Source organism: Anser brachyrhynchus (assembly GCF_964034855.1).
Source record: "Anser brachyrhynchus genome assembly, chromosome: 8".
Classification (NCBI taxonomy): Eukaryota; Metazoa; Chordata; class Aves; order Anseriformes; family Anatidae; genus Anser; species Anser brachyrhynchus.
This window is the reverse complement of record NC_137702.1, coordinates 27,943,208-29,096,640: the sequence shown is the minus strand read 5'-3', so window position 1 is coordinate 29,096,640 and position 1,153,433 is coordinate 27,943,208. Positions and strand designations below refer to the sequence as shown.

The window sequence follows — 1,153,433 nt, the reverse complement described above, 5'->3', positions numbered from 1 at the left end:
TTATCTCTGCAGACACAATCTTTTGGTCTGTGCCTGGCAGAAGTGTATTTCACCTTTAGATAGCTATCTGTATACTCTCGTGTATTTTGAGATTTAAACTGGTGATGGGCATTGTTGCTTGAGAAATTATGCATTATTATTCCTATTAGGTTCACTGAAGTACTTGATAAAAGGTTTGCTCAAGAGACTACATGGTTGGTGCTTTCTTTTAAGCTGTAGAAACTGCCACAGAGAGGAAAGAACCTTTTATAAGATGGCACAAAAGCTGATGATGTCTGTGTTACCAGCTGTTCATGGTCAAGTTGTATTTATTATTAACTACAAATTGAATTCATTCATAAAGCCTGAATGACAAATAAATGGCTACTGAGCACAAGAAATGAAAAAAAAATATAATTATACAAATTAAATATGTACAAATAAATTAATACATTTGTTATGTTTGGTCATTTTAGAAAAAACTTTTTACTAATGCTTTATGTCCTACCAAAAAAAAAATCCCTTTTTTTGTCTTGACTTTCACATAGAAAAGTCAGCATACCCATTTGCTGATAAGAAGCTGCTGCTTTTCAGAGAAAATGATGTTAGGGAAAAAAAAGCATGCTTTGTTTGTTTGCATTTGGGAGGACAGGGACTATAATATATTACCATCCAGCTGAAATACCATCACCTAAGAAATCTGAAGTTTAATCATATCTACTTACCACATACATTTAGTAATAGACTTGGGAAGAAGTATGCTATTCTGCTGAAGCTCTTGTTCCCATGGAGCTTTTCTTGAGCAGAATTTGACACCTACATTTGGGCATTGTAGTAAGGGAGATTTAGATTCTTTTCTAATCATTGCCTTTATTACCATTCCTAACAACAAAGCTTTATTGCAGTGATAGTAAACAACCACTTTTCTTCAAGCTGTTCTGCATTACACTGCCTTGTTTGCTTTGTTCTTCTGTCTTCCAGTGCAGACTAACAGCTGCAGCACAGTTTTCTTTATTTTTCTTACACCTAAATAGTTTTAGGTTTAAGACAGATTTGGGCTGTAGGAATAAAATGCTGGTTATACCTACATGAAATACTTCCATGACTTTTTATTTATACCAAATTAGAAAAAGAATAAAATTCATAAACATCCGCATAGCCGTTTCAGTTGCTTTAAATGGGTTAATGTTGATTTGAACAAATTACTTATCTAGTGAAGTAAATGGCATTGTAAAAATTATTTTTGAAGGAAAAATTGTTAAGAAATTTTAAATATTTTTGCACATTTTGCATCAAACATTTTTGGTGTTAGGTAGCTTTTGGGGAACTGTTGGAAAAAACAGAAATTGTGGAAGGGAGTAAAACTTAATGAGTAAAACTTGAAATGTGTTTTTTATTTTTAAATTTTTTACAGAATTCAAAATGATTTCTGGGATGACTACAAACTTAAACTTATGTATTGCATCTCCTGAGATGAAGCCCAAGTTTGGAGCTCCATTTATGACAGTAATCCATATAGAAAATGGTCCAAATTCTCTTCCTAAATAACAGATGTCTGCCCCAAACATCTCTCTAGGCCTTAGGGAAAAAGCTAGAATTTCTATGCTATTGATCTATTTTTTGTGAAGCTGACAAAAATTTCTTTTGGAGAAGAAAACAGGAATAATTAGTAGCACTGTGGACCAGGGAGGAAGTAGATGGGATGAAGGCAGAGCTTGACTAGTATATTGTGGTGGGAGAGAGATAATCCTTGTGAGGATTACTGTGACTGGTGCTGCTGAGAGAAGTAGTAGGACATAACAGGGAAGCTGATACGTCAAGAATGATGTTACTAGTAGGACATGGTAGCTTATAAACTGTTCATTCTCCTGCTTTTACTCAATGTTTTAAAGTGAAAAGTGAACAGTTTTCATAAGAGATGTGCTTAATCAGTCAGGTATATTCAGTCCAACCTTAATAATTCTATGAATCATAGACCTCAAGCTTCATTCCTTTTGTAATCTTGGTTGAGCAAATGGAAGCTTTTTGTAAAACTCATGCTATCTTGTGTTTTCTTTGTAATAAGCGTTATTTCATTTAGCATTATTGATTTGTTGCTGTCTTAATAAGGTTTAAAAAAAATAATCAGTTGACTAACCAAAAGGAGGAGTTTGCACATGAACGAATGATATTAAAATTGATATTGTTCACTTTCCTTCAAAAAGCTTTTTGTTTCTATTGGTAAAAGGACACATTGGAATGCTATCACTAAAAAAGGTTAAAAGACTTAAAAATAAGCAGCTGTCCTCTAAAAAAAACAAGTAACTTCCACCCCCACCTCTCAGCCCAGTCTATTTTTATTTTTTTTTCTGGACTCCAGCTATATTTGCTTTTTGAGTTTTGACAACTGTCAGAGTAAGCTAACCTCAATTTCTACCTTGAATTGTCATTAGGCTGTGTTCCTCACTGTCGCTCATCTGCATGATGTTGAGGAGAAAAAGAAAATGTTAAAAGAAAAAAAAAGAGTCCCCCTACCTGTGGACTACATCTTTAAGAGAATGTGTGTCCTTATTGCAGAGTCAGCAATGGTTTTGTACTTATTTTTGAACAAGAGCATACTGTGCTAAATAATAGAGACTTTGCTTTTCTTTTACCTATTGCTATTTTTCATGTGGTTCACCAGCTTTTCACTTAAATTCATTTTGTGATTATGCTGGGAGATAAAGGTGTGGTGGTGGTGTGTGTAGCTTTATTTATTTATTCCAATAATATAGTTGCTAATATTATGGGTAGGTTAGGAAAAGGAAGACGTTTGTTTCTGACATGGCCAATGGCTTTGTTTTTATTTGGTGGAATTCTTAGCTAAAATCAGGTCTGTCACTGATCTCAGAACTTTGCTTAAAACCTTACTGGTTTCTTCACCACTGTTTTCATTCTTAGAATTGTAAATCAATACCCTTTGATCTAAACATAAAAGCCTGCAAGGCTTAAGTTGCATATATCTTCCCCAGTGCCTCTCTTCACTCAGCTCTCTTGCTAAATCTGGTCTAAAGAAATGAAATGCAATACTGAATTGACAATTAGTAGCTCTGCTCAAGACTACCAGAAAGTAATTTTTAAGAAGGTTGGAAACCCTTTGCATTGTACAGCTCTACTTTATTTCTCTTCTTTAATACTCCATTTAGGATATGGAAGTTGTTTTCTGAAACTAGAAATAATTGAAGGCGGAATTTTAAGTGCCATTTTCTTAAAGAAAATTAGAATTTTATGTATAATAACCCTCCCCCCCCCCCCCCCCCCCCCATTCAAACAAATCCAATGAATGTATCTGACAATGTTAAAGAATTCTGAAGGGAAAAAAAGTGCTTTGTCAAATCATAGAATCATTGAATCATTAAGACTGGAAAAGTTTGGACCATCTGGAGTAAGCTGTAACTACAAAGAAGTATATTTACATTTTCTTTTTCCAAAAAATAAATTTTGAAGCTTTTCAGGGTCCTTTTAGGTTATATCTACGGACTGGCACTGAGTGGTGTGTCATCTCTTTTGATTGCTATTGCACAGTAAGCATTTATGTATTTTTCTTTTCCTTCTGGTTGAAGTCTGGACAGCAGAAAATAAATGTGCAAAATGTTATTTTTCACTATGATTTGTGAGATTATTTCAGTGATGCAAAACGAAAATTTGAGGAGTAGAGAGGCCTAGTTCTTCTCAGGAGTTTTATACTGCAATATTTCTTGGCCAAAATTAGAAAAGTCTTTTGCCAAATTAGTTGCTGCAGGCAGCTAAAATTTAAAACATGGCATTGAGACAATGTCTGTGAGATCATCAGAGTCTATTCTATGGAAAAAAATTAAATTCAATGACATATCTGAATGTAGACTTCAAATTTAATTATATTAAAATATAATAATATAATTATATTAGGATCAAGCCCTTGATATTTAAAACAGTACAATCCTTTAATGTTTATAAAATTATTTTTAAATTAATATTATTTATGATACGTGATGATGGGCTAATGTTGAAAGGACTGAGGACAGGGAAAAAGGAAATACCAATTTGTTTACCAGAACTCATACTTCTGAATTATTTGAATGTCTTTGAAAATCCAACCCTCTGTGATTTGAACCCAAAGGATGGCAATTCCTCTCATTTCAGTTGAGAACTGAAGCTATAATTTGATGGAAAGTTCTTAGAAGTTTCTGGAAGAAGCGTTGGTTATACTTTCAGCTCAATCCACTGCCGTGCCACTTTGCTATTGTGTGTGTTGGCCAGAATGGAAGAGGTTGTGGTTAAAATTTGTGGAGGCCTGAAGAGAACAGGACTATTTCTTTCACATGAGGCAATGCTGTGTATGAACCTCAAACTACAGCCTTTTATATATTGTTGCATCTGTGTCTGCGATACATACAGTGTATGGATTCCTAAGGGATGGAGAACAATAGCTTACTTTAGACAATGAAAGAAGAATAAGAAAAGTCAAAGATAAAGTGCTGACAAGCAGTAGAGAATTAGGACCATTGTAAAATAAATTTTAATGTGTATGGTAGCAACAGAGTATAAATGTATCTTTGTAACATAAATGTCAAATGTAGCTATGTGATCAGGAAGACTCAGAGGTGAAGCAGTTTTATGGGCCTTTTGTAAAACTACCTTCTCATGAAAGCCATTACATTTTTTGCAAGTGACCCATCCGCGCTAACAGTTTCCAACATATGGAAAAAAAAAAAAAAAAAGAAACAAAGGCACAAAGAAGTCAACAGAGAAAGTGTGAGGTTTTTCTTTGTAAAGACTCATTTACCAGGTCTGTCTAGGTTGAGGTTAATTTTCTTCAAAACAGAAAATCTTGCTGGGGAAGAGGGGCTGGCTGAGGTGTGTAGCTACAGTCCGGGGTTAACCCACAACAGCTCAGAATCTCTCACCAGAGAGATCTTGCTCTTCCCAGTTACTGCAGCTGCAAAAAACCAAGATGATAGTGAAAGAGGTTATTTGAAATCCCGTAGCTACATAAGGTGAGAACTAAAAAATCTGCGTAGTTCTCATCCTTCCTTTTCTCTCATTGTTGGCTCTTGACTTTCACCTTCTCTTTGTTCCTCAACTATGAAAAATGTAAATACTTCCAAATTCCAGTTAGAATGTAATGTAGATTTTAATAGTTGACAAGTAAAAAGTAGCTAAGCTGATTCAGTTAATACTCTTTTTTTTTTTTTTTTCCATTATTACCTTTTTACTTTTCTAGGAGTTTTTTATTTTTTGTAGGAAAACTGCTTAAAGAAAGATGAGGATTATAAAAACAGAAACACTCTATTTTCATATCGCATGTGTATTTCATGGTATTTTGTTACAGTAAAAAAATCTTAATTCTTCCCCTTTAAAGGGAATGGTGATACTCCTTTTTGATTTTAATCGTAGTGACAACATGAACACTGAATATTTCTGGCAGTTCTGTTCTTTATGTGACAGGTCTATGGATTAGAATAGCCAATTAGGTGGGGAGGTGGTTTTAGTTGATTTTTCTTTGCATGAATGCAATTTAAAAAACACAGTGCTTTTCAAAATGTTTTTTTTCCTGATTAGTGCCTTGATATATTAACATCACTGTGGCATATACTTGCTTTTTCTATTGAATACAAATATATTAGGACTCAAGAAAATGGCAACTGTTTTATAGTAAGTTAATAAATGTACACATTGTGAAAAACAATTTGTGAAATGTCAAGTGAAAATGTAGACACAGGCAGTATGAAAAATATCATTAAATAGATTGTGCCATATTAAATTCAAGCAGATTAAATAGATTGAAAATAAGAATAATATTATGTGTACTAGTTTTTACCACAGAACTAAGTTCTAAAGTTAAACATGAGGACCTGTGTATAGGATTGCTTTTCAGCTTTCAGTATGAAGTTCCTTAGCTTGACATGCTTTCATTTAGCTGAAATTCTCTTCTTCTTCATCCTGAATAAGACCAGTTTTGAGCCTATATATATATATATATATATATATATATATACACTTGATGTTTTCTCAGGGCTCAACTTTTTTTTTCTTTTTTAATAGAAAGTTTCTAGAAAAATTCACTGACATTAAATCATTCTGTTGATCTAATAAGTCTCTGAAAACTTGTTCACAGTTGCAGTAATTAAAATGATTCATATATTATTGTTAGAATTTGGGTTGCTCACAGTTCCTGTGTGATATTGATAACTTTTGTAGGAATATCTTCTGAAAGGAGAGTGAATTCCAGATTAGCAAATCAAAAAGTTATCTCTTATTACTATTATTCCAGTTCATCTATATGGGTGGCTTTGAGTATTCTGCTAAGTTTCTTTTTTTGTAATGTTTTCAAGTAGGATAATTAATTAAGTTTATGCTATATGATTGCTGGTATTACTGTAGATAAACAGAAAACTCTATTTCCAGAATGGAAAGTAGGAAAAGCTGTTGACTTCTGAAATGAAGAGTTATATTTTTCATATTTTTAATAAAAATAAAAACAAACAAACAAAAGAATCCTAAGGGACATTCTCCTAGGAAATAGCAACATGCATCTTTGTCATCATTTTTCAAATATACTGTGCTATACAGATTGCAGAATAATAATCCTTTCCTTTTCCACAGCATCTTTCAGAGATTTCAGAGCATGTTGCAATTAAACCACAGTACATTCTTTTAAAGCAGCTGCTATTATGTGTATTTTAAATAAGAAAATAAACACTGACTTCAGGTTCACAAGATGCAAATGGGAGGATGGGAAATAAAGACATGGATTTCTTCTGCACTTTAGTTCTTTGGGGCACAGAGCAAAGATTTAGGGAAACCAGGAAGAGGCCACAGACTGTGTGCTGGTTCCTGGGGTAGGTATGAAACTCTAAATATCAGTAAGCTAGGCTAAGTAATTACTGAGGGTTCTGTATAAACTGTATGTTATACTGAATAGTCTGTGGACAGTTGAACAATAGGAGGTTTAGTGTCTAGCATAAGTAGTTTGTCTACTTTCCTCCTGTAGTTAAAGGAGAGAAAGATGAATTCTAGAGGAAGTCTCATCCCTTCCTATCTCTCTAAGGCTCCAGACAGAACCTAGGCAAGTAGCCTGTGAGAGAGATGCCTAGAATTGCAAAGGACTGCAGTTATTGAGGTGAATTGGATGCCCAGCTGCTCCCTCTTCTGGTACAGGCAGGGGCAGGTGAATAAACGTGGAGGCACTGAGCCAGTGCCATGCTTAGGGAGGGTAAGGCTGAGTATTTTGTGTGTGCTACATCCAGATTAGGACAAACAAACTCCAGATCTTTCCAGTAACAAATAATAATAATAATAATAAATAATGATAATGATAATAATAATAATAATAATAATTTGTATAGGACATATTCTCATCTTGCAAACTCTCTATAAAACTGGACTAAGTATTCTAACAGCTTCATGTGCTCATGACATTGTATGATAGGGTCAAGGGTATAGGCATAATCTGCTATGCCTTGTTCATGTGAGTACTCCCCGCAAAGCTGCTGTAACTATTTGCATGAGGAGTGAAGTGAAAGTGCAGGTTTACAAAATAGGGACTTCAAGTCAGATCTTTGTTTCCACTGATGTGGACTTCTCAGCTAATGGACTTTCAAAAGAACTTTTCTGACCAAAATCACACTTGAAGCTCTGAGCACGCAAATGCCCTTGTAAATCAACTTCTTTTGGTCTGTTATGTGATGTGCTCTACCAGATGCTGCTTATGTTCTACCTTGTTTATTTAAAAGAGGGACAACATATCTATTTAAGGCTATGTTCTTTGGATTCAGTTTTTGTCTTTAAAGTCTTACAGCCTTGTCCAAAAAAATTAGTAATGTTTTTACTACAACAGTAGCCATTGCCTTTTATCTCAGTTTCTGAATTAAAGAGACTCATGTTAAATTTCATGTGCTATACGTTAGTAATTAAAAATAAACATCCATTACCTTAATGACCTTTCATTCTAATGAATTGTTCCAGGTCCTGGTTAAACAAATGCAAATGACTGAATCAGTAGAACTACAGATGCTATAAGAATTAATACCAAAGGAAACTTGTATTGCTTGATATTCCCCTATATAAGTCAGTGACATGAAAGAGCTCACTGAGACGAAAAAAAGACAAAGCGTCTATGACAGGAAGAGCTTGAAAAAATTGCAAGGGCTAGAAGGCTAAAAATTTTTGCCACTGTGTTCTCTATGCACCATAAAATAAAAGTTCTTTATCTTTAAGGATCATAACAGATGATAAAATACAGTAAGTCAGCGCGCAGCAGGAAACAGAATATCTCACCAAGGAAGTCAAAAGTCACTGGTAAGAGCAGTTGCATTTTTTGCATGTATGAAAGTCATGAAAAATTAATTTTCCTAGGTATGCTGTGATTGCAGTATATTGTGCTGAATTTACATGGGTAATGATAATACAGTTTAACATCCTGATGCCAGGATATAAAAGTTTTCCATGCAAAATCATATTAAATAGATAGGGGGTATAACTACGGGGCAGGAGCTGCTATTTTCTTCAGGTATTTGAACAGTAGTTGCTATGGCATCGTTCTGCTACTGTTGTTAACAGCAGTTGGTGTCTTAACCATTAACATGTGAAGGGTGCTGAATTTCTTTAAAATGGTGGCAGTGAACTCCTGGAGTAATGCTAAAGAAGTTAGTTGCTATTCACTGATGCATGGGGAGACTCTGAATGGGATTTTGTACAGTTTTGCTTTCTAGTGAAATTTGCAATCTGTCTTCTGAATTGTTATTATTCAACTAGACTAAAAGTGTTACTTTAATGTCTCACGTTAGTCATCCTCACACAGTGTGGGAATATGAACTATACATACTTATAAAAGAAATGAGAGGTGCATGGAGGGGAACTGCACAGTTCTTAAAATTTTCAAATATTCTATTCTGAAATGTCTCATTGCTTTTCTGCTTAATAACATTCGCTTTTGCCCTTGCTGCTTGCTTCATGTGGATTCTCACACTGCTGCTCACGAAAGAGGAGAATAATACAGAACTGTGAGATGCAAGTGCAGAAATCCTCAAATATTTTTGTTCTCCTTTTCACTCTAAAATAGCAGGAGATGGAAAAGGAGGAAATGTAACTGAATTGTTTTGCTAATTCTCCTTTTATTATCATTAACCTGGGGACACGACATTAATTTAGTGTTAGAATTTTGTCATGTGTTCAGATCTAAGTGCACAGGAGAACCTCAGAGGCTATAAGTCACTTTCAGTGTTGCTTCACCTCCCTGAGCAGCCTGTCACAGGAAGAAAGCCATTGCCTGGAAGTCCTCTTCCAGTGGTGATGGAAGCCTTGACAGATGGGGTGAACTAGTCTCCTGATTGCTTGGTACTAGGTGGCTAATGTTAAATGAGGTGAATCTTACCTGTGGATCGTATGTGACGTCTTTAGTCAACCTGTTTTTTGTACCACTGATACCCCAAAATGCCATTCAAGTAAGCTGCTTAGGTAGATCCTTCACTTTAGGTGTATATTCATACCTTATTTATTTTACTGCTGTACTTGGGAATTCCAGAAATTCATCGGGGATGTGTTTATTGGGACCAAATTTATATCCTGATATGGTAAATCAGTATTGAATGACTACAATAGATTGTAGTCATATGACTGTGTTTTCTTGAATACCAGTGCGTAGTTCTTCCTCCCACCAAACATAATGCTCACTGATTTCTAACTTATTTAAAGTATCATTTAAAAGATTGGAAGGCTCACTAAAATGTGCAGTACAGCTAATTCATTTTCTGTAGTGAAAAATATTTCATTACAAAGTTGAAATTTATCTAAATGAAAACTGTGATGTAAGAGTTTGCTTGCTAGTACTTCTGGTCTTGGTTTATGCTTTTTCCATATAATTCTGTCATCTGTTTTCTAATCTTCACCACCACTGTTTATAAGGGAAGAATGTATTTTCAAAAATATGAAAAAGAAAACTTTACGGGATATGTTTTGAAGAGGTAAAGGGAAAGGTTAATGGTTAGATAGGTTTGGATTCTTGTGAAATAACCCTAACTCGTTGTAGATTGCTGTATTATGTGGGAGGTGGTACATTTTGTGCTTTAGTAGGTGGAATATTAATTTTAAACTCTTTTTCTTTGTTAATTTATCATTTTTTCTGCTTCTAGTGTATTTTTGAAGTTTGCATTTCATTAAACCAGAAGGAAAATTAAACTACGTATTTTTTTCTGAAGAACTAAAATGGTGTTGTTTTTGAACTTTTTGTGACTCACCTAAAACTTCAGTAGCTCCGCAACCATAGGTACTTGCGTAGTAGCTAGTCTGCCATTTTTTGATAAAAATAAATTTTACACGGTAGTTTTTCAAACTGCAGTGAGAGCTAATATATATTTTATATGTATACATACACGTGTACATAATTATTTATATAAACGCATTCAGCTCAGAAAGGATAATTTAAAATTATTCAGAAATAGTTTAATAAGACTGAATTTTGCATGCTTTATATGAATATTTCTGTCCTGTTTGAAACAGCAAAAGTAAAAATCTCACAGACTTTTAGAGGAAGCCTGTCTTTTCCTGCCCTTTTGTTTTTTTTTCCTCCCCCCATGCTCTTAGAACGTACCTGAGTGGAAGTAGCTCACACTGCATCTTCCCAACACCGACAGCATTGCAGACTGCTTCAAGACCTGAGAAAATGACACTTCCTAAATCCAACTTTGTCTTCTCTTGAACAAAGGTGCCAAGTCCTTGTCCAGATACAGTCTTCTAAAGTATAAGGACCTTTTTATTTTCCCTTGAGTCAAGTGGGACTATTAAGAGGATTCTTCACATTGTCAGAGATATTTTATTATTATTTATGCTTTTTGCTGAAACAGTTTTATGTTCTGTTTGAAGAAACTACTGTCTGTCAGACACAAATGTATAACAGGTAGTTGATATTTATAGATTCGGATGAAATCCAGGCAACAACAAGACTAAGCTATGCTAGTTCAAAAAGGAGCCGTAGTCCTGCTTATGAAACAGATTTGGTGCTGTCAGTGAAATTCTGACAGTGAATCTGTGAGTAGGAATTAATAGAACTAAGGTAGACAGAGCAATGCAAATCTGAAGAACTTCCGAGACACAAATTATATAAGCAAGATTTTGAAAATGTACATTATGTTGCGTCTTACTCTTACACCATCCAACACACCTCTCTTTTTCCTCTCTTCTAAAAAGCAATATGATGAGACTTCCTTTAATTTAAAACTAGTAAGCTTTCAAGAAGAGCAGAACTTCCTCTGTGATGCAGGAAAAAGCTGTCTCCATGGAAAAGGCCCTAATGGGGACTCTGATGACACATTCCCTGAGGAAAGCTGCCACCTTAGACTGTCTCTTTGCAGGAGAGAAAGTGAACAACTGCAATATTCCAAGTACAAAATGTGTGTGTGCATGTGTGTGGTGACATGACATAATGCTTTGTGACAGTTAATTTTATTCTGGGTCCTTCACATGACAGATAAAATGATTTCTATAATTATTCTTAGGTATAAGAACCAAAGTCAGTTCTGTTAATGCATATTCTTGGACTGTTTGACATAAAATACATTTAGATACCTTATTTAAACACCCCTTTGGAAAATAAACAAACATAAAAAACCACCACTAACAACAACAAAAAAAATCAACAAAATCCAACAAAAGTGAGGAGGTCAGAAGTGACTGAGTGGATAAGCTGCATCTGTATTGCTCCTAGGCCCAGGAAAAAGGCAAGTATGACTGGCTGATTCTCATTGGAAATGTCTCATTTGCAGTGAAATTTCATCCCAAGGCTGCATAGTCAAACTTTTCTTGTAGCTAAATTAGCTCTCATTTTACTTCTTAGTTAAACTAAGATCATTGCTATTTTATGCTAAAGAGTAGGAGAAAATTTAAATATATTTATATATTTATTTTATCACCATCCTGGTGATAAAATTTTACTTGTCGTTACAAGTTTATCACTGTTTGTGATGAAAAATGAATAATAAAACATACTGATAAAGAAATTACTGTATATAGAACTATGTCGTCTTTTAAAATAATTGTTAGGCTTATTATTTGATGGGAATATGTAATATTTTCAAAAATACCCAGTATAATTAGTAAAGTAAGAATGAAAATGGATGTAGTCTACTAAAACTAGAAGCTTAATTCTGTCTGTATTTGTCATGTAGCAATAATACAATTTTTATTATTCATTCAGAGGAAATTTTGTTTAGTTCTGGTGAAAAATTTTCTCTTTCTGAATATTCAGTGTGTCTGTCATCATGTATTTTTAGGTTTCCAGCTGAAGTGCTTTATTATTCTTTCCAGCACTGAAACACACATTCAGCTGGTGTGCTTACTGAATGGTTAAACCTACCTCCATGGTATATAGGGTCTGCAGAAAAACTTTTTGCAATTTACATAGCTGAGAGAGGGAACACATCCAAAAATATTCCCCAAGTCATTTATCAAAGGTGCTACCACGGCCAGTGGCTTTATTTCTCAGCAAAGCAAAATGGGAGGAATGGAAGTGAGTGACAGGAAGATTTTTGATTGCTTTTTGGGAATATTAATCTGTGACTTTTTTTTTTTGCAAAGCATGTAATTTGCAGAAATAGCAGAAATACAGCAGAAATAGCATGAAAAGCACTGATGGAACGCATTCCTGGTTTAATTCTGTATCAAATGATGTGATTGTATCAGAATTTCATCATGAGCTCCAGAAGTTTAGAGACAAATGTGGCTTGATGTGTTCAATAATGTTAACCTTGAAAGATTTACTGGGAGAAAAAAATGGAAATGGGAAGGGAGAGAAATTTTTACTTCTCTCAATGGACTGTTCACATAATAACAAAGAAGCTAGCATTTTTCCTTTGGTCTGTCTTTACTTAGGCACACAGGTGCACCCTGTACTAGCATGCCAGAATGATGGATGGCATAAGGCATAATCTGTGTGCTTGAGACTAAAACAGTACAGATGCTCGGAGTTAATACAGGTGCTGTGGAAATCTGAACCCTTCAAAAAAAACTAGGTACATTTTATTATCATTGTCATCAAGAGCCTTAAAAAATGCCAATCTTCTGTAGTGTGCATTTGTCTGGTATATGCTGTTATACTCTTCACTGCTATGTTGTCTGTCGATCCGAGTGCTTGTGAACCCAGAGGTTTTTGAAAAATTCAAACAAGCTTAAAGTGTACTAAAAAAGGTAAGGCACAGACAAGGTCAAATCCAGATAAGACTGAACATTCTGGGAGAACTGTAAAGATATCAGCTAATAGAAACTTCTGCTATTTTGAGAAGGATAGGGAAGATTTACTTCTAGTAGAACCTAATTTGTTTGAAGTATATCAATATTAAGGTAAATACTGTAACATGAGTTATATAATTCTGATGCACATTAATAACTGAAATATGGATAATAATGCTGCTTTTGATCTGTTATTGCTTTATGTTGAAATGGCCAAAGTTAAATAATTCATAGAGATACACTTGACTTTGTGAAGTTCAGGTAGTTCTTTGTTTCAGAAATAACAGCTTGATGGATAAAATATGGCAAAAGCATATTTTTGCAAAAATTCTCTCCTCTCCAATATTTGGTTATTCTTAGAGTGTTTTGTTATTAAAATCTCCAAACAGACCTTCAAGTAAAGTGAATGCTTCCAACCTGAAGATTGGCAGCCCTGTGGCTGTGCCCACAGCAGGGACACAGTAGCAAAGGAAAATGCTGTGTTCCTTCCCCTATGTGATGCTGTGAAGGCTCTCCAAAAAATTCTCCAAAAAGAGTCCAAAAAATAATGATTTACTATGGATGTAAGATAAGTATGGATTCTTTATTTACAAATGTGACAGATAAGACAGCTGAGATCAATTATGATAAAACTGGACTAAGTATATTCATTCATTACACACACAGAACCAGACAGCCATAGATTAAATAGTGTGGTTGGCTTGTTTCTTATATTGTGGGCCAAGTTAGAAATCCTGACTAAGGGAAACTGTGTGAGGTCTTAGTTCTGTATGAGGTATGTATTAATGGCATAGAGATATAACAACATTTACTTCTTAGTATTATTTCTTTAGTCTTTTGAAAGCCAAGGGTTCTGGTTACAAAAGGCTGATTGCCCAGTTTCAGTCTTAGACTCTTTTACCCTGAAATTATTTGAAAAAGCTCCCCCCAAAATTACATCTAAATTCAATACATAACACATGGATAACTGAGGCAAGTTTGCTTTTTAATCTCTTATTTTTTTTAAATCTTTGATTTTGTTTCCTGATCAAATGCATAATAATGTAAAATGCATGTTTGTATCCACTTGTGAACTTTAAGAAAATTTATGATAATAGACTTAACATTCTAAAATGTATCTTTGACTGAAGAACTTATCAGCCTTGTTTCATCTTCTTCCTAGTCCTTGTCTATGATTACTAGATCTCAGAGTCATGTCAGGTTAATTTCATTTCTCTAGATGCTGTGGCCTTTATTCATTACATGATCTTGATCTTTCCTAGTTTACCTTAGAAGAAAATGACCATACAGGATATCTTGTTACCCATGAATTAATACCAACATCAAAAGAAAAGAGCCCTCATTTTTAAAATTTTATTTAGAGAATGTGTATATTATGGTATCTTTGTGCATGTATCTATAATGTGCATGTATTATGTATTTGTATATATATATTAGCATAAATTAGTTATGCGTTGGCCCAGAAATACAGATATACTAGGTCTTCACTAGTTTTTTATTTAAGCTTAAAATTCTTTAGGCCAGTATGTCACACATCCTGATAAAAGTCCTGAAAAGGGTCAAAGGAGAATACATCTTTTTGGGGGCATTTGTTTTGTACATTTCTCTCAAGAGGAGAAGGTGAGCAAGCCATGGAAAAGAGTGACCCTGGCTATTGTTTATCACCCATGAGGGGTGAGGGATCTCAAAAAAATGAAATAATAGTTTTAGTCCAGAAGGTGCATAGCAGCAAATCTTCCTTAAGAGTCAGTCACAATCTGGATCTGATCCTTCTTCTCTTAGAAAGTGCAGGGCCAGAATATTACTCTATTTTTCCTGTTTGTGAAATGCTGCATTTGACATTTGTATTTCCATATTAGAAGAGAAGTGTAGCAGAGGGAGCAGCTGATCTGTGCTCACTTCTACCTCTTTCCCGCTTGGAATGTCCTATCTTTTCATATGGCAGATCGATTTTCTGTAGGGTTAGAGAGAGAATGGCATGCATCTGCTACAGTCTTTTTCAATGATCCCACCCCTTTCTTGTTCTACGTGGTTTATCTGGCATTCATTACTCAGCAGTTTGCTATCAGTGGTGACTGTAAAGTATTGAGAGTTTGATTTTTAGAAGATATAATTCCCTTGTTCCTTTTATTCTATTTCCACTTACAGCATTTCACACAGAGAATAAAGATGAAGTGTCAGAGAAAGAAATTTCTAAGGAATTTTCTGTGGAAAGGTAAAAAAAAGCCAATTAAGTGAAATCATGACTCGGTGTTGTACAAAGAGCCATGTTTGAGACATTTGCAATGTTTTGAGAAAACAAGCAAAGGCAATTTGAAGCTGGTAATAAGAAACAGCATCCTATCCTTATGGTTATCCACTTCCTATATTCTCCATCTATTTTTTTTAATATGGGTGAATAACAATACTTAATCTTGTTTCCAATAGACTTTCATCTGAGGCAAAAGACTCCTGGAAATTATCAAAGAATTTTAAAATTCTTTGGCTGATTTACTGTATTAACAAGTTTTTTTTCAGAGGAAAATGATGTTGTCTGTACTTCTTCCTGAGTCACTTCAGGCTTTAAAGGGTCTTGACCCTGATCAGTGAGCATAAATTAATGAATTCTCAAGGGAGCCAAGCCAATATAGTGCACAAGAGGAGTAGGCCTTTAAGTTATTTGTTCTTTTGTCTGAGGTGTAGCTACATTTACAAGTCAGTGGTTGTATAGTAAATTCTGACTTTCTAACTGTTAAAAGACAAAAATATGTATAATCAATACAAGGAAGACCAAGATGTTTTACAGATATCAATACCCTTATTCCATCCAACTAATTTAGACTAAAATTTCATGCCTGCAAATACTTAATTATGAGGTGTAATACACTGACTGACTTACAAGACCAGTTTCTTTCCCATCTATGTGCTGAAAGCCTTGAAAATCTACTAGTATATGTTCAGAATTTATAATTCATAATTGAAATTTTTACAAAAATTTTGTGGAGGACTCATTTTTTAAGGAATTAAAAACAACTCAATGTTTATGCATGTGACAGGTGAAAGGTCTAAAACCTGCTGAAATTAGATGTTCGTCTCAGTTACTATCAACCCTCATTGCTCTCAGAGCTGTAGCATTGCCAAAGAACATAGACAAGTTTTCTGAATTACAGAGTTTTAGTCTATAGCCATACATCAACAGCATTAACATCCAATTTTTGTAAAACAATAATCTCATTGCTAGAAAATACTGGTTCAGCAGTTGAAGATTCAGTGGCATATTCCTTCAAATAAATGGAAATTACGAAGTTGCAATAATTGAATGAAGCCTCAAAGAATTCATCTTACAAAAATAGTATTAAAATTAAATATTTATTAACGTTTCATTACTTTAGCTAGAACATTCCATTCTAGTGCAGGCTTTTTTTTTTTCTTTTTTTCTTTTTCTTCTCTTTTTTAATTCTGGTTTGAACAACATTCTTTCATTATCCTGTTACTTTGTGATATCTAATCCTGTGTGTTGTAATTGCATCGTCAAACAATCCATAAGCTGATGCTGTGAAGCACTTTTGGTTGCTAAGAGATCTCCTGTTCTTTGACAGGCTTATATTTGATTATTCCATTGCTGCTGTACTTGTTATTACATACTATTGAGTGGTACTTCAGGTACTGACTGTGTCGGAGGAACATGTCTGTCTTCATCTATTTCAGTTGCATTCAGCAAAGAGAGGGATAAAGCCCTTCCTTGCTGAAATTAGATAATTCTCACTGAAGACTGTAATGTATCTGGCAGTGAGGATGTTCCTTCTTGATGTATGTAGCCTATGGCCAAACAGCTGAAGAAGTGCTATTGTAGAAGGAGCAGAATTCTTCCCACAGGGCTCAGTCTCTCAGTGGCAGCTGGCAATGGAGGGTGCTTCCTAAATGGAAAAAAGGTTTTCTAAACGCTGTTCCTTTGCTCTTCTGATACACATATTCATTAGGACTTTTTTAGGAAAACAAAATCTGAGAATCTAAAAGTGACTTTGAAAATAATGAGGTTTGTTACTATGTGTTTAACCCTTTTTGGGCGGGCTGTGCAGAGGAGGAAATAAAAATCTAATACTTAAGAAGTTTTTTTGCAAAATTGTCTGCTTTAGGCTACTTTACTGAGGCCTTGTGCATGTATCCATTAATCACAATTACATAGTCTTGAGATCTAAGAAAGAAACTTGAGTTTTGGGACTTGATTCAGCCTACATTCAAAGAAAAAGGGGTGTGTGGGGGTGGATTTTCACATGATATGGAAACTAATCATCAGACATTAAGTGTTATGATTTCTTCACTGTGTGATGGAATAAGATAATACATCTACCAAATGCATCTTGAAAATTCTACAATTATTTAAAAACAAGCAATCTTTAATGGAAAGCAAAGATGAGTAGTTGTAAGGATCAGGTTGGAATTCAAGACCTACTAGCTGAAAAAGACAGTGCTATATAGCTAATAGTTCAACTTATTTAGATGTATATGTGGAGAAATGTATGTCCAGTAAGCCTGGAGAGAAGCATGATTTACAGTATTAGGCATCATATTTTTTTCCTCCCAATCCTACTAATATAGCTAGGAAAAACTGAGAAACTTGTAAGTATAGAAGCTCTTTTGTGGCTATCATGGCTTCAGGAGCACTGAAAATACTCCTGCAAGATGGAATCAGCTGGGCTTAGATTTTTTTTTTTGCTAGCTGTCTTGTCAGTTATGTCAAGTGCACCACTATCAAGTATAAAACTTCTCAAATGGTTAACTTTAGATCAGATCTGGAATTTTAGTAAAATACAGTTTGATCCCAGCACTGCCTGTAGAACCTTTGAATCTTCCCATAGATTTAACCTTTTATTTGTATAGTTAGGAAAGGTATTATTACAATAATAAATGAAAGTGTATTGCATTCTAGACAAATGTATAATTTAAGATTATTAGAGTCATTGTAAGAGAGCTCTGAAGTGTATGTGCCTTACCTTGAAAATAGGTTAAATAAAGCCAGTAGGAAAGAGTGTTAATTACATCTCTGTGTAGAGAGGAATAACTGTCTGATAGTATAGAGCAAGAAGTTCATCGTTTCTTCCTTTTATACAGAACTGTAAATGTGTAAATGAAATAAAAAAACTAGGGAATGGATGGAGGGAAACCAATATCACTGGGGAAGCAAAAAATAAGTATAGGCAAACTCACATGTCTAATGAATACTGGACACGAGTAACTTGTATTTCCCAGAGGCTTATAACTTTGATTATATAACTACACAGTGTTGCAAAACCACTGGTCACTTCAATGTACAAGTCTACTTTAGTATAGCTTGTAAAACTGCGAGATCCGAAGAAACTACTCAATCTCATATTTTATGTTTCAGGTTATTTCATTATAACTGTTATTAATAATGCCAAACTTCTGCCATCTTGTGCCATTTGTAAGTAATAGAAAAATGTTTTGAGAATTGGGGCTAGTGAAATAATTTTCTATTTTTACGTCACAACTCAAAGCAATGTGAACAGAACATTTTGCAATCTCTATTATCTGCTCATGGGTGGATGACAATTCCATTAAATAAATCTGATAGGTAAGTCACACTTTATTTTTTATGTCTGTGCTTTGATTGTTGCAGTAATAAATACAACGGTTCTGCTAATGTGCTTTATAATGACAGATCTAAAACTTAGGATTGTTCCCTGAGTGTAGCAGGGTACATGTCCTGAGGCTGCTGCTTTGGATTGTCTGCTGGGAATGCTGCCAGGAAGGAAGCAGTGGGGACAGGTCTGGGTGAAAGGGACGGAGCAGCAGTGAGCAAATTCTAGTCAGACAGGGCAAGGATCTGCAATAAAGAGCTGCCTTGCTGCCATTCAGTCCTTTGCCCTTGTTTCCTTCACATGGCTATCTCTCAGAAATTTGGGAGATGTTTGTTTCCAAATCTAGGGTTTGTCGCCTGTTGTGTGTTCTATGGTCATTCAGTGGGCCACTGCCTTCGTATCACTGCTTCCAGCTTCACCTACAGGCCTATCATACCACTCTTCCATCCTTTCTTCCTAGCAGCTTCCTCCTGATGGGCCCCTCTGCAGAGATACCACCTTCTGTCAGTACCTCACTACTCTGAGAACTTTGTGTGTTTCTGTAGACCATGTCTTGTAGGATGCTGAAACAAGCTAATTAAAAAAGTGATGCTGAGGGGGCTGCTGTTCCACCTAAACAATTCCATACAGCTAAACATATTGCTATAGACAGGTGAAAAATCACACTGGATCAGACTTCGGTGTAGGCTAAATTTCAGGAGGTAACTAGATTGAATTTATTTAGTGGAATAAAGGAAAATGCATTCATCTGAAAATTATTTGGCATATCTGATAATGTACTTTATACATGATAAAATATTTTAAGAACCTTTTGATACTTGCACAGAAAGAACACAAAATCCAGTGAGAGTTCCCTGCTTAAATAATTCTGAAATAATGTACCTATGGGTAGCAAGAAAAATAAACCAACATTGTGATATGCCAACTTTAGGCTTTCAGAATAGTTCAATGCATGCTAGTTAATGCCCTAGAGACATTATTGAAACATGGTTTGAGGAGAAGGAATGATTAAGACTAATTTCCTTATAGTATTTATAAGGAATAGGTCTGTCACAACAAAGAGAAGGAAAAGTACAAGAAAAAACACAGCAGCACAAATATCCTTACTGACTAGAATGATTTTTGTTTTCTGTTTAATGCAAATAAGCAATATGTTTGGCCATAGGATTCCCTGTTTTTCATGGGATTTAAATCTAATAAAACAGTCTACTCTCTCTGCATGGCTTACTTTTAGGTCTTCAGTGAGATCCTTTGGCACCTTAGCAAAATATTACATGGGCCCACATTGCTCTGAATTAATGTATCTGAAGCACAAACAAGGATGCTCTGTCAATATAACATACTAAGGAGGAGAGGTATCTAGGGCAAGCTATAAATATCACACAGGATAATCCCCATAAGAAGAAGGTCCATTTCATTTTTTTGGTAACAACATTTTCAAGCTGCAGGTAACGGCTGAAAAAAAATTGTTGCACAGGTGGAGACCTTCTCTTATTTCTCCTTGAAGAAAGAGTCAAGGTTGGAGTTGCATTGATTTCCCCCAAAATACTTGCATTAATGCATTTCTTCTTAATAAGAGACGTACTGTTTTGTGTGTGTCCCTTCCCTGCCCACCCACATCAAAAAAAGACCTTTATAGTGCAGTAGATTTTGCTTCTCCGTAGTGGCTGTAGTGGATCAGAGAGCTTGTATTTAACAAATATGTATGTTATATACACAAACCTTTGTTATTATATGTATATGTACAATATGTATACACTATATATATGTATATACTTACTAAATGCATATGTATTTATATTGTAGGCATGTGCAGTTACATACAGGTGCATGTGTGAGGGAGCGAGAGAGAAGTCTGAAGGCATTTTTAAGCTCTGTTGAAGAAACATAAGGTAGCGCTATTATTTCCAGTATGTGTCCCTTGGGAAGTGTTGTTAAGTATTATTGTTGACTCATAGTGACCCTCTTCAGTGTTTGCTCACTTCTTCAAGCAAAGGCATGGCATTTGTTAGGCTTATTAAATTCTTTCCTCTGTTCTTTATTTTCTCTCCTGAAAAAAAAAGAAAAGTGTGTTGTTCCTATTGGGATAGTTTTTAACTGGTGCTTTCTGAATGTATTTACATTGACAATTCAGAGTTTTCATATTTCTCTGGCACTGATACCTAAAATAAAAAGATCCAAGCACCTTTGATACTTCTGCTGCACTTTTGTCTGCACCTGTTTTCAGTGCAGGCCAACATACTATTTCCAGATGCACGATGACAGCCTATACTCCCTTTCTTAAATCATTATTTTTCTTTGTCATTACCTTGCATCATTGTATTTAAAAAAAAAAAAAAAAAAAAAGCACAGGGCAGGTTGAAATGGTATTCCTGTTGGAATAGCAGAGCAATATCTCAGTATTATATAGGATTCCACATTTCAAATGAAAGTGAAAGACAGCTAGATTTTCCAGTAATAAAATACAAGTCTTTAAGGTAGACAATAAATGGGATAATTTTTATGATATTGCAGCTTCTTGGATGAGTCTACACTGCTACTTTTTAGGTGGAGGGTCAAGAAGCGCGAAGTCTAGGGGCAAGGTTGAGGCTGTGTCAGCAGAGGTTAAAATGCGCGGTTGGTGCCTGGCTGCTTTCAAATACATCTTTTAATTCAAGGCAAGGTTCTCACAAATGATGTGAAGGAAGGAGGTGCTGGTGTAAAACCAGTGCAGGGTGGTGTCTGGGATATTATATGGCTATAATTCAGAATAACATGGCGATTCAGAAGGTGCTGCCAGGCTAAGGTAAGGACTGGTGCTGACAGGGACCTACCAAAACTTAGATATGTGACTTTAGGGGCTGGGTAGAATACAGCAAAGTGAAAAAGAGATTCGAGTAACGGAAGAGGTGTGATTCCAAAAGTGCTGGTTAAGGTCACTTTTTGTTACTGGAAAGAATATCCAGAGCAGATTTAAGAGTTGAACATTGGACAAATAAGCTAGCATAAGGTGTGAATTTTGAAAGGGGCTGTTACACTGGTCTAAGACCTGAGACCTGCATGTGCCACCTGACAACAATCTTTTAGCTCTGGGGTGTGAAAAGATCACTCAGCCAGGGATAAGAGATGAGATCTGGAGTTGGTGTTAAGGTTCAAGTACCAGGGTCATCAAGTTGGAGAACAGTTTATATTCAAATGCTTTGCCTATGTTTAGTATTGATGTTGAAGGGTCATTGGCTCCTGGTGGGACAGAGGGCCATAAGAATGTATGTGGTAAAGGATGGCACGTCCAGAACAGGCTGCTTGATGAGGTTGATCATTGGAGCTGGTAACAGTACTACTATAAGCTATCGCCTTCTGATGAGATGTTACAGGTGTAGGACACAGAGGGGGCTGGAAGCAGTCGTTCAAAGTGATGAGTAAGTGTCTTGCACAGGGTTCTATATTCCTTCTTAAAAGAATATATGACTGGTAACACACAGGCACCCTTATCCATGTAAAACAGCTGTTGTCACGGTTACAGAAAATAAACATGTTCAACTGCAATTCCATATATGTAATATTAAGTTCAGCCCTTATTTTAATAAGGGCTTGCAAAAAATAAAATCAAACATACGGTTGTCTCCTTGGTATGCAGCATATATGCTGTGGATGCTGTTACAAAAGGAGATTGTGAAAGTAAAACAATTCAAAGAAGTGAGAGGGAAAGAGCAGAGAGATGACTGGGTTTACTCCTTTGTATTTGAAACTATTTGCTTTTTAAGGCTCTAATTTTGTAAATCATATTAGCATTTGGTTAACCTTAATCACAATAATAGTCTCTTTATTTTAGTGTATTTACGTAAGTAAAGATAAGATTGTGCAAGAATGTACAAAAGTAAAATAAGTGATGGTAGTATATTCTTTCACCCATTTATATCCTAACACTGCATGTCCAAATCCAAATGAAGTAACACACAGGAACAGCGTGTCAGTAATAACTACTTTTCATTCTTAGTTTCCCACTGGGATTTAAAATAGAATCTGTTTTGCAGATAGCCACACTACATTCCTAAGGCAAGTCCAGTCCCGCTGTAATTGCACTGGCTCTGATTTGTTTTCTAAACCACCTGTCTCTGTAGTTTATTTTAAATTTTATGTTGAACACAAAGAAATCTGAAAATGTCCTCAGTATCTATAAGCATTTAGGACACAGACAAATGAAGTATTTTGAAAAAACACAAGTACAACAAGAGAAGTGTAATATTTACATTGGACCTTTACATTGGAAAATCTGTCACATATTTGTTTCTCTGCCTTACTAATTACTTTTATATACTACTATTGTAATTATTGCTACATATGTTTTTCAGCAAAGGCAGTACCTTCCCCTCTTGTCATGACTGCATTTCCAGTTACTGTCAGTGCAAGGTCTGCCCTCTATCACAGACTTCCTGTGTTTTAGGGCTTACCAGAATCTTGACAGCAGTAGCAGGTAGCCAGGAGAGATCACTGCTTAGCATGCTTTATAATATTATTATTGTACCGCTTTTCTGTGCTCCTCCATATTTTTGTCTCCGCTTTTCCTGTTTGTGATGAGACTTATTCCTAAAAGGGCACTCACAGAAATGTAGGGTGTCATAACACCTTTTAGGTACAGTGAGAGGCGTATCAGCTCCTTGGACAGACCATAGGTGAGTTAAGGCATTAAAATGGAGTACTGAATCACCAGTAGGAGACTTCACCCTGAGATCAGTCAGGAGATGCTAGCTCTACTGGAAAACTTCACAGTGCTTCATGGCTTCTGGGGACCTGAACTCTTTACAGCACCAAAATGCTATAGTGCTAAAGCAGTCTGTGACACTAGATCTTCACATGTTCACTGGTCTTGCTTTCCTTTCCTCTTACAACTGCATTCTGGTTACCAGAAAAGATAAACTCATATGTCAAGGTCAGATGGGAGTCATGGTGCCCTTCGCACCAGACACAGTCCCTCAGTGTGCATTTGCAGGTCACTTTCTAAATGTTCAAGTCTTTGTTGGTAGGGTTTAAGTCTCACCTTCACTAGTTCCTAACTTTCCATCCTCTTGAGACTGATAAATAATTTGAACTTTGTCCCAAGGAAACCAAGCAGGGCTTTCGTTTCTTTCCTCACTATGATAGTACAGTAATTAATTATGAAGTGAGTGGTCCAGCTTCACTTGTCTGTTTTAACTAGCAATGTTCATGTCTATGTGGCATGTTGTTCTAGGAGATGCCCTAACTGACACAATGGGATGGAGAGAAAGGGAGCAGAGGAGAGTAATCTCTCATGCTCATGTTGAAATTGTTCCCCAAGGGGGAATTCAGGATTAGTTGAGCTGAAAAGAGAGAACAAGTATGACTGATAGGAAATTTAGTACAGACAAGCAAAAAAAAATCTACACTTAGAGAAATTAGCAACAGTAGTACAACCGATCATAGCAACAAGTAGGCTGCCACACTGGAAGGCAGCAGTACTGTAGGGAAGGATCTGGAAGCTAGAATTGGTCACAAGTTAATTAAAATATGACATGGCAAAAATGACAATACAACTGTGATTAGTATGACTTAAATAAGACTGATTTGAGACCTAAGTAGTAATTATTCCACTCATCTCAGCAGTGGTTAGTGCTTGACTGGAGTGCTGTATTTGTGAATGACAAAGTTTTAGATAAATATAGACAAATTTTTGGGAAAAAAAATCCCCAAAGAAGATGAAAAAGTGGTTTCAAAGGTATGACTTAGGAGGAAGAAAAATTGACAGCATTTTCCTTCTTTAGCATAGACAAAGTAAGGCTTCAGGTAAGGTAGATATAGCAGTCTTACAGTGTGTTAGTGGGTGCTTAAATGAAAACAGTGGTCACTTGTTTTGCATACCTAATACAACAAAATATTAAAGGTCCAATTTTCAGTTAAAGGGAAAAAAAAAACAACGTATCTAATTCTGGAAATTAGCATTTTAGAAATGCTTCTGAGCATTATAATCCTTTCATACCTCTTGGAACAGGGTTATGAAAATGAATTCAAGAAAGGAATGGCATATGAAAATGAATTAAAGCTTCCATTAAATGATTTGGTGTCTAATTCTGATTCTTGATGACATTGTTCACTGATGATTTAGAGCTGCAAGATGTGGAGAACAAACTGAGGTATGCAAAGAGAGCCCTGTGGGATTAAATATGTCTTAAACAGAGCATAGGCTGTGTGCCGGACCTCAGCATGGGAGTGGATGTAATCCTGAATGAACATTATAATCACAAAGAAAAGAACCTGTTTCGTCTCAGAAAGTCTTTAATCAAATCACTAGATCTTAATTGAGTATGACTTCATCTATAAAAAAAATTACTAAGGCTCTAGGGGTTAGAGAACTCTTCCTGAAGATTAAGATTTGGTGGGTTAACAAGTATTTAAAAATAGGTATTGAGGTAGGTATTGAAAAATCTAGTTCAGAGATCTGCAGTAATTACAGCAGGCATTTGGTGCTATACACTTCAGAAAGTTACTCTTTGAGATTTCATTGTTATTTGTTAATTGCTTGACACTTTCTTCATTAGCTTTTAAGTTTAATATGATTAGAAAAAAAATCTATTACTCCTCTTGTAAGTGCAGTATCATGTGTGTTGTTTCAAAGAGAAGTTGTATCTGTGACCATGTGGGAAAGATCAAGAGGTGAACAGACAATGGTATGTCAAATATGTGAGTGATATGACAGCAAGCATTATATATGCCTGATTTCAGCAAATCAGGTGAAAAGAACACAATTACAATGCCCCAGATACATAGCATTCTTTGTTATCACTTCCTTTGGGCTTTCTTATTTTCCAGAGTGTGCCACAAAGGCTTTTCTGAGGCTGCCTCTTGCTGTGCTGTTTCAGGGCACTTACTAGCAGTTGTTTACTACTTATTAGGGTGACTACTCATAAGGATGAATCATCATGGCAGTAACTGGCAGCAAGTAAAGGCTGGGAGCCTGAAAAGTGAAGCTGACATTTTCTTAAGATGACTTGATTTTACGTAGCAAACTTCATGCAAATAACATAAATCCTTAAAGGGGTATTATCACTATAGCCGTATTTGTCTCTGTGACCTTATTACTTAGTACCTCTGACCCTAGTCAGTGACCTATCAGTGCATGACAGGGAGATTTAGGCAGTATTTCTCGCTATTAGCCCTTTGGTGCATCAGAAATCTGTAGGGAATGAGGCTGAGAAAGTCACAGCTTCTATTTCTCGCTAGTTTAGTGAGGTTACTGATTGACTTTTAAAGAGATCACTTGATTGATTTCTTGGCAAGCAGCCATTGCAGAATTCCTCATTAGGCTGTCTCTTTTAATCTGTCCTAAATTATAGTGATGTCCAGGACTGAAAAGAAAAGAAATCAACTTTTAAATCTGTTTCAGACAGAATAAAATGAACAGTTTAGAAAAGGGTTTGAGTATGTACTTGATGTATCTCTGGATACTAGTAGTTCTTATTCATAAAATGCTTAGGTCTGTGGTATTTTGTTGCTGTGTGTATAGTACAGCAAACTTGAAGAAGGTTTAAAAAAAAAATTGGTAAAGTTACACACTATGGAATAAAATAAGACCCAGACAAAATCTTTGCTTGCATTAAGTCTTTCTCCCCATTTTTCATTAAAAAATGAACAACAACAACAAATAAACGAAAACAAAAAATAGCTCTATAATAAAGTTTATATGGGTAATTTCAGTTATTTGCATTCGCCTAAATACTCCGTATCTCACTATAGCACTGAAACCTGGGAGATGAAAATGCGAAACCTGGGAGTTGAAAATGTGAGGTGTAAGAAGGCACCTACAAGCCAGTTGAGAGCAGATGAATATATCTGAAAATTGTGACCTGTCAGTTATTTGGAAATCTTTGATGTGTGTAGAAGTTACTCTAGCTCTCACAGCTTGCTTGTGAGTGCTTTGTTGAAGCAGACTGTGTTTGTCTAGTTGGTTCTAATGGAATGTTTCTCTTTGTTGGAATGCAAAACTGTTAGTACCAGATTTAGAACATGAATGCTCATAAACATGTTGTGAACTCTTTGCCATAGACATTTTCTTTTCCATGGCATTTATCCATCATTTAGTGAGACAAAATCCTGACATAAAGGTAGTCCAAAAAAAACTTTGGCAAATAGTTTCCAGTTCTAATCTAAAATTTCTTGGACTGTCCTTGCAAACAGGCTGTGTGGCTACCAATACGTGCTAAGGTCATATGTGGAGGATTCAATCAGTATGTCTTTGTCTTTTACCTAAGGTACCTTCCTTCCTCATCTACCTCTCTTGCCCCTCATTAAAAACAACATGCTAGACTGAATGTATCTATGGCTCTTATTGATATTGACTTCTAAAAGTAAATGGTAAATACCTATTGGCTTCATTACATTTGCACCCTCTTCATGAATATTCATTAAAACAGCAAGAATATTAATGATAAGTAAACATAACAATATTAATGATAAGTAAACATAACAGAGAGATCAACAAGAACAATATAAAAATCAAACCACACAAATGTCAAGCCAGTGCCATCACCAACAATACCCTGGAAAATATTTTGCTGTGTTTTTAAAATTATTTTTACTTTCTTTAAACAACTATTTTCAGCATTGTTTCATTTCTTAAGTCAAAAAGTCAGTTAAAATTGTTCAGTTTTCTAAAGGCGAAATTTTAGGAGATAAACGTTATTTGTCTGTAAGACCATTTGGGGTTGTAGAGACAGAATTGAAGATTGAATATAGTGACCTTTTTAGAATATTTTGGTACTACAATTTCCCAGTGAAGTAAAGACATTTAAGTGGGATGATTTTTTTCTTTATTCTCTTGATGGTTCTTTCTCAGAAGGTATAATTTAGCTGATTTGTTTGATTTTTGCTACTATTTGTAGAGTAGCAAAAATATCAAAACAAGAATGTCATCGTGTATCTCTAAAGAGGTCATAGTAGAAAAAAGGCAGAAGTATATTGAATTAAAAGAAATAGATTGCATGCTATTTTCTGGTGTATCTTTCTCAACCTGTCACATCTGTAGCTATTGTTTCAGACTAGAATTTCTTTGTTGCTCTGTAACACCTCACAAGAAAGCACACGGCTGAGTCAGAGATAATTGTGTTCTGACTTACAACTTGGGTTAGACTAACTGGCTGTTCACATACCATCGTTTAAATACCCAGTAGAGAAACAAGATTCACTTGATTAGGTAAACTTACCGTATTGGGAAAGACAATTTCTTATATTTCTGAGCTTTTTGTTCTCTTCTTTGGGTTCCTCACTATTCTTTTATGTCTATTTAAAAATTGTGATATAATATGGTAGTTACTATTAGTATCAAATGTTCAGGCTAATGGTGCCACACTTTTATATATATATTTTATATATATAATATATATATTTTTTTCACACTGTGGTTTTGTGGTTTTATGTAATATACTGTGTTTGAAATTAATCTTGTAAAACTGTACAGTAAAACATTACTTAAATTATTTCTGCTTTGTTTAACTTATTTAACAATCAGGCCTCTCTTGTGTTCTAGGAGACCAGTTCTACTGAGCTACTGAAAGTCCATTCTTGCCAGACAATTTTAGATTTGTGAGGCTTTTCTGGAGTCCCAGGTATGTTAATTAATTAATTTATTTTTTTATAAACTAAATAAGGTTCAAATAGAGAGTCAAGCTCATTTAGCTAAGTATCCAGTAAGTCCTACAACCTAACTTAGTTTTCAGCATTTTAGGAGAATCATTTCTAAAAACAGGAAGGATTAAAATTCTTAAGCAGGGACAATTTGTGTCTGCTGAATGATACACCAGTTGGAGATGTATGATGCGCTGCTGTTCTTGGGGATATTTTTATTTTTTAGCAATTTTGTAGGATCTTTATATATGTGTTTGTCTGGATATTCTATTATTTTTTAAACATAGTGAAGTACTGCCTAAGTACTACATCCAGACTGTTTTAAACAATGTACAAATACACATTATGTAATTTTTTTAAAACACTCATTAGGTTTCCTTAAACTGTGTTATTACAGTAGTGGTCAAATATCTGTCAAAATGAATGACAAAGCCAAACTTCTATTGAATATGAAGCTCAATATTTGTTCCAAACCACACCTATAAATATTTTCCTTGTGTAATCAATGTTGTCATTCTACTTTGAAATTCTGATTATGTATTCTGCTTGTATGAACCTACTTTAATCAGAACAGATATTAATAAGAAAAATAATATTTTTATGTTCTCTTCATATTTATATTCTCTTCTCATTATTTTGTGAGAGACTGACATTACAAGTACTTTCATTAACCTCACCTGAAGGGAAAATATTCTAATATTGTTTTCTGGATATATTTATTTGGCAGAAGGATTTCAGTCAGAATTCTACTCCTGCAAAGGCATATGTTCTCTCACTGGGTTGTGTATATTGTGTTTATTTAAGGCAGGAAGGCTGGTGGGAAGATCAGTGCTCAACATTCTTCTGTGCTTTCCATACTCCTTTAGTGCAGCTGTTTAAAGCCAGCTAAAGCAACCTATCACAGTATTACACTTTTGGTTAAAAGTTCCTTCTTTTATGCCATAATAAGATGAGAGAGGGTGAAGTGTTAAAGTGATGTATTTCATGACTTCCGCATGTGATTTTCTTGATTTCTGCAAAGGCAGTGCACATTGACTGAACTGTATCAAATTTTTTATTCTGACAATAATACCATACATGTTTTTTTTCATTTAAACTCAGTGAGGGGGCCGGGGGAGTGGGTACACAAAACCAAGTAAATTCACATTTCAGATGAGAATGTCAGTCATCATTTTATATCTGAATTATTTTGCATAACACAAAGCTCAAATGTATTGCCCTAATATAAAATGGTCCACCAGTAGCTAATGTCAGTAGAGTTAATGCTGTTCCTAACAGAGATGATTTTCATTTACAAAAAAACAGACTGAAATGATTTTGATTGGTGTTTCCAGTCTGATCATAATTCCAGATGCATAATACATTGAAGTGGAACATGATCTGTGTGTAACCTCGCATAAAAAATAATAGTCATCATCAGTAAAAAACACCCCTCTCTCCTGCACTTCTTTACTCAATAGCTCTGTGGAAATGTGTCAGGATAGCTGGTTGAGGGCTAAAGGGACCTTGAACTGTGAGAAATATATGCTGAACTGTAGCAATTAAAATAGCCTACTGTATTATTACCAAGACTACAATCCCTCAGTAACATGAACTACCTGAACTTTTTACATTTGCTTAATGCTAATTCTATGGCAAGAATATTGTTTATGCTGGCTGTGCATTTGTACGTCATTGCTTTTATGTTCCATTTGGCATACTGCATCAGGAGGTGTTTAGAGATTTCACAACTCTTGCAATCCTGGAAATAGTTATCTGCAGGGTGCCTTTCACTGATGAAATTTTTCTGAAGTTTGCATTGGTACAGTTGTAACGTGAGCTATAAAAATTAATCTAGTAACACCTTTACTCAATATTATACTTTTTTATTTCCTTAAGGACTTTGATCATGCCTTGTACAAATCAACTCAAACCAGTCTGTGACAGGCATGAATTTGAACCTTGAATTGTAAAGAATATCTTGCAAAATATTTCCTCCTAGGGAAGCCTCTTTTAGCTGGTCTCTTTTTAATGAATGGTAAATTCCTAGAAATGTCATAATTACTTACAAGTATATTACTCTTCAGATTCATAACCCACTTAATTGCACCTCAATGTTTGCTTGTGGATTGGTATAAGAACTGCTTATATCTCTTGTTACATTTGTTTACTGTTGTTAGACTTTTGATTATATATTTTTATCCTTATAAAACCTCCTTCTGGAGTTTTAATACTTAGTGGGGTAACACAGAAATTAAAGTTAAGGGGCAGCACATTTTTCCGCATGACATTCCTCTCATACCTGTCTGAAGTCAGTAATAAATTTCAGACAATTTATTCCATAATGAAGATGATTCTCTTTATGTCATTCAAAGTTTGTACGTGAGTACAAATGAAACTGTCAGAGTACCTATCTAATTACTTACTTATTGTCATCCGGGCAGTATTGAAACAACTCATCAATATATTCTACAGAATCAAAGCTACTGCGTTTCCATTTGTTTTAATTGTGTAACATTGTGGAGGATCTTTCATATCAGAGAGATTTTTAATTGCGCTATTCTAGACAGCTGCTTTTGGTTCTCACAGTATCTCATACAAAAACCCTTAAACCCCAAATGCTTAAAATTAGATCATTCAGCAGAGCTTTATTTGCTATTACTTGGGCTTTGTTTTCAAACTGAGAAATAACATTCACCAGAAGATTGGAGATTATAAACCATATGCTCTTATCTGCTTATACAGTGCAAAGGAAAACAGAACAGCTCTTACTCTGTGTGACAGTAGAGGATTGCTACTTCAGGGGAAAAAACCCAGCTGCTTTCTTCAGTATTTGATTGCCTCTTCAACATGCAGGTTCTGTGCATGAGACAAAACATTAATTTCTCAGAAATATGGCAGAATTCACAATGTTGTCATATAGTAAGTGTACTTCAGAAAGCAAAAAGCATATATATTAGATTGTTATATTTTGATAATGCCAGTAAAAATAAGGATCTAGGTTTGGTCACTTGAAGGAACTGCATATACTGACTGCCCTTTACAAGAATTTGCACATATTAGTAACACTTTAATTCTAAACTAAAAATCCAGTCCTCTTCAGGAGTATTATTTGATGCGATGCATGGTATACTTTTTCTTTCTTTTTCTTTTTTCCCCAGTAGAGAAACAAGCTATCTCTATAGATCTGAAAACCACTAACAACTCTACTATGATGCAGAAAAAATGATTTGAGATGACCAGCATATCTTGCTGTGGTGTTCACTTATATTGTATTCTGATCAAAACTACTAGATATTGGCATTGTTAACAACTTTCATACTCAAAAGAACTAGTTATCCTACCCTCTGTAACTGGGATATATATACTATATGTCCTGACTATGAATGACTGTGCCAAAATCTAATTAGGACACAGAGTGAGAAGTGCAGCTGCTGGAATTCCCCCTTTCAAGTAGGGATCAGAACAGAGTTTCTGTTTGCTTTTGGAAAACCAAAACAGGCCTTTGAAGGGATTCCATTTCTTCAGTCACATGGCTGCAAACCACAACATTTTAATAGTCTTCCTCATTTAGTACTGTAAGTTGCCAGAGTTCTGTAGAAAAGAATTTACCAACACTCTTTTAAATGACTCAGTGCAAAATCTATCCCTGTTTTTGTGTGCGGCATGTATTTGCAAGAAGACAAGTTCTTGTTTCGCTTTCAAAATCTCTTAATGATTCTAATTTATTTGCAGTTTCAAGCCTTCAAGACATTTATGTGATTTAAGCAGAAGTGAATGACAGTGTAGATTGTTCCCTCTTCAGGAATCTTCTGTCTTTGCACTAATCTTCCGTAACAAGATAAAGTGAAGCAATATATCCTCCTTTGTGTCAATCACCAGTTTCCTATTCTTGAAATAAATCACTCTTGTTTACCTTAGGTTCATTTCCTTCTCTTCCTTGCTTGTCTTTTCTAATATTCATTCTAAAGAGTAACTAAAAAGTAAATGAAACTAAGGGAAGTGGAGATAGGAATCACTATATAGTCATTGTTTCTCACCCTAATTGCAGTTTTCATTATTCTAATAGTAATTATTCATGTCATGTTGTATGGTAGACAACATAGTCAACACAGACAACCTTATCTTCACTACTAGTATGTTGAGTTCTCTTTTGCAAGTCATTTTGAACAATTAATGATACTTATTTTTGTTAAAATGAAATTTAGAAAAATAAACAATTCTAATGTGTTTCTCTGCAGATAGTTCATTCCACTGAAACAATGTCACTAACCAGAAGGCTTTCTTTCATGGACTTAAAGGCAAAGTTAATATGTAATCTCTATTAAACACCCAAGCTGACAAAGTGCTCTATAGCTACTATTTTTTAAAATGGAAATAAGTAGATATCTATTTTAGAAATGGCTAGTAGTCATTTTTACACTAAAAGCCCCTCTAATTTAGGGAAACTCAGTCTTATATTGTTGATAACAGCACAATGAGTCTGTCATGTGTAACGAACATTTCCTGATACAGTTCTGAAGAGCACAGATATTTCTATTCTGTTTCATGACAATGTTTTAAAGCCACACATTTGCATTGATGCTTCTTTCCAAGCCAGTCAACTAATAAATGGTCTAGCAAGCTGTCTATCTCTGGCTGGTACAAATGCTAAAGAACACCCCACCTGTATATATATATTATATACATAGATGCATAGAAATAATAAAGATTTTGTCAGAGGTTTATCTGGATGCCCTTGCCTTCACTTATAAAAATAAAATAGAACTTCCCTCAGGTTATGAAATCAGTTTTCCTATGTTTCTGCTTTTTATCAAAAGGTAATTTCCATGACAAGTTATATAAACACGTGTACTTTGATAAATGCTCTGGAAGAATACAGACTGTTGTTTTGGAAATTGACAGAAATTTATGAAGTGTTTTATCAACATTCTTACTTTAAGAGCAGGAAGACCCATGCTGGCCAAGAGTATTCCAACTGAGGTGGAGGGAAGAGTTTCTTCCTCACCCCTAGTGTTTAGTAGTTACTTACCTGTCTCAACAGGTGGCAAGTAACACTCAATACAAATGTCAGGGAACAGCAACAGAAAGGTCTGTCTAAGTTGCTCAATATTGGCTTAATACTGTTGGTACTAAAGTTACAAGGAAAATATCTTGCAGTTTTCTTTGAGGGATAGAGTTAAGTACTTTTTGAGAACTTGAGTATATGCATCAATTAAGAATTAAGTATGATACAGCTGTTAACAGAACTCTGCTTCAGTTGCAAAACTTTTCTGAGGGAAACTATCTGCAAATTTATATAACTACCGTAGGGGGATCCTGCAGGGTTGGCTGCAACTTGTAGCTATGTGGAGATCAAAAGGTTATTTAGTCCAACTGATAAATCTGGTTTGGGAGACTGTGCCTAGCCCTGTGTGTGTGAACCAGTGCAATATAAATAAAAATCATGAGAATACAGCGCATCATAGCTTTCTCTTTTGTCTGCCCATCTTTTCATTTTCTCTGGATTTCCAGTTTTCTTTTTCTTTTTTATCTTTGTTTATTTTCTGGGGCAAGGGGGCTTTGTAGGTCTTGTTGCTTCTACTATTCAAATATTAAAGTTATAGGCTGAGATAAATAAAAATCATCCCCTTCTTTTTGTTGGCTTGGCATCAATAACCAGGTAAAGAATACAATTCTAAGAACTCTGCTAGCATCAGCTGATGAAGCTTCTGCGTGCATCAGGGTCTTGACTTGGTAGATTTCTGTTTGTGAAGTGAAGAGTTTTTGATCTGGTAAACCATGAAGAGTTGGACCAATTTCAACTCTAGTTAAAATAAGGAAAACCTTAGTTTTGGAGAAGTAGAAAAGGGTAAAAAAGAGAAGGCAGAAATTCATGTTTAAGAGTCGATCCCAGGATATTGCAAGCACTTTAAAAAAACAGGTGAATATTATGGAAATTGTGTTAAGTCTTCACATCATGTGATTAGAAAACTCAGGTTTTACAGACCACAAACTGAGAAATTAAGAGGACAAATTAAAATTGCTTGGTTGTTCTTTAAAGGTAGCAGTATGCTTTATATCAAAGTAAAAACTAAAAATGCAACCACATATTAAAATAATCAAAATTTCTTGAAATTACTTTCATCATAGTTATTTAAATAAGAGTCTGTAGCTCCACGTGCATCAGTGCAATCATTCAAAGTAGCAGTATAGATTTGCATCTAGGCCAAATATGAATACTTTGGTCATTCTGGCTCTTCTTCTGGCTTCAGGCTCCCTGCAGAAGGCAATTTAACAGAAATAGCAGGGCTTCAGACAAAGCTCTAGGGTTTCCAGGGGAGATTTTTAGTTGGAGACATTTGGGGGTTTAACTAAGTTACTGGTATTCTTCTGCTTGAGAGTGATACGTGCAAAGGAGAATTAGGTGAGGGGGACAGCAGAAAAGCGTATGAACTTTTTTTTCTGATTCTTTTATTAGACTGGTGGTATGATGCATACAACAAAACATGTTTGTATGATAATAAGGATTCCTGTTTTCTGGGAAACTAGCTGTACCTGGATTATTGTGGAAAGTTGTGTATTTTCTCATTATGGTAGACCTGTGTGTGTGTTTGTGCATGGTACAATGTGGTTATAGACATAATATATCAATATTAAATATAAAATTTATATGCATTCATATTTTGAGAAATGGTGCATTTGTATCACTACAACTAATGGTCATTACATATTAACTGCGATTCTCTTACTTTCATCAGTGTTAGTTCATAAAACAACAATTTTCCCACATGAACGTGGCTTTCTGAATTCCACACCATTAGTTTAATTTGTTGTTTCCAAACTGCCAGAGCATTAAGTGAACATGAAGTTTAGTTTGAAAGAAGTTTTACTGAAAAAATATACAGAATCGTCTAGGTTGGAAGAGACCTCCAAGATCACCCAGTCCAATCTCTTGCCTAATACTAACAAGTCTTCCACTAAACCATATCACTAAGCTCAACATCTAAACGTCTCTTAAAGACCTCCAGGGATGGTGACTCAACCACTTCCCTGGGCAGCCCATTCCAATGCCTAACAACCCTTTCAGTAAAGAAGTTCTTCCTAATATCCAATCTAAACCTCCCCTGGCACAACTTTAGCCCATTCCCCCTTCTCCTGTCACCAGGCACGTGGGAGAACAGACCAACCCCTACCTCACTACAGCCTCCTTTAAGGTACCTGTAGAGAGCAATAAGGTCGCCCCTGAGCCTCCTCTTCTCCAGGCTGAACAACCCCAGCTCCCTCAGCCGCTCCTCGTAAGACTTGTTCTCCAGACCCCTCACCAGCTTCGTCGCCCTTCTCTGGACTCACTCGAGCACCTCCATGTCCTTCTCCTAGCAAGGGGCCCAAAACTGAACACAGTATTCGAGGTGCGGCCTCACCAGAGCCGAGTACAGGGGGACAATCACCTCCCTGGACCTGCTGGCCACACTGCTTCTTATGCAATCCAGGATGCTGTTGGCCTTCCTGGCCACCTGAGCACACTGCTGGCTCATATTCAGCCAACTATCAACCAGTACTCCCAGGTCCTTCGCTGCCAGGCAGCTTTCCAACCACTCATCTCCCAGCCTGTAGCGCTGCCTGGGGTTGTTGTGCCCCAGGTGCAGGACCCGGCACTTGGCCTTGTTGAACTTTATGCAGTTGGCCTCAGCCCATCGGTCCAGCCTATCCAGATCCTCCTGCAGAGCCTTCCTTCCCTCGAGCAGATCGACACATGCACCTAACTTGGTGTCATCTGCAAACTTACTGAGGGTGCACTCGATCTCCTCATCCAGATCATCGATAAAGATATTGGAGAGGACTGGCCCCAGTACTGAGCCCTGGGAGACTCCACTAGTGACCGGCCTCCAACTGGATTTAACTCTATTCACCACAACTCTTTGGGCCCGGCTATCAAGCCAGTTTTTAACCCAACGAAGCGTACGCCAGTCCGAGCCACGAGCAGCCAGTTTTTTGAGGAGAATGTTGTGGGAAATGGTGTCAAAAGCCTTACTGAAGTCAAGGTAGACCACATCCACAGCCTTTCCCTCATCCACTAAGCGTGTCACTTTGTCATAGAAGGAGATCAGGTTAGTCAAGCAGGACCTGCCCTTCATAAACCCATGCTGACTGGGCCTGATTGCCTGGTTGCCCTGCAAGTGCCGCGTGATGACACTCAAGATAATCTGCTCCATGAGCTTCCCTGGCACTGATGTCAAACTAATAAGCCTATAGTTCCCCGGGTCTACCCTCCGACCCCTTGTAGATGGGCGTCACATTTGCTAGCCGCCAGTTGACTGGGACCTCCCCTGATAGCCAGGACTGCCGATAAATGATGGAAAGCGGCTTGGCCAGCTCCTCCACCAGTTCTCTCAGTACCCTCAGGTGGATCCCATCCGGCCCCATCGACTTGCGTACATCCAAGTGCTGTAGCAGGTCGCCAACCATTTCCTCATGGATAGTGAGGGCCACATCCTGCTCCCCATCCCCTTCCACCAGCTCAGGGTACTGGGTATCCAGAGAAGAAATCTATGAAAATAGCCAGAATATTTACCTCTGCTTCTGTCCTCAAATGTCCATATTTTGGGACAGTAAAGATTTGTGAATAGTATTTGGCAACTAGTTGTAGCATTTAAAGCATGTCTTTCAGTTTGAGAGATTTAATGAACCCATAGGCAAGACTGAAGTTTTTTTTTTTTTTAGGGCTGTTCTATTGTAAAATATCACATGACCTTTTCTAGCTTTGAACTTGAAATGGCAATAGCAAAAAGCAAGGCACAAAATGTTTGCAAACATCTAGCAAGAGCAAAAGCTTTCACATCCAGCTTTGACAAAATTCAATCCAGTCTTTCACCTGCGTTTTATGTTCTTGTTCTTATGTTCAATGTCTTCCATCACTTTTGGGTGAGTCTTGGTGTTTTCTTGGGGTTTGCTAGAATAATCAAGTTTTATGATGATGATTTTTTTTACGCAATGCAATTGATTAGACTGCTATATTTTCAGCAGATATATTGGACTTCTACAAATACACACACTGCAAATTCACAACTGAAAGAATATGTTGGAGAGGATGAAAACGTAAAATGCAGAAATGCTTAAACATGAAAGTATTATTAAATCAGATGCCAGTGGTGTTTGTTCAGTGCTAATGGAGAGATCTTGAACAATGATTTGTAGGTTTTCACGTTGTTATCATTGCTATGGATTCTTTTTTTTTTTTTCCTCTCCTGTCAGTGCAACTTGTATTATTTCTTTCATTCCACCTCAGATCCTTCCTCTTAATGTGGTAGGGTTGATCATTGTATATTGTTTTTCACAGAAAATAACAAGCCTGCTAACAAAAAAAAGAAAAAAATCAAAGAAACCTAAAAGATTTGAAAAAGAAATTGTTGTAATCAAAAATTTTCACATTTTTATAATAAAAAAGCACAGTAATAGTTGAAAAGAATAGCTCTGCTTATGTTTGCCTTTGAAGATCATAATAATCAATATAAATATTGGACCATGTAATTAATGACCAGAATCAACAGTATGACTGGTTTATAATTTTTTTTAAAATAAGGTATTGCAGACAACAGATCCCAAATGCAGACAGACAGATTTGTATTAATTTATTTTCTTCCCTTCTGCTAGAATAGATGTTTTTGTGCTAGTTTTACAGGGGTATTCTGGGATCCTGGGAAAATTAATTCAGACATAAGGCTATTAGTGGATATATGTTGTGTATCATAAAAATAGCCTTGAGAATTTGAGCATTTTTCATCTACTGATATTGAAGTTTTCTTAAAGGGACAAAGCCCCTGATACTTCTCAGAGGAACTGGAAAATATATGTGTTTTTTATTTTATTAAATAAAAATGGAAAAGTCTTTTGAGAATCAGGGTGGACTAAGAATTTCAGCCTGGATGCTCTAATTTATCCATGTTGTGCTGCTATTGCTATGTGAAATAGGCTGAGCTCACTACAGGCGTAATACTGGCAGACGTACTGCCTGCATCAGTGATCTCTCATCCTCCATGCCAGTGCAGCAAACATACAGAGAAGGTGTTGAAGATGACAGTTATAGATAGGTTTGCGAATCTTGCTATTTCTTTCAAGATTAAAAAAAAAAAAAAAAAAAAGGCCATGCAAAATTCTCATGTTTTAACAAATTCTTGGATTAGCATAATGCTGCAGCAGAGAGCAGAAGAGTTAAACATTTAACTTAAGAATTTATAGTGGCTCTCATCCACCTAAGCCATTGATGCGTTGGGAGGCTGCATGACACCTTTTCAGTTCAGGCTCACAAGCTCTCTCCCAGACAATACACCGCTATGATTCAAAGGTTAGCATTTACAGGGAACCATTCCCAGCAGGCAGTTTGGGTGTGATCACCATGCTTTGAACTGTAAGGGAGTTTAATGTAAAGGATAAGCCAAAGAAAAGTACATGACCAATTTCATTTACTTGTAGAGATGGAGCCTTTGTCCCATGCACTTCTTATCTGGTGGTATAACAAATAATAGCTTGATTGCCCTTTCTGGCTGTTTAAAATACTTTTATATTGCTATCTGAACCCTCCTAATAGTGATTACTTGGTTGGTATCTTACTTAGAAGCACTTAGTTCTTATCATCTTAACAGTATCCAACATTTCGCTATGCAAATCCTTATTTCAGCACCTCTTTATTTCAACCAACAAGTATGCAGCACATACGTTTCTTTGAGTACCTGAGAGTTTCTGCTTTGCAGTAATCTGTGCAATCTATACAGGTCTCTGCTTTACTGATAACTGCCGGAAGACAGAACTGCAATGTGGATGAATTGGTTACCTTTTTTTCGTGCTATGATTGATTTCTAGTGGTTTTTAATCTTTTCATGAGCACCCCTGTAGATGTGTACATATACATATTTTCCTCTCATGTGAATTGCTTACAGCATATTTGGGTTTCACTTCATTTTTTTTTTCTTCAAGTTTGTCATTACGCCATTGCCTTTTTCCATGCTTAATCTTTTAAAAGGGGCATGGTTGTCCAAAATATTCTGAAATAGGCAAAACATAATCTGTTCAGATCAATTTCTTAAATCTTATCCTAATTAAAATCATAAGCTTTTGTGACTTCTAATTTAGTTTGTAGGAAATCTTTCAAAGACTCTATAAAAAATCAAAAGACATTGTTTTATCAATTTTAATGTGTACATTCCATTTGCATTTAAGTTGTAAGTAGCCCAATTTAAAATAGTTTATATTTTCAAGTTACACTTGTGTTTGAGAGCCCTAACATGTAGTTCTTTCTCAGAATTGGCTGAAATTTTGCTAGTGGATTGCAATTCTTTGCAGTGAATACTATGCAAAGCCATTACAAAAGTGCCACAGTTTGCTTGATTATGCAATATATAGAAATTCCTAGTGGGATTTGCAATTTATTGCTATACAGAAATTGAGAGAGACAGGAAAAATGGAAGGAAAAAAGGCATGGAAAGTTAAGACCAGAACAGTTGAAAGAGAGGGGTGCTGTGGAGGTACTAACACTACCGTTATCACCTATTTTTTAAAAGCTTTCCAAATGCCTTGTAAATCCCATGAGGGAATGTGTGTGCATTGTGTATGCAAGTGATCAACATAACCACTACAATCCACCACTGTTGACATCCCTGAGAGGTACATAAAATGTGCTTAATTAAAGTTAATGATCAAACACCATTGCAGACCAGGTACCCCAGATGGGTTATAGATGGTATACCTGTGATGATAGGTGCCTTAAAAATACCCTGTTCAGAAAGACAGGTGAAACATCAATGACAGTGTGAATGACAGAAAGCTCCTGAGCAAACACTGACTCCCTTACTGTTTGTGTAAATTTATCTTGGTTTGGGTCTTATCAGAGAACTTGTAAAATCCAATTATTTTTCCTCCTATTTCTTACAGAAGTGAAATCTCCTGTATGGTAAAGTAAGAGAGTATACAACTTTGAGTATAAAAATAGCCTTCCTGGCTTCAATACATTAAAATTACATAGGTTCAATTACCTCAGTTAATTTATGACCATTGATAGTTTGACCACCAGGGAAAGCTTTCTAGCATTTACGTATCTTCTGCTACACTAGGTGAAGTGATAATGCTGTGTGTGCACAGATCAAGTCAAGATTTGAAGAATCCCAAGAGTATCAGTAAATCATTAGGCTCTTTACAAAGTAATAATTAAGGTAAGTGGTAAAACCAGATGTTTAATTGTCCTTGGATGTTCTGATCAGTGTTGCCAAAAACAATAGTTTCTTCACATTGCTTAAGTGTATCATCACAGCTGTGGTCCTCCATACAAAATTTAAAGAAATGTTATATTCCACACACACAAAAAAGAGAAAGCTAGAAAGCTGAAAATAAACTGAATTCTTTAAAATATATATATATATTTAAGTTTAGGAAAAATACAGTTAATTCTCATTATGACAAAATGATTATCAGCTTTCAGAAATTTGTCTTGATACCTTAGCTTTCCATCTTCACTTAGATGTCAACAAAAAGAAATAGAAGTTCAGACATGCCCCAAAATTTGTGTCCAGGTGTAAATAATAATAATAAAAAAGTAATGATGATGATGTAAACTCTCAGTATTTCATATCTTTAGAATGAGTTCAGAAGTCCATTCTAATTTCATTAAACAAAAGACAACTCCGGTAGTAATGGAAAAAGGGAGATAGTATTTCTTAGGCGATCAATCTTTGCAGTTACTCAGAGTTACTTACTCCTGGATCTTATCAAGTCTCGATCCTTTCTATATCTATTCCCCCAGACATCTTCTGTCAGAGTGAGTGTCTATTTTAGCCTTTTTTTCTTAAAGCTTCTGTGTCTGAAGATTGTAGTTTAGAAGAGACTGACTAATGATGTGATTTTTTCAACTCAGAATTCATGTTTCTACCTTTGTTTTCTGAAGGGAACTTGCATGTTTTTTTTTCAGTGCTCTACTTTATGGAGAATATCAAAGATGTGTATTTTAGAATCTGGAAACTATTCCAAGCACACAAAGGGTGAGAAGGTGATTGGCAGTAGTCAGCATGGATTCACAAAGGGGAGGTCATGCTTGTTAGACCTGAAAACTTTCTATGATGAAATGACTAGCTTGGCCGATGAGGGGAGAGTAGTGGATATTGTCCACCTTGACTTCTAATTCTTGCCGACACTACACGTTTCAAATTATATTAATTATGCTTATGCACACTTTTCTGATGTTACATGAGTTCTCTCAATATTGAAGCTCTGTCTCTGAAGTTCTCCCAGATAATTTAAGAAATGTTGAATTAGAATATCAAAGCATTTTTATTCTTCTTCTCTAGGATAATTAGGAATGATTTAGTTTTGCTGGAGAGTAATTTGGGTCAATATTAATAGACACCCAAGAATGTTTTCTCACCACTAAAAGTATGACCTTAATGTAATTTTTATATATATAATATATATATATATCAATGTGAATCAGGCACTGTTATCATCATAAATTCACCTTTCATTCGTATTATTCAGGAGTCCACAGTACAACTTTACAGACATCTTTAATGCAGCTTTAGTGTATCGGACTAGATTCCAATGAGAAGAGGTCAATGCAACATCTGTCTTACTTTGCCTACACTGTAATGCATACCGTTCTGCTATTTCAGGAATCTCTGGAGTGTAACATAAACTCAGATTTAATGACTTGGAACCTACTGTTTCAACTGCTATTTTGACAAGCTGTTGGCCTGCTATAGCGTACACAAGACTTTCATCCTTCATGGAGAGTGGCTAAATTGGCAGCAGGTTTTACGTGCAAGTTTAACATATTTTCCCACATGAATGTTCCGAGAGAAAAAATGATGAGATGTACAGAACTAAGATAGTCTTCAGAACCTGACAAGTAAGTGGTCATCAAGTTTATTTATAGTATTATCATAGATACGAAGTGTTTCTTAATAAGAACTACAATGTTAATAAGCATAAGAGCCAGCTGAAATAGGAGAATTTACAACATATTTCTAATAACTGTCCTAGACGTATGAACACAGCCTCCCAATACCGCTGGATTTAGTAGAAATCAGGCATCTTTTTATCATCAATGATGTGAAAGTTAATTGCACTTTTCTAACTACAGATGGTCTAGAGGATGGTGTATGATATACTGTAGGATATCACTGTGATGGTTTTGATCATTGGTGGCAAACTTCAGGGTAAAATTGGTGGTTAGAGTATTCTTTGAAGTGAGACATACACCAGAGTTTAAGCTCAGAGTTTAAGCTGTCCCGTTACATTGTGTCTCTGTTTTAGTTAATGCTGCTTTCAGCTCTTCACAGGTTCCACTGGTTGCCTGGGAGGCATTTCCTTTCCCATGACCCTTATCTGTGCTTCATGAGGACAAACGTTTGAGGTGCATTGGAAAGAACAAATGATTTTGTAACTGAAGTCTTAAAGCATGTTCTATGCATCAGTGAGTTACAAGGAGCAGAAAATGAGAAGTTGCTATGAATGTTAGTACATCAGAATCTGGTTGTGTTTACAGAAGTCTAATCATAGATATGCCTATGTCATCTATATGATATTATTTTGCCAGTACCTTGGTTTTACTGAGATCTGCATATTATGTCCTTTTGTATCAGTGCATGGTGTCCTTGACTTGGTATATGATTGTTAGTCTAGTTCAGCTAAACGCTGCAATGACAAAGTATTTTTAGATAATATGATAATAAAAATCAGTTTCACTGGTCAGTAAAAACAGTGAACAGGCTAGATATAAAAAAGGAAAATGCAGGACTTAGCCTTCCGCCTGTGCACTGCAGTTCTCCTTTGTACTCTCTTTTTGACATGAGAAAATACCTGTATCCAGCAGCCACAAAGTCAATGCTGTGGGAAGGAAATATTGATGTTTGGACTGGAAGGAAGTGTTGTGCACTCTTTCCAGGTCACTCTAATGAGTGGAAGAGCAGAACCTGACTGCTCACTTGATAAGCATCTGCCAAACAGTCTGGAAATAATGCCTTATACTGCATTAGCAGAGAGTTGTTTTGGGAATGACAGAAGTGTGGATTTTCTCTGTCAACATAATATTATAACGAGTGATTCCTAGGTGAGCAGTGTGGGAAGAAGAAACTGTCAGAGGAAATATATGAGAAAAGCATTTTATGTCACTGTATTTTGGAAATCAGCTGTATTCTTTTACCCTTTTGGGTTTGTTTTCAGAGAAAAGTAATAAGAAAAAACAAAACTCGAACTTAAAGACTAAAATTGTTCTCTGCTTTTCTCAGACAGCAAAACTGATGTCTCTCTTGCTACTTCTCCTATAGGATGTAGCAGTAGCTGCAGATTGGTATAAGCAAATTATTCAGTCCTGAACTGAGGGATTGCTTGTTTACCATTTCAATTACAATTAAAGCTAGAGGGAAATACAATGCATGCAGGAATTCTAAGTCCCAGGTTCCTTCAGAAATAATGTCAGCATTTCAAGTTTCTTAAACATACAGAGCTTATTTTGTCCCATTCGTTCTAGAACGTTTAAATCAGTGAAATGTTCTGCTTAAAATTAGCTGCTATGATCTTTTTAATAGAGAAGGTTGTGTTTGAAGCTACAGTCATTAAATGTTAATATAATAGTTAAAAATGAATGCATTAAAGAACAATGATCAAACAATTATATTTCACTTTATAGATTCAACTAGTTAGTCTATCAATTGAAAATTAATTATTTTGTATTTAATTGCAGGTCATTTAGCATATTTGTATTTCCCTAGGAATTTGCTAGTCAAGTATCTTGTTAGATTCTCTTTGACTGTAGTTCATTCAATAAGTTTCAATACAAGTGGATTACTTTAGAAATACAAGTTGATTACTTTAGAAAAGACATGTTCCTTCCCAGAGCAGTTTCCTGCAGAATCTAAGTCTTGGCTTCTATCCTGGAAACCATTTGACCACCAGAAACCATTCATGGATTTGGCTTTTTCACCTGACCAAATTAAGACCATCTAGAAAATGGAGCAGCCTCTGCAAGCGCATTTTACAGATTGTCTTTGGAAACTTAAAGTTAGTTTCTTCATGCCTAATGCTGTTGGACAAAATCAAGAGGCCAGAAACTACAAGCATAAAAGTTACAGTATGCTTTCTTTTTAAATTATAAAACTCAAGGTCAGACTAATTCTGCTCTTCCCAAATATATAAAATGCTTATATGTGATTGACAGAAATATTGGTGATTTAAAATGTTTTTAAATTCTAACTTCCATACACAATCACTATGATTTTATATTTTTTGCATCTCATCATCAAATGAAATGGGAAGGTTACATCAAACATGATTCCGACATAAATAGTTATTAAGCTGACATCATCAGAGTCCTGGGTAATACAATATTGATTTACTATCTGATTTCTGCTGTGGAGCCTTTCTTTGAGACATCCATGTGCAGGTAGACTTTGCTGCCAACAGGAGGAGATGACAGGGGCTAGACTGAGATAAGGTGAATTTTTTTTTTTTTTTTTTTTTGCTATGTGAGACTGCTTTATCCGTGCAGCAAACTAGGATTGTCCTGAGAACAATCAGTAAACATAATGATCTAATGGGGGAAATGAAACTTAGAGATGTGTGAAGACACTTTTCCTCCAGTACAAAGTGAAAAACAGAACAACTCATAGACTAATATCCATTTTCACACATGTACAACATCTTAAGCATTTTATTTTGTTTTTGAAACAGTCCAAATACTTTGGCTTTCTAAGTATTTTGTAATTCCTGTATCCCTGTCATTGTAATTCGTGATGAAAAATGCTGTATTGTCTTCATTGTAACCAATCTCTTCTTACAACCTGAGTCAATGGCAAAATCTTTTGAAGCTCAGCTTGTTGTACATGGTGCAATAGCACCTTGTATGGCAATGAGCTTTTAAGAGGGTGAGAATCAGTGGGTCAGACAATGAGAGAGGCTCCTGGTTTTCCTAGTAATGTGTGCTAAAAAGGAGCTATATTTCCTGATCCATCCTCAGGAGCAGTGTTGGTGGCTTTGCTCTCTTTCTAGTGGATAAACATTAGAGAAATATCTAGAAGGTGCAGTGCAGTGTGAAAAAATTGAAGTGTTTTAGTTTCTGTGCAAAGTTTTAAATGTAAGAAAGCCAAAGAGCTTGCAAAGCAAATCTAGCACATAGCTAGATTCTAACTTAAACATGTCTATTGACTCTGTATAAATATACAAGGCCTAATTACCTGTGTGTGCTGTTGTTCTAGAACAGCTTATTGTGGTTTTAACAGGCAACAGAGAAGTCCTGTAGCATATTTACACATTATTTGAAGGGTTATTATCTGATTCCTGTACCTCACAATATTCCCTATTAACTGAATCGGATTTACCCACATTTGAAAATGGATTTCTAGCAAAACATTAGGCAATATTATACAGCATGTTACCACTGAAATATATGTGACTGCCATTTTGGATTATATCTTGTCACTATTAGAGTAGTTTTTCAGAAGCAGCAGTATTAGCTGTATCTCCTTAGAACTACAAACAGTCTTGGGGGACTGTCATCATTTTCCCTCTGCGTCTAGATTGTTGGCTTTTTCATCAGACATCCTAGTTATAGAACCTCTACCAGAATTAGTGCATGAAAACTTGCTCACATATTTTTATGCGCTATTTTAGTGCAATCGCTACAAGGCATATTACTAGGCGTAATCAACACAGAATTTCATTATAACTTTTCTGTATTCTCAAATTAAAAGTGTGGTTTACCATTACTCTTAATTGAGCATAATATTGAACAGACATCATCATGTACTCTCTGCACTTAGTCTAGTGATGATGTGCCTTTAAAGTGAGTCAGTTCAGTTTGCTGATCTGTTAGAAAAGTGTTTATTTTACCTGTGGATTTCTGTCAGATCTATAAGCTGAACCAACTTACCTTGTTGACTGCATTATTTAGAACAAAGGCAAGAAAAACAGTGGGAGAGCAAGGTCAGGGATAAGTTAGATGAACTTTGGAAGCAGCCTTCAATTACGCTACATTAGGGGAAATATGAAAATACACCCTTAGATACTTTTTCCTAGGTAAATGTGCAGTTCGGCATGGCTAATCATGCTGATTTTTCATTCCCTCCCCCCTATAAAATCAAAATCAAGAAGAATGACTTGCAAACTTCTCATTTGTTTGTGAGAGTTTGTCAGTCCCTCAGCCTCTAACAAAGACCAGGCATTCTATAAGCGGTAGTGTTAGTGTCTGATTTGTAATAGTCTGGGATGTAATTCTATAATTGATTTTTAAAAGTGTAATCGTGTGTTGTAGGCTCAATTTATTTAGGGTTATACCATAATCGTTTCCTTGAGTGTCAGATCACACCTTTCTATTAACCTACTTCTGGGAATCTTGTAAGGAGCTGATGTTTAATGTCATTTATTATGACAAATAGTTGAAACTTGAGATGTGAACCATGTTCCAATGTCATGTGTAATCTGTTCAGGAACATGTAACAACAGTTTTAATGCTTGCTGATGTTTCTGAACTGGCTGAGCTCACACAGAGCATTACAGGCCTCTTAGAATGAATAACTGTTGTAGCAGAAAACATGCTTCTTGAACTATCAACAATACTAGATTGGAATTTACTGCCAGGACCCAAAAGACGGTGACCACAATTTTCTTAAGAGTTATGGAAGATCCAGTTCTTTTAATACCATATTATTCCAGGGCCTGAAATCTTTGGAAAATTCATTATTTTTTCTTATTTTCAACACTACTACCTTAAAAAACAAAACAAAACAAAAAAAACACCTACTTTCAAGAATCTTTCATAATTTGAAAATGTATTTTAGTCGTAGGCCATGTGACTATTATATTCTTCAATACATACTGTGAACCAGAGATGTCCTAACATACTCTTCCCATGGATCAGTATCAAATATTGGGTGCAGGTTCTATTCACTATGTTAATCTGTAAGATCAAGATAAGTAGTATCTATTTTAGTAAATATGTCCCTTTCTGTTGTACTTTACATTCCAGATAGGTTTCAGCAAGTTTGATGTTAAGGAAATGCTTCTACAAGGTAATAAAGCAGACTAAGCTGTTATTCTAATTTTGGGAAGAAAAAGAAAAAAGAAAAAAAAAGAGAAGGAAATTTTGATGCTTCTCTCTTTAATGAAATCTCTTGAAATCTCTGAATCACCCTAGATACAGAGAATCTATTGCTCTTTTCACTATTTACACTCCAGGGAGTTCACCACTCATTAGAGTTAACTTTGGATACAATTCCAGAGGACTGAAAATTTGCAAGTTTTGCCTCTGGTTGTGATTGTAACCATAAAAGATGCTAGATTGACACCACAAAATCCAACCATTGCATAATTAAAAAAAAAAAAATAAAAAAAAATCTTTGTTTCATAAGACTGTGATTATATCCTGGCACCGTTACATGACCGTTTCAAAAATTTCAGCTATTTTCTGTTTTGGGATGAAGTCAACAGGTGTGGTAAGCCTCCAGAAACACAGTGATTTGCCAGTGCAACTGAATCCCTCTCTACCAGGTTAATATGTTGCTGCTGCTTCACAGTGCAGAGGTTTACAATACTGTATCCACCATGAAATCCTGTAAGGGAAGAAAGATTTTCTGACCATACACTTTGAATTATTCTTGCAATCTCATTTTCTGGAGTTGTCTGTGATAAACCAGCTTCCAAACTACAGAAATAGCAAGCTCCATGTGAGACTTATTTCATTTTGGACCTTCCGGGAATCCAAACAATAAAATTGCCTTCCAAATGAGACAGTTATAGAATCATCTTGGCAATTTCACTGGGGTTCATATTAGCCCAAACATGCTGATGAATCTAAAATGTACTCTGGTATTTTTCCAAAGGTTTTATTTTCTCACTGACTTGAAAAGTCCATATGTATGCCCAAATATCTTGCTTATTTTCTTTTACACAAAAACTATTGGCATATTCGGACTGTTTCTTATAATGAGAATGTACTATGAATATTGTCCTTGATGTCCTTTCTGGCTGATCCCAGCTTGTTTCTTCTACAGATTATCTAATTTCGTCGTAGTTGTGAAACATGCAGTAAAATTGTTCATTCAGTGAGCATGCCAGACAGTTGCATTTCCTGGTCTGGTTGTGTTACTTCAATCTGTGTAGCAGATATAAAACAAGTCACCTGCATCATTTTAACCATTGTGAAATAAATTCCAGTATGATTTTTAATGCAGCTCATATTCAGGAATTGATTCACTTTCTCGTTCCATCTATAAAAGTCCCTTGCAAGCACCTCTTGGCTTTGTGGACAGGTGATTGTGCAGAATTTCTGCAGTCTTAGCAAGTTTTGTCTCCGCTCTTCGTAGGAGCTGTAAGACTGCATAGCAGCTTAATAAATGCTATAGCTTTATTTATCTCCATTCTGTTAAACAAAGTTCCTGTCATTTTCCTAACTGTGGTGTTAACATAGGTAGCCTAATACTTGAGGAAAGGTTTTTCAGGGAGGTTGGATTGAAGTTTCTTGCATTTCTCACTGGCTTGCACGTGCTTTTGGTTTAGCCCTGTTATAACAGATACACTGGGGTCATATGATGTATTTTAGCACCAGTGCCACACATCCACTTAATCCCTTTTCTCCATGTTTTCTTAGTTTCAACCCCAGGTCCTGCTGAGGGGTGAAAGAAGAGTCTGAGCAGTATAGCAGTGACAGAGAGGTGACATTGCAAGAAAAAACAAATTTTGTGTATTCATGTTTCAACAGTGATTTACATGGGACATGCATCATTGCTGCACATTTCCAACTGTTTCTGGTATACTTAGGACTCTAAGCATAATTTTATAAGTTCTAAGTAATTTTATAAGCTTTTGACACAGCAATTAAATCAACCTAGAAATAGTATGGCATGATAAGGTTCTCTTTGCATGATCTACAAAGTGTGTGATTTAATACAAGAAAGTCTATGAAGTTTTAGAGTGTTTTTACTGTTATTATCATAAGCTAGTTCCTATTGATTTGATAGTAGAAAATGAATAATTAATACTCAGTGTTACAAAGTGCTTTACAAAAGTAATTAATTTACACTTCATTAGTTAATTCTTTTTAACACAGACTTAATGATCATTTAGACACAGTAAGATCCGAAGTATTTTCAGTTTCTATAGCACAATATTGGTATTGTAATTAAGGATGAATTTAAACATCATGTTTGTTTTCAGCCCATTCCTTGATGCTGCAAGCATGTGTTCACCTAATCATTTGTTGTTGTTAAGTGAAATCAGTAGGGCCACTTATAAATGAAGAATGTGTTTTAAGATCAATATAAGCAGTAACTGACACATGAATAATGTAATCTAATGCAGCCCCTGGATAATTTTCATACCCAAGATGCAGGATTTTGCTCATACTACATGCATAGGCTTTCCTTTCCCCCTCATCCTCCTTTTCCTTTTTTTTCCTTTCCAATTCACCTAGAATAGAGAGAATTGTCATGCTGAAGACTATCAAGCACAGTATCCAGTTCCTAGGAGATGCCAGCTACAGATGCTGTAACAGAGCATTCAACATAATAATTAGGGCAATCTGCATTTTTTCCTCTGATGCCCAATAATTAGCATTTGTCTTTAGCCACAAAGTAACCAGCATTTAGATCCAGTTTTTACATCCATTCTAAATCTTCCTTTCTTAATTCACACTGTGATAACGGAACATTCCTGTAATTCATACAAATTGTAATCTCTTTTAAATCTTCCAAGTCATGTGTTTAATGGCAGTTCTTCTTGAAGTCTGTTTCTGTGTTGTACCTTTCATAAGACTGCAGTTAGGTTTCTTTCAGTTTTGACTGCCTTGTTCTTATCTTGTGAGACAAAGAAAACAGAAGTTTAATCTACCGTCATTGTTTATATTTCTTAGCATCTCCTTTGTGATTAATCTTTTTCCAAATCAATAGTCTCAGTATTTTTAGTATCTGTAGATATAACATTCCTAGATTTCACTCCTCAATTACTCATTTTTTTTTTAAATCAAGTGACTAATAATGAACAAGATTAATGACAATCACATTGCCAATTTTTAGACATCTGTCTCAATTTGAAATGTTGGTTCCCCCCAAAATCAGAGGGTTACAATGAATACACAAGTTAGAAGCTTAAAATTCGTTGTGTTAATAAGGGAGAGAATAATGATTCTTTATTTTTTTAATGGTTCTTAAATATATTCCTAGATTCCTCCTATCTAATTTCTTTTGATTTTTGGATTGCAGCAACATATTTTCCAAGAGACTGTATTTAGGTATCTATGATGCAGCCCAGTTAAGGAGGATGTTGTATCATGCCATAGGTTTACTTGTAAGGAAAATATTTTGTGCTTATTTCATTTCCACATAATAAAGAAGCTCTTTCTCTTTTAACATACAGGTTTTTTCAAACATGAATTTATTGTCTTATAAAAAAAAAGATAATTTTATTTTTTTGCTTAAACATTTGTGTGCAAATTCTAATGTAGGTTGTTTCTACTACATAGAACATATTTACTAACATTTTGAATGAGAACATCTAAACAAAATGTTCTTCGTTAAAATATTTAATCTGAATGTTATTAAATTTATATGAAATCACATACCTCTCTGAATCATGGAAAACCCTTGATTTTAAGTGCAAGGTATCACATATCCCATCACAGGGAAAATATCCAGGATGTTTTAACTTGCTCAATTAAGGTACATCAGTCATCCCTGCTAAAGAAAGTTATTTCTTTCACAGAAGTGATTTCATTAAAACTTAAAAATTAATTGCCCATGACCCTGAACCGTACTGTGTCCTGGCTGGCATGGTAAACACCGTGGTTTGCAAACTGTATTTTCCTTTTTTAACTTTTGTAACATCAACTGTTACTGATTAAAACAGGCTAGTTCTGCCAACTGTCGCGTACAGTGTTGAGCAACAGGAAAAGAGCAGTCCCCACAGTCAAACACAGAGGCATATACATTTGCACCACTGTCTTTTAAAACACAATTAGTTTGTTCACACTTTCCTAAAAGCAATTAACAACAGGTAGGAGTTCTAATGAAATAATGTGATGATTCCCCACAGGGACTATTTGTAATGAACATTACAGAGTAGCAACAACTTCAAAGTGTTTACATTAAGACATGATTAATTACAAAGCCATTAAGCTACATATTGGCTAAAATGTAGACCCAAATTTAGGGATATTTTAATTAAGTAATAGTGTTTATTGGTATATTCCCTGCCTAAGTATAACTTCGGTGAGGGGGTTGGCTTATTTAGGAGGGTGGTGGAACACTTTTCTTGCAAGATCACCAGCATTCAGCTCACTTCTTGCACAAGTGTCATTTTCTACAATGTAATGGTCTAGTGAAGTGGGTTTGTATTGAAACATTTAGATGTTTCAGTTAGAGTAAGTGTCTGTTTATGGTAGTTAGTTGGAGCTATACAAATGAGCTCTTAAGGGAAAGAATTAACTTAAGGTTAAACAGAACTTTTAAACGTGCTGCTGGAAATTAAGTTTAGGGACGTGTCAAAAGTTTAACAATCAGATTCTTAATTTCTGCATGGCTGAGCATTGAATCAAACATGCTCATTTAGAAAAATATTTTATAATTATGGTTTTATCAAATGTCTGACTTTAGTTTTGCTATGTATAACACTTTATTCCAGGTTTCTTTGGTGATTTAAATAAAACCTTTGAGATGTGGACCTAGGATTTTTCACTGTTTAGATGTCTAGTGTGTTTAGATTTCAGAGAGTAATATGTAATCTAAATCCTGTTTTGCAAAAACAAAAAGAACTGCCAGTTGTTATAAAGGCACGATTAAAAAATATTTGGGGATCTTTAAGTAGAATAATTATGGAGAATATATGAAATATATTCAAAGAATTTATGCCAGAAAGTGAGATTTTTAGGAGCACATACGTGAGTTAGAAGAAAAAAACACAGTTTGAAATCAATCAGATACATGCTTCTAAGGAATTACTTAATTATTTTCTTAAGTACTTAAGAAAGTCTACATCATGGTGTAATAAGTGCTTGGATTTTAAAAAATGAAATACCATTTTTTTATGAAGACTCTCAGATGCTTTATAAATTGTATTGTGTGATATAATTTTGTATGTGTCGGTATCACTGAACTCAAAGAAGTATTTGACTCCTCTTGCATTAAAATATTGTTGCAATTGAAATTGTTACTTGTGTTCTAGTAACCTCAGTACTGAATGTCAGACTTTTGAGTGAGGATGTCTTGATGTTTTAGCAGATTGCTTGCAATACCATTAAAAACACTGTCTTTAATCTGATTCACTTTTTCCCCATAGCAAGTTTTGAAATCAGATACAGTCTTGCTGTTATCTACTGACTCAGTAAACTAAATCTGCTTTCTTGATTACATTGTCTTGTTGAAGTGCTTTGAAAGTGTGACATTTTAAGCAAGGAATAATACTGTTTTCATTATGAAATCCCCCAAATCAACATAATCAAGTAGTAATTAACATTTACATAAGGTGACTTTCCAAATCAGAATTAATTCTCTTATCTTGGATTCACAGTCTTTTTCTTTATGAAATGCCCAAGCATTTCATAGTGCATGAGGAAAATCAGTTTTAAGATACTTGGAGTTGTTTCTCTTGAACACATTCACTTGCTTTTAGGACAGTTATTCAATATAGAGAACAAAAAAGCTAGCGCAAGTGAAAAGTATAAATGAAATAGCATTTGTGCTCTGCATTAAAGTTATAAAGACCAAGTAAATAATTTGGCCCGCATGCAATAATACATAAGAAGTGTGTACTAACTGACAATGATCTCTAGTGTAGTTAATGAACCTAGTGGGGCTATGCAGATGCATATGTGCACACAGGTGCTTTTTCCACTGAGTTTATTGATTGCTGTGTTATCTGTGCAACTTCAGACATAAAAAGCTGTATTTTAAAAGAATCATAAAATCATTTATATTTGTAGAACTTTACTGATCCTAGTACTGGGAAGGTGAAAGAAAGACATAACATTTGTGTTCATAGGCAAGCTCCTAGTTTTAGGTCATCTTGGGAGAAGATGGATGGTTTCCTCTGCTAGGACATGTTAGCTGAATGCATTAGATAATTTAATGTATTCATTAACGCTTCAAATTTAAACTTGTTTCAAATATCTGGCCACTGACTCATGTGAAACTTTTCTCTGCTTCCTTCAAGATCCTGTATTTTGTTTTCATGAAGGTACTTGACACACTAGTCAAGTCACCTGTCAAGCTTTTGGTAAGATAAATATACCAGTTCCTTTGTAAGGCACTTTTTAACGCAGTTCTTATTAAGGCTAGTTTCTTCTTCCTAATGTCTTCTGTAGTCTCATAATTGCTTTGCTAAGCCAATTGTAAGAGAAATGTTGTTTATTCCAAATAAACCCAAATGAATGATTGCTGGTCTCCAGCCTTGAGCTGTGGATTAATTCCACAGCTCCTATAATAGCTATAAAAGCACTACTACAAATTGTTGTGATAGGACTCAAGTTTTATAATTTAAACATTTGTACCTAATGGACAAGATCATAAGTGGGAAAATATTTAGTAACTTTGTGAATAGGATAAAATGTCCGCAGTAGGAAGTAAAACAGAGTTTTTAAATGAAATAAATGAGAGTATTCATTCTGTTTTATTTTATGCCCATGTGAATATAGCAAAAAAGCAGTTCATACTGCCCCTATCCATGTCTTTTCTATAGGCTACAGCTGTTAAGGAAATCATGAAAAATCACACACCCCACTCCCCAATAACCCCATTTCTGTGTGTTTCTTATGTACTAGAAGTAGAGGGCAGTTCTGAAAAGTCTGAGTTAAGCTGTGGACATTAAAATTCCTAAATCCAGTAAATCATTTAAAACAGCTATAATGAACCAATGCCAATGTAATTAAGTATAAAACCTCTGCAAATCATACATTAATTCTTCCTTTTAATTTTCTGCATCACTTTATTAAAAAAAAGAAAAAAACCTACTCAGCACATCTGTTGGTATAAAGTTGCTATATATAAATTTTTGGAAAACTACTTACCTTTTAATAGCTCCATTTCCATTATATACATATTCAGATGTGTAATTACGGCAATCCAAAACCAGTCTGTATAGTGCACTATTAAATACAAGGCAGATTTTAATTAGAAATAGAAATACAGGTAGTAGAGGTTTTTAAAATACCTCGTTTGTGTTACTACTTAATAGAGTAGTGATAAAGCCTGACTTTTAAAATTTTTCATTTATATAGAAACCAAAGTTTCTGAAAGCAATATGGTAGCATTCATAAGAATTGCAACCTACTGTAGATGGTCTTTTCGTATCTGAAAATTAAAACACAATGATTCTTTTCACAATATTTTGAGTATTGAAATGTTCTCCACTTATGCTCATAATACCTGAAAGTTGTGTTGGCATTTTTACTTTCTTTTAAATTTTTACTTTTTTTTTTTTTAAATCAGATTTTATTTCAGCAGTTCAAGTTCAGGGAAAAAAAAAGGTTTTAAAATTCAATTTATTTCTGTTCCATAGGATTTATAAGAGAATGATTGTTAGTTCTTCCAAACAGCATGGAGAAATAAATAAATATTTAAATCTTGAGTTTATAAAATAATATTTGAAAATTAGAAGCAGTTTTCTTTTTGTTTTCATTTTACCTTCTATGCTTTTCTTTATTTTCTAAATTTTGGTGAAGAAAACCAGAAATGAACCAAAAAGAAAATCTCTGAAGAAACTGATGTTTCAGAATCAGTAAGTATTGGTTTTGGTGGTTTTGTTGCTGTTGAACCATACATATAGATTGTGTTTTGGTATGGCTCAAGTTCTTGCACAGAAGGCTTATTAGAGGGGGAATTACTGTTTTCTCTAGCCATTTGGGGTATTGTTCCTAGTAAAGAAAGATAACTCCTTGATATAAAGTAAATCTAGGGTGCTTTGAATGTTGTCCAACAGGCATTCACAACAAGCAGCAAGCTCTGACTTTCTGAATACCAGTGAATCAGTTTTGAACTGTGCCTTTGCAGTTGCAGGAGTTTATGGAATTTACGTTGCACAAGTCTTGAGGCATTTTTTGAGGTAAAATTTAGCAATAAACAAATGAAAGGATTGTGATTGAAAATAGATGTGTCTAGATTGTGTTAGTTAACCTGCTCTATGAGGAAAGTAATCTACAAATATGAACAGAATATTCTGTGCAATAGGGCTGGAGTTCATCTCCGTTATCTTTATTTGCTAAGATTGGGTATCTAGTCTGAGCCAGTTACCTAGCACAGTGCTCCTGGGAATGGGGCCATTGTTCATACAATGGCAAAGCAAACATGATATGTGAATCACTTTCCTGAAGTGTGTATCTTAACTGATTACAGAGGTAGCCAAGGTGACTAGCATATAACAAATGTCTAACTTTTGGATGGTTCATGAATCCCTCTCCAAATACTTAATTTATTTTAAATGGGCATATTTCATTTGAACGCATTAATCCTTAAAAATTTGGAGTCTTGAGTCACTCAGAGCTATTTCCTTACCTTCTTATTGTCTCCAGAAGATGCTCATGACTTGTTTCAGCTACTTTCAATACCTAGAAAGGGATAAAATAGAGCTTTTAAGTTTGCATATTAAGGGAGTATTTTGGACAGAGAGACTGAAGATTGTTCTGATACAAGAATGGTCCAAACATTTAATTGTCAGAATTAGACTTGGATTGTATAGATGCAATATTATTCCTATTTATGTGACTTGGAACACTTCGTAAGTTGATGTAGGATATAATATATTTCTATAGTATACTTGGGGGAAAAAAATAGTTGTTAGGCATTGGAATAGGCTGCCCAGGGAAGTGGTTGAGTCACCATCCCTGGAGGTTTTTAGAAGATGCTTAGATTTTAGAGCTTAGTGATATGGTTTAGTGGAGGACTTGTTAGTGTTAGGTCAGACGTTGGACTGGGTGATCTTGGAGGTCTCTTCCAACCTAGACGATTCTGTATTGCAGTATCAACTCTTCAGCTGAATGCTTTTCTTTGGCACTTTTTTTGCAGAAAGCAAATTATCTCAATGGACAGAATTGCACTACGTCCTCATAAGGTCTTACACATTCAGACAGATGGTTTTAAGACATTATTTTGATTATATTTCAGAGACATAAAATCCGTTTTCTATAAAGATGAATGTATAATTAATGAATTATGTAAAAAGAAAGTGGTTAATGAAGTGTGCATAAGTGGCAACACAGCAAGAGGAACTGACTTCACGCCTACCCCTTCACCTGCTCTTTTTAACCATTTTTGTTGTAACAATCCATGTCAATTCTTGATCTGTTTCCATATAATTATATTGAAATTATCTTTCAAATTATTCAGGCTTCTTTTCCAGAAGTCTCAGCTGTTCACAGTCTTTTATGAAGCCAGGTTCTCTTCAGTCCCTGGTCATCTATTGAAGGACTTGGCCAGAACTTTTCCACACTTAGCCAATACAGATTTTTTTTTAGGGTGGTGAATTGCTAAGCTAATCAGTAACCTTAACAGAAAGTCTGAGCCTGACAAGGAGTGTTGTTGGCTTTATTCATGTTCTTTATCTATGCATCATCCTCAGAACTCATACTAGAAAATAGTATTTTACATCTTTAAGCTACTGTGTTCAGAATATTAAACTAATAAAGATTTTATTTGCCTGGAAAATACTGAGGATGCTATTGATGCTTCTTACCTTCTATTAAAATTCCTGTTCATTGTAGATGGTTTAATTTATTGAGGAACTTGGCAAATATAGTTACATAGTAGATATTCTAAAATACATTTCTGCTTTTTATTTCTATTGTCTTCTCTATTTTTAGATATTTCTATTTCTATAGATCTTTTTACTGAATTTATTTTATAGTCATATATAGTTATTTTATAGTCAACATTGGCTTTGTCCCATTTTATGTGTACCCCATTTTTTTCTGTGTTCTCCTTCAAAAAGGAATCCATGTTTCCTTTTGCCTTCTTAGTTGTTGTTTCACAAGTAATAAATAGTATTCCTAAGAACATCTATTTTCTTGCATCTCTCAGTATTTAATTTATTCTTATTAGCCAGTTCGTCTGTCTATTCCTAAAGTTTTATCTTTTTTTTTTTTTTTTTTCTGAAATCTCTTAGTCTCCTATAATATTTATTAGCATAAGGAGCAGCATCTGTTCTCTGTTATTAAGGCAGCTTTGGTTCAGGTATTGATACTGTGACCTGCAGTGTTCTGTAGGCCTTTATGCTTGTTTTCAGTCTGTATTGGAGTATTGAGCTTGTTCTTAGTAGTTCGCGAATACCTTACCCCTTAGATATCTCAGTGAATCATGGCTAAACAAACAGATTAAATCATAAAATAATTCTACAGCATGCTTTTCTTGTTTTTATATATATAGCTTTCTTCAATAGCCTCTGTGTCATTCATCCATTTGGAAACGAAGAGTTATATTTGTGCTATGTATGCTCAGAAAAATTAAAGCAGAACAAAGCTCTCCTAATGGAATATGTATACTTCTGAAATTTTGAGTTCCATTGTGACAAAGGAGTACTTATTCCCTTAATAAATATTATCCCATGCAGAGAGGTTTCCCCTTTGAACTTGTGTGAATTGACTAAAGCTTTGTTACAGGTCTGTCTGGAGAACTGACATTCAGGTTGCTGATAGAACCCTATTCTACTCTCTCTTTGTCCTCTCTGGCTTATTCATGAATAATACAGTGATGTCCTGTGTAAGATTATTTATTTTCTCTTGAGGGGCTTCATTGTACAATAATGATTCAAATTATCCATAGGCCCCAGATTATCAGTCACAGTACAAACATCTGTGCTTGAGGAAAGTTATTACCAGCTAAAGAGATGAACTTTATGGTCTAGAAGTACGAAACTATTAGGGTACTCTTATTTGTGACTGGCCCTGAGTTCTGCATAGAAACTTCAGTGTCAGTTACATGCATGTCAAGCTGCAATGAATCACAATTCAAGAAAGAAATGCTTAAACCAAGGTACAAATGTAATGATAGTTTAACTGTTGCTAATACAGCTGCATTTCTGATATTGTGCAGATTGATACTAGCTCGTTCTTGCAGTCACCATATTTTGGTTGTCATTCCACATCCACAGAGACTGTTTCTGGAATCATTTACTTCATTTGAATAAATCTTTTTGAAAAAAAATCCTTAATTTTGATTATTCTGAGCAGAGGTGGTAATTCATGTTCTTCGTTCCTAGTTGATTGCTTGCTATTGCATTTTCCTCCTGTGCAATGGATTAAGCTGCGTTTTCCTCCACAGTGTTTTACAAGTGCCCTAGAGTTTTGGGGCATGTATTGAAGGTATCAAGGCAGAGTAATCTGAACCTATATCAGGTGAATTTAAGTTCTTGCTAAACACCCATGTGATGTGGAATCTAGAGATACAGATGTTTTCCACAAGCACCACTGTAATGACTTTCATGCTTCTCTCATCCTTAGTGAACTCTTAGGACTGTCCTGTCCCTTTCCCACTGTGTTCTCTACTGCTGAGTTGCTGTACACTTACTCTGTATGATTATGTCCAGTCCTTTCCCACTTGCTTATTCTGTTTCCTTATCCCCCCAGACAGGTGTGTAAGGACAGAAACTCTCCTCTCTCAAGAGCAGCAGTGTGGAGGAAGATGGCACACCAGTTCTAAATTCAGGTACAAGGCCCCTGATTTGACTATCCTACCACTTGTGACAAACTGGAAATACTGGACATCAGCTTCTCATAAGTTTAAATGAAAATCCCCACAAATAAGTCATATTAGATCAACAAAAACTAGTCTAATTGGGTTGTTTCAACATTTCACTATACAGTGGAATTCAGCCAGGATTTAACTCACAGAGCTGGTAATTTTGTATGTTTCCCAGTATTTCTCATTAGGAAACCTTATTTTAGCATGTTTCTAATTTTGCTAGATTTAATGTTGTTTATTTGTTTGTTTTCCTTAGAGGGGGATTCCATGAGCTTTTTGAATCTAGTTTTTATTGCTTAAACTTATGAAAATGCATCAGTTTCTAACCAGTTAAGGAAATGAAGCAAAAGGTTTTTCTTCACAGGTAAATATTTCTATTGACCCTCCCTGGAAAAACCTTGGTGCTGCTGTATTTGGAAGAGGGGTTGAAAATATGGCAGGAAGCATGCCTTGAGTTTCTTTTCCAGTCTGAAGAAATGTAACATATGCATTTGTAAAATATGCAAGTTATGCATTCTCAGATGTTTTTCAATTTTATTCTTTAAATATCCCATTGCACTGGACAGTCTTCTGTCAAACCCTAAGTGGTTTTATTACTTTTGTTTACCAGTCTGCAGTAACTGCAGAGTACGATTGATATTGAAATAGGGACACTGGCTTTCCTGTGCATTCGGTTATTTCAGTTAGTCCAGTGAATGTTCCTTGTAACTCTGGTTTTCATCTGTGTTGATGAAAGTATGAGATATCAATCCATAGTCATAGAAAACTGCAGTAGATAACTGTGTTATGGATCAAAAGGTTTCATCTCTTATTACTTATATCGGTCACTTAGATCATGCCACATAATGGAATTTGCTTTTTTTTTTTTTTTTCCTAAAATTTTGAAAGCAATTTTGCGTGCAAATATCTTGGATGTGATATATTCTGGTGTTATCCCAGGCATTATATAATCCTGTAAACACCTCAGTTCCCAAGAAAGTACTATTCTCTTTAAAACAATACGTCAGTTTCTTATAAAGTGCCTCAACTTGTTATTCTGTACAGTATGCTTTTTGTCGCAGTGTTACCAAGTTTCTCTTTTGAGAGAAGTGGAGAAAAACAAAATAAAACTTCAGGGAGATGGGAGCCATCTGCCACTGTTCCAAAGAACACCAAGGGGATTTCATCGTTTTTCTGTTTTTCAACCAATGGCAGATTGTGCTAAGTCAGGCACGTAGTAATTTAAGAAATGCCAGTGTTTCTGATTCATAAAGCTTTCTATAAAATTGACTGGCCCATATTGTTTCAGAAAACATTTTCAGTGATCTATCCGAAGCAAACCATATGGACATTTCACCTGATCAGATAGGAATCAAAAATAAACATTCGGGCAGCACAGCTTAAAAGCAGTTTGCCCAAATTAATATGGAGATAATTATTGACAATTACTAGAGCTGGTCAAGAATGGAATTTTATATTTTGGAAAAAACTTCTTTTTTTCTGCATTTATCCAAGATTGAAAAATACTAACTCAGTTTACAAAATGAAATAAAACCAGAATCAATTGAAATTTTTCATCTCAATACACAAAAACAATTCAGGTTTGTTTTGAAATTTTTTGATTTTCCAATGATACAGATTTTTAATATTCATTATAATATTAATATATTTATATCTAATATATTTTTAATGTATATATCTGATGTATTTATATTGGATATTATTTTTTCCATGTTGGAGAAGTTAGCTTAGGTGGCTTAGTGTTTCATCACAAGGATTTTGTGATGCCATGCTTCTTTCAAAATTACTTTTTTAGTCTAGCTGTGGTCCACCTAATTCATAAATAAATAAATAATTCTGCCTCTTAGACTTGATACATTTGTGAAGGTGCCATTTATTCTCCATTTAATTATTTCCCTTTAAAAATTGAGAATCTTTCACAAATTTTCATGAATTAGAAGCATGAGGCTAATAGGGTTTTCTGTGTATCTGACGCAGTCCCCTCCTTCCTTAGACATACCATCATGTAATACTGTTATAAACTTTAAAGGGAGCAAAGCTTTTTCTCCTTGCTATTCCTATGGGAATGCGCTTACAGAACTTGCATGTTAAAACATCTCACAGTTTCCAGGCTATATTTATTGATTGCCAATTAAGAACCATTTGTTATTATGCTCACATTTTCTTTCAGCTCACATAGCTATCTTACTCTTACACGTTGAGCCTTCCTGCAGACATGAAGGATTCTTCTGGCCTTCCTCTTGCTAGACTGAACAAGCTCTCTGTCCTCTGCCTATGATGCTTCATTTCGGATAATGCCAGCAGCCTTACGCTTCACTTATTTCACTATGAATTCAAATTGAACATGGATGAACATAATAGTGGTAGTACACTTATTCACTGCGTATACTCAAGATGTTGCAGGTATGTTTGCTTTTGCTGACAATAAAAGCTGCTCTGTATAATTTCTGTAGAAAACAGCTTTTCACTCTTCACTGGTTTTAAAATTAGTTAGGGGACCTCTTATTGGAACGTTTAACTATAGACTTGTGAAGAAATGAGAGTTCCTTAAGACTGTTTTAAGTAGTTGCTTACAAATGTATCTAAAAACAAATGAAAGGCATGGCTGCATAGTAAACATGCATGAGGTTATGTTTCCTATATTGAAATCCATTGTTTCAGTGGAAGATTCCTAAAAATTCTACTACAAGAGTTGACATTAGAGAACAAGCGTTGGTCATCCAAATGAAAGCTCAGGTGGAAGTGAAAGCCAAGCAAAATCCTTTCCTTTTCGTGCATCATCACCATCCATAAATATTCCATAAGCTCAGTTAGACCCTAAGCTACACCTGTAAAGTTCATTTTGCAGTGAGGTGGCAGAACTATAAATAAGGACAGGAATGATTCTGCAATTGGTAATCCAAGCCAGATTCTCAGTGGGTATAAATCATCAGACATTACCAACTTCAATGGAGCTCTTCTTATTTATTCGTAGTACCTGCCATGCAGTTTATATGCCTGCCAGTGCTTGGTGAGAGAAAAGAGAACATAGCTCACTTTCTCATAGGCTCTTCAAGGCTCATGCAATAAAATAATGTGTTGTTTTGACATTAAAGTAAAGAGATGAGATTTGGAATACAAAGCAGAGATAGGAGCAGCTGAGTAGGAAGGTGACATTCCAACAAGATATTTTTTTCTGGTGGCTCTGTATTTGCAAATTTTGATATATTATGATCTAAAGTAGATGGCTAAAGTTATCAATGTAGGATGAATTCTGCACTGCCATTGTCAGAACAGTTATTTATGTGCCAACAAGATGCCATAACATAGAATATCAGTCACAGACTAGAACAGCCACCAATTCTAGTCTTCATTTTTCTGTATTTTATGGAACCACTAATTCTATTCTACTTCCACTTAGTTGAATTTCTGTGTTACTGGTTTAGCATAGCTGCAATCTTGTGCTTTGCATATGCCATATATTTGAATGAGTATATGCTGCAAACATATTATTCCTATGAAAATAAGTTTGTGATTCTACAGAACACATTCAAAGATGAGTTGTTGGATTATAGCACTTTCTACAACCTGCAGTATAAATGCATAGCCAGAGCTACTCTATGCCAATTTGATTCTGTATGCTAGTTTCTCCTCAGTGAGCACATCTTCCTCCTTAGGTTTCCATCCAGCTGACAGGGATGGAACTTTCAATGCTACTTCCTTTCTACTACCTCACTGTGAGACTGAATCCTTCGTTCCTGGATGGTAGCAGGAACCTTCTGTAAAAAACAGAGGTTTTTGTTCTCCAGCAATGAAAAAAACTGTACATAAGCTATGTATGTAATTCCATTTTTATCTGGGCATCATAGTTTTAGCAAATCAGTCTTTGAAATATCATCAGAAGGGAAAAAAAAGTCAAAGTCCAGCTCTCATAATCATTTTTTCAGTTCTCAATTAAAATTAACATTTACCTTTCCCTCGTGAAACTCTTTTGTATTCATTCAATTTATTCTTGGGAATTTGATATCATTGCTGATCTTACAAAAAAAAATAAATCATCTTCCTAAAAAGTAATTGAATCTATTGTTTTTGTTTGAAGTATAGATTTATTTTTACAGGATTCACAGTCTTAAGGTGCAAGTATATCTTGGCACTGAAAAAAAAAGCAAATGGTGTTTACTATACACTTTTAGGCAATATAAGACAAAAAGCCGGTACTAGAGAGACTTTGAAATGAAAGCTGCTGTGTGCACACACGAGTTACACAGGATTCCAAGATCTGAACTTCATGTGGTCTTAATGCCCAACTATTCCTGAGCCTCAGCAATTATGACCAAGCAATACATGACTATGCATGGAAAACAGGTTCTTACATCTGTTAAAGGAAGGGAAAGGCATGCGTAGGACTACCTCAGAGTAGTAATTGAGATAATGGCATGCAAAAGTTTATCTTATTTAGGGCTACTGGAAGACTCAGGGGAAATGAGTTGATCACTTCCTGAAAAGGTTAATCACGCAAGTCATTCGTACTTCCTTCCCCTCGAGGGGGAAACACAAACATTAGTAATTTCTTCTGTTAAATACTTGTTCGGTATCATTTAAATCCCTTCAACTTGCTGTGCCTATGAAAAGTACTCCATCAGCAGCACTGGAGAGTAAATGCTGTTTTTTTTTCACAGTATCAGGTACAATATGGACCACTGCAATGTAAGCTTTTGTAAGAACCATAAGGCTAATTTAAAGGAGATCAGATAGGTTCCTAATTAAACATACCGAAATTCAGTGAGAGACTGGGCTATGTTGCTCTTTGAAAGCACTATAAATCAGTGTATCCTTTTGTAGATTTTATAAAAGTTGAATAAATAAATAAAAATAAGCTGAAGCAAGTACAGTACTAGAAGTGCTTCTTGCCAAAGTGAGATTAAACTATACAATTACCAAATCAGGGTAAGAATATTTTCATATGTTAATATCGCATTATAAGCAGAGCATGATATTAGTCAAGGCGCCAGATGAATATAATCAATATTGAAACTTTTATGTAGAAGGGCAAGATAGTATTCCATTTACTTTTAAACAAAACTAAAGAATTTGGTCAGAAGTCATGTTTCCAGATTATTACCTAATATCTCGAGGCTCAGACAAATGGTCACATTATCCACCTCAATGCTTAAACTGTAGAATCTGTCCTTACACTTGCTGTTAGCTCTCAGAAAATTGGAAAGGAAACACGCTTAAACTGTCAATATTACAAAACTAGAAGATGAGGAAGATGTAAAACAGTAAGTTTTAGGGGAATAATTAGTTACAAATATAGGTGAGGTAAAGGCAAATATGATACAAGAGTGGATAGAGTTAAGGCATTTCCAGGAATGTGGGTGCTTTTGTTAAAGCTTAATGTTGCACATGAAGAGCTGGAGGATAAGATAACATTGGCACACAAAGTTCAACCTGCAAATGAGAAAATGTGATGTGTAACAGGGATTTATGGCAGAGGCATTATCCTTGTACCTCACTTGAAAAATATTTAAAAGCTGGATGTTTCCTGGGCTTTTGACTTTTAGTCTTTCCGTAGTAGCTGTCAAGCCTGGAGAGCAACAGCTTCTTATTGAATTGCTGAGAAAACTTGTTTGCGTAATTTTTATCATAGCTTTTAACAAACTTCAGACAAATTGAATGGGCAACATGGCTTAGTATCTAGTCATATGATTCAATCACACCAAAATAAAGTTTATGCTGACATCATCGTACAAAAAATCCACTTTAAGCTGTATTTTTTTTTCAAAATAGCCACATCCCATGAAATTCTCACATAGTCAGAAATTAAAAAGCAGTTCCTACTTCATAGTGTGAGTCAGAAGCCTAGAGTATCACCCTGCTTTTTTAATACAGATGCAGGTGCCAAGCTATGCAAAGACTTGGTACAAAGCCAGCTGGCACCGGACGCTTGTTGACCTGCAGACCTGAGCTGGGAACTACAGGAGTCAGATCCAGAAAACTCAAAGCATTCAGTTTTAAAAGAACTTTAATGAAAATGAATCACAAACCAAATGGTGCACTATAAATATTTCAAGAAAGAAATACATAAGTAGTATAATTTTATGTTCCATTAGGAAAGAAAAGATACTTACTGCTGGAATCCTAATAAACCTTATGATGTGAAGAAGTACTAAAACGTGGAACAGCCTGTTGGGGCTAAATTATCTTTGTGCTTTAGATGTTAGATCAAGGGAATACATGTCTTTGTGTATCTGTTTTGAAGATGGGTCCCTCTGCAAAAGTGTGAAAGTTCCTGTTATTTATTACATAGTAATAGAATCGTAAAATAGTTTGGGTTGGAAGGGACCTTTAAAGATTAGATTGGGTGTTGGACTATACAGTCACTGGCATAAAGGGTGTCCTTTTACAAATATGTTAAGTGGATGCACTAAATTTACCATCCTGTTTCTAAGCAGAGCATATAGTTCTTTGTGCTCTGCAAAAAGATTTATGTTCTTCCTGTTTCCTGCTAACTTTACAGTAGGAGAAGTCTTTTTGCCCTGTTCTTATAGCAAGTTACGTAACACAGTTTTGGTCAGTGACTAGACCTCCTAGTTGCTGCTGAAAGTCCATATACTTAATTCTCTTCTTATAAGTTAGCTCCATAATAAATTGGCAGTATATATGGTTTTTTTTGTTGTTTTTTTTTTTTTTTTTAGCAAATCAACCTGCATATTTATCACTAACAATGATAATAGTCATAATGAAGTCTCAAAAATCTTTTCTCTGACCTCCTTGTTGGAGGTTTGAAAGTTGTAGAGTCCTACTAATAGGCAGATTTAGTCAGAAATATATTATTGTCTCTAATTTTTGGCTAAAAAAAATAAATATATTTTGAAAATACAACGAACTTTTGCTAGAGAGATGACTGTTGATATCAAGTGTTAAATTTTTAATTGCAATAATCAAATGCTTTGGCCTAGAAAAAAGTTTAACTCAGTAGTAAGAGCCCTTAAAATGTATTTACTGAAACACTTATGGAATTTTTTTTTCTTTGACAAAAGTACTTTTCAACAGAATTTCAGAATAAAAATGGAATTTTATCTAGTGATAGTGAATGAGCAAGACTTTTAAGGTAATAGAGAACAGAAAAGCAATGCCTTTTCTGGTCATTTTCTTATTTTAGGAGAGTGATTTTAAAAAATATGGGCTCTCAACAAAAATAATTTTCATTCTTAACAGCTATCTGGAAGAATTAAAAGAAAGCATAGTAAATCTGACCATTTCCCTGTTAATTTTCTTCCACTTCAGAATCTGACTCTGTTCAATCATTAAAGTTTTTTTAATTGAAGTTATTTGGAAGAAATGAAAAGAACTAAATATTGCAGATAGTGTTGCAGAAATAGCACAAGATTTTTTTTGGGGCAGTGGCTGAAGAAAATAAACTTCACACATAATTTTATATGTCTGTAGCGGTATTTGAACTTGGTATTTCAGATGCTGTGTAGATAAAACACTACATCACAGGTAGAACAGAATGTTAATAGAAACAAGGTATTTTCTTAAGTCTTTGTTGTAAATTATTATATTACATAAACTAATTTAAAATTGATTTTACTCTTTGTAGAGCTAAGTGGATAGCAACTCTGGTTTATTAGATAGGTACTTAACACGATTAATGCAATGTCAGTAATTCTACGTGGCCATGATTAAATGTCTTACTTAAAATTTTCATCTCAACTCCACTATAATTAACAGTGGGTGCAAGGCTCTCTACTTACTTATTTTTTTTTTTTGAGACAAAATGCAGATTGTAGAAAACACAGTTTAAGATTTCTGTCTTTGTAAACTGTAGTCTCAATTTCTAAAGTGTAAAATCTCTATTAAAATGGTACAAAGTGGGGTGCTTAGTCAAAGATCTAGGTGAATTGCTGATCTGAAATGCATTCAGACCTCAAGTCTATCCCTCACCATGTGTCTAAAGGGGAAAAAAAATTAATGTAACACACAGGAAGGAAATGCAGACATTTTCAAATGACAGACTTTATTGTGAACCTGTAGAACAATTTCTTTTTAAAAAAGAAAAAAAAAAGACAATTACAAATTTGTTTCCCGTTAAAGAAGGATCATATGTTTTTATTACTGCTGAATTGAGTACAGCAAAATGGGTTTTGCTGAATCAGTAAGATTCAATATTCTAACTGGTGTGTTCTAAAGTAGTCTCTTTGCTTATGGGAAAAGCAAATGATAATATCTTCTAAGACAAGAAAGTTCTCTTTTTGTAGTATGAAATAAAATAGCATTTGGTTTTATGATACATCACAATAATCTCCCTCTTGTGTTTTGGTATTTTTGAAGCATTTGGATTAAAGAAAGTACAATCAAGAAATAAATGTTTAATCCAAAAGGAAAATGTGATTTGCAGAGAAAGGTCAAATGAGATTATCAGTCACTTTTTTAATGCAGCAGAATGTCTGAGATTTAGAAGAAAATCTTTAAAGATTTACACTTTCTTGAAGAGAGAGGAGCAAATTAAAACATTATTATAGTACTTGAAGCTTTGTGTTAGAAGAGGAGCCATTCTTTTCAGTGCCTTGCAAGGCATTACACCACAGTTCACAGTCTATGTAGCCATAAGATGTAACGGTGTAGAGAGGACTGGGCACACACTGATTTGCCTGGCTTCACTTGATAAGGCAGTCACCCATTCAGTGGGTTATAGTACTGCTTACATGGGAGTTAATGCATGGGAAGTGGGACAGAAGGAATATATAACTACTTTTTCTGCTCTTACTGCACGAAGCTTCTTCAGAGTGGAAACACAGAGTGTAAGAGCATCTATATTTTGGACATACTGCAGTGATGGAAGATGAATTTCACCCTGAGGTTTGCAGTATATTTGAGTGCTGAAGATATCACTGAAACTGTTGTGTGCCATATTTTGCATGTCCGTGTGTGTGAAATTGTGATTAGGATCCGCAGGCTCCTAAGCAACTCAAAGCAGTGTGGTTAGGAATATGATATAAATATTGGGTTTGGGCCTTGGGGATAGGATTCAGCTCACTCTGCACTAAGGGGATTCACTTTTCCTTAATTTTGATGCTTAAAATATAGAAGTTTGTGTTTGACCAGTGTGTCTAGGTTCCCGTGTCAATAAAATGAATCAGTTCACTCAGTGGAACCAAGACAGTTACCAAGCTAAGTTGAGGTACCTGCTTCTACTGTTTGGGATGACAAATAACCTTCTAAATGCTGTTGACTGGAGCCTAGCTGTTGCCCAAATGTAGTTAGGTGAGCTGAAACATTCTTGGAGTCCATATTATGAGCAGTGTGTCAAATTGTGCTACCTCTTCCCTGTTTTCTTAGATACTTGAATAAACTGCCCGAGCTGCACATCATTGAAACAGGGATGGAGTAGTAAACTGTAGCCTTTGAATTCTACAATCATCTTCTTCTGTGAGTCAGCCAAGGATATAAATTACATTGACTATGTCTTTTCTTAGCAAAAGACTACCGAAGTTCAGACCTGTGGTCTTTTTGGCAAGAATTCCTTCTGAGTTATAAGGACATTTTGAATAACAAGGTACTGCACTCTTGTACAGGGAGATACCTGAGACTACCTATAGCCAGTTACTATAAGAAAAAGGACTATAGAATAATGTAGAACAATGAATTCACTGAGTTCTTTGTATTTTTGCAGATCTAATCACTTAGGGAACTCTGGATATGTTGAGCATACGCATATATATCTATATGTGGATTAACAGCTTAATCCTGTGTATTCAGGATCCTGCAGAATCTTTTAGACACTAGCTCCACAGGATTATAAAAAGAAAAAGAAAAACTGATGAACTTTTGCATTATAGAAAGATTGTCCTTGGAAGTTTTCTCAAAGATTTATTTCAAGGGACTGAGGCAATGTTAGACTGAATTTCCACTGAGTCATGATAACACAATTATAATTTTGCTCCTGAAAAAAGAGACCTGAATGGTATCAAGAATTTGCAAAAAGCATTTTTCTGCTTTCCATAAAATAAGCAATTTCACTTGGAGATCTAGCAAAACCTAAGACAGCAGTAATTTGCTGAGCACTGCTCTTTGCACTATTACATTTTCATTTCTGAGTTGTTTTTTTTTTTTTTTTTTTTAATCTAAGGGTTTCTACAACCCTATACATTTATTGTTTTGATAGTGATATAATTATGTCAGATCACAAAACAAAACAAAACAACAACAAAAAACTCATTATGCTAGCAATACAATACTCTTCAGAATGTGCGTTTAAAGAGAAACTTATATTTAACCAGAATACGTTTATTAGCAACATTTGAACAACTGGGGCAGTTAAATCACTGACTGTGTTGGAATAATTATTATCTTAATATTTTCTTAGTTGTTTCTAAATGTTAATGAATTTTGAAATATTTTATTTTCTAGGATATTAATTCACTATTTTCTAGGATATTAATTCATAGGTAAGTTACAACTACTTTGAATATCAAAAACAGTCTCAGTGACCATTATGTGTCTGTGTTACTACATATTCTCAGCAGGCTTATTTTAATTAATGTTTAAAACTTTGGAAACAGATCAGCATAAACTGCTTCTCATGAACTGAACTGCAGGTGCTTTCTATGCTACTTCTCAAGGTTCTGTTGCCTGGTTTTCTCAATGGCAAAAACGTTCAGAAATTGCAACAGATTTCATGCAGCCTGTGCAGTAAGTTTCCTTTGTTTTCTGCCATCCAAGGCATGTGTGGAAGAAAGGGGTTGTCTGTAACTGCATCTCCCCTTGGCAGCGAACTAGTGTTTTGACTCAGAGTTGCTCAGATTAGTTATAACTGTGGATACTTAAAAAGAAAATGTTATCAAGTAACGAGATAACATTCTATTTCTGTAGCAAATCAGCTTTATCTACATCTTCATTAGTGCCAACAATTATGAATAATGAAATAGGAGAACTATGTAAATATTTTCATTGGACAATTACAGCTCTTTAATTAAGGTGGTAAGGGATGTTGAGGAGAGACAACCCCAACCCAACATTGCCTAGCAGAATGGTTTTCAGGTCTGAAGCAGCCTCAGAAGAGAGCTCCACACAGGAAATGCCTAGAAATATGAAACAGTCACGGAACTTTGCTAGTGTTTGAAGCATGTTTGAACAATAATGAACACTGCAGTCAAACACCAAACATCCACAGTTGGTGCCCGGTAGTAACTCATTTTATCCAAAGCAGAAGAATAGAATTCTACCAACTTTTCTACTCTTTTGTTGATGAATACATAAGAGTAGGAGTCAGAAAGTTTTAGTTATGAAAGACACCTGTGCAAATAGCTTGTCACAATTTGCTAATTCGAGCAAAATACTATACTTACAACACATAATGTTTTCTTTTAAACGAGCAAATATTTAACATGCACTGAGATCAGAGCCTCAGACTAACTAATTCGGTTAACTAAATCATTCAGTTTTCACTCAAGCTCAGCAACTACAGTCTGACTCCCTTGAAAACTCCCCAACTCATAGGATACCTACATGACCCTAAAGTGCAAGTATGTTCTGCTCTCTGAACTGTAGGTTTAGCTCCATCATTGCTACCCAATTTTCTAACAGAAATTAGAAATTTCAGAGAAAATGCAAAGAGATTGTTATAACAGAAATAAGTTTATCAGGTGGAAGCTTTTTTACTGGAAGCTCCTTCACTGACCTACCAAGCATAAGTCTGCATCACAAAGCACGTCTTCTGACAGTAACTTTATGCAAGTGTTCAGCCCAGAATTCTGAACATCATTAAAGACCTTCCCAAAAGACTTTTGTTATACAGAGTAGTTGGATGATGAAAAGGACACAGTGTGGTTCTAAGTATTTTATTATTTCAGATTCTTTCCTTATATGTACAGTCCCAACTACTATATTTGTCTTAGATGGAAAAACTAATTAATTTTAATTACTGGAAGGAGTAGAGATCAGTATCTGCCAGTTTATTCTTCTTTTAAAGGATTACCCAACTGCTGTGCAAGTTATTTAGAGGCAGCACTGTGAGGAGACTGACCTGAATTAATTCACACAAGAACAGGCCTTAACTAAATTATGACAGAACAGTATGAGGAATAAGTGAGAGAGAAGGTGACAGAGCTGAAAATAATCATGTTTACTGCAATGTGATGAGCAGCTTTAGACAAGTAAAATATTGTGTACTGAAAAGCAATAATAAAGGTAGAATGCTTAGGAGAATCACAGAACCACAGAGTGGTTGAGGCTGAAAGGGACCTCTGGAGGTCCTCTGGTCGAACTCCCAGCTCAAGAAGGGAAACCTACAGCAGGTTGCCCAGGCATGTGTCCAGGTAGCTTTTGAAGATGTCCGTGGAGGGAGATCTTAAAAACCTCTCTGGGCAACCTGTTCTGGTGCTTCATCAGCTACACAGTAAAGAAGTGCTTCCTGATGGTCAGATGGAACCTCCTGTGGTCCAGCTGGTGCCCATTGCCTCTTGTCCTGGCACTGGGCACCACTGAGAAGAGCCCGGCTCCATCCTCTTTGCACCCTGCCTTCAAGCATTTGTATGCCTTGATAAGATCCCCTATGACCCTAATCTCCTTCAGGCTGAACAGTCCCAGCTCTCTCAGCTGCTCTTCATAGGAGAGGTGCTCTAGACCCTTGCTCACCTTGATGATGAAACTGCTATGGAGTTTGAAGCTGTGTATTTACTTAGTTGTTTTCTGTTTTTTGCCTTTAGAAATATTTGCTGTCAGAATAAAAATACTGCTCCCACCCTCCAAGATCTCTAGACAACTTTTGTTTTATTTTATGAATTAGTCTCCGAACATCTAATTAGCTATTTTCTACTTTACTTTTCTGTTGTGGAATGGAATACTGAATATGCTAAATCTTCACTTAAATGATTTTTTTTTTTAATGTAACTCACCATAAACCTCTGGAAAATACTCTTCAGTATAGTAAACTGTGATTAAGAATTATTTGTCAGGAGACATTTTAATTCAAGGCAGGAACTCCAGCAATATCTTATTTTGAATGTGTTTTTAATGAATAGTTTTTTCTTTAAACTATATTACAGGCTCTTAATTATCTGTTAAAGTATAATAAATTATTTTTCAAGACATTTCAAAAAAGATTTTAAGCTTGTTTATTCTAAAATAAAATAGTGAATTTACAGAAAAATGCATAGCCAGAATTGGAAAATTCCAAAATTACAGATTCCACAGCAGTTTTGCCATATTGATCTATACCGGACATTTTAGTGCTATGATACAAGGGCAAATTAAACGGCTCCAGTACTTTCTTATTAGCCTTTACCCTTACACATAGTCCTACTATGATCAATCACATGTAAGAATAAGTTGCCATTGCAAATGTTGCACAAAGGCTTAGCAGTGTCTCGTTAAACAACATAAATGAGATTTATCTAAATCTGTTATTTGAAAGGCATAAGAGGGCTTGGCAACTAATATCCCACTCACTTTTAGTGAGGCATAGGTGCCTGTTGCCTTTAGAAACCTAAGAAGATCCCAGACTAAATAGGTATCATAGACGAGCAGTTAGTCAATGGATTTAAATTGCTTTTGAGAAAAATTCCTAAATAACTTCATTTCCTGAATTAAAGCACGGTTAATGGCAGTATTTCACATTTACTTCCTCCTTTAAAGTAGTTCCTAGACATATCAACGAGATCAACTTCTAATTGTAATGAAAAGTGTATTGAGGTCAGGCCATCATGGGTCAAATACCAGTAGGAGATTGCTGGGAGATGGTTTTCTGCTTGTGCCTGATGAACTAATAAAGTAGTATCAGGTCTTTGCTGCAACACATAACCAGAAAAGATTACTTCTATTGAAGTTTCCACACCACCTCATCAACTTTCCCAGTGCAGCATAAAGGTAGCTTGAATACCTAATTTATGACTGTGGAAGTCAGTTAGATCAAAGCACCGAGTCTGTAGGTGTTTATGTCCTTCACTGGATGTAGAAATCTGTTTTTCCCATCTGAGAATTGTTCTAGTCATAAATACAATTTCATGCACAATGTTGGAACTGCATAACTGACAAACATTACTGTTAGGTTTTGTAGCCTGAATATCTTTGTGATACTCCATGCTTCACAGATTTAGCATTAATATTAGTTCCCTAATATCACTGAATTCAGTGGGGCTGTGTGTTATGTAATATAATCCTTAGTTGGAAAAATATTGATATAATCTAACTCTCAATGACAGAGCTAATGACCTTGGGAGGACCTTCACAATGACAGAATAAATCACACTGCGTAAGTGGGGCATCAATAGCCTTCTCAAGTAGAAAACAGCATGGAAGGACCTGAGATAGCCCCTACTCCACCCCACTGCCCTCAGACAGTATCAGCTATAGTTAACAATTCCTGTGAGATGCATGCCTGACCTAGTGATGGACAAGTTCAGTGACATAGCGTAGGAGTTCTGTTGATTAGTACTCACATAGCATAAACTAGAATTGTCAAAATACACTGAGACCAAACTGTCGGCCTCCACCTGAGATCAGTAGTAATGCACCTTTGATGGGACGGGAGTTTGATCTGCTCTGTTTTGTCAGGTGTTTCTCTTCCTCCATTAGCCGACAGCCAGATACAATCTCTATATTCTTCTGTTAAGTCTACTGTCTTCACTGTTTGTCTGTCAGCTCCATACGTTTAGCTAAAAGTATCCCAGTGCAGCTGTCGTATGTTGTTTTGAAATCCAATATTGCTGGCACTGTATGTACAGTTCTGACAGCCTTCTCTTGCACGTGAACTATGGTGAAATTCAATTTTCTGCTGTTATTGGAGATGTATTGGGAAAAAGTAGATGGTAATGTGGGACACATTGACTCCCTATCAGCTTCTTAGAGCACCGGCACTGCAATTCCATAACTTAAATCTTCCTTTTCTGAAACTTATGGTGAATGTACCAGAGGCCTAAAGATTCACAGTTCTGTTTTTCCATATATTCAGATGCTATAAATACGTAGACCAAAAAATGAGCTTAGCATTCTCTGCATTTAACATACATGCATGACTTACACTCAGTGATCATTGCAGCTGGTTGTATTTTCAGTTTTCCAGTATAGATTGGATATTGACTGGGAGGAGAATAAGAATGTTTAATTACTCAAATTTTTTGAGACAAACAATGGAACATTCCTTTGATCATCACGTGTCTGCTCTAAAGTTTCTACTGAGAAATCTTCATTGGTGGAAAAGCAATTTATGGGATCCAAAAAGGTCTGTTCTTCCCAGATCATTCTCATTTGTGATAATCTCCAGGTAAGTATTTATAATTGGCATGTGGGGTATCTGTTTGTGTACCAAGTTGAACAAAGAGTGCTCAGCGTAATTAAATTATGAGTTTCCATTATGAACAGTATAATTATGTTATAAGTAGACATGAATCTGCATGGACATGATCCTGACTGGGTTTAAATACAGTTGCTATATACTGTGAAACTATGACAGTAAAGAAAAAGGAGAGAAAAACGAGAGGAAGTTAGAAGTTTGCAGCAGTTTCAGGCTGTCAATTTTGTGATTTAGCAGCAAATCATTTTAATCATAACTGCTTGCTTAACAGTAAAAATGTAATTTCCTTTAAATTGTAGGGGGGGATGAAGGTGGCTACAAATATTTCCTCACAGTTGTGTGAGATTAAAAAAAATCCTATTTGTGAATTTTGGTACTCCAGTATTTTAAAATTTGTTGTGAAGATAATACTTTGGTATTTAAAGACAACAGTGGACATTGCTGTCATTACAGTCTTAAAAAAGGATGTTTAGAAATGTATAGTGTTATTTCTTGTAAACTTGTTCCAGACTGTATCAGCATAGTTACCATTTTTACTTAAGCAGTTTCAAAGTAAAAACTACCATTGCAAGGGCTGCAGAAATATGTGTTCACAAATACATTAATCCAGCTATGTGCACCACAGTGAGCAAAGATTCCTTGTTGTCTTGGAAATCAGTAGGCCTAGATAGCTCTTTTGGAAGAAACTACGAATATGAGTGCTAAAGAGCTGAAAAATACACATATTTAGTTGATACTCTTTCACAGATTTTTGCAAAGACTTCAAGTACTCCTCTACCCTCCCCACTCCCCACCCCCAAAAAATAAAGCTTTTGTCCTCATAATGAAAATTTTCCTGTGAATTAAATGTGATTTTCTACACAGCTGAAACAATGAATTTGGGTAAGCACCAAATTCCACAATCAAATTGTATCACAAACATATTGAATGAGTACAGGAGAAATGGGTATATTTATATCTGCTTAATTCCTGTATGTGCACATTTGTGTAGGAGGGAAGCAGTAAGAAAAATTTCCCAGTCATACTAAATATTCTACTGTCTACTTAGAAATATTTGTTTTTGTTGCCTGTTAAATTCTTCTTCCTTGATGTAACATGTATCAGTATTGACACCCAGTGGCTAGAGACTTATCTCATGTTAATTCACTAATATGGATTCAACTCACTTTCTGCTTCATAACATATTAAGACTGAATTTAAGTTAGTATCTATATTTTCATGCTCACACACATACAGGCACGCAGGTCTAGGCAGAGAGAAGGAGATTATCCACTTCAGATAAGAGTATTAATGGAGATATTTTCTGTAACACAAAATGGCATTTGGATGTCCATCTTCTTTTAACATTCAACAGGAATTAGCTCCTGGGCTGACATTAATGCTGGTGAAAATCTTCTCTTATATACTGTCCTTGTCTGGTTGCAATAAGTAAAGAAACGTTGTTCCTGCCAGTCAAACAAGACTATTTCTTGCTAGAACTAAAAAGTCTGTAAGAACTACAAGTTTCATGTCAAAAGAAAAAAAAAAAGGAACTACGCACACACGCACCCCCACCTCCAAAAAAAAAGTATATTTATCCTGTTATTTTACACAATTCTCATGTTAGCATATATAGGGTTGGTGTTTAATATGATCAATGATCTCTTAATGTTTTCATTCTCTAAGCCAATATTATTGAACAAAAACTGTAGATAGGTATGTTTGTAAGAACTGGAGCAATGCTTTAGAATACAGGAAGAATTTAAAGACCGAGTGCACATAAATAATAGCACTTTGCATAGATGTGATACAAGTCATGAGGAGGTGGAAGAGAAGAAGGTCTCATCTTCCCTTTGTGAGGACACTGGAACATGAGCAAGAGTTGTGACCACTGCAATGGCAAGAAGAGAGGTTCTGGTCATTTTGGGGAAAAATATTTTTTTGTTACCCTAAGTTCTGAGCAGGATTGTATAGTTTTCTTGTTCTACTTACTTCAAAGGTCATAATATATACCTAGAAGATGACTAGTGTACACTATAGACAATATGCATAGACTGTTGCAAGGCAAGCCTCTAAGAACAATATTTGGTTCACAAAAGCCTGAAGCATGACTTTAAACACTTGACAGATTTTGCTTATGTTTTACATCTAATGTGTTTGTTGAATACATGAATCCCACCTAAGAACAGTATGGTGTCGTACCAAGAGAATGTGCCATTAATGACTGTACTTTAAGCTGCATGAATTTTGAAAAACAGGAAATGTCTTCTGAATATTTTGTCCTGTTATACAATATGTTGTACATATGTATGATATGCTGTACAATCATTCTAATTAATTCTTCAGTCACTATTGTGAACTCTTCTCTAAATGAAGCTATTTTAGAATAGACCAACAATAAATCTTTTAGCCTTGCTGATAGCTTTGCTATGAACAGGCCAGCCATTGGCAAGGAAATACGTGTAATTAGAATAGTAACTGATGTGGATACCTCAGGTGACATATTCATGGATTACCTGCTTAACGTGAATACATTAACCCATGAATTTTTCAGTGTTGGAGAAGAATCATTACACTCAACAATTAATCATTTGTCTTGAAAATCTGATAAACCCTTAGGAAGAAGACATTGCAGTAGACAGAATAAGCTGCATAAATAAAATCCTTAGAGTGAGCATCAGTTATTACCTTTTAAACCAAATGAAGTAAAACTACTCACTAACATGTTCCTGCAGTAAGAGAGAAATGAGCTTGCCTGTATCAAGAACCTACCATTATAAAAAAGTTAAATGAAAAAATGAACATACGTTAGGGAAATACGAATGAATGTATAGAGACACTATGATTTCAAGACCTGGTTTCATATTCCTCTTCATTCCAATTTCACAATATTGTTGTTAAAAATAAAATAAAATGTATATATATATATATCAGTGTTAATCACTACAGAAATAAAAATAAACATTCAAATACAAATAAAATTTGAAGTGTTTTCCATCACAGTTATACCTGGGAGGAATATTCATTACTGCTTGTGACCAAGAAAGGAAGTGAAAATGCACATGACAAAGAACAAGGTTGTTTGTGTCCTTCCCATTCACTGGTTGAACTATATGAAATGGTAATGGTCAACTAATACCCATGCACTGCTTATGTTTTTTAATTCTTACGTGATCATAAGTTATTATGTATTACTGACATTAAAAATATATTACAAAGGTGTCTTAGTTGTGTTTTTTTTTTTTAATTTATTTTTTAAATACTCTTGAGAACTATGACTCAATATCAACTGGACGGAAGGACAGAATTTCATTTCATTTCATTTCATTTCATTTCATTTCATTTCTTTTCCCTAATCGTAAAGTTAAGCATTACTTTTAAATGGTTCGACTTTGAAGATGGCCCCTGAATTTCAGCCTGCCTGCTCTCTGAGTTAAAATAACTGGATTTCAGCCAAATGAAACCAGGCAATTTTCCAGAGTTTCCTGTCTCTAGAGTTTTATAGTGGTTGACTTTTGTCCTTGGAGGGAAATGCAGACGGATTTGAGCGAAGTGTAGTGAAATTTGTGAGGATATTCCTATATCTGCCTTTAATGTCAGCTTCAATGTCTTTATTTTAGCCTTTACAAAGAACTTTAGTTTTGCCCTTGGGCCATCATGGACAGGGAACCAAGAAGTCATCTTTCATTATTTTTCTCCAGTGCTTCAAAACCAGTGTGTTCAAAATATACAGAAATATTCACCAATAGTCTTTTTTTTTTTTTTTCCATGTAAAAGGTGAGTGAGAAGAACTAGTAGAGGTTAAGTTTTATCACTTTCAACATTTGTCTTCAGAACTTTCCCTGTGTCTTTTCCTCTTTTTATTTTTATTTATTTATTCATATCTCTGAAGACATTACAATTATTATGTTTTGTGTGTGGTACGCCTCACCCCCACACACTATTCCAAAAGTCTGATACAAAGTTCTTAGATCAAAAAATGCATTTTTTCCAATGCTACAAATGCAACAGTAACCATTTCTAAGGTAATACCAGGCCGTTAATTAAAAATACTTGTAAAATATAGTAAAAATACTAATGCAAAATAATGTTGCCTGAAGGAGCAATAACATCTGATAAACAGTGTATATACATTCAGCAGCCATTGGGACCCTGCTTCTTTTTGTCTTCTGAAGAGGTTATGGAAGGAAGGAAAGGAAGGAAAGGAAAGGAGGGAGGGAGGGAAAGAAAGAAAGAAAGAAAGAAAAAAAGAAAGAGAAAGAAAGAAAGGAAAGAAAGAAAGAAAGAAAGAAAGAAAGAAAGAAAGAAAGAAAGAAAGAAAGAAAGAAAGAAAGAAAGAAAGAAAAGAAAGAGAAAGAAAGAAGGAAAGAAGGAAAGAAGGAAAGAAGAAAGAAGGAAGAAGGAAAGAAGGAAAGAAGAAGGAAAGAAGGAAAGAAAGAAAGAAGGAAAGAAGAAAGAAAGAAAGAAAAGAAAGAAAGAAAGAAAGAAAGAAAGAAGAAAGAAAGAAAGAAAGAAAGAAAGAAAGAAAGAAAGAAAGAAAGAAACTCCTAAATGCTACTACTAGTATTCTTCAGTTCTACTTGCCCTAAAAGTTACTGTCAGCTTCTCAAACTTTTTCTTCAAAATAGTTTGAAAAATGATCCTGACAGCGTGTCAATGAACACAAATACTATGAAGCATAGTGCTTCTGTTCATAACACCTGTTTGTCCTTTATTCACTGGTATCTGAAAACAGATTTTTGTCTCATATTTAGGCAAGATCCCTCTTTTTGCAAAAACTAATTAGTTTTGCAATTTGAAAACCAGCAATGACATCATGTTCATTAAATGTATTACTTTTATTGTCTAAGTATTGTAATGACACTGTAAATAGAGCAAATACATTAAAGCAGAGCCAAAAATTTCACAGCATGCCATTGCTGGTCCCTCTCGTGAAAGTCAGAGATTTAAATGCCCTGTTTCAAGGCAAAATGCACACAATTGTTTTTTCAATATGAAGCCTGTTTCAAGTGTGACCATGCTACCATTCCTTGGAATTAGAAGGTGGTGTTATTTTCATGATTATTATATTCTTTGGCTTTTCATTCTATCTGCTCCATAATATAATTAGGACCATATCTAGTAGCAGCAAGATGAGTCTTCAAACCCTGTTGTGCCAAATATGCAACACTGAGCACTGCATGGGATATGTAATTGCTAAGCACTCTAAAGAGCATTCACTGCTTCACTGCTTGACTCCGAACTGGGAGGGGCTGCAAGCAAATTGGAAGACAAAAGTTGAATTCATAATGATCTGGACAAGTAGGAAAACAAATCTGAAAAATACTGAAGGTAATTCAATGAAGACAAGTGCAAAGCATCATGCTATTCAAGATAGGAATAATTGACTGCACAAGTAGAAGATAGGCATGCCTGGCTTGGCGATAGTTTTGTAGAATTGTAGAATGGCTTGAGCTGGGAGGGAACTTAAAGATCACCTGGTTCCACCCCCGTCATGGCAAGGATGCCACCCACTAGACCCGGTTGCCCAAAGTCCCATCCAGTCTGACCTTGAACACTTCCAGGGATGGGGCATCCACAGCTTCTCAGGCAACTTTTTCTAGTGCTTCCCTCTGAGTGAAGAATTTCCTGCTAGTGTCTAATCTAAATATTCCCTCTTTTAGTTTAAAACTGTTTCCCCTTGTGCTATCACTATCTGCCCATGTAAAAAGTCACTCTCCAACTTTTTCATAAGTCCCCTTTAAGTACTGAAAGGCCACAAAAGTGGCCACAAAAGTACTGAAACTCCCTGGAGCCTTCTCTTCTCCAGGCTGAACAACCCTGTCTATCCATAGGAGAGGTGCTCCAGACCTTCCAGTCATTCTGTTGTAAAAAGGAAGAAAAAGGCAAACTATAATGGGTATCGTCTAGTAGTATATAGTTAATACTTTTCAGTACAAGCTTTACAGAAGTTTCAGTGTTATCTTCAGGTGTGGGTACTAGACTGCAATAAAGAAAGGAAATTTTTAGAGTTGGAGAAAGGAAAAAGAGATTAGAGGAAAAGGGTAGATTAGAAAACAAGGTCTTGGAGGAAAGATTACAAACCCTAGGTTGTTTTGTTTAAAAAGCAATAATTTATGGCTGCTGTACGGAAGCCAATAGAATTATTCCCTGTCAGCTGCCTCTTGAAAGCCATGAGATTACACTTAACACCTGCCCCGCTTGTAATACAAAATATCATTTGAAGTCTTCTATGTGGGGACCCGCTCCTTGTGGCTTAAAATGGCTTCATGTACTTTCCTTCACATCTACAGGGGGCAAAGAACAGGGGAGTTATACCAGGTGAGCTGATGGGTGGGATAAACACATAACCTGAGATCGATTTACTATTTTTTGTTCAGTGGATGCACCTTGAGAAGACACAGTAAGTTTTCAGACAAAGATTTCTGCAAAGGAGGAGAATACATTAATCTCCATATTCATTGTTACGTAAGGGAAAACAGGAAAGGGCTTCAACTACAGCATGAAAAAATGTTGGTTAGACATTCTGAAAAGAATCTCCTTTCCAAAAATAGGGATTGTTAAGTATTGAAGTGGATGTTTCTGGGAAGGCTGTATCATCTCCATTACAAACATAGGATAGTTAAGAGTACGCTAGGGAAGAAGGGAATCTGTAAGGAATTGTTTAGGTGTATCTGGTACACGAGGTTTTTTTATTTGTTTTCTTTTTTTTCTTTTTCTTTTTTTTTTCCCCTTTTTCCTTTTCCTTTTCCTTTTCCTTTTCCTTTTCCTTTTCCTTTTCCTTTTCCTTTTCCTTTTCTTTTTCCTTTTCTTTTTCTTTTTTCTTTTCTTTTTCCTTTTCCTTTTCCTTTTCCTTTTCCTTTTCCTTTCCTTTTCCTTTTCCTTTTCCTTTTCCTTTTCCTTTTCCTTTTCCTTTTCCTTTTCCTTTTCCTTTTCCTTTTCCTTTTCCTTTTCCTTTTCCTTTCCTTTTCCTTTTCCTTTTCCTTTTCCTTTTCCTTTTCCTTTTCCTTTTCCTTTTCTCCTTTTCCTTTTCCTTTTCCTTTTCCTTTTCCTTTTCCTTTTCCTTTTCCTTTTTTCCTTTTCCTTTTTTTCCTTTCCCTTTTCCTTTTTTCCTTTTCCTTTTCCTTTTTTCCTTTTCCTTTTCCTTTTTTCCTTTTCCTTTTTTCCCTTTCCCTTTCCCTTTCCCTTTCCCTTTCCCTTTCCCTTTCCCTTTCCCTTTCCCTTTGTTTCTGAGTCACCTCTGTTACTAAGATTTTATTTATAAGGAACTGTAGGATTGGATCTGCCAGAGGAAGTCTACACTTGGAAAGAGAAACATGTTTCTTGTCTGCCGATTCTCATGCACACATTAACTGTTTTAGTGAAAACTGAAACAGTAACATTTCTACAATAAAACTTCATGGATATGTTCCAAGCCAGAAAATAGCTATGGGTGTCTGATCACATGTGAATTCTTTTAAATTAAATGTACTGACAATAAGGCAGGACAGTTGCATACATAGTGATGCAAGCCATCCCTATTTTTAAAGCTCAAAGGTGGCTTTATTAAAAGCCTATAGGACTTTCTGAATTAACAATTTTATTCCTTTTTGCTTTTAAAAGCAACTTTACTCTTAATTACATGTAGAGTAATGCAAAACAAATGCGGTAAAAAATTAGCCATCGGTTACTATTTTCATATTGATATACTTTTCTACTATACTCTCAAAGGAAAAAAATATATTTAGTTTCTTTCATATGTATTTTACCAGACTAACTTTAAAAAAGACATTTAGTGAATCAATCACTGGTGTATTCTGGCAAACAGACATCTAAGTAACATAATATCAGATAATAAGAAACTGACATTTATCATACTGACTGATTTTTCAAAACATTCAACTACACCAAAACTAAGTACTATCAATCTTTACGTGATATATAAACCTTCCTAGGAGCATATCCTAACAGAGTAATTTCAGATGGAACCTACTACTTTCTTATTCCTACCACTCAAGTGCTTTTATTGCCATGACTACCAACAGCTTCTAACTTCCTTCAAGGTTGAATGGGAAAAGACAATGTTTTGAAACTGGGCAATGTACTTCCAAACAAACACAAAGGGAAGGTTTTTCCATCTTTTTTAACGGTGTATACATTCAGTACATAATTTTTAGCAATACTAGTTAATGAAAGAATGACTATCCACTGATTAAAGATATATGAGAATGAATAATTATTCATGTAAATCTGTAGGTTTATTATGAAAGAGATTTACTCTACCGCTGAAACATCTGTGTCTGGGTAGGGAGACTGAAGTAGAAAGAAATGGCTCAGTCCTGCTTAAGCTGGTACATGCAACTCAAAAAAGTGGGACGTTTGGGCTGGTCTTAAGTCAAGGTGGGCTATAGGCAACTGATTTAGTTCGTCAAAACTGTTAGCCCAATAACCATTAAGGCATAGATCTTACAGTTACTCAAGTTCCTATACATGCATCTCTGGGCATGCAGTGAAACTGGTACTTTGGTGCAACTGGGTGAAAAAGCACCACTTACCTGTTTCTAAACCCAGGTATGCCTAGGTTTCTTTTTCTTGGGGTTAGCAGAGCTCGCAGGGTCCACAGGAGAAATGCAGAGAGCTTTTGCCTGCAAAAGGCTTGTATATGCCAGACCACCTGCAGCAATTTTCCACTGAGTTCCCGCTATAGCTTCACTACAACCTTTACTGGGGAGCTGGGGTAAGGAAGGGGGGGACACGGGAACAGGAAGGTCTCTGGAAGCAAACACAATGTCCAAGAGGGAATTCAAGACAAGTGGACAAATGGGGATATCTACTGTGTTGGAAATATACTTCAATTACTTGCTTGAGTCTCAGCAGATATAAGAAAGAATTAGACTGTTCAATCTGGGTCAGGAAAAGTGGAAAGAAACTGAAAAGGAAAAGAAAAAAAGAGAAGAAGGGAGGAAGCATTTTTAAGGATTTTGTTTTTGAGAAGATTCAAGTTTATTGTCTCCTGGACAGTATATTAAATCCCTTGATGTGTTGAGTGGCTTGTGAAGGGTCAAAATGTGATTTAGAGGTGAACTTTTCCCTTTATTCAGGATAAAGGGTGAGATTTCTGTGAGCTTGGTTTGACCAAGTCACAGATTAATATGATCAAAGACACATCTCTGCTTCCTCTGCTTTAATTATACTTTTGCCTTTCAGATTACAGGTGTATCAACTGTCATTAGAAGGTCGCAGAAGAAGTTTGTGACAAGAAGCAATACCCACAGCTATCTGCTCTTGGGACAGAAGCTTTCAGGCTAGCAGGGAGTCAGCTGCGGACAATTAATTTCTCCGGTTCAGAGCAACTACAGTGAGGTGCTAGAGAGTTTTAGATTGTTTTTGGAGAGCAGGGTTTTGTAGAAGTGGGATAGAGTAATTCTCACTGTTTGATTAGGTTCACCTCTTTGTATTTTAAAATATTGCCTTCTGTTTGAGCATCATCCCATTCTGCTAGCAGCTTATGTAGACCAAGTATGAAGAAGAATAGGATTTCTGATGCTTTTTCTTTTATGGTGAAAGAATCCTGTTTATGTAGGTTTGGATCTTGTTTTGCAGTCAGCATGCTATAGGGCATACTGAGATTTAACTGCACCCCATAAATAGGACAACAAAATGCATACAAACTAGACAATTTAGGGGAAGGTATAGCAAGCTTATTTATGCATCCCGGCATGTCATTTCATGTGTTTCATCTCTTTGCAGCCTTCATAGATTTACTTTTCTTTTAATGTATTGCTCATTCTGGAAGTGCTATTTTTTTTGTGCCTTGCTTGCAGTTAATTTTAAAGGCCTATCTTTAACTTGTATGGACTGGAAAGAGAACTGAACGGGGGAACAAGGATATAAGCTCCTTTTTCTCCAAGGTGAGATCTTTGAAATCCCACTAGCCATTTCTAATAAACAGCAAAAAGAAGTAATAGCAGATTTTGTCAGGATTAGCATGCAAAACACTCTTACATTTGCTTGCTGCAGCTAAAAAACAGGCTACTGAATTCAAACCAATGAAGTAATGAGAGGATAGTTGCTAAAGGAAGAAATACACGAGAAGTATAACAGACTGCCAATTGAAGACAAATGTATTTGAAGGCCAAAAGAATAGAGAATAATTTCTAATTTTAAATTAGAAATGCAAAAAGTCATTTATGTCTAAACTAAATATTATCATTTCCAGTTACTTAGATAAATAGCACAATTCATCCAGCTATTTAACAGCATCCTAGGGTGAACTGGTGATGAGTGAAGAGTGAGAGGTTCAGCTCAGCTTGCCTACAGTTTTAGAGCTTCTTCAGTAAGGTTTACACAGCCAGTCTGAAACTGAGAATCAGACTCTAACAGGAAAATGAAGACATCAAAATCATTAGGCTCAACATGTAGTCTACAAATCACTAATTGTCAGAAAAGATAGCTCTAAATCCATAAGGACATTAATCATTCTGTAACATGAACAGAAATCTTGTTCAAATGAAGATGTAGAAGAATACTTTCTATGGCAAGAGGTGTATTGAGTGGGAAGCCACAGCCCTGGAAGTGGAGGAATACAGTACTTGAAGTGAAAGAGCAATGTCTTGAAAGAAATGTTGAGGGCCGATTCAGAGGCATATTTTTGCGAAATAATTTCCAATCCTGTACTTTGGATACTGTCAACTCTATTATTGATTTGTAAGGAAAGAAGATGAAACTGAATAAAGAGTTTTGTTTGATAAAATCTCTCTGAGGAGTATTAAAGTACAATCAAAGTGGTTTTGCTCTAGGCCTACCTCAGATTTTAGTAGTTATATATGGCAAATAGACAGAAGGAATAAAACAGCAGTTTTTCAGGAGAAATGTCTGTTTTAATAGACCTTGTATACTTAGCTGTATTTTTACTGTTTTGAACTTAGAAAGGACAGAATTTTGTGGGTATTCTAAAGTTTTAATTTCAATGAATTGTTATTATTTTGGTGAAGGTTTTTTCTTTTTTTTTTTTTTTTTGCTGGTAAGAACCAGTTACATTAATTGGATCATAAACTCATTTCTTGGAAGGGGGGCGGGGGTGATTTATCAGACTATGGTCTTGGTAGCAAAAAATTGAACAGTTAAAAAAAATCCATAGTAGCCAGGTAATATATAATACTAAACCAAATGAACAAATTACTCATTTTTTTAATAGTCACTGTTGTCTTGCTCTGGTATATTATTAATCTAAAAGCTGGTTTATACACTGAAGTAATTAGAATAGTTCAGTAAGAGGTAAAGCAGAATAAAATTCATAACAGTAGCACTAGTTGCAAATTGCCTATCTAAACCTTAATAAATCATGGTAACTGAGTATTTTCTTAATTAACTTTACCTCCTTTTCCCAAACTCTGAAAGAAGGGGGAAAATGCTGACTGAAAGCCTAGCAAAGTACCATGTGAAATTAAGAAAAAGGTGAGAAAAGAAACTGAGAAATAGTGAACTGGTCTTATAATATGTTCCACAAACCATGATCCTGGGACAGTAAGTGTCTGGGTTTCAGGCCTAATTTTCAATTTTTGTGGAGGACATGGGAACTCAACATATGGCTTTTCTTTCTCAAAGCCCCATGAAACTTGTAAAATTGGGAGGGAAAATGAATCATTTTGAAGGACAATGATAAATTAGAGACTGTTCATCTTTTTGCTAGCTGTGGCTGACAAGCAGTGGTGAGAGGTACAAAAGATCTCTTTGTACAGTCAGTCTCGCTTCTGCCTTCCTGGATGCACAAATTCTTTAGATGATTTAACACTAGGAATACAAGTATGGGCTTTTTTGTAGGAGCGGGTAGATACAACTAGATATAAAGAGCAGGGAGGTGGTAGATACAGATCAAATTTTTTTAGGGAATTGTAGTCAGCTACACAAAGTGAAAATTCTGCAAAATGTTGGTGATACCTGTGTAAAAATGTTCACTTCTATGCTTCTTTTATGTTCCAGCCACAAGGCTGATTTGAGGGAACATGGCAATGTGCTCTGTGTATCCTCTCTTCTGTTGACTTTCTTTAGCTAAGATGCTAAGTGCCTTTGAGCCTTCCATTTTTCTCTTATGCGTTCTCACTTTGATGATGGCAGTTACTTAAAATCAGGCCAAGCTAGACAAGGAGGTTTTTTTTTTTTTTTTCTTTTGTGGAAATCTTGGTGCCAGCTCCATAATTATCAAGAAATTATGGAATTTTGGTTACTGTTGTCCAAAATGCCTTTCAGTCTCTCTCTTCTGTCCTTTGACTATTGTATTTGTATCAAACTGTAACTTCTCCCATCCTTAATAAAGGGTGATTGGTAGAAGTAATATGTGGTTGATTTTTTTTAATGATTTGAGTGCCACCTGGATTAATTACAACATGAAGGAATATTCTGGATCAGAAGATGTTTTCTTTTGAAAGATGGCACTTAATTGCTTCTTTTTCCTTGGAAAGATATCGTTCTCTTTGTGAAAGAAACTTATGCCTAAGGATGCTTCAGTGTATATTTCCTTATAATCAGTATATATATATATATATACATATATTCAGTATATATTTCCTTATAATTCGTATCTCGAAAAAAAATGCATAAAATGAGGGAAGGTGCAGCATCATAATGAAGCAATTATTTTCTAAATACAATATCTGTAAATGGGGAAAAGTGATAATGCAATGGTGGAGATGCTGAGCCCATTTTATCTATTTACTGGAAAAGAACTGAATAAAAGTACAGTGAGCAAAATAGTCATGTTTTCAAACTGGGTAACAGAACAAATAATGAGAAAAATCCTATCATATCTAGAGGGATTGAGATAATTTATCTTCTCTCTTTCCTTTATGCCAATAAATTATTCTGCTGTGTGTCCCAAGTACTCAAGGTGAAGTTTGGCGAGGTTTCAAAAATTGATTTCTCTGTACTTCATCATGCTTTCAGATCTCTTTAATGACAACTTCTTAGATCAAAGTCAATTGGACTCTTCTGACTGTCTAAAATAAGATGGTAACTGAAGTGTTTTACAGAGACATAACCAATACTTTCAGTGAGTCTGTCACTAGTTTGTCCTACTTTTTTACAAATTAAGATTTCTACTTATAAGAATGACCACATTATTATCATTTCTGAAGTATGTTCTATATATACAAGGAATCAGCTAGTATATGAAAACCTGTTATCATCAGAAAAAAAATAAAAATTATCTGTCATTTTTGTTGATTTCCTTTTTTAACACTAGGTATCTACCCTATGTATCAGTATAATTTTCTTATTTTTCAAGAAAGAGGGTGAAAAGTTATTAATCTCTGAAGGTGGTATTACATTCCAGGGTTTGGAAGAAAAAAAAAAAATCATTCAAAAATTGCCCTTTGAAAAACAGCTGCATCACAACAACTGAAAAGAAAAAAAAAAAAAAAAAAAAAAAAAAAACTTCTATAAGGCATAAGGTTGCTCACACTCTCAAATATTATTTCACATTACATTGGCTGTGCTAGAAACCTTTTCCTTATCAAAGGCATTTCCATGTTTTCACTTTCTCATACATACCAGATAAAGATTTAATTACATTGTGATTTATGCTTTTTAGGAGAGTCTTGATTTAGGGGGGAAAAATAAAACCTCAGGCTATTGTTGCCAAAACCAGTGCCAGTTCATATTCAGCGAAGTGCTGTCACCTGAACAGTCACTGAGTGCTTCTAGTCAGACTTACATGCCAAAATGTACCTAACTGGCCTGAGATTTTGGGATCCAGGAATCTATTTCAATATTTGTAAACCTATTCAAAATTCTGACTGATTGGTTACAAGTAGGTGAAATTCTGTGTTTCACACCTGCATGTTATTAGAGCTTTCTCCCCTGACAAGGCAAGGGAAGTTAGGCAGGCTTATGGGCTAACATACTTCAAATGCAATGCAGTTCAAAACAGATCTGTGTGAGATGTAGGAGTTTTAAAGTATCGACGGCAGTCTGGGCTTTGCATCCTTATTATTTGGCAATATCTGTTCTATTATGTTGCTAGAGCCAGCCATTTCTGACTTATTACATGAAAGTTGGCAGCTTTTAATGAGTGCTCCAATCAGAATGGCAGCTGCTACTCAGCAATTGAGGCTCCAGTATTGTCCAGCTGGGTATATTACACATTTTTATGCTTTTCTATGTAGTATGTTTGCTTGAATGAATTTCCCTTGCTGCATTGCCCTGCCAGAACCCATTCTCATGACAAAAATTCTAGTACCTGGCATTACAGTTTCTCAGGAAATATAAGTCTTAAAGCAAAATCTGAATATTTGATCATGGAAATACAAGACAGATAATCTGCATAAGAGGGAATAAATTGGTTAAAAGGAAAGGTTAATTCCATTTCTGTGTGATCTTTATATAACTTTCCAAAACCAGCAACATGGTGAGAAGAAAATTGCTGAGCTGCTTGCTGAGTGGTAATTACAATTCTAGATTTTTCATCAGTTTTGGAAAAAGCCAAAATTATTTGCTAATCACTAGTGCAGGAATAGTGTCTGAAGGGCATCAACATCAACAGACAATGCTGTCTCTTCAGGTACACAGTGACAGTAAGATGGGGCATTCCAGGTACCTGTGCATTCTAGAGTTCACAGTCAAACTTCAGCTATTTAATTATCTTAAACTATGAAATGTTCAGCTGGGTTCCCTTCTTTTTATACTACATTTCCTGTAGGTATACTGGAGATCGTATGAACTGAGTTACAAAAAGGAAAACAGGTGGGTTTTACCTGTCTTATAGTGTAAGACTGAAAGCTTATTCCCTAGGAAATGTTGAGGTAATAACTCATCGTGTTTTACTATTGCGCTACTAAACAGCTGATATGTTTCTAAATAGAGGTGGCTGCAGTGGTGAAGTGAAATCAATTGCTTTGGTGAAATGATCCCCAAAGTTTGATAATTAATGTTATTGTAGCTTTGCATGATCTTTTGCTTTTCTTTGGGACAAAATGCTATACAGGGTTAAAGGTTGGTATTATCTTTTAGCAAGGCACTTTTTTTTTAGCACTGAAATTGTTCCAAATGCAGATGAATGAAGACTTTCTTCCCCCGTCTCTTTTGTCATGGCTCCCTTTTCTGTTTCTCCTTTTCCTTTGGCAATAACACTTTATTTTCTTGGTCTGGGAATTTGTAAAGGAAAAAGGGAAACAGAATGCAAACTGGAGAAGTAATTAACTACATAAAAATGAACCAAACCTATCATCTCTATCATTGCTTCTGTTTTAGACGATATTTATTTTAGGTAGAGACAGCATGATATGGAGAAAAAAGAACAAATATTAGCATAGTAAAATCAGTTCTAGGGGGGGATTAATAAAATCTCTATATCTACCTCCAGACCTCACCTCTGAGACAGGATTAATTTAAACATTACAGCTTAGCAGTGCTAGTCGCTTGAGGACAACAATCACAGATGTCTCCAGGGTTAAATATAGTAGTAGAACTAGTTATTTTCATTTATTTACTGAAATCATAATAAAACTATGTTTTTATTAACTTCATTTTTTATTTTTTATTTTTTCTACAGGAGAGCTCACATAAGTTTCTCTAACCAGTTCTTATATACAAATGCTTTAGAATTCTTTGAAGGAACATAACATAACAAAGCATATCTATTGTTGACATTGTTTCCTTTGGTTTGCTTACAGACATGAGACAGATAGCAGCATAAAAGCTAGCACATCTTTAATAATTAACTTGGCTGCCTAATTAGGAAATCTCTCTCACAAGACTACTACTAATACTTTGTATTGTAGTATTTTAGAGACTAGAAATCACCCATTAGATTATATAGTTATACAAATTCTGTAATCTACCCAAAGGGCAGCTGGGTACCAGAGCAGTAATGCATAGTTGCACACAAAAAAACCCTTGAATTAATTCAATGCGTAGCATTTCAGCTCAATATATCCTAATGCAGATTTGAATTTTCAGGGAAATAAAACTTGATTTTCAAAATAATGCCTGGCTGCTTGACATGTCAATACATTTAAATTTTTTTTGTAAAGTATTCATATTTAGAGTTTCATATTTATATTCATATTTAGTGTATTTTAATTAATGTTGCATCTGTATTCACTGCAGCTTTATTTTTCTCTAGGGTTTGCTTAGCTTGAAGAGGCAATTGTTATTAAAAACAAAAACAACAACAACAAAAAACAAACCACAAACACAAAAACAGCAAGGTGTTCTGACAAACCCATCTGCAAGAAGTCCTAAGCTGTAGGAGAAAGAACAATTAGAAAAGCTCGGATGCACAGCTTGCATTGTTTCTTGGCTTAGGTGCACGAAGGACTTTGCACATTTATGTAAAAAACACAGCATCGTTATTGAACAGCTGTGAGACAATAACTAGAGATTCAAATGTCAGCAAGAAATATCCTCCAAGCTTACAAACATCCTTAGATTTTGTTCTTAGAAAAGAACAGTCATTCTGGGTACTTTTCTAACTGTGCATCTGAAATAAAGACCCTAGTATTCCAAATAAAGAGTAGAAATGTACCTTTCCTCTTTTTGAAAAAAAAAAAAAAAAGTATTTCATAGTGTTCCTATCTCACAAATCCATGTTTTTGAATATAAGAGAAATTTCCAAATCAGATGGCAAATTCAAGGTTAGAATGGGAGGATTAGAATGATAATGCCAGACTAAGCATTGAGCTTTATTTTAGCTTTTGAAAATATAATCAGTAAATAAATTTAAGACCAAATGTACTAAGTAGATCTGGATAATTCATTGTTGAGAATATTCTGAGGTGATGATATTTTATAATTGCTTCTAAGGCATGTAATTAATTGTGCCAGTTACAAAATGGTACATTAATCAGTCCCCAGATACGAGGTCTGTGCCACCAGCCATCAAAGCTACCATATGTTGATGAGATGGACAGCCAAGCAGTAACTGGAAGACATAAATTAAAAATATGTGGATAAGAAGGAGATATGTGTATAAGAAGGAGAAAGGATTTAAAGGCAACATGGAAGAAATAGGCACAGAAATAACATGAGATATTAGTATTGCTTATGGGCACATGTTTGTGCACATAGGGAATTGATATGGTTATTGAATTCTGAGTCTGGTTAATACAGATCCTGTTTTCTTGTTTTATAGTGAAATTGCCACAATTCAAGTATTCTTTTTGAGATTCCAGTCAACAAACATGGGAAAATCCCAATGCAAGAAAAGGATTATTGCTACATATGTGGTGCCTTTGATATTAGCCAGTTAGACAAGCGGAACCATACATCTCCAGATTTTAGAAATATGAACCATTGCATCCTGAGCCAATTCTTCTTCCCACACCAAAACTGAGTCCCTTGCTGTAGCTGAAACTGCAGTGGACTCATGATGTATTTATTCATTAAAGAGGTAGAACATTCTTATAAGGTGGTTGCACATGTGCCTATAAGGGAAGAAAGCTGAATTTCATGCAAGGGTTCTCTCTAGCAAGTCTGCATTAAGGTGTGCTCTCAGGTTGACAGAGTTAAGTATCGGTTTCTTGGCCGCTGGGAGTACAACATTGACACAACTATTAGAGAGGAATTTAATATCTATTAAAATTTTACTTGCAGAACAGGCAGGCCGTCCAACCAGTTACAAACCCTGTCAGCTTAAAAAATTGAACAGAATGTCTTAATATAAAGGGTGCAGTAATGGCAGAAGTAAAAGAAAAGTTCTTGTTATAATTTAAAGGCTTGAAGTTGAAATTCTAGGCAGGAAAATCCCCAAAGGATAATATCCTTAAAAGAATTGTATTACATCAAATATACCACACAGATTATAAAATTACATGATTATTTTTGAAAAGGAAATTACAGTTGATGCGGGGAGCCTTTTTGAAATATTCAATCTTTGGAGAGTTTTGCTGTGATAAAGTAAATATATCCCACTTCTTTTAAGGTGACTTGTAAGGAAAAAAAAAGGTATGGGTCTCCTTTTCCCATTAAGTATGTATAATTCAATGGAAATACTGAAATTGTAAAGAAGGTTGAGGACTGCATATGTTTCCTTACTTGAATCCCCTCTCTCTCTTTCTTTTTTTTTTTTTCTTCCATTTTTGTTTGTTTATTTTGTTTTATCCTATATTTTGGGGGCTGTAAATTATTTAAACTTTTTTTACTAACACCCTATAAACTCTTTGGTTGGATGATTTTTGCATAATTTCTCCTACTGCAATGAGGTCACTGAATCACAGATCTACTGTTTGCAAGGAACCTCTGGGAATCATCAAGTCCAGGCCCCTCCTTGAGGTGGGATGGTGGGACTAGTACTAGAGCTTGGTCAGGTTAGCCCTGGCTTTGTCTTGCTGAGAATACCTCCAGGTGAGCAACCTGTCCCTGTGTGGCATTACCTGTGTAGAAAAAATTTCCAAGTAACTGTTCTTCAGCTTGTTTTTCTATTATCAATTTCATGTTAAGCTTGAGCTTTTGAAGGGGAAAAATGCTTGCTGCTTAAATTTCAATTCTTTTGCTCTGCTACCAAAAAGCCAACAAAATCTTGTTTTGGTTTGGTTTTCTTTCAGTGAATCTCACACTATAATCAGGGAAGAAAACATAAGTTATTTCTAATAATTCTGTTATTTTATACAGACCTCAAATTTTATCTTTTTTTTTTTTTTTTTTTTTTCAGGGAATAAATAAAGTGGGAGTGGGGGGTGGGGAGAGGAAAATGAACAGATTTTCAGGGGCCTTTAAACACTGAAAACAAGCTATTATTTCCTTATATGCAAGAGACATTTTTGATCAAATCTTTTATTTTATGTTTTCATGTAATAGATGAGATAATTAAATAGTTGTTAAAAAAAAAAAACAAATTGGCATGAATATCTGTTTATCACTTTATATTTAGAGTGAAATAGTTGAAAATAGTAATACAGAAATCCTATAATCTAGTACCAATTAGCTCTTTGGAATCTTTTTACATCTTCAAAGTGCAGTGTATTAACTAATCCTAACTACATCCCATGGGTACAGTGTTCTTATGGGAACTAATTACTGGTTGCCTAAGGACACCTGCTTGCAGTATGTGTTCTCTCCCCAAAGTTAAGTACTTCAACAAAGGACTGTATCTACCTGACATTTCGTGACAATGAATGCAAGTGTATTAAGGCATCTGAATGACTTCAGAGACCCTCCCCCCCTTACCTGTCTTCACAACAACCTAATCTCAATGATATTTATGGCTTTGTAGTACTCTGGGTTTAAATTAATTTCATTTGCTAGAATCCCCACCATCTGAACACGTAGTTTAAGATAATTTCGTTTTACAAATTCTCAATCATTTTATATCCATAAAGACAAATCAAGAGAAACTTCTAGTCAAGACTCTTTTTAACACGTTAGAACAAAGATGGGCTTCACCAAGCAGTGGCAAATCACTCAGGTGCTTGTTTTGCAGCTCAGTTAAGAGTCTCTGGCCAGGAGTTTCTGTCGCTGGTTTACAGTTTTCTTGAAGCTGAGACCCCCTGTTATCTGAGATCTCCTGTGAGTTTCCCCCACAGAGAACCTAATGGTCAATCTGTAACTAACATCAACTCTGAGCATTCAAGGAAACATCATAAACAGTTGATTTCTACATATGAAGCCTGTAAAGTCCAAATAACTGTTTACATGATTGACTGATATTAAAAAAAAAATCAGCTCTCCATCTAATAACAAATGTCACTTTATTATGAATACTGTAGTGTGCCTTTGAGCAAAGAAGCTATTACTCATGCAAACAGCTTGTAAACTTGCAATTCTTTCAAAAAGCAAAGAGAATTTTGAGAACAGGTACATTGGAAACTAGTTGCATGTATTTATTTTCTGTTGTTATCTGAGAATTCTTATTTATAATAACAAACAAATTCTATTTGGCTGTTGAAACAGAATGAGAAATACAGGCCTGGATAATACATTGATCTAGTTTGTCAGGCTGAGGGCTGATTTGAAGGTCAGTCATATGTGTTTTTTCATCTATAAAATTATTACTATTATTACTATAAGGTCTGTAATCTAATTTGGAAAGAAAAAGGGTGTTCAGATTTCTGGTAATAACTTAGTTTAAGGTTTTAAAATAAGTGTGTGGTTTTGTTTGTTTGTTTGTTTTAAGTAATAGAAACAAAGTTTTATACATTAGTGTCCTTGCACCATTTTTGATCAAAATCATCAGAGCCAGCTCCATTTTTGCCTTCAGTGTAAATGCTGACAGAATCAGAGCATGCTGTCCTACATGAGCTTGTCCCTGATTTGGAGAGATTACAAGGGTAGTGGGATAGAAATCTCACTGACTATGTCAGGTCAATGCTTTTATTCTCTCCCTGGAGAATGGAATAGGCCAAGATAGTCAAGGCATGTAGATCCAATGCCAAAACTGGGATGAGTCATCAATAAAATTAATTGGTCAAGGAATCTAAAATAGCATGTACGTATATAGAAGAAGCAGATTAATTTAGCAGTTAGCAGTGTAGCAGATTAGATCTGATTTATGTATTTTCATCTTGGGTTCAAAACTGTAAATATAAATAGTTAACCTGGGAATATATTTCTTCAGAAGGGTGTGTGTGGGGGGAACCTCTACAAAACAGTGTCTGGATTTTTTATTTTTTTTGAGAGCTTCTTTTGGAGAAGGTCTCCAAAATGGTGTCTGGATGTTTTCCTGGATAAAGCCAGGTTTTCCTGGAAAATAGGTATAGGTTTTCACGGAAATAAATATAGGTATATCATCCACTGGACAATGTTGCTTACTCACAAAAGCTCAGTTTGTGGTCGCTGTGGCTAGAACTAGTCTCTCTTGCTAGTTGGGTGCTAGTTGTAATTTGACCCAGATGGTGGATTGAGGTATTCTGAGTCTGGGTAACATCAACTGTTATTTCCAGTTCTATGTCTGCAGTCATCTCCCTGTACAGATATGTGACTACTATTCCAATAAGAAATTAATAATTTCTAGGCTACTAGCTCCTTATGCATTTTCTTGCAGAGTTCACATTGAGCATTGTATTAACTCCCCTGTGGCTAATGCAGAAGAGAGTAAGGTATACAGAAATGAAGGAGTGCATATAGGCATCCATCTTTAATGAAGATGTTTCTTGTCTTGTGGACATTTTTAATCTTAAATGTATTTCAGTGAAAAATGAAAATGACAAATGTTTCTAAAACATGCCTGCATCTGGTCTGATCTCAGCATGTCCTTCGATTCCTCAAGTCCATCTGCTGCTGCAAAGTGACAAAGCACTTTTTAGCTGTGCACAGACCGCATGAGTTCTGGTATACGTGAGCTGAGAAGCAAATCTGAGATACTGATAAAAGTTGGTTCTTTACTGAAGGGAGGAATATTTAGTCAAATTAGCATACTTCCTTAGGTGTGCATTTTTGAATTTATGAAGTTCAGTGCTGTAAAAGGCAAAACTATCTTCTTCCACTCATACCCTTAGGCCTCAGTAGTTACGTTATCTTCCATTATGAAAGGTTGGAAGCCAAGTATTCATAGTAAAAAAAGACTGTATTGCCAGAAGAAGCAATGGATATGTTCACCATGATCAGTATTGGGGACAAATTTAATATATGGACTTTATAATGCCGAAGGGAGTTAGTCATTGAGGAGTCAGGATCCTAGACTAAACTGACACAAGCTGCTTCAGAGGATAAAAACAGCAGCTGGTACTTCTATGAGACAGCATCTTCAAGAAAAGTTTTCCTCTTTGGTCACAGTGACTAGAGATTTTAAAGATGCTTCCAGTGGCCTTGTGTTTAGATGTTTTGTTGCATCTTTCCAAGAACTGAATATCTTGAACATATATGAGATATTCAAATGCAATTCAGATGTGGTCTCTAAAGAGGAAAAGTATCTACGTTTTGTTAATATGGTCAGCTCCTACAATAATCACTGAATATCAGTGCCAGCATTAACAAGAAAAACAGAGGTGTCAAAATGATCTAGAAAGCTTTTAGGCCTACTCTAGCCTCTTTAGCAAATTAACTCTTAGTCTCTTTAGCAAATTAACAGTTTTAAAACAGAACCTTTTATGATGCTCATACAGTTAACACAGTATGTTATATGATGCTGGTCTTGTCAGTGAAAGATAAGGATTTAATTATAACAGAACCACTTTTACTGAAAATATCTGATATTTTCTTATTGCTTAATAACTCAGATTTCTTCTGATTTTCAATCCCGTAACCAGAATTACAAGTGAAATGACATGTTTCTCACTTTTTTTTTTTTTTTTCTCTCTCTTGATTACTATGCAGCTGCTTCAGAAATTGTTTGTCTGCAATGGCACGTTTGTTTTCCATCTGAGTGTTCCCTTAAATTGCATTTCATCCCTCATTTATATTTCTCATCTACATGATAATGTTGCACACACTGATGCATTTTCTCTTGTTATCATCCACATGACTCTTTCTGATTTCATTTGACACTATATTAAGGTAGACCACAGTCTTGTTAACAGTAATAAGGACCAGAGATGGTTGAGTGCTGCTCTGAATGAAGACAAATGACCAGAGGGAAACGTAATGAATATCTGCACTGCAAAGCAAAAGGTCTGTCTTAATGGCCTGAAATCAGCTTGTGAGGATAAGATGTTTTCACTAACATATCGTTGAGATGGAATTGACTGATTCAGCCAATAGCTTGCTAAAGGTACTTGTTTATTGTAGAGAATATATTTAGGCGTAACATTTGTCCCTTCAATACTTTGAAATAAATAAAAAAAAGCTACCAGAACGTCCTATGAGAATAGATGTCACATAGAAAGTGGGCAGTTCAGAGAATTGTTTACAGTGAAACTGGCTGTGAAATCACAATAAGATTTTCTCTAGTCTAATCTTTATGTGTTGCATAACTTAAAACGTCATCTGCTAGACAGCACAATATACTTTCCAGTTGCAACAAGCATTTATACAAACACTATATTACACAGAAAGAAAAAAAAGAATGATAATGATTTTATCATGGTTAATGGAGCTGTAGATTTCAGCATGATGGTTCAGCATTTCTGTACAGAGTTTTTTTTGTTGTTGTTGTTTTTAAAGTTACTAAGACAGATGATTTGGAAGGAATACTAGTAGCAAATAAATTTAATGCTTGAGAAATGGTTGGAAAAAATACTTTAAATCCAAGGCAGCATTAAAAAAAGGTGGGAGTTCTCAAATATTTATTTTGTACTTCTGCTAAAATACAAAAGCATCACTGACTTTATATTTCCAAAGATATTTTCCTTATTATATTATTACTTTGTTGTGTGTTTAGCAAGTGATATCACTATCTACATGGACAATTTCTTCCAACATTTTTACTCAGAATACTTGATAGAGGTATAGCATTAATGTATCAAGGGTTTTTATTCTGTGCCCCAAGAACTTTCTTAAGAAAGTTGGGACACACATTTTCCAAGAATTCCATGGCAACACAGGATATCATTGCTGTGACTCATTTTTGACGGTGACTTGTATGTGTTGGCCAAGGATTGATTCAACCAAGGAGCAGACTTAAAAAAAAAAAAACACACACAAAAAAAGTTTTGTTTTGTTTTGTTTTGACCGAAAGAAGATATACTGAAAATCTCTTTGTATATCTTTCAGGGCGGGCAAATCACTTGAGGCAACAAAGTCTAGTTGGACAACTTCCTATGGCACACACGCATTGACTGTACTTGCTATTAGATTAAATGGATTCTTGTATCATGTAGAAGTGCAAATACCTGAAATTTTAAGACCCCACTACGGGAACTTCCTGTCAGTTTGAAAGTGAACAGGGAACATTATTCAGATGCTGAGAATGTCAGTAATTTAAAACAAATGGTGTTAAAGGTGAAACATCTACTCATGTTCAGCTCAGTCACAAACATTACCTCTTAGGATTGCTATGGTAGTGAAGCACGATGAAGTATATACACACTGCTAGAATTCAGGTTATCTGTGACAGGTGGTTGTAAGACCCTATTGGTCCAAAGGAGCTTGTGTGTGCTATGTTATATGCAAAGATACAACACACTAAAAAGAGAGAAGTGCAGTAAGAGATTGATAGTACTGAACAGGGAACTCTTGCTTGATCTCAAAATAAAGACATTGCATAAAAAATAGAAGCACTCTTGAGAAGGAGCAGAGAGGAATGGCATAAATATGTGCAACAGACCCAGGAAATATGAAGTCACAAGGTTAATTGCATTTGGAACTTAAGGACAATGAGAATTTCTTAATAACTCCATTAAAAAGGAAAGAGGAAAAAAGAAAATATAAATCTGATGCTGAACAGAGAATGGGAGGAGTAGCAGACAACAGGGAGTAGACTCATGCATTTTTATGTCATTCCACATAAAAGTGAATTATGAAGTTCAGTTTTTCATTTTATTTAATAGGAGAAAAGCAGACCAGAAGCAGAAAAGAACCTTTTGTTGTTGTTGCTGTTGATACATTAGACAGTGGGGTGGGTTTGGTGTGAAGGCTGTAAAACAGAACTCAACAATAAGTGCAGAAGTCCTACTCCTGGAAGAAGACATTCAATGTGCAATACAGATAGTCTCATTGTCTGTGCATTAGCAAGGGAGAAAAGGATCAGCACTTAAAATGAGTCATAAACTCAATATTGGCTTGGAATGTGAGGCTGTTTCAAGAAAGGTTGTCATATATAAATCCTAGGATGTAATTATTCTCTGCTATTACAGGTGAGATTTCAGATGTCTAATTCTCTAATTCTAGTACTGCATTTTATTTTTTTTTATTTTATTTTTTTTCAAAAAGAGGTGTGGATTAACTGAAGAGAATCCAGAAGAAAACAATGAGAAACATAACAAGATCAGGAACACTTCCTATTAGGAAATCACTTAAGCATTGGTAGATATTCAAACCTCAGAATAAACCGAAGTAATAGACACAAATGTTTTTGAGTATGGTGCAAGCAAAGCTTTAAAAATACTTACTTGGAAAATGAAACTATTATGTTAGTTTCCATTGCAAAAATAAATAAATAAATAAATAAATTAATTAATACAGGTCTCAATCCTAGTAGAAATCACCTAAGTCTGACATGTTGGCAGAAAAACAACCACAGATACAGCCAGTACTGAGTGAACACTATGCTCAGACTGTGAATAACAAATGAGCATGACAAGATCAGGGGCAACAAGGACTTCACAGCAATTGTCACTGTGCTGCACAACGTGGACAACAAACTTCATGGAGGCAGTTGGAAATGAGCTCATGTTCCCACACCAGCAAGTTTTTCACTGCTGTAGCACACGCTGTGTCTGCACTCGGGCTGGCAGAGTGTCAGCTCCTGCCTTAGGATGAGAAGAAAAATCTCTGATTAAATGTAGAGATGCCAGCAAGCAGGCAATTCTCTGTCCATTCTGTCAGCAAACATCTGCAGTTTAATGACATAAATTCCTACCCAGCAAATTGCTGTTAAGAAGGTATTTAGAGAACCTCTGCTTTCCCTCTCAACTATATCCCCATTAACACCGTTTGCTCACGCCCAAATGTGTCACTTTTGCAATCAGGCAAGACAGATTAAATGTGTGGAAAGAGGGAGAAAAGAAGGGCCCGTGCATGCCAAAATGGGTCTGCTAAGGGAGAGGGAAGTCTCTGTAAAAATAGCATTGCTATACCCCAAAATTCAGTCCTCCCTGCCTCTTCAGACCTGAGAGTTTGGACTTGGCCTATCTTTATTTCTGACCCTCTCTGTAGTTAATTTTTTCAGGTTCCCTGCCCCCATTCCCCCCTCACCCCCCCGATTTTGAGGTATCACCTATGCTCTTTTCCAAGCTCTCCATAAAAATGAGAAACATAAGCTTGTATAGATGATTTTTCCTTAAAAAGACTAACAGAACTTGCTATTTTTATTTTTATTTTTATTTTTATTTTTATTTTTATTTTTATTTTTATTTTTATTTTTATTTTTATTTTTATTTTTATTTTTATTTTTATTTTTATTTTTATTTTTATTTTTATTTTTTCTTTAAAATCAATCAGAAAATGAGAAGATCTAGTCAGAAGATCAGAAGCTCTGGAAACCTTCACAAGTTTGCCTGACAGATGATAACTCAAAATAATTTATTATAGCAACAATTTTTGATGATTATCATAGAATGGTTTGGGTTGGAAGGGACCTTAGAGATCATCTAATTCCAACCCTCTATGTTCAACATTTCTATAGAGTTGTGTTCTAATTTTTACTGACCCTGATTTACATAAGTCTAGTGGGAAAATGTCAGCCACTAATGAGGAAATTTTCATATGAAATATTTGTTGCTTTTAATTGGAAGCAATAAGTGGTTATATTTCAGTTCATGGCTAACGCCTTCTATACTGCAACTCCTTGATAAATTGATGCAAAAGAAAATCAATAGTAGCAGGATAGGAAGTATAATTTAAAGAATGGTGTTTATAAATGTCTTAATAAATGGAAGATTGCCAGTTACATTCAGATTGTTTCTCTCATTGATGTAGATTTGAGAGTGGGAAATCTCGTTTATACAACTCCTGTGTTTTGTGTCATGGTGAAAATAAGGGTGAGCTTTGTAAAAATATCAAATACATTTTGATATTTTTGTTGTGTTTATGCATCAGATGCTACTGTGAATTCATTTTAAAAATGGTCCATGTAACATATTACATTCAGAGTCCTATTCATAAAGTAACTGCCACACTATTTCAAATTTTGCTAAATATTCCCCTGTTCCTGCTAATGATTCTGAGCAAGCAGGCTGCTTTACCCAGAGAATAAATATCAGAGACCTTAACTACCCTATGCTGTTCTGCTGTTAATCATTTGGAATGATTTTTATTTTCCCCCCTGGGACCACAGTCTTCAAAAATTTATTCTCCTTAGTCTACTTTCAAATCTCTAAATAAAACAGGTGATGTAGGGAGCTGCCTGCTGATCCTCCTTGGTGCATAGTATTCCTTTGTTCGCTGAACACATCTGAAATGCTGAACTGCTATTTGGGAATGTACATTTTTAGCAGACTTTCTTCTCCAAAACCTTAGGCCAGTAATGAGCAAGTAGTGGAGTAAATAAGTAGGTACTTGACTAGCCAGTAAGTGCAGCTACTGGTCTTTATGCTAGGGATGATTACACTGTTTCCAGCAAGTGTCGATTTTGAAAGTTATTGAGGGGGATTTGGACTTCCAGGCCACTGCAAAACGATCACTGAACACTCATTTGCTGGAGACGGTCACTGTTATTATGGCCCTAATCCCACATCCTTTGAAAGAACAGAAGGATTGGTATTGATTTTTCAGTAGAATTTGCAAAGGGCCTGTGCACCTGACAGCAACTGGACCATATCATTAGACTACCCAAGGGACTTTTCATCAAATATATTTCTAAAAGTAATGCTAATAGGAGAACTCTTAACCTCTGAATCAGAAGAAATATGTGTGAGGGGTTAGTATTTTAATGGAAAAAACTCCAAGAAACAGCTGCTAAAAGGCTGTTTGAAGTTATGGATCATAATCTAATCCTCTGATTTGTTAAGGCAGCACAGGAACAGTTTCCTAATTAATTGATCTGATTGTTCTCAAGGGTGCTGGATTCCTTGTATTCACAAGAGTCTCTGAATAGCAAAAACCTAATTCCTGGCTCTAAAACAGAGTGGACCCTCAACAAAAAGAAAAGCTCCTTGACCACACTTGTGGCACCTGTGGCAGCTGATGACACAGCATGCCAAGTTGATAATCACAGACTGATTCACCCAATCTCCTCTGACATGTCCTTCCACTCCTGTATCTGCATTTTACATATTCCCAGCACAGCTCTGAAGCTCCCTTGCTCTAATGACACTGGGAACTCAGGGCCACAGCTGAAAGAGTTCCCTACCCCATATGCAGTGCTGGAGCTGGGGCTGTGTGTGTGACCCATACCCATCATGCAGTGGGAAAAACACTGTTTGGCATTAGGCTTTCACTGACTGCATCTAAATGTGTTGCAGAACAACTTACTGGGAGGTGGTAAGAGGATTCTAGAATCAGGCTAGATTGAGCTAACAGATTTAGTTGAGATTACAGGAAGCATCACTTCTAGATACTTGAGCACTGATAGCACCTCAGCCAGAGTCTGTCACTATTTCATTAGCAAGAACAGATTTCTGCTTCCAAATTACAAATAAAATTTTAACGGTTAACATGGAAACAATGACATCTTTATATCTGAAAAACAAAAGTTAAAATTTATTTACTGCAAGGAGCTACAATTCAACAAAGTTATTTTTTCTATATTTCTATTTTTAAATAAATAAGTACATTTGATTTTTAAAAAATCAAATACATACATCAGATTTGTCTTTGATCAATTTTAATCTTAGGTTCATGCGCAATCTACCTCACAGTTACGATAAACAGAATCCAAACAAGAAAGAATGTTAGTGTAGTTTGTTTGTTTGTTTGGAAAAAAGTATGTATTCCCTGGGCTCTATAATCAGAATCAAGTAAAAACATTAGAAAATAGTTTTGAGTTTTAGAACTTTCCTTTCCTAATACAATCTGGTAGTTATCTTGACCACCTTCTAGCTATTAAGTTTACTCAAATGCTAGTCACCTATTGTAATTGCTACTGACAAAATGCTGATGAATAACTTCTACAAATTTGTGATATTTATTGGCAAGTGAAAAATATTAACATGAAAAAGCTGACACATTTTTATGAGTCTAGAAATGCATTTCTGAAGAAAAAGATCAAAGTTTTCCCAGAAGTTTGCCTTTAAGAAGTCAAAAAGCTTAAAGATATTTACTTAAACCACAAAACTTTGCATGTGTTTTGCTTGTAAATAAAGGATAATATAGTGCAAAAGAAGTTTATTTAAACTATGCATACAAATATGTATGAATGCCAATTGGATTCAATTTATTCTGAGTTAATTTGAATTAACTTGATGGGTCTTTTGACACAAGCTGTACTGACTAATTGTTGCTTATTTGGGTAAGCTGTATCAGTGAGCATGGCAATCAAAAGCTCAGCCAGATGTTCATATTTTCTTTGATTGCCCACAGACTTAGGTTTGAAGAAAAGTCAATCAGCAAAATGAGTCTTCTTAGCATCTGTCAAGGTATGGATCGCATTACTGTAATGACAGTTGAAATAAGCAGAATGTCTCTGATTCCCCTTTCACTTACCTTGGCATCAGCCTTCAGCAGTTCTCTGCAGTCTTGGTTTAATATTATCATAAAACATGGAAATGATGTGAAATTAGACCAAATTTCTTTATCTTTATAAGTAGCTGATATCAGTACAGTGAAGAGTGAATATATTTTTATTCTTGTATGTACTCCTATAAAAGTGAATCACTCCTATAAAAGTATCTTTTATATGTTTTACACTGGTATGTATTTACGATGAATTATTAACTATGTTTTTCAAACATCAACTAAAAGCTTTTAATAAAAAAGCTTTTTGTTTGTTTGTTTGTTTTTAAATTAAATGTATTACATCATTGTGAAGGAAATCTAAGCTTGCTGAAGTAGTTTCTTTGGATTTACTTTAAAACTTTCGGAGACATATATGCCAAGCTTTATATTTATAACACAAGCAATGTTTTCAATTCAATAGTGCTTTCATGAGGGCATACTAGGGATTTTTTTTTTTTATTGGTATTTTTTTTCCTCCTTCTTGCATATTTTTTCAGACGTTCTGACAGCATCTAACCTATGTAGAGTTTGCATTTATTTTTAGGAGGGATACAGCTCGAAGCTATCTTAACTTTTTTCTTCTTTCATCCCTAGGTGCTTAAAATGTGTGCTTGCATTTTCTGGATAACTAGATTCTAGTTCATTAAGAGTAAGATTTTTTCCTGCAGTTCATGTAAGAACAGTTGTAATATGTAACAGGAATTCATGGTTTACAAATGCATTAATGTAAATTATGCATGGTCTGGAGTCCTCCCCTGCTCTGTCATGTTTTAATTTACAATCCCTACCTGCCTTTCTGGCAGCCAGATACTTTAAGCACTATCATTTTGTGTCTCTCTCTAGGATAACCTCCACCTAAGACAATTCATAGCTAAGGGAAATGAGAGTCCAGGGCATACCATAGCCATTAATTTATTGCTTGTCTATGGGTAGAACTGGTGCAGGTCTCTTACTTTGTTGTATGTGTTACACAGAAATGTCCTGTAAGTTTGAATTCAGAAGAATCCTTGTCATGATCCTTAAAGTTGATGGACGGTGGACAGATGATTGCTTATTCTCAAACATTTCTCTTAAATGCTGTGATGAAATGTCATTTGATTTCTGCAAGTGCAAAAGCAGACCTGTGAACAATAACTGGACTGTGTGCTTTTTCTTCCGTTTGAGTAATGAATTCTGTACTTCTCTTTCACACTGTTTAATGGGTGTCATGTCAAAAAGATGAATTTAACGTGACGGGTCAAGATAATAGGGGAAGGATTCTGGAAGCATTATAATGGGTTATGAGCTCCAGCAGCAATTAATTTTGGGGATGAGTTTACTGAAGGAAGCTCCCAGGCTCTACCACAAAACCCTGAATGTGGATTAGTTTTCAATCAAAGCTTTCAGAGGAAGAGATTACATGAAACAGGAGCTACCACATTCACCACAAAACTGATTAATCTGATTCATGTCTCCATGGAGGACTTTTCAGTGGAAATGTCTTTATACTGTTTCAAAACAAATGACACAAGTTCCTGTTTAGTTTATGCAGAGTTGTTTAAATACTTGTTAGTATTTGCATACCTGCTGTCAGAGGTCACACATATATGGAGGCTTTGCAGAACTGTGCAGCCTTTTCTACCACAGAAAGACCTAGGTAAAGGAAATAAATTACTCTTTTTTTCCACCTTTACATTTAAAAAAGGTTTCTTGTGTTCATAGACAAGCCGCAGATAGATACTAACTCATGGGCTGCATGTCATTTGTTTGACATGATAGGGGAGAAAACACGAGTGTGAGGTGTCACTGACCTCTGTGTGCCGTGGGCAGCAAAGTTAGACTTGAAGGGGGGAAAAGAACCCTGACAAATAACATCAGGATCACGGGTAAGAGGGAAGTGGGGTGCATCTCTTTTACGCACACAACTGCACGCGCGGGGGCTCAGAAATTACCTCACAAGCTTTAAAGCTGTCGCCCCTGATGCGAGCCCAGCCCCTTGCCCTGAAGCGGTGCAGAAGAGGAGCATGTAGGCGCCCTCTGGCGGTGGCTAACGGTCCTAACGGTCCTAACGGTCCCGCAGCCGGGCGGGCCGCGTGCCACTGCCCTGCGCTTGCGCAGCGGCCGGCCCGGCCCAGCCCTGCCCGGCGGGCGGTGGGGAACCGGCACAGCTCCCACAGTGGGTTCGGCTCCGTTCCGCTCTGCTCCGGGGTCATCTGCCTGCCTGCAGCGACTGGTGGGTGGTGCTTCTTCCTTTTGGCGTTGGCTTTTTTCTTTTTTTTTTTTTTTTGCACCTTCACGTAAAGTGAATTTTTTAGACGTTCTATCCGAGTTATCGAAGCCTTTCTGTCCATAGGCTTTGCAGACTATGGGATTTATCCCTTTCTGCTTTTGTGTCCGTGTTACAGCACTGTCCTCTGTGAGTAGGAGTTAGCCCACATGCATTTACAGAGATTTGAAAATAGGCATGAAGCTCAGTACTCCTTCACTGCATTTAAATAGGAGGGGCTGAATGCTACCTGGCTAGCACTATATACATAATGAAAATGTTGCTGTGTTCAAGAGCGAGAGCCCAAAAGTACCTCGGTGTCTTTGCTTCCTCAGAGTTACGTGTCTCATTAGAGTTAAATGTATCATTTCATATACCATCACAGTTGAGTTCCACTTGGGTAATGTGTATCCAAATTTGCTGTATATCTATATGAAGTATTTATCGTTGTGCATATTAAGAAGGTATTAACTAACTGCATGCGTATGTTTCAGCCTTCAGCTTGGCTTTCAAATTTGTGATTTTGCTTTTATTTTATAGTAGATAATTCTAACTTACTCATTAAACTTAATGAGTAATCACACTGGCTAGCTGCTGTTTCTACATGGTACGCTTGTGCATACAGTCATCAGAAAGATTATGCAAAACATGAGAAATGAATGCACACATGCAAAACTCATAATGCCTCGGAATAGTAAAGAATCATTTAATTGGGAAATTTTTCAGGTTCATGTGTATTTTTTTTTTTTTAAATTATAACTTATTGCTTTCTCCAGGGAAGTTTTCACACAAAGATGCAACACTAGATCAAATGTGGTTCCTCAAGATATTATGGCTTTGTTTTGAGGCTGATGTGGTTCAACGTGGTTAAATGGACCAACTTTTGTGTGCAAAAGGAGGTTTTACAGTCATCAATATGAACCCTGTTGTTTTCATCTGACTTTGTTGTAGAGACAGTTCTCAGATAGACTGTAGCACTGCCTGACCCACCTGCATCTTTGGTAAAACACAGGCAATGACAAAGGCTGCTTAATTTCTATTCTTAATGTGGATATGTGGATTGCTCAGATGAACTTTATGTGTCTGGCAGCATGTTAGTGTCACTCTGCGTAGATTTCCAAGTCCCCTCTTCCTCCCTTATTGTTCTCTCTTCCTCTTTCAAGTACCTGACCTTAAAAGTTAAGCCTCTCATCCTCCTTTTCAGATGCCCTGTGCTTTTCAGTACCACCATAAAATGTGGCTGCTCAATGAGAATAAAGAACTTCGGCAAGGGAAAAAACTGAGGGAATGCCAGAGGTAAACTTAGAAAGGGAGGGAGAGGAAAGCAAGGAACAGGCTCCTGGCTGCAGCCAGTGCTGCAGACATTTGTGACACCATGTTTCCCACAGAGGTCTGTGGTGTTTGCTACTCCTTTTAGGTGTGGTTGTTATGAATCAGTTTTGCTGGTGCACCCTTCTGCTTCATAATGACTGTGAGAAGCAAACCTTGACCACTGCTGTGCACCAGAAATCACATAGGATGTTCCCAGACAGGGCCATGATTTCTCACCCTGTAGCCCAGGTTTGAGGAGAGGAGGGAGTCAAGTCCTGCTCACATCATCCATTCTGTTGTACACAGAGAATTATTTTTGCTTGGTTTTATTGTACCTTTTATATGGACCCTTATTCAACTGTCAGTATTGTACTCACCTCCTGTCCCCTTGTGCATGGGGAAACAATCTCAGTGTGGAAAGTAGGGGACCTCCTACCAGTCAAGTATTTGCAGTCAGTTTGAAAAACAAACAAAAAGCACAACCACAACAGGAAAAACATTTTCCAGTTTCAAATGGAAATGTCACAATTTAGAAGGGGGGAGGTGAAACATACTTTGTACTGTTGAGAAATGGGAATGCTATGGAAATTTTTACTAAGATTCCATTTTTGGCTCTCTCTGACAATAAATGTAGCTTTGATCTTAATATTTGTGCATTGAACAAGGCTGCAGGCCTAGAGCAAAGTGAATATTTCTGAAATCCTTCTGGGGAGTAACAAAGGATAAGTGATCCCTATACATCAAAATCAGGAAGTTACCAAATAGTGAATGCTATGAAGATTATATATTTATGCATTCTCCAAAGCCTGAGCCTTCACATCATGCTGTGTTACCTTGTGAGCCAGTTTGGGCAACAGAACCACAAAGCAGAGCTACTCTCTCACCTGAACTATCATTGAGATGTTATTCTAATAGAAAAAGGCAAAGGCTTGAGAGACTGACTAAAATATAAAACCTTAACTCATTTTTTTTGTTAATATTTGAGAGAAGAAAGCTCTAATGTCAGTAAAAATAATTCTAAATCTTTCTACTTTTCACTCACTTAGTTTAGCTGTTTTAATGAATGGTGCCTGCTATAGAAGTTCATTCAAGTCAGTGCTAATAATCTGGGTGACTTCACTGGCCTTTCTGTATAAGATTCTGAGTAAACTAACAAATAGTAAATCAGTATGTTGGTTTCAGAAACAGTAACTGTATTAGAATGGTGTCTGTGATCCTGAGCTCAGTTCACAATCTCAACATTTACTTAATATTTCCCATTTAAAAACTCAGGTTTGTGGCTCTACTCTGTATTTATTTTGCTCTTACACCAGGGAGGTACAGAGTTTGGAGGCTGGGCCTCTGCAAGCCACACACACAACATCAGGGCCTAGTGCTGTTACAGAACTTGCTGTGCTGTGACTTTTTCCAGTATCTCTGTGTATGAAGTATTTCAGGGTGAGATGGGAACTGAATGGGAGGCTTTGGTGTTCCTACCTTGACACTGGGATGGCCTTGGGGCTCTGGACAGCTTTGTTGTTCCAGCCCTGTGGACTCGGAAAGATTCTTTTAATTATCTGTTACCTCCTCACTACAGTGAAAACATAGCAGAAGATCCAGTTTAGAGAACTTCTGAGACTTGAGAAAAAAATGTTTTTCTTCTTGCAAAGAATTTTTGCTGACCATCACATAAGGCACATAGCAAACACAGAATCAGTAGATGGCTTTGCATACTGTAAAATAGTTCTGATGAGTACTTACATTTGTCATCTTTGATGTATACAGAGGGAGACATGATAAATGTTCCAGCAACTATTCTGTTTACTGTATAATTTGAAGAGTGATTAATTTCCCATTTTCTTGTTATCTGCTGAGGGCTTGTTGACAGTGTTTATGGCAGATATTTTTTGCTTCAGAATCATGAAGGAGGTTGAGTCTCCTTGCTGAGTCTTAGGTTGCTCTGAAAATATGAGCTGAGGATGAGAAAAAGCAATAACATTAGCCACTTGGGTGTATAAGGGCTGAGAATCAGAAAATTGCAAGCTACTACCCTTATTAGATTGTAATATCTCATGAAATATATATTAGACGTTGAAAGCCAAGAAGTGGTCATCATCATCCACCATAATGCAAATTAACAAATAATGATAAAAGGAAATCTGATAACAGGATTGAGGTTTTTACTGGAGAATGAGCTCTGGTCTGAACAGAACAAATGGCATGAATAAATGATGACATGGCGCAACCAGGAGAGGGAAAACATGCATTGACTGCTTATTTGTGTATTTTATCATAACCCACTGACTGGTCCTTGATTTGTTGGTCATCTGCGATTTAGAGAAATTATGTTTTAGTAGTGCATAATGTAATTGGAGCAAATTGGATCAACCGAAGTTTAATTTTCATCTGCGTTTTAATCACTGTAGTAGTTAGGTTTTGTTATGCCTCAGCAAGATTTAGCTATGATGTCATTGTGATGTTTTTGTTTAAAAAAAAAAAAAAAAGACCATACCAGGAATCAGTGAAGACAGTTAGATCCCAGTCCTGATGCTGAATCCTTAATCCTGTCTGTCTTACTGAAGTTAGCTGTGTTTTGATGAGGATAATGTCTCTCCACCTTTGGGAAACTGGAAACAAAGTCAGGGTCTGGCAAAAGTCTTGACAGAACCTAGACAAAATATGTCCATGGTAGTATTGAGGACTTTGGCTTCATCCTGTCATTAGAACAGAGCCTTCATTCTCATAGCTGAGAAGAAAAAAAAAAAGCCCAATTTTGGCTAAAGCAGCACATCTGCATGTCTGTATGTTTGCAGCCTTCTTCACTGTTATAATCTTTGATGTCCTTATTGAAAAAGAAAAAGAAAAGAATGTATAGCTTTAGAGCAGCCTACTCCTTTGCAGTATTCTTGGCATTGCTTTTTACCAAATCAACAATGAGACTTTTTGATAATTTATATGCCTAGAAATGGAACACAAATATGAATGGTTTCGGGTAAATATAATAGATATGACTTTCAATAACCCGTCTTTGTCATTTTCAAGTTATTTTTGGTGTCTCATACTGTAGAGGGTGTTCATTCACAAGAAAATGTGTGTGTATAATAGAAAATCAGTTGCTATCATGGCATCTCCTACTAGTCATTAGCACATGAAGCTCTATTTTGTAATTAACAAGGCTGTCCCCAGGGGGAAGAGTCTTAAGTAAATAACTGTGCTCACTTTTTGAGAGATTATAGCTTTTTATTTCACAAGGTGATTATCGGTCTTAGGCATAATGACTGCCCGTTTAGAGTGAAAAGATTAATTGAATTTTAGGAAGCTTTACAGGAGATGTGCTGATCATGATGAGTTGATATTTTCCTATTCTGGATAAGGAAGAAGAAAGGACAGAGAAAGAGAAGCAGCTTTACGTCTAAACACAGGACAGTTTGTACCTCTACAGGCATGGCTTGTCATTTAGATCTCCGTCATGTGTCAGTGTTATGCTGGACAGAACATTGCCCCAGTCTGTAATTTTGTTTGTTGGCTTGAGGGCGCTGTGTATCTACTTGTTGCATTTCCACGCAACATTACAGCCATATACTTATTTGCAGTGAGGAAAATGTATGCCATCTCCACTATGGCTTTTCTCTGTTTAAAGAGAGGCTCAAAGCAGACTAAAGCAATATTTCCCAGTCTGGTCTGCGGTAGCGTGAAACCTCAAGATCTCAGAACATCCAATTTCTGTTTAGTTAGCTTGTAGAGGTAAAGTCCAGCTGTCGTGTATTTCTGTGATTAAACAGGTTTTTCACTTGAAGTGTGAAAAATATTGATCCTTGTTTTCTTATAGGCTTGCTTGAAAACAGAATTTAACTTGTGTAGTCCCAGTTGACATAAATCATGTCTCTGCCTTGGACCCCTCACCAGTTCTGCCTGAGCTAGCTGAAAGAAAGTACAGGAGATGTTGTGTTGTGGTATGTTCTAGGTCATGGTCTAGTTCTTGTCTTCTGTTTCCCATCAATAAATAGGGTCATTTGTCTACCTTGTGGGAGCCTACAGGGGTAAGAACAAGATGTTGAAGCACTCGGACACTGCAGCATGCAAGACAGTGTCTGGGTAAAGAAGTTCAGGATTCTGTCTTGCATAGGACTTTGATAGTATTGCACGGATTTGTAGCTTCAGCAGTCAGCATAAAGTATATGTGAAGTTAGCTAGATCAGCCCCTGCTGTGTACTGCCAATAAATAGCAGGATCAGTATCTCTTCTGGTAACACTTCTTGTCCTAGCATTATTGCTCAGTACCTGGCAGGATATGCAGTAAGATTGTTTTTTTTGAGGCTGGATGGTCTGGAAGCAGAGTGAAGTTACAGTAAGGAGAGCAGGTGAGGTCTGGGCATTGAAAAGAAAAAGAATGACCAATCCAGGTAGACAAGACTTGACTTTATTAATAAAATTTGTATTTTCCTCTTTGAGGTGACAGTTACAAACTTTGGTTCAAAAATAAAAGAAAATATGAACAGCAAGAAGTTGACCTTTGAAATCTCACTCTTACATGTATAAACGTGCATGAGAAAGAACCAGTTGGAAATGAGCCAGTAGAAGCTAGTACTATTTAATTTAACAATTTATAGAAATAGAAACAAACATTTATTTTCAAGTCTTACATATATTATGAAAAATAATTACAAAAGGATTTGTGTTGCAAAGTTAAAATGTAATTTCTACTTACAGCTACCTGAATAAAATGTTCAGAGGGAAGGCCAAACCAACTTTTTGGGTGACATTTGAAGAGCTAATGGTAGCGGTTTGGGTCAAAGACAGCTTTGTAGGAAGCAGTCCCCTATGTGTTGCTTAGCAACTATGTAGAATCACATGACCTAGACATATTGCATCCCTGGCCTTCAGTTGAAATAACAGGAAAAAATAATTCATATTAATGGGACAGGCAAATATTGTATAGGACCATTCTGTGGAACTTCTAGTATCCAGTTCAAGAAGCAAACATCCATTATTGCTTACATAAAAATCTAAGTAAACACCGCAAGAAATCCATAAATAACTGTTTAGAATCCAGTTTTAATACTTATGCAGACCAAATAAGCACAATGGAAACAAAATCAGATGAGAAACGTTAAAAAAAAAAAAAAAAAGGAAAGCTAGCTATATGACTGATTTAATTCACACAGATTTTAACAGAAGTTTTTTTTTTTTTTCTTACATGTTTCCCCTACCCAAAAATATAAACTTGTTTATTTTAGTTATATACAGGTTTCTTATGAAATTCTGGAATTGGAAAAGAAAAAAAAATCTGAGGTATAGCACCATGGAACACAGCACCTTTGAGAGTGCTTTCATCATTGAAATTCATCATCATGAAGTAATATCTGCAGAAAAGGGATTTGAGTGTGCTGCTTAAGATCTTCCAGTTTTGCCACCTTAAGTTTTTTTGGCGACTTCAAATAACAAAGCTCTTCAACAAAAATATATACAAAGGGATTTTATTATTAATCAAAAATGGAATTGGCTTCACTGGCAATTACATTTTTATTTTTTCAGAATACATACACGGTATTGACAATGTAGTTTTGTAATTATAAAATAAGAGCCAGATGCAATTCAGAGACACATGCAAGTTTTGGAAATGGACAGAGAAATAACAGTATAGTACTGTACATAGAATAATTACAATTTATTAAACACTTTCATAACACCTCTGTTGTAATTGAAGGAGCACCATGTCTTTTTTTTTTTTTTTTTACAGCACCAAAAGAATTCAAAGTGTGGTGTTGATAAAGTGAGCCCTATGTTGTCTGTCTGTGCCACAGCATTCTTGCAAAATTAGTTTAAGTCATGTGATTCTGGCCCTACAAGGGCAACAATAACTTTCTAGATGAGACACACATACACAGCAAGACATTTTTCTATGCCATCCTTATTCAAAACTTGCATGTGGCAGGAAGTGGGTTGGTAGCACCAAAGTGCAACATTTTTGTTGATTTGATCTTTGTCTTAAGTTTAACCAAGGAAGCAGACAGGACCAACCTCAAATCCAAACTTTTGGTTCTGATCACCAAAGTCATTGATCATCACATCAACTATAGGCACTTGGTCTATTTTGGGTGTGTTGATTTCAATCACGGTCTTTCCATAGCCCTTTCTTGACTGTTAAAAAAAAAAAAAAGTGCAAATGGTTACATGGGAAGAGTTACATGGTTACATATCAGAGGAGTAAGCATGTGCTGTAGATCTTCATACTCTACCTCTGTAGTGTGGCATTAATAAATGATTGCCTTTCATGTGTCAGATGTTAGAAACTGTAAAGTTTATATTTTCATAGGATTTTATTTATAACGTAAATATATTCTGCTCATGGACTGCCTCCTCTTGTTATGCTAGTTTGCTTTTAATATTGTGGTCATACTAGCAAATAGTCTAGTTTCAGCACATTGGTGCTGACAGCCTGTATCCATGCCAGGTTTGTTCTATTTCTGTTGCTTGGCTTATGAAAATAATTATTTTTGTTCGTATATAAAAATTGAATAAGGGACTAGTGAACTGCAGTTTAAAACTACAAAAAGGTAGTCTATTAAAAATAAAGTCTTTAGAAAGCTTTTTGTCAGGGGAAGGCTGTAAAATAAATGAATGTTTGATTTCTATTTTAATTGACAGGTTGGTTTTGTAAAGAATATTCTGAACATCTACTTACTGCACAGCCATCGTGAAGCGCTTTGATGTACGGATTGTTGTCGTAAGACATCTCTTCATCATTTGATCCTAAGAACCTTAGTGCTTTGTCATAGCTGTCAGAAGATGCATCATGCCAAGCTACGGACTGATGACAATTGTAAGTGAAATTTTGTCTGGCAGAGGCACTCAGTAGTTTAAGGAATGTCATTTGGACCATATTAATGGAATTGCCTTCAACATCCAAATAGGAAAGCTGGAAAATATAAGAATTCACATGAACATTTATTTGTTCCCTTTGTTAAAATGCAAAACAAAATTATTTTTGACAGAAGAACCACATAACTGTCCTTAATAAAAAAATAAACCTACACATACCATTTTATGGGATTTTTAAGTTCAATAAAGCTATGACTCTGTAGTTTTTCATGTCATAGCAATATATTTAGGATGAAGAACTATATATTTTAGCTTTGTTCTAATGGGCAAGACAGAGAATTACCCCTATATAGTGTAAAACAGCAGAATCTCTTTGGGAATCTGTTTTTAGTTAATTATAAAGTTATGTCAGCCTGCAGGCTCATTTTTGCATATTCAGTATATTTCCAGTTATTTAGACTGGAGCACGGGATTATGTGCTCCAGCTGCTTTACTTAGGTTCAGTGGTAATGTGTGGTCTGCTGGAAGCCAGATCTCACTGTCAGCTGGGTGGGTGACTACTGGGATTGTTGTGCATTTGCAGTACAGTGGGACAAGACAGGGCAGGTGCCTGCTGTCCAGTGGCAAGAGGCCATGTAACTGCTACAATATCTAGGGCAAAAGAGCTGGAGCTGAAAAGTCTGAAGTTTATTATTATTTATATATTATAAAATTCCTTTTTGAAGGATTTGATCCTTCCTTTGATTTTGAAGGATTTTTTGATACTTGATTTGTGAATAACTGTATGCTGTAATGGCCACTTACAAGTTTGCCCCGCTTAAATTCACTAAACCAAGATCCTGGATTCTCCTTTGGCCATGATGAAATTCTAACCTGTGTGGTAAAACAGTGGAAATATAAATATTTAGAACATATGTTAACAGATAAGAAGTTTTTAAATTACCTGAAACAAATTTCACATAAGATAGTAAAGAATGTTTTTTTCTGAGTCCTCAGCCTCTGTAAAAACACTAAAATAGGATGTTTTTCTGGTACAGAGTGCCTTCAGATTAGTGACTTTGAATGGAATCCAAGGTGATAGCTTATAAAGAGAGAGAATTCTACTTCAGGGAGACACTGTTGTCATCTAAGATTCAGGTAAATTGTTAGTGTAAATTGTTCTGTGAAGAGTGTCTAAATTAGAGTTTTCACTGGTGTTGATGCTGATAGATCTATCTCATTTGGGTAAGCTTTTAGAAAGTATTCCTCTATACCATATACCCCTCAGGGGTAATTTATACCAATGGCAGAGGACACTGTTTATATACAGTGTTCTACATATACTTATAAATTAATAGATATAAATGAACTCACAAAAGAAACATACTAAGAGTTTAACTTTTACGTGACAAACTCTAGATCACACATTTCAACCTGTCGCCCAGCTAGGCTGCATTATGTAATGCAGTGAAAGGTTAGCAAGCAGATGCACAAAAGCTCTGTCTAAGCAAAAGAGTAGAAATGCTGTTTGTTAACTCGGTGTACCATTTTACTGCTTCATTCTGATTTATGCAAATTTAAATGTAATCAGAAAGACAGATATATGAAAATGTGACAGTGTAATTATCCTGTTTAATTCAACATTGCAATAGTACAGTAGGATCTGTCAACAGCCAACTGAAAACACACATTGGTACTTACTCCTTCAGATTTCTTATCTGGGTAGATGCAAGTTTCCCCACCTGCTGTGAAATTGCAGTACACTTTGAAGGAGTCTCCAGAACAGCCCTGGTTAGGATCAATCCAGTATTCCCCTAAAACATAAAGAAAAAATTTGCCTTTGATCATGGAAATGGTATTTGGAAGATCGTAATCAGGTTTTACTACCTAATAGTTCTCCAGAGATTGTGGTGAAGTTATCTGAATGATGTGAAAACAACCCTTTCTCTTCAAAGAACCACAGAATGGTTGAAGTTGGAAGGGACCTTTGGAGGTCATCTGATCCAACCCCTGTTCAAGCAGGTTGCCCAGGAACACGTCCAGGTGGCTTTTGAATATCTCCAAGGAGGGACACTCCACAATCTCCCTGAGCAATTCACCGTCAGTACTGTTTAGTCATCATCACAGTAAAGAAGTGCTTCTTGATGCTCTGATGGAACCTCCTGCATTTGTGGTTTGCTGCTGCTGCTGTTGTTTATGGAATATAACACCAGGATCAAAGTCTATTTTTATCTAAATCCTTTTGTTTCCTTTCTTCCCTTTCATTCCTTCTGTTTCCTTTCTTCTTTTCCCTTTCCTTCTCTCTCCTCTCTGCTTCTCTCTTTCTTATTAAACTGTTTTTGTCTCAAGCCACACATTTTCTAATTTTTGCCCTTCCAATTCTCATCTAGCCAGGTGGAAGGGAGCAGTGAGCAATCTGCTGCGTGGTGCATAGCTGCTTACGGGGGTTAAACCACAACAGATTGGCATGATTGAGGATTCCAGCCCTACAATGCTAGGGTGAGTAAAGGCTGGGGATGAAAGAGAGGTGCAGTCAATCTGAGGTCCATTAATAATCAGCACATTTTAAAATCCACCATTATAATTATAATGCTGATTTCTGTGATGTGGGTCCTTATCTCCAGATAGTTTCACAGCAGGAAAGCGAAGATTTTCTGACACTAATGTTCTAATCGACTTTCAGGCAAATAGTAGAGGTTTTGAAGAGGCATAACAAATCCTTTCACTGGTTCTGTATTCTGAATACAGAGCATAGACAAAGCATTTATCATATTTTTAAAATTCTATTTATTCAGGCTGTATTTATTGAAAACAGTCTTTCCTACATGCAAGTCTTGCCCATGCAGAATTTTGTATTTTAATGACTGCATTTACTTTTATTTTAACAAGAATAAGATTCCTTTGATTTGAAGAAGGCTCCAAACAATAAGCAAATACTGTTAAATGAAGAAGACAAACGTGTTTTATAAAAACCATTCACTATTACGGAGGTACTGAATTGTAAAATATGTACTTTTTATATAGCACACACACTGCTTAACTACTCCTCAAGGCAACCATCTGTTTTTATCTATCTAGAGTGAAAGCAACAGAGTATTATTAAGCTGTCAAAATCTATTTTTTCTCCCATTTAAAAACAGAAAAATATTGCTCAGAACTGGGAAAAAATATCCATTGCAATAGAAAAAAGTATGAAAGCTTGAAAATTGTGTGAAGGTTGACTTTCATTTAAAACCTTTCCAAAGGGGGTAAATTCAGTTACAAAAAAAAGAAAAGAAAACAGAATATAATTAAATGAAAATAGTCCTTCAGAGCACAGTGCCTAGTTTGTACTATTCTGCATTTTATTAAGCTAGAGCTTAGTAGCATTAAACAGTACTAGAGAAACTTGAATGTCCATTTGCTGAATGACACAGGACAAACAGAGGTCATTCTGGACTGAATTATTGTTTCTAAGGATAAAAGAATAGTAACTTTCTGACAGTCATATTCAATAATAAATCACATATAATACCTGTGCTGCTTTCTATATTATACTAAGCAGTTACTAAAATAATTGTCGTTTCTCTTAAAAACTAGAAGTTATTCCAGTATGCTGACATTTGTGATTTTACTTCCATTGATCTAAATGGCATCAATCTTTCATTCCTCTCCTGTTTGGATAATTCTGGAAATGCAAGGCCTACCTTCCTGAACAATCAGTTTTTTTCTTAGCAACTTGAAAGTTTTAACTCCAAAACCAGATCTGGTTATGTATTTAAAGTATCACGGCTCTTACCAACAGAACATCTCTATACTCACATTTTATAAACAGAACCCTTTTATACCTGCAAAAATGGGTTTAGTGACACTGTATTTATTGAGCAACTATATTAACCATCTATCAATAATTAATGATTCTGCCAAAGTATCGTAGCAGATCATAACTTCAGCCTTGTTTGCCTTTGTCATGCAATATTAACATACCGTCTGGGAAGTCTGGGTGGCAGAGTTGCAAGTCTTTGCAAGTTCGGGCTGGGTTGTTCTGAGTGCCCATTGGATACTTCATATGCTCAATGTCTTGTTTCAGTGAATTCAGTGAACCGAATATCTCTTCCATACCATCGGAATAATCCAGAATATTATCACCAGCATCAGACACCATATAATCAGGAGATCTTCTAGTCTTCTTGGGTGACTGGATTGGCAGCGGCTGGATTACCTCACCTGGAGGACCCTGGATGGAAAACATATCTGTTTACCTTTTCTGTTGGTTTTCCAGATGCATAAATACACAGAGGAAGACGAAAGAACATGACATGAAGATGCTTTGAATAGAGCTTCTACAATTTATTTATTTTACTTATTTCATTCAGATTTATGCCAAAACAGATTGTGGCAGGCCAAAACATTGTTTTGCTCTAAACTCTTCCCATTCCATTGCTGTTTGGGGAAGAGTATGCTGCCCTCACGTAAGTGCGCAGAACTCATTTGTGATTGCCTTTTCATCCCCAGCAATTACCTGAAGTGGAGGCATAGCCTACAGCAAACAAAAACTGTGGGTGTTCCCGATGATAAAACTTTAAAATTCCACTTGGGGTCTATAAAGCAGTACTTCATTTCAGAAAATTGAAACAATTCATTCAGATTTTGACTGTTTTCATTTTAGATTTTTATGCTATGGAAAAGAAGTAGTAGAAACAGGAGAGTATTAGCAGCAGGAAACTGAAATCATTCTGTTTTCTGTGCTTCCATATGACACATTAAATCATCATTGCATTTTTTTTATTTCTAATGGATTTTTTTCAGAGCAGACAATGTATTTCTATGTGGTGGATTTCTGTTTCCTGACAAATTTATTTTCAAACAATTATTAATATTTTCCTTATCTGCAAGTTCACAAGTGCTGTTTTCAAACCCTGTCAAAACAGGTCCATCATGTCAGTACAATGTGCTTGTATGTCAAGTACGAGTTCTTACTTACTGGAGGACCAGGTGGACCAGGTAAACCACTGTCACCCTTTTGACCAGCAGGGCCCTATAAAGGGATGAAAGAAATGTAGTATTAACCATATTACATGATGTTAAAAAATAACACTCAGAAATTAAGTACAAAACCAGAAAATATGGAAGAGAATTACTCACACTGGATCCTTTGGAACCTTTTGGACCTTGGGGACCCTATGGGGAAGAACATAGGCACATAGTTGGAGTATCTTCCATACAACATGTGAATGTTTTGAACAGGAGGACTGGATGAAGTAACTTACAGGTAAACCAGGAGGACCAGGGGGTCCAAGTGGACCAGCAGGACCAGAAATTCCCTAAGAAAGAATAAGAGAATAAGTACAGAACTAAAGTATTTTACATACTAGACTGGATTCAGAAGTGCATATGTATCAAAAAGGTAGTCCTAGTAAGTGTCCAGCCCTGGTGAGTTTCAATTTAGGCTATTCTCTAGAGTCCAAAATAGTCTTTAAAATATGATCTGACAGTTTGAGTTGCGTTTATAGTCACAACTCTGTTCACCTTCAGATCGGCTTTGAAGCCTCAATTTTTACACAGAAGCTTAAAACATGACTTAATAACTAGGAAAAGAGAAGCTATTCTGGGTAGTACATAACAAGATTGGTGCTGTTAGTGTTATCTCAGCCCTAACTGAGGTGTATGTTTCCTCCTCCTGAAATGCTCTATGACCTGGTTTTAAGTTGTTTAGCTTCACCATGTTTGTCCACTGTCTAGGAGAGCTTTAACCTCTATCAGGAGGCTCTGGGTGTTAAGTGTTTATAGTAACTTTATATGTCTCTTTCAAGAAAGACACGCATATAACTTGAGTGAAAGCACGTTTTACTTACTGCGTCACCCTTGGCTCCAGGAGATCCCTGTGGGCCAGGAAGACCCCTATCACCCTTTTCACCCTGTTCTCCTGGAGGTCCAATCAGGCCAATCAAACCTGGATGTCCCTAAACAAGACAGAAGAAAGAGTGAGAACTCTATATAAAGTAGATGTGCTTTGCAAACACACAAATTAGAGCTTTCAAATGTCATCACAGTTGCTAGTTATCAATTAACTTGAAAAAATTACTCTGTGAGCATATTAAATGTTAGTTGGCTTTTGAAGATTATTTGCAAGCTGTGAATGCTTATTCAGTGAAAGAGATCAAAGTGTACCACAGTCCTTTCTGAAACTGATGCAGAAATAACAATACCTGTAGGTACAGATTACATACCAACTTTTACATTTTGATACTTATAAGCAGACAGAGTTATTACAGAGTTGCACATTTGATTCCACAGGTAATAGAGCTGTATAAACAGCTGACCTAACTGTATAAACAAAAATCGTAATTCACAAGATATATTCATATTCTTTTCTCTATACGTTTCTTCCCTGATAAACAAGCAATCAATAAATTGTTGTGACTCTATTAGAAAATGGTATTCCAGATCTCTCAATCCATTATTTCAAAAAGAAAATATAGCTGGAAAATATTTACATTTTGTTGTTAAAAAATTAAAATCTCTAATAATTTTTATTTCCATTTTTTTTTTTTTTTGTGAAACTCAAGATTCTCTTTACATCAGTTTTTGGAGTTTTCATTGAAAGGAAAAAAATTTGCATGGTCAATAGATTACCACACAGACAGTAATGTTTTTCTTTCTACATATCTCCAGGATATCTGATGTTACTTAAAACTTCACAATTACCACTAAAGCTATGGAAAGCTGATTGATAGATACCTAAGGTTGTCTTGCTTTCTGATATGAAAAAAAAAAACCAAAAACAGTATTTCTTTCTGCTAATTTTATACAGCCCTTTAGACTGGGCCAAAATAACAAAGGTACAAACAATGAATAAAAATATAGACATTCTCATATACCTTCTCTCCTTTGGAACCTGGATCTCCTTTCAGGCCAGGCAAGCCAGGTGGACCCTAAATAAATCAAGGGAAGAAATGTAAAAGTAAGTTTTTACATATTGCACAAATCATATTTTCTTGAAATATTTTAAAGGCAGAGTAACTCAAACTGTGGAGGCATTCAGTGGTTGATGGTTGTGATTTAGGGCTCAAGATAACATTGATGTGTATGTTTAAAAAGGCATAAAGATGCTGCTGTAGCATTTAAATTTCTCTATAATTGGAAATCTATAAAGAAGGAAAAGGCCAATTAAATTCTTAAACTGCACTGAAAGCATCCAGTAAGCTATGTGATATTCAAACAAATTTTCAACTGAATTTTTGTTGATTAGCTTAATTTTGCTTGTGCTTACGTTATATGCTTTATTATTACTTCCACCTTAGTTGATGTACCTATCCAGTTTTAAGACAGTAGTATGTATCTTCTCCAGTTTCTTATTTTAGCCCTTTATTTCATAAGGCAGTAGAAAATATCCCTTGTTTTCTACCAGTTTACTACAGCTCAGTAAGATTATTGCAGAATAAAAATCAGATCGTTTATAGTAACTGCTCCTCAATATTTTTTTGTTGGAGAACTACTTCATAATTTGATTCCATACTTAAGGTGTTGTCTTGGGATTATGGTTTCCTTGATTTGGCACCTGAAATTCCTGGATGATCATGAATTATGCATTTAAAGCTAAATTTTCTACTTTCTATATTTTCTAATTTTCTATATTTTTTTAGGTACTTACATAGTCCACATCATATGAGCGGCTTACAATTTGTATTTACAAACCATCCTTTCCACATCACAGTAAAAATGTTACTTTATAAAACTGAAAAAGAAATACTCTTTTCTAACCTGCAGTTGCTTCCTAAATATTAATGCTGCTTCCATCAGCTCTTGAGAGGCTGATTAACAGCAAACAAAAAAAACTGAGTAAAAGTGAGAGTGCGGTGTTATGCATGTATGTAACCCAGTTGACATTGGTGGTTTTATTTCTTTCAGATTTACAAGGGTGGGGACTTTAACTGGTCCTGAGAAGGTAGACGTGCTGTGGAATTATCAACATACTTAAACTAACCAACACTAATATTCTGTAGACTACAAACTCTCCTAAAAAAACATGCTTAAGTAGAGTTCATCTATTTCCGCAATCATACAAGAATATTCAGCTACATAGTATGTACTTGTAGGGTATCCTATAAGGATGGAAATGAATAAAATATTCACAGAGCAGTATTTCGGTAGGCTTTCAGAAGTTCAGAATTTCTACCAGTCATGTAGTTCGAAATTAATGTTTTGAATACGATGTTCAGAATTGCAATCAGTATTTCTGAAGTTTTAGCCTCAGCTAGCTTAAGGGGCCTTAATATTTTCCTGTCTCTAATAGCAATCCAGCCTATGACCATATTTGATTTTTAATTCCTTGATACTGTTTAGGAATTTTAACTCAATACTCTAAAAACTTTTTATATGGTGGAATATAAGAGAAACATTATGCCCTATTTTGCTACAACCATTTTCTCATTTTTAAAAAGTTAGACCCCTTGGAATTTGGAAGTTACCTAGAAGAAAGTTACTTAAATAATAGCCTGTAACACTGATGACATAAGATTATAAGAGAATTTAATAGACAGTGTCTCGTAAGCATGTACTTATATATAATTATATATATCTTATATATGATACAATAATATTGAATTTTGAATATTTTTGAATTACTGCTATGCAGACACCGTTCCAAGATATCTTCTAAGCTTCATAAGAATAGCAATGATAGCTTTCTATAATTTGTACAGAATGAGGTGAAAAATTCAGGCTATGCCACGTATATGCAAGTACCAAAAAGGTATTCATTTCTCAGAGGCTATTAATCTCACACTGAACATGTATGCATTAGAAGCTGAGCTGCTAAACTAAGTCAGTATGTCATCACTATTAGTCTCCTGCTGGCAGTGGACATCTGTAAAGTTATGATACGGATAGCAGTAATAAGTGACCTTTTCAACCTGGCACAGACTCAGAAGTGCCATAACACTTCATGTACAAAATATTATTCAGTGTGTATCCTTTCCATCTCTACTTCAGAATATCATTAGATGCAAAAGCCCAGACAAATACATAATTCATGAATAAAAGGTGAAATTTTAAAGCTTCTGGAATACAGAATCAGACATTCTCACCTGCAGTGTGTTGTGCTCTACTGTAAATCTACTCTCATACTCTTCTCCTGATAGCAAACTGCTGGGGAGGAAGGGAACGGAAGGAAGGAGACCTCATCTCAACAACATTTATGTTATAAATTTTACTTACTTAAAAAACAAAATAAAGTTTAAGTTGCAGCAGTACATCTAAAAAAGTTCTTGCTGAGCTGACAAGAAGCCAGTGCATTTGGGATAGATAATACACTCAGCTTCAGATTTTAATTGAATGCTTAAGTTCTCAAATGTTGGAAGAGAGATTTTGATTTTGATGATGTATTTGGAGGCTTCTGGTGACTGACATGAGAAATTGATGTTTCTTACTGCTGAATAATTTTTCATTGGACTCTAGCTTCTTACTGGGGAGTGCTCTCTGGAAAGATTTTGAGTTTGTGTATATGGCATAAGAGCAAAAACTTTCAGTGTTACGGCTGCCCAAAGACCTGTATCCTCTTAAGTCCATACAGGAAAGGAAACATGGGACTTCCTTCACACTTCATGCACACGACCTTTCCTTTTGCCTTTAAGAATCATATCATATCTGAAATAAAGGATAGCCCCTTAATGCCCTAGTATCCTAAGGTACTCTTATTATCCATGTTAGCATAGTTAATCTTCAAAATAACATAGAGTATATTTTACTAAAATTTAGTAAAATTTAATGTGATAGCACTGCTTGCAGACTGTAGGATGTCTTCGGAGAGTAACGTTTTTTTTTCACCTAACTTTAACAGTCCATGTTTTGTTTTGAAGCTTCTTATTCCCTGCGTGTCATTCAACTGTGATAATATAGGTAAATTCTACTTCAGTGAATTTGGAGAGAGATGAGAACTTCTCTCTAAATTGGATCACCTTTGTTTGACCTGTGAAGAATTAAAATGCTGGCCATATAGTTTGGATTTGAATTTCTACACATAATGCTGAATAAGAATATCAGTATTTTGTAATTTGTGTTCACAGTGCTGTGTTTTTTTTTTTTAGTTCTTTAGAAAAATGTACTAAAATAGCAAGTGTAAATAGAAATAATGATATAATTTTATAGTATGTTATGCCATCGAAAAGCTTCCCTTGCTTTAATCATATTATAAACACACAGCAAAATGTACTTGGCTAGTTTGCCATATAACATTCACGGCAACCTAACAAGTTTTTTGTATTTTGTCCAAGTTTTACAGCAATTAGGCTAGTGTGTAGAAGTAATTTACAAAGCTACCAGTAACTTGCCTTACAGTATAAACAGATCACTAAGAGCATCTCAATATGCTCTTTAGGACTAAGAGGTTGCTGTCAAATTTATTAACCAGAAATCATATAAACTCAATTCTAGCTGAAAACAGAAAAATTCCTCATGAAAGGTGACTTTGATTTTATCCAACAGTATAGTTAAAATTGGAGTTGCACTATTTTGTTCATAGGAACAGCCAATGCAGATAACTATTTTGTCTGATATCTTCCGATTTGATCTATACTGCTTATGTATCAGCGGTGATACTTGATGAGTCTCACAGTTGCACCACTCAGTGCCTTCTGCTACATTATAAAAGAACGTTAATGTAAAGAGCATTAATATAAATGCTTGAGAGCATAAAGAAAAGGAGAATGGCCAACAAAGTGTATGTCATTCTACTGGCATTGTTGTAAGCAAAGGGGGTTGAAACCAAGAGAAATGGGGTATCCAGCTCTAGCCAGTGCCCTAGAAACTGGGAGCTTGGTTCATTAAGACTCTTTTAAATGCTTTGCTCATGGATTATATTTCCTGGGTCTGCCACAATGAATAACAGACTGGATGCTGCTATTCATTTTTATAAAACTAGCATGTTTTCTTCTCAGGTAGAAGTATCTTTTTGGCCTTACTTCAGATTTAATCTTTTTCTTTCTCTAAAGAATAGATACGATCTAATCTTTTCCCTAGGAATAATGCTTTCATACACTGGCAGTCGTTAAAATCAATGGATGTATAAAATTTACCACTAAAGGAAACAAAACGATTTAATGTATTAAGCTTTGCTGATGTGGAGACTAAAGTAGATTTTTTGATAGTAAGCTTCACTGGTTTTATTTTTAATTCTACTGTGGGGATTTCAAGAATTTGGTTTTACACTGCCTTATTTCACTCTTTAGCTGGTATAAATCAATATAGCTACCTACTGAAGTAGAGCAGTAGAATGAAGGAAGTCATATGTATCAGTTTCTAACAGAATAGAAGAGTAGTGACTTTGTGCTAAGAACTGACTTATAAATTATTTTTTCTATAATATGCACAGACATGTTAATGATATGCTTTAAAGGTTGCTTTTTTTGTTTTGGCACTGAATGGAAAGGTACTCACCAGAGGCCCAGGAGGGCCATCCTGACCTGGTGCTCCAGGTAGACCTTGTTCTCCCTAGAGAGAACATAATATTTGTGTTACTGGAGAATATACCAAGAAATGCAACATTTAAAATATTATTATATGTTCAGTTTACTCACCACAGGGCCAGGAATACCCCGGAGACCTTCCGGGCCAGGTTTTCCTGCAGGTCCCTGAGGACCAACTGGACCCGTTTTTCCAGGAGCCCCTTCTGCACCAGGTTCACCCTAGAAAGAACATAAGTAAGAGGTCAGAAAGGAAAATTGGACTAAGGTTGGCACAGTAGCTGCAAAGTGAGAACAGTTTCCTCAATCCATTTTTCAAAAGCTATTCCAAAACAGCGTTCCAGAACGTTTTTCTGAACAAAATTATGATAGCTTCATATAAGCAAGGGGATGCCAGCAAAGCATGCTTATCTTTCTTTTCCACAGGGGTGAGCTAAGTTGGGCCTGTACTGGTGAGAGTCCACCATGGGCTCCGTTATGTACTGCTACTAATTCTGGGTCCTAATTTGGATTTTACAGTTTACGTATTATTACTTCAGTAAGTTTCACACTCAGTGAATGATAAGCAACTTACTTTTAATTTGTATATAATTTACATTTCCATGCTCCTAAAAAAAAAAAAAGTCTGTGTTACCTTTGCACCTTTTTCACCTTGTCTGCCTTCAGCGCCAGTTGCTCCAGGAGGTCCCTGTGAAAGATGGAGACTGAGCTCATAATCTCAGTTTTCTAAGATATTTCTACAGTGAAAAAAGTGCCATTTCCACTGTATTAATGAGTAGTAAATGCTAAAAAAAAAAAAAGAACATTATATTTCTTTCTAAAAGAGTATGCATCACCTAATATCTCTGACAGGATAAAGTTAAAAACAAAGAAATATCTTGGAAAAAAATCAAAACAGGTTATAAAAGTAAAAGAACAATGCTTATTAACATATACAATAGCAGTTTTAAATTTACTTTGCATTGTATTATATCTATTCACTGTAATCTATCCACTGATTCCAAAAGTCTTGCATTATACAATGCCCAGAATGGCACATACTTCTTTATTCCCAAAGTCAGTTATACGCCTTTTAAATGTGTTTGGAGGGCCAAAAATTGATACAAGCTTCAATATTATCCAGTAAATGTGAAAGAGAAAAAAAAAAATCACATGACTAGTGGTTGTGAGGAATGTATTAAAGACACAGCAAACAAGCAGTCCCTGGTAGCAGGTTTCCTGTTCTTGCTCTACAAAAGCTCTATTTTACTAAGAAAGTAGAACTTGGTACTGAAGGAGGATGTAAAAATTGGTTAGGTTTCAGGTGAAGGCCATAAGACAGGAGTTGCTGGACAGTAGTCCAGCAGCACTGTTTCTGCCTATTGCTGATGTCACCCATCTTTAATTTTCTTAAGGTTTCAATGAAAAATAAAAAGGCTTTTTTTTTTTTTTCCCCACCAGAACATCAAGGCTTAATTTTCAGGTTGGGGAATTAATACTCATAGCCTCAATTACGACAAGAGGCAGTATGTAGAATCTAATGTACTGTTCTTAAAATGGCTCTCTTACATATACTTAGTTTAGAAAGATACACTCAAGATTATGGACCAACTGTTTTCTTACAAGGTTAATTTTTAGCCTGGGAAATGTCTTTACTACGAGTAGCTATTTCTTGCCCCCCAATGAACAGCTTAAAGCAAAGGGATAGAAAAGTGACCATAATCAAACACAAGGTGATTTTCTGAATTTATAATCCAACCCTCTAAGAATAATCTATTCATTAATTCAATAGTTCATAATGTAGAAATATAAAAAAAATGTTCTAAGCTAAGCAACAGAAAAAAAAGAAAGCCAGCCATTTCCATTTACTTAGTCCTTTTAACTTCATAACAATAGACCAAAAAAAAAAAAAAAAAAAAAAAAAAAAGAAAAAGCTTTTTGAACTCAAGGCTTTAGATCTCAGTTTGATCTAATAGCATTTTTTTTTTTTTTTTTTGCAATGGCTGAATTTAGACCAAAGCTTTTATAACCTGTTATAAATCACTGTCCACTATTATTTCCACATACCTTGAACAACTCCACCAATTTTTCTTTCTACGTATATTTCTTTCTACATACATTATTCCAGAAGAATAATTTGCATCAATATTGTTACAATAATAATCTCTGATGCATATACGCCGATGTGTAGGTTGTGATTGGTTGGGTGGGTCACAATTTGCAGTGATAATCAGAAAAATGATTATCGGGTGTATAAAAAAACACACAGGAACACTTTAGAAGTAGGGTGTATCTTTCTTACATGAATTTACACGTCCATTGTCTTTACTTCTAGGAAATTCCTTTAACTCAAGTTCCCATATCAGTTATAATCTATCTTGCCTAAGAAACCAAAAAAAAAAAGTGTGATAGTTTGTACTTAAGAAATATACCTCTACATAATCTAGAGCAGCAGCTGCAACTTGAATTAACAGGGCTCAAAACACTGTGATCGCTAAATTGTGAATACAATGAATCATGATTGCTAAACAAAGAGGGTACATTCATTATCAAACAGTGCCAGTGCTGCAGCAAGTGCAAAGCAGCTAAATGAACTGCGCTTTCTAACAGGCTGTGATTGCTGGCATGGCACAGATGGTGCTTCTACATTGAAATACTGCTAATTGTTATTTAATTTACCTTCCTACACTTGAGTTCATGGAGTGTCTGATAAATTTAAGCTGACAAAAGATCTCAATAACAATAATTTACATTAATGCATGGCTCCCCACCCTCACCACCCAGCTACCATAGTGATTGTTACACTTTAGTTTGGATGTATTTCCTTATACAGAACTGAGAAGACAAAAGAATTTGTATAGAAACAAACTTGTTCACAATTTTTGTTACGTGAACCTACTGGACATTTCTGTCTGTTCTGCCATATCTACGATTTTCATTAAAATAATTTAAACTGTTTTTTATAGCTATATGTCCTCTAACCAAAAACATGATTTCAAACACAGAAAACCACTATCACATTTCATCAGTCTGTTAAGATAGCAACCTAGTCTGCCATATTTTTAGGTATTTCATCTATTTTCAATCACAAGATGGCTTAATTTTTAATAGGGGTGTGCATCCTGATGAGAGAGTATGATATTATAGACAAAATAGAAATAGAACTTCATAGAAATGTTTATTTTAGAAGTTGGTTATGGTACAGTATTTACATCTGTTATTTTATTGAAAGCAGGCAGTATACACTCCACATTAGAATAACAATGTATCTAAGACTTGCAATTCTTTAAATTCTAACTTTTTAGAGTAATACATGAACCTTAGGTGTATGTGATCTAGATATATAATTGAGTCTAATAAAATGGCCAAGCAGCAAAGTACACAGCTGAAGGGCCTAGCACACCGAAAGGCTAAGAGAAACGTAAGCAAGGCCTGCCTGTGTTGACTTTTATTGACTGGGTATGTTATTTGTTGTAAGAATGGATAAGAAAATGAATATCGTTTTATGGTGCCTTTTCCTCATGCTGTTTTTGTCATTTGTCAGATAGAAATCAAAGCATTCAAACTATGCTATCCATACTATGTTACCCAGTACTCTACAGCAAAACAAACTAAGTGCAAAGAGTAGGTGCAAAGAATTAAGTTGCAGAAAAAAAATAACAGCATCATGTTAACTGTAGAGTGATTTAGGTTTTGTGTCTACGTTTCTAGACAAGCAGACATTGGATCAGGAAATATTGACCTACTGAAGCCTTTTCAGATGTTCCACTTTTCAGAGATCACAACTCACTTATCTCCCACATTGGAAGCAGAAACTGAAAAACATTCTACCTCTTCAGAAATGCGGTCTTCATACATTGTGCTGTTGGCCAATGCTGATGCTGTTATCAGCAACAAGAATACTCTACAGCAGAGAAATCTTACTGCAATTTGTGAATTCCGTGGCTGTCTCAGATTGCTCCAGGAATGCAGTTAACTTTAACGCAATTTTTTGTCTTCGGAGCACTTAACAACACTTTCAGAATCACCCCATCCTTCTGTGGGGCAAGTTTCAGTCTTCTCTTTTGGCAGACAGAGAAATTCAGACAGCAATATTACAAATGTTTAACACACATCATGGGAAAAGGGTTAGAAAAGGGGTTCCTAGTCCCAAAGTTGTACTAGACTACTTGTCTGTTCAGCTTGGAAGGTAATATGCATACATGCAAATGCCTCAAGTTTTCTAGAGAATCTAGGCTGACTTACATCAGTGGAGAACTTAAGAGATTCGATCGTGTGTCTGACTTCAATAATAATTATGGCGTGCTTTTACTTCAACACTACTTTCATTCACATTCTGCAGTCAGTATTCCAGTAGCTGACTATTTCTAACTAAAAAAGAGCAGTAAATGTTTCTGAGTACATTCCTTTTATTTTAGAACTATATCCTTCTTTGAGGCTATCAAATATAAGACATTTTTAAACCGAAGGAAATACATTTTCCCAAAATACTTCCAACATTTACTCCTGAACTTTCATTGTTAGAACTGTCTCCTCTTAGAAGTTATAAAAAAAGATAGAACTTATATAGAATAAAACCTCTCTTGACTATCCAGCTAAAGCAAGGTGTGTATCTACATAAGTATATATTTTTCTTGTGTATTCAAAATATTGAGTAAAGCCTTTTATTTCATTGACAAGATGCTCCTTAAAAGAATTACTATTTTTGAATTCTCCTATCATTACAGTTAATGGGAGTATTATCACTGAATTCAAAAACAGAGTTTAGTCAATACTAAAGTAGTTCCTGAAAGTCTGATCAAATTAAAATGTATTTTAAAATCTGTCACTATTTTGCTGCATTGATCCTCTCTTCTGTTGAACTGGAGAATATGGCCTTTTGTTTGTTAGTGATAAAATCAATTTGGCTGAATGTTTCCCTTGATGGATTTATGCTCTAATTTTCTAAACAGTATGTGCACAAATCCACGGTAGATTTGCATGCACAATTACTATGGTTACTTGCACCATAACTAGTTAGATGTATAAAGCCTTCTGAACATGTATTTATCTGATTTGGTACATGCACTGATCATTTCAGAAGTCATAAACTGTAAAATTATGGTTTTAATTATAATCATTTATGATTTTGTTAAAATTTAAAATAAAATTCAGTAATATGTGTAATTGCTGACAGACTTTATCAGTAACTCTCATGGGGTTTGCCCTTCCTAGGTTGTTTTTGGCATATAAGTATATACATATTTAAACTAGTCATTCATCTGAATATGTTGTTCTGCATACTATATGTAGAACATATATGGTCTATATTCATATATATTATGTATATACTTTGTTTTGAAGATACACTGATTTTTTCCTTATAGAACTGAAAGCATTTTTGGTAGTAGAACTTTCTGAAAGACAGTGGTGGAAATATTTTTTTTGGAACAGCTATTGCTAGGTCTAAAAAGTAATGTATTAATTAAAGTACACATTTGTGGGTGCTCTCATGATCCGTTTTTGTGCCAGCCAGACTTTAACCTTTTCTTTTGAATTAGACTTGAGCTAAGTGGTTATTAGCATGCTAGTGAATTTTGTGTCTTCAGAGCAGAAACCTGGAAGATCCTTTCTAACATGTAGTTCCTAACTGGTATTTCCTAAAAGAATTCACCATACTGCTTGTTCATAAGACCCTTGCTCAGTCTCACAGCAAAGCTCCTGTAGTTACATTAAAGCCTTCAGAGCACCATAGTAAAACAGTTCTGGTATTTGCTTATCTCACCAAGGAACAGTAATCCTATTACTGTTACCATCAATAACTAGAAAAAATAGTTTCTACTTGGCCTTCACTTGATAGCTGAATGTCACTGTAACTGTATATCTGTAGCTGAAAGTCTCTTAGTGAAACAGTGAAACCGACTTCAGTCCGTGACAGTGAAACCGACTTCAGGTCAGCTCGAAAACACATGGGAGGAGGGGAATGAAAATGAATGACAGAATAAATAAGGAGACCATATAACTGAGGAGTTCAAGAAGCTAGACTCAAAAGTTTGAATCCTGAGCTCTCCCACCTTGTTGTTTCAGAGACAAAAACAAACCAAAAAAAAGGGGTGGAATGCTGCATTCTAGTAGTATTGCCAGAACCGCACCTTCATAGACAGCAGTACTACTCCTGAAATGGTGTGTCCTTCAAATCTGGATGAAAGGACACTTCGTGAAGTTTTTTGTTGAAACTGTTCCTACCATGCTACTGATGAAAACTAACCAAGAACATTTTTTGTGTTCATTCTGCCAGCAAAGTATGAAGCCTTCAATTATTCACTATTTCTCTCTAATGTGGCATCAATACAATAGAGACTCTCTGCAAGCTTGAAACATTCAGGTAACTCAAGTAATGTAGAATCTGATTCTACAAACTTCAGAATTTTCTTCAGAATACAGGAATGAGATTACTAGGCAAAATATTTAGATGGAATCATAGAACAGTTTGGGTTGCAAGGAACCTCAAAGATCATCTATCTAATTCCAACACCCCTGCCATGGGCAGCAACACCTACCACTAGACCAGGTACCTTACCGTACCTTTTTCCTTTTTTTCTTCATAGTATTCATAAATGGGAATTGTGTCAAAGCCCAGATGACAGATGGCATTTGCATTTCTAAAGTGTTTTTTATCTAGCTAGAAATAGCAATATATCCTAGCAATATATCCTATCTACTAGGAATGAACTACTGCCTTCCATATAATAAAGTAGGAAGTTCTAATCCGATGTAGAACAAACATACGAATTGAATTATGGCTCAACTGAATATTAGCAGTTCTAGTGATAAGGTTGTTAATGCTACCAAAATCATTTATAGTATTATAAATGTTTTGCAAGCTTGTGGAGCAAATAGATTATTGTGTAAAATAGATAAAACTAATTAGGCATGTCAGTTCACTCAAGCCCATTAAGTAGAGCAATTTAACACATTTTGTTAAATAGCTCTCAGCTTACATTTAATGATGCTCCCCCCATTTTTTTTAAAGTGTAAAAACTGCATCTAATTGCTGTCTGAAAGAGACCTAAAGGTTGATACATCTACTACAGTTCTGTAAGTATAACATTATTTACTGTTTTTGATTAGCTGTATTTGTAAAGCCTGTGAAGCTTCAAAGATTTTAGAAATAATGAAATGGCTTCATAAGCTATAGAAATGTCTGCTTGTTAATTTTGTATGTGGAGGGGATGACATAGATTTGCACAGAAGTTGTGTTCAAATTATTTTATTTCATAAGCGAAAGACACCGAAGTAGGCACTTTCTTTCTGTTCTCTGCCAGCAGTCATATGCCTAAAGATGATGTCTAATATTACTCTCATTGTCACTCACTCCTATTAGCAAACCAGCAAAAATGCTAGTTTCTTAACCTCGCAGACACTGAATTCACTTGGGTGAGAAGAAAAAACATGTTGTTATAGACAAGTATAGACACTTCCCCATGTGTTTTTGTTCTGCTTGACGTTGGCAAATAAGGGCATTTGTGATGATGGATATATACCTCTCATGATTCGTCATGATCTAAATGCAGCTCTAAATTTAACAAAATTTAATTCTGACAATGCTTCTTGACCACCTTAAATTTACTTAATATTACAAGTAAACAAGTAGCTGAAGTACTCTAGAACATGTCTCAGAAAGGGAAACGTACAAGAGACAATGAGAAATGACTTACCCTCTTTCCTGGTGGACCAGGTGGGCCGGCTTCACCTGAAGGACCTGGTGGACCCTGCAATGGAAAGTGGTAGGCTCAGTGGTAACAAAAGATAAAGTTATAGTCCTTCTTAAATTCAACAAATGTCTGCAATATGTTGACCCCCTTCAATAGACAGAGAGTAATTATAAATGCACACACAAAAATGATACTTGCTTAATCAGCAAATACTTTCTTAAGGGAGTCTTTTGCAGTTTTTAACAGGTTTTGTTAGTGTACAAAATGCAACCACTCTTTTTTCTTTTCCTGCTTAAAACAAAACATTTCAGCCCAGAAAGTGGCTACACAGAAGTAACATATGGTCTTAGACTACTGCCTATCTCTATTAAGAAGCATTTCCTGTATTTTCAGGTGTTTAGGTTGCTACTTTTGCTATAGTTTTCACTAACATCTGTAAAGTAAATGCCCCTAAGTGGTCTTCTATTGAAAATCTTTTGTGCACTGATAAGCCATTTGCCTACTTCATTTAGGTTCACCTGTAATAATCTTTTAAATATTTCAGGGTTGATGAACAGTTTTTTTCTTCATGAACACAACACTCTAAAAGTACTTATTCTTGAGTAAGACATACAGATGCTCGTCCTGACGTTTGCAGGTTAAACCCCAGTTTATAACTTAGTTGCAACCATATGTCCAATGTACTAACATTTTTCTTTCAAGTTGTACTGTGTTGTACTGTATTTCCCTGATAATTAGAAATTCCAGAGCTGTAAAGAGACTTTCCAAAATGGAAGTCCTAGCTTTTTGCAATAGAAAATGAAATTCATAATGCTTTAATATGGGAATCTCCAGAAAGGTAAGAGCTTTGATGATTAATATGGGTATTGCTCAGATAGTTCTTAGATTTCACATGAAATACAGCAGACAGAAATTCCTAGATTTTGCTTCATTTCAACAAGTAAGCTAATGAAGACTATTTGGCTGCAGCATTACTTTCTTATGCTCAGAGTTGCTCTATTTTTAGTGCTTCTCAGCAGCTTCAGCACAAATTCTTAACACATTGTTTCTACTTCTAAAAGAAATTGACCTCTTGCTTTTGATTGTGTCTATTATATAGGTACTTCTATCTCTACAAGGAAATAGAGATATTTTTCAGTACAATACAAAAAAGAATCCATTTAGAAAATATTTTTAAGAGCATGAATTTACAGAAACTGATTCAGCAAAAAGTACTTTCTTAGCATAGGAGAGAACATGCAGCCAAAACAAAATGAACGAAACAACTCACAGGTTGACCAGGATCACCATCTTCACCCTTCTCTCCACCAACACCATCTTGACCCTACAGAAATCATGTGAAAATAAACAAAAGACAAAATTCAGATAAATTAAGTAATTTAGTTTCATATATGAAGATAAGAATACTGTTTTTCTACAAGGAATTTTTCTAAGGACACTCATTTTCAAAACTTTTTAAAGATTTCCAAACCTTTTGTTAGATTTAAGAAATATATGAACAGCCAGAACAACAGCTCTGACGAGAAAGACCACATTCCCAAACAGAGAAGAGGTGAGAGTAACTAGAATTCAGTGCAAACCAAAACCAGGACCTAAATCTGTTCTTAAAATATACTTACAGCTGGACCAGGTTCCCCAGGGGGACCAGGATCTCCAGGAAAACCAACCGGACCCTAAATAAGTCAGGAAAAAAAAACACACAGGAAGATGTCATCCATTGAGAAGCAGATAGAAATCAACAGAAATGTTTTGTGAAGAATATAATGAATTTAATTCAAACGTAGAATTTAATTTGTAGTTCTATATTTAGCACAGCTTCAGCAGTGCTTCACAGTGCTTTGTGTTAAAATTATTAAGCTTACTTACTGGGTTACCCTTAGGGCCATCATCACCTGGAGGTCCTTTAGCACCTGGTGGTCCGGCTGCTCCGGGTGGACCAGCCTCACCTTTTTCTCCCCTTTCACCTTTTGGACCCTGTAGAAATCATATGAACACAAAAAATATTGTCTAGGAATTGAATGCCTAAAAACAGATTAGTGGCAAAACTGTTTTTCTGATCTGGGCAATGTTGCTCAATAAATCGTTTGCGTGTGAATGGGAAATTAGGCCCTCAGCCTCAGATTGGAAAACCTGTGCATCTCAGGTCTGAGTGCCAACATCTGCACCCAGATGTGAGTCTGAACCTATTCTGCATCAGTGAACTGCTTCCAGAGAGGTAAATATGCATATAGAAGTTAATACTTTGGGAAGAAAAAATAGGTACTTTTTAATGAAATCTTCATAGCTTTATTGTCTAATCATTAGTACAAGATGCGGCTATAATTATAAGGATAGAAATTGCATTTCAAGTTCTTCACTGAAAATTTAAAGACAACATACACAATTAATCTGATTAAATGCTTTATAAAGCAAGCACTACCAGGCCAGATACCTTTGTTAACCACGATACAGGTTAGTAAGACAAAACCAAAATACTCACGGATGTTCCAGATTCTCCAGGAGGTCCAGGGTTACCAGCTTCTCCAGGTTCACCCTGTACATGTGTAAGGATAAATTAATGAGTCATCAGGTAGAATATTTCTATGAATTTATTCTGTTACTACATACTGTTGCATGCTTATTCATGTTAACAGCTTATAGGAACTGTCTTATTGAGACTACCTAAAGACAGTTGTTACACGTGTTTTTGCAGAACTGGAATCTGAATTTTTAGAAAGAATCTGTCAAACTAAGCTTTTATTGAGACAGGAAGACTAACTTTCCCTTTAGGCTTTGGAAGTTCTTCCCTTTTATTATCCCATACACTGCAAATTTCCTGTTTGTCGTCTTCTTTTCTAGTCACAGAAAAGCCAAAGAAGTATATTGACTGTGTATATACGTATATTTTCTCTTTAAGATATATTTTTGCCTGGAAGCAAGCCCCTACAAATAAGAAAATACTATTTGGAGATTAATTTTAATGGAGTAGAGACATTATTGCTAAAGCTACTGTTAAAATAATTACATAAAGAAAATCTATTAGGATAAAATAATAGCGTAATCGTTAGTAAAACTTTTACCACAGGCCATAAAAGCATATGCTATGTAATTGCTAGTGATGGAAATTGTTTAGTAAACCAGATGGCTTTGAGAACACCATATGAGAACACCAATCTATACAAGTCAAAGATTATGCACTATTAATTGAACATTAAAGTTAATTCCATCTTTTTTTTTTTTTGAGCCAATACATAGTATTATACATGTAAAAGACTCTTTGCTATTGTTCATTTTCAAGTTTAGTTATGACTGATTATTTTCTAGCTCAGTGGACTGATAAATAAACCTTTATATAAAACTACTCTGTTAGTAGAATGTTTAGCTAGTAGTGTCACGGATACACAAATCTGTGAAAGGATAACAGAATCTGCTTTCTGATTGTCATGGAGTGTTGAGGTAACAATATATTTTTACTCCAGAGGATTGTTTCTATTTGTAATTGTTAACAGGAGATTTTTCTTCCCTATTTTCCCATTAAACTTGTGTATCCTTCATATCCTGTATGACCTGCATGCCCCTCATTCTGTGACAGTTCGATTAATGCAATGTGCATCTTTCTCATTTCCATGCAATGGAAAAGTATAAATCATAAAACATGAAATTTAAACAAACCTCATACTGTAGATACCGAATATTTTCTCATAGAAGCTAACGTCAGCATGATGACCTCACTAGGACCAAAACTTGGCCAAATGTGAATATTAAGTTTGATAAATGGAAGAAGATATGACTACCCAGATGAATTCCAGAATCAGATAATTAACAGATTATCAGAATTTTAGGGGCAATATTAACATACGCTTTAGAAAGGACACTTCTAAAAGGTGAAGTTGCCTTTAGAAACTGTGGTATGTTTAATTAGACACACTTAATTTTGCAGTGATCTTAATGAACGATCCCTCTTAGTACTTAAAATTAATTTGCTTCTGTGATAAAACATATTTTCAAATATGTCTGGTGGATGGATACTTCAGGTCAATAAGCATTGAGTATGCTTTGTAAGAAAATTCATAATCTTCATTTCCTTATTATTTTCTGAACAGTAGTTTTACTTTCAACTGATGTAAACATCCAAGGCCCAGTTTTGCAAAGTTTTGAGCAATTTACTGGATATTTAGAACATCTGTATGTTAGGCCTTTGATATCAAATTAGAGATCAGCATGTGCTGATACATTCTGGTTTTCCTCTTTTTCTTAATTATAAGCAGAACAAAGAGAATAATTGCTGGGTGGAAGCTGGTTTTAAGTGGTTCTGTTTGAGTGTAAGTCTCAAGACTTTTAGACTGCTCCATGGAAGATACAGGCATTAATAATGCAAGGCTACATGCACGTTTGTACTGCAGATTTCTTTGAACATTTAGGCCTTCATGTGTACAGCAGAGGAACAAACAAGCTAGCTAAAAATACATGGCACTAAATGTGACAAAAATTGTTTATAATTTGACAGAAGGGGGCTTTGTATTAATGATAAAATATCTCCTTCTACTCCTCAACAATGACAGGAAGGATGCCAAAATATTTTTCCAATCAGCACTGCATTATATTATCTACAGTATGATATATCTCCGGGGGGGCGGCGGGGAGCGCGCGACACAGGCAGGCCACAGCATGCTGACATAATAATAATATTAAAAAAAAAAGGAAAAAAGTATGTGGGAAGAGGAGGAAAACGGAAAGGCTTTGGTTTTGTTTAAAAGCGTGAACAGTCCACCCATTGCAGTTACACCATGTGATGTGAGTGACTCAACACCAAACTCCTCCTGACAAAAACAACTCTCCATTATTGCTCAGCTTGCAGAATTCATTAAATGGAACTGAAATTAAGAGGAAAGGAGTCCTAAGTAGGAAAACAAACAGTCATATGCTACAACTTGAGAAGGAGGAAGAAAGTAATTAGAAGAAATAAAACCTCCAAAATAATATACGTGGAAGCTTCTCTGTATGAATGCAGACAACACAGGAAATAAGCAAGAGGAAATAAAAATGACAACCAGGGATACACAAATGTGAATGTCATGTTGAATTAAATTTAGTGGGATGATTGTTGCGATTCTAAATCTGTTTGCCAGATTTTCAACTAGCATAAATCATTTTCAAACCTTTAACTTTATTGGAACTATATCTATTTCTATGAGGAACAAACACATTGATGCTTCAGTTCTGCTTCACCTCACAGATATGTTTACCACAGATCCATTAGATAATATCTTATATTCTTAACCTTCCAGGAAGAAGGCTGCATGATATTCTAAGCCACAGCAGTATAAAATAAAAATAATACTGTTGTAGCCAATTGTGTTACTTTAAACTATGTAACCAAGGAAATCACCGTAGCCTTACTTACTAATCCTTCCAAAAACTACATCTTCTCCCCCAAAGCTCTTGCCTAATACTTAAATAATTTTGTGATGTAAAATGTGAAAGAAAAAAAAAAACACAACAATGGTAAATCAGCCATTAGAAGTATAGCTTGATCACTTAATAATTATTAATGAAAGATGTTTGGGAACTGTAACATATCTGTATAGCGCCAAAGAAGAATAAAAATATGTATTCCTATTCCAACGTTTTCTCCTTCTAGGTATGACATAATCAACATTCTCACCTTTTCACCAACACCTCCAACAGAGCCAATTGAGCCTGGTGGGCCTTGGGGACCCTGCAATGATACAAGATGTTATTCCAAATACAGTTAGCCCAAAAATATTGCTTATTACTGAATTTCAAAAACAATGTTAAGAGAAAAATAGATTAATTCTTACATCAGCTCCATTAGGACCTTGTGGACCTCTTGGACCTGGAGGACCAGGTGGACCCTGTATCAAAGAGACAATTTGGTATATTTAAAATCATAAAATAAAAGTCCAGTGGGGCTTCTTTGGCCAACTATAAATAATATCCTCAATCTGTAAGAGACTTTTAATCTTCAGAGTGCTATACCAACAGCAGGGCTAGATTGCAGCCCACTGCATGAGTTCACAAAAATATTCAAGATATATAGCACATGAGCTGAAAATGATCTAATGATTAGGAATCATGAGGACTGGTTTCCCTGTGCATTACCTACATACCCCTTCCACTGCACAAAGACCTCAGAGTAGCTTATCTGTCTGGTAGCACCCATATGACCGTACTGTACCATGGTGACTACAGATGGGCAGTAAAAAAGCAGGCAGCCTTGGCATAAGGTGTTGGAGGCACACACAAAATGTAGATAGCTTGCAATTCTGTCAAGACCAGCACAGAAGGCATTATGACAACAGCATAAACAGTTGAAGAATGTAGTCTCAAGATGACCCAGAGAAACAGAGTAAACATAACCAAATAATGTTTACCATCTTTTGGCATACAATTACAGTCCAATGGAAAAAGTGCCATTGATCTCTGATGCTATGGTACAATGCCCTGAAGTTCCTATTTCAGAAAAGCAGTTCCAAATTCTCCAGTGCAGCGGTGTCTTTTCTCTTTCTTTCCTGACCCTGCTTGCCACTATCCTGTCAGGCAAACATGGCATTTGCTTTGCTACCTACTTTTCAGAGTATTTTCTTAAGTTATATAAATCTTCATCTTAGAATTAAGATGGATGCAGGAAAGCAAAATAAATCCCAGAGACAGTTCAAAATGCACAAATGTTTCATGCTCGGGAAATGAATTCAGGAGTAGATTATCAAATTGTGAGCTACAAAGAAAAGACAATATTATAGGGATGACACTCATTGCCCCCAGAGTGACCAATGGGGACAAAGTCTTACCATTGGGCCCACATCACCATTTTCACCTTTTTCACCTGGTGGGCCAGGCAGACCCTGAAACACAGGGAAGAAATATGAAAACTATTAGTAGGGTATCTGGAATGATGAGATATAAATCAATATAAAACAATATATATACACGTGAAACTTGGACAGGGAAGGGGGGAACAAAAAAAAAAAAACACCACTATTTGTAATAAATACACCTATAAACAAAATGAATTTTTAATATTACAGCAAATGTATATGTAGTCCTGGGCTGTTTAAACAAGGTGAATCAGAAAATTTAAAAAAAAAATAAAAAAAATGAACACACATAAATGCTAGGGTGGCTGACTTGAAAAACAGTGTCATCATTATCCAAAACCCAAGTGGGTGTTTGGATAATTTGATTTATGCTATGATACATATATATGTCAACAAAACATGATCAATGCAGCACAGTGAAGTGGCATGCAAAGATGTCTAAGCTACCTCAGTATTGGAAGCCGTAAAACTGCTTTAGCAAGTTGTCCAGTGGAGGTAATGAATCCTGCTGAGAGGCATTGCATTGCGTTATGCAAACATTCTTACAAGCAAAGTGTCCAAGTTTGTCTAGTAACAAACATCAAGAGAAGGAAACTGTAGATGATGCTAATACTGATACCTAGCATAATGTTCCCCCTGCTAGAAACACTATCACCACTAAGCTGGACAATCCTAAATGTAGGGTACTTGGCTTCTCTATCAAGCCAAGGAGTCCAGTAGCATTATAGTGATTTGCATTATATTAAGGTCTGGTTTTAAGTTTCATCTCCAGGGTTCTGCTGCTTTCAAAGTATGTATCAAAATATTACCAACCAGATTGGAAAGGGTAACTTGTCATCTTTGCTGCAAAGCTGTATAAAAATTAGGAAGTACGAACATAACCAACACTGTATCTATTTCTCAGCTGCCCTTCTACTTTGACACAATCTGAACTACAGAAAGACTTGTTAAAATTCAGAGGTATACCTTTTCTAAAAATGATGTATGTCTCTGTTGTCTACTACAGTGGAAACTTGGCTGACCTGTCAGTGCCTTGTGGTTGTTGTGAAAGCTTATTTACTATTAAACAATCAACATGAAAAAGCCAACATTAACTCATCAGATAATGCTGGTTCTTTTGTTTGTTTGTTTATCTATCTATATGTATGTATGTATGTCCATTGCTTGTTTTAAAAGTTGCAATCTCAGGTCCTGATTCCGCTAATTGTTAATGTAAATATTAAATTTAAAGCACATTTTATACTGTTTGCAGAGGCCATATTTATGAAACCTTAAAGGCAATTAAACATTTAATTGATATTTCTGTCTTTGAAAATATTCTCAAAAGCCACTCAGTGAACACCTAATTCTAACATTGAAAATCTCCAACTGATTTCAATTAATTGCTATTTCATTCATTATTGGACACGGTATTCTGGGAGTCTTTCCAGTTCCTTTTGGTGAGATGTTGTTGAGGTGCTTGTCATTTTTATATTTCAATATTTAAGTAAAATTGCCATAAACTGTGAGATAACTTAGATATGTCAGTAGAGTTTTTCAGATTTTCTTGATTTTCTACTCCTTTTGTTAGAAATACCCTTCTTTAAAAATACTATAAAATATATTTTGAACAGTAAAGAAATTCATAGTTAAGGTAATAAATATTCAAAATAACACATTTTCACTTTTATGAACAAAAATACTTTTCCTTAATGCCCAATTTAAGTACTATCACTAGAATTTAATTGAAATAAGTGTAATAGAATTACCATGGAATATTATATATAAGAAAGAGAAAATTACTCCTCAATAGTTCATTATTACCATGAGAACTGTATTACTTGATAAAAGAAACTCCTAATTTCTCAATGGTACTTCATTACAATTAGCATTTTGGTCCATGGATCAACATACATAAAAGACAATCAGAATCAGAAAAATAATTGCTCGCTTTAAGTCTCAAGCTAATTGATTTTTATATTTATGTAGCTTTGTGCTGATTAAACATAAAATGGGAAGGTAGAGTATACTAGTCTTTCCAAAAACATCACCTGAAACAGTATCCTAAATCTGAGAAAAATAAAAAGGACAATTTCACTCTATAAAATGGTAAAAACCAACAATTCATAAGAAAATTTAGGATTTTTTTTTTCCTGATTGATGTTTTTGAGGGAAAGAAATGTGAAACTATAGGTATACTGCTAGTGATGGCAGCAGTGTATAAACTGCATTGAGTTCTGCTAATCTTTCAGAACACAAATGATGGCTGCAATGGTATCTCATTGAGAAACGCATTACATTGCCAAAACCTATTTTGAAAATGCAGCAAATGATTAGGACACATTAAATACTCCCCCAGGTTGAATCTTTTCTTTAAAATGTGTATCTCCAGTAAAAAAGTGCTCTTGATAAAACAGAAATTGTTTGAGTCAATAAACAAATGAATTACTGAATGACATTCTAAAGCCTACAGTTGCCAGGAATTCAATTTCAGAGCATCCTACCAATCTTCTTCAGCATTAAATCTGTTATTTGTGCATGAACTGTACGAATATGGATTCTTTCAGTTCTTACTAACTGATACTACCATGTATTTAATAGAAGACAATACTCATTCAGTTTCTAACACAGAAATAAGGCTTCTTATAGGTGGAGGGTAAAACATTAAATAAATTTACCTGCAATCCAATGGGGCCTGGGGGTCCAGGGAAGCCTCGAGGTCCTTCGTCACCTTTTTGCCCAAACATCCCTTGCTGACCTCTTGGGCCTGGCTCCCCATCACCTCCCTATTTGGAAAGAGCAAAAAGCAAATATATCACAGGTCTGATAACAGAAGAAGCTCTTCTGATACCACTGGCAAAACAATTAAGAGAGGGTTCAGAATCAGCCCTAATATCTTTACAAATGCGTGTACATCAACTTGATTGAACAAAATCTGTTATATCAACAGAATACCAGCATATGTCTTGGTAGGTCAAACAATACTACAAGTCTCACAAGAATTTTCCCTGAATACCTCTTCACTTTCACATCTGCATAAACTTTCTAGGTATTGAACACCTACATATTAGTAAAATATGAATAGCACATAGCTCTACCAACATTTATGGCAGAAGAATTCAAAACTTAAAAAAAAACACCTCATTTTGGTACTTGGTGTATTTTAAAAAGAAATTCTCTCTTTTAAATGCATTTAGTATCAAACTGATTTTACCATGGACTGTTATAAAAACATCAAAAAAATTGGCTGAAAGGATGAGCCCTATTCATTACTTACACTATTTCATTTTTAATAATTCCTTCAAATTATGTCCTGCTGCAAATCAAGTAATAGATGTGCAAGCTTGTTTATAATAAACAACTGAATGTAAGGACACAGCAGTTAACAGTGATTTGAAGTCTCTTCCTGCGCAAGGAGCACAAATTACCATGCGCTTCTCAGAACTTCTAAGTATCAGATGAGTTATAGGAATATTGTGGTTTACTCTGAACAAGCTACTTACAGCTATACCAGGAGCACCAACAGGACCCTGAAGTCCTGGTGGACCTGGAGGACCCTGCAACAACAAAAGGAAAAGTTAGCAATTATGGCATCTGGAATGAGATTAATAGCAAATCTATTTGCATGATCAAACACTATTAAATGTTTCTACATTTCTCCATGGAGAATGTAGTATTATTCACAAGTTTTTTCCATTCAGTACAAACAAGCATTGTTTATTTAGTTCTCAAAGGCTCAGATTTTTGTGTCTATAATAAACTTTAAACTGACATTTATTGTAAGCACTTACAATGTTTCAGAATATTTAAAATAGACTCTATGCAAAATTGAATGATGAAGATGAAGATGAAAAATTGAAGATGAAAACTATTTTTTCAAAATTAAAAATATCAGACCTTTCAATGAGATTTCTGCAGAAAATGCCAACCTTTAAAGTATTACCTAACAATTCTCCTTTAAATAAAATACTTATTGTCTGAATTAGATTTATGAAATCGTAAATGTTTTTTTTTGTGACAGCACAAAGTTTATTTTGACACCTATGAGGCATGAGAAAAATCTAACGTGAATGCTAAGTTCTTGTTGAGCACTGGGATCCACATTCCCTTTGATATTAAATCTTTTTTTCATGAGAAGAAAAAATATCTCTGAGAAGAACTTAATCTTTTTCAGTCAGGGAGATTAGGAAAAGGGACTTCAGAGCCCATTTCTTTTTTGGGGTTCTATGCATATTTTAGAACATCTTATTTTCTAGGGTGTTGGAAATTTCAAGCTATGTATTCCTTCTCTTTTATTCTGAGCTCCTTTTTTTCCTTTCATTTTTCCTTAACATATATATTACATATATCATGGCAAAAAGAGAAGCAAAGCTTTTTAGCCTGTATTGTGACATATCTAAATTAAAGGACTCCTAGGAATGCTCCTATAGACTGGGAGGGTTACCATGAGGAAGGGAATTAGCATGCACGACTTTTAAAATATTGGAATGCCCTTATCCTACACACTGTAGGATGCTTCTACCTCTTCCTTCATTTTATAGGGCCCAGAACAAGACATATATATTTTTAACCTCATTTGATACTCATTTTGATGCAAAATATTGTTTGAAGCTACTTTAATACTGACTAATGAGAAGTTATTTGGACACATGCTCAGACTCTCTTTTCCACTGCTCTGGAGGGCAAAAGGAGAGAGACTGATCAGAACTGCAAGAGATTATGCAAGACTAATTTCAGTATGAAGCAGGATTTGTTCAACAATTTGGTTACATGTATGTTTCTTGGAGAAATGCGTTTTATAATACAACTGCTCTCTCATCCATATATATGTTACAGGGCCTTGCAAACAGTTTATTATTAACACTTGTGATTTGATCTAATACAATAGGATTGTGAATAGTATGTATTTTCAGCCCTGAAAACTGCAGAAGTAAGTCTTTCTCACATAAATAGTTGAAAAAGACAAGCCTATCTTTAAAAACAAACAAAAAAAAAAAACTTGTAATTTTTCTGCACATTTTGTCTCAACATTTTTTTCTACAAAATTATCGTAAAACTGTGAAATGCTTAAATTTGTATGCATAGTCCCACAAAACATCATCTAATTCTATGGAAGCCATAAATTTGCTGCAAATTTTAGAAGCAATCTACTTTTATGATGCTCTATATGTAGTTAGTCACAATAAGCTCAGTGTTTTCAAGATAGTAAATACGCTTAGCTATGAATACCCCTGTGTTGACTTCTGAGTTTTGACAACTGTGAATGTTGGTGAAAAATAATATAAAACTGAATTTTGGGGTAAGAAACAAAACAAAACAAAATCTAGTTTGATTCTTTCTTGCTTCAAATTTTAAAGTAGGAAAAGCTTGGAAAAGGAAGTGCTGTAGAAATAATTTTGAAGTTCAAAAACTGCTCAAATGAACTCAGTAGAAGCCTAATTAGTTCAGGTTTACTGTTGGGCCTAGTGATAGTATTTGAAAACTTGTATAAGGTCTTTGCTCTTCTGAAATGTTGAAACCAGTTAAGTTCACTCTCCAATAATTAGGTATTTTTAAAATAATTTTAAACTGTGTTAATAAATTTCTCTGCTAAGTCTTCATATTCATCATTATGGCTAAGAAGCTAAAGTTGGGTGTGTCACATAATCCAGAGAGTCAGCTTAAACACAGTAAGACAATGTATACTCTTGGTCTTTCCAAGTTCAAATGCAGAATGGATGAATTAAAATGATACAGGAAGGGTGCTTAGGAATGTAGTTTAACCCATTTACTTTTTAATGATTCTGTAGGCTCAAGGAACATGATAAATACTAAACATTTATATTTAGTATTTAGTATATAAATAGCATATTTAGTATTTCTAATACTCTATTAAAACTCAACATTAATTTGAAGAAGCATTTTAAAATGTGTCTTTGTTCCTATTTTTTGAGGTGGCAAAACTATATGAATACCTTTTATTTATGAAAAACAAAACAGACAAAGGATTTTGCTACTCACATTTTCTCCTTTGTCACCTTTACTACCTTTTTGACCCGGTTCACCAATTTCACCCTGTAATTGAAAGTTAAAAGTTAGTTCTTGTTTAGAATGGCCTCCTTCACATTTAGCTGACACCACAATCACAGTATCTTTAAATGTTCCATTTGATACGATTACTCTGTGTTGTGTGCTTCAGTTTCAAGTGTAAAGGCCTAAAGGGGACAATTCTGCATCATTCAACAGTATGTCATATTAATCCAGATATTAACTTTTATACTGCAAAGGCCCAAAAGATGTAGCTTTGAAGTATAGTGATACTAAGTTCTAAATAATGGAAATTGTGTTCCTCACCTTTAATATGAACTTTTAACAACAGTACAGTGATTTACAGGCTTATCTAACTGTATGTGACTGAATAATTTTTTCTTACTGCCATGTACAATATTTCAAAACTTTAATATGATTCATATTGCTAGGAAAACATGTCAGGAAGAAAAGTTTCTTTATACAATTTAAAAAAAAATAAATCACAGAAAATATTATCTGTGGGACAAATAACACTATAGCATTATAAAAACAAACCTCAAAGTCTTTACCTATGCACTATGTTAACTAACAGAACAGTGCTAGATCAAACAAACATTCAAGATGATCCTGAAAGGTGCTGTGTCCTAAATTCTGCCAGAAGTTAACAGAATATCTCTGCTGCAAGTACATTTTTCTAACAGCCTCAACCTATTACAAACGGTTCTAAATCACCATCCATTACTGAGAACATTTAATCTTACTCATTCCATAGACCAAATTTCTAAAATAGGCAAAAATCAATTTTGACATCATGTGACTTGAATTATTTTGCCACACTTTAATCCTTGTTCCTTTGCCAGGAAAAATGTTATTTTTCTAGCTCTTGAACACAAATCCCAGTCTGCTGTGGCATCTGTCACTCAGACATCTGATAACAGAAAATTGTGGTTTGTTTGTTTGTTTTTTAATTTTCAGTGTATTGGGGGAGTCTTAGGGGCAGGAATGAGTTGTTGAGTTGCTATATTTATTGTGAGGAGAGCTGAAACCAGAAAACTGTACTTACAAACCTTCTCACAGGTATATTAATGCCAGTTATAATGATTCACCTTGTCACCATCTTCGCCGGGAGAACCACTTGGACCAGCAGGACCAGGAAGCCCTACAGGACCTTGTACTCCATCACGTCCAGCTGGACCTTGAGGACCTTTTTCACCCTGGTTTTGAAGAAAAGGAACTGATCCACATTATCACAGGAAACGAACAAAGCTTGCACTGCAGTGAGTCACGTTAGCAATACGTAAATACAGTCCAACTCCACCCAAAAGATGTTCCAAGATAACACCATGTCCTCTATTCAAGTAGAAGCAGCAGTGAATTCAATGCCTATGTTCTCCTGTCTCTCACACCTTCTAGAAAATGAGTTTACCAATATTCACAGTCATCAGAAAACACAACAAATACAGAGGTCATCTCTGTAATACAAGCCTTTAAAAAGAATATATAAGCTTAGACATGCTGCTGTAACAACGAGATTACTAAATGAGTAAATTAATTCCAAATTAAAAGTTAAAGATGTCATAACTATGACATATGAGTGAATGCAGGTTCACAGCTGTGATACAGATACATATTTTCTGAAACCTGACTTCCTCAAACATGTTTTGTGAGGAATTTCAAGTAACAAAAGCCTCTGCTCTCAACAGTTGCTGCATTTTTTTTTTTTTTTTTACTATGCATTTGCTGCTGATTGTTTTGCCTTTTCTTTGCTGTGTGAAATGCAGAGTCCAAAAACATGATTTCATTTTAGGAAAGCATGTTTTGAGGTTCCACTAACTGAACTTAGAAAAACTAAGGAAAATGATATTACCTAAACATCCATAAAACTGACTTTGTAAATAATTCAAATTATCTGAATATTTCTCTAAGCTATATAAAACTCATTTGCGTATAAGTATAGAACTGAACGTGTACATCATAAGGTTATTATCAGTTGTTTCACATTATCTGAAATGCTCTCAATGTATTCAATGAGAGAAAGAAGGAAGTTCAAAATATTTATAAGGATATTACAAAAGAAACAAACTTAGAAATGAAAATGGCAGGATGAAATGACTGTAGTGTTTCAATAACGAGTACAACAAAACATTTTAAAAATCAACAGGTAGGAAACTGTAAACGGTAGAGAATGTATCAGAAAATTATGCTAAATAATAATGGAAGCTGAGGACAAATATACTTGTGCTCTACTGCAGAGTGGCTGGATACAAAATTTAAATGTAAGACTGATTTGAGAACCTTTCTTACTATAATCACTCACTGCTGCGATAATAACAAGTTTAACCCTTCTTGAGTGTTAGAGGGCATCACAATAAACGTTTTAGTATTTAATTAATTTGATACATTTAATAGGCAAATACCATAGTGGGAAAAATTAATGTTCTGGAATGAAAAGTCTGTGCTATGCCAGTTTAATATGACTCTGTGATTACTTACAGGAGCACCCTTCTCTCCTGCAGGGCCTGGAGGACCCTGAGGTCCAGGACGACCTGGTAGACCAATTGGACCAGCAGTGCCTGCTGCTCCACGTTCCCCTGGTGAACCCTGGGAAGAAATAAAAAAAAAAAAGTAAGAGAATTCTGATGTAGCCCTGATAGCTGTTGGTGGTATTCATAACTCAGGTCAACAATTCACGTCTTTTGCCAACAGTGAAGAATACCTGTGCTACTCAGTGAGATTTCACAGTTGGTAGAAGGGTGCACATTCAGCATGTGTACAATTACAGGCAAAAGCTGAAAGAACTAACCTGAAGTTTGCAGTTAATAGTTCTTCTTCAATACTAATTTGATTTTTTTTTACCTCTTCCTGTATTTGTTCATCATAATAGGAATGTGCTTCAGCCTGTTTTCAAGATCTTTTCTTCCTGTGAGTTTCCAAAATACATTAACATACTATCTTGATGAAAGAATACCCACCATACGAAAACACAGAACTAACTAACCTACACCACAATCCTAAATTTTCATCAGGTATTGTACTGTACATAGCTGCATTGATAAATATGTTTCTGCCTTTCAATTCACTTGTGCAAATCTCAAGTATAATGACTAATTTGATGTGTCATACAAAGGAGGATTGGATGCACTGGTATTTTCAGATAAGCACATATAAATTTTAAAACATTATACTGCAAATGAAAGGTGAAAAGAGAAGTGTATGTAGAAAAAACACTGGAACTGTGTATTCCAAAATTGTGTATTCCATAAAAAACAGCATGTACAGAGAGGTAGAAACATGATGGTCTCCTGCATACAGACAGAGTATGGAGAACGACAGAGCTTCTTGGTGCTTTTTTAGTACTGTCACTGGCTAAGAACTCTAACAGGAAATCCAGCTTTGCAAGTCTTGACATTAAGGATGTTGTACATCCTCCTCCTACTGCAATTCCAGTAGCTATGGCAGCAGGAAAAGAAAACCAGCTGAGTATTCTGTTCCATTATATTTGAGATATGGGCTAGTCTTGTGGCTACAAGTCTAAACTGTTTCACTAGCAGCAATACAGTTAACCTTGAAATTTGTGGACTTACTGGAAACTGAGAAACAAAGAGAACTGTCCTATACACTTCTACATTTTCATATTTGATCTTTTAAATCATTTACAATTTTTGTATCAATAGGGCACCATTTATTTATTTATTTTTCTGTACTAGCATTTCTCCAGCTTTTCAGCTTTACACTTATGGGCTAGTTTGTGACACTTTAAAGTTATTGATAATTTCACTTTCCCAACTGTTAAACAGGTGTGGTACATCATGGAATGGATAAGTAACAGATATTGTAGCCTGAGGCTCTGACTAGCCATTGTTTTCCACGTTTAAGCAAGAATGAATTTGCTGACTCTTGGAACACTGGAATCTTAAGGTGCTTTCATGTATGAGGTCCAATTTGTTCTTCTCCATGGCATATTTCTCCTGGACTGACTCCATTATTATAACTTGTACTAGTTACATAGTAAGGTGATTTTCCCTCTAGGTTACTGTGGCAGAATAGAGTGCTGAATGACTGCTCCAAAGAACAGAATGCTGAACAGTTATGCTGAATGTTTTTTTTTTTTTTTTTCTCTTCAAATTATCTAATTTATCAAATTAGATCTAATTTTGCATTAGTGTTCAAGCAGTATTTATACAGGACTTGGATGACTTTATCCTTCCATGTGCTTTTTTGAAAGTCTGGGTGGATGCCTAAGTTTGAATCCTATTTCTGTTATTTCACTTCCTACGACTTCAGTGAATTCAACAAGAACAATTCACAACCCTGCAGCCATACTGCCATGGTCTCTGATCCTGTCAGATCTCATAAGATAAACAATTCTAAGTCAGCTCATCAGTAGAATGCAAGAATAGAGAGGAAAAAATAGAAGGGAAAGTAACTCATGGATCTTTCTTACATTAGACAGCAGACACTACCAGTGGCCACAGTTTCTAGTAGCTCTTTTTACTAGGCCAACTTTTCACTTGCATTTTTGCATCACTTTTATTTGCCGTGCTTAAATTCCACATGAGGCATGAACAGAAAGTTTGCATTCTGTTTTCAAGGATCCTCTTATTTCTTTGTGAGAATGGCTGTGTAGCCTCTGATCAAAGTAAAACACATTACATTATAGTCACAACTCAGAAAAGTATTTTATGTTTAGGTCACTTCCACTATGAAATAATCATATTACCAAACTCCCTGTTAACCTGTGATCTTTCAGGGCTACTTACATCTTTGCATCTTCTTTTCTCATCTTTTTATCAATTTGTGGCTTTTTTTATTTTTAATAAAAACCTCTGAAGAATGGAAGTGAATGAAATGCTTTGTCATATATTTCTCTTATACAGACTATAAGCTCATTAGTGACTGTTTTTATCTTGCCTTCTGTGGAGAGATATGTAATTATAGATTTGTATACATTATGTGGACATAACAGTACTATTTACTGATTGTTAACAAAATGCTCAACAAGAGAACATTCCCATGACTGAAAAATTTCATCAGATAGAGGAAGATAGCTCTATACAGTTCAATGCTGATAACTGGGTAGCCTTTAGGTGGCAAATTCTGAGTCCAATTTGGGTATCCTATCCCTAAATTGGCTAATGAAAAATGACTGCTTGACATTCCAAGGAGCTTTCTCTCATCAGAATTCATCATTCCATACAGTAGTGTGAGAAGGGAATAAAACAAACGGAGGATGAAGACAGCAGATAAGAGAGAACTGTTAAAAAAGAAACCAACAACAACAAAACAAAAAAAAGGAAAAAAAAAGCTCTGAAGTGCATTCATGCATCTCTCTCTTTTGTCCAAATCCCTCTAAGCACGGTAATTGGCATGCACAGTATTTGGAGCAGTCATTTGTTTGGTATGCTCGCAGATGGATGTGCTAGCCAAATAAATCGTATAATTGACCATATATGCTAGTTAGAAGCAATTGGTATTGGCAGGGAATTGGAGGAAAATCACTCAGTGGCATGAACTCTCTTCCTCTTATAAATGGCAAATGAAGGTTCCATTATAATTACACTTCTGCGTGTACCCTCTATTGGCTAAAAATAGATGAGAAAATATTTTAGGACTACTTAATGTTCACAGTCTGCTATGAAATGTTGGGGAAAAAAACAAGCTTTTGCGGTTTAATTATGGTGCTTGCAGACGTACAGAAAACTGGTATTAAGGGCATCTATGCATCTTATTCACTGAAAAACAATTTCAAAACAAGAAGTTAGTAATTAAAGATGAAATAGGAGAAAAAAACACCACTGGATTTCTGGAGTACTTTCAGGTCAGCTTGGTGCTGTTTCTGCCTCAAGAGGCCTGTTTTGCACAACAGTAAACTCAAAGTAAATTTGTCAGAAAAAATATTTTTCCTTCAAGCTCTTTCCACTTTGCCCATTATTTCTGCTACAACTATATATATTTCTCAAAAAACAAAACAAAACAAAACAAAACAAAAAAACCTTGCAAATAATTCTGAGCTTCCTACGTGACTCTTTTATGACTTAGCAGGATGTGTGGCCCCAAAGGCATGAATTTGTAAAATGAGTCAGTTGGTACTGTGCTCCTGATACCGATGCTCTGTGTGTTTCTGGAGTAAACTTCACACTGACTCTACTCTGACAGTGAACTCCTATTAGCTGGCGTGTATTGCAAGGGCTCCTGGAATTTATTGGAAGGGCTCCTGGAATTTCTCTTCCAAATTAGTTTCACATGAAAGGAATACAGTTCATGAGCTCCAAGAGAGCTCCATGATATGAACCAAAACATGGTAAGTAGGAATGATAAAGATGTTCACCTCAGAAAGACACTGGTGTTCTAAACTAAAACACTAACAGACATACTCTATATGTAGAAAAACAGGGAACATTTGAATTTATGTTCAAACACAGGTATATCAAAATATGGACAACCATCATGAAACAGGGTATATGTTTTTTCCTCACTGCCTTTCATGACGCATATATATGAGAAACTATGATAGTTCTGACACAGTTAATGTGTGGACATCCTGTCTCGGAAAGTGAAGTGTGCTGAAATGTCAGGTATGCTTGAGCTGTCTGGTAACTGCATGCTCTTAAGAGTTCTAGTTCATTGTACCTGAGCTAGCCATCCACTTGAGAGGTTAGTCCAGCCTTACGGCATCCCTTAACAAAAAATGATAACACGACCTTTAGTTTGAAGACACTATTTTGGCCTATGCTTTCTTGATTTTGTTTCATCTTTTCTTCTAACAGTTCAGGTTCTTCAGATATAGTGGAGCAGTCATCCCTTTCGACTCTCCCTTTTAGCTTCCATTGCATTCCTAGTTATCTTCTTTTGATGCCTTTTGAGAATGTACATGTACTGCATTTTGTTAAGAACATCACAAACATATATTGATTTAAAGAACAGAAGCTTAAAGGCATAAGTAATTCAATACTTCATTTTAAGAATTAAAATTTTAGGAGTTAAAATTAAGAATTAAAGCTTAAATGTGTGCTACAGTAGATCTTTTCCAATAAATAAATCTAGTGTAGCACATCTAGATTCCAATAACATAGAAATAATACAAAAGCGAGAATTTTATACTGTGGGTTTTTTTTCCTCCCTGTTTAATGCATTCTAATCCCAGTATGAATTGTAAGGGTATCTGAGAGCTTTGTTACTGAAATACATAAAATTTCAGCTCCTCTATTACTTTTTTGCCTAATAGGAATAGCTGTGCTGACTTTTTTTTTTTTTTCCCCCACTTCAGTTGCACTGAATGGAAGAGAGAAATGAGTTGACAAGATGGTTGTCAAAATCTACACAGTTTGTGTTTGAGGATGAGTGTACCATTTACATCCAGTGCATCCCTGTAGAAGTTCCTTGTATGAAAATAACAGAGAACAGGCAACTTTAAGCAAGTATCCTATTTCAAGTACTTTCAGTGAATGCCTACTACAAATTGCAATGAAAGAGGCAGCAGATATATATATAGTAGTAGTCCAAACATGAAAAAAAATCTAAATATAAACAACTGTTGAGCACAGGACCATCTAGAAAAAACAAAACAAAATAAAACAAAACTACTCATGCTACCTAAGAATTATTTACGATTTTTGAGAAATAAGTACATAACCCTGCTTTTCTATCATAATCATAAAATGAATACCAACTATAACACAAAAAGTTGGCAAATAGATTTTTATACCTATGTTAAGCTTAGGGTGTACAGAACAAATATAACTGCATGACAAGTAGTTAAATTCTAAAGATTTTACGCAGTGTCATTAGCCAAACAAAAATAATTTGTAAAAGTTTCACTGAGCCTGTCTCTAGACACGGTCCACACAAGACCATATAGTGAAGACAAAGTCATCAAAGCAATGGATGGTTTTTGGTCATCTTATCCTCTACAATTATTAATAATTGTATAATGCACCATTAAAAAAATATTTATAGTACAGTATTTTTAGTAGGCCATTCTTACATTCTTGCATGATCTATTTTCCCATGGTTTTGAATGGGAGATTTACAATTACATATTAATTTTTTTCCAAAATAAGATCATTTTTGCCATGTTTATTATACGTTCTCAAAGTTCTTAAGCTTACTCTACAACTTTTCCTGTTTTCTGCAGAATATAAACTTTCATCTGAAAAATATTTTTTCAATGAAGATGTTGTGGCACAAATAATGCTTTGCAACAATAACGTCTGCTTTCTTACCATTTACTGCACCAATTTCAAAGCACCTCAAAATAGAATTGAAATATGCTCCCTTCTTTAATTGTGTTGAGGTCTCCAAACATAGGGTGAAAAATTTCAGTAGGTTCTGAGAAAATTGTCTTCAGACTTGTTTTTTTAAGATAATAAATAAATTAAAAAATGTAGAATAGTTGTGGAAAGAGATAAATTATGTGACGTTTCCTAACTACAAAGAAATTACTGGAGATGAGTATCAATAAAACATTCTGGTATCCTAGTCTAAATTAAAAAAAAAAAAAGTTTCACAATAAGTTAAAATGAATCTTACACTCTGTCTGGTGTTTGGTTTAAAAGATTAGATATAATAATAAGGGCACAAAAATGGTGATGTAACATTTTTAAATGCTAGCTTAGGCAATGCAGAACACCAGCAGTATGTTTAACTTTATTTGGGTCAACTGTATGAGTAAACTTCATTTATACAAAGGGAGTATAGCATGAGTCCAATATCTGTATCCAATATCTTTCCACTACAGAAAATCTCTTACATCTCAACAACTTGTGTAAGTGGAGAGTATTGACCAACAAATGCATTTCATATCTACTGTTAGCAGAAGACTTCAAATATTCACAATCTTCACGTTCCTCAAGGTATAGGTTTATTAGTACGAGCAATTAGCAGAAAACAGTTACTGATCACTTTGAATGACATACATCTGTTTCCTGTTTTACAGACTGTGTTGGTGTAGATGTAGAGTTTAGTGACAGAGTTTAATGGTGGATTTGACAGTGCTAGGTTAAATGTTGGACTAGATGACCTCAGAGATCTTTTCCAACCTAAATGATTCTATGATTGTATGAATCTATGATGAAAATATCACAACATGTGTAGAAGAAAAAAGGTTACTTTGTGTAATATTGTTCACATTTCCATGCAGTTATTATGTTTACTTACAACTGGGCCAGGTGGGCCTTGTGGACCTTCCCCTCCTTTTAGACCAGCTGGACCCTAAAAATTAGAAAAATGCTTATTACTTACACTGGAAAATTCAAGAGTTATTTTTGCAACATATGGAATAGGAAAAATGTAAAAATCCAGAGACAAACAGCTGAATAAATTCCTTTCTGGTTATAAAGCCAATGATATTTAACAACGTTGGATTCTTGATGTCTTTTTGACTACTGTATTCATTTTTAAACACAGTAGAAGGTTCCATGAAATAAGAGGGTTAATACATTATTCTCATTTATTTACAAACTATTTTTCGTAGTGCTTATATTATACCTGAGCTCCTGGAAGGCCTCTCTCTCCAGGGAAACCACGAAGACCTGCTGGTCCATCTTTCCCAGGAATACCTTGAGGGCCTGGGTCACCCTTGAAAACATTACATTTTGATTAAACAAAAAATATTTATAATGTTGATGTTCATCATATCCACAGTAAATGTGTGGTATATATTTGCTTATTTTTTATTATAAAAATGCTAATTATTGGCTCAAAATAATTTTAATTATTTCAGTAGAAGCAGAAACAACTCTAAAATTGGAATCTTTCAGCCTTCAAAATCCTTCTGTGGGAAATGTGTCAATAATACATCCTGGTTTTATTCTGTGTGTTATATATTATAATTTAACATGAGTCTATTGGCAATTTATCTGCCCCTTCCAATTTGTTTCCCAAAGCCACATCATACCTTAGCACCTTCTTTTCCTGCAGCACCTGGGAGGCCTTGTTCACCTGGTGGGCCAGGAGGACCCGGATGACCTCTTTCACCAATTGGGCCAGTCTCACCAGTAGGACCCTAAGCACAAAGGTAAAACCTCAGTCATCTCAAGATATTTAATGTCTTTAAGGGGTACAGATTCTTATTATCCAGCTGCTCTGAGTGTATGTTACAAAATATCGCCATTGGTGAGCATACATTCCTCACCTTCCCCTTCAGGCAAAGCTGACTTACAAAATAACTTTGTCCTATAAAATAAATCTTGCATTGCATTTTGCCTGCAGACATGTCTGTACAGCTTCCACAGATTGAAAACCTGACCTTGCTCCTTAGGCAATGAAGCTTAAAACACAGTGCATTTCTACATATGGGAGGAGGTTACAAAAAGGACATGTAAGGGAAATGCATGTACTATGTTTGTCTTAAAACACTGTCTGTACAGTTGCTTTTCTGAATAATATGAATTGAAAAGTAAGAGAGTTGAAAGATATCTCTTCAGATTCACTAGCAGAAAATTTTCACTGAGGGAATTACCTAAAAAAAAGCCCATGCAATCCAAATACCTGATTTTACTGCAAATAAATAAGATTAGATAAATTAAATTTTAATAGTGAAACTCTCAACAGTCTAAAAATGACTGGAATTTGGCCTCTGACAATACTGCCACATAATGTCTTGTTCTTTCTAAACTATTTCACATTAGAGATCTCAGTCAGCATTCTTGACTTCTGCAAACCTTCAAATTCACGATTACATGAAGAATGCTCAAAAAAAAAATCCAACATTTGCATATTTTGGGGAATCACTGATGATCACTATGTATAATACTAAGTAATTAGAAGTTTCTAAAATTGTTATGTATATTTTGTTACCAAAGTTAAGATAACCATTGTTATCTTTTAATACAACAAAAATAACTGCCTTATGCACTAGCCATAATATAACCCTTCAAAAACGACTTTTTGAAGTTAGGTATGAAATTAAATGATGTACCTGAGGGCCAACAACCCCACCAGGACCAGGAGGACCAGTTTTTCCTTGAAAACCCTGTGAAATAATCATAAAATACTATGTTACCTAGAACAAGATATAGAAGAGCAAAGTTCAGATCTGAGCTGAAGAAGAAAAACAGAGATTCCATGTCAGAGGGTCTTCTCTTCAAGAAATAAAAATTAGAAACTTTTTTTTTTCCTGTGTATACTTAGAAGTGAAGTACTGATTAATCTTTCCTAGTTCTATCAGTTCCAATCTCTATGAGGTCGTACAGTAGTAAAAATACCAGTCAGTTTTACAGATCTCTCTAGGTAAACTTGATTGGGGGAGTCTCAATACATAAGTGATGCAGCTATAAGACAGCTGAAAATACATTTTTACATATTTATATTATGAATCATAAAGCTAGATATATAAATGCTTCTTAAAGAAAGACACAGATGTTGGATTAAGTTGTGTGGGCAATACTGCTGTATAACATCTAACCCCTGCCTAACAGCCTGTATCTGCCTCCTACCCTGCTCACCTGTGTAAAAACAAAGGTGTCATTTGGCTCGTATTTTTTAGAAACGTTGGGCCCTGCTCAGCATTCCTCAGGGCGCAGTCTCGCTGACAGGTTCCCAATTCCATCAGATTCAGTTTAACCTTTTTTTTTTTTTTTTTTTTTTTTTTAATCTTCCTCAAACTGATTCTCTTCTTGCTGCAAGCCAGTTGTTATCATGGTTCAGTTTGGCCTGTAGCTATTTAGGCATTCTCTCTCAGACCTTTGAAATGATCCAGATTAAAAACAAATACAAAATTCCTTTGCTCTACTTGCTGAAAATTAAAACTGCTACAGGTTGAATCATTCATGTGTCCCCTCCTTTACTTTGTCAAAACTTCGTCTGAAGCCTATTGTAAAAGAAAGATAAGGGAGCGTTGAATGTTGCCTATTTCTTGAAAACAACTTAAGACTTGCTATTTCCCAGGTTTGCAGAACGCATTGATATTTTGCAGTATACTCAAAGATTCCTGATGCTAATGATAGTCTTACTGCCGTGCTTTTCCTTTTGTGTCAAAAATGTATCAATTCCTACAGGTGCAGATTTGTAAAACAAGTAATAAGCAAAAGAGATTTCAGCAGCAAATATCCAAGATGACCTGAACACCCCATGGGTTCATCTAAAATAATAAAAATGTAGTAAAAAATTTACACCAGTGTCTCATGCATGTGCTTGTACCTAATTACTCTTTTTTTTTTTTAAATTTTATGTGAAAGACAATATAAAGAAACTGAGTTTCTTGTAGTGAGAAGGTCCTTGATTAATTCTAATTGATGAAACAGCTAGTACATTTCTATTTTGTCCTTTCATAGACACAAAACACTAAATTCTATTGTAACACCCAGCAATCTAAAGAGCTCTGCAGCTGATGCCTCCCACCGATCTGTGATCAATAACTGAAACGGATAATAATTTCTAAAGAGGAACTAGCTTTATATTGGTTTACAGTATCTAGGTTATTCCTACATCTATGTTCCAAATTAATTATAACATTACCATTCCTGTCTCAGCAAACAACGGCAATTCTTCAGAGAAGCATATGGCTTACTGGGGGAAGAAGCAGTATCCTTATTTTCACTAATATTTACCTCAGTTGCTGTCAACGTACAGCTCTTAGTCCACAAACAAACTGCAATCCAGGAATTTTGCTCACGAATTTTTTAAGGCTGAGCATGTTTCTTAGCCTGATTGCTAAAATGCCTACATGCACCATTGAACTTTAATGAGACACATAAATGAGAAACAGAATTCTAAGACCCTGATTTAACCAGTGAGGTCAATGAATGTTTTCTGATTTATACATTTTTTAAAAAAATCAGAAATGGAAATCTTCTTGGAAAAAAGAAAGTCAACGAATCTACTTTCTATTTAGTTTGTTTTTTAAAATCTGTTTTTGTACAAAAAGATATCTGTGAGAATCCATGGGGAAAATACATTTAAACTAATTCCTGCTAATAAGCTGTGTTTGTGCCTGAGTTACTCAAATGTTATATCATTTTAACCCTACTAAACCCAAAAGATATAAAATTAGAGTACCATCGTACAATGACATAGTCCGTAGTTTTATTGTATTTTGCATCTTCCATTTCTAGTAATGAGTGAAATGAAAAACCATGGAATCATAGAATGGTTGAGTCCCATGGAGCCTCTGAAAATCATTGGTCCAAGTCCCCTGCTCAAACAGGGTCACCTAGAGACCATTGCCCAGGACCATGTCCAGATGGCTTTTGAAGATCTCCAGGAAGGGAGACCCTACAACCTCTCTGGGCAACCTTTGCCAGTGCTTGGTCATCCTCATAGTAAAAAAGTGCTTCCTGATGCACAGATGTAACTTCTTGTGTTTAATTTGTGCCCATTGCTTCTTTTCCTGTCACTGGGCAAAACTGAAAAGAACCTGGCTCCATTTTCTTGACACCCTCTCTTCAGGTATACATTGGTAAGATCTGCCCTGAGCCTTCCCTTTTCTAGGCTAAACAGTACCAGCTGTAGAATATATATGCAAATAAATATATTTGTTTCTTTACTATTTTCAAATAAAATGTTCAATACAAACCCAAAGTTTTCTCAACAAATCTGCATCCATTTAAATTCATTTTGACAAGCAAAACACAACTTGGACAATTGTATGCAATTCCAAATGCAAACTAATGTTAATTTTGACCCCACCAAATGACCTTCCTACAAGAATACGTGTCAAATTGTGAGTTTGAAGTCACTGAAAAAGAACAAATAAGCAGTCAATAGTGTTTCTCTCCCATGAAACAAACAAACAAACAAACAAAAAACCACTACCATCATTGCAAAGCAATGGCATTAAAATGTCAGAGGAAAATACAGTTTTTCAGAATGATGTGTCACTCCAAGGTCTGTGCTCCCACTTCCAGCAGTGGAAGTGACTCAGCACTCACTTCCAGATTCCCAGTGAAGATGGAATTCCAAACACATTGATCATGATGAGAACATTTCTCTCTAATCTCATTTAATTCTTTCTCTAGCTCTGGAAAAACCAAGTAATAATTTTATTTTAATTTCAGTGGGAGATAAGTCAGGTTTTGGCACTACAGAAATATATACATATTAATAATTCCATTAAAAATTTTATATGTTACTTTAAAAATTTTGCTTCCAAGATGTACTTATGAAGATTTTTAGGGGAATTGCATAGAATATAATTTCAAAATTGAACTCTTTTTTCACAGGTTGAATCATTCCTGATAGCACTTTCCAAAGCTGTTGACTTTCGAGTTTCCCATCTGTTTAGCATTACTTAGTAATACTTTATTATGCCATGTTACATGACATTCAATCAGAAAAGATGATATAGTGATCGAAGATGATACAGTGGTTGCCTGACAAATCTTTACTAAATTTGAGATCTGAGTATTAATTTTTTCTACTTCTATTGACTAGTTAAGCACATTGTGATGTTACTAACTGAGCAGAGCAAAGAATAATCTCACTTTTGTAGTATGGAAACAAAATAAAGCTTTCTTATGCCTAAACTACTAAACCGTAAGAAAACTACAGTTACCTTCTAGTCCCAGCCTCTTCCCCTTTTGTCTGTTCTCTCTGTTTCTTTAGTTTTGGTCACACTATAATGTCCTTAAGAGGTTTGCAACACTAGCACAGTAGAGTTCATTTACTCACAGTTTCACCCCGCTGTCCTGGATGCCCAGGCAAGCCATCTTTTCCAGGTGGCCCCTGAAATTGTAAAATACATAAATAATTTCTTAGACATCCTTAATACTGAAAAAAGCATATGATTAGCTGTAAGAATCTCTGTTGTCTCTCATTCTCTCTCTGTTATAAAAATAACAATCATATGGGTGAAAAAATCATAGGTGGTCTGATGCTTTTGTACTTCATGTGAGCAGAAGCACACTAAAAGAGCAATATGACTACTTCGGGCTGCAGCTCAAATGTGTAACATATGTGTCTGCTACTAATGAATGTCTCCTTCCTCTTCTTTTTTTCTTTTTCTTCTTCTTTTTTCCTCAATTGATCAACTGTTAAAAGGAAACATACACTAGCAGAGTAGTATTTTGCTTAAACTCAGCTTGTCACCTGGACTTTGACATCAACATACTAGAGAATTTCCAGTTTAATATGTTATGCTGAATCGACATGAGCTGCCGTGATGATGACTCATCTACCATTTTAAATATGAGTGAGTTCTTGTCTTAGCCTTAAAGCTCCACAAGCATGGGGGAAATTTTCCTATCAGTAGGAAAACATCTCTTAAATAAACCTTCAAACATTACCTGAAAAATCATTATATGAAAAATAACACTCTCATTATTATACCTACTTATTTTAGAATATACTTACTGGAGGTCCTTTTGGTCCAGGAAATCCAACAGGTCCCTGAGGCCCTTGTGGTCCCTAGTATAAGGGCAACCAAACAGGCAAAGTTTTACTCCAACTGCCATGACACTTAAAAGTTTGCTTCAATTATAAAATATATGAACTCTGTAGATAATATATGGTTGTAAGTGTAAAGTCTTATCTACATTGCCATGAATATTGGTAGCAACAATTCACTTGCATAGACTGAAAGTAAGACTAGCTCTGTAGGAATGCAGTAAGAAAAAAGAAAAATTACTTATATGAAGTATGTCTGTGTTTAACCCCTGAAATTATGCTTAATAAAGTAGGAGTTAGCTGTGAGTAAGAAACATTGTTTTCTATGTTGCATAAAGCATAGGAATTCATTCATGCTCTGGTGGTCTATTAACTGAATCCAACATTCATCATTGGTAGTTCTTTCACTCTGATAATATTTCAAGCTATTTAGATAACAGTTCAAATTTCCAAATAGAATAAGCTTTCCATAGTTACCAGAGACGAAGGACAACATTCATGATTTCATGAATAGTAGTTGAAATACATGAAAAAAATATGATGTATGACAATTTTATTTATGTAGTTTTGTATATACATATATATATGGAGAGAAAATTTTCATGCAGCATGGCTTTACAAATCTTGTGAAAGATGATCATACGAGTTAGTACATTGTATATGTGTATTTACAAGCATATATGTGTAATATGTACACAGGCCTACATGTCCACATAAATCTGTGGTCATATATATTTACACAAATTGCTGTCTTACATGACTGTTTCTAAAGTTGTCGCCAAACAAGACAGAGGCAAACTTTTAAAATTCATTGCTGACATGTTGAAAGTGACTGTCAGCTTATTAAAAGATTTTGTCCTTTTTAGTTTTTAGTGTGCAAAATCAGAGTAGCAACCTGAAAAGCCCTATTTATTCTACATGGTCCCAAAGCAGAGAGCCATGTACCCTAGTCATACAGTGCAAGACTTATCCTACTCTACTTGATATACGATGTGTGGTTTTGCTACAGCATCAGCTGTCAAAATATGTTAGTAAATTTTGTTTGAAGTTTGATGCAAAAGACCTGAAGCAGGAGGTCACGTCTCCCAAATTATGCTGCTCTTTAGCTCCTCTGATAAAGTGCTGGCTGTTTCCAAGTTCCATAAGCCTCATTCATTAGAGCCCAGGCTCACAGCCAGAGCATGGCAGCCTCCTGCACTACATGAAGCAGTATGCGAATGTAACCGAGGGAGAGGTCCCTTTTGCCCAACCTGGAGATTTTGTCCTGAAGTGAATCTTATTCTAGGGTAGACCTTGATTAGACTCTAATAATAAATCTGAGTCAACTGAGAAGTGCTAAGCAAAGCGGGAAATCCTTGTGACCTTACTGCACTATCTTTCTCATAAATTCTCTACGTATTTTGACTCTCACATCTTGAGGCTTTTTAATGAAAGATTTACATACTTTTTATTGACAGTATGGCTTGCAGATTTCAAGCTACTACACTGATGGATTATGTGAGAAAAAGCACTAGAATATTAACAGCATGTTATTAAAGTTACTTTTTTTTTTTTTTTTCACGGAGTTTCATTTTAGCAGTAGCCACACAGAATGGATTATATAATATTTACATGTCTGGTACCTGGAATAGTCTCAGCTGAGTAGAAATGCCAGTTTTATTTCTTGGCTGACATTCACCCCTATTGGGAAGCAAATAGATACCTCACATGTATTACACAAGTGACATAATATGTGGTGTTCTGTGGTACCTCATCTCTTTGCTCTAATCAATTTCTCTCTGGGATGCTTTCATCTTGGATTGATCTGCTCATTGTTTCAACACCTGTTGGAGTTGTTAGCAAACCCCTGCTTCAGCTCTGCTCTTCAGCTCCTGGTAGCCTGCCTCAGATGTTCCTCCTCAGCGTAAAATAATGTACAGTTCCTTTTACGGACTATGCCTTGTTCTTATATCCAGCACGCTACTTAACTTATTACTCGTTTGAATCCCAGTTTCCTGCCCTGGCATCTCTCTTCCTTGCCACATCATTCCTGTTTCACCCAAACTTTGCTACCCACATTCCACTTGAAACACTGTCATTTGCCTGATATACAGGTACAAACCTGATCTATTAATATCAATTTTCTATTTCCTGCTGTGTGATGGTCTGACTGCATATTGGGTTTGTGTATTGATGAATAACAGAGTAGCAAGCAGAAAACTATTTTAACAAGCACAATAGGCTTTCTCAAGCATGCAGAAAGTAGTTTGAAGGGAATTCTTAGAACAACAAAAAAAAATCAGCTGTTTCAGCAAAGAATCTTCTCAAGATGGCTTGAATGATTTGTAAAAACAAGTATCATGCTACGGTAAATAAGCTATTCTTAAGAGCATAGACTGATAGTCCAACTGTAATTTGCATGGATATAATGCAAAGCGTGTATGAATTCTCTGTGCCCTATTTATACAAAACTGAGCTACAGATAGAAGAAGCTTTCAGCAAACTTGAGCTTCCCCATTCCTAACTTTGTGAAAAGCAGTATCATTAGAACTGATGTTTTGCCAGTTCTGGTTACTGTGGTCCAAGAAGGGTAAATACATAAGAAGGAAAACTAAAAATAAACCAACTCTCCCACACCCAAACCGTACTCCTATACAGTGGGGAAAGACATGCATATAAATAGCTTTCACATACCCTTTCACCTGGTGGGCCAGGAGGACCGTCATTGCCTGCAGTACCCTAGAAAGAAAAAATAGTATGTTCAAAGGTTAAACCTCTATTTTCTTTAAAAGAAACAGCCTGCAGCCAACTTACATTGTGTGGCTGACAATTACCTTTGGACCTGGTTTGCCAGTTGGACCTCTTGGACCTCTTGAGCCTCTTGGACCCTGTCAATTAAAAAAAAAAAAAAAGATACACTTAGTGATAATTGTTGAATTCTGTAATGACTTCAGATCAAAATAATTCTTCACAGTATAGTAGAGGCAATTAATACAGAAAAGCCTCGAAGTTGCAAAACAAAAGTACATACTGTTGGTCCTCGTTGTCCCCTTGGGCCTGGTTTGCCATGTAATCCCTGTAAAGAAAAGTTCACAGAAATCATCTTAGCGAACCCCATATTTGAGAGATAATGTTTTCTACTGAAGTGGGGGTGAAGTGCAACTCTCTTATGTTTAAACATTATTTTAAGTATCTACTTCTCATTTTAATTTACAGAACCATGGCCCTTTATAAAATTGTCTTTCTGAGTTCATTGAGACTTGTAGTCAAACACACTAAATTTGCCTTGGAGACAGATTCTGTCATAGGCATTAGAACATTTTAAACTATTTTAAGATAATAGTGAAGATGCCACACAACAGAGTACCTCTGCAGTAGTCTAAAGGACTTGGCATAATTTCCAATGTAGTAATAGCCTTGAAGACAGAATTCCCATTTTCCCATGAACAGTTCCACAGGCTAATGTTGAAAACAAAGGGTAATCCTCTCTCTTCATATATATGTATGTATGAAGAGAGAGGAGATATATATATATAAATAACAGAAATAGGGACTGTAATACCTACCAGGATTCTGCACACTTGCACAGAGGTAATACAGAAGTTGTCAGAATGTTAGCCATTAATTTTTTTGCTTCAGTATACCCCCTAATCTTACTGAACAGATTCCTTTCTTTAGGCTCGGTGTTAGGTTAATATTGCTGTGCATTCTAATGAAAGGAAGCTTAACATTCAACAGTATTATTCAGGTAGAAAAAAAACTTGATGACTGGTACTTTCTATTCTCTGTGGTAAACACAACAGCAACAGTAAAGCAGCAGAGACGTTCTAGCATAAAGCTTGCTCTTATTGAAAATGAATTAAATGCACACAGCTGTTTTCTTGAGGTGTTCTTGGTTTTGTGTGTTTTTTTTTCTTTTTTTTTTTTTTTACATTGATCTTATTTACTTATTAAAATAAAAATTATGTGTTGTTCTTATAATGCTACATAGCTAGTGAACTTCTAAGGGACAATTACTGTCTTATTACCAGTGTGTGGTAGAATATCACAGAATGATTTGCTGTTAAGCAAGACTCATAATACTTCACATTACAAAAACAAAACAAAACAAAAAAAAAACCCACAACATACATTTATTGTTGTCTTATTGATGATCAGCATAATACCAAAGTATATTTGCAATTCAGTATTAATTAGGTCATTAGAACCCTAGCTGAATTAAAAACTTTATGAAAGCCTGATAATGGATCAATATAATTATATTTTCATAATTTTAAGTTTGTTCTTTGATGTGTTATCATTTTTCTTTTTTTCTTTTTTTTTTAATTAAATCTGATATCCTGATTACCAGTCATGTCCCATTTTGTCCAACAAGGATGACCTGAACATTGTTATACTGCTTTGCTGTCCATAACAACATATCCTAGCTAAAATAACACAAGAAAAATCTAAAGCATACATAAATAATGCAATTGGATTTCATGTATTTTATCTAAAAATCATGAATCCCTGCTTGCTTTCATGTGCAAATTAAAATGGCTTCTTAAGAACAATAATGATATACATTACTTCAGTTTGACTTAAAGCCTTGTTAAGCTGATCGTTTCTATGACCCATCCTCTCACTTCTGTTAATTTTATCAGGTTTCTAACAACATGTTCTGCTATATTCAGTTAAGCTTTAGAGACAACACTACAGTTTTCTTTCAAATCTGCATTTCATTTTTAGTTAGAAGAATACACCTAACAGATTTTCCCTCACCAGCTTCCAATAAACAAAGCAACAAAATCTGTCATTTTGCATCTATTTGTTAATAGCATATGTTCTTCATGTTGTCTGGTATGCATTGTTGTTTTTTTTTTAAAGCTCAGCCCATAAAAAAATTGTGGTAAATCAGAATGCTTATGAAATACATGTTGAATTTCCTTGAGGGTAAATTGCATGGTAGTATGTTAATTCATGGGATACAGGAAAACAGTCCTTGCAAGATCACTCAGCTATACTCTTAAATCACATGCTCAAAGGTGATTTCTTTTCTCTTTCCAACGTATAATTACGGTAGCATACCCAACAAGAAAGTGTCTCAGTTCCTGTATGCTTAGATTAATACCTTAAAGAGTGAGAAGTAGTGTCTCAGTATGTCCTGTTTTACATAACTGTAGAGATTCATCTTAAGAGTGAAAAGCCTGTTTTTATAGTTCCTTAGATAACAGAATCATAGAATATCTCGAGTTGGAAGGGACCCATAAGGATCATCAAGTCCAACTCCAATAGCTTATACCTCTATTTTTCACTGACTTCCCATAGCACTGAGTACAAAAAGATAATTGTCATGAAATTAAGAATTATCATACCCTTGCACCTTTCTCTCCATTGGCACCCGGAAATCCTGGGAAACCAGTTGAGCCCTAAATAAAAAATCAATACAAATATCAGAAAATATCAAAAACAAAACTGTAGTATAACCAGCATTTAATTCATATGTAAAACACACCTCCAAAACGATGAACATTTTACAAATTTGCAAGCGTGGCAGCTCTGATGAATAGCTGCAAATTAACTTACTGTAATGCCTCAAGTTCAGAATGCATTAAGAAACATCAATGCATAGAATGGACATTATTTGTCATATTAGACAATCTTCATTAAATCTGCATCAGTTCTTAACGGTAGGAAAGAAAAGATCATTAACAGCCCACTAGAAATAACTGTATCATAACAAAGAGAAATAAACAAGGCCTTGCTACCTCACAGTACAATAATTCTCTTACAAAATAACTGCATTCAAAGCAATTGCAAAGTGTTGCCACATCTCAACAGTGGTTCTTTATTCACTTTACTGAGCTGTAAATGACCTCGGGTGGTTTATTCACTGTAAACTGACCAGTTTCATTTAACTGATGCAATTTTTACATGTGTTTATATGCTCTTCTGGTAAGCAGAATTTATGGGGAGATCATCTGACTTGATTCTATGTATAGAAGCTGCTCCCAGAAGTTATTCCTTCTTCTCCTTTTTCTTCCCTTTCCTCCTGCTTACTGCCCACTTAACCTGAACAGTACCATTTTCTTCTTGATTTATGGTATACAGGTCCAAAGGAAGAGCAGATGGGTTACCTGCCAATGTGTTAATTTGTCATAAGGGAGTTGGGGTCAAAGAGGAGATAAACTTAATAAAAAAAATACTTCCTAGCTACAGAAGATGAAAAATCAAAGCAGTGTTTGGTTTGGTCAGACACTAAAACTACTGGACAGACTCCCTGCTGTGATATCGCATTTATATCTATACAGCTTGTTATTAAAATTGTGGTGGCAAGTAAAATGTATATGACAAAAATTTCAATCTTATGTCACATGAATCATTCCAATTATCCATTAATGAACATGGGGGCAGTACAACTTTATTGACAGTGACTCTAATGAAAACCTGACTGATACTCTTTTTTTCTTTTTTTTTTTTTATTTTTAATTCTTCACCACTTACAACTTCAAGAGTGAATGAAATTGTGAAAATCCTACTCCATAAAGCCCAAGTATGTTTATAATTAAAAGGCTGGGGGAAGAAACAAATCAAATGATCAGACATTAATAGGCATGATTAGGATGTAAATATCTTACATACAAAGTACTTTCTGCAATTGTGCTAATCAAAAGGGACTGGCAGGATTAAAAAATGTTGTGAAAGTTATCAGATAATGGCAGTACTCAATGAACAAGAAGAAAGAAGAAAAATAATGAAAAACAAGTAAATTACAAAAAAAAAAAGAGTAGTGTGAACCTTCTCAACAATATTGGGACAGAATTTCTTATTTCCTTTACCTAGCTAATAAGCTTTTCTGCTGTTTCTTTTTTTCCTATCTTCCTTATATTAATTTTAACTGGACTGTGAATAAGTTTCAAAACAATTCTCCAGCAAGTTGATGCATTGTAGCTGCTATTACTTTTTCCTGTGTTTAAGTGTCAAGTTAGATGAGCAAACAGTGAATGCAGTTTGAGAACCAGATTCAATTTTAATCCAATGAAAATGTAATATAATGCTGTTCTTGAGCAAGTCTTTGCTGAAAAAAAGAATCAGTCAAATTTTATTTGAAGTGTTACATCAGTTTTGTTCTTAGAACTGAATAATGTAAAATGTCTTTGATCTTAGACTTTTCGAAAGACAGTTCTCTAAAGGAGAGCAAAAAGAGACTGAAATCTGAGACATTTCAATTAAGAAGTAGGAGGGGAAAAACCCACGCTTGTCAAGGTGAATAGTCTCCATACGTACTTTCCATAGATGGTTTTGATATTTTTCATTAACACAAATGTGTTCAGTGAATAAGCATTCTTCAGATAGTTAATTTACTTGAGAGAAAAAGGCTATAATATAGTCAAGAGTCAGAAAAACCCTTTGCTTAGCCAGACAGGAAATTGTAGTTCTGCCAAAAAAATCGTATTTTCAAATTGGAAGATAAAAATACATCCCAAACTAGGAGAAAATTGAGGATTTTATTGCAGGTGATTGTTTGGTTGTGTGGAAGGGGTAAGAAATTCTTCTACTTGTGATATTGCTCTAGATGACTCGTCTTTCAGACAGTCTGGAGATGCAATGTCTCATGGCCTTATGTCAGGAATTGTCTGTAAAATTATGTTTTTATTCCATTTTTTCTTTCTCATTAATCTCAGAAAGAGACTTTGCAATTACTTTAGCATGCTCATTTCCTAAAGCTGTGTTAGGACAACCTTTTCAAAAACATGTTTCATAAAAATATGTTTCAAAAATATAAACCTTCAATTAAACCAGAAGCCATCTATTTTAACTTTTTTTTTTTTTTTCTGTTGCAATCAAACACAGAAGATAACTGAAGGATAGATATAGGCACATGAATAAAATAAGGGTTGGGTTTTGTCATGTTTGTCTTAACAAAAACAAAAGGAAAATGTAATGAAAATTGTAAATTGTATGTATGTTCCAAAGAAATATGGCTTACTCTGTGGAAGAAGCAGTAATGACACAAATGGAATCCTTGTACCACATGGAAAATTGACATCACCATCGGCATCCATTTCACGGTCAATACAATGCTTATTCTCTTTCAAACATAAAGGCAGTTCCTTCTTTCTCAACATCATCTAATGTATGCCAGCCTGATGCTGACACAAAACACAACTCATGAAAGGATGACAAAAGTTTGAAGGTAGCATATTTAATAGGAAAGTTAGTGTTCCTTGAAGATCCTGCCTTAGGGACCCAACATTTTAAAAGATTTTACTTCAGATCATGATTGTCAAGAAAGGAAATGTGAAAAACAGCATAAGATTTACAATTCATTTAAAGCGCACCTTTGGACCTTGTCTGCCTGGATATCCTGGCAATCCCGGCACACCAAGCTTACCCTGCAATAAAAACACAGTGTTAAATTTTAATTTATCATCCTCCTTAGTGGTTCAGCAAACCTTTATGGAAAGTATTTTTTCCACAACCTAGAGTGATGGCACTTTATAAAATATAATATTCAATGAAATCAATTTCTCGTTTTAACTATTAATCACCAGTGGGCTTAGTTCCTCAAATCTAAATAAAAATCCCACTCCAGTTAATGAGGTCAGCAAAGCCAGTACCTCTAAGATGTGGGGCTAAGGTCATTAAACTATTAATATTCTGTACGAAATCAGGGCATTGTTATATTGTAAATGAGAAGAAGTTCTTTTTACTTTATACTGTGTGATGGCTACATTGTTTTTCATAGTTTTTTTTTTTTTTTGTCCAAATAGGCATTTGAAGAATCAACCATTTTTTTTGAAAAAATCTAAGCTGTGTGACTATTTGTGACTATGATAAATCACACTCCACTGACTATTTGCTGATGATAGATTTATCAACAAACATGACCACTTTCCTATGTTCAAAAAGGACAACAGGACGAGCAGTCTGATCAACGCTGACATTACTGATTCCTAGAAATGAAATACAGTACCCCATGGAGTTGATCTCTTAAGATGTCTAGGGGATGATTGATGGTTTGCCACTTTCAAAGGTAGGGAAAGGGAAAGCAGTTTCAGTCTTTGAGAGATGGGAACTCTAGGGATGAATTTGAGTCTTCTAAACACAGACCATGTTCCAGGCTGTCACATTTTGGAGAAGATTTCAATGGAAAATATATGATTATACTATATAATATGGTACTCAGCAGTAACCTTAGATAATGGAAAAGAGGAAGCAGGTACCTGGATGCGGAAGGGAATTTGTGAAAATAAACATGCTTATTCTTAAAAAATAGAGCACATGAATAAAAATGTCCATTTTCATATTCATGTAAACCCACAGGTCTGGCTGGTACGTTATTAAAGAAGAATTCTTTCCTCAATTTACAAAAATAATTATAATGCTGCCACACTGTGCACTGTGCCACACTGAAACAAGTTGCATGCCATACAATGATTAAAATCTTTTGCAGCATGACACTGCAGCAAACCTTGCTAAATTCAGTGAAAATTTTGTGCCTCATTTTATGATTGAGCAAGGCTCAGTTGCCTAGGTTTTGAGTGTGGATATGGATGTTTTTTTAAGCTCCTTCCTGACATGTTGCTCATTCTTTTGACACTGTACTTGGCATTTCCTTGACTCAGACAATGCTGCCCTAACCTGCTTGGGAAAGCTTTCTTATCACAGGACCAGCTGAATGTAGAGAGTAAAAGACCACTGTAGTACTTTAATTACCAGGGAAGGGTAGTACCTTTGCATGAAACAAGTCATTGGAAATGAGAAGGGAATAGGACACTGATAGTTGCTGTTACAGGCACTTCCCTAATACTGTGAGGAAATCTAAGAATTCACAAATCTCTCTCTCTCACACTTTTTTGAAGGACAGTATACATATGTCTGAAATTTCTTTCTTGTTTTATTTTAATCATTCTTTCCCAGGTTTCCAAAATGGCACACTTTCTTTTCAGATGCTCTCACCCAGCGAAATATATATGAATTCCTCATCTTCCTTTCCTACTCTATATCCATCCCTAGTGTTTTTTGTTGAGGTTAGGATTCTACAGGGATTTTTACTTATCTGTGTGTTTGTTGCCTCCTGTATTTTATTTCCCTATCCTTTATTCAGTCTTCTCTTTAAATAGCACCTTTCACTTTTGCCAAGCTTGTTTGGGATTTCTATTGAGGATATGTTTTCTGTTTAAACCAATCTTAATGACACAATTTGCTTTCATATGACTGAATATTAGTTCACTCTCCTGCAGCACCTTTATTCCTCCTTTGTACCCAACTATTTCCTCTGAATCATATTTTTCGTAGTTGGTGTGCACTGTGTGTAATTTAGGACAAGAAATTTCCAGCCTTGTGTCAATGAGGTGTTACAATGTTGTTTTTTATACTTGCAAAAAATGATTCCCAATACCTGTTCAAATGTGAACTCCGGTGACCTGCTGTAGTAGTGTTTCATAAAAACTACTGTTAGATAGCCTAAGATCTTGCAGATCTGGATGTTTGTCTTCTTAGTGATGACAATCATGGGCTGCATCTATGTTATGAGGCAATGACATGTTTATGTTGATAACTGGCTACTGACCTTTTCCCCAGCGGGACCAGCAGCACCTGGGTCCCCAGATGGACCTGCTCGACCTTTTGGACCTTCTGGACCATCTTCTCCTCGTGGACCGGGCTGACCAACTTCTCCCTAAAATACAACACTATATAAATATGGAGCAATTGACTGTGTGCATATAGTAGCAAGACTACCTACAATTACTTGAAAATAAACGTTTATTAAACATAAACGGAGATTAGGAAAATACCACTACTTATGTTCATTATATAAACGCAAATGTATAAAGGCACCAAATATTACTTGCACAACTGTTAGAGGCCAGTGTCCTTGTCTGAAGAGAGCTCGTTCTGGAAATTGCATTCTTATTTTTACTTCACTAAATTCTTGTGAAGGCACTCTGACAATCCACATATGAAAAATTTTTGGATCTAAGAATTTTTATCGTTACCATCATCACAGTTATTTATATATACAGATTAACAGATACAAGCCACTAGCCTCTTGTGATAATTTTTTTTTAAACTTCTGAAACTCTTCCTATGAAAGGAAGTGTCCATCGTATAAAATAAAATAGGTACATTTGTATTATACATTATAATGTATTTGTATACATTGTATAAAATAAAGTACATTTTGCCAGAGATTTACTAGATACTAGGTTGGAATGGAAACCTCTAATTCTGCATAGATTAATCTTCCTCAGGCAAATAGTGGAGGATCTTGGAATCTTGAAAAAGAGACTCCCTAGGAAGAGGCTTAGTGCAAATGATATCCAAAATTGACACTTTTCCTCTTTATAACTGTGCCATTGTTAATTCAGAAGAACTAGATCTGTGGCTTATATTTGTGCATGCACAAGGAATAGGAACAACGTAAGCTAAAAGCTTTTACTTTATTTTCAGTGTAAATTTACTTGTTCCCTTCAGTGATCATTTCAAAATAATATTTACACATTTTAAGATCCTAAGGGACATGAATAAATGCTTACCCGATCACCTTTAAGGCCCATGTCACCTTTAAATCCTGGGAAACCATCTTCACCCTAAAGAGGGCAGAAATAAATGCAATAAGACTTTTAGTAATAAAGAGCTGTTTTTGTTGTTGCTGTTTGTTTTCTGCAGACAAAATAAGAGAATACATTTACTACAGATTCAAATAATTTGCTTAGATAGAGTGAGAACATAAGAAAATTCTAATATGGCTATTCCAATGTTAGAGAGAGTACATAAGTACATTATACAAAATGACTTTTTAGTTTGAAAATTCCTAATAGCAGCTGTTTAAAGCTGTTTAAAACTTTTTGAAAGGTTTTTTAAAGACAGACAAAATAATTCTTCAGTTTTATCATGAATTATCTTATAAAATCATTTCTTAACTCCTAAACATTTTTGGATTACCACCCTTTTTAATAAGGCCATCGATTTAATTAAATAAAAAAAATGGTGACAAATTATTCAGTGTTTTTCTTTTCAATAGCAGAACCTCCCTTTTAATTAACTTTTCTTTTAGACGTGTCTTAATAGTGTCATGAAAGGAATCAAAGAATTGGCTGGTAATGGAATCTTAATTAAAAATTAAGACATATTAATGGTCGTAACCACTAAAAGAAGAAGTAGTCTCTATACAGTTGTTGGGTGTCTGGCAACACAGCCCTGCCTACTCTCATTGGCTGATGTAATGGAAAGAAAGTGGATAAAACAATGGACATTAAGACTGAATTTATATACAGTGGCAAAACTAGGTGAACATTATTTTTTATTCTTAATGTGAATTACTTATTTACTGCCTAATAAGGTCTGGCAGAGAATTTACTCCGGGTATTTTAATAGGTCCCCACAATGAAGTATAAGCAGACAGTACTTGTACAAGTTTAATTTATACCTGTATGAGTTATTTCAGATACAAACAGAAATCTCCAGAGTTGTTCAGTTTAGTTGTGCACAACTTAGCCTAGCATATTTGATCAGCTTTTAGTTCAGTCCTCCTTAATTTAACTCATCATACAGCCATTGCTCCAATATCATGGGATCATAGAACGGTTTGGGTTGGAAGGGACATTAAAGACCATCTAGTTCCACCCCCAACCCTGCCATGGGCAGGGACACCTCCCACTGGACCATACCAGGTTGCCCAAAGCTCCATCCAACCTGACCTTGAACACTTCCAGGGATGAGGCATCCACAACCTCCATGGGCAACCTGTTCCAGTGCCTCACCAACCCCACAGTGAAGAATTTCTTCCTCACTTCTAATCTAAACCTACCTTTTAGCCAGACAACAAAAGATTACTGACAGTGCCTTTTTATCTGATGTTCAGTTATTATCCTGGGAGCAAAGTTCTTTGTGATGAATGAGCATTTAGTAAAATGTTTTACTGTTTTTTTATACAATGAAGTAATATTGCTGACTTTGAATCTGAGTAACATTTGGACTGTCAATAAAGCCAGGAAAGTGCAATATCGTGATCCAAATGTTATTGAAATAAACAAACAAGAAAGGCTTTGTATTTCATCCTCATTTCAAAAAAGTGTAATGCATTTTGTGCTCCTGGGCCCAGAATATTTTTCTGGGCCCAGGAGCACAAAATATTTTTGTCTTCTCCTTGGTCAGGGAGACTCAATTGTGAAAGCTTGCAAGGCTAAAGCCAGAAGTAGCCATGCAGAATGCAATAAATAACCCTAGAAAGAGGTATTTAGATTTAAAATAGATTTGCTGTGGTGATAAACAGCTCAAAATAGGTGGTGAGATATTAATATTATAAATAAACAAACAAACAAAAAAACATACACTAGCAAATCTACTTTCTCAAAAGTATGTGTTCATGAAAAAAAAAAAAGATACCCCATCATGAGTCACTGAAAAAAAAAAGAGACTAAAAACATTCTACAAGCAGGTTTCATGTGCTTTGTAGATGGTGAAAATAATCTTTACAAGGTCATCCTAAATTGCATAAATTAAAACTCTAGGATGGTCCTTCTCAAAATTTACTGAGAGGTGAAAAAGAGTGTAGAACGTGAAAAAAAATCTTCAGTTGTAAAAGCTGCTCCCAGTTATGGCCATGGACAGTACTAATTATATGAGAACACTTTGCAGCATATCAGTGAGAAATGACCATCTTCCAACCGCTGACCAAATGGCTGCCAAATGAACTGAAACTCTTCATCTTTCACAGTGAGGTTCCAGCCATTGAGATGTACATAGGTTGATTTTACTCCGTGTAGGAGGAGAGAACTGAATGCTCTGTTTCTTCATTATTGTTAACACACACACACACAAAAAAAAAAGCTAAAGAGTTCCAGTCACATCTACTGATCATAAAGAGATGGACCTCCTCTGATATCCCTGGGGCCATTTAAGACCTACAGAAGCTTTCCTGACTGATCAGTTTATTTATTTCTGTCTCTTACAATACTTTCTGATGAGTAATAATATCTGAGTAAATTCAGTAAAAAAAAGCCTCTGTGTAACTGCCATTTACAGCATTGTGAGAACCATCTATGAAATAATTTGTGCAACCTTTTGAGGCGTTCAGGCGAGTTCAATGTCTTACTGCAATTGTGAGATCAATTTTTAGGAACACATGAATGTAGTGGAGATTATGCTAATCAGCACTCATTGATACACATACATATATATGCACACATCTATTTAGCTTATTTGTATGTGAGTCCTGTATTTTTTCCTAGCTGGTTTTTAATCAATCAGTAAGGTACAAGTTGCTTTTTTCAAGTGTCTAGTCTCCATAGGTATTAAACACGCTCCTCTTTTTTAGATTAGATTTAATAAGCAACTCTAAAATGAGCATGCAGGCTGGACAAACTGTGGTGCAGGAAAGCCTGAAAATGTACAGTATCTCTTGGCATCTGAGCCTGAAAGACAGATCTCTCGTGTTCAGATCAAGAGTTTTTGGCAAGAGTTAGTTTTCTGATTTAGAAATATAGTTATAAATATATACACAATAGCCACAAGGTAAATTTGCCTGTGAGCACAGGAGGTATGACTGATGGTGTCTGTTATGTCACTGATTCTGAGGGCTGAGGAAATTGGGAATTTAAACTCTATACTGGCTGTAGTTTCAGCCACTTCAGGCCATCAGAAGTCAGTAGAGATGGCAGCACCGGGTGTTTACTATAGTAGGTGCGTTTGCTCTGTGTAAAGAAGTAATGGTATCAGGGAGATGTAAAAGCTTTCTTCACACTTATATATCTGCATTTGATTGGGGCTGTCGATCAATAAGGCAAAGACCTTGGTCAAAAATACCTGGAACCTAGAAAGCTTTTGGAAAATTTGGGTACAAAATATTTAAAATCTAGCATACAGCCGTATCAAACAGTTAGAATGACACTGTTGTTACCACAAATCTCTCTAACAAGCTTCTCAGCATCCACATCTATATAAATAACATCTATCAATAAGGCAGAGAATCTCTAATTTTGTACTTAAAAGCAGCTTAGAGAGAAATCATTTAAACTGGTGCCAAGAGGATCCAAACCCATTTTAACAACTGAATATTTTATATTTATATTGTACCAGCATAAATAATCATAGAGGTCACTGATTTATGAACTGGGCTTGGTATGTCCTTAGGCTGAGGCAAAAATAAACCCACTGCTGCAAGAGAAAACACACAGCAGTGAAGGAGACAGAAAACACTGCAGTGAAGTAAAGAACAGAAGAAGAGAAAGGAATTATGAGTTGTCATAGATTTACCTTTTCACCTTTGGATCCCTTGAGTCCACGGACACCATCAGCTCCCTAAAGATAGAATATAAAGAATTACCCACATGTATATAATCAAAAAGGGCTGGGGGAGGAATCCAGCAATTAAATCTTACCTTTACACCCCTAGGACCTGGATAGCCAATTGGACCCTGAGGACCTGGAGGCCCCTAAAATAGATCGGAGCAAAGAACCTTTGTTTGTACAGTAGTTGGTTAACAAGTACTTCTCAGCCTAATCCTTGTTCTTTCACTATACTGCAGCAGTCGTGTGTGAGACACCAAAATAACACTGGGTTGATAGACTTTTCAGGCTGCCTGACATAAAGAAAAGTCACGTCATCACAAAGTAGTCTTCAATATCAATATAAAACTATTAATAGATTTATGAACTTGGTTCTACTTGTATATTTGGGAAATTTCTATCCACAACACAAATAGTCTGAAACAATGGTAATTTGAGAATGTGCAAAAAAAAACCAACAAACAAACCAATCACCACCACCACCACAAAAAAGATGCCGATTAGACAGCTAATGGTGTCTTACTGGACAAAATCTATATTTTAATTATGATGATGGCAAGTCAAAAGTACAAACCAAAATAATAATAATAATAAAAATCATGTTGTCTGGAAAAAAAAAAAAAAGCTTACAAACCTGACAATTAGAAGGCTCACAGTACTTAATAATATTGACTGGTATTTGGATGTTGTTAATTACTGTTTGCTGAGTATTTAAAAGATGCTTAATTTGGATACTATGCAATTGCTGGTGGCGTCTAAAGGAACTGAGTTCTTTAAGCTATGAAAGCAAGGAAGCTTGGAAATGTTCAGATCTGCCTGAGGCTGAGCTGCTTTGTTGATTCTTTGATGTTGGAGATGGACACACAGCACGGTCTTCCCCTAATAATAAGGTCTTCTGCTTTCCAACTGTGTCTTTTCACACACAAAAAAAATTAGGCCCTTAATGTCTCTGAGAAATAACAGTTCTTTGCAAATTTGGTTGAAATTTATCAGCAAATTCAAAAGGTATAAGGAAGAACTGACATGGTCGTATATATATATATATATATATATATATATATACACACACACTTTCAAAACATAAATGATTTGTGTAAGCTTTATTTTCTTAAGAAATGGAGATAAAATCTAGAAGGCTGTAGCAAACAGCATTCTGGACAAAAATTAATATGCTAGTGTCAGTGGAACTGTACTTTCTGAAATGTCCTATTCATTCATTCATCCTGTCTATCTAGAATAGGTATCCTGTTATTACTGTCATTGAAATCAGTACTGCAACTAAAATCAGCTTTACAGAGCCCCAAGACTCTTTGATGCTTCATTACATTAAAGGAATTACTTCTCACTGCCACTGACTTTAAGGTAGCCTAAAAAAAAATATAGTTTATATGCACGCATTTTTAAATTTCCAAAAAACAAGGGTCTGAAGAGTCCTAGCAGCTACTGTACACTACAGAATTGTAAAGTCAAACTATTTACAAGTTATCCATGTGACATGTAAGCAACTTCTATTGATTACCATTCTGTCAACTCCATAATCAGTTCTACTTTAAAAGAGTAATGTCTATGCTCATATTAGTAATCTCCTTTAGAATATAGTTAATATGTTTGCACACAGATATTCTGCATGTGTCATGGGTTTTCTGTTATCTTCTTGAATAGTTCTTTGAGTAACAGGTGTACCATAAACCAGAAAAAATGCTATGTAAATAAACAGAAAAGTTTTGAAACTCACCAATGCACCTTTCTCTCCAGACTGACCCTCTTTGCCAGGATGCCCCTAGTTTAAAAGAAATGTATCTGGTTTGGAAAATAATCATTTTGGCAAATGACATTTCATTATAAAAACACAGTTATTTAAACACTTGAATTTCAAGTCACTAAACACAGTTTCAATATTTCTTATCTGGAAAAGCTGGAAAATAGTTAACATGATTTTTTAGCAATATTGTGATCACTCCTTTTGTCTAGTTAATGTTTCAAGAGGCTTTTAATGCAAGACACATTCAAATTTGATTCTGAAACAAGTAAGGTGATTAATACTAAAGCATGAACGTATTCCTAAAACACTTTTAAAAAGTTATGGGAATTATTGCAGAAGCCAATAGAAGGTTGATCTACTTTTAACATTCTATGCTACTTTCAATGTCTTTGCTTTAAATTGTGACTTGTTTTTAACATAAAATGTTTATTTCTTGGGAATCCTTTTTCTATCTATGTTGATTGGTCTTATTAGAAGAGAATAGTAAATCTCTTGTTTTGCCAGATGTGCTCCCAAATAATACGTAGCTATTAACTAAAACCATTCATGTCTTAGTCTTGTTTACATCCCATAATGTTTTTGGTGTGTCAAATATGATATGATTTTGATGTGGCTGCTAATCTTATATAACAAATCCCTATTGCTTATATTCAATTTACTGGTTTGGAAAACAGTTTAACGTATGTAGTATATTAAAAGAATCATAAAATAAAAAGTATTCGATACCTGCTTAGCACTGATTTTTAATTTTCCTTTAAAAAGTTTGTCTTACTAACATTGAATATTTGTTATTTGTTTTTTAAAGCATACATGTGTCAATGGTTTAATCCACATCTCCTTGAAGATACTTTTTTGTGCACAAAATTTCATATCCTCATCCAGTAGCAGAGGTCTCAATAACATTAAATAACTCAAGAACTGCTGCTGTTTCTGAGCACATTTGTATCCCTGTAGATTTCTAATAATTCTGGTATAATATACCACTTCTAACAATGTCTGTCCTTCAAAATAGAATGACATCTCCTTACATAGAAGTGAAGTGAAAAGAAATAACATAGCAAGAATTTACCTATCTTCTGAAAAAATGCCTTTGAGCTTTCAACTGATTAACACAGATATAGGATCAGATACAAAGCTCACAGCCATCACGAAGGTACTGCTCATTTCCTTCAATCACAAGTATAATTCTATGGTTGTAAAGAGGTGTGTCATTTAGAATGGACTTAGTTTAACCTACCTCCCTTGCATTTCCTTGGAACAAACCTACTTGTTCATGAATGAGATAATTTTGGGTAGGTGTATCAAGTATTGCTGTGATGGAGTTAATTTTCTTCATAGCTGTCCATATGGAGTTGTGTTTTGGATTTGTGGCTAAAACAGTGTTGAGAACACACCAGTCTTTTGACTATTGCTGAGCAATGCATGCACAGCATGGGAGATTTCACTTTTTACCGCTCAGCCCCCAGCAAGTAGGCTTGTGGTGGGCAAGAAACTGGTGGGTGACACAGATGGAATAGCTGTTCTGAACTGGCCAAATCTCACCATCAGGGACCACATTTTAAAAGCCCACAGCCATCTTTAGCAGCAGCCGCAAAAAAATAATTCTAAAAGTTTTAGTAGTACAAACAATACAGTGTTTAGATGCATTTTATAATGCTGTTGCCAACTAGGATTACTGGTCCTCTTATTCTATATTTTCTTTTTGCAACACAGATATTGTTATATATTATTTGGTAGGACTATTTAGACATTCAAGGGATGAAATATTCAGTTACTTACAGGAGGTCCATCGGAACCAGGAAGGCCAGGCAGGCCAGGCTTGCCTTGAGGTCCCTAAATGCAGTAAAAGAGACACATCTTAAGATTGATAGTGAACATTCTATCATTTGCTAGGATGATAGATGATCATTCTAGTTGAGGACTGAAGTTAGGCAACCAGCAAACTAATGTAGGTCATTTTAGTATTTCAATCTCTTTTAAAACAGCTGGCAAATCCACCCTAGATGTAGAGTAGCTAAAGAAAAGGTGGAGAGTAACCGAGATGTAGAGTAAAAGACGTAGAATAGCTAAGGAAAAGAAAAACAGTCAAGGAAAAAAGGAAAACAAAATCCATATTCAATACATTTATAATTATAAGAGCAAAGGATATAAAATGTAGTTACACCTAAAATCAAAGAAGAATCAAGCAAAAAGGGGAGAAAAGTAAAGCTAGTTTAGAATTCAACAGTGACTTTTTTGAAATTGACAGAAGACATATTTCAAAGTACAGACACATGTACAAGCAGATCAGGAAAAAAAATACATGAAGTGACACTACGGCTATGCCAATTACACCAGAGTTATGTCAAAATATAATCCTTGTAAAATGAGAGCAGAATCAACCATTAGTAGATAAAAAACTTTGTTATAAAAAAGAGCAATAAAAATAATTTTCACAGCTTGCTGTGAAATTAATCGACACACAAGTATACAATGTTTAATAATGTAGATAGGGTTCTGAATCTAATGAAGGAAACAATAACCCAAAATAAAGGGAGGAAATTATGCTTCTGAAAAAGTATAAATGAGAGGAAAGCCAGGTCTCCACTGGTTATTTATTTACTTGATGATTTCAGGAAGATTTACTCATTTTGAGATCTTAGGTTACTATGCTTTAAAACACAGCAAAGACCTTAAGCACTTAAGCAAGATTGTCGCACAGAACTGACTGCGAAATACCAGAATAATGCTGTAACTTACTTTTTCTCCAGGAGGTCCAATAGGACCTTGCGGACCAGGAAGCCCCTATTAAAAAGAAACTAGTGTGAGAAACCAGGGAGAACAATATACATACATTCACCCTACTAAAGGTCCCTCATTAATCTGTTTAAACACACTGGCAAATATGTGACTTTTTTTTTTTTTTTTTTTTCCCTTACCAGTTATATCAGGAGTTTTGTGTGAGCCTTTTGCACAAGCCACTATTCTGGCAGCAGGTCTGTAACAAGATCCTATTCAGAACCCTCCTCCAGGTGTGGCCATTCCTGCTGCATTCCAGGAACACTGAATGAATCATTTTTCTCCTGAACAAAAAATCCCTCTGAAAGCTTACTTGAAAACTCTGCTCTCACCGCCCTAGGCACACATGCATAATTATTTATAAAATCCTTCAAGCTTTATCAGTTTTGCACATGAAAAGCTAGCTTTGCACTAATTTCATTTATTAAACGTTTGCTGCAAGTCACATCGTACATTTTGAGAGTTATTTTACACTTACTTGTGGGCCTGGGATTCCTTGCTGACCAGGAGGTCCTGGCTCCCCTTGAGGACCCTATCATGCAAAAAAAATATCAAGGCATTAGGTTTGCTTTTCTGCACTACAGATCCTCATTGTCAGGACTAAAGGAATACAAACTCATCTTTGTTCCTCCCTCTTAAAACTCTACCACCAACTTTCTATCCAGTATGATTTTTTTTTCATGCTAATGAATATCATGGTCTTTACTTTAAAAGAGACTAACAGTCCACACATAGGGCCTAAGCACTGGAGTCCATGGTGCTAAAGGAGCTTGAGAGAATGCTTGGTTAGGTCTTTTGGCTGAAGACTAAGCAATAGAATATTCTCTTTTCAGTGTAAGATCATGAAGCATCTGAATGGGATAACAGAAAAGTTTAATAAAATGGAGGGGATGGCACTGGCAGGGACGAGGGAATATAGAAAGGATTTTTAGCATTCGCTCCCTTTTTAATTCCCAATTTATTTACTCACCATGTTTCCTTTTGGGCCCGAAGGTCCATCAACACCTGCAATGCCCTACAACAAATGATAAAAACACAAGCAACTTTCAGTGGACTTTCATTTTTCTTCCAGAAATTGCAAATATAAAACACATCCTACGTACAGGTTGTCCAGGGGGGCCAGGTGTACCTCTGGGGCCCAGTAATCCCCGTGGACCCTGTAAAGAGAAGAAATACTTATTAACACCTGCATGAATATTTCTGAACAAGGAGAGCCCCAGGAGCAGGACTGGGTGAGTTCTATGCCAAAGAGCAGGAATGATAATGGGATGGCAGCATAGGGCCACGGGAAGAAAGGAAAAAAATCACTGATAACAAATTCTCCTACAGTCTGTTTTATGCCTGAACAGAACGTCACTGGAAGGGCAAGCTTTGATTCAGCCAGTTGTGTGGTCATTTCAGAGAAAGGTAGGAAATAACTGTTTCTACTTCCTGGTACAGAACATTGGCACAGTATCTTCCACTGAAGTTTCAGCTGTGTCTTGACCTGAAGGTTTGACCTGAATTGTAGCATACATGTTTGTACTCCCGTCTTTAGAAAACATGGTCTATCGTACTCTCTACTACTATTTACAGTGAGAAACAGTGTTTTTATTTGTAGTAAAGATCCGTTAAATAATTAAAAACTAATAAAATTTTTCTTATAAAAAATGCAAGGCATTCTGACAGCCAAAATCAGGTTTGTTACTCGTACCCCAAAAAAAATCCACAAAAGACCAAGGGCTATTCTCTTAAATAACGTGAGCAAGATTTGCGCTGTAGCTGAATCTTTTGACTTTACACTATGGAAATTAAAATTAGTTTTCATCATTTGTATCATCATTCATGTCACACTTGCTAAAGCGGGCAGAAAAGTTTCCTCACATCTGATGCATAGTGCATAGTGATACATATATCACTAATACTGTAGCATTTTCTTCCTACTTCATAAGTAGGCAGCAGTATATCATACATTTAGGGTAAAAATCACCTTTCTGAACTTGATTTCTTGTCTGCAATGCAGAACTCAGCTCTGCAGTGACAGCACCTGTAGAATTATAACTGACAGCAGTGGAAATTCTGTATAGAAAACAAGTGCAAAAATACACAATGAAGCACAGTAGTGGGGCAAAAAAAAAGGAAAAACAAGGCCTTATTTTATAATAAATAGATGTCGGGAAAGTACTTTCAAAGAAACAGGGGTTTGGTTATATTCTCATGTATCGAGGTCTGCAGTGATTGATTTTACACTAGGTCAATAGGATAAGAAATAGCCTTTGTGACTCTCGAAGTTGTGAATACTTGTCTGGATTTTTCCCTGGCTTAATTGCAATTTTGTGAGTAGTGTTTCACTCCTAACAGAACTGTTCATTTGCTTACTTTTCAGATAGTATCAGTTTTCTCTACATATACACACACACACACATTGATTTTTATGCCTGGAATCCAGAGCAATTCAATAGAAAGGAAAACAAATCTGAGAGTGACTTTTATTTGTAAAACAGACTATTGGCCAGAAACAAAAAAATAAGAAAGCACTGCTTACAGCTTCACCTGGGAGACCTCTTGGTCCAACTTCTCCATCTTCTCCCTGTTTTTGTACAAAGGGAATAGGAGTTTTAGGAAAAAAGTCATGCATTATGACCATATTCCCATTATATGGTTCAAGTTTTATGGTGTATCTCAAGTAAATAGCAACTTACTCTTGATCCATCTTCACCAGGTAAGCCAGGAGGTCCCTGTGGGCCACGGTCTCCCTGTAGAATAGGAAAAGTCATTAATATGTCTGTGACTGAAAACAATAAAGGATGGCAAGAGAAATAAACACAAATGTGTTAGCTGCAGTCTGATGTGTCAAAACACGTGTTGACATAATGATACAAATCTGTTATAGTATTCAGTAAAGTCTTTTATTACATTACTATAAAAAAAAGAGCTTTATTGAAACAATGAGCTATCTGTATTTGTAAAATTTTGCTCTGTAACTACTCTTTGCCCCAGAACATACACAAACTACTGCTACAAAAGGTAGTCTTAATGTGTACCCACATTTTTCTTTGTCTCATCAGCTCCCCTCCCCTCACATAATGTATTTCTGCCAGGAAAATAAGGAATGTGTACATGGGTCAGAAGTTAATAAGCCAGCTGCTGGGCCCTGGAATATACATAGTGAAGTGCACTGACCACCTTTCAGAACCACCTACCCTGGCACCAGTCGTTGAGAGCCTTGGGACTGATTCGTCTGAGGCTTTGGAAGGCAGCCAGACTTCCACACTTCCCCTCTGAGGCTGGGGCTTTTCAAGTCTATGCAAAGTCTCAGTACATTCTGGACCATACTTTTAAGATTTATTTTTCTTTCCCCATTAAAGAAAACTAGTGTGTTGCATAGCTCAAACACCACTGACTGACCTCTTTCTAGGCAGCAGGTTTTTAGACTGTGACTTCCTTCTGGCATTGGACAACAACCAAGTATTCATCCTGTTTTCCTTAATTTAATCAGTGCCTCCAAGGAGCATGACCACTGCTGTGGATCATAGCAGAGATATATGTAGTCACTCTTTAGCAGCTCCATTCTTTACTCTTTCAAACTTTCCAAGGGGATTTTAGGTAAGTTGGTCTCTTACTCCAGAGTGCTCTTGTATTAAGGATGTCAGGATTTTATTCCACTGTTTTTTCTGTCCTCTAGAAATAGGAGTCATCATTGGAGAGAATGAAATTCTATGAACTGCATTTTCATAGCCAGAAAATGAGTTACGACATTAGTTTCTACATTTTTCTAAGCTTTGAAACTATTCAACATGATCTGCTGGTGGTACAGCATTTGGTTTTCTACATTCTAAATGATGCTACTGAAGGATGACTCATGAGATGCGTGATCTGTGCTCTAGCTTCCAATTAATATCCAGGTGAAAACTGACTTAAGCCTTCAAATGTTGAAAAGGTTCAGCCCCTTAAAGGCTACCTTTCTTGTCTTGCAGTAACATGGCACTTAGAGTTAGATTAGGACACTCTCATTCAGTGTCCTGGTATTGTCATAAAGTCAGAACACAACATCCTATCAGCATTCTCAGATCTTCCACTCTCTAATTCTTTCCTTCCAATGTTCTGCCAAAGCCTCAATTTCTTTTTCCTTTGATCTTTCCTTCTAGTAGATAGTGCCTTGCATATCAAATAGTTTAGAATGGGTACATTTCTATTACATCTAAATAAAACATATTCCAAGTCAAAAATAGTAAGGCTAAAAGAAATATTACACTGGTCAGATATCCTCTGCACCAGAGCTCAGAGAATCTCATCCATTAACTCCTGTCTGAAAACTCGTGTTTGACAAAAGCATAATCTCAGAGAGACATACAATTTGCAACTCAATTCAAATATGAGTAATTCTAAAATAAGTCCTAAAACACCTACTTCTAAAGTTACAGGTTTTCAACATCAGTTCTTTTACATCTGAAACATAACCACAACAGAAAAAACGTTTCTCTTGTCTTTTTGTTCTCTTTATTGCAAGCGAAAGAGAACTGAATATTTGCATTATATGCTGTTGATACTTCTGAATCCATAGAGCTGCAGCTATCTTGTCTGGTTTTGAATTGAGCTGTTTCCCGAGAGAACATGGTTTGTATTTCTAAAGAAGATTGCCTCAGACACACAGAACACAGTGATTTTTAAATTGTGGGATGAAACCAAATGATGAAAAGTCATTCTTTTCATATGATGTAAATTTTAATGCATACTTATTCTTCTATTTCACTTTTTTTTTCTTTTAATTTAAGAAATATGAATCAAATAATATATTTGGAAGAAAAAGAAAAAGTTTTTATGACATGGAAGGTCCCATGGACTGACAATTCTACTATCTGAGGTTGGAGAGCAGACACGTAGCCTGGTTCTGAACCAGTTTCTGCTTAGCCTTCAGAGAGTAGTAGCAAGACCTTAATGTCTAGCCCCCTCTGCTGGTCACCTGCTGATGAAGCCAGATTTCAATTCTGTGAAGTGTTGATTGCTTTACACTTTTTAAGAAAAGGGAATGACAGAAGAGGACCAAGATATTTGTGTATGACACTAAAAGTTCTTCCCCCATAGCAATAAGAACTCAAAAGAGAATCCTTAGATGCTATTGCAAAGCCCTACCTTATGGGCCAACAGTCAACCCTGGTGAGATTTTCTGGGAAGGGCAGCAGCTGTGCTAACCCATTGAAGAGTGAGAGCTATAATCATTCCTTGGTCATCAAGCATCAGTGCATATAGGAATGTCTTGTTTTGACATTTCCACCCACTGTTTCTTTTATGGTGCACTGCATTTACCAGGAGTTACATTCAGTAGCATATGTTGTTACAGCCATCTACCTTAGGGTTTTAATTTAGAGCAGAAAGCCCCTGCTGTGATTCTTTCTACACTTTGTAAGGAAAGATGCAACCTCATCTTACAGATTGGTAGGACATACAGAGCAAGTACATAAGTTGTTTAAATATTATTTCAAGTTATCTAACTTTTCCCATCTGACTTTGATCTGTCTTTAAGCTGAAATTGTTGGAATGGCACACACTAAACAATTCAGTTTGTAATTCAAACACTCAAATACATTTTTTGAGCAAGCTGCTCAGTAGGTTAAAATTTATTATGCTTCTGATATAGAAACTTCATGCTAATTTACTATACTACTATTTCCTTTAACAATCAATTTAAATCCAGCAAACAAATTTCTAAACTAAAAAAAAACCTAGCGCAAAACCTAGCTGAAGATGTGATCTGAATCATAAAAATACATTTAAATCATTAATGTGTGAATTGTCATCCGCTGATATTACTAAAATGTTTTATAAGAAATACATTATGTGACAATATAGACGTTATTCTGTAGTATGAAATGCTGACATTCTATTTCAGCTATTCTTAGTGAATAATACCTTATTTCTGTGACTGTATCAATATGTCGTTGTATACATATGCATGTTTTTCTTACCCTGTTACCTTTGTCACCAGGGAGGCCAGGAAGACCATCAAATCCTCTGTCACCCTTGGAAAGAAGAAATCACAGCTTCAGTAAATGACCATTACATTCTGTATTACTCTGAGTAAATTGTGCCTTCTCTGTCTGTTAATTTGGAGTTATGGTACACTTTTATTATTGAATGACATACATGGAGGGGAGGGAGCACATTGATCAAACTCACTAATTTTCCTTCTATGCATTAAAGCAAGAGAATATGCTACACCAGCTTTTTCACCGCACTGTTGTTGTTCTATTTACAAAAAGATTTACGCCGAAATGAAAAGCTTGATTCTGGCCACCCTTTGCAGTAGCAAGACTGACTTTACTCTTGCTGATACTCTGATACTCTGTAACTAAAAAGTGACTCAGAGGGATAGGAATCATGCCCAAAGAATCAAGTTACTTCAAGGTCAGACTACTAACCATTACCATTAATTAGCATATTTTAAATAGATGATTCATTCTCCACTCTTGCATCTGACCCAGCCATCTGAAACCTCAGTATTTTCACTTGAGAGTAGAATCTTGGGTTGGCCTGCAAACTGTGGTACTTAAAATCCATCTAGCCCATTCCAAGGTCTTTTTATTTACCTTTGCACCAGGCTCTCCTGGCATTCCTCTGGCACCATCAGCTCCAGGACGACCCTGCAAAAATCCAAAGGGGCAAACATTTGAAAATGTGGTGGAATCTGTTAATTTTTAAACATATTTAAACAGCAACTATTTACCCAGAGCAGGATTGACCTACATGCTACCTACCCTTTTGCCAGCTTTTCCATTTGGACCAGGGGCACCTTGAACACCACGAGGACCCTGAATTTAAAGAATACAATTCTTAGAATCACATTCATGTCAGCAAAAAGCTAGTTAAACATTTCACCTCAAGAACAGGATAAACTTTAAAATGCAGAATGTCTTTTGCCCCCCCCCGCCCTGAGATAGATTCTGGTTTTCAAATTCCTATCAGTTTTAATATAACACAATCATCCAATCTAGTTTAAAACTACCAATTTAACACCAGTCTTCATGAGATGACACCACACATGGCTCAACTGGCCCCTTTAACATAAAAGCTTGTTACAGTCTTTTGATGACTTTGGAAATCTCAACCCTGTGATTTGAAAATCCTTGTTCCTGTCATGCCAAAGTTATTTCAGCCACAAAATTATTTGATGAAAACTGAAGAGTGCTTATTTCAGAGTCCTAATTCATATGCAAACAAGAGTTGTGCTACTAAATATCTCACATCCTGTCTTAGTTTTACATAGCACAGTTTTAACTAGAGGAAGACCAAATAACTCCAGACTGAAAACCCTAATTCCACTGTTAAGACACATGTAACTTTCACTGTAGACTAGGTGGGTGTACGTTTCTGTGGAACTGTTTTTATCCCCCTTCAAAATGTGTCTCCTTCAGGTGGAAATAGCAATGATACAGACTAGCATCTAAAAATACTGAGTAGGAAGAGAAACAATGCTAAAAATGTAAGTAAGGCTGGCCAGCTGTTCACAGTGCTTTTTTGTTCATTTGTTTTCTTCTTCTTCTTCTGCAAATATCCATGTGCAGTTTTAAGACAGGCACTTAATAATGTAGCTGATCCATGATACCACTCATGACATGGCAAAATTATTGTTCCAGAGACTTCTGTCAAAATTTCTTTAAGAACTCCCTATTACTTTAAGGTTTAAGGTGTACGATTTCAAAGTTTTTCAGTGCTCTTTTAATTCACTGCAGGATCTGATATAATAGTAAGCTGAGAAGAAAAGCATGTACTGATTTCTAAAGACCACTTCTTGTTATGTCATCGAGTCCTTCTTTAAAATTTCCTCTTTATTTACTAACTAAATTCTACCACTCTCACCTTATGAGACCTGAAGGCTCAAGGTCATGCACTTGCAGACTCACATATAATTATTGAAAAGAGATGAGATAAAAGCCCAAAGAGCCAATATTAAAACAAGTTTTCAAGTGAAAACACTACACAAGTTATAATTGTTCTTTGTTATGTAAAGGTAGATTTACTTTCATATATCAAAATGAACAATCAAGCTATTGCATTTAATTAAAGCCATATTCTAAAAGCTAAGTTCCTTCAACTGCATGTTACTACATGCAGTTGACTGATTTCATTGAAGTGATATGAATGCATTTTCTTAAATATAAAAAAGCTCAAACAGCCAATGTTATCGTACCTGGGGACCTGGTTCACCACTTTCTCCCTTAGCACCTGCTGCTCCAGGTCCTCCCTTGATTTAAAAAAAAAAAAAAAAAAAGAAGAAGAAAAAAAGCAACACATATTATTTGAATATACAACAAAACTTGAATGAATAAGTTATTTTCTATTCCTATTTTCGATATATATTAATGACAGGGAGAAAAAACAAACAGTCCCGTTTGTTAGGTAGTGTGAATTCACCATCTGGATCTGAACGTGTACCCTGATGTACCCTTGTTTAGATACTGGGCCTAATGACCAAAAATCTTTCTGTTACCAAAGAAAAACTCCCACAGATTTAAATGGAATCAAATGTGACTTGAGAGCTAAATATGATCACAGTAAGAACATAAATCATGCAAGCAGAAGTCCACCAGTTGCAGAGAAGTCAACAGAAATGAAACCCATCTTTCACCTTTATCCATTTCTGTGTTGTACAGAAGATAAGTTAGTCTCTGAGCACAATCCAAAGACCACTATGCTAATGCAAAATTCCCTGTCTAATATTACATAAACTACAGTGATATTTTAATCAAGGTCTTTGTGCATCTGCTCTGAAAAAGTGGAAAATCTACTTAACTGCACTTCTTTACTCTGATAAAATAAAGATTTTCAGAGTTTTACATATAAACAGACCGAAAATAAATCTTCATCCAGGGTAAGATACTGTACATGGAATCTGGGGCAAAATTAATTAAAGGAAGTTTGTCTTTTCTTAATAGTGGTCTCCCAAAAGCTCCTGACATGCTCACATGAAATACAGCCCAGGGAAGGAACATATCAAGTTTACTGTTACGGGCAGAAGTACTTCTGCATTTCTGACCTGTGAAACAGGTCATAACCAAATTAAGGTATTTAATATAAAAAGAATCTTGCAGACCTTGGAAGACCGATTCACCTCCTATGTTCATCACAGTAACCATTCAAAGAAAGAAGTGGTCTTAAGGCTTCGCTTAATGCTAAGCCTCTCATCTTGGAGCGGAAAAATTCCCACTGACCTTGCAGGTACTAAATCGGGTTCTAATCAAATTGAAAATCAGATCTTAAACTGGTACTGGCAGTGGAGAGAATAGTGGCTTTCCTAAGTGGTGACTGTCTGTTTAGGTTTCCCTGGTGTAAGCTCTGCATTTAATTAATAACGATAGGCAGAACTTTCTTTTGTATTCTGTGTTAATCAATCACGTGAACTCCAGACTCAGTTGAAGCTAGATTGGGGCTACAAGAATCCTGTGTTTAAACCATATAATAATTGATATGTATGTTTGTATCTTATTGGCTAAAAATTAAATTAAAATAAAGGTCCTATTAAGATTAAAAACTCCAACTATTTAATTGTTGGAATAAGCTGGGTGCACAAATGTACCAAGAATCTGTAGCTGCTTCTGAAACTCTTGGCCAAAAATGTTGCCAGACCAAAGAGCTAGATTTTTAGAGCCTCCTGGTGGCTTAGTAGAAAAATATCTATTAATGTTATTCAGTTGAATTTTGCATACAGAAGTACATGAAGCATTTGAAAATATGCCTGGTACAAGGTACAACTAAGTGTATACAACTCACAGTCAATAAGATACCTGTCTTTACAAATGAATTCCTTGCTTATAGCAGTTTTATATTTATTTTGTTTGTATAAACTGAATGTTATCCTGCAGGTCTCAATTTAAATACACTGCTGGAAGTAACGTATTAGTTTGTTAAATAAACCCCATGTGTCTGACTTTTTGTAAGAATAACATACCTAACCATGACTGATTAGAAATCTGTGGCCAAATTCTCTACTCGATAGCAACAATTCACTTTGGAAAAATTACTCTAGAAAGGAATTGTTCTCGTGTAGGTCTGCTTAAAAACACAACTGAAACCCCATGATTTCAGTTTCTGGGAACAGAGTGAGATTCTGGTGGGATATTTAGCTAAAATTTACCTGAAATCAGTAAATTTCACCTAGATAAACAGAGCTGGGTTCATGAGACTGGCCAACTAGGAGCACAGCATAAACGAAGAGGTTTTTGATGCCATAAGAAGATGAGACACAGCACTGTCAAGCCGACCCAGAGTACAACTTACAGCATTGGAGGGAATAGCAGGAAGAACCATTTGCAGTGTGATGGATAATAACCTGACCAGTATTTTCTGTCAGTAATAGTAGGATACTGTACTCATGTTCGTCATTCTCCCTTTCTTTATTTTCAAACTTACAGTTAAATTCAGGCACTGTACATTAAGGATGGTGGGTGTGAGAGGGGAAGAAGAGAAAGCTGGAAGGGAAGGACTTGGTTGTTACTGTTCGGCAATGAGGTGTTTCACTGAAGCACTGCATTAAAGAAGGAAAGAAGGACAAAAGAAAGGAAAAGAACTGTATTTCTTATACTACAGTTCCATGACTTCAGAGGACCAAACCTCCACAACAGGTATGAATGGAAGGAAACTACTTTGGAGGAGATTGTTACTGCATTCTGGAGAAAATCAGAAAAACTGCTGCTGCTGTTTTGTGTGTATGCTGCTATAGTTGTGACTCACATAGCACTGCAGTCAATTTTTCTTTGCACAATAAACCATATAGTAACTTGCTCTATCCGTTTTCTCTTGGTTACTCAGTGATCATTTGCTTTTATTTCTCAGTAGTACAATTATGTTCTTGACTGCATTTTACAATTAGATGCTTGTCTGATGTAAAGAAAAATGTTAACATTGCTCTTTGTGTCCATTACCATAATATCAATATAGAGAAAAATTACAGTAGGAATAGGTCAAATTGAAGAAGCCAAATATTTTGCTACCTAGCTCTCCCACCAGAGTATACAAAATAGTACTTCCCAAATTAAGTGGATCTTTCAAATATGGATGCCGTACTAACTTTAGAAGAGAATTTCACTCTACATCAGACAATAAATACAGTCACCTGGGAGAAATTCAGAAAAGACTTGCTTTCTACAACGCTTATGATTTTGGCTGCAGCATTTATTTTATATCATGGTACAGATGCTCTGTAATAGCTTTTTGAAAGATGTTAAATACTATATTACACCATTTAGTGGACTGCTGAGTCTGAAAAGCATCCATTTCCTAAAAGAGGAAATTGCAATTGCAAGATCAATCTGATGATTTTGGCTTGTGAAGCTTCCTACCTATTTGTGTACTTTCATGGTGGACACTGTCCTTTTAAAGTGTTTACAGGGATTACAATGGCAAGCCTCTTAGTGATCAAGAAGTTGTTTTACATGTCATTGGAAAAACTGTTTCTGTTCCATGTACAGACTGTACATAAAAGATTTTAGAGCATCCCACAGGGCCATTTTCCAGATCGTTCGATATTAGCAATACAAGCCAAATCCTGTTCTTAAGTAAAAAAAAAAAACAACAAACAAACAAAAAATTTTGTTTAGAAATTGCATGACTTTTGATTGCTTATATAAATGCTTCTTAAGAACTTTCCAGATTCAGCTTAAATAGGAATGCTTTGATATCTCCTTCTGTACAGTTTCATACTCACCACCAGAAACTTTGTAAATATTGTTACAGAGATTACTGACTATAGAAGCATATGTAGTTATTTATGTAAAGCTATTTTCTAGTTTCGTAAGACAACCAGTGTCCAAACACTGCAAAATCTACATTAAAAACTCATTTAGTATTCAGGTTGCATTGCGGATCTTAAATAACGATACAAACTATGATCTTAATTATATCAGTTTCTTTTCAGATAAGTACACATACAGAGGTGTAGGCAAGGCCAGCGTGAGATCAACGGACTCATGTGACTGTGTTCTTTAATCTGTGCCCGTTTTGTTTACATACCACAGGACCTGGTCTTCCAGTGAGTCCCATGGGACCAGGTGGACCTCGCATAGCAATCTGAGAAAACAAACAGAACAAAGCACCAGGTATCAAGAAAAAGCTGCCAGCCCAGCATACAGATTCTATATTAATACTATTTCATAAGGCATTAACAAATAGCCCCCATCATTCTCTCAGTTGTCAATAAGGATAACTACTGTAATGAAATGATGCTTACAGCACTTTACTTCACACCCTGAATGCTATAAAATGGAAATTTATTTGGAGTTGTACCTTTGTGGCAGCTATATTTGCTGGTTCCTTGTGCTTACCCTAGCCTGCTGAAGAATAGCTTGTGCTTGAGCTTCCTGAGCTGAGATTGTTGGGCCCTTCTCACCATCTCCACCAAAGCGAAACTGCAGGTATCAAAACAAGAAAAGGAATTGAGAACTTATTGAATGAAAACGATACTTAGTATACACTGCACCTGTGTAAACCTCTTTGAAGACACTGGGTCTCAGTCTTCAGTTCATTCTACTAACTTCAGAAGACTGCTGCATTAGGGACTACGGCCACTGGACCCAGCACATATATTAAGTCATAAGTAATAGTTTAAAACTAAAGCACAAATCTAATCCCTTAAGAGCAAACATTTTGTTGATTTCATAGGATTTTTGTTTCTTTTCTGTTTTGTTCAGAAGAAGGCCAAAATATACTCTAATAATCTGCAAAATCTCATTAAAATACATATTAAAATTAGCTAATTCTCAGTACATTTGTAGCTATCCACAGAAAAATTCAATTCAACCTAAGGCAGACTTCAACATGAAAAATATTTAGTATGTAAAATGAAACAGTTTTGTGTCATTTCTGACAATTTCAAAATAAATTAAAGGATAAAATTCGTATGTTACTGGTCTGCTATTGCTCGTGAAACTGCTCTTAGAAGCTTTGCAATGTTGCAGGGACATTGAGCTTCAACGAACATCCTTGCTTTCCAAAGATGTGGCATGGGCACACTGGATGTCAGGGACAAGAATCTTTCACTGCCTACAACAGTTTGTCTTGTTTGCCTAAGTTGTCACAACAACCAAAGTCTTTCTTCTGCGATCATATTAATATCAGAACAGATGGCTTTTTTTTTTTTTTGTAAGCTGTTGGAAAATTGTTTTAAGACCCCACAAATGAGCACCTGACTTTTTCTACTATGTGAAAGGAAGAGAACTATCAAGCTTGCTACCACTTGAAAAGAGGCCATGTGGCTTTGTAGGCATCCACATAATGCAGAATCAACCATATTGTCAAAATGTTGTTCCAAGCAACTGTGCCTAAATTAGTTATCTTGCATCCATTGAAAAGATGAAAACTTTTTCATGAATTCAGGCCCCACGCACAATGATGAAGAGGCACACAACTCACAAAAGGCCTCTCCCACACGTTAGTTAGTACTTTGAGTGTATATCTGAGATGAGACAATCCACTACGAGATTTGATTTCCTCTGTTTACTCATTTACACCAGAATGGCTCTCAAACTAGTGAGCAGGTCATCTGTAACACAAGGACAGTTACTTCTTAGTGGGGCTTAAAAATGGCTTAGGGAGAAAAAGCAATTAGGAAGGAGGATGTGCCTATCACACTGATGACAGCAGCACTGTCCAGAGCAATAAAACTTCCAAGAAATGCTCATTAATTTTGAAACCTGCTAACAATAAAAGTGACATTTTATATGCCAAAACATCTGTCCTCATTGGGTATTATGAAATATTTAAATAGCTCCTGATTTTTAGGATAAACAAAATAACCGCATTTCAGCTGGAACTAGACCAAGGGGATACCAAATTTTCCATTGAGCATTTACTAAATGCAGTAGGAAAAGTAGGAAGAACAAAACCAAAATTTCAAATTGTTAGCAAAGATCAACCTAAGCCACTTACTCAGAAGCAATGTGATGTCCTGAAAATGTTTGATAATAAGATAGTAGATGTGGAAAAGAAGTCTGGACGATGGTTAAACTACTAGGCTGGAATCTGGGAGACATGAAGCCAGTTTTTTCCTTCCTGAGAAATTTCTGTTTTGATTTTGTAAACCACTTGTGGTCAGACTCATTAACATCTAAAAATAAAGCTTGTGGTATTTTCTAAACTGACTTATAGGCAAAGTATTATTTCACACTTACTACCTTTAATGGAGCAAACTGATAAAAGATAAATCGACCTCTGCTGGCATGGCAATTACAGTTGGAAGAATGGTTTGGGAATAATTCCCCCGAGGCGTAGTGATATTTTTACATCAACTAATTATTGGTAAATAAATATTTTTGTTACAGAGCCAGCCATGATAACAGATTTTTACTGCAAGCATGAGGTTAAAAACATTTATTTACTTTAATAATCTTTCATTGATTGTTTCTTATATAAAAAATAAACTTTACAAAATCATCCTTTCCTCATTGATGCTGATGGAGTCCTGCCTCCTATAGCAGAACTGCAGGAACTACAGCTCCGAGTCTTTTTATAGGGTGGATCTTACCAAAAATACTGCCCCTTCATTTGCAATTGGTTTCTCAATACTCTGGGATGGCAGTAGTCATCAAATCTTTCACACACAGACTTACGCTTAGGATTGAATTCCATGCACATAGTACCTTTCATACTACAAAACTGCAAGGCACTTTTAATGGCTTTGAGCTTGTTCCTCCACCTGCTAAAACAGATGGTGTTTTGCTTTGATTCCAGTGGGAGCAAAGCTGGCTATGTGCATGTATTTCTATTCAAAGGATGCACTGATTCTTCAAAGAGGACACTGAAGTCCAGTACTAAGCATGGAATGCTTAAAATTCTCCATGTCAAGGAGACTTGAAAGCACACATGCCTGCCTTTATGAAACAGCAAACTCCTTGTTTAGGACATATGGTAGCAAATAATAGTTACTGTTGAAAAAATAAGGACAATTTTAGTATGTGTAATACAATCATGTACGTTCCAATCTAGAAGACATGCAGGAGTTAAAATCTATGTTTTGTCTGAGGAAAAAACACACCAAATGATCTTTAAATGATTAAACCATACAAAAAACTCTGTATTATCTCTTGTTCCAAAGACAAAATTAGATGAAAAAGAAAACACTTTTATCTTTTTGGAGACTGACTACCCTGAAATCATAATGCAACTTACCGGCAGCATTAACATGGTACCTGGGGGACCTGCTAAACCATCAGCACCAGGGAGACCAGGGCGACCAGGTGGACCCTATCAGAATAAAGGGATGAGTGAAAGGGCTGAGAATGAAAAGACAGTTATATAAAGTAAATCTTTTGAGTCACCTCCTCCTCATACATACTAAGATTTGATAGGTTAGGCTGAGCTGAGATTTGCATTGTGTTCCTGTGGTTGCTTTATCTGATACAGAGAAATAACACTGCTGATCTTCTTTAAACACTTTGAGTAGGCTTAATTTTCATAGGCTACATAAGTCCTGTAATTATGACTTGAAATCTATTTTTATGAAATCTGTCCTCTGTTCCAGTTTAAAAACAGCTATATTTTTTTGTATATTCATGATTATTGGTCCATCAGGCAATGCTACATCGATAAACACTGCTGCTAAGACAACTCATTTATCTAATTGCACCTTTCCTCCCAGCGATTTGCATGCTAGCTGAGGCTATCGAGGACAGGAAGGACCTGCAAGAGTGCTCATTTCCTGCTGCATGTTTGCCAAACAGAGTACACATTCACCAGAATAACTTTGTGCAGGGTTGCAATGACAAACCAACAAATAATCTAACTTAACTGGTTCCTTTTGCTGCTCAGGAGTCAAACAAAACAATGGTAAAACTGATCCTAAAAAATGTGGTGTTTTTTCATCTCTTAAGGTATTAAGATCAGTAATCTGTTATTTTGAGCTCTTTTTTCAAAAAAGCCTGGAACATCAAAAAACAAATCCCTACTAACAAACGCTACAGATAAACCTTAAATAGAGAATTATTATGAATTATAAATAAAATATTGAATAAAATTGTGTAATTATTGGAAAGAATCATTATATATCTAGGCATTTCAGAGTTAAGGTTAAAAAATAACTAAATGCACTCACAAAGCACCCAAAGAACTTTCCTGTGATCTGCAGTGACTTTATGCCATATGATTATGAGTCCTTGCGTTCCCAAGTGAAACCAAAGATTAGTTTTTCACTTTTTTTTCTCCCATAGCACCATTTTATGTGAGTGAAATTCATCTGTGCAGTGAGCATAAGCAGGACTTGTACATAAGTGACCCTCTCCAGAAGAGTATGGTCATTCATTTCTCAATTGTCTTATACCCAATTTTAGGATTAGAATGATAAAATAATTTAGTACAAACACTGAAGTACCGTAGACAACTACAAAAAGTGGTGGATTTCTCAACAAATTGTTCTGTCGTTATGTGCTTACACAACTTTCTCAATTATATAGGCATTAAGGTGTTTTGTTTTGTTTTGTTTTTTAATTAAGCAATGCTCCTTTCTCGAGTGGTAATGTTACTTTTCTACCTTTTTTACCTAAGATGAAAACTAGTCAGAATAGCTATAGCAAGAGCTAAAGTCTTTATTCATGTATGCTAATTATTTTATAAGAAAAAAAAACACAAACGCATCCACATATGGTGAAGTCAGACATATTATTTCATTAGGATGGAATTTGAAAGCAGAATCTGGTTGCAGACATCTGTATTGTTCTCAAGAGTTTGGTGACTAACTTCCACAATTATTTCTTTGTGTAATGTGCCTTTTTTAATATAAGAAATGAAGTCTGTTCCATGGCAAGCACTTAAAGTGTTTATTCAAGAATTTTCTTATAATGAATTTAGCAAGCAGATAGATAAAAAAAATAATTATCTAGAGTTATTCTATTATAATGTGTTAAAATTCCCATTTTATCAGTTTAAATTCCAAAATACATTGTTTAATTAATCTGCACAAAAGAAATATGAAAGAAGTGTGTGTGCTGACTATCAAGGTGGAGTGTTGTTGGGATTTTAACATTATCTCACTAATATTACTGAGTGAAGTAAATGCATCTTTTCAGCTCTTCCATACACAAATACAGCATGAATGTGCTAGACTCTTCAGTAAACTATCATTCATAAATGTCAGGAAAGTCTCTTTTTTTGAAACAACTTTCTCCTCAACTAAATATATTTAGGCTGTTTTAAAATTGTGTTATTTGTGGCAGTAAGAAAAGGCTTGTGAGAACATGTAACACCAAAGTAATAGTTTAAATTTCAATTATATTCATTACATAATAGTTTAAATTTCTATTACATTCATGACCGGATATGGGCTTTCATGTAGTACATTACTTAATATGGCCAATAAATTCTGTCTAAATCATCTAAATCATCTAGATCGTCTAAATATTGTCCATCACTTTCATTATTCCTATGTGTATATTGATTTTGTACAGCAACACCATCGTTGTTCTCACATGCAGAGAAATATAGACAAATAGAAACCTTTTTCCCCTTGTATTTACAGTAGATATTTTTACCATTAATTAAATATTTGCTCAGATTTTCAGTTGATTTACTCAATTGAGTAAATAAGTGTCAGTTCCAATGAAGTTTCTTAAACCACATGTATGTATTTCAGATCAGGATCTAATTCACTTACTCTTGTACAATTAGTGCAAGTCATACCATGAATACCCAGGAAAATCTGTATGTTGACTTACCCTTTCACCAGGGTCACCTGGTGGACCAACAGGGCCTTGTAAACCTGGGGGACCTGTAAGACCCTGTGGAAAATGAATGACAAATTATTATGTTGAATAATGTCTTCCAGCATGTTTTTGTACTATGTTTTTTTTCTGCAAAGTTATATTGAATATAAATTTGGAAAAAAATCCTATGTAAGAGGGCTTTTTTTTTTTTTTTCTTACAAGGATTATAGTCAATATTTAAAAGTATTTGATTTTCACATGCACTCAGCTTGCAGCATGCTCTCACTGAAAATTCAGATGAGCCTTTTTTACTCCCTTCTTCAAACGCTAAGACCAATATACTCCTTGGGAACTATGATGAGACTAATTTTAATTGTGTTAACTCACGAATACCAAAGAACAGTGGATAATAAATGCAATAAAATGAAATTGTAATTAATCTACATACAGCAGGTCCTCTTGGTCCTGGTGGTCCTTCAATAAGCATACCCTAGAGGGGGGAGGAAAAAAAGATACTAAATTAGTCATGTCTTAGACAAAGATATAGAACAACTTCTTAGTTGAAGTACTAAAGCTAATATTTCTTAGTTTTATGATAAACTTTTCTGAGGATTTTCTGCCCACACAGTTTAATAGTATGGAATTTTGTTGGATAACTTTGTGGAATATCTTACTTTCTGTCTTATGAGTTTTCAATTAAAAATCATTAACAAAATAAATATACTTGAAATTCAACTGGTATATGATATTTTAAACCTATTTTGGTTTATTTAATGAGTAATTATGTTAGGATCTTCATAGATCATTTACTGGAATTAGAATCTGAATTCTGTTGCTTTAAAAGTGAGAAAGAGTTCTAGGGTAGAGGGACATCATAGAACTAGATCCTCAATAACAATTTATTTTTAATATACCGTTAAAATAATTTTATGTGAATAACTGATTATTTTTATGTTGTGGGTCTTACAGCACCTCCTAGTTCCTTTCTTTTTCTTTATTTATTTTTATTTTATTTTTTTTTTAAGTGCAGATGCTAGTCTGAATTTCACGTCACAGTAATAATACACAGGAATATGATTCCCATTTGTACCTGGCTTTCCATAGGAAAGAAGACTGGACGAGCAAGCTGAAAGCTATCTGTAGTGAACTCCAACAGTGCTGGAGAGCGGTGGTGGATACCTCTTCAGTATTATGGATGTAAAGTAACTGTATCTTGCACGAGCATGGGTTAAACATACAACAATTTATTTAGCTTCTCAGGGGGACTTTCCTGCCCATACTGAAACCTGTAGTTACCTGTGCTGGAAGTTGGAAGCTCTCTCTGTCCAAGCTGCAGTTACTATCTAGCCTGAAGACCACATTTATGCATTGTCCTCTCCACAAGAAGATTCTCTTTGTTTTATGGGACCTGTGGTTAGTCTTTTGTGCAACAGAAGGGGAAGGATGAACAGGCTACTGTCTGTTTCCACCTTTACACAGTCCACACTGCAGGTGATTGTTTCAGCTATCATGGATAAGATTACTGTCATCGTGTCATTAATGACTTAGTTCGAAAATGATTTCTCAACAGTCTACACATGTGAGTGAGTTTTTCTTTAGCACTGTATAGCATCTGTACTTACAGGTTCAATCACAGCTGGTTCTCCCTTTTGGCCTTTTTCTCCATAAGCCCCGTGTCCAGTCACCTGACCAGTAAAAACAGCCCCCCAAAAAAAAAATTAATAGAAGGCCTAATGACCTGGTACAATAAAAAATTGCAGCAACCTGTAACTGAAAGCTAAAGCTGGAACTGATCTATACTGTGAAAAATACATCACAGGTACAAGCTATACCAATCAAAAAAAATTGATGTAAAAAAGGACATTAAGTATGTTTTTTTAAAAAATGCCCTTTTCTTGAAAGTTCCAAGGTACTGAGTACTTTTCATCTTGTCTTTTGCATCAAAGTTAGAACTGAACTTGTTTTAAATGCATTTGCATGTAAAAGGAAAATGATATGATATTTCTGGTTCAGCAGATGAGAGCTGTAATAAAGCTGGCACAGGTTAGAGCCTCAGTTCTAATTCTAGCTTCCTGGCTCCTTCAGTTTTGGAGCAAGGCATTTAGAGGTGAAATTTACACCAGGGGATAGAGTCTACACAGCCATTTGCTTAATGCAGGCACAAATGGTGCCTGATGGGCTCTTTGCTAATGCAGATAATCTGACCTTTTCTGTGTCATTCTGACAGTGTCCCCAACTGTGCTAGACGGAGAAAAGTAAGCTTGTATCTCATTGCACAGATAAGGATCATTAAAAAATACAATGACCCCAACAGGGCTTATAAAGGAGTGATAAATGAAATACAGAAGTATGGGTTTCAAGGTTGGCAGAGAAAAGCAATCTCACAGCATTTGCTTTTATTTGTTGGAGCCTTTGTAAACTAAAATTTCAAGTTTGTGAGGAGAAAATAAAGATAAGACTGAGCAAATACTGAAAAGAAAACTCCTTTCCTACTATACTCAGGGCCTTCTCAATTAAAAATCCAAATGGGAATTAATTCTGCTTCCAGTCTTAGTCACACTGGTTTTCTTTGCAGCTTCTACAGTCCGATAAACTGGTAAATGAAGATCTTGGCACAACTAAGGGAAAATTAAAGCCTTTCTGTGAAGCCTGTGATTAAGTCAGAGGGAAAGAGAGAGCTATAAAACATAGAAAAAACAGCATGATTCACAGGATCCACCATGTCATTCTATCTTTCTTTAAGTATACTGAGCTGCTAAATCACTCCTGCAAGGTCATAAAACTGTCACCATTGACGAAGCTTATTTTCACGAATGAGTTCACACCTTCACCTTCCCAATCATTAGTTTTATCATTGGAAGGTTGCAGAGGCAAAAACATTCTAGGCACTTAAACACATTTCAACTTCTTAAGGTAATCATACAACAACATTGACATTTTTTTTACAGTTTTTGCTCCTGTTTTAGAAATCACATCCTTTCCAGCTTTAGCTCTAGTTTAGAAAAATTTAAAAACCTGTGTTCATTTTATCATTTACTCTTGGAATTACATCTCTCCTCTTGTCTTTCCCTCCTATCTTCAATCCTCCCTTACTCCCTTCACCAGAAGTTACAAAAAATGCATTTAATAAAAACAAAATGTACAGGATTACTAAAAGAACATAATGGGCTTGATTCAAAGTCTATCAAAAATAGTGTGAATACACCTCATATGTGCAAGGAGCTCTGCGTCAGGCTCTTTACAATTCCGAGACTATATAACTATAAAAGAATTGCTAAATTAAATTAATCTGCATTATGCTTTCAATCAACTTACGCTTGTTTCTGTGATATCAGTCTCTGCAGGAACACCTGGACCAAACTCCTCATTAGTGGAATCAGTTGGTTTCTCTTCATATTCTTTATATTCATAAAAATCATATTCGCCTAAATCTCCATCTACCAGAAGATCAGATTCACTGAGGTCTACTCCTCTGCTTCCATATTCAGTTTCCTCAGCTTTTTTATCATAATCCTCTCCAGTTATGTATTCTTCAGCAAATACTTCTTCAACAGGATTTTGCTATTCATATCAGTAGCAAAGATTTGGGAATAGGAGGAATATGTGAGTTAATGTTAGTAAAGCAATATAAGCATATGCTGAACCACCATGATGACTTGTCAAAAAGAAGAAAGAACAGTAGAACTACAGCATATTGTCTTTTAATTAGAGTCTCAAAGAATGATGTCCATCCTTTCAGAATAATTAAAAGATTTTTGTACGTGTAGTACAAAGAAGTAATGCTTTCATACACTTTCTTTTTTTTTTTTTTAAATCTCCAAAGACTTTTAATTCAATGTACCCAGTACACTATGTGTACTGCTTGCTTAATGTTACTTTAGTGTCAAATATAGCTGTGTCCCTGCTTGGTTTCACACTTACAGGTATTCAGGAATGAACATATACACAGCAGCGAATGAATTCAGAGCTAACGTATACGCCACAATAAGTAGTGAATCAATTTGGACCTGTTTGCAATAACAATGTGCAGGAAGTGCAAGCATCACTTTTGTTAAGCCGAGCCACCTTCACTATCTTGTGTCTACAAATCCTGATGCCAAGCTAAATGTTTCAACTCCTTTTCCTCATGATTTTACAGTTTATTTGTCACTCAGAAAGTCTTGACTCATGTCTATCATGGCAATTTATTTGTATTTTTAGCTTAGTCAAATTCCAACTGCAAAACCCAGATTAATCTTAACATTTTTGAAAGCTCAGTATTGCTTGCATCTTTCACCTTCAATTACGCAAAATGTTAAACCAAGCAATCAACTTACAGGCACCAAAGCTGGTTGAAAGAATGCTATATCTGAGATGTACAAAACCATTTTGGGGGAAAAAAACAAAAACAAAAAAAAAAAAGAAAAAAAGAATTGTTTTATTCTGTTACAAAGATCTCTTGAAAGGATTGTTTTGAAATGAATCAAAGCTAAGATATTGCTAATATGAGATAGTTATTCTAGAGATGAACTAATGTCATCTTAAAAAAAATATATTAAAAAGCTAATCAACATCCAGCATCATTAAAAATATATTGCTCAAATTATGACGTCGACATATATTGCAGTTAAAATAAAAGACCGATTCTGATTTAACAGTTGCCTAATTCCATTAGCTCCAGGACTAGGACTTCTGTCTCACAGCTAGAGTAAATGCAGATCTGAGCCAATTCTCAAACAATTCTCAACCAGATTTTGCCTCTAAGGAAAAGTATAGAATTTAGTAATTTGGATCTATCTCATTACAATTGGACTATTGTATAATTAGCCTGCCCAAGAATCAGAATGATTTAAAAATGCCTCTACACATCACCAACTTCTGAGAGGTAAACATGAGATTTAACACAAGAACAGTTGACACTAGAACAAGTAAAATATCATTTTCACCTTCCAAGATGCATAGGAGGAAAGCAAAAAAACAAATTGGGATCCTTTTCCTCTCTTTCATTATGCTCTCTAAATCAAATGATGTATTGAACAATTATTGCTTTCAAATTCAAAACATAAAGCTAAAATGCTTTTGAATTTCAGGACTTTTTTTTATGTTTGGGGGTCAGTTTTGTACATCTTATAAACAATGTATTTTCATTTTGCAAAAAATACGCAAAAGAAAAATGAAAAAAAAATCCTATAATCAGCCATCATTTTTCTAAAACTAGCATTTATTAATATGCAAACATATTAATCAACACTGGCTTTAGGTGTACTAATATTAACAAAATGATGTTGATGTTTGTGGCTTTCTAAAAATATGGTTTCTAAAATAAATCAAAATAACCATCTTATCTTTTTGACAGTTCAAAATACAACATTTAATTTGAATAGTACCTCAGTGAGAATCAAATAATTTTGTTTTATTATATGGAGAACTGTTAAAAGGAAATATTGTCTTCCAACTCAATTTCAGTATACTGCTATGGTTGCAGTTATTTTTTGCTTTAGTTAGGCTTGTTTTACGCTGTGTCTTAAGAGCAGCACGAAAAATTAGAGACCTCACTTCATCTTAGAGCAGGAGGACTATGTTTAGTATTTAACCTAGTTTATACTATACATAGCCTCATTCACATTCACACTGAATGCAACAAACCCTGTATTCCTACAGCATGCATCACTGAATGATTCCCAGAATCATCAACTTGACAGTCTAAAGAATCAGCAGATCTCTACAGAATCAAGGGGAGTTTTGCCCAGGAAAATACTAGGTTCCATATTGGCTGAGAAAGCATAAAATCTTATTAATCGCTGTTATAGGTGCATATATCTTCACAGACTAATATTTATCCTTTAACAACGTGTTTGTGCTGTATTAATCATTTACACCTGATAGGCAAGTATATTTGCCTATAATTTTCTCAAACATCCTTATTACCTCATTTGCTTCAGTAGTTCTGGAGGGAGCTTCTGTCTGAGACCCGTAGTCATTTTCGGTTATGCTATACTCTTGAAATTCATCAACAATGTTTGCCTAGTATTAAAGAAAAAGTACATTATTAAAAGAAACGTAGGAAAAAAATCAAGAAGTATCACTTTTATTGAGGTTATGTTATTAGCCAGACATTTTATCTGGTTAACTGTATTTTTTCTCATTATCAGAGATCTTCCAGTCTTGGCCTGGGAAAGATCTTGATTATTTCTTTGCTACCTTTACCCCTAGTTTGTCTTTTGTTGCTGCTTGATAACTTTTCTTCTTCTTGGTTGCATAGTTTTCAGATTTTTTTGTTGTGGCCTTTTGGGGTTTGTCCTTTGAGCTAGCGGCCACTGTCCTCTTCTTCTTTTTGACCATGGCTTTCTTTTTCTGCAAATGTTATGGAAGATGGAATGGCAAAACATAAATAAAATGAAAGGAAAATGGAGAAAGTATGAATGAAGGAAGGGTAAGTGAACATGAGATGAATGCTGTCGGCTGTGATGCCTTCCATCCCTAAGTGAAAGCAAGTGTTACAGAGTAAAGAAATGAGTGAAAGGAAAACATTAAGCTTATATACGGAAGACACAAATTGACAAACCACATGGTAGGGGACAGCTGGACACCACACAACAAACAGATCAGATTTTGTTACCTCTGTTTGTGCTACTGTCTCTTCAAAAAGTGGGGGTCCCTCTGTTACAGAGTCAGTTTCTTTATAATCTGCATCCCCATACTCATAGTCATATTCGATAAAATCTTCTGGCGTGTACTACATAGCAAATGGAAAAATATCAGGCATTCCCATGTTAGTGGTAGCAAACTAGATTAGCAATACCGGAAAGCATCTTAACCTTTACCTAGAAGTAAAGCTTAAGGTAATTAAAGTAGCATGAACAATTCAATATAGTTGGGGGGAAAAATACAATTCCATATTTCTTTCAAAGCACAATAGAAAAATAATAAAAAAGCAAGTAGTAGTGCAAGGAAAAAAAATTAAAAATCCTCTTTTATTGGACTGCATAGAAGAATCAGCTATAGTTTGGATTATTAGGAGCTCCAACTGACCTTTGAGAAATAATATATTTATTTAATCTTTTAAGCACAAATAATGTGTCTTTACCTATATTCTTTACCTATATTCTGACGTGAATAGGGCAAAGAATTTCAGATTCAGGGAAGAGGCCACAACTCAGAAATAACCATGGCTATCCTTGTGTTTGTTGGAGAGTTCCCCAAACCAGGGCAGCTCCATTATAAACACTGCCTGAGCCAATATTTTACTGATACAATTTCATTTAAAGGTCACATCCTCAGCTGCCATAAATCACTCCATAGCTCATATATCTAAAATAACTAGTATCAGATGAAGATTTGCCCACAAAACTTTTACAAGAGAAAATATGCTAAAAATTGGCTTGTGTAATGTTATGAACGCAAGCTAGGGCCAGGAACTCCTGAGCTATAATCTTGGCTCTGCCATGAAGATACTGGTCTAGCTAAGGTGTACCAGGTGCTACTCAAAGGGCATCTTTAAACTTTCTTAACACGTCCATCACGCTTGAAGATACAGGGACTGATTTGTCTTGTAAATAAAAACAGTGTCATGGCTGCTACCAATTTTCTTTATGTACCCAGAAAGCCAAAGGAAGGTGGAATTGTGTCCAGGATCTCACCAACTTAATGCTTTCCCTTGTTTAGAATCCTACAAGTATTCTAATGTGGACCATGAAAGCTAGCCACTTCTAGCTTTCAATCTCCTCTCTCCTGCTATAAATCAGCATCATTGTCTGTACAATGAAGACAGTATCTATTTCTTCCATTAGATTGCCGAGAGGATTACACTTCTAAAAAGACTGTGATGATTTATGGAAGTCATAAATACCATCACCTTTAAGAGAGACTGACATTTTAGAAGAAATTATAAAGAGGATTAAAACAAATGTCCATATTCCAGAATACATTCTATCATGTGACCAAATGACTGGCTTAACTGATTTCCCTGGCAAAGGCCTTTGATACAATTCTTGCACTTATACTTGAATACATATTGAACAGAAAATATGGAGAAGTTGATCTCCTCAGGAAGTACGGTAATAACATCGAAAGTCCTTAAACATGTAGAAGTCCCTTTAAACAGGTTTCTGCTACTTCACTCCTGTGACTCCTCATAGTATTAGTATTGGTTTTTTTTCCTTACATATATTTCTTGTATTTACACTCAGCTTTTCTTAAGAAGACAGGTTTGTTTTTTTTTGGTTTTGTTTTGTTTTAAAGTTAGATGATTCTTATTTGATTGTCCTCTTGATTATTCTACACCTGCACACATGTAGTTTAATCATGAGATTTGCTAAATATATAGAAAGAATGTTAAATACTTTTGGTAGTTGTCCAAAACTATATCACATATTGATATGAGAACTACAAACTATATTTAAATAATAAAGCATGACTATTTTAAGTGGAGAATATCCTCTCTCTGTAAAGTACATTGGCATTTTATATCTACCTATTATATAATTTAAACAATGCTTTGATTTCATCAGCAGTATCATTGGCATTACAGAAATAAATTGATCCTATTTATACTTTTCAAAAGCAGCAGCATTTTAAACTTACACCTGGTAAATAATATGTGATTGTTCTCTCCTTATTCAGTAAGCTAAGACTCCATCTTAAGAGCAGTGAAGTCAATGAATCATTTTGACTAGTGAATGATATTAACCAAAGGCCTCATGGGCAGTGATACAAGATCAGTATCTTGGATCAGTGATGATACAAGATCTGAATGTGTAAATGTATAACAATGTGCAAATGTATAAAGACATATTTTCTGACTTGTGCAGTTCTGGAAATGCAACTCAGTACAGCTTGTTTCTAATGAAGTATTCCAATGACATCCAGAAAATAAAACATAGTGACAAGTTTCTTGGAGATCATAAGTGGCAAGAGAAAGTAAGTAAGGAAATAAACCCATGAATAAAAATAGGCTTTTTGAAATAGTTACGGAATAGCATTGAAACTGATGTATTTGTTTGGAAATAATTAAAAAAGTGTGAAAATGCATAAAACCTGCTTTCCTTCCGTCAAGAAGGCTATGCAAACTAGGTTGATCTACAAGAGATAAAACAGTCTTTAGTGGAATATAACTCTCCAAATTCAGTCATTCTGGCCTACTAGTGAAAACCCTTTACATACTTTTAAATGCTTCCTTAGTGAAACAACATGAATCAAACACTTTCCTATGTGATTTTTATTCGTACCAAAACAATAGACAATACCTGTATTAAATATTATCCAATATCTTAACGGGCAACTGGAGGAAGATTTTGGAGTGCATGACTGTTTCAGTAGCAAGAATAAAATTTAAATATGCTGATTGGGCTTTGTTTTACTAACTGCTGGAAACATAGATTCCTTTTTAGTAAGCATTGTTGAACTATTCTGAAACCAGAAGCAGTCATTCGAATATTTATTTTGAACAATTAGCAATTCAAATATAACTCTGTGTTGCGCAGTATTATAACTGATTTTCAAATCTCAGTAGTATTGCTTCGCTCAAGGTAAGCTGAATGGCTGTGCTGAAATGTGCCAACTAAGCAGCTATTAAAATTACAATGGTGAGTTACAAAAAGTTCTTCAGAGGCCATAAACTAAACAGAAATGTTGACTGGAAAAAAAAAAAAAAAGGAAAAATATCTGTGCCAAATATGTTAGTATTAAAAAAGAAAGTGGTGACTAAATTGATATTTATGCTATGATCTGCCAGAGGCATAGTTTGGAAAGCCAGACATTTATGAATGAGAGCTAGAAAATGCTCATACTAAAGCATGAATATGTGGAGAGATCTATTGCATCATGCATAATCACATAGAAAATATTTTACTTTGAAGGACTGTGCTTTACTCATTTCTATTAATGAAAATGAAACTTTTGTGATATATGAAAAATACTATCACAAATACAGTGGTACATCTGGGTTGCACCTCTATGCAGGCACACAGACAAAAAGAACAGGAATGGATGGGGAATGCCAGTTTCCATGCTGGAACCTGAGTACTGCCAAGTGAGTAAGATCTCCATGGACTTTTTTTCTTTTCTCTCTCTCTCTATTCAAAAAAAAAAAAAAAAAAAAAAAGGAACATAGTATTGGAGGGGTATTATGGAGAGATATGGTTGTACTGCTAATCAGAGAAAGTACATTTGAAAATGCAAGAGAAAGCATCTAGAATTAATGAATGTAAATGGAAAAGTATCCTCTGTGGTTTTCTATATTTAGTAAAGACTACTAACTCCAGCAAGAAATCAAAGCAGGGAATGAAAGCAAGTATAATAGAGATGAAAAGTGTCATGGAAGACAATATAGTTTTGTTAGCTATATAACAAAAGAAGTTACTACTGGCCAGGAATGCAGCTAGAGAATCAGAAACTGGAATACGACCTAAAGGGACATTCAGATTATGGAACATTCTGATAATCCTCATATGGGTTCAGGCATAACCAAGTGAAAAATATACCTACCACAGCTATGCAGGTATATTTTGATTGATTACTTCAATCCTGCTCGAGTTGAGCTGTCTATGACAGTTTACCTATACCCTAATACTGCTACATAACGGGATGGTTACAGAGAGTTCTGAGAAAACAGAGATGAGATTCACCAAGTGCTTATAGTAATAGCAAAATATATACAATTTTATAAACTTTTCCAGTGATTTCTCATGAATATCAAAAAGATTGGCTGCATGGCATTCGCATTTAGGTTAGGACCTCTAATTGGACAATAGCTGGAACTTGGGGAGGGATTTCAGCTAAGAGGCATCAGGTAACACATATTTCAAACATAATGCAATTTTCTGTTGTTTCTCTTTCTTCTGTTGTAAGACCACCAATAGTTACAGAACAGACGTTCTTGTAATGAATATTGCATATGACTGTTTTCTTACAAATGAAAGGAAGAATAAAGCCTGCTGTTTCTTGATGGGACAAAATCTTTCCACTATGACCTCATGCTTTCTTAAGCAGAGTGATTATATTACACTACCAGATCACCATGCTATTCCAATTAAAGAGATGAACTGTTTTCTTCATCAGATGAATTTTAGAAGCAGATCATCAGCGTGCAAGGCCTATTTCAACATTGGAATGGCTTAAATATTCGGAAGAGACTTATTTTGAAAATGGATTCTTCTGCTATCCATGCAGAAATTATGCTAAAATTCTGCTCCTCTGTTCCCAAGATGTTAAATTAGTTATTTTTACTTTGCCTTTTGAAATTACGAGGAACCAGCAATCTATATGCTAAATCAAAGTGTAATTAGCTCATTTTTTATTGCCTAAACACTATGCTAAATCATCTAGCTAACTAAAGATTACTTTGAAAGATTCTAGGCTAACTTTTTATAAAATGCAATAAAAGAAGGGATATCAAGCAAAATGAGAGCTTCAAAAAACTTTTATACTAATATAAAGAAATAAATAGTAGCAGATGTCAATCCAAGGGCAGAAGGAAACTTAAAAGATTTAAAAGAAAGACTTTTCTCTCACACGGTCTTAAAATTGTTCATAACAGTAATATAAACAAGGAGATAAAAGGAGATAAGAACAAAATCTTCAACATTCAAAGACAGCACCTGTCAAAATAAGTTGACACTTAAGGTTCTATATTATAGTAATTGATTAATGAAAAAGTCTACGTATCTATACAAAGAAAGACAGTGTTAGGAAGATCACTATTTTTAACGCCTGCTAAGTTAGCTAACTGCAGTTCTAAACATGATTGAAAATAAACATATTTTCCTATATCTTCCTGTTCTTCAGAAAACTAGTGGTTCTGATCAAACACCTGAAAGAACGGACACTAAATTAGCATGGTCTGAAAGGATGCCTGAAACCTTCAAGTTGGATGTATTTGGGGGCCATATGTATCTTTACCTAGTTAATTTCTTTAAAGGCAAACATTTCATATCTTCATGTAATCCGTTAGTTTGGGATAGATCCAAAATAAATGAAGGGGAGACCTTTTGGAGAGCAATTTCTTCAGCAAAAATCAGACAGTGTGATTTATGGGGTTGCAGAAGAATCTTCCAAGAGAAGATCTGAAAGCCTGATAACTGGGGCCATTGAAAATTAGACCTGATGACACTCTACAAAATGTAATATCCAACATCAAGGAAAATGAAGACTGACCTTGTCTTTCCCTGATCTAATTTCTGCAAGCTAGCCAAGCATATGTGATTGAATGGGAACTGAAATAAATATACTTCCATTTATAGTAGAAAGGGTTGTGAAAACAAGACAGCAGCCAGACTATTCATGAGGTATTTATAAGAGAAGCATAGGCACATAACTTCCTGAGGAAAAGTATTGCTGATATTTTTTTTAAATATAATTTCATCCCCATATTTGATTCTTAAAATCTAATTATATGTTCAGCATGAAACAAATGTAATGATTACTGAAATAACCTTAAGCCTCAGTATAAAAAAATAAATAAATCTCCAAGGAAAACAAACAAATAAAGAAACAGCAGAATAGAGCAAGAAGCTTAAATAAAAACAACACAGAAGATTCATTTCTCCCAAAGACACTTTCAGCCAAACTTGCCAGTATCTTCATAAACCATACAGTGTACCTGAATGGATAGTACCAGTAGCTCCATAGTAATTCATGCCAACATTTAACTCAGACATTCAATCAATATTGTTAACCATCAGATTTTGTTGTTGTAAAATTCTAAGATGGAAGGATAACAGCAGAGAACTCATTTCTTGCTAATTCTGTGCCTTACTTTGCTTTCTTTACATAAAAACCCTCCAAAATTTGCATGGTCAAATGACCGTCACATTGGACTGAAATAACGCTAATGCACTATTATGATTATATTCTAAAGTTTTCAGCCAGTTTGTTTGTGGTTTAATTATCCCTATCCAAAAGCTATTTCATTGTACAAAAAAATCTGAACTCCTTAGCTACTCTCTTTTGACAGAAGATAATAATATTCAACACTTAATGAATATATTTCAGGATATAATATGTTCCTCAAAAGATTTGGCAGCCTCATCCCTATTGTAAATCAAATACAATGACTTTGCTTGGAATTTCTGAGAACTGAGAGTTGTGCTCATCAAGTAATAATTTGGTTTGGTGCTTCCATTTGGAAGCTGTACCTTGCTGTACTGAAGTATGGCTATTTTCTACACTCAGATACCCTTTCTTTTTCCTCCAGAAGCACAGTTTTTCAAGTAACTACTAGGCAACACTTTTTGGTGTAGAGATAACAGCTGAAGTCATCACTCTGTACTTGACAAGTTATGGAGATTCATACCTAGCTATCTGCAAGCAAGCTATACACGTATTTCAGTTAAAGCGTGTCTTCAAAGTGGAAATAAATGATAATAAAGAAAAAAAAAAGAGTAAAGTGTGTGGATACAACTATTAATCTATTTATTATTACTCTAGCACTTTCATGTTTTCAAATTCCAAACTGAATGACACTTAGGTCTGATCAAACGACCAAAACACAGAGGAATAAAAGCATTCTGCAGGTGAAAGTCACCCGTGTGCATCTCTGTTCTAATGGCTGAGCCTAAACTGCCCACAGAAACCCCCACAGTCCTGGCAAACAGCCAAATTCAACAGATTTCTGCAGAGCCTATACACAAAAGGTAGTCAAAGCTTACCCAGTTAAATGGACCTTGTTTAGACACGTATCACAGCTACTTGGATCCAGAAAGGAACTGACGCAATTAAAATGGAATGGGAGATACAGCACCCAGCTCCAATGCACGGTCCAAGGAACTTGAAGTCCTTAGATCACTCCTACCTAACGCCCCCCCCCCCATAGGAAGGGAGAAGTGATGGGAGAGAAGGCAGGAGGTTGACCTTGGGCAGGTATGAGAATAGCCTAGGGATCAGAATAGCACAGCTGAGAAAGCCTGTGGAGCTGGGTGGAATTTAAGATATGCACTCCCTTTGTAGGCTGGCTAGGTCAATGTCTTTATTCACCAAGTTTGCTGTTTTTGTGAATCCCATTGTGAAATGCTTGATTCTTCTTCAACTTGATTTAGGATGACCTCAGCACTTAATTTAGGGATGAAGGGAACCCGCAAGTAAAAAGTAGGAATTGAAATGTTCTCTGCTGCATGACCCAAATTGCATTTTGAATCTGACCCTAATGTGAAAAGAATATGTAAAAAGAAAAACTCAGTACAGCATTTGAGATCATCAGTAAGGTCACTCTGATTCTAAATTAGTGTTCGATAAATCTACATATGAAAGCAGAGTCAATGTTTTAAGCTAATCCATTTGAGACAAACCCAATTTTTTTCAAATGCAACTATTATTAGGGCTACAAAGCTGGTGCAGAGCCTGGAACACAAGTCTTATGAGGAGCAGCTGAGGGCACTGGGGGTATTTAGTCTGGAGAAGAGGAGGCTCAGGGGAGACCTTATTGCTCTCTATAACTACCCGAAAGGAGGGTGTGGAGAGCTGGGGGTCAGCCTCTTCTCACAGCTAACTAGTGATATGACTAGAGGGAATGGCCTCAAGTTGTGCCAGGGAAGGCTCAGATTCAAAATTAGGAGACATTTCTTCTCAGAAAGAGTAGTCGGGCACTGGAATGGGTTGCCCACAGAGGCGGTGAAGTCATCAGCCCTGGGGGTGTACAAGGAAAGTTTGAACACGGTGCTTAGGGACATAGTCTAGCAGGTGATAGTGGTGGTAGGGTATGGCTGGATCAGATGATTTTGAAGGTCTTTTCCAACCTTAATTACAATATTATACTCCTGATCTTGCAATGATGTGAGCCTCAGGCTCATTTACTGTGACAATTAATTCTACAGAATATTCCATTATAATCCATAACTACCATATGTTCCATTATTTTCCTCCATTTTATGGTTGATAAATTATTTTTAGTCTAGATGAAATCTCATCCCTTGCCCCCCCCCACAGATGCATGATCAACTCTGTCAGCTGAACTGGGAGGATGGCATGGGCTGGAAATGAGTACAGAGAAGGAAAGAATGCATTTAAGCCAGCACTGCTAGTGAAAGAAATGCTCACAAAACCACATCCTTTGGTATTTTAAATTTTCTTCTACATTTGGTTGTTTGCTCCTTTGCAGAAGCAAGTACTGCCTAGAGCAATGTTAATTACACTCAGTTAAACACAGTATTTTTGTGGATCTTGCCTTTAAACCTACATCTTCTTAGCCAAAACTTTCTCTCCAGCTGTTAACTTTATTGGTGTAAAAATCATCCAGCTTTTTACAATAACTGCATTCTCAGGCTATGGACATGCCAGGAGATTATAGCGATATGTGATATCAAGCAAAATCCTATTTAGCTTCTTAGGTGCAACTCTACAAAAGTGATTTATTATTTCATGGACAAAAGCCAACCATTTCCATTGTGTTTCGTAGTCAATGCTGGAAACACACATTAACAATCTCTGCAATCACATAATTTGTCTCTTTCCTCTAAACCGCATATCAGTTTCTTGTTCTAGTCTGCAATAATTCAAAGGCCCAGAGATGTAAAGCCAGAAGGGACTATTAGATCATCTTGACTAACTCCTTTATACTTTCAGACTTCAATACTTCTTACAGTTACCCTGTAACTGAGCCAACCGAAATATAAATGACATTTCCTTAAACTTATCTTTCAAAAGGGCATCAATCTATCCTTGGTTTGAAGATACCTAGAGATACACCATATTGGTCATTTGTTCTCTCATTGCTAAAAAGTTTAGTCAATGCTTTCCTGTCTGAAATGATCAGACTTTCCTTCTCTTTATTTTCCCTCCATTTGTCTGCAGTCCATATTTTCTTCTTGTGAGGGTTCTTTGCATATGCTAACTGAGGAACCTGTCAAGTTTTTGTCATTACGTGGACAGGTCAATCGCATTGAATTTTCCAGTTCCCTAAATCACAACAATTCTGTAGCTTTTATCAGAATCATTTCCATTTTTGCAATATTTGTTTTAATGACTAAACACCAAGACCATCTGTGATGTTCCAGTAAAAGTTTTAATCAATGGCATAAAAGAAGTAACATTACAGCCGAGTAAGGCCGCCCAACCATTCTATGATTCTGTGATCTGTATTCTCATTCCTTTGTTTACAAACCAAGATGTGCTGCCCTTTTTTGCTACACTTTTGCTTTGAGTGCTCTTGTACAAACTGTTTCCCTACTTGAATATCCAGTCTTCTGAGGGTACTGTCCAACAACTGTTTTAAGGTTCTGCTGGCTTAAGCCAAAACTGACACTGAAAGCCACAATCCTTCCTAGTTTTTAGATTGGTGATCTCATTTCCCTCTGTCTATCAGAACAGTTTGTGTGAAAACATGGAAGATCAAACCAGGAAATCAGTCTAGCCAAACAGTAAAATCTTCATGTTGGCTTTCAGCATGATTAGGATTCCAGTCTGGTAGGTCATGTACCTCCAAAATTGCTTTCACTGGTAAAGCAGGAGATGAAGCCCATAGGTGGGGACAATCAGCAGCATGCGAAAGGTGCTTTTGTTGTCACATGTAAGCAGGCTGTATTGCACTGTGTGTTAAACAGTTCTCTAGATTTGCTCTACATTTCTTTGTTTTCTTCTATGTGTGTAACTTTGCCTTTAGTTGTATTATCATCACTGGTTACCACTTTGCAATATCAAGACTATGACAAATTTGAATAACGTCTTACTTTTATACTGTTAGCACATCTCCTAAGAAACTCCACTAAAAAGTTAATTCAGAGATGGCACTCTTCTTATAGCAGTTTCTGAAATAAGGCAGCCAGATTTGGATCTGTTTGTCAAGTACTTTATCCTTATCATACAATGGCATTTTTTTTTTTTTATTCAGACACTCCATGTTGAAAAATTAGAGGCTTTATGAAAGTCTAAGTCTACAAATTATATCATGTATCACTATCAAACTTTTAATAGACCACTTTAATTATATTATCTTTTAATACATTTTTGAATTAACCTTGCAATCAACAGTTCTAAAAAAAAAAAAATAAACAAATCAGCATTGCTCTCTTCTGTAATGCCTTCCAGTACTTAAATAAGACGTGCTTCATTTCTTATAGTCCACACAGAATCATAGCATGGTTTGGGTTGGAAGGAACCTTAAAGGTCATCTGATTCCAACCCCCCTGCCATGGGCAGGGACACCTCCCACCACACCAGGTTGCTCACAGCCCCATCCCACCTGGCCTCAAACAATTCCAGGGGTGGAGCATCCACAGCTTCTCTGGGCATCTCAAAAAATTATGAAGTAGCCTACATTAATAAGCTGCTTTATTACCCTTTAGAAGAAAATTATGTCATTTGGGGCAATTCAGTCTGTCAGTTAACCTATTTTACACTCAACACACCTCAAGTATCGCTTATGTGATTACTTCAGATGACTATTACACGTGTCAAAAGATTCATTGACTTCGTTGACAATATTCATACATACTTATGTTATAAACTCACAGATAGCAAAAGAAAATTGTGTCTTCAGTTCAGAAAGCAAAGGGATTGAACCACCGCTCAGAACAATAAATGGAAACAAATAGAAATGGTGGTTCACCACTTTTTTTAAAAAAAAAAACTTTTTATTTTTTTTAAACTGACTTAAATATGTTACATTACAAATTAAGACCTTTTATTTTTTTCCTCTTTTTATTTTTTTTATTTTTTTTTTTCTGAAGGTCCCCCAGAAACTGTGTGTTATCACAGGGAAAAAAAAACTGTAGAAAAATTAATTTAAAAACACGAACTCCAGGAGCATTTTTGCAATTGCTTTTGAATTTAATGGTAAGATATTTCCTGATTTCAGTGGCTCCTGCATTGGGCTATAGATGATGTCTGTTCAGGATGCTCAAGGAGAACTGTACCAATTGTTTTATTTTATGGTTCCCTTTCTCTGTTTGGTGCTCACAGACTGTTTTCAACAGACAGCCGATATGTAACTAGGCATTCAATATGATGTGCTCATAATATGTGAATAAACAGATTTTATAATTATATTAAGGCTTATTTTTCTTTTGATCTTCAAATGAGTGTTCTCTCTCAACTGATGCTAGTGTTAAACAGCTTCAATATATTTAAGCATAATATTTGACAGCAGGAGATTTAGCATCCATTATGGAGAGGAGGTAGTCCCTGCTCTATTTTATTCATGTTGTACATCCTTTGGAAACACTAAATTACAGTCTAATAATTCACCTGTATTCGTTGTTAATAATTGAGCACAATTTTTCATTCCTATTTAATCAAAGGAGTAGACTCTGAATCTACAGTCTGATCCCAACTGGTTTCTGTGAATTCCAAGCCTTCTTGCCCACATGTATTACACTGAAGAACAGGAACCATTATTGCCATCAGTAGTGGTCAAAGCAAACAAGTACCTACAATCTGTTTAAGACATATTAACATCTACTTAGGATTTGATGTGAGTTTGGATATGACAGCACATCCCACTTAGATAATATATTTTAAGTATTTAGATATATTCCTGTTCAAGGAAGATAATAAGGGATGATTTTAACAACCTTTCCCCAAAAAATCAGTTTATTAGACTGACTCCTCTTTGGTCTTATTTCAAAATAGCAAAGCACTAGCCTATTCAAACCTTCCAGGTCTTCACACAGGAAACAGAAAAAGGATCAGAGCCCCAAGACGCACAGCAGCAAAGTCCAGAAGAGTTCCACAGCAAAAATCTCAAATTACTTTGAAATTCAATGACGAGGAAAAAAAAATGATTTTGTTATCTTCTGTTTTCTTCCCATAAAACACCAACAATATGCTTTCAGCCTGATCTATTTTGGAATACAGTGCAAGGAGACGCATGGAGATCTACATAGCCAACCACACAGACAGAAGGTTTAAATAGCGCTCATGGACAGAAAAGACTTCATGTACCATAACGTAATGTGAAGGCCTCTGCCAATGTGTAATTGACACATCTTGAACTGCACCTCAAGTGCAATGAATGTGGGAGTCCCTTTAAACCGAGTTCTGGGCTGCGTGGACCTTAACAATTGATGACATAATTTTCAGTCAGATGGAATAAATATTAACAGCAAATAAATATATTTAGGAAAAGTTCTGTCTCAAAATTGGCTCAAAGCAGTCACCTGAGAACAATTCAACACGTTTTTAATGCTGATCTCTTGAGCAATCAGTAACAACAACCCATCAGATCGCACACAGTTAGCTGAGTGCATACCAACTGTCCAGAGCCAAGTTCAATTAAGACTAGCTACCTTTTGCAAAAGCTTTCCATTTCACAGTGGAAGTATGAGAACAATATTATTACAAGTATTTGGAATACTTCTGATATATGTATGACATAATGCATGAGAGGTCTAATCTAAGGGACTGTCTTGCCATTAGTAAATTACTTAGTTTATGGTTGTGAGACCTGTCTACAGTGACAAATAGTTTCTATGAATATTTTTCATTGCCTCAGAAAAAAAAAAAAAGGATTCTATTTCATCCCTGTTGACTGCTACCAGTGGAGCTGGCCAAAATAATTTTGTGTGTAAGTGCATTTGTGTACTGGTCACAGCTCATTAGAATACATGACATTTCTAGCAGAAATATTTCACAGTTCCAGAATACTCATATCACCCATATCTTTCAACTGTGGCATTTGAGGGTTTTCACTCATCACCAGTGAAATCCCAACAGTACACAGGGGGAACAAATAGGTACAACTTGGCAAATGTGTATTGCTATCTTCTTTAAAGAATTACAATTCAACTCTGTTGAACAAACTGGTTATTCAAATACGAATGTGGTAAGTTCCTTCAAACATTTGACATAAATGAGTGCATAGCAAAAACTAATGTACTCCTGCAACCTTGCTTCCTCATGTCTGGAACAATGCATGCCATTTAGCTGTAATTAAATGCTCCCTGGGTAACTTGTATCCAGCACAACCACTAATGTGCAATAAATCTTGTAATACATGACTGATTACTCACCTCATCAACTTGAGGATCTTGAGCCTGAGCAGCATTGGGCACTGGGGAATCACAGTCTGGGCTATAATGCTCACAATAGTCATATGCAGCTCTGGGGTCAGCTATAATCAACAACTGCTGGATCTCACCCTGCAGGAAAGCATATACAGGTTAAATTAAAAAAAATAAAAATAAATAAAAAACAAAGGTTGTCTACAGTTCATCAGAAGACTTTTCATTTAGAAAACAAAACTAGGTGCATAATACATTTATTAGATATTATATTAACATTTGTGTTTGTATGTAACTTATCTACTTAATTTTTTCAACTGTTCCGAATGACATCCTCATTATAGTTCACAGGACAAATGGACTAAGTGTAAAATTCTGGTTGAACATGCTGTCCGGCTTGGAAAGGAGAGGGTGGAAGGTGTAACTCCTGCTCCATCATTTTCATGCTGTTTGTTTACTTCTTCACTGGGAACCAGTCTAAATTCCTAAGATTTAATTCAGGGCACTTCCTACTAGCAGCATGCAGCTCAGCATGCAAGTGATCAACAGTATAATTCTGAGAGTTTCCATCACATCTGAACTCTAAAAAAAAAAAAGGGGGGGAAATAAAATAATAAAATAAAAAAGGCCGTACCAGACACACAGTTCTTGGAATAAAAAATAAAGAGGTAAGCACTGTGTAAATACACAATATATAGTTTGTTGAAAGAAAAAATTAACAGCTAACAAATGTTATTTTCATCTCTATACCCATATATCGTGTAAAAACAACATCACACTAAACAGACCCACTATTCTGGATAATAAAAATGGCTTTGCTGAGATCCCCTACAGTGGCCTTGTATGTTTTTTTATGTTTATCATTTTCCACAGAAAGCTGTCTGGTATTCAGTGTATTTCTTAACATAGTGGTACCATTTAAACAGCGTTAGGTGAATTCCTGCCAAGATTTCCACTATAAATTTCCTCATTCAGGAGCTTCAAATGCTGTCATAAAAATAAGGTTGTTGAAAATTGGCACATGTTCTAGGTCAAAACGCATTAACTTCAATCTCCCACTGTATTTCCCCATAAGGAAGGGGGTGTGTGTTAAGCTTTTATATACTTCTAATGTAATTTAATTTTCTTTTTAACAAGAAGAGGGTAAAGGAATAACTTTGTTAGTACACCTCTGCATGTTCTTTCCTTAAGGAGAAAATGTCATAACTGGTGGAAATGTAGAACTAGAAAAATTCAAAATTACCTCAGTATTTCCAAAATCACTTTAAACCTCTGAGAATAGCACCCTTTAACAAATTATCAAAACTGGAGAATATTTTAAAATAGGAAAGCGTAGTTTGGAATGCTCCTTCCTTTCAAAAAGAGAAATGACAGAAACAAGCAAAGAAAACTCTAATCAAAAAAAAAAAAAAATCAAAACTCTCCCCTATTTTCCTAGTTCTATAATATTTTACTATCTTACTTAACACAAAATATGAAATACTTAATTTCTTAGCATATTATGGCTATATATTACAAATCTGTCTGCTATAACACTCTCAACTCATTTTATTTTACATACTTATGTGTTTCTCAGATTAATGTCTGTTCCCATGTCAGCGGTGCTGGGCTGTCTCTTCCATTTTTCCTCTGCTCATTAATGCTTCCTTAGTTGGACACCTTCCTACAAGACCTGCTGTACGTACAGAGAAATTTCCCTGTTGATTCTTTATACAAATCCCTCAGGAGTACAACTGAGTGCTTTGAGACGTCCCATTCAGTCAGTCAGTCTAGGCTATGTAATCCCTTTCTCTACCACTGAGTGATTCAAAAGTGCTCTGCCCTTCCTCTTTCACCCAGTCAAATTAAAACTACATGAAGCAGAGGAATAAGTTATAAAGAATTAGCAACCAAAAGACAAAAGAGGTAACTCCTTTTGATCAACCATTACAGAAGGATGTGTGGAGCCCCCATCTGTTGAGCTCAGGTCCTTGGCTTGCTGTATACCCCTGAACATACGCAGCTTTCTAAGTTGCCATACAGACCAGTGTACAGTACACAGTTTGCCAGCTAACGTAAGTAATGCAGAAACTGCTTCTGACACTGATGTCTGTTTAGTACAATATGCTAAGAGAACCCAGTCAGGGGAAGATAGCCAGTATTTTGTTGGAGCTTGCTTTGTGCTGATCTTGAATGCCATGGAATTTTGGCACTGGCTTTTGTTGGATTGTGTGCTTGCAAGAAGCACTCAGCATGCTGTTACCACTTGGCTTAGATGTCCCTAATTGCTTAAAGCTGTTCCTGATCCATTGACTGTACTTCCCAGTCCCGCCTGTCTGCCTGTCATGGGTCCACATAGAGGGAGGCCCTCAGAAGTCTCACACAGTATACATAAAATGCTACTGGCTATTCATGTGTGATAAGTTTACTAAGGAACTGATTGATTTTATCTTTGGCATCTCAAATGCTAATTTTCCTCTTTTTCTTTCAAGGTCTCCTATAAAAGCACTGTTTTTTCAGATGTTTTTGCTTGTTGGTTTTCAATTTTTTCTTTGCTAATTAAATAGCTTTTTTGAGTATTTGTATGTGATGCATTGACAATGCAGATTCACTAGTCAGTGAAGAGCTTTCCTTTCAGATCAAATCAGTCATATCAGCACATGGAGTTCCACATAAATTATTGTGGATTTCACTATTGTGACTTAGTCATCAGGTAGTCACAGGTATTTGTTTGACAAATTTACACTCTTTCTTTTTGAGAATTTTTCACAGAATTACAACGGTCACAAGCACGTTCTTTGATTTTAACCTCTTGAAGTCTTGACTTTGTGAGACTGAAACAGAATTGTAGAAAGTTCTTTGTGAAGAAATTACAAAGACTTAATATGACTATGCTTTAAGACCTGGAGTCATGAATTAGGCACTTAATTATCTACCTGCACAAGTCCCAAGAACTTTAAGTGAAAATATGAATAAATGGAGTCATGGGTTAATAAAAATTTGAATAATTAACCTCTAAATTAACAGTGAGGTACCTAAACATATATCCGTATGGGCATAATGTTACTCTTCTATAAAACTTGGGTGACATAAGGAATTCTCACACAAATTATGAGAGAAAGAGGGAAAACAGATGAGGAAGGAGACAGGAAAATGGAGTAAGATTTACAAATACATTTGAGCATCCTTAAAGCAACTAGCAGTACTCTGAAAAATGTATACAGAAAAAAAAAAAAAAAGAAGCATAAAAGGCAACTGTCTGTATAGATTATTTCCATTTCCTTTCCTTCCCTATGAAATTGTCATGACCACCTTTGTTGGTTTAGCCTGCTCAAGCAATTTCATAAACTTATTCATCAAGGATTCTTCCCAGAAAAGGAAAGCTGAGGTTCTAACAAGACAAATAAGCCTGAAAGCATATATACTAGAAAAAAAAGTTAACCAATTCCAGTGAATTCAGTTGAGTAAATTTTTTCTCTTTAGTAGAAGTTTGATCTATTTTACCATAAAATTAACAGTAAGATGCAAAATAAAGTAATGCAGTAAACAAAGTTTCATAATCCTTCTTATTCTCCACCAAACTTTACCAAATCCAAGCAAAATACACTGAAATAAATAAAGGAAGTTAATTTTCAAAACCAATAAAAGTTACTGATTCCTTTGTGGGGATGTTGTGTAAGCTTAAGATACATAATCTGCACTTACTGTAGGCAATGGGAACAGCTGGACACAAAAGCAGGGAAAGAATTAGAAATATCTGATGTACGAGAAAAAGAGAGGCCAGAGTAGTAAGACACATCTAATCACAACTAATTCAGGATTACAATCTGTTATCTACAAATATGAAAAGATCTACAGATGACATACAGTGCATTTTACAAGTCAACTCTTTGCTGACACTGCTGAGTCAGCCTTCCAGCAGGACTTGATGTCAGTGATAAGTGGGTGACAGTAAAAGGCTGGGATAGAGAACTTCTGGTGAGGTATCAGACAAATACACACAGACGCTTTTTCATGTTACTATTTCTAACAATGTGCATTGTTTAATTTGCCTGGAAAAGTGCTGACAGCCTATTTAGCCCTCAAGAAGAAAAATGTGCTGCCTTACAATAATTTTTATCCTGGATAACAATTAATATAATGTTTTTTAAGCATTGTTTATTGGATATTTAACGTTATTTGCATATTGGAAATAAGAAAGTTGAGATCTAGGTCTCTGCCTAAGTTGCCCACAGGTAAAAGGAAACATTCAGCAATGTGGTTAAGTCTACCTAACATTAAACATACAAGTACCTCTTTTAACTAAAATGGGTCAATTTGGGGATTTAACATTCAGTTTGGATCGTAAATACTTTATTGAAATAGACACAATGTTGGTGTCAAATACAACACAAAACTCAAAAAGTCAACGTGCAATTGAGTAATCTATCCCAATACGGTACAGAAATGGTTAAAATCTACGCATGTTTTAGCTCCTCTATTTTGGGAATGTGCACATAATTAAAACCACAGTCTTTTGAACCAGTCTCAGTCTCATGGTTATATGGAATAAGCTTCCTGAGAATTATAAAATAACGTGCCCATCAGTTACACCTCGTATGCAAACACAATACAGAGAGATTACTTTTGTGGCATTACTCCAAAAGGTACTGCATCGAGTAAGCTGCTCTTTGCAGAGTCCTCCAAGACTGTTAAAAGGATTTAATGAGATCTGAGGAAACATTCACTACTTTAGAGTGTCTTTGTGGCATGCCAAAGCAAATGTGAAGAACAAGACTTCAGAGCATCAAGGGTGGGAGAATATGCTCAAATTTTTTGAATGTATGCCTATTGGAGCACTGGCACATTCACTCAAATTAATTTTTCTACAACAAGGAACAGCTCAGCTAAGAATAAGAAGTATGTGGTTAATTCATCTGTTGAAAATTCCTCTGTGAATGTCAGACATTCCACAGTGACACCACAGAATAAGGTTTCTGTACAGGTATTTCCAGGTTTGGTAGAAAAAACACCCCTCGCTAAGTAGTTAATGCACTGGGTGGGCTATCCACACTGAAAACAGTCTCCTAATATCAAACACTTCAGAACACAAAAAAAGACAAGTCTAATGAAAAATGAAATGGAGACAATTTGCAGGAAAGCACTACACTGCCATGTTCTCTTCTCAATTTTACAGACTAAATTTCTCTTGTAATTATTGCTTTGGTTAGCCTCATGATAGTTATCTCTATATTTGATTCTACCTTTTCAGAACTTTTGTTAGATGCCATAGAAAAATCAGAATAAAGAAAATCTACAATTAGATACGGTGTCTGACTCTCAATGCTGTAAATCATTGAGGGTCTCAGTCATAAGGGATGTTATTATATCATTATAAGCAATAAATGTTAATGGCTCCTTATTATCTTAATTATGACTTAATAAATCTTATCTTTATTGTATGTTTTATTGAAGCATTAAAGAAAATTCTCTTTTCCTCTTAACTATATAATATTACTAATACTTTCTAAATATGATATTAGAGAAATACAACCATAAAGTAGTCCATTTATAGTCTCTTTATCAACTAAAAGTCTCTATCATTGATGAGAACCATCTCTAATATCACCTGCCAGCATTATTAAAAAGGTGAAAGTATGAAGTTTTTACAAGGCTGTAAGGGCAAACAGTAACCTGTAAAGGGGAAACTGTAACCTGTGTATATGTGCCAACTTTCTTTAATTAGTTATGTGACAGTACAACTATAGACTCAAAAGAACAAAAGTCTAGACAGCCTGGATGTTATTACTATAGAACCTAGAAAAACCTGCTGCAGAATTCATTTAATCTTCCTGCAAAGATTTGAGGGATTGAGGAATTCCAGAGGCCCTTACTATAATATTCCATAACCCAGGCCCAATTCACAATATAGCTAGAGAAAGACATTTAGAGCCTGCCAGAATGAAACACTGTAAAAGCAATATATTGTGAATGCAGAATCTTGTACAAGTCAAAGTTTCCACAGAAATCAGTGTCTTCTTGATTCTTTGAAACCTTATGGTTACAGTAGCATATATTGTTTGGTTAAGAAATAGGTTGATATGTTCAATTATAAATTTTAACCTTCAAAACATGGCTGTTCACAGAACAAACTCTACTGAACTCTTGGCTGAGAGATTCTATCTTATTACTGTGCCTGCATATACAGCATATGTACGTAACATACGCATACATACAGAATACGTGACTGTTGCTTAATGCTGTACAGAAATACTCCCTCAACAGAAAAAAGATAAAGTGTGTCTAAAGACCTGAGAAGGACATCCTATTTTCTGGATGAAACACCTGCAAATCTTTTAAATCGTTGCTTATCTTTGAAACCTCATTTACAGCTGTTCTTTAAAACTTAAATGTGTATTGCACACAATATCAAATGAGGTGATAACAAATCCAATCTGTAAAATTTGCTGAAGCTGATGCAACAATCAGCTTTCATGGCTCGAAAATGAACTTGAACTTCCCTGACTCTTCTTTCAGAAGTAAGAAAGGAAAACAGAAAACAAAATTATTTACTTTTTTTCCATCCTGCTTAAGATTGGTAATACTATATTAAAACAAAACAAAAAAAAAAAACAACACCAAATTACCATTCTTTCAGATTAAAAAAATAAAGGAAAACAAATAAGCCAAATAATAAGCTTTTGGAAGAAATGTTGCTTTTTTTTATTAGGTGCTTCTGAAATGAAAACACAGTTTGATTTTTTGTTGTTGTTTGTTTTGTTTTGTTTTGCTTTTGTTTTTATTTTTCTCCTAACACTGAAAGTTGGCCAGTTCTCTCATGTTGATAACTAGAAGGATGCTTCTAAGTATTTTTGCCTGGAAGCTATTGCACTGTTTGTTCCATTTACATTGAATTTTTTTTTCCTTTTTTGCCTAACTGACACTAAACACTTAGTGGGCCAATAGCAATTATTAAAGGTGACACATAACCAAGGAATCACTTCGGCTATGCCTACACGAGGTAGTAGTACAGCTCAACAGGATGGTGTAAGACAGAGGATACTGATAACTCCTCATTCATACCACATGCCTTTGGGGGAGTTTTACTTTTGGCTACCTTCCCCATTCTACTTTAGTTGTGCAGCAGTTTTGGTCAGCTAGTTAAAACTCTACCTGTTCTACTACTGCTGCCATCTACACAGAACATGCACACTGACAAGTGGCCTTTCTGCTCTTTTGCAATGGAGAATTAGCATCCTTAGAGAAGTATGAAGTATGGTTACTCATCCGAATGGACCTACAGGATAAATCATTTTGTTGTCCAAGTATTATCACTACATCTTCAAATGCTCACTCAGGTTATTAAAGGACTCTTATGTTATACATAAGCGTATGATTTTATTTTATTTTTTCATGAGATCAGGTTAATGCCTGGCATTAAAATCTACACTCTTTATTAATAAGGATTACCACAAGGATTTGTTATTGTAAACTGTGTGTGGTTAAAACTTTCATTGGCTTTAAATCAGAGTTACATACATCAGGTTTTGGCTTGTTATTTATAGCATAGTGCCAATACAATCATTGTATCAGTCTGACACCCAGGGAGTTTTTGAAAGAAAGTCTCTCTAGGGAAATATCTGCATAACAACTGTGTTAGTTAGTAACAAAATACCTGGTGTATTGTTCACACCAACAGTGCTAAATGAAGAGTGACAAATCCTTAAAGCTGGCAAGGAATAAAAAGATCCCTGCTTTTTATCAACTATTTAAGCTAAAAACATATTTCAATGGACATAATTCAAAATTATTAAATTATTTTACTGGGTGCCATACACCAACTTTTTTTTTCTTTTGGAGGGGAGATATATTTGTATGCTACAGGTGGGTATTCTCTTCTTTACATGAGGTACTTATGAACCATACTTCCTTGCACTATGCTTTTGAAAACATATGACATTAATTTCAAACTGTGTAAAAGATAGAGGTATACTCTATCAGCCATATAAAAACAAGCATTTATAAATTAGTAACACTGATAGCAGCAGACCCACTTCAGTGAGCAAGTGCTTAGCAGAGTAAGTGAAGGCCTCATAATTTGGCAATTAGTAATAATTCAGTTTCTAGAAAGCATAACTGTTATTTTAAGACATTCACAGTTTACTCTTTGCTTCTCAAGCATTTGTATGCACCTGATGCTAATCCTTGCTTATATCCTGTACCTTGTTTGTAACATCACATTGAATTCCATATTAACTGAGCATGATGAGCACCAGGGCAACTTATAAGTTCCTTATATAAAACATGCAATAACCTCACAAGATTTGGAAAATTCTTAAAAAAAAATTGTTCTTGCTTTTAAAGCTAAAACATAAAGACTTTCTTAGATCACTCTTAACAGATGCCTCTTAGCTTTAGCACCAGTAGGTTAACTTACCAAGGAATATTAAGTTTGTTTCATATACCAAGTTAGAAAACTGGCTAGTCATTTATCAAGCCCTGGTAGGTCATTATTCAGTCCATTTTCCCCTTCCAGTGGTGATCTACCTGATCTCTGGACAGCTGGTATGCTTGGGATATTGAGCAAACATCAATGAATGCGAATACAGCACAACTTAACATAGCACAAATAGAGAAACCACTGTACCCTGACACCAGACATGTGACTTAGTTTTGATACATAAATGTTTGATAAATACAATATGGGTATTATTTTCTGACCTGTAGATTTTAACAAGTTTGGCTTTGAAGATCAGATCCTCAGTCTAACATCTTATATAAGACAGAGAATAAAACCACAGAAGCCAGTGTGACTAAGCTAGGCAGAATAGAAAGAAGTTGTACCCTGTACTGGAGGTTTTTGCTCATGGCATTCTTAACTCTGAGATGACAAAAATGAAAAATGAAATAAACTCATTTCTGGAATTTCCTGTGCATAGGATAAGATGTTGTTCTTTGTTGTTTTCATGTGTTTGTTCAGTGTCTATTGTGGTTTAAAGATACAGCAGGGTTCACAACACAGAACTACCAAGCAGAGCCGTGGAACCACCAGACATCACCCTGGGCTACTGTTGTTATCATGAATGAGACAAATGGAGCATTTAAGACAACTAGGAGACTTGAGCAGGAAACAAAATCCAGGGAAGAGCCCCAAATGTTGGAAACTTTAGCAGCAGTGGCTAAAGGATGGATAAAGTTCTGTTGATGAAACAGGAGTGCTATCTGTGTAGAATAGAAAAAAATGTGATGAGCTCAGAAAGAACTAGGTTGCATTGCAAGAAGTTGGAGGATGCATATAATTAAAACTCTATATGACACAGCAGTTTGTTTAACTTTTGAGGGACATTCCAATTGCGTATTTTCAACATGTACTTTTCTAGGTACATATGTTCACTACTTGAATCTTTATAAATATAGTCATGTTGGCCCTACAGTAAAACAAAAAGCAGAAATCTATCCCAATAGAATTGTAAACTGCTGGTTTAAGAGACTTCAGACTAAATCTTAACCTCCAGTTACGTGAACAACCTAACAAGAACGTAACTGGTTTCTCTGGGTAACAAAGCAGAAAAGGGGCACAATTATGTATGTAAGGAAATCTAATCATTGAAGGAATCTGGAAATCTACAGTGATGCAAATGGTAGAAATGTTGCTGTTCTCAGTGCTGAATGTTGAGATTCAGCCTGTAAACTGGCATTAGACAGCTGCGCTATTTATGTTGTGAGTCCAAAGCCATCTTTCTTCTCAGTGGGTCTCAGATGGAACTGAAGGACTGATTTGTCAAGTCAGCATAGTAGATTACAATTAAAAATTTCACAGTGAATCACTGGCTTCTTTTTTTTAATCCTTGCACCTATTTTGACTTTTTTTTTTTTTTTTTTCCAAATATACATGTTGTGGCACATGGTCTCTGACTCAAGAAAGAAATACAAATGAAAATTTCAAGTAATTATCACAAGTGGAGACCAAAAATGGTTGTTCCACACCAGATCAGGCAGCTGTAGAATTCATATTCAAAGGGAAAATAATGTTCCTATGATGTGCAAACTTTACTGTTGACTCCAGATAAATTAGGCTGTGAATACCAAATGTGTATCATACTGTTTGACCCATTAAGTCATCCCAAAAATTCTCCTACTCAGAAATGTTCATGTTTTGTCACATGCAGGAAAATTCAAGGAAACAATGCCAGTGTTACACTCAAAATTCTTATTTCTCCCTTGATATATATACAGCTTCTCAAGCATATACACTCCTTAAAGCCAGGATTGCATCTGTGTGTTTACAGGACACAGATGTTCTGTATATGAAGTGAACTACTAATCTATTTTCTTATTGTTCAGTTCTAATTTACCCTTGACAGTTTTGACTGTTGCATAATAATATTATAACAGAAACTCAATACTGTAGGTTTAGAGAAGCTTCATTATTAGCCTGCAAAAATAATCATTGACATAAGAATTCTACCTAAAAAGGCCTCATGATTGGCAGTCACATACTTCCTTAGAGGCATTTTACCCTTCCTATATGTACTTCTTGGCCAGTAAACGATGGAAACATATATGTCCCGATTGCCAAAGTATGTTCCAGTTACTGGAAAGATTAATAAGTGGGATAAACAATATAAGAGATTCACATTACACAGAAAGCTTTCCAGGTCCTTCCACCCCTCTCCCAAATGCTGTTAGAATGCACAAATATCTATAACTACTTTTGAGAGAGAACTAAAATAGTATCATCTCATAGTATCATACTACTCAATACTACTCAACTTTGCCAGATTAAGTCTCCTAAATACCTCAGGTATCTCAATACCAGGCAGAAAGACAATAAAATAAACTAATTCCAGATACAACATAATAATCTAAAGAACAGAAAAATGCATCACATTTTCCAACAAGAGAGACACTTCTTTGTTTAATTCTCTTTCATTTCAGCCTATCCTAACAGGATCTAAAAAACAGTTTTTATGTTATCTCAACTTTGCCATTCAAAGTTTATTCTAACCTGCACTAACTAATCTGCAAAACTAAATTACTCAATTCAATTTGTTCCATATTGATTTTTACCTCAAAAACTTCTTCGTCCAGAATCCTGGTTCCAAAGACAGTGATGCCATTGGTGTCCACAATGGTTTTGTCACTTCTTTCCAGGGGTTTTGTAGTTTTTTTGTTACAGTCAATGATCATTGTAACACTTTTCTTCTCCACGCTAATGGCTACTCGATGCCACCTAGTAAAACATAATTCTTCTTTAATTTCTGTTTTTAAGAGTAGGTCAAAATGTTTATTGCAGACTGTGCACCAAACAAAAGTCACAGAAAACATTTTAAATGTCTCAATTTTTTCCTTCATACATGCACAAATGTACAATGTTTTGTCCTTTGTATTAAGGAATCTGATCCAGCACCCATTGTAAGAATCCTATATTAGATGAAATTCATGCTGACATTCTCTGAAGCTTTACCCAGAGAATGTTAGTAAACTCATATTAGAGCTGTGTGCACTGTTTACATTTTATTAGATTGAATGATCTGACAGCAGATTTTAATGAAATTTTGTTTTTCCAAATTACTTAAGAAATTACTCATGCAAATAAATATGTTTCACACATAGCAGATAATTCTTTGCTATTTACATTTTACTATTTGTTCTCAGTGATTGATCACAAAAAAATTATGACATCCTTTTGCCTGTTTGAATGCTTCCCATAGCTATAGAGATTTTTCAAAGATGTTCAACAGTTCCAACATAGATGCATTTTCAGATACAGATACTTGGAAATGCTTGCTGATATTCCTGCAACAATAGTTCCATCTACATAAATACTCACCAAAAAAGTGAATGAAGCATTTCAGAGCACTGCCAAATTTATTGCAATGGCATTTAAGATTTTACTAATTTATTTATTTGTAAACAATTTGCTAAACTGTACTCTGTCCTTTATGGTACTTCATTATAATGAGAGAACATATTAATTAGTGAATCTCTCTGCTATGACGATTTAAATATCTAAGAGTAAAAACGAGACACTTTCTAATCTAACACGAGCAAAAACTGAGAGCATCTTTGATAGTTAGGGCAAAAAGTGTAAAAGTATGCCATAGTGGTGACTGGCAAGGAAAAGGCTAGAATCAAACTATTTTAGCTGGCTTTTGTTGTCACTAAGTTTTGTCTAAATCAGAGAGACAACTTAGACAAAGAGCGGCTGTGTATCAAATGGAACACCTCAAAGCTAATGGAATCTGACTGCTAAAGAGTATCACTGAGCCAAAACTCTAATTCCATGTTTTCTCTGGAACATGGTTAAACATTATCGTTACAAAAGCAAACTGTCCATGCATCCTCAGGCAGATTACACTGTTTACAGTTTTTTAATGTATTTCATTTTGAGATGAAGATTGTTGCCCTAGAATCCTTCATAAAAGAGCCGAATCAGTAGAAAATTGTCAGTCTATCTTTTGAAAGCTTGCAGAGGCTGAGAACATGAAAACGTAGCTCATTCTGTAGATATGATTGACTCCAGTTGATTTAGAAGTTGCATAGTCTCACTGAAGGAAATTGTACCAAAAGAAACTGATCTTGATTTTTTAATTTTATCAGACTCTCAATATTTTGGGTGAAATTATGAGAGCCACATCCAGGTTTCATGGTATAATTCCATCCTGTGGCAACACATGGGCTAGAAGACAATTACTTTTTTTCTTTTTTATCCTTTATTGAGTTATAAATGTATTTAATGTTGCTGAATTTACTTGCCCTCTCTTCTCTACCAATTTGGTTATTAAACTGAAAGCTTTAATAAAATTTCATTCTGTGCATCTCTGAAAACTGTAGCAGCTCTTCTTGGATTGCAGCACAATAAATAAAAAGCCTTTGAAAGGACACATGTCTCTTGAAAAGCAACAATAATGGATGTAAAAAGCACTAGACTGACATTCCCAGAGCACGATTGCTTGTCTACAAAGGCAAGTTAGGGGACAAAAAATTAGCAACTGTATTTAAAATGCAGTATGTGTTGGAGAGTTATTCTCTTTAAGAAGAACGAAGTATGAATCCTTGCAGCACTTCAAATTAATTCTCCATCTTATTCTTCCCCAATATCCTTACATATAGGCATATTGAATGATCTTATTTATCCACTGTTTTGGTTAAGGAAAGGAAAAATAACGTACTGTCTTGTCAATTTATCTTCACTCTGCCTATCACTTTTAAATGGAGAAGACGGTCTTCCAAGTTAGACTATTATTCCAGTCTTTTTGAAAACAGAGTTTCTTTCTATCTTGCACAGGATGAGTCTTCATATATTTAGTTTTGATGGGTTTAACTTCTATGACTATTTCCTCACTCCTGATTTACAGAAATAGCACATAAGAAAGGTGGTTTGACTATATCTGTAGCTCTATACTCCATTTCAAGCTGGAACTGTATTCTGCTGCAAAGATCCCCTGATTTTGTACCACAGCAGTCCAGCTAGCTAGAAATTGTTAATTATTTATTGAATTATTTACAATATCTGTTTGTAAAGACAATAATTATCTATACAGTGGTCTGTGACTTCATTTTACATCTTAAAATTTTACACTTACTTGCCATCAGCAATGTTGACTGTTCTGAAAAGAGGATAGTCTTCTGGGGCAGGTTTTCCATTTTGGTCTTCAAAGAGGAAGACCGGGGATCTACCAACTTCAACACCTACTTGCTGAATTCCTTGTTCATTGTAGACAGACAGAAGGAAGGACTGGATACCCTTTTTAGGTTTTACTGTCATTAATATTGAAAAATCTTCTGGAAAATCTCCACCTGTAAACAAAAAGACACATACAGTTACAAATTCAGAAAAGATGAAACTATCCTATGAAGACTTCGATTTGTCTATAGCTACAGAGGATCCTACATACAAACTGGTTTTTGGTTTTCCTTTATTCGACAAAGTAAACGTACGAAATTACACTAGAAAAAATTTTGCTTTTTTTTTCCCCCCTCTTTCTTGCTTTAATTCCCCAAATACATACCTTAAGGGTTCTTAAAAGCATGATTTGTAAAGCTACTGTGAATTTGTGTAGTAATGATAAAATATATGGAATAACCATGCAAGTTTCAATTTCACTATTTTCTTTCTATTCAACTTTTCAGCAATTCTAATGTAAAAGTATGCACTACAAATTCATTCTACAAAACAAGCATCCATTTTAGTTTACAGCAAATATTTTCCCAGGCACTTCATCTCCCTTGATAGCCACTTGTTTTTGTTTTTTTTTTCCCCTCACAATATATATTTGCATCTTTCTGCAATGATATTGTGCATAACACTGAAAAAAATACATGACCAGTCTTACATACTTACCATTCTTAATTAATAGGAGCTTTAGGCATAAGCAAAGAACATTTCATTTTCATTTATTCCCTGATGCTTGCTCTTTGAAGTAGAGATTATATGTAAATCATTGTTTCAACCTTTATAACTAAAAATAAACAAAATTAGAAGTGGATACAGCTTATTTATAGAGGAAGACCTGAGGTCTGTACTCAGTATCACTCTTGTTGAATCTAGTGGTAAATCTGCATTTCATTTGAAGTGAAAGTTTATTAGGCTTAATAACAACAAATGATGTGTAAGATTGACATTCTAAGTTAGAACATACACTGGATCAGTGTAGCCTCAGCTACAATTTGACTTCCAAGAAATAAAAGGATTAGAATCTAATCATAGTGATGGTAATGAATATAACTGCAACTTTGCGTGCATGAGTGGGTAAAATGTTCTTAAACATTTTAATACAATAATAGAGCAAACTTTAATACAATAACATAAATTACATTGTTGTGATGAATAAAACTATGAAAGACATCATCTTAAAGCTGATTTAGGAATTCCTTCTAATGACGGAAAACATACAAGATTATTTCCAATACAGGTGTTGTGGGAAAAGTCTTTCAAGATTCTGCATTTCTTCCATAAAGACAAGCTCCCAATGGCATTAACTCTTTAGTTACAATATGGGAAAAAAACGCATAAAATATTAATTGCATTTTAAATTACATACTACTCTTCTAAAACTGAAAATCCCTAGTCTTACACTTATTACATTGTCTGCTGCAATGTTATTTTACATACTTTTTATGATCTTTATAACTTTTTTTGTAGAAGGTTGTTGAACACTAGTAACGTAGACCAGTTTAGGGCTTGTTTTGAGATTTTCTTTTGAAAGGATAAGAGCTCAATAAACAGGGAGAATTTCATTGACTCTGATGAGCTTTCAGTCAAGTTTTTTAATGATGATGAAGTGAAACTGCTGGCTTTATAGATTAAACTAAACTGTATGTTATGCCTTTTAATGTCAGAATAAACAGATGACAGCAAAATGAGGAAAAGAAAGAGAAGATAACTGTGAACAAAGGCCAAAAAATTATTTGAAAAGCACTGAATACTTGCCCTGTCTGCACTGTTAATCTGAAAGATCTGTTGAAAGTGCTCACAGTGGGTGACATACATCTACTCTGGGCCTGTGCTCTTTGATCAGATAATATCCTATGAAAAAAAAAAAACTAGGAACTTTCTCAGATAGGTGACTGGCAATGAGTTGTGTACCTTGGTTCAGTAGTGGCTGTTATCACTACAATGGCATAATATTTCCAAATGACTTATCTTACACATACATTATGTGATTATAAGTAAGTTTCCTCCATACACTGTTGATTGAAAAAGTCAAAAAAAAATTAATGACTTTCTAACAGAAATGTGTATAAACGTTTACGTATTGCAACATATATATAGCTCTTGGACACTTCTTTGCTTTTTTAATAGCTCTTGGACACTAATGTTTCAGGATTTTTTTTATACTCTTATAATTATTTTCCTCAACAGTTTGGGTCAAATGACAAGAGTGACAGCAAAATAATGGAATAAATCTTTCTTTAACATCCAGTTAATCTTTTCCAAAATGTGATTATTTAATTTTAGAGAAATTTGAGAGAAGATGGAATCACATTACTTGATATCCTCAACTAGCCTTGTTTAGTCCCCAAATACTAAGAAACTCTCAGGTAATTCTTAACAGATGGTAGTTCTGGGAACAATTTTGCAATGGCCAACCACAACTCATTTCTAGCACTATAGCATTGGTCCAGAAAGTACTACTTTTAAATGGACTACTGAAACTGGAGGAAACATACCAAAGCCACCAAATAAACTTTCTTTCAGATAGAATCATGAAATAACAGGTAATATGACTTACAGACTAGTTCTGGCATTGGTGCAGAATTTGTTGAAGAGCTTTATGATTGAAACCAATAAAAATGGCTTCATCCAGTGGATTAAGAGAACATCCTGTCATTCGTATGCAGGCCCACTTTTAGGGATAACAGAGGTGCTTTGTGGTACTGATGACAGACTACATGCTGTGCTTTAGATACTGTAGCATAGGCCGTAAGATAATTCACCAAAGTAATAGCTTTCTGACAGTCTTACCTGGGTACAGCTGCTTTGTTGGGGCACTGAGCTGTGCAGTTTTTGAAACTCTGTAGGCAACATCTGATCCTTTTGAATCCCTCCTGTTTGTGCAAAATCCTGCTGTTCTTGATACTCCTTCTGGCATATTGTGAAATTCTAATGCTTTCAGTACATCAACTGGTTCAGCTGACAAAGAAAAACAAACGAATTACTCATCTTGCATCTTCTCACATTTCTACAGTATACAGAGTCTAAGAAGAAAACGAATTTCATTGCAAAAGTGTATGTGTAACCATAAGAGTAGTTCCATAGTTGCATCCTGGTTTGATTTATTGCAGGCTACTCCTAAACCAGAATATTGTTTTAACAGGATTATTCACTTTTAAATATGTAAGAGTTCATCTCATCTAATGTAAATGCTATGGTCAGATTTTTGAATGGTTTGGCTCTTTGAAAAATCACAGTTTCCCAAATGGAGGGAAACCTGGTGATTGAATCTTAGAACACATTCTTTTACTGAGTGACTTATAAAAAGTGTAATTGATTTAAAAAGTTAGCACAAAAGTTTCAGAAGCATTCAACTACTAGCAATCTGCTATCAGAAACTACTATTGCTAACATTAGAATATATTCTGATTACATATGACTCCTTACTCAACAGAAAGTGATAAGGAAGAAACTAACCACTTTTCTCTTCCAGTTAGAGAAAGAAAAAGTTACCTTATTTGCCTGCAAGAAGTGAATGGACTGAATCACAGACTGGTCCAGGTTTGGGGAATTACTTCCCTTCCACCTTCAGCAGCACCAGAAAAGGGATGTAGTTAGAAGAATCAGAGTTTATTTGACAAGCAGATATGCAGAGGCAAGATTTTTAATCAGATGTCTAAAGAAAGTACGTTAGTGGGATGGCTGATTTCTTCTAGTATTTGTCTGAATCGAGCCATGCATCAGATCTCTACTTAGGAGTTTAGTAAAAGAAAGACCTGTGCTACCTAGCTAGCCCTTAAAGAGACATGATAGTCTTTGTTTATATTCAAACCTCTGTTTTACTAACACAGTGAAGTAGAGTGTGTTACCCAGAGTCACCTTGCGCTCTGAGCAGCCTTTCATGCCATCCTACAATTCTTTGTGGTGAACAAACCTGATTCAACAAAAGTACAAAATGTAAGTAGTAGTTACTAAACATTCCAACACAAATAAATTGGATAGCCTGTATTATTTTAGCTCATAAAGGTGATTAAACATGGAACTGTGGAAAATTCAAGTTGGAAGGGACCTCATGACATCATGTAGTGCAACTTTCTATTCAAAGCAGGACTAGGACTTTTCTGCAGCTTTCATGTTGGCAAACTCGTAACTACTCTATTTGGAAAGAAAGTCTTACATGACTTTTGCTTTTAAAGCTGAGTAATACATTTCAGAAATCTGACCTTTCTTCATATCTATGAAATGCACTGTTGCATTAACTATAGCTAATTTATTCTCTGCTATTATTAACTTCGTAAGTCAGCAAATATCAACTTAAGGCCCAAAATTTGTTGTGAATTTTCAACTATTTTAATGACTATTTGCAGACAACAAATAAGAATATGAAAACACAGGCAAAGTGATAGTCTGATTACGGATACATCAGTATCTACTTTCTCGACAACTTGTACAGTTCTAGCCAGTATTGATGTGTTGGCCTTTTCCTCACTGTAGCATCTCAGAAATCATTGCACTATATGCTCTATCAATAACAACTGAGAACAAATTTAAGTTTAATTAGCTCATCCTATTCTTCTCCTGGTGTTGCCAAATAGGATGAAGTCCACTTTGTGGTTAAACCTAACTGAATAACACTAAAAGTATATTCTTTAAACACAAAATCTGAGGTTTTATTAATCTGCCTAGAATGACATAACTAGACATAACTTCTTCTGTCTTAAAATATAATCACAAATAATACTTGTGAGCTTTTTTAATTTTTTAAATAATTCAACATCGTTTCCATTTTTCATCAGATCGTGCTATCAAATATAAACCCAAAAGTCAAAGTTTATTACAAGCTAATACATTTTGAAAGACTGATACAGTATACACCTGCATTAACTCAGTTACTTAAAATCCATATATCCTACAAATTCAATATGTTCACACATTCTCAAAAGTAAAGTTTCAGGAGTGTGTAAATTCTGAAGCACTAGCCTTACCTCTCTGTTAAGTACTGTCTGAAAAATTGTAAAGGATATAACGTATTCTCTATAGGTATACCACACAATTCTGAAGTTCCTACCATGCTGAAGAACTTGCCACATGGTTTTCTGGTAACTGTGGCTATTTTTGCAGTATCTATAATAATTTGAACCAGTAAAGTAATGTAGAACCAGTCACTGGAAATATCAGTAAAAATTCCAAGTCGCTGTATAAGTCAACCACTGGTACATTCCTTTTTTCTTTTGCTCTTTCTGTAATTTGTACCAGATTCTTTTTCTTCATTATTTTTTTAGAATAATGGCTGTTCCTTGCCTGGCTGACTGGAAGGGTATTCACCCTTGAACAAGACTATTCATTACTCCACACTAGTTCTGCTGCTAAAAAGTCTTCCAGTCAAGAAACAGAATAATAATAGAAGAGAGCAATCTTCAAACCACAAATTCCAAATAACAAAAATGAACATTTGTTAACAGTCTGTAGGTGACATTTATTTCCACAAACTGCAAGTCAAGAAATATGAAAAGCAAAAGCATGAGTCGGTTCACCATCATTTCTAAATAGAATAGACAAGGCATACGAAGTTAGACCGATTATCTTTTTGGTTTATCTCCAATAATAACCTACACAACAGGATTTCTGAGTTTGTGCTCCTTCCTCCTAAGTGTTTTTGCACCATTCTTGTATGTGCCATTATTTAACCTCAGCTTGAGGCTCATCAGATTAGGGTGCAACCAGCCCCATATTTCAGGTGGGAGGCTGCAGGCCTGGAAGTCTCCTCACAGCTGTCATTGCCACTGGAAGCAGGGTCTCAGTGTCGAAGCCCTCTGCCCCTACTCTCTTCCTGTGCCAAGCTGCCATATATTTGGGCTTCTTCAGACACATCCTCTTTCCTAGGAGAAATTTTGATGGTGAATTTCAGTTTTTTTCTGCATTTTCTGAAACTATGGCAACCTAGCTGGTACAGCCCTGACCAGGCTGGCGTGACATTAGTCTCAAGATTCATGATAAGCCCACTGTGCATGTTCAGATCATCTGCACAGTGCTTCTACAGAAAGCACCAGACACAGCTGCTCTTAATATGCCCCAAAGCTCACACACATATAGGAATCCAGTCAGAAATAAAGAGGTCTTGGAAAACAGCAGAGCTTAGATCCTACCGTTTAGAGGCAACCTGTCTGAAGTATAAAGGAGGATGAGAAACCTTCACACAGCCAGCAACTGGCCTGTTTAGAAGACCAGGGTAGAGAGATAGGAAGACAACTCACACAGTCAGGAAGAACATAGGCTAGAAGCTCTCAAGTGAGACTGGGAGTTCTCTCTGCCAGTTTCTGTAGGTTCTGCAGTGCTCAGCGTCACTGTAACCTGGGAGCTTCAGCTCTTCCTGTGAACCGCCTCTTCTCGAGCATTCTTCTCCCACACAGTTTATTGGAATGGTAAGAAACAGCCAGAAACAGCACCAATACTAAGGCTATGCAATTTGCCTGTTTGCATGATGCACAAATTTGGGTTAGAGTTTGTATTTATAAGGGGCACCATTAATTTAACCTAGATATTGACAGATATAGGGCCTCTCACATGAACTTCCTCATGGTGCACAACACAGCTTGCCTAAATGATTCTACTCCCTAGTCTAATGTCCCTGGATAGTTTTTTCAGAAGAGAAGTAAAGAAAACTGAAAATTAATGATATATGATGTAATACTTTTTCATCCTTCTATTTTGTACTAAGATTTGAGATAGCAAAGAAATAACCCACAGATAAACATTATTTAGAAAGCTCTGTTCACCAGTCTTTGGACTGCAGTTAATTCTCCCTGTGAAACTTAGATATCAGTTTTTTAAAATGGACTCTGCATGCCATGGTAGATTTTCCAAAATACAAAATCCAGACCCTGAAAATCATTCTCTTCATGCAGGTGTTTATGGCCACACTGAACTGACGCCTGAAGCCCGCCTCCTTGAGGCACGCCAACCAACCCCCCAGTATCAGACTGAAATCAAAAAGCGAGCTTCTGCTCTGCTCTGTTTCCACTGATGGAGAACCAACTGCAAGAATTCATTTTTCTCATTAAATATAATAGTACAAATCTCCACAGCTTATGCTTTTGATTCAAAAAACAAAGTTCAAAGAGAGATGTGCAGCTTTCACTGCCGCTAACAGACTATGCAGTAGTAGCCAGAGAAAAAGAGTTTAAAAGTGCCTGAGATTTCTGGAATGACAAAGGAGAATACTTTAAAAAAAAAATCACATTCTTAGAAGGCAGAAGCATGTGAGATAGGATCCTGAGTGTACGAGCATCTTTCAGTATGCCAACTATGCCAAACTGTTAATCAGATAGCTCCAGCGTAAGTTCTTGCTTTTCAAAAAATAAAGGTACAAAAAAAAAAAAAAGTACAAAAGCACAAGAAAAAATGAGTTGTGTAATACCTCAAGACCTGAAATAACTTGCAACTTGCAATATTTGAATTTGTAGAGCCAAATTCTGGTCTCATTACTGTGGTGTGACCTAAGTACTTCTATTCACTCAATGAAGTTTTCATTTATAATGGTATGGATGAGAACCTTTGATCCCACATATTCCATATTAAATATAAAACACTAGCCATATTTAATCATCCTTTGCTCCCCCCCCCATCCCTCACCCACAAGGTTCCTATTTTTACCTCCTATGGAAGAAAAACACAGCAAGACAAAGCTAGATTGACAGAAACATAAGAACTTCTAAGACAATTTAAATGGTACCAAAATATGTGTAAGAGCATTTAAAGTAAGAAGAAGAAAAATCCACCGCTGCCAGCATCTCTCTGCTGGAAATCAAAAGGAAAACAGTAAATAATACCAGGAGCACAGTAATTTTATTCTGATCTGGTTCTGCCAAATGAATAAGGAATATCCAGAAATTAATGAAGGTAAGTAGTTATAAACTAAATCCTAGATCACACTTTTACACTGCAAGGTCAGGACAGATTTTCAAGGTGAATTACATGAGGAAAACCTCATGTGTTTTCCGTGCTTTTGGAGAGGAGGAAAATGCACATAAAACCTCACTCCCAGTTTTGGTTAGCATTTTCAAGCCTAAACTTCCTATACATACAATGACACATTATTTTAAAACCTATGGCAGAGCATTATCTTCAATGCTTTAATAATAAAAATATAGTCATTATAGACTGAAAAGAGTGCTTGTAAAAATCTAGACTACATTTTGATCCTATATTCACAGTTAAAAATATGGTTTTCATTTCTTTCCATTCCACAACCTCTAAATGGAAATAAAATCTACAGTAAGTCATCCCTATTAATCTTAGCTGGTATGTATTAAATAACATGGCTCTCCCTTTCTTTTGGTGGAGACTGCTTGCTGAGGAGGTTCCCGGATAATAACAATACAGATTATGACATTAGGGGAACGAAGGACCGAGAAGCTGTACATCAATGCAGACTGAACTACTTTGGATACACATTCTGTGTTGATTATGTTTATTCAAAATGTCACATCAAGCCTCCTTTTGTAAGGGATGACCTTAGTTTTCAGTATAAATGCTTAGCACGTCCACAGCTCACTATGATAACAATTCTTGTAGGTGACCACATAAGCCTAGGTAAAAGGATACACGTTGCAAAACAGGGACAAGTTGTATCAGTCAAGAGAACTTGCCTTGGCTGGCCAAGTCTGGTTCATAATGCTTGGATTTTTAAACTCAAGGGCAGGTCGTAATGAGTGGTGTTTAATCATATCTTCTTAGTGTATAAAGTATGTATCCACTCTGTAATGAGATCATGGTGATAGGCAATAAAATTTCTTGGGTTTGCTCCAGCAGCCACCATTCAATTCTGCATTATTATAAAACCCATCTGACCCTGCAAAGGCAAACTGTACAGAACACAAAAAAAAAAGATGGATCAAAAGTGCATCCAGCACTTTTGGTAGCAGAAGTGTCTCTGGAATTACACCAGCAGCAGCTACTTTGGATAAAAGGGTAAAATCTATACAATATATTACCTTTCTAGATAATAGGAACAATCATGTTATAGGGTTTATTATTTTAATGACTTTGCAGTTATGAAAGTGTTTTGATTTACAACAGACCTTTTTTTGTTGTTGTTATAATTTTCAGCTACTGACCAACAGCAATAATGATCCAAAACCAAAGAGGTTTTCATATAGGGTTACTCAAATCATATACAATAAATATAATATATAATACAATATATAAATCTATTGAGTGACATTAATGCAAATTCTAGGTATGTAAATGTTAGGTTATTAACACGCACTGCAAATAGAGCTGTATTGGTTCACGTAAGTAAAATGTTCTCTCCCAAATCACTCTAAGCAGCTCACATGTTCATATCAATTTACTCTTTAGCATATGAAACACTTCAGCTCCTGTTTCTTAGCATGCTTACCAGCTTTCACTCACAGCATCTTACTAGTAATTTTAGTCTGTTGCTGTCAACTGATTTGTGACAAATACTGTGTTGGATTAATTTCATTGATAGCAGATGACCTGGACACTCTATTACTAGAATTTATTTACAGAAAAATAAATTCTCAGCATACTTATATAATGCTTCTGCAGAAATTCTTTCTGACCTATATAGGTTAGTTGGTTATCAGAAAGATTTCTAACTTTCTAATGATCCTTTTCCTACAAAGCTCTATTGAGAAGCAGTTTACAGGTCAGTTCCATGAGCCACTCTGGTTTCTCACTTAGTATTTCATGTCTTAGATCTTACGAGATCAAACATTTATAGTGATCCTACCACAGATGCATGCAGTGGTCCTCAGCAGATTTGGAATACGTGTAGATTGAAAAGTTATTATTCATTGAATTAAGAGCTGTTTTTTTGAGTTAATTTAATTATTTCTTCAGAAATAACCAAGAAAGTCAGAATGGACGGCTAACTAACCCTGTAACAAAGTTCCACACCTGGAGTTGTCTTCAATTCTAAACAATTTTCTGGGCTGCAAAACCACTTGGGAGCTTCAGTCAGAACTGAATATAGCCCTGAACCTTTCTAGATAGGCTATACCAAATAAGACATCTGTTCTTTGTCCATGAACTGTACAGCAAGTCATTTTTAGCTGCAGTTAAAGGTGTTGGTGACTCTTAGACTGAACTGTTTGAGTGACTTTTCTTGAAGATATGGTATGCAGAGGAAAACAATCAGCTCAGGCACTTTCAGAAGGAAGGACTTAGCCATGAGGCCTAAAAGAGAAACCCTCCAGGACTGACAGGAAAGCGACTGTTGTGGCAGCCTCTGGCTACACAATTCATTCCCATAAGAAATTTTTCAGGGGATGACTCATTTAGACTAAAAAAATTTCTTTCTGTTTGAGTGCCTAATGAAGCATAGAAGTTGAAATCCTATTATACTTAAATTTTGGTTGGGTAACTCCTGGGTTTAAGACTCTTAATTTTATGAGACCGCCCAGGCATGATGACCCTTCCCTATTTAAAGGCTATGTTCACCTATATTTACAGGATACTCCCAGATGCATGCTGGTGAACATACTTCAAATGGAAATAAAGCAAAACGAAGAGCCAGTAATCTTTACTTTACATAGATATGTCTTAGCAATCTGAGTGTGCAACAGTTTGCTATGCTTTTAATAACTTCAGTAACTGTGGCTTTTCCTTTTTCATATATAATATGCAGTACTGATTTTCCCTCTGAGTTATCATTATTCTTCACCAATGCCCTTCTTCTGATTAATGTGAAAGTGAAAATATATCAGAGATTGTCCCAGAAACAGCCTGTAAGAATTACAATCAGTAACTCATAACAGGTGAGATACAACCCTGGCATAGAAAAGAGCTTAGTTTGCCCCAGTCAAAGAGTTTTATATGATAAATTAGTAAGACTAATGTTTCTAAATTACTATTACTCTACTTCATATTTTTCCATGGAAATACGTTTCATTCTGCCAGCAATCTGTTCCAATGGAACCACTGCAAAACAAAAAGTGTTGAAACATTCATCTTCCATTCTAAATGGAGTGTGTTTTTAAATTTAGTCCAGTTTTATCTTACTATGAGAGAGCATTTAAAGAGTAGCAGCTATTATACCCTGGTAGGCTAACATAGGCATATTTGGTGGCTACTGATGAAGGGACTTCTTGTATTTGTGGGCAAGACTTCCAAAATAGGTTAACTTATGGTTAGATTTCTAGGTGTGTATTTAGGAATTTAAATAGAAGGTACTGGCTGCTCCACAGTGTTTTTGAAACCATGTTGCCGATTAAAGGCATAATAGCCTACAGTTAGTGAGTTTTCTCAAAATTTTGTATCTTCATAATTCTAAGTGCTCCTTCTAAGGACTCTCCATGCGTTATATAGATGGTCAAAATTAAAACTACTATGATGATGGTTTCTAACTGACGCTCATTAGGAGGCTAATAGCTTAATGAATGTAAGAGCTGAAAGTATTTTTATGAACAAGAAAAAAAAATCATATGAAGGGGTGGCCAGTATTCAGTTTCTGCTGCTGACGTCTCAGAACAGAGCTGACAGGCCAGAAAAAGGGAGAAACATTTTTCTTTTAAAAACATTCTTGAATACAGACTGTGTCAAAGTTCTTCTACATAGTAGTTTTTTGTTTGTTTGTTTGAAGCTACCATTTGTCAAGCTGTTTCAGCAGTTATCCTTCCGTGAAACCCGACAACTTCCCCCGTTCACGTTCCTTTTCCCTGATTATTAGGCCAGTTGCTGATTCTGACAACAGCAGCAAGCAGGTTCATTTACCAGATAGACCTAAGTTTACTAGAACATAGGCAGCAAAAACTGTTGCCGTTGTCCCAGAAGGTCAACAAAAAAGTCTTCACTAGCAGTGTTAGAATCTGGATTTGCTGAACTGTTAGACTTTTGACCTTTAGAACACAGTGCAAGACCCGCCTATTACTAGAAATTTGCACTATTTCTAATGCAATAGGAATATTTTCGTTCTTGTTTTTACCATTGCACATTTTAGTTATTGTCATTGTGGGCAGTTGTGGTGGGATAACTTTTAAGAACAGAGATACAGGTAATTATTATCTGTACTTAATTTACTGTGTTCATCATCTGTTACACACTAATACAGGAATAAATGTCAAAAAGCAGGAATTCAAAAGCACATTATGCACAAGATGCTTCAATGAGCTCCCCAGTTCTTAGAAGAAATGGATGCTATTACCTTCTCACCACAGGCTCTAGTCTCTCTATCCCAAGCAATGATCCCCTGCAGTCCTGTCATCCAGGCACCAGAGGAGGATCAGAAACGCTCCAGTCCTTAGCATTTCCTACTGACTAGCTCTGGGCAGATCTGTACTTCTTCAGAGCTTTTAGGATTGGCAGTTTGAGAGCTGCCTATCTCCTTGCTCACTGCTGAGAGCCCAGAACAGAACAGCAGCACAAGACTGCATTCTGGGAACAAGCACCAAAAGCATCAGATCTGCAGTGCCTAGTGTCAATACTTTTCATTGGCATTGACCAAAGGACTTTACAGAACTACATGTTATGTTTTGTGGGCTACAAACATGAGCCACAGAGCATCTTCTAAGTACAAACATGAAGCTGCCTGAAGTAATTACATAGTGCTCCTGAAAATCAAGTTTCCACCCTGTCCGCCCCTTAGATAGCCAAATAAAAATTTGTGAGACTAACTGAATGTATATTGCCCATATATATTCTTCTAGAGCCATATTTTCCAATGAAAGGCTGTTTTACATATTAAAAGCTTTCTTGCATGTTATCTTTAAAATGAATCATTTAATTGGGATCTTAGCTGATGACATTTTTAGAGGAAGGTGCTTTCATACTGAATGCCTACAAGAACTCGAGATTATCCAGACGCATACAGGAATGCTTTACATGGCCTATAATTGAGTGTTTCACCAACAGAGGGCTTGTGCAAAACTGCTCAGAACTTCTGCATCCACATCAGTTATTTGGAAATTTTTCATTCTCTTCATATACTGCAAAACCTTCCTACGCTGCAAGCATATTAAATACATATTAGCCTTTCAAAGAAAATAAAAACAGACTATGCATATGTGGGACTCATTTTTGATACTCACCAACTCATTATCTTCTCTCCTTTTAAAGACCAATCTATAATACTCCTACAATAAATAAATAAATACACCCCACATTAAGACTATTGGGAAACTTGCCTATATACCGTTAATGAGGTTAACCTGCAGGCTTACTTTAGCTGAAGTACTCAGCAAGAATTAAGAAATGTTCTTTCTGTTTTTTGATATTTTACACAACTCTAGAGTGTAAACTATATTTTGAGGCTGTTATTTCATTTTGCATGATACATTTTTCAATGCTTAAAACAAAACCTTCTTTGAGACCAGAAAGATTGTATCAGGAAGACTTCCGAATCACTTGTTCAGCAACATAAGCTATAATTGAGCACTGAAGACCTGATCCTGATTCCAAAAATTGTTTCATTTATTAGCTACAAAGGACTGAGCCAGTTTCTTTATCTGGTGTAGTCCTCTATTGATCCACCAATTTGCAATATTTTAATATCCATCTCAATACTTCTGTGGAGTTATTCCTACTTCACACAACAGCAGAACATACCAACAGTCCAAATGTCTAACTATGTTGAGGCCTCTGGTAAACATTCAAAAAGTTTGTTTTATAAAGATAGTGGAGACAGTATTCCCAACTGTGAAAATCAGCAAAACAAGTATTATATTGCCAGAGTATCCTGTTTCTATTACCATTTCAAATAAACAAAGTTACTTATTTGGAAATAATTCCAATAGACTTCAAAAATATCTCTTAACAAATATGAATTTTCAAATGTCAAACATATGGCCGTTGTCAGTTTGTGTTTACATTGCTATAAGCAATGAAATACATTTAGAAAAGCAAAACACAGCTAAGGGCAAGATTTACAAATGATGCCATTTAAAGTAGCCCTATTTAATTTCCTAGAGAAACAATTAAATGATTTTTATTAGCCATACAACTCAGAAATTATTCTCACTGATGTCAAAGGTTTTGACAGCAAAATGTTTTGTCTTCCTTTTGATAGCGAGACAAGAAAATCGGTCCCAATTCTATACCTTACCGACACCAGCAAGACTACTGCTTAACTACTTAAATAGACAGGAAAGTTGCAGAACTTCGAGTGTGTTTTTTTTCTTTTTTTTTTTTTCCTCTTCTTTTTCTACTAAGAATGCTTGATAACTTATCCTCATACAGGTGAGGAGAGAGAGTGAATAAAACTTAGGTTATGGTAACACTTTAACAAAGTGACCATGATTTGATTTATAACTGCAGTTAATTCATATTCAGTCTGCCAGTGTTGTTTTTCATAGCAGGATTAGAATCTTCATTTTTTAATCATATTTTACAATATACCTTTTGACTTGCTTTGTAGTAAACACTTCTCTTTCATAAGATTAGCTCCGCCAAATAACTTCTACTTCACATACTGTATGCATTAACACTTTGACATACAGTCAAGCCCCAGACCTAGAATTTACAAAGATTTTTACAACCCCTTATGTGTGATAATGTAGTAAAACAAAACAAAAAAGTACTGTCAGATTCTATTACTATTGTAATAACAGGGTCAGCAATTAATACTTACATTTACAATCTGTAAACTTGGTATTTAATACTGCGTGGTACAGTCATAAGCCCTTTCAACAGGCATGAGTGTTCACCTAATTCCTTTTAAGTGGCTGCTGTCTTATTGTGTCCATCCAGAGGGCAAATCTGTATCACTGCACAACACTTCATCCTTAGAAAGAGAGGCTTCATCCTTCACTTGAGATTTCACCCAAGCTCTGGGTGAAAAATTGAAATTTGAAAACAAATTTCCCCATATTAGCAACAAATATACAGAATAACAATAAATTAACCAATGCTGGGAGGATTTCTTCTGAAAAGAAAGAGAGCTCTACAGAGAAAAGCAACTTCTTAATCTTGCTGGCAGATGGAAACCCTACTGTTCACCACTGTACAAAACAAATCCAGGAGAGACATAATTGTTCCAGTATGTTTTAGGTATAACTTCAGTTCAGCGGTAGTGTCAGGGCTCTTTTATTATGCTGCAACCTTGTCGGAATTAAGGGCCTTATTTTGAGGAGGCCAAATAACTTCGGGCAAGACAACTGCAATACTGAATATAACGACTTCTTTACTACATTTTACAACTGCCACGGGTATTAACAACATTTTCATTTTTTTTTCAGCAATCATAAAACACCATAGCACCAGAAAATTTTACATCAAAAATTATTCTTTCTAGTGACATTCCAATAACAGGTGCTAGAGCTAGACATGCTTTCAAACCAAAAGCACTGAACATTTGAGTGTATACAATATGTACTTATATTCAGTTACATTTATTAGATATACACAAAACCGAGGTTGAGAAATACACAAGTTTTCTTTCTGCAGAGCTAGTAAAAAGACAGCTTCCTGCAGTCTGAATAGTTCTTTCTGGGATCCTTGTGAAGTCTCCTTCTAAATTAAATGCAAAGATTCATGCTCTAGAGAACTTACAACAAATACCACTCATTCTTCTGTCAGATGTCTGCTACTGAGGTTGAAATAACTATTTTACCTTCAAAATAATTTTTAAAGTTATATATTCTATATTATATATTCTATAGTAAAACAGATATATGCATGTAAGTCTCTCTTGCACTATACTGGGAAGACAGGACCATTTCACCTGCTGATCCCTGGGACTCAGAAAAACTTCAGCTAGGACCACGAGCTGAATCCAGTCAAATATCCCTTTGATTTTATCATTTTTGTGAGTATTTATTTGAGAAAGCCCTATATGCCCTCTGTTTTTGAAGGTTAATAGCATTTTATTTGACCAAAATTAACATGCAAAACTGTTTCACTGTAAAAGAACAATTAAAGTGTTTCACATTCTATTTCAACCTTAAATTGAACCGATCAGTTAAGAGCAAAAGTGCTTTATATCACTAACAGTTCTAAGAAGAGATCCATCCTTTTTTAGATAAAATATCTTTTTTCTTTTCTTTTCTTTTTTAATACAGGGTTAGAGTGATCAGATACATTAAACAGTTTTCATTCAATAAACAAATCCACATCTTCTCAGTGTAACTTACTAAGCAATTACAATTGAGTAATAATGTTGAGTCCACAAAGAAAGCTCTCCTTTTGCCATTACTGGTGGACCCAGGTCTGCATTCCTTCTGCACCTAGAACTCCCACCAGTTTCCAGGCTTGTCTGCGAAAGCACAAGGAACTTTTTGTATTTCCTAAGATGGCTGTAAAAAGTATCTCTGGTATACTAGAAACCAACATGCTTGTCACTTACACAGAAGGTCCCGAGTATATACACTGTATATATAGCTTCACAGATTCATTTTCAGGAAGAATTCTTAAAACTTCTTGCACTCAGAGTAAGAGCTGGATTTCTAGTTGCTTAAAAAGCTTATAAATAATAAAAAGTCTGATTTTTCATTTCTTGCCCATGAAAATTAAATCAGTATCACAATAGTGCATTGACGCCAGGCCCTTACAAAAAATTTATAGCGTTGAAGCCACACCATTTTGACTAAATGAGTTTATTCATTCCAAATACATTACCAGCAGATTTAGTATTAAAGGTGAGGAAGGGGAAGGGAAATCAAAGGATGTCTTTTAAAATACTGAATGCTGTTTACTTTTGCCAAGTCATAAAGCAAAAATATTTTCTAAAAAGAGCTGCTTAAGAGTTGGTGGGCACTAAGCTGACCAAATATGAGTCACCAGCTTTCCCATTCAGTTCCTTCTAATTTCTGTAACTTTTCCTGTCAAAACAACAAATAACTCAAACAGACCTTCACACCCCCTTTCTTGGTACTGTGACGGACACCTCATACTTCTCTTTCTTTTCTGTGTTAAATAAAGCAACTTGAAAAAAGGACAAGAATTTTAGGAATCTTTTGAGGTTTCTCTAAATGGAATAGATTCTGTTGTCTTGAAAAGAAGTCACCGCTGCAGGATCCACACTTATATGAACACGCAGTGAAATTTTCTCTACATTTCTTTACAAATGGATATCTTTATGAAAAGACAGTTGAAGAATATAGGATCCAATTTAACAGAATTTATAAGGGCAAAGATTCGTATTTTACCCTGGTCAACCCTTGCAGCATTTTCATTTGGTCATATTGTTTGCCCACTGCAGTACGCTATTTTATTATTTCTCAGTATTTTCCCTCACCTACTTTCAAACGTTAGTCATTACATCCTATTTTATCTTTGAACTACTGTAAATAAGATTAGAATACATAAAAGATGATTCAGAAATATCTCCCTTGTACTCCATTAGGGAAATTAGGTCAAATTCTACTCTGTAGTCAGTGGAAATACTCTGACTTCAGTAACAGAGCATGCCCTAAACACACAGCTCCCTAATCAAATGAACTTTTAGAGAATACAGTATTCCATGTACCAAATTCTCTTCAGTATGCTTCTACAAATGTGAAAAGACTGTAGTATTACTCCTGAAATATCCTTTATAAAGGACGCTAGAAGAAAAGGTTTTTAATAGGGCTTTTTCATTTTTAATTAAGTTACCAAACAGCTAAAAACTACTTACTGTGCCAAATGTTGCTGAAAATATTTCACAGAGTACCTGCTAACTTTTCTTTTTTCCCTGGACTGCTTGGGTTTAGATTTTTATTCAACTTTACACAATATGTTGGACACCAATGAAAAGATAATCTACATAAATCTTGCTTACTAAAGAAAATTCTAGTGCAGTCGCATGAAAAGTAGCATAATACTCTACCATGTCTTTGTGTACAGATTTCTTTCTTGAATAGATTTAGTTTTGACGTAGCAACGAGGAGTCGGAGCTTTCAAGCTCGGCGAAGCTAACTCACCCTCAGCGCAACTCCACCGGGGTCCGTGGAGCTGCCGCGAGGCTGAACCGTGACCCCGGCCGGTCCCTGTCAGCGGCTGGGGCCAGCAGGGGGCAGAAGCCCTGACTGATCTGACACCGCCAAGGTTGTCCCCAGGTATAATGGGCTTGAATGGAAACCCTCATCGCCTGACTGCGCTCCCCCTGCGGCGCCCGTTGATTCAGAAAGCAGAGGTTCGGACGAAGAAATACCTCGTTAAGATAATAAACGCGCAAAAATTCAACCTTTCTTGGCGGCGGTGAGTTAACCCCCTTCGTGAATGTCAGACACGCCGAAAAATAAAAGCCTCAGCCCCGGCCCTCAGCCTCACACCCAGCCACACCAGAGCGGCCCCGAGCAGGTCTGCTCCTCCCGTCTCGCCCCCGAAACCCTTTACAAAGGAAAAAGAAGTGAGGGGAGAATGAGGAAGACCCGAGCAGGGAGCCTCCACGCCCGGCTCTCCCTTTCCTCACCCCTCAGTGAAGGCAGTTACTTGTCGCCGCTCTGCAGCCGCTTGGAGAACTTCAGCGGCACAAGGACTCTGGGTTCAATAAGACTGAAAACCGTAGTCACGCTCTGCAGCACTGACGGGAGATCACCGCATCCAAGTATTTCTTTCACTCCCCGTCCTGCCGGCACATCCCGGCCCGCAGCAGCGCTCGGGGCCGTGCCCCCCGCCCTGCCCGGGCACCCCGGCGGCTTCCGGCCCTTCCTTACCTCCTCTGACCTCTGCAGCCCCGAGGAGGGCGGCGAAGGCGACGAGCACGGTCACCGCCGCGTCCCAGGGCCGCCTTTTCGTTTTCCATCGCGTGGACCATCTCTGCACCTCCATGCTGGGCGCCCGCAAGCGTGAGTTCAACCCGAGCGCCTTCGGTTCACACCAGCTCCGTGCTACCCCAGTATTCCCGGAGCGGACGTCTCCTATAGAGCCATGCGCGACGCACCACCAGGGATTCCCTCTCTCTCTGTCTCTGCCCCTCTCTCTCTGTCTCGCAGGCCGCTCCGCCCCGTCCTCCCCGACAGCCCTGCCTTCAGACTGACGGGAGGCGAGGGGCTTTAATCAAAACGCGGAGAGCGCCGCATCCCCCTAAAGGCAGCATCCCAGCGGAGGGCTGGGCGAGCGGCTGGCGGGGCCACCCCCGCGGCACGACTGACAGCCCGCCCGCCGGCCGCAGCCCAATCGCGGCGCTGCCACGGCCACCCGCAGAACCGCCCCGCCGCCGCCACACGGCCCGCTCCGCGGAGAGCGGCCCTCGCGGAGCCTGAGGCCGGGGGATGCCGCCAGGGCGTCCCGGCCCGGGCCCAAGCACCGTCGCCCCCTCAGCGCCCCCGCCCCGGGCATGCGCAGAGCCGACGGGGGGCGACGCCGCGGGCATGAGGAGAGGGGCAGGCGGCGGGGGAGAACGGCCCCGGGGGGGAGAAAGCGGGCGGGGAGCCGGGGTGGGGGCGCCTGGGGTGCCCTAAATGGGAGACCTGTGGTCGCGTTTCGGTAGAAGTGCATCTCAAAACTGTAAAATTGGCCTTCCTTGAGGTCTTTCTACTCTACAGTAGAAAACGGTAGTGGTTACTCCTTACAGTAACTAATAAACAGATGGTTTAACCACAAAGTGTTACTGCTATACGTTAAATTAAACATCAGAAGTGTATCACCGTTTCCTACAGTATCTGTTGTTTTACTGTGCTGTAATCATATACCTAGCTCTTTCTGTCCTTGATTTTCTAACAGTTGGCATTGTCATTAGGTTTACAAATGAGGAGACCAAGGTGTGAGGCATGGTTACACCCAAGCTCCCTTCAATGTTAATTGGGTGTAGCTCTGTGAAGAGATACACCAGCTTGTAGCACTTAATGTAGTTAGCCACAGTGCAGCGGCAAAGCATCAAAATACCACATCTACACCACTTGTAGGAAACTTACTCCTTCAGAATTAGTCCAACAGTCATCTGCCTTAAACCCTAACCACATACAACTCCCCAAAAGTCAGGAATTAATAACTGTACTAATAGTACAAACAGTACTATGAACTGTTACCCTACCTGTGTTGTCCTCAGTGGTTTACTAGATGCTTCCTAAAACACAAAAAGTTAATTCCTTTGATGCCTTCTTCTCCATCGTTACAATGTCAGCAGGTAGTCCAAAAGGCAGTTTATTCTTTTCACTTAGTACTTTGTTACTGAAAAATCTCATATGCTGTAAAGTTTCAAGTTTCCTCTTGATGTTTATAAATCAGACATCCTTCTGTCACCAGCCTTCTTGCCACATCCAGTCTCATCACGTGTTGCCTGTGACACTTCTTTTTTGAGCCTTGCTATTAGCCTACAATGGCTATGTGGTCCTGCGTCAGTCCCAAGCGGAACAACTCAGACAAAATGCTGATCATTTAGCGTTCCAGATTAAAACTTTAGATCTAGAAGGAAAATGTATTAATCTAGGTGAGGTAGAATGCTTACATTAACGTACAATTCTGCAGAATTCTGTATTAATTCTACACTAATTCAAGTACCAGAACCACATTTTCTAGTGCTAGTTCAGTTGTTTCTGCATGCCACCATATCAAACCACATAGATTTTTAATAAATTACTATCACATTCAGCGGATGCAAGACAGAAGTTACATGCGGTTTAGGTGCTTGAAGATCCTCATCTTGTGGCACATCAAATTCAGTATTTAAGGACTACTGATTTTCATTTAACTGTTGGGTTTTTTTGTTTGTTTATTTTTAGGTATTGTTTGTAATCTTTTTAATTGCCACAAAGGTGTCCCAGAGTGAAGTAATTACAGTCTAGGTGGAATAAAAATATATCAAAGAGTAGGTATGTTTCAAAGTGTAGATAAACATTATGAGAGCCATAACATTATTCTTAAAGATTTTTGGTAGAAAATTTAAGCCCTTAAATGTAATTTCAGGAGAAATGTGTTCTTTCTTGAATCTGAAAGAGATTAAAACATGAAAATGTTTTCAAAGAAAAACTGAAGAGAATAATGCTGTTTTTCAGATCAACTGTGATCCATAGTGGTTTGTTTTTTTCATTAGCTTTCTTGTTCCCCATTACTCTTCAAGACAGTATTAGTGAAAAGAAAGACTAAGCACTGTGGCATTCATTATGTTCTGTCCCTGACACATCAGTGTTGGCAGATTAGTCCATGTTTAAATATTAGGAATTGCTCTCTTGTATGTACACAGATGGGTCATTGTTGTATTTTGGGGCAGAGAGGGGGAGGGGTTAGAAACTATGGAGAAGGAAATGTTTCCTTGGCCCAGTATAGCTTGCAAGAAACTCAGGGGGCAGCACTTTCACCTTCCTCAGACTAAATGCACCATGATGAAATATAACTGTGTGATGTTCTTTTGCTGTCTTGTAATCGTGTGTTTTTCCTAGCACATTTCTTGACATCAGCAAAAGTAGAGACATCTCTCAGTATATGAAGGGGTCATTTACTGGGAATAACTAATGCACTGGAAAGAACAGGATGCTTTTCTTGTTGCTTTCCATGTGTTTCAGGGACACTGACGTGGCTTAAAGTACTGTGTTTCTAGCTTCACACAGATGTTGACACCTTCTCAAACTTGAACTTTCTCTAATTATGTTCACTGCACACAAATGAATTTTGCAAAATAATTGCCTGTCAAAAAGGTCACCACTCACTGCATTCTCCCTGACTTCAGTTCTTTTGATTTGGGTAGATGAATGTTTCATCCTTGCCTGATTTCTGATGCAGATTTATGTTTTCTAGGAGTTTTCTGTTGAGTGATAGTACTGGGGGAAAAAAGTGAATTACACAGCTTCAGTGAAGTGGACCCCTGTAGAAAGATCTCTCTCTCTTTTTAGAGGAGAGTAGAGGAATGAGAATAGGAGATTAGTAGAATAACCTCTGCTAGGTGAAATATTAACAGGCTTCTTTCTGTCATTTTTCAAGGGAGAGAAATATATGAATGCATGCATACAGACAGAATAAACAACAGCATTTCTTTTCATGATTCTATCTTCAAGAAGTGTAATAGACCATTTACTATTGCCAGTAATAACTTACAGCTTCACTGGACTGCCCCACTTCCATTGCCTAAGGTTTTGAAGGACAAACTCAAGGCTTTCTCTGTTCCTCACCCAACTCTTTGGGCTACAGAATGGCTCAGTGTCCATTGGTTCTTTCATTCAGATGCCCAAGAGCAAGGGAGGACCGATGATATTAAAATAAATGATAAAAAATAGCATTGTTCACTACACATTACCTCAGGTACCCAAAGTCTATAGCAACATTAGCATTACTATTTTTTTTTTCTAATTAGAATGCAAAGAAGCCTTTTCAGTTAACACAGGCAAAGCTGGCCTGGCTGGATATAGCAGCATTGCATGCTGTGCATTGTTAACATATTCTGATTGGATTTTATACCCTTACACAGCTCCAAAAGTAGGAGAATGATGTGTCTAAAAGTTGGATGCATATTTGTTGCTGTATGTGTATTGACGATAGAATTTGTACAGTTTCTGGTAAAAAAAAAAATCTTAGATTTTTAACTGAATGTGTACTAATTGGAGTTGCCACCGGAAACACCAACATGAGAGATTAAAACCTGTTGGCTCATGTAAGAAATAAAGCTAGTGTTTAGGTTAGCGTTAGGAATTAAAGGCTCAAATGACATGAGAACAGTTTGAAACAAAGGCTCTCCTAATGTGAGAAGGGGACTGTCATTGACAGGAGCCTAAACATTCACCTCTATTTTGCTGCAGGGCTTTATCCCCTTTTTAATATGGTTAATGTTGAGAATTTAAAAATTTAACCTATAAAAACTGCATTCTGTTCCTCAGCATCATGAAGAAAAGAATAAGTCTGGATAAAAGCAAGACAATAACTTACACTATAGGGAAGATGCCTTGTAGATAAATAAATATAATCCTTCTTCCAGAAATTCTGTCAGAAACAAGGGATACTTTTTGTATTTAAGGAAGTTTTCTATTATAATGTAGGCTCAAGTCCTCACCTAGAAAGCCAGGAAAATTAAACTGATCTACTGGAAACTGCTTCTCCTCTAGTAGCTGCTGTCTCTTTGCTCCCAGTAGGCATCACTGCTTTCCCATTGTCTGTTCCTATGTCCTCCTCCCTTTCTGATTCTTGCTTCACTTTCTGCTCCCCTCTAGAGTTCTCTGGGAGGGAAGACAAAGGCATGTGAGGCTTTTCTTCAGTTTTAGGACTCAGCTGCCAGGTTTCATAAAGTTAGGCTTAGGATAGGGTTAAGCCAGGGTTTGGAATACAAAGTGTCAAGGTATTAATTTATTGTGAGGTTCTGCAGTTCTCCAGAGATAAAATGATGACTGAACGTAAAGTTTTATTTTACTTTTTTTTCCTGTATTGATTAGTTTCTAGCTATTAATTAAGTTATGAAAGACAGAAATCCCTACCGGACCCTCCATGCTTCTTACTGCCAACCATCCCCACTCCCTTCCTCACTTAGGCGTTTAGGGTTAGGATTAAGGAACCTAAAGTGTCATCAACCCTGATTGGTAGTGGATTGTGCTGAAACTCAGACCTAAGAACAGATAGAATCCAAAACCTATGTTTTGCTGTCAGGATTGATACCCTGGTAATAAATAATGTTAAAATAGGAGAGAGTTTGGAAACAAAAGCACCAAGAACTGTAATGTGGACCTTACAGTCCCTGAAGAAGCTTAAAGAGACTTGAGTCAGAAAAGCCATTGCTCCTTACAGTTCTATAGTACAGTGATTAACACAGGTCTCTAAGTAATTTATATATGAGAGGTTTATATATGGGGTTTGGTCAAGGTTTTGGAAATTCTATTTTTTTTTTTAATTTCAGATTTTGCAGATTGTACAAAGATTGCTGGGTTTGATAGAAACCAATACCTGATGATGTCTCTCCTTGTAGGCATTCATATTAATATTAGCAATACGAAAAGAGCAAAGATTTGGCATAGGGTTAGGGCTGAGGAGTTTGAAGTCTTAAGAACTTAAGATTGTTCCTGGACCCTGTTGAACCTTGGAGATAGTAATTGTGTTAATCTGGATAGAAACCTGTGCTTTGAGCTGCATCAGTCCAATGGAACTAGTATACTATATGTTTAAGAGGTAGGTATGACAGAGTTAGGGTGAATTTTTTAGCAAAGAACTCTGACCTTTCTGAAATTCCCCCCAAATTTAAGAGTATGACCAGTGTTAGTGGAAGCCACTAACTAATACTGTTTTTAACTATGGGGGTTGCTCCCTTATGTGCTAGTTAATAGAACTTACAGTTAGTGTTCAAGTAATTGTGTTACAGTTTGAGAATTGTAACTGTCCTAAATCTTGAGTAATGCTCAACTGTGCCAGGCAGCCAGAGATGAGTATCAGGGAGGTATTAATAGAATCTGATGTACTGTTTTACAATATCCTGTAGAAATTGGTGTCTCTCTTAAAAAGAAAACTACTACTAGAAATGAGTTTAATGCTGACACTCGCATCCTGAATTGCCACAGTTTTCACTTACATTTGGAACCTGTGGGAAACAAGGAGATAAGAAAGAAGAAATAATTGACAGAAGCCACTGCCTTATACCAGTCATCAGAAACCAATGCCTTAGTCTCCTGTAGGCTAAGAATAAGTCTGGTGTTAGGCAGAGGGTTTAGGTCTTAGCAAAATAAAGCATCAAGAGGTAAATTCATTTCTCATAAATGTATAAATCTTGGCAGCAAGCTTTCTGCTAGTGTAGTTAGCAGCCAAAGCCTTTCGTCGTTTTCTTCCTCCAGAGAAAATAATATTTCTACACCAGATGTAGAAATAAGCTTAGGGTCTATATTCTGTTTTACAGTTGGAATTCATTCTCTAGGACTGAACAAGGCTTTTGTTACACTTGAGGTTAGTTGTTTTAATATAGTGTGTCTGCATCCCTGAGTAATGTTCTATTATTCTACAGGGTCCCTTGCAGATAAGCATAAAAACAGTATAAATGAAAGGTAGAGACTGAATTTATCTTATATTACCTCAGTAAGTACATATGTATAAATTACAAATTAGTGTTGGACTCTGTAAAGCCTACAGAGGTGAGAATTGGGCAGATACTTCTAGAAGCCTTATACTGTCTATTCCTGTGTCAGTCTCCATAGGGATACTTGCCCTAGGAGAGTGGTGTTAGTATTTGAAAGAGATTAAAGGTAGGTCTTTGGAAATGGACAAGCAAGTACAAAGGGCACACCTTATGGTACACCTACAGTGTTCCCAGAAATAAGAATTAATAAGATTCAGTTTATATGAATAGAATCCAATGGCTTTTTGTCTAATAATTGATCCTATATTAATAATCCCAGAATCACAGCCTGCGTACCTCTGGAGCAAACCCTGCATGTACTGCTGTCAAGAAAATAAAACAGAATATAGAATATATAATGCAAGAGTTAGGGATGGACTACAGGAATTAGAGTTAGGATTAATGTTTGGGAATCTCTATTTATACAATTTAGTAAATAAAATGGGCCAGGGACTCTTCTGTGGCCCTGATGTGGCTGGTCTTCTGGATAGGGTTGAGATTAGATTTACTATCTAGAATTCAGTTTATTGCTAGTCTCTGGTAGGTTCTTAGGGGTAGGACAGAGACCAGTGATGCTACAGAAGCCATTTGTCCTCTTTTAGTAATGATTTACAGTCTTCCAGATTATGATTTGGGAAGTGTTGAGGCCCCCATTCATTGTAAGTTTATACAGATTTGAAGAGTTAGGAAGATTACTGATTGGATCTAGACATATCAAGTGGACTGGTACCATCAAGAGCCAATATCTTATTTTCAGTTTACTATCTTTTTCATCTGCTAAACTTAGATATGGTTGTCATTAAAGCTAAATACCAAAAAAAAAAAAAAAAAAAAAAGAATTCAGGAGACTGGGTTATTGCAGGGGAATATGAAGCATGAAGCAGCTTGTTGCCGTTGGTGTCCCATGCCTTTTTTTTTCCAGGACTGTATCTGTATTTAGCTACCTGGGTATACTGAAGGTAGGGATAAGACTGTCTTTAAGATTAGGGTAGAAAAATAATATCTTCAAGACCTACTTATGAAAGCTTGTGGGAATAGGAAGTTTGATGGCATCATCCTGAGCTTATTTTCTTTTCGATAACCACATGTATGTATATAAAATTAGGGGTTAGTGGTGCAGTTTAGACATATTGTTTGGAAAATCAAATGTTGAGCATGCTGGATAACTGTTGGGTTCTGCACAGCCCATTTTTATAAGAAAGCTCTGATGTTTTCATGGGTCATAATCTTAGTTCAGATATTGTATAAGTGTTGCCAAAGATATGACACCTAAAGTTATAAATCAGGACAGTCTATACAGCAGTGAAAGTAAGGTTTAGAATTGGGGTTATGTTTAGTGCTTAAGGCAATAAAAATTCAAATGTCTTGCTGTTTCCAGACTGCATGGCATGCTACTGTTAACGAGGGTGCGTCATCTTTCGTTTTGCTGTAAGTGCTGGTTACCTAGCTATGCGTTAAAGTTGGGCTTGAGAATTTGCTCTGAGACCCTGAATTATCAGTTGATTTTGACTGATCTTCCTGATTCATGACTGATCTTCCTGCACCTTTCTTGGTAGAGATAAAATATTGCTGAAATACCATTTTACAGCATATAAACAGTACATTACTATCCTGTATAGCAAACAGCAAGAAGTGTCAAATATCATGCAGTATTGCTAACCCAGCTTGGCAATTTGGATAAAGTTTTGGGGGGTTATTTAAGCCAAACTCCCTTCCCTTTTAAGGCTCCCCTACTGATACTATAGCACAGCACAGTATGATTGATATAGCAGCCCACCATTCCTTTTTTTTTTTTTTAATCCACACGGATTTCTTCTGGGTATCTATGCAGGTCACAACCTTTTGTAATCATAATTATGCTTCATTCAAGAGAAAAAAAAATTTCTTCAGTAAGTGTAATGTGTAACATGTCTTCTAAAACATGACTTATTAAGGATGCCAGAATTTTCCTTGTTCAAGACAACTGCAAATGCAACTTCCAGATTTGATATTGGGATTATCTTCTCAGTTTCTGTGGAGTTTTTATATACACACCAGTAATGGCCCCTGTCTACATTTTGACTACTGTTTCTAAATTTGTGCAACACCCCATTGAAACTTACCTTTAATTGCAAGTCTTTTGTGGTTTTGCAACACACTTGCCTCAAATATTTGTCTTTAATTGTTAAAATCTAAATGGTCCTTTCTTTCTTTTGTTTTTACTATTTATCTAAGACTTGATTTTGATGCAGACCAGTTGAAACAGATACATGGACTGAGGGAACTAATAGGACTGTTTGGAGAAGCTCAGTTACTTGGTTTGTCAACTGTGTATCTGACTATCAGACAAAGTCTTACTGATCAGTTTTGCTTTGATCAGTTTTGTTCTTGAAGCAGTGGGCCAGCATCTACATACCACATTCCATTTTTAATTATGACTTGTAGCAAATTAAGAACACAGATGTTTACGTATAAAAGGCCTCTTACAGGCCCTATTCTACATTGTTCTGTGGCACTGTTTTGTTTTGGGGGAGTACTGGCAGCCTATCTAATACACAAGGAGGCAGTGCAGGCACAGACTAATGGGCTACATGTGTCACACACTTGTAGCACGTTTATTAGTTTCAGGCACTGCTATTGCCCTCACAGTCCCTTTGAACTGGGGGGAATTAAAGACAGTGAGAGGACTAAGAAGGTGGATAGCTAAGAGCAAACTGAATTATGTCTGTCCTGACAGTCCTGTACTTCCACTTCCGATGCATAGACATCTCTCAGCTGACTCACTTATTGAAGTACTTTGAAGTAGAATAAAAGTTCTATAAGAAAGAGCACTGAGAACACAAAGATAACATTTCAGGGAGGCCTTCTGCCTTAGGCCTTCTGCCTTCTGCCCTGTCTCATGCCTGCCCTTTCATTTACCCAAGTTCTAGAAGATCAGGATGATAAACTCAATTTGCATATAAGTAAATAAAAATAAAAAATACAGTAGTACATTATTGTTCAATAAATATTTAAGTGCCATTATATTAAACTCATTTTCCTCCAAAATAATGTGTCCTGTGAAAGGACTTGCTGGGATTGCATTGACAACTGTTTTGGAATATGAGAGTGCTGCCAGACTTTCTCATTATTGACCTTGGTTTGTAAAAAAAGATTTAAAATGGCCATTTTAATAGCACTAGCTGATGATAACTGAATCACATGCATTATCATGCCATGTAATTACTCTTCGTTAAAGACGTAATTCTATCTCACAGAAAAAAATAGAAATCCCTTTGACAAAAGTAGTTGAGTTATGTGTAGTTGCATTAAAATTAGGATATGACAAAGCTTTTAATTTGATTTGGTGCCTTTTAATTCTTTAAGACTTGAAAACTCTGTTTAGGGCTGTCCAGGCCATTTTGAAATGTGAGGCAGCCTTCAGTGCATAAGCCCAAACAAAATCTTTGGGACTAGTCCCAGGAGGCCAGTTGGCTGTGCATGTTAACAGCAGTTCCCAGAAGGCATCAAGTAGTTCATGTGACAGGGAATAATGAAACAAGGATTGCACTAAAACTGCCAAATTGCTTTGAGCTTCCTGTTCATGGGCATGGATTTCTGCAGAGCACATAATTCTTCTCTTAAAGGCAGTGTATTGACATTTTGTTTGTGCATTTCTATGGATGTTGAAAAGGCAAATCTCTTGGAAATATTATTTTAATCCACCATAAATAAGTAGTTTTTCTCATTAATAAATAAGCAGTTTTCAGAAGACACCCCTTTCTTACATTGCTTAATGTAATTAAATGTGAATACTTGCTTCTGAAGTTAGGATAACCAGAGAATATAGCTGCTCTGTGAAAATCACAAAAGGGTAAGTAAATACAGGACCAGCAGAACATCTGTATGTACATTGTCCTATTTGATGATATCTTGAAATTTTGACTCACATTTTTTCTGCATAATGTTTGTTATAGTCAATGATCGATAAGTTGATTGCTACTTCATTCAGTCTTAAGGGTATTAATTTCCCCTTAACACTTTACAAACACATCAAACAAGTGCTCACATACTTTGTTAAGCCTGCTGCAGTCTGTAATAATCTCAAGAGCCCATATTTTGAATTTTTTTTCCCCAGAAAGTGATTATTTTTCTAGACAATAGCATGAAAATTATTAACTTTATCAGGAAAACATCAAGTTTTTCTTTCAATACATATCTTCAAAGCAGCAGTGGGTGTCCAGGCCCTGCTGTCTGCCAGGCACGTTGCCCAAACTATAAAATAATTAGATTCGTTTGTAGCTACTCTGGACTGAAACAAAAAGTAATGAGGTCTACTAGCATGGTTGTAGCTGAGGAAGATGAAAACAGCACACTGGAAAAACATATATTCTTAGAAACAAAATGTAAAACTGTAGGTTAAAATCTAGCTTAATTTATTGTTATTAATTTCATGAGATGTTATAAAATATGCAATAAAAAGATAGGGGTATGAATGTTCACATTTGGATTCTCAGTTAAAGGAATACAAATTCATTACATTGCTTTTTTTCCACTACTGTATTGTTTTATGTGATTCTGACACTTGAGATTAAAGTACTAGGCTACTGATTCCTAAATTATCATAGTAATTAATACATTCTATTAGATAATATCTGCACTAGATGCTAGAGAGTTCAGAGTGAAATAATTTGAATATTTAATTTGTTCTGGTAATTTTCACATAGCTTATGAGAATGTAAATATTTTGCTCATTTATATACTAAATGTTCAATAGGTATAATGAAAAAAATTATAAATCTCTATATAGTTCCTTAAGATTAGGTTGTTAATGTTTAAAAGCTAAACATAAATCAGAAAAGAAAAAAAAAATCTGAACATTCCAAAGCATAGTACTGTCAGATGACTATAAAACAAGTTGCAAAATTTCTAAAATACAGTCAACAAAATAACGAGGGCTGAAATGTACCTATTTATTTGTACCACTGTCAGACATCAAAATCAGAGATCACTGCTCTGTACCAGGTGCAGTATTAACATAGGTTCCGAATATCCAGAGAAATCCAGGTTCAGATATGCTTTTGGCATCTACAGGGTATGTCTACAGATTCTGAAGTGTAAGAGTCAATGTTTATTTTGCCTTATGTTAAGGATTAATCTGCTAAATCCAGTTTGATTCCAACTGATGACTCTAGCAATTTTCCAGAATATCTTACATCGTTTAGTCTTCTAATTCTCTACCAGATTATAATCAGATTTGAGAGTGAAATTGAGAAATGGAGAGAAAATTTATGTACTTGACTCCAAATATTGATTATTTGGCTGTCTTGCTAAGTAGCCAATAATTGCTTTGACTCCTTCAGTTCTCCTAAAGTTAGACTTTAAGGATCATCATATTTGCAGACACTGGTATTTTGAACATTGGTCTGTACTATGCCAAGAGGATTTTATATGTCTGTTTTTATTTTCAGATATATAAAAAGCTCAAAATTCATTCCAGATGATGTATAGCAAACTTGTCTGTTACTTTCCTGTAGGTAAGAACATCCAACCTGTCTTCACCATAAATACTCTTTCTATCCTTTATTTATTCCCACATCTGCAAGCCAGCTATGGCTCTGATCCTTCTAGTATTTGGGTAGGTGCTGAATATTTAAGTGTGTAAGTATATCCATCTACTTTATTGGGGTGTATATAGGTCTCTTTATCTCCCCCAGGGCTAGGTCCAACTACTGCAAGGTAGCTAGACATTTTTAAAATCACTGCATGTAAGCTTTTTTTTTTATGGAAAGTAGAATCTCTATATATGTGTTGGGTATCTATAAGACACCTAAGACACAGGTAAAACAGAATCCTGTTACTATTATTTTGAATTGGAGGAGAGTTGAATGAAAAAAAAAAAATTAAAAAAAAAAAAAGGATGATTAGTTGCCTTTAGAAAATCTTCCATTTGACCCCAAATTATTCTGGTACTAAAAATCTTGAAACACCTACAGGAAGGTATGAGCAAGAAAGGCTTATTTGCAGAGCTGTGTTTGGGAGAGAAGAACTGCTAAATAAAAATGAACATTCAGTCTCCACCACTCAGCAATGCCTACACTGCTAAGACCCAGGGAAAGAAATTGATGAAATATTGATGCTAAAATCTAGTAGAACAATCTCAGGTAGTATCTTCACTTCAGTCCTTCAGTTTTAACTTTTTGAATAACTTAAATTCCCACAAACCCACAGCAAATTGCACTTAATTGAATATGTTCTAATAGGATCAGAATTACCTACATTTTATGATATTGAGACAAATTTCTTCAAGAATACAAGACAGTATAAATATTGACTTTATTGGACTCATGACAGATTATTAGAGTTCTGAATTTGGCCTGTTTGCCTTTGGAGCCTAAAGTGAATGTTTTTTGAATGACAGTGTAACAAGAAAGATGCATTTTGACAGGAATGAGAATAATGAACAGGCAGCTGGAAATACCTAGGCATGTTATGCTTCTTGGCAGGCTTCACAAGCAGAGCTGCTGACTTGGGAGTTGCCTGTGGGTCTGTCACTTTGTTCGTCTCTATTGGGGTTGATTTTTCAGAACTACTTTGTCTGCAAGGCATCATTTCCCCTATGGCTTACCTTTGCCTGTAAGGAATTTAAATGTTATCTGTTTTGAATATGTTTTAAATTCCAAAAAAAAAAAAACCTCTGAAGCTGTTTCTTTATTACAAAAAGTAATGGGAAAGAGATGGTGGCTTGACATCCCACTATTTGTTTAGAAACATCATTTGTGACAGCATATCTTTATGATATGTTTCTGTAACTCACTGGAATTACTGGTTTTTGAGAAAAAAATAATATAGAAAACCCATGAAATTACTCTACAAAATGAAGCTGCTACTTTAGTTAGTATTAGTTACCCTTAAACTGTTAGTCACACTGTGAACTCTTATCTAATACTACACTGAGAAAAAGGAAATGTTACACGAACAATGTGTTAAAAATTGTGGTGATTGAGAGCAATACTACGCTGTCACAGCAGATATTCATAAAATTTCAAACACCTAGACTGATCAGACAATAAAAAATGGAATGAAAGAACGCACAGTTTGATTTCAAACATGTCAAGCTAGTACAGTCTGCTAACTTTGAAACCTGACCACAAGTTTGTGTTGCCCACTTTTTCTGTTTAATTTCCAGCTGTGGGAGCCACAGGAATGGGCTGCAGGCATGGGAATGCTGCTGTCTGTTCAACAGGGAGTCTCCCTGTTCCTGACTTCCCCTCCCCAAAGGCAAAAAGGACTGGCCAGTAAAACAGTCACTTCTTTCTGTGCAGAAGACAGCAGGAAGAAATGCAGGAATTATTTTATTTCTGAAAAATTCCCCTTAAAAGTGGATGTTTAGTGCTTTGCTTCCTCTCTGACTTGCCAGGTGTCTCACTTTAAAGTATCATCCTTGTATCTTAAAACAAAAAAACAATATGTTTAATCAGATTAAACTGATGCCAGCCTGCTATAAGTCTACGCCAAATCTGTTTGGGGAGCTAAAAAACAACCAAACAAACAACCCCCCCCCAAAACAAAACAAAACAAAACAAAACAACCAAACAAAAAAACCCAACCACAAAAAAACACCACCAACAACACAGCAAACTGTCTTAATAAAGTAGTAAATAGTAAAGACTATTTTCTGAGGAAAGATGGCTTGTCTCAAAAAACAAGAGACTTAAACTCTGCCCTGTTATTTGTGTTCCTTCTCTGTTAAAACATTGCTGTCTACAAAAGAAATATGCTATTATATCCATCCCGCAAATAGTTGAAAGTGAGACTAAAAACTTTCATTTTAAGTGAAAAATTAGGAGATCAGTGACCTTTATTAAATTAATCGCATGTTGAAGAAAAGCTTTGCAGAGGTCCACATGTGAGAACTTCAAAGGATTCTCCACTGTTGTGGTACTGCCAGGAGTGGCACAGAACACCCTGCTGTACTGCAAAAGTAAGCAAGCAGAATTCAACAGTCACGTAATTTTGAAGTTAACAAAAGCTGTTGAGAAGTGTCTTTAATTCATGGCATGACAGATTTTGTATTGTTTCGCTTGTTTGATTACAGCTTATTGTGTGTTACACTTTATTAAAAAGGTGAAAATAGGTCTGTCTGCTAGTTTTGGACTGTTGAGGTTTTTATGAAGTTCAGGTGAACTTTCACAAAGGGAAGGGATAATAGGGCTTCCCTGGAATCAGTTTCTGAGTGTTAGCAGCCATGCCCAGCTGGCAAAACTTCTGCTGCTCAGTGCTAGCACCTGGGGAGTTTGCATTATAAGAGGACCTGGGAAATACTTGTAAGAGGTATGGACTAGTTAGGTATGAGGAGAAAAGGAATGTCTTCTCCTTAGTTTTTATTTATTTATTTATTTTTATAAAATAAAAAAACTGAACTTATAGCAATTCAAGAGTTGAAAACTCCTGGACTGGACCTGGGAGCAGCATTTGGATGTACAGGTATCAACCAAGGGTATGGAGGAGTTTGTTTAAAAAATGCTTCATTTGAACTTGCCTTTTTCAACAGAGTTGATTTTCTTCTTATTCAAAATCTATCTTGTTCCAATTGGTGCCCTACTAAAATGTAGGGATTAAAAATGTTTTTATTGTTTTTGGTTTGTAGCTCTGAAGTCAAAAGTGTAGACGGCTCTGCCTCAAAGTTTTGCTTTGTATGCTATTACACAAGATTATAAACATACTTGCCTTAGAGGGTGTCTTTCTTTCTGTGGTGAAAATAAGCTGGAATGCTTTTTTGCCTGCTTGTTAGCATATGGCTGTTGATATCTCCATGATGAATTATGCAGCCATATGATAAACTTCACTTTTGTGTCTTTACTTCACCTGCATTTGCCTCTTCAGCCTGCCTCCCACAACATGCCTGTAATATTCCAACCCTTGTAGCAATTTCAGTCAGCTGACTCTTGTTTTCCCCTCCTGTAAGCAACTTGTCAAAAAACGTACCCTCTCTGCTTCCCTGTACCAGCTATGGACTTCATCTTGCAGTTATGCAAACCTGAAGCCCACCAGGGTAATATTCCATCTTTAAACAGTATTGAATTGCTGTCAGACAGTCTGTTAGAGCAAGAAACAAGAGCTAAAACCAGGAGTCTGTTTTTTTTTTTTTTTTAAAAAAGGGGAAATTACACTGAGTTAATGGGCCCTGACATGCCAGAACTCAAAGTCTAACATGCCTATATAAAATAAAACACTATTTATCTGGCTGTTTTTAAAAGCAACCCATTTCTTAGTTATGTTATTTCTCTTCTCCCAAAGTCTTCTGAAATTACTTATCAGACTAAGGTGATCTGCCTTGCCATCACAGGAATTTTAAAGCTCAACTTAAAACATTTAAGTTGAGGAAGATACTATTTAAAGAAAAAAAAAGTTGTTTGCTCTAGAGGAATATATAACTACATGGTTTATATGAAATTTTCATTGCTAGTTACTGGGCTGTAACCTGAATAATTTGACTGTAATTTCATCTGTGATTAAATCATGTAGATTTTACTTCCTTTCCATTTTGTGTATCTATATATATAGTGTTATGAATATTCACAAATTGCTGGTAAAGAAGAGTAGCTAATGACAAGTATTTCAGAGAGAAATTTAATTCAGGCCATATAAAGCTCAGTATCATCTTCATGATAGTTCTACGTGATTAATTAAATAGACTTAGTCCCATATAAGTCAGAAGTAAGTGATATCAGTAGCACACAATTTAGTGCTTATTAACTGAGGTTATGTTATTCAGTTTCTCATTATAAACATAAGAAAATCTATTTGAGAAGTTTGTTGTTTTTTTTTACAGTAACCATGTTATGAAACTTTGTGTTGCTTGCCAATATGTTACTAGAGTCCTTTGCCTATTGTTCTTTTTTAACAGATGTGAAAATTGATTCCTGTTTCCTGTTACAGTAGTGTATTTATCAACAGCCTTACTTGAGAGGTAAGTGGAGTCTTGTATGTTTATATTCTATATTTTCAGTTGTATCTTCTTAAAACTTACTGTTTCTTTAATTCCTATAAATCACTGCCATTTGATATTGGTCAGGATAGCGACAGGCAAACTCTTCATAATTTTCTAGCACTTCAGTCTTCCCTTTTCACAAAAGGAGAAAACAAACACGTATATGGTTTATCAGCGTCTTCTTCCCCCAAATGATAAAGGATAAAGATTTGGTGAAAAAGTGGAAGCAACTTCCTGGACTTTTCTCTTTTTGGGGTTGTGTTGTTTTTTATCTCTTAGAAAATGGTTTAAGGGAAGAAAACAAACACAAATACAAAATAATATTTGGGCAAAGATGCTATTTATATTCCAAAGAGTTTTCAGTATAAAACATCCATTTCAACTTACTAATATCAGTTTTCCTTTCTTAAGGGTCTTCGGTGCCTAACACTGAGTTGTGTGTTAAATGAACAAATTTATTATTTATCTAGAAGTGATGGAGGAAAAACAAATTCAGATTTATTAAAGATGCAAGCTAAAAATTAACTAGGAAACTTAAGAGGAAAATTCTTTAATTCAAATTAAACTGTGTATAACACAAGTTCTTCTAAGAGCAAAGGTAAACTACACCTAATTACGAAGACTAATTCTGAATAAATTTATCTAATCATCTTTTTGATGTGATGCTTGCAATTCAGTGTTAAGGTTTAATTTGGATGACTTTTCCCAAGTGGGCCTGTAAAGATTAGACTTGCATGTAGTCCCTAATCAGTAGTGCACTCATACTTGGCCGCTACAGGAAACCTGGCATTCTCTGTGAACTATCTAGAATACAATTTGCAATACTTTCTGTGAAGAAAATGTTTGATTTCATGACTAAACACAACTTAAATACTGAGGTTAATATTCCAATATATTATGAGACTTTGCTAGCATTTCAAGGTACTTAATCACTTCGCAATAACAAAATTACTATTTGATATTAGCTGGTAGAATGGGTTTGAACAAGCAGATGAGGAATCATTAGAGCTAAGCAATGTTGTGATAATACAGTATGAGAAGAGGTAAATAAATGCTTGCTGTAGCATAGTATATTAATTCTTACCCTCATTAAATATGAAAATACAGGAAGTAACTAAGCAAGTGGCATTTTCCTGGTACTCTAGAATTTGGACTTCTGCTGTCATCTTTGTGGAAGTGGCTGTATGGTTTACTATGGTTCCACAAGTTCACACTGTGAATATTTTCCAAGCTGAGATGGGGAATAGCTCAAATGCGAACCACTACAAGTGTTCACTGTAGTATGATAAGGAGTAAAAGGTGACTTACTAATCACAAATTAAAGCTTTGAGATGAGTTAATTGTTGCCTTGTTTGGTGATGGTGGAAGCAAGACTGGATAGTGGAACCGACCAGGTTTTCATTCAAAGCAATGGAATGAGTGTACTCAATGTGCATTTTAGTAAAATGCCAAATAACCTAACTTATGGATAAAATGGAGGTTGAGGGTTGTTGGGAAACATCCCTAAGAAATTGGGCAAATTACTTTCTCCAGTGTCCTAATTTTTACTGGATTTCCCTCAGTGCCAAAAAATATTTTGGCCAGCATTCTGCATGGGAAATTGAGTCAGGATCCGTATCCCTTTTCCCCTGTTTTTCCTGCTTACCTGTGCAGGATTTGGAGACTGCCTCCCACACTCTTCTGCTAGAGAGAAGAGCATACCTTTCCCTGAGAGTGTATAAAATACAAGTCACAATTGTCTCTCTACACAAATAAGTGTACTTGTCAGGTAGACATCCATCTAATGATATTTTTAAACCCCAAGTTATGGTTGTCAGTATCTCCAGGTAAAGCTTCTCAACCCTGGCTTCTTTAAAACTATTTTATAGATGCAACTTTCTGCTTCCCACTTTCTTCTGATGTTTCTAAGCAGTGTTCTTAAGTAATTTTTCTATCTAAACGTGTAGATGTGGGTTGTAGGGCTGAGTTAGCTGCATGCTTCAAGCTTTGTGCTGTTTAATCTCTAGGGTAATTATTTTTGTGGAATGTATTGGCTGAAACTTGAATGAATAAGGAATTGTTTCTATATCCTTTCCTCATGCTGGCTTGTACTTTCAGATTCAACTAATTATACTCATGCTCAGTGTAGTGGTATGTTTTTTAGAAATTGGCTTCAAATAATAATGGCCTGAAATGGGAAATTTGGATTGTATAAACTACTTTATGCCATGAAAGAAGACTTTAAAAAGGCAAGAGGAGGAAAAAATAGTGGTAGCTGAAGCCTGGAATTAAGAGTAGGTCAGAGCATGACCCACTTACCATCAAGAAAGAAGGAAAACCTGTGCTGAATACACTGCTTTATAACAGGGTATAGCAGCAATTCTATGAGAGCTAGTACGGCCTGGAGAGCTAGTATGAGCTAGATCTGGATGACTAGAAACTTGTTTTTATGGCCCAATTTTTTCTCTATTTTTTAAGAGAAGGCTTTGGCTTATTTTAGATTTGTACAGTACTACAGACAGTCACACCATATTATAAAAGGTATGGACAAAACAATACACATCTGGAAGTTACAGTAAGCATGCTAACAAGCCTACACATAGTTAATTCATCTAAGAACGTGTTGCTGGGATAAACATAGGGTCTCTACTTCTGAAACAAAAGCTCTGTTATGGAGCAAAAGAAACAGCTCCCTGAGCTCAAACCGGTTGAATCTGTTATATTCAGTCCAGACTGCTTTACAACCAATAATTCTTTTAGTTTATATACAGTACCCTGCTATTTCCAGAGGGATGGTTTTATTTGACTATCCATTCACCTAGGATACAAGTTTAACTTAACCTTGATGGTGCCAAATATGGCAAGTTGATCTTATATCACTTTGATATCTTACTTTGCAAACCCAAAACAAGCATTACCAAGCTCTACAATTGTGGCTTACCAGGCTTACCATTAAATGCAGTGTTTTCAAACTTACTATAGCATATCAAAGGAATGTGATCATTTAGATACACAAGACCAAAATTACAGTGCTAGAATCATATCATTATGTACTGTTCCCTTCATTTTCTTTACACTGTCATGAAACATAAAATAGATGCTACAAAACATACATTAACGAAGAAAAACAACATTAGGAAAGTATTCCTGAACTTGAGAGGTTAAGAAACCTGTAAAATCTCCAGAAATCCTAAGTTTCATAGATATTTTTTTACCTTTTTTATTCAAAATGCTAATGTCGGGGGGGAGGGGAACAAAGCAAAGTTCTACACCAAATTAAAATAATGCCTCACATTAAAGCAAAGCAACTCTACACAGGAATTGTAATTAAGATGGGTTGTTACTGGTTCCCTGTATTTCTCATCTGAGATAAGAACATGGGAGCAGATGACCTAAGCCCTTCTGCATCTTGTCTAGTTATAAGTTCTTCCTTTTACCGTGGAAGAATATGTATGTTAACATAATCAAAGAGGTGTGCATGCATATGCTGAGCGGTATTAAAAATAAAATCTTTCTTTCAGGCTACTGATCACTTGTTTTAATGCAAGATCTTTAAAATAGAAAGTTCTGGAAATTCTGAAAGTTCTGGAGAAGTGGCTTTCCCAAGATCTTGGGGGGTATTATATGCTTTGCTTTCCTACTGGATATTGATCACCTAATGCACCTCATGTTATCAACATGTCTCAATAGCTCATGGTGTTTGTTCTTTTTTTTGTGAGTTCCTGTCTAGCAGGAAGCTTGAGGGGACAAAAAAGGGGAAGGAACAATACTTTAGATAAAGTGTACAGCTAAGAGTGCCACTTTTTTTGTGCTTTTTTGTTTCTGGTTTTCCAAGTGTAAGGAATCTTTTCCTACATAAAAAGCTATCAATGCAATGCTTTTATTCTCTGCATCAAAGAAAACATTTCTCATACCACTCTTCTACAGCAGCTGGGGATGTAATATAAAGATACAAAGGAAACTTGAGTAATGCTTTTTATATACACAGATTGTTCTTCTCAATTCCCAAGTACTACATAAGCATTTAATATTTCCTAGAAGAGACTAACTTTTATTTTAATACAGTAAAACAGGCATCAGTGACAGACAGGGTTCCTACTAGGAGTCTGGTGTTCCTATACATTTTTCCATCATCTTTTTATTCCTTTCTAATGATAGGATGTCTTTATTAGGAATATTCAAAGCAGGAATATCATGAAGCAGTATCTCCAGACTCTAAGAAGTATCATGTACATTGGATTTCTGGTAAACTTGATATTTATTCTATTATGAAAGGCAAAATTATTTGTATTTGGAATTTGTTCCAAGTCAATTCCAAACTCTTATTAGAAGTTACTGTTGGAATTCAGGTTTATCTTGCATCTTTTTCTGCAGACAAGTATAAGTGGTTTAGAAGTTCTGATTAACTGTGTCTTCAATTCTAGTTGTATCTTTATTCAAGCTTTTAGTTTTATGGCTATTTTAGACTTCTTATGAAGAAGATTAAAGGGGAAAGAAAACAGATTTTTGCAGCCTACTCTGTTGTACAGAAATCTTGCAATATGGAGGACAATATTAGTTAAGATGAGTAGCAGATTCAGGCGATTATATATTTTGACACACATGCAGGTTTGGTCCCAGACATGTTCTGCCTGTGAAACTGGGCTTTCATTTAAACAAAAGCTGTTTGAGATATACCGATGTTGTATATAGAAACACTGTTTGGCTTTAGACTTACTCAGCCATAAGTTACAGCAGGGAATAGGAAATACTAGAATAGTGAAAGCCTCACTTCACTGACATTTGCGACAATTAATCATTCTATCTGTAGAATAGAGACATAATGTTGTCCCAGACCTCTCTTCTGACATTGAGTATTAATTGCCTAATGATTCAATTTTCAGAACTTTGCTTAGTTCATGCTCTGAGGATGTCAAAAGTTTTATGCAGGCTGGAATTCTGAATGGAATTTCCTCCTTGTAGGAGAATAATACCCTGCAGTTTAAAAGTCTCTGATATTTCTATCATTGTTTTTAAAAACATATTAAACGCAAATCTCTAAAAATCTATAAGAATGAGAGAAACAGGTTACTGTTGGGCTTCTGCCTTTGCTTGTTCCATTCTTGCAAGGAAATCTGTCATGCAGCTGTAGAACTTTGCTCTAGGATGTGCTTCCCTGTATATTCTTAAACTGTGTCCTGAGCAAGGCAACTTGTAACAAGTAAAATGAATACATACTGAGCTCTGTAATTTTCATCATATTTAAGACTCATTTTGTAATGAGTAGAATAAAGGGTTAATAAAAAGGGTTAAAATGCAAATACAAAAGCCAATGTTGACTAACTTATAGTATTTTGTTGTAATTGAAGGTAGGCAAGAGAACTGTTATTGACATAAAAGCAAGTTTTCTGTTTGGTTCGACTATATTTTGGGAAAAGCAGAACAAAAGAAATGTTTATAATTGTCAGGACATGCAATTGTCATGTTCATAGATAACATTAGAAATGTTTAGCTGATCTAACAATTCTGTTTCATTTTGTGAAGAGAGGGGAGGAACTTAACATATTTCAGAAATCCAGATAGAAGCTCAAAGTGCAACTTAATAGATAAATTTGACAGAAAAAATATTTAAGTAAGGGTTTTAGAAAGGGGGATTTTTATTAGTATTGAATTTGCTATCTCTTATTTCACCTTTGAGTCCCAAAGTCACACTTTTTGACTTGGTTTGTTGTTAACCAAGACTTATAGTTTTTCTAAAACTATTGAGAATATTTTAAGTCTGCCTTGGGTTCCTGACAAAGAATGAAACTACAGTATTAATATTTTTTCAGAAATCAATTCAGATTATGAATAAATTAAACTTGGGCATCTGATAGCAAAAAATCTGATGCCTAGAGAAGATGAGACACTTGATGCTACAACCAAAATACTGAGATGCCTGCATGTTTTATTTTTAACAGGAATTTTTCTGATAAGAGTATCTCGCATTAAAAGAAAACTTGTGCTATATTATGTCTAAATATTGTAGGATTAAGACACATGATGCGTGAGACTATTTCTGTGTATGTTCCAAAGCCTGAACATGGGCCTAACAACTGGAATTGATGAAACTCCACATGCTATGACACTGGACATACTGTCACTGCATCATCAGGTCAGTTATGAATTGGAGAAAGGAAGCCATGTACACAGGATGTTCAAAGAGAGAAGTGAGAATTACTTCAGGTAACAGAAGTACAAACAGAATAATCATAAATATATACATGCAGTCGAAGATCTGACAGTTGATGGTTCAAACCAGTCCTTTGCTCAAAGTACAACCAGCTTCAAAGACCAAGTTTAATGTGTAACGTGGAAATCGTTACAGGATTACAAGAGACCACCTAAAGACTAGCCCCATAGTATTTTAGGCAAATCTTGGTCTCTTCCATGAATTTATCAAGCCTTATCATGGATCAGTTGAGTTGCTTGCCCAAGACTTCAATAACTTAAAGATCGTTCCAGAAGTCAATCCTAAAATGTCCCCAGAAAGAAGATCTTTAAACATTCCCTGTGTTTATTCACAGTTAACTTGTACTGATTTTTTTTAGGCAAATGCATAGTCACCCCTCTTGTCTTCGGCCACACATTCAGCTGGTTTACTGGTAGGAAGAGATCATGTTCTGTCAGCATCAGTTTTGGTAGACCAAAACAAGCTGCATTCCTAGTCACTTTTTTTTAAAGAGTGCTCTCATTTTTCCCCCAATTTTTCTTTGCATCCATTTTATTTTGAACGTGTCTTTCAAAAGAAAGGCTTAGGGTCTTCAGGGAGAAGTCTTCACCTTGAATACTTGTGCCTTCCAGACAGTTTAATAATATAAAAAACCACCAAGCAATAAATATTATTTTTATGCATTTTTTATGAAACATACCTTCAAAATGCATTAAAGATTCACAGCCTACTGTAGCGACTGGTTTCAAAGAAAGTGAATTGTCTTGATCTAAAATTCCTCATCTTGGATATTTTTCCTATACTCAGCAGATCTTTGTAAGCTCACAAAGTATACTAGAATCCACAGTTCAGTCCCATGTCTTATTTTCTGAACCTTTCAGGTGTGAAAGAGGAAGCCATGCAGGAGATCCCCGATGTGTGTTCCTAATGTCTGTATTTATTAAGATTTGCTCTAAACATGTGCTACACTTTACAAGTATGTAGATGATAATACTCTAATCCCATTGGGTTTACACTTTATAAAAAAAAAAAAAGAGAAATGAATTCAAGTGTGTGGGGAGGAGGCAGACAAAAATCTAACCCAAACTTCCAGAAGATGTTGGAGGTGAAGACATTGCTGTAGTGTTAAATCTCATTAATTCCATTCAGTGAGGAGTGTATGTTTAAAAACTTTAGAAGTCTTTTTAGGAAATCTTGTGATGTAAGGATGCTTGCTTTGCTAGGTTAGGGAAAAAAATATATAGATCTGTTCTATTTTCAAAGATTTACAAGTGCCACTGGGATGACACTTATTAGCAATGCATTAAGTCTGAATATGAGGACGTTGGTTGACATTTTAAAGAAAAGGTTCACCCATGTCATTCCCAAGGTACCCCAGCTGACAGTTTGAGACAGCTGTTAAGAAAACAAATGCAGAGACTGACAAAATTGACAGATGATAAATACCTAATTATTCTGTCAGTCCCATTGTATGGTACAGACTTCTTTTCTTGAATTATGGCCTGACTGTGGAAGGCTGGGTCTCATATTTATTGCTGGATTGTTCTTTTCAATAACAAAGACTAATTTTAACTTCTAGCTTCAGTCACACTATTCATCGATATTTTGGCAAAACGAACAATGTGTGAACTATGTATTTGATATACTACACTGATATCTGAAGAGAAAATATTGTTATATCAAAGTAAGATAGCCTTAATGCTATTTCATCTCTTGCTGTTGTTGACTCATCTTAATCACAAATCATAAGATGGTCTATCTTTAAAATATTAAACCAACCTTCAATAATCATTCTACATTGTCATGTATTTGAAAAATCTGCAAGTGATTTTTGAGAACTGTTTTTAAACATGCATTGTGTACTATATAAATGAGAAGCAGATACTATTTAGAAAAAATAAGGGAGGAAAAATACAAATTCTTGCAAATGGGGGGGTAAGGATATACAAGATGTAACAAGAAGTGAGACATTTTAGACACTCTTACTATGACTTCTTTCTCAGTGGGGTGCATAAAGACATTAAAGCAAAGTCTGTATTATCTGTCTGTACTGTCAGTACTGATGCACAATAAATACCCTGGGGCGCCTTTCAAGGAGAGAAGATGCTTGCTTTATGTAGCCAACTGTGCCTCTTTCAACTGAAATGATTCTGGTTATTCAATTGCTTGTGAGCCAATTTGTAATTTTACAATAGCTATTTCACTTAGTTAAATATTAATAATGTGGTAGTAAAGTACTTCATAATGTCCATGATTCAATAGCTTTCTTAAATTCAGAGTGCTTTTGTAGTGTTTTCTGCAATGTTGATTTGTGAGTTCCAAATACTATTTTTGTCATTGTCTTCAGGATTTTCTGTGAATAGCTACAGATCTTAGTCTTTGTGCCAGTTACTATTGAATTATTGTTTTTTTAATACAGACTAAGGCTTCATCATCTGAACAGGGCAATTTTTCTTGGCCTAAATAATCTGAAGCCATAGCAGATGTGTAGATTCTGCAGACACTAACCTGTTATTCATAAGTTTCTTTGTTCCAGTTGTTCAAGATTAATGTACTATATTGGCTGGCTAGAACTGAGCTGGACAAAAGACAAATGTCAAATTCTCTCAATATTCAAATCATTCTTTCTATTAGTAATTTAATAGCTTGCTACAGTGTATTAAATGGTGACTCAATCATTTTAGCCCACTGGTTGTGGTATGGATTTAGTCTGGTCATGTCAATAAACAGTTTGTTACATCAAATCAGAACATCAATTGCAATTTTACTTAGAGAACAAAATACCTCCTATAAATGAAGTTTAAAAAAGCCATTTTGTTCCATTTACGTACTAAATCTAGATGCAGTCTCATTTAATAGTTATACTTGAGATGGAAGCAGTCATCTAGCTCTCAAGAAACTAAACTCATGGTATAAAATGCAATATTGTCTTATGTTGTGCCTACATCACCACTATTCATTCAGTATGAGTGAAGCATGAGAGAAGACTTTGTTCAATTAATATATTGCTTTATTCATCAGTAGTATTTGCTAAAAATGTGACTCCATCCTTCAGACAGTATTTTTAACTGATACCTGCCTTTCATACTTGATTGCCTTGCATGTACATATATTCTATACATCTGTGCTTTTTGTGGGTTTTGTTACTACTGTATTTGCGTCACCTAATTTAAAACAGACTTTCTACTGTTTTCAACTATAATGGGTTTGTGGCTTAGTATGTGAAATAGAATTGACTGCACAAAATGTGAAATTCTGATGCTAGACATTCCAGCTAGGTTTTTACAGACAGGAATGTGCATTTGTCTGGGCAAGCATCATAGTCCTAGGGGTGCTTAACTCTTCTAGTGACAGCCTGAATGTAATGAAGTCATATGATTTTTTAAAAAAAAACACATTTATTTTAAAAGAAGAAACTGCATTGGTGTATCTCCAGTGTTTTCTGAATAAATCTCATAATTATGAACTGTGGAAAAACTTGTGAAAGAAATGTTGAGGACAGAATATAGTATCTCAATATAAAGCCCTTAATACTAAGTAAACTGTACAATTTAAGGGAAATATTTACTAGCAGGGATAAATGCTACTAAAATGAATCTCAAATGCATAGATCCTAACTATCACCTACTTCTGATATTTAACTGTATTTGCAGAAGAATACAAACACAAAAACACTTTAGAAGACTTGTGGCTTTAAAGTTTTAATGCATGAGATAGCTTATACCATTTTCCAGTACCACCTCCAGTTTTTGGAAAAAGCAAATACTTCATGTTGCTCTGGTAGTGATGAGCACAAGTCACTAGAACAGTCACAAGAACTTCATAGGAAGTGATCAAGCTGTTAAGCTGGAATCATCCCTGTAGGGTAAGAATATAGTCTCTGCGCAGGGTTAGGAAAAGAAGAATGAGGGAGGAAAAGCTCTGAGCATAGGGAGATGAGACACTCTTCTCTAAGAGAAGCTTCTTAGGGTGGGCTGATAGGAAGTGTGACTACTATAGTCTACCTACTTCAGGTTTCAGAAAACAACTTCCCTTGAGCCTTCAGGTAAGATTCACCTTGTTCTGCCTGTAGCAATTTCAGTATGTCCTGTTATTGCTATCTTATCATAGAATCATTTAGGTTGGAAAAGACCTCTAAGATCATCAAGTCCAAACCCTAACCTAGCACAACCAATATTAATACTGCTATTTGTACACAGTTTCCCCCCAAATTAATAAAGAGGTTACAACATTTGCTCAAAATATTGTTTATGTTAGTAAAATATAAAGCCATCTGCAAAAAGCTGTGTAAGCAACTCACAGAATAGCACAAATGGGACATGCACAGCCCATCAATGTCCTTGTAGAAAGCTGCACCATTCTGGTTGAGCGATGGAGGTCCTGGTCTGGTCATGTCTCCCTTCAGGGTCCATCTGTTTCATGTGTCCCTGATGGCCAGGAGCCACCCCTCCTGGGCCAGCCCTTCCACCCACCCCATTGTGACATGGGCCACCACCAACGTTCTGCCTGCTGTGACACGGCCATCACATCACCAGGGTGGTGCCAGGAGCTGGTGGCTGCCTGCTGTGACGTGGCCACCACATCACCAGGGCTGCTGTAGCACTGAGACACAGCTATCACCTTCCACCATTCAGGCAAGAAGAAAATAATCACATAATAGTAATAATAAGAGTCAATTAATAATGCTGGGGAGGGGAATTAAGTAGCTGTAGCAGCAATTTAAAGAACAGCAGCTCAGGAAAGGTTAAAGGAGAATTAAAAGCGTCAGGTCCTATCCACTTCCCAAATTTAAAGACTTGTGCTGTTGTCTGTTGTTGGGAATGGTGGGCTTGAAGGCAAAGTTCTGGAAGAAAAATGCTTGTCAAATTGGCTGCAGATAATATTTCATACCTTTTGGTATTAAAGACATCCGTGGGGATGTCTCAGTGTGAACTGTAAAGACTCACGTCTTTCTCTCCCTGACATGAACAAGAGATTTCTGCCAGGGACTGTCCTGTGATACACAGTTCAGTTGGACACTGGAACAAAATGCATCTCCTTGGTACGCTGCAAATTATTACAGCCTCTTTAACTGTCAGGACAAGAGGCAGTGGGCACAAACTAGAGCATAGGAGGCTCCTTCTGAACACAAGAAGAACTTTACTGTGAGGATGACAGAGCCCTGGCACAGGCTGCCCAGAGAGGTTGTGGGGTTTCCTCCTTGAAGATCTTCAACAGCCACCTGGATGTGGTCCTGGGCATCCTGCTCTGGGTGGCCCTGCTTGAGTAGGGGTGGGACCAGGTGGCCTCCAGAGGTCCCTGCTGACCTGTAATTCTGTGAAATGCAGGTACATGTGAAGTGATGCACACTGGGGGGAAACATCCAAACTTTACATGCACAGTGCACTGACGCTGAACATTAGTTCAGCAATTATAGTTCAGTCAATTTATAGTTCAGCAGTAGTAGCAATTATGCTACTGATTAGGAACAAGATGGTATGGTTACAAGACATGATTCTAAGGAAAACCTCACATCAGACTCTGCTGCAGTCAAAAAGTGAAATGAGCATTTAGCTTTCTATAAGAGAGCTAGAGCTACCTATAAAAACTTTGTCATCATTCCTAGGGACAGGAGCAATTGAGCAAAACTCATCTTATATACTCACAGGTAGTGTGACCACATAATCTTTCTTCCATGGGAAATCAACTGAAAAAAATACTGTTTCAGAGATTTTATATTGCCAAACCAAACTTCTATTCTTGAACAGCCTGGCTATCTGAATTGCTAGGACACCTGTTAGCAAGACTCCAAGTCCCAGGCCACTAGCAGGACTTTTCTTAGAGGCTCTCTACTGCTATTCTGATGGCTCCAGCTGTCTCCTGGAGCAGGAAGCAGTGTGTGAGATGGGAGAGAACAGGCCATAGACTGTAACTCTAATTGAGAAATTAGAGTGTCAATTTTATGTGTTGGATTCTGTGGCTGAAACAAGTAGTGGTCCGTCTTGCTAATATTTCTATTTTTTCTAGTATTATACATATGTAATGAAAAGAAAGACTAACACATGGTTGGGATCCATTTTCAACAGTGGCATAAAACTTACTTCTAAAGTAATGTGCCAACTTCATTTTAATTATTTTCTGAATCAGGAGATAAGGTTTTTACTATGAACTGAAAAGAAAATGCTTAGAGAAAACAGCTTGTGCTTATATTTTATTACGCAATAGGGCATGAGGCTCCTGAAAGGCAGGAAACTGATTGTTTGAATTGGTAGTTCTCAGTTTTTTCCATTCTGAAACTCTATCCGCTCACAGGACCCTTCTTCTGTCTATTCAGGAACTAGAGAAGATTTCCTGTCTGTTTAGGGAGAATATAGTAGCCAGAGGCAGAACAACTCAAATTAAAGACTCACAATTTAAATAACATATGATCACTGGAACAGCTGGATCATGCAAATTCCTTTTCTAGCACCTTTAGAAAGCTTCTGTAGCATTCACAGTTATGCAAACATAAGTACGGCTGCATTTTGTCATATCTGAGATCCATCTGAACCAGCATCCTGTCCCAGATAGTGGCCAGGAGCAGAAGCTTAGAGGAGTGTAAGAACACAATGCCCTGTCCCAGCTTCTGGGGATCTACTATTAAAAAATTCTGAAGTGGAAACATCTCTGCCATCATGTCTGAGAGATACTGACAAACCTATTCTATACCAATTTGCTTAATTGGTTTTTGAAACCATTTATACCTTTGGCATTCAAAAATTGCAGCTATGAGTGCTAACACTTTGAGATGCGACGTGAAAATGTTTCTTATTTTTAATTTTAGAATTAAAACTGATAACTTACCGGGTTGTTCTTTTTTTCTTTTTTTTTTTTAAAAAAAAAAAAAAAAAAAGAAATAGTTCCTGGCCACTTTCTCTATCATCATTTCTAACTTTTTTAATTTTCTAGAGCAACTCATATCAGAGCTGAACAGTACTTATCTTTTATGATCAGTCTGGGAGCCATTCCATAATTCTGCTTAAAATGGTAGCCTTCTGCCTACTTAGCGTGATACTGAAACATTCTCTTATGATAGGTGATCACCACTAGCAGTCATCAGGTGTATGTGCTAGGGATCCAGTTGGTGTATAATGATTTTCTTTATCTCATTCCTATTCATTTTTAATTTGCATTTGTCTTTTTGTTGGCATCTGAGTATTGAATGAACTACTAGTTTCAGAAAATTATCCAGAGTAACTCTGAGATCTTTAAACTTTTCTTAATAGTTTAGAACCCAACATGTTATGTGCATATTTATAGTAGTGGTATTCAGTCTAAGAAACACAAGTCTCTTTACAAAGACTTGTGTTCTGCCACTCTTACATAGTGAAACCACACCATAACTGCGTGTGTGTAGCATTGTGTAATCAGAGCAGAACTCACAAGTCACAATTCATGTGAGCACTGCAGAATTCGGATTGCAAATTGGAAATACATGTTTCTAGATGAACAGTTTGAAACCTCTTACACTGACTGCAGATTTACTATGATGGCTTTCTAGTTTCAAGTAGCCATGGAGAAGATGTATCACTGTAATAGGCAGTTAAGAAACTTCATACCCCTTTCAAGGTTTTCTGAAATATTTCAGCATATGTATCAGAATTCTCATGTCTGTGTATATGACAGAACACATAAATTAGTTTGGAAGCTTTGTGTCAAAACTTTTTTCAAACTATGAACCAATACGTGTTCATGAATGTTTTCTTCAAGAGCTTGTTAGTGTTGTTATCTTAAAAGTAATGAGATTATATACTTTTTTCCTTATTAGATGCCACATGTTCTTGTACATGAATCAGTTTGTACGTAAAATATGTAAATTAATACTCAGTTCATGAACAAATGCCTTGAAGTTCAATCCAAGTCTAATCACCTTATGTACATGTAGTACAGTTAGTGAATTGGTCTCTTGGTGTCAATAACAAAGAAATACATACTGTTTTAATCCTTACTGCTTAGAATTTGTCAGTAGCCTACTTCATGATCTAAATGCTAATTTCTAATTTATAAGTTCCACAATATTTCTCCTTTTATTCATGCAAAAGTTGTTATGCTTATAAGTTTCTAGCCACATTTTCCAGTGTTAGTTAGCTACATGAAGAGAAGGCTTTTCTGTAGCTTTTTCTCTAAGTTTTCTCTAAGCTTACAAAATTGCCCCTGTATTAATAGAATCCAGAGCATTCCTTGGTGGTGCCTCAGCACATTACCATGTGAGTTGCCTGCCCTTGAAAAGGCATAATTTGATCTTTACAGTTTTCCCGAATTCTCTGGTAGTTATGGAGAATGTGACCACAGTTCAGCTCTTCAAGCAGAAAACTGAGTTTAGAACCACAGTGGTGCTGACTTGTAGGTTTCTGAATTTCAACAAGAGAAGGAAAACTTTCTTGCAACCGAGTCTTTCAGATTGTAGTGAACAATTGGAAAACTGAAAATAGAAAAAGTGGTCCCAGATGTAGTTTTTTTTTTTTAAAAAAAAAAAAAAAACTAAAGGCTTCTACAGTGGTAAAACTGCCTGTGAGCTTCAGCAGATATCTGTAGTGTGAAAGGCTGGAAAGTGCTGTGTTAGAACCAACAGGAATGTCAGGCAAATTCTAGAGAGCAGCACTAGCACTGAGACAATAAGAATTAATCATCTAAGATGAAAATATCTTCAGTATTGTTGAACTTCAGAGTTGTTCAGCTCTCTGCTTTTTTGCCTTGATAGATATACATCTTCAGTATCAAGGAAGGGAGTAATAGTAACTGAAGTTATTCAAGGTATTCCTTGAATATCTTAATCTTGAACACATTTCCTCAGAAGACTGGCTGTGCAGCCAGTCACAATCTGTGTTTGAAAAATGTTATCAAAGTATGTATTTTGGATATATTTGAGAAGCTGATATTTCACAGTACGTTATGCTCTGAGATTGTGCTGAAGAAGACTTAAGTCTAATCTTCAACTGAAAGTATGTCTTATATTTTGAAAAACAGACATGTAAAACACTGGCCTTATTAGGTAATTATTAGTTACAGAAACAATAAATATCAAGGTACTTAAACAAGCTTCCTTACATCAGACCAACTTTTAATTTCCCTTAGACCTTCAGATGTTTTTGCTGTTTCTACAAAGTAGAGTAAAGGTTTTGGACACCTAATATTCACTTTGGCACATGTGGAGGAAAAAAAAGGCGCTTAGTTTATTTTTGGTCCAGCTGAGAAATGAGGCATAATTGGATCTGCTAGTTATTTACCTCAGTCACATAACAGAAGTTGCTTATCAAGATGGTCTTAACATTTTATCTCATGAAAAAAGATAATCTTAAAAGACTGTGTTTATAAGCAATAGGAAGTTGTATTATGTATATAGCTCAGAGTATGAAAATAGTATTAGTTAACCTATTATTTAAAAATATATTAGTATTTATGTTGAAACTAGAAGTATATTTTTTAAACTCTTAGTAATTGAATTCGATCTCCAAATTTAATATACTAAACTTTCCTGAGGGGGAAAAGTGTGTTTTTGTTTGTTTGTTTGTTTTCCCCCTTTTAAATGAAGAATTTAACAGTTTATACCGTTAAATATGCTGAGAAAAAAAGTTTGTATAATCCTTTTCAGGAAGTAGGTTCTGTAGGTTCCTTTTTTATTTCTATTCCTCTGCTGAAAAATCACAATTACCACAAGTTCCAAACTTCATGCATTCATGTGAGCACAGACACGTGTGCACTGAGTAATATTTACAAGTTATTCTGATATTGCAAATATAGTTTTAAACTTGTAATTTACTTCTCCCAGGCACCTCAAAATGCAGACATCCCCACCCACAGAGGAGATGAGCAAGGGTGTACAGTAGAGGAGAGGGAGACCACAGGTCCAGGTCATAAAAGAGGAATGTGTGGATGGGGACAGGGCCTGGTATGCAGGAATTCCTTATGCTGGTAAGTTACATGGATGGAAATGGAACAGAGCCCTAGGGCAGTCTGCCAAGGCTAGTGCCTTAGTGAAGAGACAGTTGGCTCCTCTGCTGTTACCACCCTAGTGCTTTGCAGGGAGGCTGGCAAAGATACTCTGACATTTTCCTCCTAATATATTAACAAAGTCATTGGTAAAAGCAGTGCCTGTAAAGAGTCAAGTGTCCAACTGCACAAGGTCAGGGTCCTTCACAGGCTACATCCTCTAGTGCACGGAGCACTTCCTCTCTATGCTCCTCCTCCATGTTGAATGTTGAGAAACAGCAATGTGACCATCATTCTCTTTTTCCCCCTTCCTCCTCTGCCTGTCCATTGGTGTTTTTTTTTTTTCCTGTTTTTGTTTGTTTGTTTGTTTGTTGTTTTTCATTAATTAAATGTGGTTTCACAGAATTGCCAGAAGCTTGGCTGCTGGGCTCAGCTGTGCCCTGCGGTGAGGCTGCTGTGGAACTGGCTGGAACCAGCTCCTCCTCACAGAGGCTGCCCCTGCGGCACCTCCTCAAGGCCACCCAGAACAAATGGGAACTTGGAACTTTCCCTAGGGATGTTCTTAATTCCCTCTAACAAAAGCCTCATGAAAGCCTAAAAAAATTTAGATCTCAATGGAGAAGAGTGAGGTAGGCAATGAAAATTTGTTTCACTTCTTGTTGAAATGATTAGGATGCACAGAGCCATGTCTGGGAGAGTAATGGCTGTGAGTCATCTTCAGCAAGAATATATAACCAAATATAAGACAAAACCTGGCAGTTTGACTTTGTCCAATTGCCTATTTGATTCAGTTCCTAAATGAAACTGGAGACCTGCCTCAAGTTGCCTTAGCAGAAGCAGCAGCAAGACTGCTGAGGGTGAGGAGCAGGTGGCCTGCTGCTGGCAGGCAGCGGTGGAGCTGGGACGGAGGAAGGCCTCCTGACCTTCCTGAGTCCTTTAGAGCAGTGGGAGCAGCCATGAGAGCTCATTGTAGTTCCAGCAGCCAGGAGATGGAAGCACTGGGCAGCCAAAGTCATCTTGGATAGGCCTCGGCCTGGACTCTGCAGCCTGGACTAGCATCACTTGCCCTTTTGTACACTTGCCCTTTTGTACCTTTGGGTTTTTTTTAGGTAGAACTCTTTAACTTGTGAATGTGAGAACTCTTTAATTTGTGAATTGGAGAAAACATGGTGGTATGAATTGACCTTAAATTTACCATACCAAGTGTACTATGTGGTGGGGTAAACTTATAGGTTTTTATACTACACAATAAAACATAACTTCAAAATATACTCCAGGTTTTCAAATTTTTATTTATGCTCCTAATGTAACAAGGAACACTTGTGTAAGATGTGGTGGAAGTTGATTTTATGCTTCTATTTTATTTCTTGCCATTTTGTGGCACTTTCTTTCCACAGATTAACATGACAGGAAGCTGGAGCAGAGACAAAGAAATGCTTTTACTATCGGGCTGTTCTGTCACCTATTTGTTTTTATTACTTGTTGCCTTTGGGTTTATTTCTTTCTTATGATAATAGTGATAGAAGATCATAGGGAGATGAGACTACTTATGCCATTAAGTGGACATAGATTTGTTATGGATTCTGCAATTAATTTTTGGCATTTTGCTTGGATTATATTGGTTTAATTTTAGTTTTACAGATATATAAATTGACATACAGAAGGCAAATAGTGTTCAATGCCAGATGCTTCAGAAGTGGAAAAGCTGCCTCATGTTTATAATTATATCTTAACTAAAGCATGTATGTTGGAAAAGGGACTTCTACTTAAAAATTTAAATTAGAAATAATACTATTATGATATGAGAGAAGATGGTGATGGTATTTTTTACTTTTAGTGTTTGACTGTTTTTCTGGAAAAGACAAAGCAAGACAAACAGGACAAGTCAGAGTTAGCTAAAAGGGGAAAAAATGAAATGGGAAGAACAATCAACAAGTTATTCCGTTTATGCACACATTTGCATGATTCCCTCAGAATAAGACAATTCATAATTAAGTGAAGCCAAAATGACAGCTTTGTAGATGGGTTTCTGGAAGGAATGTACAGGATGTACAGGACTCAAAACCCCACCTGTGAAGCTGGGATATGGTCACTAAGTAGGAATTAATATAAAACCAGAGTTTTCACTGTGGGGGTATCCACAGTAACTTTTGTTCTTGCATTTTGTAGAATCTGTGCTCTACTGGTGGTACTTTGTAGTAAACACCTTTTTGTACGCAGAATACATCTTTCAAAGCACACTAAACCACAAAGATTTGAGATGTCTTCTAGATGTTACATGATGGAATTTGTTTGTTTACCCAAATTGTTTTTTTTCTTGAATGATAAGATGTTAATACAGTCACTAATGTAACATGCCTTAAATAGATGTGAATACAATTTTCAGAAATAACCGGCTAATTTACTTGAGTCACATTTTCAAACATGAATAAGGTATCTACATGTCAAAGTAAATAAAAGTCTGAATCTTATACTAATTATATGTAGAAATTCCTTAGGCACTTCTCAATAGCTTTTCTCCGGGGCAATTTGAGAAATATTTGTGAGAGAATATGATAAATTCAGAATGCAAAAACATTGACTTGTGATCACAAAATACCTATTTGAGAATATTGCTATATGTTGTTCTCTTTATTTTGTATTATTCATTTTTGTATTATTTATTTTTGTATTATTATTCTGTCCATCACAGTGAGTGGAGGGATTTTTTTTCTCTTTCAGACTCTGGCATACAGGAGTTATTCAGCTAACTATTGGCATATGTTCTTGAAATAGTTGCCCAGAAGATGACCTGTAGACTAAACAAAATCTGTGGAATCTGTTGCTCTACTTAGGCAAACTAAACAACTGGTACTTAAAAAAAAAAAAAAAAAAAAGCAACAGGTAACACTATAGTAAAAGGTTACCTTAGCTGTATTTCTTGGCTGAGAGGAAAAAACGTTGAATGAGTTGTGTGTTGGCCATATAATTCTCAGTCCCTGATTTTGAAAGTAATTCAAAACCACGCTCATCTTCTACTGGTGTTCAATTCTGGTTTTTAACATCAAGTCCAAGATATTCCAGAACCAAATATTTTGATTAGTAGTTCGGGTAACTTGATTTGTTATTTCAATATTGTAACAATGCTGGGTTATAGAATTTAAAAACAAACAAAGCCCCCTGGCAATGAAGAAGTACTCTGTGCCACCAAGGAAGTTAGAAACAAGTAAAATAGATTCTCCAGAGAACTTAGGCAAAGCACACAATACTGAAGTGTAAAGACCATTAGATATTTACTATTGGAATCTGAAATAGTTCCTACTTATGTTTTTAAAAACAGATCTATAAAAAGTGAATGAATTCTGAGGTTCAAGAAAGGGCCTGTGACTGACCCAGGAGGAAGCTTCATGTAATGTTGGGAAAAACAGTGGGGTCACATGCAGAAGTCTTAGATTAGACATTCTTAGATGTTTGGTCTCATTGTTTCTTGAAAAAGCGTTTTTTTGTGTTCTGCTCTTATTCCCACAAAATTTCTTCCTTTTTCCACAGATGTTTTTTTGTTCTCCCATTTATATTTTATAGCTTTCTTTGGCTGTTTGGCCTTCTGGCTCTAGTATCTCCAAAACTGTCATGACTTGTTTGATTAAATCCTGTAGTTTCCCAAGGAAATACTTTAGCTGAAAACATTTACCTGATTATGATATTGTGATTGCTTTGAGAGTATTAAAATACTTCTTGCTCCTTTTGTTTACTCACTTTTACCAAGTGACTGGAGATTATACACTCTGTTGTCTCCATTTTCCATGTCCAACTAGTTTCAGTTCTAGGGATAACATAGCCCTCACTTGAAGCCAGTCCTCACCTCTAAGTAGATACCTACCTCAGGCAAAGTATCCATGTCTAGTCCGTGTTTCTGCAAAACCTTACTTGCTGCTGCTGCGTGTAAAGGATATAAAGGTGTGTAATGCAGTAGCTGCTGTGACGAGTAACAACTTCTCACAGCAGTAGCTCCCTATATCTCATCCATTGGCAAGATCATCTCCCTCTCTCATTCAGAGGGAAACAAAATTTAACTTTGACTACATTTCTGAAGTGTCTTTTGCTACTTTTTACAAAGGAACACTGTCAACTGTTGATTTGGGGGCCTAGGGAAGGAACAATGAGGGACAGGAAAGAAAAAAACAATAGCTTAGGAAGGAATGGTGGCTCTTCCTCATGACGTGTTCAGAGATTTTGCCAAATTTGATGCTACTTAATCAGTTCAGATCAAATTCTAAGTACACACGCTTTTTCTTATTCTGCACACTAGTGTATTTCTTGTCAGCATGACTTCTTCCACTGGGGCTTTATGGTGGAAGAAGAGGGGAAAAAGAGACTTGGAACAAGTATGGGAAATCTCTAGGTTTGTGGGCTTTTTCTTCATTTTTAATACTGTTTGAATGAAACATTTGGGTCTCACAAAGATTTAATGTTCACTTTTTTCAGGGAACACCATGTGGACTGCTTGATAGTTTTCTCAGATGTTAGAGGAGCTCGAAGTTGGGATAAGTTAAAAATGAAGTCTTTCCACTTGGTTCAACCTTTGGGGGGAAAGGAGGTCCAGGATTCTGTTTATAGAAAGGGACGTCTTCCAAAAACAGAGTGCTAGTAGATCTGTTAAGTTTAATTTTTTAATGAAAAAGGTTATGTCCCTCCCTCCCCCAAGTATTATGCTTTAGTTTCATACTTCATACATAAATATCTCAGGGTACTCTGTGGAAAATCATAAAGAAAAGATTGCAAGAGTAAACTTAGTGTGTATGGAAAAAAATAGCTAGAAGAATATCCTCATGTTTTTCAAAGAAGCTGTGAACATCCAACTATAGTTAGCTTTCTTGTCTTAGATCGTTGGTATTGATATATCAATGCAAAACATGAGCTACAATTTAACCTGTGATAACAATGGTATCTGGAGAACTACATGAAAGGTGCAAAAGAATGAGAAGACTGAAGGAAAAAGTCAGGGAAGAACAAATGTTTTATCCGGCATTTGTTGAAGAGGATTGTTTTAGAGGAAAGCTTAAAACCATTTCCAAGCTTATTTTCATTTCTTCAGAAGGATTCACCTTTTAATGGAGAGAGAAATAAATGTCCAGTATAAAGGTTCCTTAGCAGAACACTAGACTTATGGAGTCATTAACTGTTGTTGGAACTGTGGCTCTGAGCACCACTGAGACCTGACCTGAGTGTCTCTGGTGCTGTGCCAGCTATGGCAAGAGCTGTATGAGCTGGGCCCTGGGCTACGGAATGGCTGCACTTCTCTGGCCATCCACAGCCCCTTGCAGCCTGGCCAGGTGGTCAAGCACTCATACTGCCTGTGGCACTGGTGGAGCTGTGGTTCTTGCTTAATACAAGTGAAAGCAGAGCACTAAAGTATTTTAGAACTGTATCATTTGTACTTGACATCTCATTTTGCCAGTTTTGACCCATGTCTTCATGGTAGTGATGCAATGCAGGGAGCTTTTTCTTTTTTTACTAAAATTAAGTGTAATTTAAGAGTGCCTCTTAAATTTTTTATGTACTTTCCTTTGTGTTTTTCCTCTAAATTTCCTCTAAATCTAACAAGGAAAAAAAGGCCCTGATCTCATGTACTGAGCCCATGAAAAATTGACTAAGCTTTTGAAGAACAGAAAAGTTGAAATACTAGATTTCATAAAAGTTTTGCATATTTTGAAGGCAAAAGTGTTTATGAAGTTCTGTCATAAAGCAAGGTGTCTTAAAACTTCATGTTCATGCATTTATGTTTTTCTTCCACAGGACACTGCTTTGTTCCTGTTAGAAATGTAGATACTTTGGCTTCTTTTCTATGAAGTACAAATTACTTAAGCTTTTCACTGGGTATTTTAATACTCGTATAGAAGTAACTACTGAATGCAAACTTCTGAACAATCTAATTAATGATTTTATTCTTAGAAAATTAATACCAATAAAGGCAGAGACAAGTTTATTTTAAAATATTTAAGTGAAATTTTATATTTTATTGGCTTTCTGACAGGATCATTGCAGAAGACGGACCTTCTTTTGATATGTGAATAATCAGAACTTATTTGTTGAGAAGACTATATTTATTTTTTTGGTGTGTTTTGTTTCCTTTAATAAGAAAAGTTGGTACTCTTAGTGATATTTTTCCTGTTGCTTCTGACAAATTGAGCCATTTGTGTACTTTTTTTAATGAAAAGGTCACAATTTCTCTGAAGAATATGTATTTTCTAACTTTCTGTGAGGTATTTTTTCTGAATAAATCTGCTTAGATTTCTTTTCCTCAAACTACTTTATAATCCCATGCTATGGAAAAAATTGTTTTAAAGATTGATGTGGAGAATTGAGGTGCTGCTAGCTAATTTTTCAATGTAATATGCAAATTTATAGCCTTTGATACATGACAGATTGCATTTTAATAACTCTTGCCATGTACTTAACTTGAGCATTTTGTAGTGGTTTTGTTTTCTGTGCCTTATGGCAACCTGATTACCCAAGCTTTTGAATTGGTCTTCCTCTGTTTGTCATATCTGTGATTTCACCACAATATGTTCTGGCTACTTTATTTTTACCTTCGTTTTTCATATGGTGAATTAGATAATCACATAACGGATTGTGCTGACATTATTTCAATTTGCTCAAGCATTTCAATATTATTTATGAAATTAGCCACTTGGAGATGTTTTGAAAACAGTGCTAACCTCTATGATGATCTCAGAGGTCTTTTCCAACCTGTATGATTCAATGATCAATACAACTGTTTGTTGAAAACTTCATTTTTTTTTCCATGTTAAATAAAATCAGGATTTCCCCCTCTTTCTCCAATGAATTTCTTAGATGCATTCCATAAACAGTGTAAGTTCCACCATTTCTTTGTAGATCATTGGTTTATAATCCTTAATTTCTTGTAGATCCAATATTGAATGTTATGACTCCATTCCACAGTTCTTCAGAAATGGTGATTCTTCCCAACTCCACCATCAGCCCTCCAATTGTTGATTGTTCTGACAGCTAAACATGTTTACATGTTTCTGCAAATTTCCAATATATGCTTTCCTCAGAAATCACTTTTTAATTACCCAAATTGTCAACTTCAGGGAAAAAAGTTTTTGTTTTTTTGGTTTTTGTTTTTTATTTTTTTTTGTTTTGTTTTTATTTTATTTTATTTTATTATTTTTTTTTTTTTACTTTGGGAGCCTGAATTTAGTTGCTCATTAGAAATTCTCACTTTGCCCAAGTAAAAGATAAATTTTTGCATTTACAACTACTTAGAAGATGAAATGGAATTATGCTATGGAGTCCTTTCTAAATGGCTTTGGGGAACAAAAATAAATGTAACCCAGAAGGTATTTCTGTCAAGAACCAATAGCATATAATTAGTAGCCAAAGTGCAGAAGAGGTTTCCTCTGATATATATCTAGCTATAAAGTACTGGCTTCTGTCTGGAAATTCCATTTTATTATGTAATATATTTTGGAGCAAATCAGCAACTATTGAGCCAAGACACAAGTGCTACAAGAAATGGAATTTTCATTACTTCTAAACTGCTGCTGTATCTTTCAACTGCTTTAAATAAATCACTGAAAGAAAAAATGTATGAATAAAATCTGGTACCTTTAAAAAAAAAAAAAAAAGACAAAGCATATATGAACCTGATTGCTGGTAATTTTTCTCTTTAGAACATGCTTGAGGATTTAAGAATTCTAGGAGTGAAGGTTTAGTCCCTTCATGTATGTCCCATCTGGGAGAATCCCTACAGAATAAAATCAGTGACAAAAAACTTATGAGGATTTAACTCATTTTTTTTCTTCTTGCTCTACTAGTGAGTATATTAGTATATTAGTCCATGAAGTTGGCAGACAGTCAAGTTAGTCCGTAAGCTACAAAATATTCATTTCCATCTTTACCAGATTCTACTTCTTTGGTCTCTAGAAAGATAAGAATTCAAAGGAAACGTCTCTGTAGTTGGGTAGGAGTGTGGTTGTACACAGGCACGTGGCAGGCATATTATGTTCTAAACTTTCCTCTGAATTAATTTGAGAAATTGAACTTGCAAAACCCAGGAGAGCTTAACATACAGTTACTGCAGAATGAGCTTGGTCATGCTTACCCATTGAAACACCCATTCTATGAATAATTCATCAAGTATCTGCAGTTCTTACTGTAATAATTATAATGGGCCTAATAAAACAACCTCATTAGCAGTGTTGCTAAATGTAGTGATTGTTTTTTTCACACATCTCTTGATATTTGGTGTTTTTTGTAACTCCTCTGAATTGTTTAGAAACGTACATGTAGACTGTTTCACAAGCTCACTCAAAGTGAGAAAACAGTAAAATTCATGAGAAGCCCTACAGTAGTTGAAGATGTCGCCCCACATTGTCAGGAGTGCTTGAAAACACTGGACATAATAAAGACGAATCTATTGGAGAAGGCTGTCAGTGGAGAAGCTTTCAGAAGAGAAACTGTCCTGTGAATTTCTGTATACATAATATTGGTGTGTGAATAAAGATATATCTTTAACAAGAAAGTTGCTTATATTCTATCACATTCCAGAATGAAATTGTGCAATTCTAGTGGTCTGCTGTTCCAGAATAAACTACTGTGCTCCTAGGACTGGATTAGGACTCAATGACATTGTCTTCCTGCTTATGTTTTGATTGTAGCTGTTAAACTGGGACGCAGAAAAGATGGAGCTAGGCTTTTCTGAGGTGCACAGTGATAGGATGAGAAGCAATGTCTAGAAGTGCAGATCTATGTATGTGTATATATGTTATTAAAGGCTCACACATGTATATGTTAGGTTTCAATTTTTATTATGACCTCTGTGACAAGTAAAGCTTGTGGGGACTAGAACATGTTTTACTTTGCCTCCCTCCTGAGGGAGGAAAACTACAAGTTCTTAATACCATGCAATCTTCAGTTTTGTTAGTGTAATTGTCTTTACAGCTAGGAATTTCCTTGCTGCAGATTAAAAATGAGCTATTTAGTTGTATTGTGGATATGAAAAGCAAGTTGCCTTTTTGGCATATTCTAGAAGGTTGAAATGCTTTATTGTGGCTTTTTTCAGTCTTCTCTTCAGAGGGTAAATCCAGTTCTTTCAATCTCTCTGCACCCTGAAAAGCTTGTTCTTTTTTGCTCCCTTCTGGTTTCTCTCCACACATCTTACATGAAGTGGGATGCCTAGAGTGGGAGATGGCCTTTTGGCTAAGTCTTGCCTGTGCTCAGTAGAACGGAAAGATTTCATTTTGTGGTATATTCAGTATCCCTGTACTCCAAATAGGGCATTTGTTTTCTTAAAACTCTCTCAAACTCTGACTTACATTGTCTGTGATTTTTAGTGTAATTGCAGTTCTGAAAGTTTCTCAGCTCAGTTCAAGTTGTTGATTTGCATCTACACATATCATTTTACTCAAATACATTTTGAAATTTTCTTATAATTGTTCTCATTTTTTAAGGTGTAGAAGTCTCGCACTTCCAGCTGTGCAAGATATAAATCCATGGTATTTGTGTTCAGAGCTATAACAATGTGAATTCAAATTCCCAAGGGACCTTGGGTATTAACTTGTTTTGAATTCCGTCAGGAAAAGATCTGTTTTCTGAGCAGCTGATTAAATTTTCATTCAAATAAAAACTGATTCAGTGTGACAGAACTGGAATAATGTAATAATGCGTTGTCTCAAAACACCTCTTAATGGTAAAGGTCCTGTCTACAAGTAGAAGCCAAAAACAATTTCACTGGACTCAAAAGTCACCCTTGAGTGTGATTAAACTAATACAAATACGTATGTGAATCATCTGTAGGATTTTGTTTTGACTTTTTACTATGAGTTAGCTAAAAAAAAGTCTTATCTGCTGGCTTGCACTTGTATTTAGAGCTGTATTCAGAATGTAATAACATCATCAATTTTTACTTTGCTTTAGATGAGAGCTAAATGAAGTTCTTAAACATTTATTTTTTATTCTAGCTACTTTTTCTGGTTTTGCATACTAAAATGACTAGAGGGATTTTTTTAGCAGTAAAGCTAAATATTAAACATTGGACTTGCTTAGGCCCCAAAACTCTGACATTCAAGTAAAAGATTAAAAATTGTATTGTAAATATTGCATTTTTCTTTAAAGGTTGTTCATCTGCAAATGGTCATTTTTCTTCCAAATAGCTTTTTTTTTTTTTTTTGCATAGAGGATTCAGAGTTCATTTCTTCTGATAACCCAATAGACAAAACCAAAACAGTTATGCTTGCAAACAAAGAATTCACTTTAATGAAATGCCAACAGTCATTGTAATTTATAGTTTGAATTTAGGATTGCTAGTTTCCCAAAACAACGGGTTGTGTCCCAGAAGGGTATTGTTATCAGGTCCTTGTTGGTAAATGTCTTGTCATACGTAAATGCTCCCATTTTCATTTGGGGATTGTGAGTAGTCTTACAGTGTTGTGAAATAACAGCTCAGAACAGTACAGTAATGTGACAGAATTAACTCATGCTGTAACTTTTATGTACTTAAACTGTTTTCTGAAGTTGTATTTTAGGTGGAGTAGTCGCAGACATTATTTCCTTTTTGATAGTGAATAATGTCAATAGCTGTTTGTCGTCCTATTTATGGTAGCAAATTGAAAGGAAGTCTTTCAACCTACTGCATAATAAGTACATATTTTCACTTTTTTTTTTTTCCTGACCTGCAATCCAGTTGTTGGAGGAAGAAAGAAAGAGACCTCACAGGAGAAAAAAATCCAAATCTACAACAGGAATCTAAAATAAATATGAAAAATTGATTCCTTTGGGTCCTAGTTGTTAAAGTAGACATCAAGATAAAGTAGACATCAAGAAAATGAGACATGGGCTTTGGGTTCTAGTATGTAAAACTCCTTCTGGTGATGCAACTCTTGACTTTTAAAAATGTTGTTTCCCCATGAAAAAAATCAACAAACAAAAAAAGAATACTAAGATTTCTGAAAGAGCCATATGTGACTCCACAGCTGTAGTCTTCTGACCTCTTTCCTGATGGGAACAGTGATTCCCACTGGCAGATCTCATGTTTTCTCAGCTTCACCTCAAGAGGGAGAAAAAATTGTCGTGTAGAAATCAGATGTTAAGAAGAAAGACTACTCTGAAATCCTACCTGAGCAACACAACTTGTATCTGTAACAGAGTTGAACAACGATGTCTGCTAGCATTAGCTATATTTGAATTGATTTTTTTTTCAAGTGCTTAGAAAGCAAACTCTGTTCTTTCCTAGTGAGCTAAATAGTAACAATGCTTGGAAAATAACGTTGCTCAAATGCTAATCTTTGCCCTTAGGGAAAAGAAAGCATCAATAGTTAGCAGGAGATGTGAAACGTATTTGACTTCATAATGACCTTCTACTGGAAGGAACAACATTTCTGTTTAAAAAAAAAAAAAAAAAGAAAACCAGTGCTACATAAGATAATTGTTTAAATCAAAGTAGATGTATTTACAGCAAAAAAAAAAGTAGTTTTTCAAGTAAAATGTTGAAAAGCTAGTGTATCACAACTTAAACATGTCAAGTGATCTTAATATGCCACTTGTGAATGCTGATGATAGTTTGCTATAGATGTCTAAGTAACACTGAATTCAGGATATCTGGAAATGGCAGTCTTGGAAGACAGAGGTTGAAATAGTTTTCTTACTTATATGGAAGTAGAGGAAAGAAACGGGACAGGTTTTTGAATGTTTGGCAGCTACTCCTGTATAGTCAGCTACACCTGCATGGCAAGCCCTAGGAGTTTTTCAAAGGCCCTCAGTACTGTGGGCTGTATCTGTACTGCTGAAGAAGGAGCACTTCCCAGTTATCAGGTGTGGCTGCACTTTGATCCCACCAGGACAAGACAGGAAGGTCACAATTCTCTGCCTAGAGGAAAGCCATGGGGAAAGACTATGTGGCCACAGCTGATGGAGTGTTGGGATGTACTGAAGATGGAAGGAGATGGTCCACTTGTGGTGTCACTTTTCTTTGCTGCCAATGTGACTTTCCATGAGCTGCACGTGAATAGTTCCTCCATGAGGAACAGACCCCAGTATCAGAAGTAGGAAGGAACTCATTTTGAAAGAACAAGTCTTACAGAGATTCAAACTGAGATAACTGCAGATTCCTTAATCTGGTGTGCACTGGAACTGGTTTCTTTCCAGTGAATTCCTGGTCTGAAAACACAGCCTGGTGTCTATCAGCAAGATGAAGCAATTTCTCAGCATTTTACTCCTCTAACACACCACACACCAACAAGTGGCTTAAGTTCATCCATAGGTAGTTGGGTAGTCAGTGTAGCTTGAATGAATTTTGTTGCTCAAAAAAAGCAATGAGTAAAAGACCTAAAATAAATGTAGCTGTAAAATGGCAACAGAGCAACAGAAATACAAATGGTACAAATAAATTATTGAATTAAATTATGCACTGGTGAAACTTGGGGCACTGCTTAAAGAGCAGTGCTGTTGTCTAGATTTCACTTATTTATTTGGCTTGACTGACTGTCATAGAAGTTGTTAGCAGCTGGTATTGTGCTGGTCTCATTAATAACAGTTTTCTGTACAGTGATGAAATATACTTCTTATCAGATGAAAGATATGTACCTGGTATGTGACATGAACTCAGCAGATAACGTCTTGTACTATTTTCTATTTGGTCCAAAGAAACATTTTCCTTCTGAACTGACAATAGATTTCTTATCTTAGTAGTTCATTGGAAGATGGAATCTAGCTGTTTGAGATTTGAACAGTCAAAAGCAATATTGCTTAAACTACAGCTTATGGAGTATTTATGGGTCAGTTGGATAATTCTTGTAACCTGTCGTAACCCATGATATGCTAACAGCGATGTTTTTTGCTGGAAAGACCCCAGTGGCCTCCTGTCATGTACTGGCTGCAGGTCTGTCTGTGGGAGGTTGGCATTCTGGCCAGGAGACAGTCACAGTGCTCTTGGGATTGACACCTCTGGGGAGCTGGCTGTGCTTATTTGCTCTGGCTCTTGCAGCCTGTTTGTCTGTCACTGTTGATCCAAAGAGTTTTGGATGTTGGCTGAAAGCAGACTGAGCAGATTTGTTGCACGTAGGTTGGTTGTATTGCCCACTGACCAGCGTGTCTTGCACTGGTGTCACATAAGTGTCATAGCCTATACTAATAAAATGAATACAGCCTGCCTGCACTACCAGAGGTGTTAGGTACCACTGTTTAAGTCCAAAATATATAGCTTTATTTATATGCCAGAGTTTTATATTTTTCTCCAATTAACCTGTTTTCTTCAAGAATATAGAGTATAATAATGTCATTACTAATCTGCGTTTCAGTGGATGCACATGGCTGTAACAGAATCAGAAACTACCTAATTAACCCCTTGAATATTTCGGAGTGTATTCATGTATAGAAATTTGACAATGGCTGAAGTCATCAAAATTCCTGCTACCCTTGCTACCCTTTATTCTGGGATTAAGAGCAGTTTAGGTGTTAAATCATCAAATATCTTTTTGCCTTTCAACCTTTTGTTCTTTACTAGCAGAGAATATTATTTTTTTTTTTTATCCTGGAGTATAATTATGTTCCCAAGGCTCAGGTCATTCAGATTCTTCCAAGAAGAAGAAAGCTGGCCAAGAGTACATCTGGAAACAATGTTAAAAGCAGACAATTTCTGTATGCTGCACTATCTGTAAAATCTGGAAGTTGAACAGAAAGGGCTCACACCTCTGCTGTTCCAGTAGGGTAGCAAATGTTTCTGAGTTGCTTCTGTAATAATACCTATCACTTGGACTACTGTCAACAGTAGACTGGATATTTGTTCTTTTTGATTATGAAACTTTTAATAATTGGCTGCCCTTACAATTACAGTGACTGATCTTTCATATGCCTGTATGACTCTGCCCTGTTCATTTTTGGGAGATACAAATGCAGGAAGCTAACTTGCCCAGACTTGAAGGATCTGCCCAAACCCAATTTGACTTGTACTGAAACCTTATTAAATAATTCTTCAAATGCATCAAACATTTTGGTGCTTCCTGGGAGCCCAGTTAAATCTTAAGGATGGGGGAAAAGTAATAAAGGTAGAAAAAAATGACTGCGTTTCCTTTAGTTCTTTAGTCTATCTGTAGAGTAAGATGGTAGATCTAAGTATCTCATGTTTTATCTGTCAATATTGCACTCACTGGGATCCTAATTTCCTTCCTACTTCCTTTGCTTTTGGTTCTGCATCAGGACACCATCCAGTTCAGTATAACATTTCTAACAGGAAGAAAAGAAAGAATTCAGCAGATATGAGAGATTCAAATAAAAATATTTTCATACCCCTTATGTTGTGTTTATAGATGATGTTAAAAGCAGTTTTTTCTTTTAACCCATTCTATAAAAGGTGTGCATAATTATAGATACATAATTTTAGGTTATGTTTTCATGGTATAAGTAACTATTCTGCAGTTTTATAGAACGTATGTTGATATATTTTATTTTTCATTCTTGTACTACAGCCAATAACAGTCTAGTGTGGGATATATACAGCTCCACAGTCTTTTTCCTAGATTGCGTCAGATTTCTTAGATTCACAGTTCAATCCAGTGAAAAGGATGTGTTAGATTGGTTTTTACTAACATTTAAACTAAAGTCAGATTTTAAAATACAAGCTATTGGCCACTATCCTGACTGGAGGCCTGGTTAGGCCTCTTCTGACATGACTACTGCAGGTGCCTCTCTCTCCTGACTACTTTTTCTGGCAGACAGACTATTTTGCATCAGCCATTCCCATTTTGCGTTTTTTGACTGTTTAAATCCTTAACCTACATTCCCTATTGGACTGTAACACTTCATTATTTCTGCTTTGTCCCAACACTGCACACTTGGCTGTTATGCTTTGTCCAGATCAGACTTTTGAGAGGAGAGGTGCAAAATTAATAATTCAACAGTCTATACCAAAAATTACACTTGGCCACTGTATGTAGCACTACTTATTTCCAGCTTTTCTGTTCAGACATGTTTTACTTCTCTGAATTTTAATTCTCTGAATTAATGTTTCACAAAGAAAGTGGTAGAAGGGTTTTTAAATCTTTCTACCTGAGAGGTTATCTGGTTTCATCTAGTGTCTGAGTCTGAGCTGGTCACTAACTTTCTCATAAAAATTCACTCCAGGGGTCAGATTCTGTCTTGGCAGAAAACATCCCACACTAGTCTGTTTTTCTCATTAAAAATAAAATAATCATGTACTTTAGCAGCCTTTGTAATATTTGTCAGACTGCACTATGACAAAATGTTTGAAGGAGCTGTTTAGAAGAGAAACAAAATCAGATAAGAGGTAAAGGATGGGGTTAAACTCTAGAGATATCATTCAGAGGAAAAATAAACTGCCAAAAAGATATTTTGCGGACAATTATTTCCAGGACATGTGGGTCATTTGACTTTACAAAACTGACCCAATTGGAGGTAAAGAACACTAAAACCAGGAAGATCTGAGAGAAGCAGACTAGGCTAATAATTATGCCCCAAAACTTATTTCATTTAGTATTTTTGTTCATCATGGTCTTTTGTCTTCTCATGGCCATCACAGTTGATCTGTTTTTTCCTGTTTGATATAAATACTAATATTGGTTGTCCTTTCTTTTGCTACTGGGAGGACAGCAATACATCAGGAATAGGCACATCGCAAGTAAAGCCTCTTGACAATTGATGACAAGATGTTTGATTCCTTTTTAACTTTTTCCCCCTCTCATATCCTGAACTCCATCTTAGCCGAGCTTTTCACCTAAAAAAAGTATATATATATCTTTTAATTGACTTTATTAGCTACCTTCTGAGGGGTTTTGGTTGGTTTTTGTTGTTGTTGTTTTGGGTTGGTTGAGAGTTTTCTTTCTGCAATAAACTCTCTGCTTGGACACCCTAGGTTTTTCCATTCCAATTAGTGAGCTTGAACTAGTCATGCTGGAGAGACCTTCTAGCCTAAGAGGATAATGTGACTTTAGAGACTTCAAGAAATACGCTAGTATATATCTAAATAATAGCACTGAACCTTTTTTTCTTAGAGTGAAATTCTCTTGGGTTTCCCACAGATTGAGTAGAACAAGCATGAATATGTACTATTTTTCCCTACTTATAGAAAATCATGATAGATTATTATATGGCTCAGTTAGCTAATGTGAATAGTTCAGATAGGAGCTTAAAAGCCCACAACATTGAGTACTTCTGTATTAAAGAATTATACTTTGTAACAATGTTAGACTTACAATGTTAGACCTCCTTCATGATGTCTGATTACAGAATCACAGAATCATCTAGGTTGGAAGAGACCTCCAAGATCACCGAGTCCAACCTCTGACCTAACACTAACAAGTCCTCCACTAAACCATATCACTAAGTTCAACATCTAAACGTCTCTTAAAGACCTCCAGGGATGGTGACTCAACCACTTCCCTGGGCAGCCCATTCCAATGCCTAACAACCCTTTCAGTAAAGAAGTTCCTCCTAATATCCAACCTAAACCTCCCTTGGCACAACTTTAGCCCATTCCCCCTCGTCCTGTCACCAGGCACGTGGGAGAACAGACCAACCCCCACCTCACTACAGCCTCCTTTAAGGTACCTGTAGAGAGCGATAAGGTCGCCCCTGAGCCTTCTCTTCTCCAGGCTGAACAATCCTAGCTCCTTCAGCCGCTCCTCGTAAGCCTTGTTCTCCAGACCCCTCACCAGCTTCGTCGCCCTTCTGTGGACTCGCTTGAGCACTTCCATGTCCTTCTTGTAGCAAGGGGCCCAAATGATTCATTGTCATAATTAATAATTCATTGTCATCATACTTAATGATTAATAATTCATAATTAATAATTCATTGTCATAATTATGTTTTTTACTTTGACTGGAACAAAATAGTTTTCCCAGGTTAAATAGTTTTCCCAGGTTAAGTGACAAAACACAGCTGTTTAATTTTCTTTACTTCTACTTCAACCCTGTGAGCTTTATAAAACTAAGGACAATGTCTGAATGGATCTCAATACCTTTTTCAAAAGGTAATCAGCCAACAGGATACAAAATAATGAGTTCAATAAATAAGCCTTTTTTTTTTTTATTATTAACAACCAAGTTGTAATCCTTGCCATTAAAGTAAGAGTAAAATGTCCTTTAACTTCCAGATGGGGCAGGCTTTCATCTCAAGTGAAATTAGTATGTGAAAGTTGGTTTTCCCATTGGCTTAGTTGATAATTATAACTCAGATATAAAAATGCTTGTATAGGAGCATGTATGTCAGTTATTTTTATTATATCCTGGCTTGTGTGCTGTCTCCTTCACCTGCAAATACACAAAAAACAGTATAGTCCAATTTTGAGGACAAATATATGGTGTTTATTGATATGCTGGGTACAGCTTTATTTGCTGCCAGCAGTATTTCATAGAATAGAGTCGTTAGGGTTGGAAAAGACCTCCAAGATCATCCAGTCCAACCATCCCCCTACCACCAATATTACCCGCTAAATCACGTCCCTAAGTACCACATCCAACTTTTCCTTAAACACCCCTAGGGATGGTGACTCCACCACCTCCCTGGGCAGCCTGTTCCAATGTCTAACCACTCTTTCTGAGAAGAAATGTCTCCTAATTTCCAACCAGAACCTCCCCTGGTGTAATTCTGAGGCCATTCCCTCTTGTCCTGTCACCAGTTATCTATGAGACCAGTTATCTATGAGAAGAGGCTAATACCCAGCTCTTCACAATTTCCTTTCAGGTAGCTGTAGAGAGTAATAAGGTCTCCCCTGGGCCTCCTCTGGGCTAAACAACTCCAGTTCCCTCACCTGCACCTCATGGGACTTGTGTTCCAGACTGCTCACCAGCTAGCTTTGTAACCCTTCTGTGGACATGTTCCAGGGCCTTGATGTCCTTCTTGTAGTGAGGGGCCCAAAACTGAACACAGTACTCAAGGTATGGCCTTGCCAGAGCTGAGTACAGGGGACTGATCACCTCCCTGGTCCTGCTGGCTTCCCTGGTCCTGCTGGCTCCGCTATTCCTGATACAAGCCAGGATGCTCTCATCCTTCTGGGCCACCTGGGCACACTGCTGGCTCATGTTCAGGTGAGTATCAACCAAAACCCACAGATCCTTTTCCTCTGTACAGCTTTTGAGCTGCTCTGTCCCAAGCCTGTAGCATTGCTTGGTGGTGTTGTGGTCAAAGTGCAGGACGCAGCACTTAGTAGCCATGTTGAACATCATCCCATTGGCTTCTGCCCATCAATCCAGTCTGTCCAGGTCCCTCTGCAGGATCTTCCTACCCTCCAACAGACCAAGGCTTCCCTGCCAACTTGGTGTCATCTGCAAACTTGCTGAGGGTGCATTCAATTCCCTCATCCAACTCATCAATAAAGATATTAACAAGGATAGGCGCCAACACTGACCCCTGGGGAGCACCACTCATGACTCATATGCCATTCCAGATGAATTTACATATCCTCTTAGACATTAAGGCGAAGATGTGAGCCAAAATCTTGAGATATTTAATACTATGGCATCCAGAAAGATCGTTTGTTATTCACTTCTGTAGACGGAAACTGCTTGCTCCTTGACCTTTAAAATAATTCATTGTGGTAAGCTAGCTGAATCTCATGGAGTGTGAATGCAAACATTTATTTTTATTTAATAAGAGAATTCCATTAATATTACCAGAGCATCTCCAAAAGTTATTTTTTTTTCCCAAAGGGATGTATTGCTTTTAAGTCACTTTCTCATCTTGAATAGAAAAATATGGAATTTTCAAGTGGTGCTATTGGTAGCACTCAAAGAATTTTTAGTATTAAAGATACCGTTTTACATGTCTGAGAACAAATTGAACAGCAGTATTTGGTTATAGAAATAGAAGCCTTTTTTTTTTTTTTGTGGGCAACAAAGAAAAACTGAAATTGGACTTTGCATATTGTGAATTGCTGGCTTAGAACATCAATTACATCCAGAGCATTTTTCTTTTTCTCCTCGAAGCTGTTTATTTTGTGTGTTAAAAGGACAATAGGAAGATATAGTGAAAAACCATTTTTCTCCTTCAGCAAAATTTTCCATTTTTGTTTGAGCTTTTTTGATTCTGTTGATACTGGCAACAGCAATGCCATTTTTTGAAATCTTCAGTATGTATACATAGTATGTATATATATCATGATTCATGCATGAACAGAGTCCAATCTACTGCTAGTTATTTATGTCTCATCTTATGGGAAAATGAGTAAATAAATGTAGACATGGGAAAAACTTGTAGTAATGCACTCCTTGTGAATGTTCAATGTGGCTTTAAAATAATGAAATAAAGCTCTCAAGGCAAATGGGAAATGTAAAAAAAGATTCTTGCTCTTATAAACACAGGTGTCTGAGACAATATACAAATTTTGAACTGTTTAGAAACTTCTAAAGTAAAATCCCCTCAGGAGTTTGATTTAGATATAGGTTCAGGAGGTATATATGGAGTCTCAAAAATACACAGCGTTGCTTGCAAAAAGCACAGCATTGCCAGCTAGTTCAGGGAAGTGGTTGTCCTCCTCTACTCTGAGCTTTGTGGCCTAACCTTGAGTACTGCATGCAGTTTTGGGCACCACAATAGAAAAAGGGCATAAAACTATTAGAGACTGTCCAAAGGAGAGCAGCAAAGATGGTGAAGGGTCTAGAGGGGACGTGTGAGGAGTAGCTGAGGTCATTTAGTTTGTTTGGCCTAGAGAGAACACTGAGGGGAGGCCTCATGGCGGCCTACAGCTTCCTCACAATGGGAGTGGTGGGGCATGCACTGAGCTCTGCTCTCTGGGACAGTGAGAAGACCTGAGGGAACGGCATGGAGCTGGGACAGAGAAGGGTAAGGTTGGGTGTTAGGGAAAGGCTGTTCACTGAGAGGGTGGTCGGGCACCGGAACAGGTTCCCCAGGGTGGCGGTCACAGCAGCAAACCTGCTGAAGTGCAAGAATTGTTTGGACAACACCATCAGACATGTTTAAAAGATGATTTTTCTAATACCTCTTTTTCCAGATGAAGTCTGTGAATGTTTTACCTGCATTAGCTGAGTTCTCAGCAGCTTGGAGTTAGCTCTCAACAAATGCAGAGGGCAGATAAAAATCTTAATTCCTGTAATTCCTGCCTTGTGGACAGTTTACTCAAAGATGCAGGGAGGCACCTAGACCTATTAGGGATGTATAATCCAGATCTGGGCCTTTCAAGCACAGGTGCATTGCAAAGACCTCCTGTCCAAATCCTTCCTACAGTTTGGCGTAACAATAGTGGTACTCATCGAGGAAGAGAGTGCTTTCCCTGTCTTCCTAGGTGTGTTCATCTCTTTGCCTGCCTTGCAGAGAATGTGCTGCCACTATAACCTGTTCTGTGCTGATGCAGTCCTTCCATGCCTTGCTCCCCTCCAGATGGCTTTCTAAATTTTAACCTTTCTGTTTAATGAAAAATGCACACTTGGTCATTGCAATGGGCACCAATGTCCACACATCTCGCATGAGAATATATACTTGAATTATGACAGTTTGAAAAAGAATCTGGTTGGTATTTCCTAGGTAAATAACCTAATAATTAGGTAGTAAAATAGAGGGACATTTTTTTATTTTTTTGACTGTGCAGGTGACACTTAAAAGGAATGTGATGGTAGCTTTTACTGCAGCTAAACAATTTCCAGAAATTTTGTAACATAACTGTTGAATTAAATTATAAAGCAGTTACCTGCATCTCATGAACATTTTCAGCTATTTTAGGTCATTCTAACCCCAAAACCTCAAGTTAAGTAGCTTTAGGAAACTTTCCCATATATAGGAAAAGCGTCTGTTTTGATATATTTTTTTTCCTTCCCCCCTTAGGCAGGGCTTTAAGAGGGTGGGGAAAGCTGTTGGCCTTCACTTCAAATAAGGTGAACATCTGCTGCAGCTCTCAAAATGGATGTATATATTTCTGTTATATATTTCTGTGGCTGTTTTTGTGCAGTAAATATATGATTATGTTGTGTTTGTATTGTAATCATCTGTCTTCCTCTCTCCTTGCAAGAGAACGCCTTTCTCTCTTTTTAACATTTGTTCTTTCATAAACCAGCAAATGACAACCTAAAGAATAACTAAATATTCACTCTGGCATAGCCAATGCTTTTTTTCATGAATGCCGTGCCTTTTGCATTAGAACATCACATGGTAAAAAGGCTTTGTGCTGAAGGACTGATGCATGTCTAATTGGCACAGGCAGCATTTTATACGATGTTTAAACTAGAAATGGTTGGAAATTTCATGTCACAATTTATTCTCAATCGACAGTGCAGTTTTTACAAACTAGACTTTTTAATGGATATTCACTTATGAAGTGTTTTTTTCCCAGATGAGGAAGCTTATAATGAATTCAGCTCTTTAAAATCTCCTTGACCCAAACAAGGCCTTATTATTTCTTATCTTAATTAAAGTGTTATTTCAAAGCACTCAAATTATATAATTGTTTCTCTCTTAGCACACTGCTTTATGAGTATTTATCATCTTAAACAGGACTCCCTGGAGGTCTGTAGTTCCTGTAATACATATAAGATTTGCAAAATCTGGAGATGCAGTACTAAAGCAGAAATCATAATGCAATATTAATGTATTAACTTAAATTAGTTTAACACCAAGACATAGAAATACTAGTGTTTTCATGTTATTTTTGCAATGTTCCTAAAACTTTTTTTTTTTAAGTTGATTTTTTTTTTCCAGAATTACAGTTCTGAAACTATTTTCTTTTGTCATCTATATCAGGATGGAACAATTTAGGTGTTGAAATTCTGGAATTTCTCAGGTGATCAAGATTCTTGGTCTCACTCCAGGTTTTGAATATTGTTGCTAATATGCCAAATCTCAAAAGTTCACTTTAAAAAGAAAATGTGAATAGCAGTAAGCATTATGATGGAATATTTGTTGGGTACACTCGTGAGCTATTTGATGATAAACGAATTTGCTAGATTAAATTTAATACTTAAGGAAATAAAATTGAACACTCAACAAGCTAAAAATGAATATAAATACATACATAAATAGTACATCAGACTGAAGTAGTTATCCATTAGGCAGATTAGTTATCCATTAGTACAGATTAACTGTAGGAAAAGAAAAATGTATCAACAAGGCTAAGTAACCAATGTATGGTACACTTTCAGTTCAGACCTTTAATGTGTTTGATCACTTTGATAATGTCAATTTTTGTATTTGCTAAATACATTATATATTGTCCTACAATGTTTTTAGTCGTGTAATCAAATTCTGTACTTTAAAGGATCTGTGAAAGGGTGCTGAATCATTTTACTCTGGGTAAAAATATTTTTGTGGTGATAACTTTTCTCTCTGTAAGGAATTTTTATCGTTTTTTCCAGCTTTCGTACTGAAAGTTGATTATAGTCAGTTACAGAGAGGTTTTCCGTGGTGTCCAACAGAAAACAAGCATCCGAATGCTTTTCAAGAGATGATGCAACTTTTTGCTGCCATTTTGTGCCATTGAGAACATTTCTTCTGACTTGTGCAAATAAACATTCAGTACTCTCTCATAGAACTGCTCTTACTTTTCTGAACTTTCCAAGCTAAGAAAACAGCTGCTAGTGGATGCCAGTGCTGCTTCTAAATTCTGAACAGTTTGACTTATGTTACTAGTGAACCTGTTTAAATAGTGTTCCATGGGCATTTGATCAGATAAAGAGAAGCAAACTGTTACAACCATACAACAATCCAAAATATATGGGAAAGTGAGAATTTTTAATTTTTTTTTCCAAAAAAAAATGACCGAAATCGACCAAAGTAATGGAAAGATTCCCTCTTATTGCTCAGTTTTGAAGATTTTGACAGTAGGAGTTAAGTAGGAATATATAATGAATATTCCTCATTTCCTCTGGGAACCATATTTTTAACAAGTTATCGTGAAATGATGTGCCTCATGAATGCTGATCTACTTCAAATGTAACTATTCCTCTAGCTCCTCTGATTCCTGCTGAAGGTGGTGTGCAGATATGTTGTAGCAGATGGTGCACAGTTCAAGAAATTACAACCTTTATTTGATTTTCTAGAAGCAGGAGATTAGAAAACCATTTGTTTGTGGTTTAGTGGATTCAACTTAATATAAATATAGAACTACACCTTTCAAATCTACAATTTTCACCAACTAACCTTAGTTAAATGCAAAGGACTACTTCCTTTTTCAAGTTTAATATTTAGTAACCAATAATTTAATACACAAGATGCTTTACTAAGCAGAAATACAACTCTATGCTTTTATTTGGCAAGAGATTTAATGCTAGCATATGAGCTTGAGGAGGTTCACCTGGGCCTTTTGCTTTCCAAATAACACCAAGCAGATACACAGTTTTGTAAAACACCAGTCTTTAAACAAATAAAAAAGAATCACTTATGAAAGAGGAATTTAACATAGTTATACCTAAAACTTTATTGTGGTTGTCGTTAAGACCAAGATATGCAGTCTTTATACAGGCTAGAATTATAACTTTGTATAGCATTGGCACATATTATTAGATGAGGCTAGCTGAAAGATTACCGCATACCAGTCTTCTACTAAGTCTTATGTTAAAATATCTTCAGAAAATGAAAAATGTAGTGTTTGGAAAGAATAATCAGAAAACTATCTAAACAGGAACTTGGCAAAGAATGATAATAGGGGTGTTGCTATTTTTCTGTTAGTTGGGAAAACCACCTAAACTTATGGTGTGAGAAAGGTATAACATCTATCAATAATGGTTCAGTGGAGGAGAACATTAACCTTGTTGGTACAGAATTGCACAGTAAAACAAATATTTGATTGTGAACGGTTGATGTGCAAATAAGGGAGTGAAAGTGAAATTTAATAGTGACAGTCCTACTGAAATCTGTTCCTTTGTACTTGTCCTTCTGATGGAATTACAGTTCAGTTTGTGTTCTGTCATTGTTACTGATACAACACAAGAATGTGAGTTTGAAAGGGTGTCTTTAAATGGTGTCTTGCAATTCAAGAGTTAAAAGAGCATCTACTTAATCATAAAAGCAAGTGATAAATATTCAAAAGAGAACATTTTTTGTAATAGACACATTAAAATGGTTGTGTGAAGCAAAACATGCGTATAGCAAAGCAACCATCTACTAAAATGTGTAGTAAGCATGATGAACAGTGATGAAGTACAGAATTACATTTAAAAACATAATAAGCAGCATCAATTGGTGCTGCTGCTAATAAAATGACAGTTCTTTAGTTTCCACAAATTCAAATAATAATAATTAGGCTAATATTAGAATAAATGAAGCAAGAATGAATGTCAAAATCCTTGACAGAGCTGGAATCACAGCAAGCAATCATGCTGTGTTGAAAGTTAAAGAGCATAAAGAAGTAGACATAGTAGATTTCAGCAGGACAGGTATATTTTACAAAGCAGGAAGTTGTGCTTAGACTGAAGCATGTGCCTAGATGGAAATGTGTGTGATGACAAGTTTGCAAGTGTAGTTGTATGGAGGAGGATATCAAAGACTTAGCTAATTACTTTACAGAAAATCTTTAAAAGAGAAGGGTAGCAAGGAGATAGTATGTCATGCTGATGCAGATACAAGCACATCATTTAACGCATGCAATTTTTAACAAAAGTAAATGGAAATTATGTGTACAAAAACCTTAAGTCAGACTTTCCGCAGGAGAACATTAGAAGCTGCTGAAGAAAGACATATTGCAGTTGGCACAGTTAAAAAAGCGATCACGTGTTTGTAGTCAAATTTATTATAGATTTATATAAAAAAGAAAAGTCGTCTAATATTATGTTATGGCATGAGATCTCTCAACATGCGAAGGTTTGTTAAAGAGAGCTGGTGATGAATTATTCTTTGTTCTTTAACTACAAAATGATAAGAGCACTGTTTAATTTACAAGAAGAATATTTAGGTTATATGTCAAGAAAACTAAGTAGGGAATCCCAGTTAGGAAAACTACTATGAATACCTTGAGGGGAAATCAACGCTACAACCATGCTACCCTTTGAGGCTATGCTGTCTTTGACATTTGGGGAAAAGGCCAGACAAAACTTCATTCCATGCGTAACTTAATGCTTCACTGCACTAAGGCCTGAGTTCTGCAAAGGTCTCTTAAAGTGGTATATTTCTCTGATATGAAAAGAACTGAACAGATCGTGTCCTGAAATGCTTCAAGACCTCAGCTGTCTTTGTGGTAGGTTTATATTTCTGTGGTTTCTGTGCAATATTACTTCAGTAGCTAAAGATGCTGTATGTAATATTTTAGAGATGCTGGATGGATTGGAAGCAGTAATAGATGGTCTGCAGCTTGTTTTTGAAATTATCAGCAATAAAAAAAAATATAATAATAATAATAAAAAAAAATATGACAATGAAAATCTAAAGGCTACCCAATGTTTCACACAGCTGAAACTTGAAGGGTACCTAAGAATTTTGCTTATAAAATCAAGAGCAACGAAGAGCATCCAATTCCATATGGATCTAGGCTATGTCAGCTTTAATTTCAGGATATAATTTTGCTACGGTATTCTTAAATATTCAGTTCCTTACCAGATTATGGCAAAATACCGGCTTTGTAGTGACAAAGTGTCAAGCCAGATCCAAAAAGGGTGAAAAGCTAATCTACGAAGAAGTATCCTAGAACATAGGAATCTACCCAGCCCATTTAAGTATCTAAACAAACTAATCTTCTCTTTGTCTTATATAAGTATCTTTAAAATTTTTCTTTTAGGACAGTGCGGAAAGGCAATGGATGATTGACAAGGTGTCAGTGGAGAGTCTGAGGTACTGATGAGTACAGAAGGACTGTTCTGAGATCCAAACATGCGTGTGATTTCATGAAAACTATGAGAATTATGTTCAGAGCGTGGAAAAAGTCATGGAAGTATGAATGAAGATGTCACACAAAGGAGAAGAAAAAACAAATTATCTGGGATTTCTCAGTTTGAAAAACCTTTGGAAGAGCTTTCTGTCTGGGTTATTAGGATAGCATTTTCAGTGAAAAAATGAGGTGATATAGTTGAACCTTGTGCCTTTCTTGTGTTGTGATCATTTTTTCTTACCAATTTACACCACCATGTCTCAAACTAGGGGGCATCCTTGAAGGAAGGGATATGATAATATTTGCAACTGCATAGGACCATGCAACCAGATTAGTTGAGAAGGTTGATAAAAGAGTAGAGTTCACTGAGGAGCAGGGCGCAGAAAAGTAATTTAGGAAATGCTGGATTAATCTCTCAGCCCACATGCTGCTCCCTCAAGTCAAGTTTCTCTCATTTCTTTGTGTCTTCTCTTCATGTAACTAATCTGCAGTCAGCTCCTCTGCTTGTACCATTTATCCTGGTCAGCAGCCAAAAGAGTTCTGAGCACCACCTCAGTTAAATCCCAGCTAATATTTTTGCAGTTGGATAAACTGGGCTGCATGAAAACCTTCATCATTCCTTTCATAAACACTTGATATTTTCAGTCATAATCAGGTACTGCATATTCCTTCACTCTGTCCTGAATGCCTGTGGCTTATAAATTATGCAGACATTTACCAGTACATAGCAAAGAGGACTATTGATTAAATCTGTGTCTGGAAAGATGAAGGAAATGTAGACAAAGTGTCAAAGGCCAAGAGGAATCTACCTAATCTTTTGTGTGTTTAATCTTAAAAAAAATAAAAGGTGCAAAATAAGTCTTCATTTTCCCCTAAAGATCTTGTTCTGCCTCCATGAAAAGAGAACCTCCTCACTGCTCTAAGTCAGTAACAGCACAGTTACAGTTGTACAGTAACAAAATGAAATCCATATATTCTCATGACAGGAAGGAGAGAAGAGCAACTACATTAAAAAAGTATGTGTTAACCACACTACCATATGAAATAACTTCTCTTGGCACTGCTTAATGAGGAAGACAGAAGCATTTCTCACTCAAAGGCCAAAATTTATTTGAGGATCTGATCAGATTATTCTGCTGTGCTTTCTTTATCATAGTGATCTCATGCCTCTCTTGACTGACTGGATGGGTCGTTAATGTGCTGCAATACCACAGGACTCCCGTTACATTTTTCTCTGTCTCAGGCATGACTGACAACCGAATAAGACAAATTTTACCAATTTGGACATCCTGGCCCTTCTAAAATGTCCAGGATCTTGAATGGGAAACTGTTGCTGAAGGAACAAATCCAAGGAAAGTCTCAGCAAAAAGGGAGTCAGAAGCAGCAAAAATTCTGAACAACTCTCTCCTATTTGCATTCTAATTTATTATCTTCAGTTATTTATCGTTGCAGTTCATATTGTTTAAACAAAATTGCTCTTAGAAATCAGAAAATTATGGAATCAGAGATGCCTACACAATACAACTCTGTGCCTGGTTGATGAGCTTTCTGACACTGGAAGTTAAATACTTTTATGGTTCTATGTCACTCATGGAATTTTTAAAAGTCTTTTTCCTTTATTTCACTTATGAACACTGTGGTTCTACATTTGGATCCATAATTTGTCTGGAATTAGAAATAATAGTCACAAAACAGGGCACCATAATTTTATGTAGGCTTTCATTGCACCTTTTTATCCCAAGAGAAAATATTACTGTGCATGATAAAGCATAGCTAGGATATTTATCCTAGGTTTGTTCATTGATCTTCATGTTTATTCAGTCACTTCCTTAAGTAAGTGAAAATAATACAAGAGCCCTGGTAAAATAAAAAAAAATATGCATGTTTCCTCTAAAAATATCATTTCTAAGTCCAAGAAAATGAAATCTTCCATTCTTTCTTGCATAAGGCCTATCAAATACAGATTTGCTTACTGACGTGAAATCTTTCTTTTTAAGCAAACCTGTTATTGCCAACACAATAGGTTCCCTCAGGAAAAAATTGAATGTGAAGATACGAATTTCATAAGAAACAGAAGCATTCATAGCATGAATATTAGCAGAGGTAATTTTTGTTCGAAGAGACAACAGATATATTCTCCATTGGTGCTATGTTCTACTTTTGATTCCATGCCACACTCATCTCGAGTTAGTTACTAATTTTTCATTTCAGTTCTATTTTTACCCTGCATCCTGATCTAGCAAAACATGGTTGCATTATTGGGAGAAAATGTACTGTTTTTCTTCTTTTTCACAGAATTTTTTTTTTCTCAAACCATTAGTGTATAATACTACATGCTCAACCATCCTGTTAAACTACTTTTCTAAGGCTTATTTCCGTTTTTCCCCTATATCCTCTGATTTGAAGCACATGTATTTTAAATTAAGATTTTGCAATTTTTTTCTCCTTTTTCATTAGAATGTATCTTATATATAGGCAGGCTGGTGAGACCTTACTTATATGTATGCATTAATTTAAGACTGTTGCCTACTAGCGCATTATTTAAAACAAAGCCACAGTCAGGTACTACCAAGTTCTTTAAATAGCTACTTTTTAAGCCCCTTTAGAATACCAACCCTTATATTTGAAATAACACAATTCATAGAAAGTCGTCTATAATAACGTTTAATAACATAGAAATATGTTTTGTTCAAAATAACTGGAGATTTTATGCAGTTAAGATCATAGAAAAAAACTGTAATTTCTGGGATCCACATGATAGCATAGGCATGTTTTTGTGGTTGGGGCATAACTGAAGATTTCAATTTAAAAAAGCTAAACATGGTGTTTAGGGTTTTTAGAAATGACTAATTACAAAACTCTAGGTATTATATTTCTGTCTAAATCTTTTTATATATTGGTAAGCTCTTTCATTCAGGACTGACAATACCATAACAAAAAAGGAAAAAAATACAACAGAAGTTGTATACTCTGCACAAAAAAGAGGAACTGAGCCAATGCCTTTTGTTGTTTGTATATATATCTATGCGTGACATTCAGAGGTAATTTCTGGTTGCATTAAACAGTTGCTGATGAAAGAGGTATAGTTCTCTCCATGTATAGATAGTGGAAGGAGAAGTCCTCTCTTCACAGACCGTTTCATGGTAATGTTTTGTGATGGAAGTTGTGTTGCTCCTGTATTATTTCTACCCCATTCTCTGAATCTTTTAGGTACTTTTAATTGAGACCCAAAGGGCTGGAGCATGTTTATAAATCTAGCCCTGGAAAGAGGTTGGAAATCAAGTGCTTTAACACAGAGAGGCACTGGAGATGCTGAGTGAGGCTGCCGGGTCCCTTTCTGCTTCCCAGTAACCCCTGGAGAATCTGCTCAGGCTGCAGATAAATGGAGGTGCATGCTTCTCCGAGCTGTTCCTACTGCACAGGAGAGAAAGATTAAGGCCAGTGCTCCACAGATGTGCTTCTCTTTGTTTTCTTCTGTTCCAGTCCTTTCCTTTCCTACTTGTTCTTTGTACCATAGGAAAATGGCACCATACTTGTTTCCTGTGTACTATAGGGAAATGGGTTCTAGACACACAGTTCTTTTCTCCTCGCTACATACATCAGCACAAGCCATGTATGTAGTGATTAGGGATAGATGGAAACTTTCTGATGTACTTGCAGGACCAGACATGTTAGGATGTGATCTGATTCCAGATGCTTGTTGAAGTGTGCAGCTAAAGATCAGACAAAGCAAGTAATATAGGAACAGCCAAAACTCCAAAGGAGTAGCATGCTAGAGGAAGCTAATTTAGACATCTAATGTATTTACAGTGCTGCTGGGATGTCCTTGAAATACTGCATTTGTATACTATATTTGTATTTATTGCTAGGTTCCTAGGAATGGGGTTATCTTAGTTTTATTTGGTTGTCCTTTCTAAAGAAGCAAAGCAATTTGTCCATGAAACTATAAAGTAAGCTCTCCAGCAAAAGAAAGCTGAAAGTACCCAACTGCCTGCTCATGGAAACTATTACGTGAGGAAAACGTAATAGTTTATTACGTTTCTCTAGCTCAAAACGTTTCTTCATTGTGAACGAGGTGCAGACATTACCAACTGAAATGAGTAACAGTTTGATATGGAAGGGCTGGTTAAAACAATGTTATCACTAGTGGCTATGCTGTCCCTATGCTGTCACAACAACGCAGATACCACCCCAGGCTAACATCCAGTTATCTAACGAGGTTTTTTTATGTAGGTTCTCGAGCATGTTTTGTCATAGTAACATACCCAGTAATGCCCACAGAATGGCTGTGCTTCTGACTACCTCTCATCTGTGACGTAGTGATTTTCTTAGATGACTTCCAGCAACAGTGAAATGGTAGCACTGGTGTAGGTACACCATCCAGAAAAAAAAAAAAAAAAAAAGACATTCTGTAATAAGAGCATCAGAGTCCTGTATTCATTAAAGACTTTGTGCTCAGCCTGTTCTGCTACTGTGGTCTATAGCTGGGATAAAGATGCTAATTCTTGCACAAATAGATATTAACAGATGAAAGTAGGAAGGCATTCTGGATAAAAAATGTGAGATTTTCAAATTTTTCTTGTCCTTCCAAATAACCTGGAGAAGGAATGAAGGAACTGTCCTGCACTGACAAAGCAACAGACCTAGCAAGTCTTTCCATTCCTCATATTGGCAGGAGAATCTACCTTCCCAAGCAAATCCAAGCCTGCCTGCAATTGAAATGCCTGATTTTGATTTGTTAAAGAACAGATGCTCAAAAGTAAGTTGGTATTCCCTAAAATCTTTCTCCTGATTGTCTGCAAAACTGGGATTTTGTTGTTACTTTGGTTTCATAGCGCAATACCACTTATTTCAGCTTTACTACTTTCTCACAGTAACAGCAGACATATAAGCTGTTTCTCAGTGGACTGATAGATAAAACAGGGTTATTTTTTTTAATAATGTACGATTAATGACAGGCAATTTCTCAGCTTGAAATACTTCTGTTGGTGGAACATCTGTGCTGAGTGCAACAGCTCTAACATGTACATTATCAGTATTCAGTAGTACAGTACAGGTCCTGAAGAATTATTTGGAAAGCCTGTTCACCAAATATATCACCCTGAGTGAGGTCCTTTGTTGAAAAATGCTTCCAGCTACTATAAGAGTATTCAAATAAAATACTTTTATGTGTCAGGAAAATATCTGGAGTCCATCCATGAATGGCTGGAAACAGTGAATAGTATATTACCAGTGTCAAATATCAAGGATCCAAGTCTAAGTAATTGCTCTTTCTATATGCAGAAGAGTCTAAGCTTTAAATAAGAGTTAAATATTCAAAAAATTGATCCCAAAAACCTTCATTGGGGTGCTAAACATATTTGATAGTGTCAGGAAGATTGTATGTCACATATTGTGGAATAAATAAAAGAATGAGCTAGTATTTTTCTGGCTCAAAATACAAAATAGATTCCAAGGCAGATTGTGACTTTTAAAAGTAGTTTCTCTGTGAATGGAAGAAAAGGAGCCATGCCAGAGCAAAGTTCCCAGGGGAGCTGTAGCTGAGTCAAGTTTCTTCTTCTGGAGACTGTAGAGTTAAGAGGGTGAACTTAAGAGCACAAGATGTGATCACCTCTCCATCACATTTTTCTATGCACAAATTTTCCTCTGTCCTGGGATTCAGTTTGAGCTAAATACCAAAATTATTCTTCTCCATATTCCTTTGTAGTGCAAGACAGAAGAAACTTATAAATACTGGAAGCAATATTCATTGTTTTACTAAAAGATTAAAGTTTAGATAGAAGTTCTGTTTATTTTGGAGGGCAGCCACAAGCAAAGTTGATTTGCTACTTCAGTGCCAAGTTCAACTGCAAACAGACAGCAATTCTCTACCCTGACCACAAGGCACATAAACCCTTGAGCTAGCTAAGGGAAGCCCCTGTTTGTGAAAATCAGTGTGAACATTTCAATTTATGCAGTCTATATACATTTTCATGTGTTTGTAATGTAGAATTCTCCTCCAGTATTTTAGAAATATTTTAATATCACACAGCTGCAGCCCTGGCTATCTCTAAAGGCCTGAGCCTCAGTTAGCAAGCATCTGAGTAGCTGAGGAAGATTTCATTTGGAGTTGTCCAGAACTAAATGTTGCTCAGTCTGGATAAACTTGCAGTGAAATGGCAATAGCAACATAAGGCTGGATTGAGTCATGGACAAATTCTGTGAGACACTGAACATTGGTCTCTGAGCATTTATGAAATATGTCATTGACATGGGGTAAAACATACAAGAAAGCACCAGAGGTGTACTCCAGACAGGTCAAGTGCAGCACAGGGAGTGACAAAAGATACTGCAAACAAGTACTCAAAGCTTAGTTTTCTTTGGTGTTCTCCACTACTTCCATTTAATTTACTTGTTTAAGAGGCAAAATATCCTAAAAGCATGTTTGAATAACGAGGAGGAAGTTCCCGAAGAATACTTATCCTCCTAGCCTTTCTTGTTCCCTCACTAGTCGTCTTCCAAAAAGGAGAAATTACTGGATTTAGTTCCAGCTGATTTACACTTGGAGTGCTCTTCTGTCTGTTAGATGGTAGATAAAGAATTGTTGATGCTAGTTCAGAGTTCAGATGACATAAAAGCGGATAGCTGCCCAGATTTGAATATAGCTGGCATTGTCAGTTCTCATTTCCATTCCTCGTGTGGGCTAACTGATACAGGACCACCATGCAGTAGTTTAGTTTTGAACCAAGAGGAAGTCAGAAGTAGCAAACTGTTTTTTTTGTTTGTTTTTGTTTACTTTTTAGTGTGTTAGTGTGTCAATAACCACTTATGAACATTCTCTCTCATCTTTCTGTGATGAAAAGAACATGACACAGCCCAGCTTGTCTCTTCTCAGGGAGCTCATTTTTATGCATGATTTGTTGTTGCGAAAAATACTTGGTGCATGCTCTCAAATTATTTTGATACTTCAAATCTTTGATTTTACAAAATGCATGCATTTATGAATCTTTCATCAGCTTCATTTTTCAAGAAAGACTCTTACTCTGATGTGGACATATGTTTCCAGTGTTGGTAACAGTAGAGTCTTTATAAATGTAATACCCAGCCTTTGGCTTACAAACAAATCTATTTTTGTCAAAAGCGTAAACCTATATACAAATACATCATTAACTGTATTAAATGAAAATGGCCAAGGTGTGAAACATTTGAACACAAACATGCAATGTTCAACTTGAATAGAGTTTATCTGATGGTTGTGACAGTTTCTTCCTGTTGCTTGTCATTTCAATGCCACTTTTGGAAACACCGGTTTCTTTCAGAATACTTTTAGCTTTTAGGAAAAAATATGTATTTTATTTATAAAAAAAAAAAAGTCTGGTTTCCCCTGAAAAAGTATAAATGTCTACTAGTAAACGTCTCCACAGCATCAGCGTTTATTTTTCAATGTTGCAGTTTATAACTTCCCTTAGTTATTGTGCTTCTACCTAGAAAGACTGCAGATCTCTTTCCAGTTTCCAATTTCTACCCAGTTATTGTAAGCAAGATATTTTCATGCTTAATGGTCACTAAAGCAATGTATAATGAAGGAAAACTTGAAGTGCAGTTTCGCTTTTATAACAAAGGCACGAGGGGAATGCCATGACAGCTGTGACGTTAGGTGTCCTCTGGTAAGCTTTGCACAAGCAACTCTTCATTCGACACTATATATAGAGAGAGAGGTTCAATAGCATATTTCAGTGATATCACGCTCCTTTTCAAACTTCTAGATGCAGAGTGTGGCCATATGCAACCTGCTGGCAAAATCCTACAGTTCAGAAGTACGTAATATATTGGACCAGAAGAATTTCAAATTAATATTTTTCAAAATGAAATAATAATTATGCTGATATTATAAACTGCATTGCAGAATGTTATATGCTTGGTAAGAGAAATATCTGTATTATCTACACTTATCCACAACTCAGCAAGTATATAATATAGAATTTTATGACCAGAGATTTTTGCCTTACTTTGAGCCCCAACCATTCTCAAACTGACTTCAGTGGTGCAGACCATATTTCAGCAGAAGCAATCAGTTACTGATTATGAAGCAGTTTATTTGGGACATTTCTCCAGATTTTTGAGGTTTCCTTTTCTAAACATTAAGACAAGCTTAAACTTTGGAGAAGGTCCATAAATCAACAGATGGAAAGAGTTTACAGATCAATGGAAATGACTTCTGATTTTTTTCCATTTCAACCTGTTTATTTTTTTTTCTAAAATAATGATTTTGTCTGTCAAATAAAGTGTTTGCAAATGAATATTATTGATTCTGGAATTCCATAAGATTTTTTTCCAAAATTGAAAGTCACTGAAACTTCCCTCCTCTTATGAGCATTTCCATTTTCCACAAGCTGCTCTTTTCCAATAAAAAATAGTGTTTTTTTTTTTTTTGTAAAAAATGTCTGTATGCCCTCTCAGTATGAGATATACCATCTTCTCCTTCCTTTCTGCTTGTTAGCAGAATCAACTGCAGCCAGAGTAAGGTCTGTGTTAAAGATGAAATTTGAAATTACTTGCACTTCATCCTGAATTTTATGATTCTCTTTTCATTCTTTATCAGTTGTTACTTTTTCTTGAATATGCCAGAACAGACTTTTATTTAAGGTTTCCAATAAATGGTATGGGCTTCTGTTTCTTAAGATTGAATAGGAAATATTTAGATAGTCCTTCCTTTCTTTCTGAGTGTGAGGTTGTGCAGCTGTAAGAAAAGCCAGAAAAGGTTTAATTCATAACATTTGTGCATTTTTTTTTCATAGAATTCTGCAGATGTTCCTTTCTGGTGTGGCTTTTTATTTGGCTTTGCCTCTGCTTTGTTCTCATATTTCAAATTTCAGTATGAAGTAATAAATGACTGTGGTACATGGAGAATTTACAGATGGATCGTGATTTCTCTTTTTCCATACCGTTTTGGAAAAGCTATATTGCATTTAACTTCTGACAAAATTATTTCAAAAAGACTTCATTGGTACACATTCCACAAAAGCTGAAGTTTAAAATATAAACCATTGATAACAAGAAAAATAAGGACTTTTCTTCAGAGGCAGGAGCCTTGAAAAATGACTAGTGAATTACTAGGGTAAAAGCTGTGATGAGCATCAACTTAAAGAGTGCAATCCTTTATGAAAACACTGAGTTACATTGCACTTCCAGTTGTTTCTGAAATATTACATATTTTACAGGTTTTCTAAAATGAGATGTTCACTGGGATTAGGTAGTCATAGGCTGCTACATTCTCTGGCCCCCTCTGCAGGCAGGCGAAGCCCGAGAAACAAAGCAAAGGTCATAACTGTGCCTATACTGGATCAAAAAGAGGTAAAGAGAGCCTAAATGTGGGCATAAAGCCCACCTACGTTGTGCTTGTCACAAAATGCTGAAGGCTGTTAACTTGCTGCTGATGGGTGGGAGGAGGGAACGAGAATGCACATTTACTGGCAGCGAGCCCTCTCAGGAAATGGGAGCAAGGGCAGTGACTGCAGCTGGCCAAGGGCAAACCACCACAGCCAAACTGGAACCCGCGTCCACAGTCCAGTATCCTGCACGGTGCTCCGGGCTGTAATGTCTAACCTATGAAGAAATCTCACTGGCATGTTTTGCAGGCAATAACTAAGACTAAATGACTGTCATGGTGGAAGCGTGAGTTTTCTCTCTGAGGATGGCTAAATACTTAATAAAACAGGGCACCATCCACTTCTGGTTTTATGTCAGACCTACTGACCTAAGGTGACTTAAAAATGACTATCTTTAAATAGAAGTGATTGCCTCTCAGAGCCATACAAAAGTTTTTTCTTCTCCTTGTTGTCCTCCTTTTCTCTGTTCCTCATGCACACCACACACACACAGAAGAACACTGCTTCTTTCTTCCTCTGGAGTGATACCAGGAGAGAGTTTAAAGCAATTTCTAGGATTTAGAATAAACAGGCCGCACACAGATAATGAGATAATACCAGCCACAGCACAAGGTTTGGTAACAAAAATACCCTGCACGTTGAGTTCTGAAAAGAATAAATTTTGTATTAAAGAGGAAAAATATAATGAAGAATTAAAAGCACTAAATGATAGCATTAGTCACTAAGCTGTTGATTTTTCCTGCAGAAATTCCTATCCCGTAAGGAATGTCATCCAATTATAAAGATGTACAGAGCACGTAGTGGTTTTTTTTTTGTTTGTTTTTTGTTTTTTTTTTTTTTAAATTCTAGTTGGCTATTTTTTCTCTTGGAGAAATTTCCCCTTGCTGGTTATGAGCACCACAGGTTTTTACCAAGATCCCCCTCTTTTTCCAGAAAGTGGACTGTGTTGACTGGCATTAACAAGCACCCCTTTATACCTTTCCTTCAGAGAGCACAAGGATTCCTTTGAGCTCTGTAACGAAGGCTTGTTCTTCCTGAAGTTTACACAGTGGGCTAAACTCTGCCCTGGCTTACAGCACTGCGACCCCATTGAGCAGGTTCAGTGGGGTTATGTAGGGATAACTGAACATGACCTCCTGTCAGGCATTATAATAAAAAACAAAAAAAGAATTTTCTTTTCTTACTTAGTTTATAGAGGTCCATTTTCACTGAGTTGTTTTAAAGCTATGTCTTGGGAACTTCATATTCTGAGCATACCAGTATAGTATCTTAAAAGCAAGTTATTCATGGAAAGCAATGATATTTTATCAGATGTTCTGGAGTACCTCTGCAACAGATTTCTTTATGCTCATTGTTGTGGAAACAAGACTGCAACATGGTCCAGAAAAGCCTGTAGCACTCAGAGTTCTTCATGTGCACCCTGTGAGTTAGCTCTGGCCTCTCACTAGGAAATATAGATATTTCCTGTTTTGAACGACGTTCTTGAGCCAGCAAGAGAGTGAGGGAAATTGAAAGTAGCAACTAAAGTAAAATTGCATTGCTTAAAGATGTAAGGTGTTTTCAATAATAAGATATTCTATTTTGTTGTTGTTATGTTTTGTTTTACAGTACGTTTTCTGTAAATACTTCTTCAATCCATGGAAATGTATATGAAAGTAAATGTGCACACTCAATGGATATTCACTGGGAAATGTGTCAGGCAAAATATGAGACTGAATGCTTGCCTCCCTCAAGAATGGATGTTTAGTGTCAGCAGCTTTGTGCCGCAGCACAATTTTTGAAGTAATTGTTGCCTTACTGAGTCATTTTGCACAAGAGAATGTTATATTTCAAAATGATTTTTTAACCCAAATTACATTGCCCCATACTTCTCTCTCTCTCTTTCTCCCTCTGCCTCCAACCCTATGCTACTGAGTAATTTCAGCTTTCACAGGTTTCAGTTTATGATTTATTAAAGCTATTGCTATTTCCTGAATATCTCTGGAATCCTTTCAGAGGAAAGTTCTGACATGTCCTTACAAAGACAGCTGGAAGCTACTTAAATCTGGTCCATTAAAATTCAACTGTAAATAAAATTTATAATTTCTCACTGCAAACAGGTACATTTCTATATTGAAAAGAGATGATCACATACAGTAGACATGAAACAAAAGTCTGCAAGAAAGTAAGTCTATTTCTTCTTGCTATTACTATGCAAATATCAAATTATCAGCTCTATGGGACTTAAATACACCTTCTTCGGGGACAATCAAGTATCAAGGGAATTACTCCTCATTTAAAGGAATAGGTCAAGAACTGCAGTAGTTCAAAAATGTGCTCTTAATACATTTCTCTGGGAAGGGATGGTTAGCAATGTATTAGCAACTACACAGGCAGAAAGGAAACCCTGGGATAACAGACCAAAAAAAGTGTGAGGAAAAAGGTTATTTCAACGTGTAAGTTGAATGATTAAGTGGGAATCAGCCTTGTTATGATGTTACAGACTTTTTTTTTCAATTTTAAAATTATTCCCTAGTTGTTCTCTACTTCACTAATTGTCAGCTTTGCTGTGGGGTACATCAGGGATGGACTGTCCTCACAGATAACTCCTCAGATTTGGGAGCCACATAGAAAAGAAAAAACAAAACTCTCTGGATAGCCTGACTGCTGTGGCAAACACTGTATAAAGGCTGCCAAAAAGAAATGGGGCCAAAAAGGGAAAAGATGAATAGGTGTAATGATGGATAGATGAGAGGGAGTTATTCATAGCTCTGAAACCATGAAGAAGAAATTGTTACTAGATGGGAGACAGGAAGAGCTTGTGAGGTGCAAGCCATTAGGCAAATAAATGACATAAAGTTACAGGTGTCCTGTGTTCTACTGCATGAGTTAGTCCTGTTAATCCTTGTCATACCTTTTCAAATACTAATGAGTATTTTCAAATCCTATTTATAACTGATACAGAGGCTATGGAAGATAAGTGCATACAATAGCAAACGAGTTAGAACTTCAAAAGTGTATCTGCAAGTAAGTTCTTGGGTATATTGTTTCTGTTGTCTTAGTGAAGACCATGTTAAATCTTTAATGGCCTTCCTTACATTCATTATTTTCTTGATATCAACACTTAAAAGTCATGAGCCTTTTGCCATCTCTGCTAATCCTGCTGTACATTGGCCTAGGTAAAGGAAGATCAATTCTTTGATTCTTTGTTCCGACATGTTAAAAGTATCCTATTATTTGGTGTGACTGATCATTTAGTTTTTTTTAGTCTTTGCAGTGGGTGACCTCTACTGAGCTACTTTATTTTGAACTTAGGCCATCCAGATTAATATTACAGGCTGTCTTAACTTCTGGGATTCTACAAACATTTGCTACCCAGAGCTGTGTGTGTTGCTCAGACAGCTTTCCAGACCCACACACAAAAGTTCCATTGAAATGAATAGCTCTATTCATTTGTGAAAAGGAGGGAAAGAATCGAGAAAAATTTTAAAAGGGCCCTCAGTCCAGTTCTGTAGCTCCTACAGAAGTCACCAGCTTTCGTTATAGAACAAACCTTGCTATCCTAATTGTTACAGTGCTTTGGCTATGTCTTAATTGCTCTCTTTGGACTCCTTATGCTCCTGTCTGGGGTCTTTTTTAAATATCTCCCTTACTAAAACACTGCCAGGATATGACAGAAAAAGCAAAAAACAGGTCCAGGCTCCTCAAACATGAGGAGATTTAGAAACAGAAATAATCCCAGAAAAGTTAATAGGATTCAGTATGCAAGTAAAATTACCTACATGCATGTTTGTAGGATTAGATCCAAGACATTCATTATTAGCTGTAAGGTTTAGTAGTTTTTGTCTTCTTCAAGGTTCTCAATTTTTAGCCAGAAGGGCTGATTGGGCACCCCTAGATCCACAGTGACTAAATTAAGGGAAGACTTATAAGTGACAGCAACAATTGTTCTAACCTGCTAATTCTAGTGAAGATGCAAAAAATGGAAGGTTATTGCTATCACTCCTCAAATTCAACCAAGTGAAGCTTCACCGTCATTTTTGCAAACTAAGATTTTTTTTTGTAAAAATGGTGACACATCGTTCCTTTGAACAAACAGTAAGCCTATATGCATCTGTCCTATTGGAAATTTATCCATTAACTCAAAAAAATATATATATTTATATATACACTTTTCCAGTTCTTTGTTTCCATTTTCACAAAGTATTGAGGCACAACCGAAAGAGGATTTTCTTCTTTTATAAAAATATAAATCTGAGTGTTACTAAAGAATAATGTCTTTTGCCATGACATAGATCCACATTAGCCACAGAAGTCGAAGGACATGCTACTAAAGTAAATTCAGATCTGGCCAGTGTGATGAGTTTCTGGAGACTGTCTTATTACTTTCTCTAGTTTTCCTGTGCCATTGCTTCGTCCTCATCAACCACTTGACAACTGCTGCCTTCGCCTGGTGAGGCTTTATCCCATTCTAGTCTATCTAAGGTGTTGCTGCAAAAATCATAACGTTCTATTCTAACTACTTTTCCTTACAGCATCTGGATCCCATTTATTGACTTCCCACCTACTCCCCACATAATTTTCCTTGTTTTTACCTTCAAGATGCTGCACAAAGCAAATTTGCTTCTGCCAACACCCTCTTTTTCATTTCCTTTTCTATTCTTTAATGTCCCACTTTACTACTGCTTTGTCTTCTCCTCCCTGTCTTATTTTTATTGCTTCCCATCACTGTTTCTTGAAAATACAAGTAAATACAGAGGGATGAAAATATTATTTTAGCCTCTCTCTTTTTTTTTTTTTTTAGAATTAAATTCTTTTTTACAGCCATCCAAGGAAAGCTCTTGTAGTCACTCTTCACCCTCTAGTAACTGAGCTTCCCATTTTTTTGTATAGCCTGTGCAAACTCAGTTGTGGGATCTTTGGAACCTTTACTTTAATGTTCTGAATAGCTGTGTGTTTTTATGATACCACAGAGGTCTTGGGAGCATAGGCAGTGAATGTAGACTTTTAAAAATGAGATGACAGTCTAAAGGGAAACACCAGTGTTAAAATTCAGCAGGTGATCTTCTTGATCTCATTTCTCAAGCCATCACTGCAAAGCAATAGTGAACCTGGCCTGCCTTCCTTTCACATCAACATACGTCAGGCAGACTTCCAGTAAGATGACTAAAGAGATGCTGGGGATACCGGTGAGGGGCTTGTGCTCCTACACCTTGTTCCACGCACAGATGATCCTGGAAGAGAGCTTACAGCCTTTCACCGTTCATTGTTCCCTGATAGCTGAGAACACCGGCTTTCCAGATGGTGGCCAGCTGTGTATTTAACCGGTCTGTTTTGGGCTTGGGATGTGATCCCTTTCATGCACTTCAGCGTCAGGAGAACTGGATGTGACCACATCTTCGATACAACACCTTGGAGACCTGTTACTGTTGTCAGTGTTTCACTATTTAATTTTACATTTCAAGGGGAGAGGTTAGCTCCTTGTGTGTAGTAATCACAACAAACCAGTTTATTTATCTTGTTCAGCCAGCTTAATGGGGTAGAAAATGCAAACTGCAAATTTTAACATCTTCCTATTTTTCTGTGTGTCACAAACAGTAATTATTGTTAGGAACAGGTTGTACTGAGACAGAATTTCCAGACATAAGAAAGATCTGGTCTGAGAAATTTAGGTCTTTAGTAACCCAATCCTGGTGAGCAGAAGCCTCTTCCAGAGGATGATAAAACTTAGCTGCAAGGGATCAGTGCATGTTGCTCTTTTCAGCCAACACAGTTGTTTATAGAATATTCTACAGCTACCCTTACATATATAACTCCTCCATTATGTCTGGTTCTTGTAAGCCTAATGCGATCACATATGACTGTTCAGGAGAGCATTGATACCTTTAAATAATGCAAAGAAATAATTGCTCATGTGTTTAAATGCCAGCAAATTACCTCCCTTTTTACAATCCTCTATGCTTTGGTATGAGACCATATACATAACCTTAATTTTAGTCAAGACATTAATTTTTGACAAACTTTTGTGTATTATCAGTAAAGCTAAATGAAAAATGACCAAATAATGTAATGTCATGCACAGGCCATTGAAGAAGACTTAAATAGTTATAGGCTGTATTTATGGCATGAGATGTCAGCATTTTTACTAATTTCTTTAGAACATACAGAATGAAATCCATTAGTAGTAGACATAGTACCTTCAGTATTAAGTGTCTTAGCATGTGTGGAACATACAATTTAATGTTATAAAAGTGATTTTACCTGTTTTGCGGATCATACATTTTTAGAAATGGTAATATGATGCTCAAGGCTAAATAAATTCCTTTAACAAGCTCTTCCAAGTTCTGCCTCTTCAAACCAACAAAACATGGGTTTGAAAATGCACACGTGTTAGGTCATTTAAAAGATTTTTAAAATAAATCTTTGAGAAAATAACCCTTTTATCTGTTCCTTGAATTTCTTTTGAGTAGAGAAAAGTGCAGGAAAGGCAATCCTGCATAATGGAATTCTAAGAAATTAAAAAAGCTCTGTGTAATGTTTTATGTATATCAAGTGTCAGCAATATATTTTCCATGACTTGCTTGGCTAAAAAAGAAACAGATATCTAAATAATGAGATTCAAAGGCATTATCAAACTTTCTTTCTTTTTCAGTGTTCTTAATATTACTTTAATATGTCCAGCTAATTAAACATAGCTGTTAAGGCAGTGATATTTGTGAAATATATGACAGGGCAGAGTAAAAATCAATATGTGGAACTTTGGTTGAAAAATATTTGGGTGCTTACATACATAGAAAATTTAAACTTACTGTACTTAATGATTTTCTCTCATGCATATGGCACCAGTTTGACCAAAAGGTCTGAAAGGTTAATTTCCAGGACTTTATTGCTAGTATTCATATTTTTGCTTTAGCTATTAGATACCTCATACAAATCCTACCCTTATGGCACCGAATCTTGGAAAACAGGAAAAATGATTCTCTCTGCCAATAGGCAAATTTACCCAGGACTTGAAGTGATAATAGTGCCCAGTGCTTAGGCTAAATAACAGAAATTATAAAGCACTGGTGACAAAAATAAATAAATAAAATAAAAATCTGTATTACTAGTAAGAATATACTTGATTCAAGTTATCAGTACATTAAGAAGACTGATAAAGAAAGAAAACAATCAAACTTGGCATACTAAGTACGAATTGTTTATGTTTCCTCTCTTGGAAAAAATTCTTTGCTAGGTTACATTCTAGTCTTCCATGATGAAACTTCCCTCCTTATTTTTAAGTCTTTTTCTTTTTTCCTTTCATTTCCTTTCTTTCCATAAGTATCTTAAAAGCACTGCTACTAAATGTGGCCACATTTGTAGAATGCATTTTACATTTGAGTAGATCCTCTGGGCTGCAGAGAACAGGAGACTGATTTGCAAAGTCTGTTTCCACTCAAGGATTCCAGTCTCTCGTTTTGCAAAGCCTTCTGGGAATACATTTTCCCGGTCTGCATTCCAGTAGCTTTTTATTTCCTGTAGCTGCGTCAAAAGCAGTAATAGTATGTCTAAAGAGTGGAACAGGTTCCTTTATAATATATGTACCATATGGCTTTGCAGTCTTCTTTCTTCATTTGTTTGGAAATGATTGCAGAGGATAATAGTCACTCTGTTCACTAATTGCTGTCCCATGTGCCATATTCATATATTTGAACTGGGCTGTCAATGAAGAATTTATGCTTTCTTTTCAAATTTTCTCTTAGATCATTATATGATCAAAGGAATTTAATTGCAATTTTTAGAAAGCTCTGGCTTCAACAGCAATGTCATTTGGATTATCATCAACTCCATACATTATATATGCACTTTGCATTATTTATTTATTTATTTGTATTTCAACCTGCTTTTCTATGGAAATGAATGACACTTCACATTATTTGGAGCTCTAGCATCTTCAAATTGGCCCACAGAAGCAGCTCATTTACAGAATCTGCAAATTATCATAATCAAGAGAGCAGCAGCAGAGCTGCAGACCATAGGGGTGTAACTTCCTTCATGATATATTTCAAACCACAATTTTTATGAGCTCAAATTTCACTTACAAAAAAAAAAAAAAAGCCACATTAATCAATATTTTATTTCCCCAGAATGTTACTTATTGTCAACTTAAAAGCAAAACAATGCTTTGTTCTTTGGTAATTTACAATTTTTACTGTAAGCACAAATATAAAATATTATTGTAAGCATTTTTAAAAGCATAATTAGAAAACAATATTATAAATGGTCAAATTATGAGAGTTTTCCTTGATGTTAAAGATCTTCCTTTACTTCGTGAATCATTTTATTTATTAATTCTTTTGTGAATAAATTTACACAGAGTGTCCTGCAATGTAATAAACAATTTTAAAGCTAAATGTTGAATAAATGTTCAGCATTCTCTCTACAGTCAATGATTTTTATTTCTTATTCTTTTTTCCTATAATCGAGTTATGCAAATTACACTGGGGTATTAGCACTTAGAACAGGGCTGCCTTGTAGGGCCAGAACACTATTAATCAGCTAGGGTGGGAAGTTGTATTCAGTAAGTGGTGGGACGAGGTGAAGTGATTCCTTGGCTGCTTAGACTCCCTGTGTGTCAGCAGCACAGCATACAGCCTAGCAGAGATTTTCTGTGTGTAATGGCAAAATGGTAGAGCAAATCTTCCACTAAAGCACTCCCACCCCAAATCTTCATCACTTAAACCAAAGGAGAACCTGCTGATCCCAACACAGGCCAGCTCTGAGGTAGTGATAGGGTCACAGAGTTGTTTAAGTAGAGAGAAGGCAAGGGTATCTTACACAATAATAGAAATAATTCTATTTACACCTACAGTGTTCCCAAAACGTGCCAGGTGTAAAGCAAACACCCTGAAGCACTCAAATTTGGATGGACAGCCAAGGCAGGAAAGGAATGTGAGGAAAAAAGAGAGCTATTTAATTTTATAGTAGCCTTTTCACACTATCCGGTTACACTTCGCTGTTTTAGCATTAGTAATTCTGAATGAATTACTTCAGGAAACTTTTAGGTGCTATCCCTCATAATTTTTTTCCTTTTGAGATTTGGTTCTCATTTCTTTATATTTTCATGTGACTGAAAGACTTGAATGAAGACCGAGGTGTAGTATGTGTTTCTTTAGTTTTGTCTTGTTCACAACTGTACTTAATTGGCATGCTTTCCACCCTTTCAAGAAAAGGGGCAGCTGTGGAGAAGGGAAACACTTGCCTGTTTGCCAAGCAACAGAAGAACTAAATTGCCCATGGTCTTCTGGCAGCACAAATGAATCCCATTACCAAATGGGCTGCCTAGAATACAGGAGCCAAAGCACTAAAATAAGGACCATAAGGAGTAACTAGAAAAAAAGATAAGATAGGGTTTGTTCTAAGCAAATAACTATATGATAATAGTCTTATTTACATGGTTTCATTTTTTTTGCCCTCTTTAACAGAGAGAAGTGAGCTATAAAGTATTTTTAATCCACAACACAGAATCACAGAATCGTCTAGGTTGGAAGAGACCTCCAAGATCACCTAGTCCAACCTCTGACCTAACACTAACAAGTCCTCCACTAAACCATATCACTAAGTTCAACATCTAAATGTCTCTTAAAGACCTCCAGGGATGGTGACTCAACCACTTCCCTGGGCAGCCCATTCCAATGCCTAACAACCCTTTCAGTAAAGAAGTTCCTCCTAATATCCAACCTAAACCTCCCCTGGCACAACTTTAGGGATATATACACCCAGGAATATAATTATTTCTGTATACTACTAAGCACGTAACAGATTTTTTTTTTTCCACAGATGTTCATATTGTCTAAATCCTTTTCTTGACTGACAGTTGTGAGCTCAGGTTATTGCTGTATGGACAGAAATAGATCTTTTTCTCCTCCTGTGAACATCACTTTGTGTTCATCTACACTGGCCTTAGCCCAGTATTTTATTACTCAGGCTCGTAGCAACATAAAGCCCGTTTGTCATTTTCTTGCTAAGTGCTCATCTTTACTACACGGAATTATTTGATAACATCTGAAGACTTTCTATGGTCACAGATGGATGTTTAGACCATAGCATATGTACATGTGCATGTATGTTACAGCATGAACACTGAAAATATCGATATTTTTTATTTTTTTATTAATTTACTTATCCATAGTCGTAGATTATGAAAATAGACATATGTATTTTATGCACCACTGCAATAAATCACTGGAATAGGTAACTAGCATATTTTACATACATTGAGCCTGCTGACTAATTGTAACCCATATCTGTATGTGTTCAGTCATTAATCAATACACTGGCTCTGTAACCCCCAATAATTCTAGTAATAAGCATGACAGCCAAGTAGAAATGCCTGCTTCTGTAAAATTGATCATGTATGAAATCTCAAGCTGATCCAGGAATTTTGTGTGGATCAACCATCCCTAAAGTTGATCTCCTAGGTCTACATTTACCCTTGAGACGTGTTTCAGTATCCTCTTCAAATAGAGTCCAGAAAGTACACACTAGAAAATGACTTTTGGGACATAAGATGAGTTAAAAAGCAGGACCACAACTAAATGGTGCCCATTGGTTCTGCAGAAAGCCCATCTGGAGTATGTAGAATTAGAAGTGAAAGCTAAAAATGAGGCCTTGGGACTGGCTGCAGTCTAATTAGATGAAATCTGCTCGTAACTGAGGAAACACTTCCAACTCTACTTGAATTTGGAAACACTTGTTTCTAGACTCTCCTGCTTACCTCATTACAAACTATCTCTGTCCTGGAGAGGAACGCAATCCAAAGGCTATGTCTCTTTCCTGCACTTTTACTTTGTCCAGAAGAAGAGGGAAAGAGGGTTGATTAGAGGTTATATTTCTTTACAGGCTTACAGGCTTTCTTTTTTCCTTTTTTTGTTGTTATGAGGAGAAAGCTTTTTTTTTTTTTTTTTGTTGTCCTGAGTGCATCTGATAACTTTTTCCCTGATTTATCCCAAAGAAAAAGGGAGAAGACAGAAGACCTTGGGGAACAAATCCACTGTTGATATAACTTAAGGGCATAACTAAGATTGGAACATCACAAGACAATGTACGTGACAGTTCGCCCTTCTACCATTTGACTAAGTGAAAGAAAGTGTAGGCTGGGCAGTCATTTCCTGCAAGTCTTCTTAAATCTCTGTTAAGAATAGGAAAGTAACAACTATTATTCGGATTCATCAACATATGATATTTCTACTATTTTACAACATTTGTACAAAAAAAATGTTCTCTCTTGATACTCACTGTGAGTTAAACAGATACCGCCTCAGTAAGTATAATGCAGTACTAAAACAAGTCCCTTGGCTCAGGGTGGAATCTCATTTATATATACTCTTAAAAGGAAGCTGAGGATCCCTTAGACATGGGTAAAGTATAGGAAGCATGAAGTTAGTTTCTGTTACTGATATTCTCATTGCTTACCCTACCCCAATTCAAAAGGCATTTGGGGGCTTAAACTGAAGAAAAGGTTCAGGCCAAAATATATCACACTGCTGCAAAGAGCATCCCTGAACCACTGTTATCTCTGCTTCCACTTAGCTATGCAGAATATGAGCTTGGCACAGCTGAGCTTGAAGCCCGGGTTGTGGACAGTCAGTATAATCCTCTCAATTTAAGAAGTGCTTGCAATAGGGAAGACCAGTGCTCAATGTTGGAGTAATCCAACAATTACTTAGCTATTTTGTATATGTCATTTCTATTTCCAGTTGCCAAAGTATGCCTGAAATGTATTTTCTGTGTCATTTTGTGGTAGGAAACAGCACATATTCATAGCCCAAGTACCCATACCTTGTTATCCACTTGCATACAAAACCTCTGACTAAGATTACAAGTATATATTGGCAATTTCAATCAGGTCATTTCAGTTGAAAATTCTACGTGCACTTGTGCATAACTGTGCCAGACATCTTCCAGTAGCGTGTTTCTTAAGCCCTTCTAGCATGAGTGAATTTTGCAGTGCTTGCAGTTCACTTGTACAAAGCTGTATGAGTATCAGTTAGATACCCCATTAATATGATTTTTAAAATATGAATTCATCATGGTTTTGAATGCATATTTTCATAGATTTTTGCTTCGATATATTGCTCTTCCGCTTGTGCACTGATCCTTTTTCAGGTTTTGTTGTGTTTTTGGTGGGCTTTTTTGGGTTGTATGGGTGATAAAGTATTCTGCATTTTAATGTACATGATAAAATGGAAATGATAGCTGTGGTTTCAAAGGGTAGCTCAAGGGAATTAGTGTGGTAGAGCACAGTTTCTGTTTGCAACAAATGTGGTAAAGAAATTCTATGAAAAAAATGCTTGGATTTAAACATTTTTTTCTCTCCTCCCCCCCCCCATTTTTTTTTTTAATTTTCTCAAGAAAGAGAGATTGAAATTTGGTGTATGTATCTCAGCTTTGATAGTATTTGCAGCGGCTTTGATAGTATTTGCAGCAGTGAGCAGGGAGGTACTGCATGTCCCATTTCTCCACACTGAGGATTCGCCCAGTATTGGGAAAATGCCTTAGTAGATGACTGTGTGAAAGTACCTCTCACTACCAGCCATCCCATCACTGGCAGTATGGACACATCATTGCAAAGAGAAAAGTGGAGATTTCGGGCTGTTTCTTAGTTACCTTCACTGACAGATTGTCCTCTGGGAACTCTTGCCAGCTGGCAAAGTTTGGAGCAGCCCACAGGTTGCACCAGCATGTCCAAAACTAAGAAGAACAGAAAAGTGCAAAGCACAGCCAGCTCCCTCATGGCCTCCTCTTTCTGCTTCACTGAAGCAGATAATGTAACACTCAGTGCTTGTGTCAGATGTAGTCTGAAAGGATGGCTCCCTGTGTTGCTGCTGTTTCGTTACTGTCCCTCTCAATAATAAAAGATAAAGACCATGATCCCAAGAGTGCCATGAAGTGCTGTAGAGTAGATCTGATGGAGTTAAGAGCTAGTTGTTGGCTTCATAGGAAATAAAGTGCTGAAAACCTGTCAGACCCATTGGTCAGAACTCAACTGCCAAAGGTTTTGTTTTATGCAGTAGTTTTTAAATGAATTCAAGGGGATTTTAACTGCTCTTCAAACAAAATTTAATATCTAAATACCAGACAGATAGCATATCATACTTCCTTATGGTTCAGAAGCCAAGGGAGTTCAGCCTAAGATTCATTTGCAGACATCTGTAAAACACATTGCTATGGAATGACAATAGAGGTGATCCATAACTTGAAGTGGGCACTTGTTCTTCATTATGAAATACAGATAGATATAGTGACACAAAACAATGCTTTTCAAGTAAGTGTGCTCAATTCAGTCTAAAATCACAATATAACTGCATGCCAGACATTGATTTTCTTTTGCCAGTGAACATCTGCTTGATATACACAGGCATCTTGTGATTAGGCTCCACTCAATGGCTAGATGAGAAAGTGAGTGGGGTGGAGGGGAGGAGGATAAACAAGCTTTCTTTATGTGTGCAATAAACAAATGTGTTTATTTCCATAAAGAGTAGAAATAAAGATTCAGAATTCAAAAGGTATTTGCTTTCAGCACATTTCTTCCTTGGAGCTGCATGTAGCATGTTTACTTTTCATTGGCAGACATCTATAATCAAGTGTATTTTCTGGAGGAAAGAGATTTTTATCTGGTGAATTTAAAGACTTAATGAATAAGGAAACAACATGCATATTAATTTATTATATGCATGAATGATGAAAAATCTGAGTTATTAAACTGATTTTCCAAAGTAAGAATAAAAATGTTGTCATCTATTGTTCTTAAGAAATGTTACATTTCATCAGGGTTTTTCAAATCCTCCAGTTCCTGTGGGTTGTAGTTTCCAGTTTCATAAATATTTCTGTCAGTTCTGTATGTCATTGCAGTAAAATCCAGTTGGGGCTAGATCTTACTATGATCCTAGTTTCCATTCCTGAGTGACAAGTATCAGTGCTGTTAAACAAACTGGACAGAGTCTCCATTTTACAGATTCAAAGCAATGTGTTTCAGTAATTATAGTATGCAAATGATGTGTCTGTTGTGGTCTGCTAGCTAACGCGTACTTTTAACGCTTGCAGAGATGTACTAGCTAGTGTCCTTTTCTTTTTGGTTTGTTTCCTATGCAGAATTTTTTCAGCTAAGGCATTCATTAAATTAAAATTTAGGAAGAAGGGGTTTATTTCAGAGATCTGCCAAAGATTCTTAATCACAGCTTATAGGATCTTCACCCTCCTTCTCAGTTAAGAAACTGAGAACTCTTTTGCTAATCTAATTTCTGCCTGGGTTATTTTTTTCTCCAGAATGTTAAGGATGACGGAAAAGGATGGTATGTTCTATAAAACCATAACGGACTCTTACATTTATCTAGTCTGCCTTGCCACATATAAAGACATAACAGCTCCCTGAATTAATTCCTCTGAGACATTTTATTCTTTTATTTTTAAATTCTGTGGCTCAAGCCCTCGTTAAGTTGTTCCATAATTTGATAAATCTTTTACTTAAAAATATAGGCCCTGCACCTAGCCTGAATTTATCTGCTTTTTTAACTCTGCCAATTTGATCCTGTTGTGTCTTTGTCTTCTGCATTATCATATCATGACTTGAGCTGTAAAAGCCATGGTTTCCAATCATGTAATCTTTCTTATGACTTTTCTCTGAACCTTGGTTATTATTTCTGGATTGTAGGCATAGAAGCTGGACACAATATGCCAGCACCAGCCTTGCCAGTATCATATACTGGGGGAATACGATGGCTGTGTGACACGTCCAAGGCCTGGTACCAGCTCCTCTGGACTCAGTGTCACTTTTCCACATGACTTCTAATGACTTTCACCACCACTTCTTCAGAGTCCCAAGCAGAGCAACTTCTTCTGGAGTATAATGCACATTTTTCCCTCTTAGATGTATGGCTTTACATATCATTATTAACACAGGAATTGTTAGTTCGTGTTCACCTACATGAATCAGAAGTAGGGAAGATGTAGGGAAGATCATTCTGTGCTGACGACAGGCCTTTTGTCATTTTCAATATTTGCTGTCCAACTGACATCAGTGTGGAAGTTTGGCTGGAAGAATCCAAAAAGAGATATAATATATATGTATTTAATTGCTGAAAAATGCTCATCTAACTGATTATTTATGGTGGAAATACAGTATTTCTCCAAGTTCCTATGATTTGAAAATTCCTCCTCAATATCTAACAAAAAATCTTCCTTTCTGCACATGTAAACCAATTAGTCATGTCTATCATTTCAGCCATTTCTTGTAGAAGTGTTTAATATCTATCAGTGTTCCTGGTTATCTGGAGAGGTCCTAGAGGACTGCAGGCTTGCCGATGTGACTCCCATCTACAAGAAGGGCCATAAGGAGGACCTGGGGAACTACGGGCCTGTCAGCCTGACCTCAGTTCCAGGGAAAGTTATGGAGCAAATTATCTTGGGTGAGATCACACGGCACTTGAGTGGCATCCAGGGGTTCAGGTCCAGCCAGCACATGTTCACGAAAGGCAGGTCGTGCTTGCCCAACCTCATCTCCTCCTATGATCGTGTGACCAGACTGGTAGATGAGGGAAGGGCTGTTGATGTAGTCTACTTAGACTTCAGCAAAGCCTTTGACATGGTGTCCCACAGTATTTTCCTTGGGAAACTGGCAGCCTGTGGCCTGGACAGGTATAATCTTCTCTGGGTAAAGAACTGGCTGGAGGGCCGTGCCCAGCAGGTAGTGGTTGATGGAGTTAAGCGTCCCATTACAAGTGGTGTCCCCCAGGGGTTGGTTCTGGGGCCTATCTTGTTTAATATCTTTATTGATGACCTGGATGAGGGGATTGAGTGTACCCTCAGTAAGTTTGCAGATGACACTAAGTTGGGAGGTAGTGTCGATCTGCCTGTGTGTAGGGTGGCCCTTCAGAGGGATCTGGATAGGCTGGACTGCTGGGCTGAGGCGAATGGGATGATGTTCAACAAGGCCAAGTGCTGGGTCCTCCACTTTAGCCATAACAACCCCGTGTAATGCTATAGGCTTGGGGCAGAGTGGCTAGAAGACTGTGAAGAGGGAAGGGGCCCGGGAGTGTTGATTGATGCTCGGCTGAACGTGAGCCGACAGCATACCCAGGTAGCCAAGAAGGCCAATGGAATCCTGGCCTGTATTAGAAATAGCGTAGCCAGCAGGAGCAGGGAGGTGATCATCCCCCTGTACTTTGTTCTGGTGAGGCTGCACCTTGAGTACTGTGTTCAGTTTTGGGCCCCTCACTACAAGAAAGACATTGAGGCCCTGAAGTGTGTCCAGAGAAGGGACAAAACTGGTGGGGGGGTCTGGAACACAACTCTTTTGAGGAGCAGCTGAGGGAGCTGGGATTGTTTAGTCAGGAGAAGAGGAGGCTCAGGGGAGACCTCATTGCACTCTACAACTTCCTGAAGCGAGGTTGTGATGAGGAGGGGGTCGGCCTCTTTTCTCAGATAACTAATGATAGGACTCTAGGAAATGGCCACAAGTTGCACCTGGGGAGATTTAGATTAGATATCAGGAAAAGCTTTTTCTCTCAAAGAGTGGTCAGGCGCTGGAACGACCTGTCCAGGGAGGTGGTGGAGTCACCATCCCTCGTGGTGTTCAAGAAGCACCTGGACAAAGTGCTACGAGATATGATTTAGTAGCTTAGTTGGTAGTATTGGTGATAGGAGGATGATTGGACTAGATGATCTTGTGGGTCCTTTCCAACCTTGTGTTTCTATGATTCTGTGATTAATATGTCACAGCAGGAGCTGATATCTTAGCAGATAGCACCACATAGTTTTGTTACAAGCTGTTGCCTTCCTAAGTAGGTAAATTCCATTGAATATCGTTGCATTTCTGGATATAGACATACCTCTTTCACAAGAACTATTAACTACTGAAGATCCAGACTAGGGCAATATATTTTCATTATTTCAGTGTCATCTCTTGCACAATGTATGCTAAAACCACCGTTCCACTCCTCATCAATACTTTCTTATAGGTTACTTTACAGCACAACAACGATAGATTCTGTGCTTATAGAAATAAAGAAAATTTTTGTCTGTTCAGTTGGCAGTAAAATGACATATGGCACATACTTCATCATGTATCGGTTACTTGCCTGTTTCCAAAAGGCTAGAGATGAACAGGAGATGATTTTGACTGCCTCTACACAAGTTCAAGGAGATAGGGAGTCTCAAAGAACATTCACTGTCTCATAAAAAAATACAACAGGTAACTTTGCCTGTTTAGTACTTATAGAATATCTTTGTATCATTTTACAAATGAATGTTTGGAACATAAAATAGAATGAAATATGCCAGAACTTTATACATAGCATACTTGTTATAGCATACTGCAGTGCATTTTAAAAAGTCCTAGATTAACTATTAAACATACTTCAGCCTATGTGGAAGCAGTCTAAAAAGGACTCAAAGGAACAGTGATGTGTTTTAAATATATTAGTAATATTTGATTAAATTACCAGCTGACCAGTGAGCATCTAGGGTAATTATATACGGGTATTTCGTCTTGAAGTTTTCAAAATTTTGGCTTTGTCCATCTCTGCACTTTTTCATGAAATAGGAAAAAAATATACATTCAGACAAATAAAAATTGCTCTGAAAATGCTTTCTAAAAGATTTTACACTTAGCAAAACAGCGTTGCTAGAGACTTACATAGCACTTCTTTTTGTTTTTAAAGGCCTAATCCAAAATCTCTATAAAGCTGATGAGAGTGTTTTTATTGAATTTCATGAGCTCGAACTATGTTGTAAATGCAAAAGAATTGCTTCCAACTAGAATATTTAATATACATATACTAACTTATATGTAGAAATATATATTTTTTCTCTGAAACTCAGATTCTTTTTAATAGAGTATTTCATAGTAGTATTTTAAGCTATTTCTCCTTGCTAATATCATAATATTTGGGTGAAGAAACAGTACTTGTCATTAGAGGAGCAGAATATAATCTACAGTCTATTGTTAGGACTGAGAATATTTAAATCACTTCTCTGAAATTAGATTTATTGTCTGCTCTGTTTTCTTATTACATGTGCATTCACTACAATCAATATCAATATTTATTTTTTCTAATTTGAAAATATCCTTGAAGAATCTCTGTCACTACTGCAGAAGTAATTGAATATGGTTTATGAGTCAGTCTGCATCCTTATGAAAGATGTTCATACTTCCTGTAAGACATCTGTTCAGTTATTTTGAATATCTTTTGGTTATGTCTAAATACAAGAAAAAATACATTTAGAAAAATGTCAAGGACTTAACAGTCATAGGAATTATCTTGAAAAAATATATGAAAGGCACACGAAAATGGCACCTACATAATTATTTCTACCTTTTTAAGAATATTGGAAAAAATGGATTGTAATAGATGTTATGGTTTTGTTTTGTTTTGTTTCCGTTATGTATATTTCTAACACCTGGATAACCATAGATGTAAATCTACTTTTCTATTATCTCCTTCCTTCTTGTTCCATCCTCCATCTGCACTGTTCTATTCACCGTAAGGTTAGAGCTTAGCTTCAATGTTTGAGAGATCTCAGAGGTTAATTTTTGCATCATCTGCAGGATCTCATTCATCCTTACCAGTGTAATACTTCTCATGTTAATGTATCCTGAATATATTGGGTTTTCAGAACATTTGCTAAAAGTACAATTAGGCAACACGGTCACCTTCTAAAAGCACGTGGGAAAAACAGATATTCTCTATGAAAGAATAACTTATATGAAATAAAGAATAAATAGACATATTATATCTTACATAGTATAAAGAAGGAAAAAAAATAGCAGTGAACTGAGGGAAAGGAAGACTGGAAAGTGGGTTTACTAATTCCTGAATTCAGGCTAACTTCAATCCAATTCTTTACTAAATAAGCACTCAGTGAATCTTCAAATGCTAAATAAATCTAGGAGTTGCTTTTTACAAGTATTGCACTTTTTGTTTTCTTAATGCAAACCAATAGGCTGCGGTAAAGGCCTTTGTGTATAGCCATAATAGAAGCTCTTCTCACAGAACAGGAAAAGAAAAGATCGAAATGTTGATTCTGGCAACTGAGTATGTGTGTTTAATCTCTGATCTTACAGGCAATAGTCTTTACAGGTTCAAAAGTAGGTTTGTTGTCCAATCAGAGAATGCACAGAAGTTCTCAGAGTTCCTTTGTCTTTGGAGGCCTTTATCATGAAGACTGTTTTCTCCTTCTTCCCTTTTTAAAAAATACGTGTTTTATTATAAAAAAATAAAATTAAAAATAAAACAATGCATGCTAGAAAAGGCACTAAAACTTTGTGTTATTTCTACTTAATTGAACAATTTACAATCCCAAGGAACTTGCCTAAACTTAAAATCTTAAATCTTAACAAATAAGGACAATGACATCTCTGAGACAAATGACATCATGAGAAAAAGAGAATATTTTGATAGAATCATCTCAGAACCAGAAGATCATCTACAGTTTTGCAGGAGTGCTGAAAAGGTCATGCAGCCCTAGATATGTGAATTTTGAATCAGAAGGTCAGAAAGATGAGTAATGTGATTATGCTAACAGGGAAAGGTCGAACGTAGGGATAAATTCTGAGTACCAAGTTGCCTTTGCAAACATCTTCTGAGTGACTCTGAAAGTTGCTGCAAAGCAATAAGGCTACTTAGGTGTTTTTTTGAGGTGATCACTTCAAGGACGGAGAGAGGTAATTTCACTTCAAGATTCTTGTCTGTCTCAGGAACCCATCTGAATAACTATGGGATTTATTAAGGCTTAAATACAGTACATTATAAATTGTAACAAGTACAAATGTCTTACAAGCTTATTATGCAAATAGCATTTAATAAGAAGTTAATACAAAGTTAAGATTTAATGACTGTAAAGTAGCTAGAACTGGAAACAGCATAGTGCTAGAGTACTGTATTATAAGACTGACCTGAATTTATCAGCATAAAGATTTACCTAGTCCTGTTGATCTATTTGTACAACTTATATCACATTGGTTTTTTGAGTGACATTATAAAACATACAAATGCTGACCCACAAACTGACAAAGTTAACAAGCACCAAATTTTAGAATAATTCAGAATAATGCAGAATATTCTGTGACAGATAAGATTCACAAACCATGCATCTGAACATGAGTGCTTCATGACCCAGAAGTAGTTCAGATATCACAAAATTGCCTGGAAACCCTGTTTATATGTAATGGTTGTTGATCGCCAGTATGAATATTTGGATTATGAATACTTAGAGTGAAATATGTTTTCCTCCTGAGTTTATTTTAAATTAGATGGCATTTATAACAAAGATCTCCTTAATTGTGTCCAGAAAACTGTTCAATCTTAAGGATGAAAATTATTGAGCACTACTATATACTGCTGCGCTGTTCTCCAGGCTGTGCTGAAACCATTGCAAAAACATACTATTGGAAAGCAACAGATAGTAGCATTTGTAAAAGCCAATATGCATTCCATATTGAAATGCGTTATTACTACTTTACACAGAAATAAGAAATCATGTAACCCACATGGTTTTTGCAGTACATATGCTGACTCTCAAAGCCCCCATAAATTAGGAAATGTATCCTGTGTCATTCTTAGAAGGCTGGAGTATAATCTTTACTTCTAAATACTAAACTACTAAGCAAGTATCAAGTGAGTAAGAGTACTATTTCTGCAACAAAGGAAGGAGAGGAAAGATACTGTGTGTAGGCTTGAGCAACAAAACACTAACACCAAGACCGAGACTGAGCTTTAACGGACTTGAATTAAATAGTTGTATGAGAAAATGTCATCTTTTTGTCTCACTGAATACAGAGTATTCAACAATGTAAGGGGAGGTACACAAAAGGAATCAGAATATTGTGGCTTGTACTGCTTGTACCTGGGATGCTCAGTGGGCTGTGAATACTATCATTGGTTGGGGACGATTTTTTTTTCCCTGCAAGCAGAGGGAGGGATCTTTTGCTCTTGGTAATGTTTTTGTGCTCTTAGTCCCAGCTGAAAGCAACAGATGTGGTAGTAGCTAGTAGCAGGCGTATTGCTCTCTACTAGGGCACAGCAGAAAGCCCGCTACTGTTTACTGTCCATTTTCATCCAAAAGTATTGAAGGCTTTCACCCTGGCTGAGCACTGATGATAGTAATACTATTTTTGCACTTGAAATAGGAAACAGTTCTGCTGTAAAGACAGAAAAAATAAGAAGTAGTTACTATAAGACAGCAGAGAGCCATGTGGCTTCTCTACATAAAGATGGTCCTCTGTTTTTTTGCACTACTATTGAAATATGCATTTAACTTTTTGATGCTATCTAGTCACACAAAATAAATGTGTAGCCTTTTTCTGGTTCTCAAATTCATGTTACAGTTTTACAGGTTGTTTCTTCACAGTGACACTAGCCTGTAGAAAACAATTTAGTCCATACAAATACTGAGACCTACAATTAAAATTGCCCAGTTGTTTTCTATTATAATTCCCTATTACCAGTGAAGATTTTAGCTTTATTATATTTCTGTGGATTCTAGGAGATTATTGTGCTGAGTATCATCAAAGTTGAAAGTGCTACAGTCTCTTGGAATGATGTTAAGTATATGTGATGCAGTTGATAGTAAAAGTTTACCACTTTCATTGGTTCAGTTTCCTATTCAGAATTTTTTGGATACATCAAGGTAATAAGAATTTAAACAAATGTAGTAAGTACTTATCTATTTTGTTCACTGGCAGGAACTGTGAGGTGCCTCATGGAAAAATGTACTCAGCAAATGTGGAAACTAAAGCTTTTTTTTTTTTTTTTTTTTTTTTTGCTGATGGCAGCAGAACTGAATCAACTGATTGGCTCTGTCTATATTTTTACAGTTGGCTTCTACCATATTCTGAAGTTGGTTTTTACACTGCCTTTTTGAATTTCTGTTTCTGTTTCAAGAATGCACTGCCTTTGAAAATGATCTGATCACTGTTGAGCTACAAGTAATAATCAGTTTACGTGAGGATAGAAACACAAACAGAGTCTAAATATACTCTGCAGAAATATGGGAGTTCTTTAACCTGGACAGTCTCTCTGCCTGGAACTGAGAAATAACACAGAAAAGGAACAGCAAACAGATGGCATTTGGCATGCCTTTAAATATAAAGACAAAATAAATACAAATTATTCATGTATAAAACCAGTGTAAAAGTGGGAGATTTGACATTTTCAAAGTACTACCTTTGAAATCAGAGTGTGGGATTTTTGTTGTTGTTGTTTGTTTGTGTTTTAATTATTAATTTCAAGTGGTTTGGGTTCAAAACAACAGAAAACAGATTTAATGGTGTGCCAATTCTCTCTGTCTCTTTTTTTTTTTTTTTTTTTTTTTTTTTGAGCATTAAAGTGACTCCTCAGAGATTCCAGGAAATTATTTATTCACAATAAATTAGAGCTGCTAAACTGCCAGCCAGACTGTCTGCAGCAAAACTTACAAATGTTTTATTGTCTAGCATCATTGAAGTCTGCCAATAAAATTGGGCTTCATTCTACAGTCAGTGAAATATTGTACTCCCTCTCCATAGGGCTGTTTATTTAGTATCCACTCATGTCGTGTGTGTTTATGCATGTGTGAGCATGTGCACTGACAAATGTGTGTTATTTTACAAAGAGGAAAATCAAAACAGACATAGCTGAAGACAGAGAACAAGGACTTCATGTCAAGCAATTTTCATTCCGAATCTTATCCAGAGATCCAGTTATATGTATTCTCTTCAGCTTTTATGATTTACAAATGTATATAGCCTCCAAAAAAATATACTGGGCTAATAAGCTGCACAAAGGAAGTATTGTTGAAGCTTTTTATTGTCACTGTTTTTACTTCTGCATTCAAATCAATTAATAAGTTTTATTTGGAGAGTTGACAGATGAACACCCACAGAGTGACACCCACAGCACGTCCCCACATATTCTTTGTCCTGCCACATCAATATGGTGCCTGTTTCGACATTTATCTGGAAATAGCACTTACAGATTAAGAGAAAGAGGTTTGCTCAGTCTTTAAAACTGAAAAGATTGACAAGGCATGGAAATTATAATAGACATAATTTAACAAGCACACAGATCAAAGTTTCTGTGATGTGCCATCTTTGAGCTAGGAAACAGACCGAAAACAACTCACATCAGAGATCTTAACAGTTTCTGAGGCTTTCTCAAATGCCTATTGAAATGAACTGGAATCCTTCAGATGGCCACATCAAAGTAGGCTTTGGATCAGGCATCCATACCATTCCATAATGGGTCCATTTAGACCCAGAGCAGAGAGGGAAAAGGTCCATTCAGCATCCTCTTACTGTACAACTACTCCCAATGAATTGCTTTCCTTTTAGACATTCCTTTTTACCGTGATACTTTGAATTCTTGGTAGCTTTTTCTCTTGGAAGTTTAGTTACAGATTTTTACCAATTTCACTTTTCAATCCTAACAGTAAAATCAGGTGAATCTACAAGCCTGAGTTACAGATTCACCATCTCTCAGTGAAGTTGTATTTCCATCTTCACACTTTGTGCCCATTTAGATCATGGATCTTCACACGTGTAGATCATCAACAATGCATTAACAACACTGAGGGAATAAAAGTGAGGCCTTTGCTCAAGCTGTTTATTATACTGCATAACAAAACCCATGGTTTCTTTCATTTGAGCCTATGGCTTTCATAAACTGACTTAAATGGAGGAAGGGATAAAGGTGGCAGGAAACGTATAATATTTTAACATGTATGTTAAGGGAGTGTTCTAATTCCATTGAAGTATATCAGAAGATTTACTCTGGAGTCACACTACATCTCGTCCCCTCAACATGTTTGCTTTAAAGGGTGTTATTCATGACAATTACAGCAACATTTTGATATAGTATTAACATAATATTAACTAGTCAAGAGCAGTGTTAATTGTTCATTCATAGCTGATGTTCTAAATTTCACATCCTATGTCATGCAAAACATAGCTGAAATTACATGAAAAGAATGATAATTATAGAAATCTCAGGGAACAAGCATAATAAAAATCATTATTTGAACATTCTAAGTAGGTATTGCTTCATTTTTAGGAGAAGAGCAAAAAGAATTGCCACACATGATCTTAGTAATGCGTCAAAAACACTAATTGCAGTACACAGTTATTATTTAATTATAAATTTCAACGACAACATTGGATAAAGACTTTGTTTTTTGAGTATTTGTCACTTCCCTTAAATGAGTCATTGTACTCCAAATTTACTAATCTGGGATGCTACACTGACTGCATTCAGCCCACATCACAAATTAATTTAAAGAAACATATTATAAACTCCATAAGATATGACTTGCATAATGACTTGGCACAAATTTGAGTAAAGTATAACTCTGCTGCCTTCTGTGGAATTGCTTCTATTTTACAATGCATAAATGAAGCAGATGTCTTCTACGGCAATTAAAATGTTTGCATGCTTCTTAATTCTTTACTGTTCAGCCTTGAAAGACTTCAGCTTTAACAAAGGATCACTTGTTTGTTTTCTAAAAACAAAATGATTGATGTCAGGATTGCATTTGACTATTAGTATGATGGAAATTACAGATCTCTATAATTCAGCACTGGACTGCTCATAATTTGAGATCTCATTAATACTGTATAACGTACCTTTTACATTCTTTGGAAAATGTACTACTTGTTCTACAAAGCTAGCAAGAAATGTAGTATATGATTGTCATTTGCTAAGCCATTACCTGTATATTCATATTAAAAACATGACTGACAGTTTAATAAGGATTTTAAATTGTTATTTTCTTGGACAGTGATGCAACTTTCCTTGTAGTGTCATCACAATTAAATGTTATACTAGCTATTTTGAGGAGAGGCATCTTAACTGAGAGCCAGTTTCTGCTGTTAACAAACTGATTTTTAGTCAAAATGCCCTTGGGCATTTCTAATAAATTAAGAGTGTTTTACATCAGAGATTGTTTTACATTCCTGCAGAAGGATAAGAGGATTTTAGTATGATGTTGTTTGCTTGGAACTGATGTAAATTACTCTGTGGATCAGCTGCATCATCCTAGTTCTATCTAGGCCCATTGTCTAGGCAGGGTGTAATTGCAATATACATCCTGTAACGTATTTCCTCGGGTTACCCACACTGCTCAGAATGAACAAATCCTTATTTATTTTCTTTCCATTTGATTGTTTTCTGAGGGAGTTGTTTTTGCAAGGCTTCATACCTAACCCTGACTTATGAAATAGGGATCCACTTGTTAGGCACCAGTGTAAATCTGGATGGGAATTAGTCAGCAAAACACAAATACTCATTGCTGATGAAATACTGTTTTTAAAACCAAACCTATATGTGCTAGATAACATCTACCCTGGTTCTATGCTGAGGGCATAATGAGAAGGATGTATTACCCTCCCCTTCTCCCATCTGTACTCCTAAGCACTTTGCTTTACTCCTTTAGCGCTAACTCAAGGAGACACCATATATTTTCTTACCTCTCCTACCCACTACAGTGTGCGTTTACAATTATCATAACTGCTGATGATATTAATATTACTTGCCTTCCAAAAGTATTTTCTGAACCAGAGCAATTATTCTTGACAATGACTGAAAGAAAACTTCCAGTCCTGTGTTTTATGCTACAGACAATCTAGAATCCAGCTACGTAAGAGCTGGAGATATCCAGCAATATTTGTAAAACATGAACAGAACCTTAACTGCTGTGTTCCCTGCCCCAACATCAGCACTGATTTCTGGCATGGCTTCCAATAAGGAAAGGAAGGAAGGAATGGGGAGAGGAAGAGTAACGGAAAAATGGAAAGGTATTTTAAGCTTCAGAGCATCACAATAGGAAGAAAGCTGATCTTGTAAGCAGAACTATTCTCACTTATGCCAAAATGTTATACCAGCTCCAGCAAACTGACATTGGAGTTGGATAATGGGCTCTGGTTGATATAATCTTAGACTAGAGACTTCTGCAGGACAGTGTCACTAAAATTTTTGATGGTGTCCATAGCAAGCCTATCTCTGCCTACAGACACATGCAGGCAGATGCTGTTCCATGATCCAAAGAGCTTTTAGAGCAACACATTAAATAATACATGAAGAGAAATGGAGAGGGACAATTAAAGTGCATGTACTGATGAAATATAGAGAGCTATGTTTGAAAAATGCCTATGTATGTTTAAGCTGTTAAACATGTTGGAAGAAATCTAATGGCAACTAGACCCAATGGGCATCTTTCTAATGACTTTAAGCCTCATGAAAGCATAAAAAATAATATACAGTAAAAAGGACGATAGTTTGTATGTGAAGGGTGTAGCTTTTTCATCATTACTACAGCGGTTAGCACTGTAGGAGGTATCATTACCTACTGGAAGATTTTTATAACTTTCAAAATTCTTTCCCTGCCTCCATTGCATGAAAGGCCCTATTTACACCTCCAGGAGATGGGGAGAGCTGGTGGCAGGGGGAGGAAGAGAGGGCACATTTCAGGTCTGAGCAGCAAACACGCAGCCCTGTCTTTTTGAGGTTCTGTGTGGGTCAGGTTTCATGTGGCTATTTTGGTACTCTTTATAGGTAATGGGTACTGCAAATTTAGCCCATCTCCAGTGGCTGGCTCTCAAAAGTGAGAATAGCTGCTTTTGGGTAGTGTAGTGAAGGAAAATATCCAAACTGTCTGCTAACTGAGAGGCATTGTGTGTCTCACCAAGAACGCTAATACACAGTACGTTCTGCTGAAGTTATTGCTGATATCTACATTTGTCTTTGTCCTCCTATCTGTAATTCCTGCAAATCCTTGAACATAGGCTTTTCAGAGTTTACAATGGGGTGTCCTATTTTTCCTTCTTTTAAGGAAAAATATCAGTCTTTTCCATTACTTTGAAGGAAAAGGAAATGAAAATGGAAAAGGAAGAGGAAAAGGAAAAAAACTGCATACAGCAAATTGATTTCTAAAGTCCTGCTGCAAGAATTTCATGCTCTAATTGATAAAACCTTACAGAAGCACGCAGCATTAAAGCAGCAGATGTACTCAACACAGGCTTCTGAAGTAGGGGGAATTTGTGAAGAGAAGAATAAAAAGAGAGGGCGAAAGAGGTTCCTTTAAACAAAGCTCAGCGTAATATTTCCGATTAGCCTTATCTGTAAGAATGATCCATTAGATTTTAGAATGATGATCTGAAATCAGATTCTGATCTGATGATCAGAAAGATATATCATGGGATTTTTTAAGCATCCTATGATATTTATTTTCCCTGGAAAGAGTAGACTACAGTGAAGCTTCTATTTCTGTTTCATCAGTTTCTGGACCTACATTTGTTCTAATAAAAAGGATAAAGCTGCCAACTTAAACAGCAGTGTGGTGAAGAACAGTTCCAGTAAATAAGCAAAAACCAGCTTCCACACGTACAAATTAAGGAGCTGAATGGGACTAATGGTACCCTAAATAGCAAAGTACTCTTTCTGCTTTCTTCAGAGTCACAAGCCATCATCAGTTCAAACTCAGGACTAAAAGGGAGACTTGCAGAAAAACTGAAAGGGAACTCCAAGGTGTGACACTGATGTAACGATCCTGAGGATTTCCTGTGCTAAGGCAAGGCAGCCAAAAGAGCTATTCACTTCATTCAAAAGCCCTGTGTGTTTCCCAATATCTTAATTATTAATTTCAATTCTGTAGGAAAAAAAAAATAATTAAAAAAAAAAAGGTATTCTAACCCCATTCTTTGCCTCACATACCTCTGCAAGTGCTTCCAGCCTTTTCAGTCAGACTGGCCCCAAGGAGAGCTGACCACCAACTGGCCCTTCCCTGTGCCACTAAGCCCTGCTTCTCTGCCAGTATGGGTGGAGCGCCCGTGTAAAACAATCTTCTCCCTGTGGGAGACTGTACCAGTCTTTGTGAGGGTCGCCTGACTGACCCACTTTCTTTGGAAAGCACCTCAGCACAAGTCCTGCAAGCAAATTCCTGAGCTCCCTTGTTCCCTGTTCACCCAAGGAGCGATTCCTTTGCAGCTTCTCTTCCTGCCTCAGCCTGCCCACACTGTCTGTCTCCGGGCCCCCTTTAGTGGATGCTCCCATAATGACATGGAGGCAGTTGCAAATACTGGGGGTTGAAACCCTGAGCATGATTTTCAGCTTTTTGATTTCTGTGAGATTAGGCAGCAAGCTGGGTATGTTTTTTTTAAAGCAATGTCCAAGCATGTCGGGAAGGGTTGAGGAATACAAGACCAAATATAACAATTGTCCAGGTATTCAGCAATGGTAATGTAAGCACTAATGGTAAGCACTACTGATGATGTTATTGGTATCCTTCCCATGGCAAAACTAACTGCTGAGAATTCGCAGTGTTGGCCTAGCAATATTGTAACCTGTACTATCAGGTATTGTAGGGCAGTATGCCCATCCTACATTTACTGAAAAATTTATTCTTTACATAGTAATGCACACCAATGAACACCTCTGCCCCAGTGAATTCACTTAAGAGAATCAAAAAAAGGCCATATTCATGAATGCTGGGAGAGAATAGGAAATGAAGGATAGGAAGAGGAAAGTGAGTTACAGTTATTTTGCTTTCCCTTTTTTTTCCTTTTTTTGATTTTGTCGGTGGTTAGACTCCACTTTGCCTTGATGAGCTTAGTGAAATTACTATAAATAGTTATGCTGTAAAAACAAGATGGATTGAAAATGGAAAAATATTTTCCACAAGTTAAGTACAAAACTGCTCATAGCTCCTATAGGTTACACAATGTAATGGCTTCTCACTTTAATCTCATGAACTGCCTCAAATTGTATAAGTATTCTTCTATCAGCTTACATGTGAACTTGACATTTTTGTAAGTATCCGTATATTTCTGAGGAGAAAAGGGAATTATTCTGTTCATACCATGGACCAGAAAAAGCTAGAAGTTGACCAGGACATTCTAGGAGTATTGCTTGGAACCTGAGATATGCTTGCAGAGTCTTAAGCCTTATACACAGTGGCTGGGAGGGCAATATGACAATTGATAGGAAATCTGAGAGTACAAGGCCCTTAACAAAAGTCATAAATTTTTTATATTTGAGAAAATCTCTGTTTTCCTGTGGTGAAGGCTTAATTGAAGCTTGGTAATGTTTTAGATGTAACCTCAGTTTTTGAAGAAGGGTAATAGAAAATATACATCAAAATATACCCAAATTTTCTCAAGTCCTTTTGGGTTCCTAAGTTGTAAATGGATTACCCTATCATCCTCCAAACACACTCAGCCATCTTAGTCTGTATGGAAAAATATAACCTGTTTCTCCACAAGTTCATTTATTCCTGAAACAATTAGCCTTAGTTTGTTGTTTGTTTTTTTTTTTTTTTTAATTATTTATATATTGATTTTGAACAAACGTATTACTGGTTGGGATTCCTGTTGCCTTACTAAAAAAAAGTAGTGATTTATGAATGACTTCTAGAGTTTGCTGAAACACATCAAGAAACACATATATCCAAATGAAACCAAGGAAAACATATGCTAAGGGATTCAGGGTAGGAATGCAGATGTAAATTCATGGCATAATATTTTTGGTACAATTAGGAAAGCTTTTCTGCTTTTTTTTTCTTTTCAGTAAATGTTGCAGCTGCAATATTTTAAGTGTTATTGCAAATATCAGTGCAGTTTCATCTCTTCCAGATGCTGAGTACAGTGTGCGCACACATAGAGAAAACTCAGTATCAAGGAGAGAGATCCAAAATTATATGGTATAATATAATGGTAAACATGTGTTTTAAAAGATGGACATTCGAATGCCATCTGAACCTGGGCAATGTATAGGTGGCCCTACTTGAGCAAGGCAGTTGGACCAGATGACCTCCAGAGGTCCCTTCCAAACTAAATCATTCTGTGATTCAGTGAATAGCTATTTCAAAGCAAGCGTTGCATAAAACTCGGGCACCTCTTCCATGCCTAGGTGAGTCAGGTCAGAGGTGTGTATGAACCATTGGTCTCTTACTTGCTAGTCATTATTTAGCTTGTCTCAAAAATGTATATTGCCTCCTTGATGGTACTTCAGCTTATCTTTCTGAAATAAGGCTACTAAAGAATTTTTCAAAACCTTAAATTCATGTATTACTTTTAAGTGCTCTCCATACACAATACCATATCCTGGCAATGGTTTTCTGCAGTTTGTATTTTCTCAGTGTGAAGTTCTGGCTAAAGGAAGCATGGAAGCTGCTATTCCAAAGCATGTGATCCAACTCAGAGACCTGTCTCCTGCGGGCTGTGTAGCCCATGCTGGAAACGTTTGATAAAGAAGTTGTAGCATGAGCTAAAAGACAAGCTGATTTGGGCCCTCCTGAGCTGTGGGTCTAGATTGCCTTCTTCTGTCACTGACCAGCTTTGCCAGTGCTTCCATGATAGTCTCTGTCTTCACTTCTAAAAATGCTGACAGGCTCCTTGTGGATGGGATCAAATGACTGCCCTGTTCCCTTCACCTGTGAAATTTCAGAGACTACTTGAAAAGGGCCATTGTTTCCCAGGAATGCCAGGCCTAGTTCAGGAAAGAAAGTCTTCATTTCAGCAGGAATTTGGAGCCTGCTTGAGAAGGCCTTGCAGTTAGTAGGTGAAAGCTATGGCACATTCATTAAACATCTGAACATTTATAGTGACTGGGCCTCACCCTTTCTGGGTTCTTTTGCTTGCTCCTGCTGAGTGGGTGGGAAGGAGAAGGAAGGGTTCACCACTAAAACCATCGGGTTTGAACTATGATTAGCCCTCCAGACACAGGTTTCTCTGTTCTTGGCTCTATCCTGAGAATTTATAACACTTGTGTGCTTTCATGTGAATAAACTTTTATGTTTAATAAGCTTTTTAGAAAAAAAAAAAAAAAAGTAAAAAATTCTCATAGTATATACTTGTACCTGAATAGAAAAGAGAGGGAATGTATTCAAGATCAGACAGGTGATGTCCACTTTAACAAATTGAAAATCACATCTAGGGTGAAAACTGGGAATAGAAACTGTAAGAATATGTTATTTTTAAAACTATTCAAAACATAAGTACATAGGCAAACCATTTTTACAAGAATCTATGTGTACTGGCCAACAGTTTTACTATCTGAGAGTCCTACTAGTTCTATCTCCGGGATATTTTCTTCAGAACAAGTTGGGAATGTTTCCAGGATGGACTGATGGTGCTAATAAGCTGCATAGCTTTCCATAATCCTTATTAGGAATATTTGATCCAATGTCACGAAACCTTTAATGCATTACTCGGTAGACACAGAACACGCAAATGTGAAACACAAAGTAAGGATGAATAATTTTAGTAAATTTGTAATCAGATTGGGTGAGGGGGAGAGAGGGGAGAAGTCTTCAAAGGGTTTTTCAACCTGTTTTTCAAAGGAAGGAGAAATCTGATCTGAATATAAACTAATGATAATAAGTACTGTGCCCAGTGAGCTGAAGCTCTGGAAATTTTATTTTTTTTGTACAAATACTTTTGTTCTCTGTTTCGGTTTCAGACCTCATTTAATCTCAAAAAGGTAACACCTTATTGACATTAAATACCCAGGTGATAGTAAACTTACTGTCTTCTGAAAGTATAGACCAGAATGTAATGATTAAAACCAATACATAATCTACTGTAAAAAGAACCTCAGGAGTATTTATGACATTTTAGTTTTTTTCTTCTTTCTTTTTTAAAAATATTTCCAGTGATCTAGCTAAAAAAAAAAAGTTGTAGCACTGTGTGTCCTTAGACCCTGGTATAGATGGCACACAAAAGGAAGCTTGTCCTTTTGGGACCTGGCTCTGAATCAATTACAGACGACAGAGAAATACTCTTTTGTGGCTGCTAAAGTTCAGGAATGAATTCTGGCAGGCTTAGCCAATTCCCTAATGCAGCATCCACGTTACCAACATCAAATTGGCAGCTTTTGCCTGTCCCAGTGGGGACAGGGTAATGAATGGATTTAGTTAAGGTGTCCTGACTCATCTACAAAGTGCCTGGTATATGCACCAAACCTCTCCTGTATAACTTCCAAAAAGCTGTCATTCAAAGAAAAATAAAGTTCAGAAAGTTTGCTGGCTAGCATTAACATAGCACACGACTGACTTTCAGTCTGCTCAGAGTGCCCTAAAAAAGCTGCTGTTCGTTCTTCTTTTAATTGGTAGATGCTAAGGCACTGTAAGAGAAGTATGTTTGTTATAATATGTCATTTTTTATTTTCAGTGTGTTTTTATGGAAGGGAATTTCTTTATGATCTTTCTCCTTTCCTACTTTTTCCACTATCCCATCAAAACAATTTATATAATGCCAAAAGACTGTTTGGCCTAATGAAAATTTTGAGTGACTTTCTCTGGAATAAGACACTGTCATTCTTGAGTTCCCAGGCAATGTGTTTAGGAATTTCTAGGGAGCAATACAAACATATTTTTCTGTGAGGCTCTTATCTCCACCTATGTAGTGAAGATTGACAATGGATCCAAAAGTAACAATACCAGAAAAAACAATGAAGTCCAGTTTCTAGAGAAACAACCAAACTGTTGGTTTTTTTCTTTCCACAAGTATCTCTAGATTCCAACTCTTTTTTCTTTTTTTTTTTAATATGACTTATTCTTAACATTTCATGATAATTATTTTTAATGCAAGCACAAAAACAGGGAAAATTCTTAACTCCATTTTTATTTCAATTTTTCAGTCCTCAGTTATGCCCATAAAATCTATGCCAATTTTCAGGAAAAAAAAAAAAGTGAGTTTATCTTACTTTGATAAAAGATTAAGAAATTGGTCTCCCTATAGACACTGTTCTGTTTAGCCTCACATTTTCCTTAATTGAACAAAACAGAAGATAATAAAATGACCAAGGTTAAGGTTTTCCTTCAATTTTCCTCTTTTATTTTGGTTGCCTCAGCAAAGATTGGCAACATTACTGAACTCTGAAGGCACAGGTGATCAGATGTAATAGAAAGATAATTAAAAAAAAAAAACCTAAGTCATTAGAATAATCTATTTGACTTTTTTTTTTGTTTTTTGTTTTATATTTTTTTTTCAATATAAAATTAAACTGATTTTTTTGAAGGGCTTGTATCAAATAGAAATTAATTCTCATGCACTCTACTGTAAATTGGGTTATATTTCACTGCACAAACTTGCAGTAGACTGGTGTCATGTTAGTCGGGAACTGAGCCCATGTGCACAATTATGAATACATGTACAAATGTATGAACATATGTATAGTATCTAGAGGGTTTGTTTGTTCTTTCAGTGCTTTCAAATAAGTAATGGATTTGCTGCTATGCCTAAGTCCCCCAGGGAATTGCATTAGAGAATCATTTAAAATATTTGCAGAACCTCCCAAGCAGAACATGTTAAAAATGTTAAATGTTAAAAATTATTTAGAGATATCACACGTTTTTCACCCCAGCTATGATAAGCAATATGAAAAAAAAAGAGAGAGAGAGAAAAAAAGTCTCAATAACAAAATCCACATTGAAAAGTTAGACACTTTGAACTTTCCCATCACCTTACCAGTGTTTCCCCACAGGCTGTCTAAAAGACAACTCAGCAATGTCTGAATGGAACTGCACACAATAGCTCCTTCACAAGTAGGTCTTTAATTGATTACGGCTGTGTTTATAGAAGCAGAAGAGAATTTACACAAAATGACAGATTGCCTTTAGTGTTAAAATAGTTTGGTAACGTTAATGGTAAAGGAGGTCCCTTATTCCTCCTCTTCAGCTGCATGAAGTCCTAACGATGAGTCCTTTGTTACCTCAGCCCTCAATTGTTTTTTCTTTCTCTCCTCCCCTCCCCATTTTTTTCCTTCTTTCAAAGTAGTGATATTCTTAACCTCCTGGATTGCGTGAGCTGTGCAAATTTACGGAGAGAATAGCAACTAACTGGGTATTGCATTGTCAAAATCCTCCGGAATTGCAGATTCAAATATTACGTATGAGAAAGTAGAAGAATAAACAGTACAAACCTACAGGAAGTCATCCTTGCTGCACCCCTGCCTGTGTCAATTTGTTCAGATAATCACAAAGGCAGTGTTTGAGAGTACAGTCAAAAGGTTAATCCAAATCAAGTGCTGGGTATAAATCCCGTTTTTCCTATTTATATGAAAATACTCCCACCTAACAAGTTAATAGTGCAGTGTGTGGACGTGGCTCCGAGCCCCTTGAGCCCCCCAGATGCAGCACAAGCACCGGCAGGGAATCTGCCTGGCAGCCTGGGGAGCAGCCCCCAAATCCGCCGTGCTGAGCCGGAGAGCTCCGGATTAACCCTGTCTCTCTTCACTCTGCGGGTCTTGCATTTCCCTGTTAATAGTGACCTCTAATGGTTACATGCTTGAATATCACACAGTTTTTTAACTAGGAAAAGGGGAATGGAAATAGTTATTGTGCTTTTGTGATACCAAGCTTAGCTTCAAGACAGATATTTAATTTCAGGGCTGCAAAACTGTTCTTTTTTTAGATAAGAAAAACTTATCACATCTTTCAAGCCTAGCAAAAGATTACATCTTTACTTTTCTTTCTTTCTTTTCTTTTAATCTTTTTTTTTTTTAAATATATATTTTTTCTTACATTTTAAAATCACTGTTAACCGAGATTCATGAACTTCTAGAGTCTCCAGTTAATTTTATTGAGGATGATTCTAATGCTGAGCCATTGAGCTCATCAACTTGGTTTCTTCCTCCTTCTTCAAGAGGAGGTAAGAATTTAAAACAGTTTTTCTTTTTCTTTCTGATGTAGCTGAATTACTTGATGGTTGAAGTAAGTAGAAACAAAACAAAACAACCAAACAAAAAACCCACAACCAACAAACACATTACAGATGATGCTATGCAGCTTCTATTTGGAAAACATTATTAGCACTGTCTCATCCAACACTGTATTCAACTTAATACAAAAGACAATTCAAATGGTTTCTTTGTTTTGACCTATATGATTTTAAGTGTCAAGAGAGAGCTGGCATCATTAAATGACAGCATTCTAGAAATACAGAGATGAATAAGCCAGGTGGGTTTGATCAATATCAAAATACACTAAAGAATCCTTTGGGGGTTTGGATATCCCTGCCAAATATCTTCTAAGCTGTGATTGCGCTGAATGCCTCTTGATTGGAAAGCATGTTGTTATGATGCTTTTTAGTGGGACTTATCTTTTCCAAATTCTGGGTTGTCACTTGATGATTCATCATGCTTCCTGCTTATGTTGCCATGCTGAAATATGCTGCTAGTACAATTTACCAGTCTTTTAGAGAATAACCATGTCTCCAGCATAAGAATACCAGGAAACAAACAAACAAAAAACATTCCCAAAGTTAGCAGTGAGAAGATAGGGATGGGGAAACAGGGACAGGAAGTTCTTTTTCTTGTTACAGTGCAAAATCAGAGTAAATTTTCTAACATCTGTTAAATGTTGGTTAGGCTCTTATTGATAGTGATTTTTTTTTTCAGTATTACTTTTAGTTTTCCAGAATTGTGTCAAGTATTTATGAAAGAGTTTCTCCTTCTTGTTAACTATAGCTTTACAAAACTGAAATATCTGAGAAGCTATTCATTCCTGTTTCACAGCAAATTCTCTTTGACTGTGCTCTCATCCACTTTGCATCTGCTTCTTGTAACAAGTTTTTTTGGTATTTGTGAAGCAGCTGACTTGAAGTGACTATTAGAGAATACCTGGAATAGCCAAAATTCTTTGCGTGAACTGTTTGGAAGTGATTTTACACCATGCAACACCATCAATTCAAGGTGCAATGACAGACATACATGCTCCTACTAAATGGACCTCAGTTTACTAGAGAATGAATAGATAGGACAGGGGGAAAAAACAGTGGGAAAAGTATGTAAAGTCAAAGACAGCAGCAGTAGGACAAAGTCTCTTCAATCTGTTCCTATACAGCACCTGGCATGAAAGTGTTATAGAAAGGATGGAGTGCTGGGGAGTGCCTGTCACCTCAGCAGGAGAAGAGCTGTGGCTGCTTTTGCCAGGGCCACTGGCCCCTGTGAGATCAAGCCGCACATGAAATGCCAACCTAGGTGCATGAGGAAGCAATTTGGAACTATGAAGTAAATATTGCTAGGGACATAAGAACTCATTCATAAGCAACCCCCTTAGTTTTCAGATATTAATCTACTTATCAAATGAGGAAGCACTACTTACTAAACTTAAAGTAAGACTGTAAACTAACATATAACTCACTTCTTGCCTATATGCTCCAATGCATTACAAGAGCAATGGGTGGTTAAAAGCCTTCCTACCTCCGAAACTGCAGTGTCAAGAACACAAATAGAAGAGATCAGTACAGCCCTGTAATCACTTGTCTCAAAGTCTGCTCAAGAATGGAGCCTTAAGGTGTTTTTTTCTTTTATCCTCCGTTAATTCAGTTGAATCTTGTGCAAAGAAATCATGCTTCCTATACCACTTCTGGATGGAGTGGAAAGAATGGAACTACTTATATGAACCTGGAGTAATGGAAAGATGTTATTATTTTTATTATTTTTTTTTAATATTTCCAGTTGCTATTTTCAAAAGTGCAGATCACCTGATGCTGATAAAAGCTTGGACCTATTTTATATACATGGGAAGGCCAAAAGCAAACATTATCAATCAAGCAATATTCTTGCTTCAGTCTCATAGAGATTACATATTCATGCAAGAAATTTGTGACAGAAACAATATATTTTATCGAAACTCGCAGAGCTATAAATACATGCTCCTTCTGTCAGCCACTAGAAATGTCAAAGGTGTCAGTTCCCTGTGCAGACACATTCAGAAATTCTAAAATAACTATAAGCAACTTTTGCTCTTGCAAATGTACATCACATTCGGGAGTCAACTGAAGAAAAGCGGGATTAATCCTCACATTATAATGCAGCATATCCTAGTAGACTGCATAAATCAGTAAATGAAATGTGTAAGTGAGCTTATGAGCTTGATCCCAAGTACATGAGTTAGCGTGGCTCCATTAGCATCAACTGAGCTAACACTGAATAACTCAGTTTCTGTTTTTGAACAAATGAAGTTGCCCTTACTATACATTTGCTCATGGTCAGTGTAATTAAAGGTCCAGAAAGGGAACCTGGCCTTTGATTTTTAAATATTTAAAAGGCTAGTAACATTTTGTGCCTAAAATAATTAACTTAAGAAATTCACCCGCACAGGCTACTATTCTGACAGAGGCAAAAGCAGATCAGAAGTCAAGCTCAACAGGGATAACACGTTCAGTAAGATTAGCTAGGACAAAATTTATAATAAGTTCCGTCAATCATGAGGCTTTAAGGAATGTATTTCTTCCCTTGGACAGAAACAGGAGTGTTTATTACAGTGTTACACAATCTAATACTTGCTACTTTTCCTTCAAAACCTGTCATTAGCTGAATACAAAATAGTAAAGGAGATGGACTAATTAGTCTTCCCTTGTTAGACATTTCTTACACTCTTCTGCTGTTAGAAAAGACTGTAAGTGGGGCGAAGGAAGCACGGCTGAGTTGCCTGGGGCCCATTTTAAAATGCAGTGAAACTGTTTTAAGTCCTTCAAATTAGTTCAGTGGATGCTAGATCACGTGAAAGCTGAGGCTGTATTTAGAAAATTAATCCTTACTTTTATTCAATTTATTTAGTGTAGTATCTTCTGTGGAGTTGACCAAGTGCACCTATAGTGTAACAGCTAGTGAGATCTTTCTGAACCACTTGGTTTGTTACATTAATTGTACCAAAGGCAGTAAACCTCAATAGAGATACAAACCACATGATTTCTCAGATTATATCTGATATAAATAAGATTATATCAATCATATATACATAATCTTATATATGTAAGATATATATTTAAATACCTTATTTAAATTAATTTATTATATCATTTATGATATCAAGTAAAACATTATTTTTTCATATTACTTGGAAGATATAATAGCACGTGGGTATAAATTTAGTTTTTTTTTTTTTTTGAGGATAGAGGGGTTTTTACTCAGTCTTTAATAAAACATGATAATCACAGAAATTCCACAGCCATGTTTGCAACTGATTAAATTAGTGATACCCCTTAAATGGATCAAAGAGATTGATGGTTCTGTGGGCACAGTTGGTACCTGAATTTCTGTTTTGAGTCAGGCCTCAATGCACCAGTATATCTTTTAGTTTAGTTTAAGCTCTATTGCAAATTATTTTTAAAAAATTAAGATCTATAGTGTGTACAGATCCTATGTCTCCTTCTCCAGAGGGGCATAAGGGAGTTAAGATACAGAGAAAGGCATCTAAAGTGATCGAGAAGAGGCCAGCAGATACTTTATGGGTTAGGCTAGCAAAGCTGCAATTCCTCAGCGTGTAGAATATAAAGCCGAAGGGGCAGGAACAAGATTTGCAAAAGCACGAAAGCGCTGAATAAGGTGAATGCAGAACTGCTTTTAAACAAATGCCACAACACATGATAAGAGAGACTGCAGACTAAAGAAAATCCTTAACAGAGTGGGTAGCACTTTCTGGAATTTGCTACCACAAGCCCTCATGGAGGCAGACAGTATTAGCAAGTTCAGAGAGGTGCTAGGCAAGTTCATGGATGATAAGATTGTAAATGGGTGCTAAAAGGATTGTGTATCCACTAATACCTGGTACAGCAGTTATGGATTCTGGAGGGTTATGAAAGGAACAAACTGCAGCTAGTGGCCAGACTTGACTATCCTTGCTATGTAGTATCTCCTACCGCTACTGTAAAGAGCAAACTTTGGACTAGATGCACTATGCGTTTGGCAGGGTATTTCTTATTTCTTGTATTTCCATTACTCTTACAGTGGATATCCCTGAAAAGCGTCTGAATGAAGAGAGATACCCTTGTTTATACCAATTTCTAGTCTCATTGTTTCATTTTAATTTTTTTTGCTCTTTCTTTTAATAAAAATAGATAGTAATCAAGATTATTTTGTCCTTATTTACTGCGCCATCGAAGGCACGACAACAGCCTCAAGTGATTAACACAGTTACTATAGCATCGCAACTTAATGGTAGGAAAAGTAGAAAGATCTGGCCTTCATCTCCTCTCTATTCAGTTACTCTAGTACCTGGTAAATTAAAATAATTAGTACTCTAATGTGTTAAAACATATCTTTCTATCTCACTCAATACTTAATTGCAAAATATTGATTTTTGGAGGTATGTTTATGTATGGTTAGCATTTTTATGTGCTTCATGAAACTGTAATCATGTGTATTCATAACAAATTTCATAATCGAAGGACTCTGATATGACACTATTTGTACTGATAATAAATTTAATGATGTATTCTGGTATTTTTTATTTACTCCTTACTACTTATTTCTCATTTCTTACTCTGCTGAATCTCTCCTCTCCTCCCTTCTTTTCCCTCAGTAGCTGAATATATATATAATGTACAAATATATACCGTGTATACAGATATAACTCATTAAATTATTTCTTCTAAAAGTACTGCAGATAATGGAATTAGAAAATTAAATTCAAAATCAAAAGTCAGATGCAGTACCAAAAATTAATTAAAGGTTGAATTTTGAACATGCCTATTGAAAAAATGTCCCAGATTCATATATAAAGCTCAGCAGCGTGTCAACAATCGTGAAAGACTCACTTTATAGTAACATGGTGGCATTGCATTAAATTATATTTCATCTTTGAGGGAGCTCCAGTAGTAATTTGCCTCTCCCAGAGAAGACATTGATACCATTAAAAAATGTGCAAGAACTCGTGAAATCTGAATATTTGCTGTAATCTCAGCAGTGTATGATTAATCAAAGTTTATTTGTGATAGACTGAACAATTTGCTTAACAATAGTGATGTGATAAATATATATAAAATAATATTATAACTGTGGAGATATGTACATGTTAGTCTCAATCCAAAACCAGTAAAACAGAACATATTCAGCAATTATGTACTCACAGGGTACTTTTTTTTCATTGCAACTTTACATCTTGAGTGCACCTGATGGTCAAATTTCTTAAAAAAAAAAGATGAAAGACAAAAATAGACCATAAACATAGTAGAGCTAGATCAGAAGGCAGTATTAAATTGGCAGTTTCACTGACAAAACAATAACAATGCATAACAGTATTGTAAATCGGCTAAGTAACTGAGGTTTTAAATTCAAACCAACAAAACACGATACAATTGTATTTCGGTGTATGTCCCTTTCCTACTTTGCTATGGTTAGCAAATATTATAAAACGAACACTCCTGAAGACAACAGAATTATTGACAGGCAGCATACTTTATACATGTGTTTAATTGGTAGCTGCTGTGCATAAAATTCATTTTTATTTTTCAACAGCTTATTAGTTTACACACAGTAGAAACAGGTAAAGCTCGAAGCCTATATGTTACAGGATGATTTAATTTGTTTAGCACACTGTGAACAACGCAATTTACTAGACTGGTGTTAGCTTTATACCATTAGGTCTGGTAATTACATGACATTTGAGGTCAGCAGTTCAACTTGTGAAATGATAAATGCAACTATGATTTAGTCTAACCAGCCAGAAAACAATGACATAGGAAAGGTTTAATCACAATTTATTAGGTCTTCAGATTCTACAAACAGTTCTATAAAAATAATAAATGTATCTTTATTATGAATAATTCTACCAATTAAACCTATTTATTTGAATTAAGTGTTTAGAAAAAGTGTAGATCCTACATCACAGAGCACCATATAAAGTGGCAGATTACGTTTAGCAGCTAATTATGTCATCTGGAACAAGCCAAGAAACAAGAAGAAATGGCACACAACAAATGTAATTTCTTTTTGTACTGCAGTAGTTTATATTTAGCAATTGCCACTATTTCTTGTTACAGCTTTATGTTGAGTAAATGTTTATATTCAGGAAAACATTAGCACACAGGGCTTAGTTCCATTCTCAGGACTACAAAAACTTAAAGAAAGAAGAATATCCTTTGTTCAGGAGGCTGTCAACATCTGCTATTTATAAGCACAGCTATGTCAGAAGCTTGCTTCTCTGGAATACAAACTGGGACTGATAATCAGGTTTTATTTTTTTAAAAGGGGAAGAACCTAACTCTCAAAAGAAATTAACATTCCTTGCCTGGATCTAAAATCTCAAGAGCTGGTTTTGTGAGAATTGCATATTTCTTATGCATACTTGACTAGTGTGCATTACGTATTGCACTACATGTGCATATTCTAAATCAGTCTACTTAGAAATCCGATGAAAATTCATTGCTCCCCCTATTTTTATGTAACAGACATACATTGGCTGTGGCCAATGTGTACAATGTCAAGTGTATTCTTGCCACCTTACTTTAATCACCTTGCTTAGGTGCTGTTTCGGCTGTTAGTTTCCCTATGTAATTACATTCTTATCTGTCCTGTAATGGTGACTTTTTCTTTCATTGCCTACAAAGAATCCTAAACTCCTAGTGTAACTACCTAAGATGCAGACATAAATGAAAGTGATAACAATTCCAAAGTCTGCCTCTAATAATTAAAGCTATTCTTTAGTGAGAAGCTGTCTTTACATAACTCCCTGGTGTTTTCATAGTCTGAGATAGCTATTTTAAACAACAGAGCAGTCCAAATCTATCAGTGGACACAGATGTTTTCCCTTCTACACATCCTCTACAGGCTTTATTAATTTATCAGTAATTAAATGGTAGGATTCAGCCTCCTAGTTGTACCATACCTTTGTTTGCTTATTCTGACTGACATACCCTAGTGGTATGCCTCAATTAGCCACAATTTGGACACAGGGAATCCTGATATGCTTCTCCACGCTTAATTTGCACTTCCTAGAACCTATGGAGGAAACTTCAGGCCTGAGAATGCATAGCCCAATATATACCATGGCAATATTTTTCCATACAAAAATTATTATGATTTTATGAGCATCATAATCCCATTGTATACACAGACCTAACTGTTGGCTCTGAGCTGTTGGCTCATAGGTGGCTTGTGATCTCCTCACATAACCATCCATTTACCTTCTGTATTTTGCTTTTATTTTCCCCTTTTTGCACATTCTGCTTTGCCAATAGATGCCACTGGTAGCTTGCCAAAATGCAGTTTAGAAACTGCATTTACATTTCCCAAATTATAGGTTATGTTTTTGTAGTATCTTAAATTGAGAAACATTTGAAGAAAGTCTCAACAATGCATTCTTTATAATTTCCTGCTTAATAAGATAATTTTGCCAAGTCAAATGGGAATATCCAAGGTTTTGGTTTTACATAACCAAAATCCTTGCTCCTCTTTTTCATGCAATGCCTAAAGTTATGCAGGCATAAAAAGTAAAGACAATATATGTGAGTGGAAATGTGCCTAATTCTAAACATATTTCCAATGAAATGCCATCATGTACATGGAAGAAAGGAAAATGTCATTTACCTGTGATGAAAATATTTGATCTGTGTAAATCTTCCATTAGACTGTATTACTTGGAAATTCACTATCTTTGATACGGATATCATCAATGCAGTAAAGCCATGTTAACGATAAGAAGATTGGGACTGTAACAAATCTAATAGGAAACGTTAAAATGAGAAGTGCAAAATTTTAGTTCCTCATAATGACCACAACGTTTTATGTCCAGATTTGATGCTACGAAAAGAAAAAGAAAAAAAAATATATATATATATAGGAAGGTCATTCAAGGTCAGAAAATTCAAAGATGATTTTCTTATTCTGTGGTTTACAGGCCTCTCATTTTTGGACAAGGAAAACCAGTTCTGACAGCTTGTCAATCCAAATAGTCTAGGTAAAGAAATTGATTTCTCTTCTGTCATTTTGATAGAAAAATGATTTTTTGTTGTCCTCAAAGTCCCACTCTACTGAGTTGAACAGCATAAAACGAGATTATTACATTTTCCCTAGCAGGATTCATTGTTCTGCTGCTATTATGCATATGTGATATGACTCTTAAAAGAGGGAGTTGGAATATATACAGTATAACATACAATACTGTACGTTTCTCTACAAAAGAGTGAAGGATTCTGTAATAGTAAATAACGGTTATTTCTTTGTCAAGACAAAATTGGCAGAGATAAGCATCTTTAAGTCACCTGCTCAGCTTGTTGCACATGTGCTGATGTTTTAAATGCATCATTATACATATGTTAGGACCTCTTTTCTCTTTTAAAATTTTATTGCTCAGTTTTAACTGCAGAAGCTTTCAGCTTTGTGAATATGGGTGAAATCAGAATAACTGGAAGTGAATCATCCATGTATGTGACTCATGTATATGTCCTTGTGAAAGATTGTATCACAGATACAGACTGGTAATGAACCTGAATGAATGAGTGAAGTCAGACAGAAATAATGCAGGATTCTAAAGTGAGTAGAACACAGAGATATTGTTTATTGAGAAAGATACTGGGAAATCTTAAAACCAGACCATTTTTCTGTGGCCTTCTCTTCCCACTTGCCATACATTCCTCCCCTTCGGATTTTTCACCCCTTGCTGCTTTGGACCACCAGTGTCAGAAAATATAGTGCAAGCAGAAGTCTGAGACCCAAGTGATGCAAAGGACTGCTTTTAAGGCTAGGACAAGTCACCAAAGCTGTTACGCCGTGTAGCTCCTGCTCACCTATAATTTGGCACAGGCTGGGTGACAGGTTTGTGATACAACGTGTTTCATTAATCGGAAATGCTTCGGCATTCTGTGAATTACTTTCTTTGCCAGATTTCCCAGTTTTGAATAGGATACTGTATGTTCTTTTTTATACGCTCTGCATATCACCAGGCATACTTCAGAACAGGTTATAACTGCATGCCAATATAATTTAATTTGTTTCAGGAATTTATTTGGAATATGCCTCCCCATGTACTTCGATTTAATTCCCAAGTGCCAAGAGATGCTGATCCCTGTGTTTCCCATAAGACTGAGAGGGGAGCTCAAGAAGTACTTTGGCTGCACAAGTCAGCCTTAAATAATACTCTTGTTAAGTCTGGCAAACAAGATTTATGCCAGTTTCAGTAGCTGTGATGCACGTCCAAAGTTTGTATTGAATTTGGCTGTCTACAGTCAACATATTCATCCTAACCTGAATTCTTTATGGATCTGCAGTACCACTAACAAGCAGGTTCTGAAATCAAAATACATTGTTTCTTGCATGCAAAGTAGTCATTTTCAACAGTAGAACTATTTAAAATAAGTCAACGATATTCTTTCAAACAGTCTTAAAATGCCATTAAATAGGTCCAGATTTTTAGCAGTTAAACTAAGTTTGAGTAATTTGGAAGAGAAGTCATTTCACTTTCCATCAGCTGTTGGCTCAAATGGTGAAGAAATGTAAAAGTAAAGATTGAAGTGGAAACTTCATCACTTTACAGAGTGGACTTACACAAACAAACTTCCAAGATAAGCAAGCCAGAGAATAGAAGGCCTGATAAGAAGGTAAAGATACAAGGAATAGGTATGAATAGAATTTACACATTAGAGTTATTTTTAAGGTTATATGTAAACAAGATAAATTAGTGATAGCACCAGACTTAGCTACCTGCCTCAAGGCATTTGCTCACATTTAGTGAGTTTACCTGTCACAAACTCACTGGACCTGGTATTAGTGTGCTAGTCTTGCACATGAAAGGCACTGATTCCCTGCTGTCTTGCTTACAGATATTTGTCCCAGTGCCAACTGGCTTAAACTGTATTGGATTTGATAGATGAACCTTATTTACAGTACCTCTTTCCAGATTGCTGAGACATCTTTGATCTTTGTTGTTATGTACCCGGTCAGCACAAGCGCAAGCAAGACAGAACTTAGAATACTTTTTAGCTGATGCTACATTTTAGAAAATGGTATCTGTTATGTCTGATTTCACTCAGATAACTGCTTCCTGATGCCTTCCCCAGCTCTTAGATGTGACGTTAGTTTAGGCAAGCCCACAGACCCAATATCCTGTCATCTCTGGATGCCTCCAGCATAAAGGAAGGGAAAAGCAGCTTTTTTTTCCTGAATGGATTGAACATATTGTTTAATTGGATTTTGATGCAAAAGCAGCAAACTTCAGTCCTATATTAAAGCAAGATGAAGGCCTATTACAGGCTTTAGTTCTGGTGACATTAGCTGCAGCATGATTTTGTTGAAGGACAGGAGAGGAGACTGTTTCCTGACAGTTCTTTTACAATTACATTATAAAAGTACTGACTGTACTAAACACTGTACAGGAGAACAGTTTAGCACAATCTAATGATCACACAAGCTGTCCAAGATAATTAAGAAAATGCTAGCAGATCTGCAGCACAGTCAGCCTAAAGTGTAGTCAGGACATTACAGTGCTGTGTCTGAAGGCTGATCATATTCACGCTTTTCTCCTTATGCTTTCCAGCTAAAGAGTAACCATGAAGCAAAAGAAATGATTAAAAAGTTTGGAATCAAATTATGTCTGCTCCCCATGATTCCTAGGAATATAGCACCAACATGAGACATAACGTTTTCTGGACTCCTGCTTTTCTCTAATTTTCTGTAATATCAACTCTCACTCTCTAAAATCTGAGGGAACTACATCATTTTTCCTTCACTGACTTGAAGGCTTCTGTGACAGAGTGACTTTTATTTCTGTCACCACTGAATGAATTTGCAGTGTGTGCATTGTAAGTAATAAAAATAGAAGCATTTTTATATATCAAACTATTTGAAAGATGTTAATCTTGGATTTACTTTTATTTAAAGATAAACATATGGAAGCACAATTACTTTAAAAAAAAAAAAAGAATTTCACACTATAATACACCAGGGCATTACTCTAATTTAGTGATATTCACTGGGAATTACTATTTTTCAGTGGTAAAATATTTAAATGCAGGAAGTCTATGTATTATGCCATGTTAATGGGTAAGGTAAGGCTGGTACTAACTAGATAATGTCTTAAGATGTGCTATATGAATATAATACTCAAGGAAAAGATAAATTTCCTTAATTTGAAACATAATGTTTGAATTTAAAAGATACAACTTTTTTTTTTTTTTCCAAACAGATTACTTTTATAATACTGGAATAAAACAAGCCAAATCAGTGGATAAACAATAGGTAGGCACGAATTTGTCTGTAGAGAGAGTCGACATAAAGTAAAAATATAGCTAATAGAGGCTTTTCTTTCATTGGATAGTTTTCTGAAACTTGACAATTATGGCTGTGGAGCGTCTATCTCCACTGAGGTTTTATTTTATTGCTTATATTGTGTATGCATTTCTCTGAGAGAATGTTTTTTAACTGAAAGTAATATAGCTTGTAATAATACAGCTGGTGACCCTGCAAACACTTTGAATAAATATGGTAAAAGCTGTATGGGCACTTTCTAATGTATTATTAATCTCCTAAAGCCTATTGGGGTAGCTGAAAACAATGAGAACTCAGTTTGCAACATGAACTATGCTTTTCAGATTTCGTAAGATTAGGAGATATACTGCACTAAGATAGATACAAAACAAAATTGCTGAACAATTATTTATTGTAATCAAATACAAGACAGACAAATTCATGAGTGGGTCAAATCCAAGAATCCACAGAATCCAAGTAACGACCATTGTTTTCCTATTTATTGTTTGCTATTCATTAAACACTTGTACAGAGGTGGAAGGTTACTCCAGCTTTTTACATTTGTACTGTAGGACATGTTCCCTGTCTGGGAGATACTACAGTTGAACAGATGTCTCCCAGATGGTCATCTGATACAAAGTCACACTTAGAAGTCTGGTCAGCAACTTTGGAAATAAAATCCAACTCACAGGAAATATTTATAGTTGATTCAACATGCAGCAATATGACCTTTATTTCTAAGGAAATACAAGAGAAAAAGTTTACATACTTAAAATATAAAACTTTTCATAAAAATATCAGGGCAACTTTTAGTTTGGCATTCTGAAGGCCTACCCAAAGTTAAAAGAAAAAAGAAAGAAAAGGTTTAACATACTTATAATAGAGAATTTTTTGGTGAAAATAGTAAGGAAGCTTTCAGTTTCCTATTCCTAAGGCCTACTGAATATAAAACAAACAAACAAACAAAAACCTCAAGAATACCATATCATGATATCTGCTCAAAACAGGATTAAAAGGACTGCAGAAAACTGATGAATTGGAAAGAAAATGAATCATGTTTTACAAACTCTAAATGCCTGCCTATAATCATCCGATTATTTGTCTAAAAGTTGTTCAAGCCATTTGGAGTTTTGACACTCAAAGACCTGTTATTTCTATCAATTAATATCCCATAGCTAAGGAATCATCCTTCTTCACGAATGGAATCAGAGAATATATGCATGAGTAGAGCACATGACTTGTCTGTTCAACTTTGATGGAAAACTGGAAAAACTACCAAGGAACAAATGAGATTAGAATGGAGTACTTTTATCTTAGAACAGCCCTTTCTGTTTTTTAGTATAACCACCTCATTTAGGCACTCTACAAACACTATATTCAAAATGAAAATAAATATTAATGTTACACACAGTTAACAGTTAGCTATTTGAAGCATTATTTGCAAAGTCTGTTAGGATTCCTACGGTCAATGTAAAAAAATGCTCCTAACTTAAAAGTGGTCTGCACTACCCCCTGGAGGAGTTTAAATCTCTACTGGGACAGAGAAGCTCAATTTGTAGCAGCGGCGTCTCAAGCACATGCCTAAAGCTAAACAACTCCTTTGTTGCTGGGCTAGCTTTCAGCCAGATCAGCCCGACCAGCAAGCAGAAATACCTAGTGGTACAACCAAACCCGCAGCCTGCCAGACCAGGCAAGAACATGTGGCCTAGGGTGGAGGGAACACCACTTCTGACAGCATCATTAGTTAGCTTAAGCTGATTATGACACTATAACTTTTTCTTGCCAACTTGCCAAAACAAGCATCCAAATTGCACTCGCGTACTTTCAGGTATTACACTGGAATTCTCAAAATTAGAAATCTGAATATACTTGCTATGACGTTTCCTTTACTTTTCTTTGGATTGCATAGGAAATTTTTATTTCTCTTCCTGCAGTTGTCGCTAATTAATATAGAATATTTCATTCACAAAAACAAAAGTGTATGGTGACTTTATAGGTTTCAAAAATTATTTAAAGGAAGAAAAAGGTGAACTGTAAGTGATTTCCAAATATGATTATAACATTAGTTTTTACAGTTTGTTATTCTGCATGCTGTATAGTTTACCTCAGCCTCCCGTAACTGTTCACAAAAACATTTATTAGGGTACTACTGTAACACAATTTCAAGTGGCGTAACTTTTTACTGTGAGTAGCATGCTGGTTTAAAGATATGTCTACACTGTATTGCAGTGCCTTTCTTGACTACAAAAGCTGGCTGTGCTGAATCTCAGCTGGGCAGTCCGAGAACCTTGAAGAAAATGTCTTAGGGTTTCAATGCTTTTTAATTCTAAATTGACCTTAGTCCTGTTTCAGGTTTGAAATAATTTATTTAATAACATTTTTGAATCACAGTGGCTGCTGAGTTGCTTTTAGTCATAGAAGTTTATCTGCACTTTATGTGCCTTTATAATGGCTCTGCAGAACTTCAGACACAAGGCACAGTTTCACAGTTTATCCTCTTGCATAAAGTGAAGTGATCTGCTTTCTAGGATCCAGATGAAGGATACGTCTTGTTTCTGGTTTTGATTTATGTTCCTCTTTGTCAAATACACAGGATGTAAACTCACAGTGTCTTCTGCCTTCCCTGGAGAGACAATCTGGGGTCTGCGGCACTCCTTGGTCCGTAGAAGAACATCATGTAGCACAGGCCAGATGCCTGTGTGATGACTTCAGGGAGCTGGTTGTCCCATGACTTTATACATTCTTGTTGTTTATTAAGATTGCACATTAGAATTAAATAAATTGGCTTTACCAAAAAGACTCAAAAAAAAAAAAAACCATTAAGAAATATATTTGTCCTAGATTTATACATTTCAGGTCCAGTCCCACTGACATTATGTGAGCTCAGTGAGAATAGTTCCTGAGTAAGGAGTGAAGTATTCGGCTTTCAATGATATGCTTTGTAAGGTAGTCAAAGACACAAGATAGATGACTAAAACTTGTATGCAGTTTCAGTTACTAGTATCTTCATTTCAATGACATTTGTTATGTCCTCTGTTTTTCAGGATGCTTTGAAAAATTGTTGTTGAACACCAATTGATTTTAAAGTGGCTACAGTAGTACCTATTAGGGCCTAATGGGAAAAAAAAAGAAAAAAAAAAAAAAAAAGTTTTAAAATGGATATTCATATCCTGGGGGTAGATGGTACATTTTAAAGATTTACAAATGTCAAAGTCACTTTAGCTTTTTAGAAACCAACGTCAGCTTGGGAAATAGAACATGTTTTCCTTGGAGGTGTTACAGCTTTTTGCAACAGAGTTTTTGAACAGAGATTTACCTTTGATGTTACAAGATTTTATAAAATAGAAAGAAAATTTTTAAAAGTTTACTTATTGACAACAAGAGCTTGACTCGGGAACTTTGCTATGCTATGTCAGTTTCAATTAATCTTTCTTAGCTGGAATGTTGCTTGAAATTTAAAATACAGGGTTTTTTTTTGTTTTGTTTTTTGTTTTTAATCAAATACAATGATCTTAAGAAAATCTGACATATTCCATAATTAACTAAGGGTAATATTATTTTTGACACTCTATTAGCATTAAGTGGCAAAAGAATTACTTGTACAGTATTCAAGTATAAACATACTTTATAACCAAATAATACAACACCAGTTCCATTTGCTGTAAGTTACAACTTTCTTGGGTTGGTCCACTTCAAGTATCCTTGAAATACTTGAAAATGCTGATTTGTGTACTCAAGTAGAAAATTTCTTCTTCTAAATCAGAAAAATATGACTTGTATGAAAAATCTTTTCAAAGCTGCCTGCCCAATGCTCCTTCAATTTATTCAGATTACATGACCCTTCAGCAAAACTGGAGTTAGTTTACTTTATATTACTTTATATCCAGTACGGACCATTCCTCAGTTCTACATAACCTTGTCACCACATTTAGGCAGACAGGTCAGTATTGCATTTAAGAATGTGATGGGACGTGCATTTTACTATATTAAATGATCCATTTATCTCACAATAAATGATTTGAGAGTTACAGTTTGAGGCTTGAAATGGGTACTGGCTCCAAGATGGGTATAACTTGCATTTCTAATCACCATAGACATGAAACAACAGGTATGTTTAACAGCTGTCAAAACTTCGATCCATTTAAAAGTCTACCTGATTTGCACATACAGTAGTGGTAATTGCCTTTGAGAGGATATGCAAATATACTGAGAAACTTGAAAAAATTAGCAACATGCAACTATTTACTGCCGACCACTGAAAGCATTAATTGTGTAAGCTCTTACTTAACAGTTTGACACAAAACAAAAAACAAATCATCTGCCTCTTAAACCACAAAATAAAACTATTTAGTAGAAAGTAGATTTGCTATATGGAAGATCTAGGAAAAGAAGAAAATGACATAAAAAATGAAGGATTATGCATGTCTCAGTGGTCAACGTGAGGAAGTGGCATAAACCACTATAAGGAAAACTGAAAACAGAAGAGACCCAGCCTGTGCAGTTTTAGGGCAATAAGCAATCTCACAACTGAGTAGTTGGGGAAAAAAAAAAAAAAAAAAAAGTGGGTATAACTTATTACCAGAATACAGAAACAAAAGCAATGGAAAGATTCTATCTGAGCAAGTCACATAAAACCAAAATCAGAGACCTTTTTTCCTATTCCTTCCTTCCTTCCCCTCTTTCACTTCCATCTTTGACAAAATTTTGACAAAACTTATTAGAAAAAAATACAAGGTAGTAGATAAAAAAAACAAATGACTGCATTTTGTGAAGTTTTCCTTTCATGGAATTTCTTTCCAAAACTTCATGGATGATATTTGTAGTCAATTGATTGACAAGAAATTCATGAAATGACATGTTGAGAATATACAGGCAGCAGTTTATTGTCAATTATACTCTATTAACCCTTCCATTTTTGTACTGAGTTTCATCTATTCACATTCATCACTGTTTTGCTCTTCACACTGTCACAGCACTCTAAAGAAAGACAGCCTTGATGATGCTAAATAGGCCTCAATGACCCTAACCAGCCTCAGCTGGGGCCTCCACTCATATCACTTGCCCAGGAGCTCTATATAAGCTCAGCCCTGGGACTTCAGCTGTCCTTGTGATACTGCTGGAGGGGTATCAGTGTCTGTTTAGTGCTTGCTATACCTATACTTGGCCATAGCACCCCTTGATTTAGGCCTTGACCTACAGACTTTCTGAACTGTTATGTTACTGTGGGCCTGTGTGGCAACCAGTAGACCTGATCCTGACCTACGGCTTGATTCTCTCATGTGATTGCAGATGTACTTCATAACAATTAACTTAATGTTTTGCTCTGGGCTACAGGGTGGATATAGTCACCATCTCTGCATGTGCCATGCTTGTCTTGCTCAGGTACTGTGGGGCTGGACCCTGGCTGGTGAGGTTGGTTCCCTTCTGCTCGGTTCATGCCTTGCTTTTCCTCAGACAATAGCTGGCATGTGCTGCCCTCTGATGTTTACTTCTGTAGTCTTTGATATATTTTCTCATTATGCAGTAGCAAATAATCTTTCTTAGTTCTATCTCTGTCTTTCCTTGTTAGATTTTCTGTTCCTTCTTCTCTCCAGGCTTTCAACTGATTTCTTTGTTGGTCTTTTCTTTCACACTGTTTTTCACAGGATCTTGCTAGGCCTCATAGTTTTGGATCTCCCTCATTCTTTGCTAGGAAATCCCGACTGGGTATCTTAACTAGAACTACTGCGTGCCTATCCTGGGGGAAACAAAGTTCCATGACTTGATCTGTTCCTAAGCCGATGAAGGTGATTTTCTTACAAGATATATCAGAATCACTTTGAAGAATATGTGAAAAGTGAGAGAAGAATCTCAGGAGTTAGAAGGTAAGTAATGGTTTGTCTCATAAGCTCTTAATGCTGTATGAAGTCACCACACCCACCACACTCCTTTAGGTAAGAGTTTTGAATATAAAAGCAGTTGCTCTGAGCACCAAAGAAGCTTCAACCCATTACTCGTCACAGTGCCATCTTTCTTGTGAAGAAACTACTTTTCCCAGTGTTTGACTTGATTTTTTTTATCTTTCTGTCACAAGTTTTTTGCCAAATATGAGATCCTGTTCTGTTCCAGTAGGTAAAGGCAGTGAGAGTGCTAAGAATTACTTCAGTAAAAATATTTTTTCTTTGCTATACAAGGAACCAGAGCAGCCAATATCTTTGCAGTTCCAGATCTTTCCACTAACAGTTAGGTCCTCAAAATTGCTTTTTACGACCTTCTGACTACCATGTTCCCAAGGCTGTGCTCAGCAATGCCATGTTTCTTTTCATTTCATCGCTTCAACTCCCTTGGGCCTCCCTATAGTAGGCACAAAGCCCATTTCAGTCTTCCTTTTTTTTTTTATATAAAAAAAAAATAAAAGAAAAGGCAACATGCCCATTCTTCTTCCTAAATTAAGGAGCTAAGAGTAGGAAGGAAATTCCAGAGGTTTCTTAGACTGGGGTGTGCCATATACCATGAGCACCCTCTCCTTCAATGGCTAGAAAAATTGAAATTGTAGTTTGCCCTGTGGGTTTAGGTCTGAGTATTTAGAGCTCAGTCTAGCTAGTAACTAATGAGACTAACACACTTGTGCTTGAAGTGCCTTGCTTGAGGTAGAGTGCTCAGCACCATGTACATAGAAGCTTTTGGCAAACTGACCAATCAAGGTGGAACAATTCTTGAAGCTACTAGGATTCAGTGAAACTGAATGGCATGTTCTTGGCCTACAGTAACCTAAATTAAGAAATATTAACCCTCATGGGGGGGGAAAAGTTCTAGGAAGAGAAGCATAAGCTGAAAGGAAAAGCAGTAGTTTTTTTCATTTAAACTTCTGCCAGACCATTCAGAAAGCATACAGGTATTGTGATGCTTCACTGTGAATTTTATCAAAGTTATGCTACAAAAACATTGTTTTAAATGTATAAAATGCTTTATCGCACAGAACTTGGTGTTTGTCTTAAGGGGAGAATACTTAAAGATCATCATACAAACACAAAAATAGTTTGTTGTATAAAAGCCAGGAAAAAAAATGGCTTGAGAGTGACTGTGCTCTTGAAAGCCTTCTGAAAGAATCATGCTCTTATTCAGTAGATTCAGAGTAATAAAACACTAAATTGAAACCCTACTTAGAGTACAAAAAGAAGAACCTAAGGTGAAGTACAGTCTTTTAAGTAGAATCTTGAATGAAGCAGAGATGCAAAAGAGCTTGTCCAGATGCTCTCTACTGGAAATAATTTATATTTTAGTGAATATTCCTTTTATTTTGCAATGTAGATTAAGATAGTCTCCTCTTCTCTGTTTCTCCTTTCAAATTTGATTTAACGCCAATCTCTTGACTGACTTTGGCACCAGTATATAAGTAGATGTACACCTCTCATATTAATGACTCTTAGCTCTTCTATTTATCAGTGACAGGGTGAAATTCATTTTATTTGCATATAAAATTTGTTATCCTCTTCCATGATTTACAGTGTATTGTGTACATCACAGAAACTTTAGTGCTAAGTGAGCTGCTGTAATTCAAATCAATAAATCTCTAGATGACTTTTGAAGTTATTGGATAAAACTTTTTCAGTGTGGAAGCCTCTGGCCAGTGAAGTTGTTCACAGCACAAGTTAACGTGCTTTCTAGCATCAAAAAATAAGTTGAGATGCTAAAATTAAAATTACTATCTCAAACAAAGTAGATGTCTGTTACAACCCAAGACTCTTCATGTTTTTTGAAATGTATTGCTTTATTTAAATGGAAATTCTGGTGATAAAGCCTCATGTATCAATTTTATTCATTAGTTGTGTACCAATAGCTTTAAGATCAGTTAAAGTCCTGGTAAAATGCAGATATCCTTACTAATACTAAATTAATACTTCATCCAGGACCTGGATATCAGTGGGGCCAGTAATGGAAAGTGGGTCTAAATTGCCAGGTCATGGACTCCTGCTTGAGTGTGTGGAAGGGGGATGACTGGCTTCTGGCCTTTGCTCTAGGTCTCTTAGAACCTTAGACTCTGGTATTAGTCTAAGGTTTCTGGTTAAGCTAGGAAAGCCTTTTGGTTCTGGATCACGCTGCCTTATTAGAATCTGTTATTGGATGCACATCACAGCTGTGTAAACATGCTCTGTAGATTTGTCAGGTCCCTGACACTGCAGTTCAGTGGTACTGAATTTCCAACAAATTTTAATGGCAAATATTTCACTTAGGGACTTTTATTTCATGTATTTGTTGCCTATGCAAGCATGTAATGGTGTTTTTGGAAGGCAGTTTTAGATGGTTTGGAAGGGGCCAATAAGCTTATACCTGCTAGCAAAATGAGAAATATCCTATACAATCAGCAAAAGTTCTGTAATTTGGTGTCCTTTATGTTAAGTCTACCTCAAAGTAAATTAGTAAAGACAGGCATCAAAACAAAGAGTTAACATACTTATATGACAGGAGCTCAGTTCTGGTATAATTGTAAATAAGTCTAAAAAGCAGAAGATCACTCTTAAAAACAAATGTTGAATTATACCTCAACTCAGAGCCTGCATAAAATGGTGTAATGGGGAAGCTGGCATTGTAATGCAATGTTGTAATTTCCTTATTATATCCCAGCGTGGCTGGCTCTTTCAGAGATACCAAGACAGATTTTATGTCTATGTAAGGTAACAGCTATAATGTATGCAAGAACAAGAAAGAAAATACTACTTTTTATATATGAAGATGCTTCAGGGTTCTATAAAATAGAAGACCAACAAAACACTGGCAGTACAGTATCATTTGCAGTTAAGTCACAGCAACATCTAGTGGTCAAATATAAAAAGCAGAATTCTAGGTTAATTACCCATTGTTTGGTACTTTGAGAAAGAAAAACTAAAAGCATATAGTAAACAACTATTTACATTTCAGGAAGCATTGCAGGCAAAGCTTAGGAAAACAGTGATCTGACTTATGTTTTTTTAATATCTACTTTCTTTTTCCTTTTCATGACTGAGTGAAATTTTATAAATGAAATTTTATAATGAAATTTTATAAAACCATTATAGGAGATGACTTACTATATTCAGATATACTTGGAATGGAAATAAAATTACCCATAGAAAATACATGTCAGATGAAATGACATGTAGCAATCAATTTTAGAGTCTCTGTTATATGCATGCTTATATAGTACCTAACAAAATACAGTTCTTGTTCATGCCTGAAGCTTCTGTAACACTAAAATGTAACGCTGGCAGTAAAAGCTGTTATCTTTGGCGGTGACATTCTGGTCTTTCTGTTACATTCTGATTTCTATGGCTATTTTTTTATACTACACTATTCATCTTAACATGAATATAATTACAGGACTGCTATCATGGAAACCACTTTTCCCCCAGAATTTTTGTCACGTGTCTCAAAGCTGCTCTTGTGCTTTTCTTTTTCTTAGTAGCCGTAGTAAAAATGTTTTAATTATTAAAACTATTAACAAAGTCCTTGCTGGCCTTGTCTAGCTCACAAGCAGTTAGGTGGAAAATTATCTTTTGTGAACTAAATTTGAATAACATGTAGAACCACGTACTTTTCCCATAGTTTTGATTAATAGAATTATTGTAATAATGACCTAGTGATGTAGGGTGTTACCATGTAGCCCAGTAAATACAGTATTTCCATTGCTAATAAAATGCCACAGGCTTTCACTGTTCGCAAAGCCTCAGGACTAAGGCATGTCAGACTTGCTTTAGTTGAATTTATCTAGACCTTGTTGGAGCTTTGTCTTACCCTGTTCAGATGTAACAGCAATTTTTCTTACCAGGTGGGTATGCCTAATTTAATTTACTGTTGTTTAGGTTTGAATTGAAAAATAAATTTGATATAAACTGTAGTAAAAAGCAGTTACTCTGTATAGAGCAAAGCTTTTATCACTCTAATGTAATGCAGGAGTACAGGCCTAGTATGACAGTAGAGGCCTTGAAATCAATGAGAAGAATGAAGTAATTCTTATGAACCTCTCAATTTGTCTGTAATTGTATGCAAACATACAAGACTGGTTGTAGAAGCTTTGTACAAATTGGTGTACTACACAATAGGTATTTGTAACCCGCAGTTTGAATCTATCAAGGAAAAGTAGGCTTCGTTCAAAAAGACAAACGGTCAAACAGAATTCCTGTCTGCAAGTTCTGCAAGTCACTGTACAGTTACAGATCATCTGTTCCCTGAGCAGTTTAAGACCTAAAATCAAATCTGTGCTTTGGAATTATATTAGCTACTTTGACAATTGTTCCATGAACAAGGCTGAGTACCCTAGCTTTGGATGACTGGCTACAGAGACTTCTACTTGTGATGAAGGCATATTTGAGAACTACAGGGTTTATTTTTTTCTGTGAGGTACTTCTGCTTTTCTGCATAAGAAATATTATTTGGAGTTGCTGCTGTTGTAATCTGAAGCTTTTTCTTGTCAGTAAAAGATGAAAGCAAAACCAGAAGGTCCAGTGAATATAATGCGCGTCTGTTTTTAGTGCCAGCTCTAATATGCAACCTCATTACTGAAACAATGTGTCCCCACGATACAGCATTATTTATTTTGTGGATTGTGCAACCAGTTTGGGGGCCATTTAAAACTCTGTTTCTGTTGGCCCTTCTGGTCATAGCTGTACAAGAGTTCCAAAACATTAGGTTGTCCTCGGAGATTTTTAAGTACGTGGGCATACAGTATTTTGTAGACAAGGAAAGACGCGGCATTCTACCTTGGGCATAACTCCATACTAACACAGCCACTTGCCTCCTCACTCACAGCTTGTTTGTATCCAGTCAACTGAAATAGATGCATTTTTTTCTTCTACTGGAGATAAAGAAAATGCCTAGAAGCATATATATGTGTGTGTGTGTATATATATGTATATATGAAGACATAACCAATAATGATAACAGCAGGGTCCAGAAATCTAGCACTGCAGATATTCAAGATTCAGCCTTGTTCTGGTCTCATTTTATCAGGATGATGACCTAACTATCTTTGTCCATCTTATTGCTTCAAGAAAGTGTTTCTGCTCTCTCTCATAATAAAGCTTTTTTTTAATTAAAATTTAAGATTAAGTGATAACCCTGCTCTGCATAGAAGAATGTGCCAGAAACCTCCATGTTCCTTTTCAACCTGAATTAATCTGTGGTTCTGACTCATACTGTTATTATTAAAACATTTGTATTGAAACTTTCTCTCTGTATGAGCAAAGTACTCCTAAACCTAGAATCTCAACACACAAAAGAAAAGATGTTTTGAGGAACCCTATTATTCAAGTATCTACAGAATTAACATTCTGGAAAGTTTAAAGAAAAAGAAAAAACATAGATGATCTGTTTTAAATGTGGGGATGAGGGAAAGAGGAAAGGAAAAACTGAAATTGTTTGCTTTCTGCAGCTTAAGGCTGTAAAAAAAAAAAAAAACCAAAACCACCCACCCACCATTTTTATCTTCTGGACTTGCATAATATTCTATGTTAAACCTCTCTTCTGAAGATGTTCAGCTTCAGGGGCCTTATCTGACATGATAAACAGATGTTAGTACAAGTGTTTCTCCCTCTTTGAAGGTGAATCTGTGCCGAGGTGGACACGTGGGCTGAACAGCCACCAGACATTAGAATTGTTTCCTGTGAATATATTCTTGTCACTTTAGTGTTCAATATTACTAGAAAACAGTGTTTTTCAGTTCTGGGAGAAGAACGTATTTGGAGTTTTGCCATTATTTCACCAGCTGGTGACTTATCTGCAGATTAATAAGTGGAAGGCACTAGAGAACTATGAGGAAAACTGGAATGTTTGTTTTACCTACAAAACTTACAGACCTGCTGCATAAAAAATTCTGTATCGTAACATGGGAGTGAGCTAAAACCCCAGTTTATGCAGGATTGAGCAACATGGTCACCACAGATGTGGTTTTGCAATCCTGACGCTCCCACCTGCTACAATGGCATGTTGACCAGCATTTTACAGAAAGTCTTCTGGACTTTATACAAACAGGCCACACGCTGAACTCATGAGGCTGGCAAGTATTTTTTTTAAAGTTTTAACAACCTTGCAAAACACAGTACTGCTGTGTCAGAGAAAATACACTGTTGTAACTCAATTTTGTGCCAGTTCCTCCACCTGCTTCTGAGTTCACAGATGTTGCCTAGACAATGTGGAGGACACTAACAAAAATGCAGCACTGGATCCTGTGAGAGATTGCTGCTATATTTTATAACTGTTAAGGAAGGGAGGAAAAGAGGGCAAGGATCATGGTAAGTATCTCCCTTTGTAGGGTTATTTCTGATTTGCCTAGATCGGATTTCAGGGACTAAGGGGACTTCAACTTGCCAGACGTCAACTGGAATTACCACACGGCTGACATGAGCACGCCCAGGAGGTTCCTAAAGCACCCCAATGATAACTTCTTGGTGCAGGTGCTAAGGGAGCCAAGTAGGAAAGGTGCCCTCCTAGATCTGTTGCTGGAGAATGTCTTTTGGGGACGTGGCAATTGGCGGCCATCTTGGTCATAATGACCATGAAGCGGTTGAGTTTAAAATTTTTGGTGACAGGAAGAAAACTGCCACCATAACTTCAGCTTTGGATATGGGGAGAGCAGACTTCAGGCTGCTCAGGGAACTAGTTAGCAAGGTTCCCTGTGAAACCGCTTTTGAAGGCATCTATCAGTGCTGGTCAGTCTTTAAGCACTGCCTCCTAAAAGCACAGGATAAGGCAATTCCAAAATAGCGGAAGTCAAGCAGGTGGGGCAGAAGGCCAGCTTGGCTGACCAAGGATCTTTTGGAGCTTAGGCATAAAAAGAAAGTGTATGGCTGCTGGAAGCAGGGTCAGGCAACATGGAAGGAATACACGGACGTTGTTCATGTTTGTAGGGAGAAAATTCGTGTAGCCAAAGCCCAATTACAGTTGAAGCTGGCCAGGTCTGTGGGACACAATAAAAAGTTTTTTTTTTTTTAAATATGTGAATAGAAAAAAGGAGGACCAGAGAAAACATAGGTGCGCTACTTGATGGGGATGGTCACCTCACAGACAAGGACACAGGCAAAGCAGAGATGTTTAATGCCTTCTTTGCCTCTGTCTTCAACGCTGATGATGGGCTTTGGGACCCTGGGTGCCCTGAGCTGGAGGACCGTGATGGTGGGAATGATAAACTCCCAAATGACCCTACATGTGTGTGGGATTTGTTGCTCCACCTGGATCCATAAAAGTCCATGGGTCCAGATGGGATTCATCCCAGGGTGCTTAGAGAGCTGGCTGACATCACTGCGCAACCTATTATTTTTCAATGATCTTGGGAATCTGGAAAGGTCCCAGTTGACTGGAAGCTGGCAAAGGTTGTACCAATTTTCAAGAAGGACAAGAAAGAGGACCCTGGCAACTACAGGCCTGTCAGTCTCACGTCAGTGCCTGGTAAAATTATGGAGAAGATTATCCTTGAAGTTATTGAAGCGCACCTGGGGAACAATGCAGTCATTGGTCCCAGCCAACATGGGTTCACAAGGACCTGTTTGACTAACATGATTTCCTTTTTTGATAAGATCTCCCATCTAGTCGATCAAGGGAAACCAGCTGATGTGATCTTTTTGGATTTCAGTAAAGCTTTTGAAACAGCTTCCCACAGGATCCTACTGGACAAAATGTCCAGCATACAGTTAAAAACATCACATGATGGGTGAACAATTGGCTGATGGGTGGGCTCAAAGGGTTGTGGTAAATGGGTCCACATCAGGCTGACGGCCGGTCACTAGTGGGGTCCCCCAAGGCTCCATTTTAGGACCAGTTCTCTTCAATGTTTTTATAAACCATTTGGATGTAAGACTAGAAAGTGTTTTGAGCAAATTTGCTGATGATACTAAACTGGGAGGAGTTGTTGACTGTTGAGGGTGGAAAGGCCTTGCAGAGAGATCTGGACAGATTGGAGTGCTGGGCAATCACCAACCACATGAAGTTTAACAAGAGCAAGTGCTGGGTCCTGTGCCTGGGACAGGGCAACCCTGGCTATGCATACAGACTGGGTGACGAGACGCTGGAGAACAGCCCCGCAGAGAGGAATCTGGGGGTTTTGGTTGATAGCAAGCTGAATATGAGCCAACAGTGTGCTCTGGCTGCCAGGAGGGCCAACCGTACCCTGTGGTGCATCAAGCACGGCATTGCTAGTCAGTCAAGGGAAGTGAGTGTCCTGCTCTACTCTGCACTGGTGCAGCCTCACGTCGAGTACCGTGTGCAGTTCTGGGCACCACAGTACAAAAAGAATGTGAAACTATTGCGGAGCGTCCAGAGAAGGGCTACAAAGATGGCGAAGGGCCTAGAGGGGAAGATGTATGAGGAGCGGCTGAGGTCACTGGGCCTGTTCAGCTTGGAAAAGAGAAGGCTGAGGGGAGACCTCATCACGGTCTACAACTTCCTCATGAGGGTGAGTGGAGGGGCAGGCACTGACCTATTCTTTTTAGTGACCAGTGATAGGACCTGAGGGAATGGTGTCAAGCTGCGACAAGGGAGGTTCAGGCTGGATATCAGAAGATGTTCTTCACTGATGGTGGTCACGCACTGGAACAGGCTCCCCATGAATGTAGTCACGGCACCAAGCCTGTCGGAGTTTAAGAAGCGTTTGGACTGTGCTCTTAGTCACATGACCTGAATTTTTGGGTAGACCTATATGGTGCCAGGAGTTGGACTCGATGACTCTTATGGGTGTCTTCCAACTTGTCATATTCTATGATCCTATGATTTTGTGCATCATCTGTCCACAGGATCAACTGACATAAAGTTGCCCTGAAATAAGGATCATAGAGGCAGCAGCTGAATTATCAAGGAAATAATCTGAGAGTGAAATAAGGCGCAGTTTATTTGCACAACTACAGCAGGTAATGGCATGGAAAATTCCTGGAGCTCAGGTGAGGCATGGGAAATGTCCCCCACGCAGGCAGGTTCTCCTAACAGTGTTGGCTGATCACAGACGGACACCTGGCCGCGTTCACGCCGGTACCGGGGCACAACTCGCAGCAACCCACGGCCGGCTGCTCTAAGGTGCTGCAGGTACCCGCAGGCCTCCCCCTGCGCCTGAGGCGGGCTCACAAGACCGAGCCCCGCTGAGGGAGCCGCCCGCCGCCACATGGCGCCTGAGCCGCGCCAGGGAGGCTCCTCCCCGCCGCTCCTCCCCGCTCTCGCGAGAGCGCCGCGGGCGGTCCCGGCTCTGCCGCGAGTGGCGGCGCCGCGGCTCTCCGGGCCGTGGCTCTCCGGGCCGTGGCATGGCGGCGCCAGGGTGCGAGGAGGCGCGGGCGGGTGGCCTGGCGCCGGGGGCTGGCCCCTCGCCCACCGGCGTGGCGCGGCGGCGGGGCCGGACGTTGCTGGTGCGGCACCTGCCCGCCGAGCTGACGGCGGCGGAGAAGGAGGAGCTGCTGCGGCACTTCGGGGCGGCGGCCGTGCGCGTCCTGGCTGACCACGGGCGGCTGGTGAGGGCGAGGGGCCCCGGGGTTGGGGGCGGCCAGGGAGGAGCGGGGGGAGCCCCGGGGCCGCGGAGTCTGGGCTTTGAAGCGAGGCCTGCGTCGCTGCTCTGGTTTTTGCCCTGTGAGGGTAAAGGCGGCGGGGAGGCGCGCCTTGGGAGGCGCGGGCAGGCGGTTACGCGGCTGTGTCCCTTCAGCTCTTCTTTGGTGTTTTTATTTGCCACACTGCAGCAGTGTAGGTGTATTTATCAGGCCAGGCAGGCTGTTTGCTAGGACCCTGGTACGCTCGCCAGATGAGCGATCTCTGCGGCTCCCATCCCTGCCACGCTTCCGTTTGTAGGGTATTAAAAATACTGACCTTATTATGATGATTTTCCTGATACGTGGTATTACAACAGTGTTAACGTTCATATTTTCTTTATACTGACTCTTGTATTGGCAAGATGAACGAATGTGTTTAAAACAGATGTAAGTTTAAGGTGAACTTAAGGTTTGATCTAATATGGAAAGTGAAAGTTTGTTTGCTTACTTAAAAAGCAAGGGAAAGCATTAGATGGAAACTATCCAGAGCACAACAATAGTTACGACTTCAGTAGCAGGAAAAGCAATGCTTCTAGGAGTTGCTTTGATGAAAGTAATTTATTAAGAGCTGCTGAAATAAACTTCCTCTTTTGAAAAGAAGATAAAACATCTTAAATTGTAAGCGAGTAGATACTGATAAAGATGACTTTTGCTCACTAGAGGAACAGCAACAAAAATACTATTTTCTGGTATTTTTCAGACTGTGGGGTCCCCGTCTTAATTTTTAAACACAGAAAGTGCCTGTCCTACATTCTTAGAAAAACATTCCCTAGTTCTTTGCAGCACAGTGGACCTGGATATCTAGTAACTGGAAGTTTTCTAACCTTTTTGATTTGAATTCAATATGACACTTTTTTTGTTTGCTTTCCAGAAACACACTGCTTTTGCTACCTTTCCCAGTGAAAATGCTGCTGTAAAGGTTTGTATAGAATTTGTTATTAAATGTTTTAGAAAAGTACTTTTTTGAATTACCAGTTCTGTTGCACAGTGTTGTACATATGATCTAGTACTCAGTCTCAGGAAAAAAGATGCAGAGTAATGTCAAGTATTAGAATTGTATTTCAGCAGATGCCCAAAGGATTTGCAAAAATGAACACTCAAATAGAGTCATGGGAAAGATGGGTTGGAAGGGGCTTCTGAAAGTCATCTTTTGGGTCCAACCCATCATTTAAAGCAAGGCAAACTTAAATGAGTTGATGCTGATGGTACCTTATCCAGGCTGCATGTGTGTTTTTATATTAACTGTAAAACAAACATAAGTTGCTTGTGTTCTGCACAATCATATGTGTGAGAAAATTCAGACATAGTTAATGTACGCAATTCAAGATTGCCTTGAATGCCAAGCTTCAATAAGAAAAAGAAAAGCAATGCGTTCATGGAGGATATGTAGGCAAAAAAGGTAATACTGATAATGCCTTTTAAATATGACTGGTAAACAGCCCGTGTCCTGAATTTTTCCCTCCTATATTCTAGGTAGTTTTTTTTAGGTCATGCTATAAATTAGTATTGAAAAAAGGTACAAAAGACTGTATGAGGTGAACAACAGTGAATTTAGGTTGCTTTGTGTCAGTTGTTAGCAGCCTATCAGGACTTGCAGAAGGCTAGAGCTTCACAGTGTAAAGAGCAGTTAGGTATCTTGATTTTCAAATTCCCAGGTATTACTGGTGGACTACAGCATGTGTGTAGTTCATGAGAGAGGGATTTGTTTCTTGAAATTGTAGAGATTTACTAGACTGTAATAAGTTGTTAAGGCTGCAGTCTCACTACTGTGTTCAGATGGCCTAAGTGTTCTAGCTGTGCAGTGTCATCTTTCTCTGTTCTGCTGGCAAGAAAGAGGCTGCCAAAAGCAGCGCTGTGAAGGTGGGAACTACGTGTCTCTACCACTACCTGTGTCTCTAGTAAGACAGGCTTAGCTTTAAAGCAGTTAGGAGTCTGTCCTATGGCTGGGTTGCCAACCAAAGGAAGAACGGTTATGCTTTGAAACAATTCTGACATTTTTCCTTCTCGTTTTCTTTTTTCCATTATAATTACTTGAAGGCTTTGTCAAGACTGCATCAGCTGAAACTTTTAGGTCACACTTTAGTGGTTGAATTCGCAAAGGAACAAGACAGCGCACAGGTTCTTTGCCAGCCTTTACCCTCAGAGAAATGCAAAAGGTATGTGGATAATAATTCAGTTTCTATGTTTGTGGTCAAGGAAAGGAAGTTCTGTATTCATAACATCTTCATAGTACTGTTAAGTCAAAGGATAAACCATAGCCTTTTAAAAATGTTATAGAGAGGTTCAGAGCTATTCCTCCCATTAGTATTGTTTCATTCAGTATCATTATGTAATAATTCCCATCCTTATTCTTATAGATTGGTGTCTTTCACCAGTACCTGGTCCTGTGAGTTTTCATTCACAGAGCAAGACTCCCGTCTGCATAAGCTGACCTCTGTGATACACAGGTTCCCTGTGTTTAAAAGAGCCTCTTATACGTCTTTCTTTGTGTCAGGATTATAGTTTGTTTTTGTTATTAAACAGTACATACAGTGTTTTCCTCTTGTTTCTTTCTAATCTAATCGAGGGTTAGGCAGAATTGACACCTGCAGGTATGATTGTATAAGGCTATACTATTGTAGCCATTGGCTTCTCAGCTGGGTTGCATGTATCTAGCTCAAAGCATGAGCAGAGCAAACATAAAACTGTCTCAGACTCTCTTCAGATATTTAAAGAATATGTAAATAAATAATAATAATAAAAACCCAACAATGAATCCCAATGCTAGTGTGACTGAGTACTGCAATAGTATACAGGTAAACCTGAAAGCCTAACCATGCAATTTATTTATTTTTTAATTAAGTACTTGACAAGCAATTGAAATCCAAACTATTTAAGTGATAGTGATAAAAGCTATGTGATTATGCCTAGTTAAGATCAACTTTGGGGTTTTGAAAGTTACTCAATCCACTCTAAATATAAACAAGTCAATAATTTAGTATTTTTGATCTTATAGTCTCTGAACAGAGAGTAACATTATCTTTTTTTCTTGTGAGTAGATTTAAGTGAGAAGTGTTTAAACATAGAAGACTCACTTAAATCTGCGTGGGTATTTGTTCTTGTGGGCCTTAAAAGTCTGGCTACCATAGTTGATCTGGTAATGCTGTTGATAAAAAAAAAAAATACTGCACTAATCTGTTTCTTGTGTTTTTGAATTTTTGAAATGAAACATTCATATTTTATGGAAGGCAGTTAACTTTTGTCCTGTTTTAGTTAACGTTAAATTATTTTTTTAGTTCAGAAGAGCTGGTGAAAGAGGAAGAGAAGAAAGAACCAAACTGTCTTAAAATAGACAATGGAATTGCACCCAGCCATGGGTTTGTACTTTCTTTATTTTTCTGTTATGGTTTATGTTGAAATAAATGTTAAACACAGTTGAACAAGAGACTGTAGTAGTCTTGTTTTATAGTACGCTGCTGTTTTACATGCAGAGATGTAGGAATTTTCATAAAGATGAAATTCATAGATTGTCAGGTTTAGAACCCTCACAGTTGAGTAGTGACAGGTGCTTTGAGACATGAAGCTCTGGATTACATAAAAACCTGCTAGCGCAGTTTGTCTCTTTCTCAGGAGGAGTTTAAGGGGTGGCTGGGCTGTCCAAATGTTAATAGCAGAATGCTTTTGACTTTTTTTTTTTTGACACTTTGTGTTCTTTGTTTTTGCATACATGAAGAGTAAATTTGTTTGTGGGCTGGTAAATCCAGCACTTGGAACTTTGGGTTTACAGTGTTTGAAGATGTTGATTGTTTCCTGTGCTTGTTAGGCTTCGTCCATGTGTTGATAGATTTATTTTACCCAAGCCCAGTAAGTCTGTCATGCGTTAGGGCACTGACTACTCCTTGATGGTAAAGATTTAATGTAAGTGGCCCAACCAGCCAAAATGATATGTATCACTGTTCTAGGGGAAATGGTAATATTTTGGTGACGTTTCAGGTGTAATGAATAGTTAAATCTCGAGTTAATTACTAATTGTTATCAGTTATTTTGTGGTACTGGAGGTAAGATTCTTTGTTTTTATTGTTTTTCCTCAGTCTCACCTTTCCCATCAATTCTTGCCTCAAGTATCTGTATCCACCACCTTCAAGTACAATTCTAGCAAATATAGCAAATGCCTTGGCAAGTGTGCCCAAATTTTATGTCCAGGTAAGTAAAAACAGGCAAAAAAAAAAGTATGAAAATAAAAAGATCTCGTTTTCCCCTTCTTAATTATCCACAGAAATAGTTTTTGTCGTGGTAAATGCAAGTTGGTTTCTTGTGATAGTGTTAACCAATATTAATTCTTTGCCATGTTGAGATAGTAAGTTACTTCAGATCAATGAAATCTTAATTCACTGACACTAAAGACTTAACTGGATGTGATCATCCTAATTAGATTTGACTTGAGCACTTCTAATTTCAAACTGAGAAGAGGATTTACGTACTACTTTGATAAGCCTTTTTAGGGCGTTGCTTGCATTTATCATTAGTGTTGCACCTCAAGTTCAGGTTTTCTTATTTTTTAGTAAGATATGTAGTTGTGCTCTTAGTAAAACTATGCTGATTTACACCTACCAGAAGCTATCAGCTGTGATATCTAGCAAGGAACTCATACTTAATTCCCTAATGAAAATATTACTTATCTTGAATTATTTCAGGTACTTCATCTTATGAATAAAATGAATCTTCCTCCACCTTTCGGACCAATTACTGCTCGCCCTCCCATGGTAACTTGTTTAATACACATTTTAAGTAGTGTAAAAAGGCTTCATAGTATAAAATGTAAGCATCATGGGAAGAGATCTAAAGTTCAAACTTCTAAAAGTTGAAATGTCTAGCAAATATCAAATACGGCTGCATTTCATTGGGTAAGCTGGGTATGTTAGTCTTCTAAATAAACCTTTTTAGTTATACTCAAATACACATGGATGACAGTAGTACTGGAGTATTTCAAATCACCGAGTTTAAAGACAGGGAGGTAGTAGCATCATATTAAAGATGCATTGCTAGAAAATTGCTAGCCTATTGCCTTAAAAAGATAGTTGCATTCTTTTATCTGTGTGTTTCTTAGCAGTTCTAATTAGATTCGGATTGTTAATGAGATTGTACAGAGCTTTTTGATTTGATTTGCTGTCTCTGGGATGTTTTTTGAAAGAGGTGGGGTAAGGGCAACTGGCAGAGGCTTAGAGGGAGCTGTTCCTGTAGAAGTCTAAAGGGAAATAAAACTACTGTCTCTGTGGTTTTGGTTCTCCTAAACTACCCTGATAGTGTAGTTTAACTGATTGTCAGTAGAAGATTGAGCAAGTGAGGACTTAATGTAGTCGTTGGTGTTACTGCCTTTGGGTATCATGAAGCTGTGCTTCACTAGATTTTGTGGTTTGTCTTAACAGAACAGCTTGTTCTTAATAACAAAGGTATGGATCTGGCTTGTATAGAAAACTAAAAATTATCAAATTAATTCATACTGATGTTTCAGAGGGAAAAAAAAAACACAACTTTGCCTGGTATTGGGCTGGGTTAAGCTCTGTGAATTTAGCAGTCATGCAAAAATGAGTAGTAAGGTGAGAAGTCAGTCCTTAGAATATGTAGCACAGTTTCTAAAGGGTGCACAGTATTTTAAGGCTTATATACAACAGTGCTTTATGGAATTGATGGTACATAAAAGTAGTTGTTAACTGTAGTATGATTGTTGAAGGTGGGACTGGAGGTGATTTTGTACATAGACAGTTTGTTACAATATGAGGTTTCCGTAATCTTAATGGGAAAACAGATTCCTTTCTATTTCTATGAGCAGTGAGAATTTCATGAAATGCTGTAACTTTCATAGTTGGTGGAAACAAAGTTCAGTGCAGAACCTGAGGTGGTTTGGGAAGTTAAGGCTCGTGTATGCTTTGGCCATACTCCTCTCAGAAAAGTCCTTCTAAACAAGTGCAAAATAAAAACCCATGGATGTCATTTCTACTTTTATGTTTAACTCTTCAAATTAAAATTATAAAAATATTCACTGTTGCATCTCAGAGAGCAGCAAACTTTTTTTTTTTTAGTGTGGAAGTTTTCATTACTAAAGTAGTTTATCAAAATACTGTCTAGGTCCCTGCAAATGTACTTTAAAAAGTTGTTTCTAGCCATCTTGTAATTTACTGCTTTGATCCTTTTTATTATGTACAAGGAAAACAAGATAGTCACTTTTTTAAATAAAAATTTTGCCTAAAGATTTTTTCCTTTCTCCCCATATTTAGTATGAAGAGTATTTACCAGTGCCTGTGCCACCTCCCCCAATCCCACCTCTGCCTCCTGAAGAGCCTCCTCTGCCTGAAGAGGAAGAAGAGCAAGTATCTAGTGAGGATGAATCAGAATATGAAAGTGATAACGAGGAGGAAAAAGAGAGGTGTGCATTTTAGTCATTTGCAGGCTTTTGTGTGTTTTTTTTAAGTGGTGTTTTTACTTGTATAGATCTCAGTTCTGCCAGTGGTGAAATCTGTGAACATCCTCAAGGAAGCTCCAGAGCAACTTGAAAACAGGAGGACAATGCTGTTCTGAACCACAGTAAGACAAAACATGGTCATGTGGTGTACAAATTACCATGTTTCTTTGTACAAATAAAAACAAAACTCATCATGAAGAGAAGAATGCAAGTATAAGGAAGTAATAATTGATTTGCTTTCTGGTTTCTTCAGTTCTACGCATTTTTAGTGAGTTAACTACTCAGCTTCAATTGTTTGTGCACTCTGACTTCCAAAATGTTCTTTGTATATCAATGTGTATTGCTATAAGTAATAATAATGTGTGTGCTCAGGATTCTCTTACAGCTTTAGAGCTGAATTGGTGTAAATCAGAACTGTTTTTTAAGTTTTGTAGTAATAGTAAATGAAGAAACAATCTTCTTTTCCTGCCCTTTAAACTGACATGAAAAGTAAATGAGGAAGTAACTAGCTATATGCAGAAAATACATGCAATTGGAAAAAACAGAAGGTCCTGTTATGTGAAAATAGCATTATAACAAAGGTTCAGCTTGGAGTTTTCTTGTATTTTTACTGCTTCGATGTCCAACATAAATGTATACTTCGGGAAGAAAGGGATGTCACTGAATTTGATTGTTCCCTTATGTGATACTCCTTTACTCCAGGTATATCAAATTACTGTTTGTTATAGTTTTAGTGTGGTTTAGATCTTAAAGCAGCTTGACAAATAACTTGTGTTCTGAAAAGTTGCATTTCCAGGGTTTTAAGGAAGGGAGAGGGTTTGAGAATGTGTATGCACATATATAACCCATGCTTCTTTTTTTTCTTTTTATTTATCATAGAATGACCAAATTGATGGAATTAGCAACCCTTCAGCCTAAAAGACCAATAAACACAAAGAGGCGTGGTGTTAGAAAAAAGCAAAGAATTAAAGATCTACTCAATGTTCCAGTGTGTGCTCCCCACAGGTTTGTATTATTTCTGTGGTGCTTCCTCTTTTTAAGAAAACTATTCTTACTAAATGTCTTTCTCTGCATTCTGTTTGCTTTAGTGTTGTTTTGATAAAAGTGTTCTTCACTGGTATGTAATTAGTCCAAACTGTCATGTAGTTTGAACTGAAGTCTGCTCAACAACTTCAGTGTGTAATGCTTGCCTAGTTGAAGCTCTTTATCCTGCTATCAAACTAACAAGAATCCCTTTTTCATTTAAAAAAAAAAAAAAAAGTCATATCACAGTGTTGACAGAAGTGATCTGGATTTATTGCCTGGGGTAACTCTCTTAAAAAATAACAAAAACTGCTTTGGCCTAAGTCATTTTCATTTTTGAAATTGCAATACTCTGAAACAGTAGATACTGGTGAAGTATTTCTATCCAGTGATGATCTATTGAGAATGCATTTTTTTTCAACAGCCTTCCTCTTCCTCCTTGTGCTTTGGTATATTTTTGAAAAAATTGGTATATTTTTACACTATGTGAGAGCAGCAGCCATGACAGTTATTTTTCTTATTGAGGTTCCATACAGCTTTTTGGGAAGTGTCTGCATATATTGTAATGTGGTATGTTTTTTTAATGTTGTTGTTGTTTTCAGTGCTAGTCAAACCTAATGTATTTGCAGTGTTTTAATTAAATTGAATTGTATTAAATGAAATTTATGAAATGAAGAACTTGTTTTTTTGTGGTAAACAATAGGATGAACTCTGTCTGGAATAAATCTTATTGATTATGCATTTGTCAGTCACTGAATCTTTAATTAATGGTTTTTGTTTTAAACAGTAATTTGCACCCTACGCTGTCACCTTCAGATGTCTTTGAGCAGCCACAGCATGTAGGACATAAAAAAATTGAGTTCCATATTACTACTGACATCCCATCTGTTCTTCAGATAAACTCGGGAAGAGAAGAAAAAAGTGGTAAGAGTGTATACTTCAAATTTATTTAATATTAACTTGATGTGGTTTCAGTGAAAAAGCTGTTAGGAAAAGAAAAAAAAACTTTTCCAGAGAAAGCTGTTAGAAGTTCACCATGTTTATTTATGGTGAACTGCTCTTTTATAAAAATTTAGGTTACTTCTAGCAAATATGGTACAAATGCATTCACACTATTATATAGTGTAATTGAATAGATCAAGCTAATTTTAGATTTTCCTTTTCCAGCTCTTAGACTAGTATACATGTGTTTGCCAGCTTCTTCTCTGTGACACAGTGATAATCTGCTATAACGTTTTTGGGCCTTGCTAACAGTGAGGTGTGATGGTTTCTAGAAGGGTTGTGGTCAGTCTGTTTTTCAGTATTTTACAATAATATACATTTTTTTTTCTTTTTAATGAAAATTAAATAAACCGTTCATACAGGCTTGAACAGTGGGCCTACTTTTAATTTAACTGGCATGTGCTGCAGCTCTTCTTGGTAATACAGTTGATTTCATTGAACTATATAGATCAAACATATTTGTCAAGCCAGGAAATAAGACACCTTTCCTTAAGGATGTGTTCGTATTTAGTTACAAAGTCAACTATGTTCAAATGTTACTAAAAGGAATATACTTTTTTTTGTTTGCTGTTGTTCCTCTTGTGAATAGTTACACGAGCCACTTGTTTAATGTGTTCAAATTATAGACTTTTGTGCTGCTGCGGAAGAAATCAATAACACAGGATTTGGAAGGATTTTCCCAGCTCCTAGCTCAAATGATAAAATGGAAACTGAAGAAGAAGATGAGGAAATACCATCAGAGTTTATTTCTAGAAGGGAACTAGAGAAAAACAGGCTTTCTAGAGAAGGTACAATGATGAGAATAAATTATTTAATAGTAGCTCTTTTGCTTTGTTGTAATAAAAAGTTTTAAGTATTTCTTCTTTTAGTTTATTGCATGCAATTTAAAAATTTGTTTTATACTGAGCAAAAATATATAATAATTACATGATCTAAAATATTTAGACTGTCTTTCTGTCTTCTTCAAGAAATGGAAAAATTTTCTGTCTTCAAAAACTATGAGCCAGGTGATCCAAATTGCAGAATATATGTGAAGAATTTAGCTAAACAAGTTCAAGAAAAGGTTGGTAAACAACAAAATTTGAATATTTATCAAAAAGGCTTTTTAGCAGCTTTCTTCTTATGCTTGTCCTTTAATTGCAGGATCTTAAGTTCATTTTTGGAAGATACGTTGACTTCCAGTCAGAACTGGAACGAAATATGTAAGTGACTTTGATACTTGGTTAAAAGTAAACCTTTTACATTAAGTTTATAATATTGGTGAAAATTATTATTTGAAAACTGGTCATTTTTACTTTTTTTCTACTCTTTCTGCTTCTGTGTTTTTATGGGGGAAAAATGATTCTCATCTGAAAATCTTCCTTCATCAGAAGTACAGAAATAAAAAATATTTTTTGCACAATTTCTGAAGACCTCTTTATTTTGCCTTTATATTTTGCTTACTAAATTTACTGTTTATTGGCTGAGCAATGCAGAATGAATACAGCACAGATAATAGTGTGTATGTGGTCAATTTGCATACCTTGTATTTACTGCAGTTGCACACTAACTTACAATCCTGCAACCTAATGCCACTAGTTTCTCCCAGGCAAAATACCGATGGTCTCCAATGACTTAATTCCTGCATGTAGGCACTGCTTCTATTTTTGCCATTCCTACTTCAAGCATGAGCGTTATATCTGTACTGTGAAATATCAAAGTGTGTTTAAACACAAGTATATCCTAATTCTCAATTTTGCCTCTAGGTTTGATATACGTTTGATGAAAGAAGGCCGTATGAAGGGACAGGCTTTCATTGGACTTCCTAATGAAAAAGCAGCTGCTAAAGCTTTAAAAGAAGCAAACGGATATGTCTTATTCGAAAAACCCATGGTGGTTGTATCTTTTTCTTCAAATATTTACATTATATTCTCTGGAATTTCTGTCAGTCTTTAGTTTTGCCTTTATAGAGGGTTCTGCTTTGTTAGAAATCTATGGCAAGAGAAGATACCTTAAGAAAACCAGACAGCATAACCTACCGTACTATTGTTAATTTTATTATAACTTATATATAGACACCCCTTCTGAAATAGGAAAGTAAGTGTGCTTTATGTAAGACTTAAATTGACTTTTCTGCTCTTTGATCCTGCAAACACAATCAAAAAGATAATTTAGCTTGTATAACCATTGCATTTAAATTAGGTAGGTTTTTCGACTTGTTTAAGCATACATTTGCAGAATTGGGAGGTCAAGTGTGTTTTTTTTTTTTTTTAGCATAATGTTCAAACTCCTTTTGTCAAGGATTTACATTCACAAATATGTATTCTATTTCAATTATAATGTAAAACCAAGAATATTTAGGAATGCCTGTGTTAGAGTCAGTGCTCTTTATTTAGATTTCTTTTCCAGCTGGAACTGTTAGTTACTTTGCAGGCAACTATTAGTTACCTTTTTTGATTGGATTGTCTTTTTTTTTTGTCTTGAAGTATTAAATCTTTTCCTGTCCCTTTTTTTTTACCCTAAGTGTTTTAAGTCCTAATCTTTGACTAGTATACACTATTTTTACCATATTTAATGCCATAGTAGAACCGAATCACAGAAAAACAAAAGGATGGTTTTTTAAACTACCCTTTGCTGAAGTTATGCTGCCATTTTGCTCCTTGATTGACTCCTCTGTTTATCATTGGAACGTGTGGTCCTTAACAGAATCTCAGCAATTTGCTCGTTCAGCTAGACCAAAGCAGGATTCCAATGAAGGGAAAAGAAAAAAATAGAACGCTGCAGAAGGTATGGATTCTCTGCCTAAAAAAAAAAAAATAGAAAAAAGTTGTGGTGGTGGTGGTGTTTTGTTTATTTATTTATTTATTTAATGTCTGCTTTGGGAATAGTAATGGTGAAATAGAAATATTCCGTACAAATTTTCTTTTCTTAAATGTGTTCTACTAGAAAAACAGGCTGCAGGATGCATAGTTGTTTTAAGATAAAAGTGTTGCTTTATCAAATTCTGTTTAGAATCCCGGAGATTTGCCAATTCCATAATCTTGAGATCCTAGGGTGGTTGTCAGTTTTTCTGATCCTTAATCAGGGGGCTCGGGACCTGGGGAGAAAAAGTTTTAGAATCTGACCACTTACCTTACAGTAATATTCTGAGGTTTTGCCTTTGGAAAGGGTTGCTCCTTCGCCCCCTCCCAGACGCACACACACACACGTTGTAAAGGACCTTTGGTAACTTTGGAAAATGAGATCTTAGTAATTTTGCAGCATCCTTCAAGCTTGTCTCATTTGGGAGAGGACAGTTCCTTACAGAGTGCACAGGTGCTGATTTTTGGCATTTCTGTCTAAATAGATGAGAAAGTAACTTCTAGTAGAAAGCAATCGCTTTATTTCCTACCATACAACTTCATTTCTGCTTACTCTTAAGTATTTTCTTTATACTAGAGTAACTCAAGCAAAATCAGCTGTAATTTAACTGTGAGGATTTTCATGGCCCCGAAAATTTTAGTGAACGGTCAAATTAGCATTTGAAGTAATGGCTGGAAGACAGAAGCACTCTGTGCTCAGCCTGCACTCTTTGATAGCACCACTAGCTCAAATTTAAAGGGCATTTATCTGAATTACATATAGTTTGGCATCGCTCTGGTTATCCATCCCTATATCTTAATACAGTTGAACTTGAAGCTCAGGTTGAGTGCTTCTGAAACATTTTGCTTACTCAAGCATATTTTTTAATCTGGATGTTTTGATTATTATTTTGGAAGAAAAGTGAAGTTTGAAAGCAAAGATGTAAACAACTGATTTTAATTTTTTAAAAACTGTTTTGATTCCCTGGTACTATTGTTATGAGGGTACTATTCCTATTCATAACAGCTACTTCAGTTGTAGGTTTCTTGTTCTGTGAGTTGTCTAAAATGTTTCATCAGATTCCAGTAGAGCTTTCTTACCTCATTTCTAAAGTGCTGTTAGGTCTTACCAGTTCCTATTCTGAGTTACTGGTTTGTGGTTTGCAAAATCTGTATCTTTTATCAAATTAAAGATGACTTTAATTTTACAGGCATTCTTTTGTATTTGTTGTTGAAAGTAGGCAAATGAGCTGTGACTAAATTATTCTGCATTATATTTTCTTCAGTGTGTGATAAGAATAATATTAAGGTTTCTTTAAATGCAAAAAAAAAAAAAAAAAGTATTTTAGCTAGTGGAAAGCCTTAGAAGTAAAGTCTGAATGGTTTTATATAAGGCATTCCATACCTTTCCAGGCAGTTTACTCTGTTAAATTTGATTCTGACTTGACTAAATGTGCTAAATAATACTTGAATTGCTTACAGAAAATAAACAGGTGCTTACTTGGTTATTAATCATGTTGATGATCAACTCTAGATTTTTTTAGAATGAGCGTACATTTATGCAAGACTTACTTGTACATCTGAAAGTCTAGATCGGTTACCTTACTGTCACTGATTTAATATATCGTGGATAGGACTTCTTCCTTGCCTTGCCCATTTATACGTAAAGATCAGAGTGCACCACAGACTAATGCAGATCCCTTGGAATCCTAAAGGTTTAAGCACAGATTATTTCATTTGCTTCCATGCTAATGATGAGGCTGAACCTTATTTATACACAAATGTGTTCTCCTGTCCCTGCTGAAATACTTTGATGGATGCTGCTGATTTGTGATGCAAAATTCCGTGATAAAATTTGAGTCTGTAAGCAAGAAGGACATAAGAATCTCACTTAAAAAATACACATGTATAAATAAATTTATGCAAACATCTGGGAGATGTCAAATTTGATCTGTCCTGCATCTCAGTATCTGTTTTTCTTTTTTTTTGTAAGACTAAATTATCATAAGTTTAAACTTTGATTATATTTGAACAGGAAGAAACTGATTAACTCATGAAATTTATTGCAAATACTTTATTATTTTGCAAATACTTTGTTATTTTCTCTATAAAGTTTTTTTTCACTTGTAGGGAAAATACATATGGTTTGTAAAAATACTGTGACTCATTGCTAACTGAAATGTCTTTTTCAAATGGACTGACAAAACCTTCCTTCAGTTGGTATTAGGGGTGGTTGTGTTTTCTGTAGCTAAAATACAGCTTATTGGGATAAGGGTTATATAGAAGAAACCGATGTTGAGAGGTCACCAGCTTCTTTGTAGAGAAGTGACCTGAAAGCCTGCATTGAATGGAAACATGATTGGGTTTTGGACCTGATGGAAAAAGTGAGTCTGTAAAACTAAAAGACTTGAAGGAGAATTAATGAGACAGAACGGTCTGGTATTGTCCTAGTGGTTATCGAAAGATGTGCTTACTTTTGAATATAGAGTTTGTGTTGGTGGACTCATCAGCACTCATTAAATATCATAAGGGATCAAAAGCATATTTTATTAAACGAGGCGTTTTTGTTTATGATAGGTAGCATAAACTTGTGTGTGCAATACTGAGAATCAAGTAAAATTAAACAACATTCTGCTGTTCTTCTTTAGAAACATTCCTGCGTAAATACTGCAATAATACTGTCATGCAGAGTGTATCCTTTCTTGTTGTATCCTTTTTTGTGCAATGTTTCCCATAGCACTCAACTACCTCTTTAAGTTTTCACCTAGAGTAGGTGTGGGGAGGAGTTTATACATTTTAGAATTTGAACTAATCTGGCAATTTTAAAAGCAAAGGGCACTTTTTCAGGGGGGGGAAAAATCAGAGTCGTCTCTGTTGGGTGAATAGATGCAATGAAGCTTCATAATCTTAAAAGGTGGTCTCCACCTTTTGCTTCAAAGGTTAGACAACTTAATTTGTGATACAATTCCTTAGTTTGTATGGGCTCGGAGTGTTACATTGATGTGTGTGGAGCTGTGCTGAGCTCACATTGAGGATGTCTTGCTTTTCTTTAAATAAATATTGTATGTCACAAAGCCATTCTTACTGTTATTAAAGGGTAGGCAAGTGTCTTAGACCATTTGATTTCTGTTGTCTTGGTATATGAGAAACTGTCTATTGATTTTAGTTTGTACTTTTTCTTTTTTGAGTAGAGGACAAAATCTAATAGTATCTCATAATGAAGTAATAGAGTTTGGCATTGAAATAGTAATCACTACTACTTCGTTTTTATTTTTTCTATGCACTGAGGTAGTGTATAGAACTTAAATTCTATATGAGTTATATAGCACACTGACTTATTTTTCTTGTGGATTTCGTATTATGTTATTGTTTAATTTACTGTAATATAAAATTAATACAGCCTGTATCTATTAAGTCAGATTTTTTTCAGATAACAATTTTAGAATATTAAGCATCTTTCAATTTAGTTGTCAAAAGAAAGCATATCACTACTATTGTCTGGTTGTTCATACTTCTAACATGCCTTTGTGATGTTCCAGGTCCTTTTTGTGTTCCATCTCTTTCAAGTATTACCAAGCTTGGCGAAGAAGCAGTGTAATCAGCGGGACTCTGAACTGTGCGTAGTGCATTTCTAAAGTATTTAATGCAGAGTATAAATTTTCTCATCTTAAAGATTCCAAATGTGTTGAAACTGTCATGAGACTTATCCAGTAAATGTATGTACGTTTGCTTTTGAAATCTCTAATAAATTATTTCCTTTCTCTTAATTTTGCATTTGTTTGTGGGGTTTGGGAATGGGAAGAAGGAAGACTTTTTTTTTTTTTTGAAAAGGTAAAGAATCCAATTGTAATTGTACAACTGGTTCTAGATGATTCACAATGTGTTCATAGGCATGAGGGCGAATGTTCTCTTTGTAAAGTCTGATGTTCAGTTGTTGGTGGTTCAGGGCATAAAAGGTAAGTACATCTCAGGCTGATCTCATTTTAGTGTAAACCTTATCAAACTGGACTGGTGCACTGGCATGAATTCATTCTGTGTAACTAGCTATTTTGATTTTTCCTTAATAATTCATTGTTTATTCACATTTTGAAAGATGCTACTAGTGCGACTGAAGTCGTTGAAACAAGCAGAACAGTTCAAACACTGTTAAACCAGCATAGGTGCCCTGATGAGCCATGTTTATAATAAAAATCAATGTTGTGAAGGGCACAAAGTAAGATTTGCTGCATACTGAGAAGGCTAGTGCAGCTTTCCAAAATCACATGGGAAACGTTGCAATGACACTCGTCAAGAAGGTCCATTAGATTTAAAGATAAAATTATTCTATAAAATATGGATTCACAACTGATGGTGTGATAACGTGCTAGTGTAAAGATGTTTTGTCTTATCCCAGTTGCAGACAGCCTAAATTGATTGCTGGACCAAAAATTATTTTATCATAGCTGTTTTTCTGTATGATATCGATTAACAGATACTCAAAAATGCCTTTACTTGAATTCTTCTCAGCTTATTGCTGCATTCCTGTGTGGTGGCTATACGTGTTTGTTAGTTTCTTACCTGTTTTTGGAGTAGTAGGCCAGGAAAAATAAAACTACTTCTCTATATGTGAGTGTCACAGGACAACAGCGTTCTTTGCATGTTGGATGATAGAATGTCAACAGCCTGTTTCATGGATTTTATAACTACACCTACTGATTATCTGTGTAGTTAAACCTGAGTGGCATGCAAGCAATCTATGCAAGAGGAAGAGGGAAATGCTACTTGCTGTGTAGGCAAGGCACAATATTGGTACCAATTAATCTTATCTGTTGATGAACCACAGGTGGGAAAGCTGGTGACCTCTTACATTCTCTGTCATGTCAGATGTGTTCTTTGCCAGGCGCTACCCCTGGCCAGCCAGCAAGAGTTGACCCCAGTTGGCACTGGGGCACGCTCTAGGATTGCAGCTCCCTGCCTGTGGGATGATGTGAGGTGTGTCAGTCACATCAGTGCCCCAGAACAAAGCGAGGCACGTTTCAGATGCTTCATAAATCTGATACTCTTGATGTCCTCCTGAGGGGGCTGCTGTTTGGATTGTCACGGGGCTGAGCTCAGGTCCCTTGGTGTAAGCGGGTTATGTGAGCGTGCTCTGCCAGCACTGGGGAGCGTCTGCCACGTCTGAGACCTTCAGCAGGGTTTACGCTGTTAAGAGGAGAGAAAAAAGGGGCTTCAAATAAAATAAAAGTTGATTTTTCTGTGGCCTTCCCCTCACAAACAAAGCTAAGCAGGGTTCCTGGGGGCATTACGCCATTAAGTACTGGCACGGGCGAGGCCTCGCAGGGGCGGTGCGGCCCGAAGCCTCCGTGCGGTTTCCTTCACGGTGAGGTCGGCGGGGCCCAGCCTGGTGGGCGGTGCCGTGCCGAGCCGAGCCGTGCCGAGCCGAGCCGTGCCGGGGGGAGCGCCACCAGCCCGGTCCCGGCCGCGGCCCCCGCGTGTGCTCCGGGGCCGGCTCTGCGCTGCCCGCTTGCTTCTCGGCCTGCTCCAGGAGCTCCAATGAAGCCCAAAACGCGCCGTTTTCTCACAGCACGAAGCAAACCCCGCGCCACACGGCCCAGGAATAAATAAGCAGTTACGGCGGAATACTTAGTGAGAGGCTGCGCGGAGCAGAGCTTCTGGCTGGAGGCGAGAGGAGGACAGCCTGGAAGCCCACGCTTGGTATCGATAGGATATTCTAAAAATGCTGAACAAACTGCGCTTAGGCTGCGGACATTAGTGTTCATACCAATCTGTAATTCATGTAAGTGTAACATTGCAATAGCTTTTGTAATGTTTTCATAGGCTTGTTTTAAGCTGTATAAAAATTGTGGCTGCTCTTGGACTGTAATTCTGTAAGAAATTTTAGATACTGATAAATTATAATTTTGGATTGTGTCATATGAGGTTTTTTTATTAAATAGATGACTCCAGGCATGAAAGCAGGCATGAAAGATAGTGATTAATTTAGTAATGCATGCTCTTTTGCCGCCTTTTTTTTTTTTCCTTGTAAGAAAAAAATACTATTATTAGCACTTGTAGTATTTTGTAAATACCAGCAGAGTTTTGTACCACTGACTTTTAACCTGGTAGAAAACAAGTTGGCAGGCCACGGTAGAGTTGTTCAGGAGCAACAATCCCCTCCCATTTTCTCCGACTTGCGTCAGGTGCATCTCTGCCTGGCTCTCTCTTCCTCCCAATGGGAATGCAGACCTCTTCCTTTTTTTTTCTTTTTTCTTCCACATTTTAAAAGCGTTTTGAGGCTAGAACCTTCAGAGTCTGATGGGGCTTTCAACACCTCCATTCCCATGTCGTTGCTTGTATTGACACCAGAACAGCCCTAAACCTTATTCCAAAGAAACCAGATGCTATATTCAGTCTCCTCCTCAAGCACTAGGCCCTGGGCTATTTGGGTCAAAATACATTCCTACTGCTTTGTGTAATTTAGTTGTTGCTTTCTCAATTTTATTATTTACTTTAAGAAAACAAGGACATGGATCTGCTTCCGTACCAGTAAAATTCTATGGCTATCATTGATTATAACATAAGCACACAACAGGAAAACGTTGCATTAAACATTCAGTGGTTCAGGTTTGGGGTTGTTATGGTCGCTTCTGTATTTGAGGAATCCTCAAGATTTGTGTTTGTGTTTGAATGGTGGACATCATGTCTATCATGACCTCCAAAATACCTGAATTTTCTTGGCAATTCTTGATAAGGAACATACGACTTTTCAAAGTCCTTTTCTAAATATGCACAAGTCATAGTAATGGAGTGTGAAAAAAGATGCCTTGCAAGGATAAATAGCAACAGAGTATTATACATTAAAATGAAAAACGAAACATCAATTTCAGTCTATATAAACCACTCAATACTTTGATATTTGTGATTAGTTTTGTTTTTATACTAATAAAAATGCTACTTTTCACACTAGAGACAGCCTATATTAAACATCTGATTTTTATTTTAGAAAAATTAAGTTATCGTTAGTACATGAAATTGATGTGGCTTAGATAAAACTAATTCTCAAACAAAATGATAATCAAGTGAAGTTAAATAAATACGATGCCAGAGATTAACATTTAAAAGTAAATGCCTGTTTTGTAACGTGTACTTTACCCTCTTGCAGGAGAAGAGATAAGCAGTAAGAAGAGCACAACTGATCACAGAGCACACCATGGGTATCTGTTTTCTTCTGTTAATTGTAGGGGTTTGCTGGGCACAGTACAACCCCAACACTCAGGCTGGGAGGACATCTATTGTACATCTCTTTGAATGGCGCTGGGCCGATATTGCTCTTGAGTGTGAACGCTATTTAGGTCCTAATGGATTTGGAGGAGTTCAGGTATGTCTGTTCCTATCAGTAGGTAGTAAAATTGCTTCATAGATGGTAATTTGTTTTTCAAATGAAAACGTTCAATTTACCAAAGGACAGGTACTGAAAAAGAAAAATAGAAATTGGTAGTGCAAGTAGTAAATGCTGGCAAATATATTCCTCAGCCATCATCATGTTAGAGTGAATTTATTTCATCACTCCAAAGCACGTTTTGCTCTATATGCTATTATGTTTAAATGAATTAGAGTTGCTTATCACTGGCTAAATCTTTTTTTTTTTTATACTGCTGTGAATAACCTAAACTTATCAGCTTGATATTTAAATCAAGAGAAGTGCTTAAGAACTAGATAAACATAAAATTAAACTATGACTAAGAAAAATGAGCTCTCAAGAAAAGTACCAAAGTGCTGAAGATTTCAAATAAATAAACTAAAAGGCTACTAATTCTGTTCACCCAAGCTGGCAAGCTTCTCTCTGCATGTCAGAGTGTCCGAGTATGCCGTTAAAAGACCCAGCTTTGCATCATTTCAGACTCTTTGATCTGTGAGGCATGCAGTCCAAAAGATGATTACGAAATTATGTCCATGGACATAATTTTTATAGTATGCTTCTAACTGCTGAACATCTGCGCCTAAGTCTTTTAATTGCAGGTCACTACAGTTTAAGAACAGGATACTGGGGGTCTGTATGGGTTAGGTATTGTGAGTTGCTTCCATTAAAGGGACCTTATTTTATATTTTCATGTTCTTTTTCTAACAATACTGAGCAAACATAAATAAACCCTTATTGGTATCCTGTTACCAAGAGACACCATCTTATTCACAGATCTCACCTCCAAATGAAAATGTTATTGTTGCTGACCCCTGGCAACCGTGGTGGGAAAGATACCAGCCAGTCAGCTACAAGCTCTGCACACGATCTGGAAATGAAACTGAATTTAGAGACATGGTGACCAGATGCAACAGTGTTGGAGTAAGTGCTTAGAAAACCTTGTGGTGTTTGTAGCGCTAGGATATAGACATCAGCTAATTTAGAAGGGAAGACAAGGTAGCAGTGGAGTAAAGATGTTTTTCTTCTATCTGTCGAGTTGTGTGTTGTACCACAACTGCCATATGTTAATAAAAAGAAGTATCTTAAATGAAATGTTGGGGGAAGCAAGCAAGCAGAAATAGGAGGATATGGCAGGAGGTAAGAGAAAGAGAACATTATTCAGTTAGTAGCGCTATGGAAAGTAACCTTCTTCAACTGAAATGTGAGCATTATTCTCTAGGTACATATTTATGTGGATGCGGTAATCAACCATATGTGCGGAGGTAGTGCTGGTGCTGGCAACCATTCTACTTGTGGAAGCTATTTCAATGCAAAGACTGAAGACTTTCCAGCTGTGCCATATTCTGCCTGGGACTTTAATGATGGTAAATGTAAATCTGAAAGTGGAGACATTGAGAATTACCATGATGCATCTCAGGTAAACCTAAAACTATAAACGCATTTTTTTATGTCCATCTGTTTCAGGGCTGTTATTTCTTTGCTCCCCTTTGCTGTCAGACATTATATAGAAAATAAAACTCATGGAAAACTATCCTAATTGATAATAGAGGTTAGCGTTACTATCATGAATTCCACTTCTTTATCTAGAGCAAAGGGATAGCTCTACTTGAGCTAATGGCTCACCTTTAGATTTAAGTAATGTGCTTAGGTATTTTATAAGGACGGTTTTAAAGATCATTAAATCTATTTAGGGATTCTTATTTGTGTTTTCTATGCTTTAAAAAAATATGAATTATTACTTACCCCTTGCTATAATTTGGAAGCTTTCTTTGGTCTCAGTTTCAGAAGAGAGAGATTAGTATTTACTAAAGAAAAACAGTAAGGCTAAAATATCAAAAACCAACGTTCTTTTCAGAGATTTCCCTTGCTACCTTGTGTACCTCCCATGACCTCCTTGTGTGCAGATAAGGGGAGTCTGTGTGTTCCTCTGTATCTGATTATATGGTCAGGACTTTAAAACTACTACAGAACTGAAATTATTTTATAAAGATAAATACCTGTTTTGCTAGAGCAATGTCTTACGCCTTTCAAATGTATTTAATCTTGCCTTAACCTAAGTTTAGGGGAGAGGAGTTTTAGGGAAATGGCAGAAGAGGGGGAGACATAAATGTCTCTGGAATCTTGAGCAGCTCTAAAGAGTCATCTCTATTGCAGGTTCTTTAGTACAGGTTGCAACATAGGCTGATGTACCTTGCTGTTTCCACGCAGATGTGTGCATAGCCGTGGAAACCCAACATAAGATTTATTAAACATATATTGAGTATACTGAAACACTTTTCTAAAATACTCTTTTTGTGAAAATCCATGACCATCATTTTGTATTTACAAGAAACTAAGGTAAAAAAAGAGACAGAAGATAAGAGTTTAATGTTTAGTAAGACTATAGAACTCGATATATTTTGAAGATTTTGAAATATCATTTCCAGAAATCTTACCTGCATCACAAAAGAAATAAGTGTACTTGAAATAATAATAAATCTGCACGTTAATACACTGGACTAAAAGTAACGTATGATATTTTTGCCTTATACTTGCATTAAAAAGCTGATTATAGATTTAATATATGGCTCTCTGGTACATTCCTTCATCACTTGCATCTGTGTATGCTGGGCAAACGTAGGCTTTGTAATGCTCCTTCTATGTAGAGGACTGTCCATGATGTCAGTCTGGATGACTGTCCAAGGTGTAAGATATGCATGGTGAATGATGAACAGTGAAGGTTTCCTTTTGTCATTGTAACACAGAGAAATTCAAAGAAACATGCAGAACATTAGATTTGGGTTGCGAGGTGAAAAATGTTTCATTTCGGAATTTTAATATAGGTCCGAAACTGCCGTTTGGTTAATCTTCTTGATCTGGCCCTGGAGAAGGACTATGTGCGCTCCAAAGTTGCGGAGTACCTGAACTACCTCATTGATATTGGCGTAGCAGGGTTCCGGATTGATGCTGCCAAGCATATGTGGCCAGAGGATGTGAAGGCAATTTTAGACAAGCTGAAAGATCTAAATACTAAGTGGTTTCCTCCAGGAGCTAAGCCTTTCATTTATCAGGAGGTAATCTCTTTTCTTAATTGTAGTTTGCATACATATTTTTTTGCAGACAGAGTGTAGACTCAGTCCTGCACCTAAAGCAGTGCTTTGCTTGAGCTGGGCCTTAGCAACTTTCAATCTTGATCTATAGAAAGCGATGTCAAGATTTAATAACCATAATTTGAAATATTTAATCTGCCTGCAGAAGGTCATTGACATGAAAAGTGCCTCAAATGTTTTGCACCTTCTGGAGCTAATTAACCTGGAAATCTTATTGAGATGTAATTTACTACATTGAATTAAATATAAAAATTCTGACAATCTCAAAAAGATAAGATTTCAGTCTCAGAATTTTAAATTATGAGTACATAAATTGCAACAGAGTATTATAAATGGTGATTACATCTGAAATGGCAACTGATTGCATAATGGTCTGAAACTGTTTTCCCATGGCAGAGACAGTGTTAATTTCAAATTCCCAATTTGTGTATGATATTTGAGAAAGAAACCCGAGTAAGAAAACCAAAAAACAGATTCCAGTCAGCAAAAGCTAAAGTTTCCAGATACATTATATTAAAAATGTGTTACGAAAAGATCTAAGGCAAATAGATAGTTGTCCTTTACCTACATCATTAAAACAAGTACTGAGGTTGTCCATGTGCTAGAAGCAGAGGTACAGGTGCTTACATTTTCGATAAAGCTCTTACTACCCAAGCTATAATTATGCAGTAGTAATCAGACACAGTAAATAGATTGAGGATGGAGATAGAAAAAAAGGTAAGAGTGAGGTAGAGGTAAAATGAACAAAATAGCAATCAATGCAATTTAAAAAAAAAATAAAATATATAATATCCTTAGCAAAAGTAGCAACTCTTCCTTGACCCTTTCTGTTCTAATTGTAAGGAATGTTCATTAATGTACTAGGTAATTGACTTGGGCGGCGAGCCGATCACAGGCAGTCAGTACTTTGGAAATGGCCGAGTGACCGAATTCAAATACGGTGCAAAACTGGGGACAGTGATCCGCAAGTGGAATGGAGAAAAGATGTCCTACTTAAAGTAAGGGTGACCATCCTGCAGCTTGCCTAGGATACGCTGGATGCACAGCTTGGCAGGGTAGACTCAAGTCTTTGTGTTTTTGGCCAGGAACTGGGGAGAAGGCTGGGGCTTTGTGCCTTCTGACAGAGCCCTGGTCTTTGTGGATAACCATGACAACCAGCGGGGGCACGGGGCTGGTGGAGCTTCCATTCTAACCTTCTGGGACGCCAGGTAAGGAATGCTGGGCTGTCTGGGTGATGCCTCTTCCTCTTGCTGATTTGTTTGTCTGTTTGTTCCCCGGCACGCTTTCTCTTGCCACGTCTCATTATGCTTTTGGCCCATCAGGCTTTATAAAATGGCCGTTGGTTTCATGTTGGCTCATCCGTATGGGTTCACACGTGTGATGTCAAGTTATCGTTGGACAAGAAATTTTGTAAACGGGCAGGTAAGTTTGTAACGCTGAAGATTCACCTTTGCTGAACTTCTCAAGTGATTTCTCTGTCCCGTGTTGGATCGGGTGGGTGGAAATTAGATGCGTCATCCTTCCCGCTTTTTGCTCTGCGTTTTCCAGTAAGAACTTTCAAATGTCTCTTTTCAATAAAAGGATGCCAACGACTGGATCGGACCACCTAGCAACTCGGATGGATCAACAAAGTCTGTTACAATCAATGCGGACACCACCTGTGGCAACGGCTGGGTTTGTGAACATCGCTGGCGGCAAATAAAGTAGGAGACTCTGGAGCAAAACGCAGTAAAAGCAGTGACTTTTGCATCATGAGCCTCTTGGCTGTGGAGCTCTTGCAACTCCAGTGACAGCCATTCCTTGCATTTTCAGGAACATGGTTATCTTCCGTAACGTGGTAGACGGCCAGCCTTTCTCAAACTGGTGGGACAACGGCAGCAATCAAGTAGCTTTTGGCCGTGGCAATAAAGGCTTCATCGTCTTTAATAACGACGACTGGTAAGTCGGTGGGAGAGACCGTATCCGCGAGGAGAAGCATAGCTCCCCAACCGGAACACTGAAAGGGCTCAGGTGTTGGGAAGGGGGATGTCCTTGAGCTAGAGCACAGTCAGGTGAATAGAGACTATCGAAAGCAAGGCTAAGGTGTCTGAGTGGAGTGTCTGAAGATGTACAGATTGTCCGTTAGCATCTTGAGTGTCCCATTCCTGCGGTCTCCCTCACGTATCATGTCATCTCCAGTACACCCACATATGAGTTCACATTAGAAGAGGCTGAGGCTGTGGACAGAGCAGTGCCCAAGGACGTAAGGTGTAGGAGCTGAAGTTTTGGTAGTTCTCAGGAGAGGAGGCACTCTCTCACTTCCCTCATCCAAACTTGCCAATCCAATCCAAGCCAGTCCAAGCCAGTTCAACCCTAATGGATTGAACGATCATCACAATTAGGATTACCTTTAGCAGCACGTGTCCTGTTGTGAAGCTCTTTTGTGCTTTGATTTTGTCCTGTCCTTTTCTTCCAATGCGAACAACTCCTACAGCCTGAGCTAGATTCGCGCAGTGGCACCCCAGTTCTGGAGGGCCAAAAGAGAGCGCAGGGAGAGAAGCAGGGTCAGGCTCAGAACTCCCTTGCATTACATTGCCCTTCCAAGTCACGCAATAGCATCAGCTTCAGAATTCCTTTACCCAGTTTGAAATACCTGTTTTGAAATCAACGGAGAAGCAGCGTTCACTGATTTTCACACAGGTACATGAACACCAATTTGCAAACTGGTCTGCCTGCTGGTACCTACTGTGATGTTATTTCTGGACAAAAGGAGGGCAACAAATGTACTGGAAAGCAGGTGTATGTTTCCGGGGATGGAATGGCTAACTTCCAGATCAGTAACAGCGACGAAGATCCATTTGTTGCAATTCACGTTAATGCCAAGTTATAACTTCAATCAGAATTTGTTTCTCTCCTGTCGGTCTGTACGTATGCTGTTTCCCCCATTTGCGATTCCCTGGTGTTCAAGAATGAGTGATTCTCCATACCCAGTGAATAATAAACGGCAATCAAACTGAAGAGTGATGTCTTTTCTCCTAACGAACGGGATCGTAGTAGCATTATCACATCATAACCAGGGGCAATACCATTGGTAGCTCTTAAGGCTACCGAGAGAGCACTGCATTTCCCAGATCACAGAAACACAGAAGAAAATAAAAAATAAGACAATAGAAGCCAGCACCTGAGGAAGTTAAAATGCTCTATTTCCAAGGCTGATAGGTGCACGCATAGCCGTAACCTGGAGCAGGCACATTGTGGCAGGCAGCTGCAAGCAGTGCCTCTGCTTGCTGGCAGTAGGTCCCTTCTCTGGGGCAAAGCCAACGTGGAGCCCAGGTCAGCAGATGAAGCTGGGCTGTGCCAATCCATTACTCCAACCTTTGACATCATTCAAGCCAGTGAGTGGCGTGGTTCACACTCAGTTTATGTCCTTTAGCAAACAAAAGCTCAGTTCTCCCACAGTTATCCCCAGTGGCTTGCTGCAAACTATTATCCATGCTGGCTGTTCCAAAGGTAAATGTGGAATGCATGTCTTTCTCAGGCACACTCAACTTGGAATTTGTGAACCAGTCTGAAGGCAGAAATCATATTTGTATGTGTTTATATAATATTTAATTCCAGTGGTAAGTGTAGAGCTGGTCTTCAATTTCTACATCACATAAAATAAATGCTACAGTCCAAAATGAGGGTAAATTTGGTTTCAGACATGATCACAAGCAAAGACATATCCATCTTCAGCTGTGGGGAAATTTGGGAGAAAAACAAAATGGAAGAGTGATACCCAGCTCGCTAGCCAAACAATAACTGATAGAGTTTATCTCTGAGAAATCTGTCAGCTGCAATAGGAACTTAGTCATCTTGCAGGAGTATAAATGGCCAGTGGAGAGACCACAGCCTTATGCTGAAGGCACCATGCAAGTTCTCCTTCTCCTCGCGGCCGTAGGGCTTTGCGGGGCACAGTACAACCCCAACACTAAGGCTGGGAGGACATCTATTGTACATCTCTTTGAATGGCGCTGGGCCGATATTGCTCTTGAGTGTGAACGCTACTTAGCTCCTAATGGATTTGGAGGAGTTCAGGTACGTTGTTTCCTGCCCGTAGGTAGTAAAACTGCTTTGTAGCATTTGAGTAATGAACCGCAGAAGGCCAGAATCGGAGACAGCCAGCTCCGAGTAACTTTGGTGTGGAACGTGGGGATGGAAGTAGTAAATGCTGTTAGGCGCAACCAGAGATCCTGCCGGCCTGGGTAGAGTGTCTCTCCAGCAGACCAGCTGCAAAGGTGCATGCTTTCCCCTGATGGGCTTCCCTTGGAAGGCTAAGTTTTCCTCTTCCCTTTTTACCAAGGCAAGTGTCTCAGCGTGGAGTTTTGGCTGTCCAAAGGATGTCTCTATTCCAGACAAAAGTAGTTCCTGTGGCTTCAGCCCTGCCATGCGCGTGTCCTTGGACAGCAGGCCCAGGCTGGACGTGGGCAGCCCATGGGAACAAAAGCGAACTTCCTTGTCACCAGTCTACAAGACTGACATCTCGCTGACCCAAGCTTGTGCTGCAGGGAGGGAGAGAGAGCGAGAGAGACCGGGTCTGGCGCAAAGCCTGTCTCTCATGGAAATCCAGGACTAATCTTGGTGCACATTTTGCACATAGAACTTGAAATAAAAACTACTGATTTCTTACTGAGGTCCACCATCTCACCTGCAGGTTTCTCCTCCAAATGAAAATATTGTCGTTACTAACCCAAACAGACCCTGGTGGGAAAGATACCAGCCCATCAGCTACAAGATCTGCACTCGATCAGGAAACGAAAATGAATTCAGGGACATGGTGACCAGATGCAACAACGTTGGAGTAAGTGCCTTTAAAACATATAACTGATACAGCGAGCAGTGCGGTTGCAGCTGAGGGAAGTCACTGCTCCTGTCCTCAAAGGAGGCATAAATGGAGAATGAAGTGAAAGGGGAAAATGAAAGTGAAAGGGGAAAAAGGTCGAATTAACAGTGATGCGATAAAGCTCTGACTGTCGCTTCCCAGTGCTACAAAGCATACTGAAGTGCAATCACTACTTTTCCAGGTTTATATTTATGTGGATGCTGTTGTCAACCACATGTGTGGGGCTGCGGGTGGCTCAGGAACCCACTCAACCTGTGGAAGCTATTTCAATGCTGGGAGCGAAAGTTTTCCAGAAGTGCCGTATTCTGGCTGGGATTTCAATGATGGCAAATGTCACACCTCAAATGGAGAAATCCAGAATTATGGAGACATGTACCAGGTAAATTTCTATGGGAAAACTGTGAATTCTTTTTTAACCTGTTGTGTAAAGATTACCGTAAGGCCACACAAAGGGAGTAGTTTACCACAGATTCAGCGCTTCGCCACCTGACCAGTGAATACAGTGGTGAGCGTCATAGGCTTCTCTTCAGGGAAGGTACTTGTGGTGCACAGTATTGTAGGCACTGAGAAATCACAAACCTGCCCCACACGTTTCATGTGGGCATGCGCAAGAGTGTGCACCTGAACTGATGGAGCCCAAAGCACTCAGCTGCACCAGTGAGCTCTTCCTTACGGCTGGTAAACTCAGCTGAGCCTGATAAGGTGCCGCCTGCAAAACTGGCAGCAGTGCAGGATGCTACCCTGGCTGCACGCGGTAGTCTTTTTGTACATGGAATGTGTGGCAGTTCTTTCGCAAGGTCACAGCTCAGCCTTCATCTGCTTTGCAATGATACTCTGTGCCTATTCCCACACTGAACGCTAATGACATCAAGATGTGGAGGTGATATTTTACTGACTGCTGCTTTATAAGCTGCTGCATGGAGTGAGACCACAGTGCTCTTCATTACCTTCCTCCTCCTCCTTTCTCCTTTTCTGTTTCTTTGTCCTTTTCCTTTTCCTTTCCCCTTCCTTTTCTTTTTGCTTTCGCTTTTGCTTTTCCTTTCTCCTTTGGCCTTTTTTTCTTTTTTAATTTTTCCTTTTCAGTTTTTTTTCTTTTTCTTTCTCTTTTTGTTTTTCATATTCTTTTTCTTTTTTTTTTCCTTTCTCTTCCCTTTCATTTGTCTTTTTCTTTCTCCTTTCTCTTTTGGTTCTGCTTTTGCTTTCCCTTTTCCGTTCTCCTTTAACCTTCTCCTTTACCTTGCTCCTTTTTCCTTACACAGGTCCGTGACTGCCGCTTGACTGGTCTTCTTGATCTGGCCCTGGACAAGGACTATGTACGCTCAAAAGTTGCAGAGTACATGAATCACCTCATTAGTATTGGTGTAGCAGGCTTCCGGATTGATGCTGCCAAGCATATGTGGCCTGGGGACATCAAAGCATTTCTGGACAAGCTGAACACTCTGAATACTCAATGGTTTCCTTCAGGAACAAAACCGTTCATTTACCAAGAGGTAATCGCCATGATTTTCCTTTCTGCCTCTCTTTCTGACTAAGTTTGTGTTTGTGTCCTTTTTACCTTCCTCCTCCTGAGAGGTGGCAGTGATGCCATGGGCCTGTTCCTACACACCAGGAAAGGCTGAGCTCTGCAGTCCAGTGCGCGAGTGATAACTGCCCTTCAGAAATGCAAGACGCCTTGAAATCTATGTTGGGATTTCTAATGGTCAACTCACCAGGAGGTGGTAGGCGGCAACTTAGGGCAACTCTACAGCCCCATCTTTCCACATGGTTATATCATGTATTGTACCAACTTTTGGTTGATCTGCCTGGCAGAAATGAATGTGCTAGCCATTGAATTTCTCTCGATCTAAAGCATGAGGTGATGTTGCCGGCGGTATGCTGCAGATTTTTTGTCTCTGTGGGACCGGAACAGATGATTACCTTCTGCTTCCTGTACTAGGTAATTGACTTGGGCGGCGAGCCGATCACAGGCAGTCAGTACTTTGATAATGGCCGAGTGACCGAATACAAATACGGTGCAAAACTGGGGACAGTGATCCGCAAGTGGAATGGAGAAAAGATGTCCTACTTAAAGTAAGGGTGACCATCCTGCAGCTTGCCTAGGATACGCTGGATGTGCAGCTTGGCGGGGTAGATTCAAGTCTTTGTGTTTTTGGCCAGGAACTGGGGAGAAGGCTGGGGCTTTGTGCCTTCTGACAGAGCCCTGGTCTTTGTGGATAACCATGACAACCAGCGGGGGCACGGGGCTGGTGGAGCTTCCATTCTAACCTTCTGGGACGCCAGGTAAGGAATGCTGGGCTGTCTGGGTGATGCCTCTTCCTCTTGCTGATTTGTTTGTCTGTTTGTTCCCCGGCACGCTTTCTCTTGCCACGTCTCATTATGCTTTTGGCCCATCAGGCTTTATAAAATGGCCGTTGGTTTCATGTTGGCTCATCCGTATGGGTTCACACGTGTGATGTCAAGTTATCGTTGGACAAGAAATTTTGTAAACGGGCAGGTAAGTTTGTAACGCTGAAGATTCACCTTTGCTGAACTTCTCAAGTGATTTCTCTGTCCCGTGTTGGATCGGGTGGGTGGAAATTAGATGCGTCATCCTTCCCGCTTTTTGCTCTGTGTTTTCCAGTAAGGACTTTCAAATGTCTCTTTTCAATAAAAGGATGCCAACGACTGGATCGGACCACCTAGCAACTCGGATGGATCAACAAAGTCTGTTACAATCAATGCGGACACCACCTGTGGCAACAGCTGGGTTTGTGAACATCGCTGGCGGCAAATAAAGTAGGAGACTCTGGAGCAAAACGCAGTAAAAGCAGTGACTTTTGCATCATGAGCCTCTTGGCTGTGGAGCTCTTGCAACTCCAGTGACAGCCATTCCTTGCATTTTCAGGAACATGGTTATCTTCCGTAACGTGGTAGACGGCCAGCCTTTCTCAAACTGGTGGGACAACGGCAGCAATCAAGTAGCTTTTGGCCGTGGCAATAAAGGCTTCATCGTCTTTAATAACGACGACTGGTAAGTCGGTGGGAGAGACTGTATCCCCGAGGAGAAGCATAGCTCCCCAACCAGAACACTGAAAGGGCTCAGATGTTTGGAGGGGGGATGTCCTTGAGCTAGAGCACAGTCAGGTGAATAGGGATTATGGAAAGCAAGGCTAAGGTGTCTGAGTGGAGTGTCTGAAGATGTACAGATTGTCCGTTAGCGTCTTGAGTGTCCCATTCCTGCGGTCTCCCTCACGTATCATGTCATCTCCAGTACACCCACATATGAGTTCACATTAGAAGAGGCTGAGGCTGTGGACAGAGCAGTGCCCAAGGACGTAAGCCGTAGGAGCTGAAGTTTTGGTAGTTCTCAGGAGAGGAGGCACTCTCTCATTTCCCTCATCCAAACTTGCCAATCCAATCCAAGCCAGTCCAAGCCAGTTCAACCCTAATGGATTGAACGATCATCACAATTAGGGTTACCTTTAGCAGCACGTGTCCTGTTGTGAAGCTCTTTTATGCTTTGATTTTGTCCTGTCCTTTTCTTCCAATGAGAACAACTCCTACAGCCTGAGCTAGATTCGCGCAGTGGCACCCGAGTTCTGGAGGGCCAGTTATCCCCAGTGGCTTGCTGCAAACTATTATCCATGCTGGCTGTTCCAAAGGTAAATGTGGAATGCAAGTCTTTCTCAGGCATACTCAACTTAGAATTTGTGAACCAGTCTGAAGGCACAAATCATATTTGTATGTGTTTATATATAATATTTAATTCCAGTAGTACGTGCAGTGCTGAGGCCGAGTCTTCAATTTGTACATCACATAAAATAAATGCTACAGTCCAACATGAGGGCAAATTTGGTTTCAGACATGATCACAAGCAAAGACATATCCATCTGACAGATGATGGATGCCAAGTTGGGGGGATGTGTCTATTTGCCAGAGGGTAGGAAGGCCCTTCAGCAGGACCTGGACAGGTTGGCTTGACGGGCAGAGGCCAATGGGATAACGTTCAACATGGCTAAGTGCTGGGTCCTGCACTTTGGCCACAACAACCCCATGCAGCGCCACAGGCTTGGGGCCGAGTGGCTGGAAAGCTGTGCAGAGGAAGAGGATCTGGGGGTGTTGGTCAATGCTCACCTGAACATGAGCCAGCGGTGTGCCCAGGTGGCCCAGAAGGCCGACGGCATCCTGTCTTGTATCAGGAATAGTGTAACCAGCAGGACCAGGGAGGTGATCGCTCCCTGTACTCTGCTCTGGCAAGGCCGCACCTCGAGTACTGTGTTCAGTTTTGGGCCCCTTAGTACAAGAAGGACATCGAGGCCCTGGACCTCGTCCAGAGAAGGGCTGCAAAGTTGGTGAAGTGTCTGGAACACAAGTCTTATGAGGAGTGGCTGAGAGAACTGGGGTTGTTTAGTCTGGAGAAGAGGACGTTCAGGGCAGGCCTTACTGCTCTCTACAACGACCCGAGAGGAAGGTGTGGGGAGCTGGGGGCCGGCCTCCTCTCGCACATTACCAGCGACAAGATTGAATGACTTCAAGTTGCACAAGGGGTGGTTCAGGTTGGAAATTAGGAGAAATTTCTTCTCAGAAAGAGTAGTCAGGCACTGGAATGGGTTTCCAGGGAAGTGGTGGAGTCACCGTCCCTGGGGGTGTTCAAGAAAAGATTGGAAACACCCAGTTTGTGAGTGTTAGACCTGAATGTCAACATGGGCCAGAACCAAAACTAAACAACAATCAACCAACCAAAACAAACAAACAAAAAAACTTTACAACAACGTAATGCAGCATGGAGACAAGCATACGCTGTGCTCCAGTCTCTGTCCGGATATCCATTGCAAACCTGTCTTTTGCCCCTGGGATCAGGCCAGGGAGCACTCCTGCCCCTTTGAAAGAGGCTGGCTCCCCATTCCACTTGCTGCTTGACTGCCGGGAGCCTGTTGCTTGCAGTGAGGGATAGCACAAGGCAACACAGAAGGCAGTGAAAGATTTTGGTCAAGCCACATCTGCACAGACAGCGAATGACTTAGCGTTGTTTGCTTGGAAGAAAACAGTTGTCTTACTCATGAGATATGTCATGAGCAAATTATTGATGGTCACCATTTCCAGAGAACACTTCCTAGCAAATGGATAAGCTTAATTAAGAGTGCTCTTTTGCAACACTCGTTTTGATCAGAATAGCCTTGGGATAGCTTGCAGTTTCCGCGCTCTAAATTAGAGATCTCTGTCTGAGATGGTTTTCTTCTGCTGTTCTTTTGTTGTTCTTTTTTTTATGTGTTTTTTCTTTTCTTTTTTCTTTTTTCTTTTTTTTTTTCCCTCTGATCAGCTCCAAAACCGTGAAGGTTATAGACTGATTTTAAAGTGCACCTTGTCAATAAACGGAGCTTTAAACTTTGCACTGTGGTGGAGAGAGGAGATCTGCTGGCTGTAAAAATTTAAGGAAGGCTGAGTACCTCCATTTTTTAGTGTCCTGATCAAGGATGAAGTGACACAAACTTGTCCTTACATGCCAAGCCTCTTCAGTGTTGTGTCACAAGAAGCAAGAGATCTCAGTGGAAGGGAATCTGAGACGGAGCAGAGCTACTTCAACACGGAGACAATATTATGCTATGCTTTAGCTACCATCAAGAGCACTAAGCGATGCTTGGCTATGCGCAGAATCACACAGAATCACACAGAATCATCTAGGCTGGAAGAGACCTCCAAGATCACCTAGTCCAACCTCTGACCTAACACTAACAAGTCCTCCACTAAACCATATCACTAAGCTCTACATCTAAACGTCTTTTAAAGACCTCCAGGGATGGTGACTCAACCACTTCCCTGGGCAGCCCATTCCAATGCCTAACAACCCTTTCAGTAAAGAAGTTCTTCCTAACATCCAACCTAAACCTCCCTTGGTGCAACTTTAACCCATTCCCCCTCGTCCTGTCACCAGGCACGTGGGAGAATAGACCAACCCCCACCTTGCTACAGCCTCCTTTAAGGTACCTGTAGAGAGCGATAAGGTCGCCCCTGAGCCTCCTCTTCTCCAAGCTGAACAACCCCATCTCCCTCAGCTGCTCCTCACAAGACTTGTTCTCCAGACCCCTCAGCAGCTTCGTTGCCTTTCTCTGGACTCGCTCGAGCACCTCGATGTCCTTCTTGTAGCGAGGGGCCCAAAACTGAACACAGTACTCGAGGTGCGGCCTCACAAGAGCCGAGTACAGGGGGGCAATCACTTCCCTAGCCCTGCTGGCCACACTGCTTCTTATGCAATCCAGGATGCTGTTGGCCTTCTTGGCCCCCCTAGCACACTTCTGCCTCATATTATGCTGCCTATCAACCAGTACTCCCAGGTCCTTCTCTGCCAGGCAGCTTTCCACCACTCATCTCCCAGCCTGTAGTGCTCCTTGGGGTTGTTGTGCCCCAGGTGCAGGACCCGGCACTTGGCCTTGTTGAGCTTCATACAGCTGGCCTCAGCCCATCGGTCCAGCCTATCCAGATCCTCCTGCAGAGCCTTCCTGCCCTCGAGCAGATCGACACACGCACTTAGCTTGGTGTCATCTGCAGACTTACTGAGGGTGCACTCGATCTCCTCATCCAGATCATCGATAAAGATATTAAAGAGAACTGGCCCCAGTACTGAGCCCTGGGAGACTCCACTAGTAACCGGCCTCAAACTGGATTTAACTCTATTCACCACAACTCTTTGGGCCCGGCTACCCAGCCAGTTTCTAACCCAACGAAGCATACGCCAGTCCAAGCCAAGAACAGCCAGTTTCTTGGGGAGAATGCTGTGGGAAACGGTGTCAAAAGCCTTACTGAAGTCAAGGTAGACCACATCCACAGCCTTTCCCTCATCCACCCAGCATGTCACTTTGTCATAGGAGATCAGGTTAGTCAAGCAGGACCTGCCTTTCATAAAACCATGCTAACAGGGCCTGATCGCCTGGTGGCCCTGCAAGGTGATGCAGCTCACTTCACATTTACAGGTGGAATAGCAAGCATGAATGTTAATTTGCAGCAAGCCACTGCGGATAACGGTGGGAGAACTGAGCTTTTGTTTGCTAAACGACATAAACTGAGCGTGAACCACGCCACTCACTGGCTAGAATGATGTCAAAGGCTGGAGTAATGTATTGGCACAGCCCAGCTTCATCTGCTGACCTGGGCTCCACGTTGGCTTTGCCCCAGAGAAGGGACCTACTGCCAGCAAGCAGAGGCACTGCTTGCAGCTGCCTGCCACAATGTGCCTGCTCCAGGTTACGGCTATGCGTGCACCTATCAGCCTTGGAAATAGAGCATTTTAACTTCCTCAGGTACTGGCTTCTTTTGTCTTATTTTTTATTTTCTTCTGTGTTTCTGTGATCTGGGAAATGCAGTGCTCTCTCGGTAGCCTTAAGAGCTACCAATGGTATTGCCCCTGGTTATGACGTGATAATGCTACTACGATCCCGTTCGTTAGGAGAAAAGACATCACTCTTCAGTTTGATTGCCGTTTATTATTCACTGGGTATGGAGAATCACTCATTCTTGAACACCAGGGAATCGCAAATGGGGGAAACAGCATACGTACAGACCGACAGGAGAGAAACAAATTCTGATTGAAGTTATAACTTGGCATTAACGTGAATTGCAACAAATGGATCTTCGTCGCTGTTACTGATCTGGAAGTTAGCCATTCCATCCCCGGAAACATACACCTGCTTTCCAGTACATTTGTTGCCCTCCTTTTGTCCAGAAATAACATCACAGTAGGTACCAGCAGGCAGACCAGTTTGCAAATTGGTGTTCATGTACCTGTGTGAAAATCAGTGAACGCTGCTTCTCCGTTGATTTCAAAACAGGTATTTCAAACTGGGTAAAGGAATTCTGAAGCTGATGCTATTGCGTGACTTGGAAGGGCAATGTAATGCAAGGGAGTTCTGAGCCTGACCCTGCTTCTTTCCCTGCGCTCTCTTTTGGCCCTCCAGAACTGGGGTGCCACTGCGCGAACCTAGCTCAGGCTGTAGGAGTTGTTCTCATTGGAAGAAAAGGACAGGACAAAATCAAAGCATAAAAGAGCTTCACAACAGGACACGTGCTGCTAAAGGTAATCCTAATTGTGATGATCATTCAATCCATTAGGGTTGAACTGGCTTGGACTGGCTTGGATTGGATTGGCAAGTTTGGATGAGGGAAATGAGAGAGTGCCTCCTCTCCTGAGAACTACCAAAACTTCAGCTCCTACAGCTTATGTCCTTGGGCACTGCTCTGTCCACAGCCTCAGCCTCTTCTAATGTGAACTCATATGTGGGTGTACTGCAGATGACATGATACGTGAGGGAGACCGCAGGAATGGGACGCTCAAGATGCTAACGGACAATCTGTACATCTTCAGACACTGCACTCAGACACCTTAGCCTTGCTTTCGATAGTCTCTATTCACCTGACTGTGCTCTAGCTCAAGGACATCCCCCTTCCCAACACCTGAGCCCTTTCAGTGTTCCGGTTGGGGAGCTATGCTTCTCCTCGCGGATACGGTCTCTCCCACCGACTTACCAGTCGTCGTTATTAAAGACAATGAAGCCTTTATTGCCACGGCCAAAAGCTACTTGATTGCTGCCGTTGTCCCACCAGTTTGAGAAAGGCTGGCCATCTACCACGTTACGGAAGATAACCATGTTCCTGAAAATGCAAGGGATGGCTGTCACTGGAGTTGCAAGAGCTCCACAGCCAAGAGGCTCATGATGCAAAAGTCACTGCTTTTACTGCGTTTTGCTCCAGAGTCTCCTACTTTATTTGCCGCCAGCGATGTTCACAAACCCAGCCGTTGCCACAGGTGGTGTCCGCATTGATTGTAACAGACTTTGTTGATCCATCCGAGTTGCTAGGTGGTCCGATCCAGTCGTTGGCATCCTTTTATTGAAAAGAGACATTTGAAAGTTCTTACTGGAAAACGCAGAGCAAAAAGCGGGAAGGATGGCGCATCTAATTTCCACCCACCCGATCCAACACAAGACAGAGAAATCACTTGAGAAGTTCAGCAAACGTGAATCTTCAGCGTTACAAACTTACCTGCCCGTTTACAAAATTTCTTGTCCAACGATAACTTGACATCACACGTGTGAACCCATACGGATGAGCCAACATGAAACCAACGGCCATTTTATAAAGCCTGATGGGCCAAAAGCATAATGAGACGTGGCAAGAGAAAGCGTGCCGGGGAACAAACAGACAAACAAATCAGCAAGAGGAAGAGGCATCACCCAGACAGCCCAGCATTCCTTACCTGGCGTCCCAGAAGGTTAGAATGGAAGCTCCACCAGCCCCGTGCCCCCGCTGGTTGTCATGGTTATCCACAAAGACCAGGGCTCTGTCAGAAGGCACAAAGCCCCAGCCTTCTCCCCAGTTCCTGGCCAAAAACACAAAGACTTGAATCTACCCCGCCAAGCTGCACATCCAGCGTATCCTAGGCAAGCTGCAGGATGGTCACCCTTACTTTAAGTAGGACATCTTTTCTCCATTCCACTTGCGGATCACTGTCCCCAGTTTTGCACCGTATTTGAATTCGGTCACTCGGCCGTTTCCAAAGTACTGACTGCCTGTGATCGGCTCGCCACCCAAGTCAATTACCTAGTACAGGAAGCAGAAGGTAATCAAAAAATCTGCAGCATACCGCCGGCAACATCACCTCATGCTTTAGATCGAGAGAAATTCAATGGCTAGCACATTCATTTCTGCCAGGCAGATCAACCAAAAGTTGGTACAATACATGATATAACCATGTGGAAAGATGGGGCTGTAGAGTTGCCCTAAGTTGCCGCCTACCACCTCCTGGTGAGTTGACCATTAGAAATCCCAACATAGATTTCAAGGCGTCTTGCATTTCTGAAGGGCAGTTATCACTCGCCCACTGGACTGCAGAGCTCAGCCTTTCCTGGTGTGTAGGAACAGGCCCATGGCATCACTGCCACCTCTCAGGAGGAGGAAGGTAAAAAGGACACAAACACAAACTTAGTCAGAAAGAGAGGCAGAAAGGAAAATCATGGCGTTTACCTCTTGGTAAATGAACGGTTTTGTTCCTGAAGGAAACCATTGAGTATTCAGAGTGTTCAGCTTGTCCAGAAATGCTTTGATGTCCCCAGGCCACATATGCTTGGCAGCATCAATCCGGAAGCCTGCTACACCAATACTAATGAGGTGATTCATGTACTCTGCAACTTTTGAGCGTACATAGTCCTTGTCCAGGGCCAGATCAAGAAGACCAGTCAAGCGGCAGTCACGGACCTGTGTAAGGAAAAAGGAGCAAGGTAAAGGAAAAGGTTAAAGGAGAACGGAAAAGGGAAAGCAAAAGCAGAACCAAAAGAGAAAGGAGAAAGAAAAAGACAAATGAAAGGGAAGAGAAAGGAAAAAAAAAGAAAAAGAATATGAAAAACAAAAAGAGAAAGAAAAAGAAAAAAACTGAAAAGGAAAAAGAAAAAAAGAAAAAAAGGCCAAAGGAGAAAGGAAAAGCAAAAGCGAAAGCAAAAAGAAAAGGAAGGGGAAAGGAAAAGGAAAAGGACAAAGAAACAGAAAAGGAGAAAGGAGGAGGAGGAAGGTAATGAAGAGCACTGTGGTCTCACTCTATGCAGCAGCTTATAAAGCAGCAGTCAGTAAAATATCACCTCCACATCTTGATGTCATTAGCGTTCAGTGTGGGAATAGGCACTGAGTATCGTTGCAAAGCATTTGAAGGCTGAGCTGTGACCTTGCGAAAGAACTGCCACACATTCCATGTACAAAAAGACTACCGCGTGCAGCCAGGGTAGCATCCTGCACTGCTGCCAGTTTTGCAGGCGGCACCTTATCAGGCTCAGCTGAGTTTACCAGCCGTAAGGAAGAGCTCACTGGTGCAGCTGATTGCCTTGTGCCCCATGAGTTCAGGCGCACACTCCTGCGCATGCCCACATGAAAGATGTGGGGCAGGTTTGTGATTTCTCAGTGCCTACAATACTGTGCACCACAAGTACCTTCCCTGAAGAGAAGCCTATGACGCTCACCACTGTATTCACTGGTCAGGTGGCGAAGCGCTGAATCTGTGGTAAACTACTCCCTTTGTGTGGCCTTACGGTAATCTTTACACAACAGGTTAAAAAAGAATTCACAGTTTTCCCATAGAAATTTACCTGGTACATGTCTCCATAATTCTGGATTTCTCCATTTGAGGTGTGACATTTGCCATCATTGAAATCCCAGCCAGAATACGGCACTTCTGGAAAACTTTCGCTCCCAGCATTGAAATAGCTTCCACAGGTTGAGTGGGTTCCTGAGCCACCCGCAGCCCCACACATGTGGTTGACAACAGCATCCACATAAATATAAACCTGGAAAAGTAGTGATTGCACTTCAGTATGCTTTGTAGCACTGGGAAGCGACAGTCAGAGCTTTACCGCATCACTGTTAATTCAACATTTTTCCCCTTTCACTTCATTCTCCATTTATGCCTCGTTTGAGGACAGGAGCAGTGACTTCCCTCAGCTGCAACCGCACTGCTCGCTGTATCTGTTATATGTTTTAAAGGCACTTACTCCAACGTTGTTGCATCTGGTCACCATGTCCCTGAATTCATTTTCGTTTCCTGATCGAGTGCAGATCTTGTAGCTGATGGGCTGGTATCTTTCCCACCAGGGTCTGTTTGGGTTAGTAATGACGATATTTTCATTTGGAGGAGAAACCTGCAGGTGAGATGGTGGACCTCAGTAAGAAATCAGTAGTTTTTATTTCAAGTTCTATGTGCAAAATGTGCACCAAGATTAGTCCTGGATTTCCATGAGAGACAGGCTTTGCGCCAGACCCGGTCTCTCTCGCTCTCTCTCCCTCCCTGCAGCACAATCTTGGGTCACGAGATGTCAGTCTTGTAGACTGGTGACAAGGAAGTTCGCTTTTGTTCCCATGGGCTGCTCACGTCCAGCCTGGGCCTGGTGTCCAAGGACACGCGCATGGCAGGGCTGAAGCCACAGGAACTACTTTTGTCTGGAATAGAGACATCCTTTGGACAGCCAAAACTCCACGCTGAGACACTTGCCTTGGTAAAAAGGGAAGAGGAAAACTTAGCCTTCCAAGGGAAGCCCATCAGGGGAAAGCATGCACCTTTGCAGCTGGTCTGCTGGAGAGACACTCTACCCAGGCCGGCAGGATCTCTGGTTGCGCCTAACAGCATTTACTACTTCCATCCCCACGTTCCACACCAAAGTTACTCGGAGCTGGCTGTCTCCGATTCTGGCCTTCTGCGGATCATTACTCAAATGCTACAAAGCAGTTTTACTACCTACGGGCAGGAAGCAACGTACCTGAACTCCTCCAAATCCATTAGGAGCTAAGTAGCGTTCACACTCAAGAGCAATATCGGCCCAGCGCCATTCAAAGAGATGTACAATAGATGTCCTCCCAGCCTTAGTGTTGGGGTTGTACTGTGCCCCGCAAAGCCCTACGGCCACGAGGAGAAGGAGAACTTGCATGGTGCCTTCAGCATAAGGCTGTGGTCTCTCCACTGGCCATTTATACTCCTGCAAGGTGACTAAGTTCCTATTGCAGCTGACAGATTTCTCAGAGATAAACTCTATCAGTTATTGTTTGGCTAGCGAGCTGGGTATCACTCTTCCGTTTTGTTTTTTTCCCAAATTTCCCCACAGCTGAAGATAAAATACCTTTTGATAATGTTTATGCCTTATCATAAACCAAGCAGTCTGTGCGCAGCACACCCAAATTTGGGACTTTATTCTTTCCAGTCATATAAACAAAGATAATGTATCAGAAGTTAGCCCAGGCGTGACACGTGGACCCTCAAGGGGAGCTCTGGAATGTAAAAGGAAAGGAAAGGAATTAAAAGACAAGTGGAACTCTAATAGCTCTCAGAGAACGAATGAATGCATCAGCATTCAGAGGCATCTAGCGCTCACGATTAATCCCAGCTCACACCTGGCTACCACACCAGCCACTCTCAGTCAATAGCAGATGCATCACACAGCACGTTGTGAGACATGAACAGCTGAATCACTTACCATTAGCTTAAGACAAGCCTAGAGGGAATGGTGTTTTAAAATTTGACCTCAGATGCATTGGGTTGATCTTGCCAATAATGACAAACAATCAGTTTGTTCTCACTATCCTCTTAATCACAATTTGTAATCACCTCACTGGTTGCATGTTGTTGAAGAGTAGACAAGGTCATGTGTGGAGCTGGTGCATATTTTTTGGTAGAATGAATTGAGTCCTTTTACTTACGATGTTAGAATCCTTTTTCCCTCTTGCTCCCATTTAGAAATATTTGTCTTCTACTGTGCCAGTACTGAAGGTACAAACCAATGAACCAAAATTCCCACGAATCAATGTGCCATTGCTATTAGTTAAAATAAAGGCAATATACTATTTCATTTTTTGTAGTGGAAAAACACCTCTAGTAAGGTCTATGACACGAAAATGAACAGGTGGGCAAATAGGACCTGCTTTTTCATTTCATCCTTGAACACAAATTCTGGGAAAGACAAGAATGTATCTGACGCATATGGAATGTCATGGCTAGTTTAGAAAGAACATACTCGAGGCAGTTCAGGTACAAAGTGTAATGACATTTTCTCTTGGAGTGGGTATGCCTGTTTGTGGACTTCTTGCTTTTCTCACGGTTATTCACTAAGTGTCAGGGATTTTCTGGTTTTTGAATTCTCACAGAGTGTTGTTTTATCATGGGCCTGACTCCAGCTTACTCATGGAGTGTTGTACTAAGAACTTGATGTTATATATTAGTTCCAAATGAGATCCTCATATCATGTCACAAGCAAAAGCTGGAAGGTTTTTGAAAGTGGAAAGTGCAGGAAAAGCCAGCAGAGGCTCAGGCAACGGATCCATTTGGCTTTCCAATTCAGTTTTATGACAGACATCAAAAATCCATCTGCACTATCTCTTTACATCTAATTTTGCATTTCTCTCCTTGACTCAGATAAATCAGTGGTCATTTAAAGGAAGGTGAAAGCCTATGGAGGCGCTCCACAGGAAAGTACTTGAAACTCATCACTTTAACTCAGATAGAGCAACAGTTACTCTGCATGATTGTGTGATGAAAAACTGTAATATTTGCTAGCAGGCACTGTGAAATAACACTAAAAAAACATAAGGCCAATTTCCAATTACCAGTGTGATTCAGCTGTTCAAGTCTTACAACGTGTTGCGCTCAGCTGCACCAGTGAGCTCTTCCTTACGGCTGGTAAACTCAGCTGAGCCTGATAAGGTGCCCCCTGTAAAACTGGCAGCAGTGCAGGACGCTACCCTGGCTGCACGCGGTAGTCTTTTTGTACATGGAATGTGTGGCAGTTCTTTCACAAGGTCACAGCTCAGCCTTCATCTGCTTTGCAACAATACTCAGTGCCAATTCCCACACTGAAAGCTGATGACATCAAGATGTGGAGGTGATATTTTATTGACAGCTGCTTTATAAGCTGCTGCATGGAGTGAGACCACAGTGCTATTCATTACTTTCTCCTTCCTTCTTCTTCCTTCTTCATTCCTCCTTCCTCTTTCTCCTTCCTTCTTTTCCTTTTCCTTTCTCCTTTCCCATTCCTTTTCCTTTTCCTTTTCCTTTTCCTTTTCCTTTTCCTTTTCCTTTTCCTTTTCCTTTACCTTTTCCTTTTCCTTTACCTTTTCCTTTTCCTTTTCCTTTTCCTTTTCCTTTTCCTTTTCCTTTTCCTTTTCCTTTTCCTTTTCCTTTTCCTTTTCCTTTTCCTTTTCCTTTTCCTTTTCCTTTCTTTTTCCTTTCTCCGTTTCCTTTACCTTGCTCCTTTTTCCTTACACAGGTCTGTGAATATCGCTTGAGTGGTCTTCTTGATCTGGCCCTGGACAAGGACTATGTACGCTCAAAAGTTGCAGAGTACATGAATCACCTCATTAGTATTGGTGTAGCAGGCTTCCGGATTGATGCTGCCAAGCATATGTGGCCTGGGGACATCAAAGCATTTCTGGACAAGCTGAACACTCTGAATACTCAATGGTTTCCTTCAGGAACAAAACCGTTCATTTACCAAGAGGTAATCGCCATGATTTTCCTTTCTGTCTCTCTTTCTGACTAAGTTTGTGTTTGTGTCCTTTTTACCTTCCTCCTCCTGAGAGGTGGCAGTGATGCCATGGGCCTGTTCCTACACACCAGGAAAGGCTGAGCTCTGCAGTCCAGTGGGCGAGTGATAACTGCCCTTCAGAAATGCAAGACGCCTTGAAATCTATGTCGGGATTTCTAATGGTCAACTCACCAGGAGGTGGTAGGCGGCAACTTAGGGCAACTCTACAGCCCCATCTTTCCACATGGTTATATCATGTATTGTACCAACTTTTGGTTGATCTGCCTGGCAGAAATGAATGTGCTAGCCATTGAATTTCTCTCGATCTAAAGCATGAGGTGATGTTGCCGGCGGTATGCTGCAGATTTTTTGTCTCTGTGGGACCGGAACAGAACCTTCTGCTTCCTGTACTAGGTAATTGACTTGGCACACAAGGCAGTCAGTACTTTGGAAACGGCCGAGTGACCGAATTCAAATACGGTGCAAAACTGGGGACAGTGATCCGCAAGTGGAATGGAGAAAAGATGTCCTACTTAAAGTAAGGTGACCATCCTGCAGCTTGCCTAGGATACGCTGGATGTGCAGCTTGGCGGGGTAGATTCAAGTCTTTGTGGTTTTGGCCAGGAACTGGGGAGAAGGCTGGGGCTTTGTGCCTTCTGACAGAGCACTGGTCTTTGTGGATAACCATGACAACCAGCGGGGGCACGGGGCTGGTGGAGCTTCCATTCTAACCTTCTGGGACGCCAGGTAAGGAATGCTGGGTTGTCTGGGTGATGCCTCTTCCTCTTGCTGATTTGTTTGTCTGTTTGTTCCCCGGCACGCTTTCTCTTGCCACGTCTCATTATGCTTTTGGCCCATCAGGCTTTATAAAATGGCCGTTGGTTTCATGTTGGCTCATCCGTATGGGTTCACACGTGTGATGTCAAGTTATCGTTGGACAAGAAATTTTGTAAACGGGCAGGTAAGTTTGTAACGCTGAAGATTCACGTTTGCTGAACTTCTCAAGTGATTTCTCTGTCCCGTGTTGGATCGGGTGGGTGGAAATTAGATGCACCATCCTTCCCGCTTTTTGCTCTGCGTTTTCCAGTAAGAACTTTCAAATGTCTCTTTTCAATGAAAGGATGCCAACGACTGGATCGGACCACCTAGCAACTCGGATGGATCAACAAAGTCTGTTACAATCAATGCGGACACCACCTGTGGCAACGGCTGGGTTTGTGAACATCGCTGGCGGCAAATAAAGTAGGAGACTCTGGAGCAAAACGCAGTAAAAGCAGTGACTTTTGCATCATGAGCCTCTTGGCTGTGGAGCTCTTGCAACTCCAGTGACAGCCATTCCTTGCATTTTCAGGAACATGGTTATCTTCCGTAACGTGGTAGACGGCCAGCCTTTCTCAAACTGGTGGGACAACGGCAGCAATCAAGTAGCTTTTGGCCGTGGCAATAAAGGCTTCATCGTCTTTAATAACGACGACTGGTAAGTCGGTGGGAGAGACCGTATCCGCGAGGAGAAGCATAGCTCCCCAACCGGAACACTGAAAGGGCTCAGGTGTTGGGAAGGGGGATGTCCTTGAGCTAGAGCACAGTCAGGTGAATAGAGACTATCGAAAGCAAGGCTAAGGTGTCTGAGTGGAGTGTCTGAAGATGTACAGATTGTCCGTTAGCATCTTGAGCGTCCCATTCCTGCGGTCTCCCTCACGTATCATGTCATCTCCAGTACACCCACATATGAGTTCACATTAGAAGAGGCTGAGGCTGTGGACAGAGCAGTGCCCAAGGACGTAAGCCGTAGGAGCTGAAGTTTTGGTAGTTCTCAGGAGAGGAGGCACTCTCTCATTTCCCTCATCCAAACTTGCCAATCCAATCCAAGCCAGTCCAAGCCAGTTCAACCCTAATGGATTGAACGATCATCACAATTAGGATTACCTTTAGCAGCACGTGTCCTGTTGTGAAGCTCTTTTATGCTTTGATTTTGTCCTGTCCTTTTCTTCCAATGAGAACAACTCCTACAGCCTGAGCTAGATTCGCGCAGTGGCACCCCAGTTCTGGAGGGCCAAAAGAGAGCGCAGGGAGAGAAGCAGGGTCAGGCTCAGAACTCCCTTGCATTACATTGCCCTTCCAAGTCATGCAATAGCATCAGCTTCAGAATTCCTTTACCCAGTTTGAAATACCTGTTTTGAAATCAACGGAGAAGCAGCGTTCACTGATTTTCACACAGGTACATGAACACCAATTTGCAAACTGGTCTGCCTGCTGGTACCTACTGTGATGTTATTTCTGGACAAAAGGAGGGCAACGCATGTACTGGAAAGCAGGTGTATGTTTTCGGGGATGGAATGGCTAACTTCCAGATCAGTAACAGTGACGAAGATCCATTTGTTGCAATTCACGTTAATGCCAAGTTATAACTTCAATCAGAATTTGTTTCTCTCCTGTTGGTCTGTACGTATGCTGTTTCCTCCATACCCAGTGAATAATGAATGGCAATCAAACTGAAGAGTGATGTCTTTTCTCCTAACGAACGGGATCGTAGTAGCATTTTCACATCATAACCAGGGGCAATACCATTGGTAGCTCTTAAGGCTACCGAGAGAGCACTGCATTTCCCAGATCACAGAAACACAGAAGAAAATAAAAAATAAGACAATAGAATCCAGCACCTGAGGAAGTTAAAATGCTCTATTTCCAAGGCTGATAGGTGCACGCATAGCCGTAACCTGGAGCAGGAACATTATGGTGGGCAGCTGCAAGCAGTGCCTCTGCTTGCTGGCAGTAGGTCCCTTCTCTGGGGCAAAGCCAACGTGGAGCCCAGGTCAGCAGATGAAGCTGGGCTGTGCCAATCCATTACTCCAGCCTTTGACATCATTCAAGCCAGTGAGTGGCGTGGTTCACACTCAGTTTATGTCCTTTAGCAAACAAAAGCTCAGTTCTCCCACCGTTATCCCCAGTGGCTTGCTGCAAATTAACATTCATGCTTGCTATTCCACCCGTAAATGTGAAGTGAGCTGCATCCCCTTGCAGGGCCACCAGGTGATCAGGCCCTGTTAGCATGGTTTTATGAAAGGCAGGTCCTGCTTGACTAACCTGATCTCCTATGACAAAGTGACATGCTGGGTGGATGAGGGAAAGGCTGTGGATGTGGTCTACCTTGACTTCAGTAAGGCTTTTGACACCGTTTCCCACAGCATTCTCCTCAAGAAACTGGCTGTTCTTGGCTTGGACTGGCGTACGCTTCGCTGGGTTAGAAACTGGCTGGGTAGCCGGGCCCAAAGAGTTGTGGTGAATAGAGTTGAATCCAGTTTGAGGCCGGTTACTAGTGGAGTCTCCCAGGGGTCAGTACTGGGGCCAGTTCTCTTTAATATCTTTATCGATGATCTGGATGAGGAGATCGAGTGCACCCTCAGTAAGTCTGCAGACGACACCAAGTTAGGTGCGTGTGTCGATCTGCTTAAGGGTCGGAAGTTTCTGCAGGAGGACCTGGATAGGCTGGACCAATGGGCTGAGGCTAGCTGTATGAAGCTCAACAAGGCCAAGTGCCGGGTCCTGCACCTGGGGCACAAGAACCCCAAGCAGCACTACAGGCTGGGAGTTGAGTGGTTGGAAAGCTGCCTGGCAGAGAAGGACCTGGGAGTACTGGTTGATAGGCAGCTTAATATGAGGCAGAAGTGTGCTTGGGGGCCCAAGAAGGCCAACAGCATCCTGGATTGCATAAGAAACAGTGTGGCCAGCAGGTGTAGGGAAGTGATTGCCCCCCTGTACTCGGCTCTGGTGAGGCCGCACCTCAAGTACTGTGTTCAGTTTTGGGCCCCTCGCTACAAGAAGGACATCGAGGTGCTCGAGCGAGTCCAGAGAAAGGCAACGAAGCTGCTGAGGGGTCTGGAGAACAAGTCTTGTGAGGAGCAGCTGAGGGAGATGGGGTTGTTCAGCTTGGAGAAGAGGAGGCTCAGGGGCGACCTTATCGCTCTCTACAGGTACCTTAAAGGAGGCTGTAGCAAGGTGGGGGTTGGTCTATTCTCCCACGTGCCTGGTGACAGGACGAGGGGGAATGGGTTAAAGTTGCACCAAGGGAGGTTTAGGTTGGATGTTAGGAAGAACTTCTTTACTGAAAGGGTTGTTAGGCATTGGAATGGGCTGCCCAGGGAAGTGGTTGAGTCACCATCCCTGGAGGTCTTTAAAAGACGTTTAGATGTAGAGCTTAGTGATATGGTTTAGTGGAGGACTTGTTAGTGTTAGGTCAGAGGTTGGACTAGGTGATCTTGGAGGTCTCTTCCAGCCTAGATGATTCTGTGTGATTCTGTGTGATTCTGCGCATAGCCAAGCATCGCTTAGTGCTCTTGATGGTAGCTAAAGCATAGCATAATATTGTCTCCATGTTGAAGTAGCTCTGCTCCGTCTCAGATTCCCTTCCACTGAGATCTCTTGCTTCTTGTGACACAACACTGAAGAGGCTTGGCATGTAAGGACAAGTTTGTGTCACTTCATCCTTGATCAGGACACTAAAAAATGGAGGTACTCAGCCTTCCTTAAATTTTTACAGCCAGCAGATCTCCTCTCTCCACCACAGTGCAAAGTTTAAAGCTCCGTTTATTGACAAGGTGCACTTTAAAATCAGTCTATAACCTTCACGGTTTTGGAGCTGATCAGAGGGAAAAAAAAAAAGAAAAAAGAAAAAAGAAAAGAAAAAACACATAAAAAAAAGAACAACAACAAAAGAACAGCAGAAGAAAACCATCTCAGACAGAGATCTCTAATTCAGAGCGCGGAAACTGCAAGCTATCCCAAGGCTATTCTGATCAAAACGAGTGTTGCAAAAGAGCATTCTTAATTAAGCTTATCCATTTGCTAGGAAGTGTTCTCTGGAAATGGTGACCATCAATAATTTGCTCATGACATATTTCATGAGTAAGACAACTGTTTTCTTCCAAGCAAACAACGCTAAGTCATTCGCTGTCTGTGCAGATGTGGCTTGACCAAAATCTTTCACTGCCTTCTGTGTTGCCTTGTGCTATCCCTCACTGCAAGCAACAGGCTCCCGGCAGTCAAGCAGCAAGTGGAATGGGGAGCCAGCCTCTTTCAAAGGGGCAGGAGTGCTCCCTGGCCTGATCCCAGGGGCAAAAGACAGGTTTGCAATGGATATCCGGACAGAGACTGGAGCACAGCGTATGCTTGTCTCCATGCTGCATTACGTTGTTGTAAAGTTTTTTTGTTTGTTTGTTTTGGTTGGTTGATTTTGGGTTTGGTTGGTTGGTTGATTGTTGTTTAGTTTTGGTTCTGGTCCATGTTGACATTCAGGTCTAACACTCACAAACTGGGTGTTTCCAATCTTTTCTTGAACACCCCCAGGGACGGTGACTCCACCACTTCCCTGGAAACCCATTCCAGTGCCTGACTACTCTTTCTGAGAAGAAATTTCTCCTAATTTCCAACCTGAACCACCCCTTGTGCAACTTGAAGTCATTCAATCTTGTCGCTGGTAATGTGCGAGAGGAGGCCGGCCCCCAGCTCCCCACACCTTCCTCTCGGGTCGTTGTAGAGAGCAGTAAGGCCTGCCCTGAACGTCCTCTTCTCCAGACTAAACAACCCCAGTTCTCTCAGCCACTCCTCATAAGACTTGTGTTCCAGACACTTCACCAACTTTGTAGCCCTTCTCTGGACGAGGTCCAGGGCCTCGATGTCCTTCTTGTACTAAGGGGCCCAAAACTGAACACAGTACTCGAGGTGCGGCCTTGCCAGAGCAGAGTACAGGGAGCGATCACCTCCCTGGTCCTGCTGGTTACACTATTCCTGATACAAGACAGGATGCCGTCGGCCTTCTGGGCCACCTGGGCACACCGCTGGCTCATGTTCAGGTGAGCATTGACCAACACCCCCAGATCCTCTTCCTCTGCACAGCTTTCCAGCCACTCGGCCCCAAGCCTGTGGCGCTGCATGGGGTTGTTGTGGCCAAAGTGCAGGACCCAGCACTTAGCCATGTTGAACGTTATCCCATTGGCCTCTGCCCGTCAAGCCAACCTGTCCAGGTCCTGCTGCAGGGCCTTCCTACCCTCTGGCAGATAGACACATCCCCCCAACTTGGCATCCATCATCTGTCAGATGGATATGTCTTTGCTTGTGATCATGTCTGAAACCAAATTTGCCCTCATGTTGGACTGTAGCATTTATTTTATGTGATGTAGAAATTGAAGACCAGCTCTACACTTACCACTGGAATTAAATATTATATAAACACATACAAATATGATTTGTGCCTTCAGACTGGTTCACAAATTCCAAGTTGAGTATGCCTGAGAAAGACTTGCATTCCACATTTACCTTTGGAACAGCCAGCATGGATAATAGTTTGCAGCAAGCCACTGGGGATAACTGGCCCTCCAGAACTCGGGTGCCACTGCGCGAATCTAGCTCAGGCTGTAGGAGTTGTTCTCATTGGAAGAAAAGGACAGGACAAAATCAAAGCATAAAAGAGCTTCACAACAGGACACGTGCTGCTAAAGGTAATCCTAATTGTGATGATCGTTCAATCCATTAGGGTTGAACTGGCTTGGACTGGCTTGGATTGGATTGGCAAGTTTGGATGAGGGAAATGAGAGAGTGCCTCCTCTCCTGAGAACTACCAAAACTTCAGCTCCTACGGCTTACGTCCTTGGGCACTGCTCTGTCCACAGCCTCAGCCTCTTCTAATGTGAACTCATATGTGGGTGTACTGGAGATGACATGATACGTGAGGGAGACCGCAGGAATGGGACGCTCAAGATGCTAACGGACAATCTGTACATCTTCAGACACTCCACTCAGACACCTTAGCCTTGCTTTCGATAATCCCTATTCACCTGACTGTGCTCTAGCTCAAGGACATCCCCCTTCCCAACACCTGAGCCCTTTCAGTGTTCCGGTTGGGGAGCTATGCTTCTCCTCGCGGATACGGTCTCTCCCACCGACTTACCAGTCGTCGTTATTAAAGACGATGAAGCCTTTATTGCCACGGCCAAAAGCTACTTGATTGCTGCCGTTGTCCCACCAGTTTGAGAAAGGCTGGCCGTCTACCACGTTACGGAAGATAACCATGTTCCTGAAAATGCAAGGAATGGCTGTCACTGGAGTTGCAAGAGCTCCACAGCCAAGAGGAGGATGTATGTCATTTCAATCATTTTCCACAAAAGCTGTGGTGGTTAGAACTTGCAGTCTTTATGGCTAGAATTTTACATTTGGGGTTAGGTAATGTCTGTCTCATATTTAGGAGAGAAACACCCAGTTTGTGAGTGTTAGACCTGAATGTCAACATGGGCCAGAACCAAAACTAAACAACAATCAACCAACCAAAACAAACAAACAAAAAAACTTTACAACAACGTAATGCAGCATGGAGACAAGCATACGCTGTGCTCCAGTCTCTGTCCGGATATCCATTGCAAACCTGTCTTTTGCCCCTGGGATCAGGCCAGGGAGCACTCCTGCCCCTTTGAAAGAGGCTGGCTCCCCATTCCACTTGCTGCTTGACTGCCGGGAGCCTGTTGCTTGCAGTGAGGGATAGCACAAGGCAACACAGAAGGCAGTGAAAGATTTTGGTCAAGCCACATCTGCACAGACAGCGAATGACTTAGCGTTGTTTGCTTGGAAGAAAACAGTTGTCTTACTCATGAAATATGTCATGAGCAAATTATTGATGGTCACCATTTCCAGAGAACACTTCCTAGCAAATGGATAAGCTTAATTAAGAGTGCTCTTTTGCAACACTCGTTTTGATCAGAATAGCCTTGGGATAGCTTGCAGTTTCCGCGCTCTGAATTAGAGATCTCTGTCTGAGATGGTTTTCTTCTGCTGTTCTTTTGTTGTTGTTCTTTTTTTTATGTGTTTTTTCTTTTCTTTTTTCTTTTTTTTTTTTTTTTTCCCTCTGATCAGCTCCAAAACCGTGAAGGTTATAGACTGATTTTAAAGTGCACCTTGTCAATAAACGGAGCTTTAAACTTTGCACTGTGGTGGAGAGAGGAGATCTGCTGGCTGTAAAAATTTAAGGAAGGCTGAGTACCTCCATTTTTTAGTGTCCTGATCAAGGATGAAGTGACACAAACTTGTCCTTACATGCCAAGCCTCTTCAGTGTTGTGTCACAAGAAGCAAGAGATCTCAGTGGAAGGGAATCTGAGACGGAGCAGAGCTACTTCAACACGGAGACAATATTATGCTATGCTTTAGCTACCATCAAGAGCACTAAGCGATGCTTGGCTATGCACAGAATCACACAGAATCATCTAGGCTGGAAGAGACCTCCAAGATCACCTAGTCCAACCTCTGACCTAACACTAACAAGTCCTCCACTAAACCATATCACTAAGCTCTACATCTAAACGTCTTTTAAAGACCTCCAGGGATGGTGACTCAACCACTTCCCTGGGCAGCCCATTCCAATGCCTAACAACCCTTTCAGTAAAGAAGTTCTTCCTAACATCCAACCTAAACCTCCCTTGGTGCAACTTTAACCCATTCCCCCTCGTCCTGTCACCAGGCACGTGGGAGAATAGACCAACCCCCACCTTGATACAGCCTCCTTTAAGGTACCTGTAGAGAGCGATAAGGTCGCCCCTGAGCCTCCTCTTCTCCAAGCTGAACAACCCCATCTCCCTCAGCTGCTCCTCACAAGACTTGTTCTCCAGACCCCTCAGCAGCTTCGTTGCCTTTCTCTGGACTCGCTCGAGCACCTCGATGTCCTTCTTGTAGCGAGGGGCCCAAAACTGAACACAGTACTTGAGGTGCGGCCTCACCAGAGCCGAGTACAGGGGGGCAATCACTTCCCTACACCTGCTGGCCACACTGTTTCTTATGCAATCCAGGATGCTGTTGGCCTTCTTGGGCCCCCAAGCACACTTCTGCCTCATATTAAGCTGCCTATCAACCAGTACTCCCAGGTCCTTCTCTGCCAGGCAGCTTTCCAACCACTCAACTCCCAGCCTGTAGTGCTGCTTGGGGTTCTTGTGCCCCAGGTGCAGGACCCGGCACTTGGCCTTGTTGAGCTTCATACAGTTGGCCTCAGCCCATCGGTACAGCCTATCCAGATCCTCCCGCAGAGCCTTCCTTCCCTCGAGCAGATCGACACACGCACCTAACTTGGTGTCGTCTGCAGACTTACTGAGGGTGCACTCGATCTCCTCATCCAGATCATCGATAAAGATATTAAAGAGAACTGGCCCCAGTACTGAGCCCTGGGAGACTCCACTAGTAACCGGCCTCAAACTGGATTCAACTCTATTCACCACAACTCTTTGGGCCCGGCTACCCAGCCAGTTTCTAACCCAGCGAAGCGTACGCCAGTCCAAGCCAAGAACAGCCAGTTTCTTGAGGAGAATGCTGTGGGAAATGGTGTCAAAAGCCTTACTGAAGTCAAGGTAGACCACATCCACAGCCTTTCCCTCATCCACCCAGCATGTCACTTTGTCATAGGAGATCAGGTTAGTCAAGCAGGACCTGCCTTTCATAAAACCATGCTAACAGGGCCTGATCACCTGGTGGCCCTGCAAGGTGATGCAGCTCACTTCACATTTACAGGTGGAATAGCAAGCATGAATGTTAATTTGCAGCAAGCCACTGGGGATAACGGTGGGAGAACTGAGCTTTTGTTTGCTAAACGACATAAACTGAGTGTGAACCACGCCACTCACTGGCTTGAATGATGTCAAAGGCTGGAGTAATGGATTGGCACAGCCCAGCTTCATCTGCTGACCTGGGCTCCACGTTGGCTTTGCCCCAGAGAAGGGACCTACTGCCAGCAAGCAGAGGCACTGCTTGCAGCTGCCTGCCACAATGTGCCTGCTCCAGGTTACGGCTATGCGTGCACCTATCAGCCTTGGAAACAGAGCATTTTAACTTCCTCAGGTACTGGCTTCTTTTGTCTTATTTTTTATTTTCTTCTGTGTTTCTGTGATCTGGGAAATGCAGTGCTCTCTCGGTAGCCTTAAGAGCTACCAGTGGTATTGCCCCTGGTTATGACGTGATAATGCTACTACGATCCCGTTCGTTAGGAGAAAAGACATCACTCTTCAGTTTGATTGCCGTTTATTATTCACTGGGTATGGAGAATCACTCATTCTTGAACACCAGGGAATCGCAAATGGGGGAAACAGCATACGTACAGACCGACAGGAGAGAAACAAATTCTGATTGAAGTTATAACTTGGCATTAACGTGAATTGCAACAAATGGATCTTCGTCGCTGTTACTGATCTGGAAGTTAGCCATTCCATCCCCGGAAACATACACCTGCTTTCCAGTACATTTGTTGCCCTCCTTTTGTCCAGAAATAACATCACAGTAGGTACCAGCAGGCAGACCAGTTTGCAAATTGGTGTTCATGTACCTGTGTGAAAATCAGTGAACGCTGCTTCTCCGTTGATTTCAAAACAGGTATTTCAAACTGGGTAAAGGAATTCTGAAGCTGATGCTATTGCGTGACTTGGAAGGGCAATGTAATGCAAGGGAGTTCTGAGCCTGACCCTGCTTCTCTCCCTGCGCTCTCTTTTGGCCCTCCAGAACTGGGGTGCCACTGCGCGAACCTAGCTCAGGCTGTAGGAGTTGTTCTCATTGGAAGAAAAGGACAGGACAAAATCAAAGCATAAAAGAGCTTCACAACAGGACACGTGCGGCTAAAGGTAATCCTAATTGTGATGATCGTTCAATCCATTAGGGTTGAACTGGCTTGGACTGGCTTGGATTGGATTGGCAAGTTTGGACGAGGGAAGTGAGAGAGTGCCTCCTCTCCTGAGAACTACCAAAACTTCAGCTCCTACGGCTTACGTCCTTGGGCACTGCTCTGTCCACAGCCTCAGCCTCTTCTAATGTGAACTCATATGTGGGTGTACTGGAGATGACATGATACGTGAGGGAGACCGCAGGAATGGGACGCTCAAGATGCTAACGGACAATCTGTACATCTTCAGACACTCCACTCAGACACCTTAGCCTTGCTTTCGATAGTCTCTATTCACCTGACTGTGCTCTAGCTCAAGGACATCCCCCTTCCCAACACCTGAGCCCTTTCAGTGTTCCGGTTGGGGAGCTATGCTTCTCCTCGCGGATACGGTCTCTCCCACCGACTTACCAGTCGTCGTTATTAAAGACGATGAAGCCTTTATTGCCACGGCCAAAAGCTACTTGATTGCTGCCGTTGTCCCACCAGTTTGAGAAAGGCTGGCCGTCTACCACGTTACGGAAGATAACCATGTTCCTGAAAATGCAAGGAATGGCTGTCACTGGAGTTGCAAGAGCTCCACAGCCAAGAGGCTCATGATGCAAAAGTCACTGCTTTTACTGCGTTTTGCTCCAGAGTCTCCTACTTTATTTGCCGCCAGCGATGTTCACAAACCCAGCCGTTGCCACAGGTGGTGTCCGCATTGATTGTAACAGACTTTGTTGATCCATCCGAGTTGCTAGGTGGTCCGATCCAGTCGTTGGCATCCTTTTATTGAAAAGAGACATTTGAAAGTTCTTACTGGAAAACGCAGAGCAAAAAGCGGGAAGGATGGCGCATCTAATTTCCACCCACCCGATCCAACACAAGACAGAGAAATCACTTGAGAAGTTTAGCAAACGTGAATCTTCAGCGTTACAAACTTACCTGCCCGTTTACAAAATTTCTTGTCCAACGATAACTTGACATCACACGTGTGAACCCATACGGATGAGCCAACATGAAACCAACGGCCATTTTATAAAGCCTGATGGGCCAAAAGCATAATGAGACGTGGCAAGAGAAAGCGTGCCGGGGAACAAACAGACAAACAAATCAGCAAGAGGAAGAGGCATCACCCAGACAACCCAGCATTCCTTACCTGGCGTCCCAGAAGGTTAGAATGGAAGCTCCACCAGCCCCGTGCCCCCGCTGGTTGTCATGGTTATCCACAAAGACCAGGGCTCTGTCAGAAGGCGCAAAGCCCCAGCCTTCTCCCCAGTTCCTGGCCAAAAACACAGACTTGAGTCTACCCTGCTAAGCTGCACATCCAGCGTATCCTAGGCAAGCTGCAGGATGGTCACCCTTACTTTAAGTAGGACATCTTTTCTCCATTCCACTTGCGGATCACTGTCCCCAGTTTTGCACCGTATTTGAATTCGGTCACTCGGCCATTTCCAAAGTACTGACTGCCTGTGATCGGCTCGCCGCCCAAGTCAATTACCTAGTACAGGAAGCAGAAGGTTCTGTTCCGGTCCCACAGAGACAAAAAATCTGCAGCATACCGCCGGCAACATCACCTCATGCTTTAGATCGAGAGAAATTCAATGGCTAGCACATTCATTTCTGCCAGGCAGATCAACCAAAAGTTGGTACAATACATGATATAACCATGTGGAAAGATGGGGCTGTAGAGTTGCCCTAAGTTGCCGCCTACCACCTCCTGGTGAGTTGACCATTAGAAATCCCGACATAGATTTCAAGGCGTCTTGCATTTCTGAAGGGCAGTTATCACTCGCCCACTGGACTGCAGAGCTCAGCCTTTCCTGGTGTGTAGGAACAGGCCCATGGCATCACTGCCACCTCTCAGGAGGAGGAAGGTAAAAAGGACACAAACACAAACTTAGTCAGAAAGAGAGGCAGAAAGGAAAATCATGGCGATTACCTCTTGGTAAATGAACGGTTTTGTTCCTGAAGGAAACCATCGAGTATTCAGAGTGTTCAGCTTGTCCAGAAATGCTTTGATGTCCCCAGGCCACATATGCTTGGCAGCATCAATCCGGAAGCCTGCTACACCAATACTAATGAGGTGATTCATGTACTCTGCAACTTTTGAGCGTACATAGTCCTTGTCCAGGGCCAGATCAAGAAGACCACTCAAGCGGCAGTCACGGACCTGTGTAAGGAGAAACGTGTAAGGTAAAGGAAAAGGAGAAAGGGCAAAGGAGCAAGGTAAAGAAGAAGGACAAAGGACAAAGGTAAAAGGAGCAAACAAAGGAAAAAGAAAAGGACAAAGAAATTATACAAAGGATGAAGGACAAAGGACAAAGGAAAAGGAAATAAGGAACTGAAAAAGGATGAAAAAAATGGGAAAGGAAAAAGGAGAAAGGAGAAAGGAGAAAACAGAAAGGGGAAAGACAAAAGGAGAAAGGAAAGGGACAAATGGGAAAGGAGAAAGGAGAAAGAAGAAGGTATTGGATAGCACTGTGGTCTCACTCCATGCAGCAGCTTACAGAGCAGCTCTGAATAATATATCACCTCTCCATCTTGATGTCATCAGCGTTCATTGTGGGAATAGGCACTGAGTATCGTTGCAAAGCATTTGAAGGCTGAGCTGTGACCTTGCGAAAGAACTGCCACACATTCCATGTACAAAAAGACTACCGCGTGCAGCCAGGGTAGCATCTTGTACTGCTGCCAGTTTTGCAGGCGGCACCTTATCAGGCTCAGCTGAGTTTACCAGCCGTAAGGAAGAGCTCACTGGTGCAGCTGATTGCCTTGTGCCCCATGAGTTCAGGCGCACACTCCTGCGCATGCCCACATGAAAGATGTGGGGCAGGTTTGTGATTTCTCAGTGCCTACAATACTGTGCACCACAAGTACCTTCCCTGAAGAGAAGCCTATGACGCTCACCACTGTATTCACTGGTCAGGTGGCGAAGCGCTGAATCTGTGGTAAACTACTCCCTTTGTGTGGCCTTACGGTAATCTTTACACAACAGGTTAAAAAAGAATTCACAGTTTTCCCATAAAAATTTACCTGGTACATGTCTCCATAATTCTGGATTTCTCCATTTGAGGTGTGACATTTGCCATCATTGAAATCCCAGCTAGAGTACGGCACTTCTGGAAAACTTTCGCTCCCAGCATTGAAATAGCTTCCACAGGTTGAGTGGGTTCCTGAGCCACCCGCAGCCCCACACATGTGGTTGACAACAGCATCCACATAAATATAAACCTGGAAAAGTAGTGATTGCACTTCAGTATGCTTTGTAGCACTGGGAAGCGACAGTCAGAGCTTTACCGCATCACTGTTAATTCGACCTTTTTCCCCTTTCACTTTCATTTTCCCCTTTCACATTCTCCATTTATGCCTCCTTTGAGGACAGGAGCAGTGACTTGCCTCAGCTGCAACCGCACTGCTCGCTGTATCAGTTACATGTTTTAAAGGCACTTACTCCAACGTTGTTGCATCTGGTCACCATGTCCCTGAATTCATTTTCGTTTCCTGATCGAGTGCAGATCTTGTAGCTGATGGGCTGGTATCTTTCCCACCAGGGTCTGTTTGGGTTAGTAACGACAATATTTTCATTTGGAGGAGAAACCTGCAGGTGAGATGGTGGACCTCAGTAAGAAATCAGTAGTTTTTATTTCAAGTTCTATGTGCAAAATGTGCACCAAGATTAGTCCTGGATTTCCATGAGAGACAGGCTTTGCGCCAGACCCGGTCTCTCTCGCTCTCTCTCCCTCCCTGCAGCACAAGCTTGGGTCAGCGAGATGTCAGTCTTGTAGACTGGTGACAAGGAAGTTAGCTTTTGTTCCCATGGGCTGCCCACGTCCAGCCTGGGCCTGGTGTCCAAGGACACGCGCATGGCAGGGCTGAAGCCACAGGAACTACTTTTGTCTGGAATAGAGACATCCTTTGGAAAGCCAAAACTCCACGCTGAGACACTTGCCTCGGTAAAAAGGGAAGAGGAAAACTTAGCCTTCCAAGGGAAGCCCATCAGGGGAAAGCATGCACCTTTGCAGCTGGTCTGCTGGAGAGACACTCTACCCAGGCCGGCAGGATCTCTGGTTGCGCCTAACAGCATTTACTACTTCCATCCCCACGTTCCACACCAAAGTTACTCAGAGCTGGCAGTCTCCGATTCTGGCCTTCTGCGGTTCATTACTCAAATGCTACAAAGCAGTTTTACTACCTACGGGCAGGAAACAACGTACCTGAACTCCTCCAAATCCATTAGGAGCTAAGTAGCGTTCACACTCAAGAGCAATATCGGCCCAGCGCCATTCAAAGAGATGTACAATAGATGTCCTCCCAGCCTTAGTGTTGGGGTTGTACTGCGCCCCGCAAAGCCCTACGGCCGCGAGGAGAAGGAGAACTTGCATGGTGCCTTCAGCATAAGGCTGTGGTCTCTCCACTGGCCATTTATACTCCTGCAAGATGACTAAGTTCCTATTGCAGCTGACAGATTTCTCAGAGATAAACTCTATCAGTTATTGTTTGGCTAGCGAGCTGGGTATCACTCTTCCGTTTTGTTTTTTCCTGAATTGCCCCACAGCTGAAGATGAAATACCTTTTGATAATGTTTATGCCTTATCATAAACCAAGCAGTCTGTGCGCAGCGCACCCAGATTTGGGACTTTATTCTTTCCAGTCATATAAACAAAGATAATGTATCAGAAGTTAGCCCAGGCGTGACACGTGGACCCTCAAGGGGAGCTCTGGAACATAAAAGGAAAGGAAAGGAATTAAAAGACAAGTGGAACTCTAATAGCTCTCAGAGAACGAATGAATGCATCAGCATTCAGAGGCATCTAGCGCTCACGATTAATCCCAGCTCACACCTGGCTACCACACCAGCCACTCTCAGTCAATAGCAGATGCATCACACAGCACGTTGTGAGACATGAACAGCTGAATCACTTACCATTAGCTTAAGACAAGCCTAGAGGGAATGGTGTTTTAAAATTTGACCTCAGATGCATTGGGTTGATCTTGCCAATAATGACAAACAATCAGTTTGTTCTCACTATCCTCTTAATCACAATTTGTAATCACCTCACTGGTTGCATGTTGTTGAAGAGTAGACAAGGTCATGTGTGGAGCTGGTGCATATTTTTTGGTAGAATGAATTGAGTCCTTTTACTTACGATGTTAGAATCCTTTTTCCCTCTTGCTCCCATTTAGAAATATTTGTCTTCTACTGTGCCAGTACTGAAGGTACAAACCAATGAACCAAAGTTCCCACGAATCAATGTGCCATTGCTATTAGTTAAAATAAAGGCAATATACTATTTCATTTTTTGTAGTGGAAAAAGACCTCTAGTAAGGTCTATGACACGAAAATGAACAGGTGGGCAAATGGGACCTGCTTTTGCATTTCATCCTTGAACACAAATTCTGGGAAAGACAAGAATGTATCTGACGCATATGGAATGTCATGGCTAGTTTAGAAAGAACATACTCGAGGCAGTTCAGGTACAAAGTGTAATGACATTTTCTCTTGGAGTGGGTATGCCTGTTTGTGGACTTCTTGCTTTTCTCACGGTTATTCACTAAGTGTCAGGGATTTTCTGGTTTTTGAATTCTCACAGAGTGTTGTTTTATCATGGGCCTGACTCCAGCTTACTCATGGAGTGTTGTACTAAGAACTTGATGTTATATATTAGTTCCAAATGAGATCCTCATATCATGTCACAAGCAAAAGCTGGAAGGTTTTTGAAAGTGGAAAGTGCAGGAAAAGCCAGCAGAGGCTCAGGCAACGGATCCATTTGGCTTTCCAATTCAGTTTTATGACAGACATCAAAAATCCATCTGCACTATCTCTTTACATCTAATTTTGCATTTCTCTCCTTGACTCAGATAAATCAGTGGTCATTTAAAGGAAGGTGAAAGCCTATGGAGGCACTCCACAGGAAAGTACTTGAAACTCATCACTTTAACTCAGATAGAGCAACAGTTACTCTGCATGATTGTGTGATGAAAAACTGTAATATCTGCTAGCAGGCACTGTGAAATAACACTAAAAAAAAACATAAGGCCAATTTCCAATTACCAGTGTGATTCAGCTGTTCAAGTCTCACAACGTGCTGTGTGATGCATCTGCTATTGACTGAGAGTGGCTGGTGTGGTAGCCAGGTGTGAGCTGGGATTAATCGTGAGCACTAGATGCCTCTGAATGCTGATGCATTCATTCGTTCTCTGAGAGCTATTAGAGTTCCACTTGTCTTTTAATTCCTTTCCTTTCCTTTTATGTTCCAGAGCTCCCCTTGAGGGTCCACGTGTCACGCCTGGGCTAACTTCTGATACATTATCTTTGTTTATATGACTGGAAAGAATAAAGTCCCAAATTTGGGTGCGCTGCGCACAGACTGCTTGGTTTATGATAAGGCATAAGCATTATCAAAAGGTATTTCATCTTCAGCTGTGGGGCAATTTGGGAAAAAACAAAACGGAAGAGTGATACCCAGCTCGCTAGCCAAACAATAACTGATAGAGTTTATCTCTGAGAAATCTGTCAGCTGCAATAGGAACTTAGTCATCTTGCAGGAGTATAAATGGCCAGTGGAGAGACCACAGCCTTATGCTGAAGGCACCATGCAAGTTCTCCTTCTCCTCGCGGCCGTAGGGCTTTGCGGGGCGCAGTACAACCCCAACACTAAGGCTGGGAGGACATCTATTGTACATCTCTTTGAATGGCGCTGGGCCGATATTGCTCTTGAGTGTGAACGCTACTTAGCTCCTAATGGATTTGGAGGAGTTCAGGTACGTTGTTTCCTGCCCGTAGGTAGTAAAACTGCTTTGTAGCATTTGAGTAATGAACCGCAGAAGGCCAGAATCGGAGACTGCCAGCTCTGAGTAACTTTGGTGTGGAACGTGGGGATGGAAGTAGTAAATGCTGTTAGGCGCAACCAGAGATCCTGCCGGCCTGGGTAGAGTGTCTCTCCAGCAGACCAGCTGCAAAGGTGCATGCTTTCCCCTGATGGGCTTCCCTTGGAAGGCTAAGTTTTCCTCTTCCCTTTTTACCGAGGCAAGTGTCTCAGCGTGGAGTTTTGGCTTTCCAAAGGATGTCTCTATTCCAGACAAAAGTAGTTCCTGTGGCTTCAGCCCTGCCATGCGCGTGTCCTTGGACACCAGGCCCAGGCTGGACGTGGGCAGCCCATGGGAACAAAAGCTAACTTCCTTGTCACCAGTCTACAAGACTGACATCTCGCTGACCCAAGCTTGTGCTGCAGGGAGGGAGAGAGAGCGAGAGAGACCGGGTCTGGCGCAAAGCCTGTCTCTCATGGAAATCCAGGACTAATCTTGGTGCACATTTTGCACATAGAACTTGAAATAAAAACTACTGATTTCTTACTGAGGTCCACCATCTCACCTGCAGGTTTCTCCTCCAAATGAAAATATTGTCGTTACTAACCCAAACAGACCCTGGTGGGAAAGATACCAGCCCATCAGCTACAAGATCTGCACTCGATCAGGAAACGAAAATGAATTCAGGGACATGGTGACCAGATGCAACAACGTTGGAGTAAGTGCCTTTAAAACATGTAACTGATACAGCGAGCAGTGCGGTTGCAGCTGAGGCAAGTCACTGCTCCTGTCCTCAAAGGAGGCATAAATGGAGAATGTGAAAGGGGAAAATGAAAGTGAAAGGGGAAAAAGGTCGAATTAACAGTGATGCGGTAAAGCTCTGACTGTCGCTTCCCAGTGCTACAAAGCATACTGAAGTGCAATCACTACTTTTCCAGGTTTATATTTATGTGGATGCTGTTGTCAACCACATGTGTGGGGCTGCGGGTGGCTCAGGAACCCACTCAACCTGTGGAAGCTATTTCAATGCTGGGAGCGAAAGTTTTCCAGAAGTGCCGTACTCTAGCTGGGATTTCAATGATGGCAAATGTCACACCTCAAATGGAGAAATCCAGAATTATGGAGACATGTACCAGGTAAATTTTTATGGGAAAACTGTGAATTCTTTTTTAACCTGTTGTGTAAAGATTACCGTAAGGCCACACAAAGGGAGTAGTTTACCACAGATTCAGCGCTTCGCCACCTGACCAGTGAATACAGTGGTGAGCGTCATAGGCTTCTCTTCAGGGAAGGTACTTGTGGTGCACAGTATTGTAGGCACTGAGAAATCACAAACCTGCCCCACATCTTTCATGTGGGCATGCGCAGGAGTGTGCGCCTGAACTCATGGGGCACAAGGCAATCAGCTGCACCAGTGAGCTCTTCCTTACGGCTGGTAAACTCAGCTGAGCCTGATAAGGTGCCGCCTGCAAAACTGGCAGCAGTACAAGATGCTACCCTGGCTGCACGCGGTAGTCTTTTTGTACATGGAATGTGTGGCAGTTCTTTCGCAAGGTCACAGCTCAGCCTTCAAATGCTTTGCAACGATACTCAGTGCCTATTCCCACAATGAACGCTGATGACATCAAGATGGAGAGGTGATATATTATTCAGAGCTGCTCTGTAAGCTGCTGCATGGAGTGAGACCACAGTGCTATCCAATACCTTCTTCTTTCTCCTTTCTCCTTTCCCATTTGTCCCTTTCCTTTCTCCTTTTGTCTTTCCCCTTTCTGTTTTCTCCTTTCTCCTTTCTCCTTTTTCCTTTCCCATTTTTTTCATCCTTTTTCAGTTCCTTATTTCCTTTTCCTTTGTCCTTTGTCCTTCATCCTTTGTATAATTTCTTTGTCCTTTTCTTTTTCCTTTGTTTGCTCCTTTTACCTTTGTCCTTTGTCCTTCTTCTTTACCTTGCTCCTTTGCCCTTTCTCCTTTTCCTTTACCTTACACGTTTCTCCTTACACAGGTCCGTGACTGCCGCTTGAGTGGTCTTCTTGATCTGGCCCTGGACAAGGACTATGTACGCTCAAAAGTTGCAGAGTACATGAATCACCTCATTAGTATTGGTGTAGCAGGCTTCCGGATTGATGCTGCCAAGCATATGTGGCCTGGGGACATCAAAGCATTTCTGGACAAGCTGAACACTCTGAATACTCGATGGTTTCCTTCAGGAACAAAACCGTTCATTTACCAAGAGGTAATCGCCATGATTTTCCTTTCTGCCTCTCTTTCTGACTAAGTTTGTGTTTGTGTCCTTTTTACCTTCCTCCTCCTGAGAGGTGGCAGTGATGCCATGGGCCTGTTCCTACACACCAGGAAAGGCTGAGCTCTGCAGTCCAGTGGGCGAGTGATAACTGCCCTTCAGAAATGCAAGACGCCTTGAAATCTATGTCGGGATTTCTAATGGTCAACTCACCAGGAGGTGGTAGGCGGCAACTTAGGGCAACTCTACAGCCCCATCTTTCCACATGGTTATATCATGTATTGTACCAACTTTTGGTTGATCTGCCTGGCAGAAATGAATGTGCTAGCCATTGAATTTCTCTCGATCTAAAGCATGAGGTGATGTTGCCGGCGGTATGCTGCAGATTTTTTGTCTCTGTGGGACCGGAACAGAACCTTCTGCTTCCTGTACTAGGTAATTGACTTGGGCGGCGAGCCGATCACAGGCAGTCAGTACTTTGGAAATGGCCGAGTGACCGAATTCAAATACGGTGCAAAACTGGGGACAGTGATCCGCAAGTGGAATGGAGAAAAGATGTCCTACTTAAAGTAAGGGTGACCATCCTGCAGCTTGCCTAGGATACGCTGGATGTGCAGCTTAGCAGGGTAGACTCAAGTCTGTGTTTTTGGCCAGGAACTGGGGAGAAGGCTGGGGCTTTGCGCCTTCTGACAGAGCCCTGGTCTTTGTGGATAACCATGACAACCAGCGGGGGCACGGGGCTGGTGGAGCTTCCATTCTAACCTTCTGGGACGCCAGGTAAGGAATGCTGGGTTGTCTGGGTGATGCCTCTTCCTCTTGCTGATTTGTTTGTCTGTTTGTTCCCCGGCACGCTTTCTCTTGCCACGTCTCATTATGCTTTTGGCCCATCAGGCTTTATAAAATGGCCGTTGGTTTCATGTTGGCTCATCCGTATGGGTTCACACGTGTGATGTCAAGTTATCGTTGGACAAGAAATTTTGTAAACGGGCAGGTAAGTTTGTAACGCTGAAGATTCACGTTTGCTAAACTTCTCAAGTGATTTCTCTGTCTTGTGTTGGATCGGGTGGGTGGAAATTAGATGCGCCATCCTTCCCGCTTTTTGCTCTGCGTTTTCCAGTAAGAACTTTCAAATGTCTCTTTTCAATAAAAGGATGCCAACGACTGGATCGGACCACCTAGCAACTCGGATGGATCAACAAAGTCTGTTACAATCAATGCGGACACCACCTGTGGCAACGGCTGGGTTTGTGAACATCGCTGGCGGCAAATAAAGTAGGAGACTCTGGAGCAAAACGCAGTAAAAGCAGTGACTTTTGCATCATGAGCCTCTTGGCTGTGGAGCTCTTGCAACTCCAGTGACAGCCATTCCTTGCATTTTCAGGAACATGGTTATCTTCCGTAACGTGGTAGACGGCCAGCCTTTCTCAAACTGGTGGGACAACGGCAGCAATCAAGTAGCTTTTGGCCGTGGCAATAAAGGCTTCATCGTCTTTAATAACGACGACTGGTAAGTCGGTGGGAGAGACCGTATCCGCGAGGAGAAGCATAGCTCCCCAACCGGAACACTGAAAGGGCTCAGGTGTTGGGAAGGGGGATGTCCTTGAGCTAGAGCACAGTCAGGTGAATAGAGACTATCGAAAGCAAGGCTAAGGTGTCTGAGTGGAGTGTCTGAAGATGTACAGATTGTCCGTTAGCATCTTGAGCGTCCCATTCCTGCGGTCTCCCTCACGTATCATGTCATCTCCAGTACACCCACATATGAGTTCACATTAGAAGAGGCTGAGGCTGTGGACAGAGCAGTGCCCAAGGACGTAAGCCGTAGGAGCTGAAGTTTTGGTAGTTCTCAGGAGAGGAGGCACTCTCTCATTTCCCTCGTCCAAACTTGCCAATCCAATCCAAGCCAGTCCAAGCCAGTTCAACCCTAATGGATTGAACGATCATCACAATTAGGATTACCTTTAGCAGCACGTGTCCTGTTGTGAAGCTCTTTTATGCTTTGATTTTGTCCTGTCCTTTTCTTCCAATGCGAACAACTCCTACAGCCTGAGCTAGATTCGCGCAGTGGCACCCCAGTTCTGGAGGGCCAAAAGAGAGCGCAGGGAGAGAAGCAGGGTCAGGCTCAGAACTCCCTTGCATTACATTGCCCTTCCAAGTCACGCAATAGCATCAGCTTCAGAATTCCTTTACCCAGTTTGAAATACCTGTTTTGAAATCAACGGAGAAGCAGCGTTCACTGATTTTCACACAGGTACATGAACACCAATTTGCAAACTGGTCTGCCTGCTGGTACCTACTGTGATGTTATTTCTGGACAAAAGGAGGGCAACAAATGTACTGGAAAGCAGGTGTATGTTTCCGGGGATGGAATGGCTAACTTCCAGATCAGTAACAGCGACGAAGATCCATTTGTTGCAATTCACGTTAATGCCAAGTTATAACTTCAATCAGAATTTGTTTCTCTCCTGTCGGTCTGTACGTATGCTGTTTCCCCCATTTGCGATTCCCTGGTGTTCAAGAATGAGTGATTCTCCATACCCAGTGAATAATAAACGGCAATCAAACTGAAGAGTGATGTCTTTTCTCCTAACGAACGGGATCGTAGTAGCATTATCACGTCATAACCAGGGGCAATACCATTGGTAGCTCTTAAGGCTACCGAGAGAGCACTGCATTTCCCAGATCACAGAAACACAGAAGAAAATAAAAAATAAGACAAAAGAAGCCAGCACCTGAGGAAGTTAAAATGCTCTGTTTCCAAGGCTGATATGTGCACGCATAGCCGTAACCTGGAGCAGGTACATTGTGGCAGGCAGCTGCAAGCAGTGCCTCTGCTTGCTGGCAGTAGGTCCCTTCTCTGGGGCAAAGCCAACGTGGAGCCCAGGTCAGCCGATGAAGCTGGGCTGTGCCAATCCATTACTCCAGCCTTTGACATCATTCAAGCCAGTGAGTGGCGTGGTTCACACTCAGTTTATGTCGTTTAGCAAACAAAAGCTCAGTTCTCCCACCGTTATCCCCAGTGGCTTGCTGCAAATTAACATTCATGCTTGCTATTCTACCTGTAATTGTGAAGTGAGCTGCATCACCTTGCAGGGCCACCAGGTGATCAGGCCCTGTTAGCATGGTTTTATGAAAGGCAGGTCCTGCTTGACTAACCTGATCTCCTATGACAAAGTGACATGCTGGGTGGATGAGGGAAAGGCTGTTGATGTGGTCTACCTTGACTTCAGTAAGGCTTTTGACACCGTTTCCCACAGCATTCTCCTCAAGAAACTGGCTGTTCTTGGCTTGGACTGGCGTACGCTTCGCTGGGTTAGAAACTGGCTGGGTAGCCGGGCCCAAAGAGTTGTGGTGAATAGAGTTAAATCCAGTTTGAGGCCGGTTACTAGTGGAGTCTCCCAGGGCTCAGTACTGGGGCCAGTTCTCTTTAATATCTTTATCGATGATCTGGATGAGGAGATCGAGTGCACCCTCAGTAAGTCTGCAGACGACACCAAGTTAGGTGCGTGTGTCGATCTGCTCGAGGGAAGGAAGGCTCTGCGGGAGGATCTGGATAGGCTGTACCGATGGGCTGAGGCCAACTGTATGAAGCTCAACAAGGCCAAGTGCCGGGTCCTGCACCTGGGGCACAAGAACCCCAAGCAGCACTACAGGCTGGGAGATGAGTGGTTGGAAAGCTGCCTGGCAGAGAAGGACCTGGGAGTACTGGTTGATAGGCAGCTGAGTATGAGCCAGCAGTGTGCTCGGGTGGCCAAGAAGGCCAACAGCATCCTGGATTGCATAAGAAACAGTGTGGCCAGCAGGTGTAGGGAAGTGATTGCCCCCCCTGTACTCGGCTCTGGTGAGGCCGCACCTCGAGTACTGTGTTCAGTTTTGGGCCCCTCGCTACAAGAAGGACATCGAGGTGCTCGAGCGAGTCCAGAGAAAGGCAACGAAGCTGCTGAGGGGTCTGGAGAACAAGTCTTGTGAGGAGCAGCTGAGGGAGATGGGGTTGTTCAGCTTGGAGAAGAGGAGGCTCAGGGGCGACCTTATCGCTCTCTACAGGTACCTTAAAGGAGGCTGTAGCAAGGTGGGGGTTGGTCTATTCTCCCATGTGCCTGGTGACAGGACGAGGGGGAATGGGTTAAAGTTGCACCAAAGGAGGTTTAGGTTGGATGTTAGGAAGAACTTCTTTACTGAAAGGGTTGTTAGGCATTGGAATGGGCTGCCCAGGGAAGTGGTTGAGTCACCATCCCTGGAGGTCTTTAAAAGACGTTTAGATGTAGAGCTTAGTGATATGGTTTAGTGGAGGACTTGTTAGTATTAGGTCAGAGGTTGGACTAGGTGATTTGGAGGTCTCTTCCAGCCTAGATGATTCTGTGTGATTCTGTGCATAGCCAAGCATCGCTTAGTGCTCTTGATGGTAGCTAAAGCATAGCATAATATTGTCTCCGTGTTGAAGTAGCTCTGCTCCGTCTCAGATTCCCTTCCACTGAGATCTCTTGCTTCTTGTGACACAACACTGAAGAGGCTTGGCATGTAAGGACAAGTTTGTGTCACTTCATCCTTGATCAGGACACTAAAAAATGGAGGTACTCAGCCTTCCTTAAATTTTTACAGCCAGCAGATCTCCTCTCTCCACCACAGTGCAAAGTTTAAAGCTCCGTTTATTGACAAGGTGCACTTTAAAATCAGTCTATAACCTTCACGGTTTTGGAGATGATCAGAGGGAAAAAAAAAAGAAAAAAGAAAAAAGAAAAGAAAAAACACATAAAAAAAGAACAACAACAAAAGAACAGCAGAAGAAAACCATCTCAGACAGAGATCTCTAATTCAGAGCGCGGAAACTGCAAGCTATCCCAAGGCTATTCTGATCAAAACGAGTGTTGCAAAAGAGCACTCTTAATTAAGCTTATCCATTTGCTAGGAAGTGTTCTCTGGAAATGGTGACCATCAATAATTTGCTCATGACATATCTCATGAGTAAGACAACTGTTTTCTTCCAAGCAAACAACGCTAAGTCATTCGCTGTCTGTGCAGATGTGGCTTGACCAAAATCTTTCACTGCCTTCTGTGTTGCCTTGTGCTATCCCTCACTGCAAGCAACAGGCTCCCGGCAGTCAAGCAGCAAGTGGAATGGGGAGCCAGCCTCTTTCAAAGGGGCAGGAGTGCTCCCTGGCCTGATCCCAGGGGCAAAAGACAGGTTTGCAATGGATATCCGGACAGAGACTGGAGCACAGCGTATGCTTGTCTCCATGCTGCATTACGTTGTTGTAAAGTTTTTTTGTTTGTTTGTTTTGGTTGGTTGATTGTTGTTTAGTTTTGGTTCTGGCCCATGTTGACATTCAGGTCTAACACTCACAAACTGGGTGTTTCCAATCTTTTCTTGAACACCCCCAGGGACGGTGACTCCACCACTTCCCTGGAAACCCATTCCAGTGCCTGACTACTCTTTCTGAGAAGAAATTTCTCCTAATTTCCAACCTGAACCACCCCTTGTGCAACTTGAAGTCATTCCCTCTTGTCGCTGGTAATGTGCGAGAGGAGGCCGGCCCCCAGCTCCCCACACCTTCCTCTCGGGTCGTTGTAGAGAGCAGTAAGGCCTGCCCTGAACGTCCTCTTCTCCAGACTAAACAACCCCAGTTCTCTCAGCCACTCCTCATAAGACTTGTGTTCCAGACACTTCACCAACTTTGTAGCCCTTCTCTGGACGAGGTCCAGGGCCTCGATGTCCTTCTTGTACTAAGGGGCCCAAAACTGAACACAGTACTCGAGGTGCGGCCTTGCCAGAGCAGAGTACAGGGAGCGATCACCTCCCTGGTCCTGCTGGTTACACTATTCCTGATACAAGACAGGATGCCGTCGGCCTTCTGGGCCACCTGGGCACACCGCTGGCTCATGTTCAGGTGAGCATTGACCAACACCCCCAGATCCTCTTCCTCTGCACAGCTTTCCAGCCACTCGGCCCCAAGCCTGTGGCGCTGCATGGGGTTGTTGTGGCCAAAGTGCAGGACCCAGCACTTAGCCATGTTGAACGTTATCCCATTGGCCTCTGCCCGTCAAGCCAACCTGTCCAGGTCCTGCTGCAGGGCCTTCCTACCCTCTGGCAGATAGACACATCCCCCCAACTTGGCATCCATCATCTGTCAGATGGATATGTCTTTGCTTGTGATCATGTCTGAAACCAAATTTGCCCTCATGTTGGACTGTAGCATTTATTTTATGTGATGTAGAAATTGAAGACCAGCTCTACACTTACCACTGGAATTAAATATTATATAAACACATACAAATATGATTTGTGCCTTCAGACTGGTTCACAAATTCCAAGTTGAGTATGCCTGAGAAAGACTTGCATTCCACATTTACCTTTGGAACAGCCAGCATGGATAATAGTTTGCAGCAAAACTTAATGATACCACTTCATATAAATCAGAAGAAATAATAATGAAGAAAACAGTGCTAACTAATTCTGAAAAAGTTGAAGATCCTTCAAAAGCAGTGAACAGTTTGTCCGGCAGATTTTGAATTCACTTAAGAAGACAGTGACAAGATTTATTTTCTTTGATGTGGTATATAGTTCTACAATGAAAAAGACAGCTAAGGCTGACTCTTGAATTGCTACATCACATAAAACAAATGCTGCACTCAAATATCATGGAAATTTGGATTCAGGAATGATCACAGGCATCTCTGTATTCTGCATGCCTTTGTTGCCTGTTATTTATGGACACCTCAGGCGGATGTATGTCATTTCAATCATTTTCCACAAAAGCTATGGTGGTTAGAGCTTGCAGTCTTTATGGCCTCACTTTTACATTTCTGGTTATGAACTGTTTGTCTAATAGCTAGCATAGAATCATGCAGTTTGTGAGTGATAGGCTGCAAGTCAACATGGGCCTGAAGCAAAACTAAAAAAAAAACAAGCAACAAACAAAACAACAGAAATTAAAAAATAATAAAAAAAATAAATAAAGAGGTGGAACAACCTGTGGAACAGCCAGCATGGCCGTTAGTTTGCAGCAAGCCACTGGGGATAATGGTGGGAGAACTGAGCTTTTGTTTGCTAAAGGACATAAACTGAGTGTGAACCATGCCACTCACTGGCTTGAATGATGTCAAAGGCTGGAATAATGGATTGGCACAGCCCAGCTTCATCTGCTGACCTGGGCTCCACGTTGGCTTTGCCCCAGAGAAGGGACCTACTGCCAGCAAGCAGAGGCACTGCTTGCAGCTGCCCGCCACAATGTGCCTGCTCCAGGTTACGGCTATGCATGCCCCTATCAGCCTTGGAAATAGAGCATTTTAACTTCCTCAGGTGCTGGCTTCTATTGTCTTATTTTTTATTTTCTTCTGTGTTTCTGTGATCTGGGAAATGCAGTGCTCTCTCGGTAGCCTTAAGAGCTACCAATGGTATTGCCCCTGGTTATGATGTGATAATGCTACTACGATCCCGTTCGTTAGGAGAAAAGACATCACTCTTCAGTTTGATTGCCGTTTATTATTCACTGGGTATGGAGAATCACTCATTCTTGAACACCAGGGAATCGCAAATGGGGGAAACAGCATACGTACAGACCAACAGGAGAGAAACAAATTCTGATTGAAGTTATAACTTGGCATCAACGTGAATTGCAACAAATGGATCTTCGTCACTGTTACTGATCTGGAAGTTAGCCATTCCATCCCCGGAAACATACACCTGCTTTCCAGTACATGCGTTGCCCTCCTTTTGTCCAGAAATAACATCACAGTAGGTACCAGCAGGCAGACCAGTTTGCAAATTGGTGTTCATGTACCTGTGTGAAAATCAGTGAACGCTGCTTCTCCGTTGATTTCAAAACAGGTATTTCAAACTGGGTAAAGGAATTCTGAAGCTGATGCTATTGCATGACTTGGAAGGGCAATGTAATGCAAGGGAGTTCTGAGCCTGACCCTGCTTCTCTCCCTGCGCTCTCTTTTGGCCCTCCAGAACTGGGGTGCCACTGCGCGAATCTAGCTCAGGCTGTAGGAGTTGTTCTCATTGGAAGAAAAGGACAGGACAAAATCAAAGCATAAAAGAGCTTCACAACAGGACACGTGCTGCTAAAGGTAATCCTAATTGTGATGATCGTTCAATCCATTAGGGTTGAACTGGCTTGGACTGGCTTGGATTGGATTGGCAAGTTTGGATGAGGGAAATGAGAGAGTGCCTCCTCTCCTGAGAACTACCAAAACTTCAGCTCCTACGGCTTACGTCCTTGGGCACTGCTCTGTCCACAGCCTCAGCCTCTTCTAATGTGAACTCATATGTGGGTGTACTGGAGATGACATGATACGTGAGGGAGACCGCAGGAATGGGACGCTCAAGATGCTAACGGACAATCTGTACATCTTCAGACACTCCACTCAGACACCTTAGCCTTGCTTTCGATAGTCTCTATTCACCTGACTGTGCTCTAGCTCAAGGACATCCCCCTTCCCAACACCTGACCCTTTCAGTGTTCCGGTTGGGGAGCTATGCTTCTCCTCGTGGATACGGTCTCTCCCACCGACTTACCAGTCGTCGTTATTAAAGACGATGAAGCCTTTATTGCCACGGCCAAAAGCTACTTGATTGCTGTCGTTGTCCCACCAGTTTGAGAAAGGCTGGCCATCTACCACGTTACGGAAGATAACCATGTTCCTGAAAATGCAAGGAATGGCTGTCACTGGAGTTGCAAGAGCTCCACAGCCAAGAGGCTCATGATGCAAAAGTCACTGCTTTTACTGCGTTTTGCTCCAGAGTCTCCTACTTTATTTGCCGCCAGCGATGTTCACAAACCCAGTCGTTGCCACAGGTGGTGTCCGCATTGATTGTAACAGACTTTGTTGATCCATCCGAGTTGCTAGGTGGTCCGATCCAGTCGTTGGCATCCTTTTATTGAAAAGAGACATTTGAAAGTTCTTACTGGAAAACGCAGAGCAAAAAGCGGGAAGGATGACGCATCTAATATCCACCCACCCTATCCAACACGTGACAGAGAAATCACTTGAGAAGTTCAGCAAACGTGAATCTTCAGCGTTACAAACTTACCTGCCCGTTTACAAAATTTCTTGTCCAACGATAACTTGACATCACACGTGTGAACCCATACGGATGAGCCAACATGAAACCAACGGCCATTTTATAAAGCCTGATGGGCCAAAAGCATAATGAGACGTGGCAAGAGAAAGTGTGCTGGGGAACAAACAGACAAACAAATCAGCAAGAGGAAGAGGCATCACCCAGACAACCCAGCATTCCTTACCTGGCGTCCCAGAAGGTTAGAATGGAAGCTCCACCAGCCCCGTGCCCCCGCTGGTTGTCATGGTTATCCACAAAGACCAGGGCTCTGTCAGAAGGTACAAAGCCCCAGCCTTCTCCCCAGTTCCTGGCCAAAAACACAAAGACTTGAATCTACCCCGCCAAGCTGCACATCCAGCGTATCCTAGGCAAGCTGCAGGATGGTCACCCTTACTTTAAGTAGGACATCTTTTCTCCATTCCACTTGCGGATCACTGTCCCCAGTTTTGCTCCGTATTTGAATTCGGTCACTCGGCCATTATCAAAGTACTGACTGCCTGTGATCGGCTCACCGCCCAAGTCAATTACCTAGTACAGGAAGCAGAAGGTAATCATCTGTTCCGGTCCCACAGAGACAAAAAATCTGCAGCATACCGCCGGCAACATCACCTCATGCTTTAGATCGAGAGAAATGCATTGCCCAGGACACTCATTTCTGCCAGGCAGATCAACCAAAAGTTGGTACAATACATGATATAACCATGTGGAAAGATGGGGCTGTAGAGTTGCCCTAAGTTGCCGCCTACCACCTCCTGGTGAGTTGACCATTAGAAATCCCGACATAGATTTCAAGGTGTCTTGCATTTCTGAAGGGCAGTTATCACTCGCCCACTGGACTGCAGAGCTCAGCCTTTCCTGGTGTGTAGGAACAGGCCCATGGCATCACTGCCACCTCTCAGGAGGAGGAAGGTAAAAAGGACACAAACACAAACTTAGTCAGAAAGAGAGGCAGAAAGGAAAATCATGGCGATTACCTCTTGGTAAATGAACGGTTTTGTTCCTGAAGGAAACCATTGAGTATTCAGAGTGTTCAGCTTGTCCAGAAATGCTTTGATGTCCCCAGGCCACATATGCTTGGCAGCATCAATCCGGAAGCCTGCTACACCAATACTAATGAGGTGATTCATGTACTCTGCAACTTTTGAGCGTACATAGTCCTTGTCCAGGGCCAGATCAAGAAGACCACTCAAGCGGCAGTCACGAACCTGTGAAAGGAAAAAGGAGCAAGGTAAAGGAAACGGAGAAAGGAAAAACGTAAAGGAAAATGAAAAGTAGATAGGAAAGAGTCAAAGTATGAGGGACAAATGAAAAGGAAAAGAATGAAAGAAATGGGAAAGGAGAAAGGAGAAAGGAGAAAACAGAAAGGGGAAAGACAAAAGGAGAAGGGATAAAGGAACAAGGAGGAAGAAGAAGGTATTGGATAGCACTGTGGTCTCACTCCATGCAGCAGCTTATAAAGCAGCAGTCAGTAAAATATCACCTCCACATCTTGATGTCATTAGCGTTCAGTGTGGGAATAGGCACTGAGTATCGTTGCAAAGCAGTTGAAGGCTGAGCTGTGACCTTGCGAAAGAACTGCCACACATTCCATGTACAAAAAGACTACCGCGTGCAGCCAGGGTAGCATCCTGCACTACTGCCAGTTTTGCAGGGGGCACCTTATCAGGCTCAGCTGAGTTTACCAGCCGTAAGGAAGAGCTCACTGGTGCAGCTGAGTGCTTTGGGCTCCATCAGTTCAGGTGCACACTCCTGCGCATGCCCACATGAAACATGTGGGGCAGGTTTGTGATTTCTCAGTGCCTACAATACTGTGCACCACAAGTACCTTCCCTGAAGAGAAGCCTATGACGCTCACCACTGTATTCACTGGTCAGGTGGCGAAGCGCTGAATCTGTGGTAAACTACTCCCTTTGTGTGGCCTTACGGTAATCTTTACACAACAGGTTAAAAAAGAATTCACAGTTTTCCCATAGAAATTTACCTGGTACATGTCTCCATAATTCTGGATTTCTCCATTTGAGGTGTGACATTTGCCATCATTGAAATCCCAGCTAGAGTACGGCACTTCTGGAAAACTTTCGCTCCCAGCATCGAAATAGCTTCCACAGGTTGAGTGGGTTCCTGAGCCACCCGCAGCCCCACACATGTGGTTGACAACAGCATCCACATAAATATAAACCTGGAAAAGTAGTGATTGCACTTCAGTATGCTTTGTAGCACTGGGAAGCGACAGTCAGAGCTTTACCGCATCACTGTTAATTCGACCTTTTTCCCCTTTCACTTTCATTTTCCCCTTTCACTTCATTCTCCATTTATGCCTCCTTTGAGGACAGGAGCAGTGACTTGCCTCAGCTGCAACCGCACTGCTCGCTGTATCAGTTACATGTTTTAAAGGCACTTACTCCAACGTTGTTGCATCTGGTCACCATGTCCCTGAATTCATTTTCGTTTCCTGATCGAGTGCAGATCTTGTAGCTGATGGGCTGGTATCTTTCCCACCAGGGTCTGTTTGGGTTAGTAACGACAATATTTTCATTTGGAGGAGAAACCTGCAGGTGAGATGGTGGACCTCAGTAAGAAATCAGTAGTTTTTATTTCAAGTTCTATGTGCAAAATGTGCACCAAGATTAGTCCTGGATTTCCATGAGAGACAGGCTTTGCGCCAGACCCGGTCTCTCTCGCTCTCTCTCCCTCCCTGCAGCACAAGCTTGGGTCGGCAAGATGTCAGTCTTGTAGACTGGTGACAAGGAAGTTCGCTTTTGTTCCCATGGGCTGCCCATGTCCAGCCTGGGCCTGGTGTCCAAGGACACGCGCATGGCAGGGCTGAAGCCACAGGAACTACTTTTGTCTGGAATAGAGACATCCTTTGGAAAGCCAAAACTCCACGCTGAGACACTTGCCTCGGTAAAAAGGGAAGAGGAAAACTTAGCCTTCCAAGGGAAGCCCATCAGGGGAAAGCATGCACCTTTGCAGCTGGTCTGCTGGAGAGACACTCTACCCAGGCCGGCAGGATCTCTGGTTGCGCCTAACAGCATTTACTACTTCCATCCCCACGTTCCACACCAAAGTTACTCGGAGCTGGCTGTCTCCGATTCTGGTCTTCTGCGGTTCATTACTCAAATGCTACAAAGCAGTTTTACTACCTACGGGCAGGAAACAACGTACCTGAACTCCTCCAAATCCATTAGGAGCTAAGTAGCGTTCACACTCAAGAGCAATATCGGCCCAGCGCCATTCAAAGAGATGTACAATAGATGTCCTCCCAGCCTTAGTGTTGGGGTTGTACTGCGCCCCGCAAAGCCCTACGGCCGCGAGGAGAAGGAGAACTTGCATGGTGCCTTCAGCATAAGGCTGTGGTCTCTCCACTGGCCATTTATACTCCTGCAAGGTGACTAAGTTCCTATTGCAGCTGACAGATTTCTCAGAGATAAACTCTATCAGTTATTGTTTGGCTAGCGAGCTGGGTATCACTCTTCCGTTTTGTTTTTTCCTGAATTGCCCCACAGCTGAAGATGAACTACCTTTTCATAATGTTTATGCCTTATCATAAACCAAGCAGTCTGTGTGCAGCGCACCCAAATTTGTGACTTTATTCTTTCCAGTCATATAAACAAAGATAATGCATCAGAAGTTAGCCCAGGCGTGACACGTGGACCCTCAAGTGGAGCTCTGGAACGTAAAAGGAAAGGAAAGGAATTAAAAGACAAGTGGAACTCTAATAGCTCTCAGAGAACAAATGAATGCATCAGCATTCAGAGGCATCTAGTGCTCACGATTAATCCCAGCTCACACCTGGCTACCACACCAGCCACTCTCAGTCAATAGCAGATGCATCACACAGCACGTTGTGAGACTTGAACAGCTGAATCACACTGGTAATTGGAAATTGGCCTTATGTTTTTTTAGTGTTATTTCACAGTGCCTGCTAGCAGATATTACAGTTTTTCATCACACAATCATGCAGAGTAACTGTTGCTCTACCTGAGTTAAAGTGATGAGTTTCAAGTACTTTCCTGTGGAGCGCCTCCATAGGCTTTCACCTTCCTTTAAATGACCACTGATTTATCTGAGTCAAGGAGAGAAATGCAAAATTAGATGTAAAGAGATAGTGCAGATGGATTTTTGATGTCTGTCATAAAACTGAATTGGAAAGCCAAATGGATCTGTTGCCTAAGCCTCTGCTGGCTTTTCCTGCACTTTCCACTTTCAAAAACCTTCCAGCTTTTGCTTGTGACATGATATGAGGATCTCATTTGGAACTAATATATAACATCAAGTTCTTAGTACAACACTCCATGAGTAAGCTGGAGTCAGGCCCATGATAAAACAACACTCTGTGAGAATTCAAAAACCAGAAAATCCCTGACACTTAGTGAATAACCGTGAGAAAAGCAAGAAGTCCACAAACAGGCATACCCACTCCAAGAGAAAATGTCATTACACTTTGTACCTGAACTGCCTCGAGTATGTTCTTTCTAAACTAGCCATGACATTCCATATACGTCAGATACATTCTTCTCTTTCCCAGAATTTGTGTTCAAGGATGAAATGCAAAAGCACGTCCCATTTGCCCACCTGTTCATTTTCATGTCATAGAACTTACTAGAGGTCTTTTTCCACTACAAAAAATGAATTAGTATATTGCCTTTATTTTAACTAATAGCAATGGCACATTGATTGGTGGGAATCTTTGCTTCATTGGTTTGTACCTTCAGTACACAGGCACAGTAGAAGACAAATATTTCTAAATGGGAGCAAGAGGGAAAAAGGATTCTAACATCGTAAGTAAAAGGACTCAATTCATTCTACCAAAAAATATGCACCAGCTCCACACATGACCTTGTCTACTCTTCAACAACAAGCAACCAGTGAGGTGATTACAAATTGTGATTAAGAGGATAGTGAGAACAAACTGATTGTTTGTCATTATTGGCAAGATCAACCCAATGCATCTGAGGTCAAATTTTAAAACACCATTCCCTCTAGGCTTGTCTTAAGCTAATGGTAAGTGATTCAGCTGTTCAAGTCTCACAACGTGCTGTGTGATGCATCTGCTATTGACTGAGAGTGGCTGGTGTGGTAGCCAGGTGTGAGCTGGGATTAATCGTGAGCGCTAGGTGCCTCTGAATGCTGATGAATTCATTCATTCTCTGAGAGCTATTAGAGTTCCACTTGTCTTTTAATTCCTTTCCTTTCCTTTTACGTTTCAGAGCTCCCCTTGAGGGTCCACGTGTCATGCTTGGGCTAACTTCTGATATATTATCTTTGTTTATATGACTGGAAAGAATAAAGTCCCAAATTTGGGTGCGCTGCGCACAGACTGCTTGGTTTATGATAAGCCATAAACATTATGAAAAGGTATTTCATCTTCAGCTGTGGGGCAATTCAGGAAAAAACAAAACGGAAGAGTGATACCCAGCTCGCTAGCCAAACAATAACTGATAGAGTTTATCTCTGAGAAATCTGTCAGCTGCAATAGGAACTGAGTGTGCGCCTGAATTGATGGAGCCCAAGGCACTCAGCTGCACCAGTGAGCTCTTCCTTACGGCTGGTAAACTCAGCTGAGCCTGGTAAGGTGCCCCCTGCAAAACTGGCAGCAGTGCAAGATGCTACCCTGGCTGCACGCGGTAGTCTTTTTGTACATGGAATGTGTGGCAGTTCTTTCGCAAGGTCACAGCTCAGCCTTCAAATGCTTTGCAACGATACTCAGTGCCTATTCCCACACTGAACGCTGATGACATCAAGATGGGGAGGTGATATTTTATTCAGAGCTGCTCTGTAAGCTGCTGCATGGAGTGAGACCACAGTGCTATCCAATACCTTCTTCTTTCTCCTTTCTCCTTTCCCATTTGTCCCTTTCCTTTCTCCTTTTGTCTTTCTCCTTTCTGTTTTCTCCTTTCTCCATTCTCCTTTTTCCTTTCCCATTTTTTTCATCCTTTTTCTGTTCCTTATTTCCTTTTCCTTTGTCCTTTGTCCTTCATCCTTTGTATAATTTCTTTGTCCTTTTCTTTTTCCTTTGTTTGCTCCTTTTACCTTTGTCCTTTGTCCTTCTTTACCTTGCTCCTTTGTCCTTTCTCCTTTTCCTTTACCTTACACGTTTCTCCTTACACAGGTCTGTGACTGCCGCTTGAGTGGTCTTCTTGATCTGGCCCTGGACAAGGACTATGTACGCTCAAAAGTTGCAGAGTACATGAATCACCTCATTAGTATTGGTGTAGCAGGCTTCCGGATTGATGCTGCCAAGCATATGTGGCCTGAGGACATCAAAGCATTTCTGGACAAGCTGAACACTCTGAATACTCAATGGTTTCCTTCAGGAACAAAACCGTTCATTTACCAAGAGGTAATCGCCATGATTTTCCTTTCTGCCTCTCTTTCTGACTAAGTTTGTGTTTGTGTCCTTTTTACCTTCCTCCTCCTGAGAGGTGGCAGTGATGCCATGGGCCTGTTCCTACACACCAGGAAAGGCTGAGCTCTGCAGTCCAGTGGGCGAGTGATAACTGCCCTTCAGAAATGCAAGACGCCTTGAAATCTATGTTGGGATTTCTAATGGTCAACTCACCAGGAGGTGGTAGGCGGCAACTTAGGGCAACTCTACAGCCCCATCTTTCCACATGGTTATATCATGTATTGTACCAACTTTTGGTTGATCTGCCTGGCAGAAATGAGCGTCCTGGGCAATGCATTTCTCTCGATCTAAAGCATGAGGTGATGTTGCCGGCGGTATGCTGCAGATTTTTTGTCTCTGTGGGACTGGAACAGATGATTACCTTCTGCTTCCTGTACTAGGTAATTGACTTGGGCGGCGAGCCAATCACAGGCAGTCAGTACTTTGATAATGGCCGAGTGACCGAATTCAAATACGGAGCAAAACTGGGGACAGTGATCCGCAAGTGGAATGGAGAAAAGATGTCCTACTTAAAGTAAGGTGACCATCCTGCAGCTTGCCTAGGATACGCTGGATGTGCAGCTTGGCGGGGTAGATTCAAGTCTTTGTGTTTTTGGCCAGGAACTGGGGAGAAGGCTGGGGCTTTGTGCCTTCTGACAGAGCCCTGGTCTTTGTGGATAACCATGACAACCAGCGGGGGCACGGGGCTGGTGGAGCTTCCATTCTAACCTTCTGGGACGCCAGGTAAGGAATGCTGGGTTGTCTGGGTGATGCCTCTTCCTCTTGCTGATTTGTTTGTCTGTTTGTTCCCCGGCACGCTTTCTCTTGCCACGTCTCATTATGCTTTTGGCCCATCAGGCTTTATAAAATGGCCGTTGGTTTCATGTTGGCTCATCCGTATGGGTTCACACGTGTGATGTCAAGTTATCGTTGGACAAGAAATTTTGTAAACGGGCAGGTAAGTTTGTAACGCTGAAGATTCACGTTTGCTAAACTTCTCAAGTGATTTCTCTGTCTTGTGTTGGATCGGGTGGGTGGAAATTAGATGCGTCATCCTTCCCGCTTTTTGCTCTGCGTTTTCCAGTAAGAACTTTCAAATGTCTCTTTTCAATAAAAGGATGCCAACGACTGGATCGGACCACCTAGCAACTCGGATGGATCAACAAAGTCTGTTACAATCAATGCGGACACCACCTGTGGCAACGGCTGGGTTTGTGAACATCGCTGGCGGCAAATAAAGTAGGAGACTCTGGAGCAAAACGCAGTAAAAGCAGTGACTTTTGCATCATGAGCCTCTTGGCTGTGGAGCTCTTGCAACTCCAGTGACAGCCATTCCTTGCATTTTCAGGAACATGGTTATCTTCCGTAACGTGGTAGACGGCCAGCCTTTCTCAAACTGGTGGGACAACGGCAGCAATCAAGTAGCTTTTGGCTGTGGCAATAAAGGCTTCATCGTCTTTAATAACGACGACTGGTAAGTCGGTGGGAGAGACCGTATCCGCGAGGAGAAGCATAGCTCCCCAACCGGAACACTGAAAGGGCTCAGGTGTTGGGAAGGGGGATGTCCTTGAGCTAGAGCACAGTCAGGTGAATAGAGACTATCGAAAGCAAGGCTAAGGTGTCTGAGTGGAGTGTCTGAAGATGTACAGATTGTCCGTTAGCATCTTGAGCGTCCCATTCCTGCGGTCTCCCTCACGTATCATGTCATCTCCAGTACACCCACATATGAGTTCACATTAGAAGAGGCTGAGGCTGTGGACAGAGCAGTGCCCAAGGACGTAAGCCGTAGGAGCTGAAGTTTTGGTAGTTCTCAGGAGAGGAGGCACTCTCTCATTTCCCTCATCCAAACTTGCCAATCCAATCCAAGCCAGTCCAAGCCAGTTCAACCCTAATGGATTGAACAATCATCACAATTAGGATTACCTTTAGCAGCACGTGTCCTGTTGTGAAGCTCTTTTATGCTTTGATTTTGTCCTGTCCTTTTCTTCCAATGAGAACAACTCCTACAGCCTGAGCTAGATTCGCGCAGTGGCACCCCAGTTCTGGAGGGCCAAAAGAGAGCGCAGGGAGAGAAGCAGGGTCAGGCTCAGAACTCCCTTGCATTACATTGCCCTTCCAAGTCATGCAATAGCATCAGCTTCAGAATTCCTTTACCCAGTTTGAAATACCTGTTTTGAAATCAACGGAGAAGCAGCGTTCACTGATTTTCACACAGGTACATGAACACCAATTTGCAAACTGGTCTGCCTGCTGGTACCTACTGTGATGTTATTTCTGGACAAAAGGAGGGCAACGCATGTACTGGAAAGCAGGTGTATGTTTTCGGGGATGGAATGGCTAACTTCCAGATCAGTAACAGTGACGAAGATCCATTTGTTGCAATTCACGTTAATGCCAAGTTATAACTTCAATCAGAATTTGTTTCTCTCCTGTTGGTCTGTACGTATGCTGTTTCCTCCATACCCAGTGAATAATGAATGGCAATCAAACTGAAGAGTGATGTCTTTTCTCCTAACGAACGGGATCGTAGTAGCATTTTCACATCATAACCAGGGGCAATACCATTGGTAGCTCTTAAGGCTACCGAGAGAGCACTGCATTTCCCAGATCACAGAAACACAGAAGAAAATAAAAAATAAGACAATAGAATCCAGCACCTGAGGAAGTTAAAATGCTCTATTTCCAAGGCTGATAGGTGCACGCATAGCCGTAACCTGGAGCAGGAACATTATGGTGGGCAGCTGCAAGCAGTGCCTCTGCTTGCTGGCAGTAGGTCCCTTCTCTGGGGCAAAGCCAACGTGGAGCCCAGGTCAGCAGATGAAGCTGGGCTGTGCCAATCCATTACTCCAGCCTTTGACATCATTCAAGCCAGTGAGTGGCGTGGTTCACACTCAGTTTATGTCCTTTAGCAAACAAAAGCTCAGTTCTCCCACCGTTATCCCCAGTGGCTTGCTGCAAATTAACATTCATGCTTGCTATTCCACCCGTAAATGTGAAGTGAGCTGCATCCCCTTGCAGGGCCACCAGGTGATCAGGCCCTGTTAGCATGGTTTTATGAAAGGCAGGTCCTGCTTGACTAACCTGATCTCCTATGACAAAGTGACATGCTGGGTGGATGAGGGAAAGGCTGTGGATGTGGTCTACCTTGACTTCAGTAAGGCTTTTGACACTGTTTCCCACAGCATTCTCCCCAAGAAACTGGCTGTTCTTGGCTTGGACTGGCGTATGCTTCGTTGGGTTAGAAACTGGCTGGGTAGCCGGGCCCAAAGAGTTGTGGTGAATAGAGTTAAATCCAGTTTGAGGCCGGTTACTAGTGGAGTCTCCCAGGGCTCAGTACTGGGGCCAGTTCTCTTTAATATCTTTATCGATGATCTGGATGAGGAGATCGAGTGCACCCTCAGTAAGTTTGCAGACGACACCAAGTTAGGTGCGTGTGTCGATCTGCTCGAGGGAAGGAAGGCTCTGCATGAGGATCTGGATAGGCTGGACCGATGGGCGGAGGCCAGCTGTATGAAGTTCAACAAGGCCAAGTGCCGGGTCCTGCACCTGGGGCACAAGAACCCCAAGCAGCACTATAGGCTGGGAGATGAGTGGTTGGAAAGCTGCCTGGCAGAGAAGGACCTGGGAGATCCAAATTTTCCATGATTTTTGTGTGCAGCATTTATTTTATGTGATGTAGCAATTGAAGAGTGAGCCTTAGCTGTCTGTTTCATTGTAGAACTATACACAACGTCAAAGAAAATATAGCTTGTCACTGTCTTCTTAAATTAATTCAAAAGTTGGTGGCTAAGCTGTTCACTGCTTTTGAAGGATCAGGCCTGCATCCAGGGTTTGTTTTTGTTCCTTTTGTTTCAAGCTTTTTTTGGTACATATTTGCCTCCTAAAACCATGCAAAGAAGGTGAAAAAAGCAAGCATCTTCCAGAACAACAACAGGTCTTTGAGATGAGTGAGGAAACCCAGAGGTACTGTCAAGTTTATTGCTGATCTTCAGAATTAGTTAGTGCTGTTTTCTTCATTATTATTTCTTCTGCTTTATATGCAGTGGTATCATTAAGGCCTTATTTTTGTATGACAGTAATGATTAAAATTTTAAGTCATTTTATAAGAATTTATGAAGTTAAAAGTAAGGTATTTTCCCGAGCACATCAGGACATCTAATCAATTTGCTGAAGTGTAATATTTCAGAATTTTGTAGGCATTATGCAATAGTTTATTTTCTGTCACAAACAAAGCAGTGCTCACTTTCCTTGTTCAACAGTCAGTTTAATTGAGTAATGGCAAAACCTGTTATAGACTGATACTCTAAAGTTTTGTTGCAATATTGCCCGTCTCAAGCCTTGGAGAACAACAGCTCAAACCCTACACATTCTTAGATTAATTATTTTTAATGTAGCAGGTTGTAGGTAACTTGACTACTAGCAGAGATAAATATTCTTAACTTTTTACATAGTATGAGATTGTCAGACTGGTTTAAGATTGAATGGAAGAAAGATCGTGGATAGTAATCGGTTATTTTTCCTTGGTATATATAAGATTTCTCTCTCAGAGGAGTTTAAGTATTTCTGTTACACAATTTCCTTTTCAGTTCCTTCACTGCAGAAGAATACTTACATGTCCAAGGAACTGCTCAGTTGACTTCTGTGGGGAAGAAGGTGAATCTGTCCATCTCCACATATTAGAAATTGCATAATACCATATCTGAGAAATCTGGCCTTCTTTTCCTCCTTTGCCTCTGCTTGGCTCTTTGAACTGCCCTGTGTTCTATTTGTCTGGTGCAAAAGATTTTTTTTCTACTATACTTCTCCACACCTTTGCCACAGCCTTGTTTTTCCTGCTCTTCTGCCCTATCCATCACGTGCTGAATACCGCTTCACTCCTAGTCAGCTCTTCCCATGTCCTTCAGAAAGCTCAGAGGAACTGTGGCTATGTGTTAGGTTCAGGCAGCCACGAAGAGGGGGTGCTCTTTACATATTTTACTCAATTCATTAATTGCTCTTGTGTTGAATTCGGTCATAAAGAAATACATGTCCTTTGCTTTCTAAATATTGTTGCGAAGAAGTGTTTTAATTGTAGTGGGTGTTATGGGATGGGAAAGGCAGTAGAATGTTGTCAATCCTGTAAGTATAAAACACTTATTGTTCACTTAAAATTCTGGCAATTAAAACATAGAAAAAGAACAAAAAAAGGAAGCATAGCAATAAATGTCATTTCCCTGTTGTGTCCCTTTGTTTAGGCCACATGGTTTCTGAATATGTGTAGACAAAGCTCCCTGCACTGTATTGAGCAGAACAGAATGTTTTACTAGTGGTAACTAGTGAACCAGGTAAGTTATAAATTGGACATATTTTAGTGTTATCAGTAGATTATGAGAGGAAGATAAAGTATAGAAATATCCTCAGAAAAGCAGTTTCTTAATCTCATTAGAACCTTACATGAAATGTTGAGCCTAGAGCTATAAAGCCTATGCTGCTATAAATTATCTCTTGCATTTCCTAATCTGCTCACAAAAGTATTATGTTCTCAGTGAATATTTATAGTATTTCTGTTTATGCAGACTAAAACAATAGTAATCAGATTGAAGACTTCAGCATCTGCAAGCATTCACTTTAGAACAGGGAAAAATAATTCACTACTGAGCTGTGTAACTTTTCCAAACTACAGCTTTCTAGGAATGTTGGCTAAATATATTTTCAACTAAGTCAGTTTTAATAAATCACTGTCAATTCCCATATTTTATCTGACTATTAGGGAAAGCTAGGTGAAATATTCGAAGTGGCTCAAAGACAATGTGGTATAATTTGACACCCATGGCAATGTTTATACAAAAACAAAACACAATATAATTTATTCTATGATTCTGTACATGCATAATAAGTTTATACTTCTTTTTTTTTATATTTATTTCTTACTATTGTTCTATCTTTATGTGTAGCTTTCCACAGATATAAAAGTGATCAAAATTTAATGGAAGTGATGTGCCATAGAGCAAAGTGAATGGCAACACTGTATGTGAACCTGACCAAGAATACATAAAAGTTAAACATATAGTCATATTTATGAGGCAACCACTTTCACAATCACCCAACCACAAAAGAGAAATGGGGGGTCTGATACATCACAATATTATTATATATTTGGCGTTTTGGTGTTTTTAAGCCACAGAGTTAAAATTATGTTTTTGTGAAATAAGGTGAAATAACCAGTGTATTTAGGAAAATCATGACCTTCTAGCTGTTTTTCTATGAGTGGACCAGAAGGTTAAAATTACTGAATTATTCTTGGCAATTTATTTTCCCATCTCAATGCAACAGCATAATTGGAAACTTCTGTTCAGCCTTACATGCTTCTGTGTCAGCTTATTTCTCTGAACCACTGTTATTTTTCTAGCAGAAGAAAGCTCTGTAAAGAGAAACTAGCAGTCTATTGTCTCAATAAAGCCTGTGAAAATCTTATTTAATTTAGCATTTTGTTTTAAAGGGAAATAAATGAAAACTCAAAACACTACCTTTTAAATTGCTGATCAAGTGTATGGTTCCTTTATATGCAATTAGTATATTTAACTGTCTTAGTCTACCACTCTCACTGCACAACATGTTCTGAACAACATACAGATATTGCCTTTGTAAGTGTTTTCATGCTGTAGCAATTTTCACTTTGCCTTAATGTTAAATCAGAATGGTGTAAGAAGGAATGAAGTAGAAAGTAGAAATAACATTACTAAATATGTTGCCCTTCAGATGACATTTAATACAAAGGCCTTCATCATAAATAGTCTGGTGACAGTTTGAGATAGTGGTGAATTATCTCCAGTCAACCAAAGTGAAAGTGCTTGGGTTTTCACCCAGTTGTCACACCAGTTTCTCTGGGATAAATAGCCAGAACATTTCATGTATGATTTAGAAGCTGACTTACACCCTTTAAAAGAGGAGTAAAACATGAGAGAGTCTATGACGCTTTTGAGTTAAAAAAATATTTGTCAGAAAAAGAAATTCCATTGTCCTCCTTAGTCCTAAACTAAGAACTGCATTGCGTTAACCATCCACCAAGACTGAGAAGTAGCCACTTTAACTAACTGCATTATACTTCCTTACTATCCCAAGAATTTTTATTTATTTATCTATCTATTTATTTATTTATTTCAGAAACAAAGAATGGGTGACATCATGTGCAATGCTACACGTATCTTATTTTTCATTCCAGTTGGGAAGAAAACCTTTGGAAGCTTTGCAATTTCTGTCTGTCTGTAATTGACAAATGGTAATAACTGGATGCTAATTTCGGCAATGTTCTGAATGTTTTGTGGAATATAAAATCAATCAGAAGACCCATGAAAAAAAGTTAACCTTAAGAATTTGGGCAAGATGACTACAGGGAACTCATTATGTTTACAATGATGAACATTCATATAGTAGACTAATTTATGCTGGTATTATTCCCTTGTAGTGTGTGAGGGAGGCAATCAGTAAAATTTTGATTCATCATCTTGACATATTACAGTACTTTGAGTAGTATATTTTAAGTATCAGAATTCGTCTGTGTTTAAAATGAACTATATGTTAAACCATTATTGTTCAAAGTCTTCTCTTCTGTTTTTGAAAATTTGTGAACATATCTGTGTCTTGGGAATTGTGAAGATTAAGCTCAAGTAATTGCCGCCTGAGCTCATAGGCTAAAATCACTTGCAGAATAGCTACTGACCAAATTTAGGTAATTTAAATCCTAATCAAGTTGAATCTCACCAACCATAATGTTTTGCAACAACAAAAAGATGATGACAAGAACTTTGAGCTAGCCAGATTGAGTGCAGAAAGAGAGGAAGAGTTCCTTTTTTCCCACTTACTTCCCAGACCAAGCACTAAACCCAAACTAAACAGAAAAATACTCTTGAATAGCCTCAGTTAACCAAAAACAAACAAACAAACAAAAACACTCATACTCTCATATCTCATAGTCATTTGTTAAGAGTCATGGAGTCACAATACACTGTTAAAAGTACAACAGATGCAACTGCAACATTGGTCTGCGCGCCTAGTAATGCTTCTCACAGGGCGATAAAATTTGCAAGAACAGCATTTTCCTAAACTGAAGTTTCTTGAAAATGAAGTAGATTCACAAATATATATCCATACCTCTCTAAGGACATCTGAATACCTCTGTTGTCTTTTACTTTCCCACTTTTCAGCATTTGTAACATCCATTTTGATTGTATTTAGACATATATAATTTGCATAATCTGGTAGACAATGGCAGGGCAATATCTTACTGTGGAGCTGCAGACAGATAATAGAAGGATTAACAATACATCAGATCCTTCCTGTTAAGATGGCATAGGCCCTAGGATGGAAAAAATTGCAATAGAGGGAATGTGGATTTACATAAGCTAACCTCACTGCAACTCAAACTATTTCCCCTGACAGATAATGGATTAGAGCAGTAGCCAAGGCAATAAAAGCTAATAGCACATAAGGAAAGAATTTTAGCTTTCTCAGTCTGGGTTCAGTGCACATTTCTGCCTTTGCATAAATACTCCTTAAATCTGCCCTTTGCTAGACAGTGTAGTTAAAGGCAGACAGCTGGTATGCACAGTGGTGATAGTGACACAATAGAGTAGTCAGTGGTGAATAGACAGCACGGCAGAACAATTAGATAGCTAGTAAGACAGAATGAATACTGATGTTGATAAATGGGTGATATGACAAGACAAACACAAATAACAGACAACAAGACAGAACACAGAGACTAGGCAAACTCCTTCTGGATAATTTAGCTAGGGAGCCAAACTATATATTCACAGGTAGTAATTGTAGATGGTTGAAATAACAAAGAGACAGGACGAAGGCAAGTGGATCAGCAAGTGCTGTGTTCATGTATACCAGACGGGACTTTGATGCTGTACATGAGAAAAGAACTTATGTCTTAGAACAACTATGACAGAATTGTTATGATGCTTTAACCTGTAGCAAATTGTCTATACACTCTATGAGAATAAAAGTAATAATCTTGTCAGCAAAAATAGACTGCCACATTGTACTGTCAGGATAGTACGCTATGTAAGAGGAGTAGGATGTTAAAACTCTTGATAGGAGACTTCAGATGATACAAGACAGAAGGAGATGTGGCAGGAAAACTTGAGCTTTAGATTTGAACCTAGTTTTCCACATTTTAGAATCCATTTCAGTCTCTGTGTCTACAAATTTATTTATTTTTTTATTTGCCAGCTTTAATATATCATGATTGCCACATTCAACCCCTGTCTCAATACTGCAGATTAAGCAGTGCCCTCCAGATAAGTGCTCTGTTGCTTGCTATCTGCCAAGGCAAGTGAAGTTTATGTGGCAGTTCTGCAAATGTAGCCCCTATATATGCAAAACCAGAAGTCACAATAGCTGCAATAAATACCACTTTTCTGATTTTCTACATTGTGGGAATAGAGACTCTTGCCTTCTAACCTCTCTTCATGAGGAAAGCCAAGTATTGTTCCTGACATTCCATTGTAGCACTGTGTGAACATCATAAACTTACTGCACAACTTTTCCACGAGACTGGAGAAGGTTTGTCTCAACAAGTCTGCAGCTTATTTTCAAAGCAAATTGGAGAAGTGATGTAACTTCACTGCACAGGACTGTGTTTTTCTAAAAGAAGAAACCATCACATCATCTAGCCCTGAATTACTACTACTATCTTCCCATTTGTCATGAATGCAAAACAATTTTTCTTTGCATGTCCGCTGACTTCAGAAAAATGTTCAATGTTTAGTGTCACGGATAGCTTCCTGATCATTCAGTCTTCACACTCAAATGCTGTATTCCGTTTATTCCACACCTTTTTAACAGTAAGCTAAAATTCACACTTTTATATTACAGTTTATTACTCTTTAATCACCTTAAATAATGCCTTGTCTTTCCCTGACATTTCCTCTCGGTAGCTGAGAAATTAGTATTATGCTGAATGTCAGTGTATGTCAGTGCTGCATAGATTAATTAAAATTAAGTCTAATGTCACAAAATGAAAGCCACTTTCATTTTTTCCCTTCTTCATTTTTATCTAGGTAGACACAAAAATCTGGTAAAGGATTTTTTTCTGATCCTGCATGAATTAGTAGTTGTTCTGCCCTTGCGTTATCTGATACTTATACTAACTTTGTTAGTTAACCTGTAGTGATCATAGGTATAACCTAGTTTCAATGCATTTGTCTACCCTGAAAAGATTAGAAAGCAAGTAGTCTGGCTAATGCAAAATCAAGTAGAATATAAGGATGAGTGTATGTATATACATACACATATTATATATATGCATATACAAGTAATGCATGTTTATATGTATGTATTTTCATTCATTTTGCCTACAGGACATCCCTTAGGTAGTTAAATGGAAATTATATGAAATATATAAAGTTCCCATTATGTTCTATTTCTGTCATAAGTGTTAAGAGATCTGAATCAGCAAGTAAGGGTTATTTCAGGGATAATCAATGGTCCAGCCTCTTACCTTTGCATCAAGAATTTTTATGAAGCAGAAATTGGTATGAAAAAAAAAAAAAAAGAGGCACTGAGACCACAACGATCAGGTATAGCCTTTCTGTGGTGTATGAGTATTTCCCTTAAAATGTGTGACATTATGACTTTTATGTTCATATTGAGCTATAGTCTCAACTTTTGAGATGCCTGTATGATCTTCCACGTAGATGGACTTTTAATTCACTCTTATCCTGACAAACAATGCAGGAGAAATGCTTGCTCTGCTTCATCCTGATGCCTTGCTGATCTGACTCCGGAAAGCTTTTGTTTCCTGTTCATGTCTGATACCAGTAACCAGTAACATTGCAGGTATAGACTTTGTTTCTACATGGCTACTCAAAATATTTACAGTTGTGGGAAGCAACTTCAGGTTTGGAAGGAAGAAAAAGAGAATGAAAGATGATTTTTCTCACCTTCTATATACTCTGTTGGTGGACTATAAGCATCTGATAATGAAGGTATGGTATCACTATGGTATCATGAGCCTAGCCATGGGCCACAGACCATGCTGCAGGATGTTTTGGAATTCAGGATTTGCAGCAGGAGACAACATCACTGCTGTAGCTCAGAGCAGCACGGTGGCTCATGCTGGTGTGCAGCCTGGAGCCAGGGAGTTGCCTTGGGAGTGCTTATTATGCCGATACTGTGGCTGGGCAATAACATGTGGGGTCCACATGGAAGAGTCTCATAAAGAAAGCATGAGAGTTGACAGGTCTGTTTGGTATCTGATTACAAGGCAGTCACTTACTGAATGACATCATTAATTACAATAATAGTTGCCTTAAACTGAGCTCAATTTAAGGCTAAGAGAGGAATAAGGCCACGTCTATTTATATCTGCATTTATACACCTCATCCCTTCCTTCTCCTCCTAAGATAAAAACATCTGAAAATATGAACAAATTTATTGTTACAGCAACTTGTGCTGGAAAAGGATTTGTGTTATGGAAAAGTAAGAGGCAAGAACAGCCTGGATCTGCCTGATCATCAGCCTGCACAATTAAGGACTTGGTCAGAACAGACTCAGGCAGGAATAAGGCAGTGTTGTGGAAGCCTTAGAATAGCTCCATAACACCCAGAAAATTATCACTGGTACAGGAGCCATGGGTGTTTCTATAGGACAGTCCTATACTCCTGATGTGAAACAGGAAGACGCACTGGGCTGAAAAGTGTTTCAGCTGCCCCATGAAGCCAGAGCCCCAGCATTACTCATCAAGGAAACTGCTCTTTATTTCATTTAGGCACAGCATCAGCCTTACTGCTGACTAGTCTCTCTTTCTTTGGCTGAACTTTGGATAGTTAGCGGCACAGTTTCAACAGAAGATAGAGGACACCCTTCCATTCTCTCCCATATAATCTGCAGCCTAGTAGAGCAAATACAGGAGCAGAGCACCAAAGCCCCCCGAGACTGAAATTAGGCCTTAAGCCTAACCTGTTCCCATCCACTAATTTCTCAGAAAGGGTTGCTAATCATTCATCTCATGTACCAAAGACATGTAGCAACTCTGCTAGTAGTACATCCCGTGGTCTGAAGAGGACTTGAATGAGTCCAAGATCAAGATGATATCATAAATAATGCAAAATAGCCTCAATAGCATGATATTAGCTATATCAATTACAATAGAATGTAGTTTATTTTTAGGGAATAATTCAGTAAGTTGAACACAATGGTGGATAGAGCTGCAGTCTAAATGCCCAAGACAACAATGAAAAATAAACGTCAACTCAATATCAAGAAATTCATCTTATGAGAATGAGACAATTATTTTGTCACAATGGTCTATTCTCATGTTTTTATTGCTTTTTGACTACTCAATTAACTATATACACAGCCTAGTGTTCTTTTTCCTACTTTCTTAACAATGCTTCAAACCACTGTGCTTTTCTATGCTTTAACGGTTGTGCAATAAAGTGAATATTTTAAAGCTATATTTAGTAGATCTAATGAAAAAAAATACATGAAAAATATACAGCTTAAATCTTCTGTAATTGAAAAGCTGTCCCTGATTGAAAATAAAGATATTTTATTGGCATCTCTGCTTACCAGAAGCCTGAAAATTAATAAAATTTATGTTTTATAATTATTTCTTATAAATGCACTAGTTGAAGATTTTTGTCTCAAGGCAATTCCTAGGAAACACTACTCAGTTTATCTGTGAGCAAAGTGGCCACCAGTTAGTGTTTACAGACTCATGGTAACATTGTTCAGCTGTTCAAAAAACATTTGCGCTGCTAATTGCGATTGCTTTAGAGTTTTAAGTATGTACTGCCGTAGAGAACCTTTGCAACACCTATTCAGTGTATTGCTCGATACATTTTTGAAACATAATAGGCACTTCTACCCTAAAAAACAAGCAAACAAACAAAAAGACATCCTTGTGTCTTGTCATTAGAAAACTATTTTGCTTACAACTATGTTTAATTACTACCATAATGACAGTAATAACATGAAATTAAATCTGCATAAGATTTCTAATCTACAGTATCTCAAATGTCAACTGAATTTTCTAAGTGCTACAATATACAGTGCTACAGATCTGGGGCCCCCAGCACAAGAAGGAGGACATGGACTCATTTGAGCAAGTCCACAGGAGGCCACGAGGATGATGAGAGGGCTGGGGCACCCCTCTTTTTTAAGATGATAGGCTGAGAAAGCTGGGGATGTTCAGCCCAGAGAAGAGAAGGCTCAGGGGAGACCTTTCAGTGGCCTTCCAGTACCTAAAGGGGGCTACAGGAAAGGTGGAGAGGGACTATTTGTCAGGTGGTGTAGGGATAGGCCAAGAAGTAATTGCTTTAAATTAAAACAGCGTAGATTTAGATTAGACATTAGGAAGAAATTCTTCACTCTGAGGTTGGTGAGGCACTGGAACAGGTTGCCCAGAAAGGTTGTGCATGCCCCTTCACTGGAAGTGTTCAAGACCAGGCTGGATGGGGCTTTAAGCAACTTGGTCTAGTGGGGAGCGTCCCTACCCATGGCAGGGGGGTTGGAACTTGATCTTTAAGGTCCCTTCCAATATAAACCATTCAATGGTTCTAGGATTCTATGAAAAAAAATAAAATACTCTTTATGTTTATGATGTCTTTATCTTGTTTTTAGCTCAGATTCATACCACCCAGCTCCATGAATGTGTGGATCAGCAAAGCAGAAGACTCCCCAAACTTTTCATGTGTAGGCATGAATATATTTTCTAAAGTTAATATCTAGAGATTCTAGTGAAGCTGTTCATGGTGCCATTGACGTCATGGTCTCGATTTTGTTATATTAAATCATTCTGCTATTTACTTGATAATCCATACGCAATAGAACGGAGACAGAGTGTATAAAACCACAATTCTGCCACTAATTGTGAATGTATTTAAAATGTGCAAAATAAATGCATTCGTACCATAGCTGCTGATGTCTAATATATTACATATACAAACATATACACAAATCAAGTGTTGTATCTATATTTATAATATAGATGGGATCATCTGTATGTTCACAAAGTGCTGCATTTCTACTGAATGTAGCAGAGTTATTAGCTTTGCTGAGAATCCCATTGAATTGAAATAAATAACTTAGGTTCTTTGAGTTCAATTTTTATGCTCAACAAACTGTCACGGAGGAAGTGGTTTTGCATGGTTAATAACAGCTTCAAGACATTTGCAGTTCTCTGAATGCATTCAATTATACTTAACATCAACCTTCAAAATTATTCACCATTACCTGGACAATTTTAGTGCAGAGGAAGAGTGGTTTGTTCAGAGTTAGTATGCTTATAACACAAATTTTAACAACTGCTATATTCATACAAGCCATTCTGTATGTTGTAAAAATTGTGTCAGATATATATTAAATGCCATAGGCCTCTTTTTTCCCAGTAGTTTCCAGGTGAGCAGTTAACTAAAGTAACTCAGCAAGAGGCTGAGGACAGGATGAGGCCTCAGGAAAACCCCTGTAGCTGTGAGTCTGGACCGCAGGAAGGCAAAACAAAGACAGAGCTCACTGACCTCATACATGAGAAACTACCCTTGTCACTTAGCCATAGCTCTGAGTCTCCAGAAAATTTAAGAGAAAGACAGATACTTAAAATATTACCTGAATAAAAACATCTAGGGTTTCTCTCTTCCTCTCCTTTGGAAGAGATAGATGTTCTCTCATTGTCTGCTTCTCACCATAGACTCTGGTCTGAAAAAGCTCCAGAGTTGTGCGTATTTGGCTTTACTAGATTAATCTTATGCATGTAATGCCCCTACAACATTACTGATGACAGTCAGTCAATATCTATATTTATAGTCTTTGAAAATGTGGAGGCCTGAACTTCTTTAAAGCTAAACAGAGTGTGAGTTTGAGGGTATTTCCCTTACAGGGACCCTACTGGGTGCCTGTGGTGAGGTGCTGTCTGTGAGGCCTCCACAGCAGCCCTGCCACAGGGCAGAGACAGCAGCCAAGCTGGTGGCACATCTGTGAAATTGTTTAAGGCAAAGGGAAAAAAAATGCTGGCCAGGCAGTAAGGAGTGAGGAAAAAAGTGTGAGAAACAGCCCTGTGACCACCAAGGTCAGAGAAGGAGGGGAAGAGGAGGTGCTGGAGCAGAGATTCCCCGGCAGCCCATGGAGAAGGCCAAGCTGGAGCAGCCATGCACACAGGCCTTCTGGCAGCCTGGGGAGGACACCATGGCAGACAGGGTGGGTATTTCCTGAAGGTCACGCCCTGCCTCACCTGTGTCCCAGCCATGCCATGTCCCTGTACCTCGATGAGCACAACACATCAGTACCCTGATGGCCGCCTCACCAAGGTCCTGCCTAGCCATAGCAGGCCCTGGCCCGCCTTGCCTGGGCCCAAGCGGCCTCGCCATGACGCCGCTCTCCCTGCGCCTGACAAAGCTCATCCTGTGTGTGGGCCTGGTGACTGTGCTGTGGTGAGGGGTGCTGCAGCAGATATACAGTAAAGTCACAGGAGAGAAAAGAAATTTGCTTTCATTGTGAGGAAATATCATATTTTAGTCTGTTGCCTCTACTAATAAACAGACTAAGTTTGCATGCAGTGGATTTTTTATTTCAAATCATCCCTATGAGAGAGGGAGTTAGGAGAATACAATAATTTACTAACTTTTTAGAAAAGAATTTACTAACTTTTTAGAGAAGGGGGGACTGAGAGAGGGAGTTAGGGGAATCTTATCAAGTAGAGATAGAGTGCTGACGGCATGAAACTAGGATGCTACTTAGTGTCTTTACTAACTATGGTGCTTGTGCAAATTAATTAAAGCAAGAAGCCTTGGGCCCCTTTACCAAGGTCAGTCTCTTAATAAGAGTGTGAGCCTATCTTTAGAAACTGGTCCTGCGGATGGACAAGATCCAAGAAGCAACTGAGTCTGCACAGAGACAAGAGGTCAGCTAGCGGTGACGAGGAAGAGTCATCAATCTTCATCCCCACGACCCCCAAAGACCACCACCAGAATACACTGCGCAAGTGCAGATGGGAGGAGTTTATAGATGGGAGGAGTTTATGGAAATAACTCCTTGGAACTAATTTTAATATGAAGCGGGGACAGGTTATGAATATGTATAGGTGTATTGTGAGACTTCATGCATATGTAACTCTTTGCTGCATATAACCATGGCAAGTTGCTGCGTCGGGTGCGCACGATTTTGGAGGGGCTACCCACCCCCCCGCCCCCGTGCTGCCCAGCACTGAATAAACATACCTACTTTACAATCTTACTGACTGGGGAGTCCATTTTCCACACATCACCTATTCCTTGAATGCAATCCTATGATTGTTCAATTAAATAATCTTTCAAAAAGATCACACGTAATTCAGAGATAAGGCCAGATTGCTATGTCTTTCTTGGAAAAAAAACGTGATGTGTCAGTGAGGTTAATGAGCCTCTAAGAAAAAAAAAAAAAGGGGGAGACTGCCTACCTAAGAGCAATCTTACATAGATGTGCTGATGTCCCTAATTAAAGGAGCTGGATCACGATCATTAGGATAATATAAGTACTAATTATAGTTTAATCTAAATTGTACTGTACTGGAAAATAACTACTAATTGGTATTAAGAAAGATTGATGAAGTCATGTAATTTTTGCTGATAGTACTATACGTAGAGAACAGATAATGACATAGTTCTACTGAATTGCAAATATGCACCTAGTATAAAGGCTGCCTTTTGTTAATATATTGTTATCTGCAGCCTTAATTAGAGGAAACTTCAGGTCTTGAAGTCAAAATATTGCAAGGCCTTGCAGCAGACTGCAGGCCCTGGTTCAGCTGGCCTGAGCTGCAGTAACATGCATCTTTGAGGTTCCTGCTACTGCAGCTGCTCCAGCAGTCTGAGCCGGGGGCGGGTGGGGGGGGGCGGGTGGGGTGTCAGTCCCTGTGATTACTAGCTCTGGCTGTCTTCTTCCTATGAGAAACTAGTACTTTATTGAAGACTTTGTGGTCCTGCGAAGCTTCCACCCTCTTGATAAAACTAATGCAATAGAAAACTGCAAGGCCAGCAATGGCAAAGCAAGCAACATAGAAGCCCATTAACTAACTCCAATGATATGATAATCTCCTCTTCTCTTCGCTTCGCTTCTCTTCTCTTCTCCCTCCCTCTTTTTTTAAGCATTGAAGTCATGTAAAGCTTCTAACACCTGCCTCTTATTTTCCCTCATTTTGGCAGGGAAGGAAACAAACAAAAAAAGTTAAAAAACTTGGCAGAATATATGTTATTATTCTGTAGTAAAACAAAACATTACAAAACTCAGTTTCTCATATCAAACACTAAACTTTCAAACTGTTATTGTATCACATTTTATATTTACGCAGCGATAGAATCTTTCCGTGTTATTATATATGTACCCAGAAATACGAGGAAAATACAGACACAACAGGTTCATTGCAGGCTTTAGCATCACCTGGAAGAGAGCTTGTATATTTTAATTTCTGTGTCACTGGCTTTTAGAAGCGTCTAAAGATTCTAAAGTATAATTATACAAAAGGACTGTTTTAAGCAGTACACCTAATTGCATGCCTTTTATTTACCAACAGAGTATACATGTTTTAATCATCATTCTGTCTCCAGCTGCTAATTTTGACTCAGTGAGTATGTACCTGCTTCAGGTCACTAATCGCACTTACAGATGGATACCATTAAAACTTTGTTTATGTTAAGTGAAAACAAGGTGCACAAGACGAGTGATCTTTTGATTTAGCTTTTAGAACAAGATCTTTGCTGATGACAGAGCAGATGGTCAACTTTCTTGAAAACGAGAATGAAAATAACTAGATAGATTTTGGCAGATGTTCCCTACATTCATGCATAGACAAACATAATCCTCCTCTTTTATCTCCTAAATCTGGATTCTAGGTGTAAAGAACGTGCTATATCACGTGTAGTCTATTTTGAAAACTGAACCATGATAGCTCTTCATTTTCTGGTATCACTACAGTGAAAGAATGATGTCCCTTGTTTTTTGCTACAGATCTATCAGAGGATAAAATAATTTTAAAATCTCAATTTATTTTCATAACTTTGCTTTATAGTTTCATCATTTTTACAGATAAACATTTTCTTACCCATAAAAAATACTATTTTCAAAATAGGCTGTTCAATTTAGGAGTAAAAATAGGAACTATTTAGCACAGGTCCTCTCTAGCAGTGTTCACTGCTCAAGCACCAAAAACTTGATGGCAGCATGTGTGTATGTACATATATATATAAAGGTATATATGCATAATAACAGCCCTGAAGCTCATTTGTAAATACAGATTCTGTTTGTGTTTAGCTTACTTCCATTAGAAGGCTACTCATCTTTAGACTTTCCAGACTGTAGATGATACTTCCAGAAGCTTATCGTTATGTATTTATCATAAGGAAACTTATAACAGAATACTTCAATTTGGAACAATTTGACAAAAAAATCAACCTGGTGAGAGTAAAGTCACTATCAGTATGGTGTAGAACAGCCTGGGAACCTACCCCTTACTCACCACTATAGGGCAGCACGCAACACAGACTCTTAGTGTACGAGGTCTTTGAATAGCAATAAAAAACATTCAGAATAGACTTTTAGAGCACAATGTTATGAAGTGTATAGATGTCAAATATACTTATCTCTTCACATGCGATACTGTAAATCAAGGATTGTCTCATTTCTGAGGTTATGGCTTTTTTTCATGAGAAGGTATTCATCGAAGGTCTTTTCCAACTTAGATGATTCTATGATTCTATGATCAAAAGCAAAATATTTCTCAGACATATATAGCCTTGATAAGCTTTAATAGGAAGAAAATTCGTCAGGAATTTTTGGTCTGTCAAGAAAAGCTCTTTGTCAATAAAACTTCCTCCCTGACCATGTGGCACGTCCTTGGGCTTAGCATGAAACTGTACTGAAAGAAAAACAGGAAGTTAATGAGTTCATGTACTGAATACAGTGTTTGATGTTGATGAGATTTTAACATGTACAGATTTCTTCAGGACCTCAGACTGAGAATAGTGATAGCAACTGATTTTATACCAAGTAGAACACTTCCAGGATGAATAGAAAAGAGCAAAGTCCCAGGGAAACCAATGCTTGTTTACAAGTTCTTCAGATGTGGAAAGCCCTGGTGCTAGGCTGGATAGGTGCCACTCTCTTGGGGTCACCAGAAGAATATGAGCTTGTCTGGTATGAGACTTACTATTCTCTGTTAAAAAAAAAAAAAAACACTAAAAATAATAAAATATAAAATAAAATAAACTGAGCAGAAAATATGCAACTTGGTTTTTTTCATAGAAAGAAATAAAAGAAATAAACCTGCCCATCTCTAAAGCTGTGCCAGAAGTCATGACCTCTCTCTTTCAGTGGGACTGAGTAACATCAGGTGCTCAACAACTCACCTGATGAGGCAGAGCTCTCTAGTTATCTGACAAATGACTTGTGCAGTGAAAAGGCTTGATTTGTCACTGAAGGTGACAAAGTCATTGTATCTTCAGTCTTCTGGACTGAGAGGCTTGTTGCATTCAATATCTGAAGTACCGAGCAGTCCTATCCATTGCCAAATGGGCTGCACACCTTGCACTCTGACAGGACATCCTCTAAGTCTAATATGTTATTAACAAGTGAGTCAAAGCAAGATCCCATTACACTAGCAATGTGTAAACACAGAAAACTGACAATAAACATTTTGGATTTCTTCTACCTTGAATTCAGTACATTTTTCTGAGCCTTTATTATTAATCTCTGAAATAAAAGTATTCTTAAGACAGTTCAGATCTATTTAGACTGTGGGCGATCCCTTTCTTTCAGGGCAAGGTGATAAAAATCATATTGTTGAAAGATTGATAAAATAGTTGTTAACGTTCAGATACAGGCTTTATTTTATTTTATTTTACTTTATTTTACTATTTTACTTTATTTTACTTTATTTTATTTTACTTTATTTTACTTTAATTTTATTGTTCTATGCACATTTTGCAAGAGTACAATACCAGTTCCACTTTATGTACCGTGGCATTTCGGGAATTCTTGGCAACACAATAAAGAAAAAAATGGCTGCAGAAAGAAACAGATTGATGAAACTTGTCAGAACCACAAGATGGCAATACTGTTTTAAATATAAAGCTTACAGAACTAAAACAATAGTATTATGACCATTCATAACAGATAGAATGCATAACGCTTTTTTACAACTACAGTGCAATATGGGTGTTTTCAAGGAAGATAATCACAAGTTAGTGGTGTCCACAGGCTTTGTTTTGATTCTCTTTTAACAAGTACTGTAGAACAGGTTCTTGTTCAATATCTTGGCTCAAACTCCAGTGGAACTGTGCTGCTGGATTTCAACACAAAACCTATAAAAGATAAGAATGAACAAACTGCAGTCGGTGAACATATTGCACACTCATTTTCTCTTTCATGTCCCCAGTTGTGGGAGATGAGAAGTTTGAGGCCGTTAAATAGTGTCTTGCAGCTATTTTTGTTGATCAGCTCTCACGTTAATAATTACGGCCACTTTCCGGCAGCAGAAAGAGAGCAGATGCAGGAAGCTGCTGCAGCATTGCTTCATCAGTATAAAATGTGTGGCATACAAAAGGTGCCAGTCAGAGCAAGCACATCAAAGAATCCTATATAGGGTACACATTGTATTCTCATTTCTAGGGCACTGCCTAGCTATGTTATTAATTACTTAATGATATTATCTGTTGGGATAAAAAAATAAAAAATAAAAAAGAGAAGAATTACACCAAAACAAATTACTTATGCAGCAGCAGCTCATAAAAGGTAGGTGGTGAGCCTTACCAGTAATGAGTGAGAGCTAAATGGTCCCATAGCCAGGCAAAAAGATTTTCCAAAAATATATGAGCTCATTGAGAAATGCACATAAATACACATATGCATGATCACACAGCACTAAAAGGAATGTTGGAAAAATTATCAGGAAACTCAATTCCATGAAGATACATACTGATGAAAAGAAAATCTAGTCTTGTCTGCGCACTGTATAATGGCCAGAGGAGTCCTACACACACGCGCGCCTCTGAAATTATGAGGAAAATCCCTTTTAGCAGGCAAGCACTTCACTGTTTACGTCCCCGTCTCATACAGGACTTTGCTGGTGGGATGGCAGCTGCAGGCTGCAGAAATGATTTGCATGCTAAAGGTCTGTCATGGAACTGTAAGAAGTTTGTGTTAGTTTACCAACTGCCATGACAAATTCAGTATATCTATTTACACTCACAGATGCAAATAACTACACAAATTGCTAGTTCAGAACCTCTTTCAAAATACTTTTTTCAGTAACATGAATACAGTGATTCTGTCTACGAAGAGAAATGTTATTATATTTAACCACGGGGTATATCTTTTTCCTTGATACATACATACTATAGCATGTAACTCCCATAAACTCTAAAGGGGTATAGACTTCAGAAACAATGAAGTAGAACATACCCTGAGAAAAAAGAAAACAGTGTCTTTGGATGCTTATGAACAGCTACTGTTTATATTAATGTAAGAATGCAGTTCTTAGCTCCACATACGGCCATTTCTACTGGAGCTGAGATGCTGAGCCCAGTTCTCATGGAAAAGTCTTACAGAATTTCTAGGAAATAGTAACTCCTAAGAAAATGTTTTAAACCAAACTATTTCAAACCAAAAACTTATTAGACAATGAGATACCTACTGTATAATACATAAGTAATTTAAAAATAACCAACAGCAAGTATCTATTTCTATAGGTCTCATCAATCTCATATCCTGAATTGCACAGTCTCTTGCAATTGGAAATCTTTTCAACGTGTTGACATAAAGTGGCAGATGGATCCACGGTTTCTACCCGCTGCTCACCTAAACATTTAGGCATTATGGATGTACAGCTCAGGCATGACTTTTAGGCTAGATTGTTATGAGTGGTTATCATCAGCAGATATTAACATCTACTCTCTATGACAGCAAAAACTTCACATTGACCTCAATGTAACTTCTCTGTCTCAATTCGAGTTTTCCTAAGAAGTAACATTTCCCCACTGAAGTATTAGAAATAGATATTTCTCCTAAATGTCTATAATTTAGGTTAGGCATTCTCACATAACTGCAAGTTTGCTTGTCATATGGGGACTTCTACCTTTACAGCTGATTAGGCAAAGAGCATCTTAGCTACTTTCCAACTCAGATTTTCAATTTGTATTCAATGAAATACAACGAAGGTTATGTATGCAGTCAGCTGAAAACATCAAGCCCTTAGTATCAAGTACATGGAAAACTGTATGGCCTTTGTACTTAAAAACAACATTTCATGATTTACCTTAATAAGCCATAACTGCTACAGGTCAGCATGTAAAAAAGTCCAATGACTAAGGGGAGATTTGGAAGCTCAGAACAGGAAAGAATTTACCAGATACTTTGCAGTATTTTCTTCTGCAAAGACTATGGGCCAGACTGTGTATAGTAGTCTTCAAAAATCACAAGTAAACACATTAAAACAATATAGTAATGTGTGATACTATGGACTATTATTTTGTAATTCTGCACTGTGACATTATCCAGCTCTCCTAAAGATCAGAACCTCTTTGCTGCAATTTTGGTAGCATATCAGTGTGGGAAGAAAGCATGAATAAATAACAAAGTGACCTGTAGACTAATATGCTCCCAAGTTCCAAAGTATATTCAAGTATATATTTTAAGATGGCATGCCATTAAAATAAAAATTTAATAAACAGAAGCAACAAAAAGCAACATACTTCATTTCACATTAAATGCATCTAGGTGACTTGTCACTCTGCCATACCTTATCAGAGGATGACATGGGGAACATGCCACAGGACCAAAAGACAACAGCTGTGCTGTAAATTGCCTTGACTGTGAGCACTGGATCTGCTGTTCCAGCGAAGAAGCATGGCCCATTTTGCCTAATGTTCTGCCTTTGAAAGTGGACAGCTTCTATAGAAAGTGCAAGAAAAAGACGTAAGGGAAAATTCTGGGATGACTGCTTTAGATGCGATTGATTGCTTACTTAGCTCAAAGAGTGGCTCATTTATGCCTCCAAGCATGAGGTTTTCTTGCCTTTTCATTCTTTAGCCTCCTTTAAATATAACACAGATGATTCCTTCCCAATATTTTCAGGTTAAAGACTCCTTCCTACAGCAAAAACTCTCTCTTACAGTTTTTATTTGCCATTTAAAAGCAACAGTGCTGTCACAGAGATGAGAAGCATGTATTGGTTTTTTTGTTTGTTTGTTTGTTTTGTTTTTTGAGAGGTGGCTGAAGACACACGACCTTGACGAAGACGGTCTGCAGAGAGTGGATGGAGACCAGGAGAAGAATCAGATTGTCTTTGTTTCTGAATGTCTTTCATCCTCTGGAGGTCCCAACACACTGTCTGAAAAACTACTGAAAGTGGAATTGGTTAGTTTTCGCTTTTTGCCCATAGTTAGCCTACAAAGTAATTAATGCAGAAAAGCCCAGCATACTACAGTATCATATCTTTATGCTTACTTTGCAGTCACTTCCTCTGTAGACAAGCCCTTACTATCCAAAACTAATACTGCTAACACACTGAAGGCTTGTGAAATCAACCAACTAGCAACAAGAATCTAAGCTTTTCACAGTAAGTGGTTTTACAGCTGAAATATTATCTGTTAAATCATGCCTTCTGAACATGTTTCTATAGATTTATTCACCCTAATCATTTTAGCAACATATGGCTGAACTCATCTACATTTCTACGGTTCTCTTGTAGAATTTTTTTTTTCAGCTTTTTATGAGACTGCAAGAAGTCTGCAAGTTGTCAAACTCTTTCCTCTGCTACTCAAGTCTATGTTCTGCTTTTCAAAGATTATTAAGTTTTTCAAAGTTTTTCTAGCAAAAGAAAGGCAGCCCTGTGCACAATATAGTCAAACATGCTCTTCTGGCTGCTTTCAACATAGCTGGTGTGGTTACCATTCCCCTCAGAATTAAACCATCCCCTTCCAATGCTTGTATCAATGCCCTGTTAGTCACTCTCTATTTAACTTTGCTGGCATTGCCGTATTTGTAATCTCTCTCCAGCCTATATGCTTCTGCTGCAGAGTATTTAAAACAGTTTTAACACAAGTGTTTTAATTTCTACCTCCCTCCCCTTGGCATCACCCCCCAAATCAGAATGATACAAACTACTAGAATTAGAAAAAGGAAGAATAAATGATAATGACCAGCGAGATGCAGTGAACTGTTCTGCATCCATTGGATAGCACATCTAACTTTAACCTACAAAAATAAAACATATAGATGAGAACAGTTTTCAGTTTTTATTCTTCTTCCTCATCATTCCTGTTCCTCCCGTATTACCCGAACTAAATCCATTCTGGGGATAAAGTCCCCTATAGGGGACTCCATTACAATTTTGCCTCTCATTTGGCATTATGCTTGTGTATCTTTCTCTGGTTCTCTTGCTCTCCTTTTCAGAAAACTGGGAGTCCAACTGTGTAAGAAATGCATTTTTGAAACTCCCAGTAAAGATATAAAAATAAGCAAAAAGGGGTTCAGGCAAAGCTCTAACATCAGCAAGCTTGATGAAAGCGAAAATAGTCTGAGTTGTCATTTTTATTAAAAATTCAGTAGACAGTTATCTTGTAATTTGAACACCTTTGCAAGATAAATTATTTAGTAAGCAAACATTCTAATTTTACGAAAGAAAACAAAGCATTATAAATTTAGTTTCTCAACATGTTATTGAAGTACTGACCAGAAGAGTAAAAGACAGATGGATAAAGTGAGCAGATTTCCCAGCTCTTTGAACACCTAGTACTTACACTGAACAGCCCTACAAAGAGAAGACAGCTTCAAAAGTGTAATGCACATTTGCAAAATGCGTAGTCCAGAGAACACTTCTGACAAAGCTCTCTAGGGGCTATTTTTGTGTTTATAAGCTTTCAGCTGAATTTCTAAGTCAGAAGAGTGGAAGATTACATTTAACATAAAGGTTCTCAAGAGCATGGACGCTTAAGCTCAGTCTTAATGATTGCTCCTAGAAACCGTGTGGAAATGGAGAAACCTGCTATGGTGGCTTTACCACCCAGTTTAATAAAACAAAAATTTCATTGCTTCAGATTTATGCTAGGGGAAATAGATTAAAATCTATTTGGAAAATTTAAAGCATCAAAGAGATCTGATATTAAAGCCCTCTTCCTCTTCATTTTTTAAAAGAAAAATGTTATCTCTTTTCAGGAGTTTTAGTTTAGAAATTCACATTAATCATATATTACTGCTTTGTTCCTGTTCTGTGTCAGATGATCTCTCTAAACCCTTCCTGCTTTTGTTAAATATGAACAGAGGAATCCTTACGTCAGATTTATACAATGCTTTTTGGTAATATTTGCTTTACTAGAAGAAAGGGGAGGAAGAAGACAATCCATATGAATAAGAAAGCTATTCTCTTTCTTATTCTTTTCCTAAGGCTCGGGCCTACAGCTTTATAAATAGTGGAGAAGATACAGAGTGCCAGTATAGTATTGTCTCCCACAGAAAACAGATTATTGAGAATATTTCATTTACGGAATGGCAATGTAATATACTTGCATTTGTCTGTAGTCTCATGCATAGAAAGCATGAGAAAATGCTGCTTACATCATCAAAACAAACTCTCATAAAAATTTTATAAGCCAGCAAAGCACAGATGGCTGAAGGCATATGTTAGATCACTATTATAGTTTTATTTGCGTAGGAGGACTTTTTCACCTCAGGTCCTGAAAAGTTTCTCTTAGAACTCCAAATGAGCATGCAAAACAAACTGTGTAGCATCTCTCTCTATAAAAGCACTTTCAGCTGCATGTAAGTACATGCCATCTAAAAATGAGATTGGTAGTGCCGTAGAATAACAAAAACATCCATTATTAATACCTGCTTCTTCTAGTTTCTTCTGTAGTATACTCCTGTTTCAAAGGCCAAAGTACAAATCACTGGAGTCAGATTATATTTAAAAAAATAAATAAATAATAGGTTAGCGTGGCATTAGATAAGGACCATTTGTTTTAAAGATTCTTCAGCTTTACTAAAAAAATTAAATCTGTGAGTGAGTTTTTAACTGCTGTTTCACAGGGGGGGGAAAAATATTGAAAAACAAGCTCTTGCTTTACCATTTAGAATTGTTCTTGCACCTTAGCTGTTCTTATGGATTTGCTTGTGCAATTTGTGTTAAACTACAAAAATGTTAAGCCAACCGCTATTTTGTCAGCAAACAATATATGATTTATGTCGTAAATCATAAGAGGAGAAAAAGCTCTAAGCCTGTTCACAAACCAGTCAGGATTCAGGATAAATCAAATTGCAAAATATTACTTTAGGTGCCAAAACTGATCCCCTAAATCTGGGTTTTCATATCTAGATTTAACCAGTAAGTTTCAAATCACTGTTTAAAATTTCTAGGTGGCCTGAATTTAGAGAAAACGTGATTTTCTGTTTGGCTCTTTTGGTCTTCAGGGCTCTCACGTCTGACTCACATGTTGACACATATTTGCATCATACTGGTAGTCCATTGAAAACCTCTGAAATACTACTTCAGCCACGGGTCTTCTTGGGATACAGCTGAGACACACTGCAGTTCCTCACTGTTCCCATGCAACAGTCAACATCAATACACTTTGGATAAAACCTTGTAAAGGACTTTGTTTTTTTTTTTAACCAATCTTTAAAGATCCTTAAAACTTCATCTTTTTAGTCTATATGAAATTTCTTCAAGTATTTTACTTCACAAAGTGCTACTAAAAAAAAAAAAAAAGCCAACAAAACACACGCACACACACACACACAAACCAACAAAGCAGAGAAACAGTGGACCCCAAGTACATTACTATTTCTGCTGCTTCTCAGGTTAACAGTATAGGGGTACTTTCAAGGCATAATAATAATAATAAAATCTAACCAGTGCTGAGGCTTTCAGGTGTTAATACTAGAAACACCACTTAAACATAGGGCTTGGAAAGCCCAGGTAGTCTGTGACTGCTTTACGCATGTACACATGCATGCACAGACACACTGCATGAAACCAATTGTCCTCTGAAGGATACTAATCACACTAAGTAGTCGCTGTTCTGCCTTTCACAGCTGTAGCAACTGGAATTTGTCGTTCTGACTAGCATACAGAGCTATGCACACTAACACCTACCACATAGGTTAATGTTTCCTCTAACCTGACAAATTAACAGGTCAAATAAAAAATGTTTTAGATACTGACAATGCCTGAAAATAAGATGTGATTCAAGCAAAGTCACAATTCCTTTTCAGTTCTGAATTGAGATCATTCCCATACCCTGTGCTTATGGGTGTGTGTGGGGGGTGAGTGTGGGAGGGAGCCCCATGGCCATAGTATGGAAAGTGGAGAAGGAGGAGGATGGCAGAGTAGCTTAAGAAGAGTTCCTGTCATATAAATGCTCTATCTTTCCTTTCTGTTATTGACACTAATATGTCTAATGTTCTCCAAAACTCTGAAGATTACTGAAGCCCATCAGACTCTATACAGTGTGTGTGTGTGTGGTAAGGGGGAGGCATGGGGTGTGCTTGTTCGTTCTTTCAACAGCATCTTTCTTTCCAGTGATGCTCAAGACATCATCCTGCTCTGGTAACAGATGTCATGGGCATTTGAACATAGATCATCTTATCTTTAACATAAAAGTAAATGACAAAACCCCAAAAGAAATATCATCATTGCCCTGCCTGCCCACCAACTCCCAGAAACCAGAAAAACAGGACAAATTTCATACCCTGCACAGTCAGCAATTAACACGGTCCTGTGATAAACAATTTCATGTCAGTTTTTATTTCATTTTTTCCTCAAGACGCAGTACACAAGTCTCTGTGGGAAGGACAGTCTGGTGATAAATCGTGTAATACGCTGAATGAATACTCTAATGCATATACTACAGAAAGACCGAACATTTCCTACTATTGCAAATATCGCAAAATCTGGCAAGATGCAAAAAGTCATGTTTCAAAAACATTTGGAAGAAAGACCACAAGGTCTAAATGGCCAAAATATTTCCCACCAGGGCACATCCTTGCAGACTTAAAATCTTCTGCCCCCAGCTTGCTAAAAGCAGTGTTAATGCAACCCCCAGGTGGGACTGAAAAGATAACACACACATATGCCTCTCCTTACTCACTGCAATCGGCCATTAGCTGGTATTTCCATCAGACTCTTTAAATGAAAAATTATAAAGAACTCAGCAAAAATACTCCCTAGATCTTTGCAGACAATATACCCTTACCAGAAATCCATTCTTCTCACTTTAGTGCCAAGCGTCCTAGAAATCTGTTTTGCAGTTCAGCACCGTACTGCCTACAGACTCCCACTGCACAAAGTACTGTTCTGGTAATGTTGCCATCTTGTCTTACCTCCTCTTTCTTTATAAGGACAAGACAAAATATTTCTTGATATTCCTCATTTGTTTACAGAGCTGGAAGTTGCGCGTTTGTTTTCACGCACAACGTTAAGTGTTGAGCATAGTCTGCAAATAGCTTAAGCCTTATGCTAATGTATGGTATAACTGGGTAAGATTAGAACAAGGTGGCTAACGGTATAATTATTCACAAGTGTTTGTGAATGAATTTTCTTTACCTTAAGTTTGCAGTCATTCTGTCCTTGTTTCTAACTGACAGTTGGCTGATGCCCTTTCCTGGTACTTGTGCAGATAGCCCATTTCAGTGCTGTAAACTGAAATTTGTGGATGATCGCCTAATGAGTGAGTGCATGGGAAAAAAAAAACACAACAAAAACAAACAGACAAACAAAAAAACACACAAACCACTCTTTGGCAGCTCACAGCTAAACAAAACAACATGAACTGCAGATCACACCAAAGATAAAACAATTTTAAAAGCTATTTGGATAATACATTTGAATATTGAATAAATCTGAGAAAAATTGCTATTTCTATATGAATATTTTTTGAGCAGAAATAGGCTGCATGAATTGAACAAAATGTTATTCATGAACTATCTGCTCACAAAGAAAAGGAAAGGAACTTCCTCTTCAAGCTTATCATAGGTAACTTACTGCATTTATGCATTTTCCCTAGCATCTGTCTTCTCTGAGACATCTAACTAGAATCAGATCAACACACAAAAATATGTAAAGCTGTTCTTATGCTTAAATTACTATCCTAGTAAAATGACATTCATTTTAAACTGATAATGGAAACAGAAAACTCAAAGACAAACACATTTTAAGACATGGATAGTTTTTAGCTTAATATTTAGCTGTCAGTTTGGATGACAGCCAACAGAACTCTGGCCTTTTTGGTCCTGACTTTTTACAGATAGAGGTAATTAAAACAAATGAATTAGACTAACCTACTAACAAACATAAGTAAAGCATTCTGATGACTTTTTTTTTTTGATAAAGGAAACAATATGCAGTACATATATTGAAAAGGAATTTAAGAAATAGTACAAAATCCATATATTTAAATAATTCCCTGAAATTTTACCTGTATGCCCAAAGCATTATTCTCCTTAATTACCATGGCTTCAGAACAGTATGAATCAATACTGTAGCGATCACCTCTACTCAGTAACTAGGTCACAAACTCATTTACTATTCCAGTAAAGAATTTGCATGGCAGACATTTTCATTCATCTATTATTTCTGTTGCATGGAAAGCACATGAAATTCCTGCTTGCATCATCAGATACAACATCTGAACTCTGATGTACTGAAATGCAGCCTGAAACAAATGAAGAAATTACAAGCTAAGATCACTTGGTGTTCAATGCACTGGTTGATGTTGTCCCCTATAGGATACGTATCAAGTATGACAAGCAAAGTAAATCAGAAGTTTCCAATTTACAAAATAATCTCTTTATGGATTTTGGGGGTAGTCTAGATTATTTGGTTTCCTTATAAATTATCATCTGTGGCAAAGGATGAAATGATTTGTCTTCCTAACTTGCGTAATTATTATTATTATTGCTAAAGTAGCAGGAGCACTACCTGATAGAATGGCAGTTCTGAGAAAAAAAAAAAAAGTCTGTGCTCAAAACACCAAATATGGCCTCAAATGCACCTGCTTCAGCTTGTTAACTTGAAAGGGATTCTTTTATCTGGTTGTATAACAGCTGAAAAAAAAATAAATACCAGCAACAGTGAAGTTAGTAATGATATCTAGATACCTAACATATTTCAAAATACAAAGATAAATTTAGATAGTACGATTTTCTAAACTGTATCTAAACAATGCATCTTAGCCATCTCCCAAAAAGTCAGGTGTACTACTTCAGTCTTTTAGATATTTGGTCTTAGATAGTGCCAATACTTTTTACACTGAAAATCCTTTCCTAGTTACTGGGGCCTAGTTTTTAATACCCAGCTTTTAAATAAACCTTGACCTCTAGTAATTTAATAAGTTTAATTAATTTTAAAAATTCCATTGCAAAATCAGTTTGAGAATATGGTTATGTTCACAAGCAGAAAGTTACAGTTGAACCAGTATGTATATATATTCTGCTAGGGAATTTATGCTTTCAGAGACTTTTTTGTTCCAAAATTGAGTTAAAACCACAAAATGAATTGTGAAAAAGTTACAAAGATTTTAATAAAAGGCAAGTTTCTCTGTTAGTAACATTTTACATTGTAATATATTTTTCAAAATATGTATTTCTTTCCCAAGACTTAAATAGATCAGAAGCTTTTCTTTTTGCATTTTCATTCTGAAATACATGAAATATTTCATTTCCTAACACATGTCCAATGTTCTTCCCTATATCATTGATATGATCTGTAAAAAAACCTATGCATCTAGACTATGTACCTAAAAACCTCTATCATTAAAAAAATTATGCCAGGCTTCAAATAAATATACCTTAAGAAATGCATAGAAATTACTCTTACCTTTTCTTCTCCATATAACCACTGTCTTCCAGAGTTCAGCAAGTTTCTCTATTCTCTTTTGATGGTCTGGAATGTTTCTGGCAGGACTAATACTTTTATGCATATATTCTTCATGAATCTAAGGTACATTTTCAGATATAGGTAAATTAATTTTCTACCAAATATGTTTTCTGTATGCAGAAAGCTCTGAAAACCACACACTTACAACACCTGGGTTACATCAGATCCAAATTCTTTCAGAACAGAAATGAAAATCCATGGCTATGTTAGGAATCCAGCTTAACAGGGTATTTGTTGTGTCTAAAACATCCATTGCACTGGTCAGCTACCTGCAAGAGTTTGAAATAATTAAATTTGTCATATTGCAGAAAACTTTCACTGAGCAAATCCCAACTTGCAAAGATAAAAATCTCTGTCTTATCACTTTCTGCTAGTAGAAATTTGTCAATTTCCTAGCCTACAGATATGTGAAAATGAAAAAAAAAAAAAAAAAAAAAGGAAAACTTTTGGACCTAAGTGACTTCATCAGCATCTCATTTGCCAATCAGCTACTGAGTGCCCTTTCCCAGATGGTGCTCTTGGATTCTCAGTTTTAACTCAGCCTTCTTAGATGTTGTTTAATATATTTGTTGTATCAAATTCAGACTTAGCGAAAGTCAATACTTCTCTCTTTACTTCCCATGTCTTCAGTAGGAATACATGTAGGATAACCAAATTTCAGCTGGGACAATACCTGCAGATGTTATGTTCTGTGTCAACTTGCGAAAACATTACAAACTTTTCCAACAGCTCTTTATTTTTTAGTGGCTTGTTGATGTTTTTGTCTTCTGGAAATGCCATAAAAAAGATTTATCATTAAGAGACATAAAAGAAAATAAAAACCTTATATTAGCTGCAATGTTTCAGTTTTAGATATTTCCAGAAAACAAAAATCTAAGGCATAAATTCTAAACAATGAAAGACATATTTGTCTACTTATTCAGTGACACCCAGCATAGTTACAATGAACTTACGATACACAATCAAAATTATTTATATATTTTTCAGTGAATAATACCATATAATGGATAAATGTGAACATTGTATCGTTTATTTCAGATAATTCATTGCCAAGAAGAGTCAGAATCTTACAACTGGTATACTGAGTGTTGATTCTTCACCAAGCTATTGTTAGAAGGTGTAAAATGAGTGCGCCTATATGTGCACACATAGGATGTATCAACACACATTGCCTCATGCGGAGAAAGTGCTTACCTTTCAGATGTTGCTTAGCTTCATCTCTCTGCTCAGCTTCCTTCCTCCACTGTCCTTTTCTCTCCTCTTCCAAGTTAATGTACCAATTTTATTTGAAGCATGACTGAAAAAAAAAAAGTAAGACTGATTACTATTAGGAAGTTTCCATGAACCAAATTAAACTTTTAATAACGCCTTCATTAACAAGAAGTGTTTGATTCACTCTGGGTCCTTCCCCAGAACAATCAACTCCTTGTAGGAAGATGAGACCTCAGATGAGTATGTGGAAGGACAGTGCAGCAGAGTTGGCCGAAATTTTCTGGGAAGTACTATGATTGTGTGTTTTTTCCCATGGTGGTTCTTACAGGTGGAAACTGACTCCAAAACAAAACAAGAGCACATTAACTCTTTCAAAATCTTATAACACAGTAGCTTGTCATAATAATTCTTTAATTTTCAAGATTTTCTGAAATACTATGAGGTTTTGTACATTAGTATCTTTTATGCTACCATATCTGTAAGATTTCAGTTTCTTAAAATGTGGAAGCTATACAAAGAACTGTAAGGAAAATGATCTGAAGAAATGCAAAGATGCAATGAGTGAGTAGAGGTGAGTAGAGTGTCTACATATGTTAAAAAAATGTAAGAAATGGATTGCAAAAAAAGGAAAAATTATTTTATTTCAAAGCTGAGAAGAGTGTATTTGAGCTATCCAATTACATTTGAAGAGGTAAAAGTGCAATTGGGGCACATGATTAAATAGTAAATACGTACTTAAAGTGAAAAACAGGCAGTTTTAGAAAAGTATGTACCCTTCTGGGAGGCAGGAAGAGTTGGAAAGGCAGAGAAAAAAAGTTAATAGTAATGCATAACAAAAAATGATTTTACAAAGTTAAGATGTTGAATGTTTTAAGTTAGCTTTAAAAGGCTGATCAAAAGTGTCTACAATGGAGATAAATGCTTTCTCTTTAACTAGCAGCCAACTTGAAAGAGACAGTGAGGACTGAGAGACAAAGGATAAGAAACTACAGATTTATTACAACCAATGTTTTGCTTCTGATTATGAGTTAGAAGTAAAAATAAAATGTACCAGGAACCATATTTCTTCATGTGATAAAGCTGAAATTTGGAAAGGTTTCAGGTAGATGTATGTATCTGTGCATTTCAGTTAAGATACATAAGAAGAGAAAGACAATTCACTATGCTTTGTATACTCTTGAATTCACATGGACTACTTTTCAAAATATATAGTTTAAAAATATACTATTGTGTTGCTTAAAACTATTTAATTCTCTTTTCTCAGTTCTTTATTCTCAAGGTCATTTAGACTCACAGACACATATTCTGCTGCTTAAAGCTAATTTACTTTTGTTGATTATTCAGCAGTAGAAATCATGTACTTCTCCCAGTGGCATCATCACCATGAATTAATAGCACTGTTCACTGTTATTTTTATTGGAAAAATTGACTTTCAACTATTATGTCTCAGCTAGAGCAATCATACGATATCTTAGGTTATCTTATTCATGCCATATACTAAAAATAACTTGAGTGCTAACCTTAATTGGATGAATATTGTAGGATATAATAAGAGAATACAATGAAACACTATTTCTTTAGATATTTTCCAATATGGGTTTAATTAAACTCACTTTTTTAGTTGTTGTTAACTCTGATTAAGTTGTATGATTCAGTCTTAAGAAAATCTGAAGAGGAGACATTTCTCTGTCCTAGAGGTCCAATTCTACATTCATTATTTGACACTTCTCTGGTATTCTACCAGAATTTTCAGTGTGTAGGCACAGACGGACCAGGCATTGTAAAGAACAGATAAAGACAAAACAATTTGCCTTTTCTGGGGATGTGGTAACAAGGACTAAGAACATAATGACTGTTGGAGCACAAACCAAGGCACAGCATAGGAATGGGGATGCTGGTGCTCTTGCTGCCATCAGCAGATGCTCCCAGTGGTGCCTGGACCTGTCCCTGGCTCTGTCCTGCCTGCAGCCCTGGGGCAGCCCCCGCACGCCTGCTTGGCCCCAGGGCTGGCCTGCCTCAGTGTGCATCAGTGGGACAGAGCTGCCTGGACACACGTGGCCCCGGCCTCTGGGGTCAGGATGGCAAGGGTTCAACCTGACTTCTTCTCGGCTTTCATTAACTGCTGCCTAAAGGGACAAGGAAGATTATTTAGGAGGAAAACAGTGCTATAAAGGAAGTCACACCAGCCCATACATTTATTTGTGGCACTTAAAAGGGTGGATGGGTCTGATTTCTACCCTCTGCACAGGACAAATTTGCCCTGATGACCCCTTGCCCATTAGTGGTAATGGCTTCTTTCTTGATGTCTCCTGTAGCAAAGTATTCTCGGTTCCTTGCCTCTTGCAAGAGTAACCATGACAAAAGCCAGACTAATGCAATCAACAACCAGGAAAGAAGCAAAACAAGGCAGCTTTCCTTTTCAGCAAAATAAAAACTAGCATTCATTTTTCACCTTACTCTTGGTCTCTTCTTTTTATAAAGCGATCACAAGTTTAAACACAGAGGAAGATTGCTCACAAATCCAATAAAATTTGGAATCTGCAGCTACCAGCAATACCGGGGGATTTCCACCCAATATATTTGCCAACAAATCAATAACAAGAGTAAATCCTTCTGCACTGAGGAAAATCAAATGCTCACTAACAGGTACTATCACCTAAATTAATATAATCCCCCAAGTGCTCTGTATGTGTCAAAGTTAATACCAAAGGAAGCTTATGCTTCACATGTGATAAGTTGAAGGATATTTCTTAATAATGACTTAAATAAAAGGAAATTATGTGGAGATTTTGAATTAAATGATCCTGAACTGACTTGGCTCCACTGAAGCCTCCTCCTTCTGGAGATGTTCTGTTTTCTTATCCCAGAGAACACACTGGTCCACCAGGACTGTTATGCTAAGCCTGAAATCAATTCACAATGCTTTTAATTTGGAGGCTGTCCAAAAAAAGCGATTTTTTTCTTTTGTCAGGATGTTTATCCGATGTTTACTTGTGATTAAAAGGATACCTTTATACACCTTGAATGGTCCATTCAGGATCTTTGACATTCTGCCATTGGTTTCTTTTGACTAGTCTCTGATAGGCAGTAACTGTGTCAAATACTGCTAGTGCGATGTTCTGAGGTGCCCTAATTTTCCTTGCCACCAACTAACCGAGGTGTCTGGCTTTGGTTCTGTCCTGGTTTCAGTTAGGACAGAGTTAATTTTCCTCCTACTAGCTGGTAGGGTGCTATGTTCTCTGATAACATGCTGATGTTTTAATTGTTGCAGAGCAGTGCTTACACCAGGCCAAGGACTTTTCGGCTTCTCGCTCTGTCCTGCCAGCGAGCAGGCTGGGGGTGCAGCAGGAGCTGGGAGGGGACAGACCCAGGACAGCTGACCCAAACTGGCCAAAGGGGTATTCCATACCATCTGGGGTCATGCTGAACAATATATAGGGGTGGCTGGCCGGGGTGGGGGGGCCGGCTGCTCGGGGATAGGCTGGGCATCGGTCAGCGGGTGGTGAGCAATTGCATTGTGCATCACTTGTTTGTACACATTATTATTAGTAATACTATTATTATTATTATTATTATTTTCCTGTCTTAATAAATTGTCTTTATCTCAACTCACAGGCTTCACTTTCCCGTTTCTCTCCCCCATCCCAGAGAGGGAGGGGGGAGGGTGGGCGAACGGCTGTGTGGTGTTTAGCTGCCAGCCGGGTTAAACCACAACAGGTTCTTATGGGTCACTCCTCAGACTCTTAAGTATTCATCAGCTGGTGACTCAAATAAAGAGTGGATCAGTCATGGAATATTCCACAGTAGGAAAACCAAACAAAAATCACTGAGTTTTCATCCTGAAGGAAAAAAAAGAAAAAGGTAACAGAGATCCTCCCTTCTCCGGGTCCTGCCCATCTTCCAGGGCAATGGAGCCCACGGAAAGGCAGCCAAACAAAGGCAGACGCACTGAGAGGCAAATCAGCTGGCTGGCCAGCTGCAGGAGAATTTACCTGCTCTGGGGTTGCAGGTTTACCTGGAGTGTGGTTTCCTATGAGCTGTCCTGCTATGGAGCAGCCCCAAGGGCTTTGTGGAAAGCTCAGGCCCATAAGAGCAGACATGGAATAGTGTGGCAGGCCAAATGGCAGGACAGAGAGCACATTTAAAGTAGAAAATTAGTAAACTAAACATGCTTCTAAAGATGTTCTGAGGAAGTGGCATATATCAATGTCAAAACACACCAGTGAAAGCCTTTCTAGACAACTCTGCTTTACAATCTTCTCATGTAAGGTGAAAGTCACTTTTTTTTTCCCTCAAATAGGAAACATTTATTGATGAAAGTGTTCTAAGTATTGCAAACAAATAATCAGGCCTTCTGATTTCCAGTTTGACTTCTTTCCCTTGAGACTCGAGCTTTATAAAGATCTTAAAAAAGAAAAAATAATGGTTGAATAAAATACTACTAGTAAACACCTCATTGCACCTCCCTTCTGATAAATCATGTAACATGATAAAGCCTTGGATTTCTTTCCCTCTGCAATATCTCCCTGAAAACCCAAGTTTTCCTGTCCCTACTTCCTACAACAGAGCATCGAAGGGAGGCCTTTTAGTATCATCCATGGTTGAATCTATGATTTCTGTATTTTGGGAACATGTTGCTCAGGACAGGGTGACACGTCCTCCAGGTCAACCAGGCTGAATTCAGAAGCCTACCAGAGAACATTCAGGATTTTGCAGAGGCATGTGAAAAACTGGCTGTGCGCTAGCTGATTTAATAAGCTAAGTGGTAGAAAGCAATGAAACATGAGACATTGCAGTTTGCCAGAAGAAGTAGCATTCTCTTCCTAACTAGGTGTTATTGTTATGATGGTAATGAGAAAAATCAGTGTTTTTTGTAATTAGCAGAAGGGAATTTGAGATGCCAGACTGATGAGTCACAAGTTCAAAGAGTGGGTGTTTGACAGATATTTGCAATATATAGCAATAACAAGCTGCCTTTCACAAAATGCTTCAAACCTTAATAATACCACTCTAAATTCATATAGGGTGGGTGTGTTTACTGAGCAGTGCATTAACGATTTGAAAGGTATTTCTCAGATGAAGTAAGGAAAGGGGGTATGGAAAAGGGCTGCTCCTTTACAGTAACATCTTTCAAAGACAGAAAAAGTGAATTCTGGTTGCAGAATACAAGACAAGTAAGATGAGGCTTTATATGTACATCAGTGAGAACAAGTAGTTTGAGACAGAAAATCTGCTATTTAAAGAAGACCAAAAAAGGATCACACTAAACTCAGCATGTTTATATGTCGGTCTCTAGCACCACAATGGAGAGAGAAAGAAAAATGGCTAGATAAGAAATGAAGACTTTGCATCTGATTTCAATTCTCCTTAGAGCATACATTCATCAACAAGCTTCATACTAACCCTGATTTACACTGCTCTTCATATTGTCAAAAACCTAATGCCTAGGTAATTGATAAAAGGCTACTAAAGAAATGCATGGAAAACCTTAATACGGGCCTATTAGCACTTCTGTGTGAAGTACATTGCAGTGTTCATACTAATTACTTTATGCAATTAACCCAAAGAAATCCTTTGAATTTATTTTATGGCCTGGTCCTGCAAGAGTTATCTATACGCCTGGCTTAAAAAATATGAGCAGTCTCCTTTGCATCATTAGGATTCACATACATAAAATTAGCCATGTGAGTAATTTTTTCTTCTTTGTAGGCTAGGCTTTTGCAGAACTAATGAGACACCAGATGTCTGGATGGCACTGAACTTTAGAAGATGAATAAAGAGTAATCGTGGAAATTATCATCTGGTAAATCACATTACAATTCCTAGGAAAATAATGGGAGTTTTTTTTTTTTTTTAAAAAAAAAAAAGGAAAATGAGCACCTGACAGCAGAAACATGAGCAAAAAACAGCAAAGAGTGAAATTATGACCCTGCGTATACATGGTGGAACACAGAGTGACTACAGTGGGGGGCTGCAAATTTATAAGAACGAACAATTTTGGATCATGTACCCAGTGTTAGCAGACATCAGATACAATACCTCAGAAATCATACTTGAAAAATTAATCTCATCTGGGTTGGAAATGAGCACTGTCTCATGGATTTAAAATTGGCTGACAAGCTATAAATGAAGGGTAATGATAGATGGTGAGATATTGAGATATTGAGCTTAGGGGAAAAAAAAAAAAAAAGCAATGCAAATGTTTAAGCACCAGAACATTTTGAATGATGAGAAACATTTATGAGAATTATGTAATGTAACTGAACATTGACCAAGGGTGGCATGGTAACTATCACCATGCTGGGAGAACTTAGGAGAGTGGGCTGAGAGAATAATGGCATATAGATATTAAAAACTAGAAATACTGGGTTATTAGAAAAGCAAATATGCATGAAGAAAAGTGTCCTAACTAGGAACCACTTTAAATTACGAATAGTATCCTGGAAGAAAACTTGCATGATCAATAGAGTAGTTTAAAAAAAAATGATGCCAAGAAACTATATAGACCAAATTCGTATTTGCTGGGGCAATCCTAAGCATGAATCCAGGCTGAGTGGCAAATAGACTGAGAGCATCCCTGGTGAGAAGGATCTGGGGGCACTGGTTGATGAGAAGCTGAACATGAGCTGACAATGTGCACTTGCAGCCCAGAAAGCCAACCGTATCCTGGGCTGCATCCAAAGAAGCGTGACCAACAGGGTGAGGGAGGTGATTTTCCCCTTTGCTCTTGTGAGACACCACCTGGAGTGCTGTGTTCAGCTGTGGAGCCCCTGGCACAAGAAGGACATGGACCTGTTAGAGCGAGTCCAGAGGAGGCCATGAAGATGATCAGAGGGCTTGAGCATCTCTTCTATGAAGACAGGCTGAGGGAGTTGGGATTGTTCAGCCCAGAGAAGAGAAGGCTCTGGGAAGACCTTACAGCAGCCTTCCAGTACCTAAAGGGGGCTGCAGGAAAGGTGGGGAAGGACTCTCTGTCAGGGGGTGGAGTGATAGGACCAGGGGGAATGGCTTTAAACTAAAACAGTGTAGATTTAGATATGAGGAAAAAATTATTTACTTTGAGGGTCATGAAGCAATGGAGCAGGTTGCCCAGAGAAGTTGTGGATGACCCACCCCTGGAGATGTTCAAGGCCAGGCTAGATGGGTCTGTGAGCAACCTGGTCTGGTGGGAGGTGTCCCTGCCCATGGCAGGGGGGTTGGAACCAGATGGTCTTTAAGGTCCCTTCCAATCCAAACTGTTCTATGATTCTAAATCTCTTCTAAAGATGGGGAAGCTGAGACAGAGAAGCTTCATTTCCTGATATGGCATGGTATGACCACACTAATGCTACACACACAGAAAGAGACTAGGCATTAAATTTATCTCTATTCTAGAATTAGTAGTTCTTCTACTTCAGCTCTGCTACTGGCTGTTACTACTACGTGAGTAAGTGAAGAAATTAAGCTTTGTGCAGTCTACTGGCCATGTATACCCATGTGGTCATCCACCATTTTCTATCTTTCCATAGAAAGAACTGTAGTGCAAAGGAGCCCTCTGTACCCACAAAGGACAGCAGCAGGATTTAACTCAGGAAAGCAGATCAAACATAGAATGAGCATGCATTGATTAGCCATGTCATCACATAATAAGTGCATTGACCCTTTCACTTATTCCTTAATCCACCTTGATAAATAATTGCCCTTCACACCCTGTCTTCCGGTCATCATATTATTGTGTTGCCAGCTTAAAAAACACTAGTGCTGAAATAAGAAATTACTATTATTAAAGATCACATTTGATGCATACTCCATTGACGTATTCTGCTGTGTTGCAAACAAGTGCAGTAAGATAACTTCAGTTACGATCTAGCAGGGCCTTCATAACCTAAGGACTTTCCCAAACATAGCAGGTAGCTGTGATTCAAGATTACAAGTGCTGTCAAGGTGATGGTATCTAGGAGTCACAACTACTTTTACAATTTAAAAATCTGTGGTAAAAACAAATCAATAAACTGACTGAAGCTACTTCTCAGAAAGAAGAAAGAAAGGAAGAAAGAAAAAGTACAAAGGTGAAGATTTCACAAGGTAGATTAGTAATCACTACAAAGCAGCCTATAGCTATTTTTTATCCTCAGCTGCACTTCCTGAATTCTGCTAGGTAATACTAATGTACCCTTTATTGATTCTCACATTTTTTTTATTCCACAATAATAAGAAAAAAATCACTCAGACTTGAAATCAGAACAACAGGATCACAGGTTACAATTCCCCTCTAATACTAACTAGATTATTTTTTCTTACTACATTTCAAAAAATAAACAATTCCAATATCTAATCAGTCAGAAAAGTTACAAAAAGAAAACAGTAGATTCAAAGAATTACTCTAACTGGCCAAATGTCAAATTTGGTATATCTAGCATGAAAGCTGGACATTTTGTGTTGTTTCTGTTTGTTTTTCACACTGTATGTGCATAACTTGAAAGTCTATGTTATTATTATTATCTGGTATTTTAGCTTTAAGAGTATACTAATACTGCCAGAAGACTCATTTTTCAGGTTCTGAATACAAATGCAAAGAGATCTAAATAACAAACATACCCCAAAAGCCTTCAAATTTTGTCTGCTTCCAGAAGGCTAGGTATTTTACTGGAGAGAAAGAAAATTACATTTCCCATTATCCATGTATTCTTAAAACTTTCAGAGCTGCACTCATTTTCAGAGAGGAAATTGGACTGTTTTTCCTCTTAAAGTCATGTATAAACACCAGCCACTCCTGAGAAGCTTTTATTCACCAACAGTTTGTACAAGCAATGCAAGTGTAATGGCCTCAAGTTGATCGTGAAACAGACCAGTCTCCAAATACACGTTATTTATTCTATTGCTGCTGTGCTACTTGACTGGGCACAACACGGGCCAGGGCTGGATGGTGTTTTCTTACCAGAGGGACACAGCCTGTGTGGGAATTCTTTGCTCTTCAGAGCCATCAGTGCCACTGACACCTCCTGTGAGTCAGAAGGAGCCAGCCCAGGTTTTGAAATGGCTGTGCAAAACCCTCATACCAACCACAGATTTTCTTATCTGAGAAACACCATGCAACACAGAAAGGCAGGTTTTCTGCCAGCTGTGAGCTGTACCTTCACCACAGCTCACTAATGAAGTATTTTTTCCTCGCAGTTTCATCCATCCTAACGCATTGTTATTATGTATTTTACATTCGTTCCTCCTGTTCTTCTCTCCTTGCTGTTCTGCTCCTTCCCCTTTTTTAATGAATTTCTTTCAGTCACTCAATTAGTCTGCTACTTTGCATAAAGTCAGAAAGGCATACTTCAGTAAGTCAGCCCCACACAGATGTCCATGTTGTACACTTGGATTTTGCAAGAAGCTCGTCTGCAAGCCTTCTGAATTTGAGAGAAATTATTCTGACAGCACTATCCTGTTGTGCAAATCAATCACCTGTTGTCTTTGGAGCCTGCCTGGACTTTTGGGATTCCAAAGACAGAGACCTTGACTTATATTTACAGGGGCTACCCTGAGACCAAGGCAGATTGAGCAGCCACCAGTGTGCCATGTACCAGATCCCAGCGTGATGTGCAATAATGACCTGTCAGGGAAGCAGCCTGTGTTCCACCACACTGTGAAATATCCTGGGGGACTTTCTTCATGAACTCAGAATGCCTTCAGGCAAGAATGAAGTCACACATCATTTAAATATTGTTTCATGTTTTCCTTTTAGGCTGCCTAATCCTTTTCTTTAGTCTGTTCTAATCTGTATTTCTGAAAATTATCAAAATAAAAAGAAAGCCATGAAAAGACCATTCCAACCTTGTGAGGAAAGGGCTGTATCTTAGAGGTTTCAGATTTGTTCACACACACACACACATCCCTTTTATCTCACTAGGGGTTTGAAAACGCAGCCAGAAAAAAAATGTTTTTTTGCTAACTACTATCTGATCATTTTAAACAGGAATTGATTTATTTGTTTTCTTATCTTCACAATTTGGCAGCCATTTCCAAGAAAGAAGTGTGTGTTGATGCGGGACTCAGTAGCAGCTTGCAAATAGTCCTGGAGAAGAAAGAAAATTTAATTCCATACCCATAGTGTAATAGGATGCTGCAAAACACAAGGACAGTGAAACCTACACTGGAGGTAACAATAAACCGTGAGTCCTTTACTTGCCAATGCCTTTGTTTGCTGATTTTATTTTTAATTTAAGCAAACACAGTAGCTCTGCCAGTTTAGTGCCCCCCTGCCAACAACTGCTCCAGCACAATCGCAGTAGCATCCACACAGGGCTGGGTCTGCCCTGCCACTGTGTGAAGCCTGGGACTTGAAGAACTCTGAAGCCATGTGAAATCTTAGTTTGCTGAGATGATGTGATTTGTCAGGGTCACACAAGAAGGGGCAAAAGAGGTTTCCTTACTTATGATGAGATTTAGGAAGTACAGGTTAGAGCCTGCTCCTACTTAGAAATTGTTTGTGGTCACAGTAGGAAGGGATTTTCATTTTCTAAACACGATTGTAACTTATTTCATTGTAAAGCATTCTCCAGAATTAACTTTTTTTCCGTGCACCCCTAGCCCCCATTAAAAAGGAGGGCTTAAGTATACTCAGAGAAGGATCATAAATAGCTTAGAAAATCTCTCTGCCTATGAAAGTGCCATGAATGACTCATAAAGGCATGAGTCAGATGGAAAAAACATAGTTCGGGTATCTGTATAGGCCTGCATGCAGGGCCTAAAATTGTTTTAATTTCCATGAAATATAAAATAGAAGTGTAGGCATGCACTTCATTTTCTCAGCAAGCTCTCAGTGATAACAGCAATTCATAAGCTTTGTCACTTGGAGCTATACGTTGTTCCACTGACTTGAGAGCTAAAAAACCAGTGTCATAGACAAGAGCCACCTCTACCACAAAACTTTCCACTCTTTTTTCTTTCTATCATTAGAGAGAGTGCATCATTAAAAAGCTGAATTGCTAGCCTTTCTACAGAGCTGAAAAATAATGGTTACACAGGGAATCACTACTTAAGGGGAAAAAATCAAGTTACTTTGATCCAAAAATTCTGCATCTGTTTCTTGAAATGGGCTCAATGTGCCAGAAATATACGGCTTATCTAAATAAATATATTTTATTGAATAGCACAGCATAAGATCTACATATCTTGTTGAAATACTCAGTGAGTCATTCCTGCCTTGCAAGTGCATTATTACATACTCTCATCCTAAACACAACTGTAGAGAGATTTTTGCCACAGTTCACATATATCAAGAACAGCAGATGTAACAGCCTCCTTTCAGTAGCATACATTCTTTCCTGTATCTGAATCATCTCTTAGGTATATAAATGAAGATAGGATTATTTATTTCTTTGCTGGAGTAGCAGGTGAACGAACAACAACAAAAAGCCAAGAAAACAACCCAGTCAGTCTGCAGATAAAACATGATCATTAACCAGGCTTTGTGTCTAAATAAAGAGCTGCAGAGAAATGGCCTGATTTGAGAATGCAGTGGGAAGAAAGGAATGCATGGAGTGATTTATTTTTTTTTTTTTTATATAGCATCTTAATCCATTGATTCACTGTCAAATTTAAGTGTTGATAAGGGCTCCTCACTATTCCTGTGTATTCACATAATCAAGTGAAAGAAAGACTGTGAAGGGGGTAAAAACAGCTCAGTTCCAAACTGTATTCAGTAAAGGTGCCCTTATTCATGTATTATACACATGGGCATTTAATATGCAGTTTGCAGCTATTTAAAACCTTGTTAATGCTTCATGGAAAAAAAATTGAATCAGTCTACCGAGATTTCACCTATACAGCATGTCATTTTTCCCTTTTCTATTTTAAAACTAGTGGCATCTGCACTAATGATGAATTGTTGTCACTAAAGAGTTTATCCAATTTTTCTCAGATGCCTGACTGAAGTTACAGCCCTCACTGACACCTCTCTGTATGTTGTGATGATACAAACTGTGTCGTGTTTTCAGAGAGCGCTTCCATGTTTCTGGAAGTGTGGAAAATGTCCTGCTCTCTCAGGCTGAGTAGTGTGATTGTCAAGAATTTTAGTTTTGGACCACTATAAAACTGACAAATTTAAGTCCTTCAGATTTATATCAGTGATGTATTCACATCGTGTGTCTAAAATGAGCAACCAAATCAATCACTCACCTGCTCTTCCCTGTCCTCTTTAATCAGAAAGTTTTTTTTTTTCTTTCCTCTTGCTTGTTGTAATCTACATTGCATCAAATTTCTGGTAACAAGAATACTCAGACCTGATTTGTTTACTACTGCTGCAGTAAGAAATGCATACAGATACACTGCTTAATTTATCTGAAGCATTTTCCAGGCAACAGATATTTGCTTATTGATTTTGTTTGGCAAGGTGATTAAAGCATTCACAAGTATATATCAACAAATTTCTAATCTATTTAAGATTATAAATGTCGTACCCCTTTTCAGGGAACTGCTCATCTACAGAAATAAAAACAATGGGTAATATTTAAAGCATCACAGAATTGAAGAGTACCAGGGGAACAAACTGAAATGGCTCTCATCCAGTGGCATGGACAAACTGTACCTGAGTTCTGACATGACAGAACTCTGTCTCGTCAGCATATGAATTGTGTTAATATCACAAATCCTCTGCCTCTTGGACTACCTGGGGGTACTATAATATCCACAAAAAATAAGACACTATGACCTCTATTCAATTATAGGTCAGATATTCACTATTTGTTTGAGGTGCAGCAGTCTCCTGGGTTCAGGGTCTTACTCTTCTCCACTTGCACCCTGCTAAAGTGTCCTAAAATATACCTGCATTTAAAATTTGTCTTGGCCCTTGCACAGGCTTTTCCTTTTAGGATAGCAATTTGAATTCAGTACAGGTCAGCAGAAAGGAGCTGAAATTAACCTCCTAAACAGAAGGAGAGGGTCACAGGTCTCTCTACGGCTGTTCCTGTCACAAGACCAGTAGCAATTAACAGACTCACGGGGCATCTCAACAGAAAGATTAGAAAGTGAATAAAAGGGTGAATGAGTATTTGTCATCTTAGGAAGACTCATTCCGATAACCTAAAAAAAATTTGTTAACACTACAACTTACATAGTTGCCAAATAAATACCTGATGCATGCATATATGAAATATTACTGGAAATGGGGACAGGTATTGCTTAGGGGAATCTGCTGTTTAGATGACAATCACAGATAACTTTACTACTTCAGCACAAAGAAGTTACTATATGTAGAATTTACCCATTTCACTGTTATTGTTGAAACATGATATGATAAATCTAAGGCATTTCACTATCTGGTTTGCAAAACTTTCTGAAGGACTACAATAAAATGTATTTCACATATTAACATGTATACATATTAAACACTCCTACATAGTCCATCATTATTGTAGTCACAGTGTTACATTTTATTGGCTTTATTCTACAGCAATGAAGCCACTGAAAACTATTCATTCAGCAGAACTGAGGAGAGAATCATCTTCAGCTACAGACGTTGATTTTCTTTTCTTCCCCCAGAATAAGGTAATCTGAGATAGCTTTTTTATATTTTATTATTTATTTATTTATTTTAATGGAAATGTTTTACAGAGTTAGGGGAAAATAACAGGGCCTGACTGAACCTTTGCTGTAACGCAGACACCATGGTTACTATAAACATGACAAAGCTGGTATGTAGCTCATGAACTTTACCATTTCAGTCACCTATGGACACAGCTCACATGCTAGAACATAGGCAATACCACACTGGAATACGGTTCAGCACCTCAGCTCAGATAACTGTGTCCTTGAGCCTATAAAGAAATTGTTAATCATATAGTATTAGATGTTTCTAATAACACAACTAAATGTAAAAGCTAAATTCTGCTTTTATTTAGTGTAAACATGAGAAGTAATAAACCAAGTTTTCAGTTCCGATATTTCTTAATTTGAAGTTCCATTTTTCTTTCAGCGAAATGGTATAGGACTATAAACAAAACATATGGTCGGTCTTTTTGCTTCTGTCACAAAAATGACTTCTGTTAATTATCAGTATTTTTGGCAGGCTCAGCAAAAAAAGTCCAGGAAGATATTTTCAAGAGCCATCAGGTTTTCACACTAAATGAATTTTAGACTGTAATCAGCACACATGGCTTGCCCCGAAAATATTTATTTTTTTTTCCCACCCAAACTGCACATATTTTCATTGAATTAAATGGCACAGAGTGCAGCTGAGTTAGAATCATAAATACCACAAATGTACATGACATGGGGCTATGTGATAGTTACAACATGCAATGGGAAGCCAAGGTGGTGGGTCCCATTCCTGATTTAATCACTTAACTCTCTCACGTATTTGAAGAAGTAGTTGATCAGCACTTTATCTCAGTCTCACCATGTATAATCTGGGTATAATAGTAATACTCACACAAAATCTTTTGAAATCTTCCTGTTAAAGATGCTAAGCAATGTAACTACCTTTAAAAACCTTTAATTTTCTTCTTGCTGTGCGCAGTTCGGTGCATTTCTAAAATAGCTGCATGTCAGCAGCCGCAGTTTAATTTTTCCAGGACAAGGGACCTACACACACTGTGTATCAAGTGAGAGAATGAACACTTTTTGTGCAGAGCCTGCTTTTGAGTCAGTATAACTAGGCATTGTCAACGGCTCTGAGGAAAGGTTTCTGGTGCCAGGCGAAGCTGGACCTTACGTGTGAGCAAACTGGGCTGAGGTCTGTATTAAAACTGTAGGATTTCCTGGTCCTGTGTGAATGACTTGCAGGAAGTTTGGCCTCTGCTCTGAGAAGCAATCTGGAGGAGAAGCCAAAGCACAGCTTGCTCTACAACCATGATTATCACTGTAACTGTGACATACCATGCTTGGAAGTGTTAGTCTGGGGTAGAAATGGTAAACACAGTCTGTCTTGTAAAGTACATACCGTTCTTGTCATGATGACAGGAGTGAATCTGTATTTGCAGGCCATTATTACCACGCTCAAAACTGAAGTCTCAGTTCATCAAAATAAAGTACACTAAGTTTTCTCACATCACAGAAAAGTTTGTTCAATCTTTGGAGTGACTTCTTTATTAAGAAATCAACTCCTATCACCCATTCATCTGTCAAGCCAACCTCTTATGCTAACTGCAAGATTTTCAGACAAATAGCTTCATTCTCTTTGGCCCATCATCCAACCAAAAATCTCCTGAAGGAACAGCTGCACAACCACCCGACAGCTCCAGAGGTTCCCCTTCAATCACTTTTATCATGATACCCAAAGAGTAGGAGGTAATATCACAGTGCTGATACTGCTGTTTAGTATGCAAAGTCATGTAGTCTCTGTGCACCTTTGTTCCCCTCTGTCTTGCTATCCATGTGCTGCTTTTTGTCTTCTACCCAGATTGTAAGATTTCTAAGGCATTAACTGAGAGCTAGGCAGTGCCTGTATCTCCTGGGTGCTATAATGCATGAATAATAATTATACTAACACTATCTGTTCAAGAGAAAAAGCGGGACCAGCAGTCAGAGACCCATGTAGTCAGATGAGCAAATATAGGGATACTTTAAAATGACACTGAAGTTCTGCCAGGGCAATGTTAGTGAAGTCAGAGGACTCGGGAAATTTAATGCAACTCTACTGAGTAAGACAGAAGGAAATCAGAGAATAAGACTTTGAACTGGAAACTGGGAATCTTTTTTCTCAGCTTGGCCATTTCAAGTAGAGTATTGAGAAATGGCAAAGGCAGACATCACTACTAATCCACAGGTGTTTGTGTGAAACATCACCATAATTTTAATTTGGCTGAATTGCAAAGAGAAATCAAAATACTGAAGTGAAAAGTTTGACATCGCATTATTATTTTATGTTATTGGTGACATAAAGCTACTGGGATATAAAATATCAGCTGTTTCCACTAACACTAATCCACGAGGAGAGGAGAGCTCATCAGCAAGGTTCAAACTGAAGGACTGTCACTTAAGTTTGCATTTATTATCCCTTTTTTTATCGTGATTTTTGAGATTCTAATACTGTGAAATTTAGATATAGATAACAGATTTACAATCAAGTATTTGAAAGATGTGAGGAGAGATATATAAAATGAAAAACATTAATCTGAGTGATTTAAATTTTGAACTTTGTTTTTCCTAGGAGAAGTTCTAGAGGTTTAACCAAGAAAACTGAGGTGAAAATCAACAGAGAAAGAAAAAGAGAGACCAATCCAGAGGCTCAGTCATGGTGGCAGTGCCACAGCCTAAAACCAGCCTTACAAATCCAGTAACCAGATTAATGCTGGGCATTTTGCTGGGATGTGAGATGAATGTTTCTAATCATCCATCTGCTGTGGCATATTTCACCATTTAACCCTGACCAACTTCAAGAGACAGAGAATTGATTTGGTCATTTAGTTAACTGAAATGCTTAAACAAAAGTTTCTGCTCACATTGGGAGTAAGTCTTTCATGAAAAGCTTTGTCCGTCTTGAAAGAGAGCTCACAAAGCAAGTGAGACGTGATGGTGGCCATTAGAGAGTGGGAGGATGAATGCGAATTGCTGCTTGTGAAGTGCTGCTTTGCCTGTCTCAGGAGAGCAGCTGCCAAGCACACTCGAGAAAGAAATCTGAAATCAGACATCTGTATGTGCACTGCATCCACCATGTTTGCGCTGAGGAGAGAGAACCATATGAAGCAAGACAGCAAAGGTGAAATCCAGCAAGACATCCTACTTTATTGCCATGGCAACCCCACCCTGATGAAAAGTAGAAAAACAATAAAACATCTTTAGGAAAAAAATCAGTTGTATCTACCAAGGGAATTGAGGAAGATGCACTTTAAGGAAGAGCTTGACATTTCCACCATTTGGTGACTCTTTGAAACAAAGGTATGGCTGCAGCTTTTGCAAGCTGCAGAGTTAGAACATATTGTACTTGATAAATTATTTAGTTTGTTTAGCAGCTGAATTCTGAATTATAAGTGAAAGCTGTAGTTACAGTTTAGAATCTTTAATGTTGCTGTAGCCAAACAGAATATTATTGTTATGATATTCCTTGATGTCTTCTGACATCTGTCATCCTTTAGCACTTGAATCACCTTTCCTGCATTAGACTTTCCAGGACGGATGAATGTGGATGCACATGTGTCTTACGCAAGCATATGTTTGAGTCCGTATGTGTGCTCTTACAAAGAGTTTTAGGCATATATGCCTGCTGTATCTGAATTTGTTATTGATTTTCATGTGAATTGAAACAGATTACGTACAGGACACATATGGACCCCACTGAGGTCAGGGAGCCCAGCAATGAAGCATCTGCTGGTAAATGAACCAACAACTTTTGCACCACAGTAACGATAAGGAACCAATATGTAACAAAAGAGTACTCTGTGCAAGCTGCCAAAGGTGTAGAGCTAAGGCAGGTGGAAAAGGATTGTGCAAGACAGTTTTTCTGCACAGCTCCTGTGGGAGTTGAAACTGCTCTCACAGTCTCATTCCACTCCCTCTCTCCAGAAGGCTCCTGAAATGTAGCAGCAGCTGCCCTGGTACAGCCTGCCTCTGCCTGTGGTGGAGCTTTCTTGTACAGCAGGGGGCTTACTGGCACAGGGAGGTGCACTATACCTCCCCCAGCCTTAGGGAATCTGATTTAGTACACTTGTGTTTGCCAAGCATAATCCTTTAATTTTCATTTGTTATTTGCAAACATTATTTTTTGTAACTAATTTGCATGGGCAATGAATATTCTAGTTCTGTACAGTAATGAGAAAAGCAATAAGACTATCTTACCAAAGGGCACTTTTAAAACTAGATATATTACTTTCTGTTTTAAACAGCATATATCTGATATGGCTGTTACTGTTAGCATTAACTGTAGCTAAGCCATTACCGTGGCATCTGGATATCTTATTTCAGGTTATAATTCCCGTGTACAAGGTGGTAGGTATATCAAACAACAGAAAAATAATTTATTTTACAATGAGATATGAAGGTGAGAACTGACTGCAGATCACTTGATTCCCAGACCAGAACTTTACATGACCACCTTCCCCTCTCTCCATGTACGTAACTTGGCAGAGAGATCAGCCTTCCTCAGCTCTGCCTGTTCACACCACAAAGACACCCCGTGCACTTTCTCCCTTGCTCTTCAGCACCTGCCCAGGTGTGGCTGCCCCAAGGAGGAGAGAGCAGCCCAGGAGCAGCCCAGCAGGACAGGTCTGCCCCACCACATGAAACATGGATCTCTGCACTGACACTATGCACCAGCAAAAGGCAGATGTTCAAAAACGAGATTTAACATACAGTCCTATAGGCAGTCCCGCAGAAGCGGTCTGGCAGGTGTGAGAACACATTTTTGAATGCAACACTGAATCACAGAAGAGAATCACAGAGTCATACAGAAAAAGACCTTCAAGATCACCAATTCTAACCATCAATCCGACCTACCATGTCCCATCAATAAACCATGTCTCCCTTAGTGCCACGTTCACAAGTCTCGTAAACACCTCCAGGGATGGGGACTCTACCACCTCCCCAGACAGCCCGTTCCAGTGCTTGACCACCCTCCCCATAAATAAATACTTCCTCATGTCCAATCTAAACCTACCCAGGAGCAACGTGAGACCATTTCCTTGTGTCCTGTCACTTGTCACCTGAGAAAAGAAGTTGACACAACACATCACTGCAAACTCCATTCAGGTAGTTGTAGAGAACAATGAGGTTTCCCCCAGTCTCCTCTTCTCCAGACTAAACCCCACTCCCTCGGCCACTTCCCATGTGTTTTGCTTTCTCGTCCCTTTGTCAGCTTTGTAGCTAGTCTCTGCACTTTTTTTTTTTTCTTTTTCCTTCCCCTAAAACTCTAAAGGGAAACTATGGCCTTTAGTCTTTAACACATTCATCAGGAACCACATCAGAATTTAACACAATACCACATTATTGCATGATGTAAAATGGAGTTATGATCACAAGAATTTGTAATAACTCAGCAGCTGGTGTGTGCCACCCTATGCTGTGAAAAGCACATACAGATTTCCTTTGAAATAACAGCAGTTCAGAAATATGCTTGCTTAGAAAAATTGCAGAGATGACATGCTCCCTGGTATCAAAGAAAAGAACGTTTGGGCTTTTTCAGAAACAGGTCATTCATGTGGGAACAAAACCTGTGCATTGTGGCCGAGGTCATGGAGACCTTGGAAAATTCACCAAGAAAATACAGCACAAACTAAAGATTCCATCGAACACAATTAATAACAGCTCAAACTTCCTTCACTGAGGATATAGCAGGAATAGCTGTCTCCTTGCAGTGTGTGCATCGTTCCTACTAATATTAATGAGATATGGCTTCCTGTACTTTCCATCAATATTAATGAGAGATGCACGTGCCACTAATGTTGATGGCGAATATACATGCGTGTAACTCCCATTAATGATCATTAGATATCCACAGGAGAACCCTCATTAATGCTAATGAGTGTTGCACGTATCTGTAATTCCCACCAGTATTAACCAGAGATCTATGTGCATGTATTGCCCATTAGTGTTAATGAGAGATACACATGCGTGTGGCTGAAACTGTCATTAATGTTAATGCGATGTGTGCAGGAACTGACAAAAGAAGATACTTTATCTTGATAACTGAAACTTGCCCTTTGTGTTTGGGTTCCAGTTCATCTTTAGAAAATGCATTGCTTTCTATTAATAATCTAGTTTGGGTATTGCTGTGGCCATGCATCTAAATACTCTGCAAAATTAAGACAAACTGCAGAGATCCATTTTTCAGATGATGTGAAGTCTCTATATCACAGATGAAAGCACAGCAATTTGCATGTTTATGTCAGGGTCAGTATGTAGAGTAGGTGAATACATGTTTTACTTCTATGGGATTTGATCAAAATTGTATTTCTTAATTGCACTAAATCTCACCTAAGGCTGTACTCTGATAGGTGATTAGGTAGCTGTGATCTACCTCGAACTTAGGTCCTGACAGCTACATTCTCACTGGAGTTTCTCCAGGGACCCATGAAGTTTGTGGCAACTTCTGTTACAGTTGTCATCCCTAATCAATTAGAGACTGCATGTGGAGGGTGATGAGTGGACTTGAGTTGTATCCTTCAGTGAAATGAGTCGGTGGAACTTGCGAACTGGAAATGTGATGCATTGGCATTGTCCTTTGCTGTTTCTGAGGGACAGTGCCATTTCCCAAGCCTGCCTATTTATGGAAAAATTGTCTGTGCAGATACTGAATTTTGATGCATATATTTCACATTACACAAAAAACGATAGATAGTCAGACAGTAATAACAGAAGACCTCAAAGTGTTAAAGTTAAGAACAATGTTGAAAAAAATAAGTTTCCACTATATTCCTTCTTAAAAATTTAACAGGGCACATCACACCAAGCCTTAGGAAATCTCAGAGCTTCTTGCCTATAACAACAGTCTTATTCTCTACTGACAAGTGACTGGTACAGTCACTTTTGCGTTACAAAACAAGTATAACAAAACAGCAAGGTAGAATATCACACCTACTTTGCACCATATACATGGATTCTTAAGGAAACACCTAGGGAAGGCGTGGGTGTGTGGGAATAAGCATCTATTGTCCTTTTAATTCCCATCTGTTCTGAGACTGAAGTTACGTGTTAAGACTAGAAGACAACTGGTCAGAAAAAGAAAACTTAACGACTCAATAAGCCATATGTTTGTAAGAAAAACAAATCTGCACCACTACGTTGCTTTATGCTTAGAAAAAATAAGGAAAACTGAAATGTGATGGCATTGTCTGTATCAGAGAGGGTTCATCTGCACAGTACAGTCATGACAATGGTATATTCTATCTGGTCTAAGAAATTCTTGCTCCTCAATTTACACCTCCCCAGCCATTTATTCCCTGGCTCACACTACAGCTCTTGGTGGTACCAGCATAGTATAGAACTGTGCTTTGAATTAGATAACTGAAGCAAGCTGTTTTAGAGGAAGCTCACAGAACTAGAGTGTTCTGCTGGGTTCATTGCTTTCCTTTTTATTGGATCTTTTGAATGATCCAATTACCAAGGAAAGCTGTATTAACATAACTGAAACTTGCTAAAGACTACTGTGCAAGGGTGGGAACAAGCATTTTGAGAAAGGTGTCTACCGCAAGAGAAAATATCTCACCAACCTGCATTCTCAGGTCCACCAATGAAAATCATACACAACTTCTGGAGATAGCAAAAACACAGCATTCTCTGGGTTTCCAAGGCCTAAGGCCACACATTGGAATATAACTTAAACCAACAACACCCCATGGCTTCTTTTTCCTGTTAATCACTTTTTGTAGATGCCCCCATCTCGTTATACAAGCTACACCCGATCTGATTTATTCCTACCAAACAGAAAGCAAGGGGTTCCGAGTCAGATGAGCAAAATGAAAACGAAGCAATCCCAAACCTAAACAAAATAACCACAAAGTGAGTTCCTGGAACAGCATGCACTCCAATCTAGGAATAAGGAATTTAATTTGGCACTGGGCTTCATGTTAACAGTAGACTAAGAACTAACAAAAGTCTATCACAAAAACATGACTTAAGGCTCAATTTTCCTTTCTAAGCATGTAACCTTTGTTTACATATTTGCAGCTGTGGGGCTTAGCAGCATAATCAAGTGCTCCCAATTTTAATTAAGGGAGTAAAATTTGCATATGCAAACTCCCCTCTTACTGGTGTTAATGCCTCAGCAATGCCAGCAGCATTGAAAGAACTAAGAAAACAAGAAAAGGCAAAAATCAAAAAAAAAAGAAAAAAGAAAACAAACCCCAGTAACTAATCAACTTTGTTTAACCAACATAAGGGAAAGAACAGAGAGAACAATACAAAATATTTCCAGTGATACAGCCAACATGCACTGAGATTCTGGTCCAGCCTTTAAGTGTTTCCCTGGCTAATGCAGGATCCTAGTCCTGTCAGAGCATTTGACGTAAATGACTCAAACTCAGGTTTTGTCACTGTGTGGGAAAGCCAGGCACAGGTGAAAAGCCTTGTAGTCTTGAGTAACAGCTGTTGGTAGAAGTACTTCTCTCCCACACCCTGTAGATGCTCAGGGCTTCAGAAGTAAACCTTTGCACCTTGGACATTATTAAAATGTTCCAGCTTGCTGCTCCAGCTTTGCTTTTGGGTCACTAGAAGCATGCAAATCCTCAACGGGGAGTCCTGACAAGAACTGGGCAAAGCTGAATATCTATCTTAAAAAGACATCAAATCCTGTGTGTTTAAGATAACATCACTGAGACATTCACAGATAAACCAGCAAACCAAAATATTCAAACATGCATTTAGAGACTACTGGAGATTGGAGGAAATTGTGTTTGTTTCACATTAGTTTAACTGTAGGTTCCTCTAGGAAAATTTGGACAGTGGCAATTCCCAACTGCTCATCTCCAGAAACTCCTCTTTTTTAAAGAGAGAGACAGGAGCATGGCACAACATAATACTGCTTGGAGCAATCTTACTTTCCATTCAGGCACCTGAGTGGTTTGGGAAAGCAGTCCTTAGAGCACAGAAAAGAGCACGCCATGGAGATCAGTATATCCGTATTAACATTGGAGCTGCAACATACTACAAAATACTGTACAACGTAACAGGTACCAGAGGGGCCACTATGGTCTGTTGAGTGAAATACACCCTTTTAGAATTGTTCCAATATATATTTACATGATAGACCAGAAATACAGAGCTGATCTACTGAATAAACACTGCAGTAAGCTTCAGAGCTGTTACGGTCTATTGAGTAAATAATAAAAAGTTTTAGAATGGTCCAAGCATATATTTTCATAATATGAAAGAATTGCTTCTGAGGAAACTATTTTGTCAATTCCCAGGCATGTCCATGAGTGATTTCCTTTCTTTTCCTTTTTGTTTCACCATTTAGATTATTGCATATGCCACTTGCATAATGATGTACAGTTCTTTCCAGTCCCCGGACACAAATCATAACAATCCTTTTGCAAATTCACCCCATACTAAAGCTGTTTAGCCACTGTAGTTTAAGGCAACAGCCTCAGTGACTATTTTAACAGAAGCTGAAAATGGGGAAAATCAAAAGTAGTGATGAGATACGCAAAGATATTTTCTAGCAAATTGGTAAGAGTTGAAATAGTGTCTCTCTGCCTACTGTAGACTATAGCCTTCCCTTTATTTTCTGTTCTATTTTTCAACTTTAGCCTTCTTTCCTAAACTAATAATGGAGGGAAACCTTTTCATAACACTGCATTTGATGACACAGAGAAAAAAAAACTTGATCCATGGACATTGTTAGACTTGGTCATAACTTTATTTCATCCTGTGACTTGAAAGGGCTTACACAGAATAAAACTAATCATCAGTCTGTGAAATACACCTACTCTGTGAAATACAATAAATTAAGACCATACAAAAAATTGATTCCTACTGGCAGTTAACAAGAAATTTGTTGTCTAATTATCCAGGGTCCAACTAGTCATAATTGACATTCTGACAGCCTAGGAACAGCTAAGTTAATAGGGCTACATTTTGTTCTCAAATCTCTAAATCACGAGGTACTCATCTAGATTATACAACTACAAATGTGAGTAGAATATTTGCATGTGAAATGCTTTTATGGCCTGTCCCAAGAGCTCTGCTTCATCAAGGAGGTACCCCGATTCTTTTTTGGTCCCACAAAAAGTGGTTAGGTGGCTCCTCTGCACTGAGGAAACCGAGGACCTTGCTCACCAGGGAGGCAGATAAGAGCTCCAGCACCTGCGGTACAGAGCAGTAGAGAGACCTTTCCAGCTCCACCTTCAGTCTAATGTGAAATAGGAAGGAAGTATAGAAGCCATATTAGAGAGTATGTTATTTTGAAAAGAAACTGCAAAGAAAAACAATATGCGGTGCACTATTCTTCTTGAAGGTAGAGAATTGAAAGTATGTGAAGAGTTACGGCAGTTTAACATAAAGATCCAAGACAATGAGTTTCAGAAAGTAAAGAGGTACTGTTTTGGCTATCCATGTCAGCCAGAGTCCCCTTCTGTTAGTGGAGAAGGCCAGAAAAGCATCTCCAGAAAGAGGCTCACCTGACCTTGTCTTGGAACTCCACCAAACAGGCTATTTACACAGCTGTGTATGAAGCATGGGTACTTACGAAACCAGTTTAAAACAGACGCTTTCATTTTTAGACAGTATAAGTCTGATAAGATTAGTTCTGCATGTGATTTCAGCAGCTGAAGTTTTGAGAAACATATCAAATGTAGGGTACAAGGTACACAGACAAACAACAATTTTGCTGTTGAGGTTAGAACCAAAGATTAACATCATAGGGTTTCATTCAGCTTTTTTGATGCCTTTCAGCTAAGGATAAGAAGCAAATCCAAAGTTTTTTATAGTGCAGAAATAACTGACTGTGTGAAAAGAAAAATCACAGAAACACTTGGTTTTTTTACGGAACTTTTATGGAAACTCCGAACTTTTATGGAAATTCTGTGAATTCAGAAGAAGAATGAACTTTGAATGATTTTAATTTTACAATGTGTATTTCAAGCAGCTCTAGCAAGATGGCTTCTAGCAGTTACCAGATCCATTGCACAGAGTGTTTTCTCATATGGAAGACAGTACTTCTTGTATCAAAAGAAATAATAATTTTGAAAAGAATGCTCAGATAATTTCTTAGATCAGCTAGTGCTTTCATGGTGACTTTAGATTTTTATTTTTAATCAGAAGCGAGTTATCAGTATCTCTAGGGTTTCTTCATATGGGAGAAAGGGTAAATTCTCTTTGGTTCCATGGTAAAATAAAACAATCCAAGGTGTTTACCAGCTGTATAGTGAGGCTGTAAATTATTAATGAGCATCTGTGGGCTTTTCATTTTAGTACCCTGCTACAAAGAATACAATGATTTGCAACATTTACTAATGTGATTACCTTTCTAACAGAGAAGACTGTGTTTCTTTCCTATGAAAAGAATATATGATTTGTCAGGTGAGAGAAGATCAACATTCTTACAGAATAAGGCACGTACTCATACACTCATATATTACAGCTAAGCAAATGGATTAAGGCTATCTGAGATGATAAAGTGGTAGCAATTCCATCTATGTGCCAAGTCCATCAAGCCAGTGTTTCTCAACCCTAAAAATCGAATTAGTCCTTCTACAGACGGCAGCTAAATTTAGCAGAACTCCTGCTTTGCTCTTGAGTTAACCACGGTCCAAGGAAACTTACTGAATTCAAATGAAAATATCTACTTGGGCCCATCTGTGCTTGAAACTGGGTTTTCAAGGCTCTGACAAGGAAGAAGTAATAACAAGGCAACTTGCTGAAGAGAGCGACATGCTCGCACACAATCCCTAAGCTCTGATGCCTTCCACAGGGCAAAACCAGAAAGAAGGAACACCACACACCCTGGGCTGTTTTGGAATGATCAGACCCATAACCGGATGGTGTGACATGGTATTTGGTGCATATCTGTGTGTGGGGCAACGCACATTCTCACTCACCTGTTCCAAGCTACAGAAATGCCAAGTGAGAATTAGCACTGCCAGCAGGCTCGTCAGTGCCATGATCCAAAGCAATCTGGTGCTATGCTGGTGGGCTGCTCCTACCCTCAGCCACTGCCACTGAACTCAGCCACGCTGGACTGAAGCACCCAAGCATGTAGGAAAATATACCTCATCATCTTTATCTGGCAACTTACATATTTAAAAAAACAGTTCAGTATTTCACACTCATTTGTCACCTGGCTAAACACCACTTGATTTGGAAGAAACTAAATCAGACCTCTTAAGCAGAACATATGCCAATACTACCTTGATTAACTAACAGTCATTACTATACACTGTCATCAGTTTCCACGGAGATAGAACCAGTAAAGCAGCTATCCCTATTCAGCATGTCCCAATTAAGTAGAGTATACAGTAATAATATTCTACATTTATATACGCCATTCATCTCAAGCACTTTAGAGATTATACAGTGCTCAGATACCACTGTGACAAGTGTATTATAAGTGCCCCCGTGTAGCCACACTGAGCTATAGCAGCTTTTCAAGTACATGGGAGCAGTCAATTGGTATGCTGGTATCTGAGCTACCATAGATGAAGAAACAACGCTGCAGTGTCCCTGATACAAACCCATAACATTATTTAAAAAAAAAAAAAAAAAAAAAAAAAAGTTCTTGAGCCTCAGAATCTCCCTTGGGTAGAAAGACATTTAGCTTTAGATCTAATCAGAATAAATCCATGTAATATAATGCACAGAGCTCAATCAATTTAATTTGAGAAAACAGTCAAGACACCTATTCCTATACATAAATCCACAGATCCTGAAGATTAAATATTGCAAAATCTGTTGTTTGGACTGCTAAGCTCTCTTTTCCAGTGACTGAATGATGAATTATTGTTGGATGCACTTTCCTCCCTTCAACAGCTAAATTCACTTTTATTTCCTCCTTCCATATTAGATAGTATTTCTGACTAACCACCCACTTCTACAACCCTTCATTTTTTGTTATAATTGTCCATTTTATAAATGCAGATAATATTTAATTTCCAGACATATTTTCTAAATGACAGTGGGAATGAAAATGAAGTATTGAACTTAGCTATTGCCTTTCTCTACTATGGTTTTGTACAATACTTTATAGACATGGCATATACAGCATCTTGTTTAACCCAGCTGTAACATATATACATATCCCCCTTTACTTCTTAAAGCTCCTCCCTCAAAGTTCACTTGGGATTGTACTCACACTTTAAGCTCTTGAAGTGCCAGTGGTTTAAGAACAGGCCCTGCTACTTACTGTGAATAACCCTTTCCATCTGCCCTATTAGGCAAATCTTACCATCAACTAAGAGAATTTAAACTATTTGTTTAGGCGGTCCTGTTGTCAGTTGGATGAGGATTGAGGATTTTATTTCCCTGAAAGAAAGCTAGGTGGTTTTTGTTTGTTTGTTTTGTTTGTTTTTAATGTCAAGGATGCTGACCAGTCTCTTTGCAGACCTACTGCTTTCTTTTGGAGATGTCAGTTTTCAGTTCTTCTGAACTTCTGCTCTGTTTTGCACATCCTATGAAAATACTATTGGTAACGTGCCATATTTTAAAATGCTTTTACAGAGAGAAAGTAGTTCATTCAGGTCATGTGTCCTATTCACATTCTCTTGTTACTTAAAGAAGATGAAGAGGTTTTGCTCAAATCTCTTAAAATAAAAATACTACTTTTGATAAGAACTAAGTTCAGAAAGCTGTTTAAGCCCCTGCTTAGCCCTGGCACATGCTTACCATTTGTTGCACGGGGACTTAATTCACTCTCACTTAATGTGTCATTCTGGAATAGAGACATTTCTCAGAATCGAAGTTGAAGTACTGCGAAGTTTAGCCTCCGAGGTGAATGTTTTGGAAGGTTAATAGCCTGTGGAAATAGAGGAGCCCTATGTTATGTTTAGTACTCACTTTGGCTGAAAGATGAAATAGACTCACTTCACCCAGCCGCTAAAATGCAGCCACCTGTGGGGAGTAATGTGCCAGCTCTTTAGTGCAACAGTGCAAAACCATTTAAGAGGGAAGTGAAGCGTTATGCCTCAGTCCAAAGGGAGTGTTTGCCATTGTTGTCACTGAACAGCACGACATTTTTCTCTGGGTGGAAGGCACTGTCTGTGTAATGCTGTATTTCAAAAGGATTTGGGTTTGGATACGCAGGAAATGGGACCGTGTCATCAGTTAATCAATAACTCAGCTCGATGGACTGGTCTCCCTACTTAGCACTCGAAGAAACCAGTAGAGGCAAGAACGTGGACGCAGTGAATGTTACTTAATGTGAGTGTCTACCTAGAAGTGTTAATTATATTTATCAATTTTATCACTGAACCCATAAAGAGAGTCTCAAATATTTGGTACAACCAAATAGCTTTAGCAATTTTGCTACATACTGAAATCAAAGTTTAATTACTATAACAGGAGTTTGCTTCTTTTCTGGCAGAATTTACTCTCTCTCTGTAATTAAGTGAATATCTCCTATAAGTTCAGGTTTAACTTTGATCTGAATTTCAACCAAGCCAAATATATTCACTTTACAATTCACCTTTATCCTGCCAGGGTAGAATTGGAAAGACAAGGTGAAAGTCTGGGGAAAGATCTGCAAAAGACAATGCAACAAAAAGTAAACTGCAGCAGACCAACAAGCATCATTCTAATTCTCCGAGATGATTTATTTAAGGACACCTTACATTTTATAGGTTTAATGTATTAACTGTAGTATTTTTCTCCCCTTGGCTTTCCTTTCCTTAAGTGCAAGGAATTTAATTTCCCCAAATTCACATTGCTACCCATGCCTGCCCTCGCCCTCCCAACACGCAGAAGAGAAAGCACTACCTTGGTTTTTAAACCTGTAAAAATACAGATTTGTAAGATTCTGGGTTGGTCAAATCTCCTTAAATGCTTTGACAAACTTTGGCCTGAAGGTGGCAACATTGAATAATATTCTGAGGAAAAGAACCTTCGCATACAGATACCTTTAATTAAAGGTTTATATTTTTAAGCAATTTATCCTTCTCCCCCATTAGTTTTTGGCACTGTTGAGAGAGAAAGAAGATGGGGTATTGTACATTTGTTTTAAATAATCTTAAGTGCACATTATACACAATTATTTGCAAATTAAAAATAAAGCAAACAAACATATAATTTATGCATAAGGCAACCCTTCATCCCTTCAATTTAAAAAGAATTTTTAAAAATATATGCTGCATGTTCCTTTTCATGGTATCACTATAAACAGATGCTCCTAACTCTGAATCAAAATTAGTGCAGGTTCTTTCAAACTGGACTTTACCTTCATGCTAAGTTATTTCACCTACGCTCAGTAAATATTGTGCTTTAGGAGGTGATGCATTAACCAGACAATAGGAGGTGCCATTTGGGCAGTGCATTGCACAGTGGCACCAGCTAGGTGCCCTGCAGACCACGTGAAGCACTGTGGCTTTGGTTGACTCAAGACTGGCAGCTCAACAGTGAAGGAGCTTGGCCCAGAATGTTTTGTGGAGAACACAAGGACAGAAGGATTTTAAATATTATTTCTAAGTTCTTCTTTAAAAAAAAAAAAACAAACATTTTTTTTTCTTAAAAAGAAAAAGTTCTACAAGTTGGTATTATTAACAAGATTAAGATACTTCTTCATTCTCCTTAAACTCTCATTTGTCATTTTTCACCAATTTCCACAGTACCCAGTGACTTTGACTTCTGTAAAATTTAGTGTTTTCTGATATCCCACTGATTACTGTCCTTTTGGCTACATGAAAAAAAGGTATTATACATGGAATTGAAATATTTTACATAGTCCTCACTAGTAAGGCTACATCAGCACCGCTGTGAACATTCCCTAGTGGCAAATAGCGGTAGCTTAAAAAAGAGACCTAACTAGGGCAGCCAGCAAACAACAAAAAATAAATCCTCAAAGTTCAGAAGACAGTAACTATTGTATTAAGAGTGGTTAGGAAAGAAAACCGACTGCTGAATTTGCCCTGTCTAGAGAAAAGATGACATGATAACAGGCTTTGAGTACTTAAGAGGAATTAATAAAAAGAAGTTGGAGGCTGCTGTGGGAGGACTGTTGGCAGCATATGGAAAGCAGGTAGAAGTACAGTAATAGCTCAAAATTACTGAAGGGGAAAATGTAGACTAAATAGTATAAAATGAGTGAACAGGGAAGTAATATGGCAGAGGGTCACTGATTTCAATGCAAATGTTCATCCCTGAGGATCATGTTTGCAGAGGTAGATTACACCAGATTTTTATATATATATATATTTATTATTTTTTTCATAAGTCTAATACATATGGGTCAGATCACTCCTCCTTGTGGCAATAACTCGAGGAGGAGAGTTTTACACAGAGAACCCTGCTGCCAGGGGACTGCCTGGTGCAAAGCAAGCCAGGAGCTTGGATGCTTACACCCTGCTTGTTCTCACTCCTTTGTAACAGCCTCCACGTTTTACACAGGCTTTTCCAGCCTGAAAGAGCACAAGAACCCCTTGCTAACGATGGCTCCTATTGGCTCTAGAGACGAGCTGATGTAAATAAAGCATAAAAAAGAACTGCTAGATGGAGTACCATTAGTTCAGCTGGAAAAAGTGCCATTGATGAATCAATGACCTATAAAAACAACTAATTGCCATCATTTCTGACAGAAGGTTAGATTTTGACTGTGTATCCATCTCTGAACAAAACAGAACAGTAAATTATTACCCATTCAAACCAGCAAAAAGACCCTTGAGGAGGGACGAAGAGGAACATAAGACTTTTCCTGCCTCTTCTTATCCCCCCACCTGCTTACCTAATAGAACGCATAAGCAGGCAAATTCTCTGATATTGTTGTACCTCTGGAAAAGAGATGGAAACCAGCCCCCTCGGGATATAAAAGGGGTTCCTCCTACATGACACCACAGTTGCAGTCTTAGTCTTAAAGATTAGCCATCTTTCTGGTGGGGTTTCATATGCTTTTTGAGGACAAGTTCTAAACTCCTTTTTAATGCATCTGCTCTGTGCTTTTCCATGCACTTAGTCATTAAAGTAGACTTACTACCTTTAGCATTTCTATTAAAACTACATATTCAGAAAAAGAACAGGGGCTGAGTGAGTCACTGACAAGAAAGCACAGGTATCACAGAGGGAAAAGATGATGGTTATTTCCAGGTACATTGTGTTGGAAATTGAATAGACTGGGTGAATAATCGCCAAAGTTGTAATACAAACCACAGCATTACAAGGTGACAAGACAGAAGAGAAAAACTAACATGATCCCAACCCTATATATTCAGTTCAGACTCCATGTTCTGACAAAAAATCATAACAAAAATGATAGAAAGAGTGCCAGTACATTTTGATACCTGATCATTCACTGAAGCTACCATGACTAAATGTTCATGCACAATGGTGTATGCAGCCTACTTCTGCAAGACCACCATAGCTAGGAAAGGTTTCCGGATTGCAGCTGTGGGGACAAATCAAGCGCATGAGTAAACAGGATAGTCTCAGTACAAAAATCTCATAACAACACAAGTTAAAATGAATTAAGCAATTAAAACACATGACTGAAAATAACATATAATAGATAAACAAAACTAAACCACTATGGAAAGCTTTGTTTCAAACAGAAAGGTTGTTATCAGTGTTAAAGCCAACACAGCCTTTGGGCCTTCTCAGAACTGCTGTGATTTCATTTTGCAGGCCTAGATCTGAAAAACAAAGCAGCTAGGTACACACCTCAGATACACTGTGTTTATGCTTGGCACACTGGAGAATAGAGGCAGTTTGTGCTAGGCTCCCTCATCCCAGAGCTGGCATATGAATGGACCAGTCCCAGGCACGCTACTGTGCAGTCACAGGGATCATACCTCATGCCAACCCTCAGGGAATCACTGAGCACATTATCTCCAGTGTTCTCTTGTTTTCCAGATGGTCTGGTCTTTCCCTAAAGCAACTGTAAAGGCACCCTCTGGTTCATGAAGGATGGACCTACATAGGTATCACTGCTGGGCGCGGACTTTTGCTGTTGTGGCTATCCACTGGAACAGTCTGAAGATCACTTGATAGATAGGACTTGCTAGAGCATGACAGGGCTTTATGGTGCCATATACATGGCCCATTCCATTTGCCAGGATAGTCTTTGCAAGGTTCACAGTCCCAAAAACCCAGTGCCTCAAGCTAGAATACCTCATCAAGGTAAAGCACCTTTTAATGTATGAAAGATTTTAAAGAGCATACTTTAATAATAAATTTTAATTGAGTCAAATGCTCTGATTATTTGTGCTTTAATTATTATGCCTCTCCTTTCTTACTCTCCTGAATTGTGGCTATTTTATTTGCAATAAGGACTCTTTTGATGAAGCTGAATTAAAGCCTGGGATACTTAATTTTGCACAGAATAAAATATTTAGTGTGTTAGTTCGTATTCCGATGTGCTAGACCAAAAGTTCTCACGTGTAACAAAAAGAAGACTCAGTCAATCAGCAAGAACCAACCAGGTCCAACACTGGCTGCAATGATCTATGATTTTGCTGGCATCTCTTTTACTGAGGAGAATCCTAGTGAAATCACTTTGCAATGTACCTTTGGGATAGGAGCTTCATCTGCTTCATGAGATGTATTTCTAAAGCACTTGTAGCTAAAACATGGATGTTTTTGTGGGAGTTTTAAAGCCTACACAAAGAAAATGATTTGCTTGTGGGTTCTCTTGACAGTTAGTCCTGGGCCCTGGAAATAATTTTTTTTTTTTAAGTGGTGGGTCATCTCAGTTATCTGTGATGGAACTTATTGTACCATTTGCAGCACTGCCTCTGAATACATTTTCTGTGTTTCCTTCTTTTTTCCTTTCCTAAAAGAACCCACTGTAGGAAAGCAGAAAAAATAAAATTCAGCTTGAAGAAACCTTTAATAAAATGAAGGAACACTATGGCAGAAGCAGCAGGTCATTCTGTAAGATTCATTTACTAATTTTTAATGTATGTCACAGCAGGATAGTATGAGTCTAATTGGATTTGAAAGCAGTGTGATTCTCCTGTAATAAAAGGCATATTTGCCAGGGCAGCTACAGGAAAAATTATTCCTACTGGGTCTTAGATTTAGGGGACAGCAGAATGAAAGAATGAATACACACAGTTCTAGTAAATACCCTTCTATATGACTGGAATGCCACGCAACTTCAAATCACAGCTCCAAAAAAACCAGGATTTATATTAAGTTTAAGTTGTCTCCTACCAACAACCTCATATTGATAGAATACCTGGGGGGAAGCTTTAAGGGAGATTAGCAAAATAATCCTTTCATGCTGGGAGTTGCATTTCTCCACTTAAATGGCCATTGGTAGCAACAAAAATGCCTGCGAAACTGACAGCAAAAGCAGTTATCAATAGAATTCAGAATCTGAGTGTTTCCTGGAGTCAGCTTAAATTGTCTATTAATAGAGAACTATCTCACACATACTTCCATCTTTCACAATCTTTCGGTGAAAAAGTATGATCTATATTATATCAATATTTTTAATGAAGTCGCACCAACAAAGAAAACATCATATTAATTCATATTAATTTTACCTGCTTTTTTTTTTTTTTGTCTTGTGAAAAATGATCTGATGGTTAGCATTAAAGTTCTTCATTTATTTCTTGTTTAATACCTTTTCAAAACACACAAAGGAATTGTGCAAGCACTGTCTAAATCTTGTGAAGAACATAAAGGCTTTCTCACTACACTTAAAAAGCTGAACTTTCCTTCAGCCCCACCTGCAATGACAGATCAAGGAGATTTTTGTTGTTAAAAAAGACTGCCTCCAGATACATTTGCTTCTCTAACGGACAACGTATGGATAAGAGTTGAGCAGAACTGCTATGGTTAAGTATGCAAACAGAAATAATTCGACCTGGCAACCCTGCTGAACAGAAATATACATTTTGTTTAAAAGATACCATACACAAGTAGCTTCAAATGAAAAACACTGGCTTGAGTTTTGTGTTTTTTTTTCTCTATTTTGTTATTCCTTCAGAATAATACAGGAATAACTCCATTTTCCTACCTGATATTCCACCATTTTATTTCTGGTTTAGGATCCTACTTAGGGCACAAAGTCTCATGAATAAAGCAAATGATATTTGAGGTAGCCATAGGCAATATGGCTACCTCAAAACAAACAAACAAACAAACAAAAACATATTTTTTATAATCCTTGCTATAAAATTAGCCACAGAGCAAAGAAGGCGAAACACTGCATCACCTAGGATGAAATGCAGCACCACTCTGGATGGACCTGAGTCTTTGTGGGAAGTAATATAAAAAGACCTTGGGGACACTGAGAGTGTGCCAACAGTCCTGATGTGCTCTGGTGTACTGAGGCTTCATCAGGTGAAACTGAGGGAAGAAAATCTTGTCTCATTTCCTTCCTGTACAGGAGATTTTAATTCTAGGCTAAAGGGCTGCACCACAGAGTTTCTACTGCCAACGAGAAGAAAATATTACTTTGCCAGTTAAGTGTAAGTCTTGAGATGCCCACGAGAATACATTTTCCAAGTAAAGAATGATCATTTGTTGGAAGTTTGTGCATTACTTTTGCACAGGTCCACTTCACTGTGTAAGATGCAACACAGTGGGAAAGCAGGCCAATTTCCTCTCTTTTTCAAATCAAAAGAGAGAGAGAAAAAAGAGCAGTAATAGCAGACCAGGGACCTGACTATGATGTAACTCTAATTCTGTATCCTGAGGTAAGTTACTTCACTGCAGCATACTTTCATGCAGGTCAATATATGAATGGAATCCGGCCAAATGGATTTGCATCAGTATAAGCCTTTGCAATTGCTATGAAAAACAGTCCCTGAGTTTCAAAGCAGTTAAACTCACACTTCATCATAGAGTTTGAGAAGGGAGGAAGATCCTGTCTCCTATGCCCCTATATGATACAGGTAAATCAATTTGCAACTTTTTTTCCCTCCATGATGGAGACTTGTACTTACTGAAAAAAGACCCCGATGAGCAACACCACCCATTTAGAGATAAGGGAAACGAGGAATGTAGGTTCTGAGACCCAGATCCCCCAGAGTTATTCATATATATAATCGCCTAAATAGAAGTCTAGGCCTATGTTCAGAATGACACGAGACACTGGTGATGGCACTAGAAATTGCAGTCAGAGCACTGTGCTTTAACCCGACAGGCAGCTAAGCACCACACAGCTGTTTGCTCATGCCTCCCCCTCAAGTGCGATGGGGGGAGAGAATCGGGAAAAAAAAAAAGGTAGAACTTGTGAGTTGAGATGATGACAGTTTAATAGGACAGAAAAAAAGAGAATATTATTATTTGTTATTATTATTATATCATATAACGCATATATATTATCATATCTCACCATCTATATTATTATAACTCTGTAAGCACTACTCTGCAACAACTAAAACGTCACTGTGCTATCAGCATTATTTTTCTCCTAAATCCAAAATACAGCACATACCAGCCTCTATGAAGGAAATTAATTATATCCCAGCTGAAACCATGACACTGATCTCGAAAGGTCCATGCAGTTTGCTCCTCACCTACAAGACAGTTTGTCATTTCCCCTGCATTTTCAATGATGACAGAAATTTTCTAGATAAGTATCGTGAAGATGTAAACTACCTTCTAAAAATATATGTAGCTGAAAAAATCCTACAAACACAAGTTTGTAAATTTCAGAATAACTAGTATTTTAGAAAACGGGAGAGGATCAAGAGACTGATAGGAACATATTACAGTCAGAACCACACCAAAGGCATAAAATTGCTATGCTGAACTTCAGCACTGAAGATAATGAGACAATATTTCAATCCCACATACCAAGTGTGATTTTTCAATTATCTGCAAATAAAAAGTTGTACAGAAGCATCCACAAAAAAAAAAAAATCAGAGAAAAGTTTGATCTTATTTGCCTTTTATTTCAAAAATGTCCACTTGATGTGTTTCTATGAACATTTTGTAAAGAATAGATCTGTATAGAACACTTTGTTTTTGAAACTTAAATTTAAGCAAAGAATCCTATTTTTTACAATTTGTATTAAGTTGTATTACTTATTTCTGCTACCATTTTCCTCCTAACATTACATAGTGATAAGAGATATTATCTAGTTTAAGCTTTCCACCGATTTAGCAATTTTACTGCTACAGTAGTTATTCGCAATTAAAGTTGCATACCCTGGGAAATCATGTTCTTTATATACAAAAAAAAAATGCTTTATCAAAGCATTTGCTGTACATAAGGTTGAAGGGACATCTTTGCCACCTAAGAAACACAGAATAGATTAGCGAGGAGATTCAGACAATTAAGAAAATGTAGGTGAAAATGTAGTACAGCATTAAAATGAGAGTCTTCAGACTCACGCAGAAGATTAAAAGATTATCATAGAATCATAACGGTTGGAAAAGACCTCCAAGACATGGTCCAAACATCCCCCTACCACCACCAACACCCACTAAACCATGTCCCTAAGCACCATGTCCAATCTTTCCTTCCCCGGAGACAGTGACTCCACCACCTCCCTGAACAACAAGATAGATTACTTCTATCTTGCAAGTGTTGGAAATGAAGGACCCAGGTAACCCAGACATCACTAACACTATTTAACTTTCTGATATATAACTATTCTAAAGTTAAGTTATTAAGGGATTCTTCTATTAAAAGCCTTATTGTAACCAGTGTAATACTTGTTTTGACATTTTCTCTGCACACCTTATTAATATTGCCCTTCATGTTTCCCATTTTCTTAACAACACTTTCAGTAACATTAAATACCTAGAAGTTCAGCTAAACAGTTTGCTTAAACAATTTGTTGAATGAAGTAACAAACCAATGAGCACAACTCTGTAAAGCTACAGCTAAACAGACAGAAGACCACTTGTAAGTTTCTGTGTGTTGGTAAGGAAATATCCTGAAAAACAATGTTTTTACCTATTTACTTCATGCCTTTCAAGGAAATAGTGTATCTACATCAACAGGAAAATGCTTTTATCAGCACACTTTACATCCACTATGTGCATTGGTAGCACAGCTGTATCAGTATGAACCTGTAGCATAGACAACATTTACAGCCTAGTAACAGAGTTCAAATGCAGGCTGTAGCATCCATGTTATCTATCTCTTCCAGAATGTTAGCTAAAACCTCTTCAAAGCCAGGGAGTAAGGAAAGGGTAACAAAGAAACTGGGAAATAAATAAAGCCTTTAAAAGTGATTTTTGCATTTTGAAGATTTCAGAGACAGTTAACGACTTTAAAATAGAACAAAAACATGAAGTCACTGCACACATTGCATACAAGTTACAGAGCATCATCCAGTGTGGTACTGAGTGCCTTCAGCTGCAGAAGGAGGTGAGAGAGTGCAATACTGAGCAAGTGATATTTAATAGCTTGTTGGATTTGGGCTTTAAAAATTGACTCCCAGTTTTGGCTTGTCAAAGTAGATGATCTAGTTGTTTTTATTAAGCAAGGAAGTAGTTGTATAGAAGGCTTGAGGGTCAGTGAGATAACTTGCTTCTGCAAATTACATAAAGATGGGGTGTGACCCTGAAAGCATCTGTAATTCAATTTCTGAGTAGTTTCACTAACAAGTATAGCAACATCTTCTCCATCTTTCCACTTTTCAAGGACTAGTAAAGCTTAAACATTTACTCTGAACTTCCAGGTCACCTAATTCAATTCTCATAAAAGAAGCATGAAGAGCACCTAGGTATCATAAAGATGCCAATCACTAAAGTTGACTTGCATGTAAATGCTTCTTTTTTTTTTTTTCCCAGCGCAAGGTAATAGGATTTGATTATCATAATGAGATTTACAAGGAATTGTTCCTGTCATAACTTGGGGTGGAAAAGCTGTGAAGTCTTTTTAACCTAATTTTTCATCATGCAGATTCATATAATGCAATAGTCAAAACTAATTTTCTTGCAAAATGGAAGAGAAAGAAGACTCTACTTTGTTATATCTCATGCATTAAGGTAACAGGCATTCTAGAAATAGCTAGCACATTATTTCTTCCTACGTTAGTGTGAGAAATGGAAAGACTGAACGCATGCCACTGAGTATGTGCATATGCATCTGTTTTCCACTGAATACATGCCTGGTGGTTCATATTAAAAATGCTAAGATGCATAGTCAGAAAATGACCTTTTTTTTTTTTTTCTTCTTCAATAAGAAGAATCAATGAGTTCACCGAAGTTGCTTTATACTCATACGGACAAAATTGACCCTTATGCAAGTCTTCTTAATTCTGAAGTTCCCCTGGTAGGGAGAAACTAAATGCTAGTGATTTCCACTGATTTAAATTTCACTTAATTGGTTTGAAGGACAAAATCACAGTACTGCCTTCATCCCTCACTTTCTCTTCAAGTGCACCCTGAAAGTAACTCCAAAATACTTTTAATAGGCTGAGTTATGTGTTCTGCAGGACAATAATCTTCATCGATCAAAACTGGAAGAAAATACAGAATTATACCCTGCCATTGAAACTGTCTTGCTTCCAACTGCCAAAATACATAATAAGGGTTATCTCAAATGCCTCACTTAAAAGGGCAGAGCATGACAAGAGAGGCAGATCTGAAAGGTCCAAGAAGAGACTGGAACAAGGAACCTACATTGAAAATGTAAGCTACATAAAATCTAACACATGATAATATGCTCTGTGCCTACAATGCTGCTGAACTGAAAAGTGAAAATGAACTTTAAAAGATGCTCAGTGCAATTTAACTTGGAAACAACAAGCCATGGATAACTATTGTGAAGGACTCAGACAGAAAGGGCATGAGCTCTTTCGCAACTGAAGATGGAACAAGTGATTTTTGCTGCTCCCTGGACATCTAAAAGCAGGTGAATATCCACTAAGACACTTTGATTGTGAGCTTCATTAAGAAAATGGTATGCTGTTTGTTCAGACAGTCTTTCCATTAAAGGCACAAATAACTTATTCATTATATACCCAGTTGTTTTATTTCATAGCTATCACATGCCTGAATTCTTGTACATACATCTTATCAGTGATCCAAAGAAAATCAGATTTTAACACCAGTGTTCAATGGTGTTTCATTGGAATCTTAAATAATAGGTATCCTTAACATCCTCAAAATGTCATTTCCCATTAGCAGCAGGAAGTAGTGGTTCTGGAGTTATACCAAAGATCTGTCCCAGAGACATTTTCAGACAGGTAGCAAAATATTTGCGTTTTTAAATCCTTTCCAAGAAGTTGCAGAAAGTCAAGTACCATCAGGATTGTGGAGAACAACAGTGTGCTCTCACTGAAAATTTGTCAGGAATAAAATTCTTTTATTTTGATCTCTAGAACAAAATTTTAGGAACTTTCAGAATGTAGAAAGATGTATTTCCTAATTTTGACATTTTACATAAGCTCTTCGGCTACCATTGCAATTTCTAGGAGTTAAAAATCCAAGTCTATTTTTCCCAATAGCTAATCTAAGCTAACTGAATATCTTTTGTTCAACTTTATTCAGAGAGGAACAGTTGAAATATTTATGTGGAAAAAATTAATGTATTAAAATATGATGTTTGTATAAATTCTTCTATAAAGTACTATAAAATGTCTCCGTTTCCTAGTCTTAAGGGTACCCAGTCTTTCCATTCATCTTAAGGGTGAAAAAAATAAAATCTTTTCTCTTCTACATAGCGTCCATAACCCCCTTCATTTCAGTGAAACTTGTGCTCAATTAGTGTTGTCTCATAAACATTTATTACTAGATATGGTACGTTGTGGAAGATATTAGAGGGATTACTCTATGCCCTAAGCAGTATGTCTGGTAATACATATTACTGAATTTGCAAAATAAAACTATAGTTAGTATTCCTCAATGGAAATGATCACATATTCTTCACTGAAAGACTATTTTTTTTTTGTGTGTGTAAGAAAGTTACTCACCTGAAACTGGCATCCCTTCAGGGCAGCAGCAGCATATTGTCACAGGTGATGCTACAGAAGTGCTAACTGCAGAAGCAGAAATGCTGAGAGGCTCTTGCTCATTGCATTAACACAGATTCCTCAACAGCAGAACTGAAACTAGAACTCTAAGCAAAAGGGAACTACAGGTGGTTCCCAACTCCAAAAAGAGTTGGATGCAGGATAAAAATTTTACCAAATTATTATTTTGATCTGGACGCTAGATTTCAGGTTTAATGTGTTTAAACGAAAAATGAAAGATTTTTTTTTTTTTAAATAAAAATATAATGACACAGTTCTTCCAGAATAGGAACCAAAATAATGCTAGGCAATACAAGCCTGACCTAATGCCCAAGGGCTGTGACAACGCATGAGGAGAAGCACTGATAACCCTCTCTGGTAAACATACATCTAACCCTGACGAAGTACCTTTAATAAGGAATTCACCCCCACGCTGAGGAAGACATTGCTTTCCAGATCTTAGTAAATTTATGTCCATTTGTTATCATATTTTTCAATACAGAGTTTAATACACCTAGAAAGCACTGACATGTGGCCAGACAGCATTTATTCTTTCACCATAAGGCACAGAACAATCTATATATACTGGGGGCAAGCTTGCAAGTTACTTTGGTAAAGGGTCTTTTGCCAAAAACCGTAGCTGCAGTTAATCAGAAAATATTAATAAATGTGGCCTAACTCGACTAAATAACAACTGAAAATGTAGGCAATTTAATTCATAATACTAGTGTGGAGAATTTCCCCTTTTGTGCCATAACCCAGTGTATAAGATGTCTGTGCACTACAGGTTTTCTAGTGTACTAGGATTTCAGAAACCCCTTTGCCCCATTATGTAAAATTCAAAAAATTCACTAGATTTAAGTAAAAAAAAAAAGAGAAAAGGCATGTCTGAGCCTCTTGGCAAGACAGTCACAAATGGTTAAAAAAATAATCTAAAGAAAACCTAGAAGTTCATTAAGGAAGATTTATTCTTCCTTTCACGCACAGATGACCCCCTAAATCTGTACTTCTTCCCTGTCTTACCTTGCAAAGTGATGTTAAGTGTTACAACAATTAAATCTGTATTCACCACCAGCAATACTGTAAAAAATTACTTGGAAAAAAAAAAAAAAAAAGAAGAGAAAAGAGAAAAGGGAAAAGGGAAAAGAGAAAAGAGAGAAAAGAGACAGCATTGTGAACTTGGGTAGATCACTTATATGCTTTTATTAACTGTGGTGTTACTGTGATCCATCTTTCCAGCCTCCTAATTTATAAGTGCCATAACTTACTACCAAATATAAATCACCTCCACATTTCCTAGATCTGTTCTGTATTTTCTCTCTCTGTCTTGTAGTCACACATAAATATCTCCATATTCATAATAAGAGAGAGACAGTACTATTGCTACAGTTTTCAGTGTCTTTTTTCAAATAGGTTTGAAGTATCTCACACAATGTTATCCACTGAACTCAATAAAAGATGACTATACTAATATAAAATTGTCTTGGATAAGGTTTCAAAATCTGAATTTAAACACAAACCAACAAACAAGCACTATTCCACAATACACAGCTTCAGTGTATCAGGAGTAATTTCTCTTTTACTGGAGGATACTCAGAATCAAAAAGAACTTTTCTGTATTAAACACCTGTTTTATTTGAAAGGGTTGCATTTGTTCTGTGATTAGTACTGAATTGCAGAGCAGGAAAAAATAAAGAACAAAGGTAGATACATTTTCAGAAGCCACGACAGCTTTAATAGAAACTTCTCAAAATTGCCCACACCCATCCTGGTCCTAACAACTGGGGCAGCAAGAGGTCTTGAATTAAATTTCCCTTTAATGTAGCCTTGTAATACAGCTTCTTTCATTCAGTCCTGACTAGCTCCTGAATCACGTGTTCCTCAAAGACCACAGGGGAAATGAAGGGAGGACATTCCTCTCCTCCTTCCCAAACAGATAGTGGCAGGACCTTCGTAGGTGACAGAAATACCAGACACACAGATAATGCTGGGATGTTACACAAGTTAAGCAGAATGAGAAAAAAAAATAAAAATCTGCTCTCCCTTTTAGCTAGAGTCATCTCAAGAGCTTCTTGTAACAAGAGAAGACACAACATTTTCAGATGGAAATGTGATTTTCAAGTTGACAGTGCAACTCTAATTAGATGGGAGTCCAAGGAAAGAACTATCACTGGGAAATAAATAGGCTATAAAAGAAGAAAACCACCAATGTGGATAACCATGGAAATTAAGGGAGAGAACAGGAAAGAGCAAAGGCCATATGAGACATCTATTACAAAACATCAAGGTCAATACTACAAGTGGAGGCACAGAGAGGTAAATTGATAGAGATTACAGAAATGATCAAGGAAGCAAAGATCAAACATGAAGGAAATTGGCATTCTTACTCATGTGCATTCTGCCCTGACCACAAAAATGGAATTTTTTGTGTGTTAAAAATATTGTATCTGAAAAAAATTACATTGAAATATATCATAGCATTTAGTGAATGAATCAAAACTAAAATGAAGGCAGCTACAGAAAGCAATTTAAAAATATTTTAAATAAAGTTACAAACTCTTTGCTTCTTTTTTAAAAGCTATGTCCTAGATTTGCATTAAGAAAATCATTTTAGAAACACCTAACCGTGAGCAAGCAATTCTCCAAGTACAACTCCATATCTGAATATTTCTGTCATCTTTGCACAAAAGCAAATTTCTGGAAAAAAATATTTTGGAGCCAGGCATCATGATGCAGCTGGAGTGAGAGATTCCGTGGCTGCCAGTGGGCACCTGGACACCCCATGCGGACAGGCTCGGGGACAGCCCAACAGGCAAACCAGCGTTTACTGTCAGAGCTGCATTGCATGGTATTATCCCACAATAGCTTCTGACAAGATGCTCAGTGTAACTCTGTTAGTTTACTTTTGTTTTGTTCTGATTGCTTAACTAACTTTTTTGTTGCATCTTATTTTCTGTTCCTTTGACTTAACTAAGCCCAATGCAAGGAGCCTCCAGTCAGATCGTGAATAAAGGACGTGTACAAAAGACATTTACTATTCTGAACAGCTTGTACTTTGTGTCTCAGATAGGCAGGCATGTTTGTACACCATGTTCAATATATGTAACATTAACCTTCCACTTATTAACTCAGCCATTATAACAACAGTTTAGTAGTAATAACACATTGTATAAACAACAAACACAGACACACAGATACACACATGCACACTTGAATAAGATATTTTTTGACTCACTGTTTGAATGATGTCTGTGAATTTTTAGCATTTTTTTTCCCTCAATTTAAGACCTCTCTGTCTTTTTCTTTCTCTTTTCAGACTTCCAGCTTCTCCTTTTGTGTTTCAAATTGCAGTCACAGTTTTCCGGTTATTTGACCCTACAATTTAACAAGAGTTCCTGTTTGAGATAAAAATGGAACACACTAAAACTGATGACAAGTTCTGAGTCAGCCCATCTTTTTTTCCCCCTCTATCCTAAGGAGACAGTTTCATAAGAATAGCCATATCCCTATTTCTATGATTATAACAATCATTTTCTAAGGAGAATAATATTATCATATCTACAATTCACCATTTGTTGGAAACTTAAAATAAAGAAAAGCAAGTAAAAGTAATTAAAGAACATCTATTTTTAAGTCCAGACAAGTAAAAAGTCTACTCTTATAAGATTTCTATACTCAAGCTTCAGTTGCACTTGAATCCACGTGTTAGATTCTGTTAGGTTTTAGAAACAGAGCTTCTGCCTATACCTGTGTGGTCAGGTGGGAAACACAAAGCCCACTGATTTGCAGGGAGGACCACTGCGTGCTCTGACCGCTAGGATTAATGACTAAAAGAGCAGAACAATTGTTACCTGCCTTGTCCACGAACATCACAACTTAATTTGTTCACCAGTTCCACAAAAAGCTTCATAATTGTCAATTGCAGGCTTGAGGCACTAATTCTCTTTTTTGAGTAGAAACAACATCATGCCAGTTTCTTTAGTCCTCCCTACTTTCATACACTGACTACTCCCTCGTTGGAGTGCTGGCTGGAGGCATCCCTCCCTGAGCTGCCTGCCCGTGCAAGGGGTACCTCTCTCTGCCTCGGAGCCTGGCCAAGTTACAAGTCACCCAAACACTAGGCACTACAACAAGCGGCTTAAAACTTCGGTTGAACTAGCCCAAAGGTTGTCTTTCATCTCTCATTGTCTTTTGATGTATTTTTAATAACATCGTAATGCTTTTAATATATTTATATTATTCTTACAGTTATACTGAGAATATTCCACTCACTGCCAGGCACCAGAAGACACTGCCAAACACAGCAGAAAAGGGAACCAGTGTGCTTGACTTTTGAGGAATATTTAGAAGAATAATACGTATTCACAGGAGATTAACTAAGCAGAAACTAAGTGGGACCATGAAAACACCCTACAAATACTTGAAGGGAATAAACACTGCATCAGGAAAAGACCTATTTATTATAAATAGTAAAGTAACGTGAACATTGGAATAATATCTGGACACTGAGTTCTATTAGCTTGTGGAGTCAGCTCCTGTATAAACATTAAAGCATCAACAATAAAGCATAATTTTAGGAAGGTAGTCTGAGTGATTATAACAGATAAACACTCAGACATTAAATAATTTTTGAGGTTTTGAATCAAGTGTCTTTGTGTCTTTTCCAAGACTAAGTTTATATTGGTCGAAGAAAAATATTTTCCATCATTTTTTTTTTTCTTTTTCTATTTAAATGTGAAGAACCATATGGCCATTTTGAAATATGCTGGCCAATATTTTCTCATGCAATAAAAATGCTGTTCAGCTATAGGAAACAGTACATTACTTTTAGTTCTCTTGAACCTGTCTCACTTCACCAGGATGCATTCAGACAATGCCAGAATGGAGTGCAAGTATGGAGGCCTTTGCACAGAAGGGTCAGTGAACAGTAATAACAGAATAAGCCTTTCAAATTTGCTTGCAAAATTTTTTGTTACTGGCTTTGAAGGAGAACAGTGTCTGCTTTCTACACTATAGTGTCAGACATTCATACAAAATAAATCTTCGCCCATTCCTACAGGGTAGCCAGAAGAGAGCAGTAAATCAGCACATCTCTTGCCTGGTGTGGTTAGGGCCTCTCCAGGGCAGCGCACTCTGTGGAATATTCTTCCCAGCAGCATATCCCATGGCTGCTGTGAGACGGAGAACCATGAGATAATCTACTCCTAACAAACTTTCCCAGCCTCATGTTAAGGTTTGGTCCAGATCTATGATTAACATAATCTTTTGAGGGTATATTTACTATTATTTTTATGGTTTAGCCAGCTATTTTGAAATAGATGAGATAGCCAAAGTTATAAATGAGGTTGACAGAGCCACAAAACATCAAGGACCAAAATATGTTGCCAGTTAGAACTTTCACAAATCCTTTAAATCTGTGTTTACCAGCTCAGTTTTCCATACATTCTCTTCCTTGTCTCCTGGAGTGACTAAAGAGCAAATTGTCTTTTTTTTTCAAACCCAAAATTTCATTAATATTTTTTATTCATGAAATAAATTTGATATATACAAACCAAGTTTACATAACAATAAACTGAGTGTGGAAAAGATGCATATTCAGCATGCCCTTATATCGAATCACATTGCTTTACATGCAGCAAATGTTCTGATTTTATTGTGTTTAATATCTTAGTGTATCCAGCATGCTTAGGGGCTCTATAGCATAAAAAGAAAGTCCCTGTTGCAAAGAAATTGTCTTTTATTTGCAGGCATATTTGTATAAATACTGCAAATAAAAGCCAATGTTACTTATTTTAAAGTTGTGTCTCAACATGCTTTTATTTTTTATTTTTTTAAATTAAAAAACAATTAAACTTGTTTCTTATATTTTCAGTGTGGACCATGTGGCAATGACTGTATAAAATAACTGCAGTTCAGCTTAAATTTATGTAAGATTTTTGGCTTGTTAATAGAATGCATATTTTGATTTTGTAAAATCTTAGAAAAAAGAATTATTATTCATCCTCTTTCTAATATTTTCTAATTGCTATAATTATTCTACATAATTAAGACACGAAAAAGCATGTTCTTTACAAGTATATAATCCTTTTCACTGTAAACAGAAAACATAACAGTAACTGCAATAACTATAATACTTTATGGTGAACCTCACTTGTTTTTCCACTGAACCCCTTTTTAATGAATCCTGAAATGACAATGTCTGCCATATAAACTGAAAATACTCCACAGATCAAAAGCATAGAAAGTATTCCTCTTGCCTTATTATATCCTCTTAGTACAGCTTCAGGGTTGCAAATACGTCACATTTCAGATTGCCTTATCCAATGCAACAGATTTTACCTTCTGCTTTCCTTAAGGTATTTTACATTTTTTCCTTATTTTAACTCTGTTGTCTTTAGAAAGGATTTAAGAGTCTAACATTATCTTCCATTCCCTTTAATTAACATGTCAAATTATAAGTGAGGGTACCTCCTTAATCAGAAAATTTAGTACCTTCTGAATTTTGCTACTTGCTGCAAAGTTGCTCTATTTATAATAATGACCTGAGCTATTGACATAGTACAAAACATTTCCCACAGCCATAAATAGGGTCACTTAAACAAATTTCACACATGTGGAACTGCAATGAGTTCAATGATATTGTTCCAAGTTTACATGAGCATAATACAGGAAAGAAAACTAAGGTCCAACAACACCGCTTTCTAAAGCAATAGTAGAACAACTGTTGCTAACAGAAGTAGTTAAGCTGTTGAGGCAGGATACCCAAAATGAGCAATTTTAAAAACAATTTGGGGGATTATTTTAGTAAATGTACAAAATTCACCTGCCTGGTGCTCAAATAAAAGTCCTGGCAGGAAATGTAAGCTTTGTCTTCAACCTACATCCAGTTGTATAATTCTCCTGTTAACTCTTGGTTAACATTATGGTGTCTTAGAAGATTAATACCAGCCCTTTACAATGTTTCCATGCTTTTTGTTTTACAGATGAGCCATTTTTCTTGTCCTTCTGCTTTTCTTTTCTCTTCAGTTCTCTCATCTCCTTGCAATTTCTCTCACCATCTTGATCCTCTCTTCTTTATCAGATTCTGCCCACTAATGTTTCTCTCTCCTCTTTCATCCCTCCTTCCTCTTCCTTCCCTCAGCCTCCCCTTACTTCTTTATTCCATTCTCCCCTCCTTTGTTTTTCTGTCCGTGTCCAGTTATCATCAGTGTAATGAGGAGCTTTACATCCAGAGGCCACTCGTTGGGCATCCATAGCATTGCAATGGGAACGCAGGTGTTTGCAGGAACTGATGGAAGGGGAATACGAGCAATGACTGTCTTTAATATTGAAGCAAAATTACTGACTTTGTTTGTTTGTTTGTTTCCTCTTCTAGAACAGAAACACTGTCAATTATGAATACGAAAAGGGGTTCAGGACATCAGAGAAGATGGAGCAGGAGAAAGAAAATCCATTTCAGAACTGAGTTGGAAGGAAAGGAAGGAAACAAATGTTGTGCCCTAATGAATGTGGCAAGCTGTAAAAAATAAATACCGAACACAGACATGAGTCACTCCCTGAGCAGTAGCAAAAGGCCATATATTTTTTCACCATTTTATGGCTAAAAAGAATGCCATAATGACTGGACAGGATCTTCACTGAAACTAATAGCAAAGCCATTATAATGATTTCAGGATACCTAATACTTTGCATTCATTTCTTAAGTGCATGTAAGTCCTTTTTGGTCAGGAGTCACATATGGAGGACACAAACCATAAACTAAGTTTGTAAAAATGACTAATTGTGTAATTTTATGCATACAAAATAAAAGGAAATATTTCAACTGTCATCCGTTCCAACAGGGAAAAATGTGGAGCAAAAAGCTATTGAGAAGGAGAACAATTTATACAGAAACAAAGATAACACGTTTTTGCAGATTGGGACTCCCCATTATACACTTTCTGTGATTTTAGTTTGTTTCTATAAGCAGTTTCACGGACTGTTACAAAATGTTGCTACTAATGCTGTCATGAAATGAGATGTCTCTTGTGCTTATATTGTTTGTGTGTGTGTTATTTTAAGCAGGCATTCATGAAGTAACTTGCATTAAATTACCCAGACGTAATATTTTGCAAACAGCCAATGAAAATTATGATGAGTGTTCCTAATTAGCTGATCATCAAGCTATAATCATTTCAGGATAAATTAAGCTATGGATGTTATAGAAAAGTAATGAAGTGTTAGTGCCAGGGATTTTCTGTTGCTGGTTGCCTTTTTTTTTTTTTTTTTTTTTAATGTGGTGCAGTCAGACGAGAAGGGCAGAAGAGATTTGGTTTGCCCTTAACCTCTGCTCACTTACAAATACAAATATCCCAAAGCTCAGAACAAAAATTCTGGTTTAAACCGAACATTTCATTTCTAAATAGGTTTCGCAGTAGTGAAGAATCATTTGTCCTTGTCAGCTTTGACCCCACTTGTCTTCATCAGGTTACTTTTTGAAAGAAGATTTCTATGATTACTTTCAACAAAAAAATGATGTACTGATTTAAATGGCCCTGAATGGCATTCTCAGAAGTTACACTGCTATCTTGAAAAAAGACTAATGAAGTAAGACCATCTCCCCTTCCATGACACTTCAGTGACTGACAACATATTATTAAAATTCATATGATACTCTGTGATGCAATTAAACTTAAGGTAGATTAATAGCCCTAACGGGGAAAAAAAAAAAAAAAGATTCATAATTATCTATCCAAATACTGCCTCCTTGCATGCATAACTTAAATATATATATATATACTGCAAAAACCACTAGCCAATACAAAAGGAACTAAAAATGCAAAAATTAGAATGTATTGAAAACTTCACTATATTGGAGATCTTTAAATCGATTGTAAAAGGAGCAGTGCTCAAAAGCATAATAAAATGTGGATATTCGAATAATCCTTCTTGTGTATTGATACCTGGGGCAACCTAAGAAGACCTTGCTTATATGGATTCTACTTGTCCGTGTTCTGTTTGTACATGAACTGTGGCAATTGGCAATTTCAGTTTGTTTCGCAGACATGTCCCTCAAAGCCTTGCTTAAGATTTTAGCTCTAGAGTAATTATGCTTTATAACACATTTGGGCCCTCAAGTTTGAATGAGGTCGGTATGACAGATTAGTGCATGCTGGACTCATTTCACAAATGCATTGGACTTTTTCCACTCTGGCATAACGCGTAGAAAATTTCCAGTGAGGATGAGTTCAGAATTTTAAGAGACTGCAATTAATCTTTTGTCACTCTTTTCTTAAATGTGGATCTAACATGTCTACCTTCCATCCTAATTACAAGACTGGCTTTAACAGTCTAATTTGTCATGTAAAACAGCTGTTTCTGGATCTTCTGTTACACCAAAGTAAAGAAACTGAGGTGGGTATGCATTTTGAGACAGGCAATATTGACTTATAATAAATTGCAATCTGTTTTTTTTTTTTTTAAATTATTTTATTTTAAAATTATTTTAATAGTATTTTATTATTTTATTTTAATATGGGTCTAAAGAGATGAAGCCAGAGTAGAAGAGTCATTGTAAAAGTTCTTTTACATACTACCCTTCCTGCCTCCTCTCTCTGGCTTTCTGAATACTGATGAATCTGCAGAGCCATATAACAATGAGAGTGTCATGTATGAAACTCAGCTTTACTTTGCTGTTCTCTTAGCTGCAGGTTCAAGTTTCTTCTGGCTAGTTTGAACAGATAACTTCGTTGCAATGTTAAATTTGTCTTATTAATTTACCTACTAATTTTAAAAGATCTTGTAAGAAAGCTAAATAGAAACAGACCACTGATCATTTTAAAATATATATATAACATGTAGGATTACAGCAATAGTAAGAGACACATCATATATCAGAACTTTCACCAACTAACCCTCATTAAAATCCCCCTGAAGAAACAAGAGTATTATCACCATTTCAGGCAGCAGTTAATCATCACCGAGTCCTTTCGGAACTCCACTGGACACATAATGATGGGAAGCAGGAGCATGAGAAGAGGAGCTGGGCCAGAAGCTGGACAGCATCCCTGCCTGAGTTTTGTAGAAGTCAGAGGGAAATGCTACAGGACACACCTTGAAGACTATGAGAATTCTGGTAGCTCAGCATACTTTGTTTTAGCTCTGACCAGCAACCAGGGAGAGCACGTCCATATCTAAATTTCACTCTAAGCTCCATTAGAAATAAACAAACAAACAACCAAAAAAAAAAACCACCCCAAAACAAAACGGCTTCTTCAATGCTTGCTCTGCTTGTTAAAATAAAACTGCCTGTGGATGCACAGAACACTCAGGGATCCAGCATGTAAGCATCATTTTTTCTCAGGGGCAAGTTATCACAGATAACGTGTTTTCAGAAACCCAGTTTGAGCTATCTTGGACATTGTTGAGAAATATGAGGCAGCTGCAGCCTCTACTACTTCAAATAAAACTGTGACACTCAACGGCTCTAAAAATTCAGCTCCTCAGAGTTTCAAATAGGACAGCTAGAAAAAGAGGCTCATTGTGTTACAACTCAGTGGTATGACTTTTTTAGTTTTTTAATTTTTTTTCCTTTTGGCTTCTATTGAGCTTTAATTATGATAAAATATGTAATATAAAAATCAGTAATTTCTACCTATAGATAAGAGTTTTAAATAAAACATGAAATGCTGAAATTAAATGAACTGTATGCACATAGACTTGTTTGTCATTTTTAAATGTTTTATTCGTTTTACCATCAGTAGTCCCACTGAGTAGAAATCAAGTTTTTCAGCTGATATACTGATATGTTCTGTTGCCTACCGCACACCTCATCTGAAAACTGGAAAAATCCAACTAAGAATTAGCAATGGTCCAACCTCTATCAGCTTAACGCTGATAACTATCCAAAAGTATAATTCCTTATCCAAACTGACTAAATGTATCGGAAGCCTTAACACAGAAAACTCTACTCTTTGAATGGCAGGATTATTTTTTTTTTTTAGCAGACTGATTTTCCTTACTGTCCTAGTTTGGTTTCAGTGAATGAGTCAAATTGTCCATCCTGGGCCCCAGACCTGGTTTAGTCATGTACAAACAGTGCAAAGTACTTGAACACTGTAACATCAGAACAAAAGTGCTTTCTGGACATTTTATGCACGTCTAATATGTCACAGATGCAAGGCAGAAAAGAGCTTCACTTCAAAAACAACTTCTTCATAATGATTATACTGATGGAGAAGGATCTATTTTTAATTTTTTTTTCCATAGAAGGGTTTCCATAGGAGAAAAATAATTGATCTGAATTACTGTATTTGCAAAAACTTGGATGCTTAAGTCAATTGTATATTTGAAATATTTTCTGCTCTTACAGCAGATTAAATTGATGTAATTTTTAATTAATTAATTACATTATTTATTGACAAAACAGCCTCCACATAAGGCATTTTCTGGAGAGATTCAACAATCTTAGTAGACAACAGTTTATCAAATCTTCAGGAATAACTCTGCTGGACTCTCTGAAAAATTTTCCTGTACTTGTGCAGCCTCCCAGATTATTTAATAACAATGACACTTCATTTAGCCCAGGTTAAGGTGCTAAAATTAAGATGCTCTAGTACTTAATATTAAGGTAGACAAGATCACCAAAAATGACTTGGATCAGATCCTAATCTTATTAAATTAGCCAAAACTTGCATTTTATGACAACTTCGCATTTTATGACAACTTCACATTTTACACCAACTGCAAGGGGCAGAGGATGTATGACCTAGTACTATACTGACTGATGAAAAGTTAACAAATCAAACGTTTGTGTCATGTTGCTGAGACGCTGTATAAGGTAGTAGAAATCCTGAAACCAGATGTACCACATCACTGTCTATTACTGCATGTTAAATATAATTTCCTAGTTTGAGCTCTGGTGTTGAAATCACACTACAAGGAATATTTTTACAGAAAGGAAGCAATCTTATGATTTAGTAAAACCCTTGCTGATCTATTTTTCTCTTTACATACTGAATTAACTATTTTCATTGCCCTAACAAAAATCAGCAAGAAAAAATATTGTTAGATTTTCTTAAATTAATCTCTGACAATTTCAGGAAAGATTGGGTAGGAAATGGTGAACAGTGACAGTTTTAAAATGCCTGTAATCCATTCCTTCCTCTTCCCAAAGTTCACCTGGACTTCTACTTGTTTAGTTACTTTTTATTCCAAAAAGTAGCCATTTATTTGAGATTTAATCTCCCGTCTAACATGTAAAATCCTGAGCTGGTGCTGGCCACAGGTCATCCTGCCCTCCTGTTCCACTGCTTTCACACACAACTGATTGGGACTCCACAGCCTCTGACTCCGCCTCAGACACCAAGAGCACTGAAGAGTTAACAAAATCAATAGGACTGAGTTAACCACTATCATTCTGGAAAAAGACTCCATGTTTCCACACTCGGCTTTATTTATCGGGTATTTTTCTTGGATAATATTTATATCCACTGCAGCTGGCAGAGCTCAAACCTGTCAGAGCCTTGACTACACCTCAGACCTCTCCATGCAAGAAATCAATATAACTGATTCATGAAAAGCATCGTTCATCAAACCTAGCCCTCACACACATACAACACCGCAGCTGACAAAATAACTTTGTTGTCTTATCCATTAGCTAACTGCCTCTTGCGTTATTCGCCAGTACCTACCATTTTCATATGTTTTGACCAGTAACAAGATATTCTGAAGGGATCCATTTGAATGCCTTAGCTATAAAAATCATTTTGTGCTATGAATATATAGCTTAATTCTGGCAAAGAACAAGGCTATAAACAATAGCTTCAACTAATTTGAGTGAACAATACAACATAAGTAAAAATTAAAATCCGATGAAAAGAAACAGTAGCGTGCATGCACAAAGGTAATAAAAACCTAAAATAATTTCACGTTCAGTTAGTTATATTAGTCTTTGACCATTAAAATGTTAACATGATGATAATCAATCTTAAATCAATTATTGTGCAATTGCTGAGTCAATAGGAGTATAGTTAAATATTGATAAGCACCTAAAAGCTCTATCAGGACATATTGACAACTTGAGAGATGAATGCAGGCCTGTGCAAAAGGAAAGCTTGACTTGCATTGCTTTGATGGAAAGCAGGACAAGGTTGAGTTTACATTCTTATTACCACTGTTAGACATGCCGATCGATACAGGCTACCTCTGCCCTGTCAGCATGGAGCAGTGAAGACACGTAGGTGTTATTTCCAGTCTTTTCATCTGTACAACTGTGTGGAGATGGCCAGCTAATACCCTGTGCAGCAAAGGGCAAAGGACTTAAAAATCCAAAGATTTAAAAATAAATTAAATAAATAAAAATTATAAAATGATGGCAGGGAAAAATACTTATGGCCAGATGGGATACTGCTGTTTCTACTTCGCATTCTCCAGTGGTTGCAAAGGTAGTCACAGTAGCCTGCAGCCACACTCACTGGAGTGGCTATGCTTATAAATTATGAATTAAGAGTCCTTTTATTTTGATAGATATGAGCAAAATAGCTCCAAGGTTTTACACCATCTCCACAATTACATAAAGTCAAGCCACATTTTAATTATACCCAGCTTGGTTTTGTGATGATGCTTATCAAAGGAGTCACCAGTTTTGTTCCATTAAAGTGGAACAGTCACCCCTCTGCTGTTCTTCAACTTACAAAACTTAGTTTCTACAATACTGAGGTATTTGTGTTCCAGTTCACTTAATGAAGTCATTATGGTGAAGCAAATATCCTTTATTATTCCTTCTGTACCTACATGCGGATGAATAATTGTCTAGATACTAGTATTCTTTGAATGAAACATGCTCAGTTTTATCTGTAGCCAGAAGCAAAGTACACAGCCACAGAGAACTGAACTATTTGTTGTTGGATTTGGGTCAGATACGATACATTATTATAGTAAGCTACAGGTAGCACTAGCTGTTAAGGTTATGTCAGGAATGTCATTGTAACTTCCAGTTTCTTTCATGCAGATAACTTTCTGAAACATTCTCCCTCTCTAGCGATATTTTCCTACTTTGTGTCAGCCCAAAGGCAAATTGTTTTTAGCAAGCCTCAGCCAAAACCATGCAGCCATTTCACCTAACAGGAAGATTAAGTTTCACCTTGTCATAACACCCCTAGTAAATACGAAGGCCCAGATCTGTTCCCGCAGCACCTGCTGAATGGATCTTTCAGGCTAGCCCTCCCAGATCATGCCGCACCTGGCCTCTCGTGGCTGGCACTCGCCGACACACACACCGCAGGAGGACCGGCTTCCTCTGCCTGCAGCGGACAAGGCGGTGCCCTCAAGGAGTCAGTTCTAGACACAGAACTTGAAGAGCTGGGAAGTCGCTTTGCAGAGCTCGGTTCAGGCGTTTCTGACAAGAAACCTCCTGTGACTCTGGTAATATCTCCTTAATATTTTAAATATTTTAAACTGTGCTTCTGGAAACTTGCCCTGGAGTCCTGACCCACCCTGTGGATCTTGCCAGCTGAGGAGGGGCCTTCCTAAAGCCGGGTCCCTAGCAGCCCCCAGCCCTCACCGGGGCATCACGACTGCCCAAGACCAACTGCATTTCTGGGGCTTCAACTTCCCTTTTGCCTCGGAAGCCTCAAATGCTCCCACCCATTCACCTCAGAGGCATGCAACAGCACCGCTCATGGCTTTCCTTGGTGACATGTAACACCACCACCTAACAGCAGATAGAAGGATGAACAGCCCTCCTTGACCACAGCTCTTCAGCTCACTGAGGCTTACACAACCTTTGAGAAGATGTGCAATGAAGGAAAAAACTTAACTGAGAACACACTGCTGTGGAAAATGAAATCCAAAAGTATGCTGCTCACTGTTTAGCAAAATATGTCCTAATTTATAACCTGTTTATCTTGTTGAACTTGCTTCTGATGGGGGGGGAAATAAATAAATAAAAGCCCTTTTTTACAGTTCTATTTCCATCATTTATTTTTTTGTGGAAGCCTCAACAATGAGAAAGCCCAATTTTGTTTGGAAGGTTGGCAGTTCTGGAACGGGAACAACAGACATCCTCAGTAGGACGGAGTGATGAGCAGGCTGAGGCCAACAGGTAGCACACCATTTTAAAGACAGGGGAATTGCTTTTTGAGGCTCTTAAATTCATATGGCTACTCCGTTGCAACGCAAACTGCAAAGTAGCTACCTAATTTCAAGAGTACAAATTGTAGATTGATGCAGACAGCGTGCTACAAATCTGACAGGCAGAGCAAGCAAACGCTCATGACTGAGGAGTACCATTTTGGTTTATCTGTACAGAACGGTGAAAGACATACATATGCACAACTAAGACTCCCATATCTTATTTAGATTCAGGATACAAATGGGATTATTTTCTATCTGGGATAGGTTCTCTGTCTGCAACTGCTGCCACTGATGAAAAAGTCACTGTAATGGGGAAGAATGTTACAATTTCTAATGCACAGATTTTTTTTTATATGTCAAGGACTTTTTGTAACTCCATTTAAAAACCTCAACCTCTGTTAGGATACAAATCATTCTTAGAAACTATGTTTGGACATCAGCATGTTATATGATAGTTTATTATGTTGTAAGAACCATTTAAGAGAGACACTCAAATAATAAATTATAAATTAATGTCTCTGCTAATGAAATCTCCCGTTTAAAGGAAAACAAACAAACAAACAAGCAATGAAAAGCTCTTTAGTAGATGAAACAGGAAATCAATAGGCCCCAAAGTTCCCACTTTTCATTCTATAACAACAAAGTTCGGGTGTCCAAGAAAGTAAAACCTAACCATGCTGTCCTTACCTAGACAATCCAGTAATTAGTAAGTAAAGACATATTGTGCTTTTAAAATCAGGTTGAATTCAACCTCTCACAGGGATAAAGGTTATATTTACAGGTCAAAGGAAAGGTTTAAGTGACCTTAAGTGTGAAGATCACAAATCATAAAGCCTGAGGGCAAGACATGGGGCAGGGGTGTCCTCTTCCCCACTGCAGTCTTTGTACTCTGGGCCTGATGGTGGCACATGGGATACAAGGGGATGAAACACCCATACTCAGTCAGGCCTCTTCCATGTCTGTAATTTCCCAGCTGACTTCTTACAACTGGAGCCAGAGAGTGAGCCCACACTGCATCAGCGTGGGGATGACAGGTTCAGGCTCAAGTCTCCAGTTGATGTGAGATTCCCCAAAGCAGGTGTCAATGTCACCCACCATAGCACATTTTTTCTTTTGAAGACCATGGGAAGATTATGAAATCTCTGATGCATACCTTTTCAAAATGTAGGGATTAAACTGAAACATCAGCTGATGCTGCTTTATGTCTATCTAAACAGGGAGAATACCTGAGAAATTTTACTAGTGACAGATAACACATTAGAAACTCATAATATTGAAACACCCGTGAAACAAAGTCTGACATCAAAATAACTTCCACTCCCAGCCTCTCATAAAATCAATTTGACAAAGAATTTTCAATGTTGGTCTCAAACAAAAAGTGTGAAGCACCCCACAGCCATTTCTATTTCCCTATATATACTTTGACTAGGAAGGTTATGGATGCACATCTCAAAGGTAGTTGATACTTTCAAAAATCAAAAACAACAACAAACTACAGTACAGAGTTTCTGGCATTATTTAAACAGCAAACTGATTAACTACTAGTAGAGCACTGTTTATTTCAGCCAGCATACTTAATGTGCATTTAAATAGAATATATAATAAATAGAATATATATTATATTTTATTATATATTTGTATATTTTATTATATATTCTATAAATAGAATATATAATTAAAAAAACTGACAACCAAAAAGGACATATGAAACTTCTAAGTTCAAAAATTCCTAACCACTGAGTAGATCACCTTCAAATCTGACTTTGTCTCTCACTCCTCATTACCATAAGCTTCACGTATCGAACAAGAAAGTGTTTTTTTTAATGTAAGTTTTAATACATTTTTACTATTAAAATATGCCATATGTAATGTGGGATATGCAGCTTAGCCACATTACATTTAGAACAGCCTAACCTTCTAAAATATTCTGATTTTTGAGTGCTTGATATTACAGTGCTAGCACTGCATTAATGTAGCATTTTGAAGCCCATACTGTTTGTATTTATTATTAAATTTCTAGAAGCGGGTCTGTACTCCTTTAGAAGTGTGAAGAAGTATTCTATATATACCCCAATACTCCTGCTAGGCCTTTGCTTTTCAAAGACTGACTGCAAAACCAAAAGAGGCGTGATGCTTCTTTACAAGCCTGACAGGGAGTCTGTTCAATATTTATGACCTTCAGATGTAAAAATGCTCTTCATCAGCTCCTGTTTTGCATTCTATTCAGCTAAAGTCACACCACAGGTCAGCTAAAAAAGACTATCACTTGTGCTAGATAAATGAGCAGCTATCAGTATATAGGAAAGACTAAGTACCACAGCAGTCTAGGTGGATAAGGTATAGGATTTGATTTTACAGGAACAAAGTCTTTTGAAACTGACTAATATGAAGTGATTTCACTTATTTTGTTTTTCTTTGTTTGTACTGACAGTCCTTTGCACAAAATATCTACTATAGTACAGAAGAGACAATGCATTTCAGCTGTGTAATTTTTGATGACAATAATAGTTGTGAGTTTTAGTGTTGCATTCAAGACTACATCTTGGTCCATGCATCAGACACTTATGCTTCCTTTTGCTGGTGACCCTACTTCAGTAGGCCTCTGCATACATACCTCCAAAATTTGTGCATAACACTTTTTGGATGAAAACACCAAACCTGCTGTTGTCCCAGCTGCCCTGCTGCAGGTTGGGAAGCATGGCACAGCTGGGGTAGACACTGGTAACGAAGGCCTGTGGACATGTTACCTTTTCGCAGGCATGGTGCTAAACCTCATGGGATCCACTTTCTGTTGGAACAATCTTTAATGTACTACACTGGTCTGAATCCCTAGCAGGCAAAATCATAGAAAGGTCCACTCCTGAAGCAACCCAAGGTTTATAAAGATGACTTCTGGCTATTTTCCTTAATAGCACACTAATTATGTAGAAAGTGTTAACAAAGTTTTCTGCTCTTAATCAAGTAACACTTTAAGAAGCCTTTGCAAAATGGAATTTTTTGCCTGCCTATTTTGTTTGAAAGTGCCTTTGCTATCTGTCCAGAAAATTAATACACGAAAGATTGGCATCACTGGGTCAGCTTTCCAGTGGTATGAAAGCTGCCCAATGCTATTCCAACTGCAAAGAGGCAGCGTAGAGTGGCTGAACACTTTAAAGCAGCTCTGGCAGAAGTGAAGAATCAGTCTCATGTTTTTTCAGCAACATTCTTAATTATATGAACGTCCGGACAAAGAAGTATAAAAAACAAAATGTGGAAATACTTTCCAGTCCGTAAGAAGGCAGGAGATACTGGTCTCCACAGGTTCTGCTCAGCAAGTTTAAAAAGGTGATCCTTCTATTTTCAGTTAAATGGAACTATTTCCCACAGAGTTAGGAGATAAATTACTGTATGCATTAATTATAGAGAATGCTGGGGCCTCTCAAGAAATACATGCTTAAATACTGGGTCTGAGTGCTGGGTCTAAGTGGATGCTACCATCTTTTTTTTTTTTTTTTGCGCCACATATATATTAGCTAATAGCACTCCTAAGGATTTCAGATCCATTCCTGAGTCTTCTCAAATCACAGGTCAAGTGAGTGGAATGATTTTACAGTTTAAGAGCCGGCCATAGGGAAATCAATGCAGCCCTTTTTCAGCACGGAACATTTGTCATAAGTTTTTTGCTAACAGTGAACAGCTCCAGTGTACATGTGCAGATTCATACAGACAAAAAGAGAGGACAGCAGAGCTCAAAATGCAGTACTATGCTAGGAAATATTTTAAATGTCCCAGGAAAACCCTGGGTTAGCAAATCTCTCTGTTAATTGAAAATGAAAATTCAGATTATTACCTCATCATCACTCTAGTTATTTTTTTTAACAAGATAAATCTGCACCAGGTCTCAGCAGAAAATGAAGTATCTGACATCTTTTTATTCATCACACATTTTTTCACAAGGCATATTCAATCATTTATTTCAAGCCTTAATCATTTAAGGCTATAAAATTGATTCAAAATAGAGGTCAGTGTACAGGTATATTCTGACTTCTCCCATGGAATGCTAATGCATTTAGCTGTACGGAATTTTCCATGGTAGATTTTGACTTGACTTTGAGCAAAGACTAAACACAGCATTCCTGACCAAGCTAATACTAGGCATCCACAGGTAAATCACAGCCCCAGTGCATAGCTGAGGTTTAAGCTCAGAAGCTTAAAGAAAAGTTCGCTTCAGGAGGTTTATTTAGTACCAGCCAGCATAAACAGCAGTTGTTGTTTAAAATCTGCCATGGCAGTATCAGCTTTGTAGACTGAAAAAGCCCTAAGCAAAAAAAGGTTTCTAAAGGAGCCTCTGTTTATTTTCTCTAATAGCATGCTAATTATGCTGAAAATTGGTATGCTGAATGTCTTGGTGCACTCTATATTTCTCTCTCTAAAAAGCACTGTATTTCTTTCACTTCACACACACACACACACACACACACACATTTGCTTCTGATAAGCTTGGGGCAGTAATAAACATATCTCATCTATGGCTAACCACCCTGCACCCGTTAAACTAGTTTGCTTGCATGTTAGACTAGGCAAATCCCATTTGGTATCATGCTAGCTCTTTCCCATGTATATATATACATATATATAATATTATTTCCCATATAATATATATATATATGTTGATATGCAAGTCAGGTGACTCTACAGTACATTAGCTCCTTCATTTAAATATAGATGTTAGAATTGCTTTTCCCTGCTTTGTCTCTTTTGTTCCTCAAGACTGCTTCAGCTAGTACCTTGGGAGTTCCACAACAAGTTTTCTTTTCTTTCTTGACCTTGATACCTGTGATTTCCCTTAAATTATTCTGTGACCTGTTCTTTCCTTACCTGGGAATATCCTCATAATCCTTTTTTGTTAGTTTTAATACTACTAAACATCTAGCTACACTAAAGCATTTTGGAAGTCAGCAGCAAAAGTGCATTAAACATTCAATATTTTCCATATCATCCATTATTTGCTGCCTCTTAAGTAACAGATATATATTTCCCCAAGTCTTTCCCCTGCTTCTAGTGAAATTATTCTCTTTGATTCACGGTCAATATATTACAGCTGAGAACATTTAGACAACAGCAATCCTGAAAGAACTGTACTTTCATCTTTGAAACTTTGCTTGATTTGCAAGCATTAGATAAGATTACCTAACTTACTTTAAGAGCAGACTAAAAAATGTAGACTAAACTGTAGAAGTCCGAATGGCTGAAGCTAAGATACCAGACCCTAGGACTACTCTCAAATCTTGTAAACAAGCAGTCATTTCCATGGAGTTGTGCGCAGTTGTGTAAACAATGATTTTACTTCAGTTTATCCTCTTACTACTCTAGGTTGTGGCTTTTCCCTAGGGACATCAGTTTGCTGTAACTGGACTTTGTATAGTAGTAAGCATGTTTTCAGTGTCATTATTCATTTTCCAGCACTGTATTGCTGTTCCCCTCTTCTTTTAGCAATGACCCATAACATTACACAAACAAGAAAATTTTATCTATGACAGTGACAAAAAGACTTTACATCAAACCAGGCAATAGTAGTCAGAACAAGGACATGTACGCTACTCACGAAGGCCTTGACAAGAAGCACAGAGCCAGATTGTTTACACTGACTTTTACCTGCTTACATTTTCACGCTTTAGCATGGCAGTTATGTATGATATGTATACTAATGCACGGTCTTTGGGAAATAAAAGTGGTCAACAACACAACTGTATTTCCTTAAGTAAGCACGCTTGGTTACGATTTTTCCTCATATGCTTATTTTTGAAAGGTAATTTCTACCTGGTTTTACTACCTTTACACAAAGAAAATGAATGACATCATGAATGACTCTGATTTTCAATGCAGACAGAAATCACCTGCATCATTTTTAGTAGGTAAGAACAGCAGCTGATAGAGAGAGGTGTTTTTGAAGCATATGCTTACACCTGCTTTATGTATTTTAATGTAGCAGTACTGGCCTGGGGAGAAGGAGAAAAGAAATTCAAACATACATACAGTAGAGATTGTTCAGAATTCTTCTTGTATATATATACGTACACACGAGGAAAGATATACAGATATCTGCAATTAGCCATCATTGCTTTCATATTCAGTAGTACAGATACATTAGTGATTATCCTAGGACAAATGGAAAGAGACTTTGGCTCCAGATTGCTAAAACACATAGAAAGGAAAAGAAAAAAATTGGCTATGCTTATTGCTTTTTTTTGAAAGTAACCTAACGGGATAGAAACCAGGAATTACAGTACTATGCTTGACTTACCTTTTTTAGTCTAACTAGTTTGTAATAAACATTTAGGCAAGACAGAAACAGTTCCCTTTGCCTCTCAGTTCACTTTGAACTCACTAGACTAGTTGTACACCACCATGCTAACATGAAAAGAGACATCATCTGGTGCAAGTACACAGAGCACACACTTGTCAGTGTTTATGATTGCAGAAGTTAAGCTGCTTTCAAGTCACATTCAAAAATGTTGAAAGTGTGCATCTTTTGATAGTCTGCCATTAGTGTATAGATATATAACCAGTATGGCTACAGCACATCATAAAATTTTATTTCCTGTAGATTTGTCTGCCACAGAACATTTACTTGCTGTCAAAAAGGTAAAAAATATGCTAACAGCCCCGGGTTTCCTCTACACACACTGAAATTGCTGAAACCATCCCCATGGCTACTGTTTTTCCCTTCTTGCAAAATCTGATGTACACTGCTTTTGAGGTGTGGGGAAAAATCTATCTTTGGAACTGGATTATTTTCATATTGGTATCTGGGGAACAGCAACTTCTGGAGGTATGATTTAATTTGGGCTCCTCGGTGACACTCAGGCAAGAGCCCGCCACATGGCACTTCACGTCCTGATTTTATTGCAAAAAATCTTCACAGGAGTGACGTTTCTGCAGTTTGTTAGATCCGTGGATTGTTCCAGCAGATAGGAGTGTAGAGTGGGACCACTGCCAGCTCAGTTGTTTCACTGCTTCCAAATGTACAGGTGCTAAAAAGTCTCTCTGGTGCCATCTCACATAGCAAGTGTTTTCCCTTCTGTGCCTTTGTTGCAGGGCTCTTGGTACAACACCAGAACTCTGCAAAGAAGTGGGTGAGCAGCAGCTTCAGCTGCCAAGAGGTAAAGTTAGAGCCTGATCCTGTGCCACCAGTGCTTGTTTCGACAGGGAAAAAGCAGTTCCTGATGCCTGCAGGAGCTTCGATGAAGTTCCCCAGTATCATCAAGTTAGCTAAAGGCTTTTTATGGCCATTTTGTTAATAACAGACTCTCTCCTACATTTGGGTTTTCCCTCCTAATGTGAAAAAGCACAGGTATGATCCCATATCACCGTGAACAAGCACAAGTCTGTTGATTTACTGCTTTTACTCTGACCGCACCCTGGAGAAGATAAAACAACTCATTTTGCGCTCACCTTCAGGCAGCCAAACTCAGGCTTGCGGCTGGGCACGACCCCTGCACTCAGCACACATTTAGCCAGCCTGCGTCAGCCTGGGGTAGGCTGGGGGCTTTCCAGCACCCAGGGCAGAGCCGCTCTTGCCTGACTCCAGGTGCTGTCAGGAGCCTGAGGAAATTCTTCCTAATGGTCACCAGCTCCGCTGGGCACGCATAAACCCAGACCTGAACCAACTGCTGAGTGCTGGGCCGAGCGGAGGTGGCCCTGGGAGCTGGGGAGACCTCGCGCCCAGAAGGCCATGCCAGCCAAGTCACTTCAGCTTGACAATGTTCCCTTTTTCTGTCAATGTTTCACAGGCCCCAAACTCCTTTTCTTACATATTCCAGGTAAATATAAATGTTCATTTTTAATATCTTGATTTCTAGGTATATTAAAAAAAACACAAACACACACACAAAATTCAACAGAGAAAGTTACTGTAGGATACATCCAGCCATATGCTGCCCACTTATAAGCTATCAGAAGGGTGACAGTGACATAACCTTGTCACCCTAAGAATGGAAGATGCCCACAGCTTTCCAAAGCATGGTCCTGAGGCTAAACGTTCTGACAGGAAAGTCTCACCTGGAGCTCTATTTTAATCCACAAGTAAAAGACAGCAGTTAATGGAGTTATTTGCATAAAGAAGAAACATTTTTAAATACTTACAGCTGTAGTACAACAGACTCAGCACAGCTTTAGGAGAGTAGAGACGTGGTGCTGTTCTGACCCATGCCATTGCCTTGCTGCGGGCTCTTGGGTGAGGCATCGCCCGCTGGCGGTTTGTTTCCTCTCCCTCTCCCACTCCCACTCCCAACCAAGCTGCAGTCTGTGTGGGGCACGATATACCTTCGGTACGATGTTGCACAATACCTAGGATGACTCCCCCCATAGGATCTCTAAGTGCATCTGTAAAAAATGCCTAAAATATCTTTCTCCCCCTCATCCTCTCTGGTATTTTTTCCTCATAGGAAAAGCATTTGTTCCACGTGAAGACACTAAGCTTGGTAAGCATGCCTGTCCCTCAGAGCACCACTTCGGGATCTCTGCTCTCACCCACCTGGCTCGGCAGATTGCTGAACCTTTAACAGCAACAGCTTTTTTCCACTCTGTGTGGCATAAAATTCTTGGGAGAAGACCACCCCACAACATTTAGTGCTTGCCAGTGGGGGCCAAAATCTCAATGCTAAATTTTCCTTCTATCCCATACCACACAGTAAACGAGGCCTGACAGGAAAAGGTTTTACTTCTGTAGATGTTGTCACACATACAGAGGAAATCCCCAGTTCCAAAAAGCCTCAACAGACTAAGATCTCAAAATACTTCCTAACTGAAAAATCAGGAATAACTGCTTGGAAAATTTATACGGATTTTGTTGATTGTTTCAAAATAGTGCTTAATATTCAGCATTTAAAATGTTAATAGTGCCATTAGTTTATATTTTTCAATGAAAGGTACTCTAAAATTAAACCTCTTCATACAGTTTCATTTAGAAAATAACAGAATTAGATATATATATAAATGATTAAAAATAACTTCTTATAACAATTCCAAGTAGATTGTTATCTGAAGAAAAAGGATGAGTTGTAGTGAATTGGCAGCTTCTGGCATTTTTTTTTTCTAAAATATTCCAAAACAATTATAATCCAGTAATAGCAGTAACAATTCTGAACTCCATTTGTGTGTCTTTGCTTTCTCCCACATCTGTGAATGCTCCCAAGATTATAGAAAGAACAGAAAGCCAATTTTCAGCATTTGAAAAAAAAATGCATGTTGTGGAGATAACGGTGCATTCTCGTGCGTACGCATACAAATACCCCCCTGCCACACACACACTGTCTGAACACACAGGAACACAGTTGATTAAAAAAAATCATCCAACCAATAATTTTTAAATGAAATGTGAAGAGTCTGAAATACACATTACCACAAGACTTCGATTGGAAGAGTTTTCCCCAGTATGAATTAAAATGTTCATATCTCAGTCCTGTTAGTGCTTGGAACAACTCGATTCTACCTCAAAGCTTGTTGCATTTCCCACTAAACAACTATAAATACTGAGTGCTAATGGGGGCTGAGGGTCTGAGTCAGGCTCACTTTGGCAAAAATGTGAAAATCGAGTTATTTCATTTTTTTCTGAAGAGCCCAGGCATGTTTCCCCACGGAAGCTGGCAAGGGCTTTCCAAGGAGCTCTCAATGCCTGCAGGCTTCAAACTGGAGCAAAGCTTGGGCCATAGCAGTTCTCTTTGGACTACTATTTCAGCAAAAAGCTGAGCTTTGCATCAGAATAATGTTGGTACAAACACAGCAGTGATTTGAGCCTTGTGTGTTATTTGTTGCATTATTTTATTTACAATAGCTTTAGATGTCTTCTATCAATACCGCACAATATCCACATTCAGTTTGGTGCTCTCCTCATTGTAAGTACAATAGCATGTACCTAATTCCTGCTATAACGTCTGGTTTAAACTCAGACCTCGCAAAGCTGCATTTGAGCTGAAACCAATCTCTGTATCTGGGGGTTTGCTGCTAGTCAAAATATTTCTATTTTTATTGTCATTGTATCTTTTTACAAATTCCCAAGTACACACAGAATAAATACCTCTAACTCCCTGTAGAGGTTTTGAGTACAATAGACATTTATGACAAGTAAATTTCTGAGGAAACATTTACAATGCATATAATTTTCATGTTAAATCAGACCTTCAAAATAGATTTTTTTTTCTTTAAGTGTTTCACAATTTTTACAGCAAAAGCTTGAGGAAAGAGTGTTTCCTTTCTGAGAAATAAAGCAATAAGGTAATTGCAGGGCTGCAGTGAACCATTTGGCAAAAGCTGCTCACCATCTTTGAGATTATCCCTATGGTAGATATTACTTTTTCTCATAAACCTTAAAGCAGCCATTAAATGAATAATAAGGAATAAGCCTGGAAAAATACCTGTATTTTGCCATGAAGCCAAAAGAATATTGGTATGTTACTGCTTTATTCTCAGGAGCTAATGGAAAGACAGAGTAAGAGATTAACTGAAAAAGAAAATGATCAGATCACGTTCAGTGTGAATACAAGATGAGTCTTAACCTGAACAGCAAAGAAGAACGGCAGACACTTTTAGGGAATCAATCTATTGCATTTTTTAATAATGTGATATCCTCTCATTTTTCTAGCTTGCAAGTTATGAGTCCAAAGAAAAGAAAAATTCAAAGATAGGAATAGCAGAATCATCTAACTGCATTGGTACTTCTCAAGTATTTCCCCCTGAGTTTTCATTTGATGCAAGACCAGACGGCTAGAAATCTGGATGACCATGGGCAACAGCGAGCAGGCAGAAGTACTGTCTAAATTACACAATAATGGGAGCTGCATTTCATGAACTAGGAAATTAAAAATAAACAAACAGTTATTAGCACTGGAAAGTGTGGATTTCACACTTTCCAGCAGCGTGTAACATGTGCTGCTAGCTCCAGGAATTTGTGAGATCATACTATATAAAGTAACTGGTTGCTCTTTCCAGGCCAAAGCAGGGCAGCGAAATTTATGAGCAGACAAGCCAGAAATGCTGTCAGCACCTACCCTGTTTTTAGCCACTCTGCTGTAATATGGTAATCATAAATATTAAGATATGTATCAAATACAGATGCAAAATATTTAAGATGCCTATTCTACAGAGTTCAAATGTTTCACTGACACATGTGTTGACACACCTGAAGGCTGGAGGTAGAGCTACAGAGATCATGAATATTTATGAACACCTGCTTTTTATTATGAGAAGTGAATCCCATCACATCTTTAATTTGGATTTGCAACCCCAGTGACATTTCTAAATATGACATTGAACACACTTTCCTAAGAAATTTTTTTATAAAATAAGACTTCTGAAATATTAATCAATATATAGCCATCCCAGCTAAGAAAATAAGTATAGATCTAAATCAGTCTTTAGTGTAATAAACTCATAACTGAATTTAGCTTTCTATGTGAAGTAGCAGCTCTGGTGTCACAAAGATTGAATGATAACTCTGATCTTCACTGTGGGTTATGTGGCAAAATGGACTGACTTTTCAAAGCCTTTGAGCTGCAAGCAGTTCCATGAAACAGTTTACTCAATGCTGTGTGTTACTGAAGGCTCACTGATGAAAACACCAAAAGATTTCTCCTTCCCCATGTTCAACAGCCTGATCATAAACCACATTTCATAAATCACATTTCTGACATGCCAATGCAAGGAATTTTTTGGCTGGTTCAGACTGTAATTTGTGCAGTGCTGTAGGATTTCTTTGAATTACTTTGTGTGCATTTGAACCAACATATTTTAATCTCAGGATTTCATACAGCAGTTATGTTGGCTCTGTGGCTGTTGCCAGCTCTCCACCAATTTTATAAATCCAGTAACTTATAGTCGCAGTTTGTGTTTCAGTCTAGGCTTGAAAACATACTATATGAAATGGGAATATGTTGTAAAGCAGGACATGGATTTACATGGCACCTGGTCTTAATCACACATTATGGTAAGTATGGGCTGCTGTGAGCTACAGTTACATTTCAGAGAGCTCTCAACAGTAGCTTTGTTAGTTAGCAATGTTTTGCACTTATTTCTTAAAGTAACGTGCAAAAAAACAGTAGAAGGAAATAACTAGTGGGATTTCTAGTGGAACTGTAGAACACCAGCCTAGCCTGTGACTGCATTCACAACCTCATTAACCATTTCAAGTAGTCACATTGGCAAGAAAATTGTATGCTTTTGCACTGAGTACATAATAGCAGACATGAGCAAAGGTGCCTCTGCACATCTTGTCTTATGTGAAAAAGAAATTACTGTTGAAGTTTGGGAAGCTATTTTCAAATAAAAATGAAATTCTGCTGCTGAGGAGTCCTGTAACGACTACGTTTGCATGAATAAATGACAATGTTTATACACTGTAGTAATATGTAGAGCTTGACTCCCATCCCTCTGGATCATCATAATAATGTGATGTTACTCTTCCTGAAGATGCCAGAAAGCAGTATTTTCAAGAAAGTCAGAACAGCTAACATTCACTACCAGTCTAATCCAGAATTAATGTGCCATAACTGTGTATAATATACAGAAGAAAAGCAACAGAATATCATTATAATGCAACAAAAGCTAATTTATGGAGTCTGTACCTAAATAACTGCTAGGATACTGGCAAGGTTTAGGTCCTTATGAATTCAAGGTTGTTTAAAAGCATAAAGGCTTTACTGACACACTATTATTTTATGCACCTGCATTGCTTATGTAATGTAGCAGTATGTTTGCAGTGTCACATTATGAGCAGCCTCATCACCTGCAGCTAAGAAACTTTTTCAGTTTGAAACTAATCCTGCTCAAGAGAAGAAACAGTGAGAACACTTTCTTGAACAGCTGCCCATCTCTTGGGCAGCAGAGGGCTGCTTCAAAGCACCATTTGCCCCTTGACCTACAAAGCTCCTTGCCCCCCTACAAAGTTCAGCAAGCTTGAGAAGGGACTGTCCAGGTGGGGATCAGAATTGCTGTCGGATAACCTCTCTGTGCAGCACCCTCCCTCAGGGCAATAGCCCTGGGAAGGTGTGCTAATCGTGTCCATATTCCTGCTCTGCATCCAAGATATTCCCAAGGGCAAATCTAGCTCAAATTGCAGATGAAGTGTTTTCATTACACAATGGCTTTGCCATACCAGATAAAGATGTATCTTCAGCAAATATCCTACAAAGTCCACCCCTGATAAACAGCCTGGCTCCTTGCTCATGTCTGGCATTTCCTTCTGGATCCTCAGTACTTGATGATTTCAGAATCTATGCCTCTTTCTCTCATTGCAAACCACCAACACACGTGAAAAGGAAACAATAAAAAAGGAAATGACATAAAGTAAGCCTTTCAGACCTGACTGCAAACTTCTGGATATTTTTTCTGTTGATTTAGCTTTTCCTGAAGGTACGCAGTCTCCTACTTTCTGATTTACCATTGGCAAGTGGAACAAATAGAGCTCTAACAGCAGAGAGACAACTTTGAGTCCTCACTTCAAATTATACAAAATACTCTCTGATTTTGCTTCATAAAGACATTAATAGGAAGCTTGCATTGATTTCAAAGAGAATAAACTACAGTTAAGAATGAGGTTAAATTAGTAGCAAAAAAAAAATCATTTTATCTAGGACCCACAAAAAGTGAAGAGAGTATACAAATACTCTAATACAAATATCCAGAAATGGATAGGACGGTATAGGACTCAGACATGGACAAAAATGACACTTGATTCCTTCAAAAAACAGCAAGTAATGGTTCTGTGTATTGTCTTCACAAAAATCATCAGTTATCTCTAAATTTGTCTGGAGATTTTAAACGGTAAACACAGAGGTTTCTGCCTATGTGTTGACCCAGATGACTCAGATTTCCTCTGGGATTTTCTTCAAGGGACAGACTCTCCCTAACAGTCTCTGCTTAGGTTAGCAAGAGACCATTGCATCAGTGAGAAAGGTGAAAAGGCTGTAGAGTGTGTGCTTTGAGACTTTCAGAAAAAAAATACTGAAAAATAGTAACAACAGTCATAAAATGAATGCAGACTAACCCATTATTTCTGTATATTATACGTCTTAATATATTCAAAGTAGATATCCAAGTCATATTGTTTGCACTCATCAGGTTAAAAAAAAAAGTAGGATTTTTATCCTTCTTTAGATGGGATTTGTCTAACATTTCTGGATAAGATCTGGGACAAACAGAAAGCAGAACTGTCATATTCTGATTATCATTCTTCCTTACATGCTTGGGGAGGGCGAAGACCACTATTTCCCACAACTACTGCAAAATTCTTAATGTACTAGAGATTTTAGAGCATATAAACAAGAATTAAAAATTCTATCTTTCTTAAAACACTGAACCTTTCTTTTATTAGTGCTTATTCCACAGATGGGCATGGTTTATTTTTGTGTTCTGAATTCTAGCTTGGTTTTCACAGTACAAAATTACAAATTCAGATCTGAATTTATAAATCTGCTTTGTTTTATCATCCCACTCCACTTTCAAAAATGGGAAAGCCCTTTCTTAAAATCCATATGCATGATTTTTTTACTTTCAGACAATCCTTTCTTTTTCTTTCCCTCCTTTTATTACAGTTCTTAAACCAGAAAATGTCCAAGTAATTAAATCTTTGCCAAAGTTTGTCTCTGCTATCCATCTTCCAATTAAGAGCAAACTCATGTTTCAGGTGAGTACCCTTTTACAGTGTAACTCCCATTACACACAGGGTCACTTATTCAGTGGAAAGTTGCTACAGGAGAATTGAGCTGGGTAGCCACAATACGTTTTTTCTCTCAGAAACCGGAGCAGCTCTCTCTGGTTATTATGATCTTCGTTGCTTGCCTGCTGCTTCCTAATCTTTCAGTCCCTGTGCTTGGACTCACTTACAATAAACCATTTTAATTAAAGCTCTCTATCTCAGTATTAGGTCAAAAAGAAAGATTCAAGAGGTGATGAAGGTTGTCTAAAAATACATTCATTTCATTATATTACTGGAATATGGGCTGTGAATCTATGCTAAATCCAGCTTTTACATAGCAACACTTAACTTGTCAATCCAAATCGCTTTTACACTGTAGTTAGTTTTATCTTTTTGTACAGAACAGCTTCTCCTGGTCCTACTTTGTATATTTATTTGTTTACTGTTATGCATTGAAGTATTGAAAAAATTAGTTTTTCAGAGAAAATAGTTCTGAATTCTTTAGAATATTTATCTCCTGTCTATTTGAAAGGTGTAATTCTGTAACTGTAACTTCCAGTTGTAACTTCAGATCTGATTCACTTCACATCAGCTTCATGTAATAGACTTATTTTAACTGTTCTGAGCAAAATTTTGAACAACAGGTATGCAACAAGACTCCACTACTTTAAATAATGGTCAGATGCACAAAAAATGGGAGGAAAAATATCTGTCTTGTGTTAGGTCATCATGAGTATTAGAAAGCTTTACTGCCTTATATCATTAGCAAATATCTGTGACAACTCTTCATAAAGGTGAGAAAGCCAATACTTTGCAATGTTTCAAGTAGACAATGACCTCTCAACCTATGTAGGCAAAGCAGTGACCATAATGCAGTTAGAAATAATCCAAGAATAATGTGGTTAGATTACAAAAAAATGTTATTGGGGAGTGGAGTAGCTGGCAGTAGCATATCCAGCTGTAATCTCTGCATGAAGATGGCATCACTTTGCAGCCCAGTTGTCAAGGGCAGATGTTCTGATAAGCACATTTCAATTAATCAACATGATCTTCCAGTGAGCCCAAGCAAGAAAGCTTTTCTGTCTTATTTTTTTTTGTACAAAGAAGCATACTTCTGCACTAACAAGTATTGCCGAATTAGTGTTATCTAGCTAAGAAAGGATTTTCTGTTAATAGTCTGTGGAGAATGCTGAGATGACTTGAAACAATGCAAGTCCTTTCGAATAAACACATTTCCAAAAGAAAAAAAACTACTGACAGAAAAGACCTTGGATAGATTTTTTTTTTTTTTTAGATGGGGAAAGAAATAAATATTTTAATGAAGAAAAATATATATTAAAAAGCTTTGCAAGAGTGCGCAAAATGCATTTGAATAATCTGCAAAGGCTATTAATTGGACCGAAAAAAGTCTATTTCTAGATTTCCTTTTTTTTTTTTTTTTTTCCTGCCACCTCTCCGTATTGGGCACAGAAAGGCCCACTAATGTCCTTGCTTTTTCAGCCCAACTAGCACAATCTGAGTAAACCCAGCCAGGAAGCAAACAAACAAACAAACAAAACCATTTCATTTAAGCGAAGAGTTACAATCTGAGCTCTATTCTTGTGTCAAACATCACATAAGAAATATTCACAGCAATTTCTTGCCATCAAATGATAAATCATTAAATCCCTAAAGGCAGAAAAACAGTATACTAATGTCCAAGACTTTATTAATCAATTTATTTAAGGGGACACAGTAAAGAGATAATCTGTATACCAGCTAAATCTGGAAATCTGTGCCAAACTCATAGGCATCTGGTACTGAAACACAAAGGATGAAAGATTGTTGCAATTTTAATTTGCTTACTACTGGTGTTCTTCCATTTGCTACAGAAATACAGAAACATCTCTTTGGGAAACTTCTTGTATCCACAGGAGAACTCATACACACACGACCTTGTAACATATCCAGACTGACTTCCACAATTCAAAATTTTCAGTATTTTTGAGTGAACATTTGCATGCTGAGTGTCTGTGAGCAAACGACCATTTCTTTTCAGGATACTTCATCAACATGAACAAATCTTTACTGGACTAGGTAACACATCTGAACTCAAAATTACTCTTCCTGAATGGCTCTTTATAGCAAGGTTCAGTGACTAGACTTCCAAAGTTGCTGAGTACCATAGCTCCAGGTAAAGTCAGCACAGATTCTGGGTGCTCAATGTAATTCTGAGAGGAAAAAAAAAAAAAAAAAGCTTCGATTCAGGTACTTCGAATGGAAGGGACTGGCAGTTCAATCACTACGCTTACAGAAGGGGAACTGGTTTATGATCTGCACCATCCCTGCTGCCTTCACTGGGACTGCAACATTATGAATTATTCTGCTAGTGCATAGTTTTTATTGCATACCTAGTCCTGGCAGTGATCAGTATAGAGGTGATAATAATATAAAGGCTTTAAGTAAAGGCTTAAATCGTGAGTTTCAACTGAATCTGAATGGGATATGTTTAAAAGATTTTCACCTACAATAATCCTTTCATGGTGAAATTATGAGAGCAAAAGAGGTGATGAGACAAGACTGAAAGAAGCAGATGTTGAAAAGATGAACAGTCAATACTAAAGCAATCTTCCAGGATAAAGCAGCTGATGGATACAGCCCATAGCTTGCCAATGACGGCTTGGCTAACAGCACTGCTCTGTGAGAAAACCAGCTGATCTCTTTTCTTTATGACATTATTTACAGCCCCTCTCAAGCTTTATTTCTTACTTTGAAGGAATTCTTGACAGAACACAATCAAAAGCTTATTTCTGACAAAGCTTCCATGAGAGTTTGTGCCTAGGCATACCAGGAGGCGCCTCTGCCTATTTATCTGCATGTTAGCCAACAGAATACTTTTCAAAACCTGGCTTTGTGTTACCAGTTGTCGGTACAGATTGAGTTTTGGAGAAAAAAACTACTGGGAGAGAGCAGGCAGACATTCAGAAAGCCCGCTTTTTTTTTTTTTCTTCTTTTTTTTTTTTTTCTCCCATGATTTGGTTTCTTTGCACTGCCTGAACACTGTAAAGCAAACTGTCCACAACAGTCAGACAGAGGATTGTCCTAATGTGTGAAAGTACTATACTCTACAAAGCTGTTAGATTTCTCTCCTACATGAGCAATGCTTCCTCTTTCTGCAGCAAAGGAAAAAAAAAAAAAAAAGGCAAAAAAACTTTTCGCACAGCAGCCAGATGTGAGGTCTGCTTTGATACTAGAAAGTATACATGGCAGCAACACCACTGTGATCTTTGCAGCTCTGACTTTGTAATCTCTGCTCTTGTATTCTGCTTGGAAAAACAATGCTTTTTCAGACTGAGTCCATTTTGGCTGCATTGGAACCATAGTCTTAACCTTAATATGAATAGCACTGCTGCTTCAGAGTTTTTAGACATTCTTCTTCATCCCCAGAGCAGGATATGTTAGCTGTCATCTGCAATACTGGGCTCTTATTTCACTTAAACGTTTCCAAGAGCTGAATTTGTGACTTATGTAACTGTGATTGCTAAATCAGTGAAGTATTTCTTAACCTTCAGCTGATTCCCTCATGTTTATTTTGATAATGCTATTGTTTATCATTTAATCCCTATTCTTAATAAGGTGGAGTCTTCTCTTAGTCCTTTGGTAGGTCATTTTGTCTCTTAACATATTGGTAGTACTGAGATTTCATGGCCAACTTAATGACAAAGAATATTATATTGTACCGTACTGCAGCATTACAGACTAGCAGGATGCCTTCTGATGTGTGAATGATCAAATGCTTACTTTAAAAGGAGCCGGAGATGGCCATCTGCAGTCATAGATATTTCCATATGCTTAGGATACGCATGTGTCCTGTGTTGCAGAGAATCAGGTGTTATTGTCTTTCTACCACTTGGCATTACAAAAAATGTATATTTCTGTGAATGATGACTGACTACAACAATTCTGGCATTGACAGAAAATGCTGCTATTGTAAGATATGCAAAATACAGCTTCCAGCAGAGACCAGCACAGCATGGTTCTTAAAAGCCTGGCCAGAAAGACTCTCCAGTTTTTCAACAGAACCTCTCTTTACTGAGCACTGTGGTTTCAGCACAACTGCATAAACCCAGACTTTAACAAGTCACAAAGACAATACCAATTTGAAGATACTTCAACAGCTACATTTTCTTTCTTTGTTGTTGTGGTAGACCCACTGGGATCACTGAAAGCATTCAGAGTCTGAACTTTCACACATTCTGCACAAACACCAAAAAAGTATAAAACACAATCTGCCTTTTACAAATAGATCATAGCCACAAGATAGATGCTGACAGTTGAATAAATTTTCTCCAGTGCATGACTACAGGCAATCCTATAGAAATAGCATCTTCCTTGTTTTCAATGGTTCAAATAAGCACACTGCACATGGGAAATTGATCAATGATGCAGCCTGGTTTTGCTTCACTGAATTTAATAAGTTACAATTCTAAAATTAATTCCTAAAAAAAAACCCTCTTTGAGTTTTGTAACCTCAATGTTCAATCACTTGCCAGCTGATCATTGTCCGTCTCCAGAAAACATCTCTGAGCCATTCATGTCTTGAACTTGATGACATGTTGAAGATGCCTGACCTCAGCAGAGGGATATTTCAGATAGCGCTGTGTGTTAGTTTATTGACTGAAAGAAGCAGATGAGAATCAATGATAAAAATGTCTCTGATAGCAAATGGACAAGAATCTGATCTGCTTCCCATTGAATTTAATGTCCTTTTTCAGTGATTTTAAATGGACAGCAACTTACACACACCAAAACCCCTGACAGTAAAAAGCAGGAGAGCCATCACATTTACCATTCACCAATGGCACACAGCTATACTCCTCTCAAAAAAACCCACTGTGATTAATGAAATATACTGAGTGGAAAGATACTTTCCAATTTTCCTGGACACCAACCAGCAGTGTTTAAAAAATACATATTTAAAGCAATGATGTTTGGTATCATGCTCTACCAGCCCATCCCTTTTACACTTTTCTTTCATTGCTGGCATTAATTTAGAGTTGTATTTTCAGCTTCAAGTAATCCATTTGTGTGCATGCTCAACATCAGCCAGTCACCATTTTTTCTTTAATCTTTTACTGTTTGCATCTTGAATGATTTGGATGACTGGGTAGTTAATCCACATTTTTACTTCATGTATATCAGCTCTTCCTGCTTTAAAAATAGCTTTTTACACTACGTTAAAATGTGATACATTATTCTGATAAACCATTATGTTCTCAGCAATTCAGCTTTACAGAAATACTTTTGTCTTCCTTAATATCCTTGATATTGTAATTCCATTTCTGAGAAGCATAAGTGCATATAAAGATACCTTACTTTTTCAGCATAACATGCAGGGAATACATCTTTAATATCTCAACTAAGTCTCACAAGTTGCCTGCAAAACTCTCCATGTATCTCAGAGAGACATTCCCCTTCCTATCAGAATACAACATACTCACCCCTCAGATAAGACTGTTCTTTTGAAGCAGAAATGCCTCTTTTACATTTGACTTCTCTCTCTTTCAGGTTTACATGCCCCTTGGAGGCAAGCTAGCAAATTACACAGGAAAATTTATGTGATAAGTCAGTCATTTCTTATGCAAATATTATGTTCTGCTTCAGGGTGTATCTGTAAGCTGCATCAGATATTTACCTCAGTTTTTGAAAGTATTTCTTCTAGAGCAAAATGCTATGTCTCGTAGAAAGGAAATTATAGTGAAGTTTGTGAAGAAACAATCTGCAGGCATTTTAAAAGGCATTATTGCTATAATTGGTGAAGAATACTCAATAAGATTTTGCTGCCTAGCAGTTGTCTACCTATTTACAATTCCTATTGGATCACTGAAAATTACAGGGATGAAAGAAACCAAGGAAGCTTGCTCCTCAGATTACATTACTTCTACCTGGTGACAATATATTTGTTTAACCCTTTCTGACTCTGTTCACATTTACTTTCCCGTCAACAGTCTCTGGTCTTCATGGTGTGAAGCAGAAGAAATTAATTCACTATCTCCTATCACTATTTCTTACTACTGCTTTTATATTTCGTCCAATTAGCAATTGGCATATTTCCTTGACTACATGTGACGACTTGAGAAACATATTCAAAATGACTTGATTATTTTAATTGATTGAATATACTCATAATTAATGCTCAGATGTCAATGTTAGCTCTTACAAAATTAAAATGGCCTGATTCTGAGTTCCTAAAGTTAAATGTTCCGACCCAATTTCAGATATACTGTGCTAAATCTGCCCCACAGAGCATTAAAAAGGTCTTGAGAGCACTGTTCTAAAGGGTGCAAAAGCAAGCCCTAGCTATATGGGCTTCCTTCTTGGAAAAGTAACACATCTGAATTAAGTGGGGGATACAGAAGAAACTTTTTTAGATGTTGAAGTTCCATTATGCAGCTGTTCTGATGCAGCCATTACCATGACTGAAAATTCCAGGGATTTTTGGCTTCAAGGCAAAAATTCAAGGTTACTCTAACAGGTTTCTCTGTATTTGATAATACCTATTTTCTGCTAAGGACAAATTAGTTTAGAAATTCTTCTGCCTTGCACTGCAATTATTTTTTTCATCAGTTAGAGCAACTACCAATTTACCACACTTTGTGACCTGCATTAGCTTGGTTTAGAAGCCAATCTAACTGTAATAAGCCTTTCTGAGCAGGAAGAGCCTCAGCGTTCACTATTCAGGAGATGGAGAGAGACGATACCATCAACATTCCTTATCAGATATAAATGCACGCTGTTCTGACTCAATTCTCTGAGAGCTATGAATGGATTAGTTCCCCATAACATTTCATCTGAAAATTCTGTAAAACAAATAATGTATTGTCTCCATGAAAAAATATATATTCATTTTAGTTTCTAGTTTTCATCTGTTTTCATTATCGGTATTTCATTAAGTATGTCATATTTGACAATAACTGCACATAAATATATATATGACAGTGATGATGCCAATACTGTATATCTGAAGATAACACAAAAGCAAAGAAATGGTGAGCTACATACATAATTGCATTTGCAAAAGATAACCATTACTAACAGTTTCTTACAGAAGTCAAGAAATTAGAAATATTTATTAAGAAATAAAGCTTACCCCCCTCTTTCTGAGCAATATTGTTTACTGCATTATCTAATACAGAAATTAAATTTGACATTCCATGAAATGTTTTAGATGTACTGTCAGATTGCAAGCTAGAGTTCCCCCCCTCAAGGTTCATCAGTAAAATACCATGAATTTCATGGTTAAAACACTGAGCAGCCAAATGATGTATTTCTGTATCTACAGCATTTTTACTAAAAAAATAAATTACAATTCTGCCTTTGTGAAAACTAGACAACACCTATTTGTCTGGAGATTGACTTTGGGATAAATATCCCTAGGAACCAAGAACTCAACACTTCTATTACAAGTGCAAAACACAGTTCTTTTATCTTCCTCTCTCTAGCACAAATACAGATCTCACATGTAAAAAATAACAACAGAGAACCATACCAAAGGAAAATACTTCACTGCAAGTCTAAGGAGAAGATTAAAAAAAAAACAAACAAAAAAAACCAAGTAAACTGTGATAGATTTGGTTACTTCATATACTAATGGGTGATGCCCAGATTCTGAGATAATAAACAGATTACAAAAATTCATACTGAACAGAATGGTCTAATTCACATGCGAAGCACTGTGCCCAAAGTGTGGGCACAATGAGGTGTTCCCTGGAGGGATATAATATAGTGGTGATGTGAGTAACTGAATAAAAGAAGAAAAAAACATTTAAAATAATCATCTAGAAGTCAGAAAAACTGACACTTCACACTGGAAGAAGCTACAGACAAGGTGGTAGAAAAGACCCATTTTGGACAGCTGAAAGTATCAAAGAAGTTCAGTCTGAACCAGAATATCCCAGGGGAGTCAAGATATGTCATAAGGTATATTAAGATATATGTGAAGTATATCAAGGAATTGAGCAGTAAGGAAGAAATATCCTATATTTTCTTCAGATTATGAAAACGAGCATAATTTTGGAGATTGTGGATAGAACCTTATTTTTTTCCCAGGAGAGGGCCACTGCAGTTGTTGTTCACTTTTTATGGGTCTATACGTGTCAAGAAAAATACACTCAAAGCTTAAAAACATAGAAGATATGTTTTACAACCTACGCAATGCTTGGTAGGAAAGGTCCTGACAATGGTAGCTGCACTCAGATGCAAGGAGGCTCACCTAGCTGATGAGGTGATATGAGAAAGGCCTGTCACTGCATGGACACCTTGGTATTGAGGACCTAGTGTGTTTGCCTTGGCCATACCAGCTAAAGGTACAGACTGTATCTTCAAATGGCTGCAAAACCACAGGATGAAAAGAGCAGCTGAGCTAAACTGTACCCTTTCGCCAGAATGTTAATAAAGAGCCATTATTCCAGGCTAGCCACATTTCTCCTCAGAAAATTAGCGTACCAATACTTATCACATATATGAGAAATGCATACAAAAGCAGCATAGGTTATAATTAGTTTAACTTTTGAAATAAAAAACGCCAAAAATTAAAACACATGGGAGCATTTTGACTGTTTTCCTCTATACTGTACCTACCTGTGTTTCTGTTTTCAGCTGTGACAAAGAGCTATATTCAAACATCTCCTTTAAATGTGGGAAATACTGCAGGTAAGGGGAATGGGTCAAGGTGCCTATTTCCAGATCAGTCTTACCACCAAAAGACACTCATGTAGTTTTTTCATATACAGGCTATACACCACTTCTATAAAAGATCCAGATCTTTAATTAAAAGAACAGTGCAGAAATAAAAGATCAAGAGTCATAAATTAAAGGCACAATATAAACCTTCTTAATTTCAAGTATTTGAAAATTACAATGAGCTCAGATCCAGTTCTTATGGAATTGCTCATGCTAACACATTGAAGAAAATTATTGTGTAGCTAGTATCCTAGGTAAAAGCGATCTCAAAATCAGTAGGATCTTCCCTTAAACTATGTTGTGGCTTCTGCTACTTAAGGATAGGAAGATTACACAACCTGCTTTTATTTTGAGTAGCTTTTGTAAACATTAAATCTAAAGGACTCAGTCTACAGAGTCCTACAGTTTGAAAAGCTCTGGGCTGATAAAAATGCTATGGACAATATTACAGACTCCTTGCTACAGAAGATGTCACAGATGAAGAAAGAAGAGTAAACATTTTCTCCTGAGCTAGCTTTGCGTGCATACAGGAAAAGGCAAGGCCAGCCCTGGTCTTAGAGCAGCAGCTAACGTGACCTAAGCTATATCACCATATCACAAGTAGAGATGTGATACTATCTCTAAACTCTCACTTGCCCTAATAATGTCCATGGCTGTCTGGAAGTGGATTCTTTCTTCCTCTGAACAAGAACACAGTACATGAAAACCTCCTTTACTGCAGAAGTGGTATCAACCAGTCCTCAGTTTAGTTCATTCCCAGAATCAAATAAAACCTGATGTTTACGGAAACCTTTCATTCAGACAGATACTTCTACTTGGTAAAAAGCAGAAGTCTGATCTGGGTTACCTGTATCATTCTTCAGGCAGTGCCACACAAGCCTGACAATACAAAAGCTGCTGCATAAATTTGCAGCTACCTGATTTCAGGATGGACCTTTTTGCTCTAAATGTGTTTCTATTTGGAAGCATAGTACCTGGAAGATTCAAAAAAATTTTTTTTGACTGATGAGACCAAGATGTACTTCTGTCAGAAACTCTCCTGTACACACCCAAGCAATAGCATCTACAAATAGCAGTTAATACATTTTTGGAAGGTTGAAGATTGAAAAAATGTCAACACATGCAAGAGTTCTCTCAACATTTACTTATATTTACTGTAAGTCCCCCTAAAGTTCTCAACATGCACGGGCTGAAAGAAAAAGAACTAGCTAAAGTACCTTAAATAAATTCCTACAGGACATCTCACAGTTGTCTTGTTTTTGTAAGTGTCAAACAAGTTCTTGTGAGTAAAATGAAATGTGCAGACATGGTCATATATCATTAGAAAGCAGCAAAAAACTGGTAGAGTTATATGATAAATAAAAAAAAAATTATACAAACAATTCAAAGTGAAAAGGGGCCAATTTTTTTTGAAAAAGAATTGTTATTTCGTAAATCTAACACAGTAAACCATTCCTCTATCAATGGGTTAATATCAATATTCATTTCAACACATTTACTAATATTAAAATATTTATATCTTCTTTGCTCCTAAGACTATATTTGCAATCAGATTTGACTGAAGAATATACAGAGTGGTGAGTCTATAAAGGACATTTCATTTCAGGTAAAGAACAAGTTAACATCAGGTGTTTCCAAGACATAATATCTTCAGTTACATTTGGATGGGTTTCATTTAAGTGGTTTATAAAAGAACCACCTCTTATCTGCTGAAAATTAAACTAACAGACAATGTTAATTTTTACAGAACTGAAGATTATAAAGAAATGAAGCACTTGGGGAAAACCATACAGAAGAAAGATACCTAATGGCTTCCTCAGGGAAAGTCTATTATTTTTTGAATATATATATATATATAAATTTTTTTTCAGCTCTTTCAAGCCACAGATACAGTGATACAAGCCTTTTACACAGCTGGAATTTCAGCATTAGACCATTAGAACTGATGAGATATTTTAACTACTGGTCTGAAGACAACCCTTTTGGGCTTATACATAAAATTTTCACATCTTAGGATTCTTCCTAAACATGACAGACAGTAATGAGAATTATCTGTTTTCATGTTAACTGATTTAGTCAAATAAATTAATGATGCCATAACACGCAAACAGTGAATTGTCTGGGCAGATCCCTTTCTTAATTGTCTGTATAACAGTGAACAAAATGGAGCTTAACTTTTTACTAGCAAATGTTGGCATTCATTCTATTAATGATTCTATATGCATTTTAGGTTATTTACAACTGTGTGACTGCATAGATAAGGGAAAACACCTTTTTTTTTTTAATTTAACTTTTTAATAGAATACTTTTTGAATTCTAAACTGTAACCACAGGCAGCTGCACAAGTTGCTACTCTTTTGAAGCTACAACTGTTTTCCTCTCTTCCTTACTTTTATCACAGGTAGGAATCTCCTGACTATCCAGAGCATTATCTTCGAATACCATCTTTCTGATATCTTTCAGGAATGGAGCATAAACTACTTCATAGCAATGATGAGATGAATGCTTAAAAGTGGGTGCTTAAGGCACCCAAACAAGAGGGAGAGCAATTGCTACTGATATTCAGAAAAAGATATGTACACAGATGACTAATGTTTCTTTCATTCATATGAATAGTTCCAGATTCTCACCATTATTTGCAGATCCCTCTATTGCTAGAGCAGCGATATACCACAACTGACACCCTTCTCCCTCCTGCTACCTGCTCTGTGCCTCACTGCCAGAACTGACAGCTCAATCAATCCACATCACTGGATGGCTCAGTCTTCATGTTTTACTCTTTACTTTTTCTTCTAATATCACACAAAGAAAACGGGAAGTACGGTGATTTCCTTTTTTTGTAACGTGGAAGCAAGTCCAGCAAAACCTAGCTTGAGACTGGAAATTTCCCTTACAGCAGGCTATGCAGTGCAATTATGCTGTCTTTCAGGCACAGCACACTTAACTGAGGCTCACACACATTGAACTAGCCTAGCCTAAAGCTATAAAGCATTCATACACCGTTAAGTCTTTTTAGTTCTCTCTATCTATCAAAAACTTTTGATATCACTGAATTTCAATCAGTTCAGGGTAAGAATTACTATTTGCAAAGCTACTGATGATTGCTTTTCTTCATCACCACTGTATCTGAAACTATCATTTATAAAATAAAACGAGAAAAAAAAAACACAATTTCTTGCATAAAAATATGAGGGTTACAAAAAACTGGTTTCCTCAAGGAGAAAAAAAAAAAAACAAACTCTGAAGGTTACAGCTCTGAAGGTTGTTTTACACTGCCTCTTCTTTTCAAATGTGATAATGTCCTTTTATAAGCACCCCAGTAAGAGTTTACAACCTTCTCCCAGGGATTGTAAATCCACTGCTTTTCTCCTCTAAATTTCTAACAGATACCATTGTTTCCTCAAATTGCACACAAGGGGGTTGAAAGAATCAAGATTATTCTCAAGTACATCAAATTCAGTTTCAAGGGCCTTTATGACACACAAAACTGTATCAAGGGATGCTTAATAGGCATAACAAATTCAATCCTGAAAGGTGAGAGAGCACTGCACTAGCAGATAAGCAATGTTAACTGCAACTACAATGGAAAACAACTGAAACAAAGATGTGTTGCCCAGGCAGTCACTGCTTAATAACCACTCATTAATATTAATGCAACAGATAATAGTTCTTTTTATTTAGGCCTCTTTAGGTAAAACATTGACTTGAGCTGAATGTCTTCTAGCAGCAGCAGAGCAGAGATGCTGTCTGACAGGACAGGCTGTTCGCTTGCTGACCCCCCTGCACAGACACCAGAACTGCAAAAACTGTTCCATTCAGCAGAGGGAATGCGATGGATCTGGGAGTAGGAGAACCCCTTCTGGAATAAATCAAGAAGTGGGAAAACCTTGAAGAACCTCTACACCAGAACATTAAGCTTCGTACTGGAACCTATAAGAAGATAATTTTTGAAACAAATCCAGCTAGTCACTACTTAACAGCATCTTGACTTTCAACTACAATTTAAGAGTAAGATATGGAATTACATTTAGGACTGTTTAATCTGTTCAGACACATACTTTAACTGGATTTTAGACTATTTCACACTGTCAAATGTTACTTGAGAACTAAAACTCAGCTAGAAACACTGGAATGTGAGGCCTTTTATGTAACGTATTTCTAGTTTTACACATAAAAATGTACATTCAGAGTAAATTTTCTTCCTCGTTAGAAAAAAACAATAATAAAAAAAATTACTTTTTGCCCAGAGGAAAGCAGAAGAGAGCAGGCATCACTTTAGCATCTCATTGAAAGCAAACAGCAGGGAGATGTGCAAGAAGGCGAGTAGTGTGCTGTATCTACTTAGGCACACTGTGTCAATAGCCCCATTGTGTGGACACTACAGTGTGCATAGACAAAGAAAATCTGGTGCTAGTTCAATCAAAAGTGATAAAAACAACTCTTGATAGTTTGATTAAAACCATCACCATCAACAACAGAGTGGAATCATAATATCAGTACCTAGGAAATATAAAATAAACTTCACTGCAACAAGACTAGGAAAGGACCTGTAACCTTTGACCTAATCCGCTATGCTGTTAGATACCACAGCTTCCTCTCCAATCCAGTCTGAATTCAGTTTTTCAGATTTCAACACAGTATTTCAGGTAAGAACTTAACAGTGCTTTGAACACTGCCAGCATTGGTTCCATACATCCACTAGAAACGGATTGTCTGACAGACAATAAAGTCACAGTGAGCTTATTCATGGTCTTGGCACATTGATAGCTCCAGTCATCTGTGATGCCTAGATATACATTCAGATAGTCTATCCACCAACAAATTATGAATCTCCAGTTTGTAGAACTCTTTGTTGTACAGCTGAAGAGCTTGATTAAACCTTAAATATCTTTTTTTTAAGAAGTGCTATTAAACTTCATTGTATTTCTAAAATTTCACTAAACAAAATAATTTATTTTTTCATATGCAATGTCCTAATCAGGCATTTCAACTTTTTTTATTTATTTATCCCCTCCCTGGGAATTTCATCACCAAATATTATTTTTCACTTCTTTGGAGCACTACAACACAGATGCTTATGGAACTCCTCCAGTTTGCTAACTTCTATTCACCATATGCATCTCGTCATATGCTCTTGAAGCAGTTCTTCAGTTACATTATATTCCTCTGTCTGGTCCTCATTTCAGTCCATCTACTTTCCCAGGTGACAGCATATCAAAAGCTTCACTGAACTACAGAAGTGTTTCTTTCAAGCTTTTGTTGCCTGAGTACATTCCAGGCTAGCAAAAAACTTTGCTACATAGAAGCTGCTCCTCAAAGAAAGAGAAGGCACTGAAGATGAAGATGTGCTGTAAGGCACACACAACTTCAATCTTGTTTTCAATGAGAACTGAAAAATGAGAAGATAAAGATGTTTCCTACTTTTTCCTACACATTATTTTATATTCCTCATTACTTGCAATTAAAGATTAGACTGGGAGGAAATGGGCTCTGCACTAGCTTTGCACTAACTGTTGCATTTGCATTTATGCATACAATAATAAGGAAGAACCAAGGGAAAACAATGGTTGGTTTTGAATGACTAAGGATCCTCATGGACCAAGGTAACTAGTACTGTCATTACAGCTGCTTCATCCTGGCACTTCTTCCTACAACTTTTTGTAGCTTCAGTTCTGTGTGGCTTCCTGCCACTTATATCTGTCTTTTATTTCTTCTGGCATGTTTGTAACTGTAGAAAGTACACATGTGGGAAACCGAAGTTGTCTGGCAAAAGCTCTATCAATATTGTCTTATATTTCTGACTGAAGAACTGAATAACAATAACCTAAAATAATTTTGTCTTCCTCCTGTAGGAACATTTGTACAGTGACTAAATGTATTTCTTTGTGGTTTAGCTACCTGAGTACAACCAACAACTCCAAATAGTATGCATATGCAAAAGCACTTCCTGTTACTATTCTGGAAGGGAATATTAGTGATCCTTGCACTGGTTACTTTCAACTGTTCTAAATCAGTAGTGATGAATATCATGGGTAAAAAAAATAGAATAAAAAATCTGTTAATCTGATATCGTACTGTAAAATGAGGTCTGATTGTTTTCTGTCATAAGAAAGGATAAATAATTTAAAGCAGGAAGCCTTTTAAAATTCACTAACCAATCTTTGTGTTCAAATTCCAAGTAGTTGGCTTTTACTTGAGTGGTCAAATTGCATTATATAATTTTATTACCTTTCAAATGTACGTATCTATTTGTTCGCTAAACTCACCCAGAGTATGAGTTCCGGAAGTGTGTGTACTTCTCTCTCACACATGAATCTACCTGGAGGATGATGAACAGCTGACTTCATACCAAGTGTGAAGATGCCACATGACCATGTAAGTCTAGTAAATCTCTACCTTTTATGCAAAAGATAACTTTTGTGAAAGAAAAGATGATTTTCACTGATGAGATTTAAAGCTTTAGAAACTACAAATAATTGACTGAAGATCTCAAAGCTTATCTCTTGTTTAAAGACTGCCAATGTGTTGGTTATGACACAATAGTGCCTGATACAAGGATTAAATGTATCCATCTTGAAGCAGTTTGGAAAGGATAGCAAAATATGAAATTGAGAGTTCTAGAGTTCATAATGAAGTACAAACAATGTACTAATAAGCATGAAGTCTGCCTCACCTCAGACATTACCTGCCTTTTTGTATCCTGGAAAAGAATTTAGATTTGTCACCTTATTTTCTTTAATTGGAAAAATAAAATATAACTTACTCATAGAAGAAACAAAATATGAAGAAATAAATACATCAAGTTGTTAATATTCTTAAAACCAGAATGTTACTTACTTATAAAATCAATGGCACAGATTACGGAATTTTTACTACTACTGTACTGCAACAGAGGACACAGCAGTTGGATGAATAAAGCTCTAAGTTTAAGCACTGCAAAAAATAATGTGACTATCCCAGCCCAAGTTCCAGCCTCTAAGACTACACTGGTGGGTGTCTGCAGTGCTGAATCAACATGGGTCAGTAAGGCCTGAACTGCTTTTGAAATCAGGCCAGTGGCTCTACAGTTGGCATTTAAATTTAGATAATAAATTCTGGGTACCCTAGCTTGAAATTTTGGCAGTGCATTTTTTTCAGTCTGGTGGACTCTTAACACTGAGAAAACACATCTCACTCCTCCTCCTGTGCTCTCTAGTTCACAAACGCCTCTCTATTTGTATGTTCTCTCTCTCTCTCTCTCTCTTTTAGGTCTCTTCAGTTCTTACCTCACTTATTATTCAGCTGCTCATTCTCATTTTTTCTTCTCTTTCGTCTCCTTAGTTCCTTATCCGCTTATTATTCAGTTGCTTATTTCAAAGCATTTTGCAGTCTCTGCTAGTCTGCTCACATTTTCTCAGTATTGAGCAGTCACATCAGGAAACCTTTTCTCCTCATGGCTCAAACTTATCAAAATACCTGCTTAGTTTTCAAGCGCTTGACTTCTTCCAATTTATATTCCAACAATGAACAGAAAATTTTGGATTTCTTCCCTGGAGTATGATTTGTGGCACTATTTATATACTAGAAGAACTAAGATGTTGAAGCCAAAACTTCTGGCCTCTGTTTATGAGCCCATTGCCTGTCATTCAAAGTGCCAGTCTGCACAGGATAGCATAACATCGTAATGGCTGTACAGTTGTAAACTGTAATAAACTGTTCTTTCGCCCCCTCCTGTTGTCTGAGAACGGAAATGGGATGGAACCTTGGTTAGCATCTGGCAAAGGTCATTCATTTCTGTTAATTCATCACCTGATACCAGCAGTTCCTAAACTGAGACATCCTCTTTAGAGGACAGCCTGAAAAACATGCTAGGTGTGGTGGATCCACTCCAAAAATATACCCGCATAAACCCTGTGGATAGAATGGGTGGTCTGTGAGCAACAACATGCCCTGAGATTCTCAGATCACTTTCCAACTATTTTTGTTACCTGACAAACACACCCTTTTCAGCAGAGTGACAGGCCAGGTTGTGTGCGTGTCAGTACAGAACTGGAGCTGTTAGTGCACTCAGAAAATCAGGAGACACCATGCATTATAAAGATGCACAGTAAAGTCAACTCCATTTGAATCCACTACTCTAGGTTTTCCTTTATATTTACTGTCTTACCCCTGTGGCAAATTAACAGCATGGCTAGTACAGGTATGTTGTGCTTTGTAATATAGCTTATTACTGTGCAACAAAACTAAGCTAGTTTTATGGTAAATATGACTAATTAAAAATTAGCTTTGCCCTTTCAGAATATCTGTGAACATCCTTACTGGATAGATAAAACCTAATAATGTTTGTATCATACAGACTTCTGACCTAATTCAGGACAGATCTGTCTCCACAGTGTCACGTTATGTGGTCTATGTATGCCCTCAGTCTCCCTATGGCTGGAAGAGCCAGTCTATGGAATAACATTTAGCAGTAACCTATTTCACATGGGTAATGCATCGAAGATTGAATTATTCAGCATCAATGTAAAGCTTTGAGGTCTTAAAAAAATCTTTCCATACCACCAGAGTAGAGAAATTCAAAGAAAAGCACATAATGTAATTTTCTAAGCACACTCAGTTATGATGTCATTTTATAAGCCTATATAGCTTTCCGTCTTTTGGAGAAAAGAGAGAAGTAATTTTCTCTGCGTATATACATTCATTCTTTTTTAAACAAGAATAATACAATCTTAGATGTCATGTATCAGAAGCCAGTCAACTAAAGATATGGTGATTAGGATTATATAGAGCAAAGAACACACGTTACATAGTACACCTCTATACCTCACATCCTTAAAAGGGATCATTTACACAGGTGGTCTTTGAGCTGAAATACTTAGGTATTGGATAAAGGGGATATACTCAGCCAGATATTCTGAAAGCATAAGCTAGCTAGCCATTCTTTCCAAGGCTATTATTAGATTTTCAGCACTTTCTGTAGCAGCCTGCTGCTTCACTACCAGCTGGTTATCAGTTTCAAAGCTCTCCCAGATTCTTTCTGGAGTTTCTTTGGACCTCCCTCCGGAACGATTCCATTTTCTTTGGAGTTAAGGGACATCAAAAGATTAGATTGCGTCAGATTTTTAAGAGCTAGCTTTATTCATCTCAGAGAAAAAGCAGAATAAAAAGCTTTGTCTGACCATTCCAGCCTTCTGAAAAACCTTTTTGAAAATATTGCTAAAGAAATACTACCCAAGCCTGATCATGACCTTGTTCTATATTTATCTCTAAACGTATTTTGAAGACATACAGAAATCTGGAATTAGGATATGAAGTCCCCAAATCAGAGAAATCAAACTGAGAGGAATTTCATTGTAGGGTAAGTAGTGACCCTATGTTGTGTGCTTTTAATTAACTCGGGGAAAAAAATTCTCTTTATCTGAACTAGTAGTTTCACTCCAACCTGATGTCTAACAGATTTATTAACTGTACTAGTGCTTGTATAGAAACAACTTCTTTATGAACAGGTCTCATAAAGATGAAACAGGATGGAAAGTTCCCAGGCACAGAGCTGAACACTATGTAAATTTCTGGCTGGATGCAAAGTATTATAGCACAAGTAAATTGCAGCAGTGTAGACCAGTATGTTGAACACAGGTATAGGATTTGAGAGAGAGAGGTTCTTTGCTTTGCCGTATGTCTGCTTGGGAATAACATTCCGTGTGGAATACTTGTTTTGGATCTCCTCTAGGTGCAAGGCCAGAAGAATCACAGCAAGACAACAACAGCATGAAACAAGGCAGAGGATACCGGCACAGAGGCCCTGGAAAAAGACTGCTACAACAGTTTATTTCAAAGGTTACAGCACTGGGGAGTGGAAGGCATGTTACAGACTAGAAAACAAGCGTAACAAAAGATAGAATTCTTTTTTTTTTTTTTTCAGTTAGGCTTAACTGTTCTTTGTGTTCCTCATCACATCAAGCACTGCACTATGTTACTCATACATATTTAGGAGGTGATATGTTATAAATTTATTTGCCTAAAGTATAACCATGGACAAGATTTCTCTGGTTCCAATGGCTTGTATCAGACTTAAAGAGAAAGTAAAAGTGTTCCATTTAATTTACTCAGATAATTTTTGTACCTGTCCTTAAAATTTAGTAAGAACATAATAACCTAATTTGCATCGAGATAATTTCATTAGTTACTGGTGTTGTTTTCTTACATATTTAATATCATATTTACCAATATTTGGAATAACAACAGTAAAAATGGCTACATGTCATCACTTTTTTGAATCATGAGAGAACTATACCTTAAATTGCATTATTGGCTACGCACCATAAACACCTAATGCAGCATTCTCACTTTAAATGTTCAGATCTCTAAAGAGACATTTTTGCATTTCCACAGGTATAAAGAAGTCATTAGTTGTTCACACTCTATGAGATCCCCTCAGTGCAATGGATTTATTTGGGCATCCCCTGTTACTGCTAAGTGGCAGAATACACATAAATTGTGCATTAACGAGAAAATAAAAATCCACAAACCCTTTCTATTTAAACATCTTAAGTATGCACAAGATTCAAAGCATGAATATATGCTTAATTTTAAATAACCATTATTCTACCTCCTCCAAGTTTCTCTGTTTCTAATTATAAGTATGCATTTAAAAATACAGGTACAGGAACATCTGCCATTCCAAATTCTCTGTTCTTTGCATTGTCACCCCTTGATAACAATTTTTAGCATAAAGCAGTTTTTGTTTCAGAAAAAGTTTTATTTTGTTACAGAAAGGGGGTTGACTTATAAATAGCTTATCTGGTATAAGCTCCTAAGTGAAAACTAAGCAATACAAATCCATCGTGATTCTTCTGAATGCCATGAATTCAGTGAGTGAGTAAGGTCACAATCTGGCCTCCACACTTGCATTTCATTAGTAACTCTTCAAATTAATGTTATGCATGTAAAACTGAATAAACAGAAAACACTAGTGAAGGGTGACATCCCTTATATCTCTCTTTAGCACAGTGATTCTGTCCAGTGTTGTCAATTTAACACTCCCCAGTTCACATGCTGCTGCTCAACAGAAAAGTACATAATTCCTGAAGAAGAGTTTAAATTTTTATAATCTGACATGATATGTAAATACAGTCAAGGAAGACAATCTATTCCCTAAGTCACTTTCCCTAACAATAAATACTGAGCAAGAGAAAGCTGTGCTCCAATTAAATTTGTGAGAAACTGGGATTACTAATAATTACACTTTGGCTCTGACACTAGCTCCTTTTTTTTTTTTTTTTTTTTAACCTGGTGTAAGTCACCCAATGTCACTGCTCATTTCTTACTTGGAAAAAAAAAAGGTATCAATTTTGGGTCATTATTTTATAAAAATTAACTGATATCTGCTCATAGCTATCACAAATATATGCATCATTCCCTCCTTAGTATTGAAATATACTAATATACTAATAATTGTACAAGTTAACTAAATATATTAAAGAAAAGTTCTCAAAATTAGGTCAAAATTTGTCTAGATCAAACACCAAATAAACTCATTCTGTGAAGAAGAAGAGCTGCAAGTTGTAAAACCAACACCATACAGCTACCAATGCAGATTAGTACAGCATTCTTCTTTGTACCAAATTATAACTGGTTTATTCTACAATGTTGTGATTTGCTGCTAACACAGTTTTTCTAGCACAATTAAATACCATTTTTAGTACTCTTGCTGGTGACACACCTCAGTGGTATCCCACAGCTAAGTCTTCTTACAGTATCATCACATAACATCACACACTTTTTTTAATGAAAAGGAGTAAAATTAATGATGATAAAATTCTAATTATTATGTGCAATACATCAAAGAAAAAAAGTAATGTTACATGGTCCCAGAGTCCCCTATCCTCTGACATTCTAATATCCTAATATCTTCGTGACAACTATCAAGAACTTCCCAAACACCAGTCAGCTTGGAGGTGTTTTAAACAGTGACAGGAGACAGACTGGCAGAAAAAAGGCAGGCATAAACATTGCTCCTTGCCCTCAAGTGAATGGCCAAAGTGAACCTGCTCTCACACTTGCACAGTTTTTACTACTAATAAATAACTACACCTGCTCCTGCCTCCTCAGGATCGTAAGAGCTTGCTATGTGAAATCAAAATGCAGAACTGCCATATGTGGCAAACCTGCTGCTCTGTTTCCAACAGTGGGCAGCAGCAGATTCCTACATAGGACTCAAATAAGAAGTGGGATTAGCGTGTACTTAAAGCGTAGACAGATGGTAATTCTATTTAGCACGACCATTTTAATGCAATCTGAAGAGATGCATGCCATCCTGTACTGTAACAATACAGAGAGGCTCACGCAGAACACTTCCCCACTCTGCAACTGAAAAGGATATTCAGTGTGCATGTAAAGGGTTCTCTCAGGAAAGGAAAAGCAACAACAAGTACAAACAGACATTTGAGAACTCGTATCTGTCCCAGCAGGGTATGCTAATCTAATCTAGCCATACTTCTAAGAATCAGGTGATGTAAAAATACATTTCAATTTTGTCATGGACAAATTAAAAAAATCTATCTTAAATCTTTCAACCCTTAAGTTCTTATCAAATCCACTTTCATGACAAAGAAGTCCTGGTTGTATTACATGAAAACAAAGGCAAGAAACTTAGGCTTCCTCAAACTTCAACGTTTGAAAAAGTGAAAATGGAGCAATAAGAGATACATGCAAGAATGCTCAAGAAGCAGCTCACACCATCTGATTTAATTGGGTTATAGAATTAAGTCGTGCCAAGAAAGAATTTCAAGCTTTGCAGTCATTTTAACAGCTATGGATAGATAGTTTAAAGGCCATCAAAGTGGAAGCTCATGATAAAATGAGTCATAGAAGTGAAGTTGCCAAAAAACGTGAAGGGCATACATAATAAGCATCAACTAAAACTGCTTGGCTATTTGGTATGTGCTGTATGATTGATCGTTGAATGCACCACTCTAAAAATGCAGAACAGAAAGGATAAATAAAGAAGTAGAATCCTCTCAAAAGCTTTTGTTCCACTGAAGCTAATTGTTACAAAAACGACACGATGCTCTGCTTTGTTCTCTCCATTACAGGGGGGGATTGCCTGATAGTTTATCCTATTTAATTGATTTTTTTCTTATGTATCTTAGGATAATGTTTTAATTTGAGGAGCTTGAAAGGGAAAGTGAGGTTAATGGCCTACCAAAATATAATGGAGACACTAATAAATATTTTAGATGGGGTTGGTTAAGGAACTAGTAACATGAAATATATGGCCTGTATTTAGCACCTGTATGATGAAATATGTAACTGCAAAGGCTTCCCTCACTGACTTCAAAAACAGCATAACCTTGACTCACCATGAGAGAGTGCCACAGTGTAGGGATCCTTCTGTACAGCCTTGTGATACCTTCAAGGTGCAAAGTTTCTTTGCTTCATATTTTGTCCATGTTCATCTTTTTTTTTTAAGAAAATATAGGAGTGAAGTGTATTTGGCTGTGATCAATGTGGGACTTTCAAATTCAGTGATATTTCTTCAGCTAGCCCCGTGTCTGGCTCAGCTGACAGCAGTGGGGAAATGAAGGCTCTGGCTATAGCCAGTGCATGGTGGGCTTCATGATAAATCTCTTCTCACAGCTTACCAATAGTAAGCACACACACATGCAATATACAAATGAGAAATATTTGAAATAATATATTTATACAATAGGTGGAATTTTAATCTGCTCAAGTTACCTACAAAAATTTCTAGTGCAAGGACACTGCAAGAGACCTGGTTTAAAACCAATGCTGTGCAGAATGCTGGAAACTTTAACCATCTGGGTTGGAAAATGCAGGCATCCAGCCCTGCCTCGGTTTTCCTCTCTTCTGGAAACAACCCAGAGTCCAAGGAGAAACTTATTTTTTTCTTTGACCTAGCCATTTTCTTTAAATATATCAAAATGAGATCTCACTCTGCCAGACAGCAAAAACTGCAAAATTCTGTCTTTATGCAACGTGCCTTTTGGTTCTCAAGAACAAATGGGGTTAACTGTTTCCAGGTTAAAACAGTGCTGGTAATACTTAATTGTAGCACAGTCAGTACAGTCAGTAACAGTTGTGAGGATGTATTTAACTCATGAGGATAAGCTAACCTTGCTACCAAAAGGGGTGAGAAGGGAAAGCAGTGTTCAATAAAACTGCCCGGAGTGGTGCTCAGGGATTCACATGAGGAGATTCACAAGGAAACAGCTGTTTGCCATCATCCCACAGCACATGAGGGCAAAGAGAAAGGAAAGAGCAGCAATGAAATCATACGCAGTCACATAATCTAGCTGCAGGAGGGGATGTCAGGCAGCAGCCAGCACCAGACAGGAGATGGCCCAGGGGCTGACAGATGAGGTGTCAGCGCAGGAGCAGCAATGAGACCACATTACTGATGGCTTGGTGACAGATAAGACAGCACTGGTGGGATGAGCACGATGACCATCCTTGCTTGGACAGCTCTGATTTGCAGATATGAAGGCCAGAGCTACCAAGAAGCTGCCTTGCTAGAGGACTGGGCACTTGCAGGTCCTCAAGCTGGGACCTGTGCAAGCATGTTCAGCAGACTGCAGGTGCTACTAGGGTCCTGGCCAGGAAAGAGCCACCACTGATTCCAACAGCATCTGCAGCCAGGGCCAGGCCTCACCCCAGAACATGGTCATGGGCAAGTGCTCCTCATGAGGCAGAGGCACTTCTGGATGCACATGGCACAGAGATACATCAGTCCCCTGCACACCCTAAATAGGCTTCCTCTTCTCCCTGCACACCAGCGCTTGCTGTAGCGCCCGCAGCAACTTAGCATTTGGGATTTACAGATAGTTTGCACAACAGAGAAGCTGCTCCCTTAACCACCACTTCTTACTTGTCTGTAAGTGAGGTAAGTTGCAAAGTCATTTTGGCCATCATTTCCCAGAACACCCAAGCACACCTTCAGCTTGGAAGGCATGAGGAACTCCAGCAAATCCAACCAGCTGCTCCAGCACTGTGCTGGCCACGCTCACAGTCTTTCAAGAAGGGTGCAACCAAAATGTAACATGCTCAGAGGGTCTAAAAGAGCACTGCACGCAGAGCACTGTATGGCTCAAGTGCTGCCGTTTGTAATATTTTACTGCATGTCTCCTTTTGTGTAGTAAATTACACAAGTAAAACCTTAGTGTTTGGAGGCATCACATGTAGACAATCAGGAAAAATTTCTCTATTATTCATAGGCAAAGAACACCACCCTGTTATGAACAATGGATTTCCAAATCACTGTAGCTCATATAATTTTATTTGAACTGTTAATGTAAATAAAGAGTGGAGGAAGAAAGGTATTTTGAAAAATAAAATGAATGGATCAACCACAAGGCCACAGCAACTCAGTTATTTCCCTTGATAGTTGGTGAGTTCAATGCAATTTAGATTATATTCAATAAGTAAAACTTTGGCTTGTGGTATTAATGGTCTCATAATAGCTTCCTGTGGGATATATATTACTTCCACTCTTGTTAAAAGTTCCTTTGATAACTTATTCATCACTTTGCCTTTTAAGAGTTACAACGCATTTCTTAATACATTTAGTATGTAAGTCCTTCTGGAAAAAGGTTTTTGACCTTAGGTAATTTGAACTCTCATGATTTATTTTGCCAAAACTAGAGAGGGTAACTTCAAGTGAACTGTTCAAAAAAATCTAGGAAAATACGATGGAAGAAATAAAAAGCTACCTCTGACAGAGACTATAGTCTCAGAATAATTTGGCACTCACTGATAGAATATTCTAACTTAGCTACAAGTAGGGTATAAAAATAGAGTGTGTAGATAAAGAATGCCAATAATAAGAAGATACTGAAGTAATAGAAGTAAGATGAACGCAAACGACAACACTGCAATACTCAGCATTACTGAGCATTTTACAATCAGTTATATATTTGCTTTATATTTAGTAATTTTGACATACAATTCTTTTCAGGAAATGTATGGTTTAAAAAAAATTTGCTGTCACTTCTTGCAACATTACTCAGAGAAAATGAGGGCTAGTGGAAAAGACGTCAAGATTGATTATGAAAATAAGAAACAAGCTTAAATTTACACACCACTTAACACATTTTGTACCCTAATATATCAATCTTTAAAATGGTTATAATTTTATCTATGCCATGTCACTTTGAAAATGCCTCCAAGGGCATGCACATAAATAAAACAAAAGCTCTTTAAAAACCAGGAAGACAGAGAAGGAGAGACATCAAGACAACCTGAATCCCCAAAGCACAGAGGTTCATAGATAAGATTGTGTTTTGCACTTCACAAAATGAAGGAGTGAATAAAATCAGATACTTGACGGATAAGTAAGTAAAATTTAATTTAAAGGAAAACAGAAAGAACATCCACTTTTGGGCTTCCTCTTTGAGGGATACTCATACAGAACAAACTTGAAGAAAGATGTTTGCTTCACAGCAACTAGCTGGGAACAACATCTTTCCTACATGAAACATGAGACAGCCTACGTCCCCTACCACTCAACATGTTATTTCATATGAAAGAAAACTGTTACTTATAACAGAAAAGCTGTTACAACAGAAATGTGAATAGTGACATAGGTTACCTAGTCATAATTTTAGTGCATGTTTCAAAAAGTAACCCCCAGATATATCAAATCTCTTGAACAAGAGGAACAAAACCTTACCTAAAAAGAAAAAAGAAAAAGAAAAAGAAAAAAGGATAAGAACTATCCACTGTATTACCATCATTTCTTTCTGCATGCCAAGATGATACTTTAAATCTTATTCACACTGCACACAACTAGTCATGGAGAGGGCAATACATAGCTGCATACCTAGGTTTTAGGAAAAAGCTCAGGGCAGCTTCTTGAAAGCACTGGCAACACCTCTGTCCTTAACATCTACCTTTCCCAGGGCTCTCTCTATGCGCTAAAATGGAGCACGAACGAACTGAACGAATAAAGCTTCTAGGAAGACCTCTGGCTTTGAGTAACCTGGTCTAGTGAGAGGTAACCCTGTCCATGGCAGAGAGACTGGAATTAGATGATCTTTAAGGCCTGTTATAACCCAAACCACTCTATGGTTCCATGATAAGACAAATACATAGAGCAAGCCCCTTGGATATCCCAAATGAAACAAAATCCAAATGGATAAGATCACCATCAAACTCCTGCTGTTATCAGCAATCATCTTCCAAAAACATGTTTGAATCTGCAGTCACACAGGTGACCTGGGCCCTAGGCAGGTAGGAGAAATAACCCCTGCTGCCTCTGCCGCAGAGGGCCTCGACGTAGAAATTTACTCCTAATTCACAGATAAATCCTGGGGGGCTCCTGTATTTAACAGAAGCCTCTTTCTTGTGAACAAGAATCACCTGCTGTAAATAAACTTATTTTACTTCAGTTTTCAAACATAGCATACACTATTTTTTTTCTATGAAGCCAGATGATACATTTAAATTCAGATATGTTGAAATATAAATAAAATGAGCGTGCCACAGGAACCAATGCAGAACACATCCGAAAGCTGACCTGGCAGTATCTGATGGTGCTATCATTGCTTTCCACAATTAAGTGTTAAAGTACAAGATGTCTGAGTCTTGCAGACAGTGCCATAAAACTGGAGGGGGAGGGTGGAGGGGTGGAAGGAAGGCAGGCTTAAGCTCTGAAACTCTCCTTGAATATATTATCTTCCATGGACATTTTCTCTTTCTCACTCATCGAAAAAATACAAGCCTGTAACATAGGTTGGCTTGTAATAGGATTGCAAACATTATCTGATTAAACATCCATAGGGTTTGATGTCTGCAGCTAGAATTCCACTGCTCTAAAAACTAAAATTTCAGAACTTTGCTGTTCAAAGCATGGAAGGAAAGGATGGAAGAAAAAAAGATCCATAACCTAAATGCTTCGAATGTTACAGAAATACAGGCTTTCAACATCGTTGAATTTATTGGTTCCACTGAAGAGCATTTCCATGCATTTTTGTCTGCATTCGATCCTGAAGGCAATGGACATCTTTAGGGATCTATACTTTGCAAATCTTTATCCCTGCTATAGTGCATAATCTGTTCATTTAATAGCTGAGAAAATCAATAATCTATTTTGCTCTACTGATCCATTAACAGCTTTGATATCTTACCAAATACAACCACGTAATATGGCATTTCTAGCTTTTTGACTCATTCTGACAAATATATCTAAAGATAGCCTATGAAAAATAACAGTTAATTACCAAACCTCGTTCGATCTATGAGTTTGAGGCTGCATGAAATTACCATTTTGTGTATGGTTTATAGGAATGCTGTTATAGAACTGAACAGTGTGTGTCACAGGGTGTTTCATGTGCTGTTTATAGGAAGGATTAAGTCTACTTTTCCATCACATTAGAACATTAGACATTACCTTAAAGGAGGATATAGAGAGGTGGGGATCAGTCTCTTCTCCCAAGCACTAAGTGATAAGACAGGAGGAAATGGCCTTAAGTTCCACCAGGGGAGGTTTAGGTTGGATATTAGGAAAAATTTCTTCACTGAAAGCATTGTCAACTATTGGAACAGGCTGCCCAGGGAAGTAATTGAGTCACCGTGCGTGGAGGTCTTCAAAAATTGTGTTGATGTAGTGCTTAGAGAAATGGTTTAATGGTGGACTTGTCAGTGCTAGGTTAAAGGTTGGACCAGATGATCTTGGAGGGCTTTTCCAACATAAGTGATTCTATGATTAGAAAATATTGTTCGTATGACATACAGACTTCTAAATCCCAGTAATTGATGTCACTGCATGAGTATCTAGAAACATACATTCCCAGCTCTGAACCCAGCATACATGGCTAAAAGGACTTTTCAGTACCATTCAGTGCAAATGCCTACTATAGCATATCATTTTATATAATCTCCCTCATAAGCACTAGTCTTTGTACTCCAGAAACTCTCAGATCTCCAGAAAGCATTTATTCATACCATGTGCGTGCTTATATACAATTATAAATATATATTTTTATATACGTAAAGATGTATAATGAATTGAACTTGCAACAGTGCTGATTTTGCACCCTTTTTTTTTCTCCTGAAGTAATTTCTTCTCCCTGCACTTACTTGATTGCTAGACAGGGATCTACTCCTAGCTCTTACTTTGTTGGAATATTCCTAAAAGGATTCCACCAAAAGGCAGATATTGCACAGATATGAACGTGGAGGCTGAAGTTTCTCTCCTCTCCTTGGTGGCAAAATTCACATGGTGGGAAAAGGTGCAGTCTCTTAAATCCAGACCAAGCAGTAGCAGAACTACTCAGCACACTCCACACCACAATCCCAGCAATGGTGCTCCTGCCACAAGGTACTATGCTGTTATTTGAGCAAACCCTCAAGGGATGATTTTTAACCATTTCATCTCTTTCCTTTCCAGAGTCCAAAAGGGGTTGTCAAGACCCTCAGCTGCATCCATCTTAAAACATTTCTGCTTCAGGTATTCCAACATCTTTCAAATTGTTTAACTAGAGCAGTGCATGGTATTGCAGATGAGATTTGACTTTACCTCAGCTGAAAAGTTCAGCTGTGAAAAACAGCTGCATCTTGCAACTGGCCTCTAGCCAATATCTAACTAATTAATGCTGCAAGGCCCTTCTGCTCCTCTGCCCCCCTCAGCTGAAGAGTTTGTCTTATTGATGAAATTACTGGTCTTTGCTTTTTAAATGCAAAACATTGCACTTTGTACATTATAGCTCTTTTGTTGCATTCCGGGCCTAAGGAATTGTGTCATCAATATATTTTATAAGGACACCATCACTTCATTTTGTTTAGACCAAGCTATACGTAGTTGCAAGACCAAACTCCTATCACATTTTTTTTGGTGGTAGATATATTTTTTTAATCTTTGCAAATATTACACAACTTCCTAAGTAGAGGGTATCATCCCAATTCAGCCACTGAAAGGAAAGTTATGCCCTGTCTTCTGAGACACTGACACTCACTCCAACAGCCTTCAGCAACACATGACAGGGAGGAGAGATTTGATGTTTGAGTGTGGATTTCGCTGACTCTGGAGGCCAAATGCAGAAAGATAATGCTACTGGATTCAGTCTCTCTCTTTTTTTCTTTTTTTTTTTTTTTTATTTCATAAAGAGACACTGGCTCATAGTCTGGAAATGGAAGCTTCAGAATTTGTGAGGCGGGATTAATTCTCTTTGACCAAGAAAAAATATCTCACAACACTTCAATATCGTTGTTCATGCAAATTTAAAAGCCCTTTAAAATATGACTCTTCAACTGAATATGACTTTTCAACTGCTCCATACTGCTAATACGTAAACAACACTCAACAAGTGTTAGAGTTTTTAACTCTTCTTCATGAGAGTGTGCAGATAATTTCACCATCTTAAAAAGATGCAGCAGACATTTTTCAACTGGCATTACAGTTTTTGTTTTTATACATTACAGATACTGGACCCCTTATGTTATAGCAGAACAAATGCACACCTAATTTACATGAGTATGAAGAAGTGTGCCCAGGAAGACTCTGGCAATGCAGCCTGCAGGGAAACTTCCTCCAGTTCCTTCCTTCCTCTGCTTGCTGTGTGCATGCTTATGAACAACAGGCACTGCACTTTCTTGATGTAATTACAATAGTGTTGCTACTGTATTGAATTTGGTGATACTACATTAAATCACAAGGTGTAGTCAAGGAGCAGAAAGGGGGAGTGTCCACTACGGGGCATAACAGGATTCAGCACGTACCAGCTTCCCACAGTCACTGTTAAACACAGTGTAGATACTGTTCATCTGAAATCTCTCTAAAGGAATGGAAATTTGGCACCCTAACTCCATTTTATTCTGATGACTGTCTGACTTTCTTGGAGATTGGTTTTTAACATAAGAAGTTTTACTTATTCTCATTAAAATATTCAGAAAAAAATGTATGTCCTGAGAAAAAGCTGCTCATGAGCTGTAGAGGTAAATTTGTTTCTCCTTTCACTGATCTCCCATCTTTGTCTTCTGGAACAACTAGAACAGCAACTAACAGTTCCTCAGGTCATTTCAAATCTGTTTTACTTTGCCTGTCTGCTCATCTGCTCCTCTTCTCCCTATCATTCCAGGTAACTCTATAGTGGCTGTTACTTACTGGACTTTAAATTTACTTTTAATACCTCTAACACTTTTTTTTCCCCCAAACTTACCACTTTCATCATCTATGCCTGTCTTAAGAAGGTGGTAAAGGGAAAAAGCTTCTGATCCATTATTTACCTTAAGTGGGAACATACGCAGTATCTGGAAAGACTTCAAGATATCACACTAATAAAAGTGAAGATTGAAGAGTAAGGGCTGATCTGATGCCCGCTGAAGCAAGGACACTCATTGTCCTCAGTGTACATTAGATCAAGTTTTACATGATTGACAATATTTTAGCAGTACTGAAGCTTAAAATTCATTACCTTTGAATGAAAGTGTGTGGCTTCACAGTCACTTTATGCCATAAAACTCTGGGGACATTTTGAGTCTGGTCACAAAATCTTAAGAAGGTCTGAGAATCCTAACACATTTTCTGTCAGAACTTGTGTGTTGCAGCAAACATAGAAAGGTTTCTGAGACACCAAGGAACCTACACATTACTTATGACTGAATGCTACACAGACCCGAAGTCCCTTATTAATCCTTTCAATAAAAAAAAAAGCAAATATTTTAGTTTACAGCACCTGATTAGTGACCAGAACTCTAGCTTTATATTTAACAAAATATAAAATATATTTGGATTTTAATTCAGTAATTGTAGCACTGACCTGAAATTTGAAAGAAAGCTGATGTTTGCTAATCAAAACCTACCTTTGTACACCTGTTTAGACATTCTTTCCTTCCGCAGGAACTTCCTACAGTATGAAAATGAAAATTAATTCTATTACAGACACATCTAAATGTAAAACATTTTTCTTCCACTATTTTTTCTTCTGAAAAAACTTTTAGCCTTGCTCTTCCGGAACAAGAAGCTCAAAACCCACAGACAGTTAATTATCTACTGGGATTCTGTCTTGGTTGAGAGGAAAATCATCACCATTCTGAAAATTAGATTAAACCAGTTTCTCCACTTAAAGCTTATAACCTAATGCCATCTTAACCACAAGAGATTAATTCTTAAGTTACACACCAAAGTTTCCACACTTATACCATGAGATTGGTTTTACTGAAGTCTACCACAAATAGTATTCACATGAAGAAATCCTTGTCATTTGTCTGTAATTTAATGCTCTAAAAAGTTCAGGGTTTCTTTTATGTTTCTCGTAACCAGCCACTTATTTATTCAGAAGAATGTATAACCCAGCTGTATAAAGACAAAGACAAAAGTTATCTGGGAAGAGTGAAGATGACGAATCAGAGCATTGTTGTTTTCCTGAATGCAGCAGGAATGAAAGCCTCCTTCTAAAGAGTTATTTTAATATGATAAGAACTCCTTTCTTTTACTTTAATCCCTTGATATACTGCCCTAAAAAATGCTACTCAGCCACAGATGCTTTAAGCAATGTACTTTTCAGCATACTTAATCATTTATCAAAGCTGAGCGTAACTGTCAGGCGTGCTCAGTATTGAACCAAAGGTCCTCTGCTTTGCTGCCAGACCTGTAGCTCTTTAGACAATACGTATAACTGCAACATCTGCTTTTCTTTCTCTCTCTCTCTTTTTTTTTTTTTTTCCCCTCCATAACTATTCTGCTTTTTACAGAAAACAAGAATATTCTTCATTTACATGTGCCTGGTAATGCAAAAATGAAATAAAAATCTAGCAATGTATCAAAACCAATGATGGCAAGTTCTTCCCATCATTTTCAGAACTCTCACAAGACTAAAGAGACAATAGAGCCTAACACTATGGCTAAAAGAGACACGTGTTTGTTTTTTTCTGCAGATTTTGGAACTATTTAAGCACTGTACATAGCTAAACTAAATAACAGAACTAGCTGGACAAACTGAAAAATGATGGGATACTTGCAAGAAGTTCAGTTTTCAAAAGTTATTTGGAAACTCTTGGATCAAGCAAAATTTTGATGCAGTAACAAACACGTTTGTTGTCAGTTGTTACACAGCAATATTTCCCTCAGCAACTTTATTTATGCAGATAGCGTCACTGGTATTTGATCAGTAGGACAACATAATCAAAAGCAATGTGACATTCTTAAGATCACACATAGGGCCTGTTACTGCATGACTTGAGTGTCCAGAGAGAATGGTGTAGAGATGCTAAAGCCAGGAAGGAGTAACTCTGCCTTTTGAGCTGCACGTGTCTTCATAGCCAGTCGGGCATGGTTGCAATGCAGGGGATTTGTTGTCTAACAACGGGACTGAGAGAGCTACTGGAGAGCTACTGGAGAGCTACTCCTAATCCAAGTCCTTGGCTGCAGGACATTGAATCCAGTCCTCACACCCAGTGACTGTCTTTTTCCTGCCCTTCCCATGACGGACAAGCACTCCATCAGGAGAGACATTTCAGTACACAGCTGAACTGCAAGTCTTCCCCCACTTCAGTGCTCCAGCACATCTGCTACACACCCAGCAGCTCTTAGCCATGGAATAATTTCAAAGGTCACAATTCAGGAATTGTGTACCCATAATACTTACACAGTAACACACAAAGAATTGGAGATAAGTGACATGCGTAAGAGGTAAGCTAGCAAAATTCAGAAATTTGAGCAATCAGACATCTTTAGCTTAGCTAGGTGCTGGCAGCTGTGAAGAACTAGGTAGCAATGTTTGATTTGAAGCATGAATTTAGTTCTCATACTGCCATAAGATTTTGTGATATCACAGAAGAGACCAGCATTTCACTCCAAGTGCTGAAATCCAATATTTGAATGCATTGATGTATTTATTTCAAAGAAATTACTATGAGAATGATACAGCCTAATTAAATTTGAAATGAAAGAGCCACGAGATCTTAAAAACTTATTGATGAGGATACTAAAGGATACTAAGGATACTAAACTGCTGACATATACTCTGTGATTCTCCTTCTTTTATTTGGAAAATTATTAGCATAAAAAAAAGATCTTCAGCTTTTATTAATTCATCTGATCTACATTCTTATTCCTTACAGGAAATGAAAATTCTTTAATTAAGACATTATAATCATCTGGACTCAGATTATTTGGGCTAAGAATCAGCAGCACCAAGCAGAGAACTGGAAGGCTTAGGAATCAGGAGCTTCTGTGGAAGCAACGGAAGGAGAATAAAATCACATAATTAAAGATACGCCTGCAAAATAAGGAAACATCAAGCATTATCTATAAGGGAAATGTACATAAGTTTGCTGGGTGGCAAATCTTAATGAAGCTCCAGATGAGGCCCACTGTTTGCTAATGACCCTAAAGTGTCTGTTGTCATCTTAGTCCACATTAAAAGGCTCACAAGTGTCTAGCAGGATATTTCCTATTCAAAACTAGTAATGCATTTAAAATGTTTCCTTCACTCTGTAATCTCCATTTTAGACAAAGTTTCTAAGAAAAAAGCCACTTTAAAGAAGTTATCATAAAGCATTTTGTCAGTGTAGAGACAATGTGGTAGGAACCAGTAGCAACAAGGAAGCTTCCCCACCTCACTCCTAATAAATTAATCAAAAAATAAGGAAGAAAAGCAAACTATCCAACTTCTTTTTCCCTTCCCTTGAAATAATTGCAGTGCTGTAACTAATTCTAAAGTAATAGGAGTGAAGACTTCAAAAAGCTCACTAATATAATTGTATCACATGAAATCTAACAATATTTTTAGCTTTGAATCAGCACATTCAATGTTTCATGGACTTTCTTAAATGAATATCCACAAATAATGGCTGAGATTTCTTTTTGTCTGTGTGAAAAACAAAACTATCAGTTGGCACATATTAGTTAACTTTTTCTAATATTAATGCAGCCCTGCAAATTTGAGATTTTTTCTCATGTCCTGGTGAAATTAATTTTTATTTTTTTATTTCACAAAAAAAAATGAAGTTACTATTAATGTCAATATTTGTTGGAAAGATTAATTTGACAGATCTAGCAAGCAGGTCGGTACTGCTAGTAATAGTCTAAAAATAATAATCATATGACCACTGCAGGTGATGAGGTTACAAGAAAGAGTTATATGCAAAGATACTCAAGAACTCTGTGTTAGAGTTGTTTTGTTAACCATCAGCTTGCAGCTGCACAATTCACACAGCATATTCAAATATCTCCCGATATAAACACAGGGGAAATAACACAGGAAATTATTCCTCTGTAAGTTTCACCGTCTCACATCCATCCCAAAGCTGAAGAACAGTTAAAAGAAAAAATAAAAAAAAATGCCAGCACCAATTGTGCCCCAAGGCAGGCTATTTCCCTGAGAAGGGTTACATTTGCCAGAAACCATTTTAGAAAAGCTGACTAGAATAAGAGACCACATGAGATGGGTCCAGAGTGACTCCAAGCTCACAACATGATAGCATGCTTAAGAAAGTCAAGTGATACATTTTCCCTTCGCTGTTTTATGATCTAGGGTGGTGCATGCAGGAGGCGGAGACCATTGTTATGATTATATTGCACTTTAAGAAAGCTGAGCAGCCAATAAGTTAGTCTTCAGGCAACATGCCCAAATTCATTAATTTAGTGATAGGTACTGGGCATTCTTAGAAATTAATCACCACTAGTGTGATACGGTGCTTAGTCCTGAAATGCAATTTGAACAACATTCTAATTACAAACAGATGAAGGACATCTTCCTCTCTTCCCCTGATGTGTTATACTGAGAGGAATTGGGTTGGGGGCTCCTCCTTCCCCTGCTGCCCTTGCAGGGGGTAACAAGGAGGGTGCCCCCCTCTCATCACAGGCACTCCAGGGCAAACTAGTGAGATCGGACCACCACAGGTTACACGCTTCCTACTCTGTTTTGTTTTTAGCATTAAATCTTCCATTGAATATATATATATATATTTATTTTTTTCCTGAGATGTGTTGAATAACATCTGCAGTCTTCTCCAAGTCATCTTCACCTGCTTCCCCCCTACAGTTTTTTGTTTTCCCACTTCACATTCTAGGATCTTAACTACATTCTATTCCCTCCTAATACAGCTTACTTAGTTTTAAGAGTTTATGATATTGGTAAAACAGACCAACTCATTGGATTCCTTATAATGCTCTAAGCAGAATATTCAGATACCTTGAGGCATGTGTACTTTAAAAGTTAACTGCTAATCAACTAAAGCTCAGTAAAAACAGACTATGTAAGTCATAAAGCCTCCAAACCAGTCCTTTTAAGAGAACTTACTGAATGACAGATAACCTCTATTCGGTTATACTTGATACAGTTCACTTGAAGTTTCATGCTTTTGTTTATCTCTCAAGTTGAGTTACTGAGTATCTTAGACCTTCTCACCATTATATCTCCAAGGCTCTTGAAATCATCATCAGATAAACTGTCAGCTTTCAATAACTGGATTACTGACTTGAAGGGCACTGACCTGGATTCTGCCTCAGTCAGCAAAAGTACAAGGCAGACATCTACACCATTCTCAAAAGCAATTTTTTCCCCTCCCAAGTAGAATTTATTTTTCTTCCACACTTTAACTGTTATTTCAATGATCTCAAAATTGGTTTTGATCCTTATGTGCATATTTACCACTCTGAAATAGTTTTATGACTGGCTACATATGAATTCTTCACAATTTCATGTTGTGGGCTTTTTATTGCTAATATGTTGTGGGAATAGGATCAGATGTAACTTTTAAATTTCCAGACCTCACGATAAAATAAATTCTAAAAATAGATGCCCCACCTCACTCCTTCATCTACGACTGCTGAATAAACTCAAGGGGTGCATTTTGAAAGATTTTTGGTCACCTATAAATTCATATCAGGTCTGTCAGTGAGGAGTACCTGAGAAAATTAGCATCTGAAAGCAACTGTGATTTTCTTTATAATTTCTCAAGACTATAAAATGAGCAGATAATGTGTAAGTAGTTTCTATTCTCACATGTTAATGCCTAACTTTATGCTTCTTCATGAGGCTATAAAACACACATTAAAGCAAGAAACAAAGCACCAGTGTATATTGTCAGGAACCTGTCAGCCATTCTGCAATTTTCTGCGTGCTGCTGCTTCCAGCTTGGTTCCTCTGAGCCCTTTTTTTTGTTTTCTCTGAAGGGTCTTTCTAATGCAATTTCTTGAAAGTAGAATAAGAAAAAGCCCTTATCTTTATAACACACCTATTTTAATCTCTTTGATGCATGGTAATCCAATATGCATGTAACCTGGGGCTGATTTCAAAAAAAGATCTGCAAATGATAAGAACAATGTAATTCAGCATGACAATTTCAAGAAGGCATTTGCAAGGCTAGTTACTAGAAGGGTGGAAACTATTCTTTCATCTTGGTATTGATAGGATGGCTCAAGCTGATTAGATACAGATTGAGTAATTCTACTTTAGTGGATCAACAGTTTCACTGTAGCTACCTTTAATTTTTCATAGCCACGTTTGTGAGTGCTTAAAAAGGTAGGCAGTAATAATGTGTTACATCAATTCAGTGACTCTATTTCCATGCACAGGTATGCATGTGGTACATAATGTATGGCTACTAAAAATTCCCGTAGAGCAAGAGATATCAAGAAGCCTGTTAATGGCAACAGCAGTGTTGCTTTTATAGAAAAAATAACTATTTCAAAGAATATCCAGGGAATTAAATGTCAACAAGAAGAGCATTAGAACAGTACTGCTCTCTCTGTATTGCTTCATTCTTAGTCACACACTGACTACTTTGCCATTGCATGAACAAGAGCACAAGTGCTAAACTAGCCTTGCTGCAAGAGCCAAACAGTCGACATTCAAGCACGTGCTGTTCTATCACCAAAGAATTGAGTGAAGAACCAGTTAAGTAATAACTGTATAAGACTTGAAATCTATACAAAGAGGAAGCAGACTGAGAAGTGCAGGACTTATGCCATTTGGGGAGAATCTCGAGAAGGTTTCAAAATCTGGCTTTGAAAAGATAAGTCATATCAATCACTATTAGAATTGTCGTATTGGTGATAAAACGAGGGGCGTTTCAAGACATCTGAGGATTTATGAGGAGATCAGGAAGGAATCTTTTTCCCCACAGTTCCGGCAGTCATGCACAACCAGTTACAGAGCTATTCTGTTGTTCACACAAAATGTGAAGCATTAATCAAAAGTGTGAGATGAGGCGTTTGCAGTGATAAACAGAATTGGCCAGAAAGCAATTCTGAAATTTTGAAAGAAGGGTAATTCTGAAAGTGATCTCTTCAGGATATTTTGACTTTTTAATTAGTTTTACAGAAATATGTGGTGATTCTTCCCAAGCAAGAGTGCAATGAAAACAGATGAAAGAAAGATTTGGGAGCTGAGAATTGGGAATTATAAGAATTAACAAAAACCTAAGTGAATCTAAAGCAGACAGTGTCAGATTCCTTCACTGAACACCAAGCTGTCTTACTCCAGGTGTACAAAACATCTGTAAAATGATAGATAATCTAGGGTGAGCTCAACCACCACTCCAGTTTTAACTAGGATAAATAAGCATAAAAACTTGGACTGCAAATGTTGAAGTTGCTTACATTTGAGAGGTGTTTTGTTTTGTTTTGTTTTTTTTAATTTCTCAGTAGCTTTAAAAGTTAATACATTTTACCCTCACAAATGCTCAAACTTGGAGACAAACATTCATATTTTAGACCTTCTACAGGTGCTAAACAAGGGAAGTCTGCCTCTAAGTAGTCTTGTGTGGTTAAACTGCAAGACTCCACTCCCACCTGAAAAAAGGTTCTGTGAAGGTCTGACTGCAGAACAAAATCTCATTTTCAGCTCACAGTTTAACAACCAACCTCCCCAAGACAGATGTAATATTTCTATTTGGCTTTTCTACCTAATGTCACTAAAATATCAGAAATTAACCATTTCCTTGCTTATCTAACTAGAGTGAGAAAAGGACACGTTTAAAATAAATTAGTACCTCAAACACATACTAGCGCAGATACCTACAAGGTTAAGAAAAATGTCAAAAAATCTATACCATAATCCTTTGTTTAGTATGGGATTTGATGCTGTAATTTTCATAGAAATATTTAAAAATACTACATTAAAAACCAAACAAAACACTTTATTTATTTTCCCTTCAGGTGCTACTGTAAAGGACTATCTTTCTTGGAAATTTAGTTACCATCTAATTCCTGAAGAAGCATTATGAGACTGGGGATGGAAAAATCTATGCCCCAACAGTGCGCAAAATAACAGACACAGCCGGAATAAAGTAATTTGTGTTTGCTTGCTTTCACTCCTCACCTAGTGGCAAACCATTGTATGCTTAGCAACACTGATAGCTTGCACTGCTTGCAGGAGCCATAGTGGGACACTGCCTATTCATTACCTACAGTTCCCATACTTCAGTAGTATATAGCAAATAAGATCTTTTGTAAAGAACACAGTCTGGTCGGCAGGAATGACTGAGCAGCTTCCCCCCCAGACTTCAATGTGGACATGCAGATATTTCTTCTCCTCTTGGCTGAGAAGTAGAATAAGAAAAATTAGAGCATGGCAATAACTTAACAAGCAACCTGTCATTTGGACAAACAGTGGTATCAAAGCAAGTTAGGAGCAGGAGACAGTGGTTTAAAACGAAACCATAGAGGAAGCACGTCCAAAACGGTAGAAAGGGAGCAACCTGACAGACTGAGTGTGACTGTCAGACATTGCAGCTGCCTTCGTATCTGTGCAGCCTTGCAAAGCATCCTGTGGAGGAATGGCAGGGACACAGGACTACTTGGCAGGGAGAACGACCAGGTGCTCCTTTTAGTCTTGCACTCTGTACTTCCCCATTTATTTTTCAGCAGGAAGATTAAGACACCCATATCTTGGTAGTCCTAACCCCCAACTGGCTTGCAGGGTTCAGGCAGGCTAAAATAACAAGTGTTATCTCTGGACTGTAATTCTTAAAGACACTATAACTAGGGTAATGCAAGTTTTTTCTTTATTGCAAGCACAGTAAAATAAGTCTATTTCATTTGGCGAGGTGACGGGGATATAGGAGGGCTGACATTGCCAGCACTGGCTGCCACCTAGGCATGGTGTATTTGTGGGGTAGGGTACCACAACACTGATCAGCAGACAACTCGCAGCTTGTTGCCCTGTAGATAAGGTGGAGTTTTGCAGGGGCAATGAGATAAAGTAGCATGTTCAAATAAATTATTAAGCAAAGAAATGCGTTAAAAGAGATTTGAGGAAGGCAGGGGCTGTTCCAAGGACTCTTGGTGGGAGGAAAAATCAGAAGGGGGTAGAATATCTGCTGGTCCAGGTACTTCTCTCCAGATGGTGCTCCTTCCTGTCATGACCTTCTACCCCTCCCCCCCCCCCCCCCCCCCCCATTAACTCAGGTGTTGTACATCCTTCATGGGTGTCCCCCATCCTCGTGCACTCCCGTCCTCCCACCTCCTCACTGCCAGCTGCACACTGCTAAACGATGCTGGGCTAAACAGATCCTTTTCTGATCCAGCATGACCACCCTCCTCGAGCCCATCACCCCCCCAGGCTGCCAGCAATACTTGTACTGCTTAACCTGAGCTAGCCCCACTGCTGAGCAGCAGGAACATCTGAAGGCAGCCAAAGGCGTCCTTGATTTGGGGGCAGGGATGAAAGGAGGACAAATCTAGACAGGCTGTGCTTGGGCATGCTTTAGCCAGAGCAGCAGCCGTTGGAGAAAGAGGATGATAATGTGGTGCTTTAGAGGCCAGGGCAGGCTGCTCAGCTTCCCTCTTGGTTCCCTCCTGTATCACAACCGTCCATAGCCCTGTGTCTTATGCATTGCTGTTCTCCTGTAGAGCGCCTGTGTTTTCTGAACACAATTTGAGTGTTAGACAGTTGAAAGAGGTGAGAAAGTTGTCACAGCTGCCAAGGCAGAGGGAAGGGAAAGGCAAAGGGCAAATCCCAGTGCTGAGTCCTGCTTCCTTTAGGAAGAAAGAAAGTGGAGGCAGAGAGAATAGCGTTTCTGTCAGTTACAAGTATTTACAGTCTTGAACAGGGATTTAAATGACAAAACCATCAAAGTACAGAAGCATCAGCAAATCCTATAGCTCCCTGGACTCCAGAAAGCAGCTGGTTCAGACCTTCAACCATCAATTGCTTTTTGTTTTCCCCAAAGACACTGCATTTAAAACACTGTCTCTTCATGCTTTCACTTCTGAAGACCGGTTACAGAAAGTTCACCACGGGTGAAGTACGTGCCAGGAAGAACCCACCTTGATCTTGATACTCTACGTTGATATTGAGAGAGATTTTTGGGGTGGAAAGAAGATTAAGAACATGAAGAATTCTTAAAAGTTTTGCACTAGTACCAAAACGTGCTGTCTCCCTCTAAAGCACAGGTATGGCTTGTACAGCAGAATTACTTTAAGTTTAATGACACAGCAATGATCCAAGCTGTCTTTAATGATATCAGCCTACAATAGCAGCAATAGACAACATTTTGAAATAGATAGCATACGTTTTCTCCTGTGCGCTATTAACCTTAGTGTCCTAACATGAATAAAGAAAACATACTCAACAACCTCCTTGCACCAGGAGTAACACTAGAATTTAGATGATGATTGCCTATGTTTGTGTATGGAAGGGATTCAAAGATTCTTACCCTGATGGTAATTTATTTTGAATTAAGTTAATTTTTCCCCAAGCAGAAATTTGAAGCTGTCATAAAAATAATACACTTCTGTAAGTACTATAAGTAGAAACAAAATCTAACTTTCCTTATTCATTTAGATGTAAAACAAAGGCCTAGCCATAGCTATACATGTGATTGAAATGCTTAAGGACATTTACATGCTTATTTAACTGCAACCTGAAAGGGTGGCTTCAACTTCCAGCTCAGAAAAATGATATATTGCATTGCATTGCATACTTCTTCCTGCAAGGTTTTCCTGGGTGTTTGTATGATCAGAACGATTTCTGTAACAAGTGCTGGCTGATTTAAAAAAAAAAAAAAAACACAACAGATGTACAGAATTTGACATTAACTGCAGTTTAGAGATTCAACTGAAGAGATGAATGTGTGGTCTGGTTCAGAGTGGTCCCAGGCACATACTGTAACCCGTGCAATAAACAGGAATGAGCCCTTCACTTGTACAACTCTAGTTTCATTATTTTACTATTTTAATAATCAGGGACAGTTCTGGGGAAAGTTGGAGTAAGAAAGAGCAGATATAACCATTTTCAGACAACTTTAGGTTATGCCCAGGTATATACAAGAGAGGTATATATAAAATTTTAATGAAAATAGCATTAATTACTGAAGGAATAGCTGAATTACCAAGGGAGAATGAGCATGAAGAGCCTGTTTTCAGATGGTCTAGCTGGGGTAAATTACTCCCTAGAGAACGATATTGTAGTCGCAAAATCAGAACATTACCGATGTTAACATATGACAAAGGACAAATGAAGGTCTAGTTAACAATGTAATAGCTTCTTTTCAGAACAGCACAGATCAGACATTTAGTCAAATCCCCTTGTTGCTGAGAACCTTCATGAAGATTAAGTAAAAGAAGAAATAGTTCAAAACTGTTTCTATAATAATTATGTACAGTATATATAATAATATACAGTATTAACTTAAATGATATTTTAAAAGTAACTCAATAACCAGGGAGAATGAATAGGCAATGTCTGTATTCTATCCTGTCTATCTTTGCCAACTCAAGCAGTTGCATCATTGCTGTTGATTATGGGAAGAATCTGATTTTTGTACTTGTGAAAACACACATCTGACAGAAGAAAAGGTTAGCACACAACCAAGACCTACGGTAAATACTAGTGTATCTGTATTAGAGAAGTGTTGACCTGACTCCTATGGCAATGAAAATTGTATGGCCGCACTGCCAGTTTCAGAGTTTTTAGCTCAGTAACTGAGAAACTCTGCTGTTTAATTCCATCAAAATCCAATGGACACAGGGTGGGGAACAACACAATTCTCAAAGATAATCAAGTTCCTAAAAGTTTCATGAAAAATGGCGGCTAAACAGAAAAAAAAAAAAATCACCCTCAAATTAGCACTCCAGTGGACGGGAAAGCTTGTTGCAGCTACCAACAGACCAATCTACACCCTGGGAATGGCATATCTAGCACACAGGTAAGTCCAGACTAGCAATGCTAGGTCCTTTTCCTAGGAGAAAACATGGTTATTTATAGGTATAAGAGTTTAAGAATAAAGGATAGGTATCAGATGGAAAACTAGATTAATTATTGAACAGAAGAAAACTTGCCTGAAAACCATGTCCCTTGATTAGTGGTACACTGTAGAGTAATTGAGAATCCAATTCATACACTGTAAAACATAGCAAAAATACATGTTTTACATTTAAGTAGTGGGGAAAACTAGCTGAAAGAATCATGAAACCCACAGCTTCATGTAAAAATGCATTGTAGACATACATTATTCAAGCTCCACGTTGCTGTGGCAAATCCTCCATGTAAAGATCATCTAATACTCCAGTCATAGCCCATAAACAGCTTTTAGACCAAAACACTTTCTCTGCTAATGTTGCCAGAAATTTTACCTGTGCTGGTTCTGAACTAGTACTCTAAAAGCTAAATTGGATTTGATTTGTTCCGTACCTTGGGTATCTTTAGTTCCCTTCATCTCAGCAAGTTTCTAGACTCTCCCTATCCAACACTTAGGTTCACTATTTTTCTGACACCACAGACTTCAATTTAGCAGCTACTCTCAGCCCCAGTCCAATTTCTATATTCTTTCTGCATTGAAACCTGTCAGCTACATCCTCCTTTTGTCTTGCCACTTCATACTGACAGCAGAAAAACAAGCTTCCTACTCTCAGATCAAGGCCAGCATGGCTGAAACCAGCTTAGTCTTGCAGTTGTTCAGAGAGTCATATTCAGTCCCTAGCTGCTGTATATCAGCCACGCACAGATCTTTAGCTGCAAAGCCTCAGCAAAGCTTGGTTGAGCAGAGAGGAACTGCAAAGCTTACCTTTGGCAAAATGTAGTGGTTTTTTTTTTTGTTTTGTTTTTGTACAGAAAAGGTCATAGATGCATCCTGACAAAACATACTCACCACCAACCTAAAGTGTAAGTACCCCAGAAGAAAACAACAACAACAAAAAAGCTTTCATCAGAATCATCATTGTGAAAGAGCAGTTAAACACATCCTGGACTCAGTCTCCTTGTATTGTTCTCTAAGAGTTTTCCAAAATAATTCCTTTTAGTGTATGCTCTGTAATACTCATGTCTGTGATCAGATTTGAAAGATTCTATCTGTAAAAGCATGTTTGTAAGACACTGCATTAGAGAAAGGTTTATCTCAGTGCTCAAATGGCGTGTTAGCAAGAAGTTACGTGATCTCTTGTAGCTTCATGTCTGCACTGAACATGAAATTTCACAGACAAGAAGAAACGTTTCAGGGAAGCCAAATATTTAAGACCCTTTTCATTTTTAAAGGAAACTTTTTGCAACAATGAAGGATCATCCCTTTTTGTCCAAAAACATGCTGTATAGGCTTAAATCTGAAAAACACTCCTTGGCTCCCTTTCAAAGGTGTACTGTTGGTGGAGACATGAGAAAGTCCAAGGCAGTATCGGATAGCTCCATTGGTAGAGTATACTGGCATAGAAACAGCTTCAAAAATGCTGTGACGGTCACTTGTATAGATATCTCTTCATAACTATTGTAACAGAAACACCTTCTTTGCTTTCTGATGACCTGCTCTAAATATGATAGAAAAAAAAAATATTCTTTTCATATATATATTCATTGGGGGATATACAATTCTATACTCTTAAACATTACTATATTGTATGCTCAAAAAATGTCTAGGGAGGCCTATATATTTACTTGTGAGCTTGTATGCAATTTGGATATATCTGCCTTGGAAGAATGCTTCTCCCCCCTGCCCCCCCTTTTTTTTTTCCTCTGTTAAAGTATTTACAGTAGAAATGGACCTTTCCAATGGCTTTTACACTTGAACACAGTTGCAGTCAGAATTGGGAATTAAGGCATCATGTTCTCATGATGCATTCAAGGTCACGTTCTCTGTACCCCTGCCTGCTCTATGCAGTCAGAGCAATAAAACAAGTAACGCTTTCACAGTGAAGTGCAGATCTCATTTCTCCTGTGCATCAGGACAGTAAGAAACCTTGCATGGTATATAAATACCAAGATTTTGGCAATATAATTAACTTCAAGTTTTGCAATTTTATTTAGTTGTCATGGCTCAGCTGGGATACACTGTTGTTGAGTTCTGTGCAATTTGAGATGACAGAATACAAGGCAGATCATGTTACTATTAGGCAAATGGAGATTTTAAGCAATGCAATCACTGATAACAAGTGGCTTACACAGGCACTAAATGCTGTAATACTAAACAGCAGACTATTTGAAGAATGACATAGCTTAACACAAAGAGAATAAACACTATTTATGGCCTAATATTTTTCATGCAAACTAGGACTGTTCTGCGAGATGCTATTTCCTAGAAAATAAAATGTTCATTCAAGGTTACATATGCTCAGTTGTGTGTGCATGTGTACATAAATACACAAGCATGACTGCATGTATCCAGACTAATGAAGCTACCTATGATTTCAAGTTATGTTTTGCTCCTTTAATGTAAGATTGCAATAAAATACAGTGACAGATAAGGTGATGATGAGAGCTTCACAGACAGTAGTGATATGTTTCCTCTTTCCTCCGCCAAATAAAGCTATGTAGCATATTAGCTATTCTGAAGAAAACTATTCATGTCAGCATACAGTGGCAATTTTGGGAACGTCTTTAATAAGCACTGTCTTGTCATGCTGTATGTATATATATTCTGTCTCCAGGATCATTTTGTACTGGACTAGCTGCTATTTTTTCATTGTATCTTGAAATAAACTAGCACAAAAGTAAGGTATACTTCTGGTAAAAAGAACAGTCTAACACTTTATAGTACAAAACTTAACTGCCAGACAGAGCCAAGACAAGTGCTAAAGTATTTATGCAATACAAAGAGTAAATATTAAAACAGAGAAAACAGCTTGAGGAATAGATTGGAGGGTACTTTGTAGAGTATGCTGTCAGAAGGGGTTGCAGACAGTTTCTCTGAAGCTAATGTACTCAAATTTCCTGGGGCTCGTGCAGCCTAAGGCTGGAGCATCATGTGAATGAGACATATTTCTGTCTAATCCTGCTGAAGACAGATAAGTCTGCCAATTGAACCTGTGCAGGCCTGACAGCCAACGGCACCAGCTTTGTAATAGCAAAAGACTGATGCTGAAACACCACAAATAGAACAGCACTCTTTGACAGCAAGAAACCAACATGTTTGACAAGAAATTGGAGGCAAGATCTTTTCCAGTCAAACAAGATGTCTGTTCATAGAAAGCATCAAATCTACCTTGCTAGAAAAGTTCAAGATTCATTTTATTACTGATGTTTTGTGCTTCTTCCTTTCAGAGGTATGTTAAAGTTTAAAGAAACATAAGTGACAGTTCTATATTCCTCAAGCTTCTCAATAAGGCAACGTCCTCTTTCATTTCTCCCTCAACAGGGAGCATTAAATACAAATCTGAGTTGTAGTTGACAAAAAAACCCTTTAATGTGTTTTATGAAATTCAATATACTTACTGTTGTCAGAGTTATCTTTCATGCTTTTTTTATTCATCAGTGTTTGCAATTAATTTAGATAGCTTCTGTTTTTCTTCACTTTTATACTCTTAATATATAACCACTCCTTTCCTACCTTTCCTCCAAAGCTCTGCATTAATGGATAGGTTTGAAATTCTAGGCTATCTAAGCAAAAGACAAAGCTCCTATCAACTTCTGTCAATACTTCATTGCAAACAAAAGATAGGGTCACCAGTGGCCAGACAGTTTGAAGGGGGGCTTTGGATGTCAGGGTGAAGTTTACTTGAAGGCAAATGAATACATTTACTTGTAGGTGATTGCTTGGTGGGATGTAAAAAAAAATAAATTGTCTTGAAAGCAGAGGAAGAGAAAAAAAGGAAAGGAGTAAGGCTACTTCACAGAAGGAATGCTTAGTAATTAAAACTAACCAAGGTTTGTCACCAAAACTGAAGATGCCTGCATATCCATTGGCTTATAAAACAGATATGGCATGGCTAGCTACAACAGATTTTAATTAAGTGCCCAAGAGGTCCTTCTAGTGCTATTCTAAGATTCTCAAAAGTAGCAAACTGACAGAAATCTATTAACTCTCAGAAATTTCACGTACCTCCGAAAAACATAAGTCATGAAATTGAGAAAAAAATACACAAACTCGATAGGAATTAAAAATCAGCTGAACTACACTGAAAGAATTTAGAATTCATATATCCTGCTCTCTTTTGTTCCCAAGTTTCAGAACACTGTACTGAGTTCTGTTTTTTGAGGATCATTTCAGAAATTACCAGGAAACATCTATGTTCATATTCTTAGAACCATTCTACATGGATTTATATCCAATAATCCAAATAAGCAGCATCTCCTCATGATTGAGGAGTAGTCAGGAGTCACGTTCTATAACGATAAAATCCCCCAAAGCAGCCAATTTTAATTTAAACCTATCTTAAATATACTATATTGTTTGCTTCTTTGAAATATGCAAAATTGGACTACGCTTTAAATAGTAATTGTATTCCAGAATTGTTTGACAGAAGAAGAAATATGATGCTGATCTAATACATTAAAAATAGGATGAGGGAAAGTCAGTAGAATGGAAATGTGTTAATAGATGCAATTGTACCAGAAATAATTTGGTATTATCTTACTACTTCATACTTCAAGACTTATTTACAGAAGAACTTGAGAAATAAGCACTAAAAATTCAACTCTAAGCTGAATCTCACTATTTGCCACTAGCACTCATGTTTGCAGTTAGTAAAATCTATGATAGAGCTGGATCTCCAGAAAATACCTATATTTTCAGAGGACCAAAAATGATAATGGAAATATGAGAACAGATTTATTTTTTTACACTTTCTGTTACATATAAAATATGTATATTGCTGAAATATGGCTAATGTAATGCCTAATGCTCAAAATACATCAGAACAGGACAATTCAAAGAAATGTTTCAGTGAAAATATATTTTTGCAATCTTAGATATCCTACTAAATATTAGAGGTTGTTCAAATGCCATTTATTAGGAGTCCAACTAATAGAGCTTGGTATCCAGATCATGCCATTCCCTGCCCAAGTTCTGCTCTCTCGCCTAACTCAAGAACTACAGCTGAGTTACATGCACAGAAAAAAAAAAAAAAGGCAGTTGCCATTACAAACAGTATCAAATAATCCATTTAGTGCTGTGTACCATCTCCAACAGGGACCAGGGAGCTTTGCTTCATAAGACATATAATGCTTTTGTGGACAAACTTAACCAGTGACAGGTGACGTTTCTTCCTGACTACAGTCTTAAGTACTATGGGCCAACAGACAGATAAAATGCATCCAAAAAAATTCTGTTTTGAAAGACCTCATAATGCCCTTGCCCTTATTTACTCTTATTATAGGATAGGGGCTTACAATAACATATAAAACCTTTGGGTATAATAAGGACCATGGATTGCATAGAAATATGGGAAAGCCAGCCTGATGTTGAAAATTACTATCAGTCAGGTTAGTTGCCTCCTTGCATAACATTTACCAAGGCAAATTGGATAGGCATTGTTCATAACATATACAGCCCAGAAATGAGAATTTACAATTTTCCCAAAGGCAATCACCTTTTGCTAAAGAAATAGCATACTTACATGGAATTTTCTGAGGACAACTAGCTATGGTATGTATGCAAGGGAAAGCGAAGTGAAAGTGATGGTAAGAGGAAGGCAGCAGGCCACACAGCACAGGTACTTTTCTGAGGACAAACTAGACAAGATAACAGGATGGAACAGGTAGTAGGTACTAAAAAAATATGAATACAAAGGAAAAGAAATCAGAACACATTCACTTTGTATCACACTAATTAGTTTTGAAAGCAAAAAGCTCACTAAGAGTGCAATAAATTACAGTGCACAAGACCCTGGATTTAATTAGAATTACCTTGTATAGGTCACAGTTTTTTATTTAACGATTAAGTACTTCAATTTAATATCATTGTGCTGTTTACCAAGTCAAAAACCACTGAAGTGTGATTATACGAAGCTGTTTGTAATGTTGTTTAGTAGCAATTCTTATCTCTTTATTCTCCCTGTAACAAATTCTTGGCTTTTAACTGGTTATAAAATACAATTACCTATTTGAATTAGAACTAGGGGGATTTATATTGCCATAGCCATTGACGTGATCTTTAATGAGCTACATTTTGTACTTGGCTAAGCAGTATTCTAGAAAAAAAATGCTTAAATGACTGAACTGATCTGGTTTCCTATATTTTTAAAAGCCTTATTATGGCCAATGAAGTTTTCACATATAACCTCTCTAATATCTTCTGCTTACTGTTCTCAAATAATTCTGGTGAAGTTTGCATGGATTATTATGAAAAATTCATAGCTGTGAACACCAGTTTCTCATGGTAAGTTACAAACAAAAATCCATATTTAAAGTTTGTATACAAAGTCAACCTCATTCACATCTTAATTTGAAAAAAATATGGAGGCACATCACTTTTACACATACCCATGGCTATATTTTAGAGAGCATTCTCAGCATACTACAGCAGATAACTTTGCGTTATAACTACTATGCTACAGACTTTCAACAATAGTTCATCCTCTCTTGGTGGTGGATTTTTGTTTTTGTTTAAGAGGAGAATTAAAAAATTAAATACTGCAAGTCATAAGGAGAACAGTACCAGGCTAGTAATTCACTGTCTTCACCTTTTGGCAGGACTGTACTGTACCTGAGGTTTCAGATAATTACCAGAGCTGTAGATAATAGCCTGCATTAAATCTGTTTTGACTAGAGACATACAAAGCCAACATTCCATTGGAATTTTCATCCACTGAATATAGCGCGTGATTTCACAATATGTGCTCAAAATACAAATAGTTATTGAGGACATGATACGAATGAGGAGTGATGGGGTATGTTGTAACAATAAAATATAACTTTGTTGAATGAAATGCCACAAAATAAATTTGGAATACAAGTGGACAGTCTGCTTGTTAATGAAATGAAATCCATTTCCTAAGGACTGGTGTTGATTTTGCTGATCTCCTAAATATTGAGCACAGAGCCAGGCTTAGGGATGCATAATTAGGTGCATTTTATTATCTGCATTTCATAAAATAGTTCCGCAAAAACCCAAGTTGGGGTCTATAAGTCAAAAAAAATGAAATAAGATCTGAAAAGAGAAATCAAAAGAGCACCCAAGATGTCCTTACTGTTTTTTGAACACCAAGTGAATTTTTCTCCCTATCCATACCCTTTTTAAATTGAAAAATGAAATATTTCATATGGTCACTTATTTTAATATTTTCCACATTGATTCTCTTACTATGCATTTAATCTAAGATTCTTCTTTTATGTTTCTTCTTGCCTACTCTCTTAACTCTTTTTCCTTTGACTCCCTTTTCTAAAGGAAAGTTATAAGAACAAAGTGATCAAACTCTTTCTGCAAGTGATTATGCTCTGTATTTCCACTGTTGTTTCCTTTTCTGTTTCCTTTTGTTTTATTCTTAATTCTACTTTGGTGTCTATTCTATGAGAGAATCCTGCTATATTATTGTTTTTTCCTTACCAGTTCAAGTTTTCTAGCTTCTTACCACCACTGTTGCTTTATGTACGCAAACATTCAAGGTTTCTCTCCCCTACATGCCCCCCCAAAGGCAAGCCACAGAGCTCCCTCACCCATTCCCCATGCTTCCCACCACCAGAGCTGAGGGTGACAACTGGGGGTCCAAGAGCTGTTCTATAAACTACTCCTGCACAGGAAGGCAACAGCAGATGCTATTTTCTCCTCTCCAGAGGTTACTGTAACACAAACTACCGAGGAATACAGGTGTATTCCTCCTTTCCCTTGAAGAGAATTCATTATCAAGGAAAAGTCAGGTAGGAATGCCAAAGCTGGTCTTCCCACCCTCTAAATGAGAAAGCAAAGCACTTGTTAAGAGAGTAACTGTAAGGTGTCCAAATCTTCCACAATATGACTTCTACTTGTGCTGACTGGCTGGAAGAGGATTTTGGTACCTCTCTAGAAATGAGTTCATTATTACAACAGAGGAAGAAACAACATTAGAATGAAGAACATTCCAAACATCTATCCTTCAAGAGCTACTGATTTCCTGAGCCAATTAAAAATAAAAAAATAAAAAAGGGAATGAGGTTTCTCCAAGAGCTACTTGCGAATTAACATTCTTTACAAGAATTAAACTGCAGTTGCAAAAATATCTCGCTGAAACAGCCCTCTGTTTTAGTTGAGCTTCTTCTGAAATACAAAGCTACAGAAAGAAGCCCTTCTAAAGTGATTTTTTTTTAAATCAAAAATTATTATTTCTTTCATTAAGACAAAGAATCAGAGTAGGGGTTTGCCATGAAAAGTTTTTTTTGTGGGTTTTCTATTAAGTTACGATACAGCTGCTTAATGCAGAAGCACATGGAGTAAGTACCCTAAGGTGCGCTCTAGAGACAGACTGCATCCCTGCAGTGAGAGACAAACTCTCAGCATAGGATTCCAGCCTGGGGACAAGCTGCCAGGCCTGCAGTGTCTAAAATATTTTCCAAATGTCTGATTAAATTTTCCTTATGTTCCTCTGGAAAATCCAAGTCTGAATGGTAATTCTCCTCATCTAATTAAACACCCTCTTAGGAAACGTTTTAAAGGGAACAAAATATTCAATTCCACAGTTCAAGAACATGGAAAACTTTGCTTTAGATTAAGCTGCTGGGTTCTCCAAAAATATGCACAAGTATAGGACTTAAGGACAACGATACTAATAAGTTTGTCTGCAGAAACATGCAATTTGTCAAAATTATCTATATCCAGTTTGAGAAGAACTAATTAATATTTTTCATACACATCCCTTTGTCACAATACCATGTCTATTTTAAGAGTGAATTCACAAAGTTACATTTTTGTTTGGTGAATCCATCCAATTTATGCCAAGATGGTAAAATGCAAACTTAATTTTCCTTACAAGAAATGAAGGAAACCTGTTCAGCAAGGTGGTAACAAAATATCAAGTATCTAATGACTATAATCAAATAAAGAAAACCTGCAACTCTCTTGCATTCTCGCATTTCACCAGAATGAACTCAGTACCATTCTAAGTAGAGTTGATGCATGGAAGAAGGAAAGCCCCTGAGGCTTTCTCCTTGGGTATGAGATGCAGGTTTATTTCTATCCATCAGCAATTCTGTGGAGATTGATGCTTCAGAACTCTGTCCTTATCAAAACTAATATATAAATTTCTGCAACAAAGACTTTGTTTCAACAAATCAGCATTTCTGAGAAAAAAACATTGAACTTTAAGAAATTCTTCAGTAGCTTTATTAGTTCTGGTGACTGCCTTTTCCTTCCCAGTTGTAGCTATATGAACTTAAAAAACTAGTAAACACTAACTTTTGAATCATAATACAGAACAGAAGTGACTGGCCACACAGCAGCAGACAGTTGTTTTTCAGCGCTGTGCTAGAAAACATCTAGTAGCAGATGCTAAGGGAATGATTGTAAAATGTATAAAATGATCCCAGCCTAAAATACCTTTCTAGCTTCCAATAAGCAATGTAGGGCCTATAAAGTTGGAGGTTATAATTAGACCACAGCATTATTAGCTACCCATCCTATAACCATTTGTCAAATTCTGTTTTTGAATCCATTTATACTTTTTTTTTTTTTTTTTAACCTTTGCGACACAGTATTAGCTCCACCACTGGAGCCCTGACTTCCACAACAACAACATGCCTTGGAAGACTGTCACAAACCACAGTGAAATAGCAAACGTTAAGATCAGAAAATGTCTTTTGTTAGAAATACACAGTTCTGTCCACATTCCATCAAAAATACTAGAGAGAGAAAAGGTCAGTGACTCCTGTCTTTAAGAAGCAGCCAAGTTATTAAGTACTGAGAAAAATGTCCTTTGACGACACAGAATAGGGTGGTTTGCACCCTATGCAATTATGAACTCTTCCCTTGCATTCTGTTCCAGGCTTTTACCCTCAGCATAATAAGAACACCCATTTGAGAACACTCCCATTATTTAGTACTTGCATAGGAGAAAATCTGATAAAACACCACAGAGATACCCCACCTAAGCAGGGATACTTTTAAGAAAAACAATTTACACACCAATTTTCTAGAGTTATACTACTAGGTTACTTTGTATTCTTCATAAAGATTAATATACTGAATATGGTTTTTGAACAGACTTTCTGTTCAAAGCCATGATTTATTTCATCTCTTCTAATTTGAACCTTGACATTTAGGATCGGCCCGTACTTGCCTTGGTCTTCAAGGAAGAGAGCTCACTAGGTAACTTCGAAAGCAATTTTGTAGCAAGCCTTACAAGAACTATCTGCTTTATTTCTGCATTTATATAATGCTATTTTAGTTATGCAGTGTGGTCCATCCTTTATCTTTAAGTGGCTTGGGAGAGCTGCATAGAAGGCTGTTAACTACCTGCATCCATATACCAGTATATGTAACATAGCACTCTAAAAATATTCATCTGGACAACAGCCCTTTGACAATATTCTTTTAATCTTCTCAAGATTATTTTTGGTAAATAAAATAGTGGTATGGTAAAAAAAAAAAAAAAAAAAAGAGTAACATATCAAGATTATATGAAACATGCAAGAGTTTCAAAACTATTGACCCCATCCTTTTCTTCTAGGGTGTGATTTGTTCTTCCTTACTGTAATCAATGTTGGATCAATGCAGTTTTATCCCCAAGCTTACATCATCATTATAACACATCTTTGTTTCAGTTCACATAAATGTCCTCCAAAGATCAGTGGGAAAAAAAAAAGAAAAATCTTTAATAAAAAGGAAACTGATATACTGCATCAACAGAAAAAAAAACGCAGAATATTGGGAAAATCAATAGGTTTATAGACAGATGGCAGAGAGGAAGGAAGAGAGCAAAAATAACCAATGCCATGCAAACCAGAAAAGATTTAATGATTTGTTTTGAATCATCTAAGCCATTTATATTGCATTGAAGAGAGAAAAAACAACAAATTTTTGTAGCATCATTTTTGAAATCAGTACTGGAATTTCAGTCTGAATTACATCCTTACGTAGAGGTAAATATGTGTATATGTTGCATATCTATGTGTAAGACAATGTACTGCTGAAGAAACTCAATACATGTAAAATTCAGATTATTTCATTCCCCTTCTCTAAGATTTATCTGATGGTGACAGGTTAGCAGGCTTCTAGGTAACATATCAGAACTATAAAGCGTACCTTTTCACAACAGAAAGGGATCAGCTTCTTACTATGTTCTCTTCATTATAGACCCATTTATGATATTTGCACGCACCCTTCATTGTAACAAAAGACCGTGCTTGCTGTGAGCAAATGACAGCAAGTTTCTCATTCTAAAACTCAAATGTGGCTTGATACAGTTTTCTTAGGAAAACAAACAAACAACAGCAACAAAAAAGACACCTGCAGACAAATGAGAAAATATTGCATTGATTGAATCCTCTGATGAATGAGTCAAGAGCTAAGCCAAAAATATTTAGACTAAGATAAATTGTCCTACGTAACCCATTTCTCAGCTGAAGTTCTAGGCACTGTTTTTAGTCCTGCAGTTGTCCAATGATGACTGTTAATAATCCAGAACCACCATTACTATCTGCTTATCTTTCCCTGAAATACTTAGATATTCAAAATGGTTGATATAACTATAACACTATAACACCAAATATACACATTGGAATCTGTATTAGGACACAGCTTTTATTCCAGTATCATTAGAATTGCTATTACTTATCTATTATTTCAGGCTCCATTGTACAGATTATTTATTTCTATCAAGATAATTAATTGGGATATTACTTTGGTGTTTCATAGTGATTATTTCCTGATATGTTTTGTATATTCTCCATTCTGTTCTAAACACTGAAACACTTTGAACATTGTCAGTTGAACAAGAAAAAGAGGGTTGACATATTAAAGTTTCTCATGTACCTAGTAGTAGCTATTGAAAGACAAGTGATTTTTTTTAAGCATTTGACCAACTCAGCTTCTTATTTTCATTTGAGCTATTTGCAAACATTTATTTATTTATTTTTGCAAGCACTTATAACAACTCCAGAAATTTGTTTCTGTCGTGATTCTGACAAGTCACCTGAAAGCATACAAAAGTCATCCTTGCGTATCTGTATAAGCAATACAAAATACAAACACATAAAGAGAGAGACTCTTTTCGGCTTTATTACCCCCTGAAAATCAGCTCAGCTAACGCAGCTGAATCATTCTCAAACACCATGGCTTGTGGCACACTGTGGGGGTCTGCAGAGTGCTATCATGCAGGCTTGCTTCACATTCACCTGCTAAGCAGCATTAATATACAGCTAGCTAAACAACCTCTTCTCCTGGAAAGTGTTAGAGGCTGGCATCATAGCTGTCTTTGATCTATAGGCAATCACAGACCTTGAAGTTGTCATGTAGTTAGTATGCTCATCATTCAGGCTAAATAAAAAGTCTGAAACAAAACAAGCTTCTTTATGAAGTGAGATAACAAAAACAATAGACACTACCATTAAAGATACTGAGCTGCATGGCAACAACAGGGCAAGAACTAACGAGGAGAGAAAAGTAGCACTTCCCAAGTGATTAATTCTACACGCAGGAGTGGGCACACAGAGAGGTTGGAACTGAAAATATCAGGGGGAAAAACAGGAACCCAAGGAGAAAACTCCAAACATGTGAGAACAAATCAAAAGCATGAACCTGAAGAGAAACAAAATCCTGCCTGATGAGTGCTGTGTTGAATGGAAACTACACCAAGAAAGTTATCCACTGTATTCAAGAAGACAGAATTACGTACACATACTTGATAAAGAAACAAAATACCTGACAAATACTTTTTTTTTTTTTTTTCCCCCCTAGTGGCACCCATTCATAGCTATGGTCAGATACTGGTTGTCTCAGAGATTCCCAAACCTGCTTTACTCAAGCGCTGGCAATAGCCAGCCATGCGTGGTGCTGGGGCAAGAGGTGTAGGTGCTCACCATACATCTGCTGGTGGTAGCTATAGGTACCGGCCCTATAACAGATGATGGGTATACAGATCGGGTATGCTTCTCTACCCCTTCCACCCATACATTCCAAACACACATCCTTACTCCCTCCCTAACAGAGGACCATTACCCAGCAACACCTGACTTTAACAATGTGACCCTCAAATGCTTTTTGTTGCATTTTCCTCCTAGCATATGATTTACCTCCATCTCAGTGCTCCTACTTTGGGATCAATTCTAATCCAGGTGTGCCCTGCCCAGGTTATGAAGTACCTACAGGTCTTTGCTCTGTGCACAGCTTCTGATAGGAATGAGAAGCTAGCTCCTGATTGTCTGCAGTAGTCATGGCATACAAAAACAGAAAAGCACATTTCAACTTCCCTACCTGCTGCCTAAAAGTTATCAAATGCTAGCAGCATGAAAATTGTACCAGGTTTATTTCAAATTCCTTATATTTTTCAGCCGGTTGTGAATAACAAAGCATGCATACAATATTAGTTGCACATGAATCAGTATAAGGTCCTTTCCTCCTCATATTCAGGCACAGTGGCACTTTCAACACCACCTTCACTCGAGTACAGGTTGTTTATTCTGCATTAGTCATAATCAGATAAACTGCTTAGGTTTCCCTTTAATAGGCTTCTCATAGAAATCAATTTTCTAAATATCTTTTTCTGGCTGTGGGCTGCTCAGATGCAATTACAGTTTAGCTCCTAAATTTATTTCTGTGAATTTAGTAAGGTTCTGATTTTGAAATGAATCTTATTTAGGGATTAGATAGCTTGATGATTTTGATATTTAAAGCCAAATTACATACTACTTATACATGCCTATGCTGAAGCTTTTCTTGCAACTTTCTGGAACCGAGCACTTCAACAGAAGTGAAGCACATCTAGCAGGTCTTCCACTCTGGAATTTGTTGCTTACCAACTGAAAACCTGTATGACTTTATGATACTCAAGAAGAACGGCACTTGAGCAAGTGCAGCTAACTCACATTATTTCACTTCTTCAGCAAGGAAATGTATTGCAAAACAAAGAAGTTACAACTCAACAGACAATACCACAGATCTGCAACCAGACTCATTTATAGAAAGAGTAACAGAAGTTCATTATAGTTTACTGACTCTTATATAAAAGCGGTATTCCAAAGTTTTATTCTAAGTAGCAGAATTCAAAAGCTTTCCATCATTGTGACTGCAGTATTTCCGTACTTTGTGAAATCTTCACAAAGACATCTACAGAGATTAATCCTGTTAGAATCCTTGAGGGATTTGTTTGTTTTAAACTCCTATTTTCAGGTATTCTACCACCCCCTTACCAAGGGAACAGAGAATATGGAATAGACAGTTCGGCTAATACCAGTATAGAACATAGGAGACGGTGGTCAATCAGTGAGGCTGTGAGTCAATCCTACTTCTCTGTAACAAAGTACCACCTGAAAAATAAAATATTGCAGTGTAAACTGAAAAGGAAAAAAGCAGCTTTTAAATTGCTTCCTACTTTCTCTAACTTATCATAACACTTGCTGAAAATGATTTGGATGGATATCAAAAAATAACGAAGAATTACAATAGGATCCAATCTGCCACAAAAGCTCTACTCCCACTAGCAATAACATAGTTATTATGCCTCTTGTAATAATCTTTACAAACATGGCTGTGTGTCAGTGGATCAAGTAGATTTATGCTTTTTTTAATTTTGTTTTTTCCTGTGAAATGGCCATTATGACAAGAGTAGCACTTGGATAAAAGAACTAAGCATCTTTATCCGAAGGCAGCAGAGGAATCTGAATAGACTATGGCATACTTGTATAAGTAATCACAAGTAAATTACTAATACGGTTGCACATCTGAGGGTTGGTGAAGAAATACATGCTGAGGAAATGGTTTCTTACCAGTATGTGTAAGCAACAAGATAGAAAACAAATTTTTTGGACAGCTGAAAGATTTCAAAACATATATTATGAACCAACTTGAAAAAAACAACCTATAAAACTGGGGAAAAAGTCCTAACCTTGGTGCCATCACGTACTACATTGGATGTACATCCACTTTCTGGGGCAGTTAAGATTTTAATTGGATAGAAATAAACAAAATACAGTATTTAGAATGATGGAAAGCAAAGAAATATATACATTTTGTACAATTGGAATATATCCTGCTGTTGACTAAATTAAAAAAGTAACTTGGAAAAATGGGAATGGCTTTATTGATTTATTTTTTTCTTATGGAGAAAAGAGAATGTATAAGAGAATTATAAAAATAATTGTTTTTCACATGACTTTTTGCTATAGTTATGTTATTCCTGCTGTAGTTACATTATACCTAATACTTAAAATGCCCCTTGGGTTTAATCTAAGGCTTACTGAATGTTATTAGATCATCTCTCTTCAATTAATGTTTCTTTCCATACATTATAAGTAGCCTCAATTCTGTCAGCTGCCAAAGAGCTTAGTCATACAGGTTTCATTTGTGGCATCTATGAGCCAGAAAGCATTATATCTAAACTACAAAAACAAGTGCCCTGAGTAAATATGATACAAGGAGACCAGCTGTGCTATATCTCTAGGTTTTTGCCAAGTATAATTCAAAATCTTATGTGGTTTTAAGCACGTGCTTTACCAATTATATGCAAACAGTGTATCTGACTACTATCTGTTTTGGCATACCCACAGCTCACTGGAATTTGAAGCTGAGAACAAGCTAGCAACTTAACCCCCACTTGGGAGGCAGAATTCATTCTGAAGCCTGCAAATATTTGCTATGAGCTACAGCAAGTGACATTAAACAATCTCCAATATACGAAGACTGAAGGAATGTATGAAAGGGACTTATGGAAGGCAGTCACCACAAAATGTATTATTTGATAGTACTGGAGACATGTTCTCCATGATGTGACACGGACAAACTCATTGGTGCATGAGTCTGAGTTTCTTTACTATTTCCTAGATCTCTATCTATGCAGTGCAAGCATGAATGCAACAGAAACGTTTCAAGGCAGTGACCTCAAACGTTTGTGAGAGGAGTGTCTTATTTCAGTACTGCCAGAACACCCTCACCCAAATCCGAGCATTTTCTTTGGTCTCTAATAAAGCAGCCGATAACTAATCAGCATTATTTCTGGAGAAAAAAATGCCATTTATTTTGAGGTTGATTATGAGCAGAAATGCTGCTGGATCGTTATCAGTGACCACACTGAAGAGTCAAAAGGCAGAATCATAGACTGTTAGAGCAAAGCAGGTAAGTCTGCACACATGAGAAAATAAGGGCACCTAAGCTTCAGCTGATTGAAGGAATTGCCAAACAAGGATTGCAGAAGATAAACTTGATATTGAGAGCTATGATCAAAGATCATCAGAGAATCATCATCAGTGAGAAAACTGAAAAGAAATATTAGAAAAAAATCCTAAAAAAACTAACATTGAAAAACTAAAAATCAAGATCAGCCAGAAAGGTATAATGGCAAGCAAGACCAACCACGTAGGAAAAAAACAAAAACACACTACAGCAACAACAAAAAAAACAGCAACTAGAATTTGGGACAGGGTCACACAACAGAAATTCTGCTTGTTGGTACATACTACTCACAACTGTGCTATGCTTATGAATAAAATACTGACTACCACACAGTACCATTAAGCAGCATTATCACAAAGGACAACAAAACAACTTGGAGGGTACTTCATACAGAGGTTGTTCCTGTATTATTCCTTCTTTCCTAGTTTCTTCAACATGCTGAGTTCCAGATTAGGTGAAGATTCCCATGTTGCTACGTCAGTGTTCTGCCATGCAACGTGGACTTTAAGGCAAGAGGAACTGCCTTAAAGACAAGGCTGCATAAAGATACAAGATATAAGACCCTTAATCAGTAGCATTTCATTACAATCTCTGCAGGCCCCTCATCTGTATGTGATGCTGTTACCTCTGCTCTCTCTCTCACACACACACACACAAAATAAAAATAATTAAAAAAAAAATGAGACACTCATGAAGTAAATCATCTGCTTTCTCTGACAGTTACCCACCTGTGTCCTCCCACAGCAGCACACAGCTCAAACTCCACACTGAACAGGAAAGCACAGAAAGAGGAGGACATGGTTGTTGTTCTGACTAGAGAAGGACTGGTTAAGCGGCACAGTCTAAAATAACTAGATGAGATACAAAGGAAAACAATAGTAAGCAAGATAACTGGGTCAGACAGAAAAATCAGGTTGAACAGTATGCCAGGGAGTGGTCCCATGCTACCGTGGAAATGCAAGAGTGACCATCTAACCACCTGTGGCACCACCTGAAATTTTAATCTTTCAGAGACATTCACAAAACTAGTAGTAAAGACATACATTTTGTCACTTAGTTGCTGATGCTGAGCACGTCTGCATTGTATTATTCTCTGCTGGTTTGTATTCAAACAGCCTATGTAAGTAGCTATGAATCCTACTTAAATATGCAAAGCAAATGAAGTACAGTGTAGACGGAAGTGTACGAATGAATGCATGAGTTTATTTCTGAAATTCCAGAGTATGGCATGTACTTGTTCTATGAAGTTATGTTGACCATTTTTATATGTGTGTGTACATATATACACACACACAAGAGTTATATCCCACTTTATCTGCTTTTTCAACAGAAAACATTTTTATTCAGCCATTTAATGTATCTTAGTTAACAGTTTCAGCTACAGGACCTGCAAATATAAGTAATTCCTGGAAAGGCTAAATGTTAGTTTTGATAATATAATCACATTTTTAATGCTTCCTCACATATTTCAGAAAGTATAGCAAAGGGATAGCATAGCGTGCCACCATCAATAAGTGTGCTGGCAAAAGGTTCCTTCCTCCCCTAGAAAATTTATTTTCTCATGGAAAATTAAACAAGCCTCCTCCCATGCTCCGAAGCACCATCACAAACAGCCACCCTTTAGTCAGACTTCTTTGCTGAAAAATCTCAGAAGCATTTTTGTGTAAATGATGCATTTTATTCAATTAGTATTTCATAATTCAGCTAGTAAAAAAAAAAAAAAAAAAAAGTAGTTAATTCCTTAATCATATTCTTGTTAGAGTTGCTTTTAAATGAACATTTTACACTTAGTATCACTAAACACTACGGCAGTTGCACAGGTACTAAACAATCAACCCTGTTCCATTGATCAAAATTCAAATCAACATCACCTAACTGAGGAAGAGCATCAGACTTTGTCATAAGCAGATGCATTCCCCACTGGATTTTATGCATTAGAAAGAAATGGTAGAGAAGGTTCCAAGTAGACACAGAGGCACAGTGAGCACTGTGCTGAAACAGTCTCCAGAAATCAACAGGAATTTCTGCAATTCTGCCATGAGTGATCGACAGGTATCTTATTTAGTTGTTCCTAAGAATCCATCTGGATTCCGGTTTCAAATAAAAATTTCTATATTCCAGTAAATAAGTTTAATATTAAATGTATTTTGATATTTGATTCTTTCCCCTAAGAATGAGATCTTGTACAAGTGGCTTTAAGAGCAATAACAGTAAGTTCGCTTTTGAGTTGCTTTGAACTTTCTGCTTTCAAATAATGAGGAGTCTGCTGCACTCCAACCCACTAACTTAGCTGTAATTATGCCACTGAAATTAAAGATTCCATTTACAAGCTTTTGGTTATGCAGAGTCTTCCATTCATTGTTCTGATGTCTGCACTTTCCTAGAGCACCTCTTGCAGTTGTGGCTTTGACAGTACATGTGACAGGCTGCTCTGCTCTACACTCCATAGCATGTGGAGTGTGATGGATGGTGCTATGCTTTCTGCATAGGTTAAACATGACAACAGGTGGAACAAAGAACTGATGACCACTCCCAAGGAACCACAGGAAGCAGAACAAACTTTTGGCCTCTGAAAGGACAGTAACTACCAGTTGTGCAACAGCATTTTGGACCACTGTGATGTGTTGACAAACATTTAATTGGTTTCAGATATGTGTCACCTGGCTTATAAGATATCATGGTTATCTTCAGACACTGCAGGCCGCGAGAGGATAGAAGGACAAGGTGAACCTGTGTTCGCCCTCTCATTATATTCTGCAAACCACTGTGCTTTAATTTGCTTTAGAGACTACTTAGACAATATTCACATCTTATATCTCTGTCCTCTTAGACTACATAGGAAAATGTTTTCCAACTACTTAAAAACCAAACAAAATTCTTTTTTAGAATGCTAATTTAAAGTTGTCAAAAACATGTTCAAAGCCATTCTTTTCCTCTCTGATCTATAAGAACTTGATAGCTACTTGCTTCATTGGAAAACTAATTTCTAACAGTTATCTGTGCTGTCTGAAAATGTGGATACATTTGTTTAAATGCAGTATTAGTGAAGAATTAACACTGCAATACTGAGTTTATAAAGTGAAAGATGGTAAAGATTAGATAGGCAACAGCAAACTCATTAAACTAAGTGCACCTAAAAAATAAATGCCCTGCCTTAATAAAAATTATAGGAATATCATTAGAGCTTTTGAAGTTTTCTTTAAGTTTTCTTTGGACAAAACTTAATTTTCCACATGGTAGGTATTTCAACTAGATAATCAATAAGCTAATCTAAAATTTTGTACACATTGACTACCATTGAAATTAGTCAGCAAGCTGCAAGAGCTACATTATCTTTCAGCTTACAGTTTATTCCAATTAAGAATATATAAACCTCATTATGCTTCTGTTCAACAATTAAGTCATAAGAATTGTACTAAAAGAAACCCTGCCCATTTAATTTATTCATTATTTCATGTTCTTGTCTCATTGTTTAATCATCCTGAAAAATAATACAACATGTACCACAAATCAGTTCAGTGAAATGATATACATGCTATAGGTGTATATCAAATAACTTGATATGGCATTAACTAGTCTAAGAGCCCAAAAAATAATTTAACATGCTGAAGGAGAATAGCTGTAATATCAAATAGCATTTGCTACATGTACATCCATTTTCTTGGCAATATTTTGTTATATAAGTTATTGGGGAAAAAAAGTAATTTACAGTTCCACAGAACACTCTTGAAAAACTCTAAGAAGGATAAATACAGTCTGAAGAGGTATTCTGAAGTGTTAAACACTTCCAGTTTCTATGTTTTATAAAGAATGAGCTAAAATAGATTGCTTATTTCAAATAGTAATTTGGATGCTTACTACAAACTTTTGTTTCAATTTTTCTGACTCTAATTGTGCTTAAAAATAATTTTAGTAACGGAAATGCTTTGCTCAAGGTAGTCCTTGCTTTTAACAACCATTAAAAAAAAAAAACAGCTTTAATCACATAAGGTCAATAACTACTGTAGAAACACTGTCTTAGGGGGCATAAGTCTTCTAGGTTTTAACTGTTTTCCACTATTTCCACAGCGTCACAGCAAAGCATACACCAAGAAAAATACAACTACAGAAACTGATGTTAAAAGTTTTTATACTACTAGACTATTAGTTGTGACCAATTTCTGCTCTTTTTTTTTTTTTTTTTTTAAATAGAAAGCATAGGCAAGAAACAGATGGGAGAAAACAGACATGTCTGGGTGAACAGTCATATTAATTATAAAGAGTGCCACACAGTGCAGGGACAGAGCGATCAATCTGTACACTACGGTTTAGGAGGACTTCAGGAATACGGAGATTTTGGCATCTCCTTGGAGACCATATACTTCAGAAGTCTAGGCACTATTTCCGGTGTATGATACACTGCATTTGATTTCAGGCAACTTTGCAGGAAGAACAGCAGAAATTCACATTTATTGCAAAAATCATTCTCGAAGTTCTGTCAAAGTGGAAGTTTAGATGCTCCTGCAATACACTCTGCTTCCTGCCTCTTTACAAGACAGCATGGACAGAGCTCATCCAGAGAGCTGGGTAATATTAGGTAACAAGTTTGTTGCAATAAGGAAGATGCAGACTGACAAGTCTGCTATTTCCAAACACTGTTTTTATTCTTTGCCCTACTACTGCATAGGCACACATAGACACAGACACAGTTCAGTCTCAAACTTCCTGTGAGCATTCATGTTGGAATGACTTTAAACAGATTAGGATCAGGTTAAAGGTAGCTCATTCAGGATCTATCTGCAATGCAAAACAAGTTCAGCTGAACCTATTTAGGTAGTTCTTTGATTTGCTTTCCCTAGTACGTATCAACAAACACTGAGATGTCATTAATGCTGGCACATCTAACCAATATTTGTTACAGAGCCCCATTTCCCAACCAGACAGCTCTGCATTTCCTGTGGTCACCTAATTAATGGGTATCTATTAGACCCATCTGCAAATCTTACCAGGTAATACTTTCACAAGACTAAATTGAGCTTGCCACAGCAGAAATGATGCAGTACCTTGGGGTACAATTAGCTATATAGAGACATACTTTATCCTAAGCCTTAGGCGCAATCAATAATGAGTTTCTTTTCTAAGATGTTATGGGGTTATAAGCACAAGATGATAGGCTTAAATTACTTAAGTTTTGATGACCTTTTTCTATTTGGATCCTAACTCTCAGCAAATATGGAGTTAGACGAAGTTTTATTACGCAATAAAATACCCTACCAATTCTAAAATTAAAAAGTTTAACAGCCTAAAACATAAAGCAGTATCTTGTCTGTGTAAAAATTTAATAGCTACAATATTAATAAAACAATGAGGACCAATGAATGTATTCTGTCCTTCATTTCCCTGTACACACAGGACAGCACATCCCAATTGGCTGACAAGACTTGGAGCTCCAGCTCCAGCCCAGTTGGCAGTGAAAGACTTTGCAAACCCACCGAAGGCACCGAGCCCTTTGTGCGACCTCACTACAAGTACCCAAGCAATGAGATTGCCACATACTCTACTTAAAAGTTAATTGTCACAGCTCTTCCCACAGAAGATTTTTCCTCGTTACTTTAAGAGCTTTATATTGAAGGAAAGAAAAAAAAGCAACCTATTAGCATATTTTTATTTCATCAGCATTTCTCCCAAATGCTTTTAGGAATGCTCCCTAGACCAAAAATTTGTTTCTATAAATGCAATTCACTTCACCTATCTGTACCTACTTAAGTGTAAGCATGTAATATAGGCTAGCATTTTTGGCTCTCACAACAGCACATACACAGAAGAAAGCACATCCACAAACAACAGTTAACCTCACCTGTCCTAGCAGCTAACACATTGGATGTCAATTGCCCACAGAAAGATTCTAGACAGCTCTCAGACTAAATAAGTGTAGTCATCTAAAAGTCAGCAGAATAGATAAGACAACAGATCCAACCTTCCAGGTCTCTCCCCCAGCTGCACTTTCCCACAACCCATAGGGTCATTTCCAACTCTCCAACTACCTTTTACTTTCCTAGAAACATGCATTCAAATGGAGCATGGAAATTTTTAATAGAAGGGAATCTAACTGCACTGGTGTGCCAGCCAAACTGTTCTTCATCCTTTTAGCACTGAAGAGGTCACAAGCAAATTGTTCTTATATTTAAAACAATTTTGTTGCAACCATAAAGAAATAACATTGGAATATACAATTTATTATCCCAATGCATTAGAAGCCAAACTATTTTAAGTAAAAGCCCAAAGGTGATTCTCTTGCAAGACTATAGCGAGGGGAAAAAAAGCCCACAAAGAAAACTAATTCCAAATCTAATTTCAAAATTTACAATGTACATGCCCTTTCCAAGGTTACACAGCCATACACATGAAATCAGGGAATACAGCCTAAAGCACCATAAGAAAAATGATTGGTATGTGCAGTAAGTAAATATGCTATGAAACCAATTAGCAAATGCGTGTTATGATGCATTAGGATGCATGCAGTGTAAGAAGCAGACAAAGCTGCTAGACCTCTACAGCTGTATCTGGCTGTATTACGGTGTTATTAGCCATGGCCTCCCAGCTGCAAGAGCTTGCTTACTGTGTTTCCACCATAAAGGAAAAAACCAAGGGCTCCAATGACAGGAGGAATTAGGACCAACACAGACTTGAAAGAAATAGCAAATATGTTTGGAGCAGGGAGACAACTCCAAAGAGAGAATAACTTACACAACTGTAGGTGATATACAATTATATATTTAGTACTTCAGGAAATTTCATTCAGTTTTGTGAACCCTTATCTAGAGCTACAGACTGAGAAATATTTAGTATTGCAAATCCCTGGTCCACCCCTAAATGTGTAAATGTACGTTGGTTTACTTTTATATCTTCACTCATGTTTTAGAGCATATTAAAGTGTTCCTCCACAGTCACAAATCATTTGAGTTTCAAATCTTTCATTTTTGTTATGTTGGGGTTGTATAGGGCAAAGACAACTTTTTACTGGATACTTCAATTGCCAAAGTTGACACAGAAAAATTAATCTTGCCTTCTAATTCAGACTCTAGTAAACCCCTAAGAATTTCCCCCAACAGAGAAGGATCCTGGGTAACATACAATACTGGTTTTACTACCTTTGCAGTTATGATTATCCTTCCATGGGCCATAGAAAAATCCCCTTTCCAAGTGGACTCCTCAGAATACAGGCAGCTGAGCATAAAATTGAGCAGCCTAGAGGTTCCTCTAATGAGGGTGAGGGATCCGTCTTGACCACTCCTATCCCCAGAATTAAAGGAACTTGATTCTGCTGCTGGCATATATTTAACTTCACTTTGCCACTGCTAGGACTGAAGGCTACATGAGGTGGTTTTATAGAGCACTTTTTAGGTAGGCTCAGAACACTGCAGTATTTATTATCAACTGTAACACAAACCTTATGAAGCAGAGTTGATTCAGTGACGGTCATAATTCAGATTTTTTTCTTCTCTGTTGTGGCATTATTTTTTGTTTACTGAGATGTGCAGGGTAATTTCTTATACTTCCCCCACTAAACAGCAATGACACCACAGAACTTAGTCCTCAGACTATATGAGATTTTCATTAAATAGCATTTCAGCTGAAGTTATAAACAAAATTATTTCATATACATTGGAGGATGGAAGGATTCCATACTGAAGTTATTTTATTGGTGTGTGCTTCTTTCAATATGTAAAAGTTGTCTACATAGTCTCATTGTTCCCATTTCATTTTAAAGTCACCAAAACAATTTAATTTCAGTATCTTAGTAGGGAAGAAAAATATAGGAACTTGAGATATGTTTTAGTATCTTGAACGTTTCCGTAAATACTCTCTCTGATAATAGATTATGGGGTAAATTAAATATTCACAGTTCTACACAGACCAAAAACATTGTAAGAGCAGTTTATTCCCTTGGTTAATATCTAGGTGGCAGATACTAACTTAGGAGATGATCTTCAGGATTTATTTGCCAATCATAAAATCTAGCTTGTCAGTGTTAATATGGTTATGCTATGTGTACACAGTACTTGGAAGAAAATTTATACCATTCATTACCTACAACACTGTGCTTTTAAAGCTTAGTAGTTTGTAGAGTGCAGCAAAAAACACCAGCATTGTGGAAGCAAGAGATAAATGTGTATGGGCAAGGAAAAAAAGATGCTTTGAGACTAGTGTATAAGAATGAGAGCCGGGACACCTGGGTTCCCTTCCCAGGCTCCCTTTATCTTATGTGACCTTGAAAAAAGGATGTCACCTCTTCAATTGTCAGAAGTTAAAAATGAGCCTAATTCACATTCAAGTGAAAATACCTCTGAGCCTCAGTCTGAAGAAACCTGAAGTGTCAGCAAGGCAGTTCTATTACACAGGTCTTGGTGCAACTTCAAGCCCTTACCAAAGAGCTCAGAGGTCTGTCCTTGCCTGAGGGCACCTGACACCACTTCACATGCTCTTCCTGAAAGGCAGCTTCACTCTTCCTGCTGCTTTGCCAAGAAGTGGGACAAAACAGACTTGGATTAGCTGCAATCAGATGCACCAGCAAGAAAATCCCTTCAGTGGTGCTTTCTGCTGGTCAAGTCTGCACTTCCTTACACCATTAGAGTCATACAGAGGGTTTTGCACATGGACCTTCATTCTCACCTATGCCTAACATACTGAGCTACTTGCTCAGTTTGTGCAATGACAGTCATGAAAAGCCAGAGACACCCAGGAAACAACGCATGGTGACCGAGAACAGCTTCCATTACATGGAAGATTGAATCACCTGTGGTGTTGTAACACTTGGAAACTCAAAAGAAATAGTCTCTTCTGTATAGGACAAGCATTTAGACAAGGCCTAAGCACTCGTTTCCTGGGTTATTTTAATAAGTCATGAATTATAAGATATGTTGTGCTTTGACACCCAGAATTTATCAAGTGTTTAGGTACAAGTGTTGTAAACATTGTAAAGGCTTTGTAAACTTTGCCTTTCTTGACCGATATCTAATTGGAAAAATCAATAGGTCCGGAAATGTGTACGAATTAGCAGGTGGGGACAATCAGATACTCTTTCTGCCCATGAAGGGCAGTCAGAGAGATGTGGCTTCAAGTCTGGGGTCATTGCATCCAGCTGGCTTCCTGCAGGCAGAACCGGGGCACAACGAGCTCAACAGAGTTGTTGCTTCAATCATCACATGGTGCTTGCTGAGAACAGTGGGGACCCACAGTGCAATGACTAATCCCTGTGAAAGGCTAAGCCTGGAGTGACTCAACCAGCTTTTGAGATTAAGACATTGGTATTCTTTTAAAAAAAAAAGTGCTTCTGAATTTAGCTTTTTATTTAGTGAGGTCAGTCAACTTTTGCTCAGCTGAAGGAGAGCAAAAACTCTTATCTTTGATTTTAAATCAGACAGTTTCAGAGCATTGCAGTAGATCACATCTGTCAACATTTGAAAGCTACCGTACAGGGAAAAAAACAGGGATAGACCTTTCATTGAAATACTCCATTGAACTCTATTGAAATGCATTAGTCTAAGATCTTTTGTACTAGGAGAGCTTTCTGGGGCACAGAGCAGAAACATGGGTTTCTTTCTTTCTTTTTTTTTTTTTTTTTAATGCAACAAAAGCAAAATGCTTTCTAAAGAGAAGCAGTTGATGGATATAGTTAATATTTCTAATACTATGCTTTAACCAAGATAGTCCTTGTGAATAATCTATTCACTCATCTTTATGATAAATTCGAAAGTAGCTTTGATGCAGTGCTTTTATAATTGGTAGATGTTACGCTTTTAAGGTCAGAATTGAAGAGTATAACCACCTAGTCTGATTACTTATATAACTGGCTAAAGATTTTCAGGCAGTGTTTTTCTTTATATGTAATGGAAATCTAATTAGCTTAATAATATCATTAATACCTTTAACAAGACAAAGACAACAATAGACTCCTATAACTATTTCCAGCCAAACATTTCATTTCAGTCTGCAACATTTCCTGAACATTTTACAGATGTTTGGCATCCAATAATAGCCGAGGTAGATGTAGTCCAAAAAGAAAGCAAAAAGTCATTTGTAGATTGCAATACACTTAGTACTTACCTCTCGGTATCCTAACAGGCATCTATTTACATTCAGACAGATGAGCATATACAATTAAGAATACAACTTGGAAGGTGGTGCTGCTAAATTCAAATATGACCTGAGGACTTACCCTCTATCCAGATGTGGTATCTGGGTCTGGTATACACCTGTCTTTCAGCAACTGTTTAACACGGTGCTTCTCTACTGTCTGGTCATTCCATCCATCAAGAATCACTGCATGGATATTTATTGCTATTCCTATTTCTCATTTTTCACGTTGTCAGTTTACTACAAATGCCATTTCCAGCACTTTGTTGCCTCCAAGAGTCCCTCTTGGGTCACAGTAGGACAGAGAACCTAGTACCTGGGAGGAATCTTTAAAACTTGAAAATAGCGAAAGAATGATCTAAATGTTTGTAAATATTAGTGTATACTAACCAACAGACAAATTATCTAGGGACTGAGTTGAATCACTTTCCTAGGAGTCTCCCTCCAGAGTTTCACATTGTAAAGACTGGTGCAGCCTGTTGAGCAATCCAAATGGTGGCAGGCTCTAAAACAGAAAATGTCCTAAAGAATGAGGCCGTAGCAGTCCTCACAGTGCAGAAAACACTGCTGGTGTTAAGCTACTATATCAGATGCAATCTTAAATGAGGGAAATTTCAAAGGAAGCTGGCACATAAAAATAATGCTGTTCTTCACTGTTAACCAAGTGCTCTCCCAGCAAAGTGATATAAAAAGCTTCCTCCAGAAATGTAAAGGAGCAACAACTGAACTTACCCTATTCGCACACATTACTAGATATAAAGCTTGAAGGAAATGGCACTTGCAACACAAAGTGAACCCAACACTTAGGCTCTTAGGCTCATGGTAGCTGTATTTTTTGGGAAGGAAGGAGGTGGGGTGGGGGCCAACAAAGGAATAGCAAACATGCTAGCCAGCTGAAGCTATTAGGAAGTAGGATGATGTGGTTACATTCTATAAGTGATTGCAAAAGAGCTCTGAATAAGTCTTCCAGGGGATTTATATATATATTATATATATATGTACACACATACCTCAGCTGCCACAGCAGTTGGTATGATAGCTTACCTTTTACGGCATTATGCCTGCTGTGGCTCAGCCTAAAAAGTATTCAAGCTTATCTTTTCTTCAAAGATGATTTTTATACCATGGCTTAGAATCTTAAATAAAATGCTCTATTCGCTTGAGACTTTGCATGCAAGTATACCTTCTGTGGAGGCTCTTGCATGCCACAGCTGACATTGAAACTTTTACATTTAGTCAGTGAGAAGTAAAACTTAATAAATATATACACACACCTGATGGTGATATAACAAGGTTCCATGCTGCTCACTGCCCAGAAGAAACATTTCAGGCATATAAACAAGCTGATATTTAAAGCCACTTCCAAACAACATTAATGGCATGTTATTGAAAAACATCCCAAAATGACATTGTCCTTCATGCAGTGTCCTTTTTGCAGCCCAGTAAAACAAAAAAAACCCTACTGCCAGTAAAGCTTTTAACAACACATATGCTCAGACTGTGCTCGTTTGTTAGATCCGGCTATTGATGCGACAGGTCACAATGCAATTTAGAAGCAATTAAAAGGTAATGAATGTGCTGAACTGAAACCTCTGCCTGGGAGGCTTTTTCTGTGTACAGGGGAAAGCAGATAGATTTGTGTCCTTCAGTAATTTCTGCTGGTGAAACGACAAAGCAAAATGCTTCTGAAATGGGCCTCAGATGTCTGAAGGACAGCCTGCTTCTGCGAATGCAAGCACTGCTGAAGTGCTGTGGTACACCAGCTTGAACTTCTATACAGAATCAAAGAAACTTCTTAAACTAGTAACTACCAAGTATTCTCTCCCCATAGAAAGTTTTTTTGGGAAACAGAAACCCGACACTATCCTTTGGATACAGTAGGATTAGTTTCCTATTTAACAAGGTAGAAATTAGCTGTATAGTTAATGACAGCGTATGTCACACACTGATTAAAACAATTACATTTTATTTAGCCACAGGTCTTCAGAGTAGTTTATTCACATTTGAAATATTTACTTGAAATCACATTTCATGGTTATGCTTTCATTAAAATCATTAGGCCATGTTCCTCAGAGCACTTTGTTGGTAAGCCATATTGGGCCAATTAAGTGCAGAAACAGTGTACTTGTCTCACTGAACCTTTTAATTTGGGCACGTACATTTCTTACTTGTTTAGTCTTTTGAACACTGTTACTGGAATTGATGGATTAGCTGGCTTTAAACCTATTCAGGCCAAGCCAAGAGACGTAGCAAGAAGTCAGTGTTTTGAGTGTCAAAACTCAGTTTTCTAGGGAAACAGTGAAAACTATATTCTTATTACTTTTAAATATATTAATAAACATGAGCATGTACATTTTTAAAACTACAGCAGCTGTATACATTACTAAATTTAAAATAGCTATTTTCAAACTTATAAGTACTCTGTATACACAGAGAAATATCTACCTAGATAACAATGAGTCAGAAAGACTATGCTTGTGTTTAATACCACACACATTTGCATGCACATTTATTTTCACATACCTGAGTTTCCTGCCTCATCTCACGCTAATTTCTGCTTATGAACAACTAAAGAACATGAGAATCTGTGAAAGGGCACCTACTTTTACAGAACATACAAGCAGTTTATCCTCAGGTGAGCCAGAGACTATTGTAGCTATGTTTTGAATTATTGATATTTGAAAAAACTTTTGCATAGACCTAATCAGAACATTATGATATACACTATCATTTGCAAATGGTTCACAAACCCAGTTAGATTTCTTGCAGCATATTAAGCACTTGTAAAATAATTTAGGAAAAACAGCTTCAGACAGCTGAAGCCATGTTCATTTTGCTGTTTATAACACAAAATCTCAAAGACCAGGGTGTAGGTCCCAGGCTACAGGCATGACAGCAGCGGTACCATCAGTGCCAACAGTGCTAGGGTCTGCTGAAACCTTGCTGTGCCTCCCTGGCCTCAGTGGGGCTCAGCCAAGGGAGGGGACGGGTGACCATAACTCTAGCATAAGCAGCTGCTACCAGTGACCAGCTCTTCTAGCCAGAAGTATCTTTGTGTATTAATAGTGACAATTCTGGACTAGGGTTTGTCAGAGACCAGTAACAAGCAATAAAGTTAAGCTGAAATATACTCCATGCTTATACTTAAGATAAAAAGGCTCACAAATCAGCTATTTTATTTATGAACGCAGACATTTTTAAAATATTACAAGATGACAGCCCGCAAAGCTAATAATCGCTTACCTGTTTGGAGATAAAATTAAAAACTAACTGTTCTTACTTCAAATAGAATGTCAAATGACTAGAGTTCAAAGCCTATTGGTTTGGGGGCAAATGGGTGAAAAGATGGCGTATTCTTCATGCAGGAACATTTTCTGTGCTTTCAAAGGTCAAGAATGCACAAAAATTCTTTCAGTTGCATGCATTTCGTCAATTTTAAGCTAAGATATAAAACATTTACATTTAATCTTCCATTGAATACAGTATTGACACTTCAGTGAGACGGTTATAAGAGAATATTTAATAGTCCATAATAAATTGAGACTTACTATGCTAGTTTTGTGTGCCCATAACATAGTCTTATCAATAAAATTAATTCTACTATTCAGTCCTGATATTTACTAAGGGATTCAGTTAAACTCCTTATCCAAAATATATTTTATACCACACACACGCAAAAAAATTCTTTATGAGCCAAGAAACATTGAGGTACCCTCATAAAAAACAGCTTGAAAAGTAATTGACTGAAGCTTCTTCCAAGTTAACATATTTTTCTGATATTAATAAAGATGGCAGGATCAGGCTTAAAGACGAAAAAATCTGTACCAAACTATTGTCATTCAGGGCTGTGGATTCTGTTTAAACTGCTATTTCCAGTATTTCCAAGGCTAGGATGAAAAAAACAGAAATCTTAAAATGCCTGGGGGTGGCTTCCCAGCTTGCATTTTGTGAGACTGTGAATTATTTCACATGACAGAGGATAACTGCACATAACCCCATTTAATGTGATATGGCACTTTTTTTTTTTTTAAAGCAATTTATTTCAGCTGCTCATAGAAACACAGTGAAATCCTATTAAAGAAAGTATATCAGGGCTACCTGTTGTAGATGGTTTACAAATATAGGTATCCTGGCTCCACAATAAAGGTTAGCTCTGTTACTTGGTAATACTGAACAGTCAGCACAGCAGCCACCAGCTCTCTAGGACAAATTTTCGTGAGAACACAGCCTGTCTCAAAGTAAATTGCTATTTTGACAGGATATACTGTTATGTTTACAACAGAAGAGAAAAACAGAGAAGCCGGGAATAAAAGAGAGTGACAGTGACCGACTTCAGAGATGCATTTCCTGAACATGCATCCTGAATATGATAGAGCAACCATACTGTACCTCAAACATGCATACAACAGCTACACAATCTGACCAGTGTCAGGGATCAAGCATGAACTTCATCCTTCCAGTGCAGCAATCAAGACACTACAATACTCTGCATTTGCCTGATGTGCTTAGAAAAGTACTCTGCCAGAAATGGAAACAAGCAAAGTAACTGGCTAAAAATGACTGAAAAGCCTCCAACAAACTTCTGCTCACAGGTTCTGCAGCAGTGACCTAACCTTGGCATAGGTTAAGTAGGTACTAGTAAGACTTTCCAAATATAAAATGAAACTGCTGAAGCAGCTCAAACTGGGGAGAGGGAACAAATGAATCAGCTGAGCCTGGAGCTGGGAAGTCGGTCAGCATGGTCAAGCAAGCTGCCAAGTTCTGCTGCGCAGTAGTGTCCATTCCTAACCTCACTAACTGACTAACAGCGCACATCTGCATCTTTGCACGCACCTCTTCCGAGTCCTGCTTTAAATCTTGAGTAGTTGGCTCACAAGTTGATTTTTTTTCTTTTTTCTTTCTTTCTTTTTTTCTTTCTTTTTTTTTTTTTAAATGAAAATTGAAAATACACCACTCAACAACTCTGGAAATCAACCTGCTGATTTCTGTGGCTGCACACTGATGCGGACACGCAGTTACAAGCCTTCCAGTTTGTCTGCACTGGGCTGACCGAATTCCTGAATTGTGCAACTCCCCAGTCCCTGCTCTGTGCCCACTGTTGCTTATCCCAAGCAACAAAGGGTACTACCGTGCAAATAAGCCTAAAGGATGTAAATACTTGAAGATTCCTAGGTTAGGCTATTTAGCTCCAATTTCTGTCTTGAAAAGTTTCCTTATTGTATTTGACAGAGAGTAACGATCTGGAAATGTCATTTAAGAAGCGTCACAAGTTTGGGGAGCAAACTTAACCACATCCAATTCTGTCATCCTGGCATGACACTTATTGTCAGAGCAGGCCCATTTCATATGCATTTCAATAACACATCTGTAGACTGAATCAGAATAAGTTCCTGAAAATGACCCTGGAGGCAACAGTAGCGGTAGCAATAAAAAGATGTAGACCTTTATAAATGGAAATAACAGAAGGAATAATTAGCATAGTGATCTTGTTAACTTCAGAGCACGCTAACCTCTTTCTTTAAGAGTGCAAAGAATAATTGGATTTTTACAAACCTATAGGTGCAATAAAAATAGCTCTAATTTACAAAAAGGCAAAAAGCAGGTTCTTGAAGTTTTATGAGACTCCAGTATTAAAGCTGCATAATGTGCCTCTCTTGCTGCAGACATTCAAAAGCAATCCCTTTTTCATCTGTGCCTCTGTGTATCTTACAGGTCTGATCTGAAAGCCACTGAAGTAATGAGTCTTTCCATGAGCTTCAGTAGGCTTTGAATCAGATCGCGTATTATCATTTCACAAAGCAAAATGGAGCAGTTATTCAGGACAAAGAGTAACAAATGAATGATCAAGCTACATGGAAGAGCCAAAGAGATAAATGTACAATTCTACAAACAAATATTCTATAATTTTGTGCTACCAATGAAATCACATTGGGTGAATTCTCTCTCATGTGAAAGCATTCTGCATTTTTTTTATATTTTTTTATATTTTTTTTAGAAGACAGCCATGGCCCTACTTCTAAGCTGCATATAATTCAGAGATCCTACCTGAAGAGTTAAATGTAAGGGCTAAATTAAACATGGAGTTGTGCACTTTACCTCTGATTCAATAGGGTACTTAAAATGCACTTACTCTAAGTGCATTGACTTATGTTTGAAGTTAAGAGCATGTATAACATGCTGGATCAGCAGTTGGTAATCCATTTTAATGGGGCCTCACAGATACCTTCTCCTCCCTCTGAAATGCCAGCCTCTCTTTGTACCATTCCCAAACCCTCATTTGGTCAACCTCCCTCTTCTCCCATGTCTGCAAATAGAGAAGTTAGAGATACGTGGATCTTTCTCCTCTCCTGGTCTCTCCTTCCCCATACACAGCTTTCACACTTCTTCCTGTACCCTCTAGGGCCTCACCCTCCCCTTGCCTTGGTGTTCCTTGTTAGCCACATGCCTCTCACTGCCTGGGGACGAGTGTGTTTGATCAGAGTTCAGGAGCTCCGAGTTTCTCCAGTTTCACACTGACAAGGAACATTGACCCAAATGTTATGGACTTGTCTCAGCAATTATTTCAGTCAATTTACTAGACCTGAAAGAGCATAAAACTTCTAAAAGATGAAAGCAAAGTCATTATCTGAACATAACCTGGAGTTACCCAAAGAAGATTCTGTATTTCCACTGGGTATGAAGAATGCTGAAATCACAAGTAATAAGCTTTTTCCCACAGCCCCACATCTAGCAAGGTCCAGGATACAAGTAACTGGTGAAGAAACAATATATAAATCTAACAAGGCAAAAGACAATAGCATTTCAAGGTGTCTAGTCAAGCAAACCCTTGACATTAAGTTAATGCTTCCAAGAAAACCTGAGCAACTCAGAATGAAAAGGCAAAGACCAAACATTTTAATGAATAAAAACTGAGACCAAGAGAAAGAGCATTAGAGACAGGAAAGTGGTGATTAAATGTAGTGCAAACTAAGAAGAAAGATGAGTGTCATAAAAAGAGAAGGGGAAAGCTTCCACAGATAGGAGTGTAGTCAAAAGGGAACAGACTGAGTGAAGATGCCATAGGGAAGGTGTGACAGACTATCGGCTCCCTGATTAGCATTCTCATTGTGCTGTTGCCTTCTCCAATATTACATTCATACACCCTGATCAGCTCCCAGCAAGCATACCACTTATTTGTAAAGAACTGGAAAGAAAAATACCCCCCTCATCTTTCTTCTCAATAGTGCAATTTCAGTGAAGTAGCCTTTATCAGGAGGGGGAGGCTCCCTTTGAGTAGTGAATGTCTGAAAACAACGTATCGCAAGCAACTAGGGCTAGAAACAGCTGTTTGATAGCACTAAAACCAAGTAAGTCTCTTCAAGACAGATGACTGGGTAACAAAATTCTACAACTGGTCAACATGCAAAGATACAAAGAATGACTCCTTCAGTTTTAAATGTTTTTACCCTCAGTTTAGCTGCCTTTCCTCACATAGCTGCATTTAAAGGCACAAGGTAGCATAGTTTTTCAGATAAAAATGTGCAAATCAAAGTTAAGAAATGTTTGTTTCTTATTATTTTTAAAACAGTGGCATTTCTATGAAACACAGTGTTCAAAGTTATGCTGGTATACTTTAGTAGTACATTAATTGCCATATATTTAGGATGACCTGCATACCACTCCAGCAGCTTTACATAAGGAGTGAAATTTATTTTCTATGCTTGCCAAAATTCAGAAAAGCATTTTACTAAGGTCAAACTTAAGGATTTACTTAAAGGTAAAAATGTAAATGCTTTCTTGAACTGGGACCCCAATACCCTCAACATGCTGTATCCCTTTCATGACTCAACAGTTCACATCTCCTCTTCTGATTTATTGTAACAGCATTAACAATAACAAATGAAGTTTTTCTGTGCTTGAGATATAAGACCAAAAGCAGTTTCTGTGCTGATATTTGATCCTGCTTCCAAAATAAATCTATACAAGATAAACTTCTTTTTCAGGCTTTTTATCTGTTTAATAAGGGTCACCATTTCCTGCTTCAGCAGTGTACATCAAACTGTACAATTCTTCAGAGAGGATTATTTCTAGCACATCACTTCTTAGAGCATGACTACTCTGTAATATCCCTTAACAATCAATTAAGCCTGAAACAAAGTCTGATATACAGTTAAATGCTTCAAATCTTTCCTCAAATCCTCCGAGTGAACAAGTACCTTAAAACTAGTTTATAGGCTGAGGACATTTGAAAAGCCATGGAAATGGTAATACTAAAATAGTTTAAGAAAATCTTCAGGCTAATGCTAACTTAAGCAGTATTGTTCTTCTAGCATTCCTATTTTTGTTCATTAAATGAATTAATAAAAATCATAGAAGCATTCAATATAACTTATATTAAGCTATTCTTAAAGCATACCTTTCATGCAAGGCTCAAGAATAATAATAAAAAAAAGCACCAGAATTTTGCATTCCTATTATATGACCCTAACATAAGGAGAAAAATTAAAAGTAGCAATGGATTGGAAAAGTCTGTAACAACCTAAGGCCTTGATGAAGACACTGAATACATGATTAGTTTTTTTTTTTTTTTTTTTTTTCTTTTCATGTAAACAGCCCTCTTGACTTCTAGAGGGACTTTTCAGGGTGTGAAGATTTTCACATACATATATTTTCAGATAGAAGCTTGAATTCTCAGTGCCTTTCAAAATACCTGCACCCACACACCATGCAAACAGAACAGGAATTTCACTACATACCCTGCAGCTGCATGCATTCCCCATGGACTTTAACAAGTATGAATTCTGAGAGTTCAAAAGAAAAACTCTGAAATACTGTGGATATACGTAGCAGGCATTCCAACAATGTTTTGGTGTGCAGTAAAAATTCAAGACAAGGTGCATCACCTGCAGATGGCAGTATCTTATCACATTGTCCTAATGGGAAATGAATTCCCTGGGTTTTTATGCTTGATAGTGAAGAGATTTGGGGAGGGCCAGGGGAACCAAAAGCCTTATTTATAACACAGGAAAGCCAAACTTTAGAATCTTTCAAAGTTTGCTTGTTAGCAGAAAAATGTGCATTTTTTGTTGTTGTTTTTCATTTTTAAATTATATATATACACACACATACATGTCTAAATTTCTGCATTTCTGTGTCATTATGTTGTTTAACCTGATTACTCATTCTTGCAACAGGGGCACCATACCTGGCTATTCTGTCTGCAAGCAACAGCAAGCATCATGAGCAAATTATTTGCCAGCAATATAAGCTTTACTGTACACTTGGTTTTCCTTGAAAAAAATGTTCTGATGTTTAGGGGTGATAATAAAGCTGTTTCCTAGAAGACAGAGATTCATGTTAGGACATGCTGAATGCACACAAAAATTTTGTACAGCTGGTGAGCAGTATACTTTAACTCAATCTCCTTTGCAAGCGGGTTGAGATCCATAGATATAAGGTGCACACACTGAAGAGGGAAAGGTCAGAAATCTTAATTTTATATACAATTTTTAAGCACTTCCATAACTAAACACATAACAAGCTTCAGTTGCATTGAACTTTAAGCTACACTCTGAAATTTGACCCCCTAGCAGTATGAACTCCTTCAAACTCAGTCTACCACAAATTCCGCCAAACTTGTTCATTTTGAAGCATTCAGGTGCTCCATTTCAAAGTATTTAACTGCTTTGCATAAATTATGAATTCAAGGGCAGGTATACACTCTGTTTGTATAAATAATATTAAAACATCCCACAAAATACTATACGAAGACCTATAAAATAGTTTGTAATTGCAAAATTCTGCAATCAGCTGAATTGCAAGCAACATGAAAAAAGTCAATGTGCTGAACTACGATGAGAAGAAACATCTTTTCAAAAAGTGTTACCCCTTCAAGAGAGAAGCTCCTCCCTCAAATAAGTGAAGAATGATAGTTGTATAAAACAAGTCAAGAACTATCACAATACACTTGTCACACTGATGGAAAGAAAATGCGTGTTAGAAGCAGCTCTAGTAATGCAAAACCTTCATAAAGAGAAAGCCAGGAACACAAAAGCTACTCAAAATTTTACACCTCCTTTCACCAGTAACACCTCCAGTTTGACACAGTTTGCACAACAAGGGAACATCAGAGCAATCTCTAATGAGAAAGACTTTTAGAAGAATCAGTAAGCATCTAGTTCTTTCACCACAAAATCAGAGAGCAGAAAATGAAATAAAGATGTAAGGTGTTTCCATGAGTTCTCTAAAACAGGTGATCATGTTTTGTGCAAAACGTACTCTTGAAGGAGATAGAAGCATATGCCTGCTATGAGAATTTGCAGAGTACCTTTGTAATTCTATTTCCATTATTTTTATAAAATGAGACACTAAGCCCACGTTAGATTCAGTAGCTCACTTTCAGTTCTTCACTTTCAACTCAAAGCCTTAAATTAGCCGCTTTTGCCCTATTTTTAAGGGTAATTCAGGATTTTTCTTTTGCCTCTTTCCACTATTACTTTCCAAGCTTCTAAATAAATATATTCAGTTAAATTACTCTGCCTTGGCAATTTCCTTTTTTTTTTTTTTTCTTCAAGTAATACTTATTACTATTAGATGATGGATACATTTGAGAAACTTCTTTTGCTCTGTCCTAATTTATCCTTAGGGCAGGCAGCTATGTCCCCTAATTTTCCTCCCTCTAGAACTGCCTATAGCTGCATTTTAAAGAGCAACACTGGGCATTATAACATTTCTTACTTCAGATCTGGTAATGTTTGGGACATATCAGGTAGCTGGCAAGCAGATACAACTCTCATTTCAATAGTGACTTGTCTTCTAGGAAAAGATACCTCCTAAACTGAGTTAGCCAACTTGAAGAAAAATCCTTTGATAGAAAAGGTGGCATAGTTTTCACAAAATCAAGCTGTCAAAGGCAATGGTAAAAGCAGGAAGTTAACTTGACCAGCAGGTAGGATAAGTCAGTATTGTACAATGCAAGAAGATGTATTTTACAAGACCTCTGCCTTATCCAATGCAGTGCTTGAAATTCTTGTTAGAAAGGAGGCAAGAGTATTGGAGGGCTGACTCACAACTGAACTATGTGAATGCAGTTACAGGTAAGAGCATCTCCATGGCTCAGACTATTAATTTTAGTCTGAGAAAGAAACACAGTGGGTATCTATGTTCAGCAGATACTTTTCCTCGTGTTTCTGCTGTCCATAGCATAGTGCTAATGTTATCCATTCATTTCACAGAGGTTGCATAAACGCAGAAAGATTTCTGAAACTTTCATGACTGCTGTGCAGTAAAGAAGGTTGAGGGCACACAGTGTACAGTTAGTGTGAGAAAATGTAGCAGACTTGCTACCTCTAAGCATTTCTCAGTATCCCACTGAATAAGGCAGACATGCTGAAGATTAATGGCTAACTGCAGTTAGAGACCACGCCACAGCACAACAACAAATGTGTCTGCAACTCATTCTTTATTCTTAAAATGCAAGCCTTAATTCTTGCATTTCCCAACTTTTGGTTGCTTGACCTTGCTATTTAAGTGTTTTTCTAACCATTTTGTTTATAAAGTCTATAAAGTCTCTGTTGTGTTACAATGGTATGCCATACTGTTAATTGTATAGTAAATAAAGCTGACCACGTTGCCATCTCTAAAAAGCCACCCACACCAGCTCTTTCTTTTGTTATTAAAAGGAAATAAGACCATTTACCAAAATGACACTGCATTAGTTACCTGCCTTAGGCTTTTCATTATAGTTGACTTAATAGAGTGCTTACCACTGCACCAACTCCTGTTACTGCACAACACACACCACCGTAACGCTAAATTACTGAGCTTTATCATTCAAAAGGAAACAACAAGATCATCTGAGCACCCAATTTTGTGGATTTTCTCTTCTTGTTTGCTATAACCAGGACAACATTACATACCAGTCTTACTGGAACAGTTTGGAAGTATAATACACCTGTGCAATCTATATATGCATGTCTCCATCTAGTGGAGTCCCAGTGTGTAACTGGTCTCCTAAAGGGCTTCACTTGAAGTGATACAGATCGATAGATACTTTAATGCTGCAAATCCCCGTTAATTCCTCTCGAGTCTCTGCTGTCCAGTTAACAGAGGCAAGAGCATGGGAAATGGACTCCTCTGCCATGTGGCAAGCACTGCTTGCAGTGGCACCAGCCTCCACCTGCAGCAGGGTTTTTCCTGCAGACCCACATCCATGCTCCCTGATGCATTTCATTACTCAGATTCCAGCTTGGCAGCTGGGGGCCTTGCTAGAAGGTAGCTGAGGGTTGGGGAGAAGGTACCAGTGGAACCTGTACTAGCTGTAGGTTGTGGGTCTTACAACAGCGAAAGTCTGGAGGCATGGCAAGAGTGCAGTATGTGTGCTACCTGAGCACGGGCAATCTGCAGGCACAGAAGTAGCTCTAAGGAGAACAGAGTAAATGACGTCTCCTCTGAAGCACGCACCCATATATGTAATGATGCCTATAAGCATGCAGGTCTCTTGTTATTACATAATTTATATGTGAAGCATATGTGTATGTATAGATTTTATACATACATTAATTGTATAAATAGAATATATTTATCACACACCTAAACATACTTGGGAGAAAAAGCACTTTCCAAGAGATAAGCAAGATTTAAAAAAGTATGAGATTAGTTTTTAAATTAAACCTGAAACATTGCCTAACACTGACCACCGTGGCCAAACTAATTTGAGCTTCTCCAAGCCCTTAATTTGTTACACACATAGCTCAAATAGTTACTAGATTAGTTCCTTCTGTTTATCCTGTTCATTCATGCACTTTCTAATTTAGCCCATTTCTAGATCTTCTTGTAATTATGAATAAACACACCATTACTGACCACCAAATAATGCTTCAATTTCTCTCCTTGTCTCTAACTGCAGTCCCATAAGTTGCCAATAAGCTCTTGAGAACTGCTAAATGATTGCCTCTAGGAGGAATTCAGTACCTTTTAAAGTGAAGTCCATAGCTTGCACTTATTATTACTTTTGCTGAGAACCTTGCACACATTTCCTAATACATGGGGATGTTCTGAAAGATTTCTTTATTGTTGTTCTTGAAAGTTACATGACTGGCACTTCTGCTCAACCAGTACAAGCTGTGCATCAGAATCCATAGTACCTCACTTGTGCAATCACAGTTGCAGATAAATTACATTTAATGTAATAGTTTAGATTATGAAAAAAATCTCTCAACAGTAATTTGAAAAGAACCAGAATTGATTAAAAATGGATCTATACACAGAATATTTTTGTAAAGTCACATCCAGCTTAGTCAACTGCTGTGAGTGAGTACACCAGCAACTTGGAAGTACTAATGGCAGGAGCATTTATTAAACCATGCCCCTCTCCAGGGCTAGTGTTAACAGCTTTGAGTTCTATCCTTGAATTTTAAGCTTCCATAGTTACTATTAGAAGAAAAATGTGTTAAGGAGGTGTGTGGGGGTTGGTGTGTGTGTGTGGGGGGGGGAGAGGTACCTCAGCTCACTGTTTTTCTAGGAATTTTGTACAAATAGAATTAACAACAACTGTTTAACTGGAAACCTCAAAGTAAGATGGCCTGATGGCTCAGGTCTGCCTCCCTCTTCACTATGTACTCTAACATGCACTCTGCATCAACAACACTTAGCTTCACTATGAAAGGGTTCACAGGTGTAAGTCACCTGTAAAAACTCTCCCCCAAACACACTTTTTTAAAGGCTCAACTGCCTTCCAGTTTATCACCTTGAATTGTACTTATTGTGGAACTACACAAGCATCTATACTAGCATAACTGAACCAGCCAGAGGACAGGAGTGGGACTGCTTTCTCAGTGGCTGGTAGCACCCTGATGTGTGGGCAGTCAGGTCCCTTTCCCAGTGGAGTCACCAAGCTACCACCCTTGAGGGCATTAGGGCCTGCCAAATACTCACAACTGTTGAAGCATCCCCTGGCTCTGGTATCATCTTGTCTCCACAGCCACAGCCATCTCACATGATTACACTCACTAACTGATCAACCTCTGTTTTTAAAACCAATTTGATTCCGTAGGTTCCCATTGCACCTACGGGAAAGCTGCTGGAGAACCTCTTAATTAAGTTACTTCTCAGCCAAACATTCCAGAACACCAATTTGTTTAAATTCAAATAGCTTTTTTCCTTCCCAGCACAGAAAAACAAAAGCTGAAAGAGCAATCATTTACTACAAGTACATCAGAGGTCTAACAGTTACACATTTTTAGGCTCTCTTCCATGACAAGACCCCATTCATAGTACTAGACCTTCTCTTTATCTGTTCCCATTTTAACTCATCTTCTGAAACAATTCTGGGTAAGTAGAATTGCAGACAGCCTTTTTGAGGAGAGTCACTACAGTACTTGGCACAATAGCATTAATATTTCCTTTTCTCAGTTGAGAAAAAAACAAAAACAAAAACATCCTTTGATGCATCCTGAAGGATCACATTTATCTCTCTTATGGCTCTGTCTCATTAGTGCCTCAGAGTCATTTACAAAGTCCTCCCCTCCCTCAGCTGCTTCCAGATGATGAGCTTCACACTTAGAGCAGAAATCCCTATTGTTACTTTCAAAGGGCATGAATTTGCATTTTATACAACTGAATTACAATCTCATAGCTATTATTACAGTACTCAAGTTCATCTAGTTGTTCTTTTATAGTATTTTCATCCATCTTCGCACTGGGACACATCTACATAAGCAATACTCACCTCACTTTCCACTCAGGGGAAGGCACTGATAACTAAATTGTTCAGTCTGCAGCTAGTCCAATAAATCTTTAATTCCTTTATGAAAATGGAAGAATTAGAACAGTAGAGAGGCACAATCAGAATTTTAGGACTTGGATAGCCTTTTAAAAAAAGAAAAAACCACACAGCTAAACAAATAGTCCTATACAGAAATTACAAAGTATTAATTAGTGTTCTTTTCTGAAAGAAATGGAAAAATGTGACTTCAACTTTTAAAAGTTAACTTAAAATTAAGTGGTTGGTTGGTACGAAATTTTGCACAAATTTAGTTTTTCTACCTTCTGGACTTCAAAAGTTTGTTTTTAACAAAATGCAATGCAAGAACAACAACAACAGAATAGCTTGAAAGCTTTAAGTTTGTGTTTTGGCTTTAAAGAAATTTATGCCGCCGTCTCATTTTTCTAGGGAGACAGACCTCAAAAGTAAGCAGTACAACAGGAAATTTTTCTTCAACAGAACTAGGTATTAGAATATGTTTCACTGTTAATCCTATCATATATTTATATTTTATTTATATTTCCTATTTTCAAGCTGCATGGATGAAGTTTAATATATCCTACCTGTCTCCAAGATTCAGTTTCTGAAGGTGTCAGAAATAACAGTTCCCAGCAGAAATAGGTGACTTGTTGATTGGGAAGAATTGCATCCAAGATTTTCTAGAGGGGAAACAAGGTGAATTGAGCCTACGGGTACCCCATCTTTTCTTAGCTACTTTATAACTTGGCTGAATTTTCATAGAATATAGGACTGGAAAAGACCCACTGCTTTACAGTTGAATCCTCTGCAATTGTGGATAATCCTGAAATATGTGCCTATTTCAGAGGGCTCTGCAAAACACCTGGGCATGCAGGACACCCTATAGTCTGATAGTAATGCATCATGGACACGTGCTGCAGCACAACTGCCATGGTGAGTAGCCCCCCAGGCTATTTCTCTAATGTGGAGGGCTGTTCTTTGCCCTGGGGAGCCCTCTGACAGCAGAGAGGGCCAGGCAGCTTCCCCGCAGGGGAACAGACTCAAGGGACAGAAAAGGACCATGCACCTAAAACACAGCAAAAAAGTACTGGAAAGGGTCCCTGTATTCTGGGCATCAGCAGAGGAAGTAAAACACCCTACCAATTAATGATACAATTTCATTAGCAAGAGCACTCAATTTAAAGGGGTGGCAATGTTAGTATGATCCAATGCTAATATTTAAATAAAAATTGTTTCAGAAACTGAATTTAAGAAAGATCTCAGGGCCAACATTCAAAAGAAACAAAGGAACGCACCTCTATTGCTCTGTTGTGGAGATAACGGAGGAATTAAGTGGGAAAGAAACTGAAAGGTCAGTGTGGTGGTAGAAAATGATGGCTGGAAAATTAGAACAAAGAATGATTCAGCAGAGAATAATGGTGGTGGGCATCAAGGACCTCCATGCACCAGCCAGCTCCAACGAGCCTAGCCTTCAACAGTACAGCCACTGGAGGTAAAGTAGCGGACTCCAATCTATTTTAAACTGAAGTGGAATATATTCAACCAGAAAACAGCACATTTCATTGAGATCTTCTGCACTTGTAATTAATAGCTACTAAATACATTGACACCAAAATGTAAGTTTTTACCCTTTCTCAGGGAGTGTGCTCTATTCCTGCCATGCCTCTAGCCACACCAGGCACAGCTGTTGAAAACAGTACCACCAGCTGAATCTTCTAATTTCAGCCTGCAACTCTTAATCTGTGTATTTCACCATCAAATACAGAACCAGCCTGGCTCTCTATTCAGCCATGCTGGGATAACACTACTTGCCACCAGTTTTCCGTTGCATCTTCCCTAAGGTGCAAAGAACACGTTAGAATTTGTCTTTCCTACCAGCATACCACGGGTTGCTGAGGGACTAACAGCCAGAAGGTGACTAGCTCTCAGAGTAGGCCATTTCTGTGCTGTAAGGCTGCCCCGCAGAAGTACAGCTGCCCCGCGGAAGATTCGCTTTTAAAAAAATGAACATGTGCACATTGCTGTCATATATTAACAGCATAACAAGGAGGAATAATATCCACTTCAGATTTTTTAATATATTAAATAAATCCAGCTACTTCCTCTTCAGAGAGGAGCACTTAGGCCTGTAGGCCTATTTAACACCTGGTTAAACACTGCTTAACCTCACTGTGCTGGCCAACTACTTCTCATATAAGCTGAATTTTGGCTAATAATATCCCAATTAAACAGCAGTCATTGTCATTCACTATCATTAGGCTAAATTGGTTTCCTGGGAGATGTCCCAGTAAACCGGCTATCCTGGTTAAACGCTTATCAGTTAAGATACACTACACAGAAAAGGAGTTGTGAAAGAAGAAATCCAATCATGTCTAACCTACCTATGCAACTGTTTTCCAAGAAATCATAAGATCATATGCACCTCAGCACAGAAACTCTGGATATTAGTTTTCAAATATATATATATATATACTTGAAATATATATGTGTATACACACACTCTACAAGGCAGTAAGCAGCAGCCATGTAAGTCCTCTTTCTTTCTAAACCCAATATAATATATGACAAAAGTCTTACATAATGTATGGCTTGCGAGGGGGAAAAAAACATGCTGTAGGAACAAAAAATAAGAAGTAGGTCTAAAGTATTCTGTGGGAACAGGCTCAAAAGGCTAGTTTAGGATGATGTGTTTAATATTAACTACAGAGAAAAATGCTTTGAAGAGTACCTCATGGAAGTCCAAATCTTCATTTCCAAATCTAGCATTTAAAAAAGTACCTATCCAGAGCTGCCCTAAGTTGTGCACCTAGGGTGAGAGACCGCTCATTTAAACTTTAGCCATTTAAAAGTGAGAGGTTTAACCCAACCCAGTTGTTTTCTTTGTTGTCTATAAAGGCACTCGTGGTCTCAAATTCATTGTCTATGATAGGAAGAATAAACAAACTTCTTCCGTTAGTGATTTCTCTCTAATTCTCATAATGTGCCCATCCAAGTTAGGTAAAACACTCGTTTCCTACTATTAAACATCACCAAAGCTGCCCTGAAGGTCTGGCAAAACCAAATACATGCCTCTTGGACTGTAGTCGTCTGCTTTCAAAATAAAGAAATACCATTCTGAGATGGGCAAGTCCAATCGTCCACCTGTACTTAGCATGTGGTAAGGAACATAAGCTTATATGGAAGACCTACATATGTACCTCACAATATCTTGGACAGGAGAACAGGCTGGAAAGTAAAACATCTTCCACTTGATCATGTCAAATAGGTACAATATTGTAAGACACCGTCCTATCTCAGGATAGCATGAAGAGATACCCGAGCAAACCATAATTAACACCAGAAGATATAACTGTGTTAGACTGTTGTCTTGCTCACGCCCATTTCAAGTTAACATATTATGCTCTTGAAAGGCTGAGGAAAACCTAGCAGAATAGGTGAGCCTTCGTAGGACAAGAGAACCATGCTGTTGTCTGCTTTCCACTGGGTGCAGTTCTAGTCTACACCATGGCTTGTGTTTCAAGTCAGAAACCAAACAGCCACCTCAGTATGAACGCAATCTGAAACCCTAAGAACGTCAAACCATATGTTCCTTGCATGCACCTCTTGGAGCAGCTCATTTAACTGAAGCAAAGACTAATACACATGCAGTTTCTCACTGCTGTAAAAATTCAGCTAAGCATAAGATATATCAATATCTCATTAATCTTATATTGATACCTTAACCAATATCAAGGGCTGGGTGGCCTGCAATCAGTCACACAAGGCAATTCAGCCCCACCCCCCCACCCCCCTCAGCCTCTTTTTTGTGTTCAGGCTGCCTTAAAGACCCGAAAGGATTTCCCGTCTGCACAGTTAAGTGATATTTCTGAAGGTTTCTTCAACAACCAGGAATAACGAGACAGTTTTTTTTTGTTGTTGTTGTTTTTGTTTTAATACTAAAGTAAAACTAAGATTTAAAAACAATTCAGTGTACCTAGTGGTTGGAGGTTGTCTGGTCTAAGCCTTGAATTGGTTTCAGGACAGCTTCCAAACCTTTCAGGGCTGCAAAAGCCTGCTCTTCTAATTAAACCTCTAATCAAGCTTACATAGTCATTTTTTCTTTAGTGACAAGAGTCAATGAGTAATGCTATGTTATCAAGTGCTGACTGTGTGGAAATTAGGAAAAAAAGAAAAAGCAATGCTCTGAAAGGGAAAATTAGGAGAAGCTGTGAGCTTTGTTTGAAAACCTCTGCCAAAGAGGAAAAGCATGATTTTTAAAGGCTGCTGCTGAAGTAAATGTGTGAATGCATGGTTGGCTTTCTCTCTTTAGATTATGTAAAAACATGGACAGTAATACACAGCAGGGACTCAAAAAACCTGAATGAACTGAGTTTAAGAAATTTGATGCTTCCATACAGCATAGCATTCACACCACTGCTTTATTCTGTTTCTACCTGCTTGCAGATACAAAGACCAAAAAGATATGCTCAAACATATAGGCTCAGCTGAACATTTCCACAACTGAATTGCCACTATAAGCTTTAATAACATTACTTAGTATCTTCTTTTGTGCAAGAACACAACAGTCAGCAGTAGGTACATCAAGATTGTTAATTGCAGTCCTCAGAGTTCCACAGTCTTAGAATCAATTTACAGTTCATGAAGTTGTGTCACCCCCCCAAAAATACCAAACAAACAAACAAACAAAAAAACCCTTAAATCCTGTCATTTGTCAATTGATAAAAAAGATTCCACTTTTTGGATGTATCCAGGTCCTACTTTCAAGCTGTACTCTGCTGTCAGGAATCTTAGGAATTTCTGTAAAAGGAAGTGGCTTATTTATTTATTTTTTTCCACAGAAAGTACCCACTAGAACATTTTACAGCAAGCCCCTAACATTAGGACTCCTGTAAACATATTATATGCAGATTTAGCCAAGTGTGTTAAAATAACAATTTAACTGTTTACCTGTAGGTATTTTGATAGGTTTTTCCAGAAAGTAGTTCTTGCACAAGGCTTGAAGTCTGCATCCTCAGTACTCTTCCCTGTCTGCAAGGATCCATCTCTTCTATTTCAGGTGAGACTGTGACCCTTCGTACTTAAAGGCCACGCCAGAAAGTATCAAGTTACCCTCCAGAGAGCTGCCCTATTTGTTCCCTCCTAGTGAAGCAAGTGCATGGCCCAGCAACATTACTTTGATGGCTGCATCATTCTTTTGCCATCCTATAAAACACTAAGAGGCTGTTAATTTGCAGGTTTGAATGTGTGGCTGATGCTTCCTTTTGGTTGTGTCTTGGAGCAAACCAGTGCACAAGCAATATAAAAACTTGGGTGAGAGCAGCTATTTTAAGTTGCCATGTATCACTTGCATTTTCCATTTCCTTTGCTAAGATGCAAATCACCTTAGAGGCTTTCCTCCTAGCTATTTAAGCTCATCTTAAAAAACAGCACTGCTGGATCTCCACTCTCCAAGCCACATTTTCTCACAGCTCCTTGGAAGCAGCTGGAGTGCTCACCTAAATACTTGCTGTCCTAGTCCAGGGCTCTAGAAGAGTGGCAAACTGGCCCAGTTTTTGTGGGTAGTCAGCTGGCCTTGTTCAGGAGAGGATCAGAGTAAGACCCTTTGTCAGAATATGTGAGAGCATGGACACAGCAGCTGGAGGCACACTAGACAGGAAAAACCTCTTATTTAGTTTTGGCTGCTTTGAGTCCATGCACTTCTGGCTAAATTGGTAGTTCTTTCCTCTTCAAGCTACAAGTGCTGGGGCTTGCTCAGTTGCTCAACAACATTTAGCAGCACTCTGGATTGGAGAGCAAACGGACTTACTCTGCTGTTCCAAATGTCCAGTCACCAGCAGAAACAAAAGCATTTTCCTGGTTCAAGTCTAAATGCCAAATGGCGTTTTCAAAAAAGTTCTTATTGTTGATCGCAGGAGTAAAATACATCCAAAGAAATTATGGAGTCAGGCCACCTATTAGCCAATGTAAATCTTTTTTGAGTCCATGAAGGAAGAGAAAGTGAAATGAAAATCATTTTTCTTATAAGACTCAAGATAATTTCCCTTATTCTCATGGTTTATATTTCTACATATCTTTTGAAAGAGGGGGAATGCTTGATGATCTTTTTATTCATATTCATGGCTAATTAATTTGGATTGAAGGCATCACTTTCATCATTCTCACTGTTATCCGATCCCCTGAAGTGTATTAGGACTTGCTGTCCTTGCTTTGTTTCTCCTCCTTTTGCTCCCTGTGTTACGGTGTATTGTCTTTACCGTGCATATCTCACTGCCCTCTGGACAAGCATTACAGACCTCTATCTTCACTCTGCTCCACACCTTTTGATGACCACATCTTTGAACCAATTGTGTAACCAAGATGTTATTTCTTGAGATGAGGAAAATTTGTCTTAAATATTTTAGCCAACTGAATGACAGCTCAAACTCTAGCACCAAAATCACTGAGTGCCCACATGCATATGATAAAACATACCAAATTCTTTTCACCACCTAACCAAAGATTAAAATAGAAAATGGCAAAGTCTACTCCCCTGAAAGCCTACCTGGAACTTCCATTTTTACCTTTCAGTTACTTTTAAGGAGCCTAATCCTCAGTTATTGGACACCACCAAGTGTATGGAAGTTTTGATAGTGAAAAAAATAATTATTCTGAAGAAAACTGCATTTGATATGTACTACATATTAGTAGAAGAAAAAATGCTAATGCTCCCACAATTTCTTGTTGCTCAACAACTCACCATCCCAGCCAGTCATTTTCTGAAATACATCTCCAGAGAAAGGCATAGGTTACACAGTTATAAACATAAACAGTTGGAAAAAAAAAAAGAAAAAGAAAAAAAAAGGTTTTCCTATTAAGTGGCTATATTCTTCTGTTGGATAAAATTTCCTTTTATACCAATCCCACATCCAGTTATTAACTATTCTTCCCACCCATAGGTTTGGAAAATTAAGTCATGCTACCATTGGGACTGTTACTGGTGAAAAACCTCTTTTAAGTGATAGGAGTTTATATTACGATTACCCCAAATTTATGAGCTTAAGCTGTAATATCCGTTGCCTGTATGCATGGTAATGGATAAGCTTGAAATCTACACCTGCAATGCATAACTAGAGTGCAGTTCAGCACAACTGTAACATGAAACGTAGTGCAAGATCAGGCCCAGTTTTTTAAATAGATGATTAAATCGTGGTTTTTGTTTGCTCTCTCGACCTTCCTGAAAGCCCCTGTTCCATTTTAGCCCTAGCTGTAGAAAAAGCATTCCATTTGCATTGCACATCTGGGGAAAGGGCACCAAAACAAACAAACAAACAAAAAAACCAACAAAACAGGATGTTACAGGATGCTCTTAGTATGGATTACCTACGAGAAAACAGAAGTTTCATTCTGCTGCAGCCCAGTAGCACCTCACAGTGCTTTCCCTTACCCAATCCTTCTATCTGTCTGAACATTATTATTTATGCCAGTGACATATCTTAATTACTTGCTTCACAAAGATGTCTGTACTGAACAGTAATAGTATTGATTTGCAGAGGTTTATTTCAACAGTGCTATACATTAGAAGTGTATTAATGAGCACTGCTATCTCCCTATTTGTTACATTCTGTTGGTATCTGTCTAATAATTTGTGCACATTGAACATCCTATCAACATCAGAGAAGCACAGCAAACTGCTCATGCAAATTTATGTATGGACTTCTGTCTTATGTATCATCAGCAATAACTGCATAATAGATAAATGTCTGAATTTTTAAACTCATTGGAATATTTTTAATGTGAAGTGACCTTTGGTATCGATTGAAGTTCCTTCTGGTGCTAGCTTTAAAAATAACTGAAAGGATTAATGAGTTCATGTAGATTTTATGCCAAGGTAGGTATTCCTGGTTGAACAGATCTTTTCAGGCCAACAATACAATTAAAACAAATTATGGTAATCCACAGAAAATAAAAGACTGGTTTAGGATTTTTTTTTCTTTTTCTGATATGGATATGTTTTATAAGGATAGCAAGAATAAGATAGATGTTGCAGGAAAAGACGTCAGGTTAAGACAAAGCAATATGCAAGTACCAAATCCACTACAGAAATTCAGGGCAATACCAATGTACAGAAGATAATCATAAGTTCTATTCACTGTCTTAACTGCATATCTCAGCCTCATGTCACTGGGAATGAGCACTTCTTTTGTATTTTTTTTTTTTTAAAGAAAACGCTGACAGCAACCACCCATTTTGCTCTCATTGCACTTTTAAATTATCAAATACTGCATTTGCACATGACAGAAGTGAGCATTTTAAACCTGTTTGCTGCTTAACGTTTGCACACACATTAAGAAAAAAGGGTCACATTCCCATTTTAGCACTGATACCTATTTTATAATTTCATTTCACTTTCACCACCTTTTCCTTTCCTCCTCCACCGAGAACAGATTGTACATTCTTATTCTACATTCCATGTGAAGTTAATACAGGCAGAATATGTGACACTTCCATGACATTTTACTACCTTTTTTCCTTAGGCAAAGTTCATCCCTGTGCAAAGGGTCAACATAAGGCTTGTTCAGCTGCTACTAATAAGAAACTTGAGTGTTCAGTCTTTATGACATTGCTCTGCACAAAAAGAACTTCAGACAAAGCAAATATTATATAGACAATTTAAATTACCTTGGCTCTAACAAGCTCAGATACACTATTATTTTACCTACGGCTTTATAGTATACACATCAGCTGAGTTGTGATAATTATCTAGGTGCACAGTTTAAATCCACAGCAAAAATAGGGCAATAAAAAGTTATCTTGAATTCATTCACCAGATAAACATTTAAGTTGCTGGTTTAAATATACAAAGCATCATGAACAAAATTTCATCAAATCTCAGGACAGCCATTTACCCCAGAGAAAGATGTTGCAATGGGCTTTTAAAACACAAATAAACATGGTGGCCCTGTGGAATCATTTAAGCAGATTTCTTGTTCTGTGTTTATTTCACTGGTGACACAGGTAAGCCAAAAAACACCCTTGAATAGATAGGTTGCATTTAATTTCATTCAGGACACACAGCAAAAAATGTTAAGACAAACAGTACAGGAATCTGGTAGGGAAGGTGTGATTTTCCAGCTTCATTACCTAAGTAAAAATGAGAGCTCTTAGGAAAGGATTCTTTGGAAGGGAAATGTGTGCAGTATTAACTTTTACAGCAGCAGCAGCCAGAGCTTGAAATAGACATTTTAGATGCTTTAAGTGTAGACAGCAATTTATAAATCATGATTAGTGTTTCATGTGAACTGGTACGGGAAGAAAAAAAATGGGAAAAAAGCTATGTTTCTTGGACAACGAGAAACTAAACACTCCCCCCTCACTCCACGTTAGTTTTTCGCAGCTTGAAATAACATGGAACATTTCTGAGTCCTAAACACCCATTGTGAATGCTGACAACATACTTCTACATGCCCATTAAGATCCAAATTCATCCCAGATATAGCTGCAGAGTTGCGCCAGAGGTAAATGTGACCTATGCCCAATCACAGGAGTCCTGTAACAGGCGTTACATTGAGAATAATAGGATTGTCACTGTTCACTTGTACTAAAGCAGCAAAAAGTCTCTGCAAGTCAAATAGATGTTAACATAGTAAAAACATTGTTTTGTGCTCAGTAAGAGCAAAGTGGCAGTGTATGCTATTAGACCTTAATGCTACATAATGCTCAAGAATTCCAGGGGGAAACATGAGGTTTACATCAGCGTAACATATCTTGCTAAAGAGAAGGTTTAACCAGCTAAAAGAAAGTAAAAGATGATCCTATTTCACACTAATAGGATGTGATTTTCATTTCCCATTGAGAGGGTCTAATACAATACTGAGCTCATATTGCATTAAGTAACATTTCACCTTATAGTACTCATAATACAAAAGCATTCTTTTCTCTCATCCCTTCAGCACATCTGAAGAGTACCCTGCATTATGCTTAGATTAAGAACATATACTGTTGGCCATATTCTTCATGAATGCCTCATTTATACTACCATTTGTCCCCCCCCAAAACCATATCTGCAATATTAGACATATGCCAATTATACAGATAAATAGAACCACTTGAAACACAACATTCTTCCACTCAGTGGTTCAAATATGAAACCATTTCTTCTTCTAGACCCATATGAAGAAGAAATCTGAGTTTTAGCAGACTGCTACCTAAAAACTATGTGTTATTTGACACAGATTAGCTTCTCATGGCCTAAGATGCTACCATTACATTCACTTTACTTCTATTGTGGCAGTAGTACAGGATCTTGATTAGGATCCTTCTTTCTGAAAAATCAACAAATATCCCTCAAACACTATCCTCCAGAAGGAGATGCCACGCAGAATATACAGATGCAATGAAAAGGGTGCGAAGCAACAACAGGGTACCAGATGGAGGTGTGACTGGAGCAATCTAAAGCCTTAGGGTACTTCTACACACATTCAATCACACATGTTACTATTAGGCTCCTCAGACTGCAGCTGTTGAATAACACTGACTAATACCTGGGATTTCATGTACTGGAAAGTTGTGTCTGCAGAAATACAGGAATGCTCAACATTTTTGTTTTGTCTTTGTTTTTAAAGAACAAGGCTTTGATCTTTTCCCTTGAAAATATATTTTTTTTGAGCTGTCATCCTTTTTACTTTCCTATACCATTTTTTCTTTAGCACATATAATAATCCCAAAGCTACCGATACATGCCAGAACACAACATCCATGTTCTCTTCTCAGAATACTGTTCATGCCAATGTAGACAGGGTCTGTGTTTATAGTAAATAAAAGTAAATATACTGTTATAAGAATTCCCCATTAAAATAGTCTCAAATTTTAGAATCAGATTTCTATCACAAATTTATTGTGTGCTATGTATGTTCTCTGTCAGCATAAACCTGTTAAGAAAGCATTAAACCAGCCTAACCTCTGGCTACTTCGACAGAAGTATCCTCATGTTCAAATACCTCATTTGGATGAAATGGGTACTAGCGGGTGATCCTGTGACAACAGACATGGAAGCACACCCTGTATTTCCAGTGCTTTCTAGTTCAATGGCATAGGGGATTTTAACATCAAAGTAGCATTCCCTTGCAAGATATTTTTTCATTTTTTACATTTGAGATTTTCTCAAAGGTATTTTTGATCTATCAGAATATTTTGCTTTGTTTTTCTATAGAACAGTGAAAGTAATTTAAAGCAAATGAGAGCTTAACAGTGCTTTGGCTAAACAAAGGTTTGAAACTGAAACATGAAAAGATTTTGACATTCATATTGTGATCTCCACCATTTAAAAGAAGCAGGTTCCAATGTAAACTAGAATGGGAGGCTTGCCAAAAAGGAAGCAGCATTGGGAGCATCATCTGAAGATGTATGTAACATCTACGCAGAGCACAAACTACTTTGTCTTTCACACTTTGCAACTTAAATATTCCTTTACAATGAGAACTGATGGTAGCAAATATGTACCTTGCTTCTCTATGCAGCAAGGTTAAAATGGCAACCTGCCCTTTGTCAATCCATTTACAGTCAATATCATTTTTCATTTTGCATCTTAGCTGCCAGGAAAGAAGCTAATAAGCTAATTCTCACTTTTTTTTCTTTTTCTTTTTTTTCTTTCTTTTTTATTTTTTATTTTTCCCATAAATCAAAGTTCTTGCAAGAAAGAAAAAAAAAAAAGTCCTGCTGTCCTGCTAAATACGAGGTAATATCACAGCAAGAACTAGTCAGAAAAAAAAATGTAGTCACATTAGAAAAAATCAAATCAAGTTTATACTTCAGGATTTTAGTCTACATTAACCTTGTTTCTTCTTTTAGCACAATTATTCCAAAATGAAAACAGAAAGAAGACGCATCTGGGCAATAATTCATTTCAACAGTGTTTATTACAGCTTTTATAAAAATCAAAGGACTTTGTTATCTCTTCAATAACAAACAATTAGGCTAACAGAATCACATTAACTGTGGAGCTTAATTAGGAACGTACCATCAACTACTGCATAAGCTATTTATGCAATTTGTTTTCCTGTTGTACTCTGTGCAAAAAAAAAAAAAATGTTTCTACTAATACAAAACAAAAATACACATCCCTTGGGCTCCAGAAACTTGTTTATGCATCCTGGTAGCCCCGTGGTAGCCCAACTCAGATATGCTTATGGTGACTAGTTTTAGTGGTAAAATGTTTCAAAAATGCTGCAAGCTTCAGAGAATAGTCATCTCTGTCCAGCCACTGGACAAGGGACAGAAGATAGTGTGAAAAAGAGAATACCTATTAATACAAATTATTCATCCCTCAACATTTTGTAAGGTGTCTGAACAATAACGTGGGAACAAGAAAAAAATAAAAAAAGCAAAGGAGGGCATTATAAAGAGAACAAAAGACTTCCACTCTTTTTTTTTTTTTTTAAGTACTTCAATTAAAGTGTGACCGAAAGTGTCTAAGTAGTAAATTCTCCACAGGCATTCCTATAAAACTGGCACAGGGTTCTTATGGTAGTCATTATTAGAGCACAAGACTATCCAATACACAAATACTATATGACACTTCCTGGTTTTCATCATCTTTTTTGCCTACAAGTATATTTTTTTCCAAGAACGCAAGATGACTACTATTAGATTTATTTTTCTTATGCAATATGGTGCTCTACCTAAAGTGCTGAATTGTACCTGACGAGCTGAATCAAGATGAATTATATACTTAGTGTTTCAATATTTGAAGTATTAAAATGTTGTTTAACAAATAAATCTTTGTCTAAATGTTACCATAGTTCCCTTTGCTGGCATCTCAGTGTGTCTGACATGCACAATAAAGCTAATGAGTTTAGCAGCATCCTTGAACAGAATCTATAAACACTCACCTGCCAAATAGTACAAAATAGAAGGGATAATCATTTCTCATAAGAGACCATAAAATAGAAAAATGAATTCCAAGTCCAAGTGGATGCAACTCAACATTGGGATGATATTGCTTGTTCATGATGAGACCGGTCTTACTCTCATAAAGGTTTTCTTTCTGTTTATTTATTTTTCTTCACGTACCTGATGTTGGAAGTAGAAAAGGCTGCCTATCAGGACTGACTTAACTGAGTTTTGAAGTGCCATTCTCAAGATAAGGTGTTTTCAGTACAGAGCAGGGAGGAAAAAAGGTCTTGTGTCTGAGGATGCATTCAGACCTCTGCATGCTTGTATACTCACTGTTCAGCAACACGTGAGTGAGACACCCAGAACAAGCAACTAAGCCCCATCTCCTGACAATTTATTCCTTGATACTTGCTGTTAAAGAAAATACCGTTCCCTTGCAGGGCAACTGGAGAGAAAATCCTTGACAAGAACATCAGAAGGTGTCCTCAACTAGCAGTGGGCAAAGGGAGGGAGTCAGATGAGGGGCCAAGACAGCAGTGCAAACAAAGGGGGCAGACACCCAGGAGGGACAGGCCAGGGACAGGGGGAGTCTCCCTGCTGCCACAGTTGCTGCCCCATACGCTCCTGGCCCACTCCCACGCCACCAGGGCTTCCATGCTGGCAGGTAAAGCAGAGCTGCTCTCCTGCTGGGCTGCAGGTTTCTCATCCAAAGCACAGATTCTGCATTTTAGAGTAGAGCTGTGTGCCGACACCCTGCTAACTTTCTTAGCCTGCCGTTAGTTCAAAGTGGTAACGCCTCAGATCAAACATATAAAACAGAGCGACACAAGTCTAGAGCTTAAACTATTTAAAATAGTTTACCTGTAAAAGACATCTATACCTTCTGTATTTTGCTTTTATTTTTCTTCACATTACTCAGGAAAAAATGTCTGCTCAGAGCACCTTGGTGAATTTTACAGCTTTTTATTTATTTATTTCAACACTCTGTGTTGCCATCACAGGTCAAAAGGTAAAGTTTCCGTGCTGTAACTTATCTTTTTGTGAAATAAATCAGTACCTACGTGGATGTGAAAACTGGGAAATATGCTGCCAAAAGAGGCTAGAACAGCACATAGCTCTAGCTGGATGTGGGAAGGAAATCTGTTAACAACTTCAGATTTCATCAGCCCATGAAAGAACACAAGTCTCACAAATTTGCACATACAGTTACATACATAAACACACAATTGCAAACTTCTTCCTGGCAAATGTAAGACATTTAATGATAACACGATGAGGAGTTAGAATGCAGTTCTAGTGCTTAGAACCACAAAATGAAGTTCTAACCATGAGGTTTAATTAGATGAAAACCATACAAGGCAAGCTTGCATTTCTCGAGCTACCAACTGACTCCCTCAGCGTTGTAAACATGAGCACTTGCCATGTGAAATCTGTATGGCTGCACTGATAATTATGATCCATTTTGCTTCTTACACAATTTTTACCAGATACAGATTCCTACATGATAATTATTGAAAATAACTCTAAGTAAGACACTGAGAAAGCTATATTATTAATGTTACAATAGTTTAGTAAACTCAGGTGACAAAAAAGCAATGAATATATGGATGACAACTTTGTGCATTTTAAGTGATGCTTTTACCAATAAAAAAAGAATCACTCTTCCTTTCTACGCAGTTTAATTAAGAAAGACTTTTGAAATTAAGTCTAACATAAAAACAACTGAGATACACATGTGTAGATGAATCAGCTGCCTATGGAATAAATGTGCATCTTTACTCCAGAAAAACTGGGTAATCCATTATAACAGCAAGGAGAGAAGCTAAGATCTTTTCTTTAAAGGAGGAAATGGAAGAGGTTCAAAATACTTTAAAACACAAGTATTTTGTTTTGTACGCATACAGAAATGTATACAAAGCAGGTTTTTGTTTCAAAAATGTATAGTCTCAGTAATATAAACAACTTGAAGAATGAATCAAATATTAGAATCACATTTAAGAAGTACTGCACAGAAAAGCATGACTTAAGTTACCCACTTAGGAGTGCTCAAATAAGTCTGTCGATGCATTTTTATTTTTGTTAAAGCTGATGGCACATCGAAGCAAATTAAATATTGAGGGTTTGATAATCACGTTATTGTTTCCTAATCCAAGTATTTGATGGAAGTCACTACCTGAAATTTAATTAATAAAACCCTACTCCTTAATTAACCTGAGTTCTTAAACATTTAAAGAATTGCGTAAGCACCTTGTAAAAACTGGGACTGAATAATATAGAATAGGTATGATTGACAACTGAAGAAAAAGCGGAGAAAAAAATAAGACCAACACAACACTGACTGAAACAAGCATATCACAGGATAGGAATAAGTAAATGAACAAACACAACACCAGGAAAACAGAGATACACCAATTCTGTGAATAAGTATCCAGAGACTAAAAAGGATCACAGCATGAACACTAGTCAACAATTTGCAAAAATGCATATATTTCAAGGGAGATACAGCAACAGGAATAGATTGTTTGTAAGAAGAAATGAGAAATCAATCTTTTGCTCCATTATGACTATGAGCATTGTGCTGCTTCCATGCTTAGGCCAGATGCACCCACCACACCTCCATCAGTCTGGACAGGTGCTGCTAGACACTCACGTGGCTGAAAGCAGCAGCACCACACAGGTACATCAATAAAATCACACCGGGCATGGCAGTTGGACTAAATTCCTAGAAGGAATGTAGGGGGCTTTCTTAAGCCCTTGTGAGGTGCCATGACAACAGAAGCAGCAGCAGCACCTGTCTTCATACTGAGGCAGCAGAGGAAGGTCGTACATGAAGTCAGAGGGACTCTTCACGCCTCTTCCAAAGAAATACTGCATCTCACTTCTGGATAATCCCAGGTAAAGCTCTAAGCTTTATCTTTCACAAATCAGAAACCCTGCCACATATCTCCTTCCAGAACATGTAGGGAGAACTTACTAAGGCTAGTTAATTTTCTTAGCAGACATGTATTGAGAACAGTTTTACCTAGAGGCTCTCTCATTTTTCTCAAAAGCGCTTCCCACAGCCCCTCACTTCCTTAGCAAGAAGCCAGCAACCTGCTTTGAGTGAATTTCCAAACTTGGTGACCTTCTGGAAAACTAAATGTTGTTTCCCATCTATTTAATATCCTTGCCATCTGAAACCTCCTTCTACTCCAACTCTTTTCTGTCCGTAAAATCTTCTTAGATTGTTATCTGTCTACACTTGAGAAGATAAAATACAGCTATAATAGCATTTTTTTCCTTTTGCAGACAGCCTACAAAAGCTAAAGAGCTATTTTGCCAGGTCCCCAGTAAAGAAAGAGATACTGCCAAAAAAAAAAATCCTTTTTTGGCAGTATACCTGTACCTTGCCTAGGATTTCTGTTGGCCTAGAAAATTAACTAGGTATATAAGGAGGATTTTTTTAGCCTGACTGAAGCAGGTACACTGGGAAAGCTTTAAAGTACAGTACCCCAGCTGCACCATTTAATTAACATGAAGTGGCACAATAATGCTGTTAATTATGAGTTATATTGTCATCTGTTCCAATGCTCAAAATATTTACCAACAGCATAATGTTGCTACCTCAGAAACTAAACCTCAAGTATTTCAGTATGAGCTATATTTGTTCCTTTATAAAGTCTGAATGTCAGATGGACTGAAACTGAATACCAGCAAGATTTCACCTCAGATTCCTTTTAGTCCACTCACAGGAAGATGACAGGTAAGGGCTCTGAATGAAGAGCCTACACATTCAGGTATCATACCTGGCACATTGCCAAGTAGAAAGGCAAAAGACAAGTTATCTAAGCTGCAATATCACTGTCACATGCTCTTTGTTGCTGTGCCAGAGATGTTTTAAAGGGAGATTTGGCTTTTTGAACACCTTTAATAGGCTTCCTCAGAGTTTTAATTAGTAAGAGATCCAAGCAGTAGCTGACAGCTGGCAGAATCTCCTGTCGTGAGTTAAACTCAACCTAATTAAGATTCTGGAAGGAAAACATATTCCTTCCAACACCCTTAATCAGTCAGGCTTGGTTGGAAATGCAATATGGAACCTTTTGCCTTGACAACAGCATAACCTTGGAAGTATGGCACTTCCAAGCAATAATAATGGAGTGATTTCCTCATATGGAAATTTACTAAATCTCCTACTATATCTTTGAAATGTATTCTCCCCCTTCCCCTTAACAAATGTTAATACAATTCTGGATTATTTGTCATACTTAAGATTTGGCATTTTATGACTGAGACATTTTGTGCTACTGGGGTCATGGACAGTGACATATAAGTTGCTCTTAAGAGGTGACAACATTCCTCCCACCCTCTCCTTCACACTTACAAGGCTATCTAGCTACTTACGGTGCAAGGGGAAATGCAATGAGAACATTCAGGTTGAGCCAGCTATACATGGGCAAAGGGAGATCTGTCTTAATTACAAGACGAAGGCTGTAAGCTCTGGTTCGGTTGCCAGCATGAACCTCCAGGAGTCTGTTGTCTCTGCGTTCTGCTCTACTGCCTGGAGAGAACTGGTTCTCAGAGCAGAAAAATTCTGCCAAACTTTGTCTCTGAAGCAGTATAGACATAACTAGTTCAAACTTTGTCCTTCTGCAAGCTTAATCCAAACTTCTAGGCAACTACCAAATGACTATCTGCTGGTCTGAGAGTCTTCCCTTTTTTTTTTTTTTCCTTTACTGTTGGCCATCTTTATTTATTTATACTCAAGATGCATTTTAGTTGTGAGCTCCAGCCTCGGTTTCTCCTTTACACTTACCTAAAATCATTACTGCTTACAACCGGTTCCCAAGATGACCTACTCCTGCCATGACAGACTGCAGACAGCTGAAGATGTCTGCTGAATACTGTCTAGAAAAAAAAAAAAACACAAACAACAACAACAACAAAAAAACCAGCACAGACAGAATCACAGAATCATCTAGATTGGAAGAGACCTCCAAGATCATTTAGTCCAAACTCCGACCCAACACTAACAAGTCCTCACCATTGCCTAAAGTAACAGCTGCATTGAGTTTGGTGCATAGAGGATTGATTCAACTCCCAGCAAGCGTAAGCAGCACAGATGTGAAGATAGATTTGAATAAAAACTCAATCAGAATTACACTTAAAGCCTCTGCTGCATTTTTTTTCCCCTTCTACTGCCATTTTCTACCATATACTCACACCTCAACGACTTAACGCTTGTATTTACTTTCTACTCATTCTACACATGGCCTGGTTCTCCACTGCAGTATACAACATACAATCATTTATCTCTCTGCAAATGCGATAAGATTGCAGCCATTCTAGTGTCTTCATATTTTATAGTCCTTTTAGACAGTTGTAAATGACTGCAGAAGGTACATAGCAGTCAGGAATCAGGCCTACAGTACTTAGAGTGATTACAATGAATATTACAATAATCCCCCTCTTTGTAAGACAAAATCCTACAAAACGTGTATACACTGAGGTTAAAGCCTCTTGGAGCAGCTGTTAAGATGCTGCTTAGACTACTCAATTACACTATTAAACTGGCAGCAACCTCACAGGTGATTTGATTATCTGTACAGAAGTTGTGCAGTACAAAGAATAAGAAGAGAATGACTGTAATAGACCTAAGGCAGCCCAGCCGGTACAGGCTGCAACCCCTCTGAAAGAACCTGCAGCAGAAAACTTGTTTTTACATGTAAATGACAAATATAATTGTAGTAGATAACATCCCAGACCTACCAGGTAATTCATGAGAGACACAGGGAGCCCTTATAAAAAGTGCTGGGAGCAAGTGTTCCATATGTTGCCATTTAGTACTATGATGAAACCAGTGACAAAACTACCACTGAAATACACAACAGTATTATAAATATTAATACTTCAAATTGGTTCAATCTTATTTATCTTTAGATAAAGCTTTCATACCTCCCCTAGCAAAGACTAAGAACGAGCTGCATTGTACGGATGATATATTGCTCTTCAGGTACTCAGATGTCTGGCTACAAGGGTCATGGCCAGGAAAGCTGCATTTCCTTTAAGCTACCATATTCTATAGACAAGCAGTCTCCTTGTTTTTATACTTTCAGCATTACACGTCCCCTTTCTTAAGTCAGCTAATTTTACTTCTGCCTTTTTCACTTCAGCTCAATATCCAAGTTACAGTCCCAAATCCAATGCAGTTAACATCTTATTTTTTTGCTTTTCCACCACTGCATTTTCCTCCGCAAATAAACACCACACAATTTATTTCCATTACCAGGACACCTTCCTTGACTTAAGCTGCTGTGGCATTCACACTGACTACATAGTTACAGCATTTCTACTTCCATCCCAGCCTCTCCACTGGAGGCGATGACTGTCCTCCCAGCTTCAGCCCCTTTCCTTCCCCTTCTGCCCAGAGATTGCTCCAGTTTCCTCTGAGCAGTATCGTCTGCCAGTTTGAGCTTTCCACCACTGTTGTCCACTTAGTGTTCAAACACTTCATTTTTCAAGGACTTTTCCTGAACCTCTGGAAAATATCCTTACTAGTATATGCATCTTCTTTTAGAATTAACTAAAAGACCCAAACTTAAAAAGATGATTTAGCAAATACAAGAGGACACGTGTAAAAATGGAACAGTTATTGGACAGTTTCCTAATTAAAATCTATTTTTGTACCTGTACAGCCTCATGGACTTAAACGTTATCCTTGACTTAAGAGCAAGTAAGCAAGGTCCACAGTACTAATTAATATAACACCTCTTTTCTAGAGGATACCACCTAAGGAAAAAAAAAAATGGTTAGAGACTAACAAATGGAAAAAAATAGCTAAGCTTCTATCCATGAATTTAAGCATCTTAGCCTGGAAAGTCCAATTTTATATGAATTTGAGTTCCATAACATGACTTTAACTACATTCCATGTCTCCCAATTAATATATCCTGTTCATATATCTCTTCCATCTGCTCCAGACAGAGAAAAGCTACTCCTTTTCTCATCTTCCTCCAGACTCTCCTGAGATGCTAGCATCCAAAGCCCTGCAAACTAGCAGCCAACACCAACGTTATGGTCAGAAGGCTTTTAGCTATTTTCAGAAGTCACCAAGTCACAAAATAAACTGCAATGATGCCAACATTCCCCTTGCGCAACCCAGGACCAGAGCTGCTCAGAGAAGCAGCTCCATCAACCCAAGGCCAAGCGTCACCAACCTCTCCAACCCTTCTCCTCCCCAAGCAGCCGTAGTGTGGTCATTTGTGCAGCTACCCTGGCACTAAGCTAGGGGCTGGCTTGACTGAAAGAGGAACCCAGCTGAGGCAGGAGTGCTTTGTAACCCAGTTGATTTCCATGCCCAGCTCCCCAGAAAGCCACCTGTGCAGCTAAAGAGTTAAGGAAGGCACGGAGCAACTCCATACCAGTAGATGTTTTTGTCCAAATTTATGCCCTATCTTTGACTCATTCTTAGATAAAGTTCTGCAGAAAGAGGCACAAAATGAAGATACATGCGTATTCACTATCTGGGGAAAGAGCAATAGAAACAAAGCAATACATCAGAGCAATGAAGGATGGTGGATATCCACAGCCTGATGCCGGCAGACTCGTGAGGAACCACAAGGCAACTCAGAAAATGTCATTCCTCTGGACATCAACTTAATACAGACCAACAAAGTTCCACAAGGCAAAACAAATGCAAGCCTCTGCACCCATTCCCCCTCAGTGAGGTTGTTTCTCCACTAGCTTCAAGCCTCAAGCCACCTTTCAGTAAGGGAAATAAGGCAAAAGATAACATCGTGAACACAAGACTTTTAAAGGGTTATCAAACCAGTCAGGGACCTGCTTACTGTGGAGGTTCACCACCCAGCCTCTGAGTTACTATGCAAGAGGCACCTGGGAGCTGGGCTGTGGCATGAGGAAGGGTGAGCAGACAGCCTAGGTGGCACTGGCAGGGCAGGGACCTCACCAACGGGCCACAAACCACGTACCTGCAGGACTAGCAGTAGCAAGAGTCTCCCTTGAAGCTCAGCAGTCCTCACACTGGATCAGGTCCCAGAATAACCTTAGAAACTTGGAGGAAAGTCCAGGAGACAGCCCTAGAGAGAGGCCACCTGCAGCCCGACCAGGAAAGGTAAGAGGGCCCCAGCCTGAGGTGGGCCCGTGCAGGCCCTAACAACCGTGCCCAGGCCCACCTCACCCTCACAAAACACAGCTTATTTCCGAGGTACAGTCGCACCTGTTACAAATTGCAGCCCCTGATTTCAAGAACATTTCAAAGTACAAAATTTTGCATTAACCCTGACTCCCTAGCATTCTCAACCAAGGAGCTTGTTTTTACCTTGCAGCTTTGCTTTTATTTATAGTTTAAAAAAAAAAAAAAAGTCAGAACTTGGGTACCCTTTAAAGTAAACCCTAATCTAAGTCCAAAATTCTCACTGAACACCTTACTTACAAATTGCATGTTCTGAATTAACTTTCTGTACCACTACGGCTGAAGCAACTTTGCTGTGGTGGGGTAAGCAGGCCTCCCTTCTGCCCTGCTGAGCACAACAGGGATGCTAATGGGAACAGAAGCATATATGGATGAGTTTAACTTTGGTTCACAAACAAGTCAGCAGCCTGCTCAAAAGTACCCAGAGTTTTTCCATCATGTGAATCAAGAAACAAAAGAATACAGTAATTAAGAGCAAGATGTTAAGGCGATGTAAAGTACTTTAGCTTGACTTCAGTGGTGCGATGCCAATTTGGATTAGCCACGATTTAGCTCAGTGAATATTTGGTTGATGTCAACAGTTTTACATTCATATTTATATTAACTAGAAGATTGGACTTGCAATATTTAGGAATGTGATGTGAAACAAATCAAAGACAAATATGAGTCTAAAGTAAACCATTTTCTAATTTAAACTGCTCTAGTGTAGAAAATATTTCATTTTTTGAACAGTACCAAAATTTTTCTCTCCTCTGTAGGTTCTGGTATGCTGAACTACAATATAATTTACTCTAAATAACTTGGTATCCTGCCAGAAAAGGTGGACAAAACCCATTGCATTAGAGGTCTCTCTGCCCTGTTACATCTGTTCTGTTTCCCTGAAACAGAATGAAAGGTGAATATATGGAGTTAAATTTTTCCTCAACCGTGAGGCAATCAGTGTATTCCTTGGAGTATGAAATTTGATTACACTTATTATCTTAGCTTGCATAGCTCTGACTGTCCTTTGTGCATATAAAATATTTCAATCTTGTTAGAGATCCTGTGCAGCATTTGACTCAATAGCTTTCTCGGGCATGAATCCTACAGGTGGGTCATGCTACCTGAAAGTCCAGTGACCTGAATGGCAAAACATCAGATTTCATCAAGAAGAGTTTACACCACAGGTCAAGGTGGAAGCACATGATAAAGGGACAATCAGGGGAAGCTTCAACTGTCATTGTTAATGCAGCACCTGTTCTAGAAGTAAAATACATTTATACTCTATCCTCAGTGGCTGTCAATGCCAGTTCTTTCAGCGACACTAATTTTAACCTCAGAAGTTGACAAATGATTTTATACTTGGCAGGAAGAGTGAAACAGTTAATGGAACCTAACTGAATAAGAAATCACAAAATACCTGGGATGAAGAACAAGTTTTTAATTGCTTATTTCTCTCCCACCCTAGTGTCTTGTCTGTGATAGATGATGTGACAGAAGAATCCTCTCTAAATTCTAAATAAATTAGGATTAGCAGAAGTGCCACTACATTTATCTTTTTCAGTAATAGTTCTTTGTTTCTTTTTGGTGTCATCCTTTGGTTTTCTAGTTTATGGCATTATTCAGTTCAAGGGCTGAGATAAAATGGCCAGAAGATTAATAGATTGGAAGGAAGGAGTGAAGGCCAAGTGCTTTGACAACAAGCAGATTAAGTACATTAAGCAGACATATTATCATCAAAATATGTCTTCTCAAAACCAAAATTTGCTAAATTAGCCAGTGCAAAAAGATGGTGTTTCTGAACATAGCATAGTTTGCTTTCATGTAACTGACACTGGAACATGCAATAATAAGGATTTTTTTTTATTTTTTTCCCACAAAGAGCCTTAGTTGCTCATTAAAAAGGTGAGTGATAACAAAGTAAATCATTTAAGCAGTAGCAAAGGGAACCATACCTGCTTAATACTTTCGAAAAATGATATATACACTATTTGTTTTTGCAAGGTGTTCCTGCAAAATAAAACCTTAGTGTTATGACAGCAGTTGGCCTGCAATATATAAATGCCATACATAAAACTATAGGCCAGACTTATCTGAGTAGTGCTGGTAAATACTCTCTAGGACAAAACACAATGTACTGAGTCACTGAACCACGTATTACAGGAAGGTTTCATTGTTCACTACCCAGTTAAGCCATGTTCACCATGTTTGAGAATACAGCACTGACTCAGATGGCATTGTAATTGTAAGCTCATTTATTCGGCAAATACATTGAATGCTTTAACTTTTATTTGCTGTTACACTACAAGAACACCTCAAATACAGGAATAATTATTTATCAAAAAGCATGCTGCCAAGGTTGAGAGAAATTAATTTGGAAACAAGTGGCATATTAATGAGTATGTTTCCTTTTCTGTTTGTATGCCTTCAACACAATCTCAATAAGTACTTTCGATGAAATAATTGACTTGGTCATTCAATCTGAACATGTATTTCAAAGTTATTAAACTTGGACACATGTCCACAGAATTTTTATATTGAAAGCTCAATTAAAACTGAAATACAAAATCAGTCTTCTAGTCATAATAGGTCATGCTGGCTCATGACAGTAAGAACATAACAATGTGCACATCATATGCTGAAAAACTCACCTTGTTATTCTTAAATTTTTCTTTCTTGTTTGAATAATTGCCATTTCAGCTATCCATTTTTTTGGGTCAATTTCTGAACACCTGCTGTATTAGCAACAGTAATTTCATAAAAGCTGCAAACCTCTGTGTATGCGTATACATATGTGTATGAACATATTAAAAATAAACACACAGGTGACTTGAAACATGCCAGTAAATTGGTAAGTAGTTGCAGGTAGTTTTGGTTACCTCTTTTTTTTTTTGCTTACCCCTATCTTTCCTGCAATCTTTGAGAACCCTAATCAAGGTTTCTTGGAAAAATTGTGCTCAGTACTTTGGCCTAGCAACAGATTTGAAGACAAAAGATCTGAAGATTGAAGCACTACAAAAAAGCTCTGAACACACCCATACATATACATGTTAATATAAATAATGGATGTTAATTGTGCCAATTTGTAAATTCACACAAGGCCTTGATTATATCTAAATATCAGACAATGTAGATTCTAAATTCAAGGTAAAATACTTTAAGTTTCAGCTATTTATTTTTAATGTTAAGTCTAATCTTGTATGTGTCTCCTAGAGCATACGAATTTGAAAACATATTACTGATGAATCTTTTTAGTTGACTTGTCATAGGTTCTAGGCTACAACATTTGAATGTGGGATATTGAGAGTGAATACATTTGGTTCAAAACTTTATAAATATTCTTTTAAAAATTTTTGTGAAAAACAAGCTAATACTGATAAGGTGGCTTCGACAGCTGAAGGATTATGAAATCAGAAGATGATTTTAACATCTAAACCAGAATCAAATGCTGTATGATTTCTCTTCATGAATTTATGTTTGCTACAAAAGAAAGAAATTTTCTCATGGACTTTGAGAAAACCTGAATAATTTTAATAAACTTCCGGAGGAGAAAAATAAACATAAGAAAAATAAAAATAAAAATCCCCCTCTATTTTGCAGATGCAAAGCCCTTGATTTCATTTACATAAACTCCTATAAGATATGGTGAATTTTTATGAATATAAAAGATCCACAGAAATAAAATATATTGTCATGGTGACCAAGATCTATAACTCAAGTTTATAATCCCTGAAATATTTATGGTCTAGTTAGACAGATGAGGATTCATGGCAGTAAATGTAACTTGTCATAGCTGAAGAAGTGATAAATTGTCAGAACTAACAGATAAAGCAAAATACTTCAGGTCCTATTAATTCTCGGATTTCATTTAAGCGTCAATAATTTCCATGTCTAAAGCATAAATGCAATTAATTAAACCATAATTAACTAATGTTCTCTGTGATCACTCAAGATCAGCTCACCTCAGTCAGATTGTGTTCTACCCCTAATTCTAAACTGTAAAGAAAAGAATGGGAACTTTCAAACTGGGTGGCTCTGGACATGCAGTGCTCTTTGGAGCAGACATCCTTTTAAGTGGGTAAATACAGAGGTGGAATTTGGAGTACAGCGAATACACCTATTTGAGTCACTCTTCATCAGCACTGCTGATTTACCTAGTGGTTGCAACTGCCTGTTTTCACAGCCCAGTCCTGTAGCTACATTTCAATTAACACCTTAAAAAAAACTAATTTCACTGAGACCTTTGGCCTCATATACGGAGATTACATTCATTCTACAATAGGGAAATTCTTTTACTATATCCACCAACTGAAAGACAAAATATCTGAAATATTGAACAAGGAGCAGAAATAATCCAAACCTATTAAGTAGTTCAAACAATTGGATTATTATTCTCCACTGCTTTCCTCTCTATGTAGCCACCCAGCAGTGGATTATCCAAACAAAACAATTTAACAGTTTTCCCGATGCTATTGTGGGTTTAAAAATATCAAAATAATGCTGGTAAACAAGGCTATGGTAAATAAACATGTGTTCCACTTTATTTTTAAGCATTCATGATCTGTTCTACTGTGTGATAAATTCTAATAAAGAAATACATAAATTAGGTGGAAAATGCAAAGTTACTCTAAAATGAGTTGTTTTGTGCTAGTTTTAAGATTATGCTAAGGGTATACTGATGATATTTTCTAATATAGATGTAGGAGTTTACATGTTAATCTTGAAATTCTCAGAAGTAGCCAACTGTTCTGGGAACATAATTTTCCTTGCAATTTGTTTTCCTTAGCCAATTTGTATAGTTGTACATAGATACTCATATAACTTGAAAACATACGGTTTCTCTCTTTTGTATAATTTGAGTGGAAAACATGTTTCTTTTGGATTTATATTATTCGTTTTCAACAGAAGTAACCCTTATCTGAAAAGATGTCTGACTAGGCATCACCTGCCCAGGGATACCACTGTTTTCAACTGCTAATACAGAAGAAAGCAGAAGCTTAGTTTAGGAAAACAGTGAGCTCCAGTGATGAGGTCTGTAATGGCAGTGACCCCAAGAAACAGGTCTTGACTCCAAACAAGATCCCACAGGCATGTTTGAAGACAAGCAGTTACTGTGATTGCTAGGCAGGGGGAATTCAGGATCTGTGGCAGGATTTGGGGTATGTTGTTTGCAGATATTGTTGAGTACCCTGCTTATTTTTAAATCCATATTTAAATTTTATTTTAAATATTACTATTACAATGAACATTTAACACCATGGAGTAATATTCATAAATTTACATACTGAAAAAAGTGTATATTCAGAGGTATCTTTTCCCAACTAGTTTTTAAATTGTGTTCATTACAGAAACGTCCTGTAACAATCTCTGTGAATTGCAAACTTGTTAATATAACAATTTTTCTGACTCACTATAAGGCCAGTGTTACAAATCAATTTTTGTATGTGACAGCAAATTGGATTTTTTTGGAAAATTCAAAGCAATAATATTCACATTACACACATGCACATATTTTTCCCCTTATTTTATCTCTGCCAGGAAGATCTCATCTATTCAGGATCAAATCTCTTTCCTATTTAACACAAACACAGTAATTCGAACTTTACTCTTGAAAAATGTGAAAAAATAGGCACTAAAGTGGTCATTCAATTGTGTAACTTTTAACCAGGGAACTGGTATCAGTTCAATACAGTCAAATGCAGTAAAATTGCTTTTCCTTCCATCAACTCTGAATTTGGCTATTTGACTTCAAAGGGACTTTTTATAAAAGTTAAGGTGCCACTGGCACATGGGGCTGGAGGCACCAATCAGAAATATTACCGTAGAGTAAAAAAAGGCTGAAATGGTTGAGGCCTGGAGTGGAGGAGATATAGGATACATTCCTATCTCTGACACTAATTTACTTTCAGGCACTGGGCACATCACTTAAGGTCTCATGTTTCAATCGTCATCAATGAAAAGAAAGTGAAACTTTCTTTCTACCCTTACAGATCAGATGGCCATCTCTCACCTTCAAGTACAATTTCTTACCTTATGAATTTACGTTTGCTTGTGTACATACACAAGGGTAGACACGTGGTCTGATTTTTTGTGTGGTCCTTTGGGGACTCAGGAGTTGGACTCGATCCTTGTGGGTCCGTTCCAACTCGGTTATTCTATGATTCCTTATAAAATGCATATATAAATGCTTATCTAGACATGTAAACATATAGGTAATCTCCACATGAAATGCCACCTGTGGCGTGGATTCTAAGCCCTAACATTTTACAAAACAGACAATAAATAATCACAGAATTTAACTATCCCTGTGCAGGACCAAAGGGATATGGAAACAGGAGTCTGGCAGAGTGTATGGGAAAACACCTGCACTTGCATGGGTATCTATTTTTGTATGCCTTCACATACCTATGATTAATCTGAATTCCAGGGAAAAAGGGAATGAAACAAAACCTGACAACACATGGATAGCTTAACACTTCTGATTTTGAAAAGGGCAGGTGAACAAATCTCTTTCACTGTTGGTGTTTCAATACAAAGACATGCAACATATGAAGCAACATAATTTACTTTGACACACCATCATTATTTGTTAAGATAAATTAATAAACAGCACCTTTGGGTGCAGCCAATTCATTCAGTTCCTGTCGCAGTTGATTACAATATCTGAGCTGTAATAAAACTGAGAGTGCATTAATCTATGATAGTTTCCTTTGTTTACCTAATGCAGAACAATTACTGCTTATTCATTCCACCGATCACAATTTTCTCATAAACAGTGAGCATTTCTACCTCTTGCTTACAGTGTTGAAATGAAAAGGGTCATTACTCACATTTTATTATTGCCCAGAGCTCTTAGTTACTGTGAAATAGAGGAGTTGTGGTGATTTAAATATGTAATGTATAGTCTAACTAATCACATTTGTTTGAAAGATCTATGATTAGCAATATTAAAACAAAATCACAATGTCTGAACATTCTATAAATTTAATCTTAGAATGTTCTACCCTCCAAAGTAATGATATTCCAATAACGTATGTATACAGCAGACAACTTCTCATCAGTTTGAGTATTATAAATAAGAGTAGCATTTGTGAGTCATCAATATTCCACTCCAGTAGCATTGCCCTTTGCAAAATGTGCTCAGGTCATCCTAATTTAATTTCTCACTTTTTGTGTGCTGTGAAAATAAAAATACTTCAAGTTGATCTTTTAAACTGTCTTTGATTACCATCCTCCAGTGGGATATTTCAGATTTCTTTTCCAATTGCTACTGTACATTATTACCCAGTATCCCTCCTTTTCTCTCATTTTACTGCTACTACATTTTGGTTTTGGTGCAGGAATACTCTCCTGTAGTAGACATATAATTACGTTAACCAGCACCTTCCACAGGGACCGACATTGTCTTTGCTTTATCCTATCTAATCTTCATTACAGGGGCACGATTCTCTTTTCTGTGGTTACTTCACATCATTTTAGCAACTTCAAGAATAGACTGTTTTTATACTTTGCCATCATTATTTGCTATGAAAGAGATGCAAATGCTTACTGCATATGGAAATCAAGTCCATAGGGTTAATTTAAGCCCCAGCAGAATTTAGCATCAATATAGCCATTGACTTCAATCAAACAAAAATTTCATTTTCTCTCCATTATTTATGCTTAAGATCCTTATTGTGTCTGCTGAACTTTTCCCTGCTTACACGGTCTTCACTACAATAGAGATCAGTGGTGTGAACGCAAGATTGGCTGGCAGGAATCCCTTAGTTCTATTACTGGTACTGATGTTCCCACTGTGTCTTTTGATAAGTTAATGAAGTTTAATTTAGTAGGAGCTGTGGGTGCTAAACATACTGCAAATCTGACCATTTTTCATAGGGAGCCCAATTATGGTTTAAATCACCTAACGTCAGGTGGTTACATCCCCTGCACCACTTAGAAATTCCAAGCAGTAGGCTCACAGTTGTACTATCAGGATTAATCTGTTAATACAAAACAATTTGGTAAGCATCACTATCCTACAGAACCACTTACACATAAACCTTATCTCAGACCTTCTGTGGAGCCTCTGAAGCCATAATAGGTGACAAGAACAAAGATTTTTGATCAGGCAGGCAGTTGCCTTCTCTACACTTTTGAGTCTGATTATGAATAAACCATAATAAAAAAATAAAATAAAAATAATAAAAAAAAATAAACTATTTTGATTAATATTTATTGGAAGCATACCAAATCATTTCAACTATCTAAACACTCTTACGGCTTTTAATTGCACAATAAGAATGTCTTGTACTCATTAATAGATTTTATCTGCAGATTACCTCTGTGATTCTTCTCTGAAGCCAAAAAGGCAAGGAACTAGGTTTGGGAACATAAAACAATCTTGTAGCTGTTGCCCAGGCAGCTTTCAGCACATGATGAAGAGGGAGCCAGTGGTTCCCTTATGAGCAGCTCTCCTGCATGTCACACACCTAGGCCAGCTCAAAAGCCTTGCATGCTCACCCTCTGTAAAAAAGACAGCATGTCCTTTTGGTGTGCTAGTGTGGTACAATACCACTGGTGGGAGCCTCAGATATAATGAAGGATTGCACAGATGTTCCTTTTATGTATCTTTGCTAGAAAGTCAATATTTCATGGCACTGGTACTCAGACCACTCCTCTTACATTTAATTAAGAAATGCTGAAACGTGGGGAGTGATAGAAAGTTCCCGGTCCCAAGCCCAGTGAAGTCAATGGAATGACACCCAGTAAGATGGGCTTTGCATTAGGTGCTAAGTGCCACATGGCATATAGACTGTCTACACAATCACTATAATTTCAGAAAATAACAGTCACTTTGAAGACTACAGAGCTTCCTGTGTTTAAAATGAAAAAAAAAAAAAAAAAGAAAAGAAATTTTGCTTCTAAGTCTGTTTAAGCTTCTTAACTGTATCAAAAGGAAGGAAAATGAAACTCAGAAGAGAAAAAAAGAGGCAGTCAAAAGATTTTTGAAAGAATTAAAAGATTTTGAAAGAATTAGTAAGGGATGATATGAAGGAGTGCAATAAAGCTACAAAGTTTGAAGTTTTATCTGCTCTCTGCCATTAGGTGCAATGATTATTTCCTGCTATCTGACATTGGGAAGAGATGCTTTGAGGGAAGAAAAGGCATTTTTGTAATCCTAACCATAACTCTTATTGTTATTATTAAACCTTCGCACAAGGGAAATCCGATTAGGTCTTTGAAAAGCAAAGACTATATTAAAGAGGGATTTCACTTTGCAAAAGTACGGCCTGTAAACATGAGTGACAAAAGGTAAGTAATAGAGTAAAATACAAACCAACACTGAAAAAAATATCTCATGCCATTATTCTAATTATTGCTCTCCTGGATGTAAATTGCAAGCAACTTTTAGAAGTTTTGTATGAATGTCCCAAACACACTGTCCAGTCCCAAACACACCGTTGTCAAAATCTGCAGATGGGGCTGGGCCAAGGCTGTTAATTCTATTAACAAACTCTCTCCTAATATTCAGGAAGTTAACTGTTATCTATGAATAAATGTATAAGAAATACATACAGGAAATATATTCCTATGAATCTTTTGTAGAAACAACAATAAAAGAAGGAATGCTTCTCACCAAACATAAAATGCCGGTGTCATGCCAAAGGAAGAGGAGAGGAACAGAGGCCAAACAGAAACACACAGGTCAAGATTTGGCAGGTGTGAATTGTATGGGGCAAATTTTTCAAGCTACCTTAAGTTTCATACCAAGAGGAGCTAGATTTTCAGTATTTGTCTTGACAAAAAAATTAGTCTTATAATTGAACTACAGTAAAATCTTCATTATGAAATATTATCATTCAACTATCATTAGCAGGTAAATTTATAGATTAAGTATCACTGACGTTTGAAATGGTTCTGCTAATGTTTGCACTACAAAGTATCTCAAAATAACTGTATGCAATAACTGTTAGTATTCAGAGTTTCAAAAGAAATCTCCACATGATTACGGCTAGTATTTTACTGGGAACAATTGTAAAACCAGTAATTGTATATATTTTGTATCAATCATTGTTCTCTCCAGTACTGCTGAGAAACTGTCAGTTCCATGTTCCCTAGAATGTAATCTCGATCAAAAGATACAATAATAACATTGATTTCAAATCCAGTCATTAGTTTTCCAATGAACTCCTAACATAGCAGCTAATTTTCCTCCATGAAGCATATTTTGACCATGATCTTTTTTTTTTTTTTTTTTGTGGCTGCATCTTATGGTTATTTTTTTATTATTATTGGAAAGAACACATCTTACAGCTTCTTTCCTTCTTGTTTTCATCTAATATTTTGTATCTATTGACCTTAATAGCAGCCTTTTCCCCTTCATTTATTTAATGCTGCATTTATTTAACCTTAGCTTGAGAGAAAGAAATGCTTTTACAATCCAGACAAGAAGTTTGAATAAATTGGTACAGCAAGTGTAAAGTCCACAGGGTAATCTGTAAGTGTAGATTATGCTTTCTATTATAAAATACAACTATGAAGTACTTATACATAAAAGCTGTACTAAATTTTAACAGTACTACACAGTTGCAAATCTATATTTTAAAGTGCTGGGATGTTTTCTGCTACCAAATAAATTTTTATCTGTGAAATAGAAATACTGCTTTAGAAGCCTATAAATATGGGCTTTCCTTGCCTTGGAAGGTTATGAGATTTATCTTAATATGAATTGTAGGTTAGCAGCAATGACATACTGTAACTTACCACGATTAGGTGAAGTTTGCAATATGCCAAAAAACTGCTTCCTTGTATTACATGAGTACTCTTTGTGGGAAGATAATAATAATAATATACATATACATATTATATATAACATATCAGAAAAAAAGAAACCTACAACATTCTAATTTTTTCCAGCACTTCAAAATAAATGTGCCCCATTCCATATTTCAGGGTGGTCCATACTATTTATGGGAAGGGGTATATGTAGCAAATGTTGTTTAAACTATTATTCACAGAGAATGCACAGGAACTTCATTTTTTTTTCATACTTATTTCACTCTTCTATCGTTGTTAAAAATGGTCTGTACGCTCAATAACATTTCTCATCCAGCAACCTCTATATGTATGTTGTAAAGATGAATGGATGAGGTGCTTAGAGTTAATGATCTGTATCATATTGCATCCATTTAGCTAAAGATATATAATCCTACACAGTTTTGTTTATATTGACTCTTACTCAATAACTACATCTTCAAAAGGCCATCATGCTATCCTGACAGGTTAGAAGATGAAAATAAATAAGACAATAAACTCAACTTTCTGTTTTTTAGATAAACTCTAGAGAATATTTGATAGTTTTACTTCTTACATTTTATAGTGATTATAGAGTTATGTATCGCCAAATTACAGTCACATTGCCTTTCATCATTTCAACTTTATTTCTGCTTTGGAAACATTTGTAGTTCATATGTTTTTGCTAGCATAAACATATATTCTGTATCTGAGTGTGCACGTGTATGTATATTCTGAATAAACACATCTTATTTCAATTACTTCTATGTATTCCTATAAGCTGCAACCTTTCTTGTCCATGGAATGAGAATCACCTCAAAGCAACGGCTATCACTGACAGATGAAGTAATTTTAAATAAAATAACTATAAAAAGTCTTAGATAGTATTAGCTATAGCCTTTGGACCATGAATGAGTTAACATGTTTCCTGAGCTTAGTGGTGTTCTCTGTTCTTGCTTATTGCTAGCTTTTGGGACTATCCTGTTATGTCTGAAGTCAACTGAGGAAAAGTTACTGATAACTCAAGTTCCTTAATTTTTCAACTAGGCTGGATCAACAAAACTTGACTGGATATACTACATTTAGATCAAATTAAAAATAATGCTAGAAAGTGGGGAGTGATTTTCATTTTCTGACTTGACTATTTTTTGATTTATCTTTATCATCTGCAAAATAATCTCTAATCTCTACTTCACTAATCTTAATTAGATATTTTAAGGGCAGAGATACCTTTCTAGTGTAATCAATGTCAGGTTTAAATATAAGCTATCTATTAAAACTAATGGACCTGTTCTCCGCAACCTATGGTAAAATATTTAAATTTCTCACATAACAACTTTCAGGTGCTGAGATGCGAACACCAACATACCTCAAGGCAGTGTAGAACAAACTGACAGCAGAATCCTAAATATACATTTATGGCTCAGCTGTGCTCTCAGTAGCATCAATACCAGCACCCTTAGTGTAATGACAGGCAGAAATCTTAGTAAAATGTTGAGTTAGAAGATGCCTTAATATGTACGATACAATGCAGAAGAGATGGTATTTATGGATTTTTTTTAGTGAAAAATTGTATTATACCAGTGAATTACAATTTTTTTTTAGGGAATCCACAAGCACACGAAGGACAAACTTGTTGATCTAATCTAAAGGGATTTTGAAAAGCTGTTTTATCAATGTTGACCACTGAAGATTTAAGAGCAAGTAAATTCTAGGGTGAGAGGAGAAATCCACAAATTAGTATCTAAGTGATAACAAAAGATCACTTTCCATACCATGTGGGAGGGTGTTAGCAAGGGATATCTACAAATATGTTTAAGAGAATCGGTTTCCTTCAACATATTTATTAATGATTCAGGAAGGGCCTAAGCAGTTGAACGATAAAGTTTGCTGATAGGAAACTTTATTGAGGGCACTAAAGACAATATGTGCAAAGAGCTACAAAGCATCTTATATAATAGAGTGACTGAAAGATAAAGTGGCAGATAAAATTCAGCTTTCATAAATCCAAAGATACATCCAAAGCCAAAATATTAATTGGTCACAGTCAACACAGGTTCATGACGAAAAAGTCCTGTTTAATGTAATTAATTTCCTTTATGACAAGGTTACCCACCTAGTTGACCAAGGGAAGCCATTTGATATAATCTTTATGGATTCCGCAAAGCTTTTGATACTGTTTCTCACAGTATCATGATGGACAAGATGTCCAGTACACAGATAGATTAAATACATAGTACAGTGGGTGAACAACTGGCTGATGGGTTGAACTCAAAGGGTTATTATAAATGGGGTTACGTCATGCTGGCAGCAAGTCATTAGTGAGGTTCCCAGAACTCCATGTTAGGGCCAGTTCTCTTTAATATTTTTACAAATGATTTGCATGTAGGACTTAAATGTACACTAAATAAGTTTTCAAATATCACTAAATTAGAAGGAGCTGTTGACTCCCTGGAGGGTACAGAGGCCTTCCTTGCAGAGAGATCTGGACAGATTGGAATGCTGGGCAATCACCAACCACATAAAAATTGACAAAAGCAAGTGCTGGATGCTGCTTCTGGGACAGGCCAACCCTGGATGTTTGTACAGGCTGGGGGATGAGAGGCTGGAGAGTAGCCTCACAGAAAGGGATCTGGGGGTTCTGGCCGATGGCAGGTTGAACATGAGCCAGCAGTGTGCCCTGGCAGCCGGGAGGGCCAACTGTATCCTGGGGTGCATCAATCATGGCACTGCTAGACAGTCAAGGGAAGCGACTGTCCTGCTCTGCTCTGGTGAGGCCTCACCTTGAGTATTGTGTGCAGTTCTGGAAACCACAATATAAGAAGGACACAAAACTATTAGAGAGGGTCCAAAAGAGGGTAACAAAATGGTGAAAGGTCCAGAGGAGTGGCTGAGGTCACTTGGATTGTTCAGCTTAGAGAAGACTGAGGGGAGGCCTCAACGGCAGCCTGCAGCTTCCTCATGGGGGGAGCAGAGGGGCGGGCACAGATCTCTTCTTTCTATGAGATAAGACCTGAGGGAATGGCATGGAGCTGCATCAGGGAAGGTTCAGGCTGGATATTAGGAAAAGGTTTTTCACTGAGCGGGTGGTTAGGGACTGGAACAGGCTCCCCAAGAAAATGGTCACAGCCCCCACACCTTCTGGAATTCAAGAAGCAGTTGGACAACGCTGTCAGACAGATGGTTTGATTTTGGGGTGGTTCTGTGTGGAGCTAGGAGTTGGACTCCTTGATCCTTGAGGATCCCTTCAAACTTGGGATATCCTATGACTCTGTCATTCTAAAAAATGTACATAGAGGAAAAAGAATTTTAATCATATGCGTAGACTGATGTCTTCTAAATTAGCCAGTACTCAAAAGAAATCTCAATGTTATCGTGAGTAGCTAATGAAAGGGTTAGCTCAAAAAGGGCAAGACGATAAGAATTACTAGAAAAGAAAAAAAGTTTTTTGCTGAAAGAGTTTGGAAATGAAGAGAACACAGAACACTTCCAATGTGTATTTTGATAGCAGACAACCTGAGAAGGATATATCAATTCCTGAAACAAACAAAAGCCTTTGGACTGAAAGAAGTTTGCTCTGCTAGTGATAGGATCCACCCTACTGGCAAAGGAGACTTAGAAAAGGCAGCAGATAAAAGAGTGGCAAGGTCATTGAAAAGAGGGAATATGCACCTCTGCATGTAGTAGATCATGATTCAGCAGACTGTCAGCAGTCAATGAGTCTCATTATGGAGCCTTACTGCCAGATTACTAAGTGAAAGAATTGATACTGCCTTCTTTAAGCCCATATAGAAATGGTGGAGTGGAATCAACCCTAGGTGCTGAGAGTAATAGTTTGCCTCTACTTTCTGTTCTCTTCTACTTAAACAACAAATACAAATTCTGAATCTAAGTTAACAAATGAGCCTCCATGAGTCAAAATACTGTGCATTCTGCTATGCGACTTTCCCATGGAAGATTCCCTCTGTGTCATGTTTTCTGCTTGGCAATCTTTTTTCTTTTCTTTCCTACTCACAATTGCACAACTGTGCAAAACTCCTGTTCCTGATATTCACTTTCTTTTCTATTTTCACCAATTTCCACTTTCTTTCTGTTTTCTCATCTCCCACTTTTTCGTGCATTGGTGAAGAACCTGAGTCATCAGAAGTATCAGAGGCTATAGATATTCTGCACAAAACAGCATTACTTACTTTTTTGAATATTATGAGACTCACATGCATTGGTAAAGTTGAGCTATGTCAGAAAAGGAAACACCTGGACCCACAAAAAAAGGATAGAAAGAGACGAGTGAAAACAATAGTAAAGGAGCAGATTGCTAGCAATACTTATCTTTTCCCTGCAAAGAGGCTCTAGCATGAAACATCAGGTGCTTTTTATAATAGAAGTGGAAGCTTTGTGGGATGTTAACCCAACAACAAAGCAAATTTCACTGTGCATAGGCTCCTTATCATCCCTTTTCTGCACTGAAATGGTAGACTTTCAAGAAAGAATTATCAGTTTGATTTCCCTTTCATTCATACTTCAGTCCAGCAATACATGCAAGCTCTATATCATAGAATGGCTTGTGTTGGAAGGAACCTTAAAGATCATCTAGTTCCAACCCACCCTGCCATGGACAGGGACACCTCCCACCAGACCAGGTTGCCCAAAGCCCCGTCCAGCCTGGCGTTGAACACTACCAGGGATGGGGAATCCACAGCTTCTCTGGGAAGCCTGTTACAGTGCCTATATACAGTTTTAGACAGCTGACAGCTCCCCTCCCCCTCCCCCTTTTTTTTTGTTAACAGGAATTAAGCATTTACAAATTTTATGTGTACTTTCATTCATGAGAATGATATTTCATTTGTCTGGTTCCATTCTGAAGACAAGTCAGCTATCTGGAACTGAAATGCAAAATCACCATCCTTAAAAGGAAAATGGGGATACTGTAACCTTTTGGCTTTTGTCAGTTCTTTAAATCCTTTTTTTTTTCCAATGATGCTTTGTGATTTTGATCACAAATTTTGCTGTGTTTAGTGATGGACTGCATCATGTTAGACATTATGCTTTAGGCTTTTATTACATAACAGTTGTTCCACCCAAAGAGCAGCACAATTCTTGAGCAATGCTACACTGAAATATTTATGCTACAGCAGAATAAATTCTGCTTGGTTATATATTCTGCTAAAAAATAATGTGTGTCATGTTCAATTATGTTTGTCATTTTAAAAATATTACATATTTTTTTTGATTTGATACATTTTTTTTTGGCTGGACTTTAGAGTTTGATTTAAATCCCAGCGAGTGAATGTAGGGCAACAAAGAGATAAGGAGAGGGCGAGGCTTGCGCTGTCAGGAGCTTGGACTGTGACTTTGTTTTCTAGTAATTAGCCCTGGAGCAGTGGCTGAATATTACGTTAGAACTTCTGTCTGTTCACAGTGATATCAATCTAGAAAACAGCTGACAAGCAGCAAAGAGGAAAAACAGCTAAAATGAGAAAAATCTATATGCTGATTTCTGAGCTTATACACATAGAGCCATTAGCAATTCATATTGAAAATTTTATCATGCACAGACATCCTTAATATTACTTACATATGTTACAGATGAAGAAGAAAGAAATTTAATTTGCCCACAGCAGAAGGAGATGTCAGAAGTATAAATATATATATATATTTTTTTTTACTTAAAATTTTGGTATAAAATGAAATGAAATATTTATGTATGTATATCTATGTTACCTCTACTTTTTTTGAATAAATATTATGCCAAGGAATATATCAATATTGCAGATTCTAGTCTATACCAGTCTATCGCTGCAACTGCTGGCTAATTTTATTTGAATGCTACTGTATCATCAGACTATGGCTCAATTACAGTTATATACATAAATATAGCTGTTGCCTGGCATTTAGAACACTCTCGCCTTATGTTCATCGACTTTTTGCTGTCAACTACTACTCTATGTCCTTGCAGCTCCCCCCCCGAATTATTATAGTCAACATCACCAATGGCTTTCTGCTGCTTCTATTTCTAATTTTAGCTTCAACTTTAACATTTTGTTGCTTTTCACTCATCTACATCAACTGAATAGAAGTCATAAGGCTTCTTCCTGCAAAGTCCTCTGGAATTAACCTTTCCGCCCTCCACAAACTAACATATACACCCCTTCTCCTCTCAAACCGGAATCGTTATCTCCTCATCTGTGGTCATGGCATCTGCAACCTCATCCTTTAAAGCCTACTCTAAACACTATTCTGAAGATCATAATCTTGCTTGCTTACTGAACTAGATAACACAGTTTATATCCTCCTCAATCTTTGTTTACCACTGCATGAAATAAATGTTTCTGGTCCTTATTACAATGCCTCTCAAAGCAGATCTCCTTGCAGCTTATCGTGTTTTTTTTCTAGAGAATTCTGAATGTAGTGATACTAAAGATGCATGATCTGTGGCTTTCATGTTCTCTAAGAAGATATCTTCAATATCCTGTTGTACCTAATAGTTAATAGCTTTACAAAGGAGGAGTCTTTATACACTTCATCTTTTTTTTTTTTCATGTCACTCCACAAAACTTACCTGTTCCATAATACCAACAGAAATCTGATTCACCAATGAGAGAATTATGACTGCTGCTACTGGATAGCCAAGAACTGAACACATCCAGTTTCCACCATTAAGATGACTTTCTATCCCAGCTGGCTTCTCATCTGTCTCAGTAGATTTTATGCCAGATTTTAGCTTGCAAATCAATGCAGAGATGTCATTTATAATGTATGTATACAACACATAACACTACCTGGTATGCGCTCTGGCTGGCTTTCAGTTATAGTGTAACTATCTATATTGTTGGTAGGATTTGTTTTGCTTTTTCATAGCCTAGATAGATGAGAGCTCTGTATATGAAAAAAATGTTATTTTTCTATTTTTAAATTTCATAAGTACTTCTTCTTATCATTTAGCTAGTAATTATTATCAACATAATTAACTACAGAAAACTTTTTTTTCATTTACTACAGTTCCCTAGCAATTTTCCTTTTAGACAGACACCAAGGACGGAGGACCAAGCCCACTCACAGGTGTTATGGTATAAATCCAGAATTACTTTTTATTTTTATTTTGCTACCCAGAGATACCATCCCCATAAAATATAAAGAGGACATGAGAAAAAGAAAGAAACAAACAAACAAAGGCAGAAGAGAATGTAAAAGTATTGAACAAATACATACTGATGATGGAATTAGAGGCAAGAATTACCTCTTGATCTGCCATACTGAGAAGTCTCTGATGGATGGGTAAAGATGTTCTTTTCCATTGAATCCCAGAGAAAGACAGAAGTTTGTCTACTGGCTAAATACAGAAGGCTAAGTGCAGGGCTAGGAAGCTGATTCAAAACCTAAGACTAATTTAGATTTCCTGAAATAACCATTATGATCAGAGGAGTACTCTCATTTTATATATTCGCCTAAATAACACTTATAAGAAAGTTAGCAATAATTTTAAAACTTTTCTTGTTAGGAGGGGATATTATGCTTGATCCTGGGGAATGGTACTTGAATGCCAAAGAGAGGGGCATCATTACAAAAAGCTAAATAGATGGATTGATAAAGAAAAGCTGAATAAGCAAAAAGGAAAATGCCTTAAAGATTAGGGGAGTGCTCTAGAGGAAAAATTTGAAAACAATTAAAGAAGATTAAAAATTACAGAAGGAAACAGCCTGGAGGAAAACATAACTGCTATAAAAGATTGACTAAAAGACATGAAAGAGGAAGGGAAAAGAAATCAGAGAAAAAGAAAAATACATATAGAAACAATGAGCTTGTTATAGCTCTCTTGTTTTATGGAAGGTTTAGCTTTATTCCACAGTTTGCCATCTCTCATTTTTATGTTGGATTTAGCCAATTTCAATAAGACATGAGACTGTTTTTCTGGCCCCTGACCAGAGGCAGCTGTGGCATTGGTACTTGTGCCCCTGCAAACGGAAAGTGCTGGTATATTGAGGTTGTGAGCACTGCTCCTTCCTAGGTACCAACATTTCCCTGCCTATAGAGGTGACTGCTGGGAGGCTTCACCATTTTAACCATCAGCTCTTAGGTAGAAACCTGTAATTGTGGAAATTGCCATGCTGTCTTTGATTTACAGCAATTTTCTCATTTTTTTTTTCTTCTATGTTCCCCCCTCCCTCTCCCCACACACACTAAACAGGGAGATAGAACAGGTAGTGCTGGAGTTACCTCAACAAAAGAGGAAGGTGCAAACATGCTGATTCTTAATTATGCTGAACTTTTTCATAGCCTCCTAGAACATATGCCAACTCCTGTCAGGGTGGCGCAGAAGAAGCTTATACCTGTCAACATTTTCCAGGATCTTCTGTCAGTCACAGAAGGTATAATGGGCTTCCCCAGGAAGTAAATGGATATACTCAGGCTTCGTTTCCTCACTTTAGAAGTAGACAGTAAAGGAAACATGTAATTTCAGAAATCTCTAAAACATGTTCTAATTTTTTATATTGGCAGCTACGTTGCTTTGGAGAAAATAACTTCTATCAGAACCGCTTGGTTCTGATAGAAAACTTTTACCTGTAAATGAGTTTATACCTGACTTCACTATTTTTAAATGTATATGCCTCTAAGGTAGAAGACGTAAAATCTTAAATTATTATTAAAACCTGTAGCCAAAGGGGAAAAAAAATTAGTATTGGACTTCAGCACTGGAACTTTAACCTATCAGAATTACATCAGGCTCAGGTTTTCACACTGGCAAGTGACATGCTACAGCATGCTGAATGGAATTCTTTATCTAACAGTGACACCTGAGAGTGATAAATTACAAAATAATTTTCAAGTCCAACTACTGAAAAAAACTGTCTCCACTTGGGTTAGTCACAGTTCACAAGTAGGAGCAATTTTGCAATTTTAAACTTTCAGTGACATCCTCTTTTAATTTATTTTTTTTTAACCTGTCTCCTAGAGTTTTTTGTACTATATTGTTGCTAGAAGACTTACACTTTAAATGTCAAAGGCTATCAGGAATGAAAATGTTCCTGTGGGAAGGTGAATCAGCTCATGTATTAATCACTAGAGAAAGTATGACATAAGGAAAACCTTCATATATAAAGAAAACTAAATCTATGGCTATCGATAAAATAAATGCTGAGTTCCAATGTTTACTTTAAGTTGTAGCAGTACATAACAGGACTGATCATACAAGCAAAGACAAGAGCAGGAAGAAAATCTTTAGATGGGCTATTAAAAGCAAACAACAAGGTTAATAAGGCAGACTGACTTTAACTAATGACAACAAAAAATAGTGATAATTAATAAGCCAACCAGGTATCATCATACAGGGTGAAATTAAGATCTTTTTAAATATAAGGAATATTGTTCTTACAACTTCCATTGCTTGTTTGTTGTTTAAATGGTTTAATATGCTAAAAAGACACTCACTGTTTCTCAAGGATGGGTGTAGCTGTGAAGAGAGGCTCTTAAGGAAGAATATTCAAGTTAAAAGGTACAATGTCACTGAAGTATTGTGGTAGTACTAGAGTACTAAGTATAGTTTCTAGAATTGATTAAATTTTTTTTTCCCATCATTAGCCAAAATTTACTGTTCTTCAGTTCAGCACAAACTGAAGTAGACCAATAACTATTCACACAGTTTTCACAAATGGCTAGTTTCACTTTTTTTTTTCCTTTTTTTCCTCCAGAATGATGCATGATAAAGCCTGTTTTCCATAAAATTCAAATTGATTTCACATAATTTTCCCTTTGTCCTAATTTCTTTACAGGTTAATTCCCCCTTCTAGTAGTCATAACACATAATATCTAGATGGCTATGTATTGACGTGACTCATTGTAAGCACTGCACAGTACCAGTAGTTTCAGTTGTTAGTGCCCTCAACTATCTGATTTACTTTTGCTGAAGGTCCCACCACTCAAAAAAAATATCCCTGCCCTTTAGCCACCAATGCTTACACCTTTAGTTTATTAGCTTAAAAGTACAACTAAAAAAGTTTTGCAATAATGTTTAGGGCCGCACTGCAGCAGCTAGCATGGAAACAAGTATTTATTTCTGCCGGTTTTGCTACAGGGGATACAAGAGGATAAGGACAGACTGGTGAAGGCTGTACTTTTTCTAGCTGCTCCAACCAGATATACCAGAGCTTGTTTGCTAGAGCCATTAGTTATATGAGTGACCTCCCTATCCTGATTCATTTTATTCCAGTAATTCATCCCTTCTTCCACATTCTGTGTGTTTTGCATCCTTTGCACATGTTATAATACATTGGTGGACCAATTGTACAATACACTTTAGGATGGAAACAAAGTATCACCACTTCTTCGTTTGTTATCTCATTTTTACCTGGTCTTTTTTTAAAAAAAAAAAAAAAAAAATTATCTGAAAAGAAGGGAAGGAAAGCACTCTTTGGAGAATATCCTGTATATGACAATGCTTAAGCCAAGTACTGCAGCTTTTGCTGTCAAAAACAATTACATGTTGTAACAGAGTAAATGAGGTCAGAAATCTGGCTGCATTCTTCAGTGCCTAGATAATCCCTTCATGGAAAACTAGCCATGAAACACATTGACACACATTAGTTGGGATAAATACTATGTTTTGCAATCACACGGACAAGCACAAGGATTTGCAGTCTCAGATGAACATAACAGCATCAGAGAAGTCATTTGTGTATAAAACTTACAAGCATTCTGTAAGGCATCTGATAGCTTCTCTCCTTAACATTACAGAGGCTTAAAAAGCTGGTATACATTTTACATCCTTGCAGCACAGAAAGCAGCAGCATTCTGATTTTTAGGACTGCAAAATATTGCAGACTGTAGCACTGTAGAACCAGTCATTGGGTTCACAACGAGTTCAAGCTTTCAACCTTCAAGAGTTTTGGCCCGACATATTGTACGGGGCTGGTTACACACCTTCTGTTGATCTAACAGAAACACACAGTTAAGTGTTGGCTTTAAAATAAAGAGCAAAAATAAATAAATTTCTGGTTGATACAAGGTTTAGATGTGACCCTGACCTCAAAAACCCCTTCCAAGCTGATTAAACATCAATTAATTCAGTGTTTGCTAAAATATTGTACTTATGGCAGGTATGAAAGTACGTAACTGGACTATTCCCAAGGCTTATATATTATGCAAGCAGCACACAACAATGATTATAAATCTCCTCTAGATGCAACAGCTAAAGATCCTCCTGGCTGCCCATTATTTGGAGGAAAGAGAAGGAAGAAAGGAAATTTTAGTCAGCAAACTTAGCTGTGGCCTGACAAATTACCTCATCCATTGCCACTAATGTAGGCTAACCAAGCTGAATTAATTTCTTTGCCACCGTGATCTCTTTTTCTAGTCCAGAGATCAAGGTCATATTACATCAGCAGAACACCGACCAGATGTGTATTACTCTTCATGAAACAACCTAATTTTTATTCTTGAGGCAGTAGCCACTAGTGGCCTATTAGCAATTATATACCATAAGGTCTTTCATACATTTCTGTTATTCACAGCTCCTACAAACTGCCTTTGCACAATGCAGTAATACGTACAGCTTAAGCAACTGACCTCTAAAGAATATTAAATAGCTGTGTGGCAGCTAAAAAGCAATTATCTCTGTGACTATTTAGATATACCTAAGTAATTTTTTTACTATTTATGGTGCTGTTAATGATCCCTCTTGTTGCTTGGATATACCAAATCATGGCTAATCTATGCCCACTGCTCTGTGTTACAAATGCAAATGTGTTTGTGTTGATATAAATACTAGACAAAATGAAATTAATACCTTATTATTTTCAAGCTTATACATGCAAAGCTACTTGGAGCTGGCATTTTCTTTTCTATTATCTAATTACAAAGCCTTGAGGGATATGACAAGTGAGCTAAGTATTTGAGAAAATGGGATATACATGCTCCTAGGTTAGTCATGATTTTACCTGGCTGCAACAGCAAAGCTCACTAAGCCTACAACACTCGGATTAACAATTACTAGAGAGCACAGCAAGAACAATAAACATCTAACTACAAATGGAAAAACGACCCAGGAGACCACTGTAAATGCCATGTAACTGAACCTGTGTAGGAAACAAAGTTATTTTATGCATGTTAACAGAATAACCATGAAAGTGAAATCAATGTGCCACCACTGTGCTCCTTTTGCTGTCTCCATACCCAGCAGGACCTAACTTTGCTACCACACTGACAGAAGTGGGAAAATGAGTCCTACTTCTTAAGAACCCTCCTGTCCTTAATGTTAACATGCAATTTCTGTGATACTTTACTGGAAGTTAGTGGATCTCATTTTCTTTAAAAAATTTTAAGCATGCCTCAGGACAAAATTCCATCCAAGTAATAAAGATAATCCCATGTAGTATGAAGGTGAGAAGGACAAAAAGGAATGATGCCATTTCATATGATCAGCTACCAAAGGTAGGATCATAGAAAAGGATGTGCGTATTTAGTTTACAAAATTTTACCCAGGTTAAGAATGGTGAAATGCAGCAAATATGTAGTTTTGCTGTAATTCTGTTATTAATGATTCCTCCCAGCTTATTGATTGCAGCCCAAAACTTCCCTGAACTGAGATAAAAAGGAATAAAATTGTTCAATGTTCTGCATTCCACTATACATATATTTACCTAACTTACCAGGCAAATATTTCAACAACCTGTGCAGTACGTAGAGCTATGTATGATTCTATTTCAATTTCTTCCAAACTTCAGAAATTAGCACTAAAACTTTCTAGCTCCTAAGCAAGTTACTTCCACAATAATAGAACTTTAAAACCCTGTGGAAGGATATGTTCGAAATTGCCTGTTCAAAGAAATTTATGATTTTATTATAGCTGCATATTGACTATTCCTACAATAACCTGAAGGCAGAACCAAACAGTTTATTTATTCAAACTGCAAATGAAATTGGGCAAGAAAAGTAATTAGCAAGCAACAAAAAATAATGGAAAAGCACCATAAAAGCAGTTGTGAATTTATGTGGGTTGTCAGATAGTTAGAAAAATAACAGCTTACATTTAAAAAGATCAACTTTTAACATACAGCACACAGTATATACCATGAAGTTGATTATCAAAAAGCCCAGAAACTCTGCATGTAGCCCAATCTCTTTTCCTGCTTGTGAATGGTAATGTTAACTCAGGAATAAAAGGTGCTCCTACAGTGACACATGGGGGATAGACTCAGCACAGATGTTATTTTTTCTAAAAGAAACTAATTTTCAGAAATAAGGATTCTGCAGAAGGTCCTTCCCTTTATCTGTTTTATATTGATAGGCTCCATTTCTTGTCCACGAAAAAGGCAGCTACTTGGAGCTACGCTATATTCTGTGGGCTAGGATCTGCTCCATTTTTCTCACCTCTCTTCTCTCCTCTTATGACTAACCCATAGTTGCAACCCTGTGCTACCTTGGGCACAGTTGTGTGTTGCACCCAGGAAGTTCAGTTGATTCCCATTTACTTTCTTAACTTTCAGGTCCTGTATCATTTCCTAACTTCTAATATCGTAGGAAGAACTTCAATCTCCTAACTAGAAAACAAAAAGTCTGAGTTCCATTTCACATTGTAATGTTGCTTCTATTCCACACCCATTTAATCCAATACGCTTCCTACTGTCAATCCTCTAACTCAACTGTTCAACCCTTTTATTCTAGTTTTTAAATCTGACCATTGCAGTTAGCAATTCACGTGTTTGACGTATCTAATTTCCATCTCCTTTTGCCTCACGCAATGTTGCATTCAACAACTTGCCATAGTCAAAAGAAAACACTATGTATATATGGAACCAAGAATTTACTGTTAATCCAATATTTTTTATTTCTCTCTGTTTGTTTCATTTTGACAGCCTAAGAGTCAAAACTATTTAACTAATACGGAAAACTCTCATTCATAAAACAGGTAAAACAGCTTTATGAAATCTTCCTAGTATCTACACCCTTCTCTGGTGCTATGCTTGCCCCCCGGTGTTCCCTGGGTCCTGCAGGAGGCCGGCCTGCCGGGGCAGAGGTGGGGAAAGGCCTTCACCCACGTAGCTGCACAGGGCCCTGCCCGCTCCCATCTGCTGGGGCCCAGGGCTGTGCATGGTGGCTCCCAGCCATGGGCTGCGATGCCCCTACCCCCAGGGCCACCAGCCCCTTCTCATGCCGGGCAGTCGCCGAGCTGAAGCTGCATCTGGGGAGCCCACAGGCACGAGGCTGCTGGACATGGGGAAACCAGGCCCAGGCAGTGCAGGCCTGCACCAGCCCAGCCAGCTCCCAGGCCCCTGCTCTGCCAGAGTAAAAGAAGGGCCGGTATGCACCAGCAGTGGCAAAAATCACATTTCTGAACCATGCTAGGTCTTTCTCAAATGACATTCTGCTTTATTAGGACTGTTTCATTTTCCCTGGCCTCACAAAGTTACTCATTTATGGCTTTACCCATGCTTCTCTCTATCCCCCAAGAAACAATCCCATCCTTCTAAATATTTTCCAACTGTTTAATGTAGCTATGAATTCTGCAATGTTGAAGGTAAAAGCAGAAAGAAACAGCTGGATTATCACTTTGGCAGTTCCTTTTTGCACGGTCACTTTGCTCTCACTGTGTAAAGAGAGTAAGTGATGGCTATTACTATTTTAATGAATAAGCCCCCAGTGAGCATATAATCACTATTCCAAAAATAAAAGGGTAAATTCTTTTGCTTATTTTGGATATTTATATTCTTTTTAACTGAATGCTCTTTTATATTCTACCATATTTTACTAGAAGGGCACATATTTATTTTTTAAAAACTGAAGCAGAATGTTCCCTAATAACATAAAATCCAAACCACAAACCCCATGCTTTTATAAATTGTAAAGCTGGACTTGTGGATCTTTCTGTCTTTGATTGTCATGAACTATACTATAGCAACCAGATGTGAATCAATGCTCACTCCTTGAAAATTTGTAATCAAGAAAAGAGAATGGAAAGAAAGATCAAAAAACGTTTGATATTATTGTATGACATCAGTAGTTGCAGTTCAGTGACTTGTCATCTGTCCATACTACCCTCTCTCCCAGAAAAAAAATGGGAGGAATCAACCTAAATATTTTACCTCAATAAGCTATTTCATTTAAAACAAAAAAAAAAAAAAACAAACAAACAAATGAAAAAAAAAATAAGACAAAGCTGGAAGCAGAGCAAAAATAACACACAGTGTATAGAAAACTGCAACATTCTTCCTGAGGGAAAAATAGCAGTAGCTCTTTTAAGCACATGCTTTTGCATCACAAAGTGCTCTTAGAGGAAGCAGAAAGGAAATGAATCACTGCCTTTCACTTGAAACTAAGCCAGAAGATGTGGACCAGAGAACATTTGATTCTCCCCAAACACTGATCAGCATTCAAATTACAGGACAGCACTAGATGGAGTCTGACATAATCTTCCTTGAAACGGGTACAGTATGGAAACTAGTTTCACTGTGCAGATACTGGTCCAAGTTACTTGCAGATGTAGACAAAATCAGTAATGTTCTTGCTCCCTGCCTGCATAGTTTGGGAATTCTCTTTCTATGTTTTAGGAAATTATTCAATTTATTTTGAACAGTGATACAACAAAGTTTTTATCTGTCATGTTTTATTTAGAATCAAGTTTAATATGGGCATGCTGGTAAAGACAAGTGTAACTCTCAAGAAACCAGCCCCAAATTCTCTGCAATTCAGTTATTTCCTAAGATAATAACCCATGGATTGAAAAAGTGCATCAAAAAGCAACAGCAAGCAGGCTCATGGCATATGGTTACAGGCGGCTGTGTGTAGCCTCTGAATGTTTGTCCTGGCCTCACCTCCTCCCAACAGACAAGAAAGTCAGTTGCTTATTTCTGTCCTTTGCAGGGAAAGCTCAAAGGTCCTGGCCCTGGCGCTTTTGCTACTGGGTGAGATTCAGTTCCTGCTTAAGTGAATGCTAAAATTCTTATCAATGTCAATACAGACATGATTTCACCCAACAATTTCATCATAATACTTCAGCTAGCGATTCTGAAAAAGGACCGTATGCTGGTGCTGCAGCTCCATTAGTGAATTACAGCCATCAAAATTGTTTGTAAAAGCTATTATTAAAATTAGTAAAGCGATTTATTAAAACTATGTTGCTATGTTTCTTAGAATACTGATTTAGAGAGGCAATACTCCTAATAAGAAGGTGAAACAGGATTGGGGTACATAAAGACATATCTGCTCTGGATGCATTGAGTCTCAAAACACCCACAGCCCTGACAGAGCATCTCTGTGCATAGAAATGATTTACCTTTGACAGACTTTAATCAAGAATAATACCCAAGCTCTAGCAAGAAAAGCAGGCAGGTACCAGATTATCCTCTAATTAAACAGATGAGGTCAAATACTTAAAATTAATTAATACCTTAAACCCTTGGGTTTAATCTCCAGACAGGGACTCTATAAGGGAATCACTAGATACATAAATTAACTTTCAAAAGAACAACATCAGTGTATAGCAGTTCATTTGCTTTACAACATTACTTCCAGAAATTCATATTTAGCACCCATATACATATTGGCACACATTACACTGATTTGTAATTAAAAGATGATTATTAAGGTTACAGTGCTAAACTGTGAGAAATTAGGCACATTAAAGCTGAGAATGAGACCTTGCTCAGCTTCATTGCACAAACGTATTATGAATCGGTTTTCAGCAACAAGAACAGGGCAAACCTGCCACTTGTAACATCTCCCTTTCACTGTTGACTTACAGTCTTCACTTTCTCCTTCTCCCCAGCTCCCCATTCCCTGCCAATCCAATATTGCAGTCTGCTCTCTGGGCAAATGAAATCCCACTCTATCCTACAGCTCTCCTTCTCACAGACATCAAGCCTTGTTGCCACAGTAATTGTATCATACAAGTTCTTCCTCTGGTATCTGGAAACTGACACCATCATCATACGGTACCGAGGAAAGTAAATCCCTGTGTTCACAGATCTGGAGGTTCAGACCTCCATAAGTAAAGGGTCTAATGGGAAGGAAAGTCCTTCTCAAAGCTGGAACATGCTCAATGCAGACAATATTCAAGGAACTCAGTTTCCAAATCTGATTATTCCTCCTAGTCTTAGAGAACTCACATATTTTCAAACACTCCAAGCCTGGCAAAATTCAGATATTCTTTTAGAGAAATGGTGAAAGGCACATATCACAGGCGCACAGGATGAATTTTAAGTCTCCATATTTAGGACTCCTCAAAGAATACTTCGCCAAAATGCCTTAAGAAGGTTAACGTGATAGCTTTACTTGTTTCCTTAAAAATAAATAAATAAATAAATGAGTCTACCAACAAATGTCCCTACAAATAACAACAGTTTGGCATACTGTGCTGTCTCAGATAATGGCTCCATTCTGACATCTTAATAAGACACAGAACTGCCATCCCACCTGTATTACACTTGGGAAATTTTTCTTAAATTACATGATTTACTATCTGTTTTACATTTCCACAGAACCTCAATGGGTTGCAATACAGCTTATTACCAACATTCTGTTCAGTTTAGTAACAGAAACACTAATATCTGCCAAAGAGACTCATGCGAAGACTCAGCAGAGTGCAGCAAAAGCATCCTCTTTCAAAATGAATGCAAGCAAATTAACCACCCTTTCCTGTTTAATTCTACTTGAGTTCAACTGGGGAGAAATAAATGCATGAGAACACATTAAATGAAGTTACCACTGAGGGAATTTCACTACTAGATTTTTCTTTTATAAGCAGAGAAGAAAAAAACTCAGCAGAGGAATGAAATCAATAATGCTGGGGACACCTTCTGCCCAAGCACTTAACTTTAAAGGTACCTTGTTTGTGTGTATAGATGTATATGTATATAAATATATATATATTGTTATTATTTTGCAATATTAGTGTTTCCTATTCACAGATGAAATTTATTCATTTTCTAAGGTATAGGAATTTATGTGCTTCACTCATGAAAATAAACACTATCAGCATGCACGTCCTTATCAATTCAAAAAGTAAATGGATATTTATCTAGCAGTACAGAGATGCTCTGATTGGAAGAACAGCAAGAACTTTTCAGTCAGCTTTTTTTCATCCACAGTAAAGTGTTTATTTTCATTGTCCTTTGTATGACCACCAGAAGGCATTTACTGCTGATTTTCTGTTACTTAATAACATTTAATTTTAAATTTTGCTTTTTTTTTTTTTTTTATGGGCCAATACCTGAAGTGGTCAGTCAAGAGGTAGGTGCTGTCTCTGGCTGAGTATGCAGGGCAGTAAAGAAATTCATAGTCAAACCAACCTGAGATGACTTAAGAACAAACTTACTTTAAATAAACTAGCTTCAGATTAGTTTATTTTAATTGTAATGAATAAGCTTGTCTAGTTTTGCTGACACACAGATTTACTTCAAGAGGCAAAAGGTTTTTACAACAAGGTTCAAGAGAGGACTTCAGTTCAGAAATATTTAAAATATGAAAACATTAACCTGCAGCCTGAGTTAGGAGTAAATTCCAGCATCACTACTCTGATTTAGCATTCTGAATCAGGCTGATAAAAACATTAAGGAGGCTCCAACTGGTAATAATGAATGCAATCAAGCTATCTCAGAGAATTATGTTTCTGAATAAATGCCAATTACATGATTAGAACATCATGGTGAACTTACTTATTTAATGTCAATGTCACTACTTTATTATGAATACAACTAAGTTTTCATTATTTTTTATGTAACTGCTACACATACTTTATAGACAGTATGCCACTATCAAATTAAGAATCAAATAATTGCCTTGGGATAAGATACTTAAATTATAACACCTCATTTTGCTTAAAAAACTTTATATATTTGAACAGTATTTTAAATATTTTGTAATGTGCAGTCTCAATAGAATATAATTTGCAAATACTGCAGTGCTTGCTTTGTTAGGCAATTAGAAAAGATTTCTAAGGGCTTCAGTTTTCTATTGCTGAGCTTGTGTGGCTTTCAAATGCAGACTGGTGGCATTGTATCCAATCAATCAATGCATCCTGACACAGTGGCCTAACAGTTTGTTTTGTTGGCAACCAGAGCTCTCAATCTGAGATCGCTAATATTCAAGTGCATTTGACTGCAACAAGCTATCACAGGTATAACTTCATAATGTTTCTAAACGTGCAGTATTTTGGCATTGTCCTGTTCAGGTTTTCTCTTGCATAACTCTCAAAATACACTACAAAAGAGATTAGCCTCCTAGGGAAAAAAAAAATGTGGATGTTCTACTGTATTTTATTTTATTCACATTGATAAAAAAAATAATGCTCAAGAAAGCTACTGGAAATTTTCTAAACTTCCTCTGAATGAAAGACTCAGCTAAAGAGAAATGGAATGATTAAATAGAAAGCGTTTATCTAAAAGCAGGGGATAGAACTATTTCAGTTCCTCCCTAAAAATAACAAAATTCCTTTATTAGAAAAAAATGAGAGGCAACTCTTTAAAAAGTCTACAGTTTAAATGTCAGCAGCCACCAGGGATGCCTTCAGAGAGCATGGTGCCTGAAGCAGTCTAGACAGCAATGACCCACGGGTCAGCAAATGGTAAGTATTTTAAGCAGGGATATTTGTTAAATTCAAAGCATTTGAATTTTACTTCACTTCCAAGTAAAAATGGTAATAGAAATACATCCTTTCATGTCACTTAGGTAGGAAATATATCTAGACATCTCTCTTTTATTTAATCAGGGGAATCCATAGGCTCAGGACTCTGCCACCTGCTGTCTGAAAAGAAGTCAGAAGCAGGATCTAGAGAGACAGAACTGAGGAAAATTTTGGAGATAAGACCAAACAAAACTTTCCATTATTTCATGTTTGACTAGCTCCTGCAGAAAAATCTACCTGTGCCAAATGGCACAAAAACATTTTGAAGCTGTGGAGTCCTTACCTGAGGGAATCATCATAGAACACAATTTCAAATAATATGATATTGCCTGTGCAAGCTGAGATGCAAATATTAAAACTATTTCTCCAAATAACATACAATGGGGACTTCAAGGTTTGAAGGCTTTTTAAAGAAAGCTTGTATTATGATTATTATCTGATTATTAGGCCATCCAAGTCGGAACAATATCAACAACAGAGCATAAAGGAACAATATTATGCCATGGGAGCAGTGTGAATGAATGACTGACTGCATAATATTCCCTTAAAACAGTTCTTTATAGCTAGTTCTCTACTGTACAGACAAAAACAGTACAAAATTAAACAAACAAGAAACTACCATTTGTCATGACTGACAGGAGTTTGGAGTACCCAGATGCTAAAACAAACCATTACTGGATAAAAGATGCTGGCTACATTTCAATGTTCCAGTATTCTGGAGAGTACTTAAACAAATATATATGTTAAATGCCTATCTATTCTTAAAAGTATTTACCTAAAGTGCTCCTAAGACTAAACTAACCCATGGCAAATTAAGACAAAAATATCATTAAGCACTCATTTGTTGAAATAAATTAAGAAGAGCACATTTTGATACTGTTTCCTCAAACCATTCACAAACACAATCCCAAATATGCTTTATTTTTCTTGAAGTTTAGTGGAAGAATTGTCATTACTTTCTTAGAACACACATCATTGGAAACAACCAAGTTGTTTTCTTATACTGAGATTTTGTCTTGCAAATAGAAGTATTGCTCCATATTCCTGTCACTGGGGGCAAATTCCTCATTGAACCCTCATTCGCTAAGAGAAAATGCACTGAAATGCTTTTGTTTTCTATCACTGCAACAAAGAGAAAGAATCATAACAATCTTTTGAAATATGTTGTTGTTATGAAATGTTGTAAGAAACAGTGCTTGACTCAGTTTAAACAGACTAATTTGCACTTTAAAGAACCTGACAAAATAGAGTGTAATGTATAAAGAGGACAAAAGGGAAGCACCTGTCCATATATTTGTCTCATGGTAAGAAACAACTTATCTTAGGAGGTTCTGAAACATAGTATGCCACATGAACCAGTGGAGAATAAAGATGAATACTATCTGCAAGATGACTTAACATTTATTAAAAGACCTGTCTTTTTATTTTTTATATACTCTTAGTTATTAGTGCACGATGTGTTAGAGAGTAACATCATCCCTTCAAGCAGTAGATAATCAGGTAAAATAATGAGTTCATTTTCAGATTCTATAGGAAACCTTCCTAGAAAGTATGTCTAATAATTTTCTGGCGTACCAGAACTCTAGGGAATAGATAGACTTTATTGCTTGCCTGTGGTCATTTCACCTGGTCAGGATTATCGAATTTAATACCTTGTCACATGGCAGGATTGACCTTCAGTGTTTACTCAGTCACAATTAAGGCTGCCTTTGCTCACAAATACATTAAAGTGAAATGCAAAATGCAGCACCTGTTATTTGCATTTAAACTCTTTTGGGAAGTAAGAAGAAACCTCTAACAAAAAATATTCCTGGATGCTAATGTGTTTATACAGTTAGGAGTTCATACAGTTATAAACAAACACAGCATACTTGTAAAAAAAAAAAAAGTCAAGTTTAAAGGTATGAAAATATTGAACAGTGAGAAAATATTAAAATATATTGAAATAATTTTCAGAGAGAAAAAGAAAGTCATTAAGGTAGAATTAAAATCAGTGGGAAAAGAATAGCCTGAATAAAATAGATTTAATCATAAGGTTGATTGAGATGTCCGTGAAAGTTGATAATGAGTGGCAATAAGATTTATAAGTAAATTAGGTATCATAAAAAGGTGTTAATTTTTAATGAGATGAGCTCTCATTAGAGACTGAAAAGAAATCCAGACTTTTAAAATTTTACATTTCATTTATGAAGGTTTCAGAATTTGGTCTGTACCTGTGTCACTTTTATAAAACTTTTTTCTTTTTTTTTCCTTTTTTTTTTTTTTGTAATTTCAAGGAAGTCTGCAGGCTTTGTAAGTTTTCAAAATAGTCAACAAAAGATAAGGCATTCCCTCTTGACTTCTGTTAATCACTGATGCCTGCATGAAGAGAATTTTACTTCTTAAAGATGTAGATACTTATTTCTGGATAATTTATTTGGACAGTAAAAGTTTTCAGACATGTACAACAATGCCGCTATTTTGCTGACCCAGATTCACAAGGAATTTGAGCATTTTTAAAAGCAAACAACCAAAAAAAGTGTTCACTGCTCCGTGTCTGAAAGGCATCTCTTTCAAGAGGGTATTCAATGTTGCGAAATGCAAATCTACTGTATACACCTTCCTGATGCCTAGACTCAGGCCTCTGAGTCTGTGAGGAATAGGAATTTAAGTACAATCTTGTTGGCACCATTTCTTTATTACAGAAGAGTGTCCTGTGCCAGGCAATGGTCTGCAAGCTGCTTCAAAAATGCTGCATCATCCATCACAGAGCTGGAAACTGTCATTTCCAGTACTATTAACCTACCACCACAGTTGGTGCTCGTACCTACCAAAAGAGTCTGAATCTCTCCTTCTGCATCCAGAACTATGGCAAATAAGAGTACACATGCTCAATAAAGTTGCTATAGCTGAAGAAGTTAAGATGGAGCTGAGCTTCAGTAAACAACTGTAAGCACGTTTTCCTGTTCCCAGCTTTTTTTACTTAATCCTTCAATTCTTAATGCACACATACAGTCAGTTATTGTGGCTCAGCCAAAGTGACATAACTGGATGTGGATGAGAAACAGTAACTCCTCCTAGTCATTGTTTAGGAAATATGTCAAATATAAAAACAAACAAAAAAAAGCTATAGCTTCCTATTCTGGAAGCTGAAGACCTCATCAACAAAACATTAGTTCCCATTATGCATCCTCCAACAAACAAGTAAGAAATATACAAGAAAATCAGAAGCAGAACAAACACAACGCAAGGAATAAAAGAGATCATTGACAAAAAAAAAAATACTGTTACATACTCTCAAATGTAGATAAGGCAATAATCATTATTATAGTGAGAAAAGAGCAAGAACATAAAATCTTGGTGGTCAGAATATGACTGTGCTGAAAGTGGGTGGCCAAAGACTAGCACTATGCATAGAAGGTGTCATAACACAACATTCGTCTGCTTCCCCCCCCGACCCTAGAGCTGGACAGGCAAACAGCAGTTATCAGTGTATATCAGTACTCACAGCAGTGCAGAATGATACATGAGAAATGATGCCTTTGGAATCCATTTGTAGCTCACCTCCTCAGTAGGGATTGAGAAGGGCCTGGACAGAGCTTTCTTCACATATTGCAGTAGGAAATAGACTGCAGGAGGAAAAAACAGAAAACATTATGTTAACATTCTGAAGAGAGATGCATAATGGGATTTACAATGTAGATAATTCATGTAACATGTAATATATATATGTAAATATACATGCTAAATCAGATAGAAAAATAACATTTGCCAATTAACTTGGGCCTATTCCTGCAACATCTCTAGTACTGTTACGGACTTGGCTTTGAAGTCACAGCATAGGTAGTGAGAATATCAATAGATCTCAGCACCCTGCACAATGGTATATCCAGCTTATTTTTCTACAAAGAAAAGATATTGTAAAGCAGTAACAAAACCTAGAAAAAGTTTTAAAGAGACATATTGTGAAAACACTTGATTATTATTATTCATTAAAAAAATCTTCACCATTTAAATTGGATTTAAGAAACAAATGACTGTCTTTACCAAACTGCTGACTCTCTTTTCTGATATTAACATGCTATGCTGTTTCTCTACCTATTGCAGTGCCAATACCAGTGTCTGTATTCTGGTGTTAAATGAAGACATTTCCTCAAAAAAGTAGTATCTGTGGTTATTATTATTACCGGATTAACCTAAAGCATTGCACAATTGGTTTACAGGCCTAGTTACTATTATTAGTAGACATAAAGGTATCCTGTTCAAATGTTCCATCAAATTCTACTAAAACTACTTGTTAAATTACATGCAAATGTGCATGCAGGTTTGCATGGCTGAAAATAACATGTCTGTCTTGAAGCATGCAGGTATCAGGTTTTTCCTTAAGCATATGGCCAAACTGGGTGCAACCGAAACACTAGTCAAAACAGAAATACCTGGATACATGTAGCATATTAAATGTATTAAATCTTTGTAATGTGTCTGTATTAATTAAGTGTAACACTAGCCATAGATATATTGTATTCTCTGGTAGTCCTTCACAGAGGAACCACTGCAACATAATCTCCCATATGCAATAGATTTCATATCAATTTTCTTTCTTTATTTCATTTTTTTTTCCCTGATTTTTCTATATACTAAGGCATACACCAACCTCAAACAGGAAAAAATTATATTCGTAGAGTCAACCAAAGTAAAGCACAAGAAACAGTTTTATTTTTAGATTTAGAAGGGAGGTTGATATAGAGTGCACAGAAAAATATTTTCATTTTATGAATAAAATCTATGAAGGTAAATTTTACATTTTAAAACTAAGCCATCTGACTCTTAGTCTGCACGAGGCACAAATGTGCACTAGGACTATGATGAGAACAAACGCCGAACAGCAAAGGTGACCTTTATCACAGCCCTTCAAAATTCCATCACAGAAGAGCACTAGATCAAAGAGCAAAATCTAAGTCATGCCAAGTATGGCTGTTCTGTTTTCTCTCGTACTTCTACAGTAAATAGCATTGGCCTCTATATATTCATCTTATTGATCTTTTAATGATATGCACAGAAAAGTAATTCCCAAATGTTCACTCTGTCACTGTGACTAATCATTTTCTTCCTTCTCTAGATTTTACACCTTGAGGAGACAGTTGCATCAATGATGCTTTCCATTAAACTGCACCACAGATGTCGAGGTACATACTAATGGCTGGATAAACTTTATAAGTAGTAATAATTCCATTTAAATAGTAAATAAAAACAATAATCAATAAGAATCTAGAAATAGAGTATAAATTTACCTATTTTAAGTAATCTCCTGCAGCCATATACATTGCAATACTGACTTCTTAGTCTCATTTTTTTTCCTAAGTTCTTGAATGAATTTTTTTTATGCCTTCATTCTTATGGGTCATTTTAATGATCATGCAAATGCAGCTGTAAAACTGGATCTATAAGGAAACTGTCAGCTTTTCACAGTATGAAAAGCTGTAGCTTTTTTTGGATGTTGTGCTTCAGTAAAAAGTTAGGTGAAATGAAATTTGAAGTATGGTGTACTTCCTTAAAAGTAAACTATGTGGGAGGCTGTCTGAAAAGTAGCATGTTTCCAGATTACTGGAATATGCTCAGTTTTATTCTAGGATACTGAAAGAATTGGCCAAAGCAATTTCTGAGTTGTTTATAGTTATCTCTGAGGACTTGCAAAGTTGCCAGAAGATGGAAAGTGGGTGAACAAAGCGCCTATATTAAAAAAGACAGAGAAGGAGAAAAAAAAAAAAAAAAAGAGAAATTATGGGCCAGAAAGCTAACTTCAGTTCTCCTAAAATTTCTGCAATAAATTATCCACCTATTTGTAACCATTTACAAAATAGCACAAAAAAAAAAAAGACATACATATAAGTCTGTAAACACCTAAGAATTCAAACCAAATTTAATTTCCTTCTGCAACATGGTAGTGGAGCTTCTACATTTAAAAGACAGGAAATGAACCTTCTTACATCCTGATTTTATGAAAGTTTTGACAGCATCTCACTTGACATTAGCACAAACACTTTATGAGCACACTGGTAAAACAGGTAAAACAGCAAAAAATCAGGTACAAAAATTGGCTGAATAACCATTCTCTGAAACGAGTTTCTCATAGTTTGTTAACCAAAGACAAAGGAGGCTGACCTGGCAGAAATTCACCTGACTTTGGATTTGTCCAGCATTTTCATTAATAATAATAATAATGACTTAGACAAGAGTGTTCTTGCCAGAGCTGAGGATGGCATGAAATTGGGAAGGATTGCAGGTATGCAGTAGAATTCCAAATTATCTTTACAAACTGAAGATTTGTGTAAATTGGGGAAAAAAAAAAAAAAAGAATAAGTGTGAAATATAATATATGAAGAGGAACATCAGCTGCACTAACCCAAGATGAGGAGTGACTATTTAGACCTCTCAAAAAGAGAGGAATTGGAATTGATCACATGCTGATATGAATGAAAAAAAAAGCCATAAACATCATGTTGTTTAGACATAATCCAATGAATGTCTAAAAGCAGAACAGCTGAGAGACATGAATCAGTGCTTTTCTGGTCTCAAAAACATCTCTCAGTCTAGTATGAGCACAGCCCTTCAAGAAAGAAGCCTAGGCAGAAAGATGAGAATACAAATGACTGAAGAAGTAGAAAACACAACATATAAATAATAGTAAAAGAAGTAGGAACCCTGAAAGTTAAGGGTGGGAGAGGGAATGGCAATCCCAAGCCTTAGAACTCTTTTTTCCCTTCCTATGTACTGTCTTTTGCACTGGAGCTCAATCATGGGTTTCCTGTGCACCTAGGTCAGTCTCTCCTGAATATCATGGAATGATCCTGATGGGTCATTCTTGCATTTGGCAGAGCTTGTCCTTAAAGACCTGCCTGCTTTTGTAAGCTCCTTAACCTTTCAGAGGTGCCTCTCATGAGATCCCACTTACTAATTCCCTGAGTAAGCCAAAGCCTGCCTGCCTGAAGTGCAGGGTCTGTACTAAGGATCTTGAGCTCCACTATTTCATGATAACTGTAACCAAGGTCACAACCAATTATTACAGCCAGTTCTCCCTAGAATAGCTATAACTGACCCTGCCTCAGAACGAAGTGAAGAATCAAGTGACCTCTCATATTTTCTGAGTTTCTGTGAGTCGGGAGTGGAGTACATGAATACATCAGGAGTATTTGAAGGCTCTTCCTATGATCACAGAAGCCTTGATTATGGCATGTAGGCATGAACAACAGATTTATGTTGGCATTCTGTGAGGGAGCATTCTACCTGAATGACAGTGTTGTTTGCATGATCTCAAACCTGCAGCATCTGTATGCTGCTGTTCTGTTTTGAGTTATGAAGCTCAAACACTAAGAGCAACTTGCTAACCTCTGTTGCCAAGTACGGAGAGCTCAGCTTGGGTATCTGTAAGATATTCATCTTTTCCCTTTTTTTTAAAGGGAACCGTGAGGTTCTACTTCAATCACATGTAGGCTAACAAAGAAATGAAAAAGTTCTTGTTTCTGATATGCCTTATAACGTCTGTACCTAGCCCAAAGAAGTACCTGATGTAACTTAGTAGCAATATCTTAAATAAATAAAAAGTAAATGTTCTCTTTACTGTTATAACTCACTGTACAGGAGTCCTTAAAGTGTTTGTAAGGAGAAACAAGGACAGCAATGGTGAGTACTCAAGAAATTCTCATTCATACTTTCAAGACCTAATAGCATATGCTAAAATCTTAGCTAAAAATGAAAGCTAAGCATATGCTAAAATCTAGGAGATAGGTAAAGAGTACTTTAATACTTTTGTAACGGATAATTTGATATTTTCTGGATTATATTATTCACAACTCTTTTGTAAAAAAAAAAATTACAGACAATCTTCTGTTCTCTGTCAGTCACTGCCAAATTAAAAGCTTGTTCATATAGAAACTACTTTGATCTACAGCGGCACCCAAAATATAATGAACGACATTCCTCAAACTTCAGAAATAAAATTACAGAGGTAGATAAAATACAGAAAAGAGCATCTGAACATAGAGATGCATTATGATCACTTATTGAGGGAACACATGTATTTTCCAGCAGAATACTGATAGTACTCAAAGAACAGCAATCATATTAATTCTAGAAATAACTTCTGAAGCAAACTGAGGAAAAAGAAAAAAAAAGGCATGTCAATAATTGGAATATTGTATTCACTGGGTCGAATTTTCACCAGTCGTGACAAGGCTATTACAACTATGACCTTGCTGGGTAAGTGGCATGGTACACTTTGCATACACCAATTATGAGAAACAACTTTATCAGAGATATTTAGAAACTGACACTAATGCAAATAATTATGAGAAAGTAATCAACTTTATTCTCTAAGATCTGGAATTTTTATTTTATTTGCAGAGCTACTGAAAGTGTAGCATGTAATTGGATTGTCCAATGGTGATTTCCTGAATGTACTAAGACATAGATACCCCTATTCTATGTAGTACTTATTTTTGTAACTTCTGTCAGCTTATTGTTAGATGCAACATGGTCCCCAATTAAATTTAACTCCAGGCTTGAATATGGACCCATGGCATTGTGTTCATGCCTATATTGTCAACATATTTTCTCCAGTATGCAAATAGAAGGGTAAACTTGCAGCAGCACAGGACAACTGTACTCCATAGTTTTCACAGCACAGCGCTTCCATCTCTACCATCATGTGAGTGCCTTTTCAGTCAAGTTTTTAATTAATGCATTTTTATTCTTCAACACTACTTGGCAGGGCAAGTGCTCAAGTCCTGTGAATGAGATTACCACAAGCAACTATTTTGAGCTTGTAAGAAAGGCCTAGTCTTTAAGACTGCTCCAACATGCCTAGTACATTTAACCGCCAGTCACTTCTTAATGTTCTCATTGCAAGTATTACTGCTTACTATGAAAGATCTAGCACACTTTAAGGAGTCAAAATGTGTCACATATTTATGTTTGTGCTCTCAGGTCTAGTTAAGCTACAGTAATACAAATGATAATAATTAAAATGACATTAAATGCTCTAAAGGCTGCTCTTATTTAACAAATAACTAACATCATTTAAGTTTCGCTGTCTACAATCCCAAGACCAGATTCAGTGTAGAATTCTGAAAAATGTGTCACTGGCTTCTCTGTGTAGACAGAAACCTAGTGGCAACTGAAATACGTAATAAAAAGTAGTATCAGTTCTGTTTCAGGAGAAAAAATCACACCTGGAAAGAAAAATAACACCAGGGTTTGATGGTAGGAGTGTGATATAAAGGTATTGAAACACCATTCAAGTTCTTATTCATCAGGGCTTTTAGACTTCACAGTCTACAAATAACTAATATTCCCATCAGCAATCTTCCTGGGGTTAGTACCTTAAGAACTACAATAGAGTTATGTTTTTCAGTGAGAATTTGACACCAGAAATTGTGAAACTAAGGACAAAAGGTACAAAGAGGTATAAATGACCTTTTATCCCTGATTAGAAAGCTTAAAGAAAACTTTTCAGGTCCTAGAAGATGTTTCCTTTAGCTCCATGTAGTTTTTTCTGTAGTTTTAATTGGCTAGTTTCCTTGTGTACACACCACTGTGGTTCACTCATTAACTGGTTCACTAAAATTAACTAAAGACTAATAGAATATTTAAATATATCCTGTCATTACCCTGCACCCACATATTGAAGTTGAATAGCAAAAAGCATTTGGCTTCTTGCAGGATCATTTAAAGACCTCCAGAAAAGGATGTTATTTTAACCTACATTATTCCCTACTTTAACGTGACCTTCCAGTCCACATGTTCCATATTTAAAATATACCACTAATCAAATAACATCCATGCTAAAAATAATTACAAGATCTATTTATATATAACAAAATTGAGCTTCTCTTCTTTTTAGTTTGAGAACTATAACATGGAAAATGCTTAGTTTTTATTTAAAATAAAGTAAATAAAGGTGCGTGTGCACACAAATCCCTGTTTCTTAAAATCTTTACCTCAAGGATGTGACAATTATCAAAGAATAACATGGGAAAGGGGTCCCTATTATTTGAATAGCTTTGCATTTCCAATCTTTCCATTTTTTAATTTTACCTTTATTTATTTATTTTTATGTAACATTGGCTTAGAACATCCAGGCTAACACTGTGTTCACAGAGAAAATTAGAAAATTAGAATATTATCTAATGGTCTCTTTCCCTTTAATTACCAGATAGATAATTATAATTCTAGTTTAGATCCCTTCATGTAATGATTTTCATTTCCATCTCAATAGAAATGAGCAAGGACAGTTTGTAGAGACTGGAATATATAGGATTTTATAAATCATGAATCAATTTCTAGATTACAGTTTCCTTTGACTTAGGCATATCAAAGGGCAATCTGTTCCTTAATGAAAACAATGAAAGAATGTTATATCAATAGAAAATCTATTTTTGGCATTATATACAATTTATATTAGGGGAAAAAATATCCCAAATGTTTTGCTAAGGATTCTGCTGAAAGGATTAAACAAAACAACAACACCAGTAGTTTGTGGAAAGCAGAAGACTAAGATTCATACCTGTTTGCTTATTAGGTCTTTAGCTGAAGAGATGCTGGTGAAGCTGTAAAAGGTTCTTGTCTAAACTTTATCTTGCCTTTGAGTTCTATTTCCAATTCTTCAAATAAAAGGCACTGAACACTTTTCTGGGAACACCGACATCCCATCACAACTATTTGGCAGGTTAGAAACTGCTAGACTTGCCAAAAAATTGTCTTCCATAGGGAAAAACCTTTCCTCTCAGGAACAGCAAATCTCTTCATTTGGAATACAGGAAATACCCAAGCCATAAACCTGGCACAAAATAAACTGTGTTAGATGTATGCCCATCTGAAAGCATCAGAAATGAAAGCGCATTAAAAGGTAAGTAGATATATAAAAATCCAGTTCAGTCATATCATCTTTAGGAATATCTCTGCGTGTACAGCATCTTTAAAATCAGAACAGCTTCAATTTCTACACTTCATGCATGTGGTCTTGCAACATCAGAATCTGGTCTTCAGGATCAGAATGACAACTGGTCAGGCTGTGGAACAGTGTGCAGAAAGGGATCGGTACATTACATTAAGTAGCATGTACAATATAAGAATACGTATATTTCTCATCTCAAAAACATTTTGAGATGGGAAAACATATCCCTGTTGCATACTCAGCTGTAACTCAGTCTGATCTCTCATTCACAATCAGTTCTAATATAGAACAAAAACTAAGACATTTTTGAGCCTACAACTGTGTTTCAGCAAAAATACACTGAAAATCCAGGGCATGTTCTTCCCTGAAAAACAAAGCAAAAAAAAAAAACAAAAAACACAGGATTTTATTTTCCTTGAGGCCAGGAATTCCTCTTTTTATTTCACAATTTACATCTCCTTAGTAAGTTGTTTGGAAAATTGACTAGCTGAGCATAAAGGAAAGGGGATTTCATGCACTTCCAAAGATATAATTCAGCGTTTTTCTAAGCAAACAATGGAAGCCACATTGAAAGTAGGGCATGATTTTTTTATGAATCAAACTGAATGATACCAATGTAACTGTGCAACTGTTCTTCACTCTTTCAGATGCTGTGCTTTTACTTCAGTGTTTTGGCCTTCTTTTTCACCATGTGAAACAAATGTAAGAATTATTTCCCTGATGGATGGTATCATGCATAGATTCAAAGCAACTGCCACTGACATTTTATAAGTGCAGTCTGGAAAAACGTGGTACTGACTCCAGAAGGAATGCAATAGAAAAACCCTCTACTAGTGCCCTACGCTGAAATTCATTGTAATCCTGGAAGCACCCAGCCCAAGGAAAGGTAGATGTAATGCACCAGCACATCTAAATAGCAATGTTTTATACCCAGTTTTCTTTTTTATAAAATAATCGCATATTGTGCAGGACATCAGTTGCATCACTCACCATGAGCTGATCAGGCCTACAGAAATCACACAATGGTGAAGACTGGTAGTTTGACATAGGATTTTGTTAACAGTATATCCCCTAAACATATGCTCCAAAGCAATGAGAACTCGATAATTTATTTTTTTATTTCCCAATGTCCTGTTAATTTTTTCAGTCTGTTCAATAATAGATAAATAGTGGAAACTATGAAAGCAGACCGTGTCTTTAACTCCTGCCTGCTTATTCACTATGTTTAGAAATCACAGGAAATTGTATTTATCTCTTCCCTATGAGCCATTATTCCCGATGTCGAAGCTATCTGCTGCAAGTACAAGACTAACATGTGTATCTGTCAACAAAATGGGTCACCTCTATACTCTTCTGTATTTTCTTTAGTTGAAATCAATAAAGAAGAAATCAGAAACATCGGACACTGGAGGGCAGGAATGATGAAGTGCTTAACATTGCTCCCTGATGTCTGTATTCCTAGACACATGGCAGGTTCACAACTATCATCACTTTTCACATTTTACCTGCTTGTGCATCCAATAGCCCTTCTAACTATTTTTCATGCTAAGACTTTATCTTAGTCATGAGGTTATGAACAATAATGCTAAAACAGATTATTAGTTTAATTTTTAATGTTTTGCATAACCTTAATATGCAAATATCATAGCTTCTGATTATACCTCCCTGGACACATCAAACACACGAATTACACTGCAAGGAAAAAAAAAACTGTAAGCAAAGCAGTGTTAATGCTATTGTAACTAATGTGCACCATTTTCATTAACAGATAAATGAAGGATGGATTATAATTACTTCACTGTGAAAATAAGGATTGTAAATATTTTCTCTTTTTCTAATCATGTAAGAGACAATCCTTTATGACCTAGAAGAACAGCCAAGTTTGCTCTTTCAGCATCAACATCATATAACATATAGGGGAATGAAATATAAATCAGTAGGAATGCAAAGTAGACAAAGCAGTAGTAAAATCACAAAAACAGTAAAGGAGACAAATTTTCCCCTGCCAGAATGCATCTCCCGAATATGCCTTGACTGCAAGGTCATCAACTTCAGATATAACCTTGAAGTATTATTCATTGGTATTGATATCACTAGAGATGATTAACCTGCTAACTGATTATGACACCTAGTAAGGCATAGAGGTAAATTTCAAATTTACTAGGTGACTAAAATAGAATATTTATGGATGCTGTTCAAAAACACAGTAGAAAACAGTATACATCAAGATGCTTCACTAAAATGAGAACAGTAGAATGTATATAGAGAGCACTTTCAGGCTTACTATTAATTTTGTCCTATTTTTACCATAGTAGAAAACCCTCAAGAAAGTAACAGGATAGTCCTGGCAGAGAGGTACATTCAAATTATATGCAAATTTGATATCTCTCAGGGCTCAGGATCAAAATCTCACGTTCAATCAATAACTCCAAAATCTGGACCTGGATTTCAAAATAGTCAAAATATCGGAGGGGTTTAGCAGTATGCATTTTGACTTAGAGTCATCTCAATGCAGATTGAAAACCTGGGGAACAACACATGATGTTTAAAGTGTGTGGTCTGGCGCATACAGAGCTGTGAGGTGGTGTGACTTGCTGTACACAACTTACAACACCTGGTCGTATTTTGAAACGGCCATCAGTATGGCAATGTCCATGTATACAGGATCATAACTCAAGGCAGGATTAGGTGTCAAAGTCAAAAAAAATCATGGTAATTTCAAAAGAGCTATAAGATATTCTACAAATTTCTGACAAAGTCAAAGCACAGCAAAATGAGTATGTGTATTCTTGCTACTGTTGTGAGGCAAGTTCAACCCCCCTTTAGTGAATGTGACAGCAATCATCAAACACAATTAGCGTTACATAATTATGTAAATAGCAAATAAACTTCTTAAAAGCAGGAAACAACAAAAAGCTGTTACACTGGCAGCACTGTTTAAAACACAATAACAAAAGCAGAAGGTGTCACAGCAGCGATTGATCACATTGGACTCTGGCTCTGTAACATAGGGCCACCTACATAGGACCTATGCACAGATTTCTAGATATTTTTCTCTACGAGTGAAAGAAAACAAAATTGACCACAAAAAAAAAAAGTCACAAGTGTACACGTAAAATGTCTTTTTCTTAATCTCTTTTTACCATGAAAGCTAGGTACTGGCACTACTACATCGGGAGTGACGGTCACTACCACATTGTAGTTTCTCCTCCTCAGAAGAAAGATTTTCATTGTTGTTTGAAAGGGACAGATTTTAAAATATTCCATGCAATGCACATGCAGCTCAGTGAACTCCCCTGCTCATGTTCTTTTCTTGAGAGAAGGGGGTATAATCAAGGAGCTAAAAAGACATAAATGACAACAGACAAGTCTCAAATTTTCAGTACAAAAAAAGTCAGAATGATGAGGACTGTCAAGCCTCTGCTTGTCTTCTGATGGCCCCCATCCATTTTCCTGAAGAATCTGAGAAAACCAAAACTCCTTCTATTAATGTCTTCAAATTGGACAATATAATAAACTCTACCTGAATAGACTGTGCTATGAACCTTCTAGAGCATATTTGGGTGGATTCTTATGCAAATTCTGACCTACATTTTTAGATATTTGTAAAATCTTGGCAAAAGAGTATAATCATCATCTCATGGAGATCCAGTGTTCTTTGTGTAAGAAATCTCTAAAGTAGAGTGTAAAATTTACCTGGTTCCCAATGATTTATAACGAAGTGTTGAGGTCCTAATTTCATACTGTTATTAATAGCTTAGCTGAAGGAGGAAGATTTAAATATCATCAAAGGAAGATTTTTGGCAAATAATTTAAGGAATGTCTGCAATTTGCTAATAGGCATTAAAACAATTAAATTAATGGTGGTAAATTAGTCATTCCATGCAATTTAAGGTCAGCCTGTGATATGTTTGTTTAAATTTAAATTTAACAAATTTCATAGCGAGGTGTTTGATAACCCATGCCTGTGAACATTCAAGAGGCATTTAGATAATGCCCTCAATAAGATGCTTTAAATTTTGGTTAGCCCTGAAGTAGTCAGGCAGTTGGACTCAATCTTTGTAGGTCTCTTCCAATTGAACTAATCTATTTTATTCTATTCTAAACTCTGTGCTTGTAGTTCTACATGACAGAATCTTAACCTTTTACAGACTCCAGGCAGTCCTTAAAAAAATGATTTAACCAAAAGTATTGAGCAAATACTTCTTTCATTAGGCACTGGTAATTGCATTTTCTTACTTTCATATATACTTGCTGTACATGAATTCTCCTGTTTTATATCCTAAGCAGTTTACAGGAAGTTAAAAACGGTATTTTGTACGGCTTACATTTTCTTTAATTTTGTATACTTTTTTCATTTTTCTTGGTATCTGGTGAGGTGTCCGGAAACAAAATGTTGCAAGTTTGATGTTCGTATAATTAGTACATCATGTACATCATCGTTGCTAGTCTCAACAGTAGAGATGCACTTGAGAGTTGTGATAAGTTTGGGCTGGTGTTGTTTTGCTTCCCTAACAAAACAGTGAAAATACGTCTTACCGCTATGGTCATTGCAGTGTATACATTATTCCAGAAAACTTGATATGATGAACTTTCAAATTCTTTTTTGGGGTAAAGACTGTCAGAACTTTCAGTTAAAGATTTTGACCCACTTACACGCCCCCACCTAACCTTATTCTCCAGCTCACTAATTACCATGGGAAAAGCATTCACAACATCCATCAACCCTTCTCCATAATAATAACAACAATAACAACAATAATTATTATTATTTATAAAGAAGTATTGCTTAAGTTGGTTTCTTAGCAATAGCTATACCTACACAGCATGGTGGAGCACAGGAGAGCACTGTTGGTCTCCCTCTGGACATGCTACTCTGACTCACATTATAGTGTGAAAGAGCCCAGATACACAGCCATAGCTTTGAATCTGAGCTCTCAGTCCCATTTCTCTCACTTTTTTGAGGTGTCTTGTGTTTTTGAGTGTTTTTATACTTCCCGTTTAGCTTCATTGAAAAAATAATATTCTCATTAAATTTTCATATATGAGTTGGCATTATTGGAGAGATGTACCAGAAAAAAAAAATGTGAAAAAATCGATAGCAATGGTAGGGTTACATTTTGAAAGATTCTTTAACATATCCTTATTGGTAGTATTCAACACCAATTGCCAGGGGAACAAAATAGAAATAAATGCTTCTGAACCATAGAGAGAACAAAGGGTAGACTTTTAAAAGTATTCAATACTTTAAAATTGTATTTAGTCTAGTGGGATTTTTCAACACTGAAACATATAATTCCCAGTTGTCCAAATGTATTTGAAAATCCTTCCAGGGGTCCAGAACTAAATACTTGGATGGCTTTAATAGCTCAGTCTCAAAACTACAAAATTCAGCATACTGGAAGAAAAAAAATGATTAGAAACATATTGCGGTGCACTTTTCATCTGACAAGAAAAGTGGTTAAAATATCTCAAAAAGATGCAGATGTCAAACATTAATCATAACCAATACATACTGCTATGGTCCAGTAACTGTTGGTACTTAATTTCAACAAAATCACAATTCTCTCTCAACCTTTTCTATGTGGCTGTGTAAACATGACAGCAACTTTAAATCTTATTGACAGTGACTTCCATACCTGTCAGTGGGCAGTCAGCTGCAGTTCAAACAGTGCTGCAGAGAAAAGCACTTCCTAATTCCCACCCTGAGCAAAAAACTCAACAATGTACTTTGGGACACGGTTGAATGCTAAGTCAAAAATGTCACTGCTTTACAAGCAATTAATCAATTAAAAGTTATGGCTATGAAGTAGTGAACAAAGGTTAATTAGAACAAGAAAATCAACTGCATTTTGAAGCAGGACAGAGTACTTTTTCAGCTACCTTCAAAGATAATTAAATCAAATGTAAAAATCACAAGTTTAAGCAAGGAATATCTTCAGCAGTAATCCCAGATTATCACAACAGTTAGAAATATAATAGACAAAGAAGTACTTGCATATATGTTATCCATACTTGCCTACATACATAAAAATTATTACCTCAAAGCCCTGTTAACAAACTGAATTTCAACCATGATCTTCATTGTCATTACACTAGGCGGATTAATCTGAGAAGTCTGAAAAGAGTCAAAAAAGTAGAAATAAATGCTGCATAGATTCATCAGTGATCCTATCAAGTTCTGTTCCTTGAATTATTTTGAATACCTTACACTGTTTCACTGAGTACAATCACAGTTTTATTATTTCTTAGATTTTGTATTTTCCCTTTAATAAAATTCTGTTGATTCTAGTCATTCCAAATAAAAACACACACAATAATGGGTATGAACGGAAGGACTAGAAGGACTTCTGTATTTCAAAAAACACAGAACTTTCCCTGTAGGCAGAGAAGATTTTGTGATATAAGATTTCATTAAAATTTTTGACTGTCTTTTAAAATGCTCTAAACAGTACATTTCTTTTTTAAGCATGAATTCTCTTTCCAAATGCTTTGTTTTATTTTTATATTTTTAATATTTATCCATGTGAATATTAAGAAAGATCAAACTGAAGTTGTACTGGGTCTGTTTGTCTTTTACTATCTCAACTGTGCTGCATTTTAATATTTGTCCATCCCCACAGATCAATTTTAGCCACTGCAAGCATAAATGCCTACAGGCTTCTCTTTTAGAGAAGTTCTGTTGAAAAATTTGGCATATTTCTAATTATATTTCAATCCTATGGAGAGAATCCCTGTATTGTAACTGCAGACTGGCATTACTGTCTGGGGTTTCTTGAACTAAATAAAGAAAGCATTAGCAATTTGATTAGTAGAACCTGATTGCTTTCCCTGAATATTACAGTATGTTAAATGAGAAGCTGCATAAAACAAATAAATGAAGCAGGTGCATGTCAGATTCTCATTTGGAAGACTGCCAGCTGATCAACTCCACCAAGGTTTTATTATCTAACCAGAAACACATTTTGTTGATGCTTAGATTTTTCCCTCAAGAATAACTTCTGCCAACACTGGCAACAGCTCAATGAACAAAATGCTGTAACTACTGAAGATTCAGGTGAATGCTCTGTAGCAAACATTGTACCAACAGGCTCTTACCCCTCTGTATGTGCATATAGACACACACAGACTAGTATGCAAATATATCGCAATCTTTATGCCAACTTGAAAGCCACAAAAAATGACAGATGTCAAAAAGAGGGACCATGTTTTTCCATGGCCTTTGCGATACACATTAAAACAATGATTGAACAGACAATCTTATACTCAGTAATTTGGTAAGCATATTTTCCAGCTGGATAGCTTCCTTTGGACCCTAGTAAACAGCTGGAGGGGATGCATAAAGTATTTGGTAATATTTTCTACTTGGCTTTTCTTCTCCTTTCAACAAACTTCTAAATGGCTTGCAATGGTGTACCATGACCGTAATCTCTCACATTTATGCCCTGTGAGTCATTTGCAAGAATGTCAGACAAACTGACCTTCCACACAACCATTCCATGACAAGAATGTTAACATTTTTAATTGCCATTTTAATGCTGTCTCTAGCTTTTGTAGAGCATATGTTGCAGTATTGCCTAAGTCTACACTCGCACTGAATTTCAGCCCTTGAGCAGTGCTATGTCCCCCCCATTCGTTATACGTGAAGATGCAGATCATGCTGCTAACTCAGATGTTCAAGAATTTGCTGTCTTAACAGTTGCTGTGGATTTACAGGGGCATATTTTTTAAGCACCAAAGTTCCTAGCTTCAAGAATACTTAAGTCAGTTCAGATGCTAATGCATTCCTTCCACTTGCTTTATAAAACTTTTAAACATATTTATTGCTCTTCATCCAACTCATAGTTAGCACTTGTAGCACCTAATAGTACCATTCCCTTGTGGAAAGATTCTATGAATACTGCTTAAGCATATTAACTTTGGATAGTTTTTAATATATATCATTAAGAGGAAAATTCCCCAAAACACATTCATGGCAGAAGCCTAAACTGTGCTGTGATTCAACAAGGTACATGCACTTTTGCAAACTATACGTCAAACCTGATAGTTGAACCCATGTGTTTGTTGTTGTTGTTTGTTTTTGTTTTGTTTTGAAGATTGCCTAAAAAGTTTATAAAAGGAAATCCATATGTTTTCAGAGAAATGAAAAATGCTTAGCCCTAAGCATTTTTTTATTGTAGGGGTAATAGTCATAGAAAATAATAGAAAACATAGTTGGAAGAGACTTCAAGCAATCCTCTACTCTCAGACTCTATCACAAGACAGGATTAAAAATATCTAACCTGTTTTTGAAAGATGATTGTATATCTTGTTCATAAAAGCTCCTAGCGATGGAGATTTTGCTGAATTCTATGCAACTTATACTAGACAGTATCTCCCACTGTCCTTACCTTTGGGAAGTTTTTATTAAATGCTTTATATAAACCTCACATTCTACAACAGAAGTACAACTGTCCTTGGGGTGGGTAGAAGTTTCTTGCCTTTATCTTCACAGCTTCTTTTAAGCTTTGAAGACCTATCATGTCTCAAAGTCCCCCCTTCTCTATTCTTAACACTCACAATAATCTTCAATTTATTTTTTTTTTTGCAAGTTATATTTTCCAGACTTTGGATCCTTCCTTCTGTATGTCACTTGATTCTCTGCAGTTGGTGCCTACATTTCTTGAAGTATATGTCCAAAAGTGGCAAAAGGCCTCTCCAACAGAGGCCTCATTAGTGCTGAGTGGAGCAGATGGATTACTTCCTATTTCTGAATAAACTACTGCTTTCTTATCAGGATGAGGACGCCTGTTTGCACAAAGCCAGAACATAACTGATTCATGTTCAGTTTGTGACTCACAAAGGGGAATTTGTAAACCTCCAGATTTATGACAGCAATACTGCTACCTAGCAGGTCATTCTCTTTTATACATTATTTTTTTCCCCTGAGAGTAATACTTTGAATTGTCCTTAATCAACTGTAGCTTTTCATATTAGAGCATTTCTTCAATTTGTCAAGAATGCTTTGCATTGTAATTCTGTCCTACAAAGTGCTTGGGTTCCCCTGCCATTCTGGTACTGTCTGAAAATTCAGTAAGCAATTCTCTATGCCTTCAAAGATGTTAATAATAATATTGAGCACTTAAAATATCTGTGTGATGCAAATTGTTTATATATATATATATTATTTTTTTTTTCCACAAAGACAGGCTATAATCGAAAGGAAGAGTTCTGATCAAATTCAGTCAGGTTTAAGAAGATACTTCACATATTCAGTAAGAATGACTTACTTTCAGGGTAGTAATAAAAATGATGAGACAAGTTCATCCTAAACTCTAAATTTGTGTGATGGTATTTTGATGTTTCCTTATTGATGCAATTATTATGTGAGAAAAAATCTAAAGGTATGGCAAATCACATAGTACTGTTTGAAAATGCCATCACAGTGAGCTATGTAAGACCTAATTCAGGTTCTGGTTCATCCATCTGAGAATAAATGTCTTCTATCATGCACCATATTTCTTCCTCCAACTTTTATTACGTAAACTGCCTTAGACACAGTGCTAATCCCAAATCCCACCTATAACAATAGATTAGGGAATTACACAGCCAATTAGCTCCTATACACAGCACGATCTGATTCTTCCTCTATGCAATTAACTAATACAGTCCATTACAAAGATACATTAACATTATTCAGGAATTTTAAAAAAGTCATCATAAGCTACTCTGATTAAAATTCTTAAAAACTAACATTTTCAAAGGCTTGGAAATTAATACAGTATTCTATCTGTATATAATCATAGCTTTTAAACACAAAAACCTACTTGTGAGGAGCTCTTCAAAGATAATATTCCAAAAAGGTCCACAATCTTACTGACAGCATATGGAATGAAATTAAATAAAATAAGAACATAAGACCAGCTGTGCTGGGTCAGAACAAAGCTCCATATAGCCTATATTCGTTTTCTGACAGTAGCCAAAAATGGATTATCAGGACAGGAAAGTATGTAGTGATATTTTGTTCAAATTATTTAATCCTTTAGCAATACAGTTCTCAGGAAAATCTTGAGGCAGAGGTTGTGTCTTTTTGTCTCTCAACAGATTTTCCTCTATGAACTTGACTATCACCATCTCTTTCTATAATGATACTCTAAAGAACAAAATACAAAGCACTCACATTTAAGTATTTATTCTGCCTCACATTCCAATTGTATCTCAAGCTGAACCATTTCCTACATCCTTTGGATTCCAGTCACAAGAATAGAAAGATGGAAAGACAAAAAAGTAAATGAATTAGATTCCCAGAAATATCTTTCTTCACTTTTATGCCACCTCTATCTAGCAAAATAAAAGACACACTATCTTAAAAATCTGACAACAGAAGTTCCAAAGGGTTTTAGACAAAATCCATGTCCTAGAGATGGTATACTCTTACTCCTTAGGCCAGGCCCTTTTCTGAGCATGCATGTAAGGGCCAGCTGCATCATTTTCTTCACTGAGATCTGATTGTATACTCTGTAAGAAAGAAACACTGTGAATTGCATTTGGATGAAACTGATATTAGCAATGGAAGAGTGGGTCGTCTTATCTATCACCTGGCTCCATAGGACTGCTCTTTTCCATACAGCGTGTCCTCCTGTCATTTGCCACTACAGTCTTAACTGATGGGACAACTCAAACATCTGCAAACAGTGACAGGAGAACATAACCTATTTTAACATAACCTTACCAGAAGGTGCTTTTTTTTTTTTTTTTTCTTTTTTTTTCTGGTTTGCAGAATTCCATTTTCGCATTTGTGTACTGATGATCCTCACTGCCAACTATGCCGCAGCTCTACAAGCAGTCTGTTTAAATCAAGAGTCACCATCAGAAATGCAAGCAACGGTGCCATACCAAAGACATCCCTGAGAAGGGAGACTTACTTTTGAGCTTGTTTATATGAGGTTTACTCTGGGCTGAGGGAAGAAATCCTATCATTTCCTCACTTCTAAAGCACTAAATTAATAAGAGAAGCTGTTACAGAGACAATATCCTGGGATGTCCCTCTGAAAGCTGCCCTAGAAAACTAATCCCAGCAGCCTGAACTGCTGAAACAGCAGAGTCAGATAGCAGAGACGTGACTTTGTCGCGTCATTTGCTATCTGGCAGTCTTTTTAAAAATACAAGAAATGCAGTCAATACTGGCTGCTAACATTTTCACAAGGTAACAGTGCTGTAGCACCTTTACATAGAAAGTATTTGCCCTGCATCCTCTCACCCCTCTATGCGTGTTGAAAGGAGTCACCTGAACATTCTGCACTTGAGACCAGGCAAGATGCTTTCATTTTACAATGAAGCCTAATTTAAAGAATATGATGGCACAAATTAAACCTTCAAAAAGAAGGGATAGAGAGGTAGACGCATGCAGCAAGTATATAACTCAAGGTGAGCCTCACCTGGTGTATGCTTCCTAGTAGAAAAAAGTGAAATAAAAGCCCTGTATTTTTTCACGTTACAGATTCATCAGTTATTGGAGTTGTGGCTCTAACCAGGTTCAGCACACAACACACAGACAGGTCTCCCCTCAAAAAAAACAGACAGCACGCTCTTGCCATTCAAGAGCTCCTCATGGATGCAGGTACCACATCTGCAAAACCAGTGGTCTGCCAGCATTTTTATATATATTTTTTTTTTCATCAGACGAAAGATAAGATGAGGCAGGACATAGAGAGAGAACTCATGAGGAAGTTAGGAAAAGATCTGTAACAAAGGATAACTAGCTGTGGGTCTCGGATTTCCCTGTTATAATCTTCATATGACTTCAGGGCCGTGACCACACCTGAGAATTACATTCCTCATTTTTCTGCACTCAGAAGAGGGAAAGAAAACATAGGGAAAGAAAATCTCTACTATACATTAGAATTATTATAAAGTGACTTTAAAAAGCTTAACACTATATCAGGACAGATAATTGCTAAGAGGTTTTCTGAAACCAGACTTCTCAAACTTCTGGGAAGAAAAATCCTACTGAGAGCTAATTTCATTTGGTTTAAGAAATACAGGTTGGTAGTTCTGGAACAGAAGATTTCATTTTTTTCCCACAGTCTCCAGCCACCATACACCAATTACATTTTGCAGTATTGGTTTTGATGCTACTCAGCACAGGAACACTGTTTTTCTAGGAAAGTCCTGAGCATAAGATACTCAAAGAATCAGAAGCACAAACATTGAGGACCCTGAGGAGTGACTCCCTACCTAATTTTGATTTGAAGAGAAGGTATGTAAGGTTCAGCTCAGTTTGTTTAAAATAACTCTCTTGGGTCAAGACAAAGACTAGCAAATCTTCTCATGCTCTAAAATAGTTGAATAGAAAGGGGTCTTTAAAAAATACACAAAAAAACAAACAATAAATATTTTTACTTGGTGGAATATACAGAAGCATTTAGAAAAAAAAATAAAAATCTCCTACCAGTACAGTACACCGAATCAACTCAAGCTGTCTAAAGAACATTAATGGTGAGTGCAGCTCCCTACTGACCCAGGACATTAGCACACCCTCCGCTCAATGGAGATGTATTTGGGCAAAGCCTAGTAGACCTACGAGGTATTATATAGATGAGATATTCTAAACTCCTGAACAATGAAATATGTTACAATGAAATACAGTTGATGTCACAAGAGCTGTACCCATTTGTCCAAATGACACACCATTTCTTTTCCTGATGTTACAACTGACTGAATAAGAAAACTGCCAACATAAAATAGTAAACCATTCAGTAGGATATCTAAACTAAAGGGCGGTCTGTATCACATGCTATTGCATTTTACACATTCAAAGAGAATACAAAAAAAAAAAAACAAAAGTCAACTCATTATACAAGCAAGATACTGTTACTGAGTAACATCTGTGTGCTGCCACAAATTTGACTGCTTCCAAATGCTTAAGGCAATGGAAGTGAACACTAAGGGTGACTGCAAACCATATGATGCATCATAGTAAACTACTATGGAATGACATGCTATTGCAATCAGAGTAGCAGGTAATGTGGATATGAAGTGCATACTGAAACACAAGTCACATGCTTTTGATGTGACTCCTGACAGGCCAGGCTAAGCAAAACCAATATATAATTCTGACCTTCCTGAAATCTAAAGGATCCATGATTCATTTCCAACAAAAAACATTACTGTTTGGCTTAAGGACACACAAACTTTTACATGCACAAAAATTAAAAGAATAATTTAAAGGATAAAAAAATCAAAGAGCTAAGAGACAAAAGTGGAAAAAGAATACAAAAATGAGATAAACTCTAGTTATCTATTACAAAAATACAGTAATGATTAAAAAAAGTCTTTTCACTGACATTTTCCTTTAATATTCGTCCTAACAGTTTCCTGATTATGGCTCTACATTAGTATGTTAATACATGGGTTGCAACTTTGTAATGGCTGTTGTACTTTATCTGTGTTTCAGTGTTATTTCAAACATTTTTTATGCAAATGAAAAGTAAACATTTTCCACGTGGCTCTGAGGGACAATGAAATCAAGCCAGCCCTGATAACGCACCGCAAGTCATTGACTACAAGCAGGCTTGAGTCTTCGGAAGTTGGCCTGGTTTTCAGATGCCGAACTAGAATTAGGCACCATCTCCTCCCGCCACCCCCCCCTCCCCCCCCCGTTCACTCCCTTCCATCCTCCCAAAACAGAAGAAAGCATAACCTGCATTTTTCAGTTGTTCCATGTGGTATACGTCACATTGACTTTGTCACCTGAAACATCGGATTCTGTTAGAACATTGGTTTTGTGCTGTCTCTTAAAGGATACTTCTGTCTGCTGAATTAAAAATATATTTGCCTACATGAAGAAGAGCAAAACTCGGGCAGCCCAGCATCTCCTCTTACCTTTTCTATTTGCAATAGTGACCATATAGACAAAAACTATTTTGCATAACCAAACTCATTATGCTTAGGAAGGAAGGAACCAGGTAGGCTCCATTTCATTTAAAGATTTCAAATTCAGGCACTTAGAAAGGGTGTTTTCCAAATTTGGCTTATTGCCTTATTTCCACAGTGCATTCATGATGCATGGTTTCATTCGGGATTTTAACCAGAGCCTGAGAAGAGTAGGCAAAAGTGTGTTGTAGTGAGCTAAGACAAGAGATCTATTGAAGGCAACCTTTAAGCATACATTTATTAGGTAATAAAAATTTCAGTGGAGGGGAAAAAAATCTTTATATAGATTACAAGAAAATCCATTACCCAGGAAACAAACAGGTTTATGAAGATGAGGAGGACTACTATGATAATCATGGGAGAAGAGCTTGCCAATACAGATAACTGGCAAACAGGACAGAGTGGTTATGTTCTTACATGAATTGAACAGGAAAGATGTTCCTAAGCTTTATAAATCAGCTGAAGTAGATTGGAAATGGGATAAAATTCTAAACGTGGGGTTGCCTACTCTTTATCTTGCAAAGTAGATATATTAACCCATGAATCCAAAGAGAGCAATACAAATCTCTGACTGCTCTGTAGTTCTCATTTTCTCTGAGATGCTAAGATATTTTCACATATGAGGGAGTTGCACATAAAAACTGTGAGCACCATAAATGTAAGAGCCTGGCCAGGTTGCAGACTTAGTTTATTTAATCCATGAGCAAAGAAATGACAAGCCACACTCCTCCTCCTCCTTTAGCTGGACCATAGGCAAGGCAGAATGAAAGTAGTCACGTGTACAACTGAGAGAATGAAAAGGTAATAGGGCATTCACTGTATTAGAGACAGACATCCCTATCCTAAAAAATTAAAATCTGATATACATTTTAACATCAAACTGAAATCTCCCAAGTCACTCCTGTCCCAGTTCTCACAGATGCTACATCATGTAAGCCATTTCATAAGCTTCTGTAAGCTTTTCTTAAAATAGAGAACTCTGCCATGTTTGTTTATCTAGATGTTAAAACTTCTAAGTTACATAAATCCTGCCATGATTACTTATTTGCCCTGTGCAATCTTGGGAATGAGAGATGTTAATTGCAGTGACTGAGACAAGCAGTGCAGCTATTTTAAAAACTACATTCCACAGACTGGGCTGTGCCACAGAAAATTGCTTGATGATAAAAGAACTGGATAAATATATATACAAACACGTTATCATGATTCCAGCCTACAATTTTGGAAACTCGAGTTAGTGGCTTTCCAACAAATATCTGCTTACTTAGAATAGATTCCCTTCTACAGTTTGGAGAGAGGTGGCTTGTGAGGTCCAAAGGGTTGGGAAATGCCAGTGACTATGAACGTACAGACATCTTTTAAACATTCCCCAAATATTCCTTTTCTGTGTATTCAAACATAAAACTCTCCGTCTCAGGGATGTCAATACTTAGAAGACTAGACTTGAAGTACAGACAAGAACTCTGGCCTATGATATGGGCAAAACTGCTGCTTTTATGTTGCTGTGAATGCCCTGGGAGCACTTCGACCAGAGCATCCAATTCTGCATTGAAAGAAAATCCTCCAGCCTTGGGATGAATCCTGCCGGCATCTTCAGAAGAAAATCTCTGGTACATCTCATGGTTTCAAATGTTTTTCAGGACACACTGTTCACAGGTGATTGGTCTCTGACCTTCAGTTGGCCCACCTATTTTATACAGATTACGCTACACTGGTAAAAGCCATCTCTGCAGTGTCACCAGGTCATTCAGAGACTGGTCAAACCATCATATGGATATTTCGTGGAAGATCCTGGGAACATTCTTGAATTCAAGACCTATTAGGACTCTGAATGATCCTGGTATCATTCTAGAAAGCGTAGGCATATCACTGAATAGCCAGGATTTCCACAGTGAACATGAGGGTCCCTCACCATGCTGACTGTATGTGAAAATCAGAAGTCTAACCTCTCTCAAGAAAAATTGCTTTTCTTAATAGGTGGAAAAACATATTATGCTACAGATATCATGACAAAGTCCCTTCAGATAATTTATACAGGCACATTCTATGTACTTTCTTGATGCAGATTCAATGTATTGTTTCATGTGGTTCCAGATACAAGCAACTATGCACAGATACTTACTATCTCAAAGACAAATATGTTCTCATCTTTAGACATATGATACCTGCATTACTTCATGATCTTCTCATTCCAAATTCATGCTACTATACTGAAATATTTCCTTTCAGAATTTCAATAAGGTACTCATAGTAGCCATTATCTGTTTCATCACAAGACACACCCCAGAATATTTCAGCCTACTATTTTCTGGTGTACCCACAACAAATTATAAAAGTGGCAACTAAAATTCTAGAAATATTAAATAACACTGCTACCTTTACACTAATAAGTAGCTCTGAAGACTGCAGCTGAAGAACTCACATGCTGAAGATTAAACTCAGTACAAATGAAGTTTGTCCCAAAATTTTGAGTGAGAGTAACCAGAAGATCTTTAAAGTATGACAAACTACATGCAAAATTAACATTTCATATTGTATCAGCTTTTCATAACCTATTGATTTATTTGAAACTTTTAAGTCTAAGACAATAACAATATCAGGTCAACTGCTAGAATGAAAACCAGGGACCAGGGTACAGCAGAGCAAGATTAACATACCCACAAATGAATAACAGGGGAAGGCTCTTGGCAAAGCTATTCATGCAAAATGTTTCAGGCTCCATGACCAAAGTTTTCTCATTAGAAAAGAAGGAAATAAAGAGTGTCCTAAGAATTAATTGGCCCTACCAGAATCCCATAGTTCATCCTTTTCTTGTTTTCCTTGCTTCACTTGTGCACAGATGACTTCATGCTCTGGCTGAGAACCAAGCAAAAGAGGTACGTTCCCTTCTTCAATTTTCACTCATTGTACCACACTCACATTGGCGTACACTTGAAGGAGGATCTGAATAGCCAAATGCAATAGGATCTAACTTTCTGACACTGAACCTTATCCGTGTTGTGCATCCATCCCTAACAAAGAAGCCAAGAAAACATCCTTAATTTCCAAAGAGAACTGGCTTTTGTAAATATATTTTCCTTGTGATGTCTAGCGTGCACGTTTATGACCAAATACATGTTACTATTAATTTCCATATTTAAGTTGTTCCCCATCTTCTTATAGAAGAGTATGCTTTTGTTGCTTAGAGCAAAAACCATAAAAATATATAATGCTTTTTTAAGTGAAGAGTGGTAGTGGCACACTGGAAATCAATTACCAGATACAAACCATCCAGGAAGCAGACGCTAGGCAGAATGTACAATTATAGAAGTAGCGAGGTCAACAACTTTTCCTGAATAGGAATGTGCAACCCCAAGCATTTTGAAATCATTCTGAAGCAATAATGCCATTTAACAATTGAGACAAACTCACCCAGCCCAACCAGACTGGGTTGATAACGTCAACAATGAAAAGAAGCAAATTCGGAGCTGCTACACCAAGAATTCAAAACCTTTAGTCTTTTCTACCAATACTATCAGCAAGTCTATGAATATTAGATAAAAAATTCTATTTTGCAAATATAAATCGACCCTTCCTAAGCATGAACTTACTACGAACAACATACCCAAATGTAAAGAAAGAATAACATACATAAACACATTGTTTGCATTTTTATATAACTCCATATAGCAATAAAAAGGAAAAAGCACATCATCTACTGAAACTGAATGTCCACCTTCCATCTATTCATATTGGTTCTTATTCTCCATTGTGGGAACTCTATCGTGTTTTATAAAGAGGCATCATAACTCTGGAGTTTTTATGATTAGTAATGGGTTTGCTTATAGGAGGCAGGACAGAGAAATGAAAAGCAAGGAGCAGGGACTAAATCTGTGTTAGAAGATCTGCTCCTCTGTGAGACATTCTTTTCTTAGGCTTTGGTCAGTACAGATATGGTAGTTTGTTGCCAAAACCCTGAGCATACTATGAGTGCTTCTTTCCAGACTTTTGTTACAGCGTAGTTCTGCCAAGCATGCAAAATAAAAACACAACAGCAACAACAAAAACCTATAAGAACAATACAAATCAGACAATACCCTCTAGGTTTCTTTTTGTTTCTATGCATAACAAGAAACTTTTGGTTTCTGAGAATATATGGAATTCTTTCTTTTTTTTTGTTTCTACCCAACATATTTATACAGAAATATATTCATCATAACACCAGAAAACTGATGTACTTTTACAATCATGTTCTAGCATTCAAAAACATCTAAATTCAGCAACATTAGTGAGAACAGGAGACTTGCAAACACCTTCACACCTGGAAGTTTTGATTAAAATCACTGTCCCTCCGGAAGGTACAGAAGGTTTAGCTGACTCAATTAATAGTTTATTCAAATGGGAAAAAAGTGAGTCAAAGAACAAGTCTGACAAGGTTGTTTTTCTAATTTCTAATCATTCAGTTAAAAAAAGGAGGTACAGAGGATCAGATCTGCTAGCCCAGACAAGAACAATTCAGCATTTTAACTGTGTAATATAACTCCTGCACAGCAAATCAATCTTTGCAGAAATTTGTTAAGTTTTATTATATTTAATTCTATGTATGTATGTATCTAAACTTTTGTAACTAATGAAACAAAGCACAAAGTAATTCCTTAAGTCCATCTTAATTTTCTTTCAAATTCTAATAAAAAGGTAATTACAGAAGACTTTCACCAACAGCAAACTGCAGAACTGCAGAAAATTAAAACACATACATAAAGGCAGAATTGCTTAAGGAGATAAAAACAGAAGCAGTGCAGTCTTTTATGCAAGGAAAAAAAAAAGGAAAAAAAAAAAAGCTGTGTCATTTAAATATAACAATCAATTGTAAATTTATGTATCTGGGAGGTTTTAACCAGTGAAAACCAAAAATTGCTACAGAAAAGGAATGGTTCAAGACAAAGGTCAAACACACTGTTAAAAATCAAACAAATACAACATTACTGCTGTAAAACATGATTGGATTTGTTGATTTGAACAAGTCCTCCTTAAACAGCTTTATATATAAAGCTGCTTTTAATAGACAATTAGCAGACAATTGTGCACTCAAAAATTAATACAAGCTTCTGTATATAAGAAAAGACAAATGCGTGAATGCTGTAACACAATATTTAAACTTTAATTCCCCAAAGCAAGACAATGACGTGAAGATTGAATGCATTATGTTGAAAGTACTGATGCATACAACAGAGATTTATAATACTCTTGAACTGTATGAAAACAGTTATTTCCTCAAAGAGCAGAACTAACCCTTTATTTTCTTTCAAGTGAAAATCCCACCTTATAAAATCAGAGCATCTTCAACTCCATAGACAGCATATTTGAGCTCACGGATACACTCTCATACCACTTAGCAGCAACTTATTTTTAATCTTGGCTATAAAGACAATTTTTAAAACAAAAATTAGTGCCTTAATTTAGACTACTAAATGAAGCCAAACATAGCAATAGCTAGATTTTTAAGGTGCTGAGTACTCAAAAGAAGAGATTAAGATGGAAGAAGCTGGGCTGACCTGCACAGGTCAGACACCTGCACGTTCCTACTACTTTGTCACAGAGCCCTCTCACCATGAGAGCAGTCCACACACATACAGAGGCACATTGCAGCTTGATAATGACAGAAGAAGCGTTAAGCAGCATCTCCTGTGCTGCTTTGTGCGGTGACTCCCAATTCATCACCCACTTGCTTCAGCAGCTGTAGAGCAAGGTGAGCTCAGCTGTTGGAAACCAGCGAGCTCCACAGCATCAGCGGCTGCTTGCGGTGCCGGCAGGTGCCACTCGCACCGAAAGGCTGCGGTGCAGCAGGGGGAGAGCCCGCCGCCCCCGGGAGCTGCCCCTGCGCTGGGGAAGGATTTAGCCCTGACCCTCTTCGCACCTTCACTGACCTTGCACACACCGATGACAACAATCAGCAGATTAAAACTGTCAGACGCCCTGCTTCTATCTTCCAAAGATACTCGGTCTAAGTATAATTCATGGTCAATGTTTATACAAGAAGCATTGACAAATCTCAGTAATTATTAGATCAGTAGCTAGACATAGGATATAAAAGACCCTATGCATTTAAACAGCGCCCTGACATCACAGCGATTAGGTTAGCGATTCATGTCAGTTTAGGCTTTTAGAAGATTCCCACAACACATCAGAAGTGAGGGGGTGTTGTTTTTTGTTTCTTTATTTTAAAATAAAATCTTTTCATGTAAAAATGCTTTCAGCTACCAGAATTGCTGCTGGATTTTATCTTTTTTTTTTTTTTTTTTTTGGTTGAAGACTGAACATGTGCTGTACACTGTGCAGAAAAAAACTTTGAGTTTAATCAAGAAAACTAATATTTTGAAGATATTATTTAATTCTGTGAATTTTTTGAATTTCTAGTACATGACAGCAGAACCAAGCAATACTCATTCTTTCCATGAACCTCTAAGAAAAAACAAAACAAACAAACAAAAACAAACATGCTATATCCATTGTTTCTGATGATTTTAGCAAGCCAAAAGTGGCTTAAGGCTTGATTCTCTTTTTCAAATACGTGGGTGTATGTTGCTGAACATCTTGTAAAAACAGCTACTAACCACGAACACAATGTAATTATGCCCACAAACAATTTTAAAAGACATATAAGAAAGCACATTCAAAGGCCCACTAGACAAACTCCACCATTTTGCAATTCACTACAAGAACCCAAGAAACCTTCCAACTCTGATGACAAAGATAACCCAAACTGATATATATTTGCATTTAAATTTAACAAAGTTGTTTGCTAGGTATGTGGCTGTCATGTAGACATATTCATTTCAGCTCCAAGCTCATGCAAGACAGACTGACAAAGCTCAGAAGGCTGCCAAATTTTGTGCAGATTGTGAACACTATCACCAGAATTGACTGTTTTAATTAGAATAGTACAAAATACAACCACTATTAAAAAGTTGAAATCACCGACATTTTCTAAAGATTTTTAGGGTATTCAACAGGATCATAGAATGGTTTGGGTTGGAAGTGGCCTTAAAGCCCATCTAATTCCAACTCCTTGCTATGCACAGTGGTTGTGTCCCTACCCCTCCCACCAGACCAGGTTGCTCACAGCCCCGTCCAACCTGGCCTTGAACACTTCCAGGGATGGGACATTAACAGCTTCTCTGGGCAGCCTGTGCCAGCGTCTAACCATTCATACCTGATATTGCCTGGCTTTTGTACCCCTATACACAAAGATGGCACAAGCTCCATCTGTATGTTCTGCCCAAGTTTCCTGCTGCTAAAGCACTTTAACTCCCCAAACAGACTTAAGACAGTGTAAAGCAGGAAACCACACGGTAGGTGCCTCTGGTTGTGCTCTGAGCTGCAATGCAGTAGCTCCTGCAAACACACAGGAGGGCGTATACCAACCCTTTGGAGCAAGTCTGCCAGGTCAGGTCGTAAAGCTTGTTTTGGAGAGGTAGCAATGGGGTCAGCTTTCACTTGTATTCAGACAGCAGGCAGCACCAAGCAGCAAGCCAAGATCTTTCTACAATTCTCCACTCAAAGAAAGGCTCGGAAGCGTTTATTCTTTGTCTCCCTCTCTCTGCTTCCCTAAGAGATCCATTCCCTGTTGAGGACCCTCTCCTTCATTCTGTGTGCAACAGCTTCCCTTTGGGCAAAGAGGCAGCATGAGGTGTTCTGCAGCAATGCTTTCACCTCATGTTGCCTAAATGCAATGATGTGAGAACTATGCTGGTCTAACAGCAGCCTGTCAATTAAAATGGCTGTACCATTCTCCTTTCTTCTATCTCCTGCTCCTGGCTGTGTATTCCTGCCCCCTTCCCTGTGCTGACACTCATTTTACCTCTCTTTGTGTCAGTGAGCACGCAGAAAACCACTTGACAGGTTAGTGAACTAAATGGACTCAACAAGAGGCCTGATGTGCGCCAGAAATGGTGCAAAGGAGAGGATGTGTATGGGAGGAGGGGATACACCCTGAGGCTGAAAGCCTCTCTGGTTAGTCAAGCACCCAACAGGGACTAGTGCTATTTAAAATCCATTGAGGTTATGCATTAAAGTGCAAAGATTTAAATCTAAATGGTATTGCTTTGAATCACATACTCATTTCAGAGCTAACGGAACCTGCTTTTGGTTTATTTTTGCACTCGTTTATGACTTCAGGTTAGGCTGCAGACTTGCTTCTCACTTCACGCAGCTTTCCATTTTTTTTACATGGAATTACTTGGAGTAACTGAGAGCTACTTCCGATCTGTCCCTGCAAAAGCCACAGAAGAACAGGATGCCTTGAGTGCTTCATGGCAGTAACTATGCTTCACAAATGGGTTTAAATACAATCAATATAAAGAACTGCAGATCCTCACTGGAGCTTTTCCTTAGCTCTACAGAATTTGTACTTTACAAACATTAATTGAACTAGAAAAATTACATAAGTTTAATATAGGCTGCTTCTCCACTGACTAATTTTGTGAAGTAATTTATGTCTGCTCCAAATGGGTTCAGAATACTACCGTCCTCATGGGGTACTGATTTATGAAGTGTTAGCACACAGGTGAATATATGTACTGCAAGAAGTTGCAGATTCAGACCCTTTCTTTCCCTTTGCTACTATTCAATTATGAGTGAAGTGGAGGCAAAGAGTTTAAATAAACCTAGTCAAGTATACATTGCCAAAGAGCCCTAGGGAATTCAAGAACTTAGTAAAACTTTCCCTGTACTTGGGCTTTGTTACTTTTTAAATTTGAGTACATCCCAAATCATGTAACCTTGTAGACACTCATTTTAACTCTACACTTTTCATTATTAGATCATTTCCTTTCAATATTGCAATTTTGCCTTTTTTTTTTTTTCTTCCTACGAAGGAAATGCTTGCTAACACCCTTCTGAAGCCAGGTTCACAGTCTAGGGTTATGCAGTCACCCTTAGTGTAAGCAATATTTCCCTTTCTTGTTTTTCACCCTTGAATGGATAACATAGCTTAGAATAGAATTCGGTAAGAAATAAAGCTGTTAAACAGACTAAAGACAACTTTTGGATTGCTTAGTTACTGTTAGTCTCCAAATTAATGAAACTGCTGCCTTATCCTTTTGAAATAATAGGATATGCACCAGTGCTCTGCTATGCTAATAAGCAAATTTTACAGTCATTTGTCCTATAAATAACCAGTAATGGATATCTCAAACTTTCAGTAAGATCTTCATATATATCAAAATAATCCAATGTGAAAACCTTTAAAAGAGAACGTTTTTTAATAAAAAATAAATAAAAAATTGAACATGACAACACAGGCAATATGATTGCATGCTTTATTCTTGCAAGATAAAAGGTTTGCAATTTAGATGATTTGTCTTTAAAATGTTATGGTGAAAAATAAACCTAAATCACATTTTCTTTTAAAGGAATAAATTAATTGTTACCATCAGTATAAAAAATTGTATCAATCAATCCAGATTCTCTATTCCATGGCATTATCTAGGATATAAAGCTGTTTTCATGTTAGCTTGTGATTTTATATTCCAACAAATGCTATTTGGGAAATAAGATTGAAAGATGAAGCATGGAAGAAAATGACATTTTGCGTACCATCTAATTACTAATTATCTGCCAGTGGAACTAATCAAATTGTATAAATTTAGACTGCAGATTCATCAGCCAATTACCTTAGTGAACATGCTATGCCCGTCATCAATGATTCAACCAACAGTCCAAGTATTAAACAACTTACTATGGATATTACAGGTTTCTATTTTATTCAGGCAAACACATCCCTAAGCACAATAATTAAAAGCTGCTGTAAATTATAATATTACTAAAATATTACTATTGTTGTAAACATATTTTAAAAAGTCTCCAGTATTAACCTTGTTACTTAAGCTACATAAGAGGAGCGATTTACAATACTGAATTAAAGCAAATTGAAATTGATATACTATATTCTACAAAATCACACTTTTCATAACCTATACTTACTATGCGGTTGTGCATCAAGTGATGAAATACAACTAGAAACTGGCTTCTAAGTAACTATTCAGGCATTCATTTAGGTACTTAATTTAGATTAAGAAGAAATGATTTGGAAATCCAGTATATTGGCTCTTATCTGTGCATTATTTTTTCTTATATATGAAAAGTCTTGATTAAAGGTAATTACATTTTCACACAACAAAAACTTTAACTAACTCTTCAGAAATTCACTTGAAGAAAAAAAAAATCTGTTAGCAAATGTCCTTCAGAAATAAATCTTAAAAGAAGAAAATTAATGCATTTTCTTTCTATTCATAAAACTACCCAATTATATAAATATATGCAATATATACAATATAATACTTCTTTTGCTGAAAAAGCCACTAACTGAATTACATGTGGATAACTCACAAATTTCTTATTTTATATGGTATCAGGTAGTATACTAAAAGATATATTGGCTTGTGTTTAGTCTTTATTTTAAACAATTTTTTATGTGCCCAGAATTCATTTGAAGATTACTGCTTCCTTAACAGCTTGTTACACCCAAACTGTTTGCTACAAGCATCTTAATCAGGCAGTGGTCATCCAGTTCCCAAATGCACCTGGAAATAACAGTATCTCCAGTAAGCAAGAAAACCTCTATTAAAGCTTAGTCTAATTTTCCCAAAATAAGGAATACGACCAAGGTATCATATTAAAAACAAACAAACAAACAAAAGCAACAAAAAAAAGTTTTTTCCATGGAAAGGCTCACATCAATAACTAACTTCTTCTTTCTTCTTTTATGAAAAAAATATACATTGCTTCTGGTAACAAGTGGTTATCAGAAGCGGTTGTAGATGTGCCTGCCTAGCACACAGTATTGCTCCTGAACTGAAGGTTGCAGACAACCTGTGCTTTCCATACAGCTTAGAGAGAAGGCTTGATGCTGCTAAGACATCAGACAAAATTAACTTGTCTTTCTCTTTACCCGAAAGAAGAACTGAGCTATGGGCCCTGCAGTCTGAATGGGAATGGCATACACATTAAAAGCGAGCTTAGGGAATTCCTTTTCTATTATTACCATGAACATAATATCTCCACATCTCTCTTCTGACAATATTGTCAGTAATAGTTTGTCTAGCTATAATTCCCCCTTTGGGAGCCAAGTACACAAAGAAGACGGCTTTACAATTTAATTAAAGGCAACAACAGAGAAAATATAATAAAGTGAGTTTAAGATTTCACGAGAGTCAGACACAAAGGTAGAGATTATTGAGCATCTCATTGATAATGCACTGAAACAGTTTTATACATTTTGGACACAAAATACTCTAGAGCAGCATTCCCAGAGGTTCATGCTGAAATGCTAAGCTTGGAGGCCATGCGGGTGTCTTCACACTTTTGTACTGTATATATAGAGGAAAAGGAGACAAACATAATGCCTTTACATCTAAAAAGGTGCATAACATTCGTTCTGTTGGTAGATAAGCATTAGTGATATGACAAAAACTTAATATATAAGAAGTTTCAAGAACTTATATCTGCTGAGGATTTTTGAATTTTGGCTGCAATGCCAGCCAAAAGACAAGATTTTTGGTGATAACGAGAGGTGCTTGGTCTTTAACATTTATACGCTTTCTGCTTAACTACAGCTGAGGGACACAAGGATATGCCTACTGTTCTTTTAAAAATAACTCAGGAAACCATTTTTCTGAGACAGGTCCAATCTCTAAGAGCAAGGCTCAGCAACAATACACAAAAAGAGAGAACAGACTTTAAGGATAATCGACAATTTAGGCTAAGGCATTTTACAGGTGAAGGTAGCTCTGTCCTGAAACACAGTTATCACAGTAAAGACATTTTAAATAAAACAAATGAGTGCAGGGTAGAGGAGAGGCTGTACTGTGGGCTTTCTGAAAGGTAAGCAGGTGGTGTGCTCATTTCCCAGGCAGTTACCTTTCCTAGTTCCTCATCCACACAGGTACAGACCCAACAGCCACAACTTGATTGAGAACTCTAGCACAATAAATTTAATCTGTAAAGGATTGGCTGATTTTCAGTTATTCCTCTTCTATCTCCTGATGATCTATTGCTACCTTTGAGCCAAATCTTTATATAATTCTGTTGGTCTTGGAGACAAAAATAAATTGTAACAACAACAAACAAACACAAAAGCAAAGCAAAGCAAAACAAAACTCTTTTTTTTTTTCTCCTTTTAGAGGGAAGAAGTTCAAAGTCTCCTTCCAATCTGGATGATCTTACTATATAGCTCTTCCCGACAGGTGAGTGAAGACTCAGAGTGGGGCCCTCCACTTCCTGTGGTTAAGAACCAGTTCCCTGGGCTGCTGGAGGCTTGTTTCTGCTCTACTGTTTACCAGATGCTTTTGTGAGAAGCCCCTCTGACACACTTGCTGCCATTGCTGAGCTACATGGTGCTGCACGGGAGGTAGCAAACAGGACACAGGACTGCCCAGTCCCAAACCCTGACAGCAAACCCTGTCCTAAACTTGACTGTGTGGATTTGGAGGCATACATCCATGGGATTTGCAGAGCCAAGATTTGGAGGCAAGACATCCATTTCAAGACTGAGCATTTCTACAACAGCTATGTTTTACACTGTTAATAGCAAGATGACAAACAAAGCTACTGTATTTCCCTGCCTTTTATTTCTCATTACAGGTTGCTGCCTTTTTTCTGTATAAGATGCACTCTCACACCAAAAAGTTCGTCAGACATTACCTCAATCACTACCACTATGCCACTGATCACCATGATAACAACTTTAGAGGAAAGCAGCTTCAGGATATAAATTGTGCCTTCCTTTCTGATTTATTTTTTTTTATAATCTGTGGGAATTGTCTGAGATTCCATAAATACGGTAATTAATTAAAAATTATATGATTATATAATTATTTGCCAAATTCAGTATTTTTCACACACCTGTTCTCTTCCAGCTGTGAGATGCAGCAGTTGGCAGCAAATGAAAGTAGAGAAAGGCAAAAAGCCCTCCTGAGTAATAGGAAGAATGTCCATTAGATAAAGGGAAAAAACAAGATGACAAAGGGGAAATAACAGACTAGAAAGTTCAAAAATCCAAATTAGTGTTAACGGTTCAATTTATCTTGCATAATATTACAGTAATTGGATTGTGTCTATCATGCTGCTGTTGTGACACAGTTGGTTTGCTCTCTTTGTTCCTGACAGTTTCCCACAGAGACCACTGTTAGACGGAGATCACTTTTTCAAACTCCAGCATCTCTCTTCTCCTTCCTACCACAGCTGAAACACATACAGGAGGCTACACTTGCAACAACATTCAGAAGTCATATATATCTGTGTGACTTGGATTGCTGCTCTTCACAACAAGACATCAACATTATGTATACAAGATGAAGACGTTCTCATATACTAATACTTTAAGACTAACTTAATGTGGCTTTTAAGAATATCAATGCAAATTTCCTTTCTTCGTCATTCAGTCATCAGTACTGAAAGGTAAAGGAGTAATTTTCGTCAGCCACAGAAGACTGAATATAGGTCATGGTGAGTTCAAAGACAAATAATTTAAGAATCAGAGCCTCAGTGGAATGCATCAGAGGTAACACCAAGTAAATCACTGTGTCAGTATGACTGATTAAATATTAGCAAAGAATGTGAATTGATCTTAAAAGAGAAAAAAATAAGTTTTGTATTTTATTATGCTATAAATATCTTTCCTGCTGTGCTACCATTACATTTTCCTTTTTATTGTATTGACCTATGATAAAAATAAAATGCTTGCCTCAATAAGGTTAAGCAAATTTTAATTTAAAATCCATAAAGGTGAATCTCAAGTAGAAACAATGCACAGCTAACCAACATTGTGTAATTCTAATTCAAAATACTATAGTCTTTCCACATAAATGGAACAGAATAAACCCTGCAATACATCCTAAATATCAAAAATAAGCACTGAATTTCATGTGATTTATGTTCAGGCAAAATGGTCATATTTCAAGTGTAACACTGCAATCCCCCTCTATCTCATTGTCTCGATATTATGGTTCAATGAAACAAAAAAGTTATTAAGGACAAACTGGATATAGCAACTAGGAAATGTTGACAAACAATTAAAAAAAAAAATCTTCCCTGAACACAGATGATGCATAAAAATGTGGTTGATATTTCTGGGTTGTTGTATATTTTTCAAAATTATAAGAAATCCCTTATGGGTTTTAAACCTCAGTAAGGAGGGTCTTTTAATGTTCCTACTTCAAATTGTAAACATATTTGGTTTTATTAGAAACATCATCTTCTGATAGTGGGGGAAAAGAGAAAGCATTCCAAGTTATAACTAAAAGAACATGACGAGTCACTGAAGAAACTGATTAAAGGGAGAAACTGCAATGACAAATATTCAAAACTTCTTTCAGAATTTCTTCTGATATTTGCAAAATAAGATTTTTTTAAACACTGCAGTTGCATGTAAAAGATGTAGACACCTTCTATATTTTCAGAATTTTAAAGGCATATCTTAGATGATTAGGGTTGAAAGCCCAGACCTGCAGTTAGTATGGGGCCCAAAGGGGGCTAAGGATGGTCCCCACTGAGCAATGTTTGGTCTAGGGAAGAGCAGTGGTGCCTTGCCTAAAACTCTTGCCTAAAACTCAGACTGGGGTTTGAGCAAAGCCAGTGCCAGCACTGCAGTGAGTCTCCATTTCAGAGTCTCCAGACTTCTTACCATGTATATGCAGTACCCATCCTGGAACAGACTTGTTCAAACCAATGACTGTATGTTAGGATACTGCAAACATTACTTCACAAGAAGTAGCAGAAAAAGGAAGGCAACACAGCTGCAAAGCATCAAAGTCTGTGGAGAATATTCCAGAAATGATTTCAGATATGTTTCAGATATACTGGGAATGCCGTTGCAGAAGAGAGGGCAAGAGTAAGAAAAAGAATGGTGGATGTCAGACAAACAAACAAACAAACAAACAATGAATGGGACTAATCGACATGTCTGTACAAATAAAAGGACATGTCTGCACCACTAGAGAGCAGAGTGGTTTGCACTCATATCAGAGATGTGAAGGAAGGGAGAGAGGAAAAATAGTGAGAGTAGTAAATGGAGATAGGACTGTTATCAACAAGGTAAAGGAAGAGCAATTCCAGAAGATATTACTGGGACACATTCAGACAATTATTACAGTGATTCAGAGTAGAATGCTTTTCCTCATCTTGCACAATTGATCATAGTAAAAATCCCCCCTCCCCCCCCCCCCTTTTTTTTTTTCTTGAAAGAAGAGACAGGTTGGCTATTTATAAATGATGAGCTGTCCCCTATAAACAAATTGCTTTTTCTTATACAAGCATCTTCATTACCTAGCTAAACAAATAAGTCAAGAGAGATATTATCAGAAAACACCCTTTGTGAATTTCAATAGCTTAGAAAATAAGATATTTAGACAGGCTCCTCCTACAAAAGAGATACTTAAAGATCCACAAATAGCAACCTCATCAGCTATAGAAAGGAGCAGCTTTATTGTCCAAATAAGCATAAACAAGGACTCCTTTCATTCAGCAGCACTGGAGCTGGTAAAGGCATCAAAATTCCTCTCACTCTATGGCCATCTCATGAGGTTTCTCCAGCCTCAGGGCTGCAGAAACTAACTCTGTGCCTGAAGGTAGTGATGCACATTAAAAACATGAGATGAACAGTAAGAGAAATGGAAAGCTTACCTAAGATGCTATTAAAACTATTCTGTAACTCTGCAACTCTGTTATTGGTTTATTTATACGAGCTGACCTGACTGGTTACAGCAAGTCAAATACCCTCTGGACATTCATCAATATGCTCAAGCTGAACTATTAACCTGAGTTATTTGACAATCTCTTGACAAACCAAACTTCTAAAGTTTGTCCAATATACAGTGTTATAGCAATAATTGATCCACAAATTTCACTAAAACTTCACTCAGCGTCAACATACAGACACACTGTGAACACTTGTGGAAAGGCAAGATTACTGCAATGCTAGCTTTTATATTTTCCAATGATTGTACAACACATCGCTATCAGTGAGATAAATCTGAGTGACATTTAGAATCAGATATACAATCAAATTTGATTTTCATGTAAATTATGTTTACCTTTCTCAGTACGTGGTACTTAAAGAAGTAGTTCTAATAAGTACTGAGGTACTTCTAAGTAGCATTTTTCACATACTGCTGACTTAGGTCACATACAAAGACTATGTAGTCCTTGAAATATTTATATTACACTTAAATAAATCATATAACACTGACCTTGGAATGGTATAAAACTCATGTAATCTCTTCTATCAAGTAAAAGATACATTTAGCGATAATATTTGCATAGCGATTATTTCTTCTTGGATAACTATGTATCCTGAGATCTAGGTTTAATTGTACACATTACTTAACTAGCTCCCATAAATGGTATGCAGATATCCTTCTATTTATACTCTTATGTTTATTTTCCTCTGTGCTGTGCTTAATCTCTGCTTCATGTTTTTCTTCTAACTATCCTTTAAAACATAGCAATGCCTGATAGCTTTGTGTCCTGGCAAAAAACAAAACAAAACCAGACAAACAAAAGCCCAAACCACACACATACACACACACACCAATCCTAAATGTATACAAAGGAATATTTTTATTTAACCATAAAATGATGCCAGAAGCCCAACAGGGACTGAACACCATGTTGGAACAAAAATAGTCCAGAGATACACTTTCAAAGTTGAGCACCTGCTGTAAAATAACCATCTGTGTTTAACTGTAATTTAATTATAGGTTCATTCCTTTTGTGTACACTGGAAGAATCTCATAGGTCTTCCCCAGTTGGTCTGCAATCAACTTCTGGCATTTTGCAAAAGCAACAGACATGTTCTCTTAATAACACCTGCTAACTTGTTTCATTCCTGTTTCAGTAAAGGGCTTTGGGGATTTTACAATGGTGTTGTGAGGCAAAATAAAAATTACTATTAAATCTGAGCTTTAAAAAAGCATTAATTAATCACCTGCCCTAGGAAGCCAATATTATTGGTTATCAGATATACCATTTCCCTCTCCACAAAAGTAACTGAAGAACCACACAGCTGAAGATCTTTTATTATTATTTTTGAAGGGAAAAAAAAGAATCTGTATTCTCCAAAGATCTCCAAGCTACCACAGCAAAGGCAATCTATATTAATTGAAAACTGTAGAGTTCTGAACAATACCTCAAAGCAAATTGAAGTGCATAGACATTAACACTTGCTGAAACTAATCCTCTCTACTAGAGTTTTATTAGAATTAGATTAAAAAAAAAGAAAAAAAGACCGACTTCTCATGGGCAGAGACCCCAAATTTAATTTTGGGGTGATTACTGTTTAACTGTGACCAAGTCATTAGGCCAAATTATGCAAATATTAATGCCCAAAGTTAACTACCTAATAGAAGAAGCTTGATTTCAGAAGATTTTTTTTTAAGTCTATTTAATTGACTTTTAAATAATTAATTATAAGATAATGGATTGAAATGTTTTCAGTTTTCAGTGTATCCCTATATATCATGTAAAACACAAATAAATTGTTACCTAAGTCCCACTGATAAAACTTGGTGGTAAGCAGTGCTGAAGCCCCTTAGAAGTCTTGTAATAGCCTAGTATTACAAAGCAGTTACCTCAGGGACGTGTGGAATCACACCTGTGTTCTTGGACTCATACATGGCCAAATCACAGTATTTAAACAAGTTTCCCTGAAAGTTCAGCCACTAGCTGCCCCATTGCCAAGCAGTTACATCGATAGAGAATGGAATAGATAGGACTAATGGTGCGGGTTCACATTTTCTGTGAACAATAGCTCACAAATCAGGATTAGCATGGTACAGAAAACTCTATTCTGCCTAAGAGGTATTCTATAAACACACAAGCAATAGAGATCAGTGAGCCTGGAGCTGGGAATGCCATTTTTGTAATTTTTATGTTTATGCATTGTATGATGTGTCAACATGTCTGCTGGTGCAAGGTGGTGATTGATTGACTTTGCTTGTTTTTTGTTTGTTTGTTTGTTTTTGTTGTTTGTTTTTTTTTTCCCCTTCACTTATGAGCTTGTCTTTACCTTGTCCATATTCACCCTGCTGATCCTCCCTCCTATCCTTCTGGGGGGTGGAGGTCAGTGAGTGACAGGGAGGGTGCTTAGCTGTTGGCTGGGGTCAAACCACCACAGAGCTTCTGTATTTGTACCTTGCAGTTGTCCAAGTGATTGCCAGCTCAGTGCAACAAAGCATTTTTCTATACATCTTCTGGAAGAGGAATATTTTGAAGAGAAACTTAGAAAAGAGAATGCTGTCTTGACAAAACTTAAGAACAGTTTTGATGTATGCAGCAGCATCTAAGACAAGCCTAAGGCAAGTGCAAGAGAGCAGTGCACAAAAACAAAAGGAACAGGAGTACCATTTGCCAAAGCTCAAAACAAAAAAAGTTGGAGTGAAAAACAGCGGCTCTAAAGCAGATGAAGGGAAGGGTACTTAGAGTACCAGCAGCATTGTCATCTCTTTTGTGCCTGATTTTTATGCATCTGTCTGAAGAGACCAAAATACTTACCACTTCGAGAAAGATTACTGACAACCAGACTGTGGCATGCGCCTCTCAACAAACTCTCTCTGAATATGGAGGCTGACTTGCAACTGCGCTGCAGTACCAAAGCTTCCCTCATGTTCTGTGGTATCTCTACCACAGATTAGGACAAATTCTTAAATCCAGGACATAGAGTTTAAAAACAGAGAAAGGAAATTATTTCAAATGTGCAAGAAGTGATGCTGCCCATAGAAAGAAGGGTCTGGTCCCTCCTGTTGAGAACCAGAAGCTATGGCATTTGAGACACTCATGCTCTGAAAGTACTGAGAGGACAAAGACTCATTAAACAGGGAGAGGAGATCGATGGCACCCAGCTTCAAGGGCTGCCATACATGCTTGCCAGTTCTGCTAACAGATGTAGGACTATAAGAACCAAAGAGCTGCAATTCTAGAAATGGTTGCAGGTTGTGTGGTCAGGATCAAGGGAGGACAAGCTTAGGTGGTGGAAGAAAGAAGAAAACACTAAAGTGGGGTAGATATGGGTACAGGGTCACTGACTCCATTCATGTAGGGAGGAGCAATGTAGTAGAGAAAGGGAGGATTCGGTTTTTGGTCATCTGAAATGTGGTTTCTGGGTTGGCTAGTCTTTGCACAGACTCTCATTTAACCGGTCTGTATTTTATCTTCTAAGTTGTTAGTTCAGTATTCAGAATGTACTAAACTGAAATCAGAATCCCACCCACAGAGAAAACACAGGAAATGAAAGGGATCTCTTGGATCACCAATTTCATTCCCGTGTTATCACAGGCAGCTGCTTTCATCACTCCAAAAAAGAGCCATTTCATTTTTGCTGCATGTGTTAATAGCATGTACAGCAAGCCTAGCAAGCAGAATCACAGGGTGGGAAAAGTCTGGACATTCAGAACTGTCAAGGGATGTGTCATATTAGACATTTTACAGGTTGGAACATGAGTAAAATATATCTGACAGCCTTGCTGGCTGCTGATGACACCTCTGGCATTTACTACTTTCTGCAAGGCTATAAGCTCCCAAGGGACCATTAGAATAAACAGAAAATCTTTTTCTGAAAGAACCCTGAAGACACAGAGGAGGAGTTTGAAGGTTTGTTGTTGTTGTTTTAAAACTTCTAACCACACTTTTCTTCCCCCCTCTGGATTGTCTGACAACATAATTAGGGGGTTTTGTTTGTTTCCCCCTCATTGTCCTCCTAAAATGTATCATCCAAAAATGGACTGCAGCAAAGACCATGAATATAACTGAACTACCTGAAAACTATAGAAGGTGTTCACAGCTTCAAATTTCATTTATTTCTCCCATTATTTTGTTCATCCAACTCCTTGACTTAAAGATGTCTGTGGCGAGTTCTGCCTTTCCCATTAGCATAATTGACAAATACAGATCTACTCAAAATATTTTTTAAAACAGTCTGATCTCTTGCTCTGGTAACAAAGCTTCTTTAGCACCAAATAAAAGCAAGGAACTGGCAAGAGAAAAAGAAATGATTACATTGCTCTGAGAAGTAGTAAGCACCCCACCAAAAGCCTGCTGCAGTCTCTGAGCCCATGAAAGATGTGTCAGTACATTATAGACAATAAAGGATTGGCCCTGAGCTGTGTTGGAATACTAGTCTAAGTGTATTAACACTCTTGTCACACTTCTATTCATTATTGTGCCATTATTATGTTTACACTTTCTACTTCTTTTTGCGGAAAGGAAAACCAAAATGTCACTAGAACTTCTGAAAAGTCATGTCAGCATTATGATAAGAGGAATTGGGTACTAAAAATGTGCAAAGTACAGTCTTCAAAATTATCTGGGGAGACATCTACCAGATATTTGTAAGGTGTAATCAAGATGAAGGAAGTACTGAGAACCCCAAACCCATCACTCTTAAATCAAGTGAGCAAGGTTCTATCATGCAGCATTGAAGGATTACTTCACTTTGGCCAGTTCTTTGCCTATAAGCATATACTCACAAATATAACCAAGAGCATTATTATCAATTCTATTTGCTCTATTTCAGATCACCTTTCTCTCTTCAGAAGAAAGGAACAGTCCAATGTAATAATTGTTACAGCAGAGTAGATAAATAGATATCCTAGCTTGTCATTTCTAGGTGGAATCCTGCTCAAAACTGTGTTGTCAGTAACAGGCCCTACTGATATTTTAGGTTACAGTCAAATTCTGCCATATGACATGCTACAAGTTCCCACCGAAAAAGGGAAACCAGAATGCCACATGGAGGGTTTCAATTTTTTTCAAGTTGCAAAATCGTCGGCGCTTGTCCTCGTGGGGGACTTCAACTTCCCGGACATATCCTGGAAACACAACACGGCACAGAGAAAGCAATCTAGGAGGTTTCTGGAGAGCGTGGGAGATAGCTTCCTGACGCAGCTGGTCAGTGAACCTACCAGGGGTGGTGCCCCGCTAGACCTTCTCTTCACAAACAGAGAAGGACTGGTGGGAGATGTGGTGGTCGGAAGCTGTCTGGGGCAGAGTGACCACGAAATGGTAGAGTTCTCTATTCTTGGCGAGGCCAGGAAGGGGACCAGTAAAACTGCTGTCTTGGACTTCCGGAGGGCTGACTTTGAGCTGCTCAGGACGCTGGTTGGCCGAGTCCCCTGGGAGGCGGTTCTGAAGGGCAGAGGAGTCCAGGAAGGCTGGGCGCTCCTCAAGAAGGAAATCGTGATGGCACAGGAGTGGTCCGTCCCCACGTGCCCAAAGATGAGCCGGCGTGGAAGAAGACCGGCCTGGCTCAACAGAGAGTTGCGGCTGGAGCTTAGCAGAAAAAAGAGTGTTTATAATCTTTGGAAAAAAGGGCGGGCCACTGAGGAGGACTACAAGGATGTAGCGAGGCTGTGCAGGGAGAAAATTAGAAAGGCCAAAGCTCATCTGGAGCTCAATCTGGCTACTGCCGTTAAAGACAACAAAAAATCCTTTTACAAATACATCAACGCGAAACGGAGGACTAGGGAGAATCTCCATCCTTTACTGGATGCGAGGGGAAACCTAGTTACTAAGGATGAGGAAAAGGCTGAGGTGCTTAATGCCGCCTTTGCCTCAGTCTTTAGCGGCAATACCGGTTGTACTCCGGACACCCAGTGCCCTGAGCTGGTGGAAGGGGATGGGGAGCTGGATGTGGCCTTGGCTATCCATGAGGAAATGGTTGGCGACCTGCTACGGAGCTTGGATGTGCGCAAGTCGATGGGGCCGGATGGGATCCACCCAAGGGTACTGAGAGAACTGGCGGAGGAGCTGGCTGAGCCGCTTTCCATCATTTATCGGCAGTCCTGGCTATCGGGGGAGGTCCCGGTTGACTGGCGGCTAGCCAATGTGACGCCTATCTATAAGAAGGGCCGCAGGGCAGACCCGGGGAACTATAGGCCTGTCAGTTTGACCTCAGTGCCGGGGAAGCTCATGGAGCAGATTATCTTGAGGGTCATCACGCGGCACTTGCAGGGCAAGCAGGCGATCAGGCCCAGTCAGCATGGGTTTATGAAAGGCAGGTCCTGCTTGACGAACCTGATCTCCTTCTATGACCAAGTGACGCGCTTGGTGGATGAGGGAAAGGCTGTGGACGTGGTCTACCTTGACCTCAGTAAGGCTTTTGACACCGTTCCCCACAACATCCTCCTCAAGAAACTGGCTGCTCGGGGCTTGGACTGGCGTACGCTTCGCTGGGTTAGAAACTGGCTGGATGGCCGGGCCCAGAGAGTTGTGGTGAATGGAGTCAAATCTGGTTGGAGGCCGGTCACTAGTGGAGTCCCCCAGGGCTCGGTACTGGGGCCGGTCCTCTTTAATATCTTTATTGATGATCTGGATGAGGGCGTCCAGTGCACCCTCAGTAAGTTTGCAGATGACACCAAGCTAAGTGCGTGTGTCGATCTGCTCGAGGGCAGGAAGGCTCTGCAGGAGGATCTGGATAGGCTGGAGCGATGGGCTGAGGCCAACTGTATGAAGTTCAACAAGGCCAAGTGCCGGGTCCTGCACCTGGGCTGCAACAACCCCAAGCAGAGCTACAGGCTGGGAGATGAGTGGCTGGAAAGCTGCCTGGCCGAGAAGGACCTGGGAGTATTGGTGGATAGTCGGCTGAATATGAGCCAGCAGTGTGCCCAGGTGGCCAAGAAGGCCAACGGCATCCTGGCCTGTATAAGAAGCAGTGTGGCCAGCAGGTCGAGGGAAGTGATTGTGCCCCTGTACTCGGCTCTGGTGAGGCCGCACCTCGAGTACTGTGTTCAGTTTTGGGCCCCTCGCTACAGGAAGGACATGGACGTGCTCGAGCGAGTCCAGAGAAGGGCGACCAAGCTTGTGAGGGGTCTGGAGAACAAGTCTTACGAGGAGCGGCTGAGGGAGCTGGGCTTGTTCAGCCTGGAGAAGAGGAGGCTCAGGGGCGACCTCATCGCTCTCTACAGTTACCTGAAAGGAGGCTGTAGAGAGGTGGGGGTTGGTCTATTCTCCCACGTGCCTGGTGACAGGACGAGGGGGAATGGGCTAAAGTTGCGACAGGGGAGTTTTAGGTTGGATGTTAGGAAGTACTTCTTTACCGAAAGGGTTATTAAGCATTGGAACGGGCTGCCCAGGGAGGTGGTGGAGTCACCATCCCTGGAGGTCTTTAAAAGACGTTTAGATGTAGAGCTTAGGGATATGGTTTAGTGGAGTACTTAGTGTTAGGTCGGAGGTTGGACTCGATGATCTTGAGGTCTCTTCCAACCTAGAGAAATCTGTGAATCTGTGAATCTGTGAATTCTGGTCTGTTTAAAACAGACTTGCAAAAGCCAATATCCAGACTGAATGCATATAAAAGCTCGTGGGGGAAAGTACATTATGTTATATACTGTTCAAAAGTTTATACCACTCAGAAAATCTGCATATTTTTTTTTTTAATACTATTGATACCTAAAAATAATTTGGGGAATTCTGTGAGTGCCTCAGAAATACTGCTAGGAAACTGGTTACACTTTTTTCTGTAATGTGTAAAGAGATGTGAAATAAGAATTAATGTTTGGAGCAATGGATTTTTCAGATATACGTGACTAATGGTGATGTACGTAGTAGTACTTTGCCAGAGAAAAAAAGAAATGAGCTTGAGTGACTGTTAAGCTTATCGGTGAAAAAAGGTACCAGTGTTAAAACATAAATTATGTGATAAAACTGAGTGTAAAATTACAGAATGTGATAACAGTACACAAGAATTTCTTTAGTACTTCAGAATAGTATAAAAATATTGCATATAGATTTGTGATAATTGTGAGGTATGCATGAAAGAATAAAGATTTATTGCTGCTTAGGAAAGCATTACAAACCCCTCAGCCAAACATTTCAGTTACCTGGCAGTAGTTTATATATTTTCATTTTAAATTATAAAATATATACAGAGAAAGGCATCAGAAATTTGGCTTCTGATTGGCTTTGCATTTGACTGGCACATTTATATGGGCCACATATAAATGGAAGTTGAGTTGTGGGAGAACTCCACTCTTCTTGTGGAAGAACCACAACTCAACTGTGGGGAAAAGGAAAACAAAAACAAAAATTTCTCTGACTGTAGTAGATGTGCTGTTTTCTGATAACTTATTTCTTCTCTAAACTTCAACTCCATTTAAATCCATCCATTTAAATTTATTTTTAACCACCACCATATACCATCTTTTACCATTTTACTTGCTGGAATGTCTTGAAGTTTTAATTTAATTCAAAACCCAATATATGCATGCAGTGGCTTTGCCACTTGCAGTAACCACCATCTGAGCCAAGAGTGGGATATAGCGGAGAAGAAAAAGCCAAAGCCTGCCCTAAAGCATTAAATACAACACCATGTAGCTGTAGCTGATTGGCACTGAAGGGGATATGAACACACAACAATTTGCAACACCCATCTGTGCAGAGGCCTGAGGAGGATCTCAATTCCCTCCATTCTTTATTTTAAAAACCTGTTCATATGCGAGAGCCATCACTAGTGTGCCATGGCATCCTCTCACTCCCAGAGAAGCGTGCACACAGGGAACAGGTTGGTAGAAGCGACACTTGAAGTCATGATTTCAGCCTGCCAGCGTATGGCTCAAACCAGCAGAATCCTGTGTGTCCCCTATAGGTCTAAGCAGCACTTCTAGAGGCAACAGAACTGGGTACGGCTTTTACTCTGGGTGATTTCAGAAGTGCCAATTGAAAACTGAATGTTTATTGTTTATATCATACCGACATTCATTATACTGGTGTTCTCACAGGGTTTTCCTGCTACAGGGTTTTCCCCAGAGTGTCTACTGGCAGAGATCTCTGATCTGTCATTTTCCCTCTAGACAGGGAATAGTCTAAAGTTGCCTGCGGAAAGCAATTTTACTTATTATATACCTATAGAAGTTCAATCTTATATGTAATCATCAGGTATTCAAATTTCACAATGAATTTCCCCACTGTAAACAATATTAATCCCTGTTTTAATGCTAGTTCCTGTTTAATTATGTGTGGCTTAAAATAACTTCTGAAACCACTTTCTGTTTATAAAAACATAGTGTTGCATACCACTACACTCCAAGCGGAACACTTGCATCAGTTTTCACTAATTATTCATGGCTTGCTTACCCAGTGACTTCCAGCAGATACTTCAAAAACAGCTACAGAAAATCATTGAATCAAATCACTGGATGAAACTGCATATAATTGTTACACGCTCTGTCCTAACAGTTCCTAATCTGCTCTTCATCACAGATCAGAAAGGATATGAGAAGGATGAGGTATCATATCTAGGTTCTTCACTATATGAAGAACGGGAGAATTTAAATAGATCACAAAGCTTAGCTGCTAAAGAATGAAAGAATACTTCAAATGCATAGATCTGTCCTTTGACTGTCTTTCACTTTCATATCATTTCATTCTAAATTATAAATTCATTATAATCTTAAGCTACATTTTTTCTCATTCATCACTGCAGCATCTCCTGCTTCTTCACTATTCTTTGTGTCACATGAAACATTTGTTTTTCTCATCTTAGTCTTTGCTGCTCATTTTCTGTTACATTAGTCAGGGCCTTTCCGTACATTTTCCCAGTTGTAAAGTCAAGAGTCAATACCAACTAAAATTTACTTATACCTAAATTGTGCAGAGAAGAACCCATAAACTCCTTAAGAAATGTGATTCACATGCCATATGTGCAATCCCACCTACAGCTAGAGAGGTTCCTTCTCGAATGGTAGCAGACATGGGGAGTGTGCCAGGCAAGGTAAATGGGGATAAGACCCTAATGAAAGGAACAAGCACCTTGACTAAGACTCCTGCACTTTACAAGACAAACAAAGAAAATAACTAACAGACAAAAAACAACAAAGAAACAAGCAGATGAATGTGACGTTGCATAAGGACATTTCTCCCTTTTTATTTTCCTTTTTTTTTTTTTTTTTGCCCTCCAACAGATGTGTATGAACAGCTCCAGAGTTGTTTGGTAGCAATTCCATACCCATAAGCTGCTGTACGTATGATACATTTAGTCCAGCTGCTAGACTAAGTAGAAAACAGGTGTTTTATTGTGGGTAAGCCTGACTGAATGATCTAGTAAAGAAGTTTTAAAGCATAATTAAAGATTTAACATACTTTCACCTTAGCATTCTTCTCTGAATAATCACCATTTCTAAAAAAAGAAAACCTGAACAAAAAACCTTGCAAGAGTTTATGAAAGGTGTAATTGCAGCAACATTATCTGCAAACCAGGAAAAATGATGTGCAACTCTTGACAGTTTTACTGTATTAGTACCATTTTTTTTATTTTTATTATTTTTTTCTCCCAGCTGAGCAATGCAGGACTGAGCTATGGATCCGCAGGTCTGAAACCTGCTGCTGATCCAAGGTGGCGCTTGCAGAAAGAGCCACAAACTTACAAAATTGGGTACTCACACTTTAGGAAACACCACACCAATGGCTGACCCTGCAGTCTTCCTTTGTGTCCGATTGCTCACACTTTCCCATCCAGTCTCTAAATTATACAATTCCATACCTTATATTCCACAGACGTGTGTATTTCACACTGTGACTCAGGTCATATCTTACAGCAGGCTAATTTTGTTCTGAAGATATTACAAGCCTCTCTCTATTACAGAATATGGTGAAAGATCAGTTAAAGGTCTGCTACTACAGGTTAAAGGAAAAGCATAAAATCAGTGTCCAAATGACAGTAGGGAGCAATTCCACAGGAGTAAGAAATCTGGAGAACATCAGAGAAGGAGCCAGGAAAACACCCATTGCTCCTCGGAGGTGTCTAAAAATTTTTCTTCCCTACTCCTTAGGTTCCTCCTCAGGAGGATTTTTTCTCAGCTGAGAGAAAAAGATCTCAAATAGGGCCAAGATAAGGTGCAGGTGAAAATGCATTCACATCTTCAAAAATTACACAGAAAATACGAAAGTGAAATTATACTCTCAGGCTTACAGCACCTCAGTAGAGCCCTGGAAAACATAATTACACAATTTTACATAGCAGAGATGATACTTACAACCATTTTCCCTAGCTAATTACTAATTACTGTCTCCTCAATTTCTGGATGCCCAGCAAACGCTACCTGGGCTACATGTGCAGTCATTCTAGATGCAGCACTGAACTTCATAATGTAATTTTTAATTTTTCTGTCAATTGAAGGGCTAGAGGTCTCTTTAGCTGTAATAAAATATTGCTCGTAATCACTTCCTCCTCCTTCCTTATCAACTCCCTGAAAGGAAATTTCTTTGTAAACCTCTTAAATGTTCAGTCATTTGTAATTCTCTCTTTTTGCCTTTAAGAAAGAACTTTGTTTTCTGCTGCTTACAATATTCCCTTAATTTCCTTACAGCCAGGATTGATTAAACACATAATAACTAAACCTTCTCTCAAAAGGCAATTTGCAATGGCTATGCTACCATGCATTTTGGATTATATTTTAAAATAACTGTTTCCTCAAGGGTATTACCTAACCTCTAACACCACTAAACATTTAAAGGTTTGCATTTAAGAATCCAATTTCATATAAAAAATAACTCTGTTTATTACAACCCAGCCTTTAAATTTCAGTCAAAACTGCTGAAACTCTGCCTTTTACATATATTCCTAACTCTCTGATCCTTGATCCTGAAGTTATTTCATCCGTGGCTTTGATAAAACTATCATATTGAATAAGCATGAATCTGACCTCCCAAAGTCTTTTTTTTTTTTTTTTTTTTTTTAAGATTATTCTTAAGCTATTTCAACAGATTTTTTTCAGGCTCTTCACTGACTACAGACGGAATTCTCATTAATGTCAACTATTCACATACTTTCCATAGATATACTCTGTCACTTATTGCACATTACTCTCACTTCCAATGACAGCCTTAGTTTAATTAGTTTTATTTACATTTCACCTGAATGCTTAAACTTATTTTTACATTGAAAAACAGATTTTAAAAGCTGACAAAATAGAAGGAAAATAAATAAATCTCTGTAACCACACAGATGACTAAGTAACTTATGTCAAGATTTTAAAAATACATATTTTTATTATGTGTAATATTGTAACACATTATGAATGTATTATTGAATTGTTTGGCATTTTCACAATTTTTGGTGAATTTTAATTACTAGAGCAATTAAGAAGAACCTAGGAAGTACTTATAATGAGCTGAAGTCATATGCTCCAGTGTCACCCTGGAGTTTTAAGGCACCTGCCATATGTTCTCTTTAATAATTGCTACTTTTGCCTTCTGAATACAGTAAGAGAATTTACAAACTTGAAGAAGCTTCTGAGATATATGCACTTGTGACTGGAAAGGTGGAAAGAATGTCAAAATGTTCTCTCAGTCTTAAGCAGTCTGAGTTAATACCTAAGGACAAGGCCTTAAATTGACACATTTCCATGAAAAAGAAGACACCAGATGAAAAATCATCCCTTTTAAAATGTATATGAAAAATTATGAAAATTACTCTGAGTTTAGCAGTCACTGGGACTGCCAGGTAAAGTCTAAGTTGAACTCCACCTATAATGCATTTCTGCGTATTTTAATTTTCTTTATAACATTAGTTTGTTTATAGCCATTTTCATTATTAACATTTTCCAAGTCCCACAGTATTAATTCATTAAATAGTAGTTTGCTATGCTTGTCAGCTTCATGTCCCTATACATTATATAATATATATGATATATATATGATATTATATATCATATATAGTGCAATACATTATATAGTGAATGAAATTTTTTCCTTTAGTGAGCAGAATCTCTACTAATTTTATATTGATGTTTAAAATCTCAAGCTCTAACAAGTGAATGGAGAAATACAATTTACAAACTAGACCTTTAAAAAAAGAATTACATTTTATATATGTTGAAATGCTTCAATTAAAAAAAAAAAAAGTCAATAAGTTGCAAATAAATGGAAATCTATCATGGTTATTAGGAAAGCAGCTGAAGACTAAAAACTATTCTATGCAAGTCATATCCAGCACATGAAAGAAATATATGGTTTTATTTAATTAAATATGTAATTTATTACATGTGCCGTCATCAAAAACTAAAGTCTTAGAGAAATTAGTTCAAAAGTAATTGCTAATATAGCAATTTATTTTTAATTTGCTTCTCAGTGAATGTGGCAAACAACGTTTTTAATTGATCGTATCTTAATATTTTGGAATTGAAAATAGCATCAATTATTCATTTAGAGCCACAATGAAACATTTCAGCAAAACTACATGCATTTTCTTATGCTCATAGTGGGTGAAATCTAGATTGTACCAAAGTAAATGGAAAGTTTGCTATTCACCTTGGTGTAGCTGCAATCTCATGCTAACAGTTAACAAAAAAAGACATCAGTCATAAGATATTAAAAAATAGAAGTCAAATTCATGACTATTTTTTCTCATCAGAGGCCTCATCACAGATTCCAGTTAAAAAAATAAAATAAAATAAAATAAAATAAAATAAAATAAAATAAAATAAAATAAAATAAAATAGGCCTAAATGATTTTAAATCTTGCTCTTCTTCAGGAGCTTCCCTAACTAAAGAACATTCAGTGTGCATTAGTAGCATTGGAAAAACAGCAGGCTCAGTTGTCCTTTTTAAGTACAAAACAGGGGTTAGCAACAGATCACCCATGGATCTATATACCTAATCTACATTTTTATGTACACCTATTTATCTTTGTGTCTCTCTATGCATACATACATGAAGGCAACAACAAAAGAAAAGTTTTTATTTCTTTGTAGAAAGTTTAAAGCTTTCATCAATTAAAATTGCCTTCTGAAAATATTTGAATATTAAATAGGACATTTCCTGCAAAGCACAGGTGCCTCTATCCCACCCAAGCCAAAACTTCACAGAAACTGCATTTCTAACATCTTCATATTGTGATGTGTTGTAAAATATTCTTTTAGCTTGATGTCATGAAAGACAGTCTAATTCCCAAGGCTTTGACACCTGCACTCTTAGCAAACCTTTGCCCAATGTTTTTATTAACTCAATTTAATGGAACCTTTTTTATGGTGACCTTAAGAATTTAATAACTCCTCAATGCAAGGACAATACCACCTGCAGGCTCCTCTGGGATTAAACTGTGGTAGTTCAATATGTCTGCAGGAACACATAAAAGAAAAGCAGGAAAAAAAATCCAGGAACTACACAAATCAGTCACTCATTGCCGAGGCTGGGTATTATGCCAGGTTATGATGCCTGCTCCAGGACATGTGACATAAAACTCTGCATCTGATATATGCTGCAGCCTACTTATTGCTGCTTAATACCATTAATCGGGCTTTGATCATGTCAGATATGCTAGCAATTTTCAATTCCAGAGTGTCTTCGTTTCTGACAGACACTCTGCATATCTTACAGATACGATCAATACTTTATTAGTCAACAACCTGACAAGAGGCACATAAATTAATCCTTTTCTGTCAACCCAGCAGTTTGTACTCTAGCAAAACCTCACCCTTGCAGTATGCACAAGACTTACCTTAATCCAATTAGGGTAAAAATGAACTTTTTTTTTCCTATGGCACTCTCCATCTATGTTAATTCAAACCTCTGAAGACAGCTGCTCTGCGGAAATAATTTTAAGCTTGACCTTTTATGGGTAAGGTTAAAATCAGTATAGATACAGATATATGCAAGGAAAGTCAATGAGTTCTCTCTCTCACTTCTCCTTTAACCTCCACTAGTACCGGAAAAATAATGCCAAATAGCACAGCTGATTTCAAAGTGACAGGGATACATTTATTATAGCTGCATAAAGGACTCTGTCAGTTTAGCTTTACACTTAGTACAGCATGTACCTTTGTTTTGCTGAGGGGTAAATTAATAATATGGAGTGACAGCCCTGTCTGTAGTATTGTAGAATTTGACAAGCAAAGGACGTTGACAGCCTACAATATGCAAAACAATTCATTTCTATTCTTTGCGATAGTTATCTGATACAACGACAACTGTTAAGGAAACAAGACTTGATTGGTAACATTATTTTTCCAGTAGAAAATGGAGGCCAGAGAAAAGGATTAAAGTGCATTTGAACCTTTTTCTGTGACAACATAGATGGGAGCAGAATCAAAACCCTGTGGTAATTACTCAACGTATGCTGGGGTGCCTTTAAGAAGGTAGTACTTAATGATTTCTTTCTCTTACTTGGAACTTCTCATGAGAGTAAGATTAACCTAACACACATATGGACCACAAATACCTTTCTTTCACCTACACTTACTTCCTCCACATCTCCTCTGTCCATACCTAACTTCCCTGGGCTATTTCCATGTAGCTAAACCCCACTCTATCCTTTGCCTAGACAGCGGAAGGAGGGCACCTAGAAGATGGTGGCACCTAGAGCCTTGCACTCTTGTTGCAGGGATCCTCTGCTGCTCACTCAGCTCCAGCTCTTGACTGAAGCCAGGAACAAGAAGCCAGAAGAATGACTGCCGCAAACCGCAGCAACAGCCTTCTCCAGGGAATGCCTGTGGATATTCGGTTTGGGCCACTTCTCTTTATTGTACCATCGCACAGCTAAATGAAACTGAGAGCCTTGGCTTTGCACAGTTCCAGACCGCTCCCAGCTGTGTGCAGGACTGCTTGTGTAGGTGCTGTGATGAGGAGCAGACATGTAACCAGGCTGCCCTGTACGCTCTGGCCCTGTGCAGATTAGGGGGGGTATTCATACAAAAGGCTAGTGTATGATAATGTTACCTAATAGCTAAGGAAATAAGACCTGAAACTTTTAATATGTGAAGTGCAACCAGTATTAGCTTCTTTTGCAGTCTGGATTGTATACATACATTATCCTAGGAATGGATAGAAGACCCCCATCAAAAAAAAAAAAAAGAAAAAAAGGTCTGAAATCTTTACAAGGCAAAGAAGATGAAGCAAAGATAGTATTTCTACATCTAGGAAGTGGATGACTTTTAACGTCATTTATGAGGCACTGCAATAGATACTGTAATCATCTTTAAATTAGTCCAACAGATTTCTGAACTGCAACTTTTAGCCTTAGTCACATTGAATTTTAGGATCTAAGCCTTATTTAAACCTTCAGCCATTTTATTCAGACTAAAACTTTAATCCTCATGTTTATTCCACTTTGTTTATTTATTTAGTCATTACTATCTGAAACAAGCAGCTACATTAAATCAGGAAATCCTTATTTTCCAGCATAATAAGAAAGGATCTAAGAATTTTCCCAAAGTATCAAAAAGTAAAAATCTCAACTCTGAAAAAGACTGAGGAAATAAGTCAGTAAGCTGAAAGTTTAAACATTTCTGAGGAGTTACGGATGCACAACATATATTACTTATGTGCCATCACAGTATCTTACTAGATGCAGTTCCAAACCCTTAAAACCTGTCATAGCATGCTTGTGCTGTGAGAGGATAAGTATAGGCATTCTGGGTTTGAGCAGAATATTTCTTCAGCTAGTAAGTCTTTAGCCTTTCTTCATTAAAGGTATATCAACAAGCATAACTATGTCAAATGCTGTCTCAAAGCACCTTCTATAAATGAAGGTGTGTCAAATTCAGTTCTCAAAATCTACGTGGAAATGACTAACATCCCGCTGGCACTAAGTGTCACACCATGAAGGACAGGAAGAACAGAAGAGATGAGATGAAAAGACATCGCTTTAAAGAAACATTTCCTAAAGGTAAAATTTTCTCTCTCTTTGTACTGTACTTCTCCCCAGTCCCAATAAACTTTTTGTCAAGTTGCTCTCAAATATATATATATATATAAGAAAAAAGGCAAGTTTATTGTCAAAATATAATTCTAATTATGCTCAGTGCTAAAAAGTTTGGCCATATACAGAAAAGGTATAAGTTATAAGAAGCAAGATTATTGTTTGAGGATGTTGTAGGCTGCTTTAAAGGTGAAAAAAGGCAGCATAACCAAAAGCTTGAATCAGAACTGAACAGAAGAAACGAGTCATTTGACTCCCTGTTTAAATGCCCAAACATTTTTCACAAATACTTTCCAATGAGCACACTATAACCAGCATATAGAAGTTTGTGTTTCATTTCACAAATTCTTTGCACTGTAATAGAAAACTTAATCATACTCTATCCTCCTCCAAACGGGGTGCACATTCAGAGTCAAATTTTTGAATGCAGAGTCAATTTTTTAAATGTGTTGTTTCACATTTATGTGAGACCAGTTTAAATATTCCCCTCTTATATTAAGTATAACCCTTCTGACCTGTCTTGTAGGTGGCTGAGATTCTCCTCCTTCCCAAGACAACTTCCTTCCATTGTCATATGCAAGCTTTGTGAATGGATGGGATGTCTGAGTCAACCTGCCCAGTGATAAATTCTGGAGAAAAAAAAATAAATATATATATAGAATTTTTATTTCTTTGTGGTGCACTCATAGGAAGAAATGGTTAATTTAGAGGCAATGTTTATCCTTTCTGAAAACTGAAGAAGTCCCTGTTGCTTTCCATTCAGCCCAATCACCACATTCATTACCTTTTTTCCTTCTGCTGCAACACACAGCAAAGGAGTAGCACTTTCCTGAGATGAGAGATTGCCATGCAGTGCCCTTAGTACGAGGAGAACTGGAACGTCTTCAGGTAACTGAGGCACCTGAGAGATCCAACAGTGGTTGGGTTTCAACTGGACACTTATGGAGGCTAGATATTGACAACTACATTAAGGTTCCTAATTCATCTGAACTGAACTGCTGTAGCTTCTAAAGAACACACAAACATCAGCACAAGATGCGGAAAGTAAAACAAGCTCCTTCTCCTGAAGCTGCCATATCTGAAGTAAGAGATTCTATTTTTACAACTTTTCAGGGGGTAGACGGTATGAACCCTGAAAGTAGCAGAAGAAAGCACTTAATGAGTGAAACATCGGCATAAGACGACTCTTATTATTGCAGTAGTTTCCTGTTTATTGTATGAAGAAAGGCCTTGACTGTAATTCTTTATTACGTTCATATGACAGAGGAACTTAATTTCTCAGCACCAAAATACTGTGCTGTTTCATAGCAGGAAACTCACTGAAATATTTGTTCCAGTGCCAAAGAAAAGTGGTGGGGTTTTTTGTTTTCTTTTTTTTTTTTTTTCCCTATAAGATACCTTCCTCTTTCTATCATTTAGTGTTCCTCTGTCTAGATTTGAGAGTGTTTTTTAACTGGCATTTGACACTTTGAGAAATACTATCATACACTGAGAATCTCAAGTATTTTAACATCAAGAGAAAGTTTCAATAACATATAAACTAAAATACCCTGCAAATGAATTGTACCAATCATAGGGAATTAAATACATTGGCGGCAAACAGTAGTCATTAAATATATTTCAGATACTGGCTATTTCTGAACTAATAAATGGAATGACAAGGGAGACCTCTTGGTAATACATCACTAAATGTATTGCAGCAAATAGTTTCATAGTTGTATTTTTTAAAACACTATTTACAATGGTAGAATTATTGCATTTCTTAAAGATTTCAGCAGTCTTAGGTGTCACACAAGGGTACTTTTTCTATATTTTATTTGAAAAGCTTAGGCATTCCAAATCTTAGAAAAGGACAGGCCATGGTTACTCTTTTACACTTGAGAGCTACTAAATGCATCTCTTTACAGACGAAAAAGAAGTAAAGCAGAACCATGTCTACATCTCCTTGGAGATAGCCTGGCACAATAGACCAGGTCTCAGAAAGGGCAGCTAACATGTTATTGCAGTCTTCAAAACAAAACAATGATTTATTTGTTTATTTATTTATTTTTAACGTTATAAGCTTTGTCTTAGGTTTTCATCAAGAATAAAAAACAATTAAAAACTTAACCTTTTTTCCCTAATGACATCTTGAACTTTTACTGGAAATTTCTGATTTTGCATTGTGCCCAGTTAAAAAGAGAAACATGCAGAAATATGTTTAACATTTTATTTCATTTCTGTTCGTAGCTTCTATAACAAGGTTACTGGAAGAAGCATTCTAAGCCTATGCCTCTGACATACAATAATGAAGTATTTTGTTTGTATGCCACTTGAACCTGAGAAACTATAGAAGAAAAACCACAGTTCAGACAACTCATCTCTCCTTTCTTATTTGTAGCTTAGTCTGATTAAATGTTCATGAAACTTCTGACTCCTCCAGTAGATAGGCACCAGATAGGTGTCAAGATTAGGTAAATTTTCCTAAGATCAGCATGCTGACTTTTACTGAGACTGATAAACATGTTCAAGAGGGATGACAGTCTTAATTCCTCTTCTCTTTTACCCCATTGCAAAGAAGCACTGTTTGAGCTGTTCTCCTTTATCCTCTTTGCTTCTGTTCTTTAAAAGTAGACTAATAGAAAAAATATATTGAAGAAGAAAGTAAACCAAAAAATTGTAAAGGAGGGGGAGGCATAGGAAAGAAAATTAACAACCACGGGGCCCAATAAAAATGAATTATTTAACGTGGAAAAGCTTAGTTCATTTCTCAACACCTACCTTTAAAAATAAATTGTTATGGCCCATCAGTCTTCTAGCCTACTTCGAAAAGGCTGACTATTGTGAGTAAAACATTCCAAACTTATTTCACCACCAAGTAACTCTATTAATAATCAAAAATACTTGCACCAGTGAACTTATAGTTGCAATAGACTTAGGAGTCTACAAAGTGAAAATATGCAATTTATTGGTTAATAATAAATATATTTTATCAGGCCATTTTTGTTTATACAATTTCAGTTACCCAGGCAAGGGATAAACAAAAACATGCTGGTTTGCAAAGCTCACCAAAGCCCATTCGTCACACTGAAAGCAACACTCAGACACCAGATAAAGTGTGCTCCTTCACATTGTATAAAGAACAAAAAAGCCCCAAACCTGCATGCTGATATCTGTCCCTCTTTTGCAGTTTAACTAAATAAAATATTAAGAAATAAGTAAGTAAAACCTGGTAGCTTTGAAAAAAAAAAAAAAACAATATCAAGTAATTTAGCAACAAGCAATTAAACCACCTTTCAGTCTTATTAAAAACCCTAAAGGTTTTCCCTAACGTACTCAGTAATGGTATTAAAAAATCTTCAGGGAAAGAAAAAAAAAAAAAAAAAGGAGCAAGAACAATCTTTTCCTTTCGGGATTTACAACTGAGAGCATACTCTGTACATTACTTCACAATGCACCTGCCAGGTGTCAGAGCCCTAGAAAGGTGACGGGGTCTTGCCTTTCTCAACTTTGAAGTTTTTCTCTAACAAGTCTCAACAAAGGCTCTGGATGCAGCCATGTCACTGAAGGAGAGCTCCCTCTCTTTCATTCTGTTTTCAAAAACTATTCCCCCTTTAAAATGATAACCTGAAACGTGCTTGGTACATTAGAAATTGCTAGGCTTTGTGCTAGAATATTCTGTAACAAAAAACAGTTTGGTGTTGGTACACTGAGGCAGAGCTTGCAGCACAGGACTATTCACATACAGAGACAAGAAACAGTTCTGTAATGACTCAGGACTCTCATAAATGAATCTGAGCCTGTGAACTGTTGTGGTTCACTTGGGATCTAGTTTTGACCCCAAGCCAAAACTTTAAAATACCTCTTGCTCAGTGTGGGTTCAAGTTTCTGCTTATGAATGAGCACTGTCTTAGTCCCTGCCTGTAAATGGCAGACAAAATTCTGTCCATATTCACCCAGAGTGGGGTAGAAAATAAACACTGAATATTGAGTTGTTATACAGGAGTCTATGAGTGTTGAAAGCCCAAACTGGGTTTGAAGAGTGGAGGGCTCTACCTCACCTAACTTCTGAGAGCTGTGCTGACCATTTACTAACAGTTGACAGGAAAACTATCTACCTCTGTTAGAACTCTAACTCTGAATAACATGAATCATCTGTGGGGGAAAATAAAGCAAAATTTGTTGGGTTGTATGAACCCTACCTTGCTCACCTAAATACAGCTGAGATTTTGGGACCGCAGCACTTAGATACATCAAGACAGTAATGTACGGTTTGAACAGAGGATTCCTCCCACCCCAACCCAGGAATCTGTAACTCTGAATCCCATAGTTATCAGGATTCTTAAAAATGAAAATCAAGTGACAAACTAACAATAAATATTGTAAATTTAAGCCAAAAACAAACAAACAAGCCACTTGGTAGACACTCATTGTAAATAAGTGAAAGAAGATTTAGAATGAGCCAGAATGGGGGACGAAGAAAGAAGCAGCACTGGTCTTCTCAATCTGTACTGAGAGTGTAAGTCCCAAAAGGGCATAAAACTGGCAAGATCGAATCATTTTTCTCTTTCCCTTGCACTCATTCTTTCCTTTCTAGTGCAGAGGTTTATACTTTATCCTCTACTGAGGCTAACAAAATTTCAATTTCTGGGTACTTCTAATGAATTTAACATGACATCATCACACCAGAACTCCAGTATTTTCTGCTGTGGTATGCACTTTTCCCAGGAGGTATTCTCAAGGATAGGTCAAAACCACAAGATTTCATCGTTCTCTCAGCAGAAATGTCAGCATATTATTACTGACCAAGAAAATTTATAGCTAAATAAATATCTCAAGGGTAATTTTTTGTTCTATTAACCAAGAGAATATTATTTCCAACAAGAAGGCTGATATGACAGAATATAGTTACAGAATTACAAAGTGAATGATATGAAGACTGAAAGATGTTCAAAAAAGTGACCCAACTATCAGTATTCTTGACATGCCAGAGAAAACTCCAGAGCTAGCATATGATACATAAACATGTTTAAAAAAAACATATTTCATATGGCTCATATTTTTATGTACAATGGTAAGCCAATTAGCATTGAATAAAATGAGGAATACGTTTATTACTTTCATCTATTCCTTCCTAGGAAGGATATCATATTTTCAATGAAAAAGGAAGAAATCTACCCAGTTTAGAGCATTCTGCAACAAGCTGTGAACAGGAAGACGTCTCTTAGGAAAGAAAAGTAAGAAATATTTTATGATAGAAGTCATATAATATGTAAGCTTATATTGCTTCTTTACACGTGTACAACATGCTAATATACATCTTTCAGAAAAAAAAGTTGAATATTGTTATACTTATATGACAAGCTTATCATAAAGTTTTCCCACACTGTTTTACATACCCCATTGATACACAAGAAAACTAGTATTCCTTTGATCATGTTACTTGTCATCTGTCTCTTTAACTGAGACCTGTGCAATGACAGCTCAAACATGACAACCCAATTTCTCAGATGCTTCTACAAAGACTGCAGCAAAAGAGCAACACAAGAAAAGAGGAATCATTGTGCAAAAATCTGAACCCAGATTTTAGGCTTCAAATGAGCGGAGAAGCTGGAAGGCACATCTGAAGGACTGCTGAAAGTAGCTTCTAAGTGTGATCAGGTTGCTCAAGGCCTTGCCCAGGCAAGTTTTGCAAATCTCCAAGGATGGAGATTCCACATTCTCTCTGGGCAAGCTGTTCCAGTGTGTGAAATAATTGGTTTCTTGTCTCATACTTCAAAGAAGCGTTCTAATTTCCAACTATTTTCCTTTATTTATAATTATGTATTTGATTTTTTTTCCAGCACTAATGAAAAAAGGAAACGAAAGAGATGCTGATAACTGTAATCATGACACTATAGATGTGTAAATCTCTTAAGAATAAAGCAGACATCAGAAAACCTGAGTTTATTAACTTAATTTCAACATCCTGTTACTGCAGTGCCCTATATCATTCTTTACCATGCTATTTACTTGTAGATGTCAGATAATATGCTGAATAGAATACAGTTAATGGTTTGACAGATAGATGCTGGAAAGAAACAGATAGCTGACTGCAAAGATTAAAAACAATAACAACAACAGCAAACTACCATTATCTGAAATTTTATCTGATAAAGAGTTCAGCATCATAATAATTTCTCTGACATTGACCTAATAACATGTACAAGTCTACTAGGAGATACTAATCACAAGAATATGGTCAGCACACAACTTTAAATGTTCCATCTATAATCACATGCCCAGTATGCTGAATCAGTTTCTATTTTATACTTGGGGTTTTCTTAGAACCTACTTTCCCTCAGTGCATTCTTTTTTTCAACTCAGAAAACATAAGGACACTAAAGAAATGGGACAGTGTTTTAAGACCCTAGAAAAGGGGCAGTGCCGAAGGCAGGAGGCTGACAGTGATGCAGTTACTTCGGAAATACAGCAAGTCCCTCATCTCCTGCAGAGCAAAGTATCTTTAAGAGGATGCGGCTATATTTATCTGCTGGTTGCTACAGAGAAGTATAAGAAAATGGCCTTGTCTTATTCCCTTAGGAGACACTTGCATAGGAAAATCAGTAACTCAGTAGCCCTTAAAATTAAAGGAAGACAGCTAAGTATCATCCTTCATTTTCTGAAAGTGAGAAAATATCTAATTTTTTTTCCTGAGTTGTCCAAAACTATTCACCATTTCCTATACTTTCTTTAGGTTTTGCTTCATTTGCTTTTGGTTTCATTTTATTTTTGAAATGGTAGGTTTTTCAATGAATGTGTAGGAGAAGGTAAAATAATGCCAGCCTTGATCAGACTAGCAAAGCATCTATCCTAATATCAAATATTTCAGAATGTATGTTCCGATATACTGCTCCTTTAAGCAATTCCAGATTACATCTTTACGCCATCAGATGCTGCAACGTAACAGCTTCCTGATATCCCCTACATTAGAGATGTTCATCTTTGCTCTTTTCACAGCCATCTCTCATGCTTAGCTGTGTAACTCTCTCTCACCATCATGTCATAGCACTTTTTTTTTTTTTTTACATGTTCACCTTTACTTAGCTTTTAACAGCTTCTGTGTTGAGATTTGTAATGCTATTTGACGGCCAAAAACTGCATAAAGATTCTCAGTATTTTCCCTTGTCTCTTCCTCAACAATTTAATATTTGTACTTTATATATTTGTACTTTAATATTTGTAGTAGGCTTTAGATAATACTTTGACAATAACTCTTTCACATTTGGCCATGGGTCACAAACATTTGCACAGAACTGCTTTTAAACCAGAAAGGGCTTTCCAGAATGGAGGAATGGCTGTAGGGTTGGATTTCCTGGTTTTCTGGAAAAGTTCTATGTTTGGAGTGTTGCAAACCAGTTGTTTCTCCCTCTCCTTGCCCTCCTCCACGCCTAAGATGAAATAAGAGTACACATCTTCATTCTCTAGTGATTGTAGCAGAATTGTTGTTTCCATGTTTGCTAAATGGTTCAGTGCTGTGGCTTTCTTTGGACAGTAAATGAACAATTATACCTTTAAAGCTAGTAGATACATAAAGTGTACCTTGATTTTTCTTACTATAAAACATCAGGTGTAGAATTACCCAAGGGGAGAGTGGCTAAGAAACTGTTGCTTTCTTCCCTTCTCCCTTCTGTGTTAGCTTGCACAGATTAAAAGCCAAGTGACCACACTGTATGTCTGGAAACTGAAATAATGTGCAGGTCTGCTTCTAGCCTCCCCAATTACTGTTGAATTTTCAGTCAAGAACCATGACTGATTTTGTAACTCAAACATCATTTTATTTTCTTTAGTTATTATTAAACTGTGGTTATTTATTTCTATTTTTATTTATTTTTTGCTATTTGCAAGCCATTTTTCAGTAAAATCAAAAGAACAAACTAAATATATTGCAGGTAATCCAGTACAAAAAAGCACAACATCAATTTAATGAGAACTCTGTTATTCATTTGGCAAATGAGACAGTGGAGTGGCACTGACATATGTAGAACAGGGACTAGTTGGAGATTAAAATACATTGATTCATGAGTGGCAAAGAGCAGCTTAATGCAACTCGCTGATAAAACTGTCACTGATCTTGCTCTCTATCTGGGATTCCAAGAGAAAATGATGGGAAAGCCATTCTGTGCCATTAATGACAACTGAGTAAAATGTGCCAATGAGAGCTAATAATACACCTGCATGACACAGACCATTAAGCAGCCAGTTACAACAGTCTCAAATAACACAAACAAATGAAAATGACATTTATGGTCAAACCCTTGTCTTATTAAGCTGTTAAATGCTTTTCAAAATAATTAATACGACCTGGAACTGATCATTCAAAAATTTAAACAACTGCCCTGTCTGCTTTCTCCTAGTTAATAATTATTTCAGCCAGCACTGATAAGATGTGAAACAATGAGAAGCAGAACAGTATGGAAGGAAATGCTTTCTGCAGTAATTCAGAAAATCTGAAAGTCTGCAGAAACAAACAGAAAGGACTTCCACCACCATGAAAAGCTGCTGCCAGAACACTCTTCTAGGTATGTAAATAAAGTATGTTTTGATGTTAAAAGCAAAAATGAATAGCACCAGAAACTATAGGAATGAGAAATATAAGCAGCATCCTATTTATCCTTTCTTTTCCAACTGCACGGGAAAGGTGCAAGAATATTTTCTGATCTCCTGAATGTGATTTTAAAAAAATAATATTGGAAATAACAAATATGTCATAGCTGTTCCTTCTGCATATGAGGAGCTGTTGCGAGACCCAGCTAAAAGGATTTGGATACCACTCCCATGGTACTGGTCATCTTTCCTGTATCTTTACGAGGATCTGCACTGCATTCAGCTTCAGATCACAAGGAAGAAAAAGACAACGCATTCTCGAACAACTCCTTGAAGGCATGTGAAGACTACTTATATATGCAAAACCAAATGAGAGCTGTTTGCACTGAATGTATTATGTCCTCACATATTATGTCTTCTAAAACCTCTCAGACGGAGAGTGTTGACAGGACCACAGATGGACAGCAAACCCTCCTTGAGGTTATGGTCCTCCTTCTGTCTCCTGAAGGCTGCACTGTCAGCATCCTTGGGCCCATGCAAAGGAGGACACTGTTCTCATTCCTCTATGAAGTGAAAGATTATCTGATCCTGCTGCTCTCATTCTAGAGTTGGGAAAATCAGGTTAATTACTCTAGCTAGCTAAATATCAGAATCAAGATGCCTGGAGATCAGCATCCAGAGAAAAGAAGGTAACACACAGCTGACACAACCATGATGTGGATCTAATAATACTTGGACCCAGGGTGGGGGTGAGGGTCTCACAGAGGGTCACAAACAATTATTGAGAACCAAAGCTAATCAATACTTTCAAAAAAGGCAAACCCTTGATCGAAATAAATTATGTTCTCTCGAGCATCTTAAAGATCACTGCAATTACTATGTTTAATCTCTCCCAAAATATGTTTTAGGTTTCTTTTTGCATAACTCTGTTCATACCAATTAATATTCAGAATCTTCTTCCAGCAAACAAGATTTATACATAAATCTTATACATACATAAATATATGGGTAACTAAATGCCCAATTTAAATAGTTCCAACACAGCAATTTAGTACCATAGTTTTTCAAACATTGTGTTAAAAACGTTTCTTAGTCATCTTTGTTGTGAGAAATAATGATAAAACATTTTTATTAGAGAAGCCTAGACTTTATTTCAAGCCAAATCAGTTCAGACACTGTAATGAAATCTTATTCCACTAAGTAAAAGGATAAATTTATGAGCGTTTAAAATGCACTTTACTGGTTACTTTTTCATTAGGAAAAAAAGTGTTAAAGTCATAACTACAGATTTCTGCATTGATTTCCAAATAAGAGTCTTATTTTTCATTGAAACCATCTAGGTTGGTGAATATCTTGATTCTAAGACAGAGTCCAGACGTTTTGGCTATAGTGGTGCAAATAAAGTGTAACTCCACTCATTTGAAAGAAGCTGTACTACAATGAAGCAAGCAAGTAGAGGACAAAGCTTGTGCACACTCCTAAAAACAACGAGATACAATTCAAATCTATTTTACTGTGCAGATTGCTACACAACATAATCTACTATCTTCCCACTTTTCCCATTTACAAGCCTATTAAAGTAAGCTGTTAAGTGAGAGGTGCTTTAATTGACTTTTCTTGTTTTCTTCTATTTCAATGTCATCTACTTGGTTTAGTTCAAGTGCATCTTTATCATTCTACTCAAATTCAGTTGCCTTCCTTTTTTCCCTTGGCTTATATCTTTTTTTTTTTTTTTCCTTTTTTTCTTTTTTAGCCTTTGTCAGTCTGGTTGTAGAGTCTCTTGGGCAAAGACCAGCTGTTAATATGCACAGCATCTCCCTCTCTGTAATCAGTAGTTCTGAAAGGTTGTTACTAATGTTCTCAGAGGACTACTACAAATCATGAATAAGTAGGAAGCCTCCACCATTTCAGGAAAGCTCTGCAGCTTGGATATTAGATCACCTCTTTTTATTTTCTGCTCTTTGCACATCAATTCATACACTAGTGACAAAATTATACCTTGGTCATGTATTTGCCATTTAACCCAAAATGATGATGTTGAACTGTCCTCCCATTTGACTCAAATGGGCCTGCCTTTTTTCTTAATGTTGTGCCCAAATCACTACATTCTGCAACAAAAAGTAAAACCATCTCACTTACCTACTTGTTCCCTTCAGGGACACATCTCATTAAAAACCCTTCTGGTGCAATATACTCTTTCACAATCCCTCCAAGCAGATGTAAAAACAATCTGATACCATAGCTTTTGCACTGTCTCGGAAATCAGTACCAGGATTCCTAATATTATTTAAAGCATATCTTCATGGGAGCAAATCCCTTTAATGTGCCAAGTATTTTATGAATTATTAATTAGCCCATTATGCTTTTGTCTGCAATGGGAACATAAAACAAGAAAAAAGTACAGTGAAATGTAAAACTTCAAGTGGTTCTGCCTGGCAAGCCAAAAGTTAAGAACTGCATTCATTTTTACAATAAAAGCTCTCAATTAACCAACATATTTAGTTATAGTTTTACCTGAATCATTAAAGAGTATATGAGTATACACGTACATACATACATCTATGGGGGTTCAAAAGTTTACGGTACGACAGCAATGTGTAGACCAGAGAGCGGACTCAAATGGGAAGAAAACAAAGATGATAGACACATTTGGATAAAGCAGAACCATAGTGTCTAAAAATCTCTGCACAATGTTATGAATGGCTTACCGCAATGATCTATTAAATCTGTGTTATCTAATGAAATATAGCACTTATCTGAACATTTTATCATAAGCTTGTATTGGTTAAAAGGGTTTGGCTAAATGTCTAATATTGCTGATGGTATTCCCACAACATACTTCACTTTACAGATTTGCAGAGATAATAGCATGGATAAATTTTAGGTATTTCAGACTTTGGAAAGCACACATTGAGAAGGAAAAGACAGATTATTAAACAGAAAAGGCCAGGAGGGTAACTCAGTTTATAATAGAAATAGTGAGAGTAGGAAATAATTGTGCCATAATTAAAGAAAATAAAACATGTCATCATATTTCTAGGTGGAAAGAGCTGGAAACCAATCACATTTGGCATTAATAGTTCCAGTGCTCTTGTGCAGTATAAATCTAACAAACTAGAAATAAAGGCTATACTTTTAGAAGGAAAACATTTAGATGTTCACACTGAGACTTTGCAAGTCTTTACGTCGCTTCAACCTTCTCATCAGTTTTTAAAATTTAAATAGAGTTTTAATACTCATAAAAATGCATTTATAAGCAGTTCAGTGTTCACCGGATTATATTTGTTTATAAGGTCTACCCATTATGTTTCTATACAACTGAGAAAAATCACCATCCCTGTCCTTGGTGGCAATGAATAAAATGTACTGTAAGAACAGAATATATTTTGTACACTTAATAACCTGTCATTATCAGTGAACTGTTCAACCAATTAAAAAGGTCTTTTAAAAACTGTCAGCAACAACAAACACTTGTTCACCCAGCTATATTTTGGTTCCACTGGAATTCTAAACACAGTTTGAATTGCAAATGTATCAAGAAGGCCAAGACCAAAATCACATTTGATTAAATCTAAACACATTGTGAAGCGGATGTTCTTCACGTGACCAGGTTCTTGGCTTATCTGTTCTGCATCTTGAGACTCTTATTCAGGTTTATTTTGGACAAAACTTCAGCTAGCATCAGTGAAATATTAGGAAATGCTAGATTAGCCTAGTATTTAGTCCCTCTCAGAATGCAAAAAAAGTAAGCAATTCAGAAAAAAACATTGAGGACAGCATATTTATCAATGGCAGATTACAATTTTAGAAATGGTATTGTTGTCTAAATGCTACTGAAATGTGTGGTCTTAATGAGTTTATATAAAGATGTTTTTATACTCATATGCACTGCTATTTAAATATTTCTAAAAAACCCAGAGCAGAAAAGTGATTGATAGCAATGTAATCATAGTAAACTATACTTTAGTGTTATTAACTTCCTATACTAATTTACTAGTTACACTAGGACTGATTCAATTTGATTTGAGGCCTAACAATTGAACAGTTAATGAACATTGCCTTATGTCTTTGGCCTAGTGTCAGCTTTGGCATGAAAAAGCACATTAAAATGTGCTTTTCACTTTTTTTTTTTTGTATATAGTAAATATAAATAATTCACTCTCTGTGTCACATAGCTCAGTCTGTATTATATGGATGCCCATAACTGCATAAAAATGAGTTAAGTTACATATTTTTATAAGAACTACCAGAAATTTCGTCTGCTTATATCATGCAGTGTAACAGCCTATTTCAACTTTTCCAACTAATTCCAAACTGAAGAAAAAAAACCCACACATTTAAACTCTGATGTCTCTCACTTTTAGTTACCTATAGAACCACAACTCCATTTTTCTTGTCCGAGCTCACATAGATGCAAAGCTTCTGTAACAGAGTAAGAGGGCACCTTGTGTCTTCAAAAGCAAGGCAGCAAAAAAGGTAAGTACGAATGAAAGATGACCTCATAATTAAAAATTTGGAACAAAAATGGAATCATTCCTCCGTGCTGAGCTTGGCCACAAATCTCCACTATAATTCTAAAACAATCAATTAAGGTCCAAATTTTATCATTGTCCATTAAAACGTTACCTCACCCCTTGTGCAGCAATACTTGAGCCTTAAATAAAAGACTTCTGTAGGTGAAAATGCAAAAGAGTGCAATTTGCTCTCTCTTCAACTCAGATTGGAATAGAATCATTACCTGAATAACAGGCTTGCCTGTCTTGCCCGTTTAGATGATGATAGGATAATCTATTAATATTTGCATGTGTGATACTCACTACAACAAAATTCCAGTCTCTGGTGAAAGAATGCACAGCCTCTTGCAATAGATATCAAAATAATAGTAAGGGTTTGTGGTGAAAAATTTTCAAATACAGAAAATACAACATAAAAACCTACACAAACAATTCCTAGCCATCCTGCCTAAACATAACATTTCCACTTCTAATCAACTCTATTGCCCAGCCCAAGTACAGGATATATAGAGTTTCGAATCAGTGTAAATGAATGATTATATTCAGTAGTTTTCATACAGAAATGTACTTGTTAACAAAGACAATATTATTTGTAAAATATTAGGTTGAACTGATTTTACCAAGACCCCAGTGATCACCGTTTCCTGGACATAGGTGTACAGGGAACATTTAGGATCTTCTTTATTTGCAGCAGGAAATGAGTACTGAAAATCTTTGACTTTCTAGTGCGACTTTTTACTTAAGCAAACCAAGAGAGCCTCTTTCCTAGAAAGGAGAGGTATTTGCTCATATGTACAAATATGTTTACTTCTTTAAAGTACTCCCCAAATATTAAGCATTACTCTTAATTTGCAAAATTAAAAGCTGGGTACATGGCAATATTTCCCAAGCAGATGGTACAGCACTTGGAGATTCATTTCCCCCTATACAGTAAAATGCACGTACCAGTATGATAAGAGTCAATACATCTCAAAAAATAATATGAAGGGTACCATTACCTGAAAATGTCCAATTGTGCCATAACTTGAAGAAGTATTTTGTTACAAATCTCTTCCTGACTCATAAACTCTCATCAAGCTGATCACCTGTTGCATAGGAAACCTCCATGCATTTGAGCTACTGCCTCAAGCTACCCCCTTTCTCATCTCATGACTTTCTGGTTCTCATTTCTCATGACTTTCTGAAAGTGCCTAGAAATTGTCCTACACAGTACTCAGTTACATGAGCTACTTTGGTTCTGTAATTCCAGTTATGCCATAGCCTAGCCTACGCACAGTCCCATGTATGCTGTCCATTTAATCCTCATCTTATCTGCAGGTTTTGGTCTCCAAACTCCTAATTTAAAGCACTCACTAATCAATTGTAGTTTTGCTGCTAACTAAATTTCACAGTAGTTTTTTATTCCTTTAGCATATGAAAGTGATGTGGTCCCAAAGTAATAGGTATCTCTGTATGCTTCTCAAAGCTGGTGAAGCAGTGGTTGTTGTTTTCCAAAAGACAGCATCAGAAGCATGCAAACCTGGCTCAGCAAATTGTTTTTTCATTTGCACATGAAATGTGCTCAGAAATATTCTGTTTTTCTTAGTTCCGCATCAGTAGTTTTCTTTACAGAGCGTGCTTGACAGGAATTTTACTTTGGGAATTCTGGTACTTTTAGTGTCTGCATAATTACTTACAGATAAAATTCAACATTATTATTTTCATGTTAATATTTGTTTTTGATATTCCAACAATAAAGCATGTAGCATTTAACTTTAATCTTCATTGAATAGACAGCCAGGCTGGATAGGTTTGAACAGGAACTTTTTCCTGTTCAACCAACACCCCCCTGCTCCTTCCCCTACCTCCTCCAGCACCAAGATATTTTTCTGATGAGGAATTTTAAAACCTTTAGTCTGAAGTCAAAAGAAGGTCATCATGCTTAAAACACTAAGGAGGAAATTTCTGACATTATTAGTTTCCAAGAAGCCCATAATAGAGAACTAAACAGCTTGCGCAGAATGATACGCTGTAAGGATGACATAACCTAGGCCAAGTTAAATATAGAAGCAAGTTATTTCTTCTCTTAAGCACCAAACAAGGGAAAATCACCACTTAATCATTGGCTACTTACCTTAAAATCATGGCTCAGAAGGGAGAGTCACAACTTTTCTACTATAAATGTAACTTTGGAACAGAACGGGCATGAGTTGTCTCCTCCTCTCCCTATAATGTTGGAATAAATAAAAACTTACTGAATTTTTATAAATTTACCAAAAAAAAAAAAATTCCTCAAGGAAATAGACTAAATAAAACAAAAACAAAACAAAGATTTTTGAGCAATTTGATAAAAAGATTTCCTTTACATTTCTCATGAAATAGATCTCACAGCTGAAAAAAAAAAAAAACCACCAAACTTTTGCCATCTAGTCCACTTGCTCTATCCCATGCATTAAAGAATTTCTGTATATCTCTATCCTTACTTGAGGACTACATAGCTATTACTTACATATTTTGTATGTATTTGCACTTATTAGGTCAACATATACCTTATACTTAGCAATTTTTGTCATTCTAAAACCATAATCACATGCTGCTGTCAAGTGCATCTTATGATCTGTTTTCTCACTACGCAGCCTTTGCACACACACATAGGTCACAGAACATTAGGGACTGCTCCTGCTTGGCAGGGTTGGGGAGAGAGCATGCAACAAATGCAGAAGAGTCCTAAGCAGGTGACAGCAGGCATGGTTACATTCACATAGATTTTCAAGTAGCTCTGTAAAAATTAAGTAAGTGGAGTTTAAAACATTCCCAGCTGCTTCTGTGTAGGTGTGGCAGCATTTCTTATTTCAAAACAAGGGTTCAACATTTATTGCTGTTTTTTTTTTTTTTTTTAATGAGGCACCGGATTTTCAAAAGAAGTGAGAATGCCAAAATGTTATAGTCAAAACCCCAAAAGATTTCAACTTATAAATCCTGCCACAACACATCAACATTGTTGCCTTGATTGTGTCCATATTCCCCTAGTGGGGGAATCCAGTACTTTTTAAAGGATGCAACCAACTAAGATGAAGCTACGAAGTGACTGTGAAACAGGAACAAATAAAATTAAATACACTGCTTTTCAGATCAGTTTTTGAGCTTTTTTACAGGAATGTATTAGAAATTAATCAACCAGAGCTAATTCCAGGTTTGTGTTAAGATAAAGATTTTCACTTGTGTTCAGGGCACATATGCTCAGCCGCAACCATAAAAATCCTCTGAGATCCATAGCTCTGTTCCTGTACATACACGTAGGCAGAATCAGTCTGCTAAAGAGAAGAGTTAGGAATTCAAAAAGTCCTCAAACCACTTTGCTATCCACCAGCCTTTTTATACAAGAAGTACTAAGATGCAATGTCATCAATAACCTACCTTCTATTTCATGTACTGAGAATACTATCAACTTTAATTTGCTATCACTTGAATTCTAAGATCTTTATTCCATGGAATTCAATGAGAATTGCTTTAACATGATCTATTACGGATGAAGGCTTATGTAATAACCCAAACAATTGCTGATAAGCAATTATGCTTTAGAAAAAACTGTCTTTATCTACTCCAGTGCCCCAAAACATAACAAAAATTTCATTTTAAAACAACTAATCAAGAGCTGAGACTGGGAATGGACTATTAGGTCCTGAGTAGCAAAGACAGAAAAGGAAGTCCATGAGTCACAGCAGTAATTCCTAAAAAGAAGTAAACAAGAAAACTGTCGTTTTTTTTTTTATTTTCATTAATTTTGATATTTATTGACTTGAAAAGCTACAAAGACTGGTGAAACTGAGCACATAAATACCTTAATGCCTGCATCTCCATCTCCCACCGGAGTACTGCCTTGAAACACCACTGTTTTTCCCCAAGTCAAGAGTAGACAACTGCAAATTATGACTATACAGAAATTTGGCTTTGATGATTAGATCAAGACCAAAACAAGACTAAGAATTATTATGAGAATTCACAAAAAGAACAAATGAACAAAATATCCTGGTATTTCAACATAGGGCCTTATTTTTCCAGACAATTATCTATCCTATAGGGATTAATAAACTAGGATTTAATTAGCATAAGTAACTTGAGCATAGTTTAAAGTGATGACAACATATTAAATGATATTTTATATTTCTGTAAAATTTCCCTTTATGAATTCAAGATCCAGGCATATTTTCATGAAGCAGTTTTAGACCTCCAGATTGTTCATCACGCATTATCCACCAGGAAACTCTCTTTTCTAGTTAATGAAAAAGTGTCAGCTTATTGGCTTTCAAGCATAATACGAAGATCATGTTTTTCTTAAGGTATAACTGAAATGTGTGGGAGAAATACGTAGCTTAGTTTAGTTGGAAACTGCTCATTGGGTCCTAACTTGATTTTAAGAACCTAACAGTACCCAAAGTTTGCAAAAATCTACAATATACATCTATGAAAAATCAAACCAAATTTCTGAAGTAGAACTTTTATGAGAACATTATGACTACACTTTCAATCACATAAATAACTCCACCTTCATTGCTCCTTCCATTACTTCAGAATTCAAATCTGCATTTAGAATTTTAAAGTGGATGGAGATGCACACAGTATAGAAACCTATACTTGATGACTGAGCCAAACTCTAAGGAGAATTTGAATTCTCAGAGTACCCTTATTTATTTATTTAGGATAATAAAATATATCAGTTAGAAATAACATTATCCACCAGGAAACTCTCTTTTCTAGTTAATGAAAAAGTGTCAGCTTATTGGCTTTCAAGCATAATACGAAGATCATGTTTTTCTTAAGGTATAACTGAAATGTGTGGGAGAAATACGTAGCTTAGTTTAGTTGGAAACTGCTCATTGGGTCCTAACTTGATTTTAAGAACCTAACAGTACCCAAAGTTTGCAAAAATCTACAATATACATCTATGAAAAATCAAACCAAATTTCTGAAGTAGAACTTTTATGAGAACATTATGACTACACTTTCAATCACATAAATAACTCCACCTTCATTGCTCCTTCCATTACTTCAGAATTTAAATCTGCATTTAGAATTTTAAAGTGGATGGAGATGCACACAGTATAGAAACCTATACTTGATGACTGAGCCAAACTCTAAGGAGAATTTGAATTCTCAGAGTACCCTTATTTATTTATTTAGGATAATAAAATATATCAGTTAGAAATAACAATGTAATTAGTGTAGAAGGGGAAAAAAGCTGAATACTATAGGAACTGTATTGAATAGTATTATAATTTATGGAACTGATGGATGAAATCATACTTATTTTTAAAACTAAACCAGAGAGCAGTAAGAATTACAAAACAGAGTAAGTTAAATTCATTCAGCTTTCTAAAGAACCCTAAAACCTCGTTTCCTTTTTCTTTTCTTCTTAAGAAAAGCTGTGCAAACAAAAAGTTACATTGAAAGTCTGCAGTTTGGTCTTTCCAAGTTTTGAAATCTTGCATAGAGATTAAAAATCACTTTTGTTCTGAAGGACTTACAAAACTTCTTTTCATCAGAGTAATCAGCCCATAGCATAGTTGTAACTTTTAGTATCTCTGCTTCTGTAGCTTTGAAATGATCTAGAGATAGATCATAAAAGGACTGTTGAATACCATTCAAGAACTGTTAAAAGCAAGGCTTCTCATCTTTCAGAGAAAACAAGCACTTGGAAAAAATATCATGGATATAACCAAGTATTAGGCAACCTTCACACTTTATTGCTTATCAGTTGGAAGTCATCACCTCTCACGAATACATAGTAACTCTTAGTCTAATGCTAATAAGATATGAAATGTGCCAAATTAAAATTCTTTAGAACATTTTTTCCAAAGCACATCTGCATATCTCAGATGACCATGTCTCAAATGACTATCAGAAAAATCTTGGAGTGAGCTAACCTCGCTTTTCTCTATATCCAACCAGGTATTCAACAGACATTGTACAGGTCTTTGAAGATAGTACAGGAAATCAGATTATAAAACAAGGAAAAGCTTCCAATGTTCTACTTATTTTCTATATACCCTCATTAAAAAAGAAAAAAAAAAATTCCCAGGAACACCAGAAAAAAAAAAAAAGGATAAAAAAGTATCAGACAGCTGCAAATAAATTTTCTTGAACACGAAACAGTCATTGACAATAATAAATGTCTTCCCTGAAAACAAACAGTGGCCAGAAATGTACTGAGAATGTTCGATTAATTCACCCATTCATGGAAGGCTAGAATATGCTAAATGAACACCTATTTGTGAATGATATAGCAATAAGCTGCATTGAAAAAAAAAAAAAAAAAGTATTTCTATTCCTGTGGCACTTTTTCTTCAAAAACCGTATATGATTTGTTTCTCCTTTTTCAGTTCACAGACAGATGTCAAATATTTTTAACTTTTATTGATCTTCATCCAAAATGACTGAGTTTAAATAAAGGTCAACTAAAAAAAAAAAAAAAATCAATGAAATGAAACAAGCATTGGCACCCAAGGAATAACAAAGAGAAACACTGACTGATGAAATTTGAAAAATTAGCATCTCACTAGATTTATTTTGATTTCTAATCAATTTACTAACAATACTAAGGAATTTTAATATAGTTTACAGAGAAACATTATTCGGTGTAGGTTTCAGAGAGATGACTAGACTGATTTTATAAAACCATCTTTCCAATAGAAATGAAAAATATTCCTAACTTGCACTTTAAAACCACTATTCGTACGGACCTTTAATAATCCTTCATGAAACACAAATGACATTTTTATGTAAGGATAACAGAGCATATTTTTAAAATTAATTTCTAAAGTTACTATATAATACTATTATAAAAGTAAATTTAATATGCTTGAGTACTTGGAGAGAAAAACAACATTTGGGTTTTAGACTGTTAACAAGCCTCTTGCTCCATCAGCTCTTATTTGCAAGTCTTACATGAATCAAAACAATCAGATTTCCAAAAAAATGATGGGATCACACTTCCTGAAATTTGACTTAATGTTCTGAGCATCTCCTACACCTTTGATAAACTCTGGAAAGAGCTTTTACAAATTGATAATTTCAATTTAATGCCAGCCTAAGAACTGTCACACTAAATTTACATTACATTTGTGGGTATGCTGTTGCAGCTGTAGCATACCAAACACCAATGTTGCAAACACTGCAGGGTCAAGTTCCTTCAGGACTATTTCAGTCAGAAAATACTATGCCTCTCCAAATCCATCACATTTGCAAGCATAGTTTTCTTATCTTTCTCAGTTTGAACCAGACTTAATGTTGACACCAACACACCTTTTCAAAATCAATACTATTAGTTCTAATTGTGCTGCCACAGGATCAGTCTCAGACTACTATTTCTAAGAAGTGTCCATCTTACCGCTATAAAACAACTAATACATATATGCTCTATAGTACAAACTTATTCTTTTTGTACCGTGAATTCAGGTAGGACAGAGCTGATAAGCACCAGATATAATAAAAGATTCTGATAAAACAATGGATTAAATTTCCATACGTAGCTAGAATCCAGGCCCCTGAACATGGTGCCAAGGCTCCCAGTGGAGACTGACGGAAGGGTATGGCAGAATTCTCTTTTGACTGCTGAGCTACCTTACCATTGTGTATAGTTGGGTAACCACCAGATAAAGACGGGGTGAGCTGAACCATCATTTATCAGCAGTCCTGGCTATCAGGGGAGGTCCTAGTCGACTGGCAGCTAGTAAACGTGACAAGAAGGGCTGGAGGGTAGACCCGGAGAACTATAGGCCTGTTAGTTTGACCTCCGTGCCAGGGAAGCTCATGGAGCAGATTATCTTGAGTGTCATCACGCGGCACTTACAGGGTACCAAGGCGATCAGGCCCAGTCAGCATGGGTTTATGAAAGGCAGGTCCTGCTTGACGAAACTGATCTCCTTCTATGACAAAGTGACACGCTTAGTGGATGATGGAAAGGCTGTGGATGTGGTCTACCTTGACTTCAGTAAGGCTTTTGACACTGTTTCCCACAACATTCTCCTCGAGAAACTGGCTGCTCGTGGCTTGGACTGGCGTACGCTTCGTTGGGTTAAAAACTGGCTTGATAGCCAGGCCCAAAGAGTTGTGGTGAATGGAGTCAAACCCAGTTGGAGGCCGGTTACTGGTGGAGTCCCCCAGGGCTCACTACTGGGGCCAGTTCTCTTTAATATCTTTATCGATGATCTGGATGAGGGGATTGAGTGCACCCTCAGTAAGTTTGCAGATGACACCAAGTTAGGTGCGTGTGTCGATCTGCTCGAGGGAAGGAAGGCTCTGCAGGAGGATCTGGATAGGCTGGACCGATGGGCTGAGGTCAACTGCATGAAGTTCAACAAGGCCAAGTGCCGGGTCCTGCACCTGGGGAGCAACAACCCCAAGCAGCGCTACAGGCTGGGAGATGAGTGGTTGGAAAGCTGTCTGGCGGAGAAGGACCTGGGAGTACTGGTTGATAGTCGGCTGAATATGAGCCAGCAGTGTGCTCAGGTGGCCAAGAAGGCCAACAGCATCCTGGCTTGCATAAGAAGCAGTGTGGCCAGCAGGTCTAAGGAAGTGATTGTGCCCCTGTACTCGTCTCTGGTGAGGCCGCATCTCGAGTACTGTGTTCAGTTTTGGGCCCCTCGCTACAAGAAGGACATGGAGGTGCTCGAGAGAGTCCAGAGAAGGGCAACGAAGCTGGTGAGGGGTCTGGAGAACAAGTCTTACGAGGAGCGGCTGAGGGAGCTGGGCTTGTTCAGCCTGGAGAAGAGGAGGCTCACGGGCGACCTTTTTGCTCTCTACAGGTACCTTAAAGGAGGCTGTAGCGAGGTAGGGGTTGGTCTATTCTCCCACGTGCCTGGTGACAGGACAAGGGGGAATGGGTGAAAGTTGCGCCAGGGGAGGTTTAGGTTGGATATTAGGAAGAACTTCTTTACTGAAAGGGTTGTTAGGCATTGGAATGGGCTGCCCAGGGAAGTGGTTGAGTCACCATCCCTGGAGGTCTTTAAAAGACGTTTAGATGTAGCCCTTAGTGATATGGTTTAGTGTAGGACTTGTTAGTGTTAGGTCAGAGGTTGGACTAGGTGATCTTGGAGGTCTCTTCCAACCTAGACCATTCCGTGATTCTGTGAACCATCCCACCTCTGAAGTATGAGGTAATGCCTGTCAACATTAGCTCTGCAAGCCTATGTTTCCTCAAAAAAAAATGTTCCTTTTGAAAGATGGAAGGAAGAACCATTTCAGCTGACAGTATAACTATTAAGTTAAAACACCCACAGAGGAAATAGCAGAACCAGGAATCACTTCCTCTGTTTTTCTAAGATACAAAAGCAAATATTCTCCCATTTTCTAGTATATTTGCATGAGTGTGACTCAAAGTTATTCTGTTGAACCCAAAACCAAGATGACAAGCCAATATAAAACCATATTCATATACTGAAATACATTCAATTTGACATGCAGGGTTAGTTTGTTCTTGTAGTTTTGCTTGGGTGATTATAGAAAAATAGGAGAAAGACTCAATACATGTATGCCTTTTTTCTCCACAAATCCTCTGCCATAGCAAGTGTGAAAAATATCTATTGAATCTCTCCTGCATTAGCCACAAAACATATTGAATCTCCTTTGCAGGTGAGTGGTCCTAAAGGACCACATCCAAATGGAGCATGTTATAGTCAGTTCCTTAATATTGCATCAGAGTTAAGCCTGGTTTTAAGGGATGCTAGTTTTGGTTTCTCACTGGCACAGGTTCTCACACTCAGACTGTTAGACTGGACGATTTCTCTGTCATTATCTACGTGTCCTCCCTAAAGCCAACGTCAACCTTTCTCTCCAACCCAGTACAAGACTGGTGTGGCCCAGTAGGTATGACTTTTTCTGTTGCCAGTGGAAGGCCATAGGTTTGCTTTGCCCTGGCAGAGCAGGGCCCCAGGAGCTCCCTGGGCTGGCGTTGGCTGGAGCTGCTCAGTGCTGGTTCTGTGGTTTCACCTGGCACGGCTCAGCTGGCCACGGTGCGACCACGCTGCTGGCACCTGCAGGAGCTGCCCTGGCAGCCACATTAAAGCTGTTTACATAGCTGGCAATTGCAAACTGCATTGCTTACCAAGTATTTGGGAATATGGAATTAAATTGTCACTCGAATGATTGACCTATGATTTTACCTTTAATTGAATACACCCTAATTTCCTTCATGTGAACTTAAAATACAGCTTACTTCCAAATGACTCAAAAGCCCTGTTCTGTTAATTAAGAGCTACGGACCAACACGATCTATTAACTGAGGACTGGACAATTAGCTTTACGTTATTATAGGAACGGAACTGTGTTAAATGAGCAAGAAGAGTATGTACTTTGTGGTGCCTTGACACACCAATCTATTTCAGTGATCCTGGTGTAATAGCGCTTGCAGAGAATTTACTGTAGATTTATGTTGGTGTTAATTAAGATCAGAATTTGGACTTTCAGGTTTAATCTACTTTGTTTTGTATACATATTTCATTATAACTGAGCAAAAAACTATTATTCAAATATTTCTATTATATAGCAGGGATTAAAATGCTTGGCGTTTAGTTACAGATTTTAGTATGTTGCATTCTGCTGAAAATATTAAATGATGATTTTATATTTTATTCATGCTCACACTTGAGAAAAACTGTATGTCCAAAAAAGAGAAGGACAGTTTAGAGAGGGGCAATTTCTCACTCTAATTTAGCCTGGGTACTTGGTTTCATTTCCCTGAGCCTGATCCTATGCCTACTAACACAAACTGATCATCCTTGAAAGTAGAACTAATGAGATCTTTTCTATGTTTAAAAACGTTACACAAATATTTCACTTTTTCTTTTTCCTTCCCCTTGGAAGCTAAAAATCAAATTGTTGTCATGACTGCTAAGTGAATTGAAGCTTAGATAACAAAATAAAGTTTTAGCTACCTAAGATTTAGTGTTTTAAAAGCAATTTTGGCACGTTAGAATTTGAATTAGTGAATTGCAATATCTAGTTTTTAAAATCATATCTTATTAATGTTGTTGTAGAATTTTTCTGCTACCACTAAGATCTTTCTGGTATAGGATAAATTCAAATTCACTTTCCAGCTACAGTCCATCAATCTGAAAAAGCCAGGATATTTATGAAAGTAGCTCATCATCTGAGAAAGCATAGGCATGGCATGTTTCATTTCAAACTACTGCAAGGTTCTATCAAGTATTCCTGACTTAAAATATAGTGGCTTAAATAAAGATAAGGATAGCATAAACAATTCTTCTATCCATTTGCAGCCTCTAAGAAATGTAGTTGTTACTTCCTGGACAGATCTTTAGCTGGTTTTGATCGTAACTACTGAGTACATCACAAAAATCAGGACCTTGGTCCTGCCTACATCTAATATCACAGTCTGGGGAGACTGCTCAGAGGCGCACAGTGGCAGCACTGCAACTCAGTATTCCTAGCAGGTACCAGCTCCCAGATTCTCAGTTGTCGACAAAGAAAGAAGAAAGGATAACCAGTACCCAAGATTAAACTAAACACCACTACTGGCAACACACACAAACCAGCAGATCTTGAAAAATTATGAGATCCAGCATCTTCAAGCCCTATCTTTCTTAAAGATGCATTGCTGCCTTGGATGTGCACTTACTATTGTCTCTTCCCACAATATCACCTTAGTACAGAGCACTTCTCTGGGCCCATCGCCTCTGCTGGCGGTGCCCTGCCACGCACTGCCAAACAGCAGGAGTTTCCTCCCAGCTAGTGGGTGACTGAGGGAATTGTTAGTGCTTAGGAAAGGTTATGCCTCCAATTCTTTTGGTCCATACTCTGTTCTCTACAGCACTTTCTCAGACTATTCTGTACCATGAAATGCTGAGCAGCATAAAAAGTATCCTAAACAGTACATAATCATTCTTGCAGTGTTGTATTGCTGAACTGAGCAGAGTCCAAACAGTCTGTGCACATTAGTCAAGCAATGTTGCTGAAACTGGAAAAAAGGGATTTTATTTCTTCTTAGAAAAATATGTGTGGACAGCTCAGAAAGTTAACTCGCAGTACAGATACAGTTAGAAATGACACCACCACAAGTATTCACATTTGCCTGTACAGGGAAAAGGTTTAGACTAAACTCATTCAGTTGTAAACGTGGAAACTCTCTTTTCTGTCAGGATACTAGTAGAGCCAAGTATATGTTATTTCCAAAAGCTCCAAGCACAAATAAGGTCCCTTGACTTAGAATGATCCTTTTTTACACGATGTGGCAGACAAAGGTCCTGCCTCTTTTGCAAGTCACACCCTTGCAGGTATTGCAGTGAACAGTCATTGCCCATTCATCACCTGGTCATTAGCATGACCTATCAGAAAGACTTGGCACCTGTGAATCATCTCTTAATTAAGAATCATTTCTTCATTTTCTTTAATGTATCTCTTGCAGTCAGCAATCAGCCCCAAAATAGACACCTTCTCTCAATCCTGTTTTCCAACATGACAGTGTTGCTGTTAATTTCCCTTTTCTCTCTCAATCTGCCTTCAAGAACTCCCTGCTGCTTTCCCTCATAAGCACGTACATTTTTCATCAATAGCTGACTCGCATGCTTGTTTTCTCAGTCTCCGGACCACACAGGTCAGCCTCAGTTCAACTCTGACACCTTCTGTTCTGTACAAAACTCATTAGAATGCTCAGCTAACTTTGACATAAGTGCGCATATCCTTGCACACCCAATAGCAAATGAAAAGGATCAAAATGCCCCTCCTCATTCCTAACGATACAATGGTCAGTGTATTTCCCAATCTTCTAATTAGTGCTACTGAGGTTTCAGAAACATGTAGCAGCACAGACAGTCCAAGGAGTCATTTGTTGTTTGTCATCCCTGCCACAGCACAGTATTTCTTTGTGCCAGTCCAATGGTTTGTGCTCCACACTGCAAAACTGGAGACTTAAAGGGTTTTCAACAGCCCCTTTTTTCTGTCCAGTGTTTTTTGTGTGGTTGGTTGGTTGTTGTTTAATTTCAAAACCATAGCTGTTCCTTGCCCCTCTTCTCAGTATGGTTCCACAGCCGATGGGGTATCACAGAGATGTGAACAAGCAGAGAGAAACAGGGGAAGGACAGAAAGGAAGATGCTCAGTTCCGTGTTGCTGCCCAGTGTTTCCAGCTACAGCCCAGGGCATGAGCAGCATGCAGCCAGCCTTGACTATAGGAACAAGACATTATACTTCACACACAGAATATTAAAAAAAAGCCATCTGGATATTGGCTTATACATTTTAGGGTACTTCTGACGTTTTAAAGTATACCAGGTGGTAAAAGGCCTACCAAGGTCAAGCCTGCAGAACAGCAACTTCCCACCACACATCCCTAACACTCAGTTACGGTCCTCCCTCACCAGCTGAGGACTTCCACACCCTAGGAAACTCTTGGGACAATGGATCAGTTTTGAGACCCTACTCATGCATTAACTGACAAGGTTACATAGCAGAATATGAAATGAAAGTCCATCTGCACATCTCTATCAAAGCCAAGAGGACTCCTGTGTCACAAGTGATTATTTAAATGCCTCAACTCTAACAGGTGAAGCACTGTGAACGTAATTTCCCCTTTAAAATCAGGCTTGTTTTGCATATTAACTGAAGTGGTAAAAATCAAATAGAAAACCAAAAACTGACAAAATAATACTGGACTCAAAACTTAAAACTATTGTAAATAAATGGGGGGGGGGGGGGGGGGGGGGAGTTGCTTTATTTTGTTTTTCCCAAGGAGATGAAAAGGAAAATTAAATCTAGGCAAATGTGACCAGCTTCCAACAACAACAACAAAAATATATTGTTCCCTCTTCTGTTACTGTGTATTAAGGATATGTATGACTTTATGGAATTACTCCAGCAAGCTGTGAATGATGATGCATGAAATGAAAAATCCCAGTCCAGTGCACAGAAAGAATACAGAGAACAGTAGGCTGTCAACAATACAGCTTGTAGAGCTGGATGGTTATACACCACATCTTTGTTGAATGCAACTATTTTGAATTCAGTGACAAGGCACATGTAAATAGAGGAGCACCTCCAGGTACCTCCTGGACAAATAGATTCCAATTCTGCAAGACAGCACTGAATAATTACCAAAAAAAAAAAAAAAAAGGAAAGAAAGTTTTGAATTAATCTAATTGAGTAATATTTTCTGTTTCAGTTGCAGGCAGTTCTACATACAGTCAATTGGAAGCTTTCCAAAATGATGTATGGCATTTTTCCATTATAATATTGATCAGAACAAAATATGTATTTATCACCTATATTCCACACGTCTCTATTTCACTCATCTATTTGATTGGAAGAACAGGCAAATTCCAGATGGAGACAAATGAATCAACTCTCTTTGCAAACCTCCAGCCACTGACTACAGTCTCTTACATGATACAAAGACCAATATTGTACAAAAATTCAGTTCATAAAGAAGATTAAAATAGAACATGTTACAGACAAACTAAAAATAAATAAATAAATCTTTGGATGAACTATGGGAACAGAAGCTTCAAATCCCAAGAAACTACCACACATTCACTCCTGCAAGTCAAATTTTCAAGAAAATTATATATGACTAAACACTTGCAAAAAACAAGACAGGTTGTTTTGCATGCGTTCAATTAAACCAAAAAGACAAACAAAGAGAAATCCACCAATGCCTACAGAAGATGACAGACTGCAAAGCAAAGACACCAAACAAGGCACAACAGATTTGTCTTCCCTTTGACTTCTTTGATGTATAATGTATTCTAGAGTTACAGCTGATTCCCTGCTACCATGGGAATTCATGCCTTCTGTACAGCTGGTCTGTATGTAAGCTACTGAGAAGGATAACATGAAGACTCTGTATATCCATGCTATAGGTACATCTGAGAGCGCTGGAGTTTGAATCTCCATGTGTTTACGTGCAGGTTTACAGGAACCTTTTCCTACACACGGGAAAGCTCAGACTACACACTGTTTCCCTTTAGAAGGAAAATCAACTCTCTTGCATGCGAGCATTCACAAATAAGACAGTCTTCCGTAAGTCTTGAAACAATATAAGCTAAGTACAATCATGGACACTATGAAGGTGCAATGCACACAAATGTTACTACAGATCCAGCTATCTTGCATACAGGAGCATAAAGCTAATCAGTAGCACATTCAGCGAACAAACCTCTGCTGGTAACATGTAACAAGACACAGATAAATAGCACTGCTTGAAATGCCAGGCAGATCATTTTCACTAAAACAAATGTTTCCCATTATTTCCATGCAGTATGCAAAAAAACATTTGAAGTAGTTTCATAAATAAATAAATAAATAAATAGAATTCTTAGCCTACATTAGAAGAAGAGCACAGATAAGAGTAATGAAAAAGGGGTCTAACTTCTAAAATTGTTTGTTTCTTTATTATGTATAATAAACAGTTTTTGAAATTGCCACACCATTTTTGCTGTGCTTGCAGATCAGATAATGTATCATCGCTCAGGTAATTTGCTAGCAAAGTTCAAAGACACAAGACTCAGTTTCTACTAGTCTGGTTTGAACTTTGTGCAATGAAGAAAAAAACAGAAACAAATGAACAACAAAAAACCCAAGCATCTCATTATCAGTTACAGGTCCCATTTAAGACAAAACCTGGATGAAAAACAAGCCCAAAGTCATTGAAAAGCCACATATTTAATCAAACAAGTTCTGGGCTGGAATCTAAGAATATTGTTAAGCAGAATTTTTGTTACCTAAAATGCATCAGTATGTTACTCGTAAATAAATCTTACTATATCAAATCTGATCCCATTAAAAATATTTATATAGTATTTTAATAATGCCCCTTTCTTTCTTGGTTAAGATTGATGAGGAAGTACTGTATGATGGTTATGAATATTACTCTGCATCTCCCTTCAGGCTGCTTTGATATTATCCACTAGTCTGTTTTGACAGACCTGTTGAAGATGTTAGAATAGGACCTGAAGTTGAAACACTTGATGCTTTTTTTTTTCCTTCAAAAAGCTGCAACAGAGGCAGCTTTTGCTAAAAGTCTTACCAAAAGAGAGAAATGGATACCGCCTACAAATTTTTCTAGTCACTTAGATTTCAATTAAGTATTATATTACTAAATGCATACAAGATAAGCACAGGAGAGAAATACATGGTTTCCTACTCTCCCATTCACTCTACTGGGACTTAAAGAGACCTATCTAGGGCCAAAGTGAACAAGACTTGAAATACATGCTTAAAACATTTTGTGCACTTGGTAGAATGACCTTTTATAAAAATGTAGAAATACAAGTGACAACAGTCTACTGCTCCTTCCACCAACTCCTCCACCCTTGAGAGAGGATTATGTTTGATTTCAGCTTAGCATTGAGAAAGTAAAAGGGCAAGTCTTGGATACCCATTCAATGTGTAATTAGTATTAGAAAATTTAATTGAAGCGGGGTAACTGAAGCATTAAAAAACTGCTAGCAAAGATTTATTATTTTTTTAATCACTTCACCAAAAGTAACTGTAATTCATAATTTAGGCCTTAGTTGATACTTATTTCTGCGTAAGGATTCAAATGTGTTCTCTGAAAGCACTCTCTCTGAAGTTATACTTAATTGCTTTCTTTCCCAAACTAGCATTGCCTGGTGCCACTGACACAGACTGGGTTAGACTGATCATTTATCCAAGCCATGTAGCAGAGAAAGTAAAGCTACAAACTATAACCAAGCTGAATGGCCAATCCTGCCTACAATTTTATTAAAACATCATGATGAAAGTTGCATGAATTCCCTCCCTTCAATATTGAGAAGTCTTATGTTCAGCAAAGAAATGCAATTCTCCTGAGTAAAGTTTACAGAAAAAAAAGCAAATGTGGTACATGGAGGCTAGGATTTTCCTCTAGCATGCTGTAGTCCAGCAAAAAATCAATCCAGAGCTTCAACTTTGATCTGTTTTTGTTGCATCTTCCAACTTTCTAATCCATCACAGAAAAGTATTATTTGTGTTTTTTTGTTTTGTTTTGTTTTGAGCTTAATGTGGTTCATATTATATAAGTTTTCACTAGTGAGCTTTTAGAGAGTTTTAGTGTTAGTACCTTTAATTGTAATTTGTGAAATTTCAGAGTTACTGACAGAAAGCCATTTTTCATCTTAACAGAATCCTCAGGATTTTGGTTAATTTTTTTATCAATCAATATAGCTTTTTAGTATTTTATATTCAACATATAAAATTGAAAAAAAAAGAAATACTGTTCCAACAGTCTTGCAAGAGAATACAATTTTAGTAAACCTAAACATTAAAATGGAAAATCGTGTGAGAGAGTAAAATTTTACAATTTTCATAGCTATTTATTTTTCAAGAAGGAAAAGGTACCAACTAGAAAGTTTAGAAATACCATATATGAAAAGTTTTAATTTAATACTTTTAAACTAATACAGCATTTATACTGCAATAGAAATGTGCCACCAAAAAAAAAAAAAGACTTAAATGAACAAATAAATATAGGTAAAATATGTCTAGCAATGAGAAATCAGCAAGTCTGATTTCAAGTACTCTCCCAGATATGGATGTTAGCCAAATACCAAATTGAATGGTGTGCTACCTTTCATAATGCTCCTCCTGACATAGCCTGGCATGTATAAACATTTTTTTCTAAGAAGCTTCATTTCTAAAAGATGCATGGATAGCTGAGATTTCTGATATTTTGACATTGTTAATACATAGATAATCGCTATGATAAAACCCTAAAGACATCAAAGAATTTAGAGCAGCATAACTTGAAGACCTAGCAGGCTTGCCTTTCCAAAGAGAAATCCTGGGCATGGTAAAGTCAGCATGACAAGCATCCAGAAGATCTGAATTTCATCCTTACTGCTTGAAAGTTTTGCAATACTGAGCATCCAAAGCATGATATTTTTTATTTTCAAAATTAAATCAGTCACTACAATCAATTTAAGAAAAACATAGGTTTTTGTTGTTGTTGTTTGTTTGTTTGGATTTGTTTTTTTTCACGACACTTATCTTCGGACTTTTTCCAGACTTTTACTGAGACACCAGTCTTTCCACTGTCTTGTTACAGTTGTGGATCAAGTCTTCTGAGACCTAAGTATTATTGTAGTGCAACTAAAATGCATGACCTATGAATACCATAATATCACCAAAATATGTAGGAACTGTTTAGAGTAACTCTGCAATACCTAACAAGTGATACAAATTCATTTTCAGCATAAAAGAATTCAGAACACAACTGCAGCTCTCAGAAGTTAAGATGTTAAACAGAAGTGGAGTGCAGAAAATATTCTGGAAATATTTATCACTATCTCTAAGGTAAAGAGAATAGGACAGTGAAATTAAGTCATAAGAACAGGTCACAGCCAATAGATTGAGAAGAATTCTACAAGAGGGAGTCAAATGGAAAGATCAAGCTGTTGTTTAGTAAACACAGAATAACCAACGAGGGAAATATATTAAATTTGAAATGTCACCATTTTCAGTGTCTGAATCACCTCCCAATCCCACAAATACAATCTCCTCAAAAAGGCTAAATAAATTAGAAATCTGAACTAATAAAATCTTCTATGGTATATTGATGTATTCATTTATTTTCACCTAACTGAAAATTTTGAACCACAGTTTACCACAGATAAACTGAATGATGCTGAACATCACAGAATATTCAGAGATGATTATTCAAGTTTCTAAAGGATGCTTTTTAACTTCTAAGGTAGATTCCATATAGATCTCTTAAATTGTAGACAGGTTAGAAGTGTACCAACTGAGCATATTTCCCAGACCACTACAAATTTCATACTTGAACTATATATAACTAGCATCAATACAAAGTCTTATTTTGTATTATTGACATTTGGTGTGCATAAGCATCGAAAAAATGCCCAGTTTAACATAGTTTCCTTTTTAGATATTTATTCTTCCACGTCTCAGCAAGCTGTATATCCACTGTTGGCTCTCTTAATAGCAGTGGCTGGATTACACCCTGCAGGTTTATCATCTCCATCTATCATTTGTTCTCCCAGGAAACAAAATACTATATTGTCGCACTGATACAAGAAAGAATCATACCTCCGTGTCAGTTTACAGCTTGTCTTTGAAGGCAACACCACATTAACAAGTCAACAACACTCAGCACATGTACAACTGTAAATGAGAAAAACAACTGTTAGTGTGCAGCCTTTTTCCTACAGAAAGGGATCTTTCAGCTTTTAACTTCCCACTCAGCAGAGATAATAAGACCTTAAAATAACTCTACTAAAGCTATCTACAAAAGCAGTTCCTGACCAGCTTCAGGAGTCATTTTAGTACAAGAAAGGATAAATTATTTGAAAGAGAACTAGTCTGCCTCATTCCAAAACAATGCACAAGAAATAACAAGTTGTCATTATGGGTGTATATACATTGAAACGCATAAATTTCTCTGTAAGTTCCCCTTTGCCCAATTTGAACTTTCATATGTTACACAAAAAGATTGACAAAAATATAATAAAAATAAAAAACACAATTTGCTTATTTTGGAAATAAAGTTTGAAGAAGAAGAAAATCTTGCACCAAACCTCAGTAGATGAGATGAGTAGCCTCAGGTGAGATGGCTACCTGTTATTAGTAATTAACCTAACAGTGTATATTGTTGCATAACATAATGTACACACACACACAGAATGATTAATCTCTATGCACATCCCTATATATTTTAACTTTAAACCCAACATTTCATTAAGCATAGAAGACAGTGAGAATGATCGTTCCAAAGTCTTAGAAAAACAAAGGCAAAGGTTGACCAAACACTATCACTGAACTGTCAGTGCCAGGCTTGGATATGTCCACAGATCTCACTGAGGAGCTGGTCAGCTACACACTGCACTACCATGCACAGAAGAGAGCAAAGCAGCACAGAATTTACCTTGTTCTCATCCAGACGAGAAACATTTGATAACTGATGGAAAAATTACAGACGATCAACCACAACTTAGTAGTTTTACAGTCAGAAGGGCAGGTTTATGCTGTATTCATAAAAGGTCTGGCATGCCCTGGCTCCAGCTCAAGTTATGCAAATCCCGGAAGATGGATCTGCAGAGGTTTTGTGCAAATTTCACTGGAATTCAAGTTTGTGTAATTCCAAGCTCTGCTCACTGAGCTCTGTTTTCTGCTTGTTGGAACTGGCTGAGTGGTTCATAGCAAAGAATTTCTTCACAGGCATGGTTACTTAATTTCCTTGGGTACTTAGAATTTATACATAAATTTTTACCATAGGCACACATGTTTACTTATATACCACATACATGCATGCAAAGGCAAAACTGTGAGCATTTAATATTATCAATATTTACAGGAACCCAGGTAATTCACAGGAAACTAGTTTTTTTTTTTGCTACTGATGAAAAAGGCATGCCAAAGTTTGTGCTCCAAGCATTGATCTTCTTAGAATTACTGCCATGAACACTTGCATACAGGAATTTAAAATACCAGAATTCTGTCAACCATGCGACTGAAAAAATAGATTTCCATCAACAGCTGAACTTAATTTTTACATTGATTTCAGCTACATAACATGACATAATCTTCACACTGCTTTAGCTAACATATCTATTCACACTTGTGGTCAATCCAATGACACTGTCAGTCCACACAAACCAGCTGTGACTGAGCTGCACCATGTCCAAAACCTTCCCAACCTACTGGCAATGGGGTAACTTGTAAATTGCAAGCCCAAGAGCCCTTGCAACAGGTGGCAAAATTCGCTCCCTTGGTAGCCTGACGTGCTAATTCCAATTTCAGACAAGTCTGGGGAGAAAATCACTGAGTAGCATCCATGTTGAAAGTATTCCCTCCAGCAAGAAGTTGGTGTTACCGTCTGTGATGAAAACACAGGTGAAGCCATAGGGATGAGTAAAGTTGAGAACAAAGAGTAGACAGAAAAGTTTTTGGTTTGGGTTTTCTGGTTTTGCTTTCTGTGTTTAAACAGGACTATTAACTCTAATATGTCTGATGCTTTGATCTTCCTTTTGCTCTTCCCTGAACAAACAATAAAAATGCACTTCCTTAGAAGAACGTACTCTCACTGGAGCTAGAGTATATTTTGTCCCTTTTGGGCCTTGGCTGAGGAGCAGAAGTTTGTGAGCTGACATCTTAACAGTGCAACTTCACACTAAATAAACTACTTGTCAAAAGAATGCTGAAAATTAATGCAGCAGGTAACCAATAAACTTGGGAAATGCTTCAGCTGGAGATTAAATATGCCAGTTGCAACTCCCTGTGAGCCACTGGCAGAATATTTGAGCCCTGCGAAGTTTTGAAGTCAGCAGGAAACAGGAATCCACCTAGCACATACACAGCACATTACCCTGACTATTAGCACAACAGCAGGGATAAAAAGAACAACAAAACACTCAAAATCTGCCTCAGTGTCCCTCCAGCAGGTTGACTACTACATTAGGTTACTACCCATTTTGGAGTAGTGCTTGTACAAAAGAGACTTGCTCTGTAGCTCCCAGGGCCACAGATATGTATTTGTTTTGAAGCAATGGCTGAAAATAAAGATCCTTAGAATCTTACTTTGATAGTTCTAGTGTCTGCTCTTTTTGCTGTTGTAGTGTTTTTTTTTTGTTTGTTTTTGTGTTTGTTTGTTTGTTTGTTTTTCCCCACTTTCCAGGGCATTTTAGAGTGGTTGTGTTCCTGCAAAATGTTTGAGATTTGCAAAGTGTTAGGGAAAAAAAAAATCTTCAACTTGCACAATATTTTTAGTTCCACAACAATAGTTCCAACGATAATATTGAACTATATGTTCCATAACATGTTTGAGTATAGCAACTTAATTAAGAAACTAATCTTGCTTCAGTCATTCAGATATGTACTAAAACTGGAACGACAAATCATCTAACCAGGAATGAATAGCTGGAGAAAAAAAAAAAAAAAAAAAGAAGAGACGTTTTACATATAAAAGACATCCCAGGCAACAGGGGCAATTCTCTGTAGAACACAGTGACTGTTGGCAATTTCACCTAGAATGGTTCTTTGAACATCAGTCCACAATGTGATTGTAATATAGGATTTTCTAGTTAATATGGTTCATTTTTTCCTCCTTAATTCTTCCGTAGGTATGTTTCCAACTGACTTTTAGATAGAATCTGACTGCCTCAAGGGAGAGTTTTCTCACTTACACAGCTCTTCATTTCTGCCATATTTTTAGCTTTTCTGTAAAGATTATGTCTGCAAATATCATGTCCTTTATACTGCACAATGAACAACTTCTGAAAGGAAAATGGCGAAACGGAAACATATTTCATACAGATCCAAATTTAACAAGGTATTTTAGGGAAAGAAGTCTTTATTTATTTATTTATTTATTTATTTATTTTTAAGGAATACTCAATTTACAATTTTTCTTTGGGAATACAGGGAAAACAGCAAAAGGCTATCCTGGCAACTTCAAATTACATCACAGTTAGGGCAAGAAGAGTTCTTCAAGAATCCAGGAACGTTCCCTACCCTTTGATTACGAAACCTCATTATGCTATAGTAAGAAAATGAATTTATATTAGGAGGCTGTAATAGTCTGAGAGCCATGGAATTTGGTTCAGTTAATGATGGCCTTTATAAAGACAGAAAACCAAGTTCCACTAAATAAAGAGTCTGGAATTGTGATCCAAGGTGAAAACAATATGGTCTTACAACAAGATTTGCATGTAAATCTCATTATAAAACCCACTAGTATTAATTATCTTTTTTGTTGTTGTTGTTAATTTTATTTTCCTTTTTAACATAAATACTGCAAACAGTCTTCAAAAATTAACTGCAGTCAAGATACGAAGCATTTTTCACTTGTAAAGATTCTCAGCTATTAATTCTGTTTATTTTTATTTGTTTGCATAGAAATGCTACCTCAAACTGATTTTAACAGAGTTTAAGTTAAAACGTATTAGAAAAAAAAAAAAGACTACAGAAAATTTGTGTATTTGCCTATATAAAAAAGTATTACGTTTTATCATTGTTTTGAATCAACATTAATGAAAGGCAGGATATTTGACAGAGAAATTCTACTTTATTATAAACACTGCTCCAAATTTTTAACAACTCTTTGCAGATCTTGGTAGCTATATGCACTGTATATTTTGTTTTCAATGGACTAGTATTTGTGTTTCATTGACATAGCTGAAAAGGTCTTTCCTTTATTTCCCTTTAAACTGTCAATGTAGTCCACACACTTGATCTGAAAAAAAGTCTCTATTTTACCCTGAGCAAGAAGCTGCTGGGACAGAATGCATAGACAGGAAGGCAGGAAGTTTTGAAAAGGTTTTCCTTTTCAAAGGAAAACTATCAAACACATACTGAAATGACATTTCACCAAAAGACACTAAAAATTGTTTTCAACTAGTATCAATTTGTTTAAACACATCACCAGAATGCAGGTTTAAAGTTACAGTTATGTAGTACAAGTGCTCACAAGAAACATTTTCAATTCCTTGTGTTTCTGGCTAAGTTACATGTCACATCCATTTACAAAATGTAAGTCTTCCATCTTGTCACACAAAGCAGGACAGAATGACCTTTTAAAATCAGCTTTCCCAAAACAAAAAGAACATAGCAGTGACCTTGCATTATTTAACCTATTTTGCCATTCACTGGATAAAAATTAGCACTCCAGGGTATCAATTCTGAGAGTCTAAAGTGCTAATGCTTGCCATTGCCAATCGAGAAAAAGGAACTCCTTATAGTCTACCTTCATTAGGAAATCCTAACAGATCTTCTGTTTCTGAAATAAGACACATTAATTCCTGCAGAGGTACATACAGTATTTCACAAAATAGCCTCACAAGGATGCATAGTACATAATACAAAGAAGGTCCATCAACTTAAAACAAAATTCATTCACAGTAAATTTTTGTGTGTCTGATCACTAGAGAGTGCACATTTTTTTTCCTTTTGCTACATAAAAGGATGAGGGAACTTTGACCTGCTGCTATTCAAATCATTCCATGTTTCCTAAAGCATCCAGACATCACAGCAAGAGTAAAGAAATTTCATACAGTATCCCAAGATTAAGAATGAGAGGGATTTTCAAAACCAAAGCTTTCTAATGCATGTTCTGTTTTCCAGTTTCACAACTGTGAGCCTGTGCAGCTGAAAAGAGCAAAACTGGCGCACTACATCACAAAAAGGCACCCTGCTCTCCAACAGCCACTGAAAACACAAACGTTACACATTCCTTGAAAGAGACTACCTGCTAGATGTGGGAGAGGGGAGGGAAAAAAAGAGTTTTAGTAAATATGTAACAATTTCACATCTTTGAGATTTCAGTTATTCCCTTCAGGTTGAATGAAACCATTGAACAGATCCAGAAATTATCAGGAAGCAACAGAGACATGCACCGCATCACAACTGCAATCCCCTACTCTCCCTCAGAAACAAAACCAAAACCCAATACGCAAAGCTTATCCTACTCAGAGCTTTCTAAACAAAAGGAAGTGCATCAGAGAGACCATAGGGTTCAGTACGGGCCCACAGCCATTTTCATACGCATGTGGCTCAGCAGCTGTGCTTAGTGCTAAGTGACCATCACCCTGTGATATTCTAGTTGCAGGCATACATTTAATGACCGCTACTAATACAGTATACAACAGTACTACCTTTAAATGGCCTTTTTTTTTTTCACTGTAACAAAATGACTCCGCTCTTTCTCATGACACTATCAATTAATACATTTCCAATGAAATTACAGATTTTAAAGTATCATTGATTTAATACAAGCTGAAATACAATCCACATCTCATGTATCAAAAATGACATATAAGAACAGCAACAGTGCCATACAATAAGCAATGAATGGATATTAACTATTTTCAGCTGAGAATAGACTCAACCTTCCTCTAAAAGAATACTAGGAGGTGCTCCTTCCAGTTAATAAACCATATATTAACTGAACAATACTAGCAGCCAAGTAATTCATGTTACCAACTTGATGGCATCCCTTAAAGCAGACAAACTAATATTCCAGCTACCTCTAAGCACAGCAGTACCAACCAACAGTAGTAACAACAGCTATTCAGGTTCCCACAGTGTTTGTATCACTGAGGAGTTTTATCACCTTTTCCCATTATTCTCGGGAATAGCAACTATTAGGACCAAACTCCAAAACAGATTAATACGCTGAGATATTAATCAACAGCAGTAAGAGTGTAGATCATGTCAACTTCCTGCTTAACTGAAAAAAGTTTTTTAAAATTTCTTACATAAGATATCTATGTATGAATGGTGAGAGGAAGAAAATGTAGAAACTCAAAGGAAAATGAAGAGTAAGGTAATTAAACATAAAAGGAAAAGCAATTGCCATGCTTACTTTTAAAAGTGCTTGGTTTTTTTTTTTTACTTTTTTTCCCCTTATACTTGAGAAAATTATTCTAAAATGCCTGAATTAAATTAAAAAAACCCTTATATTTCAATAAATTTGAGGATTGGGGATTTAAAATTCATTAGTTTAAACTGGAAACATTAAAGTTTAACTGGAAAGATATTTTTTTTCTTACCACTGACATAAATGTCATGGCATAAACACTGACATCCATTCTTATCATGCCATAAATTCATGCTGTCCTCATATAAGAATAAGGCTACATTTATAATTTCATTTTCTGTTGGGGCTTTTTTTTATTTTTTAATCCATTTTTAACTGAGTGGTACCTGTTTCTATTCTAGAAAGTCCATAAGACTTTGGTTTGGTTCAAGACAATAAAGAAACACAGCAGTTGGCATTATTTTAATTAAACTTTAAGATGTGGATTTAGGTCAGGAAATAAATGTTTCAGTTAATCTTACAGTGATACCAATTAAGTTTGCTGGTATACTACCTTTTCGGTGTGATTAATCCACGCTATATCAGGTGGCAGAGTAAGTTGCAATAAAAGCAATGTCAGAATTAAAAGTACAAATTGAAATGCTTCTTGCTAATCTATTTACTTGAATACAAAATCAAATAATCTCTATGAACATCAGAAAAAAATGCACATACAACAGTAACTACAACTCCAGTTTTAATGATGTCACTTCTTTCTTCTAACTCAAAAAAAAAAAAAAAAGAAATTAATTGGCTTAAATTCAAGCATCTCTAAATGAATTAAAAACCTCACAGCAGTCAAAATTTTGTAAAATTGTTCAAAAGTCCATGGAACAAAAAGTTAAATAGAATACTAAGTAGGATAAGATGTAATGAAGCCTGTTGACTTTTTTGAGCTAGAGCACATTGCATTGTTCTTTCACTGAATATGTAGATTCCCTAAGGAACTGAGTGTCTGGTCAAAGAGAATGATTTGATCAACTACTATAGAAAACCATGAGCTGCACTCACAGTTGTTTCACTTCCCAAATTCCATCTCATGGAACATATATTTGAATGGAACACTTGGCAGAAATCTTCCAAGAGTATCCCATAATAGAATCATAGAATATCCCAAGTTGGAAGGGACCCACGAGGATCACTGAGTCCAAAACCTGGCTCCACACTGGACCACCCAAAATAGCAGACCATGTGCCTGACAGCACTGTCCAAATGCTTCTTGAATTCCATCAGGCTTGGAGCCATGACCTCCCCTGGGGAGCCTGTTCCAGTGCCCAAACACCCTCTTGGTGAAGAAACTTCTGATATCCAGTCTGAACTTACCCTGATACAGCTTCATGCCATTCCCTTAGGTGCTGCAGAGACAGGTGTTCTCTTTTTGCATCTCTGAAATACCTATTCAGCAGTGCTGTAAAATACTAAACAGCAAATGGGTTTCCTTTTAGTAAATGGTCATTTAGAGTTTACTCTAGTCTTTTATATATGTGGACTTCAAAGTTCCCTTGAACTGCAGAACAGAGAAGAAAAAACTTATCAGTGGTGGTGTGATTTCATGCTGAGATGATGCCCCTGATCCTATAAGCAAGAACATCCACTCCCCACTTACCTCATTGCATGAGAAGAGATAATTTTTCCAGAAAGTTAACGAATATGAATAAAATCCACTTTCCATCCACTAATACCATTCACAGCTGCCTCGCATTACTAAATTAATGTTTACACAGAATCAAAATCTGTTGTGATTAAATACCCTTGGCATTCATGCTCTACTTTAAGCTAGAAATATTTCCATTGGATAATAAACGCACTGGCACAGTGTGTAAAGAAAACTGAAATGGGGGCAGGATGGGGGAATTGGGAACAAACATAATAATTTCAACATCATCTTTTAACAGAATGGATTTTGAAACTAAACGGGTGACTTTTAAGTTGTCCTAGTGTTACTGTCAGTACTTGCATAATATCAGGTGGACGCTTTCTAGGGATGCAGAAAAACCTCCTTGACCTTTAGCAAAATTTTAAATTCTGCAGACATGCTCACTCTGTAGTGTTCTATGGCTCACATGATACTTAAGCAGATATAACTGAAAAGGCATAATTTTATCTGCTGAATTTAATTTGAGCCTCTAGTACAATAAACAGGAAAAAATCCTGATCCAGTATTATTTAATATGAGTAAATCTCAGGTTTATTTAGACATACTTAGGAGGCTTAGCATTGTTATTAGTAGTCTAAAAACTAATTTCCAATACCAATTTACTTTAACACCCAGGAGCCTTGCAGTCTGCAGTGCATTTATTCCTGCAGCTAACTCTCATTAAAGTTACTGCCCCTTTGAAAGCACACACTCAAAGAGAGTTAAAAATGCACACACACATGATCCCCTTCACAATATATCACCTTCAACAGATTGAAAAACTCTGGAACAAGTTTTGCAAGAAAAAAGGATTAAAAACTGGTTGAAACTGGAAAACAAGATCTAACACAGCATGATTTTGCCAGATATGGATCACACTTGTCTAACCTGATAGCTTTTCTTCAATAGATTTTCAATATAACATAAGTGAAGTACAAAGAAAAGCTTATCTAACAGGATTTCAGATCAGCATTACAGATGGTGTCACATTAGAGGTAGTAGTAAAGACAGAAAATGAGGATTAGCAGCAGAATTTAAAACATGTAAGAAATTAAGGACTATAAAGGAGATAGAAAATGACAGCAGTGAAAGGGAACACACCGAGTAAGAGACAGGGATTTCAAAACTCTTCGAGGATTATTCTTGTGAAGTATTTTATTTAGTACTCTCATCAATGATGTGGACATAAATAGGAGCAAGCAAATGACACAGTACCTTTAATAAACAGGAAGATGAAGTTATCAGTCAGAGAGATGGAAATCTTTAAGACAGCAGTAGAAGCAGCAAAATTCAGTAGTATAAAAGGCAGGTCATTTATCTGACTAACTTGGAATTCACATATGGAAAGCATCTGAAGAAATGATGTAGAGGAAAGAAAAGTTGATACTGAAAGACTGTGACCTATCAAAGTGGTATAGCTGCAAGAGAACCTAATATGACCCTAAGATACGTCAAGCAAGAAAAATGAAAAAACTGTAAAAGGCATTCTCTGGATCCATGTTCATCATGTTCATTGACTGTCTTGAGGAAAGAGTTATTTAAACCAGAATTGGTAAAGAAAAGGACTGAGAGATTGAACAGGAAAACAAAAGAGCTGACAAGGTTTTGTTTTGTTTTCCTTGTGGGGATGGAGAGGGTAAGCAGGGGGACAGGATGTTTTTTAAACCAATCTAGAAGTACTACAACTAGAGCCAAAGGATACACTATTCTAAAGAGTTTTGATGCTAAAGGTCTGTGTTGACAAAATAAATAAATAAACACACAGGTATGAGCTGTTTATGAGTAAATTTAGGCTAGAAATAAGAAAAACCCTAACAATTAAAACAGAGATGTCTTCCACATTTTTCCTGACCGCTTTGAACATAAAACTCATTAAATTAATGAAAGGAATTACGTGAGGTGGAATTTGCAGGATTAGGGGACTAAGCTTGATGACGTAAAAGGTTCCTTCCAGTTCCACATATCCATCACCTTATAACACATCAGGTGAAACTAACAACTCCTTTTTACTCCTAGAAACCAGAAGCAGCATATATAACGGATTTACATTTAAAACCTGTCTTCTGGAATAGAGGTCAATCATTCTGAGGTCCAAAAGAGTGACCTCAGGGGAAAAACTTGCAATGACACATATGTAAAACACTGTTCAGACACAACCCTTTTGAATCAGTTGCATATTTTCAGCGTATCAGTTCCTCATTATTTTGAGACTATTTGTAGACAACTATGTCAAGAAATAGTCATGGCAAATGCAAAATATAACTTTTCCTGATGAGTGGCTGACCTAAAACTACATTGTCTTTAACATACTGAGCATTCCTTGTTCACAACTCATTATCTACAATATATTCCAAAATGTCAAGTAAATGCAGTAAAAAAAATGAATTAGTGGTCTTGCCCTACACAAAGGAAGATGCTGGAGATAGATTTGCAACACTGTGTATAAATATTATCACTTAGCAGTAATCCCTGGAGTATAAATTAATGCTTTTAAAATGGATATGTCACCTGTTTATTTAAGGGAAAAATAGATACCAAAAAGAAATTGTCTTCTCCCATCCTTGTTTCCTACCACTATTTCATTCTTTAAATCTTAGCCTTCTCTTCTGCTATTTACACGTCCTGTTTTTTATAGCTCTCTTTCTTCTATTCCACTTTGCCTTTATGCATGCAGTGTTGGACAGCATGAGGAAGCCCTTAGCCCCCTGAAAGCTCTTCCCCTTCTACTGGTACTTATCTAGACCCACTGTAGTGTTACTTCTGCTGTTACCATATACACAAACACATATATACATCACTTCAGTCACTAATAAGTTGCCCTCTCTTGGTTTTGTGACGATTGCAGACCTTGCAGCTCTCTGCAATGTAACAGTTTCCATCAGAATTTCTAAAACCATTATAGGCAGGCCCACCTTCTCTCACCATCATGAAGCCCCAGTTCTTTCTTAACAAACATTTGGCCTTTCAGCTGATGGACTTCAGGGATACATTGTGATGCTTATGTCTATGACAACTTTTCTCTAAAAATGTAGAGGGAGAAAGTGTCAACAACCTCTTAATGATCAGTGTAGCCACTTACCCTTTGTATTGAATGAAATAGGATGGAAAGGGAAAGAGAATTTGAGAAAGTCCGCACTTACTTCCACGGCCTCATTCTTTGTATCATTGCCAGGAAAAAAGCCAGGGGTTTTCTCTCTCTTACTCTATTCTGGATCAAGTCACAAAGCTCCTCATTTACCCAAGTCACCTATTCCGATGTGTTACCACAGATCTTTGCCTTCCAGCTCTTCTGAGGCCCTTTGAAGAGTCCCTCTCTGCAATACAGAGTTCTCCTAAAGTATGTGTGGCTGGTAAGGCCTGCTTTATATAGGAGATAAAATGAATTAAAATTCTGAGGGCTGCTATGCCACTTGCATTTGTTTCAGCCTGTGCTCATGCTATGCTCCAAAGAAACTGATAAAAGCAAAAGAGCAGGTACATTCTGTACCGTTATTCTGTCAAAACTGCATTAGAGATGAGAAATAAATCTCAAGGTGCATTACCTTGCTAAGCATGAAAAGAAAATCACCTCTTTCCAAAGTCCAGTTACTCTCTCATTTCTAAAGCTGTCTTATATTGTAGAATTGCCCAATTTTTAAGTCATCAGTGCAAGAAACTTTAGTTTTGAGTTGGAAAGAGATTTTTTTTTTGTACCCACCCCCACCCCCCCATGAGCATTACACACAGTGCACACAGTGTAGTATCCCATGACTTGCCGGGGATTTGGATTTTAGGAGTTTATGAAATCTGACCAGCAGTCTGTTAAAACATATCAGCAAAACAAAACAACAATCAAGAAAAAGAAAACACAACAACACTCTTATTCCATATAAGAATGAGCCAACTACAGGAAGGCTCATTTGGAAGTATGTCAGGGAATCCTCGTACTACCTCTGTTCTTCAGAACAAAACAGCTAGAAAGTAGCAAGAAAATGACAGGCAGACCATGAAGACGCAGTCAACCAAGGATCTGGCATTTTTCAGAAGCACAGTAAAAATTATACTATTAGTATTTTCTGACTCTTTTCTGTCAGTTTAAAATACATTATCAACATACTGCTAGTGAACAGTACACCACTTTAGCAAGGAAGAACAGGTACTTAGAGATCAAGAAGCCACCTCTTTAATGCAGATCTGTACATTGCATTCATCAGATGAAACCAATGTGCCTTGTAGAGGGCAAAGAACCACCACCACCTTTGTTTTGTTGTAAATAGCTTGTATACAAAATGCACCCCAAGCTATGTATTTCAGAGGAGTGAAAGAGAGGCAGAAGTGCTTTTTCACTCCCCCTGCCCGCCCCCCCCACATTCTCCATTTTCACTTCTCTCGGTCTCACATGTTTTCTAACATCTCTTGCATCCTACAAATTTCACCCACACATCCATTGGTATTACTGTGTTACAGGACTACACATTTCAGTTGTGGTCAATGACATCAGTATAAGATCAGCATAACGAAGATTATGCTTTGTTACCTCAGCAGTTCCTGGCAAGCTCTGTTCCTAACTTCAGCTAGTACAAAAGCACAGGGATCTTATTTCAGAAACATCAGTGGCAGGAATACCAGTGGCAGCATATGATAGAGAGAGGAAAAGCACAAAACCCATCTATGCAGCTTTGCATTTCAGCCCTCATTGATGCTCATGTTCCAGATACACATCAAAATCCTAACTGATTTTAAGCAGTATCTTAACTACTAAAACTGATTTAGTAAACAAAAAAACTTAAAATCATTTACTGTGATTTAAATTGCTAAAATGACTTCTATTGGCTTTCCAAGAGCATTTGATGTAAAAGCTCCCTGAGAAATGAAAAGTGCTGAGACTTTAATTTGGAAATTTTGCTTCTCTTGGGCTGCCAGGCACTACCCTCAATTTCAGCTGCTGGCAATAAACAACCTCAATGTGAGAGCTATTAAGAGACAATCATTCAGAATAAGTCTCATGGGTGACAGAGACTTTGTTGCCAAGATTCACTTTATAACTGAACAGACATATATGGAGAAAATACAACTCAGCCACATGGAATAATAAGACAGAAATAAAATCATTGATAACAAAACCTAATGTTCTGTTTTACGTGTGTGTGATTTTATTGTATGTCATGACTTTTGCAAGTAACCTATTAGAGACTTTATTATAACATGAAGACATGTTACTGAAACTAAATATCATTCCCAAACAGTTTTAAGCCCTACTCTCACATTGTTTTAACATGAAAATCACAGAATCATAGAATAGAAGGGGTCTTTCCACCACCACTTCCCATCCCCAATCTTTTCGTTCCTGTTTCTTGTCTAAAAATCCGAAGAAATTTTATAACATAAAAATTAAACTGATTTAGATATAGTAATAATCTAATGCTTTTTATCTTGTACATATGCAGAAATACTAGAAGTCAAACACTTTTAAGCCATCCCCCCTACTCCCTTCAATACTCCCACAACAACTCTTTAAAACTGTGCTGCTGATTTTCAGAGTAATGCTGTGGCTCTTTCATGGAATAGCCCGAGGCTGCAAATGCTCCAAGTCCTCAAACATTATCCTTCAAAGTTTTTAGAAGTTTCTCAATTCTTTGTCTAGCCATCACACGGATTCTCACACACAAGTTTCACATAACCAAGCATTTGAAAGAATTAACAATCCATCTGCCTTTATAAATAATTCGTTACCGAAAATACAACATCTATCATGCTGATTATATTTCATTGTTAAGCTAGAGGTGTGCATTCTGTTAGTGGGCATTGAAGGCCAGTTTCTCAATGAGTGCACAAACATTACTTGATTGACTTCAATAAAGACATTTAACACTGAATTTATCCCCATTTCAGTATAATTGTAGGCAAAACCAATTAAAAAAATTAGGAGGGTTCCACCTGATTAAGTTCTTGCACTTTCATTTGAATGACTCGAGATGAATAAGAAAAGTAATAGAAGTTTAAAGAAAGTCAGGAAACAGGTGCTTTTGAATCTAGGCATTACTGGCTATTAAGAGCAAATCAGGTATCATCTGTATTCTAGCAATGGCTTTCTGTCTGTACAAACAAAATTTTATTTGGATAGAGTAGTTCTTATTTCTCTAAATTCACAGCAAAATATAATGTTCGACTTTCAGAAAGAATTAATTATATGGCAAATCAACTGCTGATGAGAACAACACTTTTCAAAATAAATGTTTGATTTTCAGAGTGTTCATGCTCTGAAAGCATAATTAGGGAACAGACATTAAATACTTAGATTTAGAGATCTGCTGTGAAAGCAAGCTTGATTTGTAGCTGGACAAAGAAAAAAAAATACCAAAAAGGGCCTCACATGTAGAATTAAGTGAGCAAATAGAAAAGCTGCATTTTTATTTTATTTTGTTTTTCCTTCTATTGCATATTCTGTTTCCGAATTATGTATGGGTCATTGTGCCACTGTGGTGGACTGATTCTGGTGTCTGGTGGTCTGCACCAACAGAAAATTCCCCAGCTTCAATAAGTTTAAAGCCAGAATACCATTAGTGATGCAGGTTTGGAGAAGGACCTGTAATACTGAAGATTAACAAGCACTTCTGATGTTGCTCCTACATTTCTATATAGCGGAAGAATTAAACTTAAAATATGGATCCATTTTACGACAGCCATTCAGAACTCTCATGGTATCAGTAAAACCCTAAAGAATTACATCAGTTCCAGGCTCCTGCTCCAAAAACCTGCCAAGAACAAAGAACAACTGTGACAGACATAAATATTATGGTTTTCCCCCCTACAAGGGGATGAGGATAAAATGTTTTTAATTGGGTGCATTCCCTTCTCTTAAAAAGGTTTGAAGACACACAATAGAAGAAAGAAAAGATGTCAGTAAAATTTCTCCCACTGTGCTTTGAATGCAGCCAGACGTAACTGGCCAGAGACAGCAGCTGAAGGACAGGCTTGTGCAGAACTGTGTGACACCGTCCAGGCGCTCTGCCTGAGACATCTGATTCTGGTCCTGAAGGAGATCCACTGAGCATCCATAGCACTTACAGTAAGTGGCTGTCTCTAGTCCTAAGTGTCCTGTCTGTAAACTTACCCATGGAATGTATGTTTGCAATTGCCTCTTTATTCTACAACCACCACCTTTTCATGTAAATTAACTTTCCACAATCAAAGCCCTACTCAGCGAAATTAAAGACATGAGAAATGTGTCTCATTAGATGAACAATAAACAGGACAGATTCTTATCTCAGTTATTCTGGAATAATTCAGCAATAATTTCCCTAACTTTCATGATATTAGTGTCATTCATTAGTTTCTCATGGATGTACTCCAGCATAAACAGGATCAGAATCAGAGTCATTCCAGTTTATGACATGCCTTGTACAGGGCTGAAGTAACAATGCTTATTCAATCTCTGTGACTTGAAACTAAATTTTAAGATACCTATATACCTACTACAGTACTGCTCAGATTTGTAGGACCGGGAAAGAAATTTATTTTTCAAAGATGTTCATCTTGAGCAGAAGGAATGTTTTAGTTTTCACAATACTTAAGCTTTCAGTTGTGATTAAGTAGACTAGCATGAAAACTAAATGAAAATTTGAGGAATTTTACTTACTTGAGTTTAATAACGTAATAATTTAAGATCAGATAATTATTTTCACATTAAAAAACAAACAACAACAACAAACAGCCAATCTTTTGGATTAGACTACCTTCCCTTTTAAAAATTAAGGAAAAAGCACTCCAACTTGTGATTGCTTTAATGTATTACTCCACCATATAGAATAAAACTAGCTTTTCAGACCAAAGATGACATTAAAAAAGCAAAGTTATCAAGCCATATCAGTAACTTATCTCAATTTCTAAATATTTGGGCCCTTTGTCATTCTTCTGTGCTTGCAGCTGAACATAAAGACTATAAAGTCTTTTTTTCTTTTTCTGCTTTACTATTTTGGAGAAAACTTATTTATATTGCTAAGTGTTTGGATAATCACTGTGATTGTCATTATATGATAGAGTCCAGGAGTTATGCAATAATCATAGCACTGATTCAAGAAAAATCAACACTGAAAGAAAGAAAACATTCCTAGTGCCATGGGATGAAAGAAAAATTTGAAAATATTGTGAGAGGCAGAGCTTGTAAATATAAACAAGTTGAAGAAATATACACATATAAAATTACAGATATACATGTACTTAAATAAATCATTACGGGGGAGGTGGGGTGGGGTGGAGGGGACACTACAGAGATGGACATATAGAAATGTGCATCTGAATTCATAACATAACTTACCTGAATTGGTAAGAGCGGCCACCTGAATGCTAGCATTTTACCTATCAACCATCAGTGTACTGTAAGTAGGAGACAAAATTGTTGAGCATAATCTTTTCCAATGAAGAGCTTAAGATCTAGCAGCACCATATTTACAGGCATGAACCAGAACTTCTTGAATAAAGAACATTAATGTCCTGTTCGATTTAGTATTGGTAGTTGAACATTTTTAATAAGAAAACCTGTCTATTTAGCAGTGGTACTTAATAGCTAATTTTTTCCAAAATTTTTATTCAAATCTCAATATCTTAACTACTGCTAATAATAATTTCAATAGGTCTAATAATTAATTTTTAGACCTATTATTATCTAATAATTAAAGAACAAAAAGTAATTTAAAACATGCAGTGTAACAAAGCTTGACACATACAGCTGAACACTTTGAAATGAAACAAAATAGCTAACACCTATATAAAACCTCAGACTCAACTCTCCCTAGATCTTCCAATAGATATTTATTCGTCCAGGGGATTAAATAATTTTATGAAGTAATTTTATGACCCCAATCTTGGACTGTTTTCCATAACCTTTTACTGTTACCATCCCTGCACTTCACTTTCCTCATGGATGGAACAGCTGTTTAGAATTTAGATACATCAAGTTTTGATGAGAACAATTCGTCTTAATTTTTGGTCATTTACACACAGTGAAAGTCACAATCTCCAGCATTTGAATATACTGACCTGGCAATATGAAAGTAATCAGAAGATGACAAAGGGAAAGCTCATCTATTCCATAAACATGGTACTAAAAGACAGGTAAATTACAGATTTTCATGTGCCATCCACTCTGGCCTTTATCACCGTGTGCTCAGAACGCATTTGCAAACTGTCCCATGGGAGGAACTGTAGGTACTTAATACTGGCCAAATACAGGTCAAGCAGGAGACAGTCTTTAAGCAAGTTCCTCAACTACCTCCATTAGCAGGATCTTCTCCCAGTAAAAGCCCCTGGGCAAAGCAGTTTGCATGCATAGGTCAAACCTTTCTCAACTGTTTGGAGTGAGTGTGGCTTCTAATCTGCGTACAGCCTCTTGTCTTGTGAGAGTCCATCACGGCTAAGTGCTGCATGATGCCCTACACAGAAACAAAAGTTCATGCTGCCAATCTAAGTCACTGCCACAGTAAGGACATATTTTTCTTATAAAAGCAAAGGAAAAAGAAAAAGCACACTACACTCGAATAACCTCTATTTGTAGGCATTGTCATAGTTTTAGTTAAACCAAAATCACCCATTAGCAGTAGCACAGAGTACTTACTCTACACAAACCACGCAGCAGTTTTAACCAGTCTCCCTGGCCCATCAACTTACAGTTCACAAATCCTGATCTTTTGCCGCGTATTTCTGCTTGTCTACTTGTACGTCTGGAAGCTATTTCTTGATCTTTCTAACTGACCAATATCAAAGCTGTGGCTTGATTTGTTGTTGTAGATGCTATATTTAAAGAAAATTCTCATATCCTTATTACTGCAGATAAGAAAATGGGAAACAGTCCTTCTGAGAGCCTCTGTCAGGTTTCATACTCATCACAAGCCAGCTGGTGCTTAAAATTAATTACAATTGGTTACCTTGGCAACACTAAATCATGCTTGAAGGTTTCAATATCATTTATCCTTACAAGTTTCCACAGCAATTTCAGTTGCAAGGGTAAAAGACTGGGGACCAAAGTTCAGCCAAAAAAATTAAATCTGAACTGCCACTGCATCAGCACCCCTTTCTCTCTCTACCTTGCGTAAGAGCATTCATAGCTTGTTGCATTGTCCTTTAAAAACATTTGAACTTTGGATACCAACCCTTAAAAGGCTATTCAGCAAATGCCTGCTGTTCCCATTAGACACCTACTGTTCAAGTCATAGATTCTTAGATCTCTGCTAAATTGATATTGATTTTATATGTTCAATTAAAAGCATACGATGACTGGGTTGAAAGGAAAGACAGAGGAGCTTGTATGTTATTTTTAAGTAAGGTAGAAAACAACAAAGCTACTTTCAAATACATCAGTCTCTCCTGAGCAGTCAAAATTTCCCCAGTGATTTAGGATAAAAAAGCATCAGGAGAACACTTAGTCTTACTCAGTTCCTTACATTTGGAATAGAACCTTCATTTTAACAGTAAGATCGGCTTTTCAGTATATAGATTTTCCTGAAGAGTGAGGGGTGGAAGGTTATAAGCTCTGTACCTAAGTGCTTGGACATTCCCTTTCCTACCTTAGTAGCTTTGAACGATTTTTAAGTTAAAGTTGGTAATTCCTCTGCAACTGCCAAATTTGTGGCTTTTCTACTTGCTACAGAACCAGTTTCAGACTCTCCTCTTCCAAATTCCACGTTGTAAAAAATGTCTAATAGTTATTTGTTCATGACTGTTATTAATGTAAAGAGATGTCTGTTTTCAATTAACTATTTATGTCCCTGTAAAACACAAGTTGATACAGTCACCTCACTTAATTGGGTTATATAATTCCCGTACCATGAAATTTGCCCCCTTAGCTGAACTACAAGAAAACAGCAGCCTTTTCTGGGTAGAGAACTTTTTTCTCCTACAGCCAAGGCACTGCTAATGTCCCAACCCTACAAATGCTTTTTGCACGGTTGCTACTTGCTTTACACCTTTTGTCACAAGAGGAATTACACTAGATTAACATGCCCTCTTTCCTTACAGGTCTACGTGACAAGACTGGGAAACATAGCTCAGAGTTTGAGCAAGTCATGAGTCTTGAAGGTTCAGATACCGTGCAGGAGAGCACATGGCTAAGGCTCAAAGTAAGAAGAAAATCAGTGGCTAAAGCTGTCAATAACAGACCTGTCAAGTCTCACTTATTTGTTTCCTTGTCATTACCTCCTCCACACTGCCACCTGCTAAAGGATTTGCAGTGAAATACCTAGTCTTCGCTTCCTGATCCATATGCTAACATCCATGCTGGACACTAAGAGTGGGAGATATTATATTTGTGTTCTGCAGAGAAAGCACCTTAGCAGGGCCTCATATGCTCTGAAAAAAAAAGTAGGGACTCTCCACCAAAACATCTAAATCTGCTGTATGGCCCAACACAAATGCACATTCTCATTTTATAATTCACACTGTAAATAACCTACCCAGACGCCCTCATAATAATGAGATCCAATATGCAGATGGATGCAGGCACTGACACTCCAGAAAACTGAGAATTTCACTAAGTCCCTCCCCTAACAATTTTAGGGTCTATAGTGAGGATAGAAGAAAGTAAATTGACAACTTCTGAGCTGAAGAATACAATGACTTCCATCAGGAAAAATACCAGCACAAAGTAGCGTAAAATAATGTCTGTTTAGAAGGTGAAGGATGAGGTGTAGTTAACCCTACCCTCAACAGAAGCATACATACAGGCAGAGTTCTGGAATCTATCACAAAAGCAAGTAAAAGGCATTTCTTGCAAGCTGCTATTTAAAACACATCCCCTCTTTCATTGTAAGATGTGAAAAATATGCTCTTTTGCATTTTTTCAGATCCACAGAAAATTGGAACCATAGAGACCATGAAGTCTGTATTAGACCAAAATGTAGACACAACACACTAAGTTCCTCTTTCTTTTTAACATATTACATATGTTTTACCATATTACATGTTACATATGTTTTCAGGTATTTCACAACTAATATCATGATACTTAAAATCAAACTCTTTGAATATACAAATATATATATATATATATGCACGTTGAAGTATAGCTGCAGGCTAACTGAACACTGACCTTTCCCTGCTCTTATGGTGCTGCTTTCACTGGCACAAAACATATAGAAAGAAGTAGCCTGATCAACACCAAGTTGTGAGAACATGTCAAACACAGGGATAGAAAGGCCTCTATTGTCCGGCAGGCAGAGAAAGAGATGGAACTAAAGGGCATATAATTAACACACAACATTCCCCCTGAACAGGGATGAAAACACAGGAGCACCAGCAGGTGAAGTAGATGCACCTTTACTTGAAGTTATTAATTCATACAGCAGCATGTTACTGCTTCATTAACTCCACAGATCTGGGGCTGACATGCACAGCCCTGCTTTGCCCTTTGGATGCTACTGCACTCCAATGCAGTCTTTCATTACAATTAATATTAATTAAGGACTAATCAACAAGAATAATGACTAAAGAACCGAATCACTATCATAATACAAAATACTTATGATAGTGAAAGTTTCTGGGGTAGTCACGGTCTATCAGAGTCTGTGGAGCTTTTTTAGTTCAGTTCAAATGGAAGCCTTTAGCTAAAAATTATTTAAAGCTCACTTTTCCTCATTTCACTTTGCCCCCACACATCTTTCCTTGGCTACACACAGCTTTCAAGAAACATTTTGAATTTTACCCCTACAACACTTGCACCACTGCATTGCTCACAAATAGAAAGAAAGAAAGAAACAGTGTTTAAAACCTGATCAATTTTTCATACGGTTCTTATGTATCTCATAATCCACCAGCTATACTATTTCAGTTAGAGATTTCTTTAGATGAGAACCACCAATCAAGTTGAAATGTCCACTAAGGTGGACGACATCTTTAAATTTCTCTCTGCTAACAAATTATTAAAATTGCAGCTTGGGCTCAGATCTTCTGTGTGACAGGCTAATATAGTACCTCCACTGGTTTACCTGGCTCTCTGTTTATTTGTTCTTAATCTTAGGCTGCATGTATGGGTATCTGCCCTCTGTGCACATTGCTCATCAGATAACTCCAGTTGCTATGGTGATTGCTTAAAAAAAAAAAAAAAAAAGCTGAATTGTGGAGGAGATGAATAAATGACCGATATCTAAAATGGGAAAATGGTACTTAAGTTTCAAGTTCTGATGGGACTGTTTGTGAAGGAGTGTATTCTCATTTATGAAAAAGGCAGCTCTTTTCTTCTATTAATTCTTCCAGATTAGTACCTATGTTGGAAGGGATTATAAAAAAGGGTCAAGGTGAAACAGTGGGGAAGAAAAATCTTTAATATTAATTCTGTACTTACCTAAGCATGTTTTTTTTGTTCCAGGATTTATCAAAGTGGGACAAAATTACTCTCATGTAGCAAAAAGCGATACAAATCACAAGGAAATTAAATAAGATGCCCAAGGCCAAAAAGGGTCATTGCTTCCTGATACCTGAACTCAATCACTCTACATTACTGTTTCAGATAAAGATTTAATATATTAAACTCCTTAACTTGACAAAAAGGTGCATGTACACAGACACACTTCAGTATATTAGGTAATGAATATTTATACACTCACACAATTTACAAAGGAAGTACAGAATCAAAATCCAATATCTGATCAAATCCAGCATTTAAGGCTTTACAATCCCTCAGTTTAAAGCTTAAATTGTCACAGAGATGTTTCCCTCAGTGAAACTAAAGAATACAACCTGCACTGGAATACTTAGATTACCTAGATAGTGCTTCATCAACTGCCATGCCTCTTTGTATCTCCATCTGCCCTACTACTGCCTAGGAGGTAGATGATTACAATCCTCTGATAACCTCTTAGGAAGAATTTAGAGTCCCACAGTGTTCAAAATAAATTAGTGAAACTTCAGAACAGCACATTTCTACTCCATGAAAGAGGAAAAAGAAGCTTAAGTTGGGACTAAGCCCAAGGTCACCAACATAAAAGGCAGCATCAGCAACCCCTCAGGGAATCCTGTGGCTTCAAAGAGTTTCCAACAGTTAAAACAATCACTTAAAAGCTTATGACTCAAGCTAGCTGGCTTGCCGCAAGTCGAATAATTAATGTGTTATTAAAATCAACCACAGAAATAGATATCAGGAGCAGCATCTACTTCTAATATTCTATTATTTTTTTACACAAACATTCACTGTTGCTACATGAACTTAGAGGCACACATATCATTAGATGTGTATGATGTTACTTCAGTGAATTATGTGAGGACAACAGACACATTTGAAGACAGCTCCACGGGCACGTATGGGAATCTAATGCCTAAGCAAAACTTCATTACTGGCATCATTCCTATCTAGTTCTGTTTAGCAGAGGAGGTAACTGCCTCTCACACTAGCACTTTATACATTGCCTGTCATAGCTTTAATTTTGGTGCATTTAGTCACCATGCTAATATTCTTTTCATTTTAAGAGGTTCATCCACTGAGATGCATCAATGCTGGCAGCATGTGATAAACACTCCACTGACTGAAAGTTGTACCAAAAGTTCAAAACACTTAACTTGTATGCTTCAAAACAGCTGGAGTTTTTAGTAAAATTTTATTCCTTATTCACAAATTTATTGGAAAGTGTTTGCTTTTCAGCAGAAGGTGAACTTGCAATAGCTTTCACTACACCATTCTGTTTCCTTAATTAGTGTTGGGTTCTTGGTCTCTCTAGATACATAGCCTTTGTTCTGATTCCCAATTGAAAGAACAGGTTGTAAGCTATATAATACATAAATTATCTGACAAATAGCCATCATCTTCTCATTTTTATAAGGATAACACAGTACGGATTTAACCAGGGCATTCATACAAAATTATGCTATTCATGAGAATATTCAAACACAAAAATGTTCTCACATACTAAGAAACACCAGGGAGATACCTCTTTCAGCTAACCAAAGGGCAATCTAAACTTTAATGAAATGGAAGAGTCTAATCTGAAAAATATTTAGACAAAGTTTCTCTTGAACTGTGCAATTATTGTCACTGTCCTCATTATTTATTTTTAAAACCTAGCAAAAAAAGCATGGGTTAACTACTTTATCTGATAGGAAGAAATAACTCTTATTTTCTTTCTCTGGTTTCAAAAGGCAGAAACAGGGCAGCAGTGCAGGCAGAAGAAAGAAAAACTATTTGGCAAGAGGCAGGTGATTGTAAAGCCCATTACAATTCAGAGAACAGAAACTGCTTCAGCTACATTTTAAGTAGATGCCTTCAGGTACCTTGTGTAATTTATGGATAGCTGCAGGTCTAGAAGCATCTATGACAGCCACAGAATTCCATTCCTCTAATGAAGTTAACTGAAGGTATTTAAAAATGTCATTTCTTAATCTAAAACTGAATAAAAGCCATAATTTCTCTTATGGGTATTTACACATTTGAGATGAAGTGACTGCACAATAGGAATCCTAAAAGTAATTACTTCCCATACATTTATATTCCAGCTCAAAGAGCTAGTACCTGCTGGTTTCCCTTCCTATAGAGAATTACTTGAAGGTTTTTGCATTCTCTCCTAGGGGTGAAATACAATAGGAATCTACAGAGAACATCAATTTTCTTCACTTTTGTAATGTTTACAACTTCCCTGTAGTATTTATCAAGAAATATACAACTCCCCATAGTTAGAGCTGTGCAGGCTAACAGTAGGCATTCATGGGGTTGACGGAACTATTGATCATACAAACATTAAAATTATGTCTCCTGTAGTAAACGCCAATAAAACAGAGGTACATTAATCAGGAAATCAATATGCTTGTCAATAGAAAGGCTGACTTTGACAATGTAATGCAGCAGGCAGACCTACTGATGGTGGACCAAAACACAAGTAACCCAGGTAGTGACCTTTCTGTTTGACTTCTGGCTGTGATGAAATACTGAATGAATAACCGGAACATACAGAATGAAAGGAGGGAGTAAAGGAGTTGGCTGTTTAAATCATTCTGTAGAAACAAACTTTAAATTATTGCTACAGTGACCTTTAGTTGTTCACTTTAAAACAAACAAAACAACCTCAACAAACCATCAACCCACTCTCCTCAAATCATAATAATTAAAAACACCCTAAATAATAATAATTAAAAACACCCTTAAAAAAAAGTAACAGCAAAAACCAACACTGAAACTCCAACCTTCGGGTTTATGTTTTTTATTAAGTCTAATGGACAGTAACAGTAGAATAGACTTCTAAAATTATTTGATGCTTTGAGGAAAAAAAAATCCAAATCATTCGTATTATTTTCCCTTAAAACATTAATGTTATCCTTTTATGAAACAGGTTCATTATTCATGCCTTCAAAGACTTAAGTAACTCTTTTAGGTAGAAGTTGTACTTCAGGTGTGATCTGTCTACTAGATTTGTAATAAAGAAACACATTCTCCTGGATAAGAACAGCATATTATTTTGTCATCTTCTTTGTATGGGTTAACTGAAACTACCTATTTGAATCCCCAAGGACAAAGTTAGACCTTAACAGATGCTACAGCTTATCTGAGCCCTCCACTCTGAATATTTATGTTCAGACTCAGCACTAGGCTGCAAGCTTTGGGACAATTCAGTCTTTTTTTTTTTTTCATTTGTTAAAGAACACCAACTTACTGACCAAACACTTAAAAATATATGTGAAAAGCAGAATTCTAAATGAGTTAATTGAGAAAGCTATTTTCTGAGTTGTACCTAAATACTTTACACAATATTTGATGAAAATACACATTAATTTGTATTCATTATTTAATATGTATTAACAATATATATTAAACAGGAAAAAAAAAGACAACAGGCAGCAGGTTATTAAGGCTAATTTTATAATTTAAAAAAATCAAAAATATTTTTGGTATTTGAGCTGATGTTGCAAATGTAACTATAAAATAAAAAACATGCAAAAACAATTTTACATGTTTCAAACTTTTTTTTTTTTTTTTTAGAATTTCAGAATATTTGTTTGAGAGGATAGTTGTGACTTACAGGAAATGTTTTGAAACACTGTAATTCTCTATGACATAAGAAAAACAATTCCACCTGTTAAAATATTTGTGATAAATACAGAGATACAGACCTTTCTTGTTTTAAGCAGCGGTTCTGGCTACCTCCTAAATCTGCTTTATATGTAAATCTTCTAACCATTTTCACAAAATGAGCAGTCATAAAAGATTTCTGACATCCTGTAACTCTCATTTCACTTCCATATCTCAACTAATATGTTATAAACCAATACACTTTTCAAGCATGCATTACTAGTCCTCATGCCAAAACAGAAAAAGCTATTCTTGGAGCCAGACACAATATTTTTAGTCTCATGAAATTTACTCCAAAAACAAAGATGACAAAAATCTCTCTCTCCATCACCATCTTGAGAATAAAAAGCTGTGGATTCATTTTAGGATTACTTTTATATGTATCTTGAAATAAAAATTGATCTGACACTATCCAAAATATACAGGAATTCTACAACATAAACCTGCATGTTGTTAATAAATGATATATGGTGGTGAAGTTTAAATTCTTAAAATAATAGTGCAACTTCTTTAAATGTTGTTCTCCTAAAATAACTTCTGAAACGAAGTAAATTTTCTCTTCTCCTCAATTACAAAAACAAACAGAAAAACACAGTTTTGTCTCTTTGTCTCTCACAACTCTCATTTTCTTTCTTTTCCTATTTTTTTTATTTATTTATTTTTTTTTTACTGTTACTGCTCTGGTGCTAAAACATTAACAAAGCCATACCTGGCACAAGCCTAGGCAGCTATTTTTAGGGCAATTTTGTTTGAGTATTTATGAGCTTATATAAAACATCCTTAAGTATCAGAATTCTGATGCTTGTACCTTGTGATGCTCCATGTTCTTTTAGAGTGAAATCTGGAAAGGATTCAGACAATCCCCCTCAAATAACTCCAAAGTCAAATGCTTGATTCAGACATAAACAATGACTTTGTAAAAGAAAAAGTTCGGAACATTTGCTCATCTAGGTGCAAACAGACATCATCACAAAAGAGATTGACCTTGTAGCCTGATCTCATTTGTTGCTTATGCTGGTTATTATCCTAGTGTTGCTGGAATAGAAAAACATTCCATGGCACTAGAAACAGATCTCTTAACAAAGATTAATGTTAACTACTGTGATAACCTCTCTCCTATTTTATTTACATTTTTGTGCTGGTATGTGGGATCATGAAGCCAAGCAGTTTCTATCCACTCCAGTGTTTTATTGTTAGACAATCTCCACCACTTTTACTTTTGGTCAACTCCCTTCATTTTCAAAATAATTCCACTCATGCCTGAAAAATGTTAATTTTTGTTGAAGATATTTATGGAGCAGCAGTCACCATGCAAGCTAAGTGCTATAAATTTATTTTTATACTTACCACATTATTTCCCTCTCAGACACATATACTGACCCAGTTACAGTGCAAAATTAATATATACTATATATAAAGTATATATAAAGTATATAAATATACTTAATAACTGAAAATAGTTCTAGTTTTGGAAACCAAGTTAGAGAGACTTATGTTGGAGAACTAAGGTTATTAGCTTTTTTCCCATGACAGGTAATTTAAGTGCATTTATCACTCACCTCTCACCATAGAAAAAATGCAACACAATCTACTTCAGCAGGAAGGCAACTAGAATGTAACCAGTTTATCAGAGCTTCAATATGTTTGGTGTATGATAGCAGTAGACTCTAAAACCTGCTGGCAAACTGGAAAACTTTGAAGAAGCTTGCCTTCATCCAAGTCTCTCACAGTGTCCTTACAGCTTGCTATAAGCACTTTTTCTTTAGAAAAATTTGTGTTCACTAAAACTGCTAGTCACAGAAGTCCCTGTACAAAACGCATGAAGCCATAATGATCATAAGCTTTTGCCACATGAGCTTAACTAAAATTAATTTCTTTGATTTGGCTATCCAAAATCATTTGCATTGCTCTTCATAGGAGCAGTACAGAGCAAAATGTAGAACTTCAGATGGAACCTATGACTGTAACATTTAACTGAAGAGATTGTTTTATAAATTAACTAGGGTTACCACAGTTGATTCCCTCTTAAAAGTTACATACAAAAATATTAGGTATGCCTTTGTTACTAACAACAGTGGATAATTGTACATCATAAGAAAAATAAACCACTCAGAACAACATTCCAGCAAATTTGAGGTTAATGTCAAAATACATACAAAAATGCAAAAATGACATCCTCCCAGCGTAATTGCATATTTAGGAAAGTTTGCCAAGAACATTAATTAAATTGCATGGAAACACATCAGATAGCAGAAAATTAATCTAAATAAGAGAAAATGGTCAGAGAGGTCAGTTTTCCAGGGCTAAAAAGGAAAATACCTGAGGTGATTTAGGAAGGAGAGAATCGTCTTACGTGAAGTTGTGAAGACAACAGATATTTATGAGGGGATGAGGAAACACTTTAGATTACAGGCTCTGGAAAGGATATATGGCCAAGAAAAGAAAGCCAGGTAACTACACAATTTGAAGATCAATTTTTGTTTTCATTTTGTGCTACTCAAGCAAGTTCACAAAGAGGAAGAGGAGAAACAGAATTTCATCCCAGGCCATCAAAATATAAATTTCCTTCTTGTCCCAATTATCATCTTCCCTTCTTTCACTTCTTAGTTATAACTAGCCATTAAAAAATCTGACAAACTGATTTAATGATAACATACATAAATTAATATAACATATTACTGAAATTGGATTGTGATCACAGTATCACAGTATCACAGATTTCTAGGTTGGAAGAGACCTCAAGATCATCGAGTCCAACCTCTGACCTAACACTAAGTACTCCACTAAACCATATCGCTAAGCTCTACATCTAAACGTCTTTTAAAGACCTCCAGGGATGGTGACTCCACCACCTCCCTGGGCAGCCCGTTCCAATGCTTAATAACCCTTTCGGTAAAGAAGTACTTCCTAACATCCAACCTAAAACTCCCCTGTCGCAACTTTCGCCCATTCCCCCTCGTCCTGTCACCAGGCACGTAGGAGAACAGACCAACCCCCACCTCTTTACAGCCTCCTTTAAGGTAACTGTAGAGAGCGATAAGGTCGCCCCTGAGCCTCCTCTTCTCCAGGCTGAACAAGCCCAGCTCCCTCAGCCGCTCCTCGTAAGACTTGTTCTCCAGACCCCTCACCAGCTTGGTCGCCCTTCTCTGGACTCGCTCGAGCACGTCCATGTCCTTCCTGTAGCGAGGGGCCCAAAACTGAACACAGTACTCGAGGTGCGGCCTCACCAGAGCCGAGTACAGGGGCACAATCACTTCCCTAGACCTGCTGGCCACACTGCTTCTTATGCAGGCCAGGATGCTGTTGGCCTTCTTGGCCACCTGGGCACACTGCTGGCTCATATTCAGCCGACTATCAACCAACACTCCCAGGTCCCTCTCTGCCAGGCAGCTTTCCAGCCACTCATCTCCCAGCCTGTAGCTCTGCTTGGGGTTGTTGCGCCCCAGGTGCAGGACCCGGCACTTGGCCTTGTTGAACTTCATACAGCTGACCTCAGCCCATCGCTCCAGCCTATCCAGATTCTCATGCAGAGCCTTCCTGCCCTCGAGCAGATCGACACACGCACTTAGCTTGGTGTCATCTGCAAACTTACTGAGGGTGCACTGGACGCCCTCATCCAGATCATCGATAAAGATATTAAAGAGGACCGGCCCCAGTACCGAGCCCTGGGGGACACCACTAGTGACCGGCCTCCGGTGATGTATCAATAAAAATGTCTTAATATATATATATATAATTTACCTGGTATTTTTATTTTTTGAGCATTTGCTCTGAATAGGAGACAACAAACATTGCTACTTACAGCTATGCTTCCTTTAAAGGAGCACGACAAAATGTATTTTTTCAAAAAACAGAAGTCTTTGAAAATTAGAACTGTAAAGTAACTAGGATTTTTCCACATTCAAATTTTAAGGTATCTGTAAGCTTCTTATTCAGACATATTTTTGCACCAACATAATCATATTAACTAGAAAACACGATGAAAATGAATGTTAACTTCCAGCTATTTCTGATCTCTCATTCAAAAAGATGCCAGCTCCACAGTCATAATATCAGCTGCAAAGCAGTAGCAATTTGTAGATACTATCCAAAGAGAAACAAAAATGTTTTGGAAACATTCAGAAGTCCCCTACTACAAATTAGACTTTGTCATATCACACGCTCACTGACAGGTAAATCTAGTAATTACCTGTAGAGCATCTAAAGACTGAAGAATGAAATCTTAAATGTCAAAATTGTTATTTTTATCTATTTCTCCAAATAACTGTAAACCTATCAGTGTACACCACAAAAACATTCAAGCTGCTTTAATAACTAGCTGTCAACTGTAGTTACTGTGTCTGTCCTCTCACTAATAACAGAAAGATCTGGGGCATTCCATTCAAATTCATGTGTAGTTGTTTTTTTTTTCTTTCAGTGACAGTTAGAATTGATTCATGAAAAGTAATCAGTTTTTTTTTGTTTTCTTTTTGTTTTTACTTGAATGTAATTGAGTATTTAGGCTGAAATTTACAAGTGTATGCCTTCTCACAGTACTTGCATGAAAACGTGTCCTGAACAGGAAAAATATTATGCAAATATATAAAAATATTATCCCTATTTTTAACTCCACTAGAGGACAGGGGCTTTACTAGAAAGTGAGTCATTTAGAGGCTAACTTAAAACTTAGAGATGACAGTGACACACACACGGATCTTAACTGAGACAGATCTGCTATGCTTGGCACTGTAGAAATACATAGAAAAGACCTGCTGGATGAGGGAGGAAAATTATCTCAAATTTTCATTTTGTATATATATTAAAAAAAAAATAAATTAAAGGAAATATCAGGGGACACAAAGACCACCAGGCTGGCAGAGAACAATACTAATCAGGGTATTCTTCGTACAGCAATGCAAGATTCCTAGGGCCTTAGAAATGAATGAGAAAAAAAAGAAAAAAAAAGTTTCATGGCACATACGAATCATGAGTTTCTTCAGGGTATTATTGGACTGATGAAACTGTTTGTGTGGATTGTCTTATTTATTGCAGCACACATGGCTACTGATAGGACTTTAGTGCCCTTCTGTATGAATCCTGTTAAGGTTTTTGCTAGGAGAATAGGTTAAAAAAAAAAAGAGTTGCTATTGCTACTCTTGCTATTTTCCATTGTAAGATTCTCCAAAAATATTATTTTGCAAAGAGAAATTGATGCAAAAGGTGAAGGGAAGTGACTGATCCACTGTCACAGAATCACAGAATTGTCTAGGCTGGAAGAGACCTCCAAGATCACCGAGTCCAACCTCTGACCTAACACTAACAAGTCCTCCACTAAACCATATCACTAAGTTCAACATCTAAACGTCTCTTAAAGACCTCCAGGGATGGTGACTCAACCACTTCCCTGGGCAGCCCATTCCAATGCCTAACAACCCTTTCAGTAAAGAGGTTCTTCCTAGTATCCAACCTAACCCCCCCCCGGCGCAACTTTAGCCCATTCCCCCTCGTCCTGTCACCAGGCATGTGGGAGAATAGACCAACCCCCACCTCGCTACAGCCTCCTTTAAGGTAACTGTAGAGAGAGTTAAGGTCACCCCTGAGCCTCCTCTTCTCCAGGCTGAACAATCCCAGCTCCCTCAGCCGCTCCTCGTAAGACTTGTTCTCCAGACCCCTCACCAGCTTCGTTGCCCTTCTCTGGACTCGCTCGAGCACCTCCATGTCCTTCTTGTAGCGAGGGGCCCAAAACTGAACACAGTACTCAAGGTGCGGCCTCACCAGAGACGAGTACAGGGGGACAATCACCTCCTTAGACCTGCTGGCCACACTGCTTCTTATGCAAGCCAGGATGCTGTTGGCCTTCTTGGCCACCCGAGCACACTGCTGGCTCATATTCAGCTGCCTATCAACCAGTACTCCCAGGTCCTTCTCTGCCAGGCAGCTTTCCAACCACTCATCTCCCAGCCTGTAGCGCTGCTTGGGGTTGTTGTGCCCCAGGTGCAGGACCCAGCACTTGGCCTTGTTGAACTTCATGCAGTTGACCTCAGCCCATCGGTCCAGCCTATCCAGATCCTCCTGCAGAGCCTTCCTTCCCTCGAGCAGATCGACACACGCACCTAACTTGGTGTCATCTGCAAACTTACTGAGGGTGCACTCGATACCCTCATCCAGATCATCAATAAAGATATTAAAGAGGACTGGCCCCAGTAGTGAGCCCTGGGGGACTCCACCAGTAACCGGCCTCCAACTGGATTTGGCTCCATTCACCACAACTCTTTGGGCCCGGCCATCCAGCCAGTTTTCAACCCAATGAAGCGTACGCCAGTCCAAGCCACGAGCAGCCAGTTTCTTGAGGAGAATGTTGTGGGAAATGGTGTCCAAAGCCTTACTGATGTCAAGGTAGACCACATCCACAGCCTTTCCATCATCCACTAAGCGTGTCACTTTGTCATAGAAGGAGATCAGGTTCGTCAAGCAGGACCTGCCTTTCATAAACCCATGCTGACTGGGCCTGATCGCCTGGTTGCCCTGCAAGTGTCATGTGATGACACTCAAGATAATCTGCTCCATGAGCTTCCCTGGCACCGAGGTCAAACTAACAGGCCTATAGTTCCCCGGGTCTACCCTCCGGCCCTTCTTGTAGATGGGCATCACTCTTGCTAGCCGCCAGTCAACTGGGACCTCCCCTGATAGCCAGGACTGCTGATAAATGATGGAAAGCGGCTTGGCCAGCTCCTCCGCCAGTTCGCTCAGTACCCTCGGGTGGATCCCATCCGGCCCCATCGACTTGCGTACATCCAAGTGTCGTAGCAGGTCGCCAACCATTTCCTCATGGATAGCGAGGGCCACATCCTGCTCCCCATCCCCTTCCACCAGCTCAGGGTACTGGGTATCCAGAGAACAACTGGTTTTGCTGCTAAAGACTGAGACAAAGAAGGCATTAAGCACCTCAGCCTTTTCCTCACCTTTTGTAACTAAGTTTCCCCCCACATCCAGTAAAGGATGGAGATTCTCCTTAGTCCTCCTTTTTGTGTTGATGTATTTGTAAAAACGTTTTTTGTTATTTTTAACGGCAGTAGCCAGATTGAGCTCCAGATGAGCTTTGGCCTTTCTAATTTTGTCCCTGCACAGCCTCGCAACATCCTTACAGTCCTCCTGAGTGGCCCACCCTCTTTTCCAAAGATTATAGACCCTCTTTTTTCTCCTAAGCTTGAGCCACAACTCTCTGTTCAGCCAGGCCGGTCTAGTTCCGCGTCGGCTCGTCTTTGGGCATGTGGGGACAGACCGCTCCTGAGCCATTAAGATTTCCTTCTTGAAGAGTGCCCAACCTTCCTGGACTCCTCTGCCCTTCAGAACCACCTCCCAAGGGACTCTGCCAACCAGTGTCCTGAACAGCTCAAAGTCAGCCCTCTGGAAGTCCAAGACAGCGGTTTTACTGGTCCCCTTCCTGACTTCGCCAAGAATAGAGAGTCATACCACATTGGAGGCTCTGCCGGACAGGTGCAATGTGTATTTTGGAAAACACTTGGCTTTCATTGCACACCATAAGATATTATTTAAACAAAGAATCTCATCATCATAAAGAATGTTTTTGGAGTTATCTTGACTAAAGCTATTTTGCACTAAAACTAATCTTTTCCAAAATGTCTCGAATTCCTTACATAACAGATAAGAGCTGAGCTCTACAACTCATACCTCTTCATAAACTGAACTGAAATCTTATTTTCAGAAATATGGATTGAAGGCAAATGCAAGGCCTATGCATGATCATTCCAGTTTTATTTGCTGCCCTGAATCTTTAAGCTTCCGCTAAATATCTTTAAGAGAAGTGAGAAAACTAGAAATGAAAGAATTTTTATTCTCTCTCTAGTGATGAAAGAAAACATAACACCAAGATGTTGTTAAAAAAAAAAAAAAAAAGAACAGATATTGGCTCAAACAGAATCTAAAGTGAATGGAATTTAATCAATTTCATATACTGAAAATAAACACTCTTTGGCCGATTAGAGAGCAAAGCAGTTATCTGCAAATGACTACCTTAATTTATGCTGAATTTTGCCTCATTGCCATTCTGCACTTTATCTGTATCCTGAGAGGAAAAAAGAAAACAAAAGTGGCAAATAGAAGATAAAAGAGATCAGAAAGAAGAAAAAGTGTCATTTCTTTATGTCCTCTCTTTAATACAGAGAGGCTTTTCTCCCCAGCTTTTTTTTCAAAACCACAGAACTTATTTTGCAGGAGAATTAGCTGAAATAAAGCTGCTGAAATACGACTGGTCAAAGAGGGCTTATTTGGTTAAAAGCTTGAAAATCCTCTATGATAACCAGCCAGTTTCATAACTTGCATATATTTTCATCGATGTAGTAATCAAAAATCAAATTTCTGTTCAAATTGCATTCCCTCAAAAACCAGGAACAAGTCCTACTCTTTTTGTACACTAATACCTTGGCAGTGAAAAATTTTACCATTTTTATTAGTAATGTCCTTACACTTTGGACCTAAGTTCCTGTAAGTTCAGCTTCAAATTAACTGAACATTCAGATGTGAAATTCAGATTTAATTCCTTGCGCACCTGGTCTTCAATGATATTTACCCAAATACTACCTGACCATTTTTTCTCCCACAGCTACATTCACCTGATGATTCAAATAGAGAAACTAGGTGAATCTGTGAATATATCTGCAGAGATTAGGTTCATGAATGCTTGCACTTTCACATCAAAATATATTAACATATTTTATGAACAATGAAAAACTGGGAATAATGTACAATGGCTGTTTATTTTAAATGGTCACAGAATTTGATAACATTTAAAATATTATGTAGTCCCTCGTGATTCCTGTAGTCATATTGATACGTTAAATTACATACACTAAGTACACTAACAAAAGGTTCTTTTAAAAGAAGAAAAAAAAAAGGAAAGAAATCAGTAAGTGTCACTAAACTACCACGTCTATTAAGATGAGGTGTAAAAATGATAGGTTGGGATGGGTTGATAGGTTCATGAGACAGATGAAGTCTATTTTTAAAAGAGGTAAAGGACCTTATCTACATTTTAAAGCAAAAATAGTATCGATTGCATACATACATTTCAGAAAGATCCCCATATAATGTAAATTAAACATAAATCATAACAAGTATATCGGTATCCCTGAAATCAGAAAAACATATATTGACAAATAATATACTCCAATATTGTCTGCATATATATACCCTATTCAAAGCTGTTCTGTTTGTTCAAATATGAGAATAAAGTATTGTGGAACTCTATGAAGAAGAATGGATATAAGAAATGAATTTCATCAATCACTACCATTTTGCTCTGCAGACAGCAAGGTGAAAGGAAACTGAGAATTCCTGTAAACTCTGCTAAAAACAACTTTCTCCAGATGTTTTTCCAAAAGAATAATTCTCATCATTACAAAAATGATTTGTATCTAATGCAGATATGGTAAACCTCCCAGTCAAACACAAAAAGTTGCTTATTAGAGAGTCAACAAAAATGGGTATTTAGGCCACGCAGAGTACTCTTACTAAGAAACAAATGAAGTTACAGGGAAGAGTCCCTGAACAGCTTTCCAAGCAAATTAAAATAAGTTACATTCAGGATCAAAGACTCAGTTTGCAAAGGTATCTAGTTTTTTTTCTTGGTTACTTTATATGACCAGTATCTGGTCATATATTTTATTATGATAGGTAGGAAGATGAATCCAAATTTCATCTATGATTTTGTATGAAATCAGAAAGTGAAAGTATTAAAAGAATCAATACTTCTTATCACTGAGATAGAAATATGGCAGTACCTGGTTTCTCAGTTTTCCCAGAAGAATGGCAGTCAGAACAACACAGTAATCCCCAGGAACCCTGGCTTGAAATCTATTAATCTCTATTCTACAGAGGTTATTTCTGAAGTAAAATGAAAGATGATCTCAGCACTAAGTTTTCTTCTTTGATGACTGGGATAGTGCAAGGCCTAGCAGAATTTAACCTAAAATCAAGCATCGCCTCCTGTAATCATATCCTTCTAATTCACACTCATTTAAAAGCTTATGCAGAGAGTTTTAAGTTTCAAGTTGGAAATGAAACACTACTTTCTGGCCTATCATACTGCAGAACACCCAACAACCACATTGGTCTACACACTCCTAACAGTAAGTCAACCTATATCCTACCAAAGCCACCATACCCTTGATAAAGATTGGCAGATTAGATAACTGATTGACAACTTCACTCTTCTGTTTCTCAGAAAACTACTGTATGGTTCTTCTGATAACTTTATTCTCATACTTGTATTACTTACTAACAAACCAGTGATAACCACATGCATTTGGAATTAGACAATGTTCTCCTCTTCCATTTTAATGCCAGACAAATGAGAGCATAGGTTTCAGTTCCTAATGAGAGGACAAAGGGACAGTTGGTTACTGTGAATATTTTCTGTAAAAAGGTCACTGGCACCCCGTTTTCCTAAGCTGTGTTTATCTTCTAGTTATTACATTCCTGAAAAACACATGAGGTATTGACAAAGGGCTTTACTTCTGACATCCTGCAGAATTGTTCCAGAAGCCTTTTTACATACACAGTCTATAATAAGTCACAATCTAAAGCTTATAGTTTCCTTATTAATTCTTTCCAGACTTTTCAATAAAAAACTCACTAAACTTGTATCTTACTCTTTCAAACACAGAGACAAACGATGTTGGCCAGCTTTATATTGCATCTTCTGGCAGTACTTTGTAGGACAGTGTTAGTAAGAGTTTTGCATCTGTTAACATTGTTCTCACCGACAAAGAGGACCTGGTGGGGAATGTGAAATTCAAGGGCAGCCTTGGCAACAGTGACCATGAAATGGTGGAATTCAAGATCCTTAGTGCAGTGAGGAGGGTGCACCAGCAAGCTCACTTTCCTGGACTTCAGGAGAGCAGACTTTGGCCTCTTCAGGTATCTGCTTCGTAGAGTACAATGGGATAAAGCCATGGAAGAAAGAGGAGCCCAAGAAAGCTGGTTAGTACTCAAGGATCACCTCCTCCAAGCTCAAGAGAGATGCATCCCAACAGAGAGGAAACCAGGGAAAAATGCAAGGAGGCCTGAATGGATGAACAAGGAGCCCCTGGACAAACTCAAACACAAAAAGGAAGCCTACAGAGGGTGGAAGCAAGGACAGGTAGCCTGGAAGGAATACAGAGAAATTGTCTGAGCTTCCAGGGATCAGGTTAGAAAGGCTAAGCCCCCCCCCCGGTTGATACACTGGAGGGAAGGAAAGCCATCCATAAGGACCTTGACAGGCTTGAAATTTGGGCCCACGCAAACCTCACGAAGTTCAACAAGGCTAAGTGCAAGGTCCTGTCTCTGGGCTGGGGCAATCCCAAGCACAAATACAGAGAATTTCGGGTGGGATCAACTTATTTGATCAATTGATCATTTCTGTGATAACATGCTTGCAAAAAAGCTACCCACAGATGCAGTTATCAATGAAAGACCTACTTTTCTGAGTATTTTTTGGTGATCCAGGTATCAAATTAGCAACACTGTTGCAGATTTAATGTTGCTGTTGCCAACGATTTTATAACTGCATTTTAAAAGGGCAATTATTCCACAGCTGTTGATTGATACTAAACTAACACCATCTTTGTGCAGTTTAAATACCGCAAGTGCTGCACCTGTTTCCAATTGCATTATTAATGGCACTGTCTATTACAGTTATCTTTTCATTTGCGTTAGTACAACTTAAGAAGGGAATTCCTTCTTAATGGTATTTTTATCTTTTACTTTTTAACTTTTGTATTTCATCTTTTAAATTGCATTCTTCTAAATTATTTTACTTCATATATTATGAATTCAAAGTATTACAATAAAAGACACTCTTGCTTGTGTATATTATTTGCCTTCCTTCTCCAACATGTATCTTCTCAACACTTTACAGGCCCTCTACACTCAGAAACAGGTTACTAGCAACAGACACCTCTACAGATAACAGATCCTGTTAAAGTGCAGTAGTTTTGGTGTGTGTTTTTTTTATTATTTGTTTTGTTTTTTTCATTGCATACCACAGAATTATGCACCAGGACAGATTGGACAGAACATAGTTGGCTTGAATTATAACTACAAATACTAAAATCCACATTAAAGAATTAGCTCAGATTATTAGAACAGACACAGAACAGGAGAGCAACCAAACGCTTCCTGTCTACCACTGTAAGGTACAACTGCACAGTGAATGGTATTTTGTTTTCCTTTCAAGTCAGCAATTCTCATTAACAGAAAAGATATAGGATAGGGCAGGCAGTGATTTAAGATGGTAAGACTACTATGGTGGTTTTGCATAACCATGACTTATTGACTCTTCTGTTCTTTTTCAGATTCCAATTGTTATTGTTTTATAGATACCAAAAGGATCACACAGATGCTGTGGGATTATTATTTTTTTAGGGAAAGGGAAAAAGGGAAAGGGAAAAAGGGAAAGGGAAAAAGGGAAAGGGAAAAAGAGAGGGAGGGAGAGGGAGGGAGAGGGAGGGAGAGGGAGGGAGAGGGAGGGAGAGGGAGGGAGAGGGAGGGAGGGAGGGAGGGAGAGAAAAAAGAAAAAAGAAAAAAAAGAAAAGGAAGAAAGGAAGAAAGGGAAAGAGGGGAAGAGGGGAAGAGGGGAAGAGGGGAAGAGGGGAAGAGGGGAAGAGGGGAAGAGGGGAAGAGGGGAAGAGGGGAAGAGGGGAAGAGGGGAAGAGGGGAAGAGGGGAAGAGGGGAAAAAGGGAAAAAGGGAAAAAGGGAAAAAGGGAAAAAGGGAAAAGAAAAAGCCTCATCACTCCCCAGCAATATAAAATTAAAAAAAATATAATAATCAGTGGAAAAAGACTTGAATGAATTGTGAAGTTGCTGTCACAGAAAATGGAATGCCTCAAGTAAGAATAGTCATCAAGGTAGAAATTCTTTAACAGTTTGTGTTAGTTTATAGTTTATAGAAATATATTAAAGAGATGTCTCATTTCTTATGCATTTCATTTAGATTACTACTTCGGTGCAAAATGATATTGCCTGTGTTCCATAGTCTTAACAGTTATAGATGTTTCAGCATTATCAAAGCAGTAACGTTATACTTATTAACTTACGTAGAATTTAATGAAATTAAGGCGCTCTGTAAGTTTGATTAAATAATGGTAGTACAACTAATTAAATACATTTTTATCTATTAACAAGTGACTCAAATCATTACATTAATTTCTCGTAATATTCCAAAATGTTACCTAATCAAGCCTGTAGGTACGACTAATTTGCTCAAACAAATAGCATTGTACATACCCCCCATTTAACTTAATATGTTAATTAAGTTGTTCTTATTATCTTAATCTTCAACTATGAAAATGGATATGTCAATCTCCCAGTTGTTCAAGTAAAATCCCTATAATCTTGTGACTTTGCCTCTTAATAGCTAGGTATATTTAAAACCTCCAGAGTAGCCAAGTTAATTCCGCTGTATAATAGTCACTGTTGTAAAATTTGACTTTTACTGCATTCCAATTCTCAGAACCAATTAGCACACTTTATGACTCTATTTGGAACAACTCCAAGTTTACAACCATATCACTATACTTCATTATTACTTTATTTAAACAGTCTGACTTAGACCCTTGCTACTGTAAGGTAGTCTGCTATCAAGTTCTGGAAATATTGCATATATTAAACAGATGTCAACACTACAGATTTTTAATTAGCTGCTCTCACTTTGTAACATTTACTCAAGCTCCTGAGTACTGGAACCATTTGGTGCCAGAGAGATATGATGTCCTTCAAATTGAACAAGAGGGGCAAAGTGGTCATGGGAATGAAAACAATAAAAGGTCACAGTCAAGTCTGAATGTGGAATAGCTACAAGACACTTCAGGTAATAGCTTGACAGTGTAAATGTGGCACACAATAGAAAAGTCTAAGAAAGTCCTCTAGGGTTTGCTCTTGGTTTTCAAGCACTCAGAAACACTGAGATTTTGGTAAGTACCTTGATCTTGTGACTTGCAATCTGCTACTGCGGCAAATAAATAAATAAATAGAATGCTTTTATCAAGGTCCAAGGAAATAGTCAGAAGAGCAGATTAAACATGCAGTGAAAGAGTACTGCATGTCACCTACCCTTTTCCCTCAACACACCATTGTTTTTCATAGTGTTTCCTCACATGAATGCTAAAGAGAAGAGAAAGACAGGTAATCCAGAGGCTAAGATGTGTTGCCATTTATTTAGAGGATACTTTACCATAACTTTACTATTTGCTGCTCTGGTTTAGCTAGCAGCCAGAAACCCTGTGGGATGGGTATCCACCTGACAACTTTCTGAACTCACATAAAGCCTTCCTGACTACTTCATGAATCTCTTCCTACTTTCAACTTTCTGAAAGGGTTCAGCATCACTGGTAAAACAACTCGGGGACTCAGCAAGACGCGTCTGATAAACAAATAACATTGTTCTATGTTTTGGCTTTGGTAGTGCAAAAAAAAAAGCTCTCAAGTATAGCTTCTGTTGCCATATTTAAGAGTAGTTTATTATAATTTCTAGGAAATGAAGTGCTAAATTTGCCCCTTGTAAAAAAAAAATAATAATTCTCTTCAGCTACATCAACATGAAAGATACAAAATATTGCATCAAGAAGTTGAAAAGAAACATTCCGTTTTTTTTTCCATATTTTTCCCTACCAACTGTACAACTCAGTTGCATTTTGAGGAGAAAATACACTGACATCCAGAAAGGATCCAAAGGTAGAAAAATCGCACTTCTCTAACAGAAAAGCTTATGGGTACCTAAGGGAAATTAAGCTAGATATTTTTGTGTAGTGAGATAAATGTTTGGATAATGAATGAGAAAGGTACTAGAAGCCTGATTCTTGACCCATTGTTAAGAAAGCCAAGAAGAAAACATTTGTGAGCTGGGGATTATACTGTCAAAATTATATATTTTATTTATAAATAGATTGGGTACTATTTCCTGTTGACTGTCAGAAATGGCTATGCGTGTGTGTGTGGGGGGGGGGGTGTCATTTTTTGTTTGTTTCCATTTGTTTTTTGTTGTTGTTGGTTTTGATTTCACTGTGGAGGACTTTACTTCCAGACACTATTAGAATCCACAGAAAATACCAAACATATCTTCCATCTCCACAGAGTACCTGCTAACAACAATCCCTGATTTTGTTTCATGATTTCTTCTCTTCCTTAGTAAAACAAAAGTAACAGCAACAATAACAGACTATTATTTAACTTCCAGCAGTCTAACTATCATCTTAGTTAAGGAGGAATGAGTTGTCACCTTACTGATCCCAAATCCCAAGAGATAGGAAAAAACAATGATCTGCAAAGCAGGAACATCCCACATAAACTAAGATCCCCCTTCTTCCTGTAGTCTCATACTTTGAAGCAGCCAAAAATGGAAAGGACCCTACTGAAGAGTCTACAACCTTTTAAAGACCGAGTGCTGTAGGCAGCATGTAAGCTTAACAAAAGTCCCAACTCCTCATAACGGCCATGTGTTCTTTAAGGCACCATTCAGCCCCAGAGTTAGAAGGGTATGTGCTGTATCCTTCTGCAGGATACAGAAAGATACATGCTGTATCAACTGTGCAGCACCTGAATGAGAATCCATCTACTCTGACCACTAAACAAGAGCTGTAAGAAAGGTCAGAACTGAAGAGAGGACAGGCAATAGCATCACTGAAAAGAGGCTATATCCTGGTGGCCTCCTAAAAGCAAGTGCCAGGATGAAAACAGCTGCCTCCTCTAAGGGGATTAGTTCCTTTCCCTGAAGAGGAAGAAAACTGTAGCTGAGAAGATAAATGAACTCACAACAGGTAAATTTCACCTGTATAAGGGTCTGTGAAGTTCATAAATGTGAATTTTCATGTGGATAACATATGGATTTTCAAATTATCTCTGCCCTCACTCCCTTTTTTTTTCACATAAAAATTCAAGACCATGTAAATTCTGCTTCAGGTTTCATTTTGAAAGGCCTGCACAGTCTTACTGAATATATTTCAAAGAACTAGTACAATACTGCTAAGCTTTTAAACACATCATGATCCTCAAAATCTAAAACTTCACACTTTTTTTTAAATCTATTTTCTAAACTAAATAAATCTAACATGAATGTGCCAGGTTCTTGCATGCTTCTTTTTGCCTCCTACTTCCTCCTAACAAGTAAATTTCCAACTAAGGAATACATTTTCATCAAACCTGAATATTACTGAAGTTTTCAAGAGAATATAAAAAAATATGTATCAAAAAATCAAAAAGTTTTCAGAGCTTCCTTCTCACCTTTGACACACACTTTAAATGCATCAGTTCCAAACTAACTTTGTACCTTGGGAGTTTAATGCATTAGAAGTCCAAATTCATAGATCTGTGTAAGAAGGAGAAAAAAAAAATTAGGTCAACTGAGATTTTTTGGCTGAAAAGTACGTAATGTAAAATTGGCAAGACACCCACAGGGAAAGCTATGGGGAGATTCAGGAAGTTGGCCAGCACAGGAAAGTATGTGTACTTCCTAGAGATGGCAAAAGGGTCAGGTAGCATATAAAGTGGATATAAAAAAGATCAAACGGTAAAAAGCAATTAACCCCTTGGCACTGGGAACTGGGATTTCCTGACACCAACTGCTAATGCTGGTCTTAAGGGGTTATAGGATCAAATAATAATAAGCCAAGTCCTGAAATAAAAGCTATCATTTTAGGTAGTGAGGGAAGGCATTTCAAGAACATTCTGGGATGCCAGACTAGTATGGTACAAGGGGAAGAGCACAGAGGAGAAATACTCTGAAAGATAAATGGTAAAAATAGTTTTCCAGATTTGGACTCAAACAGATTTCTTTCAACCAATCTTTTCTTCTAACTTGAACACACTGTTTTGCCCTATATCTGTGACGTGTCTTCATTCAGCTCCTCTCTGATACAGAGAGAAATTTACCTTCTATTTTCTGAGCAAGTTCTCTCTCATTTTGTAACCAATTTCTGAACGGTTTCCATACTAGCTGTACGTGGTTTACTTAATTGCCTTAAACATTACGCTTCTCTTACTTTCCTTCCACACAGAAGGTAAAAGAAAGAAAAAGAAAAAAGTTAAGTGACAACACAGTTCCTTAACATCAACAGAAACACTGGATAGCCTATCTCAGAATTGACACAATTGCAAGAGCCATAAGCCTACGCTTATGGTAGAGGGGTTGTTTCTTTGTTTTCAAAAAGGCCATCTGTTCCAGGACATCTCAGTATCTACACTTATTCATTCATAGTCTATTGTTTACTTATTTGCTAATTTATAGCTCTAAATGACTGGAAAATAATAGAAAATTTGTATAGAGTAATTACTGTTTTTTCATACCGGATGATCATTTATAATATGGAAACTCTTTATGAATATCTTTCGTATAAAGCTGACAGTTTTTCTGTAGTCCAAACTAAACACCCAGAATCTGTCATATAAATGCTCATATTATCACGTGCCTTCAACTGGTGTAAATATTCCTAGCCCTTTCTGAAATTAATGAAACTTCATTAATTTCCAGTAGTTGAAAATCCAACATGGTTCGATTCAAAAACATTTATCAGTATAAATTCATCTCTTACCACATTGAAAACATAAGGAAAAAAACTTTCATACAAACCTCGGTTTGATTTTTTTTTCAGAACGGTTTAGGTAACTACAGGACACACGATCAATTTAAATCTGACATATAATCTGCCTAGAAACAGCATGACAAACTTAGTATGTCCATTCATATGTCACTGTATTGGTGATAAGATGATAAAAAGGGCTCTGGTTTGGCATTATGCACGGCAGCAATGATCTTATGCTTACATTGAGGTTCACATGTGCAGACCATAACAATTTATTAGAATTGAATATCTGAAACTTTGACAAGAGATAATCATAGGATCACCCAAACAGCCTTGTCCCCACCACTGTTTCTTAAGGTCAAAAAGGATTTCAGCAGACCCATCTCTTCTCAATAGTTGACATGTATCAATTTAAAATACTTAGCAGCTAGAAGCACCTGAAGGTGGCTGCAGTGGGATTCCTGCGATATGCACACAATATTCTTATATTTACTATAGCTTCATTCCTTCCTTTTCCACTCATCCATGCATTACTCCACCTCTCCAAAATTTAAGGATTACGGAATTGTTCTCCTTTCAAAGCACACAGAGACGAAGACAAGCCCTGGGTAAGGAAAATTCATGCTAATGACATCCTCCAGACCCTCATAATAACTTGCAGTGACTTATATACCTTACCTTTTGTAAAGGAACATATAAAATAAATAATAGGAAGAAAATTAGGGCTGAGCTGGGGAAGTCTATCTCTCTGTATAGGACAACATAAATTATGCTTAAAATAATTCCTGGCAGATGTTTGCATAGCCTACTTTAAATAACCTCTTCCTAGGACAGGTGTTCCACCACAAAACAGTCTACTGTTAAAGTGTCCTGACCCAGCTTCTACACTGAAATACTCCTTACAGCAATCTGAAAGCAGTTGCTACTTTTCCAATGCACCCTGAATATGAAGAAAAAAAATATTTCCTTCCTCTTTCAGAAACTTATTAAAGAAAATGTTCTTACTAGGTTTTGTTTCAAATATCATTTTCCAACTCATGGTCATGCAGCTGACCGTTTGCAAGTATAGCAAACATCATATTTACATCACATAACTCCCTCAAGTCATCGAATATATTTGGGAATTCTAGCCTACTGAGTGACTGTAGTCCTTCCCAATCTCATATTATCTGCATATGGAATAAAACAAAGAAACTGCTTATCATATTAAGAACGTTCAGTCAGACCAGACTTAAAAGCACAACATCTAGAAGACCTGCATGGAAGGAATATTAATCCCATTGTTTTCTCCACTCAGGTTAAGTCATCCAAATAGTCAGTGTTCAAATAACAATGAATCATTTTTAACTTATTATGGTTTGTTGAAACCGATACTCTGTCACTACAAAACAGCAGTTCTTTATCTAACCTATGTTGCAGAGGTAGCAAGCCACATTTTTTTTTATCCTTATTGAAAGCTAACATGCAATCTTTTATCCCATTGAGGATAACCTGTGCCAAAAACTTGCAGAGGCTCATTTAGCAATTTTGCTTTTGATATCAGAGGTAATTAGCTAGATCTGTCAGAGAAAATCTCCTACCTGACATTTGAGGACATGCAGAAAATTATGAGAAACAAGCTTGGAATTTTAAAAAATACATTAGCAGAAGAAACACCAGTATCAAACAAGGAAGCTAACTTGAGGTATCAATACAACATTTTAAAGTAAATACTTAGAAGACTCAATCTGCAGAATCAAGACAAGCAAACAACCCCCTGATGCTATCTTGAAATTGATTTGCCAAATGAACAGATACTATTTCATTCCAGTGCATAGAAGAAATAGGACTAGTAATGTGATTTTGAAAGCAATAGATAACATTTTCATGAACTGAAGAAGTTCCGCTTTGAGAGAAGTGAATTTTTCCCAGTTATTCCCATTTAAAACCTATTTTATGACCTGATTGCTCCTCTAATTACACTTTGGGAATTCAGAGCTGTTTCTTCTTCTGCCAGCACTGTTCTTCAACTTAGTTCTTTTCCCTCCCTAATATATTTACATAAAGTAATCACATCCCTTCTTAACCTTTGCCTTTCAGGACTAAATAAGCCAAGCTCCCTTATTCCCTGTCCTTTCCCCCATATAGTCTGCAGCTACTCTATTTCCAATTAATCTTTCTTAGACATGATTGACCAGAATAGTTAACAGTAATCCAGATTACTTCTCACAAAGGCCTTTATTAAGAAGATGGATACTTCAGGTAAAGACACGTAGTGGTTCTCTAACATATTGATCCTGAAACGGATCCCTGAGGAACAACACTTGTCCCCAGTTTCCTGTCCCAAAGGAAGTACTGAAATAGCATTTTTACATTTTTTTGAAGTACTTTAGGAAAAGATTCTCTCAGTGCAACATGATATCCAATTCGTTACTGTACTCCAGAAAGGTGTTTTTTTTTCCCCCATACTTCTATAATGAACTCTAAAATAAATTGTTTGATAAAAACAAACAAACAAATGTGCTTGATAAAATATTAAAGAGTATCAGGATTATTATCAGGATTCTGCCACTCTTCACAGTATTTGTTCTCCAAACCATATTTGATAAGTTAAGAGAGTTAGAAAAACCTGACTTCCAAGGGCCTGAGAATATAGTCTGATTCCTTTCAATAAAATACCAAGTTAAGCCATACAGAATCATAGAATGTCTTGGGTTGGAAAGGACCTCAAAGATTTTCCAGCCCCCTGCCATGGGCAGGGACACGAATAAGCTTCCACCTTTGGGCTGCCTCCAATTAACCCATCTGTTCTGAATTTCTAACACCTTCCAAGGAAGCAAGGGAAGATGACAAAAGGAGATCATGCAGTAAAGGATCAAATAAAGCTTAAAATATGTAAAGACTGATTTTACAAATCTGTAGAACTTATTTGAAGCTCCTCCAATGCTTCTTTGTGAAAGTCCGCGTGGAACTAAGACTAATTTCTTTAATATTTATGTTTTTCAGTTGTATTATGTAACCACACTGATATTATTACATAATACAAAACATATTTTCAGTGAATATTTTAGTCTCTGACTACTTTGCAGTAGTTAATTATATCAACAAAACCCTGATCCCATTAATTAAAAAGAAGGTACGTGTTCTTCAACTGTTCCCTTAGGAGTACACTGTGACCAGCATGATATTGATCTTAAACTCCATGGACCAAAAGTTCCTGAACATACATACAAAGTGAACATAAAGCTGCTGTATCATTCCTGACATGAAGCATTTTGGATGCAAGTTTGTCAGGATGGTCATTTTTTCTGTTTTCAGTTTTTTGAGCCAATGGATTTGTACTTGAAAACTGTAGCTTCGGTGCCAGCAGTACCCACTAGACATTTAACAATAAAAAGACAAGCTGGGATGAACTTTTTCCTCCAAGTATTGTTCTCTGTATCTTCGCTTTTCTCTCATCTGATTACCCTTAGGAGTTTAGTCATTATAACAGTATCATATTTACATTTCAACAGCCATTTCCTTCTCTTCCTTCAGAATTATTGCAACAGCTATTGGAGCATTCATGTTACCATTGAGCAAGCAAGGTTTCTTCCCTTTAGAAGGTATTACTTCGAAGTCAAAGCTGCCTGGCATTAGCAGCAGACTAATAACATTTATGAAACTCATCACATCTCAGCTAAGGGGCAACAATCTCCACCTGTATGGTGGTGACTGCATAAAAGGGCTGATCCAAATTCTCAGTTCAGCATGAACATGTGCTTGCAGAAAATATTTTTAAAAAATGGAAGGGGGTACAGACATGATTGTCTTTCCATGCTTAGTCTTTCATTGACTTTTTCACCCTTTAAAAATTCTTACAGAAATAGAGGATTGTCCGGCTGAAGTTCTCATTCTTATAGTCTGCTATACCCATGATCTCCCCTTACTTTCAGCTTCACTCCCCACAACACCTGAAACTATTCACATCCAATCATTCTCTTCTCTAGCATATTTAATATATACATCATATGCTGAAGTGATTCCTACTGTGTATATTAAAGCACATATATTCCAAGCAACATGATGAAATGATGAATTGAGAAAAAAAAAAAAACTAAATTCAGTCACACACAAATTCAATGGCATGATGACTGAGTTGTTCCTGTCATTTAGACTGCAAGGCTAATTTTTGCTTGATAAATTACTTTTTCTTTAAATTTTCTCTGCTTTTGAAATGATTTCTGCAAACTATCAGAGGGCACTGATGCTACCAGATTAGGAGATTTGTAATCCTAATTACTTCTACCATAGTTAGAAACAAGGCCTTCTCAAAAGAATGTTTCAAACAGAAGTGCTCTGAACTATCCTTTAAAGGAGGGCCCTCTTCCTTCCCCAACAAGTATGGCCATAGATACTTAAGACAGGTACTCCAAGTGGAAGATATATATGCCATCAACTGATACTTCTGAAAGACTTATTCTTCATAATTTACAGCTAAAAATAAGTGGGGTAAGACCTCATGACAAGGTTAAGCAACAGCAGTCCACAAATGGTTATGAGATCTTGGCTGGGCAGAAAAAAAATCTTTGAAAAGATAAACACAGAAAAGCAACAGCTAAGCTAAGTCAGAGCTTGCTTTCTTACAACCTGGCTTTAAAAAAAAATAAAAAATAATAATAATTCCTAATAACTGATTTTGTTATTGCTAGTTAACAAACAAGATGGACTGAGAAAGACTTAGAAAGGTCCCAGCTTTAGAAACGAAGTCCATTCCTCAATCAGTGAAAGTATTTACCACTGTGAATCGCTCATGTCTGTGTTTTTTTTTTTTTTTTTTTTTTGGGGGGTGGGGGGATTGGTTGTTTTTTACATATAGTGTATGCATTTTTTTCATCAGTGATAAGTTCTATATTCTGAAATATTTCTCTTTCCCTGCCAAGAGAACTTAATTCCCTGTCTTTTAGCAGTCTACAACTCCTTCATCAGCTCAGAGTTGTGGATAACTGGAAGTCAAGCTGTCCTTGCAGAATATTTGTAATGTGTAATCTGAAATATGTAATCATAAAATAAGGAAAATATATTACCAGTTTCTAATGTGAGGTTGATGGATTATCAATTCTTAAATTTTATAGTAGAATGAATAAATCTAATTGAACAATATAATTTGGCAGAGATCAGTTAGGAAACATTGTATGAATATACATTACATTATTCTAATTTTATATAATTTTTTTTCCAAATTATGTTGGAATTTCTACAGAGAATTCAGAAGAGAGCATCTATACGTATCCGTTTCAAAATATATTCTGATTATATACATATTCTGTAAAGAGGATTTCACCCCCCCTATAGTTATCTCAATGCAAAATGACAGTTACAATTATAGAGAAATTACAGCAGGATACTGTCTGAAAACCAGCCAAATGCTTGTTTAAAACTGTTCGAATGCTTTGTAACTATGGTATCTTTCAGCTGGGGCTTTTTCAATCACACAGAACAATGGCTCATATAAATGTAAAACAGGTGTGAGAAACAGGCAGCATGGTTTCCCCAGTCTAACGCTATTAACCATCTGACCCAATATTGGCAGGATGCATCTCAGAAACATCACCACTCTCTCTGACAGAGCCCAAGGACCAGAGAATGTATTGTGAAAGATAAAAAAACAAAACAGGAGGTATATAATAAAGTCCTCCATGCTCCTAGGGAAAGAAATCTATTGCACTAAAACTTTTAAAGCTTTTTTTTCCCCATGTTTTAAGCAGCCTGCTTTTTACATAAAGGAACTAGGAGGACAAAGTACTCACACACACACACACACACAAACTTAAAAAGCTGTTTGAAAAGCTTTACAATTTCTACAGAGAGGCTTCCTACAGCCCTTTCAGAAGGCAAAGAGTACTTTTAAGTGACAAATTTTTATTCTTTTCAACTAGTAGATAAAATCCAGGTCTGATGGAGAACACCCCCTGCATGCACTAGGTTTGCAAAGGAAGTTAAGATAAATTTATCTCACTGATACCATCTTTAAGTAATGGACAGGAAAATATGTCACACAATCTTATCACAATAAAACAAAGCCTGCAGACTGAGGACAGCATCAGACAGAAATATACTTTAGGGATGATCATTAACACAAATTAGTTCAATAACACAGTACTCATGCAAGCTTCTTACACATGAAAAAAGACTTATTCAGATACTTATAAGGTCAATGGGATTAGAAACTGAAAAATTATCAGTTTCCTTTACTGCTCCCCACAAGAACGACGAAACAGCTTGAGAGAGTATCATTTTGTAATATACCCATATTTGCAGCTGGAGAAAGCAAACCAAAAAAAAAAAAACAATGAAAAATTATTGCATGAAGTATTTGGGGAAAAACAGTAACCTGATCTCTGCCACTGATACGCGTTTGATTTAACACAATTGTGAGGCAGAGCAGGAAATCACAGAAGGTGACAGATTAAGAGGTTTTTAATTGGTTTAAAATTCAATAATATTTTCCTAAGAAACCAAAAATAGATTTCATCTGGTAGTCCCAGTGGCAATTATCCAAATTTGAAATCAAAGATTATTAACATATGAAAATACATCATGTCAATGAATAACTGTGCTGCTTAAAATATTATTTCCAGCCTGTATTTCCACCTTATGTAAAGCAAGTTACCCACTATCTGATTAATCTTTAAGACCCAATTCTAGTTTTAGCTCTAAGAAAGACATTTCTGAAGACATTTTCTTAAGGTAAGTATGAAGTATGACATTAATCTAACAAGACATGGAATTATTATAGGCATGCTGGAAATTAAACTCAATTTCCAAATGTATCAAAAATGCATGCAGGTTAAAACTTTCACAAAGTTCACCTTGGAGAAGGCTCAGAATCAGTTACTCAGCTGATCTGGGAATATGAAATAAATCTCTGGTCAATTAACAGAATCCTTTCCTGTAAAATCTAGATATAAGCAACATATTCTAGATAGAATATTAAATGCAAACACTCCTCTCTTAAAACATAGGTATCACTTTTATAGAAGCGCTTAGTTGCGTAAGATCTTACAGAATCAAGAATGGCCAAGGTTGGAAGGGACCTCTGGAGATCATCTAGTCCAACCTCCCTGCCAAGCAGAGTCACCTAGAGCACGTTGCACAGGATAGCATCCAGGAGGGTTTGGGATATCTCTAGAGAAGGAGATTCCACAGCCTTCCTGGGCAACCTGTTCCAGTGCTCTGTCACCTGCTCAGTAAAGATTTTTTTCCTCATATTTTGATGGAACTTCCCGTGTTTCAGTTTGTGCCTATTACTTCTCGTCCTATTTCTGGGCACCAACAAAAAGACTCTGTTCCCATGGTCTTGACACTCTCACCTAAGATTTTTATGTACATTGATAAGATCCCCTCCCAGCCTTCTCTTCTCTAGGCTAAACAGGCCCAGCTCTCTCAGCCTTTCCTCAAAAGACATATGCTTCAGTCCCCTAATCATCTTCATAGCCCTCTGCTGGACTCTTTCCAGGAGCTCCATGTCTCTCTTGGTGGTGTCTCTCTTGGATGTCTTTCTTAATATTCTTACTGTTATTTAGAGTCATTGAGAATGAATCCTACACATTAAAGTGGAAAGTATCATCAAAGAATTTATTTTGATCCATAATAAGCATATACAACAAAGAATTGGGAAGGTGATGGGAATCATCCCTCACACAACAATTTGTTTGTTTTTGTTATTCTGTCTCTAGCCTGGATCAGTTTGGGGAATTCTTAAATCTTGTAAATAGCAGTTCATCATCCATGTAGTAGTAAATTTATTCTGCTTTCATGGAGGATCATGCAATAGCAGCTGTCACTACATGAAAATTGCATTACTATGCAACAAACCATCCTATAAAGTGCCCACTAGCTAAAGTTCACTCAGCCTTTAGAATGAGGATGAGTGACCTGGCTTGTTTGGAAACTTGTATGAACAGACTTCAGACCTTGCTGAATGAAGTGTCTTTCAAATTTAGCAAAACCAAATGCAACAACAACGAAACCCTCGTAGATTTTAAATCTCATCTTTCCAGAATGTTCTCATCTATATGATACCACGAGAGAACAAAGTGACTGACAATCTTAAAAAGAAAAAAACAAAAAACAAACGACAACAACAAAAACACCAGAAATACTATCAGTGTTAGCGTGTGCACAGTCTTGTATGTTAACAAAATGTTTTGTATCTGTGTAGGTATAACATACTCAACAGTGTATCAAAAGGAAAAAATCTCATAATGAGTACTTTGTTGGGTCTGTATTTATTTTAACGGTTATTAAGCATAACAGTGGATGCTAAAACTAAACTTTACATACCCAGAAAAATAACTGACTTTTCCATCCATTTCGCTAGGAATAGATGTAGGCACATGTCCACACATACACAATTCCATGGAAAATGGTGATCTCAAGTATGATGTGTATTGAATTAAGAGACGTAAGTTTCCAATTCCCCATCCTGTACTTAAATATACTGTTTTCTTTACTGGGAAGCCACTTTCAAAATTGAATATAGAATCCTTGAATAGTGCTTGCTTTCATGCAGCTCTTCAAAACCTTCTATCTCAATGGCAAGTGAACCACTCTGAGAAAGTATTTTCAGGAAGTGGTATCAAGTGGGCCAAAATACCCATTGACCCAGAAAAGAAGAAAATGTTTTCATTTCAAGAAAACAAGGAAACAGTCACTTCAAACGACGTTATTTATATTCTCCAATAGTCTTAGAGTGAATAGGATTCAGCTAATCTGTAAAACCCTCACACCATTATAATTTAGGCTATGAAACAGCTTCATTGTCAGATGAAGAATCTGCAATACCAGAGCAGCACTGTATTTGCAGCTTTTATACAACAGTCAAGAGTTTTCTGAAATGCACTCAGGAATGTAACCTCCACAAAAATTCTCAAGGTAAAGACATTGATTATATTCTTTGTACAGATCACAACATGGAAACACTTCCAGAAAGTGAATGATAGAAATTAAAAAACAATATATTTAAGAATATCTTTATAATTCTGTAGTATAAGAGATTATTCGATTTAGTACAACTTAAAAGACTTAGGTAGGACAGAAAATCAAGGCCTGGTCAATAATTTACATTCTACATTACCAAAATGCAATAAAAAAATTTAATGGCTCAAAACAAGCAAACAAACAAAAAAAAATCCAACACTCTCCCTTACCACTAATCAGCAGAACTGAAAAGCCATTATACACAAATGGAAAGAGACATCATCTTTCTCGCAGACAAGTGTGCTATTAAAAAATTTTATTTTTATTTTTTATAAATTGACCCCACCCCTTATGTCATATTTCATAAATCTATATTAGAGACCACAAGTACTTACTGACAGATAATCTTGTAACTTAATCCTTCCTCCACTCCTCAGAGGAGTATTGAACATATTGCTATGTTAACATGTTAACAGATTCAAATGTTTTCTAATTTCCAACCTAGGTATGAATACTTGAAAGTAAATTTCTTCACCATTATACTGCAAACTAGACTTCTTGCTAAACACACAGACACAAAAACCCTTTACTCCTTCCTACCTCTTACTACTAATCTATTTACAGAAAGCAATCATATTAGCATGCAAACACTTCTTCCACCCTAAATAAGCCAGATGTTCAACTTTTCTCATAAAATCCCTTTCCTTTAATATGCTGAACTTCTACCTGCTTCACCTGCCCAGTTATTTCAATTGGAACAAGTCTTCTTGAACACAGATAATCAGGCCGTACAGAACATCCCAGTAAAGGTCTCACAGTCATTGCACAATTAAATAAATACATCTGCCACTTTACTAAAATTGACTGATGTGACAGAAACACATACTTGCATTGTTTGATTTTTTTTGGTGTGTTTGTTTTTGTTTGTTTGTTTGTCTCCTCCTGAGTAATCACAAACATCTTTGCTTAACAGTGGATGAGATTTTGCAGCACTACTTTGGCATGGAAGGCAACCCAGTCAGAGAATATGCATGCCATATTTCACAGCCAGACACCTGGATGGAATCAAAAATGCATCAGTAATGCTGTGTCAAGTGCACGCTATAAATGAGAAGCATATAAGATGATTGGTACAAAGAATATTTGATCTGCAAGGATATACAGAAAATCTCAAATGCAAACACAGGTAATAAAAAATGCACAGACCAAAACAAGGCTTTGAATTCTTCACACTAGCATGCACTACAACCTGTGAGCATCTGGCCCATGCACAGAATACTCTGGGTAAACATAGACATTTCCTACCAAATTTTTTGTCTTCTTTTGTTACAATAACATTCTGAAATCTTCAGCTACAATACTGATCTAAAGGAGCTCCAATGGGACATAAAATTATTTTAAAATCCTACAATATTTCACCACACCATTTGTTTTTAAAGAATAATGCCATGATGTTTCTTTTAGTTTTGTTGGATGCTAGAAAAACCTTGTATATTTGGTTACAGAGTGAGGCACCTACTTTCAATGATGGAAATGATATACAGGTGTTTTTTTATTATTATTATTATTTAGAAAGACAAAATACAGTCTAAAACAATTCTGGAATAAAAGAAAATATAAGAACATTAAATGTATGAAATTTTTATTGGCATTCACAACATATCCATCTCACATCAGCATGCACTCTACATTTTGTATTCTCTCTCCATTTGTGTTTACTCTAAGTATTTATTATATGTAGTCAAGGCTTATCAGTCCATATAGTTGAGGCACATTTGTTACTGCTGTCATATTGATATCTGAAGAAATGGCACCATTACTACCTGGGATATGTTTAGCAAGAAGCAATACTAAATGAGTAGAACTGAGATTCTCATTGCTATTCCGGTATGAGAAATGATTGCTCCAATATACTGGCCAGCTCTCAACCGGAAAAAAGAAAAAGTGATGGCATAGACAAAGTGTTTCAGAAAAAGATGTATGATTTCTGTGAGCAGCACTGTGTGCTGAGAGTGAATGACATATGAAAAGAAATATTTAAAACTTATACACGGGACTGGAGCAATCCAATTTAACAACTTAAAATACATCACAAAATACATTCACTCCCTCTATTCACAAAACAGCCACAGTGCTTTAAATTGTGTTATCTCAGCATTATTACAGCTGTATTGTGGTTAAACCACAGAACCAGCACAAGCTGTAAAATGGAGTAACAACATCAAAGTACAGCAAATACTTACTTGTGCAACACCACAGGATGCAGCTTTTCAGAGTGCATTCTCCTGGTATTTAAGAGCACCAGTTGTTCTATGCTGGAACTGTTTGACAAAACTGAAGAGAATTCACCATCAAATTCTCCACAAATTAGACAGCAATTTCAACTTTCCATACAACTCTCAATATTACTTTAATACTAAAACAGTGATATCTCACACACTGTCTTCTGACAGTAAAGCATTGAGGGCAGACAGAAGTTGAGTATCCATATCGTAGCATATTTCTTATGACAAACATTTTGGGTCTCAGACCATTTTTGTTCCATGCTTCTACAGCAGATAGAGTAATGAGACACTGATTACCAAGGCTCCTAAGTGTTCTGTGGAAAGCATAGGATGCAGATCACATAACACAGCTAAGGTACGTTGGTATTTCCAATGTTCTAAATATTGTACCATTTTTCCAAGGGAGAACAGAAGTGTAATCTTCCCAAATGAATTCCAGCTTAAGAATGCTAAATCTTAATTTAGAAGAAATTAAGAAATGACAGTTAAATATTCTGTGTAGATAAACAGCACTCTGTAACATTACTGTGAAACACTTTAGTTATCAAAACATTATCTGCTGCAATATTCAATTCAAAATAAAAAGCAAAACAAATCGAAGGTTGAAAACATGTTTTCATGTGAAAATAGCTGAAACATTCCTGCAGAACATTCAGCTTTTGAAAAAACTGGAAAAACTATTTCATCCAATACATCAGAGATCTGTATTTATTATAGAGAAATAGATCCATGTATATATGTGCACACACACACATGCACTTTTAAACTTGTTTTTGCCTTAGCTCAAAACAAATGATCCTTAAACATTTTCAGCAGTCACTCAGACCCAGATCTCGAGCCAGATAAATCACTGAATCTCCACAGTTCTAATGGTGCACTATACACAAAAACCTTATCACCTAAATAAACTACCTTTTCAACAGATAATACCAAGATTTAACTCTGAATACCTACGCAGTCCCTACCAAAACCAATAACATAGCATGCTTTAACTGAGAAAAAAGTATGGATCTTGAAAACTTTGACAAACATGATACTGTGCTGAAGGAAAAATCCATCCCTGGACAGAGCGCTAACGTAAGTCCAATATATTGCCGAAGTCTTCACATAGTGCTTAAATGATGCACAGATGCCACGTTTAACCCCAAATGAGGCCTGGCACATATGACAAAATATAAAACGGTAAATAAGGAACTAATTCATCTTCCCTGGGGTCATTATATCAACCTGCTTAGTAAAGCATGCCCTTTGTCTCACTGAAATCTGATTTCTTCATCAAACTATTTCATAGCTATACAGAAGCTGTATATTATGTACATTGTAGCTGCGTATTAGATAACTAAAATGTGGATTAATTTTCATTTCCTTTACCTCATGTTCTGGAGGACTGTCTTAGATTGAGAGCATCCAGAGGAGGGCAATAAAACTGGTAAGAGGGCTGGAAGGCATGTCCTATGAGGAGAGGCTGAGGACACCAGGGTTGTCCAGTCTGGAGAAGGAGGCTGAGAGGTGACCCTGTTGCTCTCTGCAGTGTCCTGTGGAGAGGAAGCCCAGAGGGAGGAGCCAGACCCTGCTCCCTGGGAACTAACACCAGGTCTTGAGAGGACAGCACAAAGCTGTGCCACGGAGGTTCGGGCTGGGCATGAGGAAAAGTTTCTGTACTGTCTGGATGGTCAAACACTGGAACAAGCTTCTTAGAGAGAGAGGTGGTTGATGCTCCATGCCTGTCAGTGCTCAAGAGGCATTTAGATCGCCCTCAATAACATGCTTTGATTGTTGGTTAGCCCTGAAGAGGTGACGCAGTTGCACTCAATCTTTGAAGGTCCCTTCCAGCTGAACTACCCCTATTCTATTCAGGTTTTTCAGTATTTTCTGTTTTATTAAAGAGGTAATTGCATTCCACAGAAAACACTCGCTTCCCAGCTAGAGTTCACATTCTTAACTATATACATAGAGAACTAAAGCTAGATATTAAGCTGCCATTTTCTAGCGTTAAGTATACAGATATTTTCCCATATCATCAAAACTTTGTTAGCTTTTTGCCATCCGTGCTCTTCATCACTAGTTTCATCAAATTACTTGTAGTTTGAAATATATGGATCTAGTAATTTAGTCATAGTTATCTCCAGGGCTGACAAAAAACAAGTTCTCAAATGATACCTTAAATTTTCCATAATATATGAATTTGAAAATACTACCTTAAAAAAACAAACAAAAAAAAAAAACAACAGCAAAACAGTGCTTCTACCTTATCTGCCACATTTCTTGCATACTACACAGCCCAAGAATACTGAGACTACCTTCCTGCTACCAATCTTTATAGTAGGCTTCCTTCCTAGGTCACTCTATTTTTATAAATATATATATATATTAATATTGATAAGGAACACATAAGCAGTGTATGACAAATTCTTTTGTCTAAATGACCTAAACGAGTGTTGCTGCTGTAAATAATAATGCCTGTCTTTGAAAACGTGCGTCAGGCCTGAATGTTCACTGTCATAAAACCTTTAAATTTGCATTATTTTCACAGTATGGATCACCATTTTTGATTTAACAATTGCATGTGAATTGATGCCATAACTTTGCCATTACTGGACATGCAAAACAACAACAATTGTGATTGCTATTGTCTGATATCAAGATACTGCATTCCTAAAGCTTATTGCTTTCCACTTCATAAACTACTCTGAACTTATTCAGAGAGTAAAATAAGGGATTTGCACTCATTTTACAACTGTGTAAACTGAGTAGCCCACAGGAACACCACTGAACTGGCTAAAGATATCTATTTAGAAAAAGAAATATTGATCAGACTTAAGGAATACACAGAAATGTTTATAACTTGTACAGTTTTAAATTATTATATTTCTGTTATTTATCTACACGGAAATGACTTGATTTTCCCTTTTATTTATGTTTTGAATTATGCACATTAGATATTTCATGCAACTAGTGGAAGATCACGTGGACAATATTCAAGCAATTGCTACTAGTAAGGAACATTATTCTCAAGAATGTGAATGTATTATCTGCTTTGCATCATACAAAAAAAAAAAACAGAAAAGATGAAAGCTGCACAGAAAAATGGAACAGCTATCTCAGAAAAAGTTATTGCAATAGGGTATATATGATTTTTCTGTTTTATGATTGTTAGATTTTTTGTTGTTTAACCTGCTGTTGTTCTCATACAAAAACTATTTACACATTATGCTGATCCATATGAAGTTACTTATATAAACTACATATGTCCTAAATCATTCAGTTCTTACTCGACTGAAAGAAAAATCAAAAATCATATTTAGTTTTAGAAGGAAAATGCAATAGTAGTGTGGGTTAGAATTAAGCTCTATTCAGCCCCAACAAGGTATTAATTTATTTTAATTAAGTTATTTAATTTATTATTTATTTTAGCTTCAGTGCTGAAATTCAACAGCCCTATCAATTTGTAGTGTTGCACTGATTAAAAATAAATTACTAAAAAAAAAGTATATATATATATTCTATATATATTTCTACAAGAAAAAATAAAAATGAACAATTGCAAAAGGTAAATTCTATGTAAAATTAAAGCTGTCAGCACCAATTTGATTTAAGTAATAACATATCTGAGGTAAGAGTTCCAGAATTTCCCAGTAATCTATCTTGTAATAACATCTGTCTTTTATATCACCTGTTAACTTTCAAAAAGTTTTCATATTGATATTTTTGGGAATGGAGCTTGGCATATATTGCTCATAAAAACCTCAGTTATTGCTAACTTCATGGTGAAGAAACAGGCAACATTTTGTTATCACTAGTATAAAACAAACTTGTATGTTTTCATTTTTGTAATTTTGCACACAAAAATAAATTTGAAACTGTTTCAGAATTAAATCTCAAATTTAAGGAAAAAATATATTTTTAAATATTCCTTTTGAAATTTCCTTGCAGACAAAAAAATAAGCAAAAAAAAAGCCTTAAAATCCTTATGGACTAAACACACTTGATCCATACTCAAGTAGTTATTTACTATAATTTTACTATTGAAGTTGGATCCACTTTAGCAAGTAGAAGAACATTTACTTTTTCACATAAAAATATCTCTCACTCTTGCAGTTTCTCTGAAGTGTGAAAAAAATCCTCTTTCAATATCATTTCGTATATAGACAGAAAAAATAAGGATTCTGTGATTAAGATGGGAATCATAAGAATTGAATAGCTCTATAACAGGATTGCTAAAGAATGTTAAGCGGGCTAAGGTATAAAATATATCTGAGCAGACTCATTGCAGGAACCAAAACAAAGGATCGGTATAGAAAAACAAGACGAGAAAGAAAGAGTAGAAATCAGAGACCCATTCTGTTGTACTGAAAATCTTGTTATGGGCAAGCATACAGCATACACACACTCTAAGTTCTGTCCATATTTGTAGATAGCCACCTACGTACACACATATATATGGAAAAATATATTTTAGTCTAATGAAAATTTTAGATCTAATTAAAACACAGAAATCAGTCCTTGCTTAAAATGGTAACAATGCTAACACTGACTCTGAAGTAACCCAGAAAAGGCTCAGCAATACAATTAAGGGGGGTGGGGAACAAGAGAAAAAGGCAAGCCCAGGTAGCACCAAGGCTCGCTTTACCCTTTTATGCAAAGCACATAATTTCAGCATAAGCTGTTGAGGAAACCAAGAATTCCAGCTTTGTACTCACAGTTGCTTTCCCAACTTACAACTCACACTGTATTTCTCACCATTGTTTGCTCTTACATGCTGCATTAGTGCTAATATGGCATAGAACTATCTCAAGTCTAAGGATGACAATCAATATATTTTGGAATACTCATTCATAATGTAACATAAAACTTGAAACTGACTCTCTTTCTTCACAAGTCAGAACATATACACAACAAGTGAAAGCACATTGAGAAGTGTTTTTTTTTTTCTTTTATTAAAATACCAATACAGTTTTAGAAATAACTGAAATGAACCATACTGAATATATATAATCTAAGGCTCTTGGAGGCTTAAATCTAAATTTATAAAAACAAGTTATTTGGCTGCGTGGCTTTAAAATATTATTTCCAATAGGCATCCACAATACATATTCAGACTAAAGCTTTGCAATGGATATCATCTGTATTTCCAATTTAAGACAACTCACTTACAAGGAACTAAAAAACAGAATCTGTAGCTACTAGTAAGCATTTATTCTTCTTCAATAATAAATGAAAGGAAAATACTAATCAACACATTTGATTGATGTAGATAAAGCTTAACATAGCAGAGAGAGAGCGTTAATTTAGAAAGCACAACTTGCACATAATCTATCTTCTGGTCAAATGTGCCTCCCTCAGAAGTTCTTAAAAACACTTGTTTGTTGTTGGTTTTTTAAAGCTTTGTATCACTATATGTAACATTATAAATTACATTACCTAGCTGTGGAAATGATGTATAGAAAAAAATATTGTAATTATGTCTGCTTTTAGTGTTGATAAAGAAATAAAGGGATGAAGTTGTGGTCAAAACATTATCTAAATGGAGGATATGACATATGATAGCCATAAGTGATTTTTGTGCCCGTTGTGGTTTGACCTTGGCAAAGCAGCAATAAATATTTATTTTAAAAAAACTAAATCTTTCATCCTATCAAAGGAATAAGAAGGTTCTTGTGCATTGTCCAAAGAAATTTTCCTCAGTAGGGTGACAGAAAGATTTGTGTAAGTAGGAATTCTAAGGTGAAATCATTGGTCACTGTAAATTTTTAAACTTCAATGAGACTTTTATCACATGTATGTCTTACAGCTGTATTTTTAGTAAGGTAATTTCTTTGTTTTGGCCTTCAGAATTTAAACAAACACAGAAGTAGCCCCATCAAGTGTAGTGGGAGGGTGTGCAAAGGACATAGCTAGGGCATAGAAGAGTATTACTGTACTCTGGTACCAGAATTCAAAGCTGCCATATATAGATTTTTTGCCTCTTGCTTGTGTTATTATGGAGATACCACTGGCATGTATCTTAAATAACATAATGATGGAAGTCAACACTAACTCAGACATGGGTTTGCATATAAAAGCCATGCCAAGCACAAATGAAAGCTGATTCTGTGCCCATGTACACAGTATGACATAACGTGATTCAGAGTTCTCTTCAAATTTGAAGACAGAGGGACTGGACAAAAATATCTACCTAGACCACTCTTGGCCCCCTTTCTCCTGGCCCTCGTTCCTATTTTTCAGCCATGCTTAAAAGTTCCTAGAAAAAAAATAAGTATGTTTTTAACTTACACCAAAAAGACATCCCTAATTTATTTCAACTATTTTAATATTTCTTTTCTTTATAATTTCTTCTAAAATATCTAGTCAGTGAACTTGTGAATGATTCTTAACATCACTTTCTATTTCATGACCAAAAAGAAAATCAAGTCAGTTGTTTCAGTTTCCTGTTCTCTTGACTAGTTACATGTCCTCTTTGAACATGTCAGAGCATTCATTCACTTTTTTTCCACTTTTGTCTGGAACTCCTGACAGCACTTACAATAAAAAATGTTATTATTAATACCTTGAGATGTACCAATGCTTTGCGTGTAGATGGTATAAAGGGAAGAGGGAGATTAGACCAGAATCATAATATTGCTAGTGGAAATTCCATCTCAAGGAGTCATCCTGTAATTCATCTTCCTCCCATCTCATATATGTATTATTTGAAAAATACTGTTAGGCTAATTTCTGAGTAATATACACCATGGTTTCTTCTGTAAATCATTTTGATGGAATTTATTCACAGAAATGCTACTTTCCTCTGAACAAGTGAAGTGGTTTTTTTATATTTTTAAGAGATTAAATTACTGAAGAAAAATAATGCAAATCAAAGCAAATAAACTATTACATTTTAAGTCAGGTATACAGATTAATGTACAAGTTTAATGCAATATATTTGGAAAAATGTTTGCAACATAAGGCTCCATAGGGGCCCACAAGAGCTTTAGTCAAGCTGTCAAGTCTAATCCAATATCTACTATTTACAGACAACTCCTGTTCAGACAAACTGCTGAGTCCATATTTGGGTCCAAATTTTGCTTTTGAGTTATCTATAATCTAGATTGATATCTGTCTGTAGGGAAAATACAGATGCTTTATAGTTTTTCTTAAGTCAGGAGCTATTGACCATTATACAGCCCACAGCATATGAATTCAGAATTTTCATTGCATATATTTTCTTCACAACATAACACTCTAACAACGGTTCACTAAAAATGACTTGAGTTTACCCTCTTCATATTCTGTCCACATCTCTTCCATCTTTGACTAACACAGATTTATAAAACAACATAAAAATATAGGTTTCATTTTAAAGAAGATATATACGCCCGCTGAAGAAAATATTCCAGGAAATATATTTAGTTTCTGGTGTGTTTGTTTGTTTGTTGCTTTTTTTTGTTGTTGTTTTCATTTTCTGTACTTGTTTAGGTAACATCTACTTAATTTTTTAGGAGCAGAATTTGAAAACAGAATTACCTACATACATTTCTTTATGTGCTCAATACTTTCTGTATAAAAAGGTGCATCTCAAAAGACCTAATTCATCAAATAGATTTTAAAATCCAATCAAATCAAACACTAAGCAGTTTGACTCATTAGGGCCATATAGCAGTACATGAAATGCTTAAAAATGAAGGAAAAGATGAGGGCAGTGACAGGACAATATTATTCTTGTACACATATGTATATATGAAACAGAAAAGAAAATGCTTTATGCAATGTTTCCAAATAGCATCCTCTGCAGATTAGCCAAACTGACTGATAAAACAAAAACAACCCAAAAGGCTGTTTTTTCAGAAGTGATTTTTTTTATTTCAGATTGGAAGAAAACATGTTTTAAATACATATTTTAGTCTTCAAAACATACTTATGCTATTGTGATCTAGGGGAAAAAAAAGTCTGCCTAAGAGAAAAAGAAAATGTGGTAGTCAGGTGTAAAAATGATACTGAAAATAGTGTTTTAAAAAGCAGTATTCTTTGTTCTCTTCCATGGGTTACCAGAAAACTCACTAAGATCAATGGTAGTTCTTCAGAGGGGCCTAGGATGTTTACAGGTGATGGCAATTTAAGCAGCTTGATAAAGGTAACAGCAGGGAACGATACCCGGAACCACTCAGCTGCAACATATTATCTACAAAAGATGTGCCTTTAATATACAGTAAAGGATTAATATCAGTATCTTACAACGTAGTGCAAATAAGAATATTAATGCCAATGTAAAAGCAGTTTCAGAAATTTCTGACATTTGGAAAACAACTGCTTGACACTTGGACCCCCAGGTCAGTTTTATAATTTTTAAGAGGTGCCCAGAGCTGATATGTGGTTTCTTACAATGTATTTGCTATCGTGAAGCAAAGATTAAAAGAATTTTTGCAGAAAGTACAGTTGAATTAAGCGTCAAAATACTCTTGTGCTGCAGAATCCAAATGGGTCACATGTGAATTACCTGCTTTAAAACAAAATCACACAGTAATGATCTATAATTTGCAAGGAAGGACATTACGACAAGCAATCAGGTATATTCTGCAAGAGCAGCCCTTGACCTTTGGGCTCTTCCATCACTTACCAGATGGGCTGGGGCTCCACACTGGAGCGATAGCACTGGAATTGGGCTAGTAGTGAAGAAAAGGTCAGAGTGATTACAGGAAGATATATGCGTGATTGACCCATATTAGCAGAAAGCACTCATAACTAACAGAATAACGCTCTTCAGCACCCAGCAGGAGCACAAGCAAAAAATAAATCAGTTTTTTCAGTGGTTTCTCTTTTTATCCTTTTTCTCTAAAGGCTACACAAAACAATCACATTTGAAATTAGATGACTTTTAATTATAATAGTTTGTTTTACCGACATAGATATACTCTCTCACTTGGCTGAATATTTTTAGAACTTTTCATTCATTATTTTATTACTATTGTTCCCTTAAGATTGTCATATTGAATTCTAGTCTCTGAAGTAATGAATATTGTAATTAAATCTTGGTTAAAGGTAGTTCACGGCCAAATGCTGCTCATTTCTTCCAAGCATCTGGTTTCCAATTCAACTTCTAGTTTGCTGGCTTTGATGATTCTCTGACCCTGATAAAGGAACTTTTTAATAGAGCTCTTAGAAGCTATTTACATGAGAATATAAGTGGAGAATAGAACTTAAAAAAACTAGTCAGGTATTAAAGTTCTCATGGCTTTTACCACAGAGCCATTTTATTTCACACATCATACTTTCCTCTCCTTCAGGATAATCGCAAGGGTACAGAAGCGAAAACAGGTGGAGTTAACTAAAAAGAATCTGTTTATTGCCCCCAAAGGGACCACAAATTGCATTAACAGTTGGATCGTGTCCTTCCTAATCCCATGGAACTCAGTGGCAGTTCTATGTAAAGCACAAGTGAGCCCTACCTACTATATATTCATGAAGTTAGAATGTGAATACCTAAATTTAGTGACAGCTTTTTATGGAGATGCTGAGGAACAATAACTTTGTTGTATTGTATATTGTAACCTGAACTTATGACACTATGACTAACTCTTTCAAGTGCCATGCCATTTAATTCTTTGTTTTACATCTTGGTCAAAAACACATCAGAACAACAGCAGAAGGAACTAGAAGGGACACGGATTGTTCTGTAACACAGGGGTGCAAGGGGGCAAGAGCAGATCTCTAGTCAGACACAGAGAGGAACAGGCCTATGAGAGCTTTGTTGTAGGCGAGCGTGGAGAACCAGTGACGTCAAGTAAATGGAGCATGTGACTAGAGGAATTTGAGATGAATGAATGAAGAGAGGAGCTGCAGGAAAGGAGGATATAATGAGGTTCATAAAAAATGAAAGAGCAGATGAGATAGACTTACTGTGTTGGGGGACACAGGCTAAGCAAACAGGCCAAGGTAACTGTCCTCATATCAAATGTAGTCCTTTCCAAAGCCTGGACAGAACTCATAGTTTCATCTTTCCCCTGTCAGAAAAGCTCCACAGAAAATTGGACAAAGACTTGAATATCCCACCCTGTTTTGCCAGGAGCCTAATCAGAGGGACACAGTATAATCTACTTCTCTACTGTGGCAGAACTGATCGTTGAGGCTGGAGACAATGACACAACAAACTCTAAACAGGCCCTAACTGTCTTAAATGTAACAGTCAACATTATTGGATACTTCTGACTTTTGTAGCTCCTGATTTATAAGGTATGGTTATCACCAGCTTCTTGAATGAAAGAGGGACTGGAAAAATGCATCAAAATTAACAAAAAACTTCATCTTTCTATCGATGAACACTTCAAAAATTAATTCTGTCCTGACAATAAAGCTTAAGTAAATAAACTCAGAGCATATATAGATCAGTAAGACAGAAGCTAATCAGTGTCATGTTGTAAGTGAGCAACTCTTTGGACTAAGCAAAACAGCAATGTAAGGAAAAAAATAGTATCAGACCATAGCCTGACAGGTGAGGTTGTAAACTCTCCGTAACTGAAAATATCTAAGAAAAGGCTAGACCATTTTATTTATTTATTTATTAAGAATACACAGTAAAGTTGATTTAATTTTGGGGGCCAAGGCAGAAATTAGAGGAGATATTCCTATGATTTTATTACTCAAGACTGTACATACAAATAGGTTGAAATAGACGATCAGTCTTCTGTCTTTTGCTACCTTCTGAGTGATCAACATCATTAGAAAAAATTTATGTCCCACATTTATTCTTTAATTGGAACGCATCATTATTTAGGAAACAGAAACTAGTAAGTTGACAGTCACCCTGCTTACACAGAGACAAATATAGATGAATATTTTAAAAATACTCTTTCCCCCAAGCAATTTTAAAATGCAACCTGCATATTTAGGTAGAATATTTGCTGTCTTACCAACAAGAAAATAGCATGTAAGATATAGCACGCACAGAGCAAAGTCTCCCAAGGTTAAGCAAAACATTTGCAAACAATAAGGCCTTACATGTTTCAATAAATGCAACTGTAAACTTTTAGAATAAAACATTATGTAGTCCTGCCAAAATCTCAGATAAAAATACTACGGACATTAATCTTCATATTAAAAATACCTTTCAAGTAACAATAAGAATACCAACAATACCCTCTCTTGTTTTCCCAGACTATACATTGATTTTTCTCTCACTGGCCACTGCCTTATTCATGCCTTGCAAAGAATGACATGGCACTGTAATATTACCAATGTAAGGCTTATCTTTCTCTAATGAAAGCATATCTCCAAAGGTGAACAAATCAACAGGTTAAATCATCATGTTCTGTTTTCCAGCTAAAAGTATATATATATTTCCATCCTTTCTTAAACAGCAAAATACTGCAACAACCTAAAACAAGCATTACACAAGTAATGGAAAACAAGGCCTTCCACCTGCATGTTCCTTCCTACTGCTGAGAGCACTTACAGAAACAGAGCCCGAAACCAACAGAAACATACCTGGAACTTAAATACAACTTTCCTATACAATGAAAGGCTTACAATGTACACTGTTCCTTGCAAGTAAAGCTACTCCAAAATGAAATGGAATTGCCTCCTATGCACTGATGTTTGCAGTGCTGTCAGAAAGAATCTGAGGTATTTGTTTGGTTTTGCTTTATGTGAATCAGCCTTTTGAAATGCATTTTAAAGGTGTATGTTTTGCTTAACACAAGTGTCGTGTAAATACAAACTAAACAGATGGACTTCACTCATTCTTTTCTCAGCATCAACTTTGCTATTCTCGTCTTCATAAGACTTCTGAATTGTCTTTGGAACAATGATATGGAGAAGTATGAGTTATATAAATTATACCATTAAAAACAAACAAACAAACAAAAAGCAGTTTTTAGAGAAGATATTCAACTAGGAGTTTTGTGTTTCAAACACATTAAGGTGCAGAAGTTGTGGTTTCCAGCCTTGGAGATGTTACAGCACTCCAAGGTGTCAATGGGACACTTGCTACAAGCCCACAGATACTTACTTACATAATAGGATTAGCTAAATAGCAAATCAAGCTGTGTGCATCTGGCATGTGGCACTGTACCAACACTTCTGTTGTGTTTCATTACAGGCAGAGGTATCTACCTTGTGTATAGACATTATACCTTTTCAATACTTCCTTGGTACTCTTTTCTCTTACAAGCATATTGATCTTTGTAATAACTTCAGTATTTTGCTAGGGACTAGAGAGAGTAAGAGTCTAAAAGTAGAGCTCTATGGAGATATAAATAGCCAGTATTATTTGAAAGAAAACATGTAACTAAATATTATGGAAAAGTCTATAGCAGCTGATGGCTTGTAGCAGTTTTTGGCAAAGGTCAGAACCAACTATAGGCAATGAAATACATGTAAATTTTTGAAGAGATTTACTATATGGATAGAATAAAGGCAGAAGTATGTAGGACCTTAATCAATATGCACAACTAATGCAAGGAATCATTTCATTTCTACGTTTTACTTATTTGTCTTCTTGAGATTATAAATTAAAATTTTATGTTGCCTAACATGTCCAAACATTTTAAATAAAAGATCCCGAGTCACAGTGAAGTAAGCAAATACTACCCTTATAGGCTTAATATATATCCACTACCATACAAGTAAATGAACAAACCTTGGATTGCTCAGATTTATTTGATTTTGGTCACAGAGTAGATATAGCACCAACTTCTAGGGTATATGTCATATGGTCATATTTAAAAACTCTTGAGAAAGAAAATTAATCCGCTGTAGCTACAAATAATTATAAACCCAGACTACTACCTTTTTTTTTTTTTTTTTCTTTTCCAAACTCCAGAAGGGGTAGAAGTTTTCACCCTAATTTTGCATTGGTGCACTCACACTTTCAGATTAAACAGTTTACTAAGAGATCAGAATAGGAAGATAAAAGATTCCCTTGTTTCATTCACGATTTTCTTTTTGAACTCTTTCCAATAGAACCCAAATGATTTTCATGTCTTCTTGACAAAAGTATGACTTCCTTACATATCATATATGAATTTCTGTATAACAGTATAAAGGAGAATTTCCTTTGATAGCAAGGATGAAATTAAATTGGAACACTAAAACTACACAGAAATATGGAAGTTGGGTGAACTGTTGACTTTTGAGTCCATGCCCCAATTCAAAACATCTAGCCTTAGCCCAAATTACAGTGACAAGGTAAATATATATCACACGTATTATAAGGACCTGAAGCAGTTATGCTTTCAAAGAACATTAAGAAAAATATGGTGCCTCCTGATACAACTTTTGGCTGTCTTTTTTAAAGAATAATGAGAAAAACTCTATCCAGTCCTAGACCAAGTGAATATTCAATTAGCTTGACAACTGAACAATGATATAATTATGAAATCAGCCAACCTGTAAAAGCTCACAGCCCCTTCCATGCAATAAACAAAAGAAATGATTTTTAGTTCAGTGCGTAAAACGTTCTTAACAGCATCATAAGAAAGTGACCTCATAAACCAAATAATCATAAAAATGACACTCAGAAAAAATCTTACTATATCTCTGATTTTTTTCCATGTTTCTTTTAACACTTGAACACAATCTATTCCATCGGTTCCATCTTAGGGAGGGGCAGTTTCTTTTATCTTCTTGTTTTACACATAAAATATAAAATGCTCAAGAATGCTGAGAATGACATCCTGACTGTTTTTTCTAATGTTCTTACGCATTGTCTCTCACAAGACTAAATTCAACACAAAGGATGGTCGCTTCTCTCCCTCATTGATAATTAGACTCCACTTAGCTATTCAGAGCTTCAAAATACTTTTTTGTCCTCCCTTAGTATTTTATATAGCAGAGTTATTGCAAATAGCAATGTAAATGCAAAAATATGAACAAGATTTGAGGCATTCAAAACCAAAACAGCAGTATAAAGGTAATTTAGAAAAAAGTCTATTTGAAATGACAGCAGGTGTTGTCATTTGATCTACAAGCCTCTTGTAGATCAATATGACCTAAACCAAATATACCCTAAGTTCCCTAGACACCTGGGGGATATTTCCCAGGTGTTTACAAAAACAGAAGTTTCTCCAAAGTTTTTTAAGTGCTGGAACCCAGACTCCACCACTGCCTTAAAACGCATTAAAGTATTAACATTTTTTCCCTGATGATACAGTATTCTGTTATACTCCCTTCCTGCCTTCACCAAGATCAGGAAAAAAATGCTTGGGGAAGTGGATGTATCCATTAGACAGGAAATTAGAGCAAAAGGGAGAGCGTGAAAAAGAAATTGAATACACAGTTAATTCAAGTCAGTGAGATTTTGGTGGTGGAACAGATGAGCTGCTGGAAGATAGTCACACTGGGTAGAGCCAAGCCTGAAAGATTTTATGCATTGTGCCCATGGAAGCATGTACACATAAAGCATTGTACCTATGGAAATCTCTCTTGAATCAGAAAAATGCTGAGTTAACTGATTCTCTGAGAAGTAACACAACCCTTTCCACCTGGCTGAAACAATAGGCAAGGGAAACCTTAAACAAAAATGATCACACTCAGTTTCAATTCCCACTTCGTTTCATACCTCAGGATTGCTTGACCAACATGCTTTATGCTTCTTTCCTGTGTTTTTTTGTTGTTGTTGGTGGTGGTGGTGGTGTTTTTTTTTTATTCTAGATCTTCATGCTGAGGAACAGCAATGTTTATTTCCTTTGAGGCTCCTGTAGGAGAAAAAGTAGAGGAATTAAAATTTATTTCCTATTCTTACTCTTATTTTTTTGGTTTTATTATTTACAAACAAGTTTGATTCTAGACAAGTTTGATTCTTTCTTCACACAAGATTTTTTAATTTTTTTTAATAAGAGTTGAAGTTTTTTATGCAAACATGCTTACAAATGTATGTTTCATTATATTCTTCCACTGAGAAATGGTACATTCAAGAAAAGAAGAATGTTTATAAATTTTCAGTTACAGGAGACATGTACGGAACAAGAAAAAATACATAACTTGTCAAACTGGAATTTGGCCACGATTTTTCCCAAAAACATATGTGCAATGGGAAGAGGAGAACATTCTACATTACAAGTGGTCAGTTTTAGTTTGGCAATTCACATAAGCCGTGCTCCTTTTAAAACGGATGGTGAAGACATCATATTTTCTAAGATTTAAAAATGCAAAAGTATATCTTCCATGAGATCATTCTTATTTGGATTTTGAAACCTGCACATGTACGTATGTATGTAAAATTTTTGAATTTGTTCTTCCATGGAAGTAGTAGGGAAATCACACTGGGGAGTTTGATTCATATTTCAATTTGCTGTCAGCCTTTGCAGAATGATACAATGCCTTATTCTGTGAACTCCATCTTCATTATAATATCACACTTGGGAGTCAAATGTTTTAATCATTACTGAGAATGTAGCAATTCAACTGGTCATAATGAGATTAATAAAGCAAGAAGGTCCTTCAGATAGAACCTTATGTCATGTTAGGCCTTATTAGAAGAAGAAAGTATTAAGCCAATACGTAATATATTCTGGAGGGATCGTCAATAACTGTCATATGGTTGTTCATTAATTGTGATCCACTCCTTTGAAAAACTTTTCTTCTAGAAAAACAGAGCCCAGTTTTAGGATGCTGTAAATTCATACTACCCTACAGCAAATTTCAGGATGACAAAAATTTCAGGAAGGTTCCTGTAATTAAGGTGTTTGGTGCTGGGCAGGGAGGGTGAATGAAGTTGGCCACTCTTGACCTAATGGCATAATATGCTTTGCAGGTCTGCAGACAGGTAAAATATTCCTCTGCTAACACTGATTCCTGAAGCTATAAGCCCAGCTTTCTCTTCTGCTGAGAAGAATGCTATCTTTACATTAATTCATCCTCTAGAAAACATTTTCTGTGTGCCAGGGTCCCGGTTAGCATATTTATCACGCAATCACAAGCCCAGGAGTAAAAATATGCTTCAGTCTGACAAATTTATAGCTACCTGGCAATATACTCAACTTTAACGTAGCCTCTAGAACTAAAATTGCAGCTGAGCAAATCTCTTAACAAACCAACCTCTCTCCTATCCCACATTCTGACTAACTCCATGATTTGTAACAATTTTTACCTTTGCAGTTAGAGAGCAGCAGGTGGTGCCATGGGTCTGGCCACAAATGCCTGACTGACAGGGCATGGCGAGGTCCACCTGCTCCCTCAGCACAGAGAAGCCAGAGGTGGTGGCCAGCTCCGGCCATGAGCCCAGCCCAGGAGGCAGTACCACGGTGATAAGGCAGGTCCAAGGCCAAGCCAGGAATTCAGCCTGCAGGTCAGGCTTGGGCTGTGGTGCAGTGACTGCTGTGCAAGTCCACAGAGATGAGGCAGGACCGAGGCCAAGTTGGGAAGCCATCCTGAGGCTGGGGTCCGGCCCCAGGCCTGGCTGAGCTGGAGAGCATTGCGTGTCTGGCACGCCTCAGGCAGGTGCTGGGCGCAAACATGGCTGCTGGCCGTGAGGCAGAGGGAGCGGGGAGCGCCCAGGTGGGAGAATCATGGCTATTAAGGCCTATTGGTGCTCGCAGGGCTCTGAGGTGTGCGTCCTAAAGAAAAATACAGAGGAGAGGAGAGAGTTGGAAGAAAACTCTTACATAATAATGAAGTTTATGAAGGGAGACTGAAATGAAAATCTCAATTTAATCTTATCACTCCAAGTCAACTGTATGACAGAACTTTCCAGAACACCTGCCAGCCAGAGAGGTACCAAATTACAAGGTAATTTAGAAAAACACACCTACTTGGAAAAGACTAATTTTTAAGCATGTGTTTTTAAATAACACTCTGAAATTTATTTTTCATAAATATGACTACGGTCTTCGTCACATTTGAACACAAATCCATTTAGCAGCACAAAAATTATGAGACTTGATTCCCCTAATAGCACAGACCTAAAAGCATCCATGTATTCTTCAAACAGTAAATCAATTCTTGCTTTGACCTTGTGAATGGCTTAGTTTTCTTTTGAGTCTAAATTTTGATGCTCAATGAAAAGTAGTAGATGTTTCCACTGTAAGCTGTCACCATCACCTTTTAAATGGTTAAAAGGTGTATGCAACATATTTCTTCTAAGGAACGGGATGTTGAGGGAAGAGACAGAACTGCTACCTGAGGAAGGACACCAAGGGATAAATGTGGCCAGTTCTTAACAAGATTAGTCAGAAACTATACAGAAGTGTCTGTCCACAGTAGCACAGAATAGCAATTAAGCGTATAATGTGTACCTTGCATGTCATTAAAGTCTCAGGCACTTCTGTTAAGAGCATTCTGTAAGCCCTAAGAACCCCTATGTGCATATTTAACTCATCTGGGAATTGTATATCTAAGTAGTTACTTAAAGTTAATCCCCCATAAGCCAGAATGGCAAAACATTCAATTTCAAGACCTAGGGAAAGTTTTTAATGTACACACAGGCTAAAGAATGACTTGGGTTACACTCTGCTGTCCTAACAGAACCTTTCCCCTTCTAAACATGCAAGGTAAGTATGTTCACCCTGCTAGTCTAGGCTGCTAGTGTTTCCTGTAAGTTTAAGCCAATATTTAGAGAAGAATGAAAAATGAATTATATCAAGGGGTATCTACAATACTGGACTGTTAGAACTAGAGCTTTTGCAGAACTGCCTAAAGAGGACATGAAAGGGCAGGGAAGGATAGGAGATCCCTTCCCTGTGAAGACAAGTCTTGGCTACAACTTAGGTTTGTCTTTATTTATTTTACTCTTTCTGCTTCCTTTTCACTGGGCTGAGGGCTGGCATGCATCAACCCCCAGGGCCGTGATGCACCAAGAACCCAGGGGCTGCCAGCCTTTTCCCAGCCCTAGAACTTGCAGAGCTGAAGCTACAAACAGGGAGGCCATGGGCACGATGCTGCCGGACACATAGAAACCAGCCCCAAACAGCTCAGGCCCACGCCAGCCCAGACAGCTCCCAGGGCCTTGCTCTGCCAGGACAATGCAAAGCAATGGCCTTCCACTAACAATGGCAGAAAAGCTGAGCTGATGAAAATCTCCCTTTTCATATTCAATAAACCACAGAATATCACTCAGGAGTGCAACAACGATGTTGCAAACTCTACTATACTCAAGGACCCTGGATTGGAAACAAGCAACACTATCTTCCCAGCATGCTTGCTTTTACCTGCCTTGTCTTGCCTCATGACAACCTGCAGAGGTCTACGTGTGGCTCACATTACTTTATCAACATGTATGGCCCTTACCTCACCTGGCAAGTGATTGATTTTTACAGCCAATGCAATTTTCACAATCAACAAAAATACTATGATTATAGAAAAAACTACAGGTTGTGAAGTTAATATAAAAATTCCTGCAGCTGTTGCAAACCACACTGTTACTGCTAAGGGTGCAGAACATTTTACAGGGTTAATTTCTGAGTTTCAAAGTTAGTTCTAACAGGACAGGGATAGAGTTACTTACACTGTGAGAGCAGTACATATTGATCTATTTAAAAACCACTTTTTTCCCCCCTTCTTTGTGATACCATTTTCATCTTCTGCTCATTTCTCAAAATTATCCCTGCTTATTGGACTCATTCTGCTAGTTCTAATAAAGGCATGGTTGGTACAGCTACCCAATCTACATTTACTTTAACCAAGCAGTTAATGTCAGTATTTGTGAGATCCTGTGTGTTCAGACACTGCAACACTTTTGGCTGCACATTTCAACATCTTTCTCCTTGATCTACTCCTCCACATTTTATTTTGATAGTGACCTGAGTAGCAATGAGCACTAAAGGTTTTGCTTTAAAAACTCCTAATGTTTTATTAACAGGATCATAAGGGCTTGTATCTTTATACTCTTCTGAGAAGTTGTCATTTGGGTCAAAGCATCCACCGTGAGGCTCAGCCCCTTGATAGGAGGGTGCTTTAGAAAGGGCTGTGATGGTGCCTTGCTTTGCTCCTGTTGCTGCTTTGAACCCTTCAACTTCACCCTTACAAACTCAATTGTCTGCATCTTCTCTTTCTAGGTATTTCCTGCATCAATACTTAGATTCTCATTACTTTACATAAAAGCCTGCCCAAATTAAGAAAGAAAGAAAAAAAATTTAAAGGTGATCAGAGAGAGTTTCCCCAGAGGCTTCCCCAAATACCAAAGCCAAACCAGTGCAGGTTCTAACTCCTCTACAGAGCAGTAGATGGATTTTAAACCTTCAAGCATTATTGGTCCCTCTAAAAATTTGAACTTGTAAGAAGTTAGAGGGGATGGACATTTGTTATGTTTTAACCAGCTGGGCAGCCGAGCTCCACCACAACCACTCTCTCACTCCCCCTCCTCAAAGGGAAAGAGGGAGAAAATACAATGAAAAGGGCTCAAGGGTTGAGATAAGGATAGGGGGATCACTCAACAATTATCGTCACAGGCAAAACAGACTCAGCATAGAGAGATAAGTATTCCCCTCGCACGCTGCAAGGGATTCTTTGAAGGGGCTTTTCTGTAAGCAAAACTGAAAAGGGACCAAAAGCAATGCATGCTGTACAACTGCAGTTACCTAAATATATATAGAAATAATAATAAAAAAAAAAAGTAGCATTTGTCTAATTTGAGTATATTTCAGCCATTCTCTCCTGTATTCTCATACCACACCTTGGCAGCCTCACTCTGTCAGCAAGATTTCTCTGAGAGATAGGATCCACTGGCACTATTGTAATAAAAATGCAAAAAACTATGACTCATGATGCTCTGGGTATGACTACAGAACTCCTTTCCTACTTTGTTTGCCATGATCCTGTTTAAGTCACTAAAATAAAATGAACAAAGTGTGGTGCACTTAACTAACAACTTACATATGTTACTCTTGCAAAATTTTCATGCTATTATTCTGACAAGCAAAAGAAAAGTAGATCAAAAGCAGAAATACATTTTAACAGATTCACCTGATATATGATTCTGTAAATACCACTAATTTGCTAGTCTAGTAAGCATTTGGACTTGCATAAGTATAGTAAAAAAAATGTTTTTCATAGCCTATTTCTTGGGATGAAATAATATTTTAACAATTCTACATTCAGTTTTGAATATGGAAAATATCTGTAGTGAACAAACTATGTTGAACAAAGATGTCTGGGGAAAGACCATGTTGATTCTTTCATATGCAAAAAATGAGTATTATTAAGGAAAAACTGCTATTAGCATATGCAATTATTGCATACCTACCATAACATGAATACATTTAGGTTTTATTAACAAGGGTAAATTAATATAATTTGATGCTTATACTTCAACTTCTGCAATATGTTAATATGTTAGCAACAAAATTTAAAAGGACTTTAAAATATGCTAAATTTGGAGTTTGAGCACATAAGGAAAACTGTACACTTAAATTAAATTTACTCCATTTTACCAACAGAGTTTATTGGCTCTAGTAATATTGCCAGTAAAGCACATGCTTATGATAACCAGAACTTTATCTTCTGCTTAATCATTAGTACATGAGTATTAACATGTCAACATACTACATTTAAGTATTTCTAAGAACCTAAATTGCACCTAAAATAACATAAAAATTATCTTGAGATTGTAGCATATTTAGTATTATTCTGATCTTTGAAACAATAATATTCTGTTAAATTTTAAACATTATAGCTGAAACAAGCAAAAACAAACAATTGCCACTTATCTGTATATTATCACCAGGCAAAGTATGATTACAGGTACCTCTGAACCAAAGTTTCAGTCAGGTTTCTGACAAAGTAAATTCCATGACGCTAACATCCCAGGGTGATAAGATATTGTATTTATAGGAGTTTTATCTGCCTTTAATTAATAAGTGATTGAATGGCTATCTGGAGTTAGAAATATTTTCAGTACTAAACTTCCCTGTTGTCAATAAAAAATGACTATAGGTCAATAATTTTCCCTGAACAATTTTTAGGATAACATTTTTCTTTCCTCATATTCAAAAACTACTGAACTCAACTTCTTCATTATATTAATTCTAGTGAGCCAGATTCTCAGCAGATGTTAAGATAGTCTGGACCTGTTCAAATTAAGGCAAGAATCAGGTAGAAAATCTCTGAATCAAGTATATGTAAAATTCTGGACCAGCACAGCCAATGCAGGATTCATGTTTTAGAGTCTAGGTTGTTCCAGAAATGTAAATGCTCCTGTGATTCAAAGTCAATGAGCTGAGTCCAAATAATTACAAAACAAGCTATGACCAAAAACCTAGCTCTGATGCATGTCTACATCACACGATGGAAAAAAAAAAAAAAGTTTAACTGAGCTGCTGCCAGTCACAATACACATGCATCAACATGCCAAAATGCCCATTCTAATATAGCTACACTGTTCTAGGATCTAGGTTTGTCTCCAAACATAGTGTCTGTGCTGTGCCATTTACAGACCTGTGCTTGCATGATATTTTGTCCTACAGCCAGAGCAGAGGTTTGGTGATTGCCGCAAGCAGTTATGACACAACAAAAGTCAGTGTCATATTAATCCTTATAAGTCCTATTATGGAATGCAAGTAATTACTAGTTTCCAGGCATTGTTATTAACTGGTATTGATTTGGAATTGCAGCCTTTTATTTTTTTTATCCCCTATTTAAACATCATCCAAGAAACACTGATTTTGAGAAAACACCTGAGTCAGAAGAACAGGCAGTTCTATTAAAGAGATTCTATTCTCCTTTTTGATTTTTCCCCTTTTCATATCTCCTCTCTTATATGAAATTCATCTGTCAAAAAAATAAAACCAAACCCACCACCTATAAATTTCTTCAATGATCTGCATTTCCCACAGGCAGTTCTGACACTTTTCTAGGCAACACCATACCTTAACACACAATTTTCACTAGAATATCATTCACATCAGTATAACAAAGAGATTTTTTTAGATTAATTTTTCCCTGAATCATATGTCATAATCAGGGAAAATAATTTAAAAAAGATATTAGGAGGACTTAAAAGTTTCCTTTTTGTACCTATGAGAAATCTTTCTCCCAAGGTTTCCTGTTATATTTTATTACATAAATTACTTTATTATAAATTATGTTTTATTTGAAAAATACTGTATTTATATTATTATAATATAATTTATAATGTATTTTAAGAACTATTAAATAACTTTTATCAGTACAGGTTTCAGATTTGGACACAAATTCTAAAGGGAATGACAACTGTCTGCCTAAATCCTTTCCTTTCCTTTCCTTTCCTTTCCTTTCCTTTCCTTTCCTTTCCTTTCCTTTCCTTTCCTTTCCTTTCCTTTCCTTTCCTTTCCTTTCCTTTCCTTTCCTTTCCTTTCCTTTCCTTTCCTTTCCTTTCCACTGAATCTGTACCTATTCAGTCTGAATTAGTTTACCCAGACGTAGTCCACTGAACCACTGAATCCAGCGGGGGCTGCAAGACTGTTCTATTCGGTTACTTCTGAAAACTAATTTTCGGCTGAGTTACACCTACATGGGATTTTATTTCAATAAAAGGTCAGCTCCTGGACTTCAGCAGACAAAGAGGAATTTGGGAAGTAGAAGCATGGTCAAAGTCCACCTTAAATTAGACGCTTCAATACAAACTGGTATGGGAATCTGGATTTGTTTCAGAGATGAGTGATTAAGTTTGTGTTCATAGAAATTACAATGAACATACACAGTCCAGAAGCCATCTGCTGGGAGAGTCTCATAAAAGATTAAAAAATTGAGTACACTGGAAAAAATCCTATGGGAATATCTTGCACAATTGGAAACATAATACATTCACAAGTGTGCAAAGCAACATGCAAAATGGAAAAAAAAAAAAAAAAAAAAGGAAGGTATGATCTCTCTCTTAAATCCTTTCAGTTCTTTTTTTTTTTAATGCATTTGTCAAATTGCATTGTTCTGTTTTGTAAAGAACCAGCACTTTTACTTATCAGATGAACTAATTGGTTTGTTTTGTAATCAGTAGAAACCAGAAGTGTAAGACCAAAACAAACCTTAGTAATCATCTAAGATTCCTCTTTATCAAGGTGTGTAAATCTGTCCCATTTCATTGGCCAAATAAATTTCAGCACCACCATTCCTCAAGTAGTGTTTTGTCAGCTCTTTATTGTAATCAGACTATGCTCAAAATATTTTATCAGAACTGGAGAAATCTAAGATGTATGTAAAATAAACAATCATAAAGAAACAAACATGTTCCAGAAATGGTCAAGTAAATTGAATATTTTCAAGAAAAAAAAATTATGATTATTAGTTTACAAAGTGAAATAACTGTTTTGCATTCACAAGAATGCTTGAACTTGAGAAAATACAGGCACTTTTGTACAAACTGGTTTACAGTAGCCCTCTATACATTTCAAACAGAATACCTTTTATGAAACTTTACTTGCATTATTGCTTCTACTCCAAATGGAGTAGAATAACTATTTGAATTATTTTGATTAACTATGCTTCTGACTGACGTATACTTCCTTCAAGGCAGAAGATCATCTTGTTTCGTCAAAAGTGTTTATAGGTAACATAGTCAGACCATAAAAATAATGAAATTCTGCTAAGCTTTGCATGCTGCTGACCAGCTAAATAATACTCTTCCTTTTGTTATTTCAGAAGAACAGCTTTAAAATACAGGGTCATTAGATAAAGAAATCTTAAATACCCAAAACCCTTCTTCAAAATTTTGTGAACTACAGAATACAGTTTACTTTGTCTGAAAAATACACATTTTGAATGATGGATGACATCAAGGAGCTTTTCAAAGCATCGCTCAAAGACTATGTCAGTCTGTAGAAATGGAAGTAGACCAAATTGTTTAACTTAGGTTCTAGTCAGGCTATCAGGTCAAGCTTTCTCTTATTAGGTGCTGTAGGATGGTTACTAAGCAAGTCAGTTAAGAGTTCTGACCTCTGAAACAAATTTTCAAGGTTTATTCTTACTCTGTATTAGGCATAAGGGACAATTTTAATTAAAAACAAACAGAAAAAAAAACAAAACCAGAGACTCAATAGCCTCAAGATCTTCAGCACACACTGAGCCAAAAAGCTGGCCTAGGCTATCAAAGATATGCGGTTCTAGCTCCTACGCTGCCTTGCTTCAAAGTAGTTGAGATATAGCTGCACAAGCTTCCCACAGATAGCAAAGCAGGCATACCCCGATAAAACCAAGCCTACACATCCATAACAATAGAAAATCTGAGAGCATGAATACTGTCTGTGGAATCACATTTCAACTATGGTTAAAAAAAATGATATGGTTCAAGACTTTGCTCTAATCTCTATTAATTTCCAATAGAAATTTGTGTGCTATCTCAGCTAATCCAGCCTTTATTAGAGATCTTTCCCTGGGCCACCCTTTTGCTAAAGGAGCTGTTTGGAATCTGTTGGTGCAGAACCTACCAGGCAATGTACTGTGCTACTAAGTGTACCATACCACCTCCCTGTGAAAACGCATCTGGGCCTCATAGTAGTGCACCCTTTTCTGGAGAATCCTTCTGCCCTCAGGCCCTGCCAGTTTCTCACTGTCTTTCTAATCTTGTATCATTTTGCTGCTGCTCCTTGAGGTACTTCCAGAACAAGATGATTTTTCATCAGAAGATCCAGATTAAAAACAGTGAGGTTCTCCCATAAGAGCATTTGTATTTAGCAATACTACGGGATTTGCTCATATACTCTATATTCCAGCCAGTAAGGCATTTTGATCCAAAAACTCAAAAAGCCTAGGTTCACCCTTGACTGTATTTTGAAACACAGAACAAGTAGAAAGTAATAGATAACAAGAGCCAAACGTAATGAAGCCTGAGGAAAAAAAAAAAAAAATCAACCATATTAGAGTTTTGCAGTTTGGCATGACAGGTAAGTATTTCTTTTCTTCAAAGATCCCAGTAAATCACAACAATGGTGCTGATGGCATGGTATAATTGTCTCAGATATGCTGCAGTGAGTGTTATTTATGGTTGTTTATAAAATACGCTGTCAGAATGGCAGACTGCCTAGGACCTTAGCATTATTTATGGATTCTCCTCTCTTCACATGCCCTTTGGTGCATCAAATTAAAAACAAAAAACCAAAAAGTTTAAACTCTATGGTCTTGAAACAATAATACTTTTTTTTTTTCAGAAAACAAGATTTATTATATTACATGTCTTATTCTTATGCTATTCTGTGAATGCCTATTATGAGAAATATTTGAAGGTTTAGCAAAACATTACCCAATTTCTCCCTCAAAGCCCAAATCCTGCATTGAATGATGACACCATTTTTTTTTTATGCCATTAGAATTATACTTAAGTCAGAAATCTGGACTTCTGTTTGGAGCTTTCACAGATGCCTATGGAAATACATCAGACTGTTCCTACACGATTTTAAAAAATATGGTCTTAAATACCCAAATCCTGTAAGAAAACATCTATCTAAAATGTTTTTAGGTGTCATTTTCTTCTTATGTAAAGCAAATATACTGTTTGCTAAATATGCCTATGAATCTTGTAAGAGAAAACTTTCCGCAAGCAGAATTTTCAAGTTCATTAAACACCAACCACACATTAGCTTCTTAAATTGTGTTCTTCAAGCAGTGCCCTTTAGCAACAGAACATGGACTGTATAGATGATGTGCAAGATAGGTAGAGCAGTTTAGTTTGAGGTGCTAAGTAGTAGACACAAACATCCAGACGAGACTGGCATAGATCATTATTTTTTAAATGTTCTGACCCTAAGAGAACTACAGTAATGCCAGCCACTTGAATCAAAATCTAAACAGTGGTAAAGCAAGCAAGCTGATTTATTCATACATCTTTTCAAACATTTTTGAGGCTTTGTAGATTCCACATATTGCTTAACAAGGTGCAGTTTGTCAACAGGCAGGTATAATAAATAAAAGAATGAAGAATACAGTTACTTTATTTATTGCGATCCAAGCAGATAGGCACAGGGATCCATAATGTTATACCTTTAGTCACCAAGTATTGAAACATGATATGAAATGTGAAACTACATGACATGACAATGTAATTTTCTAATTTTTGTCACATAAGTGCTTATTCTGAGAAAATAAAAAATAGAGTACAGGTCGCATTCACGTTTAACCCTCAAGATCCTAAAAATAAACACATCTAATAAGGAGGTTTCTCATCCAAAAACACCTGTCCTTCTCTTAGGAAACCAAACTAAATCACAAGCTGCAGTTGCTCAAGTTTGTTTTCAAACTTCTTCCTGGTTCACAAAAGAAATGAAGATTAATGAATTAAAACTCCAATAATGATTCCATTGTGCTAGATCCCATTAGCCACTGATGATACCTTTTTATCATACCCGTCCTTACCTAAGACTGTTACTTGCAATCTTTTGATAATTTTCAGACAGCCTGAGCTTCAGGAATAGTTTCAAAACCCCCAGACAACTCCAAGTTTCTCTTTTATGTGCAGTATTGGAGGAGGGAGCTCACAGGTAAGATGCTTAATTTTCTTACGCCATTGAATCCAGTTGGAGTCATACATCTTCCTATATATATGCCTTGTATCTTAACATTAACTAAACTGCTTCAATACATTGTCCTGCCAAAATTATTAAAGAGAAACTGACAGATGTCAGACAACATCTGACAGATGAAAGATTACCTTCACACATCCCTATGTGTCTTTATCCAAACAAAGAAGGATGCCACACAAGGAAGGCTAGAAAGTATGATTTTATTCATGGGAAAAAATAAAGATTTTAAATCCAAAAGTTTTCACAGAAAAGAAAACTTCATTTTTTTAAATGAAAAGAATCAATATGATTTGCATCAAAAGCATCTACATTATTTAAATATGAACTAAAAAAAAAAAAAGTTCCAATGCTTTCATTTCATTCTTTATTTGCAGTTTGAAATTTCTCAGTTTAGCTGGAAAAGTGAATTACATAGCTGCAATGTGATCTTACTGAAACATCTTGGCCTTTGGCAGTTTACCAAGAGTATTTCCCAAAATGTAATGAACTGCTTGCTGAGTTTCTGCACTTGGTTTTAATTTTACTATTTCTAGCTGTTTTTTCAAATACTACACGGTGAACATACATATGCTTTAACTGGTTCCTACCATAAAATTAACTGGTCCCAGAATTCTCAAGTTGAGCTAACAAGACAGACAACTATGTACAGGGCAAACCACTACTTTCCAGAAACTTTGCTGTCTTCAGATTTACTAGTTTACATCATAAAGGATCAAGTACTCCCAGGATGTTAGACAGAAATTCAAAGCATAGGTTTTGTTACAGAACAAAACACCTGTAACTTCAATGAGTAATGAGTAGTTTCTAGTTGAAATTGAAAAGAGCTCATCACCTAAAGTTTCTGTCCTGTTGCTATAGAAGTTGCAGGTATATTGAGCATACAAGTCTCTGCAGAACAAGATGTTTCCTCATCATGGGACTGTACAAATGAATTCCCTCCAAAAGAGAATCTAGATTAAGCAAGTCGTTAACTATATAAAATTGATCAAGTTTTTGTTACAGACTGCAGCAAAACCATGGCATACATTATTAAGAAATCTCCGTATCACAGTCACATTAAACTCAGTGTTTTTGCAGCTGGCACTGCCAGATGTTATCCTCTTTGCATCATTTCTTGATGATCACCAAAAGGTACATGGAGAGGAAGGGAGGGAAGGGCAAGCACCAAACAATACAACCTGGGAAAGGCAAATCCTTAGGAGTAACCCTGAGTAGTTCATTACTGCTTGTAGGAACAGTAGGAGATTATAAATTCTAACAACCCATCAGATCTCCTTAACACCATCCCCTTTAACAGCCTACTAGGAGAACTGACATTTAAAATGATTGAGTTAGATCAAAAGGCTCAAAGATCACTCAACGCACATCACTTAAGCTCAAGCTACAGAAATCAGATGCTGACACCAGTAGTCATCTAAAAATTCAGATCCAAAGTGTGCCGGTCTATACAAGAAATGCAAAAAATAGGATACTGACAAACGTACAAACATTTCTGACTTTTCTTTAAACATAGACTATATATTTACAGATTACAAAAGAAGAATCAAGCATATTAATTAATCAAGCAATCCTACCATTTATTTACTGAAGGGTCATACTGCATGAGGTCCAGTTGTGAAAGGACAGACTTTTAAAGATGCAGTCACTTCAGTCACTGTTCTTTGAAGCCTCTGCTCTCATAATAAGAGCAATGAGAAAGTCCAGTAAAATGTTACTTTTGCATTCTGCACAGTGGTCTTTGCAAAGGCTTTTCTAAAGAGAATTGAAAAAACAAGAAATTCCAACCTAAGAATTAAAGGCTTGTATGGAGGTACAGGTGGAGAACTGACAGCAGACAAAAGTAAAATTCAGTATTTTTATATGAATAGGAATCTATGATCTTGAATTTAGAAAGAAAAATTTCCACATGGGGAGCAAATAAGAAAGAAAAAATAAATCAAATTCTCAAATTTCAAAATCTTTGAAAAAGATTTGCCTTTGGGATGGCAAAAACGATTTCTTCATTTCAGAAATCAAATTCTCCATTCATTAAACCATTAGGAAGTAGGGTAGAGTTGAATTCAAAGGAGAAGTCTATACAGCATATCTCATCCACCTTCACAGTGATTAGTGAAGCAGCTAGAGCTAACTACAGCATTGTTAGCTAAGCCCACGCAGAAAGAAGACACACACAGCAGTGGGAAAAAAGCAAACAACCAGTTCTACTGTTGGTTTTGTGATTCAATCAAGAACATGCAATACTTTGCAATCAATCTGAACTTTAGGGAATTGTATAGTCTCACCCAGATGAGAGATATTTTTTATGAAAAAAAGAATCATGCCATTCTAGCTTGTTGTGTAAGATTCAGAAATTGTCCAGTGTCTTTGCCTAACCCCCCGCCCTCTCTATGCACTGATTGTACACCATCTAGTAATCATGTGGGTTTTTTGCTCCTGGCTTGCTTTCAAGTGCAACGACAGATGCCATGAGCTTCCTATTAGCACAATACAGACAGTAGCAGCACTAGTAAATCAAAATGATGGATTACTCCAGGAAATGAGCCGATTCTGATTGCAGCATTGGGCTACATAGAATGGTGAAGACTCTTGCATGCTTATGGGAGCATATCCCAGTGTCTTCATTCTTCCTTTGAAAAAGAACTGTATATATAAATACACACCCACACTACGTATATACATTCACACATATATACATATGGGTATTATATATTTGGGAAGCATGGTAATGAATTAGATGTTTTTTATTAGTACTTTGCACTGTTATTCTGTGCACTGTTCTAACTGCAGCAGGCTTCTGCCTTTGTATATAGCTGTAAAACTGTTGGTTTAAGTTAGTTTAATCCACAGGCAGTGAAAAATGCCATGGTATATTTAATATTATATGAAATGAACATCAAAGTGCAAAATGAGCACTTTACGGGCAAAACAGTGATACTTATACATATTCTGTTGAAGTATGGTTTATATACACAATTTTAAAGTGGACAAAATTACAGAATCCTTCAGAAAGAGATATCTTATTTCTCAGTAATGGTTTAATCAGTGTTGACTTTCAGAGATACAAGGTCATACAGCAATTGTGAATTGTTTTTAAGTGCCAAGAAACCTAGAGAAAAAAAATCTTTGCAGCATTTTAGCAAATACAGCTTGAACGTGTATTCTGTTTAGAAAGCTGTATCCATTTTTTTCAATTTCCTTCTAAACTTCCTAATTTGAAGTTAAAATAGATATTTACAGAAGTATCTTCCAACCTTCTCATGCCAGATTTTCCTTTCCTTTAAAAAAATATGCAGGGATGATGGTGATATCGTGTGTAAATAAGTAACACATAGCAAGGAAAGTAAAAATAGAACTACCTGAAAGTTGGTGTTTTCTCATTCTCTCTCACAAAGCACATGAACAGTATCGTCAGACTGGAGTAAATATCAGCTTAATACAGAGTAGAGGAAATATTTCACTGGATTAATCAATGACACTGTATTTTAGCTAGAACAAAGGAATAGTTTAACAGCCTGATGAAAAAGATAAAAGACTCCCAATGAAGTCAATGGATTTTAGATGGCTATCTCAAATGAAGAAATCAAAGAAGGAAAAAATACTTTCCTCTTTTTTCATAATAATTCACTTAGAGTTTGAACCAGCACATCAGAGAATGACAAACCACAGGAAAGATTTTCATCACCTACCTTAGATTTTTGTCATCTAACTCATGATTATGTTAGACAATATGCTCAATGAAGACACAACAATGACAGAACAGAAGAACAACATGGGAAGTATACATCCCTGTCTCTGGCAAAGAGGAAGACTCTGGGACAAGTCTTTATTATCTCTTGTGATAATAGTAGGATTTTGTGAGAGCTATTTCCACAGAAACTGTTCTTATTTTCTTCGCAGGTTTTGGCAAGCACCTGCTTCTCACTCTGCCCTTTTTGAGACTAGACATGCTCTGAAATCAATAGTTATAGCAACACAACACAAGAATAACATAGTATACCACAGATAAGAAGTGCCACTAGATACTCCTGCTTACAAGGACAGAAGATAGAGTACTTGAGCCTAGAATGTATATCAAAATTGAATTTGATCAGAATCTCACCTGAGATAAACAACTTAAAAGGCTTTAAAAGACAACGCTGTCTTTCATTAATCATAAAAGGAATATATAAGTGTTAAATTAACTGTAAAATAATATTTTTTTCTTCAATACCATGCCAATTTCACATGAGATGGGAAATAGTAAGAAATCATACGCAACTATGTGAGGTCCAACTCCCCCCCAACCCCCCCAATATTATGAAGAAATCAAACTAACAAAAAATTAAGCCTAATTTCCCAATGTATACGTCCTGCATTGTTTCTTTCATTTGTAAATGAAATGATGCAGACTGAACCACTTAACAGAATGGAAAGGTGCTGATGCCAACCTACACTGTACATTAGTATGGGTGGTACAAAGAGCCTACTGAGTTGCAAAACAGAATCCTCTGTTTCTTCTGAGGAAAGGTTATACTATATTAAAATCATGACTTTTGTGATTAATGCTCTAGTTTCCATAGAAAAACATGGATCCACTCATCTTCAGTGCATCTTATAATGCTTTTATACTGGTATCTCCTACGATGCAGATATCTTTAAGATCAAAACAAAATATAGCATAATTTAAATCAGATCCCACTGTGTACAAGATGGAGCCTTACACTGAAGGTGGCACGAACTGTTTCTAAACTATCCAAACTTACTGACTAAATCATAAACCCCTTAATGAAGTGCAGGACTTAGAGGAACTCATCCTGCATGGTTCCTTCACTTCAGAAACATGTTCCTTGAATGCCAGCTTAAAGAGGCCTTTTTTGAACAGTTTCAACAGCAACCGATTTTAAAAAAATTAACCTGGAATGTGAGCCAGGCGCTTTATTTTCTTCATCTATTTTCTCCACAGTAGTAGATCCAGTTCTTCACTGACTCATGCTTTCCACTATATTTACACGTAAAGAAACTGCATGTACTGCATATCACTAAACCAGAAAAAAGATGAGGAGCTCCAAAATTGCCCAATCATAAGCGCCATTACAAAGTACCAAAACATGGTAGTTTGAACCCTACTGTATAGCTGTTTTGCCTGTCAGTTAGACAACAAAGAAAGACTTAAATGGGAACCGCATGTGGTTCACAAAGATGCCTATCAACTGCAAGAAGTTGAGTTCCAAAATGCGGGTTTTCTTTGTTTGTTTGATTGGTTGGGATTTTTTTCATCTATTAAAGACTTGCTGGCCCACAGATTTCAAAGGATGAAATAGAAAACCTTTTCACCTTTAACAAGAATGAAATTTCCTGTCACACTAAGAACAGTTATGAAAATTAGATATTGTTGAAAGCAGCCAGTACTTTCCATCATGAAACCACATTAGAGTAAACCTCACCATCAAAAAGGGAATAATTGAGATTTCAGCATTATACAATGAAAACACTTTTGGGTGAAAAGAGTGCAATTTTGATCCTAATAGTCTGATTCTTTTTTTGTTCCAATAGCAGATTTTTCTTCATACTAAACAATTAAAAATATTAGCTACTTAAAATGAGTCAGTCCAACTTATACCTTGTATCAATGCCATGTAACTAATTAGAAAAAACAACCGTAATATATCTTAACAACAGAAGCTGTTAATTCCTCTATTTTGAAGATATTTCTTTCAAATAATATATTTATCTGTCTCTTCATGTTTATAAAATGGTTTTGTAAATACAGTTTTCAAAATGAAAAATTTGGTCCGATTTTTAAAGATACGCAAACTTTGTAAAAATTGATCGGTTTAGAAACATCATGAATCCTACTAACTTGACATAGCACTCCAGTGCACTTGTATTATATCAGTTCACTGATTCCCAAAATACGTGGGCCATAATGTAAACACACTAACAAGCTGCTGAAGACTGAAGTGCCACAAACTCCTGTAAGTTTTCTTCAGGTTTCTGATAATAAACATGGAAGGAATTTTATCAAGGGAAGACGACATATGAGATACTTTAAACCCAGTTAAAACTTCTGTTTTAGAAATCAAGTCTTCTTGATGTAGGAGAGTTTTAACAGTTCTATTGACATAGTCTTATAGGAATGCTTACCTAGAAATTACCTTACAGCACAAGGAAAGGTTTGTTTACTTACATTTAATGGTACCCAAGAGAAAAATTTCACAAGGAAAAATCCACTATCCTAGAAGACTCCAATTGTTATCATGGCAGATTATAACATTCTAGCTGTAACTACCAGTTAGAAAGAAAAAAAAATATATCTTACTGATATATTAAGAGAAAACCTTACTCTATCGACAAATCTGGGAGGTTTGATGTTACACAAGACACTTTTTAAACTGTCTTGGAGGTGAATTTTAGACAGTTTCTTTCCTTACAGACAGTGAGGACAGATGGCTTAAATCTGCATCATTTCATTGAGTTATTGAAAAAAGTGAAAATTTATTCAAAGGATCCAGATTTGTGTCTTCCTTTTCCTGTAAAATATAAGTGAGAGGAATGGAAATATGCTCAATAGATAATTTGAGTTAGATTTAATTGCAAACTGGAATATTCCAGAAAGAAAACAGCTCTGAGAATTCCTATAGGATCTGCATATCATTTTACTTTTCATAAACCTCAGATAAGCACCAAAAGAAAATCTTAACTCATGAGATATGGCCACACTTGAGGGTGGGTTTGAATGGGGGGTGTGGAGGGAAGGGAATGTTTAAAGAAAGGTTCTAGAATTTCTCCAATCTTCAGAAAGACTAAAAAGCAGTTGAACTGCTAACAAACTTCAGAGTCAGCTGAACGTTCATCCACATGAGAGCTCCCATGACAATGAACTTGATCCAGCTAAATCCATGGTAATACCCAAGGAAACTTATTTCCTTTCCTTCCAAAAGGACAGATGTTATGATAAAGACAGAGTGCTTGTATAAATATGCCCCTGCAAAGATTGGTCTTCCTCATTATGACAGCATAGCTTCACTAGATGCTCCTTGCTTCACACTGGTCTTGTGTCTGGAGAAAGAGAGGACAATGCCACCACTAGTCATCCATTCTGTTTGGACAACAGACAGCTTCTGCAAACTAAACCCTTTTCTTACCCCAGAGACAAGAAGAACAATAGTACACAACATTTTCCCAAATAAATTACTTCTAACACAAAAGGAGCACAGCATGGAAGAATAAACCTTTTACCTCTCCTACTCCTTCAGGTGACTAGCTATTCTAGGAGACTACAAAAAGGTACAAACAGAAGTTCACTGGACTTTATTAACTGTATACTGTAACATCATTGTTATATTTTGCAGATTTCCTCAGGAATGTAAATAGTAGAATATTCTTTCAAGTTTTTTCCAAATAGGAGTATAAATGGCAATATGATCCTCTAGCACGGTCTTTTGCACAATATAGGTCCCACCATACCCATGAATTAACTTCGGTGATATATCATCTTCTGAAAAAAAAAAAAATGCAATTTTAATTCTAAAATCACCAGTGGTAGGAAAAATAATAGTAATAATAAATAAATAAATAAACACAGAGCATTGCCTAGCAATTTCTGTGATGGCTAATCACCCTCCATAAAAATGTCAATTTGAAGTAAAGCAAAAAATGTTTAACACTAAATCCCAAGCTTTTTTATTTTTGTGTGTGCCCAGCTGCTAAGATTTTGATATATTTTCTTTGGGATTACTTACATACTCTTGAAGTTGATTCTTACTCTTTCTGATGACACACATAGTGGAATCCTTTTTTAAGTTTCACCATGAGGCCTGTTTTCCATCACTGTCATGGCTTTATGAACCCGTCTCAATTTATTGGTATCTTTTTGGAGTTCTTGACTCCAAAACTGGACACATTATTCTATTTTGATTATAAAAGTGACAAATGCAGTGGAAATAACATCTCTAATTTAAATTTTCTGTTTCAACACCTGAAAATAGTATTATCTTTTGGCCATAACATCACCCCAGCAGTATATGTTCAGCTGACTACTGATCAGCACCATTATAATTTTGTATTCATTAGTCATCATTGCCTCATTGCCCCACATACCTCTGTCACTGCATCATCACTTCTACTGTTTTTTTATGTTTTCTTCCTGATCACTGGAAACATGTTCCAAACAACAGTCTAAAAACCTACTTCTAACCCAAGTAGTAGTAAAGCTACTAACTTACTTATGAATTCACTTTGCAATTTAAGGTGCACAGTATAACTCAGCATCTTCCTGCTTTCTCAACCATAATCTTAAAAAGTGCTTATAGGAATCTATCACAAATATCAATGGCTTTATTAGCCAATCTAAATCACATTAAAAATTAGATCTTGCCAAGCTGGCTTGACATATCTTCCATAAAGCCTTGTTGGGAGTCATTAATTATACTTCCTTCTTTCAGTTCTTTATTATTAAAGCTTTTTCTCAATCATTTGAGTATTTTGCATGGACTGGAGTAAAAACTCTGAAATTGAATCATTGTTATTTACTTTTGATCTCTTAAAATATTTTTTTTTCTGAAAAAAAAAAAGGCAAACGAAGTCAACTTTTAAGGTCTTTGGAGATACTCTTTAGAAAGAAATCTTTGAAAATTAGGCGGTATTTTTGAATGCCTTTCCATTTTTTCTGTTGTCATGTTCATCTAGATATTTGCCATAAAATGCCTTTATGTATCCTTTCTACACATATTTTCATTCCATTTATTGTTAACTGCATCATCAGACAATCATAAGTGCGATAAAGATGTTTAACTTAATACATTCTCTGCTGACTTTTAGTAATTGCACACATCTATTGCATTCAAATATAATAGATTAGTTACACTTTTTCAAGTGCATTAATTTGATGCAATGACATTATTTGACTGTAGCCATTTAAACAAAGTCTTCCAGCCATAAATATTTTCTTTATGTTCTTTTATTTCCCATCTGGCTTTCTGCAATTCTTAACTGTTACTTTGTGTTTTCTCCATCTATTTCTGTAGTTTTCCTTTTGCTAAGGTTAATTTTGTATATGTTATAGAGTTGCATCTAACTTCTCTCTAAAATAGAACTGCTTGTAATCATAACTAAGAGGGGGTTCTTCCATCTTTAATATGATATTATGCTTTTCTATATCAATCATTGAATATCTTACACAACTCCCATTTTTTAAATCTATTTCCTTCATTTAATTTTGTCTTTTAATTAATTTGATCACATTTCTTTTAAGTGAGCAGAATTGCATTGAACTCCTAGAGAGCTGCGACTGAGTCTTCATTTTCACTATGGATGAAGTTCAAATTAACATTTTTTGATTAACAATATTCAGCATGCAATTGAGTCAGGAATCGCCTTCTAGGATTTCAAAATTACTTTCAAATGATTTGAATGTAGGTTCTAGCAGGGAAACAATATAAAAATTTCCATGATCTCCACAGTGAAGTACATTTCTCTCTTGCTACATATAAACAAGCTTTTACAGAACTGTCATTCTGTTCTTGAGTCTGATCATTATAAAGCAGACACCCACTGTTACCATTTTGCGCTTTAGCTCTTGCAAGATTTATCCATTATCACTGGAAGCCTCCCAAGCTATTAGTAATTCAAATGGCTAAAACTGTAGTTTGCATAAAGCATCATTCTTTTCCCCTTCTGCCACTTAAGTCTTCCCCAATATGCTAGATATTGTACCTAGAGTCATGCCACAGGCCTTCAGTGTTACCATAGCGGTATTATATTTGTTAGTTTTCCTATTCAGTTATTGAGCCACTTTTACAATATCTTCTAAATATAGCCTCGCATGACAATGACATAATAGCTTTACATTACCATGAAACTATGTTTAGTTCACAACTTCATGGCCCTCACCGCTCGCTCTATACTTGTTTATAAGAAAAAAAAGAAAACGTCAGAATCATTGGGATGGGCTTGAAAATTCTACTTTGTGAGCCTACTGCAACATTGCTTTCTATATCTTTCTATTTTGCTAAAAGTATGCAGCCCTCCCACTGAGATTTAATTTACATCCCTTGTCCTTCTGCCCCCAGAAAGTATTTCCCAGACCACTGATAAAGTCACCTCTTCTGAATGCATGATTAGACTGGAGATGAGCTTAACTATATTGGACATAATTTTTCTTTTAATAAGCTTTGATTTTATGCAACTGAATATCTTTACTCTTGGGAATAATTTCTTTGTTCGACCTTTATGCATATTTGTTTATTGTAAGGATTTGATTCAGTCTTAGATTTTTTTTTCCCTTGAACAATTTTGCATACTATATTTTGGAATCTTCTCATGTCAGTGGGAATACTTTATGGAATAGAATTTTTTAGGTGCTTAAAAAAAAAGGAAAAAAGAAAACAGAGCATCTTCTCCCAACACAACTACAGCTTTTCCAACTTGTATCTGGAAGCTATTCCTCTCCAGAGAGCTTCCAGATGTCATTTTCCAAACATGCTAGTAACACACAGAAATTAAAATAAATAAATAAAAGTCACAGATCACTATTGATTTATAACACATTTATTGATGAATGTGTAGTAAAGCTTTCTAATAGCTTTCTGTCAGTCACTTTCAAGCACAACTTTCTCATTATGTGTTTGCTGAAACTATATGATGGAGTTCTGCTGGTGACATTTGAGTGATAGTGACTTTGATTTCAAAGGAAATGTTTCAGGTTCATTTCATTACCTTTGAAAAGTAAAAGCAAATTTGCCTTATAAAAAGCAATTACTTCTTAGCTGACCAGTGCAAAATAGCAATATAAAAAAAGATTTCTCATTCCACTATTCAAATCCTAAACTAGCAAACTAGTGTTTGATTTTACTTTAAACCAATTTTACCTTGTTTGAATTGCAAAACCATTTAATCTTCATAAAGTAGGTTATTATAATGGAGATCATATTTTATTGGTACAGTACACCAGCTCAGGACAAACAGGTTTTTTTTTTGTTTTGTTTTGTTTTTTTAAGGAAGGAGTGCTTCAAATTGGAAGAATACCTGTACTCTTTAGGTATGTAACAGTTAAAAACTTTTTACAAATACCTACAATAAAAATATTCAAACTAAAATAAAAAATACATATATTTATGCTGTATACATCACATGCAAAACAACACATCAGATGTTATGTAAAATACAAGATCTTACTTGGTTAACTCTTCTCTTTCCACAACAATCTTTGTAAGAATATCCATAATAAATAGAACATGAATATTTGACTTTTATTTTTCTTGATTGGTTTCTACAATGAACTATATAAATTCTTCTTTTGTTCCCAGACTTCCTAGCCATATTTCACAAATATTTATATGGCAATGGAGCTATAACATTTAAAGCAGATTCAAGGTAAAATGCTATAACTACAACCATTTCAGTTAAATATAGTATGATTAATTTTCTTATATTCTGTGTTTAAACATAAATGGAGAATATTGTATTTTCTAGTACTTATTAGTTGTTTTTATCAAGGCAATTAGTGAATTTCCTGGGAGTTGTCAACATGAGTTTACTGAGCATCATCATAGTATTCCACAGTAACTTCTATTTTAAAGTCACTTTGGAAAATAAATAGATCAATATGCAATTATAAGCATCAGCAACAGGCGTATCATTCAGCAAGAGTCTAAGCAATTATTTAGAGTAATGGAAAGAAAAATCACAAGAACTTGCCTTATTTTCTGATCATATTTTTAAAAGTGACTGAAATAAAATCCCTACTTATCTCTGTAATACAGCATGTCTAGATGTATAAATTATAGGTAAGAAACACAATTCCAGAGCTTTTTAAGGTCCTCTGATCTAAATAACCTAAAATCAAAATGCATAAAGTGAAAACAAAATGAAGTGGAGAAACCGTGAAATCAATGGTAATGTAAAGTAGAAATCCAAGTAAAAGCTTTAGAAATGCAGTAACATGAGATATCTTGAGCTAAAAGCAGAGCACTTATTCTCTGCATTTTAATGTGAGATGTATACAGATGCACGTTAGCAACTGGAAGAATCTTTACTATGATTTTAAAATGTAGTTCCAACATACATGCTACCTTTAAAAGTAACACAGAATATTTAGCTTTGACTGTTGAAAGAAACGGGCATTTAAATTAAGCAAACATTCCATTGTTAAAGACTGTACAAAGTTGGAGATTAAGCACTTGTGGAAAAGGTTAAGAAGAGTCCATATTTAAGTGCAAAGAATGAAAATATTTGAGACAGCCCTCTGAACTGCATAAAGCCTCAGTCTCCTGTACACATCAGGCATACAGAGAGGCCATATTAGGGTTAAGATGATGATCTGATGACAGATATGGTTAGGTATTATCTTAAACTTTAAATGATGCAATTCATCTTTGCTACTAGGCTGCAGTAATTTCCTGGCCATAGAAAAATGTTCTTATTAAGAAAAGTTCAGATTATTTTAACATAACCCAATTTATCTTTTCCCTTGCATATATATGCAAACTTAAACGATTTGGGGACAAATAGAACTACTTACTTTAGAAGGCAAATAGATCTTTTTTTTTCCAGTAGAAGGAGAAAACAAATGTTTTTACTGTTTTGTTCCTCGTAAGACCCAAATTCATTTTTTCTTTTTCTTTTTTTTCAACTCTAAAGAAAAAGCATATTTCTGAATAAAGTTCTATTAGAAAAAAAAAAAGAGATGACAACATTGATGACACCAGTTCCCTTAAGTTACAATATGCAATATGTATATCCCTTATATGTGTATATATATCCCTTAAGTCACAATATGCAATATGAAACATGAAATTGCAATTGAAGTCCTTTGCAATTGAATTCTCTGAAGTAATAGAGCAAGAATGATAAAATTCATCCAGATTTGTCTGGATCCAAGAGCAAGCAAGCAGACCTAAGTTTGAGGAGGAAGAAATTGTCAATGCTATGTTCTTCTAGTAAAGGACTTGTAGTAAAGGACTTCTGAAAAATTACCATAGCTCATGTACATAAAATCACCACAAAAAATTACATTGAATTGACAAAAGGTGTGTAACTCATTTGTATGTACTATATCCTAAACTTAGTTGAAATAGAAAATTTGAATTTTAGGTTAGAAAGTGAAAGGAAAAACATATTTCACCAATATTTTGTAAACAAAGACAACTTTTGAATGTCAGCTAATAAATTGGCAGTGCACATTCCAGATTCTGAAGTAAAAGCATCAGCAAGAGTGCAATATAAAAAGTTTTAAAATCTTTGAATTTAAAACAGCATTACAAGTCAACAAATTAGTTTCTTTGCTACAGAGATGCAGACAATCCACTTCCACTGAATGATATATATTACAGAGTCAAGCAGAGATGAAGTAAGACTGTCCCTGAGCCAAGACACATGTCAAATGAAATTGTACATCATCTTTGTGAAGACAAAAGACAAATTATGATTTTCAGGTATAAACATTTAACAAGGGGAACCAGATATTTCTGAAAGAGTGCTGTGTAAATCACCAGTTTAAAACAAAATTTGTCCTGTGAGATGCAAAACAATTAAAACCACTCCTCAATTTTAAAAATGTATCAAAGAAATGCTTAACATAGAAGACTGGCTATCCAGAAATTGAGGAATATGCTTCAAACAGGAAAGAAATTTCATTACTGAATGAATTTAACTTCTCCATTAAAAAAATCATTTTTTCCACTATTCTTTCCTTTTCAATAACTTTCGTATTTCAAATTGATTACACTATATTTTGCAGCACTTGTAAAAAAAAATAGGATTTTTTTCATTATAAAGTTTTGATGTGATGCCCTCTTCTTTGGCAGAATGTAAGACTTTTACTAGAACAAAAAAATTGAAGACTTTGTTTTCCTATATCAAAAGCTACTTTAATTTGCACTAGGTACCAGCTTCATTATTTCTAAAGAAAAATAGAAAATAAATTTTAAGCAGGCTGTATATCTTCCTATATGCTGTTGCTTTAGTAGTGCTATGCAAATTAATAATTTTTTTCGTAAACTTTTTTCCTAATGCCATCACTGTTGTCATTCCAAGCCCTAACTTTTGAAAAAAAAAATAAAAAATACACATCACAAAGATGGGCTAGGAAAATAACACAAATTGTAAATGATTTCAGAAACAGGGAATTCAGAAATAACATGAACTCTTCCTCCATATAGTCAGTTTCTTTTAGAAATGAAGTTCGATGACAGAGATTTGTTATCAAACAAAAAGAAAAGAATTTTAAATGATGTTTTTTGATTTCTTATCAATAAATAGCATTAAAAACAACTCCTCTTTCTCAAAAATATGTGATTTTCAACCATGTTAATCATTACATTTCTAGAAGCACAGATGTTATTGTTAGGGTGGAAGAAAGTTTTTGTTTTGTTTTGTTTTGCTGCTGTTGTTGTTTTCCTTCCAATAGAAAGAAAGAAAAAAAAAGTACATTTCAATATACAGATCAGGGGAGCTACAAGTGTTTTTTCTTTCCAGACACACTGTACAAAGTCCTCTGTAAGAGAAGTCTCATAACTTTTATGTATCAACAGAAAATAAAATCTGTAAAACAATAAAGGACTTCATATGTCAACCTACTAACAGGAGTTTGGTAAACTAACATTGGTCCAAAATGTTGTTTGAAATACAAATACCTTCACAGTAAAATTTGGTTAGGTTTGCATATATGAGCACAAGGCACATAGCTCCAAGTATCACTCTCTTGTGTGGAGGAGGATACAAACACCTGATCAAGTTTAAACCCAAAGATTCTGATGATGAAAAATTCTTTGATGTGTTACCAAAAGCATGTCTTTGCAACAGCGCATCTGGAATTCAGCCTGAATTAGACCACGTTTTCCTTAGCTCTGAGAAAGAGAAAAAAAAAAAAAAAAAAAAGCTGTTTTTCATAATGTTTAAACATACACTAAATCAAAATGGTTACAGAGATTCCAGGAATCTCAGCATTGTAATGTAGCCACACAATTAAATCAGCACCACAGCAGATGTAATAACCTGCTGCAGCTTGAGTAGAATCAGATGGCTGCTCATTAAAATTTAGAGTTGAAAGTTCAGAGAAAGAACTTGGAGAAGTCAAGCTGTCCTCAGGTCCGAAATGCTTTTTGATGAGACATAGAGGTGATCAAGTCAAATTCAATCAAAGGAAAAATGAATAATCAAATTAAAAAGGGAAAAGGAAAAGAAAGCACATCAGAATGGTAAAGATTAAGGTAAAGCAAGCCATGGAGATTTTTTATTATTATTTAATTTATTTCTTCTGAAAAGGAGTTAGATTGACATCAGCAGAAACAAAAGCCTTTTGTTCCCAGAGCAAGCTTAGTACAGTCAGCGCCAGAAAGCAAAAATGTGTCACAGAGCAGCTACACAGCTAAACCTGAACCTAGCAGGGTAACCTTCCTACAGAGATAAAAGACAAATTCATTTTCTGTGTTCATCTTCACCTTGTTCTCTCCTGCAAGAACATCAGTTAGCATAATAGCAGATAATGATTGATGTGGACTAGTTTATAGATATCTGTATTGCAGAAGAAAAAGTCCAGCAGCTTACTTAGACAAGTCATTCAATAATCAAACCACATCTAGCACCTCACAAAGCAAAAAAAAAAAAAAAAAAAAAAAAAAAGGTGTTTGTTTGTCATATTACCAAACAGTGAGAGAACTGTGGATCCAGCCAGCAACTAAAATCCACTAAATCCTACACACGTATTTTCCAATGGTACTACCTGCCAACTTCAGTCTTGCACCCAGATTAAGAAAAATCCAAATAATCATGTCCTTTAATGGCACAAAGAACTTGTCTCCTCTGCAATGTAGAAATACCTCCAAACTAAAGCCCCTCTGACGAGTGACTTTACCACACAGAGACCTCAACTTTCTCAGTGCTCCTGAACCCCCAGACCTGCACACTCATTTTGCCAAGAGTCAGCCCAGGCACTGCCACTGTTCTCCTGATGATTTCAGAGGGTTGTGATCAGTGGTGCAGAGTTTAGTTGGCGGCCTGTAACTAGCGGCGTTCTCCAGGGGTCAGTACTAGGTCCAGTCTTGTTCAACATCGTCATCAATGGCCTGGACAAAGGGATAGAGCCCACCCACAGCAAGTTTGCTGATAATACAAAGCTGGGAGGAGTGACTGACACACCCAAAGGCTGCGCTGCCATTTAGCAAAACCTGGACAGGCTGGAGAGTTGGGCAGAGAGGAACCTGATGACGTTCAGTTGTCCTGGTGGGCAACAGGTTGGCCATGAGCCAGCAGTGTGCTCTTGTGGCCAAGAAGGTCAACGGCATCCTGGGGTGCATTAAACAGAGTGTGGCCAGCAAGTCGAGGGTGGTGGTCCTCCCCCTCTACTCTGCCCTGGTAAGGCCACATCTGGAATACTGTGTCCAGTTCTGGGCTCCCCAGTTCAAAAAAGATACGGATCTTCTAGAGAGAGTCCAGAGGAGGGCCACAAAGATGATTAAGGGCTTGGAGCTTCTCCTGTATGAGGAAAGGCTGAGAGACCTGTGTCTATTCAGCCTGGAGAAGACTGAGGGGTGGTCTGATCCATGTTTATAAACATATAAAGTGCAGGAGGTAAATGGATGGGGTCAGGTGCAATGGCCCAAAACTGGAACACAGGAAGTTCCACACAAAGATGCGTAAGAACTTCATTACAGTGAGCGTTAACAGAGCACTGAAACATGCTCCCAGACAGGTTGTGGAGTCTCTTTCTCCAGAGATATTCAAGACCTCCCTAGATGCTTTCTTGCTCAACCTATTTTAGCGGGGGGGGGGGGGGGGGGGGGAGGGGGGGGGGGGGCAGGGCTGGTGTTGGATTTGATGATCTCCAGAGGTCCTCCCAACCCCTACAATTCTACAATTCTGTGATTCTGGACAGATTTTATGTAGATTCACACACTGACACATAGTGGGAGACCACTTCGTGAAACCCAGCCTTGTATCTGTAATCACCCTTACTAAGGACAAAAAAAAAAATCTGAAGTGCAATGTCAATACCTGTGGCTTCAAGGCTCAGAAACATGAAGAGGTGTTTTCATTGTTGTCTGAAACAAAACACGAGATCAACTGCACACAACCAACCTGCTCCTACAACGCCAGCAAAATGATGCAACTCACTCCTGTGAAACTCTCTCTCCCCTTCAGTGTGTTGAATAATACTTCTGCCAAGTATTACACTGGAGCGCCCACTGCCAGCCTAATAGTCTTCCCCAGCAATCATTTGGTAGCATTATGCTGCTTCATGTGGTCATCCTCCCCAGTGGCCTACTGGGAAAATGAAAATGCGTTTTCTTTTTTTTTTTTCCCTTTGTTGTTTATATTTATACAGAATTTTAATGAAATTTGAGAAGAATTTATGCTTCAGGTGCCATGGCTCTATGTAGGAGCTACAAGCACTGACAGAATTAACGTTCCAGCTATTAGCAGTCAGACAGAAGAGCACTGGTTGCGGTTTGTTAGCAGTCATACTGCAGCTGGCAGAAGCACGAGAATTGCTAAGACCCTTTCACATTCTGAATGATGGAAGCAGGGTTTAAAATCAAACTGCCACTTGTCAGAAAAAACAAAGACTTTGATATGCATTATATAAACATACAGAGCCTAACTCCAACGTCAGAGAACAGCTTTAACCTCTTACATAATAAGCTCTTTAGTATTTTGCAACATCAAACTCATAGTTACAAAAATATGGTAGATTACTGAGTTATTGGCAGACATCACACACTTATAATTTGTCCTTCCAGTGCAGAAGATTAAAATATTCATTACACGAGCTACATTATTCCTCAACTATACCCCAGGAAACAGATCATTCAAAATAAGAAGGGACAAACAGGATTAGACTCACAATGAGGATAAAACATTTTTAAAGCTCTATAAAAGAAACTGAAGGAACTACAAGAGAGGTGGAGCTTTCTAAAGTAATGGTTGCTCAAAGTATCAACAGTGCCAAAGAAAAACCTCTCTAAAACGCGCTGGCTCCACGAACAGGCTACATTTGCACATAGTTAACTCTGATAATCCTTTTCTGAGGAAGCACGTGTGAAACCCTAGGCAGCAGAACTCTTCCAAGCAGCTGAAAGCATGAACAATTCAGACTGTCAGCAGTGGTATGATTCACGTTACAGCAGTGGTATGATTACACATTTGTACATGAGATGTACAAATATGTAAACTGAATTTATTGTAATTGATTTTAATCACAGACTGAAATAAGCACAGATAGACAAAACAACCCTTTTCCTCTCCTTCAGTTCTTAATCACAGCTGGAAAGTCCACATGTATACGCCTAACATCAGACATTGTTTTGCCTGATTCCAACAGCACAACCATGCTTTTTTCACTCCTGACAGGAGCAGAGCTCAGAGCACACATGCCCAACAACCTCTACACCTGCACTTGGGCACTGGGGTGGAGGGCACAGGCAGGTTTGTTTCAGCAATTGGAGCTGAGCTATTGAGTGGTTACCATCATATCCACTGAGACACAGTGACTATTCACAAGAAAAAAGTTCCTGGTTTCAACCATCACCTACGATATTTTAAGGAACACCATTTTAGTTTTTGATCTGATATGAACTATGAGGTTTGCCATGGTCCAATGAAGGATTACTGTTTTTCAGCTGCGAAAAGACCAGCAACAACTCAGACAGCTTTCTACTCAACTGCAAGAGCAGATCTGACAGTACTCAGTTCTGCAATCATTGATTCATATATTAGGATTTCCCCAGGAATCCACTTTCAAAGGTGCTCACTTACTGAACAAAAAAGTATTTTTTTTTTATTTTATTCTATTCGTGTTATTCAGTGTGATGCCACAGGTCTCTAAAGTAGATCTAAAAGCCTGCTTTGAATACCTCATTATTCATTACTACAGAAGCTTTTTTTTTTTTTTGGTGAAGCTTTCCTTTGGAAGTCAGTACATTTGAACAAACTAACAGCCACCAACAAATTTACCATCATGATGCAAAGTAGTAGCATCTCCAACGGAGAACTGAGGCACAGAGAGCACACATCTACCCTGTTACCACAGAGTGATAGCAGTGTGACAAAGGCATCCAAGGAATTTAAGCAAGCCAAATGACAGCTGTGAATTCACTCTGCACTATTTATCCTGTTTTGGATAAATAGTCTTAGTTAGCTAGGTATGCACTGCATTTTAGTTGGCCTTGTAATTTGTTATTCCCTCAAATGTAAAGCGTATAAAGTCAATTGCGAATTCTGCTTTGAAGATGTTACTTTTTCTGAATATTTAGCATTGTATAGCATATTGTGACTGATGCAACTGATATGACATAACACCACAGTATGTGGTGTTTCTGCAAAATAGGTCCCTGAGTCCATTAAGAAGTTTAATGTCCTACCCCCCTCTTGTAGAAACCCTATGAGTAGGGACACAAAAAAAGGTTACTGAGAGAGAACCTAGTAAGGAAGTCATCTAATTCACAAGCACTTGGCTATCCAATTGTATGTATTGTCTTTAGCAGATTTCTATTAGCAGGTTAAATTATTCATGCATCTCTGTATGACAGAGCGGAGGTTTTTCCAAGGTGACTTTTGACTGCAGTGCCTTGCCTTTTCACTCTACACCTTCTGCAACAAATAGAGATACTATCCTACAGCAATCCCCCTTCGCCAGCGTAAAGCACTTATGTCCTTATCACATATCTTCCTAATAAACAGGAAAATATATCTCTGGAGTGGTTGAAATTACGTGATCCTCTAAGTTATAGAACATACCATAATATCAATACACAAATAAAATGAACTGAGGATTTCCATACTCCATATTCATTTAGCTGTGATGTTACTTGGTATACACAAGGACTGTTTGTGTGTACACACACACCCTCATGCACACACCTGACCTAACGCACGTCACTGAAAAGAGCTACCCAAGCCATATATCTGCACAGTTAAGACCTCTTTCGAAGGAAACTATCATTGGCCTCCTACTAGAATTCCTATAAATTGTAAATTCCACATACACATTTTAACATCTGTATAAGGTATATAGCAGTTTTTTGAAAGTTGTTAGTGCTGTGAAATATACAGTGTTGTAATAGCACATAGTATAGCACAAAAGGGGGAAAAGAAGCGTGGTTTCAATCCATGTTTCTTTACACAACTCAGTAGCTCCTAAATGCCTGTCAGTTTGCAAGGCATCCAAAGCAACAAAAATACACACAGAGAGGATCCACATGGAACAATGTCCCAGACAAGCTCTGATGGAAAGATGTTCTTTCAAATCATAGAATACAAGCATACAATTATTATTTTTTTAAACATATGTTTTCCTCTAACAGTTTCTCTTTTAGAAGCCAAGTCCAGAATATAAAAAACATTCAGGTCACTCAAGTTGATAAGGGAATGTTTCTTATATTATTATAAAATGAAAGCAATGACTAACTGTATCAGCTTCAGTATGTACTCTTTAAAATTGGTTGTATTGATTACAGAGAAAAACTTCCTTCAACCATCTGCATTTCCTTGTATTGAGTAAGAAAACACATTTGGCATATATTTGGGATGCATAACTGCATTTATTACAGCCTTGCATTTTATTATGCACTTGATTTGTAAAAGTCTCAAAATTATGGAAAACACTCTGATGTATTCTCCTGTTCTGAAAAGATGCAAATTACACATATATGCAGACTACTGCTACAGTAGATTTTATTTTTATAATGACAATACAGTGATAAAAGTCAAATTATCTCCCGTTCTTGTATGCTTTCTTATTTCTAAAATCATTTTTATCCCAGGGTTTTCTGAGTAATGGTTTAAAAAGACTCTTTAAATATTAAACATACCAAAATATTGATGGATTAAATGAGATTTAGTTTCGTAATCATAATGCACAGTGCTTAGTGCACAATGTTTTCTTTGACTGTGCTTAGTACTGGCTTTCAAGAGGATACCTTGCATTTTAAAATAGACTCAGTTTCATTACCATAGATGGTTTTTCCTTTTGAAAACATTCATTCACTCAGATATATTTTTTTTTAATTTCCCATATAGTAAACCCCTGGTGGGATAATCTCAAACCAATCCATATGGGGAAGGCAGTTCTACAGATCAACTAATCCTACCATTATTTGATTTGATCTAAGAACAACTTAATTGAAACAACATAAAGTTGTGAGGAGTGGTTTTTATGCACATCCTAGTTAATGTAAATGACAGTTTAAAGTAATGAAAATTTTGTATGACCAACCAATGAACCCATTCTCATATTAAGTAAACTCCTGTGTTTGAGTTTTTTGTTTGTTTTTAATATACACACACACAGTGCACTCTGCTTGGTCACAGATAATAATAGTTTTGTATCTGAGGAAGCAAACTGTTTACAACAACTGTGTTGCATGCAGTGTAATATACACATACACATAGTATAAAGAGTGCTGTTAAAAAAAAATAGAGACATGCCACAATCCAGGCAAAGTATCTGAGGTAATGGAAATATGTTTAAGTGGGTTTAAATTTCAGTATGTGCATCCAAGACTGTTATTCTGGTTTATAAAAAATAAAAATAATGACACTGCAGTGATTCATCTAGAAAAAAAAGAAGTATGAACATCAAGATTTTATTGCCTCTGTAATTAAAGCAAGTCTAGCATTTAGCTAGCATTAAAGGGACTTAAGACAAAGAAATTAATAGGTTATTGAAATATATTCAAAATGATGAAAAGTCTAATTCAGAGGTGGTCCTGTATTCTAAATGTACAAATATCTTACTGAATCTACTTCATGTTTTCCTTCTTCTGAACAAAATGTGGGCGAAAAAGACATTTCCTACCCACACAAAGAACAGATTTTGGTGCTAGGCTTTATGCGGTCAAAGCTCCAAAATTCTCTTTGTGGGCTAGAAGATATTTTCTTGCAGAAAGCATGCCTTGCAGTGAAAAGGGACAAAAGTCTTGAGGATTTTCTAATGAGCTTTTTCTTAAATGCTTCAAGGTTGAAGAAATTGCACACCCATTTCACTATTTCAAAAAGGGGAGAAAACCTATACTTTTAAAGGAGGGGAACTCTATGCCCGGAAATATCTTCCAGTCAAAAATCTGGTCACTGTTAGCTCCTCTGAAAAAGGATGAATCACTTCACTAACAAAAGAATAACAAAATCCATCACAATTCACTTATTTTTGAACAGTTTTGTTGATAGTTTCTGAAAACACTCATCAACTAATTTTTTCTTCATGAACGTCTACAGAATGAGAATTTCAGAGTTCTATTTACAAATACTCACGACTAAAAATACTTGCATAGCCTATAACATTTGCCTACTCAGGAAGGAAATAGAAACAAGATCCCAACAAGGTATCCAAGCAACTACAGCTAACATGATACGGACAACAAATACGAATTCTTCCTTGAATAGCTAGAAATAAAATTCCAGAGTTAAAATTTCATAACATTGAACTGACATGTTCCACTTGCAAAGCAAACAAAACCAATACTATGCTCTGTGTATTGCAAGGACTAACATAATCCACTAACTTGTTTTCAAGAAATTATCCTCTCATTCCTAACTAGTGGTTTATTTATTTTTTTATTTTTTATTTTAATATATTTGCGAATGTCAAGGTAACACGGGTAAGTTGTTTAGCAAGTTAGAGGATTTGCTTGCTGCTCCTGAGATTAGTGAGATTTTGTTCTTGAGATGGTGATAAGTCATTCCAGTATGCCACAAGTCAGTGCATTCCACGCATGGAAATTATGAATCTAACCTTCATATATCTAGTGGCTGATTTTTTGCACAATAGGTATATTGTTATATGCTTAATATCATTTCCATGAGAATATTTCCTTAACTAATAAAAGCAGTTTGCCATACATTTTAGTTTGCTTATTCCTACATCTTCTAGATCAAACCCTGTTATTGATGTAAATCACCATAATTTGTGCTCAAATGTGAACACAAATTATTGTACATATTGTATGTGTTTCAAACATACTGTATCTCATTCTAATTACTGAAATAAAACTGTTGTGATTTCTTAATGCTGTCCCTACATTTTGTAACCAGCATATTACACAGTAGTAAGCTTTTATAGACCTCCATTAAATCTAACATGCACCCTATCTTTGGATGCTCCCACTATATTGAAAGAAACACACAGCCAAGATGGCCCTACTGACATCTGGCTGACACATCTGATTGCTCGTGGGCTGAAGAAATTGTGCAGATTGAACAGAAACAGCATTTGGCACTGAATCTGCCAGGCCATCTCACATGAAGTATGACTCATACAGACTGTTTCTTGGACAGTTAATATACAAGTTTACGAAGGGCTCCAGAAAAGTAAATACTATTTTGGACTGGTTTCTTTTATTTGATCCCTGATTATTATTGCTCTCTTCCCAACAGTGGAAAGCCACATTAGAAATTATCGGTTGATTCTTGCTCAAGCCAAAGCAACTGAAGACTGACCAAATTAAGTGCCTCCCAGGTCTCCTTTTTGGTGACAATATAAGATCTTTTACAGAGAAATAACTGGTAAAACATGAATAATAGCATACATTTCTGACTGACAGGTGACAGTAACGTTTTGTCAGTTTTAACTTTAGAGTGAGAGTTGCAAATGTCAGTTACTCCTTAAATTCCATGAAAGTAGGAAAGAAAATATTTTAATATACTTCTCAGTGTTTTAACCTAATAAAGCATCACAATTTGTAATGTTGATCTGTGTAGATTTTCCAATTCACACATTCAGAATGGGTTAATTTTTCAAATCATATTGTACTTGTTATGAAAAGATAAAAGAAATTCCTAAAAAACACAACTCAGATCTGTGCTCAAAAAGGGCAGATAACTGCAAGTTGCTTTGGCGAGACCTACTAGCCTTGTTGCAAAAATAAAATAGTGCTTACCTGGAATGGTTCAGAATTAGTTCTTACATACGCTATGTTACTTTTGCTTCTTTGAAACAAAACATTTGTTTATACTTTGTCTTCATTATCTACTAGTTATGTCTATTAAAATCAGAGCTAAACAATAGCAAGAGAATAGTTGTTCCTTATTGGAATAACTGAGGATACCATCTCATCAACAACACACTGTTCATACCAGGGAAAGAATTCTTCATTTTATTTAGATACCATGACATTTAAAACAACTGGATTTTAATTTTGCTATCTAGATTAACAGTAAGACTAGTTTCTATTTAATACATACATTAGATCATGAAAATGTATTGTTTTTAAAGTTTCATATATTCTTTAACTGAAATCATAATCCACCGTCTGTGACATCACAGCTGGTTACTGTGAAGATCCTGACAGTGCTGCAAATAGAGGATTATTACACCAGGTGAGGAAAAAAAATGTGCAAATAGATAAGCCATAATAAGGGGTAAAAATCCTTTTATTAGAGAAACAGCTGCAGAAAAAAAAATAACTAGAAAATATGCTACAGGTGATAGATACAGACAGATTTTTTTTAATCAGACTTTTCTACAAGGTTCTTTCAAACAAAAGAGTATATATGGGTTGTGTTAAAATAACGGGGTCTAGGGTTAGTACAGTAGGGTCAAAACATTCACTGCCTGGAAATAAAAAAAAATCCTTCAGTTCATTGTGCAGTGTTCTGATATTGCATAGCAAGAAATTACTTTTCAAGATCAAAGTCAAATTTATTAGATTTAAGGTGATGTTTAACACTGAGGGAGAAAAATGTAATCATATCCAATTCAGACTAAATCAGGAGTTTGGCTAAAAATACACTTGGACGGATTTTTCTGTTAAATTATCCTTCTAGTTTATTTCTCTATCTTCATTCACCAGTTCATATAACTAAGTGTATATAATCACAAAGGAAATCTAAAAAGGTCTAATTTTAATCTTGCTCTATTTGAGTTAATTCCCAGAAAACCTCAAAAAAAAAAAAAGCTTTTTAATGTCTTTGGGTGGAGCAGAGGTATAGTTCACCTTCACCGACTCATGACTATATAGTCCAATGATGATACACCAACATAGGGCGATTGTAAGGGTAGTAGTTCATGTTCACTGTCAGTTCTGAGTGGATAATTATTACACAAAAGAACCTGAACTTGCCCAAGGGCACTGTAACAGATAAACAAATAAGGTAACTGCATCCATATAATGTGCCATTTCCCCTAGGGATAGAGAGTGATTGATTGATTGATTAATTGTAGTTATTAAACCAGAATATCCACCCTCTGCCTTGTCACATCTCATTTACAATCTAGTTGTTGTTATCAGCAGAGTCATATAAATTCTTGTTTAAGATGCATGTTTTTGTTGGAGATCTGAGGATAAAAGCTAGAAGATAAAGCACAGCAGCAGAATCCTAAGCTAAACAAATGGAAGAAATTTTAGATGTCATCAGCTATACTCATAATATCAATACCAAACTAAAAGGATGATCACTGCTATTGAAATCAGTGGCAACAGAGTCAAATCACTGCTTTTGGGGAACGTTATAACCCAAAGATAGATCAAACTATATTTCTTCAAGTTTTGTGTGGCAACACATTACACATCTTTCATCCTCAATAAAAAGATGTTATCTCCCTTCAATGTGATCAGCAGAGACCTTTACGCATTTTTCCCTTTTGGAAGGTATTAGGCTGAAAAGATCAGTACCAAAACTATATTAAGGAGAAGCTGAAGAATGAACTCATCTCTGCTCTTATTTTATTTCTCCAGCTGCCATTTTCCCAATTTCTTCTTTCTCCTTGGTTTCTTAAAATCTATTGCAATCCACTCTGTCTCATCCCACTTTTGATAAAAATCGTTATTTAAAGGTTTTCTCAATTAAGCCCAGAAGCAAAAATCTTTTTCAGCAAACAATGGTACCATACATAAATAATTATGAGAGATAATTGTTCAGATAAAACATTCCTTTAGGTCTATGGCTACGCTCTTTACTGGATTTGTATGCTTTTGTGTTCACGAATACTCTTAGCACTCAGATAAACATGGTTTTTGTTGAGGACAAGAGTACATTCTTCACACAGATCACCTTAAGTTACAGAAACTCTGGATAAAAGCAGTGAGAAATATTTCCTTGAATTGTTAAGATTATTCAGGACTTGATTGCTACTAGTGAACACTATAGACTCCCAACTTGGATCCTGACACTCCACAACGAAACCAGCCTAGTACAGCTTCACCAGCAGAGTATAGTAGCCTTCATTAAGAAAGAAAATACACTATCTTTAAGATTTTTTTCCCATTCAATCTCAAAAAATAAAAGCAAACAATATAAAATGCTTCAGACTATTTTCCATAGACTTCAAGCAATACTATGAGCAATGTGCCTCTAGAGAGATTAGGATGCTTATACTAATTGTGTTTAACATTTTTTAACGTTTTATAGATAAGCCAAGGGGTAACTGAATCATCTCATGACATTACAGTATTTATGGTATATTCCCCAAAGTATAAACATTTCAGTTTGGTAAGTACTTTACTTGTATTGCCTCAGGCAGCAACGAGTTTATCTTTTCCATAGTTAAAATTGTTATTTCTCAGGATCATGGAATGCTCACGTTGCCTTTCAAGAAACTAAAATCAATATGCTTTTGCAAGGTAACTGGTCTAGGGCAAAGAATGTCTGCATATTTGTTTGAGAGCAGAGGGAGTGAGAGTAGCTTTCCATAGTGCCTGAACTGGGGTCAAATGCCAGGTTAGCAAGGCAGGGGGTGATGGGTGCTGAGCTGTATTCAGCTATAAGTTCAATTCACCTTTGCAAACAGAAATACATTAGGGGTACAGAGCTCCACCAAGGAACATAATACTAACCAAGAAAAAAAGATTAAAACAGAATTAAACAAAGAAGACAACAAATGCTTTCCTTAGGACTTGCTTTAGAGGAAAGAAATATTGTCCAGGCACAGTTATAAGATGGAAACAAGCCAAGAATTCACTCACTCTTTGTCTGTCATTTCAAGGGGCCCTCCTATTTGGAGAATCAAATTAGAAAGACTGGAAGCTTAGAACTGCTAAAACAATAAGGCCCATTGCTATATTAACATGTCAAACAATTTTTATGCAAAGCCCTTTTGCTTGATTTTACAAACCAGAGAAGGGATTTGGTATTGAGCACACAAAAGGGCAGATGATTAGGGTCTATAATGGATAACAGCTCCTCTTTGATTTGTTTCCTCAGGAGACATTATAGCTGGAAGAGAACAAGAAATAGAAATGGTATCACAGATGGGGAACTGTATCTCTCAAAGTCACTGGTCCAGGTTGATTTGGAGTAGATTATTTTGTTATATTGAGCCTCTGGCCAGAATTCAGATCCTGACCAAAACAGCATATCCAACATCCCAACCTCTTAGCGACTTCTGGAAAAAGACACAGTAATGGAAATAAAATGACCAAATAAAATCGAGACAAGAACAATGGAGAAGTTAAATATCTGGATATGAAGATAATAGCTGGGGAATGTTTAATCTGTACATTAAGGGCAAACGCTTAAGTTAACGGTGAGAAACTAGAACTTAACCAACTTGACAGAAATCTGAAGCAAATTGCACTTCCTGTAAAAATTGAACCAGAAGTAAAAGGATTTTTTGTTTTGTTTTCCCCACTTGACTATTGATGCAAAAAGAAAATGAATCTGAAGAGTTTTGTGTCCAGTACGAAGCTGGAGAGTCTGTTACAAAATTTTGATAGGGTCCTTAACTCATTCCTGGTTCAACTGACACCTTATCTACTGACAGAGGAACGACAAGCCAACAGCAGAGCTGAGCAGTCAGGCTCAAGCCTGTGCTGCTGCTAGTACTCCACATTGCCTCCAAGATGTAGTCAAGCATTACAGCACGCTGTCTTACTGTGGAAGCAGCACACACACATTCAGGGCATGCCTTGGGATCTTGAATATTCTTCAAGGTCACACTGTATCAGTGTTCTGAAGGAACTTCTGTAAAAATGAGCCATGAAAACAAAGGGATGCTTAACCAAACAATTCACCTGTAAATAGCTCACATCAGTCTGGTCAAAATAAAGCTGAGACACATGCATCTGTTTTTTTTTTTTTTTTTTTGTTTTTATTTATTTATTAAACAAAACCAAAACCAAAACCAAAACCCACTCCTTGAAAAGACAAAACAACCAACGTAACCTTCATTTGAACCTTAGTCACTGTTACCTGGTGAGGAAAGTTGAGAAGTTACTTAGACTTGTTTCTTTACCCTTGTAGGTGCATTCTCAAAATGACATTGAAAGATGACAGGTATGCCAAAGGTCCTCCAGGAGTTTACAAAGAAAATTACAAACCTAACCTGTTTTACTCCATTTGGATTTTATATAGAAATCTAACATGCACTCAAATGCCTCTAAAACTGCCTTCAAGTCAGTACAGGTCCAGGTAGTGTGAAAGTCACATTTTCTTGACGCAAGCTAACAAATAGGTAAGAAAAATCACGTATAACAAATAAAAATGTTACTTCTACTTGGAGCATCAATATAATACTCGTTCTTCAGCAAGTTGCCTCTGAAATTGGTTGTCTTTTGCTGTCTGTTATGCCTTGTAATAACTGAAGGATGTACTGTTTACTGCACATCTTTCATCCAAACTAAATGAATTTCAATTTGATTCCAAGCTTATGATTCCAAAGCTTATGATGCAGAATAAGTACTAATACAATGATTATGATTCCTATGAACAGGTAGGAATGGCTGGAGAAAGACACCAGGTTTCTCACTGAAAAAGACATGTTTGGCTGGGTTGGCAGAGCACGATGGAAACAAATCCCACTCCCACATCCCTCTCAAAGCCTCCCACTCCCTTTTTACCTTGTCACTACCGCTTGTTAAGGACAACAATAACAGCAAATAAGTTTCCATAACTAACTTCCCTTCTTGCCTGAATTATAGAAAACCTGCTGATCCTTAAGACACAACTACAAACGGTATTACCCACCCACAAGCTTCTGCAAATACTGGGGGCAGAAGGGAACACAGCTAGAAAATATGGAATGGAGATGCCCTAATTTATCAATATGACATAGAGCTACAGAAAGTTCTAGACACCCTACTCAGAATCGTTTTGTTAAGGAGCAAACGCAGGAAAGATTTTCAGAGCTCTTCCTCATATGGATACCTTCTCTTTGAAAAGCACTTTTCCTACGTTAACATTTATTTAAACGCATCTGGACACACTGATATCAATTCCATGGTGTACATTTCAAATGAATGGCACAGCCAGAGCATACATAGCTAATCAACACCACCATTTTTAGAAAGAATTTGGTAAACTACTGCTTTCTTTTAACAATCTATTTTTACTTGCATGGTCCATGGCTTCTAAAATATTAATAAAAGACCCAATTGATATTAAAATGGAACATTTTTAGCTTTCTAAAATTTTCATTGTCAACAATAATGGTTTGTCTTTTTTCCCCCTAACTTTATACCTAATCTCATCATTTAAGTAAATGCCTAATTATATATGCTAGTATTTTTTCCATTTAGATGCATAGAGTTTAGTATGATTTTTGTTTGCAAGGGGTGCCTGGAAATAACCTCTTTTTGTTGTTGTTGTTTTTTGTTTGTTTTTGGAGGAAAGGATGGTCTTCGTTAACTGTTCATGAGAGTACAGCAGTTACTACCTATAAGACATTTTGTTCTCACTAAACCAAAATATCCATCTTCAGATGCATCACAGATAAACTACTACTGGTGGTCTATTTAAGTCTGATTTTTAAAAGGAACAGGAAAAGGAAAAAACTGCAAAATCATGGCAGATTGCACTTTTATGGTACTTATAAGATGATCTTATCTTCATTGCAATATAGCCATTATATGGATTAGGTTCGAAGTGGGGCAGCAAAGTCTGTTTCAGAACTGCATTATCTAAAGTACTATATTTTTCTCCTTTCACAACTGGTGACAAAAACTTTTCAAATTATTTCTTCTCTACATATGCACCTAGATAATGTGTCATTTATCTGCATTTTCTGAATATTCCAAGGAAATGGTTAGTGCAGTTTATTATATGCTGGTTTATTCTACCTTGAATATTTTAATAAACACACTGTCTAAACCAGATCTGTGTGGGACACATTAACATTTAATCACACAGCAGCCCAGTAAGTCTTCCTATCTTAACGTAAGTAGAGAGAAGCAGGGATTAAGGTGTAAGCAGCTGTGGTCTATATATTAACAGTATCACTAAAACACAAATCAGAGCTATCATACACAGGTTCAAATTGTATCACAGATAGAAAAAGACTCAAAACAAAACTGTAAAAAACTCAATGAAACAAATTATTCTAAATAGCATATGACATATCATTGATTTTTAATGTGTTTATATTATTTTTAAACTGTTTAATAATAGCTAAGAATATGGATATTTACAGAACTTTAACAGAATTAAATTTTTATGGATATATAATAAAAATGTGGGACAAAACACAAATCGCTTAAATTTCCCAGCATTCAGTGAATGATCAGGTTCATGGTATGACCTACTAGTCCTGGCCATTTCATATTCTATAATGTTGAGAGAAAAAATGAATCTGAGACATAGGAATAGATACTCACAGCACCTCAGTCAAGTCTTAAAAACTGTAAAACAGACATTTCAGCACACAGGTTCTAAACATACCCTTTCACATTCCAGTTTTGATATGCCTTATACTCTGAAAATGTGGAAATACAAAACAAAGCTCTTCGTGGTAAGGCTAAGATGAAGAGGTGGAAGGATGAACAATAAAGTGAAACAATTCAGCACGTGCAGAATTTGGTTTCTGGTTTCTTTTTGAATTAACCTCTACAGTATTCTGGTGGGTTACTAGAGCCCCACTACCCATTTGTGATCATAACTTAGAGAAACACTGCAAAAAGACTGCAAAAATGATATTGCTACCTAAGAAGAGAATTGATGATTTGAAGAAGCATGGCCAGAAAGAAATTTCCATCTAAAGAACGTACTTTGCTCCCTCTTCATAGAAACACACTTGAAAAAAGTATGTAATGTATAGTTGGGATGTGAGTGATTTTTTATGAGGAAAAGTACTTATAGACAGAATGCATTTTTTGCATGTCTCATTCATAGACAGAATTCTTAAACTTTGGGAGCTGATGTTTGTTTTTCAGGATGCCCACTTGAAACCATGCTTAAGCTGTTACAGATCAAATATTATCAGATGGCCTCTGAGTCACGACATGCAGTGGGATGGCACAGAATTTGTATAATTATGTTAAAAAAAAAAAAAAGCCCACACCATTATAACAAAATGTAGGCAAACTGCCTGAAAAAGGAAGCCAAAACCAGAATGGATTGAGAAACCAGAACTTTTTCCATACAACATCTGCTCAAGTGATTTTAATACATCTTGTACAGATAAATACTTCATTTTTCACTATAACCAATTCAACACTTTACAGGAACACTGAAAAATTTCTAAATAATTGCTGAAACAGATTTGATGGTAAAGTGAAGAGTGAAGGAGATGGACAATTAAAATAGTCTTTTAGAGGGAGTCAGGCACAGCTAATCAAGCAGTAAGATAATGATACATTCACTTTCTATTGCATACCATCCACATGACTGTAATATTTTCACCTGAACCGAGGCACTCTTTCACTCTAATAGATTGGTTATATTGTTTTATATTGTTTATTTTCTGGCTGGTTGTAAAAGAAAATATCCATCCCCTTCAGCCTCTTCAAATTGTTTCAGGGCAATTAAGTTCCTGAAAACCCAGAAACAAGACAAGAATTTAACGCATTAATAGAGATTGAATAAGCACTGATTTTACTCATGGCTGATATCAATAAGACTTCAGGAGCTGGAGAATATCAGCCTGTATTTAAAACCTTGTTCTCACACAGACATGAATTAAAGAAACATTTGTAACAGAAACTCTCACGCAATCTGTGATGTTTTCTTTGCTGATAGATTGGCCATTTTTATTTTGAAACAGAGACAAGTGTTTTCAGTGCTGAGCCTTCCACACCACAGGTATGGAGAGGGTGCAAAAGAATCAAGGGAGTCTATTCTTTCGTATTCTAAACTAAGTTTGGTAGCCTAAGAATAAACCAAGGGAAAAGGACAATAACTTGCCATATAAATTTATTGCTCATTAGCTGGAGTTTCTGCAGACCTTTATGCTTTATTCCCTAAAGAATACTGGCTCACATATACAGCCCAAAATATCTGCAGTCTCAGCCTCAAAAAAAGATGGTGAAGTCACCTAATCATATGTGGAAAGAATAAACGTCCTTGCCATACAGTGCAATACTAAAAAAGAACAGAATGCCATAAAAATGAATTCTGCAACTACTAACTGCTAAGCACCATCTCCTGTCATTAAATCTAAACCTAGTTTGTTACAAGGGCCTATGCCAAGCACAAAAGCACCCAGTGCAGCACAATGAACAGAGCTGCCTGCAGTTGATGTGAGAAACCTGGCAAAAGGCTATGATCATGTGGGTCCTCAACTGCACTTTACTGATGTTTGAGGAGAGGCTTCATTTGCAGCTTACAGCCTGAAGTCCCTCCCTGAAGGCAGCCTATCTCTGAAAAACGAAGCAAAACTTATGCTTTTCTTTAAAAGCACTGCTGATGAGGAGAAAAACGTTTATCAAGCGCACTGCTGGTCAATACCTGTGTAGTTAAAATGATCAAATAGATGAGTGTGGAAAATTAAAAGGTGGGTTTTTGTTTCTTTGTTTGCTTGCTTTTCTCTGCTGAAGGATTTACTCCTGCATCTCTTATGAGGAAAAAGTTGTGGCTACCTAGTAATATCCTGCCCTGGCTGGAGATAATTGTATTGCAGTCATACCACTGTGCAACAAAGAGAAATTTAGAGCATATGGACTACAAGAAGGGAAAGTGGTCAGGGCATTTATCTGTGCATATGATCATTTCAACCTCTACTATAACATATTTTTCACAAAGCACTCATTGGAAGAGGGACAGTGCCCCAGCTGTTCCTCTTCAGAGGGAGTGCAAGGAGAGACAACCCCTATATTTTGAGACTCTCACTACTGGCTACTATCGTGGTCCCTCCTGATTGTACTTAGTAGGACCAAACAGACTCTTGAACCTTTGCTTCAAAAACACCGGGGACAGAGCAGGGTTTGTAAATGAGTTTTCACATAAGTAATACCAAGAGGTCAGGAGGGTGTTGGGGATTGCTGAGGCTAAGTAAAAAGGAGGCTTCTCTTTCTCTTTCTCCATTTCACAGTTGAATTAAATTTGCTGATTATTTATGATACATTTGAAGGGAATGAACAGTGTAAAGAACAAAGAACTACAGTCTCAAACTCAGTTTTAGATAACCATGTCACTCGACTCTAGCAATGAAACTCCGATTTCTTTCAATTTGCATTGTACGTGGCCAACATGAACAATCAAAAGTCAAAATAGCCAGCTCCTCAAAACTCTTTCTCCACAGATATTGAAAAGTCTTTCACATAAATTTGAGCAATATGGAGATGACCTGGCAATGCTTGAGCAATAATGCACCATATTTATAGGCAATTCTTGAACAATGAGATCCCAGAGATACTGTTATTATCTTTACTTTCCAATAACTTAGCTCCATTATTCATCTGCTGTGAGTGGATCATTTCCATGAATTCATTTGCATCACAAATCTAAACCTTTTCTAGTTAAAGCTTTCATATCATTTTTGTATGGTTCTGAAATTAATGCAATAATTCCTAATACAAAATAAAACAATTTTGCCTAGTGTTTTGAATTACAAAAGCAATATATTCAGCCTACAAGTTTCAAATGAAGGTAGGTTACAATAAACTGATAAGCATTTTGAAAATCTCTTCTTAAAGACATTTAAAGACACTTCACAATCAGATCTACTGGTTCCTGTTTGCAAACAACAGCAGTGGCACAATTTTCATGCTGTATTAGATCCTTTCTTTGTAAGTGTCTGCAGACTATTCCTTACACTACCACTGTTACCCTTTGATAGGGCCTTCTCCAAAAAGAATGGTATTCAATAACTTCAGTGTAACCATCTTAACAGAATTGCACAATAGTTGTTATTTCTGTTTGGTAAGAAATGGGAAAACAACATAGCCAAGAACAAAATAATTAGTAACAAATTACTAAGCACTTGTTCTTGTATTTCACAGCACATACCTTGCATAAACAGGGACATAGAAGCAAATAACCAACGTTGGCACAAGAAATTGAAGACCTGACCTACAGTGTACTTACTAAAGAAAGAGTAAACCTGGTCCTTCCTTCTTCTGTACTTTGACCAAGGAGAGGAAAAAAGTATCAGTTTCTCCACTATAAGTGCAAGACCAAACCCTCTGTGTGCTCACCTGTTCCAAAACACAGCTGTATCAGGTTGCCCCAAACTGCCTCTGCTCCCCTCATTTGGGGTCTTTTCCTGAGTCCTAAATTCTTACAGCACAGATAAAAGAGAAATAGCTTGTACAACCTGATACCTCAATTAGCCCTGCACCCATTGACAAAAGCTCTTTCAAAGCCCCAAGAATTAAAGGGAAGCATCACCAGTCTCTTATAAGTATCCCAAATAAAACCAGTTAACATTGAACTCACACCTCTGCCCAGAAGGTTATTTGTTACAGCACTGAGGCTGCTGTGACAGAAGTGACTGACATTTCCATTCCAACCTACATGAAGGCAAAGCCACTGCTTAAAACATAAACCCCAAACCCAAAACTCCACCAACAAGCCAGGTGCGCTGTCATGTAAACCCACAACAAGAAAGGCAAAGGCCAGGCTTGCAAAGAAAGAAAACAAAGAGGGCAGGGAAAGGAGCTCACGCTTCTGAATTCCCTCATCATTTATCTTCCAGCTCTGGTTTGTGAAAACAGCCCCTCAGAACCAGGAGAATGCAAACAACTGCAGATAGCATCTTCGAAGGTTAGGCTCTGCAGCAAGACTCACAGGAGGGTAGAAATCAGAACTGAGCAGGTGAACGCTGCTGGGTTGTGACACACTGATGCAACCAAAAAAACAAAACAAAACAAAACAAAACAAAAAAAACAGATAAAACATCAGAACTCTTCAGAAAATTCCAATACATGCAGTTGTTTTTCATCAAACTCACCTTGCAGCTATTGCATCTTAAATATTGTGGTACTAACAACCTGAGAGTGAAAATGATTACCAGCACACTGAAACTAACTTCATCGATTTTCCCTGTCTAAGCAAAGTGCAATGCAAAAAGGGTAATCAAACAAACAACCTTAACTGTGAAAACAAAATTGGATTTTTTAAATACTGTCATTTTTATTAATCTGAGGTGATATTACTTAGCTGAAGATTGCTCTTTCATTTACAATAAATGTTTTTTCAAGTTAGCATTCCCTATTTAACTGAACAAAGAGTTATTTAAAAAAAAACAAAAACAACTACCAAAAAAAACCCCACCACTGCTGTATTTCAGACAAAAGCTGTTTTTTACCATGAAGTCATAAAACACTGTGAAAGGAGTTTACAATGGGAGCATTGACATCCCCTTAACCGCAGCGGCAGCAGCTAAGGCAAATGTAATAGGGAAAAAATTTCAAAGATAAGAATCAAAGCGTTTTATCAAGGTTGTTCATCCTCTTACAATCTCTACTTCTACAAACCTTTTAATGTAGAAAGTCACCTGCTGGACAGAAATAGTGGTATGAATCTGTATATAAAAGCATTTTTCAGTTACAGTCTGTGCCTGAAATGCCAACAGGATTTCTTCTGCGGATTTTCTTTTTAATGATTTTTGGCTTAAATGATGGGTCTAAAGTAGGCTGAACCTTTTTTTTCCCCTTTTTCTTTTTTTCTATTTTTTCTTAAACATACTAAAATGTGTTCAGTGTAATAATAAAAGTATGTTCTGTTCTCAAAAACACATTCAAAGTGACACCACTGAAATGGCATGTCTTACCATAGTTTTACACCACTGAGGCTTGAATCAGAATCTGATTCTTGAGTCCTTGAATGTTGCTGTTAGCCTGACCTTGGAAATATTGAGAATAAGCAAGATCTGGGCAGACATACATTTTCAAAAAGTGCAAACATTTTCAAGAAGAAAGGGAAAAAGTATATTTTAATGCACCGCCAAGCTGAAAGCATAACTTTGAGAATTCAGAACTGAGAAGATCAAAAATATGACTATTTTCTCTCTCCAATCCTCTTGAGTTTGCTGATCCATAGCTCAGTGTCATAACAGCACGTGCTCTCCCAGAGGCCCAACCAGTGTCACTCATGGCTCGGCTCTGGCCAGCACCGGGACCCTTTGGAGCTGTCTGGAGCTGGCTCCTCTCTGACATGGGGCAACTGCTGGGCTGTGCTCAAAGCGGCCACCCCTGCAGCCCCCTGCTACCAAACCCTTGCCATGTAAACCCAATAACACTCCTCCCATAAATTATAAAACATTTTTTTGGAAGCTCTTCACCCTCAGAGTGAGAAGCCTACAAGGCATATGCAAGGGGAAAGAATCTTCGTTTGAATGAAGAGCCTTTTTTTTTTTTTTTTTAACCTCAAACTACCAGCTACTATGTTGAGCATGGAAGAATTTCTCTATTAAGACAATACTAAGATGTGCATTTTCAGTACTCTATGCTAGGGAATAGTTTTACCAATACTTTCCATGTTCCCATTGGGAAAAATTAAAATTATAAATTAATGTTAAGCAGATTTTTCACAGATTGAAATAACACAATTGTAATATTGCAAAATGCTCTTCTTGACTCAATGCAGCATTTCACTTCATCTATCAGTGAAGGTACAGTGTTTCAGGGAAGCTGTTTTATGTTTGCATCACCTGCTTGTTCCCAGTCTCAGCTGATATCCGTTGGCTCTTCCATCACTTGCATCATGACGAAATGTTCTGTGACTTGTGAGAGCCCAGCATGTGCTTCTCAGATACTAAGTATTCTGTTCATGATGTGGTTCTCATGGTTGCTTTTTAATCTGGTTTAAATCTTGGTGCATAGAGCAACAAGGACCCCGGTGGGACTTGGTGAGAAGTGTGTCTGGATGTCATCACATCAAATAGCAGTTGACTGGCAGAAATTCCAGGATCTGAGCGTAGTTACAGGCAGAGTGCCCAGGCCATGACAAATCCAAAGCAAAGGCCAAATTTTCCAAAACTCTACTTCTGCCTACCATTATCTATCCTAAAAACAGCCCATTCTCCAAAGAACTTGCATTTCCTACTCAGTGTTTGCTGAAGCTTCCTCTGATGCTGAATATTCATTGTAGCATCTGATCCTTTCTGAGGACACAGTAATACATAATGAAGAAGGCTTTAATTAAGACTTCCCCCAGCAATGAGCAAGCCAGGGACCAGCTGCACCACTCTTGGCTTTCCAGGCTCTTTGCTGTGAGGAAGACATGCCAGCCATGTCAAATTTAGGCCAAAGTAGAAAGGAGAGGCTTTAAGGAACAAGAATGGTTCTGTAAGTGCGTCGTGAATTTCTTAAACATGTTTCTTCCTCATTCTGTACCAAAAAAAAAAGCTTTGTAGAATTTGCTGACTATATATTTTCTAAGGCAATTTCAAAATTACAGAGAATTTGTTTTCTTCTCCCTCTGTTTTTTTTTGTTTGTTTTGTTTTTTTCTCCATTCATTGAGACTCCTTTTGACAGGAAAACCAGTTCTGTAAACTGAGAGACCTGACATACTTCCACAAACTTGTATCATTTGTCATAAAGCAACACAACGCCTATTACGAATAATAAAAGCAAATAACAAATCACAACCTGAAAATAATGAAGTGGCCCTAAAATGAATAGGAACATAGAGTGAAACACAGACTACGTTACGCCCCCAAAATCACTAGCAGAACAGGTATTGCAAAAACAATTTTGGTTGCTTCTTTACAGGAAAAGAAAAACCTGGGTGCACATAAGAAGGCAAATTTGAGCTCCTTCTGGACTAACCTGCAGCTCGGTGACAGAATGCTGTAAGTGGTATGAGACCCCCAGCAGAAAAAGATCAGCTCTGTGCTGTTTTTTTTTGCCTCCCGCCCCCCCCAATAGCAATCAACATAAAATTGTTGGTACAAAGTTAGTTGTTCAAGATGACAGCTGATGTAACTATATTTCCAGAAACACTTTTTTTGAACAGAAACAACAGCAATGAAGCAAACAGCAGAGAGCCCAGGCTCTAAATTTACACCTGCAGTTTTGTCCTTACAATCACCCATGACTGCCAAAAATACTGCGTGCAGCAAAGCTCATATGCATGAACTCACTGAGAAAGACATAGACCATCAACTTGCTGTTTTCAAACACAACACATTTTACCATGGATATTTTGCAGATGCACTTCACAAGATCAGAGCACAACCATATGCAAGAATTTAGTATCACACTCCATAGAGAAACCATTTATAGTGAAAAAATTAATCCTGTTTACAAATGTCTGAAGATCATAAGAACTGCCACATATTGTTTGAACAAAGGTCTACTGTTAAGAAATGCTACAGGAAATGAGGAAAATGAGAATAGTATATCCTTTCAGATAGAACTTTAGAGAATTCCTGAGGCAGAGATTATAGTAGCTGAAGACTGCATGTTCTTTAAAATGCACAAACAGGCATATTCATTACAGCACAAACCAATGAAAAACCATTTGAGCCTATTCACATTTCAGATCTCTGTCATACCATCGGACAGGGAATTCCAAAATTTAATTATGCATTTATGAAATAGATATTTCTTCTGCTGGGTTTTAAACCTGCTGATTATTTTATTTAGTACACCTTCATCCTTGCTTTACATTTACAAATAAAAAATGCTTCCTTGTCTACAGCACTTATCATTTATTAGACCCTGACCACAACCCCAGTCCTCTCTTTTCCAAGGAGATGGTATACAGCCATTTAATTAGCCCTCAACAAGAAATTCTTCCATGTTTTTAGTTATTATTCTTGCTCTTTGTAGTTCTAGTTACTTTGGGGACTTTTAACAGTTTTGCTTGTAATATTCAAGATAACAGTGTCAGCTAGATTTCAGAAGGGTTGTACTCATTCATTCTTTCTCTCATTTTTTTCCCCGGATGTTTTGTAAAACTGTTTTCCTCTTCAACTAAGTGTTGAGACAACAGTTTTATTGGACTAATTACAACTACCATAAAATCTCCCTCCTGAATAGTAACTACTAGGTAAAAAATGTATCTTTAATTACATGTGTTCCCTTGCATTTACCAAAATTGAATTTCATCTGTCATTTAGTTTCACAAAACCATGTTTTACCTCTTTAGACCTGGCTTTACTTTTGAGTATTCAAATACATTTAATCAATCAGCAGTCTGTACCTCATGATTAATCATCACCTTCCAAAGTTCTTTACAAGTATGCTGAATAGATCTGTATACAAGCAGCCAGATTGAAAACCCTTCATTTGAAATTCAGGTTCCCAAAGTTTCAGTGTCACCCTTACAGTGAAGATATAAATCTCAATTAGGGATGTTTCAACCTGGATTGCAAGTCTCTTACTTTATAAGAACATCATTCCACATTGGAGAGCTGGTGAAACACAGGAAATCTTTCCAAAACAACTCACTCGAGCAGAGTTTGAACTGCTGACGGAATGTTATTCATGGTGTGAATTTTCACACGAAAGCTTTGCAAACATTAAATTTTGGACATTTAGCAGATTTTCTTTGTTTTACAGAAGAAAATAATTCTTTGCTGAAGAAATGAACTCAGAAGTTGACAAATGTCCTTGAAAACCTCACACATCCTAATGGCAGCAATCACAAAAGATGAAATGCAGGGACAACTGTAGAGCTCAAATCACAGATTTTAGACATCTAAAATATACACTAAGCAGATACCATAGGCTCTCTGTCCCTATGCTTGCAAAAGGAGTTAAAACATTCTGAAGTTAAGCAAAAAATATATAACTATTCTTTGAACAATAAAGGTACGGGTTATAAAAAATACAAATTATATTTTATTTATATTAACTAATCTGACCAACTTCAACCAAGACTAAACTAGCTGACAGGTTTATCAGCATGTGTAGCAATCACTGACAGAGAATTTATTCAAATTCAGAATAATATCTATTATACAAATTTTTAGAGAGGGAGAGGAGAGTGGAAAAAGAGATGGAGGAAAGAAGAGAGCTGCAGGTCCAGAAACAGTTTTCAAAGTGAAATCCCTCCGGTCAGTCTCTGTGCACTGTAACAGACTGTAATAACATACAGTCACCTCACAAAGATTTGACTTGACATTGTATGTTCCTTTCCTGAAACAACTGGGTATAATCATATTCTGCTCCCAAAAATACAAAACGTGCTGATAATGCAGGTAAAAATCAGAAGTGGATGCTTCTAAGCCTATGCCCATTTAGGAATCCTCTCTTGACAGCAAGTCCTACCCAGAATAAATGTTCTTTACTTTTAATACCAATTAATTCTCATCTTATACTCTTTATTATATTGTCTCTGCAGTAGTTACGTGGGCTTGCTCAATGCCCTAATTTTTCCTTACTCACAGACATTTAAAGCAAGCTTTTTGAAACGTGTGAGCTTGCCAAGCTGAGTAGTTCTTCTGTTTAACTAATGTGTGTGCTCACCTGGCATTTCTATCTAAGCTCCTACGGCTCTGCTTAAGAGTTAAAAACTGTAATAAAATTGAAATATGTTAATATAAAAATGAAGAATGGGATTTGTCTTACCATATTAAGAAGATTAAGCAATGGCTAGATAGTCCCAGACCATCTAGGGTTTAACTTCTACTTGTCAGAGCTGCTTCCTCATCTCTATAAAGACACTAGATTATAGCCTTTTCCCAAGGTCAGGGTACTCTGCTTCTGCAAGTGAAAAACATGAAAGAGATTTATTAGGCAGCAACATACATCTATGCATTTTATCTTTCTGCAGTATAAAAACAGCTAGGTGATGCTTGAAGCAGAGTTTAAGAGGAATTCAAATGAATTATAAATGATGATAAAGTCTAACTTGATTCAAAACTGATGGGGTTGCATCATTTAACATTGTCAGTAGTGTGTGTTGCCATTTCTTAAACAGCACTTTTTTTTGTAGGAACATATGCCATACACCATCTATTAGCAAGATATCAGCATACGTCAGACCTTTCAGTTGGAAGATCATAAGCATATTTTACATTATAATAAGCTTTTAAAGTTGTAGTCAGTTTATAGGAAGCAGTTGAAGTGTGAACAACCATCTCTAATTGTCGTGGCCCACACAGATGCCCACATGCCATGTGTATGCACACACACAAATTTCCGCTTGTATCATCTCTCCATAGGTAATATTAAATGGGAAAAGAACAGTAAAGGTAAGGAATCTTTTTTCTGACAGTACTTCAATGACAGATAATGGACCGACAGGTATATAGAGAACACTTAAATAGGTAATGTAGTAGTTTGGTAGTATATACATAGTATATGTATATATGTGGTAGTATATAGTTCCTTTTTACATAAGGAACTGGCAACATACTAAATGAGGGAAATTCGCAGATCATTTTAGAGTATATCTAAAGAAATTAATAATAATAACATAATAACAATGTTATCATTCACATCATTTGTCCTATGGCGTTCTGAAGGCAAGGTCAATGTTATGACTGGCTGTACTGCTCTGCTCCACGCATCACCTTGCATGTGACTGGAACATTAAGTAAAACTTTCAGCTTGCAAACAGACACCACATCTTAAATGTTAGTATTGACCAAACCCTTCTGATCCATTTATTAAAAGAGAACAAATCTTTTTAAGCAATAGAGAATCTAAAGTGCTTAGCAGATAATGAATACAATTAGAAAAATATGTTCCTTGATCTTTTTTGTTAGAAAAATTAAGTATTCAAAGTTTTAAGAGAAATTTTGTAGGCACATTTCCCACAATGAAGAATTTCAGTTCCTCTTGATGTCTATTTTCCTCTTTCCTCACAAGTACTCAAAGCTAGATTTGGAAAAGAAAAAAAAAGGGGGGGGGGGGAGCAAACCCACTCAGCAGATGATATAAAAAATGTCCCCATGAACAAACTGCACCAAATATGTAAGACTGTTTTCAGATGATCCAAGGCAGCCTGTGTTTATTATGGAAGCATAACACTTACACAACAAAGAGTTAAGCTATAATTTAACATGAACTTAGTATTATCACATCAACCTAGAAAGCAGATTCTGGCAGCAAAAGTTGCGTTTTCTGTCTTGGTTTGCCTCTGCTTAACTCTCTAGGAATTATCAGTACCCTAGCCCTGTGCTTCCAGCTCCCCACACCTCAGCACTGCAGGAGCAAGGAAGCATTCTTCATTCCTGCCCAAGGTCCTAAATGCAAGTTTATAACTCTGAGATTCCCTGGGATTTATTTTTTTCTAGATTTTGGTTTATTTATAACATGCATATCTCTGGACGTTCTCATAAAATTCTACTGAGGATTTTTGTGAGAGCCTTTATTGCTCTGGCAATATAGAAAAAATCCAACTTTCTCAAATCCTCATTCTGGAAAATTCTTTACTAATTGTATTTGAAACATTAACCTTCATAAGTTATTCCGGCATGTACCTGTAAGCAAATGTATGATATTTACAGAACAAGGAACCCAGAGTGCAGGACCTGTACAGATATTCTTTGATTTGTACTAGTGCAGCTAGAACAAAAATGCTACTTGACAATTAAATTTTGTCCTAATAGAAGTGGACTTCTTCAAATAGACTGCAGAAAATTGGAAGAAGTTTGGTATGATGAGATTTCTCCGATGAATGTCACAATACAATGTTGTACATATCAAAGGACAGAGTTTTAAGTGCTTTCCAGCTATTTGCTATTTCTTGCTCCTTCTGTGTTGGATGCAGTTTTGCTCATCATTCCTTGCTTGAGACCTATGTTTGCCCCCAGTTCAGAATATCTCCATAATATGTCTGTTTGGATCATGTACTTATCATAGTGTAAGGTTCCTTGGAATCAAATTCCCACAAAAATTGTCATCCAAACCCTTGTGTATTGTTTAGGTTGACACAGGCTATTTAAATGGTAATAGCTGCAAATTCTCACATATGGCGTTTCCCCCAGATATGCTATCACTCCCTCTCTCTGAAACCATCACCAGTGGTTATCTCAAGTTGAAGGTTAGACAAGAATATTAAAATCTTTAAATTGGATTAAGTGGTTTGATCGAAGTTTGACAGTTTCATGAATATCAGCGTATCTGCAAAACAGGACTTGAAATGTCAAAAATAAAGCCAGGTGCACACTTTTGACTATTTAGGGATCTTAAATGCTACTGGTTTGAACTTTGGCTTCAGTGCTGAAAAATGAATAATGTATTGATCAACCTGACAATGATAAGGAAAAGTTATGGATTCAACTAGACCTGAAATGGAATTTTGCTGAAATGAATTGCATCTACAGACCCAATCTAGACCATTTTATATAATTTATCCCTTAAAATACATTTCGAAACAAAACTGTAATATTAAGAATAGGCATAAGTGAAAGCATTCAACTTTTGCAGTTAATACTAGATAGAACAAGTCTCATGAATTTGTATATTTAAATAAATTTATTTACGAACAGCTCTAGCCATTTTATATATGCCCTAAAAAAAGGGGGGGGGGGGGGGCGGGATGGGGGGATAACCGTGCATTAAACCTTTCACTAAACTCCCGTCACATTTACATCTCAGTTGAATGAGAGCATCTCCAAAGATAGCAGAATCATGGACAGATTGTGACCCACCATGCTGGAAAATTGATTCACCCACGGTGACTCAGAAAAACCTTCACCTACTGCAGAACTGTGACCTGCAACCTTTAGGTATTTTAGTGATTTCCACCCATAGAGACTGAAAAGCCAGCTGGATTTAGTTTCCATAATTTCACAGCAATAGAAGCTATTTTTAAAAGCCACATACACACAGGCTTATTAAGAAAGAGACATGTACATAAAGGGAACTCTAAAGACTAGAGTCAAAAAAGTGAAGACACTATTGAAAGCAACCAGTCAGATGGGGACCTAACTCAAATTCTTGAAACCCATTAGCCTGTGGTTGTGCAAGCACTGTATTTGCCAATGCAGAGAGCTTATCTCCTCCTGCATGTAGCTTGCACAGCATCAAACTTTTTCCTCGTTTGTGGTTGACACCTGGTTTGCCTGGCAAAGGTTTAATGGTTAATGTTGATTCAGCTGGCACACTTAATGAGGGAATTTGTTATGAAAACTATTTTAAGTCTTAAAGTACCATTGGGTATGTAACACCTGAAACCATTTCATTTACAAAACACTGATGCCTGCTGAAACCCACGTCACATAGCAAGGAAAAAAAAACAAACAAACAAACACTTTTGAGTAGATTGGTAAATACAGATTAAAAATCGCATCAACTTCTACAGTTCTTTCAACCAAGTTCTCCTGGGCAAAACAATACAGCTCTACTGATTCACAGTATTTCCTCAGCTGTATCAGCTGAGTCTGACCACATCTGCTGGCATTTTACTTTATAGTCAAATATGATTAAGTACAACAATTATGGCAATCAATATTTCTACTACGTAGACACTTTATATAAAATATACACTCCCCATGAGATCATGTAATTTCATGGAAATTCAATAGTATTTGTGTTCCTACGTCATCTGAGATAGGGACTTTTTTGAAGAAAGCATATGATGAACTAAGATTTAGCATTTGAGATTGTCAGTCATTTGAGCAAGTCACAGGGTGATATTTGCATTTTATTTACCTACAAATCATGGTGGCGTAGATTACCCATACTTCAAAGTCATGACTAACATTGCATTAAAATGCCTGGCTAGGTGCACTGGTTCGTGGGACAAACTTATTATAGTATTGTAGAAGGACTCTTGAAAATAGAAGACTGAAAGGAAAAAGAATTAACATGCGTAAACAGGACACAATTCACCAAAGTTTAAGGCCTCAGTATATGCAGCAAACCATTTGTTTTACCAAGAGAAATTAGCAGGTGACCTGCTTAAAAATACTTAGCTACATGCATTTTTTTCACAGCCCCATACAACTGTGTCAATATTTCTGATCTCATTCATGCCACAGTAGAACATATAAAAGCAACACAATAAAGCTTTAAAACCAGCAGCTTAAAATTCCAAATCCCTTGTACATTTTTGAGCCAAATAACTTTGGTAGAAGTGTGTGCTTGCTGGGTGAATTTTGATGACTTCTTCCAATTTTAATACAATTGCATTTCAATTACCATATTTGCAAAACAAAGAATACAAACCAGGAAAGCATAAAAAGAAATGGATGATGACATTTGCAAATGTACTGTGCCTTCAACGCATGTTTGATTTTTTTCTACTCAGCGTCAGAAATGTGTTCTGAAACCTCAATGCAGTAAGCATTATGTGTTCGTTTGAGGAGTTTCATTTGCATTTAATTTGCCTTCAATTACTGAATAAGTTATTAATTTGGAGGCTTATAATCATTTCTCATGAAATACTACTATGATCTAAACATGATAGGTCTCCATATTTTCACATTTTTCACTCAACAGTATCCTGCTTTCATTACATGTTTGAAAGTGGATATTCTTAGCAAAAAGAAATTTTCTTCTTTTTTTTTTTTTAAAAAAAAGCGCTCTATTGTTCTGAATTTCCCTTTAAACTGTTTTTAGTGTAGAAGATTGCAGTTATTTTTTCATTACCAGAGATTAATAAATCTTACTAATATCGCATGTCAGATCTTCTTCAGTGTTTGAGGTCTTCAGTTTTTTCCAGCTGCCTGAGGCTCACTGAGTCCTGTGAAGGCTTCATTTGAAGCCTAGCAATTAGAAGCGTAACTCTAACAAACTTTGGTACAATCTGTACCATAGTGAAGGCCACCATGCCAGAACCTAAAGGGAAGAAACTTCTTTCAGTCAAGTTTATCTCCACTGATTTGATCGTTTACTTGATAAAGTGTCCTGGAATTCTTCACCATTTTAATATACAAGAAAGATAAAAAAAGATGATAATGAAATAAATTAATTTACTACACTTGAAGATAGAAGAAAAACTGATAAAGCAGAAATGGAGTTGTTCTAAGGAGTAATGAAGTTATAAAGCTTGCTTTAAGAAAAAAATAAGACCTTACTCGTCCACAGAGAAGAATTCTGCTCATACTCAGATCTGTATGAACACACTGTAATCTCTGGCCAAAGCCTTGGCATTCAAGATTACAAAGAAGTGTGCAGACCCTGAGAACAACCACAGTAACCGGAGGGATCCTAACTTTCACCACTACACTTTATTTATTTAACTACCTCAATGTAAATGGTAAAAGCCATTTTAGGATAGGAGCAGAGAGACAAACTTAGGTTAGGTAAAACATATTTTTCTTGCAACCAAGCCGAAAAGCTCTAATAGTTGAAAAATCACAGGGATAAATAATAGGAAAATAGAGCAAGCAACTACTTCTCTGGATTAGATATAGCAGAAGAAGAGGGAATTTAATTGTACAGGGCAGAGGCAGAAAAAGGGAACATGTGGAATAAATACAAGTGTAATGCATATCAGGAACCTACAGACAAATAGAGAAGAATATGGTCAAAACAAAATTAGCCTACTATACTCAGAATACAGCGAAGGCAGAAGTGAAGTTGAGAAGATCCTTGCTCACATTTCACAAACATTTCTCCTACCAAGGTTAGGGGGCTTCTCAAATTCAAAGCCTACTGAATCTTTTATTCCAATCATGGTCACTGCAGTATTGTTGATCATATTCAAAGGTAAATAAGGTTATTTCAACAAATGCACAACACAAATAACCAAGATCTTTCATCCAGTTTAAATGGGGGTCAAGCATCTCTTTCCGTTTCTGCAAGTCATTTGAAAACCTTTATTAGAGCACTTACTTAATGGACTACCGTGAGACACAGTTCTTTCAGAGATTGCTGTGGGGAGGTCTACCCACATATTGGGTAATTAGGGACCTTCTTTGGGGAGATTGAAGAATTTAATTAAATATGTTAAAGCTGCAAATGTTTCTAAAGAATCAAACAGTTTTGTGTATGCTCTACCACAATGCCAACTGCAGCAGTGCTAGCTCCTAATGACAGGAAAAGAAACACAGCTGGCATTCATGCTGGTTACTTCTTAAAATATTGCCCACTGGGATTCCTGTTCAGTTAAGAGATTTGTGGGCTCACAAACTTCAACAATTAGTAGAGAAGAATTAGTTCATGCCATTTAGGTTTCAAAGGAGGCTGGCTAACAGCTGGCTGATTTCAATGGATCATTTAATTCCATTTTTTAGGGACAGAAAGAGATAAAAATTCAGTGTACTCAGAAAATGCTCAAACATAGTAGGAAATACTTCTGATAGCAAATCCATCAGTATGAGTGAACTGGTTAAGGATTCATTAAAAGGAAATTCTAAATTGCTGGCCATCTGTTAGCAGTGAGTAAGGAATACACACTGAAGCAATTTCTGATGCAGTATCATTTGACTTAAACCCTTTACACAACAAGAATCAATTCCAATCACTTTGATTCCTTAATTTTTATTTAAAACAAAACAAAACAAGATAGAATCCATTATTTTTGAAATACCACTGAAGGATGCAGAAAGAAAATACTACATAACAATTTTAAGAATCTACTTTTAAGAAAGGGAATGATCACATTCATTACATTGTTCTGTTCCTACACCTAACTTTGGTGAGGCTCCTTTGTACGTTCAGAGAACCACCCACGCTGTCATATGCCCATTCAGTTGTACAACTGCTGGTTTCACAATTTCCTAATTCAGGGACTAAAGAATGTTGAAAGCTTAGGACAATTTTTTCCTGATTAAAATTCAATTCCTACAAGAAATAGAACCTTATATTATCAGAATATACAAGAAATGCAAGTGGAAAATTAAAATCACCGGTTCTAGGAGCTTTGTTTCTTCTTTTCAACAACCCTTTAGATATAATTTCCTTGTCATGAAGGCTGTTACGAAACAGCCTTTTTTTCCTGTTCTTTGCTATGGGAGGACTGATCACTGCAGTGAATTTGCATGAAGAAATGGTCAGAAAGTTCAGAGATTGAACAAGAGACTGCTATGAATCTTGTTGTAGATAACGGCAGAACCAGACTTTTCCATTCAGTTCCAAATAGCATTTCATATCTGCAACATGCAAACAGATCTTAATACTTCCCCAGCTACACTCTCTATGGAAGCTAGGACAATTGCCCTTGCTGACTGCTCAAGACAGCATCTTCACAGCTGAGAAGAAAACCCATGCCCATACACACAATGAATAGGGCACCGCTCTTACAGCGTCACTCCACACAAGAATCTCGCTCTGCTTTCCATGACAAACAATACCTGATAAATCTCATTAGCAGTATCATATAACCCTAGTATAGAAGTAGAATCTATTTTCTACAGGCATTACTATGGTAGTGATACCCTTGATTAGGAGATATCTTAAAAGCATGTTTGTCTCACATAATGGCAACAATAACCCAGACTGACAACATAATGACAAGAGAATTCCCATTAAAGTTTTAGCTTTCTTTCACTGACCACAACATTTAAATAAAGTACTTATGAGCAATTAATAGACCGAAATAAATGGAATAATCATAATGTACAAGAGCAAGTATTATTGATTGCTGATCAAATGTGGTTACTGAGAATTGCTACTTTATCTAAAGCATTACCTGCAAAGCCACTCTTACAGTGTGCCATAGATACTTTAGCCTCTGCGTTGTATGTGTAGAGAAGGATATGAAGGGATAAACACTGACATGAACAACTGTAAGATTACTGGATTGAAGGAGTTAAGACCACTGATTCACAAACTCATAATTGCCATCCCATTTGCTAGCTCTGTGGCTTGGGTTCTAGCTTTTGTTTGTTTTTAGTGTGAAAGTTTCCCGTGCTAGAAAAGTTTGCTTTAAATAGATTAACATGGTGGTTTAACTTCCATAGCCTCATTCGCCTCTCTAATGATATCAATCTTGCATCAATCTTTCTCCACAGAACTTAGCAGCATTACACTCGTAAATGAAACAGATCTTTTGATTTCTCTGGAGTTACCACAGCTCGTAAGAATGGGGACAAAGCTACTGGAAGCTTAATCAGTCAGCTGAGTTATACTGTTAAAAAAAAAAAAATACAATGAGGATTCAGTTTCTATGAGAGGATGGAAATACAGAATATTTTGGAAAAGGACTAAAAATGAAATCAATACCACTTGTCATCATTACTTTGATTTCTGATGATCATTTTAGGCTGGTAGAAATATTTTTGTTTTCTGTTTGCTCAAGATCCTTTCTTACCATCTGACTTTTTTCCAGATTACTTTACATAATAAGATATGTTTCCTAACTTATTTAAAATCTGATCAAGAATTGTTTTCAGTGATTTTGTTTTCAATCAAATTTTAAACAAACCAAAAAACCCCTCTTTTGTACTGTAACACATCGGGTTATTCTAGTAAAACCCAGTATGTTTATTCTTCTCTGTTTCCCATTGTAAGATTTCCCCTAAGGAGGAGATTTTGACACATTCTGTAAGACCCAAAGCATGACTACATTTGTTCTTTAAAGAAAAGCAAGTAGATAATGTACATCACTGAACTCAAACGTTGCTTGAAGACCCCAGTCAGCCCCTAGAATTCTTATTTCAGCATTACAGCCACTTTTCCAAATATATCTGGATTCTTGAGCACTTATAGTATACAGAACCAACATTTATTGCTCAAATAGGCAGCACATTTTCCTATCCAGTGCTTTCTGGGAACAAACACAAATCTATTTGTTCTCTCAGAATAAAAACTACATTGTAGAAACTCTCCTATTGCCGCTTTACACTTGAAGCTCATTTATAACAGTAGTAGAGCTAAGCTCTTTCAAAAGCAAATTAGTCCCTACACATGTTGATATTAAACAACAGTTACTTGTGATAATAAATCGAATATTCTATTTGATTGGTACATAGGTGAAATGTGCTTGTAGTTGTAAACAACTAATTGATCTAGACACCAAAGGTGGTTAGACTTCCTTTAATCTAGTCTAATAAACAGCACTGACAGCATAACTATCCTGAAAAACAGGCCTCTAATTCACTTTGGGTAAGATTTCATTGTCAAAACTGAAATTTAAAGACTGAATAGGAAAAAGATGCAATAAGGTTAACAGAGACGTTCTAAGAGAGAGCATTCTCTTCAGTTAGTATGTGCAAATCTAGGGCATTCTCCCCATTGAGGATTTGCCTTAATTACAGTAACAGCAGCAAGCTCTAGTGTAAATTGTAAAATCCTACTACATACTAGCCAAGCTTGTAGAGCCTGCGATTTCTCATGCTGCACCTAACAGTGAGCAAGCCACAGCTTACAGAGTAGCTCTGCCACACTGCAGCTGGTGCAGGAGCCTGCGCTGGTACAGTCGCTCCTGCTGGCTGCCCACAGGCACCAGCTGGGTGCCAGCTCTGGGCTCGTGATAAAAACAAAAATCCAAGGCTTTTTTCCAAAGAATGTTCAGAGAGATTTTTAAATCTTCAGACACAAAAGGAAGGCGAAGTTTCCATTATACTAAACTTTCACTAAAATATGGCTACTTCTTTTGGTGAAAGATAAGGGGAAACTTCTGAAAAATCTTTCTTCGCTGGCAGGTGGGAAAAAAGTTGAGTGGGAAAGCATGACTTGTATAAAAAAAGGAACTTAGAAGCTTCCTGTCTTTTTCACTGAAAAAGCCGTCAATATCCATTACCATCTGGCATGGCAGAAATGCATATTTCCTCAAACGGTAATGACTGTGTTGTAACGATGTGAAGTAAATCATTTTGAAACTGGAGCCATGTAAGGCCACTCTGGTAGGGAATAGTTCTGATATGGAAAGTAACCATTGCACTGATACAGCAACTGATACCATTGCAGTAAATTCCCTCCAACTACTTCAAAAGATTTCTAACTCAGATCAAGGGTTAGTCAGCAGAACATCTACACCAATTAAAAATAACCATATTCATGGATACAGCTATAAATATTGTTTACGTACAAACCACAGAAATACTAGAGCCTGGGCAGCACTGAGGACTGCCTGCCTTTTAGAAAAACAAAATCGACATAATGCGTAGAAGGTAGAAAAGAGCAAAATTAACTGATACTGCCAATCTGTGTTGTATACATTCATGTAGATGGGACAGAGTCTGGGTTATGTGGCTTAACACCAGGTTTTTCCTTTTCTGACACCAAGGAGAAAGAAGTGTAAGAAGACTTTTTAAATTACCACAAAGATTCTGGAAAAGGGGCAGAAGAGCCAATCTATTATGAAGCAGGGATCGTTTCCAGCTCTGCCAGCTAACAGCAGCAGCACGACAGAGCAGGCCCAGGCCCAGGCCCAGGCCCAGGCCCAGGCCCGGGCGCCGGCTGTCCCCGCACCTCACAGGCCCCTGTCGTGAGCCACAAGAAATCGCTTCCACCCCTACCAGGGCTGCAGGACTGACAAATACCAGGAAGGAACTATATGGGAGTACCTGACTTCAGTCAGGATTTATTGGACATATTCTCAACTGCTGTAAAGGGATTCAGCTCCTACTTTGGGCCATATATGATAGCCATAAACCATTTGGGTAAAATAGGTAATTTGACTGCGTATCTGGAACAGCAGAAGTATAAATCTGTCACAACAGCATTCAGAGGAAAAGTTATCTGAAGTCTGAAGTGCTTCCCATAAACCAGCACTCAAAGTTTCCCCTTAAAAAAAAAAAAAAAAGTAAAGTATTGTCTATAGCTGGACAAAATACAATCACACGTCATTATGTAAAGGACTACATGCAAGCATTTCCCATCAACACTGGGGTATTCAAATCTTTTAAAGTTATACCCTAATTTATATTGAGATATTTATACTGAGATAAACTCAGTTCACTAAATCAGATCTAAATCATCTTTATCTCAGTTTTGTGATAACAGAAAAATACCTCAGGGAAGATCTAAAACATCATATTTTGTTTCTAAGAAATTTTGCAGCTGTATATCTAGACAATCTACATTCATCTTCCAGAATGCACAGCTGCAATATTGGTAGAAGCCAGTATATTTAAATCGGTGTCATGGTTAGGACAGGATAGAAGTTTTGAACGTGTAAGTCAAACATTAATACACACTGGTTTTTAGAGATTATCTTTTTGGAGGCAGCAGGTGTATAATGCTCCTGAAAATGAAATGGCCTTTGACAGGTATGCTAAATTCTGCTTAGATAGGCTTCAGTGGGAACTGGCCCTCCTTCATAATTCAGATTTTCACTGTCACATTTTAATGCAAGAGACAGTGTCTCCCTTCATATGATTTTCCTAATTTTAAATGGCAGAGAAGTAGGTCTTAGCTTTTGTTCTTTACAATTAACAGTAACATACTCCTGTATTTTGAGGAAAGCAAAACAAATAAATAAAAATAAAACCAAAAAAATACAACCATGAAATTACACAGTTAAAAACAAAACACACACACACACACAAAAAGGTTATTTGCGCCAAAAAAAAAATCAATCTTTTATATTTTAATGGAGGATGACATGGTTATTTGTCCTTCTTTTAGTGGTAAATACTATTTTATGCTATTTTAGGCTAATCTTCCATAGGCTAATCCTAAATTTCTATGGATTGTCTCTTAGACCTAACCAGTGTGCTACCTCCCTCATCTGGAGTCATAGGGCTGTCTCCAACCAAGTTCTTATGCAAGCACAATGGAATTATTAAACCAAAGGAGATTAGTGGGTGTCTCAAGTACAGAATTTCTTTAATAAATATCCAAGCAAGTCATGAAGATTTTTAGATTTTATGGCAATATTTCAGCTGAGAAATGAACATAATGAATGATCCTTTTAACAAACATAAATTACCATGAAATTAATTTCTAAATAACAGCAAAAAGTACATATTTTAATTATCAGGTTTAAAGACAAAATTTAAAATCAATTTTCTGACATTTGTAAAAATAAACAAATAAAATACCTAATGGCAATAAAATATTTCCCGCTAGTGGGTTAAGAAGCCTTCAGTATCCAAGCAATCTTTACAAGACAATGACTACAGAGTTCAAAAGACTAACTACCTCACTTAAGTAACCATTTATGAATTCTAAACTAATGTATTTTGAACAGGTAAAAACAACAAAAAAAATCTGTAACTGTAGAAACTTTACTAATTACTTGAGCAGTTATCATCTGAACCATACCACATTTTGGTTTTGCCATGCCAAAATGTTTTGTAGGATCAACCCAGATGTTCCTCTCAAGCAAGTTTTTGTGTCTTTAATTAATTTATTTATTTTTAACTGTGTTACACAAATAATTACAAATGCCTATAAGACAGAGTGCATTGCATATTTATTCTGACAAACGCTACACAGATCTTTATAACAGAAAATGAACAGTTGGTACAACTGAAGGGATTTGGGTAACCAAGACTTGCCATTATTTGAGGAAATGGGTTAAATAAAACACCAAGGCTACTAACTTCTATTCCTGTGAAAATTCTGGTCACCAGTGGCCATTCCTTTTGTGGTTTTCTTAAAAATATCTCTGACAAAATTAAGAGTTTTAAGGAGCATGGTTCATCATGCTCTTTCAGTTTGGAAGACTTCTCAACAGTTATCAAAATGGCCCATCACCTAAGCATCTTATTATGGAGAAAATTACAGTATAAGTAGACAAAATACTGCAAAAATATTTGGATTTTTATGAAAGTTTACTTCAACCGTGCTTGCCCTTTCCTGTAACTTTGAATATTTTTTCTTACAACTACAAAGATACAGACATGCACCAGAATAGTTAAACCACTGTAGCTTTGTCACAAGCAAAAATTTCCCTTCTGATTCAAGTCTGAACATTTTGGAGTCCCCAAACATGATGTGATCAGCCAAGTGAGAAAGGGACATCTTAAGGGCATACAAAATTGACAGCTGCTTAGACACAATTAAGTGCCTATATATTTTGGATGAATGGTCAGTCCAACCACTGTAAAATTTTCTAGATCCAATTCACAGCCATTAATAAAATATTATGAACACTGCTTGGCACAGTCTATTAATTTTAACATAGCACTTGCTTTGTATATTTACAGTGAGTGTATTAAGTGAGATATTTTATTGTCCCCAGTTCAAAAAGTCTTTGTGGACTTCATGTGAAATGCCAAACCTTTAGCAGCAAATAATGACTGAGCTAAATATATATAGAGAGATCCCCGAAGAACAAAATATTTTTGACCAATTTAAACATCAAAATTTTGGAGGCATTTTACAGCAACCGGTCATTTTTGATTCCTCAGTATTTGGATGCTTGATTCAAAGTAGTCTGATTTTCCAGAGACTGTATTATGTACAACTGTTTGTAAGGCAAGCTCCTTTACAATGTTATAAATGCAATATCTCAGAATGAAGGTATCTGATTCCTCTAAATCTTTTCCTAAAATCCTGGTGGTGGGCCCTTGCTTCTTTCATTCAATCAGCAGCAAAGAAATAAAAAAATAAACAGAAAGAGCAAACATGAAACAATCAAGCTGATTCAGAGATTTAATTATCTTCTATTTGACAACTTGCAATCACCTACCACAAAAAGAAAACCAAAACCAGTAGCACTCTAACAATTGTTGCATTATTTTGATCAGCTCACTTAACACATTACAAAATAAAAACATTACTGCTTCCAACAGACGGAGACAGCTTGTCTCGTCCCTGACTGTAATTGTTGGGCTGGTTGATCTAATTCTGACATCAATTTCACAAGTGATTCTCTGCTCAGGGTTTGCCAGCAAAAATAATTTGAACATAAAATCTGAAGGCTGGTAGCTCAGCCAATACTCTGTTTCCCACCCCTACTATATATATAACTGCACGTTAAATTTCATCTTTAACAATGATCACTTAAATTAAATAACATACGGGTGTTTAAAGTTGTTCTGCTTTTCTGGAATTTGATGAAAAGGGTGTAACACTTGACAAACGCTTGAAGTTAAAAGAGAACACATCTTTGATGTCAAGTGTGCCTAAAGGATTCCAAGTAAGAGTAATATGAAGACGGGCTCACCACCACTCAATCTATTCCCAACAGTTACCTGCTGGCCTAAGTGCCTCTGTACCATTATAAAAATCTGTCAAGCATTCAAAACCAATTACACACAGGATGTCAAATGCTGTCATGCCAGCTGTCCTTTCAGTCCACAGCAGCTCTGGTTGCCCATTTCCCGTTAAAAACACATTGTGCTACACTGTTGTTTTTCTCAGCTGTGATTCACTGCAGTATGCTAATCTGACATCTATGTACCTTAATACTTTCATATATGGAAATGACTATTTATACATAACAACAGTATTCTAAAATTTACATGATTACAAGTATAATGAAGAATTAAAATCTATTTCAGGAGATACTAACGCCAAGCTACCATTTTAAAGGGAAAAAAATAAGTATTTAAGTCATTAATGAGTGTTGCTTTTTTCTATGAATTTTATGCAACTTTGAAACAGGAAGGAAAGTTTTCAAATATCTTTCCCGTCTTGTCTTCTACAAAGAACACAGACTTGCGTGCATTCATTTACAATGACATGCCATAAAAACGCATGGCACATTTATTTAAAGATGTGAATCCAAAAAGAAAGGATGCGTTTGGCTACAGGCAGCCTTCCTGATCATATGTTGAGTCACGTACTACTCTCAATGTTAAAAACTGTTTCAATATCCAGAAATTTAGAGAAACAAGTTGCTCAGCTAGATATTGATAACTATTTGATTCAAGTTTAATGAATAATTTGGGTAACACTGAACTAAGCAATAGAACATCCTCCTGCTAAGACTTACCTTCTTACTTTCTTGTGATAACTAATTATAATTTTATCATTTGTTAAGATAACTTTCCCCCTTTCCATATGAATTTTGGCATCATCTTCATTGAAAGAAATTCTATTTATATCCTTACGATTTAAGTCTTCCAGAGAAGTAAGCACTTGTTCCAGCAAAGCTTTTGAATGGTTTGGAAAATTCATAGAAGTTGACATTATGGCCTTTCCTTGAAACCAAAGCTTTAATGAAAATGTTTTGTTTTCCACAACATTTTTAGCAGAAAAGTTTTAGAAATCTTTTAAAACTTTTGAAGAGAGAAAAATCAAGGCTTCTGATTTGAGAGCATCTGTTCTAACACAATTCTATTGCAAGAAAACATTTGAAATGCTTTATTTTCAGTCCAGTGTGAAAAAAAGAATCAAATCAAAGCTGTTGTGTGGAAAAACTGACATATCCCAAAAAGCTAAAAGAAGTTTGCTGATAGTGTCAGGGACACTCTTCAATAAAAGCTCCAGAGGAATTAAACATGAGTTATTTGTCAAGAGCATTTGTGTACACATACATTGTCCAACTCTGCCTTCACTGGAGACAACAGCAAAGTATCCCTTTTGAAAACATGGTGATATGAGAGTGAATAGCAAAGCACATCAATTACAAAGGTACATTTACTGACAACGGTATTCTTCTAGTATTTATCAAGTTCACACTTGCTTTGCAAAACCTCTTTAAAATAATTCTTAAAATACTTTTGAAGACCCCAATCTTCCCACATAGCTGCTTTTACTGTTCCTACTAAAGTTCAGTCTCTTGCTAGCAGCCATATATAGCTGTGAAATAGAGGTTAAGTCAGACAGCACAGTGAAAAAACAATGCTGGGATTTTAGAATAGTATGGCTCCACATGTGCTAACAAGCAGTACATAATGACATTCTGTCACTGATACACACACATTATTACAGCTAAGGAAAGTATAAATATATTTGACTCGTTTCAAAACAGAGAAAAAGTGCTAGCTGATTTTATTATTATTTTCCTACACATGGAGTAATTGTGTCTCACAATGTACCAAACTACCAGTAGCATTGAAAGATGAGGGCATTCCTCCAAAAGACCAGTAATTTTTCACAAATATTTGTTATAAATAAAAGCTAAAAGTTCATGTCAATAGTTAAACATGGTTGAAAGTACGGTCTCAAGAACAGTGCAATCAATGTTAAGCAACAACAAAAGAGAAGATGAAATCCCCAGTTTATTTTTATATGCATTTACTAGTTATAGCCTTCTCAAAACTGTTTTAACCCTCAAATGAGCTGACTGTGAAAGGGACCCTTCCTACAAAGCCCTCTGCTATTTATCAGCTTAACAGTAACATTCTCTGTTTGGTCTCTGAGCATAATTTTTCAAAGCAAGAACCATCTTTCTGTATAGAATCCAAGACTTTGGGCTTCACTCCTCAATTAAGTTCTTAAGTGGTACAAAACAGAAAAATGCTATTAAATATACTACGAATATTAACAATAAATTAAGAGTATTAACAACAACAGAAAATGGGTCACAAATATATTGTTTACAAAAGAAAATTTAATTCATTCTCAATCTAAAACATATGGATAATGCTGTAATAAAATCAATCATATTTATACTGAATATATATCATAGTTTCCAAGGTTACAGAAGTCTGCAATTCTGGAGAGGTTTTGTGTTCATTTAGAAATACTGGAAATTTTGCACTAGTGGTTGAAAACAACCATATTAACATGATGATAGCCTGATGCAGAGACCTGTCCATGCACAATATATTGAATAAGAAAAAAAAAAAAATGAGGTAGCAGTCTTGTTGTGCATCATCCCTCAGAGAGTAAGCAGACTGTGGCTTGAATAAACTTGATGCGGTACGATTCATGTGACCATCCATTAGAAACCTGACACTTGAAGACAATTATGTTACTCAATCTGAAAAGGGAATGCGTTGTGATAGCTTTTGGATGTTTCTTGATGCCTGGAAGCCGCTCCCTATAGTGCCCACCTGAAGAGCGTATTGTAGAAAAAACAGCAGCAAAAAACAGTAATAATAAATGTTTACTTAAAGAAAATGTCCCTTCAGTGACCCCACCATGGAAACTTAGAAAATGTCACCATCCATCAGAATCACAATTACAACATAAACCTGTGTCTCTGAAAAAGGTCAGAAATCAAAATGAAACACACAAAAAAAAATCTTACCAAGAAACAGCAGAAATACCCATACCTTATGTATCCTTGACCTGTACATATGCATAAAAGCCCTAGAACGAAGGGATAGAGAAATGTCACCTATTCCTTTCGTGGTCCAGTTTGAAGGCTGGGGAGAACCTTAGTTAAACAACACCATCACAAACTTTGTAGGCACCAGAGCTTATTTGAAAGCTTTCTATTGTTTCTAAAAAATAAAGCTTGAAATGCCAGGTCCTAAGCTAGTAAAATTCAGCACTTTCCCCAAATACTTCATAGAATCTATGTCTACTTATGCTGCTTAAAAATTGAGCTGCTTCTGTTTGCAGACAACACAACAGTTTACGCCCATGTTTATCATACTGCTATACTATAGTCACACCACAACACGCATCTCTAGCAAGAAGTAGTTACACTTTTCAAATCATGTAGAAAAGCCATTGCTTCTGGTGCACATAATGTATTGAATGGGCATAGGCTTAGTCAACAGAAAATTGTAAATGCTGGGAATATTCTAATTTATAGTGCAGCTCATGGACTCACAACAGCAGAAAACCTGCTTAGCTCAGCCACAGTGGGATATATCACTTGCCTATTAAAGATTAATCTGAAACTCTTCAAACATCATACACCTTCCTCGCCTACTCTAGACCCCAAATGATGTAGCCCTAGCCTGAGTAAAGGAATCAATTACTTGAAGCAGCTTTGTAACAGTATGCTTTCTCTCTCTCTTGTGCTTATGGTATCAACTGCAGGCACGTCTCCCAAAAGCTCTGGCAAGTTGACCTGGCACTGCAGCAAACCAAAGCAAAGGTTTGATAGCTGCATAGAGTCACTTGCAGACTTCCTGTTTCCTTTTTGATCCATGTCCTAATCTATTTTCTCTCTGAAGCTGTAAATATCTGGAAATGAAAACTGGACAGGGAGCCAGATCTCGTAGGTGTCTTGCTCCTGCTTTCATTTACTGCTAACTCTGCTGTTTGAACAAGGTAATAAATAGCTCCCTGTATAATAGCTGTGCAGACCTGTGTCTAATGAAAATGCTGTCTTCTACCATGTGCTCAGACATACACAAAAAAAAAAAAAGTCTTCAACCAGCTTATCACAGTAACCACCCTTCTTTAAAAGGGATAATGGAATTAGAAGGAAGGTTTAAGAACAGCTAAATTTAACAGACTGAATTTTACTCAGGTAGAAGAGGTACGAGCCAAAGGTCACCTCTAAGAACCTGAAGATTTCTTCTCCACAGAAAACATCTTTGTCTGTAAGAAAGCTTGAGCTCTGAGCTCTATGATTCTACGATTCTATGATTCTGAGAATCCAGAATGTGTGTCGTACTGCCATATAAAGATGCGCAATCCTTTGCTTGGCAGAAGGCAAAGAAATCTCATTTAAAAACATATCAGCAATCCTATAGAGAAAAGATAAAATCAGGACTTGCAGTATTTGTCCTAAATTCACAACACAATACATTCCACTGGTGGATGCTGAACACCAAGTTTTGCAAAGCAAGAATCACATGCAGAAGCTCCTTAAAATAATCCTGGTATTGGAAATTAAAAAAATAAATAAATAATAATAATAATAAAAAAAACCACCTGGGAGGATACCATCTTCTGAACTCAAGCATGTGACAAGTTTTACAAGTGAGATACCACATCAGAGAGAGCTAAAGATGTTCTGTTCCTACCTGATAGTATTTAGTGAAGAGACCCACACCTTCACATGGGCCACCAGCTATCTGCAAGTCAACGTTAAAATAATGGTGACGGACCATGATGGAAAATACAATACACAAGGGCTAGCTGTTCTGTTTTCTTGGCATTTGTATATATGAAGAAGGTTATGACAGCCGGTACAATGCCCCTGCAGATTGGATGGGACAGGACAGCAAGAGAGGCTGGTGGCATGGAGCAGCAGGGGTGGTGTGCCCCCCTGCCTGCAGCTTTGGGAAGATCGCCACCCACACTGGGAGGGGTAGCCAGATGTGAAGTCCTCTGAAAGAAAATGCAGGATAGATTGGCGGACCTAAAGGCTCTACAGATAACTCTGCAGCAGTAGACTGCAGGACGGAGAAGGACACTGTGCTTTTTTTTGGAAAAATAGGTTATACACTTTCAGACAGGCATATAACTGGTTGTGTCTGTGTCTTACACAGCCAACTACCAAAGCAGAATAAGGCATCCTTCACCAAGTAGTGAAGGGAAGGTCTGGACACATAGTTAGCTTCCTATGTCACTTAATAAGTATTTATTAGTTTATTTAATATTTAGCACAAGTTATGTTCTCCTGTTTGATTCCATGTCACTTTCTGCATCTTCCCTTCGCATCGTGACTGAGCCAACATGCTAAAACGTTGCCAGGAAGAAGTAAATAATTTGTTCTCTGTATCCCTGGGGAGAAGGCCAAAAAGTGACAGTATCAAACTACAACTACACATTTAAATAAGAAACCATGATTACTCTGGGGGACATTATTGATAATTAACCAGCATATCAAGCCAGGCTGTAGGAAGGGGAGGCAAAATCTCCATTTTAACCTATCCCTAGAAATGTACAGGCAGTCATAAAAGCAAATACATGGACTGGAGGTTTGTCCAGCCCTACACCACATAGCTAAAAGATCACATATATACAGAGAGAAATACATAAGACTGATTTTACCTATTTTACAAAGTACTGTATATTGAAATGCATTAAATGGCCAATTACCTGGTCTAAGTTTGTTGAGTAAGTCTTAGAAACATATATCTTCAGTTTCTGTCTTCAGGGATAATCCATCTACTGTGGAATAATATACAGCCATTCACAGATGGATAAAATTCAATCATGGCAAATGGTCCTTATTTTTGAGCTACACATCACTGGGTACTAAACCAAAAACTTTTTTTTGAAGGCAACTGTAACATTTACAGTTTTGGTTTTTCTAAAGAATTTTCTTAACATGATAAAAAGCAAACTAGATGTTCACAATCTCATAGACTATACCTGTACTCTTCAAAATTGCCAGTCTATAGAATTCCATGACACTTAATATATTAAAAGGCTATGATGAGTCAGTTTTCAATTCAGATGCATGTTCTGAAAAGATATGGGCTGTAATTTAAGCCAAGAAAAAAAACTAGACTGTTAATCCCTGTTACCATCTGTATTTATAGGTTTGTAACAGAATAGTGACTGATCCCATTCCTTTGAGACCATTTGCCAATTCTGTCAGCATTCAGTGCAGTGTGATATTATTCTCCAGGTAATGCAGCTTTGTTGCTTAGCAGCAGGTTCTGCTTGTGTACCTGACAGTTCTTGGCTAATTTAGATATAAGTCAAAAAAAAATCCTACTGTTGTTATTATTCAATACTGGAACAACACTGGAAAAAAGGAGAGGGAAATACTTTGAGCTTTGATTTACACTGAAGAAACTAATCCAGCATTATTAAAGTTTGAAAATTTACATTCTACACAAAACTTCCTTCAGCAACATGGTAGTTTTCATGGAGAAAGAAACAAACAGTGGTATTTCAGCATTCACTGGGAGTGAGATATCGAGACAAAGCTGAAATAGTCAACATGCACTTTTTTTTGCTAAACCTCATCCATGGATAACGAAGTTCACACTGCTGCAAAGTATTCTACTAGGCTTGAAGCAGAAAGTACAACATTCAGACCTTCAGCTACATGCATACAGGCTTACGGGTGCCATCAACAGACTGACTGCCCAAACTTTTCAATGTGACAATGTCTGATTTATATTATCTCAAGGAAATAAAGTACTTCCGTTAATTCCTTATGCCTACATTTGCCTACGCAAGCAGTAGCCTCTTCTACAGAAGCCTTTTTCCCTACAATGTTCAGCTGCAGCAGCACCCTTAGTGACAAAGGTGGCATAGTATACCTGAGACTGATGTAAAGCCTTAGACTTAGGTTTCCATTTAGATAAGATACAGTAGAATCTTGTGAATCCCTGGGAAGGGACCCACAAGAATCATCAAGTCCAACTCCTGGCTCCACACAGGACCACCCAAGAATCAGACCGTATGCCTGACAGCATTGTCCAAATGCCTCTTTAACTCCAGCAGGCTTGGAGCTGTGACTGCTGCCCTGGGGAACCTGTTACAGTGCCCGACTACCCTCTCAGTGAAGAACCTTTTCCTAGTAACACAGATATATATATATTGGAGGAATGGCCAAGTTATGAAGATTTTCTGGTGAAAGAGAGATTAATGAACCATGATGGTCTGCTACCAAAGTTCTGTCTGAAATCCACAAAAGGGCCATACAAAAAATTCTCAACTGTTTACAGAAAGCTGAGAGTTAGATACAAAGCGAACCTAGTCCTGTTGCTACATGTATGTCAGAAACCACTGCCCTCAAGACATCTTTGACTTAGTTTTTCAATGGATGGTCCAGTATTTTTCTTCCTGCTGTTTGGGAGCCTTGCTATTCACCCCAGTGCATTGTAAGAGACAAACATGGATGGACAGGACAAAAAGTGGGAACAGAGGTGGTAAAAGAAAAGCTCCAAGGAAACTAACAGCAGTAACATAAGCCCTTGCTCATTTTTATCACTTGCCATACATTTGATGTTTCTCAGTGCTACTGAATGCAACAACAACAACAAAATAATAGAGTCAATGCCAAAGATAAAGCAAAGTAAACTCTAGAGAGCAGTGGGACTGCTCCGAGGCTCCTTACCACAAATCAGAGGCGATAATCTACTGGCTACCTTGGATTTGAAAAATGACAAAAGGTCACATCACTAGCATGTCAAACTATCTTTTAATGTTTTGGGGACACCTGAGTGTGCAAAAATAAACGTGGTGGATAAGTAAATGTACTTCTGTGAATGTTAAGAGCATGAGGACAGAATATATAAAAAAAGTGTTGAGTAGATTGGCCATGTACATCAAATTAAAAGCAAGGAATATTTGAATTATTTTCAACAGTCACAGCAACCAGAATCTTGAGATGAAATAGCTACTACTTACTTTAACAGCAATAGACTGGGGGGAGGTGTGGGGAGCATTTTAAATTATTTGCATTACAGTCAAATCTAGAGACTGAAAGCAAAACAGTATTGGAAACTGAACAAGCACATACCAGGATTGGTCCTGCCTTAAAATTTTTATGGTCTAAGCTGAATAGCAATAGGAAGGAAGACCGGAGCATAAAAAAGTAAAGGAACTACCCTGGGGCCACAGCACACAGCACTTACAAAGCCATCTATTGAAATCTTGTCTCTTGAGATCTTGACCATCATATGCAACAACATTGGAAATTACTGTTTCTTTTCTTTTTGAGAGGCTATTAAAGGACCGAGATGACATTAATAGCTTATCTAAAGGGTATTGCTAAAAGAAACATTCAGAAAACAATAGTGCAGTAGGACATTCAAAATGAAAATGATTTTCAACATGAGAGAAAAAGAAAAGATTTAAAACAAATTTAAGCCATCTCTATTTATAGATCTAATTCATTTTGTGATCTTGATACTAAAGTTACATAAATGATATAATTTTTCAGCTGAACAGGTCACGGTAATAAATACAAACTGAAACTATTAAAACTTCAGCCACCTCAGACTGTCATGCTGCCTCACTGTTAGAGTAAAATATTTCTCAATTTAAGAAACTCACTCCACTTCTTTGCTGTATGCATGAGACAAAACTGATTCTGAAATGGAAAGGAAAGTGTCATTCTTTCTTCCTCTAGCTATTTTAGAAAACCCTAGTTTTTCCTATTGAAGCTATTTCCTGCCATGACTGCAGAATGGATGGTGCCAGAAGCAGATAGCAAAGCATACACATTATCCACTCTATTTCTAAATTTATTGTCCGTAAGTATCTAGTGAATAACAGCACAGTGTTTGAAAACCTTTTCTAGACACAACGTAGGTATTTCTCTCTGCAAAACTAGACAAAGAAGCTTACACTGGGTACAGATAAAGCCACTTAGGTTGCTGACTTTTTCTAAATAGAATCATTCACTACAGTTCAGATTATTTAACATAGTTTAATAATAATATATGAGCACACACAGAAGAAACATACATCAAAATGGGAAAAGAAAATACCGGGGGGGGGACACACAGAAGTCTAGTAGATCTAGTAAAATTGGACCATCATCAGATGCTGAAGCTCTTAAAACTAAAAAGAAAGCAGGAAGTACAAGAATGGAAACTAGTGACTGTAAAGATCAGAACTCTTAACTAACTATTCTCAAATTAAATATGCATGACATAGCTCAGACTTACACTTTGATGTTTGACAGAACTTGTTACTTCCCATGCTTTTGTTCTGCCAGCAGTACTTGAAAAGCAGATCAAGAAATACATAGGATGCTTATTTTACCTTTTGGAAAGTATATTTTCTTTCTGACATAACGAAATAAGAAATAAACAATTTTCAAGCTAAATTTTCCATGGAGTCCTTCACTTGCAAAAACGACCACTATAAATGGACTGTTGAATGTTGAAGTAAGTATGTTGAAGTTGAATATATCAATCTTTTATAAATTTATGTGGAAATAGCTAATAAATTATGGATTTCACACCTGTTATTTACATTGGACAGTCAATCTGTGTCCTATTTCATTTTCATCCTATAGAATGGGCCGACAGGCTCAGCTACATAGTATGTACTCTCCCAGCTTGATAACAGAAGTGGGGGTACTTTCAAGAAAGATGCTTGGAAATTTGGCATTTTGGACTAGAAGAAATATGTTATTGAATAATGGAATTAAGGCAGCCAAGTGGGTTCTACCCTCTGCAGAACATAAGATGGAATGAGGATAAAGTCCTAATAAGAGTCATGAGAAACAGAACCCCCTGTAGAATCATTCTCTTAACAATTAACCTCTATTCCTGCTGGTGTTTTTTTCAGGCTGCCATGACATGTTACAATTTCTTTGTAGTCCTAATAGAGAGTAACAGTTGTCTTGCAGACTTTAACAATAAGCTCCTTTCATTAATGATTACAATGGTGCAGGAAACTATCTGAGAGGTCCTTGCCTGAGTATTCAAGAACTACCAATTTCACTGTTACTTGGATGGAGCTGAAATGGAAATTTAAGCCAATTTTTAGACCTTCTACACCCAAGGCCAGGCATGTTCTCTGACATAATCCCAAGCCCTTCTCAAAGAGACACCCAGATCTCTTCTTCCACAGAAAGGAAAGGAAGCACTCACAAGGATGTGCTGTAGACCATGGTATGACATACCTATGGGTCTGTCTCCATTAAGTCTTGCTGGCAGCTGTGCTTACCTTCAAGGTGCACAGAAAACAATCTTTGCTCAAGCACATGAAATTCAGGAATATAAAACTGCAAAACTGAATTTGTGATATTCTTTTCCTAGGTTAACCATACCTATATGAAGAGCTTCAGTGCAATCACAACCAAATCAATCATGTTTTCAGTACCTCAAAGCAAAGCTGTTTGCCACATATTTGCTTCCTAATAACACAAGGATATTTTATAGCATGAATAGCTGTGTTACTTTCAATAAAGTGACAAGTGAAGAAAAGAAGCTTAGCACAGCAGCAGATAAAATATACTTCCCTTTTCTCTTGTAAAACAGAAGTCAGCACCTCTGGGTTTGCATACTGCAAATTAATGAAATGGAGCAAACAGTCCTCTATAAATCACATTTTCAGATTAAAGGATTTACCATTAAATATTCTATGAAAATAAAATTGTGTAAAGCTTTTGGCATTATGAAGTAAACACCTGAATCCAAAGCAATGGAAAGAAAAATATTTCACTGATTAAAAGTTCTTGGACTAATCTACGTGATGTAGCTGCATATTTTCTTCCTTTTTTTTTTTTTTAAGAGGATATGGTTACACTATATTCCTTTGTTCTGCCAGTAGCAGATAAAAAGCAGACATGAAACAAGGCAGAATTCTTTTCTTTCCCTGTTAATCACTTCATACCTGTTTATTCTTGACTTCTTGCAAAATGCTTAAGGCCTAAATCATAACCAGTTTAACCTGAAATGGACAGTTTGTTTCAAATATGCTGGAGCAGTTTTGCAAATGATGAAAACACTTCAGTCCAGATCTTCAAAGGCCACTAATGAGATCAGTGGAAAGTGTGCCCTTTGAGAAGACAGGCCATCATTTTTAAAAATAATTAGAGGTCAACTGAGAGTTGTAAGCAGGGTTATGTTTCAGAAATAGTTAATTGTAGCTGCCAATTATGCGGCAACGGAAGGGTCAATTTCCACTTTGCTAAATGAGAAAATATTTAAAAGACAGGCTTAGACAGACAATGGAGACCATGAACTTGAGATATTTTCCTCACTTTTTAGGAGAGTGGCTACAAAGAAACACATACCATACTATTTTGTGTATTTTGAGGTAAAATTAGCTTCAGGATATGAAGATACTACTCAAAGATATAGACAAGCTCTGTAGACTTGTTTCTAGAGATCTGACTTAGTATCCTGACGTTTCATTACCAGCAAAAGTGAACTAGTACATCTCTGTTACTCTTTGGCAGGGATGATAAAACTCAGATGAATGTTGGATTTAGGAATGCCACATGTAGCAAAGCAATTTAAAATATGAAAAAATGGAGGTCAGTGAAATAGCAACCTGAAATGAAATTTACTTAGAGAAATCACCACTTCACTGTGGAAAATGATATGATGTCATGACTTAAGTCTACCTCATCTTCCTAAGCAGGAGAGAGGTCCCACCCTGTGAATGAGGCTGTTTTTTGACTCTTGCTAAAAGGAGAAAACGTAGATTATTCTAAAAAGCATCTCCCCAACACTAAGAAATATCCACCTTTTCAGAAAGGCACAGATATAACCTGCATTATAGAAACACCTTAATAAGTGCTTAAGGTTACATCTAGGAGTATCTTATAAAATTATGGATCAGAGCCACGTATTTTCAAAGGTTGATGGACAATCTTGGCAAATGAAGGAATGGGTTAAATATACCTTTTATTGAAGAACCATGTAATCAACTGATTTAATGGGATGAGTCAAAATATAAGACCTGAAACTACACAAAATTGCTTTATTAATTTTCTATGTATTTTAGCAATCTTGCAACATACAGAAGAAACTATCTCAATCTCATTAACCAACAGAATCTGTTCCTTCTCAGCTCTAATCAATGTCCTCATATCCAAACAGAAATTTTTATCTGCTTTTGCTTTATCCCTAATTCATAATCTTTTCACATACGGCTTCCAATAACTGCGATAGGCAAATAATTTCAAAGAAAATGAAATACAATCATTATCTACAGAAATATCAAGTTTAGTTATTTCTAACAACAGGTTTCATCAGGGCTGCCCTTGTCAACAAAAAAGGTCCCTGGCTAGCATCAGAACTTCAGAACTTAATATTTTACTATCCAGACAGTATTAAGTGGCACCCAGGAACAGCAGGAAAATAACTTATTTTAACTGACATTGATGGATTGAAATTAAAATATAAACGAATTAGGTACATTACAGATAAGCATTTTCATAATTGCCATTACTAGATGTCAGGATTTCAATGCAAATGAGTTTAATATTATTTTGTGACTTCTATTGACAAACAGATGGTCTTCTCCAACAAGAAAGCACACCAAAGAGAGAAAAGAATGAACCAGCACTAATTCTGACAGTATACTTTAAAGAGAAATTAACCCCTCCTTCAGTCTAAATTTAAATAATCATTTATAGTCTGAAATCAGTAACAATATCTGGCTTCCATACTAGAATAGCCCACATAAGTCCACAGAGGCCTTCAGCAGCTCATCATGACCATCTGCAATATAGGAGCCTGAACATATTTTTTTCTTTAAATTGAATTGTACCCTTTGGTGGTAGCTCCCCAGGTCCTATAATTACCCAGGAGTGCAAATAGTACTTTATAAAAACAAAACAAAACCAAAAAAGCACGCGCACACAAACTATTTAAGTGCACATGTGAAGCGAGGGGAGAATTACATAACAGCTTTATAGGAGATTAGACTAACATCTGCACCAAGAAAGCTCCTAGGACAGAGGCTAAATGCCCAGCTCTACTGTCCTTTAAACCGCCTGCTTGCTTCCCACAGTTTCTATGGAGGTTGCCACTGGGGAGAGCCGGCAGCAGCACAGCTCACTGCTACCAGCCACGGCTTCCTGCTAACCCTGCGCAGCTGCAGCCCTCTCCGGGGGGAAGGCAGGAAACCAGCCGTGTATACTCCAGAAGCCTGCAGCAGGAACAATTACAGAATCACAGAATCATCTAGGCTGGAAGAGACCTCCAAGATCACCGAGTCCAACCTCTGACCTAACACTAACAAGTCCTCCACTAAACCATATCACTAAGCTCTACATCTAAACATCTCTTAAAGACCTCCAGGGATGGCGACTCAACCACTTCCCTGGGCAGCCCATTCCAATGCCTAACAACCCTTTCAGTAAAGAAGTTCTTCCTAATATCCAACCTAAACCTCCCCTGGCGCAACTTTAGCCCATTCCCCCTCGTCCTGTCACCAGGCACGTGGGAGAACAGACCAACCCCCACCTCTCTACAGCCTCCTTTAAGGTACCTGTAGAGAGCGATAAGGCTGCCCCTGAGCCTCCTCTTCTCCAGGCTGAACAAGCCCAGCTCCCTCAGCCGCTCCTCGTAAGACTTGTTCTCCAGACCCCTCACCAGCTTCATTGCCCTTCTCTGGACTCGCTCGAGCACCTCCATGTCCTTCTTGTAGCGAGGGGCCCAAAACTGAACACAGTACTCGAGGCGCGGCCTCACCAGAGCCGAGTACAGGGGGACAATCACTTCCCTAGCCCTGCTGGCCACACTGCTTCTTATGCAAGCCAGGATGCTGTTGGCCTTCTTGGCCACCTGAGCACACTGCTGGCTCATACTCAGTCCCACCTAACTTGTTGTCATTTAGGGTCTATGCAGAAGGCCCAGTCACTAAGTCAGGGCTGCTGGGGAAAGGGGTACCTGTAACATATCTCAGGCAAAGCCCAGGGGCCTGGGCCTGACACTGAATGAGTGGGTCTGGAGTGGGAAGCCCAGGTAAGGTTGCTTAACACAACTAAGGCTCATAGAGGCCAGCCCTTTTGGGGTCCCGATATTCGATGGCTCTCATGGCATAGGCATTCAACATGACAAGTCAGACCCAGGCTGCTCAGACACCTTTGTGCTGAGATAACAACATGGTAGGAATCCATTCAGGTTTGTGTTAAATTATGGTAGGCTTCATCAGCAGCTAACAAGAGTTTCTTTGGGTTGCAGACATATTAACAAAACTTATATGAAACAACCACACAATTAACACACAGTACTAAATGTACAGTGCATGAATATTTCCTAGCTATGTTTCCTTCATGACTGAAAGCATACTGCAGAAAAGTTATCCAACCTGGTCTCGCTGTATCTCATCCTGAACTGGACTAAACAGACTCTTACTCCCATTAAGCATTTAGTGTGGTTCACATATGAACCATTTTGATACTTAACAGTGTATTTGTCTGAATTCAAAACAATTTTGAGAAATAATGATTGAACTATTATAGAAGGAAAATCCAAGCCATTTTACTATTATCTTTGTCTGCTAAGAAGACCAATAATATTTATAATTGTCACTTTACAAGAACCATGAAACTTTCTACTGCCTATTAGCAACTCATCTAAGCAAAATCCCAGATATTTAAGCAGTTACATAAACGATTTATTCATTAAAATAATCTATAAACAAAAAACACTCAGTAACAACTTGCATGAAGCTGACCTTATAACACTAGAAGAAATGTATCCTTTCCTCAGTTCATTTTAATGTGACAATAACCACAATGCTTCATTATGATGAACGATTTAACACAAAAAAGCAAAATGCATATGAACCAACCAAATAACAGCAGTCTTCAAAACTGAATTGCTGTGTTATATATAAATAGCTGTTTTTTGTGTGTTTTGTTGTTGTTGTTGGGTTTTGAATGCTGTTAAATGTTCTCAGATGGATCAATACAGCTAACATGAAACTCAAGCATTTCACATCAGACTTGTGAAATTAAGTGAATTGGGTGATACAGCATGAGCTACACTGGTACTGAGCAAGGAACACAGTTTTGTTCTAATCCACAGTATTCAAGACAATGCGACTTAGGACATCACTGGGAGGTCACTAATAAGTAAACAACAGTAAGTACAGCCAGATATGTTTATCATAAAAATCAAATACCATTGCTAGATATTAATCTGCTGTTGTTGTTTAGAATAATTTATCAAAGTTAAAGTTGCCAAGCAAAACAAATAATAAATGCTGCTCAGAAGTAAGGAAATCATGCACAATGCTTTACAAATACCACTACAGGGGTCACATTTACTTGGTTCCTTTGGTTCATTCTTGTGTCACGCTAATCACCTAGCATGTCCCCATACCAGGGGGTTGTTTTCTTCTTAATTAATACCCAACTACATCTTTATCATTTCCACTTCTGCTCACGGATATATACTTATTTAGGGCTATTTACAGAGCAAGAATCACAGGATCAGCGTGTGCAGGTCAAGCACAGAATGTCCAAGTTGTTGCATTGCTTCCTTAATTATCTCTGGCAACAGCAGCGTTTGTCAACTGTTATCTGGGCATTATGCTGCTTACAACTGAATGTTACAGGCAGCAAATGAAGTTAAAATAAAAAGTTATGATTTTGGTTTACAAATATATATATATGTTAATCTTATCTCTCATTCCTTTTTTAATTGTAACATTTTCCATTGAAAAAATGCCAGGCATGGAAGCACATACAATTTAACCACAATTTTTAATCCCTTCCACTGCCCAGTCTAACTTTTCTTTCCTCTGAGTTTAAACATTGAATTTATTAAAAGCAGAGAGGTTAGAATATTCTCATGTATTTGCAGACAGAAGCAAACTTTTTGTTTTAAAGTACCTTCTGTTTGTGATGGAAAGAGTCTGTAAACATAAAACTGACAGATGATGAGCAGTCAGAAAAATAGCCATACTTTTTTCACCTGTCTTAAGTTGTATGAAATTTCATGTCCTATCATCAGTAGATATCACATATGAAAAAAGAGACCACCTTTAATAGCAACAACTACATTACAGATGCAGCTGAAGGCACTTTGACATCACCTGAATTTTTCTATTATTTTTCTTTTAAAGAGCTTCAGCTGCTACCTTTAGCTTTGTCTCTACGGAATTTCAAAATACCTACAATCTTTATCAGCGGAGCCCTTTGCAGTTAGATTTGATGAAGATTTCATTCATCTAAGAAAGCGCAGGTAGGTTGATACAGATTTAAATCCAGAATTGTATTTCTCCATTTGGTTGAGTTAGTTAGTATCAACTAAATCAACAGTGCCTGTCTTTATTATGAGAAAAAAATCTAACATTGCTCATTTATGCAAAGAGGAGACAAATTATTTTATTTTTAATAATCCATTTATGCCCTTTTTCAAGGTACACAATTAAACATATTTCAAACAGTACACCTGCTGTCAACTCCGAGCTTTAAAGTCTAAGCTATTCTGCTATTTCTACTTAAGTTTCTATTGACTGAATAGAGAAGAAGTTCCCAGAAATTCTTTTGTATAGCCCCAGGTCCTTCAGAATTCTGTTGTTGCTGTTAGAAGAGAGTGGCTTTTTCCTTGTAAAATCAGTGGTATTTAATGGAATGTGTCCTTCAAGTTTATTTTCAAGTGATTTTTTTTTTTAATGTATGTATTTGAGTGTTGTCCTAAAGTAGGACATTGAACTGACAGAAAATTGCCACTACTTCAAGAAGAGCTGTGACTGACAGAATTAGGCATAGAGATGTCAATGAAAGCAAACAGGAAAATAAAGACAGTTAATAACAAAATGTTTTAAGCACTGATAGAAGTCCTGGTTCAGTACCTAGAGGTGTAAATTTAAACTTGTCTCTGAGCAATTGTGCCCACAATATTAACAAATTGAGAAAAGATAAACATCAGCCAGAATGCTTTAAATATAATATGCACATCTATATGTATAGCTACTTTGTTCATAAACACAGCCAGCAATACTCCTGTTTCCCACAAAAGGTGATCACCCATGCTAAAATAGAGTACGAAAGAAGTATTGTATGATATCCAACAAGAAATGCATACCTATGCAATGTTTCCGCTGTGAAACACTGCCCATATGAAAACCTCCAGAATCCAGCATTTAGCTTGCAAGCATGTCCCAGTACAGACCATCTCTTCATTACATGGAGAGTCACAGATATTGAAAAGGGACTCGTGCCCATTCTATGACCTTGAAGTTGTGCTCTTTCTTAAAGCAGCAACAACAAAAACAACAACAAACCACACACATAGTCTGCACTTAGCATTCTTCTTTTGTGCAAAGACAATGCAATATGAAATGGTCTCCTGTTTTGAACGGAGCTAAAACAAAAGGAGAACACAAGTACAAGCCAGCACCTTTTGTAAGTTCCTACTGAAACAAAATCTCCATAAAACAATACAGGAAATTTTCTGCTAGGAGCAATAACATGACCATACAGAGAACTAGCAAAGAAAAATAAGATAACAGGAAATAACTAATACAAATATATAAAAGGAGACAGCACAAAGACAGACCCTCAAAGCTCAAATATTTAATTGGATTATATGCTGGCCACAATAAAGAGCAGAACTCCCTTAAAGTGACATTTTTGTTGTCATGCACTTAAAAGCACAGGCAAATGCCTTTCTTATGGAACTTCCAAAGTAGTTAGCAGTTTCACAGAAAGCTTTCAACAGTGACTTTTTAATAATTGTTTTTTTTCTATCAGAACCTGCTTTCTCGTCACACTAACTGTATGAATCCCTTCAGGCAGTTCTGGGGACACAGTGTGTAGGACATGGCACCAGAGCACAGCAGCAGCTTTTATTCTAAGAGTCACGCTCATTTCTAGAGATACGAATTACACTTTGGGGTATTGAATTTCTTAAGCAAATATTTTTAACCAGTGTGCACTATATTTCTGCTAATAACTTGCCCTCTCTATCTGTCTTGGACTAGAATCAAAGGAAAGCGTGCTTAGCAATATGTTTTTTGTTTTGTTTTTTTTCCAAATTGAGGTAATGTATATATTCGGTATTTAGTCTGAAAAAACATAAAACACATTTTTTTCCCTTTTCTCCACCCACTTCTTAAGTTAAAAAACACACAGAACCAGTGGAATCAAATATTTCTTTCTTATTCTATGGTAACAAAACATGAGATTTAGAAAGGAGGTCATAGAAAATCAGAGGGTCTTGAAATTAAGTGGAAAATAGAGTCTGTGAATTAAGAATAGTTTTTGCTTGGAGAGGAAATGAAGCAGTTAAATAGCATTTCAGAAAGAAAACAATACCACAGAAATCCTACTAAAATATAAAGATTGTGTGCTTACTTCTGGACCCCTCATTTCTCTTTGAAAGTGTACCCCAGTGAGCTACTACAGCTGAAAGGCAGCAGTAACCATTGCAGAAGTTTTATGTGCCTACTTATTTTGCTATTGTATAAAAATACCCATTAGTTACTAGTATGTCCCATTTTATACGGTGTATACTTTCCATTCATGAGATGAGAGACTGCAAATGATGTCACATAGCTACACCATGTATAGAATGCTTGATGCATTGATATTAATATCCTTCTAATTTCCAAAAATAAGTGTCTAAGCATCAATGAAAAGGTGAGCGTCTATCATGGCAGCAGTTAGGGCTTTATATTTCCCCAAGAAGCCCTTTATTTCATAGCTAACTTCTCTGACACTATAGCAGATTTGACTTTTATTCTATCTTCAATTGCAGCCAACTGTGCTTAGACTACAAGCATTTCATGGAGCTGTCACAGGCCATGTCTGCATTGCCAAGCAGTGCCATGCAGTAGGAGCAGATCTGTAGACTGAAATCATTGCTGCTAAGTAACCAGTGCCCACACAGTACACATCTCAGGCTGGCTCTAACTTGGTGCTGACAGTGAATGGCTACTAGTGGCACATCCCTTCAGTGATCTTCTCGCATAGTTTCATCTGGAAGATATCCCTTCTGTAATGCTCCAGAGCCGCCCTGCAACACGAACCACAGGAAGGCAGTGGGGCATACTCAAGAAGCTCACTGCGAAAGGGCAGTACTGATGGGAACTGCAATGCTAACACAGATCCACCCAGAGAACACAAGACACCCCCCAACCGCAAAATGATCTGATCACTCCTCAGCCTTACAAAGTTAATCGACAAGGTTTTTGACGGTCTGAGTTGCCTCAGATGTCATCTAGAAGAAGCATAAGGAATGCATTTAGCTAGGGAAAATAAATAGAGGCTAACTAAAGCAAGAGAGAAACACTTGTTCTATTTTTACTGCCAACTGTCACCACAAATGGTCGCTTTCTGCATCGTGATTACATCTGTAAGGTGTGGCTGTTGTTTCTCTGTTATGTCAGGAAAGTTATTTTATTGATGAGGAAAGGAGAATTACTACTCATTACAATAACTTCTCAGGAACGTAGAATGGCAATGCAGGTGATAGCAAGATCTTAGATTCATCTCAGCTTTTACCGCTTTTAAAGATACTTCAGAAAAGAACACAAAGTACTTATAACAAAATCTGTGCTAAAGAATGAGCAGTGGCAATCAGATAAAGCAACTCCTTTAATAAGCAATGGTTCAATATGAGTGAGAAGTGCAGAGGGGAGGAAATCATGAGAAGAAGCCTAAGCACCAAGCTGACAGTGGGAAAAATGGTCACTGAAGTTCACTTCTTCAGCACCCTGCTTTATTTCAAATGCTTTAAAAGAGAGCCAGTGGCATTCAGAATCAAGTTCAAGCCGTTAAACTCTTACATCTACTTGACACTGGTTATAAACTTACTCTGAACATCAGAGTATTCGTTTGATCCCACGGGTAAAGGATAACATGAATATGGAAGTAGGGCTCAATGACCGACCACTGTCCATTCGCATGCACATGGATGCAAAGATCCAGACATCCCTGCACACAGCACAGTGCAGCACTTGCAAATGCAAACCTGGTGTTTGACCATAGCAGGAGGTCTTGCAATCTGCAAGTATTTTCTCATTTGTCACCTCTTCAGTAGCTGTAAGTTATGCAGGACCTGACATTGATGTGTCAATCAAGTTCACCCTGTGAAACCAGTCCTAAATATAGCAAGAGTCACAACAATTCACCAAGGGAGAGTCCAGGGCAAGTTCTACCTCATGTTTGTTCCCAAACCTAAATGCTACCTATATGATAATCATTCACCTGGTAACATTCATACTCCATCAAAGTTGATGTTGAAGCCCTGTGGAAATGACAGAGATGGATAACTGCACCACAGTCGCACTCCAAATAGATTTCTCTGATCTGCCTGGCTTAGCTGAGACACGTGTACAATGGAGGAGCATACATGGGTAATATTTTTTAAATACAAAGAAAACTCAAATATAATTCTCAGAATCTGTCATAAACTGAAGACAGAGTTTCAGGGTTGTGCGGCTCTGAAAAATTGTTCTGAGTACTTTAAAAATGTTCTGTTCAGACATGATAGCCTGAAATAGCAAAATAAAAAAATAATCTTGAAAGAACACATATACTTTATTACCAAATAGCATGCACTTGTGAAGATGTAACTAAAAGCTGTACTCCGAAAAAAAGACAAAAAATTGGGTGTCTAGGTGACCTCTTAAGCTGTAGTTTGATAAGGAAATGTAAATTCTTGCTTTAAATCTGACAGAATACTCAAACTGTATTCTAATTGGCATAAATTAAGATTTTATATGTATAAATACCCACAGGGAAAAAGTCTTCAAAATAATAAGAGAAAACAGCTGGAATTTGTGTGGCACTTTAAGTACACATTTACTTAATGCTTTACTTGTTTAAGAGTTGACTTTCAGCCCTTTAGAAGTTCAGGTCATATTTCCACTTGACTTTTATGAAAACTGAACCAGCACTTCAAATATCAAAGAAAAAAACCTGAGGTACAAACAATGAATAATCACATTTGTAAAGTTAATGAAGCATAAACTGAAGGTTTTTTGCACTCAAAACAGTAAGGAGCTGTATTGCAAAATCTCAGGTGGAACAAAGCACCACTTCTGCTTAATATATTAATGAAATCAGACATTTAGGACAGGACTCAGTGAAAAGCACAAATTCGTTCAGAGTTCATGCTGCAAATGTTCAATAAATGAGCGATTAATATTTTAAGCAATCATTCCATCTCCTTTCAGGGAGGGAACGGAACAGTTTCACTATAAATGCTATAACAGAACATCATCATTAATTAAATATTTTTTGTCTTCTAATAAACTGAATACCAAAACCTTTATCTCAATTTCATGAAAGAATAAGAAGATTTTGTTATATATATATATATACACACACATTTATAACATGGTAAAATACTGACTTGAATAGTGTAACTCATGTTATTTCTACTCTCTCTCCTTTTTTTTTTTTTTTTTAAGCAGCCGTTCCATGAATTTACCTCATTTTGCTGAAGGTATTTCAGGAGGCAATTTTCTGTTCAGACAAAGAAAACCAAATGTAGCATTCTATACCTCTGCCACATCCTGCTATCACAAACTTTAATCCTCAAAAAGTTCCTATGAATGTGGGTGGGAATCCTTTTAACACAGAAGTTCCATGCACCACTTGGTATATGTTAGGAAGGTGCCACTGCCTTCTCAATTATATAATCCCATGATGAAACATTCACTTTAATGATCCCCAAGAGCAATATTCCTCATTTAGGTAATTCTCTTCTCTCTGGAATCACTTTCTTTTATTGTCTGAACCTTTCCCGTTTATGTCCTGTAGTATATATCAGCATTTTAAGGTTGAAAGTAAGCAATGAATCTCTTCACTTTTGAGGCAATCTACCCACATTACAAGAGACACACACACGCACACCATTCTCTTTCTTTTTCTTTGGTTATCTCTTCTCTTATTCTTCAAAATTACTACTTTAAAAAATTTAAGAGTCTAACAGCAGTATTTGATTTTAATAAGTAAAAACTTACAAGTCAAATAACTATTGTGAAGACTCAGAATTCTCAGAAGAAGAAGAGGTTCATTATCAGGAAAAAAATATTAATAGCTCTGGCAGTAAATATTGACTTTTTTTGACTGTTTTACAGGAGAGCACAGACAGCCACACTAGATGGGAGGCAAAGCCCACTTAACCCTGTATTTCATCTCTACCATGTCAAACAGCAAATGCCCAGCACAATAATAGGGCAAGTCTACTGTGACACTTCTCCAGAACCCTACCATTCTCCTACTGCAGTGTCTTTTAAAAACAGGTGTAACTTTTTTTGCTTAGAAAAACAGAGAGAAAATTCCAAAGATTTTAAATGATCACTAGCTTGTGCAAAAAAATAAATATAAGTCTTTGCATATTATAAGGGTTTTATGTCACTTCATCAGAAACAGTAAGAATCCAATGCTACCCTCCATTTTTCCTAGCTCACAAACAGAAAACCAGTCATTATCTCGGTACGTGACAGGCACAAAGTACATCTGTTCAAGCTTTACAGTCCTGAAATAGTTTTTCAAATCCTGACCAAACCAGCAACACTGAAAACCTGCTCCTAGACAGAGCACCTGAACCATCAGATGACATGCTCAGATACACAATACAGAGGCTACAGCAAAGGTGGTGTGGGTTTGTGGTTTTTTTTTAAGCCAGTGCTACTTGCAACATTTCTCACAAATTCTAGTGAAAACTGATGAAACCTTAAATCTTTGCAAGAATATAAGGAATTTGACAAGAAATAGCATGCTTTCATAGTTTTTCTACAAAGCTTCTTTAACATCTGAACATTTCTTAATGACTTGGGAAACTAATTGCAATTTCCAACACACAAATCTAGGATTTTCCCATGTTCTACTTCAAGGATGTGAAGTGATCAGAAATAATCAGGCATTTCGGACAATGAGGTGTAGGCATCTACTTTGCTCTTTACTGAACTTCTTAAATCTCACCAGGCACCTTTGTTCATTTTTTTGTTTTACCCTTCTCCCTCAAACTTAAAAATAAAACCTTAATTGTCTATGTCAGCTTTACAGTGATTATGACATTCCAATACTTTCTTTTTAATTACAGTACTAGCTTTAAGTCTCAATTCAGCCTTTAAGAGATGAAATATCCTGTTTAAATAACAATGTAAGACTACCAAAACAGCTAAGAAATTTCAGAAATATCTATATTGCAGTAAGCCATCAGAAAGCTGATTTATCAAGTGTTTTCTCTCCGATCTGCTGTGCAGCCTGCACGTACCTTCCACGAGTTGGCTCAGCAGCTCTCCAACTACAGCAGCACCAACTCTGCAAACAGTTTTGCAGACTCCTTGCTACAGCCGAACTACAGACAAAGCTTCAAGCTGTTTTATTCAACTGATAACTGATCGCAGTACATATTGTTATAAAACAAATTAATTACTGTCCCAACAACTTTACGTAACAGAGTGCAATATAATCACCAAAGGGAAAATATAGATGCATGCATGAAGCATCCAATTAAAAAACAAACAAACAAACAAAAAAAAAACTTGCCAAAGGACAAGAGCAGCACAATAGACTGCAAATATGCAGGACAGCCTCCTAAACATGTGGGATGAGTAACAGGACAAAAGGAAGGAAAGAAAGGCAGGACAGGGAGCAGAGGAGACTCCTAACACCTTTTGGAGAGGGACAGCAGCATAAAACCAGAAGATATTAGCAATGACTATCCAGGAGGAAAGACAACAAGACCACTCTGATGCCTTCTCTCAACCACTTGTCCAAACCATCACCTTAACCCCAGCAGCTATGAACCACCAAAGACCATAGCCATCACCACTAACTATATGGCAGCTCCCTACAGGTACCTCCATTCTACAGTATACTCACAGCTAGCTTAGAAAGTAGTTGTTAAAACAGTTTTGTGCACATCGTCATTAATATGAGGAAATGATTATTAGCAAGATGTGCTAGTAAGGAATTTAAAATTGCCCTGATTTGTCAGTCTTCTGAGCAGCCCCAACACAACAATTTCTAATTCCCTAACATCAATACGTGTGGTGTGTGCATTTTTATACGCACTGATATACATAACTACAGTTATCCCACATATTCAGTTGCAAAACCAGCTTTGTGCTCCTCAAAATCCTGAACAAGTGGATATGCCGTGTAACCATGTGAAAACCAGGAAGCACAGACATATGTCAGAGACACCAGCAGTAAACAGGAACTCAAAAAAAAAAAAAAAAAAGGAGCAAAGGAGCTCACTGAATTAAGTGCATCTCTTTCTGGGTATGAACTTTGCAGAACTAATCTTTAGGTGAGTATAATAATGAGTTTTCTTCAACTCATTATTATAATAAGCCTCAGCTAGAATAAGCTCTCTCATGCTTCTCTCATGAGCAGAAAGGTGCAGAGTAAGCAGCTCTCAAGCCCTTGACCACAGGAGTCTCTTGTTCACAATTGATGAAAGCATGTCACTGACATTCACATTTCACTCTCACTCTACCCCTCGCACTACAGTTCTACTGAAGGTCACAAGACCAGCAATAGTGTGGCAAATTCTTGCTTGCTTTCTAAGCTATTTCATAACTTAATATTTAAATATCAAGAACATCCCAAAGTAATTAATTACTATTGGAGGGTTTATTTGTATGCATCATCATATTTACACATCACAAAAAAAGAAATTTGCTAAAGGAAGTCTTATGCAGTGTATTTTGCAACATTACAGCCAGTAGAATTAATTAGATCTTGTTTTAAATCCTCAGAGTCTTTTCCTTCACACCTTCTTGAAAAAAATTTATGCTATTTTTTGTTTTGTTTTCCACTGGGATGAGGGTAATGCTTCAGCACTTCACAATCATTTTGTAGAGCATAAACTAGCAATAGGCGTCAGACAATGATCTGAATATTTATGATGTGATGTATAGAGAGTAATTTACAGCATTTACATTGCAAATATTTGAAAATAGAAGACAAAACAGAAATGATGCCATCTAATTAGACAGGTCTTACAATTAATTCAAACTTTGCTAAGTAGTCTGGGAGTCCTCTTTCAAGGTACCTTGATCAGGTTAATTGGATTCTGAAGAAGCTGACAGAAACCCCTCGGTAAAACCACTGTTTGAAAGTTTACAAGTTGAGACATTGTAGGACTGGTGAGCAAAACAACCAGTGAAAGGTATTCTGCAGAGACTGGGACCAGTTCAAAACATTCTGCCTTAGCAAAACTCTTGTTTTTCTTAATAATATGAGTGTAGGTTCAAGTTTGTTTAACAATATCGCTGCTGTTTCGGTGCTTTTGGTACATGCTTCAAGACAATTAGTAGAAGCACCCCATAAATATTCCAGCCCTGTATTACCTCAGCTTACTTAAGATTTGTGTATACAAAACCAGAAGAGCTTCGATTAATTGAGAAGTTGTGCCCACACTAACTCATTCTTGTTAAGGAATTTCTGTGAATTTCTAATTTGAAGGCCTTTAGTTATTGAAATGCTTCTTTAAATTAGCTCAGTTGGTGTTGTAAAATTACCAGTTTTCAAGTATGCCAGGCCTACGAACACACCCCCAGGCTACCCAGCAAGGGTAGACAAGGCTAGATCTGTAAGACAGACATTTCTCCTTAGCTTTTCCTCCAGACAGGGGTTTTCTCTAGCACCTTGGGGGCTGGCCCCGTGCACCTTGTCCCTGTAGCAACGCTGCAGCCACAGCCGAGCAAGGCACCGAGGGGGGCGCTCAGCCACCAGGACAAAACCCCACGGATAAAAGATGCTGCCTTCCTCCAGCGTTTCAAGGATACTTGCAAGGGTCTAGACCTTCTTTCCCTAATCTTTCAAGCTCTGACCTCACAAAAAGTAGGTGTTGGTCTATTTCTCTTTGAAGGTGGAAGAGGGGATGCCAAGTTACTTACTTGCATGCCTTTGACAAATTTACTCAACACTTTTCTCAAGCTGCCTACAATTATATATGATTTGCTTCACCTGCAAGAATTGAAGCTCCCTCTCAAATCACATGGCACGTACTCCTACTCACCTCGCTTTCTATACAGAGCTGCTCTCAACACGCAATTCATGAATTGTCTTTTTGTTTTCATTTTGCGTCATCTTTACAGAATCTATTAATAATAGTTTACCAGGGAAAATGAATTTCACTATCTGAAAACTGAGTATGGACACTTGAAAAGTGCAAGACACCAATTCTTCATAAAAAAGTGTATCCTCACGACATGCTGTCACCATAAAGATAAAATAAATAACAAGAAGTTTACTAAAACTTAAATAGGCTTCCTAAAATCATCTGATGTTAATGCTTTTTTTTTTTTTGAAAAGCATATATTTATAAACATTTAAAAATGCTCAGATATTCTATTTTCCTTTCATTGTGTTAGTCACGGTTAAACACAGTATTAAATAATTACATGGTTTGGGCAAAAAAAATTAAAAGAATTTGATTTAATCACCAGTGCATATATAAATATTCTAATTTTACTGTTTTGTTTAGCGTATATGCAGTATTAAAGTTATAAATTAATTATGCAGTGGTTCTTCCTTTGTGTGTTAACTACCTTCACAAGTAATCAGCCAAGAAAACAGAAAAAACATTATCCAAAAAATTCATTTCACCACACTATTCTTTGATCTCTTTTAATATGTGTTGCACATTCATTAACTCTTCATTATATTTTCATGATTATGTTCTGTTTGTAGCTGAAAACAAATCCAGCTTCCTTCGGGCAAACATTTGCAATCTAAAAAGTCAATTTCTGTAAATATAATCAATCTTATGCATGAAATTTTAATTCCCCTCTCCACCCCAAAAAAGTAAAAACCCACAATCCACTGCCTGACAAACTAATATAAATTTCACCATACTTCACTGTTAGTTGCTATTTCATTTTAAGTGACTACAGCAAATAATTAAGGGTTACCACCACTTGTAGCACAATACCTAAGCTCCTTTTTATCTCTTGGGCAGACTGGACCAAATTCTTCAAGTAAAGAAGAATGTGGTGAAATTGCTTCTGTATCTCCATGAAACTGTCAGCACAGCTCAAATTACATTTATGTAAGACTCCTCTTTATTTTGAGATACATTTTTTTATCCTTATAATTAAAAAACAAACAAACAAAAAACACTAGAACTTGTCAGCATCTTGAGATATAAAGCAATGTGTGTGGTTGTACTCCTCCCCATACCCCTTCCCCCCAGTCCTATCCATAGCTTTTTATTTTGGAAAGGTTACTTACACTACTGCATGCTGTTTTTGCAAATTAAATAAGTATACTCATGATAACTAGAGAAACAGTACCATAATATTGTCATAAGTACGTATACAAATGCAATTAAGAATATTCTTAAGGGATGTTTAAAATATCTCAAGTAAAGACAAAAAATCAGAAAATGATTGAAATTGACTTTAAATGTCAGGAGTTTTGGAAACACTTTTTCTGGGGTAAGATTCTAGCTACCTGCACATTACTAGCTTCTTATAAATGTTCCTTATTTCCTTGCAAGAGCACTTGTTGTAAGCTTTCCACAAGTCTTCAGTTACAGGGCATTTGGGGAGATCAGGTGCAAAGTTTTAGGGCTTTCATATGAAGCTTGATCAACAGATTTTTGCCTATGCAAAATTCAGCTATTGGAGAGGTTTCATGTTGCATACACATTTATTTTCAGCAGTTGCACAAAATAAGAACAAGGGTTTTAAGAAGATTAATTGTCAAAATCAAGTTTAGACCATGTGAGAATTCACTCCTCCTTCAAAAAAACAAAGCACACAGACCTTATCAACAACTGCATAGAAGACCCAGCCATCCAAACCACCATACACACTTGTGAGATGGGGAAGATGCTACAACTTATCCGAATTAATATTTAGCTACATATATGGTAAAACATCCTAATTATCGGGGATGTAGGTGAGAACCTAAAAATATCCTAATTATCGAGGATGTAGATGAGAACCTTATGAGAAGCAGATGTAAAAAGGAAGATATCACTCAAGGCCAACGGATGAGGGAAGAACGAACAACTCGTTAAGGAAGGATGAACGACTTGTTGGCAGGAAACAAGACAAAGATAAGCAAAAAAGGCCTAAATACTGTCCAACAGAAGGTCAAAGTCCAGAAAGGTAAAAAGTTTAACCTCTTCTTCGTTGCCTTCATCCTGAAAGATCCCTGCCTGCGACCACCAGGCTACATTGCACAGGCGCAACCGAGAGGAGCTAAGGGCGGGGAGTATGGAAATGAGTACTTGGAAGAGGTAGGCCTTTTTGGAGAAAATAATGAATATGTATTAGAGCTCATGCAATATGTAACAGTATTCATGTATAAAATTGTGAGAGACGACCGGGCAGGTGCGCACTTTCTGAAGGAAGCTATTCCCAGTGTGCCCGGTGCACTGCAATAAAGTATACCTACTTTACAACCCTATGGTTGTGAAGTCTTTTCCGCACGTCACTTGCATGAGCTTTACTCTTGACTTGAGCAAACGTGCTAAAATTACAGGTTTCCTGGGGTATTTTTTTTTTTTGCATGGAGGATGCAGGGAGGAAAGGGAATCAACATGTCCAAGGAGTACACCTATCAAGGAGATGGCGTTTGTCACAAAGTTTTCATATTTGACTGTTGCTGTTAGAAACAAATGAGAGGTCAGCCTTTCCACACAGCAAGTTTAAGTCCAACAAATAACAACAGAAAAATCTCTCTGCCTTTCTTGCATGCCTTGCACTGCTAGAGTTAGAAACTGAGCTAGATGGCAGCCAGAGTGGGCTGCTGTAGAAAATCTGCGATTCACATTCCACGTAGCTGTACCACAGCCACCTGCCAGAGCTCATCGCAAGCCTCTCCGTGGGTCAGTACAGAAGCTGCTAATAGGACTTGGGTGTAGTGTGCTTAACAGGACAGGCAGTGATATCCTAAACTACTGAACAACTTGAAGGAACGTTCTGCTAATGTATTCTGTTAGAACTATATTTCACATATGATTGACAATTATTAGCCGTTACCTACCCCAAACATTGCTTTATCTAAATGTAATGATTCTGAAGATAATTGGACAACGCATAGAGCCTGTAATCCATACTATTCACCTCATTAGTGTTTAATCCTTCCCCCAATCCTCTGATTTAATTGCGAATGTTTGGTTCAGTGAAGCTAATATCCTTTTTGTCATTGTTGTTCAGTTAAAATCAACACAACTCTGCAAAAGATATAGATTACCAATAAAGGTTTATCCTTTTATAATTACGTTAAAGCCCATAGCAGGCAAACAAAAGTCATTACTATGCAGGCTAAACAAAATGACAAAGGATTTTCTGATGCTCTTATATTCAACAAATCAATGCAAGTTGTCTTCATAAACACATTACAACAGTTTATAATTTTAAAGAATTTTGGAGCAGCATTTAGAGGTTTCTGGTGTTCAGAATATTGCTTAAGTTGTAAAAGTGAACAGCTTTTGAAAGCCTTACAGCTCAATACATTTTTCAGCCTTTTCAAAAGCCATTGTTTTCAAAGATACCAAGCCAAAATTAAAATCTTAACTTCTGAACCTATGACATCTTTTGAATTTCTATTTATGATGTTAATAAAGCCTGTAATGGTTCTGCAGATACAATACGTTATACTTTCACTTCTTAATCTGATTTGTGATACTCTGAACATGTCAAATCACAGAATTAACTCGACTGGTCAAGTAATCCATTATAAAAGCTCCTATGATTAGGTGAACTCTACTGGGAATAAGAGATTGCTCTAGTAGTAAAATTAATCACTTGAAGATAATTTTTTCAAGCTGTTATTGCCATTTAACTATGTAACTCCATTCTATTAAGCCCTGGAATGAATGCAAAGCAGAAAAAAAAAAAAACACTTTATATGTATTTATTATATGCTCCCTTTTAGTGCCAGCATGAAAATGAAAAGTACATTAATATACAGGACATAATGAAATTATTATTATTATTATTAATTTCAAGCCACTACTCAAAAACATTTACAAATGAAAGCAAATAGTATTATGGATCCTGATTTTTCCACTTAGATTATTGATAGTTTCCTGAGAGTAGCTATTCCTATGACAAAGATATTTAAAAAAACACCTGTGAATACTATGGCCTGAATACGGTACAAATTTCTGAATACGGTTTGTTCATTTTGCTTCTTAAATCCACAGGCACTGTTACAGGACACTCAGGAAGTACACCACTTGCAGTAGAGTAAGAACATGCTTAAATGCTCGGCAATCAAGCAGTTTCTTTGTTTTCTAGATGCTGTCAAGAAAAACAGCATAAAGTATTACTCTTGGCATTGATGCTTCAGTAATCCCCTTTTATATGATGCTGTAAAGCATGTGTGCTGGGCCCAGTAGGACATACTTCTGCTGAAAACAATAGGTATGCTTATTTTCTTAGCCTACACTCAAAACTCAGCACAGCCACAGAATTTTATATCCAAGATGATATGCTACCTCAATTCTCTGCTCACTTTTCACAAGACAAATACCAGCACATGGTTCAAGAGATGAGAATTTGTTTTCATAACTTGTGTGATTAAAAAAAAAAAAAAAAAAAAAAAAAAAGCACATGCTGCCATGGGAGAGGAGAGAGAAATAAAATCAAAATGGTTTTGTGAAAGAAAATTCAAAGTGAAGCTGGTGCTAAAAAAAAAAAAAACTAACACCACTGCTGTCTTAAACATATGGTCAAAGAGCATTGTATAAAAAAATGGGCAGGCTCCCCTATTCAGATGTAAAGTAAACAACTGAAAAGAGCTGCAGCTTGGGGGTGGAAATCACGCTTCCATAACAAGCTGGTGGTGTAGTATTTCTTGGCCTGTTAGAGGTTATTTAAACTGCTTCTGATAGGTGATGTGATTTGAGTACACAAGTCCAGTAAAACTGAGATCACACAACATTTTGCCTGTAGGAAGCTAGACATATTTTATAGCTGGGTTGGTATCTGAACTCCAGAATCAACCCTCAGACGGCAAGTGATGTTTGCAGATTATTCCGAGTGTGTAATATATTATAGGTTTTCTGACATGACTCCCACACTAACTCCAGAGGACTTTCTGACCGAGTGGGGACACAGGTTCTAATTCTACTCAGTCATACTGAGTTGAGGAAATTCACACGCACAAGCAATATAATGACTGCAAAGAAACTATTCACACATACACAGTGTCTCAGGCACTGTGTGCAGTTATAACAGTTACAGTTGAGAGACATAAAGCCACTACACACAAAGTATTTTAACATTTTGCTAGGTAGCAAGTTTTTGTTTGTTTCCCCCATTGTTATAGTAGATGTAACACCAAAAGCACAGATTTTGCTGTACAGAGCTACCAAGGGAACCAACAAAATACAGCTGGCATATTTGGGTTGACACCACAATTCAAGAGGGGTTAGATAAGGCAGTGATAAACTGAAATAAGCAGTTGAATCTTCATTTTTGTGTTTATATCATTATAGAAAGTCCTCTTGCAACATAGCCAGGCAAGTATATTCTGAAGCATCTGAGCTTCCAGACCAAATGTGGTTATTTTTCTTTAATTTATTAAATTGAATCTACTCCTATTTAGTTGAATATTCTTGCTAAACAAAGGGGTTTCCACTTAACCATTGCTGATATTTACTTGAACTTAGCTAATCATATTTGCAACACAGAATAATTAAGCATCATTCAAAATAAAAGATAATTTTTCACTAGATTTGTGAAAAAAATCTTAATAGCAAAATGCAAAGTTACATTCAGAAAGGTACTTTGATAACATGCATATGTATCAGCAATTATGCAATCAGAACAGTTATATTTTGCAAAATTTGAATTCCTTAATCATCTCAGCTTAACCATTTTCAAGCACCTATGCTTTAAATGCTCTTTTTGAGCAAAAGGCGAAGAGCACTAAGTCAGCTCCAGTACCCAGAACTCAGGACCTCACATCTCATCATTTGCATCATCTGACTTCTCCCAAATGTTTATAGTACTTGTGAAATACAAGAATGGTTTTGTTTCAGGGTTCTGGTAACAGAGGGGCATCAAGGGAAATTCTTTTGACAAAATACTGCAGCCACAGCCATGTCTCATATCGAGAGTTAAGTGAAAGTGGTGTGGAAGATAATATATGAGAGTGACTAACCACACATTCCCCAGGACACCCTCTCTGTGTGTTCTTTAAAATGTTACTTAACCCCCATAGCCCTGAGACACAATAGCTTTTCTGACCTGTACATTTGGAGTGTATTTTATGGAGTTTGACTGTTCACTGGAGAAAGCTTACAGTTTAGGTTAGTCATATTGGCTGAGCTTCTTTTAAGGCAACTCGTTATGTTTTAGGTGACAGATGATGGCAAAGAACTTATTTAATTAAAATATGAAAGAGCCTTGGGTGTATGCTACCAGATCTAATTATGGCTGATTAAACTGACATCTTGATTTTGCATCTGTTTGGTTGAGAAGACAACGTGAATTACGAAGTACTGAGCTTGTATGTTTCAAATATGTCTCCAGAGATTTAGTACACACCAGCAAAAGTCAAACATTTTACAAAAGTACAATGAAATCCAGTCATTGGGTTTTATAATGGGGTCTTCTGTAAGTATTTTTTTCTGAACCAGTCAGAAAACTTAATTCTTCCTATAGAGCAATATAACAAAAGCATCTCCCTTTGAAATATTTTTATGAAAATGAACACTCTTGGTAGAGATAAAAATATAAGAAATATTTCAGAGCAATTATTTCATTCTTCTAATTAAATCAGTGCATTATTTCATTTACTGTTTGACTACAATGTATCACGACACCCCCTACTTTTAATTCTTACTTCTATTTTTTGGGCTACATGCTGTTCTCTGTGCTCCAAGGAACAGCCAGACAGCCCTGATGATGATCCATACACCACTCAATACCAGCCCAGAGAAAGTTCTCCAATAACCTTATGGACTGGATTACAATATTTCTTATTCCCCTCTAACAATGAAGGACAGATAATGAAGGAGAACAAGTTGGACTCTTCCAGTCATTGCTTAGAGTTAAGAGAATAACAAATTTTCTGTAGGTCATTAATGGATAGCTGAAGTATTACATAAGTGGAAAAGGCTTCTCTAAAAATTATATAACCACCCTGTAAACAGGGTTACCCTACCATAGCCCCTCACATTTGTGGATTCAGTCATGTTTTTACCCTTTTCTTAAATTCCACATAAGAAAGCAGTCAGGTTTCTAAATAATTTTTTTAACAGCAGTCAACAACAAAAAATAAAGCAACTTTTTAGAAGTCTTTATATTATACTTACGCTATGATTAACTGATTTTATTCAGTTTTATTTGTACACATCTCTGAACAGTATTATTACATTTCAAGACATACAATTCTTAGAGTAAAAATATATATATATATATATATAACCTGCTTCTTTGTTCTTTGAAGAATTCATAATTACTATCTTAAAAGTTGTAGTTTTCTTTTTAATTTAAGCAGTTGATTGTATTGGGATTTCACTAAAGGCAATGGTTACTACAAGCATCTTTCTGTTAGTGTGTCCAAGAGATGCTTAGTCACCTTAGGTATGAGAATATGCCTATAAAGATAACACGTGTAAACAATTGTTTCTGTTGTGGCAACACTTAATAGTCATTGTAAACGAAGGCTACTCTGATATATTTGCACTTAGCGGACAGACAGAAGATAACCATACTAGGAAGGGAAGAGACCAGAATGTTATTTTTTATATGTAAAATAGCCTAACTCTAAAGAAATTCATGTAATTTTAAACCAATATTTGATCTCAGTGTGCTTCATTTTTCAAAGTCAGTGGTCTTCCTCCTTGCTGAGATTGCTGTAATAGGGAGACTCCAAGTTTGATCCTTCATTTCTTCATGAGACAGCATGTACAATTACCCAAAGCCTGCAGCCCACTATTCCCTTCCCTTAGAGAGGTCACCAAGAACCACCAAGAATCCAGCAAAAACATGCTTGAGCAATCCGTGGTGAGCAGCACTCATTACAGACCTCAGTCTGAAGCTAGGGACAAAATGTTTCTTAGAAACAAAAATAAAACCTGCTAGGACATCTCTAGAATCATGGACAAAAATGATTTTAACAGCACTCTGGTCATTCATACTTTGAAAATATATTTTGGTTTGTTATTATTATGAAGTTCTTTAATAAAATTCAACCTACATACCAGCTATCATGAAATTAAAACTATTTTCTTCCTACACTGAAGAATTTCCTATGTCTTCTATATTTCATCCTGAGGGTAGTTCATGGTAAACACTAAGAACATGGATGACGCCTGCCAGCCATCTAATTTCCTTTCTTTACAACTGTAACCCTCACGTTTTTCCTCCAATTCCAGCATCATTTTAATGTATCTTTGTATTTTCCAAATAAAGAAAGGCCAGAACAGCACACTTTATTAGAGACAGACTTGTGAAAAACACTGTGGTCCACAACACTTCTCATCATAACATCACATCGGAATTTCACAGTAGTCCCAAGAACCACATTGCTTCTGTGACAACGTGCAAGCGCCGCTTTTGCCAACATCTCTAACTGTGCTCACAAGTATACCTGTCACAACCACCTCACAGATATCTTCCAAATCCTAATGAAACGCATCCGACACAACTGTTCCATACCATCAACAGTACACAAAACCTTGGTGTGCTGGAACTAACGTTTTCGTCACGACAGATCCATGTCCAGCCACTCAGAGGGTGCAGAGCTGCACAGCCTTCAGAAAAATTCAAGCAGCCTCTGACGTGTGGTCCCAGATAAGATGTGGGTGAATCTCAAAACACTAGATCGGGCTTATGAGGCATTCAACAACACAGCAATACATAGGAAGATTCCCCAGTACGTGATTAAATTTGTTATTTGCTAGTTAGTTTTCTTCCAGTTTATTGTTCATTAGAATGCTTTGACACTGAACCACCTGCTTCTCAAGGGTGCAATAGTTACTCCTTGTTACTTTGCAAGTTGAAGCTGACATTTTGTTTTGCCTTGCATCTTAATTTCATTGTCGTTCAGACCTTTAGAAATGGATGATGCTATACTGTAATCTATTCTCATAGTGAAATTTAAATACTATGTACTTCCTTCAAATCACTCTGATAGTTCCCTTGGAGCTCCTTGTCAATGTGGATTATCAGTCATATTTCGTTTCCTATTAGATCCTATTCCTCAACACCATTCTCTAATATATTGGTTGGTTGTTGGTCCTGCCTCATTATAACAGGACAGTTTTTAAAAGTTATCTCTAAAATTAAAATCTGCGTTAATTCCTCACTTTTTTCTTTTATTACAGTGGAAATGGTCTTGCAGTGGCTATTTATTTCTACACACCTATTTCAACTGAGCTTTCTTGTTTGTCAGTTAATGAGGTCAAACAAAGGGTTTACTGAAGATGTTCTGTATCAACACAAGCACTCAAAAAATTAATAGAACCATAGTGAATAACGTAAGAAACAAAAATCAATAAATTAGCTTCAAGCTACAAATCAGGTTTCTTCATGTGGTTTGCCTGAAAGCTGTAGACACTCCAATTACAAAAGGTGACAGAGTAGTTTCAGTAGTCAAAGCTCATAATGTATCATAACATAGCTCATTAGACAATGTTTTCATTTTGCTTTAACAATTATAATACAGCTACATACACTTTAGGGTAAAAAGCTTGTAAATTGCTAGTAAGTGAGAAACACAAAGTTGTTGCAGTCAGTGGCTTTTAAGTTGGATGGTAACTCAACAGTATGGCTTATCCATTATCAATAATAACGCAGCAAGAACATTGTGCAGGAAAACAAAGAAATGGCCATTAATTTGCAAGAGATTTTGTAACTTCCTCCTGCAGGCTTCATTTCATGCTCTGCCTGAATTGCCAAATGCTCACCTCTACAACCTTCACTTTAGGCAGCAAAATACCTTCCAAAGGCTGTGCACATGTAAATTAAAGCACAAGAACACTAACAACTTCTTAACTGTGGAAAAAAAGGGCAAGGAGGGATGGAAGAGGGTAAAGCACAGTTATACAGTCAGCCTTTACAGCTCACCTCAGGAATTAAATCTCAAGACAGCTGTGGGGTCAACACTAAATATTTCGGCTGCACTCAGCCTGAGCTGCTGCGTGGCTCTCTGCAAGCTCAGACACAACCGTGTCTCCACTTGCCGTGGAGGACAAGTGCACAGATAGAGCATGCTTCTTGTTCCACCACATTGCAGTGCTTGGCCTCGTGCTAACACACGTACCATTCATGCTTAGCCCTAGATGAAAACTACACTCTGAAGATTTTGCAAAGGATTATAAAGCACTTGAGGAGACTGACCCCACTATTCCCAAGCTGAGCTACCCCTGGAGGACACTGAAAAAAAGAAACAAACCACAAAACAGAAACATTCATAGGTATGGATTATCAATACAAATTATTTTCCTGTGGGTAACAGTCTGCAGCAGTTAGTAATGCTAGTAATGCAGTTATTAGCATTACTATTATGTACTGTTCTTAGCAAAGTTTTTTGTAAAAAAAAAAAAATCAGGCTTGAAGGAAATAACAAGGTATCATCTGTATGAAACTGGAAATTGTAAACAAAGTAATGAAGGAATCCATTTCCATGTTGAACTTTGTTTAGAACTTAATTCTATCAATTTTCATAGTGAAGATAACATGATATAAAAACACCTCTCCTAATAAATATTTATCATGTGTTTAAAAAAAAAAAAGAATACCTGCAGATCATGCTCAGCCCAACCTTTACAAATTCGCATACTGCATTCCAATATTCCTTTTCCACATTTCCTCCAAAAATAAAACTGAGCAAGAAGAAAAATGAAACAAATTAATTTGCAAAACATTTGAGCAGGTATTTTGTTGCTTCACTGGATAGAGATTAGGTCATCTCATTACTTTCATCTCTATGACAGCATGTCATGTCCACAAACAGTTCTACTGCATTAGCACAAGGAGGCATTACAGAATAGCTGGAAAAGTCTCTACAGAAAACAAAAGAGGTGGTTTAGTCATCTTTTTCTAGAAAGAGCTGACCAAAGATAGACTTCTTGGCTGTGTTAAATATTTGTCAGATGAGTAAATGAACTTTCTTTCCTAAAAAGTTGAATACTTGGTTGATTTGCTAACTCAATGGATATGATGCAAAACACCGAGCCTCATTTCCCCAAAATCTCATTAATTCCCCTAATTTATATGCGGTTTTAAAATCAAAATAGAAGCTCATAAAATCATAAAATGGAACCTACAATAGCACACAAATTGGAATAGAGAAGAAAAAATCTGCCTGCCTGTCATTTACTGATCACATTCAAGACAGCAAAATTGTTTCCTTAGGATTCATATTCTCATGGCAAATAACTGCACTGTCATTTCCAGTGCTATAGCACATAATACTGAATACATTGCAAAGCAGACAGTAGTTGATCATCTACTCAGCAAAAACACCTGACAAGAAAAGAAAACACAAGAAGCTACTGATTTCTCAAGTCACCAGCATTTTTCAGTAGTGCTCCTACTACGTACAATTTTACCTTTTCAGAAACATGGTATAAACTAAAAGATTTTTCTCACACATTTTCCCTGTATTCTGGCATCCCAAATCTAAAGGAATCTTAAACGTGCTATTGAAGGCTTTTCATCAGAAGAATGCACATCTGATAAGATACCTGGCAGCACTTTCACTTCAGTACCTGGGGAGGGAGGAAGGAAGGCGGTAAAATCTACAACAGTTTTGGGGAGGAGTGGAAGGACATCGGGCTTTTAGGCACTTTATCCAACAAGGTCTCTTAATAATCTGAGCAGAATTAGACTCTCCTGACCCCAGGTATATAAGACAGTTTTTTTCTTTTACCCAAGCACACAATACACTTTATCTCTGAGTAGATATAATACTGTTATAAATGATAATTGCAGCTAGGTATTCAATTTGGTCTTTTCAATGTTTCTCTTGTATGAGACACAATGCTGAAAGTATATCAGTACTTGCTAAATGAGCTCATGAAAGCCAAATACACACTACAGGGTTAAAAAAAAAAAAAAAAGATAAATAAGATAAATAATGCCAATACAAAATATTTAGAACCAGATTGTTGATAACCTCATTCAGACTGAGTGATATCTTAATTCACACACACACTCCCTTTATCTGTAATGTTTGACACAACTTAGTCTACAGAAATCCCACTCCAATATTATGCTAATGCTTGCCAATTACTAAGTGGCTACTAATGTCAGCCTACTTCAGAGCATTGACTGAAAACTTACAAAAACATTGGCAAAGTAACAGTTACAAAGACTACTGCTCCACAGAGCAAGGCAGAACAATCTGCATTGCTGGCCCAAAGCAGCTGCTTTTTGAGATTGAGATAAAAATGCCTGTTCTATATCGGACAAATTTTTGGCTCGCACAAAACGAAACCTACAGCATGATCTAACTGTTGCTGAAATGATGCCAAAATGCATTTATTACCATGGACAACCCTAGGACATCCAGTCTGAACAGTTACCAGCTTAACTCAGGGAGGCCAAACAGTAATATTTAGAATGTTTGCAACACACAAGAAACGTTAAGAGTTTTGTTGCTATCTTCCTTGAATTTAATTACAACAACTTTGTAGTTCTCAGTATTCACCTCAGATTCACAGCCTCCAGAGGCATGTGATTATATCAGATTTTTTTTGCTTTGATGAAATGAGCTTTAGAATGATCCAGTTTTCATATAGACTTTGAAAGCGACACAGGAAATTACAGACAAAATAGAACCCCCCACCCCCATAATACTCCCCAAACTTAGTGTTAGAGGCATTCAGTTCACAGGGATACTGGAGGGCTGGGTGAACACTACTTTGGTATTTGTTAGTGCCTGTCTTAGCAATTCTCCATTTGTGAAACTAATTTGTTTTGAATTATTTCGGAGAACGAGCTTTCATAAATTCTGTTGATCCTTTAGGATATTTAATTAACTACTAATAAGGGATGTTACAAGCAATCAGACAAATACATTTCTTCATCAATTTATCACTTGGCTTAACACAGCCTCTTTCACATATTTGCATGGTTTTGCATGCTTCATCTTTTACTCAAGCCCTGCACCAAGGTGTACTTCTGAAGTCTGATGTTTTAGCTTCAGATTTTCCATCTTTCCTGGAATAAGCTCATAAAGAGAGGAAAAACAGAAAAAAGAACAGCAGCAAAAGTGCTGGGAACTTGGCAACTGACTGACTCCGATTCCCAAATTCATTTGTAAACAACCATAATGCAAAGCAGACATTAATTTATTGGTGCACCGTAAACTTCTGGCCAATTTATCAGCCCTGGCACTGTGCTGCTCAGAAAGCACTTGGAAGAAAGGCATCAGAAAGGTTACTGCCCGAGCTGCAGCTCATTTCCACTGCACAGTCTGAGGCCCTGCACAAACACCGGCTCTGACCAATGTGCATCAGATGCCTTGAAAAGCATTCCCAATGTCCATCTTTCCCAGTCAAAGATGGCAAACAATGAGTAGTAATATAGCCTTGAAAAGCCCTATAACCAGACTGTTAATTCAACTAATTCACTATGTTTGATTAGACTGTAAATTGTTTTCTGCTGCTTCTGTAGACCTGAAACATCACTGTTGCTGTCATGGGGCAGGAGAAAGCCCACTCATTCGAATCAGTGGTGGCAGTACTTATGGTCACCTTCCTGCTTTTTACCAGTTTTGTAGACACAGTGCTTCCTTAATTAGCTTGTGAAAAACATGATCAAAATATGCCCCTCAGGGACAATGGCCATCTTTGCAATTTCAAACCAGACACAGAGGGGGAGGAGGTACTGTGCTACAATGCAGCGGGAAGGGATTGATGCTTCTGTAACCACGTTCCCTACAGTTGCTGCTTGGCAGCCCTTGCCGTCCAGCTCCAGCACTCAGCAGCATCCTGGCAATACAGGCCAACCAGACCCCTTGTACCTAACCTGAGGGACTAGGGTGCTTCAATGTAGTTTCTTCAGTCCTTCAAATACCAAAATTTGCCTAAGCTTAGCAATAAAATTCTTAATATGATACTATTAATGTAGCCTGGTGATTATATAAGACAGCGAACTGTCTCAAAAATACTGAAAGATGTATACAGGCATGAGGAAAAAGACACCAACCAGACTGCTGTAAGTCTTCCTGACCTGAAGATGCCCAGACTATTTGCTTCACTTTCTTCTGTTCTCCTTGTCCTTTGCTGTACTGCTGCAATCAAATGACTTGCTAGATTCTTTCTTCCACAAATCTATTGTAATGGGTACATTTTTATGATTACAAAAGCTGTAAACCTAGCATCCTCTTAACCCAGCAAGTCTTTTTCTCAGGACAGGGAAAAGTGCCCATTTTCCAGCTCTGGAAAAGACTTGCTTCTCTTTTGAAAAAAAAAAAAAAAAAAAAAAAAAAAAAAAAAACTTTTCCACAACCCTCAGAAGTTGCATGGCTAACAAGAAGCTATTTTTGCTCAATCAAGTAGCACAACAGGGTCCCACGGGGGAGAAAAGAAAACCGGGGAAATTCAAACGGCATTTGCATCTGCCTCAAGCAGGCATGCAAATGGGATCTGTAGGAAGCTCTGTGCTGGCTTATTGCCTCACCCTCTCAAGAGGAGAAAGAAGCGGGATGGGAGGCTGCACCAGGGAGCCTCTCAGGGCATCCCGTCCAGAGCCCCAGCCCAATGTTATCAGCTGGCACTGCTCATCAAGAATTTAAGAACAGAAAAGTAGAAAGATAAATACAGTTTTTTCAACTGGTGAATATGATCATGACTTCTCCACAGACAATTCAGATCCAAGGCTTTAGAATATACTCTTTTTCTAGTCTATGGTGTTGCTTTGGACCTGGCTCAATAAGAGGCAAAGAACACATTACTGTTTCGCAGTTCAGAAGAAAAAGTTTTGATATTCCCAAATCTCTTTCTACAACAGTCATGGATAGCAAATGAAAACATGTTGTTCATATTTATAAGTATATTTAATTGAAGTTAATTTTCTTTTTAGAATAGCTGTCTTTTTAGAACAGGACAAAAAAGAAATGCAAACATTTTTGACCTGGGATTTAATTTTATATATTTAAGCACAATGTGCTGGCTCACAACATTGGTTGGGCTAGAGCAAATATTGCATTTTAAAACTTTATGGAACTAATTTATAGTGTAGTGCAGGCACAGACTTGATCTCCTCCTGGCAGCAGAATTTTATGTTTCCATTTCAGCAATACTGCCTAACACAATAATATCAGGCCAGCAAATCTTAAATATAAGTTAAGCTAACATGATCCATTATCTTATAAAGCAAGAGTACCCTGTGGAGTCATGCTGAATATGCCAAGTGATTTTTCAAAATTTAATCATCCTAAATGTCAGATAAAGGTGCTTTTGCTGTCACTCTTTAAAACCAGGAAAAAAATCTGAGTGTGCCTTCAAGTTATACAGAAAACTGTTCAAAAATAGCTATGTTAAAATATCAACGTGCTGTTTGCTAAATGTAAGGAAGGAAATATTGAAGTGTTTTATTGCAAAATAAAGAATTGCATCTTTCCAATAAAGATCACCAGTTTTCATATCAATATAGTTATTACTATTTCCTTCCAAGATCAATTTGTCTTTTGATGTTGCCTCTACAAGAGATGTACGACAGCAGTGACATTCTGATAAAAAAAATTAGCATGCTTTGAACCAAGCGTTTGTTGTCTTTAACTGTTGAGTTGATCAAATAAACAAGTTGGAAGCTTTCATAAGCATGCTCTTTACTAAGCCCACTCATGAAACAGGGTTGATATGAAGACTGCTCACTAGAATGATGTACAAAGATAGATGATATCTCAGGATCTAGATCCACGTGGCTAAGTAGTAAACATGAATTAAATTATACTGGTAAATTTGGATGTTTGTAAAATAAATTATAATAAATATTCCAAACATCTCCAAAAAAAAAGGGCAAAATTTTTGTGTTTTTTTTTTAATTACTTAAAGTTTCATCTTTTGAAAGACTGAATGTTGCTATACAAAATTAAGTGAAATACCAGAATTTCGTAACTGTTGACACTATAACATCACAAAGAAAGAAAAACAAATTTTATAGCTAGGTAGATAATTAAGTTAACAATTTCTTTGGATTATGAAGAACAAGCACAGAGTTTGAGAGCTATGGATAGTGTCTATGGATCTAAATCCACCCATTCTCTTTCCTGTTTATACCAATGTCTTAGATAACATACTGCATTTAAAGGTTGGACTAAATGATCTTAGAGGTCTTTTCCAACCTGAATGATTCTATGATTCACTGTGCATACACTGCCACATAAATTTATTTTATTTTTTAAAGGTAGTAGGCCTAGCAAGTTGTAAGACTGAATTTTAGGATGATGTCAAGCTTGCAATGAGCTTGGAGCTGTAAACAGATCTATTAAAATTTGTAATCTTAACTAGCAATTTGCACACCTGTGTGCACACACACACACACATACAAAATGTTCATACCAAAACACAGTCATATGCAGGCGGCGCTCACGTAAATAAGGCTGTGATAGAAAACTTGCATTCAGGAGCAGTGGTGTCAAGAACAAGGCAAAAATATATTTCTGGAAATTATCAGTATTATCAGTATTAAATCTTATTAAATTAAATCATAAGAAGAGAGAAATGCCTCTTTGTACTTTCAGAACACCAAAATCAAACCAAAGTCTGACTCTCCAGTCTGAAGCCAACACACCTGTCACAATGTAAAAAGGAGACTGGCCTAGTAGCTGTAAAAAACTTTCTTGGTTCTCATAAGTAATGAATCTGACCCATATCACCAAACCTGGAGTACAAATGTAGTGGAAATATTATGCTCATGCTTCCTGTGAATGGATTTCCCATCTTCATTTCTCTTATCAGTTAAAAAACAAAGCCAAAAAAAAAAAAACTTTATCTAATTACCACTCCTGTTTTAATGTTGTTCACGATCTCTGCAATCCACTGACATCAAATACAGACAACATACTACCAGCAAGGCTGTGGCTGATACCATGGAAGTCTACCCTGAGTCAGTAAAACGTACTTTTCTCCCTTGTGCAGTTTTCTGTATTGTGTGTTGCAGCCCAGGCTTTCTAGGAATTTTATAGCAAATCACTGGCTTTTTTATTATTATTATTATTTGCCTCAAATGACATGAATGATTCTCATGACAAGGCCTAAAGTAGGGTTGTAAACATGTGAAGACTAACATCTTGACAATGAAACTCAACCACAAGACAAGAGGCCTCCAGTGAGCAACTAACTAAACCACTCCCATAATTCATAATCTCTGTATTCAATGACTATGAGAAAGACATAAAAAGCAGCTTTAGAAACTTGGTGTTATACACTCTGGACAATCTTTTACTCATCCTGAAAAATGAGACTCTAAGCTGTCAAATGAACAGCTGCAGGAGTAGCCATTTAATCATATTTACTCTTCCCCATAACTATACCTAAGCAGCAGCGCAGCCTTTGGAAAGCTTTCTGGTACTGCATTATTGCTTCAATAGCCCTAGGCAACTGCTGACAGAAAGAGCATGGCCTAGCATAAAAAGCCGTCGAGATGTATGGTTTCCACTCTATATATTGCAGATACTGCCCATTTCACCAAACTACTTATTAATGTGGTCTGTATGCAAAAAGTACCATCCAAAAATGACTCCACTCTTTGTCATGCTACATATACACTTTAACTGTTAATTCAAACTTGCTTGTCTGAGCTATCAGATGTACTAACCGGTGAGGTGAGACATCCCCAACGAGCCCGCAGCATCCACAGCAACTGTCAGGGCACCCGCCTGCCATGCCAGGGCAGAGCCACAGCGCGCGGGCAGCACCTGCTGCGGGAGCAGAGCCCCAGCACCTGCCGGCCGCCCCAAGACACTCGGATGTGGGGACAGCAAAAGGAAAGGTGGGCATCTGCTTGGGTGGTCCATGTTCTACAGAACAGCCCGCCTCTTCCTAGGAGGAGGGCTCGTCAAGGTACATCACTAACTGAAGGAACTGAATTTGTTTCCTGAAGCAGACGGCATGAATGCCATTCTCTTCGCTGAACGGCTGGCAGCATGGCCTGGGACAGCACTTTGGAGATACAAGTAACAGAGCATAAGCACCTCAGCCTTCTGAAGAAAGGCTAGTAATCCATGAAAAATACTACACCAACCTGAAGATACTTTATGCTCTTATTTTATCTTTTTTTTTTTTCCCTCTTTTTCAAAGATTGCTAGAATATTCTCCAACGGACCTAAAGCCATTCCCTTTGGCCAACACACTTTCTTACATACACTCTACATTGAAAGCACTATAGCATTAAGTAAATTATTTCCACATCTTAATGAAGCATGGGATAGTTATTTCTCTTTTCTTCAGCAAAGATATGTAGAAGTATAATTGTCATGTTGCAAAAATCACTGCCTTTTTGATAATTCACATAGGAAATATGAAAGTCCAGAGGATGAAAAAAAAATTAAAAATATATCAAACAATAGACACTCAGAGCCTGTCAATTGTCAGCATAAGCATTTTATTCTGCATGGGAAAGAAAAGAGTTCATGCTTGACTGCATTTTCTACTAAACCTACAAATTACTTGTCAGTTTATCTTTTTTAAAATGACATTCTTAATTTTCTTTATTGCAGTTACATCACTTGTAATGGGGATTTACTTGTCCTAATCACTTACGTCCATACAGTTTATTGTCTCCATCAATAGTATTTTTGTTCTATTTAAGTTCCTCTCATATTTTCTTGTTTAAGGCCAAAGAAATCAGAAACATAAAATGAAACGCAAGTATTATGCCACCGTATCTCCATCTCAGTTGTTTTCCACTTAGGATTTCCAATATCATGATTCTTTTTAGTGGCTTGTCCATATCACAGTAAGTGCATGCTACTCATTTGATTTTGGTGACGAAACTTATCCATGAGTTTCTCATTCTGGTTAGATTACTGGAAGGTAATGCACTGTGCAACAAAAGCTGCAGAAGTTCAGTGTGTTCATAAGGTAGCAAGACTATGGAATTACTATTTGTGAGGAAAATACTCCTACCAGTCACAAACAAAATTGTTCCCAGCTGACAAGCAACAGGTTTAAAAACATAAAAAAACAGATGAACAGTTTGAATTTAGGTACAAACAATGGAACAAATTAGCAAGTTGCTTTTTTTTTTTTTTTTTTTTTTCCCAAACTGATATATACAGAAGATAGAAAAAAAAAGGAAACGTTTCTGGAAAAAAAAAAATTTATCCTATCAAACACTACCTGAGTTTTACCTCCCTTTTGCCTTAAGTTTCGCAATACAAGTCAATGAGCTGAGTAACAAGAAAATGGTAAGATAACATTGAACAGAACTAAAAATGCAAATTACTGGCAAAAATCTTTTCCTGCAAAAAAGAGGTGTAGGCAAAGAGCGCAGTTATGCGCCTTTTCAGTATTGGCAACCTGGAGGGCTGATAATATAGAACAGTGACAATCTCCACAAAGACCTACTTAACTCACATGACCAGCATAAAGGAAGACAGGAACTAATTCCTGTGAGATCTTAGGGTTAAGTATCACAAGGTTTTTGTCAAAGATGCAGTGCACTGGCAGTCATTTGAAATTAATGTGCAACAGGTTATCTGGGTCAGCTGTGGCTGGCTCAGACGAGAACATCTGGGACCTGTTTAAATTCTGCAGCATGAATCTGTCAGTCATTTATTTAGACCCAACCAAGTAAAAAGAAAGAACTGTCTCTAAAGAAGGAGCACAAGAACTGCAGGAGAAAAATCAAGGGAGGAATGTAATAGAAAAGTGATTAAAAACATGGAAACAATCTCACAGATTTGTTCTTTTTTGAGGATAAAAGAAGAAATAAAGGATGATTACTTTTCAGATTCATTAAGAAGCATGGCAGAAATTAACAGTGATGTTGGAATCATTTTCTTTTTAACCAGAAATTCAAAGCAAGGTAAAAAGTTAAAGGACTACTAAGAACTTGCTCCACATACATGGAAAGACCAGCATATACATTAAGTATTTCCTTCACCCTAAAACATCAAACAAACTTGCCTTTTGAAAAGGCTAAAGAGAGAGACTTAAGAAGATGATAAAAATAAATAAAATAAAAATGTGTACTGCATGTACCAGAAAGAATAAGTCGTGCCTCATTTTGATTATCTGTAACGTAAGGAAGATATAGAACTAGGAAAAGGAGAAAAAGTCATTTGAAAGCCTCTAAGGTTCTCAAAAGCAACTAACATATGAGATTTTGCTTAGATTAACACAGATTTCCTTAAACCATGGTATAAAACTTAATTGCCATAAGTTTCATTTCTTTTATCTCAGCAAAGGACCTATTCATATGACAAGTCAATCAGCTTCCTTGATTGATGCAATCTGCAGCTTAAAGCCAGGGAGAATTAGAGCAAGTGGAATCATTCCCTCTGGGCTAGGTGATCACATTCTCAACTACTTCATCAAGAAACTTCCGATACCGCAGGGCTTTCCAGCTTATAAACTATTCACCAGTCTCAGCCAGGTTACCCTTTCTTACAGCTTTCATCAGTGGAGTGAAGTCTGTTATGCCAGGATGTAGCTTCACCTGGCACAGATTCCTACAATATTGCAACAAGTGTTTATACAACCAAGATAATGCACTATGGATCTTTAAGTATGTACTACTGCTTTTTCTGCAAATAAGAATGGAAATGAAAGTTATTTTTTCCCCTTAAATCCAGGTAACCAGGTAACAAATCAAGTCAAACAAACAACTGCAAGTACTAGAAAATGTATTACCACATATTTATAGAAAAGGAACTATTGTGTGCATGTTTCGGGGAAGTCTGGAACATATTTACTTTAGAAGTTATTGTGTGTGTTTGCTCAGTTCTTAGTGTGTTTTTTTTCAGGCTCCACCTTATGACAACATATAACATAAAATCTTTTTTCTTGTTCTTTTGTTATGGAATCCTCATACATCTTTCATAACTAAACTACTGACTGGTGGTCTCCAATGAGGTTAATGCTCCAAGAATAATCTTTGAGCTTCTGAGACTATATATATATATATATATTTTTAAACACCAATGCTGTTGATCAAGTTATTCCATACACTTTCCTGAATTTTCTCTACAGTCCCCAAGGCAACATTTTCTTCAGTGAGGCCTTTGGATCAGAGAACCACTGGATGAGAAGAGGCTGGGACTGCCTGTGTGCAGTTTCTGACCAGCTGCACTCAGCCTCAAGTCCCTTCAGCTCTTACACGATCTACAGAAAGAGCAGAAAGTTTAGGCCCAAATACTATTTGTTAATCTCTCTCCCTCTCCAATTGTTTTTAATCCCCTCCCCCCCCTTTTGGTTTTTAAATTTAAGTTTGTAATTACACTTATAGGAACCAAGTGACAGCCCTTCCTTTAAAAGGCAGCTGTTTCTACAATTTTGAATTATTCACACCCCCTTCTTTTTCTTAATAAATATTTAAATGAATATGCATATATTTCATCTAAAAAGAACAGTTACTTCAATTATCCTTTCAACATTCTTTGGTTGAAATGTGGAAATATGTTTTCATGTTTGCCCAATTCTATAATATTTCTCCACGTTACTAGTAAATACAGCAGATAATATCTGGCGTATTTTGAAGAACAAGCCGGAGTCAGTGATCACAGACACACTGGCCACAGAGCTGAAAGCTCTTCTTGAAAAATTATCTTACGTGATCTGTGCTGTTGAAACCTACGACCATCTTTTTTGAACGTTTAAAGCATGCACCTTAACCTCTTGTATTTAAATATTTTTAAATACATTTTAGTTGAATTTCAGCCCCTGATTCCCCAGAAAGTGCTTTTGAAATCTTTCAGGAGCAAGAAGTAAAGTAATGGCCTAAAACAATACAAAGAAAATTTCAAGTGTGAGAGGCAGCTCAAAACCCAAATGAGAAATAGAAGCTGAACATAGCACTCCGGGAAGCAAGCTTCAGTGAAAATTATTGTAACAGCGACCATAATGGTCAAGAAAGGAGGTATAAACAAGGGTTTGGATAGAGTTTAAATGCTCTCCTTCAGGTATTCTGTACTGATGCTGAGGGACATGTCAGAAAGACAGGTTCTCCAAACTTAACGTGTTATTAGGGAATTGCAATGAAGTTTTACCTTTAGTTCTGCTCTACTAGAGATATTTCACTCATAGAACTGCAAAATATTATTGCCTTTATACAAGTACTTTGGAAAAATTGCAAAATCCTATTCACACTGGATACTAGTCTATGCTAGACCAAAATCTAACTTCCTCAGAAAATATGCTTTCTTCATAATAAAGAATTATTTAGGTGTTACATATAGAATGACTCATTCTTATATTTGTTTTGGTAAACTGGGAGATACACGATTTTACATCTTATGGAAGGTAAAATGTGACATTCTTTTTTTGGCAATAAATTTATTTTCAGAGCCACTTGCTCCATTGTTCAGCAAATAATCTGGGTACAGTTTGCAGTATTATCATCTGGCCTGTTAAGCAGATGTAATATTAAGCACTGCAGGAGGCTGCCAAATTGGCAATCATAAAGTGTAAATCTCATAATGGAAATTAATTCTCTGGAAGTCTATTAATTTGTATTAAATGCCAGTGTGCATATATTGTATCATAGTACAAAGACACATGTAACGCAGAGAACAAACGCATATAACCCCTTCTTCCCTCTCAAATCTTTCCAGGGTGGGATGTAAACACAAAAGAACGCTGGAGAAGACACTGAAGATGACAATTTTTATATCAGCTTAGTGTCCTTTTCTCTAGTTTTGCCATAGCAACTAAGCTAAATCTTTCTCACTTGGCGTCATTAGCTCCATGATTTGGCTGTGGAGAAAAAGAAATTGTGATCTGGGGGCTTTCCAACAGCATCCAATTCACCTTAAAGTCAGAGCCTCTAGAGAAATTCCTGGTTTGGGGTCAGTATAACCATCTCTGGCATTCAGTAGGCATACTCCTTTCAGGCATCAAATACAGGCTGGCTTACCTCCAAATTTCTCTACATTTCAGTTCCCTGGCAGGCTCTCTATGCTTTTACAATCAGCAGTCTACCTAGACGACAGGAAAGGATTAAGCTTGTCCTCCCGCCAGGCTAGCAGGCCTGCGCACCTCGGAACAAGCTCCGGCGCCTGGTGGGGACGAGGGTGTTGAAAGCAGCGCGGTTCCTGCACAGGAGGCAGTGGCAGATCTCAGCGGCTGGGTTCCCTCGAGATGCGAGCACACCTCTGCTCTCAAGGCACAGCAGCGCAGAGCCTTATGCTTGGGCCACTCAGCAGCACCACTCTGAATTTAACCCCAGTGACTAAACTAACGGCTGCTATCCAATTTTACTCATTTTCTGCCCTAGATTGGAACTGAAAGCCAGGGGAGCTTTGTTTTAACTTCTAGCTAAATTCCAATACTTTCAAATAAACTCTGTTCACAAACAAGTGTTTAAGCATACTATGCCAAACATACAGATCAAAACAATTCCCCCTGAGAACAGCTGTTCTTCATTCACTCAGCAAAAAAAAAAGAGCAAGATTATTTGTTAAAGGATGATTAAAAAGCAACATCATTTTAACTAAAATATATAGAAACCTCATATTTAATTTGAAATAGTTATGGTTTCTGACAACATCAATAACACTAAGTGCAGCTTTAAACTATTCAATAATAATTATGCTGGTTTTAGAGAACAGTATTTGGGAAAGAGAAGCTACATTCTAAACAATAAGATTACCCCATTTGCACAAATAACGTCTGCATTTCTGCCATCATAGAAATAATGTCATGCACCATTGTGTATAAACCATAAAAGCAGGATGATGAAGTAGCCCTAATAGCACCAGATAAAACAAACTTGTTAGCCATCTATCAGCAATTTTATCTTAAATGACCCATCTCACTTTCAGACTTCTCTCCATATTTCCATTAATGGCTATCATATTCACTAAAGACAGAGCCGCAACTTCTTGCAAGGGCCAGGATTATCTAAAAATGCCACGTGTTTATATGAAGCATGTCTTCTTCTCAAATGAAAAAAATGTAGAAAAGCTAGCAATTTTATATACTTTATACACTTCCAAGATAAAATTTCACAAATTTTCACTTTCAAATTCCATTTTAATGTCAAATTTAATTTGATAAAAATAAAAGGTTAAAATTCTTTTCAGTTAAGTAGGTCTAAATTTTTTCTTCAAGTGGTATCACTCAAAGAGCCTCAGAAAAAAAGTGTGATTGATCCATTTTTCTTAATTTCTTCTTACTTTCCTTTTGTTTCAGCTGTCAAGCAAAAAAATCCATTATTTGCCTGGTTCTGTTCTGCTATACTGAATATTTTTATGGTGCTTTCAGAAGCCAAATACAGGACAGAATACTGATCGCTACGTGCAACACACTGAATAGTTTGCATGTTTAACTTAGTGGGACCTCAGACTGCTCCCTAGTTCACAGAAGTCACTGACCAATAGTCAGACTGCTCTGTACACTGAGCATTTCTATTAGCAATCCTTCTCAAATGCACAAACTGCCTAATTGTGAGTGCAGCTGTATTCAGAATACAGCGTACTATAGATCAGATTATCAAGAATTTTCATTGGAAGTTGTTTGCATTATTCCTGGTGTTTAAACTGTTTGGCAAGTTCTGCCTCATTTTGTCCATGAACATTGAGATTCTGCAGATAGCAATGAGTACTTATGCCTTACACCTAAAATATTTTGACATCTGATTTGATCCACCTGTCATGGCCAGATGATATTAATGATGGGCTCAGTAATATGATAAGTGATATGATAAGTAACACTGCCAAGCGCTTTTTCTCCTTTCCACACATTTGACTTCTTAGCTTATGTATTGCTCTAGATTGCTTGGTTTTAAAAAGATCTGACGCAGACCTCTCATTTCATCTTGCATATTTTCAACAGAAGACATTAATGTTCTTTCTTGTCATTTTAGGTCAATAGCTGATTAGTACTACCTCACCTTAGAGGAGAAAAAGGATAGGAAGGAATTTGGAACATGGCTTCTATGCCTAGCATGTACTGATGCTACTTCAGGACAAGACAATGAATCTTCATGTTGTAATCTACTACCATCAGTTTGTAAACTAGCTTCTTCTCATCCTGAATTTTATAGCGGTATATATAAATCTTTTGCTTATTAAATGTCTAAAACCCAACATCCTTTAAATTTGAACATTAATATTTAGAACACAACTACACAGCAAGATATGATTTAAATCAACAGTATTTCAGAGCAAGATATTTCATTTTTAAAGAGTCAAGCCACATCATGGTAACAGCAAGTGCAGCTCCAACATCCCCATGAAAATCTTGGAGAGGGATTTGCTCACAACAAGTGTGATTTCACTTTTTGCTGCCTTTTCTTTACTGTCCTTATTTTCTGTCTAGCTTTAACCAATTCCTTCAGCTCAGCTACAAAAATGTGTTTTATTTACATCTTACATATATAATGACACTCAACTCTTGTTTCAGCTCTTCCTCAGCTAAGATGATTAATTGGATAAAATTCATATATTCAGTTATTTATTAAAGTTTTTTAAGGAGAAAGCCTAAAACTTTCTCAGACATGATTTCTAGCATCTAATTCAACATTTTCTGTCACAAACATAGTAGCCATTAATCATCACACAAAGCATGTTCTTGCTTTCTCTAGGCAAAATGATTCTGTAGCACCATCTAGTGAGATGACATCACTATCTGTGACGGAATTTACAACTCCCAATCAATATTGATTGCCATTTCCAGCTTTGGAAAAAGATACTAGATTTTCATTTAAATATAAAACAAGCAGTTTATGATATAGTGATGCAGACTCTCATAAGAACCATTTTTTCAGGACCTATTTTCTGTGCGCAGAATGGAATAGGTCCAATACCCATAGAAAAAGGGGAAAGATATCTTGACTCTCTCTTTACCCCCACTTTGAGGTGTGTGTTTAGAAGATGACGTAGTTCATCTAGTTCTCTAGTTCTTCAGTAGTTCACTGAAGGAGCTGTGATCTCATCGCATTGTATGCAGAAACAATTATATCATGGAGGAAACAGAGGAGCTGGTCTTGGACTCCTTGCCACAAGAGGCACTCACCATGTTGCCTTGCTTGGCCAGTCTAAAAACCTACACATGCAAAGGAATTTGGAAGGTTGGTATTGTTTCCTGTGTTGTCACACAATCACAGCATTGAGAATAAATTCAAGAAAAAAATCAGTTTAAGGTTGTCATTGCAAATTTTACTTATGCAGCTTCATGCAGTTTTACAATTAAACTGAAAAAAAAGTCACCTATGGGAAACTTAAGCTTGCTTATGAAATAAGGACATACTGTACTCAGTTTCTACTTCATTCTTCTTGAAAGTTTTTGGCATTACTCATTGAATGACATAGCTAAATTCTCAATTTCAGGCCTTCAGCTATACAAATACAGTCCGCACAACCTATCAGTACTGTATTGATTCATTACTATTAAGATCCAGTCAATACAAGGATCAACAGAGCATGATGCTGCCTAAGTATATAATAAAGTCTAAACTTTACATACCATTAGGAATCTTTTCTAGGAAACTGAATGAAATATTCCTTATTGAAGAAAGGAAGGAGTACACGAGCTGGTACTTTGGAAGCAGCTAAAATATCTTTCTCCAATTTTTCTTTCATTTAATTAAGAACAAGATACTCCTAGAAGGAGACGTGCCTCACATTTAATATTCTTCTCCCTCCCTCCAATAATTTATGTCATTCTTTCCATTTATATCTCATTATATAGCATCATTCTCTGTTACAGCTATATAAATGTACCTGGACCTAGACAAGTGTATTAAGCATTGCTTCCAGTATGAAGGGTTTGGCTATATTTCAGTACAATACTGGCTCATGTTTTCATGTTCTTGAAACACTGGTCCATCCATTTACTTGAAATATTTGAAAAGAATGAGAACATTTGCATCTCTTTCTTCTGCTATTACAGAGTTTTAAAGTAAATGTAATGCTTAACTATTAGTCAAGCTAGTCTCCACTACCACTGTGATGCTGAATGAGACAATAAAACACAAACTGATTGTTACCTTGACATTAGATAACTGTTAACCCCACTGCTATTGTTCCACCCCTCCCTGAAAATAGGGAGCGTGACAGTGAAGAACCATGAAACATTAAATATACATATATTGTCCTGGTTTTGTCTGGGATAGAGTTAACTTTCTTCATAGTGGCAGGTATGGTGCTGTGTTTTGGACTGAGAATGAGAATAATGCTGAACAGCACACTGATGTTTTAGTTGTTGCAGAGCAGTGCTCACATAGTCAAGGACTCTCCAGCTGCTTGTGCTGCTCTGCCAGGGAGGAGGCTGTGGGTGTGCCAGGAGCTCAAGGGGACACAGCCAGCACAGCTGACCCGAAGTGACCAAAGGGATTTTCCCTGAGAGGTGACACCATGCTCAGCAAGCAGTACAACTGGGGTTGTTGGGACTGCTGTTGCTCAGGGGCGGGCGGGGCATCAGTCAGCAGGTGGTGAGCAATTGCATTGTGTTGTGCATCTTTTTCTTTTTTTTTTTTCATTATTCTTGTTTTTTCCTTTTCTTATTAAACTGTCCTTAACTTAACATCCCCCCCCCCCCATCCCGATGTGTGGGGGGAAATATGAGGGGGAGTGGGGAAAGCAAATGGCCATGGGGTTCTTGGCTGCCTGCCGGGCTAAACCACAACAAAAAGTCAGAGAAACTCTACATGAAAGTATATAAAAGTATTTCCTAGGTGATTTTTAGTGTTGCAAAACTTAAAAGTTTGCTGAAACTTTCAGACTTCCTCTGAAAGGAGGTTGCTGGGTGCTGGGAGAGTAGGAAGGAAATATCCTGGACGCTTTCTGCAGGCTAACACATTAGATTATGTCTCCTGGTGCCACTCCTGGAGACAGCATTCTACACCACGTGAGTTCACTGGTCTGATCCAGGAACAAATTTTATGTTCTTAAAAATATATCATGATAATCAAAGGAATTAGTTCCTGTGAAGTAGGTGAACTAAAAGACTAGTACAGTGGTATCCATCTTCTGTACTTTTTGTTAAGTACATGGAATCCATTCAGTTAGACTCCCAGCCCTTACTGAAGCAAAACACATCTTTTAGTTCATGAGTTTGTGCATACATATTACAGGTAAAGTAACACGAAATTACTGAAATTGTGTTAACACAGTAAAACAAAAAAGCATAAAAGATGTTCCTATATTTAACGTTCTAAAAGTTACTCTAGTGGGGAAAGCAGACATTTAATCTATAGATCCACACTAAACAGCGAGAGGGTCATATTTTTATGTATCTTCCTGAAAATAATAGCCAGAACACTATAAAATGAATGTAGAGATTATGCTAGAAGTTAGCATTATTTATGTATGGTACTAAGCTGTAGTATAAAACAGCTGCCATATTTCCTCTGGGAAAATCCCCAAACATTTTCAGTAAACTAATGTTAGATAGAAATGTGTACATCTTCTAAAAGAAACATGAATTTTTTCAAAAATTGCATTTACCAGTTCACACAGTAAATTGTTTGGAAATGACCCTGGGTTGCAAGTGGTTTATTACAAGCTCAGATTTGTATCGGCTACTGAAATGAAGCTGATGTTTTTGTAAATGGCTCATAATTTTTTTTTAATGGAAAGAGCTGAAGCTTTGAAAGTGAGAAACTGATAGCTGCTGATAGTCTTGAGCCTTACACTCAAGAATACACTACAATATAATCTAATCAGGTCAAACTTTCCCTGTTTATCCAAGCTTTTGTTTTAGTTGGCTGTTGGCTTTTTTTTTTTTTTTTCCATGATAAGTAAGAAAAGCCCCAGATATCTATTGAAAATTCCACACATCTGTGTTAGCTTCAGATTTCAGCTAAGGCTGGAATGACCAGGCACAGAAAACAAATGTTTTTGCCAAACTCTGTTCTTGCTTTCAGACAGCCTAACTATCACTAGGCTGGGCTTCAGATTATTCCCTTTATTAACATTGTTGAACTTTTAAGTAGTAGAAATGTAGGGAATGGAAACAACGTTTTAAAGCAAATTCAGAATGTCCAAAGAGATCAAATTCAGTGTATTTACCATAAACTTTGTGGCTGAAGTTTTCATAATTTTAATTTACAAGCATTTAATTAGGTTTACAAAGCAATCTCAAAGAAAATAAGCATCTTTCAATAGTGCAATAAGAACTGAGTAGGCAAAGAACCAGCTAAGGGTATATCAGTGTTATACGTATGCCTGGAGACAAGTACAGGCCAACTTATGGTTCCTCAACTATGTTGGTTACTGCATGGTTGCTGAAACATATCCTGAAGATAAATCAGTAAGCATTATAATTCATGTACCTTATATTTGGTAAATTAATAACAAAAAAAAAATCTACAGAAGAAAAAAAAATATTTCAGGCTTTAACAACTGCATCTTGACCATTCCAAGCATTTGAAGTTACAGCAACAGAGCACAGCAGCAGAGGCAGTGGACGGTCAGGCACACTTACAGCACAGTCCCATCACTGCTGAATCAGCAGTACTGGGTGCCATTTTTTGGGTGCTGGATTCTGTCAAGTGTGCTAAGCAGTTCCTTCCACCATTCTCAATGACACAACCCCACCAATTTTTCTAAAAGACGGGCATTATTTTGGGCATTCTCCTCCAGTACCTTCAGTTATCTTACCTGACACTAATTCAAATTATTTTGTGCTGAAGGAGCCGGATGATTTTTTTAAGCAAACTTTGGTACTTAATTATGTTAAGAACTTGTGCCTCAAGCTTCTTAAATGGCTTCTAACCGTTCAAATTGACTTGGAAGAGGCTTACTTTCCATTATCGCTCTTTGAATCACCATAAATGTATCTGCTGCAGGGCTGGGTGTGGGTGGTAGGTCACTTGTTCTCCTCCCCAGAAGTCCTCATGAGTATCTGCTCAAAGCACTGCCCAGTTCACACTAGGAGCTCGGCTTAAAGCTCAGCTGTTCCCGAGCATGAAACTTTTTCAGTATTACACATCTACTGCTAATAATTCATTAAGTGTCAAAAGCAAACAGAAGCAATAACCAAAGCTGCCTCAGAGTGTGATCAGATAACTAGCTCTGAAGGTATTTGAAATGCAAGTGACTGTGTCTTGTATTGATAAAACAATTATCACCTTCTCCCTGTAATAACTCATGAGAAAAATTGATCATTTTAGAAAGTTCAGCATATTTTGCTCCAAGTCAGAAAATAAATTCATGGATTGACAGAATAAGGCAGTCTGGTCAGATACATCACCAAATGCCAGAGGGAAGTTCAACCTCAGATACAATGTGCATAAATCACATGGGTTAAAATCCTAGAACCATAGAATGGTTTGGGTGGGAAGGGACCTTAAAGACCATCTAATTCCAACCCCTCTGCCACGGGCAGGGACACCAGATCACATTGCTGACAGCCCCATTCAGCCTGGCCTTGAACACTTCCAGGGATGGGGCATCCACAGCTTCCCCAGACAACCTGTTCCAGTGTCTCATCACCCTCTGAGTAAATAATTTCTTCCTAATATCCAACCTGAATGTCCTCTCTTTTAGTTTAAAGGCATTACTCCTTGTCCTATCACTACACACCCTGACAGAGTCCCTCCCCAGCTTTCCTATAGCCTCCTTTAGGCACTGGCAGGCCACTGTATGGTCTCCCTGGAGCCTTCTCTTCTTCAGGCTGAACAACCCCAGCTCCTCTCAGCCTGTCTTAAAAAGGAGAGGTGCCCCAGCCCTCTGAGCATCCTCATGGCCTTCCCTAGACTTACTCTAATGGGTCCATGTCCTTCTTGTGCTGGGGGCCCAGAGTTGAATGCAGCACTCCAGGTAGGAATTGTGACAATTATCTCCCTAGCGCAGGGCCTAGAGGTAATTGCCATGCCCACAGAGGTAACTGTGATTTTCCAGCTTGCACACATGAGCAACTTGCATCTGAACGGACAAGTTCTGTGAGGACAGCAGAATGTAATTACCTGCTTCTACAGCTGTCTGCATCACCTTCACAGATAAAGGGTGCTCCATAAGGCCTATGCAGTTTGAATCCATTACATGAATTCCAATACATGATTCCCTTTGCTTATTAACTGCCACCTAGACCAAAGAAATACCTGTTACCTCCACCTTGCTTCCTGAGAAGCACAATGATTCCATCACTCATTCCATCCTGCAAGGTAACAGAAGAGACCTCCAATTCCTGACCACTGCCTACAGAGTAATATGGCTTTACAAACTAAACTATATTTTCAAAAAATAAAAAATAAAAAAATCTCAGCTACCTGATGATATATTTGGATCTTACCATCAAGTCCAAGACAGTGCCTAGCAACAAAGTGCTCAGAGTGTAATAATCACTACTAGTATTTTATAATAATTTCAGAAGAGTGAGCAAGAATCAAATGGATCTGATGCTTCAGTGTAGTGTCAAAACACTGTGGCACAGCAGTCAGGGACTTGGTTATATTTAAGTCCCATGCCATACATGATTTCTGTGCTAAGTCTCTAGTGTAGGTTATCTTAAGTACTTGAATAACATTACATTCACTTCAAATGATCAGAAACACACAAACCACCTCATTTGGCAGCCCTGCTCTTCCAAATTATTCTGCAAACATTCTTTCCCTGATCAGCATCATCTTCTTTTAAATGAACTCATTGTGATGCAGGATATATTGCCTACATTGTTAGTAACATACAGTATTGGGAAAATAATTGCTGTTTAAATGGCATTCTAGTACTGCAATTGAAATAAATTATATGAATAAAACGTCAATTAAATGTTCGTAATAAGAGACTTTATGTAATTTGCTTCCCAACAGATCAAAAATCAACAGTCACAGTGGTAACACAAAATAAGTTTGGAAAAAGAAAATGACCATAAAATCTAAGTAATCTGAAACACTTCACACAGGGAAAACCACAATGTGATTAGGAGAAGCACAGAGCAGAGAAAAAGTCTCTCTAGAACTCAGGCACAAAGTTCAGACCCTACAACGTGGGCCACAGGAATCCATGCTAAGTGAAGCCCTATGGACTCTCTCATCTACATGGAGCCACCTTTTTTTTTTTTTTTAAACCTTGTAATTGTTTTGTCTTAGTGAGTCCCAAAGGGGTCCAATGAAACTGTATTACTCTCTGTAATTCAAGCTGTTTTGTTTCCTAAATTATCAGTATTATTTTTAAGCTCCATCCTGTGATTCTCCTCTGTTTAACCTTGCTGCCAAATTAAGACATAAATCTGCCCCCAAAAGAAACCAGGTGGAAAGAAGGAAGTTTAGTTACAAAATGAAAAAAGTGATTGAATTCAAGACATATACTCTCAAGAGCAAAATACAATGAGAGGGAATGTGAGGACAGTCTTCAAATATGTGAAGTTTCCAGCACAAAGGAGCAGAGCAATGTGTTCTCTGACCCATGGTGGACAGTAAAAGAAGTATTGCACTTAAAATTCACCCATGTAGAGCCCAGCTAGACATGAAGAAAAACGTTCCACAGGAATAACTTAGCAATAGAACAGATTAGTGAAATGATTTAAGACGGATGTCTGTAGCTGGCTACATCGACCTTGTCCTCTAAACAGTGATTTCCTTTACCATTTAAAATAAAATTCAAGTTCAGTCTACTTGCAGTGGTGACATGATCCACAGGACTGCACTGAATTCTGGGCTGAAAACAAAACTTACACAACTCCAGCAAAATACAGTGGCGGTAAATTCATCTCTGAGATGATTCAGACTGAGATTTCTTATACCTATCCTAAGCCTAAAGAATAAACTCTTCTTCAGCTAAGGACATCATAAGCACTGCTGCCCACTTCTGCACACAGCACCTTTTTGATATATCTCACAGAACCAAAGGACATGAGTCTCAGCTGAGATAGAGTTAATTTTCTTCATAGTGGCTGGTATGTTGCTGTGCTTTGAATTTAGGGAAAAAGATAATATTGATAACACACTGATGTTTTAGTTGTTGCAGAGCAGTGCTTACACAGATCCAAGGACATTTCAGCCTCTGACACCGCTGTGCCAGCAAGGAGGCTGGGGGTGCCCCAGGAGCTGGGAGGGGACACAGCCAGGACAGCTGGCCCAGGCTGGCCAAAGGGGTGCCCCATACCGTGTGATGCTATGGCGAACAACAAAAACTGGGGAAGTTCTCCAGGGGTTGGGGGGGTGGCTGCTGCTCAGGACTGGCTGGGTAGTCAGACGCATCACTTGTTTTCTGTTTATATTATTGTTATTTTTCCTTCCTTTTCTGTCCTATTAAACTGTCTTTATCTGAAGCCACGAGTTTTACCAGGTTAGCTGCCCAGCCCACATACTCTCTCTCTTTTTTCAAAGGCAACTCCATTCTGATGCTTAGTTTTCCTTGGCAAAGGTTAGGGCTAAACTCAGAGCTTCTATCAGGGCCACACTTAGCAGTGCTCTTCAGTTTAATTCCAGGATCATTTGACCATGCAGACAAAAGCTTTGCCAAATAAAAGCAGATGAAAGTTTGAACAAAAGTGAACGACATGCTCTGTACTGATCACTAGTGACAGAGAGATAGAGAAAGGGAGATAAACCAAAGACCAGCACTCTCACATTGCTGAAGCATCCTGAAAGTAGAACTTCACAAAAGAGACAGGTTACATGGACAGAAGCTGTTGTTTACAGATTGCTTTACAAATTCCAAATGGCAATGGGTAAATGAGCTATCAGCTCCTGTGACACTGCTAAGTTAAACCAAATGCCGCTGCTTAGAACACTGCACACAGTGTCTCCTGCATTTTGCTCTTGATCTTTCTTCTAACATGGCTGTCCTAAAGAAAAGTTTTCAACCATCAGTAAAAAAGAACAACAAAAGCCAGCAAAACCAATAAAAAGAAAACAAAACAGTAAGTCATCCATTAACTAAAGCCACATTCTCATGATTGGATGTTGGATGCACCATGCAGAAATCAGTTGTTATTATTAGTGTATAACCTAAGTATCATCTATTACTTTAGAGCTGAGCAAGTTTGCTGCATTAATTGGAAAAAAAAAATACAGTGTGAAATGTCATTATTTACTTGTTATGCTCAATTTGCTTATGATTTGTTCAAGTATAATTTGTTCCTGTTATACACTTCTGTACTATTTAAATCATTCCCCTGTGGAGTCTTAAAACTGAGATCCTGATGCACTGAATACCTCCAAACCCTGTGGTTTTGTACACTGAATTCTTCTTGACTTAGCTGCCTAATGACTTCAGAATATGTATAAAAAGCTCTGCAGTAACTACTTCTCCACACAAATATTTTGATTGCTATTTAAAAAAGGGAGGGATTTGTTTTTCTGTGTTCATAATTACTGCACCACTTGACTTATTTTTCAAGCATCTACTTAACAAGGCCAAACTTAATTGAATTGCTCATTAGAAGATAGCTGAACTGCAAAATACAAGCATTTTTGTTCTTTCATATCATACTGTTCATATACACACCTTCACATCTTGTAAACCATACCTGTTTTCACAAAACGTTTTATGCTGCAACTGCATGAATACCACAAATTGCTGCTCCTCTAAATAAAGACAAAGATTTTTCATGATTGTCTCATGGTAATGCATAGGATTCAGATTTTCATCAAAGGAAAACCACCTGCCCTATCAAGAATCAGACAGCTTCAAGGTTTCCCCAGACTACGCTTAAGTTATATATATATACTATTACTATTACTGAAGATGAGGTGAGAGGAGATAAATAAAAATACTTTAAGTACTTCTACAAATGTAAATGTTTCTTTATTTCAAAACTAAAAACCTAATTCAAATTAACAGTTCAGGGTTTGGTCTCATTTATATCAACTTTGGTATTCATGTAAGATTAGATAGAATGTAAGCCAATCCAAATAAAAACAATTATAATGATATGAGCCTATCCAGACGTGAGCCCAAAAGTGTTCACTTAAATCTTTCAGCCAGCATCCTTCACAGTGCTTAGAATTTGCTAGAAGAGGAAGGAAGCACAACAGTAAGAAAGCTAAGCTATGAAGCAACCACATCCCATGGCAAACCAAAGCAACTCATTTGTTTTGTAAACAGCAGGCAGAAGTCCTTTACTGACAGTGGGATGTGGCAGTGAGATGTGCTTACGTGTCGACCTTCAACTCCTTCAGCACATATGACCGAGGTCATGACAAATGGCTATTTCCTTACAGCAGCCATAGTTTTAGAGATAACTAAATTTATTGGAGGGATTTATCTTGTACTTAGGCATTTGCTGCATGCATGTTCTAGTAGCTAATCTATTCCCATTATATGGTGATTTGGTTATCAAGCATTTAAAAGAATGCAAGAGATTTCTGTGTAATGATTTTCCAGCTTCCTATTGTTTATGCGCACGTCTGCCATGCAAACACTAGGGAAATCTCTGCTGTCCTCTGATCACGATCATCATGATTTACGGATACTTGACAAAATTCAGACATCAAATTGATTCTGACTGAATAGCCATTCCTAAAATTCTTAACTATGAACCATTTTTTTTAAAAAAACTGTAAGTAACATGCTGCACAAGACCATGCTAAATATACTCTTCCCCAAACTTTAACATTTATATTGACAGTGCTCTCTTCTAACCCAGTTTAGCTTTTTGCATACAGTGGAGGTAGTACACTATTAGTTGGAGCCTGCTAGTCTTACTGCTCTGCATTTAGAGCATTTGAATGTGCAACAGTTTGTGTGCATGTGATTCCATGTGAGGTTGGTAAGCCAGAATTATTCAAATATATCCATTCCTGAAAACGTCTGCAGAATTGTAAGAAATGTTTAGCTGTCTACAAAATGCATATTTACAGGACTACTAGCATCCCCATTTTCAAAGGAGGAACAGAACCATATACTGTCAATTTAAACAAACTGATCTAAAGCTTACTTCTCTCAAGGCTTTTTTGTTGTTGTTGTTTAGTTGTGTTTTCTTTTTTTTTTTTGTGGATGATGTTATTTGTGTGGGGTTTTTTTGTTTGTTTTTTAAAAGGCAATGTAATAGATGTAATAGTTTTCTGTTGGGTTTCAATACGTAGTCAAATATCTATCAAGGGGACACAATAAGTTAGGTAAATAGAGGAGCAGAAGTTGCATATTTTAAATGTTTTCTCTATAACAGGTAATAAATATTGTAGCAGTACATTTGAATTACACAGCTCTTCTTAACGTAAAAAAATTGAATGACAATACGGAAGTTTTATTTTAGTTTTAAGGCCTTCTGTAAATCCAAGTAAGATGACACACCAAAGCAGACTTGTCTTCTGTTTTACAAGTACTATGTGTTTAATGTAATATTGGTAATGGCCCTGTTAATACAAGCAGGGTTACTCAGATACCAGAGTAAGAGATGTCAAGAATCAAAAGAGTCTTGTGAGTTATGACACTAATGACTAGTTAAAGGCCTCCATAAACTACGCTAACCTAATTGTATTGTAATGACAATAAAAAAGGCAAGGTAGTAAGGAGTTTGAAACCACAAAGTAACACATGCCTTACACTTTGCAGAAAGGGTGACCTCTACTCACTCTGTAGATGGGTGCTCAGTTCTCCCATTACACCTTTGAGTCCAGTTATTTAATTGGAGTCAAGAGAATTAAACAAACAAAGGATGTGACACTTGGATTAGGTCAAACAGACTTCCAAGTTCCAGCATCTAGGACAGGTGTTTTTGTGCCTGTGAAGAGCATTTTGGAACCACCCTCTTCACATTATCCTCTTCCACAACCCTCTGACAGAAAAAGCCTCTGCACAGCTCAACCAACTCATGGTACCACTGTTAGAAAAAATGCATCAACTTTTCAGCTTGACCACAAGAAGCTACTCCAAACAAAGAAGTTCACTAAGAAGACCTCTTCTTTGCTACAGTAAGTTGTACTAATTTTCATATAGATGTGAATACTTGTCCTAGAAAGCTGACAGTATCTGCAACAACTGTATTACATGATTTGTGGCTTTCTGAAATAACGGTTTATTTGTGCATTGTGTATTCCATCCCCATAGGGATGGAATTATCTTACAAGCCAACCTGACCACATTACTACAAGATTTGCCTTACATCAAAATGCTAAACAGGAGCATTTATACTACACCAGCTGCACAAACCTGAATAATCATTTTCAGATGCTAAAGCACAACCCATAAATAATCGAATTAATCTCCCACCACCCCACCAAAATTCTTCAAAATTATGATTAAAACTAAATTCACTTCTGGACATGGCTATTTTTTTCCAGTTAAATTACTGAAATATGACTAGAATATCTTCATTAAAAAAAAGGTTTAGAGTTGTCAACCAATAGCTGAACGGAATGTTTAAAGAATGACTAAAAAGGTTTTGTTTCAGGGCATTACTTCCTATAAAATTATTAAATATTCTTATGAGTGCAACACTAATGCACTGTGCTAAAACACACTGATTTGAAAAAAAAAAAAAGAGGAAAAAAAAGAGTGCATGCACGCATACATTGCTGGCTTTTAACATCCAGAGAGGAAGTTTACAGCTAAAAACCTAATTCTTAGGCTACAGCCTAAATCATAGGACTATCAGTCAAGCTGAGTACTGCAGAATAATGATTGGTAAGTTTCTAGAAGATGACCTTTCAGCAAGGATGTCTCTTTTAATGGAAGAGGATGGAAACAATTAGATGGGGGAGAAAAAGAAAAAAGGAATTAGAATGATCTCAGCGGCTGATCTCATTCTGGATCAACCAATTCTTTGCTGAAATGAAAACATTATGAAACCGTACTTCTAAGATCTGAAGTACATATCTAACGACAAAAGCAAAGTAAATAATAAAAGAGAGTGAAACCTCAAAGGACATAAGAGCTTGACATTAAGGTTTGTTCTTACTTTGTCAAAAGTCAGTGCCTAAGATAACAAAACTCCCAATCATGATCTATCTTAATCTGTTTTCCACTCTCCATATATACCTTTGCTAGGTTATCTATGGTTACAGAATAGATACATTTTAAATTTACTTTACATTGCAATTTGCCTCCAATTCAAATAATATTTCTAACATTATTATTCCCCTTGGCATACTACTTGAGTTATGTCTGTAGTACAAGTGAGGTGCCCACAGGATTCCCCATTTTCAGTATTCGATTACAACAAGTATCCTGTGCTGGAACACGATACAAGCAAGCGTGGAAAAAAAAATAAATATATATCACACTTGTCATGTTTTAATGAAACAGCAGGACAGCATTTTCAGCCAGGAAAGCTATTCTGATTTACATAGCCAAGAATATAATCACGTTTCTAGCCCTATTTCTCATAGAAATTCCAACAGAAGGAAAACAATGAAGTATGCTGAGTGAACCAAAAGTGAGCTCCCCTTTCAAGGAAAAAAGTATTTTTGCAAAGGTCCCTTACTAGTGCTAGTGGCATACTTTGGAGAAAAATCATTTTTTCAGGGCTACTTACAAGGCCAGCTCAGCTCTAATGAATCTCAAGACAAGAACTCATTAAAGCAGCAGAAATCACAGTGTCTTCTGTAGAGATTCTTATGGATCTTGGTCCTGCAATCAATTAACCAAGAACAATTCTATTAAAGGTTTGCTTGAGTAGATTCAGAGATAATGGTTACTTACAGTCCCCTTCAACTCTGAGACCAAAATCATATTATTAATCCTGTGATAATATATGATTTTAGGATGAAAATTATCTATTTTTTTAAACAAACACTATCATGTCTAGTCTAGGTTTATCATTTTGTCCCTGTAGTCAAGAAGGTACCTCTAGAGAAAAAAAACTCCACCCTAAAACAGAGCTTTTATAGGGGACAAACTGCATTACGAAGGTGCTTGTCCTCCCTACTGAATAAAGAATGAGCCTAGGGTAGTGGCTCTATTTTTAATGAACAAGAATTTTTTTTTTATATCAGAGTTTTCAGTTTGTTAGAAAGCTGACTTCAGAGTTGCACTTGCCAACGGTGATTACCTTCCTCAAACCTATTGTAAAAGACAGCAAAAAGGAACAATTTCTATGCTTAGATCATTATGAGAAAGTTAATTTCAAATATACAAATATAGCTACTTCCCGTGAAGTTTAATTTCAATAAACTCTAGCTACGGTGAGACTGAATAACCGCCACTAGGATAATTATTCATTCTTACTTTAGGAGAATTAAAAATGAACAGAACTGGTCCGTAACCTCAGTAAAAAATGCTGCTTCTCTTAAATTCTTAAGTGAAAACTTCAACCTCTTCAGGTCTCAAGAAAGTTGGGGGAATCATTTTCTGACAGAGACAAACAAGTAACAGGTAAAAAGTCTGGGATGACAAAGATATGAAAAACCTTCTCCTCTCTGGAGAACCATTTCTGTAGTTTTTGAAGAATAAGTGAAATGCAGGAATAGATGCTACTGGTACAATGCCTGAATAATAATAATAATTGTAACTGACACTTCCATAGACTACAGTGACTTTCATCAGAGAATTGCAAAAACACTTTGAGTGTATTTCTAGAATGGCAGAATCTTGCAAGGTATTGAGTGCTTCAAGGAATAGAAATTGAAGGTGTACAGCACAGCACAAGAGGTACTCAGCAGCTTGGAGAATCAAGTCCTTTAGCCTTATTACAACCCTACAAGCAAAATAATAGTGAAGTAAACAGACTTTCAACAGCAAGAGCACAGTAGAAATTCAGAGACAGATAGTGAAACATTCAAAAGGATGTGTTGTAATGGCATAGACCTGACACTGACTTGCATGAACATATTTTTCCTGTATCACTACTGCCATCAAAACTAAACAAAATGCACTGTCCTGAACTCCTCATCACAAGTACTCAAGAAATTGGCTATTCAGGAGTGTCCAGGCAAGCTCATCTAGTGTAATACGAAGAAATGTCTAAAGCCAGTTGAAACATTGTCTTTTTAAAAACTTGATAAGCCTCCTAGGCCTAAAAATAAGAATGGTTTGTCAGTGTGAGATAGCATCTCCATGGTCAGATTCTCTAGCTACGTAACTGGAGAAGTTGAAGTCCTGTTATTTTTATATATATATATATATATATATACACATTTATTTTCAAAGTGCTGAAAAAAACAGATCAAACGGCATAATAATAGTTAATTAACTTTGTATATTTACAGAATTAATAAGAATCCAAACAATTTAGTCTGTAATTGCCTAAAATACCGCCTAGGGTCATACCAACACCACTGTCATAAGCAGGACATGCAACAGTTTATGACTTGTGAAAAAGGCAACCATATCCAACTATTCTTTGTCACCACCTGCACTGCATTAGATAAAAAATAAAAGGGAAAGGTATGTGGTAGCCAGATGTAATCATTCAATCAGTCAACCAGAGGGGAAACAAGTCACAGCAGTCCTGGAGCCACAAAGGAATACGAATTTGAAACAAGAGCAGGCACACAGTGGAGAGAAGATACTACATGGTGTTACCCCTGGATCTGTTCTCAATCCCACAGCTGGGCCAGCCCCATATGCCTCCCTCAGTGTTCTGGCCATTCCTGCCCCCCCTCCTATGCACTTTCACTGCTCAGGGACCACAGGGCCTTGTTCTCCGGTGGCTGGTGTCCTCTCCTGCTCTTTGACTGCCACCTGTCTTTCTTTTCTGTATTTAAAAAGTTATATAATAAAAGCATACGATGAAGAGGAGTTAAATGCTTGGCTTGGCTCACCCTCATGAAAGTTATTTCTGTTATGGGGCACACTGCTTTCTCTCCCCCTCCCCAGATCCTGGCAAATTCAAAATGACTTGACATTTTCCACTGTGATCCTGCATGAGCAAACGGTAGCTTCTGAAGAGGAAAACAGAAAGGAGCGAGATAGCTTTTTGGATGCAAAAAGCTGTGCTGTAGCACCTGTGAAACCCAGCAGCAAACAAGGGGCAGTCAGCTACATGACACCACTGACCGGCACAGCAAGCGCACCCACACTGCAGGGCCAGCTGCTGCTGAGGAAGCAGCAGGAGACAAAACTGAATCCGACATGAATAATGCTGCAGTGGCGGCTGTGGGGACCTCTGAGCCCAAGAAGTCCATGCTGGTCCATCAGGTATTTGGCGTTGTGGTTCCAGGGACCCCCAAAAACAGCACAAGTGCAGGTTGAGCACAGGCTAGAATGCAGCTCGTTAGTCATTATTTCTGCTTTACTAGTTTTAGTCACTATTTTTCCTTCTGTCAGATCTAATTAAGAGGCAGTTTTGCCTTGATAGTGTGACAGCACCGGCATCTTCTGTGTTTGTAGGGACCAGATTGCAGCAGCATGGCTGTCCTTCCTGCCTAGAAGGGATCTGCCTCCACTCACGTTCAAACTTTAACATCTCTGCTGAAAGAGCCGTCAACAGTTTTTGCAGCTTGCAACATGGACAATTCTCTGTGAAGCAAGCTGAAGCCATTAACTCATTTCACACAGGCCAGAGAAGCCATCACATACAAATGACTTTTGATCTATGGCAAATTGGGCAGCATTCAGTCAAACGACCTAAAGGTTAAAGTCTCTGTATCCTATTATCTCTTCTGAAGTCAAAGCATCCCACTTGTTAGGAGCTAACTCAGTTGTACGTGGACCTCACACACAGTATTTTCTGTTCAGTAGAAATAGTACAACAATACTTAAGTGGAATTTTAAAGCAGATTGTTTGCTAGTTTACATGTTTCTGAAAACAGGACATTTATGGGTGTTTGAAAAGAAAGTGTCAGGATACTCTAGCTGAGACCCCAAAATATTTCCCTTTATCAAGGAAATAGAGAAAATAGGTTTACTCTGGCGAAACAAACAAACAAAAAAAAAGCATGCCAGGGTGTTCTTGATCTGACCAATATGCTGTGCACCTGGGGTTCCCTCTTACCTTAAAAAATGCTGAGGAGCACGGCACCCCAGAACCAGAACAGCACCCCTTTACCAGTTATTCAGCTCCAGAGTTACAGCACAGCGGTTGCACTTGAACACACTCATACATACAAAGATAACTCAGCTGAATTAAATACAGCTTTACCAGGATAAAATCAGTATGTAAAACATACACATTCCTGTTTGATTCAGTCTGCATGTATAATCTGACTTACAATTCTCAAATATTAAAAAGAAAAAAAATAAAAACCAAAAAACATAACTAAAAAGAAGCCACTCTAACAAAGCTTCTTAAAATTCATTATTGGTTTAAAAAGTTGATGAGCAGTGAACTTACCAAATGGGCCAGAAATACTTCACAGTGAGAACTATGAGAAACATTCACATGGAAGCACGAAGTCATAACAAACTTTATCTGCTCAGAGTTTTGCAAGATGCTTACCTGTGGAGAACCTGCAAAAATGTCCTGACTTTTCATTTCACTATAAACTCGCAACTCTTGAGCCTTGGTAAGTTCTCTACAGTTGCAAAACTTTTGGGGAAGAATATACCAAACCAATTCACACCTGCAAATACACTCTGGAATGAAAAGATACTCAGTGCAACCCGTGCCTGGTTACCCAGACCCCTGAAATATTAGCCTTCTTGATTTCACGCTTCCAGCTTAAAATCTTGGAAAGTGTTATTTGATTCTCTTCTATTCCAATGATCATAATTCAAATTTTAGTTTTATTGAAACAATCCCAAGCAAAACACCGTGTTCTTTTTTTTTTTTTTTTTCCCCCCAGTTCCTAGCTACAATCTGCATTCTACTAAGTGGTACCCATAAACTGACTATAATAAAAGCAGTATCTGGGTATAGTACAGGGAAAACACTCTTGTTTAAGTACAGGAGGAACACCACAGAGGATGTCAGCCTGGTTTCCTCATACCTAATTACATTTCAAAAAAAAAAAAAAGTAGGGAAAAATTCATAGCATTTTATCAAGCACTTTCATTTCTTTATAGGCCTAAGAGACGAAATACATTGTAAATAGAGTTATGCGCTAGCTCCCTGAGGAACAAAGTAATAAATAAAATTAGAAAACAAGACTGGAAAGGCCTCTTACAATCTAGCTTTTAAAAGAACATTAGTGTCATCATCCAGAACTTTCCAGTCATGTGATACCATGAAATAACACACAAATTTAAGATTACACAGAAAGTGAACAGCCAAAGCTACCTTGCTCTGTTATTTTCTTTAATGAATAACACTATCACAGCCAGAAAAAAAATACGACAGCAGCTGACAGTGTGGGTGGCTGTATAGAAAAACATGAAGACAAGAACTCTAAGTTAATTTAAAGTTTTGTTTTCTTTTCTTTTCTCCCCTAATGTCCCATGAAACACAACCATATACTGCATTTAATTAAAAGCTGGTGATCAAAGTTCGTCAACATCGTATCTCCCTACCACCTAACAAAGATATTTGTTAGGCAGGGTTCCCCAAAGAGATCAAAAACCTGTCCTCGTGCCTTTGTTTTATTGTTAGTCTGCAAAAGTTCTGATCATTTTTTAATCAAAACCAATTAGGGTAATACAGCTCATTGCTTGCTGAGTGCATCTGTGGGTGCATTTACTAACACTTAATGAAAAATGAATAAAAATACAGAGTGAGTTCAACTGTGAAACAAGGTACGTCCTGTATGCTGCAGGCAATCACCGAGGTCTCCTGACCTCCACCCAGCACGGATACGTAGTGTGAATTTACTGGTTGCTGCGGTGCACTGCGTGGCATTATGCAGTTGTCGTACTGCTGCAGCAAGGCATCACGCAATGTAACCTCCGCGCAGGTATCAGAATCCCATCCCCACTAGAATACTTACCTCATAACACTGCACTGACCCCAGAGTATTACTGGTTATTGCTCCACGGGTCCTGGTTTTCCTTACAGATTTGGAGGAGTAATAAGGACAAGAAATGGGCTTAAGGCTTCAGTGATGACAGTGAACTGGTTCACAGTGGAAGTCCCCTTTCAATCTGTATTACTTCTTCACTGGAATTTAGTTGTTAACCCTGTCTCTGGAATCTTCATGCCTCCATCTAGCGTAGCTTCTTCCATAACCCAGGATGGTGCAATGCCAACAATTAGTACTTCTAACCTTAACAATAACACATGGAGAGGTGTTTTTGCTCATACCTTCATTTCCCCCCCCCCCTCTAAAAAACATTTAATGTCCATACAGAAACAAAAAACCAAAATGAACAACCATCTAGGAAATGCATGTACAGTCTCATCTTTCTTTCTCAGCAAGATGTGTTGTAACAGTTAAAATTTAGTCGTCAGATAATCACATACTGTTGTGCCCTACAACTCACCTGCCTCACTTCTTGAGATGCCAGCACCAAGGTACAATGAAGAATAAGTTTTATGTGGACAAATAAAGGTACTCCCACAACAGGGCATGTGCATGCGTGTGAATGTATAAACGCATACACACACCAGCTGCATTTGAAGCTGCTGTCTTCTGAACCACAGTCAGGAAAGTTGAGCCTCAGCAAGAATTATTTCATGTTTAAGGTAATGGATACATTATTTTTTAATCTAGCTGACTTTTGAACAATTCATGAAACGCTTATCAAAATTTGATATGCGCTTCATGAATCTTGGAATTTAACACTTTTTTGTAATTTAATACGCTTTACTTTTTTTTTTTTTTTGTAATGGTAGGCAATAAATACTGACTCTTTTGGAATAATCTAGTGTCGTGTCCATGGAACACAAGTATCTTATAGCTGTTTCAAGATTAAGGTCCACAAGTGACAGGAGTGAAAAATGCAGAGAGAGCAGGCATTCAAAAGGGGAAACCTTTGTCCTAAAGGATCATACTACATGCAAACAATCACTTTTCATTATCATCATCACTGCTTACAGTGCAAACTTAGATAGTTATGGAAAGACCTTCCGCTTGCTAACAAGAACAAAAAATGGCCACAAATAGTTGCCATCAAGGTTCTTGCCTATCAGGTGCCATAGACAAGCAAGTTCCACTTCTCAACAAAGGAACCTGACCTGTCCTGCCCTCTCCACCCCTATGTTCTACCCCAAGCACAGCCTGTACTACAGCACGGGTGCTTCCAATCCGCTTTCAGACTGTGCTATCCAGGTTGCAACGTGACCTGTGTGAAAAACGTAACTTGAATATTTTCCAATTATTTTTGCTTAAGTTGGATTCTTAGAACTTCTGCACACTATAAAATGTATTTCAAAATGAAAGACTGCGTTTGCACCCAGTGTCTTATTTCTGACAACATGCAACACCTTGGTTGCATTCACACACAAAGAGTGTCTGAGATAACTATAGCAATTCCTTACTTAGAAAAGTAGTATTAGAAAAAAACACCTTCAGAACACTTACCCACCAATTCAGCTTAGCAGCTACATTTTCACCATATAATTTCACCATTAAATGGACAGCCAGTGGCCCACAAAACTATACATAAGACTTTCAGAACACTTATTTAGAAACTATGAAATAACATTATGTGCAACATCATACTTCTTGTGCTAAACATTGCTTTTTAAAAACTGTACAAGCTACAATACTCAAGGACAAAGCAAGAATCTGACAGAACTCCACAGGTGGATCTAATATTTTGAACACTCCATTCTATTTTGAACTTTGCTTTTCTTCTTCAAATTAAGTCGTCTGTTTATAAACAAGATCTAAATCCCTCCCAGGGTTAATCAAATAACCACAATATACAAACTCCAAAAGAGAAAGCACCTTCAAAGCTGATATTTGCTCAAAACCTGGAGCAGTTGCCATGGAAATCATATTCTTTTGATCCATAAATATCATCAAAATAGCATGAGTATTTGAACCAGGTCCAGCTAGTTTGAAATAGGAAAATAAGAGGGAAATAAAAATGATAGAAGGAAAAAATGTGATAAAATCTCTCCAAAAGTTACATCTACCTCCTCTTTTCAAACTTACTTCATAATGAAGTCTTCATAATAAAATTTCTACCAAACCATCATTGTCATCATCGTTCAATCAAAATTTAAAATGCTGAAGAGGCAGAAGATTCAAATGATGAGACAAAATTAAGGGTAAGATTGTTAAATATTGCAAAAACTATAACAACAATGTGCTTGTTGCGCAGTTAGTACCTACATCCTGTACATAGTCAAGAAAATACTATTGTACTTGAATGTGTCTGTGTTATAGCTTGGGGGAGGGGGGTGTGTGGATGTTTTTCCCATTAAAGATGACAATTTTTCTAAAACTCTGAGAACATTTGTCCCTGTTCAACAATTGTGTGGACACATGACTTGGTATAACAGAATCAACAGATGTACAAATTTGGGTCACAATCCTGCAATGCAACATATATGGTAGTATATGTATGGAAACAGATTTATTTTCAAATGTTTGCAGATATATTTTTATACCTATCCTGGTTTATCTTCACCTTTTTCAAAACTGCCAAAATGTATGTACAAGTATACAAGGGCATTATGTCTTTTTTTTTTTTTTGACTGCAAGGCCATATATGCAAATATGTTGTAAATAAAATCTGCTTAGTGTATTAGTGACGGTTCCCTGATGGCTTTTTGTATTTTGACATTTCTTTTCAAAAAGAAATATGGAAATAAAATATTTTCAATGGCATGTGCCTCTCAGACTTCCTCGAGGCATGTGTTATCTTACTGCTACATATTCCTTGGAATGTGCTTTTTTAATAAAAAGTTTCTGAACAAACACTGTATCTGTTGTTCAGCAGAGGAAAAACAAATTATTCCCATTCCATTTGTGTTTTGTGACTCTTGTGTAGAAAATTAGACTACTGCTTGCTTTCTAAAGAAAGGTAGGCCCAAAAGCAGGTCTTTAAGCAAGCTGATTTGTTGTGGTAAGGAACATTATAGGTGGGCATAAATTAGTCAGAAAATAGTTGCGGATGGTAAAGAAGTGCAGTTTTTAAGAACTCATACAATATTCTCAAAAATGATGTCTAAGGAGAAACGTAGCTAGAGAAAAGAAGCTATAAGTTAAAGGTGGTCTTTGTCTGCAGCTCTCAAACACTTCCCAGCACTCACCATCACGATATATGGCTATGGCAGGCTTGAAGCAAAGCGTTTAAGAGACACCATATAATTGGCCTCCACAAAGTCTCCCTCCTCCAAAACCTGGCAACCCTGGTATGTTTCCACCCTTCCAGCCCTGACCACCTCTTCTGCTAACGGCCACACTAGCAACAGGAGAAAAACTTCTGACTGCCCTCGACACAAGTTGCCACATCAAGAAGTTTTGGTCCTTGGGAAATACTGAACAGAAACTAGCCTATTTTTCTTTCTGGGAGAGGAACTGAAAATTCCATCCATTCCTTCTAACAGCCTGCAGACAACTGCAACTTACCCAAGCTAACAGAGACATCCATCCCTGAATTTCTTTCTGAATGCTTACCCATACGACTGATCGCCACCTTCCTCTCTGCACCTTTCAGGCATGGGTCACTGCTGTATCTTCCCTCCCACCTGCTTTACATATAATCCTGATAATATTTCTCCCTAGTAGCTTTGGACTTCACTCTTCCCTTTCTACCTGTCTATCAAATCACTTGTTCAAGACTGCACCATTAATGAGTGAACCCTGATTCCCTGTGGCTTTCTTTGGAATCAGTTGTCATCTGCCAGTCCAAACTGTCCTGACAAAAATCTTTTAGCAATTAAATCTGAGTTATCATCTTTGCTCATTTGTCTTCAGAAACTGTGCTACAATGTTGTTTACTGCTTCCAGTACAATGATATTTGAGCTTTATTGAGTATAGAAGCATTGTTTTTAAAAGATCTTTTGAGACAGATACAGATCATATCTAAAGTGTTCCCGGGACATTAGTTACAGCCCTGCTTCATTCCTGCTTCACTATGCACTTATCCACTCAGTATTTTACCTCGAGATCCTAGATGTTAAACTCTCTAGGAAAAGCTGCTGCTTCCCTCCACTTCACAATGTGTCAAACCTCCCTTTACGTGATACACAGGTAAGAAACAACTGCATCCATCTTTGCAAAGTGGATATACTCCGAAAAACTGCATGGGAAAAGGTGTTTGACTGTTAAATGCTCACCTTCATGTTTCACGATGTAAAATCCAGGAAACAGTTTGCTGCCATCAAGGTAAGCAGGAACAGAGCCGTGTCCCCAGGAAGCGGTGCTGGGGGTGCCAAACACAGCGAGCTGCCTGGCTCCGTACACGGGATCACAACAGGATCACTGTCGCTGCCAAGGACCTCAGTCCATCACCCAGCCCAGACTCCTGGCCAAAGCACGACAGGTCATAGGGTCCTCCCATGGCCAAAATGCATGCCTTGATGACAGAAGAACCCCCACCATAGCGTCTTCAACAGAAACAGAAGCATACAAACTACTGCATGGTTCTGAGGTTGTCTTGTATTTATGGATTTATTTATGTAGATGGGGAGTATTTGAGGCTAAATTCTTCTTTAATTTCCACCCCCAGCAACCCTGATGGTTATCCCATTGTTGAATTTCCTTTCTGTAACTGTAATACTGATAATGAAATAAGACTCTTTCATTTGAATAGTTCTAATACCTCAGCTAGGATTATGAGAATAGATTACATCACAAAACATTTCAACAAGCACCAGCATACCAAAGCAATGAATCCATACACTACATGATCTGGCATCACCCCTCTCCAAAACTGTATTCAGATTATGGGCCTAAAAAAATATGGACTGCATTAATGGCATTGGTCCTGAGAAAACACTCAAGGTACCTGCCTTTTAATCTTATGGAAGGGGACATCCTCCCGATTTGATACTAAATGCAGACACCTATAATTTAATTAATTTTTAAGTCTGTGTGATCTTTATAATAGCAAATTCTGTTCTGCCAGAAATAGTTCAGCTGGACAGTATCAGTTTGAAGCAGCATTTTGAAACAGACCTTTCAGTCCTATCATTCAGTACTTTGGCCGCATTGCTTAATTTTTTTTCCATCTTTCATACTGCTAAGTAGAAAACATGAATTAAAAAAAAGGGGGAGGGGGGGAGGGAAATCAGCTCACACAAATGAATCATACAATCATAGAAATGTTTGCTAAAAGGGACACCAAAAGCTCCTTTAGTCCAATTTCCCACTTTAGGCCAGAATATCACTGCTGTTACATCAAATTACTCAGGGTTTTACAAAACAAAGTCTTGAAAACCTGCAAGAACACAAACTCCAGAACTTCTGGGTAGCCTCCTCCAGTGCTGCACTACTACTATTTTTTTTTTTTTCCTCCCCCTAAATTTTTGCCTAAACTTCTCAAGCCACATTTTATAGTCTTCACTCAACCCCAAAAAGATTGCACCTGGAATGCCACACCTAGTTTTTGGGTTGCCCAGTTCAATGAATTCAAATGGATGTTCAGAAGCTTGAGGTACACTGGAGGACTACCAATGTGGACAGGAGCCTACAGCACAGGATCTACAGGGACAAGTTGAGGGACCTGAGCTCGCTCATTTGGGTTGAGAAGAGGCTATGGAGAAATCCAGAAGTGTCTCCAAGATTTGGTGGAAAGCAAGAACAACAGAGCTAAGCTCTTCCAGACAACATAACAAGATCCAATGGTCTCCACAAACCAATATTTTTATGATGCTATAGCTCTAAAGAGAATTATGGCCCTCGTATTACTAAGGCACTGCTTGTTACAGGTTACCAACCCTTTGAGCTGGTTACAGTCAGTTTCTAACCTACCATTTATCCAGTCTGTACTTCCCAAGTTTCTATATGAGAACAGTGCAGAAAATGTCAAAGCATTCCCAAGGTCAAGCCATCTTACATCTTCACTGATCTCCCATCATCCACATTGCCAGGCATTTTGAAGTAAAATGCAGTTCAAGTTGGCTAAACATGGCTTTCCTTTGGTAAATCAATACTGATTACTTCTGATAGCATACTTGTTCTTTATGTGCTTGCAACTGGGACTCCAGAAGTTTACCATGATCTTTCCAGGGACTGACATAAGTTTGATCACGTTACAGCTCCCCAGGTCATCCTTTTAATGTTTAAGATGGGTCTAATGTTAGCTCTTCTCCAGTTGTCAGGGACCTACTTGACTAACTGATTTTTCAGCCTTGCAATCACATTGGCAATCCTTCACCATCAAGTGAACCTCATGCAGCGCATGGATTTGAACAAAAGGAGCAGGAAAGTACATTACCTTCAGAAGTGAACCTACCTTATTATACCTTGCTCTAGGACAGGTTTAGAGGAATATTCTACTCTCAAAAAGTACCAAGATGTGAAGGTGATTTAAGTTAACACTGTAGTTTGCTACTCTAAGCATAAATAAGCACAAGGAGAATCTTATTTTATTTCAAAGCTAGAAAATTTCTTATATAAAGTATAAAGTATATAATACTTATATAAAGTATTTATACATGCACCCAAATTCCTTGTGCTTCATCAACCTTACTTTAATATGCCTACTTATAGACATTGCTTTACATTATGCAAATCTTAGAAAGACCCTAGAAAATCTTAAATATCTTAAATACCTCACTTGCAAGATCTCCAAGTGGAGAAAAATATCAATCACACCAACTGCTGATTTTTATTTTTTTTTAAATACATGCATGAAACAGTTAGGTTTGTTTACTTTACCAGGGTTCCAGGAGGACTCTTGTTAAAATAAGCAGTTTAAACTTGTTTAGTAAATCTGTTCTGATTGTCTGAGCTTTGCTAAATGATTTATCATATTGGCAATAAACATTTGCAGCACAAGCTATAATGGTTTCAGGGGAGTTTATAGTGGGATATGCTGAGAATACATATGAGAAACACCACCAACAGACAAGAAAAAAAATCCATTATCTTAAGTTGCTAAGCCAACCAGAAGCACTTTTTTTTTTCCTGTGTTGACATCATTCATTTATTTTTTTTTCCTAGAAAATAAGCAAGTGCATCACAGATATTTTCTTTAACCAACAAAAATATCTAAAAGCAAGCAAATGAAATTATTTGGATGCAGGTCTCTCCACATCACATCTGTTATTCCTCAGTATGGATACAAGCTTCAAATTTGGGATGATATTTCATGCTGTACTCATGGAAAAGTGAGTCACAGATGGAGCTTCCCTGCATGAACTCTCTATTCCCCTTTGATTTTTGGTCAGCATTTTCAGCATAAAGGGGAATGGATGAACTTTGTGGGCTCTGAAGTTCTGCAGACTGTGCACCTTTGTGTGTGAACAAGAGAGGCAGAGGGGAATATGCTAGGGACTACAAGGATCCATAAAACTACTTCATCATATATAGTGCCAGAGAAAAATAATTCATATTTCATTGTTCCTCTGAGCGTTCCAAAAGGAATGTGAAAGGGTGGTCCTATATTCAATGTGTCATTCTTATCTAATGTTCTTTTATGCTATGTTTGCGTAGACTGTTTTTTGTTTGACTTGGTTTATATGAACATAAATGACTTCAAAAGGAAATAGAAGAGTTTGTTCCCCAGTAGTGGGCTGTGTATGGTGCTACTGAAACCAAAAGGAAATTACCAGTGCTTTGATAAATTACTGCAAACAGATTTATTGTTCTACATCTCAGTTGAGACATTGGATTAATTCCTGGAAGAAGTGGTGTTGGATTGTTTTTTTGTCTTCTTTTCCTCCCTCTTGCCTTCTTTCCTCCCTTCCAGCCAGGGGAAATCCCCTGCAATAACAAGTTGTCCAGAAAGGTATAGTAACCTTCTGCTCCAGTGACCCTAAATATTTATTTTAAGGAAAAATTAGATCTTCTAGATCACAGGGTCACACCAGAAACTAATTCCATCTCTATCCAGACATCAAAAGATTATCCTCCCATAATACATGAAGTCAAAGTTCAAATGAGGGCTAATCGATGCATCTTAAACACTAATAATCTGCAAGCAATTCATAGATCAGAAGCAAAAACCAGAATCAATACAAAAGTTCAGTTAAAATAATAAGTACATTTGAAAATATATTATACTTTCAGAGAAGATTTATTAATGGGAAAAGGGGGGGGGGGGAATCATCATACAGATTATCCACTATGAATTATTTGAATTATGAATTGTTTGCTTAACTGTGCAAATTCTCAGAAGCACAATAGCTGGGATTCAAGCCTCAACCACTTGCAGTTTATTAATACACATGGACACCCATTTCTCTTGAATGTATCATTATTTTTATTATTTTTTTTAATATACATGAGCTACTGGCCTTGCTCACTTTTTAAGATGATGACAATACTCTTGCATACCTAAAAAGTACAGAAGCACTGCCATGCTGTCTATGCATGTGAAATCCACACCATCTGCATGAAGAATAACTGCCCAATTACCACCCAGAAGGATATGGAGAGGAAAGGGCAGAGGGGAAAGACGAAGTCTCAATCCTTTGAACTGCAGTTCACAGTCTGAGATACAATCCCACACCTCCTGCAGAAGATTTGTATTCTAGGTCCTATTGGATTAAAAAAGTTCTCTTCACGTCAGGTGAAGAGATTTGATTCCCATAAAACAGCATCATACAGAAAAGTCCAGTGACATATTTTAAGAAGTCAAACCCTATTATTTCAGTTAGCACTGTTAAAAACAGCCTTTGATCTTAAAGACCTAGTTTAATTTTTCTTACTGCCAGCGTTGGCGAACATCAGGAACGGTATGCAAGCAAGCGCGTGGGAGTGCTGAGCCAAACCTCATCTCTTCTTGTAAGTGTACCAGTAGCCATAAATTGTACAAAGTATACTTGCATTGGCATGCTGTGGGTTTATGGGAAGGAGAATTGGTAATAGAACCTAATTTTGCATGTTATTTACTCATCTAGTGAAGACTCCGCTCTTTTGCTTAATTTTGGAGAAAGAGCCATTGGGGGCTTACACAACCACTTGCCCTTTGTGTATGGAGATGGTATACTGCAGATATATTACAAGAAATAAACCCAGAAGGGAGAAACTATTTATTTTGTTGTCTTTACAGACAAACTTTGTATTCCCTAATAGTTGTATTTTGAAATGCAGACGTCTAAGTAAGAGAATCACAGAATATCCTGAGTTGGAAGGGACCCACAAAGATCATCGAGCCCAACTCCCTGCACCGCACAGGTCAACCCAAAAATTCAGACCATGTGACTAAGTGCACAGTCCAAACGCTTCTTAAATTTCAACAGGCTTGGTGCAGTGACTACTTCCCTGGGGAGACCTTTCCAGTGTGTGACAACCTCTCGGCGAAGAACCTCTTCCCAATGTCTATCTAGCCTGAACCTCTCCTGCCACAGCTTGACACCATTCCTGCGGGTCCTATCACTGGTCACTAAAGAGAACAGATCGGCGGATAATGTAAATTGGCTTAAGTGAAAGGGGATGTTAGGGAAGATACCATCACGAAGGATACCTTTCTGACTTCCGGGATCAGTCGACGGGCTGAGCCTCTCTTCCCCCCGCATTGGGATGTCGTGGGGTAAGATTTGAATGCTTGGTTGTACCAGGTGTCTCCGTGCACCACTCTTTTCTAGAGTCTCTCAGATATGATCTTTGGCACAACTGACAAAGATACCACTTACTAACATAAATTAAGAGAGTTTACAAAGACTTCATGTATATGATATAATCACGTTTCTGAATTTCTGGACATCATTTCTCTGTAATTCATCTACTAGAAAATGTTTACCTGTCCTAACAGACACTACAGATCCAATATTCATTCCAAGTTGAATAATCTAGATAGCAAATCTGCATTTATTCATAAATAAAGCATGAATTATTCCTCAAGTGACAAGAGACTTAGTCTCTCAGATTTGCTTGAAACCACGTTCTAGTGTCTGGAAAAAAAAAAAAGAAAAAAAAAAGCTTTTTTGAGCCCCCATTTAGTCTAAAGTCTAAATCTTTTTCTTTCTTAGATATATCTGAATTGTAGAAGATAGAATTCTGAACATAGTATAATTTTTCCCCCAAATAGATACAAACTTGACATAACAACAGTTTTGTTACAGCTTTCTACAAACACATCATAGAACTCAGAACTCCTATAATTAATCCTAGCTGGATTAAAGACAAAATTATGTAGGTTCTTACTTCAGTGTGATTTAGAACTTTAGCACCCATCCTGCTTTAAGAATCAAGACCTAGTCTTCCAGCTTTATGGATAGAAAGGCAGCTGTATGAGTCATTATGTGCCCTATATACCTCTGATCCAGGAAGTCCATTGAAATTGGTCTGTTAACAATACAGCCAAATGGGTTTTCAGACCCAAGCCCAGAATAACTCTTCTGGCAATATGCCATTAAAAATTTCAAATATGGAATTCACGCAGAAGCACAGGCTACAGTCTCTTAAGTGTCAGCTTCTAGGTCAAAAGCAATAGAGTCCACATTTAAAAGTGGTGAAAATGCAGTCCCTCTGTTTTTTTCCTTATTTCTGAACACTTCACATTTCACTTGACATCTTGGACGAACAGTTTGCATTTCCGACCCTCTCTCATAAATCTTGCAACTGATTTACTTGAACAGTCAGGGTATTTCGGCTGTGCTTCCTTAGAAAGTTTTTAAAATTTTAACACAGTTATGATATCTTTTAGAAATCCAGAACAATCAAAAGAAAACCAATTTCAGTGATGGTTTTTTTTTTTTTTTTTTTTTTTTTTATTAGAGGATAATGAATTTTCTAGTACTCCTCAACTGTTGCATTCTAGTGGAGAAAACAATTGTTTTTTGTTTTTTTTCTTTTACTTGTTTTTTACTCGTTTAGTTGGTCTTTTTACATCAGTTTTTGAATGCTAGAGATCTTCATAGGGACTACTTTGTTTCCAAAAGCTTCCAGAAGTACTTACTTTTGGAAGTCTAAGCGGACCATCCGAAAAATCTGAGTGATAAAATGAATTTTGACACAATCCCTTACTGCTTTTGAAACTACTACCACTTTATACAAAGTACTGCAATTCTAATGTTTGGCCTGAAAAATGGTTATTTCAAATGTCCCTTTCAGTAAATTACAGCATGGATGAACAAACAGTTAAGTAATATCACAAAAATTAAAAATTCCTAAGGCTGTTAACATTCAGCCAGAGAGAATCCAACATGGGAATTTTTAGTTAGCCTAGTTGAAAATGTAATTAGCTGAATCAAAACAAAATAATCATTGCCATTTACACAAACTGTAGATACATAAGCCAGTTTTGTTTCAAATTTGCCAAGATGTTTCAACATTTTCCTCTCACCCCCAAACACTTTATTATTACTATTATTGTTAGAGTGCAGACCCAGATGCTTCAGACTGGGTATAAGAAAATTGGTCAGCCTAAAAGCTGTAACAACAACAAAATTTTTACTTTTGGCGAATGGCAAATACATTTTAATCATGCTCAGGAATGTAACCAATATATCCACCACCTTCATGGGTTCCTCTCAGACGCTTTTTCATATCTTTGCCCCAAGCTCATCTCACTTTACTGCAGGCACTTGACTGAAATGACTAAGCAGGAGGTTACTCTAGGCTTGACTCACAAAGAGCAGAGGAAGAATCAACATCCCAGCTGAAGTCAAAGCACAGGCAGAATGAACTGCTTCCTGCAGCTGCTGCTGCTTCAGGAAATGGAACGTAAAAGGTATGCATATATGCTGCCCTATATTTTCTAACATCACTCATCCATCGCTCAGTATTAGAAATCCTGTGACACTGATGTGCTTTTGTTAGGTTCCATTTCAAATAGAACTGATTTTAAATAATTCCTGCCTCTGAGATCTTAAGAGCCGAATTCCTTTGAATATCTGGATGCTTTTTAGAGACATGAATATAGCTTATGGTAGTATAACTTCAGAAGTTTATTTTGGAAATAATGACTGCTCTATTAATAAAATAGAACAAAGACGAAAGTTCAGTTTTGCCTGTTCTCTTGGAATAAGTTTTAGAGGCTGGTCCTGCAAATGCTTCTGCCTTTATCCACACAGATGGAATAAAGTTTTGCAAGCTATACCAGACTTGTGTCCCACGTTGAAAATGGGTTGCACTGAACTTTTCAGGGTTACCGAGTAGTATTTGCTACCTTAAAACTGAAGTTAAACAAAATTTTAACTTGCATAGAATTTCTAGCACCTCTACATATAGCCATTGTTGAACTGATTTAAATGTTTAATATTTTTACTCAAAGTTATGCAGTGTTAGTTTCTAGTAGTACATAAAAAAAAAATAAAAAAAAAAATGAGCAAGCTACAGATTGAGAATGAGCAGAAATCCTTCCCTGGGTGTATTTAATTGATCAAATAGTTTCTTTCCAAACCATAATCCAAGTTCTGCAGATCTTACTGCAGAATTCACCTAAAGCACAGGCCCGGAATATACGGTGCTCTAGAATACATTTATGGGTTCATTTTTGTTAGAGATTTTTTTTCCACCAATGTTTAACTGCAGGAAAAAAAGCTTGATGTTTATAGATCGTGGTGATTTTGTTTTAATTAGACTTTCTGCAGATTCTGTCTGCATCCACATTGATTCATTTTCAATATTTGTATCTTATTTTTTCCCAAAACTTAAATACATTCTGAACTGCACAAGTGACGACTTAATTCTTTTTGTTAGCTCATTTGTAATGAAAAAATATTGCTCCATTCCATGCAATTAAATTAGGATCAGTAACCTCCCAGGTTAATAACTGGGAGAGGACAGAAAAAATAGCTTCTGGTTAAAATAAACGTTTGTAATTGTTTCCACTTCCAATCATGATCTAGAAGCATACATAGTAGACTGGCTACAGATAATTTTTTCAATCAAATGCTTTTAATCATCTGAAGGCGAAATCTTTATCAACTGCTAATTCAAATAAGATAAAACTGTATCTGAGATCACAAAAAATAGAGGACATTCTGAACAGATAAATATGAACAGAAACACTGCAACCAAGTTAGAAAAACATCTTGTATTTAGGGGCAAAAGGGGAAATGAAAACATAACCACAGAAAGGTCTTCCCAAAAGCACATTATCAGAGCCTATGCAGGCTACCAGTAGCCATGTAGCTGTCTTTTGCAAGACCACTGCAGCCCCATCACAGGGATTTAGGGTCTCTCGGAGCCCTAGAAAGGCTAGAAAGATGCAAGAGCTTCCAAAGAGCCACCAACCTGCTTCCAAACAGGAGAAGATTAATGGTGTATATGAAAAATGAAGATGTTGCACTACCACACAACAGGGAAAAGAGCACTCACAAATGACAGAACACTAATTCACTGTGAACAGGCAAGATATTACTGTGAGCGCAGGAAGCAAGTTTTTCTGTTCCCGAAACAGCAGTCATGGCCTGGTTAAAAAAAAAAAAAGTGAAAAAATAGCTAACAGCAGCTGGAAGAAACAACAAAGTTGCCTACAAGTAATGTTTCTTCTTCAGAAGGCTCTCCTATTATCCTAGCCTCTCTTAATCCAAAGTTGCCTGATGCACACCTAAAGCCTCAAATTGCTTTAAGTAATTATGCAATAAGAAAAACTTAAGCCACTTGTAATTGCAAATATTTTTACAAAATCCAAGTTGCACAGTTGCATTTAATATGCATCTACTGAAATAAGCTAAATTACTAAGTCTTGTATAACATCAAAAGTTGCCATTACTAAAGATGGGAGTCTAATAATGTCTTATGATCCTTCCTCAGCTACTACACGATCATTATTAGCACAAAGTTTTCAATTTCTTTAAAAGATGTGTTTTATGAAATAATGTCATAATTAAAAAAATTAAAACTAGTGAATGTCTATATCCAGAAATCCCAACATGTAATGAATTATAACATTAAATTGGTTGTTATAATTCCTGTTTAAATTAATGCTTACACTTATTACTCAGCTCTCAGGCATTTATGCACTAACCCTTCATAGTAGTTTCATCAGCTATTTCCAGGCTCAGAGATGGTCATGAATAGTTCAGTCTGAGCATACAAAAGGACACTTTTAAAAAAACAAACAAAAAACACAAAACACAGTAACATTGATTATTATTTTTCCAATTTTTTTTTTTTTTTTTTTTACAATTAGATGTTTTTCTTGTTAATACTATCTTAGTAATAAATAACTCATATTTGCTTCTGTCTGTGTGATACTGTTATCTTAAACCTCCTTCAGTTTCTATGCATATATGCAGACACACACAAAGTACAGCAAAGCTCTCTGAGATCCTTGCCACCTAAAAAGCATCAGGCCTGCCACTGGCAGCCAACGACGTCTGATCCTACTACCAAACATGCCACCTATTGTCCAAGCCCCAAAGTAAGTGTTAAGCAACCACCTGCACCAGAGTTACTTCAAAAAGAAGCGCTCTAGCACTTCAGCGTAGACTCAGATGGTCTAGACAAATGAAGAACAAACTATGAGCTACCTGTCTGTAAAATATAATGAATTCATAAGTGTAGTGTGGATGCCTCTAGCCTGAGTTACTGCCAAATCTAGGGCAGTAATGTGGATGTGAAGATCATGAGTCAATCTTATTAGCACTCCTAGAGAGGTCCTAAGGAAAAAGCTTCCAAGAAAAGTAAGTTACAGGTGAAATTCACTGGGCCTTGTTAAATAAATACTTTTACTTTGAAATAGCATTACATTTCCTTGCCCAAATGAAAAACTTCTTACTGCAATTTTAGACTTATTACCAGGCAGCCCTGCAGTAGGTGGCATATAACTGAGCACGTTATTGATGAATGCAGTTGGAGTGTCTTACTGAGTAGTATGTTCTAGGCACATACACAAAACCTCAGATGCAATGCTTTGTTTAGTCTGACTGCACAGGAACATGGCAATTGATTATTAGAAAGTTATATACTCTGGATGAATAGTATATTGAAGAATACAGCCAAGCAATTACTGAAAACTGGAGAAGAAATAAATGTTCTAAGTTATTAAATTTACAAGAGAATGTCTATGTATTTAATTAGCATTTGACAAGAGTGCTTAAGCAAGGAAGTTATAGCTTTTCAAAATATCAATTAGTATTTTTAGTAATAAATTGTTATCTTATTATCTTGCTATAGTACTTTTGTTAAATACCATTTAAAAGATTGCCATCTTTATAACCAGGATAACGGTGGCAGCTCATTTGGAGGAAGAGCAGCCTACTTCTACACCCACATTTAAGAGCCAGTCATTTCTTTAATTGTAGTTCATCACCTACTGCAACTGCAATCACAACTTATCTTTTTCAGAATGAATTCCTTGATACATGCACTTTTCATCTTCACACAAACTGATGCAGAGAATGCTACTTACATGAAATCAAGTTACAGGTACATAGACAATATTTGCTGCTTCTTTGATTACTAATATTTCTTGAATTCTCGGGATGGAAAATGGCAGGATGTAAGGCATGCCCGAGTGCTAGGATTATGCCCAGCGCTTATTGTTCCTTAGTCTTTTTAACAGAGAGCTCCGTTAGCTGACTTATTAAACTGAATGGCCTAAGTTTGAATACCGTGTCATCATTCTATTAAATATGCTTATAACCTGAGCTCTCCTATTGGACTAGCATGTACAAATAAACAGGATGCAAAGGTGAGGGAAAAGCTCAAAAAGAAAACCCTAAGTATTTCGACATAAATCCATACTGCTTGCTAGTAATAATTTTGCTTCTAGACCTTCAAATATTCACTTTTTCTTTGTGTATTTCATAGGATTTCTCAATGATTTCTAGTTTATCAATGATCCCAGTGGTATATGTACAGTAACTTGAAGTACTTGAAGTATTTCCACAGATAGCAACTACCATTGAATCCTCAACTACATTTTTCAGGAAATGAGTCTGAAGGAAACATAAGATAATATATGCGTCCTTGGACTTGAGTAGGTAAAACAATCCTCAGTGAAAGTCAACAAACATCAATTTGGTGATCTAGCAATTCCTTTGGCAATGTTGCTTTAAAAAGTTGCAACTGTAAAAGTGGGTGAAAATAGTTCCAAACACATCTGAGGTCATTTCCACAAAGATAACCATTACTTCCCCAACACCCTTGTAAAAGAAAAACATTCATGGCACTAAAGAATAAGTAATCTTGGAAGGACATTTTTAGCTACATCACTAATTCCAGCACAAAAGGGAAGTAGACCTTAATTAAGAGCAGTCTAGAATAACTCAGCAGTTCCTAAACTGTGTCTGCTTTTCCCATTATCAGTCCTGTTTTCTGCTGTATCCCCATTTAACAATAGGATTGAGGAGGAGGTTAGTTTTGCCTGAGGTAAGGGGCGAGGAGGACTGAGAAAAGTATCGAGAACACCGTTTCCTCACTAACAAAGTCACAAGTTTGATCCCCTCTCCACTGCAGTTAGACACAGTCTTGCACAATGTGAGAGAGGAGGTGGTGTCATTTACACATTTGCAGAACGTTGCTTTGGAAATGGAAAAAGCTGGCAATTCTTTGACTGAAAAACAGACCCAGACTTGAGCACTGAATACAGAATAACATCACTACATTGTCTCATTTGCTTCCAACTGAGCAATTTAGTTTAGACTGCAGACATGGTTAGCAGGCATACTAATTATGAGGAGATGGAATGCAACAACTCACCGACAATCCTGAATGAACAGAAAAATGCCTTCAGGATGGCAGAGTGCAGTGAATTTCTTACAAGCCCCAAAAAACAGCAATAGTCAGATCTAATAGCTAAATAGTCAAATCTAATAGCTTGGTGAAGAACATGAAAACAGACGAGAGATAAACATAGGGAGTGATTAAGATCCACCTGCTAATTACACTGCTGTATTTACTTTATCTGTTTTAAATAGCTTGCCTTTTAATTTCCATATTTAATTTTTCTTGCAATGCAGAAAAAAATGGAAAGAGGTGGAAGAATGCAAGCTGCTGTTTCCAAACCATACATTTCATCTTCTATGGTATCTCCTTTAGTGGTTTTCTCCTTGTTCCTTACATGGATTCCTTTCATGTTCTCTTATACCTTTAAACGCTTCACTGTGCTCTGTAGCTCTTCTATATGCATTCTATCTTCTCTATCCTTCTATCTGTAAGGAACCAGAATCAACTCTGCCAGTTGTGCTCAGCAGCCTTTTTTAGTTCTTTGCCTTGAGACCCATCCAGCACTATGAGTAGCAGACCAACCACAAGAGCATTCAGGTTTCAGAAGCTTCAGAGGCTTCTGTGGGAAATTGATAATTGATGAAATCGATGGCTAGTCACGAGATCACTATCAAACACCTGCATTCTAACTCATCTCAGGGTTGCTAGATGCATTCCTGACGGCTGTCTATCTAGCAGCAATGTCTCCAGCTCAGAATCTACTGTCAGTCCATCTGTTCCCAGCACTCTGGCCTGCATCCTGAGTCTCCTTTCTCTGCATCTGAAGTGCGTGGTCCTTCTCCAGGAGCATACAGTTCAATTCTTTGGGAAAAACAGCTATGAGCAAGTAGCCATAGATGAGCTGCACAAAGAACTTCTAATCCCTAAAATAATAATGCTTTTGATAAAAACAATTTCCTGAATGTAGTTTCCTTTCCTCTGGTCCTTCATGCCCTTGGCAATTCATGCAGACCATTTGTATTCAGAAAGCCAGGTCTCTGAAACTCCTGGACTAACTCACCTTGAGCTGATGGAAGTCACTGAGAAGCGTGAGGGATTGACCTCCTGCTCTTTCATCATCTTTGAGGCTCTCCCATCACGCACTGCCCCAGTCACTCTGCTCGCACCACAGGCCCTGCCAGGTGACCTTGTTGCCAGGGTAACCTCTTCTCTCTTCTCTGACAAATTCCGTTTTCCTCAGGAAGAGCTGGGTTACTGTCTCAGATGTTTTTATTAAAATAGAAGACCATCTGCATGTAATGATCTCTCTCATTTGGGTTTTGTTCTCATTTCATCCCAACCCGAAGTGAACAGACACCAAAGACGGTAAAAGCTCACACATCCAAAATAAAGTCAGCAGTTTAGCAGGGTTGGATACAGTTCACTGGGAAGAATGCATTAATTCTTCATGCATCAGAGAATTCACATTGCCGGAGGACCGCTCTGGTAAATGGAGAGGGCAATAAACCTCTTCCCAAGATATGCCGTGTTGTAAACTGATTAAGTAGCATAGAACTAATTACAGCATATTATGCTTCCTAGGTTGTTCAGAGCAGGAACATCTAAAGGAGTAACATTCACTAATTGATGATTGTTTCAGGCTACCAGGTTTAAAATAATCCAAAGGAATAGAAAATAAGGGCCTACAAATGCATCTCACACCCATTAGCTTTAAGGTGTCCGTAACAGCACCTTTCTTCCCTTTCTGCTACGCCACCTCCATACACGCCCAGCTATGTCATAGAAATTTCTCTCACATGGGCATTGCTACCCTGAAAGGTCTAACAACTAAGTCGCTTCTGTTTTAGCCTACCTCTGTAGCCAATGAAGAGATGGTAACACCAGAGAAACATAGCAAACTGCTTCCTGAAGACATATATTTCTTTCTGTTAAAAAGACATAAAAGCTGGTAGACAGACTAGACTCCAAAGTTTCAGATGCTAAACTTCGGTGAGATCACACTTAAATTGTTAGAAAACAAGCAAGTACAACTTCAGGACAGACCTCACCTGGACAAGAAAAGATCATGGCAAAAAAAGACAAATGCTTGACAAAAGACAAAATGCTTTTTTTTGTCAAATGCTTTGACAAAAGAAGAAAGTTGTTCTTGCAGACCACCCAACATGGAACATAAAAATATTCCAAAACTACGAAAGGAGACTTAGGTTATATATCAAGTCAAAACAGCTAAGTAATCAAACGGATTTTCCAGTAGAATTACAGCATGCACAGACTTGGAGGTTTTTAGGTGTCTTACATATAACTGACCCTACCTTGCTGCAGAATTGTATCATTAGGGAGGTTTCACCTTCCATTCTTTGATTCTGAGGAGTCCCCCCACCCTCCCTGCAACTGCAAACACTTCTCATTTGAACATGTACGCCAAGTGCTTATTTCAAGTGGATCAACATGCCTAACTGAAGTTCCAGATGTGAACAGGCAAGGGACTTGCTGATCATTTGTCATTCTGAAAATCAACGCTTTGTAAACACAAAGTGAAATTCTACTGTTTTCTACTAAATGAAACTCCACAAATGTTGTTAAGAGTAATCCCCAAAAGTCTTTTCTACAATACCATACTTTCCAAATAAGAACATACATGTCGAAGGGAATGAAGTAGCAATAAAGCCTACAGCAGTAGAGAAATCCAAATGCCTTTATTAGATTTAATAACTTTTGTGTATCAACAAATGAAAACTAAACAGAAAGTGTCATTTTAATTGATTGTTGAAACACTTCTGGTATTGATATTTAAAAATATATATAGCTTATATTTTATTAGTATTTGGTCAGTTGTCATCTGTTGAAGTGAAGACATATAGACAGTCCTAAAGCACCATACTTTGACCTTTTCAAAGTTTTCAAATTTTAGTTGTTGGACATTCCTTTTATTTCCTCCGTAACCTTAATATTCTACGAGCAATAGGGAAACGGAATGGCTGCCTACTCCAAACAAATGCGCTGTAAAGGTTAAAGTAGTGTGAGAGATTGCTCCTGTTCTTTTGCTGTCATTTGCAAACAATACTGGAAGCTATGACTGTAAGGTGCTACTCAGATGAGAAGAACTAATGGTAATAAGGAGTGGCAGAACTTCCATTCTTTTTCATAACATGAGCTTTAAATGTAAAGTTTGTTCTTAGCAACCTATTAATGCATGTGATAGGTTATGAGTAGTCCAGTCAATGCCCATGCTGTGCTTGAATACGTAGTTTAAAATTTTTTTTCAAGTGCTAAATGTTTAGGTAAACATCAGTTCCTGTAAGTGTAATACAACGTTATCACAGTATCACCAAGTGAATGTTGCTGTGTGGTCTTACAAACCGGCATATATTTCAGTATGAAACTGAATCAGGACCTAAACATTCTCTTTATATTTCTTACACACCTATTAACTTTTCTTTGATCGCATTACTGGGAAAAGGGGGATTAAGTTCCCACTGAAATCTTAAAACGTGCTTTGAATTGTTAAAAGCTTGAAACAGGGCTAAACAATAAATTCCTTTCTTGTGCTGTTACATATTCCTACAGAGGAAGAAAGAGCTGTAATCCATTACAAATTCAAAAAAAAAAAAGACCTAAAGAGTTCTAACAACATTAAAAATACTTATTGACACAAAAGAAATCAGCTGCTATTAATGACTACTTCTAATTATACATATATATATATATATCCCACGGTATTTATTTATTATAAAGAAAAATAAATGAGATATCAGCTCTCACTTTCCACTAAATGGAAAAGAACCATAAACAAAAAGTTAATTTTTCAGTTTGAAAATACACATGAAGATGGGGCAGCGTGGCCTGCAATTGGCCACAAATACTGAGTCTCATTGAGCACAAGCCAGGAACTTCTCTGAGTCTGCTGTCACGTACCTCTTGCATACCGTTACAGACAGAGCCACGCGGCAGGCGACACACGTCATTTCAGCAGAGCCAAGAGTTCCCTGTTAGGCCAATGGTGTTTCAGCAGTGCAGTGGTGCAAACTGCAGTTTCATTACACTAATCTAACCTCACAGCCAATATTCAAGTGTCATTACTAATGCAAAGAAGTCCTATGCAAAAATTTCCTAACTGGCACTCCACCCTCTGGTGCTGTGTTGGGGGGGACATCCCCTCCTGCTCCGGCAGGGCCACAGGAAGGTTTCCCATTACACGTTTTTCTTCCCACGCTCTGCTTCTGCCCCACTGGATTCGGGGAGCACAGGCGGTGGCTGCCACACACAACCCCCTGGGGCTGGCCGCCCTTTCCCAGCTCCAAGGCCAAGGAGGCCACGGGCACAGCAAAGCAAGCCCAAAGCAGCTGAGGCCAGCAAAATCCCAGGCAGTTATTGGAGCCCTGCCAGCCACAGCAACACAGGGCAAAGGAAATGGCAAATGTCCCCTTTAGTCCTATCATCAATTGACAAAGACAAAAGTCCCATTCATTGAATTAAGACACAACTTCCCTTTTCCTCCCATGGAAACTCACTTTGTAGTTAAATGTTCAGAGGCTGTTTGCATTTGTTGTTTGCATGCAGGTATATAAACTTCAGCTTGAACACAAATACGTAATTGAGCATAATGTGAAGCTCTAATAAAGCACTGTTTCCCTCCAAATTTTTCAAAGCTAACAGAGAAATCCTTCTAGAAAAATAAATAACGAAGTGATATAATTTTGCTCAGGGTTCTAAGATCTTTCCTTGACTGATTGCATCCTAAGGGTGAGTACAGTAAACAAAAAAAATAGCAACTAAGAGGGACTTACAGGTTTGCTTTGTACTCTCAGTAGAATTGAAGTTACTTGCAGCTAGCCCGAAACCTTCTTTGCAGATAACCTGAAACCTGCTGAAGCTGAGATGCTGTGCTCTACCCTACGCAAAGTTTTTAGCAAACCATTTCTGTGACCCTTCAGACTAACTGGAAAGCTGATGAGCCTTGAAACTACCTCCTTATTTTTCCCTGTGGATCTTTTTATCTATCTAAGAAATATACCTAAATTAAGAAAGGCTTGGCTGTAGCTCTTGGCAAACAGAGGATAACTGGGATGAAAAGTAACATGGGGATTTCATCCTGGTTTCAAGCTCATTTTAGACCTTGGCTCCTAAATCTCTTCTTTAATTTATTTACTGTACAAGGCTCCTCAAGATTATTTTGAGCTGCAAGTTAAACTGTCAGACAGCCCGCCCTGGAATTCAAGGTGAAATGACTGAAAATGCAATATGCAGGGTCTACAGAGGAAGGTGCTGCTGCAGCATATATACTCTAACATTTACCGTTTGCTACTTTCACCAGTTGAACTTTGAATAGCAGTTTAATCACAACAGCCTGAACCACAGACTAAGTGTCCAAATATTTTGTCAGCATCTTGTATTCTGTGCAGAACCCCCAGTGCTGCAACAAAGGTATTATACTTTCATTTAGTAAAATTAAATCTGACTTAGATGTATATACAACAGAGCAGCAATCAGTTTTGTCAGCTGAAGGCAGGAATACCCCACAAGCTTCTTCAGCTTTTTCAGCTAAGTTGCATGTGTTAAGAATGTTTATTGCTGCTCACACCTAATAAGTCTTGCATAACTTCCCCTGGGGGACTTGGGATCATTGCTATCATCCAGAGGTTCAGACACAATCTAAAATATCTAAAAAAAAAAGTCATTTACTTGCAGCACAAATATGTTTTTAGTTTCCAAATTAATGTTATGTAGTCAAAAACTGAACAAGATACACATGCTGAGCATTAATAATCCTTACAGAAATTTACCATCAACATTCCATTTTAATATAAACTAGCATTCAATTAGAATATTTAGCAAAATGGTCATTTATTTCCAGAGGGTAAATACAAGCGGAAACCTGCCCACCTCACGTTGTTCAACAGCCTTAATATCACAGAATCACAGAATAGCTGATGTTGGAAGTGACCTCTAGAGGTCAACTGGTCCAACCCCCTGCTTAAGCCAGGCCGCCTAGAGGAGGTTGCCCAGAACCACGCCTGGATGGCTTTTCACTGTCTCCAAGGAGGGACACTCCGCAATATCTCCAGGCAACTTGTTCCATTGCTTGGTCTGGTCCCCTTCACAGTAAAAGTGCTTCCTGATGTTCAGACAGAATGCCTTGCATCTCAGTTTGTGCCCATTGCCTCTTGTCCTCTCGCAGGGCACTGCTGAAAAGAGCCTGGCTCCACCTTCTTTGCATCCCCTCCCCTTCAGGTATTTAGAGACATTTGTAATATCCCCCCCAAGCCTCCTCTTCTCAAAGTTGGAGCCCTAGCCCTCAGATTTTCCATGTAAGAAAGATTTTCTAGTCCCTTCATCATTTCCATAGCCCTTTACTGGACTCTCTTCAGTAGCTCCACCTCTCTCTTGCCCTGGGGAGCCCAGAACTGGACACAGCACTCCAGGTGTGGCCTCACAAGGGCTGAGTAGAAGGAAATGATCACCTTCCTTGACCTGCTGGCAATACTTTACCTAATGTAGCCCAGGATACCACTAGTCATCTTTGTGGCAAGGGCACATTGCTGACCCATGTTCAGCTTGGTGTACCTGGACCACCCCGGTTCTTTCCTGCAGGGTCAGGTGCTGTCCAACTGGGCAGCCCCCAGCATGTACTGGGGCCTGGGGTTGTTTCAGGTGCAGGACTTCGCCCTTCTTGTTGAACTTCCCATAGCTCCTACTAGGTCATTTGTCCAGACTGCATATAAGACATACTAAACTTCATTCACATTTTTTTCCTTAGATGCTAGTAGCAAACGTTTTTATTCTCATCATTAGTTAGAGAAAGCTAGCAATCTGGTAAAGGAAGACTGACATGCACTGTCCAAACTGAAAATTGAAAGAAAATATAAACAGTAACATAAACACCAGGAGGCCTGTCACTCACTCGGGAGGAGAAACACAGCCTCCCAAAAGCTTTTCTAATCAAAGAAACATATACTGATGTGCACACAGTTAATCAAAACACACTCATTTGTTTTCTGCTCCAGATAACAAGCCCATCATGGATATTCTTGGCTTTGCAAACTAATTTGTATAATTTACATATATATGAAGTGAACAGCAGGAGTTTCTACTGCAGCAAGCCCCACTTTGGACCATATTTTGCCCTCAGTTACCCACATTTGGCCACCAATACAGAGGTCCGTCATCCTCATTCACAGATCTCACAGTGGAATTTCAACAGCGTTATGCAATTACTACACAATGCTTCCACAGCACTGGTATCAGCTTTCCTACGGTATTTTTTAAATGTAGAGCTACAGACTGAATACACTAAGATAATGTAGGGAGTAGGAGTACATGACATGGATTGTGCTGCTGTTATCTGCTAAAACCTCTGCTAAAATTCATAACCTTTGAGACAAAGCAAAAACAACACAGGAGTTTGTTCACAAACAAGGTTGTATTTTACTTCTGAAGCAGTGATTTTCAAGTAAAAAAATAAATAAATAAATCACAAGATGGACTTGTGCGTGATACCACATACCCCAAGTGATATCTGGATTGACAGGAAAGTACAAAGATAGATCTATAATGTAAAATAGTAGCCAGGACCTACTCTATACTGTGATTTGAGAGGCCAGATATGAAGAAGGAACCAGAGAGAGTTGTTACACAATGACTATTTATAAAAACAGATTTTGGACGTTCTTTCAGTCTGTAGGTAATTCTTGCTAACAAAGTTCACTCCCTGACTTGCACTTTACTTGTGAGACCGTAAGTGCTAGTTACCATCAAAGCAAGTTCTCAGTTGCTTTATGAATGTTTTGAGAGTGTTCTACTGTACTTGGACAGTAAACGGTATGTGCAATAACAACTTCCTTTTCTGCTTCTGAACTGGTGTTGAACATCTTTCATGTAATGCTGTGTTTCATCTATTCTTTGAGCAATATTGATGCTTCCATTCTACTTCTATCCAGTTTGATATACAGAAGCATGTATGTGGGCTACACATATCTGTGAACATGGAAGAAATCTGATACGTCAGACTTCTTGCGCAGCTTCACAAATATTTTTGCAGTTCTACACTTCTCAGAAGCATAGGACTCAGAATGTGCTTTGCACAAAAATTGCAGACCAACGTTCTGGAATGCAAGGGATATACTGCACACAAGCAGATCACTGGACCAGCACACTCAGTAATGTATGCTTGCCAAAGCCACCCATTTCTGTGCTGCGTGCCCTGTAGGGCTGTTCTGCACACACGTGTGTGAAGGACAGCTGGGATGCCATGATGTCTGCCTGTCCACTCAGGCTTCCAGCTCAAAGTTACAGGAAACGTCCTCTTCTGCAAAGGAATCTGACCTTGCTTTAAAGGATCTGTCTATATACTGCAAGACTACTTTTCAAGACTATAGCTTATTTTGTAATTTTTGTCTCAACAGCTCTCTCAAAATTCCTATGCCAAGACTTAAAAATGCAGATACCTTTAAATGTTTCAACAGATAGCAGAAGAATAGTATGACTGTCTTTCTTTAAATATGCCTATTATTATACACTAGCCGTATCTGTTTCACAGCAGTATGTATAAGATACTTAAAAACAGACTTGGATTAAAAAGCTAAAATGGCAGTTCTTTATTACTATCCTTCGTATTTGTCACCATGTCTTTCATCCTTTTGTATTCTGATAATCCAAATCTTTAAATCCTTCTATAACTCATTTGGGGTTTGGGTTTAAGATAGATTTAGTTCAACAGAAATGCTAACTTTCATCTGTCAAATCTATGCTCTCATTTATATATGAAATAAAAAATATTTTAAAATGTATGCAATTATAAAAAGTGTTTTAATGAATGATGAAAAGTACAGCATTGTGTAAACAGATTTCACAATACACGAAGAGACAATACAAAACTGTTGCTCCACTAATAAATCTTTCAAATATGTCTTAAATGAGAACTAATAAAGTTAAACTACACTAAGTATGCCTCAAAAAAAAGAAATGAGAAACATGGAAAAATCATCTCTATTATAAACTAGAAAATAATTGGGTGATTAACCACCTGAAATAATGCAGTTAAACCGTTGGTTGTGGTGCCAAAAGACTACATATGTGCAAAGAGTTAATGCTGTGAACAGCCTGGCCTTATATGAACAAGGAGCTCTGCTAAGCTTTAGCTTAAGTTTAAGTATGTTTATTTCTTCAGCATTCTGCAAATAAAAGTGAATTTTTGAAGTAAAACAACAACCTAAAGAGAAGAGGGAACAATCCAAAGGGAGCTAAAAAATTATTGTTAGTCCGTATTATTTAATTAATAAGAAAAGCCTCATTGCTTATACAGGTGAAAGTGTTACGCAGACACCCGAGTCCCTTCATCCTCAGCACGCCACTGAGCTCTGCAGCTGCTCATTGTTTACCGTGGCAAAGAGGAGGCCCAGGGGAGACCTCATTGCTCTCTACAACTTCCTGAAAAGAAGTTGTGGGGAGCTGGGGGTCAGCCTCTTCTCGCAGATAACTAGCAATGGGGCTAGAGGGAACGGCCTCAAGTTGCGCCAGGGAAGGCTCAGGTTGGAAATTAGGAGAAATTTCTTCTCAGAAAGAGTAGTCAGGCACTGAAACAGGTTGCCTAGGGAGGTGGTGGAGTCACTGTCCCTTGGAGTGTTCAAAGAAAGATTGGACTTGGTGCTTAGGGACATGGTTTAGTGGGTGATACTGCTGGTAGTGGGGTAGTTGGATGATCTTGGAGATCTTTTCCAACCTTAATGATTCTATCATTCCCCACCAACTAAGGCAGAACCAGCAGGCAACACCTCTTCCTGCTCACACCAGCCTGCACAGAGGATGCTTTCACGGTTTCTTATGAAGTTCTGCTTCCCACTTCCCTCCCACTGGATCCCTCCCACAGTGCAGTGGGTGCCCACGAGCCGACCCCCAGCCTCAGCCAGCCACGATGCCCTGATAACACAGGGCCACCAGCCCATTCCCAGCCCTGGCAGTCGCCGAGCTGAAGCTGCAGCCGGGGAGCCCACGGGCACGAGGCCGCTGGACACAGGGAAACCAGGCCCAGGCTGCGCAGGCCCGCACCAGCCCAGCCAGCTCCCGGGGCCTGACACTACCACATGGCTGTGTATGTATGGGCCTCTACTAGAGACAGGGAAGACAGCTCCCCCATGCACCCAAACCCCAAATATTTAGCCTGTCCTCAGTCTCATCTCCGGAGCTAGGAGCCAGTTTTGCTGAACTTTTAATTCTTGGCTTCTGTCTAGAAACCCCTGACAGCAATGCCACGCAGCTTTAATTGCAAAGCTGAAAAAATCAGAAAAACAGTCATTTATGTGTAGTCTCTACTGCACATGATGGAAATCTTCTGGTATAAGAAGTCTAATTTTTCAATGTTTTGAAAGGAAAAGCTCCCATATTACAAAGATCTGCAGGAAAGCAAAGCCAGAAAATGGAGTTGCTTATTTTCAGCTCTTGAAATGGACACTGCAACAAAAAGTGCCTGTTTACAAAGGTTTATGGTCTATAATAGTGGAACAAGTTACCAAATTTTATTAGTAGTTTCTTTTAAACAGGACTCTCCTTGTGCATCCAGGGCACCTGCTAGCAACTAAACTAGCTTTTCCAAAGGCACATTGCACATTTTCAGATCACCAGTGGTATCTGAGCACTTAAATATCTTTTGCGAATCTGAAAGACTTACACAGTATTGAAAACTAAAACATCCTGGTCTCTGTGCTCACATAACCACTACAATAGTGCTGTGGAGAATGTGTGTGCAGCTGCATGCACACCCATGCAGAAGCAGACCCCAAACCTTAGACCTTAGTTTTGGTTTTGTAATAAGGCAGCCTGCAAGATAAACATTTTGCAAGGATCTCCCCAAAGAGCCTATGGAAATACTCCAAGGCTTCAAAATGAAATTTAGTACAAGAGATTGGGTCTTTTTATTAAAAAAAAAAAAAAAAAAAAAAAGTCACTGACAAAATGACAACAGAGCTATCAGCATGTAGGCAATAATTCTGCTGCTGACTAAAATTGAAATAGGTCAAGAAAGAATAGAGAATAAGGGCAATGAATAAGTCTTATTCGTATCTGGATAAAACAAAGCATTACTTACCACAGCTGGAAATAGACTTTGATGTAAGATTACAAGAAGCACAAGAAGAAGTTGAAGCTTTCAAAGTTACCCTGCAGTTAGTAGTAATGAAAGGTGAAATGAGAACCACCTGGATGGGTTTCTACTCCACTGCAGAATGGGTACTACTGATTTATCTCATTGAAAAATTGTGCTTAATTAGACCAATACAAACGCCTGTTTCTAATAAGAAAGGATTCACTGATTTACTTTCTGTATTTTATTTTTTCCACTAATTATGAAGTGCCACAACTCTCTGAGGCAAAACAAGAAAATCCAACTTATCTAGAAAATGAAGCAAAAGAACAACGAGAAATGACATGGCAAAACTCAGAGGACATGAAGATATGATATAACCCTGTAACCAATAGAGCAGCACCACTATTGTAAATGCCTGTACTTACATACTGAACAGTTATATGTGCAGAGAAATGCTTGTATTTCTTATGATCATTGTCTAGGCAAAGTTTAACACAATACCATATTACTACAAGCCACCTTCTGGTGCAGCATTTGTGAAGCAAACGATTCCCTGATGCACAAAAACCTTCAGAGCCTCCCTGTTTTTTTTGTTTGGTTGGTTGGTTTTTTTCCCTGCAGATGTATTAGGTAACTGTGGGGAGTTGTGCAACTCTTCACAATCTTTTTCTTAGTCTCTTTCTCGAGCACAATAGCAAAAGTGACACTGCCTAAACACGACTATTTGAAAAGCACAGTCACAACTGAAAATGAGCTGAGGCCTATAACCAACACACAAATCTTATTTGGTAGTTAAATTCAGGTAGAGTGTTGATAACCAGTCAAATACCAAGTTAGACAGAGGTTGCATCTTCCATCTCTCTTTTCCTGTATCTTAAGATTTACTGTTTATCTTTAAATCCTGAAAACAACAGATGACAAGTCAATTATTTTGTGTTGCTGAGGATATATCCAAAAAGTGTTTGAAAAATGCATCTCACCAAGTGTGGTGAATACCTGAGCCCACAGCCTTGACCCAGACTAACTTCATGTCTCAGGGTTTTTGCACAGTGTCTTGAACGTATTAGTAGCTTTCCAGAAGTGGACATATCTTCAGTTTGTACCACTCAGGAGAGTTCAAGGTATGCACATGCTGAACATAAACTGATCTCCGCAACGTGAACACTTTTATTGATTTAACAACAGTCATAAAAATATGTTTGCATAAGAAGTTATAATACATGAGTCAATGTGTAGTGAATGAAAGTAACTTATTTCAAGTTAGCTGTTCACGAGAAGTTCACCTTGTCTTTGGGATGGTCAAAGACACTCCACTCAAAACTCAGTGACACTGAAGCTCGTAGATCCAGTATACTGATACCATGATAATGTGACTTGGAACAGACCCAGAGCAAAGTACAAGGTCCTACGACAACTAACCAGGCATTCAGACTTCACCTACAAGAGGCATCTTTTTACTTTACCACCACCAGAGTAAAATATTCTAACTCCAGAGCATTGCAGTGTCTGCAGATTAGCTACAGACAACCATAAGGCATCACTACTGGACTGATTTTTCCCAAACTGCCCAGTTAGACTCCCCATGATCTTGGAAATGAAAGTCAGTTGCTCTATCAGAATCATTTCCTGCAGGCTGCCTTTTTAGGCCCTTTTATTAATAATGGCATGTAGCTCTTCATGACATATTGGCTCCCAGAAAACCCACTTCGGTTTACTTTGTCACCATGAGTTATGAAATAAATTCCCAGGTCCTATCAACTCGGTTGGTTTCAGCTTACAATTTTAGGTTTACTGCTCTGTCACAGTAAGGCGGCATTTTATCCCAAAAGCACTAATAAGCCATTTTTCCAGGAGATTACCTACCGAATTTCAGTTTGCCAGAGTTGTGCTTATTTTTTTCTGCATTATTACCATTATAGAATAAGCCTCTGTGGAAGATTTAAAAATAGAGATCCCAGTAAGGAAACAAACAAAAAGTCTTATTGACATGTATTTGAGGGAAAAAAATACAGAACAGAAGCCAACTGCAGGTTAGGTATCTAAATGCCTCTGAGGAAATGATACATAATCAAGAAGCATTGGCCAAGACCAAGATTAGCCTGGAAACCACCTATGAAAAGGCCAGGCAGCAAAACCCCTGTTGGGTCTGGAGGACTGAAGATGCCGAAGAGTGTAGAGCCATGCTTCTGACAACAAACTAGTAGACACTGCCAAAAAAAAAAAAAAAAGGGCAAAAAAAAACACCCACACAAAACAGACAACCCAGAATTTACATAGAAGGTGCATGAAGCATTTCAGTGGGATCATCATAGGTTGCTAGCATATTATACATACATACACAATGGATTCCTGACTGTTTTTTCCTCTCTTCTTTGCTACCACGAGCCTACAACATGTGTCTTCCACTCTGTCAAATGCCATGTAATACCTTTTAACTTACACCCACTGTCTGATCTTTCCTACTGCCATCTCCTTTCTGCCAGCAGAACAGTATGGTTTGATCATGTCTCTTGGAACCCATTAATGCCACTTTCTCATTTCCCAGAGAGTATTTCTGCAGAATGACAGTGAGATACTCCTTCCCTTCAAATGCTGCATGCTTTTGCCTATGGTGTGCTCAAAGCCACTTCCTGCACTGCAAATCAAACACCAAATTTAAGAACTGCATGCAGCATTTTAGCATTACGGAACAGAGAAATAGCCTAAGCATATGTTGATTTGGTTCAGACTGAACCTTGACATGCAGATTTTCAGCTTAGATAATGAAATTTTGATAAGAAAGGCTGAAAACACTTAATTCATTTTTCACAAGTAGAGTTGCAGCGGATAGTTTGTAGCTGCAAACCCTCTGTTTGAATTTAACAGGTTAAAAATATTCACCTAATTGAGCAATCAGCTGAGCATTAGATGCGTTAATAGCAACACTGAAGATCAAACTGACAAAGCTGACAGCACCCTGTTGCACCCAGGCACAGTAGCATGTAAAATACAATGAGAAGATAAGCATGCATTTTACACAGAACTACTCTAGAGCAGCAGGGAGATTGCAAACTGTAATTCAAAACTTGGCAAACACCAGAATTAAGGCTACCTGCAAACCTAGAAACATAGTTAAGAGCCAATTTAAACAAAATAACAACAACAAAAAGAAGTTAATTTAGTCACCGCAGTCTTAATTTACCTTCAGGACTGGTCAGTTCACTGGAGTTTAGCAAGTATAATTATAATTACAGAAGAAGGAAACCATTACACAGACTGGTATGTCAGACTTACCTACCAGCTACTGAATTAAAGACCAGTTGAATAGTATAGGCTTTAAAAAAAGTTGAAAGAAATAAGGCACAAGTAAGGCAATGTTACATGAAACATATCTAAAACTAGCTTGTGATCCAGCATTGCTGCCTTAAGAGTCTCCCCTCTATGCTATGCCATGGCATATTTAGATATCTATCATACATTATATATATATATATATAATATATATATATATAATATATATAATATTATATATATATATATATAGTATAAATATTTAGCATATTTAGTGTTTGGCCTCCCTTGAGGGAAGAGGAAGAACGGCAGGAAGTCATCTAAAGATTTCAAAAGTAATATTGTTTATAAGGCACCCAATCTCATCACCTTTTTAAAAAATAGAGCCATGCTAAGTTATAATGTCAGTTATTTGAACATTTAGTTAGGTTTATTCTGTATTACAAGATGTGTTATGTGGAATTTAGTATCAGTGTTACCTTCCATAGCAATATAGCCTGTTATTAATTTAAAATTTCCAAGAAAACCAAGCAACAGAATGGGCTAATTAAAAAATTGAAAAAGAAAAAAAACTCACTAAATTTATGTGGCATACTTGTAAGAAAAGTGAATTACATGTAGAAGCATGTTCATTCTAGACCTTTATGGACAAATCTACAAGTTTATATTCTACTCCTTAACTTGATTTTTTTTTTAAGGCACAATTACCTTTCAGGAAGAAGAAATCTGATTTGGAGTATATAATCATGTAATAAAAGAATTTTTGCAGTAACATAGCTACATGATCATTTTAAAACTCTATCAATGTTAACAATAAGGAACAGTAATCGCTGTTAACAGTCTTGAGATACGGCCCATCTTCCTTTACAATAAGCAGATATATGGAAGCAGGCCTTTGGCAAGTGTTTTTGTTGTTGTTGAGCCAGAAAAGAAACATCTATTGTGAAGTTCTGTATGAAAATTTGTAAGTCTGCCTTGGTGACACATGCTCTGCAGGTTTCACTGTTGTCAACCCTTGTATCACTGACCCTAAAGGTATGATGAAAAGCCCACTCAAATAGAGAAACCGTATTATGAAATGGACATACAAAAGAATTCAGTTTGTGCAGTTGTATTCTCACTAAAGAGAAAGATGACATATATTCCTGAGGCAATTACACTAAAGCTGACTGTTGGAATTACACTTCTCCAAACGGTAGAAATACTATCTGAAATACATCTGTACATGAAAAGAGCCATTCTAACCATGATTTCATCATGCAAACATTCACCACCTTCCTGAAGCCAAGGCAAAAAAAGAATCAACATAAAAAAAGTCTCCATCGGCTGCCATTACGGGATTATTGAAGCTTTTAAACATGATGTTGTGGGAAATGCATCATACATTCAGAAAGGCAGGGGGAAGAGGAGGCAGGTAGAGAAGAGCACTGATAACTAAACCAGCTATTAGCTGGATTATCTGACAGGTGTTTGTTCTTACCCAGCTGGGTATTATTTAGTCCTGACTCAGTGAGCCTGAAATGCTTTAGGGACACCTCAGGGAGTCAAGCTCCCTACTGTTAAAATGACAGTGACTCAGTAATGGGTTCCTTATGTACACTCCAGGATACTTTGCGTTTGCCTGCATGATTACACCTTAATACCTTAAAAGAAAAAAAAAAAGAACCCATTAGAACAGAAAAGAATAATCTCCATGAGTTCCTTTATAACTATGCAGGATCCGTTTTGCAAGTATTACTGACATCATGCCCTTTTATTGCAAATGCATTAGGCTCAAAAGCTTTCAAGTTTACATCTACACAATAAATGGAAGATATGAATAATCCAAGTAACCAAAGCCACTCATTGCTATTTGGGCTACCAGTTTCACTGGTGGCCAAGAAGTGCATTTGAATCTTTTACAGTACTGAGAAACAAGTACAATACACACAGCAACATCAAGGAACCATGACTGAATATTATCCAGAAATTATGTGCAAGATTGCAAGGAGTATAGGTCTAATCTTTACTAAGGTTTTTTAGGTAGATTGAGGGTCTTCACACAATGAACCCATAGGAGGAAGGAGAGAAAAATCACAACTAAAGAACTAATATCTGTTTATAATGTAAGTTACTTCAAGAGAAACTGATTCCCCCCTTCTCCATCCACCCCAAAATATAAATGAGTTCGCATTTATCACTCCACCTCCAGTCCATATTGAAGTAATCTCAAACCAAAAAAATTCAGACTCCTCACAATTACGGTAGACTTAAATCTTAGAATGTTGCTAATTTCTGAGTAATGATTCCCCTTTAACACATTTTTCATGTAATTCAAAATGTTTTAAGATGCATGCCCCCTGTATGAAACTCAATATGTCAACAAACATTCCCCACCACTTCCATAAAAAGTAGGTGGGGAGGAGGGTGAGAAGAGATGTCTGATTCTTCGGATGGATGCTGAAACCCAGCCACATAGTATCTAGCAAAGATCAGAGTAACTGGCAGCTTGGCCCATCACATCACTTTACACGCTTCAAACACCTCAGCTCACCCACCGAAGGCCAAAGTTGGCATCGGTTTTACTTTCCATAAATGTTTCTGTTTCAGAGGAAAGATGAAAATAATATAGATAATACCTCATATATTAGCAACAAAGCTACTACAGCTATTAACAAAAGAACAAACTATGGGTTTGATTTAAAGTATAAATGGGGAGACAACACTTGACATCAAAGCAATGCAATTAAGTGTTGGGCAACAACAAACCAGATAAGAGGTGAAAGCGCAAACCATTGTTTAAGGTTAGAATAACAATGATTCTAATAATAAGAAATAAATAAAAAATTGTGGTTATGATGAGATAGATGGTTGTGCTTGATTGATTTATTTATTTTTAAAGTGTACCCATTCAAAGAATTTGCATCTACCTGAGTTATTTGGTTTCCTAAGGATTCTTCACATGCATGTTGTCCTGTAAAGCCAGGCCAGATGCTGAAGCTATTTCATTTCTAAACAAGGCATCTATTTTTACTTTTCTGCAAATGACTATCAAGAAGGATATCTGGAAAAGAATTTGTTTTTCATTTTGAGAGCAAGCCTCAGCAAACACACATGTAAAACTGACAGACAGCTTATGACTTTCTTGACTCCAATAATTACTGGAATTGGAATCCAGATCTGACTTTGCAGAGAATATAAAAAAGCTATAACAAAATGCCAGCAGAAAAAGGCTTAGCTTGCTGCAGACATATGCGGATTACCTATCTGTGAGAGATAAACAGTGTAACAGAGACTGTATTGAACCTGGTGAAACAAAGGATTCTGAAGAAAGTTATCGTAACCTCACTACCTATTTTCACATGCTTTAAAGCATGTAACTTTTATACACAAAAGTCAGGTAACGTCAGCACTATGAGGTTTGTGCATATACTGTAATTAAAAAAGTTTGGAGAGCTTTTTGAAATGCAGTTCTTAACGAGCAGAATAAAAGCAATCAATATTCTTACAGTATTTCAAGGAATATTATGTGCAAGTTTTTAGTGGATGGCTCACATATCCTGAGACGTGGTATTGCAGCATTGATTCTGATTGTATACTAATTTCACACAAATAAAACAATGAGTCACGTTCTCAGCTCAAGTAAATTGGTGTAGCTCCACTAAAATTAGTAGACTTAAATCAGTTTATATGAAGTGATTGTCTGCTTCTTCATCAACTTTGTGAAGTTGTTTTTGCAAGCAGTATTTTTTTTTTATTTATTTTTTTATCTTGGCAGGTGTGAAGTTAACTGGGGCCCACTGTAGATTAACACCCAACAACAGCAACAAGCAACTAGGCATTAAAGACTTGCAGGAACAAAATAATAGCAATGCTTATTGTTGCGCAAGCAGCAATGAATTCAGCTGGGCAGCTAATTGCATTTAAATAACTGACTGGTTAACTAACCAAAAAATCGTGATCAAATTCCCTTTTATTCAAGTCAGTGCAAATTAATAGGAATTTCACTGCACTCAGTGGTGATACACTGACGTATTGACAGGACTATCAGGCGCTGACGAATACCTTTGTGTAAATACAGTCTACAGAATAATGCAGCAGCAAACTGCTTATATGTTCTTGATACACCTGAATAAAATGCAAAGTAATCTGTTGCATCACAGTTATGTAGCATAATTCCCAAATTCCACTTTCTTTATGTCCTACCCATGATTGGGTAAAGTATTATTACAACCTTGAATTGTCTAGTATAGTTCAATTGATTAAGACAGGGCAATGTGATCTATAATACTTTTGTACTATTGACCTTTGGTGTGGGTAATCTTTTTTGCTATCAAAAATTGACTACCTAGCCATTGACTGCGACAAAGTAACATGATCTTTAACCCAGAATAAAGAATCCTCTACAATCAAAAAACACTGATAATATAGCACATTTGGAGGATGAGGGGCTTAAATATTAACACATACTTGTTTTGTACTGCAAATCAAGTTTGATGGACATAAACTAGGAGCACAATTAATAACCAGAATGAGCAAACAACTGATGCAGGTGTATTTCTAAGCCTGGACACTAAGACTGTTCTCTATGTACTTGCATGAATATACTGCCAGTGTAAGAAACTAATCAACAAAGCATCATGCACATGACTGCAAGAAAATATTACCAAATTATTCAGAATTCTGCCAGTGATGGTCTCATTATTTATTGCCATTTCAACAGTTAAGATAAACAGGTCATTAAAGTTAGTGGGTATGTCATTTATTCACTGCATATGACTAAAGTGTTCTTTGTAAAAGCACTACTACAGACACAATTTGTCTCTAATAACATAGCCTGTGAGGATTATCTCTACAGTGGCATTAAGTTAGTAATGTCACTGCGTTCACTGAATACTAGTCATTGCCTAACCACAAATAATATAAACGTCATCTCTTTTAACAGGATTCTTTGAAGATGTACTGTAGAATTTAAAAGGAATGAGAAAATACGATAAAATAGTATTCCAAGGACATTGAAAGATAACTTTAAAGTTACAAGAATACACTTTCATAAATATCGCAAGATCTCACAGTATACAATATGGTATTTCTCTTTTTTGGCTACAGATTTGAAAGGCTGCAGTAGTTGCTCTGGGGTGGAGGGGAAGAGCTCTATCCATTAACATCTTCCTGGAATAGCATAGAACAGACCCTCGAATGACAAAGATTTACTCCACACAAAAGACAAGAACAGTCAAACTCACAAAGTAGAAGGCTTAAGATAAATTATATGTGTGTACGGTGTACGTGTGTGTGTGTGTATATATATATATATATATATATTTGGCCTGGTTCCAAACAAACATTTTGCTTTGTGTTATTTAGCACTAATTCTTATTCAATATACCCTGAGAGGAGAATAACCACCTCTAGTGCATTCTAAAAAAACAATAAAAATTGACAGTGAAAAGTATTTCTTCAATTTCCAAAGTAGCCCTCAGCTTAAAAAAAAAAAAAAAAAGTTTAAAAAAAAAAGAGTAAATTTTGCAAGGAATGTATTGTACCAATCACCTTCTTGCACATCATGCTTGAAGTGCAGGGCACATGTTTTCAACCAGGAGATGAGTAGGTATCTTCCCTCTTGGTCTGTACAAGTCTTACACTGAGGGATAAGAAGAAATTAATAATACAAAAAAGTTTGGATAGACTTAGAAAACTCATACTCTCTTGGTGGCAATGATACTTTCAATTGAAATGCACACAGTTTCTGACCATGATGTCACCTCACTTTCTCTTACAGATGACAATCCGAGATGCAGATTGTCCACTGTAAAATAAATTATGAAAAGCTGACCAAAAAAATAATTCTGTGTTATATATGGGATGCATGGGGCATTGTTGGAGGGAAGTTGTGAGGAAAAAAAGGTATTACTGTTTCCAACATGGAAAAGTTTTATTTGCTTTTCCATTTTCTGTTAATAGAGACTGTTTCAAAAGCTAAGCAATTCTAGCTCTTCCTTATGGAAGTAGTTTATGACCATCTTTCTAATAGTATCCCTTACCTGTAAAACAGTTCAGAAAGTGACATCACAAGAGCAAGTCAACAATACTCCCTTCTCTTCCTCCCTTTTAAGGCACAATACATTATTTCCCCCACATCAGTTACACTCCACATTTTAAAATACGTAAAGAAATCAACTGGCCTATGATTCCATTGAGAAATCCCACCACAGAATATCTAGTAGCAGAATATCTATTATAAATCTTATACTCTATATCAATACTAGTGAAAATACAATAAAGAAAAAGAATGATCATTCCCTCAGTTACAACAATCTTGTTTAGTGATTATCTGCTGTAACAATGTAAAATTAGGAAAGCATTATGAGCCAAGTTTTATATTCCATACAGATTAGACATGAGGCAGATTGACTCTTTCTACAATAGTGTAGATTTTTAGCATAATGTAGTAACATTAACTTAATAAAATCAAACATCAAAAAGTCTAAAAAAACTAAACCTGAAAAGTCTTTACTGCACTGATTGCAGGTTAAAGGTTAATTTTTATTGCCTCTCCTGTAAGAAGATACTACTTCCCCAAAAGATATTTATTTCCTGAGTTCAAAGAAGGAGACAGATTTCGAATAGCATTTGAAGTTTGAGTAAAAGGTAACAACAGTAACTCAAGCAGCATCATTACAATGACAAAGTCATCAGCACTAGAAAAAAATTAAGAGGTGACAGTCACACTCAGCCAGAAGGATATAATAGGTATGGTGAATATTGGCAGACGGAAGAACTTCTGTAATCAGTGACACTGGACTGAAGCAACAGCAGTGGAAAACAGATACTTCCACATGAAAAGAGTGGAAATTGGAAAGCAAGCACACTGGATGAAACAGGAAAGGTCACGATAAACAAAAGAGTTTTAGCTGAAAGAATCCAAAACAAGATAGCTAAAAACTGAAATTTAAACAAGAGCATTGATAACATCTTATCAAAAACTAATTTGAAGAAAAAAGAAGCCAGGAAAAATAAGGTCACCTCAGAAACAATGGCCTACAATACATCCAGTTGATTCGGTCAGAGAAATTAACCTTTCAAAAGAATTAGCACTGGAAAAAAAAAAAAGGTAGTTTATATCAACAAGGAACCATATTACATTTGTAATGAATAATAAAACCATCTTTCATGCAATAATTTTACACTCTCATCGAGGATTTTTTTCCTCACAACAGACTACTCAGATTTCACGGAAGAGTAAGGATAGTATAAAAATCAAACCAGTGAGGTGTACCCTACTCAGTAGCTGACTCACATACTGTCACTTTGACATGTAGGGTTAAACAAGATAAGGCCAAAGGAAATCACTTTCAACATCAGATGCCACGAGCATCAAACATCGGTGCATCTTTACATTAGAGAAGCAGGACAAACTGACCATAAACTAAGAATAAACGTTAGAAGATATATCATAGGTATGTTCAGATCTGAAATACCGCATGACCAGTTCTACCTTTCAAGACTTCTAATGCCATCTTTCCTGAATTTTTTTAAACTGAATTGTCCTGATTTTTTTTAAACAGAAAAAAAATTCAACATTTCAGCCATAAAAAAGAGCATAATAAGCTGTACGTAAGATGCCCAAGAAACTGAGAATTAACATCCTCTTAATCAATACAGAAGTTGTACACACACTTCATATGCACATGCACACAGATTGTAGACAGGGCTCTACTGAAGGAGCACCATCAATAGTACTAACATGACTGACTATGCCACTCTTGCCCATCCTGAGAATTTGCATCGGTGCAATGCAAATCAAGTTGTGGCACTAACCTCTGTTGGTTTCACAGTATCTCACTGTGGGGGAGTTTCACAAATGCCATCATGACTACCACATATAAAGATGCAAAATAAAATTGTATAGTTGAAGGGTCCTGCGACACCTCAACTATACTTATAAACAAGTCCAAGTATTTTCTAAATGCAAATAATTCTGAAAAGCAGCACCGTAGCTTTTAACACACTGTAAACATCATTGTATGCCAATCAAAGGAAGTCACAGGTCTGAGTCTGGATCATGTCATATTAGACAATTATGGGCTTTTTACTCATTACTTGTTCAAGAAAGGAATATCTCCTCCAGAGAAGCTCAGTTTTGATATTTTTGAAGCTCTTATTTCAATTATGTTAAAATGAAATTAAAAAGAAGTAAGAATTATAAGTTCATGCAAGTGGGAATAGAGTTTATTCTTAAACACTTAAGGAAAAGCTCTGGTTACAGAAATTTTTATGTGAAGTTTATGCACTGGGTAGTCAGTGCAGAAACGTAAAGTGACGTAGCAGGAACACACATTACAGGATAGCCAAAATCTTGCTTGCTGGCAAGTGTGAAATTATTGCCCTTTTCGCACAAAGGTCTTCCTGAGTATCTCTATACATGCCAAATATAGAATACATATTGTGACTAAACGAAACCAAACGTTGAGTTGCATGTTTGCTATTTTCAAAGGTAAGCAGTGCATGCACCAGTAACATGCATGTCAAGATAGAGAAGATGGAGAAAGTGACTACAGCAGAAAGCCTTCTAAATGCAGTGGTGGAGGGCTGTAATAGTGACAACAAATATATATCTTTTGAAAACAAAAGGACACACCCCTACCATACATGAACTTCCATAACTACATTTTGATTTTAGCGTTGTATTAGCCTGACATTGTATTTGGCTAGAATGAATTTGTACTGTTTTCATCCTGAAGACTGAAGCTTTCCAAGCCTCACTAAAGCTGGGAAATTTGAGTACTTCATCTCTGTGCAAGTAACAAACCTGAGCAGTGCAGGCAGTAGCTCACCTGACACCCTTTAAAAGTAGCACATAAAGTAGCATATGCACTTATACAACTGCAGTTTCAAAGCCATGATTTATGTACTTTACAAGTGAAATTAATGATATCATCTCCCGCTATGCACTGGCGTATTAAACACTCTGCAGTAGTATTTCATGACACGCAGCATATATGACAGAGGCTAGAAGTATATTACACACATGAACGTAACTGCTTGTAAATCACTTCACCATGGCACAGCTTTATGTCATTCCAGCTAGAAATAACCTACACAACACGACCACCACTTCAGAGGAAAATAATTCACAAATGATAAAAATATTGCAGGATTCTACAATATTTTACTTCACCAATTATCAGGTTCTTATGAAAAGCTAGCATACAACCTAGTTAATTGCAAAGAAAGGGCCCCTATGGGTTCAAGCTAACCTAACGGGACTCAGGTCTTGCAAATGGCTACCAGGGACCCGTTAGCAGATGGTATGATTTGCAAGAAGAACCTGCATTAAAAGACCAGAGTAGCTGTGAATTGTAACAGTTGGGGAGATAACATCCAGGACATTCTCCTCCAAAAATAAGGATATGAAAAGCACTAGAAAACACAACAAACAGAACAGTCTCAACTTCCCCCTTTCTGCTCAAGCCAAAGGTACTCACAGTGCACGGCCGGGCCGTGGGACATCAGGGCACACATTACCAGGAACTGTGCCAGATGGGTTGATACTATAGGCTACAAAGCTACAGCCTAGTGTTTAACAGTACCTTGTAGAAGCCAAAAGATTGTGTCCTCTCTTCAGAGCCCCCACATGAAAAGTACTTCCATATCCATAAAGAATATTGAGAAAAAACAAGAGACTTCACAGAAGTCTGAATTACTGGAAAACTAAAGTTCATTCTATACAGAAAATCAAACTTCAACTTACCATAGCATTACTCTATCACAGCACACAGGCAACTGAATGAGGCTCTTTGGTCTTGGGAGCAGACTCATGAGAATTTCTAAGACTAGAAAGTTGAAGCTAGCAATTTTGGTGAAGAGACCTGCGTTCGCTCATTCTCCAATAGCTGTGGAGAACTATCCTCTGCTAATACTAGAAGCAGCTCCCTGAAGGACTAAAATAAAAGAAAATGAAATTCATTGCCCCCACTGTGCCCCAGCTGCAGGCAGTTTAGCAGTAGGATTAATTGGACCTGGGTGTGACAGGGCCCTGCTGCATTCAGGCATCAGAGCATGAAGGCAGCCAGGTTCCCTTTCTGCTTCAGTCAAGGACTAACTCGCCAAAGTCTGTGTTATGGCAGAGTGCCCTCCCCATGCCTGGGACACAAAACAAAAATCAGCAGTTAGATTGCATCTCAAGGTGCGTATCAGCTACCCACGAGTAAAGGCAAAACCCATGCCTGCACATACAAAAGGAATCTCAGCCATTTTGGAGAAGTGGAAAAAGAAAAAAAAAAAAAAGTCTAATTGTTTTTACTCAGAAACAATGCACGAAAACAGATTACTTAGAGTATTTCAAGATACAACACTTTATTGTTTTGTTACTGTCAGAACCACAGAATGCATTTCTTCAGTAAATAGCTTCTGGGACTGCAGGCTGGTTTGTTTTCTACAGCAGTACCACCGAGATTTAAAAAGGAAAGAAGACAAAATTACCACGCTTCATTTCAAATTTGAGAGGATCTTATAAATTTTCTGACTCATTTAAATCTTCTATAGAAATGAACTTCAAAAACATTTCATAACAGGATACTTGGAGCTATCAAATGGAGAAAATTGTTAATTCCCATCCTAGTGTATGCAGAGAGAATTGCTTAGCAGAGAGGACTGCAGTTACTACAGTGTCAGAAACTCCAAGAATGGGGGGAGAGGGGATTAATCTCCAGGAACAAAAAGTTTTCAATATTCTTCCAGATCTCCACATAAACTTCTTCAGACCAAAATGAGGTGGACTACGCTTGTCATTTCACTGATGCTTTGTCTGCTGTGCTGCCCCAGTAAAAGGTCCTTGGAGGGAGAAAGGAGGAGCTAATTTTTAGCTAGTTTTTGATACTGCAGTGCATCTTATACTCATCTTACCCAGTTCTACTGCTGGCCCAGGTGAAAAAAAATAAAATAAAATTGATCTGAAACCCAGCTGGAGAGGAGACTGAAGTTTTAAAAGGCTTTTACTGCTTGATCCCTTGCTGCTACCACTGCTTCAAAGCTTGGGAAAACCTAGGGAGAATCTAATAAAACAGAATCAACCCTCTTGAGATGAATGTCTTATGTTTTCTTTTACCAATTGTCCTTTGAAATAACTTGATGTATGGCATCAGTGGCATAACAGATACGTGGCAGGTGAGAGTGAAAGGCAAAAGAACTATTTGCTGTCCTACGCACGTAACGTGTGACAAAGGGATGAATATCCCTGTAACAATGCAGCTATAACCATTTGAGCACTGTTAAACGTTGTTGAACATATTTTACAGTTATGTAAGCATCTCTTTTATGACGCATTGCTAAATGCTTGTTTAATAAAAAAGTGAATTAAAAGTTAATAATGAAACATTTTCTTTCTAATTTCCCATTCATTTCAAGTTTAAGGATACTCATATGTATAGCTAATTCATTTTCAATGCATAAATGTGACAGCACATTTAATGCTGAAGAAAAATAACAGGATCACTTAATAACCAATATTTACATGACACAATTCACATTTAGTGTTGTAGCCCTAAATCATTACAGGTTTAAGGTCAGATCCCAGGAAATGGGTATCAGGGATAGATTCATCATAGAGCCTATTCGATTCACAATCCAGTATCAAGCCCACAGAGATTATTCTGAAAACCTTTCCAAACCCCTCAAGTATTTTCTTCTGAAATAGGAGACATTTTCCTGAAAATTTCATACAGTCTATGTTACTATTGTAAGAAAACTTATGCATCTAGTTAAATAAGCAAAGCAGAGGTGAATTTATTGACTGGATGTCAAAGATGTTTAAAAAATCATTTTTGAATGTCAAATGGTCTTTCATTTCTCCACCTTGAGATTCCTGTCTCTATTCTTTCTCTATATTTCATGTCTACTTGTTCTTTCAACCCCCTTGGAGTGCAGCCAGGCTCTACAGCCTACAGTATGAATATGCCTGCTATATTCCTGTTTGATCTTCTTCCCTTGATGTGTCAGTTTCTTTGTGGCCTGCCTACTTGTCAAACCATTTTCACTCTTCAAAACTTTTTATGAATTTTTAAAAAGCAGTGCAGATCTCAGGACATTTGATGAATTTTTCAAGAGCTAATCACACTCAAATATCACAAACATTGCTGTTTATGTATTTAACGACAAACATTTATTTACAAATTTCTGCACTTAAACCAGCCAGATAGCAACAAAATGTATTGAAAATACACTGAGTGACAGGTAAACGAGAGAATACATTCCTCTTTTAGCTTTAATAGGAGTAGCTGATTATTAAAAAGGGAAAAACAGAGAGAAGCGGCAATTAACAGTATCAACATACAAGTAAAACGGTGAAGGATAAAATCTCAACTAATATAAAAGAACATAAAAGAGATGCAAAAGAAGAAATTATGAGCCATCTTCACTTAAAATACATAATTTAGAAAATCATGTAGTGGTCCAATTGCTTAAAACAGGAGGTGGCTTTATCTTTATATATATATAACTAAAGGTTTCTTATCAGCCTTACTAATGTGGTGCACTTCATATAGGTAATGTAGCTAATCCATCCATATGCATCCATAATGCTTGGACCAATAGATAAATTTCCATTTACTAATAGCTATAAGACATTATTGACACCATTTCTGAAAGTTATTACACTTTTCAGATGGTCAAAATTACACGTGTTACAAGTGGGATCCTCATACAACAGAGTTGGATGTTGATCATCAAAAATAGTGTTCCCTGTGTCCAATGGGTAATTCCCTGGAATGTTATAATAAAGAATTTCTAATCTCTAGGCAGGAAACAATTTAAAATATTATACAAGTGAGATTAAAAATGATGTTGTTGCACTTTTAAATCAGAGTCAGAACCACCATCAGACAAGATGTATCGAATACTCTAAGCTAAAATAACTCTCTTTGCCCTTTCCCAGTGAAGGCTGCATAAAGTATACCTAACTGAAATGCTCAACATAAAAAAGTATAGCGAAGACCTGCTTAAGGCAGTATTTTTAGTGCTTTAACAGTGCTAAAAGAAGAGTAAGTAAACATGAAAAACACACATACAGTAAGTTGCACTAAAGCAGTTTTTCATATAGAGAATAGCCCAGCCAGGAAATTCCTTGACACTAAGATATCAGCTCTGGGTGATACCCCCTGTCACGTGCTAACCTGAGTTTAATGCTCACTCTCAGACTAGCTCTCACAATTTTGCTATGTATTAATCTGTCTAGTCCACTGTACAAACCACTCTGATACCTTTATGTCTAGGGATCAGATTTTCAAAGGTATTTAAGTGACTGGTTTCCATGGAATAGATATAAAAGCAGGTGTAAAGAATTTTTTCCAACAAAACAACCAACTAACATCTACTTTCATATCCCGTCAGAGGCAATGGCCTCAGACTTATATTTCAGAACAAAATGAAGATTGATTAATTCAAATAATTACTAGTTCAATTGTCACAAACCACAACTTGAGCAGACAGATCACGACAGGCAAGCAGTTCTTTCAAACACAAAGAATCATCATAAGTAAACAACCATGAGTTTTACTTTAGTTATACTTTTACTACTAATAATAATAATTTTAAAAAGTGGTTTACACCATATTTAAAACAAGTGAAATGTGTCAGGAATCCAGAGAAGATACATGGAAGACAGAGGATATGGCAAACTGTTAATGCATTCACCATTACTGAATCATCCCTTCGTGACTCCAGGGATTTTACTTCCTTGCTTATGAGTTTAAACTGAGTTACTTTTAACAGGATTTATATAGTCAACAATAAACTCGATTCAAATTGTTCTGTTTTGTATTTAGGAGGAGGGTGTTCAATTACATTTACATTGGCTTAAAGCACTCAGAAACTGCTGAAGGAATAGAGCAGACATGCTGGCCATCAATATGATAAAGAAGCAGATGTAATGTGAGTTATCAATGGAAAGAGTCACAATAGAAGATGAAGGACACAGGAATTGTGGGAGCAACTAAGAATATGATTACTTCTGCCTAGTATTGTGAACTAGCCTTCTCCAGTTTTCCAACTTTTAAAGCATTCATTAATTTTTGTGAAGAAAAGATAAAGCTTCCACATAAGTATCAAATACTTATCAAGTATTTTATCAAGAAATGGAAAGAGTTGGCATTTGAATGAAAGACAAATCTGAAATTTCTTCATCTAACTCGGCTTAAAAATTAACTGAATTTTAGCTCATATTAAAAAAAAAATGAAAACAAGAAAACTAATGCTTTTTGTTTGTTTGTTTTTTAAAAAATTATCTCTTTAAAATCTCTTAAATGATAATGAATAACCTAGATCCTAAGAATTAGGAAATTAATTTTAGCTACCTGAATTCCAGGACATTCATTAGCCTTGCTTATTGGCAAATAATTTTACTGGAATTCTATAGTAGTGTTTCATACCATCAGTAAAATTATATTTAATATCTATCTCCCTTTCTGTTTCACCCATCACCATAGGTTCTGTGTGTCAACTACACAATTAAACCTCATAGTATCCTTTAAAAAGCTTAATATTTCCTTGCCATGGTGCTCTTGGCAGAGACAACATATTGCAGTGGAAGGTTTGCTACCTTTAAAATGATAACGACAAGAAATCAAGCATTTCAAATGCCTCAGAGATGCATGGGATGTGTAAATAGGGACTACACATATTTAAGCCATTTTCTCAAAGGGGATCATTTTCGTTGTCAGTCTTACAGGAACAATGATGGCAGGTCATTAAGGGATAAAAACGTCATGAAAGAATTGAATCCTGCACCGACTGACAAAAATGTCAAGACTGAATTTCATTCGTTTTGGTAGTAGCTCTCCTTACAATGAAAGATTTTTCTCCCTCTCTCATGCCTTGTGCTATGTAAACATCAGTGTACATATACACACTTGTAAGCAATTTGCAAAAGGAATTGTTCTTACATTTAAAAAAAGATAGCATTAATTCCCTCTGAATTATTTGCATTAGTTATTTATTCCAGAGCACAATATTCTGGTATTGATCAAGTAGGATGAGATCAATTAACTGTCATCATATCTCTGAAAGTTGTAATCTACAATAAAGCTGATTTCAAGCCATGGATGTCAATACAACACAGCTACGTACTGTTTAGACATAATCAGCTAAACTGAAAAATCATGCAGATGGTAGGTTATGTCTTGTCACATTGTATTTTTAGAATATTTAATTTTATTTCATAAATCAACATGTTTTGCTGTTACTGTTATTATTTGTATTGCTATCATACAAATATGAGGAGCACTATACAAACAGGTACTATTTACCTTTCTGCCACCTACACGCAGCCAGACACAAAACATGTAGACTTCTAGCTACTAGTTGATTTCCAAGTTTTGCACTGAATAGGCATAGGAGCCTACACACTGTAGTAAATCAGGGCCAGAGTATCTTCATACACAGCTGTGATCAAATACACAGGAATAAAATTGTTATATTGCCACTAGACTATAACAGAAAGAATATTGTCCTTTCTGTTTTGGTCATTACTGCTTTTACAGAGGAGGCAAAGCATTTACTAATTGGATGGAGAGACTGCAGAGAGACAGCCTAGAAGGCTGACGTATGCAACTAAAGGAGGAAACGAAGTGAGGTAAAAGACACTTACCCACACAAAAAAAAGAAGAACCCAGGAAAAGTAACCATTATAATAAATGAATGCTTCATTGCCTTGTTAAAAGAAAACTGAACGTTTTGGAAATTTGTTATTTTTTTTTTTTTGTAAATATATTATTTTCCCTAGATACATATGCACATACCTATAAACAAAGAAGAGAGAAAGGGGACATTTCCATAGGCTTGTATAAAGAATTCAATATTACTATATTACTGAATTTTGGGTGCAAAGGTAGATAAGAATAAAAACCCAGCACACATGAATATTGCTTTTTTCCTACTTCCAACCATCTTTTTGTTATCTTTTTTTTCCAGCCATGAACTGTGGAAAACAAGCCTATATACCTATATATATATATACACTCTCATATATCATGCACATAAATTAAATCTTAATGTAGCATATCAAAACAACCCACTGTGAATAAGCTGTAGAATGTAGTTTTAAATTATTACAGCATTCTGCTCTGTCTGAGCTGAGTACTGGACACCTTGCTAACAAAATAAAAAATGTGTATTTTGTTGCAAGGAAAACATAGAAACATTTCCATTTGCTTTCACAATGATTTTATAATGGGAAGAAAAGTAATAGTTGTATACCATTATGGTGTAGATATTAAAGATACAAGTTTCAAAAATGTTACATAAACATTAAAGTTAGTTTATAAACTGTAGACAAAATGCTATGTTGAGACCTGGATAGGGATTCGTTTGGAAAACAGAAAACACAATTATTATTATTATTATTGTACTTGGGCAAACAGAATGAAAGAGGAAAAGCTTGTATGGAAAGAAACTCTGTGGGGATTTTAAATTTTTTTATTTTGTTAATCCAGAATGCATACTGGATGAATCTGTGCTTATATGAATATTAATGAAAGGTTTCTAAAGATATAACCAAAATGAATCATTTTGATTCAAATAATACTAAATGTAGTTTTTTTTTCAATATTGATAGACTGGTCTCCCTAGATTATAGTTATTTACCAGTTCTGTGCAGATTTCTCAGAAGTTTCAAATTACTGTTGGAAGTTTGTTCTGTCCTAGCCATCAGAAAAAATGACTTTACCTTCTTGTTAGTTATGATACCACAAAATCTGGAGAATATCCCATATGTTGTGAAGCAAACTGTTCACTTATGAAACCAGGAAAAATAAATAAATTTAAAAAATCCACCTCTACAGGAAGAAATAATCCAGGTATTAACAGTTCTGCTTCCTACACGGGATCTCTGGATATTTGCAGTCATGAAGGGTCACTTGAATAAATGTGGCCAGGACCTTGCTGAGCATTCAGACAGTTTCTGCAGAAATGTGTATTTCTTGTTATTCTCCTGGTTTCTGCAGAAATCATCAGTGTACCATAATACGTAATAGCCATCACTGAGCTGATTTAGAGAAGCTGCAACCAGTATGTTGCTCTATGAGTTAATCTTAACAAAAGTACTGATGAGGCCTCAGTGAAGTTACCCGAAAGTAAAATCTCATGGTTTAGGAATTAAGAATAAAGAAACAGGAGAGGACGTCCCACAGGTCATTGACTCAAGCTTCCTGCTATCACAGGCTGCATACTAATAGTCCCTTTCAGACAGTGACCAATTCCTATAGCTCCCTTGTTCTGTAGCTGGGCTTTTTTCTCCTGCCACACTGACTGGACTGCTGTTCCAGGCCTTCCAGGCTCTAGACTCCTGGACTTCTAAGAGTCATCTTCTAACTTCCAATAAAAATTTCTAAAACACAGTTTAAAAACATTGGTTTCTAACTTGAAGATAGGTGACCAGAACTAGATTCAGGCTTCTTAGTGCCTTCTTAAGAACAGATGGTTTCTTTAATGAAACACACTTTTGTTAAGACATCTTCTCAGAATGAGAATGGAGAGGCTATTTTAACTACCACATGAATCTTAGTAGTTGATTAAAAAAGTCAGAAGCTATTTCCTTGGCTGATTCTGAGAAACAGGCAGGCTAGAGGTCAATCAGTGGACAACGAGTTTCCACTTTGCTTCATTGTAGTCTTTGCAATGGATTTTTTTCTCCTTTACCTTCCATCTCTGGCTACTTGCTGTACTGATTAAAAGTGCATTCTTCAGAGTCTCACCAGAACTGTCTCTACTTCTGTAGTAAGCTTTGAAATCTTAATTTTAACAGTAGTAGGCTATTTTAAGTGCAGATTAAAAACATCTTTCTGAGTATCTTTAACCTTCTTAATTTTCCAACTAAATAAGATCTTTTTTAAATCACAGAATTGTAGGGGTTGGAAGGGACCTCCAGAGATCATCGGGTCCAACCCCCCTGCCAAAGCAGGTTCCCTAGAGCAGGTTGCACAGGTAGGTGACAGAAAATAATGTAAATAATGTAATTGCAATCATTCAATGATAGCCCTGTCTCTGACGTATTATTATTCCTTCCTTATCTCTTTCTAAACATTCCACACTATTAAAGATTACTATTTATCATGCTAATTTAATCGTAAAAGCCCCCTTATCTAGGGGGTAACAGTCGAGAATGCTTTGTTTTGAATCAGCTATGAATCTGCAGAAGGAATTTGGCTACTACTCTCCTCACATGTATACCTCCCCTCAAAAAAAAACAAAAAAATCCCCACAAAAAATCAATAGTCTTACATAGGATCAGAAATGGAATATCAAATCAAGTTACCAACTAGAATACATCTTAATGCCACTTAAGTCTACTACGATAGAATTCTACAGCAAACCTGTTGACTCACTGTCTTCTTTGGATATTTTCGTATTACTGTCATTAAACAGGCGATAAAAATAAAAGTAGCATTTGTTATTGTTGTTTGTTTTCTTTTGCAATGACCATCAAACAGACCTTCTCTTACAATACATAATCATGTCAATACACGTTTTTATTGTATGAATGGTATATAAATCATGCATTACTGCTTTAGCTAACATAGGCAATGACCTGAGTTTTATTGTGTGCTTTTTTACTGATGTTATGAAAATTCATATTATTCAAGTCATCTATTTCATAAGGTATCAAAAATTACAGAAATTAAAGTAAGGTCCTTGCTTAGGTCATGGTGTGCTTAGATCAAAACAATTTTACCTTCACGTAAATTCTGTCCATCACAAATAATGCTAAAGCAAATAAGCACTTTTTTTTCCCCCTCAAGAAGACCATTTATAAATATTTTTATAAGGAAGTGAGGGAACTTGTTCCCCAAGAGAACTGTTGAATGAGATTCTAGTCACAGAGGTCAGGCTCCAGTTCACTGGTCAGTAGCTCAACATACTTTATTTGCAACTCAGCAGCCATTTGGAAACAACAACAAAAAATGTTATTTACTTAGAGATAGGGTTAAACTGTGGCTCTAGTTAAAAAAACCAACAACAACAAAAAATAAAGCTGTCTGAAAATCTGAAACATTACTCACACCAAAACAATCTCTTTATAATAGATTCTTTTTGTCCAACTATTTCCAAAGGAAAAAAAAAAAATTGAATGAATTTGTTCTAAATACAGTTTGTTTTTCTTCTCTTCCTTCAAATGAAAAATGTGTATTTGGAAATAACAGCTGCTTTTGGGGTGTCTGCACAGGCGGGTGAGTGATTTTATACTTCAAGGACTTAACTTTTTATTTTTTCTATAACGTTAAAAAAAAACGCATTTTATCTTGGAGGCACTCATCTCTCTATTTGTTCCTCTTGAAAAAAAAAATATATTAACTATCGTCATAGTAATACAAGAATATATCTTATACAGATTTCAATAGTGCAACTATTTATATAGTAATATTAAATGCAAATATTTTCAAAGATAATCCAATTCAAAGAAAAGTCTGCAACACTAGGTGTAAAGGTCACAAATTTATAAACTCTACTGAAAAAAAATCATATTTCGAACTTTGAAAAACTTCGTTTCATAGCTAATGAAAGAGATCACTTGAATAATATGAATTTTTAAAAAGTTTTATTGTAAAAAAAACTATTGATATCTAGTGTGCTTTCAGAATAAAGGTTTTGAAGACCTGGGATAAAAAAATCAATTTTTCCATATAAAATGAAAGTTGATGTGCATTTCTAAGTTCAGAGCTCCCAGTACAACCTCAGATCTCTCTGAAAGGCATACTTTTTATACCTTAGTCATACAATAAGATGCTGAACACAACAGGTTGGGGGAAACTACAAGCAATCATGTAAAGAGAGACACTATCACTACACGGATACATGGAGCAGGTAAAAAAAATGCGGAAATTTTAAGGTTGCCTCTTTGGTTTTGGCATTTCCAACTTCGGAGTACTTGATTGCATGTCTTCAATGGTGTTTATACTAACTACATAGATTTAAATGGTTCTGGTCTCTGACTCTTTAAATGGTATTACTTCTTTGTGCTGAATAACACAGATGGCACCTGATGCCTCATCCTCAATGCTTTTTTCTGAAAGTATTTAATAAGCCTAAAATTCCTGGCTTGATCTCGTTTCCACTTAAGAAAATGGAAACATTCATTTTGACTTAAGTGGTAGAAAAATGAGATCCAACTAAAAATCAGGAAATACGTTTGTACATTTCCCGAAACATGATTCAGCTGATAATTACTTTGCTAAATTACTTTAATTGTTCTCTACTATACCTTATTTATTTATTTCCCCAACACTGTTAGAAGAAGGGGAAAAAAAAAATCCAACTTAGGCAATTTAGAGAACATCTCTCATCTGCATCTTGTAAAGTTACTTTTGTCTGCTTCTTTTTCTAAGTATTTTTATTGCCCATGCCAAATATATGCTTCCAATTATTAGAATTATGTAATTGTAATTCAAAAGATACAGATCTCCTATAATTAACTGTCTAAAGGAAAACAAAACAAAACAACAACAACAAAAAAAACAATTGGCCAAGTCTAAGCTAATAGTATAAATCAAAACAAAGCTTAATTTTATTTTTTTCTGCCTCTCTAAAAACTGTATTAGTTTTTTTCCCCTACTCAATATTTTGATAATCAATATTTCCTGCACATTGTCATGGACTGAATCTGTATTAAAATACTAAAAAATAAAAATAAAAAAAAAAATAGTATTACCATATGAACAGTACGATTACCTACAATTAAAAAAAAAATCAAATATGATCCACTATCTGTGAGACTTGGAAACAGATTATTATCTATCACAGTAATAATTATTACAGTTTCTTCTATTTCAGTATTTCACATTTTTCCTTGTCAGGTCCAGTCCAAAGTCAATGTAATTCACTGCTGAATTACTAGAGGGTTAAATATTTCTTATTTATTTTTATGTTCTGGGATTTTATTTCACTGACAGATGGATTTTGTATTCTTCATAAATGACAGATAATAAAAAGTGGACCCATCTATTTTTATTGCAGAGAAATAGTTATATGCCAAACTCTTTGGTACTAATATTTACGTATAGCTAATGTGCAATTAGTACAGAGGAGATCATGTGTTTGGATTTTAAGAAGGAACAGCACAGTAACTCATGTTTAATGCATGATTTTAGAGATTAATTCCTTTTCCAAAGCCCAAAATGACTATCACATTAAATTCTTTTCATGCTTCAAAGGAAGAAGGACTATGAATTTTAGGTGAGAAGTACAGCAACACGGTACAACCTATACTTTTCCCATAGTCAAATTAACACAGCGTGAGCCACACACGTTGGTGTCTGATCTCTAAACAATAGGAAACAATAAGCATTTAAATTATGCACACCAATAATCTATAGTTTAATTATCCATAGTTAATTAAGTTAGAGACTTAAACAGATAGATTATCCTATGCGAGATCCATATCTATTTTGCGAACACTGCAACAAAGTGTGTTATGTGTGAAGCCGATACGGCGCAGTAGTTGCCAGGAATACTTTACAGAACTCAGATTCTGTATTAAGGTTACACGTCATACCTAAAATTAAAGTACATTTTGCCCACTAAAGTTCACACGGGAAGGAAATGCGAGAAATCAGCTACATAGTCCCTTCCTCATTTCAAAACATATTGTTACTTTATTATCTGCTTTAAACTACTGCACTGACGTTCTTCCCTCTGAGCAGGCCACCAATTGTATGGACTGAGCTACAATTTGTCTGCTGTTTCTGTTTTGGACAAGTGGGAAGAAGTGGGCTCTTTGTCTTGTCTTAACAAGGTACCTTCAACGTAAACCCCTATGAAGCCAGATGAGGAGTGGGATCAGCCTAAGGTGGGCATCTCAGCATGTGTCCCAGTGGGATGGGGAAGAGACCTCTGCTTCCTGGCAGAGGAGCCGCTGGTCCTCCCTCGGATAGTGCTTGGAGACCTTGGAAAGCACAGTCATATACAAATACAATATTCCTAGAAGAAAGGAAACCCTATAAAACAGTTTTTCTGACTACATGGTCCCTTTTTCTCTCCTCCCCTGTAAGCCAAATACTCCCCCTCATTTACCTTGGATAAATTTCCAATCAGCAAAATGGGAGTTAGCTTAAAATGTATTTAAATGCTTTCTTATTCCTAAGGGAAAGAGCTTTCCTAAGAACATTGCTAAGGAAACTGTAGCCATTTTCATGCAAAAGGCAGGCTGCTTGGTAAGGCAGAAACCAGCACAACAAAAAACTTCTATTTTATTTTCTCTTCTTTTGCATCAACAGCATAAGTAGTACAAACACCTGAATGTTAGGCAATAAGACATAAAACTAGATAAATTTAATTTTAAGTTAAAATGAATATATTTTTTTGAAATTTTATGTAGCGGAGGGATACCACTATAAAAGATTTGATTGTTCCAAATAACGAAAGGGTGACACTGTTGCCACTGTAACATTCACCAATATAAATAGGTTAAAAACCAGATCCCACTTAATATATTCAGAGGACATTTCCAGTGCACTCTGCCAATGCATTCAAAAGATGCCTGTAGCTATTTGAGGGTGCAGATTATGCATTAGCTTCCCAATACTAGAACATGGGTTGGCCAAAACAGTGAGATAATCCCTTGTGCCTTAACCTCAGGTTTGCAAAGGTTATAGAGATGCTCAGTATAGATATAGTAGGTCTCCTTGATTTTAACAAGAATTTCGGTGAGCAACATTTTGGAATATTAGTCTATCTGGATTACTTCAAGACTGATTAATAATCTTTTAATAATTAATAATCTTTTAGTATCCATTTGTAAAACTTTTTTTTTTAACATTTTCATTAAATGGAAAAAGTATTCATTTGATCTATCAGTTTCATTTATTGACACTGAAAACCATGCCATAATTACAGAATCTTCTGAAGACAGAGATTGCCTCTACTATGTCTAATTTGGTCAGTATTACAAGCATTAACGTGAGATTAAAGGGAGAAAAGTGGGCAGCACAAAGAAAATAATCTCTCCTGTTTTTCTATACTCATCATTAATAATGAAGAGATTGATACATGTTAAAGGAATCAGAAACGTTTCTGAGGCTCTTTAGGTGTAGATTTGTGTTTCTGTTTTGCTGCATTCAAATAGACCATCATGGCCACAATCTAGTCTCAGTTACACTCTATACATGATACCCAATGACAAAGCATGATATTTTTTTACCATCTGTAGAATTCATATGAAGTCACAGAGCAATAGTTTGTGCTGGTTACAATTCCCAAGACATGGTAAAAATCCTCTCTTCCACTGGGCAAAATAAAAGAATATTTTGCCTTGGAAAAAGAACAAGAAGTCAGCATTTACCATGGCTTCAAAGTACGAAAGGAGCTGTTAAGGTGCGATTTTTTTCATTATTGGATGTTGAAAGTGCTTTCCAATTAATTGCCAAAGAACACATTTTGAACATGAGCACACTGCTCAGTGCTTTACTCTCTGTAAGCCTGGAACTCTAAGGTATGCTTGCTAAGGCTTCCTGCTGATTTGTTGCAGAAACATTTCCTGTAAATTCAAGCTTTATGTTAATTTGTGATGAAAAATAACAGGATGATTAGGGGCTATTAACAGATCTTGGGATAAAGCTCATAATGACATGAAGCAAGATCAACATTTGCTGAAATGCTGTTTTTTACCCTAACAAGTCGATCTTGCACTTGAATTCAGAGAGTTTTTTGTTTGTTTTTGGTGTTTGTTTTTTTTTAAGTAGCTATCAAATTAGAAAGACAAAAGGTTATCAAAATACAGCATACTTGTGTTTTCTTTGAATATCAAGAACTGTGAGTGAAGTTTATAAAAGCTTGGTGCTTCTCAGTAGCCATATTAGTGCTATTTCCCTTTATTTTATTTTTATTATGGACTTATATGGAGTTAGTTTTATTATGGACTTCTTACCGCACTTTTTGTTATCCTCTTTAGAAAATAGCAGTCTTCACACTGTCATTCGCTCACCTGCACTCAAGCAGGTGCGTGGCCATCAAAGTCCATGTGAGCCCTCCAAGCAAGGGGAACAAAATTCAATGTTAATACAGTTTTGAGGCATTTTTCTGATTTTCAGGTTACACTTTTTTTATAAAACAAATCATGACTCCCAGAAAATGGGCATGCCTGCTTTGTATAGACACTGGCAGGACTTCAGGAGATTTGCTCCTCTGTAAACTACCTGTGTTTGCATTTTAAATTTCACATTACAAACTATGCAGAAGAAACACTAAGGAAAAAGAATTAAGATATGACACACATTAAATATTGTCTTCAATACCTGATTTGAATCAATGCTCTAACATTTTCTGTAGCCTTCTAACTCAAATATTATGCAGCGGGGCAAATTCTGTTCTCCTTTCTGCTGAGAATAATATCATTTTGGAGATGTAAAATAAAAACATGTTTTGACTTATTTGAGGTTCTTATTTGCAAATTGCATATCACTATTCCAGCTGCAACTTCTGGAAACTCTTTGCTGGGTTTTCAGTGTTTTCTTTAACCAAAATACATCAACAGTCATGTTTTAGTTAAGACCAATATCGTGTTTTTGAAGTGAATCATTTTTTTTTTTTTTGAGTAAGCCAATATTACTGTTTCTTGGCATTGCTTAAAATGTTTGATTTAGCCTCATGGATCTTCCCAGTTGGGATAAGGTTACTGTGGACTTTCTGGTTTTTATGTATTATGAAGAATGGAAGGGAATTTTAGGACAAAGTCCAATTTGCATATTAATTATAAATACCTCATTTCAGCAGGGATCTCATTTTTATAATACTTTCCCTGAAAAAAAAAAATTAATCCCAAATGACAATTTTATCTTTCTCTTCTGTATGGTTGGTCCATATACTGGAGCCTGTTTTCATCAGCCCTCAACTGACAGATTGGAAATACCAATACTATGGAGAACCGATACAGCGATGAGCTGTAAAGTTTGCCCTCAGTGTAAAACTCATTTCATGAGTCACTCTGTGCATAGTATGCACTGCAGTTTTGCACTGCTCTGTGACCAACCTACAGCAGAAAGCTATACAGTAGAGATGAACAACCTTGTATTATGCCCTCTCTAACACTAGGCTGATTTTCCATTCCAGCTGCAATTCATGCTGACTCCTCCGTTGCTGCTGGGTTTTCCTGCATTCTAATCAGGTCACGTGGCAAACCTTTATCAAGCAAAATCTCCTGCATTTGCATGTGATAAAGCCACGCCATTTCTGGTAATCAGCAAAGTGCATGTACTGCTTTTTAATACAATCTCAAGCTTGTTCTATCATTCCTTCAAGGTGAAAAATCTATTTTTGACTCTACCCCTCCTTCATTGGTCTTTAGGTCTCATTTTGATCAAGATTTATGCTCTTTTTCACAATCACCGTGTGTTAAAACATTTGCCAATGAACAACTGTTAAAAAAATGTATATGAAAATATGCAAACCAATGAACAAGCACCACCCTTTAAACATTTTAGAAATTATATCCACAGTTAAATTATTCCTATTCAATATTACTGTCTTTATACTTCTTTTAGACATCTACAGGCATGGTTAGACCAGATACTGGTCCACACATATGCAATTATCAATGACAATTAAGAGAAAATAAAATCCTCTAAGTTACAGTTTGAAGCCTACTATTAATTGTAAGCAATATTTTCCAAAAAAAGTATCAGGAAAAATACTAGTTATATAGATAAATATTCCAGAATAACTATAAAGAATAAAAATATATTGTGTGGTGCAAATGGGAGCACTGTGGAAAGATGGGAAGGACTCTCAGGAATCTTCTTCATCTTCGGTCCCAACTTTAAAGGTACTGTCTTATAATTAATAGACAGAAATAAGCACATACTCACTGGTTTTGTACATAATCTCATAGCAATTTAGTCTGTTTAGTATTCTTGTCAAGAAAGAGTGACATTAAGTAAAAACAAAGAAATTTCTCTTATCCAGGTAATACTTTGAAGACCCACGGGCCCAAAGACCAACGCCTTTGTCACACAACTACATACACATTTATGTATCTCATCAACTAAGTCCCAAACAGAGCTCTGAGAGAGAAAACAGTTAAAAGAGAGCCATGAAAAAAGGAAGAAACATTTGGTACTGTGCTGTATTAAATGAGGGTCTATGAAGTTTAAATAAATCTTATCCCATTGAGCAGCCAGAGGGCTTGAGAAAGGATTTGACAGCAAAAGAGAAGATGCAACATTTTGCCACAAAGTAATAATAGGTTGGCATTTTTATAAAAAATAACCATTAGCTGGAGATATTACTATAATGGGGAAATAGAGCTAGTGGTGAAATAGGTCTTCATGGTGTGATTCTTAACTTCTGAATCCAGCCAGGCTGGAACGTAGGGCAAGGAGGTAATGTTCCAGGCCTGTAATGAGGGAAGAACCAAACAAACATGGAAACCTTCTCCTCCTCAAAGTAACCTCTCTTTTTTTTTTTTCTTCATATTTTCAGTCATAGTAGCATAGACTTCTTGCTTTTGTTTTGGCTCCTGAGAAGTATTTCATTTTCAATGCGAAATTGCATATTTATCAACATAATGTTGTAACCATCTTGGAACTAGCCATATCTATAGGGTTTACCACCAAGTTAGCATCATTATCTGTCAAATCTCCAACTGAGGCTGCAAGATCAGAAAATCCCATTTAAAAGAATTTTCACAAAAACACATAGTACTTTAAGAAATTTGCTCATTATAAACTATTTAAAAAGATAACAAAAGTTGTTCGAGTATTGCACTGTCCTGAATTAGTTTGAGATACAGAGGAAGTCTAACGTTGTTTGGTCATAATGGATTTAGTAAGAAGTGCTCAATCTCATTTCACCAAGAAGCCCAATTCATAAATAACCTTAATTTCCATTGATACCAGCAAACTGAATGTAGTGCCAACAGAGGAAGCTGGAGGCTAGCTGAATGAAGCATTCAAGCATTGTGAAGGACTGCTGTAACAATTTCAACAGATGTTCTGCTATCCAGCTGAAGCATTCACAGACTTAGAACTATTAGATAAAATAAACACATTTTTTAAAATGTAACATCTAGTAAAGACATTCTAGAAACAAAACAGAAGGATCCTGAGATTAATGTTACCAATGTAGTTACAGCGGTTAATAACTGTGCAATTGGTGATAGACAACCAGTACAAGCTGGTTGTCAATATGAATTGTCAATATAGTTTTTCTATCCTGGATCAAGAGAAGAGAAGCCAAAGAAGTTACATTTTTGTTCTTTACTGAGCAAAGAGCTAGAAAAGACAATTCATAGTTAAATATCTGATTTAATAGGTTATTATGATTTATTATAGGGTTCTTCAAAGAAACATTGGAGTAAATCTATTTGTAGTGAAATTTAGTTCTTTGGAGAAATTTAGACCTTTATTAAGTATATTTCATAGACTATTGAAAGTTGTTATTTGTTGGTAATAGAAGAGTCTCTAGGAACTCCAAAGCCACATTAAACAATATATAGTTCTATAAAACATAGTCATATCATAAGCAATCCCTCCCCACGGGAACTTGTGAGCTATAAAGTGAAACAAAAAAAGTAGAAAAAATAATTGTGTTTCTGTAGTATGGAAATGTAGACAAAAAAGGAAAACTGGGACACAGGAATTAAATGATCTGCTCATGGTTAGAGATGGAGTCAATAGCAAACCCAGCTAATAAATCCAAGTTCTATATTGCTATTACTGCAAGCACCCATCTTTCCCACTCAAATCTCGTGACATCTACCTTTTCTATCAAATTCATTTTAAAAAAAGGAATAGTCAAATATTACAGCCTGAAGGCTTTCCCTATCCTTTGATATTTCTATTCTTTATTATTATTGCCTAACAGCAAGGAAAATCTAGCGTTTAATTTAAATCAAAATTTTTCAGAATTCAGAAGAACTTCAATACTTCAATATGCATTTATTTTAAATAGAACAACCTCTGAATCAAAACAACAGACTAATCACTACTATCTGTAAAAAAAAATAAAATAAAAATAAAATTGTTATTTTGTATCTGTTTTTTATTTTGGGGAGGGGAGGGGAGGGCAGATCCAGAACAGGCTATTTTGTTTCCCACTCAAAACTGAATAGCATATTACTGAATAGCAATATGTTGTTTTGGAAATTTAAATCATTCTCCACAAAGGTATGTTACCCATGTTTATCCTGTACCAGAATTATAACATTGGTTCTTAAAGATGTTTCCATTTTAAGTGTAAAATAAATTAAATGGCTACTCACAGCAATATAAGGCAATGAAAAGGAAATAACTAAGTGGCCTCCATTATATGGGAATCAATTCAATTTACATAGAGTAAGAATGAGGGCATGGATATCTTGATGAACTTGTATATTTGTTCCAACAATAAAATACCATAGATCAAAGACATTTAAAAAATATTACTAAGAGAAAATGTCTCTGTTCCTTTTTGTCTTTTTTTTTTTCTTCAATTATCTGTGAAACTATAAATTGAATTAGCACATATCTCAGAGAGAGACAAATTTGGGGGCTTATATAGATGCATGAACACAACTAATTTTGACAACATAAATAAAAACAGGATGGGATTGCACTACTGCCTTCTTGTTTAACAAAGTATTGTGGCAGTACAAACTAAAAAATTTTGATAATTTTAACAATCAAACAAAACCAAACAATAACAACAAAATAAGCCAATGGATACCGTTTCTTCAACTTAGTATTAAACTTTTGTCCTGAAAGTATCTGGAAAGGACCTTCTGTCCCAACTCTTTCTCCTCTGCAGCCTCCGGGAGAAGAAAAGCAACTTAAGCTACAGAAAGAGTCAATCATTTGTTTTCCTGTAGACATTATTCTAAACTGTTTCCTTTGCTCTAAAGACTCAAGAAAATGTACCATAGCATCAAACATTAATTATCAGACTGCACCTTTGTCTTGTAATGTACAACTACAGGGACTGATCAAACACCTGCAAAATGCGTGGGATGTGTCTTTGAAAAAACCTCCACAGATTATAAGGGCCCTTTATTTGTGTAAAACAAGATGACCCAACTATATTAGTTATTAAACAAATAGGTAAATTGTAGTTAAAAACTTGCTTTCTGAAGAATGGATATGACTGTAAAATTACTGTGAATTGTGTGTTTCCTGAACACATAATAATAATGTATTAAGTAATAAGCAAAAATAACAAACAGACTAGGTTGTACATATAGAAGGATAAGGGAAGAAACTCCATCTCATCAAAAGCACATCTTTGGGTAAAAATATGCATTACAACAACAAAAATAATCCTAAACCATGTGTCTTTATTCAGTCCATCCTGCATGTCTTATGGACTAGCTTGAACAGGGGAAACAATTTTGCCTTCCAAACGCTTCATGTACAAAATCAACTTTTCGTTTTTCACCTCAGTGAGGTATTTTATTTCCAACCACCAGCTTTGCTATCTGTAGAGCATAGACCCTCCAAGAGTACTCTAAAATCTGAATAAATAGATACTCATTTTCTGAATGATTACTTTGGAGGCCAGAGATAACAGAAAAAAAGGACAAGAGAGACACTTTCCAAGTTATTCAGCAGAAAAGCCTAATCAGTCTTGTCTAACAGCTTAAACAACACTATTTTTTTTTATTTATTTATAAGAAAACAAATAGAAGTGTCCACATAGTCCCCAACATACTGCACAGTGCCAATACCTTCTGCATGATATAGTTATCAGGAAAGACAGTGGTATCCCTAGCAAATTGTTCATTTGTTCCAATAGAACTAATATTTAGCTTCAGAAAAGTACAAAAAATACATATTAAAAAAATCCATAACAGTGATCTGAGAATAAAATAAGAAAGCAAGCTAGCCTGAATTGTATTCCATTCCCACAGTACCAAGAGAGAAGAATTTTACCAATCCTGCTAGCATCAGATTAATTTGCACAATGCTGAATTTACAGCAATCTGAGAAAATAAGTATGATAGCAAGGAAGATACTATTCTTACCTTCAGTGTACTTGACAGGGAGTAGAGAAAGAAATTTCCTGGACAATAACATCACAGAAGCGGGGAAATTAGTATTTAAATATTCATATATCCTTTACTGTGTGTTTTTTTTTAAAAGTATTTAGGTTACTAAATGTTGATTTAATACCATAAGTCACTCCGTATCTTAAATACAAAACCTGTGGTCAGAGAACACATTTACCAATGAAAAGTCAATTTTGTTACATTGCCAATAACATATTAGCTAACTGGGTAATGGATTTATTAGCAAATACTTAAATATCTAAACTGAATGAAAGTTTATGAAAGACTGCATAAATGAATACTGAAATTTCCCATAGTATACACTTGCAGATTTCTGCATATTTAACTAGTAATCTTTTATTTCAGAAGTGCCAATAAATTAGAGGAAATTTTGTTTCATATTAATTTATATGATGAAGCAGTACATATAAAGCCCATCAATTACAGTGATAGAAGTAATTAGGCTCTCAGTTCCTATGAATTAACTTTGCATCATATTCTTGGTAATAAGTGGCATGCATGATTATCTCTGATTGTATCCATCTGCTTAATTTTTAATGAATGTCATAGTACGTATGCAGATTTTAATTGACAATAAAAACATGTAGATTTATTAGCTGTTTTCAACTTTATTAGTTAAACTTGTTGTGCTGTGCTAATAAGCCTAATGCATGCTAATAGCGATTTCTTAGCTAATCATTGAACATACTCACTGTTACATTCTTAGGGAGAATAAACCAGAGCCATGACAGTTAAACTGTTAAATGTGGAGCAAAACAGCTGCATTCTGACTCTGCATCATGTAAATGACAATCTCTAATAAAGTCATAACACAGCAGGTAACATACCCTGGTGTGGACAAAGTAAGTGCTAAAAGTCTGCCAGAAAAGTTTTTAGAGCTACAGTAACTCATTCACCAGTGGTTCTGGTTTGTTTTGTGTTTTTTTTTTCTTTCTTTGTGTGTGTGTGTGTGTGTGTGTGTGTGTATGTGTAATCCAAATATCATTTATCATTTCATTTGCTACTTTTATTCAAAATCTTTTAACCTTGAGCATAAAGGAGAATCTGAGTCCATGAAGGGGGAGATTTTACAAAAGCTAGCATATGTCATAACAGTTAAGATTTAAATACTAAGTTTAAATCATAAAATGTAATTTTTATATTCAAAATGAGGTTAAGTACAATAAGATAAGATTAGGTCCACTTTGTTCCAATGGGCAGACCATCAAATATCTTTTCTTAGAATTAGATATCCTTAGTATAGAGAATCTTAAACCAAGGAAGACATATTTTAACAGAGATATGCACCACAGATACAAAGCTAAGTCATTCTGGTACTACCCTGTTTAGAAAGATGCATAATTCATTGTGCTGACATCACAGTTAAATACCCCTACCACAGAAATTAAGAAATTCAAACAACATAAACTAGAATTATCAACAGTGAATCTAGAAGACTACTGAAAAAAAAAAAAAGGTAAAAATTGTTTTTCAAGTGCTTTATTATTTAGTTTGTCAGCAGGGGCCCTCAAATAGGTTAAGCAAGTCTGTCTGTGCTTGAAAGCGTTAACACTGAGCTTAGTCTTCTGGTGCGATGCTGCCATTTTCTTCCTCCAAAACCCACTGCAAGCACCTCTGCATGGAGTCCTGGAGCAAGAAAGGGCAACTGCACTGTTCTGCGTGCTTGGGAGTGCCACCTGGCAATGCATCAGGAACATAATTACACCACTTTCCATATTGCAACAGAATTGTCCCGAGTCTTTGGATATAGATAGCCAGCCTGTGTGTCTCATGTTGTAATCGCAAGGCGAGACCTGTCAGGAAAAGTATATATCAGGATGTCTGTAATTTGAGAGGGCTAGCTAATTCTCAATGGTATAAAGGAATTAGAAGGGTGTCTAGCAGCTCCCACGAATCAAAAGAGGATTTTACTACTAATAACCACATAATTTTACTTCATACATATCAATTATTTGAATGTTTTTATTAGTGTATGGGACTCTTGGTAATATAGCACTCATGAGAAGGAATAAACAGAGACAGAGCAAATAATTTAAAAATATCAATATTAATGTCAACTTTGATATGCATGAAAACTTTGGTATCCATTTCATTTTGAATACTAAATATTAGAAAACGTTACACAAAACACTTCCAAAAAACAAGCCTCCCTCCTTTTTCTCATTTTTAAAAAGGTAATTCGGCACCCTCCCACTCCTCACCCCCTCTTATTACCTACAAAATGCTATAGTAATTGTTTAATCTATATGGTAAACCAATGGAGTGTTTTCCTGCAAGAACTGGTGAGTGAGACCTAGGATCTCATTGAAAACGTGCCAGTAATTCAGTTATGATTGGTATTGAAGAAATGGTATTAGAGTAATACCATTAGTCATAACATAGCCTTAGTTTTTGTTTGGTTGGTTTTTGGTTTTGTCTTGTTTATTATTATTATTATTTATTGAAAACATATCATTAAAGCACAAAGAAAAAAGGACAGATAAGGTCTATTTCCCGAGAAAATAATGGGAAAGATATTAACATAGTACTGTTTTTATTTCTGTATGTGCACATGTGGACTGACATTCCTTTAATAGTGTCACGTTCACTCTGATGTTTTCTTTGCCATCTTTCATTTGCAAGCCTTTTGGCACCTAAAACACCCTGGGCAATAAACAACTTTTTAACATTTGTCATCTAGAAAAACGTATTGCACTCAAGCAATAGAGGACCAGAGGCCACAGCCACATGAGCGTCACACTTCATTTAACATCTCTTACACCACTCTTACTTCTCCCCCGTCCTCCCCCTTACTTTCCTTTTCTCTAGTAGGCACAATGGTAGTCTTCAGTGAAGGTTTATCCAACCCTTCAGGGGAGTGTTTTCAGCCTCTCTCGCTATGTCATTCTCCAAATTGATGTTTGAATCAACTCATTCTTTTAAGATTCATGAATTTAATTAATGTCACATCGTGTTCCCCATTTCACTGGACTTACAACATTAATTTATTGGTTTTGGTCATAGCTCTTTCCCATTCTTAGCAGTAAGAAAAAACTCTTTATTTGTTTTCCCTTATTTCACATTAAAGAAATGAGTGGAAAACTCAAATTTAACATACTGCCAGATGCATATTTTAGAACAATTTATTATTGAATAAGGTTCTTCAAGATACACTACAGAAATAGGCATCTAATCAGTTGTCTTAAAGATATACTGCAGCTATCATCGTTAATTGTTTTCTAGGTAAAGTAGGCCTACTAAAAGGGCAATGGAATTTTACAAAATTCTTTTTTTTTTTTTTCATTGATTACCTAGATATCTTCCTGAGACACACCAGGAAAAAAAAATCATCTTTTCCTCTTCAATTTGATTACTCTTTTTTTTTTTTTTTCTTTTTCTAGAAGGTATGGGTAAGTAGAGACCTCTGCATACAGTTGACCAAAGAGCACAGTTTTATCGGGTGGAGGGATTCCAGAGTACTCATCTCATCTTGAAATGCTTCCACTGTTGCACGCCCAAAGATTACATACAGCTCACGTGTAGGCCACTGCAGCCTCTCCACTGCTCTTGGAAACACAGCTGTATGGACACATCACAGGGGAGATGCTGGGGCTGATACATCAGATCATTTTGAAGACCTAAGGTCTTGCCAAGGGAAGTGTACAGAGCAGATACATGGCCTCAGTGCTTGATTCATCCATCTGTGGGTACTAATTCAGTACTGCTCATGGACACAGTGCTGCTGAACTTGTTTACAGTTTGCAGTGAGGATACAGAAAGATCTTTAGGACCCAGTGCCACAGCACTCTCAGTTTCTCCATAATAAAGTAAAAAATTCAGAAAGTCAAATTATAAAGTAATATAAGCAGGCAAAGGTACCCTTCAAGTTATCAAAGAAATTAAGTTTTATCTCTGCAGTGATAATGCAACAGAATTTTTTTTGGTGAAAGAAAAATGGAAATACAGCTATTACATAAAACACATGTTATTTAAGTAAATGGAAAATATGAGGTAGGAGCCCAGCGGGAGATATATTGGAATTTAATCATAGATTACAAAAACAACTTCAGAATTTCCCAGAAAAGGTCTTAGAGAAAATATATAAATGAATCTCATCAAATTAATCTCTTCGTTGTTCCTAATCTCCTGTGCTGTCATAAGATTACCAATGCTTGATCTCATATCAGATATTAAATTTCACCCCTACACAATGGCTTGTTTGAGAAAGGGGTTGTTTAGTTGATACTTTCTAGTTTGAGATTTGCTCTCCTAGCCCATTATTAAGTAGCCACAGGAGCTCCCATGAAGAAGGAACTGATTCAAATACTGTCACAGCTGGAAGACAAGGGTTACACTAAATAATAATTCACCTTAGGAACACGAACACCTTAACTCACATAGGTGTTACATTCTGTGTGGAAAAGGTCCAGGAAACAGGTTTCACACATTTATTGTGAACCTTTCAGATTACAAACATGAAGCAAGATGGGCAGGAGCAGCACCTTTATGGTCCCTGAACTGAAACCTCCCATTTATTTGAATAAATCTGGCTAGGGAAGACCAGATCTGAAGTTCTGTAATGATCTGGAAGATTTTATGAATAACGTAAAATAAGAGCTAAACTCCCAGATCTATACTGTCTTGTATCTTGGAGAAGCCTGCTTTTAACATGCTTTTTATTTCTCAGTTTCTGGAAGCTGCTTGTGTTTACATCAACCCCTCTACTCTTCCTCCTTAATCTCTCTCTCTCTCTTAATTGTATGAATAATTTTTATTTAGAAGTTTTGTTTAGAAGGAGCATATTATTCCCTTCTCCATTTTGGATTAAACATAAATCTTCAGCCTAACAGGACAGGATGAAGGCACCACATGCGATATCTCTGTTGCACGACTGGTCTATTCAGCTGCACAGTGAGAACAGAAATTCATTGCAAATAAATAACTGGGTTTTAGATCAAATCTTGCTTTGGCCTGTAGCTGAAAACATACATAGTGCTAACAGGTGGGCAATGACCATCTACAACAAAACTAAATCTAATACATGTACAATGTGTATTTACACACTGCAATTTATGGTATTTAGTTTATTTTAGTAACTGTCTAAGTAATGTGAAATACCCAGGTGTTTTTTATAAAAAAGTACTCAGTGGCTTTCAGAATCACTTAAGTACCATAAATTGGTGCTTTTGGAAAGTCTCACCTTTCAAAGATTCTAAGATCAGTCATCCAAAATATCAGGTGGAAATAGCATAAGTAGGTTCACAGCAGTTCAGTGATTCTTAAATGAATTTCAGCTCAAGATCTGTAAATGTATGATTAAGTCAGACTTCTGTTTACCTACACATCATATTTTTACAGATCCTTGAACAGATTGGTAGTATAATCACTAGTTTTTCTCTGCTAAAGTAGGCAAGATTGGCTCATTGTGTTCAACTTTTGTTTCAACTTTACACTTTTTTAACACAGGTTTGTAACTTGCAGTTTGCAGAACTTCAAAGACTGCCAGTTAACCATGAATCTTCAGCAAGTAAAGAGCTGAGAAATCCCCCAAACTTTCTTCCACAGTTACAGTCTGACATTTCCCCAAAACAGGAAGCAGAGTGGGTTCTTATATACAGTAATGTCCAAATTGTTAGGAGATGAAAGCATTGTCAATAATTAACTATTAAGATTACACAATGGGATATCAACACTTTGAAAAAAAAAATCCAGTTCTGGACACAAATGATCTGACCCTGTATGCAGTATTTCCCTGCATCGTTTAACTGCAAACATAACCAGCAGAGCTGCTTCATAGGACAACTTTTTAAAGTATCACAACATTGATAAAAGAATCGGATCTGAAAGTGATGAGAATCTGGGATTCTCAACATAGACACTACTAAAGATTTGCTGTAACGAAATCCCTTATATAAAATGATTTCATAAGAAAAGCATTAACAATTGCAAAACACTACGCACACAAAAAAAAAAAAAAAAAAAAAAAAGAGAGAGAGAGAGAAACCCAGTGAGACAGTTTGGAAATTCTCCTTGTCTTTCAGGACTATTGCTAGCATATGATCATAGACATCACTCCTTTGCTTCCATTTCAGACCTGAACTTTGAAGTCCTGGGCAAAGAAAATACTTCTATGAAGTAGTAAATAATAAGTATACTGTTAGGGAAATAGTTTGAGGTATCAATATGAAAATCATTTGAAAATAGAGGAAATTAAGAAACACAATATCTAAGCATAATATATATGTATATATATATATATTTAACAATAACCATGTAAGCAGTATGAGATATCCAGATGAACTTCTTTAAGTATATCTAGTACAAGAAAGCATCAGAGAATAGGAGGAAGGAGGAGGAAGGGAAGGATACTATGATTCTATGATTCTTCTAGGATAGTTTCTATGATTCTTTCTATGATTCTATGATATTTTAAAAGCATCTTGCTATGGATCCTCAAAGCAACCTGACTTTAAATGCAAAAACCATCAGCCTCATAGCAAATAGCTATTCAGTCAACTGGAGTGAAGGTGTTTACTGATTGCATCTCTCCTTTGTGCATTTGTTACAGAAAACTGTGGGTTTTAATCATAGGAGTACAATAGGCAGCTAGGTTTAGGTGGATCCCTGAGCTAACAGTGATTACATGCCTTCAGTAAAGAACTGCAGAGCTCAGATTAGAGCAGAGACTTTGTACTCCGATATGCTTTCAATCCACTGATGAGAACAGACATTCACAGACTCCATCACTCATTTTGAAGAGACATTTGACTATTCTCATTGCTGCACTGTTTATTCTGAATGCAGAAGAGTGAACCAGCACAGACTATGGCTCAACAAAACTAATTTGATTTTCTTTTGCATTGTGGTATGGGATTCACCTCCTCTGTATAAACAACATGGTGTGACTACAGCCTTTCTTTAAGTAAAACATTATTAAACTTAACACGGTGAAAAACATAGTCAGCATTTCAGAGAAATTAGAAGCTGGTTAATATCGTGGAAAGCAAATAAGGCAAAATAAGGTATGATATACAAGATCTGACACTGGATGGTAAAGTTGTATAAGCCTGTTCAAATGGAAAGAACAACACATGTTAGTATTGGTTGTTTCTACCTTTTCCTTTTTTAAATTATTTCTATTTTTAATTCTTCCTCGCATGAGGCTGTTAAGAAACTAAATAACTGAGAATATAGTCCAAGGAAAATTATACAACAGTTCTTTCCCTTAACTCCACATAGTAATACACCTTCCAGAGATGAAAATATACTAGCAACAAATTATTCTCTTGTGACTCGACTTCAGATGAGAACTAATATTTTGTAACAAAGTAAATACTGGCTAAGAGTCAGAAAACAGTAGAATCGGGCTTGTTGAAGTTTGCAGATGCCTGGTAATGCATCTGGGAAGCAATAATTTTATCTACTATCATATATTGCTTTGTCCCAGACTAACTATACTGTAACCACTTACACAGAAGAGTTGAATGTTATTACGGGCAACTTATTAAAAGCTCTGTTCAACATGCAACAAAAATAAAAATATTGGGGGACCAGGCAAAAGAATGCACATCTTCTTCTAGGTTGTGCCTATATTATGTATGCAACTAAGAACAGTAAGAGCCAATAAAATAAAAAGGTATCAACAGTTGAAGCAGACATGGGAATCCTAGCTGATGAAATTTAGTTAATCAAATTCATAGCTTTAAGGAATATGGAGAGGGAATGCACAGATGCCTAATTGTATACTTTCTTTTGTTCTTGATCTATTTATTTTGGTTGGTCACCCATACCTCAGGTATGATTTTGGTATGTCAAGAAACATCACCAGTAAGGAAGTGGAGTTTTCCTTACTGTAATTTAGGTGGTAGGTAAATAGTTAACAGGAACAATATCATTTGGATTATATATCTTAAAGAAGGGGAACTCCTGGACCAATTATTTAGCACCATTAGTGAATTTACTGTACAAATAACACAGCAACGTGCAATAAAGTAAAAGAATGAGCCTCTGAAAGTAAAAAGCACAAAGAAAACAAACCCTGAAGAACTACTACAGCACTTCATTATCTATTGAATAAATCTTTATCTCCTTTACTGTCCTAAAACATCATCACAGTTGATTCTGCTACTGTAAACTGGAAAGATATTTTCTATGTGTACAGATAATGGAGATAAGCCATGTATCTTGATCAGGATGATTACATGTTCCTAAACAGAGATACAATGATCTGAAATACATTCAATACTTTATTAGACAGATATTGCTTACCTGTGTGTTCTTTTATTATAGAATCACAGGATCTTTCAGGTTGGAAAAGACCTCTAAGATTACCTAGTCTAACCTTTAGCCTAGTACTAATGTCCACCACTAAACCATGCTACCAAGTTCTAAATCTACACATTCTTGAAGATTTCTTAGGACGGTGACTCAACTACTTCCCTGGGCAACCTATTCCAATGCCACACAACTCTTTCAGTAAAGAAATTTCTGCTAATATCCAACCTAAACCTCCCCTGGCACAACTTGAGGCCATTTCCCCTCGTCTTATCCCAAGTGATCTTTACCCCTTGCTCTTTATCCCTTTAATCTTGCTCTTTATCCCTTTTTCAGAAAATTTTCTCTCATATTCCAATACCTGGTTAGACCCAGATTTACTCATACCGATTCTTCAGTCTCATCATTTGTGCTTCAAGACCATAAGGAATCAAAACTCAATTGTTTTCATTTATTTTCAGAGTTATTTCCACTTTCTATGTATTAACTATATCCAAATGTATGTCATTGTAGCTAGCTTCTGAATCTTTTTTATTCAGACTTCTTGCATTAGACGAAATTTTGTTCTGCTATAATCACCCACAAAGTCTCAATCCAAAATAATGAAAGCAAAATTTATTACTCTGCAAATCACTAGACTAAAATAATTTAGTTCTCCTATTTCATTTAGAATTGAATTCATGAGTATACTATTTTTCTTCAATAGCAAGTTAACTAGGCAATGATCCTTGACATCAGAAAACACTTCAAAAAGGAATTTTCCCTTTAAATAATCCCTCTAAATACAAGCTACCGCAACCATGGAAATGTAACAAATGTGCTCTACAGACATTTCTATGTACTAAAAGAAGACAGAAAACCTTTATTTATGTGAAAATTGTATGATCATTCATTTCCATTATTTGTGTAGAAAATTCATATAGGAATACCAAATTTGTTTTCCCTTGAAGAGAAAATATCCCAATGTTTCATTTTTTTTCTGTTCAGTTGCATTAAAAATATACATAAAACAAATTCTGAAAATGTCATCGAGTTTTTATAGATTAAACATATTTTTTGTTTCCAAGTCAAACATATCTTTAAAAATATTTATTTCATGAGAATAATAAGCATTAGGAATAAGTCCACAACAAAGACTGTAGAACTGTGATAAAATTGAGCTACTTTAAGCTGCAGTTTTTCCTTAAACATAATATTCACTGACCACACTTTCCTTCGAATATGTGGACCATCATGAGGAGAGAGCTCTAAGTTCCTTCCTAAAATCGTTTGAAACAGTGCATCACATCCTGTAAGGACCATTTCAGTCCAGGAAGTCAAAATAATTCTAAAATTGTAGCTCTATTTATCAAGCTGTAACTATAATTTCAGAGGATTTCTCACATGAAAATTACCAACAAGTATAAGAACTTCTGGCAGCTTCTAACTGATCTCTGGTACATAAATAAAATATAGTAATTAGTTGAAATTATAGAATTTACCTTAGGAATCAACACTAACATGTTGCATTCATCAGGTTTATGATTATATTATTTTCAATTTATGAAGTTTCCATTTCAAAAAACATTGTTTTAGAAAATAATTTCATCAGGAGGGAGGAGCGTGGAGATTTTTGCACTTCATTTCTGATGTTTAGAGGTCTCAAAACAGACACAACTATGACATCCCTTACAAATTTTGGTATTTCAGAAGTCCAGATACAGCGAACTGCCTAAGTTCTCGTTATGTTTAGAAGTCTACCCTGGCCTGAGTATGGCAAGGGCAAAACTTAGATTCCGCTTATGTCTTTTTTCTTCACTCTTGACACCTGCAACCTAGAAATCAGGGTGAGATAAAATTTCCCTGCCTCTTTATTGTTAATTGAATTCATACACTAAACTCATACATTATGTTAACAAAGCCATCTTAGTGTTTGTTTTCACGTCCAGATCAATACAGAGAACCTTATCCGAGTATTACTGAAACAGTATCCTGCAAAATAATAATATGCTTTCTTATTTAAATCTGTCAGACTTGTGTGCTTCAAAGATAGACATGGGGGTCAGGGTCTTTATTTCAGTTGCTCAGTTGTCAAGGAAAGGACTTTAGTTTTGTTATAGAGCTCGTAGATGTTATTCTCTGGAAGACTACAAGTTACAAGAAATATTACAGCAAATACTTCATATTGTTATTAATCTCCCAACCACCAACAACCAAGTCCTTGTGCACATAATTCTTTTTTCTGGCCTCAAAGAAAGGGTGCATCATGGTCCAAAGTCTAAAAATGAAACCCAAAGTCAGGCCCAGACCTGGCATCTAGTTTTCAGAATTTCAGTTGGTCTTGATTCTAAATGATTATTAGTTTTAGATAGCTGCAGTTGTTCAATCTAATTTTGCCTCAGTGCTGTTAGAGGATAGTGAGGAAGAAACAGTAGAGCTTCCACCACTGGGACCACAATGTGAAAAACCTATTCTGACCCAGATCAGCCAAAGCTACACCATAAATTACAACAAAGGACAGTAGTAGACTGCAGGAGGGGGAGGCGCTCACCTTCAGAATCTCTCTAAAGCAAAAAGAAATTGATGTGGCATTGTCCCTGGGTACTAGGAGGCTAAATCATACGAGACACTTTGGTCACCCTCTTTCTTCAGGCTGTTCATCCTCTCCAGTCTAGTCCTTCTCGTGAACTTTATGAGGAAAAGGGGTCTAAATCTGAGCATATAGTCCTGGAAAACAGAATTTCTTTTGTATGGTGAGAAACTTGAGAAAGAAAAAAAAAAAGAAAAAAAACAATCAGCCAGAATAAACAACAATCCTATACCACACTCACTCCCCCATCCCCTCCCACCCCTCCCCTGCATCGCACCTCCAAAACACAAACAAACAAAAAACAGCAAAGAAACACAGGTCCCGGCAGTGGTAGTTGTTTCAAAAAATAAGGCATGTAACCAATGTTAAATTATTAAGTAAGAAGCAATGATGAGATCACCCACATACAGTATTAGATTTAGAATACCAGTCAGCCATCATGTAAGAATAGCTTTTGATAACTAATAACCCCTATGTGAAAGGCTCCTTATCCAATTACAATTTTGTTTTGCCTTCTCTCCTTTCATGCATCTTTTCCTAGTTTAGAAAGCAACTTTCATAGGAAACAGGAAATATTCCAGTGAGTTTCACATATCTAATGAATGCTAATAAGTTATTTTTCTACCCTACTGGATACCTGGAACTAGGCATCAATCTGAGAGCAAAATAACAGACAGAAGTTCATTATATTCAAAGATATTAGCATTGAAATGCTAGTCTGCAGTTACAGAGAACTGTGCTGTAATAGTTATTCAAAATTTACATTATTTCTGTGCAGATATAAACTTTTCCTTCCTAAATCTCTACAGTCAGAAAAGGCAGACAAAGTTTCCAAAGCCATGGGGCGAAAAAACAAACTCTGCTGAAGTTAATTGAAAACTCCCATTGTTGTTCTTGAGGAGACCACTTGTGAGCACTCAGCACAATAATACACACCTTCAGTACTTGTAGTGAGGAGCTGAGATAGATGGCAGCTTTCTGCCTCCCATTACCTTTGGCTAAAACAATTTATTTCTCCACACCAGCTGCAAAGGGCTGTGAAACTGAAGTCTGCTGCTGATACTGAGCAGTCCCTAGTTCTGCCAGCAGACCTACTGCAGGCTGTCAGCATCACCACATGTGTAATCAAATTCCCCGTGTTTCAGGTACCACCAGTTTTCAGACGTATCACTGGGATGTTTTTATTCCGGAAAAAAAAATGCATATACATCTGCATATACTTAATTTTTATGTGGGAAAGAAGGATATCTAGCACTTCACATATCCTTTCCCCCACATAACTGAGTAATACAATTTCTTAGCTGATTTTTAATCTGAAACTGAATGCTTGAAAGTTATATGAAAATTCCAGCTAATATGTTACAGATTGGCAAACAATCTGTACCTATTTCTGAATACAGGATTTAAACAGTGGTTAAATCAAATCTCCCCATTATTCAATCGGGTTTTCAAGAATGCATATAGAGGAAAAAAATGTGTGATCATGGCTAAGAAATGCAATACAATTATGAGATTTTATTGACAGAATATACAATTCTAAGGAGATGAGGTACATTTACATTCACGTCTACTCCCATTTGCGCAATATATTTCAACATAAATATTGATTCAAAAGGAAGATTAGTGAGGCTCATAAAGGATTAAACTACCTTCTAGTGAAAATTTGTAATAAGCAAGCCATTTCTGTAAGTGGTGCAAGCCAGGTCAGCACAGCTGAAATCGGTGGGGCTATAATGGCCACACAAGAAGATGACCCAGACCAAAGCTCTTTAGATAACTTTAGAAGAAAGAATAGTAAAGCCTCTGTATTTTTATTCCTTTTTCTCTCAGAAATTCCCATATCAACTGTCATTACCATAACGTGGAAAAGCTATATTGCCAGAGTACCAAAAGACAATATCAGTAAAACAATGTCCCATCAAGATCGATATTATTATGATTAAAGACTCCAAACACAATGAAATAACAGTATAAAAACCTTAAGTCATTAAAGTCAGAAGCAACACACTAAGGTACATGCAAATTATAGTTTAATCTACACAATTGTCTGTGTAAGCTTGCAAAATACATTTTTGCTTGATTGCTCAGAGTTAAAAGCAGAAATGCAACCTCTGGGACTCTGTTTAGGAGATTTGTCTTGAAAATTATGCAATAGAATCAGTCAATATATACACATAAATTATACCACTGACATTTATAAAAATGACACTTGAAAGTTTTTCTTCTAAGTAAAACAGGGGAAAGAGCAACAACTGTATCATCATTTGGATACTAAACAGAAACTTAAACTTTTACACTGTATAATAAAACCATTCTTATGAAATGTTAGGAAAACAATTTGTGCATGCTTTAGTGGGAAATAAAGTAGCATTCCCTCACCTGATGTTCAACTGGTGAAAATCACCACAATGCCATCAAAGGCAACAGAACTAGGAGGGGCTATGTAAGCCCCATCTCTGACCCCAAGTGTCTGGACAGTGAAGCTGTTAAAATCTGAACCAGGGCACAAGGGAGGATATCAACATACGTGTTAGTGTAAAGCCAGCATTGAGGTTTTCAGGTTTCACAACCCAGCAGTGTGTTGCCACCCATGTTAACATCAGCTGCAGGGAAACTTGGTACATGGATTTCTACACACACCTTTGTAAAGATCCACTATTCAATTTCCTTTTCATCTTTCCCTTCATTTCCCTTTTTTCCCTTTCTCTTCGTTTTCCCTTTCCTTTCACGGGAGCTTGACCTCGGTCATTCAGCTTCACACACAAGCATGTTCACATATGCCACTCTGTCATTTGCCCCTCAGCACTGCCAGACAGCCTCTGGATGAAGCATGTTCAAGTGCCACAGCTGTTTGCTAAGCAACACGTCCCAGTACCAGAGCCTAGAAGTGGAAATTTTTTTCTTCTACAAAGAAACTACGTGTAATGAAAAAAAAAAATGGATATGAAGGATGTTAGAAACCACGTTTTACAATACTCTTACATCAATTTGATATAATTTTAATATCTCATAGGGTTTTATCTTGTTGCTTACCACAGTGTCTGAATACTTCTCACAAAACAAACAAACAAAAATCCACTGCTACAGGAAAATTCACAGACTTTCTGACATTTTCTCCTTCTCTGAGGACATAGGTTCTTACAAGCATGTTTTTATTAGAAGGGCAATGGGCATAAGAATAGAAGAGGATATTCCCACAACAAGAACCACTTGAGGCACTGCAATACTGGAATTCACTGCCCTGTCTGACGTCCCTGAAGCACTCCAGGTGCTTCCTGTCACCCCTGCAGGGTCTGCCAAGCTGAACACGGGCTGCAGCACAGCCCCTGGTTCTATTCGGGGCAAGAAATTCCCTACCCAGTTGTGTCTATCTTTTATGTTCTACTATTAAGGTGATGTAGTATATAAAAAGTTCAAATTCTTTCTCTATGAACAAATATAAAAGAAACCCTCATAACAAAAATAAATACAGGAGAGGAAACAGTACAAACAGGTTCAATTTTTAGTTATGTAAATTATTATTTCACTGTTTGTAAATAATTCATTTTATTAAGTTATCATTAAAGTCACTTGGCAAAAAAATTGTATGAACTAAATTAAAACTGTCTGTTGTTCAAGAATTTATCACAATGCTTTCTACAGTTTCTGATGTGATACGCACCTGGGCAGATGGTGTATTTTCTGCTCCTCAGTAAGGCATTGATGTGATGGATGCCGTAGGAAGACAATGTGCACGTTATCATACAAAACCCCTAATCACCTGTGAAAATACCACCATAAGGTCTGCCATTCCCCACTACCACTTCGGGACATCTGAATATTTGAAGATATTTGAGTGGTTGGCAGTACAAATGGCAAGTTCTGAAGAGAGTAATCAGCCACCCCAAAATTCAAATAATTTCCAAACTCTTGCTTTTACTTTCTAAAGAGCAGGAAAAAAACAAACAAACAATTTTTACTGTCTCCTTTAATTTCTTTCCTTTCTTTCCTCTCTTCTTCTTTTTTTTTTCCTTAAACATATTTTTGATATTTTTGCTGTTGTAATTATGATTTTTGTGAGGGTAACTGCAGCTGAAGTTGGAAAAATAAATGATGGACCAAAGTACATCAATGGGTTTTTAGATGCTGTGAACACATATTCCCTCTTATAGCCATAGAGAACGCACAGCACTGCAGAGTTTCTTTTATTGAGTAGTCTGGGAATTTTTCGATGTAGAAGAATAAACAGTAATCTAAATCTGAATTTCAGCCAGTTCATCTTATCTATTTAGTCTCCATGCTATATACAGCTGAAACAAAAAAAAAATAATCTGGTTTATGACCCTATAGAACTTCATGGATAAACATATACCTAGAGTCAATACTTTTTTAATATACTTTTTCATCCTCACAAAAACAAACAACACTAGCAGAGATCAAAATAGATCTGTGCATCATTTAGATATCCATGTCTTCTGTTTCAGTATGCCATACTTAGCACTTTATTGCCTGTCATTTTTCCAAGTTCTATATAGTTGTCTTTCAAAAAGCATATAAATCACTCAGGAAGTTCTCTGTAACTTCTGCTTACTTAGGAGACCTATCATCAATCATAATTAATGACTCAATATGAGCAGTACTGTGCCTGCTGACTACATACTAGTCTTTTCAGTGTCATAGGCAAAGACTAGCTAATATGGATATTGAAAGCCAAGAGAGAAATTTAAGAGGGAAACCTTACAAACTTTGAGAGTACGTGTGACTTATTCTAATGCTGTTTAGCATTAGTGATTATGACCTATGGACTATAAAAGGATGATTTATCAATATTTTAATGAATGTAGTACATATTATTATTATTTATTGTTAACCTGGATTTGACTACTGATTTGTATTTGTATAAGCTACATAAAAGTTAATACAGTTTAATAGAAAGTTGAGAAGTCTAGGAGTGTAAAGATGAAGTATATTTTATTTTCCATAATAAGAAGTCCCTGTTGCCCAGGATGAGAATAGAAGAACTACTACTAACATAAATGAGAAGCCAGTTACCCAAATTAGCAAAAGTGAACAGATTTCACATACAACATGGATTAATGTTCTTTATTTACAGCACACTACCACATTGGAATGCACTGAAGAATGAAGGATGGCAAATCTACTAAAAATAAATAAATAAAAATAAATAAATAAAAAGTCCCACAGTGGTAAATTGTTTTACTTGTTTTTCTTTCAAACACGATGTATTTTTTTGAAAGATGATGGCTGTATTCCAAAATAATCATCTCTGCACTACAAATAAAGTTAGGCAGATAACATTTTTTACCTTTGAAAAAATCCAATAGACAAGATAACCATATATTTTTCTGAAAGTACGTTTTTCTCAAAAAGAGCACAAAAAGTTTGATTCCAGCAACCTAAACTTGAGTTTTTTGCTCTAATCCCTTCTTCCAAAAGATACTGCTATTGCTTTAAGACCCCCTTATAAAACCACTGTAAATAATAGGCAATGGCATTTAGCTAAAACTAGTGGAAGTTTCTAACTCAGACCTCCCTGGATGCAGGGCCCATTCTCTATCTGCACGGTGTCACCAGTACCAGATGTGGGTTGTGAGGTGCAGAAGCATCAATGGGGTTTCGGGCAGCACAGGGGAGGCTCAGCCCAGCTTTCTGCTTTGTCCAGACTGCTACTTTCATCAGGAAGAGGAAGAGGAAGAGGAAGAGGAAGAGGAAGAGGAAGAGGAAGAGGAAGAGGAAGAGGAAGAGGAAGAGGAAGAGGAAGAGGAAGAGGAAGAGGAAGAGGAAGAGGAAGAGGAAGAGGAAGAGGAAGAGGAAGAGGAAGAGGAAGAGGAAGAGGAAGAGGAAGAGGAAGAGGAAGAGGAAGAGGAAGAGGAAGAGGAAGGGGTGGAGGAAGAGAAAGCAGAAGAATATCAGCTCTGGAACAGCAGCAAGGGAATCCAGGATGCCAAGGGATGAAAGAGGCACAGAGGTAGTGCAGGGAGAAGGCAGTAGCAGAGATGCTTCAGTACAAAATGACTTGTTTCAACCTCTGATGTCTTTTAAAAGCTGATTATCAAAACATTTTCCCCAGAAAATAAAGCTAATTACACACCAGTGCAACCTCACCCTCTATCCCAGTGCAAGAAATGAAACAGAAACTTCACTTTTCAATAGCACGAGATCTAGAACTATTTTTGAGCCTATTTTCAAATTAGAGTTATTCATATTGCTGAAATAACTGGTAAAGGAAACTGTAAGGAACAACCACCTCTTCCAATGTGAATTTCCTCTCAATCTGCCATAACTTCTTCATTTTTTTTTTTATGAAGAAATGCCATTCCAAACAGGAAAAGACTGCAGGTCATGCAATAAAGCTCCAGACTATAATTCAGAGTTCTGAACAGGGGACAGAAAAACACCCCTCTGCCTCATCTGTACTGATGATATACATATCGCAGTGTGCAGAATGCTTTCACAGTCCCGTGATCTTGAATCCATATTTAAAAATATGTTTGTTTGTTGTGTTTTTGTTTTAAACTGAACTTCAGCTTTTTTCTAGTTGGGTAGGAAGAACAATTTTCATCCACAAGCAGACATTCACTGAAGGTATACTATGGTCACAATTCATTTTGGAAAAAATCAGAACTGGCGGGCTGCACATCTATAATACACTTGACCAGCAGTGTGTTTCTTAAATTGCTTAGCTACCCCAGCTCAACCTAGTTCTTCAGGCATATTATATTAGTAGCCTCCAGTCTATCACCTTACTGTGGTACCACCATTAAACGTTCTTTATTGCCCATTTTTGTTCGTTTCAGCAGAGCAATCATAAACATAGCAAACAATGAACTCCAAGTACTGTTAGAAAGAACAAATAAAGCACATTTATATTATTACACAATCAAAACTTCATGCTAACCGCACATCATTGCAGCATTAAAATACACACGATAAATACACCATAACTTTATCTTAGACAAAATACTACACAGCACTGTGAAATGCTGCACTTGGTAAGGTGACAGCATACAAAGTATTATTTTAAAACAACGAATAACAGTATATTTAAAGATCAAGCTTCTGTTTGGAAACTGAAACACAAAAAGTTACCTGTTTATATAAAAGAATTTTCTCTCTGCCTTGATCCACGACCATCACAGTCATTGTCAACCTTTCCCTGCGTTTCTTACAACTTGGGATCAACCCCTTATCTGTCATATTTGGTTGCTCCATCTGAAGCTGCTGATTGCTGCTATGTGTTATTGCTTTTAAGCCTGTAGAACCAATGTTGCTGAGAGCTCCCTCTTCTGTCTGTGTATCTGTTTGTGATTTGTATAATTATTTTTCCTAAATCCTTGTTAATTACACATGCTCTTTTTCAGTAAAGAGAATAGAATGATAAAGAGGTGACTGAGACCACAGTACAATGTAGCTCCATAGCTAAACAGGGAAGTGATGATTGTTGATAATAATTAATAAAAACAAAATTATACAGATTGAATATTTTGTCCAAAAGTGACTTTGAAGAAGCTGGAAGCTAAAAACTAAAAATAAACTGTAAACTAAGTACATTGTATATGGAAGCTAGATGACAATCAGGCAGAGTCAGTTTCCAAAGCTCAACAGCACTTTTAAAAATGTGTTTTCAGACTTACCAAGGCTGAAACAAATACACAAAGAATTTATTTTACCTTTCAGGTTCAGCTTGGCATGCTAGTCTTGTCTTAGGCCAACATACAGGTCCCCGCTGGTTTTGTGGGTGGCGTTGTTTGTTTGCTTCTTATTATAAATAGCTATGGATATAAGTGTATATGCATATGCATTAGCCATATCCAAATTCATTTGTCCTAAATTAGTGGACAACAAAACTAAAATCAAACAAAACCCAATAGTCCATAGTGCAAAAGGGGAGACTCAAAAGAGCAGCCTGCAGAATTTTCAGTCTGGAGCCAAGTTCACAACCAGGGGAATAATAAAGCAAACAGAAAACAGACCAAAGATCCTCAGAGCGGCATCCTCAGTTGTAGTAAACAAGCTCTGCTAAATTACTCCATTCATTGAGCTGGTCTGTATTTTGGCATGCTGCTGTCTGTTACTAAACCACTACAGTGAGCTTCAACAGAAGACAATGGACAACAGGCAACAAAACAAGAAAATAATTTAAGAGCAATTACAAAGAATCTTACATATGACAGTTCTTCTCTCACTTTTAAGACCAGTTCACCCATCCTTAGCAAGTGATCTCACAAGTGACAAAAAACATAGCCAAAATCTTGCCAGGCACTAACTAGCTTTATCTTTGATTGCACTGTTTACAAATCTGTAATAACATTTCTTCCATCTGTTCTGCAGTTTCCATCTATACGCTCAATTTTCAAAATGAAATAAATTGCTTACAAATTTGTTCCAAAAATCTCTTCCACAGAGGTCTTCCAGCATATTGGATATAAGGGACAATAGTCTAAAGTTTGGGCAAAAATACATTTACAAGTAAAGTGAAGGGTAAGTTTGTGTTTAAAAAAAAATTACTTAAAAAGAACTGATAGGGTTCTCAAAGCAAAATTCTAAAGAAATACCTATCAATTACAATTCAGTTATTAGTCTGTCTCCTCAAGGCAATGTACAATTATTTAACTAAGCTGTCTTGTTTAAAACATGTATGCAAAAAACTAGTCAGTTTTCAAAAGCTGAGTTAAGTGTAATTCAGCACATCAACTCTGACACTTCTGTGGTAAAATTCAGTAGTTTCTGAAACTAAAACAAAAACAAATGTTCCCTGTTTCTCTAGGTAGGACTCTGAAAAGCAATTGGAAGCTGGTTTCAAGAGGCCCAGACCCTCTCTGAATAAGCTTAGAGTTCTCTCTCTGTTCTGTGTAGGCAACGAGTGTCTCACTCAACACAGTCCAGGTGTGAGCAACACTGAAATAGCCACAAATAAAACTGTTCATACATAAAGCCTAAATTATATGCGGACAATTCATATCCAACAAATGACTATCACAGAATTATAACTCTCATTTTCTGATGTAAAAAGGAAATGAGACAACAATCAAATCTCCTTAGAAAACAACTAATGTTGGTCCTGAAACAAACGGTATTCCTCCAACTGAATAACATTTAATGTTTGCTCACTGGGCAGCAAGTTCTGTTTTCCCTGTTCAATTAGCCAAGCATTCACAATGGAACCAGATTTAAATTATACTTCTATTAACTCTTTTTAATGTTGCGTATGTGCTTCTCTATTTCTTTGAAGGATATGTGAAGGAGCCATAGGTAAGAATTCACTTGTGTTGTTATAACTTCTAGCTTTGCTGTTTTTATTATTATTGCTCAAGATTCTTGCTCCTTCAGTCACATCTAAAATACCAGCAACTTTGTTATGCATTCCTACTATTACTACAAAGCAAGAACCTAATACTTGAGAAGGCACAGTAACTGAACAAATACTGCAGACGTTGCTGGAATTAAATAACATGGCACTTATGAATATAGCCCATGTTTCTTTCTTCATTTACAAGATGCAGTGAGTCAGAAAAGCAGCACCCGAGTATGATTAAAAAGAAAAGGTTTTTGACAGCCTGCTTTACAGTGACTAGTGAACATTGACTCACCATCACCACCCCGGCACAGCATCATTTCTACTTGATATTTGCCATTCCATAATTAGAACAAATGACATACTTGGGACATAGCAAAATGTTTTTAGTTAATTTTCTGCTTAAACCCATTTACAGAGTCTTTACTGTTCCTGCCTCAAAAGGTAAGGTACACAATCATGAGCTGTGCCGCCTCCATTTTAGAGACATCCCTATTATTATAAAAGTAAATGCCACCCACTTGCTAACATTGGAGACTAATTAACTCTACAATTGCTGCTTAAAGAAGAGGGTAAAAACCATCACTGACTGTTCCAGTAGCTATTCTACAAAGTTAAGAGGATTAGACAATGCTGTGCCTTCACCAGTCCCAAAACAGTTCCTTTCTCTTTTTTTTTGTTATTGTTGTTTTCTTTTGTTGTTGTTTATTTTAAATTCCAGCCTGTTTTGCCTATTTTGCCTATAACTGTTATTTATGTACTGTTTTTTCTAAAATTGAAAATGGTCCCTATAGTACCTCTGGTTACGAATCCATCTGCTGAAAAAATGTTTTTGAAATGCGTTTTGTTCCTCTCATTCAGTTTTTGAAGTTTTGACTTTTAAAAGCAAGTAGTACTTGAAGTTGTTGAAAGCAGCTCAGCTAGTGAGTTCTGAATTCAATAGCCATGCTGAAAAGTATGACAGCTACATAGATTCATTAACTATATGGCACTGAAATCTTCACATCCCACTTATTTGGGTCCAATTTATTTAAAGAAAAAATGATTTTACTGTTTATACATCCATTTCAACACAAAGAAAAAAGGTGCTAAATAAATATGCAAGTCATCCAATGAAATAAGACAACAACAAAAAAGTAATGGCCAAGGCTGAGGGAATACCTGGAGGGAAAAACCTTACTTACAACAGCATCAATATGAATTTTGCACTTCAATTAACTGCTGTCAGGATTAATAGCTTAACCAAGATGCAAGAAAATAACAAATCTGGTTGTAAATCAGCAATATCATGTGGAACTTCCTAGTTTACATGTACTGCTCTCTGTGCCCAGCAAACACTGGGCAAATTACCTTCTCTCAATTCTGGTGAACAAAAAGCAGCAGGGAGGGCATAAATACAAATGTTTTAGATGTTTTAGAAGCTAAGTTCTGTAAGCATTTTAAAAAAGATTTTAGAGATTTTTTAATATTTTGCTGATCAGTTTTCCCATGTTTAATTAACTGAAAGCTTCCTGTTAAATGCACAAAGTGGCTGCAGTGCAGAAAGGGGAATTTTTAATATAAGGTTCTGGTATGCACATCAAATACAGTGGCTGAAGTCACACATGAATCACCGAAAAGTGTCAAGCTCCCTACAAGACCTTGGGATATAAAGAGGAAGAACTTAGCAGTTGTTGACATGGCATTTTTTAAAAATGGAAGCCTCTGATGGCTTCTTTTTTATTTGCATCTAGCCGAGTAGTTAGACAGATGGGTCACAGCCTTGAAATAGGGCATACCTGCTAGAGACAAACTGCTAAATCTGACGCTCTGTTGCAGTTACTACCAGTCTTATACAGCTATACAGCCCTCCCAGCTGTGACATGGAACCTAGCTCAGGAGAACAACCTGTCCGTGTCCCCATCTTTGCAGGTACTCCCCAGGAAGGCTGGCTGGTGCCTCCTCAGTGCATCCAGGGAGTCAATGCTTCCTAGTTAGAAATCACACTTATTTGCCTCTGACCCACTTAGAATCCTAGAACCATGGAATGGCTTGGGCTGTAAGGAACCTTAAAGCCCACCCAGATCCAACCCCCCTGCCACGGGCAGGGACATCTCCCACCAGACCAGGTTGCTCACAGCCCCATCCCACCTGGCCTTGAACACCTCCAGGGATGGGGCATCCACAGCTCCTCTGGGCAGCCTGTGCCAGTGCCTCACCACCCTCATCATGAAGAATTTCTTCCTAATATCTAATCTAAACCTACCGTCTTTTAGTTTTAAAGCCATTTCCCCTTGTCCTATCACTACACTCCACAACAGAGTCCCTCCCCAGCTTTCCTGTAGGCCCCTTTTATGTACTGGAAAGCTGCTGTAAGGTATCCCCAGAGCCTTCTCTTCTCTAGACTTGATCATAATTAAAAAGCCATGCCAAAGAGATCAACCCACCACACAGACCACTGATTAAAAATCAAAGTGGAATCATATATGCATTTCCTATTGTGGTAAATTGTGTTGTTAACCGGTACGTTACTTCGTACATGTTATGGGTCTAGGTTTGACGTCCTTCCATGGATTATATAAATCGGTATATATACACAAACAAATGGCAACATTAACCATAGTGAACACTGCAACATTTGCATTTGAAAAATTAAAGAATAACTGTTCCATAAGATATTAAAAAGTAAAAGTAACCCTTACTATAGTACTAAAGTCTAATTTTAGTCATCATCTAGTGAAAAGTTTTTTTATGTTAAAAATATTCAATTTCTACAAGATTTTGATGGCAATTAAGGACAATTTACTTTCAATTGATAAAGCTTCCTGATTTAGAATTGTTCATGGCCAGAATTTTATTTTGTTGCATTCCTTGAAAATATACTACAGAGCCTCTTTTCTCTTGAAACTGGTTGTGAATTAGTCCTGCCCAGCTATTTATTAATTAGACAAGAAAACAAATGTTTTTTGTGTTTTTTTGTTTGTTTGTTTCCGTTAGAATAAAATTGAAAAATTGCAAGAATAAAAATATTCATTTAACTAACAATTAGAATAACTTGATTTGTTCTGTCAACTTTGGCTTTTAATAGCTAATATACATCCTTGAGCTAAGTGATAGATGCTATTCTTTCTATATGTGATTATCCAAAGGGACGTTATTAATACTAATTAACAAACAGGGATAAATGCTAGCGATTAACCCTTATAATTAGTCCCAGTAAGGAGAAGTAATTTATTTAATGTTTCACTGACGTATATAAGGAATCAATAACAGATACTTTACTTATGTAGGAACTCAGTGTTCTAGAGATCTTTAGGGACTGCTTGGGCTATAAATAAAATCAAGACTGCAATATCTTTGGGGCAGTAATTTCATTATATATTTATACAGCACCAAATATAAAAAAGACTCCATCTAGATAAGGTCTGTGGATATTACAAAAGACATAAATACATGAAAACTGAAAAATGGAAAACAAGCTATATTATCTAAGTAATTCACTTAAAATAATGTGTTTACTTAGTATTAACTGTGAGTATGAGATTTGTTTGTGGTTGCTTTTATTTCTTTTTTTTCATGGAATATTTGTAACATCTATTAATATAAATTTTATTTATAATTAAGGAACTTTCTTTCAACCCTCCCCCCAAAATGTGGTCCCATTTTCCTTTCGTTGAACACATGTAAATTCTGTTAATGCTTATGGGAGTTTAGTCTGTACAAGGCAAGGCAAAATCCTCTTATGTTGAAAGTTTAATTAAAGTTCTTTAAAGAGTTTGATGTATGCTATAATGTGCTAATTTTTTTGATACCTAACAACTTATAAATTTGGAGGGGACTAACAAATTGTCATTCTGACTAGAAAATAAAAACAGAGTCTGCATGTAAGTTCACAAATAGAGCTACAAATTTATGACATAGGGGCAATACAATCACAATCAATTTCTAGAGAGCTTTCTGCATTTCAGCAGTGCAACACTCATAGGTTATCCAAACCATCAGATTTGCCTTCTTTCTATCTAACAGACAAGCTGTGTTCAGACAAGCCTACATCACTTATGAACAGTAATACTGGAGATGAACACCTTTAATTTATTCCTGTAGAATATTGTATCCTGGTAAGTGTCACATACCAGTGTTCCTAGCAACAGTGTGTGCTGTGAGTGTTGTAGCAACCAATGACAAAAATAAAATGACAGTGGAAATAAGTATGTGGGACTGAATGACATCCAGAGAGTAATTGAGAAGGGACAGCTTGGTGATTGGGTAGGAGCTGAAACGTGTTTTGTGGGTTTGTTTTTGTGAAGATAGTGTCTACAGATAAACATGCTAGAAATTAGTTTGAAAAGCAATTCACGTGACCTGCTTCCTACCTTCTGCCACTGCCTCATTTTAGGTCTGCCATGTGGTTAGAAGACATTAGATTTTTTCTGGAGTCCATAATCTTCTCCTTGCTGCTTTCATCCAAAGGACTTTAAAGAGTCTTCCCAAGGATCTGATCAGATGTCCATCTGCCACACAATCTATGGTCAGGTGTCCCCAGACCACGTTAGAGACGTGGCAGAGCATGTATTGGTAGACAAGGTGCACAGTCCTTTATGCAGGAGAGAGTCATGGCCAGTCTTTAGCAGTACATTACAAATTACAATGCACTTCACATAATTCATGGGATGCACTGCTATTGGAATAGTTTTATAAACCAAAACAATCTGGTCAGATAGTTGCTAGGCTAGGAATGGAGACAAAGCTGACCTGAGAGTGAAAGATCTGATACCTGCACTCACCCAGTGGTAACAAACTAGATGGGGCATTCTGAAAACTGCAATGTGTGGGAGAAAATGCAAAGGGAGGATTAACTGTTCATAGGCGACATGATAAAGCCTCTTACTGGAATAAAGTAATACATTCTGCATAACTCCTAGAAGACTTTAAAGAGTGGCTGATAGGGATCAGAGAGCAGAGGAGAAAAGATGGTCATGTCCTAACAGCAACAAAGTACAATGGAAGGCTCAAGGAAACTAGAATTAGGACTGTCCTATGGCAACACATAGGATCTGATCAAATCTCATTCAACTGTAGATTTGCTCATTGTAGATGTTAATATTACAGATCCTGAAGTTGCTGATTATAAAATCATACAGTAGGTGACCACGTAACTTTCTTTTCACTTAGAAATCCAATGATAAACTGGTATAGCCATTTACTCTCACTGAGGGGTTTTCCTTGCCCACTTCCCTTACAAAGAAAAGGGTAAAGAGTTAAAAGGATTCCCTCATCAGCTGAGCTGATGAGCAATTTGCAGCTAGTCCACAGCACTCTAACCAAATCTTTGAAATAAAATTTGCACAGATCACGAAGGGCATTTGATTTGTTTGTTAAATTGCTTGTATCTACAGTTGGAAATTTTTACCTGTGGTTTTACTCCAGAAAACATTTCCCTAAAACTGACATTGCAGAAAATTCGGATGTTGAGATAGGCAGGAACAGCACAGCTTTTAAAGTGTGAATCATATGGATTTATATGTAATTGTTATTTGATCAAGTGATGCTAGATTGAACTCTCATGTGACTGTTCCAATGGGAAGCCTTTTTTCACTCACTTGTACTACATCATCTTTTCGCAAGTTGAGTCCCCAGTTATTTATTTTCAGCCATTTTTGAATCTGTAGTTAATCTAAAAGCAAATTTATCTTTTAATTTTGTTTCTGTGTGAGAGCAAATCTGGGAAGCTAAATGTTGGCCACATTTCTAACTGCTAAATCTAATAACATTTTCAAACGTAGACACAAGGGAAAAGGAATAGGAAACCATCAGGACATGTCCCATAACAACGATGTAAAGGAGAGAGAAGAAAACACACAAACACACAAACAGTGACGGACTGGTGGGAGATGTGGTGGTCGAGAGCTGCCTTGGGCAGAGTGACCACGAAATGGTAGAGTTCTCTATTCTTGGCGAAGTCAGGAAGGGGACCAGTAAAACCACTGTCTTGGACTTCCAGAGGGCTGACTTTGAGCTGTTCAGGACACTGGTTGGCAGAGTCCCGTGGGAGGTGGTTCTGAAGGGTAGAGGAGTCCAGGAAGGTTGGGCACTCTTCAAGAAGGAAATCTTAATGGCTCAGGAGCGGTCTGTCCCCACGTGCCCAAAGACGAGCCGACGCGGAAGAAGACCAGCCTGGCTGAACAGAGAGTTGTGGCTCGAGCTTAGGAGAAAAAGGAGGGTTGATAATCTTTGGAATAGAGGGCGGGCCACTCAGGAGGACTGTAAGGATGTTGTGGGGCTGTGCGGGGACAAAATTTGAAAGGCCAAAGCTCATCTGGAGCTCAATCTGGCTACTGCCATTAAAGATAACAAAAAACGTTTTTACAAATACATCAACACAAAAAGGAGGACTAAGGAGAATCTCCATCCTTTACTGGATGCGGGGGGAAACTTAGTTACAAAAGATGAGGAAAAGGCTGAGGTGCTCAATGCCTTCTTTGCCTCAGTCTTTAGCGGCAAGACCAGTTGTTCTCTGGATACCCAGTACCCTGAGCTGGTGGAAGGGGATGGGGAGCAGGATGTGGCCCTCGCTATCCATGAGGAAATGGTTGGTGACCTGCTACAGCACTTGGATGTACGCAAGTCGATGGGGCTGGATGGGATCCACCCGAGGGTACTGAGAGAACTGGCGGAGGAGCTGGCCAAGCCGCTTTCCATCATTTATCAGCAGTCCTGGCTATCAGGGGAGGTCCCAGTTGACTGGCGGCTAGCAAACGTGATGCCCATCTACAAGAGGGGCCGGAGGGTAGACCCGGGGAACTATAGGCCTGTTAGTTTGACCTCAGTGCCAGGGAAGCTCATGGAGCAGATTATCTTGAGGGTCATCACGTGGCACTTGCAGGGCAACCAGGCGATCAGGCCCTGTTAGCATGGGTTTATGAAAGGTAGGTCCTGCTTGACAAACCTGATCTCTTTCTATGACAAAGTGACGTGCATGGTGGATGAGGGAAAGGCTGTGGATGTGGTCTACCTTGACATCAGTAAGGCTTTTGACACTGTTTCCCACAACATTCTCCTCAAGAAACTGGCTGCTCATGGCTTGGACTGGCGTACGCTTCATTGGGTTGAAAACTGGCTGGATGGCCGGGCCCAAAGAGTTGTGGTGAATGGAGTCAAACCCAGTTGGAGGCCGGTTACTAGTGGAGTCCCCCAGGGCTCAGTGCTGGGGCCGGTCCTCTTTAATATCTTTATTAATGATCTGGATGAGGGGATCGAGTGCACCCTCAGTAAGTCTGCAGACGACACCAAGTTAGGTGCGTGTGTCGATCTGCTCGAGGGAAGGAAGGCTCTGCAGGAGGATCTGGATAGGCTGGACCGATGGGCTGAGGCCAACTGCATGAAGCTCAACAAGGCCAAGTGCCGGGTCCTGCATCTGGGGCGTAACAACCCCAAGCAGCGCTACAGGCTGGGAGATGAGTGGTTGGAAAGCTGTCTGGCGGAGAAGGACCTGGGAGTATTGGTTGATAGGCAGCTGAGTATGAGCCAGCAGTGTGCTCAGGTGGCCAAGAAGGCCAACAGCATCCTGGCTTGCATAAGAAGCAGTGTGGCCAGCAGGTCTAGGGAGGTGATTGTCCCCCTGTACTCAGCTCTGGTGAGGCCGCACCCAGAGTACTGTGTTCAGTTTTGGGCCCCTCGCTACAAGAAGGACATGGAGGTGCTCGAGAGAGTCCAGAGAAGGGCAATGAAGCTGGTGAGGGGTCTGGAGAACAAGTCTTACGAGGATCGGCTGAGGGAGCTGGGGTTGTTTAGCCTGGAGAAGAGGAGGCTCAGGGGAGACCTCATCGCTCTCTATAGGTACCTTAAAGGAGGCTGTAGAGAGGTGGGGGTTGGTCTATTCTCCCACGTGCCTGGTGACAGGACAAGGGGGAATGGGCTAAAGTTGCGCCAGGGGAGGTTTAGGTTGGATGTTAGGAAGAACTTCTTTACTGAAAGGGTTGTTAGGCATTGGAATGGGCTGCCCAGGAAGGTGGTTGAGTCACCATTCCTGGAGGTCTTTAAAAGACGTTTAGATGTAGCCCTTAGTGATATGGTTTAGTGTAGGACTTGTTAGTGTTAGGGCTGAGGTTGGACTAGGTGATCTTGGAGGTCTCTTCCAACCTAGACGATTCTGTGATTCTGTGATTCTGTGAAAGATAAAGTATTTGGGTTGCAGAAAACAGATCCACACTTATCACCTCATGGTGTATGTGTCCTCTCTCTTCACACAGGAAGGGAAAATAAAAGGGATAATTGAAGATTACAATAGCTGTGATAGCATGAAAGAAATTGCTAAAAGAATGTTAGTTGGAGAATTAATAAAATGTCTTTTCATATCTAAACAGTGATGCTTACACAATTAATTCAGTAACTATTGCAGCCACAAAACCATCTGCAAAACGAGGCCTTAATTGTACACATTAAATGCATCCCTATGCTGTATTTTGATAAATTCTGCAGGCAGTCTGAACTCTACTACACAGAGGGTTCACTCAGCTTTTACCACCTGAAATACTCTCAGTACCTAGACCTCCAGGCTCTATATGGACTACTGCCATCTCATTCTCCAGACGACAGGTAAGAAGCAAAACACTCCTCTTTCTCCACCATGCATATCATTTCCACTAACAAGGACAGGGTCTTCTTTCAAAGTTTGATTTACAGGTGCTATAAGGCCATTGTGCTGACTGCGTGTCAGTCTCCAAGGAAACTAGTAGCATATGTATTCTGGAAGCATCCATAGAAGAAAAGAAGTGTTATTAAAAGTATTCTCAGCATAACCTCTGCTATGAGTAGAAGCAAAGTTCAAGGTCTTCTGTTGAATAGTTGAATGATGCTGTGTTCAAATAAAAGGCTCCCAAGGAAAAAATAGCAGGTCAAGCTGGGCATCTGGCTGTTGTACAGTCTGCAGTTCTGAGAGAGTCAGAAATTGAAAAAAATAATCTATTTAAAGCTTTAGAAAGGCTTAATATTCTTTTATAATGCAGCCTAATTTTAGATTGGAAACTCTTCAATATACTTAAGTGTTAGCACTTCCTGTAATACACCCACTTTTTGCTATTATACTTCTCAACCTAATTCATATCAGCTTGCACATCTGTGTTTTAAAGTTGCTTCTCAACCTCTGTCTAGAATTTTTCTCATTTATATGACTGAAGAGAAGCACAGGATATCACGTCTCAACCAAGAGGACTGCTATTCTCTCTGCTCCCAGGAGCCATGCAGACAGATGTCCTATGGCTGGGACAGATATTCTGTGCAGTGGAGAGGTTCTGCTGGTGGACAAAACATCACATTAAACTGGTGCACTTCCATGATCATTGACAATTGTCTGTGGCATTTTCAGAGTATGCGCAATAAGAGCAGAGTCCTACTTGAATTTTAAATGAGAACATAAATTCCCCTTCTTCAGACCAAGTTCCCCCTATAATTTCTATCTCAATAAGATATGCTTTCCTTTTTTGTTTTAAGTAAGGATATTGTTTATTCAATCCTAGAAGAAGATTTATTCAGGAACAGTTGAACTAATCCCAATCTAAAGTTTAAGATAGTAAAGCACTTTGGGAACATGTGAAATCAAAGGTATTACATAATATATGAGATTCTCATTATTGTTGCTGTAGTACTGACTGTTAGGAACATAGCTGCTCAATATTGAAACTCATTTTCTCTTTTAGTGACACAGTTCAGTATAACCAAACACAAACAAATGGAACAAAAGACTAAATCAAACAAAGCAAATAAAAAGAGCAAAAGAGCACTACCAATAATATATAGTTTAATTCCCAGCTTGAATCCAGGTGGAGTATGACAATTCCAGCCATTTTCATATAATAGTTGAATTTTACTTTAAGGAGTTTTGGTCACATTCAGCCATGACCCTGTCTGCCTAAGCCATGAACAGACATACATAACTACAAGAAAACATTTCAAGACTGAAGAAGGAAGATAGATAATTTCAGGCACAAGTAAAGTTTAAATGTGATATTCAGTAAATTGATGGAATTGGCAAGGAGAAGAAAAGGGTGAAAAAAAATTACAGAGGAAGAGCAATTTATGTAATTAAAAAGTAACTACTTGGTTATTTATTGTTTCTACTTTTTTAATCATGAAAATAACATGTTGGAGGTAAGCTCCCATTTGCCCCCATTCTATTGCTCGTCTTCACTTTTCATATCTAGATCCCTAGAATGTGTATAAACAACTTCAGTCATTCTAATGGACAGAAAAAAATGAAGTATATTGCAGTTATATAGCAACACAATCAACCTGTAATTTTCTGCAGCAGTTCTATCAAACCCAGAAGTGAAACAACTGTAACATATATTACAACATGTACAACAACATATATTACATGTATATCGTGTAATAGCACAAAAGTTGTATCTGATTTCCAGGAGAGGAAAAAAAAAAATTCTTTTATCAAATAACAGTTAGGTATACATCTTAAATATGGCTTATATTTTCTTATGAGAACCACCAATAGGGCAATAGTATATTGACAAGACAGTCTTTCCAATACTTGTTCCCAAATCACCTACACCATGGGACATCAGCAGTACATATCATCACATTACTCTCTCGTTAAAAAATATGATTTAGTGTGACACTGTGCAACATGAGAATGTTTTCAAATCCTTATGTTACCTTTTTGCATTTCTTATTGAATTTGTCCTGCATATGCCATATCTGTAGACCTTTGTTACTTGATGTTAAAATGTTTTAGGTAAGCACAGATATATTTTCCTATTGATTTCCACATCCCACAAGAAAAACAGATTAAATTTGCAAGACTCCACCAAATGCTAACACTGCACATGACAGTAAATGCCTCAAAGCATGCATCCAATGTAGACGGCAAAGACAAACTGCCAGAGATGTAGCAGAAAAAATCAGAAGCCTTTTCATCATTTTTTCTATTTTCCTCAAAAAACATGTTTGGCAACAGAAGAGACAGTTGATGAGAGTTTGATATTCATATACATAACAGAATAGTATTTTCCTTGATAGAAAACACAAACCTATCTTAGCACTAAAAAACACAGACAGGGAATCTGACAGGCCTGCTTAGAATCACGTCCAAGTAGTGAAAGCAAAGAAGATCAGATGTTCATAAGGGCTTACCTGGTGGAGTAGCAAATACAGTTGCGTATTCTTCCTCTGAAAGTTGATCAATCCATCAAATAACAAAGGAATTAAAAACCAAAGTGCAAATTTACCAAATTCAAATTATAACATCTCTAGTGAGGGAGACAAACAGGGAGCAGAAATTAATTTTCTCCACCTGGCAAGGATGCAGATTTAGGTCAATATCAGAGAAACTGCCTGTAACAGTATGATGTAAAGAAGTATTAGTAGTATTATGCTCATTATAAGGAATTTACCAAAGTGAACAATACAAGCAATCTACAGAACCCAACAACAGTTAATTTTCAAAGAAACCATACAAAGGGTATATCAAATTACCCCTCTTAAGACCCATTAACATTTAAAAACGCTTGATGGTTTTACACAGAGAAGCTCAAGAGATAAGCTTTCCTAATTGTAGTCACGAAAATAAAACGAGAACAGATTTCTTCTGCTATCATGTTGGAAACTAGCCTGTGCAATACAATACTTGAGGGATAATTAGTGTTCTGTCAGGCATCTGACCACATCATATCTAGCAAAGAATCTTTCTTTCAAGTGCAACAGAAAATCCTGTTTGTATTCAAATCTGAAAGATTTGAGAAAAACCCAAATCACTTTGTAGGTGCCATTAACTTCTGCTTAAGCCGTTTGGTTGATCATTTTAGCCTTCCTCTGTGCAGCAGCCAGTTACAAGAAAATAAATTTCTGTTGCAATATTGGTTCAAACAACAAAGCCTTAACACCACACTGATGCTGAAACCCTAACAGCAGAGGCAATCTTATTAGATAACTTAATCAAATGCCTAAAAATATTTTTAAAACTTTCAGAAAAAGAAGATACAACAACAAAATAGATTGACCAATCTACCTTGATTAATCATATCATTTCATTTTATTTTTTTATTGTAGAGGTGAAATGAAGAAAGAAAATAGACTTCACAGCTACAATAGTAATTGTGCACAACAGTCATAAAACTGATATTATAAGGGTATGGATAATTTGAGAATAATGTGAAATTACTTCAAAGTTAGCCTTGTTTTTGTCTGTTATTTGGAGAAGCTTTGTACTGGATTCTGAGAAAGGAGCATATGCAAACGTGCATATTACTAATATAAACTCATTCTCTACTCGCTAGATAAAGAGTAGCATTACTTTCTCCTCAACCATGAGGAGACATTACTGTCTCCTCAACCATGCAGACTGAACACTTTTAAAGTACATATATTACCCAAATAATGAGTGTTTTCTTTTTTATCTTAATTGTACAAATTATTAAACAATATGTCTAGTACTTAATCAAAAGGGACATGAAAGATAAATCCTAGGAAAAAATAGGGTGGTTGGTAGGAACATCTGCTAGGCTGTATATAGATGCTTAGTTTTATTGACACTTCCCACAACTTTTACTCAAAACCTGACACGTTAATTATTTAGCTTAAGATTATCACAATTTTGAATATATCTATGTTCCTTTAGTGTCTATTTACATAGATTATGCATACTAACCAAAATAGTTTACTATGTAAGTGATAATACCAGCTTCCAGAAAGTAGGTGTTACTCTACTGAGCATCTTTCATTTACTACCAAGATTATCAAATGTTGGAAGGATGATCATGGAATTTTTTAAATCCTGAAATCATCTGTTAAATGCTCAAAGCAATCATAATTGTACCATTGCCTGCTACAAATATTAATATATGGAATTCCTTCTCTCTGACCTCACGAAGGGCAGAAAGGTGCACCGGGCAGCCCCCACAAGCAGAGAACATGATTCCTGCTGCACCAAGTCAAATCTCATTCAAGTAGGATCAGAGACATCCTTTCACTGGGAAATACACTCTCAGAAAATATTATTACTTCTCTTCTTTTTGGACCCCCTCAAAACTGTGTGTGAAGTAGCCTTTCTACTTCTGTTCAGATTGAATGATTTTGTGCTGAACAACTTCTGCAAACCTAACGGACATGTAACAGAAACGAAGGCCAAAACAAATCAGCTGCCACACTTCCTTTTGTTTCCAACCTGTAACCTTCCCTCTTTCCAATTCAAACTAAAGCACCACCCTCGGTGAGAGCAAAACGTCTGATCTTGCCAGCTACACTACTCTAATTCTGTTCGAGATAGCTGGTTTTTCATTTTTTCCCCGGTGAATGGGTGTTTTGGTGATCAGCAAAGTTAGTGAACACCACACTGTAAGGAGAGGCATGATCTTCCATGCAGCTCAGAAAATACCCTTCACCAGACACTTGTAGGGTGTTTAGTTATTTGCATGTATCACCAGGTTTAACAATATAACAAATTTGACAAGCAAAGAAAAGAAAGGCTGATATCATCAAATAATTTATATTTTTCAACTGAAACAGGATCATGATTCATGTCTTACCAATGGGAAACCAATATCCTAACTGTTCAAGAAGCTGAGCTGCGATTCATAGTATTTAAAACTAGATTTACCGTAGTATTTTTAACTATGGTCTGCATTTCAGTAACTTGAAATGGCATCATATATATATATATGTGTGTGTGAGTGTGTGTGTGTGTCTACCTCTGTTGTGTTGTTTTCTAAGCTGAAATTTTAAAACATTTCAGTCATCAGTTGAAATCCATTGTTGCCTGACAGAAAACATCATATGACAAAGGAAAATTCCTATTTGAAAAGGCAAAGTAGTTAAATTTACAGTGGTACTATAGTACTGTGTCTTTGATGTAACACTGAAGTGCAATGTTAAAATCTTTCAGATTAACTGAGATGAAAGTTTACATTTCCCCATAAGCTTTTAAAGAAATTAAGAAGAGGAGAAACGTAAGCATGTGTGATGCTTTAGGATTCAAAAAAGTTGCTTCTTCTAGATCACCTCTTATAAGTAAATTATGGTAGGCAAGTCTCAACTTTTAACTGTACTTCAATTTCAGTATTTTTTATAAAATTATTTCCAATTTGTACTTACTATGTGTTTATATTCTTTCTTATTGCTCAAACACACTTTTACTGCCCCTTTGTTATCTACAAGAAAAAGACAGAAGAATAAAAAATATCGCTACAAAAATTTCAGCGACCTCTCAGTTTACAAACATGCACATCCTCAATTTTACACTTCATTAATGTTCCAAGTGGCTTTAATAGGCACTTTTGATGGGTGTGCAGATATTTCATGGTAAACTGTATTCCTTGACCTACACATTTGCAGCTGTGGACCAAGAAAAATCTGACATAGACTAAGTATGAAAGAGTTTTTGAGTTTTTGTTCCAAGATCACAAGCACCTGTCATGAGACAGAGAGCTAGTGCTAATCCTATCCAAGGAGTCAAGGCTTTATGACTTTTTTTTCTTTTTAGCATCTGCAGTGTCTTCCCCATTTGTGCAGCAAATAGACAATTTTATTTTCTTTCCTTAGAAAGAAATAAAGTTCAATGGTGGAGGAGACAGCTGTGTGACACCTGAGAGACTGGGGTTAACCTGGCAAGTGGAATAGCTCCAAGGGTATCAGTGTCCAGTGGGCAGAGTGCTTGGCGAGGACTCGGCAGAATGATAAAAATCACAGAACACAGGACTCCCACATTACGGGTACGTACCTCAGTTACTCCCTCTGGCTAGCCATGGTCCCTTCCCCTCTGAGGATTTTATGCTGCTGCTACACATTTAAGAGTTAAGTAATGCAATAATTCTTCATGCCAATGGTGAGCTTCACTAGTGACAAAAGCTACAAAAACCTAGCTAGAAATGAACTAAATTCAGCTAGAAATACCCTATACTTTTGATGACGTGATTTATCCATTGTATTGGTATCAAAACCTCCTACATTACATTTCATTTAGTTGCAAGGTATTTGAAGGGGCATTTCCTGCCTGTGATTAAGTCTACCTGAATAATTACATATATTTTTTGCAAATGAAGAAACTGAGACAAAAGCTTTACCTATCTAAAATAAACATAAGAGATGCAAGATTTATTGACTCAACTCCTGCATACCAACATTTTGTCATTTTTACCGATTTGCACCTCACAAATTATACCCTCATATAAAAAGATGTATTTAAGATACCATACGACTATTTCCTCTTTAGCATCAAATATAACATACCCTTTCTGCATCATGCATGAAGCACACCTGTCATTTTATTCAAATTAGCACATCATCATCCAAATTGGATCGATCTGAGCAATCCATCTGTCACTAAAAATTTAGGGGTATATTATCATCATCATATATAAGGAGTTATGCACACAAATTCCTGCATATCAAAATGATTCAATACCCATAAGGATATTAAAATATTAAGAATTGCAGTCAGTGTGGAAGTCTTATGTACATAATGTTCCACACTGAATTCAAAGTCCTTTAGCACAAAGCTCGAGAAGTAGCAAAGAAGATACATGTCATAGAGCAGCCAAACAAATTAAAAGTCTTTTTTTTTTTTCAGCATGAAACTGTAACTGCCATTCCCATATCCCAAATTTGCTAAATCAGACAGTTAGTATGCAGAAAACATAGTTACTTAGGGTAATAATATTTATAAAAACATGAAATACCTCTTTTAAGAGATCAAACTCTTGCTGCAGACAAGTCTTTTAAAACACTTAAAACTTATAAGTGCAACTGCCACAGCACAAAATCAACCAAACAACAACAACAAACACCTAAAATTCTCCATATAAAAAGGGACTTACTCATAGTTATTTTTACACCTGTATTTATCAGAACATGGATATTTTCAACATATTATTTCAGTCTAATAAAGCAGCAAATTTTTTTTGCTGGTATGGCAGAGAGACCACATCTTTTTATAGCTATGTGCTTATTTAAACCCAGGAGATAGAAAAATGAAGGCAAAAGAAAGTACTCCACAGCTACAGTATATATTCAAAATGTCTGTCTTCTGCTCAAAGCAATGCATCTCTCTGTAATGGCATTGATATACAGAGGGGAAACTTTGGTTTAAGTGGAGAAACACACAGGGGAAATGACATTTTCCAGATGCAAACAGGTAGCTAGTCGGGAAACATTTTTTTCTGTAAGGAAGAAGAAAAATGAAATTGCTTGAAAATATTTTGGGTCTGACCTTTCTGACAGAAGGTAGCCAAATTAAGCCCAGGCTTGTTACAGGTGACCTAAGGTAAGTAGTAGTGTCCAATGCACCTTTTTTTTTTTTTTTTTTTTTTATGATGCTGTTATCTGGATGTCTCTGGCACTGCAGGCCCTGGCTGCTGACATACAAGCATCCAGCACCCTTTTGGATGCTGCAGATTAGACTTGCCACCTCCCAGTTTTTGATTTAAAATTGTTGGAAATAGCATCTGACGAAATGTTCTTAAATTGAGTAGTCAAAGACTTCTGACCCTGTCCAAGAAATAATTTTTTGCAGGCTTCATTTGGATTAAAAGCAGTATAAACCTCTCCACATTTCTGTATTGTTATTCAGTGTTTTGAATTTAGGATGTTACAAATTTCTGTAAAATGTGAGGTGGTGAATAAGTGCAGGGCTACTTGTTTCTTCCTCAGAATGCCTTAGTCACTGACTGCTCAAGTTTGGGGTTTTAAACTTCAGCACATTAAGCATCAGTATGACACGGCTTCTGGTTCCCTGCCGAAGTACATTCCCTGCTTCCCAGAAAATCATTAGATGCTATTGTAGCTCACTCTATTATTGTAGGATTTTGCTGTCAACTAGATAGAAAAAAAGGAAATGAAAGCTCACAGCCACCTATTGTTTCTCTAATTTCCATCAGTTGATCCCTGATACCAAATAGTTCTCACAATGAATCAGATATCTGCAGTGCAGGTACATTTTCCAAATTTAGGCCCAGGTTTTGATACTTGTAATGAAATGCATAACTTCTCCTCTGTTGTAATAAACGCTTAATGGATACCTACTTTCTAAGGCCCCTGTTGTTAGGGATGATTACAACATAAGGAACAAAGAATAGATGGTATGGACTGGCAGACTGAGGACTCATTTTTTTTGAAAACCTTTAATAGTCCTTCAGCAGGTCCATACCTTACAATGAAGGACAAACTCTGATACAAGTAGTTGTAAAAGGCATAGCAGCACAGCTTTCTACATGCAGTAGCAGTGACAGTAACGCCAGGGAGTCCTGGATGGCTGTGCTGCAGGTACTTGCTTGTATTACAATGTTCTTGGTGTTGCTGCTAGTGCATAGGGTGCCAGAAGCAGTGCTAGTGCAGCCAAATCCATGGAGGAAAGAGCAAGAACAAGGATTTAGGGCCGGGCAATCAGAAAGCAAGGTATGGACAAACGCAGAAATCAAAGCAGAAGCAAGTCACAAGATTTTTAATGGAATTAAACACGTTGCATTATGCATATACTGGCTATCTAGCCTGTTGCCCTTTATGCCCCGTACTCCAGGAGCAAATCAAGCCATTGCTTTGATCACAAGCCCCAGCAGGTCTGTGACACAGCCTTCAGGTATCCTAATGTTGATTCATTGTGAATGTGCTCCATTTACTGCCTGGACATACCCTTAGACAGAGAGTGAGCGATGGGATCACGTTGGCCTTCCTCATGCTAGACCGTATTTTACTCTAAAAGTAATCTCAGTGAAATCAGAGCAATATGCATGAGATTGAGAGTGTCAGCTATGATAGATGGAAACTTGACGAGAAGAGAAGTAATCAGTGCCACAGCAGGCATGCCCACAGCACACTAGTACAAATGGTAGAATTTAGTGCACGTACACGTCCTTTATAAAGTTTTGAAATATATTAACAATTCATTAAAAGGTTTTGCAAGCTCTTTCGGAAGCATAATGAGCAGATAAAGCAAGACTACACAATCAGCAATAAAAACAAATCTTAGGGACATCTAAAAAACATTTTTAAAGGCAAAGGTTAAAAGCACGGATTCAGTTACTTTATATTGAGACTATAATAGAAATGAAATAGTTTAAAGTTAAAATTGTAAAACTATTTCTAAGTACACAAATAAAAATGTCTGATGTGTGGATTTTAGCAGCACCGAGAACTATGTTTTTGGCATGTGAGGAAGACAGAGAAGAGAATTTTGGAAAAGGGATGAAAGGTAGCCATGCACATCAAAGACTTTGTGTCCTGTGATTAAAAGAAGCTTTAAAGCTAGCAGACAAATGTGACTGGTTAGAGTAATCACAGATCAAACTTTTCTTACACCTGCACTTTTATTAAGACTTTCTACAGCACAGCAATATCGTCCTAAAGCCTCATGTTTCATGTCCTGAGATCTCTGCTATAAAGCCCTAGGAAGAGCTTTAATGATAGGCAGTCTTCTCAAAAGAAAGAAAAGAAATATATTTTACAGTCTTCATAAAGTCATTGTGGTACTGTTTTTCTCATTACAAACAGAAAATTTAATTATCGACCAAACTACACCAAAAGTCAGATAAAAGGTGCCTGGTCAGCCAGAAATCCAAAGAGCACATCAGTATTAGGCATTCTTAAAAAAAAAAAAAAAAAAAAAAGGAAGGGGGGGATGTGATATTTATACGACATTATAAACAGCATACATTCTAGCAAATACAATCACTTTCCTGTTTCTCTGCCATCTTATCTCTCCTGACACACTGCATTTGTCCAGACTATTTGGTTCCATGAAGCAAGGAATCAGCTGCATTATACATGTACATGCAATGACTTCCCTCTGATTTTCAGCAATACATCTCGAGGCTTCAGCCCACAGTCTGTATCATGCATGCTTAACTGCCAGGTTGTTGACTTCACAGGATCACTCAGTGGCTACAGCTGAGCAGCTACATCAGACTGACAGATTGTGTCCATATTATAATTCCTATAACATAAGAATATAGTGACTTCTCCTCATGATGAGGAGAAGGTAGTCTAGAAAACTATTCTTTTTAACAGAGCCCTCTGAGCATTAATTAAAAGAGTCTTCGGACTTTTAGTTAGTTAGTTAGCTTGGTCTTTACTGAATAGTTCATCTAAGGAGTGCCTGTCAAATGTAGAAAATATGCTTTCAAAAAAAAAATCACAAACCTTTTAATCAAACAGTGCAAGTTAGCTCTGTTTTGCATGTTATACTTTTCTGTATGCACAGCTGATCATCTGGGTCTTATATTGGAATTTGTAGCATTGGTATGAGACAAAGGCAATGTCTAATGAAGTCATTAGTGACTTGAATCTCTCTGGAGAAAATGGTCATTGCTTTCTGCAAAGCATAAGGCTTAAGTAAGGCCTTAAGCAATGTAAGGTATTTGAAGTGTCTTTTTTCTCCTCTGCGCATGAAATTTATCTGGTTCCAAATACAGACTAAAAATTTGGAAGAAACTGAATGCATTCTGGAAGAATTAGAAAAAACCATTAACAGCCAGATGCATTGCTTATATAGGCTGACAGAACCCCCTTGAAGTCAGGAGAGTTTATCCCTTATGCAGTATGTTTCAGATATTTAGCCAAATGATTCTCTCAGAAGATCATCAAAGGAATTGTGTGCAAGACTAGCGTCTCTGCAGTGCCTGTGGTTTGATCCTCTTTTGGCTCCTCAGCCTGCCAGACTGCCAGAGCTTTGGATAAGAGATTTCGGAGACCTCAAGTACTCTCTCCTCCTTTGTACGACAGTAAATGCCTGCTATTTGCAGCCAGAATTCACTCATTTCCATTTCATGCTACACTATTATTCATAAATCACTTGCCACAAGAAACACACAGTATGATGTGTAGACAGCATTTTTTCATTCTTCCTCTCAAACCTATTGTAATGGTGACTTGTGTCAAAAATTATAGGAAAAGTGATAAATAACACACCCCTGTTGTGTTTCTCACGGTACTTTTAGACAAAAATTAAAAATGCAATTCTAGAGAAACAAAAATGGTAAACATCTGATGAGATTATTTTATCAAGGGAGGTAAAGTCTCAAAACTCCTCTCCTTTGATGCCCTTGAGTAAAGCCAGTACTTGGAAACGACATATTTGAAGATTATTGTTTAATAATTTCCTTTCAACACGATATTATTGTTTTCAACAATTAGTCCCACCAGAGTTTTGCTATTTCCTTCTGTTCATAATGTTGTATTTTTTTCCAAAAGTCCTTTTTTTTTTTTTTTTTTTTTTACCTTTTTTCTTTTCTTTCAGACAGTATTTTCCCTCTGTCAATTGCATTGTCACCCAATGAAAATGTTAAAAATCAAGTTTAGATTTGAGGCCCTTGAGAGCAGGAAAAAAATTATATCACAGGAAACCTGACAATATAGAAGAAGATAATAAAACTTGATCTATCCGTTCTTATTCTCTCCAAATTCTATAAGTTAGACTGAAGCATGACATGAATTGAAGTGGAACAATTAAATTCTCCTATTTAAACCCCCAAAGAACAGACACTAGCTCTATTGCAGTAACTTCAGCAGATTGATAGTACAATAATATTTCCTTCCCATTTCTTGGTATCGCAAGGAACACCCGTTTGCCAGCTCAGTAGATCTAGACCTGTAGTGCCATTTCACTACTGGCTGATGTTCAGTAGTTTAGCAAAGAAGTTGAACATAACAGATCTACTTCAATACTTAAACCTGCCATACGTTTTGTGTCTCTTCAGCTGTGCCATTTGATCCATCATCTTGAATTTAAAACCTGCAGACCACTTTCAGTACAACAGTCAAGAAACTAATGAAAATCTAAAAAGCTACATGTAACACTGCTGCTGGTTTATATGATCTAGTAGGACTAAAACTCTGGCTCATACAGGTCTGTAAATTTTCAAAAATAAATTGGTTAGAGATGATGGAAAAGCAAGAGTGGAATCAGCAATAGTGCTACAAAGCAGCACTATCACTTTTACTTACTACCACAGAAACCAGATGAACAGCACTCCAGCTGACCTCAAGTTCCCCTCTATGCACACTTAGCATGATTTTGAAAAACAAATGAACTTTCTAAATCACCAGTGTTTAGAATCTTACCAATTTGGCTAAACATTATGCAAACACTGCAGACCTACAGTATCATATATCAATAGGAGGTTAATCTCTACTGAGAAGTGTATGTTTAGCTGTATACACACATACACAATTACAGCAAGTATAATTCGTGTAATTCAGGCACTAAATTATGTTGCATAGTGAACAGGGAGACTAATTGGTCCTGCACACCTGTTCCACATAGTAAGAAGTTTTCATTCCATGCTAGAGAAAACAAAGTGGAAAAAAGTCATACCAGACAGTTCTACTGAAATTATTCAGTGAAAAGGATGATTCAGAAAACTTGACTGCAATATTTTGGGTGCAGTGAAATCAGCTCTAACAGCAGTCAACACTCAGAAAAACACCTGAGGAGGTTTCTCATATCTATATACTTTTTCTGTCAACCCTTCAGTGTAGGCCTCCATAGCTACCCTAGTAAATACATGTGACTTCCTAAAGAGCAGGCTGCTCACTTTCACCTGCTTGATCAGAATACAGCAAAGAGGAGAGAGTGGGGAAGAGGTGTCACTTGAAAAGATTGCCTGGAAGCTCTGGAGCACTAGGATGCCGCCCTACCTACCCTCCTGCAGCCACAGGTGCTGAAGGCTTGTCCTTCTGCTGACTTTCATCAACTGTAGCAGAGAGGAAGTATCTTAACCCTTATCAGAAATTCTTCTCTGTCCCCTTCTGCAAATGAAGGTGTGTACTTTCATAGAAGCACCCTGCAACTGCAACAGTAAAGACAGGAGATGTGAGATGGCAAGAAGGACATGGGCAGATGAAAGTTTGCTTTTACAAACATAGCAAGGTTTATTGCTTATTGGCAACTTTTCCCTTGCCTGTAATGTTTATTAGCAGTCTGTATTGAACCAAAAAAAAGGTCATTTGATATCTTGAATATTAAATATCATCTACAAGCAGAACAATGCATTCTGGTTAAAAATTAGTGACCAGATTACTTAACTACTGTTGCTCTCAGCCTTTGTACCTATGGAAAAAATCAGTTCTCAACACTTTGTCGGTAGTCCTATATTTTTAAAACCAAATCACCAGGTGAGGTCATTGGTAGTAGAGAGAAGTTGAGGTATTTTTGCAGTCCTTACTGAGCTCCTGACCTAAGGCAGACTGGTACAAAAATGAGGGCTGCTCCATGTTGCCTACTCCCCTTTCACAGTCAGTTTCACAGGCTTTTCCTTTTCTTCTCTGTGCTTCTTACTTCATGGCCTTTTCTAAGCAGAAGGTAAACTAAGTAATGTTTGAGTTAGATGTTTGAATCCACTTTGTTAAATTTACTTGGAAATCAGACAAAACAAGTTTGACCCCCTTTAGTCACTCCAGTTGAACTATTATTTCAGAGTGCACAAGCATAAGAGTAAAGAATATTTACTTAAAATGAAATAATCACTTTGCAGTTTTCTCCTTCTGGTAATACAGAGTCTATAGCTGGATAGACTAATGCTCATTTAACAAAACAAAAAAAAGTAAACATAAAAATAACTGTTCTATTCATTTGTGAAAGACAGTATATAGCAAGCTGCAGATGAGAATTCTTACCCACCAAGAAATATTCACCTCTTTTCTGACACAAGGATCACGTTCATCAGCTTTCAGTCAAGGCAGCTTTTACTCCAGCCACAAGTCCTGTGTCAAGCTCCAAACAGAACTGCTCTCCCTGAGGAAAATACTCATACAGCTGATGTGCTTCCTCCCTTGTCACCTCTTTCCTGCTGCCTTGCAGTAAGATGCAAGCCCTTTTACCAGTCCGGGACGTTCAGCAAAGTAAAGCCACACAGGTGACTTAGCGTTAGTGCAGTTGACACATGGTAACTGAAAAGATTAAGTTACCAGCATTTTGTTGGATGCCCACAATTTTAATGGTGAACAATCAGGCAAATGACAGTAAACAGGGAGCCAACCATGCAGCTGGGGCTGAATCCCCAAATGGTGGCAGGGAGGGGACAGAGGGCTCTTCCTCACAGTAATCTCAGCTCCCAAACCAAATAAGGGCACTACTGATGTTGAACTCAATCCTGTGTAGGGGCACCACATACAGCTCCCTACCTCAGGCTGCTGTTCTCTGTCAGAAGAAAGATAATGAAGCCCTAGGTTAATAACTTGGGGTTCGTTTAATGTTGCTGTAGTAGCTGGAGTATGGCAGGAAAACTTGAAGCATTGCCTTCCCTGCTCTGCCAGCTCCCAGGATGACAGCCCAGAAGGATTATGCTTGATTACTTCAGGTCTTTGTCATCCAGCAAATGGAAAGGATGGAAATTAAAGCTGCACTCCAATTAGGTATAAAAGTAATTTAGAGTTATTAAATTATTGCCGACCACACAGTTCTTGTGAAGATACTTCTGAAGAGTGTGTCTTACTAAATCTCTTAAAATATATTGATTTTGCCAGCTTTAACCCACATGGCAGCTCTTCCATTCAGTAGCCAAACTATTTCTTGTAGAGATTAACCCAGTGATCCCACACTTGAAAGGGAATGCTGCAGGACTTCATTCATATTCTAGCACCAGCATTCTGTTGGGAAAGACTAATTAATCCACACTAATAGCAAATTCATGGAACCTGAAGCCTGAATGAAATGCTGAAGGATGGTTCTGCTAAGGTACTGAGCCAGAACAGTAAATTTTATATGTGCTATAAGTGTTATGTTATCCTATAGGATCAACAAAACCATGGGAAATAAATGAGTAAATCATTAGCGGGATATAGTCATAGTGGCTGCTAAATGTGCAGCTTTTGGCATAGCGTTTGTGATTTAATGTTGATCTGTGTGCAGGATGCAACAGCTAGCAAGGATTTTATTTTTCTTCTGTACAGTAAATGATTTTGATGGAAAAAAAAATCTTTAATATACCCTTGAAAGTCAAAATATACTTTTTAAAAGCTTCTAAATTGCAAGAGCCATTTCAAGAGAACACAGCTGTCATATAAGCTTCTACTTGTGATGCACAATTTTACAAAGAAGTACCCAAGTTCTGACCAAATATAATAGTAAATTTGTTCTTTGAACTCATGTAGCAGTGAATAACTGTTTGGAACTATACATTATGCACTATTTGTGAAAAATAATTTAAAATATGTGCATGAATGCTTAAAAATTGCTAATATCGCAGATTTGTGCCACAAAGTTGGAGGGAATTACAGAGGTCCTTCCTTTTGCACAAATGAGTAGTCTTAGCAAATGAAACATTCTAACTGAAAAGTTAATTATTCTTAATTGTGGGACCTAAAGCAACATAAAATATCTACTTGATTAATTTAATCTTTTAGAAAATTGATTCTGACTGCTTTTATTTGCCCACCACACACTTTTTTTTTTTTTTGTCCTTGACAGTACTTTTAAGACTTAAATAATCCTTTCTAACATTATGTTGAGAATTGAGTGAGACTCACAGTGCTGAAATGAGAGCTTTTAGTTTTCAGCCCTGCCATCCGGAATCGACTGCACTTCAGATTTTCCCTATACCACATTTCCACTTTGCTAACATAAAGCAGAGAATTAGACCCAAGAGTCATATTCAGACCATCTGTTTTAGAGAGCCAGTTTACATGCAGTTCAGAGTATGGCTGGGGAGCCTAATTTCCCAAAATAGTACTGGAAAGATAGATTTGTCCAGGACACAGTTTGGAGCACCCAGGACCAGATATTTTAAGTGAGACACAGAGTACCCCTAGGAGTTAAGCAGGCAGCCAACTTGTGCACTTACTGGCACTGATCTTCTTAAACTGCATTTCTCAAAGACAAACTCCTAACAGCCCACAGCAGCAAGAAATTTTGGAAAGCTAGAGCTCACGCACAGGCACTCAAAGGGCATCTGTCCTGAATAGTTTCCCCAGTCTGGGCTCATGGGCAGGTAGGAAAATAACGTCAAATGTTTTTCCGTGTGGAAAAAGACCATCTGCAATTTTATTCTGCAGTGGCCAATCAAATATTTTAATATAATTCATTAGAATTAAGCAATACTGTGTTTCTCTAAAATTGTCCACAGGGGAACCAGGATGAACACAACTGCACTCCTTACTTCTTGTCAAGAGCTGCTGCAAATAACTAGGTCAGAGCCTGTGCCACAGAACCAGCTTGCAGAAGGCACCTTGCCAGGAAATCAGGTTTTAAAATTCCTGTTAAATTACATGAAAGTTTCAAATGAGTGACAAATACTTGTCAGAAAATAGGCTACCTAAAACTCACCTCACTTCTCTTCAAATATTCACTCACATTTGCTTCCCTGTTTGGAAGAGTTTTAGTTTAAGATCTTCAAGGTCAGTCTGAGAAGGAAACTCTGTGTAAAACTCAGGAGATGAAAATGGATGTGACTGAAGCCAGAATTGTTTGCCAAATCAGTGATTTTCACACAGCTCTGAACAAGCGCATGCAGCTTGTCCAATGGCACATATAGTTGTCCTTACTTGAGTGGAAATCATTCGACTGTCTGAAACAACAGTACAAAACAGATGAAACAACTCTCTGTGAATAACTTCATTTGGACATTCTTCCTTTCACGAGGTCAGACTGCAGAGCTCTTTCCAACTCATCCCTGCATTTAGAAAACTACTACAAATGCTTAGAGGCAGCAGCTAAGATGTCAGACTGGAAGAACTGTATGGGGCCCAGAACCACAGAGGGATGATGAGGAACAGCAATGTGAAATGGGAATTCATAGTTCAGGAACCAAAGAAAACAGTGCCTAGGAAATGGTACCGTGCACTTACTATAAACATGACAAGATTTGACCTTACTCTGGAAAATAACTGAAATTAATGCATTCTTCTAGTTGATTAAAGCGAGGCTAGGAAGCTGAAGCTGCTGACAAGGTTGTAGCAAAAGAGCTCATCAAAATCTCATCCTCTATACAATGCCCCAGATCAGCCTGGCCAAGTTTGTAAAATTATGGAATAATAAATAAATGCCTCAATAAATAGATAATTGCCTCATTTCTGTTCTGAGACAGTGCATATAACCCTCAGCTACACTGACTTTAAAACAACAATTAAATAATGCTTCTAGAACCCCTGAAAATAAACAAATATTTTTATCTCTTCTCCAAAGCAGGAAATTGAAGTAATGAGATTAAATATTTTTTTCTGAAGCTACAATTCAAGCCACTTGCAAATAGGATTAGATCTTAAGATCCTAGACCAGCCCTCTGTTCACTAGAATTTATGAACTCTTTATTAAGCTTTTGGGAATACTGTCTTATAATAAGAAAAAAAATCACAGTACTTTGACTAAATCTATATATTAGAATGTAAACGTAGCAGTAAGAACAATCAATGCAGCTTACTGATTAGGAAAGGATTATACGTTGATAAAAAAAAAAATCAGATTAGATGGCAGCACACACTGTGGACCTAAGAGATGTGTAATGAAAATGAGGGTGTATGGGCAGGTGCACAGATTATGCTGCACAGCATCAAATACATTTGGTTCCACTGGTGCAGGCTAGGTATCTATGGTACCCTTAGAACAGTATAAAGGTGTTTTTTCCCTTTCCAGTTTTTGATTTGTAGCTCTGATTCACTGTAATCCAGAAATTAATATTAGTTACAGGGAGAAAATAAGAGGAAGAGAGAGATGCTTATCAGGGTGTTCTAAGGCTTAATTAATATTTGCAAAGCTCTTTGAACTTCTCTGATGAAAGAAGCTACAGAGGACAAACTGTTATTATGTTTTACTATTATTATTAATTAGTTTTCCACTGAATTCATTGTGTCAATGTATGAATCGCTGAACCCACATGCTTCATCAATTGTTGTACTGTGCTCTTTACAAGTGCTCTTTACAAGCTTCATTGTGGTGATTGAGAATATGGGGAAAATAAAACAGAGGATAAATAAGTCTATTTACAAGTTATAGGCAAAAGTTTGAAACCAGCATTTTATCTGCTGATCAGGAAAAAATTGTTACCATAGCAATGACTACAACTTCCTTAGATACTGATAAAACCGTCCCTTCAAACACCAAGCTTCTGTATGCTTGTTCATAGTTTACAAGAAATAATGTTTCTGTCAGAGGTTTACTTATGTATTACAGTTTTTAGTCTCTAGACTCACCATGAAACACTCCCATGGTCCAGCACAATTAAATGCTGCTTGTTGGGTGGTTCAGCAGCACGACTTCAAGCTCAGGTCAGTAGAAAGCCAGAAGCAGCACTGTGGGCAGGGTGAGAGGGCATCCCCTCCCATCCCACTGCCCATTCACTGCATGATTGTAAACTGCTAATCATCCCTGCCAGCAGTGGATGTCTGCCTCTTTTTGGAAGGGGATCTATGGAAGCAGTAAAAATGTTTACTGCTAATCACCAGCTAAACCCCAATAATAAAATGAATTTGTGAGAAAGGCCCAGGGCTAGAATTCATCTGCAATTCAGTCAACTTCAACTTCTCATTTAAATGTCAGGGGTACTTGTTTGGGTGCCCACATACCTCATTTTTAATGCTTCTCCACACCCTCCCTCTTTTCTTTAAAGACAGATGTACCAATTTAAAATATTCATTTAAATAATTCTCACACATTATTTCTCTTTTTCATTCAAAATATAAGCCAATCTCACCACATTTAAGCTCATTCTGAAATCTGGGAAATAAATATTTTTTATCTTGCTAAATACTTGCTTTGACTTCTAATTGGAAATATGAAATTAATATGATTCTTTATCATTGCAGAGGAATGTCCAAGTGTTTTTTGACACATCTATTACTGTTTTGTAATGCTGCAGAGTTAAAGTGCTGATTGTCAGCTCATGTAAATCAACACAGCTCCAGTGAAACTCCATCTTCCCCCACCTAAGAAAAAGGTTTGCAAATGTTTCAACTGTGTCTGATTCACTAGCAAGAGAAAGCTTTTACCTATCATGCATAAGGAATAGTCAAAAGCTGAATTCCCATTTAGAGAAATCCTTGTTACACATTTTAGGAAATACGCAGTGATTTATTTCCTCAGTCAAGGATACTGAGGAACATAAACTCTAAAGAAAAGTGTGCATTTTCAAGGGTCACCACAGCAGCCTCTCTTCTGCCAATCATTCACTTCTATCAGTTGCTACTCCTGCAGTCATTCCTTTATACAAGGCAGTTATCTTGTTAGACACTAAGCTTTCCTCCATCACACAGATTTGTTTACAGCTCGTGCTTCCCCCCCCCTCCCCTATTTATGCCAGAAACAAACTGCATTGTTTCTCTCTTTGCAAGTACGCCATTTAGTTTTCACTCAGCCTTTAACAAGGTTATATTCCCATTAGGGATAAGTATGTTTTGCCACCAACAGATTTGACCGCTGGAACATATTCATTTTTTAATTTAATGCTGTTTTAAAAAAGAAAGGGTGAGCTAAAAACGTTATTATGAAAATTAGACTAGCATTTGGAAAGGAAAAGACAAGCTCTTTCATGGCAAACAAAGAGATGTGTAATAACACATCCCAATAGTCAGCCAAGTGCTTTGATTTTTTTTTAAGCAGTCATTTTCTTTTATTTATAAATTCTGGATTATAATGAAAAATGGCAATTGAGTAGGTTACACATTTTTAAAAAGAGCTGGCAAGAGGAATGGCAGTGAGGGTATTGGAAACCACTGCGAAATGAAACAAGCACTGTGGAGAATAGATAATCTTTTATGCTTTGGAATTTTGTATAAGACTTGGAAATTAAGGGAACATCTGTAACTGCAGGCTAGAGATGTGCATGTTGATCTTCAAGCTAGTCAGTCCACAGAGCTCAAGTGCAGAGTCCTACAGAAAGACTTGCTCGTGTCCTGCAGTTAACTGCTTTCTTTAGCAAAATGTGACACCTGACTTGGTGGGTCTTTCAGTGGGGCTGGTTAGCTTAGCCACAGTAATATGCTGATACAGCGCTCCCTCATCTGAGAGCTTACTTTTCTGATTTTACCTCAGAAATGCTTATGGGCTTCTGCACTGCATTGTGGACATGTTAAGAAGCTTAAGGCTATCATGTGCCTTGTTCAGATTGATTTCATAACTCACTTTGCCTTCCTTGATTTTCAAAGAAAGTCCATTAGGACTGAACTAATTTGTTTCTTTCCACTGACTACTGAAGATGCTAAATCATTATCTAAAATACTTCTCAGTTCTATTACATAGCATGCTTTATGACTGTAATAATTGCAAGATTTAGTTCTTTAATCTTCAACACATCATCTCAATGAATTCACTTTATTAGATATGTTGATGGACTGAACTGCTTTTGTACAAAAAAAAAAAAACACACCCTGAAAGCTACCTGAATATACCTGAAATAGCAAATCTCACTACATAATTAAAAGTAGCAAAATAATAGCTACATCCTTCAGGATACTTCCTATTAGACTGTTTCTGTTCTCTACCTTAACTCACGTAATATACTCTTGTACTTTGTGTCCTTACTTTGTCAGAGATATGAAGTGCATGCCTAGCTTTATAGAGGAGTAATATTTACTGTGGTTGATTTACCCAGTGCTTAGTTGTTTTGCTGAAATTATAACACGAGATAAAACCTTAGAGACTGATGCTCCCAACAACGCAAGTAGCAGACAAAGGACTCCTGAGGATTAGGCTAGCTGTCTGCTTTGTGTGTGCTGTCTTGGACAGTGGTCAGCAAATGATGCCAAAGGAAGATTTTAAGAACAAGGCAGAGCTAGAGGTTACTTTCCTAGAACATTTCCATGGTTTCAAAATTTGCATCTCAGAGACTGCCTCAGGCAGAAGTGCTTTCAAGAACTAGATGGCTTTCTATCTCCATTATAGCACATGTATTTTGTGTGCTGGTGCTGTTTGGTATATTACCACTGAAATTGCTGCAAGTTAAAAAATAAAATAAAAAATAACCCAAAACCAAAACAACAAAACCATGTGTATCTATATACACTGTTATCTTGAATACTGCCATTTTTGCAATTACTAACAAAATGCTCAGATGGCTCAAGTATAAACATTTCACTGTCCCCCACTGATCCTTGAGGTTTGAATGCCCTGAATCATATCCAAGCTTATCACTAAAATCAAACACAAACGAAAACCTAAAGCCGCCAATTTTTTTTTGCTTTCCAATAAGCATTTATATCACTTTCATATTTAGGCACTCAGAATTCCTAACTCACTTTCTTTGCTGTGTCAATTTTCTTAGTTATTTGTATTACAACAGATATTGGCTTGCTTGGCCAAACAAATTCCCCCCCACACACACACTGTTTTTATTTATTTTAAGTAATTAAAATTCATACCCCCCCTTTTTTTTAATCTCTCTAATGGGATTTTTATCTAACTGAATAACAACTTTCCCATTATTCTGTAGAAAAAAAAAATAACTTCATGAAAATTATCATATTCCCTAAAGTAGGTCTTACATTGACAGGTTTACCCTTATTTCATTGGGTCTCCAAACACATTATTCCTTTAAAGATGCTAAGCTTATCGTTTCATAGGCCATTTACCTTTATAGTTATGGACATTTTAGGACTACTGAAGTATTAAAGATACCAAATCTTAAGCTTTATGCCCTGTAAGTGTACAGATAAAGAAATAAGCTGAATGAATGTGTGTCCATACATCTCTCTCTCTCGATACTATATAAGGCACGTATTGCAGTGTGAAGTGGTATAAAGATTTTATTGGCACAAGCTTGGAACAACCTCATTAATTCTTAGTGGTAAAGCCCAAAATTGAGTTACGTCTATCACACCATGAAGGTCTACATAGTGCCAGTGAAGAGTATTATAGGAAAGTTTTGCAGAATTGGGTACATTTCATTGATACTGTTTTACTTCCTGGTAATCCTTGGCCCTTGAAACTGACACCTGAGAAATCACAAAAACAACACATTTCATATAACCAGTCTAGATGTGCAGAGGTCCCTCTACGTTGCAAAGTTTGACTGTTTTACTTTTTTAATAATATTTTTTATGCACAAGCGAAATGCTAGCATCTAACTAAAGAACAGGTAAGTATATTTTATGTCTAGATCAGCAAAATTTCATAGTACTGGTGCAAAGCAGATTCATGAACCTTGCATGATCCTGTCTATATGTTGCACACCAAGGAAAACCCAAGAGATGTTTCAACACTGCTGTCACCTCTGTGTCTAAAGCTTAGCGGATGTATCAGAGCTGCCAGTTGAGATGACCCTGGCAATGTAGCCAAGGCAGCACAAAGGATGGTCACATCATAGGGTGACTTTCATTACATGTTCTTGTGGCAATGCAACTTCATCCAGATAAGCAATTTTAAAGCCAACTGTGAAACATCTACAAAAGTTCAGGGCACCACTTCAGACCAGCTGTCACTCTTGGGAGTTTAGATGGTAACGGAAGCCAAAACTCTACAACCACAACCACCTCCCTAATGCGCAGTCTCTCCCATGACAGCAACCCTGTGATAGTGACCTACGTTTCTGTCTTCAGAAAGGCACATTATACAGGAAATTATACTGACTGTGAAAACATAACAGAAGCTACAGGACACCTAGTTGCAAGCCTTCCTGGTAAAAACCACAGCACACCTGTATCACATTTTCTACACAGAGGAGTCAAAAATCCAACTGTAAGTTCATAGTAAGGTCAGCAGTTTTAAAGCCTTCAAACTGGCATGGGTCAAACTATCTCACCATTTGCTTTGTCATCCATTACGCTTTCTAGAAGTGGTTATCATCTAAAGTACTACAGCGAACGTTCCCTTGAGAGGCATTCTCTGGAGCAGAGGGCAGGCTGCTCTCCATCAAAGCCCATAGCTATGAAATATACTACTACTGCAGAGCACAATGAGCCAGAGTTTTCACTCAAATCCCTGGGTAAAATTAATCTTTTTAAACAGAAATTCGTCTATTAAATCACAAGCCTGATAGCCCTGCAAAGTTTTCCTGTAGAAACAAATTATATTAATCCTATTTGAAGGAGCATCTTAAGATTTAAAAAAGAGAGAGAAAGAATAAAATCTGCATTTTACTTACATCATTTTCAGTATAGATACAGCTCACAGCAATATCTATAGTTAATATTACAAAGCACTTCTTAATGTAGTTATCTTTCAGTTTCTATCATTATACTACACTTTACATATATGAGATGAAATTCCCCCTCCAAATGTCATTTTAAAAATAGTTTTTGAAAGGTTATTTATCCATTTCTGAGAAACAAGCATTTTTCAAATATAAAAAATAAATACATTATGCAAAGATTTAACAAGTTCATGATTTGCAAAAGGATCTTGCAAAGTTCATCACTAACTTGATTTTTAGAAGACTGCATTAGAGGTAGGGAATGCTTTCCACAAACAAGAACTGATTGGTCTGCAAGGTTTTGAATTATTATCTGTACATTCTCTTAAAAGGGGATGAGTAAAACCCCTAAAAATTTAATCTGTACAGAGCAACCTCTCTCCTATGATAAATATGTCTAACTATAATTTATTCATCTTTTTGTTTAGCACAAACAAAATTATGAACCTGGTAAGCAGCTCCTGTATAATAATATAGGAGAAATAAGGCTTTTAAATCTCTTATACAGAGAGAACCTTCACATGAATAAGAAATGTAACTTATTTAGATTATATTTGCAGTTGAGCTTGTTAAAAACAGATCAGAAGTTTTTCCTGATTCAGAGAAAACCAGGTAATGAAAATAGATACTGACACTTTTCACTTACCTAGCAATACAATTTACCTCTCCAAACGCTTTAAGCTATTTTCATTATTAACAAACTAGCACCATGTTACTGCAAATGTACAGGTGCTCTATGATTTTTTTTTCCAGCTTCAGATACAGAGCTGGTATTAAACTATTGCTTATTTAGAAGATAGAAGGAAAAGACAAAAATCGATGCTGAATCTGAATATTTCCATTTATTTCCAGGTTTTACAACTACAGGTTTGAGGTTTGATTAAAGTCAGTTACTAGTTTGGTATAAAAAATGCATAGCGACTGTAACCACAGAATTAAGCCCCTATTATCTTTATCTTATTATCCTTTGTAACGTCTTTCCTTTATTTTGTAGCTGAGAGAAAAATTAAATACAGTGATACAAAACACAGCCCTACTGCACATAGCAGAATGGAGTTTAAGGGCACTTCTGAGAGTTGCAAACATTTCTGGGGCCTCTTAGCCTGGGTCATCTAGCCTGGGGAAGGATTTGTGTGGCAGACACGGCCACCACCGAGCCTACCCCAAGTCATCATCTCCCTCAAAGAGGAAGAAAAAAGAGTTGTAACCTACTGTAATTCCTGGATTGCTCAGGCACAGAGGGGCAAGAGAGGATTCTGTTCTCCATAAACATCTTATTTACTGTCCTGGGAAAAAGGTTTTCCCCTCAGAACTTGATTTAAAAGTGTATCAGGAGATTTTAAAGAGAAAGAGCTGCAAAGAACTCACTGCTGTTACAAGCTTTATTGTGAGCTATATTGCAGTGCTACAGCTCAATAATGGTTTGAGAAACTATGCTGGTTTGAGGCATAAATTTCCCATAGTGGTCTCCTGTTCAGTGCTTAGGTCAGGATCATGAAGTCAGACATTCAATAAAGTTATTATAAAAGTATTAGCCTTCCTGGGACCCAAAAAGAAGAGAAAAGCAAAACTAAACTACAAGTTATTTTCCTGGCTTAGTAAATGAAAGACAGGCTTTTGATTTTACTGAATTCTAGCTCAGCAAGGTATCCCATATTTAATCTACTCCAGCCTTGGCATTACATGTCATTTTGTCACCGCTTCTATAAAAGTGGCATCAGACACATTTGCTAGCACAGGTATATGCAAAGATATGCCATTTATCTTTAAACACAATAGCATTGATTTACCCCTTCAAGAGCAGGCAGCATAGACTGTAACTCTGAGGAAATTATAGTCTCACTCTGGGGAAAGTTTGATGATATTTCTCCCACTGTCACTTTCAAAATACCACCAAAGGGAAAGAAGTTCCTCGTCCAAGCTAGATCTATACAGGAGCCCCTCCTTTGGGTTGCAGGGCTGACCTGTGAGGTGAGGGGTACTTGGCGCACCTGGCGTCCCACTTCCCGGTGGATGGGAAGGTCACTCTCTGCTCTGCCATGTACACAGGCTCCAAGCCAGCCCCTTGCTAACACACTCCCTGGCTCACACTGTGTGCAGCTGGGCTGGTGCAGAGATGTCTTCTGATGTTGCTTCAGAAAGGAGAGATGTCTGGAGCCAGTGAGAGATAAGGGCCTTCCTGCACCACTTGGGAAGCCAGGGGCAGAGTCAAGGGAAAACCAGGAGACACATAACCATGTCACTGTGATTCTGCTCCTGAGACATTTCAGAGGGTCTGTCTGACTGGTTGCTCAGCACTTTCACTTAAAGTTATGGTTGTATGGGTTTATCTATTGCTAGATGGGGACTGAGAACCAAAAGATCCATTTCTGGTTCAGCCAATTAGTTCTCTGAACTTGGCAGGAAACTTTATTTCCTTTTGCATTGGTTTCTTCCCCTACTTTTTTGTCCCTCTGGTCTCTTCAGACTGTTAACCTGTTCCTGTAAGCTGAATGTATTTTAACATATGACACTATATGTAAATGGCCTACTATAAAGTTAATAAATTAATAGATAACCAAGCAATTAATAGTAATATATCATAATTACCAAAAAAAGTTTAAGACTGAAAATGTGTCTATTTTAGAACCCACTGTAATATCAGTTTTCATACTAGTTTCATTCAGTGTTAATAAAGATATGTCCACAGCCCTTGAATGGCATCTTTTACTGTTTCTGAACATTGAGAATGGCTGTTCTGTCCTGAAACATACAAGCTACACATAAGGGTAAATACATAGTCCAGTGCTTGGGGATTTCGCTCTGTGATTTCCATTTACATTAGTAAATACAAATATGTGTTGTATATTTCTCCCAGATTGTTTATGCTGAAATTTGGTGGAATAAGAGAGTTACAAGGAATATAGCACTAGAAGAGTATTCTTCCATGAAGAATATTTTCCAATATCTAATGCAAATGAATGTCCCACATGAAAGATCTTATCCTACAAGTAACCTGCAGTGTATTACAAAAAATCACTTTGCATGCATTTCCCAGCATTAAACCAGTAATATCAAAGGTACTCAAGGAGGAAAGAAAGTAGGACTGTTTGCTGCTTTGGACCCAACATCTCTGTGCCACGCAAGATCCACATTCTATTAACTTTGCAACCAGACCAAAAACTTTGCAGAAATTACACTAAGACTGACATAACTGAGCTAGTTTTAAACTAGCTAGTTCAGGTACCAATAGCAGTGTATCCATGACAACGCAGAATTCAGTAAGGATAAATTTATCCTGTATGACCTAATATCACAGTAGAAGAATCCAGGTTCCTTAGCAGTTTTGGTACCCACATACATGACTGCACTCCAGCCCAAGCTAACACTGTGGAGGAAATCTCCTTAGCATGTTCTAGATATCCATGCTTCACAAGCTGCCTTTTTGTTGGGAAAGACAATAAACAGCATCAGTAGAAATGAATGTACTACTTAACTAACTGCATAGTACTTAAAAAGCCTGAATACTTCAAAGATCAGGTCAACATTTTAACACAGCCAGTGGTGATAATGCTATCTGAATTTCGTGCAAGTACAATGAGTGGTGGCTGTAGTGCTTCGTCACCAATGGGGATCTCAACAGCACAATGTTTCCTGCCCCTGTGTGTTGTGGTGTTCGATTTGGTGCCAGCATGTTCGTATTTAGTGCTGAGGGAAATAAAACTCAGACTTACGTAGAGTTACAAAGTTCTGGTTGGGATGGATGCCACTATCTCCAAGACAGGAGCTGCCCCCAGTTATATCAGTCACCTTCCTCTGTGCATCTGGTTAGTACCATGCTGTGTATATTAACACCACAGGATGTGGTGTTTTGCTTCTCCAGAGCACATCCTTGGAAAAGATTCTCACCACAGTCTCCCATCAGCACTTGGCAGAGTCACGTTCAAAGTCATCCAGATACATCTGAATCTGACATGCTTTTTCCTTCTAATGACTCCCCTTGATAGGGACCCTTGGGGAATAATTCTTTTTTTTTTTCTTTCCAGTAGAATTCTTCCATTCATCGTACTACTATAATTTCTAACAGTTAGTTCCTTTTTCATCAAATTTTAAAAGTGGTGGGATTATTTTCACCACAAGCTGAAATAAAATGCTAGGTGAACTATGGCTGGATCTCAATTCAATTCTGGAAATGTTAACAGTAAGTTAATAAATTCCCCAAATGACCCCAGCTCCATCCACCAGCAACAGTTTCACCGTGTCTGCTGCATGTCACCTCCTCCACATGCTGTCCTGACATCAGAGACACTCAGCGGCCATTAGAATTGCATTTAAAATAAAATGCTCACTTTGCCAGCTGTGAACAACACTCTCTGTCCAGCATCTCTCCTAATCCACCTTGCTCAACTCTCAATTCTCCACTAGGATCAAGGATAGTATAAAGCCAGCTGTACAGATAACACTGCTGCAGCCAGCATGAATTCCCACAAGTCTTAAAGCTAAATTTCCATTTAACAGTTTAACAGCAAAAATCTAGGATTACAAGGATAGAGCTAATAAGCAGCTCCAAAGCACTGTCTGGAAAAGAACCAATGTAAGATTAAAAGTGAGCTCAGTGATTAAATAGAAATATATATAATAAAACAAACGCAGAGTTGAGCTATTGAACCTGCAGCAGATAGGCAGAGCAGCTCTTCTCTGAACAGATTTTTTCTCACTGGTCATCTATGTTCTGCTTCCCCCAAGGACAAAAATAAAAACTACTACGACCTTAGACCAACTGATAATTCCCATTTAAATGGTGTTTTAAAATCAAACCCTGTAGGTGTCTGTTCTATTGGGAAATGACAGGCATGCAAAAGGCTTAACAGTTTTTGTTGGCATCAGTGTAAGAAAACAACTACAGTACTGATATGGACGTCCTTGATTTTGTTCCTTTGTCACCAATTTATACTTTATAAGGATTATTTCAACTTTTTCCAAACCTATATCAGAAGATCAGTTTCCATGCATGCAAAGAGTAACTTTGATGCTTTAACACCAGCTTCTTGCTAAAAATCAGGCATCTCCCTGATCATTCAGTGCGCTCTCTTTTCAGCAAATGTTTGAAATGCTAAGCTGGTTTTTCTTTTTTTCTTTTCTTTTTTTTCAATCCTCAAACAAACTGGGATGTAGGACTGCAGTTATGCTGTAACAATTCTGCACTTATTGCACAGAGATCACTTCTATTCAGAAGCTCATTAATAAATTCCAGAGTTCATTGGCTAGCTCATACAACCTGCTGAACAAAACAGGTAATACTAAGCCCATTTTGCAGATTGGAAATTGAGATACAGAGAACTACTGTCTTGTGTAGTAGGAGAATAAGAAAAGAGTAAAATATGGGTTTTAAAGACCTTAAGCCTTATTCTTTGGGTTTTATTATTTTTTTTTTTATAACCATTTATTTTCTTTCTTCCTAGTATTTTGCTGCTCCAACAGAGGGTATGGTCCCATCTTACTACACACATAATAAGTAACAGCTTTTTCAGCTGATGAGGTTGGCAATAGTAGATATGGGAAAGTTAATATTTTACTCCTAGTCAAGTAAAATAGGCTCAGGGAGTGTCAGCAATTTGCCCACAATCAGTCACTGTGAAATTTTGAAATTGTGTGCATCTTCTAAGTCCTGTTTTGCTACCAAGAGCAAAAGACCACCCTTTTCATTTTACATGGACATTTGTTCCAGAGGAGAATCTACCATCTCTGACATCAAAAGTCATCATTTCATTCAAATAAAAAGGAATACCTTCCAAAATAATAAAATCATTTTTCTAGCATTATTTAATAAAATCATTTTTCTAGAATTATTTTTCTTTCAACTTGAGCACAAAATGAACAATGATTCTCACATTTGTTCAATGCATCAGTTCTGGTTTTTTTTTTTAAGATATACAATTAAATGTGCCTGCTATAAACATCAATAGACCTTCCAGGATACTGTACCCTTGCAGGCAACGATCTTAAAGCACACCAGCTTTTCTATCATCATGAAACACCTAGGAAAGTGTGATGTTTACAGCTGCTTCTGTACTTCAAACCTTGACTTTTTGCACCTCCTACACATAACACACTTTGTGAGACTTTTCACATGATGTGAAGGTGATTGCTCAACACCTGGCTTACAGCACTAGACATAACCCCTTAACAAATCATGGGATTGACACATGGGTTAATTATCCTAGAATGCCAATGAAACCAAGCCAATGAAACAAAGAAGGTTTCAGTTTTGTTTTTACTCTCAGATATAATTCTGCTAAAGAAATATATATTTTTTTTTTCAGAGTGTTAAGGACTTGTGGTCCCAGTACTAAAATCTCTGAAGATTTCAGTACTAAAATCACCAAACTGGCTATCTTGAGCTTTAGTACCATAAATGTTTACAAACTGGATTGATTATTCTCTCCAATGGGCTTTATTGATCACTTGGAATCCAAGTCCACACTAATGTATACATGGTTAGCAATGAAGACTTCCTGTACTGCTAAGGACTGCCTACTCGAAGCATTCTACATTTTAAGCAGAAAAAAAAAAAAAAAAAAGAAAAGAAAAGAAAAAGAAAAAGACAAATGTAAGGCAATGTACAAGGGTGGATAAAAATCCTCAAGTGAAGCAGACCCTGCTATGCCTGCTAGTGACACTGATGGTGTCACACAGCGACTCTTTATGACATTTCAGTTAATTTCTAATAATAAATGAAGGTCTAAATTCTGTGCATACACCTAGTGCAACTTCATTGACTGCAGAATCATGTACCAGAATTGCACTTATGGTACAAAGTATAAACCCAGAATTCAGTTCTAAATGTTTGCAATTATTTTTGTGTGTGTTTTGCTGATAGCCTATTACTCTAAACCAAGAGCAGATTGCTGTCAAGTGACATCCTGAAAATCAGCAAGCATTTTGTATTTGGCAGTCAAGGCCAGGGAGGCAGATTGATGAATAGTGTAGAACACTGTTATAAAAGAGCTTGATTCATATCAGGAGGAGTTTATTTGATGGGAAGTGTTGTGTTTATATCACACTAACAAGTATGCAGATAGAGTAAATAGCGTTAGCATCTTCATCACTTGGTCTTAGTCATTCCAATAAACAATGCCATTTTGTGGTCGACAGAACTCTTTACTGCAGTATCTAAAATGAGTATATAAACATTTATACATACAGCCACACTGCTTTCCTTTCTAAGGGGAATTTGCTTTACTCCCATTTTTTACTTGTCATGAACTTGCCCATGGTCACTGAAAATGGTCACTGTGGGAGATCCTGGAAAAGATCCCAGTTTCATTGTACCTAAATCACCTCACCACAATATTTGGCCCTCAAAAACTACCAAGTACAGCAATATTAAAAAAAAAAAAAAAAAGCCACCGACTGATTTTGTCTTAGTTCTGGTCCTCTTTAATTTTATCATTTAAATGACTGAGTCTTTCCTTTTGATAAGAAAAAAGAAACATGAGCTGAGTGTTTCCCGCTATTTGGACAGTATGCATTATCTGTGACTAAATAAAAGATACACGAAAACTAAGACTAGAATTATTGAAGCGTAAAAAATATAGGAACTCATTTTCTTTGGAAATACAAGAATAGTTTGGTGCCTAACTATATTAGGTCCCTTTGAAAAAAAATCTCAGACAAATACTGAGATAGCTTTCCTCTCCAGGTATGTATCTACCTTGAAACAAAGGTACAAGTTTTATGGTACTTCTCTGGAGTTCCAGAAAGGTTATATCTTGCAGATCTGAAAGCATTCTTCAATTCCCATTATTTTTGCAAACTTTTTTTCTCCTTACTCCTAGTGCAAATAAAAGTAGTGACATATAGCAATACTGGAAATTAATATTTAAAAAAAAAATTGTCAGAAGCATAAGTGCTAGGATAACCCCTCGTAAGGTTTGAAATTTCATTTTACAGAGTTTGGGGACCTTCTTTCCAGAAATTTCTTTCAAGAGTCATGTCTGTAAGCTGACAATGGAAAGAAAGACTAAACTCTGAAGAACTCAGATAAATCCAGGTGAACTTGCAATAGTTAAAATGCTCCTACTTATTGATTAGTAATAAAAAAGCAAATGAGAAGATGCAGAGAGTGGGACAGCAGAGGAACTGTGAGCCAGGAGAATGTTAATAATGGACAACCAACTTTCAAAGGGGTTAGTATAAACCACTTCTAAAGAAAGGAGAAAAGATGCTGCCAGCATTAATAGGATTCAGCTCTCCAGTAGGATTAGTACCCATCTGCAAGAGAATTTTCCTCTCCCTCAGTTTTTTGATGGAGAGCCAAACAAGTTAGCTGAGATCTCCAGTGGAGTTGAACACAGGACTCAGAGGCTTACGTTTGTGCTTCATCAGTCATGTAAGATTTCAGTAATTGATTACATTGGCACAATGTTTGAAAGAAACCCTGCAGAGCTGGCATTGGCCTTGGTGGCAACTGTGAGCTGAGGGGTGTCTCCAGCCCCTGCTGCACCCCAAGCTCAACACTTCATTTGGTTGGAGAACTGACAGGTCAGGAAATTTGCCTGGTCAGAGTCCACATCTCAGTCTCACATTACAGATTCAAAGACAGTAATCTGGATAGACTCATAAATCACTCCCCTACTGCAAATAATTATTCTATTGACAATTTTGTATGAACAAAGAAATAATATACCAAATTTTGCACGCAAACTATGGTTCTTACCTTGGACAGCCTATTTGGTTTAGATTGCAAAAAGTTCCTTTTGGCACTCTTTGTAGAGCTGCTGCCTACCAATTGTCCTATTTGAGTCTCAGCTGTTGTCATTTGAAGGACTGCATTTAGTAACCAGACTGGGGGCTTCGTTATTTGTTTATCTGCTCTAGAGCCTACCAGTTGGCAGACCTAAAGGCAGCACATTGCACAGCTCCTGCTTGATATTGTCCTATAAAATAAAACTATGGACATTCATAGCTCCAAGCAAGCTAATATGTTGCACACTGAATGAAAAGAAAACATGAGAGTGCTCCCAAAAAGATGAAATCTATCTGAACTATTTTTTCCATGGAGAAAATAAATACGTATATTAGCCTTGCATGACAAGTTTCTAGTTCAGGTTACCAAAAAAAAAAAAAAGAAAGAAAAATGCATATATACTACCAAAATATTAATTGTTTCAACAAAGGATCTAGAAGAGCAATAATTTCGAAAACAAGTTAATTATATGCTGACACCTTCAAACTGCAGTTGGGGATGGAAAATGGTCATTACACAAATTATTTTAAGTATACCCCTACTAAAGGCACACCAGCTGACTGCCCTATGGCACCCAGAGCAAAATATTCCATAGGGTTAACAGATAATGTCTCTGGAAATGAACAAAGAAACACAACGTAAGGGAGCCATTCTCCTTTCCACCTTTATTTGCTATTTAATTACAGATAGTTTTTCCCCTACTGTATTTTTTATGTTGCTGAAACAGAGCAGGAATTTATTTTCATCGATTTAAGTACAGGTTGCTTTTTAAAACCAAATGGTTCTTAAATACAAATGGTAACAAAAAGTAGAAGAATTGCAGTTTCTAGGAAAAATGAATAGTTAAACATCGAAAATTAGGATTGGCAGCAACGTATTGAAACTCTGGGCCAATGTTTTCCCACATATAAGATTACAGAGAACAAATAAATCAATTTTCTAAAATGTATAAAGTAGTAAAACTTACCCTGTCTTAAGAAGTTTGTAGCCATCTCAGAAACTAGGAGATAAAACTTCAGAAGATCTGCAAAGGATTGCAAAAGAGTAATACATATCAACACCAACATCATTGTAAAATATTTCATGATAGGAAGAGGCAAAATGATATTATAGTTGTATGATGCTATAACTGTGTATGTGACAGCCTAAAACACTAATGGAATATTGCCTATTTAGAAATGTCCTAAAGGACATACAGAGAGAATGAATGCTCTGTTAATAATGAGAGATTTCAAAGATGATTTCTGGCAAAGCGAATTTAACATGACCCAAAGCAGTAGAATTAACAAGAGCAATGGAAATAGCAGTGAAAAAAAATACTAGATCTGCTCTTACAATGCAAATAGTCAAACTCCCTTAAACAAAATGGAAAGCTAGGTGGAATGGGTCTAAACAGGTCATTTTCTTTAACATTATATATTAAAATGCTCCCATGATTTAAGTATCTCAGGATTAGATGCTTAGCAAACAAACAAAAAAAAAAAAAAAAAAAAAAGGGGGCAAAGATCAAAAGCAGCCACTATCTCTGTATCTTAAAAGATCTGTAAAAGAGAGTCTACTAAAGAATACACGGAAGATGTGGGCAATTGCCCTCTCTATCACAGCAAGCAAAAAGACAGCAAAACGTTATACTGGCACGTCAGCTTATTTTAGCAGTTAACGTATATATCAGCTACACAAAGCCAAAATTATAACATTAAAACCCTATTCTTCCATACTTTTAGTAATTCAGGGACCAAGACAAAGTATTGGTTGCAAGAACAAGGCCTTATCGTATTTGAATTAAGCTGTAGCTAATATGAAGCATTTCTGATCTTGGCTATATTATTCCGTTAAGACCTAGCAATTGACAGTCATTCTGGAGTACTCATCACTTCACACTTGGCTTTCTTTAAAGAAAGTTTGGAGACCTTAGAGGATATAACAACTAGGTGTTATAACTGAGACTGGAATCCAGAGTCAAATGACATATGAGACATCTTATGCTCCAGGAGATACAAGGTATAAGAAGCCAGACCAGGTAAAAGCAAGTGAACATGTTTTCACTATCACCACTATTTAGGAACATCACATACCCTACAGGACTTAACAAGCAATGTTAAGAATGCCTGTAGGAATTGTAAACCATAGCGAAATTAACACGTCGTATGAATAGGCATTAGGTGACCCTTTACATGTTAGTAAGCTAGACATCTTACAAGAATGCCAGAAAAATGAGATTAAAAAAAATAAAATAAAAACAACATAAAAATGTGCTGCTACAAATACTTGCAACTAGTCTGTATCACTGTATTAGCCTGCCATATGGAATACTGTCTCAAGTTTTTCACAGACAGTGAAAATTTGTTAAAAGATACCCTGCATGCTGGAGTCCAAACTGACAACTGTTTTGCCATTTTGACCTATGATACTAAATCTCTGTCAATGCAGAGAACAGATTTCAAACACTGGAGGTAACAGGACTTTGTTCAACACCAAATGCATAATTCCATTGCTACTGGCAAAAACAAAGCTGAGCTAAAGGACATCAAATGAGCAGATTCATCCTTCAGATAAACAAAACCTGGTTCTTCGGATCTTGCTAAAACCATAGGCATGTTAGGCATGCTGCTCATGCTGTTAGTACAGGAGTTTCATCAACAGCATCAGCTCTTGAAGGATGATAACTGGCAGCTAGTTTCTAGTCCCACTCTTCAGTGGTCAGCCCTAACATTGCTTGAAGCCTTTATAACCCCCTGGACACTGAGACAGAATACATCTTGAGCAGTTTCAAGGATGACACCAGCCAGGGGGAGCACTCAGCATGGCAAAAGACAGGCAGGGCTGCCATTCTCAGGGACGTTGATAAAAAGAGTGATGCTCTGACAGGAATAACAGCAAGGGCAAATGTAAAGTCCCGCAACAAGGACTGGATAACTCCATGCAACAGGATAGTCTGGAAAAAGCTGGAGTAGAAAGCTACTTGTAGAAAAGGACCTGGGGGATTTGGCAGACTACAAATTGAACATGAGCTGGCAGTATGTCATTGTGGCAGGAAAGAACAACCACATACTAAAATATATATAAATATATATAAACAGGACTGTAGGCAGGTGATCAAAGGAAGCTGCTATTTACTTCTGTTTAGTGCTCATGAAACTGCATCTGGAGAACTGTGTTGAGTTTTGGGCTCCTCACTACAAAGATGATGCTGTTATACAGGAATGAGCCCAGCAGAGGGCCATCAAGATGATTAGGGGCTGGAAGATGCGACACAGTGAGGACAAGGTGAGACAACTGGGTTTGTTCTGCCTTAAGAAGAGGACAGGGATAGATTTCATTTTTGTCTTCAACTAACCAATGAGAGGATGAAGAAAAGATGGAACCAGACTGATCACAGAAGTGCACAATACTAAAATGAGAAACAATGCACACAAGTTACAACAGAGGAAGTTTTGATTAGGTATTACTTGGTTAGAAAGCATTTTCACATTGAGCACGATCAAAGACTGGAACAGGTCTCTCCAAAAGGCACTGCAGTTTCCATCCAGGAGATACCCAAAGCCTGGCAGGACAGACACAGCCTGGAGCTGCCTGCCTTGGGCAGGATGTTGGACTAGAGATGTCTGAAGGTCCCTTCCCACTTTCATGGTCCTGTGGCGATGGGTGAGACACAGAGCTTTTCAGGAATGTGAAAAACACTCCTCACACAGTTCTCAACACCTGTTTGTGCATTTTTATGTAAGCATAAATTAATTATTCGTGGTAACATTTCATCAGAGATTTTTCCAGATCACTAAAGCAGACACTATGCCCATTCAGCCACAGTTACAGGCAGAAAGACAATTACATTTGGAATAAAATTCCCTCCCTACCCTTCTGAAAGCCTTTTACCACTGTGACAGACTATAAATCACTTACAGAACTCTTCAAAACAAGGGCACACTGACCACACCAGATGTACAGCTACAGTGCTGAGCCCAGTGACACAAGGATGTGTAACAGTCTATAAGGCAGGCTCTTCTGCAGATGTCTTGGTCAATTGTCCCATCTAGAATCTGCCTCTGTGGAGTGCCCTAGTGAGTTCTGTGCTACTCATGAAACAAGTCAACCAGGTACAAGAGCACCCTTCTCAGAAAAGGGTATCAGAGGATATTTTCTGTTCCTGCATGTGACAGTACGTACCACAGAGCTGACCTAAAGACTATAAATTGTAAGCAGTATTTTCAAATCTGTCTGATCTTACCAAAATCACTGGACACTCTATTAAAGATAATTGAAATTCCTTGACAGTACAATGTGGAAGGATAGACAATACAGTTTAGCAGCTATTTGTTTCACTGGGGTTTCCTCTAGATTGGGCTGATGCATCTTCTGCACATAATAATCTGTTCATAGCAAGCCATGGCTGTTATGGGGATTCATCTAAGTGATAGCACTCTCTGCATGGAGCTTCCCTGCTTCTATATGACTTTTTGGAGCCTATTTTGACCTCCTGGTTTCCAGGTTCTCTTTAAAGGGGAAGGAAGGATTCCTCAGCACTAGGTGGGACAAGATCAGGTGGAAGTATAGTAACCAAAACCAATTTGGTTTATTATAGGGTCTCTGTTACCATAGGCTTTAGAAAGCAGGGGACCACTCATTCCTCCAGACGGAACAGTGTATTTTGTGAACTCCTGACACTAGAAAACCCAGGTCACAAAGGGATCAAAACATAATGAGAAGTAAATTTTGAATTATAGTTTAATCTGTATAGCTTGGGCTTTAGGAATAAATGAAGGTTTACAGTTCAGTCACTTGTAGCCACATCTGGGCAGCTATCCAGATATACAGATGGAATTTGGATTCTGAAGCACAAATCTTAAATTCTTATGTTATATGTAACATAAATGTTTTTTTACAAGCTAATTCCTTATGACTCACCTGATTTTTAAGCTACACGATCTACAAATTATGTATTTGCATTAAATAGAAGAGATGCTTTTTAACTGCTCTCCTTATACTGACTCCATAAAAACAATGATGCACAGTAAGAATTCTCTTTCAAGATATGATGATCTTGCTCCAGGCACTCAAAAGAGCACCTTAGACTATATCCAGCAGCCAACAGTCGTCTTCCCTGAAATCCCCACTATTGATCTTAAATCTGTGGAAAGCAAGCTCTTTATCAATTCTACCCCACAGTTCCTAATGCATTCCTATAGAGACTGATGCTTTGTGAGTGTTCAGATCTGGACATACAGCAAGAAAAAAAAATCAACATTTCAGAAGCAGCCAAAATAATGTTTTGATAACATTTGTTCGCTTAAATATTTTTCATTTATTCTTCTACTGTTTCTTCTATGCACAGCCATGTGTAATAAGCAATTACATTTATGAAATTGCATTATGTTGTGTTAGGATTTGTGCTATACGTAACCCAAGGCATTTATCACCAAAAAGTCAAATCAATTAAAATATGTGATGGCTGGAAGATAATAAGACCTAGTCATACAACTATTTGACATTTAAACTGTTATACTCGATTTTCAAGGTAATATGAAAAATAATAGATTCTATGCTTGCCTTTTTTTCCCCTCCTTTTAGGGCAAAACTCTAGAAAACCAATTGTGAAAAATATGACAGTGGTGAATTACATTCAACCGAGTCTAATCTGGAAGTGGCTAACTCACACTGGTTATGCAGTGATTCTATGATGTTTCCTTGAAATGTGCCCTAATTAAATACATTTAATATCTTTCCTGTTTATTATATTAACCAACACTGCTATCACAATATCTATGCTGAATTTTGTAATCTGACGAATCTGGTGTGAAGTCAAAGCAGGGAGAAGGAAGGTCAAAAAGAATTCACTTACATAAAATTGACATTTTAGTTCCTGATACTGAAGTGGCACTAAAAATCCCAGCATTTTGCCTGAAAAATTATGTTTGCACATTATCCCAGTCATTTGAAAAATACAAATTCTAAGTAAATTCTACTGCTCTAAAAATCAAGTAAGATAAGCATCAAAGGGCTCTAAGGATTATTTGAATATTTCTCGATGTTTTCATAAGTCTGCTAGGAATAACGCATTTCCACTATATCTTCCTACCTTAGCAAAACAGAAATCAGTAGCTGGCGCATTTGTTTATATTTTTGGTAGATGACATGCCCCCTCCTCCTTAACGGAGATTTTCCAGGAATACCATAGCCTTTTACACAATGAAAGATGTGAAATACTTTTGTAATAGCCAAGGAACCCATCATAACATTCAGCCAACAAGTATGTAAGGTCACGTCTACCAGTCACACAGGGCTCGAAAATGTTACTCACAGCATTCTTCCTAAACAAACCTTTTCTTTGCTTTTACTCAGCTTCAGAGCCCTATCCCAAGAAATATATATCAAGAATTTCAGCAGTCCTCCACCTTCCAGCTCTTCATGCAAGTCTCTTTTTTATCCCTGTAACTGGAAGATGTCCCTTCACCATCTTCCCTACATAGGCAGAGTAACTTCATAATTCATTCAACATCAGTACTGAACTGCCACAGAGGATTGGGAAAAAATGAATACTGTGTTCTCGTTTTTAAAAACTGGGCAGATAATCCATGGAACTATAGGATTATATGTGATATAAGACACATGACAATACTGGGACAGCTGACCTGGAAGACTAAAACCTGCAACATCCAGTCTCACAAAGGAAAGGCTGATAACATCAAAACAGCCTGAACAGTCAGGGACGAGTGACATGGCAGCTCACTAACCTGGCACTGTCACAGCCACTGCTGACTAGAAACTATGCAATCTGGCCAGCCTTCTTGCCAGATCTGGTTTCCACCAAATGTTTTGATGTAATCTCTGCAATCTTGAGAAATGTTTAGATATCATAGAATCTTCATTTTCCAGGGAAAGGCCACATAACGGAAGTGAAACCTGCAAGTCCAGGAATGCAGAGTAAGAAAAAATTAAATTCATTTTACCCTGCTTAGAATTCTCCGGTCACAAAAATCAGCACAAGAAAGGGACAGAAGTACCACAGTGGATAGCTCAATGAAAATATTTCTCCACAGTATAAAGAAAATATAAAACTAGGAAACATTAGTAAGATCAAAGAACGAACAGAATATAATATCAAAACCTAAGAACATCTTTTAATACATCAGTGATTCAAGGTAGCACCTGAAACACTGTTCTGGTCACTTTATATAAGAAAGGTTATTGCAAAACTTATGAGGTACAGAGAATAATCAAAGGTTTGGAAAGACTTTCATACACTCATTAAGCACTTGAAATAATTTACTATAGAAAGTAAAGGAAGGGAAAGGAACAATGTTAAATACTGAGTTTCAAAGAGAATACAGATTGAATTCTGTCTTTCAGGCCTCACTAAAACCACTCATTAAATGAAATTAAACAGTGGTAAATTCTGGTAAAAGCTGGCAAATAGCAGACGAGTAAAGAGCAACCCAAGCAAATACCATCAGAAGTTTGTTATCTTTGTACTTCCATCCTCTTCAGATGGAAAGTTTTGAGACTGCTATGAGAGGCACCATTTGGATCTGGGCCTCAAATCTAAAATTAAATCTAATCTTAAACAAACAAACAAGCAACGAAAAATCACTGACAACAGCCACTGGATAGAGGCATTTGGGAGTTAAAACTAAGTTTTCCAAAATCTCTAATGCTACTTCTTATTTGATTTATGCCATCCTTTAGTCTTTACACAAGCTGTGGTTTCCAAAAGCTTGATTCAATGAAAAATCCCAACCAACCAGTCAGGTAACAAAAATTGCTTGGTTTCTTGAATGCAAGGTAAATGGAAAAAATCACATGTAATCTTAAATACTCATCCAAATCCAATAAGTTATAAAAATAGAAAAGCTGATAAGAAACTAAACTGGCATTGGCCAGCAAGAGGAAGCCAAGGCTGAATACTGACATCCACTACTACTGAAAAGTATAGTAAAAGCAGCCTTTTCAAAAATTCAGTCTGAAAGTTTTCTATTTTACAGCTTACAGATTATAGAAGATGCTCCAAAGACCATTTAAACAGTATTTTCACAGGAACTCAGCATGTATGAAAGCAGTAAAATAAGTAGTAAGATTTGTAAAATAACTTTGTGACTGGGGACAATGTAAGTCTTGAACTTTGACCTTCCATTTATATACTGGAATTGTGGGTCGTTGCTTCTGAAAATTTGTTCCTATTCATTGTGCTGAATATTTGATACTTTTAATTTGAGAGTTTGTCCTTCCTTTTTATTTTTTTTAACTTACATTGGCATCTCATAACATGACCGTAGTCTCTACAACCAATATTCTATTTTATTAAAAATATTTAAATATACTATGACCTCTCTTCCTTTTTCTGTGCTTGCATGCCTTTGGAAGCTGATGGCAGTTCAAAGAGGTTAATGAGTTAGAAACATACCTGTGTAATACCTTACACATGTAGGTAGCAATAGCCAGCACCTGTACGTGTTCAGTTATGGCTGTGGGCAGGTGACAGGGCTGTTGCCCACACCCTAGCCTGAGGTGCACCCAGCCAAACCAGACATGAGAAGATACCGGATGTGTCATGATAAATCACTAGACATGACAGATGAAAGGATGAGAAGCTGACAAAACTTACAGATAGCGCCACAGGGACAGCAGGATTTCTCTGGTGACTTCAGGGGAGTTATGTGTGAAATGGCCAAACTTCACAGTAACTGAAAGTGAGAGCTGGGTACACTTAGGGGAGGTAAACCTGACAAGGTAAGGAGCACCATGTCAGTAATGCTATACGAGATCAAAATTAACAAGATAATGGTATCAGAAGCACCAAACTTGGGTACAGATGTAGCAAACTAAGACTGTTGGGGTAGGTTGTTTATTTTGGTGGAGACCAGGGCAAAGAAGGGGTGGGACAAGGGTAGCAAAAAATGTGCCAAGAAACAGAAGTGATAAGGTATGCCAATGATATTATCAATTCTGCCCAGAGGGGAGCTGGTGTACCACAAATAATAATGCAAACTGTTGTTGTGACTTTACCTTGTGGCCAGACCTGCTCCCATGGCCAGAAGGATCAGGAAGGGAGATGCTTTTCCTTTGTGGACAGGGAAACATCTGAGACGGAGCAGCTGAGCATCCAAGTATCATGGTACTGGTGTCCATTACAGGCCTGACAGCATCAGGGTCATCCATCCTGGGCATTTCCTGGCATGCCCAGCTCACTGGACTTTTCTGTAGAGAACTGATGATTTTTACCAAAAAAAATGAAATACCTGTAAAATGAAAAATAGTGAATTATATACAAAATACTCTGATTCAGGTAAAAAAAAAAAATCTGATGTTGAACCTTGTAGTCTGTGCAAATCATATTTTCCTTAAGCAAAAATTCTCTTCTGAAGAGCAGTAACTATGGTACATGAAGGAAAACACATCAGGGGAAATATTTCTCAGCTAGTGAACTCAGTCTACAGGTGAGGTGATAACAGAGACACAAAGCACAAATTGTCCCATAAGGATACAGCACTGGCATTTCCCAAACTTTTTTTCTGCCTTTTTCCTAATGGATAGAGGGAAAAGGGAGACCAGAGACGGTTGGGGTGTAGGTGGATGTGTGTGGAAAGAGTGGAACAGAACAACCATACCCATCACTGGAAATAAATCCCATTTATATGATGACCACACAGAAGCTTCAAGCAATAAAGAAGCAGCCAGTGCTATGTGTTACCTCCTTGTGCTTACGCACAGCTCTTGGTAAAGGATTTGAGAAAATAAACCATCTAATAGCACTGCTGGTATTGGCTGATGCCGCTACAACACACAGCAGGGTGGGCTGATCCTGGCTGGCTCCTGGCCACCCAGTCACTCTCTCTCTCACCCTCCTTATCAGGACAAGGAGAAAATAAGGTGAAAAAGAAAATTAGGTGAAAAAGCTCATGACTCGAAGACAGGGACATCACTCGACAATTACAATCATGTGCTGAACAGACTCGACTTGGGAAAATTAATTTAATATACTGCCAATGAACATAGATTTTGATGGTAGGAAACAAAGACAAAGATTAAACCAACAACTCCCCACCTCATTTCCCCAGGCTCAGCTTCAGTCCTTCATGTTCAGCTCCTCTACCTAGCCCTGCCTCCCCAGGCAACACAGGGAGGGTAGGGGATAGGAGGTTATAATCAGTCCATAACAGTTTCTTTCTTCCTCCTCACACTTTTTTCCCCTGCTCCAGTGTGGGTTCTCCACAGTCCACTGCTCCTGTCAGGAGAACTTGCTCCTGCATGGACTCTCCACAGGCTGTGGGGAAATCTCTCCTCCCCTCCTTCTCTGACCTTGGTGGTCACAGGGCTGTTTAACACACTTCTTGCCTCACTCCTCACTGCTTGTCCAGTATTTTTTGCCCTTTTCCTTATACACAATTTCACAGAGGCACTCCGAGCTGGGTTGCTGGGCTCAGCTGTGCTCTGTGGCGGGGCTGCTGTGGCAGGGCCACTGTGGAACCTTCCGGAAGCAGCCATGCCTTCAGAGACTGCCCCTGCGGCACCTGCTGCCAGCACCTTGACACCTACGCCCAATGTGTGTGCTACTTTCTTTTGCAGGCACTGCATGTCCATGAGACATAAATAAAAAGAGCGATTTACACCAGAAGAGTAAAATCTGTTGGTTTTCCAGTAAGCAATAAAATCCCCCTGACATGAGACAGTAGTACTGGTCTGTCTGCTCCAACGCACATGGCCACAGAAGGATCAAGAGTAAAACACTATCACAAGGTTAAGTGAAGTTCTATTAGCATAAAAACTCCTTACCTCATAAACTGTCACACATTAAACTGCTTGCTCTTGAACTGCTTGGTAGCTACTGCCTTTAAGATGAAGGATTTCTGATTTTGTTTCTAAGTAATGAAGTACCAACTGCTACCACCATCCTGTCAGTCTCTTTTACATGACCGGCACTGCCCTCCTCGACACCATTCAATTAACCCGTCATCAAAGTATGCAATCAGAGCAGACACACAGCAATACACATTATAAATGGCTCTCATGTATGCTCACTCAGCTGTTGTAGAAGTAAGAGGCAGACCTCACGTACTAAGGGCTCACATAAGGACTTTATTTTTTATTCTTTTCCCTGTGCTTAAAACCCTCCTTGTAATAACATTCATTATGCCCTCTCAGCTCCAGCAATTCCTTTTCAATCAAAACAAGTGACCATAAGGAAAGCATATTACAGTTTTATACAACAGACAGCAGACACCTTTTGTTGCTATTGCTTCAAGGAAAACCCTGGAAATGATCCGTCAGTTAACGTGAATAAAAATTATTTTATACACCCCTTTCTTACCATATAATGAGTGTTTACAGACCACTTTCTTCATATAGCATCATGCAGCTTACTCACAGATTTCTGAATATTAATGACATTGGATTTATCCACTGTGAAGGTACAATTTACAGTAATAAAACATTTGAACCTACTGATTTTGACATTCACTTTCTTTCTAACTTGTAACCGTGAAAGGAAAAACTCTGTTCTAGTTAGATGTCTGTCAGCTCTACCAGTTATCAAAATTATTTGCCAGGTACAGACAGTTCAAAGAGGAATCTGGACACAGTCCTAGCTGGCATTAAGGACATTTGTGGGTCCTTCTTCCTTGCTCCTGGAGAGTGATATTAGTGATGAAACCCCTCAGGCACAACACCCTGTGGGTGTTTGGAGCTAACAAAACTACTCTTTAAGAGGGAGCATTAGCATTAATAATCTAATTACAAAAAACAGCCACACTCTGAAACTGGAGAAACATTAACGTGTTATTCCTATAGAAAAGACCATACCTTCTCTTTCACTCAAATATAACACCCTCCCTGTGCAGCAGCAAATACTCTAGTATTTAGAAAGCTCCACTGACATCCAGACAACACAGAAACTAATGAATTATATTACTGATATCTTTTTTATTTTTATTATATATTATGAATACTGTTCCATGCAACAGACTAAGACAACCCTCCCTGCCACAAGCTTTCTCGCTTTTCTATGCTACCATCTAAACAATATTACATTCATCATTCCCTACCTTTAGAAAGTATTTAGACAGAACAACAGAGAGGACAAACAAATTTACAATGAATTTAAGTGCACTAAAATGAAATGATGCTGATCTTTGACTCTGAAAAGCTATATGCACTATGTTCTTGTAAAGATATCATCTACATTTAAATTTCTTAAAAAACAGGATATAACCATTTCTTGTCCTTAATTTAACAATGTACATCTGCATTTTAAAAGTTAATTTATCCTACCAATCTTCTATGAAACAAATCACTGTTCCTAACTGAATTTTACAGAAAGGGAAGTAAGGCAAAAAGGAAGAGAGAAGAGGTTCATGCACCACGATTGCATGGCTGATGGGAGCCCACCCTAACAACTATTATGTCAGATGATATCAAAGAAAATTTATACAATTGCCCCTGAAATTGATATTCCATGATTGGGGTATAAATCTCTTTAAAAAAAAAAATCACAGAAAGCTTGATGGTACACAAGAAATTTCTGAAAGTCACAGCTTCTCTTCATTCTTGTCCCTTCTATTTCACAAAATTCGACACAAGCAATGCTGAAAACTCTGTTCCCAAAGGGCATTATCAGTGTTGCAGAAGCCTGTAGGCTGCTGAAATGATTTAGCTAAAAAACTCTCAGGAGAGTCCCCAGAAGTCTTTTCCCAAAGGAATTAGGCTCAACAATAAAGTTTAAAAAATAAAAATACAGTCTCCCATGCACTCAGCTGAGACTTCACTAATTAATGCATCTTCCAGTGACCTGTAGGAGCCACTGCAGATAGGAATAGTGGAGGAGAGTTTCATTTACACAGCTCATCAATGTTTTAACATATAACCCATGTCCAGACTTAAGAGCAATTTTATCATAGTTAATCCTACATTCGAAACCACCATTGATTAGCTCAGGAGATTAAATTTATGCAACAGCAAATCAAGATTCTTTTTTTTCACTTCCATCTGTTTTCATGTGCATTATATAACTTAATTAGGTTGACTTCTAATACAATCAGTTTCATAAACTACACAGTAGGACTGCTACATTTTATCTCTCTACACATTACATTCAAAATTGAGAATGTTTAAATTAGTAATACAGTAAATCTTAAATTTTTCTTAGATAAGCTGGACTAAATTTTTTAATGTGTTAGAATCCCAGGATTCTAAAGAGCTCATAATTTTTATTTCTTCGTAATGTATAACTATGTATGTATTTATTCAAATGATGTGTTACTGTTTCTTCTCCATAATAATATAAATCAGATAATGTAATTGGCTATCATTCCTAATAATAGAGCTTAATTGTACCACTTAATTTTAGTACATGATTTTCAGTTCTAACAAGGCTTTGCCCAATCTACAGAGTTTTTGCAATATAATTTCTATTAGATGATTACAGAAAATGTTCACAGATAGGAGCAGAAGGAATTGAAGGATTTTCAAGGATATAGAGCACCTAAAATAGACAAGAGAGATCATTGATTAACAAATTATTTTTTTATTTCCTATTATGGCTTCCAAAAAATAAATCAGCTGATGTAAGTTTAGACATTTGATGGGAAGCTATCAGCATCGGGGGGAGGGGGGGGGGGGGAGTCAGGAAACAAATAACCTTGAAAGAAAATATATATTTCTTTTAAACAAACAAACAACAACAAAACCAACAACCAAGCACCATATAAGAATCACTGGAGAAAGAAAACAAAGATAGCCAAGGGCAAAGAAGTTTTGGACCAATAGAGCCTGACAGATGCACATAGCTAGAATGATTTTTATAATTCTCAAGAGAGAGCAGCGAGTGTTACCTCACTCTGGAACTGTCAATGGACACGGTTTTAGTATTAATAATCTTACTTATACCAAAGAGGTTTTAAGCAGTTACATTTATCAATCCATTCTATCCAGAAAATTTGTTATCTTAGATCAGATAGGATACTTCTGACATTAGGAAAAATACAAATTCATTCTCTGTCTGAAACACTCTATGAAAACAGTCATAGTTTTAATCTTAGAATATCAATTAAACTTTTCTTTCAAATTGTAAAAGAACCATTTATTAAAAGTGAAAAAGGTTTGCTTTAGTGAAAGAGAGATGGTCATAGATTGTGGCAAAGGGTTTTCCTAAGAAATAGTCAAATAAGATAATTTTGTTAGAGGAGAAAAAAGCTTCTGGGTACACAGACATATAATGAGCAAAACTGATTTGATACTCTGATTTTTTTTAAAGTAAAATATTGATGAAACTCTATGTAACCTGTAACACACTTCCAACAAACATCATTTTCTTTTGATATATTTTAATTCTGTCAGGTCAACACTTCCTGGCAGAGAGCAGTCCTATGTATTGGGAATTCCATGTGCCATTATGCCCTACATTCAATATAACATCGTTGTGTAAATAATTATAATGTATTTATAATCATGCCTCATCAGTGTCCTCTGATTAGTCTATAAACATTTCCCAGCTGTAGCAAACAAGAAGAACTTTCAGCATATTACACAATTTGATGCAAGGAGGCTGAAAACAAAAGTCACATGCAGAGTTTTTACAAAGGCTTCTCAAATAATATTGCTGATGATCGCTGTAATATTCCAGTTTAACGGAATCATAGTTTTTTTTTTAAATGTAAGCTCACAGGATATTAGGAAACTGACAACATGCAATGCAATACAATCTAAAGCCCTATAACATCCCTACTTTCTGAACTGGTTTTGTATACCAAAAGGCTATGCAAATGCCTAAACATATCTGGAAAACACACAAGTTTTACAGAACTCTCAAGGAGAACGTCAGGTCGTTAGGAACATTATTAATGTGGTAAGATGGACTCAGAAGTAATATGTTGATGTCACTATGATGAGGACATCCTGAGCGAGCCTGCAGGAAAAAAAGAACATGACTACCAAAATAACCTGAAACTATAGCTTTAGCTGTTTAAATGGATGATTTGCTTGAAAAACAAACAAACAAAAACCATAACAGTGAATGTATTAAACCTCATTTCAGGTTAAATCATGGAAACAAAACAATAATTCTTCAAACAGATATTTTTCTAAACATTTTCTAGGGGAAAGAAATACCCAAAGCAACAAAATGGGATAAATTCCATGCAACAAAACCAGAGAGAACCCCAAAAGTAATCCCAGAACTTTGACTTGTTTTTTTTTTAAGGGCCCCTGAAAACAATAAGGCTGAAATCATAGATCACAGTTGAAACAAACTTTGTATTTTATCCATAACATTTTCAAATCTTTGTTAATTAAATTATTAGAAGAAAAAAGAAGAAATTACAAAAAATGCATATCAGCGCTGCAACGTTACTTTTTAGATGTAGGATGCTGGAGTCTTTAATCATATTACCCTGAAATCCTTGAAAACTTTACTAGTTCCTTGCATCAAGTGACCAACATGAGAAAATAAACCAAGGAAATGAATGCCAATTAACACTGTCTATAATGCAGAACAATCATTAATCTCAGCTGACATTAGCCAGAAATTCACATATTCACCAAAAGTGGAACAAGTCCCCAGCCACGGTAGGGAACCTACAGACACTGCTGGTATTTTTAGCTTCAAGGATTTTAATTAGAAATTGGTGTCTTTACCATAAATACATAGAAGCATCACACCAGAACTGAATTCTTGCTTAAAAATAAACACATTTTAGATATTAGCATTCATCCTCAAAGTTTAATTGTCCCACTTTTAATTTGCATTCAAATTCTCAAATGTCTAGGAAAAGGTGAAGTTATCTACAGTTGAGGTTATGATTTTCAATCCATTTCCATGTCGTTCCTAGGAAAAAATCTTCCAATGGCTTACATTTAAACTGCATTTTGCTCCTCAGCCTCATCTACTAGAACTGCATTAACTAAAAACAGCACAGAATTTGCTCCTTTGTCTTTTCTATAGACTGAATAGATGTAAATGTAATAAAATACTACCAAATCATTTTGAAGAGATCATTTTTTACAGCTTCAACATACAAATGTACTTACAGTCTATTACAGCATTAAAGATTAAAAAAATAAAAAATCTATATATACATAACAGCCAATATCACAAGTGCAAATTCATCCATAAAGCACATTTTTTATCTTTGTATGGTATTCTATTTTCTATTCTATAAGCATTTTCACGGTGACCGTAGATCATTGATAAAAATGAACATCAATTCACAAAAGCCAGGTTCTTAATGAAAGAAGGGCTCCTGCTATTTCCCTAAATGACTGATAAATTTTTCGTGTAGGTCTGCCAAGGTTTAAAAAGAAATACTAAAATGTGTATTGTTACATACAAAATTTACGCATCAGTGCTGAGATGTGGGATTAGCCTGCTCTGAAATTTAGGAAAGACACATTCTTCCTTTATAAAAATCAAAGAATAACAGTTGTTAGGAGGTTTTAGACCACCTTTATATACATATATTTAGATATTAATATTATTATATTTTATTTTATATTTAGACCACTTTTTTCAAAAAAAAAAAGTTTAAGATAATGGATTGGATTGTAAACAATAGCTTGTTAAAAAGACTGAGTTGGTAAGCTCTGCTAACTATTTTGTCACAGAATCTCATAGAATGGTGTGGGTAGGAAGAGACATTAAAAACCACCTAGTTCCACCACCTCCGTCATGGGCAGGGACACCTCCCACCAGACCAGGCTGCTCACGGCATCATACAGCCTGGCCTTGAACACCTCCAGGGATGGGGCATCCACAGCCTCTCTGGGCAACCTGTGCCAGTGCCTCACCACCCTCATCATGAAGAATTTCTTCCTTATATCTAATCTAAATCTACCCTCTTTTAGTTTGAAGCCACTGCCCCTTGTCCTATTACTACATGCCCTAATTTATGAGGCATCACTAGCAACAGTATGGCCAGAAGACTGCTTTCAGAAAGCTCAACTTTTGGTTTCATCAGCCCTGTAACGCCTGGTGTCAGCTGTGATTATGACCCACTTAAGGCACAACCCTCTTCCCCATATACACCCACTAGACTACCTGGCATGTATGTTAAATCACCTGTTAAAATAATATAAAGCATCTGAGTTCACATTTCAATTTTCACACTTGACTGAAAATTTGATGAAAATTTTAGTTATAGTTACAACCTTGTAAATAGGATACTGGTGATACTATAGGTGATACAAAGTTTGGGAGATATGGACATGCCATTGCTTTTCCTCATTCTAGACTCCTAACTTTTAGGTGGATAGCAGTAGGATTATCCTATTTTAAGTTTCACGTAATACAATTCCTCCTTTATTAATAACATTTCTTCTTCCCATGAAAGATTCATTGAAGCATATTGCCTGACCCCGTCTTCAGATCAATTCTGAAATTTTAAGATTGGGATTACCCTTATAACTTTCCTTTGAAATGGGATTGTGCTATGGCAGATTTTACCCCAAAATAACTACAAGATCTAAAAATGCCTAAAATATTTAGCAAGATGCTGCTTAAGACGGAGTTAAAACTACATCCATCTGGTAACTGCCAAATTCTAATGCTTGAAATATGCCAGTGCATTAAACATCTTGCAGAAAAATGCACTATATTTTCCCTAAATATATACTTTTATTAAATATATATTTCCATTTCATTAGGAAAAAAAACTAATAAAATATTTCAAAAGTTTTTCTAAATGAGGCACTTACAAAATATTGAAGAAATACAATCATAGGTCAAAATAAAATAAATAAATAAATAAAAAAGGAAAGATACAGGATTGCTCCCTGTACTAACAGTACTAAAATTCCAAGGAACTATTTCTTCTCCTTCTTCCCCTCCTTCTTGAGTCTGGGGGGCCAAGCATACCTGAGGCAGGCATGCTCTTTGCTTTCCTTGTTCTATAATCTGAGTGGCTGTGCATAAATGATACAGCCACCAGAAACATGCTCTGTTTTGATATAACTGATGACAATAATATTTTCTGATCCATGTCATCACAGGGGCTGGGAGCATTTGTGCACAAATCTCCCCCTCTTGCAGAAGGCAAAGAGGATTGTACCTGCCATAAGAGGGTGAAGGTTGAGAACAGATTAAAAAAGGGGAGAATGAATGAGGCTGTGAATACCTGCTCAACAATTTTCAGGACCAAAAGGAGTATTTTAAAAACAGCATTTAGAATGAAGCTATGAGAATTTTTGTGTAACCATACACAACAAACTCAAGAATCGCAAGCCACCAGTAAGTGATTTTCTTTGTGCAACCTCACTATAGGGATTATTACTATCAGGCTAGCTAATGCAAGACTGCAGTTAAAAATACCTGCTCTCTGGAGAACCAGCAAAACTATTTTGGCCCTTTTCCCTAGTTTGATGCAGTTTGTGTGTTTTTGTTGCTGTCTTATTTATTTATTTATTTATTTCCAGTCAAACCTCTAAATATCATTCACAATTTATCACTGTTTTTCAGTCCATACCACCTGTACATATCTCTGTCTCTTACATGTAGTAAGCTGTCTTCAGTACTGACAAACTAATGCTATGGTGTATCAGTATGACCCAAAAGAACATCTAAAGACAAAACCTTTGAATATTAAAACCATCGTGTAAAAAAATCAAGTGTTCACCAGCACAGCATCCCAGAACCAAAGTCAGAGCCAAATTTTAAGTCTGGATATTGGTCTTTTGCGCTATGCAGGTTGCAATACAAATTTACATAAGTCACCTGTATAAAAATTCCCTGTCTTGACATGGATTTATTGCAACAGTGTTCTGAGTAAGCTAGAAGCCTTGGCCTTTTCCTCATCTGACAAGGTTGACACAGGTTGCATGGTCATGCTGATGCTTTACTGTAGCATAGCTGATATCCCTGTGTTAGAGCAGTGAAACTATGGACACAAACTCCACCAAAGGTGGAGACTGACTTCGCAAGTAGGGAAACAAAACCAACTCCAAACAACTCTCCTCCTGCATCAAAGAGTAAAGATTTGGGCATTTTATTGGGAAGTTCACAAAAGAGAGTTGCTAAGCAAGTTACTGTGTTGCATACAAAGTTTTCAACCTAATCAGACCAGCATAATGCAGAAGGAGGAGCATACTGTGCATTGCTTTAAAACCTCCTGTAGGCTCCTGCTAATCATGCCAGACTAATGCTCATAACTTAAATTATTCATTGGGGAAGAATAAAAGTTTAATCAATAAAACCAGGGTCAAGTCACCCATACTAGAGGTTCAGAAAAAGATGCCTTGAAAGTCAGCTGTAAAATATTATGTGTTTTGAATGAAACCTTAATATCTTCTCATGTTCCTATATTCATTAATAATAATAAACCACAACCTCATCTGACCTTTGCCTTCACAGATTTGAAAGAGAGTTTATGAAAATCCTTAGCATTATTGGAGTTCTTTACCACTACTTCAGTACTTAAGGTACCTTCAAGAATACTTAAGGTTACAAAGATAGCTCTTGATCTTCCTGCAGAGCTATTTGTAAAACATCAACCTTACGAGAAAAGCTTCAAAAGAGAATAAAGTATGCATGAAGCTGGTCCCCACTGTTTACTTTTTGTCTTCTGTATTGATGATACAATATACTGATGTACTTAGATGATACATCTCCAATTTGCAATATGTATTGATACGACATCCTTTCATCATTGACAGGGCCATAGGCAAGTGTTAAGTTATGCTATGTGGCTGTAATTACAGTGCAGACTGATCGCTCCCCAAGTCTGCAGGAAAAGCTGGCAGTTAAAGTCACTGCATACAGCAATCATAACTGCACTGACAGGCTGCTGTCAAGCAGGCAGGGGCAGTCTGGAGATAGATAGCAGAAATGCCGAATCTAAGACAAATGCTCTTGGAATATGTAATAAATCATATTAGCCATCTGATGCTTCTCCTTGGTGTATTGATTGTGATTAAAATAAACTAATTAGAATTGTAATCATGATACACTGAAACAGGAAGCAAAGATGTGAGCTATGCAACAAGATTATGAAGTATGTTTTAACCAGTCAATCCAGACCACTAACCTACTAACAAATTACTGGAACTAGAACAGTCTGCATCAGGGTACAGAAGCGTCAAACAGCAGCACGGATATATAGCCCTTATCTGAGGGACTGTATGTAGACGCTGTATTAAAATCTCCACGTGGGCTGCAGTTTCTGGGAGCTACAGCAGCCATTTTGAGATGAAGAAAGCAGATTCCACCCACTGCCCTGCCAGATCTCTACTGCCAGGCCACAGGCAGGAGGCATGGGCACAGTCATGGCCCCCCCCATCTCCCACAGGCCAGGAGCCAAAGAGGAGGGTGGCCCATAACCAGCCACACGTGCAGAGGTGCAGGGCAGTCCTCTGCAGCAGGTGAAACCTGCGAGAGTCACACGGTGCCTTACAACAGAGGTTTTGCTTCTCTTTCTTAACTGGCCATATGTAGGTATGTACACACAATCAAGTTATCCAGGATTTAAAAAGCACCACATCTGTAGTCAGATATGCAGGAGCTTGTCCTTTCTTATCTTAAAAAAAAAAAAAAAAAAAAAAAAAAAAAAAAAAGATTAATTTAAATCTTACTGTTTTGTGTCTTCATATATCCACTACAACCTAAAACATTTATCACTTTTCCATGCCACTCTGTGCAGAAAGCAATGACGAACAGACATATTGAATCACTATACATAGCTAACCAAATATACTTGCACGTACTGGGAATACCATGGGAAATTTAGACATTCAGAACTCCTGAGATAACTCCTAAGAACTGCTAACCCTTTTGAATTTCTAGCACTCAGATATTTTCAGTCCCCTGACATGAATATTCAAGATACACAAAATACAAAGATGTCCCAGTGGTAGTTTGAACAGAACCAGAGAATAAGAAGCAGGTGCTGTGCAGCAGTCATGAGAATTTTTGCATTTAAAAGAATTTGTATTTTGATGCAACCCGGCAACACAGTATTACATCTTCATCTTCTTTTCATGCCGATTTTACACTGACTTAACTCTATTAACTTACCCCTTACCTTTAAATGGCTTACTTCAGACTCACGTTAAAGTAGATGAGACAGAAATCAGTCCTTCCTTTGGCTGGTTCCTAATACATTGTTGATGCTGTCACCAACAGCTTAGAATAAATATTTTATTATTTTATTTAACATGACACTTCATTTTATCTACTAAAGGTAGAATATGAAAAATACCATGATTAACACTCAGATTTGCCAAAATGTTTCAGCAGATCAGTAGTAAATTTAATCTGTGGTAAATGTACATGCAGGGAAATGGTAATATCAATGTTAATCCATTCACACAGTTTTAGTTATGCAATTGTACAAAAATTCATTTATGCAGATTTTTCTGCAACTGAAATTGCCTGTTTTTAAAAGGTCACAGAATTTCATCTCCCGTCTCTGTAATTTAGCATCACTGCACCAAAGAAGGCAACGTGACTTTATGATTTCACATTCTTGGCCAAAATACTCTAACTCATCTGCCTTTGGGAGGAAAGATTCTACCTGCCATCCAAGTTTAGACATGCTGAAAAGATGCTGATTAGTTGAGTGATTAATATTAATAGTCACTCATCTAGGTAGCTAAATTAGAACTAAGTGACCAAGTGAAGTCACCTGTATTTGAACTGCTTGGGCCCAACTTTAACTGCAGCATGAACTGCAACAGAATGGAAGACAGCTGCAACTAAAGAAACTGGTAATAGTGTGAAATTAAGATAGTGGCATTTCAAATAACTTGATTTAGGATTATATGTGAACTTTAGGAGTTTGATTACGGATCTTGAGACTGCATAACAAGAGGAAGGAGTATGAGTAATCGTACCTGATTAGAGCACAGAAAGTGCCTGACAACCTTGAAGAAAAAATACCTTAGCGGTGCTTTCTATCCACTCCTGATCACAACCTTCCTGGGAATACAGCCTGGCAAGCTCGTGGTTGCATCTTCACCCTTGTCTGTCTCTCTCCCTGAGTCCTTGTAGTACAGCATGTTTATGCGCCCCATGCTAAAAGGCTAGATTGCCTTCATGTGCCAGAGAAAATAAAGGTGTTTCCTACGTAAATGTGATTTAGCCCTCAGAACACTGGTACTGGTGCCAATCTTAATGTTTGTGATGGTTAGTGATAGTTCAGCTGGAATGAGAAAGGTGAGTGGCAAGTCTGGTGAGGTTGATTAACTCCATGGAAAATGAGTCTATATGAGATAAACATGATTTTATCTATATTACAGTTTGCTCATTTAGTATCAAGATCATAAAATGAACTGCTCTGCACGTCGTGGGAAGCACCTCCTTAGAAATACTCTTCATGATTTTATAATGGCATAGCTAGACATATAACACAAAAATCAGTTTATTATGTATACCTTATTAGAAACATGTAATTAATTTAAGACATATACATTGACCTTAATCTATTAGACACAGAATACAGGAAACTGTGAAGAGTTAAGAAGAAATGAGAAAAAAAAAAAAGTATATTTGCCTATTTAGAATTTAAAGGTATATATTTTACTGGCATGCTTTCCTATTGTAATTGTAGTCTATTTGTAAACAGAATCTAAGGTTGCAAAGTTGAGGTCAGTGAAGCTATGCTTGCTTTCACCTACCAAACAGGTCAAGATAAACACAAAGGCAGAACTCCACTACTAATTTAACTTAAACATTCAAGCTCCAAGGTTTAGAGTTTGGGTTTGTTGGTTTCACCCCCCAACCCCAAACATAACATAATTCCATAGACAAGCGTTCAACTTATTATTTTCAATGAGCAGATCAAGTGTTGAGAAAACAAAACAAAACCTTCACAAGTCCAAAATCTGCCAATCTATTTTGGAAACAGATAAACCAAAATATAGAAGGTACGTTCTTTAATGTAACAAACAATAATTTTGGTTTTCTTTAAGTCACATTATTTCATAGAAGCAGAAAGCTGAGAAACTTCCTAGCTTCTTTCCTTCCCTCTCTTTCCTTCATATGAGCATAACCTTTTCTGGCAGTAATGAGAATGACAACATTATGTGTTTCTAATAAAAGAAAGAATCTTTTTCAGATTGTACACCAGCTGCTGAGCAATTCTACAAAGTTTCATTTCAGAATGCATGTGCTTTCTTGAACACAGTCTGCAGTCTTTTTTGCATAAGTGTCCTTTAAACAGGACCAAACTGCAGTTTCAAAGAGTCATCAGTAAGATTTCTACCAACTCTACGGTGTCTCCAGTTCCTTACTGAAGTGGACTAGAACCAAGGTATTAGAGTCTCATTAAATTCAATATGCTCAGTGTAATGTTTTCAATTACAGTGTAACTTTACTTTTAAGCTTTATTTGTTAACTTGAAAGGAGAATATTCCTCATTTATTACTTATGGTGAGGAGAACAGTATTGCTTTGGAAAAACTTGTGTCAGTGAAGCTCAGCAATTCTGTTTGGAGACTGAAAGAAAGACTGGCCATTACAAGAGGCAGAACTAGTATGCCAAAATCAAGACCAAACCAAAGAAACCACACCACCACCAAAAAAAAAAAAAGTACACACACACACAAAAGCAACAATAAGAAAACCAATGTCCTTAAAAGCACAAGTATTATATAAGTTAACTGTCTTTTAAAACACAAAGTTCTTTGCAGATGGTTTATTCTTGAGTGTAGAAACAAAGATATCAGGTGTCAGATATCAACTGCATATTGATATACATGTACAGCCAAAATAGTTTTCATTTCTCAATTCCTAATGATCTGTATTTCCATTTGTTGCATTTTAAACCCAGTGTGTAATTTTCTGTTTGTTTTGGTGTGTGTTAAGTGCTGATATTAATAAGGTGGAGGGTGAATGGATTTCTTCTCAACCCCATCAACTATTCTTTCTTGCTCTTTTCCCCCTTTTTAATTCTTCTGCTCACTTTATTTCCCTCAACATTTAATAAGCTATTAAGATGAAATTTCAAATAAATCAGTGATGTTACCCTCACCATTTTTTTCCTCATCACATAGAAAACAGCTGTGTTCAAAATAAGTAAAGACCATCAGTGCAGGAAAAAAAATAAAAGACACCAGCTGGCAATACCATGCTCTAAGATTGCTCTTAAGTCTCAAGAGTTTTTATTGCCAGCTACACATTCCAAATAAATGCAGGTATTGCCAGCTTCAGAATCACTGTGAACCATATCAGCTGGCTCCAGAAAAACTCTGCTTCAAAGATTGTAGGTAGGGGAGGAAGAGCAAACATTAAAGAAAGTAACAATACAAACACCAGCACAGCAATGAGAAGTTTTCATTTTAAGGATCCTACTAGAGTATGTTTCAATACATTGGAACTAAAAATCTATGTCATATGCATGAGCTCTCAAATCACATGTTCCAAATACATCTACAGTACCCAGACCATATTTATTCAATCATCAGCATTTGCTTTGAAGAAAATACATAGCCACTGTGAGAAGACTTTCCTCACTGTAATTGTTAACTTCTGTATTATTATATAGAGAAAATTCAACAAAGGAATCCTGGATCACGACAAAGACTTTCTCTCCTCCATCTCAGCAATTATTAGACTTTCTAGCAGAGAAACTGAGTCAATGATCATACATCGGATGGGCAAAATTCCATCCCTGCCTGTAACTCAACTTCCTTCCTCCCTACAAAAATATGCATAGTGGAAAAATCTCAGATGATTACATCCACAACTACTGCATTGGTAGGCTTTTTGTCTAGAGGTTTTCTACTATTTCTTGGTGTACAGGCTAATGATTACTGCAAATTTCTTTTTCAATAGAAAATTGGCAAGTTACAAGAGTATTTATCAACAGAATGTACCAGGATCCTGGTAAATACTGGTGGAAATAAAATATATAGGGAAAAGAACCATTTTAGTTGGTTAGTGGCTAATTGTATCATCCAGATATTAAATTGTAGAGGGTTATTTTCAACAGATTATTAATATACCTTCATAAAAGTCCATTCACAGCTTAAAAAAAAAAGGCATCACAGAAGGTTGCTGACAAATGCTCTTTATGTATGCAATATTTCTATTTCATCGGTGTAGATTTTTTACCTATTCTTTCTTTTAAAACATTTTAATGACCTTTCAGAAAAAGTATAGGACTGAATAGAGTTTGCATGTAGAAAATGGGCAAAGTGGGTTCAACTTATGGGAAAATAATTAGAATATACATGACACTTGGGTCATCTTCAGTAAATCTCCAAGGCCTTATAATAATGATAGCTTGCAAGTATAGGTAATTGCAGGTGTAAATTTGCATCAGCAATATGTATGCATGATTTATGGTATTTAAGTGTCGTGCAGTTTATGTGTAAATGACAAACTGTATTCAGAAATAGTTACAGATGCAAGATGATGAAAATGACAAGCATAAAGATAAGCTTGTGTTTGTGAAGAAGTGGCATTTGTTGGCAGCAATACTTCACTTGAAAAAACTTGCTGTGTATAATAGATAATGCAGAAGAATACTGAATGCTAAGTAGGCTTAATCATTAAAGTAACTAAATACTTATACCCAAATATTCAATGTGGTGTACCTTTTTTTTTTAAAAAAAAAAAAGGAAAATTTATTTCAGAACCAAATTTACAGTTTCTTATGCTGTTCCCCTCGATTCAATAGCATTCATCTGAATGCAGTTATATTAACAGCTTTCTTAATGTTTTATAAAACAATATTTCTGTAAAAAAGGAAAAGAAAAGAAAACCTAGTTTTGTCCCTGGTGGGTGTTTTCAAAGGCAGGTGACCAAGTTTCTTTTTTTTTTTTTTTTTAACAGTTGGGTATCCAGTTGGTCTCTATAGCTCAAAATGTGAACAACAAGAAAATAAAGTCACTTCTACCAACAGCACAGCTATTTTAGTAAATACATGTCTGAAGATAAGCCTTGAAGACTAAAATGAGTTTGTAAATTCATAAACACAGGGTAACAAATTAGTCTGCCTTTTGTAGACTAATTTGCATGTTCACTGGATAAGTAACACTGTTAAAAAGCATGTATTTAAATACTGCACTGTGATATTTTCTACATGAAAAGCTATGGTAGAGCCAGTCATCTGATACTCTTAATTGCTTTCTTTTTAGAGGTTCTATTTGTGTTTGTTTTGTTTGTTTGTTTGCTTGTTTTTGTCATCGTTTTTGTTTTTCTTTCCTTTTCTGTTCTTAATGAAGAGCCCTTTCCTTCTATCAGCAGATCCGGAATATATTACTTGTGACTGCAAAGCCATTCCCCCACCTCACCCGCCCAAGATGGCAGGGTGAGAAAAAAAAAAAAAGAAATTAATAGTACTACTTTTACCACTTTACACTGGTTATCTGAAAACAATAAAAAGAAACATGATTTTTTTTTCAAGTGATCTCAAAAATGCATCATTCTGTATTTTTTTTGAGAGTGGAGAGATATGTAAGCTTGCTGCAAATAAAAAGAACTGGCATTTTCACTCAGCCATGGAAATGTTGCATGAACAACCAGAAACATACATTCTGAAAAAAGTAACGCATTATGTATAGTATGTTGCAATATGTCCACAAATAATATACCATAACATAAGTTACTATGGTAACTATTTGGATTTGAGATAATTTTTTTCCACTAAATAAAAAGTACTCACATAAAATATCTATTCTTGGTATTACCAGCTAAGCCTGATCCAATCCTGACTGCTTTTTTAGGTTTTCCTCCATTCTCAAAAATGGCATTAGGATATAACACTTTTGACTGAGCAGGCTTTTCTTAGGTCACTTACTCTGTATATACAGGTAACATTTAGCAAAGAAAGCGGGATTTAGGAATCATGAAAGCAAATTCGTTACCTGGAAAAAGCTCAAGTTGCACAAAGTTTGCTGAATAAAACACTTCCTCAGGAACAGGTCTTGCTTCCAGCCATAGTATATACAGAATAATCCTGTAAAACTGTTAAATATTTGCTAGCATGAAAAGCAAGATAGTTCCTTCTGGTTGAGGCAACATTAAATTCTTAATAAGAATGCAAAATATAAATAGTCATGTAAACTATTGCCTCAGCTAAAGAAGCAAGCAAAGAAATAGCTGTTTTGTTTAGCACTCAGAGGGAAAAGGCAACAACAAAATGTAAATATAAATAAATTACTCTTTCTTGTATTAACTTACATTCTGTATTAACTTTTCTTTTTGTATTTTTAACAAAACATTTTTGTATGGGTCTACATAACTGAAATTTGTTTTTTAAAAATCATCCACAGCAAGGAAGGGAATCTACTAAAATGACTTTTAAGAATCATTACTATTCAAAAATTCTTCTTTCAAGGTGATAGTCAACTGTGCTTAAGAACTTCTCTTAGAACACTAATTCACTAATGTTGCCTTGGTTACACAGTGTCACAAATGCTAGAAAGTTCTGAAGCTACTTGCAGAGGGTAGAAATAATGTGGCTATAATAAAATAATATTGTAAGGAAACCACTAAAGAAATTGGTCAAAGTCAGTAAATAGTACCTGCTCCACACTTTAATGTATTTGCATATAGCAGGTACACACACACAGACATATAAATATACACACACACACATATATATCAGGTACACATAAAATAAAATGAGATTAAAGACTGGCAAACAATCCACACCACTCAGCAAGTATTTTCTTACCTTACTCTTAAGCAATTTTATTAAAAAAAAAAAAACTATGTTCAAAACTAGAAAAAAAAATAAAATTAACACATTTCTCTGTTCTCTGATGAATACCTTGAGTTTCACCTGTATCTTTTTAAGCTGACTAAACAAAACCAAAAAAGACGTTTAAAGTATTCTAGTGGGTTTAGAGTTCCCATATATTCTTAGCCCTTTTAATCTATCTTTTTAAAAATAAAGCAAACAGCTAAACAAGGGCTGAATTTCTATAAAGCCTGCTGGTGATTTTTGCATCACATTTCTTTTCAGCTGTGTTTCTGCGAGGGCCCTGGAACACTCAGTCAAGAAGCCACAATCATTTGGTGCATTAAGACATTTTTCAAGGCAAAACTGACCAGGACTCAGGCACATGAAAATGGTAATTCACAGCTCCACAATCCATAACCTTGATGGTTTAGGGCATAAGTGGCATGTCAAGCCACCCCTCAGCACAATGCAGAATTTCGTCCCTACAAGATTTGAAATATTTCTGCAATGGATATTGATCAGTGAAATAGTCTGCATTGTCTTATACAGAATATACAAAACACTTTTTGATATTTCAATTGATCATTAATATGCCCAATAGAGGGCAGTTATTCCTACTTTTTTTTTTTTTGGAGAATTATCAGATGGTGTGATACCTCATTTGCTGGATAATAAATGTTCCGTCATAGTAATAACTGCAGGGAAGGGTATGTTTCTGAAATACTTTTCTAGCTGGAGAAATGGATTAGAGAGATTATCATTTCATCAAAGTGGCAGAACAGTTGAGAGGAAATATGGAAGGAAATTTTTGTATAATTTCTGTAGAGTTGCTATTTGTCAAACCCCACTGGCATCAATCATACAATATCTTTTCTTCTGATGCAATCACATCAAAAAAAAAAGTGATGTTTCTCTTTAATATGCATGTGTTAGAGTCAAAGAGGAGACATAGTATAGCAAGAAGTTGATGTTCTTTTAAATTTACTATCATCTTGATAAGAAAGGTGCAGACACTCCAATTCTAATTTCAGCTTATAAGCAAGTAGCAGGTGAGTCTTTGCCAGTATTAAAGAGATTTCTTTATAATTTTTTTATAGCAGATTTTAAAGCTAAGCGTATTGTAGTTTCTAGCAAGGTCCATGGTATAAATAAGGAACACATCAATTCTCAGACATGAAAATTCACATATAGATGACTTGAGTAGTCTGACAATCTTGAAGCATAATGGTGATTAACATGATTGGACTGCATCCAGTCAACAACCACGTTAATTGGTTTTGGAGAAGGCACTCATATTGATGCACACAACACTGGTGAGGTCAACTAAAAGGACAAGAAATAGCCAATTAAAGGATTTGCTGCAATTAAAAAATAAATAAAAATGCTGAATTAGAACAGGGAAACATAGAAGCCAGATCACACAGATTTTTGATAAGTGTCTTTCGTTATGTTTTATTATATTCTGTTTCTCCTTAAACTCCCCACTCCACCCCCCACCAAGTTTCAAACAGAGAACTTCAATTTCTTTAGAAATTCACATCCAAAAAACATAGCTAGTTGTAGGATGATTTCCATATGTTCTTCAAATGAGATCTGAGAAACATTCAGAAGCTTAAACTGGTGGAAATGTTGCTTAGTGCCAATGACGTTGTGTCTATTAGGACACACAATGTTTGTGCTTAGGATATAGCATAAGTATAGTTGAGAAGATTATAATAAGAGAGGGGAAAATTGCAAAGAACAGATAATGCATATAAATTTAAATATGTCACCTCTTCACTAAAAGTTCTGAAAATCAACATATATAACAGCTTACCTGAACAATCACAGCTCTCACATGCATTTTGGATTGTCTGTGCATAAATTTATATCTGTACTTCTGAAAATAGGACACCAGAGAACTAAGGCTGCAGTTCCATTAAAGTAGTCCTAACAATAAAAAAATAAAAAATAATAAAAAAAAATTACAGCATAGAGGCACAATCACTTCTAAATAGCGTTTGTCAGAATTTTCCATGAGGTGTCGTAGGTCTTGAATTTCTCGTTAAAAGGCTACAACATGATTGTGTTTTGTTTAGTGCTTCTGCATAATTTCAAAGTATTACCTAGCAATTAATGTATGTAGATTGTATTGTAGTGACACTTCTCTGCAGTGAATTCCATGTTCCCCTGCTGATGTGTTTATTAGTGTCTATAATTAAGCAGTTATTCTCTCCCCACTCCCCTGAAGTATCTAGGTGTCTCCGTAGATAGTGTTTGGATCTGCATTGTCCCCTTACAAAGGACGTTTCATATTCTGAAGATGCAATCTTCCATTTGTCTCCCTGACTTGAAATAAAAACCTGAAAGAATATAGCACAGACTGACCACACTGCGGTGAGTTGTCCCCAGGCAACACTGTGGGATACTCACTGTCCCACCTCCTCAGCAGCATTCCAGTGGAGCTGTCATGTCTTACATGCAATATTACAAGCTGTAGGTGTTTAAAATCAAGGATAATGCCTGATGCACAAGCAGAAAATATTCCCACCCCTAATCTATGCATTGCCTTCAATGCCAGACCTGTGGCAGTTATGAAATAGGGCTAGCCTGGAATGTGATATGTTTTTGCCTGTGGATGAAGTCAAGCGAATGTTTAATTTGGTTAAAGGTGAACTTAATAAAATTTAGGTAGTTAACAACAAAGTTCTCTCCATTGTATTTGATCTCCAGCTGCTGTTACCCAAAGATGCCAGAGATTGAAGTCCTCAAACTTTCAGAAGCCTCTTCTGTGTGTTATAAGTACACGCTTTCTCATCCAACAACCAATTTGAATGAACTCCTAAGGGAACAATAATTCCTCTTCCATGCGTTGCACGAGAACTGAGTATTTTAAGTGATGATATCATAGTAACTTGATAGTATGGTTGACCATATTACTACAGAATATACATATATTTTTAACAATTTGACTCCCCCCCCCCCCAAAAAAAAAAAAAAGACCTAAATCAGAGATTACATTGTGTAACATTTTGTAACATTCTTGGGATAGTTCTATAGTTTTACAACACTACACTCATCCATGCAAAGTTATTGAGTTGCTATGTGCTCACCTGGTTTCTTTGATCTGTGAGACAGGAATGGAAAAGAGGGAGCCTTTATCCAAGCATGGAGAATGCAACCTCATCTCCTTTGTCAGACTTTCTTTGGTGCCCAGCAGTCCCAACCCAGATGAGGGAGACCGCAGTTATTGAAGTAACTGCTACTTTGGGGCTTTCACTGTGACCTTCACTTTGAAATCAGTTACAATGTATTAGTGTATTATCGTCGTTTCTATGCCAGGGGTAACGCACTTTCACAGTTCCAGTTTCCTTGTCTGCATTATTTTTGTTGTCAAATTGCCTTAAGATTTTAAGCTATAAAACTCATAAACCATAATCTGAAATCAAAAAAAAAAAAAATAGGAAAAGAAGATATTAGAAAAAAGTATGTGAAGATCAAACTTTTTATGTAGCTTTGAGATAACTCTTCATAGCTTTCAAAAGTATATATATCAATTATTTTTCATAGCTCAGCAGCATTACATATTTACTTGCTTCTCTCTAAGTTCCTTTGATGCCATAGCAATGTACACAAATGTCTAGAGAAACAGGTAGTTTTGTTCTTAATAAACCAATGCTTTTTTTCATTTGCATTAGCGCCCATTTGGAAAAATACATTTCTGTCTCCATTAACCAGCTGTTTGTACTAATAAGATAAGTTTTACAGATGGGGAATGCACTGCTCCAGGCATATATAGAAGGTGTTTCAGCAGGTGTATGGCTTTTCCAAAATATATTTTCTGATTTATTTTTCTTATGCCTTACATCTGCCAATGCTATCCATAAAACTCACACTGATTTCAGAGTGCATTCAGTTTAAGAGTTTCAGGTTGCTGTGCTGACTTAGCATCTTTGGATCCCAGTTACTTCAAAAGTGCAAGAGACTTCCACACCATTGTTGCAACAATATTAGATCACCTGAAGCTGAGCTGTCAACAGCTTGAAGTGAGAGGAGTGGGGAGCACAGCCAGGCACTCTTAGCACATGCAAACATAGCTCCTGTCAATGAAATCCTCTGCCATCATAGTTATAGCTTAGGCTATTTTTTCCAGGCAATAGAAAAACTCCCTTGGGAGAATGGTCATGCAAAACCTGCCAGGCCTTCCCCTGGCTTCCTGTACTACAGGTATGAGCTGCCTGCCTCAAGAACAGTGTATCAGCACTGATCTACCAGAGCAGATTCAAACACTGATCTCTTTTTCCAGCATGATACCTATGAAACATGACTACAGTGCAGAAAGAAACATTTACTGTTGCTACATATCATTTAGTCTATCACTGGTCCACTGAGGCATGCAAACACTTTAGAGTTCTTTGCCAAGACAGCAAAATTGCAATAAATGTAATACTGCCAATAGCCTGCATGCTTGAAAAAGGGAAAAGAGCAAAGCTTGAAGTTTTACAATGCATTTGCTGGAAAACAGAGCATGTGTTCCAGTGGCCAGCCCCTGCCTGTTGGGAGAGGTCTTGTCCCTCCTGGCAGAAAAGGACACAGATAAGGGGCTCCTTGCTTCTCTGTCAGGGAGGCAGAACTTCTAGCTTCCTAGTGCAAAGTCTCTGTTTGCCATGGAAAACGTTTCATTCTTCCTTCTGTGAAATTTCTGTTCTTCAGTAGGATATCTGCAGGCAGCACATTATTCAGCAGAGTTGCTCACTCCTTAAACTGCTACTTTTAAGGCTCAGTCCTTCCTCCAGAACCTGCTATGACAATGGCTGTCTCAAAAAGATAAGGTCTTGTTGAATTAAAGTATTTTTAATGAAGAGCCACTTTTTAGAAAAAAAAAAAAAAATCTGCTTCTCCAAATTTGCCCCTCAGAAGATTACAGTAGACTTTTGCTAAAGGAACATCACAGCCCCTGAGGCTGCAATTACTCAGTCATTGATAGACCTCATATGAACAGTTATCCCATTTCACCATTTACTCGTCTTCCTCCCTTAACGGTGTTGATTGAACAATGCATATGGCAGCATTTCCAAGTTACGATCTGATATTGTTACAAATAATCAAAGCAAAGACAACTTTTCTTCTATTACATTATTTTTAAAGTCAGATAATTTCAAGATTCAGAATATAAAGCAGCTAAGAAGATACTAAGTTCTCTAAGAAGCAAGGGACATTTATTTAAATTGGATCTAATGTCAACAAAGTAGTAATATGATATATAATCGTGGCCTCTTCTAAAATCCTGTAGTTCTGATACTTTGCTTTCTCTCTGTGAAGACATTTCCAAGCCTTTTTAAAAGTTATAGACTCCACTCCTTTAATTAGAGACATAAGTTTATGGTTTATGGGACAAGGCACAATGAATCCATGCAGAATGAATGTTGAGTTCATATTCAATGACAGAAAAAGTAAAATCTGAAGTGAATAGCCCTTCAATTAGTGCCCTGTAATTAGCTAGAAATTTACTATATTTTTATGGCTAGCAACCACTCAGCAAGTCCTGAACACCAACTGAGAGAATAAAAGGAAAGCAAATTTGCCCAAAGGGATTATCAGGACCTCACCCTCTAACAGAAACTATGAATAGGATTAAAGGATTAGTTAAGCAAACTAACAACGGTGCCAAAATGGTTGAACCATCTTTCTATAAGGAAAGGTGGGATAAATTGGCTAGAAATATCACTGCCCTAAGCCCAAGGGCTGAAACCCTTCTCTCTGCCAGAAGTGAGACCCAAGGAGGACGTCTGGGGAAGGATAGCTACAAATGTTCCAGTCGTGTTTTCATGCACAAATAAAATACCTGAATGATCAGTTGAGACTGTTTTAATAATACAGTGACTGACTGTAATCTCTTGCGACATATATACACAGAGAACTACTAAATGGTTAACCACCTGCTTCTCTCTTCTAGGGCATATCAGGTCATGGACATAACACCATAAAAGTATGTGTGAAGAACACTTTGACCTCGTTACGTGATCAAACACACAGACTTCTGAAAAGAGATCATAATGCACAGCTTCTTCCTCTGTACAGCTAGGGAAGCATATACATTGTTGTGAAACTGAATATTCCCTGGAGTGTCTATAGACCGAGGAAAAGGTAAAAGAGCTTGGTATTAGGGCAACTCAAAAAGAAAGTCCACAAAATAACAAGAACATCTGAAATATCATCAGAAAAAACAAACCATCTCCTTCACAAAAATATAAAGGTGGTAGTACACAGATCACTGCAGAACACACCATGAATTTAGTAATTTTTGTGATATGCTTTCCTTTATGCATTAAAAGACAAATAATTCTCTGTGTAGTTCCACCCATCCGGATAGTTGCACAACATAAAATGACCCTAAAATACCGTACTAAAAAGATCAGCCCTGACACAATACTAAAAACAGCATTCCAGCAGAAAGCCATGCTCTAAAAAAAAAAATATATATATACACATATATACACCATAATACCAATACCAAAGCATTCTTCACACCAGTTAATGCACTAAACTACCAAACACAGCTAATTATCAAAGGTGCCCTTGTTGTGCCAACTAATCGCACTGTGACCCCAATGCCCTTTGATTCTGTCAGTGGTAGTTCAAAGCCTGTCAGCATGTTTTCTATCTGGCTGATGATGACAGAATTAAATCATTCCCAACATGCTTAAAACAGAGACATTCCTCTGATTTCACCTTCTGGCAGCCCAAATAGTACCTTGCTCATCTTCCCCAGGGAAATCTTCAGATCGCAGTTGCCCTTTGTGTTTCTTTCCTATTCCTTCTCTTCCTGCCACAGTTTAATGACAAGGATGCTGAAAGATAGTAATGTCACAGGACTTTTGCAGAATTAAAACCTAGTCTCTTGAAAAAGAACAATGCATGCAGTCAGATCTCCTGACTCTCATTCCACAACAAAGTTGGAAAGCCACTAACTTTATGGAAATATCAAACAAAACAGTTGCAAAGCTCTTGTTCGGTTACTAAAGCTGAGCAGATTTAAGAGATGAAATATTCTTTGTTTCCCCACACATAAATATCCACATCTTACAGTACAAGATCCAGCCATCTTGCATAGAATCTCAAGCTATTAAAGTAGTGATGAAAGATCCTTAGACTAAATCATCCTCTTTATTTTATTTTATTTAGAGATCATGCTGGTCTATTTTTAATTTCGCTGAATATTAATAAGAGAAGAATTACAAAAGTATACTATATATAAAAGTATATAGTATACTCTAAAAGTACACCAGGCTAATGACTGCCAGAGGATTTATGCTACTACCCATCTCTGTAATATCTTAACACTTGTCATCTAAAAGTGACAACTATGTGAAATCTAAACTAGGCTGCATGAATGAGCTTCCTTCTACTAAAATCTATGATGGCTAATCACAAAATGAACAGTGTAACGGTAAAACCTTTTGGCAGGCTGTAGCATGGACTTTTCTTAGGGTCAGCTGAATATCTCCATAACTCAAAGGAAGCACACATACAAAATACAGAACTCCAAAAGCATATACCAATGTGCATCTAAAGCAAAGCATCCTTATTTCATGCTGGTAAGCAGTGGCTTAATTCCTCCTTTAAAATTACTTACAGTTTCTAAAAGCTGTCTAGGACACTTGACAGACTCCAAACCCACGTACAGGGAATTGCTGTCAGATCTGACTAATAACAGACTTATTGTCCTGCCCTCTGCCCACCTCTTCTCTTCAAACACCCTCCACTTTCAGCTTTTCTTTTCTAAGCAGAGACAAGAAAATTATACTTTTTAAAATAAAAACAATATAATGATTATTGTGTTAGATAATTGGAAGTTTTGCTCTGCCTTGATTAGTTTATTTGATTTTTTCATATTTAATTGTAAAAATAGAACAATATATATTTATATTTCAGCTCTATTTTATTATTTTTTTATGAGAAGTTACTTCCTTGTTATATAAGGGAACCTCCCTAGTCTTACTGCCAAAAGCCAACATAATTACTCAGAAAACAAATATATTCAGAGTCCTAAGAGACAGCGTAGTGCTTATTACTCCACCTTGCTTTTGAAAAATACAGAGAACACTGATCACTGCAATCTGTAGCAATAAAATTTGTCATCATATAACGTACTTAACAGGTATTTCCAGCCCCATGTTATAAACACAATACATATTGGAATTTGTCAGACAAGTAATAAGCTGTTAAATAGCATATTTTATCTAAAAATCTTATATCAAGAAAATCTATTTTTTTTCTTAAGAATAGTTCTGAATGAATACATAGCTCTTTTGAATTCAGTACCGAAAGAAAAAAAAAATCGCTCAGAAGATATCTATGAAGTAGGTCAAAACGTGGACAGCTTCCTATTTCCACTCAGAGTAGCTTAAAGCTATTATGAAAATCTCAAAGATTTTCTTACTACAAACAAATATCCTGGAATTATCAGGTAAAGAAAAACATTCCTAGCTGGTAAGCAATGGCTTGTGCATCTCCCAGTTTTATTGCCTTTTACCATCCAGAATGTCAATTCTATTAATAGATGTATCACTGCAAAAACTGTATACCCTTAACTCAAACTTTGAATGACAAAAGATTCTGTATGACTACAATTCATCTCTCAGAATTATTTCAAGATATGCAATTATTACAGTTTATCCTATTGTTTCTTCTTGAACTTAAAGATTGGAACTATGCAACTAAAGGAAAATAGCTTTGTTGTGAACTGGAAATACCTCTTTTCCACAGTTATTTGCATAACACAAGGGACTCGTCCTATTTATTATAACCATAAAAGCAAACCTTTGTCCATCCCATTTTTAGGAATTTTTCAATTTCATTGAAAGATGGCCAAAAAAAAATGAAAATTCAGGGTTTATGAGGTGATATCTTATTTGGATGTACTGCCATAAAACCAAAAGAAAGCGTGTACGGAAGACACTTGGATTTACTTTTGTCAAATGCTGAGAATTTATTGCTCCCACAGGAGGTCTCATCAGTTTCATGGAGTTACCCTACAAAATAGTTTTCAGACGCTGTTCACCTGAACAGCTGTTTCCAGCAGCATTTCAGCCTTCTCTGGAATGGAATGATTAACCCCATTCTGAATCATGTCTGAGGCTGTCATCTTTTTAGAAGTATTACTTGTTCTCTGATGCACATAGCCCAGGAGTTGCAACTCTTGTACATTTCAAAATAGTTTTATTTATTAATTTATCGTGCTGGCCAAAGACACAAAAGCTAAGTTCATGCGCTTGTTTGTTTGTATTCATTAGATGAGTCAGTAGAAAGCCCTTTCTGATAGTTTTTTCTGTTTTCCAGTGTTCTTGTAGAGTCTTTGCCCTGTAGAGTCCTAAAGGACAATTAATGCCCTCATATCACAATGGTGATATCACAATGTATATCACAATGGTGATATACAGACACAAATATACCAATCCCTAATACTTAGAACTTTTCTTCCTCAGCTGCAGACTGACAGATCTCAGAAGTACTGACTGATAATCTTGTCAACTAAAAAAGAGTATCTTCTACTTTCAGCTCTCACTAGTGTCAGTTCAATTTTTAAAATTTTTAAATGCAAATATAAAGTAACCCCAAAAAGTCCTTTTTTTTTTTTTTTTTTTTTTTAAGGACAGACAAATCACAGACAAAGAAAGTCTATGTTAAAAAAAAAAAAAATAAAAATCAAAGTAACCATTTGTTTCCACAGAAAATATGCTATACTTAATGCATGTCTTGTAAGAGACAGTATGCTTCTTAATGGAAATACCATGAGCAAATTATGGTATGTTAGGCATAGAAAGCTTTTATAGTATCCAGAAAATGAATGCCATTAATTGTACTGCAGAGGCTCAAAGAAAGCTAAAAAATGAGTAATAATTCTAAATAGCAATCAGAGCTACATGTGTTTAGGAATACAAAAAAAAAAAAAAAGTGAAAACATTTGTCTAGCTGAATATCTTCTAGCAAGAATAACAGAAAAAGTACAAGAAAATTATTTTCTTCCAACTTCAAACCAGGAAAGTAGAAGCCACCTCAACCCCAAAGAAATCTATACCCTGCATCCATATGCAATCCCTTCAGTTCTCCAAGGCTGTGATGATACAGTTTACATAGTCATTTGAGATGAGGTGAGCTTCACTACTTGTTGATTGTAAGACATGATAGTACCCCAGCAAAGCATGCAGTACAAAGATCAGTTTCAAGAAATGAAGGTCTGGTTTGCTTTTGGTCTTGGGTGAGCTGGACTAGAAGGCAGCAAAAATGTTAAGGGGTGGTGGTGGGGAAGCTTTCTCCATATTTTTAAAATATTTTTGCTTTGATAAAGCTGTACTTTTATACTTTGAGAGACTGATTCTTAAGAGTTTGGCACATGCAATCCTTGCCAGATTTTTGTTACGGTTTGGTATTCAATTGTTCCTATTTATGGAACTTTCAAACAGATTTTCAGATTTCAAAATAGCTCACATATTTGTTCATCTGTGAAAGCTGTTCAAAATTCTGACCCAAATAAGCAACCAAATTATGAATGAGAGGTGTTATTTGTGTTGTTTGAAATACAACAGGGGGAGATAAGCTGCAAGTTACACACATTTTCTGCTCCCTGACTATTTACTGAAATTTAATTTTAGCTGAAAGTTTCAGATCAGATTTCATTATTTTTAGTGAGGAAAGACATAACACTATTCTACTTAGTTCCAAGCATATTCCTTGGAGATAAGTTCTAATGGGACTGCTGATTCAACACACTCATCCCATTCATTTAATTTATACTGAAAACATATCTCCACTTTTAGAATGAAATATGTGACTACGCTTTACTTGGCATTTTCAGGCGATAGATCAGACCACAAACATGTGATGAGTTTATGGCATACTAGCTAATAAAGTAATATTACAAGTACAGAAATACTCTGTATTTTCAATTTTGAAATACTTCATGAAATAAAGTAAAAACACACAGGCTGGAACACTCAAGAGTTTGGAAAAACATCAGATTTCAGTCAGCAATACTTAAAGGGAACATACTAAAAAGAACAGAATACAGTCTTGATGTTAATTTTCTTGCGCTACACAATAAATGAAATCAGATTCTGATTTTTGAGTGAGTCTCCCCCAAAAACAAACAAAAAAATCAATTTTCATTGGTTACTTGGTTAATAAGTATGAGAATAATTCTATGACAAAGTCAAGTAAAGGTTCTGATGGGATTTTATAGATTCTGTTGCATGCGAAGTAAGGCCTTAAATTCTGGAAATATTATATCAACTGTTAAACTTGCAAATGGTCCAAATAAAGTTGGAAAGAGTGATTTGGAGTTTATTCCTGCCTCTAGCAGAGCCAGTACCAAAAGTTAAAGTTTTCCTCTATGAAAGAAAGATTTGGAAGAATATGAAAGACTTATTAAAAAAAAAAAGAATCTAAATTTATATCTAATGAGGAATGAATTGGCTCTGACAGAGAGAGAATTTTGAAGTGGTAGAGAAAAGTATTTCATCTGTCAAATGGTTTGGCTGGAAACATTATTTCAACCATTTACAGTTTACTTCCTTTTTCAGTGGTCGCCTATGCCTGCTAAACTCTGTCATTGTACGGTATTTTCTCCTAGTAACACTCATCACTGCAGAATTTAAAAAGCATTTGTTACAAAGCAAGAGAAAAAAGTCCTGGGCACTTTTCTTACTGTTTTGATTAGTTCACTAATCATTATATTTGCTTTGACATTTTACTTCTATAGCACAAGCAGGGATTAACTCCAAAAAAGTCTTTCAAGGTCTTTGCTGTAAGTCTATCATTATCCAGATCCAATGTTGGATGTATTTTAGCTTTTTCTTGAAAGCCCTACCATTACCTCTGACTCCACATACTGATTGCTGAAGATCATTGTTACTACAAGTCACCACCCTCCATTGGCCAAATATCTGAGCAGAACCCATAACCTGGTAACCTTGCCTCCACTCTAGACCTTCCCCCAAACCCTCAGTGTACTATGCATATAAACATAAACCATAAACTATATCCTGACTGCCTGAGTGAAATTTCTGTTTGCCAGCCTAAAACCCAACATGCCAATTAAATTTACAAAATAGGATGTAGGATTACTGAAAGCCATACATGCTTCTGCCAGACTTTTTTGCACATAGGTGAATTTCACCTGCCTTTCATGTCTTTTTTCCCTCATCCTTGATCTTAGCTATAGCCCGTCTAGCCTACTTACATCTCAGCTTGTAACCAACCAGCATATTCAAAAAGCTGCTGCTAAAATTATCCCTTTCATGCTGCTCAGACCCTGCCAGACATTCATATTCAAATCAAACCCTTCATCCTCTGCTTCAAGTTCACGGTTCTTTTAAATCCAAGGCCCAGAAAAACACAACACATACCTACAGCTTAGCTCTCAATTTGCTCTGTTCATTTTAAAACTTGCCTTCTCCCTGTTATACTCTTCTCACTTTCATGTCTGTTTTATTTTCTATACCGTCCCTTAGGTTTAGTACTCTCTCTACGTTGTCTGGAAATAAAACTCATCAGTTCCTAAATTTAGGTCCTTCCATAAAACACACTTATCTGAAGGAATGGAGGTGTGGTAAGTTTAGGCACCACCTCTCTTTGAGACTACAACAAAATCCAGAGTGGGTCCCAGTCGAAATGTCTCACAGACTTCATCACGCTTCTGAACATTTTAACTTCATAGAAGAGATTCTTACCATCAATCTGGACAACAGTCAGTTACACACTCAAACTCCAAGTCATCTTACTTAAAACAAAAAATAGAGAAAATCAAGCAACTTCAATCAAAGATGGTTCTCAAACTATTAATTTTCTAAGATACTGTACATCTTTTGCAAACCTAGTCTTGTTGTAATTAAAGGATAGTTGCTCTTTGTCTTACACTGTGTGTTCTTTGTTTTATTTTCATTCCTAGCTGACTAAACGAGCTCCTCGCTCTGGCAATCCAAAGAGAAAGCTGCCAAAAAGTAAAATAGCAGTCCTAGTCTTGGGCCTAATTTTGTACTGCTCTGATTTCATCTCTTATATCTCTGAATTCAATTAGTTTGCATCTATTTTCATTTAATCTATTTAATCTTGCAGCACTCAGCTGAGGCTGGAACAAGGCAGTCTGCCATTACCCTGCAACCACCACTTGCTCACCCACACTTTTTACAGCCAAGGGAGTACATCCTTTCCATTTCATACCCATCAACAGCGCAGGCACCAAGATAGAGAAGGAAAAGAGAAAACAATCAATTAAAAAAAAATCAGTTTTATGAAACTCCCCACCTGCTAATGTTTATTCTTGGGCACAGAGTCGTGTGTCACTCAGGCTCTCACTGGTGGCTTCCTAGGGTTATCACAACAGCACTGAGAGTCCATAGGTGGTACCCATCATGATTTTCATGCTGAAAGCTGGAAGGTTATCTGTTCCTTGACTATTTTTCACTTTAATTATCAGGTCTCAATTAACACCCTGCCACTCCTTTCTGTTTGCTCTGCTTTGCTTCATTTCCTGCAAACGAATTTTAAAAAATAAAGAGGAGAGAGAGGGAATACAACTCTCAGAACCTTAGTTTATCCAATAACACGATTTTGTATCTGAAAGGAGATTTTCCTCTTTTAATTCTTTTTCTAATTAGTTTCTGTGACTTGCATTCAGCATTTCCCACAATTTGCCTATCAATGACATAAAAAGATTATCTTTTTCATGTTGCTAGAAGAGAGTAAGATACCTCAGAGTTAAATCCAATCCCTGAATTGATGCTAAGCCTCCATCTCATTTCCCCCACCCCTATTTCCTCCTTTCAGTCCCTGATTCCCCAATTCCTGTGTTACACTGTTGTTACTGAATGCCCAAGGTGAATAGTTAGCTCCAGATACTGAAAGGAATTTAATACTTAAGTAAAATTATCACATATTATTAGGTTTCTACCACAGAAAAAGAGAAAATCTTTAAAGTATTTCTTAAGTTTAAATCTTTAAAGTATTAACAAGTGTTTTATCTAAGCATCAAACATCTTTTGAAGAATGATAGGTAAAGCACAGCAGAATCTCTGCTGGCTTCAGCTTGCAGAATTTCTCTTTACTTAATGTGTCATTTTTTTCTGCATAGAACGAAGGCTTACAAACTCGCAGAACCACAGGCACTGGGGCAATTTAATTCACTAAGTTTCTACAGTGGGATTCAGTTTTCAGAAGTCTACAAATCCCTGGGAATTGTTTCATAATTCGTAGCTTTACAGATAATAGGCCGGATGCAGCAGACAGTTTGAAGATAGCTGTCACACAGCAAAAACTCCATTTAAAAATACCAGAAAAAAAAGATACAAGTGTGTTCAAATATAGTAGACTAAATAAATAAACAAGTTTTCTCTATGGATAAGAAAAAGGTCTCTGTCTATTCTCTCTCTGTAGAAATACAAACTAGACCTGTCAAGCCAGCTGGCTGCCAGGACAGCAAGCCCTGCTCCTGTAAAAGGTGGGGATTACACCCAGGTACCGGCGAGAACACCCTGGTTCACTTCACACCTCCATGGTCTGTTGCCCGAATAAGGTCTAAAATTTGGTCCAGAGTAACTCACCCTACACAACAGAGGACATGATGCTACTGCAAACGGGCAGAAATAGTACCACCAGGGTAGGAAACTAACAGACATAGGATAGAAGATGGCCCAGGAGAGGAGGTTTGGTTTGGAAGGTTTTTTGTGTGTGTGCGCGTGTGTGTGTGTTTTTAAGGCTCTATTTGTAGCACTGACACAGCAAAAAGATCATTCAGCTCTCCTTTTTCAGCTCAGCAATTCTTTCCCCAGCACGTTTAAAGACTTTATTGGATGTAAATAATCAATTCAATAACCAAAAGCACAGGCAGAAATTTCCACCCATGAAACGCACACCTTCCTTGAATATGTTTTCAGAATCTGTGTATACATATTTGACCAAAATTTGTAGACCTGAACTTAGCAGTCCTTAGTCTTTCGGCTACATTTAGTCAGACTGACTGACAATGAAGAAAGCCAGCAGGAACCAGTGTTTCACAGGCCAGGGCACAGCTGAGAGAATAGCCTTTGGGCTGAAACACCAACCCAAGGTTTCTCCCAGCACATGACTCCAGTGAAACCCCTTCCTCACACCTGCCAGCTCCTCCTGCCTGTCCCTGTCCATCTCCTCCAGGCCCCAGAGCAGCCAGGCACCCTGCAAGGGTCATTGCAGGAAACCCCTGAGGAGACAAACGGCACGTAGAAGAGAGGCTGCATCCTGGACCTTGCAAAGGCAAAACCTGCCTTTGTAAATCATTCTGGTTTCAGGGTGTCTCAGACTCCAGGTACAGGCACAGGGGTTAAGACTAAAACCAGTTTGACAGCCCAAGTTTTCTGTGCAACACAGACATCTCCCCTGAGACTCATGGTTCATTGCGTGCATCATTTCCTCATCTCATCACTTCTATTCACTCAGAGCTGATTTTTGATACGATTATCATTTTTTGACATGTTTTTATATACAATTTCATTTGCACAACATCTTATGAGAGTTCTTGCCATTTAAGTAAAAGGTACTAATCACATTTCTTTCAACAAGTCAAATTTTTATGGAAATGAATGAAGTGAATAATTACTACACCATTCCCTTTAGAAATACCTTAGGGTGGGTTAGGTGGCCAAAGCGGGAGAGTGGCACTCATTTTAAAGGTGTGATTCATTCATAGAGGAAGGCAGCAGGAGGGCATCATTTGCAACTGTAATCTTCAGGGAAATTTTGGTGGAAGAACCATTAGCATAACAATACTTTCCATGCTCACTAACTACAAGAAATAGCAACAGGGAGACTGTCCTACAGCATTACAGTGACACAGTAGAAAGAGCAGGAAATAACTGCAAAAGCCAAATGAGAACACAGCTTTTCTGCTTCCTTCATGAGTGGACACTACACCAGAGTATGATATGAAATTATAGTCACTATTTACTGAATTCTGTCTCCTCAATGAAAATTAACTAAAACCAACCACCGTTTTGAAAATCTTGTTTCACATTTCATCCATATCTACCTATTAAGAATAAAAGAAGACAATTTATTCATTTGTAATGGAAAGTCGGTTAGTCTCAGTTTAAAAAATAAAAATAAATAATCTGAAAATACAAAATTCTGGAATGGCATCTCACCTTTCCTAGTTCAGGATTCATGGTCTGAAAAGCAATACATCCATGGAGAGAGCACAGTGTATTTTCCACATCAATTAAGCATTGCAGGCTGGGATATGGATTAAGCATTCATAAACCAGGCCAATAGTTTTCATCCCACGTATATGTTACATACATCAGCTAGCTTCCCACTATCCATAGTCATAAACATGGAGCAGGTGGTATGTCCAAGCTTTGCTGGGCATGATAACGTAATTTATATTTCAGCAGATGAAAAGCCTGTCTGCTTCTGGACACCAGAAACACGCTGCACTGATGAGAGAGGTAGTATCAGAGAATCAGGAACAGCAACCCCACAGGTTGCAGCAATTGTACTATACATGGGTGTCTTTCTGAGTAGTGTCTTGAAGCATGAGGAAGCAAGAACCAGGCTCCACGAGTCACTGTATTGTAAACTGAAAAACTCCTACTCCACTTGACCACCGGACTTTCCCTCCTTTGGAACATCTCTCTAAATTAGACCGTCTCTTCTGATATAATGCTTGAGATGCCTTTTAATCAGAACAGAAAGCAGGAGGCAAAGTGCTGTGTTTGAACTTCACTGTAACTTTTTGCCACACACTAAGTTAAATGTGCTAGTAGGTCACTTGATATTGTATCATCACTTGTATTAGAAGCCCTTCTTCAGTAGTTTATGACCTTTCCATGGTGAATAGTTCAGGTAAAATAAAGTTAATATAGTTCATTATCAGTAATAAGACTCAGGGAGGAAAAAAAAAAATCACCAACATCACTGCCAACAAAACACAACCGCATTTGTTTTGTCCATCCTGGATTCCTTGTTTTAACTTTAACTAGCACCAGGTTTCTGGGGGGTTGGAACAGAAAATTTGGCATTGGCTGAGTAGGTAGAAGGTCTTCCCTCCTGCCTTGAAACCACCTCTTGCCATCTCCATAAAAGTGCACCCAACTGCAGTCACATCACAAGCTTCCCAAAGCAATGCTGTTTGCACAGAGCTGCTGCAACTCTGTGCTCCAGCAAAAGCAAGGCTCCTTCTGTCCTCACCTCTTGGTGCTGGTACGGGCACCTGGGGTACTGCCCTGCACTCCTCTGGCACATTACTGATTCACAGTGAGGTAATAAGAGAAAGAGGAAGCAAACTGCCTGGAATAAGAGGATAAAGGTAACGGAGCAGAAACAAGATAGGAAATATGAGGCTTTATAACGTTGTTGTAACTGCCTGTTCATAGCATTTTTGGCCCCCTGATTGTCTCACCTAAAATTTAGATGTAAGTTAGCAGAGCTCCATAACCTCCCGCATGTTTCAGGATGTTCGTGTTTCCTTCCCTCTAGGGAGCACTGTTCTCTTTCTGAGAGGAAAACATAACCTCGAGCCAGTGTGACAGAAACTTGGGAACTCAGCTCTGTCTTAGCCAAATCCCCAGCTGAGATTAGAACCAAGTTTGAACCTCAAAACAAGGGTAAATCTGAATTTGTATCCTCAGCTTATGCTGGAGCTCAGTGCAGGCAGTCAGAAATCAATGCACTAAAGCAAAAAGCTTCAGTAAACTTTTTTTCTTTTTTACTATTATTGTTATTATTTCTTTTCTCT

The 1,153,433-nt window shown here is 37.1% G+C and overlaps 10 protein-coding genes and 5 long non-coding RNA genes across 30 annotated transcripts; 10 read left to right on the top strand and 5 right to left on the bottom strand.

Annotated features, from left to right (window-relative positions):
- The first annotated feature begins 53,366 nt into the window (after positions 1-53,366).
- Positions 53,367-69,446, top strand: LOC308199072. Of its 2 annotated transcripts, none has more exons than XR_013954366.1 (4): positions 53,367-53,594; positions 55,039-55,094; positions 58,933-59,011; positions 61,218-69,446. It is a non-coding gene; the product is annotated as an uncharacterized lncRNA (long non-coding RNA). The 2 variants fall into 2 exon arrangements; XR_013954367.1 differs by having other exon boundaries at positions 59,412-69,446.
- Positions 69,447-103,379: 33,933 nt separating this feature from the next.
- Positions 103,380-117,949, top strand: LOC308199069. The gene is made up of 4 exons (XR_013954363.1): positions 103,380-105,615; positions 113,587-113,761; positions 116,130-116,238; positions 117,809-117,949. It is a non-coding gene; the product is annotated as an uncharacterized lncRNA (long non-coding RNA).
- On the bottom strand, positions 111,337-251,106 carry COL11A1 (collagen type XI alpha 1 chain). 4 transcript variants are annotated; one of them, XM_080602393.1, is made up of 68 exons: positions 250,557-251,106; positions 234,775-234,942; positions 231,893-232,106; positions 229,374-229,536; positions 218,355-218,483; positions 205,037-205,153; positions 204,625-204,771; positions 204,346-204,441; positions 201,754-201,999; positions 200,061-200,123; positions 198,887-198,928; positions 198,451-198,513; positions 195,914-195,988; positions 193,072-193,155; positions 192,761-192,817; positions 188,943-188,996; positions 187,510-187,563; positions 187,342-187,395; positions 186,721-186,774; positions 183,457-183,510; positions 183,300-183,344; positions 181,879-181,932; positions 181,746-181,790; positions 181,254-181,307; positions 180,737-180,781; positions 179,777-179,830; positions 177,971-178,015; positions 176,328-176,381; positions 176,203-176,247; positions 172,482-172,535; positions 171,515-171,622; positions 169,281-169,334; positions 166,314-166,367; positions 163,991-164,035; positions 163,794-163,847; positions 163,654-163,698; positions 160,948-161,001; positions 160,267-160,320; positions 156,578-156,631; positions 155,555-155,662; positions 155,146-155,235; positions 154,816-154,869; positions 148,153-148,260; positions 146,766-146,873; positions 145,651-145,704; positions 143,154-143,207; positions 142,329-142,436; positions 139,645-139,698; positions 138,655-138,708; positions 138,498-138,551; positions 135,333-135,386; positions 134,720-134,827; positions 134,473-134,526; positions 134,124-134,177; positions 132,857-132,910; positions 125,815-125,868; positions 125,295-125,402; positions 125,155-125,208; positions 120,600-120,653; positions 119,574-119,681; positions 118,989-119,042; positions 118,864-118,899; positions 118,703-118,756; positions 117,706-117,955; positions 115,441-115,553; positions 114,565-114,633; positions 113,624-113,857; positions 111,337-113,079 (listed from the first exon to the last, which is right to left on the bottom strand). In XM_080602393.1, exons 1-68 carry the CDS (start codon positions 250,669-250,671, stop codon positions 112,933-112,935), a joined length of 5,571 nt encoding a protein of 1,856 aa, XP_080458519.1. In that variant the 5' UTR covers positions 250,672-251,106; the 3' UTR covers positions 111,337-112,932. The 4 variants fall into 4 exon arrangements, with proteins under 4 accessions (XP_080458519.1, XP_080458516.1, XP_080458517.1 ...); XM_080602390.1 differs by lacking the exon at positions 205,037-205,153; XM_080602391.1 differs by lacking the exon at positions 204,625-204,771 and having other exon boundaries at positions 250,557-251,100.
- A 14,050-nt stretch (positions 251,107-265,156) lies between these two features.
- LOC308199068 lies at positions 265,157-275,729 on the top strand. 3 transcript variants are annotated; one of them, XR_013954360.1, is made up of 4 exons: positions 265,157-265,303; positions 266,727-266,789; positions 272,797-272,993; positions 273,861-275,729. It is a non-coding gene; the product is annotated as an uncharacterized lncRNA (long non-coding RNA). The 3 variants fall into 3 exon arrangements; XR_013954361.1 differs by having other exon boundaries at positions 272,797-275,729; XR_013954362.1 differs by having other exon boundaries at positions 265,157-265,316; positions 272,797-275,729.
- Positions 275,730-378,455: 102,726 nt separating this feature from the next.
- On the top strand, positions 378,456-394,560 carry RNPC3 (RNA binding region (RNP1, RRM) containing 3). Of its 2 annotated transcripts, none has more exons than XM_080602483.1 (15): positions 378,456-379,441; positions 380,385-380,432; positions 381,551-381,669; positions 382,789-382,869; positions 383,584-383,695; positions 384,187-384,255; positions 385,768-385,916; positions 386,832-386,957; positions 387,763-387,899; positions 388,604-388,765; positions 388,946-389,040; positions 389,121-389,179; positions 389,723-389,855; positions 390,671-390,743; positions 393,445-394,560. In XM_080602483.1, exons 1-14 carry the CDS (start codon positions 379,238-379,240, stop codon positions 390,728-390,730), a joined length of 1,554 nt encoding a protein of 517 aa, XP_080458609.1. In that variant the 5' UTR covers positions 378,456-379,237; the 3' UTR covers positions 390,731-390,743; positions 393,445-394,560. The 2 variants fall into 2 exon arrangements, with proteins under 2 accessions (XP_080458609.1, XP_080458608.1); XM_080602482.1 differs by having other exon boundaries at positions 378,458-379,441; positions 394,336-394,560.
- Positions 394,561-394,844: 284 nt separating this feature from the next.
- LOC308199045 (pancreatic alpha-amylase-like) lies at positions 394,845-404,281 on the top strand. Its single transcript, XM_080602484.1, has 11 exons — positions 394,845-396,572; positions 397,938-398,153; positions 398,970-399,116; positions 399,415-399,612; positions 401,018-401,248; positions 402,149-402,282; positions 402,370-402,492; positions 402,607-402,706; positions 402,866-402,987; positions 403,097-403,222; positions 403,964-404,281. Exons 2-11 carry the CDS (start codon positions 397,986-397,988, stop codon positions 404,151-404,153), a joined length of 1,539 nt encoding a protein of 512 aa, XP_080458610.1. The 5' UTR covers positions 394,845-396,572; positions 397,938-397,985; the 3' UTR covers positions 404,154-404,281.
- An 876-nt stretch (positions 404,282-405,157) lies between these two features.
- Positions 405,158-423,589, top strand: LOC308199054 (pancreatic alpha-amylase-like). 2 transcript variants are annotated; one of them, XM_080602501.1, is made up of 10 exons: positions 405,158-405,340; positions 405,957-406,103; positions 406,327-406,524; positions 407,405-407,635; positions 408,082-408,215; positions 408,303-408,425; positions 408,540-408,639; positions 408,799-408,920; positions 409,030-409,155; positions 423,384-423,589. In XM_080602501.1, the coding sequence occupies exons 1-10, from the start codon at positions 405,173-405,175 to the stop codon at positions 423,571-423,573; spliced, it is 1,539 nt and encodes a 512-aa protein (XP_080458627.1). In that variant the 5' UTR covers positions 405,158-405,172; the 3' UTR covers positions 423,574-423,589. The 2 variants fall into 2 exon arrangements, with proteins under 2 accessions (XP_080458627.1, XP_080458626.1); XM_080602500.1 differs by lacking the exon at positions 423,384-423,589 and having other exon boundaries at positions 409,030-409,198.
- Positions 413,583-418,594, bottom strand: LOC308199048 (pancreatic alpha-amylase). The gene is made up of 10 exons (XM_080602487.1): positions 418,412-418,594; positions 417,650-417,796; positions 417,248-417,445; positions 416,139-416,369; positions 415,582-415,715; positions 415,372-415,494; positions 415,158-415,257; positions 414,877-414,998; positions 414,642-414,767; positions 413,583-413,900 (listed from the first exon to the last, which is right to left on the bottom strand). Exons 1-10 carry the CDS (start codon positions 418,577-418,579, stop codon positions 413,711-413,713), a joined length of 1,539 nt encoding a protein of 512 aa, XP_080458613.1. The 5' UTR covers positions 418,580-418,594; the 3' UTR covers positions 413,583-413,710.
- Positions 423,590-431,193: 7,604 nt separating the features above from the next.
- Positions 431,194-436,223, bottom strand: LOC308199047 (pancreatic alpha-amylase-like). Its single transcript, XM_080602486.1, has 10 exons — positions 436,041-436,223; positions 435,278-435,424; positions 434,860-435,057; positions 433,766-433,996; positions 433,191-433,324; positions 432,983-433,105; positions 432,769-432,868; positions 432,488-432,609; positions 432,253-432,378; positions 431,194-431,511 (listed from the first exon to the last, which is right to left on the bottom strand). The coding sequence occupies exons 1-10, from the start codon at positions 436,206-436,208 to the stop codon at positions 431,322-431,324; spliced, it is 1,539 nt and encodes a 512-aa protein (XP_080458612.1). The 5' UTR covers positions 436,209-436,223; the 3' UTR covers positions 431,194-431,321.
- A 2,182-nt stretch (positions 436,224-438,405) lies between these two features.
- LOC308199046 (pancreatic alpha-amylase-like) lies at positions 438,406-443,435 on the top strand. Its single transcript, XM_080602485.1, has 10 exons — positions 438,406-438,588; positions 439,205-439,351; positions 439,572-439,769; positions 440,633-440,863; positions 441,305-441,438; positions 441,524-441,646; positions 441,761-441,860; positions 442,020-442,141; positions 442,251-442,376; positions 443,118-443,435. The coding sequence occupies exons 1-10, from the start codon at positions 438,421-438,423 to the stop codon at positions 443,305-443,307; spliced, it is 1,539 nt and encodes a 512-aa protein (XP_080458611.1). The 5' UTR covers positions 438,406-438,420; the 3' UTR covers positions 443,308-443,435.
- A 4,891-nt stretch (positions 443,436-448,326) lies between these two features.
- LOC308199049 (pancreatic alpha-amylase-like) lies at positions 448,327-453,278 on the bottom strand. The gene is made up of 10 exons (XM_080602488.1): positions 453,096-453,278; positions 452,333-452,479; positions 451,912-452,109; positions 450,905-451,135; positions 450,325-450,458; positions 450,115-450,237; positions 449,901-450,000; positions 449,620-449,741; positions 449,385-449,510; positions 448,327-448,644 (listed from the first exon to the last, which is right to left on the bottom strand). The coding sequence occupies exons 1-10, from the start codon at positions 453,261-453,263 to the stop codon at positions 448,455-448,457; spliced, it is 1,539 nt and encodes a 512-aa protein (XP_080458614.1). The 5' UTR covers positions 453,264-453,278; the 3' UTR covers positions 448,327-448,454.
- A 1,486-nt stretch (positions 453,279-454,764) lies between these two features.
- LOC308198775 (pancreatic alpha-amylase-like) lies at positions 454,765-458,748 on the top strand (the record flags this gene model as incomplete). Its single annotated transcript, XM_080601767.1, has 8 exons — positions 454,765-454,803; positions 456,043-456,273; positions 456,720-456,853; positions 456,940-457,062; positions 457,177-457,276; positions 457,436-457,557; positions 457,667-457,792; positions 458,534-458,748. The coding sequence occupies 8 exons, from the start codon at positions 454,765-454,767 to the stop codon at positions 458,721-458,723; spliced, it is 1,065 nt and encodes a 354-aa protein (XP_080457893.1). The 3' UTR covers positions 458,724-458,748.
- Positions 458,749-476,160: 17,412 nt separating this feature from the next.
- Positions 476,161-966,648, bottom strand: LOC308199452 (uncharacterized protein). Of its 8 annotated transcripts, XM_080603633.1 has the most exons (13): positions 851,344-851,809; positions 849,814-849,949; positions 781,585-781,659; positions 749,988-750,101; positions 702,507-702,779; positions 695,454-695,574; positions 531,053-531,192; positions 488,402-488,504; positions 487,353-487,476; positions 487,148-487,265; positions 479,563-479,676; positions 479,075-479,226; positions 476,161-476,639 (listed from the first exon to the last, which is right to left on the bottom strand). In XM_080603633.1, the coding sequence occupies exons 10-13, from the start codon at positions 487,248-487,250 to the stop codon at positions 476,628-476,630; spliced, it is 381 nt and encodes a 126-aa protein (XP_080459759.1). In that variant the 5' UTR covers positions 487,251-487,265; positions 487,353-487,476; positions 488,402-488,504; positions 531,053-531,192; positions 695,454-695,574; positions 702,507-702,779; positions 749,988-750,101; positions 781,585-781,659; positions 849,814-849,949; positions 851,344-851,809; the 3' UTR covers positions 476,161-476,627. The 8 variants fall into 8 exon arrangements, 1 of the variants encoding a protein (XP_080459759.1); XR_013954656.1 differs by lacking the exons at positions 531,053-531,192; positions 695,454-695,574; positions 702,507-702,779; ... (2 more) ...; positions 849,814-849,949; positions 851,344-851,809 and adding exons at positions 484,877-484,993; positions 485,748-485,984; positions 640,527-640,601; ... (2 more) ...; positions 902,252-902,386; positions 965,519-966,648 and having other exon boundaries at positions 479,075-479,673; XR_013954657.1 differs by lacking the exons at positions 531,053-531,192; positions 695,454-695,574; positions 702,507-702,779; ... (2 more) ...; positions 849,814-849,949; positions 851,344-851,809 and adding exons at positions 484,877-484,993; positions 485,748-485,984; positions 640,527-640,601; ... (2 more) ...; positions 902,252-902,386; positions 965,519-966,647 and having other exon boundaries at positions 479,075-479,676.
- Positions 575,419-577,944, top strand: LOC308199215. Its single transcript, XR_013954498.1, has 2 exons — positions 575,419-575,660; positions 576,033-577,944. It is a non-coding gene; the product is annotated as an uncharacterized lncRNA (long non-coding RNA).
- On the top strand, positions 932,595-940,749 carry LOC308199217. The gene is made up of 2 exons (XR_013954501.1): positions 932,595-932,784; positions 935,305-940,749. It is a non-coding gene; the product is annotated as an uncharacterized lncRNA (long non-coding RNA).
- Positions 966,649-1,153,433: the final 186,785 nt, after the last annotated feature.

What these genes read in the sequence shown, in the direction of transcription:
- LOC308199045 (XM_080602484.1), top strand. Translation starts at nt 397,986, where the DNA reads ATGGGTATCTGTTTTCTTCTGTTAATTGTAGGGGTTTGCTGGGCACAG. An exon ending in AGCCTTTCATTTATCAGGAG is followed by an intron (nt 401,249 to 402,148) that starts GTAATCTCTTTT and finishes TTAATGTACTAG; the next exon opens with GTAATTGACTTGGGCGGCGA. An exon ending in CTAACCTTCTGGGACGCCAG is followed by an intron (nt 402,493 to 402,606) that starts GTAAGGAATGCT and finishes TTGGCCCATCAG; the next exon opens with GCTTTATAAAATGGCCGTTG.
- LOC308199046 (XM_080602485.1), top strand. Translation starts at nt 438,421, where the DNA reads ATGCAAGTTCTCCTTCTCCTCGCGGCCGTAGGGCTTTGCGGGGCGCAG. An exon ending in ATTATGGAGACATGTACCAG is followed by an intron (nt 439,770 to 440,632) that starts GTAAATTTTTAT and finishes CTCCTTACACAG; the next exon opens with GTCCGTGACTGCCGCTTGAG. An exon ending in GAAATTTTGTAAACGGGCAG is followed by an intron (nt 441,861 to 442,019) that starts GTAAGTTTGTAA and finishes TTTCAATAAAAG; the next exon opens with GATGCCAACGACTGGATCGG.
- LOC308199048 (XM_080602487.1), bottom strand. Translation starts at nt 418,579, where the DNA reads ATGCAAGTTCTCCTTCTCCTCGTGGCCGTAGGGCTTTGCGGGGCACAG. An exon ending in GAAATTTTGTAAACGGGCAG is followed by an intron (nt 414,999 to 415,157) that starts GTAAGTTTGTAA and finishes TTTCAATAAAAG; the next exon opens with GATGCCAACGACTGGATCGG. An exon ending in CATCGCTGGCGGCAAATAAA is followed by an intron (nt 414,768 to 414,876) that starts GTAGGAGACTCT and finishes TTGCATTTTCAG; the next exon opens with GAACATGGTTATCTTCCGTA.
- RNPC3 (XM_080602483.1), top strand. Translation starts at nt 379,238, where the DNA reads ATGGCGGCGCCAGGGTGCGAGGAGGCGCGGGCGGGTGGCCTGGCGCCG. An exon ending in CCAGTGTGTGCTCCCCACAG is followed by an intron (nt 386,958 to 387,762) that starts GTTTGTATTATT and finishes TGTTTTAAACAG; the next exon opens with TAATTTGCACCCTACGCTGT. An exon ending in CTAAACAAGTTCAAGAAAAG is followed by an intron (nt 389,041 to 389,120) that starts GTTGGTAAACAA and finishes CTTTAATTGCAG; the next exon opens with GATCTTAAGTTCATTTTTGG.
- LOC308199047 (XM_080602486.1), bottom strand. Translation starts at nt 436,208, where the DNA reads ATGCAAGTTCTCCTTCTCCTCGCGGCCGTAGGGCTTTGCGGGGCGCAG. An exon ending in GAAAAGATGTCCTACTTAAA is followed by an intron (nt 433,106 to 433,190) that starts GTAAGGGTGACC and finishes GTTTTTGGCCAG; the next exon opens with GAACTGGGGAGAAGGCTGGG. An exon ending in GTCTTTAATAACGACGACTG is followed by an intron (nt 431,512 to 432,252) that starts GTAAGTCGGTGG and finishes ATTTTCACACAG; the next exon opens with GTACATGAACACCAATTTGC.
- LOC308199049 (XM_080602488.1), bottom strand. Translation starts at nt 453,263, where the DNA reads ATGCAAGTTCTCCTTCTCCTCGCGGCCGTAGGGCTTTGCGGGGCGCAG. An exon ending in ATGGATTTGGAGGAGTTCAG is followed by an intron (nt 452,480 to 453,095) that starts GTACGTTGTTTC and finishes TCTCACCTGCAG; the next exon opens with GTTTCTCCTCCAAATGAAAA. An exon ending in GAAATTTTGTAAACGGGCAG is followed by an intron (nt 449,742 to 449,900) that starts GTAAGTTTGTAA and finishes TTTCAATAAAAG; the next exon opens with GATGCCAACGACTGGATCGG.
- LOC308199452 (XM_080603633.1), bottom strand. Translation starts at nt 487,250, where the DNA reads ATGCATAAAAGTATTAGTCCTGCCAGAAACATTCCAGACCATCAAAAG. An exon ending in GGTTATATGGAGAAGAAAAG is followed by an intron (nt 479,677 to 487,147) that starts GTAAGAGTAATT and finishes TTCCACTTTCAG; the next exon opens with TAGTTTTTCAGACAGTGTGT. An exon ending in TGCAGACCGTCTTCGTCAAG is followed by an intron (nt 479,227 to 479,562) that starts GTCGTGTGTCTT and finishes CACTTTCTATAG; the next exon opens with AAGCTGTCCACTTTCAAAGG.
- COL11A1 (XM_080602393.1), bottom strand. Translation starts at nt 250,671, where the DNA reads ATGGAGGTGCAGAGATGGTCCACGCGATGGAAAACGAAAAGGCGGCCC. An exon ending in CTATTCTTCAGCAGGCTAGG is followed by an intron (nt 192,818 to 193,071) that starts GTAAGCACAAGG and finishes TTGTTTTCTCAG; the next exon opens with ATTGCTATGCGAGGTCCACC. An exon ending in CTGGTGACAAAGGTAACAGG is followed by an intron (nt 183,511 to 186,720) that starts GTAAGAAAAACA and finishes CCTATTCTACAG; the next exon opens with GGAGACCGTGGCCCACAGGG.
- LOC308199054 (XM_080602501.1), top strand. Translation starts at nt 405,173, where the DNA reads ATGCAAGTTCTCCTTCTCCTCGCGGCCGTAGGGCTTTGCGGGGCACAG. An exon ending in CCAGATGCAACAACGTTGGA is followed by an intron (nt 406,104 to 406,326) that starts GTAAGTGCCTTT and finishes CTACTTTTCCAG; the next exon opens with GTTTATATTTATGTGGATGC. An exon ending in GAAAAGATGTCCTACTTAAA is followed by an intron (nt 408,216 to 408,302) that starts GTAAGGGTGACC and finishes GTTTTTGGCCAG; the next exon opens with GAACTGGGGAGAAGGCTGGG.